This window comes from Leptodactylus fuscus, chromosome 2, assembly GCF_031893055.1.
Source record: "Leptodactylus fuscus isolate aLepFus1 chromosome 2, aLepFus1.hap2, whole genome shotgun sequence".
Classification (NCBI taxonomy): Eukaryota; Metazoa; Chordata; class Amphibia; order Anura; family Leptodactylidae; genus Leptodactylus; species Leptodactylus fuscus.
Window position 1 is genome coordinate 133,009,118 of NC_134266.1, and position 1,031,267 is coordinate 134,040,384.

The following is a 1,031,267-nucleotide window of genomic DNA, read 5'->3' on the forward strand; positions in this document are numbered from 1 at the left end:
TCTTGTTCATTAAAATGTATAGCTATATCATGGCATTTTTCAGGGTACAATAAACTAGGCTACCTGTAAGTAGCCATCAGAGCAAAGTGTATTGCTGAGGAGTATGATAATATGATGGTATCTTCACTAAGGCTTTCTAAAGAGTCCTTAGATTTACATCAGGCATACAGGACTTATTAGACCATGGCTGCTAAGTAGAGATGAGCGAGTACTATTCGAAACTCCCGTTTCAAATAGAACACACCCATAGGAATGAATGGACGCAGCCGGCACGCAGGGGGTTAAGCGGCCAGCCGCTGGCAAAGTCGGCATGCCGGCTGCTTCCATTCATTCCTATGGGTGTGTGCTATTTGAAACAGCCGTTTCGAATAGTACTCGCTCATCTCTACTGCTAAGTATTCTGGACAAAGAATCATAGTATTTTGTCTGACTCATGGCTATCACCTCGCAACTAGCTAGGTAGTACCCTACTTTGCACTGATGAGAGGCAATAACCTTGCCATGCCTGTCTGCGGATGAGACCCTATCTCTTTTTGAGGAAATGTTCTGACTTGACTCTATTCCCAGTAAAACAGCATTGATCTTTATGGAGTTTCCTTTCTAGAGGTGATGATAGAGCAACTTCCACCTTTCCACCAAGGAGGACTTATGTGCATATTCTTTTTCCTTAGATTTAGTAATGCGCAAAAGCCCCTAGTAAGGTAGCACAATTTGATAAATGAAAAATACTCACAAGAAGCACCAAAGTTTCTTTAAAAATTGGTTCAATTAAACAGACAATATTGACTCAGTAAGTAACTGAACCTCATATTCACACTTGCCCATGGTTTACATCTGCATTTGGTAATCTGTTCAGGGAGTCTGCGTGGAGACACACCCCCCCACCCCCCGAACGAACTAATGAACGCAACTGCAAGCGGTGTGCAGTGAAAGCATATGGACCCCTTAGACTATAATGGGGTCTGTGTGCTTGCCGCACTGCCCACACGAATCATGCGGACAGCAAAGTAGATTGTGAAGTTCTTTCCTGTCCGCATATTCCCTGCGAAGATCTCACGATAAGCACACGGACCCCATTAAATTCTATGGGATCTGTGTGCTTTCACTGCACACCGCTTGCAAATGCGTTTGGTAGTCCGTTCGGGGGGGAACCTCATGCGGACTCCCCTGAACACATTACCAATGCTGATGTGAATGAGGGCTTAGGGCAAGATCACATCTAGCAAATTTGCTGTAGAAATGTTTGCAGCTGAAAATCAGTTCCATAAATACATCTAAATTGGACTTGCAGAATTTCATGCAGCCTGATATTGAAATACTTGAGATAGCATTCTAGGCCATAAGATAAAGTGTCAAGTTAACCCCTAGATGTCGCTTATCTGGCTATTTACGGCACTCTACGTGGTTCCCGGTCCTGCAGTCACATTCATTAAAGTCATACACTTGTGATTTACAACTGCTCATGTAGGAGTGATAAGTGCCAGCATCTCCATGCTGAGGTTATTGTAATGGAATTACACTGTGAAAGGGGAAGCTTTTAGGACTTTTATCATCACTTTTATCAACAAAATTTAACTCTTTATAGTGACCACAGTAAAGTGAAACAGCCTTTCCATTCACATTACTTGCTTCCTTCCCCTGCCAGCTTGTCCCTTCAACTTCTTTCTCTAGGTTTGCTTTCTCAGCAGGGAGTTTATCTAAAGATAACACAAGTAGTTTACAGCCCTCTAGTTTTCTAAAGTACTGGTTAATTTACACATGGACCAGGGTCCAGAAAATAAGCCATGCAGAATATAAAACCTTATAAATATAAAGGTTTTTAAATAAAAAAAAAAAAAAAAACCTATATAAATGTGTAACCTCTGTAATGATACCAAAGTTCTAAATTTGACCTGAGCTTTGGGGCATCAATGACTCTTGATCCTGAAAGGGATAAACCTTGCTACATCTATACTTAAGGACATGTTTATATGTTGCCTTATCAGCAGAAAAATGACAAATAGCTACATTTTGTCAAAGTGCACTGCTTTCCTCTCTTGACTACCTCTGTCAGTAATAACATTAAAATAATAACAAGGCATGATTTGGAGTAGATTACTAAAAGTGGTAGTTATTTCACTCCATTATCCATCTGGATAACAGAGTAGACTGTGAGTGAACCCCATAGGATAATGGAAAGGCACATAAAAAAATTAGTGAAAATATAAAGTATCTTGCTTATTATTCTTAAATGTTTTTTCTAAAATGTTTTTCTTCTCTTCCTCACTGTTAAAATAGCCAGACTGAGTTGAGTGTTGAATGCAACTTGGCTGTTTTCCGCACTATATTGTAATGCTAGGTCTACAGAACAAAGAGTTGTAATTAACTAAAAAGTATTGGATTACAGGTCTGATGTTGCCTACACTGAGTTGCTGATTAAAACCACAGGCGCAGTGCACTAACAGATATAAATAGTTGAAATATTTTGGGTACAGATGTCTAGAAGTGCAGACCTGCTTGAGAATACATCATATAATTTAGTCAGCAAACTTGTAATATGTGTTATGTAAAGAACAAATAGTTCTGCCACTGTGATATTCACTGCAAAAAATATGCTGAATAGATATGTCCTCCCTTACCCATTCACTTGGCACAGAGCAACATGGTCCTCTCCTTATAAATTAACACACAAGAATATACTAACTATCCTATTCATGTCTATGTGTGTCCATTCTGTGGGGAGGGCAAATTGTAACCTTTCAAGACTTTTATTAGCATATCATGAAATTGTGTTGAATTGGCTTAATGAGAAATTGCATTAGTTAAAAAACAAGAGATCAGATAAGCTTGATCAAATCTCTATGCACGGATTGTTTAGGGGGGTTCACACCTGCTCTCGATGTCCAGTTTGTATAATCTGGCCGGTTTCCGTCTTCTGCCCCGCGAATCTGGACAAGAGACGAAAACCCAATCAGTTGATCAGTTTTCAAACCCAATCACTTGAATGGGTTTGCATAGGTGACCGCCCGTATGTGTTTTCTGATGGTCTGTGTGGAAAACTTTTTTTTTTTTTTTTTTGTAACTGGACACAAAGTTCTGAATGTCCACGGTCAGGCAGTATAATCAACATCAGGCTAAGTGGAGATCACTCCGTACAGAGAATTAAATGATCCTCAGTCTTTCTTTTTTTTTTCTTCCTAGTTTCTATGACTCCTAGTATATTTTCTATGTACTATGAGCTTGTATGTCTTCTTTCTTGAATTATATTACTGTATTATCCATGCTGCTGTAACACACTGAATTTCCTAGTGGTGGGACTATTAAAGGATTATCTTATCTTAACTACATAACCGAATTGAGAGTGATACTTCAAGACTCTTTTTTTCCTTTAGTCTTCAGTAGGAGTTTGCAATTGACTGGATGCCAAAGGATTTAATTGAGGATGAAAACCTATAAAGTTATAAATGGTGAACTAAGTAGCACAAATTGTATTATGCACTATATCTATTTATATTTGACACCTCATAGTAGGGTTTGCCGCTTGCAGGAATTCTATAAATTAATACATTGTGGGTTATATTCAAAACACTAGACAAAAAAGTATCTCCTCAATAGTAAATACAATAGCCCCATAAAACAGATATAGAGCAAACAAATCCAAAGAAAGATATGGGAACACACAATATACTATATATACTCGAGTATAAGCTGACCCAAATATAAGCAGAGACCTCTAATTTTACCACAAAAAACTGGGTAAACTTATTGACTCGAGTACTGGGGGGATCCACCATTGTAGATAAAAAGTCTGGTCATGTGTATTACAGCTTAGTAACTCCATGTGCTTCATAGTAATAGCAGTTAACCCCATCATGTCCCTCACATTAAACCCCTGTGTGCCTCACATAAGGATTACTGGTATGTGAGAGACATGGAGGCAATAATTATTGCATTAAACATTATTAAGGTACTTTATTATTAACCTCATGAGTCTCACAGATTAGTAACCCTTATATGGGGCACACAGGGGTTAATGTGAGGGATATGATGGGGTTAACTGCTATTAATGTGAGGCACGTGGAGTTACTAAAACTAAATTAATAACCCCAAATGCCTGACATTAATAGGAATTGTAACCGCAGTATGTACCTGTTTGTTTTACTTTCACTTTCAGCTCTCCTCGATGCAGGCACAGGAGTAGGGAAGTATCGAGTCAGGCAGCACAGGACTGCAAGGACCTGCATAAATTAAGCGAAGGGGGAGTGTCCTATATAATTACTGTAGCAACCACTTAAGGACACTCCTCCTTCACTTAACTTATGCAGGTTCTTGCAGTCCTGTGCTGCCTGACTCGAGTATAAGCAGAGAGGGGCTTTTTCAACATAAAAACTGCTGGAAAAGTCGGCTTATACTCGAGTATATACAGTAAACGGTATACGGTTAAAAATATAAAGAGAATTTTATTCTAAATACTTAGCCATGACAATGTTATATAAATGGGAAAGGACATAAAAACAAATGGTCACTGTGACAGAGACCCTGATACCAATCCCTCACTCCCCATACTGTGTCCAAAACAGCATACCCTAAATACAACAAAATGTAACAAGCAACAGGGGCAAATACAATAATATATAATCGAAGATCAATAATAAATGTATAGCCCACAAATAGCCCCGTATGCATAGTAAAATAAAGCTAAAGACAGCAGATATCAAATGAAGTAAGAAATAATCATCATCAAGTAACACAGAGTCATAATGGTGGATTTAGGATGGATATGGGCTCCATACTGACTTACTTACTGGTTGATGCCCAAAACTATGCAGGTGTTAGATGTACGTGGCATCCACTATAAAAGACATTATGCTGGCAATAATCACTATATACCCCAGAGACTGTCTTTTAGTCTCCATATCTTTATTATCGCCTGTTAAAACCTTCTACTCGCTATAAGTTATTTATTGTTTGTTGCCAGATTGATGATAGCTCTCGTCTGGCACCACTTCCATTAAGGCAAGGAAAAACAAAGTTTATAATTTATTGATGCATGAACTTAAGTGGTATAAGGGGCAAATGGGACTTTTTTTCAAGATTTGAAACATGTGGTTAAATAAATTTCCTTTGGATTTTAATTAATTATGTTTTTGTTACTGTTTTTTATTTATTTAGGAAGAAGAAAATAAAACGTCTGTTTCTGTTATATAAGGAAGCCAGAATTTCTCCAAAATGTGTGTGACTGCATTAGTAGAGACATGGAGTTCTTCTTTTGTTTAGTGGAGTAAATAAACAATTCTATTTCAGAAAATACGCCATAACTGATAAAGGGCTTTGCTGAGTCTAAAACTCAAGACCTGCTATATGAGATGCAAAAACATTAAGCGTAAAGCATAGACTGTTGTCTATAAGCCATTGATTTAAATGGCTTTAAATTTTTCACTCTTTGTTTCATCGCAGCCATTTGCTAAAATCAAAAAAGTTCATTTTATCTCTCCTTAATGTACACTCAGCACCCCATCTTGACAGAAAAAATAGAAATGCAGATATTTTTCAAATTCATTAAAAAAGAAAAACTGAAATATCACATGGTCATAAGTATTCAGACCCTTTGCTGTGACACTCATATTTAACTTTACATGCTGTCCGTTTCCTTCTGATCCTCCTTGAGATGGTTCTACTCCTTCATTGGAGTCCAGCTGTGTTTAAATAAACTGACTGGACTTGATTAGGAAAGGCACATACCTGTCTATATAAGACCTCACAGCTCACAGTGCATGTCAGAGCAAATGAGAATCATGAGGTCAAAGGAATTACACAAGGAGCTCCGAGACAGAATTGTGGCAAGGCACAGATCTGGCCAAGGTTACAAAAGAATTTCTGCAGCACTTAAGGTTCTTAAGAGCACAATGGCCTCCATAATCCTTAAATGGAAGAAATTTGGGACGACCAGAACTCTTCCTAGATCTTATCATCCAGCCAAACTGAGCAATCATGGGAGAAGAACCTTGGTGACAGAGGTAAAGAAGAACCCAAAGATCACTGTAACTGAGTTCCAGATTGCAGTAGGAAGATGGAACAAAAATCCACAGAGTTAACGATCACTGCAGCCCTCTCACCAGTCAGGGCTTTATGGCAGAGTGGCCCAAAGGAGGTCTCTCCTCAGCGCTAGACATATGAAAGCCTGCATAGAGTTTGCCAAAAAACACATGAAGGACTCCCAGACTATGAGAAATAATATTCTCTGGTCTGATGAGACAAAGAACTTTTTGGCGTTATTTCTAAGCAGTATGTGTGGAGAAAACCAGGCTCCACTCATCACCTGCCCAATACAATCCCAACAGTGAAACATGGTGGTGGCAGCATCATGCTATGGGGATATTTTTCAGCTGCAGGGATAGGATGGTTGCAATTGAAGGAAAAATGAATGCAGGCAAGTACAGACATATCCTGGAAGAAAACCTCTTCCACAGTTCTCTGGACCTCAGACTGGGCTGAAGGTTCACCTTCCAACAAGATAATGACCCTAAGCACACACCTAAGATAACAAAGGAGTGGCTTCGGAACAACTCTGGGACCATTCTTTACTGGCCCAGCCAGAGCCCTGACCTAAACCCAATTCAGCATCTCTGGAGAGATCTGAAAATCGCTGTCCACCAACGTTCACCATCCAACCTGATGGAATTGGAGAGGATCTGCATGGAAGAATGACAGAGGATCCCCAAATCCAAATGGGAAAAACTTGTTGCATGATTCCCAAGAAGACTCATGGCTGTATTAGCTCAAAAGGGTGCCATGTGATATTTTTCTTTTTCTTTTTTAATAAATTTGCAAAAATATCTGGGGGAGTTTCTGTCAAGATGGGGTGCATACGTTAATGAGAAATAAAATGAACTTTTTTTATTTAGCAAATAGCTGCAATGAAACAAAGAGGGAAAAAGTCTGTACCCACTTTATGTGTATACAAATAGTATATTGAAAACTTAGCAAAAGATATTGTAAATTCCTTCGTTATGTGTGTATATATATATATACAGTCCTATGAAAAAGTTTGGGCACCCCTATTAATCTTAATCATTTTTAGTTCTAAATATTTTGGTATTTGCAACAGCCATTTCAGTTTGATATATCTAATAACTGATGGACACAGTAATATTTCAGGATTGAAATGAGGTTTATTGTACTAACAGAAAATGCGCAATATGCATTAAACCAAAATTTGACCGGTGCAAAAGTATGGGCACCTCAACAGAAAAGTGACATTAATATTTAGTACATCCTCCTTTTGCAAAGATAACAGCCTCTAGTCGCTTCCTGTAGCTTTTAATCAGTTCCTGGATCCTGGATAAAGGTATTTTGGACAAACAATTCAAGTTCAGTTAAGTTTGATGGTTGCCGAGCATGGACAGCCCGCTTCAAATCATCCCACAGATGTTCAATGATATTCAGGTCTGGGGACTGGGATGGCCATTCCAGAACATTGTAATTGTTCCTCTGCATGAATGCCTGAGTTGATTTGGAGCAGTGTTTTGGATCGTCTTGCTGAAATATCCATCCCCGGCGTAACTTCAACTTCATCACTGATTCTTGAACATTATTCTCAAGAATCTGCTGATACTGAGTGGAATCCATGCGACCCTCAACTTTAACAAGATTCCCAGTGCTGGCATTGGCTACACAGCCCCAAAGCATGATGGAACCTCCACCAAATTTTACAGTGGGTAGCAAGTGTTTTTCTTGGAATGCTGTTTCTTTTTGGACGCCATGCATAACGCCTTTTTTTATAACCAAACAACTCAATCTTTGTTTCCAAAATGAAGTTGGCTTCTCCAAATGTGCTTTTGCATACCTCAGGCAACTCTATTTGTGGCGTACGTGCAGAAACGGCTTCTTTCTCATCACTCTCCCTGACAGCTTCTCCTTGTGCAAAGTGCGCTGTATTGTTACCGATGCACAGTGACACCATCTGCAGCAAGATGATGCTGCAGCTCTTTGGAGGTGGTCTGTGGATTGTCCTTGACTGTTCTCACCATTCTTCTTCTCTGCCTTTCTGATATTTTTCTTGGCCTGCCACTTCTGGGCTTAACAAGAACTGTCCCTGTGGTCTTCCATTTCCTTACTATGTTCCTCACAGTGGAAACTGACAGGTTAAATCTCTGAGACAACGTTTTGTATCCTTCCCCTGAACAACTATGTTGAACAATCTTTGTTTTCAGATCATTTGAGAGCGGGCTGTCCATGTTCGGTGACCATCAAACTTAACTGAACTTGAATTGTTTTGTAGAAAGAAATGGTCCAAAATACCTTCATCCAGGATCCAGGAACTGATTAAAAGCTACAGGAAGTGACTAGTGGCTGTTATCTTTGCAAAAGGAGGATCTACTAAATATTAATGTCACTTTTCTGTTGAGGTGCCCATATTTTTGCACCGGTCAAATTTTGGTTTAATGCATATTGCGCATTTTCTGTTAGTACAATAAACCTCATTTCAATCCTGAAATATTACTGTGTCCATCAGTTATTAGATATATCAAACTGAAATGGCTGTTGCAAACACCAAAATATTTAGAACTAAAAATGATTAAGATTAATAGGGGTGCCCAAACTTTTTCATAGGACTGTATATATATATATATATATATATATATACACACACATAAGGAAGGAATATATATATATATATATATATATATATATATATATATATGCGCTGTATACATGAAAAAGGACAACCATAAACATGGAGCTGGCCCTAGACCCAAATGTACTGTTTGGGGACATAAAGATAAAGTGTCTCTTTCTTTTGTGAGACGTCTTCTGTAAGTACGGTAAGCAAAGCTGAGTCATGTGACACTACATGCTGCAGACGTTTGACAAAGGATCATGTAAGAGCCCTTTTCTAGAATTAAAGCTTTTAACACAACCAACAGATAATGAGGGGTCTTTTTTTTTTTAGAAAAGTCTTATGTGTAGGGGTTTATTTTGGCAGAGTTAAGGCAGCTGTCTGAACTGGAATTATAGCAGAGTATGGGCTTTTTTCTCTGTGCGTTTTTCCATTTTTAGACTTAATGATTAAATCTCAAAGTCTGTTTTAACCTTTCCCTGCTATGTTACATTCTTCTGTTTTAGAGGCCAGCACATCAAGAATACAATCAACTTCCCAGGGATTTGTTGTATATTGTAACCTTGCTGTATGAATGGTTTGGCATTTGTAGTGCAATTTAAAAGAAGTGAAAAATAGCAGTGGTCTAGTGATACCGCACAATACTCCCAAAGCAATGTGTTATAGGAACTTTGCAGTGCTAACATTCAGAAACACATGTATAAACAGAGCAAGAAAAATATCAGTGAGACTTACAGTATAAGTAGCAGGAAAAAGGCACTTTCCTTAATACCGTGCAAAACAAAAGAAATTATTTAGTATTCTTGCACTTTCCTTGACCACTGGATACTGAACAGTTCACTTAATATACACTAGATCTAGTTATAATGTTATTAATTAGAGATGAGTGAACAGTAAAATGTTCGAGGTTCGATATTCGTTTCGAGTAGTCCCTCAATATTTGACTACTCGAATCGAATATCGAACCCTATTATAGTCTATGGGGGAAAATGCTCGTTTCAGGGGTAGGCAACATTCGATCAAATTATACTTACCAAGTTCACGAGTGAGGGTTGGGCTGGATCCTCTGAGAAGTCTTCTCCGTGCAGCGTCCCCGCAGCATCTTCCGGTTCTGAATTCACTGTGCCAGGCATCGGGCCTGGGCAGAGCCAACTGCGCATGTCCTCACTACAAGCGGGCATGCGCAGTCGGCTCTGCCCAGGCCCAATGCCTGGCAGAATGAATGAAGAGCCGGAAGACGCCGCGGGGAAGCTGCACGGAGAAGACTTCTAAAAGTAGGAGAAGAACCAGCGTTGATTGGCCGACTGTATAGCATTTGGCCAATCAATGCTGGTTCTGCATCGAACTTTTACATTCGAATAGCGAGTGGTACTCGATCGAGTATGAGTATTTACCAGTATGTACCAATGGTTCCTAGCATTTTAATAGGTTATTCCCATCTCACACATTTTTTGGAATATCCTATAAATATGCCATAAATATGTGAGATATGCCACAATGTGGCATCTCCAGAATAAAGGTTTCTGACTTCCATTTTGTAGTGACTAATAAAATTAGAATTTGCGGTGTATGCTTGTCTGAACTCAATTTCCCCATGGTGGGAAAAGCCCTATCTTATCTCATCTTATCTTATTGTATCTTATCTTATGTCTATAAGAGTTTTAAAAATAGCCATGTAGGCAGCCTCAGCTATTATTGAAGCTCTCTTGGAAATAAACTTTATACGTAGCCCCTAAAAAAGATGATTTGAACAGATTTGAATGAAATTTGGTACATAGATAGTTTGTAACCTGGATTAACACATAGGATGCTTTTTATCCTGGTAAATGACATGGCTTTATGACTGTTATGAATTTATGTTCATATACTATATTACACTGCTCTTGGCAGCAGGCTGATAAAGCCAGGTCTGTTATCTCTCTATATAAACACACAGCTAACTCTCAGTCCATTGTGTAAATTCATTTGCATATTATCTGATATGCTCCAGACACAGTGCTGACACACTGGATGGGAAAAAAAACTTTAATCCAAATTAGCAGTTTGCTAATTTTAAACATGCTAGGAAAAAGAAAATATAATTTGTTGCAAAATTGTAAAACAATGAGATCTATAAAGATAGAAGTCAACAGACTTCTCCTCAAGCGGAGCTTAGGGGGATCATTGACACCAACAACACACTCATCATATGGTGTCCCAGTGAGCTGCTGAGATGCCAGAACAATCACAGGCACAGTGCGAGGAACAAGTTCAGAGGCAGGCCAGCTTGAGAGCTGCCAAAACGCCAGAACAGGCAAACCATCAACGGTAGCAATTTGCTGAATATAAGCAGATTATCGACGCCAACAACCCACAGATGAAGTCGCGGGTAGAGGCTAGTATATTTATCATTTAAGAGAATTATCCCATTTTGGCAACTCGTGTCCACGTTCCACATAAGGAAATTACATTAGTACATCTCTATTAGCCAAAATTGAAAAAAGTAACTTCCTCCATGGTAGACATATTTCAAGAATAATTTGCTGATGTTTTTTGGCAATCCCTTGTAGTGAACAGATCAAAATAAAAGCTTGTTTTGTTTTGGATCTATCCCTTTATTTGTTTGAAAACAGATGTACCGAGTAGCACCAGAAAAAGATCTGTGTTATGGTCTGGGGAATCTCTGACCATGGACTGGCCCGTGACTGATAAACTCTCAGTCAAGTAAGAGAAAACACAAAAGAAATAAAATAAAAGAGTATGAATAGTTTGGAATATCTAGTGTGTGATACTTCTACACCCTGCCTTGCACACTAGAAGTAGCCGTGGGCCCGACTAGCTAACCTGAGTGGGCACGAACACAGCCGGAGAAATAACTCACCTACAAGTGAGACAGAAAACCCTGACTAGTTTCACTAAGTAAGTTTTCAGCACTGCAGAGGACTTAACCCCTTCAGAGGTGAAGACACACTAAGTACTGATCCACAAGGCAACTTATCATGTGATCCATGCTTGAGTTCTACCGTAGAAACAGCATGCCCAGTGTGAACATTCACCTGCAGTGCCTCAGATGATTCATGCGCTGAATCCCATTCAGACACTCACACCTGAACCGATCAGGCTGAGATCGCAAAGACCGGGTCATAACAATCTGACCCGGTCAGTGGGTGCAAGTTCCAAGTATTCAGCCATATGATCACTTGGAAGCTTGAGAAAGGTCCTGCATTTCTGGGACTGAAACGTTGCTATGGAATAATTCCTCACTTTTTTTTAATTTATTTATTTATTTATTTTTGGAGTGCTGTTCATTTGTTGCATTACCTTTATTTGTTTGGCTATAAGAAGTGAAACTGCAGATTAGAAGCTCGGTATCAGAACCCAGGCTCCATCAGAGCATTATACAGTCCTATGAAAAAGTTTGGGCACCCCTATTAATCTTAATCATTTTTAGTTCTAAATATTTTGGTGTTTGCAGCAGCCATTTCAGTTTTATCTATCTAATAACTGATGGACACAGTAATATTTCTGGATTGAAATGAGGTTTATTGTACTAACAGAAAATGTGCAATATGCATTAAACCAAAATTTGACCAGTGCAAAAGTATGGGCACCTCAACAGAAAAGTGACATTAATATTTAGTAGATCCTCCTTTTGCAAAGATAACAGCCTCTAGTCACTTCCTGTAGCTTTTAATCAGTTCCTGGATCCTGGATGAAGGTATTTTGGACCATTCCTCTTTACAAAACAATTCAAGTTCAGTTAAGTTTGATGGTTGCCGAGCATGGACAGCCCGCTTCAAATCATCACACAGATATTCAATCATATTCAGGTCTGGGGACTGGGATGGCCATTCCAGAACATTGTACTTGTTCCTCTGCATGAATGCCTGAGTCGATTTGGAGCGGTATTTTGGATCATTTTGCTAAAATATCTATCCCCGGCATAACTTCAACTTCGTCACTGATTCTTGAACATTATTCTCAAGAATCTGCTGATACTGAGTGGAATCCATGCGGCCCTCAACTTTAACAAGATTCCTGGTGCCGGCATTGGCCACACAGCCCCAAAGCATGATGGAACTTCCACCAAATTTTACAGTGGGTAGCAAGTGTTTTTCTTGGAATGCTGTTTTTTTTGGACGCCATGCATAACGCCTTTTTGTATGACCAAACAACTCAATCTTTGTTTCAACAGTCCACAGGCTTGTCCAAATGTGCTTTTACATACCTAAGGGGGCTCTGTTTGTGGCGTGGTTGCAGAAATAGCTTCTTTCTCATCACTCTCCCATACAGCTTCTCCTTGTGCAAAGTGTGCTGTATTGTTGACCGATGCACAGTGACACCATCTGCAGCAAGATGATGCTGCAGCTCTTTGGAGGTGGTCTGTGGATTGTCCTTGACTGTTCTCACAATTCTTCTTCTCTGCCTTTCTGATATTTTTCTTGGCCTGCCACTTCTGGGCTTAACAAGAACTGTCCCTGTGGTCTTCCATTTCCTTACTATGTTCCTCACAGTTGAAACTGACAGGTTAAATCTCTGAGACAACTTTTTGTATTCTGCCCATGAACAACTATGTTGAACAATCTTTGTTTTCAGATCATTTGAGAGCGGGCTGCCCATGCTCGGTGACCATCAAACTTAACTGAACTTGAATTGTTTTGTAAAGAGGAATGTCCAAAATACCTTCATCCAGGATCCAGGAACTGATTAAAAGCTACAGGAAGCGACTAGAGGCTGTTATCTCTGCAAAAGGAGGATCTACTAAATATTAATGTCACTTTTCTGTTGAGGTGCCCATACTTTTGCACCGGTCAAATTTTGGTTTAATGCATATTGCACATTTTCTGTTAGTACAATAAACCTCATTTCAATCCTGAAATATTACTGTGTCCATCAGTTATTAGATATATCAAACTGAAATGGCTGCTGCAAACACCAAAATATTTAGAACTAAAAATGATTAAAATTAATAGGGGTGCCCAAACTTATTCATAGGACTGTATTAGAGCCAACCTCACTCTCATTGGAGAATTAGTAATTATATACACTCACCGGCCACTTTATTAGGTACACCTTTCCAACTGCTCGTTAACACTTAATTTCTAATCAGCCAATCACATGGCGGCAACTCAGTGCATTTAGGCATGTAGACATGGTCAAGACAATCTCCTGCAGTTCAAACCGAGCATCAGTATGGGGAAGAAAGGTGATTTGAGTGCCTTTGAACGTGGCATGGTTGTTGGTGCCAGAAGGGCTGGTCTGAGTATTTCAGAAACTGCTGATCTACTGGGATTTTCACGCACAACCATCTCTGGGGTTTACAGAGAATGGTCCGAAAAAGAAAAAACATCCAGTGAGCGGCAGTTCTGTGGGCGGAAATGCGTTGTTGATGCCAGAGGTCAGAGGAGAATGGCCAGACTGGTTCGAGCTGATAGAAAAGCAACAGTGACTCAAATAGCCACCCGTTACAACCAAGGTAGCCAGAAGAGCATCTCTGAACGCACAGTACGTCGAACTTTGAGGCAGATGGGCTACAGCAGCAGAAGACCACTCCGGGTGCCACTCCTTTCAGCTAAGAACAGGAAACTGAGGCTACAATTTGCACAAGCTCATCGAAATTGGACAATTGAAGATTGGAAAAACGTTGCCTGGTCTGATGAGTCTCGATTTCTGCTGCGACATTCGGATGGTAGGGTCAGAATTTGGCGTCAACAACATGAAAGCATGGATCCATCCTGCCTTGTATCAACGGTTCAGGCTGGTGGTGGTGGTGTCATGGTGTGGGGAATATTTTCTTGGCACTCTTTGGGCCCCTTGGTACCAATTGAGCATCGTTGCAACGCCAAAGCCTACCTGAGTATTGTTGCTGACCATGTCCATCCCTGTATGACCACAATGTACCCAACATCTGATGACTACTTTCAGCAGGATAATGTGCTATGTCATAAAGCTGGAATCATCTCAGACTGGTTTCTTGAACATGACAATGAGTTCACTGTACTCCAATGGCCTCCACAGTCACCAGATCTCAATCCAATAGAGCATCTTTGGGATGTGGTGGAACGGGAGATTCGCATCATGGATGTGCAGCCGACAAATCTGCGGCAACTGTGTGATGCCATCATGTCAATATGGACCAAAATCTCTGAGGAATGATTCCAGCACCTTGTTGAATCTATGCCATGAAGAATTGAGGCAGTTCTGAAGGCAAAAGGGGGTCCAACCCGTTACTAGCATGGTGTACCTAATAAAGTGGCCGGTGAGTGTATGTAGTTTATAGTCAACTCAAAAGAACATTATGTGGCCTAAACTTCAGGCCTGGCTCCTTTCGAGGCCACCCTTCTGAAACTATTTTGATTCATCTATCTAATACAATATTTCTGGACTCGCTAGATACCAAGGAATTAGATCATACAGTATACATATGTACCATGAGATTACATTATAATAGCAAGTGATTATTAATAAAGACTATATTAATTATTTTTCTTAATCACAAACATGACTATGAAGTTCATCAATATACTGCAATTATGCAGATTTGCATATTTCCCATAATCCCCCAGTGGAGTGAAAATGGTTTTGTAAGTCTCCATACGCCTGCAAAGGTGCTCTCTCCCTAAGGAGTGATAGTATCCCCCAAACCCAATATACTGCAGGAATATAACGCAATTCCTATAGTTCTAAATCCTCATTGAAACGTAGAAATGTGTCAGTTTCAGATTATTCATTTCACATAGATGAAATTTAATATATATTTTTCATGATTTAGGTTTTCATCAATAGTCGGCTGGGGTCTTTTTTGTCATTGTGCGACCACATTAGTTAAAACATCTACAACATAGGAATTTTACCTAAATGCCAAAAGGCTACTGAGAATCTATTTGGTAGTATGGTTAAATAAAGGGCCATATTTATTTCTAATATCAATACATTCTGTGGGTAAATTAGCTTTCAGAATTTGATTCGCTCAAATATCTAATAGCAATAATAATAGTGGTAAAATGAAAAATAAAAATCCAACATTATGGTGGACTGTAGATTTTTATGAGAGCGTGACACAATCTCTTACTGATTAGTAGAGATGAGCGAACACTAAAATGTTCGAGGTTCGAAATTCGATTCGAACAGCCGCTCACTGTTCGAGTGTTCGAATGGGTTTCGAACCCCATTATAGTCTATGGGGAACATAAACTCGTTAAGGGGGAAACCCAAATTCGTGTCTGGAGGGTCACCAAGTCCACTATGACACCCCAGGAAATGATACCAACACCCTGGAATGACACTGGGACAGCAGGGGAAGCATGTCTGGGGGCATAAAAGTCACTTTATTTCATGGAAATCCCTGTCAGTTTGCGATTTTCGCAAGCTAACTTTTCCCCATAGAAATGCATTGGCCAGTGCTGATTGGCCAGAGTACGGAACTCGACCAATCAGCGCTGGCTCTGCTGGAGGAGGCGGAGTCTAAGATAGCTCCACACCAGTCTCCATTCAGGTCCGACCTTAGACTCCGCCTCCTCCGGCAGAGCCAGCGCTGATTGGCCGAAGGCTGGCCAATGCATTCCTATGCGAATGCAGACTTAGCAGTGCTGAGTCAGTTTTGCTCAACTACACATCTGATGCACACTCGGCACTGCTACATCAGATGTAGCAATCTGATGTAGCAGAGCCGAGGGTGCACTAGAACCCCTGTGCAAACTCAGTTCACGCTAATAGAATGCATTGGCCAGCGCTGATTGGCCAATGCATTCTATTAGCCCGATGAAGTAGAGCTGAATGTGTGTGCTAAGCACACACATTCAGCACTGCTTCATCAAGCCAATACAATGCATTAGCCAGTGCTGATTGGCCAGAGTACGGAATTCGGCCAATCAGCGCTGGCCAATGCATTCTATTAGCCCGATGAAGTAGAGCTGAATGTGTGTGCTAAGCACACACATTCAGCACTGCTTCATCAAGCCAATACAATGCATTAGCCAGTGCTGATTGGCCAGAGTACGGAATTCGGCCAATCAGCGCTGGCTCTGCTGGAGGAGGCGGAGTCTAAGGTCGCTCCACACCAGTCTCCATTCAGGTCCGACCTTAGACTCCGCCTCCTCCGGCAGAGCCAGCGCTGATTGGCCGAAGGCTGGCCAATGCATTCCTATGCGAATGCAGACTTAGCAGTGCTGAGTCAGTTTTGCTCAACTACACATCTGATGCACACTCGGCACTGCTACATCAGATGTAGCAATCTGATGTAGCAGAGCCGAGGGTGCACTAGAACCCCTGTGCAAACTCAGTTCACGCTAATAGAATGCATTGGCCAGCGCTGATTGGCCAATGCATTCTATTAGCCCGATGAAGTAGAGCTGAATGTGTGTGCTAAGCACACACATTCAGCACTGCTTCATCAAGCCAATACAATGCATTAGCCAGTGCTGATTGGCCAGAGTACGGAATTCGGCCAATCAGCGCTGGCCAATGCATTCTATTAGCCCGATGAAGTAGAGCTGAATGTGTGTGCTAAGCACACACATTCAGCTCTACTTCATCGGGCTAATAGAATGCATTGGCCAGCGCTGATTGGCCAGAGTACGGAACTCGACCAATCAGCGCTGGCTCTGCTGGAGGAGGCGGAGTCTAAGGTCGGACCTGAATGGAGACTGGTGTGGAGCGATCTTAGACTCCGCCTCCTCCAGCAGAGCCAGCGCTGATTGGCCGAATTCCGTACTCTGGCCAATCAGCACTGGCTAATGCATTGTATTGGCGTGATGAAGCAGTGCTGAATGTGTGTGCTTAGCACACACATTCAGCTCTACTTCATCGGGCTAATAGAATGCATTGGCCAGCGCTGATTGGCCGAATTCCGTACTCTGGCCAATCAGTGCTGGCCAATGCATTCTATTAGCTTGATGAAGCAGAGTGTGCACAAGGGTTCAAGCGCACCCTCGGCTCTGATGTAGGAGAGCCGAGGGTGCACTTGAACCCTTGTGCACCCTCAGCTCTGCTACATCAGAGCCGAGGGTGCGCTTGAACCCTTGTGCACACTCTGCTTCATCAAGCTAATAGAATGCATTGGCCAGCGCTGATTGGCCAATGTATTCTATTAGCCTGATGAAGTAGAGCTGAATGTGTGTGCTAAGCACACACATTCAGCTCTACTTCATCGGGCTAATAGAATGCATTGGCCAGCGCTGATTGGCCAGAGTACGGAACTCGACCAATCAGCGCTGGCTCTGCTGGAGGAGGCGGAGTCTAAGATCGCTCCACACCAGTCTCCATTCAGGTCCGACCTTAGACTCCGCCTCCTCCAGCAGAGCCAGCGCTGATTGGCCGAATTCCGTACTCTGGCCAATCAGCACTGGCTAATGCATTGTATTGGCTTGATGAAGCAGTGCTGAATGTGTGTGCTTAGCACACACATTCAGCTCTACTTCATCGGGCTAATAGAATGCATTGGCCAATCAGCGCTGGCCAATGCATTCTATTAGCTTGATGAAGCAGAGTGTGCACAAGGGTTCAAGCGCACCCTCGGCTCTGATGTAGCAGAGCTGAGGGTGCACAAGGGTTCAAGTGCACCCTCGGCTCTCCTACATCAGAGCCGAGGGTGCGCTTGAACCCTTGTGCACACTCTGCTTCATCAAGCTAATAGAATGCATTGGCCAGCACTGATTGGCCAGAGTACGGAATTCGGAATTCTTTTGCACCGGTCAAATTTTGGTTTAATGCATATTGCACATTTTCTGTTAGTACAATAAACCTCATTTCAATCCTGAAATATTACTGTGTCCATCAGTTATTAGATATATCAAACTGAAATGGCTGCTGCAAACACCAAAATATTTAGAACTAAAAATGATTAAAATTAATAGGGGTGCCCAAACTTATTCATAGGACTGTATTAGAGCCAACCTCACTCTCATTGGAGAATTAGTAATTATATACACTCACCGGCCACTTTATTAGGTACACCTTTCCAACTGCTCGTTAACACTTAATTTCTAATCAGCCAATCACATGGCGGCAACTCAGTGCATTTAGGCATGTAGACATGGTCAAGACAATCTCCTGCAGTTCAAACCGAGCATCAGTATGGGGAAGAAAGGTGATTTGAGTGCCTTTGAACGTGGCATGGTTGTTGGTGCCAGAAGGGCTGGTCTGAGTATTTCAGAAACTGCTGATCTACTGGGATTTTCACGCACAACCATCTCTGGGGTTTACAGAGAATGGTCCGAAAAAGAAAAAACATCCAGTGAGCGGCAGTTCTGTGGGCGGAAATGCGTTGTTGATGCCAGAGGTCAGAGGAGAATGGCCAGACTGGTTCGAGCTGATAGAAAAGCAACAGTGACTCAAATAGCCACCCGTTACAACCAAGGTAGCCAGAAGAGCATCTCTGAACGCACAGTACGTCGAACTTTGAGGCAGATGGGCTACAGCAGCAGAAGACCACTCCGGGTGCCACTCCTTTCAGCTAAGAACAGGAAACTGAGGCTACAATTTGCACAAGCTCATCGAAATTGGACAATTGAAGATTGGAAAAACGTTGCCTGGTCTGATGAGTCTCGATTTCTGCTGCGACATTCGGATGGTAGGGTCAGAATTTGGCGTCAACAACATGAAAGCATGGATCCATCCTGCCTTGTATCAACGGTTCAGGCTGGTGGTGGTGGTGTCATGGTGTGGGGAATATTTTCTTGGCACTCTTTGGGCCCCTTGGTACCAATTGAGCATCGTTGCAACGCCAAAGCCTACCTGAGTATTGTTGCTGACCATGTCCATCCCTTTATGACCACAATGTACCCAACATCTGATGGCTACTTTCAGCAGGATAATGCACCATGTCATAAAGCTGGAATCATCTCAGACTGGTTTCTTGAACATGACAATGAGTTCACTGTACTCCAATGGCCTCCACAGTCACCAGATCTCAATCCAATAGAGCATCTTTGGGATGTGGTGGAACGGGAGATTCGCATCATGGATGTGCAGCCGACAAATCTGCGGCAACTGTGTGATGCCATCATGTCAATATGGACCAAAATCTCTGAGGAATGATTCCAGCACCTTGTTGAATCTATGCCATGAAGAATTGAGGCAGTTCTGAAGGCAAAAGGGGGTCCAACCCGTTACTAGCATGGTGTACCTAATAAAGTGGCCGGTGAGTGTATGTAGTTTATAGTCAACTCAAAAGAACATTATGTGGCCTAAACTTCAGGCCTGGCTCCTTTCGAGGCCACCCTTCTGAAACTATTTTGATTCATCTATCTAATACAATATTTCTGGACTCGCTAGATACCAAGGAATTAGATCATACAGTATACATATGTACCATGAGATTACATTATAATAGCAAGTGATTATTAATAAAGACTATATTAATTATTTTTCTTAATCACAAACATGACTATGAAGTTCATCAATATACTGCAATTATGCAGATTTGCATATTTCCCATAATCCCCCAGTGGAGTGAAAATGGTTTTGTAAGTCTCCATACGCCTGCAAAGGTGCTCTCTCCCTAAGGAGTGATAGTATCCCCCAAACCCAATATACTGCAGGAATATAACGCAATTCCTATAGTTCTAAATCCTCATTGAAACGTAGAAATGTGTCAGTTTCAGATTATTCATTTCACATAGATGAAATTTAATATATATTTTTCATGATTTAGGTTTTCATCAATAGTCGGCTGGGGTCTTTTTTGTCATTGTGCGACCACATTAGTTAAAACATCTACAACATAGGAATTTTACCTAAATGCCAAAAGGCTACTGAGAATCTATTTGGTAGTATGGTTAAATAAAGGGCCATATTTATTTCTAATATCAATACATTCTGTGGGTAAATTAGCTTTCAGAATTTGATTCGCTCAAATATCTAATAGCAATAATAATAGTGGTAAAATGAAAAATAAAAATCCAACATTATGGTGGACTGTAGATTTTTATGAGAGCGTGACACAATCTCTTACTGATTAGTAGAGATGAGCGAACACTAAAATGTTCGAGGTTCGAAATTCGATTCGAACAGCCGCTCACTGTTCGAGTGTTCGAATGGGTTTCGAACCCCATTATAGTCTATGGGGAACATAAACTCGTTAAGGGGGAAACCCAAATTCGTGTCTGGAGGGTCACCAAGTCCACTATGACACCCCAGGAAATGATACCAACACCCTGGAATGACACTGGGACAGCAGGGGAAGCATGTCTGGGGGCATAAAAGTCACTTTATTTCATGGAAATCCCTGTCAGTTTGCGATTTTCGCAAGCTAACTTTTCCCCATAGAAATGCATTGGCCAGTGCTGATTGGCCAGAGTACGGAACTCGACCAATCAGCGCTGGCTCTGCTGGAGGAGGCGGAGTCTAAGATAGCTCCACACCAGTCTCCATTCAGGTCCGACCTTAGACTCCGCCTCCTCCGGCAGAGCCAGCGCTGATTGGCCGAAGGCTGGCCAATGCATTCCTATGCGAATGCAGACTTAGCAGTGCTGAGTCAGTTTTGCTCAACTACACATCTGATGCACACTCGGCACTGCTACATCAGATGTAGCAATCTGATGTAGCAGAGCCGAGGGTGCACTAGAACCCCTGTGCAAACTCAGTTCACGCTAATAGAATGCATTGGCCAGCGCTGATTGGCCAATGCATTCTATTAGCCCGATGAAGTAGAGCTGAATGTGTGTGCTAAGCACACACATTCAGCACTGCTTCATCAAGCCAATACAATGCATTAGCCAGTGCTGATTGGCCAGAGTACGGAATTCGGCCAATCAGCGCTGGCCAATGCATTCTATTAGCCCGATGAAGTAGAGCTGAATGTGTGTGCTAAGCACACACATTCAGCACTGCTTCATCAAGCCAATACAATGCATTAGCCAGTGCTGATTGGCCAGAGTACGGAATTCGGCCAATCAGCGCTGGCTCTGCTGGAGGAGGCGGAGTCTAAGGTCGCTCCACACCAGTCTCCATTCAGGTCCGACCTTAGACTCCGCCTCCTCCGGCAGAGCCAGCGCTGATTGGCCGAAGGCTGGCCAATGCATTCCTATGCGAATGCAGACTTAGCAGTGCTGAGTCAGTTTTGCTCAACTACACATCTGATGCACACTCGGCACTGCTACATCAGATGTAGCAATCTGATGTAGCAGAGCCGAGGGTGCACTAGAACCCCTGTGCAAACTCAGTTCACGCTAATAGAATGCATTGGCCAGCGCTGATTGGCCAATGCATTCTATTAGCCCGATGAAGTAGAGCTGAATGTGTGTGCTAAGCACACACATTCAGCACTGCTTCATCAAGCCAATACAATGCATTAGCCAGTGCTGATTGGCCAGAGTACGGAATTCGGCCAATCAGCGCTGGCCAATGCATTCTATTAGCCCGATGAAGTAGAGCTGAATGTGTGTGCTAAGCACACACATTCAGCTCTACTTCATCGGGCTAATAGAATGCATTGGCCAGCGCTGATTGGCCAGAGTACGGAACTCGACCAATCAGCGCTGGCTCTGCTGGAGGAGGCGGAGTCTAAGGTCGGACCTGAATGGAGACTGGTGTGGAGCGATCTTAGACTCCGCCTCCTCCAGCAGAGCCAGCGCTGATTGGCCGAATTCCGTACTCTGGCCAATCAGCACTGGCTAATGCATTGTATTGGCGTGATGAAGCAGTGCTGAATGTGTGTGCTTAGCACACACATTCAGCTCTACTTCATCGGGCTAATAGAATGCATTGGCCAGCGCTGATTGGCCGAATTCCGTACTCTGGCCAATCAGTGCTGGCCAATGCATTCTATTAGCTTGATGAAGCAGAGTGTGCACAAGGGTTCAAGCGCACCCTCGGCTCTGATGTAGGAGAGCCGAGGGTGCACTTGAACCCTTGTGCACCCTCAGCTCTGCTACATCAGAGCCGAGGGTGCGCTTGAACCCTTGTGCACACTCTGCTTCATCAAGCTAATAGAATGCATTGGCCAGCGCTGATTGGCCAATGTATTCTATTAGCCTGATGAAGTAGAGCTGAATGTGTGTGCTAAGCACACACATTCAGCTCTACTTCATCGGGCTAATAGAATGCATTGGCCAGCGCTGATTGGCCAGAGTACGGAACTCGACCAATCAGCGCTGGCTCTGCTGGAGGAAGCGGAGTCTAAGATCGCTCCACACCAGTCTCCATTCAGGTCCGACCTTAGACTCCGCCTCCTCCAGCAGAGCCAGCGCTGATTGGCCGAATTCCGTACTCTGGCCAATCAGCACTGGCTAATGCATTGTATTGGCTTGATGAAGCAGTGCTGAATGTGTGTGCTTAGCACACACATTCAGCTCTACTTCATCGGGCTAATAGAATGCATTGGCCAATCAGCGCTGGCCAATGCATTCTATTAGCGTGAACTGAGTTTGCACAGGGGTTCTAGTGCACCCTCGGCTCTGCTACATCAGATTGCTACATCTGATGTAGCAGTGCCGAGTGTGCATCAGATGTGTAGTTGAGCAAAACTGACTCAGCACTGCTAAGTATGCATTCGCATAGGAATGCATTGGCCAGCCTTCGGCCAATCAGCGCTGGCTCTGCCGGAGGAGGCGGAGTCTAAGGTCGGACCTGAATGGAGACTGGTGTGGAGCGACCTTAGACTCCGCCTCCTCCAGCAGAGCCAGCGCTGATTGGCCGAATTCCGTACTCTGGCCAATCAGCACTGGCTAATGCATTGTATTGGCTTGATGAAGCAGTGCTGAATGTGTGTGCTTAGCACACACATTCAGCTCTACTTCATCGGGCTAATAGAATGCATTGGCCAATCAGCGCTGGCCAATGCATTCTATTAGCGTGAACTGAGTTTGCACAGGGGTTCTAGTGCACCCTCGGCTCTGCTACATCAGATTGCTACATCTGATGTAGCAGTGCCGAGTGTGCATCAGATGTGTAGTTGAGCAAAACTGACTCAGCACTGCTAAGTCTCTGCATTCGCATAGGAATGCATTGGCCAGCCTTCGGCCAATCAGCGCTGGCTCTGCCGGAGGAGGCGGAGTCTAAGGTCGGACCTGAATGGAGACTGGTGTGGAGCGATCTTAGACTCCGCCTCCTCCAGCAGAGCCAGCGCTGATTGGTCGAGTTCCGTACTCTGGCCAATCAGCGCTGGCCAATGCATTCTATTAGCCCGATGAAGTAGAGCTGAATGTGTGTGCTTAGCACACACATTCAGCTCTACTTCATCAGGCTAATAGAATACATTGGCCAATCAGCGCTGGCCAATGCATTCTATTAGCTTGATGAAGCAGAGTGTGCACAAGGGTTCAAGCGCACCCTCGGCTCTGATGTAGCAGAGCTGAGGGTGCACAAGGGTTCAAGTGCACCCTCGGCTCTCCTACATCAGAGCCGAGGGTGCGCTTGAACCCTTGTGCAGCCTCGGCTCTGCTACATCAGAGCCGAGGGTGCGCTTGAACCCTTGTGCACACTCTGCTTCATCAAGCTAATAGAATGCATTGGCCAGCACTGATTGGCCAGAGTACGGAATTCGGCCAATCAGCGCTGGCCAATGCATCCCTATGGGAAAAAGTTTATCTCACAAAAATCACAATTAAACACCCGATAGAGCCCCAAAAAGTTATTTTTAATAACATTCCCCCCTAAATAAAGGTTATCCCTAGCTATCCCTGCCTGTACAGCTATCCCTGTCTCATAGTCACAAAGTTCACATTCTCATATGACCCGGATTTGAAATCCACTATTCGTCTAAAATGGAGGTCACCTGATTTCGGCAGCCAATGACTTTTTCCAATTTTTTTCAATGCCCCCAGTGTCGTAGTTCCTGTCCCACCTCCCCTGCGCTGTTATTGGTGCAAAAAAGGCGCCAGGGAAGGTGGGAGGGGAATCGAATTTTGGCGCACTTTACCACGTGGTGTTCGATTCGATTCGAACATGGCGAACACCCTGATATCCGATCGAACATGTGTTCGATAGAACACTGTTCGCTCATCTCTACTGATTAGTTCTCTGAATGTAAAGCATGCTGCTTGTGTGCTGTCTGCCTGGAGCAGTTACTGCATGCAGAGCAAATGGCTTGTTCTCTATTTTTCTCTGATCTTTCAACATGCATGACGTACTCACAGTAACTGTTGCTTGCTCTATCTAACAATACTAACACAAAAATAAATAAATTTTAAAAAAAAACCACAGGGGAGAAGGTTCCAAAGTATACAATGCAGCCTATTGAAAGTGATAATGGAAGAGGGACAAACAATTGTTTTATCGGCATTCTGAGCTAGAAAATCCATCTACCTTTAGTACAAAATGGTAGTGTGAATAGTGCTTCATCTACACCTACAAATTATGAATATAATGAGGCAGTACACAACACAAGACAATGAACAATAGAAACATAATGTAAGGCTCCTGGGGTGATAGATGTGTCTTCCTTTATGTACAGATATGTGTGTCAAAAAGCTATCTGTTTTTATCAACACAAAATCTTTACATGACAAGTTATGAGAAAGTTTTCAGAAAGATTTCTTCTGGTTATTGTGGGAGAATAAATTATATTCTGCATTAAATCGGTATCAAATTGTAATTATTCCTGTATAATACTACTATATCTTCTTATGCAGTTGTAATGCCCAGTAATTAACACTGGATCTACTGCTGGAATGACCAATGAAGGAGATTAAGTACAGATAGGAAGTTTGTGTGCAAAGTTGCTTCTGTACAGGAATGTATGTGCAGAGTGTATTTTTTTATGTGAGCACAGGTGAGCAATGTATGGTTGGGTCAGTAGGCTCATTTGCATGAGAGAACTTAGGTCAACTCACTACAGGAGGTCTGTTAGCAGTTGGGCTAGAGCCTCCTGATGGTGTGCGGAGGTTGCCGGCCCTCTCTTCTTCGGGTTCTTCCGGCCCTCTTCTTCCAGGTTTCAAGAGACAGACTGGAACCTCCGCAGTGGTGTGCGGGGATTGCCGGTCCCCTCCTGAATTGGACCGCAGACTTTCGGGACTGGGGGTTAGATGGCAGGCCGGAGCCTATTTTAGATGAACTTTCACTCCAGCTCGCCGCTGGCTATTCAGTTTACTCTGAAACTTAGCTCTCCCTCTGCCTGTGTCCTGTGTGCCTTTGTCTTGATCTCCTGGCTTGCTTTCTTGACTCTGCTTCTGCCTCCTGATTTTGTTCTGTGCCTTCTCATTTATACTCGCCTTCCATTACCTCTTCTGGGCCTCTTTGCGGCATCTGGTGATCGATGTCTTCCTCCTCTGGGCAGATAATGTCACAAAAGAGTGCCAAAGTCGTCATCTGGCACTCTTCTATGATGCCCAGGGTCATTGATGAAGTCTGATTAGACCTCAGTGGTGACTGCTTGTTTTATCCTCCTCTCCTCCCATTTTTTATCAGCCACTCCACTCTGTCAATCCCCCCACTTGCTACCCATCATCAAGGTCTCAAGACCTCCTACTCCACTCTTAACTGCTGTTCACATAATCATCTCCAATACTTCTCCTGACATAAGACTGTCCCCCACGATAATAAATTTCAAGAAGACCTTAGAGACTCACCTTTTCAGGAAAGCCTACAACCTTAAATCATTTACACTACCGCCACCACATCACCATCTGAATATCTTTTACCCTGACCTACTGTTTCTTTCCCCCTTCCCTCATAGATTGTAAGCCTTTGCAGACATGCCCTCAATCCCATTGTTCTAGTTGGTCATTGTTAGCATTGTGCTTATTTTGTGTATTTTGTGTACTGTATGTAAACCTTCAAATGTAAAGTACCATGGAATTAATGGTGATATATAAATAATAATAATAATTGCCATGGAAATGCTTAGATCTCCATTGATTCTATGAGCATAAAATTCTAGGTGATTTTAAAAGGTGTATTCCATGAAAAGTATTTGTTACTGATCCACATTACAGGCTATAAATGTGTGATAACTGGTGGCCTGGGGTACCTGAGGACCCTGAGTGAATATTGTAGTGTGCATTTCAGACCACCACATTTTTATAGGACTTACAGAAATATTAATCGTCTCTATCGTCGTCAATATCATAAAATTGATAGTACTGGTGGTCATGAATACAAACTGCCACCCCATACACAAGGGACTTGGGACTCATGATCAGTCAAACCCCATTAAAAAAAAAACAGGTATAAACTATCCTGTTAAGCTAAAAACATTAGAACAAAGCTAAATCGTTAAAGGAGACAAATCATCAAAGCAACAGCCTATTTTGATCATGGCAGCTTGGACGGCGCTTCCTTGTTAGTTAGTAGAGTAACACTCAGCACCAGAAAATTATAGACAAATGAAAAATTGTAAAATAGGTTGTAGCAATTCAATTGGTCCTTATTACAATGTAGTCACTTCACTATATTCTGGATTTCTTAACTGTTTTCTCTACAAGATGCAAAAATTTGCGTGCATTTTTGCCTGGTGTATATAGTATTGCATGGCAGGTATACATACAGTCCTATGAAAAAGTTTGGGCACCCCTATTAATCTTAATCATTTTTAGTTCTAAATATTTTGGTGTTTGCAGCAGCCATTTCAGTTTGATATATCTAATAACTGATGGACACAGTAATATTTCAGGATTGAAATGAGGTTTATTGTACTAACAGAAAATGTGCAATATGCATTAAACCAAAATTTGACCAGTGCAAAAGTATGGGCACCTCAACAAAAAAGTGACATTAATAGTTAGTAGATCCTCCTTTTGCAAAGATAACAGCCTCTAGTCGCTTCCTGTAGCTTTTAATCAGTTCCTGGATCCTGGATGAAGGTATTTTGGACCATTCCTCTTTACAAAACAATTCAAGTTCAGTTAAGTTTGATGGTCGCTGAGCATGGACAGCCCGCTTCAAATCATCCCACAGATGTTCAATGATATTCAGGTCTGGGGACTGGGATGGCCATTCCAGAACATTGTACTTGTTCCTCTGCATGAATGCCTGAGTCGATTTGGAGCGGTGTTTTGGATCATTGTCTTGCTGAAATATCTATCCCCGGCGTAACTTCAACTTCGTCACTGATTCTTGAACATTATTCTCAAGAATCTGCTGATACTGAGTGGAATCCATGCGGCCCTCAAATTTAACAAGATTCCTGGTGCCGGCATTGGCCACACTGCCCCAAAGCATGATGGAACTTCCACCAAATTTTACAGTGGGTAGCAAGTGTTTTTCTTGGAATGCTGGTTTTTTTTGGACACCATGCATAACGCCTTTTTGTATGACCAAACAACTCAATCTTTGTTTCAACAGTCCACAGGCTTGTCCAAATGTGCTTTTACATACCTAAGGGGGCTCTGTTTGTGGCGTGGTTGCAGAAACAGCTTCTTTCTCATCAATCTCCCATACAGCTTCTCCATGTGCAAAGTGTGCTGTATTGTTGACCGATGCACAGTGACACCATCTGCAGAAAGATGATGCTGCAGCTCTTTGGAGGTGGTCTGTGGATTGTCCTTGACTGTTCTCACTATTCTTCTTCTCTGCCTTTCTGATATTTTTCTTGGCCTGCCACTTCTGGGCTTAACAAGAACTGTCCCTGTGGTCTTCCATTTCCTTACTATGTTCCTCACAGTGGAAACTGACAGGTTAAATCTCTGAGACAACTTTTTGTATTCTGCCCATGAACAACTATGTTGAACAATCTTTGTTTTCAGATCATTTGAGAGCGGGCTGCCCATGCTCGGTGACCATCAAACTTAACTGAACTTGAATTGTTTTGTAAAGAGGAATGGTCCAAAATACCTTCATCCAGGATCCAGGAACTGATTAAAAGCTACAGGAAGCGACTAGAGGCTGTTATCTCTGCAAAAGGAGGATCTACTAAATATTAATGTCACTTTTCTGTTGAGGTGCCCATACTTTTGCACCGGTCAAATTTTGGTTTAATGCATATTGCACATTTTCTGTTAGTACAATAAACCTCATTTCAATCCTGAAATATTACTGTGTCCATCAGTTATTAGATATATCAAACTGAAATGGCTGCTGCAAACACCAAAATATTTAGAACTAAAAATGATTAAGATTAATAGGGGTGCCCAAACTTTTTCATAGGACTGTATGTAGCCAAGCTTGTCATGACTTTTAATGCAATAAGTAAATGCAGTTGCTATTCACTTTTCTCCACTGCTTTTACTGGCTGTTGTGAATTAGCAAGATGTAGAAAGCTATGACATTAAAGTTAAAGGGGTAATCCATAGGATAGTCCATAGTAATACAAGATTGGTGGGGGCCTGTAAGCAGAGCAAGCCAACAGAGCAAGAGCTAGACTCAACAGCGGCTGTCAGCCGTGGCCGATAAAGAGGGGTTTTTATTATTGCTATTGGGTTTGTTAAAATTATGTCGGCACAACTCACCATATTTGTTACATACATTCTTGTATATACAGTGGGGCAAAAAAGTATTTAGATAGTCACCAATAGTGCAAGTTCCACCACTTAAAAAGATGAGAGACGTTTGTAATTTACATCATAGGTAGACCTCAACTATGAGAGACAAAATGAGAAAACAAATCCAGAAAATCACATTGTCTGATTTTGTAAGAATTTATTTGCAAATTATGGTGGAAAATAAGTATTTGGTCAGTAACAAAATTTCATCTCAATACTTTGTTCTATATCCTTTGTTGGCAATGACAGAGGTCAAACGTTTTCTGTAAGTCTTCACAAGGTTGGCACACACTGTTGTTGGTATGTTGGCCCATTCCTCCATGCAGATCTCCTCTAGAGCAGTGATGTTTTGGGGCTGTCGCTTGGCAACACGGACTTCCAACTCCCTCCAAAGGTTTTCTATAGGGTTGAGATCTGGAGGCTGCCTACGCCACTCCAGGACCTTGAAATGCTTCTTACAAAGCCACTCCTTCGTTGCCCTGGCGGTGTGCTTTGGATCATTGTCATGTTGAAAGACCCAGCCACGTTTCATTTTCAATGCCCTTGCTGATGGAAGGAGGTTTGCACTCAAAATCTCATGATACATGGCCCCATTCATTCTTTCATGTACCCGGATCAGTCGTCCTGGCCCCTTTGCAGAGAAACAGCCACAAAGCATGATGTTTCCACCCCCATGCTTTACAGTAGGTATGGTGTTTGATGGATGTAACTCAGTATTCTTTTTCCTCCAAACACGAAAAGTTGTGTTTCTACCAAACAGTTCCAGTTTGGTTTCATCAGACCATAGGACATTCTCCCAATACTCTTCTGGATGATCCAAATGCTCTCTAGCAAACTTCAGACGGGCCCGGACATGTACTGGCTTAAGCAGTGGGACACGTCTGGCACTGCAGGGTCTGAGTCCCTGGCGGCGTAGTGTGTTACTGATGGTAGGCTTTGTTACATTGGTCCCAGCTCTCTGCAGTTCATTCACTAGGTCCCCCCACATTGTTCTGGGATTTTTGCTCACCGTTCTTGTGATAATTTTGACCCCACGGGGTGAGATTTTGCGTGGAGCCCCAGATCGAGGGAGATTATCAGTGGTCTTGTGTATGTCTTCCATTTTCTAATTATTGCTCCCACAGTTCATTTCTTCAATCCAAGCTGGTTGCCTATTGCAGATTCAGTCTTCCCAGCCTGGTGCAGGGCTACAATTTTGTTTCTGGTGTCCTTTGACAGCTCTTTGGTCTTCACCATAGTGGAGTTTGGAGTCTGACTGTTTGAGGGTGTGCACAGGTGTCTTTTTATAGTGATAACAAGTTTAAACAGGTGCCATTACTACAGGTAATGAGTGGAGGAAAGAGGAGACTCTTAAAGAAGAAGTTACAGGTCTGTGAGAGCCAGAAATCTTGATTGCTTGTAGGTGTCAGGATACGGAGTCGCCGCGGTCTCCTTGCTGCGCGGCGTCTCCCTGGGAGACGTGTTAGGAGTACTATTGGGCGTGCTTAGGTCATTAAGGGTTAATCTTTTCCTTGCTCTCAGTCTCCATGTCATTAGCCATCAGGTGTGTTCTCTGCTGCTATTTAAACCCCACCCAGGCATGGATCCTTGCCAGCCATTCACTTTGGGTTTCCTGGTCCTTCTGCTCAGTCTGTTTCCCTGTCTGTTTGTATTCGGTCTGTTCCTTGGTTATATACCCGGCTTGTATTTTTGACTATCCCTTGTCTTTTGATTCGGTACCTTTATTATATCTCCTGGCTTGACCTCTTGCTCGTCTGACCTCGCCTTCTCTTCTGTGTCTTGCTGGGACTTGTGGTCCTCCCTGGTTCCATGCTGTTTAGTCTTTTGTTTTGCATTGCAGTTACACTGTGCTTTCTGTTTAGGTGTGACCCCGTGACTCCAGTCCCTAGGACTTTCAGGGCCCCCTCTTCCCTTATCCTAGCCGCCGGGATAGAAGCGTAAGGAGTTGTGGTAGGCGCACTTCAATTAGGAAGTTCATTGGTCTGCCTCATCTCAGATATTACAGCATAGTTATAGCTGCAGGGCCTACGACCCCTTTTGTCATTAGTTGCACAGTGTTGCTTTCCCAGCTGTGTCACTTTGCACTGCCTGACCCTGACTCCAATCCTTACATAATGGCTGGCCCTTACCCTAGGCAGGCCGCCCGGCGGTTTAGTATGGATGCCGAACACTCCGTAACTGACCGACTGGACGAACTGTCAAGGCAGGTGCAGGGCATGGCTGGGTTAATTAACCAAGTCTCGCAGCGTCTGGATGCTTTGCCTGATCCAGCATCAGCCGCTGCAGGTTCTTCTATTCAAACGCCAGTTCTTCCTATATTGAATACCCATCAGGATCCTAAAATGCTCTTGCCTGACCGTTTTGACGGTAAACCAGACAGATTCCGAACATTTCGGGAATCTTGCCATTTATTTTTTCGTTTTAATTTCCTTTCTTCTGAAGCAGAGCAGGTGGTGCTGGTGGTGTCCCTTCTACGAGGGTCACCACAAGACTGGGCCTTGGCTCTACCTGCTGGAGCTCCTGAATGGAATTCATTAAATAAGTTTTTTCAAACATTAGGTCAGATTTATGATGACCCTAATAGAGTTGCCTTGGCCGAGTCCCATCTGTTGTCTATTCAGCAGGGAGTTAGAACGGCCGAGGACTATTGTACGGAGTTTCGTCAGTGGAGCTCTCAGTCAGGGTGGACAGACAGACCTTTGTTAACCCTTTTTAGACAAGGCTTATCTGATTCTGTAAAAGATGCTCTAGTAAGTCATCCAGTCCCTGAAAATCTAGGAGACTTTATGTCCTTGGCTATTTCTATTGATAGGAGGCTTAGGGAAAGGCGTAGAGAGAAATTAAGCAAACCTGGGTCCTCAGCTAAATCCTGGTCTGTCCTTTTGGAACCTATACCTCCTTCTGCTGTTCCTACCTCTTGTTCTATTCCTGAAGAAGAACCAATGATATTGGGGTCCACATCCGCCTCCAGGAGAAAGTATCGCCTAGAAAACGCTCTGTGTCTGTATTGCGGCAAACCTGGACATATCCTGAGAAACTGTCCAACCAGACCTAAACCACCGCTGGGAAAACGCCAATGCCTGAGTGATTGCCGGGAGGGTCACTCAGGCACACAGGTACCTCCTAATAATATTGAGAAATGTTTACTCCCTGCTATTCTTGTTAATGGTAATAAAACTTTTGCATGTCAGGCGATGGTGGATTCAGGTGCCGCCATGAACTTCATCCATGAAGTGGTGGCGCAAGCTCTAGGAATTGAATTAATTCCCTTGAAATACCCATTTCAGGTATCTGGAGCAGATCTAACCCCTTTGTCTGAAGGGAAAATCTTAGCCCGTACTGCTGAGGTGCAGTTTTTTGTCGGCAGTTTACATGTTGAAAAAGTGTCATTTTTTGTTATGAAAAAACTGGCTGCAGACGTTATTCTTGGTTTACTCTGGTTGCGTGTACATAATCCAGTGTTTGATTGGGAAACTTTGGAGTTGGTTAGATGGGGAGATTCCTGTACTTCTCATATTAATACTATTTGTACTATCAAAAATGATATCAAAATTCCAGAATTTATTACCGAGTTCAAAGACGTCTTTGACGAGCTCAGTGCGGAGGCCTTGCCTCCACATCGACCTTATGACTGCGCAATTGATTTGGTTCCTGGAGCTAAACTACCCAAAGGTCGCATTTTTACCCTTTCAGCTCCAGAGCGCGAGTCCATGCGCCAGTACATTAAAGAGAGCCTATCTAAAGGACATATCCGACCTTCAGTTTCTCCTGTGGGGGCGGGGTTTTTCTTTGTTGAAAAAAAAGATGGTGGCCTCCGACCTTGTATTGACTACAGGGAATTGAATAAAATTACGGTCAAAGACCAACATCCTCTGCCACTCATCCCGGATCTTTTTAACCAGGTGGTGGGGGCTCGGTGGTTTTCTAAAATTGACCTCCGCGGAGCTTACAACTTGATTCGGATAAGAGACGGGGATGAGTGGAAAACCGCATTTAATACCCCGGAAGATCATTTTGAATACCTAGTTATGCCTTTTGGTTTGAGCAATGCTCCAGCGGTATTTCAACGTTTTGTGAATGACATTTTTAGGGATCTGTTAGGTAGATATCTAGTAATTTATTTAGATGACATCCTCATATTCTCACCGGACTGGGAGTCACATCAGCAACATGTAAAAGAGGTTCTTCTTAGGCTACGTCAAAACCACCTCTGTGCTAAGTTATCCAAGTGTCAATTTGGAGTCCAGGAGATAGGTTTTTTGGGATACATCCTTACTCCTGGTACCATTGGTATGGATCCCAGAAAGGTATCTGCAGTACTTGAATGGGAGAAACCTACTACCTTAAAAGAAGTTCAAAGGTTTCTAGGTTTCGCCAACTATTACCGAAAATTTATCCGAAATTTTTCTTCTATTGTTAAACCTCTCACCGATTTGACCAAAAAGGGGGCGGATCCTGCCTCCTGGACACCAGAGACGGAGGTAGCGTTCGCCACCTTAAAACAACTTTTTACTTCTGCCCCAGTCCTGGTCCATCCTGATCCTGAATTGCCCTTTATTGTAGAGGTTGACGCTTCAGAAGTAGGTGTAGGAGCGGTCCTGTCTCAGGGCACTGAACCATTTACCAACCTCCAACCTATTGCCTACTTTTCCAGGAGGTTCTCCACTACTGAGGCCAATTATGATGTTGGCAATAGAGAGCTTCTGGCGATTAAGTGGGCCTTTGAAGAGTGGAGACACTTCCTGGAGGGGGCCAGACATAAAATTACTGTACTAACTGACCACAAAAACTTATTATATTTAGACAAGGCAAAAAGATTAAATCCCCGTCAAGCCAGGTGGGCTCTATTTTTCACTAGGTTCCACTTTGTAATTACCTACCGTCCCGGCTCAAAGAATACTAAAGCAGATGCCTTGTCTAGAAGTTTTGGTCTTAGTGGTAGTTCTGATGGGGAACCTGAAAATATACTTGCTCCTGGGGTGGTAGTGGCAGTTTTGACCTCGGATCTTGAAACCCGTATTCTCAACACTCAGGATGCTGCCCCTAGTGCGCTACCGCCAGGTAAATTGTTTGTCCCTAGCCACCTCCGCTTGGAGCTCTTAGAGGAGATCCACTCCTCTGTTCTTGCGGGTCATCCAGGCATTGCTGGTACTGGGAATCTGTTATCATGAACGTATTGGTGGCCATCTTGGCAACGAGATGTTAAAAATTTTGTTCATTCTTGCGAGACCTCTAAGGTGCCCCATGAACTTCCAGCGGGTCTTTTACATCCACTCCCGCTACCCAATAGACCCTGGTCACACATCTCCATGGATTTTATTACCGATCTCCCATCCTCTAAAGGGAAATCGGTAATTTGGGTTGTAGTAGATCATTTTTCTAAGATGTCCCACTTTGTTTCCTTGAAAAAATTGCCCTCAGCTAAATTGTTGGCCTGGTTGTTTATCCGTCACATTTTACGTCTGCATGGTATTCCTTCAAATGTGGTGTCGGACAGTGGCGTACAGTTTGTGTCCAGGTTTTGGAAAGCCTTTTGTAACAGGTTGGGAGTCTCGCTTTCTTTTTCCTCAGCCTTTCACCCAGAGACTAACGGTCAAACAGAGAAATTGAATCAATCTTTGGAACAGTATTTGAGGTGCTTTGTGTCTGATTGCCAAGATAAATGGAGTGAATATTTGCCCATGGCTGAGTTTGCACTAAATAATCATGTCAACTCCTCGACTCGGTCGTCTCCTTTCCACATTAACTATGGTTTTCACCCCAGATTCTCCTCAGGAACAGGTAATGAATTTGCCTTTTCCTCAGTAGAGGACGTTGCTAAATCTCTCTGTACTGTATGGGCTGAAAGCCTGGCATCGCTGAGAAAAGCCCAGGCTAATCAAGTAAATTTTGCCAACAGAAAGCGCCGCCCTGGACCTGACTTTGTGGTGGGTGACAAGGTCTGGTTATCCACTAAAAATCTCCAACTTCGTGTTCCATCTACTAAATTTGCCCCGTGTTTTATTGGTCCATATCCCATTTCTGAAATAATCAACCCTGTGTCATTCAAATTATCACTTCCTAGGTCCCTCCATATTCACCCAGTTTTTCATAAGTCCCTACTCAAAAAGTATGTTCCGGCAATGGTCACTCGTTCCCCACCCGAACCAGTGATCGTTCAGGGGGAACTAGAGTATGAGGTGGAACGGGTCATTGATTCACGCAGAGTGCGGAATTCCCTTCAGTTCCTCATACATTGGAAGGGGTATGGACCAGAGGAGCGTGTTTGGGTGGCAGCCAGAGACCTTCACGCTCCTAGATTGGTGGAGAAGTTTTACCGTTCTTACCCTACTAAGCCAGGGGGTCCTCTTGAGGGTCCGGAGGCCCCTCCTCAAAGGGGGGGTACTGTCAGGATACGGAGTCACCGCGGTCTCCTTGCTGCGCGGCGTCTCCCTGGGAGACGTGTTAGGAATTCTATTGGGCGTGCTTAGGTCATTAAGGGTTAATCTTTTCCTTGCTCTCAGTCTCCATGTCATTAGCCATCAGGTGTGTTCTCTGCTGCTATTTAAACCCCACCCAGGCATGGATCCTTGCCAGCCATTCACTTTGGGTTTCCTGGTCCCCCTGCTCAGTCTGTTTCCCTGTCTGTTTGTATTCGGTCTGTTCCTTGGTTATATACCCGGCTTGTATTTTTGACTATCCCTTGTCTTTTGATTCGGTACCTTTATTATATCTCCTGGCTTGACCTCTTGCTCGTCTGACCTCGCCTTCTCTTCTGTGTCTTGCTGGGACTTGTGGTCCTCCCTGGTTCCATGCTGTTTAGTCTTTTTTTTTGCATTGCAGTTACACTGTGCTTTCTGTTTAGGTGTGACCCCGTGACTCCAGTCCCTAGGACTTTCAGGGCCTCCTCTTCCCTTATCCTAGCCACCGGGATAGAAGCGTAAGGAGTCGTGGTGCATTGGTCTGCCTCATCTCAGATATTACAGCATAGTTATAGCTGCAGGGCCTACGACCCCTTTTGTCATTAGTTGCACAGTGTTGCTTTCCCAGCTGTGTCACTTTGCACTGCCTGACCCTGACTCCAATCCTTACAGTAGGTGACCAAATACTTATTTTCCACCATAATTTGCAAATAAATTCTCACAAAATCAGACAATGTGATTTTCAAGATTTGTTTTCTCATTTTGTCTTTCATAGTTGAGGACTACCTATGATGTAAATTACAGACGCCTCTCATCTTTTTAAGTGGTGGAACTTGCACTATTGGTGACTGACTAAATACTTTTTTTCCCCACTGTATTTAATCAGATTATACATTACGACTGTCTATGTCTTTGATTTGGAATTACTTTGACAAATAAGCATACTAGTGTTACGGAATTGCTAGGACAGCAGTTCCCCAGTAGCTGCTGGAAACATTGGAAAGGGGTACAAGAGACAGTGAGCCCTAAGCTGAAACCCCCACTGTCCCTTCCTGCTTGCCAGTCCTATCCTAAGTAATAGGTGGCAACTGGGCGACAGGTCTTACCTATATACGTGAAACACAAAACTCAGACAAGACAAACAACACAAAGGGAGGTCAGTAAGCCAAGGGTTCAGTGACAGTCGAGCTATGCAGTGCCAAATCAAAATCCAAAGAATAGTCAATAGGGAAAGCCAGAGGTCGGAAATCAGTAATATAATAGTAGAAGAAGAGAAGCTTAGCAGGAGCAAAGTCAATAGCCAGCACGTCTATGTGGGCTGATGGCATGTATATAGGAAGCCAAAGACCAGCCCTCGGCTTGATTGCAAGACAGGCTCTAAGTCACACAGCAGCATGTGAGCAGAGGGTGGCACAGTGACCTGAACAGGCAGAGTCGTTACAACTAGATTCTATATCATTTTAGTAATTTTGCACATAGAACTTAGTAATCTTTCCTTTGCTTTCAAAAGGACCTTTTACCACCTTTACCAATTCAAGTTCTTGGCATCTATTAATAGGCACCGCTCCAGTCATCCCAGTGGAATTTTTTCTTTAGGCCCCACCACTCCTGAGCAAAAAGCTCAGGAAGTTATAATGCCTGATGTGCTGTTTAAGCTCTGTAATGTCAGAAGAACGGTGTCAGGTAGGGTGTGTGATTCAGAGCGACAATCGGAAGCAGCCAGTGTCAGAGCTCAGGATCACACCTTGTCTGATCCTGCCTTACAATGCTCTCCTGATAGTACAAAGACTATATAACATATCAGGTACCAAAACTAACAGTATTGATTGCCCTAGAACTATGGGGGCTAAAAGAAAAAAAAATCCAACTGTGCCTGAATCAGTGGAGAAGCTCCTATTAAATGATATAAAGAGCTGGACTTGTTGGAGATGGTGAAAGGTCCTCTTTAAATGTATAGACGGATGCAAGCTATTTATTACAGATATAAAATTCAGTGAATCAAATATTTATTAAGTAAATTTAGGATACCCTGTTTTATCAATAAATGGTGATTTGTCAAGTGGATCAGCCACCTGTACAGTGTATGTATAATAAGAAAATATGCATAATGCTGCATGAATCCATCAACCCCGCTGAGTCTGTGCCAAGACACATATAAAGTACATTATGATATGAGGAGTATAGCAAAAGTTGAAAGGACAATAAAATTCAAGAAATAAGTGCCGTATATGTAGGTGCCAATTTACTCTATGTAATAAACTTTCTGGACGGAGACATATACTGTTATTGAACAATATGATGATATTTATAATAATGCAGTATTGCAGCCTAAGAATCCTTGCCTGTAAAAGCGATTTGTACATATCACTACTAGAGCTAGGAATGCTACCTGTTAGCACAGAAGGATCTATAAACTGGTACTCCTGGAACAAAAATGTACTAAAACATAACTTTTAATAGTCTGACTAAAAATAGGAACTCGTTCCCTTTAGACATACAATAAAAACCAAACAAAGGGTGGGGGTAGGGATAAACACTCACCCATGCTCCCACCCTAAATCACACATAGGTTATTAAATAGGAGGGGATGGTACGGGTTTCTTTAATTGGTCCTATGTTATTGCCACACTAGTGATCTCTAAACATTAGAACTCATAGAAAACCCTCACTCCATTACCCCACTGACACTCGGTTCTGCCCCACCCGAAACTGCACTCCTAGCTTGTGTTGATTTGGTCGGTCAGTATGAGGTGATACTAACATGGATAGTTTTTAACCCTGGTATTGTTTCTTGGGCTGTAACAATGTATCCCATCACACCTCATATACTAAGCCCCTGAGAGCTCTCTGATGAACCCCTACATTAGTAGGTGCTCTCTCTTTTGGGGAAAATTGCTAGTAGATTTCATGGGTAGGACTCGCTTCTATACTGCAGCCCACCATCAGGGCTCCAGGAAATGGGGTTTAACCGCAATTCATTATTTTTCTTTGACGCTCTATTTACTATCTTGATATTACTCTCCTGAGGAGTACATAACGAAACGCGTAGAGAGGGATACATTGTTATATATTGTTATATTTAGTTAACCCCTAGTGGTGTGTAGTGCCAGGGGGCTTCCCTACCCATGAAATCTACTAGCAATTTTCCCCAAAAGAGAGAGCACCTACTAATGTAGGGGTTCATCAGAGAGCTCTCAGGGGCTTAGTATATGAGGTGTGATGGGATACATTGTTACAGCCCAAGAAACAATACCAGGGTTAAAAACTATCCATGTTAGTATCACCTCATACTGACCGATCAAATCAACACAAGCTAGGAGTGCAGTTTCGGGTGGGGCAGAACCGAGTGTCAGTGGGGTAATGGAGTGAGGGTTTTCTATGAGTTCTAATGTTTAGAGATCGCTAGTGTGGCAATAACATAGGACCAATTAAAGAAACCCGTACCATCCCCTCCTATTTAATAACCTATGTGTGATTTAGGGTGGGAGCATGGGTGAGTGTTTATCCCTACCCCCACCCTTTGTTTGGTTTTTATTGTATGTCTAAAGGGAACGAGTTCCTATTTTTAGTCAGACTATTAAAAGTTATGTTTTAGTACATTTTTGTTCCAGGAGTACCAGTTTATGTGTTACGAATCAATTTAGTTTGGTGCTACCAACCCAGTGTGTACAGTCACAGAAGGATCTACTTACTTTATATGTAAGTGGCTGTTAATTGGGCAATCATTTGTTACTCACAATGCTTCACACTGAAAAGTCTTCTGTAATGTGAATAATGTGGCCTCTGTTAGATGTTATTTACACAAAAACCAAAAGTGGCCATTTTTGTAATGATCACCGCACCGCTGCTTTTAATCTATCTAGATGCGCTTTTTTGAAATTCTGTTATAAAAGATTTTCGAAAAACAGGACGTATCCTATTTTCGTCCATTTACACAGATTTCTTAATAGACTCAAGTCTTTGGGGGATGTTTTTCACCATCTTTTTTCAGTGTTCATGTGAATGTAGCCTTAAAGTCAACAACAAGGATGGTTGTATTGAGCAGGGGCACCAAAATTGCATTTGTTAATGTAGTTATCTGTTTTTGACAAGACCTATTGACATAAATGCCCACATATACACTGTACAAACCTCTTTCCAAATGTATCAGCTGGTGTCACCAGAGCAGTGGTCAGCAAATGTTCATTTCTTCTTTAGTGATGTCACCATAAAGTTTAAATTCAATAGGCCATCCATGTAATACTGGTTACTTTAGATTACTTAAATTCAACGCCACGTTTAGGGAAAATAAGCATCACAGAGATGTATCAACTACTCATGCCACCACTTACTAAACCAAACTGATAGCGGAATCTCATTTGGACCTGGATAGAATTTCAGCTCTCTTTGGACTTTCGATCCTACTCTTAAAGGGATCCTATCACTCACACACAATTTTTTCTAGGTACCACATCGGAATAGCCTTAAGAAAGGCTATTCGTCTCCTACCTTTCGTCGTCTTCTCCGCGCCGCTGTTCGCTTACAATCCCGGTTTCTCTCGGTATGCAAATTAACTCTCTCGCAGCACTGGGGGCGTCCCCAATACTGCGAGAGAACTCTCTCTATCTTCATCAGCAGCGTCCTCTTCATTCTCTTCTTCTGGCAATGGCTTGTAACTTCTAGGCTTTGGGCCTTGGGCAGAGGAGACTGTGCATGCCCACAGGCCACGAGAAAATGGCCGCTTGCACAGTATTGTAAGTGGCCATTTTCTCGTGTCCTATGGGCATGCGCAGTCTGCTCTGCCCAAGGTGCGAGGCCTAGAAGTTACAAGCCAACGCTTTTTAAAAAAGGAGAAACTTTAATAAAATCAATATATTTCACTATTTGGTTTTCATTTGTAAATATATATGAACATCAATATGGGTATTTTAGCGGATACCAACACAAACCATCTTATTGCAGTTATGATCTGCTGTAAAAGTTGGTGCCAACCAGCTAAGCCCCATCACATGCGACTGATCTGAATATCAAAGACGTAACCTATAGACAATAATTGAAAAGCTATAGTTCAAGAGATGTAAGTTGAAGTAAAGCAGAAATAATAGACTGATGGAAATAAACTAGATCATTAAAGAGGACTGAGCATTAGTTATACAGGTAGTTAGACGACGCTTAATGACCAGTCATTCAGCTGATGGTCGATAAGTCAACACATGCAATTAAATTCCATATACTGAATGAGAAACCAATGAGCCAAGATCTGCTCCTAAAACCAGTGAAATAATTGTCCATCTGGTAAAGAAAGGGTCAATGGATAAGCTCTTTGAGTGACTCTAGTTTTGGAGCAGTGGATCAGAAAGGAACACTAACTACTTAATGAGCCAGACATAATAAATACTAGATGTCTCTGTACACCCATCCAGTCCACAGAACACGCAAATTAGCTGTTAACATTGTGAGGATACCAATACTCTGAAAACACAATTAATATGAGAGAGAAAAGGGAACATTCCTTTATTTTAATATAGATAAAGATAGAAAGTTATGGTTATTTTAGTACAGTCTGAGGGTACAATGCATAATGTCCACCAATCGTAAAGGGGGTGTCATACTTTACAAATATATCTGCTAGGATTATCACAACTCATGTCCATAGGCTGTGTCTGGTATTACACTTCATCCCTACTCTGCTTAAATGGAGTTGAGGTCAACAATTGGAACAGCAACATGTTTGTGGAAAGAAAAACTAATCACTTTAATCTTTTTAGTTTTTTAGCTCAAAAATCCGTTTCAAAGTCGCCCTACAGTCTAATAATGGGTTTCCACTGCATTGGTCTAGCTTATTTCCTGATTTCTTTAAAGGTGACCATGCACATATATAAAATGGGATTCTAGCTGTGGGAACATCTCTACTCTTCCCCAAAGACAAATGCCAGGTGAAAAAGGGACCTGGCATGTTGGAGCTCCAATAGGAGATAAATGGCTGTCACAAAGGTCTGACAGGAGATTATTTACCTCTTCCCAATCGAGTAAACATGAATGCTTGGCTGATTTCAACCATAATGTTAATGGTAGGGTTGAGAGAAATACCCACGGAATGAGGTTTTGCCTATTAACTTTCTGGCAAGCTTAATTGGAGCAATTTTGGTAATATGCAATCAGAAAGCAAATGCAAAAATTTAGAAAATTATGAAAACGTAAAGAAAAAAAAAAAAGGGAGGAAAATGGAAACATGTGATGCCCTCTAAACCCAGCAGTCCATTAGTATGGATGAGTGAATTTTACAAGTGCAAAACGACTGTATCAAAACACCGCTAAAATGGCAGGACTTGTGGATTTTTCCATGCAGTGATTAGTAACGTACCCATCAAGAGAAATCAAAGTAAGGACAACTATTGAACTGGGTTATAAGGGATATCAATGTGTGTGTGTCAAAGACATAATACATAATGATGCCAACATAACCCACAGCTGTGTATTTTTTTGTAATATTTACATCAAACACCGTAGGGGCCACTATGGACGTTATAAGTTGTGAAGTGGCTATTGTGAGACATTATATAGTGTGGAAGGGCCACTATAGGACATTATACTGTGAAGGGGCCACTATGGGACATTATACTGTGAAGGGGCCACTATGGGACATTATACTGTGAAGGGGCCACTATGGGACATTATACTGTATGGAGGGGCCACTATTGGACATTATACCTTGTAAAGGGGTTACTATGGGACATTACACTGTGTGAAGGGGCAAGTATGGCACATCATACTGAGTGAAGGGGCCACTATAGGACATTATACTTTGTGTAGGGGCAAGTATGGGACATTATACTGTGTGAAGGGGCCACTGTGGTTCATTATAGTGTGTGTAAAAGGGGCGCTATACATTGTGGGGACACTGGCTCACACAACTTTATTTGTATAATTATATTACACTTTTTAATAAAAAATAGCTACTTCACTGTATAAGCAATGCTACTTTCCCTGCTCCTGCTACTTCTTGTGCCACCCTCTCTACCTCATAGATTGTAAACTCTTGTGAGCAGGGCTTTCACTCCTATTGTATGAATAGATTTATTACTCTGTAATGTGTCATTTTGTCTGTACTGACTCCTAGGATATGTTAAGTACTGTACAATGTTGGCACTATATAAATAAATGTATTGTTTGCTTATAGACATAAGATAAGTGCTTTGACTCTTTTCTGGATTCACCAGCTAAAGCAGCTATTTACTTGGGATTAACATTTTCAGCCTTTGCCTCTGTTATAGATATCTGTTGGCAAATTGGGCTTGCCCCTGGTATACTTGCAGGTTGATTTGAATATACATGAAAAGGTATGCTGTTGCTCCTATTAAAGTCCCCTGTACAACAGTATTATTGTTTTGGGAAGAATTTTAAGCCCAACAAACTGCCTTTAACATTGTTGCAGAGCAAGTGTACCCCATTCATGGCAATGGTGTTCCCTAAAGGCAAGTGCCTGTGTATCAAGTTAATGTACTTTTCCACACTGGAAAATCTGTTTAAAATTGGCTTCAGAATCATGAGAAATGTTCAAATGTTGACTTGGTCTCTAAATTCCCCAGATATCTGTCCTATTGAGTATCTCTGAGATGTAATGCACAAACAATACCAGTCTATGGAGTTTCCCTCCCTTGCAACTCATAGAACTTAAAGGATCTGTTTTTGAGCCTGACACCACAGGACACTTCAAAGGTCTTCATGTGTCCATGTCTCAATGAGCTAGAGCTGTGACCCTCACAATAGTAGTCGGGTATGGTTGCCGGTCTCTCATCTGTGTTTGAGTCTTTGTTCAGAGACTCCATCGCAGTGTCCTGCTAGTCAAACTTTTTCATCCAGCATTTTCAGTTAAAAACAAACACACAATGGACCTCTTTATAGTCATTGTGTCTATTGAGCTCATTAAGTGAGCACACTTGTAATGGTCAACTTGTACATTGCTCTGCAGTAGAAACAACAGACATCACAGCACTAGTGAAAATCTAGAGTTGTTGCCCAAAGTTTGGGGTAATAACTGTCAATTGATCTCTTACTACAATATCCACACCCATAGCCGCCATATTTATAATTCATTCTCCCCCTTTACAAATGTGCAGTACTATACATTATTCTGATCTTGAACACAGTATTCTTACAATTGTACAAAGTATTGTTAAGGTAGAACCTTGTATTGTATGTTTTATAATCTATAGAATGAGCCCTACTCGCCTTATTGAGCCTTTGTTTCACCTATTCCACCTAGTCCCGGCCCTAGTAAACTACAAATAGGGCAGAATATATACCTATTTGCATTCCTGCTGTTACTATCTAGCCAAAGTGGTACTGTAAATGAAATGCAAACGTGAATTTCTGAGGCCACTGTGGATAAATTATATAACAGCTGCTAAAATATGCCCTGATTCTAAAGGTGCTGCCAATGTCAGTTAGAATAAAACAGGAAAGAGGATGGGGCAAACAGCTCTAGCAAATTCATATTCACAATAATGATGCTTGAAATAATTAAACAGCTTCAGACCCAAGGGCTTTCATCACCTCCAGACCTTCCTGACCAAGTCAATTTTTACAAGCCATTATGCAAAGCTGCCTTTAACCTTCTGGTAAGAGATTCTTTTCAGAACTCCTATGACAGCAGCATAATAACTGATCCTTACAGAAACAGTTTACACAATAGTGCTTATACTTTCATACTTTGATTCACACATAGCATTTAGGTCAGACTTTCATGGCTTTTTTTTTGGTTCCTAGAAACACAGCAGTGATAGTTAACAGGACAGTCGCTTACATTTAGTAATAATGGTGTCATTTTTACCTGTTTTTTTTTTTTTTCTAAATAAGGTAGGGTTCACACTACCATTGGTGTCTGCTGAGAAGGTGTCTGTTTAAAAAAAAAACAAAAAACGGACACCTATCATAAAGGACACAAACGGACAATAACCGATGACTATCAGTTACTGTCCATCATATGTCCATTGCCCATAGATCTCAATGTTAAAAAAACAGACACTTACTGTATGTTTTTTCAAATGGACAGAAAAGTCCTGCTTGTAGGATTTTTTTGTCCGCTTGAAAAAACCGACATGGTTGTAAACGGACACTAAAGGACACAATCGAACACTAAAGGATACAAGATAAAATCCCATTGAAATGAATGGAAATTGCAAACAGACTAGCTAGTGTTTGTTGCTAAAATCTTGTACGGACAATAGCCGCGGACACCATCGGTAGTGTGATTGCCCCCTTAACCAGTTTGCTGCATTGTTTGTGTCCCTGTCTTGACTGTTTGGGTCCACACCACTGCTTCTACCGAGCTACCTTCCGTACGATATATATATATATATATATATATATATATATATATATATATATATAGTGGCGTAACTAGGAATAAAGGGGCCCTGTGGCAAACTTTTGACATGCCCCCCCCCCCATAGTGGCCCCTTCACACAGTATTATTCCCCATAGCGGCCCCTGCACACAGTATTATCCCCCATAGTGGCCCCTGCACACAGTATTATGTCCCTTAGTGGCCCCTTCACACAGCATTATGTCCCTTAGTGGCCCCTACACACAGTATTATCACCCATAGTGGCCCCTGCACACAGTATTATCCCTCATAGTGACCCCTGCACACAGTATTATCCCTCATAGTGGCCCCTGCACACAGTATTGTCCCTCATAGTGGCCCCTGCACACAGTATTATCCCCAATAGTGGCCCCTGCACACAGTATTATGTCCCACTATGGACACCCATAAACAATTATTATACTCTGGGGTCTTTTCAGACCCCAGAGTATAATAATCGGAGACCCAGGGGGAGAAAAACATTTTATAAAACTCTGTTACTCACCCATCTCCCGTCTCCTATGCTGTCGGCCTCCGAAATAGCCGATCTTCAATGACGTCAGACGACCCGGGACGCAGTCCAGGGTCATGAGATGTCAGACAACTAGGCCGAAGTCTGCATGGATAGTGGAGAGGTAAGTAACAGGGTTTTTATGTTTCTTACCTCTCCCGGTCCTCCAATCATTATACTCAGGGGTCCAAAAAGACCCCCGAGTATAATGATAGCAGCGGTAGCAGCTGTCACCAGGCCCCTAATGTCCCGGGCCCTGTGGCAGCTGCCTCTGCTGCTATGGCGGTAGTTATGCCACTGTATATATATATATATATATACAGTATATATATATTGTCAGGGTCTGAGGTTGCTAGGTGGGGTGGCATAGACACACAAGTCCAGTTTCTTTAGTCCAAACAAAGGTAGAGATTATTTTCACTCAAAGCAAAACAGTGCAGCAACAAAAGGAAACAATACAAAAATAAATACCTGCCCGGCTAGGCTCTAACTAAACATAGAAAAGGTTACCTCACCTAGAATAACAGAAATCCAAAAGCCAGGCTGGAGTTTGCCAAAACTTACCTGAGAAAGCCAAAAACATTTTTAGAAGAATGTTCTCTGGTCAGATGAGACAAAAGTAGAGCTTTTTGGGAAAAGGCATCAACATAGAGTTTACAGGAAAAAAAGAGGCCTTCAAAGAAAAGAACACAGTCCCTACAATCAGACGTGGCGGAGGTTCCCTGATGTTTTGGGGTTGCTTTGCTGCCTCTGGCACTGGACTGCTTGACCGTGTGCATGGCATTATGAAGTCTGAAGACTACCAACAAATTTTGCAGCATACTGTAGGGTCCAGTGTGAGAAAGCTGGGTCTCCCTCAGAGGTCATGGGTCTTCCAGAAGGACAATGACCCAAAACACACTTCAAAAAGCACTAGAAAATGGTTTGAGAGAAAGCAATGGAGACTTCTAAAGTGGCCAGCAATGAGTCCAGATCTGAATCCCATAGAACACCTGTGGAGAGATCTCAAAATGGCAGTTTGGAGAAGGCACCCTTCAAATCTCAGGGACCTGGAGCAGCTTGCCAAAGAAGAATGGTCTAAAATGTCAGCAGAGCATTGTAAGAAACTCATTGATGGTTACCGGAAGCGGTTGTTCGCAGTTATTTTGTCTCATTGATGGTTAGGTTGTGCTACCAAGTATTAGGCTGAGGGTGTCAATACTTTTGTCCAGCCCATTTTTAGAGTTTTGTGTAAAATAATCAATGATTTGACTTTTTCCTCATTCTCTTTTGTGTTTTTTCATTGCAAGCAAATAAATGAAGATATTAATACCAAAGAGTTTGTGCTTGCAATCATTTTCTGGAAGAAACTGAGTATTATCTGACAGAATTGCAGGGGTGCCAATACTTTTGGCCAACACTGTGTGTGTGTGTATATATATATATATATATATATATATATATATATAAATAGCGTTGCCACTAAGGGGTTTGAGTCATGTACATCACTCTGATGCGGGCTCAGACTTTGTTTGAACAGTTTTCTGTATATTTGCTTCACTTTTTTTACAGAACACAATAATGTGCACAACACTAACTGCAAAAAAAGAAATCAACAGATGGAAATAGGTCAAACAAAGTCCCAAGTTTAATGTTTTGGACTCCAATTGCCTCATTAAAGTAAATGGAGTCATTTTTGGATATTCAAACATATCCCCCAGCAGAATTCTCAGCGGGAGGGCCGAAACGTGCTGATCCTTATGTTATTATGAATATAATTACACATATCTATTGTGGATTTATATACGTGTGAGGGCTGCTATGGCTGATTTAAGGAGGTTTTGCCGCTATCTCTGCATGAATTTAAATGCTTTGTAAGCTATTTATTTCTGAATGTGGCTTGAATGTCAGGATTGGAGCCTCTTGCAGAGTATCTCAAAGGACCCCAACTTTTTTTGTTCCTCTTTAATGTCACAACTACTCTGTGCACTGCTGGATACCCTGATGGTGACAAAATTCTCAGTTCCACAGACTGCAGTTTACAAAATAGTCACAAGTGTCTGATAGAGCAAAAACAAAATGCAGAAGTTTATCTCTTTTTTCTTAAATTGTATTGGGCATACAGCAGAATCTTACGTTTCTTTCTAGTGTCCATATCATTTTTCCAGGGGGGGGGGGGGGGGATACATTTATGAAGCTTGTCTTTCTTGCAGTCCCTGAAAATGCCAAGTATAACAGTACATACATCCCGTACTTATGAGACCTGCACAATGAAGTGCTGTGTACAGTCCTGCTAAATTAATTTTTGAGAAGTACTCTGCATTTTTTAATAATATACTCTATTTCCTAGCTTTTCTAGTGTCTGGCAGGCCTGCGTTAAGCTAATGGTTTTGAAGTACATGGTTTGTCGCTGATGGAAATATAGCTATGATTTGTACCTGTGAGTCAGCCCGCCTCCTACTAAGAGTAACTGATTTCATGCTGAGGGTCAGATTTGCGGTATGAGAAATTATTACTGCATGCTCAACTGTAAATTAATCTACAAATGTGCACATTATTCATCCTTCTTATAGCGATGGACTCAACTTGATGCTGCGGCTCGCACCTTTAACATGAGGCGATGTGAAGTCATTTTATCACCTCATTGATTGCAACATAAACTATAACTTTCAATGTGGTGTCAGGGATTGTACTTTTGGTGCAGAACATATATTTTACATAGTATAGGCATTAAATCATTTTTGGTTAAATTCCCAAATGCAATTTTATTGCATCAAGAGAAACAGATGAGCAAGGTTTCTAAATCTTGGATTCTGAATATTCTTAAATACAGTGGGGAACTCATCAATACATGTATGCCAGATTTCTTGCATACATGTGTAATAATGTGGACCGTTCCATGCGCCAAAGATACGACACATACCCTGTTCTGCTCCTCACTTGTCAATTCATGTGAGATGGAGAAGGGTGAAGAATGGGGCTGGCTAGCATGGATACCATGGCCAGTATTCTGACTGTTGCTGACCGGCATAGATTGCCATTCGGACTCATGCATTGGACTTATGAAGAGGCTGGTGCACAAAATATGTCTTTATAAATCTTCCTTGTATGTATACCAGTAAATATGGAAAATGAAAATTGTGTTTTTGCTAACTCAGTGTTTCTTAGTCCTTTCAATCTCGATTACCCAGAGTCGTGCAAACAAGGATGGCATGGATGGCTTCTGAGCGTTGTAATTTAACTTGTCATATTACAATATATATATATATATATATATATATATATATATATATATATATATATATACAGTCCTATGAAAAAGTTTGGGCACCCCTATTAATCTTAATCATTTTTAGTTCTAAATATTTTGGTGTTCGCAGCAGCCATTTCAGTTTGATATATCTAATAACTGATGGACACAGTAATATTTCAGGATTGAAATGAGATTTATTGTACTAACAGAAAATGTGCAATATGCATTAAACCAAAATTTGACCAGTGCAAAAGTATGGGCACCTCAACAGAGAAGTGACATTAATATTTAGTAGATCCTCCTTTTGCAAAGATAACAGCCTCTAGTCGCTTCCTGTAGCTTTTAATCAGTTCCTGGATCCTGGATGAAGGGATTTTGGACCATTCCTCTTTACAAAACAATTCAGGTTCAGTTAAGTTTGATGGTCGCCGAGCATGGACAGCCCGCTCTCAAATGATCTGAAAACAAAGATTGTTCAACATAGTTGTTCAGGGGAAGGATACAAAAAGTTGTCTGAGAGATTTAACCTGTCAGTTTCCACTGTGAGGAACATAGTAAGGAAATGGAAGACCACAGGGACAGTTCTTGTTAAGCCCAAAAGTGGCAGGCCAAGAAAATATCAGAAAGGCAGAGAAGAAGAATGGTGAGAACAATGAAAGACAATCCACAGACCACCTCCAAAGAGCTGCAGCATCATCTTGCTGCAGATGGTGTCACTGTGCATCGGTCAACAATACAGCGCACTTTGCACAAGGAGAAGCTGTATGGGAGAGTGATGAGAAAGAATCCGTTTCTGCAAGCACGCCACAAACAGAGTCTCCTGAGGTATGCAAAAGCACATTTGGACAAGCCAGCTTCATTTTGGAAGAAGGTCTTGTGGACTGATGAAGCAAAGATTGAGTTGTTTGGTCATACAAAAAGGCGTTATGCATAGCGTCCAAAAAAACCAGCATTGCAAGAAAAACACTTGCTACCCACTGTAAAATTTGGTGGGGGTTCCATCATGCTTTGGGGCTGTGTGGCCAATGCCGACACCGGGAATCTTGTTAAAGTTGAGGGTCGCATGGATTCCACTCAGTATCAGCAGATTCTTGAGAATAATGTTCAAGAATCAGTGACGAAGTTGAAGTTAAGATAAGATAAGATAATCCTTTAATAGTCCCACCTTGGGGAAATTTCAGCGTGTTACAGCAGCATAGTAATACAGATACAGGATAATACAGAGTAATATGTTACAGACGTAGACACAGATAAGCTGAGAAGAGAAGATATACTAGGAGTCCATGGCAGCTAAGGAAAAACAGAAGAGAAAGAGGAAGACCTCATGGTCATCCTCATAATCATTAGTTCTCTGTGCGGAGAGCTCTTCGTTTGGTCTGATGTAGATTATACAGCCTGGTCGCGGTTGGAAGGAAGGACCTGCGATAGCGCTCCTTCTCACACTTGGGGTGAAGCAGACGGTCGCTTACAGTGCTGCCAAGTCCCATCAGGGTCCCATACATGGGGTGGGATTTGTTCTCCCGCATGGAGGTCACCACAGACAGTATCCTTCTGTCACCCACCACCTGTACTGGGTCCAAGGGGCTCCCCAGGACAGAGCTGGCCCTCCTGATCAGCCTGTCAAGTCTATTTCTTTCCCTGGTTGATATACTGCTTCCCCAGCAGGCCACACCGAAAAAGATGGCTGAGGCAACCACAGAGTTGAAGAAGGCCCTAAGAAGTGTCCCCCGGACTCCGAAGGCCCTCAGCCTCCTGAGCAGGTAGAGTCTGCTGTGGCCCTTTCTGTGCAGCGCCTCCAGGTGATCAGCCCAGTCTAGTTTATTATTGAGGAGCACGCCCAGGTACTTATAGGTCCTGACTATCTCAATACATGTTCCTTGGATCTCCACCGGGGTCGGAGCACCTCTCCGTTTACTAAAGTCCACCACCATCTCCTTGGTCTTCCCAGCATTAATCCTGAGCTGATTCCACTGGCACCATTCAACAAAATCCCGGTTTAAGTCTCTGTATTCCCTATCATCGCCATCAGTGATAAGACCGACTATAGCAGAGTCATTGGAGTACTTCTGTAAGTAACAGCTGGATGAGTTGTGCCTGAAGTCAGCAGTGTACAGTGTGAAGAGGAATGGGGCAAGAACTGTACCTTGGGGTGCCCCCGTACTACAGATCACAGTGTCAGACACACAGTCCTGGGCTCTCACATACTGAGGGCGGTTTGTCAGGTAGTCTAGGATCCAGTTGGACAGGTGATGGTCCACACCACCAAGGTTCAGCTTCTCCCTCAGTAGCCCTGGCTGAATGGTGTTGAACGCACTGGAGAAATCAAAGAACATTATTCTCACAGTGTTCCCGGGTTTCTCCAGGTGAGAGAGAGCTCTATGAAGAAGGTGGATGATGGCATCATCTACCCCAATGCCTGGCCGGTAGGCAAACTGGAGGGGGTCCAGAGCGAAGCTCACTAGGGGGCGTAGGTGTGTCAGGACCAGTCTCTCTAGGACCTTCATCAGGTGGGATGTCAGTGCTACAGGTCGGTAGTCATTGTAGCCCATCGGGTTGGGTTTCTTTGGGACTGGTACCATGCAAGATGTTTTCCACAGTTGAGGTACCACCCCCAGCTTCAGGCTCATATTGTACATGTGCGTTATAATACCACACAGCTGGTCACTGCACATTTTAAGAACTCTTGCGCTTATACCATCTGGTCCCCCCGCTTTGTTCGCTCTAATGTTCTTCATTTCCATACACACCTGAGACTCCTGCAGGATCAGATAGTCAGATTGCAGTTGACCGCAGGTCGGTGGGGGTTGGGTCTTGGTGTGTGAGGGGAGGGCGGTTGGCTGACATGCTGGTGGAGGGAGCATTTGCTTGGAGTCGAATCTATTGAAGAATAGATTAAGCTCGTTAAGCCACTTCCTGTCCCCTACTGTTCGGTGCCCTGTCTTTTCCTTGTGTCCTGAAATTGCCTTAAGGCTGTCCCACACCTCAGAGATTCTACCCTCCCCCATCTGTAGCTCCATCTTCCGTCTGTAGTTGGCTTTCCCTTCCCTGATCAATTGTCTCAGCTGTTTCTGAACCGCCCCCAGGCCATCTTTGTCCCCAGACCTAAAAATTCTCTTTTTTTGCTTGAGGAGAGTTTTAATCTCAGAGTTAATCCATGGTTTGTTATTGGAGAAACACCTCACCTTCCTAGTTGGTACCGTGCTGTCCACACAGAAATTAATGTAGTCCGTTATGCAATGTGTGAGTCCCTCAATGTCCTCTGGAAATGAGTCTTGAAACACTTCCCATAAAGTTATATCAAAGCAGTCCCTTAGAGACTCGACACTTCCCTCTGACCAAATCTTCACGGTACGGGTAACCGCCGGTTCTCTGCGCACCAGTGGAATGTATGTGGGTCGCAGATGTACCAGGTTGTGATCTGATCTGCCTAGGGGTGGTAGGGCAGATGAGTTATATGCATCCCTTACATTGGCAAAGAGCAAGTCCAGCGTCTTGTTGTCTCTTGTATGGCAGGTTACATACTGTGTGAAGCCTGGTAGAGTGGATGCTGAGACATGGTTGAAGTCTCCAGACACTAGGAGCAGAGCATGGGGGTGAGATGATTGCAGCTCACTCACAACAGCATGGAGGACTTCACAGGCAGCGTCAGCTTTAGCAGAGGGGGGGACATATGCAGCTAGTACGATAACATGTGATAGTTCCCTTGGCAGGTAAAAAGGTCTCATGCCCACGGCTAGCAGTTCAATATCCTTTCCACACAATTGTTTCTTAACCACAATATGTCCTGGATTACACCATCTCTCATTGACAAATATTGCAATTCCTCCGCCTATTCGCTTACCGCTCTCCAGTGTTCTGTCCGCCCGAAGAAGTTTGAAGCCCTCCACGGAGGCAAGTATGTCCGGAGTGATTTCAGTAAGCCAAGTCTCTGTAAACAGCATCATACTGCACTCACGAAACTCCTGTTGATGTCTGGTCAGTGCTGTCAGTTCATCCATCTTATTCACAATTGATCTCACATTCCCCATAATGATGGACGGGATCACATGCTTTTTGCGTTTTCTTCCTTCGCGTCTCAGTATGCCGGCTCGTTTTCTGCGTTTTCTGCGTTTTCTAAGTCTCCTTATTAGTTCGTGGGGGATGGTAAGAGCATGCTTGTCCTGTAGCTTGTCCAGCTTGTCCTGCAGCATGCTTCTAAGGTGTAATAGTGTCTCCTTAGTGTAAACCAGTCTTCCTTGTCTGTGTGGAGGCATGCTTCAGACAAAAAGGCTCAAAAAGGATTTCTTTATAAGAGTTTCTGCATCAAATTCCAGCCCATGGTAAGTTCTTATACTAATACTCCTTATAGTAATAGAAAAAAGTGAAGAAAAAAGGACGGGATAGAGAAAGATCAGTTTAGTTTCAGCAGCTGTAAACACATGCAGCCACACACTAGGCAGGCGCCGGGGATGGATATTTCAGCAAGACAATGATCCAAAACACCGCTCCAAATCGACTCAGGCATTCATGCAGAGGAACAATTACAATGTTCTGGAATGGCCATCCCAGTCCCCAGATCTGAATATCATTGAACATCTGTGGGATGATTTGAAGCGGGCTGTCCATGCTCAGCCATCATCAAACTTAACTGAACTTGAATTGTTTTGTATAGAGGAATGGTCCAAAATACCTTCATCCAGGATCCAGGAACTGATTAAAAGCTACAGGAAGCGACTAGAGGATGTTATCTTTGCAAAAGGAGGATCTACTAAATATTAATGTCACTTTTCTGTTGAGGTGCCCATACTTTTGCACTGGTCAAAATTTGGTTTAATGCATATTGCACATTTTCTGTTAGTACAATAATCCTCATTTCAATCCTGAAATATTACTGTGTCCATCAGTTATTAGATATATCAAATTGAAATGGCTGCTGCAAACACCAAAATATTTAGAACTAAAAATGATTAAGATTAATAGGGGTGCCCAAACTTTTTCATAGGGCTGTATATATAAGAAAGTCTACAGGATCTTTCTAAAGAGCACAGATGTATTACAGGGTGGAATTTGATACTAAATCTGTGAAGGTGGGTTCACACCTGCACCCAGTCTCCATTTTGCAGATTTCCGTCTTCTACCCAAAAAACTAGACAGGAGACGGTAACCAGCAGTCAGTTTTCAAACCCATTCATTTGAATGGGTTTGCAAAGTGTTCGCCCGTGAGCCCCCATGAGCGTCTTCTAGTCTCCATGGCGAAACAAGTTTTTTTTTTTTTAACCATTCACAAAGTCGGACATGCAGGACTTTGTGTCCGGTTAAATAAAAAACGGTTTCGCTGAGGAGACCAGAAAAGGCTCACAGGCGCTCATAGGTGGACACTGACTGCTAGGTTTCTGTCTCCTGTCCAGTTTCTCGGGCAAAAGACAGAAAGGTTTCTGTCTTTTGCCCGAGAAACTGGACAGGAGACAGAAAAGCGGAGACAGCAAAGCGGAGACTGGCGCGGGTGTGAACCTGCCCTAACAGTAGTTACACAAACATTTGTTCAATAGCTTTGCATAACAATGGCAAATTTGTAAATGGCGAGTGTGAAATGGTGTGAAAATGGTGCAACGGCAGGGCAACAAAGGAAGTAGGAAAGATTGAAAAAAAGGAATGCATTGAGGAATTCCAGAAATATTTGGATAAAACACATTTTGGAAATATTACTAAAGAAGTATTCCAGGCAAAAACAGAATTTGAATTTCTTAAATGGTTTTAGCTTTCACGCTATCTTTCTGGAGATTCCTGTCTTAAAGGACATCTAAAGAAGTTTAGAAAACTCATTTTCAAACAACCTTTTAGAGCACAGAGGACAAGAGGAGGTTCTTCACTCTGGGCTCTGTATTTTATTGGGTTTCAGTGAAAGGCCACAAAGAACATGTTTCAATAGAACATGTGTAATGCTTCATTTCTCCTGCATGGCAGGAGGCATTATTTCCCCTTTCTCCATAGATTATAGATGATTGCTGGTGCTATAAGAAGTGGGACACATTGGCTTCTTTTCAGAGACCCTGAAGCAAAAAGGGATTTTCAAAGAGTAAGCCTCTAAGGGCCGCTTCACATGGAGTATACACTCGCTGATTCTGAACGTGTAACACGTTCCAAATCAGCGGCATTAAAAAAAATCCCATTGCTTTCTATGGGAGCCGGCATACGTGTGCTCCCCATAGAAATGAAGGGGCTGCTTTTTTCCCTATTGCTTTCAATGTGATACGCGCGTATCACACTCATTCAGAATCAGCAAGCGTATACTCCGTGTGAAGGGGCCCTAAGGCCTGAATTGTGGGCTTGATATATAGAGGAAGTAAGAGAAAGCCAAGACTGTGGGCAAAACTCATATTTTCTATTTTTTGTGCTGAGGAGAACAATCAATATCTGCTGATCGGTTCATGAAATTCCTGGTGAGCTCCTGCTCGCCTTCATTGTTTATCCAGGCATGGCATAGTAAATGTCTTTTAGTACTTAGTTCCTCAACTCATTTTCAAGCCTTCTTCAAAGGTGCAAGCACATCCAACCACGTGTTCAGCAATATGCCTGGATAAACCAAGCGATATGGCACTCACCAAATTTGGGGGCTCATTGGTGGGGGTCAGACCGACTGATCAAATTTTGACAACCAAGCCTAAGGAAAGATCATTGATATCAAATTCCAAGAAAGCCTCTTTAAAAGGAACCTGTCACATTGCATAGGGTGTGCAGGCAACATACAGAGCAGAAGATGCTGAACAGATTGATATATAGTTTAGTGACAAGTTTTATTATAAGGAAAAAGTATATTTTTGTATTGTGTTAGCCAGTGGCTATGAAAAATAAAAAGCAAAAAACTTGAGAGCATTAGAGATGAGCGAACAGTAAAATGTTCGAGGTTCGATATTCGTTTAGAGTAGCCCCTCAATATTCGACTACTCGAATCAAATATCGAACCCTATTATAGTCTATGGGGGGAGAATACTTGTTTCAGAGGTAGGCAACGTTCGATCAAATTATACTTACCAAGTCCACGAGTGAGGGTCGCACTACAAGCGGACATGCGCAGTCGGCTCTGCCCAGGCCTGATGCCTGGCAGAGTGAATGAAGAGCTGGAAGACGCCACGGGGAAGCTGCACAGAGAAGACTTCTAAAGGTAGGAGAAGAACCAGCGTTGATTGGCCGACTGTATAGCATTCGGTCAATCAATGCTGGTTCTGCATCGAACTTTTACATTCGAATAGCGAGTAGTACTCGATCGAGTACGAGTATTTCGAATAACGTAGTATTCGATCGAATACCTGCTCGATCGAGTACTACTCGCTCACCTCTAGAGAGCATCCTTCAGAAATTGTTTTGTAAGCCGATGGCTGGTCAGGTAATGGAGGGGGTGTACATCACACCCAGACTACTAAGGTGGGTGAGATGAGAAAACTCCAGGAATGTTTGTTCTCAGCAGATAACTTACATCTGCTGAGCATTTTCGTAAATCTCAGTACTGGGCTGGATTTTTAGGAATGACAGGTAGGATTGGTAGTGGGACCTGTCATTCCACCCCCCTCCAGTCCACACTTTGGGGATGTTCCGGAAGCGACTCAGCTGCAGAGAGTCTCCTTGTCAAGGAGGCTTAAGAAGTTGCTCCAGCAGCAACACTTTGGCAGAGTTTGGCTGGAGAGCTGACAAAGAGGTCATATTCTTGGAGCTGTGTCCTGAATGATTCTACTGGCTTTTGGATTACTGTTATTCTAGGTGAGGTAACCTATTCTATGTTTAGTTAGAGCCTAGCCGGGCAGGTATATATTTTTGTATTGTTTCCTTTTGTTGCTGCACTACTTTTTCTTTTTTTTTTTTTTTTGAGTGAAAATAAAACTCTACTTTTGTTTTGGACTAAAGAAACTGGACTTGTGTGTCTATGCCACCCTACCTAGCAACCTCAGACCCTGACAGTTTTTATACTATACCTGAGGATGGGATCAGAGCTATCTTGAAAGCGTTTAATCTGTCATCATTATTAGTTAGTCATTAAAAAAGGTATCAACTACTGAAGACTCGAGTTTTTTGATTTTTATATGACAAGTTTTAGTATTTTGCTCATTTCAGTCCATGCTGTTTCTATGCTTTACAGTACAGTAGTTGCTTTTATTCAGTAAGTGTTCCATTTTTTTTAACCTCTATGCACACGGAGATAACTGTCGAATCGCCCAATGGACTCTTGAAATATAAAGAGAACTCGAATTTAAATGAATAAATGACAAAAATCTATCAAATCGTTTCCTATAAAGCAATACATCAGTGCTTAGCTCCCCTTGCTCTATAACATGCATTATGCAAGTTGGAATACCTTTTGTTCGTCCAATTGTACCAAGCACAGTAAATGGAAACCAATAAATTGCACAAAATTTTACATTCCTACCTAGTGGAGCAGTAAAATAAATTTTGATATATAATTTAATTATGGTATAAAAATGTATTGAATTAAGTGATTTTTTTTTAGAAAAAAAATTCAATATACCTAGGTTTGGTAATATACAGTACTCTCTTGATAGGCAGCAAATTTATTAGATCGTAGATTATACTGACCTAGCTAGCCCATGGTATTGTAAAATTCAAGAGGCAAACAGATGGTATAGCTGTCTTAATGCATAGAACATATTCTCAGGAAAGCCTCCTTATTCTGACATTGGATATAATTCCACAAATGAACAGAACTATAACCACTAAGCATGTTGATTGTCGCCACTATTGAGACCACATAGAGCTCTGCCTGCAGATAATCCAATGACAGTCATTCAGATCAGTTATCTCATTACAAAGAAAGTTCAATAATAAATGTATTTCTGCCACATATGTATATTTATAGATGACCTTCCATTCCAGAAAATTATGATGGAGCACCTTTCATATGCTATGTTTGATTAGTAGAGTTTAGCGTATATAAATGCATATATAGAAAAGGAAATTATGTCTATCAATATAAAAATAATATTAGAAGTAGTACATGTAGACTGAGTAGTAAGGCATGTAGCATTTTATGCCTTGCAATATCAAAAAATCCATATCCAGTTAAGCTATTATATATCATTATTTGCACAGAAGCCTAAATACAGTATATGTCACTCCAAATTCCTTGAATCTAAATTGATGCCCTCTCATCCAGTAATTCCCTAATATAATTCTATGATCAGAATTGCTCCCTTTAAGACCAGGAACATTCCGATAATAAACCTGTAGGAATCTGCTTACCTGTCAGTCCGCCAGCATATGCATGAAGTTTACATCAACCAATATTTGCTGTTCCATAGACAAAATGAAAAAGACAGTTTGTGTTGGCCTGTGGTTTCACGGGACACAAGTGTGGAATGTGATTCTCCTAACACTGGGCTGCTCCATCACTGGAGTGAAGGTAGGTCAAGTGATTTCCAATAATGGAAGATCCTTAGGGAAATGTTGTATGGTGTGGTGTAAATGAACCTATACCATATAGAACATTTCAGTACAGACTTTACAAGTCCTGTGCTATTCACTCTAAATGTGAATATACCCATCTAAATAATCTGCCATACTGTACGTCCATGAAAACTTTGCTCTATTTCTAGGTTTTTTACCACTAATGTAAACATTAACTGCAAAGCTTAACCTTCTACGCATTTTTACTTATGCCATCGCTATTATCACAATTGATGAAGGGAAGAAGCACTACAGGGCAGATTTTGCTGCAATCATTTTCAGGCACCATGTCACATTTGTAGAGCCCCTAAGATGACAATGTATATGAAATAATTTATCGAGGGGCATTTTGATACCACAGCACTATCACAAATTTTATTAAGATTGGGATGTGAAGATAAAAATATATATATTTTTTTCAATCAAGTGTCAATTTAGCCCCAAATTGTGTCAATCACATAGATAAGGCTAAAATTAACTATTAGAGGGGCAGAGGGAAACCTGCGGGTTGCAGAATGCCTCTGGAAGAAAAGCTACTCCCAGGAAGACTTCCTCAATTATAAAGAGGCAGTACTCACATTCAAGAACGCACTCACCTCTGCTAAGTAGGTCTATTTCACCACACTCATATCTGTCCTATCCTGCAACCCCAAACAGCTATTCACTACCTTCAATTTCCTTCTCTGTCATTCTGTGCCCCCTCCGATGTCACTCAGCTCATGACTTTGCCTCTTATTTCAAAAGTAAAATTGACACCATCAGAGACAGTCTCACCCTACACCCCTGGCAACCACTCTACCCAACTGCCCGGTGTTCCTAATCCCTAACCTGTTTCTCCACCATCACTAATGAAAAGCTCTCCACCCTAATCTCTAAATCCGACCTCACGTCCTGCACTCTTGACCCGATCCATTCACATTTCATCCCCAAACTCACTGAAGTCATAACCCCAGCCCTAACCCATCTCTTCAACCTATCCCTAACCAATGGATCCTTCCCTTCTGCCTTCAAACATGCCACTGTCACTTCTATACTTAAGAAACCGTCCCTGAACCCATCTTCTCCAGCCAACTATTGTCCCATCTCACTGCTCCCGTACGCCTCATAACTGCTTGAGCAACACATCCACTTTGAACTATCTTCCTATCTCTTGTCCAACCTGCTCTTTAACAGACTTCAGTCAGGCTTCAGACCCCATCATTCCACAGAAACTTCCCTAACCAAAGTAATTAATGACCTTCTAACCACCAAAGCCAAGCGTCATTTCTCTGTCCTCTTCCTTCTTGACCTCTCCTCTGCATTTGACACAGTTGACCACTCCCTCTTGTTAGAAACTCTCTCATCCCTTGGAATCTCAGACCTGGCCTTTTCTTGGATTTCCTCATACCTCACCAACTGCACATTCAGTGTCTGGCATTTGCCTACCACCTCCTCACCATGCCCTCTCTCTGTAGGTGTCCCCCAAAACTTTGTCCTAGAACCCCTCCTGTCCTCCATCCTCAACCTCGGACTGGGCCAACTCATAGAATTGTATGGTTTTTAATAGCATTGCTATGCCGATGACACCCAAATATACCTCTCTGGACCAGACATTACCTCTCTGTTGGCCAGAGTTCGAGATTGTTTAGCGGCTGTAGCTTCCTTTCTCTCCTCCGGCTTTCTCATGCTCAACATGGAGAAAGCAGAATTCATCATCTTTGCTCCACCTCGCACAGCTCCTCTACCTGACCAATCTATCTAAGTTAATGGAATCACACTTGCCCCTGTCCCAGGGGTCAGATGCCTTGGGATATCACTGGAATATGGCCTATCCTTCAAGTCATATGTTCAAACCTTCAACACTTCCTGCCACCTCCAACTCAAGAACATCCATCGAATCCGCTCCTTCCTCACCCCAGAAACTGCTAAAATGCTAGTCCATGCCCTCATAATCTCTCGCTTAGATTTTTGCAACACCCTTCTCCATGGACTCCCAGCGAACACTCTTGTCCGCCTCCAGTCCACCTTAAACTGTGCTGCTAACTTAATTCACCTTGCCCCCCATTCTTTATCGGCTGCCAGTCCCTTCACTGGCTACCCATTGCCCAGCGAATTGAGTTCATGTTACTAACGTTAACATACAAAGCCATCCACAACTTGTCCCCTTCATATATCTCCAAACCTAATCTTCTGCTACCTGCCCACGCGTAACCCAGATCCTCCAAATACCTCCTACTTCGCTCTGCTCTCATCCGTTCCTAACAAAACCGTCTCCAAGATTTCTCCTGTGCATCCCCTATACTCGGGAACTCCTTACCAAGACACATAAGACTGACCCCCACAATCACAGGCTTCAAGAAGGCCTTGACTCACCGATTCAGGAAGGCTGACAACCAATAACAATACTGTCACCACACCACCATCTGCGCATCCTCTCCCCTCACCTTCTGTCTCTCTCCCTCTTCCCTCATAGACTGTAAGTCCTCGCGGGCAGGGCCTTCTATCCCACTGTGCAGTAGGTCATTATTAGTATTATATTTCTTTGTGTATTTTGTGTACTTTATGTAAACCCGCAAATGTAAAGCACCAAGGAATAAACAATAATAATAATAATAATAATAATAATAATAAAAAACCACGGTGAAGGAAATGGGTGTGGTGGAAAATCAGTTATTGAGGTGAGGGAATAGGACAGTGTTCAGATAATACAAGAAGAACCCAAAGGAAGGAATCACAGTCAATCATGCCTCCTGTGCCGCAGCATGTGGCTGGAGAATGTCTGGACGGGTGAGGATGTTACATTCTGTCTCTATATTGCTGCAGCACTAGAAGCGGTGGGAAACAGCTGATCAGTAAGGGTGCTGGTTGTTAGACCTCATCGATCTGATATTGATGACCTATGCTGAGCATCAGTATCGGGATCAGATCATCAATATCACACAGATGGACAACCCTTTTAAGGGGTTAATATAAGTTATTGTAAACTCCACATATTTGAAATTAATAGGAATACTTAAATAGGTTAAAAATGTAATTTTTTTTCCGTGCCTTCATTTTGACAAGAATTCCAAAGAACTCTCTAAGCCTTAAGACTTATTGTTGGATGTTCTTATACCTCCAGTGACTGGTAAACTACAATTGGATTGCTTACCTCTGTACTATAAATCCCAAAGAATTGTTATATTATTCTCAGGGTTGAATTTGATACAGAGATGTCAAGTACTCAACACTTAATAAAAATGTCCAAAAGACCATTCCAAGTCAATTTCATAGCTAATTATGTGTGAACTGACCTATTTTTTTCCAGATCTGAATCGTATTCCCTGTACCATGTCGCTAAACTACACTGTAGTTCAAGAGAATAATCCCACTTTGTGAATACTAGTCAAATCCTTGTGAAGCTGAACATGTAGAGTGGCCTCAGGCCACCAATCAATGTGAGCTTCAGATCCATGCGCATTGATTTTATATTAAAAGCTACAGGCACTTCAGCATAGTAACATGAGTGTTATTAATATGAAAATCAATACCACCAGATTTGCTGTATATTTTCATTAGCTGCACTTTTTTTTTGCCCATGGCTTATTTAAAACTTTGAAAAACTGAAAGATTGTCAACATTTTATTTCTTCAAATAATGAAAGATTTGTTAAAGAAGATATTTTATGTAAGTTCTATTGTAAGTATAGTGGTGCCATGCTCTACCGGTTTCACAGAATCTACCTATTGGCTATAGGAAAACTTTATCCTGTACATTTCAGTCTACGTGATGTTGTACATGTTTACGTCTCAGTTGAATTGAATCACCCTAACATTTTGGTTCATCTTCTTTGGAGACAGAAGGAATACTTTGCTAATAGGCTCCTTTGGCATTGGTTATGCTGGTGGAAAAAAACACCATTCCCCATACATATCAGATTGTCTTTTTATCCTAACAGTTATGTGGATGAGAGAAGGGATATTAGAAAAGATAAGTGAACAACATTTGGAGGACACATCTTTTATCCATACCAGAGCTTCTTTTTTATGTGCAGCACTATGATCATACTGTACTTGCCAAACAAAGGTCTGTCATTGACCCTACGTGTCTTTGGTGAATCCCTCTTGGTATGGTCAACTTTAATCCATGCAAACATACAGCATACAGATATACATACCTTCAATTGATCTTCACTTTGGTTAAAGAGTCCTCTTTGTCTTGAAATAAGTTTGAAACAATATCACATTATAACACAAATACAAATACACTGTCTATCAGGCATGTCAAACTCAGGGTACCCCGAGGGCCACATGAGTAACAAGAGGTTGTTGCGAGGGCCGCACACAGCAGCTAATGTCACACACGTATTTTAACAGCGGTCATGAAAACAAGATATGAAGTAGTAATATGTAACAGCAACATATATTTAACAAAAATACAGCAATTAAAAACTAAACATTTATTTGCTATCATTTTTTTCAATCTTTTTTAGATTATAAGTGGTGATCAGTCAGCCTTGTTCTCTGAGAAGATTTTGTTAGTTTCATAAAAGAAAATTATCTGTTTACATATACACCCTTCATCTGCCCCCAGATTCATGTCCTCCATCTCTGCCCCCAGATTCATGTCCCCCCATCTCTGCCCCCAGATTCATGTCCCCCATCTCTGCCCCCAGATTCATGTCCCCCATCTCTGCCCCCAGTTTCATGTCCCCATCTCTGCCCCCAGATTCATGTCCCTCCATCTCTGCCCCCAGTTTCATGTCCCCCCATCTCTTCCCCCAGACTCATGTCCCTCCCATCTCTGCCCCCCAGATTCATATCCTCCCTATCTCTGCCCCCCAGATTCATATCCCCCCATCTCTGCCCCCCAGAGTCATGTCCCCACATCTCTGCCCCCAGTTTCATGTCCCCTCCATCTCTGCCCCCAGATTCATGTCCCCATCTCTGCCCCCAGATTCATGTCCCTCCATCTCTGCCCCCAGTTTCATGTCCCCCCATCTCTGCCCCCAGACTCATGTCCCTCCCATCTCTGCCCCCAGATTCATATCCTCCCTATCTCTGCCCCCCAGATTCATATCCCCCATCTCTGCCCCCCAGAGTCATGTCCCCACATCTCTGCCCCCAGTTTCATGTCCCCTCCATCTCTGCCCCCAGATTCATGTCCCCCATCTCTGCCCCCAGTTTCATGTCCCCATCTCTGCCCCCAGTTTCATGTCCCCATCTCTGCCCCCACATTCATGTCCCTCCATCTCTGCCCCCAGTTTCATGTCCCCCCATCTCTGCCCCCAGACTCATGTCCCTCCCATCTCTGCCCCCCAGATTCATATCCTCCCCATCTCTGCCCCCAGATTCATATCCCCCATCTCTGCCCCCAGATTCATGTCCCCCACATCTCTGCCCCCAGATTCATGTCCCCCACATCTCTGCCCCCAGATTCATGTCCCCACATCTCTGCCCCCAGTGTCATGCCGTCCTCTCCATCTCTGCCCCCAGTGTCATGCCGTCCCCTCCTTCATCTGCCCTCAGTTTCACGTTCCACCTCTATGCGTACACTCATTAAACTTACCTTCCCCGACGACTCCGAGTCCTCGCTCCCCCGCCGCACTCTTTCTCTCTCGGGCTAGTTCACACGTGAACTGCCCGCGCGGGTTTTGATACCGAGAGAGATGCCGCGAGCCACGTCTCTCTCTGGTCAAAACCCGCATGCCGCGGCTTTCCCCTCCGCTGTCGGCTCAAATGAATGAGCCAACATAGGAGGGTGCTGCCGGGGGCGGAAGCCATGCGGCTCAACCCGCGCGGCTTCCGCTTGAAGATTTAGACGCGATGTGACGTCATCACGTCACATCACGTCTACACAGCAGTGTGTAGTAGCGAGTAGCCGCGAGAGTATTGCACCTCTACAGCCCGCACAAAAGTCTCAAACTTTGTCTCTTAGAGACAAAGTTTGAGACTTTTGTGCGGGCCGCATGTTTGACATGCCTGCTGTCTACCAATAAGTATTTGGACATCCATGCAAATGAAGATATCTGCGGTCGTGATGTACGTCACGCCTTCCGCCATTAAATAGGAAACAGCATTGGCATTAGTCACATGTAAGATGCCACGAATTGCAGAGTTGGCCAATTTTGAGAAAGGGGTAATTGTCAGGTACCACATAAATGGTCGATCCTTAAGGGACATATCAAGCGAACTGAATTATCCAAAGTCCACAGTGGCCTCTGTGATTATGAAGTGGAAGGTGAATGGGGATTGTCGGAATGTGCCCCGAGTCGGCAGACCCTGAAACTGGGAGATAGAGACCGACAGGTGCTGGCCAGAGAAACCGCACCCAACCGATGGCTCACATACACCAGGAGTTTTATCAGGCATCCGGGAGTGTTGTGTCGCTCAATACCATCCCTAAGGAAGCATCTGCTGGGTTCTACCAACTATGGAATATGAATAAATGTTGTTTTTCTATTCTACCACAGGTGTCCAAATACTTATTGGTAGACAGTGTAGATACAAATAGGACAGAGAGCATATCATTTTGTGAAAACTTGCTGTGTATAGAAAAGCATCTTAGGGTGCTATTCACATTACTTTTTGATTATCAGTTTAAATGTTGAGTTTAAGGAAACAAAAAACTAGGGTTAAAAACAGATCAATGTTGAATAAAAAGTTTTGTCCTTTTCCTGTGTAATGTAAGACTTGCAATCTTACCTTTCCTATATGAACCAAAGAAAGCAGAAGCGCTTGAAAAATATACTTTGATGTTGCCGTGTACACTTGTTAATGTACTGTTGTCACTACTATCAAAGACTTCTTTCTAACCCCCTACTGCAGATTTGACAAGAATAGTAGTGCTGGTAACAGCTTGAGTTTACTGTCAAAACAAGAAATGCCATGTTGGAACCCAAAAGCCCCTAAGCTAAGTCAATGGGGTACAGTCCTATGAAAAAGTTTGGGCACCCCTATTAATCTTAATCATTTTCAGTTCTAAATATTTTGGTGTTTGCAACAGCCATTTCAGTTTGATATATCTAATAACTGATGGACACAGTAATATTTCAGGATTGAAATGAGGTTTATTGTACTAACAGAAAATGTGCAATATGCATTAAACCAAAATTTGATGGATGCAAAAGTATGGGCACCTCAACAGAAAAGTGACATTAATATTTAGTAGATCCTCCTTTTGCAACGATAACAGCCTCTAGTCGCTTCCTGTAGCTTTTAATCAGTTCCTGGATCCTGGATGAAGGGATTTTGGACATTCCTCTTTACAAAGCAATTCAAGTTCAGTTAAGTTTGATGGTCGCTGAGCATGGACAGCCCGCTCTCAAACGATCTGAAAACAAAGATTGTTCAACATAGTTGTTCAGGGGAAGGATACAAAAAGTTGTCTCAGAGATTTAACCTGTCGGTTTCCACTGTGAGGAACATAGTAAGGAAATGGAAGACCACAGGGACAGTTCTTGTTAAGCCCAGAAGTGGCAGGCCAAGAAAAATATCAGAAAGGCAGAGAAGAAGAATGGTGAGAACAGTCAAGGACAATCTACAGACCACCTCCAAAGAGCTGCAGCAGCATCTTGCTGCAGATGGTGTCACTGTGCATCGGTCAACAATACAGCGCACTTTGCATAAGGAGAATCTGTATGGGAGAGTGATGAGAAAGAAGCCGTTTCTGGAAGCACGCCACAAACAGAGTCGCCTGAGGTATGCAAAAGCACATTTGGACAAGCCCAGCTTCATTTTGGAAGAAGGTCCTGTGGACTGATGAAACAAAGATTGAGTTGTTTGGTCATACAAAAAGGCGTTATGCATGGAGTCCAAAAAAAACAGCATTCCAAGAAAAACACTTGCTACCCACTGTAAAATTTGGTGGAGGTTCCATCATGCTTTGGGGCTGTGTGGCCAATGCCGGCACCGAGAATCTTGTTAAAGTTGAGGGTCGCATGGATTCCACTCAGTATCAGCAGATTCTTGAAAATAATGTTCAAGAATCAGTGACGAAGTTGAAGTTACGCCGGGGATGGATATTTCAGCAAGACAATGATCCAAAACACCACTCCAAATCAACTCAGGCATTCATGTAGAGGAACAATTACAATGTTCTGGAATGGCCCAGTCCCCAGACCTGAATATCATTGAACATCTGTGGGATGATTTGAAGCGGGCTGTCCATGCTCGGCGACCATCAAACTTAACTGAACTTGAATTATTCTGTAAAGAGGAATGGTCCAACATACCTTCATCCAGGATCCAGGAACTGATTAAAAGCTACAGGAAACGACTAGAGGCTGTTATCTTTGCAAAAGGAGGATCTACTAAATATTAATGTCACTTTTCTGTTGAGGTGCCCATACTTTTGCACCGGTCAAATTTTGGTTGAATGCATATTGCACATTTTCTGCTAGTACAATAAACCTCATTTCAATCCTGAAATATTACTGTGTCCATCAGTTATTAGATATATCAGACTGAAATGGCTGTTGCAAACACCAAAATATTTAGAACTAAATATGATTAAGATTAATAGGGGTGCCCAAACTTTTTCATAGGACTGTATATGGGGCACTAGAATCTGTTGTGAAACACTGCTAAACAGAAGTCATAGAACAAGTTCGAGGATAACCTAACTCTGAAACTTAAAAATCTTACATTTAAAGATGTGGAAAGTGATGTTGTCAACTTTTTGTTATGTTTTTGTTTTGGTTACAAATGGAAAGTACTACTAAATCTGATGCCGAGTGTACCTACCATGGAGGTAAAGTATGCAACTACGATGAAACACTGTAGTCTTTTAATGGGTGACAGTCTAAGTTTTGTAAATGCTTATCCCCTGCTTTATTTACTGAGAGGGATCAGCACAGGGTGGGGAAAGTCAAACACATCTGAGAAGGCCCCAACTTAGGTATATACCAATATTATCAGGCTTAATATTATTCCCCGTTCTTGTCTTTACCTTATGTTTTGTATGTTTGTCTTCTTTTGTTAGGTTTTCTTAGGCTAATAACAGATCCAAAGGAATCTTTTAGCTTTACTACAGGATCTGCACACGTGGCTCGCCATGTATGAGGACTAAAGAGGTTGTCCTTTTTACATTACTTTTAGAACAGTACAGTCCACTCCTGTTTGGATTGCACTGGTTAACATAAGGGAAACATATGACCTAGTATTTTTATTAATTAAAAACAGAAACTGAAATTCAATTTCTCTACATGATACTAAGGGTAACCACCTTGCCTAAGTATCATGTTGAGAAAAGGAATCTCAGTACCTGTTCTGTTGCATTCTGCAAGCGGTGTGCAGTGAAAGCACACGGACCCCATAGACTGTAATGGGGTCCGTGTGCTTTCCGCAAGCTGCCAGCACAAATCATGTGGACAAGAAAGTAGATTGTGAACTACTTTCCTGTCCGCATGATACCTGTGGAGACCTGGAGGCAAGCACACAGACCCCATTAAAGTCTATGGGGTCCGTGTGCTTTCAGTACACACTGCTTGCAGTTGCATTTGGTATTCTGTTCAGGAGGTCCTCATGCAGACTACCCCAGACGAAATACCAACGCAGATGTGAACAAGGCCTTACACATAAAACTGTTACTATTGTCCACAGTTAGTAAAGGGATCCTTTCTATCTCCACAGTTTTTATACATAAAGCTCATTGTGTCATTTCATACTTTTATGTCTTCCTTAAACTATATTCTTAATCTGTCAAGATGAATCCCAAAGGAAACATCTAAGAACGTAATATAAAACAGGTGTGCTCATGTCTTTTACTGAAACTTATTTATAAGATCACGCTTCCAACTTAGTAAATTAGATTGGTAGGTATGAGAAAAGCTTTCCACTTCTACTTTTTTAATGAGTCTTGGATTAACCCTACAGAGAACATCTAAAATAGTAACATAAGACAGATGTGTCCATGTCTTTCATTGAAACAAACACATAAAATCAAGGTTCTGACCTAGCAAGTGTGATTGGTAAGGTCACTTGAAGATTTTGTCAGTGAGTCATTACTATCGAAAACGATCTTGGAATCAGAGAGGGAAGAAATATCACCGGAAGGATAATGTGTCTGTCATTGTAAATGCTATTAATTAGTGTCTAAGGAATTTAGCATTCCACATGGTAACATTGCCTGTTTGCGTAGTGTGTGCACAGGCGGTAATCTTCAAATAATTAACAGGCAGTCTATGGGATGTGGATAACTTGTTATACCTGCAATCAGTTTTCATACATGGGCCAGCGATGCGTATTAAAAGTGACAGATGGAAGTGGATAGGCGCAACCAAGCAAACAATATTTCTGATGACTTTACCACAAAGGAAATGCTAAATATTACAGAACTAATAAATCTTTGAAGCAGCAGATCTGTGTGTGTAAGTGGTTTGTTCTCTCCGTTTTCACATAAAGTTACTAGTTTTTCAATGGGATGGAAACAAGGACCCATACCAATGCCCAATACATATGGGGGGGGGGGGGGGGGTCAGATAAAAAAAATCTGTACTCTTGGCTGGACATCACCACATATGATACGTATCACAAATGATATTGATGGCTTGTTTTTAGTTGCTGTTTTCACCAGCTTATATACGGAGACCAGTGGAGGAGACAGATAACTCTGATCTCCATTTAGTAGATGTGATGAGTTATTGCAGCTCAGCTACTATACAACAACAACAGGATTTGCCAGCTGTAACTCATTGCAAGCTGTGGCATAGCGACTGTGGTCGCACTGGAGGGGTACGGGGCTCACAGCCAGCTGGAAATGGCTGGGGCCTGGACCATAGAGTTAGTGCAAAGCCTTGTTCCCCAACCACTATACATATTCTTAATGGAAAGAGGCCCTCCCCCCACACTCTTCCCAGCAATAGCAGAGTCATAAAAGTTCTTCCCCAGCAACAATACAGACAAAAAGACTGAGTATCACATGTAAACCTAGTACAGGCCTAAAAGGCCCCTGGTGCGTGAATATGGGGTAGTCCCAAAAAAAGGTTGTTATACCGAAATGCCTGTAACATAAAAATATATGAACAACTGGAAATTACTAACAACTATATACCTGAGGAATACCTAGAGTTTCAAAAATCTAACTAAAGTAATTTTACAGAAAATAGAAAACAAGTAACCTGGCAGGCCCCAGGCCCCAGGGGTCACCAGGAGGTCAGATCCATTACGGAATCCCGTCCTGGCGGACCCCAGCGCTAGTGGGAATGCATCCTTACTTTGCAATAAACTTTGAAAAGTTTTTTTTTTTTTTTGAGTTATTCCATGATAATTGTAAACAGGCCTAAAAGGCCCCAGGTGCGTGAATGTGTAGATTTCTATGGGTACGCATTCTAGGGTTAAAGAGCTAGGAAGGCGGGGCTTGTGGCTTAAGAGAGTGTGGGCGGGTACAGGTATTTTTTTTTTAGTTATTCCATGATAATTGTAAACAGGCCTAAAAGGCCCCAGGTGCGTGAATATGGGGCAGTCTCAAAAAAAGGTTGTTATACCGAAATGTCTGTAACATAAAAATATATGAATAACTGGAAATTACTAACAACTATATACCTGAGGATTACCTAGAGTTTCAAAATTCAAACTAAAGTACTTTTACAGAAAATAGAAAACAAGTAAGGTATGCGTTCTAGGGGTTAAACCAACACAAAGTCCAGTAAATGTACAAAGTGGGGTAGATGCAGAAAAGTCAGACTTGCAGGGTCAAAAACCAGGAGAGAAGCAGAGATGGGAGACAAAAGCAATATCTGAGAAAATAACCAAGGGTCACAAATCCAGCCATGAATGTCACAACAGAATCAAGAGCCAAAGGTAGAATCCAAGGAGCAAGCCAGCGTCCAGAGATCAGGCAGGTATACATAGATAGAGCCAAACTAGTGAGCAATGAAATTAGTTGGCATTTTCACTCTGACCACTAAAGATAAAAATAGACTGATGCTTGCCAAGTTTATAGCAAATTTCCTTGCAGCAGTCACTTCATTTACCTTGCAGACAGGATTCCATAATAAGATCACAAGTCTATGGATAAAACCACTGAGCTATCATTGCATCAAATCTACTGACAGTACATGATGTCACAGCTTATCAAATCCTGCTCGTGCACAGAGCATGCCTAGAGAACTCTGCCATAGACCTCTCTATTGATGACTATTGCTATGACTATGCAACAAAACATATGACTAAATGCTGTTAACAGAGCAGAGGAGAGTCTCATACACTGTCCATAAGTATTTGGACACCCATGCAAATCAAGATATCTGCGGTCATGATGTATGTCACGCCTTCCGCCGTTAAATAGGAAACAGCATTGGCATTAGTGCATTGGCATTAGTCGCATGCAAGATGCCACAAAGTGCAGAGTTGTCCAATTTTGAGAAAGTAGTAATTGTGGGGTACCACAAAAATGGTTGATCCTTAAGGGACATAGCAAGCGAATTGGCCTATGTGATTACGAAGTGGAAGGTGAACGGTGATTATCGCAATGTGCCCCGAGTCAGCAGACCGCCAAAACTGGTATTTTGGTATTGCAGTGTTACTCCATACACTTCAAAGGAACAGCACTGCATCTAAAAACAAAACAAAACAAAAAAAAACTTCTGCTACAAATCGTGCAATGAGTAATCAGCTCTGGTTCCAGCATATAAACATTGCCAGGAGACTCACTGTACCAAAACAGTCAATCTGTGGGGGAAGTCTTGATTTTTTTTGATCAATTGATTAAATTGATGTTCTATCCTAAGGTGGCATCCTACGGAGAGGTCATCAATATTAAAAATATAAAAAAAAGGGTAACCCCTTTAATGTGAGTTACACCTATTTTACTAGGAGGCCTACCTCTTTTAATAAATTTGCAACAAATTTTGGCAATCTGTGCCAGTTTACCAAATTTACACCAGAAAAATGTTGTCATGAATTACTTCTGCATCTTCCAGTCTCTGGCATACATATAGTAAATCTGCCAAATCAAAGGATGGGCACACTTGGTTTACTAAGCTTCATCTACCTTTGTAAAAAAAAAAAAAAAAAATGGTGAAAGTGACATAAAAACCTCAAAAATGTGCAGTTTTTTGTGCAAATGAGGCTTGAGCAAAAACATATGATTGTTGATGTTGGAAAACTAGAGTCAAAATATTCTCCTTCAATGATGGTTTTAGTTTATAAAGATAAACATTTGATACACTATGGTATATTATCAAAGAATAAATGCTATAATTATGTATCAAAGCATAATGTCATAATCATGTATCCTGATTACTGAGGCAGAAATAGAGTTCATTATTATTCTCCATGGTAAGTTCCACTAAATTTTTGCTTTCCGTTTTTTCTAAATTCTATCAAACATTCCACGCAGGTCGGCATAAACAGCTGTTGCATCTGTAAACCGGTAATCTGTCTTGCAACAAGTTTTAATTCCTCTACTGCCAGGGAACATTAAAACATTGTTCTGGGATTAACTAGTATTTGGAATACAAAGAGCCAATAACATAAAGTTCTGCAACAAAAGAGGTTATTGATTGTATATTCATGTAATTTACTGTTACTCTCTTCTCTACAAATCACTGTGAGATATTTGCAGCACTGCTAAAGACACAAGTTACGTACAATGGTAGTACACAGAACGAGATCATATAAAGTAGGATAGAAAACTACCTTTGATTCTGTCAATATCTTTTAACTGTAAATCCCAATAGAATTAAGCTGCCATCTTATTACTGGTATGTGCATGTGAAAAAAATATATTGCAAAGCCATAGGCGCAAATATAAACATGATAACATTTCCAAGGGTGACTTTAGGAGCAGGTATTAAAGAAATAAATGAATTAGATGGGTTTTCTCATCTTGGTGTTTCAGCTACCCTCCCGTCTCCTTCCCCTCTACTTCAAGATTTTCAGGTCAGTCCAGTAGTATGTTCTGTGCTTGTTCCTAAATAGCAATTATTTCTAGATTTACATACAGAGATACTGCTTAAGAAACTGCCCTTATCAGCAACTGAAATAAGCAGAGAGAGGGAGAGAAGAGAACATAAATGGCAGTGAACAGGGACTGAGTCATTCAGAATAGAGAGGTGGTCTCTAACCTAGGCAACCAGCAATAAACACTGAGGAGACATAATGGACAGTGGCAAAATAAGCAAGATAGATAAACCAATGTATATGGTAAAACACTTCACTTAGCTTAAAGGTAGTCCACCACATCCACCAAACATATTCATCTGTCACCAACATGGAAGGATGGATGAAGTCAAAACAAATCAGAAGATCTGAGAAAATCAACTCCCACTGCTTGGCATGGTGCAAGCAGAAGATGGTGATTGTGAAGCGACCCCTATTATCACATATACATACCTTGTAGGGGTAACTTCACCCCTACCATCTTCTGCCTGTACTACTCACCATTTTATGTTAGATGAGACACCAATATGCCCAAACCACACACAGATGGCAAATAAAGTGGTAAAAAGACTAAGCGATATTTACCCTCTCTCACACAATTAAGTTCATGTCCATAGCGTGCCTTAAAGACGTTTTCCCTTTCTCGCCTACCATGGGAAAATTCAACTCCCTCTCACAAGCTTGCTGTGTTACACTGTTTTTGTAGTTCCGATTTATTTCTATGGGAGTTATTGAAACAGTCTAGAACAGCTGCATTTGGCTCTCAGCCTTAGGCTCTCAGCTCTGCATTTCCCATCTCAACATTAGATTGTACAAACTGTATCATGGGCAATGTTCAAGTATTACATCTTGCTAAAGCAATGTTCCTTGAATCTCTAGACTACACCAAATATACTGCATGCAGGCATAAATTTTAACATATGCACTATTAAAGACATATGGTACTAGTAGTAGGAATATTTGTAGTATAGCCAAATTTGCGCTTCTGTAATAAAAATTAACTAAATAGTACCATGATACCAACCATAGATTTCATAAAGCAATAACAGACCAATCATGGGAAAACAATAGTATTATATGCCACAGTGGCTATTCAATAGTGCTGGCGGTAGTGCATATACAATTATTGCTTTAAAAAAAAAAAAAAACTCAAGAGGGTAATGGGCTCTCATAAGCTACTTTGTGGTACTGATGGCTGCTAGACATGCCTCTACAAAGCACTCAAAGACATTTTGCCCAGCTGACAGACTCTGAGAGAAATAGGATGGTCATTTTGATGTATTGCCCACCATTCAGGCCTTTCTGACCTAGCTGTTAGAAAATGTTGGGATCAATGATGACGTGAAGGCACACACAGACAGCAGACAGGATGACCCAGAGAGACCACCAATAAAGAGGGTCCTTTGAATTTCCCACAAGCACAAGTGGCTCTTACAGTTTCCTCGTCTACCATGTAAACACGGGTGAAGCTTTCATTACAAACCCCTGTCTTTACCTAGACTATTTTCTTTTACTTGGTAGAAGGAAATCTAGTGTCATGGCACCCATTACATATCCTGTCATTGACAGCCAGCCATGATCGCCTTTGTTTGTAGTGGCTTCTTGAAAGAGAAACCCAGACTGCTAAGGACTTGAAACATATTGTTTTTAGTGGCAAATCAAGGTTCTCTTTGAGCTACAATGATGGTTGGGTTCTAGCATGGAGGCCTCCCAGTTAGCCCTTCCATCCTTCCTTTGCTATCACGTCACACACTGTCCCAAATTTTGGTAGGACGATTTGAATGACAGTAAGTAACCCCCTGGTAGTGAAACTAGGCAGACTAACAGCTCAGTGATACATTCAGGTCATCATAGGCCTCTCGTTGCAGGGTGTCCTGGTGACATGTTTCATCTGGCTAATGATCGCCTATATACAGCAAGGGTTTTCCAGGACTGTTTCCCCCAGATTTCAACAGTTCCTTTAAGAGAGAGGCAGATAGAACTTTCAATAATCTATCAATCTGTGTACACTCTAGTTACTTCATCTCCTTCTGCTTCATTGCCAATAGTTGCTACAAGGTTCCTTCTTAAACAATACAGTCCTGACATCTGCACTAGTGGGGCTACTAACCACCGCTTCACTATTACAGCGGGCATAGCAATACCACACACGGACACAGGAGATACAGGGACGCTCCGGCATTTACATTAACAGGGTTCATATTACTTGTGGAAGCCCTAGCCAAGCAGCAAGAGCAGCAGTATTAGACACTGATGCCAGAGACATGTTCCTTCAGAGAATCTCCGCTGCTGGTAATCACAGAGATCTCGCTCCCTGTTGGGTCTCAGTCGTGATTACATTGGCTGTTGTACAGGTGGCGTAACTAAAGTCTTGTGGGCTCCGATGCAAACGTTTGTCTGGGGCCCCTACCCTGAAGAAGTATCTCAGATACTTAAAATGGATACAGCTTTAGTACCCATGACTGCAGTTATTAAGAATACAGTAAGTGAACAGCGAAGCACCTGCCATATAAACAATCAGCTGGAAAACAGCTGATTTGAAGGGTCCTAACAGTTTAAGAGATGTAAAGATCAGTGGGAGTCCATCACCTGGGTCCCCTATTGATCAACTCTTTGATGGAAAATCAAAGAAGAAAGGGAAAATCAAGCCATACCACGTCACATCTGAAATTGCTGACATCAACAGTGACATATTGCAAATATGTTCTCAAATACGGAGTGTCGCGTTTCCTCATAGCGCGGATGTTGGGGGCAGACATTTTCAGCACCTTTTATAATGTGGACTTGTTTTCCACTAAATGCAGGTATGTGAAGTTCTTAAAGCTTGCCTTTACATTCATGCGTTTGCAAGTAATTTGCATTTTTAAAGTTGTACTCCCCCTGTAGTATCAAAATGGATATCCACATTCTTGGAAGACAGCGTACATGTAATGAAAATCAATAAACTGCAAACACACAATATTTAGATCCTAATAAACACATAAAACAAATTCCATATGACTCACAAACACATTGTAAAACCGGGACGAGACAAAAGTCTGTACATATAGCATGATACCAAATGCCATCCAACCAATCCCTTCAGACAGTAGGCAATAATAAATCAGCATCATGACGCATTTCCCCACAAAACTGTTTTTTATCAGGATGCAGTCCTAACCCAGTCAATAAGATTTACATTTAGCTATAACTATGTATTTACCAATAAACTAATCACAAGTAGAGATGAGCGAACACTGTTCGGATCAGCCGATCCGAACAGCACGCACCCATAGAAATGAATGGAAGCACCTGTGACGTCGGCCGGCCACCGGCAAAGTCAGCGTCACAGGTGCTTCCATTCATTTCTATGGGTGCGTGCTGTTCGGATCGGCTGATCCGAACAGTGTTTGCTCATCTCTAATCACAAGTACTAAAACCACTCAGCTCAAAACAAAGTCATCCAATAATGTATTAGTAATAATGAGTATTGCAAGATTAATTGGAGTGTACTTTAATAAAGTGTGCACTTATAACTTAAAGATGACATCCATAGTTAGTGACTTGCATGGACAATGCTGCAAAAATACATGGATAATAAGTGTAATAGTTCCTAGTAAACTTGAAGCCCTGGGTCCCAATGCAAAATATGCCACAGAGCCTCTGCTTACCATGTGCTATCTATAAAAGTGTTGTCTTCTTAAGTTGTAAAGGCTCCTGGACCCAATAGCAGTTATTACTTCTGCAACCCCTATAGCTATAGCCATGAACACAGTATTGTCAATAAGGCCTTGACGTGATAAATGAACATTAAAGTATTCAATTAACAAGCCTATTCAATGTGGAACTATGAATTACAAAGTTCTGGCTAAAATAAAGAAATAATAAAATAAATAAAAAGAAACAAAAAAATACACCATGAATATCTAGGAAAGTTTGTGTTTTCCACATTATTTAAAGGGATTCTACCATTAAAATCTAATTTTTTTCTCATTGACATGTAGCCTTAAGAAAGGCTATTCTTCTCCTACCTTTAGATGTCTTCTCAGTGCCGCTGTTCGGTTAAAATACCGTTTTTCATCAGTATGCAAATGAGTTCTCTCACAGCACTGGGGGTGGGCCTCAGCGCTCAAACAGCAGTGGGGGCATCCTCAATGCTGCGAGAGAACGCTCCAGGCTATTCCTACGTGTCAACGAGAACAAATTTGATTTTAATGGTAGAATCCCTTTAAGACGCTGTGCACTTGCAGTCTAAGTGGAGTTAAAAAGCGGAGGTAGTTGCATTGAGCGTGATTTGGTGAGTGGTTTGAGTGATTGTACATTGAGTATAGTAACTTTCTTTGTGTTAGAACTACTAACACAATTTAAAAACCTTTTTTTTTCTCCTTCACTTTGCACCTAATTGAGGAGAGGGGTTATTGTGTGTAGGTGCTTTAAATAGAAGCAAAGGACTTACAGAGCTTGCTCACTTTAGGTTTGCTTCACTAAGTGGCTAAGTGGAGTTAAAAAGTGGAGTTGGAGAGTGAACTTACCTGTATGTGACTTTAATTTACTGTTTATTGTAATTTGGATAATGGCTAGCAAGCTTGGCCATTTACTTCAATGCACAGCATGTTATATGTAAGCACTATAGGAGCAGGAGTTCCACGGTGAATACCACTGTGGCAGATGTGAGCATGTTGCCCATCTGGAAGCTTGAATTAGAAATCTGGAAAAGCAGAATGCAACACTGAGGATGATTGACAATCTTGAGAAGAGCATGCTGCTCACTGAGCAAGCAGTCAATGGCTTAAATATGGAGATTGGAGAACTGGAGATATATCAGGAAGACCAGGTGAAATGGAAGAGCCTCTAATTTCTGGAATTACGGACTATCATTTTCATATATTGTTTATGTGTTGTTGGAATTTCTGTATATCTGAGATGACTCATTATAGCTGAATCATCATGACTCAAGAAATTGTGTGACATGTCCAAGAAGACAGCTTACATTTACATGAAGACCCCTGCTGACTTCTAAAAGTAGCTGACCAAAAAGATAGTTAAAGGGGTATTCCCATGAACATAATCATATCTATATTTGTAGATAGTTAAAAGTTAAACATTTTTGCAAATATAAGTAGTTAAAAATAAAAGATTTTCTCTAACCATTTTAGTGGTGACAGTCTGTTGTCTTGATCAGTTACCAATGGATATGACCACAAAAGAAAAAACTTTATATAGTCTAGGATTGGTCAAAAACCCAGCCCTGATTTTCTTACTGTAGCCGAGTTATCAGGCAGGGACACTACATGTATCAGAAGATATTCCGGCTGTGATAAACAAATTGGTGCTGATTTTCTGACCTTAGAAAGATTTTGCATTCATGGTTGTATCCATTGGCAACCGATCAAGACCACAAGGCTTTAACCACAAGATATTTAGAGAAAAATCTTTAAAACTCTATTTACTTATATTTACAAAAATGTTTATTAATTATGTACAAATTTAAAAATGGTTCTGTACATGGAAATACCCCTTTAAGAATAATGCTAGGTGCACAATTATGTTACTATGCCTTTTTTCAGAGTGATAAGATTTTGCTTAAATACTCTTATTCCCAGTATTCATTGACTCTCCTCCCCCTACGTGTTCCAACTCCTGTTGTGTTGGTTGTTGTTCACCCTCTGGTTATACCAGCACTATTGAGACTGTATTGACACACTTATTGTTTCCAACGATGTATGTTAATTAATGTTATTTTGAAAATCCAATAAAACATTATTTACAAATGCATATATATATACAAGTGTATAGTATTCGGCAAAAGAATGCTGGTTCTGCAGCAGACTCATCCTTGCTAGTCGGGAGAGCTGGCAGCTTGCTGTTACGAGGGAGCTGACTTTTTCTCATAGGAATGCATTGACCAGCATTGATTGGCCAGTGTACAGCATTCAGCCAATCAACGCTGGTTCTGCCGGAGGCTCGTCTGTGAGGAGGCGGAGTCTAATATCGGCTACAATTTAGACTGCTGTGGTCCGATCTAAGACTCCGCTTACTCACAGATGAGCCTCCGGCAGAACCAGCGTTGATTGGCCGAATGCTGTACACTGGCCAATCAACGCTGGTCAATGCATTCCTATGAGAAAAAGTAAGCTCCCTCGTAACAGCAAGCTGCCTGCTCCTAGCAAGGACGAGCCTGCTGCAGAACCAGCGTTGATTTGCCGCAGGCTCATCTTTGCTAGTCGTGAGAGCTGGCAGCTTGTGGTTATGAGGGAGATTACTTTTTATCAGTGCAACTGCAAGCGCTGTGCAGTTAAAGCGCACGGACCCCATAGACTATAATGGGGTCCGTGCGCTTTAACTGCACAGCGCTCCTCCTAAACATTCTCTTCCTGCTACTCGTGGACTTGGTGACTCTCCTTTAGTCGAACAGTGGTTTCCCCTGAAACGAGCATTTTTTTCCCATAGACTATAATGGGATTCAATATTCGATCGAGTAGTCGAATATTAAGGCTCTACTCGAAACGAATATTGAATCTTGAATATTTCACTACTCGCTCATCTCTATTCCTTATGGATGGTATTGATTGACACAATACTCCCGGATGCCTGTTGAAACTCCTGGTGTATGTGAGCCATTGGTTGGGTGCGGTTTCTCTGGCCAGCACTCGTCGGTCTCTATCTCCCAGTTTCAGGGGTCCCGTTCACCTTCCACTTCATAATCACATAGGCCACTGTCGATTTTGGGTAATTCTGTTCGCTTATTATGTCCCTTATTATTATGTCCCTTAAGGATCGACCATTTCTGTGGTACCCCACATTTATCCTTTTCGCGAAATCGGACAACGCTACACTTCATGGCATCTTGACTAATGCCAATGCTGTTTCCTACATAATATTTAACAGCAGAAGATGTGACGTACATCACGACGGCAGATATCTTCATTTGCATGGGTGTCCAAATACTTATTGGTAGACAGTGTATATATATATATATATATATATATATATATATATATATATATATATACACATACACTGTCTTTGCTAGTCGTGAGAGCTGGCAGCTTGCGGTTTTATATATATATATATATATATATATATATATATATATATATATATATATATATATATATTGACTGCTTGCTCAGTGAGTAGCATGCTCTTCTCAAGATTGTCAATCATCCTCAGTGTTGCATTCTGCTTTTCTAGATTTCTAATTCAAGCTTCCAGACGGGCAGCATGCTCACATCTGCCACAGTGGTATTCAATGTGGAACTCCTGCTCCTATAGTGCTTACATATAACATACTGTGCATTGAAGTAAATGGCCAAGCTTGCTAGCCATTATCCAAATTACAATAAACAGTAAGTTAAAGTCTCATACAGGTAAGTTCACTCTCCAACTCCACTTTTTAACTTCACTTAGCCACTTAATGAAGCAAGTCCAAAGTAAGCAAACACTGCATAGCATTTGGCTAATCAATGCTGGTTCTGAATCGAATATTTACTGTGAATAGTGAGTAGTATTTGATCAAGTACGAATATTTTGAATACCGTAGTATTTGATCGAATACCTACTTGATCGAATACTACTCACTCATCTCTAGTAAGGAAGCATCTGCTGGGTTCTACCAACTATTGAATAGGAATGAATATTTTTTTTTATTCTACCATAGGTGTCCAAATACTTATTGGTAGACAGTATATACACCTAACACAGCATTATGCTGAGATGGGTTTTGACATTATACAAGTGTGCACTGTGTCATTACTCCTATCATGATGACATTCACTTGAGCAGGAGGTCCTATTGATAGAAGGGTATTAGACTCTTCTGTGACACAGGCAAAAACCTGAGTGAATACAGAGAGAAGGGTGGAAGGGGATTTAAGAAAAGCAAAGCCACTCCTGTTTATGTTCATCCAAATAAAATTCCCAAGTTAGTTGATGATGTGGGGATATCAGTGTCAGAAATGGCAGCCCTAGCCAATACTGCTCTAGCCAACAGCCGGGAGGACAGTCCAGCTAGTAGTGGGAGTGGGAATGGAAATTTAGACTTTTTAGACTGTGGACTAGCCTGGAAACTATCAAGGCGTAGCCATACCGCGACAGATCCCTGCCGGCAGCGCCCCCGGGCTGGAACAGCAACTACTGCTCAGAAGCCCTTAGACAGGCAACGTGCCTTGCAGCGGAAATGAACTCAGGACCTTGACTTATAAAAGACAGTTCAGTAAGCTTTCTGGTCCCTATCGGCGGTGCCCTGGTTGGGCCAAGGAATCCTATCCTAGAAGCCTAGTATGTGAACCTGCCTTCACCGGAACCTTGCCCTGAACTCCAGTCTTAAAGTCATTTAGTTAAAGTGTGAGCACCTGGTGGGCGTCAACTCAAACTATAAAAAGGCAAGTCCCGGCCCCCAGGGGTGGTGGCCATGACCTCACTCAACATGCTCAGTAGAGGAAGAATGGTACTCCAAAAGGTCCAAGCATGCTCAGTAGGTAAAACACTGGACTTAGACTTCGAACGACTCCAAAAGGTACGCACGTAATATATTGAAAGCATAGGGAAAAAAGCCTCCCATTGATTTCAATGGGGAGCGCACGTATGCTGGCTCCCATTCAAGTCAATGGGAGCTGCTTTTTACGCACTCATTCTGAACGTGTTTTTGCAATCAGAATGAGCGCAGCGTTACATCGTGTAAAGGCTCCCTTAGTTTTCCATAGAATGCCCTGAATGGATCTGAATAAAAGCAACTTTACAAAGAAAAGTTTGGCAGATTTCCAGTTATAAAAGACTGGATATTGGAGTGGTTTCCTTATATAAAGCCTCATATTCTTTATATTAATGGTTCCATACAAGGATAACCCATTTTGAGCTCTGTAATGAAAATGGAGCCATGTGTGAAAAGCTCCTACAGTAAGCAGATTTAATCACTGAAAGTGCTTCTTATTTCAGTTTCATGTCTTGGATCTAGGCAGTAGAATCAGGATATATGCCGAGCCTTAAAATACACAATGTTCAAGACAATAACCTCCCTTGTTATATGCAAAGCAATTTACCAGGTCAAGGTTTTTCCAACTTTATACCCTGCAAGTATCTCATCCGCCCATAGCCAAATGGACCTAGTAAATGAATAAAATTAGTGTTGACCCTGGGAAGTCCATTAAAGTTAGGCTACTAGGTGAGGAAAAGTGGTGAATGATTTTTGCTATGTGATAGTGAAGGCGGTTATCTAAGTGTATCGGGTGTGGGCACTACAATCCACAATATATGCCATTTATATATGAAAATCTCCAGCATGCTTCGGGACTGAATGCCAAAGTATAGAACTCACCATTTTGCATAATAAGCACTCAGTAGAAAAAGTGTGGATTTCAATGTCATGTTATTTGATTGAACAGTGAGATGAACAAGGTACATTACTTATAAAGACAGCAAATACTTTGGCATGCAGGTCTCTCCCCCCTTTCCTGTCTTCGTAGTAAGATATGTATATCACAAATTAGTCAAGAGAAAGTCCAAAGCAGCATATGTATATACCTCACTAGAAAATGGGTGCAAGTTCACATGATCATTGCAAAAATGCTAAGTTTTCAGGTTGATATATAGTTTTTAGATTTTTTGATAGAGAGGAGTGGTTTGTAAAAGGCACAGTGCATATGAGATTTGAAGATACACTGGAGGCATACTTATGTTTCTCCATATCTATTTTTCTAATTTTCCCCTTTTCTCTTATTATTTTTAATCTTATTATTTTGTCTTACATGAGTTAGAGATTTGCACTTCAGTTAGTCATATTTGAATGTTGGCTGCCTACAATATAATGCCAATGGCCCATCGGGGCTTATATGTATCCAGTCTAAGATATATGGATTTGATTACATAGCCGCCCTATTTGTACAGTGCACTTTCTTTCATGCCCATATAGTCTAGTTTGTGGCCTGTAGAGGGTGTGAATGTGTCTATGTTATATGGATGGAATTTCATTAGAATCCCATTTTAAGCTAAACCCACATCAGAATAGCCTTAAGAAAGGCTATTCTTCCCCTACCTTTAGATGTCTTCTCCGCACCACCGTTAATTAGATATCCTGTTTTTCGTCCATTTGTAAATTAGTTTTTTCGTAGCACTGGGGACGTTCCCTGTGCTGCGAGAAAACAATACACTACCACCTTGTTCTTGTTCACTGCCACCACCTCTTCTTCCTTGTTCCATCACGTCTTCTTCAAAAAGCTCCAACTACGCATGTGCGCCATTTTCCTGTGGCTGAACGGGAGAGGCGGCATGGAGAAGAAATCTAAAGGTAAGGGAAGAATAGCCTTTCTTAAAGAGGACCTTTCACCATTTTGCCCACAGGCAGTTCTATATACTGCCGGAAAGCTGACAGTGCGCTGAGTTCAGCGCACTGTCGGCTTTCCCGATCTGTTCCCGGTGTGAAGAGCTTACGGTCCGGTACTGTAGCTCTTCTATGGTCAGAAGGGCGTTTCTGACAGTTAGTCAGAGACGTCCTTCTTCACAGCACAGCCAATCGCGCTGTGCTGTTAGAGCCGGAAGGAACGCTTCTCTGTCTTCTCTGGATCCATGTTGTAAGATGAAAATTTTTTGTCTTTTTTAACCAATATAAAGTAAAAGTTATATTTTATCTTATTCAACTGGTTTTTGGGCATGCTGGATTTTATATTGGTTCCATCAGATAGATAGATGATAATTAGAGATGAGCGAGTAGTGTTCGATCGAGTAGGTATTAGATCGAATACTACGGTATTCGAGATACTCGTACTCAATCGAACACTACTAGCTGTTCGAAGTTTAAGGTTCGATGCAGAACCAGCGTTGATTGGCAGAATGCTATACATTCTGCCAATCAATGCTGGTTCTTCTCTTACCTTTCCGAAGTCTTCTCCGCGCTGCGTCCCCGCATCTTCTTCCGGGTGGAATTCACTCTGCCTAGGCATCCGGCCTAGGCAGAGCCGAATGCGCATGCGCGGGCATGTACGCGCATACACGCGTATGCGCAGTCGGCTCTGCTCAGGCGTCGGGCCTGGGCAGAGCCAACTGCGCACGCGCAGTCGGCTCTGCCTAGGCCGGATGCCTAGGCAGAGTGAATTCCACCTGGAAGAGGATGCGGGGACCCTGCGCCGGGAGAAGACTTCAAGCAGAATCCAGCCCGACCGTCACTTGTGGACTTGGTAAGTATGATTTTATCGAATGTTGCCTACCCTTGAAACGAGCATTTCCCCCCATAGACTATCATGAGGTTCGAAATCCGTTCGAACAGTTGAACAGTGTGCGGCTGTTCGAATTGGATTTCGAACCTCGGGCATTTTAGTGTTCGCTCATCTCTAATGATAATACATTTTATTTATCAACATATTCCACAGCACTTTACTAATTGCAGGGTACAAGTAGAGACAAAATTAGACAATAAACCAATACAGACAATAGAGGTGAGTGTCACAATACCCTTTCTATTTTCTAGAGACCAATGGCTGGGAACAGTGAGTCTAGCAATAGTAATATACAAATTGACTTACAGTCTGTTCTGTGGAAGGCAGGGAGGCTTGGCCGGAAGCAGTGGTCCTATACTCAGCAGGAGGGCTTGCTGGAGGCTGTAGTTCCACGGCTCCTTTGGACCGGGTGGGTAGCAAAGTCCTTGTAGCAGGAGGGCTTGCTGGGATCAGTAGTTCCACGGCTCCTGTGGACCAGGTGAATAGCAAAGTCTTAGTAGCAGGAGGACTTGCTGGGGTCAGTAGTTTCACGGCTCCTGTGGACTGGGTCTATAGCAAGTCTTAGGTAGCAGGAGGACTTGCTGGGGGTAGTGGTTCCAGGTAGCAACCAATCTTGCAGGTAATTAACCAACTTGGAACAGTCAGTTTAAGCTTGAGGACCTTGCAGAAGACAGGCTTCTGAAAACAATACTCAGGCAACTGGGTAATCAGAACACACATGCTAAATAATCGAGAAATCAGGAAATCAGGGTAAGTCACAGACAGGAAACACAAAAGACTCCATTTTGACTGCTGGCAAAAAAAGAGTTCAATAAAACAAGATCCTGACATTACTCCCACCTCAGGAGCGGCCTCCGGACGATCCCAGACCAGGCTTCTCAGGATATTTATCATGAAATTGTTTAATCAATCGAGAGGCATTGATGTTGTCCAGAGGTTCCCAGGAATTCTCTTCTGGAGGATAGCCTTGCCATTTGATAAGATATTGTAACTTGCCCCTGAGAATCCTGGAATCCAGAATCTTCTCCACAACAAAATGTTCTTGATCATCTACCAAGACAGGACCAGGAGGAGGAGATGACTGTCCCGGAAAAGGATTTGAAATTGTAGGTTTCAGCAAAGAGACATGGAAAACAGGATGAATCTTCATGGTCTTTGGAAGATTCAATCGACAGGTTACTGAGTTTACCAGACCACTAATCTTAAAGGGACCAATGTACTTTTGTCCCAATTTTCATGACGGCACCCTTAATTTCAGGTTCTTGGTAGATAACCAAACTGCGTCTCCTACCTTGAATGTTGGTGCTGGTTTACGACACCTATCAGCTGTGTTCTTAAATCTCTCTTGAGCTGTGCGCAATGTCTGTTTTAACAAATTCAGATCTTGTTGTAAAGAGGCGATTCTTTCTGTAACTGCTGGCACAGGGGCATCCACCGGAAATCTGGGAAAGATCTTTGGGTGATAGCCTTGGTTAGCATAGAATGGTGTTACTTTTGTAGAAGCACTTTGCAAATTGTTGTAGGAAAATTCTGCCATAGGAAGCAAATCAACCCAATCATCCTGTAAATGGCAGACGTAGCATCGTAGATATTGTTCCAGAGTCTGGTTAGTACGTTCTGTCTGTCCATTTGATTGTGGATGGAAAGCGGAGGACAAACAGACATCTATGTCCAATGCCGCACAGAACCCTCGCCAGAATCTTGCAGTAAATTGAACACCTCGGTCAGACACAACCTCATCTGGAACTCCATGTAGGCGAAAGATATTTTGAATAATTAAGTCAACAGTGTCTTTAGCTGAAGGTAGACCTGCACAGGGTATGAAGTGAGCAGCTTTCGTCAGACGATCAACCACCACTAAAATTGTATTTTTTCCCTTGGAGGTTGGCAGTTCTACAATGAAGTCCATGGAGATTGACCCCCAGGGGCGAGTTGGGATAGGAAGAGGCTGCAGTAGACCTGTTGGTGCAGAACGTGGTGTCTTACATCTGGCACAGACATCACATGAGCGAACATAATTCCTGACATCTTCTCGAAAACTTGGCCAACAGAAAAAAACGAGAAAGGGAATCTTGGGTCTTCTGTATTCCCCTGTGACCTGCCATCTTGGAATCGTGCATCAGCTTCAAAATTTTTACTCTCACCGCTTCAGGAACATAAAGGCTTTGCCCTTGAACCCACACTCCGTTCCTTAGAGTTAAACGTACATCCCTTGTGGGTTGTGAAAGAAATGTATCTGAATTATAAGCCTCCTTAATGTCTCTCAACAAATCTTGATTGTGAATTACCCCTACAAAATTGGAATTTGACAGTATTGTCTTGGGTAAAGAACCCGGAGTAGGGTCAGCAGCGTACATTCTGGATAAGGCATCAGCTTTACCGTTATGAGAACCTGGCCTAAAAGAAATCACAAAATTAAATTGATTGAGGAATAAACTCCAGCGAGCCTGTCGGGGAGACAAACATTTTGCAGATCTGATAAACTCCAAGTTACGATGATCAGTGAGGACAACAATCTGTTGTGATGCTCCCTGGAGATGATGCCTCCATTCCTTAAAGGCAGCGATGATGGCCAATAATTCTTTATTCCCTACATCATAATTTCTTTCTGCGGGTGACAAACGTTGAGAAAAGAAAGCACATGGATGTAATAAATTCTTCTCTCCTGTTCTCTGAGAGAGAATAGCTCCAATAGCATTGTCCGACGCGTCTACCTCAACAATGAAGGCCCGTTCAGGATCAGGATGAATTAAGACTGGGGCTGTGGTAAATTTTTCCTTTAAACGGTCAAAGGCTTCCTGTGCCTGAGTGGTCCAAATAAACGCTGGTGACTTTTTTGTTAGTTGGGTAATAGGGGAGACGATACCTGAAAAGTTCTTAATGAAGCGTCGGTAGAAATTTGCAAAACCAATGAAACGTTGAACTTGCTTAACGTTCTTGGGAACAGGCCAATCAAGGATTGCTTGTATCTTACTTGAATCCATGCTCAATCCTTGAGGGGTGATTATGTACCCCAAAAACTGCACTTCAGTTCTATGGAACTCACATTTCTCAAGTTTGATGTAGAGATGATTTTCCCTCAGGCGTCCTAAGACGGTCTTTACATGCTGTTGATGTTCCTCGAGAGAATTTGAAAAAATCAAGATGTCATCCAGATATATGACCACGAAGAGATCTAGAAGGTCCCTGAAAATGTCATTGACAAGGTGTTGGAAGGTGGCTGGAGCGTTACAAAGTCCGAACGGCATCACAAGATATTCAAAGTGCCCATACCGAGATCTGAAAGCGGTCTTCCATTCATCCCCGGTCCTGATGCGGACTAGATTATATGCACCACGAAGGTCTAATTTTGTAAATATCTTGGCCTGTCGTACTCTCTCCAATAATTCTGGGATTAATGGCAAAGGATAGCGATTCCTAACTGTAACTTTATTTAATTCCCGATAGTCTATGCAAGGTCGGAGAGAGCCATCTTTATTCTTGACAAAGAATATGGGAGCTCCAGCTGGAGATGAAGAGGGACGAATAAAGCCTTTAGCCAAATTTTCATCAATGTACAACTTGAGAGCTTTTAGTTCTGGCCCTGCTAGTGGATAAATGCTCCCAAAAGGTATCGATGCACCGTGTCGGAGATCTATCGGGCAATCATATGGACGATGTGGAGGAAGTAGATCGGCTTTCTTTTTGTCGCAAACATCAGAGAACATCTCATAACAAGGTGGTAAACTTAGCACTTGAGCTGGATCTTGAATCTTTATGCTGGTAAGTGGTACATTTGGAGCTGGAGCCGGATCTTGGATATTCATGCTGTTAAAGGGTACATCTGGGGCTGGAACTGGATTCCGTATATGCATGCTAGCAGGGAGATCCTTTCCCGGAAAACGTATCTCACTAGTTTCCCAGTTGATATCAGGGTTCTGGGTCTGCAACCATGGAAAACCCAAAATAACAGGAAAGTGTGGCGAGGAAATCAGCATGAAGGTAAGTGTCTCTTGGTGATCAGGTTTCAGCTGGATCCTCAAGGGTACTGTCTCATGATCTATGGGCCCTGAGACTAGTGGAGATCCATCCACTGTCTCCAGTACCACCGGTGAAGCCCTCTTCCGGAACTTGATTCCATGCTCCTTGGCAAACAATAGATCTATGAAATTTCCACTAGCTCCTGAGTCAATCATGGCTGTACTAGTAACCCACTGAGAGTTGATCAATATCTGAATTGGAAGGAGGCAGTGTGATCCTCTTTCCTTTTCTTTAGGGTGCAGAGTCACAGGAGCTATGACAGCATTCAGAAGCAAAGCTGACTCCGAAACGACCGACTCAGAATCAGAAAAGTCACATTCAGCAATTGCTGCAGCCGTTCTAAGGGGACGATTAGGACAATTCATAAGGAAGTGACCCGAACCACCACAGTACAGGCATAAGCCCTCCCGAAGCCTATGTTCTTTACGGTCCTGACTTTGACGTCTCTGTAGAGAATCTATTTGCATAGGTTCAACCCCTGCATCTCGGGGAGGTTTACTCAGTGGATCCTTCACGGATGAAGAGGGGAAAAAATTACTACTCCGATTCAGGGTGAGCCATCTCTCTTTCTCCTGCCTCCGTTCAGAAATACGCGTGTCAATACGGATACAATGATTAATGAAATCGTCCAAGCTGGAAGGAGCCTCTGCTTGGGATAATTCATCCTTAATAATACTGGATAGGCCCTTACGAAAAAGAGGAAGCTGTGCCTGACTGTTCCAGGTGGTATCCACAGCCCATCTTCGGAATTCCATAGCGTAGTCAGTAACAGAGCGCCTGCCCTGACTTAAAGTTAGAATGGCAGCTTCAGCTGTAGCACATCGATTGGGGTCATCAAACATTAGATTCATAGCGGTAAGGAAATGGTCCAATTTGTCCAAGATGGAATCTTCAGTCTCAATGAAAGGGTTGGCCCAAGCTATGGCTTTATGAGTCAGGAGCATGATAATACACAGCACTTTGGAACGATCAGTTGGAAACTGGCTAGCATTGGCATCAAAATATAAACGGCATTGGTTTATGAAGCCACGGTACTTGTCACGTTCACCGCCGAATCTAAAAGGTGGTAACTTAGGAATGGGAGTAGGAGTGGGAACTGGTGCCTGCGCCTCCAATTGTGCAGTGCGGTTACGTAGTTCCTGAATTGCTTGCCCAAACACCTGGGTATTATGGTTAGATTGTCCCTCCATTGCATCAATCTTTGCTTTTAGAGCCTGCATCTCAACATGCATAGAGGTAGTCAGATTGTATAGTTTCTTGAAACGTACCTCCAAACTCTCTGAACCAGAGGTCTCCGTCATCATGGCCTGAGTATTCTGTCGCAATACCCTTTCTATTTTCTAGAGACCAATGGCTGGGAACAGTGAGTCTAGCAATAGTAATATACAAATTGACTTACAGTCTGTTCTGTGGAAGGCAGGGAGGCTTGGCCGGAAGCAGTGGTCCTATACTCAGCAGGAGGGCTTGCTGGAGGCTGTAGTTCCACGGCTCCTTTGGACCGGGTGGGTAGCAAAGTCCTTGTAGCAGGAGGGCTTGCTGGGATCAGTAGTTCCACGGCTCCTGTGGACCAGGTGAATAGCAAAGTCTTAGTAGCAGGAGAACTTGCTGGGGTCAGTAGTTTCACGGCTCCTGTGGACTGGGTGGATAGCAAGTCTTAGGTAGCAGGAGGACTTGCTGGGGGTAGTGGTTCCAGGTAGCAACCAATCTTGCAGGTAATTAACCAACTTGGAACAGTCAGTTTAAGCTTGAGGACCTTGCAGAAGACAGGCTTCTGAAAACAATACTCAGGCAACTGGGTAATCAGAACACACATGCTAAATAATCGAGAAATCAGGAAATCAGGGTAAGTCACAGACAGGAAACACAAAAGACTCCATTTTGACTGCTGGCAAAAAAAGAGTTCAATAAAACAAGATCCTGACAGGTGAGGGTCCTGCTTGCAACAGGTTATAATCTCTGCGGGAGAGGGGTAACAGGGGTTATATAGAAATTTGTATTGCTTTTACAGTCCACCAGCCATTTTTATAATAAATATTACTTTGATTACACAAATCATATTTCACAAAACCAAATTCTTTATCCACTCAATAAATCTTTAACCAACATAGGGATCAGTTACATGTGGAAAAATCTGCACATTACCTGAAACTGTCCATAGTTCATCTCATTGGGCCTCCGGAAAGCTGACACTCGAGGACGGTTTGCCATATATGAATGGTTTGTGGGAACTTCAGACACATAAAATCTGGGTGGCATGAATACAGGGCCTGCCTGTTTCAAGTTTCTAGTCTCAATCTCATAGGCAGCAATTGGCTCGACAGCTTGCTTTGACTTTGCAATATCTAGAAGAAACAAGTCGGTAGAAATATATAACTCCTATATATCTTAACATTAAATTATATGGAATAACATTGTATGATTTTAACTATTAAAGCAAAGACATTTAAATTCTAAAATTTAATGTCAACATTTTAATAGTATAATATATTAAACTTTTTTTTAGCCTTCAAATATACCACCTTTTGGCATATTTCATGTTAGTATGAGTCTGATTCTCAGAATCCCCAATGGTCAGCTCTTTGATATGTCTCTATATACCTGCACATCGCATTGTTGACTTAGTAGTGGTAGTGCAGGGTATTAGAACTTTGTTCAGTTCAACTGAATGAGACAAAGCTGCAATATCCTGCAGTGCTGCTACTAAGCAAAAGGTATGCAGGCAGACAAACCAATATAAACAATAAAGAGTCTATAGTGCTTTCCTGAGCTCCATGACCCCTTAAAGCATCTGATAAGTAGGTTGCTTACAGTCTGTATCCCAGTTACTGCATCTGGTACTGATGTGCTATCCTAAGGATAAGCCATCAATATTGGAAATCCCAAAAACCTCTTTAATCTCAATTAGTGTACGTCTAAGATTGCAAATCAGCATTACTTTGTGCCACTAGTAATATAAAATATATACTGTAATTTACCCTGAATACCTAGTCTCCACAGATAATGCAAACTTATGTTTGCAAACTCTTAGTCATCATGCTTAAATACAAAGAGTTTATGTACAAAATTCAAAGGTTATCTAATTAAAATGACAGATAAAGGCAAGGTCACACTAATATAATACAGAAAGTTTTTATAATACAGAATTTCTTACATATTTTGCACTAGTTTTATGCTTTAGAAAAGTCTCAAACAATGGCACATGCCATTTTTGCACTATAATTTCTCTTGTGAGATTTGTCAGTGGGGTTCATGAGGAGTGGGTGACATGTTTAGGAGACTGAGTATAAAATCTTAATATTTGGAATCCATAATCCTTTTTTCATAGCCAGCAACTCTCGACTAAGGCAGTCCATACATTATAGATTAAACTTGAAAAGATAAAACACAGCCCTATAATCACCGTGGTTACTTAATACAAATTGTCCTTATGAGAAATTCGTTCTCAACAGTCAAACACATATAAAGAAAAAATATTTTTCAGGCACCTACGTACCCATAGCGTCTTTGAGGAGCCGCACGTAACATCCTTTGTTCCTCCAGCCTGGAACATGAGTATATAGCAAAACAAGATGAGCGGAGTCCAGAGAGATCCTCTTGAGGTTAAAAAATCACTGACTTTATTTTAAATGAGTAAAAGTCTGCACAATATATGTACAAACAGGTACACGGACATAATCAAAAATCAGAGAGAAAGATGAGAGAGAAAGAAAGTTATACCATGCTATGACTAAGAAACTTATAGTTTCGAAACGCGTCAGCTAGGTGCAACTATGATTGATCATCTTTCTCTCTGATTTTTGATTATGTCCGTGTACCTGTTTGTACATATATTGTGCAGACTTTTACTCATTTAAAATAAAGTCAGTGATTTTTTAACCTCAAGAGGATCTTGCTGGACTCCGCTCATCTTGTTTTGCTACATACATTATAGATAGCTATCCCTCCTGATCTTCACCATATACTTGCATGCTCAGCCAAGCATACCTATGTTCTCAGTGCTGAGGGGAGGAAGACATCTCTGACAGTGACTTATCTACACTGAGAATAAAAAGATTGGTCAATTTGAAACCCAGGAAACTGATCCTTCTCTGCCTCAACATCCGTTGCAGAGTTTGGAGGCCCCATCTACAGTAGGTGATCAGGTCAGTATGTCTAGTCATTTTGAATATAGTATTATTTTTATTTAAAGGCCTATATGTTCCCCCCTTTACATATCCTGCTGACTAAACATGTCTAGATATGTGTATGATAGAGATGAGCGAACACTGTTCGATCGAATACATATTTGAATATCAGGCCGTTCGAGGTATTCGATTCCGATCGAATACCATGAGGCAAACGCAGTAAAAATTTGTATCCCCTCCCACCTTCCCTGGCACGTTTTTTGCACCAATAACTGCGCAGGGGAGGTAGGACAGGAACTACGACAACGGAGGCATCGAATAAAATCGGAAAAAGGAATTGGCGACCGAAATCAGGTGACCTCCAATTTAGACGAATGGTGAGTTTAACATTCGATTAATCTGAGAATGTGAACTATGTGACTGTGAGACAGGGACAGATCTACAGGCAGGGTTAGCTAGGGATTACCTTTATTTAGGTGGGAATGTTACTCACGCAGATCTTTGGGGCTCTATCTGGTTGGGATCCCTGTCAGCTTGCGATGTGCTCGAGCTGACTTTTTCCCATAGGAATGCATTGACCAGCGTTGATTGGCCGAATTCCATACAGACTACAGCATTTGGCCAATCAACGCTGGTTCTGCCGGAGGAGGCGGAGTCTAAGATCCGTCCACAGCAGTTTCTTTGTGGTCCGATCTCAGATGTAGCAGTGCTGACACAGCACTGCTACACGGAAAAGCAGCAGAACACAGCACACACAGAGATGCAGAAGAGCTGAGTGTGCAGCAGGTTCAGCTTGGCTACTCCGGAGGAGCCGAGCTCAGCCAATGGCCAGCTCTGCTTCATATCCGATGTAGCAGTGCTGGGCATGCGCTCTGTTCGACTGCATCTCCGGAGTAGCCCAGCTGAGCGCATGGCCCGATGTAGCAGTGCCGGCCGATGTAGCAGTGTCCGATGTAGCAATCCGATGCAGCAGAGCTGAGTGTGCAGCAGGGTTCAGCGCACACTCAGCTCTGCTAAATCTCCGGTGTAGCAGTGCCAGCCGCCTCGGCAGTCACGTGACCGATGAGGTAAATTAGCGGCATCAGTAGGCCTCAGGAAGAGGACTCGTGATGTCACAGGTAGTGACATTCAATCCCTTCGCTGATTAGCCTCAGGGGTCATGCTGGCACAACACCGAAAGACGTAGCAGGAGCAGATGAATTGGTAGGCACAGGAGGACAGCGGAGCAACAGATACAGGTGAGTATACTTTCTTTTTTTTACTTTTTTCACTGCCACAGCTTTTTTAAACTTTAAAAGATTTGTCCATTTTTTCCTGAACAACGCTTTTTAATCTTCAACCAGTGTTAATAAGTCAGAAGTGTTGGTAGGCCCATTAATGTGGCTTACTATGTGACTGAAACCTATAAAAGAGGATTTTTTTTACATACATTACTCTATGTCTGCACATTCAGGATGTTGTGCAAGTCGAAATCAGGGGAATATTAGAAAATATTGCCATTGCTGCTGTGTCCCTGTCCGTTTTCCTGCTAACTCCCGTGGGAAATGGTAAGTGCATCATGTCCATATTTCTATGGACGAAGTCCACTGGTGAAAAGCGTGTTGGGCATTTCTACGATGGTGAGGTAGGTGATGGAGTGTTATTATATATGATGTGGCTGGATTATGATGGCTCTTTCCTCTTTTCATAGGCTCTTTATGTGAAACTGATATGCATGGTTTATACCAACTGTGATTGACTGTTAGTTATGGTTTCCGTATATGCACTTTTATGCCATCTATCATTCCCTAGTCCATTTATTGTTGCACACACCGTCTTGGTACTACTTGTACTGTGACTATTTTTGGTCCCCCATACACTACATATGTATTGTCGCTGTTGTTATTTGTATCTTTATGTGTTTTTACTTGGATACTAATGAATTTATATAGTTTTATACTATGTGAGTGTGGATGTCTTTTCTATGTTATTTACCATATGTCTAAGGGTTAAAAGAAGGAAAGATTGTATTTTACAACAATAAATAATATTATGGCTAAATAATATGCTAAAGAGCTCAATACTGATTTTCTTCTAGAGCTTTAATGTGCTGCAAATATAGAAATTATACTAAAACATTATATAGAGAATGACATATTAAAGGCTCCATTCTAAATAAAATAAATCGGCAGTCATTTTATCCGTTATTGTCATTATACTTTACATATTTTCCCAGGACATAAAGGGAGTATGGCCTCATGCATCCGAGTGTCATCCGAGTTCCTTCTGTTCCCTATTGACTTCAATGGGGGATCCATTCCAATCTCATCGAGCAACATAGGACCTGCTTTATAATCATGAGAACGGAACATTGGACCACCTTCCTTTTGGAAGTGTGAATGGGACTTCTTAAGAAGCTTTACCACTTATACCACAGCTAGCAGGCTAGAAGACTTATTGTTTCAGAGAACAATTTCTCTTGATTAAGTCTGCAGATATTAATAGCACAATGTATCTTTGATATTATGAAGGAGATGATGCACTAGAAAGAAGCATTTATATATTAAAACAAATGAACCTAATTTCTTCGTAATACACATAGGTCATATATTTTTCTGCCATTTCCTATGCACTTAGAAATGATGAAATTCAATTTGATCTTATGAATATTAAATTATATTACAGGCCTAATAGAAAAAAAAGGTATTACCTTGTGTTAACTACCTATGCTTAACATGTAATCTGAGTGATTACTTTAGGATAGGTGCGTTAAATGAAGGGATATATTTCATACACTTTACTGTAACATCATCTTCGTCCTCGTAATGAAGTTTCATGGCTACTGAACCTTGCCAATAACAATATGAACAATGTATTCTAGATAAGAAGCATAGGATGCCACACCATTGAAATTTTGCTTTTTATGTAAATCTGAGTTTATTAAAGATTTTACATTTTATACAAACAGCAAGTCACAGAAACATTTCCATGAGAACAAGAGATACAATACATAAATGCATCAAACAGAGTCCATAAGAGGAGAAGTACAATATATACACTCACCGGCCACTTTATTAGGTACACCATGCTAGTAACGGGTTGGACCCCCTTTTGCCTTCAGAACTGCCTCAATTCTTCGTGGCATAGATTCAACAAGGTGCTGGAAGCATTCCTCAGAGATTTTGGTCCATATTGACATGATGGCATCACACAGTTGCCGCAGATTTGTCGGCTGCACATCCATGATGCGATTCTCCCGTTCCACCACATCCCAAAGATGCTCTATTGGATTGAGATCTGGTGACTGTGGAGGCCATTGGAGTACAGTGAACTGATTGTCATGTTCAAGAAACCAGTCTGAGATGATTCCAGCTTTATGACATGGCGCATTATCCTGCTGAAAGTAGCCATCAGATGTTGGGTACATTGTGGTCATAAAGGGATGGACATGGTCAGCAACAATACTCAGGTAGGCTTTGGCGTTGCAACGATGCTCAATTGGTACCAAGGGGCCCAAAGAGTGCCAAGAAAATATTCCCCACACCATGACACCACCACCACCAGCCTGAACCGTTGATACAAGGCAGGATGGATCCATGCTTTCATGTTGTTGGCGCCAAATTCTGACCCTACCATCCGAATGTCGCAGCAGAAATCGAGACTCATCAGACCAGGCAACGTTTTTCCAATCTTCAATTGTCCAATTTCGATGAGCTTGTGCAAATTGTAGCCTCAGTTTCCTGTTCTTAGCTGAAAGGAGTGGCACCCGGTGTGGTCTTCTGCTGCTGTAGCCCATCTGCCTCAAAGTTCGACGTACTGTGTGTTCAGAGATGCTCTTCTGGCTACCTTGGTTGTAACGGGTGGCTATTTGAGTCACTGTTGCCTTTCTATCAGCTCGAACCAGTCTGGCCATTCTCCTCTGACCTCTGGCATCAACAACGCATTTCCGCCCACAGAACTGCCGCTCACTGGATGTTTTTTCTTTTTCGGACCATTCTCTGTAAACCCTAGAGATGGTTGTGCGTGAAAATCCCAGTAGATCAGCAGTTTCTGAAATACTCAGACCAGCCCTTCTGGCACCAACAACCATGCCACGTTCAAAGGCATTCAAATCACCTTTCTTCCCCATACTGATGCTCAGATTGAACTGCAGGAGATTGTCTTGACCATGTCTACATGCCTAAATGCACTGAGTTGCCGCCATGTGATTGGCTGATTAGAAATTAAGTGTTAACGAGCAGTTGGACAGGTGTACCTAATAAAGTGGCCGGTGAGTGTATATATATATATATATATATATATATATATATATATATATATATATATATATATATATATATACTAGCTGGTACCCGCGACTTCGTCTGCGGTGATTGTAGAAGTGGGTATATACAGGCGCGGGTAAGGTTTTCGTACTGTGTATAAGGTATGGGATATGAAATGTAAGTTTGTATCTTGTTTTTGCTATAATTCAGAGAATACGTGAGACTCTTGTGTTGAAGCTAATTTGTATTTGAGCTGCTATACGGTGTTGTGAGAAACTTTACATAGTGACTTTGGGACAGAAGTATTTGAAGTTAACCCTTTCCCGTCTATGGCATTTTTTGATTTTCATTTTTGACTCCCCTCCTTCTAAACCCCATAACTTTTTTAAATCTCCGCTCCCAGAGCCATATGAGGTCTTAATTTTTGCGGGACAAATTTTTCTTCATGATGCCACCATTAATTATTCTATATAATGTACTGGGAAGCAGGGAAAAAATTCAAAATGGGGTGGATTTCAAGAAAAAATGCATTTCTGCAACTTTCTTACGGGCTTTGGTTTTACGGCGTTCACTGTGCAACCAAAATGACATGTCCCCTGTATTCTGTGTTTCGGTACGATTCCGGGGATACCAAATTTATATGGTTTTAGTTACATTTTGACCCCTTAAAAACAAATCCAAAACTGTTAAAAAATTTTTTTTTGAAAAGTCGCCATATTCCGACAGCCGTAACTTTTTTATACGTGCATGTACGGGGATGCATAGGGCGTCTTTTTTTGCGGGACTGGGTGTACTTTGTAGTTCTACCATTTTCGGGAAATGTTATTGCTTTGATCACTTTTTATTCAAATTTTTATCAGAATCAAAACAGTGAAAAAACGGCGGTTTGGCACTTTTGACCATTTTTCCCGCTACGGCGTTTACCGAACAGGAAAAATATTTGTATAGCTGTGTAGAGCGGGCGATTTTGGACGCGGGGATACCTAACATGTATGTGTTTCACAGTTTTTAACTACTTTTATATGTGTTCTAGGGAAAGGGGGGTGATTTGAATTTTTAATCCTTTTTTTTTGTTTTTAATATTTTTTTCACTTTTTTTAAACTTTTTTTTTTGCATTTATTAGACCGCCTAGGGGTATTGACATGGGTGGGCGGTGTCGCGGATTGTCAGAGCGGTGGTGGTTGGCAAACATGGCTGCTCCGGAGCGTTAAAGAGAGCCTCCTGGAGTATCGGTAAGGGGAGGGGCAAAGTGGTAAAGTATATGTATATGAGATTGTGTGGGGTTAGGGGAGAGGCTGCAGAGGGCAATATGAATTTTGTGGCTTGCTATGGTCCAAAGTGTGTGAGATTGCAGAGATGGTGATGTGAGTTTGGGGTTCCTGGGAAAAACGTAACACCGCTCCAAATCGACTCAGGCATTCATGCAGAGGAACAATTACAATGTTCTGGAATGGCCATCCCAGTCCCCAGACCTGAATATCATTGAACATCTGTGGGATGATTTGAAGCGGGTTGTCCATGCTCGGCCACCATCAAACTTAACTGAACTTGAATTGTTTTGTAAAGAGGAATGGTCCAAAATACCTTCATCCAGGATCCAGGAACTGATTAAAAGCTACAGGAAGCGGCTAGAGGCTGTTATCTTTGCAAAAGGAGGATCTACTAAATATTAGGGCTAGTTCACACGTGAGTATAAGGGGAGGTTTTTGACAGCGGATTTCGCATCCAAAACCTCCCCTTATAATGGTGGTCTGTGGAGACCGCCGGGCTTCTGTTCTCCGCTAGTGGCGGGCTGCTGCTAGCGGAGAAAAGAAAGGACATGTCATTTCTTCAGGCGGAAGCCGCGCAGGCTCAGCCGCGCGGCTTCCGCCCCCGGCAGCTCCCTCCTATGTCGGCTCATTCATTTGAGCCGACAGCAGAGGGTTAAGCCGCGACAGCGATGGTCGCAGTGGGCGGGTTTCGATAAGAGAGAGACGCGGCTCGCCGCGTCTCTCTCTGTGTCAAAACCCGCGCGGGCAGTTCACGTGTGAACTAGCCCTTAATGTCACTTTTCTGTTGAGGTGCCCATACTTTTACACTGGTCAAATTTTGGTTTAATGTATATTGCACGTTTTCTGTTAGTACAATAAACCTCATTTCAATCCTGAAATATTACTGTGTCCATCAGTTATCAGATATATCAAACTGAAATGGCTGTTACAAACACCAAAATATTTAGAACTAAAAATGATTAAGATTAATAGGGGTGCCCAAACTTTTTCATAGGACTGTATGTAATCCATTGAAGTAGAGTGATTCTTCATAGTCACGTAGGTGCATTCCTAGTATGTCACCTGTTGGCCTGCATTCTGAATCTCCAACTTTATATCAGCAAGCTCCGTAAGTCCTGGGCTGAGGGCATTTGTAAGTGCTTTCTGGAGGATTGATTTTGATATAGTGGTCAGTCCACTGTCTGACTGATTATATTCCACTGTACTGTCAGCATCCAAATCTTCACTGGTCACGAGGTATTGCAGGGAGTCGGCGCCATCTTAAGTGAGCCAGCAGGAGAATATGCATACTTCTTGAAGCATTTCTGGAGATCACCTTGATGTTTTGTCGAAGAAAATCATCTATGGATAGATGTAAACAGTTTACGGTTCTCATTGCCTGGTTTATATTGGTTTCTCTTGCCATTGAAAATAGACTGACAGTAATTCTGCCATTTTGAACGTTTGAACTTAATCTTAAAAGTTTTGGATTGACTGGAAATAAAAATTTTGAGGAAGTTTGGACTGAACTTAATTCATGACAAATCAGTATGCTCATCTCTAATAATTTCTTAAAGATCAATGTTATGCAACTCTTCCGATATTCTTCCTAGAAAATGTTTCCAATGTCACACAATCATTGCATATACATAGAATATACTATAAATATCTTATAGAATCAGATCATATCTCTGGGACCCACATCTGTCTCAAGAACCTACATTCTGCAGAACCTAGGAATGAAGAGTTGGACCTACTTTTGACGATACATTTATAGAGGAGTCAAAAAAACAGGCAATGAAACTTAACTTTGACATCAGTGGGAAATACCTCTTTAAGGCCGGGGCCCCACGTGCAGGAAAATACATGCTGCAGACACACTGTGATATCCAAAATCGTCAATCGCAGCATGTCAATAATACCTAAGGTAACGCTGGCAGTTTCGCTATAGCTCCCCATGGGGACTCCCCAAACGGAATACCGAACGCAGATGTAAACCAGGCCTTAGTCTAATACCTCACTATGCGGAAATGTAGTGTTCTTGGCTGCTAATGTGTTTAATCCTATCCACACTTTGTAGAGAAAACAGCCTTGAAAAAGCTAGGGAAAGAAAATGCACAAAGAAAAATACGAGCAAATCTCCATGAAAAATGCTGCAGAAAAAAAAAATGCATTGCATTTTTGCTGTTTTCTTCCACAGCATTTTTTTTTTTTTTTTTTTGCTGCATTTTGTTACATCTGCCTTTACATAGCAATGGTATTTGTCATTAGGACTATTTCTAATAAATAGTTTGACAAGTGATATAAAAATATATCAGCTGTCCAATTCTGAATAGCATAAAGGTTCACTACATAGAAATGTGAACCTTGTCGCACAGCACTGCTGGCTATGCTCTAGATCCTGTAAAACTCGCAACATTCAAAGTAAACAAAGAAATAAGCAGTTCTGAAACATCAGGACTCAATTCTATTTGTTATGCTTGGTGCACATGGTTCCAGGTTATAATACAGGTCCCTGCCACATTAAAAGATGCAGCAGCTGAGCAGGTAAATAATAAATGGAATTCTCTGCAAACTCTAATGCTTTCAGTGTCACACATGGCATCAGATCTCAGTCAACAGGCGCCATAGACTTAGAAGACTGGAAATCAAAAGCACAAGAAACACATGTTTTTTATGAAATAATTGTGTTCATCTCTCATGCAGCTATTACAGGGGTGGTTGGCTTTCTGCAAATAAATATTATTGTTTGTATAATAAAAAGATATACAATTTTCCAATATACTTTCTGTATCTATGCCTCACGGTTTTCTAGATCTCTGCTTGCAGCCATTCATTCTGTTACTCCCAGTGGATAAAAATCAGTCCATGGTCATGTGATGGGAACACAGGTGTGCAGCTTGTTACCTGTGTACATCATATGACCATGGTCTGATTTTTAACCCCTTCCCGACATGTGCCGTAATAGTACGGCGCATGTCGGGTCTGTAACTATGGCGACCGCCCGGGAGCCGGGTGGCCGCCATAGCCGCCGGGTGTCTACTGCTTTAAGCAGTAGACAACCGGCTCTAATGCCTCCGATCGGTCGCTTTTGACCGCGGCGCCAGAGGTGCCATTTTCCCGGCGGCGCATGGGCGCCGCCATTTTGGCCAGGATCGCCGGCTCCTGGAGCATGCTCCAGGGCTGACGTCCCGTTGCCATGACAGCCGGGAGCCTTGTACAGGCTCCCAGGCTTGTCTGCAAATCCTCTCTTTTGCAGGCTGGTCTATGCAGCCTGCAAAAGAAAGGATGCTTTTTTGCAATGCATTGCAATGCATTAGCATTGTAATGCATTGCATTAGTGATCAGACCCCCTGGGGTTCAACACCCCTGCGGGGTCTAATAAATGCAAAAAAAAAAAAAAAAAAGTTAAAAAAAATATTAAAAAAAATATAAAAAGAATTAAAAGTTCAAATTACCCCCCTTTCCCTAGAACACATATAAAAGTAGTTAAAAACTGTGAAACATATACATGTTAGGTATCCCCATGTCCGAAATAGCCCGCTCTACAAATCTATAAAAATATTTTTCCTGTTCGGTAAACGCCGTAGCAGGAAAAATAGTTGAAAGTGCCAAACCGCCGTTTTTTCACTGTTTTGATTCTGATAAAAAATTTGAATAAAAAGTGATCAAAGCAATAACATTTTCCGAAAATGGTAGAACTAAAAAGTACACCCGACCCCGCAAAAAAAGACACCCTATGCATCCCCGTACACTTACGTATAAAAAAGTTACGGCCATCGGAATATGGCGACTTTTAGAAAAAAAAATTTTTAACACAGTTTTGGAATTTTTTTTAGGGGTCAAAATGTAAATAAAACCATATAAATTTGGTGTCCCTGGAACCGTACCGAAATACAGAATATAGGGGACATGTCATTTTGGCTGCACAGTGAACGCCGTAAAACCAAAGCCCGTAAGAAAGTCGCAGAAATGCATTTTTTCTTCAAATCCACCCCATTCTGAATTTTTTTCCTGCTTCCCAGTACATTATATAAAATAATTAATGGTAGCATCATGAAGAAAAATTTGTCCCGCAAAAATTAAGACCTCATATGGCTCTGGGAGCGGAGAAATAAAAAAGTTATGGGGTTTAGAAGGAACGAAAATCAAAAAATGCCATCGGCGGGAAGGGAAGTAACAGAATGAATGGCAGCAAGGAGAGATCTAGAAAACCACGAGGAATTGATTTAGAAAGTATATTGGAAAATTGTATAACTTTTTATTATACAAATATTACCATTTATTTGCTAAATAAATAAATAAATGCTGGTGAGCGTTTTATGCTCTCCGCGGTGAAAATCTTTTTTTTTTAAACCGGACACAAAGTCCTGCCTGCATGTCCGACTCTGTGTCCGGTTAAAAAAAACGGTTTAGTCGCAGAGAGCATAAAACACTCACGGGCGCTCACGGCCGGACACTTTTTAAACCCATTCAAATGAATGGGTTTAAAAAATGACTGCAGGTTTCCTTCTCCAGTCCAGTTTCGGCCAGGAAATGGAAATCTGCAGAACGGAGACCCCAGACGCAGATGTGAACGAGCCCTTACGAATGAGTGTGTAAAAATCAGTCCATGGTCATGTGATGCACACAGGTGCAAAGATCGCTCTAGTCATAGTACAGTAATCAGACATCTGCCTGGTAACAAGCCATGCACCTTTGTGTCCATCACATGACCATGGGCTTTATTTTCACCCACTGGAGGTAAGCCTAAGAATGAATAACAGCAAGTAGATCTAGAAAACCATGAGAAATTGATACATAACGTATATTGGAAAATTACTTTAACTATACAACCCCTTTAACCCCTAGATGATACACGCCATAATAGTATGTGTGTTTCAGCATTTACAAACATTTATTGCAGTGTATACTACTGAACCAGCGATCAGAATATTGCTGGTTAAGGTCCCTTAGGGTGCATTCACACGGTGTAACGTGCCACGTGATGTGGCACGTGTACGCCGCGTGACCGGCGCATATGATCCCCGCTCCCATTGAAATGAATGGGAGCGTGTACGGCACGCAAAGGGTCATGCGGCATACACGTGCCACATCACGCGGCACGTTACACCGTGTGAATGCACCCTTAGTGCGACATTAAAAAAATTAATAAATGAAAAGCAAAAAAAGTGGGGGGAAAAAGCATGTTTAAAAAAAGATTAATAAATTAATAATGTCCCTCTCTGATATAAAATGAATTAAATAAAAATAATTAAAACTAATAAAAACAATGTTTATTTTGTATTTCTGCATCCTTAACAATCTGTATAATAAAACAGAAACATTATTTAAACTACTTGGTGAACGTCGTTAAAAATAAATAAATATGATGTAATGTTTCATCATCTTGCGCTCACAAAATATGCTGTAAAAAGTGATCAAAAAGTTATATTTTCCCCAAAATAGTACCAATAAAATGCACAGCTCATCCCACAAAAAATAAGCCTGAAACCAACTATGTCAACTGAAAAATAAAAATGTTACGCCTCTCAGGATATGGCAATGTAAGAATAATTAGGCAGGCCTTGTCATTGCGCAATCGCTCCCTCCCGTTTGTTTTATCCTCATGAAACAAAGGACTATATTTATCAGAAGATGTCTGGGTGAATGCCCCCCGTTTTTCTTCCTACTTTTTGCATATTTATTAATATACAAATCACAACATTTGTGCCTCAGTATTGGTCTGAAAGTGGCCAACCCCTTTAAGGATGTTGGTACAAACCCCTTAAATACCTTAGAACAGGGATCATCAACTATTAGCATGCCCACAGTTGTTCAAACTACAACTCTCAGAATGTTCAATCATCATGGAAGCAGAGTAGGGTTTATTATGGGGCCCATGGATGAGTGGGGCCTGGCAGTATCATAAATCCTTTATCACTACTCTGTTTACTGAGATGCCCTCCTACCCTGTAAGGAGATAATTAGCCATTTACTAAAATAGTCATGTCACATCAGAGCCTGTGACTGAAAATATTAGGGTATTATACCTATAAGGCTGGGTTGATATCTGCACCAGAGTCTCTGCCTGGAAACTCCATCACAGTGACCGTCGGAAATCACAAAAAAAGTGCTGCAAGTCCAACCTTTTTATCTGGTGGTTTCAGTGTACAAGACAGGATCCCATTAAAGTCAATGGGGTCCATCCGGCACTGTTGGTGTCCGCTACTTTAGTAGTCCATGTCTCCATTTTGCTCTGGTTCCTCGATGGACCAGAATAACGGACACACGGGGCAAATGTGAACATAGTGTCAGAAGACTAGTATACTCTATGGGTAGAGGTAAACACATGGAAAAACAGAAGCATCAAAATACCACATAGAAACACACAAAATAAAATACATTCACTTGTTCAACCAGTGAATTTATTTCCATCTCAACTTTTTTAAACTATTCATCGAGTTTTGTTATTTATGTACTGGACTGCTCTTAGCCTTCAATATATTGGTCAAATATAAAACCTGAGAAGGTTTTCTGAGACACCAGGACTTATCACAACATGTAAGAACCCATCTATTTGAGCATTGATCTTGGACAATACCACCCTATGGAGTGCTCTTTTTTTGTCAATATCAAATCTTGCCCCAAGCCATCAGGGATGTTTGCAATGATCCGTCACTTTGTGTCTGCAATGCTATTCTGAGATCAGTCTTTAGCAATTACAGGGGTAGTCAGGGGTCTCTCAAAACAGTAACTAACACAATCTAATAACATTACTAGTATAAAGGCAAAATGCACAGATCCCTGGAACAGTGCCAGTGCAATAGCCACAAAACAGACTGCCCCATAAAAATTACAGTCATCAAGCTAAAATTGACAGCCACATTCCTCATTAAGCAAACATCTGCAAGCCACCAAAAAAGTAATAAACCTAGCTATACAGATATTTCAATAAATAATACATAAAAATACTTTAAACATCCAATGAGCCAACAAATGTAATTTGATCTTCTAGCACTTCTATTTATCAGTGGAGCTCAAAGCTACCGTAAAGGAAATTGTTGACCCATAGGGGCCTTCAGTGAACAGCTGTGTTCAGTAAATACGCTCTAACACAGTTACAACCTGTCAAATCCAAGAGGACCGTGTAATCATTGGGATATTTTGCACACATTCCTACTATACTACTCTTCCTAATTGCTATGACTAAGGAACATCTAGTTCTGAAACGCGTCAGCTTTGGACTCCCACCACGAGGGTGATGTGAACCACATTGTGTATTTTTCATTTTTTTTATTTTTTGTATGGAAAAATAAAAGTTAGGTTTTAACTTTATCTATGAATACCACTGGATTGCTGGATCCTCCCTTTTTTTTTTTTTTCTTACTTAACTGATAGTTATACCTATTAATTTTCCCCAATAGAAACCCCTTAAAAGCTAAGAGGCTGCCACAGTGGAGACCTGGCGGCAATGCTAACAATCAGAGCTTGGGCATTAACCGTTTAGATCAGGGGTAGGGAACGTACGGCTTTTCAGCTGTTGCAAAACTACAACTCCCAGCATGCATACTGGCTCTGCTGTTCTGGCAACTCCCATGGAAGTGAATGGAGCATGCTGGGAGTTGTAGTTTCACAGCAGCTGGAGAGCCAAAGGTTCCCTACCCCTGGTTTAGATGAATCAGTGAAACATGACCAAAGCTTCTGATTATTAGTGGCGTATTACTTGGAATATTATATGATACCATTATGAAGTACAGTGTGTCCAGCAAAAATTAAGCTCTGATATGGTTCTATGAACAGAAAAATAAAAAAGTTTTGGGAGGTGGGGAGAAAAAAATGAAAATCGAAAAATGGCTGCAGCAGGAAGGAGTTATAGCAGCTCATAAATATATTTTCTCACATTTCATTATTTTTAAGAGATTGATCCCTTAATTGAAAAGCTATAACTTAAATATTATATACACATTCAAGTTTCTTTTAGTACAGATATTGTACCAGTTTATTGCAGTTTAGATATAAATCTCTCCGTGACAGGGCAAATAAATGAAGAAATTAACAAGCAGTAACAAAATCTTTATATTATTATGGACTTGGGAGCAAAACCTCTCTAGCCTAGGGCGCCATCAATCATAAGAAAGCTACTACAAGAACTTAATGGTTGAGTAGCCAGAGACACAGTAAGGTACAGTCACATATTCTGTTAGTGGAATAGTTTTTATAATATCTGTACAAAAAAAAAGCCTCAGTCAAACTGCTTGTTAATATGTGCAGTCTTTGCAAAATTTGTGCCATTTTATGTAGAAGTTCTTAAATAGAGAAAGATTACGCAGATCTATGATATATTTCCCTTCAGACTGTTTGTGCCATAAGGTAAAGCGGACAAAATATTTCAAAACATCACCCACAAGGTCTTTCAGTGTCATGAACAAAACCACCAAGCAATGCTAGGCCTGGTTTAACATCTGCATTCGGTATTCACTTAGTTTAGGGAGTCTGTTTGGGGACACCTCGAATGAAATACCGAACGCATTGACAAGTGGTGAGCAATGAAAGCGCATGGACCCCATAGACTATAATGGGGTCCATGTGTTTTCCACGAATCATGCGGAGAGGAAAGTCGTTCTTGAAGTACTTTTCTCTCCGTATGTTCCGTGCACAAACATTGTGGGAAACACATGGACTCCATTATAGTCTATGGGGTCCATGTACTTTCATTGCTCACTTAATGCATTCCGTATTCCGTTCAGGGGGTCCCTAAGCAGACTCCCCAAATGGAATACCGAATGCTAGAATACTTATATAAATCTCTAAGAAAAAATGCTACAGAATTGTAATTATTCACTAAAACAGAGGAAAACTGACAGGTCATGTTTACAGAGCACCTTCCACCACCTCTACTAAGTCTAGTTCTTAGCACCTGTTAATATAACATTTAGTGCAATTCGTTTTGGTGCCTGATACGCTGCTTAGGCTCTCTGCTGTCAGGTGGGCAGTGATATGATAGGGGGATTCAGAGCTCCAATCAGAGGCAGCCAGTGTCAGAGCTCAGAATCACACCTCTTATGTACTCATGCTGGACACCGACCACCTGATAGTAAAGAGACTAAATATCATATCAGGCACCAAAACTAACAGCATTCACTGCTTGGGAACAGTGCGAGATAGAAAAAAACTCCAACTGCGCCAAAACCAGTTAAGCAGAACCTGTTAAATGGGGCAAAGAGCTGAAACTGGCATAGGTTTATGAAAGGTCCTCTCTAGCTTTGTAGTGTTCCACAGTAGAATCAGACTGCTCTGTGTATTAAAAATCACTTGCCCTTTAATACCTGGTTATAGAAATTATATATGGTACTTTCATGGTTTGATTTAGTACATTGCATTAGAAAGTGATTTGCCACTAAAGATTATTTTAGCTGACTACACTGCTATGGGCCGTCATAGGTGACAGGCTCTGACCGAAAGTTTGACTTGCCCCTGAGGGATCTGTATATCCTATGTAGAGTTTTGAGTATCTTAAATTTCCGTAAGGTTGACCCTGAAGTATCGGATTCATGTATTAGCTCAACACATTTCCCTTTATTAATCAACATGACTGATTGACTCATTTGTCTCGGGTAAACGAGCTGTCAGAATAACAATTACATGTATAATACCTGCATGACATGTATAAGTATTGAAGTATTGAAGTATATTATACAAACATTTCAGCAATTTCCTGTTCAAATTCCTTTGTGGGACTAATTAAAAATATTTTTTAAAAATTAACAACATACTTAAAAATAAAAAAAAAATTAAAATATGATTAAAAATGTGCCTTATCTCCTGATACATTGGTTTATTATGTTTAAAAAATAAAAATAATAAACATTCACATAATTGGTATCCCTTAAGATAAAAAAGCAATAAATAAACATGTTTATTTTCATCTGCATTATGGATTTATATAGAAAATAAATTAGTTACGGTTTAAATGTATGGCTCTCAATGCAAAACACAATTTTAAAAAAGAGTTTTTATTGTGCAAAAGCACCAAACGTTAAAAAAGACTCATGTTATTATATGTTGGACATATAATTTATACCACACAGTGAACCTAACAAGACCCCAAAAAGAACCACACAAATTGTGAAAATTATTGTTCTTCCCCTTGCACAAAAAAATAAATAAATAAATAAATAAATAATAATAAAAGAGTTCCTCAATTAATTATATGTACTCTAAAATAGTTCCAATAAAAATTCAGCTTTTCTCAGAAAACATAAGGCTACATCAAAAATGTTAAGAGACATGAACACAGAAAAAAGTATGGATCATCCTTAAAGGGTTTGTCCAGTATAACTCCTTTTTTGATATGAGGCCAAGAAAGGTGGAAAAAAAAATACTCACCTGTTCCAGATGCTCTGAAGTCTCCCCCTATGGTCTGGGCCTGATGTTTTGGGGAAGTCCCATTGCATTTGACTGTGGGTTTTTTTTTTTTTTTTTTTTTGTTTTTTTTTTCAAAATAGGCCAAAATAGGCTACATCTTTAAGATATTAACCAACAACATTGATACAAAATGCTACCATGTGAAAGTGGCTTAAATGTGCATCACATGATCAGCCAATTATCAACAATCATTGGCCAGTAAGACTTTGTGGCAAAATCAGTTTTTTCATACTTTTTTGTTTTTATTCTGAGTCTGATCTGACAAACACTTATTCACCTGTAAACTATCTCACCCAGCTTGCCATTATACATGCATACTTTCTCAGCAGAGCTGCACATGTGTGCAAAATAAGAAGGGGAAGAATGCCTGGCCTTTAGACCTTTAGGCTAAGGCCCCACAGGCCAGAAACACTGTGCTGAAACGCTGCGCTGAAACGCTGCGGGAACAACCATGTTGTGAACGCATTGAGGTTCTTGCCGCAGTGCTTTGAACAGAAAGTTCACATAGTTTTCCTCCGCAGACTTTCTGTTACAATGATATATAATTGACATGCGCGATTTTCAAAACCACAACGGTTTTGGAAATCACAGCGTGTACACGCTGCGATTTTTTTCCGCAAAGTGGGGATGGGATTCGCATGTATCCCATCCACTTTGCAAGTACTGTAAAACGCCGCGATTTTTCCTGCAGCATTTCCACTGCGGGCAAATTGCAGTGTTTGTGGCCTGTGGGGTCCCTGCCTTAATCACAAGGCTGTGCCTAATGTCTGTGAAAAATGATCTGTGTCTGTCCGTACAAGTCCACAGATAGCTTTATGCACATGACAGTGAATAATGGCCATACGATGGCTGTTTTTGAGATAGCCATTATAGAACCCACCTATTTTTCACAGCCATGTGAATAAGCCCTTACTGTATCTCCCTGTGGCCGAATGGATTGGTCAGTTAAAATCCAACTGCATGAGGCCTCTTGCACATGACAATGACGTTTTTGATCTAATGTATGTTAAAATGGACATTAATGTTTTGTATCTGCCTTGCATCCATTCCATTTTTCCTTTTTTGAAAGCTGAGTGTCATCTGTTTTTTAACTGTCATTAAAAAAACTGATGATTTTCATTGGTCTTTTTATTTTTTTGACCCAATCGAATCATCCATAATGAAGATAAAACATCCATTTTACATCAGTTAAAAACTGATCCATTGATATCAGTTGGGTCAGTGTGTCCATGAAAACAGACAAGGATAGCCCATGTCAGTTTTTTGACGGCCATTCACATTTTTATTTCTGGTCTTGTCGATACCAGATACAGTTTAATAAAGGCATATAGCCAAAATGTTGTATATATTTGATCTGTTTTTTTTTTTTTGTTTTTTTTTTTTAAAGACATGCTCTAATCTTGAAGCTGGATATAGTTGATATAATAAGACTGGCAAAAAATAGGCATGTGAATAGACACATTGAATTCAATGTGTTCTTAAAACAGATATGCGATAGACATTGTAAAAATGGCCGTTACACATCCGTTTTTCACTGATGTGTGAATAAGCCCTGATCCTTATGTTTCCTGACATTTGCTATGAGCGCACCCCATACATATTTAAAGTAGTTGGCTTCTTATTAGAGGTCACTACAAGCTGCAGAACTTTTTATCATAGCACAAACTTCATTGTGATAATAAATAGAGATGAGCGAACACTATTCGAAACAGCCGTTTCGAATAGCACGCTCCCATAGAAATGAATGGACGCGGAGGGGGGGTGGGGTGTTAAGTGGCCGGTTGCTGGCAAAGTCTGCGTGCCGGCCGCTTCCATTCATTTCTATAGGAGCGTGCTAGTTGAAACGGCTGTGTTCGTTCATCTCTAATAATAAACAAAGACATATCCTCTCCTTCTATTGCTCAGCTTCTTGTCAGTGATACATGTACTATAACCTCCAATCACCTGTTAATGATACTATTTTCTTTAGACAATATTTAAAAATATCAGATGATCAGATCCTTTTTTATTGGCTTTTTTACAGTTACTCCCTTTGCACCTCACAGAGAATATTTTCAGCATTAAAATCACTCTTTGCCATTTTAGCCCTTTTTGGTTCTTCGCCAAGAGAATGTTCCCCTGTGATTTGATTCCAATGCAGAGATAATGAGACAGAGTCAAGGTTATCTGCATTATCCATGCAGAGTAATGGGAAATTTAGCAAAGCCTCCCAAATAAAATTTATTCTCCATGAAATAAGCAGTAAAATATGTGGTAATTTTTGACTAGATGCATAAAATGTGCATTGTCTACACATCTTTGAGGTAGTTGGAGAGATCCTAAATATTTAGGAACTTCGCCCCTCTTATTCAGTTATCTAAAACTTTACAATATCTTTCTTATTGCTCTTCAATATACATTGTATGGTGTATAGGGGTACTTTCTAACAGAAACAAGAAATATCCCAGCAATTCTTTCCTTCAGATGATGTAGGCACGTCTGATTTGCAATGGATATTTTGATATATAATTTGTTCCAAATTCTGTGTTAAAAATGAGAGTCCAGTATGTTACATCCCATTGTTTTTAATGAGAATCTGTATCTCAGCTCATTGGATGTAGAATTTTCCGCCAACTGTTTTGGAATCATTTTCATGGTAAAAAATAAAAAGAACTGACATGTCAGTTTTATTTATTTTGTTACTTATGTTATGCCATTTTTATATGGGTTTTGATTTTGTTAGAAATACACAACTTGAAACAAAAAAGAAAATATGAGAATTATGATTAAATCCGCAATTTTTTTTCATATTATGGTCCTTATATTGGACCTTACGTGAAATAATCCAAATCCCTCCATGTGGACTCTGGTATTTCAACATAGACCACATCCATGTTACCATAGACCACAGCCATCTATTTTGTTTATTTCAGTACCTGATGGTTGCTTTACATTCACCTGCTATGTATACTTGAGAAAGGTTTATTGTAAGGATGTAAATATCACAATTTATGCTTTTGTGGATTGTACTAGTACATCTCAATAAATTAGAATATCATCAAAAAGTTGGTGGACCCCAGTGCTCAAACAGCATTAAATCTGCCAGAGAACTCTCCAGTGCCACCTACATCTTCTTCTGGAACGAGGTCTTCACCGTGTCTTCTTCCGGTGGCAGCTTCTAACTTCAAGCTGGCAGCGCATGCCCGACAGCCACGAGAAAATGGTCGCTCACATTACTATGTAAGTGAGAACTCATTTACATACCAACAAAAACCGGGATTTTAGGCGAACAGCGGTGGGGAAGACAACGAAAGGTAGGAGACGAATAGCCATTCTTAAGGCTATTCTGACGTGTTAGGAAGGAAAATAAGTGATTGAATGATACAGTGATACTGTGGTTAGGGAACCAGGTGTTGGTACATTTGGCAGTGTGGACAGGTGCCAAGCCCTGTTGGAAAATGAAATATCCATCTCCAAAAAGCTTGTCGGCAGAGAGAAGTATGAAGTGCTCTAGAATGTCCTAGCAGAAGTCTGCACTGACTTTGGTCTTGATAAAACACAGTGGACCTACACCAGAAGATGACATGGCTCCCCAAACCATCACCGATTGTGGAAACTTCACACTAGACCTCAAGCAGCTTGGATTGTGTACAACCTCTCCACTCTTCGTCCAAACTCTGGGACCGCAATTTCCAAATGAAATTCAAAATTTACGTTCACCTGATAACACCTTTGACCAATGAGCAACAGTCCATAAGATTTTATGATATTCTAATTTATTGAGATGCACTTGTCTCATAAATGCATTCTCACGGTATGAAATTTGCTGTTAGAGGCTAAGTTGTTTATTAGTATTGTATAGCGTGGAACTGTAACCCACGTACAATGCTTGACAGCTATCCCTGTATCATTGTGTGTGTATTGAAGGGTGTCAATTGTTGTCTGTGGTTGGGGTAAGCACAGTCTCTCCTAGATGTCCTTTTAAGGCTCGTTCATATCTGCACCCGGTCTCCGTTCTGCAGGTTTCCATTTCCTGCACAAAACAGAGGCAGGAAACGGAAACCTGCAGGACTCTTTCATACCCATTCATTTGAATGGGTTTGAAAGATGTCCGGCCATGAGCGGTGGTGAGCGTTTTATGCTCTCCGCCGTGAAACCGTTTTTTTAAATCGGACACAGAGTCGGACATGCAGTACTCTGTGTCTGGTTTTAAAAAAACGGTTTCGCGGCGGAGAGCATAAAATGCTCACCGCTGCTCATGGCCGGACCCGGTCTGACAGGTTTCCGTCTTCTGCATGCAGAAGACGGAAACCACAGAACGGAGACCCGAACGCTAGTGTGAACCTAGCATCACTCTGTTTTTTTATTCAGATATTCTTCTCAGAGTAACATAAACCTATATAAATACATAAAATGATTTCAAAACGGTGTTGTTTAAAAGAGGACTTTTCATGTCTTCATCAACATCCGCTAGAAAGCCAACAATGCTAGTACTGCACATCAATGAGGGTATGAAAGGTCCTCTTTAAAGTTCCTGCCACTAGATGCTGTTCACGTCCTTGTAACTAGAGAAGGTCCATCTTTAGAATCCATCAGGCTCAAGGCCGAACATAGGAAGTGAATATGAGATCAGGTCTCTCTTCACAGATTCTGCAAGCTTACACACAGAGCTGCTGTGTGCTATCTGTCTGTACACTGCATAGTGAGGAAAATGGAGTCTGTCACAACTCACTGTAAGAGTGAGGAGAGTCTATCTACTTCTGACTAGTTGCTTGTGTTATTGCCATGGGGATGTTAGTGATAGACCGCAAACAGCTTTTGTGATTGTGCTCAGATCCTTCTTTTTCTGTGTTAGGGATAGTTTTAGCTGCATCATAACCAGGATTTGTGGTTATGAGTCCAGTGTCATTGGATCTTCTATTGGATCTAACGGATCTCCTATACTATGTTTACTTGGGCTTTTCTCAACTATTTCTTTGATCTTTTACAGTTATTTCTGGCAAAATTAAATGTAAAGAAACCAGTAATAGCAATAACAGATCAGGGCAAGACTGGTCTATACTATATACTCTCAGATAGAAATTCAATCTACGCTGTAGCCATAATGGGGCTGTAGAAAAACTGATATTAAACCACATATGTTTGCCTTATAAAGCTAGAGAACAGATTATTCTGCAAAACTCTGCTGATATTTTACATTTTGCTAAAAGCTCAGGAACAATTCATATAATACAATTATGTATTTCACTCACTATGGTCAGATACCGAGTAGAGATCAGCGAGTAGTACTCGATCGAGTAGGTATTCAATTGAATACTACGGTATTAGAAATACTCGTACTCGATCGAGTACCACTCGCTATTCGAATGGAAAAGTTCGATGCAGAACCAGCATTGATTGGCCGAATGCTATACAGTCGGCCAATCAACGCTGGCTCTTCTCCTACCTTTAGAAGTCTTCTCCGTGCAGCTTCCCCGCAGCGTTTTCCAGCTCTGAATTCATTCTGCTAGGCATCGGGCCTGGGCAGAGCCAACTGCGCATGCACCCTTGTAGTGCGGACATGTGCAGTCAGCTCTGCCCAGGCCCGATGCCTGGCAGAGTGAATTCAGAGCCGGAAGACGCCGCGGGGACGCTGCACGGAGAAGACTTCTCGGAGGATCCAGCCCGACCCTCACTCATGGACTTGGTAAGTGTAATTTGATCGAACGTTGCCTACCCCTGAAACGAGCATTTTCCCCCGTAGACTATAATGGGGTTCGATATTCGATTCGAGTAGTCGAATATTGAGGGGATACTCGAAACGAATATTGAATCTCAAACATTTTACTGTTCGCTCATCTCTAATACTGAGCACTTACAGACTAGCCTTTGCTTGCATTAAAAACACTACATCTACACAGATTTAAGCACAGTAAAGCAATGCAGTGTATACGCTGTACTTGTTACCTGCATGATGATAGCCAAAGGAGCACAACTTAGAATAGATTTTAAGTCGATTTTTCTCATCTTTTGATGCAGTTTCTGATGTCCTGCCTTCCTTGCAATAGACTGTTATGATGTTCGACTTGCTATTTTTCAACACCTTCTTATCAATTTTAGTAAATGTGACATTATTTGTATCTGCTGACTTTATTGGATATTGTGCAAGTAACTTACAGGCTTCCATTTTGGTGTATTCAATACTGCAGATGTCTTCTTTATCTAATGAGCTTGACCTTCTTGACTTGTCTTGAATGTAGCACTTTTTAGCTTTTAGAGTTAGATTCTGATTTGAGTTGCCTTTGGCCAATACAGATTTGATGAACTTCTCTATCTTTAAAGCTTCAGCTCTTTCATCCATAACTTGTCTGTCATGTTCTTTGATGCTCATTCCACTAAAACTCTCACTGAGATCCTCAATGATCATGCTCATATGCTCCTGTTTAGTCATATATGAGATATCTTCCTGAGCATTCCTGCCAAATAGTGACCTAATACAGAAAAATAATTGATGCACTATTAATAAATTACACATTAAGTGGGAAGAAACTAGCTGTAAATGAACAAAAGCTTTCATAGTCAGCACTGTTGCATTGCAGCAATTAGAGTTGTGGGTTTGACTGTGACCAAGGACATATTTGTGTGGGTTCCACCAGGCAATCCAGTTTTCTTAAACACTCCAAAAATACATGTATATCTTATTTGGTTTCCTTTGAAATGTTCTTCACTGTGCTTGTGCCTAAGGTCTAGTTTACATCTGCGTTCGGTATTCCATTCGGGGAGTTCGCTTGAGGACCCTTTGAACGGAATACTGAACGCATTAAAAAGCAGTGAGACTATAGACTACAACAGGGTCCGTGTGTTTTCCGTGTGGTGTCCGCACGAATCATGCGGAGAGGAAAGTGGTTCATGAAGTACTTTTCTCTCCATATGTTCCATGTGGACACTCCACAGAAAACAGACAGACTCCATTATAGTCTATGGGGTCCATGTGCTTTCATTGCTCACCACTTTTTAATGTGTTCGGTAATAAGTCTGGGGGGGTCCCCAAACAGAATATTGAATGCAGGTGTGAACAGGGCCTTAGATAGGGAAATTGGATTGTGAGCTTTTTGGACTATGATGTGAGTGATGATACTTTTGGCAGAGTGCTGCCTAATGTTTTGGTGGAAAATTCATAAAAGTTATTTCCATTAATTTTAAATAAAGTAATGGAAAAGAAATCAGTTTTTGGTTTACTTAGCATTCAACATACTCATGGATACACGCTGCAGTATTATCAAGAGAATAATATACCTTTTTCCATCCTAAGTAAATATATGTAAAAGTTTATCATTATTTACAACAGAATTATCTTATTAGAAGGACATTAAACCTTATAAAATGCAAACAAAACAAGACAAAACACTACAAGTACAAAGAAATTAGGAAAAAATATTTCAATTAAAAACCGATCAACAAGGGCATATATAATTATCAGTTGCAAGAAAAAAAATATTTCAAATAATATTTAGTGCTTTGAATCCTAATATAGAGTTTACATTAACTCACAGTTTAATTGCTTTCTTTTGTCAGAAAAAGGAATTCCTGAAAAAGTCTAAGAAAATATCTATTTTACAGTGTTACATTGTATTGCATAATAATATATCAGAACTACTGTACAGTAACAAATAGTAATTTAATGCATTTAATTAAAGATAAATGGAAAGCTAATTGCAATGTAGAAGCAAAGCATATAGTAAAGGAAACAATCACATAACGGCAAAAGCCCAGAGCACGGGGGAAACTTCATTTTTTTTTATTTCATATTTCCATTGTTATTATACTTTTGTCAATAAAATAGCCCTGAAAACATTTACAGGGCAGAATTAGGCTAAGGCCCCACAGGATGACCCACAGCTATAAAGCACTGCGGGGAAAAAAACACGGCGGGTACACATCGCAGTTCTTCCTGCAGCGCTTTAAACAGAAAGTTTTCAAAGTTTTTCTCCATGGACTTTCTGTTATAATTATATCTATGTGAAAGCCGCGCCTGTTTTGGAAATTGCAGCTGGTCCGTGCCATGGTTTTTACCGCAAAGTGGACATGGGATTCGTAAGAACTTGGTTTATTTGACTTGATACCTACAGGCTATTTAGGGATTCCAACATTAGGGAATCGTCACATAGACAAAGCAATAAATGTGTAGATCAGCTGACCACCTTGTAGAAATTATGTGTATTCATTACAGATATTTTATTTATTATGCTTACTTAAGTAGCGCCATCATATTCCGCAGCGCTTTACAGTCACTGTCCCATATAGTGATCACAATCTAAATTCCCTATCAGTATGTTTTCGGTGTGTGGGAGGAAACCCACGCAAACACGGGGAGAACATACAAACTCCTTGCAGATGTTGTCCTTGGCAGGATTTGAACCCAGAACTCCAGCGCTGTAAAGCTGCAGTGCTAACCACTGAGCCACTGTGCTGCCTGATATATGTATGTATAGGTGTAAGGAGTCACCAGGACAGTTACCAGGTAAGTAGTAACAATAGGTATAACTCCAGCACCGTCATCTTGTAAAAGTATCCAAGCATTATTGCATAGCAAGTATACTGTATACACAGCAAGTGCCCACACTCATCCCTGAGCAAGGGTAAATGCTATTCAGCTACTCCCTAAGGAGCATGTTATACACTAAACACACAGAACTAGATACAACAATTTATAAATTATAACCCAACTCATAAATTATATACATTAAACTGTCAATACAGACACATCGGATCTGTCGTAAAATTCAGACCCTTAGGGGCTCTTGTGTCCAGGTTCAAGAATGCTTATAAAAAAAAAAAAAAAATACTCTGGACCAATCTCCACCATTCAAACGTCTATTAACCCTTTCAATTCCAAATACTCTTAATTCCAACAAATTCCAACATCACTTCTCAAGTAAACGTCGCAAAACTCCAGACAGAAAACGTTCTATCTGTATTTCTGCCGACTGTGTACCAGATACATGATCACTGTATCTTCCTAAAATATATTATAACATTCAAGGAAGTACTCCAAAGATGACCCATAATTCTTTTGCAGATGTTTCAATTCAGAGTATGTCTGATTTACAACACTGATTATATTAGTAAAACAAAACACAGCGCAAGCACATAAAATATTATTGTAAGTCATACTTAAGGACATGATTTAAATGGATCTTTTGATGTAAATCTACAATATTGTCTTTATCGAATACACTAGAGGAAAATAAATGACTGTATTACAGGTGGTGAAGTAACAAGGTTGTTTAAGGGAAAGGTCATCTAAGTGCAATGCCATGCTAATTTAATCTCTCCCAAAAGATTTGGATATGTATAATAAAAAGTTGTAAAATATAAGTGACAGCCATTTCTATAACAGTTTCTGGAGACTCTACTGGTCTCCCAGTATGACTAAGCTAGGGAATGGAATATACAGCCATAGTTAGTCTGTATATAAGCTAGTAGATTGATCTCAGCTGATTGGTCACAAAGGCCACATTTAGTTTTTAAGACATTTTCAAAGATTACAGGTGGCAATGAGTAATGGAAAACATGTATTAAAAATGTGAATCATATGGTTATCAGTGATATGGCTTTGATGCTAATTTTAGTAATATTATGGAATCCTTGATGTTTCTAGGACACAATGATATTTAGAATTTCAACCATCCGGGGACTCACATTCAGGGCCCCAAAAGACACATGTGGCTTCTTACACACTGACTGGGAGCAATAAATGCTATGACTATTATGTCACACAATACAATAGTGGCACTAAATCTTCATAGCACCTCAAATTTCCCACCGGCTAATAGAGGACTGTTCTTCTTCAAAGAAACATAAAGAGTTGATAAGTGATAAAAGTGAAAAAGTGATATAAGTGAAAGTGGTGGACTGACCTGTAAGGCACTCACTGATCACAAGAATATACTCCTTATAGGCCATTTTGTGGTGGCTGAACATATACATTGCCATTCCATTTATAGTCTGTGTGGGGTTGCTGGGGATAGTCAAACACTACATTCAGATATCTTGGGTAGTCCTATTGACTTTGACTATGCAGCAGTGCATATGTCACTCATATCACAGTGGTTGGAACCCCACCAGTGCACACGCTTTTAGGGGATACATTTTGATTAGGGGAAAACTCTATCAACCAATATTACATACATTGTTTTGGGTGTAAAGATACCAACATATTATTTCACACTTTACACCTATCGTAATTATCTACAGTGCCATTGCATGTGGTTCCCATCAAATTGGTCTAATTTGTGTGTCCTTATACCTCAGTACCATGCAATATACATTTTCTATTGTGCGCATTATTTTTTGACCTTGCATACCCAAAAATTTGCAATCCAAAGTGGTTCTGGCTATCTGTAATATAATGTTTTAAAAAGAACCTGTTAGGTGTTTATCCCACTTTTAACTGACCCAGCATGTGACAGCATCAAGTAATGACCTTCCCGAAGGTGCTCACTGGTGTGCATAATACATATTTTGGATTGGGGCCTGGTTGCTTCAAGTTCTGCCTCGGAACCTCACTATGAATTCTGTTGCTGAACAGTCAAGTTATAAACTTTTAATATGATATGTTCAAATTTACATTATATAGTTAAGTGGGGAGGGAGCAGCTTCAACTAGTCACACAGTCATCACGCTAAATCCCACCCTGTGAGGTTGAGAGATAGGTAGGATATCAGGTTGATGTCTTATGTGAAGGACATGTCAGTCACACTGCGCAGGGCGTGATTTAGTAAGATGAATAGATTAAAGGGATCCTATCATTTTTTTATGGCTGCTTACGCAAGCTCTTGTAGTAAGCGGCCACAAAAAAATGGCCGCGCACAGGTGCAGTCGGCTCTGCCCGCTGACAGATCTAATTGCGCATGCGTAGAAGATATAAAGTCAGGCTGGAAGACAACACGTAGAGGCCGGTTCCTGAAGATGGAGACGGCCCTGGAGAGCTTTCTCGTAGCACTGAGGATGCCCCCAGTGCTGTTTGAGCATTGGGGTCTGCCCCCATTTTTGCGAGAGAACTCATTTGTTTGAAGATGAAAAACGGAATATCTACCGACCAGTGACACGGAGGAGACATCTAAAGGTAGGAGAAGAATAGCCTTTCTTAAGGCTATTCCTATATGTTAGTTAGAAAAAAAGGGGATTCTAATGATAGTAAAGTTTAAGTTTAAGTTACTCCCCGCCCCGGTGACTAGATATTCAATATGTCAATCTAAGGTTTTGAAAACTTACAACTTGACTTTGCAGCAAGATATTTTAGTGAAGGACAACATAGAAAAGGTTATTACTTGATGTTTTGGAAAAACCACCCGACCGGTTGCTTTAAAAATGTTTTCTGCACTGTTGAGCAATTTCCACCTCCCTCCGTACTCCAAAATATGATATCATCATTCAGATAATAATTGTACACAGAGTTTCTTTATAAAGAACTGATTTGTAACATTTTTTATTTTCTAAGTCTCCAACATTCATAAGTAACATGAGCAGAGGAAATTCTACATTTGCACTACAGTACCTTTGCACCAGAGTGAGTTTATTAAATACTCGCATGAAATATTCATACATTTGTCTGTATGAGAACAAGGTAGCAAAAACCTGTAACACTGTAAATAATGCAACTTTTTTTCTTCTTTTCCTAATGATGATCTCAGCGCTGGGAATAACCAGACTTATCTTTTTACTGGACGAGAGAATAAAGAATAAGACTAAAAGACGCTTGTGACAGTGTAGATAAGCCACGTTTTAATATTCATCTCATTAAAACGAATCTTGTGTTCCCCAAGACATAGAAGCAGAATAACAGAAGAACAATACCAAGGTTGTAAATAATTAAATACACATTTCCTATACGCAGTCATTATAGATCCTCTCCGAGCACTCGATGCTGATATCAACCGCACTGAATATGATTCTCGTATTTAATTGCACTTAGAGGATGACGGGAATGTAAACAGAACTTAAAATTGATTCTGCAGACTTACACCATTCATTCTAAAACACGTTTTACACCATTCACAGATTTCTTTCATGTAAATAAAATTAAAATGATGATTGATTAATTATTAATAAACATTGTTTGGATTAAATAAGTTGGGTAAAGTTTGAAAGTTAATACAATGTTCACTTCATAACTTTATAACATAACTTTATTAATAGAGATGAGTGAGTAGTACTCGATCGAGTAGGTATTCGATCGAATATTACGGTATTCGAAATACTCGTACTCGATCAAGTACCACTCGCTATTCGAATAGAAAAGTTTGATGCAGAACCAGCATTGATTGGCCGAATGCTATACAGTCGGCCAATCAACGCTGGTTCTTCTCTTACCTTTAGAAGTCTTCTCCGTGCAGCTTCCCTGCGGTGTCTTCGATATTTGATTCGAGTAGTCGAATATTGAGCGGCTACTCGAAACGAATATCGAATATCGAACATTTTACTGTTTACTCATCTATATTTATTAACAGTGGAGCAGAAAAACTATGTTTTTATCAAAAATGCCCAGAAAAGTTTTAAAGGCATGGTCAACTAAAGTTATACTGTAGCTAGTATTCAATATTATTAGTGGGGGTCCAGTGGGATCCCTGCTGATTTGATGAATGAAGAGACACATGTACCCTCCTCATTTTTATGCACAAATTTACCCAACCATTCATTGTTCCAGAAATCTCAACAAAGAAGCAGGTTGTGGGAGATGCCAGACACACTATGACTAAGAGGTAGAACACCTCAAAATACGTCAGCGGTTTTTAATCACTTTGTATGTTTTTTCCTACTATCACTTTTTTGTATTTTTGTTGAAGCTGTATCTTAAAGATGGCAAATTAAAAGTTAAATTTTAAAGGAGCCAAAGTGGAGTGGGGACTATCTTCATTGTTTGCAACTAAGCTTCATGCCTCACAAGTCCAGAGGAAACAGAGTCGTGCACCCCTAGCACTCCTATTACATATTAACGGTGAGCTACAGTCTATTTTTTTCTGTTTTTGCATTAAATCTGAACAAAGCCTTATTGGAGAATGGGAATGTGTTGTGTTGACTTTCCCAAAAAAAAAACAGATGGCTGGGAGCATTGAGGTTCAGGGAAAGTGGTCTATGCTGATTTAAAGGGATTCTACCACTAGAATCCCTTTTTTTTTTGTAGATTGTGAGCTCCATATAGGGATCACAATGTGCTTTTTTTCCCTATCCTATGGCTTTGCAGAATGGGAGGAAATCCACGCAAACACAGGGAGAATATACAAACACCTTGCAGATGTTGCTCCTGGATAGATTCGAACCCAGAACTCCAGCGCTGCAAAGCTTCCGTACTAACCACTGAGCCACCTTGTTGTCCCACTAGGATCCTTTTTTTTAACTAAGTACACGTAGGACTAGCCTTAAGTAAGGCTATTCTTCTCTAACCTTTATTATTCTGATCCGCACCCCCATTCCTGAGAAATATCTTCTTTCTTCCTTATGTAAATGAGTTTTCTCGAAAAACTGGAGTCGTGCTGCGATGGCCTCAGTAGTCTCCTTCCCCGCCTCCCGCCTCTTCTCTCGCAACCCTCTTCTCTTCTTCAAAAAGTGCAGACTGTGCATGTCCGTTGTGGTCACAGGAAAATGGCCAACTGCGCATGTCCGTCAGTCAGTCGGTGCTTTATAAAGAAGACAAGAGGATCACGAGAGAAGAGGCAAGAGTTGGAGAAGAAGAAAGAGGCCGTCGCCCCCAGTTCTGCAAGAAAGCTTATTTGCATAAGGAAGAAAGAAAATTTTTCTCAGGAACGGCGCCACAGATCAGAATAATAAAGGTCAGAGAAGAATAGCCTTTCTTAAGGCTAGTCCCAAGTGTATTTAGTTTAAAAATGATATTCTAGTGATAGAATCCCTTTAAAATTATGCTTACTGTTTATGACTAACATTCCATCAGCAAGCAACACAAGAAGTTATTCAGAATTAAAAAAAGACCCTTCTTAAATTCACTGCAAGCTGTGACAAACTGCCCTCCTTTCTAAGCAGTGAACAGCAAAGCTTTGTGTAGAGGTTGTGATGAGACATAACCCTCCCACTCCAATCCCTGTTTTCCCTTTTCTATTTTAAAGACAGACCTTCCCTAACAAAAGAGAGTGAACACTAAATTAGGAAGGAAAGAGACACCTAGAGACAAATGAGAGAGATTTCTCTGGCAGAAAACAGCAACTATTTAAAATAAAGTGCATTATGTTTTGATCCAGATTCTTATGCTCTTTGTAACAAAACTAAGTTGTCTGGAATGTTAAATGTTAAATTAGATTTTATGTGAATATTAAAATATTGTTGAGAAATACTACAGAACCTAAAGGGGTTGGCCACTTTCAGACCAATATTGGCAAACATTCACTGACGGGTAATTTACTCAGTATTATAAGTATCACAGAAAGAGTAAAAATATAACTTTTAATGATATTTAAAGAGGACCTTTCACCATTTTGCACACAGGCAGTTCTATATACTGCCGGAAAGCTGACAGTGCGCTGAGTTCAGCGCACTGTCGGCTTTCCCGATCTGGGCCCAGTGTGAAGAGCTTACGGTCCGGTACCGTAGCTCTTCTATGGTCAGAAGGGCGTTTCTGACAGTTAGCCAGAGACATCCCTCTTCACAGCACAGCCAATCGCGCTGTGCTGTGAGAGTCGGGAAGAACGCCCCCTCCATCTGCTCGCAGTACTCGTCCATAGACGAGCATTATCAGGGAGGGGGGAGTTCCTCCCGGCTCTCACAGCACAGCGCACTGTCAGCTTTCCGGCAGTATATAGAACTGCCTGTGTGCAAAATGGTGACAGGTCCTCTTTAAGATAAAAAAACAAAAAGAAAACCCCCCAAATGTGCAATAAAAAATGTGAGACAAAGTGTGCATCTATATATATGCACCCAGAATGATGGTATCCAGGTGTACTGATGCACTTCTCTCACACAGTCACCAAACAGTCTGGGCAGAGCTTTTTAGTACTGCACCCTACCATCAAGGGTGCAGGAAGTGCAGTTGTAACTGCAATCATCATAGGTTCTCTATATTTATCATCCTCCTGAGGAGCTATTTATATCGCATAGCGAAACGCATAGAGGAGTTGTTTTTCGTGCATGGGGATAGACTGATATAGCATCACATAGACCATTTGCTATTGCACCTTTTGTTCCTCTCCAACTTATCTATTAGAAGAATTCAGGGATAGTTTTAATAAGCAGACGGGCAGATAAGCATGTAATGTCTGCGGGCATGCCAGATATCAAACACTAGGCTTTGCCATATACACAGTCATACAAGTCCAACTTGTTTAATAGAAAGACAACACCGTCAGTACAGAGCATTGCTAGCTTGATTGGGGAACTATAGACAGTATGTCCCTGTACAATTGGATATGACATGTGTGCTTTTGACTGCAGTGCTTTATACTATATATCCCAGAATTGACAATATTGGGGAGGACGTCTTGTTGCTCTAGCCAAGCATATATTAAGTGTTTGCTAGTGGGTCATACCCCACCTCTCCATACACGATATATCATCCAATATTGGGTGATTTAAATTTTGACCATTGGTGACTGTGTGAGAGAAGTGCATCAGTACACCCGGATACCATCATTCTGGGTGCATATATATAGATACACACTTTGTCTCACATTTTTTATTACACATTTGGGGTTTTTTCTTTTTGTTTTTTATCTTGAATATTGACAAACAAATGTACAATAGAAAGTTATACAATTTTCCAATATACTTTCTGTATCAATTCCTCTCGGTTTTCTAGATTTCTGCTTGCTGTCATTCATTCTGTTACTTCTAGTGGATAAAAGTCTGATCATGGTCATGTGATGAGCACACAGGTGCACAGCTGATTACCAGGCAGATGGCTGATTATTGTGCTGTGACTGTAATGAGTGGCACCTGTGTGCTGATCACATGACTATGGACCGTAAATCACATGACCATGGTCAGAGTTTTATCCTCTAGAAGTAACAGAATGAATGTGTTAGAGAATAGCCAGATGATAATTCCCCAGAAGCTGCTGGAGAACCCTGGAGGAAGGAGCACAAGGGACAGTGAGCCCTAAGCTGAAGCCCCCAACTGACCCTTCCTATTGCCATGCCCTGTAATAGGCGGCAACCACAAAGATGGTCCCTTCCTGTATAAGTGATACACAAAATGCAGACAAGACAAACAACAACAAAGGGAGGTCAGCTAGCCAGGGTTCGGTAACAGTCGAGCAACGCAGTGCCAAATCAGAGTCCAAAAGAATGGTCAGTAGGGAAGCCAGAGGTCAAGGATTAGAATACAAGTAAATAAACAGCAAGGGAAACCAGCAAGCAAGAGGCAATAACCGGCACCAGTGTGAATGTGAGCCAAGACTAAATAGGGGAGGAAGAACCCGCCCTGAACCTGACAGGAAGGCAGGCACACACAGGGCAAGGCCAGATTAACCATTAGAGGAGCAGAGACAAACAAGGGCAGAAGACGGGTGTGGTGCAAACACAATCACAGCAGTAGAACCGTGTTCACACAGTACGACCAAAAACCTTAAGCCAGGAACCAAACTGCACACGCCTCCTGCGGCGCAGCACGTGAGCAGAGAGTGGCTCAGAGACCCAAACAGGCAGAGATGTTACAGAATGACAGCAAGCCGAAATCTAGAAAACCGTGAGGAACTGATACAGAAAGTATATTGGAAAAGTGTATATCTTTTTATTGTAAATTTGTTTGTCAATATTGGTCTGAAAGTGGCCAACCCTTATAAATAATAGAAAATGCTCTTGACAGTATTTTATTGAATTATAAGTTATGCTAGGTTCACACTAGCGTTCGGTCTCCGTTCTGAGCTTTCCATCTTCTGCAGGTAGAAGATCGTGTTCGGAATTCCGATCGCGATCGTGAAATTTTCTCGATCGCCGATCAGAATCCGATCTTTTCCGAACACGATCACTCAACCCTAATGACAACTATTTTATCTTTGGGGACTCATTTTAATGTTCAGACATGCAGAAAGCCATGGGCTCCAATATGGACAACCTCCATCCCCCCCTCCCCCATGGTCTGGGACTCATCAGAAACCAAGCCATTATTTTCTTTTTGTAGCTGGGTTATCAGCAGGGACATTACATATATGAGAAGATATCCCAGCCACAAAATCCCTAGTTTCATGATTTCCCAGCGACATATATACGGGGAAATATGTTGATGTATATATACATGTATAATTTGTCATTATTGCCCTTTGTGAAACTTCTATAAAGTGATTCTATATCACCAGTGACTCTCAGTCTATGAAAATATATTCATATACCCAATGTTGTTCTTGGTCATGCTATGTGACCACATTGCACTTTACTCCAATGTATATGACTAATATAACTCCTACTCTGAACTATGTGATGTATTGTATGTTACTGAGTGCTCCTGCATCACGTGAATCACTATATTATTTATCTTATATTATATTTATGTGCATCAGACAGCAACTTTGATGAAGGATATTTAGACCGAAACGATTCAGTCGCTCCTACTCACAGTAACTTGTACAGTTATTTGACGAGTCAGTAAAATACCGTCCTCTATCAGAGTTATGCGGTATTTCTCAACATTTACACTGGCAAACAACCAGACCACAGGCACCTTACGACCTGAGTGTGGTACCACACATGCTTCACTCTTAAAATATTGCACATTAAAGTTGTCTCTAATGCTTTATAGTTCAGCAAATACTTGGAAAGCAGAAACCATTATACATATTCATTTAGCCAGTTTTTCCTTACACTGAGTGCAATGGATACAAAGTTTGTAGAGCACTTACAGAGAATCAGTCACTATAAAAATTATATCCAATCTATGTACTGCCATTTTATATAGTTCTAAGGGTGCATGCACACTACGTAACGCCGGGCGTGTATGAGAGCCGTACACGCCGGCGTTACAGCAGACTGCCGAACACTTCCCATTCACTTCAATGGGAGCGCTCGTAACAGCGGCGTTTACGAGCGCTCCCATTGAAGTGAATGGGAAGTGTTCGGCAGCCCTGCTGTAACGCCGGCGTGTACGGCTCTCATACACGCCCGGCGTTACGTAGTGTGCATGCACCCTAAAGCAGTAAGTACTGAGGAGATTGATATATAGTTTAGTGCAACTAGTAACAGGATCCCCTGTAAGAGCAGACATAGAGATTGCTCTTAGTCACAGGTTACGTATAGAAAGAGCAGGAAATTTAATCAGTAAGTGACTATTCACACTGAATCTATTATATCTAACTACTCAGCTCACCCTGCTCTATAACATGCTGCCGACAAATCAGACTGCACTTTCAATGTTCCCTTTAAACCCTAGGAAGCAAACATGTACTGGATGGAACACATTAAGGTAGAACTTTCTATAAATCCTAGAAATTACAGCTATAAAACAAAAACAGTTGGATCTGTATAAAAAGTATTAACTGGTGCATATCTGTACATAGTCACACCTCGTTTTTTACTTCAGATCAAGGGATTTAGTCTGCTCCCCTAGTCCTTTAATGGAATACCATGTTCAAAGACGAAGGCTTGTGCTGAAACGTAGGTTGGGTCTGTGGCCCTGATTACTGCCTCACCACCAGCCACCTCCACACTATGGGTAAGGTTATTTATGTCACATTACTGGTTGGATATATGGACTAGCTGGGTCCTACACATGTATCTATTATCCCCATACCTCACCATAGTGTAGGTTTGCAACAGGTCTGCTATTTTTACTCTCCTGTTTTTGGATGTTATACTGCTACTGTTGGTTGCATGTATGGATGGCTTATGATGATATTACATACTTTGTTAACATTTTATATACATATGTGTGAACTGTTTAAATTGTCATACTTGGTGGTGATTCAGTGCAGCGGCCATTTATTATACGGTTGATGTTCATTTTTGTACATTGTTCTTGTTGTTTTTAATGCTGAATAATAAACTTTTGTATTTTGGATATAAACAACTATCTTGCTTATTATTCAGTTAATCTTGGGTATATACCTACCTGACCCTCTGTGGGTCCAAGTTTTTCTTCAGTTGTGTTGGTAAGCATAAATTACTATTAGAAATGAGCGAACACTAAAATGTCCGAGGTTCAAAATCCGATTCGAACAGCCACACACTGTTCGACTGTTCGAACAGATTTCGAACCCCATTATAGTCTATAGGGGGAAAATGCTCGTTTCAGAGGTAGGCAAAATTCGATAAAATTATACTTACCAAGTCCACGAGTGACGGTAGGGCTGGATTATCCTTGAAGTCTTCTCCCGGCGCAGTGTCCCCGCATCTTCTTCCGGCTGGAATTCATTCTGTCTAGGCATCGGGACCTAGGCAGAGCCGACTGCGCATGCGAGGGCATGCCCGCGCATGCGCAGTCGGCTCTGCCTAGGCCGGATGCCTAGGCAGAGTGAATTCCAGCCGGAAGACGCCGCGGGGATGCTGCACAGAGAAGATTTCTAAAGGTAAGAGAAGAACCAGCGTTGATTGGCAGAATGTATAGCATTCTGCCAATCAACGCTGGTTCTGCATCGAACCTTCAACTTCGAACAGCTAGTAGTGTTCGATCGAGTACGAGTATTTCGAATACCGTAGTATTCGATCGAACACCTACTCGATCGAACACTACTCGCTCATCTCTAATTACTATGATAAGGCCGTTTCATGTGTTGTAAGGGAATACACTGGTAAATTTGCATTAGGATTCTCCTTGCTATCCCTTCATGTGTGCTATGTTTTTCTTTTGGTGTCCATGTTCAAAGAATATAGAGTTGTTGTTGACCCTAGGACCTGTATCCTCATCGCTCCTCGCTCGCCCCTCTCTATGAAACCTGATTCTGACCATATTTTATAATGTACTTCTTAATATTTTTATGTTGGACCTTTAAGTTCTTCTTTGAAATGTTCTCCCTACCTTTCAGATGTACATAATCATTTCTGCTACTGAACTGAAGGCACCTGAAAAGATGCTGATGCAGATATGTGCAAGCTCTCCATCTTTAGTCTCAAGAAGGTTAGCACACTGAGTGAGGACCATTATCTTTTTTAACTAATTGTAACCTTGTTATAAACCCTATTTTCCGACCAGGTGCAGCCTGACAAAACCAATGCCATTCTAACTATGACTGATATAAGCCCTAAGGCTAGCACAAGCAAACTTTCCACGGCTCCGATGATTCCAGATGTTCTCCACCATTTGAAGGCTAATAAACATCCCTCTAAAGTATTGTAATGGTTACCAGAGTCATGTTCCCTCTATCCATATTCATTCTTTGGACAGCTAGTTGACACTGACAAATGGACCTGACGGCATATGTGTCTTAAACATACTGCTGTACCTACAAACACTGGAAACCAAGAAACACACTCATCAACTATATCTGAACAAGTTTCATGCCAAGTGATACAAAGAACGCTATTAGTAGTTGTTGTGATTGAACATGGTTGTCCAGCATCTCACAATAACATTTCCATTCTAATTTCTTAAAGACTTGGGTGTGCAGATCTTCAGTCATTTGATTATTGTGATGTTTATTTGCTGAAAACATCTCGCTAAGGGAATAAATCAAAGGTGGCTAAATTAGGCATGGGTCATCGTAAGCTGGATATTATCCATAATGTTATTTATGAAGACAAATTAATACAGTTATAATGAATGCAAAACAGATGCTCCATTAGATCTGTCTTTCATCTTTGAACAAATACATGCTTTTCAAATGTAAATCTGTCTGTTTGTGAAGATAGAATGTCTTAAACAAATATTTACAATTATGTAAAAGAGTCGGACGCATCATTTAAGGAGGGGGGGGAACCTTGCCAGTTGCTGCTATTACAATCTGCTTGAGAGTGGTTTTGAAACTCAATTTCACAGTTCTCCAGATAAAAAAGTAGCTATTGATTTATCATGCCTATTGATTTTCTTAAATGATTAGGTTATCTCATAAAGCATGTGATTCTTAATGAATTCTTTACTCAGCAAACATTCCATGTCTTTTGGCTGTGAAATTTTCTGGCATTATTGTACAGATAAAGCATTTTATGGCAGTTGGTCTTAGTGGATGATTTTTATATAAGCAATTTTAGCATACACTTTTTTCCTAATGGCAAACCAAGTCCGCAGACCATGCCATGCTCCTGCAGCATATGTTTCTTTGTGCCTTAACAATATGCTATCAATATAGCACATAGGGAAATAGTTATGGGAAAATACAGAATTTTCCAAAGCCCCTAAGTCTTAGAACTCATGTACATCGCCATATTATACCTCCACCCATCTTTAACCTATAGTAAAGCAATCAAGGAATATAATTCCTCTTGACATCAATCTTGTGAATAACGACCATTAAATTATCCCATTTTATAAACTAAACCTTTGACCCCAAAGGTTTTAAACAGAAAGTATTAACACTGAAACATGAAAATGAAATATTATATTTTTCATAATAAATCAAAGCTTCTGTCCCCAATGTTGCATTTTTACAAGAATTATTAGAAAAAACACACCAAAATTTCTCCAGAATACAGAAATACTACATATTTTGTTACAAACCACTTTATGGACACAAAGCAAGACTCAGAAGGGAAGGCGCTCAATTTGTCTTTTGGGTGTTGGGTAGATTAGATAGTCTTTGGGTGTTGGGTAGATTAGATAGTTCGGCTGTGAATGGGACCCCCCGAGAAAAAAAAAAAACTGACTTCATTATGGAAACTATACCTCTCAAGAAACTTATTAAGGGCTATAGTGAACATTTTGATCCCGCAACTGTTGTGTTCAGAGATAAAATGCACCCTACAATTTATTGCCCAATTTCTCCTTAGTAAGGAAACATGTGGATGAGAACTGATGTTTGACCACATGACAGGGACCAGAAGGTAAAGTGTTCCAGTAGACTTCTGGAGTACAGGTTTTGCTGTAATACCTTTCAGGCTCCTTGACACATTTGCAGAGCCCCTCAGGTATCAGTGTAATGAAAAGTACCAGGTAGTGAGTCCATTGTGAAAACTACACCCATTGATGAATGAGTCTAGTGAACTTACTGAACATGGAAATGCTTTCCAAAACGTAATACACAGCAGATGGTGTACAATGAAAATGGGTATTTTTCCAGAAATATATAACTTCAATGCCCATCTCATGCTGGGTTTATCTTAGAAACATCCTACACGTGATCCTAATATTTTATCTAATAATACAACAGGACTCAGAGGTGAAACAGTACCAAGTATATTTACAGCATAGAAGTTTGAATCCAGTTCCCGAAGAAGACGCTCAGAGAGGCCGTTCCTAAAGAAGATGGAGGCAGCACTGGAGAGTTCTCTCGCAGCACTGGGAACGCCCCCTGCTGCGAGAGAACTCATTTGCATACAGACGAAAACCGGGATTTCTATCGAATGGCGGTGCAGAGAAGAAATCTAAAGGTAGGGGAAGAATAGTCTTTCTTAAGGCTATTCCTACGTGTGATCTACAAAAAATGTGATTTTAATGGTAGAATCCCTTTAAAGAAAAATATAACAGCTTTGTCCTGCTGTGTGCCCAAAAGTAGTTTATACCCTCAAACATTACACTGTTATGTGGCTTATTCTGGTACAAAAATATCATGGATAAACTGCTGTATGGGTCTCTATCTTAATGACCACATTTTATTAATCCTTGCTGAGGAGGTTAAGAAAATTTCTGGCATTGCTTTTTAACATACAAAAAGTTTTGCTCTTCACTTTATATTATAAGCAACATGATACCTTTATTCTATGGATCAGTATGATTATGGCAATATCTAGTTTCGTTTTTACATTTTACTCTTTACAGAAAAAAAAAAAAACATTCTGTGTGAAAAAAAAAAATCAATTATTTTTGCATCACCATCTTCTGAGAGGTATACTAGGGGGAATGCATCTACACATCTACCTCAGTTTTCTGGCATATCACTTGAGACATGGTGTTGCATTCACATCCTCTGAAGGTAAGGTGCACGTGGTCTGTTTGCTAACCAGAAGACAATTATAAAAGTACACCATGGTACTCTTCTTAGAATGTTCGTAAAAGCTATTTATTTCACACTATAGAGGATATACAGTATGTGACATATGTTAATTGTGATTTGCGACTGTAGTTGACATATCAGCCTAACTCTGGTCGTTTTCAAAGTCGCACCAAGGCAGTAAAATGGAGAAAGGAAACTATGTAGACTGTTTCCCCATTGAAGTGAATGTTGCAGGTCCTACTCTCATAGGATAGGCTATTTATTTTGTCTGGCTGAAAAGCCTCATCAAAAACTCTACTTGTACTCTGACTCTGCTGTGCAACTGACCATAAATGAGTTAATGTCATTATTCCACCGTCTAATGCAAACCTATGATGCATGTGCAAGAGAGGGCATGCAGAGCCTTGATCACTGCTTTCAGCTGTACAAGTCCATCCCCACCACTAGGGGCTCTGGTGAATATATCTGAAGGCCAGACTTGGATCTGTGGAAGGGCGTTGCGTGCTCGGGGTTGTTTTACCATTCTGCTCAGCTGTACCTGTTTTCTGAAGCTAACCGAGCCAGCCCAAAGTATAGAACTGTGTTTGCTCATAACAGGCAGTTGGCAGGTCACCCTTATGAAACATTCTCTGAAAATTGTTCATAGGACATACTTGGTCCCCCATCTCCTTCATAGCTGTTATCCTGAGGTCTCACCCCTATGTTTCAGAGATTGTGACACCCTAGGCACTACACTTGATATCTAATGGTCCTGCCCTCATGCTCGCCTCCTATGGGTGGCTATATTGGGCATTCTTTCCCGCTATCTGCTACAACCTTTCTTCTTAACCTTAAGCCCACCATCCTCAAATATGCTGAATTTAAGTTATTTCAATATATCTTGATGGCTGAACGGATATACATAGTTTTCAATTGGAGAAGACGTCTCTCTCACTGACTGATGTCATTAGGTGAATTGACACCATAATGCTCCACGAAAAAATTAATGTCACCACCTCTGACAGCTGCCCACTCTCTGATATTTGGTGTCCAGCTTCAGTGTGCTATCATTGACCCATCCCTTAGTCAGGTCTCTATTCCCATCCACTTCCTTTTAGTTACATTATAGCAGTACTTATTATTTCCTCTTCCCTACTGGGTTCAATGTTGTTTTTTATGCTCTTCCAACCTTTTTATTTTCTTACTTTAGCGGCAGGTTTCTCCTCATTATCCGTTTATTTTTCTCCTCTCCTACCTGCCATGTTTTGCCTATTTGAACGGACATTTTGATTGTCTGGATACTTGTTTTGTATTCTGTTGTTCTGTTTTATTTCAATAAATACCTTTGAAACTAAAAATGTGAAGAAAATTAATCACATTATGTCTCATGTTACCACAATTCACATTACAGGTCTCCTATGGGAACAGCTTCTGTGTCTGTGTCCCAGTGACAACTCTTCCTGTTCCTCTGGCAGCTATGGTAAGTTATCATAGGGTCACTGAGTTTTAGAACAACCATTACAATCCAACTTTTATTTTTCAAGCCTAGGTAAGAAAATTAAAGAAGTTTATTCGATAACCCTGAGCTGTCAGAATATAGGAACAAGTATTGTCAAGGGGACACAAACACAGAATTTCTTCTCAAGAACCTAGCTTGTACTTTTGATATGAATAGAATATTGAACATAGAATATATTTTTCAGAAGAAATGCTGGGGAGTATCCACAAGCTTCTTAGCTGGACTTTGTAAAGCAGTATATGTTTATGCTCTTTTACTTGTAAGTTTACTAGAAATTAAATGTTTTTTGTATACTGAGGAATAGTAACTGAAGGTTCTTGAATACGTGTCCTTCCTTACCTGTCGTCTTCCTTTGATATATCTAGAAATGAAGAAATGTGCATCACAAGTTAAAGAAGTGCACCACCTCCCCCAAGCATATTAAACAGTCACCACTGTGTTACAAAGTACATTAGACTATGGGCCCATTTACACTACGGATACGCTGACTGATTCTGAACGTTAAAACACGTTCAGAATCAGCGCGTATAAAGCAGATCCCATTCATTTCAATGGGAGCCAGCATACAAGCGCTCCCCATTGAAATGAATGGGCTGCTTTTTTTCTCTACGAGCACTCCCATTGAAGTGAATGGGAAACGCTCGTGTGTACGACTCGGAATGAACCGAGTGAGCCGTACACGCGAGCGCTTCCCATTCACTTCAATGGGAGCGCTCGTAGAGAAAAAAGCAGCCCATTCATTTCAATGGGGAGCGCTTGTATGCCGGATCCCATTGAAATGAATAAGATCTGTTTGATACGCACTGATTCTGAACGTGTTTTAACGTTCAGAATCAGTCAGCGTATCCGTAGTGTGAATGGGCCCTTACAATATACCTTTGTTATGTATGTACTTTTGTAGATAAATGACTTTGTGGAGAAAAACGACTTTGAAGTGTTATGCAAGTAAGGCAGTTGGTGCACTAAAGGTGGGTGTTCAGCTCCCAGGAGCACTGCTCTTGCGACTCAGACCCCTACCATCTTCTGTCTGTGCCATCCCATGCAGTGGGAATTGATTCTCCCACTGCTATGACATCACCCAACCTAACTGAGTAGCACGAGGAGTGCTCTTAGGGCAGAAGGCTGTCCCCCAGTTCACCATCTGCTACACAAGGGTGGCAGTTTAATATGCATGGAGGAGTCGGCATACTTCCTTTAACTCCTTAAGGATATGACCAAAAAACACCTAAAGGACATGGGCCCATTTTTCAAAATTGTCATTTGTCACTTTATTTGCTAATAACGTTGCGACACTTTAACTTACTCAAGTGATTTTGAGTTTGAGATTCGTGACATATTCCATTTCATGTAAGTAGTAATATTTGGATTTCTTTATGAGAAATAGGAAATTTGAAGAAAAATTTTAAATTTTCAAAATAGGAAATACTCTGAAAATCACAAAGTATTAAATAAATATAACTTATCATACCTGTGCTTTATGTTGACATCATCTTTTAAATGTCCTTCAATTTATTTAGAAAGCTTACAAGTAGAGATGAGCGAGTAGTATTTGATCGAATCCGACTAGTCGATCGAATACTCGTATCGGTTGAATACCACGCAGGAAAATTCCATTGAATTCAATGCAAAAACCTCCTCGTGCTCCTCGTCCTGCTACTTCCAGAACTTGGAGGATCCAATGTGTCGAACTTTGGTTTCCATGGAAACCGGAACAACATTCCTATTTTTTCCCATAGACTATAATGTTATTCGATCGAATACTACTCGCTCATCTCTACTTACAAGCCAACAATTTTCCAGTCAACAGCAATTTCCCAAATTTACAAGGTATTTGTCACCAAATACAACATAGTATTGCTGCTGTGCCCCTCATCAATTTGGGGTTTTTATTTTTAAAATCTGTACACCCATTCAAAAGATAATCGTACATAAAAGATCCGACTTGGTAAATAATAGCTAATTTATATATAATCTTCCAGGGGCCATATCTTTTTAACAGATGGACAGATTTTGAAGATACAATTTAGAATTTTGGACAGTAGATTTAGGAGAACTGATTTTGGACACCATGCTAACTTTGCATGCATAACTGGAAGGGTCACAGAGGGTGCACCCAGGCCCAGGAGTCTTAGGGGCCCCATAAGATGTCTCTTCCCAATATGAGGAGACCAGTATTATAAACAATACATTATAGATGGGGCTCCTGGTACAGGTTTTGTACTGTGACCTTCATGTTCTGCTTTTGTTCACATTATAATAAAAACAGTTGATCGGTGCAGGGCTTGGTTGTCAGACCCCTGCCGGTCTGACAACCAACATTTTACTATTTATAGTTACATAAAAATATAAGTAAAGAGTCAAAGTAAACACAAAGTCCATGCTGAAATTCTATACCAATTCTTTTTCTACTTCTCTTGGGTGCATTTAAAAAAAAAAAAAAAAATCAGCAGTGTCTGTTGAAATCATAGTGTAACTGTATAAGAAGTGAGGTTTTATCTTAGACACTATTCAGATCAATCACCTTATTAAACATTGCATAACCATTAGCTTACATAAACTGTTACATACAAATTAATAACGTAAAACAGCCTTGAATGAAGAAGATGCTGATAATAGTTTCATTTTTCTCTGCGCTCATAAATGAATGTTTCAGGCCTTGAACATGGCATTTTGTCAATAAACAGGGTAATTGTGAGTATATTGTATTACTGCTTTCCCACTCCTCAATCATATAGCTATTATTAAAACATAAAAATTGGACAGTATACAAGCATACAGTACACAACATACTTGCCAGATGGAACTATGAACAAAAATGTACCATACCCAAACATGGAAAATGTATTTAAAAAATGAATGTACACCGATTTAAATCTGCTATTGTTTTTTTCACACTATGTAAGTCATATGCAACTGTACAGTGAACTAACCTTATGGGATTATAACAGAGGCGTAGCTAGTGGGGGGCAGAGGGGATGGTAGGGGGACATAAGTTTTACAAGGAGACATAAGAGGATACAACTAATATTAGGGGGATTGGTAAAAAATAAAGGTTGTCCACAATAAATAATAGTGCCCCTTAATGAATAATGACCCTAATTAATAATGCCCTGTGTACCCCATTATATTATTAATGATTTGAGTGCCACCTAAAATTAAAGGGGTTGTCCGGGGCACTCACTTTTTTAACAAGAGGCTGGGGAAGGTGAAAGGATAAAAGCATATTCATCTGTCCCCCAAGCTCCGGTGTCTCCCATCGCAGTCCAATCCTGCTGCTAGTATTTTATTCTGGCGGAAGTCCCTGTCACATTATGATGCCCCATGACCCTTTCCATTATGATGCCCCATGACCCTTTCCTTATCCCGCTGAGACCAAGTGATTGACCTGGCAGGGACTTTCACCAGAAGAAAACACCAGAGCAGCAGGACCGGACCATGTTATGAAACACCGGAGATGGGGGACAGGTGAGTGGGTTTTTTTCACCTTCCACAGACTCATATTAAAAAAGTGGGTACCCTGGACAACCCCTTTAATCTTAGGTGGCACTCAGGCATTGATGATCTAAAGGGGTACACAAACCCAGGGCATTATTAATTAGGGTCATTATTCATTGAGGAGTACTATTAATTAAGGGGGAATACAGGGGTATAATTCATATCCTGGGGATTATTATATTACAAATTTTATAACTGGGGTAGCAGAAATATTGTGACTTTGTGTAGGCGAGGACAATATGGGTTGGGTGCCTAGAAAATTGAGGAGCCAAAGATGTCTGTGCTGCAAACTTTACAGAGACAAGTCACAACTGGGAGAAGTGGTCATGGCGGTCCAGATGGTAACCAAAAACTTCTGCCCTTTGTTTAGCTCTTATGAATCGATGCTTCACAGCAGGACGCAAACAGGTCCCAGTGGTTTATAGTGAAGGCTGTGAGACTGATAAACATCCATTCACACATCTACTATCCATGAGTGGGTGAATGCATAGTATTCCAAATGCACACAGATAAGGCTTATATAAGGTGACAGTCACTCGATAATGTGAAATACACAATACCCATACATAGTGATGTCCATACATTTAGATCAGACAAACTTTCCAATGTTGAAAATTTTTACATTCTTTTAGTCCAAGGGTGTGGCTAGGGGGTTAAATATGGATGCCACTAGAGACGGTGCAGAAATACGTGACCGAAATAACTAGAACAAATAACCACACAAATTTTTGTAAATCAGGTTACATAGGGAATATATAGTCACCTACTAAATGGTTTTAGTTATTATGAATTCACATATAAGAAAAACAGAGAATTTTATTTGTACGTAAATGTTATATGTATTACATACCATATAAATAGAATCTACATTTTTATAATTTCTAAATATTTTCCAACCACATAAAAAAAATTGAATTGAAAAACCCAATAATCTGAGTTGCAGATGTGACTCCTACATAATAGGTTTGAGTAAATAAATGATAGATGTCATGCTGCCCTTGCTCCCTAATACATCCTTTACTTTTATGTCTGGAACATTGACAATTGAGTTTAATTATTTTATAGAAAATTAACTGCATGTGTTATAGCAGACTATTATTTTCAGAAATTGAAACGTGGCCTACTAAAGGAATTCATTGGAAGTGAAGGGTAAGACAAATGTTAGTAAAATAATAGGCTGCGTTTATATAGTGCAGTACTAGTGCAAAGTGCTAATGTTGCTACAGGAAGTACAGTCAATTTTGATTTAATCCTTCAACTGAATAAAAAAATGAATAACTAACTTGCAATACGATCATTAATTTCTGAAAAGCTATTTAAAATTGAAAACTAATATGTTTATAGTAAAAGGTTCACCTTCCAACAAGACAATGACCCTAAACACAGCTAAAATAACAAAAGAGTGGCTTCAGAACAACTCTGTGACCATTCTTGACTGGCCCAGCCAGAGCCCTGACCTAAACCCAATTGAGCATCTCTGGAGAGACCTGAAAATGGCTGTCCACCAACGTTCACCATGCAACCTGACGGAACTGGAGAGGATCTGCACGGAAGAATGGCAGAGGATCCCCAAAGCCAGATGTAAAAATCTTATTGCATCATTCCCAAGAAGACTCATGGTAGTACTAGGTCAAAAGGCTGCAAATATTCAATATTGAGCAAAGGGTTTGAATACTTATGGCCATGTGATATTTCAGTTTTTCTTTTTTAATCAATTATCAAAAAAATCTACATTTCGGGGGCGGGGGGGTTCAGTCAAGATGGGTGCTGAGTGTACATTAATGAGAAATAAAATGAACTTTTTTGCTTTTAGCCAATGGCTGCAATGGAACAAAGAGTGAAAAATTTAAAGGAGTCTGAATACTTTCCGTACCCACTGTATATGAGAGTAAAGCAAATATAACTGTAGTGTGCTGGAACACACACCATGAACAGTTAAGATATTCTTATTTTAGTGCACATAAAAAGTTGCACAGAGGGACGGGGGAAGGGTCCAGCTTCATGTGATCCGGTCACTTCAGTGATCAGGAGAATGAGGACTGAACGTCCCCTTAACGCACTCTTTGGAATGCAGTGCTAGTGTGTTTGCATGACTGGTGTTCCATTCACTCCTCCTCCTGGGGATGTAGGTGCTGTGGAAGATTTCAGTCATAAATCAGAATGAACCAATGGTCACACAAACACACTGAAGCTGCATTGCATTGTGGGTCTTAAGGGAGCTTTCATTTCTTGATCACTGGGGGTTCAAAATCCAGGCCCATAGAAATTGGGCACTTATCCCCTAACTTGGGTAAATGCCCATAGTAAGACAATCCCTTTAAGGTTTCATTGCATGTTATGTTGTATTTACATATGTTAAGTACATGTGATGTTAACTGATGCAGGACATCACACAGTAATTTCTTGAGATGTTTCTGTAAAGTAATCCCTTTAAATGTGCTCTAGAGCATTACTGTGACTATAACTATAACTTGGTATATAGTACACCAAATGTGCACGTTGGGCACAGAGGACTCTGGAGTAAGAAAAGATACAATTGCAAAGCAAATAGTAAATTACCTGTTCTACACAAATATAATGACTGAAAGATCTTCCATATACATGGAAGCTCAACTTGGCATGCTTGTGTTGTCAATGGAGAAGGAGAAATAAATAAGCCTCTAGCGGGGTGAAGGCATAGTTGTAGCCCAGCAACATCGCTAATGTAAAGGGGCTCAATGTCAGTAGATGTACTGCAGTGCAGAACGGTGGTTCCTAGCCATGCTGCTTTATTAGTATTCACTGATGTCAAACCTTTGGGGTTCGTCACCCACAAACGACTATTATAAACTGGGGTCTGAGGACATAATGAGTGGAGGACCTGGGGAGCCAGAGGTCTGAAAAGGACACCCAGGAGAGGTGAACTAAGGTAATAAGTATTTCTTTTTTTTTTTTTTTAAATGTAGATTCTGAGCCCCTCAGGGCGGCTTTCTGTAGTTTGCCCCTGCCCATATAGGGATCACAATGTACATTTTTTTTCCTATCAGTATGTCTTTGTAGAATGGGGGGAAATCCACACAAACACAAGGAGTACATACAAACTCCTTGCAGATGTTGTTCCAGGAGTGATTCAAACTCAGGACTCCAGCACTGCAAGGCTGCAATGCTAACCACTGAGCCACTGTGTTTGCCCAGAATAACTATTTCATATTTTTATTCACCTCTCCTGGACTTCCACTTACTATACTGAGGTCTGAGGAGGCCCCAAAGTAAAATAATAGCACCAAAACGGACTGGTGGGCTAAACCACACAAATATTTGTTGAAACAAATTTTGTGGTGCTTGCTTGAGCAACTCAAGGCTTCCAGTCACTGGAATTATTACACTGCGTGGGGCCATTGTTGAGCATTATACCGTGGGGGTAGCTCTGAGGAGCATACTATATTGTGTGGGACCACTATTGAGAATTATACAGTGGGGAGAGCTCAGGAGAGCACTTTATATCATATAGGGCAGCTGTGTAGCATTGTACTGTGTGGAGGCTTTAGGGAGAATTTTATACCATGCAGTGCCAGTATGGAGAAATAAACTAAGAGGGGGAGGGCTGTGGAGCAATAAACTTTGTGGGGAGCACTAGGGAACATTATATATACTGTGTAGATACAGGACAGAAACCTGGAAGTTTCATTGGGGAGGAGAGGGCCCCAAATTTCGCTAGTATGGGGCCCCAAAATTCCTGATGGTAGCCCTATGTGCTATGCCTACACAGCTCCTTCACTAACATTTTGCACGTGTGTAGAGTGCTCCAAGGTCCACAAATAAGGTCCACAAATAAAATTCTGTTCCCTTTATTTTTTGAGCAGTGTATATATGATGCATAGATAGATAGATAGATAGATAGATAGATAGATAGATAGATAGATAGATAGATAGATAGATAGATACTGTAGATGATAGATGGATAGATAGATAGATAGATAGATAGATAGATAGATAGATAGATAGATAGATAGATGGATAGATAGTAGAGATGAGCGAGTAGTATTCGATCGAATACCTCCCTGCATAGGTTATTGTTGTAAAAAAAAAAGCGCCCAGGGAAGCTGGGAGGGGAATCAATTTTTTCCCGCATGGTATTCGACCGAGTACACCAATAACTATGCAAAGGGAGGTATTTGATCGAATACTACTATTTGATTGAATACTACTATTCGATCGAATACTATTCGCTCATCTCTAATAGATAAAAAGACAGCGCTCAAGTATTTAGGAAAAAGTGATTACTGTGGGTTAAGCTTGAGAAAGGTTCAGGTATTTTGGGACCGAAATGTCACATATGGAATAAACCCAGTGATATTATCAGTTTTTCCCAAATATTTGAGTGCTGTCTTTTTTGTATTTTGTGGCTTTTTGGGTTTCCTACCGGACTTGCACCCCAGCCCTTAAAAGGGGTTAATAGCTATAGTGCTGCTCTAAAGTATTCTGGTTTTTAGATAGATAGATAGATAGATAGATAGATAGATAGATAGATAGATAGATAGATAGAGTGACTTCTGGGCAGAGTTAAACAGATTACATATTTCTTCTAGTTACATTGTTATACTCAGTCAATTTCTGAGTCTTTGTGAAAAAGTGTACTGCCTAGGGCAATAAGTCTCTATAGAAATGGCGATTGGACATCAGAGCAACATGCATTAAAGGACAGAAAAATTATGTCTGTCTGACCACATACAATATTTAATGACATGCTCATGCTATGGATAAAAGTGTAGACTTCTTTGACAAGCCAATACACACGTCTATATAGAATTAAGATTTCTGAATAGACAAAAGCATGTCTATGATATCAAAAAGCACAAAATGGTTAAAAATATATGACCACAGAGATGCAGCAGCTACTTGGTCCTTAGAGGCAACTGTGAGCTTCCTATAAGCTTCAAAGACTCACTGCTGACTACTTTTTTTCCTTGTCCCAAGGACGGTGGAAAGATCAGCATGTTTCTATATTTAAAGTCCCATGAAAGTTAGAGGCACCAGAATAATTGTTCTTGTAAATAAATAAATATATATATTTATATATATATATATATATATATATATATATATATATATATATATTATGTATATATGTATATTTCCATATATACACTGTATATATGGAAAGGTTAAAAGTCCGGGTGGGTATAACACCGGGTCCAAATGCCCTTTGTTTTCACCTCTCTATGCTACTATGATACCTATATCTTGGGATAATGATGCTGACCCTTCACAATTTCTATAAATTCCTGACATTTCTAATTATGTCCATTAACTCATCATTGAGGTCGTTTTTACTAAAATTATGGCCTAGCATTTAGAATGATCTCAACACTACAAATGAAATCCTGGAATTGGAGATTCACTATGAAATGCTACTTAAAGGGGATGTTCAGTTTCAGTAAATAAATTATATTGTTTTGTAATCAAAAGTTATACAATTATCCAATATACTTTCTGTATCAAGTCATCACAGTTTTCCATATCTCTGCTTGCTGTCATTCATTCTGCTTACTTCCATGTCGCTACCAGGCGGATCTCTTATTACTGAGCTGTGACTACAATGCGCTTTGCAACTCCATCACATGACCTTAGTCTGATTTTTATTCACAGGAAGGAAGCAAAATGAATCAGAGCAAAGAGAGATCCAGAAAACCTTGAGGAATTTATACAGAAAGTATATTGGATAATTGTATAACTTTTAATTACACAATGACATTTATTTCCTGACACTGGACATTCCCCTTAATGCACTGATCACATTCAAATAACTTAAAGGGGTTCTCCTATTATGCAGACTTATGCCCTATCAACAGGACAAGATCGCTGGAGGCCTGATCGTCACTACCCCCAATGATCAGGACATGGGACTGAACGTCCCCCTAAGTCCTCCTTGTAAATGGTCATCGCCCTATTCACTTCTATAGGACTGCCAGGATTGTAACGTGCTCCTGCTTTATCCAGTTGCCATTAAAATCCATAGCACAAATGCATATTCATTTCTGACCCCCTCGCTCTTTCCTCATGACACAAAAGTGATGAAGTTGAATCATAAGGAAAGATCTAGCAGATCAGAAAGGTGTAGACTGAGTGTTATGTTTCTGCTATGGATTTTAATGGTAATTGAATAAAGCAAGAGGGAATTTTAACAGGAGATCTAGTAGAACCTTGTATTTGGAATATCTGCAGACTCTGGAGGGGTGTATACTTTTGTCCAAAGCAGACTCTGTTGAAAGCACCTGATGCTATCTAATGTGTCCCACAGTCTTCTGGTGTCTGCTTTTGTCTTCAACCAATAATCAAGTGTTGCTGATTGTATTTTACCGTTTCCCTGTGGCAATAAGACTGCCACAACTGCCTCTTTGCCATCCCTCTAACCAAATCCTGACAATATAGTTCCTTTAAAATGATAATCTTACCTCACATTAGTATTATTTGACCTTTCATGCACCTCTTCAATCTGTGATGTCAAATTTCCATTTTGGGGTTTTAAGCCCTCTGGTAATAGCTGGGCTCGTTTCCAAATTTTATGACATACTCTGTCAAGCTCATCCTTGGGGGCATCTGGGTGGACCCAGATATGCCTAGGACAGGGACCTATAGGTGGGTCATGCCTAGATGTTTCTGAGACCTTCTGTGGTACAGATCTAAACAGGGACATCTTATCTCTCGTGCACTTTACACTTTGGCAGTTGTGCTCAGATGCCTTTTTACCAGTTAGGAAATAGCAACGGAAAAAATGTCTCATGGCAGAAAGGAGGGACAAGGCTTGTAAAGCAAATCTAAAGTAAAATAAGGAAACAATTATATATTACATGCTTTTATAGCACACTAATGTATTAATATGATACTAGAAGAAATATAAATGACAGATTATATCTAATGTCATGAGTACCTACAAAAAAAAATTGTTTGCAGAAGAAGCATATGCTGTAAATTCAGGAGTTTAGTCATAGTGAGTGCAGAAGTAGCAGTCACACCTGGGCCCTAGAATCTGAGAAGGCAAATGGTGGTTCAGAAACAAATGTGATGCTAAATGTACAACTCTGTATCATCTAATTGTTTCCCACATGTATATTAGGATCTGTTGTATGACAACGAGATGGTAGGAGTAGTTGTCATAGTATCGGCTATTGTATTAGTTGTGAAGTAATGAAATGCCCCACTCAATAGCTTGAAAGCAGTGACAAAGGTCAGAGGAAGTGATAATGACTGCAATCAACTATCAACTATATGATGTGCACAGAGGTAGTGATACCTGTTCTACCAGTGGCGTAACTAGCAATGGTGGGGCCCCAAGGTGAACATTTGACATGGGACTCCTCCAGCCTCCTGACTCCCTCCCAGCCCTGAGACACCCCCTGCACAAACTACATTCCTGCACACACTATTATGCCCCATAGTGGCTCCTAAACGCACACTATTATGTGCCATAGTGGCCCCTGCACACACTATTATGCCCCATAGTGGCCTCTGCACAAAGTATTATACTCCATAGTGGCCCCATCACACAGTATTATGCCTTATTGTGGACCATCCATGAACAATTATTATACTCTGGGGTCTTTTTAGACCCCAGAGTATAATGATCAGAGACCCAGGGGAGGATACAAACATAAAAAATAATGTTGCTTACCTCTCCCTGGCTCTGGCACAGTCCTAGCAGATCTCTCCATTGTTGAACCAGACGTCACCTGACCTAGGCGCATAATGACGCTGGCCTGGGCCACGTGATGTCTGTGATGTCACCAAATAGGCCTGAGGCCTGCCAGAGCGTAGGAGTGGTGAGTAACAGTTTTATTTATGTCCCCTCACCTCCCCTGGCCCAACGATTATTATATCCCAGGGTCTAAAAAGACCCTGGAGTATAATGATAGCAGTGTTTGTGGGGTTCATGGGCCTGCGGCTCACTTACTGATCCCCGTTCCTGATCACCGCCACCTCTGCTTACTCAGGTTACTCAAGCAGGTAACAGCCTATTAAAATATATATATATATATATATATATATATATATATATATATATATATATATATATATGGGGCCCACCGGGCCCCAAAATTTCCCGGGCCCTGTGGCAGCTGCTACCACTGCTACCCCGGTAGTTACACCAGTGTGTTGTACACATATTCCTTCTTCACATCTGCAAAACCAGTTCTTGAGAAAACACACAAATGCCCTATATTAAAGCATTCATCAAATCACCCATATTTTTTTGGTGATAAGATGCATCTGACTTATAAGTACCCCAGGTTTAGGAAAAAGAAAATAGTAAAAATATTTCATATTAATTTAATCTTCCCCAGTTGTCAAATGTAATAGAAAGGTCAATGTCACTAATTGGTAAGCTAGGGAAGACAAAGAGCTAGCAATCTGTCCCTATTGATCCCATGGGTCACATACACAAAATTTACTCACCTAACAACCTTCCTGTGCAGACCGGTAACCATTGCCATCTCTAGGCACACATTGGGTCATGACACTGAGGATCGCCAGGGCATAAATTTCTGGAGTTCCACAGAGTCTGGTACAGTGCGTCCTGGAGGTGGCAGCAAAGGCTGGCCTGGACAGGAGCATTGATAGGTGAGTAAATTAGGTGATAGGTGAGTAAGGAGGTCATATACTATATGGGGGGTGAATAAAGGGGTTATATACTTTGTTGGGGCAAAAAAAGAGGCCATATACTGTGTCGGGGCTAGTAACATAGCGGGAAGGTCTTCGCCTGGGAGGTCTCCAGTACTTTATAGCTGGTGAGTGCTGTGGACCTTCCAGGCAAAGACAGAACAAACAGCTATAAGGGTCACTGTGGTCATCCTTGTGACCGGGCCATTAAACCAGGGAGCCTCATAGGCCCCCTCACCACATTACTGTCTCTAGGCATAGGGAATTGAATACTTATCCTATTTTTCCTGCAAAGCGCTGATGTAGGAATGGCTGTGCATCTCTTTTAACGTCCCGCCAACTATGCTGTCACTCACTTTAAAGCACCGCTTGTGATATGCAGATGACAGGGTAGTCGGTAAGTCAAAAAAAGAGGAACACAGCAGGCGCCACATCAGCAGGAAAAAGAAGTAAGTGTGACTATGCGTGATGAAATTTGAAGTGGGGTGGGGAGAACTATTACCAAGGAGGGTCAACAATATCTATGTGGGTGAACGAATAAGACTATTAGCTATGTGGGACTGTTACCTGTAGGGGCAAGAAAATTAGGACACTATTACCCATGTGCAGCGGAGTACCTACCATGGTAGCAGTGGTAGCAGCTGCCACAGGGCCCGGGACATTAGGGGCCCGGCGACACCCGCTACCGCTGTGGTTTTTTTTTTTTTTTTTTTTTTAATACGCCGTTACCAGCTGGAGTTACTCTAGCTGGTAACGGGCCCTATATACTTACCGATCCTGGCAGGGGTCGTGATCGGTAAGTGACGGCCCCACAAGCACTATTATACTCAGGGGTCTTTTCAGACCCCCGAGTGTAACGATTGGAGGCCCGGGAGAGGTAAGATAACATAAAAAACTGTGTTACTTACCTCACCAGGCCCCGGGCCTACTTCGGCTTACTTGCGTGATGTCATATGACCCGCGCCGAAGGGCCCAGGTCATATGACATTCCAGAAGATGGCCGACAGTGACAGAGAATGAAGGGGAGTTGGGAGATAGGTAAGTAACAGTAGTTTGTTATGTTTGTATCCCTCTGGGTCTCCGATTATTATACTCTGGGGTCTGCATCGGTCGGGAAGGGGGGGCCACAATGTCAAAAGTTCGCCACGGGGCCCCATCATTCCTAGTTACACCACTGCCCATGTGTATTAACAATATGTTGATATCAGCCTTATGGTTGCCGTAGTTACGGGCTATAAATGTAATTACACCTAACTGGCCACATTTATACAGTCGCAGAATTACTAACAGCCCATTGAAGACAACAATAAGGCTGCTGTTGCCTTTAGCAAAAATTAGTTTGATACCTCTGCCCTAGTGGATCAGTTTTGCAAAGTACATGTTTTTTGGCAAGAATATCACTTTATAATAGGGAGTAAGTCAATATTGTGCATCCCAATAGGTTGTTCCTTTTCTGTATTAAATGTGTACAAATACAGTATATGGTTATCTAAGGGTTACGTATCAATTCCATAGTGTTATTATAAGAATCACTTTTTATGTAGTGTTACAAGATTCATCTCTATATAATTGTCTTAGTCTGACATCTAAATTTTATACTTACCTTGTAAGAGGGAAATATCACACAAAAAAGAAAACTTCTACGGTTAAAGTTAGTACTGAAGAGAATTGATTATCTTGTCCAAATAATATTGATTAAGTAGATGAAACCATTACTACAGAGGGATTGTGAGATTCAGCGGATAGGTCATTCCTAACATTTAAAGAGCATGGCACTCATGCTAATGCTCTTAGTCAATCTGGGACCTTTGTATATACTTTAAAGGTCAGCCACAAACTGCAGCACTGTTATATCACTGTAAATGCTTTTATCTCAACCCACTTACCAACTTTACACATTTTATGGATTCAATTTTGAGGTAGGGGCACATGGATTATTTTTATTACATGTCCATTTCAATCCTTTTCTTCCACTTTTTAAAAACTTTATCAGTAAAACTGGATGCATTACATAACATGTCTAATATCATGAATATACTGCTAAGCAACAAATGTACTTGCCATAAAACACTAACAAACAACTAAAACTGACATTAAAAGTGAGCAAATTCAATCACACATAATAATGGCTCTGTTTTACCCAGTCCTATGCATCTGACTAACCATGTCCTAACTAGAGATGAGCGAACACTAAAATGTTCGAGGTTCGAAATTCGATTTGAACAGCCGCTCACTGTTCGTGTGTTCGAACGGGTTTCGAACCCCATTATAGTCTATGGGGAACATATACTCGTTAAGGGGGAAACCCAAATCCGTGTCTGGAGGGTCACCAAGTCCACTATGACACCCCAGGAAATGATGCCAACACCTCTGGAATGACACTGGGACAGCAGGGGAAGCATGTCTGGGGGCATCTAACACACCAAAGACCCTCTATTACCCCACTATCACAGCCTAACAACTACACACTTTCCACATTCCAAAAAACCTCTATCAAAGTGGGAAAATACCTGGAAACCTTCTTTACTCCTCAAATGGATGGACACAAACCCCAATTTAAGCTCAACAAACAGTAACAACCACCCCTTTTAAATAACGTTCCCCATGACAACCACGGATGGAATAGACAATGGGAAATCCAAAAGCCCTCACCCTTAACTGTCATTTTGAGTGTGTGTGTGTGTGTGATGTGGTAAGACCTTCCAAAATTCACTTTTCTAGCCCTTAACATGAGCCCTTCCAAACAAAGTTACAGGACCTTAAGCTGAGCTACCAGCAGAGATTGAGGCCCTTGGCATGAGTAGAGCCTTGCACCAGCAGTGTTTTTGGCACTTAGGGTGAGTTGAGCCTTGTACCAGCGTGTGTCCCTTAACATCAGGTGAGCCCTAAGTTCTGCACTTTGCACAAAAGTTCAACATTAACCTTAGTAGCCTTAGTAGGCCCGAGAGCCAGGAACAGGTCTTGCAATGGCTGTCGGATAACGCTTAAAGCACATTGTCCACCAGCCAGTCAGCTTCTACCTCCTCTTACTCAACAGTCTTGTCCTCCTTCCACCCAAAATTCCCAATCTTCCCAGAACAATAACCCCAACTGTCCCTGCTCCCCAGAGCTGTTCTCCCTTCCTTTGACTGTACCGCAACCTGCCCCTCCATTTCGCGATTCCACGGACCTAACAGACGAGTATCTGTGTCCAGATGCTCAAACACGAGAGTCTCCTCCATCTCTGGTCGATTTGGTGGCGGATGACCAGCAACCCACCCTCATCGACGACGATGAGATGCAGTTGCTGTCAGGGCAGCCAGTTGACATGCGCATTGTGCAGGAGGAGGAGGCGAGACAGGAGTTGGAAGAGGAGGTGGTGGATGACGAGGACACCGACCCCACCTGGACAAGGCAGATGTCAAGCTGGGAAAGTAGTGTGGATGTTGAGGCAGGTGCAGCACCAAAAAGGGTAGCTAGAGGCAGAGGTCAACAGCTTTGCCGAAGCCAGGCCAGACCCGGAATGTCCGAAGATGTTCCCTTTTGTACCCAGCCCAGAAAAACTCCCCCATCGAGGGCACGTTTCTCGAGGGTGTAGAGTTTTTTCAAGGAATGCGCCGAGGACAGATATAGTGTCGTCTACACAATTTGCCTCTCGAAATCGAGTAGGGGCCCTGAGAAGAGCAACCTGTCCACCACTTCAATGTACCGTCATTTGGAATCCAAGCACTGGAATCAGTGGCAGGCAGCAACGGCAGGACAAACGTCGCCCGCCGTTCATGCCACTGCCTCTGCTCACAGTGCTGGCGATGCACTCCAGAGGACGAGCCAGGACATCACTTCATCTGCCTCCACCACTTTGTTGATTTCTCCCTCATCCTCTCCTGTTTCTGTCTTATCTCCTTCTTCTGCACCATCAAAGGCACCATCAGGCGCTTCTTTACAACAACCCACCATCTCTCAGACATTGGAGCGCCGGCAGAAATACACCGCTAACCACCCACCCACGCAAGCCTAGAACGCCAACATCGCTAAACTGCTGGCCCTGGAGATGTTGGCGTTCCGGTTTGTTGAAACTCCCGCCTTCCCGGACCTGATGGCAACTGTGGCACCTCACTATGCCGTCCCTAGCCGTCACAACTTCTCCCGGTGTGGCGTCCCCGCCTTGCACCAGCACGTGTCACTCAACATCAGGTGGGCCCTTAGTTCCGCGCTTTGCTGCAAGGTCCACTTGACCACCGACACTTGGACAAGCGCCTGTGGTCAGCGATGCTGCTTATCTTTAAGGACAGGCAGGGTGAATGTGGTGGAGTCTGGTCCCGGGGTGCAAACTGAGGTACCCTATCTCCTCTCCCAGGCCAAAATTAATGGCAGGAGTAGACTGAAACCCTACGACGCTGCAACCTCCACCCCAGCTACTAGCGGCAAACGCTGTAACATTGGCGTGGGGAGATGTCAGCAGGCCGTGCTGAAACTGATCAGCTTGGGGGACAGACAGCACAGTGCCTCCGAGGTCAGGGATGCCATCCTGGCTGAGATGGCATTTTTTTTTCCCTGCTACACCTGGGGCCTGGCATTTTTGCGCCTGTGATAATGGCTGGAACCTGGTAGCAGATCTGGAGCTTGCCAGACTCAAACACGGTCCACGCATGGCCCACGTTTTTCAACTTGTTGGTGCCATGTTTCTTTGAAACCTACACCATTGTGCCTGATATACAGGTCAAAGTGGGGCCATTTTCGTAAGTGAGAACTAGCCTCTGCTAGGCAGAAAACATTCAGAGCACACTCCTCTCATCTTCACACCGTTGGCTGGCGGAGGAAGACGAGGGAGTTGGAGTGGCATCTGATTTCCCTGTCCCACACGAGGCTAGAGGGTGCACTTCAGTGCATCCCATTGCTTCACCACAAATGGTGTGAAGGGGAGTGGAAAATGGAGGAAATGGAGAGTGACCCTTACAGTTGGGGCCAGCAAAGGCATGCCAAGTAATACACTGGCACACATGGCTGACTTCATCTTGGGTTGCTTTTCAACACATATTTCACATCATGAAGAACAAATAATACTGGATTTTTACAAGCCTCGAACCCCGGTCTAGGTCTAATGTCTGTTCCTTTCTTATATTAGGGGGAGAAGGAAAAAAAATTACTTCAGTGATACATTTAGCGTACATAGACTGACTATTAATGTGTATCCCACTTAGTGTTGTTACGGTTACACACCGTCACAACCTGGCTAAAGCTTCTATAGCTGTTAATAAAGTCAACATAACTTTACGGTATCCAAAAAGACAGCTGGTACCGACAGAGAGCAAGACAAATGTCAACCAAAGCTGTGAGCTCTGAACACCCACAGTGACTTTGGCGTCATCATCATTATAAGGGAGCGGGTGGTAATAAATAACTTGGCAGTGCCTAAAACCCAAAAAGCTTATACAACTATATTTACATTAAGATACACAAATGACACTTTTTAGTAGCATGTCATGAGACAAGCTGATAAGATCTTCCTTTGTGCAGTGCTATTTGAAAGTTAAACGCTGCCTTTATTTTAATTCTGGAGAAGGTGCAGACATTAGATTTAGAACATGTTGTCTTCATTGTCCAAATCCTCTATATAGGTAATGTGTTTTCCGGGCCGAGCTGTCTGGGAACGAGCTGGTGCAGCACTGACAACCTGGGTGAATATGGCAAGAGCCTGAGATGTAGGGTGAATTAATCCCCAAATTATTTGGGGAATTTCCACTCAGAAACTGGCACTATATACCAGTAGCAAAAATTGTGGGTTCACGTAACCCCAATATATTCTTTGAATTCCCAGTCAGACAATGGCACTATATGGCAGTGGCAGGACTTGAAGGTATTTATAACCCCAATATATTCTTTGAATTCCCAGTCAGACAATGGCACTATATGGCAGTAGCAAGAAATGAGGGTATTTGTAACCTCAATATATTCTTTGAATTCCCAGTCAGAAACTGGCACTATATGGCAGTAGCAAGAAATGAGGGTATTTGTAACCCCAATATATTCTTGGAATTCCCAGTCAGACAATGGCACTATATGGCAGTAGCAAGAAATGAGGGTATTTGTAAACCCAATATATTCTTTGAATTCCCAGTCAGACAATGGCACTATATGGCAGTAGCAAAAATAGTGGGTATATATAGCCCCAATTCTATTGCTAGGGGACTTGCAGGGTATTTCTGGGGTGAAGGTGGGGGGGGGCACACCGTTGGAACGGGGATTTGGGGTGTATATATGGGGTATACGGGAATACACTGTCAGTGTATTCCATTGAGGATGCTGGGAAAGCTGGGTTGCGGCGATTGAGCCCGTCAGTGCCACGTTACACTGACAAGCTTCTCCCTGGAATTGAAGTTATATGTAACCCCAATATATTCTTTGAATTCCCAGTCAGACAATGGCACTATATGGCAGTAGCAAAAATAGTGGGTGTATATAGCCCCAATTCTATTGCTAGGGGACTTGCAGGGTATTTCTGAGGTGAAGGTGGGGGGGCACACCGTTGGAACGGGGATTTGGGGTGTATATATGGGGTATACGGGAATACACTGTCAGTGTATTCCATTCAGGATGCTGGGAAAGCTGGGTTGTGGCGATTGAGCCCGTCAGTGCCACGTTACACTGACAAGCTTTTCCCTGGAATTTAGCTCTTACAAGAGCTGTTGATTGTCTTCTCCTTCCTATCCTAGCCTGTCCCTGCCTACCCAGAATCTAAGCCCTAGCTAAATGGACGGAAACCTCCGTCCCCGGTGAATTGCAAGCTCAGAATGACGTGAACCTGGGCGTCGCTGTTCTTTTAAATTAGAGGTCACATGTTTTCGGCAGCCAATGGGTTTTTCCTACTTTTTTCAACGTCACGGTGTCGTAGTTCCTGTCCCACCTACCCTGCGCTGTTATTGGAGCAAAAAAGGCGCCAGGGAAGGTGGGAGGGGAATCGAGTAATGGCGCACTTTACCACGCGGTGTTCGATTCGATTCGAACATGCCGAACAGCCTAATATCCGATCGAACATGAGTTCCATAGAACACTGTTCGCTCATCTCTAGTCCTAACCCCTAAAGATTTATTCTCCATAATACAAGGTACTTTATGGAAAACAGTGTCATAATGTCATGAAAACTAATGCATGCTACCAATCTATTCTAATAGCTAATAAATTAAAGAGGACTTTTCATGTCCTAAGAGATGTGCAGTATTCTTCCATAGTGATATTCTTCCGGGGCTCATACCGGGAAAGCTAATGGCTTTCTAGTGGCATGTGATACTACACATCTCTGATGGTATGAAAGTTCCTCTTCAAGCATGAAGCTAGGATCCCTTTAGTTGTCATCAATACTGGAATTACATAATTGGAGTTTTAACCCCTTAGTGACACAGGATATACTATTACGCCCTGTTGCCTGGCAAATGAACGTAATAATACATACCGGCATTAAGTGGTTTCCGTGTCATGAGACATGGGGATCTTAAGAAGATTGCTGCAGTCCGGGGGCCACACAGTGGCTCAGTGGTTAGCACTGCAGCCTTGCAGCGCTGGAGTCCTGGTGTTCAAATCCCGCCATGGGCAAAAAAAAACATCTGCAAGGAGTTTGTATGTTCTCCCCGTGTTTGCATGGATTTCCATCCCATATTCCAAAAAAAAGACATACTGATAGGGAAAAATGTACATTGTGAGCTCTATGTGGGGCTCACAATCTACATTTAAAAAAAAAAAAAAAAGATTGCTGCAGTCCATGACAACAATTTATAGGAAAAAACGTCACCTCTTCATATGCTAGGCCCCAGAGGTGAATCCCAGGTAATGCAGCAGGTATGAAACTATTCTGGGGTCTTGTGCAGCATATGGACAGAACTGGGCCGTAACTATCAAAGAAGGGACCCCACACACCCCATAGTATAATGATCAGAAAACCAGGGGAGGTGACAAACATAAAAACCAGTGTTACAGATATCACTTGGGCCAGGCCGGCATCGCAATCAATAATGACACCGGTCTGGCCCAGGTGACGCCTGTGATGTTACTACAGAGGCCTGAAGATTGCAAGGAGTCACACCAGAGCGCAGGAGAGGTAAGTAGCACTGGTTTTTATTTTTGTCACCTCCCTTGTCAACTCCCTTGTCCCTTGTTTTGTCAACTCCGCTCCTGCTCACAGCCACATCTGCTTCAAGCGGGACCCAGCTATATGATATGGGACGCAGAAAGGGAAGCGGACGGGGCTATGACCGGAAACTGGGGTTACTCCAGTGGGTAACAGCCTATTTAAAAAAAAAATTAAAAAAAATGCATCCCTATGTGGGACTGTTTTTTCAACCTGTGGAAGTTTGTGTGTTTGATAGTGCCTGAGATACAACAGTTTGAAGTGACCTCCCCACCCTCATTTTCTCTACATTTTACACAGCCATGTACTCCAATACACAGTAATAGAGATGAGCGAATAGTATTTGATCAAATACCTCGCTCCTATAGGAATGCGTGTAAACGGCCAAACACCAAGGTTAAGGTTAAGCGCAGTGAATATTTGATGCGCTTAACCCCCTTGGTGTTCAGACGCTTACACGGGAGCGAGGTATTCGATCGAATACTATTCGCTCAACTCTACACAGTAACATTTAGTGAAAGGCAGGAAAAGCTCTCAATACAGAAGCCAGGGAAAGAGGAAGAAATGTAGGATTTCACAGAAAGGATGCAGAATTTGGTGATAAAATATATTACACAATTTATTAAAGAGGACCTTTCACGAGTTGGTGCTCATGCGGTTTTATATACCGCTGGAAAGCCGACAGTGCGCTGAATTCAGCGCACTATCGTCTTTCACGATCTGTGCCCCGGGTGAAGAGCTATCTGTGCCAGATATACTGCCAGAAATCAAAAGTTCTCCGAAAGTTTTGTTACGCTTTAACCTTTGCCAACCTTCCTTTAGATTTTAATCTAACTTAATTAAAAAATCTGAGAAAGTTCTTTACTTTTTAATCCTTCTGATGTTCCTGTCTGCTATTTGTACATCACTACGTTGTTCAGCTACACTTGTCATTATCATTCTGTGCAGTTCTTTCAGTAACATTGTGGTTTAACTTTAGCATTTATCTTTTCCAGTTTCTTATTAAGTAGATTAGGAAGTTTATTATAATGCACATTCTTCAATACACACAGTCTTAAGCCAGTAAACAGACTTAGTGACTCTATGTGGCTGATTTATCAAGATCAGAGTTTGTCACCCTGGTCTTGATAATCCCTGCTGGAGTTTGCATGTAGTTTATCGCTAAGTGCACGTATCGTCATAAATTAGGCGCATTCTCCAGGATGAATACGCCAAAAGAGAGATCTACGTCAGTTTCTTGCGGGCATAAATTTCTGGTATCGTTTACACCAAAAACCTGCTGTGATGATAAAACTGATGAGGCTGATGCCACCTTTAAGGAAAGTGGCGTGCAGGGCTCAAATCTTAAAATGTAATTTTTGCGACTTATGAAATAAATTGTAAAATTTATAATAATAATAAATTGTGACTTGTTTCATGACTTGTAAAGCATCCTTCTGTGGTGCACAAGCCATGATACATCATCCCCTATATACTCTGATGCAGAAAATCCAATTTCATTAAAAAACTGAAAATTCACTTGTAGCATATGTTTTTTGCAGAAATTTCTGTGAATGAGAAACAGTTCCACAAGAAAGTTAGCACCTCCTAACAAAATATTGTAAAATAAATGGGCACTATGGCTGCAATGTAAACAAATATAAACAGAGCTCGCTCGGGAATCTAAGGTGCGGGCGAACCCTGGTTTTATTATTTTAAATTGCATTACTGCTGTTTTCACTAATGCTCCAAGGAAAATCATGGAAACATCTTATGGTTATTGCATGATGTTTCTGGAATTGTTATTTCTAATAATGGCATTTCAGTTACTGCGATTTGGTAGAAGGGAGTACAGTCTGAAATATATGAAAAATAAAGGGTCATTCGCTTGCCTGTTTTCTAACATATACATGTATCCTGCATGGTGCAAATTTCGTACAGTATTTACGGTATTCTTTAATTCTGTTGTTCTCATTCCTTGTACCAGTAAGCTATTTGCATAACAATTTACTGCGAATGTCAATACGTATCACCAGCCAAGAACACGCAGGGAAGTCGCCAAACAACTATGTACCATCAACAGTACAGTACTAAAAGACACTAGGCCTCAAAACAGGGTTATAGGTACAGACAGATATTCATCTATGGATAGACATTGGGCTTTCAATATGTGAATTTAGCTAGCCTGGAGTAATTAAAGATATTTGGCTTCTGCATCATTGTGCTGTATTAAAGCAACACATTATAAGTTATGCTCAGTTACATTCGCAGGGCAAAGTATGTATTTTTATATCTTCTTTATAATACCAGTTTCACAATTTGTAACATGTCATATGCTTGTATGAAGAATATTCTATATTGTGTCCCAATATAAACAATAATGGAAACATTTTGTTGATAAATCTAGCCATATACACAGTGTATTAGTATGGCGCGGAGTGTTAAGGTTTTGTAAGTGTTAAGTTGATATGATTTGTGGTGTGATAACTGGTCCAGTTGGTCCAGAATTCGGAAGTGATTGGTATCTAGGCCTGAGCTATCTTGAGACCGTCAGGATGTTGATGATAACTCTTAGTCACCCAACCCAGCAAACATTTCTATCTAGGGCTAGTGTCCATGCAGTGACATCAGCCCATGAATCCCCAATTGATAGTGTTGCGGTGGGGGAGTAACTCTGCAGTTGGGATTGCGGGTTGCAGACTTTTCATGGTCTCTGGGCACGAGGGCACAGAGCTGGTGCTGTCTCACATTACCAGTACCGGTGATGAGGGGGCTGCACAAATGTTGGTAGTGATTGTTCCCCCGGGGCACTTCCCCTATGCTGTGTTGACTGGTGGTGTTTGGGGCGCCCTGATGTTGTCGGTGCAGAGTCAGACACAGAAACAGTTGTAAAGTTGAACTTTTACTGAAAACTTTTCCACGGGTGTGGAGGCGCAAATGCTTAAACTGTTTCTTCAGTACATAATAACAGGGGACACCTGGTGACACAGCAAAGTCCTGGGATGCAGGGTAGACTTGAAAGGTGTTCCTAGCCCTTTAAATGTCCTTGTTACAGCCCTAAGGTGCATCTGGGTTCCTATTTGGCTCATAGGAGAATGCCCACACCATACTAGCACACAATATTTAGCACACAATATTCCCCACTCACATTATGTGGTCCTGATAGCTCAGAGTTTTGGGGTGCAATAATAAAGGTGGCAGGATGTTCCACAGGTATGGGTTTGGCCCCTGGATCCTGTGATACTTGCCATGGAGCTCGTGTTCCAGAATGTTTTCTCCAGATGCCTGACTTCCTTCAGGGCAATGGCTAGGCAGACGGGATAGGATCTTCTGAATAGTTGGAGTATGTCAGCTCCCCAACCTTCCTGGTCTGTCTAGTTCTAGAGATACCTGCACTAAGCTTTCTGTTTACGTCACAGGACTCCAAACTTATCTCCTCATCAACTCAGTAACTCCAGAATCTCCTCACCAACAAATACACACAGGAACTTTCTGCCCGGGTGTTACTATGGGAATCAGTGATCAGCTGAATCCACTCCTTTACCAGGTGATTTCCTCCCATTGGACATTTGGTTACTATTCAATCCTATGGGGGGTGTGATGCATGTGTGAGACTCACTAGGTGGCGCTGTCTGGTGCGACTACAGGCTACAAAACAATAGAAAATATTGTAATACAGTTATACCAGAGATCACTCTCAGCCCAGCCACAGCCAGCTCTGGGAGGCCACAGAGGAATCTGTTGACTCTACAAAGAGAGCCATTGTAGGTGGCACGTATCATGCTATTTTAAACATGTATGTGCAATGTTTCAAAAAAGCCAAGTTGGCTACAGTGAAACAACCTGTTAGAGCTTTCAGGGAAGGAGGACCCTGATGAACAGAGAAATGATGGAACTGGGGTTTGTCAAATATCCTAAAAACTGTGATACTGAAAGTGTAAGGAAGGGTTTACAGTAGGTTTTTGTATCCGCCTTTACCCCCAATTTCTCTCACAGCTTTGCCAATAAGTCGAAATCGGCAAAGAAACACCTATCAGTGATTTCCAACAAGCTGCAGCCAGAGCGTTCACTGGGTAGAATGGTGGGGCCATTTACGGATTCACCTTTCTACAATCTGATAGCGTCATTAATAGGAGTTATCCCCAACTCAGAGAGTTCATTAAAATTCACATAAAAGGATTGACCATGGACTTATTTTTATCTGCTGGAAGTAAGCAGAATAAGTGACAGCAAGCAGAGATCTAAAAAACCATGAGAAATTGATACAGAAAGCATTCTGGAACATTGTCGCACTTGTACCAAGAATAACATTTGCCTCCCAATATTTGTTCCAAACTGGGCAACCTCTTTAATATATCACCTTTCCTTTCCCATAGGCTCATCAATTAATGACAGCATTGATAGCAATGAATCAATGATGCACCTCGCATCTTTCAACTAAGTCCTGTTGTTGCTCAGAGAGTTCGAAGGTGGAGCATTAATGGCATAATAGAACATTGAGAACATCTTCCATTTGCTGCCTTTATATCCCAAAAGCTACCATTTGCTAGGCTGTTTCTTCCAAGGGTGCTATTACTATGATATGAGTCTCTCTGTGGGGTTCTCCATCTCGTCCAAGTCGTGAACAGGTCTTCCTATTCTTCTGCCCCCATGCTGGCTTTGCTCTGCCATTTTGTGATGTGCTGTTTGTCCCTCAACCTATGGTTCAGGGCTAGACATAAGGGCATGTTAATGGACTGGAGTCCAATATTTAAATCAAGAAGATATCCCTTAGGAAAAAGAGTTCAGGTGCCATTAAAATAAGCACAAACCAATCTTTCCTAATATGTTAAATAACCTACTGAAGATCATCTCATAAATTTGCTGTGATAATATTGTTCAGCATTTACACTTATGTACTTTGGAGTATTTCTCATGGGAGAGGTGGTGTCCAAGCAGACCAACTCTACCTTGTAAAGGTTCAAGGCCATTCTCGTCTTGTTGCCATAGATGGATAAAATTGGTGACAGAATCTGCCAGCATTATTTCTTATGTCTTGCATATGTGGCATACTGTAACTAAAGTCTTGTGAACTCCAGTGCAATCTTTTGGCCGGGGCCAGCTACCTCATCCCTACAGTGAATTCTTGATAGTGATGGTTGCGAGAGCTAAGGAGTTTAATCAAACTTAGTGTGGTTAGGGTAATCTGTGGGTCTCCTTGGCTTATGAGCCAGATGGAAGCTGCAATCTCTATACTGATGCCAGTGCTTATGGGCCCTCTAAGGTTCCTGGGCCCCGGTTTGACTGCACCCACTGCACCCTCTCAAGTTACGCCCCTGGCCCTAGCCTCTTGGGTTTGCCTCACTGTTTAGGTCTAACCAGCAAGTTATTCTGTTCCAAGTTGGACCGGGAGGTGGTACCCTATGGGCTCACCTCTCTATTAAAAATTTGTGGTGGGACGTTTGGTGTTTGATTTCCTCTTCATGCCCACAGCCTTATACTTTAGCTGACATATTGTGTTATGTTACATAGATACATATTATATTTATTTATTTATTTATTTATTTATTTAAGTAAAGCTGTGACCAGTCTTCACCCAACAGTTGGTCTGGGTCCTATTTCCTTAGGCCACAGCTGTCATATGGTTAGTTAATGTTCTTTCTTAGTATAGAGTTCACAATGCAATTATGTTTGTCAGTCAAGACAAAAGACGGGACTTTTCCCAATAAACATAAAGCACTGTGTATCTGCATATTTTGTCTGGGAAGTAAATGACCCATGTGACTGCATATCCAGTACTACAAGGGCAGGTATATACAATGCTGAATACATGTGAAGTATTCATACCCTTTTATTTTATCTTATTGTGTTCCTGTATGGAACTGATTCATTACAGTGTCAGAAATAAGGCAGCGTCTAATTAATCAGCCGGGTGGAATAACTATATTCTACCATGTAAGGTGAAATAACGGCAACTGATGAATATATGCTCGGCTCCTCTGTTAAATTATGATGCCTGCATCTGGCCTAAAAATTTTCCTTTTCTTGTCTCCAGGTGGCACTATAGAGTAAAAATCCTTTTAGTATGTGCAATGTATAACTGTAGTGAGTGCAAGGAATAGATGTACAAGCAATCACAATATTAAGTACTAGTACTAGATGATATTAGATGATTATTTATCATTCTAATTAATATTGATAATTAGATAGATAGATAGATAGATAGATAGATAGATAGATAGATAGATGGATGGATGGATGGATAGATAGATGATAGATAGATAGATAGATAGATAGATAGATAGATAGATAGATAGATAGAGTTATAACATGGTATACATCTATTTGACCTTATCCTGCAGATAGAAGATAGATATGATAGATATGTACTATTGTTGCTCCGGCTATGTAATGGGATATACCACATACTATGATATACTATTCCGATAGCGTTCACATATAGATAAATACAGAGACATTTGTGACATAGGTATCGTCTAATATAATAGGATGTAATAAGAGTAAATAACAGATAATCCTTGTTTTTTGGCTTGGTTAATAAATGGACTTGTGTATGAGAATTCCAGTTCTGCTCTTTCACAATGAGTTTGCCATTCCACTAGAGGAGATTGAATGTATATTCATTGCATATAAGAGTATAGAGAAGAGAAAGAACAATGTCTGGGGCACATAAGAGCCATGTACCTTGTGTTTGTGAGGCTTTTAAAATTTGATTCCTGCTTTGAGAAAAAACGTTCCTCTCGAATAGAGGCGAGCAGTTAACCAGATATGAAACAAACCTTTCATGTACTGGTATCAATTCTCAGCGCTGGATTGAAAAGGGAGAAAATAGAGACAGAGAGTGAAAAGGAGGGAGGATAGATGGAGATTGATTGGAGCCGAGAATTGGAGCTCAGGCTGAGAATTGTCTCTAGCTATCAAATGAGCAACAGTCACATCTCTGACTATGGAAGGAAAGGAGACATTATTGGTTTCACTGATAACCCTAACAAGGTTACATGGCCTCTACAGTCACATCTCATACACATGGATGGCTATGCAGCCATATCAGCAATATGCAGCTATATGATCTTTAAACTTAGAAAACTGAACTTGAAAACGTATCACCCATAGTATAGGTATATGTCACTGGTGAGCTCACAGTCACAGGTTGTCACCTATTTTACTGTATAACACTAATACTAACTTTATATATATATATAGCCATAACATATTGTGAAGCACTTTACATGAACAGACAGTATATGACATTATAATGTGAAAAAATAATTAACATATCAGACAATAAGAATGAGGGCCCTGCTTACAAGAGCTTACAATCTATTTTCATCTCTGTTAACTAAAAAGTGTGAAAAAAAAAATCACCTATAGTATATGTCAGCTTTCTTATTTAAAGGGGTTTCTCAGGACCAGGTTTTATTTACCCTTTTAGGGCAGAGAACAGTGACATTACTGAGAGGGGGATAAGCACCTGGAGTGTTGTGGGAGGCTGGCCAAAGGGAGAAAATGGGAGGTAAAGTAGAGAACACAGGAGGCAGGAAGGAGCTGAAGGGTTGCATTTGGCCATAACACAATCCAGGCAATTGCATGTGGCCCCCGAAATTGGACCCACAACAATAAGTTGTGTTATGGCATTTTTTTTTAAAGTTGGCCCTTACTTATTGGATTAGTCCAACAAGTAATGTCTGGTATTCACTACTGACTGCTGATTCCTGTCCAGACCAACCAAGGTGTGGTACTGTGATCTCCATCAATACCTACAGCCCCAAAGCAGTGAATGGAGCGCCGGTTACACAAAGACACTGTCGCTCCATTCTCAAATAGGCTTTAGGGGGACTTTTGCTCGCCCACCCTCCTGATCACTGGGGGACACAGTCATCAGGCTCCCAGTAATCAAACGAATATCCCCTGTCCTATGGATAGGGGATAAGTGTCTACAATTGTACAACCCCTTTAACAGTAGTCATGGATATGCTATGCTACAACCACATGGACATTAGAATTAGTGTGATGTTTATTGACTTTTATGGAAGGGTTTCTAGAAACAGCTCTGGCTCTGTGGCCTGTACAGAGGTTATTGTGCAGGGAGAGAAGTGTGTAGAGAAGATGGTGGGCCCAAAGACCGACTCTAAAGCCCAGGAGAAGTGAGTAACACTGTTTATTAATTTTACTCACCTACCCCGGGCCCTGCTCAATATACTCTGAAGTCTGAAGAGACCCCAGATTATAATAATAGCATTCAAGAGGCCTGAAGAGCAGCACTGGAGCCCTGGAGTGGTAAGTAACACTGTTTTTAGCTTTGTTTAATCAACTCCTCTGGGCCTCTTTTTTATTATACTCTGGGGTCTGAAGAGACCTCAGAGTATAATAATAATTAATAGTTGGAGGGATGTTGTATGACATTATATAGTCTGTAGGACACTATGGGACATTATACTGTGCGAAAGGACCACTATAGGACATTATACTGTGTGAAGGGACCACTGGGGGACATTATACTATGTGGGGGGCTGCTTTGCGACATAATACTGTGTTCAGGGGCCACTACAAAACATTATACAATGCACCATGGTACATTATTCTTAAAAGGGTTGCCCAATGGATAAACTCCAGATGAGTTTATCCATTGGGCAATGCAGAGGAATGTATCCATTGGGCAACTCCAGAGGATAAACATAATATACTATGTGAAGGGGCCTCATGGGGGACATAATGCTATGTGGAGGGCTGCTTTGCGACATTATACTGTATTATACTGTGTAATGGAGTTTATCCATTGGGCAAATCCAGAGGATAAATACATTATACTGTGTGAAGGGTCCACTGTGAGACATTATGCTATGTGGAGGGGCAACTACAGAATATTATACTGTGTTCAGGGACCACTACAAAACATTATACTATGCACTATGGTACATTATTTTTAAACAGGTTGCCCAATGGATAAACTCCAGAGTGGTCTGGGGCAGGTGACAGCCTAACTTCACTAGCACTTACTATGCTTACTATATGGGGCCCGTAAAGGAGACCCTAGCTGCATGGGGGTCAATAAAGGGGCAGTACATAGTGTGGGGAGCAGGTAAATGGGGTATTTACTGTGTGGTGTCCAGTAAAGAAAGCAGCAAACTGTACCGGGCCAATAAGGAGGCAGTACACAGTGGGGGGGGGGGGGGGGTTTCGGTGGATTTTATACCATGTGAGCTCAGAAAAGTGGACTTTAATTTGGGTGGGACCAGAGAAATGGACTTTATATCATGTGGAGGCCCAGTAAGGGGAGTGTTATATCGTGTGTGGGCCAGTAAAGGGAGCATCTGTGACTGGATCTGACTGGATCAGGTTGCATGTATATATATATATATATATATATATATATTATCAACTAATATGTGGCAATCTTCTCATAGGCTTATAGAGAAGCTGAAGGGAACTTGAGCTTCCCAGCTGATGTGCTGTATTATTGTATTAGGACATTCCTGTTGCTACAGGGCACAATTTAGACTATGGAGTTACATTAAAGAATTGATACAATTTATACTGATATATTCTAACAGGTTCAATTTAGGTAACTACAGGCTTTACCGTAGGTCCTAGACCCTGTTCCATGGTATAACAAAGCAGAATTGCAAAACAGCACAGTGAATGCAATTATTAAGAGTGATTAAGCATTCGTATACGATCAGATAATATTTAATTAAATATTTCTCTTCATGCTGGCTTCTATCCTTCAGCATAGCAGTACCATCAGGGTAAGCACATGAGCAAGGCAGGATGCTGTATATAGATGGGAGGGAGTCTTGCAATGAGTGCCAAGTAGAAGATAAGTCCATGCATATGAGATGCTGTCTGAGCCAGCCATGGAAAGCTGAACAAAGCAGTCAGCCACTCTACCACCTAGATACACGTATATTGTAGATTGTTTTAGTGATTCGTGGTACAATCAATCCATCAAGTTTGAAACTTGGAGAACATATGGAAATGGACAAATTTTAAAGAGTTGCCTATGTCTAGTTTCAGCGTTCTGTGTCAGGGACCGGAATGAATTGTCTGTAAGATTCAAGCATGCTGATCAATATATATAATGAGCAAAATAATAGATGGGGCAACTCTCACTTTCACATAAAGGAGTACTCTGGTGGAAAATTGCATTCAGCATTGTAATATCACTAAGGATGCAATGCAGATTCTCAAATGCACTAGTATATTGTGTGTGACACTGCACCAGCTCCATATTCCTGTATCACTGGTACAGAACAGAATGGCTGGTGAGACATTGATATGCTCCCACCACATGCCCACGCTTTCTTCATCTAAGCAGAACGGTAGAATTGCTGCAGTACAGTAGGAGACTTAAGGACTGTTAAGAATAATAGAATGTAGTTGTTGGATAGTAAGAACTTGTGCGTTTATTCTTCAAAAACTCTGAACAGGTTACTACACATATTTTGTTGCATCATGTCAGCAACAGTATATTCCACAGAGCTAAGAATAACTCAAAAATGGCTAAAATCTCCACCCAGGAAATGTTCATGAAGTGACTACTCTCTGGCACTACCATAGCTCATAGCCAATGACAGCACATTATAGATGTCCAAAGTGATCAAGTCTGTTAGGGGGATGAGTTGGCTAGTATAGGTACTTGCTTTTCTGTAAAACTTACAATATATATGGTTTCTGGTAATACTGATGTCATAGTACATGTATAGTCACGTTACAGTGTCTCTATGTTGGTTAGCTCAAAAAGATTCCAGTCGACTTTGACTAGACTCATTGCACAGATAAAACTGATTTGCCAGATCTGACTATAGACAGCAGCAAAGGTTCTGACATTCTTCAAGAATTGTTGTCCAACCACATTCCTTTAGCTGACATTGATAATTTCAGTTTCTGCTTGCTTTAAAACTGTGTAGGGAAATCTGGTAAATTGACCCTCCCCCCCCCCCCTCCAGTGCACTTGCTGGCTAATTTGCATATCCATAAAATTATCTCTGCATTGCTTCCTCCAGTTGTGTATATACCGCCAGAAAGTCAACAGTGTGCTGAATTCAGCACACTATCGGCTTTTCCATTATATGCCCTGGGGAAAGAGATATTGGTGCCGTTACCGATATCGCTTCACTGTCGGAAGGGCGTTCTTGACAGTCTAGCTGGACTGTGAGGAATGCATCCCCCCCTTCCCCCCGACAGTACTGTCCATAGCTCTGTACTGTCAGGGGGTGTTTCTTACCACCAAGCCATGATGCTAACCTGTGAGGACTGCCCCCCACCTTCCTCCTGATTGCACTCATCCATGGACAGGGGGGGGCATTCTTAACAGCTCAGCATCATGGTTGGGCGATAAGGAAAGCCCTCTCTCATAGTACAGAGCTATGGACGAGTACAGTTGGGATGGGGGGCGTTCCTCACAGCTCAGCTCAGCGCTGGGTGGTAAGGAACGCCCCCCTTAACAGTATAGGTCTATAGATGAGTAATGTTAGGGTGGCGGACATTCCTTACAGCCCAGCTAGACTGTCAAGGAACGCCCTTCTGACAGTGAACAGATATCAGTAACTGTACCGATATCTCTTGCCCCGGGGCACATAACAGGAAAGCCGAATTCAGCGCACTGTTGGCTTTCTAGCAGTATATAAAACTGCATGTGCCCGAGGACATGATAGGTCTTCTTTAAAGACTCATGGTATTGGTTTAGGAGGCATTTTGAACCTGAAAAAATTCCTTTAAGAAAATGGTCCTGCACCAGACACTAGTGAATGTTGAATGCATCACCTGCAATATTTTATTTAGACTTCACAAAAATTTTTTACCTAAGGATCCGTCTTCAATTTTAATGTTTGCTTAAAGCCCACCTTGAGCATTTCCTTAGACTTGGGTCAGGGTAATAGATAGCTTTCATAATTGCTTTCTATAGGCTTAATATGGACTATACAGTACATGACTGATTCCCCCTCTATAAACCTTCCATCTCATCCTGTCTACATCCCCCAGTTCATTTGCTGATGTTCAGCCCTGACATATTTGCAAAGCTAATGAACTTTTGTAAAACTCCAGCAGAATCTTAACTGCAGCCAGAATTGCAGTGTGTGCCAAGATCCTAGGACGGTTCAGCAGCCCCTTCATGAGCAGTGATACTGTAATGTATTTAGCAAGCACCAAAGTCTTGGTATACCACTCTTTCTATACTATGTTTATTTACTTTGCAGCATTCTTTGCTACATCTGGATTCTTTCTATCAGATATTTAGACAACATGCTATCTCCATTAACCTGCCTCTTTCATATCTAAATGAGCAGATTCAGATGTTTTGGGGGGGATTTATGGTAAAGAAATATGTGACAAGTATCCTATGAGAGGGGACCAGTGTGAGAGGAGGAGAAGGAGGAGGAGGGAGGGAGACAAATTCAAGATGTAATTTGCAGCATTGTTGTATGTAGGGGAGGAAGGGAGAAAAACCCTATTCCCTCTTGTGGATGCTTCTCTGATAGTGGAAAGAATATTATAATGAAGAGCTGATGAATATTGGAGCTGGAGGGATTGTGTGGATATTCCCTGCAGGAAAACCTTGTGGCTACACAGACATTTAGAATATTTGGAAGTGAGAGAGAGGAGCAGGATTCCTGATCTCATCTCCCCAGTGCAGGGAGAGACTTGGTTTATTCCGGCTGCAGAAGCAAAGAGCTGTTCAATGTAGTGGGATTTTCTTTGCAAGAATACCTGACCTCCTTTTCCAGAGATCCCCGCAGAATCTGCCATGAGAACCATCTCTGGATGGCTAAAGTGGGGGCACAGGACAGGGTGCAGCTGCGCATCCAGGAGGATATGGGGGGCATGGTGGGTTTTGGGGCTCCTGGAAGTGCAAACTTGGAGCAGGCTGGTCTTCATCAGCTTTGGGCTACTGGCTGCATCAGCGACGGGTGAGTCCTTTTCCATAGCATCCAAGTTGTAAGACGATCCTGAGAGTCATTGCTGTGGGCACCCATAGGCGCTGTGCTGGTGAATGCTCAGTAAAGGGAGATGGATGCATGTAGGATGCTAATTATACAACCTGTCTGAGAGGCTGTGCACCTCACCATGTAATGCTATGGCTGAGAAAGCTGTCTGCCTACAGATATAGACAGATAGATGGATAGATAGCTAGATCTGGATGCATGTAGTCGTGCAGATGTGCTGCATGTGAGCTTGTATGATGTGCTGTGTTGTCTCATGTGTCTAGCAGTCCCATGCCTCAGCATGACATCCTCCGTGCTGTTGCAGCAATATGGGCATCTAGGTGTAGTCTGGAGGTGAACATCTTATACCTGTAGGAATCAACCTGCTAGGAACAAAATCCAATAGCTGAGGCTTTCTATCATCTTCTTTGGTCACATATTGAAGCCTTGGATTTCACATATGCTGCAGGCATAAATCACCTACCTTTATACATGCTGCATCTTCTTCAGCCCTACAGTACAGATACAGCAAACTTTGCATTCTGCATAGAACATCATGTACCTTTTGTTAACCAGTGGGCACACACAGCAACAAAATATTCACAAAGTGCTGCTTGGGTGTATTGGCATGGTATACAATACTATAATCTATATACTGCCAGGCACTTGGACTTGTGGAAATTTCCATTGCTCAGGCAAATATCCTGGGATTTTATATGCGTCTTGGTCTGTCACTGCCATTTCACAATTCCAGGCATCTGGAAGTAGCTTTCCCTATTAATTGATTCCCTAGACGTGACCTTTCGCCTTTATCTAGACATGATCTAGCCTGACCCTTGCTCATACTCTCAAGAGTGTAGATATTTACCAGCATGTGCCTACATTTAGGGCTATAGCAGCAATGTCAACCTTCTTTTTTTCTTATTACTTCATTTTTCATTGGTAGACCCTTGACTATGTTGATCTGCATATTTCTACATAAAATCTGAACAAATAAACTGCATAAACAGTTTTCTTTCGAGGAATTAATTCAAGGATTGCTAGCTTCCTTTTTTTATTTTACCCTGATTCATGAGTGTTTGCCCATTACACGAGGCCCACGGCCACTGATTCGTGGAGTAACAGTAGGCTTTTATGCAGCAATTAAATGTCTCTAATCCCATAATTGCAAGAAACTATCAGTCTGGATACGCAACATATGTAATGGCGAGGAGACTGTTTGATAACCTGTATTATTTTCTAATCCGATATTCTATAGTCTTTGAAAGTAAATAGCTCACATTGTGTAGAACTAAGGGGTACATGTATTGGTATGATAATTTAATTGAATATTGGACTAAGAGTTTGTGGATCAGTCCTGTAGGTTGCCTTTCAATTGTAAATGTCTGTATATTGATTAGATGGGGTATATCCATGAATATATATATATATATATATATATATATATATATATATATATATACTGTATATATGTATATATGCTATAGTACAATCAGGTATGTATACTAGTCTAAGTCTGTAGGAGCGCACACTGCATTATACTCAGAAGGATTCCTTAGTCTTTGGCGATTTCACATGCATTTGTAATTTTGCATGATAATAGAATAGACATGGAATACTGTCCTGTTGAATGCCATCACTATGCACGAAATGTCATTTATCAAATACCAGCCTGCATTTCACAAATAGATGTACAAGTGAAATTCTTCTCGTCGCTATCTGCATATATTGGTCTGTTTCCTGGGCACTGGTTCAAGCATTTTTAGTCATTTGCAGAATTCCATGACACAGGGAAGATTTGAAAAGGTTCCTGTGCTCATGTGCTGGCGGTGTGTATAGCACAAAACCTGTGCGTCTCATTTCATTGATTGTGATAGAGTATCATTATTCATAAATGATTCAGTTCCCACAGCAATGTTGCTCAGCTTTTTCGATTTCACCAGTGGACTGCCATACATACAATTTTTGATTTTGTGTTAAAGGTATTTTGAGGATTGTTCATATTTGTTCACAGGAGGACACTATACAACCTACAGAGTAGGGAGACAGTTTATGACCCTGTCCATCACCCACAATCTATAAGCCCACTGTAGCCCCTTCTTAGTCTCTCGCTTAATTGACTTTCAGATTTCTCATTAATGTACGTTGATATTCTCTTTTCAGTCAGCCAGCCCACTTTACTGCAAGGGTTAATCAAATAATACTCTATATTCTATAAATGATCTGCATGTTGTTAAATATGTTTAGAACAGGGGGCTGCCATCTTTAAAGTTCAGCTTCTCATTCTGGGTGATGTGTGTGACAACCATGAATGAGATATTCCGTGCACCTTGTGAATATGAGTAATTTTATCTACCTCACGTTACAAAATCTCACATGAATCTTAATAATTTATTAACTTTTATATGCCTAGCTGTGCCTCGGAGATTCTTAATATGCTCTTTATATCTGATATTTGTCCTTAACTCTAATTTACAAGGATGGTCTCCTACATATAACAGTCTATCCAAAGATCCAACAGAAAAAATGGAATGTCACTGTCCTAGTCCCAAAGAGTAATCCGCCCAGCACTTGAAGGAACCTTTTTAAGCCTTAGTGGTGACCCCTATTCTCCACTATAGAACCACATTCCCATCACAAAGACAAAGGGAATGGGGGCACTCACCTCATTTTCATATCATAAAAACACCTTTATTCCAGTTCCAAATATAAAAACAACCTCATAGTGAGAAAGGAGCAAGTAAAGCGTCTAGGCGATGGCCGTTTCGTGCCAAATAGCGCTTGCCCTGGCCCAAATTATACACTACATTCTTTCCCACTGGGTTTGTTGTCAACTAAGGCAGACCATACTTGGTCACAAAATGAAGGTGAACACCATATGTATATATGTGCCTTGACAGTAAGATTGATGCTTATTTATGCCTTAGTACTGATACGCTTTTTGCTTTACTCCTGAATGGCAGATATCATTTTTGACTGCACAGTAAAACACTTAATGCATCAATTCTCTTTCACCATTGCGTGGTTTCGTCAATGGCGTTGATCATAAGATTCCACTGGATCAGAATGAAACTCTACAACACATACACTGTCATCATTGCTGGGACAAGTATCCGGTTTTTTCATAGGTGTAGCTTTCTAAAATTGATGATTACATTATTCTAGTTGGCAGGAAACCTGATTCTCTACTTTAGTTATCATAAAATCCTTTGGTGGTGGTACGACACCAAGGATCCCTGTTGTCTATCTGTTTAAGTAGGCCACAGAGATGTGGTGAGCGTTATCTGTCTTCTCAGGCCAGTGACATCCTATTCATTGGTCACATGGCCATGTAGCAATGCATTTAAATGAATAGGACTGAGCTGCCTAACCAAGCACAGCTGCTTATACAATGCACGAACTGTGCTTGATATGCAGTGAAGATGCTACAATAATGGTCTGAAAGCAGCAGCCTCTTCAAACAGCTGATCATAGGGGAAATGGTTGTTAGACCAGGCCTATCTGATATTGATGACCTGTTCTAATGGTAGATAACACAGTCCTAGACAAACCCTTTAACTAATGGGATATAAACATTTAGGTACAATAACCATTTTTTGGACCAAAAACTCTTGTCCATACAATGTAGCCCCAAATCCTAACCCTAAAATCCCTTTGAGGCTGAGGCCCCACATTGCGGAATCACAGCTTTTTTTTGTTACATAATTTGTTGCGTTTTTTTGAGCCAAAGCCAAGAATGGCTATAAAAAAATGGGAAATATATAGGAAGCCCTTATACGTCTAACTTATGCTCAATCCATTTCTGGCTTTGGCTCAAAAGACCGCAACAAAATCTGGATAAAAAAAAAAGGTCTCCGCAACGTGGAGCCTCAGCCTGAGGATAAGTCCACTTGTCACAAAACACAGCTAAAAAAACATTGCATAAAATGCCATGGTGAAAATACGTACACTTTTTATTGCTTCTATGCTATTTTGTATATTTTCTCTCATGTTAGTTTATGGGGAAAATACAGTGCTTTCACAGGTAAAATTAGCATGTCATGTATTCCAGAAACATACACATTTTAGAAAATGGCGCATCTTCTGCACCGCGGGGATGAGATTAAATATAACCTCATTGATTTTGCTGAAACTTTAAAATGGAGCATATGTCTCCCACTGCCTTATTGCATTACCCCAAAATGTCACATTTATGCAACATGTGGCCTTAACCTACAGATGTCCTTTTACCTGTACTGACATCTAGTTTATTTTTAATAAATACTTGTATTCTTCATCCCATGGTTTGGCACAAATCCCATCATCACATAGTGGAAAAGTACGCACAGCGGACATGCTGCGATTTCCAAAACCATAGCAATTATGGAAATGCTGGCGATTTCCCTATCCTTTAATGGAAACAGAGGTTTCCTCTGCGGTCTTTCTACATAAAGTTCTGCAGGAAAAACTGTAATTCGTTGCCACTGCTGTTTTCTCACAGTGTTTTTTTGCTGTGTCCCACTACATGGTGCCTTAGCCTTAGGCCGGGGCCCCACGTGGCGTAAATGCTGCAGCTGCAAAAAAAGCGATTTACAGTATCTGCAAAGTAGATGCTACATGGTTCCTTAATCTAGGTCTACAAGTCATGGAAAAACTGAGTTTTTTTGTTCCAGATTTTGCTGCATTTTTTTGTGCCAAAGCCAAGAGTCACTTGAGAAGGAATGGGAAATATTAGGAATCATTAATAAGGAATCACTCATACTACTTCCTTCTGTTATATCCACTTCTGGCTTAACCTCAAAAAATGCGGCAAAATCTGGAATAAAACAAAACAGCTTTTCAGCAACGTGTAGCCTCAATCTAGTACAGTACTGCTAAAATGGTGCTAACAAAATCAGACTGCAGAGAGGCGCACCTCTGTAACTAGTGGAATGGTAACTCGCAGTTGTCAGTTTACTGATACATATTCAGGAATATTACAGCAGATATCAACTAATAATTATTAAAGAACATGCTTTATATGGCATTTGTAGCCAAAATTGTATTTAGCAAAAGGGACATGTCAGGAAATCTGGAACAACGGACCTTCCCTAGATCCAGCAATATATAGAGGGGCTTTTGGCAGTGGTTTATCTGAAAATTCCCTACCCTTCTAGCATATTAGTTGATCCTAATATTATTATGACTATTTTGTTCCAGATTCCTTATTTACTGCTTGCTAAAAGCTGGACAAGCTTTCAGGGCAGATGATCCATACACCCACCATCTTTAGTTCTGAAGTTTAGCAGAACAAACAATCATTATTTATTTTACAAACTTCCCAATTCTTTCCACCATCATTTTCTCTATTCACATGCAGTTCTAATTGCAGAGTCGGTTGACCACTGTGCCATATATCTGTAGTAAGATCAACAGTACCACATAGTCAGCAGTCTACACCAGATCCAATTACCTGTACGGTAAAATGCAGTGCTAATTCAGTGCTTCCCATGAAGATGTCTTGTCTGCCCAGACAATGTCTCAGTCCTGCTTATGAGGGTGATAATATAAACAGGACCCTTCACCACCTCCAACTCAATACATACTTCAATAGACACTGTTCAACTGAATCTAGCTCAGATGGATTTTTTTCTCTAACCCCAATAGTTCTCAAGAAATCATTTCTGATTATTTTTGGCACAAATATGTCCTCTGATGTCAGGTGGGTGGTCCTAGGCTGGAGCAGAAAGAAAGGGAGTGCACACCTAGTAGAAGAGGGTATAATGGTTCTGAAACTACCAGAAATGATTACTCAGAATGGTAGGGGTGATGCTGGGTTCACACCAGCGTCTGGTCTCCGACGGAGAAGACGGAAACCTGTCAGACCGAGTCTGGCCGTGAGCGCCGGTGAGCGTTTTATGCTCTCCGCTGCGAAAGCGTTTTTTTTAAATCCAGACACAAGTTCCTGTATGTCCAACTTTGTGTCCAGTTAAAAAAAACGGTTTTGCCGCGGAGAGCACAAAACGCTCACTGGCACTCATGGCTGGACACTTTTCAAACCCATTCATTTGAATGAGTTTGAAAAATGACTGCAGTTTTCCGTCTCCTGCCCAGTTTTGGGCAGGAAATAGAAACCTGAAAGTGGAGACCCCGGGCGCAGATGTGAACGAGCCCTTAGAGAAAAAATTATAAATGTGCCAGAATTGGTGGAGCCACAACTATTGAAGGACGCAAAATGTTGGATTTGATGAAGGTTGCAAAAACACTTCTGTAAAGTAATTTTTCATAAAGTTTACACTCATTGGCCTGTCTCAAGAACAATAAAAGTCAGAGTTGTAAGATTGAGTTCATTTCTGTGGTAGAAGTTCTATCAGTAGCAGATTCACAAACCCCATAAGAGAAACACAAAGGACCCCATTATAGCCAATAGTATCTGTCGGACTGCTTTGGTGTCTGTCTTGTAATGGACTCATCCTCAGCTCATATTCCTTTTTTCTTTTTTTTTGTGATTAAACAAAAATGGAATGACTGCTGCAGGTGTGAAGCCAGCCTTATATTGGAAATGACAGGTTATGAAATAAAAGTGGTGACAAAGGTACTTATCTATTTTCCCACCTTGGAAGCACACAGAATTTTAAGTTTGAAATCTTTAAGGTTTTGCATCTTTTCTTGGATTCTGGAAGTCCTTATGAATCTTCATGTGGATTTGTAAATTTGCTCTTATATAATCACTTAAGTCCTTCCCTATTTTTAGTCCTTATAGTATTTTACATTTGTAGTGCATTTGAAAAATGTTTTTATGTGAAACTGGAAATACTGGAATTCTGGAAAAAATTACCATGTAACCTTACCATGAATTTTCATTGTTAGTGGCAGCACAGTTCTTAAAGGGGTATTCCCATGTCGCATACTCACCAGTCTTCACTGCTGTAAAATCTTCTTTCTTCCTGTTTTTTTGCGTCATTTGGTGGGCGGGGTTTCATATGCAACCTAACATTTAGCTCCATCCCAAATTAGCATGTAGCTCCGCCTACCACATAACGTGATCCTATGGGGTGGCTGAAGGGCCTGTGATGTCATCAAAGGTCCTCAAACAACACTATATGCACAATATTGGACTACTGCACAGTATTGGACTACTGAAGTACAGGCAGGAGCAACTCCATTCTGTGTTACATACAGAGACTGCCTGTCTCTACCATAATGGTCACAATTGAATTAGCCAGCCTGATAACTGGGAGAACAGAAGACGAGTTCAGAAATGAAAGCAGCTACTCTCCCCTATCTGAGAGCAGGAAGCTAGATCTCGTGGTGTAGACACAGGAATAGCTAGAAACACAGGCTCGCTTCTGTGCAATTAGCCCCTCCTCCCTCCCCCCTGAGAGCAGGCAGATACATCACTTGACTTTTGAGCAGATAAGTCAAGAGATGTGTCAACAATGAATTGAATAAAGTAAAATAGTGGACAAACAAAGCAGTTTTGCTGAAGCAGTTCATTTAGGAAAAGTCTTACATCCACATTAACAAGCAGTATAGATAGGATCCTTGTGAGGGGACAACCCCTTTAAGGGGCAGGGCAATGTCTTATTGGTGAACAATGATATGCGACTTTTTTTGGGATTCACACACCACTCTCCTGTAAAAGGGGGCACAGTGAGGGTCTGTAGAGGGAGGAGCTGTAATGATGTTGTAAGTCTTTGACAGCTATGAGATCGCATACATTTCCCTTCAGACACGCAGGGGGTGCGACTCATTTTTTAGGAGGCATGTGTCTTATATGAGTCTCGCCTCTGTCAGCGATGGGTCAATTAGCGTTGACACCAGTTTTCATAAATCTGCCCCTGTAAGTTTACACCTGTTTTTCAGAGGAAAATGCCTCAGTATATTATTCCCCAATATTTGGACTCTAATGAATTTTCCCTCAAACATGTGGTTGCTGGCACTTTTTTAGTCCACGTACGATACAACAACGCTTCCATTTTGCTTGTCTTATTTTTATTCAAATGTACCTGCGCATGCTATATCCAAGGCTTATTACATAACTATAGTTGTAGAAATAGTCAAATAGTTAACACTTTTTGCTTGCAAAAAGGCTATACAGATATCAACTTTGTAACTTACAGGTAGATCCAAGAAAAGAAAGAAAGAATAATAGAAAGATAGAATGATAGAAAGGCTGTAACATGTCCCAAAGTCCACATATTTTTTGTACGGTGTGTATGGGACTTTGAATAATTGACAATGCACAATACCATATCATACCATGCAAAAGCAAGCATATTTGAATCCAGACACTGGTCTAACAGACAACTCTTCATAGTGTTGAGAGTAACTACTTTCGATCATCTTCACAGCCCGTTTTACAGAATTACTTCTCATTGGCCGGCAGTGACATTAACATCCCTTCCTCTGTGTTAACAAACACAACTGCAGCCCCCAGTAAAGAGATAGGCAGTGAATATCCTCTGTATTAATTACAAAGATTGTCTGTATTGCCTCTCTCCAATTCTGTAATACATTGTTTGAGACCTGTTATGTTAACATTAGAGTATATCTCCTAACACAATGCCAATTCCAAAAGGCTACGTAACTGTTCTGAGAAGACTCGTCTGACTTCAGTGTGGGCGGACACATTCTTATTGGAGAAATGGTCAGAATTATTGATGACTCAGCTTACAGGTTATTATTTACCATCATTAAAAGAACATTAGACCTGCACTTTATCTTATCTACAGGTGAAGTGTAAGCTAAATAAATTGTATTGTTAACTGTGGGCCGCCATTTCAGGCTAAGGAGAGATATCTTGTACGTTTGACAGAAAAACCTACACCCTTTATTATCACTACTTTATTGTACATTTCAGGTTTAGAAAATCTGGAAATATTTCCATATATGTAGCAGCTACTATAGTAGACCCAACTGTCCATATTTTACACTATTGACTATTCAGTTTCATTTGCTGCTGTGCAATACAGTCACATACTCAGTGTCCCTTCTAGTAGAGAATGTATAACCAAATGCAGGTACTCCCAGTGAGCAGCCAACCTCCAAGGGGTCTAGTAGCCAGATGTTGGTCAGCTTTATTAAATCGAATGGCAGCTTAGAATAGAAGGAGAGATGCTGAGCTTAAAAATAACATTTTCAAAAGCCATTACAAGCAGATAATTGGAAATATTTGTATTGATGGCACTACCCCCTTAAGAGTTTGGTTACAGAACAGCCGGGAGCCAGCAATATAGTGAAGTCATGGTAGGCAAGTTACATTTATTTATAATTGGTAGGGTCATGGACGGTCGGTGAGAAACTTGTATCTTTTTTGTGTAAAAATCATACAGCTGCTGGATAAATATGTGAATCGCCCAAAAATCTTTGCAACTAATGATATTTCCTTTGTTCTCCCTGTTTGTTTTAAATGCTCTCATGTGAATCCGTTCTCTGTTTAATTGACTGTACGCAATAGCGTTAATCACATCTGACCGGACAGGCAGACTCATGTGACCATCACCCTAGTACACCAGGTGTAGGGTATGAATTGCAGCTGAATGGATATCTATATAGTTGCCTACTAATGTACATAGCTGAACTAGCTATGTTATTATCCTACATATTACGGTCTGTGTACTAAAAAGTACCCATTAGGAATTTACTGATTGGTCTGTGAATTAATGAATAATAATTGTGTACAATCTAATTTCTTGACTATATGTAAATAGAGACTCTCATGATTCATCCATTGAAAGTGAGTTAGCCAATGTAATTTTATTAATTTTAGTAAAAAATTTAAATATAGGTAAAGAAGACGACTGTCAAATGTTCTTATTGTTGACACCTTAGTGCAGTGATTCCAGTGACAGTTCGGAGGGGTAATTGGTGCATGTCTCTTTTTCACTACATCGACATCCTTAGTATGTAGTTGATAGAAGGCTTTATCTTCCTGCTCTATCACTCAGACATCAGCTAGTGATGCCTGCTACATTGATCTGCAGAGAAAAATCCGGAGGATCTCAGAGCTTCAGGGGACCAAGGATGGGTTTGTTTCTAATTTACTGTATATAACACACCTACAGTGTGAGGCCACGGTTGTTTGGAGGAGTCACTGAAGAACATTATTATTACTACGTGTCTGAGATCCACTGGGGGACAATATTGTTTGTGTGGGGGCCACTGGGGGACATTATTAGTTGTCTGGGTGCAAATAGGGGACATTATACAAGAATTGATACAGAAAGTATATTGGAAAATTCTACAACTTTTTACTATACAAACAATAACATTGGTCTTTCAATATTTGTGTGAAAGTGACCATCCCCTAAATTTGCTGATAATGTGTATATGATAACATTAGGGTAAATTCATACACTGTGGAATTGCTGCAGATCTTTAGTGTGTGATTTTGTGATTTTCAGGGATTCCAAAGAACACTAGTAGTATTAATTTATCATAATGTAAAAGGTGAATTTTAGAGATGGAAATACTTACAAGGAGACTTACAGAAGGCAATATTGCATACCATACTGCAATGCAATATTGCATAGATAGACATACTTAGACAATGCATACTTAGACATTAGCAATAAATGTACAAATTAAAAAAAAAATCCCTCTACATATCTATCTATTTTTTTTAGCAGAATTCTAGATTTGGTAGTCAAGAAAACATACCCACCAGTACCACCTTGTCTTCATGTATTCTGAATTGATTTTTCACAAGTGCAAAGCTCAAAGGGAATCCATCATCTGGAGAAATTCCTTTATCATGGCAGGTATTCTCTGCAGTACTTGTAGAGATGTAATCTCTATGGCACTCTAAGAAAATCATCATCCTGAACTAGGTTTGAGGGACCAAACAAGAGGTACAAATGCTTCTGCTGAGATGTTTACCTTAGTTCGTCCAATACAATGTCATTTAACCTTTTCAGTTCAAGTACCCCTAGTATCAGGAAGTTCCAACCTCATACCCCCAAGAAAGTGATGAGTTACAAATGTTACCAAACTAAAGCTATTCTCATACTTGTAACCAGACTATGTATAGAGTCTATGTTGCAGTTTTTCTGTTGACATGTTTGTTTAAGGACTAGTTTTTTTGCAGATTGAACTCTAGTTTTTATTGATGCCATTTTGGGATTAGTGTGACTTTTTAATTGAATAATTTTTATTACGTTTTACACAGGAGAAGTAAACAATTCAGGAATATACAATAACAAATATAGATGAGAAAATACAGTTGTGAATGACATAATGTCTGTAGGATGCCATAGAAGTGCATATAAAACAGCATAAATGCTGCAAATAAAATGACCACATATCCAGAAAAAAAAACCATATACATTCCATTCAATGAGATCAATAGACTGTGATAAGTGAAAAATATTAGGGAAAGGGAAATAAAGGGGGTGGGTAGAGAAACGGGAAAACTAGAATTAAGGCCTAACCTGAGGTTAAGCTGAGATCCTTAAAAGCCTTAAAATTTAAGATCATTAAAAACATGTACCACACAGATATAGGAGTACATTGTGACTATGGGATGGGTCTGACTAACAGTTTGGTGGTCCCTAAGATGGTAGGTTCAATACACCCACTGTTGGAGACAGTAAAAGCCATTTACCTTCATGAGAGAGGAAATTAAGTTATCAGAGTTGGGAAGAGATGGATCGACTTCCCCCACGAGGTATGAAATTTGCTCAAGCCCCGGTGCTGACTGGCAAAGATTTGGTCAAATTGGTAGTTTTTAGGTATCATAGAGATCAGCGGAAACAGAGAAGGACACACGTTAGTTTTCCATCTATGAGCAAATTAGAGAGCCCCCACATTGAGAACCTGACATAGCATGATTCTGTCTTTAACCAGTACATTATGTATGTCTAGCAGTCGGAGGCCCATTTCTGGCATCTTAGCAATATTAATGCAAAATTGTTTGTTCAATAAGGAAAAAACAGATGGTACCCCTAAACCCCCATGTAAGCCCCTCTTACACATTAAAGATAACCACCCTTAGTCTGGAGCAGTTCTGGGTAAATGTAATCATGTGTTTGTAAAACTGACCAAAAACACTCCAGGGTATCAGAACCACCAGGGTTCTTAAGTAGTAAAGTATTCATGGGAGAATCAACATTATATAAAGCACTATTCTACCCATCCAGCTATGCTTAAATTTAGTAAGATTGTTGAGTTCTAGTTGGAGGGCAGAAAGTTGTTCAAGGAAGTTTTCTTTAATGAAATTTTTGGGGTCAGAGGTTAGTTGAATACCTAAATAGGGTTTAGAGCCATTGAAAAGGAAAGTTTTCTTTAATAAATTTAGATGCTTCCTCATATAGATTCAAACCCATATTTGGGGCTTAGATTCATTTACTCTGTAGTAAGTCCACCAAAAGGACAGGGATAAGATTACATTGTGAGCAATTATGCTGATCCTGTGATCCCTAGGCCCGTGTGAATACCAGTCAGACCAGGTTAAGAGTGGACAACCTCAGCCAATGGTTCCATGACCAAGGAAAATATCAGAGGGGAAAGAGGACATTTTGCGACATTTGCGACATTTTGATTGCTTTTTATTTTATTTTTATGGTAGTGGGATAAACAAAAAGAACAATTCTGATAATTATTTTTATGTTGATTGTGCAGGCTAAAGTACATGATAGCTATTTTCTCTCTTTATAGATATGGAATTACCATTTTTTTCTTTTTTTTTGTTTGCTATAGCGTGGACATAAAATGACAACCAAAGTATTAAGTCACAGGGTGATAAACAGTTAATGGAGTTTGTTGCTCCACAGCTGTAAAGAAAACTATAGCTCCGGGGCAACATAGTGGTTAGCACTGCAACCTTGCAGCGCTGGAGTCCTGGGGTCGAATCCCGCCAGGAACAACATCTGCAAGGAGTTTGTATGTTCTCCCCGTGTTTGTGTAGATTTCCTCTCATTCTACAAAGACATACTGATAAGGAAAAAAAATAAATGTACATAAAATGTACAAAAAACCCCAAAAAACTTTAGTTCACCAACAGGAAGTTATAGAGGGGGAAAATAGATAAAAGGAAGCAATGAAAAGTTAATTTATTTGCCTTGATATGATGTATAGTGTGTGATATTTCAGGGAAGAAGTATGTATACATAGTGGTGGCACCCTTGTGCTAGGTGGTAGGATGGCAGGGGTAGTTTATGCTAAGTAGAGAAGCCCGCTTGTTCGTTTCACGGACTCCAGTTCAGGCCTTGCCTAGTACTGAGGGAGAGTAGCCTTCCTGACCTAACATGTATAACTCTATAGGTATAACTGCTCACACATTAGTGTCCAAGGGATCAGCAAAAAAAAACCAAACATTGCTCGCCACTAAAGCAGTGGATTTTCTCAGCTGGTGTACCTATTGAGACTGCAGTTTGGACCCCATAGGGTATATGTACCACTGGTTGAAAATCATTGATCTAATAGACATCATTAAAACCTCAGTTCAGTGACAAAACAACATGTGACTTATAGTACAGATCATACAACCTAGCTTGTAATATATGTCAGTCATTTGTTAATAAAATAACATTACTTTTTTTTTCCATCACCCGAGAGTGTAGTTTCCAGATAGACCTCTCTGAAGACCAGGACATGGTAGGTAGGGCCCTCTGCTAAGTCGGGCGGCATTGTTTATGAACTAAAGGATGGGTGCAGATTAGAAAATAAGAGTTAGTGTGCATAGTGGCAGAGGTCTTTCTAAGGGGCGCTTTCTGTGAGGGAATTGGGCTTTAGGTATTCACTTATGCATTGAGCTAGTTAGTAGGGCCCACAACTGCAAACTGCACAGAGACACCGGCAACAGGAAATTAACAGGCAAATCAATCACCCTGGCCGGGCATTTATCTCATAAGGCTTGGTCTGTGTCAGATAAGACCAGGCAGAATAAAAATGTATCTCCAATCAGAAAATATTGTTTCTATTTGGCAGGCCATTCCCTCTTTAGCAACATACAGGTATACATATTTTTCCTTGACCTCAAAATAAAATCAGTTTTAACAAAAATTGAACAGTTGGACTCTCCCATTGAGCTGCATTTTAAAAATTACATAGTAGATTAAAGTCTACAAGAGAAATAATATATTTTTTTTTTAACACTATGCACATTGAACAGGTTACATGAGGTAACAGGCAACATTGTAAGTCTACTCAATATCCAAACTACAGATCACAGCATTTTACATAATCTGTGATTTTACATTCCATATTTACAAACGTAGCTACTATTATGCTAAAATGATTCTTTTGTATATAGAGACAGCGACCTGAGTTTAGATAATTCAGTAGGTTTACCTGCAGCCCAATGGAAAACTACCATTTGTGCTAAATGACTAGCTCAGCATGAGGTATTGGCATACAAAGTCTTGCTGTATTACTATCTCTGTGCAACAATATACAAAAGATACAAGTAAATTTGTTTTGCTTGGAGAATTGTGTTTAGTTGCTAGTGCCATACAACGTAAAGTGAAGTCTAAATATGTAAAGGATGACCGACCATGGTCAGAGAAAGGAAGGATCAGGCTTTATAACCTTCTTTGTCAGACCTTGCTACACGCACTCAGACGATACCTTTTGGCAAAACGTCCATTGGGGTTATCCAGGTGGGTTTATCAGGCTTGGCTATTGTTGTGTTTCTTTTTCGATGTTTTTTTTGTTTTTTTTTTGCATGTATGTTGTACATTCCTTTTCCTATGCATTAACTTATAGCACATGCTTTGGATGTAATTTGCATAAGTTGGCGTGTCATACTATATCTAATACCCTTTATTTCCTCTATTTATTTGCTTATTACTTCATCCCTGTATGTCCCACTGTATGTAGGTCCACTGTATATACTCAAGTATAAGCCAAATTTTTCAGCACACCTTTTGTGCTGAAAAAGCCCCTTGGCTTATACTCAAGTCAGTCAAAAAAAAAAAAAAATATTTTTTTTTATTTTTTTTTTGGGGGGGGGGCACTGGGGCGTCCCTAGTGCTGCAAGAAAACTCTCCAGCGATGGCCTATGTCTTCTTCCGGCACGCCCTCTCCACGATGTCTTCTTCCAGCTGGGCAGAGGCGACTGCCCAGGCCTGCGACCATTTTCTTGTGGCCGCTTACATGAGCGTACTGTGTAAGCAGCCACAAGAAAATGGCTACAGACACGCGCAGTCTGTGCATGGCGCGTGCCATTTAAATCCAGAAGAAGCCATCGGAAGAAGACATCAATAGGAGGCATGCCCCCAGTGCTGTTTGAGCGTTGAGGACCGCCCCCAGTGCTGCAAGAAAACATATTTACATACCCTAAAGGTAGGAGAAGAATAGCCTTTCTTAAGGCTATTCCTATGTGTTAGGAAGAAAAAAATCTATTTTAATGATTGAATCCCTTTACTAAACATAAATTTACTTTATTTTAAGTTTTTGGTTTACTTTAGTTCTACATGCACCACTTATAGAATATATTGATTTAGATATTGGCCTTTATTGTGTTTGTTAAATTCCTGTGTTTTTGCAGATATTAAAATTGGTGGGAATCAACTATTCACACAAAAAGATATTTTCTATACGTCTAGTTCTTATTTTCCTCATCTGTTATGATGTTTCACTTGTCATACAATTATTTTGGTTAAAATCAGCCCTTTTGATGATCCCAGAAAAAACTGTATGTCCTTTATCTAGTGCCATTGAGCATGTATGTACAGTTTGAATGCCTATGATAGCTAATGTGGCCTAATATGTATATGGCTGTGATGGCTTCATGATCCTTTATCAAATGTTCATTCAATCATTCATTCATTTATTTATTCATTCATGTAATATTTGCTTAACCATCATCCAACTTCTATCTAATGTGTCAATGGTGTCCAACGTGCCTTGATGGCATTCATTGTGTAATGGATCTTGTACTGTACTTTTTATAAACTTAATCCATGATGTAGATAGGAATAGAATCTTATAAGAGATGAGTTTTACTTTTTCTTTATTTTTTTTTTTTAAATTAAGAAAGCTTTTTCCATTACAGTCATTTACAGAGGGCTAAGCGGCAAACATTTAAGGTTCATTGAGTCCTCAGTTGATGAATAAGAATAATCATCATCATCATCACAATTTACATCCAGTAGAGTCAATGGACCATTTGTATTTTAGAGAATCAGTTGAGAATTTCCAAAGATTTTCCCATCTGTCGTTGTCTAATGACATGTAAGGATAACTGTATTGATATGTTTGTATAGCTATATTTTGTAAAGCATCTCATATTTATTGTTTGGCCTGGTCTACAAAAATTCTAACACAATATATAGCCTTTCCTCCTTAATACCTTTTTTCCTGTGCTCAAGTCGTCCTGCATTTCTTTATCCTATGAGAGAATGCAATAATGTATCCTTTCCTGTTTACAGATTTCTCATCAGTTTCTATAACCACTGAGCCAACTTTTCCTCCTTTGTGATTTCAAATGAAATTCCATTAAAACATGATCTTCTCCTTAGGGCTGTAAACTAAGTATATGTATGTGTTCTGCATTTCTAAATAACCAGACAGGAGGGATGTGTAGCCAAAACCACAATCTGCTGGAAGGTATAGTTAATGTTTTTAGGCCAGAACCCAAATTAAGTCTGTAAATCACCTTCACAGCCTGTTCATTTAAGATTAATTAGTTAATACAAGTCTTTGTTTTAATTACTTTCCCATTGTCTACACAGTAAGTGTAATTTAATTAAATAGAATTAATAGAAACTATGGAAATTGTACACAGCAATGATATTGGAAATAATTAGATTATTAGTTAGCAGTAAACAGCAAAGAATCATGGATTCTATCTAATGTGCCCTGTTTTGTGCCCACAATGCGCCCATTTTTGCAATGATTTGGTTAAAGAAGGAAAGTATGTCTTTTCTTAGCTTTGTGTTGACATTTATGAAAAAGCACAGTCACAAACACGTGGCATCTTGCAGTGTTCTGGTAATATTTCATACACTTAGGCTTGGTACGGACACATGTTGCTCATTAATCTTATGTCACTGCGAGTAAGCACTAGATAATGCTGTAAATGGTCATTATATGTATTCGTTGTTACCAACAAAATTAAGATTTGCTGCATCATTAAAATTGCATTAACCTTCAGAAATATGAAAATGATGGGGACAAATGATCGTTGTACAGAAAATACCTTCAATTTAAAGAAAATGTCAGGAAAATATGGAACCGGATTTCCAAAAGTCTTTTGTCTGCAGATGTTCTTATGTCATGTCTCAAACAAAAGACCATTCTCTGAAAGGTAATGGAGTTGTCTCATGAGGACAACCCCTGATTGTGTGCCTTGTTTGGGTATAGAGATTTCATGGGGGTATTTTGCTTGCTATATCCCTCTATAAACCTAAATAGAGAGCCACTCTGTAGGGGAGTCTCCCATCAAGCTATCCAGGCACTGTATTATGTGGTTGGTAACTCATGTGAATGACCACCACATAACACTACTATGCAATTCCCTACATTGATGACTAACTGACTTACACAGGCAGAATTTTTTTTTGCTTGGGGTGCCAGGAATGTGGGTCCGGTTGATCAGTTGAATGGCCCATGGGTTGCATTTTGAAAGGGTTTGTCTTTGAAGAAAGCTCCTTAAGGCCAGGGCCCCACCTTGCGGAAATGCAGCTTTTTTTGTTGCAGATTTTGTTGCGTTTTTTTGAGCCAAAACCAGGACTAGATTGAGCAGAAGTTAGAAGTATAAAGACTTCCTATATATTTCCAATTCCATTTGTAGCCATTCTTGGCTTTGGCTCAAAAAACGCAACAAAATCTGCAACGAAAATAAGCTGTGTTTCCGCAACGTGGGGCTTCAGCCTAAAGGATCAATAACCTGACAGCATGGATCCTTTTTGGTGGTGTCCTGTAGATACTTTTCCTAGAGAAGAACACTTGTAATAGAGTATTACTCTATAATTACCCCATGGGTACAGCTGAGATATTGTATGGGTTGATAGCAGTATACAACCACCATATGGGTCTCCAGCAATCCCATAGAGATAAATGGAATGGTAACATACATATGCAACTTGCTGCTTCATACTTACAGTCTCCCATTGTCTTGATTGTTGAGGAACCAGCAGTTGACCTCCACTGACCAGAGATATCGCTTCTTCTGTGAATAGGAGAATAACCCTTTAATATAGTACCTGTTTACATGTTCCTCTTCTTTATATATGGATCAGTGGTATTGAACACTGGAATATCTAATATATACAGAGGATAGTAAAATGGCTGTGCTGATAAATTCTCATTCCCTACTGTGTAACTATCCACTTTAGCTTAGAAACCATTGCCTGGTTAAGATAATTTAGTAGGTTAGACCTCTGACATGAAGGGCTTTAATAAAATATCATTGCCTTATCAACCTTTATAGGCAGACTCAGCAGTACCTGCTGTTGAAGGATATAACTGACCACTCTGCTGCAAATTTTATTCTGAAGTCAGGAAAAGGTCATGGAATTAATTGGCTATGTCATTTATGATAAAATTGTAAATGAAAGAGTATGAGGCACTAATTGTAGGAGCCGTGAAGCACGCTTCATTGACTTCTGCCTTGTGAAGGTATGTGAGGTATCTAAGCAGTGCGACCAACTTCTGCATGCAGTAGAGGCATATGTCAAAGGCTTAAAGGGGTATTCGGCTGCTCACGTCTACCTACACATGGCCCCTGTTGCACTCCTATCTGTGCAATGTACGGGTGCCACATAAAGTGCATACAGAGTGAGAGAAGGGAAGGACATGTACAGACTTGAGTGCAACTGCAATGTTCAGATCAGTGAGTCCCATACAGAGAGAAGGAGTATTTTTATTTCATTTACATACAAGCAGTTATAAATCCTTCTTTTTTATTTAATAAGAGTACAAAATAAAGAAATACAACTTGGAGAAACCCTTTTAAATGTGAATCGCACTATCAACATTTGTGGCATATCTACAGGTTACAGGTTTCATCTGCATTCAGAGCAGCGGCCTCTCGACCCCACTGTACCTGATGTGGCCACTGCTGGCAATGAATTGAGTAGTGGAAGGCATGCTAGAAGTTATCTGAGAGAACCACACAACCGGACAGCCACATCTCCAACCTTCATTACCTGCTTTCCGCCATCTTACTAAGCTGGAGGGGTCATGGGACCTGTTCACACATCTAGATGACCACAGCAGCACAGGCAGACAAACATTTTTTTTTTAACTGTTGAAGCATCTTCCATCAGATTGGCATTTTTTCGTTAGAGGCGGGAGGGTTTTATAGATACTAACGAGCGACAGCCTTTCAGCATAGAGAAAGTGAAATGAGCAATATGTGTTTGTCTTCTCTGCAAAACATGTGAATGCTTTATCACCAGCATTGTGCAGGGTCCTTCTCAGGCTGTGTTCACATGGTGCATTTTACCCAAAAACCAGAAAACCAGAAAATTTTGGTTTAATGCATATTGCACATTTTCTGTTAGTACAATAAACCTCATTTCAATCCTGAAATATTACTGTGTCCATCAGTTATTAGATATATCAAACTGAAATGGCTGTTATAAACACCAAAATATTTAGAACTAAAAATGATTAAGATTAATAGGGGTGCCCAAACTTTTTCATAGGACTGTATGTGTATAATAATAATATTAATAATAACTTTATTTATATAGCGCCAACGAATTCCGTAGCACTTTACAAATTAGCGGACAAATGAACAGACAATATGAGACATTACAATGTGACAAAGAAATAAACATCAAAACAGTAGGAATGAGCGCACGGCAAGAGCCCACATTCTCTGAGCAGGTAGGGGGACACAAGAGGTTGGAGGGCTTGATATTTACTTGGCATATACTTGTGATACAAAATGTGTAACGTCATAAACTTCAGGATGATATGTTGCTGGCAAATTTTAAAAAATTACTGCTTAACAGATGTAGTCACCCAACAAACAAGCAAACACTTGTTTACTGAGGGACGGCATCTGTTCTGCAGAATAAAAATATCATTTGTTGGCAGCACATCAGTGACACATTTCGGGTGATGCTACATGGGGAACCAAGTGCAGTCAGTACTGTGGCACACTCACTTAAAGGGATTGTCCCATGAACATAATCATACTTACTTTTCTAGACAATTGAAAGTTAAACATTTTTACAAACATCATTCAATATCGTATCATTTTAACAATATCATTCATTTTTAAAGAATTTTTGTAATTAATGTAGTGTTGACATGATTGCCTGGTGTCTTGATCGGTTGCCAATGGATATGATTATTAATGCAGGACCTTTCTATGGGCAGAAAATCATTCATAATTTCCCTATTGTGGCTGTGATATTTTTTCATACGTGTACTGTAGTGTCCCTGCCTGATAATCTGTCCACAATAAGAAAACATTCTTGGGTTTCTGACAAGTGCCAAACCATACAATGTCTTTGCATTCATGGTCATATCCATTGGCAACCAATGGTCAGAGAAAATCTCTAAAACCTTGTAAAAATTTTAATAACATACATTTGTAAATATGTTCATCTATTAATTGTCTACAAATTGAAATATGATTATGTTCATATTAATAAGAATACTCCTTTAAGTAAGTGAAAACACTAAGTGAATAGTGGCCTTACCTTATTACTTGCCAGACAACTTTGTGTGTTACTGCAGGACCAGTAAGGGTCATTCACACAGAGTTTTGTGGCGAGGATTTAGGCGAGGAAAAAATCTGCTTCAGGAATTAGGAAATGGTTTTTTGAAGTGGTTTTTGGAGCATTTTTTTAGGCTCTTTTAGTTTTTATTTTTTTTTACTCCAGCACAGTGTATGGACCTTGAAAAAAATGCTAGCAGTTTTTCTGCGTGGTTTTTGCCAATTCTCCGCCCAAATCCGCGACGTGGATTTTCCACCTCCCATTAACTGCGTTGGTTTTTGCAGACGCATTCCGCCTGAAGGAAGCTTTTTTTTCCGCTAGCAGAAAAATTCCACAAGTGGAAAAATAAAGCGAGCGGAACCCATAGAACTCTATGGGGAGGTGTTCTTTCCATATGGATTCTGACGCGGATTCTGCCTCAAAATCAGCGCCCCAAAACTCTGTGTGAATGGCCTTAAGGGTCAATGCTCACTGCGTTTTTTGGCGAGGATTTTGATGCTTAATCCATGTCAGAATGCCTCCAAAAAACACCTCACCATAGAGTTCTATGTATTCCACTAGCTTTTTTTTTTCGCTAGTGGATTTTTTTCCACTAGTGGAAAAAAAAAGCGACATGACCATTCTTCAGGCAGATTCCGCGTGAAGAAATAACAGGAATCAATGGGAGGCGGAAAAACCGCTAGAGGTTTTTGACACTGTTTTTGATGCGGTTTTTGAAAAAAAAACTAAAAATGCCTCAAAAAATTCTCCAAAAACCGCTTCAAAAAATCATTTCCTAATTCCTGAATCTGATTTTTTCCTCGCCAAAAATCTCATTAGTGCTTTGACTTACTTAAGTGAAAGAATAGGTTCACTTCAGAGGCTGAGGTCATACTTCAACCGTTACCCCATGTGGCATCACTCTTTCACTAGCCAATAATTAGGAATAAAAAGTCAGACATTCATCTTTCCCTAATATTGTCCCGTTTTATAGGGCTTTTATATAGTAGTCAATGGGACCTATTTATTCTCTTATTTTGTAGCATAAAAAGTGCAAAAAAAATTGTACTAATTTTTATTTGTGCCACAAATTTTAAACTCTTTCTTTTTTTGCACCACCTTCTCCAAAAGGGCCAGGGCACTAAAATTATTAACATTTCCGCCTATTTAATGATATAAATGGTGCCTGAAATGTTTCAGTGCAGGTACACGGTACTGCTGGATAACAGGCCTCACATATGAAGGGGTCTTTATAAATGAGGTGCATTCTTCCTGATACACAGATATGAAGACCGGTGTTCTTGTTATCTAAATGTAGCTTTACTTAAATGTAAAGACAAACAGAGTTATCTAAATGCAAGTTGTTGGTTGCCATGTTTTACGGATATACTTGCTTTGGACGTTAGAAGGCCTTTTTTGGACGACATGAACTCGGAAATATCAGCAGTTGGCTCTTTGTCGCTGCTTTACTGCGTATTCTGAAGTGATCTGATGTTATCGGTCTGGATAGTTATTCGACACGACTGAAGTCATATACTTATTAACAATGAGCGCACTACCCATGCTGCATTTTCTAGAGATGCCAGTGACGGCTCTTATTCGTCTGGGTAATTCTCTAAACTCATAATTATAACAACAGAGCTCACCAAATGTTTAATGCCTTGTAATCTTTGTCTTTGAACATTTTGAATATTGTTAATTATAGATGGTAGTTTGTGCAGTGTTGTTTATTTGTTTGGAACTAAATGTTTGGAGACGATTGCGATCTGTAAAAATTACTTTTCTCTTTCACATTGCTGATTTAAATGTTTTAACTCCATTATAATCCATCTTTTCTCCCCTTCTAATGCTTTCAGTTGGCTTTATGGCTTAAGCCATTTTTAAAGAATTCCTTTTTAATTTCATTGCTTTTTTGCAATGTAGACACAAAAAGGTTCTGTGAGACTAATATAGAAAATAATTATCCATTACAGCCTAACTTCATTGCAGTAAATATATGCACATAGTGTAATTAGTATTGCATAACTCTGCAGAATGAAAGGTCTGCTTTAGGCTAAGGCCCCACGTTGCGGAAACGCAGCTTTTTTTGTTGCAGATTTCGTTGAGGTTTTTTGAGCCAAAGCCAGGAGAGGATTGAGCAGAAGGTAAAAAAATAAGAACTTCCTCTATATTACCCATTCCTTTTGTAGCCATTCTTGGCTTTGGCTTAAAAGATCACAACAAAATCTGCACCAAAAAAAGCTGCATTTCTGCAGTGTTGGGCCTCAGTCTTAGTCTATTCCTTAGGTGGAGAATGCAAACTGCCTAGCAACCACTGATCATCCCATATATACAGTTTCGAATACAGTTAAGAAGGTGTTATACTATGTGGATGCCAGTAGAGGGAGCACTATCCCATGTGGGGGCCTGGAGGGTCGCAGCCAAAAGTTTGCATTGATTATATTGTGATCCATTGGTTATCCATTGTTTTTGCCATCACATCGGTGGATGAAAAAGTCGTTCTTGCAACAATTTTTCATCCATAGTTATTTATGGATTTTGGGCAGAGCATTCAACATAAATGTGAATAAAGTCCAAACTTCAAAACAAGAAGGGAAAGTGCAGATAAAACACTGAATATATGTTATAGAGCCAATTTATTAAAACTGGTGTTTCATGCGCCAGTCTTAATCTGTTCACCAACTGGCAGAGATGCACCTTAATTATTAAACTCTGACAGCTCAGGAGGTCCCTTGTGGCAGAACTGAAATCTACACTAGCCAGGGACTTCATAGATTTTTTTTTTGTAGACTGTGAGCACCATATAGGGATCACAATGTACGTTTTTTTTATTGTTTTTTTTTTCCTATCAGCATGTTTTCGTAGAATGAGAGGAAATCCACGCAAACACGGGGAGAACATACAAACTCCTTGCCGATGTTGTTCCTGGATGGATTTGAACACAGGACTCCAGCCACCGTGTTGCCCCAGGCACTTCATAGATTTGAATAAAACTTGTACCAGTATTCTGTCGAGTCAATGAGCCCTGGCATTTTTCATGCCTTGTATGCCACAAAACTGACATTACACTAAATATGTTAAAAAAATAATTCTATGTGGCATGACTATTTTGTGTGTTCTGAGAATCGTGATTGCCTATCTGATGCCTATGGGAAGAATATGCAAATCTGTCTTCCATGATGTAATTAGGAAGTCAGCTGGCCGATCTCGATTGAGAGACTATACTAATCCCAGCGTCATTGCAAAACAAAGGCCTCTTGGAAGGTCGGGCATGATGCGAAAGGGAGCAGCCTTTATTGGGTTATTTCACTGGAGTTCTGTCTTGCTAACTACATCAGGGAAGACAGGCTTGCACATTCCAGTGAGCGCCCTCTATTGGTTTGCAACACTGAGGCAGCAGCAGCAGCTGACTTCCTAATTACATCATGGAAGACAGATTTGCATATTCTTCCCATGGTCCTTTGTGAAGTGGAGTGCTAAAGGCTTAATAAGTCTCCACACACCTATATGGTGGTCTCTCCCTAAGGAGTGACAATATCTGATGCCGGTGAGTCATCTGTGACCTTTGACCTATAGCCTTGACTATAGTATGACTTGTGCTCTACTGTCATGAGGACTTGATGCAAGGCACCATTTTATCCTGTTTGTATACAGAAGCACTGGACATGTCCATGGATTGCACCTGGTGTTGCAGTTAATTTGAAATGAATGGGGACAAGTTTTTGGAACAAAGCAGCTAATCCTGATCATCCCTTCAAGAAATTACAATATATTTCATACTCTAGTGTTTGTGAAAGGCAGATCATCAGTTTCATATTCACCTGTTCAATGTAGGGTTAGGGGGATATCGTCACTCCTTGGGGAGAGACCACCATGTAGGTGTGTGGAGACTTATTAAGCCTTTAGCACTCCACTTTGCAAGGGACCATGGGAAGAATATGCAAATCTGTCTTCCATGATGTAATTAGGAAGTCAGGTGCCTCAGTGTTGCAAACCAATAGAGGGCGCTCACTGGAATGTGCAAGCCTGAGTGACGATATCCCCCTAAGCCTCTCACCTCTACCAGGTTAGTCTTCTCTACACCGGGCTGACGAGATGCAATAACATTGAAACAGCCATCCTTGGTTGAGAGACTATACCTGGTAATAATCCCAGCATCATTGCAAAACAAAGGCCTCTTGGAAGGTCGAGCATGATGTTAAAGGGAGCAGCCTTTATTGGGCTATCTTACTGAGATTCTGTCTTCCTAATTACATCAGGGAAGACAGGCTTGCACATTCCAGTGAGCGCCCTCTATTGGTTTGCAACACTGAGGCACCTGACTTCCTGTTCAATGTATACATAGTACATGTGAAACGAGAATGTTTATGTGACTGGTGAATAAGTGATGGTATATCACTTTCTTATAAGGGATGGTATATTTCTTTCTTATAAGGGATGGTATTTTTCTTATGTATTACAGGAATTAAATTTGATCCAAGTAAACACTTGACATATAAAAAGCCAGTATCTTCTAAAGATTAAGCAAAGCACGTGTCAAAAATATGTCTCGCATTTCTGCTCAAAATAAATGATACCATGAAATATAAGGTTGTTTCATTGCGTGCAGCTAGAATATTGACTAGAACTAGCTCTCTAAAAATGAACTACATCTATATATTACATGACTGTAACCTTTATAAAGATTTTATTATTCTCATAGTGAAGTGTTAAACCAGATTTGAATGTTATCTCCGCTGAAGTCTTTTAGAAAATGTTTCCAGAACTATGTTGCTTTTCCACCTCTGCTGGTAAACCCGGGTGAGAATCAGATTTACTAACATCTGTATTAAGAGAAGGATATCTATTACTTCTAGGTATAGAAGTGGTAGTGGTGAGAAAGGTGGTTAGGGGCCTTATTTGTCTAGTATCAAAACGGCCATCTTACCCATAGCAGTCGATCATAGTGCTGTGTTCATATTTTTTGGGGAAGCGATTTTACATCTCACCTCTGGTTTACACTAGTGTATGTATTCCGTCCGGTTAGAGTCCGCATGGAGACCCCCCCGGATGAAATACAATCGCAATTTCAAGCGCTGTGCTGTCAAAGTGTACGGACCCCATAGACTATAATGAGGTCCGTGTGCTTGCCGCGCACTGCCCGCACGAATCATGCTCTGGGCAAGACATAGATTTTCTGCTAGTTTTTATAAGCAAGTTCTACTGGAACATTTTTTTTCATACACACAGAATTAGTAACTAGAAATTTAGAAGGATTCAGAGTTTGACTCATTTGTGAACATGTTATACCACCTTTCTAAATAGAAAAGTAGCCAGTAACAAATCCAAAAAGTCTAACCTGTTATGTTTTTGAGCCGAAGCAAATTCAGTAATTTGCTTATCTTTATTCTTTCATAGAATAATTTAGACAGCTGTCACAAAATACAGATCCCAATTTCCTCAGCGTTACATGCAGACCTGGACTAGACAGAGACTTTTTGGAACACTACAGATTGGTCGAATGGCAAATGTAGTCTGCATACAACTTGGTGTATTCCTTTGGACTACAACTGAAATTCAGTGGTGAAAGGGGTCATCCCATGAAAAAAAATTGTCACCTCTACACAGTGTATTGCATGAGGAGATCCCACATAAACACTACCACTGTTCACACAGGGGACGGAATTGAATTTTTTCACATCGCTAATCTGTATATTTAAGTTGTTCGAGGGCTATCAAACATGACGCCTGCTCAGCGGCTTGGATCACCTTGTGCTGAACTGTACCGCCCCTGTGAATGGAGATTGCAAGAACCATTTGGTTGCCATGGCAATTGGGAGTCTTCTGAAGGCCAATTTACCATAGACAGCAGTACTCTGGCATTGGAGTATATGGCATAAGCAATCTGATAATTGTTAGCTCAACCATCCCAGGGGGGCTAAGAAGTAAAGAAAAAAAAATTCAGGTTGTAAAAAGTATAAAATAATTTAAAAAAACCCTAAAAGTTCAAGTCACTCCCTTTTCTTAGTACACATATACAAATAGAAAAAAATGAAAATAAACATATTACACATCAGCGTGTCTGAAAATGCCACCCAAACTGTTAAAATACAAAACTATCTATCTCATATGGAGAACAAAGCAGAAAAAGAATAAAAATACCATTTTTTTTTTAAGTTTTCCCTCCCCAAAAAATTCAGTAAAAAGTGATCAACACATCAGACATTCCCCAAAATGATACTAATAAAAACTGCAACATGCCCTGCAAAAACAGATATTTCTAACAGCTCAGTTCACCAAAGTATTAAAACAGTTATGGGTGTCAGAACTTGGCAACAGAAAACAATCCATAATTTTTTTCAAACATTTAATAAAAAAAAAAATTAAAACATTACAAATACTATATAAATTTGGTATTGCTGTGACTGTATTGACCTGCAGAATGCGAGTAATGTATTTTATGCATTTTTGCCAAATAGTAAATACAGTAAAAACAAAATCCATTAAAAAAGTATTGCAACTTCTGTTTTTTTACAGTTTCACCCTGTCCTGATTTTTCTTGCTTTCAGAGCTGTTCAGTTAATTGCCATGTGCTGATAAAGGCTCAGACAGTGTCAATTATCTCTCTATGTAAACAGAAAGATATCATTGAGTGTACTGCAGGTCTGGAGCTTGTAAATGTTCTCTTCAAGCCTGTGTAATGTAATATACATTTACTGTGCATATTATTTGACCTGAATTTATATTTCATTTCTACTAATGATAATAAATACTCTCTTTGCAAAGGCAATGACTGTATTTACTGAGGAACTTGATCAAACTGTTAAAGCCCGTTCACCAACTTTTCAAAGAATTCAGGAAGTGAGAAGAAGATACAGCAGGGAAAGCTGCTGAGAGAGAGAGAGAGATAAGAAAGATGGACACATCAGTATGTACATATTTCTACAAAAGAATGAAGCAGGATTTGGAACCAATATTTATTTATTGATGCTTATTCGGTTCCAACATATTCTGCAGTACTGCACTGAGATTTTTTATCACTTACATCAGTCCCAGGGTTCATAGATAAGTACATATAGGACCAATTTCATAAAAAGCTAATTAATATATACTACTATTAATGAAACAGAGACATATCTTTTTAGCAGAGATACAGTCCTGTGATGAGAAGTTTACACACAGGACATGGGAAGAGGATTCAGAAATACCACTGAGAGCATGCAGAGAGTTGTGTGCCATTACATAAAGCTATATACATATGGTATGTAAATGAGATAGGGAGAGGTGAAGGGGGAGAGTTGAGCTGAAGCTGTTCAGGGAAAATGAAAACAGAGAAGAGATCATGTGATCAATGCTTGGGGCCAAAGTCTGAATATAGAATATTGCAAGACTTTGCTGACAGGGTCCTCTCTCCCTCTATACCAGGTGGTTTCTATGTTAGTCTATTTGTTTTGGCAGTAAAACCTTCTTCAAATATAATTGAGCTCTAAAAATAAATAAATAATAACAATGATAATAATAGGTTGTAAATTGGAAATAAGGGGGGTTAAGCGGTCGGCCTCTTCCATTCATTCCTATGGGTGCTAAGCTTTTCCCACAATGATTGGCCAGTAGCCAAGCATTGTGGGAAATAAGCCCTGATCTCAATCCTGCCCGAAAAGATCGGGATCGGAATTCCGATCGCGATCATGAAATTTTCTCGATCGCCGATCGTTATCTGAACTTTTCCGATCCCGATCGCTCAACCCTACTTATTAACTGAGTCATGCATGATGTTAAGGGGGTGTTAGGATGGGGTCCCGCAGGCATCCCGTCCAGCGCATAGTGCCACCTGCGGGCCAATCCAACCCTCGCCCTCGGCGTCGTGCAGTGAGGCGTCTGGAGTCGAAGTCCAGCTTTCGGCCCACTGAGCATGCTCAGACATTTTGGAGCCACTCAGAGGCTAAGTCCCATTTTGCCCATACTGAGCATGATCGGTGACGTCTTGGCCATAACCCTGTTGGGTGGGGACTAGCCTTTATATAGTGTGAGCCGACGCCCGCCCGGTGCTCACACTTTGACTGAAAATACCTTGAGACAGGAGGTTAGGGCTAGGTTCCAGTGTAAGGAAGGAGTTGACTAGGGATCTAGTTAGGATTCCTAGGCTCTGCCAGTGGGAATCAGTAAAGCCTATTGACTGTCTAATTTCATTATAGCTCTTAGCAGGTTAAGGAGCCCTTTTCTGTTACTGACCAGGAGTGTAGTTTACCCCTGGCAGTCTTGAATGTGTAGCAGACTGAAGAATGTGCTAGGGCCCGGTTCCTCTTCTGTAATTAGCAGGTGCTTCTTGCAAGGCTTCATTTGGCTTCACTCAACAGCTATACACAGGCACGCTTTCCCAGTGAACTTAACTGGCGAGAGTCTGTTGCAGCCTGTTCACGTTGGTGCCGCACAACATCACAACCAGTGCAGTTTAACTGGTGGTTCGTATTCAGGCAGACGGCTGCCCTTCTGGGCTTGTGGACCTCACTGCAGTGTCCTGCAGTTAGCGGTTCTGTCGTGTTTAAAATTTATTATTTTCATATAATTAGACAGAACCGTAACAAGGGGCTGCCCCTAGAGGGCAGCATACAGAGGCACTGTTCTCCTAATTACATCCTGGAGAATAGATTTGCATATTTTTTTCCAAGAACTTAGTAAGATTTGATTTGATTGAACTTTCAAATAGGCCCATAGCCCTTACGGATATTATGTAGTTGACCAGATTCTCCTCATAAGCTACAGTACGTAGTCTGTTCATTGTTTGCCTTGTTTTTGGTATTTTCCACTTACGTCTGTATTGAATAGATACACTGCAGAACTGTTCAGACAGTGTGGAAACATTGAGAGTCACGGTTTTGTTAATTGGAGAAATAACATGAAATTACTCCATTTATTCATTTGTCGGCTTGTTTACAAAAATATTGCTAATCTTCCTTTAAGTGCAAATTGTGGGAATTAGCTAGTGGTAATTTTTCTTTCCAATTTACAAATTTATGTTGGCTATTAACTTCGAATTCTGTTTTTTTTCAATTAAGTATTTGTACATTACATAAAGAACCATTTCACTTAAAATGCAAGCTACTTGCTATTTAAAATGCTACTACACTTGTAACACTTACAGAGTTACAGATTTTACTAAACATTTGGAGATAATGCTCTGAAGACTAGCAAGTTTGGAAAGTTTGCGCAAATTTTATTTTTAGGTTTAAATCAATTATACCACTGTGTGTGAGAGAGATATGTATATATATATATATATATATATAGAGAGAGAGAGAGAGAGAGAGAGAGAGAGAGAGAGAGAGAGAGAAAGAGAGATTATTAAAGTTTAGATATATATTATAGTACATTAGTGCACTTGTAATATATTTTTCTTTAATTATAATATAATGATATAATATATGCAGCAAGTCAAAAATATTCTTCTCCATCACTTTTACAATATGAAAGGTGATAACTTTGCATGATGATCCATCATGGTAGGCTCTATTGGTGAACTTTTTGACTAGGTATCACTTGCTGCCCAGCTCTCTCTATAATTGTAAGGATTTCTCTACAACTCCATGATAAATGACCACCAATGTCTCTCTAACTCTACAGTTTTTGATTTAATTTTGGTATTAAATATCAGTGATTTTTTTTTTTTAAACAGAGTATGGAGTTACTGTACAGGAAGATAAAATGCGTAAATCTAGTCAATAATGGAGGCTTATGGAAAGACTGACTAATGTAGTTTCAGCTAAAGAGTTTAATTATGGAATATGATCCATTGGCTTAAAAGGCATTATAAAACAAATTAGCTTTACTTCATATTGTACTGTGTTCATAGAGAAGTGGCTTTTTGTTTTGTCTTTATAATTGTAAAAGAGGCAATGGCATGAAAATCATTGGCACCAGCAGGACAGGCACTGTGGGGGTGGCAGACTAACCATACAATCCTTCCTGCTGCGGCATTGGATGACTGTCATAGGGAAGCACTGCCTGTTGCATCAGGACTTGGTCCCTGAGATACCAATGATAGTGTACACTGACCTTAGACTTTAACTTCATTAAGTTTAGCCACTTACCTATTTCTGGTTTGCAGAGTTCTACAGCCTTTGGCATGATTCAAAGAAGTGCAAAATATATTTGCGTATGCATCATGTTCTTTATGCCTTATTAATACATCAGCCATGTGAGAAATGGATAGATTACCTTCATAATCTAAAGAAAATAATTCAAGCAATCTCAGAAAAACAGATGATAATTTATCTTAAAGAGTCCTTAAGGCCAGGGCCCCACGGGATGTAAAAGCCACGTTTTGCCCACAGCGGAGAAGCTGCGGGAAAAATCGCTGCGTTGTACAATGCAGGCAAAGTGGATGGGATTCATGAGAATCCCATCCCTACTTTGCAAAAGAAATCGCAGTGCGGACACGCTGCGATTTTCAAAGCCGTTACGGCTTTGAAAATCGCAGCATGTCAATTATATCTACGGAAACGCCGGCAGCTTTCCTGTAGATATAATGTTAAGAGAAAGTTCGCAAAGGAAAACTCTGTGAACTTTCTCTTAAAAGTGCTGCGGAAAGAACCGCGATGCAATCACGCAGCGGTTCTTTCCGCAGCGCTTTTGCACTGCGATTACAGCCCGTGGGGCCTTAGCCTAAAGAGAATTTGTACCCCTGTACAAAATAGTAAATGCCATATATCATTTAATTTTCGCTGTAGGTTTGATTACTTTGGCTTTTTTATTTTTAGAATGTTTACACCTATTCACCTATTCCATGACCCATGGAGTGATTATATGTAAATTTAATTTACCAAATGGACAGTATTCTTTACATTCTATGAGAAAAATCAAAGGTTCCCACCACTTTAAAGCTCGCATCTAATCTTCCATGGGTCATGTATTTTGAAGGGGTGGATGGATTTTAAAAATAATTATGTCAAATGTATCATGGACACGACAAGAATCGAATGATGTATGCCATTTACTATTTTGTACATGGTTGTATGTTCTCTTTAAGGATAATAATGGAGTTATTCAGGTGTAGAAGTAATATTTAGTAAACTAGATATTAGGTTTAGTTAGAATACTATCAGATAGGAGAATATGCTTATCTAAAAAGGACGTTTTAACTATTAAAAACAATTCATTATTAAAGATAATTTAAAACTCCATAGAACCAGAAATGATAAACCCCACACACATCCCCTAAAAAAAAACCAATACACATATCCTCTTAATTAGAACTTGGGGGAGTTGTTACATATGACAGGCCTACAGCTAAGAACGCCTATAGTGGCCACCAATTAAAGTCCTCAGGATTTTGTTTATACTCAGAGCTACTAAAATCAGTTATGGCCACAACCACCATCAGCAGCCCTAAAAATCGCTCTGCCTGGCGAGAATTCAGAAGGCAGGGGGCAATATATCAAGAGACCCTTTCCAGCTAATGCCTGATTATAACAAGAAAAACTATCTATTACAGAAAAAAATAAACTACCTAACGCGTTTCGACATCCCCATTCAGATGTCAGAGGATATCTCATCAGAGGTAGATAAAGAAAAAGCTAGAATTGTCTCAACATCAAATACTTCTAGCCCTCCTCAAGGTAAGTATAAGTTAATCAATTTGGGTAAAGACTGGGTCTATCTCATAGTTTCCTCTGTCTAACTTTCCCTATCCAAATCATTAGGAACACAGTTCATTGCTTTCTGAGTTCTAACCCCCAGCATTCTGCCGGCATTAATAATCAGGCATAATCAGGTATTAGCTGGAAAGGGTCTCTTGATATATTGACCCCTGCCTTCTGAATTCTCGCCAGGCAGAGCGATTTTTAGGGCTGCCGATGGTGGTTGTAGTCATAACTGATCTTAGTACTTCTGAGTATAAACAAAATCCTGAGGACTTTAATTGGTGGCCACTATAGACGTTCATAGCTGTAGGCCTGTCATATATAATAACTTCCCCAAATTCTAGCCAAGAGGGGATGTGTATTGTTTTTTTTTAGGGGATGTGTGTGGGGTTTATCATTTGTGGTTCTATGGGGTTTTAAATTATCCTTAATAAAGAATTGTTTTAAATAGTTAAAACGTCCTTTTTAGATAAGCATATTCTCCTATCTGATAGTATTCAGGTGTAGAAGTATGGGAGAAATACGCAAATCTGTCTCCCAAGATGCAAACAGGGAGACAGTGCGTCTGTTATGCTGCCCTCTATAGTCTCTCCCTAAGGATGGATGTTATCCCCATAATCCGGTGTAGAAGTATTAAGACATCTAGAGGCATTATTGAAAGATATTGGTCAAGGTTGACTATTCTAGACGCCAATATTTCATACTAAATTGATGTTTTTTTGTTTTTAATTCACTTTTCTAGAAGGTTATGTTAAAGGTCAGGCATAGATATTTATGTCTAATTAGCTCATCTATATTAATAAATACATTCCGTTTTAGTACATTTAATTTCACTAACATAAAGGATGTAAAAGGGCAAAGGAGACCACAGACCATGAACATTTTAAAAAATGTCGGTCCTAAGCAGTCTGCTTCATAAATTACTTTTATAAAACTTTGCCGTACAGTGTTATTCTTAGCAGTTGGCAATATTGCTGGAGTGACTAGCTGCCGACTAGAAAAAGAGAATGGCTTACAGTGTTTTCAAATGTGCGCCAAAATTTTATTGTAAACTATTACTTTAAAGTCAACCAGTCAAGTGGAATTGTAAGTGACTTCTTATTAGTCACCTGTTACATTCCAGCCATTAGCTTGAGTTTGACTCTAAGTACTAAGGGCAGTGAATACATAAAGCATATAACCGGTGCAACATGTAATGTATGTGCTGCACCTCTGTTTGCTACACTGTATAACAGTATGAAATATAAAAAAAAACAAAAAAACTTGATAGTCTTTAGTAATTGATACCTTTTTAATGGCTAACTAATTATTATAGTTAGCCATTAAAAAGGTATCAACTACTGAAGACTATCAAGTTTTTTGTTTTTTTATATTTCCTACCCACTGGCTAACACAGTACGAGAACAAACATTTTCCTTATACTATATAACAGTATATAATACAAAACAGTGTATATACAATAATGTGTGTTGTTAGGGAATTCACTGTCTAGCAGTATTATTCCTTTGGTATGCAATCCCATTATTTAAAGTAGAACTACATCATCCTGGTGATATGCAGCATGTAACAGTAAAATACAACATGACATATATAGCATGCATTTATGTGGCATAACATAGCAAACCTATGCAGCAAGTTGGGGTTTCTACCAAAGCCAGGTCTAAGCAATAGCAATGTAAAGGATAGAAGAGCAAGTTCAATTTAGAAGTGGGGTCCTTTTTGAGCAGACCCTATTTTCAACCTTCATATGCACATCTATCATTTGGCATGAACGACATTGTACAGTAGTAGAACATTATCATATAGTGTAGAGAATTAAAAAATAAATTTTTGTTACAACATGTAGCAGACCGTAGCAGTATATATTTGTCTATTCCATCAGCCTTATCCTCTTCCCTTCTCCATAGACTTTACAGCAAAAAAAAAAAAATATCTAACCAAATGCGCCGTCAGGAAGATGGAGAATAATGCAAATTATTTTATTTGTACATTGCCAGTACTTGTATGGACTCCACATAGCAAAGGAATATGTGTCTACAGTGTAATCCTTCACCTTTAAAGTGGGGTTTCTCATTTCACCGTATTCCATTCTGCATTGTTTGATCCTTCCTATCAGATGCATAATGCCTACATTACTTTGTACAACTGTCTAAACCATTGTGGTGACATTTTTTATGTATCATTAAAATCTGAACACATTGTGTTCTAATGGTTGGAAAATAATTCTTCCTCATTAGGTTTGCTGTGATTGTATGAGCATGCATCTTGTTTAGCTGTATTATTTGTGCTACATTTCCAGTTAATATACCAATGTAATGAGCATTTTGGCCAGGCGGTGAAGCTTAGATGATGACGGATACGTAAACAAACAAGAGGTGATAGTGCCAAAAGTTCATTACTCACACAGGTCATGCAGTGTATAGAAAGCAATTGCTTTTGTAGCATGTTGGTATGTATCTAGGCCTATTTAATGAGGTAAATGAGAGATAACTAAGCATGTACGTCATAAATCATAACCTCTCCTTCCTACACACAAATACAAAACTATCCTAGGGGACTGAATCATTGACTTAAGAAGTGCCACTAGTCAAGAACCTATTTAGCTGTAGCGAACATAACAAAGTTACATATGAAGCCTGCAGGGTAGTGCAGTTACATATCATAGGATACTGTTTCCCAACCTTTATTTGGGGAATCACTGGAAAAAAAAATCCTCAAGGGAATCCAACCAAAAAGTTTCCACCACAAAAGAAAATACTGCAGTTTCTGATGTGGTCTTAATGCAGATTCTAAAATTTACTTGTGAAATATGATAAATAATTTGTTTCACTTGTAAAATTAGACGATCTCACCAAACACCACATTAAAACTGTATGAGGTTTTGGCTGTAATACAATTGCACCAGGTGAACGCATCATCAAAGCTACACCATCGTATATGTCATAGGAAATCGCTCTCAACCAACACAAAGCAAAATTGATCTTTTACCATCACTCACAATGAATTCAGTATCATCCACTCACAGTAAATTCATCATCATGCTCACTTAGTGTCTCCCAAACAGTATAATGCCTTCTTAGCAATACTATGCATACTCAGTGGCCCACACACAGTAACTTTGCCCCTTTGTATAGTATTATACCCTTTAGTGGCCCCCACTCAGTATTATGCTCCCCAATGACCACCACAGATTATAAGGCTCTCCAGTGGCCCTACACAGTATAATGCATCTCAGTGGTCCCTACACAGTATAATCCTTCCCGAGATACCTACACAGTATAATGTTCTCCAGTGGCCCAAACACAGCATAATGCTCACTAGTGGCCCCAAACAATTGTATCATACAAATTTAAGAAGCAATACTTAGCATGCCCCATTCCCATGGAGTTCTTTGCAGCTTTCCTCCCAATTATCTTGTCTCCAACTCTTCAAGATGCAGGCTGGACTAGTTGTCTCATCTCTTCATGCATCCTCAGAACACAGTGTTGACATCAAGATAAGGTGAAAACTTGCCTGCAGACTTCCACACTACTCATACCTGTGTTTGCCCTAAAGTAGGACACTCCCCGAAAGTAAGGAATGCAGGGGGTTTCTGTTGAATTGCCTAATATAAGGCACCCCCTGAAAATAAGCCATGCCCAAAAATCATTGCACACTGTGCAATGTGCTCCGTGTGCACAGGAAAGCCAGCTGCTGCCTCTGCTGTGGTATCCACTGTCCCTGCTGCTGTAGGATAAGCTGGGAGATGCCTGCTGTGCATATTCTGCGGGGAGTCGGCTCTCCCAGCTCATCCCAGAGGGAGAGGCAGCAGCCGGCATACAGCAGAGGCAGTAGCCGGCTTTACTGTGCACCCGGAGCACAGTGCACAGCATCCAGCTGGCTGCAATGCCAGTGAGGTGAGGCTCTCCAGCGCAACCGCCAGAAGCCTCGCTACGCCCCACCCACCACTTCCGCTGCTGCTGCCGGGACGAACAGCAGCACCAGCGCTGCTATGAAGATGGGGAAGGTAAGTAGGATACCTTCTCTCTCCTCCCCTACACTGCCTACAACCGGCAGTCATGCCGGCGCTCTGCTAAGGAAGTGCCGGCATGACTGCCGGTTGTCATAAGACGTCCCCAGAAAATAAGACAGGTCCTATATTTAGGATGGCAATTTAAGATAAGGCACTGTCTTATTTTCGGGGAAACACGGTAGGGGCTTCTAGTTGGTCCTTCTCTTATGTGCTACAACTCTTTTTAAGATCATTGCTAGAATGAGAAATACATTATCTGAAATAATAATAATATTAATTTCCTTTTTCATTCATGTGTATCTATAGATTAAATATTTCCATTTCATTCTTATTGAATAACTCCTGGTTGAATAACTTAAAATAAACTTGTGTCTTTAACAAATCAGTATTATTTCATAATACCTGGTAAAACATCACAGCATTTCTAATTAATTTCTTATTATTATCTCCCATCTCAGTCTTTCAGCCAGGCTGCATGCAGTGTCTGCTTCTCACTTCCTGTATTTCTACTCCCCCCCCCCCCTTTTGAATGGGACAACACTTAAGCAGAGCAGATAATATGCACATGCTTATAGAGAAGGGACTCAGTGTTATCTGTGTGTTTACATAGAGAGATAGACTCGGCTTTGTCGGGAAACTGCAATTAGCTGAACGGCAGTTGCATAACTACTGGAGTAGCAGGGGTAGCGGATGCCAAAGGGCCCGGGACATTAGGGGCTCGGCGACAGCCGCTACCGCTTCATTTTTTTTCTTAATAGGCCGTTACCGGCTGGAGTTACTCCAGCCAGTAACAGACCCTATTTACTTACTGATCCTGGCAGGGACCGGGATCGGTTCAAAAGTTTGCCACGGGGCCCCGCCACAGCAATGCTGTGTATACAATGGGGGAATAAGGTCACATAACAGGCAAACAAAGCAGAATTTCTAAAGCAATATATTTAGGAAAAGTACCAGTATAGAGAGGATCCTTGAGATGAGACAACCCCTTTAAATAATGGCAATACACAGTCACAGTTACTAATAGTTTACTGTTTGAAACCTTTTGGACAGCTTGAATAAAGGAAACCAAAGCAGCCAATCCAATGCAATGAATACAATAAATGATAGACATTGACCTCTTCACCTTGTACATAGGGCAGTTCATTTGTATCTGATATACAGTACCATTTCCATATTATACATTTACATGGCATAATATTGCAGATGTGAAAATATGAATGTGACAATATAGGGTTTCTACTGCAACTGGGTCTAACATAACCAATATCAATGTAACAAATATAAGAACAAGTTCAATTTATAAGTGGGGTCCTTTTTGAGCAGAGTTCCTATTTTTGTAAGAGAGTGGCAGCATCAATTTTCAATCCTCATATGCACATCTGTCATTTGACCTGAATGACTTTCCTATCACTGCACCAACAGCAACCTTTGATTCATGTCTATTATGTTTGTATCACAAAAGACACTGATTCTCAATGTAAAATGGGCTTAATCTAAAGCTAGTATGTAACCAGATAATGGAAAGACTCGGAACAATTTCTTGTGTTGACCTCAAACCACATATGTAAATGTTAGTCATCCAGACAGGTAGTCAAGGTATTGCTAGGCAACTGGAGTATTACAGCCTGCAGAAAATACTAACAGTTCAGGGCTAAAAGATAACAAATAAGCAGAAATTCTGCAAATGTGTATTGCACTCTTTAGACTCTTTGGACATACTCTTACCTAAAGTGTACCTCCAATTTTATAAATAAATAGTACAAGTGGATATATTAAACTTTGGGAGATTCTCTGCTCCTACTCTTCACGCACACTCTTATGTCTAATAGCACACCTATCTGTATCCAGCCTCACACTCGAAAACTATATGATGGGTGGGGGAGGATACTGACGCTTATATGCACATAACATGATATCATTATTTCTTTTGTCAAGGTGACCCATTTATACAGTGAGGCCATACGATGGTCATAATGCCCCTCACCGTATGTTCTAGGTGTCATACACCATATTCAGACATTATCATTTTAATCATATACACCATAGGTTATGTACATTGGAAATAGCAGTAGAAAATGATTATGTTGTCTAAATGTGGAACGCTGTGGCTATGTGTTACTCACATGTCTTTGATTTTCTGATTTACATTTCTGTTGATATGTTACAAGATTTTGGGTTTATTGGATCTTGCAGCAGAGACCACATTTTCATGGACGCAATGAAATACACTTTCATATAGCATCACTAGAATCACAATACAAAGGGGGCTTATAGGACATCATAGGAATGGTGTATGTTATATTCTTTGTTCTGCTCTCATCTTGGCCCCTAAGGGGGTTAGCAGACTTCTACCAAAGAGCTATGAGGGATTTGGCTGCCAAGGTAGAAACAAAGTTTGGAGGATTTCTTACTCATCTGTCTCGGCAGAAGATTAAGAAGTGAATGAAAAGGTGAAGGGGAACTTCCTGTAGGAATAGATTATTAGTAATGTCATTGACCCCGTTCCTCATGGCCGAGTTGCATAACCAGAAAACTGAGGGTATCGCAAGATTCAGGGGGTGTAAGAGGGCTCACTGTATTCTGTCGCCTATAACTTTTTACTGTTTTCTTGAGATATGTCCGGGTTCTTTATTTGTGGGGCCAGTTGTACTTTTTATTGATACCAGTGTTTGGTATGTATGACTTTTTGATCCCTTTTTATTGCTATTTTTTGGGGAAAGTGAGGTGACCAAAATACATTATTTTGCACATTGCAATATATATATATATATATATATATATATATATATATATATATATATATATATATCTTATGTTGTTCACCATACGTGATAAATAATGCTATTTTTAGATAGTGGGGAAAATAGGGATACCTATGTTGTTTATTTATTTTTTATGTCATGCTTTTTTTAAATATAAGGTGTTTTTTTATTTTATTTGTTTATTTCTTATTCTTTATTTTAAAATTTTTCTGATCTTTAGTGCAATGTACTGCAATACATCGCACATAGGCTCACTTTGTGTGATGGACAGTCAACAGTCTCCTGGCTACCATGGCAACCCCTTGAGCCAAGTGCCAGAAGTAATTCCTCAGGCGCCATATTATTACGGGTGCTTAGCATTAAATACATGCTCAGTGTGACGTAATAGCATGACATGGAACGGGAAGGGGTTAACTAAGAAATTAGCAAATATAGCATATTGTATTTTGTTGGCACTATGCCAATGGACAAATTACCTAGTACAGAGACAGTAGAGGATGCCCTTAGGCTGTCCAGTGTAAGCCCTGAAGTTAGTGTCACTTGTACCTTGCAGCTGGCCAATCCTATATAAAAGACTGAGGCTCTTATGCAGTATATCTCTAACAATGACATTGTCATAACTGCTAAGGGGTCGTTGACATCACGTGTTTAGCATCCATTTAGCAGATGCTAAAAATTAATGCAAAAAAACAGATGGCCATCTGTTTCGAGAGTCAGTGTTTAAAAAAAAAAAAAAGGAAAAAAAAAATCCATTTCTTTATTTGAATTAAATAGAAACGGATCAGTTTTTTTTTTACAAGATTAACTCTATGGAAAGAGATGACCATCCATTTTCAAATTCTCGGTTCTCTGCATTAATAAGTTTTTATAGACCAACCATATATTGAATTCTTCAGTACGACCATCGAAAAATCGAATCTAATAATACACTATATAAGGGGAACATTAGAATAGCTATGATAGTTAACATTTACATGCCTTAAAGGGTGTGCTGGTTTAGAAAACCCATTTTCCAGTACTCTATTAGGATCTTTTGAGATTGGGTAGCTTTCTGATTGAATCTATAGCTGCCGTCTATCATAAATGGCATATTCCCTACTACATATAGCCACTGTGACGTGAAAGCATCCTCTATAGCAGTGAATGGAGAGGGTAGTGTATGCACAGCGTCTGCTAAGGTCAGCAACACACCGTCAGAGGACCGCTGTTCATGAGATAGATGCAGGTATGTCTATGTCTATCTCTGGAGAGCTGGGCATCTGCTTGTGGCGTATGAACATTCAGATGGGCTCAGTGGTGAATTTGTCATTTTTAATCTTGGTTGTAGTGATCCAAAATATTTCCCCTGGGGATCGCCGCTGGCTGCTATGGACCCCTGCAGTAGGACACCTTTATCTGCTTATTTTCTGGGGTCTCCTAACAAAAAGGAATTGTCCAACCCCTTTGTATATAGTAATGTTCAAATATAGAATTTTATGGAGCTTGTATCTTTATGTACTATTCACCAGCTACTACTAGTGATAGGGATACTTCAGTTTATTGGAAACAAACTATCCATGATTGTCCATTTGTAGAAAAATGATCCTCTTAACAACAGTCACACAGCTTTGTGGAGGTGAAAAATATCGGACGAAGTGACAGAGGCACAGAGAAAGCACAATGTCAATAGACTGAGTAGAATAAATCCTCACTTGCTTCCCAATTATGTGACTCTGGCCTTTGACTGTTATAATCTAATGCTAGGCTATGAAAAAGGAAGCTTCATAGAAAAAGGAAGTTTTGTCTATGTGTTCCCTCTCCTCCCCCGCTATACACAGTGAACCACCGTACACAACTGCAGCTCGGTCTTCAGTGTACTTTCACTTGGCAACACTGCCTAGCAACACCATACGAACATAGAGAATTCATACTGGGCATGTATTAGAATAGTAATTGAATGGGGAACTGGATTTCGCCCATAATGCAGGAGCGTTGTTCTGCCTTGTTCCTGCTACAGCTTAACCTTGACATAAAAAGGTGTATGCTGTTCTCATTATTCATAGCTATGTGGGCTCTACACTGTAAGTTTCTATATCTCTGAAGACTCAGGTTTTTCAAGAAAATACACCATATGTAACAGATTTGACAATGACAATAAAGCTGATGGTGAGGATCTGTTGTTGCAATCCGCTGAATTTCCACATGATGGATGGATAGATAGATAGACAGACAGACAGACAGACAGACAGACAGACAGACAGACAGACAGATAGATAGATAGATAGATAGATAGATAGATAGATAGATAGATAGATTGATGTACTAATATTTATCAAAAGTCACTGACTTAAGCCTGGTTCACATCTGCGTCAGTAATCTATTCAGGAGTCCACATGGGGACCCCCCCGAATGGACTACTGAATGCATTGGCAAGCGGTGTGCAGAGAAAGCACACGGATCCCATAGATTATAATGGGGTCTGTGTGCTTTCCGTGGGGTGTCCGCACGGAACATGCGGACAGAAAAGTACTTCATGAACTACTTTCATGTCCGCATGACTCATGTGGAGACCACACAGAAAACACACGGACCCTATTGCAGTCTATGGGGTCCGTGTGCTTTCACTGCTCACCAGTTGCCAATGCGTTTGGTATTCTATTCGCCGGGTCCCCTTGTGGACTCCCCAAATGGATTACCAAACGCAGATGTGAACCAGCCTTAGGGGGCATTCACACTTGTGCTGCTGTCCACCCACCATGATTCCGCTGAAACTGCACAAAAACTGATTAGGGATGGCTTGCATATGGTCAGTTTAAAATCCCATTCATTTTAATGGATTGTTAAAGCAAACCGCAGGTGTCAATATGCAGCATCTGTGCCGTGAAACCGCGTGTGTAACATCTCTTTTTTTTACAATACTCTGTAAATTTCTGCAGAAGAAGGAGACCAACTGCTGCAGTGTTGGGAGAAGAATCTTTGTTTGACAAGATACCAAATGAAAAAGATAACATCTATATACTGCTCAGCACTGATAGCGTCTTTCAAGGTGTGCATGATGCCCATGCCACATGCGCTAATACAGCCACCTACCATCAGAGATTCAAGCTATTGAATTCTTAACAAACTGGATGTTCCCCTCCTCTCTAGTCCACAGAATACGGTGTCTGTGGTTTCCATGAAGAATTGAAATGATTATTCATCTGACGACAGTTTTCCATTTTCCTCATTACATTTGTAATGAGCTTTGGCCCAGAGAAGATCGTGGAGCATTTGGAGTGTGTTGATATATGGCTTTTTCTTTGCACAATACAGAATGTGTGGATTCACAGAAAACCGTGTTCACGGACAATGATGTCTGAAAGTATTCCTGAGCCCATGCACTGATTTGCATCGCTGATTCAAGCATTTTTTTAATGCAGCGCCACCTCAGGGCCCGTAGATCATTAGCATTCCATATTGACTATTGGCTTTGTCCTTTGTACACATGGATTTCTCCTGATTCTCTGAACCTTTTGATGATGTTATGTACTATAGATGGCAGGATGTTGAAGGCCTTTGCAATTCTATTTTCAGAAAATTTTCCACAATTTTTAGATACAGATTTTCACAGATTGATGAAGCTCTGCCCATCTTGACTTCAGGGACACTCTGCCTCTCTAACATGCTCTTTTTACACTGTTTTGTGGCTTATTTGAAAATTGACCCTTCAGCTGGTTTTTGTTAGTGCCACTTATTTTTCCAGGGTTTTTTGTTGTCCCAACTTTTTTGAGATGTGTCAATTTCTAAATGCTACATTTTTCAAAAATTTAATTAAATAATATCTAATTTTCATCTTCTGATATGTGTTCTATGTTCTATTGTGCATAACATACCAAAAAGAAAGACTAGATGTACTATCATGTAGAAAAGAGTCCAAAGATCGAAGCCAAAGACCTATCTATGGTAAAATGGTAGCACTCCACAGGTTGAACCAAAAGGAATTGAAACTTTATTCACTCATCTGTGATACCACCAAGGAGCACATGTTTCTGCAGAAGTCCTTATGGATAAGGTCACTAATCGATTGTGGTGTTATAAATGGATCTATGACATGGATTTTAATAATAATAATAATAATAATAAAAATTATTTATATAGCACCAACATATTCCGCAGCGTTGTACAATTAGTAGGGTTCAAATACAGACAGAAAGATACATTACAAACAAGGAACAAAGTCATTTCACACAATGGGCCCTGCTCGCAAGAGCTTACAATCTATGAGGTAGAGGGGGTGACACAAGAGGTAGCAGGGGCGGCATTGCTTATACAGAGGTCAGACACTTTTCTCTATAATTTCTCTATAATTGCGTATATATTCTGTATGGACACATATATACACTTTTGACCACTTATGTGTTTCTTAATAAACCACACGTGTCAGTGTCTGCCGTGGTATATGACTATACTGGGTTGGAGAACCTTTTCACAGGGCACCACAGTGAAATAGAGTGTAAATACCAGTGCTATTACAAGTAGCTTACAGTACAAGGAAAAAACTGTATATGCTTCCATCATATAAGGACTTGTTTTATCATCCCCACAGTTATAGTATTCTCCTGGTGACATCAAACAACAACAAGCTGCATATAACTATTACAGAATACATTTATTCTCTTTACCTTTATTATCAATCTTTCTCCTGTTTTAGCTGTTACACCGAGTGTGGTTCCTGAGAAATCTATGTCTTGTAAGGGAAAGCCTTATACACAAATAAACAAGTAATTTGTTTTCTTCCTCTGAACCTTCCATTTGATAAATTCGTTGTTGTATCATAATATCCAATTTCTCTTTTTTGTCCTCTTTCTAAAGCCACACATCACTCACTCTAATAGGGTACAACATATATAATGATTTGCTACCATTTCAGGCTCAGGTTGTGTGACAAGTGGGAATGGTCTGAGATGGCTTGTTAGATCATGATGGAAATAAGTTTTGATTTTCTGGGATGGAAAGCTTTTTTTATAAGTGCTTTACAGAATCTCTCCTCTACCGGTTTCACTCATCTCTAGGGGACATCATTCAATCCCCGAATAGCTCATCAAAGCATCAGCGTTAACATGATCCCTCTTACTTTTTACGACAGTCAGATGAAAAGTAAGTGACCCGTTTATGGCACTTTGTATTCTACAATAAGGTTTCTTCTTTTACACACATTCGGTAAGATAGACATTCATGGTTGTTTAGTTATAATATGTGAAAGCAACGGGACATCTTTGTTGAAGCTTGCGTTTCAAGAAAACTGGTGAATCTGAGCTTATGTACATGCATTTCTTGAGTCACTAAAAGTTTTACATTTTTTATATTGCTGAACCATCAGCATTATATAGTAATATCCTGCTGAGTTAATTTGTAGCTTAGAAAAGAGGATACAAAATTAAGCCATTTTTGTTCAGGCAAGTTTCAAAGAAACCCTTTATTAGCATCTCTAATACCTGATACGTTATGATTTACTGGCTGAAAATGATACAACTATCTCGAGTAATAATAGGGCAAAAGCATCTACACTTACCAGAGAGAATGTAGACTACAGCAGAGAAACCCGAGTACAGAATTCTGGGAATTTTTTTTTTTTTTTTTTTAGAAATAATTATTGTGAAATATTAATTATGGATTTCTGAGAATACACATTTTGGTAACTGTTTCAATATAAAATGCACATGTCATTTTTGTTTATTGCTTCCCTAAATTTTAAGGAACATTTAGTTTGTCATGAACTGTTGAGTTCCCATTAATTTGCCAATATTTTATAACATGCTCTTAATTTATATTCTCTGAGATATAAGATTCTGGTTTTGTTCGTTCACAATCTATTGTGTACTAACAAGTGCCACTATTTTAAATTAGGGAACAAATAGAACAAAAAAAAAAAAATAAAGCTGATGATAGGAGAAAATAAAGGGGTTGTTCAGGATCTAAATGTAATTTATGGAGATTCAGAGCCCACCCCAATCACGTTCGGCCGCTAGAAACTATATACTAGGTATATGGCCGGAAGCAGCCCAGCTCCAATTCCAGTGTATGGGAGTGACGTTCTATACACTGTATACAGCTTCCAGACCATACAGTGTAGCGGTGGCACCTGGATCTGTGTTGGAAACAGATGATCGGGACAGGGTCCAATTGTTATGCTGTGCATCCTGTGAATAGGTCATCACTATCAAATACCTTCAGATCATGGACATCTCCTTTAAGATTGGATAATTGGAAGGAGTGTGGAACTGTAGGGAGGGCAGAGTCTGAAAGTGGGGATTATCGAAATCCGATGTTGATCCTCAAAGCTTCAGATGAAAGCTTATACTGATCCAATATAGTATGATGCAATAAATTTCAAAGAGATCTAGAGTTCCTACAGCTTAAAGCTTTTATCAACATTCAGTATGGAAGTCATTGATAAATTTTGTAATTTACTTTATTAGGGAATTTGAGCTCCTTTATGTATATCTGAGCATCTGAGATACTGTACACTTCCTGCCTCTTTAGGGTTTGTCTATTGCTAGCTGAAATCCATACTCTGTTTACATGTACATGGTGTATGGGTTCTGCTCACAATGAGTACGGGAGGGCTGCGCTTGTACGGTGCACATACCCCCTGCTTGATGTCATGCAGCAAGAAGAGCAGGAGACTTTCTCTTCCCTGTGCTCTGCTGTTAGCTCTGGACTGCCTGCAGGGAATAAAGGGAGTGTATGGATGGGCAGATGTGAGTGTGAGTTTGAGTAAACTCCTTACGTTAGGTAAACACTAGCATTTGGGTTTCCGTACTTGGGATCCTGCTTGCAGGACATTTGTCTCTGCATTTTTTAAACGGATTCGGGGTGGAAACCCCAAACGGAGAGTAAGGGCTAGTGTCAACTTAGCCTTAGACCTAGGAGGGTGTATTTCTTTTTTGGAGGGAGCAGTGAGCTCTTATAAGGCCCCCATGGCTGCTGTTTATGAGGTCTTCCTTCTAAAGTAAATACAACTATTAAACTGATCATTAGCAGTATATTTTAGGGGATGCACATATATATAGCATAACATATAGCATGTGTATATATGTAAACAGCATTACTTGTACTATTAGGGGGAGTTCATACGGAGTAACGTGCCGCGTGATGTGGCATGTATACGCCGTGTGAGACTTTGCGGGCCGTATACGCTCCCATTGATTTCAATGGGAGCGTGAATAGTAAACGACGCGTGATTTTGCGGCCGTGATTTGGCCGCAAAATAGCGCCGCGTATACAAAAGTCACACGGCGTATACGTGCCACATCACGCGGCACGTTACTCCGTGTGAACTTACCCTTATACTGCGTTCAAACTAAATAATACTGTTTAGTAGTATAACATGTGTAGTATAACACGTACCATATACATGCACATATAAATGCTGTAAAACATACACATGTGCTATATGTATACAATAAAGGTCTTGCTTCTATATATAATTATATGTATGTACACAACAGCATAACCCACATGATATAATGTAGTGTGTATGTACCTTGTTTCTCCGAAAATAAACCCTACCCTGAAAATAAGCACTAGCTTGATTTTGTAGGGTTTTTGGAGTATGCTTCCAATGTAAGCCCTACTCCAAAATAAGCCCTAGTTACAGTCAGCGCCTCCAGTGCTAGGTTATGTCACATGAGGTCACTGACGTCACAGAGATGGACAATAGGCATGCCATAGTTCCCAACTGTCCTGGATTACCTCCCTCCATGGCAAGGCAAAATCTGCTCCTGAGTCCCACTGCAGAGTGCCAAGCCTACTGCCTCCCAAGTGCTGCCTCCTAGGCAGGGCCGCCGATAGGGCAATACTACTGGTACTGGCGTCAGGGGCCCGGCCAAATTGAAAAATGGGGGGGGCCCGGTTTTGGCCCGCCACTGTGTGCCGGCCCCCTGGCGCCCGTAGCAGTCATTGTGTATGTCCTATTTCAACTCAGATCTGCATCCAGAGGACGCAGATCTGAGTTGAAGATATACGCGGCTGAAGCAAGGAGCTGACACAGGTCAGCTCCTCGCTTCGCCGCTGCGTGCCTCTCTCGCTGACACACATCGCGTCTAAAAGCCAGTAGCCGGTGGCAGCAGCGAAGCGAGGAGCTGACACAGGTCAGCTCCTTGCTTCGCCGCTGCGCGCCTCTCTCGCTGTCACATATGCGGCTGAAGCGAGGAGCTGACCTGTGTCAGCTCCTCGCTTCTCCGCCTCCGCTACTGGCTTGTAGACGCGATGTGATGACGTCACATCGCGTCTATAACTGTGCGCCAGTGAGAGAGAGGCGTGCAGAGAGCTGCGAGGGAACGAAGGAGAAGGTAAGTCAGTCAGTGTAATGTGGAACGTGAAACTGGGGGCAGAGAGAGGATGGCATGACACTGGGGGGCAGAGATGGAGGGGACATGGATATGGGGGCAGAGATGGAGGGGACATGAAACTGGGGGCAGAGATGGAGGGGACATGAAACGGGGCAGAGATGGAGGGGACATGAATCTGGGGGCAGAGATGGAGGGCATGAATCTGGGGGTAGAGATGGAGGGGACATGAAACTGGGGGCAGAGATGGAGGGGCGGAACATGAAACTGGGGGGCAGAAATGGATGGGCGGACATGAATCTGGGGGCAGAGATTGGGTGGGAGACATGAAACTGGGTGCAGATGAAGGGTGTATATGAAGCTGGGGGAGAGATAGAGGAGGGGACATATAATGTACGGGTGACTGTAGGAGGATTATACTGTGTGCGGGCACATGAAAAATTAATGAGAATGGGTGGAGTCAACATAACGGTGGGTGGGCGCCGCACATTTTGTCCCTCTTTTGGTTCTTCAAAAGTTGGGAGGTATGGGTACAGGGGGCAGTGGAAAGATGTTAGAAGGTGGACAGGGGGGGGGGGGAGGGGGATTGTTGGGGCATCGGGTGTGCGGCACTGCGGAGAGGGAACTGGGGCCTGATTAAGCCTTGTAAAGCTGCTAAATAAAGGTAAATGTAATACAGAATTGGTATGTCGCAAAATAAAGTAGTTTTAAAATGGCGGCAGGGGGGGGCCCAGACACTTAGGCTGTATGGGGCCCCAAAATTCCTGATGGCAGCCCTGCTCCTAGGTCCTGCCTACCGACCACTACTATGCTGTGGGCTTGGTTACCTATGTGACCAGATGCCAGGTTCCATCCCTGCTTGCTCCCACATATGCAGCCACTCCACTACAGCCACTCATCCGTAGTATAAAGAAGAGATAGAGAGGGCACAGAGCCACTGTCACTGAATGTGTTTATATATGGGGAGTGCCAGAAAGTTTTTTTTATAAGACCCACTGACACTGTACCATCAATTGTGAATGTAAATTAAGGTTAGGGTTACTAACCCTAACCATCTTACAAAATTCGTCTGGAGTGAATCAGAAAAGATTCTGATTTTCTCCGGTGCCTGAAAAATAAAGTTTACCCTTAAAATAAGCCCTAGCCCCTTTTTTGGAGAATAAAGTAATATAAAACCCTGTTTTATTTTCGGAGAAACACGGTCATATTCACATATATATATTACTAGCTGGTACCCGCGACTTGGTCTGCGGTGATTGTAGCAGTGGGTATATACAGGCACGGGTAAGGTTTTCGTACTGTGTATAAGGGATGGGATATGAAATGTAACTTTGTATCTTGTTGTTTCTGTAATTCTGAGAATACGTGAGACTTTTGTGTTGCAGTTACTTTGTATTTGAGCTGCTATATATACGGTGTTGTGAGAAACTTTACATAGTGACTTTGGGACAGAAGGATTTGAAGTTAACCCTTTCCCGCCGATGGCATTTTTTGATTTTCGTTTTTGACTCCCCTCCCTCTAAACCCCATAACTTTTTTATTTTTCCGCTCCCAGAGTCATATGAGGTCTTAATTTTTCCTGGGACAAATTTTTCTTCATGATGCCACCATTATTTATTCTATATAATGTACTGGGAAGCAGGGAAAAAATTCAGAATGAGGTGGATTTGAAGAAAAAATGCATTTCTGTGACTTTCTTACGGGCTTTGGTTTTACGGCGTTCACTGTGCAACCAAAATGACATGTCCCCTGTATTCTGTGTTTCGTTACGATTCCGGGGATACCAAATTTATATGGTTTTATTTACATTTTGACCCCTTAAAAAATCCAAAACTGTGTTAAAAAATTTTTTTTCTAAAAGTCGCCATATTCCGACAGCCGTAACTTTTTTATACGTGTGTGTACTGGGATGTATAGGGTGTCTTTTTTTGCGGGACCGGGTGTACTTTGTAGTTCTACCATTTTCGGGAAATGATATTGCTTTGATCACTTTTTATTCAAATTTTTATCAGAATCAAAACAGTGAAAAAACGGTGGTTTGGCACTTTTGACCATTTTTCCCGCTACGGCGTTTACCGAACAGGAAAAATATTTGTATAGCTTTGTAGAGCGGGCGATTTTGGATGCGGGGATACCTAACATGTATGTGTTTCACAGTTTTTAACTACTTTTATATGTGTTCTAGGGAATGGGGGGTGATTTGAATTTTTAATCCTTTTTATTTGTTTTTATATTTTTTTTACTTTTTTTTTAACTTTTTTTTTTTGCATTTATTAGACCGCCTAGGGGTATTGACATGGGTGGGCGGTGTCGCGGATTGTCAGAGCGGTGGGGGTTGGCAAACATGGCTGCTCCGGAGCGTTATAGAGCGCCTCCTGGAGTATCGTTAAGGTGAAGGGCAAAGTGGTAAAGTATATGTATATGTGATTGTGTGGGGTTAGGGGCGAGGCTGTAGAGGGGAATAGGAATTTTGTGGCTTGCTATGGTCCAAAGTGTGTGAGATTGCAGAGATGGTGATGTGAGTTTGGGTTTTGTGGGGGTCCTGGCACAAACGTATGTGCGCTATTGTGACGAAAAGTAGCCTATTGCGCAATCGGGTGTAGTGACTATGTTTGTGGAAAATTTCAGCCAAATCGGTGGAGCGGGTTTTGCGTGATTGAGGAACAAACATCCGAACATCCAAACTCACAAACCCACAAACTTTCACATTTATAATATTAATAGGATAGCCATTAGTCGTGCTACAAGTTAATAAAGATATATATATATATATATATATATATATATATATATATATATATATATATATAGTATATATATATATATATATATATATATATATATATATATATATATAGTATATATATATAAGCTAAAGATCTGCTTAGATAAGGATCAGGAGGCACATGAGGGGTTTATATGGAGCATGGCAGTGGTGACAGAGTGGGGGAGGGATTTTTATTCACTCTATCATTTTATCCACTTGTAGAATAGAAAACATTTCTCTGAGGTAGTTTGCATCTAGTGAATCCCATCCACACACTGCAGAAAAATATGTGCAGCAGACATGCTTTTTCACGGTTTTGAAAATTACAACATCTCAGTTATACCTACGGTAACCTGTGTCGACTTTCTGTGAAGAGCACTGTGGGAAAATCCATGATGCTTTGGCAATGCAGTTTTTCCGGCAGTGCTTTCATGCTGTGGCCCACTACATGGGGCCTTAGCCTTAAAGGGGTTTTCTGGACAAAACAGTTTTTTCAAAAAAAATTAGTGCTATTAATGGGTTAATGTACCTTTAGCAGTGTTTTGAGTGATTTCTGGATGTCTTTGGGAGCTCCTGGTATCTTCTGCATTTGTTTACTAATACAGCTTGCTGCTGTGTAACTTCCATGCTAACTTCCGGTCACCTCACTCCCCACTTCCTCTCTTCCTTCCTGCCTCCCTCCAATACACCCCTTCCCTGTCTCTCTAGCTATCTTGCCACTATAAGCCTTTCCCATCCTACTCAGCCTAATCCCAGACCCCATTATACTGATGTCTCTTTCTTCTAGGCTTCCTCCTTCTTTTCTGACTGCCGGCATGCACTATAGTCCCAGTGCTTCTCATGCTCTGCAGCCAACAATCCACCTCTACTATGCAAGCGTGGGTGCAAGTCTGCACAGTAGGGGCGGATTATCGGCTGCATAGCACAGAGCAGCATTGGGACTATAGTGCATGCCGGCAGTCAGAAAAGAGGCAGAAGCTATCCGATGGGATGAAGCCTGGAAGAAAAAGAGGTAGTAGCGATCTGTTTCTGGAAACAGAGAAACGGATCATCACTGGATAACCAGAAAATGTCCCTGGGGCGGTCATGTAGATGAATATACATTTTTGATAAATTATGTTATTTTGAATAGTCTGGGGGAGTATGTTTCGATTAATGTAGGGATTAGTTATTATCCCTGACAACTCCTTTAAGGTTCTGTGTTAGATCACTAATATGGCACCAATAGAAATCTATAGACCCAAACATCAGTATGAAATTATACAAAATTATATTTGGAGACAAGCAGTTTTTATCCTATTGATTGCTATGGAAAATAGTGGTATGTTTCATTGTATGTTATATCACAAAGAATATGGCACCGTGCAAAGAGGGCATCAAATAGAGTGCCTAAAGAACAAAAATGTTTAACCATATGGACTCTGTGTGCGGTTTATATGCTCTTAGTGGTGAGTGGATCTCTGTGGTCCTGATATTTAGTATTATGCTATTTATGAATTTTATATTATAGCTACTAGGTATAATTTTTGTGCCATAAATACAGTACTTTTCACTGTAGGAATTGTCCTAATAGCTTAACCATGTTTGTAGGTTCTCTCTCTCTCTCTCTCTCTCTCTCTCTTTCTCTCTCTCTCTCTCTCTCTCTCTCTCTATATATATATATATATATATATATATATATATATATATATATACACTGTATATATATATATATATATATATATATATTTTTTTTTTTACTTTTATTTATATTTTTAATTTAAAATGGATCTGTAATGTGCTCTCTATGCACCTCGGGGATATGCTATTTTTTCTGTGTTACACGAGCCTCATTTTTCCACGGTCTTGTTATGTTCAGATGAAGGTCTAGGTACTGGAACTGCCAATACTACTTATAACAGGTTAGCATGTTCCACGGCCACAATTACTACAGTTTATTGTTTTCTAGTACCTTGGTACTGGAGTTGACCTTTCTACCTTCTATTTCTCTTTGACCCATTGACTGAACCTTAAAGGATTCGATCTAACAAGGTAGTTCATGCTGTGCAATATGAATGATACATGTAGCACAATTTCTAAAGAGCAGTTTGACCTAAAAAGCCTACTGTAGAAATATAAGACCTTTTGTTGTGCGTTTACATCAAATCGTCTTGTGATTTTTTTTCTGCTTGGAAAAACTGAGTGACAACCAATGTTACCCACCATCACAGCAGGATAGTATAAGCATATTCTCCCCTAGAAGAGTAGTTTTTTTTAAGAGAGAACAGCATAATATGGCATCTGATGGAACATTTTTGTGTATTAAACTAAAATCCATCAGAGATTCTGTGTGCTGCTTCATGAACTAGGATTCATATGGAGGTAGAGTACTGCTCCAACCAACACCATACAGATATGTTGTTGGGTGTATGAATGCTTACTTTAAGGCTGAAGCCCCACGTTGCGGAAATGCAGCTTTTTTTGTTGCAGATTTTGTTGCGGTTTTTTGAGCCAAAGCCATGAGTGGATTGAGCAGAAGGGAGAAGTATAAGTACTATATATATATATATATATATATATATATATATATATATATATATATATATATCCCAATCCTTTTGTAGGTATTGTTGGCTTTGGCTGGAAAAACAGCAGCAAAATCTGCAACAAAAAATGTGGGGCCTTAGCCTAAAAGAGGTTTTCAGCTAATTAAAATATATTTAACAGGTTTAGAATGTGGGTCCTAAAATAACAAGGTACTTAGACTCACCAATCAATATGGCCACCTCAGAGCTGCTGAACTCTACTTTTTGGTGTCTCTTGACCAACAGGAAATGCCTAGAAATTCTCACTCAGCCAGTCTCTGTGCTCACTTGTGACCTGACTCAGTTAGATGAGGTATTTTCTTTGTGTCAATGAAGGTATATTTTTTTTAAGTTAGGACCTCCCCCCAGTTCTGAGCCCTGTTAAATATATTGTTTAACTGCTGGAAAACTCCTTTAGGCTAAACACCACGTTGCGGAAACACAGCTTCTTTTGTTGCACATTTTGCTGCGTTTTTTTTGGGCCAAAGCCAATAATGGCAACAAAAGGAATGGGAAATATAAAGGAAGCTCTTATTCTTCTACTTATTCTTCTGCTCAATCCACTCTTGGGTTTGGCTCAAAATCTGCAATAAAAAATGCTGTGTTGTGTTGTGTTTAACACTGCAGCCTTGCAGTGCTGGGTCCTGGTGTTCAAATCCCGCCAAGGGCAAAAAACCATGTGCAAGGAATATGTATGTTCTCCCTGTGTTTGCATGGATTTCCATTCCATATTCCAGAAAAAAGACATACTGCTAGGGGGGATGTACATTGTGATCCCTATGTGGGCTAATCTACATTTAAAAATATTTAAAAAAGGTGTGTTTCCGCAATGTGGGGCCTTAGACTGAGGCCCCACGTTGCAGAAATGCAGACTTTTTTGGGTGAGGAGGAGTGGATTGAGCAAAAGCTAGAAGTATAAGTACACAGTCCAGTCACATTAATGTGACCATCTGTCAAAATCCAGAATTACCATCTTTCACAGAGCGGACCGCTGTGAGATGTGCAGGAAGAGAGGGGATATTGTGATGATGTTCACTGGGATGTTGAGCCATGCTGACTCCAGTGCCGTGTCCAGTTGTGCTAGGTTATGCGGTTGAGCATCCATGGCGCAAACAAACCCGATTGAGGTGGTCCTACAGATTCTCTATTGTGTTCAAGTCCGGGGAATTTTCTGGCCAAGGCAGTACCGAAAATGCATCCTGGTGCTCCTCGAACCACGCATGTACACTGCGAGCTTTATGACACGTCGCATTGTCCTGCTGGTAGATGCCATCACCCTCAGGAAAAACAATTTGCATGTAGGGGTGAACATGGTCCGCAAGGATAGATGCATACTTGTGTTGATCCATCGTGCCTTCCACAATAATGAGTGCACCCAGATGGCTGATGACACGTGCTTCTGTGATTGGTTATTTAACGTTGACGTCAAAAGTAGGCAGTGGTCACATTAACATGACTGGACTGTGTGCTTCCTATATATTTCTTATTCTTTTTGTAGCCAAAATCTGCAACAAAAAAATATATTTCCGCAACGTGGGGTCTTAGCCTTAAGGACCCCAGAAGTTCAAAATGGAGTCCATCAGAGCAAAGCCGAACCTCAAAAATTTTGTTGTATTGGGGCATATGTGTAATCGGTTTTATACAAGATATTTGCCGTAAAAAAAAAAGTTGCCAACATAAAGTTACTAAGGGTTTGCGACTTTGAAACAGCAGTTGCAACAATTATTGTTGCAACTGGTATTTTTGTGTCTCCCATGCCAGTTTCACGAGAACAAAAGTAGGGAATCCGCCACATATAGGCTAATTTACATTAGTTTACTGATTCAAATGATCACTGAATTCTATACAAGCTGTAATAGATTACAGTACAGGCACATGGCTCAATGGAGGGGCTGCAGCATTGATGAACAGACGTGTGCTTCCTCATAAACGGGCCAGCTATTCTGCCCGTACCAGGGTACCAGTCAATATGTCAGTTTACATAAATATGCCTCACTGTGTGATGTGTTTGTGTGTGAGGTTATACAGTATATAGGTTTTCAACATTACATAAGAAGATTTATGATGCTAAGAATAGGTAAGCAGTGCTAAAAGAGATACGCTTTCCACATTCAGAATTCAGGACCAAAGCAACAAGCGATTTCTGCAATAAACAGCACCATTACCCTTAGGCTGTTCATTGTGCTCTCGCATTACTAAGGTACCTGCAAATTGGCAACTTGTGAAAGGAAATCTCAATCCCCATGCCAGATGTTTAACAGAAATAAAGGGCAGTTTTCCCTGCATATTAGAATTTCAATAGCTTCTCAAATTTAATTTTTCTTTGATTATAAAAAGAGGTGTCGAAGTGTAATGAAAAGCAATGAATATTATATCGAGTATTATATGTAATTACATAGTCAGTCCATGCATTAAGGAAGAAGTGATTTGTGGGAGCTTTTTTATTTTTATTTTATTCATACCAGAAAATGACTGTAATTATTAAACAAATAGTCACTCTAAACATGAATTCTGATGTGTCGGAGATTTACCTAGAAATTGTCCTGTATAAAAGGATAGATTTCCCTGTGTACTGTACTTCACTGTCAGCCAATACTGGGGAGAATCTGACTGCTGTGTTCTTTAAACATCCTCTGACGCAGCTATATATATATATAGATACATATATATATATATATATATATATATATATATATATATATATATATATATTATAGGTATACATAGATATTTTTTTCCCATTCACAGAGCCGTGTGTGGGCTTATTTTTTGTGGGACAAATTGTTGTACTTCATAATAGAACAATTTAATGTTCTCTGCAATGTACTGGAAAGCTGGGAAAATATAAGAATGAGGTAAAATTTGAAAAAAAAAAGGCATATTCGCTATTTTCTTATGGGTTTTGTTTTTACAGCATTCATTGTGCATCCAAAATGACAAGTTTGATATATTCTTTTGGTCAGTACGATTATATTGCCATATTCTGACACCCAGAACTTTTCAATATCTCCATGTGTGGAGCTGTAGTTTGTACTTTTTATTCACTGTATTTTAGGAATTGTCTAATGTTTTGACTGCTTTTTATTCCATTATTTGAGCAAGGTGAATTGGTTCCCACTTTGGTAGTACGCTCTTACCAAAGACACATTTTCATGCTGAGCACTTTAGGGCTCTTTTACAATCAGAGATGTATAATTTCTTCATGGTTTATCTCAAAAGCCTTCAATGTTTTCACTATTAAGTGGCAATACAATCTATTTTGACATCTAATACAAAGGAACATGCCCTTTGGTTTCTGTGCCTGTGAATCAGCAGGGGGTTTGAGAGTATGTGATCTATGGTCATATCAAAGATACTCTTGATGCTCTAGCCTTTATGTCTGCACAGAACTATTTATGGAATAGATGGTATATGTTGATCTCTGCTGGATGCCTCTCTAGTATCTGCATGTAATAAGAATGATTCTTTACAGCAGTTCTTTGACTTTACATTAAAACTATCACATCTGAGCAGAAAAGGTTTGTCATAACACGTGAGGTGAACTGAACTGTAGAAACCAGTGCCTGAAAATTATTTTTTACTTTTTCATTTCTTGTTTTGTAAAGTTGATTGACAGAATTGATTTAGAATAATTGTGACACATCCTTATGGAGCTATCATGTTTTTATAGCTTAGGCCTGGCTCACATCCGCGTTCGGTAATCTGTTCGGGGAGTCTGCATGGGAGTTCTGCGCGATGTCCTCACGAGTCATGCGGACAGAAAAGTAGATTAAGTACTTTTCTGTCCACATAACTCGTGCGGAGACTGTGCAGAAAGCACACGGGCCCCATTATAGTTTATGGCAGTGGTTCTTAACCTTTCTAATGCCGTGACCCCGCAATACAGTTCCTCATGTTGCGGTGACCCCATTCAGTTTGGAACACGCGTCCATAACGGCGTGCGTTACAGCTGAATAGCGCTGCTGAAGACAGTAGCATGGCTTCTCAGTGGCTAAAGCCATCGGAAATATGTATTTTCTGATGGCTTTAGGCATACCTCCCAACTTTTGAAGATTAGAAAGAGGGACAAAATATGCGGCGTGCAGCGAGCCGCGGCGAATTTGGCTCTGCCCACTTTTATGTTGACTCCGCCCATTCTCATTCATTTTTCATGTGCTCCCACACAGTATAATCCTCCTACAGTCACCTGTACATTATATGTCCCCTCGCCATCTCTCCCCCAGTTTTATATAACCCCTTCATCTGCCCCAGTTTCATGTCCCCCATCTCTGCCCCCAGTTTCATGTCCCCCATCTCTTCCCCAGTTTCATGTCCCCCTATCTCTACCTCCAGTGTCATGCCATTCCCCCCTTCATCTGCCCACAGTTTCATGTCCCTCTATCTCTGTCCCCAGTGTCATGCTGTACCCCCCCTTCATCTGCCCACAGTTTCAAGTCCCCCATCTCTTCCTCCAGTTTCATGTCCCTATCTGTTTCCCAGTTTCATGTTCCCCCATCTCTGCCCAGAGCTTCATGTCCCTCCATTTCTGCCCCCAGTGTCATGCCGCGACCCCTGTGTATTGGTCTTTCGACCCCCGCCGGGGTTGCGACCCACGGGTTGAGAACCACTGGTTTATGGGGTCCATGTGCTTTTGCTGCACACCACTTGCCAGTCTGTTCGGTAGTCCGTTCGGGGGACTCCCTGTTCAGATAACAAAGCAACAATCTGATTGGCTGCTGTAGATGGTTTTTGATTTAATTTTCTGGTAGATTGGAGTTATAGCTCTCTGATCAGGGGCAAAAGTAGCTATCAGGCTGTAGCCCCACTTTGTGCAAATGTGGCTTTTTTGGTTGAAGATTTTGAGGCATTTTTTTGAGCCAAAGCCAAGAATGGTGACAAAAGGAATGCAATATATATAGGAAGCTATTCTTACTTCTCCATTCTGCTCAATCTATTCTTGGCTTTGGCTCAAAAAACTGCAGCAAAATCTTCAACCTAAAAAGCTGCGTTTCTGCAATGTGGAGCCTCAGCCTTAAATGGACACCAAACTGCAAATTTGTACAGACACAAATAAGTAGTACAATTGAAGTAGTCAGTTCTTTTCTCTTACACTAAGCAAAATGTACAGATATTCTTTATCTATTATCATGAGAAAAAATTACCATCAAACTGTTGGTACAGAAACTGAGAAGCAGAATATATTTTTAAACATTACTGGGGAAATAATATTTTTATTGTACTGAATGCAAAATATTTCCATAAACCTGTCTGCTTTATGACATCAATTAAATTTTTCTTGCATGTTTCAATAAATGTACTTTAACATCACAGCATGATTTTTTTAGCCTTTACTGCTGTTGTTTCAGGAAAAGAATTTGTGAAATACAAATGCTTGGTTGTAGCAGATTAATATTCTTCATATACAGAAGTTATACAGCAAGGGCATCCAAGAAGGGGAAATGAGGGTGATCAGAACTCAGAAATTCAGTATTTCTTTTTCCTAGAAATAAATGACCTAAACAAAATAATGAGAAACAAATGGAACTAATAATCATCTGATAGACATTGTATGTCCATTAGTGATAGAAATGTGAAGAACCATAAATCCTTCTCTAATGGACAATGTCACTTGTGTCATTATATATAAGGCTTTTAAAGAGATACAAATAATTATCCACAACATACAAAAGCTCCGTCTAATGTGTTCATTTACATTGACAGCTTTGAAAAATAAAGAGCATTACAGTACAGTGAAGAAAATTTACAAAAACTTATAATGGGCAATATTATATTATCATACTAAAGTACAGTATTTCCCTATTATTATTATTATTATTATTATTATTATTATTTGATGCTTACATTTAATTTGCATTTTCCACCTTTTTATTCAGTAAATATTTCACTGAAATTGGTGTTTAGAGACCTCGCTAGGCTACAGCATGAGCACATTAGGGGGAATTTATTAATACTGATGTTTCCTACCTATTCCAGTCTTAATCCTTTCATCTGCTGGCATATAATGAGCCAGAATTCTTAAGCAGCTCTGTCCTCCTGATAATTCTGGTCCATTTTGGGAGATCTTGTGCTCCATTATGAATGTTTTTGCCAGCCAGGAACAGGCGTAGACTTCAGTGATAACTGCTACCAGTTTTATAGCATGAGTTATAGTAAATCCGATCCTGGTCCATCTTGATCCCTACCCTGCTACAACCATTGCCTTAAAAAGTGGCAAACAATAGAGAAAAAGGAAAAGGTGGCAGATCCTAGGAGTAAATCAGTGTGCACCAAAGTTGCACTATTTCTGCATTCTATTTTCAAAGATATTTATTTAAAGATGTCATAAATACAGTATAAAGGCACTTATGGTAATAGTCACATAATCAATGCAAGGATGCAAAAGAGACATACAGAATGCAAGGACATTGTGACAAGGATAATAGTAAAACATCAAATAAAACAATGAATAAGGAAATAAGAAAAAATGAAATTAAGAAAAGGAACCAATAGTGCAATACAAAGAAACAAGAGCTGAGTGATAAAGGGACATAAAAAATAAACATCCCACTTGATCGAATGAGCAGATTAAAGGTGGCGGTTATATGGCAGGCCTGGGATATTGGACTGATTGATTCAAGGAGTACACATTTTCTCAAAGAATGGGTGAATATCCGAGATGATATTCAGATTCTTAGGGTGCCCCAGGGTCCAGTGACTACGGTCCATATAAAGGACTCATATAAAGTAGTCACGGATTTCAGCACACCTCTGGATGTTGGCTTTCCTGGATCTATTCTCCAAGTCCTCAAGTTTTAGATCAATGGTCTAAAGCTTTTGTGCATGCTCATCAAGGCGGGTTTGTCATCTTCAAGGGCATCTGCAACCTCATTCATTCTATCCTCTATTTCAGAGACCCTATTACCCAGGTTCTGAATTTGCATATTGAAGTTGGTCACCGCCTTAGACAATTAATTAGAGAAAAATTGCTGGATTTTGGCAGAGGGCTATCACGGGAGCCCTGGCATCCACAATAGGTTTATGATCATAGGCAGCGAGAGAGGTAGCTCTGCCATGCTGAGACATAAGGACAGGAAATTTTAAAGAGTTCGGGTAGAGTGTGCCAGGTCTTGGAGTTTTCCCTGGGTTTTTTGGTTTGTGGGATCTGGCAGACATGGTAGCAGGGTGGTAGGGTGGCCCAGGTTTTATGATCTAGCTGTTGGTGCTGGTGCAGGCTTTCAAGCTCCTTCAGGTATAACCCGTGGGGTCCGCGTCAGGGGAGCTAAGTGAGGGACCGCGCATCAGATGTAGTTGCCGGTAGGGATGTGAGGCAGGAGACCAGGCAGCTGGGTGGATGTGCTCTGGGAGGTAAGAGATGACACCAGCGGCACGTGTGTGGACCGCAGGCAAGTTTTTTGTAGCCAGGTAGTGGGTATCAACAGAGGGAGAGACCACTCCAGGTCAGGTGAGTCAAAAGGTATTCAGCAGTCAGTAGAAGTGGAAGAACCCAGTTGGGAACCCTCAAGAACATCAAGACTACTGACCACTGACCCTCAAGACCACTGTTGCTAGAGCCAGGCTTACACACACCTGGTCTTCAACAGTATCAAGCCACACATCCCTCTATATCTGCATTCTAGAGTATGTCCTTTAGAAAATTCCCCAATGTACTTGTATTATACTCAAAATATAGGCCATAAAAATGTTTTCCTACATATAAGTCAACCTACTTATATGAAACTCTATATTAAAATGATCACCCATTGATTTACATTGTAAAAATATAACAGTATATATATTATCGGATTACTATGTACTGAAAAGCACAGTTTACTATGGTTTAAAATAAGCTATACAAAGGAATATATTATGCCTTTGAACGTGTCTGGCATATATTTGGAGATTTTCTTAGAGCATGTTATATTCTGAATATGTGAGACATATATAGTGTAAAGAATATATTAAGGCTCACTTTTGTAAGGAGCCGTAATATAACTACCATAGAGGTGTGTAAGTTCTCTATTGTGCCTGTATATGCATCTGATTTCATATGGTGGTGTCTAGAAATATTTCTGTGAGATTCTGTATGTATAATAATGTCCAAGAGATACAAATGTGCTATTCTACATCATTATACACAGTATACACAGGTTCTGTCATGTGCATAAGTCCTGAATTGTTCCAGTAAAATAGATCCCTTAAGAAAAGCACATAATACCTTTATCTTTAAGTTTGATTTTAGCATTATTATACTCTTTACTGTAATTAGTAGTAAACACATCAAAAATTCTAGCAAGAGTTGATGCAGTAACACATCTCATTTGAAGCCGTTTGAAGAACACAATGGCGGAGTCTTACCTTGTCTTCTATAATCCATGATCCCAATAATATAGGTAGTCAACTCTACCCAGAAACACTGTAGATACTGCCATTGGTTTAGGTAAAAATACACCTGTCGAATACAGGAAGCAGCTTCAAGTCATGTTCCAACAACAAAATTGCCATCTTAACCTTATGTGAATTGCAACGGATCTATATTTAAATAGGCAATGTCTTATCATCTAACTTTGCATACATTTGTAGTACAGGCCATTCTATTTATTTTGTAATATCTTTACTTTTTGTAAAAATGGCTACTTTTTCCTCTTATCAGGCTGTTTCACAGGTCTCCATCCCCTCTGCTAAACTGTCTTTCACTGAAAATCTGTACTGTATGCATCTCCAGAGAGATTGCATGACTCAGATTGCACACGTCTAAAGCATCTTCTAAGAATAAGTTTAGGAGATGCTGTAACTATATATGAGCTATCACAACCAAAGTACTTTTTTTCACATCATTACATCTTTGTAGATGTACTGCATGGTTCTTGGTTATTTGTGAGTGAGAGAGAGAGACAGCTATGGCACAGATTCTCCTCTTCTTCCTGTGTGCAGTTTATGGCAACTAATCTCCAGATAGCATCTCAGAGAGATATGCTAATTTCAGACAGAGTTTGCTGACTGAAAACGTACTAAATCTTTAGAATATGTCATATGATAGCTAAATATAGTGTTACTTTTCATGTATACACACAGCAACTTATCTTGAAAAGTCAAATTAAACAACAGGTAACTCTATCTCCTCTATCAACTTTCAACATACCCTAATAAAAATGCATGTGACACCTGACGTGTGCGAACATAACAAATCACGTTTGTACCTAGAGTGTTTTTTATTCTGATTCTTGGAGGGTATGTCCTATGATTTTTCTCTAAACTGTTGGGTGGCAGTACTGAAGTCCGGCAACACAGGCAGAATTTCTAAACTGTAGCTCATATCTTCCTCACATATGAGGTGAAAGCCCAATATCAGTCCATTTCCCAACCTAAAAGTCTATTGAGAAAGAAGCACCATGCCAAACAGACCTATCCTGAATATGGTATTTATGACAGACAATGCCAATCTATCTATTTAGCATGTATTAATATTGTATGTACATACATTTACTACTTATATCATATACCATCTCAACAACTACTAAGAGTTAATGCATGAAATTTTCAGAAAAGAACTAGAGTCTTAATTTTTCATTAGCAAGTTTTCGAGCAAAGAGTAATCTCCCTTGAGCTTGCTTGTGATTCGAGCAGGGAACTTAAAACCAGACACTGTTTAAAAACAAGTTTTCTTGAGTTAAAACACAGAATTTATCCTCAGAATTCTCACTAAATATTGATTGCTATATGGGGATCCTGGAGGAGCTTTTCTTTAAAGCTGGGTCATAAAGGGTTACAAGCAAGAATCAATACGTTAAACAACTGTGATTTATAGCATAGCAGGGAATAAAGTGCTTGAGTTTGGTTTTACTGTACATTTAATGGTAGAGAACATCAACAAAATAAAATCCTTGGTATAAAGGTTTTCACTACTTTTTCAATAGTTAAATTCTCAGTTATCAATCCAATTGGCACTCATGCTAGATCTGGTATTCATATTGTAAAAGTTACATGATAGGACATAGCCTTCAAAGAGATTTTCCAAACTAGATAACTCATATCCAAAGTAAGGCAATCCCAGGGTTCAGTTTATATTGTCAGGGAAAGCGGACAATATAAATACATTTTAAATACATTACTTTAGCAATGCTGCTTCATTTGCCTGCTATGTTAGATTATTCCTCTCATTGTTTACACATCATTATCAAGGCTCCTGGCCTATATATGATCTTAGGTAGGATAACCTGACTCAATCACTGATCGCTAGAACTGTTATTTACTTCTCATCCATCCAGGCAGTCAAGTCAGCTACATACAGTTTACTGACAAAGGCTGGGACAGTGTTTGTTATATCTCTATATAAACACAGTGTTAACATTGAGTTTACTGCAAGTTTTCTCTCTCCTCTGCAACATGTACGTTTTTCCTTTCTATCCCTGTGTAATGTAATATGCATTTACAGTGCATATTTGATCTGAATTTATATGAGATTTATAGTTATTGTAATAATAAATTTCTCATGGTTAAGGCAATGCCTACTGGGGTACTTCATATTGTCCTATCCAATAAACAGTCAAAGACCACCCACCAGCTTGTTAAACAATACAGGAAGTGAGAAGAGGAGACAGCAGGTAAACTGATGAGAGAATAGGCAAAACCCCTTCAACTTTTGATTTGCAGCTTGTTTAAGCAAAGCCATTTACTGGTTACCATATATGTATTTTAGAGTAAATGTCTTTGAAAGTAAGGATCCATGTTGTTACTCGCTGTCCATGTTTGTATATATTGCTCATAGGGCTCATATTTGCTGATAGTTCTCCACCAGTAAGAGATGTAGCAAAATTTCATCAGAATTTGATAACTTGGTGTGTTGATAACTCACATCAAAAGCCATTGAAAAACCATTTATTTAACTTATTATTAACTACTTATTTAACAATTAAAGCCATCTTTAACTTGATATCATAAACCTATAAATTTTCAATGAGTCTAGAAATTAAACAGGGCACTCTCTCAACAACAGTATCACCGACATATGTACCCCAAAAAGATGACACATAATTCAAACGGAAATGTATACATCTTTATTAAGCACAATAAATACAGCCAATAGTTAATTCATGATGTGTGCCACTTGATAGGTTAATGACATTGAGAGGCTTTAACTAAATAATAATAATAATAATAATAATAATAATAATTTTTACTTATATAGCATCAACATATTCTGCCATACTGTACAATTTGTAGGGTTCAAGTATAGACAAAAAAAGATACATTACAAAGAAATAGTCACTTTACACAATAGGACTGAGGGTCCTGCTCGCAAGAGCTTACAATCTATGAGGTAGAGGGGGTGATACAAGAGGTAGCAGGGGCGGCATTGCTTATACAGAGGTCAGACAATTTTGAAATAGAGGTTACTGTCATTACACAAACATAAAACTGTATGAGCCATCATCAGCCATGCCCTTTAACATGTGGATAGTGCTTAGACATATAAAGTTAACCTGAAACTGCATCATTTCATGTAGGGTGATGTGGGAGCAGGGACAGAGGAGGGTTCGTTGTAGGGATTCTAATTATGGGACGGAATGTTTACATCATGGATTATGATAGGCCTGTCTGAAAAGATGTGTCTTTAGTTTGCGCTTAAAGCTGTAGAAATTGGGAGTTAATATGATTATCTGCGATAGAGAATTCCAGAGAAGTGGTGCAGCACGGGAGAAGTCTTGTATACGAGCGTGGGAGGTTCTGATAATAGAGGATGTAAGTCTTAGATCATTGAGTGAATGGAGAGCACAGGTTGGGTGATAGACAGAGATGAGGGAGGAAATGTAGGAAGGTGCAGCATTATGGAGAGCCTTGTGGATGAGGGTGATAACTTTATATTGTATTCTGTAATGAATAGGCAGCCAATGTAGTGACTAGAACTGGAATCTTTTGAAGTAGTTTTTTGGGGACAAATTGTAATCTGAAAAAAAAAAAGCAATTTTAAAAATATGCTATGCTAAAATGCTATGCTTTTCAAAGAGGTAGTCATACCACCCAAATACATTAAGAAATATTATCTATTATATTATCCAGTAAGGTTTTTAATAGTCCTTCAATCTATTTTGGACATAAGAAGTCTTATAAGGATAAGGCTGAGGCCCCACGTTGCGGAAACGCAGAAACTCTCCCACGGATCACCCCATTTTCAAAACTGCACAACTCAAAAGCACATTTGGGAGGATTGTTAGCCCTTTCACTGGATTTAAAAAAATATGAAGTGAAATGTGAACATTTTTTTTTTTCAATAAAATGTTCCTTTATCCTAAAAATGAATACATTCATGAAAGGTTAAAGGAGAAAATACATTTCAGAATGTGTTATGTAATTTCTCCCGAGTGGAAATACCCCACATGTGGATGTAAACTCCTGTTTAGGCACACAGCAGCACACCAAAGGAAAGAAGTGATACTGAGCATTTAAAATGAAGATTTTGCTGGAATAGTTTTTAGTTGTCAGATCAAATTTGCAGAGCCCCCAAAGTACTAGCACAATGGAAACCCCCCAAAAGTGACCCCATTTTGGAAACTACACACCTGGAGGAATTTACCAAGGGGAATTTGTAAGGAAATTGCTAGAGGAGCAATTCCCCAGTAGTTGCTGGTGAACCCTGGGGTCACGATAGACAGTGAGCCCAAAGCAGAAACCCCCCCGCTGTCCCTTCCTGCTTGCCAGTCCATTCCTAAGCAATAGGCAACAACTGGTCAACAAGCTCTGTCTATATAAGTGACAACACAGAATGCAGACAGGACAAACAACAGCAGCTAGTCAGCTAGCCAACGATCCAGTAGCATTTGAGCAACGCAGTACAGAATCAGAATCCAAGAGAATAGTCAAAGGATAAGCCAGATGTCAGGAATATATATACAGATAACAAACAGCAAAGCGTAAATAGTCAGCACATACAATACATACATGCAATAGCAAGAACCAATGTGAATGTGAGCAAACAAATAGGAAGGAAGAACCTGCCCCAGACCTGATAGGAAGAAAGGCTGTCAATCACACAGTTAAGGCAAATATTAACTATTAGAGGGGCAGAGGGAAATCAAGGTGAAGGAGATGGGTGTGGTCAATTACAGAGGTGAAGTAATAGGACAGAGTTCAGCCAGAGAAACCAAAACCCTAAGCAAGAAGTAAAAAATAAACACAACTCCTGCGCCATAGCATCTGAGCAGAAGTCGCAGAAGTTCGAATTAGGGCGGACATAACGGAATTATAAGCATTTTGATCCCATGTCCGTTTCACATATTTTATTACATTGGAACATGAAAATGAAAAATGACTATAATGTCATTTTATCCCCATTTTTTTTATATTCACAAGGGGTTAAAGGAGAAAAAGCCCCCTACAGATAGTTAAACAATATTTCATGAACATGAAAATATGTGGCCACAGGCAATTGTCAGCTATTTCTTACAGTTGACAACCAACTCTCAATGTCACCCGCTCAGCTTCTGAGTTGGTGACATTACCATAATGTAATAGTATGTTATAGTGCAGTGTCTATCTGGGGTTACCCTGTGACTTTGTTGCAAATTTTAGCCAGAAAGGGGATTGGCTAACATGATGCAATATTTTATTGAATTGTTTTTATTAGAAACTGAGAGTCTATAACTAAATTTGAGCTAAGGAAAGGGTGAACATGTATGTAGCAAAAACACATTTTCAGAAGGCCTTGATAAGCAGATTAAGTTCTTTCCCTCCAAGTCACCAAAGCTTATCCTGAGATTCTGTGTTTCAGATACAAGGTAGAACAATCTCTGTGCCTGGATTGATTATATATTACCATTTCCACACTTTCTCTGCCATTAAGTAGCGAGGTGTTATATTGTGTCCAGTCTCTTTTCCAGCTCATGAATTGTGAAATAAACCTGCTGCTTTATTCTCCTGTCCCCGTTACTATCTCCCTTTTTATATTGGATCGGTTGTTCTTCTTTATAGATTTTTTAGGATAGCTGTCATGATCTTGACAGAACCTTAGGATATTTATACTTAAAACAATAGTATGCCCTTTTACACTATTGACAGCACAGAAAAGCGTCTTGACAGTTGTGTTGGACACATGCAGTTCCTCAAAGGAGAGTGAATTGACATTGGTAAGCAAGAAGTTTTTGGTCTGTTACTGTTTAAAATAAATATATTTTTTCTTAGTAATTCAAAGTGATGTTTTTTATTTTTTGCCCTAACATCCTGAATTCAATACCAATATCTTTTTTTAAAGAAATAATTTAGACGATCTGCTGAAGAGAATCAAATATCAAACACTCTATCGGCGAATTCTGAGTTAACAGATTAGGGTCCCTTGTACAGGACCCTCTTCTACTGGCTGTAAAGAGCCATATCTTACTTTGGAAGTCCTGCTGTGAATGTGAATACCAAAGACATCCCATTGTAGACTGTGTGAATTGTGTAATATTTTATTTCTCCTATGGTGTCGAAATTGAAAACTTAGTGTCAGATCCCCCCACAGATTGCAACAGATTGCTAGGAGTTCCGGTAAAGATCTTCCCTGTGGCCAGCTAGCCGTAGCATGAGTTTTCTAACAAAAAGGGATTGCCCAAGGTAAATAACCCTTTGAAACTGTTAGCATAAGAAAAGTTGTCATATTTAGAAATAAGTATATGCTTTTTTTTTTTTTTTTTTTTTACTTCATCTAACTGATTTTTGTTGTTAATGGGTAGCACATGAATTAATAAGCGTCACAAGTTGCATTTTATGTATATTATGGGGCAATCTTCTCTACCTTAACCCTTACATACTATCATGGTGTCTATCATACACCACTACACCATGATAGTACTTAAGGGTTAAAAGAGAGCCTTTGACCACCTCTACCAATTCCAGCTCTGTGTTCACTACTGCGTTTGGGTTTCTGTTATTCTGGTCCATCAGAGGACCAGAAGAACAGAAATCCCAACACCATGAATCCGTTCTATGACAGACATAAACAGAGCCAAAGGGACCCCACTGTTTTTTTTACTGAAACCGCCAGACAAAAAGCCCAGCTGATACACTGTGTACTGAGTGCAACTTTAGTCGTACTCCGTGCTGGTGCTGCAGATGCTTTTACCTAAGTGAAACACTGATTAAGTTCAGCTATATCTCATTATATCTTAGTAATTAGATATAGCTTAAAATAATTGGTTTTTCACTCAGAAGTAAAGCATCAGCAGCCCCAGCACTTGAATGTGGTGTGGCCGCAGTCTCAGAGTATGTAGATACAAGCCCCTTGGAGGAGAGGACTGGTAATACTAAGTTGCCAATGTATTCATATATTCCTTCTCAGAATAACATAGTAACAGCAAAAAAAGCGGAGAAAATAGGTTCCACTGTTACTTTCTGTTGCATTGTTTTTTTAGGATAAGTATTTACTACAGTATAGGCAGTAGAGCTGGGTCTCTTTTAAAGAGTTTTTGCCATGTTATAATGTTATGACATATCGCTAGGATGTGGCATTATTTTATGATCATTGGCAGTTCCTCTGGTATCCACACCAATCCTGAGAATGAAGGGGCCATAACACCGATCTTTCCCTACATTCCCATATAAGTTTTCCCAGAACAGAGGAACTCTTCCCGCTATGTTTTATCAGGAATTCCAGTACAGTCCTATTCACTGGAGCACCAGTTTGCAGGGGGAGATGTAAAGAAATGTAATACCTAACTAGCACTATGGACCGTTCATTCTGATGAGAGGGGGTGTTTCTCAGAGAGTGGCCCCCATCTATCATCAAATGCCAGCAAAACATTTTATTCCAAATCTTGCATTCAGAAACCTTTTTTAACAACTATTTTTTAGCACACAAGACCTTTACCAGATATTCATTTTCACCTTTTATCCTGAAATATCAACTAAGCAATTGTCCGGTGGGTTTTTCCGATGGACTTTATACCCAATTTCTTTTGAATCTGTTTTTAGCAACTGTATATGTTTGATTTTTATATTTACATATTAGATATTGCAAAGTAGCATTAGGTGACTGAAATTCTGTGTAAAAGCTATAGTTAGTGCTACTTGTCACATACTGTAATATGTTAGAAAGCCATTTCTGTAGGCATGCTGTTCAGTAAACATGGGCACAAGTCTCCAGAATGAAATAAGGTTGAAATCTTCATTGCACATTCAACAGGGACTTTTGTGCCTGAAGGAATTGAGTCACGGCCTTCATCGCATGCAGATCAGCATCATAAATACATGAAAAGCGAATATTACTTCAACTGTATCACTCTACCATTCTTGCCCTTGATAAATGACCTCATAAAATGCAATGTTCAGGCAGGCTTGTTGCTTTGTTTTATGGGAATGCAGAGCCTCAGCTGACACACAATGATCCCTTGCAAAATATCCATTATCTAAGGCTGACATAATACACGTCAAACCTCCTTGTATGGATTGTTTCATCAGAAATATTTATCCTCTACACTACTGTTTAGTTTGGAGAAGGTTAAGAGACTCGGGAAAAGAGAGTCTATTTGTCTAGAATTAGTGCAGTTGGTTTGCTGAGCTGATAAGGTTTTCCCATACATGTATCCAAGAGATGAAGAACTATCTACCTTTATTCTGGATAATTCCATACAGTAAGATTGGAAGGACATAGGATACCTATGATAACCTTGAGCAGCAAGACAAAATACATAGGGCATATACCTGTATATAATAATGCATTAAAGGATTTTGAATCTGAGGCATATTAAATATTCACATGACTGTAAAGCTAACCATAGACGTTACACTTTAGACAGCTACTCCTTCAGCCCTCCCACAACTCTTCAGAAATTTGCTCCATATATGTGTACTTGGGACGAAAACATTGCCAGATACCCCAGGAGTTGACTTATAGCACCTAAGAACATCCACCATTGCAAACAGTTGAGAGGCCCATATACACATTAGATGGTTGGGAAGTCCTGCAGAAATTGGTGAGTTACTCTGGCACTAACCTAATGTGTATGGCTAGCTTTGAATTGCAGCTTTCTAGTCATCTTTATAGGCCAGTTATAACAAGTATGTACATCTTTGCCGTCTTTTTAGCAGAGGAATTGGCTGTGCCAAGGGTCTTGTCAACAAGGAACCTTGCAGCATGCTTTCACTTTTCTTTGGTGAACTTTACTTTTACTTATGACATAGCCGGTTCACATTAAGCATATTTCTTAGAAGTATTTCTTCAAAAGCTACTGTCAGCCCCTGTGGGAGATGTACCATCAGCCATATTGTATGCTTGGATTTCATGAAAACAAGTATAACAAAGAAACAGCTGAATAGAATTTTTAACAAGTTGATAGGAAAAGAGAACTCAAGGACTGTTCTGCTGTGTTAAGTCTTTTGCTACAAGGGAAGAGCTACTGGTAACAGATCATATTATATTCACTATATTCCTCGATGTAGTACTTCTAGAGTGGAAAGGTCTGAATAGACTTGTATCCTGAAATATCAACAATTGATCTGATTGGACCAATTGGAGCCTTAACGTTGGCTACTGTTAGGTATTTGACTGATAACCGATAGTGCGGGGGACATATCAGAACAGTACAGTATTCTTCTCACAAACAAAATACACTGCATGCCAGCGGTGGTGTGAGTCTTCTCTGAAGTGATACGCTAAATGCCATGAGGAATGTAACGGGAAAAAGTTATCAACTTTTATATCTCCCAGTTCCTATACAAATATAGACATCTAATGATGAATAAGTTAGAGTTTACGCTAAAACCACTTCTGGATCACTTGTTGTAAGGGTTTGTTGACATAATGCGCATACCTTCAGTGTGTCAATTTGCAGTCTTTCTGTGGAGAAAATAAACTTTTAATATGTATGCAAATGAGCTACACCTGCCAGAGCTCCTCTGGTTGCCACGCATTACTGTACCCTGACATACCGCTCCTGGTGTATGGTAACTTCTTGCAAAGAGAGGTCCTCATGCAGATGTGGTCACTGAACAACTCACTTGCATACAGACTAAGGCCTCGTTCACATTTGTATCGTTAATCCGTTTGGGCGAGTCCACATGGGGACTCCCCGAACAGTGGACTCCCCGAACAGACTACCAAATGCATTGGCAAGCGGTGTGCAGTGAAAGCACACAGACCCCATAGACTATAATGGGGTCCGTCAGCTTTCCACACGGTGTCCACACAGAACATGCGGACAGAAAAGTAGTTCACGATCTACTTTTCTGTCTGCATGACTTGTGCGGAGACTGCGGAAAGCACACAGACCCCATTATAGTCAATGGGGTCCGTGTTCTTTCACTACACACTGCTTGCCAATGCATTCGGTAGTCTGTTCGGGGGGGGGGGGGTCCCCATGTGGACTCCCCTGAATGGATTACCAACACAGATGTGAACAAGGCCTAAGAGATTATTTCATTGGCACTTTGATGCAAAAAAGTATGTACACTATGCCACTAATAGCCCCTACAGCAGAATGTAAGTATTTTAGTAGTGGTAGACTCCCATTAAACCCTTGGAAACACAGCCCAAAACTACCAGGCCATGGACCAGGCCTCATTTTTCGTATCTGACATATTTCACTTTATGTGGTAGCAACTTTGAGACGCTTTTAAGTTATCAAAGCGATTCTTTCGTGATACATTGCACTTTATGTCAGTGGTAAATTTTGGTCGATATGTTTTGTCTTTGATTATGAAGGAATAGGAAATTTGGTGAAAATTTTGAAAAAAATGCAGTTTTCATACTTTGAAATTGCATGTCTTTCATATAGATAGTCATATTAACCAAGTTATTTCATGAGTATAATTTACCATGTCTCTGCTGTATGAAGCAATCAAACTTTACCCTTTTATTTTTTTCTGATATTATAGGGCTTACAAGTCAAACAGTAATTTCCTGAACTCTCAGTTCAGTTCTGAAGGGGTCTTGAAACCCCCATAAATTATCCCAACCTCAAAATTGCACTTCTGAAACAATTCAAAAGAGTATTTAGACCAGGCCCCATTTTGTGTAAATCCATCCCCTCTAGAAATCCCTATGGAATTTCTGTGAAAAGCACTGCGGGAAAAACCGTGATGTATTACCATCGAGGTTTTTCCTGCATCGCTTTATGGCTGCAGCTCGCTATCCTTAGAACATTTCTTAAACCTTTCAGCATTTCACAGCAATTAAAACAAAGTGGAGGTCTAAATTATACTTTTCAATTTCTGTTACTAATATATTCATTTAACCCTAGAATTTACAGATTCATAAGGGGTTAAAGGAGAAAATGCATTACACAGTCAGGGCATGGCTATAGTAGGATCCTTGCCCTGTGTTCACACTGTAGATCTTTCCAGGGTTCAAGAGAGGTATGTTTATTTCACTGTGTTCATATTTGTATACTTATTATTATTATTATTATTATTATTATTATTATTATTATTAATTGATATAGCACCATTAATACCATGGTGCTTTACATTTGGGGGTCACATACAGTACACAAAATATACAGGCAGATATAATACTAACAGTGACCGACTGGCACAGTGGGGTAGAGGGCCCTGCCCGCGAGGGCTTACAATCTATGAGGGAGGATCTGAGGTAACGTGTGGGCAGGTAGCGGGAGATTAGTTGAGATATATGGAGGGGACAGGTTGTGGATCGCTTTAAATGTTAACGTAAGTATACTTATTCTGGTTCCAAGAGAGTTCTGTTTATTGTGGGGTCCCACCTGAATGAGGTCACCATGTCGGAGCAGGTGGGCTTCCTGCTGTTTGATGAAATATGTATATAGGGATTAAAAAATTATGAACATTTTAAAAATATATACTTTTTATTTTTCAAATGTATCGCAAATGGAAATACTGTACAGTAAGAAAAATATAATATATGTAGATATATAATGTAAATGTATAATATATGGAATTTCATGCACACTATTTACTGACATCTTAGCAGTTAATGTTACATGCAGATTTTGCTGCGGATTTCACACTTGTGGTAAGCTGAGTAACTGCATTGAAACTCTGCTGTAAATCCATCTAAATATGACCTTACAAATGTCTACGGTTAAATGAGTATTTTGAACTCAGAAATTTATGGCAAATTCACAGGATATGCCATGAGAGTTTGATAGATAGCACCCCCACCCAAGTCTGCCCTGGTGTGTCTCTATTTTATCATATACTTACGGTATATACTATGGATATACCATAAATGTCTGAATACGGAATATCTCTCTGAAGTGTAAACTGTCTCCTGATAAATCCAGCTCTGTTACTGTTTATATAGATACATGTAATGTTGTTCTAATCTACAAGGGGGTGACATGATGTATGACCTGAGACATGCTTATTTTTATTGATGGGATTAAATTCTGTCCATACTAATTGTTTGTCCTTTCTGAGAAAAGGGGAAATTGTGAAGGTTATAAGTGTTACAAGTGAAACGCCCCACAAAAGTTATATTTAGGTGCACATTTTATAAGTGTTACACCAAAAGATATGAACAGCATAAATAAGAACCCTGTTGCACGGTTATAATAAAGGAGCTCACAGCTAAACCTCCCTATATATTCTAGATATTGAAAACCCATAACTTTTCTTGCACAAGGGTCCTCAGCAGCTCTGAAAAGAATATAGAGCAAAGGATAATTGTATCATCCACCAACAGGTAGTTATAGTACAGTCTCTAGCTGTCCATGTGGCACTGTGCTAATGTATCATGGGACTGATAACATAGCAAAGAGAAAGATTAAAATAAAAGCCAGTATGGAGTTTGATCAGGAGCTGAAGAGAAGCCAGATTGCAGGTATATGATTTCTGTATACATGAGAGAACTCTGGAGATTGACAATCAGGGCATGGGTGTAAGAATGAACAAAAGGGGGTTTGCTTAACTACTTCTATAGGTTATCGTACGTAGAGGTCCACAGAAAAAAAGTGTTTTTTACAAAAAATTTGCAGAGGTTTCCTTTGTGGACTTTCCACTTCAGTTGCACCTATAGGGAAACCATCAGCATTTCTGAAGGTTGTTGCAGAATTTGTTGCAGTTTTTTGAGCCAAAGCCAAGAATGGCTACAAAAAGAATGGGAAATATATAAAAAGTTCTAATACTTCTACCTTCTGCTCAATCCACTCCTGGCTTTGGCTCAAAAAACTGCAACAAAATATGCAACAAAAAAAGCTCCATTTCCGCAACGTGGGGCTTTATCCTAAAAGTTTGCTACAGTTGTATGAAGTCTAGACATTTCTCTCAGTTTAGAGACATTAGGGTTATATAGGTTTCCAGACAATAATCTAGCAAAATTGTTCCCATTCCCTGCCAACACACACAGCATATAGTGTATTTTTATGTATGCAATAATAAATGCTGACATAAGATTACTTGCTACTCTGTTTACTACTATAAATTGCACCTGCAAACTCTAGCTTAGATTCCATGCTATGATGAAATACATCCTCCATTGTTATGGTATTTTATTCTTAACCTATTTAATTTTCTACTTTTAGAGAAACGCTCCAGTAAGCATTAGATACAGATCATTCTGATACAGATATAAAAGTCCTCACTGTTGTGAATATTTAATATACCATATTTATTCTCTATTCAGAGCAAGCTCAACATCTGTTCAATTGCATGCCACTACCCTCCCACAGATTCCTTGTATTTCCTCTTTGGCAATAACAAACTAATATGTTCTATGGTACATTCTTCTCATATCTGTATGATTTGTCTTACCAGCTGGAATATCAATAAAGAGGTGACAGCATTTGTCGCTGCAATGTGCCAATAAACAAGCAAGCACTATGATGACAAACTGTTCAATGGACATTTTGTACCTGCTCTGGACTTAGCCATGGTTTTCAGCCTACTGTAGTTAAATATTATGGTCTTTTCTTTGCCACCTCATTTGCTATTTCTGACAAGTTGACAGATGGTAACCTTATAAAATGCATCCGTTGTTAGATACATTTAAGCTAAGGCCCCATGTGGACCTTAAAAATCCGCAACATGGTTTTTTGGCGCGATCTTTGGCAAAGACCACATCACGGATTTTGGAAAAGAACCGCTAGTGGTTTTTCCACCTCCCTTTCACTTGTATTGATTTCCTGAGGTGGAATCTGCCTCAAGAAAGGGCAGCTCGCTTCTTTTTTCCACTAGCAGGAACAAACTGCTAGCAGAAAAAAGACCGCTAGCTGTCTACATAGACCTCTATTGTGAGTGGGTGGATTTTGAGGAGGATTCCGTGCCAAAATCCGCCCCCTCTTGCCCCGTGTGAACGGGGCCTATACGTTATTGTAGAAGCAGCGTAGAGGCTCTTGAACTGTTATGAAGAGGTTTGCCCCATCATATCTAATTAAAGTGGTTGTTCATGAATAGATATTATTGGCCTTAGGATAGGATATCAGTATCTGTGGGGATCTTAATACCCAGTACTAACACCGATCAGCTGATATCTGCACAGTGTATTGAGCAAGAAGCCTTACTTTTGGAGCTGAGATACAATTCATTTACATAGGAGCCAAGAAAGCCTTCATACATTTGAAACCCTGCAACAATGTGTGGGATTGCTCAAAGATAAAAGGATTTTAAATGATAAGATAAGTGCAGTATAATCATGTTTTCCATCGATTTACAAAAATAGGTGGGACTCCAACCAATCATGGGTCATCATATGTCATCACTTCATGACATGACATTATACTGCATATATTATATTGTTCTGGTGTTGCTTCTGGCTCTATACATCGTATATACTAGTAGCTTCCAGTAGCTGGATCAGCTGATCAGTGTGAGGGTTCAGGTGACCTCCACTAACCAAATACTGAAGATCTATCCTGTGGAAAGTGGTAAAGCCCTCGTTCACATCTGCGTTTGGATTCCGTCTGGGGGAGTCCGCATTTGCAAGCGCTGTGCAGTGAAATCACACGGATCCCCATAGACTATAATGGGGTCTGTGTGCTTGCTGCCAGATCTCCCCATGGATCTTGCAGACAGGAAAGTAGTTCTCAATCCACTTTCCTGTCCGCATGATTCGTGTGGGCAGCGTGCGGCAAGCACACGGACCCCATGGACTATAATAACTTTCTACAATCAGCCACAGGCAGTGAGAAACTACTGCGGCCTACACTAATGGCTGGTGTCTAAAGATGAGCGAGTACTATTCGAAACGGTAATTTCAAATAGCACGCTCCAATAGGAATGAATGGGAGCGGCCGGGGGGTTAAGCGGCAGGACGCCGGCCCCGGCTGCATGCCGGCTGCGTCCATTAATTCCTATGGGAGCATGCTATTCAAAACTACCGTTTCGAACAGTACTCGCTCAACTCTACTGGTGTCTGCATGCCCTTGACCTAAGCTGCAGCTGAATAAATATTCATGTAGAACAACTTCAGTAAAGATCTACCAAATTGTAGAAATTTATTTAATGTAGATCATATATTGTAATAACTTTTGCGTTTTTGTAAATCTCAGTATGTCAATTATACCTACAAAAACGCTGGCGGTTTCTGTATAGGTATAATAGGTATAGAAAGTCTGCAGAACATAACGTTGTGGATTTTCTGTGAAATTACTGCAGAAAAAAACGTAATGCATTCCCGCTGCGTCTTTTTTTTGCTACGTGGGGCCAAAACTACAAGGGGTTAAGACACAAACAATATGTATGTTCTATCCATAGGCTTGAGGATAAATTGCTGATCGATGTCTGACCTCTGACTGCAGCTGTAGGAAAAGTGGCTGATCTCCTTATAGAGGCAGATTCACCATTCGCTCTATCGTTCTTATTGAAGTGATATGAGCATTAATGCCTCTGCATCCACCAGGGATTCTGTAACTCTTCTCATGGCTGCATTCACAATGGAGATAACATACTCCCCATTCTCAAGCTTGTTTAAGGTATAATTGGTCAGACCCCCACTGATCAGCAGTTTATGAATATTACTTGCGCCATGACGGTTTTAACACTGTTAGTCATCGCAACTTGTGTTGCTCTAGAGCACACCGTATACCGTGTACAGTTTATGCAAAATATTTGTTGGGAAATGGAGCAGTCAATTCAGTTCATCAGAAAACAAATCACGAGTTAATCTCCAAAGAACACACTTTGTTAGTTTACTGTTGTACAATCTGTATACTGAACTATACATTATATTCTATCCAATGCAGAGTAAACAAACAACACACTGCAGAAATAGCTCCATAGAATGAATCAAACTGCTTCTTTTATGATTCTTCTGCTAAAAAAAAAGGCAAACAAACTAAAATCTTGCCGGGAAATTCCCCGCGGACGTATGCATAAATACATCAGTCCGAATGCTAGAGAAAAGATTTGCATATCTATTATGAGTTTAATCAGAATCAGCTTGGCAAGAGCTCAGTCAAATCACAATGCACCTTTATCACACAATTTCCAAGGAAAACACTCTGACATGCCGTAAAATGGGATAATGGACACGCCATTATGTTTCATCCTAGAAAAACTAAAGTTGATTAAAAGTAACAGCTAGCACTTCTGAGGGTAAAACTATACAAAATAGGTTTTTTTGGCTGATTGAAATTTTTGTAATGGCTATCACACGGCTTTCTTAATAATAATGGCATTGAAAAAGTTTATTCATGTCTGTTTTTTTTGTTGTTTTTTAACAGACTTAAAAAGTTATATACTCTATTGCTGTCCTTAAAAATGGACATAGAGCTGTGTGAAAAGACCCATAGACATTCATGAGTTTCAAAAATGGTCATCATACGGCCATTATTCACTGGCATGTGAGCAAGTCCCTTCCTTGGACTTGAACAATTCGACATCCTTTTTTAAACTTATTTCAGCTGTAATTTTTTTTGCATATTTTGCTGTATTTTTTATAGGAAATATAAAGTAAGCACATGTACGTCTCTCTTCTGCAAAATCTGCAACAACAGTACAGCCTCAAAATTCTGACCAAAGTACCCCGGGTGAATAGAGCTGAGCGAGTAGTGAAATATTCAAAAATTTTAAATTCGATTCGAGTAGACCCTCAATATTCAACTATTCGTTCAAACATCAAATCCCATTATAGTCTGTGGGAAAAACATGCTAGTTTCAGGGGAAACCACAATTCGACCAATTGGAGTCACCAAGTCCACAATGACACCTCAGGAAATGATGCCAACACCTCTATAATGCAACTGGGATAGCAGAGGAAGCATGCCTGGGGGCATCTAACACGCCCAAGTCCCAGTATTATTATTATTATTATTATTATTATTATTATTATTACTGCTGCTGCTGTTACCGATTTAGCCAGCCAATGACTGTATACATTTTTTTCCAATGCCTACGTTGTCCTAGCTCCTGTCATACCTCTCTTGCATAGTTATTGGTGTAAAAACAGCTCCAGCGAAGGTGGGAAGGGAATCGAATTTTTACTGCGTTTACCGCGTGGTATTCTACCAAGTACGAGTATTTCGAATACCGTAGTATTCGATCGAATATCTACTCGATCAAATACTACTCGCTCATCTCTACATGTGAACTCAGCCTTAGAGGTGTTCACACTACTGCCGCCGTCCACCTGCTGGGTCTTCGTCATAAACCCCGGGGAAACTGGACATGGGACGTCTTGACAGTGGTCAGATTTAAAGCCCATTCACTTGAATGGGTTTTTAAAAGCAAACCACCAGTGTCTCTATGCAGCCTCTCTGCAGTGAAACAATTTTTTTGCATGGACACAAAGTCCCGCATGTACAACTTTGTGTTTGTGCAGAAAAAACAGTTTCACTGCAGAGAGACTGCATAGAGACACTGGTGGTTTGCTTTTAAAAACCCATTCAAGTGAATGGGCTTTAAATCTGACCACTGTCAAGATGTCCCATGTCCAGTTTCCCAGGGGATTAGGAGGATAGACAAGGGCACAAGTATGAACGCCCCCTTAGCTTCATACTTGTGTTCATAACTTGTGTTTGCATTTGTTTTATCTTGTAAGTTGTGACCGGAGCTCAAAGATGTAGTAGTTGTACTAGTAGTAATAGTTTTAGCCGGAGGAGGAGGAGTGCTACAGTAGTAGTAGGTACGACATACATTTTTGAAGACAAGAGTACGCTCTTCGAACTCTTCTCTAATAAATAATAGATTTTACTCCCATTACTTCCTTCTCATATTTCCCATCACGTTGCATGTTTGTTAGTTTATTGATCATTTATTCATTTAGCAACAGCTTGTTATGCTCGTCTGTACATTTTGGGAGCAATAAATATATAAACATCGCATGCACGTTCAGACTGATGTAAATGCTGGTTAGCGGGGGTACATTCCTGACAGCAACTGCATATCTTTCTTCTTGCTATTTCCTTCATTCCATAACCCATTTTCAGTCCAAGGTTGTTTTGCATCAGCCTCTGCTTTGAATAAAGCTGTTATCTGAATGTACAGTAGTTTATTATTTAATGTGGCTATTCAGCAGTTACATATTAAAATCATATTCTCCCAAGCGCTGATCTAGAACAAAAAGTTCTCAATGTAACATTTATCCTTGCTTCCCTCAGATAGATCCTCTTTGTAATATATAAATCTGGTATCCTTAAAGAACCTAACGGAATGGCAGCCTGAAGTAGAGAAAATAAATGAGTGCTGAAAATAGCTAGGCATACATTTTGGATAGTGTCAGAAATACACAGGCACAGCAGAGCAGCGCTACAATCCTGCTTACATGAACAATGGGTCATCTATCAAAAATAGTTCAAAAAAGAAAGGCGCCCTGTGCCGTAGGTGCCATCTACACATACAGGGTTAAACATGAACACAAAGATCTAAATGAATACTGCCTGGACCTCCATGTACTGTATGTAATTGGATGGAGCTGCCCTTATTCAAGTCACTGAAAACACAAATGATTATTGATTCTTGTCTGTGATTTACCTTTCTTTACAGAGGCAATTGTATTTGTGTAAACTGAATAAATGGAATGGTTCCCAATAAAATAAAAGTGACTATCCTATGTGAATCCAATTCTGAATGCTAAAGCTGGCAATAAACTTTGGGGCACATTTACTAATCTAATAATGTGAAAATATTCAGACAGTCTAAAGTGGTGATAACTTCTTCACAGTGGTTCATGCTCGATGACAATTTGCTGCATCTTTAGGCATGTCCACTGTGGATATTTTTCTGCAGTGTGTGGATGGGATAAGCCAGAGTCCCATCCACTTTGCAGATACTTTAAAACGCCATGGCGTTTACGATATGTGAGGACCTGGCCGCAGGAAACTGTAGCCTAACTTTACACCACCTATTGGTTGAATTACTTTTAGGGGAGATTTTGGCACCTCTTTAACCACAACCCCTTGTTGAATGAAGTTCAAAAGGAGTGTGAGATACAAATGAAGTACTTCTCCCTTCTGCTAAATCCAGTGTTGACATTGGTTCAATAACCACGGCAGAATCTTCAACAAAAAATGTCTTTTCTACAACGTGTGGTCTCAGCCCCAACCTCAATAAATGTAGTGTAAAGCATGTATACCAAGGTAGTTGTGCACATCAAGTCACAATTCTGCATAAATAATAGTAGATTCCACCATTTTCATTGTGAAGCACCAACCTTATGTTTACTTGGACATCCATAGTAGGATCATTTTATATATACTTTTATGATTTAACAAAACAGCAAGTAATAGAGAAATGCACAAACATACTGAATATTAGGGTAAAATTTGAGATGTGCTTCCCAAAAGCGCGGACAGTTAACATTAGTTGATGGTGAAGGCCTAAAAGAACTAGACATATTTACTCTATTTTACCTATAACAATAAAGGATCTAGAAGGCAAAAATAAAGGTCACATGCAAATGGTTGGTTTTAGAGAGCACCACTAAGGATAGGTTCACACCTGCGCCTCTTGTACGTTCAAGGTTTCTGTCCCCAAATCTGCTTTAAAAAAAGAGACACATCTGTATACAGTCAATGTACAGTCTTGCATAACTAGTCCGTTTCCTGAAGATTCCTGTAGTGGAGACAGCATTTTAGCATATAGGAATAGAATATTGTCTTTAATCAGCCGTATTATATAGCATGTCTCTGCTGTGCTCAGGGAGAGAGGACATTATTCTTATGCCCCAGGGGTCCTCTTTACAAGAGGTATACAGTATAACCCTTTAAATATCCAGCTCATAATTTTGTGATATGTATGGTACTATATGTCTATTTATAAACATTCCTGACGCTCGGTTCACACCAGCATCTGGACTCCGTTCTCAGGTTTCCGTCTTCTGCATGCAGAAGATGGAAACCTGTCATGCCGAGTCCGGCCGTGAGCTCCAGTGAGCGTTTTATTCTCTCTGTGGCAAAACCGTTTTTTTTTAAACCGGAAACAAAGTACTGCATGTCCGACTCTGTGTCCGGTTTAAAAAAAACGGTTTAGCCGCAGAGAGCATAAAACGCTCACGGCCAGACACTTTTCAATCCCATTCAAATGAATGGGTTTGAAAGATGCCAGCAGGTTTCTGTCTCCTGCCCAGTTTTGTGCAGGAAACGGAAACCTGCAGAACGGAGACCGGGCGCAGATGTGAACGAGCCCTTACTGAAAATAATTGTTATGTGACAGTACTGGATCAAGTTGGTGGGTTTACAGGTTGGGATTGTGACTTTATCCAACCATACCTACTATGTTACCCAACAGTAATGCCACAGTCCCTAACCTAACATATACTTTCCTTTGATATTGCTATAGCTTTTAAGACAAACAACACCAACTGTGATGTCCCAGCTGGTAATACACATCTGATAAGTCACAGTATTACTCACTAGTAATGCCACAGTTCCTAACCTAACATACACTCTCCTATGGTATTAGAGCAGCTTACCAGACTACAGAAGATATGATGTTACAGGTGGCAATATCACGTTGTGTTACAGAATGATATCTGTATAAAGCCGAATAGTGATGCCACAGCAGCTAATCTTACTACAAGAATAAGAATATAACAAACTTAAAACAATATAATAACATGGTATAAAACTATCACAACAGGATATTCAATAAGCAATAACCTGAAATACAAAATACAATGTATTTGATGTAAGTAAAGCATGTGTTTACTTGGCCAATGATATCAGATAAAACACTTACAGTATTGTATCAATCACATTAAGTGTGGCCCTTTTCTTACCATGTTGATGGTGTAGGTAACATGAAACATCCAACATACATAAAAATAAAACCAGTAAAGAGTAAATCAATGGGAGGTTATTGTTCGGAGGCAGCTGTGCCATGTTGAGCATTTCATCATTAATCTGTATACTGTAGCTATACGCTATTCTTTTAGTGCATTAGGTAGGGCCATCACCGCTGGAAAGCATCGCCTTCAACATTCGCCTTTATTTGCTCTTCAAACAAATAGAACATTCTTTGATGTTTGCCTGAAACATCTCTTTTGTTACACCACTGAATGACTTCTTTTCCCAACCTGTGTCTTCTGACTTCTGAGTCATGTATGGTATTTGCTTAACTCTCCTCATAACAAGTTCCAGCCTCAAACCCTTTACGGCATCTTCAAATGGGAGATGGTTGTATCCATGAAGACCATAAAATGATGGTTTTCACCTGTCTGTAATTCCACACACTTATTTGAACTCAATGTATGTGCCTTATATTCCATTCTGAAGCTTAGTAGTTATGTATTAAAGCAATCCCCTGGTCTAAAATCTCTGACTACCTTGTTCACATCATGGTTAGAAGCTCTGTGACGTGCCCCACAGACCTCTATTCACACAGATCTCTACTGTCCCTTCCCCGCCTCTCTAAGGAGCCCTGCAGAATGGTTACGCAGACAGGAGGACACAATGCCAACATTTCTGGCACTTGTCTACTGGACGGCAGGGGAGTCAACATTTCTCCTACTTCCAATGCACATTGAGGTCGCCATTTTGCAGGCCTTCAGTATGGAGGAACGGCGACAGTAGTTTTCAAAGGCACAGCACAAAGTATATATATTGTACACTCAACTTTCTACTGGAAGGTTGCTTTACATATATAGCCTCTATATATTGATTATATAAAGGTGCATAGAGATTAGTGATTATAATTAGAGATGATCGAACAGTAAAATGTTCGATATTCGATATTCGTTTCGAGTAGCCGCTCAATATTCGACTACTCGAATCGAATATCGAATCCTATTATAGTTTATGGGGAGAAAATGCTCGTTTCAGGGGTAAGCAACATTCGATCAAATTACACTTACCAAGTCAACGAGTGAGGGTCAGGCTGGATCCTCCGAGAAGTCTTCTCCGTGCAGCGTCCCTGCGGCGTCTTCCAGCTCTGAATTCACTCTGCCAGGCATCGGGCCTGGGCAGAGCCGACTGTGCATGCCCTTATAGTCAAAGCGGCCATTTTCTTGTAGCGCAGGCATGCGCAGTCAGCTCTGCCCAGGCCCGATGCCTGGCAGAGTAAATTCAAAGCCGGAAGACGCCGCGGGGAAGCTGCACGGAGAAGACTTCTAAAGGTAGGAGAAGAACCAGCGTTGATTGGCCGACTGTATAGCATTCGGCCAATCAATGCTGGTTCTGCATCAAACTTTTCTTTTCGAATAGTGAGTGGTACTCGGTCGAGCATTTCTAATTATAATAAGAAGCCGCTAGGCAGCTGTCCATCAAGTAGCCCCATTGCTTCCTGTTTGGTAGCCATCTTTGCTTATTCCTGAAGGTACAGCGAAATATTTAGCCGTTTTCACAGCTATTTTTAATTCTAATCCATCTCCCATATGCATTACCTGTTTGTCATGTGTTAGACCCTGATGAAGAGTCTGACGAAGTGGGTCGGATGTGCTTTTTGGGGAGCCCACTCTGTAGTCTTTGTTATTGATCTACTGATTTTCCTTTTTCTTTTTATCACTGCACAACGCCTTTCAATTTTCTAACCATTCCTCTTTTTTTACCTATTTACCCCTACCTTGGGCACAGGTCCCTTTATGTATGTGTGTGATTTCTGTGTGTGTCATTTCATTTGTATATCATTTTGCATTAATAACGACGTGGATATTTTTATATGAAAGCTCTCACCTTTTTCCTTGGGGTTTTTGTATATTGTGTTGCCATGTGTGGAAGTTATCATAAGAACTACTATATATACATCAATAAAAATTGGTAGGTAAAAGGGCAAATGGTGGCTCAGTGGTTAGCACTGCAGCCTTCCAGTGCTGGAGTCTGGGATTCGTATCTCCCCAGGAACAACATCTGCCAGGAGTTTGTATGTTCTCCCCGTGTTTGCATGCATTTTCTCCCATTCTACAAAGACATACCGATAGGAAAAGAAAAAAATATACATTGTGATCTCTATATGGGGCTCACAATCTACATTAAAAAAAAATTGGTAGCCAAAGGAGCAAAAATTCTTAAAATCTTGCAGCATTGAATAAAAGGTTATTCATACAGTTCTCTAAATGATTGGAAGATTCTGCAAATAAAGTGCTAATGATCTTCATTTTGTTATCTCCTTACTTGCTAATTGGGCAACGTGAAAATCTGAATTGAAGAATATGAATCCAAGAAAACATTTGACTTCTGTTTCTTTTTTTATGCATCTAGTGTTTTATTTTTACCTTACTTTACTATGAAGACAATGTGCAATGTGAAGACTAATGATAGATTATAACTCCACTTAAGAAAATTTGGACAATTATCATTATACTACATTGTCCTACATAGATGAACCTTTCTCAGCTCTAGATTGTTATCTTAAGCAAAAGAAACACCTACTAGTTCAGTGATGTGGTCATTTCATTGTCAGGATCATTGGGGACACGAGTAAGGGAACAATGAAAATGGTGCATGTCACTTACCCTGTGAAGGCGACTAGCATTTTTAGGCTGACGCCACACCTTGAAGCTTGAGGCTAAGTTCAGATGGAGTTTTTTGCCTCAAAATCCTGACCAAAAAGACGACTCCCATTGAAATTAATGGGAGCCGCTCAGGAACTTTTTCTTCAGGCCGTGGTGCTCATTCTTCAGGCCTTTTCACCTCGTGATTTGGCCTAAAGACACACCCTCCTCCGGACTAGGCCCATTCATTGGGCCTAATCCGGAGTGGAGTGAGCGGCTGGATGATGGTGCAGTGCACTGGCTTTCAGTCGCGGCTACCTGGCTTTTGGATCAGATTAAAAAAAAAAACATGTGGACTTAGCCTAAAAATGGCATAGTTTTGACTCTCTTAAAAATCTGGATAAAGAACAATCAAAAAATCAGACATTCCCCAAAATAGTATTAAAATGGACACCTCGCCTTGCAAAAAAAGGTGCCTTACGCATCTCTGTATGTGGAAAATAAAAAAAGTTTAAAAAGTTACAAGTGCCAGAATATCGCAACTTCAAGAAATTTTATCGATTTTTTAAAGATATTAAATTGTAAAAAAAACATATAGATTTAGTGTCACTGTAATTGTAATGGCCCAAATAATATAGATGATATATCATTTTAGCTGCACAGAGAACACTGTAAAAATGTAGCCTGTAAGAAAGTCATACAAACAGAGTTTCTCTCTTATCGTACCTGATTCAGAATTTTTTACTAGCTTCTCAGTATATTGTACAGGATATTAAAGTGTAAATTAAGCCCTCATACGATTCTGTGAACTGAAAATTACAAAAGTTATGGCTTTTGGAAAGTGGGGAGTCTAAAACAAAAATCTAAACATATTTGTGGCGGAAAGGGGTAAAAACATAACAAAAACAATATAATTTTGCTATCACTGTGATTATACTGTCCTAGAGAATATAAGGAACATCTCATTTTTATTACTACGTGAATGCTGTAAAAATAAAAACAGTAAGAAAATGGTTCATTTGTGTTTGTTTTCACAATTTCACACAGTTCTAATTTTTTTTCCAGCTTCCTAGTACATTATATGGAATATTAAATGATGCCATTAGGAAGTACAATTTGTCCTGCAAAAAAATAACTCACATAAATCTATAAACACAAAAGTAAAAAGATTATGGAAGATGCAGAATGAAAAAACAATATGCGAAAATGAAAAATGACTGCAGCGAGAAGGGGCTAAGGGAACCTGTAGGGTGGATTTTCCACTAGAAACAGCAAGATAACTACTTTCCAATGGTGCCTCTCACTAATCTCTCAGTTTCACAAAAGTGAAGCTTTATGCTTTTTAAAACTTGGATCTGTATATAGAAATTATAACTTTTTGGCTGCTGCTCGCTACATAGGGTCTTAGCCTAAAGACCTGTCAGCAGGTCTGAAAAGTCCAATGACATATATCATCTGATTGATGCTGCCGTCCTGAGCATTTTTGTGTCTTGCTTATCCATATCTGTTCATCCATTTCAAAGATATAAGCTCTTTTAATGTTGATGCAAATTAGAATATCCTACCCAAGTGGATGGTAACACTGCATAACATATAGAACAGAGACCCCCACGTTGCGAGAAACCACAGAGTTACGACTCATATGGCTCAGATATGGTGACAGAGCTTAGATAAAGCCAACCTTGCATCATGTATTTGTTTTGTGGTTTCCCTATTGTTCATGCAATTTTTTTTAGCATTGCTGTGTGCAGAGGTGTAATGTTGGTAAGGAGTAAAGCCTTGTTCTGTATTAGGAAAATTCATCTGCTTTTATGTATAGCAGTAATGCTATTGTTCATGGCTGTGTCTAATATTTAAGTTCATCCTCCTTTTTATGGGATAAGCTTCAATACCAGACATAGACCTGGCACTGTTTCTGTTAAAAAAATAAATGTTATCTTGGGAAACCTTATTAAGGCCGAGGCGCCACGTTGCATAAACACAGTGGTTTTACGGTTCCTGCATAGCGTTGAAAAAACATGCACAGCGGACATGCTGCGATTTCCAAAACCATTGCAGTTTGTCAATTATTTGACAGCTTTTGGAGCCGAAACGTCGCAGTATGAGGCAATAAACCTTCTTCACAATTTTTGGTGTGCCGCCTGCTTTTTTGGAGTTATAAGGAAAAGCTATAGTTATAATGGAAGCAGAAAGTCCACAGAAGAAACCTTGTGGACTATTTATGAAAAGTACTGTGGGAAAAACTGCAATGCATTGCTGCCGTGGGGCCTTAGCCTAAGAATTAAACAATCACCCTTAAAGGGAATCTGTCAGCATGACTTTGCCCCATAAACCAACAGCACTATCCAACAGGGCATCTCAACTGTTGCTCCGCGCTGTCTGCTTAATGTCTGACGGCTGACTTTATCCTTAGAGAAATTACTTTCATTCAATATACAAATGTGGGTTTTGAAGTCATGGGCTTGGAGAGCTAGCTTGTAAAGTAAAGTTCTCAATATCCCATCGCCTACCTTCCTGCAATGTACCAACGTCAGCCTGTTATGTACCTACTCTGACATCTGATGTGATCAGTATTGAATAGCAGCTATTACCTGCTAGAGTAATGCAACAGGTAGAGGCCTAAAGTTACTGTAGAGGGTGCACTTACTATAGGGTAGCCGCTAGAGGAAGCACTTACTGAATAGCAGCCAATAAAGGGGCTTTATACTTTGTGGGAGGCCATTAAACGGGCAAGAAAGGAGGCAGCATACTGCATGGAGACCAATAAGGAGACAATAAACTATGTGGGGGGAAAGGGGGCATTACACTGTGTGGGGGCCAGTAAAGGAGTCTTTTTACTGTATGGAAGGAAGTGAAGGGGACTTATACCTTGTGGGCGTCAGGAAAGAAGGTGTAATATAAAGTGGGGGCTCAGTCAAAAGTGTGCTACGTGGTTCAGTCTTTCCTGGTTATACCTCTATCCCATAGCTTTTAACCTGTGTGGCAAGAACTACAGCAATTTCTGCAAGTGAACCAGGGAAAAAATTCACCTGACCATTAGTAGTTTTTGCTGCGGTGACTTGCAATAGAACCCAGTACTGACTTTCACTGAATGAAATTTAGCAGCATATTTGCAGTGTATGTTCTCAGGCTAATAGGCCTTTAAGTATCTGGGATAAATCCTTATATATGTATATGATTTATAGTCATTCTGTCATAGCAGTTCTGACATAAGTCTATAAAATAGTAGCAGTAATTATTTGAAGGTAATTTAGATAAGTTATATTTTCTCCTCCTTGGTAAAATGTTCATTTTTTAGTTTTGGAGTGACAGCCAAGACATTCACATCTTCATTAATGCAGGGATTGTGTGATATCCAGGAAATTAAGTATCAATCTCAATAAGAGAAACATGTGTATTAGAAAATGCTGCTTCTAATGTGTGCTTTGTTATCAAGTCATTGCACTGTTTTTCCCTAATGGTTTGCAAACTTATAGCGCTGGTGTTTTAAGCTGGGGTTTAAGCTTGAATATGACCAAGGACAATATCTGTATGGATTTCATATATTCGTATGATTTCCCACCTTTTGTGTACCGTCTGTATCTGTTCAGACTTCTGTGCTATATTCCGGACGTAGGGGAGGTGTGTCCAGCTAGGATTTTATGCTTTTCGGTTTCTTGTTGTTCTCTGTCTGAACACAGCTCTATCCCCTCACCTCTAGTATTCAACCTCCATCACAGCCATATCTCCCACTGTTTGTTTCCCTCTGCTCCTCAAACGGTTAACCTCAGTTTGCTTATGTGATTAACAACCTTCCTTTCCAATCATGCGTGGGGTGGATTCCTGACATCCTACATATAGTTTTCTAACCCACACCTGAGTGCTTGCTATTAGTCTCTGAGGAGCATGCTAGTGTTTTTTCCCTTACCTCTGATTTTGTAGACCTGTCTATTCTTCCATTCCTTGTTTTGTTCCTGCTGCCTGACTGTTCAGACCCTTGACTATCTCCCTACCTGTTCTCCCTTGTTTGTCTTGTGTGCGTTTGTGTTTGCACTTGACATTGTGACATTGGAAGGGAACGTCGTCCAGTTGTCTTCTGCTGCTTAGGGTAGCTGAGGCAAGTAGGTAGAGACTTTAGGATGGGTCTAGTATTAGGGTTCATTGTCCTTGTCTTCCTTTGTTCTTCTGAGATGTTCGCAGCAGACAAAACAGGTTTCATAACACTTTGTTTAGGTTTTCTATGGGTACTCTTTTTTCATTATATAACAACAACAACAAAAAAATGTAAAGGTTAGTTTGGATTCTATATTGTCGCCCCCTAATGGTAACAGTGACGATCTCTGTGCAGTTGTAAGGGAATTGCTAAGACAGCAATTCCCAGAACTGTTAAACCCTGGGAGGGGCACAAGAGACAGTGAGCCCTAAGCTGAAGCCCCCCGCTTTCCTTTCCTATTGCCAGACCCTATCCTAGGTAATAGGCGACAACCACAAGGACAATCCCTCCCTGAATACGTGAAACACAAAACGCAGACAAGACGAACAACAACAACAGAAGGTCAGCTAGCCAGGGTTCGGTAACTGGAGAGCGATGCAGTGCCAAATCGGAGTCAAGAGAATAGTCAATGAGGAAAGCCAAAGGTCAAGTATATTAGGGTAATCAAAACAGAGACAGTAAGAGCAGGTATGCGCACGGCAATAACAAGCACTGGTGTGAATGGGAACCAAGGCTAAATAGGGAGGAAGAACCCGCCCATGGAGTTCACAGAAAGGCAGCTGTCAATCACAGGGCAAGGCCAGATTAACCATTTAATGGACAGAGGCAACACAGGCAGAAGACGGGTGTGGTGCAAATTCAATTAAGAACTAGAGCCGTGTTCACACAGTGCAACTAAAAACGTTAAGCAGATTATCAAACTGCACACGCCTCCTGCGCCGCAGCACGCGAGCAGAGGGTGGTGCAGTGACCCGAACAGGCAGAGATGTTACAGCAGTACTGTAGATTAAACGAGGTCATATAGATAATATAATATAAAATTAATTAAATAAAATGACTTTCCTCTATGTCACTGTGCAGGTACGTAGCTTAATGGGTTAATAATGATTAAGAATCTAGTTATATTATCAGATGATACAAATAAGTAGAGATCTGAATACCATCAAAGTCCTCCCCCACTTGTTTTCTAACAAGAGCAAGATAGATGAAAGGACTTGTGTTTCCCATGTGTATTCCACCTCCGCCCAGTGGAAGCCCAACGCTAGAGTCTTTCTATCAGCTCAGTAATAAGCTACAATTCTCTGCATGCATTGTAAAATTAGACTCCGTGATTACTGGGAGATGGATGAGACATGAGAATTGGAGAATATGTTCTCCTGCACATTATTTAGACAATATGAGTAAGGACCTGAGTCATTTTTTATCTGTAATTTAGACATAAAGGTAAGTATATAAAATGATTTGTTTCAAAATAGCAAAACAGTGACTAAAGACTGTTTAGTATATGTGAGGAATGGAAATGGATTTTCAGCCTCCGCACTGAAGAATGACCCATTTAATCTGCTGAGTGAGACTCAACTAAGATATTCAATTTTAGTCTAAATATAGACAATGTAAATGAAAGCAAATGATTTCAATAATTATGTATAGCTAATGTCTAGTTATTTTATAAGCGCAGGGTCAACTAAGCGCTGGAGACAATTTATTGTAGAAGATTGCTCTGGCAGCATACATTGGTTTTGAAGCTTTCACACAAAGATTTTTGTTGCAAAACCCCCCAAAACGATGAAACATGTCAAAACTTAAAGCACTTTGACAAGTTTAAGAAAGCAAATAAAAGCTAAGGCCCCATGTAATGGTGGGCAAAATGGCAGTGAAAAAGAGATAATTTTTTATGGCTGTTTTACATTGGAGGAGTACTCATTTTCACAAATCCCTCATAGATCTAAGTCTGTATATAATAGTAAAATATGTATATCTCCCAACCTAAACCCAACAAAAAAGTAGAACTGAATTCATAAATGTATTACGTATCCAAAGTAAATGAGAGCCTAACAATTTAAAAACATATTAAAATTACACCAAACTGTAACATCTCTACCTGTTCAGGTCTCTGCGCCACCCTTTGCTCGCATGTGGCGGTGCAGGAGGCATGTGCAGTTTGGTTCTAGGCTTAAAGTTTTTGGTCGCACTGTGTGAACACGGCTCCAGTGCTGTGATTGTATTTGCACCACACCCGTCTTCTGTCCTTGTTTGCCGCTGTTCTTGAAGTGTTAATTTGTGTGATTGACAGCCTGCCTTCCTCTCAACTCCAGGGGCGGGTTCTTCCTCCCTATTTAGTCTTGACCCTCATTCACACCAAGGCTTGCTATTGCCTTGCATACTTGCTCCTTACTGTCCCTATTCTGCTTGCATTCTTATCCTTGACCTTTGGCTTTCCTCACGGACTATTCTTTGGACTCGGATTTGGCACTGCATCGCTCGACTGTTACTGACCCTTGGCTAGCTGACCTCCCTTTGTTGTTGTATGTCTTGTCTGCGTTTTGTGTCTCACATATCCAGGAAGAGACTGTCTTCGGGTTGCCGCCTATTACCTAGGATAGGGCATGGCAATAGGAAGGGTCAGTTGGGGGCTTCAGCTTAGCACTCACTGTCTCTTGTGTCCCGTCCCAGGGTTCAAACAGTTACTGGGGAATTGCTGTCCTAGCAATTCCCTAACACAAACATAAGAAAAAAAACTAAACCAAATATTAATGTAACAATTAAATATATAAAATAAATTGATATGTGCATCAAATGAATGATAATTCATTAATAATAATAATGATAATTCATAATAAACGTAGACAATACGGGTATAAATACGAGTATATAAAGTGCACTGTATTATCTGTGAATGTAAATCTATTTAATTATTAATCTGCTAATATTAATATGTGTTAACATATCATATAACAAAATATCCATATACATAGTAGATGTGTCCAAGATATATATAGGGAATCCAATGATACTATTAATTACATATTAACATATATAGTGCACATATACAAATAACACTATAGCCAGCAGATACAAAGCATTTACTGTAGTAATAGATATGATACCAATGTACAGCAGTGGGCTCTAGCCACAACCTCCAGCCCTCGCTCAGCCCCAACATACGTTTCGCCCCAGCTTCCAAGCGGTCTTGAAAGTTGTGTAAATATAGCCTTAGGCTGTACATGTTGTGTCCTCTGCAGGATGTCCGCTGCAGATATCCAACAACAGACCAGCTTGCAGCAACAGCCCGGTGAAAACAGCTGTTTTTCACCATGGTTTTCATCTGCGTTGTCCATTTGGCTGGCCGTGGCTTTCATTCTTTGGGTTGTACAGATAAAAAATGCAGCAATAATAGACAAATTGTGTGTTTAATTATCATCTACCCTAGGCATATTCAGCTGCTGTGTTCCAGAGCACATTACACTGATAAACAACATACCATTGTTATGTATGTTAGTCACTTTTGTAGATTTGGAAATACTTTACAAATGATGTAGTTGGTGTGGGGGTGCACTATCTTGTGTAACGGAACATCACGCATAAAACTTGAGCATCAAGAGCAGTGGTCCCAGGGCTGAATACCTGCCAGCCAGTTATTTTCATCTAAATCTACAAAGTAAAAAAAGGAGGAGAAAAGTCTCTGTTTTTCAATTTTTTCATGTTTTTTTTAATAGTACAAAGTGATGCCAACATTTTTATAATATATTATAATAGTAGTGTATGATAGACACCATGATAGTACTTAAGTGTTAAAATACTTTTCCCTCTCTGTTTGTAATGTCTCTGTTCGGGTCACTGCACCACCCTCTGCTCGCATGCTGCGGTGCAGGAGGCATGGGCAGTTTAATTCCTTGCTTAGAGTTTTTGGTTACACTGTGTGAACGCGGCTCTAGTTCTGCAATTGAATTTCCACCACACCCTTCTTGTGCCCTTGTTTGCCTCTGTTCATGAAGTGGTTAATTTTAGCCTTGCCCTGAGATTGACAGCCTATCCACCTATCAACTCCAGGGCGGTTTCTTCCTCACTATTTATTCTTGCCTCACATTCACATTGGTGCTTGCTATTGCCTCGTGCGTGCTGGCTCTTCTCTTGCTGTAAAAACTTGTATTCTGACTCTTGACCTCTGGCTTTCCCTATAGACTACTCTTTTAGATATCAATTTTGACACTTCTTTGATCGACTGTTACTGACCCCTGGCTAGCTGACCTCCCTTGTTGTTGTTTGTCTTGTCCACGTTTTGTGTTTCACGTATTTAGGAAGGTCCCGTCTTCAAGTTGTCGCCTATCACTTAGGATAGGACTGGCTAGCAGGAAGGGACAGTGGGGGGTTTCAGACCAGGGCTCACTGTCTCTTGTGCCCCTTCCTCCAAGGTTCATCAACAGCACTGGGGAACAGCTGTCTGGCACTTCCCTAACAGAATAGAAAAAGCCAGAGGTCACTTATGTCAATTATTCTGCAAACTGTAATATGAGATGTATTGTTTATACTACCAGAAAGTTTTACAATACAGGAAGACAATATCTAAAGGCTGATAATGCATCCAATCCATCAAAGCAGTTGTCCTCTGTACATGGGGAGATCTCACTGGATTTGCTATCTGAGGAACTGAGAGGGTTAATCGTCCATTGCGAGGAGGGGATTAGTGGTGTGTACTCCTCTATAGAAAAGCATTTTGGATATTCAGGTTAGATAAGGCCTACCCACAAGGCCCGAATTACTGTACTGATGTTATCTTGCATTATGTAGTATAACTGCGGGTTTCGTTAGGTAACCGCTCGGATTAGGTTTCCATTTGGGGGGTCCCCAAGCAGAATCCCTGAACGGAAGCCCATTTGTAGATTTGTAGAACCAGACCTTAGCATGATGGGTCTCTTATTACAGACAGAGGTGCAGGGCTGAGCCAGTTGCCATATAGAAATCTTATCTAGGGGCAACACGGTGGCTCAGTGGTTAGCACTGCAGCCTTGCAGTGCTGGATTCCTGGGCTTGAATGCTGCCAGGAACAACCTCTGCAAGTTCTCCCCATGTTTGTGTGGATTTCCTCCCATTCTACAAAAAGACATACTAATAGGAAAAAAAATGTACATTGTGATCCTTATATGGGGCTCGCAATCTACATTAAAAAAAAAAAAAAGAAAAAGAAATCTGAGCTAAGGTTTAGGACATCAGATCTTAAAAGATACAAATAAACATGTTTTTCTGTTTTCTACAAGTTTTAGTTTCTAAAATTAGTTTTGGGTATTTTCTGCGTGTATTATTTTTCTATTGCAGTTTGAGAAAGTGTACCGTATTACAGTAAGGACTGCACTATTAACATAAATAACATTGCATTCAGTGTTAATAATACTTCAGCTCTGCCTTTTTTTCTGCTTTGATTCCCATGGATGACTATTGTTTGTTTCTATGGAGATTTTTTTTAATCCATCCGCAGTGAAACATTAATAAGAAAGGTGTGTTGCTACAGAATTTTATTATAAATCTTAAGAATACTCTTATAATAGAACACAACAAGGCACACACAATTCAGTATACAAGGTCAATCGCAGAGGAAGGCACAGAGTATAACAAATGGAGGCTCAAGGGAAGTGAGCAAAAATAACACACAGTTATACTCACCTCTTCTGGGCATTTGGCGTTTCTGTGTTGTCTTTGTCAGGACCCTTGCCATATGCCCCCGGATCACTACTAATGCCTGTGATTGTGCCTCATTGGTCACGTGTAGAATGCCGACATAATGAAAATTTGACCCAAAGTTATTAGTTGCCGTGCCCCACATAACATCTGAGGGCCAATCACAGACCTAATTGGAGGCCTAATGGCGTGTGACATCAGCTAGAGGCCTGAAGAGTATGCCAGGGCACTGCTGGATTCCATGAGAATGCCCAGGAGAAGTGAAATAAATAGTGAGTATAATTGTTTTTTATTTTTACTGACCTCTCCTGGGCCACAGGAGACCCTAGAATATAATAATACATCCAGTAACGTTCTGCAGAGGTGGAGTTATGGTCTGAGGGTGTTTCTTCTGATATGGTCTGGGACCCTTGGTCCCAGTGCATGGTAAACTCAATGTCGACACCTATTGCACTACTTTAGATAACAGTGAGCTTCCTACATTATGGTGGTTCTTTGGGTTGGACCAATGATAATTCCAGGATGACAATGCCAGTTGTCATGTAGCACCGGTCTACCATGGCTTGGTACAGTGACAATCAGGTTAACCGACTGGACTGGCCTGCCCAGAGCCCAGACTTGACTAAGGGTTGCAGCAGTCGACCAAAATTAGTGAAAGAACTTGCCTGTCTTCTCCAAGCCGAATGGAATAAAATACCACTAGCCATCATACAGACTTGTGGAAAGCATGCCCCAGAGGGTTGAGGTTGTAATTGCCGCTTGTGCCACAGGTGTCCAATTATTGGTAGACAGTGTAGCAGCAGAATGAACCAGCTGAACTTCACAAATATTTGTAGAAATGAATCTCCCATCTCTAAAAAAGCAGCTCAAGGCTTCCAGTCACTTCAAGTATTACATTGTTTGCGATCACTGTGGATAATTATACAGTGGTGTCAGCAGGCCTCACTAAGAGACTCATGATGTCACAGGTAGTGACATCACATGCCATTCGCTGATTGGCCTAAGAAGTCACGTGCCCACAGAGGCCAATCAGTGGCTTCAGCGGAACTCCGGGTTGGCCATTTTTGCTTGGACTACCCCTTTAACTGGTCCATATGAAACTGAAGCATTTAAATTATGAGCCCCACTGGGGGCAGGGACTGCTGTGACTGGTGATATCTCTAGACAGAGCTCAGGACCATGTTGGTGCAACGTAAAAACAACATGGAGCAAACGTGAAAACATAAAAACTAAAATGGTGATGTGATTCACTTGCTGTGTGTTGGTGTATCATCTGTTATAAGTGATAGAATTTATGACTGTGATATAATTGATGTATAAGTGATATAAGTTATAATTAGTGAGAAATGATATAAGACTATATATTATATTCTGGCATAGTCATTTTTGTGCCACTAATTTACCTCATTAAATATAACTGCATTGTACTAATTACTTCCCTAATGGCATTTTAATTTAACTGTTTCATTGCTGTTTAGTAGCGAGTCTGCTTCACTATTTTTACCTTCAGTCAATTTGGACCCATGAACGTTTCTATTGTGCATCATGGAAAATGATCAATGATCAAATCAATCAAGAACTCATTTGCTTTGCATTCCTACATATGTTATAAGCAGATTTACACTTTGCTTTAAATTTGCATTTGTTCATTATTCAGTTATTTCTTTATTCATTTTCCTTTGTTCCTTATTTTACCAGGTCAGAATTGCAGTTTCACCCATCAAGAACCAAACGGAACCATAGAAAGTCCAGGTTTCCCTTACGGATATCCAAATTATGCTAATTGCACTTGGACTATTAGTACAGAAGCGCAAAATCGAATACAGTTGTGGTTCCACTCATTTGCCTTAGAAGAAGACTTTGATGTGTTATCTGTATACGATGGGGAGCTAATAGCTGAAAACCTAAGGACAAGGTAGAGTACGAAGTGTGAAATTCTAAGATGCATAACACAAGGCATTCATTATATTTACATGTATTTGTTGTAAGTTGTATGTACCTAGAAGCATAGCCCAAGTGTTGTGGGGACGACAGAGAATAGGGGTCAGTATCAGATTGGTCTGATACCAATTCACAAGGGTTCACTGATCACTGGGATTTCCAGGCGCCAGATCTCTTTCGAATAACTGAATACTGAATTAGCTGTTCTATAGGGAAGAGTATGGAGTGCTAACCCAGAACTACAGAAAGGCTCCTACTTTGCTGCCCACAGCTGCATTTCTTTACAGTGTTTGCTCCATTCTCAAACTAATGATGGCCATATATTGTCATATAAGATAACCTGCTAATAGACTCCAAGGGCAATCCACAAGGAATTCCATGAATACATGTCAGCTCTTTTGTTCAGATGGGACTGTATCAGGAGTCAGAGGCTAATGTAAATATATTAAGGAACTGCAGACAATGCAATTCCCCATTATAATAGCCTATGTACCTCTAAAGCAGAGGTAAGCTGTTAATGTCCTGGATCAATAACTAAACACATTGCATTGTAGTAATCGCATCCTCCATATCTGAAACAACAAACTATGGATTATTCATTTTCAGCATTGACATTTTTCAGAATATTTTCTTGAAGAGAATGCAGGACTGATATAAAACAATGCTGTAATAGGAGTAGAAATTTATCAGAAATTTGTTATGCAGTGTCTCACCCTAAGGGTGCATAGCCTGTTTCTATTCATGTACAGTGTAGATCAATTATCTATCGTACAATGAATGCATGTAAATTAAATGTAGAGTAATCCGCTTTATCCCAAACTGTGAACAGGTGCTTTCCAAGCTTTACCACTTAATTATGTATACAGGTATGCAAATTGCCTTCTATTTATGCATGCTGTATTACGGTCCTTTATAAAATATATCAAACCTAAATGCTATGTCACCTAGTCCTGGATCATAATTGAATTTGGCAATCCAAAAACCCCCGCACCCAGACTTCCACTTCAGCTGTGAGATATCCTTGCCAATGGTCTTCTACCGTATGCGAAGGAACTTGTGGGACATTTCATATATGCTCCACAAAAGTATCTTTAACTAGATATTGCAAGGATGGAATTGTGTGTCTCTTGTTTTTAGGGACACAGGTTATGGAGTAAGAAATAGCATTTCATTAATGTACTCTTCTTGGAAAAATAACACCTGTAGTTTCATCAGGAATGCTGCAGGACAAGCTAATTGGCTCCATCTCTCCTGCGGGCTATACAAAGGCTACAGTCTGTTTTACATAAGTACCTAGCCTGCAGCTTATAGACAAACAGTAGGGTGCTGTTGATGGGCTCCATAGGCAACCATGCATATTTGATTTCCCTGTCTCTATATTACCTTTTTTTTAAAACTCTGTTATATTAAAGAAGTGATATAACGTGTCACAATTGTGTTAGAATATGTGCCAAACTAGAATTTTGATTTTATAGAGAATCTATTAACAGAAGACCCCTTGAACTGTGAGCATCTGTGTTCATAGTATTGTGGCTCAGTTAGTGCCGTGCTCAATGTTGTATGATATTTCGCAAATCAACCTTGCTTTACGTGCTTTTACATATTTCGCACTGTGTTCATTATACCAACACTAGGGTTGCCAATCTTTTTAGGTGGGATTGAGGTCGGAGGTTATTTCCCACAATGCTTTGCTATTGGCCAAGCATTGTGGGAAAAGCTAACAATGTTAGCTACTAGAGATGAGTGAGTACTATTCGAAACTGCTGTTTCGAATAGCACGCTCCCATAGGAATGAATGGATGCAGCCGGCACACAGCCTGTGCTGCGTCCATTCATTCCTACGGCATAGCAGGGAGGAAACAGAAGAGTATACTGGACTCTGCTACATCTGCATTACTGTATATTGACTTGTCTATCTACTCTTCTGCTTCATCCCTGCTTTATCGTATACTCAGCTCTGCTACATCTGTGATCTACAGAATAGTCCACTTTCCTGCACGGATCCGCTGCCGCTGTTGCTCCCCGTTCTCCTCGGTCCGTACACGCCAATAGCTCCCAGGTAAGTGTTACAGACCTAGGAAGAAGGCGGGGCTTGTGGCTAAGGAGAGTGTGGGCGGGTACTGGGAGGGGAGACGTGAGCTCCAGTGAGCGGCATACACAGCGAGAGAGGAGGCAGCAGTGGTTCTGTGCAGGTAAGTGGGGGGGACTAAGTTGCCAGCGGATTTTTTAATCACTACACAGCGTGGAGTCCAAAATTTTTGGACTCTACACTGTGTAGTGAACAGGATCGTTTTTAAAATCCGATTTTCGATCAATAAATTAGGATCGTAATTGGGATTGGGATCAGGTTCAAATGGAAAATGATTGGAAATCAAATTTTAAAATCGATCCTGAAATCTCAAGATCGGCTCAACCCTAGCCAACAACAACACTAAGAGCATGTTATAACTATAGTATTTTAAGAATCCAAGACATGTAATCAAGTAACCATGGGGGCCACATGAAAATATGGAATGACCCCTTGTAACTTTAAGTGATCTGTTGCATTGAAAGACGACCTTTCATGTCCTCGGTCACTCGCAGTATTGTGTAACGCTAGAGTACATAGCGCTATACTGTCAGAGGGGGCGTTCCTTATTGCCCAGCCATGACGCTGAGTGGTGAGGACTAGTCTATGGACAAGTCAGAAAGGGGGGGTGTTCCTCAACACAGCGTCATGGCTGGTCGGTAACAAACACTCCCTCTGACAGTATAGCGCTATGGACTCTACAATCAGGAAGGGTGTTCCTCACAGACTGTCAAGAACGCCCTTCTGGGGCAGTGTTGACTTTCTAGCGGTATATAATACCATGTGTGCCCGAGGACTCTTTAAAGGGTATTCTAGTCATTTCATGTTATTCTCTTTCCATAGGATATTGAGTTATTGTCAGTGGTAGTCTGGCCTCTCACTGATCATCAGAATGTGGCAGGCTGCATATGTGTTCTGCCTCAACATTTATTTCTATTTCAGATAATATGCTGATGAGCCTCGTAACTGTTCATGGTTGGCAAAATATGTAGACTTTCTTCCAGTGTCCATTCTAAAAAAAATTGTACAGATTATTCTGATTATAATTATCAGCATTTTACGCTTCACAATTAAAGCAGATGATGTGTTCATTTTGGCATTCCTCATTCTAAACATATGAAACGTTCAGTTTTTATGATTTTTTAATTTGACCATAATTGATTTTTGTCTTTTTGTATTTTTTGTGTAAAGAAAAAAAAAATTAAAAATCAGGTCAGAAGCCGGGTAGCTACAGGTTGTATAATAGCTGCAAATCTCTGTCCCTGGTAGTTATGCCAATGAAACCAAGCTCATTAGGTATTTAATACTTTAGTAAGGTTTTTAAGATTATTATTATTAAGCCGTGAATAGAATTTTTTTTAAAATTTATTATTACGTCCTTAGACAGGTAAAAAAATATAACAGTGGCTTTCTTGACTTTATGTTTTACATACTGAAAAATAGTGGTTTGTGAAAAGAAGATCAGTTTCAGCTATAATTTGGGCAAAGCGCTCATGAATTACTGGATTACCGTCTATGAACAAAGGGCAAAACTGTTGTATTAAAAGTCAAACGATTGCACAACTTCAACAGATTAATTCTCTAATATCACCCATTGAATTGTTACATGTAAAACTGGATGTATTATAAATTCTTGTTGCTTACTTAACGGAAAGAGGCTTTGCACAGTGTATATAGGGGGGCGTTGAGGAGTTAACATAATGGCCACCCACGGTAGATTAAAAGAATTAATCATTTTTTTTCTGGTATTATAAAATCCAAGTAACAGAAAGTTTATTTCCAGAGATTAAATCAGTGGGACTCCACAGTTTCTTATATTGTTTTATAGTATCAGTGACACAAAAGAGAAAAGGTTCCATAGTAAAATCAAACAATATGCTGGTTATGCCCCCCAGGACAGAAAAGTCTTCTATTGCCCCTCTTCTTTTAGAGAAGAAATCCTGCATTTGTCCTTGCCATCTAATAGCAAAGAAAACGTGGCAAAACAGAACTGGGCCCGCTCTCTCTCCAGTCCAATGGCCTCCTGTTAGCATTAAGGTCTTGCTCCATGGCATGTCTTTTTAGCAAGAAATCAAATATGGCACATAGTCCAAACTTCTGAGTAAAATATCTAAGATCTCACCAATCACAATGCATTAGTTACATTAAGGCTGGACTAACATCTGGATTTGGCTTTGTGTTTTAATGTGCCATAGGAATAAATAATAATAGTCATGACAGTTCCACATCTGTGTTATGTTTTGCCAACAGCACCCAGCAAATCTCCTTGACTTTAATGGGGTTCATTGGGGGTTAATAATCTTACTGAGAAGTGTTGTCTATGACATGTCAAAGAGCAATTTGCGATGCCGTCACATTCACTTTCATTGTTTGTAAGAAAGATACCATTACACTGCAGTTGTAGGCTGCACAATTTGCGTCAAGCCCATTACAAATTTTTTACTCAGACATGTTACTTAGAGGCAGTGTTATTCCTCACATAGAGTTGGTGGTGAATTCAGGATCTGGACATTATAATGCCCATGTAAGGGGGCGTTCACACTTGCACCCGTGTCCACCCGCTGGGTCTCGTACGGAAACTGTTTTTTTGGACAGACACAAAGTCCTGCATGTCCGACTTCGTGTCCGTGCAAAAAAAAAAAAAAAAAAAATTTTCCCGTAGAGAGGCTGCATACAGACTCCGGCGGTTTGTTTAAAAAACCTTTCAAATGAATGGGTTTTAAAACTGACTGCCAGCAAGCTGTCCTCTATCCAGTTTCCCCAGGGAATAGGATGGAGACCTGGTGTGCGGACACGGGCGCAAGTGTGAACGCCCCCAATGGATATTATGATTGAAATTTAATAAACTCTAAAAGAAAAATCTTTCTGTGATGCGAGAAACAATTGTTCAAAGCTTTGGTTTTTCTCATACTGCTCTTGAAAAAGGAAAGTTGTACTGCAATAGGTTTCTATGAGCAACAGAGTTTTTCTTTTAGACAGTTTCATAAATTTCCCTCCCTGCAGTCAGTATAATAATAGTAGCCCTTGGCAGTCAATGATTCACTTTCTTTCATGGTATACAGTAATAATAATAATGGTAAACACATTGGGACAGATATATTATTATAATGCCAGTTTTCTGGCATAAAAATGTTACAATCTTTAGGTTTATGAATGGTAAAGGCCAGTTGTGAGATATATTTTTGCAGCTGGGGTTTTTGCTCCACCACTTCACTTTCCTGAAAAGGGTGTCCTGAGGGCACACATGATAATGGATATCTATTCCAGCTATGTATTGGAGCAGATCTTAATCCAGAAGCATGGCCCTGCCGAGGGTTTGCCTCACCTTGTCAAAAGTAAGGCTCGCCTGGTGCAGGGGATATGAAGACTGAAGCTGGAAGTGTCAGCCATTATAAATCTCCTTCAGTCTTCTCACAGATGTTGAGACACATAATTCTTTAACGTCACAATTGCCATTGGGATAGACCAGAAATGTCAGTAGTTCTTTGACCATCTGTATTTTCTCTTGAACACAAGGTTTATTGACAGCTGGGAAATTTAGCAGCACCTTTTAGGACTTGTGTTGTGGTACCATATCTACACCATAGCTTGACTGGGTGTCTGTAATAACCAGAGACAGGCTGAATAGTTCTGGGACAACTTTCCACTTCTTAACCCTTTAACTTGACAATATTCACACTCTGATTTGGAAACACATAGTGCATGGTATTAACCTATGCTCAGCTATACCAGTTTAGCCCCAACGCTGGGTTTATATATTGTCTGATAGCTCTATCCAGCATGTTAAACATTGTATCCCTACACCTATGCTTTCCCATGCTGGCATGGATCAGGCTAGTGCCTGTCACCAGCTGATAAATGTGAATGTCTAGAGCAACCTAAGGCCACCACTACTACCCTACAGTAGTAAAAAATGTTGTCTCAGATAGAAAATTATTAACAAGGCTTAAAATCTTTACTGTAAAATTGTCCTAAATATTAATTTATAAAAATAGAGACCCTTTAAGTACTTAAGCACTTCTGGACCGCCCATGGAGTATTTACGGCCGGAAAGTGGCTGCCTTGTTCTGACAGGATGTGTCGTGGGTGAGCAAGAGTGTGGTGGAATGGGGGGGTCCCCCCTCCAGATCACCCTCTTGCTCGCACACAGCTTGCACCCCCAATTTTCCTCTTGCTTATACACACCCTGCACTCCATGTCACCCTCATATTCACAAACAGCCTGCGCGTCCATGTACCCCTCTTGGAGGGGGCCCCATGCCAAAAATTCGCCACAGGGTCCCACCATTCCTAGCTACGCCACTGATTCCTCCTGCAACTGGGGCTAAATGTACCAGCCCCATTTTCAGGGGAAATCAATCTCCCTAAAAAAGAAAAAAGTGATCAGATGTCCCGAAAGGTCTCTTATGACCTTATGGGGACACAATCTGAAGAAAAAACTTAAAAAAATGAACAAAAAGCTAAAACAAAGGTAAATAAAATAATTTGAAAAATAAATAAAATAATACGCCAATAAAACGCTGTTATTAAAGGTTATGGCCCCACCCCCAATGACACCATACAAAATAAAAATTACCATAATAGAGAGGAAAAACTATTGTATAAAGTTTTTCAATAGCACTTTGTGTTATTAAATAAAATAAAAAAATAAAAGTGAAAACCAGACATAATTACCCTCCTATTATGTTTATATTTTCCCAGATATAAAAAAAAATTGAAACACATTCGAAAATAAAAACAACATACAAATAAAGCTGCATGTGTCCCCGAAAAAAGATGCAAAAATTAGTTGAATGAAACATATGAGAAAAATGTTACAGCCCTCAAAACTGCACATACAAAATAAACCTAAAATGTGTCTGGTCCTGGACCACAAATTGGCCTGGTACTGAAGTGGTTAAGGATGCTGTTTATAAGATTCCCTAAAATCTTAGTGTACGTTTATCAACTGTTCACCTTCATGTTTAGGGAACGTTTTTATTCATCCAGAAAAAAAATCTAGTAGTCAAAAAGTCATAAAGATTATAATAACTTTGTCCTTTCATACCCTCTGTCCTTACCTGCTACCAAATGACAGACTATACCTTGCCATAAGAATGGAGTACAATTGGGATACTCCTAATGTGTCTGTGCATTCAGGTAATGACAAATCTGGAAGTTGGATTCCATCCCGCAACGCACGACGTCCTGCTAGATAAATTCCAGCTCATTTTAAAGAGAGAATAACTCCCCTTTATGATATCAGTCCTGATCTATTCTCCCCATAAATCTGCTCCTCTATCTCCTATTGTACTATTCTGAAAATGCACCTCATCAATAATCTAACACTTGGCCACCAGAGCTTCAACGGTGCTTCATTTATCAAGACTTAAGCCTCCAAAAATAAGTGTGAAGAGTGAGTGGGGGAATAATCTGTTAGACAGAGAAAACACTTTTCTTATTCATGATGAATCATCAGCTAAACACTGACTTTAACATCAATCGGAAAGTTACTGTTCTCTTTCTGAAGGTCATATTCTTTTACAGTGATACGTAAACTCATATAACAATAAAATCCTGGATTGACAATAGCATTGTGGCTAATCATAGCAGATGTGACATTTTACACCGGTTTTTCTTGTTCGTGTATAGAATGACTGATTCTTCACATCTCATATATTGGGAACATATAACACAGCATGTATTTCAGTATAAGATGGGTTTATGTTACTATACTATATGAGTACAGCAAGGTATTCAAAACCATTTCTGGACTGAGGCCACGTTATCAGACTGACCCATTTGCTAGGGTCTCAATAAAATCCATAATCAAAGTCTTCTTACTCATGCCCACTTTACAAAGGAAAACACTTTGCTTCCTACTTCATTGTAGTTTATGCTAAAACATAAAATTAAGTATTGCATGGGTGGGTTCACACCTGCGCAGAGTCTCCGCCTTGTTGGTTTCCGTCTTCTGCCCGAGAAACTGGACAGGAGATGGAAACTGGCAGTCAGTTTCCAAACCCATTCATTTGAATGGGTTTGCAAATTGTCCGCCCGTGAGCGCCTGTGAGCGTCTTCTGCTTCTCCGTGGTGAAAATGTTTTTTTTTTAACCATAAACAGAGTCGAACATGCAGGACTTTGTGTCCGGTTAAAAAAAAACGGTTTCACCGTGGAGAATAGGAGACTTTCACAGGCAGACACTGACTGCTGGGTTTCTGTCTTCTATCCAGTTTCTCGGGTAGAAGACGGAAAACCACAAAGCGGAGATCGGGCGCAGGTGTGAACCCGCCCTATGCATGATAAATTAGCACAATGTATCCTAGTTATCAATTTCAAAGCAAAATTTGAAAAAGAAAAGGCTATTTTTTTCTCTTAGAAACATAATATTTCAGGGGGGTTTTGTATTCCTTTATCAAACCATTATTCCTTTATGCCTTTTATGGCTAGTGAGTGGGCTCATAGGGACCTGGACACTGTTCCCTCTAAGCTGGACAATCACAATCAGAACTATCCAGCACCATAATGACTATGTATAAAGCATACAGATATACAGGGCTACATAGTACCAAAGATATAATGTCAATATTCTTGGTGGCCTAGGGCTGTGAAGCGGTTAGTTTCTGGATACCGGTGGTCTTGGGCACTAAAGAGGTATTCCTGGTGGTCTAGATCAGTCATATGGTTAATGTAAGGATCCCTGGTAGTTTCCGGTAGTATTTGGATTAAAGAGGACCTTTCACCATATCCGGGCACATGCAGTGTTATATACTGCCAGAAAGCCGACAGTGCGCTGAATTCAGCGCACTGTCGGCTTTCCCGATCTGTGCCCGGTGTAAAGAGCTTACGGTGCCGGTACCGTAGTGCTCTATGGTCAGAAGGGCGTTTCTGACAGTTAGCCAGAGACGTCCTTCTGCCTCGCGGCGCCTATCGCGCTGTGCTGTGGAGCAGGGAGGAACACCCCCTCCCTCTGCTCACACAGCTCGTCCATAGACGAGTATTATCAGGAGAGGGAGGGGGCGTTCCTCCCTGCTCCACAGTACAGCGCGATTGGCGCCGCGAGGCAGAAGGACGTCTCTGGCTAATGGTCAGAAACGCCCTTCTGACCATAGAGCACTACGGTACCGGCACCGTAAGCTCTTTACACCGGGCACAGATCGGGAAAGCCGACAGTGCGCTGAATTCAGCGCACTGTCGGCTTTCTGGCAGTATATAACACTGCATGTGCCCAAAAGTGGTGAAAGGTCCTCTTTAAGAATCCCTGGTTGCACCTTGCCCTTACAGCAGAATATTTAGTTGTAGCTGAAGCACACCCATTGCAAAAACAACTTTTTCAGTTTTTCAGTCTACTAAAATTTGTATTTACCATTGTTCGCCTACATTCAGATGATTAATAATGAAAATGGCTGTGAAAAATGTTCATTTTTGACGGCTGTTTTGCACCTGAGGGGCGCCCGTTTTCATGTATCACAATGGACCATCAAAATACATATCCTGTGACCCGTGTGACGTTTCTTAAAAAAATACTCACCACATGGTCTATTACAGTCTTTGATAACACTGGGGAACACCATTTTTGTTGACTTAGATCTGACACTTGTTTCAGACTCACTTTTAGCTCTTGGTTCCAAAAATGACCCCCGTTTTTCTCTAGCACGTCAAGTTTTTAAGATACAGGATACCCTCCATTTTTCGTGAAAATCTTACAAAATATACACTTACATGACAATGAAGCAGAAATTAATCTGAATATACTAGTTATTTTCTTCCTACAATTGCTATTTATTGCTCAGTTTGGTCCATTATTTTAGAAGTAGTAAAATTTTGACTTAGAATGGTGAAACTGCCACAGATGTAACAAAACGAATCAGGGCTGTTGAGGCACTTACGACGAGAAGATGAAGCCGCAGACATGATCGAATGGAAAGCAAAAAAGTACTTATGTCTATAAAAGAATAAATTCTGTTAACTGCTTGTCTACAAACAAGAACTCACAACAAAATTTGGAAAACGATAGCTATCTAGACCAGGGGTGGGCAATTTTCCCATGGGGCCACATTAGAAATTGGAATGGTTTCAGAGGGCCGGACTAATATACTTAAGGCTTCCCGCACATGACCGTGAAAACAGATCCGTGTGAGAGGCCTGCTCTGTTCTATTCTGTGGTAGTAGACTAGAACAGGACACAGGATGTCTGGAGCGCAGGGCACAAAGCCTGCCCATTGCTCCATCACAATCACATTCCCCATTGCAGCCCCCCTACACACACAGTGCAACATTGCAGCCCCCCTACACACACAGTGCAACATTGCAGCCCCACTACACACACAGTGCTACATTGCAGCCCCACTACACACAGTATACTGCCTATCGCACCCCCGCCCGCACAGTATAGTATCCATGGCGCTCCCCACAGCCCGACACTCACCTCTCAGCGTCTTCTCCCAGTCAGTCGGGACAGTTATGATGTCACCACGTGCGCGGGAGACGGGTGCACAACCTCCCACCACCTTGTCGCATGCGTTACCAAATAACCTAGCGTGGTCACATCAAGATACGCTGTAGAGAAAAAACTTGACGTGATAGAAAAGTAACTGCAGATTTGAGTTCAGCATGTCAATTTCAGTATTAAACAGCTCAAAAATTTAACTCAACAGAAAATTATTTTTTTTTTGTTCCCCTGTGTAATCTGACAGATGAGCAAACAGAGGGGAATTCTCAAATTCTATGCATTTTAAATTTGTGACTAATCTGAAAAGTAAAAATACACTAACAGGTTTACATAATCTAATCTCTATTGAAGGTACTAAATTATATATCACTGAAAAATACCAGCATTTACCTGATGCCAGATGAGACAATGATTTTGTGAAAGAAGCAAGCAGGGCAATGTAACTTGTGATGAAAACAGGACAGGTGCATAATGCTGATAAAGTAATCATTCATATACCTAAATAATCAAGTACTAATAATGAATACTGAAGCATGTAGTACTGAGCACGTATAGATGATATAGATTGCAGTACTTTAATTTTTTTTTTACAGTTGAAGATGCATAGATAAACTATAATAGTACTAGAAACTAGAGTTTTTACTCTGCAGAAATGTAGAACCGCTAATCATGCAGTTGCCCTTGTATAACAATACCCTTACAAATACTCGTAAAAGGAATACAAACAATATTTTTGTGAGGTTTTTTTGTTTCCAAGACTACTTTTTAGCCGTAGTCCAGCCTTAGTTGTCATTTTATTGTTGACTTATATTCATCCTGTTATCTTTTTGCTTTACTGATCTATCTTTGTCAATCTCAAATCTTTCTATCTATCTATCTATCTATCTATCTATCTATCTATCTATCTATCTATCTCCTATTTATCTATCTATCTATATATCTCCTATCTATCTATCTATCTATCTATCTATCTATCTATCTATCTATCTATCTATCTATCTATCTCCTATCTATCTATCTATCTATCTATCTATCTATCTATCTATCTATCTATCTATCTTTAGATATGGCCACACTTAAGTAATTTCCAATATTTGGCTAAGAATTCCAATTTGTCTTGATAAAATTCAAAGCAATATCACAAATGAGCGCTGTATACACAGCTATGTGTGCCGCTATGTTGCAGCTCCCCTCTGACCCGGCGGTCACAAGATCCACCGGGATCAGAGCCTGTTAAAGCTGCTGGGTCCTATTGGACCCAGATCAGCTCTATAGTAACTTCAAGGAGGAGGGGGCTGTATTCCTCCTGCAGCTGGGGATAAATGTATCAGCCCCAGTTACAGGGGAATTCAGCCCCCCCCCCCCAAAAAAAAAGGATTATCTTATCTTATCTTATCTTATTATGACCTTATGGGGACACATTGTAAAAAAAATGAAGTAGAAAAGTAAAGATAAAAACTTAAATCTAAAAATATATCAAATAATATGTCAATAAAACGCCCTTATTAAAGGTTCTAGCCCCACTCCCTACGACATCATACAAAATAAAATGTAACAGAGAGTAAAATTTCTATTTTTAGTAGCACTTTGTGTTATTAAATAAAAAATGAAAAGTGAAAAACAGACACTTTTTCGCTCCTCTTTTCTATATATTTTCCTGGATATAAAAAATAAATAAATTAAAACACACTCAAAAATAAAAACATAAAAATAAAGCCCGATGTGTCACTGAAAAAGACACAGAAATTAATTGAATAACCCAAATGATAAAAATGTTTCAGCACTCAAAACTGCACATTCAAAAAAAACAAAAATATGTCTGGTCCTGGACCAGAAATTGGCCCAGTACTGAAGTGGTTAATGCTTAAAGGGGTTGGCCATTTTCAGACCAACAAATGTTATTTTTTGTATAATAAAACGTTGTACAGTTTTCCTGTATACCTTCTGATAGAGTAATCTTATACTGTAGTTCGCTTGGCTTAGCCTAGCAGTAGTGACTCCATTTTGGATGATATGTTACCTTTAGATGAACTTTTGTACTCTTGTAGATGAGCAAGACAACATGTTAGTCCCATGACTCAATAACCTTGTACACATATTTTAATTTCAGACATTTATCACTTTTATACAGAGTTAGAGGATGTGTGGTGAGGGACCTAGGGAAAAGGGAGGATTGGTTGTGGCTAAAGACAATTGTGGGAAAGGCCAGTCTCTGAAATACCCTGCATATCGCATCCCTTCTTCTTAGAAATCGTATGAAATCATATCCATAAGTATATGTTATGCCAGATTCGTGTCATTATTATGATGAATTGGTTTTTGTATTTGAATGCTATAAAATAAACAGTCTATGGGCGGAACTTTGCAGAGCTCTGTCCAGACACACAGAAGTATAACTCATGTGTATTTGTCTGTAAAGTCTGACCGTGCAATCTACCTGGTCGGTCCTGGGGTAAGATACCTGACAACCATGACAACTCTAACACCTTCTGTATTTTTTCCTCAAGTTTTCTAGATCTCTGCTTGCCGTCATTCATTTTGTTACTTCTAATGCATAATACTCTGACCATGGTCATGTGATTTACTGTCCATGGTCATGTGATGAGCACACAGGTGCACAACTTGTTATAGTCACAGCACAATAATCAGACATCTACTTAGTAATGAGCTGTGCACCTGTGTGCTCATCACATGACCATGGACCACAAATCACATGACCATGGTCAGAGTATTATCCACTAGAAGTAACAGAATGAATGACAGCAAGCCGAGATCTGAATAACTGTGAGTAAGGGTCTCCGTTCTGCGGGTTTCTGTTTCCTGCGCAAAACTGAGCAGGAGACCGAAACCTGCAGGACTCTTTCATACCCATTCCTACATACCCACAGCCAAACATTCAATGAAGATGTCTGGCTGTGAGCGGCGGTGAGCGTTTTATGCTCTCCGCCGCAAAACCGTTTTTTTTTTAAATTGGACACAGAGTCGGAAATGCAGTACTCTGTGTCCGATTTTTAAAAAACTGATTTCACGGTGGAGAGCATAAAACGCTCATCAGCGCTCACGGCTGGACCCGGTCTGACAGCTTTCCGTTTTCTGGTGTGAACCCAGCGTAAAAGATACAGAAAGTATATTGGAAAATTGTATAACTTTTTATTACACAAACAATAACATTTGTTTCTCAATATTGGTCTGAAAGTGGCCAACCCCTTTAACTAAACTTTCAAATATCTTTTGATTTTCTGCATTGTTTCACTCATTCCTTTGCTTCTCTATTGAGAGCTGTCCCCTGTGTGAAATGAAGATGGGGGAGGGTCACTTCAAATGGCTATTTCTCATGCATTATAAAATGTAGGTGAGATATGAAAGAGGAAAATCTCATTTTTCATATGCTAAAGATGTAGCTTTACCTGTATAATTTATAGAGATATTACTGGTGAAACACAGTTGGTATTAGGATACTTATATGCATCTGCAGTTGTACTCCCATCGATCTGAGACTTACCCCTATTCACAGGATAAGTGTCTATAATAGCACACCCCTTTAATCCTGAGGCGTTGCGCTCTCCTTTTCTTCTTCTTAGTGTGCCATTCTTGTTTTCTATCTATTTATAGAATTTATCTCAAAACTGTTTGTTTTTCCCTGTGTAAGAATATTTTCCAGATTTTTGTCAATTAACGGGTATTCATCAATTCTATAGCCATTGCATTTGTTTTTATTTACTTCCTTTATATATTGAACTAGACCTCATATTTTTTATGACTGATTCAAAGATCTCAAATACTTCCAAGGCCTGTAAAGTGAAAAATAAAGCCATAAATAAAGACAGTTTTCCCACATACTGTAAATCTGCTGGTCTTGTTTAATGGTTGATTTCCTTTTTTATTTTCCTCTAACACTTACACCTCTTAAATCCTTCCTTTTGGGTTTTCCATTTTTCATGGTTGAAGAAGAATGAATCATGTGCAAAAAAAAAATGCAACAATACAATTCATAATATGCAGGATGGCAAGGGCAAATCTGATACATTGTGTTATGGCTAGTACAGTGCCTGTGAAAGTTGGACTAAGGGTGGGTTCACATCTGCGCCCCGGTCTCCGTTTTCAGTTTCCGTCTTCTGCTGACAGGAGACGGAAACCCGACAAACTGTGTCCGCCCGTGCTCGCCTGTGAGTGTTTTGTGGTCTCTGAGGCAAAACCGTTTTTTTTTTAACCGGACACAAAGTCCTGCATGTCCGATTTTGTGTTCGGTTAAAAAAAAAACGGTTTTGCCACGGAGACCATAAAACACTCACCGGTGCTCACAGGTGGACACTTTGCAAACCCATTCAAATGAATGGGTTTGAAAAATGACTGCTGGTAGACCCACTATGGTACTAAAAATTCCAGTTTACATTACTGAAATAGTGGTCACCATTGTGTACGTCATAAGCTAGAGCAACAATTCCAACACCAGAGAACTAGAGCCCCAAGGTTTTTGCCATGTGCTATTATTTGTGTGACATTGCACTATTGTGTACTACTAGATTATGTCTATTTTTTTGGATAGCAGATGCAGTTCTGAGCCAATAGTAAGAACCAGCAATACACTGATCAAGATAGTTAATACGGTGCTGTGTGTCCAAAACCCCCCAGGCTGCACCAGCTCCAACCTGACAGTGGTGTTCAGAGCCCCAGATGGAGGGGATGGACTTGGCAGCACTGCTGGGCAGAGCGGTACAGGTTGGGAAACGCTGGACACACAGCCCACCAGAAATCACAGTAAACCAGACACTGAGAACTCTTACCAGCGGATCTTCAGGGTGCAGTGCAGGTCCAATGAACCAGAAGGCAGTGGTAGTCAGCAGCTGGCAGTAGAGAGTCAACTATAGTCATACAGACCGGCTCCTCAACAAGAGGGCAACGTAGTACAGGTGATAATCCAAAGGGAAGGTCAGGCAGACCGGGTCGGTAACAGGAGCAGTCGAGCAGTACAAAAACAGTGTTCAGGAAGCAGAGGTCTAAAGGCAAGCTGGGCTCATAAACAGGAGCAGGCCCAGTACAAAAATCAGGAGGCAAAGGCATAGTTAGAGATCAAGGCAAGGGGTCAGAAAAACGTGCTAATCAGACACAGGATAAACGATTATTATCAGGAACGCGGAGGAAACACTGAACAGCCAGCGGCGGTCCGGAACCAGAGCTATCCTAAAATAGGCTCCAGCCCGCCACTAGGCTGAAAACCGGAAGTCCCCTGTCTGATTCAGGTGGAGCACGGCAACCCCCGCACAACATTGCAGAGGTTCTGGCCTGTCATCCGAGACCCAGAAACACAGGACTCAGGCGTGCAGGGAGGAGAGAGTCGGCAACCTCCGCACAGAGTTGAGGAGGCTCCGGCCCTACTCCTAACATCCTTACTTCACAGAAAACACACCCCTCGCCTATTGAATTTGTGCATTTTTGTTGGGGAACATATTCAGTTTTTCTTTATAGATGTAGCAGTGCAATGGTAAATCTCTTCCTAGGTTCTGTGTCCAAGTTGCAAGGCTGGGGTTTACATGTTAATCTAGATCTGTTCTAAGGTTATAGCCACATATTCCAGCATGCAGACAAATCCTCAGCAACCAATGACAGCAGGCATTTCAAGGTAATATCTTATTAACAATCATATGCTGTAATTGACTACTGTGGTCGAGCGGGAATTTGGCTTCAAAAAGTTTTCAAAATGTCTGGCCAAACCCTAAGTACCTTGTTGTTTTATTTACTGCTGTTTGTCAATGTCTGCAATGTTCTAACTTCAGTCAAGTTTGTTCCAAGCCAAGTAAAGTTTGTTCTTAATTTCGTGCTACATTGGTACATAGATACATGAGTGACTACTTTGCTATTTCTCTGGTCCAACTGATTGAGAGACTATTCGGCAATACTGCTGGTCAATCTCTGCTCTAGCATTGGGTCAGCTCTAATACATATAGGGCTATTACACAGGCTACTTTGTTACATGGCTGGTCCAGCACTGCTATATAAGGGCCAGTTGTGCTGTATCTTCACTACTACTTCCAGCAAATCGTATTTGTCCTTTCGCCAGGTTGGCTAGCCTATGTTGCAGTATTGACTTTGTTGTTTTCTTGTTGGCTGTATATCCACACAAGGATCCACTTTCTTGTTCTTACCTTACTGTATGCTTATCAGAATTATTGCTTACTATGAGTACCATCTGTTCACAATAATGTAACAGTGAAATGTAATGGCGTAGGGACTCCAATTTTTTTTAAACATTGTGCATTTTGTGTATGGGCTCATGTTTAATTCTACTATATATGATTATACATGTATAATGTGGAATGCCTAGCTTATTATAGCAGTCCTTCATTACACTGAAATGATTTTGTGTAAATGGTTTGACATATTGTATGGCTGCCGTGATGGTAATTACTAAGCAGAGTCTTTCAAGTTTGCCTGTTTATGTCTTAAAGATTAGTCTGGCGCACGTGAAATGTTGCTTGTCAGATGACTTCTTTTCAGATTTTTTTTTTTTTTTCATTTTTTCATTGAGGCATGTACATATCAAAAAGTTATAACATACATTATATTAAGCAAATCAGTTAATCTAAAAGAAAAGAGGTTAACCAAGATTTAAGTGAACACCGACAACAACAGAAATAAAAAGATGTCTACCATGTCATGGGCACACTGTACCTGGTGTTAAAAATTGGGCAGGAAAATGAGAGAGCAGTAGGGTGATCACGACCCAAGTCAAAAATTGAACATTAAACCTTGATTATGATTAACACACAATTATTTTAGGACATGCCCCTTTTGATATTGCCCCACCCCTATTTATATGCCATACTATGCCTATGAACCGGCACAGTTGCCAGAGTTTCTAGTGGGCAAACAAAAAATGAAGTCAGGAAATCCGGAGGTATTAACACTCCCTCTCGATTGCTGAGTATGGAAAGTGAGAGCTGGCATTCTTTCCGGGAAATGTCCACCTGTTATGATATAGCAAAAAGTAACCCCTTTTTGTGCCATATGCAATTACTTTCCTTTTTTTACCTTTTTGGATCCTTCTTAGATAACATTAAGAACAAAACAATCTCAAATTCCTTCAGTCATTTGGTATTAGTACTATTATTTCATCTTAGAGTTTATGCGTTTTATAGGATAGCCTCCTTTCTATAAACTCCAAAGATACTCTTACAAAGTGGAAACTGGCATAAAATGTGGAGGAAGTTTCATTCTAACTCATACCGTACACTGAGCTTTATATGGTATCAAAATCCAAACTTCTTCATTCTACCAAGACGGATCTACATTGAGTCCCAAGTGCGATGCTGCTCTTGTATGGCATAAAGTTTGACTTTGTCCTAACATAATATATTAGTAAAAGAAAGTGATGGGTTTTATTACTTACCCATGACAGTTCACCCTTAGGATGGACCCTTCAATTCTACTTTTACATTGCTTGCCAAAATTATGTGTCCCTAAGGTAAAAACAGTCCCTCCATTATCTAGTGATGCTGGTAGCCCTGAAGGACATACTCCTTCACTGACTGTCCCCAAAGCCATCCATTGTATCATTGCCTACAACACAATAGGTTTGGAAAGGATAAAGGAAGAAAGACCCATATAAAGTCAAATACAATGTCTTTTTTTTTGGGGGGGGGGGGGGCAAACAGAACCTTGTCATTGTCAGACACTGATCAGAAACAGAAGTAGTTGAACTCATTTAATTTTACTTCAAGAGAAAATTTAGGGGAGACTCTGGGCACATTTAATCTTACTCTTGACCTTCATTCTGGTTCCAAGGTTTATGCAGTAAAAATGGGTGAACCTTGTAAAGTTTGGGTGGAAAATTTACTTCTTCATTCTGAACTGATGTGCTAGTAAAAGTTGTTTGTTATACTCTATGGACTAATAAGGCCCCATAGTGTAATAACCAGAATGGCAGAAATGGTGTTTAAGAAGAGAAATAACTACTCACCTTTCCTGGGCACTGTGGTGGCATCTTCCAATGTTCCATTCCTTGTCTGGGGCTGTCTGCATCTTGCTTACATCATTTAGCGCCCAAATCACCACTAGAACTTGTGATTAGTGAGTTGGCAGCAACATAATGATTTGACACAGCTGGCTGCCACGTCATAGCTGGATTTGTGCCAACCAAACCTGTCAGTCTGACATTTTTGGAAATTTGTATTGAAGTTAGTTTGTATGTATGTTCACCAGCTCTTGCACCAGAAGGTATACTATAGGGCTGGTTCAAACAACTTTGGGTACAGTAAGAGCCAGAGGAAATAGTACACCAAACCGTACTCTTTTACTGATACCAAATGCATAGAGTATCAAAGTGTTGTAATGAACCATGCACCTATAATGGAAGGCTTTGACAGGGTAATCTTGCTTCCCTGCTTCATAATAGTACTGCTATTCTGCGTTTCATTGTCAATGATCTATGGTTAATATACAGTATCTCTGTACTGAATTTTTTTTCTAAAGTTCAGAGAATGATATGATGACTTCTCACCAAAGTTGTTAGGTCAGGATGTGCACTGGAGAACAGCGCTAAAACACTGAGCTATATAGGAATAAAATATCTCTGGGTTCCTGTCTCTGCATGGCTGCAGATCACAGACCTGGTGTTGCTAAGATGCTGCTAGAGTCTATGACGCTGTGGATGTGTGTCCTGCAGATAGGGCTTAATAACTTACAGCATACAATAAGAGGCTTTCTGCATCACTGAATGTATGGTATGTTATGTCATTGTGCACTATGTTACAGCAGTATAAAGAGAATTTGCTTTTTATTTTTAATCCATGCCAAGAATGCTTGTCTGGCATTACTGTGAGAAATTGATCTAGAAAGTGAAGCTTAATGGATGGCGTGAGCTTTACTTTGTTGACGGAAGACGCAGGTCCCCCATTCCCATCCAATTATATAAGATGTACAAAGAAATTGTGCTCCCTATCTTGAGCTTCTGAAACTGTGCTGTTTCCACCTCTCATTATTATTAATGATGAGTTACACATCTTAAGGCGTCTACTCTGAATTTAGGAACAAGGAGAATGTTTGAAAGGTTTTGAGACAGTTTTCACTCGGTGAAATCAGACACATTAGCATCTTAAATGTCAGTGGGGTGTATTTCAGCATTTTCATTTTGCTGTGCTGAATATTTAAGTCAAAGCCACTGATTTAGTGCAGTGATAAGTAAGGTAAAAAGGGGAAATAGGAGAGAAAAAACTGGGTGGGTTTCTGCAATCTATAAATTACACGGAGTGACATTACAGTAAATTGAAACTATATCACTGATCTGGTTGGCAGCCATAGAGTCTTATTATGGCAGAACTGAGCAGGCAGGATACTTAGTTAACCAGGTTTAGCTATTTAGTTGATCTTATTTCTTTAAAGAACACCTTTCATGTCCTCGGGCATAATGCGGTTTTATATACTGCTAGAGAGCCAACAATGCGCTGAATTGAAAAAAAAAAATCGGCTTTCCTGTTATGTACCATTGGTGAAGAGCTATCGGTGCTGTTACCATAGCTCTTCACTGTCAGAAGGGTATTTCTGACAGTCTGTGAGGAACGCACACCTGATGCTAAAAGCTCTAAAGCAACAAAATAGGCTGAGGCTTAGTCTCAGTGCCATATCTTTAACTATTAGGTAGTATGAAAGAGGTCTCTATACAAAGGCTGAACGGTGGAACCATGTACAGTAAGGGAGAGGAGAAAGAGGTAAGCCTAATACAGTGCTCCTAAACATCTCCATCAATGGTGGACGTATGTAGGTCTGTGACACTTAGTATGGCTCTGGCCTCTGACTTGAGTCATATAAGATTCTAATGTGTGTTGAAAAGAGACCAAAAATAAGAGACTGGAGGAGACCGAGAGTAACATCGGAACAGTAGCAGTGGAAGATCAGTGAGGTGAGTATTCTGGTTTAATTTTTTTAATCCACTCCAAGGCTGCTCTCACCAATTTTTTTGCAAAGTGTGGATAATATTATGTAGATGTCAAACACATAGCAGGCATTCATAAAACAAAATACTTTTCTTGTTCCTCGATTCATGTTCTGTATTATATAGATTTATTCCTCTCTGGACATATAACTTAAATTATTTGGTCAGATTTATGGGATATTAACCTAACTTTATTCAGTGTTACATTATAACACTCCCTAACACTCCTGACCCTGCAGCGCTGAGTATCTGCTACTAATGTATATAACGCCTCTGCCATTGTGTTGTTACCTACGCTTATATAAATAACATGATAAACAAGCAAAGTGCGGATGGCTTATGACTTTTCATTATGCAATAGATGGTTTGCGATGATGGAGATGTTTGTTGGCTTTGTAGTTACATTGTAACAAGTGCACTCTACGCTGGCGAATTGTGTATGATGAGTCACTAGCATATCAGACTTCCCATGGCCTTTATTACATCCACAAATTTGCTGAGCTGAATATTTTTATGTACCTGTTTCTTTGGTGCACCATATTAACATCTGACAAATGCAGCAGAGCTACATCTATATTCAGAGCAAGCAATGCCAATACAATCAATTATACATCGCCATTATAAATGAACCCCCTTTTTTAATCTCCCTGTGGTTACTTTGAATGTGCCACATTCCTGACCCTTTACACCATCTAGTAGACATTGTCAGCCAATGCCGCGCCTGTCTCAGTTAATAAATGATGCTTCACAGAATACAAAAGAAGGTCACCAATGCAATAGGTCTGTAACTTCTAGCAGATAGGATTGAAGAAGAGTAGGTGGGACAATCTGTTTTCCTCTTCAGTCATATTGGGTTGTTTAATTGGCCATTGAAAGCGAGAAAATGCTACAACTTGGTATCATTACTCACACAGTGAAGTGGGAGAACACACTTCTCTCCCAAACAAGCCTTGTTACTGGGAGATTGCAAGGAAAACACTTTTGTAATTACTCAGTAAGCTGGGCCTGAGCTCCACTTATTGATTTATCCAAAGTACTGATCTATTTACAGATGGCAAATAATTGTTTTTTGCCAATCTTTAGCCTTTTAATTACCGTAATATGAAATCTGTCTTGTTTTCCACTCCAGCTATTACAGAAGCAACAGAGCAAACCATGGATCCCCCCCCCTTCTGTCCCATTCAGTGAAACAAAATGTTCTTTATATTCCCTACCAGCGCGGGGGAAGATTGTGAGAAGAATATTAATGTGAAGGCAAAGAGTAGCTTTTGTGAATACCATGTCACCCCCCATAGGTAAATGCTGGGAGTTGTAGTCGATAAAGTAACGCATAAGAACCATTCGCCAATATGATATGGACAACACTGTCCCCATTCATAATGAGTAATATGTTTCCCGAGGGTTAACCAGATACAGATTTATATAAGATAATGTAGTAAGATGTAGAGTCAGCTTTTGTTCTTTATAGTAAGATCATAAGTGTTACAAATATTAAAGAATTAGTCCGTATAGATGTGCACATGTTTTGAGCTTAGAATTAGTTTATACAATTGTATTCTTAGCACTAAACATGCAGATGCAATGGAGGGGGGGATTCAGTCCTGCTTTTCATGCATAATTGCTGTTTGGCATAGTGAAATAGGGAAGCACATGTGCAGACAGATGGCTTGCATGCATAACTTGTGTCAGTTAAATAGAAGCTTGCTAGCAGTATCATTTATATTTGATAGGTCATATAGTGTATGTGATAGCTACACACTCCAAACATACTGTATACATCACGGTTAGGGTAGCCAGCAGTAATCCATACCATACTCTGCTAGTCGCTAATCTATGCCACTATATTAATCCAGTAAATGACGCCAAAAAGATCAGCTTCTTTATAGTTCTATGTTTTATCTCACTACAGGAGATGGTTAATAAATGTGAGAACTCCAGATTTTGGTAATCTTTGATAAGGATAGACATTACGCTATAGAAAGAGGTTAACAAATTATGGTGAACCCTGAAAACGACAACAATATGAAGCCAAGAGTAAGTAGGGGTTTATGAAACTGTAATAATAAATAATAATATCATGACAACTGTTTGTATGTCTGCATTCATTCATAGCTCACAATTGTCATAAACATGATCAAGCTACAATAACTCACATGTATGATAAGAGTATAGAACATTCTTAAAGTGGTATACCACAATAGCAACATTACTGAAGCTGTGACTAAATCTAGTTACTGTTGGCAGAAGATTATAATGAAAATAGTAAGAGAATAGTTCTTAAACCATTTAAGGATATTCTGCCCATGCTACAGTATATGGTTTAAGGATAGTCAAAGACACCAATCATTTAATTGGTGACATCCTGATGGGAAGACATGCACAACCGTTCTTGGGAGCTAGAGGATAGCAATAAGGCAGTCCATGCCCAAACCCTGGTATTTAGATACTGAGCTTTTAGTCTTCACTAGCTTCTGTATTTCTCTAGAGAATGAAGACCACAAGTCAAACAGTACATAGGAATACACAGCCAACAGGAACAGCATCCACAGGAATGACTTACAATGTTCCATTATTTCAATGTGATGTGTGACTTGTGTTTTACCTTCACTGACAGTAAGGGCCCCTTCACACGGCGTATACGCTCACTGCTTTGGAGCGTGTAAACGTTCCGTAGCAGCGGCGTCTAAAGCACTTCCCATTGTTTTCTATGGGAGCCCGCAGACGCGCGCTCCCCATAGAAATGAATGGAAAAAGCAGCCCATTCATTTCTATGGCGAGCGCGCGTATGCCGGCTCCCATAGAAATCAATGCGATCTGCTTTTAGACGCCGCTGCTACGGAACGTTTACACGCTCCAAAGCAGTGAGCGTATACGCCGTGTGAAGGTGCCCTAATACAGATCTAGTGCAGTAATGTTGGCCATACAAATTATGTAGTTGTTGCTTGTCCTGCCAATGGATTGTTTTTCTGACATCTCCATAGACATGTATACTTATCTCAGCCAAAAAAACACATTTTCTGAATAGGGAGCAGGGAGATGGTCACTGACAGACTCTCCGGAGAAAGCATGTTGGAATTCTATCAAGTTTTTATCTCCTGACATCTGCCATCAGTCCCCTAAACATTAGATGGTAGGCTGGTCCTGCCACACATTGATGGGATTTACAGATTATGATGTAACTCATATAGCCAGGTTTAGTACTCACACCATGCCTATGAGCTACAGCTAAAGCATATGTTTAATAAGCAATAAATATATTCTCTTTTGTATCCATAGATTTCCATGGCCTAAACATTCATTATGTCAGAAGGGCTTCACCACTCTTCATGCTGCAAACCTACTTAATATCCATAAGAAGTAATATCCCATTCATTATAAAGATGTACTTTACAGAGAGGTCTAGAAATAGTCACGTTTTTGTATACAGTAAAAAAAGATAAGACGCTACTAATGGGTATCTCAGTATGGCAGCATCCTGTAAAATGGCACATTCCTTTATGTCAGAAAGCAGAAATGTGGAATTTGGCAGCTGCACTGTGTATTGTATAGCTTTTCTGTGTCTGTCTAACATCTGCCTCTACACTATGCAACACGATTAACATGATTCGTACATTTGCTGGGATCCTAACAACCGCAATAAGAATTCTTTGATCCACAAGGTGCACATTTCAGCAACTCAGAATGTAACCCCTCTTGAGCACAATAAACCTCAATGTGTCTTATTCTTGGTAAAAATAATGAATTCCGTTGGTAGCTGAGCCCGTGTGAATCTGCATATTGTATGTTCCACTTTCTTTGTGTTTTCGAGAGAAAAGCCTGATCAAAGATTCTTTGACTTCTAATTCCTGAGCTGTGGATTTGTGGGAATGCAAACTTGCATTAGGCAGCTTCTTACTGACTCCTGGAGAATTGTATATTAAGTCTGGATGTGGATTATTTAATATGTATAATCTGATTTAGCAATGTTATTATTATCTGAAACCGCAATGGCGTTAAACACTCTGCTAATTTCTAAATGAGAAATAGATTTATTTGTATAATTCTCCATACCAGATAATTAAGAAAGCTTCGGGCTCTAAGGGTGAAATTTACTGTCTTCAGAGCTGTGCAGTTTATACATTCGCAATTTTAGAATTTAGCAGTGGTTTAAGATAAGGATGTAAAATATCAATAAGTAGATATGTTCCGGGTAGGAAATATAACTTGGATCTGCTATATTGTATAACTTACTTACGCCTCCACCTTTTTTTTTCCGGCAGCCTAGTTGCAAAGAAATAGCCATTTTTGTGGTATGCAAATTAACCTGTAAGTGTCAAAGGGACCCAACAAGTGCTCTGGATCTCTCCATTCTCAATTCCATCCAATGCATCCCCCCACTTGCAGTTTCAGATGTGTCCACATATAACTATTAGGTTTTGGTTAGAAAATTCCAATTTCTGATTAAATCAATTCAACAAAATATCATGACATGCTAACCTTGAAATACTAATGTTGTGAAATAATAATATGATAAATTGTCTCCTAAGAATGTTGTTTTTAGAAAGGCTGCCTAACTGGTGATGCAGATATCTAGACAAGTCCAGCCAAGAGAACAAGTAAGGGAGGACACATCTGAATTTTACATATATAGTGATCTTCAGTGTTTCACGTTCCCTGCTTTGTACACTAGCTTCAAAGGAACATCACACATGTGACAGGCATATCACACATGGGACAGACATGTCACACATGTGCCAGGCATATCAGAAATGGGACAGGCATATCACACATGGGGCAGGCATATCAGACATGGGACAGGTGTATCACACATGGGACAGGTATATCACACATTTGACAGGCATATCAGACATGGAGCAGGCATATAACATATGGGACAGGCATATCACACATGGGACGGGCATATCACACATGGGGTAGGCATATCACACATGGGACAAGCATATCACACATGGGATAGGCATATCAGACATGGGGCAGGCATATCAGACATGGGGCAGGCATATCAGACATGGGGCAGGCATATCACACATGGGACAGGCATATCACACATGGGGCAGGCATATCACACATTTGGCAGGCCATAAACAAACCCCAAAACTCTGTATCTCAAGTGCTGCACATGCTTAAAAGAAGATCTGATGTACTTGAGGCTTGAGGTTTTGTGCATACCACAAAAACGCACTAAGAAAATGGGTATTTTTAGAATGTTTACAAGTGCCCGACCAAATGCTGAGAGAGATTTGATAGGGCAAAATTTTTTAAAGGAATACTCCAGGCAAAATTTTATGCAGTCATGGCTAGTGCAATCTGCATTGGATCTCAGAATCAGTTGTAAATGGTGAACAAAATAGGTTGCTGCACCATTTTTGTGTGGTAAAACACTTAGGACTCATTATAGACGCTGATGATGTCTGTCATGTGATGTAAACAGCAGTACCATCCTATGACAGAGTGGAACAACAAAAATGATTAACATAGAGCCTATACAATGGTTGGACTGTGTACATGCACCATTCCCTTCAACTATGGTCCCCATATATTAAGGAACATATTATATAGAAGGCTGTAGAAGACACAGGTCAAGTGCTGAAGCTCCACATGTAGTACCTGGGCTGGCAGGTCAATGTCAAGCATAAATTATACCATACTGTTACATGTGTTCACAAAACGAAATGCTAAGTAAGTATGAGATCCATTATCTGCAAGTATTTCAGACAGTATAGCCATGTAAGACGTTCCATATATGTCAATGTAGATCCTGTGTAATACAATGGAGGGAGATGTTTATGGACTTGATCAACCTGTACGAAGAAATGAACACTACAATAGCAGTTTCTAATGGCTATAGTGAATAATTGTATTTCCTATAACATAACAATTCTAGAACATCTATTCTTATAACTCTGCACTGTTTTGTTCCTCTGTTATTCCTACTAGAAAAGGGTTGTACCAGTTACAGATATGACTGTACACGGGGACACTGACCAATCACATAAGTTTATCTGAGTATTATTATATACATGGAGAATATAAATAATACAAGAATACCTAAAACAAAATTCTAAAGTAGGAATGAACCTGTGAAAATACCCTGACGTGTTAATTTTAGGAATGTGCCATGGCATATCCTGAGGTCAGTATTTATAACACATGTACAAGTCCATATTATACTAGTTAAGGGCACTACATAATACAAGCACCTTTATACATGCAGTGCTTTGGTTATCAGGGCTTTTTTGTATTCTGTGGAAAAGCCCAGTCTCATGTATACTAGGGTAAAATGTGCTAAATGTAACTCCCTAGACACATAGACTGGTTGAGCTCTGCTTCTGTCTATTGAAAACTGTTATCCCAAATACATCCTTTTTTATTCTAAAAACAGCTTTATCAAATTCTGCAGTATTTGAGGCTATCATTTCCATCTAACAGATCTCAGCAAAAATATAGGCTACCCCCGATTGACAGCGAAAAGATACTTTTCATCCAATAACACATCACGTCGAAAGGCTTATTCCTAAAAGCCAAAACAAGGACCTCCTAGGAAACTAAAGTGTCCGGCATGAAGAGGGAGACATGACGCTTTTATTCTTTTCTATTCTGATTTATGCTCCAGAAATAATCTCCTTTTTTTCAATGACATTTCCCCCACCTAAATTCATTTTGTCTGTCTCATTTATGATCTGGTGTTTTAGAGCGCGTATATCAGTCATTTTTTTTACAGCTGAAGACCGCAGACCAAAGTGTAAGCTTTTATTTTATTTTATTTATTTATTTCTTCTTATTTGTTACAAGGATAAAACCTCTTGAAATATATTGTACTCAGGGGAGGCTGTGTGTGTATCAACTGCCTGCAAAATGTTCTCTTGGCGGACAATAAAAGCTGCTTTTCTCCGCTGTTGTCAAGAAATGTGTTAATCAGGTTCATTTTTTTTCCTTTAATGCTGGAAAGAGAATAAGAAGATTATTTAGATATATTAGTGGCTTATGTGTTCACATAACCCCTGCTGCTTTACCTTTTTGACGCAACGTTATCTGGCAGCATTATTTCAAGTCGCATCCAAAATGTGCGTGACTGCATGGAAAAAAATCACGCATGAACGTCTTTGAGATATCTTCACAGCATGTAGAGCAGCAGCGGGGAACATATGGGTAGCACAAAATTAGGGAAATGTAATTAAAATGGTGAACAAAATCATATGACAAATGGTATTCAAATTGTATGAAAGTACATGCATATATGGCAATGCTCTAACATTATAAAATATAGTAAGCTTGTTGTATAGCCATCTATGAGGTACCTAAGCCATTGTCTACATTACTATGATGCTCTTGGGCTCTTGGATTCACTTCTAAAAATCTCAGTGTATAACTTAGCAGATGGTGGCTGTCAATGCCACTACGTTTATGACCATATGTACTCATATACATGTACACTCCAAGGACTGTGCCCCGGAAGGTCTTGGGAATGGCGGAAACAGCTGGTTTAATTTTGCATTCAATGCTGGAGCCCTGGTGGATCCTCTAGTTCAGGGGTAGGGAACCTTTGCTTCTCCAAGTCTGCCTATGGCTTATGGATCGTAGGATCAGAACAATGGATAGGTGCGCCGCAACAACAGTGGTCACATATTTAGCCAGACAGACCCCATTAAGTATAATGGGATCTCTTAGATGTCCTTTCTTTTAAACTAAAACGACCGGACATAAAAGTCAGACTTACAGGACGTTTTCGTCTGGTGATGTTGAACAGAGTGTCCATACAGAGAATTCATGACAGATGTAGCCTTAGTTTCTTTGCAATTTCTACAAAGTCCTGCCACTTTCCCTTAAAACCACACCCTTTACTCACAAGACATAAAAGATTCTATTAAGTGTGGGAGTCTTTGGTGAAAGTGGGTAAAGTGGGGCAAATCTTCAGTGAGTTACCCGCAGTTCTCAACTGGCATATGTTTCCATTCTGGCGCAATGGCTGGAGCACATTATTAAGGCTCCCATAGGAAATGGCGGTCTTAATAAATCCCCCTCACCCGCTGTGACTTGTGTTCCAGCTGTGGTTTTATTAGTATAAGAAATGCTTTTGTTAAGTCAAATACTTTTTACCATAAAGTTTACTGAGCTTTTTAAAAGATAATAGACAGATACTTATTCCCATCATCTATATACTCAAAGAGGAACATTAAATCAGCCAAAGAGATACACAATGTTTCATCTGTTAGCTCGCTCAAATAAACTGCTCTTTGTTATTCCCAGCTTATCTCAAAGCAGTGCGCTCATATACAAACTGCTGTACTATAGATCATATGGATAAAATAGTGGCAAAAAGAATATATTAACATTCAGCCGTTTTATTGTCCCTGTCATCTATCATATTACTTCTATTCAATTGTTTCTCAGCTGCTGAGATTAGATTACCCAGAGAACCTGTACCTGCACCTTACAAAAGTTCTAAAGCAATGCCTTTCAAACCTCAACATCTCGCCTTAGTTGACAAGATATCTGTATTATCTCAGACATTGCTTTTAAAGGAAGCCATTCCTCTCTTGTACTCTGAATATTAGAGTGCATTATATGGTTCATATCCAAGAACTAATAATTCTACTGTATAATGGAGCAGGTTTACTAATTCTCTTTTAAGAATTAGACAGTGCACACTTACTTTAGACTTTGCTAAGTCACACCCTCAGTGGCGTAACTAGGAATGGTGGGGCCCCGTGGCGAACTTTTGACATGGGGCCCTCCCCTGTCCGACACCGTCGCCGAAGACCTCGACCAACCGACTCCCCCCCCCCGCATTCCTGCGTGCTCTATTATGACCCATAGTGGCCCTGCACACAGTATTATGCCCCATAATGAATACCCAAGAACAATTATTATACTCTGGGGTCTTTTCAGACCCCAGAGTATAATAATCGGAGACTGAAGGGGTATACAAACATAAAAAACACTGTCAGTTACCTATCCCCAACTCCGCTATAGTCCTCAGTGGTGTCAGCCATATTTAATGATGTCATGACATCACATGACCCGGGACGCAGGGACGTCACACAACTAGGCCCAATGCTTGTCTGGTGCACAGAGAAGTAAATAACTGTGGGTTTTTTTATGTTCCCTTACCTCTCCCAGGCCTCCGATCATTATACTCGGGGGACTGAAAAGACCTCCGAGTATAATAATAGTGTTTGTGGTGCCCGTGGTGTCACTTACCGATCCCTGCCCCTGCTAGGATCGGTAAGTAAATAGGGCCCGTTACCGGCTGGAGTAACTTCAGCCAGAAACGGCCTGTTAAGAAAAAAAAAGAACGGTAGCGGCTGTCGCCGGGAACCCTAATGTTCCGGGCCCTGTGGTAGCTGCTATCCCTGCCACCCCAGTGATTTTTAGGCGGTAACAGGGATTTTAAGCAAGTCTGTTATTTGCCAGGACTGAAGCTGTGTCGTGTCTGTGATCAGACTAGAACAGGCACATTTAGTTCAATATGGCTGTTCTCGATTTTCAGATGGACAGTGTAATTGAGTCTCTAATGGAGATATAAATTTAACCAAAGCTAGAATTCTCACAAATTTCTCTTAGCAAATCTGCCCTAATAGCTCACATTTACCAGGCAGCATAAAAATGACCATGCAGTCAAGATGCAGCAAATTTATCTTATTGGCTCTTGCTGTTTGGTAAATTTAGCACATCTTGCATTAAGCTAGACTTTCCTTTTTTTAATCCAACTTCAAAAGAGGAAGGAACTCCAAAAAAAAGTGTGTGTTGTATGTTATACAGATGTAGCAAATGTTAACCTGAAACATAGCATATTACATGCACAGAGATCTTTAACTTGACTTTTTCAACATTAAGTTTTGTCACACATTGTCAATTTGACATTTGTTTTATCTGTTCTCATATTGTTCTATAGTAACTATAGCATATATTCAGAAATATTAAGAGAATGCAGTACCGTTGGTTTCTGAACTCTGTAAGAACACAAGGATATCGGTTACGTTAAACCCGTCAAACTTCGCCCTACCACATTTGTAGCTAGATCAATAGAAACATACTACACATAGAGAGTGTTGTAGGCTATTTGTGCCGTAAAAGGTTACGGGGTCAATAAACCTAGTTCCTGATGTACTGGTTACCTTTGGGATCTATTATCCTACGTGTTTTCTGAAAATAAACAGACCATTGTGCAGTGATCAGTAACATTCCCATCCATGTTATGTTCAAATTGTTTCATCACATTGAAATAAATGCCTGCCATTAACATATTGACACCCTCATTTGACATCCTTGGTAAAGATGACGACGTCTGTGAATCTCAGGGCCTTATTTCCCACCCAAACATATCACTAGATTGCCTCTTATTACTTTCTCCTTGCACATAAGTGTCCCTCAGTTGAATGAAACACAGCGGTCGTATTTCATTGTAATATGCCTCACTGCCAGAGTTCGGCCTTCAGGCTTAAACCTACCAAGCTCTGAAACATATCTTTAATTATAGGACATTAAAGGCGTCTGGGAAGCTTTAATATGGCTGAGTGCTTTCATGTTATTGCTGTTTTAATATACAATGTCATGCCTTACTGCCCCTGCAAACCCTTATCAATCTAATGACTCTGTGTAGCAATAGCGTGATTAATGTGTAGATATCTTTATCTTACTAATCTATACATACAAGCAGATACAACATTTCACATGGGACATCGCAATCAGCATTGTGCTATGTATATTCAGCCTTTAACATTCCACTCATCCAATTAGCCATAGCAATGCTAATATGTCGGCTCAAGATGACTGACATCTTATGACATCTTCTTCATTGTGTTTTATCTTATAAAGAACCTCATATGTAATTAGCTTTATTGTTGTGTTAAGAGTCAGCCTAATATTCAGTAACTCTGAAATGTGCTCCTATATGAGAGGTTTTTTGAGAAAGCTTTGTCATGTTTCTAAAGCATTATGCCACATATTAGTCTATAATACTGGCTTCTTACAAGGCAACGATAAAGACCTGGTCTTATCGTACTGTTCCGATGAGCCCTCCTTGAAATACTGGATACTTGGTGTAGAATAAAAACGGAGTTTCCATTGGACTTGACAATGAATCCATTGTGAGGTTCGAAACGCGTTGTTCTGCACTTCTACCTCTTATTTACCCGATCCCCTGTGGTATATCTTTCATCTGCGTTATCACCAGAGAGTCTGATTTTATTCTATACTAACTATCAGTTGATCTGACCTGACCTCAGCGAGCTGTGTTGCTCAGGGAGAAGGACCATGGCGGCAATAGCATTCCAGATATTATCTTCATTAAAAGCACTTATGAGGTTGTACCGTGATACAACACTAATAGGTGAGCATATTACCATCTATTATCTAGCAATAATCCTTTGTAGAAGTACTTTGTACATGAATGCATCTTCTCCTATTTTCTTTTTCATGTCTAACCCCTTTACATACTGTGATTGAGAGCTATTTGACTACATTCTTTATAGGGTGTACACCTTGGACTTCAAAGTTAAAAGTAATATATCTCACTAGGTACTAAGGGGTTTTATCACCTGGGCATATATTTCAATATAGATTTTCCACTATCCATTTTAGTATTTGAGGTGATGTACATTCACAACCCCCTCCTCCACACACGCACACAAATATACTATATACATCAACGGACACCTTCGAAGCTATGGGCTGCTATATGGCAGTGCAGTAAACCTGATTACTTTTAGCTCCCCTTTGCCAATTCTGTATTACTTTTCTTTTGCTTGACTTCAGCTCTTTCAACTTTTGCAGATGCTTTCCTGGAGAATACATCCACTTTTAGGAACCCCACGGTGCCCCATTGGACGTAAACGCCGCGATTTGCCCGCGGCGGAAACATTGCGGGAAAAATTGCAGCATTTTACAGTGCAAGCAAAGAGGATGGGATTCATGCGAATTCCATGCCCACTTTGCGGAAAAAAATGCAGTGCGGACACGCTGCGATTTGCAAAGCCGTTGCGGCTTTGCAAATCACAGCATGTCAATTATATCTACGCCGGCGACTTTCCCGTCGATATAATGGGAAGACAAAGTCTGCAGAGGAAACCTCTTTGAACTTTCTCTTCAAAGCGCTGCGGAAAGAACCGCAATGTGATCACGCAGCGGTTCTTCCCGCAGCGCTTTATCACTGCGATTACGGCCCGTGGGGCCTTGGCCTTAGACAGTCTATTTTTTGTAAGTTATCTTATGTTGACTACCTTGTAAGTTGTATTAATTATCTACTATTGATGAAAAAGTCTACCCTGTGTTATATACACCACTTTCCAAATGATTTTTCAAATCAATCTGAAGTGTCATGAAGATTTTTATTTTTTTTACAATTAAGCTCATGGCTGGTATTGTGTTTAACCATTCGTTCACATCTGCATTGGTATTCCATCTGGGGAAGTCTGCATGGGGACCCCCCAAACGGAATACCGACCGCAACTGCAAGTGGTGTGCGGACCCCATAGACTATAATGGGGTGCATGTGCTTGCCACCAGATCTCCACAGGGATCATGCGGACAGGAAAGTAGTTCATAATCTACTTTCCTGTCTTCATGATTCATGTGGGCAGTGCGTGGCCATCACACGCAGCCCATTATAGTCTATGGGGTCCGTGTACTTTCACTGCACAGTACTTGCAGTTGTATTTGATATTCCATTTGGGGGGGTCTCCATGCAGACTCCCCGAATGGAATACTGAATGCAGATGTGAACGAAGGGTCAGGGCTCTTTTTATCCAGTGATATCAGTCTCAAACTCCTGTGATAATTAGTTTGCCAGGTGAGCCCAGTTAAATCTGAAATCAACTGGAAATATACACTCACCGGCCACTTTATTAGGTACACCTGTCCAACTGCTCGTTAACACTTAATTTCTAATCAGCCAATCACATGGCGGCAACTCAGTGCATTTAGGCATGTAGACATGGTCAAGACTATCTCCTGCAGTTCAAACCGAGCATCAGTATGGGGAAGAAAGGTGATTTGAGTGCCTTTGAACGTGGCATGGTTGTTGGTGCCAGAAGGGCTGGTCTGAGTATTTCAGAAACTGCTGATCTACTGGGATTTTCTCGCACAACCATCTCTAGGGTTTACAGAGAATGGTCCGAAAAAGAAAAAACATCCAGTGAGCGGCAGTTCTGTGGGCGGAAATGCGTTGTTGATGCCAGAGGTCAGAGAAGAATGGCCAGACTGGTTTGAGCTGATAGAAAGGCAACAGTGACTCAAATAGCCACCCGTTACAACCAAGGTAGCCAGAAGAGCATCTCTGAACGCACAGTATGTCGAACTTTGAGGCAGATGGGCTACAGCAGCAGAAGACCATATCGGGTGCCACTCCTTTCAGCTAAGAACAGGAAACTGAGGCTACAATTTGCACAAGCTCATTGAAATTGGACAATTGAAGATTGGAAAAACGTTGCCTGGTCTGATGAGTCTCGATTTCTGCTGCGACATTCGGATGGTAGGGTCAGAATTTGGCGTCAACAACATGAAAGCATGGATCCATCCTGCCTTGTATCAACGGTTCAGGCTGGTGGTGGTGGTGTCATGGTGTGGGGAATATTTTCTTGGCACTCTTTGGGCTCCTTGGTACCAATTGAGCATCGTTGCAACGCCAAAGCCTACCTGAGTATTGTTGCTGACCATGTCCATCCCTTTATGACCACAATGTACCCAACATCTGATGGCTACTTTCAGCAGGATAATGTGCTATGTCATAAAGCTGGAATCATCTCAGACTGGTTTCTTGAACATGACAATGAGTTCACTGTACTCCAATGGCCTCCACAGTCACCAGATCTCAATCCAATAGAGCATCTTTGGGATGTGGTGGAACGGGAGATTCGCATCATGGATGTGCAGCCGACAAATCTGCGGCAACTGTGTGATGCCATCATGTCAATATGGACCAAAATCTCTGAGGAATGCTTCCAGCACCTTGTTGAATCTATTCCACGAAGAATTGAGGCAGTTCTGAAGGCAAAAGGGGGTCCAACCCGTTACTAGCATGGTGTACCTAATAAAGTGGCCGGTGAGTGTATATACTAACCCCTACTGTTTGTACAACAAGTGAGCAGTACTGGGATAGGCGATCAATTTTAGAAACTGGATAATCCCTTTAATATGTTATCCATTCTATGTAATTGAGGATGTCGACAAATATAGGGAAGATCAAAACACTATTGACAAGACAAAAAAAGTGAAAAGCAACATCATTGTACCGAAAGAACTATACAGATCTCTGAACGTGACTATTAGGTGTTTCTTTTGTTTTTTGGTGCTCCTTTTACGTAACTGTTCTTCCGTTATCCAAATAATTGTTATTTCTATGCCGTTAGCCTGGAAGGGTTTTCATAGAGATTCTTCAGGCATAATTTAGTGAATTCTGATGTAGTATTTAGTAATTTTATTGGCATAAGTATCAATGTTTTAGTGCATAATCCATACGATATGGATTGTTTGGTGGAAATATGTTGTCCTGTTTTAGTGAGGAAGTGAGGGGAATTGCTGTTGTCGGTTTGATTGTGCTATGAACTTGTTGATCCGGTTGTGTATGCAATTAGTGTTCCGAGGCTTACAAGGAAACTGCAATGTGTGCATTGTGTCTACGAGTAGAGCAACCACGTTGTATTACTCTAAAGGGAAAGAAGAGTGCTGGGCCTTAATGATTTATTCTTTATTGATCTACTGTGTGCTCAGCAGACCAACCATGGCTCAAATTAACTCAGCTACTTCTAAGGCTGCCCAAGACCAGCAGGGGAACTTTTACATAGACCTTGCTCATATCCCTTATGCATTTTAAGTACCTATTTACCTAGGGGCTAGAAAAATGTAGGTAGACTGATTTTTATTGATAAATATTGTTGACACTGGGACGCATCTAATCGCCCTGAATACTTTCTCATGTCTGGAACCATGCCTGCACTTTCTGCCAGCACATTTGATGCTGCGATACGCACTGCACTGAGGTCTTTTGATAATTTATTAGTAAAAAAGTACTCATAAAAATCAAAAGACTTATTTCTGTGAAGTTGTTCCAGCTAACAATTGTTTTGAGGCCAAATAAATGTAGTTCTACCTGTAGATGTGTCAATACTATCTGATAAATTTTACAAGGAGAGACGGTTTTCACCATTTGGACAGGCATCAAAGGAAACATAATGGTAATGACTTTTGTCCTGTGCTATGATAGGATCCGAATATTCCCCTGTAGGCATTATGTAAGCAATATCAGGTATTGATATAGCAAAGTTTAACTTTGCACTTAACGCAATAAATCCACTATTACAGCAAACATTAACTTGACTTTTACAATGGCTTTTGCTGTGTTAGGTGTCAATTTATAAGGAAGAATGGCAGCAGGAAAATCAGTAATATACTAAAAAGTCATAGAAGATTTATTGCGACCAGCTTTGAAAACGCCAGTCTTGACATCCTCTGCACTGTGGGAGGATGTGCTTAGTTAATGATGTAGTTTACATCTTGTCGTAAATGGAATACATCCTGGGTCAATCTATGTGCCTAGATGGAAATCAACACCAGCTTATGGACAATGTAGATTTTAGTCATTATTTACCGCAGGAAACTAGCATCAATCCTGATAGGTATGAAAGAAATGAATAAAAAACAAAATTTGCGGAAAAAAAATTGCACAAATATAGTATGAAATGGTATTCAAAAAGTCTAAAACCCCTTGTTTGTAGCCTTTTTACTCCTGAAACATTTGGAAGGGAGATAATACATTTCCCCTATAACACAGCAGTTCGCATAGAGCCAATAATAGCTTATTTTTTTTAGCTTTTATTTGTTGTAATTCAATGCCCAAAACAATGAGAAATGCATCTTTTTAGAAACATGCAAATCAGCTTTGAAGTGCTATATAGATGTTTCCTCAGATTGAAATGGACTCTTTGATGGATCTGGACAAATCACAAACTGATGTTCTTGCTGGTTCTCATTCAGGTTTGTGACTTTTTAAACATCGCTTTTGATAAAAATTGGCGCAAGTACTGTTATTAACTAAAGATGAGCGAATAGTATTTGATCGAGTAGGTATTCGATTGAATACTATGGTATTCGAAATACGTGCACTCAGTCGAATACCACGCAGTAAATGCAGTAAAAATTTGATTCCCCTCCCACCTTCCCTGGCGCTTTTTTATATCAATAACTATGCAGGGGAGGTGGGGCAGGAATTAGGACAACGTAGGCATTGAAAAAAAACCTATACAGTAGAGATGAGCGAGTAGTGAAATATTCGAAAATTCGATTCGAGTAGAGCCTCAATATTCGACTATTCGATCGAAGACTACTCTCTCATCTCTATTATTAACCCTTTCAGGCCAAATGACATTTTTTGATATTCATTTTTGACTTTAAAACCCCATAATGTTTTATTTTTCCTTTCACAGGGTCATTTGAGGGCTTAATGTTTGCGGGACAAATTGTTCTTCATGATGCTACCATTTATTAATCTGTACAATGTACTGGGAAGCTAGAAAAAAAATTCCAAATGGGGTGGATTTGAAGAAAATGTGCATTTGTGCGACATTTCTTACTGGCTTTGTTTTTACGGTGTTCACTGTGCAGCCAAAATGACATGTCATTTGTATTCTATGTTTCAGTACAATTCCAGGGGTACCAAAAGAAGTCGCCATATTCTGACACCTGTAACTTTTTTATATTTCCATGTACGGGGATGCATAAGGTGTCTTTTTTGCAGGATCAGGTGTACTTTTTAGTTATCCCATTTTGTGAAATGTCTATTGCTTTGATCACTTTTGATTCAAATTTTTATCACAGGTAAAATAATTTAAAAAAAAACAATGGTTTGGCACTTTAGTTTACCATAGGGGAAAAATATTTCTATAAGTGTATAGACTGGGTGTTTTCAGACACAGGGATACCTAATGTGTATGTGTTTCACAGTAATGTTTTACTTTTATATGTATTCTAGGGAAAGAGAGGTGATTTGTCATCATTTACACCAATTTTCTGGCATGATTATTGAAATCTACGCCTGCTACAAGCCTGTGCCTCATTGTAAATTAGGCACATTCTCCACCAGCTCAAGGTCTACCAAGACTGTGTAGATAAATCTCTTCAATGTATTTATTTTTATAAATTATATTTGTGCTGACAGATTTCTTTTAAGTTTAAAAACACTGTTTAATATGTTAATGTGTTTAAAGGGATCCAATCATTGGAATCCCATTTTAGTCCCTAACACGTAGGAATATCCTTAAGAAAGGCTATACTGCTCCTACCTTTAAATGTCTTTTCTGTGCCCCCGTTTGGTAGAAATCCTGGTTTTCTTCTGTATGCAAATGAGTTATCTTGCAGCACTGAGAGCGGTCCTCCGTGCTCAAACAGCACTGGGGGTATCCCCAATGCCATGAGAGAAATCTCCATCAACGCCTCTATCTTCATCTGGAACTCCTCTCTCCGCGTCTTCTTCCATTCTGGGTTTCAAACTTCTAGGCATGCGCAGTCGGCTCTTCCATTAGCTGGTGTAAGCGGCCATTACATCTGTGCAGTAGTTTATTTAGTCTGCAGTACTATAGGTAAAAATGGCCTAAATATAGAACCCCTTCACATACCGTATCTCAGAAAAGTGAGTACTCCCCTCACATTTTTGTAATTATTTCATTATTACATTTCATTATTGCCCCTAATTATTATAATAATAAGGGGTTTAGACATTAATGGCTGTGTGTTAAGGGATTTTGGCAAATTTACACTATTATGCAAGCTGTATACTGACTACTTCAGATTGTCTCAAAGTATCATATCTTCAATGTTGTCCTATGAAAATTTATAATGAAATAATCACAATACTGTGAAGGGTGTACTCTACTTTTGTGAGATATTGTATATTTATTCATCAGAATGTTGTTTTTTGCATAGAACACACTTACATGTCTTTTATATACCTTAATTCTTCTTGTAAAATCACAGAGCTATTGGATTGGTGATGTGTCCTATCATTTATATAATTTTGTATAATTATATAATTATATATAATTATATATTTATAATTATATATTTATATATAATTATATATTTATAATTATATATTTATATATAATTATATATTAATTATATATATTAATTATATTATTATTATTATTATTATTATTATTATATTATATAAATATATTATATATATATTTATATATATATATATATATATATATATATATATATATATATATGTATATATTATATATTATTAATTATATATTATTTAATTATATTGTTATTATTATTATTATTATTATTATTATTATTATTATTACTACTAATTATATATTAATTATATATTAATATAATTATATATTTATATATAATTATATATTTTGTATAATTTTTGTTTGGTTGACTGCTATCCCGCTTGATTCTTCTATACACATCCATGTTAGGTATGGCAGAGCATTGCTTGTGTACTTAATAGGAAAGTGAAGAAAGTCATTGTTTGTCATAGCCCCTCTTCCAATGTAGATTGTAAGAACGTTGTTACAGTATGATGGGAAACTACTGAAATACAATTTCCAAATAATATTTGGGTTGATTTAAAGTGAACCTTGATAGATATCATATTAGGGAATATTCTTATAAATAACTTGAACTAGACTGTTGAATCTTCACTTCTCATCCCTTTACTGAAGTCCATTTCCTTCAGGATGCTTATGCATGACATTTCTATTTTGTCACTAGTTTATAACTGGTCGGAACCAGCTCTAAATTCATTTTCCTCTTGGTGAACGTTTTTGGGCTTGTGCATTTACGTAGAACCCAATCTGAACTAACACGGCTGTGGTATAAAGCATGTGAGCGGGACAGTGCAACCGTCTAAGTCTGAGATTAAACAGGAGGTGGATTTGTGCTCAGACTCCCATCAGGTAGTAAGATGTAGTTTAGCTGCATTGATTCACCAGAACCGCACCTTAATATTGCAGAGCTGAAAACCAGTCAAGTAACAATTCCTGGTTCCTAGCAGGTGCTTGTTTTACTGCATTTATTGACTGTAGAGGTGTAGGGATTAGCTTTGTGTCCAATGAAGCCAATGATAACAGTATTTTATACCAGAAATATCTTCCTTTACAGATGTAGGCACTTAACATTGTGATACCTTTGTAGCATCATAACACTAGAGATTCATTGCAGTGGTGCCAGACTTGTCGCTCTACACAACACCATTATAAGGAAGAACATCAAAGTTCAGCTTTACTAGTCACGTGTTATAACTTTTAGAACAATGAAAGGTTTATAGCCTGGTAAATAATGAATTTCATTTTGAAAAATGTTCTCATGTAGGTAGGGACTATTGCATTCATGATGAAACTAGATTGTATAGCTCTAAAAGGGAAAATTAGAAAAAAATTGGACACATGAGAATCCTAAACTGAAAGAAGCAATGTAGTAATGATAATTACTTTTCTCCTATACATTTCCCCGGAATAACAGGGCGGTCATGGAATTGTTTTAAAATTAGCTTCCTCCGTTGCTGAGGAAGGCTAGAGCTTCAGCCCGGTAAAACCAAAAAAAGATTTATACAACAGTAACTTCTTTTATACTGTATTTTACACTAAGTTATATGGATTCTTAGAGTTCTTTGTTCTTGAAGTATACACTTTATAGAGATAAGTATTGGGACACACCACCTAGTGACTTCAGGTGTTTCATTGCCCCAGGTGTATAAAATCCAGCACCTAGCCATGAAGTCTTCTGGTGCTAACGTTTGTGAGAGATTGGGTCACTCTAAAGTGAACATCAGTGTGGTACTGTAAGGGGATGTCACCATTGAACATGTCAGTTCACAATTTCTTCCCTACTAGACATTACTTGATCAACTATAAGTGTTGATCAACTATACTGTTATCCAAAAATGTGTAATTGACCAAAATCCTACATTGTTCCATTTAGAATAGTAGTATATTTTATGTGGCAAGGGAATTTTTGAGGCCTCCTAGGGTTAAGGGCCTGCAGCGATTGCTACTGCTGCATCACCTATAGCACCACCATTACCTCTATACCAATGCCAGTGCTTATGGCCCTCTAAGTCTCCTGGGCCCGGTATGACTTCACCCTCTGCATCCCATCAAGCCATGCTCCTGTGTCTGTGCCATCTGTACAGTTTGGAGGAGGAGAGGTTCTGGGGTTGTTTATCATTTCCTTAGATTCAGTGAAGGGAAATCTTAATGCTTAAACATAGCAAGACATTTTGGACAAATGTTTGCTTTCCAACTTTGTGGGAACAGTTTGGAGAAGTTTGTTTTCTGTTCTACCATGACAAGAGAGTTTGTCCCAGCACACACAGCAAGGTCCATAATGAAATGGTTGGTTGAGCTGGTGAGGAAGAACTTGACTTGTCTGCAATGTGAAGCCATGAACTTAACCCCATCAAACAGCTTTGGGATGAACTACAATGAAGTTTGTTAAATATTGCTGTCTCATCCAACATCAGTGTCTGACCTCACAAAAGCCCTTCTGGATACACAGACTCAAAAACCTTTCCAGAGGATTGATAAATGTTTTAGCAGCAAACTTAGCATATATGTAAAAACATTGCATTGTATTAGTAAGCAACATGACAATACTTTTTTTTACACTATTTTTTTTTTCTTGATCGGTACATATAGTATACAGAAAGAGGCTAAAACATAAAATCTCAGAGCCATGAAGTAGTCAATGTAGAATTAAGTGTGCAGTTCTTTTTGTGTATAGCATATAAAGCCATTGACTGGAAGATGTCTCTAGTTCAAAGGGTATTCAACCATTTTACTGGTTACCATTATTAGTAGTCATTAAAGTCAATCCATTATTGTGCTTAGAGATGTTCATGTAGGGATTGCAGTAATATGAACCCCACCAATCTTATTTTAATGGCATAATTATTCAGTATATAACAGTATTCTCTTTGATAATACCTATATACCTAGACAATAACTTAGGCCATTTACCATAATGAAATGACTAGGTAAAATTATTCAACATTAACTTTTACTTGGGTCCCTAAAAATAATCATAGCTGTAATATCATATAAAATGTCTAAATATAGCCAATATATCCATATTATATTACACCCCTAAAGGTCCTGAAAAATGACAAAATACAGACTTAGCAAAAGCTTGCAAGTTCAGTCTACACTGCCCAATTAGTTTTTGACCTAAAACAGGACCCAATGTCTTTCTCTTGGAGTCCTTCCTGCAGTTAGTCTTCTTGCACAAAATATTGAATAGTCCATTGGCAGCACACACATGTAAGTAGTGCTGCCTCTGGACTACAGGAAAGCAACATTTCTCCATAGTGTGTGTGTGTGTGTGTGTGTGTGTGTGTGTGTGTAGATAGATAGATAAGAAAATAGGAGACTCAGCATAGCCTGCATTTACCCTAAATAACTGTAATGGCATATCATCAGGATATGACATACTGTATAAATTTGGTGGAGGCAGACTGCTAGATCTCCGATGCGGTGTATTTTGTTGCAGGCAGCTATCTGCCTAATATCTGGTAAATCAGTTTACAGCAGCTCAGTCCACTTTAAAGAGTCTGTCACCAGAAAAGTCCCTGCTGAAGTATAAGCACAGTCTAATGAGATTCACGCTATTAGGGTGCATTCACACGGAGTAACGTGCCGCGTGACCTGGCACGTATACGCCGTGTGAGATTTTGAGCGCCGTATACGCTCCCATTGATTTCAATGGGAGTTAGTCTCGTACACGCCGCATTATTTTGCGGCCGTGATTTTGCCGTGATCATACATTTTTTTCTGCTTTACAATTAATGCCTCTGTTGCTTTCTTCCTGATATGCTAATGAGTCGATAGGTGCAACAAGGGTGTTATCATTGCTTTCGTCTTCACACCAAAGAGGTATGCTTCCCAGAACTCAACCCCTCCCTCTCTGCTATGATTGATATGTACACTGTTACACTGGTCCATCAGTCATAGCAGGGAAGTAGTTTTTTGGTGCAATGAAAGCAATCGTGATCCCTTAATGCACCAAACTACTCATTAGCATGTCAGGAAAAAAAGCTAATATCTCAGCAACAGAGGCACTGACTAGGAAGCAGAAAAAAGTTTTATTCATGAGAACCCCAACTTTCTGATTGTTTTTATAATTCAATGGAAACTGTTCTGCTGACAGACTGTATTTAAGTTAAAGGGTTTGTCCGGCATAAATTGAAAAATAATGCCTAAACTAAACCCCCACCTAACTTCTAATTGACTTCATTAAAAAAAAAAAAGCAAAACACCTTGTATTTACCTATATACCTGGAGCGGTCATGTGACCGTGGCATAAAGTGTCACTTCCTCTGCTTCTGCCTGCGCCTGCACAATAGTTCTTTATTGTACAGTTGCCGGGAGAAGTGAAGAGCGCATACCACGCATGCGCAAGAAGTCCACAGAAGAAGATGCTGGTGGCACCGAAGAAACTTATCTCCAGGGCACAGAAGACAGGTAAGTATGATAGGGGGGGTTAGCTGTGTTAGGTAAGTAGATAGAAAGGGATAGTCATCTGTGGGCTAAGTAGGGAACCAGAGAGGGGGTGTGAGAGGGGAGTTGTAGGCTAGGGATGCATATAAGAGGATGCCAGGAGCTCCAGAAAAAAAGCCAGAAATCACTCAGAACACTGCTAAAGATATTTTGGTGCACGTATTAACCCATTATTTGCACTGAAATACCTTTTTTTTTTTTTAACCGGAAAACCCCTCCTTTTAAGGGGACTGAACCGTCAGGCAAATGTCTGATAAACATTCAGGGTGTTCTGCACTTATTATTGGAGTCAGTTATTGAGTCATACTCTAGTCATCAAATATTGATGGCCTATGCTAAGGCTAGGCCATCAATATCACAATCCTTGGAGACATTTAGGTCTTAAATCAGTCCCTGAACGCAACTGGAGGGGATTTACTGCTTCCGTACATACAAGGCATCTTCAGTCCAGGAATGTCTACATAGATCTTTACACACAAATCAGGCTGTCTCCAGTGGACACCCTATATGGAAACTGTGCCTCAGGTCTCTGCATCTGCATTCCTTGTATTTAGGTGTACTGTGTAATATCATAGGTTTATATCTCTCAACCTGATTGCCGGATTGTGTTTAAAATGCAACGTGACCATATCAATGCATAGGTAAAACGGAGAGTTTTCAATCTTATAGAAACTGCCTAGTGATGTTAAACCTGAGCACCTACATATATTAACCCTATTGGAGATAGCCAAGAAATTACCACATTGATGTAACATATGATAAATTATATAGCATTGCCCATATGATGTTGATGCAGTAGTACATTACACAAGAGAAAATCAAATAATGACTGAAAGCCCCTCTATGGGATAAGAAGTGAAAAATCCCTTTGATGATCTATCTGAAGCTATACAGCTCCTTCTCTGAGGATCACTCTGACCATAAAATGACTTTACAATGATAGGCTGCATTCACACTTGTGAATATTATTTTTCTATCTGGGTAAATGGCCCAGTGTGAAAAAGACAAAGGATCCTTTTATACCATAATATTTTTCTTTCCTTTTTTTAAGGCAATATAATGTATTGAGACGGTATGTAATGAAATATGTAATTGTTTTCTATGGGTCAAACATATGCCAAACTATGATGTTTTGTTAGTCTAGGCAACAGAAAAGGAATGTAGGCTACAGTATACACTACAATAATATGGTCCATTTTATTTTATGGTAGGGGTAAATAGGACAGATTACTTTCCATACATTTGCAAATCTTTTTAGCATACATTTTTATAGCATATTGGACATTTACACATGTTTGCCAACCTTGTCCAAGTATATAGCTGAAGTATATAGCTGAAATCTGTGGGACAGGGGCTAGCCTTTAGTATAGCATTTAGTATATTATTTTTCTCAGCTTATGTGTGTCCCCTTCTGCAATATACTCGAGTATAACCTAGTTTTTCAGCACAGTTTCTCCCAAGTGGGGGAAAAACTCAGTCCTCAAGCTCAGGGAAGGGGCAGACAGACAACCAAAACACCCCCTCCCCTTTCCCAGCACCCAGCAACTACTGCACCCAAAAACTCCAACCATTTTAATTTTTGACATTTTCCAGTAGCTGCTGCATTTCCCCCCCTAGGCTTATACTCGAGTCAATACATTTTCCCATTTTTTTGTAGTAAAATTAGTGGTCTTGGCTTATATTCGGGTCGGCTTATACTCGAGTATATACGGTATTACTTGTTATTATCCTATATCTGTATTATCATGCTGCTGTAACACGGTGGGGCTATTAAAGGATTATCTTATTTTATCTTATCTTAGATCCATTTTTCTCAAACCAGTTTTTCACATTTTACATTGTATTGCAAAGAGAGTGCATGTCTTTGGCAGTCTGAGATACTTTCCCTGCTGCTGTATGGACCGGGGCAATGGCACAGACTTCCAAAGCAAGATGCACATAGTAATCTGAGAAACTAATAGTAGACTGGAAATTTAAGGAAAAGTACAAAAAGTAAAACAAAGGGACCTTTTATTTTAACTATGCATTTATTGTGAATTTTTTTTATTGTAAACTGGAGGTTGCTTAAAGGGAACCTGTCACATGAAAAATACTGTACAACCTGTATGGAGCATATTATAAGGCAGGAGAAGCTGAACAGTTCGATGGATAGGTTTAAGAACACAGATTCATCTATCACTTGAAATCTCTTCTCTTGTTATGTAAAGGAGTCAAGGAGGCGGGCCTATCAGTGATTGACAGATATCCTTGTATGCACACTGATGCATTGATGGCTGTCAGTCACAAATAGAACCTTTTTGCAACATAGTAAGATCAGAGATTCCAGTGAATAAATGACAGGTTATACTGAGCTTTATCTACACCAAGTTATCAATCTGCTCAACTCCTCCTGTTCTGTAAACATATGGTCCGCAGACTTGTGACAGGTTCTCTTTAAATGTTACTAAAGAACTCATGTTATATACATGGAAATAAAATGCTGCCATGTACTGTACGTTTATCTTTTAGTAATCCATATTTCTTTTATCTAACAAAATGTGAGTATGTATATATTGTATGGTGTGTTACAGAAGAACATTTACCACTCTCTCTTATGGTGTTATCCTTCAGATCTGTGGGGTAATTCAAGCTCCTAGTCCGTGCCTGAAGATCTATCAATAGACTACATGCTGCCATATATAGATTAAGCCTGGTGACAATTGCAGGGTGTACAGACTTTTTACTTAACTTTTCTTCTTGAAATGATCCCCCATTCAAAAGCAAAAACTATAGGGAGTGCAGAGGCCCTGATGACAGAGTAGCCCAAGAGTCGGCCACCACAGAAGAATATACCAGAACTATAGTAGCACACACTTCGTGGTGGGTACTTTTAGAGATTTTGCATTGTAGCCTGGGAGAACCAAGTCAAACTCAATGCTATGAGTTAATAGTTTAATTGATAATATTAGGCCAGCTGTATACATACTGTACAATTATTGTTAAATGAAATATGCCCAACCATTATCTCTCTTGACTTTCCATTGAACAGCCATGCTCATTTTGGCTAAATATGCATGTTTATTTTGGAGACAAACTGCTCTCAGGCACTCTAATAGATCTCTTATCTAACATTAACATTTGTCACGCTGTGTCTTATTTTCCCCAATATCTAATATTAGAGCGGCAGTCAGGAGTCCAACACACTGTTAGTGGAATCCTTCACCACGTGTATAGTAATACGTATTCTTAAAATTAGGGGATTGCTATTTGTGAATTTTAGCATTTCAGCCAATGCGCTATAACAGTAAACTCACAAGTAAAATACAAAACATCCTGCTTCTTTAAGACTGTGCAATAATAATGCTTTGCAATCGTATGTGAATAATGTGCTCATGAATAGGTCTTTAAGCTCATTGGAGATGGGAGCGTAAGAGGAAGCAGGACACTGAAATCTCAAGGCTCCTAAAAAGGCTCATATTTTTATGCAGTCTTCTTGCAGCAAGGCCTGTGACGTCGATGCTGCAATATAATTAGGTGGAAAAAACACGCAATGTACATTTTTCCTCCTTTCGCTTTACAAGGCAACTAAATATCAATTTGAGATGTCTCTGGGACAGCTGGTTCTATGACAGAATAGTTAATTATGTTTCTATTTCACTAGGAGAATATCCACAGACTAGTAATCAATAATGTCAAAAGCAAATACTATTCGCTTCAGGGCATCTCTCCCAACACGATTTTCTGGCTAAGCGTCCCCCCCTTTCTCCTATTCATTTGGAATTGGAATCTTTATATATATATATATATATATATATATATATATATATACACACACACACACACACACACACACACACACACGAACACAGATACAATCATTTAAGAGTTAACAAAATCGAAGAATAATGACTTGGCTCCCATACAATCTCCAGAACTGCACTGTGTTCCCCTGGAAACACTTTTTCATTTATGATCTGATTTTTCCTTTCTTAATATTTTTACCTGGAGCACGTCAGAGAAAATATTAATATAGAGCAGCCTGCTGGAATAGGCGGCAGATGTGGTGACAGCATACAACCTGCTTTGTATCTCTTCCTAGATCTTAAATAACAGATTGTTATATAAATTACACATTACATTATAGTCTTCCATTGCAACCAGTGGTCATAAACAATGATATAAAAATAATATTTCCACAGTATAATATATGGAATGACGCAGGTAGCAACACGAATGGCACTACATTGTATATGAGGGCCCATCTGGAAAACGGCTGAGAAGCCAGCTTGGTAGACTTTAGACAACATGTGGATACTTATAAGTAGGTCTTAGGTTTTAAAACAATATGTATCATAGGCTTACCTGAGATGCTAGGTAAAACTACAGAAAAAAAAAGATATGAAACTAAGCTCTACTAAATTTATTATATGGAACATTCTGCATTATAGTAGATACTTCTGCATCTATTACATTGCCGAGAGGTTCTTGACATCTTGAAATGCCTTGCCTCCTTTATTAAAATATTGTTTAGACCAGGGGTAGGCTCTCAAGCTGTTGTAAAACTACAACTCCCAGCAGGCATACTTGCTCTGCTGTTCTTGGAACTCTCATGGAAGTGAATGGAGCATGATGGGAGTTGTAGTTTCACAGCAGCTTGAGTGCCGAAGTTTCCTGACCCCTGGTTTAGATCAACCTCTCTATTCCATTTCTACATGCTAAAGATGATTTTACTGAATAGCACCAAGCTATAGTAAGATTGCTATATTTTTAAATTAAATTGCTTGACTGACAGCACGTCACACTGTCCTCCTTCAAGTATGGGGTTCTGTAACCTTGGGCACTCCAGTTGTTGGAAAACTGCTTCTTCCATTGTGATCCTTTCACTTCTAACGGATTTCAGGCCAGGCGAGAGAGCATGCTGAGAGCAGTAGTTTTGCAATAGCTGTGATGCCAAAGGTTACTGATTCCTGTTCTGGTAGACACAAAAGCTGCCACCTTGAATCAGTTTTTTTTATAGTTCTTGCTTTAGTGCCCTGATTCCAGTGTCGTGTACTCTGTCCTATTGCAGAACCAAGCCTGGCTCTTACATAGAAGTGTCAGATGGACCTTTTGCAATGTCTGTCACAGTACTTTTGCGTAGTGCCAGCGCTTGTGCCACACTTACAAAGCCATACAAAATGTCCTAAAAGACAGTCACAGTAAGAAAATTTACATGCACAATATTGTGACATTTAGATGAAAGGGCATACATGTCATAGAAACAGGCCATGCAGCTACTAATGGGCTATTGAATGATTCTGTTCCTTTAATACAGGGGTCAGCAACCTTCAGCATTCCAGCTGCTGTGAAACTACAATTCCAAACATGCTCCATTCCCTTCCATGGGAGTTCCAAAACCATGGTGTACATGCTGGGAGTTGTAGTTTGACAACAACTGGAGTGCCAAAGGTTGCACACCCCTGCTTTAATGAGTTTGGACTCACAGAGGAGGACTCCAGGCCGGAGAAAGCTTATACAGTATATGCAGTATAGGACACCGTTGCAATGTATATTATACAACTTGACATTGACTGAAATAGATAGAACTTTGTCCAAATTATGAAATAAAAATATGTGTTGAAATTTTTTTTCACGATTACAAAAGAATAATGTAAAAAAGCAGCAATTTGCTCTGTGTGAGAAATGCTGAAAATGTATTTGTGTAAATATTGTCTTCTGTGTGTTCCTCTTTGCCCTAATAGGATTAGCAGGGTTGAATACTCCTAGAAGGATGGACTGTCTTGTGATTTTGCCTACTTGATTGAATAAGTCTGCTGGGAAGACATAATCAGTGGCTTTTAATGGGATATTTATAATCTGTGCTACAATGTGCTGGACGCTTTAATGAACACATGGGATGTTTGCTTTTTTTTATCAAAATTCTATAAAAGAATATTGGGTAGGAAGTAATAGAATACAGTTCACTGCCAGCAGTAGGAATGGGGAAGGGGGTTAATGCTTTGAATAAAACAAATGATGTAGTACCCATTCAGTCTAATTGTCATTACACTTTATGGCCTGGAAAGGAGAATGTCAGGATTTTCCAGGTACAATTCACCTGAATTCTAACACAGAAGTTGACTATTACGGGGCAGCACAGTGACTCAGTGGTTAGCATTGCAGCCTTACAGCCCTGGAGTCCTGGATTCGAATCCCGCCAGGAACAACATATGCGAGAAGTTTGTATATTCTCCCTGTGTTTGCATGTATTTCCTCCCATTCTACAAAGACATACGGATAGGAAAAGAAAATGTACATTGTGATCCCTATATGGGGGCTAACAATCTACATAAAAAAAAGTTGACTATTATGAACTTTCTTTGTACCTCTGGCACTAGGTGTATTGAAGAAGCAATGTGACTCCCATGCATAATCTTAAATGAAGCACCCTTTTATGTAGCAGAGGGAATCTTGGGCCATCTCAAACCCAAGCGCTCTACTCCTTCTACAGCTTCACACTGCAGTATTGTGCTATTCGTCACACTTTTATAGGCCCCATGATACATTCACCTTCAAAAATAAATAGCAAAAAAAGGACTGGCAAATCCCTTTTTTGACTTGAATAACAGCATGATATGTAGATAATAAGTCTGCCATAAATACTGGACAGTGACAAACCATATCCACAGCTTAGCTCACTTCTATAGCTTACATGAGGAAGAAGCTTTCATACAATACATATACAGTACAGTACAGTATCTCCAAGCACAAGGGAAACCGGTCATAGTAAAATAAAGTACAGTATTTACTAATTCTGTCCTGTGTCCTTTATCAGCATTCTTTAAAGGGGCTCTATCACTGGGAAAAGTCATTTTTAAATAATCACATCCTTGCATAGCCTTTAGAAAGGCTATTCCACACTTACCTATAGTATGTAGATTGCCTCAGTGGTTTCTGAATAAGTCAGTTTTTATTCATATGCTAATTAGACTGGTGCACGATGCATCATGCACCTCTTTGCTATTGTTTCCTATGGGAGTATATGCACTGGCTGCTGCTGCTGATGACTCAGCTTCCTGTTTGCACACACATAGGAGATAATAGAAGAGAGGAGGCTGCTGGGAACTTCCTGTGCGGGCTGGAAGCTCATTAGTATATGAATAAAAACGGACTTATTCAGAAACCACCGATGGCAATCTACATACTAAAGGTAGGTGTGAATTAGCATTTCTAAAGGCTATGCAAGGATGTGATTAGTTAAAAATGACTTTTCCCAATGATACAGCCCCTTTAAATTGTATAAAATGAAAATCTTAGCAGAATTCTCATAATATAGTACCCACATTTTAAAGAGCCGCTGCCGCCTCCTTTCCTGACAAGTCTGCTTAAGTAAATATTTGTTCCAATTTATGTAGGCCTAATCAGCAGAAGAAAGTCGCAACCAAATTTCGATGCAGGGGCATCTCTTCATTTTCCTGTATGTGAACCTAGCCTAAGAGTAGGCTAAGATTGAATTAATATAGTTATTCTAGAGGGACTATTTGAAATGTTCTGCAAACGTACAATATGACCCAGACATATTATATTAAACTGCATTTGTATACAAATTCCTACTTTATCTCTGATATAAGGGTGTACTAAAATAATGCGTTTTTGGCATATACCTGGCTAATTGAACTTTCTAGTTGTTATGTATACATTGAGAGGGCTATCGTAGGTAAGATAACTAGCCCATTGATGTCTCAGTATAGCACATAACAAACTGACTATATTTTGTATGCAGCTTCTGCATCCAGATCCTCATCTGCCAATCTGTCAGTCACTGCCAGTAGTCTCTGTCCTGTGATTAAATATGATGAATTTGGCTAAATCCTTCTGATGGAGAATAATTTCATCGATATAGCTTGGTAAAACTGAGTGATTCTTAGCACTGGTTCTGCTTTACCATCTTACCGTTAAAGCATTCCTCCAATTCTATGCAACTTTTTTTTTCTATAAATGGATATTGCATTTAGATATAAGAAACCTTGAAATCTAACTTAGTAAGGAGATCAGTTTCCTTCTCCACTTATTAAGATGTTATCCTGCTTCTTATCTTCAATCTGAGTGCTTGTTTACATTACATGTCTCCATATTCACCTCACACTTAAAACTTAATGGAGCAGGGAGGGGACTGTGCACTCCTAGCCTCTTATCTACAACCTAGAATTGTTCAAAAATAAATGAATAGCAGAGTGTAGGAGCAGCAATCGTTTAAGTGTCTCTTCTATTCTGAACTAATAGTAACTGACTGCAAAGTGGAGATGAGAACATATTTCTTTAATAAGATATCTTACAGAGTTTCTTATTTTCATCTGTGCTATTCATTTATGAAACGTCATTTAGACCTGGAGATACACTTTAAATAAAGTAACTATGCTAAGTGTGTCTGATATTTTATTGGATTATCCACTTTGTACATTACAGTCAATGAACAATCTTTTGAAAAACTATCGACTTTTTCGAATCTTTGGAGGTAAAAATTTCCTGCCCATCTCATGGTTAGTGAAATTGTGATTAACAGTGAGTGTTCATGAAGCATATAAGATAACAACTGGCCTGGTCTAACCTTTATCCAACTTTTAGCTATTACCTTGATTTACATTTCTTTCAGCCCCTCTCAGTATTCCTCATGCATTTACAGTAAAAACCTTTTATGCTTAGCGACTAATAGAAATGAATATTTCCTTGCTGCTGCCCAGAGAAGCCTGAAACATCCAGATTCTTTATTACACGTCTGATTTTGGACCTGTGATTACGTTGCAACAATTTCTAGAACATTTCCTGAACCCTTTCACCTGCTTCTATTTGACATCTCAGTGGAGGGAGATTATTAATTCTAATCTGTTGGCCGTGCATTCCAAAATTTTCCAGCTTATATCTCTTATTTCTGGTGGAACCTGGGAAAAGTGCAGTGAATAGTGAAGTTAATAAGTTGTTTGTCCCTCCTAACCTACTCATTTTCTCTGTAATCTTAAACTCAGGTCTTGGGTTTTGACCCAATCTCCGATCTTGAGTCCTGTTCTTTTATTATGTCAGTTTTGTCAGTTTGTCATTTTCTCTATTAAAGCTCCTTCATTCCACCGCACTTCACATAAAGAAAAGACATCCAGAGGTAAAAAAAAAAAAAAAATTCTGCAGAGATGAACTGTCTGGCTTCCCCTCGGTTAACTCTACAAAATGGTTCCAAGTCTTTCTATATTTCTTTCTATTGAAGGCTGCTTCAAAAACGAGAGCATATCTTTTTGGTACCTTTTACCACTGTTGTCCGGCGGCTCCTCAATGGAACTGTCACCATGCTATGATGAATTACAGTCCTTCCTATTATTTTGTATCATACCCTCTTGATATTGCATTATGCGTTCTCTGAAATATGTCTCCCTGCTGCATTGTAAACCTTGACATATATTGAACATTTGTATTGTATATTGCTTTTTTATCCAAATGGTTATTATTCTGATGCAGTCCAGGCTTACTTTAAAAGAAAGGATATCATTGAAAAGTGTTTTTTTTTTTTTACACCATCTCCTCCCCACTGTAACTGGAGAACACACATCTACATCCCCAGGCCTCCTCTTTATTTTGCTATTGCTGTGAATACGAGAAGGTGGAAGCTGTCATACTGTATGCCCATGACCTGGATCTCTGTGTGTGCTCTCATTCTCCTCTCACACAATACACTTGTGATACAAAGTGTTTGATCAGCCTGTTTGACCAACATGCTTCCGAAGAACTGAGAGCACAAGCTTCCTTTAAAGCAGGAGCCTGTCTTTCTGCAGATAATACAGTCTTTAAATAACAGCTCAGAAGGCACTTTGGAGGATTCAGAATCTTGGCTTTTTAATGGCTACAAAGCTTTGCCATTTTACCTCTCAAGAAGAAGCCATGCTAAAGTATAGCTGATCACATTTCCAAGGCGAAAACTCAGTTAACATTCCACAGCTACCGCTTTCTCTGCATGCGTTTAACTGTATGCGGACACTGAGGACGTTGGAGATAAAAACAAAAGAAAACAAAAGTACCTAAAACATTGAGCGTTGCTTAAATATCGAATTAAAAACAGCTTGAGGCAGTTGGGTGGACTTGAAATTGTCACATCTAAGACTTTCTATGACTTGCCGGAAACAGCTGTTTACTGCTGTGCTGGGATTATTAAGAGTCTTCCCTCGTTTTTAGATCTCATTATGTATTTAGAATTAGATGAAGCTAATGGCTTCTAGTGTTAGTGTTTATAGCTGGAAAATGACATCAATGGCTGCTACCAATGTGACTATTAACAGATCTCTGAAAGTTTTCTCAATTTTAGGTCACATTGGTACATGAGGGACTTTTATAGCTAGGCAGAAGTAAATGATCCACTATCGAAGAGGAATATATTTTGTAACCTTGCAGTGTACTGTTAATTTACAGCAAGGGCATATGTACTATAGAGATGTTCATTCTATGAAGTCCACAACCAAGGTTGACCTACTCCTTTGTTTTAATAAACTACAAAAATTACTTCATAGACTTTACAACTTTAGTAGAGATGTGCGAATAGTATTCGATCAAGTAGGTATTCGATCGAATACTACGGTATTCAAAATAACAATATTCGATCGAATACTACTCGCTATTCGAATGGAAAAATTCGATGCAGAACCAGCGTTGACTGGCCGAATGCTATACAGTCGGCCAATCAACGCTGGTTCTTCTCCTACCTTTAGAAGTCTTCTCCGTGCAGCATCCCCGCGGCGTCTTCCAGCTCTGAATTCACTCTGCCAGGCATCGGGCCTGGGCAGAGCAGACCACGCATGCCCGCGCTACAAGAAAATGGCCGCTTTGACTGTAAGCGGCCATTTTCTTGTAGTGCGGACATGCGCAGTCGGCTCTGCCCAGGCCCGATGCCTGGCAGAGTGAATGAAGAGCCGGAAGACGCCGCGGGGACGCTGCACGGAAAAGGCTTCTCAGAGAATCCAGCCCGACCCTCACTCATGGACTTGGTAAGTTCTATTTGATCGAATGTTGCCTACCCCTGAAATGAGCATTTTTCCCCCATAGAGTATAATAGGATTCGATATTCGATTCAAGTAGTCGAATATTGCGGGGCTACTCAAAACGAATATCAACCACATTGGCCATTTTGATAATACTACCCGGAATTGCCCTATATTTTTGTTTAAAATCGAAACGAATATCGAATATCGAACATTTTACTGTTTGCTCATCTCTAAACTTTAGCATACAAGGGTATAGATCCAAGGATCGTGGGTAATAGTTGTGAGTATTGAAACCAAAATGGAGTGAAGTAATGGCAAGCATCACCTCGTGATATATAAGGATTGTAAAATTGCCAAGCATTGAGCATGCTTTTTATTGGGCAATCAAATTTTAATTAGAATGACATCATGATTTAATACAATTTGTATACAATCTAGGACATGCTATTAACAAGCACATATAAAACACAAGTTCATATGTAACATAAAGTAAGAAAAATACTGTGTGTATGTATATGTACAATGTACATATGGAATTCCCCAAAAATAAAAACTTAAGTAAATTAAGGAATGTGGGGTGTATGAGCACACATACTAGTAAAATAAAGAAATACATTGAATCTATAAATTCTCAAAAATGTCTCAAGATGGTTTCCATGTTGATATAACCATTTTTTTTTTTTATATGAGTGAGCATGGAATTAATCCAGGCTATCCATTCTGCTAGCATGCATGAGTGATTTGTACACATTTTTTTGTTTTGTTTTTGTTTACAGCAAAGATCCTTTTTACAGTAATGAAAATATAGTCATGGCTATAAGTGTTGGCACCTCTGAAATTTTTCCATAAAATTAAGTGTTTATTTGCTTTGTGTGTATTGGAAAAATACAAAATAACAGAAAAAAGGCCAAATATTTCATGCAAAATTCCAAAATGGGCCAGACAAAATTACTGGCACCGTTTCAAAATTGTAGGTAAATAACTTCTGGATCAAAAATCTATTGAACACCTGTGGAGAGATGTTAAAATTACTGTTGGGAGAAGGCACCCTGAAAATATGAGACCTGGAGCATTTTGCAAAAGAAAAGTGGTTCAAAATTCCAGTCGAGAGGTGCAAGAAGCATGTTGATGGTTACAGTAAGTCATTGATTTCAGTTATTTTTTCCAAAGGGTGTGCAATCAAATATTAAGTTGAGGGTGCTTTTTTTTCTCCGCTTTTTTTGTGTTGTTCCAATACACAAAGGAAATAAATGTGTGTAACAAAACGTGTATTTGCAATGAGTTTCCTGAAGAAATTCTTAATTTCTGGCAAAATGTCTAGGATGCCAACACTTACGGCCATGACTGTATCTATATATCTGAAATCACACTCTTCTGGGTCAATAAGAGCAATGCATATTTATCATAAAGTGGGATTGGGGTGCCCATTTCACCATTAAGGAGCTATATCACTTCTTCTTAGAAGGCACAAGTGTTGGTTCATTTGAGGTGTAAAAAAGCCTGAAAATTTATGACTAGAGATGAGCGAGTAGTGAAATATTCGAGATTCAATATTCGTTTCGAGTAGAGCTTCAATATTCGACTACTCGTTCGAATATTGAATCCCATTAGTCTATGGGAAAAAATGCTTGTTTCAGGGGAAACCACTATTTGGCTAAAGGAGAGTCACCAAGTCCACAAGTAGTAGGAGGAGAGTGTTTAGGAGGAGCGCTGTGCTTTTAAAGCGCACGGACCCCATAAGCTATAACGGGTCCGTGCGCTTTAACTGCACAGCGCTTGCAGTTGCGCTGATATTCCGTTTGGGGGGTCCTCCTGTGGACTCCTTCCAGATGGGAGGCAAGCGCTAATGTGAACTTACTCGGCTCTTCTTTGCTAGTCAGGAGAGCGGGCAACTTTCGGTTATGCGGGAGATGACTTTTTCTCATAGGGATGCATTGACCAGCGTTGATTGGCCGAATGCTATACAGTATACAGCATTCGGCCAATCAACGTTAGTTCTGCTGGAGGCTCATCTGTGACGAGGCAGAGTCTAAGAGTGGTCCACAGCAGTCTCCATTGTGGTCCAATCTTAGACTCTGCCTCCTCACAGACGAGCCTCCGGCAGAACTAACATTGATTGGCCGAATGCTGTATACTGTATAGCATTCGGCCAATCAACGCTGGTAATTGCATTCCTATGAGAAAAAGTCAGCTCCCGCATAACCGAAAGTTGCCCGCTCTCCCGACTAGCAAAGATGAGTCTCCTGCAGAACCAGTGTTGATTGGCCAAATGCTATACACTGTATAGCATTCGGCCAATCAATGCTGGTTCTGAATTGAATCTTTACTGCGAATAGCTAGTAGTATTCAAACGAGTACGAGTATTTCGAACACTGTAGTATTCTATCGAAAACCTACTCAATCGAATACTACTCGCTCATCTCTATTTATGACACTTTGGACATTCATCTAAAAGGTCTAGGTGGAAACACATTTAGTATTTAGTTGGTATAGTTGGCCCTGGTAAAATTAATAATTCAGTAAAGTGCTCATTGTGATTAGATTTATTTTAGGAAAGCTACAGTAAGACTCTAATTCATTCCTCCTCAGTAATTTGTCCCAGATTAGTTTCCCTTCACTCAGGCTGGGAATAAAGCAGTTTCTCGAGATTTTTATAGCAGGGTCTTAAAAGAGATGGGAAGATCAAGTTCTATTTTTGAGTTTAGGGAAATCCTTACTGTTAATGGCTAAGTATATATGAGATAGTAGCCAAACACTTCTTTTCCTCCAGTCTAGCTCACAAGAAAGGGTCAATAGCTTTGGGAACTCTTTATGGTGCCAGAGAGAGGTATGGGCACAAACCTGAACCTGGTGTAAAGTCTTCACAGAATTCCAAATTAGAAGAGCTTGTCTTACTCATAAGAGTCACGGAAATATTGGAGGTTAAAGGGGTTTAGGATCAGTGCTTGTACTCTGACTTCTACAGCAGTGCATCTTTGTCAATATGGGCTTAAGAAGGGTTACAATAGAGTCATAACTGGGTCTGCTGTAATGATTTTATGAAAATATATTAATGCAAATAAACAAGTGGCTATAAACACATAGAGAAACATATGCTAGAGATGAAGGTATAAAAGCAGTGAAATACCTCCAAAAGATACATGTTCACAGTCTGGAACAGAAGAAAACAATACAATACAGCTGACAGCACAAATTGTCCATCAGATCAATAATAATTTATCAGCCGTACAGTAGCTAATAGTTTCTTGTAATAGTTCTTTGTTCTGGTTTCCATAGGCAACATAGAGAGTTAAGACGAAATACATTTGACAAATAAGTACAATATTGCTGAGTAAAAAGGTATAGTCTAGGGTGAAAAAAAACAGAATTGCGAAATGAGTTGAATAAATCTAGAAAACAGCTTGTCATAACACCTGATGAAAGGTCATTTCATTTGCAGATTGCTGTGACCTTTTCATGCATTGTAATGGACAGAAAAACCAGCTCTAAATATTTGCATGTTAGTACACTAAGGGATTTAGTGAAGATGAAGGGGATGACAGAATCCTGCCTAGTAATATGGTCAGATCTGGAAGAAAACACAGATGCAAATACTAAAACAGCACAAATGAGTGATTCCATTAGAGAAGGTATGCAGAAAAGGTAGCATTTGACGTTTTAAGGCATGAAGCCATGGTCTAAGACCTTATTCCCACCACAGACTTGACTTCTGAAAATTATTGCTGCGTCAGTCCATTCAAGCCCATTCAAGGGGCTCATTTACATGACAGCGAAGGGTGGCCATGTGAGTTGTCCATCAAAACAGACAAAGATTGAACATGTAGCCTCGTGGGGATTTGGGCCTTCCCCTGGATCAACACTGTAGGGGCTTGTAGGGTTACAGGTTGGACTTGGACTGATGTCTTCATCCAACCTCATCTACTATGTAACTATGTCAGTTTTTTTTTTATGTAGATTGTGAGCCCCATGTACATTTTTTTTTTTCCCTATCAGTATGTCTTTTTTGGAATATGGGATGGAAATCCATGCAAACACGGGGAGAACATACAAACTCCTTGCAGATGGTTTTTTGCCCTTGGTGGTATTTGAACACCAGGACTCCAGCTGCAAGGCTGCAGTGCTAACCACTGAGCCACCGTGTGGCCCCTATGTCAGTTTTTATTGGTTGCATTATCCCGTGTTTTGAGTTATCATCTGGGATATCATATGTTTTATCAATGTCTTTTACCAATGTTTTTTGTTTGTATATTCTATGTTATACGTCAGTCTTCCACAGTTATGTATTATGACAACCCTTAGCTTGTAAATTCTATATCTACATGTATCTCCAATTTCCCTTCAGATTTTGGGTTTGAGAAGGCTGACTCCATGGCCAAAATGTCGCCTCCATTTTCTGCATCAAATTATTGTACCGTTATTCTTGTTTATAAGCATTGGTGGATGATCGCAAAACCACATGTAAATAAACTTTCACTAAAGCAAAGAAAAAAATGTGCTGTGGTATTACTACACTAGTTTTTTTTTTTTTTACAGACTTGAAAAAAAAAACAGTCTGTCAAACAAATGGCTACTGTATGTGAATAGACCCAAACACATTCATGGTTATTGGCCATTTTCCCACATTCGTGTATAAGGCCTAATGCCTTATTCACTCATCAGTGTTTTGTATCAGTGTCTGTAGGCCAAAACCAAGGGTGGGTTTAAAACACAGAATGAGTGAAATCTTTCCATTATACTTTATCTCTGTGTAGTCTGCTCTCCTGATTTTGGTTTATAGAAACTGATGTATGAATAATACCCTAGTTGAGTGTTAAACAGAAATCTGCTGGTAGATGGATATGACCAGGAGCCATTTCAAAATCGTTGGCTAGTCTAGATTGTTCTGAAAGATTCTATGATGTCTCATTCTTGGTATCTATTTTGTAAATTGGTCTGTCTGTTTTTCTTTTTGTTATAAACTAAGCAAAATACAGAACTGCATTTATCTAGTTCCCCCACCCCAAATCTACATCTTCTACATCAAATAATGCATCAAAACTCATCCTGGGCATGCACCGTAAAGAAATATCCTTTCCGTTCAAGAACATGGTCTAGATATTTTAAAGTGGATTTAGGATTGAAAAGTTATCTCTTTGACTTGAAGATGCACTGTTAAAATGCTATATCTTTATATGCACTATCCGTCTATCATTCTATCTATCCGTCTATCTACTCAAACACATACACCGGGGCAGATTCACTAGTGCAGCAGAATTTTGGCACTTTTTGTGTAAATAAACCGATGCACATGCCTTACATAGATAATGGCTTTAGATACTTTCCCTATCCCTGACAAGGGGATATATCAAAATGATCAAAAATTGGATGTGCCTTACCAGGAAAGAGACATGTCAATAATTCAAACCACTTGAGACATAAAACATAAAAAATATATATAATTTTTATTAATAAATATCACATAAGACAATACAATACGTAAACAAACAGGGGAGACACATGGGGAAAAGAGTAAATTTCCCCATTAAATCGCAGAGGAGTACCATAACCCTCCCACCGGCAATCACACAGAGTATAGCCCCAACTATGAAAAATAATGAAAAGATACTAGGAAAAAAGTCACAAGAGTCACAAGAAGGGGAATATATTCCCTAGTATAAACTGAATACCTAATATTACACACCAAACATAGGTGAGAGGACTAGATATCAAATGTCCACTAACCATATAGTATAATCAATAAGAATAGAAGGTGGTAAATAAGTAAAAAAGTGTACCCAGATAGGGTCACCTTTAATACATACCCGTAGGTACCGACATATTTCCTATGATCCAAAGTAACAAATAAAGATAGCAGTAGGGGGAACTCGGTCTGAGGCCGGTGGGACTGTGAGAAACGCCTGACGCGCGTTTCGCCCGCACTCGGCTTCGTCAGGAGGCTTATATATTATATATATATATATATATATATATATATATATATATATATATATATATATATATAGTAGCAGACTACTTACTATTACTGAATTATTAGAGAATGTAGACTGACTAGCCAATTTTAAACAGTGCCAGATATATCACAGTGCTGGATGATAAATATGGGGTATCTTTACAGTCTATGGTCAACTACCACTATGACATATTGGGGGCCATCAAAGCTCAGAAAAGGTGAATTGAGCTGCAAATCCCCACAGGCTATAGAAACCAGCAACCAATTGTATAGCTCTGTTAAAGCCTACTTAGATTCCTACTTAGATTAGATTTATATCTTCTCTTTCTGTTGAAGGTAATGGAAAACCATTAAAGTGTTGTTTTTTTACATTACCAGCCCCTAACATAGTGCTGCAATATAGCTGAAAACAATGGGATGACTGCTGAATTAGCACATATAACATTTACAGACACTTTATAGAGATATAATAGGAGAGAAGACAAAACAGGCAATATTTCATATACATTGTACAGTATGTACATATAACCATCATGTATAGTACTTACATACAAGTGAGTGGCCAAATGCAACTCTCCACCATCACCTACTCTTCTCACAAAACATGCAGCTTTGTATTTGGCTTTCAACAAGTTTATTCACCAGAATAGACTCATTTTATTGACCTTTTATATAACTCCCATAGAAGAGAAAAGAGAATCAGCACACATGTGCGGCTACTGCTTCATTTATTTCATACTGGGATGTGGCTGCGGGCGGGGGACTGGTGGACCTACATGAATCAGAGATTTATGGTACATCCTGTGGGTATGCCATATATGCCTGAATTGGGAATAACCCCATAATTTTTATAGAATATGCAAGGGTTTCAAGGGGGTTGTTAAAGATAACAACTTTTTTAATATGAGGCCAAAAGGTGAAAAATATTTAAAAAAGAACATACTCACCTGTCCTGGGTGAGCTGCTGTCTCCCAGAGTGGTCCAGTTCTGCTGCTCTGGTGTTTTCTTTCAGCAGAAGTGTCCATTGCTTGTGACCCCTGAGGCCAATCAGCGATCTAAGGAAAGGACATAGGAAGTCACTACCCCTTTAATGACAAGGCATTGTACAATAATACAAAGAAATTCTTCTGTTGGTCACACTGTGTCAACAGGTTGTCCAATTGGAATCTTCTTGTATCTACATCTCCTTGCGGACTCCTGTATACCTACAGCTATAGAAGTAAAGCAATGCTTCTAGGTCAGTGGTTCTTAATAGAGATGAGCGAGTAGTACTCGATCGAGTAGGTATTCGATTGAATACTATGGTATTCGAAATACTTGTACTCGATCGAGTACCACTCGCTATTCGAATGTAAAAGTTCGATGCAGAACCAGCATTGATTGGCCGAATGCTATACAGTCGGCCAATCAATGCTGGTTCTCCTCCTACCTTTAGAAGTCTTCTCCATGCAGCTTCCCTGCGGCATCTTCCGGCTCTGAATTCACTCTGCCAGGCATCGGGCCCTGGCAGAGCCGACTGTGCATGTCCACTTGTAGTGCGGGCATGCGCAGTCGGCTCTGCCCAGGCCCAATGCCTGGCAGAGTGAATTCAGAGCCGGAAGATGCCGCGGGGACGCTGCAAGGAGAAGACTGCACGGAGGATCCAGCCCGACCCTCACTCGTGGACTTGGTAAGTATAATTTGATCGAACGTTGCCTACCCCTGAAACTAGCATTTTCCCCCCATAGACTATAATAGGGTTCGATATTCGAATCGAGTAGTTGAATATTGAGGGGCTACTCGAAACGAATATCGAACCTCGAACATTTTACTGTTCGCTCATCTCTAGTTCTTAACCAGGGTTCGATCGAACCCTAGGCCATATGCACGGTTCATTTTGTGTACCAGTAAAAAACCATATACCTATGTCTTGAATTTGGAAATTATTTGATTTATCACTAAAGAAGGGTTCAGTGAATGTGCATATGAAACTGGTGGGTTCGGTACCTCAAACAAGGTTAAGAACTACTGTTCTAGGTACATCAAGGCTTTATGCGAGTCACTCGAATCCTGCACGTCCATCTCCTTCTGCTTCCACAGCACTAGGATAAATTGAAGATAATAAGTTAACACCTGATTAAATACCAATAATTATTTCTTCTAGAGACTTGATAATGTCTTGGGTGGCTAGACTGGAAAAAAATAATGATGATACATTTGCAGTAATCACTTGGTAAAAACTCAACATTGCAGCCGTCCCTATATATGGTATACATTTCTACTCTACAGAGCCGCCAATGATACCAGTGAACCTTGTATAATTGCCAAATTAATTAAACATCTCCATGTCACTATACACAAGCATCACTTCTGGTTACAGACCCGGTCCTCTTAATGTCGATGGCGTGCAGCTTGCTGGCAGTACTGTAGTTAATTTCCATGGCCGTTAACACAAGCCAATGAAATAACAAAGCAATTCTTCCAGTGACCTTTCAGTGCTGCGTTTGTGTGCATAATATACGGCGAGCTTTGTATTGTGTGCACTCATTGTATTGATGTGCTTATTAAAAACAGCTTAATTAGTAACTGGCTGGGCGTACAAGATGATGTTAGTGCTGTCCAGGGTAATGTGATATGGGAGAAGGGATGTTACACTCAGTAGATCTGCAGCTTCTGTTACTTATCACAGTCCAAGTATCAACCAGGGATTGTGCTTAGATTCTAATATATGGATCTCATCAGAATATAGCCTTGGATTTGGACAGAGATACAACATTTATGGCTGAAATAATGCACAAAAAATGTTCTTCATGTCTAGTCTTGATTTAGCAAAATTTTTATTGTCATACAGTTTTTTTCCCTATTATATCTTCTTTATTGTTTAGTGGCTTAACGTTAATGCTATCCTTTTATCATTCTGAGATCCTTTGAGAGGTTTAAAGGGGGTAGCATTTCTAAATGACATAAAGGGATGTGCGCTGGCTCACTTCTTACCACAGCACGGCATTGAAGCCCCACTGCTGCCTATGAGTACTTTTTAGAAATGCTGCGTGTGACGGTCACCGCATCCATAGCTTTGCATGGTGGTAGTCATAGGATTCAACCATGTTGAGAACTATGGATGTACCCTTGGCAGCACATGAAGATACTGTGGTAAAAAAAAAAAAATCAGGAATAACAACAACTGGTAAATTCGTAAACAGACTTTCCGGAGCAATAACATACCTGACTTCTACTAAAGTCAGTTGGAGTGGTCAGCGATATCATGGGAGTGCTGGAACGACACCATCAGAGCTGGAACACTAGAGCAGCGGTGGGAGGAATAGGCGAGTGACTCATCTTTTCTTGTTATAAAATATTCTCTGACATCGGCTTATTTTTTTTCCTTGGGAACCTCCTTTAACTCTTTAGTTTGCAGTGCATTTAGAGATCTGTCTAGGAAAACTGGGCCTTCGAAACTATGATGCTATATTAAAAAACGAATCTACAGAAGTTTAGAATTTTTCAGACTGAAAATCTGTTATTGCTGGGTCGACGTTGACATTAAAGCTTCCATATGATACGATGAATATATACTTGTTGGATAACATATTTGCTTCAGCGTATTTCACAATCCCCCAAATCTACTGCCAAATGGAAAGGACCTAATGCCAGACTTATCATGCATTAATTAGCTGAATGCTGCAAGGATTTCTGTGCTTGCCTCTGCACAAAGAAGGTCAGATTTGTAGAAAAAAGAAAGCCCAAAATGTTTTGGAAGTACTCACAGAGCGTGAAGTTAAAGTAATTTCTGTCTCGCTTAACAAATGGACCTTGAACAAAGAAATCATAGCCTGCATGTCATCAGAATTTATTTAGCCACCGGCATTAGAAATGATTCATAAAATCCCACTCAACATTAAAAGAATGGAGGCTGCATGACTTTGGAGTGGCTTACAAATGCTTTTAGATTCAGAGAGCGGACAGAGTTCACATCCAGTGACATTTGTTTTGTAGATTCATCGTCCCCAACCTATCATATACATACAAGGGCTTTCTCCACTGCTCTGCTTATTTTTGGCATTAATTAACCAATGTTGATATCAATGTTCATTATGGTTTTCAATGTCATTTACCCAATGATCTGGAAATTCCATTATCAGAAGGAATATCAACTTTAACAAAGGAGGTTCAGGGAAGCTGAGAAGTCAGATGTTTTTTAAGGATTCGGTAAGATTGACAAGGGGACGGAGATTTATTATTATTTAATTATAATGGTTTTCACAATCAAATACAGTCGTCCTTGTAGATTATGATTTTATTAATATGTTAGTTACAACCCAAAGATTACATTTTAGCTATTCTCTAGGTTTCATTTTGTTTAGTCTATTGCATTTTTCTATTTTTTTTTATTTATTTATTTTTGCTTAAAGGACTTTTTATGATTTTCCAAAAACGGGGCCATTGCCATCCATCTGTACCGCTCTGCAATATAAGACAAAGAGAGGCATTGCAAAGGTTTTTTAGTCTAGTAAGTATATTGTCTGGTATTCTGTGTTTGGTATACTCTGAATATGAAACAATGGAGCTTACATAGACAAAGAGAAAAATGAATGTAGTAATTTTTTATTTGTACTGTGGTGTAGGTTATTGCTTCCTGCCAAGTGCTGAAGTGTGTGTGTGGGACTCATAATAGCACCATAGCCAGACTTTCTTTTAACATGGACAAATGTTTGTTTTGCTACTGTAGACCCTGCTGCAAAGTGACGTGTTGATGTCTGCCATCTCAGCAGCTTCAGCATATTTCTTTGCTGCTCCCCTCTTGCTCCGGCTATGACCCTGCTTATAAAATCTTTGCATTGAGCCAGCTAATGTCTGAAAATATCTCTTTCTGTATATTGGACAAATTACATAAATTCCATTTTGTCTGTTATTTTTTCTAACAAGCAACATTCCTGCCTTTATGTAGCAGAATAGCTGGCAGAAGAGTGGTATTATTGCTGCAAGTACAGTAAACAGACAAAATGGTGGTAAAATACAGTTTTATTAATTTTGCACTTTCGCTTCACATTTTTCTTCATTTTCTTTCCAGCCCCTCCCGCTGCTCTGCACTTTGAGTTTCCTTTGCTCCTTAGGGTCAGTGCACACTAATTTTTTTGGGGCTGATTTTGATGCTGAATCCGCCTTAAAATCATCTTCCAAAAAAGCCTCCCAATAGAGTTCTATTGGGAGGCTTTTTTGGAGACTGATTTTGAGGAGGATTCAGTTCAAAATCAGCACCAAAAATCTCTGTGTGCAATGACCCTTAGGCTCCGTAACGCCTACTTATTTTTTACATGCTTTCTTATTATCCACTGGAGCTCAAGTGTTGTCATGTCTTTTCATTTCAATGATTGTGTATCTGATATATCCAAGGAACTTTATTATTATTATTGTTATTATTGTTTATTTATATAGCACCATTAATTCCATGGTGTTTTACATTTGGGGGTTACATACAATACAGAAAATATACAGGTAGATATAATACTAATAGTGACCAACTGGCACGGTGGGGTAGAGGGTCCTGCCCTTGAGGGCTTACAATCTATGGAACTGATCGTATACGATGTTTTGGTATCATACATACAATGGGGGGGATTTATAAATTGCTTTATCAATGCACATCACAATATCATCCCTGGAAAAGATGCATTGATAAATCTTCCCCAATGTGCCTAAACCAATGTAGTCTCCAATGTAGTTCATTTGAAAGAATATATATTTATAATGGAGAAATGTTATTAGGGTTTGATATATAGCAGATTTGGCTATATATCAAAAATTTTCTGAACACCGTCTATCCAGTAGCAGGATCATATGGGCTAGACATGAACCTTACGTACTTGTTGTCATGTCACACAGCTTTCAGTCTGATAATTTAATGTGCAATCCCATTTACATGTAGAAAGATGGTAAATACTAATAATTGGGATAATCACCTCTTCTATAGCATTTATCTCTTGTATTATTGTATATATGCTTTATATAGGATCTTCTGTAATACTTGCATTACACATGAAATAAGGATTCTCTGGCAAATCTTACTAGAACTATTACTTGCATCATTTCTGTGTTATTCCTCCTGGAAAGTTAAAGGGCATAACTACAGGGGATGCGAGAACAGCAGTGGCTACTAAGCCCTTGACCCTGTGGCCCAAAAGGTTCTTCAGCTACATAAAATATACCACTATTCTAAATGGCAAAAGGCAGATGGGGGTGTCATTATAAGTTTCACATTGGGGTCCAGGGGCTTTAATTTATGGCTCTAGACTTGCAGGGAACTGTGCGGTGGAAGCTCCTGCCATTTGTAACCTCACTATACAGCAGGTATTTTAGCCCCGTTGCATAGCAGTATATCATGAAGGATTTGATACAATTTTACAAGGTTTGTGCCTTTCCACGTATCAGCATGATGAACAATGCTGTACGATAAAAAGAAGCCATTTGTCTAGGAGATTGTAATTCCTTGTGCTTTCACCCTGGCAGACGTTTTCTACACAGAGAAGTGATGTGCTGGGGCAGCTTCCCACATGGGCAAAGGTGCAATAACACAGCATGCATATGCTTTGAAAAGCTAAATAGAAATATGAGTTTCTTTTACTAACCGCACAGCCAAAAAATATATTTTAGCTACTTATACCTACAAATATGCTACTGTATGCATATTCCCTTTGAGGCTATGCATTTAACAGTGTTATGTTCAGGGTGTATCATCCCATTAGCAATACTCTATGGTTTTAAATGTTATAAAATTATTTACTTGGAATTTATTACAGATTTGTGCTGTGCCACAAAAAAGCACAGCCGTTTTGCTATAAGAAATGTCTTTCTTAATGCATTTGGGATGATTTGTGAAGCACTGTATGTAATGGCTGCCATTACTCTGCATGCGCAATAAGTATCGCTCACACTTCTACCTCCCGGAGACTAAAGGAATAGGTTAGTTTAAGTGTACTGTTCAAACTATGAAAAGGAATCTATCACAATAGCTTTTTTTGTGTAATGTGTCTATTTTATAGCAAGTAAATGTTCGGTGTTTATTTCTTTTACTATCTATTCCTTCTTCCGTCACTCTTTAGAGACCTGTAGGCACTGACTGTAAAGTGCCATTGTCTTTATAAATTAAGGTGAATGTCCACTGAGTGCCCTGTGTTCAAAGACACGTGCTGAGGTCTTTCACCCACTACAGGAGCCTCCCTTAGATAACACCTTGATGAATACAGGCAGCAGCTGGAGTCCTGGGTTCAAATCCTGCCTAGGGCTACATCTTCAAGGAGTTTTTTACGTTCTCCTTATGTTTATGTGGGTTTCCTCCCACACTCCAAAGACATACTGATAGGGAAAAAAATGAATACAAAGGGCAGTAATGTAAAACATTAAAATGAATGAGAATGAACTCTAGCAATGCCATGTGACCAATGGATGTGATGTCACTTCCTGAAAAAAAAGAAAACAGCCATGTTTTCTAATCCTGTGCAACTTCTTTAAGTCTGGGAAGGTCTTCACTCCTAAGGCTACCTTTCAATCCAGTTATCCTTACAATTGGTTTTAAAGGTAGTTATTGAATTGAAACAATGAAAATACAGAATAGAAAATAAACATATGTACAAGCGCAAAGATAAAGCATAAGTGCAGAGTAATGTACATAAAACATAAGGGCAAAAGGGCTTGTCATACATCTACAATAAAGAACAGTCCTACATCTACAACACAGAAAAGAAGGCAATAAAAAGTATAGAACAAAAACCTGTAGGTGGGAGGGGCAATAGTTCCATGAGATGGAGGACAAAATGGAAAATAAGAAGAAGTAGGGGCCCTGTCCAAGGGGAAGGTGGGGAGTGCTCCAGTAAATCTTATAGGTCAGTTATAATTGGAGACAATACAGCAGGCCTGGGATGTTGGACCTATTGATCCATGCTGACCAGACTTTATCAAAAAGAGATGGATGCGTTGATTTTCTCATGTAGTATTACAAAATTGACTCTGTGCACCACATCAATTATGGCCTTCTTCAATTGAAGTCAAAGTGGATGCATGCAGCCATCAGGATATATTGATGTTATTGATATATTGATGATCAATTTATGTAGGACATAAATAAGGCCAGCCGGTTTAAGAGAAAGATAGGGGCAGTCAATTGATATGACTGGCCAAGGAGCCTTTGTGCCAATCTGTGGATGGTTAGTCAGAAGAGAACCACCAGATGTGTATCATTACACTTTATATAGGTTAATGAACAACAAGGAGGAAAAACATTTTATGGGTGACAGATCTTGCAATTTCCCGTTTCAAAATACCTTGTAAAGGTACCATCGCATTTGCTTATGATGAAACAACAACAGCACACACTTGCAATACACCTTTCCCTTTCACAGCCTCCTCAATTTCCTCAGTAACATAGCAAACTTTTATGTTCACGCTCCTCCTAATATTTTTTAGTGCCATTCTATACTCTTCGTTTTCTATTTTCTTTGAATTTTACATACTCATAGGAAAAGGAGACTAAAAGTGGTCATAACCTTTTAATAGTTGTGGACTAAATATTAGTTCAGTCTATTTGAAATATACACGTGTACATGCATGCTCGGTTTGACTGCATATGTTCTCTATGGTGAAAAGTGAGTAAGCTACTGCCAGACACAACTGGCGGCATCTGTTTTTATCTACTGTGAGAAGAAAAGATTGGTCCAATCCTTCTCAGATGATATTGTGAAAGAGTTGGCACAAACCCATAGGGTTGACCCAAATTACTATGTGTTAGTATATAGAAGGCTGTAAAAAGAATTTCAAGGTTTTCTGAAATTTTACAATTTTCCTTGTATTTTAGATTCCTTCCTTTGCTGCCAGTTTAGGACCATGGGAACATACAGATATTTCCTGTATTAAAGATGTTTTCCTGATATTATGTTCCACCTTTAACTAAGAGATAAAAGAGTTAAAAATTGAGATGATGACTATTGCAAGCTTCCAAGACTACTTAGGTCTCCTTATCTACTATATGCCTAATGAAGAGACTTACATAGTCTTAAAAGTTTGATACCATTACCTTTTTTTTTAGTTAGCCATGTTAAGGTATCAATGACTGAGAATTCTTAACAGTGAAATGTGGTTCTTCATAGGAAAAAAAGTGACATCCTTCATATGTCTTGTTAAAGGTAATAGGGATCAGATAAGTTGTTCCAATCCATTTCATGTTATGTCTATGACCGGCAATACTGACCAGGCTAAGCAACCACGTTCTGCCTACAGAATGATAAATTGCCATCACACGGTATAGTATATAGTGTATATAAAAAGAACTTGTTTTTTCTGAAAATGCTGTATCATTTTTTATATCAGCCATAGATGTTTTTTTTTCCTTCTTTCCAATTAAAACTGCTGGCCCCATTCCTTGCTAGAAACCGCGTATTGCTAAATTGCCTTGAGTCCCAGCATCAGGCAAACATGCGTTTCAAAGATAAATTAGATACTTTGTAAAGTGGCTGCATTTTGCTGCTCTCTGGTTTTTGAGATGTAATTGGTTTGCAGTCACATTCAGTGAAAGGATTTAGTAAAGAGGCACATTACACTGCACAAAACTATGTCAGTAGACCCCCTCTCACTGAAGGGATGGAATCAATTTGAACAATGTTTTATTAATAGGTGGGCCTTGAAAGTCTGCTAATGAAGTCAGCATGAGGATATATGCAGGCCTCTATTTAATAAAACAGTATCTCTAATTTTCATCACACAAGATGGCAGCTTTTTTTTACATTTCAAAATATGCATTTAATTCCAGCTGGAATAATATTAGTATTTATAAGGTCTCTGTAATGTAAGCTTTATGGACTTCATTAGACCAAGGGAAAATGCTATAATATTTTCAATGGCAGCAAAAATCCATAAGAGTAAACCTGTGTGGTGCAAATGTATCCAGGAGCGCCAGGCAGTTACTTCTATTGGAGAAGGTCATAAGGCCTGCCAACATGGTTTACTTAAAGTGAGCCTGACACATTGTACATGTAATCTGCAGATATGTGTTATAGAGCAGAAGGGGCTGCACAGATCAATATGTAGTTCATATAGAGAGTAATTGACAGCTATCTCTGTACATACATACAAAGATGTACATTGGACTCCCACTGGACTCCTAAACAGTGAAAGATCAGATTTAGGCCGAGGCCACACATTGAGGAAAAGCAGCTTTTTTTTGTTGCAGATTTTGCTGTGTCTTTTTGAACCAAAGCCTAGAATTGCTACAAAAGGAATGGGATATATATAGGAAGATCTTATACTTCTATCCTCTGCTCAATCCACTTCTGGCTTTGGCTCAAAAAAAAAACACAGGAAAATGTACAACAAAAAACCTGGATTTCTGCAATGCAGAAGGATTAACATGCAAGTCGTATTGAATCTTTTTGAACAAAACTATATCTCAATCTGTTCAGCACCATCTAGTTTATAAAATGACGCCTGCATATCTGTCACAATGCCCAATGTGATATACACAATCCAGTCACATTAATGTGACCACCTGTCAAAATCCAGAATAACCACCTTTCACAGAGCGGACCGCTGCGAGATGTGCAGGAAGAGAGGGGATGTTGTGATGATGTTCACTGGGATGTTGAGCCATGCTAACTCCAGTGCCGTGGCCAGCTGCGCAACGTTACGCGGTTGTACATCCATGTCGTGAACAACCCGATTGAGGTGGTCCCACAGATTCTCAATTGGGTTCAAGTACAGGGAATTACAGTAAACTCCTCCTAGTGCTCCTCAAACCACACAAGTACACTACGAGCTTTCTGACATGTTGCATTGTCCTGCTGGTAGATGCCATCATCCTGAGGAAAAACATTTTGCATGTAGGGGTGAACATGGTCCACAAGGATAGATGCATACATGTGTTGATCCATCATGCCTTCCACAGTGATGAGTGCACCCATATGGCTGATGACTAGAGATGAGTAGTGAAATATTCGAGATTCGATATTCGTTTCGAGTAGAGCCTCAATATTCAACTACTCAATCGAATATCGAATCCCATTATAGTCTATGGGAAAAAATGCTCATTTCAGGGGAAACCACTATTCGACTAAAGGAGAGTCACCAAGTCCACGAGTAGCAGGAGGAGAGTGTTTAGTAGGAGCGAAGTGCAGTTAAAGCGCACGGACCTCATAGACTATGGGCCGGTTCACAGTAGCGCTTGCCTCCCGTCCGGAAGGAGTCCACAGGAGGACCCCCCGAATGAAATATTAGCGCAACTGAAAGCACTGGACAGTTAAGCACACGGACCCCATAGCATATAATGGGCTCCGTGTGATTGGCCGAATGCTATACAGTGTACAACATTCGTCCAATCAACGCTGGTTCTGCTGGAGGCTCATCTGTGAGGAGGTGGGTTCTATGTCTCCATTGTGGTCCAATCTTAGACTCTGCATCCTCACAGACAAGCCTCCGGCAGAACCAGCGTTGATTGGCCGAATGCTGTACACTGTATAGTATTCGGCCAATCAACGCTGGTCAATGCATTCCTAAGAGAAAAAGTCAGCTCCCGCATAACCGCAAGTTGCCAGCTCTCCCGACTAGCAAAGACGATCCTGCTGCAAAACCAGCATTGATTGGCCGAATGCTATACACTGTATAGCATTCGGCCAATCAACACTGGTTCTGAATCAAATCTTTACTGTGAATAGGAGTAGTATTCGATCGAGTACGAGTATTTCGAATACCGTAGTATTCGTTCAAATACCTACTCGATCAAATACTACTCGCTCATCTCTACTGATGACACGTGCCTTCTGCGATTGGTTATTTAACGTTGATGTCAAAAGTAGGCGGTGGTCACATTAATATGACTGGACTGTGTATATGTCAAAAATTAGGAGCATGTTGGACTACAACAGCTTGACGCTGGGTTCACACCTGCGTTCATGTGTCCGTACTATGGTTTCCGTCTTCTGCATGGCAGAAGACGGAAACCATAGACCGGGTCCGGCCGTGCGCGGCGGTGAGCGTTTTAGGCTCTCCGCCGCGAAACCGGATTTTTTTATCCGGACACAGAGTACTGCATGTCCGATTCTGTGTCCGGATTATAAAACCCGGTTTCGCGGCGGAGAGCGCAAAACGCTCAATGCCGCGCACGGCCGGACAGCTTTCTCACCCATTCAAATGAATGGGTGAGAAAGTCTCCTGCAGGCTTCCGTCTCCTGCATCTGTTTTATGCAGGAAACGGAAACCTGCAATAAGGACCCATGAACGCAGATGTGAACGAGCCCTTATGTGCAATTTTAAAGAGACAGTACGGTGTATCATAATTTCATATATCATTATAGTAGCATATTACACACATATATCTGACAGATTACGCCATCTATTTACTCTTTATGTTTTGTTATCTCCAGTAGAATTTAAGTTACCAGTATATACTAAAATATCTTTTCTTATTTGAGGTCACATCTGCACCCTGAATATTTCTTTGATAGTCCAAAGGAATTAAGAATAAAAATGTTGCAAATGACATTTCCATTGTATGCAAATTGTATGTTTCTAACTGGATTTTCTAGAAGCAGAACATTATCACTATTGAACTGTTGTCTTTCATGCCTAATCTTTAACCTTGGGTGATAATGAAATCTTTAATAGCATTTCATTGCATCATGCCTATCCATTGGTATGTTCTTGCCCACATTGATGTATGTATTTGTACCTCTTTATCATGTACAGCAATAAAAATAATAATTGACTTCTCATAGCAATTTCAATAAAAGCAGTCACCCGTTACTCTTAAAGCTCTTCTAAGTGTGCAAGGAATGGTTCAGCTAATTGGTGGCACATGCTAAATCTCCTTGAACACGCTCTTCATTGATGTTCTCAGTAGCATGGAATATATATATCCATTACATGCAGTTCTTGATATTGCTCTGCTGGACAAGACTATTTCTTTGTCTAATTGGATTTCCACCATGCAATTTGATATGCGTCATTTCTGTAAAGTTATCATATCTACAGTGGGTTAGAATTATTGATCTGCTATTAATGATGCTGGAAGGCTTTTTTAGACTGCAGCTTATCTCATTTTAATTTATCTTCCAATTACATTTGCTCCATTATCATGTAGAATGTAAAAGGTAAATATCAGCATAGTGGAGATGGAAAAACATGCTTGAATCCTGAGCGTAATGGTTCTCCATGTGTCTATATAATCTAGTAGAGATGAGCGAACACTAAAATGTTCGAGGTTCGAAATTCGATTCGAACAGCCGCTCACTGTTCGAGTGTTCGAATGGGTTTCGAACCCCATTATAGTCTATGGGGAACATAAACTCGTTAAGGGGGAAACCCAAATTCGTGTCTGGAGGGTCACCAAGTCCACTATGACACCCCAGGAAATGATACCAACACCCTGGAATGACACTGGGACAGCAGGGGAAGCATGTCTGGGGGCATAAAAGTCACTTTATTTCATGGAAATCTCTGTCAGTTTGCGATTTTCGCAAGCTAACTTTTCCCCATAGAAATGCATTGGCCAGTGCTGATTGGCCAGAGTACGGAACTCGACCAATCAGCGCTGGCTCTGCTGGAGGAGGCGGAGTCTAAGATCGCTCCACACCAGTCTCCATTCAGGTTCGACCTTAGACTCCGCCTCCTCCGGCAGAGCCAGCGCTGATTGGCCGAAGGCTGGCCAATGCATTCCTATGCGAATGCAGAGACTTAGCCGTGCTGAGTCAGTTTTGCTCAACTACACATCTGATGCACACTCGGCACTGCTACATCAGATGTAGCAATCTGATGTAGCAGAGCCGAGGGTGCACTAGAACCCCTGTGCAAACTCAGTTCACGCTAATAGAATGCATTGGCCAGCGCTGATTGGCCAATGCATTCTATTAGCCCGATAAAGTAGAGCTGAATGTGTGTGCTAAGCACACACATTCAGCACTGCTTCATCACGCCAATACAATGCATTAGCCAGTGCTGATTGGCCAGAGTACGGAATTCGGCCAATCAGCGCTGGCTCTGCTGGAGGAGGCGGAGTCTAAGGTCGGACCTGAATGGAGACTGGTGTGGAGCGATCTTAGACTCCGCCTCCTCCAGCAGAGCCAGCGCTGATTGGTCGAGTTCCGTATTCTGGCCAATCAGCACTGGCCAATGCATTCTATTAGCGTGAACTGAGTTTGCACAGGGGTTCTAGTGCACCCTCGGCTCTGCTACATCAGATTGCTACATCTGATGTAGCAGTGCCGAGTGTGCATCAGATGTGTAGTTGAGCAGAACTGGCTCAGCACTGCTAAGTCTCTGCATTCGCATAGGAATGCATTGGCCAGCCTTCGGCCAATCAGCGCTGGCTCTGCCGGAGGAGGCGGAGTCTAAGGTCGGACCTGAATGGAGACTGGTGTGGAGCGATCTTAGACTCCGCCTCCTCCAGCAGAGCCAGCGCTGATTGGCCGAATTCCGTACTCTGGCCAATCAGCACTGGCTAATGCATTGTATTGGCGTGATGAAGCAGTGCTGAATGTGTGTGCTTAGCACACACATTCAGCTCTACTTCATCGGGCTAATAGAATGCATTGGCCAATCAGCGCTGGCCAATGCATTCTATTGGCTTGATGAAGCAGAGTGTGCACAAGGGTTCAAGCGCACCCTCGGCTCTGATGTAGCAGAGCCGAGGGTGCACAAGGGTTCAAGTGCACCCTCGGCTCTGCTACATCAGAGCCGAGGGTGCGCTTGAACCCTTGTGCACACTCTGCTTCATCAAGCTAATAGAATGCATTGGCCAGCACTGATTGGCCAGAGTACGGAATTCGGCCAATCAGCGCTGGCCAATGCATCCCTATGGGAAAAAGTTTATCTCACAAAAATCACAATTACACACCTGATAGAGCCCCAAAAAGTTATTTTTAATAACATTCCCCCCTAAATAAAGGTTATCCCTAGCTATCCCTGCCTGTACAGCTATCCCTGTCTCATAGTCACAAAGTTCACATTCTCATATGACCCGGATTTGAAACCCACTATTCGTCTAAAATGGAGGTCACCTGATTTCGGCAGCCAATGACTTTTTCCAATTTTTTTCAATGCCCCCGGTGTCGTAGTTCCTGTCCCACCTCCCCTGCGCTGTTATTGGTGCAAAAAAGGCGCCAGGGAAGGTGGGAGGGGAATCGAATTTTGGCGCACTTTACCACGCGGTGTTCGATTCGATTCGAACATGGCGAACACCCTGATATCCGATCGAACATGTGTTCGATAGAACACTGTTCGCTCATCTCTATAATCTAGTAATCTTGGCTTCAGTGTTTTGAGGCATATTAATTGATTCATATTGGTACATATTGCTATATTGGTATTCCTTTTTTGGTGTATTTTTAAGGTGATGGTATAAATGACTAACACATTAACATATCCATAAAATTCCCTACAAAGTCCTATATTGCAACTAGAGTGATATCTATTTTGGAAAATACTCTATGGCAAACAAGAGTGGTGAGAACAGCAGAGAAAGAGACCCTCATCGCAAGATCAAATGGGTCATTCAACATGATGTTGCCATCTAGGACAGAAGGGCCAGTTACCCGCCCAATTGTTTTCTAAAAATGAGCTCCTATGGAGAGGGAGGTCCTGAACAGGTATGAGCAGATGTAACCAGACTAATCTGATCTTCATTTTTGTTCATGAATGCAATTTTCTGTAAAAATGATTCAACTTTCACAACATCTCAACATGCAAACAAAAAAGCCTTGAAACACGGCAATTCATACTTGTCCTGCCCATATCCACACAGAGTGGCCAAACCTAAACACAAATTGGATAGTTAGCATATCCCTTTGTGTTAACTTATCAGTAGATCAGTACAGGACATTTCCAGCCAAGTGGACTTATGAGGGTGGACAAATCTGTACTTGACACCTAACAGCCAACGATATGATGCAATTTAAAGGGGTCTTCCCATCTCACTGTTTTAGCAGTTTGCCTTCAGTCTCTTCTTCTCACTTCCTGTATTACTCTCCCCCTCCCTCTTGCTGAACGGGACAATGAAGTGTCACAATACTTATGCAGATCAGATAATATGCACATGCTTGTAGAGAATGGACTCAGTGTTGTCTGTGTGTTTACATAGAGATATAATAGACTGGTCTTTATCAGCAAAACTGCAATTAGCTGAACTGATTGTCCTGCCGGCAAGTGAAGTAAGTGATGTCACTTGTCCTACAGGTCTATGGTTATGGTAACACTGTGTAAACAATGGGAGGAATAAGTTCACATAGCTGGCAAACAAAGCAGCATTTCTAAAGTAATATATTTAGTAAAAATCTTCAATTTACATAAGCTATCAGTATAGATAGGGTCCTTGACATGGGGCAACCCCTTTAAGGGATACTTGTCACATTGACAATGCTGTTCAATCTGAGGGTAGCAACTTATAATGCAGGAAGAGCTTAGCTGATTGATACAGATATTTGCGGGACAAAATTCAGATGGACGGTCCTACTCACTGACTGACAGATATCTCTATATGAGAATAGGACTGGCTATTTTAAAACCCAGAATGAACAGAGGACTAAGGATACGATCACACCATGTGGACATGACATGGCTAGGACGTGGCCATGACATGTTGATAAACTGGGAGGTAATGCCAGCCACCCCAGTATTGAGTGGTTTAAGGAATGGATGTTTGTTAACCTGAAAAAAACATATTGCTATTAGCTAGAAGTACTCAATAAGCAATCGGGTTGTAATGCATTTTAAAGAGGACCTTTCACCGATTTGGGCACAGGCAGTTCTATATACTGCTGGAAAGCTGACAGTGCGCGAATTCAGCGCACTGTCGGCTTTCCCGATCTGTGCCCCGGGTAAAGTGCTATCGGTCCCGGTACCGTAGCGCTTTACAGTCAGAAGGGCGTTTCTGACACTTAGCCAGGGACGCCCTTCTGCCCAGCAGCGCCTATCGCACTGTACTGTGGAGCGGGGAGGAACGCCCCCTCCTTCTCCTGAAAATACTCGTCTGTGGACAAGCTGTGTGAGCAGAGGGAGGGGGCGTTCCTCTTTAATGGAATTCTGTGGCAGCTGGTATAGCTGCCCTGTTTTGTGCCACACCCTGGATGAACCTGCAATTAATACACTATGTGATTGTACCATCAATGAATAGATTGTTAGTTTTTCTGAGTCTTCTTCCATAACAATAGATTTCAGCGTGCTCTGCACCTTTTGCTGCAGCTTGGACCACATTGTAAATGGGACAGGTTCCCTTTGAGGGGCATTCTCAAGAGGCATAATTTCAAGGCCTAAAATGTACTGTGATATCCATATTTTAGGACAGTAAGTATGCCATGCTATGTAGAATAGTACTGTATAGAACATCTCTGTCATACCACAGGAGGCAGTCCTTTGTATTTCCTGAATATCCAACACTGTAGTTAACCCCTAATAAAGAGCATTCCTTTCTGAAAATGATCGGGTCATGAAGAACTGATCGACAGATGAGGGTTCACAAGGATCCAATATGGATCACACAGGAATAACTAGCATATTGAAAGGTACTGTATATATGAGGAGGATATTAGTATTCATTTAGGGTCATTTCCCTGGAAATAACATATTCACATTACAGCACATTTTTATTTACCTATATTTATTATTGTTCATATAATTGACATGACTGTAGATTGGAAGGGTATTATATAGTACTCGCCATTAGCAATATAGCAGATAAAGGTCAGTGGCTGTATATTAATGAGGAGACAATATTGAAGAGACTCACTCTCTACACGATATGAAGCTTATTTGCTTCCGACATCATTAAAGTGACATTCCTTGCCTGCCAGCAAATCTTTGCCTTGTCTAGCGTCTTTGGATTCTTGTTTCTGTGTTTATTCTTCTACCCTCTCTTACACAGAACAAAGCTTCTGTACATTTTGTCTTCTTTTGGATATTTTGTTCCTCAGTCTTTAAGCAATACATAGTGAACTTCATATCCCCCTTTGCGATCTAATACACTTCAGATATGGATTATACATCATCCGTGGATGAATAGGACTTGGCTTTAAAAAGGGTGAAAGATTTGCTGACGCAGGACCTCTCCGTCTTCCCCCAGTGACACACTATCATGACATACAGGGAGGCTGCTCGAAAAACAACAAAGATACGGCCTTCAATTATATGGTGAAGATCTTGTAGAGGGCCTGCCAAGATGTTCTGGAGAGAAATACTGTACTGTACTATTTTTATGGTTTTCAGTTTCACACATAGCAGTGTTTTCAGGGGCATTGTCATGAGAATGACATAAAAAGCAATATAGTGTAATCCATCTTCTTATCGTCAGATGTATACTGTGCCGCCATATATCTGACAGTCTGTGTATCTTTCTATATTGAAACCTGTCCTCTTCTATCATTTCTACGTGCCCCTGTCAAAGCTCAGGGGTCAGCGCAGTAATGAATTGTGTGGGTAATTGTAAATACAGAGAAGATTTTTATCTTCTAAAGAAACCTTCCCTTTAATGACAGCTCTGTGGCTGGCTTTCTACTGCCGCAGTTCTACTATGTATATTAAATGCTGGATTGCAACAATTACTCCTACCATGTCAGCTCACACAGATGATGGCAGTGCCCTGCACAGAAAACCTCTATACAGTAGTAATGCAGGGATTCATACTGCTGCATAACTAGTTGACTTCAAGAACATGCTAAAGATGATGACAACCTTGTAAGGGTGTGCATACTGCTTTTCACTTATATAATATAAACAAGAATTTCTACCAACTGTAAGGCTTTTCATTGTGTTACTATAGAAGCAGTAATAGAATACAGCAGACACAGCATGGCTCCACCACAGCTCTTCCCATTTCTATGGATATTTATTGACAATCTGTGTGTATGTATATACAGCAGTCTGTTAGTCACTACAGAGGAAGTACTATCCTCATGAATACATCAGACTCATAAACTAGATCTCTGGTGCAGAGCTGTAGTTATGCATTACGTTACCCAAGGTAATGGTTCAGTTCACTGCCCTTCTTTGTATCAACATATATGAAAATAGCTAGTTTGCCCTCCCCCTGACAACCAGCACACGACCTTAGCTATACCCCTGCTCTCATATATTCTTTAATATCCCCATATATGTGCTGTTTTTGCTGCTAGTAGTAGAGACGCTTTACTCTAATAAACTTTGATACATAAATCAACACATTAAGTTGTCAAATCCACATAAATTACTTGCCTTGAAGAAAAATTGCTCAAAATGCCATTCGTATGGCTTGTCCAGTTTTACATAGACCCCTATGGTGAGCTAAATGTGGTTCATTAGAACCTTAGGTTATGGAATTGTCGGTATGTTACAGATGCTAACGTGTTTGTATCAGGGCAGTTTTACACAGCGTTTTAGTAATATTATTACCAGTATTTATATAGCACCAACATAAAAAGACAAAAAAAAGACATTACGGAGTAATAGTCAATTCACACAATGGGACTAAGTCCCTGCTCACAAGAGTTTACAATCTCTGAGATGCATTATTGGTGGTGTTTTTCATTTATTTTGCACTTTTGGACAGATGTTAAAGCATTCTTAATAATAGTGGCATATGCTATATTTGTCTCCATCAGTTTCTCAATAGAACTTAGCCGCTAGCATAAACAGCTTTATAAAATGTCACAAATGCTACAACAAGTGTGTGTATGAAGGTACTCTTGTTGTTATGTACAACCAGCCAGAAGGGGAGCAATTTTATAAGGCCAATCCTATAGACTTGGTTGCAAAACACTGAAACACGTTTGTCCATAGACATATAGGCCAAGTTACCGAATGTCTTAGTGACTTCGCTCACAGTGTACCCCACATAAATTACATTAAATGATAAAAGGATGTCTCAAAGCTATATCACTATCATCTAATTTTGTTAGCTCCTCACATGCAATCTCTGATCCTCACAAGAACTCCTTTGCTTTCCTCTCATCTGCTCTTTACGCAACCATCTCCAACCTTCCTCCTATATATTTCTTATTCTGTTCAATGCACTACCCAACACATTAGGATGCCACCCAAGATCATAACCTTTAAAAGCAACCTGAAAACCCACCTCTTCATGAATAATAATAATAATAATAATAATAATTATTATTATTATTATTATTATTCATAATTTTAGTAGGAAAGCTAAAAATTCTGTTCAGTCATTTCTCTGGTGCATCCCAGTATTCCTGTCCATACTAAAACATCACAAAATAGGTGAACTCAGCATGCAGGGGATTTTTAGGGGCACTATGTCTCATTAGAGAGAGATACTAAAAATGACTTAGATGATGAATGCCTTGATATGAATTCTGGGTTAGGAATATGCTTATAAGACCTCCTTGGTGGAAAATAGGAACTTGCTCTAGTGCTACCTTTTGGAAGCTAGCATCCTATAGATTAATGTATTAAAAAAAAACATAACAGTATAATCTGGAAATATAACCAGAGTAACTCCTCCAAAAGAAAGAGGGTTCCTTCTGCAGCTGTTATTGCCTCTCATCAATGCAGAGCAAGGTACTGGCATTCATGAGAGGTAAGAACCTCGAAACAGCTACAGAGGATTTTCAAAAAATTTAGGGTGAGAAGCTGGCTAAAGAGAAGTCAGTAATAAGATCCAGCGCTAGCCTTGAGTAATGGGAGTTCTGTCTGCATCTGCATGGTGCTTGATTACTAAAAACCTAAGAAAATAAAGTAAGAATGATTTTCCCATCTTCCCTGTTTTGTAAATAACATGGCCGAGCCATATGCTGTGAGGATTTCTCGCTGATCATGTAATGAGACCAGACAAGCTTGAAAACCTTATTAGACATACAAAGTAGCTTCCCAGACAAATACTTACATTTGCTAAATGCATCTACCATTCTTTCACTTCAAACCTGAAGATGTTAAAGAAACAACCACAGTAAATTATTCTATGTTAAAATCATTTCACATAATGGACGTGATCATCCTCCTTGGGTTTCTATTGACTGCATCTTTCTCATTATTCCCCTCTACCGAGTAAGAGGCATTAACTTCAACTGTTCCCCATTGAGACTGAGTGGCCCTTCTTAATCATAACATTGCAGCATGCCATTTGACAACTGATGGCATCGCCACAGACAAATCTCCACGATTCTCATTTGTGTGAGGAGTGAGGGAGCGCCAGTGAGTTATTAGTCTCATGAATATATTTATAAAATGGTGCAAGAGCTGTGTATACAGTTTATGAGCACAACAGGAAACCTTTGGGAGGAAAATTGTGTAGATCATGAATCTTTACAGACAAGTAGACTTTACTTTAGACGTAAATAATGAGTGGCAGGTAAATGGTGGTGGAGGGAAAGAAACTGGTGTACAAATTTTCAAGGACGCAATTTTTATAATATTATCCTGTTTAAAGACAAAGATTTTCCAGGCTATAGTGAATTTTTGCAAATCATAACCTAGAAAACTTTATAGAAAATTGTATTTTTTATTTTTATTAAAGTATATTTTTAAAGCAATGTTTTCCTGTACACCATTCATAACCAAGTTCTATTTGCTTATATTGTTTTCAATTGTTTAAAGTGAAAGTATTTCAGAGAAAAATGAATGCAGGCAACTGAGGGCCCCTTGGCAAAAACAGATTATGGGCAGCCTTCTGTCAGCACACAATACCTGCAACTTTTCTGTTTTATTGGGAGAATAATCTTTATTTCACTTGCAGTGACAAGTGTCCTCTGTGGTAGTTCACATTAGTGAAGAGGTTAATGTTAACATCCCTGCTGGTTTCGAGTAGTACAGGGATTAATGGTAACATCCCTGCTGGTTCAGAGTACTACATGGATTAAGGGTAACTTCCCTGCTACTATTCTAGTAGTACAGGGGTTAATGGTAACTTCCCTGCTGGTTTAGCGTAATACAGGGATTAATGGTAACATCTCTGCTGGTTTACACTAGTACAGGGATTAATGGTAACATCCCTGCTGGTTTAGAGTAGTACAGGGATTAATAGTAACATCCCTGCTGGTTTAGAGTAGTACAGGGATTAATGGTAACATCCCTGCTGGTTTAGAGTAGTACAGGGATTAATGGTAACATCCCTGCTGGTTTAGAGTAGTACAGGGATTAATGGTAACATCCCTGCTGGTTTAGAGTAATACATGGATTAATGGTAACTTCCCTGCCAGTTTACAGTAGTACAGGGATTAATGGTAACATCTCTGCTGGTTTAGAGTAATACAGAGATTAATGGTAACATGTCTGCTGGTTTAGAGTAGTACAGGGATTAATGGTAACATCCCTGCTTGTTTAGAGTAGTACAGAGATTAATGGTAACATCCCTGCTGGTTTAGAGTAGTACAGGGATTAATGGTAACATCCCTGCTGGTTTAGAGTAGTACAGGGATTAATGGTAACATCCCTGCTGGTTTAGAGTAATACATGGATTAATGGTATCTTCCCTGCCGGTTTACAGTAGTACAGGGATTAATGGTAACATTCCTGCTGGTTTAGAGTAGTACAGGGATTAATGGTAACATCCCTGCTGGTTTAGAATAGTACAGGGATTAATGGTAACATCCCTGCTGGTTTAGAGTAGTACAGGGATTAATGATAACATCCCTGCTGGTTTAGAGTAATACATGGATTAATGGTAACTTCCCTGCTGGTTTACAGTAGTACAGGGATTAATGGTAACTTCTCTGCTGGTTTAGAGTGATACAGAGATTAATGGTAACATGTCTGCTGGTTTAGAGTAGTACAGGGATTAATGGTAACATCCCTGCTTGTTTAGAGTAGTACAGGGATTAATAGTAACATCCCTGCTGGTTTAGAGTGGTTTCAATTGCTTAAAGGGAAAGTATTTCAGAAAAATATGAATGCAGGCAACTGAGGGCCCCTTGGCAAAAACAGATTATGGGCAGCCTTCTGTCAGCATACAATACCTGCAACGTTTCTGTTTTATTGGGAGAATAATCTTTATTTCACTTGCAGTGACAAGTGTCCTCTGTGGTAGTCTACATTAGTGAAGAGGTTAATGTTAACATCCCTGTTGGTTTAGAGTAGAACAGGGATTAATGGTAACATAACTGCTGGTTTAGAGTAATACAGGGATTAATGGTAACATCTCTGCTGGTTTAGAATAGTACAGGGATTAATGGTAACATCCCTGTTGGTTTAGAGTAGTACAGGGATTAATGGTAACATCCCTGCTGGTTTAGAATAGTACAGGGATTAATGGTAACATCCCTGTTGGTTTAGAGTAGTACAGGGATTAATGGTAACATCCCTGCTGGTTTAGAGTAATACATGGATTAATGGTAACTTCCCCACTGTTTTACAGTAGTACAGGGATTAATGGTAACATCCCTGCTGGTTTAGAGTAGTACAGGGATTAATCGTAACATCCCTGCTGGTTTAGAGTAGTACAGGGATTAATGGTAACATCCCTGCTGATTTAGAGTGGCTTCAATTGTTTAAAGTGAAAGTATTTCAGAGAAAAATGAATGCAGGCAACTGAGGGCCCCTTGGCAAAAACAGATTATGGGCAGCCTTCTGTCAGCACACAATAACTGCAATTTTTTGTTTTATTGGGGGAATAATCTTTATTTCACTTGCAGTGACAAGTGTCCTCTGTGGTAGTCTATATTAGTGAAGAGGTTAATGTTAACATCCCTGCTGGTTTAGAATAATACAGGGATTTATGGTAACATCTCTGCTGGTTTACACTAGTACAGGGATTAATGGTAACATCCCTGCTGGTTTACACTAGTACAGGGATTAATGGTAACATCCCTGCTGGTTTACACTAGTACAGGGATTAATGGTAACATACCTGCTGGTTTAGAGTAATACATGGATTAATGGTAACATCCCTGCTGGTTTAGAATAGTACAGGGATTAATGGTAACATCCCTGTTGGTTTAGAGTAGTACAGGGATTAATGGTAACATCCCTGCTGGTTTAGAATAGTACAGGGATTAATGGTAACATCCCTGTTGGTTTAGAGTAGTACAGGGATTAATGGTAACATCCCTGCTGGTTTAGAGTAATACATGGATTAATGGTAACTTCCCCACTGTTTTACAGTAGTACAGGGATTAATGGTAACATCCCTGCTGGTTTAGAGTAGTACAGGGATTAATCGTAACATCCCTGCTGGTTTAGAGTAGTACAGGGATTAATGGTAACATCCCTGCTGATTTAGAGTGGCTTCAATTGTTTAAAGTGAAAGTATTTCAGAGAAAAATGAATGCAGGCAACTGAGGGCCCCTTGGCAAAAACAGATTATGGGCAGCCTTCTGTCAGCACACAATAACTGCAATTTTTTGTTTTATTGGGGGAATAATCTTTATTTCACTTGCAGTGACAAGTGTCCTCTGTGGTAGTCTATATTAGTGAAGAGGTTAATGTTAACATCCCTGCTGGTTTAGAATAATACAGGGATTTATGGTAACATCTCTGCTGGTTTACACTAGTACAGGGATTAATGGTAACATCCCTGCTGGTTTACACTAGTACAGGGATTAATGGTAACATCCCTGCTGGTTTACACTAGTACAGGGATTAATGGTAACATACCTGCTGGTTTAGAGTAATACATGGATTAATGGTAACTTCCCTGCTGGTTTAGAGTAATACAGAGATTAATGGTAACATGTCTGCTGGTTTAGAGTAGTACAGGGATTAATGATAACATCTCTGGTAGTTTAGAGTAGTACAGGGATTAATGTATATATTACTGAAGGGATGCCACTCAAAATACTAAATATCACTGAGCAAGTAACTATTAAAATGTAACTTTTATAAAGTCCGTTTTAAAATTGATTCATAAAAATGAGTAGTCCAAAAAACAAAGTGTAAGAGGATTGAACAATTACTGATATGCTTGTAGTATATACCAACAAAGTACCCTGACTGCAAATTTCTTGCTACTATCATGAGTTTAGTAACTCCTCCTGATGAACGAATCCGATATACGACTAGGGAAACGCGTAGAGGAGAATGTTAGTCTGTGGGGCAGGAATTATCTACACTAATATCCCTATATGGGAATGTGTCTAGGGGTTTATAATTAGAGATGAGCGAACAGTGTTCTATCGAACTCATGTTCGATCGGATATTAGGCTGTTCGGCATGTTCGAATCGAATCGAACACCGCATGGTAAAGTGCGCCATTACTCGATTCCCCTCCCACCTTCCCTGGCGCCTTTTTTGCTCCAATAACAGCGCAGGGTAGGTGGGACAGGAACTACGACACCGGTGACGTTGAAAAAAGTAGGCAAAACCCATTGGCTGCCGAAAACATGTGACCTCTAATTTAAAAGAACAGCGACGCCCAGCTTCGCGTCATTCTGAGCTTGCAATTCACCGAGGACGGAGGTTTCCGTCCAGCTAGCTAGGGCTTAGATTCTGGGTAGGCAGGGACAGGCTAGGATAGGAAGGAGAAGACAACCAACAGCTCTTATAAGAGCTAAATTCCAGGGAGAAGCTTGTCAGTGTAACGTGGCACTGACGGGCTCAATCGCCGCAACCCAGCTTTCCCAGGATCCTGAATGGAATACACTGTCAGTGTATTCCCGTATACCCGATATATACCCCGATACCCGTTCCAACGGTGTGCCCCCCCACCTTCACCCCAGAAATACCCTGCAAGTCCCCTAGCAATAGAATTGGGGCTATATACACCCACAATTTTTACTACTGGTATACAGTGCCATTGTCTGACTGGGAATTCAAAGAATATATTGGGAATACAAATACCCTCATTTCTTGCTACTGCCATATAGTGCCAGTGTCTGACTGGGAATTCAAAGAATATATTGGGGTTACGTGCACCCACAATTTTTACTACTGGTATACAGTGCCATTGTCTGACTGGGAATTCAAAGAATATATTGGGAATACAAATACCCTCATTTCTTGCTACTGCCATATAGTGCCAGTGTCTGACTGGGAATTCAAAGAATATATTGGGGTTACGTGCACCCACAATTTTTACTACTGGTATACAGTGCCATTGTCTGACTGGGAATTCAAAGAATATATTGGGGTTATAAATACCCTCATTTCTTGCTACTGCCATATAGTGCCAGTTTCTGACTGGTAATTCAAAGAATATATTGGGGTTACGTGCACCCACAATTTTTACTACTGGTATACAGTGCCATTGTCTGACTGGGAATTCAAAGAATATATTGGGGTTATAAATACCCTCATTTCTTGCTACTGCCATATAGTGCCAGTTTCTGACTGGTAATTCAAAGAATATATTGGGGTTACGTGCACCCACAATTTTTACTACTGGTATACAGTGCCATTGTCTGACTGGGAATTCAAAGAATATATTGGGGTTATAAATACCCTCATTTCTTGCTACTGCCATATAGTGCCAGTTTCTGACTGGTAATTCAAAGAATATATTGGGGTTACGTGCACCCACAATTTTTACTACTGGTATACAGTGCCATTGTCTGACTGGGAATTCAAAGAGTATATTGGGAATACAAATACCCTCATTTCTTGCTACTGCCATATAGTGCCAGTTTCTGACTGGGAATTCAAAGAATATATTGGGGTTACGTGCACCCACAATTTTTACTACTGGTATACAGTGCCATTGTCTGACTGGGAATTCAAAGAGTATATTGGGAATACAAATACCCTCATTTCTTGCTACTGCCATATAGTGCCAGTTTCTGACTGGGAATTCAAAGAATATATTGGGGTTACGTGCACCCACAATTTTTACTACTGGTATACAGTGCCATTGTCTGACTGGGAATTCAAAGAATATATTGGGGTTACGTGCACCCACAATTTTTACTACTGGTATACAGTGCCATTGTCTGACTGGGAATTCAAAGAGTATATTGGGAATACAAATACCCTCATTTCTTGCTACTGCCATATAGTGCCAGTGTCTGACTGGTAATTCAAAGAATATATTGGGGTTACGTGCACCCACAATTTTTACTACTGGTATACAGTGCCATTGTCTGACTGGGAATTCAAAGAGTATATTGGGGTTATAAATACCCTCATTTCTTGCTACTGCCATATAGTGCCAGTTTCTGACTGGTAATTCAAAGAATATATTGGGGTTACGTGCACCCACAATTTTTACTACTGGTATACAGTGCCATTGTCTGACTGGGAATTCAAAGAATATATTGGGGTTATAAATACCCTCATTTCTTGCTACTGCCATATAGTGCCAGTTTCTGACTGGTAATTCAAAGAATATATTGGGGTTACGTGCACCCACAATTTTTACTACTGGTATACAGTGCCATTGTCTGACTGGGAATTCAAAGAGTATATTGGGAATACAAATACCCTCATTTCTTGCTACTGCCATATAGTGCCAGTTTCTGACTGGGAATTCAAAGAATATATTGGGGTTACGTGCACCCACAATTTTTACTACTGGTATACAGTGCCATTGTCTGACTGGGAATTCAAAGAGTATATTGGGAATACAAATACCCTCATTTCTTGCTACTGCCATATAGTGCCAGTTTCTGACTGGGAATTCAAAGAATATATTGGGGTTACGTGCACCCACAATTTTTACTACTGGTATACAGTGCCATTGTCTGACTGGGAATTCAAAGAATATATTGGGGTTACGTGCACCCACAATTTTTACTACTGGTATACAGTGCCATTGTCTGACTGGGAATTCAAAGAGTATATTGGGAATACAAATACCCTCATTTCTTGCTACTGCCATATAGTGCCAGTGTCTGACTGGTAATTCAAAGAATATATTGGGGTTACGTGCACCCAAAATTTTTACTACTGGTATACAGTGCCATTGTCTGACTGGGAATTCAAAGAATATATTGGGGTTATAAATACCCTCATTTCTTGCTACTGCCATATAGTGCCAGTTTCTGACTGGTAATTCAAAGAATATATTGGGGTTACGTGCACCCACAATTTTTACTACTGGTATACAGTGCCATTGTCTGACTGGGAATTCAAAGAATATATTGGGGTTATAAATACCCTCATTTCTTGCTACTGCCATATAGTGCCAGTTTCTGACTGGTAATTCAAAGAATATATTGGGGTTACGTGCACCCACAATTTTTACTACTGGTATACAGTGCCATTGTCTGACTGGGAATTCAAAGAGTATATTGGGAATACAAATACCCTCATTTCTTGCTACTGCCATATAGTGCCAGTTTCTGACTGGGAATTCAAAGAATATATTGGGGTTACGTGCACCCACAATTTTTACTACTGGTATACAGTGCCATTGTCTGACTGGGAATTCAAAGAGTATATTGGGAATACAAATACCCTCATTTCTTGCTACTGCCATATAGTGCCAGTTTCTGACTGGGAATTCAAAGAATATATTGGGGTTACGTGAACCCACAATTTTTACTACTGGTATACAGTGCCATTGTCTGACTGGGAATTCAAAGAATATATTGGGGTTACGTGCACCCACAATTTTTACTACTGGTATACAGTGCCATTGTCTGACTGGGAATTCAAAGAGTATATTGGGAATACAAATACCCTCATTTCTTGCTACTGCCATATAGTGCCAGTGTCTGACTGGTAATTCAAAGAATATATTGGGGTTACGTGCACCCAAAATTTTTACTACTGGTATACAGTGCCATTGTCTGACTGGGAATTCAAAGAATATATTGGGGTTATAAATACCCTCATTTCTTGCTACTGCCATATAGTGCCAGTTTCTGACTGGTAATTCAAAGAATATATTGGGGTTACGTGCACCCACAATTTTTACTACTGGTATACAGTGCCATTGTCTGACTGGGAATTCAAAGAGTATATTGGGAATACAAATACCCTCATTTCTTGCTACTGCCATATAGTGCCAGTTTCTGACTGGGAATTCAAAGAATATATTGGGGTTACGTGCACCCACAATTTTTACTACTGGTATACAGTGCCATTGTCTGACTGGGAATTCAAAGAGTATATTGGGAATACAAATACCCTCATTTCTTGCTACTGCCATATAGTGCCAGTTTCTGACTGGGAATTCAAAGAATATATTGGGGTTACGTGCACCCACAATTTTTACTACTGGTATACAGTGCCATTGTCTGACTGGGAATTCAAATAATATATTGGGGTTACGTGCACCCACAATTGTTACTACTGGTATACAGTGCCATTGTCTGACTGGGAATTCAAAGAGTATATTGGGAATACAAATACCCTCATTTCTTGCTACTGCCATATAGTGCCAGTGTCTGACTGGTAATTCAAAGAATATATTGGGGTTACGTGCACCCACAATTTTTACTACTGGTATACAGTGCCATTGTCTGACTGGGAATTCAAAGAGTATATTGGGAATACAAATACCCTCATTTCTTGCTACTGCCATATAGTGCCAGTTTCTGACTGGTAATTCAAAGAATATATTGGGGTTACGTGCACCCACAATTTTTACTACTGGTATACAGTGCCATTGTCTGACTGGGAATTCAAAGAATATATTGGGGTTATAAATACCCTCATTTCTTGCTACTGCCATATAGTGCCAGTTTCTGACTGGTAATTCAAAGAATATATTGGGGTTACGTGCACCCACAATTTTTACTACTGGTATACAGTGCCATTGTCTGACTGGGAATTCAAAGAGTATATTGGGAATACAAATACCCTCATTTCTTGCTACTGCCATATAGTGCCAGTTTCTGACTGGGAATTCAAAGAATATATTGGGGTTACGTGCACCCACAATTTTTACTACTGGTATACAGTGCCATTGTCTGACTGGGAATTCAAAGAGTATATTGGGAATACAAATACCCTCATTTCTTGCTACTGCCATATAGTGCCAGTTTCTGACTGGGAATTCAAAGAATATATTGGGGTTACGTGCACCCACAATTTTTACTACTGGTATACAGTGCCATTGTCTGACTGGGAATTCAAAGAGTATATTGGGAATACAAATACCCTCATTTCTTGCTACTGCCATATAGTGCCAGTTTCTGACTGGGAATTCAAAGAATATATTGGGGTTACGTGCACCCACAATTTTTACTACTGGTATACAGTGCCATTGTCTGACTGGGAATTCAAAGAATATATTGGGGTTACGTGCACCCACAATTTTTACTACTGGTATACAGTGCCATTGTCTGACTGGGAATTCAAAGAGTATATTGGGAATACAAATACCCTCATTTCTTGCTACTGCCATATAGTGCCAGTTTCTGACTGGGAATTCAAAGAATATATTGGGGTTACGTGCACCCACAATTTTTACTACTGGTATACAGTGCCATTGTCTGACTGGGAATTCAAAGAATATATTGGGGTTATAAATACCCTCATTTCTTGCTACTGCCATATAGTGCCAGTTTCTGACTGGTAATTCAAAGAATATATTGGGGTTACGTGCACCCACAATTTTTACTACTGGTATACAGTGCCATTGTCTGACTGGGAATTCAAAGAATATATTGGGGTTATAAATACCCTCATTTCTTGCTACTGCCATATAGTGCCAGTTTCTGACTGGTAATTCAAAGAATATATTGGGGTTACGTGCACCCACAATTTTTACTACTGGTATACAGTGCCATTGTCTGACTGGGAATTCAAAGAGTATATTGGGAATACAAATACCCTCATTTCTTGCTACTGCCATATAGTGCCAGTTTCTGACTGGGAATTCAAAGAATATATTGGGGTTACGTGCACCCACAATTTTTACTACTGGTATACAGTGCCATTGTCTGACTGGGAATTCAAAGAGTATATTGGGAATACAAATACCCTCATTTCTTGCTACTGCCATATAGTGCCAGTGTCTGACTGGGAATTCAAAGAATATATTGGGGTTACGTGCACCCACAATTTTTACTACTGGTATACAGTGCCAATTTCTAACTAGGAATTCAAAATGCGCAAGGCTCCCGGAAAGGGACGTGGACGAGGCCGTGGGCGAGGTCGGGGGAATGGTTCTGGGGAGCAAGGTAGCAGTGAAGCCACAGGGCGTCCCGTGCCTACTCCTGTGGGGCAGCAAGCATTGCGCCACTCCACAGTGCCAGGGTTGCTTGCCACATTAACTAAACTGCAGGGTACAAACCTTAGTAGGCCCGAGAACCAGGAACAGGTCTTGCAATGGCTGTCAGAGAACGCTTACAGCACATTGTCCAGCAGCCAGTCAGACTCTGCCTCCTCTCCTCCTATTACCCAACAGTCTTGTCTTCCTTCCTCCCAAAATTCCGAAGCTTTACAGAACAATAACCCAAACTGTCCCTGCTCCCCAGAGCTGTTCTCCGCTCCTTTCATTGTCCCTCAACCTGCCTCTCCACGTCACGATTCCACGAACCTAACAGAGGAGCATCTGTGTCCAGATGCTCAAACACTAGAGTCTCCTCCATCTCCGTTCGATTTGGTGGTGGATGACCAGCAACCCACCCTCATCGACGATGATGTGACGCAGTTGCCGTCAGGGCATCCAGTTGACCGGCGCATTGTGCGGGAGGAGGAGATGAGACAGGAGTTGGAAGAGGAAGTGGTGGATGATGAGGACACTGACCCGACCTGGACAGGGGGGATGTCAAGCGGGGAAAGTAGTGTGGATGTTGAGGCAGGTGCAGCACCAAAAAGGGTAGCTAGAGGCAGAGGCAGAGGTCAGCAGCTTAGGCGAAGCCAGGCCACACCCGGAATCTCCCAAGATGTTCCAGTTCGTACCCAGCCCCGAAAAACTCCCACCTCGAGGGCACGTTTCTCGAAGGTGTGGAGTTTTTTCAAGGAATGCGCCGAGGACAGATATAGTGTTGTCTGCACAATTTGCCTCTCGAAATTGATTAGGGGCTCTGAGAAGAGCAACCTGTCCACCACTTCAATGCGCCGTCATTTGGAATCCAAGCACTGGAATCAGTGGCAGGCAGCAACGGCAGGACAAAGGCCGCCTGCCGTTCACGCCACTGCCACTGCCTCTGCCACTGCCTCTGCCACTGCCACTGCTGACTGTGCTGGCGATGCACTCCAGAGGACGAGCCAGGACACCACTTCATCTGCCTCCGCCACTTTGTTGACTTCTACCTCATCCTCCCCTGGTCCTGTCTTATCTCCTTCTCCTGCACCATCAAAGGCACCATCAGGCGTTTCTTTACAACAACCCACCATCTCTCAGACATTGGAGCGGCGGCAGAAATACACTGCTAACCACCCACACGCGCAAGCCTTGAACGCCAACATCGCTAAACTGCTGGCCCAGGAGATGTTGGCGTTCCGGCTTGTTGAAACTCCCGCCTTCCTGGACCTGATGGCAACTGCGGCACCTCGCTATGCCGTCCCTAGCCGTCACTACTTCTCCTGGTGTGCCGTCCCCGCCTTGCACCAGCACGTGTCACTCAACATCAGGCGGGCCCTTAGTTCCGCGCTTTGCACAAAGGTCCACTTGACCACCGACGCGTGGACAAGTGCATGCGGACAGGGACGCTACATTTCACTGACGGCACACTGGGTGAATGTAGTTGAGGCTGGGACTGCTTCCCAAACTGGCCCGGTGTACCTCGTCTCCCCGCCTAACATTCCTGGCAGGGACACGAGAAGAACACCCCCCTCCTCCTCCTCCTCTACCGCCTCCTCCTCCGCCACCGCCTCCTCCTCCGCCACCGCCTCCTCCTCCGCTGTTAGATTGACCCCAGCTACGAGTTGGAAACGTTGCAGCACTGGCGTTGGTAGACGTCAGCAGGCTGTGCTGAAGCTGATCAGCTTGGGGGACAGACAGCACACTGCCTCCGAGGTGAGGGATGCCCTCCTCGATGAGACGGCAATATGGTTTGAGCCGCTGCACCTGGGCCCAGGCATGGTCGTTTGTGATAACGGCCGGAACCTGGTAGCAGCTCTGGAGCTTGCCGGACTCCAACATGTTCCATGCCTGGCCCACGTCTTCAACCTAGTGGTGCAACGTTTCCTAAAGAGCTACCCCAATGTTCCAGAGCTACTGGTGAAAGTGCGGCGCATGTGCGCCCACTTTCGCAAGTCGACAGTAGCCGCTGCTAGCTTAAAATCTCTCCAGCAACGCCTGCATGTGCCACAACACCGGCTTTTGTGCGACGTCCCCACACGCTGGAACTCAACGTTTCAGATGTTGAATAGAGTGGTTGAGCAGCAGAGACCTTTGATGGAATACCAGCTACAAAACCCTAGGGTGCCACAAAGTCAGCTGCCTCAGTTTCACATCCATGAGTGGCCATGGATGAGAGACCTTTGTGACATCCTACGGGTCTTTGAGGAGTCCACAAGGAGGGTGAGCTCTGAGGATGCGATGGTGAGCCTTACAATCCCGCTCTTGTGTGTTCTGAGAGAATCCCTGATTGACATCAGGGATAACTCAGATCACACAGAGGAGTTAGGGATAGCATCCGATCCGTCACAGCTGGAGAGTAGGTCCACACATCTGTCCGCTTCACTGCGTTTAATGGAGGAGGAGGAGGAGGAGGAGGAGGAGGAAGAAGAGTTGTCCGATGATGTGATGGTGATACAGGAGGCTTCCGGGCAACTTCGAATCGTCCCATTGTTGCAGCGCGGATGGGTAGACATGGAGGATGAGGAGGAAATGGAGATTGAACTTTCCGGTGGGGCCAGAGGAGTCATGCCAACTAACACTGTGGCAGACATGGCTGAGTTCATGTTGGGGTGCTTTACAACCGACAAGTGTATTGTCAAAATCATGGAGGACAACCAGTACTGGATCTTTGCTATCCTTGACCCCCAGTATGAAAACAACATCTCGTCTTTTATTCCGGTAGAGGGGAGGGCCAATCGCAACAATGCTTGCCACAGGCAATTGGTGCAGAATATGATGGAGATGTTTCCAGCATGTGACGTTGGCGGCAGGGAGGGCAGTTCCTCCAGTAGGCAACCAAGTTCTCACCGGTCCACACAAACGAGGGGCACACTGTCTAAGGTCTGGGACACCTTGATGGCACCCCCTCGCCAAAGTGCCGCCACGGAGGGTCCTAGTGTCACCAGGCGTGAGAAGTATAGGCGCATGTTGCGGGAATACCTTTCCGACCACAGCCCTGTCCTCTCCGACCCCTCTGCGCCCTACACGTATTGGGTGTCGAAGTTGGACCTGTGGCTTGAACTTGCCCTATATGCCTTGGAGGTGCTGTCCTGTCCTGCCGCCAGCGTCCTATCTGAGAGGGTGTTCAGTGCAGCCGGTGGCATCATCACTGACAAGCGCACCCGTCTGTCAGCTGAGAGTGCCGACCGGCTCACTTTGATAAAAATGAACCACCACTGGGTAGAGCCGTCATTTTTGTGCCCACCTGTGTAAAGCACCCCAACATGAAACTCCATGTCTGTACTCAACCTCTCCAATTCCTCCGCATCCTCATACTCATCCACCATAAGCGTTGCACAATTCTGCTAATACTAGGCTCCCTCCACCCTGATTTCCCCCAACTCTGCTGGTTAGAGGCTCCCTCCACCCTGATTTCCACCAACTCTGCTGGTTAGAGGCTCCCTCCACCATGAATTTGCCCAAACTGGGCTGTTTAGAGGCTCCCTCCACCATGAATTTGCCCAAACTGGGCTGTTTAGAGGCTCCCTCCACCATGAATTGGTCCAAACTGGGTTTTTTAGAGGCTCCCTCCACCATGAATTGGTCCAAACTGGGCTGGTTAGAGGCTCCCTCCACCATGAATTTGCCCAAACTGGGCTGTTTAGAGGCTCCCTCCACCATGAATTGGTCCAAACTGGGCTGGTTAGAGGCTCCCTCCACCATTAATTGGTCCAAACTGGGCTGGTTAGAGGCTCCCTCCACCATTAATTGGTCCAAACTGGGCTGGTTAGAGGCTCCCTCCACCATGAATTGGTCCAAACTGGGTTTTTTAGAGGCTCCCTCCACCATGAATTGGTCCAAACTTGGCTGTTTAGAGGCTCCCTCCACTATGAATTGGTCCAAACTGGGCTGGTTAGAGGCTCCCTCCACCATTAATTGGTCCAAACTGGGGTGGTTAGAGGCTCCCTCCACCATTAATTGGTCCAAACTGGGCTGGTTAGAGGCTCCCTCCACCATTAATTGGTCCAAACTGGGCTGGTTAGAGGCTCCCTCCACCATTAATTGGTCCAAACTGGGCTGTTTAGAGGCTCCCTCCACCATTAATTGGTCCAAACTGGGCTGGTTAGAGGCTCCCTCCACCATGAATTTGCCCAAACTGGGCTGTTTAGAGGCTCCCTCCACCATGAATTGGTCCAAACTGGGTTTTTTAGAGGCTCCCTCCACCATGAATTTGCCCAAACTGGGCTGGTTAGAGGCTCCCTCCACCATGAATTGGTCCAAGCTGGGTTTTTTAGAGGCTCCCTCCACCATGAATTTGCCCAAACTGGGCTGGTTAGAGGCTCCCTCCACCATGAATTGGTCCAAACTGGGCTGGTTAGAGGCTCCCTCCACCATGAATTTGCCCAAACTGGGCTGTTTAGAGGCTCCCTCCACCATTAATTGGTCCAAACTGGGCTGGTTAGAGGCTTCCTCCACCATGAATTTGCCCAAACTGGGCTGTTTAGAGGCTCCCTCCACCATGAATTGGTCCAAACTGGGTTTTTTAGAGGCTCCCTCCACCATAAATTGGTCCAAACTGGGTTTTTTAGAGGCTCCCTCCACCATGAATTGGTCCAAACTGGGCTGGTTAGAGGCTCCCTCCACCATGAATTTCCCAAAACTTGGCTGTTTAGAGGCTCCCTCCACCATGAATTGGTCCAAACTGGGCTGGTTAGAAGCTCCCTCCACCATGAATTTCCCAAAACTTGGCTGTTTAGAGGCTCCCTCCACCATGAATTGGTCCAAACTGGGCTGGTTAGAGGCTCCCTCCACCATTAATTGGTCCAAACTGGGCTGGTTAGAGGCTCCCTCCACCATGAATTGGTCCAAACTGGGTTTTTTAGAGGCTCCCTCCACCATGAATTTGCCCAAACTGGGCTGTTTAGAGGCTCCCTCCACCATGAATTGGTCCAAACTGGGCTGGTTAGAGGCTCCCTCCACCATTAATTGGTCCAAACTGGGCTGGTTAGAGGCTCCCTCCACCATTAATTGGTCCAAACTGGGCTGGTTAGAGGCTCCCTCCACCATGAATTGGTCCAAACTGGGTTTTTTAGAGGCTCCCTCCACCATGAATTTGCCCAAACTGGGCTGTTTAGAGGCTCCCTCCACCATGAATTGGTCCAAACTGGGCTGGTTAGAGGCTCCCTCCACCATTAATTGGTCCAAACTGGGCTGGTTAGAGGCTCCCTCCACCATTAATTGGTCCAAACTGGGCTGGTTAGAGGCTCCCTCCACCATGAATTTGCCCAAACTGGGCTGTTTAGAGGCTCCCTCCACCATTAATCGGTCCAAACTGGGCTGGTTAGAGGCTCCCTCCACCATGAATTTGCCCAAACTGGGCTGTTTAGAGGCTCCCTCCACCATGAATTGGTCCAAACTGGGTTTTTTAGAGGCTCCCTCCACCATTAATTGGTCCAAACTGGGCTGGTTAGAGGCTCCCTCCACCATGAATTGGTCCAAACTGGGCTGGTTAGAGGCTCCCTCCACCATGAATTTGCCCAAACTGGGCTGTTTAGAGGCTCCCTCCACCATTAATTGGTCCAAACTGGGCTGGTTAGAGGCTCCCTCCACCATGAATTTGCCCAAACTGGGCTGTTTAGAGGCTCCCTCCACCATGAATTGGTCCAAACTGGGTTTTTTAGAGGCTCCCTCCACCATGAATTGGTCCAAACTGGGCTGGTTAGAGGCTCCCTCCACCATGAATTTCCCAAAACTTGGCTGTTTAGAGGCTCCCTCCACCATGAATTGGTCCAAACTGGGCTGGTTAGAGGCTCCCTCCACCATGAATTTCCCAAAACTTGGCTGTTTAGAGGCTCCCTCCACCATGAATTGGTCCAAACTGGGCTGGTTAGAGGCTCCCTCCACCATTAATTGGTCCAAACTGGGCTGGTTAGAGGCTCCCTCCACCATGAATTGGTCCAAACTGGGTTTTTTAGAGGCTCCCTCCACCATGAATTTGCCCAAACTGGGCTGTTTAGAGGCTCCCTCCACCATGAATTGGTCCAAACTGGGCTGGTTAGAGACTCCCTCCACCATTAATTGGTCCAAACTGGGCTGGTTAGAGGCTCCCTCCACCATTAATTGGTCCAAACTGGGCTGGTTAGAGGCTCCCTCCACCATGAATTTGCCCAAACTGGGCTGGTTAGAGGCTCCCTCCACCATGAATTGGTCCAAACTGGGTTTTTTAGAGGCTCCCTCCACCATGAATTTGCCCAAACTGGGCTGGTTAGAGGCTCCCTCCACCATGAATTGGTCCAAACTGGGGTTTTTAGAGGCTCCCTCCACCATGAATTTGCCCAAACTGGGGTGTTTAGAGGCTCCCTCCACCATGAATTTGCCCAAACTCTGCTGGTTAGAGGCTCAATCCACCCTGATTTTCAAAACAAATGTTGGTGCCAACCTCAACTTACTACAAGGGCCAAATTCACTGCTGGTGACAAGCTCTCCTCACTGCAAGTGCCAAATACACATGTTTCAAGGTGTTTTCCTACTGTCAGAGAGGTGGTATTGAGTGTGTAAAGTGTGTAGTTGTTAGGCTGTGATGTTGGGGTAATAGAGGGTCTTTGGTGTGTTAGATGCCCCCAGACATGCTTCCCCTGCTGTCCCAGTGTCATTCCAGAGGTGTTGGCATCATTTCCTGGGGTGTCATAGTGGACTTGGTGACCCTCCAGACACGGATTTGGGTTTCCCCCTTAACGAGTATCTGTTCCCCATAGACTATAATGGGGTTCGAAACCCGTTCGAACACACGAACATTGAGCGGCTGTTCGAATCGAATTTCGAACCTCGAACATTTTAGTGTTCGCTCATCTCTATTTATAATATGTCCATACTCCTAGCCTACCTAGCCTCAACAGCCTAAAGGGACTGTAGGCTCCCGATTATGTGTGCTATATGCTCCTGTTTAAAACTCCCTTAGTAGCACATTAGAGTGTCTGTAGGACTGAAATAGCCGCAAAAATAGAGTGGTAAATATATAATACCACAGACATATCAGTAATTGTTCTGTCCTCTTAAGGGGTGTTCACACTACCGTCGGTGTCCGACAGGTAGTGTCCGCTCCTAGTGTCCGCTCAAAATCTATCACGGACATTAGGAGCGGACACTAGCTGTGTCCGTGACACCTGTCATTCATTTCAATGGGCATCGGGTGTGTTCTTTTGCACTCCGTGCCCGTCCTTCCCTGTCCGCAAGTGAAGATGTCTGACTTCTCAAGCGGACAGAAAAACCCTGCATGCAGGGTTCTTCTGTCCGCTTGAGAAGTCGGACATCTTCACTTGCGGACAGGGAAGGACGGGCACGGAGTGCAAAAGAACGCACCCGATGCCCATTGAAATGAATGACAGGTGTCACGGACACAGCTAGTGTCCGCTCCTAATGTCCGTGACAGATTTTAAGCGGACACTAGGAGCGGACACTACCAGTCGGACACCGACGGTAGTGTGAACGCTCCCTTACACTTTGTTTTTTGGACTACTCATTTTTATGAATCAATTTTAAACGGACTTAATAAAAGTTACATTTTAATATTTACTCCCTAAGTGATATTTAAAGGGATTAATGGTGACATCTCTGCTGGTTTAGATTAGTACAGGGATTAATGGTAATATCTCTGCTGGTTTACACTAGTACAGAGATTAATGGTAACATTCCTGCTGATTTAGAGTAGTACAGGGATTAATGGTAACATCTCTGGTAGTTTAGAGTAGTACATGGATTAATGATAATATCTCTGGTAGTTTAGAGTAGTACAGGGATTAATGGTAACATCTCTGCTGGTTTAGAGTAATACATGGATTAATGGTAACATTTCTGCTGATTTAGAGTAATACAGGGATTAATGGTAACATCCCTGCTGGTTCAGAGTACTACATGGATTAAGGGTAACTTCCCTGCTACTATTCTAGTAGTACAGGGGTTAATGGTAACTTCCCTGCTGGTTTAAAGTAGTACAGGGATTAATGGTAACATCTCTGTTGGTTTACAGTAGTGCAAGGATTAATACTAACATCCTAGCTGGTTTAGAATAGTACAGGGATTAATGGTAACATCCCTGCTGGTTTAGATTAGTCCAGGGATTAATGGTAACATCCCTGCTGGTTTACAATAGTACAGGGATTAATGGTAACATCCCTGCTGGTTTACAGTAATACAGGAATTAATGGTAACATCCCTGCTGGTTTAGATTAGTACAGGGATTAATAGTAACATCCCTGCTGTAGTAAAGGAGTTATTAATTACATATTAATTACATTTTTGGTAGTCTGTAGACCTGAGATATAGCACAGCTAATCACAGTGCAACTCAAAAATGATCATGTCTGTGATTGGTTGACTGTGGTGATATTGTGTATACCCTCACTAAAAAAATGTTTTAGCCTGAGCTGCAAGCCACAAATGCACTGCTGTCTTAACCTCTTCATCAGAAATGAATTTTCATCCTTGTAGTTTTTCTTTGCCACGTAATTGACTGACGTCATCTATCCAACAAAATAAGTTCATGTGCACATTCACTTTTGTCTTCATGCATCCCTTTGCATGGTTGACACTTGGGCAACCTTCCTTGAACTTCTATATCTATTCATACACACTTTATGGTGACAAAAACCTCCCCCTTACTGTGCATGAAGTCTCCAATAATTATTGTCAACAGACACACAAAAAACTATCCACTATGTTCTGCTCTTCTTTCTTGCAAATTGCAAGTGGGGAAGCCATTTTATGTCTCACCACAGTCACAAATGAACGGACGTAACATGTTCAAACCTGGGCAGCGGTGACTGGGAAGACAGCGACCTCATATGGGAAGCCCAGATACACAGTACACAGTACCTCTGGGATTCTTTCTCCTTAAAATTGACTGAAAATGCTGAAAGCTATCCCTTAGGTTTCTCTTCCATGTTGACAGAATAGTTGCTAAAATGTATTGATTGCACATTCATTCTGTCCACCTCTGGTCCCACCACATCACAAATGTTCTCTATTGGATTCAGATCAAGTGGCTGTGCAGGACATTGAATTACACTGAACTCATTGACACGTCTGTTGAGCCAGCTTGAGATGATGTGTGCTTTGTATTACCTTGCTGCAAGTATCCATTAGAAGATGGGTAGAATGTTCTGAATAAAGTGATTACTGAGCATTGAGCTGCATAGAGATATGTAGTAGAGCTATATTTTTCAGATGTGTGCAGTTTCCATTCTGCTTTATAATATAGAGTAACTCAAAACCAGGTCATGGTAACTCAGCGGGTCCTCTCCATATTTGTCAAGTGCAAATGAGTATTTTACAAGAGCAACACGTCACATGTTACATGGTCCAACTAAAAAAATATTGTACTACCAAAGTTTGCACATCTTCCTTTTGTACTTGCCTAAAAGACTGTCATGACAGTGTAACTATACATACTTGCATTCATACCTTGCTGATATGAACTTATTGACATTGTCATGCATGTGCAATTGATGCAATTCTCAGTTACTGTGGAAAAAAGTATTTATACATTATGCTCAGTTATGTTTTTCCCTTCATATTACATTGCTCATTCACATAAGTGACTTTAAAAAAAGTAAGCAAATAATCTTGGTCAAAAAGGATCATAGTAATTGGATATGCAGCACCCATACAGACCTAGGTGTCTCCAGGGTAACAGACCACAACCTTACCCTATGTGTAGTTGGAGCTTACACTTGTGTGTTACTATTTTTCATGTATCTCTTTCTCATACTAACCTACATTCAGTAGATGAGTAGGCAGAGGGAAAGGACACATTACTACAGGAACAGGCTACATGCAGGGTGGTTGTTTGTAGTTTATAACTATGGGGACACAAGAGTCTGCATAGGTGGTTATGTACCAAATGGTAGAATTGGCTTTTCACAATAATCCAAGCAAGAGGCTAGTTGGTATAAAGTCACACAGTTGTCAGACAGACGTCATGGTTTAGACTCAAGTACCAACCACTTTAAATAGCCCAGCAGTTCATTGGATTGGCTGGAAACAGACAGCAATGTTTAGAGTTTCATAAAGGGCAAGGCAACAATACAGGCAAGATCTAGAGAACAGTGCCCATGACCAGAAAGAACAGCGCAGTAAGCAGAGAGGGAATGCTAGCAATGGCCAGGAGGTACAGCAATACCCATTTAAGGATGTATGATCTGTTCTTCATTGCTGCTTTCCAGTTAATGTGTGAACCTTGGGTGTTGCATTTCCAGGTGACGTATATAAAGGATCACACGTTTATAGGGTTGGAGAAAAGTATAATAAACCATCTTTGTTTTTCAGTAAGAACTTTTTCTAAAGTAGCAATTTTTTACACATTAATAAAGCATGGATTTGGAATGGAATTGGATTTTTGGATGTACATGACCCTTAATGAATGTTAATTTTTGATATCAGCTATCACACCCTTCTTCTGGACAAACTGAACTGTTGTTTCAAGGACATTCTTCATTTACAGATACTGTAAAACTGAAGTACATTTCCTAATTTCTAACATTCACTCAGGACTCTTTAATGCCACCTAAAGAAAACAACTCAACTGTGCTCCATGAGTAATAGTACATGGTTCGTCTATGCTTTATCTTGCTCTAATTCTCCCAGTCTCTAGTGATCACAAACAGTCCAAACTTAAGGTATTTCCTGTTTAGCTGAAATGGTTTGGAACACATAAATGTGTTAATCTGATGTATTTCCTCAAGGAACATTCATACTAATTTGTTTACAATCCCCAGGGGCAAATATGAGTCCCTTTATACAAATAGAAAGGATTATTGGCCCAGTGTGTGACATACACTTTAGTAACCCAAACGCAGAAGAAAAAGTCAACCAAAGCTACCAAATTTGTCTAGACTAGACCACTATCTTGTGGGTATGAGGTCTCATGATTCCTCCATGACAGATGAAGGCAAGGTATGGAAGAAGCGGACATGTTGAATTTTATCACGCCCAATGCCTTTTTTCACTGCAGGAGAAAAGCATTTTTGGTGTATCTTGAAGATTTAAAGACAATCTTCTGATTGGTTGGGGTCCAACCACTGGGACCCCATTGATCACGAGAATGGGATCTAATGTTTCCATATGAATGGGGCAGTAGGTCATGATATGTGGTCCATTCAGTTCTAGTCGCTCCATTCACAGGGATTTCCTGATCAGTAGGAGCCTTAGCCTTGCATTTCCTTGTGACTTGTGATATCCTGAGATATGTACGTTCCCTACCCCTGTGTTAGTTGAAAGATTATCATGATGCCTTAAGATCCCACAAACTCCTCTGTCACATAAGAATACATAAGCATGCCTGAGGTCCAGCAGGATTTCGTGCAGATAGGACAAGCCAGAGGTTACTTCTATTAGCTTTATGGGATGGGAATATATTAAGTATTACTTTTTATGACAACTTCTGTGGGGAGGCCAATATGGGGGCATTATACAGTTTTGGGTGCACGATTTCAGTATAAATGGCACATGCTTGGTGGGAGGCCGTTACAGATTTTGCTTTGGGGCCCAGGAATGTCAAAGTTATAGTTACAGGACAAGTGAAAGGTATTTTAGCATCTAACAACCAGCATACGGTACATAAGAGATAGAAGCTTTTACAATCTAAAAGCTATACCTAGAGCTATAATTCACACTGACATCTTGATGTGGCTATGTATGAGTTCTGTAGTATACTCTGCAGTTGCTCTGCGCATGCACAACATGCATTCAAATGAGAACATTCTGGCGATTTCAAGTTTCAGAACCTTGAAGGAAAAGAATTAGCATTACAATGCATTATCCAGCTCTGTCACATTGATAGCTGCCACTGTCAGACAACAATATCAAGAAACTTCCAGCTCTCCTTGGATCACAGAAGCCTTGCAGATGACAGATTGTGAATGCAGATTTTAACCGTGCTGTACATAATTCAATCACAGCCATTTCAGACAGTCTTTCACATCCCTAAGGATTTGTTTCTCCTGCTTTCTAATCCTTTCTGTAATTATTGGTGAGGTTAAGTGATCTCAGCTTAAAAAAGGCGTAATACATATACCGATTCCCACACTGTTCTGCTGCTCGCAAAGATAATATACAACAGCCAGGATGGTGGCCAGAAAACATCTACTACATGCTATACAAAAGTACAATATGATACTTTTCACTCTTTAGACGGGGGAGGTAGGGAGAAAAATTTAATTTCAATTATCTTTCTTTTCGTGAGATGAATACATTTGCACTTTAGATTTGACACTCTGTGTGACTGAGACCTTCAGATCTCCTTGATTTGCTTTTTATAGGCAATTGCCCCTTTGAAGCAGTACACATTAAATTTTACAGAAACAATCCAAATTTTATTACAGTAAATTGAAGAGATCTCCCGAATGTTAATAAATCAGCAGTGATGATGATACAGTTTCACATTATCAAATCTAACTTCTAAAACTCCTACAGATGTGTCCTTCCTTACCTTTCCTCTTAGCGGGAAATTGCCATATACAGTATTTGTGTCATGATATGAGCAGCTTTTCCCATGTACTGTCACAAAGTCGTATAGTCTCTATCTTATATGTCCATGTGGGGGCATCCAGTTTAAGGATATACTAGCATGTCCTTAAAGGGGCCCGCATGCCCAAATCATATTCAACTGCTGTCACCACATTACAGTCACAAACAACATCACTTTGTAATATTTATCAATCATGTAGATTTGGATGGACCTTTTGCGGAGATCAGCTCTCAATGCATGGGGTGGTGCAGGCAGGAGATGGCAGGGTTTGGAGTGGAAAGAGCAGTGCTCCATAGTACTGAAGGCCCATCACCAGTTCACCAATTGTCTCATTTACAAGACTTCAAAGTCACCTGCATAACAAAAGTATGTTGTTTATCGCAGTAGTGTGCTCTATAACATGGTGCTGGCAAATGAATATGCTAGGGCTAGGTGATAGAATCCCTTCAAACAAATCATAGCCAGTATAAGGATGGATACATCTGTATTTATGACTTTGGATGGACCCATAATCTCAAGTATAGTCATTGAACCCCGTGAATACAACATTGTAAAATAAAACCACAAAGCACCTCTACACTGCAACAGATACAGCAGCGTTCAGATGAAATGCCATTACAGCCCTAGTGGTTTGAAAAAAGACTTAGAACCATCAGGTTAACTATACCACAGCTGTCAAAGAGCAGTAAGTCGCTTGCCTGCTATTCTGTCTGAACCTTTGACAGATCTGTACTGCCATGCTTGCTTATAAATAAGATTACCATTACCAAATCCTTTACTGTAGCCTGTTCTCCATTATTAGATTTAACAGATTCTGTTAAAATACATCCGCAAAATCTTGTCTTCAACATATACCTGACTCCCCAACTTCTACGTTGGAAGGGGTGAGCTAATATAAAGATTCTCTTTAACTATAGTTATAGTCTCAGGAGGATCCTTATCAGCACTAATGTAACTCATTGTGAATGGAGCTGTAAGTCTAGTGTATGACCTTCATTGCTGCACCAAGCTTACTTGTCCTTTGATGTATAGTAGGAGATCACAATGGTAATGCATATGTAGAGAAAGCTGTTCCCAAATAGTAAGACTGTGCATACATGAAATGTATGTTCACAGCCATGTATGACCTTGACATTGTCATTGTGGGGAAATGTGTCATAACCATCTTAAAATGACAACAGGCTCTCCTCTTTATTCATGGGCACAGTAGGTGAGATTTGCTTTGTAAGATGTGCCAGAATTCTGCCACAGTTTGCAAGCATGTGTATTTAGAAACATTGTACAACCATTTCAGTAGTCTTGAAAAGTCTATAGAAAAATTTGATTGTTGTCGCTGCTAGACAATAGATGATAGAAGACATGACTGCAGAACCAGACTATGCGGGGCTCATTGTTAGTCTGTAACTATGGAAACACATAAGTATGCATCATTTCCATAGGGTTGGTCCAATTTTCATAAAAAAAGGCAAAGAAGATGTTACAGAAACAAACTTGGTACTCATTTCCTGAATAACCTGCTGCTCCGGTGCTATGGCTGGTTACAGACCACTGTGTGTATTTTGCGGTCAGCAAACTAGTAATTTATAGTCAGTTTTTGCAGACATACAGTCCTGGCCAAAAGTTTTAAGAATGACACAAATATTATATTTTCACATGATCTGCTGCCCTCTGGTTTTTATGTGTGTTTGTCTGATGTTTTTATCACATACAGAAATACAATTGCAATCATATTATAAGTAACAAAAGCTTATATTGACAGTTAGAATGAGTTAATGCAGCAAGTCAATATTTGCAGTGTTGACCCTTCTTCTTCAGGACCTCTGCAATTCTCCCTGGCATGCTCTCAATCAACTTCTGGACCAAATCCTGACTGATAGCAGTCCATTCTTGCACAATCAATGCTTGCATTTTGTCACAATTTGTAGGTTTTTGTTTGTCCACCCGTCTCTTGATGATTGACCACAAGTTCTCAATGGGATTAAGATCTGGGGAGTTTCCAGGCCATGGACCCAAAATCTCTATGTTTTGTTCCCTGAGCCATTTAGTTATTACCTTTCCTTTATGACAAGTTGCTCCATCATGCTGGAAAAGGCATTGTTGATCGGCAAACTGCTCTTGGACGGTTGGGAGAAGTTGATCTTGGAGGACATTCTGGTACCATTCTTTATTCATGGCTGTGTTTTTAGGCAAGACTGTGAGAGTGCCGATTCCCTTGGCTGAGAAGCAACCCCACACATGAATGGTTTCAGAATGCTTTACAGTTGGCATGAGACAAGACTGGTGGTAGTGCTCACCTCATCTTCTCCGAATAAGCTGTTTTCCAGATGTCCCAAACAATCGAAAAGGGGATTCATCAGAGAAAATGACTTTACCCCAGTCCTCAGCAGTCCACTCCCTGTACCTTTTGCAGAATATCAGTCTGTCCCTGATGTTTTTTTCTGGAGAGAAGTGGCTTCTTTGCTGCCCTCCTTGAGACCAGGCCTTGCTCCAAGAGTCTCCGCCTCACAGTGCATGCAGATGCACTCACATCTGCCTGCTGCCATTCCTCAGCAAGCTCTGCATTGCTGGTAGCCCGATCCCGCAGCTGAAAAACTTTTAAGAGACGGTCCTGGCGCTTTCTGGTCTTTCTTGGGTGCCCTGGAGCCTTTTTGCCAACAATGGAACCTCTCTCCTTGAAGTTCTAGATGATGCGATAGATTGTTGACTGAGGTGCAATCTTTCTAGCTGCGATACTCTTCCCTGTTAGGCCATTTTTGTGTAGTGCAATGATGACTGCACGTGTTTCTTTAGAGATAACCATGGTTAACAGAAGAGAAACAATGATGCCAAGCACCAGCCTCCTTTTAAAGTGTCCAGTGGTGTCATTCTTACTTAATCATGACAGATTGATCTCCAGCCCTGTCCTCATCAACACCCACACCTGTGTTAATGGAGCAATCACTGAAACAATGTTAGCTGGTCCTTTTAAGGCAGGGCTGCAATGATGTTGAAATGTGTTTTGGGGGATAAAGTTCATTTTCTAGGCAAATATTGACTTTGCAAGTAATTGCTGTTACGCTGATCACTCTTTATAACATTCTGGAGTATATGCAAATTGCCATTAGAAAAACTGAAGCAGTAGACTTTGTAAAAATTAATATTGGTATCATTCTCAAAACTTTTGACCTTGACTGTAGTGTCTTCAGTGTGTGATCCTAGTTTGTGGATCCACCATCTAATTGTATCCCTAGCTTGTCTGCAAAAATGGACGGCACACTGATGGCACACTGAGTATATCAGTGTTCCATCCTAGGATTTTAGTCTCCCATAGGAAGCTATGGGCAAGCCCGTTCCACAAATACTGAACAGAATAGGACATGTTCTATCTGATGCGGTGCAGAATCATGGTACGTGCCCATAGAAATAAATGGGTCAGTGTGCTATCAGGGACCACAAGGATAGCACACTGATCTCGCTCACAGTCGTCTGCAAGGGCCTAAGTCTTTGCTGCTTCTCACTGGTGTTTGGTCAGTTCATTGCCCTCAGATTTGTACCAAACCTGTTGAATGCTATTAGTTGTAACAACTTATTACACCTATCATAACTGGGCCTTTATAATGGGAGTTGTAGAATCCACAAAATTGTCACTGTGTTCGCAAATTAGTGGACTCGTGGGTTATAATGGAAACCATGATGCTGCAATGGCAGAATTAAAGGGGTTGTCTAGGCTTATTTTTATATGGTCCACGGACCAACATGTTCACTGCAGCTCAGACTTCGAGCTTTCTACTTCCGGACCCATATTATAGAATGGAGGGGTGCTGGAAGCTGGATGATCGTTCCAGGGGCTGGTGTTGACCCTATACCAATCATATATTTGTGGCCTATCCTAAGAATAGTCCATAAAAAAACATAAGCCCAGACAACCCTTATAAGATTGCAATTATTATCATTTTACAGCTCATAGCAAATTCTGGCAATAAATTGATATCAGTATTCTGAGCTATAATATCATATAACTTATTAATCATTATCATTTATTATGAGTTGGCAATATTGATAGCCCATGATTTTTGGATATGCTGTCAAGCAAAAAAGAAAAAATTAAGATTGACAACCCTATATGATGGATACAGTGATCAACAGACCCACTTATATATAATGTGGTCCATCTAAGCTCCACCAAAGTTGTGACACGCACAACCTTTCTTGCTGACAATAGTTATAAAAACCCAGACCTAAAAAAAGACCCTAAAAGGCTCAGAAGAAATGTTTCACATTGTAGAGATACAGTACAACTACTATACAGTTAGTATTCTAAATGGCAGATCATTTCCACAGCATTGTGATACTATAAATGGCCAATTACTGTATATTGTGTAAGTAACCCATCCTTAAAGGCATAGCACAGAAGGTGAATTAGTATGACTTTAGCTTTAGGAGATATTTCTACATATGTATTGATCTCTGTGGAAAGGAAATACTACAATTAGTGATAAAAAAATATGATCAGACACACAAAATAATAATAATAATAATAATAATAATAATAATAATAATAATAATAATAATAATAATAATAATAATAAATAACACTTCCCCTTTAAAGTTCATTTACCATATGAGTGCGCTTATTATAACTGTGCACATAATATAATGTACATAATGTGAAAGTATTTAGTCTAAAATAAGGATAATGCCATAAGCAAGCTGGTTATATGATGGTTTATAGTATTAATAAAATTGAAAAGACAGGTGGGAAATATGCCATAAAATTTGGTTTATATGCTATCAAAGAATTTACAGTTCTCTCTGCTGGTCACGGCTCTAATGTTAATTCTTTGTCTTTTTCATTTTGTAGGTTAACAGGTTTTCATCTTCCGGCTCCAATAGTGAGTAGTGGGAACCGCCTAACTCTGTGGTTGGTGTCGGACTACGCAGTCAGTGCTCAAGGCTTCCGCTCTACCTATGAAGGTAAGAATTCTGGGAAATAAAAGTACACATGGCTAAACTTGTTTGATGATAATATAATGTTATTATATGTTTATAATGTAATTATCCATTACTATTATTTAGTTTTAATTAGCTATTAATGTTTTTTGTAAATTCTATATTATGGTAACATCACACAAAAATTTTCATCATAAATCTATACCAATTTTTCAATTGTGTCATGGATTTTGAGCAGATTTGGTGCATATAATGGCAAAGGGCACACGTAAAAAACCTTCTCATTGAAAATGATGTCCAAATGTAAAACTCTCAGCAATAATTGACATGATGTGGGTTTAAAACCCGCAGTGTAAATCACATTGTGCTGTAGGGTTTTTTTACGCAGCATGTGGATGGGATTTGTCTAAATCCTGTCGACTATGTTGAAACGTAAATCACTGTGAGTTAACCACTGGTGAATTTGCCTCAGTTAACCCTTGGGTATTACACTGTGTAATTTGTCGCAGCTCTTACGGTGGATTTTTACTTTTCTTTTTTAAGCCAATGGGGGAAAATCTGCAACAAATCTGTGAGCAATCGGCAACAGAAATTGCCACGGTGCATAACTCATAACTCTGCAACACAGTTAAATACACACAGTTCAACTTGCATTGGCTGTATGTCATTCTGATCTATCGGAGGACCAGCACATAGGACAGTTGGACCGCTAAAATAGCAGTTACATACAGAATAAATAGACCCCAATGACTATAATGGGATCCATTGGATGTTGTTTTTTTTTTTAACCACTTCCGGACCACCCATAGACTATATACATCCGGATAGTGATTGCCTTGTTCTGACAGGACGTGCCGGTACGTCCTGTCAGAACACAGCTATTGCACGAGATCGTGCAGCTGCTGAAACTGGGAGCCGGCTGTAACTTCAGCCGGAGCTCCCAGAAAGAAGACAGGGAAGGTTTATTTCCTTCCCTGCCTTCTCGATCGCTGTGTATACAGCGCTCAATGAGTGCCATGATGGGGCCTCTCTCTGACCCGGCGGTCACGTGATCCGCCAGGCTCAGTGTCTTGCAAGAGCTGCTGGGCCCAGATCAGCTCTGTATACTGTGTGTACAGCATGCAGGAGGCTGTATTCCTCCTGCAACTGGGGCTAAATATACCAGCCCCAGTTATAGGAGAAATCAGCCTCTAATACAAAAAAAAAAGTGATCAGATGTCCCCAAAGGTTTCTTATGACCTTATGGGGACAGCATCTGAAAAAAAATATTTTAAAAAATTAATAAACAAGTTTAAAAAAGTATTAAAATAATTTAAAAAAATAATTAAAATAATATGCCAATAAAATGCCGTTATTAAAGATTATAGCCCCACCCCCGACAACACCATACAAAATAAAAATTACCGTAACAGAGAGGAAAAACTGTTTTATAAAGTTTTTCAATGGCACTTTGTGTTATTAAATTAAAAAAAAGATAAGTGAAAACCAGACACAATTTCCTTCCTATTTTGTTTATATTTTCCTGGATATAATTTTTTTTTTAAAATATATTCAAAAATAAAAACAAAATAAAAATAAAGACCTATGTGTCCCCAAAAAAAGACGCAAAAATGAGTTGAATAAGACGTATGAGAAAAACGTTGCAGCCCTCAAAACCGCACATACAAAATAAACCTAAAATGTGTCTGGTTCTGGATCACAAATTGGCCCAGTACTGAAGTGGTTAAATTGACAATGGAGGACGAAAAAGTTGCGTGTGCTCAAGACCCCAACACAAATGTCAATGTAACTTCCTTAGAACTGTAATTACTGTACTAAATGTACTGAGAATAAGAAGTATTTCTACTATAAGTCTGATCTGTGTCTATTTATGTGTACTACTGCAGTACAGTACTTTATAGATACCAGGATGTAGGGCTTTTTCTTATATGACTCTCTTTGATAAATGTAATAATCTTTCATTGCATCAATTATAATAAGAAAGGAAATAACAATCTTGTTGAAAAATTCCCAGATAACTCATATGCAGAACTGTGAGCCTTCATGATGACAGAATAGAAACAAACATTGTATAGTCTGATAAGGCAGTTACATATTACTGTCTTTCATATTCCATTCTTCATCTGTCTGTAAAGCTGATTTTACAAAATGAGACGATTGTTAACTGACTGCAGACTTTGGTATGGGGGCCTCCCAACGTTCCCCCCTTTTTGTTCATTGGAAGATACCCTGCTGCCAGAGGATAACCCCTTCTCATTCAGAACACATGAACACTTGTAAAGTGTAAAGAGATGTTCACACAGAGTTTTATGCAGACTGAAAAAATTTCCGTAGGTATAATTGACATGCTGCAACGCAAGTGTTTTTCAAATTGCAGCATTTCCGATGCAGATTTTTTCCTGCAATGTGTGGATGGGATTAGCCAGAATCTTGTCCACTTTGCAGGTACTGTAAAATGCAGCATTTGTGGGACCCCGAGCTTTGATGTGTTTTATGATGGATTTTTTGGGATTTTTTTTTTTTTTTACTCAAGCACAATGTATTGCCATCTGCTTAAAAAATTCTTTTTTTTTTTTTTCTTATAGCGGTTTGTGCAGAACTGCGTTTTTTTTTTTTTCCATGGCTTTTTCAAGGTAGAATCTGCCAGCAGATAGGTCATGTCACTTTTTTTCTCCTCTAACTGGAAAAATTAGCTAAAGGAAAAAAACCTGCTGCTGACTCCCATTGAAATGAATGGGAGGCATTTTTTAAGGTGGATGTTTATGGGGTGGTAGAGTGAGGCACAGTAGATGTTGGCAGGGGCATATTAAGGGTACTATGAGTTCATGCCATATATCCCTGTGACAGCATAATGTAAAATAGGGACCTTCCATGCAGTATAATGTCCCACAGTATCCCCTTCACACAGCATAGAGTCGCATAATGATCCCTATACAGTATAATATCCCATGGTAGCCCCCTCCACACAGTATAATGTCTTATAATGGCCCCCATAAAGTAAAATGTCCCAAAGGCCCCTCCACACAGTATAATGTTCCAGAACAGCCCCCATGCTAATAAAATGGAAAAAAAAAAAAGCTCATTCATATGTATAACTGAACCACTTCTCCTTACAAATTAGCCAAAGAGGCCAAATTATGAGGTCCGGTTATATCACTGGGCAAACCTCACAAAATTTTTTAATTTGCCCAACAAACACTTACCTCCAGTAGACTTATGTGACCTGCAATAATAATCAACTGTGTGGATGCTGATACAGTTGATTATTATATTGTATTGTAATGTGGGAAAATGGGCAATTACATGCAGTTGGGCCCACTTGCAGCTTTGGACCCAGGGCCACCACATTTCGCCCCTTATTACAATCCAGTCCTGGCCGTCAGCTAAATAAAAAATTTTGCACAATAGTTTTTTTTTTTTTTTTGTTTTTTTTTTTTATGAGACAAATATTTTATTGAAGAAGTTCAAAGTACAAAATATACATTTTCAGTACAAAAAGGCAACATCACATCTGTTAGAAAACTTGTTATAGAGATACATAGTATATGAATAAACTAGACATTAGTAGCAACTATCAAAAATTTGATTACCCAACCTCGACAGGATAACAATAAGCATCTGAGAATGAAAAGTACCAGTCAGAAGTACGAGATTGAAGGCTCACTACAAAACAAATTGGTAGGTTTTATAATATGTGATGTATGCGGCAAATATAAAAGAGATTAACCCTTAAGTACCATCTTGGTGTCTATCATACACCACTATCATACACATATCATTATGATAGACACCATGATAGTACTTAAGAGTTAAACCTATGAAGGGAAGAGACAACCCATCAGGGCTGGGGGACATATTATTTTTTAGTGTAAAAATTGCATGAAGTACCTCCCCCGTAGAGATGGGGTTTGAAAGTCAGTAAATCTATACCGGCCATCTAAGAATGCTCGGATATCGCCTATTTTAGGTTGGGGTATAGAATGATCAGCAGACAGGTTAAAAAGAGCAGAGTAGTATTCTGCCATAGTATCTACCATATCCTTGGGGTCTAAAATTGTATTATTGCATTTGTCATATAGAAAGGGGATTCTAGATTTTATAGCTTGTGTTTGAAGTCTCTGTAGTGACATACCATGCTTATATGCTTAAAGATCATGATGCTGATGCTCTGAAAGAAGAGAAGCTTTGTTTATTTTGTCTATGTAAGTCACCAAGATGAGTTTTCAATGTGAATTCAAGCTTCTAGTCCTGTTAGCATAAGATGACTGTTTAATAAAATGGCGCCTCATCGTAGCCGTATGGACACACCAAAGGGTTCTATCATTCACCTGTCCATTATCATTAAGTAGGAAGTAATCTTCCAGTGCCTGGGTGGTAGATTGGCTATATCAAGTGTGAAGAAGGATAAACTTGTTCAAACGCCAAACAGTCAGGGGCTCTACTGAAGTGCTCTTGGACATGTAAGGGTGGGGCATGAGCAGACATTTCGTACCTATAGAATTAGACTGGACTGTGGGTATAAGTTGTTTATTCATTTAAAAAAGGGTCTATTCTAGTATACATTTTATAGGGATGAGAAAAAAGAAAAATCCCACTACACAGGGTGATGTATGCAGCAAATATAAGAGATTAACCCTATGAAGGGAAGAGGCAAGTGGGGTTGGTTTGTGGGTCATTTCCGAAGAGTTAGAATCCATACATGGCCAAACAGTAGAATTAAAATCTCCTGTCATGAGAACAGATCCATGTTGAATCTGAGTGACATTAGCCATTAATCTAGGTATAAATTCTTGTTGTCTGGTATTGGGCGCATAAACTGACACTAAAGTATATGGTACATTGTTCAAGGTTCAGCGTAAACTAATGTATCGTGAGAGGCAGAAGTGGTAATATAGTCCTCCAGTTTCTTGTAAACAATGAATGTCTGCATTGAGGTTTATGAGCCTCCCACACGAGTGATTGCTTAAAAGGTGAGTTCAACCCATTAACATTTAAGAAAGCAACTATAGATACCATAATGAAATAGTAAGAGAATATCTGCTATAGACAAACTGTCCCTTTTAGTGGGAAGCAAGTGACATACAGAGTCAAGTGGGATCCAAATCACGGTGTTACTGCTTCGTGGGGCCTCAGCCTAAAGCAGATTTTTAGGAAACACATCAAAATCAGCTTCCAAAACCTGCTTCAAATTCCTGCCTAATTCTACCAAATTTTGCCTAATTCTCCTCCAGGTGAATATACTTTTGCAGTACCAGATAGAAACTATATACGAGAGTGGCACTGTTTCTTAAAACAGACTGATCTTCCTTTTCTTAGACAAGTCTGACAGGATACTTAATATCCTAGAGTCCACATATTATATATAAATGACTTCTCATTTTGCTCCATACTGCAGATTACTATGACATCCCAATTTATGCAGCATATTGTGTCTTGTAAATGTTTAGTTTTCTATAACTAACAAGAAGAAAACTTTACCTCTAGATAGTGCGCTGTGGCATTACTCATTAGTTTTATGAGTTGCATTTAAGGACAAGTAGCTATGTTTAGACTTTGCTTTAGCGTGCCTCGCCGCCATTCAAAATGATCATCCAACATTAGCAGAACGAACAGGTGTATCAGACATCTGGTGTACATTACAATGAATTATTGTTATTATTTTTGAGCGAATTAATTGTGCTGCAAGCCATCTTTTCCTCAGCGCTGTTTTAATTACCATAGTCGCCTGTTGATAGAAGGCTACAGCTGTTATTAATATACGGAAGTTCCAGGCATAGAACAAGACTTCGTAAGACCTGCATTAGCCACCTTGGTCACTTTAACCTGCCTACTTTCCAAACCGTATGTAATATTAATTATGTTATATTATATTATATTACATTCTAGATGTATGCAGAAACAGTAGACATGAGATCTAGATGAACCTTCAATTAGTAAAGTTTCACTTAGTGAAAAGCAGGAAGGTCAGTGAAGTGACACCGAAGCATCTGTCTCTGAATAACAAATGCAGCGGCTTACCACTGTCTATCAAGCAGGCCGTCCTATACCTTGTCTTACAAGCTGCCGTCAGAAGTATCTGTCCTTGTTTATTTTAATATGCATCACAACTATCTCCTGTCAATCATGTATGGAGGTGCTGTAGAAATGCTCTGGGACCCACTGATCCACATACAAAACAACTGAATGCAACAGCATCTTATAGGATTAACCCATTGCACTGCAATTTCAGCTTCACAGACTCCAATACATAAATAAATATATCAAATCTTGTGCCAGATTAGCCTCATGTAGATTATGTTTTATAATATTTATTCATTTCACAATCTTGGCTGGAAAACTGGCTCGTTTTTGATTCTCTATTTTATATTAAATTCCGAACAAACAAGGCGGTAATTGCTTTCATGTTGTACTGTCTTCTCAAGTAGAATACTTCATAATCCACCTTGTTTTTCTTTACTGTATTACCATTATATGTGATCAAGGGACCCCTCCTTCTCCTGAAAGGCGAGGGTCCCAGAGGTGATTATGCTTGTGGATATGCCATAAATGTTTCAGATGGGAAAACCACTTTAATAAAATGGTATTATTGGATTTATGTTTTCAGAAACCCTCCAGCCCCCTTACTAGTGCTGATTCCCCTCAGTACATGTGTAGCAGTGCCCTGATAATCATTCTTTATTTCCTGGTGACATAGTATACTGTTATTTAGAATCATTTACTCTTGTAGTACTAGAATTCAGCTCTCAATGTACGATAGGCTGTGATAAACTATAGGGGGAGAGATAGACAAGGACCCTAGACTAATGATAAGATTGGAGTGTGTCACAGACCACCCTAGACTGTCCGTAGGCACTTTAAAAAAGCAGTAATAATATCTCATAGCTACCGCCTCAAGCAGAAATCGCACAGGAAAATAAATAGCAAATAAGCATCCTACGTACAGTACAGACCAAAAGTTAGGACACACCTTCTCATTCAAAGAGTTTTCTGTATGGGGCCACATGGTGGCTCAGTGGTTAGCACTGCAGCCTTGCAGTACTGGAGTCCTGGTGTTCAAATCCTGCCAAGGGCAAAAAAACCATCTGCAAGGAGTTTGTATGTTCTCCCCATGTTTGCATGGATTTCCATCCCATATTCTAAAGACATACTGATAGGGAAAAAATGTACATTGTGAGCTCTATGTGGGGCTCACAATCTACATAAAAAAAAAAAAAAAAGAGTTTTCTGTATTTTCATTACTATGAAAATTGTAGATTCATACTGAAGGCATCAAAACTATGAATTAACACACGTGGAATTATATACTTAACAAAAAAGCATGAAACAACTGAATATATGTCTTATATTCTAGGTTCTTCAAAGTAGCCACCTTTTGCTTTGATTACTGCTTTGCACACTCTTGGCATTCTCTTGGTGAGCTTCAAGAGGTAGTCACCTGAAATGGTCTTCACTTCACAGGTGTGCCCTGTCAGGTTTAATAAGTGGGATTTCTTGTCTTATAAATGGGGTTGGGACCATCAGTTGTGTTGTGCAGAAATCAGGTGGATACATAGCTGATAGTCCTACTGAATAGACTGTTAGTATTTGTATTATGGCAAGAAAAAAGCAGCTAAATAAATAAAAATGAGTGGCCATCATTACTTTAAGAAATGAAGGTCAGTCATTCTGAAAAATTGGGTAAACTTTGAAAGTGTCCCCAAGTGCAGTTGCAAAAACCATCAAGCACTACAAAGAAACTGGCTCACATGAGGACCGCCCCAGGAAAGGAAGACCAAGAGTCACCTCTGCTGCAGAGGATAAGTTCATCCGAGTCACCAGCCTCAGAAATCACAGGTTACCAGCAGCTCAGATTAGAGACCAGGTCAATGTCACACAGAGTTATAGCGGCAGAAACATCTCTACAACAACTGTTAAGAGGAGACTTTGTGCAGCAGGCCTTCAAGATAAAATAGCTGCTAGAAAACCACTGCTAAGGACAGGCAACAAGCAGAAGAGACTTGTTTGGGCTAAAGAACACAAGGAATGGACATTAGACCAGTGGAAACTTCTGCTTTGGTCTGATGAGTCCAAATTTGAGATCTTTGGTTCCAACCATCGTGTCTTTGTGCGACGCAGAAAAGGTGAACGGATGGACTCTACATGCCTGGTTCCCACTGTGAAGCATGGAGGAGGAGGTGTGATGGAGTGGGGGTGCTTTACTGGTGACACTGTTGGGGATTTATTCAAAATTGAAGGCATACTGAACCAGCATGGCTACCACAGCATCTTGCAGCGGCATGCTATTCCATCCGGTTTGCATTTAGTTGGACCACCATTTATTTTTCAACAGGACAATGGCCCCAAACACACCTCCAGGCTGTGTAAGGGCTATTTGACCAAGAAGGAGGGTGATGGGGTGCTTTGTTAATGCTTTGATTTCTCATTTTGTTTAGTATGACATTTTTGTGGTAGAATATTGTCTATTAGACAAAAATTAGTTGAATAACCCAAATGATAAAAAAGTAGTTATAGCTCTCAAAACAGCACATACGAAAAAACTCTGAAATGTGTCTGGTCCTGAACCAGAGAAATTGGACTTGTACTGAAGTGGTTAAAGTCACTGGGATGAGCAAAATGCAGTCAATTGATGGTATCTCTCTTAGAAGACATATAAAATAAGCATTTTGTTTAGAAATTCTAACAATATTCTATTTAGTACAGTTTTTTTTGACAACTTTCTTCTAATTTTGGTGCTGATAATTGGCACACTGTAGGCAGCATGAATCCTAAGAAATTACCCATCTGCTTAGAAAAAATATTTTTGTGTACAATCTTCGTGAAGTATCTGCTCTAGAACTAGATACAGAAACCATGATTGTTAATCAATTAGGCTGTATTTCCCACGTGTTAAAGGGAGTCACTTTCCCCAACTTATTCAATGGCCACCTCTACATTACAACGATAAACAATATCCATTCTTCTTGCCACTTTGTAGAGATATAGCAAGTTACCAAAGAGGGGGAAAGGTCACTTTAAATAATGGTATCTCTGATTTCATTCCTCTTAGAACAGTACTTCCGGTGTCTTATGAAAGCTGAAATTGTCACATGAACTCCAGTATATAAAGCTCAAATTTTGAACTGTGTTTCTAACTAGCAATATCTGGTAGAATATGAAAGCTGTGGATCAGTGTTATAAGTGGTATAGAACTAGGGATACAGCTATTTCAAGTGACCCATACCACACATTGGCAACTGCTATTGCTTTACATACTGGTAATACAGAATGAAGACAGGTGTACAGGACATACTCTTCTTGGCAATGTTTAGAGTGCTGCTAGGGAGAACTTTAGAGCCTTTAGAGTTTTCTAATGAAACCTAATCACAGTATCTTGTAGGTGTGTTTCCACTGTTTCCAAATATGTGGTTTGTTATTCAGCTTTGCAGCTCCATTTTCATGTTAATCATTTTTATCCATATTCAAATGAGGGGGAACCCAGCCAGAGCCTATGCAACCTCCCTCAAAGCACTTTTCACCTTATTTTTATATGAATAAAACAATGCTTTACCTGAAAATGGTCTCTAGAGCTGGATATTAGAAGTATTGTTATGGAATTGCCGCTTAAGCCCTTCCCCAGGTAACGGAATTGAGAGCAAGTAAACAAGCTCCATATAATCCAACACTCCCCTGGTCGACAGAGTGTAAGGTTTCCCCAATGTATTCATCAGAGCTCACCACAAAGCAGGATGGACTTGACTGCTTCAAGACCCAGGTTGCAACCCTGGGACAAGGCGCCAGAAAACAGGTGCACTTGCAAACCAAGAACAAAGCTAGAAACCCTGTTGTAAAATAGTAATACACAAGGCAGTGTCAAAAACCAGCAACATATGGTAAATCCAAAACAGAGGAATACCAGAATCCAGGCCAGTGTTTCCCAATATCTGTTGCACGTGTTTTAAACATGGAACCCACTCAAGTGCTGAGTAGCTGCAACAACTGCTGGATCTCCTCTGTTTTACAATGTTCATGATCATAGTGCTCTCTGACTGCAAGTATTAGCACATCAGATGCAACCAAGGCATGGCATTTTACAATACTGCAATGGTATGAAATGATACATAAAATAAAAAACACAAATACATTAGGATCACTGTATTCAAAAATGCAATACATAGAGAACTATTTATCCCATATGCTGAGTGATCAGAGTCCTCTCTGGCTATAAGCTTTAACGCATTGGAGGCAACTAAGGCATCTGAAAAATGACCACAAAAAAGTTAAAATGGGCGAACTGCAGTTTTTTGCTGTTTTTATCTCTCCCCAAAACAAAGAATAACAAGTAATTAAAATGTCAGAGAAACCCCAAAATAGTATCAATAAAAACTACAAGTTGCACTGCAAAAAAGACACCTCACACAGCTCCATAAAAAAAATCACAAAAAATTACTGATATCGGAATATAGTGACCCAAAGACATTTTTTTATTTGTCAAGTTTTAGATTTTTATAAGGGTATTAAAAAATTACAAACACAATATAAATTTAGTACCGAGGCGATTAGAGACAATGGCGGATCCAGGCTTTGCAGAGCCCAGGGCAATTGACTTTGGCGGGGCCCTACTTACCGGGGGGTCTAGGGGGAACACCCCCAGAGGAACAGGGGGTCCCCCCCAGGATTTTTTGAAAGAATTAGCCCTAAAAATGCGATTCATATTTTCTGCCATTACATTCTGACATTACAATAAATACAATGCAGTAATACAAACATTTCCCGTCTCTTCCCTTTGGACCGCCATGACCACTTCTTTCAGCTGTGACTTGAGTCTGTAAAGTTGAAACACAGACATCTTTGACTCCTCACTTCTCCACGCACCCAACCCCTATATATCCCACAGCGGCCCCTGCAGCCTATATTATGCCCCACAGTGGCACAATAGACTCTGGGGCATAATAGAGGTTGCAGGGGGGCTGCTGTGGGGCATAATAGAGGTTAAAGGGGCCACAGTGACCCTTCAAGCTCTATTATTATACTCAGGGGTCTTTTCAGACCGGCAGAAGGCAGATGTCGAGACCGGCTTCTCGGCAGAAGGCAGATGTCTACGTATCAGCAAAGGCAGCATGATGACGCCACGTATGCTGATACGTAGACGTCTGAACCAGCGCATGGAGAGCGGCAGCTCTCCTGCGCTGGTTCAAAGAAAAAAAAAAAATTGCCCGGGCTGCCGTCTCCATTAGAGGTGTGGTGCTGAGTCTGGGCCGCACTGCGGGGGCCCCGCTGGTTGCCCGGCTCGCCCGGCCCTGAATCCGCCCCTGATTAGAGGTGATTGTATCAACCTGCAAATATAGCTCAAACATCCATTTTGTTGCACAGTAAATGCCTTAAAAGCAAAACTCATAGGAAATGGCTGAAACACGTTTTTTTTTTTATAATTCCACCTCATTATGAATTTTATTCCAACTTCCCAGTATATCATACAAAATACTAAATTACGAAGTGTTACAAAGTAGACTTTGTCCCATAAAAAATAAGCCCTTATACAGGTCTGTAAATAGAAAACTAAAAAAGTTATGTGTTTTGGAAAATTTGTAGTAACAAAATGAAAACGCGAAAACAAAAATGGTTGTGGAGCGAAGGGGTTAATGTAGGTCACTCTGCTTTTTACTTTGCTTTCCAGCATTACAACAGAAGCCCAACATGATAAATCTCTTCAACCCTAATAGATAAGAGTGGACATTATATTACACTGGACCGGAATTAGTTTCTAAGAGGTTTCAGTTAGATTTCCTGTTAGAGGTTTCCCTTCTACTATGTGCTGGGATTTATTGTCTCACCTGACATATACGATTTCCATTCTCATCTTGACCTGTCCTCCCTTTGACCTAGAAGTCCTAAAATATTATTTATGGAACGAACTGCACTGAGGGAAAAAGAATCTTGACAATTGCATATTCTAACAGCTGGATTTGGAGAGCAGTGCCAGTTTAAGTGACCGTGAATCTTCTCAAGATGGCTTACAGGCATTAGGATGCCTAGTTCTCTTGGTGTGCCAAAATCATTTATATTTGGAGCAGACGTAATCTTTGCTAGCAGAGCGAGGAGTTGCAGTGTTTGAGCGCATTACAATCTTTCCCTATTATTTGATGTAGTTGTATTCTCTAGAGACCCAGGCACCTGTCACATGTCCTGCCAGCTTGTATGTACATAATACTGCAGCTGACTGCATGCGTGGAGCCTCTGCACACATAATAACATTGTATTGTATCTGCAATGTAACATTTTAACCTAGCAAATATAGGATAATATAATTATATGTGCTATGAATACAATGTAGACAATACAACATTCACATAATCTCACATTAGCTATTGTACTTTTACAGTGTTATCGTCAGGAACAACCTTGACACATCTGATTATGAAATATTTTTTTCATGATATTTTCTATTTGCAGTCGCTGTTCACTTTGGCCACTGGGTGGCAGCCATCTTTAAAGTCTACCAGTCTAATCAGCTGGCTGTATCCATAACTCAGCCTTCATCTTGCATTCCTTTGAAAGGGCTGAGAACAGAGGGAAGGACATGGTTTCATGTTATCACAGATTCACAAAGCATTTGATTAAATTGGGCAGCTATTCTTAAAAGGCGTAATAACTCCGAATACAAATTCTGACCAAAAAACAACATGACTTCTGAAATGACACTCTGTTAGATGATAATTTGCAACACAGAAAATGAGATCCTTAGAACCAGGAACACTAAAGATACAGTATAGCCTGGGCTGACACAGATTATACTGTGTGCATGGAAATCAGCATTAATATAGGTGCAAGTCATCTCTCTAAAATAGTCTCTTTGCATCTAAGAGCATGTTAGTAGGCATATCTAATGATAGATAATAGATGTATTGATGGTCATGATTGTCATATTCTTATACTGTACATATCATCATAATATATAAATGTATATATTTTCTACGGTATGGGATATGAGAGTGTGGACAGGAGCAAAATAAAGTATACAGTATTTCTTAAACCCATCATACTTTATCGGGCATAGTACTTGCACATATTTCAGCTGTGAATGACAACAGCCCTCCAGCACTAACATTCAGTATCCCAGCCTTTTAATCTCTTCTGCATGGTGATCATGTGCTAACAAAAGGAGGAGAGACACCATGTCCATATGCTAGGACTTTGCATTACGTTCTTTTCATACCTGTTATGTCTCCAGTAGCCAATATTATTCATTCCTTGAGAAGTTTTTGAATGAGCCCGTTTTTATTCATACGCTAATTAGGCATCCGCGTGCACCCCGGAAGTCTCAGGGAGCACCCTCTGCTATTCTCTGCTGTGTGTGTGAGCGCACAGAGGCTGCTGCTGATGATGATGACTCATCTCCCTGCTCTCACACACATAGCAGAGAATAGCAGAGGGTGCTCCCTGAGACTTCCGGGGTGTACGCGGAAGCCTAATTAGCGTATGAATGAAAACGGTCTCGTTCAAAAACTACTGAGGTGATTTACATACAAAAGGTAGGTGTAGAATAGCCTTTCTAAAGGCTATGCAATTATGTGCTTAGTTAAAAATGACTTTTCCCAATGATAGAGCCCCTTTAAGGGAGATCAAAGAATGACTGATAGGAAGAGCTGAGAGTGGGCCGATGAATTCCTACTACAACTTCGACTGGGAAAGAGATCCTCTAAGTGATTGAGTGACTCAGGGGACGTTCATGCCAGTGTCTGCTGTCTGCCCAGGAATTTCCGTCCTAATCCCCGGAGAAACTGGATAGGGAACGTCTTGCTAGCAGAGAGTTGTAAAACACAAAGTCCTGCATGTCCGACTTTGTCTGTGCAAAAGAAAAAAAAAAAGTTTCCCCGCAGAGTGGCTACATATGGAAACCAGCGATTAGCTTTAAAAGCCCATTCAATTGAATGGATTTTAAAACTTACCACCGGCAAGCCGTCCCCTGTCCAGTTTCTCTGGGGATTAGGAAGAACACCCCTGGGCGGACAGCAGATGCTAGTCTGAACACCACGTAAACAGCCTGATGGAATCCAGTATAACTGACAATGATAGCTGTCACACAGCTACAGTATAAGATTTCCTAAAGCTGAAGCCAGGAGCAATCTGGAGCACATATGTAGTGTCCATAGCAGAAATCTGCGCTCATAAGAGAGAGACCTCCCAGTTGTAATTTGTAGCTGGAGGGATGTTTTATGACAGTTGCATAGAATATCAGTACTGCTTTAGAGTATTAGTAATATTTATTACTGAAAATAATATCGCGTACAGAATACACTCCAGTGCTTTTGCTGGCAACATGTATAACTTAAATTCAGGTACTGATGAAGTAACAGAAGAACTTGTGGTAAGTCTGGAAGTGTACAGCATGCAGAATATTATATAATAGAGACTTTGTACACCACCAGCCATTCTGCTTGCACTGTCATCAGCCGGACTGGAGCTGACACTTACCAGGCTGTGTTTTAGTAGACACCCATGATGCTTAGATTTGTGCTGTGAAGCACATTATTTTCTGCTTACACACTTCAGTGGCCTTTATTAAACTAAACCCACAACTGTGTCTTACACCCCCTCTATATTTACTTCCTCCAGATTTTTCATTCTTTCCCAGTAAATGTTAGAAAATAGCCTTCTCGCTCTTTCCATAGCCTTGTGTGACACAGTACCAGGCCTCCGGAGAGAATATGAATGATGCCTATGGGGCTCTGATCCAAATAACCTTGCCAATCAATGACCCAATGAAGTCCCTATTGATAGTAGAAACATTATTGGTTGTTCATTTTGATCAAGAAACACAAATGTTTTTGAGGCTAAACACTGTGTGTGTATGATTATAGGGGAAACGTATTGAAGGCAGCTATAGATCTTCTAGGTGTCTATTGTAGGTCCAGTTCTGGTGCTCAGGAGATGTAGCAAGCACTATGTAACACCATGCAGAACTCGCCTGGTGATGTGCATGGACTGGGAATGGTCTCATTTGCATTAATTATTAGTGCCATTACATTACGTTCTAAATTAACGACTAATGATGCAGCTCTTAGGATTGCCTGTCTGACATTGTTTAATCACTCTCAATTCCTTGCGGATTCTGAATCCCATCCAGGCACAGTCCTGAGATGTAACTTGATTTGCTTGAAACTATTTGGCTTATCTGGAGCAGAGTACATAGGACGGGAAGTAGAGAATTATTGGCAGACTATCAGGACTTATTTTAGCTAGCATTAGAAATAAAGTAGGGTAGGGAGAAGCACACATTCAGGTTTTGGTGAGGCAGTTTTCAAAGTCAAAACCAGAAGTGGATCCTGTTTTTTTTCCAACCCAATTCTAGGTTTGGCTAGAAATATTTTGCCAACAACAACTGAATGTGTGTCCTTACCCTCACAGTACTAAATATTTCTACAATATTACCACCAATAACATACTGTGCACAATGCTTGATGGACTTATTCTGCATTCACACCAGCGCTTGTATTACATTTGGCGATTCCGTTCACCTCTCCGCATGAAAAATATAGAATGAAAATCGCTGTAAATGGAAACTGTGTGGGAAACTGAGCAGAAACCACAGGGACCACATTATAGTCTATGGACTCCGTGGGTTTCCTAAGGTAACCACTTTTTTATGCAGGTTAGGTTTCTGTTCGGGGGGTCTGTTTGGGGAAAACTGAACACAGATGTGAATCTAGCCTTAGTTGTAAGGGGACGGGTTTCCAGTGGCCTAGTAGATTTATTATAACTCGTACTAAAATTGCTGATATAGATCAAACACTTCTTTGATTCGGTGTGATAAATTTCACACATAGTGCATGCTGCTTTTGGGGCTCTGTGGCTGCAGACCGCTCAGAGTGTCTACCATCAATATCTCCTACAATAGTTATGTGAGCATGAATACTGGGTCAAGGGAAGTGTGGACTGATTTGACAAATGACAAATGCCCCATTTCCCTTAGCCTCCATGTTAATCATTGAGGAACACAAAGCATTTGTAAAATTAAGACACAACACAATCTGCATAGGTCATCTGACTAAAGGGTTCATTAGTCAGATGATCTGATGCCATACTGACAATCTAAATATATAATCTTCTTATTAGAAGTTACTATATTTCTGTAAAAAATAAGAATAGTAAGAATTAAGGGGCGTTCACACTATCACTGCTGTCCGCCCAGGGGTTTCTGTCCTAAATCCCAGGGAAACTGGATAGGGCACGGCTTGTCCGTGGTCAGCTTTAAAGGTAACCGCCGGTGTCTGTATGCAAGTTCTCTGCCTGGAAACAGGGTTTTTTTTTGGCACGGACACAAAGTCAATCCGTGCAAAAAAAAACGATTTCCCGGCAGAGAGCCTGCATACGGACACTGGCGTTTAGCTTTAAAAACCCATTCAAATGAATGTGTTTTAAAGCTGACTGCCACCAATCCGTCTCCTATCCCGTTCCCCGGGGTTTAAGACATAAACCCCTGAGTGGACAGCGGCGGTAGTATGAACGTCCCTTAAGAAGAGTAAAAATAAGTTGATACGTTCATATTTCTACATATAGTTTTCCAGTGTAATTTTTTTTTAATCTGGTTATGAATAATACAGTACACAGAATGACTTGTAAGGCAGGAAAACAGAATGGTAACATTAACTAAAATATACATATATAATAGTCTTAATAGTCTGTGCAGAATAAGGCAAATGAAGTCAAGTCAACGCCACCAAAAGTGTGGCACGTGCAGGCTTTTCTATGCACTTTACACGTTGCCTGGATATATATCCATATGCACTTTACCTTTTCTGCTTGAAATCATTAGATTTACTGGTAAAAATACTTTCCTACTTTGTAAATACATTGCAAAATGTCATGACCTGTTAAAACTTGTGAATTTGCTGGTGTAGAATAAAAAATACCGCCATGAATGCAAAATTTATGCTTACATAGAATATTTAAATAAAACATTATTTTAATGGAATTTCCACAGGGATCCAATGTTTTATTAATGGATATGTGACCTCTGGAGTTTTTGATGGTCATAACACAATGGTAAAGGGTTAGTGAGCTTTGCTATACGGTATGAGTGAAGGTTATAAAGAAAATGTTTCAAGTTTTTGGCTCTACTAGCGGCCCTTCATTCTTCACAGGCGAAACCACGTATACACTAAACCACGTATTCTCTCTATGGTTTAACAATGATAAATGTAGTTTGGGGAAAATTGTCATAGATAAGTCCATTAAGAATCTGGTATGGCTGATATGTATATGGATGAATATGTGGCTGAAAGTTATCTCATGTGTACTGGCTATGGGTGAAGAGGAGGGTGTGTAAATTAGAGTATAAAGACAGATATCAAAACTTGGGGTTGTTCAGTTTGGAAAATAGAATCTTTATGGTCAACCTGATTATAAGATACAAATATATGACTGAACGGTACAGAGATCCTTCCAATGATCTCTTTACACTGTGACAAGGGGATATGCTCTAGAGGAAATTATTTTTTTACCATAGTCATAGGCTTCTTTACAGTAAGGGCAGTGAGGCTATAGAAGTCACTGTAACATGATCTTTTTGTTTTGGAAATGATATAAGTTTCTTATATGGTTTTATAGTGTATATATTTTTACATGTAGGGCTTATATTATAAGTATAGTTCTCCAACTTTTCAGTGCAGCTTATTTTGAAATGTAGTTTCTGTGGACTGCATTAATCTAATAAATGTGTTCATTTATATATGTTTGTCTATATATTAGTACAGTGCTTCTCAAACTGTGAGGTGCAGTTCACTTGCTTGTGGGTCCAGGTCCCTACCATTGTGAGCTTCACAAAGCAGGGACTGTAAGGCAGGGCATCATAGACTGGAACTAGAGGTAGGGTCTTGTCTTATCTCCTGTCTCTGTGGAGGGGTGCTCCTGACAGTGCAGGAGGTGTGGAATTGGGGAATGATTTGCTGTAAGCTTAGACAGTTTAAAGGGGTTGTCCAGGATAAACTGATAATTAACCCCTAAACGAAACTCCCACCCCACCTAACTTCAATTTTACATCAATAAAAAAATAAATAACTCTATAATTACCCATATCCCTGGAGCGGTCATGTGACACTTTCTGATAATCCGGTGACGTTCTGTTTTACCACTTCCGGAACGGAACGTCTTGATCACTCTTCCCCCTCCCCTATCCCCATCAATACTCATCAAGCCTTTCTGAGTCCGAGGAATGGCTCCTCTCCTGTCTTCTAGTAGTGGGTGGAATAGCTTAACTAGGGAGATGAGGAGAGTGGGAGGAGCTAGAAATGGGCGGGGTTAAAAGACTAAGGGAGCCTTCACACGGAGTATACGCTCCGCTCATTCTGAATGTAAAATTTGTTCAGAATGAGCGCATAAAAACCAGCTCCCATTGACTTGAAAGGGGGCCGGCATACGATTGCTACCCATTGAAATCAATTCCCTATTGCTTTAAGTGTGATACGCGCTCACATTGAAAGCAATAGGGGAAAAAGCCTCCCATTGATTTCAATGGGTAGCACTTGTATGCCGGCCCCCTTTCAAGTCAATGGGAGCTGGTTTTTACGCGCTCATTCTGAATGAGTTTTACGTTCATAATGAACGGAGCGTATACTCCATGTGAAGGCTCCCTTAGTGAGCTATCAAGGGTGGGAGAGGCTAGTAAATGGTCAGGATCGCTAGTCAGTGACAGTGGGAGGGGATAGGCTTAGTGATACAGGAAGAGTGGGAGGGGTTAGGCTAGTGAGGTGGAGGGTTTTGTAATGGAGTGAGAGAGGAAGGGGGCTGAGTTAGAGGGAGATAGAGCAGCAGCTTACACAGGAAACAGCACAGCAATCACACACAGACGATGCAGAAGCAACCAGAGACACCCAGAAATCACTCCAAACCCTGTTAAAGGTATATGGGTGCATTTATTAACCCATCAATAGTAATAAAACAGCTTTCTAAAATATTTTCTTCCTGGAAAACCGCTTTAATTTAGGGATAATGCTAATGTCAGTTGGCTAGAGATGGAGAGGGGGAGACTGTACCTGCATTAGGAGAGGGTAAGGTTGGGGGCAATACTGGTACTGTTGATGATTCACTGTGATATTTTGGTGCTTCAGCTTACACTAGTTGCTTGGTGTAGCTGGGGTGAGATATATTGCTGCACTGTGTTTTTTGCCACTTCTGCAAAGGTATTTTGTTCTGCACAGAAGTAGCTGTTGGTATAGCAGTTGCAGTATAACAAATTTTATAAAAATAGGGATTGTCAGGTGAGTGCATATTGAAGCCATAGGGAGGCATTACCTTCATCAATAGCGTCTGAATTGAGAACCACTAAGCAGGAGCAGGTCTTGTTCTGGTACAGTCAGCCAAGCCATATATTACATGGTCATCCAGTCAACAGCAGAGGCCACAAAGAAAAAAGGTATGGCTGGACAAAGCAATCTGAGATTACTGGGAGTTCCAGGACCTATAATTGAACATTGAATGCCATGGAAGGCATGGCATTTAGATAATGGGTGATGGATACAAACTGAAAAAAAACAAACTAAATATCGGTATGAAAATATCAATGTTATTTCAGTGTACACCCTGCTTTATATAATCGGGCCAGGAGTTTTGGTTCATGCAGCCCCCATGACACCTGAAGCTACTATATCGAATATTGTCTCATTGGATGTTCATTGTGTCCCTGGCGTGCCAGTCCTGTATATAAATCATACAAGCAATAGAAATAAATTAGAGGTGCAGTGTATTAAACTGAACAAGCTCGACTCTAGTATGCCTAGTATGTCATTGATCCAGGCGCTAATCTGATACTGGTTTATATAGGTCAGCTAGAACTATTTTCCCAGAGATTGCCATATGTGTTTACCTTTCTCTGAATCAATAGAAATATTGTATGAATGAGGCTTTTGCAATACTTGGGTCAGATTTCTTACTCCCTATTAGTCCTTCCTTAAGTGCTGTTTAAAGGCAGCATATCCTATTAGATTTCCAACGCCTGTAAGGAAAAGAAGCCTTTAGTCATTATTGTGGGTGACTTGAACTTAGAAGGATGAAAGAAAGCAGTGGAAGGAGTCAGCGTGTGCACATGCTACAGGAGGAGAGCCGCAGTGGCGATATACTGACATCCATTGCTTAGTGTAATCCATAACATATGGGTATTCAGAAATATCCAGGAAATATTTTATTTTACAATAAAGTAATGGAAAGTCATATCGGAGTACAAGGCATACCTCTGGGTTTATGGTTCCATTGATCAGTCCAAGGAACCATAAACCCAGAGAACTTTCCTGTGAACTGATATATACAGTATGTTTTTTTAGACTGTTTATTTGCATGTTCTGCTTTCCATCTATTTTGCATCTAACACTCCATTCCTGTATAAATATGCCTGCCTTCAGATATTGTGTTATACCAGCCTGATGAAGGGATAGCTTTAGTATCCCAAAAGCTCTCAATATGTCAACATTTTTTAAGTTAGCCATTAATAAAGGTATCAACTACTGAAGACTTCTCTCAAAAAAATTTTTATTTCATATCCACTGGCTAACACGGTACAAAGATATTTTTCCTTCAGCTAAATGTACTAAGGTATCTTAAGACAAAGGAAACCAGTCAATTAAGAAATTAAAGATATGTCTTTTTTTTTTTTAATGGAAAAACACTACAGCTTTTGACCATGGGCCGTACCTACTGCAACATAACTCCATTCAAGTGGATGAGGGTGAACTGTAATATCAGACACAGCCTTGGACAAGAATGTCTGTTGGAGAAGGAGCAAACACATGGTTAAGGGCCTACTTAAGAAGCTGGAGAAAATTACAGTGTACCCTGAGATGAGTTCTTTTGAGTGATAAATGTTCTTATCACTGCCATTTGCTGTTTCTCTATTTTTCTCTGACTTTTGCTACTGAAATACTGGATTGAAGACTAGTCCAAAAAGAAGTAATTCGGCAGCCTGTTAAGTTTGTATTTGAGAGTAAATTCTAATTCATTGTGTGCACCATATCGTATGCCATGTATGAAAAGTGTAACTTCAGACTATTAAAATTAAAATTTTAATCCTCTCCCACCCTAATAACTTTGCTGCCCATTCTATGGAGATCGAAGGAGTTCATCTTGACTACTTACTATTAATGAAATGCCAGAGAACTGGAGGTGAATAGATCTGGGCTGGTCTGGAGGTCAAGGGGACAAATCACTGGGAAACTGATGCTGCAGTTTTAGGGAATCCAGTGGAGAAATGCATCTCTAATATTAGTGTGTCAGGGAAGATGAATGATTATTGTTTCTGCTGCTTCTCTAGGAAGCTCCTGCCTTCTCCATTCACACAGCACAGGACACAGGCAACCTAGGCTTTGATGTGTGCTTTTTGCAGGGGGTCATAATAATACTCCTCTCTTCTTTCTTATCTCTCCCAGCCCTGAGCAATTATGTGTTCTTCCTTGCACTGATCACTCCTTAAATGTTCTCTCGCCTCTCTGTATAACGGCACCAGACACACACACATTACTGACCATCTGTATTGCCAGCTCCAGGGGCCGACTTAACAGCCAACTGGGTGTCATTTCATCAACATTGATATAAACGAGAGTGACGTAGGTGCAGGCAATAGATTATTATTATTATTATTATTATTATTATTATTATTATTATTGTTTATTTATATATAGCACCATTAATTCCATGGTGCTGTACATTTGAGAGTTTACATACGGTACTCAAAATATATAAGACAAATATAATACTAACAGTGACCAACTGGTACAGTGGGGTAGAGGACCCTACCAGATCCACTCACACCCTGTCCCACCCATTTTTCAAAGATGGCTAAGGTGGGATAAAAATGGCGCATTTACAGTAGCAAGTGATGTTATCTGTTTCCTTGAAAATCTCTATAAATATGTTAAATGTTAAGTGTGGTGTGATGGGCTTTTCTCCACTTTTTTCCATTTCCATTTTTATTTTTTACACACTAAACACTAGCTATATTATAAACACCATATACTAACACCACATAAACTAGAATATTTATAAAGGGGGGCAATATATTATTATTTTATTTTGCTTACTTGTATAGCACCAACATATTTCGCAGTGCTTTACTGATATTGTCATCATTCAGCACAATTAGGGCTCACAATGTAAATTCCCTATAAGTATGTCTTTGGAGTATGGCAGGAAACCAGAGTACCTGGAGGAAACCAATGTCGGGGGAATATAAATGTAAGATTTGTATACTATATCATTATAAGGCAGGTATGATGGGGTATTATTTATAGGGGCTGTATCATTATAAAGTGATTTTATATGTTAGGTGGACATGAGGGGCCATAATTTATATAAGGGAGCATCAAAAAGCTACAAGTGGACACAATGAAGCATTAATAATGCAAGCAAGGGACATAAGGGGATATTAATCTTTGGGGGGTACATAGAAGCATTATTAATTTCGAGGGGATTTTTATAATTGGGGGTAGTAGGAGGACAAGTACTTTGTTTAGTTAGGTAAAGTTGGGACAGGTGCCTGGTGAGGAGGAGCCAAACATGTAACCCTGGCTATGCTGAACCCCTAAATAGGCCTCTGCCCATTAGGCGTTACATACAGTAGAGTAAATATTTCTTATACAGATTAATGGTGCAGGACCATGACATGGAAGGGGGTGGAGGTATAAGCACAACAATAACAATTGTTTCTAGACAATATCAACTAAAACCCTCACAATATTTATATGTTGGGATAAAAGTATACGTAAAATAAGAAAACTGTAATGGCTTATAAACATCATTTATAGGACTGTTTCATTTGTCACTATAATGATATTATTTTTACTATTTTATTTATGAAATTATTTCTGCAACTGTTTTTAGTAGATAAGCTCATTAAGTTGATTTTAGTAAAGACAATTATTTCCAGTAAAACATAATTGTCACAAATAAGAAAATGTCCTATTTATCAAAAGCACGTTTTACTACAAATGAATCTATATAAAATCGCTGTAGCAATATGCCAAATAGCTAACAAAAGTCAGTATGGCTGTTGTCAGTTCTGGTAAATGTCTTGCATTCTCACAAAAAATATTTAAAAAAAAATGCAAAATGACAATATAAATATAACCAAAGGATCTTCATGTACACTGTCTTCATTATTTCTTAACTCCTTCATGGAGAGACTCAAAGAAGAAACATACAGAACATATATAGTATATGGATAAACTGCATGCAGGGTATAGCATATTAATGGGATGAATGAGACACTTGATGAGGAACATCTGGGGTTCTTCATGAACAGCAGGCAGTATGTTATATATTTGGGGATGGAACTATTTAATGGAGATGCTTACTGTGTAGGTGACATCTTGCATGCTTTGCTGAAGCAACCAAGTGAACATTATATGATTGCAGCTGAACAGTGATATATGGGTGCTAATTGTAGCAATTATACACCACCTTGTGGCACCTGTAGCCGAGCCAGCATCTGCTGCCATCTCTCTTTTCCATTCCTTCTACAAGCTTTAAGCTGCAGCAAGCTTTGTCTCTGCTAGTTGTATAATCCAAGTAATGCCTTTTTATTATTTGCACCATATTGCACTATTACTCACGTTCTTTTTTCTGTCTTCCTTTTACCTATGGACTGGAAATATGTTTATTCATTATGTGGCGTGTAATATTTTGTAATATGTCGTGCAGGTCAGGAGTAGTGACACTCAGCAGCACTTACAAGTTATTTCACCCTAGAAGCCCCATTGCAATGAAAGAAGAAACCGACACATTTACTCTAATGTCTTGATCATAATAAGGCATCATACACAGAGTAAAGCTGTGTCTAAGAGACCATGCAAGGTACAGGAAGTCCCTGTACCTTTATACTACAGAGCTCTATTCACTCCATTTGCTCCATATGGTGCTCCATATGGTACATTTTCTCAGTTATCTACACTAGATACAGTACTTGAACGATACCTCCATAATACTGTATCCAAAAGAGCATGCAGGGAAATGTGAAACACATGGAAGGCCTCCTAGAAGTCTATTGGTGTCATACTAGGGCTTTATACAACTCTGAGCTACATTATAATATGTATGAGCCCTTATAGTAATTGAGTGCTATGAAGACACTCTCTATTAAAACAGAGGACGTTGTCTCTCCTACTCATGGCATGGTGTATAATAGGGGAATAAGGAAATTACAGCCCTATGAATTAAAGTTTTCTGTGAAAGGCAGAAGAGTATGCAGCATAGAAATAGAAATATCCATACAGCATTTATTTCCATGTTTTCTAATACATCTTTATTTTTGTATTTAAACCTATACAGTACGTTATATGCTATAGGTCATGCACTGAAACTTTTGTAGGTGTGTGTGCCATCTGGACCGAGATAAATCATCTATACTAAGAAGTTGCTTGATCCTAGTGTAATGTGGCAGTATATTCACAACACATGGTCCTCCATTACTTGTCTTCTTGACTCAACATATCCAGATATGTGTAACACAAGTTAGGCCCAGTTCACATTAGTATTCGGGTTTCCATTGCTTTCGGTACTTTTCTCGACACGTTTCATGCAGAAACCAAGTGGAAACCACATGGACCCCATTATAATCTATGGGGTCCGTGTGGTTTCTTAGATAACCACTTTTCAATTTGTATAGGTTTCTGTTCGAGGGGTCCCCAAGTGCACTCCCTGAACGCTGATGTGAACCGGGCCTGAAGCTGCTTTTCTAATTCAATATATTTTTGTGGTAGAGTTTAGAGTCTTTAACAAAATTGTAGATCATTTAAGTGTAGACACTTGCTTAGGTCAATAGTTTGTCTTTTTGTCTTGACTTACATCAGTGTTGTATTTTCTTCCATCTGTATTAAGACTTATATCATTGATGATAAGCTAACTCCAGTAGAAATAGACCAAGATGGTTGAACTTTGCTCACCTTGTTGCCTTGTCTGAGGGTGAAAAAAAGCAATAGTACTCACATCACTTAGACCTGAGATTACACTGTATAAGTTACATTATCCCCCTAGCACGATCACTGCCATATGTCTCACAATTTTATGACTTCTTACATCACTATTTGGTCAACTGATTGGTAAAGGTGCATGAGTTTCTTGACTTTCAATGTAGAAAAACATATCCATGTATTTTATTTGTGCAATTTTTTAAAGAATCCGTCAATAGTATTTCCTGAATAATTGTGTAGTTAGAATCTAATGTTATTAAATCATATAACATATATTATAAACTAAACTGTAATAGTATTCATCCCCATTCTGTTTCAGAAATTATTTTTCAGATGAATCAACATTTTTCATAGTGGTGTGTAATGGACTTCAGCAATATGAGACAATTATTGCAGATCAAAGACACTCCAAAATGTAATATCAGAAAAGGCCAGTTACTATGCAGCAATATGTTATCATCTCCTATCAGATGCGGTGTGTCAATGGCTGTTGTTTCAAAGGGAAATGTTTCAGCTTGCTGTCAGCTAGATGATGGTCTCAGAATTTCCAACTAAATTTGAAACAGAAGCCATCATTGTGCAATTGCGATACGTTAAATGAGCTCAGAAACAGTCGATGCATGAAACTGTGCTCAGCGGGGCATTAAGAACATCTTAAGTCAGTTGAATATTCATTGAATATCTCTGCCCATTTAAACAATATACTGTATAGCTGATATCTGGGAATATGTATGAAATTATACATATAGTACGATGAGTGCAGGGTCACTAAAAAGAAAAATATAACCCAACTGTTCAATTATTAGTTTAAATATACCTCTATGGGTTTCATCCTATGTAAGTACCACGTGATATATAAAAAAATATTGTTAGACATGATATCACTTTCTGGACATGTTGGCCAGTATCCAGTACAGCTGCTATTGCAGCTGTTTAAAAGGAGCCTTTTAGAAGATTTGACCCCATAAAATGTTTAACATTGCTAAAGAATACTGGGGAAAGAAACTAAGCATGCGCCATTCACTATGGAAATGGTGGTCTTCTATCCACGTAATAAGGCAATAAGGGTCTGATCTTCATAGTGCAGACTATGTGTCAGCCCTTACCTTTATAACATTGTATCTGGATCTCTAATGTCCTATAGGTAGGTCTTCCATATAAACATTGCCTTCAGCTAGTCCAAAATGCTGCAGCAAGGTAAATAACCAAGCAACCACAACCTGACCCCATTACCCCCCATCCTCTGCTCACCGCGCTGGCTGCCTCTAGGATGGAGAATATCTTTTAATCCCTTAAGGACCAATGACATAGCTGTACGCCATTGGCCACATGGGGATGTATGGAGAGGGCTTAAAGGGATTCTACCATTAAACTACTTTTTTTTCTAATTACCACGTCGGAATAGTCTTAAGAAAGGCTATTCGTCTCCTACCTTTAGATGTGGTCTCCGCCGCGCCGTTCCGTAGAAATACCGGTTTTAACCAGTATGCAAATGAGCTCTCCGCAGCAATGAGGGCGGGCCCCAGCGCTGAAAGGCCGATGAGTGCATCCCCATTGCTGCCCGAGAGCTCTTTCCTGCGCCGCCTCCTTCTTCTGTAGCAACTCCACCTCTTCTGGTTTCTCTTGCTCTTGTAGTTCTATACAGAGGAGCATAGAGAGGCCACCCCAAAATGTCCGCCGGCCGGCTCCTGTATTGAACGGCAAGAGCGGCTACCCAAAAATGGCCGGCGGCCATTTTTGGGTAGCCGCTCATGCCGTTCAATACAGGAGCCGGCCGGCGGACATTTTGGGGTAGCCGCTCTTGCAGTTCAATATAGGAGCTGGCCGGCGGCCATTTTGGGGTGGCCTCTCTATGCTCCTATGCATACTGGTTAAAACTGGTATTTCTACGGAATGGCACGGCGGAGACCACGTCTAGAAAAAAGGTAGTTTAATGGTAGAATCCCTTTAAGACATGACAGATGCCAGCTGTATTATACAGCCAACACCCGCCACTAATGGCTTTGATCAGTGCGGACACTGATTGCAGTTGTTAACATTTTAGATGCCACGGGCCAAGGGTGATCTGTTGCCATGACACCTGTGAGCCTATTCAAGGTTCCCAGCTTGTCATTTCATCAGTTATATTAAACACTGCCTTAGGCAGCGTGTCATAGAAGTAAATGGATTTTCCTATACACTGCAATACATTAGTACTATTAGGCTGAGTTCACATGTAGTTTTTTGGTCAGAATTTTGAGGCCAAAAAAATTCGCCTCAAAATTCTGACCAAAAACAAGTCTCCCATTGAAATCAATGGGAGCTGGACAGTTCTTTTTTCTGTTTATTCTGGCTCCCGGGAAAAAGGAGCAACACGCAAGGCGAATCCACCTGAAGACACTGCCTCCTCCTGACTAGGCCCATTCATTTACGTGCCAGATTGCGCTCCTACTTTCCTCCGTGTGAACGAACCCCTACAAGTAGTAGAGAACATAAATGCATAAAAAATTTGCAATACAAAACATGGAATACGGCTATGTTCAGGAAAAATATCCCAAATCAACATGAAAACATCCAGATGGAGCATGACAAAGCTTACCCATGTTAATAGTGTGACAAGTGCATGAAGCAGAGAAAGACACCTACTGCCCGGAAACCCGGACACGCGTTTCAGTACTACTACTTACTATACCATACCATAATATTACTATATATGGTAAGGACACAAATGCTGTTAGGGCTTTGTCAACTCATTGGGGGATGTTGTACTCCTTATATATATATCCTCTGTTGTTTTTCTGTGTGTTCTGTTCATTGGTTGTTGAGTTCACATGGAGTTTTTTGGTCAGGAATTTGGTCAGGAATCTGCCTCAAAATCCTGACCAAAAAACGCCTCACCTATGTAATCATTTTATTGTTTTTTTTTATGCTAGCAAGTGGATTTTCGGCTAGTGGAAAAAAGAAGGGACATGTCCCTTCTTCAGGCTGATTCCGTCTCAGGAAATCAATACAAGCCAATGGGAGGTGGAAAAACCACTAGCGTTTTTTTGGTAAAAAAAACGCCAGGCGGATTTTCCACCCCCCATTGACTTGCATTGATTTTTTTTTCAGGTGGAAATGCCTGAAAAATGCTTCAAAAAACGCCTCCAAAAACGCCTCATGAATTTACCTCAAGCAGATTTTTCCTGACCCAATTCCTGACCAAAAACCTCTGTGTGAACTCAGCCTTACAAAGAAAACCTTAAAAAGAAGACATTCATCTAAAATACAGACTGGAGTATAACAAGCAAAATAAAGTTTTTGCAAATTCATATGCTTATTAACATTAAGGACAGGCCTAAGATTAGATAGCTGAGGTGTATTGTGTATATGGTGAATGAAACGCTAACCTCTATTCTGGTACATAGACAAGAGTACTGTATAACATTTGGCCTTAATGATTCGTATACGCAACTTGCTGGTTTGTACTTGCAGATCCCACTATTTATGGTTGTACTTATTCAGGATCATCACCCCTTACTCCTCCCTACCCTCCTAAGCTTTCTCCATCTTCTCACCTTCTAAGGTTATGGTTACATTATTGTTATTAATATCAGAGTCCCCTTGTTCTGTGTCCGTTCCCACTGACTCTAATATAAACAATATGGCGGATTCTTTTCTCCATGATTTTTACTTCCGTCATTCTTTTTACATTGCGATGAATTCAGATGGACACCCGATGAAGGAGTTCTGTCTGCATCAGTCATATAATATCCTGTGACAAATGAGAGTAGTGTGAACCTACCCTAATTCCTTATGTAGATCTCAACCTGAGTACAGTATGTGGTGGTAAGATACAGTATATCATCTTACAATTCATCTATTTAAACCTGAATTATGTGGAGTGGATATAATAGGATAAAGCAATAATTACATTACTGTTAATAACAGCATGTAAGGGAAGCTGTCCATCTCTGTGCTAACAAGAATGCAGGAGGATCCACTTAGTCATGAGAGCTTCAATGCGAAATTCTCCAAGGATTAGTCAGTGACTGTATTCAAGCGTGTGGGATGTTATTTTTTTTTCCTTCACAGCCCCCAAAAGATTGTTTTGGCAGATTATGGAAATAATTTTAACACCATATGGTGAGCTCAGCTTTTCTCCCGAATGTTATTTTTGAAGATAATTTTTTAAATAGCTCTTGTGTTCCACGTGTTACACATTGAGTGATCATATATAACCGTGGCACCAATGAAAACCTGTCCCCTTTCACCCGCTCTTGTGTAGGAGAGCAGTATCTAAGCGCCATAATGTATTGTTGACGGTTATGTAAAATGTACAAGAACAGTGAGTACCTTCCTGCCAATTCCTGTAATTAACACAATCTAGTTATTCTGCAAGCATACATGCCATCCACTGAAATAGGCCGCTAGCTGTCTGTTGACTGAAATCTGCAGATCTTGCCTACACACCGGATTGCTTCATTAACCCTTCAGCTAACTGGACAAGCATTTACCTTTGTATTAACAGAGTGATATTAAAAAGGTTTCTTGTGTTACATCTAAACTTTGGCATAGACAGACATGATAAATGCTTATTTAGAATTTCTTAGCAGCTTAGAAAGGGTTTTAGGGTTAGTATTAGTATAGTGGCTGCCTGTGGGTAGAGGGTGGCGTAGCAGCAGAGCACTGAATCTGTGATACTGAACAACATCTAAATAAGCATGGCCAGTAGTTTAAAGGGGTTGTCCCATCACAGAGTAGTTTGGCCAGCAGTTTAAAGGGGTTGTCCCATCACAAGGATCCTATCTATACTGCTTGTTAATGTGAATGTAAGACTTTTCCTAAATACATAGCTTCATCAAAACTGCTTTGTTTGGCCGCTATATTACTTTATTCATTTTTTTGGGACACATCCCTTGACTTATCTGCTCATAAGGGGGAGGGAGGAGGCACTAAGTGCACGGGAGCGAGCCTGGAGGGGGGGTAGTTTACCCTTTGGGGGGAAGGGGCCGCCAATGCAGACCGGTATCCACTGTAATAGAGAGGCGGATGCCGGGGAGGGTTAGACGCCGGCACAGATGCACAGACGCCGGCACAGGTGCCTGCAACATTGCTATGCTTCTGCCCTGCATGAAGCCAGCAGCAGCAGGAGCGATGCTGCTATTCCGGGGAGCGCTCATAGACCAGTCTAGCCTTCACAATACGAATACAGACCCGGTATCCGCTGTAATAGAGAGAGGCGAATGTTGGGTCTGTATTCGCATTGTGAAGGCTAGACTGGTCTATGAGCGCGCACGCAGGGCCAGCGGCATCTTGCCGCTTGGCTTTGCATATTTGACCCCGCCCACCAATGATGCAACAAAGCCGGAAGACAGAAGATTTTTCAACAATGAAGACTGGTGAGTATGCGACGTGGGACAACACCTTTAAGTGTTAACACAAGCAGCAGCAGAGCAACCACATTTGTGTGGTGTTGTGCTTGTGGGTTGGTGTATGTGTGCTGTCTGTATATGGTGATTGTGTATTGTGTGTGGTGGTACAGTCCCTTTAGCAGCGACTCTTTGGTGCCATCGCTATAATCCGTCCCTGTCAGTCACAACTGTTTTTTTCCCTCAGCTCTTTCAGTTTTACATTTCTCCATTATATACTGTATAGGGCCTTAATTTAGGGGTCCCAATCTCATGACAGGGGGACGCTAGCGAGATGTAACATGCGCAATATTCTGCTCCTGTGAGTGGAGAGGGGGTGTGCCGAATTTCAGCCAAATCGGGCAAGAACTGTGGATTTGTGTAGAGAAGACTACTACAGGATTTGAGTTTTATATATATATATATATATAGATTGATTGTTATTTTTGGCCAGTTTATTTATTTTGCAGCCTCTTTACCATTTAAGGGCAGGTTCACACCTGCGCCCGGTCTCTGCTTTGTGGGTTTCCTTCTTCTGCCCGAGAAACTCGACGTTAGATGGAAACCCGGCAGTCAGTGTCCGCCCATCAGTTTCTTCTTGTCTCTGCGGCGAAACCGTTTTTTTTTAACTGGCCACAATGTTCTGCATATCCAACATAACCATTAAAAATACGGTTTCGCCACAGAGAGGCAGAAGACGCTCACTGGTGGACACTTTGAAAACTCATTCAGGTGAATGGGTTTGAAAAGTGACTGTCGGTTTCCATCTCCTGTCCAGTTTGTCAGGCAGAAGGTGGAAACCTGCAAAGTGGAGACCAGGCGCAGGTGTGAACTTGCCCTTAGCTGACTTTATTTTCAGGCTTCCCACCTGTCTTTATGTTCTGTTTACCTTGTTTGCTGTGTTTTTTTGCTGCATGTCTTGTTGTGTTAGAATACAGCAATATGTGTGTAGTCAATTTGATCTGATGATATCTCCCTTTTCACTCAACACAGCATCTGCTTCGAAGAACCGCACAAGGCGTTCATTCAGCTAATGATCTCCGCACAGCTCACTAGAATGACATCCTTATGATAAACTATATGTCTAGTAAAATGTATAGAGAAATTTACTTTATATACAGCTAAACAGAGCATGTCACCAGGATAGATAGATGTTCTGCAAGATGTGCTGTGGATTCTTGGATCTAGAGTAAGTTACAAGCACTTAAATGTAGGACTATGTTCACTCCAGTCCTAGCTTCTATTGTTCTGCCTCATTGTACAAGCAGAATAGCAGGAACATCAGGTATTGAACACCAACGGAAAATCCCAATGTCTATAATGGGGTCCATTGGATCTCCATTCCGGTGCTTCTCGTTTTGCCAGATGAAAAAGTTCTTAGTCAGGGCTTTTTTGCCAGACATGTGAACTTAGACTAATACTACAAATATGTTCAAAGATTTTCAATACCAATGTTATGTGCTGGAATATGAGTGCGGCATTTTTTATTTTTTTTTATATTATGTACTGTATATGTCAAATGAGCATTAATTTAAATGAACAGAAAGATTTCAAGTTATTGTGTATAGAAATATGCCACTGAAGGAGAACATAGAAAATCCTTTACATTTCATCTATTTGCTGATGTGAAACTGGAGACTTGCATGGTTCAATATAATATAATGCCAGACTGTTCTAGAAGGCAAGAGAAAGTCCATATTTGCTTGAGGTGTATCTGTACTTAGCCATAACCTTTCCAGTAAATATTGTGTTTGCTTTCTCTCTCATTGTGAATGAGTCTTTTCGATAAGTCTGCACAAATGACAGAAATGGTTATATGAACATATGTTGGCACCGAATTAGTATAACCATGGACAGTGTCCCAATGGAACACTGCTAAAGAGTTAACAACTGGCTGTCACATGTTTTGGTGTTGTCTGAACCTGAGGTAACTTTAAGGCTATGACCCTACGTATCGGGCCGCAGCGATAAAGCGTTTTGGGAAAAACTGAGGTGGAAAAAGGCATAATTTTTTCTATACCGATACAACGGTATACCTATCATGAAATGCCGGCGTTTCCATAGGTATAATTGACCTGCGGATTCCAAAAACACAATAGTTTTGGATATTGCAGCATTTCCGCTGCATGTATTTTTCTGCAATGTTTGGATGGGATTTGCTAAAATGGATGACCCGCTCCTTTCTAATATCATGTAGACACACACACATAGTGAGAGAGATACCGCGGCTGTATCCCCCTTCTCTCTTCTTCGCTAGTTTATCAGTCGATATGTTACTACATACAGGCTTTTTGAGGCCTAAGGTTTTTGAATGTATAAAGTAGGAGAAATGGAAACTGTGGAAGATGCCACATTTCTTTGGATTTAAATGTACTATTGCTTTATGTGAACGTTAAATTCTAACAATAAGTACACTTTAGCTGGAACTTGTCACATTTAAGATGGCGTCTAAACATGAGGTAGCGTGTTATAGAGCAGGAAAAGTTGAACAGGTTGACACTGTTTGAGTCAAGGGAGAGGGCCTTCTCAGTGACTGACAGCTACCTCTATAAGCACAGCGATGAAGAGATAGCCGACCTCAAGTACATCAAGTACTGTGAACCGCTTAGAGACAACCACCCACAATTGCATTCAAAGGGGCCTTCTATGGGGGGTGGTCTTCTCAAAGATGGTGGTTAAAATGGAAAACTGAAATATGTCTTGCAAGAAAATGTAGTCTGGGAAAGGTGGTTTTCTTCTCAAAAAGGTAGTTTTCTGGAGAGGTTTCACTGTAGGACTGCCCCCTTGACTTCTCAGCATAGAAATGGCAGATGTTTAAACAAATATAAAGTATATATTGAACTTTTCTCACAAAACTATTTCTCAATCTCCCCCTTGTCTATAATGTGCTGATAGGACAGAATTATCCATGTGACAGGGTCCTTCTAAATAAAATGCTGAACCTTCACCACAGGGGTGAACCATTTGTTTCTGCCGCCTGAGGCAGACGTCAGAAAGCCGCCCCCCCCCCCCTCCGTAGGTGGGGGAGCCGAGCTGAAGGGGCGGGCCGAGTTAAGGTGGTGGGGCCGAGCGGAGTGACCGTCTTAACAGGCAGAGAGTAGGCACGGAGAGGACCTGCTCTCTGCCTGAGCGTGAGGGGCGGCCGCTGGAGCAGTGCTGCTCCAGTGGCCTCCCCAATCCACCGCTCAGTGACGGTGACCCTAAGCCAGTCCAGGACAGCTTGTCCTGGACTGGCTTAGGTCAGCAAAAATGCCGCCCTCCCTGGGGCCCTGGCATAGCGCCGCCTGAAGCGGCCGCTTCAGGTTGCCTTATTGGAGATGCGGAGCTGCTTCAGCAGAAGATATCTATCTATCTATCTATCTATCTATCTATCTATCTATCTATCTATCTATCTATCTATCATCTATCTCCTATCAATCTATCTAACTATCTATCTCCTATCTATCTATCTATCTATCTATCTATCTATCTGTCTGTCTGTCTGTCTGTCTGTCTGTCTGTCTGTCCATCTATCTATCATCTATCACCTATCTATCTATCTATCTATCTATCTATCATCTATCTCCTATCAATCTATCTATCTAACTATCTATCTCCTATCTATCTATCTATCTATCTATCTATCTATCTATCTGTCTGTCTGTCTGTCTGTCTGTCTGTCTGTCTGTCTGTCCATCTATCTATCATCTATCACCTATCTATCTATCTATCTATCTATCTATCTATCTATCTATCTATCTATCTATCTATCTATGTTTGTCTATCTATCTATATATCCACTGCTCATATACTATGAATCCGACTGGTAATACGGTGAGATACTTTGCTCTGCTATATGTGACAGACTGAGTTTAGTTACATTGGTTAATATTCCATTTTATCTAGGCATTGATATCTTACTCTATACAGGACACTTAATAATCTTTTCATGCTCGGTAACTAACAAAGTATCTCTTGACACAAGAGAAAAAAAATACTCAACTCTAATGGGGGAAAGTATAAGCTTTTATGTTCTGTTTGACTATTGATCATTGTGTGTGAGAATAAAATAATTATATATTATACACTCTATCATGTCACCTAGACCATTGTTCAATATAGTGTTGGTGCCTGCTAGGTACAGTGAATAGTTGCTAAGAGGATCTCTTGTGCTATCAGGACAGCTTGCTCTCTCCTTGAATAGACTAAGGCAAATCACAAGGAATAAGAAACGGTTCCCAGATCTCTCACACATGTTTCTTTTTTGCTGTAACAAATAAGCTTTAAGCCCAGATAACAAGCCTTGTCGGATGGTTGTCTAACATTTGGCAAGAAGTAAAGACTCCAGTGAATAGCTTTAATTATCCAACTGATCAAAAGCACTTCACAGTGTGTATGTGTGTGTATATATATATATATATATATATATATATATATATATATATCTTACAGCCCGATTAAAGTTTTTACCAAAATTCGAGCTGTGGATACGCAGTGAAAAACCCTGTTTTACAGTAGCAGCAAAGTGCATGAGATTTCATTTCACCACTTCAGAATCGGGCTATTTCCTTGGTTCAGGACATTTTTGGGTTTTTCATAAATGCTGCATTGAATATTATAATGTTTTTTCTTTTGGGTTATTCAAATAATTTTTGTGTTTTTTTTCAATGACACATAGGACTTTATTGTTCAATTATTTTTATTTTATCATATTTTTCGTTTATTGTAATATCTGTGAAAATGTTAAAAAAAAAAAAAAAAAGAAGGGAAACGTGTCCGTTTTTGACATAGTAGCCATGTTTTGTCTTGATTTTCTTGTCCTTTATTTATTGTAACCACCATAAGGTCAAAATAAATCTTTGGGGGGCATTTTAGGATTAATTTTATTTATTTATATATACAGCCACATAAAGCTGTATTTTACATTGTGGGCGAAGAAAGCTCTGGAAAAGCTGTGTTTTCAAAAACACATGCATTTCTTAAAATGATATCAGAAGCACACGCATTTATTCCTTGGCCTAGGGCGGGTTCACATCTGCATCCCGGTCTCCGCTTTCAGGTTTCCGTCATCTGCCCGAAAAAATGGACAGGAGACGGAAACCAGCAGTCATTAGAATGGGTTTACAAAGTGTCCGCTTGTGAGCGACTGTGGGTGTTTTGTGGTCTCCGCGATGAAACCGCTTTTTTTTTTTAACTGGACACAAAGTTGGACATGCAAAACTTTGTGTCCGGTTAAAAAAAAAAACGGTTTTGCCGCAGAGACCACAAAACGCTCACAGGCGCTCATGGACGGACACTGTTTGCCGCGTTTCTGTCTCCTGTCGGCAGAAGACGGAAACCTGAAAGGGGAGACTTGGGTGCAGATGTGCACCCACCCTTAGAGAAGTTATTCAGGTAGAAAGAAGCACCATTTTTAAATAAAGTATCAATTCATTTAGGTCCCAGAATCATATGCTCTAGTACAAGGGTCAGCAGCCTTCAGCACCTCAGCTGTTGTGAAACTACAACTCCCAACATGCTCCATTTATTCCATGGGAGTTCCAAGAACAGCAGAGTAAGTATACATGCTGGGAGTTGTAGTTTTACAACAGCTGGAGGGCCGAAAGTTATTTAACCTTGCTCTAGTAAATGAGTCTAAGTTAACTAAAAAGTTAGTGAAGATTAGTCCTATCTGCGTCTTTCACATTCTTTTTCTCTTACTAAAATACAATGTAGCTTATGTTACAAAATGCATAGCATATACTACAGACAGCTGTTCTCATGCTCATATAAATATATTCCTTAGCAGGTTTACATACATAATTGAGGATCAATACCGAGAAATTTCTGTTACCGATTTCCATCCCTGAGGCATTGGGATCCAGTAATTGTTTACATTCTTATCATACAATGCGCTAGAGGATGACATAACCCGGTTCTTCCTTTTTATTCACATTAATGCACATATGGGAATTAGTCCAATAGCTGTCAAGACTTAATGACCATGATTTACATATAGGCACAGTAGGCTTAGACCGAGAGGCAGCTGTAATGCAAGGGCACCTACAAAAGAACAGATTTACATATTTATACATTGAATATTGTATATTCTTATCATTCATGTGAAATTACAAATTTGTATATGTTAATTTAAGTAAAGGTTATAGGTCATGTTCCATGCTGGGACATATTCAGAAGTTTTTTGAACTACACCAGTTATCATTCCCACACTTATATAGGTTTCCCCCAGACAAAGCATTAGGCGAAATGCACATTGGAACGCAACACTCTGGTCTGTAATGCTGTCTCCTTCCCCTTCCTTCAGCCTTTCAGAATAGATAGTTATTGTCTGCATTGAGCTACTTATCATGTGGGATGCGTTGTTACCATTGTTGATGAACACATATTATACAGTTCATTGCTAACTACTATATTAATGGGTGGATTTTTGGTTATGGAGTATGGATATTATAAATATTTTGTATATTTGGAGACTTATTAGTATACATATCCACATGTACCCTATTTTTATTGTCTTGTTGGGTCTTTCTTATTATGTTTTAACTTGGATTTGATATTTAATAAAGATGGGGGGGAGTTTTTATATTTGGTTTTCCTGTGATATTATTGGGATTAGTTTTGAGTATTATAAACAGGATTTTTTGAAGTGAGTTGTTATGCACATTTATTTACAGGTTGATCATTTAGACCAGATATTGTCACGATGATCAATAGTTAGGCTTGTTGTCCAAATTATTTTCCTGTGCTCTGGCAACACTGCACAACTGTTGCATTGAATGCACTAGCACTAGACTATTTTAAACCCAGGGGGCCCTAAAATGGTGCCTATGCCATCAAATTGACCTGTTTGGATGCAGAGGGATTGATAGTCCGCATCCCTCTCAGTTAATAAAACCGCTGGTTGCTGCTGAAAGGCGGCTACAACAAAAATCAGCTGCTGCAGGACATAAATAACAATGCTTTGCTGTTAATGTGTGTTGACCAAGACCCCCATGCCCTCCAACATCACGACACATGCCCTTCTTGCCCCATTGTGCACATGTAGCATTGTGAGTTTGTTTATGCATTTACTGTATGGGAATCTGACTCTATGAACTTAGTACCCATTCTAATGAATTTTGGTCCAACGTGTCTTTAATTATATTATATTAGATTTTATAGTAATACCTGGCTGTAGACTTGGTCTACTTTGTGAGGGGACTTAGAGCTTATTCACAAGAAAGAAGTGAAAAAGTGATGCACTCTTGTTTTTTAACATCTGTCACAGCCATTTTTAAATCAATGAATGTATTCACGTGTCATTTTTTTGACAGACAGGAAAAAAAAGTTCTATATTTATGTTTTGATGGGCACACAGACCAAATAGTACATGAAAACGAACTGATGTCCAAGTTAAGTCCATTAAAGACGGATCAGTGGGTTGGTTATTAGCCAACTGTACAGGGAACGGATGAAAAATGGATGCAAAACAGCCGTTAAAAATGGATTGATTTGTCCTTAGATGTCAGTCTCTGCCTACAGGCTCCAAGGATGTGAATATGGTACAGTGTGCAATACTCATGTCAGTCACAATTGCTTTCTTTATGATGTCTATATTTAATATCTCCTTTTCATCTATTTTGTGCCACTGGCAGGAAGGCATGCTATTAGAGTAAGGTAGAGAACCCTTACAGATAGGAATGGGACTCAAAGCATTTCCCTACGAAAGTAACCCTATATTTATAATAAAAATATACTAGAATTACAAGACTAAAACAGAAATTTACAACAGTTTTGCATTATGGAAGCAAGCACAAGCTGAGATGTGTGGTTATAAAATGGATACTGCTGGGTTTGTGCACAACTGGTGAGGAAATACATTGCAGCAGTATTGAGGCACAGAAGATGAAAGCTAGATGATAAAACAGAACATTTTCTAAATCATCACAACAGTAAATGTAAAAACACAACATAGGCATCATTGTATGGGAAAAGAAACAGTTAAGAGATTGAATAGATATGAGCCACAGTTGGCATTTTAGTAAGTCCTGTCGCTTTCTAGTCCTAATGTCTTTTATTAATATAACCCAATGAAAAGACTTAGACTTTTAAGTGACACTTGTGCTTTTATGGAATAGAACAGTTTTAAACAACAATGGCACACAACATGACATTTCTTAAATCTTTCCCTTTCATTTAATGTAGGATTGTGAATAATCCCCTTTTCATGTAACTACCATTTACTATAGTTCAGTATACCAGAGCAGAGCGGATTCGAGGGTCGTACAAGTAATGCCGCCTCTTGTTTCCGCACTGTCCCGACAGTGGCCCCTGCTTTATAATGACTACAGATATTCACAGTCCCATGGGTCTTGGGGCTTGGATCGCAGCCTCTTGTTTTTAGACATACACAAAAAGATTTTTATTACTTAAATTGGCTCCCAGCAAGTCTGGCTTAATATACCACTAATTGATTTTAAGGCTTGAAAGCAATGGAGCTTATTAGCATTTGCCAGCTCAGCTAGAAAGCATTAGAAAGGGGATTGGTATACCTTTTGTGTGGAAAGATCAAAATGCAGATGGCATGAAAATTTAAGTCCAGGTTTGCGGTTTTTTATGCATATTATAGATTAAACTGGGGCAACTGTTTATTCTACTCTGAGGTGATAATATTGAAATGCAGAAGCAAATATCTCATTTGATGGTATCACATTCGGGATTGTTGCCTTAGTGCATATATAGATTCACTGGCACTGCAGGTTTATTAAGATTTCAATTATTCATGGTAGAAGATAACATTCCTGCTTTACAATATCAGTTCTTGAAATAGTGCCGCGACCAGAGGGAAATAGACTATTTTGGCCCTCTGTTGCTTGCCCTTTGGGAGGGAAGGTAACAGCTTGATGTAAACCTCTGCTTCCTCCATTGTCTACATTACATGTAATTGAGGGCACTATCAATACCTTGATCCATCTGATATATCAAGAACTATGGTGGTGTTGTCAGTGCAATGTCCTTTGCCGCAACAGCAAGGCAATTCAGTCTATTCTCTGTACATTTTCCTTATAGCAGCCTTTGGATTCTTGCCTAATGTAGCAGACCGTGTTGTATCCAGAGAGTTTAGCAAATTAAAACTCTGTAATCCGCCAGACGCTCTGTCCCGGTGATCTTTGATCAGAGGCTAAGGATACCCTGGGGTATCAGGGTGCCTTATTGTTCATCATCTGCTGTTTACATGTCTATGATGAGAACCTGTGTTCAGCCATTTCATCAGAATACAGATTTTAACCAGAAAGGAATTTTGATGCATAAAACAATCGATGTGCAATCTTCAATATTGTTTCCTATTTCCATTAATGAAAACTTTTATAATGACTTATACAGTATGAAAACTTGGAAAACAATTGCTTGGAAAGTACTCGAGGAAGATAAAAAATTAGATAAAGCAACATTATCGATCTAGAAAAACAGATACATTTGACTCCAAATCTTTAAGTAAGACTAAAAAAAGAGAAGTTTTGTGGTAATAGTCAAGCTGATGTAGATTGTGAGCCCCATATAGGGACTACAACGTACGTTTATTTTTTCCTATCAGTATGTCTTTGCAGAATGGGAGGAAATCCACGCAAACACGAGAACTTACAAACTCCTTGCAGATGTTGTTCTTAGTGGGATTCGAATCCAGGACTCCTGCGTTGCAAGGCTACATCAATGAGGATCATTGTCATTATAGGAATAAAGTAGCATTCCTCTCGATGGGAAATTGCACCATGATGTGAAATAGAGAGGAATTCTCAGATTCCTCTTCATTTACCCCCACCCTCGCTCCCCAGCTCCCTGTGGCGGAATACCGAAGCTCTGCCACAGTTTTCCACTGCTGATAAACAGGGCCTATTCAGTGGGATGTCTCAAGCTGTGGACTCTGTGGCTGACTCAAAAACCGCCTCAAAATCAGCATCAGATTCTGCATGTAAATGGAGCCTAAATGGTCTCAAAAGCAATCTCCACAAAAGTATGTATTCACTAAAGAGGACCAGTCAGCATTCATGACATACCTGTTTTAGTAAATAATTATATTCCTCCCTATTATATAGCAAGCAATGCTGGACAGTGGAGAACCATTCAGTTGTCAGTATATGTCTTTTGTTAGCCAAATAACAGAATAATTGGTGGATTAAGTGTAACGGCACCAGTCTAAGAGTATAGAAAACTAAAGTCAGAGAACACGATAAGTTCTCTTTAAAAAATTTGTATGCCGCACAGTACTATCCTAACTGTGCTCAGAATGGTGCATTAAGAGCCTGCCTGTGCCCTGATCACTCCACAAGCCTCTTGTACCTCCACAATGTGACGCATTTCATTATTTGTGGTTACTATTTAATAATAAGGTGTTCACATTCCTCTTGAAAAGCTGTCAGAGGGCCCTGAGAGAATGCTTTCAGAAATCTCCACTTATCAGTATGTTCGCAGTAGTCCTCCTGTAGATATCTCATAGATGGTAGAAGCTCAAGCTGTGTTGTGTATTTGCACGCTCCAGTGTGTTTAGAAGCATGAATCTCTATATGTTTAGAGAATACTTTAGTGTTCTTTCAATACACAATCCTTTTCCTTCTTACATAGAGAGGTTACTGGTCCCTATCACTGAGAACATTGGAAGAGCTGTTATAAATGGGATCACATTCTAATGACCTTCAAAACTTTTCCATCCTCTACTCAAATCTCATAGATCAAAGGAGCATGACTATTTTCCTCAGCCTTATACAATGAGATTTGAAGAAAAGCAGTATTTATGTGATGCTTGGGGAGAAGGCGCACGAATAAATCCTGTTTTAATATCTGATCATGAACCCTTTGTGACCTTGAGAAGAAGAATTTCTCTTTCCCGTAAGAAGAAAGAATGCACATGCTGCAGAAAGTCAGGTCAAATGTTATTCTTATTTCTATAAATGCTACTCATGTATTTACAGGCTTAGAATGGCCCATCCTGAGGTACTATTACTAAGAGAATTTGGAAAACGCTTGCTGAGCCATCAGGAGATTGTCCAGTTTTGTGATCTTCTAGGCACGCGGTTTAGCGGTTTTCATTTTGTATCTTATGAAGCTTTTATTTTAGTAAGTCAGCTCAAATAAATGTTGAAGGTGCAAATTATATTATAGCCGTGAATATTTTGTATTAGTGTTAGACATGAAAAACTTAAATCAAATACTGAGAATTAGATATATGTTCTGCCTAAAAAGAACATTATATGTAAACTGAAGTATTCAGAATGTATCACAAAGAATTGTCACATGGTTGCAAAAATATAAATGCAGAATAAAGAGGTAAAGTAGACATAAATTTACGATATTAAAGTGAATCTTTCGCCATGACATGTAGTCCAGTCTGCATGTAGCATGTTATAGAGCAGGAGGAGCTGAATAGATATATAGTGTTGTGGGAAAGATTCAGTATAACATGTATACTATTCACTTAAAACCACATTTTATTAAGTTAACTTAATTAAATTATTTTTTTATTATGTACAGTACTGTAGGCAAGCAAGAATGACTATAATACACCAGAATATAATGAAATAGGTGTTTGCAGAATAAAAAGAGATAATACTTAGCTGTGGTTACAAATTATCTAATAGTTCAAAGGATGGGGAGTCCCAATATATCATGCACTGATATATACCCATTGTTAGATAACATCCAAAGATTGCTAGGAATCCTATGATCCCAACTTAAGCGAACGCAATAGACCATAGATTTTTATTGTACCATTTGGGGAGGGGAAATAGGGATACAGTGTTGGTCCTGTATACGTGAAGTCAAGGTCCCAACCCTTGGCTTATCAGATAGAGAGACTTCAATGAAGTCTCTCTATCTGATTTGGGGAGGAGGTTTCCTAGGTATGTGGCAGCTCAAAACCATTTGTGTTACAGGAATTTGAAGGAATGTTAGGAGCTGATCAGTAACAGAATAGTATACAGAAATACAGGGAGATCAATGATCAGTAACATATGGACAGCAAGAAATACATACATTTTTTTTAAATTTCTGCTCTTTCGGTGCCCAGGCATTGTGCTCACTCAGTGTTGTATATACTTATATATACAGAGCTAGCCGTCAATCACTGACCTCCCATTGGAGTCCTAAGCACAGAATAAGCAGATACTTTTCAGATGACATTATCTTTTTCACACCATTTCACCATATTGGTAATTCCATTATGATATGCCCTTTCATTAACAGTTCAAGTACGGTAAAAATCATTTAGAAAGTTTAAAATTGTAGCCCCATTATGAGTAGCAACCAATTCCAAAACACGGAGTAGACTCAAGTATAACATGTCAGAGACTCTAAACTTAGAAACCCTGACACCAAACATACCACCGCCTGCCTTTACCCTAGGTTCACATACAGTCCTATGAAAAAGTTTGGGCACCCCTATTAATCTTAATCATTTTTAGTTCTAAATATTTTGGTATTTGCAACAGCCATTTCAGTTTGATATATCTAATAACTGATGGACACAGTAATATTTCAGGATTGAAATGAGGTTTATTGTACTAACAGAAAATGTGCAATATGCATTAAACCAAAATTTGACCGGTGCAAAAGTATGGGCACCTCAACAGAAAAGTGACATTAATATTTAGTACATCCTCCTTTTGCAAAGATAACAGCCTCTAGTCGCTTCCTGTAGCTTTTAATCAGTTCCTGGATCCTGGATAAAGGTATTTTGGACAAACAATTCAAGTTCAGTTAAGTTAGATGGTCGCCGAGCATGGACAGCCCGCTTCAAATCATCCCACAGATGTTCAATGATATTCAGGTCTGGGGACTGGGATGGCCATTCCAGAACATTGTAATTGTTCCTCTGCATGAATGCCTGAGGATTTGGAGCGGTGTTTTGGATCATTGTCTTGCTGAAATATCCATCCCCGGCGTAACTTCAACTTCGTCACTGATTCTTGAACACTATTCTCAAGAATCTGCTGATACTGAGTGGAATCCATGCGACTCTCAACTTTAACAAGATTCCCGATGCCGGCATTGGCCACACAGCCCCAAAGCATGATGGAACCTCCACCAAATTTTACAGTGGGTAGCATGTGTTTTTCTTGGAATGCTGTTTCTTTTTGGACACCATGCATAACGCCTTTTTTTATAACCAAACAACTCAATTTTTGTTTCCAAAATGAAGCTGCCTTGTCCAAATGTGCTTTTTCATACCTCAGGCAACTCTATTTGTGGCCTACGTGCAGAAACGGCTTCTTTCTCATCACTCTCCCATACAGCTTCTATTTGTGCAAAGTGCGCTGTATAGTTGACCGATGCACAGTGACACCATCTGCAGCAAGATGATGCTGCAGCTCTTTGGAGGTGGTCTGTGGATTGTCCTTGACTGTTCTCACCATTCTTCTTCTCTGCCTTTCTGATATTTTTCTTGGCCTGCCACTTCTGGGCTTAACAAGAACTGTCCCTGTGATCTTCCATTTCCTTACTATGTTCCTCACAGTGGAAACTGACAGGTTAAATCTCTGAGACAACGTTTTGTATCCTTCCCCTGAACAACTATGTTGAACAATCTTTGTTTTCAGATCATTTGAGAGCGGGCTGTCCATGTTCGGCGACCATCAAACTTAACTGAACTTGAATTGTTTTGTAGAAAGAAATGGTCCAAAATACCTTCATCCAGGATCCAGGAACTGATTAAAAGCTACAGGAAGCAACTAGAGGCTGTTATCTTTGCAAAAGGAGGATGTACTAAATATTAATGTCACTTTTCTGTTGAGGTGCCCATATTTTTGCACCGGTCAAATTTTGGTTTAATGCATATTGCGCATTTTCTGTTAGTACAATAAACCTCATTTCAATCCTGAAATATTACTGTGTCCATCAGTTATTAGATATATCAAACTGAAATGGCTGTTGCAAACACCAAAATATTTAGAACTAAAAATGATTAAGATTAATAGGGGTGCCCAAACTTTTTCATAGGACTGTATAATTAACTATAGCAAGCAGTACATTGTCAACTCTTTTTGTAAGTGGTTTCATTATTGGGGATACACTAGCTGGTCATTTACTTTTTTATTATGTGGGCAAACTCTAGTTGATCTTATATATAACCTGTAGCCACAGCTGAAATGTATTGTTACCTGGTAGCCATTTTAATGGATTAAATATGTGGATGTGTCTAGTGCACAAAAAAAAAAAATACTCTTTTTAGGGTTCTCTGTGCCAACTTGGGATCCCAAGGAGCTAGTGTGCTAGTATTTCTCTTCTCTACAAGTAAAGTACTATTAGGAAGAGGAAACGCATGTGCTGCTTGCTATCAGGCATATCATTACAATTTTTAATTACTGTTGGAAAAATAATAGCTAGAGCCCAAAAGCTCTGAGACATGAAGGAAGATTAAAAACATGTGCTTGTATATGCTAATGGCTGTATTTCAGTTTAGTGTAAGAAAACCGGTCCTCTGTTCAGCAGACCTACTGGTTCACAGCTCCACTAATCCACTGTTGCCCAACTTCTCATCCCCATCACCACTGAATCTTTGCTACAAATGCATTACATACACTTGTGCCTGTGAAAATGCCATTTATTGTTCATAGGATTGTTCGGTTCTAACATTTAATCATTTATAAATCCTTCTGATCAATGAATTCCCAATCCAACCTTCACGCTACCATGCTGTGTTTTTTTCAAAAAAAAAAAAATCATTCATTGCTAAGACCTGCGTTGCCATGGAAAAACTGAACTATAGCTATATAGTTCCAACCTATATAAAAGAGATTATATAAGCTTATTGCTATTGCAATGTTTACCTTTGATGAACCTACTGAACATATATCAAAGGTAGCTAACATGCTGTGGTGTTATCATAGGAAATTCTTATTTTCCTTCATAACAAGGCTATAGGAAAAGTAACTTGTCCGGCTGCTGCACTGGGGATCTAGCAGCTGATGATGATAGCCTGTAGTTTCCCAATGAGCTACAAGCCTCAGGCTTTTGTAAAGCAGTTTTTGTATAGTGATGCAGGGCATAATTATAGTAAGGCAACAACAAACCAAGTCCAGGACAGTGTGCCAAAATTAGAGGGTAATAAACTCCCAAAATGCAAATAAAATGAAAAAAAAAAAACAAAACCTCACAATAGAAGGGTAAAGACAATGGGTCTTCAAAGGTTCATCTTCTTGAAAAAAAAACATTCAAACAAAGTTATAAGGAAAACACCAAAATATTACAAGCTAAACTATTGTCTCTAGGATGGGATTTGTATGGCATTAGGGTTGTTTGGTGTCTGGTACCATCAATCATTTCTTTCAATTCTGGAGTTTGGTCAGTGACACCTGAACCTCTTCACCATAATCTGCGTGTGTTACATCAATGTGTTAATGTGTGTTTACATCAATAAGCTTGGCACAATGGGGGCCTAACATAAAATTGGTTAAATTTATAATGAACCTGTGCTATTGAATGGTGTGCACTGTTTTGTCAATGCATAATGTTTGTCCTATCTCTTTGCTAATTACACAAAAGTTGTCCATGGCACTGTATTCACTCAGACTACTGCCCAAGATCCTGATGGGGGTAAAATTATCCATTCTCCATTCACAGTCCTGATAGTACTGTATCCATCCAGACTGCTGCACAAGGTCCTGATGGGCGTGAAATTATCCAATCTCCATTCACAGCCCTGATAGTATTGTATCCATTCAGACTGCTGTCCAAGGTCCTGTTAGGGGGTGAAATTATCTATTCTCCATCCATGGTCTTGATAGTACTGTATCCATCCAGACTGCTGTCCAAGGACCTGATAGTATTGTATTCATCCAGACTGCTGTCCTAGGTCCTGATAGGGGTGAAATTATCTATTCTCCATCCATGGTCCTGATAGCACTGTATCCATCCAGACTGCTGTCCAAGGTCCTGATAGTATTTTGGTCATCCAGACTGCTGTCCAAGACCTGATAAGGGTGAAATTATCCAGTCTCCATCCACAGCCCTGATAGTATTGTATCCATCCAGACTGCTGTTCAAGGTCCTGTTAGGGGTGAAATTATCTATTCTCCATCCACGGTCTTGATAGTACTGTATGCATTCAGACTGCTGTCCAAGGGCCTGATAGTATTGTATTCATCCAGACTGATGTTCAAGGTCCTGATAGGGGTGAAATAATCTATTCTTCATCCATGGTCCTGATAGTACTGTATCCATCCAGACATGGTTTCCAAGGTCCTGATAGTATTGTATCTATCCAGACTGCTGTCCAAGGTCCTAACGGAAGTGAAATTATTCAGTCTCTATCCTCGGTCCTGAGAGTATTGTATCCATGCAGACTGCTGTCCATGGTCCTGATAGTATTGTATCTATCCAGACTGCTGCCCAAGGTCCTGATAGTACTGTATCTATACAGACTGCTGTTCAAGGTCATAATAGGGGTAGAATTATCCAATTTCCATCCACGGCCCTGATAGTATTGTATCTATCCAAACTGCTGTCCAAGGGCCTGTTAGGGGTGAAATTTTACAAACTGCTTCCATGATCCTAATAATACTGCAGCCATTCAGACTGCTGTCCAAGGTCCTGATACTACTGTATTCAAGACAAACTAAATTTATATTCATGTTTTTTTTATGTGCTATGTGCGGTCTTTTCATGAGCTAATTTACTTTACTAGGACTTGTATGTTGAACCTAATTCATTTCATTTACATTTGTATATTGCAATTAATTCTACTGTGGATATTTAAATTAATTGACCTCTCTTCTAATTTTTTTCACTGAACTCAATTTGCTGTAATGTGACTGGACATACTGAAGGCAGTATGTTTATTTATATCATTTCATTTCTTTTAAACATTGAATGATATGTTTTTTAATAGTTTGCAGCTTAACACTTTCAGTACTTGTTCATTTTAGTCATATAACCAAGCTGTCTTTTACAGCATGTATGTAAAATGGTTTATTAAGGTAGTAAGCCTATTAAAAATATACAATATTAATGAACAGATAATTAAGCAATGTCAACGCTGGATGTGGCTTTTTCTAGCATTCTCAATAGAGATGAATAGAGCGGTAATGTGCCTGTGTGGCCTGCCACTTCATTCATAAAGGGAAAACTGGACCCCATTCTTTGGATTATTGGGAGTCCAGACAGTAAGAAACCCCCTGTTAGTGGATAGGTAATTATTTGCTATCAAGATGGTATGTTTTGGTTATTATTCTTTAATAAATATGTAACATTTTTAGAAACTGCACATGTCAAACTAGTTTACTTATTGTGGGGTTTGTCAGATTTTTCTTGGGGAATTAGAATACTGATGCAAACTAAGCTGAAGAATGTTGGCTAAACATTGGCGCACCAATGTGATCAGAGTCTTACCAAAGGATATTATTAATCATTTCATAAACTGTATTTGAGTCTTATACAGGACAATAAGCAATTAATGTGCCTACCTTCCTGTTCTAAACACACGGCATCTATCAAATGTCCAGCAGGTTTTAGCCAGGATAGACAATGTGTTAGATATAACCGAGGACTAAGCAGGCTTTTTAGACAAGTGAAGACATTATCTTTGAAGACTATTGTTTACTTCTTTGTCTTATATCCAGATCAGTCTGACAGTTGTGTCTCCAGTCAGAACAGATTTATTTTTAAAAAAAGTAATTATATATATATATATATATATATATATATATATATATATATACACACACACACTAGCTGGTACCTAGCTGGAACTTGGGACATTTCCATTGTGTTAGGATCCATGTGACAGTGAGGCTATTTGTTGCTAGAGTTAGTAGTTGATAAAGGCAAAACTATTGTAGGGTCTTTGGTACGTTTCAGGTATGAAATTAACCTTAACCTTCCTACACCTAGATGTCTGAAATAAATACTAGGACATGAAAATAATTTTGTTGCTTTCACTATGGGCATCAAAGGTTGAGATATTAAGCAAATCACGATGAACCAGAACCAGAATAATAGAATTAGTAGGTTAACTCTAAAGGACAATGAAACGCTGCATGCATTCAGGAATAATTATCATATTGCAATGAAGTCAGATGGTCTAATGCTGCTAAGATTTAATTATCTGCCACAATGATTTTACTAGTTTTAATCACTCAGACCTGTTACTGCATATCTATGGAAACTGTATCTTGCGGGTGACTTGGGTTGTGCCACACAATTAATCTGTTCTGCCAGACGTGTTGTTTAAACATCATTTTAATAGGTCCACTTGTCTGATGGAGCTCGGAGAATCCCCTGCGCCTGATGTCCCTGAAATCATCTTATGCTTTTCATTTAATAGACCTAATTGTTAAATATTCTAATGATACAATTCTCCCAGAAGATACCTGGCACAACAGGTATTATTTTAATTCCTGTGAAATTAAACTTGTTAATTCCTTAAAAACTGGCTAGTAAATATTTTGACTTAATTTCATAAGATTGTCTCTTTCACTCTACGAGCTTCTTTATCTTCTGTGAATAGGTATTTCTGTTCTCTTGTTACATTAATTTGTATTGGAATTAAAAAGAGGGACAACATAGACACTGGAATGATACATTTTCACTTGCAATTTCAATAAAGTTCAGTCTAAAAAACTTGAATCTGGCAGCATGAAAAAGCGATGAATGGAACTATCAGCATGCAAGTGTAGTACTTAACTCCTGTATTGATATATTACAACTAGGGCAAGTATCAAAGATGATTTAGGGTGATGACACTAATATGTATAGTGTTAGTTACTTTGAAGAGTTTATCTCCAATAATGATGGCTATAGAATGGCAGAAGTGATGGCAGGAGACATAAACAGGATATCAATTTTGGAGGTACAGTGTACATTGTAACTACTGTATAAATATTTGAGAATATCTAAAGTCATAATAAGTACCCATGAGGAACCATGATTAGAGTTGAGCGATTGGGAGCGGGAAAGATTGGATAACGATCGGCGATCGAGCAAATTTCACGATCGGGTTCGGCTGGAAAATGATCGAAAATCAGATTTTAAATACGATCCTGAAATTTCATGATCGACTCAACCCTAGTTATTACAATATTATAACTAGGGTTGAGCGATCGGGAAAGATCGTATCCCGATCGGCGATCAAGCAAATTTCATGATCGGGATCACGATCAGCTCTAAAATGATCGAAAATCGGATTTTAAAAACGATCCTGAAATCTCAAGATCGGCTCAACCCTACCCATGATAAATCTTAGAATTCAACCTCACTCCACTATGACCAAATTCAGTCCTGTGTAAATTCAGAATATTAAAAGCATATTATTATTTTTGTCTCATTTCCTTTGGGTCTTTTGTTTCTTTTCTTTGCCCTCTGTCCACTTACATCTAATTTCCCGCTGCCCTATCATATTGTATTCTATATTTTCGGCTGGACAACTTAGTGACTGCTAGACCTGCTTTTGTGCTAACTATTCTATGTCCATGGGGATTTCTACACAGTACATTTCTATAGTTTAATTGACCTGACATTTTGATTGTTTTAGTTCTTCCTGTCCATTGTTTTCATAGGCACTAAATATTACGTAGGAATTGTCAAAGCTAAAAAATTTTCAGAAAATCTCTGACATAGTTTTCTATTGACAACTAAACCATTAAAGCTTGTGTGTTCTGTGCATTGACTGTACATGTGTATCCATTCATAATCCAGCTGTGTCAAATTATAAAGGATAGGATGTCTTTGATGTAATTTCTAAAGAGAATATTTTTAATAAAATGAGAAAATTCCATCTCAATTAATAGGCTGTTAATGAGTAACAATCACATTTACAAAAATCAAAGAGCAAGAAAACGCCCACAGAAATTTTGGTTGGTTGTGTTGTGGTCCTGTAGGCATTCTTGTAAATCTCTTTGTTGTACTACAATGTCCATTAGTATGGAATTTGCGAGCTAGGACAATGAATTATCTTAAAGCAGAACCTTTCACTGTTTAATACAACACTCAGTTTGGTATATTGTGTGCCGTCAATTCAAGAACTGTACACATCTGGCAAGTTGCTGCTAAAGCAGTAGAGATTTGATTATAAAATAAAATGACAGAAATATATTCTTTGTCATAGCAAAATGAGAAACTTGGCAAGTGTGGGGAAATTGGCAAGTAAGAGTGACTGAGAGATTTAAAGATCTGCAGCTTTGGGCCATAAAAGCATGCCGTGTGCAACAATACTGATGAGGATTGGAAAATGGAAGTTTTAACTATATTTTTCAGTCTCCTGTTTTCTGGCTAAAATCACATGTATATAAAGGAAGATTTTGAAATAGGAAGGCATTAGGGTGGTGCTGACATATCTAAGTAGAGCTATAATAAGCCAGAATTGATGGGGGGGGGGGGGGGGGGGGTTGCCTTCTAAATATAAGAAAACATTCCGTTTACTCTGCATTAGTGAAAAGATGTTAGTCTAATGGGTGGTGTTTGCTGAGTAGGAATAAATCTGTATTAGCCTAATGGGTGGTGGTTGTACACATATGAATAATTTAATGCTACTTTCACAAGAGGGAGTTACTACATGAATAAATTAATGTAAATCAAATTGATTTATTCAAACAGAGTAATAGTCGGCCATTAACCACCATAACACATGACACATTAGTTTTGCCTCACTTTGAGATTTACCTGTTTTTCATTTTGTTGTTTGTGTTGAGATTACTATTTGTCTCCTAATTAAATATTAGTGTTATGGATTTAATCGGTATACAATAAGCCCATGGAATCAACTAGTTTTTTTATGATCTTTATGATGAATGTTTACATATAGTCATATCCAACGTAGATAGGAAACATAGTGTAGTATCTAAGAGAAAATACCTAGCTTAATATATGCATAATATAAAATATTAATGCACGTTAAAGTAATAGTATTAGACCAACCCTTTGTTCTGATATACATGCATGTGACTATTCAATTTAACATAGCATCAGTACCATCAACATAGCCTAGACATACAGAAATAGCCAAGATAAAGTCAAAGGGTCCCTGGCAATGTTTTGAGCTCCATGACACTGAATATGTCATTTGCTGACTCTAAAATGTTTGGGACAAGGTGTTTAGTAGAGAGCACTCACGGGTTTTGTTGAACATGATTCTTATTCATATACTTAAGTTTACTGTCTACTCAGCGCTCGATGCAAACTTTACATAGTTCAATCTGCTGTCTTGCATTGTTGTTCCAGAGGAAGGCAAAACAATCTCTATAATGTAATAATTAATTATCCTTATGGCGGGAGAAAATACTTTAAGACTCAAAATATGGTATTTAATCAAAACTGGATTAACTTGATCTGAAACTATATACTACAGATAGCTTGTAATATTATGTATTTCAATATTGGACAGTAGTAATGTAGCTGATCCTGTCCTATATTTACGTTTTTAGAGAATCTTGATACATCTGTTTTTTTTTTTTTTGTTTTTTTTTTAAGGACAGTTGCTTGTTACAGAAAAAACCAAAACAATAAATCTAAAACAAACAATCTGCCAAATGAAGCTTTATATGGAGTTTGTGACCAAAGCCCAAACATATGAAACCTGCCCCACAGACAGCTAGGTTAGGATAACCTGAAACAGTTTTTTCCCCTTGTGAGGCAGTGCCTCCTTGCCAAGATATTGGCGTTTTTTGTGAATATGCAGTTGAACTCCTTGGAGTAAAGGCAGTTGCAGCAACGGCCACATCTTCATTGTTTCAAAGAGCTCATTTGCATATCGACAAAAAAAACCTTTATCTTACCAACAGAGGAAGCGATTCACCATGTGTATCAGGTGACACTAACCTGTCCTTCTGCGTGGCTTGGTTGATAAGCTGGAATCTCCAGTTAAGTCACTTTTATTAATATGTTGTTAGTCACTGGTATTGAGCAATAATGCTGATTTTATTATCTGCCCATCTACACTGCACTACTTATAGCAGGAGAAACACAAAATTTCCACCCAACCCTGCAGTTATTGGTGTAAGCTAAGTCACCTCTCTATGAAATACTGATGCTTTCCACCTATTTATGATGCGCTATAAAGAAGATCAACTGGCATTCGTTGTTTAACTTTCTGCTGTTCTTTCTAAATGTTCTCTGCTGATCATTACATGAGCTTGACATCTTGCTCATAAGCCTGTTATGGGGCTCTGAGCTGCAAAAAAACCTTACTAAAACCTAGATTGGCTGTGTCAGCTGGCTTCATGCTATCAATCTCCTCTGGTCAGTGCCTGGAAAAGGTCTTATCGAGTCAGTGTGACAAGATCATCCATTAGTAGAGCCCTGCTGTGTAATGTGCAAGACAATGTGTTTATCTTCCAGTTGTTCTGAAAGTCTTACCAGTAACAATGACACACGTGGAAAACTACTTTTCCAGCAAAAGTACATAAATCCACTCATCTCCTTAACCCATGCTGTGCCAGAGGAGTGGATATTACTGTACATAAAAAGAGCTACAAAGAAATACTTTTTTATATAGAGGACCAGAGATATAAGTAAAACTATACTTGGAACATGACAATGCAGCACTTGTTACCTGGAATTAACAACTGTGAACAAATATGTATGTGACATTGGTCTGGCGTTTTCTGAGCAGCAGTGTGTAACGAATGGGTGAGCTGGACCTGCGCCTTGTTTCTTTAAATAAGTAAGACTATGGTAAAAATATTAATATGGCTGCAATGTAAATCCACTGCGGTCCAATTCTACCAAATTTAGAAATATTGAGAAGAAATAAGTGATAATCTATGGTGACATCTTGTGCCTCAGGTGTACATATGCAATAGAATAACATAATATCCACTGTTACTCTTAGTTCTATGAATATATATTATGTAGGTATAAATTGTAACAGGGCACTAGGTAACGCAAAGTATTATATGCCAACAGGGTTCTATATATATTTTACATTTGGCTCTTGGGCCATCTTAATGTGGCTCCTCAGTTGTTGGAAGCTGGAGGTACTATTGTGCATTCCTGGCACCAGGGATATTATAGTATTACTATAACTTACCAGCCGGAACCATGTTATTAGCAGTTAACTGTAGGGTAATAATCATATCACTAAGGCCATGATCACATCTGCGTTCTGTCCATTCCATTCCCATTTTTCATGCGGAGAGAAAAGTGGGAACCACACAGACCCCATTATAGTCTATGGGGTCCGTGGGTTTCCTTAGGTAACCACTGTTTATTCGAATTAGGTTTCCGTTCCGGGGTCCCCGAACAGAAACTCATGCGCAGATGTGAACTGCGCCTAAGTTATGTTATTTTCATTATTATTATTATTATTATTATTATTATTATTATTATTATTATTAAAAAATCTCAAAAATAATAATTACATCTTTAATATTCATTGTGACTCAGCTTCACCTGTCATATTGAAAAGGTGGCCTAAAATTTATAAAAGCTTATAAATATTTTAGGAAACATTACTATTTTTGCCTCTAGTAATACCGTACTTTTATTTATTATTACTATTAATACTTGTGCTCTGAACAACATATGAGCATGCTTTGTATTCTAACATTTTCTTAGAAATATTTGTATATTCTGAAATTGATAAAACTAATATGCAAATAGATTTTGCAGGTTTATCATTACTTTACATAACATTGGCATCACCATAGATAACTGTGAATGCTGCAGTACCAACTTGAAATCAGGAAGTCAGTCATTTTCAAGACAGTTCGCAAGTTTAGTTAAACAGAAAACAGTTTGGCATAAAAATAGATAAAGGCGTAGAAATAATTGAATAATTAAACTTATTCCTCTTTTGTGTGAGCAGATTGCCATTTGGTTTTGAGAATACCTACGCAGCAGTAAAATGTGAGCAGCGCCATCATTATGCACTTGTGTTAGTTAATGCTAATACTATTTACTGTACTTTATGCCGAGAGCTCCGGCCTCTTCAGGTGTCTATTCACACCATAAATGTTAGAATGTAAGGTTGTGCAGCTAACAAGCTGTTATTTGTAGAACATTACTAGGCTTCTTAGAATTGCAGCTGCTGATCTCCTACCCCAGATCCTTCCCAGTAATAGCCTTTGTGGAAATGGAAATCATTGCTTTCTCAGACCTGAAGTTTTTAGGTGTTCTGTACGCAGAGTCTGCTAATATCCTGCTAATGGGATGTATGTGGTATACACAGAGACCAGAACAGGGGCTGTTCTGTTGACCTTTTTCATTTATATTAAAGGACTGTTGCATCAACACATGAACCACAAGAGACTACATACAAGTGATAATGAGATCTGTGACTTTTTACTTTAAATTATTGGACATTTTATTGGGGTATTTTTTTATAACATGAACTATTGTAAAAGTAGTGGCTACAGAGGCTGTTATATAAAAAGCAGAACAGGGGGATACAACTCTAACATACACACATGGATAAAAATGTTGGTGACTCTCGTTTAATGAAAGAAAAACCCACAATGGTCACAGAAATAATTTGAATCTGACAAAAGTAATAATAAATAAAAACTCTATGAAAATGGACAAATGAAAGTCGGACATTGCTTTTCGCTTCAACAGAATTTAGAAAAAAAAAAAACTCATGAAACAGGCCTGGACAGACACAATTCCTGTAACCGTCAATGAGACTTCTGCACCTCTCAGCAGGTATTTTGGCCCACTCCTCATGAGCAAACTGCTCCAGTGGTCTTAAGTTTGGAGGTTGCCTTTTCCAGACGTTTCAGGTCCTTCCAAAGATGCTCAATAGGATTTAGGTCAGAGCTCATAGAAGGCCACTTCAGAATGTTCCAATGTTTTCCTCTTAGCCATTCTTGGGTGTTTTTAGCTGTGTGTTTTGGGTCATTATCTTGTTGCAAGACCCATGACCTGCCTCTGAGACCAAGCTTTCTGATACTGGGCAGCACATTTATCTCTAGAGTCCCTTAATAGTCTTGAAATTTCATTGGACCCTGCACAGATTCAAGACACCCTGTGCCAGATGCTGCAAAGCAGCCCCAGAACATAACAGAGCCTCCTTCATGTTTCACACTAGGGACAGTGTTCTTTTCAAGATATGCTTCATTTTTCCAACTGTGAACATACAGCTGATGTGCCTTGCCAAAAAGTTCAAATTTTTGTCTCATCTGTCCATAGGACATTCTCCCAGAAGCTTTGTGGCTTGTCAACATGTAGTTTTGTTATTATTACTTTTGTCAGATTCAAGTTATTTCTGTGACCATTGTGGGTTTTTCTTTAATTAAACAAGTGGTAGCAACAATGTTGTCCACATGTGTATCTGACAGTCTGTGCCCTGCAGTCTTAGTTAAAGGCAGTATTAAATGATACTGCCCTATGAAGACTACTATGCATAGCGTAAACTTTTTTTTTATTTTATATAAATCCATAATTGAGGTGAAGGTGACAAAAATTGTAATATATTTTGCATAAGAAAAGTGCCCGTTTCTTCCCTTGCTGCTTTCTTTTACTGATCAAATCTGTACAATAGAACCCTAAGGGGAGGGTGAGGTAAAGAAGAGCTCCTCAAAGCAGAAGCAACAGTATATAGCCAAAGTTCAGTTTTTCAAAAGAATAGATAGTTCCCCTTGAATTTGCCGGTATCATTCTAATAACAAGAACACTTGTCCATATGCCATATAGGCATTTTATAAAGGGCCCTTCCCAAGAGCCAGAATGGTGTGTTACTCTGGAAGAATGACCCCTAGCACACTTGGTCCACCTTTGCATGACATGATTAGTTGGTCATTTGAATGGCTGCTTGTACTGCTACTGCAGTTACTTGAATAGAAGCAGCCTGCCGTCCTCCTTGTTTACTACAGTATGTCCCGGAACATGGAGCTGCAGGAACAGCCAATACTGATCACAGTATGAAAAATTCATTTGGGGCTGGAAAACCTCTTTAAATATAGAACAGCATAGTCCTCATGGGCTCTGAATCACAGATATATGACATTGTTTTATATTGAAAATTGGTTATATATAATTGGTATCATATCTCGTGTAACAGCACAAAAAACAAAATTGAATGTATGCCCAGGTTATTAAGTGAGCTTCAAGAATTGGAAACTGGTCAAGCTTGAAGGTGTTCCTGAGCTTTCACGCATCATAAAAAGTTAAGTACTAATGTTAAATCATTACTTTAAGTCTACAACTGTTCACAGATCAAGAGAGTTGAGGTCTAGCTGAAGGCTACTGAATGTTGGTAGAAAACTTAAGAGATGATTAATATGTAATCTATTTATATGACCCTCCTAGGAGAAGCGAAAACACAATGTCCATCTGTAAGATTTCATACTCCCCAACATTGGTACCAATAAAAAGCATATTTATAATCCATACTTAATTTTTTTTTAAATTAAACATCATTAAACAGTATATCCACCTTTTTATTGTTTCAATAGCTCCAAAATTCCAAATTCATTATTTGTTATTATCATTTTGGTATGAGTTAGTTCCAAATGTCTAAAAGGTAAAGGGGTTAGCGTTCAAAGAAAGTTACCCCCTATCAAAACTTGTAGGTGACTATTTCATAACATTAGGGGTCCTGTGTTTCCGATCCCCATCTATACATACATGACTTTCCCTTATTTGTTCTCTAGATTGTGTATCATTTGTCACTTATCGCAAGCTGCTTCCGCGTGAAATGCTCCATTTGTCCTTGATATGATAAGAAAAACCTTGTCATTGCTTAATGTTCTGTTGCCTGATTTTAATCAGTATTTTACTTTAGTCAACAGCAGAATTGTATGACTGCAACTCACATCTGCATGAGTAGGATAACATTGATCCACTGATATTGTATTGAGTCTAGTGCCAGGCAGCGATTGACATAAATAGTAAGTGAAATTGGCAGAATGAGTTTATGATAACCATTGATAAATACAGAACCTGTGAAAAGATTGGCTTTGTACTTGTCCTTCAGAGGTCACTTCATCCTTATAGTATCTAAATGGATATCCACATTCTTGGAAGACGGCATACATGTAATGCTGAGCCTCTTGGAATGGGGAACATAAAATTCCTTGAGGAAAGCCTCACTAAAAGAACACAGTACTTGTCTAAGTCTTTTGTAATTTTATGCTAACACAGTTGTATATACTTAAATTCACATGTATATCCTGTCCAGCATCAAAAATTACTTAGAAATCTGTCATGTAGGAGCTATATTGTCAATTTCTTTTCCTTAAGTGGAGAAAGTGACCTGATGAGCATGTTTTCTCCATGTACAAAATGAATGTGGCATGTGATCTTTATTTCCATAGAGATAATATATGAATATTCAGGTCATGCACCATCTCTTAAGGAATATTCTACTCTTCAGGAATATGCAGTCATGTAAACTTTCTGCATTTGGATTGATCAAAAACGCAATACAATTTATTTATTTTTTTGTCTTTAAACAGCATCAAGTCAGGGCAAGTTTGTCTCACACATGAGATCAACTTCCCCATGCAGTACTGATGTAACATATTGATGCTAATATTAATTGTTACAGAAGGAATATTCAAAGGCCCACCGTAGGGCGTTATAATGTGAACTGAACAAGACAGCCACTCATCTGGCACATCTTTCATTTTCTTGACTTTCCCAATGGGTTCCCCACCTAATCTTGTGATCGGCAGACTGATCTGCTGATTCTTATGCCAGTCACAAATCCCTGGCTTCTTTCTAACTTTCTATGAGAACATAACATCCAGGCTCTCATAGACTTGAATAAAAAAAAATTGACCTAGCTGGTACGTAAATCAGTAGGTCAGTTTACTTATCACATGATAAGTAAATTAAAACCATAGAATCATTTGTTGCTATCAGGAGTCCAAAATGCCTCCCAAACTCATCATACTGTAGACTGTAGGCCAGATTTGCCTACAGACGGCTATGAAACATTTAGAGGCAACATGGGCTGTGATTCTAGTGGAGAGCCAGAATACTTAAATCTGGTATATCATCCCCCCCCCATCTGATTTGCATCCAAAGATGACCTCTGAATTACTTTGATTACAGCTCCTATTAAAGGACTCAACATGACTGTATTATTGGTTTAGGAGCCAGTTTACCTATAAAGCTATTTCTAGGTACATCTGCATGAAGCAGATGGCAAGACTAAATTGATCATTTCCTTTTGATGGAGCATTATACATGAAATACTACTAGTGGCAGGCCCTATACAAAATATAACCTTACCACACTTCCTTTCTATTGTCCTAAGCTTGAGAAAGTGTTAATCAGCCTGAAACATTACAAGAAAAGTGCAATACAATTTCACCATCAAGACGGTTTTATGATCTTATTGAGCAAAGTCAGATACCATGTTATATCACTTTCTTACCTACTGTTGTAAATCAGCCTCTTCTCTATTACCTCTACCTAGGGTATATAACCTGGCACAAAAGCAAGTTCTATCAATGTACCAATGAATAATCTTGTATATTGCTTTGTCGTTAAATCTAATTTTAAGTTGGATGTAGGGAGATAGAGCTGTCTGTGATAAGCCTGTAATATTGGATTGCCAAACAGCCAATTCATTCTCTTCCCTGCAATACGCCAAGCATGTTCAAGACAGTCTGATAGATTTTGGAGTCTTCTATTGAGGAGCCACTCTCATCGAAAGAGTGAGGTTTGATAGAAAACATGGACAGGAGCCAAACACGTAACCCTGTTACGAGACGCCTGTCGTGGTCAGACATATTTTAGTCTTTGGCAGCACTGTCTCTTCTTAATGACTGCCCTTTTAGTCTTTATTGTGGACATCTATTGAGTACAAAGGTCAAAATACTTTAAGCTTTTTGGAATATCACAATGTTACAGTATATGGAATATCTCCTATAGACATAGAATAATTTTAACACTAAAAATATTTAAAATTATTTGTCCCGTTCGATTTTTTAAAAACTTGTCCCTAGCAGTATAGACCAGGGATACTTAAAAGGTGGACCACAGTCTGCAGACTGGCAACTATCCGGACCCCTGCCTCTTTACCCCTTCATTATGACAGAAGCTGGGAGAAATACTTATCTCCCAAATGCCACCTTCTGTGTGGGGTCACTAGAGGAGAATTATAATATGTGGTGGGCACCAATAGTTCATTATAACATGTGGCAGACACTAATGGAGGATTATACTGCATGAGGGGCAGTATTGTCCCATTAGTGCCCACCAATGTAGTAAAAAGATCCTTAATTCCCCCCCCCCCCCAGTATAAAGCTGCTTGGCGTCCTCCCTCAAAGTATAATGCAATATTAGTGCCCCCCACATACAAAATAATGCAACTTTATTGGCCATACACACAGGATAATGCCCTGTTTGTGCACACTACACAGTATATTGCCACATTAGTGCTCAGAACACAGTATAATGCTGCTTAGTGCCCTCTCACTAGTTAATGACAATGACCCCTCCACTAGATTTGACCACCAGGAAAGATTAAATAATTCTGAAATATTTTTTCCTAATTTTTCTTGTCTAAACCTGGGGTACGTCTTATAATCAGATGTGTCTTATTATTTCGAAAATACAGTAAATACTTGACATGTTCAACTCAGACCTTCACCTGATAGGGGACCCTGTCAGTGAACCTTTACTAAAAGCAGTTGAGTACCTTTTCTTATAGACCTTTTATTTTTGATATCGTGACATAAGAATAAATACAGTGGATGTTTCAAGGTGTCTATAAAAGCTTGGGGAAGGAACTGCTTTTCATTGGTTACACCCAGCGAGTGTATGGTGACTTATTTTGAGGCAATATTCCAGAAGAAAAAGTAATTTGCACACGTCAGTCAGAGATTCCTCTAAAAGGATAGATCTCTTTTCCTTGTGGGGGAATCTGTGGTTTGGCTAACATGCGCAAAAAAAAAAGCATAGGTAGGAAAAGAGAAATGTTCTTGCCTTTGTGAGAACCTTTTGATCCTGAGTATTAGGATCTAGAGGCCAAAGAAAACTGAAATGTGAAATGAAATAATTTCTCGTAATACGTGGACCTTAAATAATGCTTATTGAGCACCATGCTTTAAAATACAAGGCCGAAAATGTATTTAGTAGAACAATGTTGAAGTGCTAAGTAAGTGATTAGACTAAATGTATTTCTAGAAACTGAAATGAATTAGAACCTTGTCTTCAGTGAGAAATAGGTGATGTGCAGCGATGAGAGGTATAAATGAGTCAGACAGAAATGATAATGATAAAATAATTTGTCATTTAATACAACACATTCATGACTTCAAGTTCAGACACTTTTCCATGGCAGGTAATTTCATGATGAACGTTTCTGAGAAAATCTGTGAAGACTTCTGTCACATTTTTCCTTAGAAACGGATTGAATGAATTTTTATAACATTTTTTTTCTCTTGCTTAGTCCAAATTATTTGCAGCTAGAAACAGATCCCATAGTTTCCCGATACTTGACTCTACTGGCTAGTAAATGGGAAGTTAACTTGACACACAGATTCTAACCCAGAATAGTAGATAGGAATGTTGGGCCATGACCTTCATTTTTAATCTCCATTTGTACAAAATGTGGGAATTTATCTTTCTTATTTATTTGGATTTTATCCTTAAAAAATTAGAAAGAGCTAAGATAAATCTGCAAATAAGATCAGTTCAGTATAAAAGGGCAGTAAATAACTATGGGGCCCCATAACAAAACTTGGAGTCCATCAAGACATGGCTTAGGGGCCATTCACATGCTTTTAGACTGTGTTTAATAGATGCAAAAAACAGTTGCCCATGGTTAATAGATTCCCATTCTTTTACATTTATTTCTATCTGATTTTTCTGTCGGACACAAAACCATAGTGGACTATTCTTTTGGTTTTAACAGCTAAAATGAGTAGAAGCAATTTCTTTTTTGCTCTATACAAATTTATAGTCATCTGTTTTCATCTGCTTTTAGCATCCATTGAATTAATGCTAAAAGTGCGATGTGAATGGCTTCTTATAATCGTTTTGATCTTCCATCGGTTCCCGTATCTTTTCTACCTTTGTTTTGTCTCCTCTGAGTAGAGATGGACATCTCACCCTGCCATCTTGGTGGCTAAAGATAACATATAAATTGCCTTTATTTGAAGTTGGCCATTAATATCCTTCCATGGGCACATATTCCATATTTACATGAAGCAGTGTTTGGGATTGAGCACTCAGTAGTATGATTAATCATTCACATACAATTACAGTATTGTAGGTAGCACCTCTCTGTTTACAAAGTAATATATTATTCTCTGTATTAAATATATGATTGACGGGGCAACACGGTGGCTCAGTGGTTAGTACTGTAGCCTTGCAGCGCTAGAATCTTGGGTTTGAATTCTGGCAAGAACAACATCTACAAGGAGTTTGTATGTTCTCCCCGTGTTTGCGTGGATTTCCTCCCATTCTACAATGACATACTGATAGGAAAATAAATGTACATTGTGAGCTCTATATGAGGCCCACAATCTACATAAAAAAAAAAAAAAAAAACACATATGATTGACGGCAACCAAGCATTTTGTTGTAGGTCATTTGATCAGAACACTTTATTTTTTTCATTTTTTTAATCGCTTTATTGATAATGAATGTGATATGCATACTTAAAATACTAAAATACCAAATTAAACCTTAAAATACAAACCCTCTCCCCCCAAAAAAAAAACAGTAAACCAGTCTGCTGTGAAGTAGAGATGAGCGAACAGTGTTCTATCGAACACATGTTCGATCGGATATTAGGCTGTTCGGCATGTTCGAATCGAATCGAACACCACGTGGTAAAGTGCGCCAAAATTCGATTCCCCTCCCACCTTCCCTGGCGCCTTTTTTGCACCAATAACAGCGCAGGGGAGGTGGGACAGGAACTACGACACTGGGGGCATTGAAAAAAATTGGAAAAAGTCATTGGCTGCCGAAATCAGGTGACCTCCATTTTAGACGAATAGTGGATTTCAAATCCGGGTCATATGAGAATGTGAACTTTGTGACTATGAGACAGGGATAGCTGTACAGGCAGCGATAGCTAGGGATAACCTTTATTTAGGGGGGAATGTTATTAAAAATAACTTTTTGGGGCTCTATCGGGTGTGTAATTGTGATTTTTGTGAGATAAACTTTTTCCCATAGGGATGCATTGGCCAGCGCTGATTGGCCGAATTCCGTACTCTGGCCAATCAGTGCTGGCCAATGCATTCTATTAGCTTGATGAAGCAGAGTGTGCACAAGGGTTCAAGCGCACCCTCGGCTCTGATGTAGCAGAGCCGAGGCTGCACAAGGGTTCAAGCGCACCCTCGGCTCTGATGTAGGAGAGCCGAGGGTGCACTTGAACCCTTGTGCACCCTCAGCTCTGCTACATCAGAGCCGAGGGTGCGCTTGAACCCTTGTGCACACTCTGCTTCATCAAGCAAATAGAATGCATTGGCCAGCGCTGATTGGCCAATGTATTCTATTAGCCTGATGAAGTAGAGCTGAATGTGTGTGCTAAGCACACACATTCAGCTCTACTTCATCGGGCTAATAGAATGCATTGGCCAGCGCTGATTGGCCAGAGTACGGAACTCGACCAATCAGCGCTGGCTCTGCTGGAGGAGGCGGAGTCTAAGATCGCTCCACACCAGTCTCCATTCAGGTCCGACCTTAGACTCCGCCTCCTCCGGCAGAGCCAGCGCTGATTGGCCGAAGGCTGGCCAATGCATTCCTATGCGAATGCAGAGACTTAGCAGTGCTGAGTCAGTTTTGCTCAACTACACATCTGATGCACACTCGGCACTGCTACATCAGATGTAGCAATCTGATGTAGCAGAGCCGAGGGTGCACTAGAACCCCTGTGCAAACTCAGTTCACGCTAATAGAATGCATTGGCCAGCGCTGATTGGCCAATGCATTCTATTAGCCCGATGAAGTAGAGCTGAATGTGTGTGCTAAGCACACACATTCAGCACTGCTTCATCATGCCAATACAATGCATTAGCCAGTGCTGATTGGCCAGAGTACGGAATTCGGCCAATCAGCGCTGGCTCTGCTGGAGGAGGCGGAGTCTAAGGTCGGACCTGAATGGAGACTGGTGTGGAGCGATCTTAGACTCCGCCTCCTCCAGCAGAGCCAGCGCTGATTGGTCGAGTTCCGTACTCTGGCCAATCAGCGCTGGCCAATGCATTCTATTAGCCCGATGAAGTAGAGCTGAATGTGTGTGCTTAGCACACACATTCAGCTCTACTTCATCAGGCTAATAGAATACATTGGCCAATCAGCGCTGGCCAATGCATTCTATTAGCTTGATGAAGCAGAGTGTGCACAAGGGTTCAAGCGCACCCTCGGCTCTGATGTAGCAGAGCCGAGGCTGCACAAGGGTTCAAGTGCACCCTCGGCTCTCCTACATCAGAGCCGAGGGTGCGCTTGAACCCTTGTGCAGCCTCGGCTCTGCTACATCAGAGCCGAGGGTGCGCTTGAACCCTTGTGCACACTCTGCTTCATCAAGCTAATAGAATGCATTGGCCAGCACTGATTGGCCAGAGTACGGAATTCGGCCAATCAGCGCTGGCCAATGCATTCTATTAGCCCGATGAAGTAGAGCTGAATGTGTGTGCTAAGCACACACATTCAGCACTGCTTCATCACGCCAATACAATGCATTAGCCAGTGCTGATTGGCCAGAGTACGGAATTCGGCCAATCAGCGCTGGCTCTGCTGGAGGAGGCGGAGTCTAAGGTCGGACCTGAATGGAGACTGGTGTGGAGCGATCTTAGACTCCGCCTCCTCCAGCAGAGCCAGCGCTGATTGGCCGAATTCCGTACTCTGGCCAATCAGCGCTGGCCAATGCATTCTATTAGCCCGATGAAGTAGAGCTGAATGTGTGTGCTAAGCACACACATTCAGCACTGCTTCATCACGCCAATACAATGCATTAGCCAGTGCTGATTGGCCAGAGTACGGAATTCGGCCAATCAGCGCTGGCTCTGCTGGAGGAGGCGGAGTCTAAGATCGCTCCACACCAGTCTCCATTCAGGTCCGACCTTAGACTCCGCCTCCTCCAGCAGAGCCAGCGCTGATTGGCCGAATTCCGTACTCTGGCCAATCAGCACTGGCTAATGCATTGTATTGGCTTGATGAAGCAGTGCTGAATGTGTGTGCTTAGCACACACATTCAGCTCTACTTCATCGGGCTAATAGAATGCATTGGCCAGCGCTGATTGGCCGAATTCCGTACTCTGGCCAATCAGCACTGGCTAATGCATTGTATTGGCTTGATGAAGCAGTGCTGAATGTGTGTGCTTAGCACACACATTCAGCTCTACTTCATCGGGCTAATAGAATGCATTGGCCAATCAGCGCTGGCCAATGCATTCTATTAGCGTGAACTGAGTTTGCACAGGGGTTCTAGTGCACCCTCGGCTCTGCTACATCAGATTGCTACATCTGATGTAGCAGTGCCGAGTGTGCATCAGATGTGTAGTTGAGCAAAACTGACTCAGCACTGCTAAGTCTGCATTCGCATAGGAATGCATTGGCCAGCCTTCGGCCAATCAGCGCTGGCTCTGCCGGAGGAGGCGGAGTCTAAGGTCGGACCTGAATGGAGACTGGTGTGGAGCGATCTTAGACTCCGCCTCCTCCAGCAGAGCCAGCGCTGATTGGCCGAATTCCGTACTCTGGCCAATCAGCACTGGCTAATGCATTGTATTGGCTTGATGAAGCAGTGCTGAATGTGTGTGCTTAGCACACACATTCAGCTCTACTTCATCGGGCTAATAGAATGCATTGGCCAGCGCTGATTGGCCGAATTCCGTACTCTGGCCAATCAGCACTGGCTAATGCATTGTATTGGCTTGATGAAGCAGTGCTGAATGTGTGTGCTTAGCACACACATTCAGCTCTACTTCATCGGGCTAATAGAATGCATTGGCCAGCGCTGATTGGCCGAATTCCGTACTCTGGCCAATCAGCACTGGCTAATGCATTGTATTGGCTTGATGAAGCAGTGCTGAATGAGTGTGCTTAGCACACACATTCAGCTCTACTTCATCGGGCTAATAGAATGCATTGGCCAATCAGCGCTGGCCAATGCATTCTATTAGCGTGAACTGAGTTTGCACAGGGGTTCTAGTGCACCCTCGGCTCTGCTACATCAGATTGCTACATCTGATGTAGCAGTGCCGAGTGTGCATCAGATGTGTAGTTGAGCAAAACTGACTCAGCACTGCTAAGTCTGCATTCGCATAGGAATGCATTGGCCAGCCTTCGGCCAATCAGCGCTGGCTCTGCCGGAGGAGGCGGAGTCTAAGGTCGGACCTGAATGGAGACTGGTGTGGAGCTATCTTAGACTCCGCCTCCTCCAGCAGAGCCAGCGCTGATTGGTCGAGTTCCGTACTCTGGCCAATCAGCACTGGCCAATGCATTTCTATGGGGAAAAGTTAGCTTGCGAAAATCGCAAACTGACAGGGATTTCCATGAAATAAAGTGACTTTTATGCCCCCAGACATGCTTCCCCTGCTGTCCCAGTGTCATTCCAGGGTGTTGGTATCATTTCCTGGGGTGTCATAGTGGACTTGGTGACCCTCCAGACACGAATTTGGGTTTCCCCCTTAACGAGTTTATGTTCCCCATAGACTATAATGGGGTTCGAAACCCATTCGAACACTCGAACAGTGAGCGGCTGTTCGAATCGAATTTCGAACCTCGAACATTTTAGTGTTCGCTCATCTCTACTGTGAAGCAGGGTACAAATTTCTCGTATACCTTGTTCTGTTTGCAGGCAGGGAAAAAAAGAATCAATGAATTACTATTGGCTCATAAGAATACTGTCCTCATCTAAATGTCAGTCAGGTTTCTCAGAGAGGAACCCTAGACACTAAGCAGCATCTGAGGGAATGAGCACCGTACACTCCGCACCTTTTAAAATTTGTTAGGATGACCCCAATTATGATATACAATAGTCTCAACTAGCAGGGTATTATGGACTAATTTTAGACCATTGAAACAGACAGAATCTGGCAGAATAACTGTATAGGTTATCCTATGAATTCTTAAAGTTCTTCTGTAAAGTTGAAAAAGTTTTTCCAACTATATGCCTTGCCTCCTAATATTAAACTTTTCTATATACATTGATTACCTTGCAACAAGTGTTTGACAGTTATGCTGCAGCCTTCCCCTATCTCTCTGTGCCTGTGTCTCTATCACTTCCCCTGTTCATTTTTATTTCCAAGTGGATCAGTAGTAGGTAACTGCAAGTGTTCTCTATGGATTCCAAGTTCACAGCACCAAGCTGATGTGTGTGCACCCGAGCCTCTCACCATTTTACAAAAACAGCGGCTGCTACTGACTGCTGTCGGGTATTACAGTAAAAGTGTTGACCATATAGGCAGTGTATCCTCCCAACCCCAATTGATATGTATTCTTCTACCAGTATGTGTACTGGTAGGTGTATTCAGCAGGTAGTAGCCTGCTTCAGCAAGGTAAAATGGAAGCAAGTCCTGTAATATCTGTACAACTGGACTCAAGCTCCATCAGGATGCCTCATGGAGTAGAGCTCACCACTGATCTGGTGCAATGCAAAATCTGTACCTGTAGTTTTACAGGTTGAAAAGGAAAGCTAAAATTGTCTCACCTGTAATTTTCATTTCCGAGAAATCTGAGGCAGCACAAATATATGGGTTACATTTCGCCCACCGCCTTCTACAACCGCAGAGTACACAGAGTTAATTAGCAATTAAAGACAACGAATGAGGAGTTTTTCATACCTATAGCCCCCACAAGAAAAGAAACAAATGCACCTTGTGCAGAATAGGAGAGGATGGAAAATAACAGGTGAGACAATTTTAGTTTTATTTTTCATCCTAGGCAGCACAAATATCTGGGACAGGGAAGCAATAACAAGAGTATGGGATAACTGTGACACTGCTTAAAGCACCTGTCTGCCAAAATTAGAATTTCCGGAGGCAGCCTGTAGTGATTGGCAAATGTGGAAGATGAGGACCATAAAGTTGCTCTGGCTATTTCATCAAATCCAACAAACTTTCTTTCAGCTTATGGGGTAGAGCATGTAGAATGGGCCCTTAGCTGGACCAGCAGGGACTCAGATTGTCTGAATTCACTAGTCCTGTCGCGGTAGATAGAAACATCTGTTTTCACAGCAAGCATATGGGAGGACTCTTCTTCAGAGTTTTGTGAATTGTGAAAAAAGGATGGTACCATCACCTCTTGGTTAACATTCACATCAGAGAATACTTGAGACATGAAATATGGTACAGTCCTTAGAATAAGAGTCTGAGAAGAAAACATAATGTAGGGTTCTCTCCATGAGATGGCAAAAAAGTGGAATAGTCTGAAGAGGCTCAACCAAACAGCGAAGCACCAGGCAGAGATCCCACAAGGGAAAATAACAGTGCACAGGACTTCTTAGGTTTCTCAAGACCCTGAAAAACTTTGCAATCAGAGGTTGGTTAGAGAACTATCCGTCCAAGAAGGTATTGGTAGTAGACATGTGGGCTTTAAGGGTGCAAGAATTGCACTCCTGCAAGAATTGTAAAACTGATGGAATTGAAATAGATGAAATGGCATTCTGCTCACATCAGGAGGAGGTGAATTTCCATATTCTTCCATAGACCTTGATTGTGCAAGATCTTTTTGAAGAAAGCAGTGTTTTGCTGGCTTGAATAGAGAGACCCATGTCTTCATTCAATTGCCTCTCAGCCTCCAGGCCAAAAACTACAGTATCCTGGTGTCAGGATGGAGAAACCTATTTTGCACTAGCAGAACTGGATGGAGAAGCCTCCAATATTCTCCCCTGGAGAGAAAAAGCAAAAGCCATGGAAACCATGCCCACCTCAGAATGAAGTGATGAGAATGAGAGAGGTTGGAGGAAATGCAAAAGAATTCCTGACTCCATGGAATATTCATTCTGTTTAGAAAGATTGGGTTATCCAGGTGAGAAAGAGAGGAAAATCTTGGAGGTTTCTTGTTGATTCTTAAAGCTAATAGATTTAGAGAAGGAGTGCCCCATCTGGAAGTGATCTGGTGAAAAAGTTACTGATTTAAACCCCACTCAACCGAGGAGGACAGGGTTTCTGCTAAGCCAATCTGCTTCCCTGTTCAATACTCTGCTCAGGTGAATAGCTGAGAAGGAAACCAAATGCTTTTCTACCCAAAGAAAAATTCTCCTGGACCCACCCTTTCCTCCCCATAATTTTTTTTTTTTTTTTTATAGAAAACATTGGGAAAGTTTTCAGATTGAATTAGGACTGCTTTTACTGCTATCTATCTGACGTTGGATGGAGTTCTACTCTCTGAGGAAATCCACAGGCCTTGGGCCCATCTGGTGCCTAGAAGTGCATTTCAGCCTATTCAATTAGGCATTGGTAGTGATCATCAGCTTGGTCTGGGGTAACAAGGATCTTCCTAACAGTAACCTTGGGTTTAACCACCATGTGAAGTCTAATTTGATCTAGTGCCTAATGTTCATATGAACATCCAGAAGATTGTTGTTCCTGATCCACTGTGTTAACATGTTGTTCTGTAAAATCCTGAAATTGAATTTAGCCCAGGGCTCCACCTCCATTAATGATTTGTCATTTGATTCTTTTCCTCAGATTGAGGATTCTCTCACTGGAGAAGGAGATGAAGAAGCTCCTAGTAACCAGGAGAAATCCCTGGTATTGGAGAAATTGAGAAGGAGTCAGGTGATTAGTTGTAGTTTACTAGAAAATAATGAAAAGAATTGTATCAAAACTGATGGATGTGTAGGGAGAAATTCCGCAGAGCACAGTCTGAAGATCCAATTGTATAGATTGTGTAGATATTATTCTATGAGGATTCCCTGAGTGCCGCTGCTAGAACCGCAATCATTTTTTTGAACTGAAACTGAAACTGTGGAGATGCCAAAAGGAAGACATGTAAACTGAAGGTGTTGAACCTACGAGTTTCTGCATACTGGAAGTCCGAGGAAGCATCTGTGGGAAGGCAGAATCGGAAAGTGCAGGTAGATGTCTTATTTTTTAATCAAGGCCATAAAATACACTGGTTGAAGCATGATGGATCTGATGGAGTCCATTTTGATTATGAGATGCCACTGGTTGTTCAGTTTTGGAACCAGAACGGTAATGGAAAAATACCCTTGCCCCACTTGATTGGCTTCACTGACCCAAGGAAAGGAACTCAGGACGTCACTCCCATACGTCACCTGTGACGTTCTGGTTTCTTTCCTTAAGCCACTGAGGCCGTTGATTGGCATCAGCATTCAAATGCTTCGAGGACTTCCCTGGACAAACCCGAGGCATCAATGGACCAGACAGCGGTGGAAGTCACCGGATCACTGGGACAGGTGAGTTTTTTTTCTTTTTTTCACCATCCAGGCCTCCTTGAAAAAAACTATAATTCCTGGGTAACCCCTTTAATTCTGTTTTAAGTCCTCGCCTCATGTGACCATCGAGGCCAATCAGTGGCCTCAGCGGTCATAGGAAGGAACGGGAACAAGCTAACAGCTTCCTGCTTTACCATGTATTTCAACTGCATCAGTGTCATGTAGATGCCGATACAATTGAAATTTTTGTGCTATCCACCATTGTGGCGACACTGTGAAGCAGATTGTACTTTTAGGGGATTACAGTGGAGCAGATTATACTTTGTGGGGGCCAGAATGAGACAGATTTTGTTGTTTTTATCATTGAAAGCTCTATAAAGCCCCATTCACACGACTGTATTTTGTGGGTCCGTAACTGTCTGCAATTGTTGCGTTGCACAGTATAAAGTGTAAATTGCCGTGTTGACACTTTGTGATAAATTAGTTGGTTTTGATTTGCAGTTTGGACACTGAGTCTCTAAAAGTTCACCACCACCTTAGATGATGACTCAAAAAAAAAAGTCCCCACCCACTTGATGAAGGAGCAGGAGATTTAACATGTATTGCTCATACATGTATAACAGCTATATCGTAGGCTAGGAACAAGCTATTCAAAAAAAGAGCTATCTATTTAGCTGTTCATCATTGGAGGTACGCTTTACATATTTTATAACTCGTGTGTAGGTGAAATATTTATAACAATTTTTTACAACAATAAAATAAAGTATGCCAACATAAGTAGCCTACCTATAGTAGATATATTTAACATGGATCTACTCTACTGGTGTTTTCTTTTATATTTATATAGCTAAGGGAGTAAAAGTGTAATGCACAGTATCTCTAGGTAAAGTATACAGTTGCCTCCTAGTATAGAAATATACAACACAAAAGAAGCAATCTATTGTAGTAAATCAAATGCTTTGCAACCAAGACCATGTCTCTTATATGAAATTTCATGGCTTTGATTTATCTGTGCTCAGTGAGGAGAATCACTATTACATTTCTAGAGATACAATGCAGTCTATAGTTACTTAGCTGTATGTGCTTATTTTTACTCTGGTTCTGCTAGTAAATTAGCTTGACACAACAAACCATTTTCCAAAAGATCTTCTAAAGTATGTATTTGTGCTTTCTGTAATGAATGGAGTCCCACAAGCAGACCCAAAGGACAGAAACCCGAACGCTAGTGTGAACCCAGCGTTAATCAAACATCCATTTTCCATGGCAGTTTTCATCCATAGTCATGTGAATAACGACTAAGGCTAAGATCCTACACAGCAAATCATTGCAACAAAAAAAAAAAAAAAAAAAAAAAAAAGATGCGGAAAAGACCACTCGGAAACATTGTGGGGTTTTTTTTCGAAGTTTTTTTGCAGTGACTTTTTTCTTCAATTATACCTATATGGAAAACAGCAGCACTTCAAAAGGTAATATTGACATGCTGCGATTTACTAAAACGCAACAGTATCTGCCATGAATATTTTCTGCAATGTGTAGATGGGATTACCCAGAATCCCATCCACTTTGCAGGTACTTTAAAATGGTGTTTACGCTAAATGGGGCCCCGACCTAACTACCACCTTGGCAGGTCTTCTGCTCAGCTTATAGCTTTACATTTCAGTTATTCGAAGAAGCAGTAATCCGTTATAGCAATTTTTCTCAAATTTATGAAAGTTGGGACTTCATTGAAGCTGGCCAACTGTGCCATGAAAGAACTTGACTTTCATGGACCTTCTGTTCAGCTGCCAAGTACAGACATGACACAGACTTGGGTAGCCAAAAAACACTGGAGTGACTGTTTTTTGGTCGACCTCCTGGCTGTGGCTGTGCCTGTAATTCCTTCCATCTTGTGGGCATTTACTTCATTGAAGCTGGCCAAGTACACCTTGGCTTTAGTGCTTATGAACCAAAGTCTAGCACATGCATAATGAAGCTAGGGGATACTTCTTCCCCTTCAGTAATGAACTGTGCAGGTGTCAAGTGTAGCAAGAGCCAAGAGATATATACCTCTTTATTATGGTAGCCATGAACAGTGATTTAGTGTCTCAAAACTGACAAGTATGCCTTTAAACCCTACTATTAATGTTTACCAAGTTTGTTCCTGAATAAGGTTGAGTCATACTGTAAGTGAAAGTGTTCTGACCTATGGAGCAGATTTCTGTCAGTCACATATGATCATTTTTAGCACCATAGATATAAGAATCATTAAAAATGATGAAAACCATTGGACTACTGATAATAAGTATCATACAGTATACCGATGACCAAAGCAACACAATTAACCCAGCACACCACAGTAGGCTATGCTATTTGTGTGGTTCAACTGCCTTAATACAAAGTGAATGAGCAGCATGCTATGGAAATACTATAGGCATGTTACATTAATGGCATAGTGCTCCACACTGCTCCTGCAACAATATACTAAAAATAGAGGGTCATCTGGCAGCAATGCACACATGACATGCAATAATGCAAGTATAATAGAGGCAGTTTGCAATAACAACCTCACGTATGAGATATCTTACAGTGGTCTCCATACACATATAGCTGGAAAAAGTACCCATATAATATATGCAAACAGAGGCATAACTGGAAGCTCCTAGGTTCCGACGTAAAATCTATAACAACTGTGTCATGTGTAATACTGGTATTGTCTTATGTAGCATAGGGACTTTTGATCCCCATTGAACACCAGGGTCTGCAAATGACTGCTACAGTACCCCTGCCCCCATTAGAACTATGTCCCTGCAACAAAACTTCAAGAGGGTCTCAACAACAAAGACCCTGCAAAAATGAGGAAGAATATGACAGAAACACAAAATGTGGGCACCTAAGGAACTTGTAAATGAATCAGAAGTTGATAAACCTTGTTCTGTAAAGGCACCTATATGGTTTGTTGTCTGATATCCAGTGACGATGTTTATGAGCCTTCCCTGACTGCCCCTTTTTGTCTTCCAATTGAAAGAAAGGTGGGACAGATAAATTTTGACCCAACCATGCCTATCTTTCCCATGTGATGTCTGTCAGCCACTTATCTCTGTTCCCGGTAGAAATTTCCCATTTGGCTATAGTGAAGGTTGTGTATAGAGTTTTTCTCCTTCTCTTCATGTCAATTTCTATAAAATAATTTATGCATTATTTTTTATTATTTGCTTCATTACTTATACACAGACATTATCAGCTATTGGTGTGAAGCAAAGGGATAGATCGATAATAAACATATCAGCGATGGTTTTTCAACAGTCCTAAACATTTTTGTCCTTCTTGATGGCATTTACTCTAAATAACTAACTGAAGAAGGTGAATAGAGACATATATTCATCTCATAATATTCCAATCATCAGTAAAAAATGATTTCATATGAGAATAAGCGTAAATCTGCATAAACAAGATTTTCTCTGCCAATGGACTGTACAATATAAATTGGAGGAAAAACAGTATACTCCACTTAATAAACAAAGAACTCCTTTATTCTGCAATATCAGAAATTGCAGAATAATTGTTTTTTTTTGGTACATCTTAATGCTACGATGGGTAATTGGATTGCAAATGCTAATCATGTTATATTTTTATTTGTGTACATAGCTCATAGTGAGCAATACTCAAGTTAAAGACACGTCTTATGTAACTAAAGGAATACCAGTGCGAAAGAGCATAATTCACTAGTTGGCCAGATGAATATGACTTGCGGCGTAATAGCAATTAGAGGTTCGTCTATGTGCAACTCCCTCAATGCTCATTAACATGTTCTCCTGAATGTCAAGGCAAAGGTTTTATTTTTGGACCATGCTTGCTGTGCTTTCTCTATTCATTGATTTGCTGTTTTGGCCAAGGAGTAATGTCACTAATAAATGAGGATTTGCACCATTTATTTGACATCACACAGAACTATTCTTGCAGTTGTTATTACAGTAATATGTGTTCTTATCCTGAACTGCTTATTTTAGACACATTAATGTGTTATGTGAGAAAATTATGTATTTAGAAATTTTATAATAACCATAAAGGCAACTAAGCAGCTGTTTTGTCATCCCGTTGTTTACAATGCTAAGCAGCTGTATGTGGGTGAAGCTGAATTGTCATTACAATGTCTGCTTCTAAACTGCTGGTCTAGTGATGAAACACAAGGATTAAGCCCTCATTCACATCTGTGTTTGGATTCCGTCCGGGGGAGTCCGCATACCAAACACAATTGCAAGCGCTGTACAGTAAAAGCACAAAGACCCCCATAGACTATAATGGGGTCCATGTGTTTGCCGCGCTGCCTGCACAAATCATGTGGACAGGAAAGTGCGGGGAGCGGGCGGCAAGCACACAGACCCCATTATAATCTATGGGGTCCATGTGCTTTTACTGCACAGCGTTTTCAATTGTGTTTGGTATTCTGTTCGGGGGGGGGGGGGTCCTCATGTTGACTCCCCCGGACGTAAAACCAACGCAGTTGTGAACAAGGCATAACACACACTCTCACATACCTTCTAATGTTCTAGAATCATTGTTGGTTTAATAGGTATACCACCCTCTTAGAAATATAGGCTGATGAGCTCTGGATATGAGCACTGAATTTTTCTTATGGGATTGAGGTTGTTTTTACAGATTTAAATTGAGGAGGATTAATAAACTCAGAAGGGACATAAAAATTGAAATGATTGAAGTACTTTATAAGTCCTCTTTTCATAGTCTCTTTTAGGGAATTCTGGATTGTTGTAAAGGAGATGCATGATCAGAATTCTTATCTTAGAGCCAATGCCTAAAGCTTAGGCCCCACATTGCGGAAACACAACTTTTTTGTTGCAGATTTTGTTGCGGTTTTTTGATCCAAAGCCAGGAGTGGGTTGAGCAGCGGGTAGAAGTATAAGAACTTCATGTACTGTATATTTCCCATTCCTTTTGTGGCCATTCTTGATTTTGGCTAAAAAAAACAACAAAAAAAGCTGTGTTTCTGCAACGAGGCCTCAGCTTTAAGCAGTTACAAAAAGCATCTCTTTCTCTTGAGGTTGTGCCAAGTGCCTCATTATGCAGACAGTCCACTGATGTGAATGGGCACTGTGCAATGCCTTTAATTCTCCTTTTGTGGCACTGCATGGAAATTGAACACTGACAGGTTCCCCCACACATAGCAACCAATTACTTATAGGGATTAAAGTGCTTCACACTGGTAGGGATTGTCCAGAGCAGATAAACATGGTAGTGAAATAAAAATGTGCAAGTTATGTAAAATGATTTTGAATAGCCTGGTTGGAGGACATGAATTGCATGTTGCTGCTTAGTGTTAAAAGAATAATGGTTTAAAATATATATGTATGCAAAAAATGTATAAAGTATAAAGATTAGAGATGAGCGGACAGTAAAATGTTCGAAATTCGATATTCGTTTCGAGTAGCCCCTCAATATTCGACTACTCGAATCGAATATCAAACCCCATTATAGTGTATGGGGGGAAAATGCTCGTTTCAGGGGTAGGCAACGTTCAATCAAATTACACTTACCAAGTCCACGAGTGAGGGTCGGGCTGGATCCTCCGAGAAGTCTTCTCCGTGCAGCGTCCCCGCGGCGTCTTCCGGCTCTGAATTCACTCTGCCAGGCATCGGGCTTGGGCAGAGCCGACTGCGCATGTCCGCACTACAAGCGGGCATGCGCAGTCGGCTCTGCCCAGGCCCGATGCCTGGCAGAGTGAATTCAGAGCCGGAAGACACCGCGGGGATGCTGCACGGAGAAGACTTCTAAAGGTAGGAGAAGAACCAGCGTTGATTGGCCGACTGTATAGCATTCGGCCAATCAATGCTGGTTCTGCATCAAACTTTTCCATTCGAATAGTGAGTGGTATTCGATCGAGTACGAGTATAATTGAATACCTATGAATACCTACTTGATCGAATACTACTCGCTCATCTCTAATAAAGATATATTGTGCAAAGAAACCAAAGATTTCTATTGTGCAGATATTTGACATAAAATAGGGAGATTCATCAATCAGAATGTGTCACAATCCATCTTAAGACAACATGCGCACAACCGTATGTTTGTCTCCGGACCGTGATTGAACAGAACAGATGGAACATGAATCAAATCTGTGTGCCATCCGTGCACCACCCATGTTTCCACGACCCCATCCATTGAGGCTAAATGAGCACAGTCCACAAAATGGGCAGGAATAGGACCTGTTCTAAGTTTTGCTCATGGTTCATGGCCCCATAAAGCAGACCATGAAAATTCATGGTCGTGTGTATTGGGCCATAGTAATGAAAGTGTAAGTGTGCTAGCCATGGAAAACACAGCCTAAGGCTAAGGCCAAATATTGCAGAAAAGCTGCTTTTTTTTTTTCGTTGCAGATTTTACTGTTTTTTGAGCCAAAGCATGGCATCAATAGGAATAGGAAATATATAGGAAGCACTCAGCTGCAAAAATGCAGCGGAAAAAAATCCTATGTTTTAAAACCATAGAGAAAACCGCAGGAAAAAAAGGAATGAAAAACACTGCTGAAAAAACAGGATGCATGTCCACTGCGTTTTTCTCTAGTGTTTTTTTAGCTTCATTCCACAAAATAGAGCCTTACACTTATACTTATCCTTTTTACTAAACTCACAAATTCACTCCAGACTATGGCTCCAAAAACCACAGCAAAAAGTTGCAAAGGGGGATTCCCACAACAATCGTATTTCATAGAAAAATACTTTGCAGAATACTATTGTCATCAATTCAAAGCAATTAGCAAAAGTGGATATTTCACTAGACTAAGCCCAATGAAATCCCCCTTTCTCTACCACTGTTTGAGCACTGTTGCCAATGGATATAACCTATAGTTCATCTTCATTCCAAACGAACATGCTTAGTTTGTATTTGACCTTCCTAAAGCTTCCTATTAGATCAGGGCTACATAATCATGGTTGTGCCATCCTAAAAGATGGAGCATGTGCAATGCATGAATGATTTCTGCTCAGTATGGCCGATGGACAGCACACAGAGCTAGGTGCACCTGGGAAATGTAGTTTTCACTAGTAAGCCGTCACAAGGGACAGCCTATTCTGGCCACTGCAAGCTGAAAATGTAATGGTGCTATTAAGGTACAGATTTTTAGAAGAGAGGGCACTTAGGAGGTGGGTGAAGTTTTTTTTTTTTTTTTTTTTATTTAGAATGTCACTTGTAGCTTTTGCTGCAGATTTTTTTTTAGCTATGGCCAGAAGTGGATGCAGTGGGAGGGAAAATTGTAAGTTCTTCCTATATATTTCTATTCCTTCTGAATCTCCTTCTGGCTTTGTCTCATAGAACTCAATGGAAAACTAGCACAAAAAACAGAGATATTTTTCCAAATAGCGCTGTATGTGACACTACCCTATTACACATTTACCATGTAACACACCGTATCTACATTTTTTCACATAAAACATGATCTAAACAAAATAACCAAAAGGAGCTAAAAAATTAGAAAACAAACCTTCACCGAATTCATGCACTATGAGCCACAATGAAACTTGGCACCGCTACTCTATTTCTAGGCTTTATGAATTGTGTACATTTAATATATCTGCCCTAATGTATTTTTTTCTGCACACACTTGACTGTTTATACATAAATGGGTTTTTATATGTTGGAAGTCAATGGCAAAGATTTGCAATTGTTTAGCCACTTTGCGGTTCACTGTCTTCGTTGCTCAAACAGTAAAGAGAATGTGTATTCTATGTACGTACATGTAATCGTCCTCTGATCGCAACAGACAAGATAGTGGAGGAAGGTTAAACTTTAATGATATAAATGAAATGATCCCAATCCACATATTTACAAATGGTGACATTTTGTGACTAGGTTATGGAGGAAAGCACGTAATACTTGCTAGGCTACATCATATGTAATGGATCTGAGAACACCTTCTGGCAAGAAAATGACAGTGGAGTAAAGTAAAAGCTTATTAAAATAGAATCGCTTCTGTTGTAGGTAAGGGCAATTTGAGGGGGTCAAGTTATTTTTTAATCTTCTGTTGCATTCGATGTTTTTGAGCTCTCCAGGGCAGCAGCTGAAAAATAAACAACGGCAGGGGATGTGGTGATGAGCCAAGGGTGGATACATGTGTCCACCGAAAGCAAATAATTACTTAGTCTAACAATAGTGCAGCTCTCATTCCGCACCCATGGGGAACAAGCTGTTTATATCTGCAGTTCTTGGCGCCTGAGTCTCTAGGAGAAATGAATAGAAAGCAAGCAGCAGGTGTGCCTTTTGAGCCCTGCCAAGCTTCTCAGTATCGCCCTCGTGTATGAATCCTGACAGTTGACTGTACACACAATACGGATGTCCTGATAGTCAGACGTGAAGATGCTTTGCATCTGAAATGTTTTGCCATTATTTCTCCTTGCATTCCACAAGATAAGTCCACATAGATGATATTGTCCCCAAGAGTCACTATTGTTGGATTGGCCTATAGCAGAGGGTTGCATTCACATACATCACTGATAATGTATGTTTAAATGATGTGCGTATATAGCAATACTTCACTCCAACAATATACAAGATGTGTGTGCACATAAATACATCACTCCAAAGACATACATGATGTCTGTGCACAGAAATGCATCACTCTAAAGATATACTATATGTGTGTGTACAGAAATACATCACTGTAAGGATATACATGATGTGTGTGCACAGAAATACATCACTCCAAGGATATACATGATGTGTGTGCATAGAAATACATCACTGTAAGGATATTCATGATGTGTGTGCACAGAAATACATCACTGTAAGGATATACATGATGTGTGTGCACAGAAATACATCACTGTAAGGATATAGAAGATGTGTGTGTGCACAGAAATACATCACTCCATTGATGTGTGTGCACAGAAATACATCACTGTAAGGATATACAATATGTGTGTGTACAGAAATACATCACTCTAAGGATATACAATATGTGTGTGTACAGAAATACATCGCTGTAAGGATATACAATATGTGTGTGTACAGAAATACATCACTCTAAGGATATACAATATGTGTGTGTACAGAAATACATCGCTGTAAGGATATACATGATGTGTGTGCACAGAAATACATCACTGTAAGGATATACATGATGTCTGTGCACAGAAATTCATCACTCTAAAGATATACAATATGTATGTCTACAGAAATACATCACTGTAAGGATATACACGATGTGTGTACATAGAAATACATCACTCCAAGGATATACTTGATGTGTGTGCACAGAAATACACCACTCCAAGGATGTACTTGATGTGTGTGTACAGAAATACATCACTGTAAGGATATACAGTACGTAGCTCTGTACAGTAGGATAGCAATCTGCACTGTAGAACCCCATGAGCATAAATCACAAGGCTCAAAAACAGTATTATTCTGTCCTTCTCTCTCCTGGCCTTGGTTGTTAGGTCATATCTGGAGTCATTTATAAAGTGACATCACCAAAAAAATGAGAATGTCACCGAACAGTATAAAGATGTTTTTGCATGTGAAACAATTTTGGCAAAGTCATTCCCCCTACAAAACTTTCAACTTTTGAGAAAACTGAATGGAGGCAGTCGTGGATCAAGGCAGGGCAGGGATGTCATGGCTCAATGGATTTACTCTAACTTACACCTGATAGGGACAGCAATGGATCCCTCCGTATGTTGTAGAGGTCCTAATTAGAGATTAGATCGCAGGCCTGCAGAAGACACACGCACACAGCTGATGGTGTACCAAGTGAATTCTAATTTTATTGTAAGAAAAAGGTAGTTTAAATACATTACAGACAAAGAGCTGGCTTGGCTATTCTAATTCAATACAACATGATTGGTCATAGAGATATAAGATAAGCCTGGCACATGACTATTGGCTGAGACTCATTATAATCTGCATCTCATTATAGCTTTCAAAACTGGGATGGACTTTCCCATGAAACAAAGAAGGATTCAAAATACTTATGTGTGAGCTAACATCCCAGACTGTCTATATGTATATATCATGGTAAAAGAGATAAGATGACATGTTCCAACTTAATTAACAATGAGCTACATAGATTGTGTCCGTACACACTCTACGTGACCTTCATATACCATAAAATATGACAAAGTGCCCAGATACCATAAGATTAATACTTTTGTTGGTTATGTGTCCATACATCATGTAAAGAAGGTAAGAGATATACAAAGTCAGCTGCATCTTCTCAAAATGAGGCCCTTGAGAGATAAGGATTAGCAACCTATGCATTAACGTTCATTATCACATTCCTTAAAGTCTAACAAAGGGCCTCCTTGACTTAAGCAGAAAAATACATACTTATACAGTTTATATGTGAAAGATTACAAGATGGCTGCCAAAATACAAAGATGGAGGACTTAACTGTAACACACCATAAAACTGGCATAGGTTATATTTGTCCCTGACTGGTGTAGATTTAAATTCTGCTTCACGAGACCTTCCTCCATGTTGCTCCAGAATTAATCAGCGGCCAGAGACTGCCACCATCGCTCACAATAAAACATAAAATTGTGAATAATTAACTGTTACCTCCCTTTATATAAAACCAGAAGAAACATGAATGCATATGTAAAGCATAGTAATGTACCATTCTGAACTGTGTCATTGCCGTACCCCAACCGTGTGAGATGGACTCCCTTACAATATATTTACAGTACTGTCATACAAATATATACACACACATACACACAAAACCACTGATGACAGAACATGTACACACACACACACACACACGACAGAACATGAACACACACAAGCACAAAAGACAGAACATGTACCTGGAGCTGAGTCAGGGATTGATTGCATTGGGTTGCCATGGCTCAGTGTAATAGACAACCTGTCATTCCCTGCAGTACAAAGCTCAGGCAGTACAGGGAACTGTCAGCCTGCACGGACACCTTTACTTGTAAAGATCAGAGGTAAATAAGTTTTGGTAGCCAAAGTGAGGCAGTCAGCACTAAGCAGCTCAGTGGGCCTCCCGGGATCTTGGGCCCTGTCACTTGCCTGGGTTTTCCAGATGCTGATGTTGACCCTGGATTCAGTGCAGATTACTACTGCATGGTGTAGCTCTTGTCTTATAGACACACATACATTTAAATGCCAGGTATTAAACACTGTGCTTTACTTCGACTGCAGCCAACAATAACCACAAAATAAAAATACTGTATGCTGGTGGGATGAGGCGACCATTTTACCGACTGCCATTGGGCTGTGGTGTTTTTTTTTATTACCCCTTTAAATAGGTTTCGTCTCTGAATTCATTGCTGTAATGTAAATCATGCACCATTTTATTTTAGTAGCTTTTCTTGGCACAGTTTGTAAAAATTATTTTGATCCTTCTTGAGACTTACATTTTTGTCTCCCACATCCCTCTATTTAAAGCTGGATTATCTATTGTACTTTGAATATCTCGCCTTTTCTATCTGAGTTCCGGCTCATGTTGTTTTCGCTCACTACAGAGCCAAGTTTGACAAAGAAATGAGATTCGAGCGTATGAATCCTGACAGGGAAAGCTTGTTACTCTTGACGCTGACGCAAAAGGACAGAATATTACTTACATAGTAATAATGCAGCACAGTCTGGCATGTAGGCTGTTTACTGCCTGATAAATAACTGTGTGCTCTCGCATGTTAACAACATATACACCGCAAGTCTAAGTAATCTATTTTACATTGCTTTGTGTTCCAGACCTGCCAGTGGTACATCACATTTAATGCTATGTATGCCTTGCAGTCATTATTGGGTCCAGCCATTCTGACATCTGCCTTATTTGTAGCCGCAGTGTAACAGGCTCTAGGTCTATAGGGATTGCTGGTAAGGCAGAGTTGCCCATATATTAATTACTGGATAATTGGTAATGGAGGATAGCACAAGTGTTGTGTTAGAGATTCAGGATTATAGACAATCTATCCTCAACGCATTGAATTTAGTAATATAAAGCAGCATTGCCTGTTGTAAATCATCCACTGACCAGACTTGTTTCAAATACCAATATATGGTACGTCCATTTACATTAGGACGTCACGATGCTGCTCACACTTGGAGGAAATCTATATAGTTCTGTCCAGGTCTGGTGAATGAATAAAATATTCCAGATCTGTATATTGGTTAATGACTATGAACTATAAACCATACGTTCCATGTACTTATTACACATTACTGCAAACCAGTATCAGTTGTGTACAGATATGTCTCTCCAGTGGCTGAACATGTATGTTCCTAAATGCAAACTTACTCTGTTACAAGATGTCTACCCTCATTGTGTGCAGGTGCGGTCATCTGATGGAAGTTGCTGGATTATGACTGTTGTAGTAAATCAGTGGTCTCGGCCACCAAGTGATATACTGAGTCAACATGGCTCAGCTGAGGCCATTGCAGTACGTTTATAAAAATCTATGGAAAGGGGAGGAAAGCAAGTGCTGGAGATACGAGAAGAAACACAGGTTTAATGTGATGCTGAAGCTAAGTAGGAGCTTTTTATCACAACCAAAGCACTTTACTCATATTAGTACCGTCAGTACTTCTCTATCTATGTCCTGCATGGTCCTAGGGTTGTATCTGTGAGAGAGACAATTACAGAGCAAATTTGCCTCTACTTACGGTACGCAGTTTATGGCACCCAATAGATCTAAGAGTAATGCATACTACAGAGAGAATCTGCAAAATATCCTATAAGTCATATAATGGTAAGAAATAGTGTTACTCTTCATATACTAACATGCAGCAATAGTCGTTTATGCAGAACAGCACACTTTTTTTCACCATATCATAGTAGAAAACTCATTTCTGATCAGGTATATACAATACAGTAAAATATATAATAGGCAATATAAGTTTTTATAGAATACGGTCTCTATGCTACATACTCTATGCCTCTGTTTACCTGTGTCTTAGCCCTTCTTTGTAGCTATAGTTTGGAAGATGCTGTTGACATAAACCTCTTACTTAAGACTCACTTCAGCTAACTTCAGCTTCGATATTGTTCCAACTTGAAAGTACCTCCAGTTACAGCCCTAGATTTGCCCATAGACATAATAGACGTGTCAGTGTGTGAAAGGGTGCCTGTTACATCTGAATATTGTAATTAATGCTAGATCATTACTAGAGATGAGCGAACACTAAAGTGTCCGAGGTTCGAAATCCGATTCGAACAGCCGCACACTGTTCGACTGTTTGAACGGATTTCAAACCCCATTATAGTCTATGGGGGGAAAATGCTCGTTTCAGGGGTAGGCAACATTCGATAAAATCATACATACCAAGTCCACGAGTGATGGTCGGGCTTGATTCTGCTTGAAGTCTTCTCCCGGCGCAGGGTCCCCGTGTCCTCTTCTGGGTGGAATTCACTCTGCCTAGGCATCCGGCCTAGGCAGAGCCGACTGCGCATGCGTGTGGGCTCTGCCCAGGCCAGACGCCTGAGCAGAGCCGATTGCGCATGTGCGTGTATGCGCGTGCATGCCCGGGCATGCGCAGTTGGCTCTGCCTAGGCAGAGTGAATTCCACCTGGAAGAAGACGCAGGGACGCAGCGCGGAGAAGACTTTGGAAAGGTAAGAGAAGAACCAGCGTTGATTGGCAGAATGTATAGCATTCTGTCAAACAACGCTGGTTCTGCATCGAACCTTAAACTTCGAACAGCTAGTAGTGTTCGAGCGAGTACGAGTATTTCGAATACCGTAGTATTCGATCGAACACCTACTCGATTGAACACTACTCGCTCATCTCTAATCATTACAAGCATAAATAGCTGCAGATGTGACTTACTCGATGGCCTGACTTTCTGAGCTCTCAAGCTCCATCTTGTTTTCTGTAATTTTTTTTCTAACTTGAGAGCGTCCTACTGGTTTGGACACTTGTTGTAAGTATCATAGAAATCTTCTTTAGAGACTATTCCTGTGGGGACATAAGTGCATGGCACATCAGGAAAGTACTTTTATGTAATTGTAGTTTGCTCTCCCGGCTAGTGTCTACCTTCAACTTATTCATGTTTGGGTGCAGATTTCTATACAACTGTTGGAGTCACTTGTAGCATAAAGAATGGCCCCTGCATGTATATCCTTTCTTTGTCTGCTGCCATTGTCACGAGAACACTGCACTGACGCTGGATATCTCACATGCCAAGTTTACATATAAACCATCAATGATATACAGTCCCGTCAACACTCCTACATGAACCTAAAGTTTTTCTTTCCTGCTGTGTAAGTAAAATGGAAAAATCTATAAGATTTTTATTGAAATCAGAGGGGAAAATGATTTTTTATAGCACGTCCTGAGAGAAACGACATATCCATGACTTCTATTCCTTAATATTAAAAAGTAGCTTTGTACTCTACCTCCAGCTTAGAGAATGGCTTGCTGTGTATGCAAATATAGAAACCACACTTGAGTTAAAAGAGATCTGCGCTGTACAAGTGAAGTATGCTAGAAATATGAGTGTCCATACTTATGCCTTCATAGAGACAAGTGAAAAGTTTTTTCTAGGTCTAGGAGAGTTTCACAGGAAAAGGATTGATTGCGGGTTTTACTAAAAGTAAACTATTTGTTAATGTGGCCGCAACAACTAGCAAAACTGAATACGGAATTAGAAATACTCTTGATTTTTATTATGTAACTTGCAAACCCAGAACCATCTTCAACATGGTGACAGAAAAAGATCGTAACGCAGCCATTTACACCACACTATTTTGCCAAAGGCAATGACAATAATACTGTATTCCCACCTGATATTTTCATTAAGAAGCCTATAAAAGGAGCATACATTAAAGCCTGGTGCACTTTGTACACATTCTCAATAGTATTAAATGTAGATCTCTGTGTATAGTAATGCAGATATTCACAGTAGGATATCACAATCCTCGGATCAGTATTATATAACTAAGTACAAGCCAGAGAGCGTCTATACATACAAATATCAGCGCTGCACTATATAAAGCCGATGTTGATGTATTCACCGTTTATTGGCTTCTTTAGCGTTATTGCATATTATGTGGGGCTGAGGAATAATTGTTTTTTTCCTTTTGGCTAATTGGAATGGAGAAATTGATGAATTTACTTTCCATCTAATAGGATCCTTGGTATGTATGACTTAACCATTTAATGCCAGCATGTTTGCTATTCCTACCTTGCTATTTGGAAATGATGGATTCTGTAAAACACAATTCTGTATCCTCAGCTGTCCATGCAAAAGTATGGTGGATTGACTACATAGGATACATTCGTTTGAAAGAATTTTCTTGAATATTTTCAGAAACTATACACTTTTACACTATATATCAATATTTTATTTGGTATTTTTTCCAGTTTGGACAGGTTCATGTTGCAGGGCCATGTTAAATGGTCCCAATATTTTACTTGCAGTATGTCCTTTGACATTAGTTGGTCTCAAAAATGAAAAAGCAAAACATAATGAAGCCCTAACAATGGTGTATAGTTTTTAGTAACCGCACGATAGAGCTTGCCCAATGGTAGTTATTTTGGCTGTAGTTGTCAGAGCTCTATTCTGATTTAGTACATATTTGTGTATGCATCTTATTAAAATAGAACATGGAAGACTTTTATTATATTGCATTCCCCCTCATATTTAACACATACAGTAGGAAAACTCCTGACACATATATTGTGTCTGTGGTGGATGCCTAATAGTGGCATCCAACAGCAAAGTGATTCATGATAATAAAATATGCCATATGGTATACTTTTTTCTCAATTCATTTATATGCGTTGCACAGTTGGTTGCACTATTGCATGTAAGTAAAAGAACTAAACCTCTGACGCACATTGCTAAACAGTTTCCATTAATATCTTAGGGGCCTTTGAGTTTGTTTAACATATGGACTGGGGCCATATTGTACATTATATGGGCAGGAGGAATTCAGTGTGAAAAGAACTGAAAAGTTGTGGTCATCCTTATATGGGGATATTCTGCGAGGTACGCAAGTGGCTAAGAAGCAGTCCCTTTCTTCTGTTCCCTGCCAAACCCATGACCCTTGAAGGCCTCTTTTTGTTCCCAGACAAGCAGCTAGGTGACTGTGTGCTCCTTTTGACCACTAGTACCATTATCTACTGCACATTATTGGATAGTTGTTATGTTTGCTGGTACAGATGCTGACAAATGTTATTCACCGCCATGATTTAGTTTTGTGGTTCATGAATCACCTTTTTTTCCCTAAAGTCTTGTAAAGCATCAATAATCATTAGTTTTGTGCATTGAAGTCAGGCTAATTAATTGCATTCCATTTTAGGGCAATTGAGCCAGTTTAAGTCTGTGTAACATCAGGGAATTATCCATAGAAAGGGTTGTTAATATGCTTTCCGCATACAGGGCATCCTTAGTGGAATCCAATACCAGTTAGAGGATGTTAACTGATACACAAGACACTTACAATTTTTACAATGAGAAATAAAGTAAAAGCATAGATAGATTTTCATTTTATTGCCGTACAATCTGTAAGTCCTATAGACCAGTGATGGCGAACCTTTTAGAGACTGAGTGCCCAAATTGCAACCCAAATCTCACTAATTTATCACAAAGTGCCAACACGGGAATTTAACCTTAATAATATGTGGATCCACAATTACAGACAATTACAAACTTTCAAAATACAGTCATGTGAATGGGGCTTTATTTTCTGCTCCACTGTGACCCCTACACAGTCCAAACTGCTTTACAGTGACCCCCACACAATACAATCTGCTCTAAAGTAGCCCCCACACTGTACAATCAGTTCCACAGTTGCCTTCACACAGTATAATTTGCTGCACAGTGGACCCCACACAGTATAATCTGTTCCACAGATGGGTGCCCAAAGAGACGGCTCTGAGTGCCACCCATGCCATAGGTTCGCCATCACGGCTATAGACATTGACTGGAGTGGGTAGGGAATATGCATGACCACTATGCCATTCAAACTGATCTGGTATGGGGGTCTCAGAATTCTGTCCTGTATTAATGATGGTGGGGTTCCTGGCAATCATACATTCATCACGTAAATATAGAATATAGATTCTTTTTGTTTTACAACCTCATAAGTAGTAAAAGTAAGTTTCAGCCCCCTGAAAAAAAATTGTAAGACACAATACCGTTTCTTTTACGTAGTTTTACTCATGTAAGGTTTCTGAATAATTGAATCCGTTAAAGGTATTTCTTACCATCCATACTGTATATATGGCATATGCCCAGAAGATAGAGCCATTCAAACCTATAGAAGTCATGAAAGCAATCAGCTGTGAATATCCTGTAGTTGTGTATGTCTGTGATGGATTCGACTAGCGCATCGCAATGTTATATTGGCTTCATAAGAAATCAGAAGCAAATTGAATCTAAGGTAAGAGAGTTGAGATGGGGATAGCTACTGTGCACTATGGAACTAATGGGATTTCATGATGTACTCAGCATTGTGACTGTTATGCAGTCTGCCTTTTTCATGGTTGTTGAGGAGATACATAGCATATTCTAAGTGCTGGTAAGAGAATTTTTACAAAGATGGAGATTTTTTTGAACAAGGTTGTTTTATTCCAGACAGTGTATATGTAGTATCATAAGTACATGTAGCACATGGTTCAAAAATGTTCTTTTACTTTATAACAACCTTGGCTTTTGTTATCCAAAGACATTCAATCCATTTTAATCAATCTTGCCATCATAGACGTGCATTTGTCAGAAACCAACATGGACAAAGTACATTCATAGGCTCGGTAAAGAATAACATCCATTAAACTAGTCATTGCATTTTATGGTATGAGATACATTCTTTAATTACTATGCACGGTATAATCAATTCTATCTATTTCTACCATTCTTGATAAATATCTCAGTAAATTTTTTAGCATTTCTCTGATCAAGCTATTTTCTGGAGAATATCTTCCCAATTCTCTAATTAGCTATTAAGCTGATCATCCTTCCATATAACTCAGACTGTGCCGGGGGAACAACACTGCATTATTTTAGACTTGTCAGAAAAAAAAAGATTATTTTGCTATTTCAATGACAAATGGAAGAAGGAGAAAGCATTAATTTTGCCAGATGAGCTAGAGGACTGTAAGTACATAGAAAGCTGGCCATCATCAAATCATAAGCGCTTGTTCAGAATGTGACAACATAAGGAAGTTTGGGTGTCATATGCCGTAAAATTGAAACAGGCTAAAATGTAATGTGGTCTCTTGTGGTGTTGTACACCCACACAAGGAAATAGGTTCTTCCGTATAGTTCTTAGTTCTGAAGGGCACTTCCTGGCTTGGCTGCAAGAATATTATTAGGATGAGAACTTGGCAAAACATGTCCTCCAGCTAATGGTCTAATATCTGCGGCAATCTCCCAGCTCATTAAAAAAGTCAGATAAAATCCTGTTCATCACTATTTGTTACATTAAATGGCTGTTTCCAATCTCCCCTAATGGCCTGCTTGTCACTCGCACTGTCGTGCTTATACGTGTCCACAAGACTATCTTTATCTTGTGGGCATATGGATTGACACTTACTGCGTGTTCTTGATATTTTACCAGGATGACTGCTACAAGTACATTTTTGAATGTATATTTCATATATATTTGTATATTTTCATGTTTTTTTGCATTCTTCTGTGAATTTAGCTGTTGAAAATCTGTACAATTCTGGTTAGTTTCTGTATTTACATCAAGTCTAAAATGATCGACTTTGTGAACCTGAGAACATTGATGGATTACAATTTACATATATTGAGAAAGGTACTTTCACTGCTGACATCTTACTAAGGTGACAAATTGTTTAACCCCTTACTGGGACATTAACTTACAATTACAACAAGCTGCCATTTTCTACTAAGCATGTTTTCTCCTGTTTGAAATCCAGGTTACTAAAGCAAAACACTATATTACATGAGAGAACCGATCACTACAATACTCTTTTACTTAATGAACTTGACCATTACTTTTCTCTAGGCTATTTCCAACTGAATAAAGCTACAGAATTATTTAATACACGTCTAAGATTTTTTCTAGAAGCATATACTTGATACAGTAGCAAGAAGAGATTGAAGATCTGGTATATCCATGACAGTCACGTTCCTAAAGTGATGGTTCATCGTACATTTATGGATAACAATTATGAATGGATTAAAGGCTTTCCCCTTTTTTCAAAAATATGCCTGTGTGTAGTGTAATGTTACTGAATAACTTATTGACAGCGTTATTGTGGTCATATGCTCCCCTCCAGAGCATTGATCTCTTCTCTGATCCTTTGATGCTCTAATATTCCTGTGCGAACTGGATTTCAGACTCACCATGCAAGTTAAGTAGGGCAACAATCTGCCTCCTTTAGACTGTTGGCTCCATTCACACAGAGTAACGCCAGGCGTCATTTGTGTGTAATTTGTGTGTCTTTTACGGCCGTCATAAAACGTTTACATAGAGTTCTATAGGAAAAGACGGCCCGTCATTTACGGCCGTCATTTACGGCCGTCATTGGGAAAGAACCAGAATGCCACTCACATACAGTGCCTGTGACTTACCGTGTCCTTTCATTAGGCCGCTGAGGCTTCTGATTGAACAAAATTGGCCAGGGCTAACTTGCATAGAGTAACAAAAGATTTATTTTACTGTTTAATTCTGGGGCCAGTGATTGGTCTTAGTAGTAGACTGCAGCAACAAGTCATATGCACCCAAGTCAACAAAACTGGTAGGGAGCAACATAGCTGGAGCACTGAAACAGAGGAGAATTGGATTTAACAGGTATCATTTTTTTATATAATTTTATGCTGTTTCCTCCCAGTTTTTGACCATGCTCACAAAACCCCTTGAGCACATGGACATATTGCAAAAAAAAAAAAAAAAATTGTAAATTTTACGTATAGGTTCAGCATTTACATGTTTCTTTAATTGCCCTTTGTTTTTTGATGTTTAATGGAGTTGTCCAGGAATTCACTATTGATGACATGACAGTGATCATTTGTTTGCTGAAGCTTCTGTGTATTGAGCTATACAGGTCTGTACGGAGTAAAGCCCGGTAAAGGTACCGAAATCTCTGGCCCATTCAAGTGAATGGGACTGAGCCTACACTACCTCCTACACTGTAATTTCTCGCTGATATAGATTGTATACAGCTATAGACTATCAGCAGCTTTCGCAAACGAATGACAGATATTCAAGGAGTTGGCCCCACAGATCTGCTATTGGTGACTCCTCCTAAGAAAAGATCACCAGCAGGGAAGTCCTGGACAACCAGTTTAAGGTCTAAAAAGAATGAGTACTGAAATTCACATATGAAATTTTGGTCATTTTGAACCCCAAAAATAGATTTTTGTATGTCTAAAATTCTGGTTAACATAGATATATGAGCATGAAGCAGAATAGAGTATTTCTGTAGGTAATACATGTAATAAATGGATTTGCGCATCTTGCATTGCCATCACAAGTGATATCTATGGCATCAACACAGCTTTTTGCTGTGACAGACTCTGCATGATAAACCTTTTCACCTACTCAGTCATTGCTACTTGGAGCTTTATGAATCCAGGGCAATTGCAGGAGAAGAATTCTCCTCACTATAAATGGCCATTTATCTTGAGAGATGGTCTTTCACTGGAGCCTTAGATGACACCATTTTAGGTCTGAGATTGAATAAATCTCTGTTTACAAGCTCTACCGACAGCTCTACAATTGTGACTTAGGATTTGTGTAGCTTTTCTTTATGTTCTCTATGTGTGAAAGTATTTCCAGCGATTGTATCTTCTCCCAGAATCCTCTCTGAGGATGTACATGTGTCAATGTGACAAGATACCAACTTCAGTAGCAATTTCAGACATCTGTGTCTGCTTCAAAATCCATTATTCCTTAGTTCCATTATCTGCGTTAATGTGTACGATATCTACATTGGGAAAATACAGTGTTCGGCTATGTGTTTGTGATAAATCAGCGCGATTAAACGTTCTGTCTGAGCAAATATCATCGCACTATGAGCAGCAAGAACAGCAAACACGTCCTGGTATTAAAGTAAAACTTCAATGCTGTATCTGACACTAAAACCAGACCATAGTGCCACAAATAAAATACATCTAAAAGTAGCACATTCTATCTATTTGATAAGTACCATGGTCTAGGGCTGTGTTGGCTAACCTATGGCACACGTGCAAGAGGTGACACTCACAGCCCTCTCTGCTGGCATATGCGCCGTCGCCCAGATCACTCACTAACAGCGAATTCTACAGTGTAGCATATAATAATGTGTGGGATCCCAAAGTGGAGCATATAATACTGTCTGGGGGACACTGTGGAGCATATACTGTCTGGGGTCCACTGTGGAGCGCATTGTACTGTCTGGCTGCCACTGTGGAGCGCATTGTACTGTGGGGGCCATTGTGGAGCACATAATACTGTGTGGGGGCCACTTTGGAGTATTTAATACTGTGTGTGGAGCACATTGACTGTCTGGGAGCCACTGTGGAGCACACTGTACTGTGGGGGCCAATGTGGACCACTTGGAGCTGATTGTACAGCTTGGGGACCACTGTGGGGCAGAGTGTACTGTGTGGGGGCTCCTTTACTATTTATATCAAACAGTGTATGTTTTATAGCAGACAAGTGATATTAGTACAGACTGTAATAGCATTGCGCGGTCACTATAAAACAACGTAAATAGTCAACATTAATTGTTCAAAAGTACCAAATGCAGACTATTACCTTTCAGTACAAAGTTGTTTGTGTTATTGAAGCTCGGTAAAGCCCCATTCACACAACTGTATTTTGTGGGTCTGTAATTGTCCACATTTGTGAATCTGCACAGTACTAAGGTTAAATTGCCATGTTGGCACTTTGTGATAATTTAGTGGGTTTTGACTTGCAGTTTGGGCTCGGTCTCTAAAAGGATCACCATCACTGTTCTAGGGCAGTTTATGTACAGTATTTAGACTAATGCAATGTTAATACATTTCATGGTGGTCTCTAAGGGGTCACATCATAACAGGAAAGGAGTTACATGGTATTATTGACTACAAACTATCAATTATACCTTAGAATAAAGCTTTAAACATAAACATTTAAACTGAATTTTCTATCAAATATTTGTCCACTCTAATAGAGAAACTGCAAAATATGTATTTCATGAGAGGCAAATTGTATATTTCTCTTCACTTTGGAATACTAAGCACAGTTGGAATTGATATCTGGAGTAAAGCTAAGGCCCCACGTGGCAACCCACATTGTTGTTCTTCCCACAGCACTTTTGCCAGAAAGTTTGCAGAATTTTCCTCTGCGGACTTTCTGCTTCATTTATACCTATAGAGAAACCACCTTTTTTTTTCCATAGGAATAATTGATAAGGTGTGATTTCCAAAACCGCAACGATTTTGGAAATCTCAGTGTGTGCGCAGCACGTATTTTAACGTAACATGGGGTATGGGATTCTCGAGAATCTTATCCATTTTGCTGTGACTGTAATACACCGCAGTTTATTCCACAGTGTTTCTGCCACAGCCAAACTGCGGTATTTACTCCACGTGGGGCCCTGGCCTAAAGAGGCTTATTATCCACTACATTCCCAAAGACCATATGTATGTTACTAAGCTACAAGAGACTGTACACCAAGTGACTAGGTAAATAGTCAGCGAGTAGTTTCTAGAACACGCTTTATTTTTCTGCACATGACAAGCGCTCTGTTTTGAAGGCATAAAATGGATGGTATTCAATAATACAATTTATACACCTACATAAAAGAATAGGTATCTCAACCGTATATACAGTGAGCATTGATTTATTTTTGGTGCTTTTCGGTTGTGTGGTTAGAAGTTTTCTTTACAGTATTTTATAGAGAATCTGTCACCACCTTTATGCTGCCCAGTCTGAAGAAAGCATTAGCTAGTGGCAGACAGATTGATTCCATTGTTGTGTCTCTTATATATGTATGCTATATGTATGATGTTGTGTTTTTGCAATTTATATTTTATTAGTTGGAGAATTTGCAACAATTTTTGACCTAAAAATACTCCCAGCAATGTCCACAAGCTCCTGAATTCTCCGTTGTTTCTATGCTTTTCTATGGGTCATGATAAATAGATGACGCATGAATGTCATCCGTTTTTTCATAAAGCCCTAGGCGTTCATTGGTGTGACGAATCAGTAACAGTGAAATAAGAAGAGTGTGCTTGTTGTATTTCTAAGATCCACAGCTTGTGAAAAAAAGATGGACACCTGAATGAATGCATTGAAGTGAATGGATATGTATGCCAGCCGAAGGAGGTGCAGACAGTACACATACATGAAATGGAGCTTCGCTTGTCAGCAACTATGACCGTAGGCTGCACTAAAGAGTCTAGGGCTACTTTATCTTTAAAGTATCTCACAGTAGCTTGCAGTAGTTTTATAATAAACTATAACTCAGTAACGTGAATGTAGGGTCATGACCATAACTGTTGCCACACCTGAAATTTTCCCAAAAAATATGTGTTTTGTTATACAAAATACTTATATATTTATTTCCTTTATGTGTATTAGAACAACACACAAAAAAAAGAGAAAAAAGGCCAAAATTATATAATTTCACACAAAACTCCAAAAATGGACTGGAAAAATTTACTGGCACTCTCAATTTAATATTTGGTTGCACACCCTTTGGAAAAAGTAACTGAAATCTATTCTTCCTATAACCATCAACAAGCTTCTTACACTTCTCAACTGGAATTTTGAACCACTTTTCTTTTGCAAAATGCACCAGGTCTCATATTTGAAGGGTGTCTCCCAGCAGCAATTTTAAGATCTCTCCATAAGTATTCAATATGATTTAAATCCGGACTCATCGCAGAACTCTAGAGTGCTTTATTTCCATCCATTTCTGGGTGCTTTTTGAAGTATGTTTGGGATCATTGTCCTGTTGGAAGACCCATGACCTAGGGCGCAAACCCAGCTTTCTGACACTGGGTCCTGCATTACAATTCAAAATCCTGGTAATTATATCTAATGATGCTTTGCACACAGTCAAGGCACCCAGAGTAGGCAAAACAACCCCAAAACATCTTTAAACCTCCAGTATATTTGACTATTGGTAATGTGTTCTTTTCTTTGTAGGCCTCATTCCATTTTTGGTAAACAGTAGAATGATGTGCTTTACCAAAAAGCTCTATCTTGGACTCATCTGTCCACAAGACATTTTCCCAGAAGAATTTTGGCTTACTCACGTACATTTTGGCAACCTGCAGTCTACAATTTTTTTTATGCCTCTGTGTCAGCAATGGGATCTGGATCCTGGGTCTCCTGCCATAGTATTTCATTTAATTGAAATGTTGATGGATAGATCACACTGACACTGATGCACCCTGAGCCTGCGGGACAGCTTGAATTTCTTTGGAACTTGATTGGGGCTGCTTGTCCACCATCATGACTATCCTGTGTTGCAACCTTTCATCAATTTTTCTCTTTCATCCACTTCCAGGAAGATTTCTATTCTCTATGCTAAGTGTGGTACACACAGACACACACTGCAGAAATTGAGTCAACTTCTTTACCTTTTATCTGGTTTCAGGTGTGATTTTTATATTGCCCACACCTGTTACTCGCAACAGGTGAGTTTGAATGAGCATCTCATGAAAATGTGCCAACAATTATGTTCAGCCCATTTTTGGAGTTTTGCGTGAAATTAGGTCCATTTTGCCTTTTTTCTGTTTTTTTTTTTGTGTTGTTCCAATACACACAAAGGAAATAAACAGGTGTATAACAAAACATGTACGATTGCAATAATAAATACTTCATTTTTTGGAAAAATTTTGGTGGTGCCAACACTTATGACCATGACTGTATTCAACTTTATAATGCAGTTGACTGGGTAAAAGTAATAAGGCTGCAAGGGAGCCCAGGGGCAAGTAATTACACATTTTCCCTTTATTATATTCTATGGTGAGCATTACTGTGATAGGGCACATGAGTCTATTAGAAGTTAGCATGTTGATAAGCCTCACAACATTCGTCTCTCAAATATATTCGCAAGGTTTGCCCAGCGTTTTTTTTTTTTGGGGGGGGGCCGAATCACATCTGAACTGGAGCTGCTATTCTTATCCCCAGGGAAGGCAAGTAAACATTAGTCTTACTTACCTCCCTGGGGAGAAGAAAAACCACTTCTAAAAAGTAAAAAACTCAATGAAAAACACTGCGGAAAAAAGCAAGATGCATTTTTGGTGCATTTTCAACTGTACTTCGCTATGTGGGACCTTGACCTAAAACAGGAATAGTCTCTATTCTTAGCTGTACCTTTAACTAACAATTTCTCCCAGAACTGTGGAGTCAGAGACAGGATGTAAGAGGTTTTCTAGACCAACAATTCACCAGTAGCTGCTGGTGAACTCTGGGGGGGGGGCACAATAAGACAGTGAGCCCTAAGCTGAACCCCGCATCCCTGCCTACTTGTCTGAAATATCCGAGGTGACAGATGACAACTGGGCAGCAAAACCCTTCCTATATAAAGGTGATGACACAGAACGCAGACAAGAGAAACAACAACAAAAGGGAGGTCAGTTAGTCAATGAGTCAGTAACAGTCGAGCAATGTAGTACAGAATCAGAATCCAAGAAAATAATCAAAGAGTAAGCCAGAAGTCAGAGATATAAATACAGGTAACAAACAGCAAGAGTAAATAGCCAGCAAGCACAAGGCAATAGAAAGCAACAATGTGAATGTGAGCAAAAAATAAATAGAATGGAAGAACCTGCCTCAGAATTGATAGGATGACAGGCTCTCAATCACACAGGTAAGGTTAAAATTAAACTTTAGAGGGGCAAAGGGAAACCAAGGTGAAAGATGGACGTGCTGGAAAATCAATTACAGAGGTGAGGGAATTATACAGAGTGACCCTTCGTTCACATCTACGTTTGGTAATCTGTCAGGGAGTCACATGGGTACCCCCCGAACAGACTACCAAACACAATTGCAAGTGCTGTGCAGCAAAAGCACACGGACCCCATAGACTATAATGGGGTCCGAGTGCTTGCGGCGCACAGCCCGCACAAATCATGCGGACAAGAAAGTAGATTGTGAACTACTTTCCTAACCGCATGTTCTGTGCGGAGATGCGGCGGCAAGCACACAGGCTCCATTATAGTCTATGGAGATCCGTGTGCTTTTTACTGCATAGCACTTGCAATTGCGTTTGGTATTCCATTTGCGGGGGTCCCTATGTGGACTCCCCCGAATGGAATACCAAATCAGATGTGAACGAGGGGTTAGGTCATCAAAATATGATGGTGGTGCGTCTGACACCCAGTATTCACACGAATCAGCTGTTTAAAGAGGTACTACAATCTCTTCCCGATGCCAGTGATCAGTCACATGGAACAGCTATAGTTTAATAGTCCCATCTAAGAGAATGGGTCTGAGCTGAAATACCAAACAAATAATTTCATATGTGCAACATTAGGTTTGGTATTCAGTGAAGAAGCTATGGTGCTCACCGAAATGGTGCAGCCTATTCAGCCAACTGAGCTGTGGGTATTTGACACCCTTTAATCACATATTGATGACTAATCCCATGAATAGGTCTTCAATATGTAAATCTTGGAAAACCCATTTAAGAAACATATATTGCTGTATATTATCCATCTATTTTGATGTATAGTATTTGAAGGGTTGGAGTAGGCATTTCACTGTTCTTCGTTCCTGATTTTGGTTAGGCAATGTGGTTTGTTTTCTCTTCTATAACACATCTATAACACAACCAATACACATCTACATCCATCTCAGGCTGCTTATGGCTGTAATATAATAGTGCTCAACATCAATATTACAAGATGTCAGAATATACTATTAATTACTGTGTATCCTCTTACAATTATCTTCCAGAACCCCCAAGAGAAACTTTGCCTTTAAAACAAGCATTAAATAGAATAGCACAGAGCCTGCCTGAACCCAGCAAAAGGGTATTTATTATATAGAATGCTCTATGGATTGTAAGTAACCCCTACTGAAAACAGCTTTGAAGGCAGTATGGCAAAAAAAAGTATAAAGAGTAGATACAAGTCTTTAAATTATATATATTTTCCTGGCGCTGGAGGCATATATAATTCCAAAGACAAATTGTGAAATCAATATAAGAAAAGCTAGCACTTTGGTATTGCCAAGGAAATTACAAATCATTTCCCATGGAATGCAAGAAAAGTACGACAGTAAAAACACAAATGCTACAAGGAGAAGTAAAAGCTGGGATAGCAGATGATGGATGTCTGCAGGTTTTATCGCGCTCAGCTGAACACACCATCCTGCTCAGAATCATAGAAGCCTCGGCCTGTGGAAGGAGAGAGATTTCCTACTGTTTATCTGATCCTGATGAACGCTCGTACGTAAATGACAAAATTCACGAAGGAAGTGTGGATTTTTATACAGTGATGCAGCTGCGCCTCCGCACAGAAGGCTTCGCCCTTTACCATAGCTCACTTTGTAGAAAAGATCCAGTTTTATTCTCTCACTTGCATGAAAGGCTTGTTGAATAGACTACTTTTCAGTCCCGTCTACATGATAGATCAGCTTTATTCTTCAGCTAGCCCTTAGGAGAAGGATTGTGGGGAGCTTACTAAGAAACCCAGATTTATTTCCTTTAATAGCAATCGGTTCTGTTTTAATAAGAAGAAATGCATTTCTAACATTAGGATGAAGAACCACTATGTGCATGATCTAACAAAAATCCAAAATGAAAGATGAAAAATAGAATAAAATGGAGATTTTTTTTACTGGTGAAAGGTTTAGTGTAAGTCAAGAAATTCACAATTCTGTTCATAGTACATGGAGCAGGGTTAAAGTGAAAGCTCACATGTACACAAACACTTTAGGATAACTTACTGTATCAATATAGATTCTGTGCTGAATAATTTAATGTCTTGCTATAGAACACTCAATACCGTTTAATAATAAGTATAGCTGTTTCCAAGCAGAACTACCAGATTACTAAGCTGACTCCTATTAACCACTTCAGTAGCGGGCCAATTTGTGGTCCAGGACCAGACACATTTTAGGGGGGTTTTTTATGTGCGGTTTTGACGGCTGTAACGTTTTTCTCATTCATGTCTCATTCAACTAATTTCTGCGTCTTTTTTCGGTGACACATAGGGCTTTATTTTTATTTTATGTTTTTATCTTTGCATGTGTTTTAATTTTTTTTATATCAAGGAAAATATAGACAAAATAAGAGCGAATTGTTTTTCACTTTTCTTCTTTTGCTACTGAAAATCCTCAGAAAATAGTTTTTCCTGTTACAGTAATTTACATTTTTTATGGTGTCATCAGGGGTGGAGCTATAACCTTTATTAACTGTGTTTTATTGGCGTATTATTTTATTTATTTTTTAAATTATTTTATTTACATTTTTTTTTAACGCTTCTATTAATTTTTTTTTTTTTTTTACATTGTGTCTCCATAAGGTCATAACAGATGTTTGGGGACATCTAATCACTGTTTCTTTTGTGTTGTAGGCTGATTTCCCTTGCAACTGGGGCTGATACATTTAGCCCCAGTTCCAGGAGGAACACAGCCTCCTGCACGGTAGTATATACAGTTTGCAGAGCTGATCTGTGTCCTGTAGGACCCTGCAGCTCTTGTAATGATGCTGACACCGGCGGATCACGTGACCCTCGGGTCAAAGGGCGGCCACATCATGGTGGCACCCATAGCTGTGTATACAGCGCTCATTGCGCACTGTATACACAGCGATCGAGAAGGCAGGCGCAGTACGCTCTGTACTCCATAAAACTACAGGATTGTACTGCATCTGCTCACGTAAGCGGTCACAAAAAAATTACTGCCCTCATGTGAAGTGCAGAGCCGACTTGCGCATGCATAGAGCCACTGCGCGCCGGAAGAAGAAGATGAAGAGGCTGTTGCTGACGAAGATGGAGGCAGCGCCAGAGAGATTTCTCTCACAGCATTGGGTATGCCCCCAGTGCTGTTTGAGCATGGGGGCCCAACCCAAGTGTTGCGAGAGAAGTCATTTGCATACCGATAAAAAACGAGATTTTGGGCGAATAGCGGCGCAGATCCCTTTAAAGCCTTTTCTTGAACCTTATAGCATTTCAACAACTAATAGAGTAAGATATGTCATCTATGATTTCTATTAAATATGTTCATTCTGAGTCATAATCGTCTTTCCATCACTACAAATGAATTCCTTATAGCCCCCCAACATAAAGATTATATGAGATTATATTTGTCACAGGCTTCTACTGTGTCCTTTGAACTGTTAAACTAAAACATCAGAGAAATGAATCGATGTTCAAAAGGTAAATAGAAGGAAAGGAATTAGACAATCCAACCTAGCATAGTGTATCGATTCAATATCTATTCGACCTGTAGTGCACAGAAGAGGATTGTTCTAGTCAATGATGTCTATTGATGTCATGTATAAGCTAATTGATAATACAGACAATTATTTTATAGCAGTCTGCACATCCCATGGTACAGTAAAGGAGGTAAATGTGTAGTACAGACTGTCATTCACATAACCCGTATACACAGTTGTGTTCGCCATTGTATAAACACAGTCGTATTAACCATTAGAGATAAGCAAAACAGTTTGGGTCAATCAGGAATTGACCTCCATATTCCAATAGTTTTAGTTTCAACCTGAATCTGAAACGTTGGTGGTTCATTACCGAATGATTTTTTGGGGTTGTTTAAGATCATCATGAACTGAAAGTGAAATTATTATACCCTGGGGTCTGAAGAGTGAAGGCCCAGGGAGAGGTGTATATGCAAGTGAAAGCCCAGGGGAGGTATGTATACATAACAAACAGTTATACTCACCTTCCCTCACCTCTCTTGGGCATTGCCCAGTGCTGCCTTTCTTTGTGTAAAGCATCAGGTCATCCCATGTGACCATTGAGGCTCAATCAAAGGTCACCCAGGAGGCCACTGGATGTTGCAAGGATGAAGAGAGGGAAGGTGAGTATAACTATTATGTTTCCACCCCTCCTCTGGGGCCCCACTTATTTTACAATGGGGTCTGAAGAGACACTAGAATATAATAATTTCACTTTTAGTTAATGATGAACTTATTCAACCCAAAATGAATCTTTCGGCTGAACCACCTATACCTAAGATAATTCTTCAGAGCTTCGCCCACCCCTATTAACCATGTCCCTGTGCCACAGTTGGACTTATGGAAACAGTTCTGTCATACCATATCCATGATCATGTTCATTCATTAAGAGGCAAGTACTATCCTAAGTAAGGCGGATAAGATTCTAAACTTCAAGTGCAGCTCTACCTTTTAGACAAGACTTCACATTTTACAAATCAGAAGTAACTTTGTTAATGCTGTCCTTTTTTGCATCAGTTTTAGTTATTTTGTATTGTTCTGCCATTGATATACACACATAGCAGTGTTAAATACTTCTTCACAATGCAGTGGTTTCATTTGATCTAGACAGCTGCCTTCCCCTATTCTGCTGTCAGGCATAGTTATAATTGTGTATCTGTATCTGTCATCTGATCTCCTACAATGCACCATTCCCTGATGACAGAATTCCAACAGAATTCTGAATTTACCTGTCTGTCTGAACAGCTAGTAATACATCTTGTTAAAGAAACACAAAACAAGTAGAGCAAATGACTTGCAAAGTTACTTGACTTAATACGTAGATTACAATGTAAAATGGGGATTTCTTTTCAATGTTTTACAGGTTCAGCTCTTTCTATAGCATAAGGCAATACATTTGCTTTAATTAAAGTGGATGTATTATCATTTTTCGTATATTGAAACCAAATATGTATAACTTTTTTTCCAATCTGTTTTATTGTCTGAATGTACCGTATATACTCGAGTATAAGCCGACCCGAATATAAGCCGAGGCCCCTAATTTTACCCCCAAAAAACTGGGAAAACTTATTGACTCGAGTATAAGCCTAAGGGGGAAATGCAGCAGCTACTGGAAAATTTCAAAAATTAAAATGGCCGGAGTTTTGGGCGCAGTAGTTGCTGGGTGATGGGAAAGGGGAGGGGGTGTTTTGGTTGTCTGTCTGCCCCTTCCCTGAGCTTGAGGACTGTTTTGAGGACATGTTCTCTATTTGCATTCATTTTATTTATTATGATGCAAAGCAAAATTTACCTTGCTTATGTGCCAAGAAATACAGTGTTTCTAAAATTGTGAGTGTGGGGGATCCAGGCCAACTGACCTTCACTAGTATCAACTTCAAGTTTGAAAGTAAACTTGAAGTTGATACTAGTGGTATTTAGATTTAGTAAAAAACTGAATCGAAATACCACACGGAGTTAATAGACACAAACAGCATCTAAGCTTTCATTAACAGTATCAATTTTTCACGCAAATGTTTAATAAAACAATAATTTAGGTCAATCCTGTCTCATTTTTAACAGTTCATTAGGAAAAGATCTGTGGTTATTACAGACTGACTTATAAAAATCATAGATTTTTATTTATGGTGAAGTTCCAGCCATTTTTGCAAAAGGAAAAAAAAAAAAAGCTGAATGCATAAAAAAATGGGTTCATTAGGAGAAAAAAATGACATTGGTAATTTGATGAAATTGGTTCTTTGACAATCACTGCAGAAAATGAAACATTAGTTCTACTTCGCTTCTCATTCCATATTGAATACTTCACACAATTCCCAACATCTTGTGCTATTTTTAGGAGTGTTCAGTTGAACATGTTTGTGTTTGTAAATATCGGAGAGCTCATTTGCAAGGAAAACAAAGCATAGAAGCTCTTCTCGGGTTAATGAATAGCTCTGTGGATTCCTACTATTTCATAGACACAGGTCCCTCACCCACTTAGTATAACTGTATAACTGAATGAAATCACCAGTGGCAATGGAGGGTTCTTTTCTGGTTGCCATGTATAGTGTATGTACAGTATATTGTATGTATAGTGTATCTGTTACCATTCATTTCAATAGGAACACCAGCACTCCCATGGAAATTAATAGAGCGGTGTGCATCACCTGATGACCAAGCCATTCAGAATCGGGGGATGGAAGTCCCCTCTTATCCTAATCAGGGGGGTCTTAGGGGTTGAACCCTTACTTATCTGCAAGTTATCTCCTATTCTATAAATAGGGGATAACTTGCTTTCATGCAAGAAACCCTTTTAGGCTAACGCCCCATGTTGTGAGCCGCAGCCAAAAAACACTGCAGAAAAGACTGTGGTGGAGGCACATCACGTTCTGCAGCGCTTTTCACAAAGTCCATTTCTACTTCTATTATACCTAGACCAGCGGTTCTCAACCTGTGGGTCGCGACCCCGGCAGGGGTCGAACGACCAAAACACGGCGGTCACCACATACCTCCCAACCGTCCCGGTCGGTGGGAGGTATGTCCCGGTTTCAACTGATCGGCGCCCGGAGGACGCCGATGAATTGAAAACACAGGCGATTAAAGCAGAAGCTGACAAAGCCAGCTCCTGCTTTAACGCTGTGCTGCGGCTTCTGTATGTGTAGCCGCGATGTGATGACGTCACATCGCGGCTACAACTATATGAGTGAGCGAGACTGAGCGGGCAGCGAGGGAGCGTTGGTAGGTGAGTGTAAGTGTTTTTTTTGTTTTTTTTTGTTTTAAACATTAAGGTGGAACATAATGAAGGGGCAGATGAAGGGGGGGATGGCATGACACTGGGGGCAGAGATGGAGGGACATGAAACTGTGGGCAGATGAAGGGGGGATGGCATGACACTGGGGGTAGAGATGAGGGACATGAAACTGTGGGCAGATGAAGGGGGGGACGGCATGACACTGGGGGCAGAGATGGAGGGACATGAAGCTCTGGGCAGAGATGGGGGAACATGAAACTGGGGAACAGATGGGAACATGAAACTGGGGGAAGAGATGGGGGACATGAAACTGTGGGCAGATGAAGGGGGTATGGCTTGACACTGGAGGCAGAGATGGGGGGACATGAAACTGAGGAAGAGATGGGGGACATGAAACTGGGGGCTCCGCATATTTTCTCCTTCTTTCTGATCTTCAAAAGTTGCGAGGTATGCCTAAAGCCATCAGAAAATACATATTTCTGATGGCTTTAGCCACCGAGAAGCCGCGCTACTGTCTGCAGCAGCGCTATTCAGCTGGGACGCACGCCGTTATGGACGCATGTTCCAAACTGAATGGGGTCACCGCAACATGAGAAACTGTATTGTGGGATCGCGGCATTAGAAAGGTTGAGAACCACTGTCCTAGATGGAAATCACAAACGTTTCCATAGGTATAATTGACATGCTGCGATTTACAAAAACACAACGGTTTTTGAAATTGCAGCATGTCCACTATGAATATTTTTCTGCAATGTGTGGATGGAATTGCCCAGAATCCTATCAACTTTGCAAGTAATATAAAACACTGTGTTTATGCTGCGTGGGGCCCTGGCTTTAAAGCATCCATTTTATACTTACTGCAATATCATATAGTTGTGATGTTCGGTGATTTTATTAAATAAGATCATATTACAAGGTTGTTTTATTGTCGTGTGTGTATTTTTTTTTAGTATAGATAAATTGTTTCCAAGTCCGTAAAACAGAATATCTTTATAGCTATATCCATAATATCATTGAAACAATCAGTAGTTGTAAAGGTCTGGATTACATACAGTATATATGTTACAGGCAATGTATGAAAAGCAGGCATTCTATAGAATGCCCGACGTTTTTAGGCAATGTATGAAATGGGAGAATCATTACGTACTTTGCCTAGGCATTGTATAGAATACCCAGGTACTCTGTAGAAAGCCGAATGCTATTTAGGCAAAGTATGAACCCCCTCCCTCCCCCCAAACGAGCTGCTCCGTGAAGTGTCGTGAAATGTAGTGAAAACACTCCGTGACGTAATACTGGATAGTACTGACGCCTTCACTGACGCCTTCTTTAACAGGATAAATGAGTTTACTTTTGTTTCCTACAATCATTACATTGTAGCGATTCAGCAACCAATAGTCCTTGGGTTCCTTCTTAGTAGTCATTTTGGCTTTTTGTACATCATTGATTAACTTCTGGTACATAGTTTGGCTTAAGCAAATACTGTTTTTGGCAGTGTTTCCATGAATCGTTGTTTCATGTCCTTCTCCGACTCTCCAACTTGCTCCTCCTTCCCCCCTTCCCACATTTTCATTCACAAACAAAACCGAAATAAGTGAAATTTCAAACGCCTGAGGCAATGGCAGAGCAGAGAAGACTGTCGGGTATCATGCTTCTATCATGAAGCAAAGCGCGTGCGCGAGAGAGAGATCATCGGAGATGCTGCTGAACGAAGAGTAAGCCTGAGACAACGGCAGAGAGAGACCGTCGTCTGTATCGTGCATGCGGGGAAGCGTCAGCGGCTTCATGCTAGAAGCGAAGCGAGAACGAAGGTCGCCTATCATTTCATACTTTGCTGGCTTCTCGTTCGGCATTGTATAGAATGCCTAGGCAATGTGTGAAATGACGAATTGTTTCATACATTGCCGGCTAGTTTTAGGCATTCTATACAATGCCTAGCCATTGTATAGAATGCCGGATTTCATACATTGCCGGTAACATATATATGACATTTAGACTTTAAGCAAATCTTAAAGGGGATGTTCAGGATATAAACTTTATTTTTTTTTAACAGCAGAGAATCCTTTAAAATTTAAACATTGTTACCAACTCCAGTGGTGCCTGCTGGTCTTAGATTGTTTGGTGGAGCTGATCATGTGTTGTGTACCCATATGAAAGCTGGGACCAGTCACTGACCTAAGTGGTAATGCCTGTATATGCAGAAAGAGGTCACTAAGGACAGGAAAGAAACTGGTGGGGACTGGAGTAGCAGAGTGGTAGGGAATAAGATTGTTTTTTTGCATATTTATATCACACCAGAATATACCACTGGGGTTATATATTCCAAAATAAGACCGTGTACAATTCATATAATATTCCACAACTACATATAATTTTATATTGGGAACGATATACCATATATGTAATGTGTTGAATGATATTTTAACTATAATTTTAGAATCATTCAGTTTTACTCTATCAAACACAATATCTATTCATATTCTATCTTTCATCTTCTAAAATTAGTTTTTTTTCCTATATTTTAAAGCATTCCTGCTGTTAGTATAAATTATATCCTGCCCAACCCCTTTAAGAATTTGACATTTTTATTGTTTGAGTTCTGTTTTGTGTTAGAGTTCTTGGAAACCATGGATTAGAAATACTGAAAGTTCTAAGAAAAGCTTAGTGAAATGTGCACTAGAGTAGTATGCTCGGAGCTATAGTATAGTGTGCTTGTATGGCCGCAAGTATTATTGATTTATGCTTATTTCTGTTGTGTAGTTGGTGCTAACAGAGATCTAGGTGAAGCTTTTTTGTGGGAGTTATTACGCCTTGAGTATCATCGCTCACTTTATTTCATGAGTTTATGTATGTGTCACATTACTAATAGGTACAAGATGTTGATCATTTGTCAAAGATTAATGATTACTTTCTCTAGCATTGGTACTATGCTTTCAATTATATTTAATCACTATTTTCATCCATTTTTATTTATTGTCTTTTTTCATATCTGTACACCGGGGTCCTTAGGTTACATTGATCACAGTGCTATTGACTTTTAGATTTATCATTGGATTATGTGTCATCAGTAGTCATTTAGTTGTTTTAGTGTACGAGTAATGTTTACAGATTTTACTATTTTCTCATTTCCACTGACCTTTTTGAATACTTTAGTGCTATGCTTTCTTTAATTGTTTAAGCATAACAAAATCAGAAATGTTGTGACTATAAAAAAATACTTATCAGAGTATTATACAATAGAAACTCAGAACTAATGTCCACAATGAGTGCCAACACTGCTCGTGGGCATTAAATGGGTGGTCCAGGATAAACTAAGAATTAACCCTAAACTAAACCCCCTTCCCCTGCCTAACTTCTAATTTACTTCAAATTTCTTTTTTAAAAAAATCTATAATTACCCATATCCTAGATCATGTGACTGCCCCAGGACACTTTCTGATAATCCGGTGACGTTCTGTTTCACCACTTCCGAAGTGGAATGCCACCTATTTTCTCCCTCCCTATGCCCATCAATACTTACCAAGCCTTCCTGTGTCTGGAAACAGCTCCTCCCCCTTCCTGTCTTCTAGTACTGGGCGGAATAGGTTAGCTAAAGAGATGGGGGAGGGTAGGAGGGGCTAGTAATGGGTGGGGGAATGACAAGGAGGGAGAGTGTAATGGAGTGAGAGAGGAGGGGGACTGAGTGAGAGGGAACTAGTGTAGCAGCTACACAGGAAGCTGCACAGCAGGAAGGTAAAACCAAGTAAACAAACACAGAGGATGCAAGCAGCAACCAGAGACACCCAGAAATCATACCAAACACTAAAGGTATATTTATATATATATGGTATATGGTATATATATACAGTTAGGGCCAGAAATATTTGGACAGTGACACAAGTTTTGTTATTTTAGCTGTTTACTAAAACATGTTCAGAAATACAATTATATATATAATATGGGCTGAAAGTGCACACTCCCAGCTGCAATATGAGAGTTTCCACATCCAAATCAGAGAAAGGGTTTAGGAATCATAGCTCTGTAATGCATAGCCTCCTCTTTTTCAAGGGACCAAAAGTAATTGGACAATGGACTCTAAGGGCTGCAATTAACTCTGAAGGCGTCTCCCTCATAAACCGGTAATCAATGAAGTAGTTAAAAGGTCTGGGGTTGATTCCAGGTGTGTGGTTTTGCATTTGGAAGCTGTTGCTGTGACCAGACAACATGCGGTCAAAGGAACTCTCAATTGAGGTGAAGCAGAACATCCTGAGGCTGAAAAAAAAAGAAAAAATCCATCAGAGAGATAGAAGACATGCTTGGAGTAGCAAAATCAACAGTCGGGTACATTCTAAGAAAAAAGGAATTGACTAGTGAGCTTGGGAACTCAAAAAGGCCTGGGCGTCCACGGATGACAACAGTGGTGGATGATCGCCGCATACTTTCTTTGGTCAAGAAGAACCCGTTCACAACATCAACTGAAGTCCAGAACACTCTCAGTGAAGTAGGTGTATCTGTCTCTAAGTCAACAGTAAAGAGAAGACTATATGAAAGTAAATACAAAGGGTTCACATCTAGATGCAAACCATTCATCAATTCCAAAAATAGACAGGCCAGAGTTAAATTTGCTGAAAAACACCTCAAGAAGCCAGCTCAGTTCTGGAAAAGTATTCTATGGACAGATGAGACAAAGATCAACCTCTACCAGAATGATGGGAAGAAAAAAGTTTGGAGAAGAAAGGGAACGGCACATGATCCAAGGCACACCACAACCTCTGTAAAACATGGTGGAGGCAACGTGATGGCATGGGCATGCATGGCTTTCAATGGCACTGGGTCACTTGTGTTTATTGATGACATAACAGCAGACAAGAGTAGCCGCATGAATTCTGAAGTGTACAGGGATATACTTTCAGCCCAGATTCAGCCAAATGCTATCAAGTTGATCGGACAGCGCTTCATAGTACAGATGGACAATGACCCCAAGCATACAGCCAAAGCTACACAGGAGTTCATGAGTGCAAAAAAGTGGAACATTCTGCAATGGCCAAGTCAATCACCAGATCTTAACCCAATTGAGCATGCATTTCACTTGCTCAAATCCAGACTTAAGGCGGAAAGACCCACAAACAAGCAAGACCTGAAGGCTGCGGCTGTAAAGGCCTGGCAAAGCATTAAGAAGGAGGAAACCCAGCGTTTGGTGATGTCCATGGGTTCCAGACTTAAGGCAGTGATTGCCTCCAAAGGATTCGCAACAAAATATTGAAAATAAAAATATTTTGTTTGGGTTATGTTTATTTGTCCAATTACTTTTGAGCTCCTAAAATGTGGAGTGTTTGTGAAGAAATGTGTACAATTCCTACATTTTCTATCAGATATTTTTGTTCAACCCTTCAAATTAAACGTTACAATCTGCACTTGAATTCTGTTGTAGAGGTTTCATTTCAAAACCAATGTGGTGGCATGCAGAGCCCAACTCGCGAAAATTGTGTCACTGTCCAAATATTTCTGGCCCTAACTGTATATATATATATATATATATATATATATATATATATACTAGCTGGTACCCGCGACTTCGTCTGCGGTGATTGTAGAAGTGGGTATATACAGGCGCGGGTAAGGTTTTCGTACTGTGTATAAGGTATGGGATATGAAATGTAAGTTTGTATCTTGTTTTTTCTGTAATTCAGAGAATACGTGAGACTTTTGTGTTGAAGTTACTTTGTATTTGAGCTGCTATATATACGGTGTTGTGAGAAACTGTACATAGTGTCTTTGGGACCGAAGTATTTGAAGTTAACCCTTTCTTGCCGATGGCATTTTTTGATTTTGGTTTTTCGTTTTTGACTCCCCTCCTTCTAAACCCCATAACTTTTTTATTTCTCCGCTCCCAGAGTCATATGAGGTCTTAATTTTTCTGGGACAAATTTTTCTTCATGATGCCACCATTATTTATTCTATATAATGTACTGGGAAGCAAGGAAAACATTCAGAATGGGGTGGATTTGAAGAAAAAATGCATTTCTGCGACTTTCTTACGGGCTTGGTTTTACGGAGTTCACTGTGCAACCAAACTGACATGTCCCCTGTATTCTGTGTTTCGTTACGATTCCGGCGATACCAAATTTATATGGTTTTATTTACATTTTGACCCCTTTAAAAAATCCAAAACTATGTTAAAAAAAAATTTTTGTGAAAAGTCGCCATATTCCGACAGCCGTAACTTTTTTATACGTCCGTGTACGGGGATGCATAGGGCGTCTTTTTTAGCGGGACCGGGTGTACTTTGTAGTTCTACTATTTTCGGGAAATGTTATTGCTTTGATCACTTTTTATTCAAATTTTTATCAGAATCAAAACAGTGAAAAAACGGCGGTTTGGTACTTTTGACCATTTTTCCCGCTACGGCGTTTACCAAACAGGAAAAATATTTGTATAGCTTTGTAGAGTGGGTGATTTCGGACGTGGGGATACCTAACATGTATGTGGTTCACAGTTTTTAACTATTTTTATATGTGTTCTAGGGAAAGGGGGGTGATTTGAATTTTTAATCCTTTTTATTTGTTTTTATTTTTTTTTACTTTTTTTTAAACTTTTTTTTTTGCATTTATTAGACCGCCTAGGGGTATTGACATGGGTGGGCGGTGTCGCAGATTGTCAGAGCGGTAGGGGTCGGCAAACATGGCTGCTCCGGAGCGTTAAAGAGAACCTCCTGGAGTATCGTTAAGGTGAGGGGAAAAGTGGTAAAGTATATGTATATGAGATTGTGTGGGGTTAGGAACGAGACTGTAGAGGGCAATATGAATTTTGTGGCTTGCTATGGTCCAAAGTGTGTGAGATTGCAGAGATGGTGGTGTGAGTTTGGGTTTTGTGGGGGTCCTGGCACAAACGTATGTGCGCTATTGTGAAGAAAAGTAGCCTATTGCGCAATCGGGTGTATTAACTATGTTTGTGGAAAGTTTCAGCCAAATCGGTCGAGCGGGTTTTGCGTGATTGAGGAACAAACATCCGAACATCCAAAACTCACAAACCCACAAACTTTCACATTTATAATATTAATAGGATATATATATATATATATATATATATATATATATATATATATATATATATATATATATATATATATATATATATGGTATATATATATATACACTCACCGGCCACTTTATTAGGTACACCATGCTAGTAACGGGTTGGACCCCCTTTTGCCTTCAGAACTGCCTCAATTCTTCGTGGCATAGATGCAACAAGGTGCTGGAAGCATTCCTCAGAGATTTTGGTCCATATTGACATGATGGCATCACACAGTTGCCGCAGATTTGTCGGCTGCACATCCATGATGCGAATCTCCCATTCCACCACATCCCAAAGATGCTCTATTGGATTGAGATCTGGTGACTGTGGAGGCCATTGGAGTACAGTGAACTCATTGTCATGTTCAAGAAACCAGTCTGAGATGATTCCAGCTTTATGACATGGCGCATTATCCTGCTGAAAGTAGCCATCAGATGTTGGGTACATTGTGGTCATAAAGGGATGGACATGGTCAGCAACAATACTCAGGTAGGCTTTGGCATTGCAACGATGCTCAATTGGTACCAAGGGGCCCAAAGAGTGCCAAGAAAATATTCCCCACACCATGACACCACCACCACCAGCCTGAACCGTTGATACAAGGCAGGATGGATCCATGCTTTCATGTTGTTGACGCCAAATTCTGACCCTACCATCCGAATGTCGCAGCAGAAATCGAGACTCATCAGACCAGGCAACGTTTTTCCAATCTTCAATTGTCCAATTTCGATGAGCTTGTGCAAATTGTAGCCTCAGTTTCCTGTTCTTAGCTGAAAGGAGTGGCACCCGGTGTGGTCTTCTGCTGCTGTAGCCCATCTGCCTCAAAGTTCGACGTACTGTGCGTTCAGAGATGCTCTTCTGGCTACCTTGGTTGTAACGGGTGGCTATTTGAGTCACTGTTGCCTTTCTATCAGCTCGAACCAGTCTGGCCATTCTCCTCTGACCTCTGGCATCAACAACGCATTTCCGCCCACAGAACTGCCGCTCACTGGATGTTTTTTCTTTTTTGGACCATTCTCTGTAAACCCTAGAGATGGTTGTGCGTGAAAATCCCAGTAGATCAGCAGTTTCTGAAATACTCAGACCAGCCCTTCTGGCACCAACAACCATGCCACGTTCAAAGGCACTCAAATCACCTTTCTTCCCCATACTGATGCTCGGTTTGAACTGCAGGAGATTATCTTGACCATGTCTACATGCCTAAATGCACTGAGTTGCCGCCATGTGATTGGCTGATTAGAAATTAAGTGTTAACGAGCAGTTGGACAGGTGTACCTAATAAAGTGGCTGGTGAGTGTATATAATGGGTATACTTATAAACCCATTACTAGCACTAGCAGACCTTTCTAAAAAAAAAAAGATTTTCTGCCTGGAAAACCCCTTTAATACCCCGGTGCTTCAGTAAAAGTTGACTGAGGCACACTTTTCCCATGCACCAAGCTGCAATTTTGGGAAAATCACCCACATCTGGAACTAGATCCTGAGCCAATGACCCTTTTCCACATCAGCTGGAAGCCTAGTGAAGGCTCACAGGCTTGTTTGGCATTTATTTGTATGACAGGCAACATTTTTGCAATGAAATATATTAGGTATCCCTGTGTCTGAAAACACCCAGTCTCCAAACGTATAAAAATATTTTTCCCGTACGGTGAACACCATAGTGGGAAAAAAATCAAAAGCACCTAACCACCGTTTTTTTCGCTACTCCAACTCTGAATAATTTTAAGAAAAAGTGTAGACAATAGACAATCCTCAAACTGATATAAGTATAAATTACACCCAGCCCCACAAAGAAAGATTCTCTATGAATCCTTGAATATGGAAATATAAAAAAGTTACAAGTGTCACAGCACCTGTAGGACCACCTGTGAATGAGACCTAGTATGGTAGTAACATACAGAGATGTAACTACTAGAGATGAGCGAACAGTAAAATGTTCGAGATTCGATATTCGTTTCGAGTAGCCCCTCAATATTCGACTACTCGAATTGAATATCGAACCCTATTATAGTCTATGGGGGGGGGGGAAATGCTCGTTTCAGGGGTAGGCAACGTTCGATCAAATTATACTTACCAAGTCCACGAGTGAGGGTCGGGCTGGATCCTATGGCACTATAAGCGGGCATGTGCAGTCGGCTCTGCCCAGGCCCGATACCTGGCAGAGTGAATTCAGAGCCGGAAGATGCCGCGGGGACGCTGCAGGGAGAAGACTTCTAAAGGTAGGAGAAGAACCAGCATTGATTGGCCAACTGTATAGCATTCGGCCAATAAATGCTGGTTCTGCATCGAACTTTTCCATTCGAATAGCGAGTGGTACTCGATCGAGTACGAGTATTTTGAATACTGTAGTATTCGATCGAATACCTACTCGATCGAATACTACTCGCTCATCTCTAGTAACTACCTTTAGGAAATAAAACAGCAAGATGTATGTTCTCTATATATTTATAACTGTGCAGTATCTTATAATGTGATGATAGAGATATAATTTCTTAGGTTTATATACGTATTACAATTTAAAGGTATGTGAACTGTGTCCTCTTTAACGTGGATGTTCTTTTTATTGAATTGTATGAAACAGAATTATAGTTTGCTGTATATAAGGACATTTGGAGAATAACACATCATTTTTTGATTTAGGTACAAATTATTGACTTTTTGTTTAACTGTTTCTATATTCACAGTCTTGCCAAGCCACACCTGTGGGAATCCTGGACGGCTACAGAATGGCCTACAACAGGGGACATCATTTAACGTAGGGGACAAGGTCCGATACAGCTGCAATACTGGATATATACTTGAAGGACATGCCCTGCTAACCTGCGTATCAAGCTCCCAGAACAGCGCCTCTTGGGACTTTCCTCTTCCCACCTGTAGAAGTATGTGCTTGTATATTTGTCAGTCTACTTTATAAAACATTGCCTTGTCATTTTTCTTAGGAGATTTTAAAGTTAGCCATGTTTTATCTGAAATGACAGTATTTTACTGTCGGATTTTCTGTCCAGCATAGGTTTCATCCAGTGCCTCCTGTCATCACATTCATTTTTAATGGCCTACTCAAGCTGATCTAGTTAGTGTGTCTACTGCCAAAACATATTTGCACAAAGCATATTCATACATTTCAACTCTTTTCAAGGATCAGTACATCAGGTTATCTGAAGTCTCAATCTTGATATATAGTATATTGTTTTTCATTTCTTTCATGCTGTCAGTCTTAACATGCAACCTTCCATCTTTAACTAAACGGAACTTCTCAAAAAATCCTGGGGGTGAATGATCCTCAGTCAGAAGAGTTGGTGGCCATGTTTTATTATGTCATTATCTCCCCACCTTAGTCAGATTAGTCTGTCATGTTGCAGCCTTTCTAATGAGAGTTTAATGTGATTGCTTCCGTGTGCGATTCTCATCTATTTATTTCCATTCATTTCTACTCAAATTAAGTAAATGATAGATAACATTTTTTATACTCTATGAATTTTGCCATCTGTGCCGTGTCCCTAAATAACTCACTGTAGGGCCACCTATCTACTCTAGCTTCCTTACATTCTGTCCTCCAGTCTTCTAAGGATATAAATATAAGGAAGTATCACAAAATGTCACATTAGAACGCAATAAGTTTGCAAAGTCAGATTCTCTTGCAATGAATGGGCAATTGCACAAGAGCAGAGACTACTCATCTTACAGTAAATGGCTCCCACTGGGACTTGCACGCCCCACCACATTCCCCTCATCTGCCCATGAGTATATTAAAGAAACTGAACCAAGTACTTGTACAACCTGCATTCACACTACAGTGCCTGGGGATTCAGTGTTACTAAAATGTTAACATATGAAATTACACCCCTGTTTAGAAGCATCGGATCACACAAATACACTGTGATGGGAGACTGCAGGCATAGACGTTTATATCGAGAGAAAAAAGGAAATGTTTTAGTTTAACCCTTGTTAGCTGTAAACGGCAGTTTCTGTCTATTAGAATGAATGGATAAACCTTAACTTCATAAATTGCATCTTCACAATGTATGCATATATTTTTTTTTTCTAGCGGATGATGCATGTGGAGGAACTTTAAGGGGCCAAAGTGGAATCATCACAAGTCCTCATTTCCCATCGGAATACAATAACAATGCTGACTGCACATGGACAATCCTGGCAGAGGTTGGAGATACAATTGCCTTGATCTTCACAGACTTTCAGCTAGAAGATGCATATGACTATCTGGAAGTCACAGGAACGGAAGGCTCATCTCTCTGGTAAGCAAACACTTATTGCAGATTGGTCATTGGTTACTATTTCTATTATTTCTAATATTGTTCAGATCACAGGACTTCCAGTGCTCAGATGTAATACGTGTTATGTTGATATTTGTCAAAACGGTATTATTCAATACTGAGATGGGTAAGGTATCTTTATTATTAGTCTTTTAAGAAATCCTTTGTATTACACAACCTAGTTAATGAAGTTTTTATAGAAATTTGTAGGTCCTGGTGAAGTCACTAATGAGACCTATAAGATGACATACAAAGATACTATTTGCATAACCAAGCTGCCTGCATGTTGAAAATATAAAGGCTTTATAGAAAGGCTTCAGTGGTTAACCCTTTAGTGACTAACCTGTTTTAGACCTTTCTGCTGTCACATATCAGGAGCCATAACTTTTTTATTATTCCATCAATGTAACTGGATAAGGGCTTCTTTTTTGCAGGACAGGTTGTAGTGTATAATAACAGCATTTTGGGGAACCTATATCTCACTGACTAAAATTTATTAGCTGTTTCTAGAACAAAATTGAAAACAACATCAATTCCACCGATGTCAATTTACATTATAAATTCTGCGCCATTCACTGCGCTGCTTAAATTACCCATTAAACGTATGCTCAGTGTCGATGTGATTACAGCAACACCAAACTTATATAGGTTTTTTTTTTTTAAAGGGTTTTTTTGCCGTTAAAAATAACAACATTACAATTGTATTGCTCAGGTCACTACAAACATGGCAGTGTTTGATATATCTATATTTTTAGATGGAGGGATTAATGTTTTGTTATATTTTAAATTTTATTTTTAAATAAGACTTAAATTATTTTGTTATCTTTTAGTCCTACTGAGAGCCTTTTGATCTCTTGCATAACACATTGCACTTCATATCAGAACTGACAAGCAGTCTATCTAGGTATGCATGGAACATTGATGCCAATAACTATTAGAGGACGCCCTACGTCTAGAAACATTTACATACAATTGGTTGCTATTGACTATTGACTTTTCTAGGAAGCATAACTATGGCAGAAAGGTTTGTAGTGAATTTAAAAAAAAAAAAAATCACAAAACTGGGTTGTATATACACTGCATACCTCTGGGACTTCTGGAAAATAGGGATCCTAATCCCTATATGGATAAAACTATAGGATAAAGTGACTATGTGTATGTGAGAGCAGTGTTTGGCTTCTGCAGTCTACTCAACGTGACGTAACTGCTACAACAGTTCTGTGTAAAAGCCAGTCAAGCACCAGAATATAAGGAAGGATACAGGTAAGTATAAAAGCATTTTATTGTCTACACTTCCTCTGCTGGTTACATTAACCCCTTCCCGACATGCGCCGTAATAGTACGGCGCATGTCGGGTCTGTAACTATGGCAACCGCCCGGGAGCCGGGCGGCCGCCATAGCCGCCGGGTGTCTACTGCTTTAAGCAGTAGACAACCGGCTCTCATGCCTCCGATCGGTCCCCGGACCGATCGGAGGCATTAACCCCTCCGGCGCCGCGGTCAAAGGCGCCGGAGGCGCCATCTTCCCGGTGGCACATGGGTGCCGCCATTTTGCCCGGGATCGCCGGCTCCTGGAGCATGCTCCAGGGCTGACGTCCCATTGCCATGACAGCCGGGAGCCTGTTAAAGGCTCCCAGGCTTGTCTGCAAATCCTCTCTTTTGCAGGCTGGTCTATGCAGCCTGCAAAAGAAAGGATGATTTTTTGCAATGCATTGCAATGCATTAGCATTGTAATGCATTGCATTAGTGATCAGACCCCCTGGGGTTCAACACCCCTAGGGGGTCTAATAAATGCAAAAAAAAAAATAAAAAAAAAAGTAAAAAAAATATAAAAAAATATAAAAAGTATTAAAAGTTCAAATCACCCCCCTTTCCCTAGAACACATATAAAAGTAGTTAAAAACTGTGAAACATATACATGTTAGCTATCCCCGCGTCCGAAATTGCCCGCTCTACAAATCTATAAAAATATTTTTCCTGTTCGGTAAACGCCGTAGCGGGAAAAATAGTCGAAAGTGCCAAACCGCCGTTTTTTCACTGTTTTGATTCTGATAAAAATTTGAATAAAAAGTGATCAAAGCAATAACATTTCCCAAAAATGGTAGAACTAAAAAGTACACCGGGCCCCGCAAAAAAAAAGACGCCCTATGCATCCCCGTACACTGACGTATAAAAAAGTTACGGCCGTCGGAATATGGCAACTTTTAGAAAAAAAATTTTTTAACACAGTTTTGGAATTTTTTTTAGGGGTCAAAATGTAAATAAAACCATATAAATTTGGTATCCCTGGAACCGTACCGAAACACAGAATATAGGGGACATGTCATTTTGGCTGCACAGTGAACGCCGTAAGACCAAAGCCCGAAAGAAATTCGCAGAAATGCATTTTTTCTTCAAATCCACCCCATTCTGAATTTTTTTCCTGCTTCCCAGTACATTATATAGAAAAATTAATGGTGGCATCATGAAGAAAAATTTGTCCTGCAAAAATTAAGACCTCATATGGCTCTGGGAGCGGAGAAATAAAAAAGTTATGGGGTTTAGAAGGAGGGGAGTCAAAAACGAAAAACGAAAATCAAAAAATGCCATTGGCGGGAAGGGGTTAAATTTCCTGTTCTGGACCAACCCCATTAAGTGTACTGTATGTGAAGCTTTCTGTATAAATCCTATAGATTTCAATAAAGAGGGCTGCTTGCATGCATAGCCACCTCTCATATATGTAGCTGGTGTCAGGTGGGGTTTCATACTTTGAATTGGGCCCTACCAACTTTAATCCTCAGTATATTATATATGCTGGCAGGGGCGTAACTAACAAATACTAGACTCCATAGCAAACATTATGACTTGGGCCTCCCATTTCCACACACCATAGTGTCCCCTTTCTTTGCGCCCCTTTAGTGGCCTCCACACAGTAGAATGCCCCATTTACAAACATAATGCCCCACAGTGGCCCCTCCACACAGTATAATGTCTCATCGTGGCCTCCATACAGTATAATATGCCATAGTGGCCTCCATACAATATAATGTCTCACTGTGGTCCCTACAGTGTTCATTGCAAATATTGCAAACATATCAGGTTCACCAACTACGAACTAGTATTATACTCTGGAGTCTCTTTAGACCCCAAAATACAATGATCACAGGTCCATGACTTGTGAGAAAGCATAAAAAAGTGTTACTTAATTCTCCTGGGCTCCAGCCTTTGCGCCTCTTTAATTATGTCACAGATCGCTGATACCTGTAATTGGGCCTCAACAGTCATGCTGGTTATGCTGACGGCATTATGAGTTATCGTGCTGATGTGATGCACATGACCACTGAAACCCAATTACATGCCTCAGTGGTCTGTGATGTCATTGAAGAGGACCGAAGACAGCCAATGAAGCCCAGGTTTGCCCAAAAAATACTCTTGCCACAGTCCTATTTACTGGTCCCTGCTCCTGCAATGGCTGTCTCCACTTTCCTTCAGCCTTCCCGGGGGCCCTGTGCATGCTATATTACGTTGCTGGCACTGAACACATCAGGACGTTGCTGACAGTGACGTGATATAGCACGCACAGGGCCCCTAGAAGGGTTTGAAGGGGAAGTGGAGGTGGTCATGGCAGGGGCAGGGATTGGTAAGTAAATGGGGCTGTTACCTGCTGGAGCAACTCCAGCAGTTCACAGATGATTTTTTTAAAAATCGCCACTTCCGCAGTTCCGCCACTGTATCCTAGCCTTCAATCCATATATTTGTATATACATATATGTATATATATTCATATATTCTAAATTTACATGGAAAGAAAATTAGGTTAAATGAGTAAACTTTGATTGATTTTGGTTATTTCCCAATTTTTGGAAAATATTCAATCAATCTGTTAAATAGTTTTCCGAGTTAGTATACATAACCCTTGCTTAAGCATATATACAAGGTATAAAGAAGATGTATACATGCTGATTTACACCATTTGAAGGGTTGATGGTCTGACTAAAAAATTAGATCTAGTGAGGCCACTTATTAGTGATAAAGTGAGGAGAGAGATAAGTCGGATACTTAGTACATTGGAGAGTTATGGAATGGAATGGAATCTGAATAGAATAGACAAGAGACATGATACATGTAAGACATATTCGTGTACAGTTGATAAAACACATGGGAAAAACAAGGTATTCAAGGCCTTACAACATACATATAAAGCAGAGAGTACAATCTGTGAAGATAGAGCACACTAGAGATAATTCATGATGACGAGACACATCATGTCAGTACACAACAGAAACAAGTGCAGAAAAGGTAGTGGTAAATGGAAAATCACAGGATAGAGACCCTGCATATACAACAGATATAAGATAGTGTATGACAGAACACATATCTAATGCAGACATAGATGATGCTGAATGGGGATTTACTGTAGATGCATCAGATACAATGTATAGGATTCATGAGAGAGGTCTACTGTATGCTAGAGACAAGTGAGAAAGATGTGGTATGCTCCCAAGCCACATTGGAAGCGAGTTACATCATATGAAGATTTTCATCAGACTCAGACAATAAAATATGGAAATCTTATATACAATAGACACTAAACGTTGAATGGAGATGGAGACTGTTTGATAGATAAAGAAAATGTTGGTGTGATGGAGATAAAACCGCCAAATAGTCTACAGTGGGTGAAATAAACGCAAGAAAGCCATTGTGGGTAGATAAGGGAAACATGCTTGGATTCACAATGATACATGAATGCATACCATTCATATAAGATGATGATTTTTTTTTTTATTTGTTGAAGTGTTTGTGCTACATTGTGAATGGATATTTGCAGTATGTGTGGATAGTGACTAAGAAACATATAACAGTACAGCAGTTGTTGCTAGAGATAAGCAAAAGGATCTGACATTCATGGTGAGATCGGGCTGTTTGCTTGGCTCAGCTTAAACGGATTTTATTATAGATTTGAATTTGCAAAACTGTGCAGTTAGTCAAGAAAACTGGGTCAAAACATGTTATATATGTCACAACCCACCTACTGTATGTCAGTCAGTGCAGCACTGTACTGGTAACACTTTCCGCATAGAGAGGAACCTGAAATATCTCATGGAATCAGTGCTATTGTTCTGCAGCACATTGGAGGAATGGATTGCTATTGCTTCCTGCTTTACTTTGTGTTTTACAGTCTATACTTTCATCCTGCTCATATGCTCTGTGAAGAAAATCTAAAAACAGAAGAAACACTAACAGATAACATTCACAAGGGGAAGTGGTCAGCTAAGGAGGGACATACTGTAGAGGTGGCGATACACATTCAATAGCTGTCGGCCAAACTCACTATTCCAACATATAGATCAGTAGTCAGTTCAGCCCAGTGTTCATATGTTACATATATGGAGAAGGAAATAAGCCTTTCTAACACATCTGGTGATGGTTTGTGTCGGTTTCCTTCTTCCCCAAACATTGGCCCAACTTTGGTAAAACATCTAGTACATATTAGGTGGTCACCCAGTCTCACGAGTTGGGCCAACCATCTACTTGTTTGCAAAACAGAAGTTGTATATGGTTTACATATAATGTATATAATATATATATATATATATATATATACACTCACCGGCCACTTTATTAGGTACACCTGTCCAACTGCTCGTTAACACTTAATTTCTAATCAGCCAATCACACGGCGGCAACTCAGTGCATTTAGGCATGTAGACATGGTCAAGACAATCTCCTGCAGTTCAAACTGAGCATCAGTATGGGGAAGAAAGGTGATTTGAGTGCCTTTGAACGTGGCATGGTTGTTGGTGCCAGAAGGGCTGGTCTGAGTATTTCAGAAACTGCTGATCTACTGGGATTTTCACGCACAACCATCTCTAGGGTTTACAGAGAATGGTCCGAAAAAGAAAAAACATCCAGTGAGCGGCAGTTCTGTGGGCGGAAATGCGTTGTTGATGCCAGAGGTCAGAGGAGAATGGCCAGACTGGTTCGAGCTGATAGAAAGGCAACAGTGACTCAAATAGCCACCCGTTACAACCAAGGTAGCCAGAAGAGCATCTCTGAACGCACAGTACGTCGAACTTTGAGGCAGATGGGCTACAGCAGCAGAAGACCACTCCGGGTGCCACTCCTTTCAGCTAAGAACAGGAAACTGAGGCTACAATTTGCACAAGCTCATCGAAATTGGACAATTGAAGATTGGAAAAACGTTGCCTGGTCTGATGAGTCTCGATTTCTGCTGCGTCATTCGGATGGTAGGGTCAGAATTTGGCGTCAACAACATGAAAGCATGGATCCATCCTGCCTTGTATCAACGGTTCAGGCTGGTGGTGGTGTCATGGTGTGGGGAATATTTTCTTGGCACTCTTTGGGCCCCTTGGTACCAATTGAGCATCGTTGCAACACCAAAGCCTACCTGAGTATTGTTGCTGACCATGTCCATCCCTTTATGACCACAATGTACCCAACATCTGATGGTTACTTTCAGCAGGATAATGCGCCATGTCATAAAGCTGGAATCATCTCAGACTGGTTTCTTGAACATGACAATGAGTTCACTGTACTCCAATGGCCTCCACAGTCACCAGATCTCAATCCAATAGAGCATATTTGGGATGTGGTGGAACGGGAGATTCGCATCATGGATGTGCAGCCGACAAATCTGCGGCAACTGTGTGATGCCATCATGTCAATATGAACCAAAATCTCTGAGGAATGCTTCCAGCACCTTGTTGCATCTATGCCACGAAGAATTGAGGCAGTTCTGAAGGCAAAAGGGGGTCCAACCCGTTACTAGCATGGTGTACCTAATAAAGTGGCCAGTGAGTGTATATATATGAATGTCATTTTATGTGACTTAAATTCAAACTCAGATTCATAAGGAAAACTAAGGATATTTCATTGTTGTATAGATTTTCAGCGAACCATCATGATAAACAATGACATGAAGTTGGACTGAGAATGCTTATGAAAATTTACAAGTGTACCATACATGTGTTATAGGGTAGAAGTAACAAGATCAGAGTCGCGTTTATGTCTAATTGACCAATAATTCCGGATAACTGTCATTGTCCTAATTAATTAGGGTGAGTGCCAGGCGGTAAAGAGATCACAGCACTCTATGTTTTGTATTCGTTCTTCTCTCAACAAAAGAATGTGTGCTGACACACTTTTTATTAAAAACACAGGGATTAAATAGTAGCAGAGAAAGGAAGTGATATAACAACAACGTATGTTTTCATACTCATTCCTGATTGGTATGGTACATCTCAATCAAACAGAAAAAGTTTAAGCAATTCCAGCCAAAGCCAGCTACTCCCGGTCCTCCGTGGTAACCTTGGGGAGCTGTTTTCTGGCAGCAAGCCAAGCATTTGTTTTTCTTGCACTCGTCCTGGATTTCAGTTGCCATCTTATGATATAACATTATACATGTTTCAAGCATAAGCAACCATATCTAGCATTCAGCTTTTAAGGATAACAATGTTTTTTCATACATTACATGATTATAAACTTCACAGAAGCGTTAGCTTTTAATTTCCTTTCAATTCAGAAAGTTTTCATTAAATTTCATGCGACAACAATTGCCTTGACAATTTACTTAGAGGAACAGTTGTGCTCTCTAGCCTATTGCAACACCTACTTCCACCATAGTAAGGACAGGTCTCTATTAGGGTTGAGCCGATCCTGACTTTTCAGGATCGATTTTAAAATCTGATTTCCGATCATTTTTCATTCGAACCCGATCTCGATCCCAATTCCGATCCCATTCCGATTTTTTTTATTAATCAGAGATTGGATTTTAAAAGCAATCCTATTCACTATACAGCATGGAATCTAACAATTGTTAGCATCCATGCTGTGTAGTGAATCACTAAGTAGCTAGAGGATATTTTTTTAATCCTCTGGCTACTTAGTCCCCCCTGGTGTCCACTTACCTCCAGAGATGGCTGCTCCACTGCTCCGCTGTTCTTCACCTCGCTGCCGCTCCAGCTGCAGTCTTCTTCGCCTCGCTGCCCCCTCCCTGCCAGGTTAGGAGAGTGTGGGCGGGTTAGGAGAGTGTGGGCGGGTACTGGGAGGGGGAGACGTCACGTCTCTGGAGGTAAGTAGCTACTAGAGATGTTACTTTAGTCTCCCATTAGAATGAATGGAGGCAGCCAGCGCGCAGGGGGTTAAGGCTGTGTGCCGGCTGCTTCCATTCATTCCTATGGAACCGCAGCGGAGCCTTCACACTGAGTATACACTATATACTCACTGTGAAGGCATTGTGGGAAATACTACCGATCTCAATCCCACCTAAAAAGATCGTGTTCGGAATTCCGATCGCGATCGTGAAATTTTCTCGACCGCCGATCGGAATCCGATTTTTTCCGAACACGATCGCTCAACCCTAGTCTCTATATATCCCCTTCATGCCCCTGTAAATGTGAAAGGCTACTTTATACAATATGCTTACTAGATATGTGGCCTTGAGAAACTCTTAAATGTAAATTAAAGGAGCAAAGGACCTGCAGTGCTGTAGGTCTGGGTGACCCGATAGAGTATTACCTGCTGATATGCCTGTCCCCTGGTATAACTTTCATGTTTTGTGACTGGAGAAAGCCTGGAAATGAAAGTAGATTGGTCTTTGAGCCATTCTGAACAATGGCAGCATCACTTTAAAGCTCTAGTTCTGTTTCTTCCCGCTGCCTGTAACACATAAATAAAGCTAATATGCAGAGGGTATGGCAGGTGATAATTATATGGCCTTAGGCAGGCGCTGTCATTGCACAGTCTAGTGAATTATAATGATACATAGTTGTGGAGATCATCACATTCCACAATTATTGCAGTGAAACGATGCATCTTTCATAGAGAAATAACCTGGAAAACATACACGGTGTGAACATCGACAGATATAAACCAGCTAAATATAGGTTCAGATCCCCAAGGCCTTTTCTATTCTAAGTCACACTGCAAGTAAATCATAACAGCAAGGGTATGACCAAGGTGAAATCTGTGAAATTAAAGATATATGTATGTGGATGTGTTTTTAATCATTCAGTTCCTACTTACTATCAATCCTATAATCTGCAAAGGATGCATCATGCAAATAAAATCTTTGATTTACATTCAAGCCTTCTTGTGAGATGATCAGTTCTTTGGAAACATATTGTGCCTACATGCCTGATATATTTTAGTGTGTCTATAGGGAAATTCATCCTTTTGTATCAAAAGTCCTTTCATAGCATTATGACACCAGAGCTATCCTGTACAAATACATCAATCATTGTAGTACATCTGAAGTGTTTAGTGCCAACTACTATGCTATGTTGGGAGAAAGAAATAGTAGCCATTGTGCATTTGACATGCCTGATGATTTTGTTATCAAGGAGATATGTCACCAAACAATCTGGAGGTGAAATTTAGACATTCACAAGAGGTTAAAGGGATTCTATCATTAAAATTGTATTTTTTCTGCCTACCACATCGGAATAGCCTTAAGACAGGCTATTCTTCTCCTACTTTTAGATGTCTTCTCCGGGTCGCCGTTCGGTAGAAATCCGGGTATTCGTCGGTATGCAGATGATTTCTCTCGCAGCACTGGGGGCGGGCCCCAGCACTCAAACAGCACTGGAGTGCTGCGAGAGAACTCTCCAGCACCACCTCCATCTTTGTCTGGAACGCATCTTCACATCTTCTTCCGGCGCTGGGGTTCAAACTGCGCATGCCTGCCGGTCACAAGAAAATGGCCACTAACACTTACTGTGTAAGAGGCCATTTTCTTGAGGCCAGCGGGCATGCGCAGTCAGCTTTGCCAGAGGCCTAGAACTTTGAACCCAGCTCCGGAAGAAGACGTGAAGAAAGGTCGTTCCAAACAAAATTGAAGGCAGAGCTGGAGATTTCTCTCACAGCATTGGGGATACCCCCAGTTTTGTTTGAGCACTGGGGCACTCAATGATAGAGATCCTATCACTCAGATATGATTTTTTCTAAGTACCATATCGGAATAGCCTTAAGAAAGGCTATTCGTCTCCTACCTTTTGTCGTCTTCTCCGTGCCGCCGTTTGCCTACAATCCCGGTTCTTATCGGTATGCTAATGAGCTCTCTTGCAGAATTGGGGGTGGGCCCCTGCGCTCAGACAGCTTTGGGAGCGTCCCCAATGCTGCTAAAGAGCTCTCTCCAGGGCCGCCTCCTCTTCTTCAGCAGCATCATCTTCCTCCTATTCTTCCGGCGGTGGGTTGTAACTTCTGAGACCTCGGGCCTTGGGCGGAGCAGTCTGTGCATGCCCATAGGCCACGAGAAAATGGCCACTTCCAATAACGTGCAAGCATAGGAGGAAGATGACGCTGCTGAAGAAGAGGAGGTGGCCCTGGAGAGAGCTCTTTCGCAGCATTGGGGACGCTCCCAAAGCTGTCTGAGCGCTGGGGCCCGCCCCCAATGCTGCGAGAGAGCTCATTAGCATACCGAAAAGAACCAGGATTGTAGGCGAATGGCAGCGTGGAGAAGACGACGAAAGGTAGGAAACAAATAGACAGACCAATCTACTTTCATTTCCAGGCTTTCTCCAGTGGTAGGCAGAAAAAATACAATTTTAATGATTAAATCCCTTTAAAGGAGAAAATGCATTGCACAATTTGTTTTGCAATGTCTCCCAAATATAGAAATACCCCAAAAGTGATTATAAACTGCTTTTGTGGCACATGACTGCAGCACTGGGTGTTTGAAAAGCAGATTTTTCTGGAATAGTTTTCAGATGCCATGTCTTATTTGCAGAGCCCCTGAAGTACCAGTACAATGGAAACACTCCAAAAGTGACCTCTTTTTGGAAGCTACACCTATTGAGAAATTTATCAATTATGATATCATAAAACAATATTGTCATGACACACTTTCATTATCTGGATATATACCCCCAAGAGCAAAAGTAAGGTAGGGCACACTTTTTAAAGTGCATGGCCAGTTTTTTTTTGGTTTTTTTTTTTTTGTTTGTTTTTTTAAAGATAGTGAATTTGGTTGAACATTGTAGTACACAACACTACCCAACTATCTAGTATGCTATTAGTAGTGCCCATGCATTTTGGGGAACTTCATCATTAGGATAGGTGTATTGCAGCCATAGCAAGGGGTTGTGAGGATCACATCAGATAACGCAATGTTCCTTTTTGTGGAATACTGGATGACTTTATTTAAACTCTTGCAGTTCTTTTGTGGATTCGTCTCTGTGCAGATCTGATACAGTGTATATATGTGTTGTAAAACTACTGCTATCCTTCCCACAGTTGCTGCTGCTTGCTTTATTGTAGTTCAGTGTGCTATTAAGGGCTAGTTCACACGTGAACAAAGGGGCAGATTTTGACAGCGGATTTCGCTGCAAAATCCGCCCCTTTACAATGGTGGTCTATGTAGACCACCGGGCTTTTTTTTTCCGCTAGCGGCGGGCTGCCGCTAGCGGAGAAAAGAAAGGACATGCCCTTTCTTCAGGCTTCCGCCCCCGGCAGCTCCCTCCTATGTCGGCTCATTCATTTGAGCCGACAGCGGAGGGGAAAACCGCGACCGCGATGGTCGCGGCAGGCGGGTTTTGACAAGAGAGAGACGCGTCTCACCACGTCTCTCTCCATGTCAAAACCCGCGCGGGCAGTTCACGTGTGAACTGACCCCAGTGTGGGAGTATTCCTGACTTTGCTGTGGAGCCCTTACAAATTCTAGTGGTAGCTGCCCCTACCCATCTTTACTTTACATCTGTGAGGAAGGAGTGAATAACAAAGTATTCCATTAGTTCCTCCCTGTTAAGTGAATTGAACAGATAAAAGAATATTTTTTCAGAGTTTTATTTCACTTTCAATAGACTGTTTTACTTTTTCACAATGATTGCTTCCAAATTGAAAACATGGGTGCACATCAAAATATGCACAAGGCACTTTGGGCTAAATAGCAATGCATTGTGTATCTACATGGCATACATCGCTTTTGTAGCTAATAAATGTCCTTTAGTGTCTAGGGAAAATTGGTCTGGGAATGAATGCATTTATTCTTTTTCTAAATGGAAAAAGAAAGAAATATGAGAATTCGCATAAAAACAAAGCACCTGTACCATTACAAGATGGATCTCATCTCTTTCTCTTACGTGAATTCTTTTATTTCTCTGGCTCTGTGGCTGGTTGAACAAATGTAGTGAGAATTGGAAACCTATGAATCATTCATACCTGATAAAGAGCACTTCTATATTTACATGTCTTCATATCCTCTTAGTCTGCTCTGTGTATATACAGTATGGTGACATAAAGTCTATAGTCAACAAATATGAAGAGACAAATGTTCCTGTACTTTCCAGTCTTGTCATTGACACAGTGATTCCAAAAGACAATTGTATCAGGTGCTTCCATATTCACAGCAATTCATAATTGTAATTAATTTCTTTTGTCTAATGAAGTGTTTTCTTTGAGGAAACACTTGCCGTTGGAAGGATTTAAGAACAAAAGCTTAAATACCAAAGGTTTAAGAGGCATATTGTTATATCATTAGACTGATTTGTAGACCATTTTAACTGTTCCAGCTTTGTAAGTTACATTTTCACAAAGTGAACTTTCTGCTATTATTCTATGATTTATGTTTACTAATGAGAGGAATCTCCTGCTCGGGGCTAATGAAAGTTTGCAGGAATAATTAACACGATAATTACTAGTTACTCTTTTCCTTAGCATAACACAGTGTAATGTTATGGCTGCCTTAGCATAGGTGAAATAAGTTACAAGTCATGATTTACTGAGAGCCATTACCAGGGCAAGCTGGTCAACTAATGACTGATGAGAATAAGCCATGTATACAGTACTTCACAATACAATGGCGGTTTGTGGTGGCATTGTATCCTGCCACCATCAAGTCTTGAAGCAAAATGCATGTCCTTAGGTAAAAAATTGCTATTGTAACATAATTAATAAAAATTAATAACATTAGTAATTAAAGAATGTATTTTCACCTGCTGGTCTTCCAATAGTTCATTATACTGTCGACAACATAGTCATTGTTGGTAACAGATATACATACTGGTCTTAAAAAACAATTTGCTGAATCTAAAACGTATTAACTGTGGCCTGAATATAACTTAGAAGTAGGGATGAGCAAGTAGTATTCGATCGAGTAGGTATTTAATCGAATACTACGGTATGTGAAATATTCGTACTCGATCGAATACTACTAGCTATTCACAGTAAATATTCAATTCAGAACCAGCGTTGATTGGCCAAATGCTATACAGTGTATAGCATTCGGCAAATAAACGCTGGTTCTGCAGCAGGCTCATCCTTGCTAGGAGCAGGCAGCTTGCTGTTACGAGGGAGCTAACTTTTTCGCATAGGAATGAATTGAGCAGCGTTGATTGGCCAGTGTACAGCATGCGGCCAATCAATGCTGGTTCTGCTGGAGGCTCGTCTGTGAGGAGGCGGAGTCGAAGATCGGACCATAGGAGTCTCCATTGTGGTCCGATTTTAGACTCCGCCTCCTCACAGACGAGCCTTCGGCAGAACCAGCGTTAATTGGCCGAATGCTGTACACTGGTCAACCAACGCTGGTCAATGCATTCCTATGACAAAAAAGTCAGCTGCCTCGTAACAGCAAACTGCCAGCTCTCCCGACTAGCAAGGACGAGCCTGTTGCAGAACCAGCGTTGATTTGCCGCAGGCTCGTCTTTGCTAGTTGGGAGAGCTGGCAGCTTGCGGTTACGAGGGAGCTTACTTTTTATCAGCGCAACTGCAAGCTCTGTGCAGTTAAAGCGCACGGACCCCATAGACTATAATGGGGTCCGTGCGCTTTATCTGCACAGCGCTCCTCCTAAACACTCCTCTAGCAACCGTTTTAATTAAAGTGCATTACATTTTGATCAACAATCTCATGTTCTATTAAATGAGACTAAGTTTGGGGCATGGTCTGGACACCTAGCAAGATGGCCATATAGCTGTGCAGCTCCCAGGCTCCTACTAAATAAGGAGCCTGACACATCCATAACATAGTCCTCCAGCTACCACCTATGGGAGTTCCAATTCTGGAGGCTTTTCTACAATCACTCACTTTAGAAGCAAGACCTCAAGGCTCACCTTTTGCTAGAGTTGAACCACCACTCTGAAGTCTGCATCGACACAGCCCTGCCCACTTCTTCTCATTGCTCACCTCTCTCCTGCCATGCTAGAGTTCTGGCCAAACAGCATGTCGCTACCATCTTTGTTGTGTGGAGCCTCAGGTCAATCTGCTGGGTCTTACCATGGGAGCCCCTCAAGGGTCTGTTTAACCTCACCCACCAGCTCTCAGTAGTTTTGTTTAGTAGCAAGTTGCAGCACCAGGTGATGCCATTGAGAGAGAGAATCAGGGCCCTAAGAGGTTGAGGAGCCAGGGGCTGACATGGGACCCTATGGTTGCATATCCCAGGGGCCCCTAGAGTGAAAGATGGCAGGGGGAGCTGGGATTTTGGCAGCATTTAGAGAAGAGAGGGAACCGGCTAAGTATCTCTCACTTGGAGGACGTGGTGATCTCCCATGCTCTAGCTGTCAAGGACACTACTCGTCACCTTGAGGACTTGGATAATAAAGGCCGACAGCATTATATTAGGGTGAGTGGTCTTAATGAAGCTACAGGAAAAGAAAAACTTAAAATCACTCTTGAGGCCATATTTAACATGATACTGGGCAAGCCACTGGACTATCACATCACATAAATTGGACAAAGCACGTAGGGATCTCTGACCTAAAGGAATGACTTCTACCCCAATGATCACACCAAAGAAACAAAGCCTTCTCTCCTCTGATTCATCACTTTTCCCTATGGCCTCCCACCCACTGCATCAGGATATGCCACATTGATCCCCCTCTGAACCCCTTATAAGGATTCAACTCCTCTTCATTGCTCCTGACTGAGGTTTTTAGATCTTAAGAGATATGACATAAGTTTCTATTTCTGAGTTTTTTCTCTTAGCTGGTACTACCTCCGCTGAGCTGAGCTCCCACAATCTCACCTCTCAGTCTTCTAGAGCAAGTAGCCGTGGTTTACCATACTAGTTCACAGCTCACTTACGACATATAACTGTTTGTTAGTACTTATCCTGTTAGACCTAGCTGCAAGTTATACTTCCTGGATCTAATGATCGATTTGCAGATGTTATACTTTTTGTGTTTTGTGTCTTGTTGTCTCCCCCCCCTCCCTCTTGTGTCTTGTCATACCTTGCCGATTACCATTTTGAATACAGATCTCCTCCTCTCCCGAAATGCCGTACAGCTAAAGAGAGAAAAGAGATTAAGAATTAAAATAAGTAGTTAGATTATGGGATATATATATATATATATATATATATATATATATATATATATATATATATATATATATACATACAGTATATATCCTTGTCAAAGTGCCATCACAGTTCCTTTAACTTTTAGATTGGATTTTCCAAACTAATAGCTCCATTCCTCAAGTGCAAGGCCTGCCAAAAAACAAATTGAAATATGCTTTGTGAACGATAACAAGAGAAGAGCTATTATCCCTGGACGATATGGAGTACGCACAGGCCTATTCCAAATTACATTACAAATAAAAGTTTTACACTACTGTCCCAGGTGTCAGGATCCCTTGGAGGAATCCACATAAATCGACAGGATGGAGAATAATAAATAAAAAAGCAACAGAATGCTTCACTTTTACAGAAGAGAAACTGCTGCCCTTTATCTGTTTCAAGATTCTATCTGTTTACTTTATTGATTCACGACATTTCACACGGTGTTCTGCAAGTCTCTCAAGAAGAAAGAGTAACAGGTCACCTTGAGGAGACACAGACATTCAGAGCCACTGTCTGTCTACACCTATGTGGATATGACTAAAAAGGCTGCATCTTAATTTCTAGATAATATAATGAGACCTTATACATGATGACATGGAAGGTTTCAGACCTTACACAGTACGCACAATTGAGTTGTCATGGCAACTCCATGAAACATGTTTGTTGCTTATGTGTTAATTGGAAAAATCTTCTAATATAGCCAGAAATCATTGACTACATATTTCTAGCGCTCTTCATTAGAGGGACTCGTAAACCTTTTATGCTTTTTTAAATAAATTGACTACAGAAATCCTTATTTGGTTCTTATATTTTGGTTTCATTTATTAGTTCACTGGTTTGTCAAGAGGGACACATTTTCTATTTATTGAAAAGCAATGAGTTCTAATAGTGCAGTTTATATTCCTTCCCAGATACCGATTACCAATGTGTACCTGTGTTGACATCATCATGACAATAATAAAAATCCATTATATAAAATACTTAGCCATCTTAGCCTAGCAATTACTTGTTCATTCTGGGATCAATATTAGTATGGACAGTTAATATCCTAAGTGTCCCAGCCTTAACTTTAAGCTACTGGCCCGCCATTGCAAAATATATAACAACCTATCGTGTACCATAATACAAAAGATGAATGCTACATCAGACTCAATTGTAGATCCGATATGGTTGATATTGTGTACCATAGTTCTGGCTACTTCTTATGTAATAAAGATTCCTATGGGTCTGTCAGGCTACAGGGTCCAGTAGGTACTGCTACCTCTGCACTGTATAGCTACACTTGTGCTAAGCACGCATTTTAATAAAACATATTTAAAGGGCATTCACAATTGTTAAGGTACTATAGAATGGTCCATGGCATGATAAACTTTGCTACATATGCGTATACTGTTACCTTCTACTGCCATACTTTTCCTTGAGACCTATATCCCATTTTAAACTATTTAGTTAAAATACAGTGACTTGTGTTTGAGATCAAGTTGAGAGTTCCACTTGGGAGAGAGGAATGGGGAGAGCTATTGTAGACAGTCAACACTGGACACTGAAATATCAGTAAATAGAAGAAATATATATATATACCAAATATATTGGTACTAGAGATGAGTGAGTAGTATTCGATCGATGACCTACAGTATTCAAAATACTTGTATTCGTTCGAATACTATCACTATTCGCAGTAAAGATTCGATTCAGAACCAGCGTTGATTGGCCGAATGCTATACAGTGTACAGCATTTGGCCAATCAACACTGGTTCTGCCAGAGGCTCGTCTGTGAGGAGGCGGAGTCTAAGATCGGACCACAGCAGTCTCCATTGTGGTCCAATCTTAGACTCCACCTCCTCACAGACCAGCCTCCGGCAGAACCAGCGTTGATTGGCCTAATGCTGTACACTGTATAGCATTCGGCCAATCAACGCTGGTCAATGCATTCCTATGAGAAAACGTCTGCTCCCACATAACCGCAAGCTGCCAGCTCTCCCGACTAGCAAGGATGAGACTGCTACAGAACCAGCGTTGATTTGCCAAATGCTATACAGTGTATAGCATTCGGCCAATCAATGCTGGTTCTGCAGGACGAGTAAGGGCCGGTTCACATTAGCGCTTGCCTCCCGTCAGGAGGAGTCTGCAGGAGGACCCCCCCAAATGGAATATCAGCGCAACTGCAAGGGTTGTGCAGTTAAAGTGCATGGACCCCATAGACTATAATGGGGTCTGTGTGCTTGCCGTGCACTACCCGCACAAATCTTTCGTGCGGGCAGTGTGCTGCAAGCACACAGACCCGTTATAGTCTATGGGGTTTGTGCGCTTTAACTGCACAGAGCTCCTCCTAAACACTCTCCTCCTGCTACTTGTGGACTTAGTGACTCTCCTTTAGTCGAATAGTGGTTTCCCCTGAAACAAGCATTTTTTCCATAGACAATAATGGGATTGGATATTCGATTGAGTAGTCGAATATTGAGGCTCTACTCAAAACAAATATCAATTATTGAATATTTCACTATTCGCTCGTTTTAGGGTTAAAATCTTGTTCTAATCTTGTTAAAATTCTACGACATAAACAAGAAAGTTCCCCATAAATCTGTCTTCATCATTCTGTAAAAATATCTTTCAGAAAAACTTAGAGAAGAGCAAGAAAGAGCCCAGTAGCCTCATGTATGAATACATTTCTTACTAAAGGCAGCTATTCCCATGTGCGGTACTAATAAAAGCAATTGCAAATGATTCACTGGGCATTCACTACAGTGTGCCGCACTATACATTTTGTTCCCGTATTGAAAATATTTAAAAAGTAAGGAGCAATGCAGGAGAGATGGTACACATATACAGAACATCCTTATAAATTCAGCAGGCATTTATTATACTAAAGTCTAGCCCACACTGCATCCTATTTCATGTATTGATTTCAAGGGGGAGGTATCGCACAGAATGTACCATCATCCATCTGAGTACAGCAAAGAAATAAATCTCATTTTAATCCGCTTAGAAATGAATGCTAAACCACAGCCTGAGATCAATCTTTACAATTTTATGTATCATAACATTGTATCACCACCCTCCTAGTGCAGACTATTCCTTGTGTATTATATTACAACCTGCAGGGTTCATGGCTCTAAAAAGCTGGCGTGTATACAATTTATAAACCTCTAACCAGAGAGAGGTCACAAGAGAAGTTAGGCTAAGTGCACACATGCAGTCATGCTACCTTCAAATTGGATAATTGATGTGGATGTTGGAGCTTATATGCATACTGTACATGCTCTACATACCCTACATGCTCTACATTCTCTACATGCTCTACATACTCTACACGTTCTACATGCTCTACATACTCTACATGCTCTACATACTCTACATTCTCTACATGCTCTACATACGCTACATGCTCTACATACTCTACATACTCTACATTCTCTACATACGCTACATACTCTACATGTTCTACATTCTCTACATTCTCTACATGCTCTACATGCTCTACATACGCTACATGCGCTACATACTCTACATACTCTACATTCTCTACATACGCTACATACTCTACATACTCTACATGCTCTAAATGTTCTGCATACTCTACATGCTCTACATACTCTACATGCTCTGCATACTCTACAGTCTCTACATGCTCTATATGTTCTACATACTCGACATGCTCTACATACGCTACATACTCTACATACTCTACATGCTCTACATACTCTAAATGCTCTACATACGCTACATACTCTAAATGCTCTATGTGCTCGACATGCTCTACATTATCTACATGCTCTATGTGCTCTGCATGCTCTATATGCTCTACATGCTCTATGTGCTCTCTATGCGCTACATGTTTTACGTGCTCTACGTGCTCTACTTTTGCAATTTTACCTGAATGAGTAGAAAGATACTTGAAGAAAGTTTCGCCAAAATGCTGAATTCAAGAAAATGTGAGCAATTTGCAAGCACTGGCCTTACGTATTATTAAGAATGCATTGCTGATAGGTGTGAAAAAAAACAAGAACCAATGAAGCCTTTTGTGTAACATGCTGTTTCTGTATTGGGGATATGAAGATTACCTATGAAGAGGAAGATCATTGGGCAACACTTCAGAGGAGAAATTTAGAGATTTAATTACCATCATAGGCAGGATTACAATTTAGATCACTATCATGCTGGCCATTTTAATGTCATTTCTGAAATTTCTGTGGTTCACAGTCGAGTGCAGCACCACAGCCAAAATGGCTGCCATCATCTTTATGTAAAGAAAATTGAAACATACAATCAGAAAATAATAAGAAATAAACAGATATGTTTCAGTTTTTATGCTTAATCTGAATAAAGGCTGATACATCCCATTAAAATATTGTTTTTTGGCATTAGATTTGTCTTGTTTGTCCCAATTCTCCGTCTTAATGACCAACATGGCTCACACAGTCAACACTGGAGCTGAATAACTACAAGTGTTTCCTTCCTAAACATCGTCTTGTCTGCTAACATGATGTGATATTGTATTGAACTGATTACATGAGAAACGACATCCATAACCAGACAGGAGTCCAGTTACATCTAGGTACATCTGGCTATATTTGGATAATAAATGTAGCTTCAGCTGTATAATGTAGTAGACAAGACATTGGCCACTTGTTTCCATAAGTGACTCCTAAAAGCCAGTCTACATTGACATCAATATTTTGGCTAATTGGAGATACCAACCTATTCAGTGATAAGGGGCGTTCACACTACTGTCGGTTTCCGACAGGTAGTGTCCGCTCCTAGTGTCCGCTCAAAATCTGTCACGGACATTAGGAGCGGACACTAGCTGTGTCCGTGACACCTGTCATTTATTTCAATGGGCATGCAGGGTTCCTCTGTCCGCTTGAGATGTCGGACATCTTCACTTGCGGACAGGGAAGGACGGGCACGGAGTGCAAAAGAACGCACCCGATGCCCATTGAAATAAATGACAGGTGTCACGGACACAGCTAGTGTCCGCTCCTAGTGTCCGTGACAGATTTTGAGCGGACACTAGGAGTAGATACTACCTGTCGGACACTGACGGTAGTGTGAACGCTCCCTAATACAATTCAGTGGTTTGCCATCTTCTTCTTGCTTTATTAGCTTCCTACTTGCTATCTAATGCTACCTTCTCCCCAGTAGTTCAGTTATCATTGAGCCTTACCTTATGTACTTTGTTCAATGTTTTATTATATTGTGTGTAATAGCTCATAAATTAGTTTGAATAGAAGTCTGTGTATCACTGTACACTGCATACACTGTGTTGTTTTGTACAGTTTAATTACATTTGTATTGTATGACACTTTTCTTTGTACAATGCTGTACATCAAGAATATAGCATAGGCATGCACTGATAAATTATTCATGTGCTGCATTTACGCCTTTTTTTTATAACAAGGAGCAAGCCGAGGTCACTGACTAATTATTTTGTGAGAATATGAGCTTTTTTATCATTCTTTTTTTTTGCCTACACTGGGAGGCATGTTCAGAACACCCTGTTTATCTTAAACTTTTAATTATTAATATGTCTTAATTGTTGATAAATTAATCATCGTAAACCAGTGAAGTTCATAAACAGCCAAATTATACCCAACATTTTCTACACAATTAAGCTCTGGTCTCCTTCCAGACTGAATGAGACAGACTCCTAAATGTAGCGTCACTAACTGCTCAACATAAATCCAAGAGGCAAGGCGCAATATTATCCCTTTAATTTGTATATTAGACAATTATTTAAAGGCAAGACATAAATTCTGCAGCAGTTACTCATTTTTATGTCCCTAGTGGTTTACTGGTTTTCGGGACTCAAATGTAATGCCAACGTACAAAGGCTGTTGGAAATACGGGTTGTTTTATATTAATTGATTCTATGCACTGCTTAAGTGTCTGCAGGTTCTTTATAGGTAGGATAGGTCTACTGAATGAAAGCAAAATGAATGAAAGTGATTTTGTAGTGAAAATCACTTCAAAGGTCATGGAGATTGTATGTCAGTTTCCAATGACTACAACCATTATACTCAAAGAAGATAGAATGTAATATATGGTAAGGGCTTATCTGGTTTAGTAAACCCATTTTCACATATCCTTTTAGGGTATTCTGTTTTAAAGGGGCGCTATCATTAGATATATGTGTTATGAGCTAAAAATATGCCTGAATAGCCTTTAAAAAAAAAAAAAAAAAAAGTTTTTGTTCCTTACCTCAAAAATCGATATGGAAATGAGCTTGATTGTACACGGTGGGCATTCTGTGCACCCCTTATCGTCATAGCTTCTGGATGTCCACCACTGCCTCCTGCTTGTTCACCGCCTCCATCGTCGACGGTTTCTATTGAAATAAAATGCTTGTGCGGTAGCACTCCCTCAGGTGCGCCACTGCGCAGACTCCGGCGCCATTTTCCCATAGAGAACATTGCGAGCTGGCGCTGGAGCATGTGCAGTAGCGCGCCGGAGGGAGCGCTACTGCGCATGCATTTTATTTCAATATAAACCGCCGACGATGGAGGCAGCGAACATACAGGAGGAGGAGGGCTTGGAGGCAGCAGTGGGCGTCTAGAAGCTATGACGATAAGGGGTGCACAGAACACCCACCATGCACGATCAAGTTCATTTGCATATCGATTTCCGAGGTAAGAAACAAAAACGGGGGGGGGGGTCTTTTTACAAACTAATAGCAGCATCTTAATAGCCTTTTTAAAGGCTATTCAGACATATCTTTAGCTCATAACATGTATATCTAGTGATAGAGCCCCTTTAATATAGCATCTTCCCCTATTATTCAGGAGTCTTTTATAATAGCCAGATTTGAAAGTGCCTGCAATGAATGTCTCTCACTCTGAAGAACCACATGCACCCAATATTTTCAAGGTGTGCTTAAACAGTCAGGAATTCAGATGTAATTTTCAAAGCTAAAACCAGATGTGAAGTATAAAGGGAGTTAAAGTATGAGCATAGGTTATTTCTCTCTTCATTTCTCTCCACTTCACTCCTGGTTTTAACGAAAAAAGAAGCCTGAATGTGTAAACATACCCTTTACAGACAGCTTACTGACTTCACGTGTAGAGGAGATACTCTTAACAATTTAACAATTGCTGCTGGATTCTCCTGAAGCTTACAGGAAATTAATGGGGTTCCACTAGTAAGACATATTGCAAAGCAAAGAACCCCTCTGTATCTAGGTCCTCTTATCATTCTACCTCAGTGACTATAGTAAAAATCTATACTGTCTACCTTAATGGGAGGGAAAAATATATCTTTGTACCATATACTATGGTGGGCTAAAAAAAGAAGATCATATACCATGTGGTGGGTGAGAAAAAAGGGGTTGTATACTGCGTGGGGGGCCAGAAAAAGGGGGTCATATACGTTGCGAAGGGCCAGAAAAAGGGGGTCATGTATTGTGCGGTCAAAAAAGGGGGATGAATATCATCTAGGGGTAAAAAAAGGGGGGTTGTTATACTACGTGGGAACCAAATAAGGTAATTTTTTGATCTGCCAATGGGGTGGTGTGACTTAATTAGGGTGGCCCCATCATGCATCCAAAGATAACCAGGGTGGATATGGTTGTTTTGGGGATTTGCTTTTCTATAGTTCACCTCACGCACCAGGGTTACTAGGCTCACCTAGGTTTACTTTTCCACTATAGATAACTGATCCTACTTTCAGAACTTAGTGCAGGCCAATAAATGAAGTGGATACATTGCATTACAAATAAGTGTTTAGAAGTTTTCTAGCACTTTTACATGAACCTGCCATATATCCTATGCTGACTACATTTATTAATGTCCCAAATGAGCATAAACTGTAGAGATATTCTATATCAATCTGTGCTGAAATGAAGAGATGCTACAGCACACTTCACTTCTGATAATAATACCATATATACATGTTTAGTAAATAGGAAAGATATCATTCTATTTTAAGAAGCAAATGAATCTTTACGGATTGCGGACGGTTCTTGTCCATTTCAGAATGGTCCTTCAGGGTACTTTCTTTAAGACGCATATGTGCCCAAAGGTCCAGCAGAAGACAACTCCATTTAGATATATATAATATAACTACCACTTGACCTAAGGTCCTATTTATATGGGCTGACGCCTAAATAAAGAGGATATGTCCCATATGCATAATGTGCACATGTTCTGTATATATAGAGCATAGGACCTCAGAACTATTTCCATCAGTGGCACAAAGGAACCCAATCGAACACTGATCAGAGTTGACTTTAGGTGTCAATCATCTTTTGCTTTCCAATAGTTAGATATCTATGAAAGTACATTCTAGAACTGTCAATGTCTCTATGAACAGAAATGTGGAGGCTTCTTGAATCAATTTAGTCTCTCAGCATTTACTTAATTAGTTTATGCAAAAGGCATCACAGACTCAAGGTATCAGACATGACCTGTGGGAGCCGTGATAAAGGTCTCTACTTGCCAACATTAGAGACAAAGTGTAGACCAAGCATTAATCTTTTACACATAAATATGGGCCAGGCACTCAGCTAGCAAATATAACATATGGCTGTGTGATGTTGGCAGCTCAACGATAATTGTTCCGTTAGTCACGCAGCTCTGGCTCTCTCCTTCTGTAACGTTGGTCGGCTTGGACAGTTGCTAAGAGAAGAACTCTTGCAGAGAAACTGGTTAAGAGAATTGGGCACACAGACAGGATATTTGACATACACACAGTACAAGTGCATATTAAAATGACAGATGCTTCTTGTTGTTACAAGGCAAGAACACAAATAAATTATACATTTTATGTGGAAACCATTGGGATAATCCATAATTGAAACGTGAAGAGTTCTGTCAAAGGCTTTGATTTTGATGGCCTGTAGCTAGAAGCTGATGTCAATTCATGTTATTGATTATACTATACACTTCAACTTTCTATTGTTTTTAGTAAATGAGAATGCCCCAAGGAATACAGACAGAATATGTGTTCAATCTCTGGGGTTTTATGTAAACTATAATACTGCTGTAGATGTATGCAGGCTGTTCTGTCACCTACAATACTTTATAACCTTGATAATAAATATGCACTTCTAACCTCAACGATAACTCCATGTTTAAGAAAATAAAATTATAGGGAAATATAAATTATGTAATTTTATGTTAAGGTCTAGAAAACTGTATTAGTCATTTAATAGTTTAGAAAATCCATCATACTTAAAGAGACTGTCTCTTCTCTATATGCCCTACTTGGGCATACAGACATTAGAGAATCTAATTTGGAGTAGGCCGCTAAGGGCCACAATGGAAAGAGTAAGGGCTTATGCACATGGCTTTGCCATTTCTCTTGTATATAATCTCCGTGAAAAGCAGCCATGTGTGTCTGTGCAAGTGCACAGATGGTCCTTATTCAGAAGACAGTCAATAATGGCTGCACGATGGCAGAAAATAGACCAATGCATTTCAATGGGTCTATTTACATGGCACTATGTCTGTTTTCACGGACAAAGATAATGTATGGCAGTTTTTTGACAGCCATGATAAATGGGCTGTTTTAAACAAGAAAAAACTGACACTTGAATATACACATTGAATTAAGTGTGTTGTCATGGTCATGTGAATAAACCCTAAGAGTATTGACTGATCTGTCAGACCCAGCCTGTCCACAGTATAGCATAGTGGGTAAAGTTGAATAAAGATAAATATCTCTCAAGCCCAACCCATAATCCTACCAGGTTGCTCCAGAGGAAAACTAAAAAAAAAAAACTCACATAGCAGATGTCAATTATTCAATATTAGGTGAAAAAAATCTCTCTCGACTGTAAATATGACATTTAAAGTAAATTCCCGTATCAACATTCCATCCCAATAATCTAGATCCTATAATCTGTAATATTTTTACTTTTAAAAATGGAATGTAGACCAGTAAAGAAGGTCTATCTATGGCGATACCTTAAATAAATGAGCAATATTGAACAGTTTGCAACATAGGCCAACAATTGGTAAAAGGTGTCCCCATATATTACAGCATATTTTTGTGGCCCTAGGAGCAGGATTCTCTGTGATCAACTCAATTTTAAGGGACCCTTTAACTTCTTGGTAATTGGTATACCTCAACAAAGTCCCAAGTGTCTATAACATTGTATAAGGTAAAATGTTACGGCATCATATCCAATGATTTAAAGGGGTATTCCAAACTCGCTTTTTCACCACCATGCAGGCTGTATGCTCTGTTCACTTCCTGGTTTTCTCAGTAAATTGATGGGCGGGGTTTCACTTGCTATCTCACAGACAAAGCCAGCTCTGCTATCTCTCTTCATAGCAGTACATTTTTGCAGTCAGTAATAAGAGATGGTTGTAAATAAATTAGCACAGTATCACTGGAAGATGCACAATATGAAGCTGATGTAGCTGAATTTGTTAGGTGATGAAGATCCCAAACTTACATGCTACAGGACCAAGAGTCAGTTTGCAATACTCTCACTTTTAGGTCTGTGTTTAATGGACTCCCTGTCTCAGCCCTTATCAGCAAAATTCAATCAGCCAATTGATAACTGGAAGAACTGGAAAAAAACAGCTCAGAAATCCAAGCTGCTCCCAGCACTCAGCTCCCCTTCCCCTCCTGAGAGCAGGGAGCTATGTCACTTGTCCTGGGCAAAGAGATAAAGATCTCAGAAATGCAAGCACCGAGCACTCAGCTCCCCCTCCCCTCCTGAGAGCAGGGAGCTATGTCACTTGTCCTTGGAAGAGAGATAAACAGATCAGAAATACAAACACCAAGCACTCAGCTCCCCCTCCTCTCCTGATAGCAGGGAGCTATGTCACTTGTCCTGGGCGGAGAGATAAGACCATCCCCAGGTCTGTGGTTATGGAAACACAGTGTAAACAATGAAGTGAAGAATCTCAGATAGTGGCCAAACAAAGCAGTTTTGCTTAGGCAATGTATTTAGTAAAAGTCTTAAATCCACACACGGTAAGCTAGCAGTATAGATAAGATCCTTGACATGGGACAATTCCTTTAAGCTTGAATGCATTTATACATCCAGGAAATCACAACCATATGTATCACTTCTATGACTATGTCTCTATAGTGCAGTATTTGGAAATAAATCCATATTTTTGTTTTTTTACTGAAATTTAGAAGTAGCTTTCAAACAACATCCTCTCTAATCTCTACAATGCACATACTCTCTTTGCGTTTCAGATACGCAGATATGGAACATCTGTGTATCTGATCTCATTTTCCTCTTCCTTCTCTTTTCTCCAGTGCCGCCAGCCAAAGCTGATTAGTTTTGTCATCCTACAGTTTCAATGGGTTACAAGCTCATTTTGTAATAGGATTTGTGTTAGATTTTCATAAATATCCAGCTAATCCTTCTGTGGGTTTTTGTCTGCCTATTGAATGGACTCTGTTTCCCATGTACTGCAGTGAAGAACATATTAGAACCTATAAAAGAAGGAGAATGGCACTGTGTACATAGCCAGGACAATAGAAACTAGTCAATATAATGATATGTTAAAAAGTTTTCTTGGAATTGATCACTAAGAAGTTGCTTAACGGCAATGTAAAAAAATCTGAATAATTAGACTGTGTGTACAGTATCAGTCTGTGCTTGCATAAACACAACCATGATGGTAAATAAACCTAATAAAACAGAAAAGTGACTCTAATATAAATTGGAGGAAATTGCACTGTAATAAGGAAATCTCTAGATGTTTGTTTAATGGAATGTTATATACAACATCTATTATGATTGCAGTAATTAGACTTTTTATATATTTGTCCGACAAACTATGTTCTAGAAAACATCTCACTGTGAACCAGGTAAATAGGGTCAGTGTTTCTATTCTGATAAATTGGAATAAAATATTGGAGGAGTACGCTAGAAACTAGATAGGAGTAAATGTCAAGCTACATTCATTTAAAGAGGAAACATCTAATTACCGAATAAATAAAACATGTCGCTGTATCATTATTAAATCATTTCTCTCATCCTTGCACAATGTAACTGCTTTTGATGTTTTAAAGGATATGTGTTTACTGTGCCTACTAGATGGAACAAAGTTTAGCTGAAAAACAAAGACAAACAAGCACGACAAACACTTTGTAGCAGGCAGTGGAGTCATATTCTCTCTATTACAGCTTGAAATTGCCTGTCCACAAAGTCTTCTGGAACTTTCCTGCACAAAAATAAGAACTAATAATACTGATACTACCAGGATGTATAATATACATGTAATGCATATAGAATTACAAACAGAAAATATCCTTCTATTAAACTCACATCTGTGCTATGTCTTTGTGTTCTATCAGAAAAATGGAACAACGTGTCCATTAAAATCCCATTCATTTCAAAGGCCTTTTTTGCTACTAGATTTTCTCCATTTGACACCATACGGTCAGGTTTCCACAGCAACATATATATATTTTTTTTTTCATTGAAAAAAGCGTCACTGATGGAAGTAGCGTTCTTTACATTTAATCCGTCCTTGCCAAGTTCCTTAAGATGTATGTTATATTTTATTTTTAAAGGTTCTAATACTTTTAAGTTGTATTTAATTGTAGTTTTATTTAAACTGGCATTATAAGACCTCATTTCCTTCATTATAAATGTCTTCAGGCAGCGAGACAATACTTCCTGACTCCACACTTAGGATGGAATTTTTCTCCAGGGTGTCAAATGGTAGATCTCTGACCTTTGAATGGTGTTTAACTTTTCTTAATCTGTTCTTCATCAAATTGATTTCATTTGCTTCTAGTCCAACTTCTTTGAGTCTCAATACAAGTTTTCTATGGGCTGGTTTGGCTCCCTCAACCTTATTGATGGGTTGAAATTGCTGCAGGAGCCAAGAGACACTTAGTTTGCATCTAATTACACAACTAGCCTGATGCTATTACTCCTCAAACATTCAGTGAATTCAACAATGATACAGCTCAAGTAAAGCTTTCACAAATCCAGAAACTGTAAATGTATTCTTTGCAAAGATTAACATCGGCAGTGACATAGCAATCACTGGCTGGGCCCCTTTCCAATATATGCCAGCCCAGGGAAGGTGACACAAGATTAAAAAAAAAAAACTTATACTCACTTGTCCTGGGCTCAGCATCCTCTCTAGCGCCCTTTCAGCCCATCCTAAAGTCATGCTCCCCAAGCCTCACAGCTCAATGGTCACATGGGGTGTTTCAGCGTAATGACATCATCACGCCCCACGTGACCACTGAGGTCCAATCACAGGTCTCAGCAGTGACATCTGGGGCACATGACCTCAGTTGCCAAAGAGAAGAGGACCAAGGATGATGGAAATATAGCCAGACGGACCAAAGATTCCCTGGAACGGTGAGGTAAGTGTTTGTTATTTTTAATAACTTCTCATGGGCCTCTACTTATCATACTCTGGGGTCTGAATAATAGAACTGACTCTAGAAGGGGGGGCTATAGGGAGCAAATAATACTGTGTGGGGGCCATTGTGGATCATATAATCCTGTATGGGAGCCACTGTGAGCATATAATACTGTGAGGGGGATACTGTGGATCATATAATACTGTGTTGGGGCCACTTTGAGCATATAATATTCTGTGGGGGCCACTGTGGAGCATGTAATACTGTGTGGGGGACACTGTGGAGCATATAATACTGTGGGGGACCACTGTGGAGCATATAATACTGTGTGGGCCACTTCGGAGTATATAATACTGTGTGGGGACCACTCTGGAGCATATAATACTGTGTGGTGGCCACTCTGGAACATATAATACTGTTTGTGAGCCACTCTGGAGCATATAATACTGTGTGGGGGCCATATATATGAGATATTGCTTCAGCACCTATAACCATCGCTATCAAGAATTCGCTCTACGGTAGGGGGCCCTGGAGAAAATTTGGCACTAGGCCCCTTAGCTATTCCACTTCCAATGCTATCAAACACCACCAAACTCCTTATTCTGTGAGGTAGAAAGACTTGGTGAGTGTTACCCTCCTCTTCTTTTCAGTTTTCTTATATGAATTCACCATCCTTGTTTGCTTCTGTTTAAGGGCATTGAGAGCTTTCTTTCACAGGTGATCACCATTGTCACCCTTCGCAAAGATCCCCATAGATACTATACTATGTAAAGCGTTTTTACTCATAGCCATAACATATCATGAAATGTAAGCAGGAAGGAACTATAAATGCTAAGAAATATAAAAAGGCTGGACACACTTCTTTTTTTTTTTTATTAAATGAGCAATGCTTTCCGATATCTGACCAGTATACTTTCACCTGTTGGCCATGATTTCATTAGTATTGTATACCTGTGGAACAGATGGCTAATGTGTAACTTTTCTATTTTACCAAACATAATAGTATGAGGCAGGATGCAATGAATTATATGGAGGGGACCTATTTTGTGAAAACCATCGGGCCACCAACTGTAATGAGTTTTTCTTCCAGATGTGTAATTAAATGAATGTGTGAACCAGTTAATATTGGATTTTCAGTAGAATTTATTCAGCGTAACTGCTTTTCTACAGCCATTACACAGTAAATACAGGATAATAATTATTAGATAGGGATGTACAAAACCGGTGGAGATGAAGATGATATTAGAAACAAATAAAATATTAATATTAATTTAAAATTCCACTTACTACAGTATTCACCTTTAATAAAAAAAAAAATATAACATTTGCTTTAGATGACATTCTTAAAAATTCACTAACTTTTAAAACAATTTAGGCGCCATGCACACAAACAGGTGTGCTTCCAATGTGGGGCCAAGTGTCAGATGACACTGTGAATGACATTGAAGTGTAATCCGAGTGAATTGTTTGATGCATTCACGTTTATGGGTGCTTTCGATCCATTCCATTCCAATGACAGGAATGATTATAGAGCCTGTCATCGGAACAGAATTGATCTTAAGCCCCCATAAACGTGAATACATGACAGAATACACTTGGGTGATGGGGCCACACGGTGCCTCAGTGGTTAGCACTGCAGCTTTGCAGTGATGGAGTCCTGGTGTTCAAATCCCACCAAGGGCATAAAACCACCTGCAAGGAGTTTGTATGTTCTCCCTTTGTTTGCATGGATTTCCATCCCATATTCCAAAAAAGCCATACTGATAGGAAATAAATGTACATTGTGAGCTCTATGTGGGCTCACAATCTACATTACAAAAAAATAAATGCAATTGGATGACACTCTGTTCACTGTGTGTTACTAAGGCTTCTCCATTTTTAGAAAGCAGCAAGATCAATACCAGAAAGTAGGAAGTAAATGTGTATAGGGTTTGGAGCAAGTCTTTTTTCATAGCCTTTGCATGTTTACACACAGCTTTCCTTGCAACATGTGCTGCAGCCATAATGGGGTTACTAGCAGCAGAAAAACTAATATGAAATCACATATGAAAACGTAGACAGCCAGAGAATTGATTGTACAGTAAGACACTGCAGATATTAATTTTTGATGAAAACTCAGGTACCCTTTAAAATTAATATATTACCATGAAAATCCCATTCATTTTTATAGTGTGTGAATAGCAGATTCCAACTATGTAATAATTATCTCTAAGCTCCCTAGTAGTAAGCCCACAAAGTGTCCATGATACGTACTATAATGCATCCCCTGGACTTGCACGTTCAAGGAAATAGGACAGCTTAGTCTTAGATGTCTCATTAGCATACTAAGCATCAGTCATTTGTCGGCTTACTATAGTGGGAGTGAAATAAAACCTAGAAATCCACAATGAGTTTACCAAAGTAAATATCAATTCGTTTTCATGAAGCAATGGTGACAATTTGTAGAATAACTTTAGTGTTTGGAGAAAATAATGTATAATGTACAAATGAGGTATATATTATTTATATCAAAAATTGTTCTATTCAAAAAATATACCCAATGTTAAACTATCATCAAAAACAGATATTACTACCACCAAAAGATAACTAAGATCAGCCATAAACATAAGAAAATTATGTATCAATTAATTGTCGGTGGGATCATTCCTATAGCAAGAAGGGAAATTCACCTGACCAATCGGGGAGTCTTTCTTTTTTTTCTTTTTTTCTTTTTTTTTTGTAGATGACTCCACGGGACTTGAGTAACGTGGCAAGAGATCACCATCAAATGTACTAGACTGACACATACATGCAGTTTTTACTTGCTATGCCCAATTTTGCACACATGCGTGTATGGACAGTGTTAGCTATGGAAGCATCTGATTAGAATTAACTTGGATAAAACATTACATAGCCGGCCAACATGGTGGCTCAGTGGTTAGCCTTGCTGCACTGGAGACCTGGGTTCACATCCTGCCATGAATAAAATCTGCAAGGAGTTTATATGTTATCCCTGTGTTTGCATGGAGTTCCTCCTATGCTCCAAAGATATACCGATAGGGAAAAAATGTACATTGTGAGCCCTATATGAGGCTCCCAATCTACAATAAGAAAAAACATAACATAGCATACATCTGGCATATTTCTAATTGTAAATTTAGAGATCTGGGTGTAACTGGTATTTTCAGGGATTAATATACTGTATATTACTATATTATTTCTGTGCATTTAGTATTATTTAAAAAAGTTGGAAACTCCTTTCAGTACTTTATGGTGTTTCTTGAGAATGGTATTCCTACCAGATTGCTATATCAATTAGGTATTGAGAATTTAATGTTATGAAGCTGAAACATGGCAGTGAGATATACTGTATATACAGTCCATCATAATAGAAAGCACATAGCACAAAATAATTAACACAGATGGCTCATAAAGTTCTTTTGGTCCGCCACACGTTTTCCAGGAAAATGCTCGGAGATTGTGTCGAACTTCAAGGAGTAGATAAAGAGTCATCACCATGTAGATAGGGTGCTATGGGAACATTGTCTTGATTATATGAGGGTATACAAAGAATCCATGGGATTTGAGGAAAAATAAACAAGGAAAGGTGATTATTTTAATCAGACAGATGCTGCTGAACACATATATTACATCCTGATGGTCAAAATCATGAGCTTGATTCTAAATGAGTTAGCTTGACAGGAAGTCGGTGAAATCTGACATGTTTGTTAATGAAAAATGTAGACGGTCTAATGAGAAACGTGTGTTTATCCCGAGCGTAATCAGAGAAATGCATGCAGCATTACATTTATTTATTCTCATGAATTCAATTCCGCAGCAAGGATGGATCCAGGATGAAAATGGAACGTTGTGTAGGATTAAACATTTCATCGGTAAAAACACAAGCATTATGGTAATAGGATCAGCTAATCTATTGAAGCAGATGTATTTAAACCCTTTTTCTGCCAGAGAGGAATTTAACTTGTCTTTCTGTTGTATATTCCTACAGCGTGTATTATGTCTAAAACATTAAAGGGGTATTCTCAACGTGGGCATTTATGTCGTATCCACAGGATGTTCCATAATTGTATTATATATGCAGATCCCACTTCTGGAAAAGAAGCAAAGAAAAATGTATCCCATTTCATAGTATCAGAAGGTTGAAAAAAGAAAGGTCCAACAAGTGTAACCTAAAATCCTACAATTGTGATTGAGAGGAAGGCAAAAATCTTCTATGAGGTTGTTGCTAGTAGGCTCATATAAGGAGGAAAATATTTATGGATCGATGATCTGTCTCCAGAAAACATATGCTTCTCAAGAAAGACATTCAGGCTCCCATTCCTGGAACGCTTCAGCTTTTTTTCAATCACATTATGTGATTGTGTTGTTATACTATCTTTTATTTGACGATATCAATTGAGTTTTTTGACTAGATGGTAGTATGAAAACATGACTGGAGAATCACCTTTATACCCACCGAATATTCTTGTGAATATTATTAAGATTGCAAATGTATATCTCTAAATGAGGTCATACATTCATGTGTTAACAAGTCCACTTGTCTTGTATATTCACACCAGACAAAACTTGTATAAAAATAGATCCATAGTAACAGCTACCCTGTAGATAGCAAAAGGAGATTTTTCTAAAAATTGTAAAGTAGAACTTAGAAGATATTAGAAAAGCTATATTTTACTTTCTCAGAATATATTGGAAGTTTTCATCAAGACTGTAATAATATAGTATAGTACTATAATACGTAAATACGTGGACCACTGGTTCCTTCTTCATTGAGTAGCTCATCGTTCTGGTTTGACTCTATGAAAACAAATGGAATTCAATAATCTATTTGTTTTTTTGTTTTTTTTTCACACACATGTATTCCTTTACTGAGGAGTTGACTGAGCAGGGAAATGAGCGGGTATGGACCATTGGTAATTCCTTTTAAATATGACAAAATGCCTGAATAACTCCAAACTTTATATATAGACATACATTATGTGTCATTAGAGAAACAAAATAGATTATTTATGCAGTGTCAAGGAAATACACAATATATGACCCCTTGTAATTCTTTCTACTTCTATAATATTACAATTCGTTATGCTATAAAATTTATCCAGAAGCACCTGCAGCCCCATAGAAGAGAAAGGAAGATCGGTCACACAAGAGTATTGACTCTACATTCACAAGAAGGCATAAGGGCCACTTTCAGCCCCTTGTCCTCCTGATCCCTGGGGGAAGCGGCAGTCAGGCACTTATAGCCTGTCGTCTAAAACAGCACAAACCGTTTGAACCTTCGGATGCTTTGGACAAACCTGACTAAGGCTGAGGCCCCACATTGCAGAAATGCAGCTTTTTTTGTTGCAGATTTTGTTGCGGTTTTTTGAGCCAAAGCCAAGAATGGCTACAAATGGAATTGGAAATATATAGTAAGTCTTTACACTTCTAACTTCAGTTCAATATAGTCCTGGTTTTGGCTCAAAAAACCGCAACAAAATCTGCAACAAAAAAAGCTGCATTTCCGTAAGGTGGGGCCCTGGCCTAAGACACCATTTTACCTGGGATTGCAGTGTAGTTGTAACATCTCTGGCTGTTCGAGTCACTGCATCACCCTCTGCTCGTGTGCTGCGGCGCAGGAAGTGGGTGCAGTTTGGTTCTTGGCTTAAAGTTTTTGGTCGCACTGTGTGCACTCGGTTCTAGTTCTGTGATTGCATTTGCACCACACCCGTCTTCTGCCCTTGTTGCCTCTGTCCATTAAGTGGTTAATTTTGTCTTGTCGGTGATTGACAGCTGCCTTCCTGTCAACTCCATGGGCATGTTCTTCCTCCCTATATAGCCTTGGCTCCCATTCACACCAGTGCTTGCTATTGCCGTGTGCATACTTGCTCTGTACTGTCACTATTTCTGTTTGCATCCTTATCCTTGACCTTTGGCTTTCCTCACTGACTACTCTTTGGACTCCGATTTGGCACTGCATCGCTCGACTGTTACTGACCCTTGGCTTGCTGACCTCTTTTTGTTATTGTCCATCTTGTCTCCGTTTTGTGTTTCACTTATACAGGAAGGGAACGTCTTCGTGGTTGCCGCCTATTATGTAGGATAGGGCCTGGCAATAGGAAGGGTCAGTTGGGGGCTTCAGCTTAGGGCTCACTGTGTCTTGTGTCCCATCCCAGGATTCAAACAGTTACTGGGGAATTGCTGTCCTAGCAATTCCCTTACAGTAGTGTATCTGTGATTTTGGCGCGAGTGAGCACTGTAAAAACAAAACCTTTAAGAAAGTTGTTCAAACACAGCTTTTCAATAATTCTACCATATTTAGATTTTTTTTCTAAGTAAGCATAATAAATAAAATAAAGCAAAATAAATAAATTATTTTTTTCCAGCTTCCCAGTAACAGAATATTAAATGTACCATTACAAAGTAAAATCATTCCAACAAAAATTAAGCCCACATATGTCTCTGTGAAAAACAAAAAGTTATGGTTTTTGGAAGGCAGGAATAAAAAAAACTAAAATTGAAAAATGACTGCGGTGGGAAGGGGAAATTAGGATATATTCTAAAGTTAGTTATATTTATGTGTACAAATAATGTGAGATTTTATTTTATAATTGGAGGTATGCTCTGAGGTGGCACTCAGAGCCCTCTCTGTGGGCACCCATCTGTGGAACAGATTATAAAGTGTGGGGGCCACTGTAGAGCAAATTACACTGTGTGGGGGTCATTGCGGAGCAAATTGTACTGTGTGGGAGCCACTGTGAAGCAGGTTATACTGTGTGGGGGTCATCGTGGAGCAAATTGTACTGTCTGGGAGCCACTGTGGAGCAGATTATACTGGGTGGAGGTCACTGTGGAGTAGATTAGACTGTATGGGGGCCCTTCACTATTTATATCACACAGTATCTGTTTTATAGCAGATATGTGATATTAGGACAAATCATAATAACACTGTATGATCACGATAAAACAGATTTGTGCAATGTAAATAGTGCGCATTAATTGTTCAAAATTATACCAAATGCAGTAAAAAAAAAAAAAAAAAAAAAACATTCACGCAACTGTATTTTGTGGGTCCGTAATTGTCTGCAATTGTGGATCCACAAAGCATTAAGGTTAAATTGCCGTGTTGGCACTTTGTGATAAATTAGTGAGTTTTGGGTTGCAGTTTGGGTACTTGGTTTCCAAAAGGTTCACCATTAGAGATGAGCGAACACTGTTCGGATCAGCCAATCCGAACAGCACGCTCCCATAGAAATGAATGGAAGCACCTGTGAAGCCGGCCAGCCGCCGGCAAAGTCAGCGTCACAGGTGCTTCCATTTATTTCTATGGGAGCGTGCTGTTTGGATCGGCTGATCCGAACAGTGTTCGCTCATCTCTATTCACCATCACTGCTCTAAGACCTTATCTGTAAATTATGACAGGAGCCAGGTTTGTCCCTTATACATATTATACAGGTCTATTTCACTTTATAAGTGAAACTCTGTTTTCTCCCATGCAGCGGCTGTTGGGTAGTGGGAGTCTGACAGACCATAGATGAGTGAGCCCTGGCAACAATCCCACCTGAATAACCCCAATGGCAGCCCTATTTCTAATTCCTACAAAGAAAAGTAGGTATAGCAAGTTTTCAGCCTGCCTAGATGCCATCACCACCAATAATGGGTCAACTCATTTTGCTGCATGTATAAAGAGCACTTGTCACTTGCCGGTCATTGTATTCTAGATAATTGCATGTATTTCTCCCAAGCATTGTTACAGTCTCTCTCTCAGAAAAGCTATAGTCCTTGGAAAGATTAGAAAAGCCACGGGCTGCCAGTTGGACATGTGTATTAAAATGCAGTACAAAGGAATAATAAAATAAATTGTGTTACAGGAGCCGTTTAAATTGCATTTAGTTTGTCTTTTACATAAAAATGATCTGAATCCATCTATTTGTTCATTATGGCAACCTATGCATTTGTAAATGTTCACTATTCTGCCGGTTTGTCGTATTTCTCTACAGGCTCATGAGAAGAAACAAATAAATAAATAATAGTTTTGTAATTGGAAATATAAAGTAGAATTTAAATAGGAAAGAAAACTGCTGCGTTAATTTTCTGATGGCAAGATCTAGACATGCCGCAGCCATGTTCAAATAACTTCTTCACAGAGATTCAATCTCCTCCATCCCCCAAAAGGAGGGGGTGGGGGATTGCAGGGAAATCAGAAAGCTCTGATATTTTTTTCCTGTGCTGTATGCGTAAACACTTCAGCAATCCTGTCCGCATCTTATCGCTTCACCAAAGCTTTAATACAAAAGCAGCTGCCAATGTTTCATCTTCTTAATGAAGCGGACTAATTATGAGCTTCTATTAAAACTTTGTTCTCTTGATAAGATAACTTGTGTTTTGCAGGTTTCACGCATGGTTTTTGACTGCACTGAAGGAGACATGTCACGTTGCCTTTGTTCTAGAAGTGATTCCTATTATTGCCATTTATGTAGATTCCATATATTTTGCTGCCCTGTACACAAGTGGTGTTTACATCAGTCCATTGTCCCTGGTGGAGCTCACAGGCTAGACATGCACTTTAGATAGCTGTCAGGTAAAACTTTATTCAGTCAACAGTTATTCATCCTGACTCCCATATACTCCAAGTCAACCATGCATGGTTTCTTTATAGAGAGTAGGGAATAAGGCTATGTTCACAGAGTTTTTGCAGGCGGATTTTGATGCGGATTCCGCCTCAAAATCTACCTGCAAAAATGCCTCCCATTCATTTCAATGGGAGTCACTTGCAGTTTTTATCTGCTACAGATTTTCAGCTAGCGTGAAAAAAAAAAAGTGACATGCCCTATATTCATGTGGATTCCGCGGCTGAGTCAGCTGCGACATCTGCGGCTCGAGACACCCTCCTGCTTAGGCCCATCCACCTAATAAGGAGCGAGATGCTGCACGCTTTCCACTGTGTAAACATACCGTAAGTCTCTCAAAGACTTAACTACTAGAGATGAGCAAACACTAAAATGTCCGAGGTTTGAAATCCGATTCGAACAGCCGCACACTTTTCAACTGTTACGGATTTTGAACCCCATTATAGTTTATGGGGGGAATTGCTCGTTTCAGGGGTACGCAAAATTCGATAAAATTATACTTACCAAGTGCACGAGTGACGGTCGGACTGGATCTCCTTGAAGTCTTTTCCCGGCGCAGCGCCCCCGCGGCGTCTCCCGGCTGGAATTCACTCTGCCTAGGCATCGGGGCCTAGGCAGAGCCAACTGCGCATGCGAGGGCATGCCCGCGCATGCGCAGTCGGCTCTGCCTAGGCCAGATGCCTAGGCAGAGTGAATTCCAGCCGGAAGATGCCGCGGGGACGCTGTACGGAGAAGACTTCTAAAGGTAAGAGAAGAACCAGCGTTGATTGGCAGAATGTATAGCATTCTGCCAATCAACGCTGGTTCTGCATCGAACCTTAAAATTCGAACTGCTAGTAGTGTTCGATTGCATACGAGTATTTCGAATAGCTACTCGATCGAACACTACTCGCTCATCTCTATTAACTACCCCAGGAAGAAGATGATAGGGCATGCTGATGTCCAACTGCCTGCTTCTTCTCGTCCCGAACTACAAAGGCCATCCATACATGTAAGCCAATCATGGTCAGCCATGATTGGCTGACATTAAAGGGGTGTTCTAGGAAATTACTATAAACCATATTTAACATGGGGCCCTAAAAAGTGTCATTCACTTCGGACTGTGTGTGTATCACATCAGAAAGTGGAGAGTAGAGGAAACCTGGGAAGCTTTCAGACCTGGAGCCCGGGAGGGGGGCAGTTAAAGCTGAGTACTACCATTTTATCTTATGCCCTTCATGTTTAGCTGCTTTAAATATATCTTCATTCTCCCTGGGAGATCCTTTAAGGGTCCATTTCCTCATATACAGCACTTGTAAAAATACAAGTGGCCACAGAATTGTTTTTATTAACGAAACAGTACTTGGAAAATATTCTCTCATTTAACCTCAGTGGGAAAAGCTATAGGGCGAACGTAAAAACTCTAAAAACTATGCTGAAGGGATTTTATAATGTAGGCCAAAAACCTTTCCTCTTGGCATACAGTAAGCACTGTCATATTAGTGCGACAACTGTAATATGTGCAGTGGTTCTCAGTATATCTATGCAATAAAAAAAGTTAAAAAAAAATGTGCAGTGTTCTCTTATTAATGGGACATGTTCAGTGGAATAGTTATTACTGTCTGACGCAATTGTTCAGATGAATGTTCCAAACAGTCCTGCAGAATGTAGTGCCCAAGTATAATACGCTCAATTGTTTACTAGAAAAGTATGCAAAAATGGGAGCAGTAGCATATTCCTAAGTGTAGTGGTGACAGTCCCCTGGTTTGCCTGTATCTAAGTACAGTCGTGTCCGACACTTTGCTTCATTTCTATCCCTCCTAAAGAAATAACTATATTAACACTATTATATAGGAATAATTACTAACAGTGAAAAAAACAATGAAAGAACAAGCGTGTAACATGACAATGTAGCAGGATTTATCCACGCGCTCGCTGTATTTACAGCTACTAATGGGCTACCATTTCCCTGAAAAAAAGATTTGTTGCTGGATTAATTTCTTATTTGGATGTTCTGAATAATTTAGTAGATTAAATGAGCGTGAGGATAAAATGTCAGGAAAAAAAATCACGGTAAAGGAAGTCTGAAAGAATGATGGAAGATGAAGATTATGATAATGATGTGGATAGCTAAGCAGTGTGACAAAACAATACTGTTTATTTATTATACAAGTAACCTGCTTTACATTGTGTGATATATATACATGCTTCCCTAGGGTAGTCAAGGCTAGGCAAGGTGTGTCATCCTAAGTGCAGCGGGCATTGTAGCAATGCTTTTACCATATCTGATTATTACATTTTACCTTATTTAAAGGAGAAGAGCAGCTTTTGTCTTAATATTCTACATGATATATGAGCCATTTGTATCTGCAATCCACTATTGTTAGCTTCTTGACATCTTCTGTAAGGTAGAGCTATGATCACGGACTGAAGCATAGTTTTAACCCTTGTGTTAGTCTGTCTCAGAAGCTCTGGCTGAAGTTTTCTGTAAACCCTAATGCTGTAGGCTACATATAAACACAAATATTGTAAAATGGCCTTTTTACATTCATGGGACATGGAGAAAATGGGTCCATGAAAAAGTACAAAAATAAGACGTCCTATTTTTTGATGGTCCGTTAAAACACTGGTGTGTGCATGAGGTTCTACCACTGTAGCAATTCTTTGTAGACCCTGTCGTATATAAGCCCAAATCCAACAGGTTGTTAATGCATATAAGGCTAACTTTTATATATATATATATATATATATATATATATATATATATATATATACAGTATATTAAGTGCATGTAAACTGCTAGAGTTCTTCTTTACGCTTCCTATGTTATACTTATGGCTATAATATTCAGTGTTAGTGCTAATAGTATTTGTCAAACCATATATATATATATATATATATATATATATATATATATATATATATATATATATATATAGGCCACGGAAGATTAAAAAATATAAAAGTCCAGTGTCTCCCAGCGCAGTCCAGTCCTACCGCTCTGGTGTTGTCTTCCGCCACACATGACCACTGAGGCTGCTGAATGTTCACTATCTGTGACATCCCGTATCCTTTCCTTAGGCCGCTGTTTGCTCTCAGCAGTCTAGTGACCTTTGCCTAAGGAAAGGACACGGGATGTCACAGAGCGGCAGGAGTTCTGGCAAACCAGGACAAGGTCAGGTGAATATGGTTTTTAAAAAATATTTTCACCTTCCCCAGGCCTAATAAAAAAATTTTTCCTCAACAACCTCTTTAAGTTTATTTCATTATACACTGTAAGCAGCTACATCACATCGGTGATGTTACTGCACAAAGCTGCCATCATTACACTGTGTAAGAGAGTTGCTCATACTGTACTACTAAGGACTCCTGTTTGATGGACAAAATCAGAAGAGCAGACATTATCAGTAGCAGAAAATGCTAAGTGTTTTCAGGACTGGGGTTAGTACGAGATGATAACAAAATTCACTAGACTTGGATCTACATGCCCATTTCTTCAACTGCAAATTTCTGAGGATCTGTAGGTCACACAATACATATCATGTTTGTAAAGGATGAATAGATGTAAAATTTGGAAATGTAAGTGATGCTTACTTTTGATCCCTGTTTTTGGTAATGAAAGTCATGTATACAATGATCAGTTATAACATTAAAACCACATTCCTCTCTTGAGGCTCGGACTATCAGGCATTGACTATCTGGCAACAAGTAACTAAATCATGTAGTTGTAAGCTGGGCCTTTCGCACTTTTTTTTTCTGGCACATCTCACAGACGTCACTCTTTGACTTGTTCCTCCAACCATTTCTAAACAATTTTTGCAGTGTTGCAGAGTGAAATATACTGCAGAGAGAGGCCACATCCATTAGGGACACTGATGCCAAGAAGTGTTCATGATCTGCAACAATGTTTAGATACCTTTTAGTTGTACAGGTCAAAGTAAGATCCATATAAATGCCACAACTCCAGATTTCCAAGGAGATACTTGCCCAGATTATCACTCTACCTCCCCTGCATCTGTTGAATGCATACTGCTTCCCCCTATAAGCAATGTACATGAATCCAGTAGCTTATATGATGTAAATGAAAATGTGATACATCAGTCAAGAAACTCTTTTTTCTTTGCTCCATGGGCAAGTTCTCATGGGCACATTGTTTGTGCTTTCAGCGATGGACAGTCCTAAGCTCTACATAGCTAGCCTTTGCCCCTCATGTATATTACTGAGCTTGTACCAATATACCAGCTGCCCTTCTGTGAAAACTTGTGGAAGTTACTAAGAATTGGACACCAGAAGCATTCCACAAGAAATCCTTATTTGGCCTAGGTCACTCAGATCTTTACACAAGCCCATTTTTTATTCTCCTAACACATCAACAACTGAATATTCACTTGTTGCCTATTATATACCATCCCGTGACAGATACCATGGTCAGAAGATAATCAATGTGCATGTTTTTAATGTTATTACTGGTATACTGTAGTAGATGTTAAGCTAATAATGGTTTCCACTTACAATTGAAGAACAACTTCTTTACAATTGTCTCCTTTAATTCTTTATAACATATTACACATTTCTTATCTTGCTCTACTAATATTACAGCACATTACAGACGGATCAAATTATTCTCGCTAATAAAAAATTGCTCATACTTCATTGAGTACTTCCCCCATCCAACGAAAGCAGAAGCATTCCACCTGCTGCATTCGGCATAATCTTATTTTTTCCATGCGTAATTCTAATTAATTTTATTCGCTTAATGATGCAAAACATTTTCATGAATATTCAGGCTTTTTTTTAGCTTTAAAGAATTTTCTCTTTTTCTTGTGGGATTAATCAGTCTGTGTTTTTTATTTAATCTCTAAAATATCCTTTACATCTGGGTTATATTCTCACCTAACACACCATGCAAGCTTATTGTCCTTATTTGACACATGTTTAGTTCAAAGTTCTTAGAATGATCAAATTGTAGGAAATTGATAAAGCAGTAGAAAATGCAATATTGTAGGAACCTCTATAGCAGTTATTTATACAGAATTGTATACACGTTACAATAAAGGGATACAGCTACAAAGGGATCATTAATATGCATATACTGTAGGTTAAAGGGGCTTTCTAGAATTAATATATTGATTGTCTATACTTTGTATAGATCTTTCAAAGCAGATCAATAAGGGTCTGACACCCAGCACCACTAGTAAGCTGCTGTTTGAAGATCCTAAGGTGCTGTGACAACCAGGGGCGTAACTACTGTGGTAGCAGCAGTAGCAGCTGCCACAGGGCCCGGGCCATTAGGGGGCCCGGTGACAGCCGCTACCGCTGCGTTTTTTTTTTTTTTAAATAGTCCATTACGGGCCCCATTCACCTGCCGATCCTGGCAGGGCCGGGATCGGCAAGTGACACCGCGGGCCCCACAAACACTATCATTATAATGATCAGCGGACCGGGAGACGTAAGGAACATAACAAACAGTGTTACTTACCTCTCCACGATACTGCCTCCGGCCTCCCTCATTCGTGTCTGACGTCTCTGACGTCACATGACCCGGGTCTGCTTCCCGGGTCATGTGACGTCCGACGTCATTAATGCAGGACAAGAGCGGCAGCCGGTAGCCGACAGCCTAGGAGCCGGGCACAGGTAAGCAACTGGTTTTTTTTAAAATGTTTTTATTCCCCCGGGTCTCCGATTATTATACTCTTGGGTCTGAAAAGACCCCAGAGTATAATAATTGTTTATGGATGTCCACAGTGGGACATAATACTGTGTGCAGGGGTCACTATTGGGGTTAATACTATGTGCAGGGGCCACTATTGGGGTTAATACTGTGTGCAGGGGTCACTATTGGGGTTAATACTGTGTGCAGGGGACACTATTGGGGTTAATACTGTGTGCAGGGGACACTATTGGGGTTAATACTGTGTGTGCAGGGGACACTATTGGGGTTAATTCTGTGTGCAGGGGACACTATTGGGGTTAATACTGTGTGTACAGGGGCCACTATTGGGGTTAATTCTGTGTGCAGGGGCCACTATTGGGGTTAATACTGTGTGCAGGGGCCACTATTGGGGTTAATACTGTGTGCAGGGGACACTATTGGGGTTAATACTGTGTGCAGGGGTCACTATTGGGGTTAATACTGTGTGCAGGGGCCACTATTGGGGTTAATACTGTGTGCAGGGGACACTATTGGGGTTAATACTGTGTGTGCAGGGGACACTATTGGGGTTAATTCTGTGTGCAGGGGACACTATTGGGGTTAATACTGTGTGCAGGGGACACTATTGGGGTTAATACTGTGTGCAGGGCTTACTAAGGGACATAATAGAGTTCTGAGGAGGGGGTCGGTTGAGGTCTTCGGTTCAAAAGTTCGCCACGGGGCCCCGCCATTCCTAGTTACGCCACTGGTGACAACCCTTGCAGCCCCTTCATAGACTACCAGGCACAGCCCAGTGTAGCATTTGTACTTGATACTGCTGGTCAATTCTATTCACTTGAAAGGGCATGTGACTCATGAACATGACATCACATGGCTTTGAAGAGAAAGCAGCACTCACACAGACATAGCAGATGTAGAGGTGTCAGTTGTTGGACGACCATCAATTTAATATGGATGACCTATTGTCAAGCTAGGTCATCAGTATTAAAACCACCTTCCCCCCATAGCCATTTTTTGTTTGTTTGTTTTCGATTTTTGTTTTTGACTCCTCGCCTTCCAAAAGACAGAATTTTTTGTTTCTGTTCACAGAGCCATATGAGGATTTAACTTTGGGGGGAAAAAATATACTTCATAAAGGTTTTTAATATATAATTACTCAATAGTATGGAAAGCTGGAAAAAATTCAGAATGAGGTGTTCATCGTACGGGAAAAATACTATTTTATAAAGTCGTACACCATTTTTGGACACAGGAATACCTAATGTGTATGTGTTTCACTTTATTTTTTACTTTTATATATATTCTATGGAAAGGGGGTGATTTAAATCTTTAATTGTTCTGTTTTATTTTACTGTAATTATTAGACCCTCTAGGGGTACTATTCACTGCAATGCTAATGCATGGCAATACAGTGTAAAATTGGGTCACTCCTATTACAGGCTGCATAGAGAAGATTATAATAAAAGTATAAGGCAGACAAGCCTGGAGTCTTCAATAGGCTCCCAGCTGTCATGGCAATGAATCACCAGCCCCAGGGATGACAATACATGTCAAATTGGCACATTTGTCAGCTTTGACTGAGGTGCCAAGGGGGATAATGCTTGCGATCAGTGTGGGCACTGATAGAGGGTATTGCCACTGAGTCTCTGTATTATATTAGACTTGGAGGGTATGGCGCCTGCTCAGTTCCTGAATAGCCACTATGTTTAAATACCTGTCATATATGGTACTATTATGTCACATGCCAGGAAAGTGTTAATACTTTAATCAGGCTCAGATGAAGTGTCATATCTATGGGGATGTAAAGGTGGTATTGGGTCCAAACCTTGGTGTAACAATGAAAAACAGGCATAGTGGTTATGTATGTTTACAGTTAGTAATGGTAACTTGCAATACTGGATGCCTGGATTTGACTCCAACCAAGGAAACATCTGGGAGTAGTTTGTATGTTCTACTTTTGTTTGCATGGATTTCCTCCGGATTCTCTGGTTTCCTCTCATATGCCAAAGACATACTGATAGGGAATTTAGATTGTAAGCCCTACTCAGGACAGTGAATGATTATAATATCTGCAAAGCACTACAAAATAGTTGGCAATATCCAAGTGAGGGAAATAATGAAATACTTTTAAAAAATCTGACGTCTTCCAAGGACGTGGTCACCACTGTCATAATTCCATATATTCCCTTACATTTAATAACGTTTTAAATTGTGACTGCTGAAAAAGAAAACATTTAGCATTTCTTGTCTAGTCCAGGTTCTGGGGATATTATCAGTCCTTAAGGAGAGATCATCTTCACAGGCATATGGAGACTTACAAAAGCCTTTTTTGTTCCACTGGGGGATTATGGGAAAAGTCTGCAAATTTGCATATTTTTCCCATTGTTTAGTCCATTAAGTATTAGGCCTTGAACACTTTGTACTGGAACAGTTTCACTGTTCTAGAACCCTATAGGTGACCCTAGGTGAATGGTTCCTACTAAAGAGAACATTTATATGTGTTTACATTAAACAGGAGATATCAATATATAGAAAAAAAAATTGGTCAATTACATATAAGAAATAATTTAAACATTACTAACATAACTTACATATACCAGACATTTGATGATTTTCTGAAAAATAATAGCTGCAGCAGTCTTTAAGGAGGACATCTGACCACCTCCACCAACTCTAGTTCTTTGCATCTTTCAATAGATGCTGTTTACTCATTTCAGTACAGATGGAATATATTCTCTAGTTCCTGCCATTCCTGAGAAATTAGAGTAGTTAGCTTCATCACCCAATATGCTAATTAGGCTCTCTACTGTCAGGTAGCCAGTCCTGAGATGGAGCAAATAGTCTTGCACCACCCACCTAAGAATACAAATCTTAATTATTACAATCAATTCTGAAACTAACTGCATTGATTGTTCAGGAATGGTGGGGGGAAGGGGTAGAGATAAAAAAAATTCAACTGCACTGGAATTAATGGTGAGGCACCTTTTAAAGGATGGAAGGAGTTGTAGTTGATGGAGGAGGAGAGAGGTCTTCTTTAACTTGACTTTTTCAGTTGCTTTTCTATGACTTTATTTGTGTGATGTCATGCAGAAGCATGTGATGAGATTCACATTATATCTGTGTATTAGATTTGCAGTTAATACTACTAAACTATTATTCAGACAATTCTTAAAACGACTGCTTTACCTTCAGACAACTCCTGTAGCCAAGATTGTAATTTTTCTGTATCACCAAGTCCAGCCTTAATTGAGGGATATATTCTGATTATTCTAAAACTATCCTGTATTCCTCTACTTCCTTCAAGTAAGCAGCGGGTCTGAGGTTGTACAGCATATGGAATAAGGGTCTGCATGGGACATGCAGTTCTCATTTCCCAGACATTTCAGCGTTTCTATGACAACTGTTACATCTCGAGCAATAAAACTAGCATAATTTGCAAATCCCTCCATGGTCATTAAATGAAACCCTTTAATAACCCATCATTAATATTTATATACAAGAATACTGCTGTGTATGCTGAATAAAACACAGGTAGGAAACTATATATTAGAGAAAATGTCATTTATGCAGCTTTTGTAAGTGTAGTGATATTTAACACACCTCTGGGCTGCTGTGGTCTTGAAGTCAATGAAGGATAGCTGATCTCAGTGTTATCTGAGGAAATGAAATCTCACCCACTGCTTAGAGTAAGAGGACTTTAAGAAATGCTGTACATTCAACATTTACCAGATAGATGGCATTCTAGATGGCATACAGTGTATCTGTGCGTTGGGGCTATATACACATATATAAGGGTTGCAATACAGCTTTTCACATCCAGGTTCATAACGTGAGGGGGTGCAGTGGTTGTGGTTGCATTTAGGCTCAGGAGCCTTAGGTAGCTCATAAATTGTCTGTTCCCAATATGAGGAGACCAATACACATTATAGCTGGGGACCCTAGAGCTTTATGTTACACCTCTGCTTACATTGATCCTTCTTCTCAGGGTCAGATTTGCTGTCTAGTTGCCCCTGATTAACACTATGGTCAGTTTAACTGGAAACCAAGTAATTTAAAGTACTGCAAGTTCAATGGTAACATGAACACGAAAAGGGGACATTTATACAGTAGGCCTTGAATGTGTTGCTTAGAGTGGATCTGAACCCATGTCTAGTTGTCTAAGAAAGCGTGACTGTGGCCCAATTTCTCTGCAGGTTCTAAGTTAGATATGGTAATGCCATAAACCTTTTTTTTTTTCTAGAATTACTCAATGGTTTGGAATTTATTTAACCTTAAGAAGAAACCACAAGATGTGTTAGTAAAACCTTAGTGTCTGTGGAGTGGAGATTACTATTTTGCCATAGTTTGTGTTCATGTGAGAGCAAGCTTGAAGCCGTCAACTACTTCTCATGTGATTCCTGATTTTTACCCACCGCTACTCTGTTGAAGTGTTACTTTTCAGCTCCAGGAATGTCTATTTTATTTTTCCTTCCTCTTTTATGAAGATTCATTTTATCATGACATTTTATCCTGTTTTTGTAGCTGTTCCATTCCTATTCCTTAATAACACTTCTACTAGCACACCATATTCTTTGAGCATGTCAAGTCATGAATACAATAATCTAGATTTTCTTAAATTCATGCAGACAGAGGCTGCAGTACACATATTCCAAGTCTATGCTCCATATTCATGCACAGTGCCGATATCACCTTCTCCCATTGCAGCCACAAAAGTTATGACAATAATAGAAAAGAATATACACTAGTTTTATACAAGATTGCAATGCTGTGAAAACAGATTTTGGACACTTTATACTTGATCTGAATTGCTGTATGCTAGCTGGTTGCCCTAGATTGCACTCAGTAGCCAGTTCACTACAAGAAACAGCAGGCCAAAGCAAATTAGGTTCTGATGAACAGCCAAAAATCCTATAGAACAGAGCAGAAGATGTCTCACACAAAGGATGAGATCACAAGTCAACCTAGACGTCACAAATAGGGAGAAACACAGTAACAGAGCCAAAGGTTACTAGGAATATCTGAAATCTGGGCTTGAGAGAGGCGTGAGGAACTAAGACACCGAAGCAGTAATTGTTTTAAAAAAGTGAGTTTTAAATCTCCCATCCAAGTGCCCCCACCCCACTAGTGACCACCAGTAGCTATAGCAATGCAGTTCTACTGGCCTATCTGCACTAACCTTATTATATAGCCAAGTATAATATAAAAAAGTGTCTGTTACATAATATACCAACCAACCAGCCCTAGGTAAACTGGTATATACTCCCTTCTCTCTGTGTTTAAAGGGTACCTCCTTCTATTAAGAGGGGCATTTATCATAGATTTTATGAACTGTAGATAGAAAAGTTAAAAATTGCCAAAAAAAAACAAACTACTTTTCATCTCTTTTGTTCTGCACTTGCTACTTTTCTTAGGTGTAAACTTTTAATTTTGGCACATCTCACTCCCATGATGCCAATGATTTAGACTGATGTACTACATGCCAGTCTTAATAAATCAGCCTCTGTAAGTGCTTGCATACACCGAAATTCTGTAGTATGTTGTTCTAAATTAAACTGTTCCTTTGGCAGCAGGATAGAATCTAAAATTTCAGCAATGAAGCATATGAATGAACAGAGCCGATCTATAGTCCTTGACTATTTATTGACTGCAGACTATTGCAAGCTGTGGTCTATAGTCTACTAAAGGGAAGTTATGACCTTACATCATTCTTCTATTGACTCAATCCTGTTGCAAACGTTATTACATAAAATGATACTTTTTCTATAATGTATTGTTTTGTTTGTACCTCCAACAAGCGTTACCAATACTCAATAAGCTATTCAGGTTATAAGTTTAATGGTGAAAGAGAATGTTCTAAACATGTGCTGACCATTACATTAGTAACTACGTGCCTTAGGTGAAGTCTCAAGTGAAAGTAACAAGGCCATGGTTATAAAATGTGCAATTTTTACTCTCTGCATAACATCAATTCCAAATCTTTGTTTTATTCCTACAACTAAAAGTAAATTGTTCTAAAGCTGGGTGAACCTCTGAAGATTCGTTTCACCCATGTTCAGACAAAGTGATCCTCCGGTTTGGTCCGAATGTGAAATTATTATACCCTGGGGGTCTCTTCAATCCCAGAGTACAATGAGTGGAGGCCCAGGGAAGGTGGCAAAAGTAAAACACATTTATACTCACCTTCCGTTACCTCTTTTGGGCCTCCTTGTGGTGTCTGGTGCTCTATCTCTACCTCCTTAGCAGCCTGTACTCTTCTATGACATAATGTTCCTGGGGTCACTGCTGGGCCCACAATGGTCCAGCGCTTAACAGTGTAAACAAGTAGTCTGAAAATGCTCCAGACTTATCTCAGTGACTCATTCTGTTTGTTAAATCTGCTGTATCTTTAGACTGTCTAATCCATGCTTAAACCACCTTTCAACTGAATTTTTTAAGCTATTTTGACACATTCTCGTCACATTGTTGTTCAATTAAGCCACATCCCCTTTATCTGACGCTATATATCCACATGTCTAGCATATCAAAAACATTTTAGCGCAAACTAGATGTGTCAACATCCACCAAATATGCGCCACCATGAGCCAAAGACACGCCATACTTACCGCAATGTTTAATAAGTGTGGGCCAGTGCATTTAACTACACTGTTGTTCACATCTGCTCTGTAATTCAGGCAAAAAAAACAAGCAGATATCCCGATTTCATATAGGATGCAACCATCTTTCTCAAGGTCAGTTCACAAAGAGGACTTGCATTATATTTTGCGATAATTGCATTCAATGATTGCAATGTATTTCGCACAGTAACTTTTGCTGACGCATTCACTGTTTTTCCTTAAACTGATAGCAGAAACACTTTTATTTAGCAATAAGTCATTGGAGACCGAAAGGTGACAAAAGCTTTACTTTTTTGCAAAGCTTACAAAATAATCCACCCACCAGTATATGCTGGTCTGTTTCCCCTCCAATTTCATGGCCAGACTTCTGCTGACATCTTCAATGCATGCATATTTAAGGCACTGTATACACATCTTTATCTTGAACTGGTTTTAATTTTTCTTAGTTTCTCAGTTTGACTTCACCGCTGCATTCTTCTTTCAGTTTTTTTCCTCTTTACCACTGTAAATTAAAAGCAAGAACGGGATGTGATGATCCTCAGTAAAGCTATGTGTTTGCACATCTTTAGTATCTTGCAGTAAGATGACAAAAGACCTCTTTATCAATAAATTATCATTTCTTTTGTCTCCACATTTTCGGGCAGATGACACTGCAGACAACAGTATCCAGGATGCCTAAACTAGACAAATGTACTTGCCATTATTCTAAAATAATACCTAGAGACAAATGGCTGTAGGGCAAGCACTCGGCACAAATGTTACTGGGACCTTGGTGTACTACTGTATGACATGATTGGTCTCATTGATTATATTTTTAACTCGTGTTAAAAAAACAAAACAGGAATGTTAAATACATTGTTCGTGATCATACGGATATAAAGCTCTGTCAAACGGTGTACCAATTTAATTCCAGAGAGCAGAAACTCAAGTCAATTCACATTACAAGCTCATTCTACACTGAAATAACTCAATGCTATCAGTTGTGTAACGATCTAGGTTGCAGGGGGTATGGCCGGGCCTGGAGGGGTACGGTACCTCTGGGCAGCTGGAGATGGCCGGGGCCCCGGACTACCATTATAGTGGTATATATATTGATAATGGCCCATCATGTTGCTGGACCCCTTTCCAATCAATGCCAGCCCATGAGAGGTGACTGAAAATAAGAAATACTTATACTCACTTCTCCTGGGCCTCTGATGATCTCCGACATCCTCCCCAGGGCTCTTCCAGCCTGTGATTGAGATGAACCCTCAGCACACCCCATTTGACTGAGGCCCAATCACAGGCTTCGGCAGTGACATTTGGGAAGTCTTACCTCAGTTGCTAGCAGAAGAGGGTCAAACACAATGCTGAAGAGAGCCACATAGAGCAAGGATGCCCTGGAGTGGATAAGTGTTTATTATTTTTAATTACTTCCCCTGGGCCTCTACTTACTATATTCTGACCACATACTATGATACTGTGCGGGGGCCACTATGGAGCATATTATACTGTGTGGGGCCACTTTGGAGCATATTATATTGTGAGGGGCCATTGTTGAGCATATTATATTGTGTGGAGCCCTTTCACTATTCACATCATTTTTTTAACAGCCGTGCACTATTATTACAGACTGTGATAACATTGCATGGTGATTATAAAACAGATCCTGTGCAATGTAAATAGTGAAAAAGTCATGGTGCTTACAAAAACACCACAGCAACTTCAAACAGTTGATAAGCAGGGGCCACGGGTGTTGGACCCCCACTGATCTGTTACATCTTTTAGAGTGTTGTGACCCTTTAGATCAGCTGTTTCCTACAGCACACAGCTCTCAATATTGTTTCCATGCTGCTCGCTGCTCGCTCATGATATTTTTGATAACCACAGTTGTGGGTACTAAAGCTGTATCCCTTTAAAGGATCTGAGATACTACTGCTGCACCTATAACTGTCACTGTTAAGAATTCACTATAGGGAGGAGATAGCGGAAGTCATAAAAAAGTCTGCATCAGGGCCGCCAAGAATTAATGTTATGCCACTGCATAATATTTATCTATCTAGGATTCAAAAAAAAAAAAGTTTTTGTGAAGGAGCACCATGTATATGCCTTCTTGGGGGAGAAACCTCATGGACTGGCAAAGAATCCCATGTTGGTAAAATATAAAAAAATTAGGCCATACTTCAAAATTTGCTGTTAAAAAAATGTCTATCTATCTATCTATCTATCTATCTATCTATCTATCTATCTATCTATTTGTCTCTTTATCTAATATCTCACTTCTTCCTTCCTTCCTTCTTGTTGATAATTCATCAGTATCAATAATTGGGGTATTGGGCAACCCCTTTAACTGTAATACTTCAGTTTCGAAAGCAGATGCAGGGGAAGATTATGCCCAATAGTTCTTGGGCCCTAAAGTTCAGTAAAATATCAATCATATAGACAATCATTCCCAAATCTATCCCTAGCATTTCTAGTTACAACATATAATCCCCATTTCCCTCTAAACCCGTTCTTACCACATATAGTAGAATAGTTGAGAATGCAGCACCAACTGGTCAGCCTCTCAGATATCTGAACTGGGATCTATTGGCTCCTAGAGCGATAAGTTAAAAATAAAGACAGCATTGTTTTTTTAAACCATAATTTGCACAATAACCTGCTCCCATGATGCTACAAGCAGCTGCCTATTCCATCTTCTCCCATCCTGCTACTGCACTAAGGGGCCTGTAGTTCTTCAATTCTACATTAAAGGGGTTGTCCAAGTAAAAACTTTTTTTTCTCTGGAGCCTGGGGAAAGTGAAAAAACAAACAAAAAATACTCAACTGACTCTGATGCTCCAGTGTCCCAGACCACTCTCCAGTCTCCAGTCTTGCTGCACCATGGGGAAGACCCCACTGCAAGTGACTGCTAAGGAATATCAGTGGCCTAATGAAAGGACTCGGGAAGTCACAGGTGACGTATGTGCTGGGTCCTTTCTTTAGGCCGCTCATTGGCCTTAGCGGTCAGGTTCCCTCTGCGGACTTTCTGTTTCAATTATACCTATGGGGAAACCGTTGGATTTTTCTGTAGGTATAATTGACATGCTGCTATTTCCAAAACTGCGTCAGTTTTGAAAGTCACGGTGTGTCCGCAGGGCGGTTTTTACCGCAATATGGGCCATTTTACTCTGACTGTAACACGCCACAATTTTTCCAATGATGTTTCTGCTGCAGGCAAATCGCAGTGTTTATACCACGTCAGGACCCAGCCTAAGATAAATTCTGAAAGATGGCAGAGCCTCAGTAAAGAGTACACTTAAAGAGCAGTCACTTGCAACACTACCGTATTTTCCGGACTATAAGGCGCACATAAAAACCTACGATTTCCTCAGAAATCGTAACTGCGGCTTATAGTCCGGTGCGCCTTATATATGGATGGAAGCGGCGGCAAAGTCTGCGTGCCACTTCCATACATACATAAAAGGCACCGTAAGGGTGCATTCACACTACGGAACGCCGGCGTGTATCACAGCCGTACACGCCGGCGTTACAGCAGGGCTGCCGGACCCTTCCTATTCATTTCTATAGGAGCCGGCATGCGAGCGCTCCCCATAGAAATGAATGGACAGACACTTCCCATTCATTTCTATGGGAGCCGGCATGCGAGCGCTCCCCATAGAAATGAATGGAAAAAAGCAGTCCATTCATTTCTATGGGGAGCGCTCGCATGCCGGTTCCCATAGAAATGAATGGGAAGTGTCCGGCAGCCCTGCTGTCATGCCGGCGTGAAACAGAACCCTGAAACAGAACGTGAAACTTACCGAGCGTTGCAGGGCGAGCGGTGCAGGGCGAGCAGTGCAGGGCGGGCGGGCGGGCATTCAGGCCTCCTCTTCCTCCGATGTCCTGACCACTTCCTCCGGCGCTCGCGAACTGATAATGGCCTGGGCGCATGCGCAATATCATAATGCTTCTACTACGGCTACTGCGCATGCGCCCAGGCCATTATCAGTTAGCGAGCGCCGGAGGAGGAGGACGGAACATCGGAGGAAGAGGAGGCCTGAATGCCCGCCCACCCTGCACCGCTCGGTAAGTTTCAGAATCTATTTCAGGGTTTTATTTTAAACCGGGGGGGGCGGGGGGGGGGTAGTTTAATGTAACTTTTACGGTTGGGCTCTATCAGCATGATTTTGCTGATAGAGCCCCTCCTCGCCTGCCGAGCGCTTCCAATAGAAGCGGCTGGCACGCGGGGGGGTTAAGCGGCCGCTGGCAAAGTCTGCCTGCCGCCGCTTTCAATAACATATAATGCGCACCGGACTGCGCCTTATAGTCCGGTGCGCCTTATATATGAACCGAGACGGACTATAAGGCGCTCATGGGCAATGCGCCTTATAATCCAGTGCACCTTATAGTCCGTAAAATACGGTAAACTAATGTTAAAAATAACAAGATATTTTGAGCTAAGTAGAGACGCCGAAGCCTTCTTAGTGCAGTGCTGGGATATAAGCTAGGAGGAACAGGCATCTGCTGGGCAGGTTATGAGGTTATTGTGTAAATTATGTTTCTTTGTTTTTTTGTTCTTTTTGTGCTGCGAGGGTAGGCAAACCTGATTACAAATACAGCGAGAGACCAGCCAGCCCTGAATTGTGAGCTACACTATGTGATGAGAGTGGATTTGAGGAGAAATGAGAAGTATGTACAAATGTGTGATAGACAGACGGATAGATAGATAGATAGATAGATAGATAGATAGATAGATAGATAGATAGATAGACAGACAGACAGTCACATTCCCCTGTGTTTAAATACAGTAACTTGTATCTCACAGATATAATGCGGTTGGAATACTCTTGTCACTTTGCATTTATGGAAGATTTGTGAATGTTTCAGATATCTAGTTCACTCAGGTCAAAAAACACAGAAAATCCTATTGCCCACATAAAATTATAGCTCTCAAATAAATTTTTAGCAGACTGAGCAAGGTGAGGCCGTTGCTCATAAACTGGGTAATTTAAGTACAGTTTTTAGGTTTGCTTAGACACTGCATTGTTCTGGATATTGTCATCGATTCCTATGCTGCATATAGACCTTCATTGTTTAGCGTGGACAGTGATTAAATACAACAGAAATATGAAGACCTGACTCTTTTTATAGCCGAATCCTCCATTACTGAACATGTAACAGATAATACAAAGAGTAGTAAATGATAGTGTAAAATAAAGATGTAAAATAGCTCTGTTGTCCTCAGTGTGACATTTTGGTCTTCTACATGGAAAACAGATTCCAGATGACAACCATTAGTGACAACCATTACACTCAGCTTTCCACTGGGTCTGAATGGTATTTAAATGTGCCACTTCCAATTTTAGCATTTATACAGGTTGTCTTTCTTCGTGATATCACAATGCTTATGCGGGCACAGAAGAGGCCAAAAAATTGTGCCATCTTTGTGTAGCTTTTCTTCATTGTTATTTTTTGTTATCATTGTTGTTAGGTTATGTTCACACTACTGTTACATGAAGGTCCATTTCTTTCTGTCACAAACGTTCCAGCTACAACAAGTTACAGATGTTGGGACCCCACCGATCTCAAGAACTGGGGTGATTTGTATCCCAGTTACAACCAAAACATCCTGGTCACACAGCGCGTGCTGCTCCATTATTTGAATGGGGACAGACGACACAACTGATGCTTACTCGGCTAACTCCAGTAGTGGGACACAGCAGGCTACTCCTTATCCTTTGAATAGTGGTAAATGGAATACCCATTTCATGGTAACAGAGTAATGTCTGTACCCACTAATATAATCAGTGGGGGCACTATTTGCATCTGTTATTTAATATTCATTGCTTTCATCCTGTGATGGATAATAGCGATGGACATTGACTAACGGTATTGTGAACTCACCCTTATTTTCATATATTTGAAATAGCCTAATTCACTTGTGAAGAATGCCACTGGTGGAAATGGATGGAGCCGGCACACATACAGTAAGTGCTTGTGGTCTTGTATACCCAGCACACTAGACAACATGGACCATCTTTATAGCTGGGAAAGGAGTTGAGTGGAATCTAGGAAAACTCATAAAAATTTCCATGACTCTTGCTTTGACCCTGTATAGAGAAGCACATTATAGGTTTTATTATGGACCTACTGGCATTTGGTATACCATCATATAGTGCCATCTGTCAATAGTGGCTTGAAAAAGAATATGAAATATAACGGAAGCTCCTTCTCTCTTCTCTTCTCTTCTCCTCTCCTAAATCCACTCCCAACTTTGGCTCAAAAAACCATGGAAAAATCTGCAACAAAAAATGCAGCTTAAAGCTAGGGCCCCACGGACCGTATCCGCAGCACTAAAGTGCTTCGAGAAGAACCGCTGCGTGAACGCTTTGCGGTTCTTTCCGCAACTCTTTTAATAGAAAGTTCACAGAGTTTTCCTCTGCGGACCTTCTCTTAACATTATATCTACAGGAAAGCCGCTGCCGTTTCCTTAGATATAATTGACACGCTGCGATTCGCAAAGCTGCGATCTTTTCCGCAAAGTGGGGATGGGATTCGCATGAATCCCATCCACTTTGCCTGCACTGTACAGCGCCGCAATTTTTCCCGCAGCGTCTCCGCTGTAGGCAAATCGCGGCGTTTCCAGTCCGTGGGGCCCCGGCCTTACTCTCACGTGTAACCTTTGTCTCAGACTAAGGCCACATGTAGCAAATTGCAGCTAAGGGCGGGTTCAAACCTGCGCCTGGTCTCCGCTTTCAGGTTTCCGTCTTCTGCCCGAGAAACTGGACAGGAGATGGAAACCGGCAATCAGTTTTCAAACCCTTTCATTTGACTGGGTTTGTAAAGTGTCCGCCCGTGAGCGTCTTCTGCCTCTCTGCGGCAAAACCATTTTTTTTAACTGGACACAAAGTCGATCATGCAGGAAAAAAACGGTTTCACCATGGAGACCAGAAGACGGTCACGGGTGCTCACAGGCAGACACTGACTGCCGGGTTTCCGTCTTCTGCCGATAGGAGACCGGGCGCAAAGACCGAGACAAAGCGGAGACCGGGCGCAGATGTGAACCCGCCCTAAAATGTGTTTTAGAAAAAAGTTTGTGAAAATGCATTGGGAAAAAAATCATCAAAAATGCCTGCATTCTTCACAGCTTTTCTTCTTGGTTTTGCATTTTCTTTCCCCATATACATCTATTAAAAAAACAAAGCGTTTCTGTAGTTAAAATTAAAATTCTGCATTTTCTGCAGTTCTGGGATGAGATTAAATAAAATATCATTTACCTTGTTGCGACTATAAACCGCACTGTTTTTCTGCTGCATTTCTGTAACATCTGGCTTGGGCCTAGACGGCAGATATTACTGATATATATGTAGATCATGATGGATTGTAATTAAGCTGGGTTTTAAAACACCTTAACAGAAGATTTGCGAATGTTTAACATCTTCATTGGTGTCATTCATTGAAAATTTCAACTAATTAAGTCCGAGGGGAAGAAATGATTGATTTGCTGTTTGTTGAAGAGGAGCAGGAATCTGCCAACAGTCACTTCGCTTCTGGCATTTTTCCTCTGGTGACATTTTTTAGGCTTTGTTTTAGCATTTTCGGTCAGAACAGTAAGTGATAAACTGCGCTTCTCACCAGCCTGTCATGGAATTTCCAAATGCAGCTTTCACCAGCACAGTCTATTTTTAATATCAGCACAGTATGACACAGAACATTTAAACTGCTTTACATTTGCAATTCCTCGAAATTGATTTCTTTTTGATTTCAGGTTTTTCTTATTGAGAGTGAGTACATGAAGAAAGTGAGCTTATAATGCTGCTTAACTTATGCTATGGACAGAATTTTGGTATTGCTACAGTATTTAAAGGGAGCCTATCAGCAGGAAAATCATAATACATCTAATGACAGTACCTTGTAGTGTTGGTCCTCGGCATCACTTGTATCAGACATGGTAATGATTCGCGCGTCTGATGACGTCATGCTACACTGGAAGAGCAGGAAGGAGGTAATCTACAGTGGAGAGCCAAACTTCTGGGTAATAAAGTAGGGTTTTTATTGATAATGGGGCTGCAATGCAGAATAACAAAGGCATATTTGTAAAGTATGTGAAGAACACTACAAGGTACTGGGATAATTTTTTGTTAGGATTTTTCTATTTTAGTAAATATACTTCTCAGAAAATAACAATTTTGAGGCATCTTTTCTTAGATCTCTGCTTTATGCTGTTCCTCCATTATTCTTCTTTAAAATGTGTAAATAGATATGTTTATGAGTTATGTACACTCATTGACAAAGAAACGAACTACCTAAACATGCAGATATGATAATGATGGCAGGTGTGGCTGATTAGAGATTGGGTATTGCCACAAAAGGGAGTAAAAGTGTTTTCCCCAATGGCCTATAAAATTGATCTCAGATGTTACTTTTGGGTAGTGTACATCTTAGTGAGAGATTGTTGACTTCTAAACATGCCTCTACCATGCACTTGAAAACATTTTGCCCAGTTGACATTTCTCATCAGAAGGGTCACTTCATTGGACTGAGAGAAGTAGAATGCTCGTTTCTTCAAATTGTTTGCCGTCTAGGATATTCTGACTGAGCTATTGAGAGGTATTGGACACAGTGGTTTTGTAAGGGTACACACAAGGAAACAAGCTCCAGATGGCCCAAACATTTGAAAGGATCATTTGATCCACTAATCTGACTCTATTGTGCAGGCATTCTGGCTGCCCAGACTAAGTGGCATCCCATGCCCAGAAGGTCTTGACCAGAAGACCGGTAAGTATAATGGTGAGTGAGAAAGAGAGGGGAGGAAGGGAGTGAGATAGGGTGGTGGTGTGAATCAGCTCTGAGTGAAGCCCAAGGCATTATGGTAGCTGTAGGAAAACAAAGAACAGGAACATACTTATTTAAACAAATGCAGAAGATCCCATGAGCTCATAGAGATACTCAGAAATCACTTAAAACACTGCTAAAGGTATTTGGGTGCACTTATTAACCTATTAATAGCATTATCAGACCTTTTTTTCAAAATTATCTTTTGCCCAGAGAAGCCCTTTAAGCAACGAATTGAGGTTTTGTTTGGGAGCCGACAAAGGTCAGGTTCAGGTATGGATGCCTAATGATGAGAGCTTCAATCCTACCTTTTTTTGTAGAGAAAGATACTACCAGGACATCCTACACTTTCTCTTATGTCAAGTCGTCCAACTGGCATGTTTCAGCCGGTTAATGCTCACACACACACAGCAATGGTTTTCCAGGAATGTATCCACCAGATTGCAACACTTCATTGGCCTGCCTGTTCTCATACACATGTGTGATTGTAAAAATAGGAAAAAAGGAGAGGCCTAACTCTGATGTGCAAGAAAATATGATTCAGAATTCTTTTATGAGGAATAGAAGTATTTACTATTTGCTGACAGACATGTTGGGGAATATTTTTTTCCAGTAAAACTTCAGATCTAGCATGAACCCTATTGTCTCTGAAATTTGATCTTCGAAGAAAAAAATGGTTTCTCTCCTAGCAGATGTTGCTATATACCAGGGGTTGGCAACCTTCGATACTCCAGCTTGCTGTGAAACTACAACTCCCAGCATGCTTCATTCACTTCCATGAGAGTTCCAAGAACAGCAGATCAAGTATGCATGCTGGGAGTTGTAGTTTTACAACAGCTGGAGTGCTGAAGGTTGCACACCCCTGCTATATACTAAGGGGTTAATGGTGGATGCAGTCACTATAGTTAGGCCTTATTCACACTTCAGTGTTTGGGTCAGTGTTTGTAAGCCAAAATCAGGATCAGGTCGAAAACACAGAAGAGGATCAAATCTTACCATGTTTCTCAATTTAGATACACTGTATATTGCACTGCTTTTATTTGCAATAGTTTCCAGGGTTTTTTGTCCATGAAGAGTTAAAATGCTTGATGCTACTAAATTCAACTTCACTAGGATGGTTGTCTGTTCTGACCAATTTGCCCACTAAGTGATGACAGGGAGCCCTGGCCAGAGGCTATGCCATCCTTTAGAGGCTTCTGTGAAAACAGCATGGCAGGGATAGGCCTAAGGCTTCTTCTTGCTGTGGAGAATGCTGATGATGCACAACTCTCAAGTCACTGAGCTGGCAATAAGAACACATGACTGTCTGAGATCCCTACAGATACTTATATCACCCAACATAACACACTGGTCTCAAGGAAGGAAAAAAAGCAAATGATTAGATAGAAGCTGTAAAAGAATGAAAAAGCTTGCACAGAAAAAACCTAAGGCTCTCTTAGTTTACTGCAGGAAATGTAAACTAGGAAATTCTAAGCTTCCATTTCACAGTTTGTGTTATTTTATGTTATTTTGTATATATTTTATGTCATGACATGTTTTTTAAATTGCCATGCTGTATGTGTGATTTTTTTTTCCATAGTTTTAAGCAGAAAACCTTTCTAAAATTTGGGGGTAGTTGTAGTGTATATGACACTATACATGCATTTTTCTATACACATAAATTCGAGAACTAGAGTATGTCAAATGTAAATGTTATTGTAGTTGCCACAAATTTGCCACATACAGTGTATCACAACGTCACCAATATCACCTGTATGTGATAGTTGTATGATATGTGATAGAAGTTGGTTTTAAACACCTTGCATACGGTTACCATATATATTCGAGTATAAGCCGACTTTTTCAGCACATTGCTCATGCTGATAAAGCTCTCCTCGGCTTATACACGAGTCAGGGTCCATGGAGTACAAAAAGCTAGAAGGACCTGGAAGCAGGAGGTCCTTTAGTGCTACTGCTCTGTGATTGGCTTGTCATGATGTCACGTGACTGTGATGTCATCAAAGGTCCTGTAGCCACTGGTATGTAACATCTGCAGATAAGGTTGAGTCTAAATCCTCGTAGCCCCGCCCACACCAGAGTCCGATCACATGGTCATGACATCATCAGAGGTCCTTTAGCACAATAGGATTTAGCATCTACCCTGCAGATGAGTGGCCAGGATTCATTGTGTCTTATGGAAGATGTCTGTTGTATGGAGGAGAGGAAGCTACAGTAAAGTGACACACACAGGGACCTTCCTTTAGTTACTCTGCCTATTAATGTCAGGCATTTGGGGTTATTAACTTAGTTTCAGTATCTCCATGTGCCTCACATTAATAACAGTTAACGCCATCATGTCCCTCATAATAACCCCTATGTGCCCCATATAAGGGTTACTAATATGTGAGACACATGAGAGTACTAATGAAGGACCTTAATTATGAAGATGCCTAATTATTACCTCCATATGTCTCACATATCAGTAACTCTTATGTGAGGCACACAGGGGGTTAATGTGAGGGACATGATGGGGTTAACTGCTATTACTATGAGGCACATGGAGTTACTGAGCTGTAACGCACATGACCAGACTTTTTAACTGCAATGATGGATCCCCTCCCCCCTCGGCTTATACTCGAGTCAATAAGTTTTCACAATTTTTTGTGGTAAAATTAGGGGTCTCTGCTTATATTCGGGTTGGCTTATACTTGAGTATATACGGTATATTACAGCTCAGTTTCCCATCGATCTGTAATAAGACTTTAATTCATACATTAGACCTTACTGTACCTCTTAATACTTCCAATTTGACCTGGAGGCATACAGGGGTTTTTGTTAAGTAATAAAGGAAACATATCCTGACATGTTCTGTCCCTGCCTTATGTATGTTAGATGTTTTATCCAGTCAAGCTGAGACACATGGAGGAGCCTATAAGACAGTCCATGGAGCTGTATAACCTGCAGACACTACACAATAGGCACTGTGTGCATGCCTCTGTGGTGTTCATAGGGCTAAAGATGAGTCATAGGCAGTTCTAGATACAAATATAGATAATTTGCTAAATAACATATTCTTCGCTTGGATTTCTACTAAAAATGTAAAAAAAAGTGATGAGTATTCCAAAAGTGTGACTGAATTGGTTTCCTTATTTCTAGATGGGTGGGATAGAGTCCCTTCTCCTTGTTTCTGCCAACCCAACTGTTAACAAAGAAGAAGATCTGCAACTTTAGGTCTGCAGTCTTAAAGGTGCTGGGAACATATATAAGACATCCTAACAGTGGCCTCAGGCTCCTTGTAGGCCACAGGCCTGTAGTAGCGTATGGTCTGGATAAAGAGGTTGTGGATGCATGCATCGGGTATCATTCTTTTTTTTTCCGAACATTAGGGACAAATTTTAATATGAGGTAGCGCATCAATGTACATTGGAGAAATACTAATGATATTAAAGAAGAGCATCAGGGGACATTAATGGAAATATTAATATTAAAGAATAATTAATGGGAATATTAATATAATTATGTTAATATTATTTATGTGGGGGTACAGTAATGTAAGGGACAGGGACACTGTGGGAGACACTGTGAGGGGTCGACACATTGTGCTTCCACATCACTAACAGGAGTTGCCACTCCAAAAATTTTTAGTCAGTGGTCTAACTTTAGGGACCAAAGGCTGTTGTGTCACCAGGGGCCAGGAGCCATAGGGAACCCATAAGATGTCTCTTCTCAATATGAGGAAACTAGAATTAGAATTAGGGACCTGGTGCAGATTTTGTATTTTGGTCCAGGAGGTCCATGTTACACCTCTGGAGGCATAGATATAAGAGGGAGAAATCACATGAGGGGGCGCAAAGGACTCTTTAGAACATAACAAAATCCTAGGATTATAGATAGCACATCATAAGTGAGGATCCCATTACATATTTTTCACTGGGAACCAATACCTTCCAGTTACACCTATGGCTTCATTGACTCATGGGTGCAATACGATGCATGTTAAATTGACTACAACTAAGGCCCCAATCACACAACTATTTTTTTGTACATGTTCCATCCATATATTTTACAGGTGGAACATGAACACATTGATTTTACTGCGATTATTCACTTGTCTGCTTTTATTTATAGACTGTGATTCCATAAGAATAAAAAGGAGACAGTACAAAGATGTGAAACTCAGTTGTGTGCATAAGGCCTTACATTGTCATGCTGCAACCCTAGTTTTATATACCGCCCTTTACCAATAACCAACCCAATGAAGAGGGTGAAAGGCAAAGAGGTAAAGAATAGAGATGAGCGAACAGTGTTCTATCGAACTCATGTTCGATCGGATATTAGGCTGTTCGGCATGTTCGAATCGAATCGAACACCGCATGGTAAAGTGCGCCATTACTCGATTCCCCTCCCACCTTCCCTGGCGCCTTTTTTGCTCCAATAACAGCGCAGGGTAGGTGGGACAGGAACTACGACACCGGTGACGTTGAAAAAAGTAGGCAAAACCCATTGGCTGCCGAAAACATGTGACCTCTAATTTAAAAGAACAGCGAAGCCCAGCTTCGCGTCATTCTGAGCTTGCAATTCACCGAGGACGGAGGTTTCCGTCCAGCTAGCTAGGGCTTAGATTCTGGGTAGGCAGGGACAGGCTAGGATAGGAAGGAGAAGACAACCAACAGCTCTTATAAGAGCTAAATTCCAGGGAGAAGCTTGTCAGTGTAACGTGGCACTGACGGGCTCAATCGCCGCAACCCAGCTTTCCCAGGATCCTGAATGGAATACACTGTCAGTGTATTCCCGTATACCCGATATATACCCCGATACCCGTTCCAACGGTGTGCCCCCCCACCTTCACCCCAGAAATACCCTGCAAGTCCCCTAGCAATAGAATTGGGGCTATATACACCCACAATTTTTACTACTGGTATACAGTGCCATTGTCTGACTGGGAATTCAAAGAATATATTGGGAATACAAATACCCTCATTTCTTGCTACTGCCATATAGTGCCAGTGTCTGACTGGGAATTCAAAGAATATATTGGGGTTACGTGCACCCACAATTTTTACTACTGGTATACAGTGCCATTGTCTGACTGGGAATTCAAAGAATATATTGGGAATACAAATACCCTCATTTCTTGCTACTGCCATATAGTGCCAGTTTCTGACTGGTAATTCAAAGAATATATTGGGGTTACGTGCACCCACAATTTTTACTACTGGTATACAGTGCCATTGTCTGACTGGGAATTCAAAGAGTATATTGGGAATACAAATACCCTCATTTCTTGCTACTGCCATATAGTGCCAGTTTCTGACTGGGAATTCAAAGAATATATTGGGGTTACGTGCACCCACAATTTTTACTACTGGTATACAGTGCCATTGTCTGACTGGGAATTCAAAGAGTATATTGGGAATACAAATACCCTCATTTCTTGCTACTGCCATATAGTGCCAGTTTCTGACTGGGAATTCAAAGAATATATTGGGGTTACGTGCACCCACAATTTTTACTACTGGTATACAGTGCCATTGTCTGACTGGGAATTCAAAGAATATATTGGGGTTACGTGCACCCACAATTTTTACTACTGGTATACAGTGCCATTGTCTGACTGGGAATTCAAAGAGTATATTGGGAATACAAATACCCTCATTTCTTGCTACTGCCATATAGTGCCAGTGTCTGACTGGTAATTCAAAGAATATATTGGGGTTACGTGCACCCACAATTTTTACTACTGGTATACAGTGCCATTGTCTGACTGGGAATTCAAAGAGTATATTGGGAATACAAATACCCTCATTTCTTGCTACTGCCATATAGTGCCAGTTTCTGACTGGTAATTCAAAGAATATATTGGGGTTACGTGCACCCACAATTTTTACTACTGGTATACAGTGCCATTCTCTGACTGGGAATTCAAAGAATATATTGGGGTTATAAATACCCTCATTTCTTGCTACTGCCATATAGTGCCAGTTTCTGACTGGTAATTCAAAGAATATATTGGGGTTACGTGCACCCACAATTTTTACTACTGGTATACAGTGCCATTGTCTGACTGGGAATTCAAAGAATATATTGGGGTTATAAATACCCTCATTTCTTGCTACTGCCATATAGTGCCAGTTTCTGACTGGTAATTCAAAGAATATATTGGGGTTACGTGCACCCACAATTTTTACTACTGGTATACAGTGCCATTGTCTGACTGGGAATTCAAAGAGTATATTGGGAATACAAATACCCTCATTTCTTGCTACTGCCATATAGTGCCAGTTTCTGACTGGGAATTCAAAGAATATATTGGGGTTACGTGCACCCACAATTTTTACTACTGGTATACAGTGCCATTGTCTGACTGGGAATTCAAAGAGTATATTGGGAATACAAATACCCTCATTTCTTGCTACTGCCATATAGTGCCAGTTTCTGACTGGTAATTCAAAGAATATATTGGGGTTACGTGCACCCACAATTTTTACTACTGGTATACAGTGCCATTGTCTGACTGGGAATTCAAAGAATATATTGGGGTTATAAATACCCTCATTTCTTGCTACTGCCATATAGTGCCAGTTTCTGACTGGTAATTCAAAGAATATATTGGGGTTACGTGCACCCACAATTTTTACTACTGGTATACAGTGCCATTGTCTGACTGGGAATTCAAAGAATATATTGGGGTTACGTGCACCCACAATTTTTACTACTGGTATACAGTGCCATTGTCTGACTGGGAATTCAAAGAGTATATTGGGAATACAAATACCCTCATTTCTTGCTACTGCCATATAGTGCCAGTTTCTGACTGGTAATTCAAAGAATATATTGGGGTTACGTGCACCCACAATTTTTACTACTGGTATACAGTGCCATTGTCTGACTGGGAATTCAAAGAGTATATTGGGAATACAAATACCCTCATTTCTTGCTACTGCCATATAGTGCCAGTTTCTGACTGGTAATTCAAAGAATATATTGGGGTTACGTGCACCCACAATTTTTACTACTGGTATACAGTGCCATTGTCTGACTGGGAATTCAAAGAGTATATTGGGAATACAAATACCCTCATTTCTTGCTACTGCCATATAGTGCCAGTGTCTGACTGGTAATTCAAAGAATATATTGGGGTTACGTGCACCCACAATTTTTACTACTGGTATACAGTGCCATTGTCTGACTGGGAATTCAAAGAGTATATTGGGAATACAAATACCCTCATTTCTTGCTACTGCCATATAGTGCCAGTTTCTGACTGGGAATTCAAAGAATATATTGGGGTTACGTGCACCCACAATTTTTACTACTGGTATACAGTGCCATTGTCTGACTGGGAATTCAAAGAATATATTGGGGTTATAAATACCCTCATTTCTTGCTACTGCCATATAGTGCCAGTTTCTGACTGGTAATTCAAAGAATATATTGGGGTTACGTGCACCCACAATTTTTACTACTGGTATACAGTGCCATTGTCTGACTGGGAATTCAAAGAATATATTGGGGTTATAAATACCCTCATTTCTTGCTACTGCCATATAGTGCCAGTTTCTGACTGGGAATTCAAAGAATATATTGGGGTTACGTGCACCCACAATTTTTACTACTGGTATACAGTGCCATTGTCTGACTGGGAATTCAAAGAGTATATTGGGAATACAAATACCCTCATTTCTTGCTACTGCCATATAGTGCCAGTGTCTGACTGGGAATTCAAAGAATATATTGGGGTTACGTGCACCCACAATTTTTACTACTGGTATACAGTGCCAATTTCTAACTAGGAATTCAAAATGCGCAAGGCTCCCGGAAAGGGACGTGGACGAGGCCGTGGGCGAGGTCGGGGGAATGGTTCTGGGGAGCAAGGTAGCAGTGAAGCCACAGGGCGTCCCGTGCCTACTCCTGTGGGGCAGCAAGCATTGCGCCACTCCACAGTGCCAGGGTTGCTTGCCACATTAACTAAACTGCAGGGTACAAACCTTAGTAGGCCCGAGAACCAGGAACAGGTCTTGCAATGGCTGTCAGAGAACGCTTACAGCACATTGTCCAGCAGCCAGTCAGACTCTGCCTCCTCTCCTCCTATTACCCAACAGTCTTGTCTTCCTTCCTCCCAAAATTCCGAAGCTTTACAGAACAATAACCCAAACTGTCCCTGCTCCCCAGAGCTGTTCTCCGCTCCTTTCATTGTCCCTCAACCTGCCTCTCCACGTCACGATTCCACGAACCTAACAGAGGAGCATCTGTGTCCAGATGCTCAAACACTAGAGTCTCCTCCATCTCCATTCGATTTGGTGGTGGATGACCAGCAACCCACCCTCATCGACGATGATGTGACGCAGTTGCCGTCAGGGCATCCAGTTGACCGGCGCATTGTGCGGGAGGAGGAGATGAGACAGGAGTTGGAAGAGGAAGTGGTGGATGATGAGGACACTGACCCGACCTGGACAGGGGGGATGTCAAGCGGGGAAAGTAGTGTGGATGTTGAGGCAGGTGCAGCACCAAAAAGGGTAGCTAGAGGCAGAGGCAGAGGTCAGCAGCTTAGGCGAAGCCAGGCCACACCCGGAATCTCCCAAGATGTTCCAGTTCGTACCCAGCCCCGAAAAACTCCCACCTCGAGGGCACGTTTCTCGAAGGTGTGGAGTTTTTTCAAGGAATGCGCCGAGGACAGATATAGTGTTGTCTGCACAATTTGCCTCTCGAAATTGATTAGGGGCTCTGAGAAGAGCAACCTGTCCACCACTTCAATGCGCCGTCATTTGGAATCCAAGCACTGGAATCAGTGGCAGGCAGCAACGGCAGGACAAAGGCCGCCTGCCGTTCACGCCACTGCCACTGCCTCTGCCACTGCCTCTGCCACTGCCACTGCTGACTGTGCTGGCGATGCACTCCAGAGGACGAGCCAGGACACCACTTCATCTGCCTCCGCCACTTTGTTGACTTCTACCTCATCCTCCCCTGGTCCTGTCTTATCTCCTTCTCCTGCACCATCAAAGGCACCATCAGGCGTTTCTTTACAACAACCCACCATCTCTCAGACATTGGAGCGGCGGCAGAAATACACTGCTAACCACCCACACGCGCAAGCCTTGAACGCCAACATCGCTAAACTGCTGGCCCAGGAGATGTTGGCGTTCCGGCTTGTTGAAACTCCCGCCTTCCTGGACCTGATGGCAACTGCGGCACCTCGCTATGCCGTCCCTAGCCGTCACTACTTCTCCCGGTGTGCCGTCCCCGCCTTGCACCAGCACGTGTCACTCAACATCAGGCGGGCCCTTAGTTCCGCGCTTTGCACAAAGGTCCACTTGACCACCGACGCGTGGACAAGTGCATGCGGACAGGGACGCTACATTTCACTGACGGCACACTGGGTGAATGTAGTTGAGGCTGGGACTGCTTCCCAAACTGGCCCGGTGTACCTCGTCTCCCCGCCTAACATTCCTGGCAGGGACACGAGAAGAACACCCCCCTCCTCCTCCTCCTCTACCGCCTCCTCCTCCGCCACCGCCTCCTCCTCCGCCACCGCCTCCTCCTCCGCTGTTAGATTGACCCCAGCTACGAGTTGGAAACGTTGCAGCACTGGCGTTGGTAGACGTCAGCAGGCTGTGCTGAAGCTGATCAGCTTGGGGGACAGACAGCACACTGCCTCCGAGGTGAGGGATGCCCTCCTCGATGAGACGGCAATATGGTTTGAGCCGCTGCACCTGGGCCCAGGCATGGTCGTTTGTGATAACGGCCGGAACCTGGTAGCAGCTCTGGAGCTTGCCGGACTCCAACATGTTCCATGCCTGGCCCACGTCTTCAACCTAGTGGTGCAACGTTTCCTAAAGAGCTACCCCAATGTTCCAGAGCTACTGGTGAAAGTGCGGCGCATGTGCGCCCACTTTCGCAAGTCGACAGTAGCCGCTGCTAGCTTAAAATCTCTCCAGCAACGCCTGCATGTGCCACAACACCGGCTTTTGTGCGACGTCCCCACACGCTGGAACTCAACGTTTCAGATGTTGAATAGAGTGGTTGAGCAGCAGAGACCTTTGATGGAATACCAGCTACAAAACCCTAGGGTGCCACAAAGTCAGCTGCCTCAGTTTCACATCCATGAGTGGCCATGGATGAGAGACCTTTGTGACATCCTACGGGTCTTTGAGGAGTCCACAAGGAGGGTGAGCTCTGAGGATGCGATGGTGAGCCTTACAATCCCGCTCTTGTGTGTTCTGAGAGAATCCCTGATTGACATCAGGGATAACTCAGATCACACAGAGGAGTTAGGGATAGCATCCGATCCGTCACAGCTGGAGAGTAGGTCCACACATCTGTCCGCTTCACTGCGTTTAATGGAGGAGGAGGAGGAGGAGGAGGAGGAAGAAGAGTTGTCCTATGATGTGATGGTGATACAGGAGGCTTCCGGGCAACTTCGAATCGTCCCATTGTTGCAGCGCGGATGGGTAGACATGGAGGATGAGGAGGAAATGGAGATTGAACTTTCCGGTGGGGCCAGAGGAGTCATGCCAACTAACACTGTGGCAGACATGGCTGAGTTCATGTTGGGGTGCTTTACAACCGACAAGCGTATTGTCAAAATCATGGAGGACAACCAGTACTGGATCTTTGCTATCCTTGACCCCCGGTATAAAAACAACATCTCGTCTTTTATTCCGGTAGAGGGGAGGGCCAATCGCATCAATGCTTGCCACAGGCAATTGGTGCAGAATATGATGGAGATGTTTCCAGCATGTGACGTTGGCGGCAGGGAGGGCAGTTCCTCCAGTAGGCAACCAAGTTCTCACCGGTCCACACAAACGAGGGGCACACTGTCTAAGGTCTGGGACACCTTGATGGCACCCCCTCGCCAAAGTGCCGCCACGGAGGGTCCTAGTGTCACCAGGCGTGAGAAGTATAGGCGCATGTTGCGGGAATACCTTTCCGACCACAGCCCTGTCCTCTCCGACCCCTCTGCGCCCTACACGTATTGGGTGTCGAAGTTGGACCTGTGGCTTGAACTTGCCCTATATGCCTTGGAGGTGCTGTCCTGTCCTGCCGCCAGCGTCCTATCTGAGAGGGTGTTCAGTGCAGCCGGTGGCATCATCACTGACAAGCGCACCCGTCTGTCAGCTGAGAGTGCCGACCGGCTCACTTTGATAAAAATGAACCACCACTGGGTAGAGCCGTCATTTTTGTGCCCACCTGTGTAAAGCACCCCAACATGAAACTCCATGTCTGTACTCAACCTCTCCAATTCCTCCGCATCCTCATACTCATCCACCATAAGCGTTGCACAATTCTGCTAATACTAGGCTCCCTCCACCCTGATTTCCCCCAACTCTGCTGGTTAGAGGCTCCCTCCACCCTGATTTCCACCAACTCTGCTGGTTAGAGGCTCCCTCCACCATGAATTTGCCCAAACTGGGCTGTTTAGAGGCTCCCTCCACCATGAATTTGCCCAAACTGGGTTTTTTAGAGGCTCCCTCCACCATGAATTGGTCCAAACTGGGCTGGTTAGAGGCTCCCTCCACCATGAATTTGCCCAAACTGGGCTGTTTAGAGGCTCCCTCCACCATGAATTGGTCCAAACTGGGCTGGTTAGAGGCTCCCTCCACCATTAATTGGTCCAAACTGGGCTGGTTAGAGGCTCCCTCCACCATGAATTGGTCCAAACTGGGCTGGTTAGAGGCTCCCTCCACCATGAATTGGTCCAAACTTGGCTGTTTAGAGGCTCCCTCCACCATGAATTGGTCCAAACTGGGCTGGTTAGAGGCTCCCTCCACCATTAATTGGTCCAAACTGGGCTGGTTAGAGGCTCCCTCCACCATGAATTTGCCCAAACTGGGCTGTTTAGAGGCTCCCTCCACCATGAATTTGCCCAAACTGGGCTGTTTAGAGGCTCCCTCCACCATGAATTGGTCCAAACTGGGTTTTTTAGAGGCTCCCTCCACCATGAATTGGTCCAAACTGGGCTGGTTAGAGGCTCCCTCCACCATTAATTGGTCCAAACTGGGGTGGTTAGAGGCTCCCTCCACCATTAATTGGTCCAAACTGGGCTGGTTAGAGGCTCCCTCCACCATTAATTGGTCCAAACTGGGCTGGTTAGAGGCTCCCTCCACCATTAATTGGTCCAAACTGGGCTGTTTAGAGGCTCCCTCCACCATTAATTGGTCCAAACTGGGCTGGTTAGAGGCTCCCTCCACCATGAATTTGCCCAAACTGGGCTGTTTAGAGGCTCCCTCCACCATGAATTGGTCCAAACTGGGTTTTTTAGAGGCTCCCTCCACCATGAATTTGCCCAAACTGGGCTGGTTAGAGGCTCCCTCCACCATGAATTGGTCCAAACTGGGCTGGTTAGAGGCTCCCTCCACCATGAATTTGCCCAAACTGGGCTGTTTAGAGGCTCCCTCCACCATTAATTGGTCCAAACTGGGCTGGTTAGAGGCTTCCTCCACCATGAATTTGCCCAAACTGGGCTGTTTAGAGGCTCCCTCCACCATGAATTGGTCCAAACTGGGTTTTTTAGAGGCTCCCTCCACCATGAATTGGTCCAAACTGGGTTTTTTAGAGGCTCCCTCCACCATGAATTGGTCCAAACTGGGCTGGTTAGAGGCTCCCTCCACCATGAATTTCCCAAAACTTGGCTGTTTAGAGGCTCCCTCCACCATGAATTGGTCCAAACTGGGCTGGTTAGAGGCTCCCTCCACCATGAATTTCCCAAAACTTGGCTGTTTAGAGGCTCCCTCCACCATGAATTGGTCCAAACTGGGCTGGTTAGAGGCTCCCTCCACCATTAATTGGTCCAAACTGGGCTGGTTAGAGGCTCCCTCCACCATGAATTGGTCCAAACTGGGTTTTTTAGAGGCTCCCTCCACCATGAATTTGCCCAAACTGGGCTGTTTAGAGGCTCCCTCCACCATGAATTGGTCCAAACTGGGCTGGTTAGAGGCTCCCTCCACCATGAATTGGTCCAAACTGGGCTGGTTAGAGGCTCCCTCCACCATTAATTGGTCCAAACTGGGCTGGTTAGAGGCTCCCTCCACCATGAATTGGTCCAAACTGGGTTTTTTAGAGGCTCCCTCCACCATGAATTTGCCCAAACTGGGCTGTTTAGAGGCTCCCTCCACTATGAATTGGTCCAAACTGGGCTGGTTAGAGGCTCCCTCCACCATTAATTGGTCCAAACTGGGCTGGTTAGAGGCTCCCTCCACCATGAATTGGTCCAAACTGGGCTGGTTAGAGGCTCCCTCCACCATGAATTTGCCCAAACTGGGCTGTTTAGAGGCTCCCTCCACCATTAATTGGTCCAAACTGGGCTGGTTAGAGGCTCCCTCCACCATGAATTTGCCCAAACTGGGCTGTTTAGAGGCTCCCTCCACCATGAATTGGTCCAAACTGGGTTTTTTAGAGGCTCCCTCCACCATGAATTGGTCCAAACTGGGCTGGTTAGAGGCTCCCTCCACCATGAATTTCCCAAAACTTGGCTGTTTAGAGGCTCCCTCCACCATGAATTGGTCCAAACTGGGCTGGTTAGAGGCTCCCTCCACCATGAATTTCCCAAAACTTGGCTGTTTAGAGGCTCCCTCCACCATGAATTGGTCCAAACTGGGCTGGTTAGAGGCTCCCTCCACCATTAATTGGTCCAAACTGGGCTGGTTAGAGGCTCCCTCCACCATGAATTGGTCCAAACTGGGTTTTTTAGAGGCTCCCTCCACCATGAATTTGCCCAAACTGGGCTGTTTAGAGGCTCCCTCCACCATGAATTGGTCCAAACTGGGCTGGTTAGAGGCTCCCTCCACCATTAATTGGTCCAAACTGGGCTGGTTAGAGGCTCCCTCCACCATTAATTGGTCCAAACTGGGCTGGTTAGAGGCTCCCTCCACCATGAATTTGCCCAAACTGGGCTGGTTAGAGGCTCCCTCCACCATGAATTGGTCCAAACTGGGTTTTTTAGAGGCTCCCTCCACCATGAATTTGCCCAAACTGGGCTGGTTAGAGGCTCCCTCCACCATGAATTGGTCCAAACTGGGGTTTTTAGAGGCTCCCTCCACCATGAATTTGCCCAAACTGGGGTGTTTAGAGGCTCCCTCCACCATGAATTTGCCCAAACTCTGCTGGTTAGAGGCTCAATCCACCCTGATTTTCAAAACAAATGTTGGTGCCAACCTCAACTTACTACAAGGGCTAAATTCACTGCTGGTGACAAGCTCTCCTCACTGCAAGTGCCAAATACACATGTTTCAAGGTGTTTTCCTACTGTCAGAGAGGTGGTATTGAGTGTGTAAAGTGTGTAGTTGTTAGGCTGTGATGTTGGGGTAATAGAGGGTCTTTGGTGTGTTAGATGCCCCCAGACATGCTTCCCCTGCTGTCCCAGTGTCATTCCAGAGGTGTTGGCATCATTTCCTGGGGTGTCATAGTGGACTTGGTGACCCTCCAGACACGGATTTGGGTTTCCCCCTTAACGAGTATCTGTTCCCCATAGACTATAATGGGGTTCGAAACCCGTTCGAACACACGAACATTGAGCGGCTGTTCGAATCGAATTTCGAACCTCTAACATTTTAGTGTTCGCTCATCTCTAGTAAAGAAGCCCATGTACTGGCAGCAACCTCCTGTGCATTATTTCTGTAGTTGTGACCCTAGCCCCCAATGTATAGTATCTGTACAGTGCATGTTAAGCTAAGCAAAATCCATATGCTCAAAATTTGTTCCCCTTTTTTAGATGAAAATTGAAAAGATTGTTTGGTTTGAAAGTGTCTGAAATTATAATGTTTCCAGTCTGAAATTACTCTCAGCAGAAAATGATGGCGCGTCTAAGTGCTATTGATTTTGTGAGGTTGTCAGCCCCCTCGAAATGGTATCCCAACAGTTTGATGTAGTTGCACATACTGTATGTGTACAAATCACAATTTGATAGTAAAATAAAAAGGCAAGATCAGTCATGGTGAAAGGTCAATGGTGTTTAGGAGGAGCGCTGTGCAGTTAAAGCGCACAAACCCCATTATAGTCTATGAGGTCCGTGCGCTTTAACTGCACAGCGCTTGCAGTTGCACTGATAAAACGTCAGCTCCCTCGTAACAGTAAGCTGCCAGCTCTCCCAGGTAGCAAAGACGAGCTTGCGGCAAATCAACGCTGGTTCTGCAGCATGCTCATCCTTGCTAGTCAGGAGAGCTGTCAGCTTGCTGTTACGAGGGAGCTTACTTTTTCTCATAGGAATGAATTGACGAGCGTTGATTGGCCAGTGTACAGCATTCGGCCAATCAACTCTGGTTCTGCCGGAGGCTCGTCTGTGAGGAGGCGGAGTCTAAAATTGGACCGCAATGGAGACTGTGTGGTCTGATCTCATTTGGCTCAATCAAAACACAGCAAAAACTGCATTTCTGCAACATGTGGCCTTAGCCTAACTTGGTCTTCTCCTCCCTACTCATGTCAGCTTGATGGCATATATACGTACTTATGAACATACAACTGCAATATTCTATGATAGTTTCTATTAGCCAAACATATTTATTGTGCCATTTAGGCTAATAGAAGTGTGCTCCTGTTTCTATAATATGATGCTTAACATAGGGCACAGAGTATAAATATTAATGTAAAATTTTGGGTGATGATGGATTTTTTATAAACTAAATATGCTCAAATACAGTGGCTGATTTTAGAAAATTAGATTCTCATCACACAGGATTTCAGAGATTCAACAGAAAGAATGACAAACATTTGTAATGCAGGTTTTGCAGACCTGGGAGAGTTGTGGAGATAGTGGCTATCATACAGGTGCTCACCCCCAACAACTACAATGGGCAATGTTTCCTCATGGATTGCCAATTTACTTATTAGTATATGTTTGACTTGTGGAAGGTAACCCAAGCAAACGTCAAGAGAACATACAATCTACAAGCAGATGTTGCCCTTGGGAAGATTCTAACCCAGGACCCCAGTTCTGCCAGGCAACAATATTAGCCCACTTGCCACTGTGTTGCCCTGGCTTATTTACCATATCTGGCATTATATGCGTGGTCCATCTTATTTTTATTGATGATCTGCCCTAATTATAGGTCAAAAATTAGAGATCAGTAGGGGTCCAACACCCAGGGCCTCACTGATCAGCATTTACATAACAAGCCATCTGTTTCATAGTGGTCGTGCAATGTAAATACAGCCTTGTTCCATAAAAATGACTGGGATGAAACTATGAAGTGAAGAGGTTGCAGCACTTGTACGAGGGGCCATGGGCCTTTCATTCAGCTGATCAAGGGGGATCAGGTGTCAGACTAAAGTTACATTCACACAACAATGGCCTTGTGATGTTCTTTTTTTAAGGGACATCACACAGCAGCATCACATTCATTGTCAGTGAATGGAGGCTACTCACATGATCTTTATTTTGAAAGTCCATTGACGTCACAATATGGGTCATGCCAGGCCACAGCAAAAACGTGTTGCAGGGAAAAAAAAACGCAGCGGCAACGCATTGCGATTTCCCCCAAAGCGCTTTTAACAGAAAGGATGCAGAGATTTCCTCTGTGGACTTTCTGCTTCTATTATACCTATAGAGAAACTGCCAGCATTTCTGTAGGTATAATTGATATTCTGCGATTTCCAAAAAACGTGACAGTTTTCCGCAATGTGTGGATTGAATTCACTAGAATTCCAGTGACTGTAAAACTGCATTTTTTTCCACAGTGTTTCTGACAAACTTCGGCATTTATGTTACGTGGGGCCCTGCCCTAAAATAGGATGATTATGCCACCCATTCCATTTGTCATGGGCCTATACATGAACAGGGTCATGTCCATGTTCCCTAAATGCATCACTTGAGCAGGTAACAAATGTTCCTAGAAATATCCACATTTGATGTCTGTAACCTACTTCAGCCTTTGTAAAAGGGGGTTTTTGTCATTAATATCTGAGAAAATGATTATGATGAACTTACGAAATTCTCTGAAGAAGAATTTTGGTTTGTCTTGCTATCACACATCACAAACAAAAATGAAGATCGGAATAAAATCTTGCCATCCCCTTTGGCAAAATCTATGAATAAATGCAACATTTTTCTCTTGAAGGTGAAAATTGAATGATATGGAGAATGAGACATTATTATAAGCAACATGTTATTTAAAACTTCTATTAAAGTTGACAAAGATGTTTGGAAACCTGTAGAGCCTGTCTAGAGTTAAAAGCTATATGGCACGGAATTAAAACCCTCTATATAAAATTCTCATATATAGGGTTTTAAGGTCATTCCCTTCATTCTTTCTCTGCCTTAAGATCCTAATCCCTCAGTTATTGTCTTTTTTATTTTTGTTTTCCACCTTTTCCCGATGAGGGTGTTGCATTTGCTCGAATAAACTGCTGCAGATATCAGACTGCAATGTAGGTAGGGCTGAATGGTAATTAAATATCAATATTTCACTGTCATTTTTGCTGTTTCTTTGCTTTTGTATGAATGATGAAGAGCAATGCAGTGTAAAGCTTCATTATAGTTTTGTTCTGTTGTAATACTGATTTATAAAACTACTTTTTCTAAAACCATATGCATGAGTTATGTATCAACATATGGGTCTGTTCATGCCGTACAATTCCTGCAACTCCACAATGATTAATTTTTTTTAGTCTTTTTGGCACTACTTTGGTTTCCAATGTGTTTCTCTTTGGCTGTTGGAAAACTACAACTCCCAGCATGCTCTGACAGCCAGAGACTGATTTGTAAGAGCTAGAAGGCCAGATGCTTGGAACCACTGCTTTAAGATATGATGGATTCGTCGAGCTCCCAGATATCCATTATTCATGAAACTATAGTGTCACCCTGGTCTCTGGGTGGTATGCTGTGCATTCATTGTCACAGTATAAGGGCACAGCTTTAGCAATGTTGATGTTTCTAATACTTGCATTATTGAACATACATCTGTGCCTTCATGTATGCACATAAAAACACTCGACGCATGTTATATCAGGTCTGGTAAGTAGAAACTTAACTGTATCAGAGGTGCTTTCATCTACATGGACTGATGCATGCAAAAATAATAGAAAAGAATATTCCAACTATTCTGAGTCAATGCCCAGTTTGTCCTTCATAAGTATTTCATGTGTTTTTAAATTTTGATCGGTATCAGTTACAAGTCTCCATACAGTTGTTATTCTGTTCTGTGAAAGCCAGGTTTAATGCTTGCATCATACATATTATACAATGAGGGGAATTAACAGTATTAAAGGCATCCTGTTACTGCAGCTCAGCTCCTATTGACATCAATGGGAGTTGAGCTGCAGTATTGACACCTGGCTACTAAACTGGGCACAGAACTAACTGCCTCAGACTCCATGCTGTGTATATAGTACAGGAACTGGACATACCCCTGAACAGCTGAAGCAGGGCCGGCGTCAGCGCACGGCATAGTCGGGCAAGTGCCGGGGTCCACAGAGCCTCTGGGGCCCCCCCGGCACTTGCCTGTCAAGATTTCAGCTCATCGGCGTCCGTCTGCCGATGAGCTGGAATACATACGCGATTAAAGCAGGAGCTGTGAGTTCAGCTCCTACTTTAAAGCTCCGGCCCGGCTTGCGTGTGTAGGCGCGATGACGTCATCACGCATACACACGCAAGCCGGGCCGCAGCTAAGCAGGAGCTGAACTCACAGCTCCTGCTTAGCTCCGGCCCGGCTTGCGTGTGTAGGCACGATGACGTCATCACGCCTACACACGCAAGCCAGGCCGCAGCTAAGCAGGAGCTGAACTCACAGCTCCTGCTTTAATCGCGTATGTGACTGGAGAGAGGAGCGTCGGGGGATCGATGGAAGGTGAGTGATGGAAGGTGAGTATAAGTGTTTGTTTTGTATTAAATATAAAGATGGAACATAATGAAGGGGGCCCATGAAATTGGGGGGCAAATGAAGGGGAGGGGGGAACGGCATGACACTGGGGAACATGAAGGTGGTGGGGAGAGAACGGCATGAAACTGGGGACAAAGATGGAGGGGGCCCAATGAAACTGGGGGGCAAATGAAGGGGAGGGGGGAACAGCATGACACTGGGGCAGATGGGGGGGTGGAACAGCATGACACTGGGGCAGAGACGGGGGGGACATGAAACTGTGGGCAGATGAAGGGGGAGAACGTGATGAAACTGGGGACAGAGATGGAGGGGGGACATGAAACTGGGGGCAGAGGAAGGGTGTATATGAAACTGGGGGAGAGATGGAGGGGGGCATATAATTTACGGGTGACTGTAGGAGGATTGTACTGTGTGGGAGCACATGATAAATGAATGAGAATGGGTGGAATCAACAAAAGTGGGTGGAGCCAAATTTGCCGCACATTTTGCTCCTCTTTCTTCTCTTTAAAAATTAGGAGGTATGGCGTTGGTGACGCCACACTCCTGCATGACGTCACTTGCTTCATCTACGATGCACAGTGTCTCGACTCCCCCCCGCCTCCTTTACAAGGGGGCCCACTGAGGCTCTGTCGCCCAAGAGCCCATAAAAACCTGGAGTCGGCCCTGAGCTGAAGCATGTGGGAGACTGGATGTGCCCTGTGTGTATGACCTATCCTAAGGATTAGCCAGAAATAAAAAAAAAAATCTGGCCAACCCCATTAAGTTTGGTGTTTGTTATGCCAATCTTAATTCCCTGGTGGCATCAGATGCTCCAAAATGATAGGTCCCTGTTAAGAACCTGATGCAACAATAATAACAGTATGTCCTGGGCAACTAGAATGCACTCTCCTAAGGGCCCAGAATTCTTCGTCAGAGCTCCTGATGGTGGAATTGAACTTGGGGAAATCCCGGACCCAGAACCGCAACCGCCAAGCGAGTGCTGCACACTCAGTGAACCCAAGTGAATAGAGGACCCAGAAAACCCCAAAACACTAACCTCAGCATTTGAAAATCATGAGAGCTGGTCAGCACGGAGAGCAGAAGTTTGGGGTTTGTCAGGCAGTAACAACTTCACCGTGGAGTAGTCGTACAGACCAAGTTGGTATTCCAGAGGTCAATGCAGGTACCAGGGATAACCAAAATATAGATGATCAAGCTGAGTCAGTACACAGGAGGTCACGTGGTAGCAGGAGGGAGAAGCAGAAGCGTAGTCAAGAGCTCCAGGTCATGCACGTGAGGTAGCGGAATAGCCAAAACAGGAGACAGACAGGAGTGGTCAGGAAAAGTCAAGAGTCATGCACAGGAGGTCAGGAAGATGCCAAATCAGGAGATCAAGAAGAGGTCGTCTGTAAAGCAAGCCGGGGTCATACACACACTGGGGGCAATCAAGAAGTACAAGGTCTGGAGGCAGGGGAAACACTGGAGGGAGCTGATACCATGATAAATGAATAACCAGCAGTGGGCCAGAGCCAGATTGAGGCCTAATTAGCCTCCGGCCCGCCGCTGACCCCCTGACTAGAGGGAGACTGGAACCCCCGCAGACTCAAGCGGAGGTTCCAATGCTCCCCCACGAGGGAGCAGAAGTGCCATTCCGGCGCTGGACATGTAACGAGTCGACAGACAGCACGATGCAGTGAAGGCCCCGACCCACCCTAACAGTCCCATATATAATGGCTCCAAAACCAACCCCCCCCCCCCAGACATGCACATTCCTGCACATACTATTATGCCTGGTATTGGCCCTTGCACACAGTATTATATGACCCCAAGTGGCCCCGGCACACAGTATTATATGGCCCTAAGTGGCCCCTGCACACAGTATTATATGCCCCCAAGTGGACCCTACACACAGTATTATATGCCCCCATAATGGCCCCTGCACACAGTATTATATGCCCTCATAGTGACCCCAGGACACATTATTACATGCCCCCATAGTGGCCCTTGAACACAGTATTATATGCCCCCAAATGGCCCTTGCACACAGTATTATATGCCCCCAAGTGGCCCCGGCACACAGTATAATATACCCCAAGTGGCCCCTGCACACAGTATTATATGCCCCCAAGTGGCCCTTGCACACAGTATTATATGCCCCCAAGTGGCCCTTGCACACAGTATAATATGCCCTTTAAGTGGCCCTTGCACACAGTATTATATGCCCCCAAGTGGCCCCTACACACAGTATTATATGCCCCCATAGTGGCCCCGGAACACAGTATTATATGCCCCCATAGTGGCCCCTGCACACAGTATTAAATGCCCCCATAGTGGCCCGAAACACAGTATTAAGCCCCATTGTGGACACCCATGTACAATTTTTATACTCTGGGGGTCTTTTTAGACCCCAAAGTATAATCGAAGATCCAGGGTCTCTGAAGGAAACAAAAAAAAACCTATTACTTACCTCTCCCTGGCTCTGGCACAATTCCTGCAGATCATGTCGGCCATTTTCAATGTGTTACATGAGCAGGGGGCTTGCGACGCATAAGGATGCAAGCCCCATGCCCATGTTAGATTGGAGAAATCACCAAGTAGGCCTGAAGCTTTTGAGAGCCGGGAGAGGTAACAGCGTTTAGTATGTTCCGCATTGTGGGTCAGATAATTTCTTAGTTTATACCGCATAAATTATACAGTATAAACTAAAAAATTATCTCGGAAACCCTGACAGGCATTTTTTAATTATCCGGCCCAATTAAACCACTGGTTACAGCATCATGGATAATACAATAATACTACAAGAATATATCTATAGATATACTCGGGCGCCCAATAATGGATCTGTGCAACCTGAAGCTCACAAAAGCTATGCCCATATTCATAATACTTTCTTAAGCCCTTAGACATGTGTTTTACCACCTATGTACATTTTCAAAATGTTTTCTACATTAAAAAATCCACAGAAATGTAATAAATGCAAGTGAATTAGATTTTTATAAGCCCTATTCAAATTCAGCATAAATTAAAATCCAATAAATCCTAATTCCTACATCACTAATCAAATCAGTGAAAATAATGCATAAGCCTTCAAAGGCAATTCCCTCAGGACAATGAGTAGTTAGAATGAAGTAATAAAGGGATCTGGTTTCTATCCCCTCCCCCGATGAGAAATTTATAGCCTGGGGAGAATGCGATTGGCAATACTTCTCCCTTGCATCTGCTTTAGTGTTACATCATGGGTGTTTAAATACATGACCATGTAATGCAGTTACTTTCGCCACAACTCCCCTCACTTAACTAAAGATGGCTGTGACATTGTAAGAGATATAAGTGAATATGGTTGCATGATGACCATGAAGTCACCATGACCGCAACATTGATCAGTGTCCAACTTTTTGAGATGGAGACTCATGGTCATGACAAACACACAATTGGAACTTCTTTCCTTATTACTTGCATTACTTGCAATGTCTTTGGCCATGTTTCAGATGTTGCAAACAAAATCACTATGTAGCAGTAGCTTAAAGGGATTCTATAATTGGATACCCTTTTTTATGTCTAACACGTAGGAATACCCTTAAGAAAGGCTATTCTTATACCTTTAGATGTCTTCTCCACGCCGCTGTTTGTTAGAAATCCAGGTTTTCTTCGGTATGCAAATGAGTTCTCTCGCAGCACTGGGGGTGATGCCTCTATCTTCTTCTGGAACGTCATCTTCCTGTGTCTTCTTCCTTTCTGGGTTTCAATCTTCTAGACCTCAAGCAGAGCCAACTGCGCATGCCCGGGCCGCAAGAAAATGGCCGCTTACACCAGCTAACTGTGTAAGCGGCCATTTTTCTTGTGGCCCAGGCATGCGCAGTCAACTCTGCCCAAGGCCTAGAAGATTGAAACCCATAATGGAAGAAGACACAGGGAGAGGGCGTTCCAGAAGAAGATAGAGGCATAGCTGGAGAGTTCTCTCGCAGCATTGGGGATGCCCCCAGTGCTGTTTGAGCACTTGGGCCTGCCCCCAGTGCTGCGAGAGAACTCATTTGCGTACTGAAGAAAACCCGAATTTCTACCAAATGGCAGCATGGAGAAGACATCTAAAGGTAGGAGACGAATAGCCTTTTTTAAGGCTATTCCTAGGTGTTAGTCGGAAAAAAAGGGTATCCAATGATAGGATCCCTTTAAATGCCTTGGTATGGCAGAACAAAAGTAGCTCTTTATTATTGGTTTTTCATTTTGCCATTAATATGTCCTAATAGGGCACAAAGAAAGGGGTTCCTCTATTGAAATGTGCTCCATACCGTACGGATGAAATCTGCAAAATCTGCATAGAATCCATAGATAAGTAGATGCCGATTTTCAGGGTAAATTTTGTTGCAAATTGTCATTTTAGTAAATTATTATTAGGCTTGTGTCAAACCATAACACCATCACAGCATTTTCTTTTATTTGTAACCAAACTGATCACAGTCTTGAAGTCCCTTTTCCTGTTTTTTTTTTTTTTTTTTTTTTTTTTTTATAGTTTCTTAATGGAAAAGTTAAGTTCCAATATAACTGTGAATTGAGCCTCATAGATTTTTTTTCCCCATGTCTACAGCTCAATATTTTAATTTTAATAACATCATAGGGACACATTAACAATGCATGAACAAGGCAAAAGATTTCATGGCGCTAGCAAACCATTCCACATGAAACAGAATGCTTTGTGGCTCTATAACAGCATAAGGAAGCTATAAACGGCAAGACACTAGCTCTGTTATCTGGTTTATGTCCTTTTTTCTCTTTAATTTGCCTGGGTATTGTATTTATTAAAACAAAACAAAGTTAAGTGAAGCTAAAGATTGTAATGAAATCCAGCTGTCAGGCAGGAAAACGATTTAAATAACATTACATTCATGCACAAGCCGCTGGAAGATGCGCTAGAGCTTGGAAATCTTTACAAAAAAGCTAACGAAAGCCTCAAAAGCCATCAAAAAGGAAACATCTTAAACATGATTTACGAAAACATATAATTGTTAGCGATGGGTGAATTGGTTACAGCAAACTGGATTCAACCCAAATATTACAAATTGTTTTTTTTTTTGTTTGTTTTTTTAATGGATGGACTAAAATGATCGGTGTCTGTAAACTATTATATCACCATGACTGCAATAATATAAATAGCTCTAAAAATATGAGCTACAGGAGAACAATTGCCGTATATACTTGAGCATAAGCCGAGGCCCCTAATTTTACCACAAAAAAACCTGGGAAAACTTATTTACTCGAGTATAAGCCGGGGGGGGGGGGGGGATGCAGCAGCTAATGGAAAATTTCAAAAATTTAAATAGATACCACTAAAATTATATTAACTGAGACATCATGGTCATGTGTATTACAGTTTAGTAACGCCATGTGCCTCATAGTAGTAGCAGTTAACCCCATCATGTCCCTCACATTAACCCCCTGTGTGCTAAGAGTTACTGATATGTGAGACATATGGAGGTAATAATTAGGTATTTTCATAATTAAGGTCCTTTATTAGTATCCCCATGTGTCTCACATATTAGTAACCTGTATATGGGGCACGCAGAGGTTAATATGAGGAACATGATATGGTTAACTATTACCCAAAAACTAAATTAATAACCCCAAAAACTAAATTAATAACCCCAAATGCCTGACATTACTAGGAATAGTAACACCAGCATGTACCTGTGTGTTTTACTTTCACTTTATTCTAGCCTTCTCTCCTCAATGCAGGGCAGCAGCAGGGGCCTCCCGGGCTTTCATCTCTCATGGCAAACAACCTATACGTTTGTGAAAATTATTACCTATTTTGGGTCTATTTGTGGTGCCTGTTGCTCCTTGCCTTCCTTCTCGTGGTATCTAGCATACTTCTATGATTTCAGTCACCTGGGGTCACCAATGAGGCCTTTGATTGGGTTTCAGCGATGAAATGGGCATGCCGAGCATCATGATGGCAAAGTAGAAATTGTCCAGAGAGAACAACCCTCTTATTAGGTGCATTAATTTCTTTTAAAGGGGTTGTCCTCAAATTTCAGGACTCAGGGAGGAGGGAAAGGTGAGACATAAAAAAAAGTCATACGCACCTGTCCCAGTGCTCCAATGTCCACCATGGAGTCGCCGTCAGAAGTCCTGCTCCATACTGAGGCCAATCAGCGGCCACAGGAAAAGAAAAGATGACATATGTGAGTAATGTCACTGGTTCATTTCCTGAGGATGTTTATTAGCCCCAACAGTCATGTGAAGCTCAGGACCTCTGGGAGCAACTCCATGGGGAGCACCAGGGAAAGATGAGTATGATTTTTTTTTTTTTTTTTTTTTAATGTTTAATAGTGAACACTGTTCGATCAAATAGATATTCGATCGACTATCAGGCCGTTCGAGGTATTCAATTCCAATCGAATACCACGAGGCAAATGCACTAAAAATTCATATCCCCTCCCACCTTCCCTGGCGCTTTTTTTGCACCAATAACTGCGCTGGGGAAGTGGCACAAGAACTACGACAACGGAGGCATCGAAAAAAAATCAGAAAAAGTAATTGGCTGGCTAAATCAGGTGACTTCCAATTTATACGAATGGTGAATGAATATTAGATTGTTGCATAAGTAAAGTAAATGTCACTCAGGAGCCAGGGGAAGCTGGGTCACACCACTATGAAAGCTGGAATTGCAGTCACGCTGGTTATCACCCACATTTTATTTAGCTATAGTAGTAGGCACTAATCGATATTGCTGCACAAGTGGAACAATGCCATTCAGGAGCTAGGGAAAGCTTGGATAAACCGTTATGGAAGCTGTAGTGGAAGTTATTTTTGTCACCCAGCTTTCCTGTGCGCTCAGCTCGGCTGAATCTCCAGTGTAGTCGTGCTGTGCGCACGGCCAGCACTGCTGGATCTCGACATAGGAACGTATGGACCAACGTTGATTGGCCGAATGCCATACAGAGTACAGCATTCGACCAATCAACGCTAGTTCTACCGGAGGAGGCGGAGTCTAAGATCGGTCCACAGCAGTCTCCATTCTGGTCCAATCGTAGACTCCACCTCCTCACAGCTGAGCCTCCAGCAGAACCAGCGTTGATTGGCCGAATGCTGTACTTCTGTATGGCATTCGGCCAATCAACGCTGGTCAATGCATTCCTATGGGAAAAAGTCTGCTCCTGCATATCGCAGGCTGACAAGGATCCCGACGTAATACCCTGCTGTCCCAGTTGCATTTCAGGGTGTTGGCATCATTTCCTGGGGTGTCATAGTGGACTTGGTGACTCTCCTGAGTGGAATGATGGGATCCCCTGAAACGAGCATTTTTCCCCATAGACTATAATGGGGTTCGATATTCGTTCGAATAGTCGAATTTTGAGGGGCTATTCAAAACGAATATCAAATATCGAATATTTTACTGTTCTCTCATCTCTAATATTTAACCTTACCTATCTTCTCCCAGAGTCCCGCAATTCATGGAAAACCCTTTTAAGGAGTGAGAATTCTCTAGACATCCATTTTGCCATTTATTCCAAGAAAAAGAATACTATTATGTGTGTTACCAACCTTGAATGGGTTTTCCAGGAATAGAGAACATGAAATGAATGGGATTGAGTTGCCTCATGGCCTTGGAACCAATCAGAGAAAGTGGAGCCCTTTGTGAGAGAAATTAGCCATGTTTTCCTGGAAAACCTCTATAACACCTTTCAATAATAAATGGCTCCTTGATGCTGTTGCATTTCAGAGAAAACATAGGAAGAATATTAAATTCTAGCATCAAAAAATTGCATATTTGGGTTTTTACATATTACATTTTATATCACTCATTCTTTAATGGTATTTTCTTAGCGGAGCCTAAAAAAAGGAAAAGTGCTTTAAAAACCCAGATTGGTAGTGTATGGTTCATCATGGTTACCAGGGGATAATGGCAATGAATTGAAGCCTGTCTGAGCAGATTAATTCTTTGGTGTTTAATGGATTACATGGGATTATTATTCAGCGCAATTTACAGAAATCAATGGCATATCTAAACAATGTGGAAAGTACCTTGCGCTGAAGTTACTGCTTGCGCTGTGTTTAAGAGAATGGTACCTTGTACAGATAAATACATCTATATATCTAAGACACATGTTACTATACAATATATACAGTGTTGGCCAAAAGTATTGGCACCCCTGCAATTCTGTCAGATAATAATTATCGTCTTCCGGAAAATGATTGCAAGCACAAACTCTTTGGTATTAATATCTTCATTTATTTTGCTTGCAATGAAAAAACACAAAAGAGAATGAAAAAAAGTCAAATCATTGATCATTTAACACAAAGCTCCAAAAATGGGCCGGACAAAAGTATTGGCACCCTCAGCCTAATACTTGGTAGCACAACCTTTAGACAAAATAACTGCGAACAACCGCTTCAGGTAACCATCAATGAGTTTCTTACAATGCTCTGCTGGAATTTTACACCATTCTTCTTTGGCAAACTGCTCCAGGTCCCTGAGATGTGAAGGGGGCCTTCTCCAAACTGCCATTTTGAGATCTCTCCACAGGTGTTCTATGGGATTCAGGTCTGGACTCATTGCTGGCCACTTTAGAAGTCTCCAGTGCTTTCTCTCAAACCATTTTCTAGTGCTTTTTGAAGTGTGTTTTGGGTCATTGTCCTGCTGGAAGACCCATGACCTCTGAGGGAGACCCAGCTTTCTCACACTGGGCCCTACATTATGCTGCAAAATTTGTTGGTAGTCTTCAGACTTCATAATGCCATGCACACGGTCAAGCAGTCCAGTGCCAGAGGCAGCAAAGCAACCCCAAAACATCAGGGAACCTCCGCTATGTTTGACTGTAGGGACCGTGTTCTTTTCTTTGAAGGCCTCTTTTTTTCCTGTAAACTCTATGTTGATGCCTTTTCCCAAAAAGCTTTACTTTTGTCTCATCTGACCAGAAAACATTCTTCAAAAACGTTTTTGGCTTTCTCAGGTAAGTTTTGGCAAACTCCAGCCTGGCTTTTTTATGTCTCTGGGTAAGAAGTGGGGTCTTCCTGGGTATCCTACTATACAGTCCCTTTTCATTCAGACGCCAACAGATAGTACAGGTTGATACTGTTGTACCCTCGGACTGCAGGGCAGCTTGAACTTGTTTGAATATTAGTCAAGGTTCTTTATCTACCATCCGCACAATCTTTTGTTGAAATCTCTCGTCAATTTTTCTTTTCCGTCCACATCTAGGGAGGTTAACCACAGTGCTATGGGCTTTAAACGTCTTGATGACACTGTGCACAGTAGACACAGGAACATTCAGGTCTTTGGAGATGGACTTGTAGCCTTGAGATTGCTCATGCTTCCTCACAATTTTGCTTCTCAAGTCCTCAGACAGTTCTTTGGTCTTCTTTTTTTTCTCCATGCTCAATGTGGTACACACAAGGACACAGCACCGAGGTTGAATCAACTTTAATCTATTTCAACTGGCTGCAAGTGTGATTTAGTTATTGCCACCACCTGTTAGGTGCCTCAGGTAAGTAACAGGTGCTGTTAATTACACAAATTAGGGAAGCATCACATCATTTTTCAAACAGTGCCAATACTTTTGTCCACCCCCTTTTTTATGTTTGGTGTGGAATTATATCCAATTTGGCTTTTTGACAATTCTTTTTGTGGTTTTCCATTGAAGACAAATTAAATTAAGATATTAATACCAAAGAATTTGTGATTGCAATCATTTTCTGGGAGAAATTGAGTATTATCTGACAGAATTGCAGGGGGTGCCAATACTTTTGTCCAACACTGTAACAGTATGAGATTGGTGATCTCTAAACTGTCTGCCTTGGTTTATGTTAAATAGTTTACAATCTTGATATAATTACTAAAATGAGTGAAAAACTGCTCAATTGTGAAATTCTATTAGTAAATGAAAAAAATATGATATTGATGTGTCATCCATTTTTCGTGGACCCAGGCATAGAAAATGAAACCCCCCAAAAAGTGGTGTTAACAACGGATACGGCACTACCCTCAAATTACCAAGGTGGGTTCGTATCCAGGAATAACACAGACCTCAGGCATCCGCAGATTGCAGGTGTGTGAATGAGGCCTTTATTTATAAAACTAAAAAAATCTGGCTTATTTTTCCACTGTATAACTTAAAGGGGTTGGCCATTTTCAGACCAATATTGACAAACAAATGTACAATAAAAAGATATACAATTTTCCAATATACTTTCTGTGTCAATTCCTCACGGTTTTCTAGATTTCGGCTTGCTTTCATTCATTCTGTTACTTCTAGTGGATAAAACTCTGACCATGGTCATGTGACTTACGGTCCATGGTCATGTGATGAGTACACAGGTGTTGCTCGTTACAGTCACAGCGCAATAATCAGACATCTGCCTGGTAATCAGTTGTGCATCTGTGTGCTCATCACATGACCATGGACTGTAAATCACATGACCATGGACTGTAAATCACATGACCATGGTCAGAGTTTTATCCACTAGGAGTTACAGAAAGAATGAAAGCAAGCAGAAATCTGGAAAACCGTGAGGAATCGATACAGAAAGTATATTGGAAAATTATATATCTTTCTATTGTACATTTGTTTGTCAATATTGGTCTGAATCTGATCAAGAGCACGCCCAGAAGGATTCAGACACTGTTGAAAACCAAAGGTGGATTTACAAAATACTAACAAGATAATAAAAAGTCAAATTTATGTATGAGATAGCCAAAATGGTTGTCGATAAAATGAGGATGATATTCTCACATTCAAAGTTGTAGTGGATGGTGAGATATGGAGCCTGAAAGTCAAAATGTCAAAACATTCTTACCTTTTGCTCATCAGTGTAAATGTTAGTCAAGAGAGCTTTTCAAAACAATATTGTTTTACAATATTTTGTCACAAAGTCATATGCTGTATGTGTCAATGTAAGAACACCCGGTGGGGCTTTTCAACAGTTTTGTTGTCATGTCCTTGATAAAATTTGAGCTATATTAAGGGTGGACACATCAGTACGATAAGATAAGATTATGCTAATTCACATACTCAACCCTATAACATAAACTCAACTCTGACCAAACGCTGGATGTGTAGCTTAAAGACGCATTCTACTAAAAACTCTAAATATTCACCTGCGTTTATTCATCATATTACCAAAGTCTGCATGTCAGTTTATGACCTGAACTATACTGTAATGTTGTGAATGGTTTGCAGGCTTTTAGCAGGACAAGGGGTGTTTCAACTTCTATTGAAATAATGTATTATGATTATTGATGACAGTAGTGAATTTGCAAATTTACAGCATCAGCGGGGATCTCCTTCCCTTTAGTTACAGGCAGTCTGGAAGAAAAAACTAAATGCACATTCAATTGAATTAGGGAAGCTAGGAAATGCATTATGTCAATGCTAACTTAAGTAGGAAAAATGGAAGCAAGTGTTATATGTGAGCTCCTGTTGTTCTTCTGTATCAAGAATTAGAAATCAGAACAGATGTGAAAGATTTACCACAGGGAGAATTCACCCCCAAATGCATTTGGTGTCATTTCACTATTAATTTATTGCGTTTCAGCAGTGAAGTGAAGTGATGTGGATGCTTCCCTCAGTACTGGAAGTGTTATACAATTCTTTACCCAATGCAGATTGGTCCACATTTACTAATAGATGCTGTAAATACAGCAGATTTATCACAGTGGCTGATGATAAATCATAATTCTAGTGAATCTTTATACTGTTTAATCCAAGTTTATAGCTCCTATTAGCTTTCTTTTGCATCTGAATTTTTGTGTAATTGGTTACACACATTGGGGGAGATTTGTCAAGATCAGCGGTTTCTATACCTGTCTTGACTATATCTGGTTTGGTAGAGGATCTGCCTGACATAGGACCAGGCACAAGGCTCATCATAAATCAGGTACATCCTCCAGAGAGGTCTGTGCCTGAGCTGAAGTCTATGCTTGCTCCTTGCTCACATACTTTTCAGGTGTAATTTATACCAGAAAGCCACGTTCCCTTTCAAGAAAGTGGAGAAGCATGACTTGCAGCAAACATTGTCACAAGTGCCATTCAAAAGGTTGTAATAAATGTACCCCATCATCCCACCTCACCACAATACCATGGAGGAGGTTGGAGAAAACAGTCAAATACTATATAAGCTATTGTATGTGGTGAGTTCATGTGGAGCCACCTACATCTCCTCCAAAGAATCCCTAAACAACCATCTTGAAACTAGAGATGAGCAAAACATTGAAGTTTCAGGTTTCTAGCATCTTACATTCAGCTGTCCAGTTCAATTTGTGGTGAAAAATTACCCAAGAAATTGTGATTAATATACTGTGAGTCAGGGGTTGGGAAATATTCATGCCAGCTATACAATTCATAAAAAAAATAGCTATTCTTGACCTAATCTTTATACTTAAATTAAATGATGAGTCAGTGGGAGAGTCTTATTAACAAAATTAAAAAGTAGTGGATGAGTCACAAACATCTTTAATAAGATTACCTTCACTACAAATCATCTATCTATTACACCGGTGAATTTTAAAGAATGTGTGAGTTTCTTTAATCAGTAATGTGCAGGTCTGCAAATTGGTGCGGTCTAAAATTTAAAGACATAAAACCTAGACTAAAGCTCTGTTCACGTGGCAGAAAAGGAAGAGGAATTCCTCTTTATTTTCAGCTGGCGTATTTGACCACGACGAGTTGCAAATTCAGGGCATTCTATTACAGCTTACCACTGTTAATAAGGTCCAGACGAATGGGCCTAACCAGGAGAGAGTCTTGAGCCATGGAATCCGTAATATGCAGCAAGATCGAGCAGAGGAGGCACAATCTGGGCGAATCCGTGGCAAATTTCTATATGTTAATGTACCCTTGTTGTGCCAAATCTATCACAGTGGGACATACAGTACTCAAGGATAAATTTGGGGCATCTTTAGGTACTATAGTATAACTTTATACCTCCTATTGGTTGGCTTACTTTAGACTAATTGTTTGCACCTAAATGTTTGGCAAATCTTCAGCCAATGCTTATTTCCACTAAGCTATTCATACTTGTGGGGTGAGGTGCAAAAAGTGCTGAGTAGGTCCCAGAGCATAAATAGTGGAGGTCCAGGGGAGGTGCAAAACATAATAAACTCTTATGCTAATCTTCCATTACCACTTGTGGGCTCCATTAAGTGGTAGTCCAGTTCAGTGGTTCTTAAGGGTCCTCTTTGGTCCCTTCCTAACCTCTATAGTGAGGTCATGGGCCCCATGGAAAGGCTGAAGCACAATCATAGGGTAAAGTATGTGGCAATGGGTATGTGCCAATGTCATAATGATTGCACTAAAGCACCATGATGTTGGTTCACCCCATGTGACCAATGCGACTCAATCACCAGCCTTAGTGGTCCCCAATGGCTCATGACAACACCTAGAAGGCCAGAAGATGACCAAAGAAGACTGGACATCATAAAGTTACCCAAGAGAGCTAATGGAAGGCAAGTCTCGTGGGGTTCAGCCATCTCTAGTGATGAATTTTTAATAAATGCGGTGTATGCAAATGTACAAAAATATCTCAGAAGAATATAAAGCTGAAAAGCGTTCACAACAAAACCTTTAAAGAGCTATACGCTTTTGAGCAAATATTCTTTACACCTTTAAAGGATATGTGTGTTCTGGATAGCTGAGATCCACTCATGACCTCTCTAATATTTTGAAAGAAGACAAATATCACTTTGGTACATAGCACCATTTCTTAGTCATAGTTGCGTGAACTATTTTCCCTAAAGTGGTCCTGCAACAAGAACAAGTAGTGCCCATCTGTGATTTATATCCCATTTATAGGCTATTCCATAGACCACCATAAATGACACCCTGCAGTGTCCTGATGAATGCTTAGGGCATCAAAATTGGAAATTTCCGGACTGTCCTGCTGTGTTTCTTTATGGCACCTGCAGCAGTTTCAAAGATCATGTAATTTAACAGAACAGCTAATAAATATATCGTGAAAGCTACCGTACCTGAAAATTTCTAAGTACTGTACAATGTTACAATAGAGTTGTGGTAAGTGAATAGAGACCTTAAACACTGGCACACACTAGCAATGTTTATTTGGTTAAAATCAGATGTTTTGTATAGAAGACTACACATACAAATCTGCTGTGATAAAAGCATATTTTAGCGCTACCGGTGTAATAATGTGTGCATGAAACTATACTATATTTTTCAACTGGCTTCTCACCCCTTTCTTTGTGATTCCCAACCATTTGGGAGAGTAAATTTTCAGTTTGAGATAAAGTGATGAGGGAATAATGAGCATCTTATGTGCTGCAGCCTTATGTTGTGGCTGAGAAACTGGTACAAAACGTTTTCCTAAATAGTCCCTGTGGAGTGCAGAACCCAGACAGCTCCCTAATTATCGGATGTGTCATCTGCTACCGTACCTATATAAGGAATGAGAGGAGGAAAGCTCTAGCCGAAAATAAAATCAAATGGCTGGGACGTTATTCCCCTTCATCCATTGTGGTGTTCTCTCCTAAAGCAGCATCTTCTGTCCCAAGTCTTCCATTTTTATCGTAAATGTCTTTAATTCAGCATTTATTGATATCATAGTGCTCCTACTTAATGTCTAGCCTAGCTGATCTATATCTAATGTTGAAATGTGTAATAGCATTCCCCATAGACTTGCTGATCTAGCAGCAGTCTACATACAGATGTGTTCTATGGAGGGGATTACTGTAGCTAAGAAGCATAGCATATTTACCAGCACAACATCCCCTAGTAGTTTATATCTAGAAGGGAGGAAAAATGTTGCGAATAGGTTCCTTCTGTTTAATAAGTAGATTTAGACTCAGGGTGACCATTTGGATTTCAGTGGTTCTTAATATCTGTGACTGAATAGTTTTATCCTTTGGATCTTCATTGTCCAAAATATGCTTCATTACAGCCATGTAGTCTCAGGTGAGAGGTTAGAATTGACATAGCCAAATAATAACTGACCATTTTACTTTATAGACCTACAGGAATTACAGTCCTGAAAGAAAAGAAATCATTTAATAATAAGGACATTTAGTTCATATGATTTTATATATATATATATATATATATATATATATATATATAAAACTTTTTTCCAGAGTCCCTACCCCTTCCTTCAGTGAATTTTTGATAGTGACGATTACAGTTACTGCAGCAGTATCTCACATACATGACGGGGATACACCCATAGTACCCACAACTACAATCATCAAGAATATAGTAAGTGAGTGGCACAGTGCCCTGCATGTAAACAGCACTGAGAGCTTTGTGCTGTAGAAAATAGCTGATCTGCAGGGTCCTAACAGTCTAAGAGATGTAAAAGATAAGTGGGGGTCCAACACTCAGGGCCCTTGCTGATCGACTATTTGAAGATACTGTGACTCCTTTACTATTTACATTGAAAAGGCTCTGTTTTCTATTCACCTTGCAATATTACTCAGGGGTCTTTGCAGACCCCCGAGTATAATGATCGGAGGCCCGGGAGAGGTAAGTTAATATAAAAATCACTGTTACTTACCTCTCCACGATCCTGCCAGGCCTCCGTCCTACTTGTCTGACGTCACTGACGTCACATGAACCCGGCCTGCTTCCCGGGTCATGTGACGTCCGACGTCATAGAAGAGGGCCGACAGCGGACAAGACAGCGTAGGAGCCGGGAGACAGGTAAGAAACAGGCATTTTTTATGTTTTTATTCCCTCGGGTCTCCAATTATTATACTCTGGGGTCTGAAAAGACCCCAGAGTATAATAATTGTTTATGGGTGTCCACTATGGGCTATAATACTGTGTGCAGGGGACACTATGGGGGATAATACTGTGTGTAGGGGCCACTGTGGGGCATACTAGTATGTGCAGGGGACACTATGGTCTATAATACTGTGTGCAGGGGCCACTATGGGCTATAATACTGTGTGCAGGGGCCACTATGGGACATAATACTGTGTGCAGGGCTTACTAAGGGACATAATAGAGTGCGGAGGAGGGGGTCGGTCGAGGTCTTCGGCATCGGTTGGGGGGGGGGGGGCCATGTCAAAAGTTCACCACGTGGCCCCGGCATTCCTAGTTACGCCACTGGCTATCATGGTGGTCCAGGGTCATAGCCTTCACCAGCTTCTTAAGGCTAAAATAGCAGTAGAGAATATTCAACAGAAGGGACATCATTTACACTAATATAGCAGTAAAATAGGGGGCCACACGGTGGCTCAGTGGTTAGCACTGCAGCTTTGCAGCGCTGGGTCCTGGTGTTCAAATCCCGCCAAGGACAAAAAAACCATCTGCAAGGAGTTTGTATGTTCTCACCGTGTTTGCATGGATTTCCATCCCATATTCCAAAAAAGACATACTGATAGGGAAAAATGTACATTGTGAGCTCTGTGTGGGGCTCACAATCTACATTTAAAAAAAAATAATAATAATAATAATATAGCAGTAAAACATGGAGTCCATAGTTTTAAAACTGAAACAGACAGATCAAAAAGTCCTATATACTGGAATTTTTGCTTTGCCGGTTTTCATGTAGGTGGACATTCCTACTGAGATTCCAGTGCAGATGTGAGCATAGCCTTAAATTAATATACAAATATATTTACTGCTTATATAACCAAAGACTTTTTACTTCATATAATAAAATCCCTGTGGATTTATTTTGTATTCTGTCTGTCATAATTGCACATTTTTATTTTATATTTGCATAAATATATGATTTCCTATTAGCATGCTTCCTATATAGACTGTGTCTTCAGCTCAGGCATCACATTGAGCGATGAATTCTGATTACCAAAGAAGTGGTATAAACATATGCGCATTTACCGCTGCTAAAAATGCTCTGCAGCGAAAAGACTAGAGATGGCAGGAAGCGTGCTTTCACCAACACATGATATTCATGAGCCTGGCCCAACATAGACAATGTTCCTTTCCTTGAAGAACAGGAGTGCATCCGTTTTTGTAAAATACCAGGCACTTTTTTGCCTTTATTGTTTTCTAGTTTTTGTAAAACAAAGGTAAGATGAAAGTGGCAAGGAGTAGGCTGTAGGCCAGCGGCAAGAGTATTTGTGGCAAATACTGTCCCCCAGACCCCAAAGTATAATAATCAAAGGCCCAGGGGAGGTGAGCTAACATAAAAACCAGTGTTAATCATCTATCCTGCGCTCCAGGGTAACTTCTGCAATCTTTGAGACCACTTAGTGTCATCAAAGACATCACATGGCCCCTGTGACATTTGTGCCAACATTGAAGAGGGCCGGAGTCCAGGAGAGGTTAGTAACACTGGTTTTTATGTTTATCATCTCCCCTTGGTCTCTGCTCATTGTTATAGTATAATAGTTTGTGAGTGGACCACTATGGGACATAATACTGTGAGTAAAGGACATTATGGGAGATAATACTGTTTGGAGGGGCCACTGTGGGACATAATACTATGTGTAGGGACAATTATGGGACATAATACTGTGTTGAGGGGCTACTATTGGACATTATACTGTGTAGAGGCCACTCTGTAACATTATAGCATGCGTAAACTGTGTGGGGGCCAGGAAGGAGGGTGCCACTGTGTGACATTATACTGTGTAGAGGAGCCACTGTGGGACATTATACTGTGTGGAGGAGCCATTATGGGACATAATTCTGTGTGGAGGGGCCACTATGGGACATTATACTATGTGGAGGGGCCGCTATGGGACGTTATACTGTGTTGAGGGGCTACTATTGGACATTATACTGTGTGGAGGCCACTCTGTAACATTATAGCATGCGTAAACTGGGCTTGATACTGTGTGGGGGCCAGGAAGGGGGGTGCTATGCCTTGGGGCCAAAGTCAAACATTTGCTGTGGGACCCAGTCTTTGCTAATTATGCCACTGGCACTGTAAGTTTCTGGGTTAAAATAAATTACATATACAGTCCTATGAAAAAGTTTGGGCACCCCTATTAATCTTAATCATTTTTAGTTCTAAATATTTTGGTGTTTATAACAGCCATTTCAGTTTGATATATCTAATAACTGATGGACACAGTAATATTTCAGGATTGAAATGAGGTTTATTGTACTAACAGAAAATGTGCAATATGCATTAAACCAAAATTTGACCGGTGCAAAAGTATGGGCACCTCAACAGAAAAGTGACATTAATATTTAGTAGATCCTCCTTTTACAAAGATAACAGCCTCTAGTCGCTTCATGTAGCTTTTAATCAGTTCCTGGATCCTGGATGAAGGTATTTTGGACCATTCCGCTTTACAAAACAATTCAAGTTCAGTTCAGTGTGATGGTGGCCGAGAATGGACAGCCCGCTTCCAATCATCCCACAGATGTTCAATGATATTCAGGTCTGGGGACTGGGATGGCCATTCCAGAACATTGTAATTGTTCCTCTGCATGAATGCCTGAGTCGATTTGGAGCGGTGTTTTGGATCATTGTCTTGCTGAAATATCCATCCCCGGCGTAACTTCAACTTCGTCACTGATTCTTGAACATTATTCTCAAGAATCTGCGGATGCTGAGTGGAATCCATGCGATCCTCAACTTTAACAAGATTCCCGGTGCCAGCATTGGCCACACAGCCCCAAAGCATGATGGAACCTCCACCAAATTTTACAGTGGGTAGCAAGTGTTTTTCTTGGAATGCTGTTTTTTTGGACGCCATGCATAACGCCTTTTTGTATGACCAAACAACTCAATCTTTGTTTCATCAGTCCACAGGACCTTCATCCAAAATGAAGCTGGCTTGTCCAAATGTGCTTTTGCATACCTCAGGCGACTCTGTTTGTGGCGTGCTTGCAGGAACGGCTTCTTTCTCATCACTCTCCCATACAGCTTCTCCTTGTGCAAAGTGCGCTGTATTGTTGACCGATGCACAGTGACACCATCTGCAGCAAGATGATGCTACAGCTCTTTGGAGGTCATCTGTGGATTGTCCTTGACTGTTCTCACCATTCTTCTTCTCTGCCTTTCTGATATTTTTCTTGGCCTGCCACTTCTGGGCTTAACAAGAACTGTCCCTGTGGTCTTCCATTTCCTTACTATGTTTCTCACAGTGGAAACTGACAGGTTAAATCTCTGAGACAATTTTTTTATCCTTCCCCTGAACAACTATGTTGAACAATCTTTGTTTTCAGATCATTTGAGAGTTGTTTTGAGTAGCCCATGATGCCACTCTTCAGAGGAGATTCAAATAGGAGATCAACTTGCAATTGGCCACCTTAAATACCTTTTCTTATGATTGGATACATCTGGCTATGAAGTTCAAAGCTCACTGAGGTTACAAAACCAATTTTGTGCTTCAGTAAGTCAGTAAAAAGTAGTTAGGGGAATTCAAATCAATAAAATGATAAGGGTGCCCATACTTTTGCACCGGTCAAATTTTGGTTTAATGCATATTGCACATTTTCTGTTAGTACAATAAACCTCATTTCAATCCTGAAATATTACTGTGTCCATCAGTTATTAGATATATCAAACTGAAATGGCTGTTGCAAACACCAAAATATTTAGAACAAAAAATGATTAAGATTAATAGGGGTGCCCAAACTTTTTCATAGGACTGTATATATACATATATATATATTATATATATATATATATATATATATATATATATATATATATATATATATATATATATTAATTACACTAATGGATTTGTACACTGTATACAATATATAGTTGCATATTATATATTGGGACTCTGTTCCTTAAAGGATATTCCTACTAATAGAAACTTACCTCAAAACGTGCAATATAAAAGTTATATAAAAAAACAATAATAAAACACACTGCAGACGTTTTTTTCATCATACCATGAATGTAATTTATAATTTACTAGAACAAATAAGCAGGGGCCTTATTGTTTTGTGATATTACTAAATTTTCCCACCTTGTACAAATCTTTTTTATTTCCACCCTCAGCAGTAAACCATAACATTTTCAAAAAAAATCCCAATGGAAAAAATAATGTAAGATTAAGAGGTTCATTTGCAGTGGTATTTTGAAGGGTGCTGACACATTTTAATAACCGTGTCAAATAATTCTTATTTCAGGCTGTTAATGGCTGATTCTGCATTAATCACACTCCGAGCATGCTCTGTGGATTAGAGACTGATATTAATTTCATGCTTTTAATTCACACTCAAATCTCACAGCTGTGATTTGAAAGTTTTCGTTGTGTCCCAGAAAATAGAATAATCTTTGCGCTTTTCAATTATCACCTCATTTCATTAATTCTTACAAATGGGGGGGGGGGCATCTTGTAAACGTCAGCAGAAGTGGTTGAGTTTTTAGCAGTTATTAAATGGTGTTTATTCATTTATAATGATAGGAATTTACAAAAAATTACAGAAATTGCGAATAATATAAACACTCATATTATACTATAAAATGGCCCTAACAATCTGTACCTGATACACATTGTAGCAACTTGATCAATTAAAAATAAACACAGCCTCCTTTTCAGTTGAATCTGCCAAGCTGATATTGATATGCTATGGCTGTGCATACTCAGTTTGATGACTGACCATGTGATATATGGATTGGCTTGATCATCCAGACCTTGAGTTACATTTTTTATTCGTGTTTTAGGGTTCCTTACACTAGCACTTTAAAGAAGTCATGAATAAGGGACCTTGTATATGACATTCATATTGAAGGGGTGGACTTCAGACCATCCCTATAGACATAACTGTGCTGATTCTTTACACAATAAGGGCTAGTTCACATGGAGTTTTTTTTCAGGCAGATTTTGACGCAGAATCTGCCTTAAAATCTGCCTGCAAAAATGACTCCCATTCATTTCAATGGGAGTCCCTCACTTTTTTTTCCCACTAGCAGTGACATATCCTATCTTCCCGCGGATTCCACAGCTGAGTCAGCCATGGCGTCCATTCATTTGGGCCTAATCAGGAGCAGGATGCCACAATGGAGCAGGATCCCATTGTGGCTAGCCACGCAGAGAATTCACACGGTTCAGGGGTTTCCGCCGTGTGAACAGACCCTAACACAGACAACCTCTGTTGCCATTAAAGGAATTATATCATTAATATCATTTATGCCAAACCTTCTCCTATTTGCTTCATTTACTAGTATGGTACTGCTGGAGCAAAGATTAGATGGTTACATAAAGTGTCTATGTGGGAAAATACCTTTAGATAGGGGTCCTTTTATGTGACAGATTGTCTTTAAAGTGAACTTGGCAGGTGATTTATGCTGCCCTACCTAAGAACAGTACATGATAAAGAAATAGAAGTTGTTTTCTGTCATATATACTGTATCAGTTAATATCATTTGGGGCCTACCTTTCAGCAGAATTTTATTTACAGATGTCATATAAATAGCTGCTTCACAGATTTTGCATACAAATTGCATTTGTCCATTTGTATGTTGCTTACGGTGTACAATGAATATATATATACTCATAACAGCTCCTTTAATTGAGGCTTCTTAAAGCCAGCAAGGAATGCTCAAAGATTTTTAAAGAAATCATATCATTGAATTTTTTTCTGCCTATCAGGTCGGAATAGCCTTAAGAAAGGCTATTCTTCTCCTACTTTTAGATGCCTTCTCCGCGCCGCCGATCGGTATATAATCCGTTTTTTGTCAGCATGCAAATGATTCAAAACATACAGAGGCCAGTAGCACATAATAAGTTATGGGATATATATAGAACAGACTCAAAGCAACAACCACACCCACATTTCAATAAAACTTTAGAAATTTATTTTGTATCCAAAGTTAAAAATATAAGGACACATACAGTGGGGCAAAAAAGTATTTAGTCAGTCACCAATAGTGCAAGTTCCACCACTTAAAAAGATGAGAGGCATCTGTAATTTACATCATAGGTAGACCTCAACTATGAGAGACAAAATGAGAAAACAAATCCAGAAAATCACATTGTCTGATTTTGTAAGAATTTATTTGCAAATTATGGTGGAAAATAAGTATTTGGTCACCTACAAGCAATCAAGATTTCTGGCTCTCACAGACCTGTAACTTCTTCTTTAAGAGTCTCCTCTTTCCTCCACTCATTACCTGTAGTAATGGCACCTGTTTAAACTTGTTAGCACTATAAAAAGACACCTGTGCACACCCTCAAACAGTCAGACTCCAAACGCCACTATGATGAAGACCAAAGAGCTGTCAAAGGACACCAGAAACAAAGTTGTAGCCCTGCACCAGGCTGGGAAGACTGAATCTGCAATAGGCAACCAGCTTGGATTGAAGAAATCAACTGTGGGAGCAATAATTAGAAAATGGAAGACATACAAGACCACTGATAATCTCCCTCGCTCTGGGGCTCCACGCAAAATCTCACCTCGTGGGGTCAAAATGATCACAAGAACGGTGAGCAAAAATCCCAGAACCACGCGGGGGGACCTAGTGAATGAACTGCAGAGAGCTGGGACCAATGTAACAAAGCCTACCATCAGTAACACACTACGCCGCCAGGGACTCAGATCCTGCAGTGCCAGACGTGTTCCACTGCTTAAGCCAGTACATGTCCGGGCCCGTCTGAAGTTTGCTAGAGAGCATTTGGATGATCCAGAAGAGTATTGGGAGAATGTCCTATGGTCTGATGAAACCAAACTGGAACTGTTTGGTAGAAACACCACTTTACGTGTTTGGAGGAAAAAGAATACTGAGTTGCATCCATCAAACACCATACCTACTGTAAAGCATGGGGGTGGAAACATCATGCTTTGGGGCTGTTTCTCTGCAAAGGGGCCAGGACGACTGATCCGGGTACATGAAAAAATGAATGGGGCCATGTATCGTGAGATTTTGAGTGCAAACCTCCTTCCATCAGCAAGGGCATTGAAGATGAAACGTGGCTGGGTCTTTCAACATGACAATGATCCAAAGCACACCGCCTGGGCAACAAAGGGGTGGCTTTGTAAGAAGCATTTCAAGGTCCTGGAGTGGCCTAGCCAGTCTCCAGATCTCAACCCTATAGAAAACCTTTGGAGGGAGTTGAAAGTCCGTGTTGCCAAGCGACAGCCCCAAAACATCACTGCTCTAGAGGAGATCTGCATGGAGGAATGGGCCAACATACCAACAACAGTGTGTGCCAACCTTGTGAAGACTTACAGAAAACGTTTGACCTCTGTCATTGCCAACAAAGGATATATAACAAAGTATTGAGATGAAATTTTGTTACTGACCAAATACTTATTTTCCACCATAATTTGCAAATAAATTCTTACAAAATCAGACAATGTGATTTTCTGGATTTGTTTTCTCATTTTGTCTCTCATAGTTGAGGCCTACCTATGATGTAAATTACAGACGCCTCTCATCTTTTTAAGTGGTGGAACTTGCACTGTTGGTGACTGACTAAATACTTTTTTGCCCCACTGTAAAGACAAAATCATACATATAAATAACAGGGAAACCGTGAGGTTAAAGTGGCAGCAACATCAAAATGATATAGGTAAAGGTGCAGTATTATAGTACTTTTCAATGTAAACATTGCCCACAATAGAATATAAAAATATATAAAGTCATAGGTTACCAGGAGGGTAATGGAAGGATATAGGATTAATCCTATAAAGTGCAAACCATCTCCCTGAATGCCTTATGGCACACCAGCCAATAAAATCCAAAGCAAAATATCCAAATCGCAATGTGGAGTAATACCAATGTTTATAGCATCTTACCAATGTATCATTATAAACTGTCCAAACTTCTAGGCCTTGGGCAGCCAACTGCGCATGCCTGCCGGCCACAAGAAAATGGCCGCTTACAATACTGTGTAAGCAGACATTTTCGTGTGGCTGGCGGGAATGCGCAGTCGGCTTTGCCCTAGGCCTGAGGAATAGAAGTTTGAAGCCTCCTCCGGCAGAAGACGCGAAGAAGACCTGTTCCTGAAGAAGATGGAGGCGGCGCTGGAGAGTTCTCTCTCAGCATTGGGGACGCCCCCAGTGCTGCGAGATAACTCATTTGCATACCGACAAAAACCGGATTATATACCGAACGGTAGTGCGAAGAAGACATCTAAAGGTAGGAGAAGAATAGCCTTTCTGAAGGCTATTTCGACGTGTTAGGCAGAAAAAAATGAGTTTTAATGATAGGATCCCTTTAACAGATTTTAGAATTATATATACAGCTCTATGGTATAAGCCGAAGCTCAGGATCAGTGCAAAATAAGTAATGCAAAGTTACTCAACTTTTTCAGGCAGGTTTATTCTATATGTAAACTTTAAAATGGCTCTGAAAGGCGAATGAACACGTCAAGCCTCAAAGCACAAAAAAAGACTTTGAAAAGTGAAGATTGCAATCAGAAAGCACAAAATAAATCGTGCAGTTTAGCTCAGATATATGGTGCTTCTTAGACTCCAATCTTAAAGATAAAAGGCCAGAATAAGTGCCTGCATTTAAGAGTAGTGCATTGGAAGCTTTCGCTGGAGCTACAGAAAGTGCAACTGGGGTGAGAGAAATGAATCCTTCTTGTCTTTGTCTTTAATTACACATTGACGCTAAGCTTTACATTCACAAACTGCAATTGCTCATTTTGTGCTGTGTAGATTGGAGCTGGGACCCCTCCATCTAAATATTTATTTTTTCACTCTAAATGATAATGTGTATGAGAAAATGCACACGCTACATTGGAAGTCATCACAAATCATGGGAAAAAAAAGCTCCTCTAATTGCATTTTTAATAACATAGCACCTGCCTTTTTTTGTTACACAAATGAAGTAAACAGATGGTATCTTGGTTAGGTGACAATTAGTCATTTCCAAAGACCCTGCATCATTATCATAGCAAAATTTCCATGTATTCAGAAGAGTGAGGATTTAGCATGACAAGTGTGTAATAAATCCAGAGGAGCTGTACATTTGTACAGTCGTTTTGCAATGTTCAGACACATGAAGGATTTTAATTAAGTTAAAATAAATATCCGGGTGTACGTTACAGAGTAATCATGTTTGGTAATTAGAAATGTCCGTCTCTGGTGGAGGCCTCATGTACCTTATTTTATAGGTGAATGGAACTCATAAAGTGGAGTAACCTCTTTTAACGCTGAACTTTCCTTTCCTGTTTATTTTTACATCTTCTTAATCTCACCACCTACTATCCACAATTTAATTCCTTTAATGGTGCATTAGCACTGTGAAAATGGAAGAAGAATTCAAGGTGGACTTTCACCTCACATTTCTTTTCCATTCCTGTTCCTCTGGTTTTTCAACATGGCTGTCTCTCGTTGGTAAGGCCTAGATGAATAGGTTAATCAGTAAAATGGATCAAGCCACGGGATCAGCCACTGACTCAGCCTTGGAATCTACAACAAGATCGGAATCCACAACAAGATCGAGCTGACCGTTTATGTTTTCAATCTCTGCACCCTGTTGAATACAATGGACTCTATCATTTCCACCTTGTTAATATACCCTAATTGAGGTTGACAGTATTGTGGTGTATATATAGGTTAACAATGCCAACTATAGATGTTTAGAAAGAGGCATAAACCCATCACCAAATCTCTCTTTACCTAAACACTGGTTTTAGAAGACAGGCATGAATTCTAGTCCACCTCTTGTGCCACTTGGGTGTATTAGGACTTTAATGTGTGGCTACAGCACTGGATTGAGGATCACCAAAATTAAATATTCTTCCACAAAAGGGTGCCCTCAATAATTCGCTATTCAGTTATTGAGGACACTCTTTTGTGGAAGACTTTAATGTGCGGCTGTTACAAAATGGTGGTGTTTGTAGATAGATTTTTTTATTGTCCCAATAGATGTGGGTCTATAGGCCGCCCTAAGGAAAAGGTGCCTACTAATGGTAAAATACGCAACATGTTTTCTACATCACTTTAGCAGGTCCATTTAGCACATCTGCTAAAAACAGATGCAAATGAATGCCAATAAAGGATTTCTATCTGCATAGGGTTTAGGTTAAAAAAAGATAGGTACCGTTTTTTTTGGACTATAAGAGACACTTAGGTTTTAGAGGAGGAAAATAGGGGAAAAAATTTTGAATAAAAAAATGGTAAAATATTTAATATATGGGAGTTGTAGTTTCGCTACAACTGTAAGGCCACATTGACAGGTGACCCTGCAGCTGTACGGAGATCCAGAGAGCATTTTTTTTGCGGGGCCAGATGTTCTTTTTAGTTATACCATTTTGGGGAATGTCTATTGTTTAGATCACCTTTTATTTAAATCAGAGGCAAAACGGTGAAAAAAAAAACATGGCGGTTTGAAAAATATCAGTAGAGCGGGCATTTTTGGACACAAGGATTCCTTATGTGTATGTGTTTCACAGTAATTTTCTACATTTATATGTATTCTAGGGAAAGGAGGGGATTTAGAAGTTTTATTTATTTTATTTTATTTTTTTTAAAGCTTTTTTTTTTTTTTTTTTTCCCCACTATTTTATTGCCCCTTCCCTCTAGGTTGCTTGAACCTGCAATCATTTGATTGCAAGTCCTATAGACGGCAATAGAAGTGTATTGCCGTCTATGGGAGATTCTCTTCATTACTATTACGGCTGGTCATAGACCAACCACAATAGTAATATAGCTATGACAGGCCTGGGAGCCTTCAGTAGGCTCCAAGCTGTCACCAGAACAGGTCGGCTCCTGCAACCTCACCACACAGGAGCCGGCCTGCAACTTTAAAGGTATGGGGCCGGTAGGGACCGGCCCCGAGGGGAAAGCTACACTTTGGGGGGAAGGAGGGTTAAGTTTTAATGCCCGCAATTAGAATGCATTCTAATTGCGGGCATTAGCTTTGGGCCTCAGTTTCTATGGCGACCACTCTGCAGCAGAGCGGCCGCCATTATTCTTACAGACTCGGCATCCCGGCAATAAAACAGCAGATGCCGGGAAGGGGGTTTTAGACTGCAGCATTGCCACGCTCCTATCGCTGTAGAAAGCCAGCAGCGGCAGGAACATGGCGATCTCCGCCACATTCGGACTATAAGACACACCCTCATTTCCCCCCCCCAGATATGGGGGAAAAAGTGCGACTTATAGTCCGTAAAATACGGTAATCCATTTTAATTTTTACAAGCATTATAGTCATGTAAACTAGTAAGAAGAGAACATAGGGACAAAGGAAGAAGAGGTTGATGCAAGGCAAAATTTACCTGCTCCTTTAAATGTGACTGCTTTTCTTAAGAATATGCAAAGTACTGGTAGCATCAAGTGGTTCCATAATAATTTGCTAGTTGATGTGGATTAGCCTGGCTGGTTAAGGCAATGGCATCATCAGCATAGAGATGCTTAATCGGTTTGGAATCCTGAAGAAGGCCTTACACACGCCATCTTTCTGACTGTAGATACTGTGTTCAGATACAGTATTATCTGGGTATGGGTTTGCAACCTGTTGCTATAGTATTTGGATAGCCATATGCCATGACTAAGGAGTAGAAGCTCCGAAACGCGTTGGCGTTTTTTATGCGTTTTTTCTATGTTTTTTGTTGTTTGTTAGCACGTTCCTATTATGGACTTTTAAGCATGAAATAAAGGTTATATTTTAACCGGACGAAGGTGCTGCGGACCTTTTGTGCTATATATCTTCTGTGAAATCTGTCCTTTGAAGTCCAGGAATCTACAGGTCGTGCACCCTTTCTGGTTCGGTCTCATGGTGAGTGGCAGTGTGCATATACTTAATCTTTTTTGTTGATAGTATTTGGAGTTATTATTTCCACACACCCTGTTTCCCCGAAAATAAGACACCCCCCCCTTCACTTTCTGGATCACATACAACCGGCAGTCATGCCGGCACTCCGCTAATTGTTCCCCGCTTTGTTTGCCGATTGTTCCCCGCTCCAGCTGCTGCATAAAACATCCCCCAAAAATAAGAAAGGTCATATATTTCGTTAGCTAATTAATTATAAGAACATGTCTTATTTTCGGGGAAACAGGGTATTTATCAAATCATAGTAGATTGCATTTTTAGGGCATTAGTTACCACTTTGTCAAGTAAGTTTACAAAATGTTTGCCATCATTATCATGCTTTTCAAAATTGATGTCCTATCGTGCAGCTGTTGACCTATATAGTGAGTGAGCTTGTGCTGTCATATGGATATGGATGTGGATAGGGCATCCATAACTCTTTCTAAAATGTTATTTGTCTTTCACTTAAATGACCTTACAGTATACCGCACAGCCAGCATCTTTTTATGACTAATAATGGTGTTTCTTGCATTTTTCTTTACCATCATATTGTTATAGTTTTTTTTAGATTAGATAACAGATAATTTTCAGCTGTCAAATCGTGAACCAATAGTTATATTTAGTCTAGCGATGAACATCTATACCTGCAACAATATGTGATAATTGTTTTGACATACCTGATAATAAATGAAACACCAGCCACCTTACCTTAGATAGAAGCCCTGAGATATGCAGTCAGCAGATGTGCCTGCTAGTTAAGGTAGAGATGGCTGGTACCGTACTCTAAGCACATGACACATTTCTGTTCTCTTATTGTCCCTGTCATTAATGAATGGTAAAGGGCTTGAGAAGGAATCAGATAAGGAGAAACATACCGTATATACTCGAGTATATATAAGCCGAATATAAGCCGAGGCCCCTAATTTTACCACAAAAAAATGGCAAAACTTATTGACTCGAGTATGAGCCTACGGGAAAAATGCAGCAGCTTCTGGAAAATTTCAAAAATTAAAATGGTCGGAGTTTTTGGGTGCAGTAGTTGCTGGGTGCTGGGGAAGGGGAGGGGGTGTTTTGGTTGTCCGTCTGTCCCTTCCCTGAGCTTGAGGACTGTTTTTTTTTTTCCTTTCATTCAGCCTGGCTGAATATAGGGTATCTGCAGTGCTCCTATTAACCTCTTCCTGACGGAACAGGAGCACTGCAGATCCCCTATATTCAGTAGACCGGACACTTTCAGACACAGGGATACCTAATGTGTATGTGTTTCACAGTCATTTTCTACTTTTATATGTATTCTAGGGAAATGAGGGATTTAGAACTTTTATTTACTTTATTTTTTTGTTATATATTTTTTAAAGCTTTTTTTTTTCACTATTTTAGGGGAGAGTCTATACATTACTATTGTGGCTGGTCATAGACCCCCCCCTCCACCAAAAAAATAAAAAATTTTTTTTTTTTTTGCTTGACTCGAGTATAAGCCAAGGGGGTTTTTTTCAGCACAAAAACTGTGCTGAAAAATTCGGCTTATACTCGAGTATATATTCTAAGCCTAATCTACTTTCCAAGCAGTCACTCGTTTCTACTGCAAAATAAATACCAGTATCGGAGAAACTTTATCATTAAGACTTTGTCACTCTAGTCTCACAGAAGACGTAGTTAAGAAAACACCTTCATATGATTCCCATGAAATATATTCAGCCTCTTGCTTGTGCTGCAAAACTCCTCCTCCTCCTTTTTCTTCACCGCCTCCAGCGTTGTCCTTCCCGGCAGGTATACTACTGCGCACGCTCCAGCACCAGCTCGCAATATTCTCTACAGAAAAATGGCTCTGGAGTGTGCGCAGTAGCGCTCCGTATGTAGCGCTACTGCGCACGTGCAAAATTTCAATAGAAACCGCCAGAAGGACAATGCTGGAGGCGGTGAATAAGAAAGAGGAGGAGGAGCTTTGCAGCACAAGCAAGAGGGTGCACCGTGCATGGAGAGACTGATTTGCATATCTATTTCAAAGGTAATTATCAAAAACGGGGAGGGGGGGTCTTTTTCAAAACGACTAGCAGCAGCTGAATAGCCTTTTTAAAGGCTATTCAGGCATATCTTTATCTCAAAACCTTAAAATCTAATGATAGAGCCCCTTTAATCCAGTAAGTGATATATTAGACATACAATACATGTCATGGCTTCCTCTATATTCAGTGTCATACACAAGAAAATAAGACAGATTTATTAATAATGTCTTAAAGAGGTTATCTGGGGACTGTGTAAATACTTACTATTTGGACCATACTTCCTGACTGATTCTGATACTGGAAACAGTACCTGGCACCCTAGTCAATATGCTTCCCCCCTACCCTATTCTGTTTACTTGTGCCATGGGGGCTGACAGAATAGATCTATCTAATATTCTAGACATGGCACAGGATCACATGATCCAGCTCCATATCCCAAAATACAATCTAATTTATGCAAGTTAAGCAGTCCCTGGATAGTTACTTCAATTATAAAGCTTAGAAATAGACTCAGTGTGCCAAATTTCCATCATGCTGAATAATACTTTTGGTAAATCTTTAGACGCTTTTCTATAAATTTCTGTCAGCTCTTTTTTGGCTTACTTGTGCACAAATTTTGGTGCAGTTTGGGTCATCTTAAAACACACACATTTCCTTAACCTGTAACTTTTTCTGCTAAGCCATGTCCCCTTGTTGGTTAAGTATCTAAATCACATAATAAATGTGCACCAGAATTCCAGCTCTATTTAATATAATACATTTAATAATTTTTTTATCATTTGTCTTGCTTGAATTTCTTATTAGCTTGGGATAGAGGATATAGAAATATATTGTACAATTCTTTTTCAGCCCCTATTATCAAGTAAAATGGGAATAGCTGTTCTCTGTGAGTAAATCAAGTTTTCGGTGGTTTCCCTTTGATTATAAAGTCAAACCAGTCAAAATTTGGCTGACACAATATTACAACTTTGGATTTAATTTGGAAACCACTTTAAGGCCCCATTCACATCTGTGTTCGGGTTTCCGTTTGGGGAGTCCACTTGGTGACCCCCTGAACGGAAACCTATACGCATTAAAAAGCAGTTACCTAAGGAAACCCCCAGACCCCATACGCTATAATGAGATCCGTGGGGTTTCTGCTCAGTTTCTGCAAGAAACATGCAAAGAGAAAAGCGCTGCTTGCAGGACTTTTCTCTCAGTATGTTTTGTGCGGAAACCAAGCGGAAATAACATGGACCACATTATAGTCTATGAGGTCTGTGGGTTTCCCAGGTATTTGCTTTTTAAAGAGGACCTTTCATCAGATTGGGCACAGGCAGTTCTATATACTGCTGGAAAGCTTTCCTGATCTGTGCCCCGGGTAAAGCGCTATGGGTCCTGGTACCGTAGCGCTTTACAGTCAGAAGGGCGTTTCTGACAGTTAGCCAGGGACGCCCTTCTGCCCAGCAGTGCCTATCGCGCTGTACTGTGGAGCTTGGAGGAACGCCCCCTCCCTCTGCTCATAGTGCTCGTCCATAGACAAGTATTATCAGGAGAGGGAGGGGGGAGTTCCTCCCTGCTCCACAGTACAGCGCGGTAGGCACTGCTGGGCAGAAGGACGTCCCTGGCTAACTATCAGAAACGCCCTTCTGACTGTAAAGCGCTACGGTACCGGGACCGATAGCGCTTTACCCGGGGCACAGATCGGGAAAGCCGACAGTGCGCTGAATTCAGCGCACTGTCAGCTTTCCAGCAGTATATAGAACTGCTTGTGCCCAATCTGATGAAAGGTCCTCTTTAATGCATATAGGTTTCCATTCCCAAGCGAACTCCCCAAACGCAGATGTGAAAGGGGCCTTACATATGAATGCCTTCTTTTTTTTTAAAGGATATTGCTACAATTTACACTGCTTTTCTCTCTTCCTACCCTGATATAACCTCACCAGTTGTTCTGTGTATATATTTTATCCCTTATTAAATTGTCCTTATTAAACGTATGTAATTGCTGAGATGATTTTATGTGTATAACAATAACACAACACTTGAGATCCTGTAGCTTACATTTACTGAGATAATAGGAAAATAACACAGAGCCCAATGTCATGTATATAGTATTCGGAATTTAGTAGAAAGGAACCCACACCTTTGCTTGACCAACTGCTAACTGTTAGACACCTACTACTTACACTCCAGTGCAGGTAGCATAGGATTAGTTTTATAACAAAACATTTGCTTAACTAGTATGGAATCTCAGCTATATAATGTAATATACAGAACTCATCGAAGTATCCTATCAAGGGCTTAAATATGTAACGTGTGTAAATAGTCGTGCTTTACAAAAACACTAGAATAGGATATTGTATATAAAAACAAATACTCTTTTTACACCAAGGCGATAGTGAATTGGTGACAGTGACAGTGACAAGCGGACATCCAAACCAAATCTTCCATTTCAGAAGTGTTTTTAGCATTTAAACATTAAACATCAGCTCAAAAATATTAAATCTTTGGCTAGTTTATGACAAAGTATGGTGTGTGTTTCATTCAGTAGTAATGACAAATCTCACAAAGCAGTCCTCATCAGATCGGACTGCTATTTTTTAGGAATTGGGCGTTCGCTTTAATTTTAGAATTAGTAATATTTAGTTACATTGCAAAGCGCTCTGTACATGAATTGAAAATCTGACTGAAAAGATTTATTTGTGTTGTTTTGTTAATAATAAGAATGCAAAGGTATTTTCAGGGACAAATTGCGAAATGCTAAAGTGTCTGCTAGCATTGAGAACAATGAATAGTACATGCAATTCACAAAGGAGGTATTAAAGCAATTGAAGTCGAAAGGCTGTTGACAAAATTATTTTCTACAAGTCACAGAAGGCCAGTGTCATATCTAATATCCCAAAATAATTATTCTAAAGGCATACACTTGTTTATTATTTGATGTTAGTGGTAAAGAGGTGGTTTACCTTAAATATATATAGGTAGGTGACAGTGGAGTAACTAGGAATGGCAGGGCCCATGACAAACTTTTGACATGCCCCCAGAGTATAATAATTGAAGACCCAGGGGAAGATGCAAACATAAAAAAACACTGTTACTTAGTTCTCCTGGGCTTCAGCATACTCCCCACTGATGTCGGCCATCTTCAATGATGGAAGAGACGTCATTTGCGCTGGGGCTTGCATCGCGACACATAAGTACGCAAGCTCGGCCCACATGACATCTAGGACATTACCAAGTAGTCCTGAAGCCTTCCGGAGCCAGGAGAGGTAAGTAAAAGTGTTTTTTTATCTTCCCTCACCTCCCTTGGACATCCGATTATTATACTCAGGGCTGCCTCACTTACAGGTCCTGGCTCCTGCTCACAGCCACCTCCACAGTAAGGGAAGTGCAGGCGGCAGTGAGCAGGAGCCAGGATCTGTAAGTAAATAGGGCCCGTTACCTGCTGGAGTTATTCCAGCAGGTAATGGCCTATTAAAGTCCTGGGCCTTGTGGCAACCACTACCGCTGCTACCCCGATAGTTATGCCCCTGGTAAGTGATGTGGCTGGCCCAGGATAGGTCCTGTACCTGTATGCTGTATTTGTGGGTTACTAGTAGAATATACTGCATATATAGTATATTAAAGTAATTAATGCTGTTCAATATTTTACTTTCCTTACTTATCACTATATAGCCTTATGCAGTATATGTGACCTAGTGTATCAACATAAGAGCAGAGTCAGATTAGCCAGTGTTCTCTTATAACAGGGCCAAGGAAGAGAGAAAATCTATCATAAAGCTGCCAGTGGAGCAGTGCCAGAGTTAATCAATTTGTTGTATTACTCCACAATTAACATATTTTATACCTAGTATGATCCTGTACAGTAGACAATAGCATATGTTTCAAACAAGTAGACATTCACTTTTGGTGTAAAGTTTGAAGATTGAAATGCAGAATTATTCTATCTGATGGATTAGGTTCCCCAGTTTGACACTGCATAACAATTCCTTACATAGTACAATAGATGTCATGGAAGTAGGGAAATGTACTTATATGGGACAATGCAAAGTGAAGGTGTTGGCCAACAGAGATTTTATAACTTCAAAATAGGATTCTGATTTGATTACTACCCAGTCTTAGATGCAGATGATGTTAAAGGGGTTGTTCCATCTCAAGGATCCTATCTATACTGGTAGGTTATGTAAACTGAAGACTTTTCCAAAATATATTGCTTTAGAAATTCTGCTTTGTTTGCCTGCTATGTGAACTTATTCGCCCCATTGTTTACACAGCATTGCTATAACCATGGACCTGTGAGATAGGACAAGTGACCTCAATTACTCAGTGCTGGCAGGACAATCAGTTCAGCTAATTACAGTTTTGCTGATAAAGCTGAGTCTGTTTTCTCTCTATGTAAACACACAGAAAACACAGAGTCTGTTCTCTACAAGCATGTGCATATTATCTGAATTGCATAAGTATTGTGATACCACAAAGTGTCGTTCAACAAGCTGGGAGAGGGGAGAGAAATACAGGAAGTGAGAGAAGAGACTGCAGGCAGACTGCTGAAACAGTGAGATGGGAAAACCCCTTTAAGAAAGCTGCTGGTATTAGGTTTTGATCAAGGGTACACATACTATTCAGGTGGTCATGCATCTTGGATTGGGCTCAAACTCCTATACCCCTTTTCTGTGCACTGTATGAACCTATATACATTCTGTAGGACACCCGCTCTCCATAATCAAAGCAATACTAGCAAAAAAGGTGAGAGTGAGAATGCCATAGCATCCAGCTGCTGTACATTTTCTATAGGATGTAAAGGAGGGAGTAAAACAAAAGGCAAGCCATCCTGTCAGAATATGCTGAACTGTTATGGCATGGACGGGCAGGCCTATTTTTTATTTTTGCTTTGTAACAGCCATATCCATCTTTCTTTGTCCATTCTTTAACAATTCAAACCTCTGTTCTTGAATAGAGTCGCAGTACAGCTTGAAGAACTTAATGTGCTTGTTAGATATCCAAAATACAGTTATTTATTATTGATCTTCCCATTATATTGTTACATATACAGTCTTTTTCAGACAATGAGAAGCATTTGACTATAAGACACACCACAGATTTAGGCAAGAAAAAATTTCATATTAATTTATCCTTCCTTGGTGGTGAAATGGAGTAGAATTATCAATGTCATGCTTAGGGCTATTTCACACGGGGGGGGGGGGGGGGCAGATTTTGACACCGCATCACTGCGCTCACCGCATCACTCTCGGGTCAAAACCTGCCTGCCACGACTGTCGTGGTCGCAGCTTCCCCCTCCGGAGTCGGCTCAAATGAATGGGCCGACTCCGGAGGTTGCTACCGCCAGCGAGCTGCGGAATCTGCCTGAAGATAGGGCAGCTCGTTAGTGGAAAAAAGAACGCTAGTGGTCTCCATAGACCACCATTGTGAGGTGGCAGATTATGACGTGGATTACGCGCCATAATCCGCGCCCTAGGAAGACTAAGGGTGTTATTAGCTAACAGGTAAGGTGCATATACATAAACAGCCCCATTAGTGGCCTCCACATGGTACAATGTCATCATGCTGTGGGAGGAATTAAGGAGAATTATACTGTGTGGGGGCAGTAATGTGGCATTATACTTTGTTTGGGGGTACTAAAGTGGCATTATACTGTGTGAGAACATTAATGAAGCATTAGTGCTACCCAAAGTATAATACTCCATTAGCGGCCACCACATGTTATATTGAGCTATTGTTGTCCCCTCCCAGTATAATGCTCCTTAGTGATCACCCCATAGTATAATTCCCCACTAGGGCCCCACAAAGAAGTGATGCTGACAACAGTTGGGAAGTGAGTGTTTCTCCCAACTGCTATGAAAGTCACTTCTTTGTGGGGACACTCAGGACCTTTTAGAAATGTTTAGGTGTGGAAACAACCTGGGGATCTCAGTGTCAGTGATGATGACTGGATGTTAGAAAGGTGACATGTTCAGTCTCTTTAATAAGGAGCATGCCGGCCACTCTATGGTCTTTAGCATAATCCAAGTATTTAGCTCTGGCACTAGACTAGAGCAGCCACATTTTCACCACAGCTCTAGTGATGTTGTATCCAAGAGAATGCTGATATGTCAAGGCCAAGGAAATCTGGTAAACAGCAGACCAAACACATATATACTGAGCATTCAAAACTGTTGCTTCTGTCAAGCGGCATTCACACAGAGTTTCCGTACACTGATTCTGACACATAATTTGTGTTAACATCCACGCAGAAATAAAGCCTCCCATTGACTTCATTGGGTTCCATTTTCTGCGTGAAACCCATTGAAATCAATGGGAAAAAAAGCCTCCCATTGATTTCAATGGGTTTCGCGTGGAAAACAGAAACCATTTTTAAAAGTCAATGTGAGGCAATACTCTGTGTGAATGCTTGTTCACATGGGGGGCGGAGAGGCGGATTTTGGCACTGAGAGTGACGCTGGGAGCTGCGTCACTCTCGGGTCAAAACCTGTGGCTTCCCCCTCCGGAGTTGGCTCAAATGAATCCACCTGAAGAAAGGGCAGCTCACTTCTGTTTTCCGCTAGCGGCAACATGCCGTTAGCGGAAAAAAGAATGCTAGTGGTCTCCATAGACCACCATTTTGACTGCGGATTTTGCCTCAAAATTCGCCTCCTTGCCCCTCGTGTGAACTAGCCCTTAGTCGTTTAGTTATTTATCTTCTATTTGCATGACTGCTTGGCCACTGTCATAAGTACTGTGCTTTTTCTGCATCTCTTTTAACACTAGAACATTACAGTAGTGTCAGCAGCAATTGGCAATAAAGAAAATGACCAAACCCTGCTTTCAGTATTGTAATCTATTAATGTAAGTAAAAGGGCAGTGGTTAGCAGGTCAGTGTGTCTCTCATTATAGAAGCAGAGGCCCAGACAGCTGGAGGACCCTGTCCACATTCAGATCGTGGTCTACCAGCTGCACTATGGAAAGGGTAGCTTCCTCTCTACTGCCCTGCACTGACCTAAATGCTTTATCACTGCTTCTCCAAGTCATTAAGTAAGCTCTCAGACCTCCTTGACTTTGGACTATAAGAGGCAGAGACTTCTTAGCAAGGTTTTTTCTTGCTTATGGTCTGAAAAATATAGTAATTTATGGAGCATAAGTGACATTTTATTTGAATTTTTCTCTACTTTGACTACTTTCTTGTCAATGAGCCACCCCAAATAGGGTGGTGCTCTGTAGCTCTCAGGACACATGTACACAATGACTGCTATGACTTTGAAAACCTTATATCTCAAGGCAACAGATTTATCTTTATTCAAAGGTTATTACCATTTCCAGCCTAACAACAGGACATGGGCCACTGGTCCAAAACATTTATTGCTCAATTAAACACACATTTCACTTATGATCACAATTAATGGAGACTTCCACAAATGAATAATTTATTGATATCTTATGGCCCCACTGCCTGTCATTAACATGAGCACATTCCACACAGTCATGTTCATTTGTATGGTGTGTAATCACCCTGTAAAGAACTTTATACCCTCAGAAGCGTGTTTAGTGTATTTTGTGGGATTGTTTTGTTTCCATCGTGACAGCTGGTCTCATAATAATAGGTCATTGCTAGTTATGAAAATGGGGAGACCCCACATAATTTTTTCAATGACTTAATGATATAAAAAAAATAGACCTTTGCATTTTTCATGAACATCCAGATACAATAAAACAGCTGCAGCCTAGCATTAGGGTGAGAAGACATATACCATACTGTACATACAATACATATCCATCACTAGATAGTAGGGATACTGGATTATTCCCTGTTCCTCCCAGCACCACTGGTGGCAGTGGGTGCTGGAGTAATAAATAAGGAATTAGCAATATTCTTCTTTCTGACGAACAGTATGCATTGCCTTTGTAATACTACAAAAACTTATTTAGTCTTTTCCTTAAATTAAGTAAAAGGAACAAAAAAAAAAAAAAAAACAATGATCATCAACAGAGTCCAATAAATCTTCTTTTATAACCCCCGACATCTGCTGTATTTAAATATGGTGGCTACTCAGGAGTTGAGGGGTTGCTATATCCGCCAGGTCTCTCAAGACCCAACATTAATGTCCGCAATCAGTGCCCACACTGATCGCAGGCATTAAGGCCCCTTACACATCTGTCAAAGCTGACCAAAGCCCCATTTTTATTAGGATCACCAGCACCTGGAACAAGATCCAGGGCCAGTGTTCCATTGCCATTTTTTACTTTTCCATTCACAGAGCCATGTGAGTGCTTAATTTTTGTGGGACTAATTGTACTTCATAATGGAACCATTTTGTTCCAAGCGATGGACTGGGAAGCTAGAAAAAAAAATCAGAAAAGGGTGAAATTGGAAAAAAATCTATGTTTGTAAGAATTTCTTATAGGCTTCATTTTTATATATTTTTTTTATCTTTTAACCCCTTTAAACACCCCATCCAAAACTTTGCAATATCATCAATGTTCTGACATATTCTGTCTTTTTGTGTGTGTGTGGCTAGATGTACTTTTTATTTATTTATTTTTATTTATACTTTTTATTTATACCATTTTTGGAAATGTCTGATTTTTTGATTTCTTTATATTCAAATTTTTGTAAGAAACACCAAAAAAATGGCAGTTCATTTCTTTTAATTTTTTTTACCGCTATTGTGTTCATGGCATGAGAATTTTGTAATTTTTTTTTAAAGTTTGTAGACTGAGAATTTTTGAATACAGGGATACCTAATGCGTATGTGCCTTCAATTATTTATGTGTACTAGGGAAAGGTAGTTATTTGAATTTGTAATCTTTTTTTATTTATTTTTTTATAATTTTTAAAAACTTTTTAAACACATTTACAGTAATTTTAAAACCTTTTGTGGTTATGTAAAATGCAAGGTATAAACTTAAGAGGTTTATTGTCTACACAATATTAGGATTTATTTTAAACTGAATTAGTGGAATTTTTGTATAAGAACATTTTTAACAGTTTCTTTAACAGTTTCTTATTATATTATACAATTTCTAATTATCTGACTTTATCTGACTGCATTAGTTATCTGACTACAGTAGTTTCCTTATTATATAGCAAGCAGTTCAGTGAGCAAAATTAGCTTAATATGATGCTCTGGTCTGATCTGTAGTAGATGGTTTATTTAAACACCCGATTCCCTTCAATTACTTCTTCTTCTAAGCATCCATTAGGTTCTTTGCGGAAATGAAGAGGAGAAGTACCATGATCAGCAAGGTAGGGTGTCATGGTCATTAAAAATAGAAGCATTATATTTCAAACTCATAGCTAAAGCCAGGACAGTTTGCTAGGTTCAGCAGCATGGGCAGTAAGACAGGCTGAATCCAGGAATCATGCCAATAAGGGCACAGTAGTGGTTTTGATGCTTGAAAACTATAATGAGCCAACCATGATGAAAGATTCTGATAGTAAGAGTCTGCAGGCCACTTAAACTATAATGCAGCTTTTACACTATATTTAACTCCTTACCACACTGTGCTGAAATGAGACACTTAACACACCATGCTTTTAAGGCATGGAAATTGTGTGTGCTCAGAATCTCAGTTAGCCTACAGTTGACACCCACCTGTAACACCCACGGTCATAAATAACTGCAATAAACAAATGCAATTGTTAACCCCTTAGATGCAACAGTTAATTATGACTAGAGCATCTAAGGGGGGTTTTATATCTGTCATTAGACTTTTCATCCCCCTCCACTCAACAATGTGTTTTTTCCATGGCAATTCACGGTCTGATTAGTGACCCTAGGTCTGCCATCTTCTCCCTTGGTCTCTGGCAGCCTATGCTTATAGCCAGTATACATACCTGTTCTTCTTTATTGGAATGTATAATACTGAACCTAGTTATATATACCAAAAATGATATAAGAAAAAAGGTACATCTTTTCAAGGGTCCCGTCAGTGTTCAGGCCAGTAGTCACAACTGGAGAAACACATTGAAAAGCAAAAATGAATTGAAAAGCAAATAGGGAAAGGCAATAGGTAATGTCAGGATTCTCTGTCTGGCTTCTTTGCCTTTGTCATTACCATGCCAACCTGGGAGGCTTCCTACCTTGGTCCAGTTAGCAGCTGATGCGGCAAATATAGGACCCCTCCCTACTAAGACATGTGCTAACTAATTAGTTTGGTACTGCTAGTTTGGCTTCCATTGTGTGTCTATATTGTTTGTGACCTCTGACTTGCTCTTTGGATTTCCCTTTCACCTCTGATTCTGTTGTGACAAACCCAGCTGGATTTTTGACCTTTGGCTAGTTTCTCGGAGTTAGTTTCTGTCTCCCGTCTCTGCTTATTTGTCTCTTTTGGTTTTTACCCTGCTGTACCACTTCCCTTCTGTCTACACCACTTTTTAAGTTTTAGTGGTCCTTGTGTTGGATTTACTATTAGTACATTTTTTGTGTCATTTTAGATCTCCAGATCCAACAAAGTCCATCTTGTTCCACAATGAGCTATGATGAAGGTGTCTGGGGTCTTACTTGGTTCACAGAGGTCTGCTGGTTGTAGATAACTGTCACTACTGCTCACACTTATCAGCCAATTGTTTTCTATTGCTTTTATTGTGGCCTTGCATCTAACATAACAAGTAAGAGAGCATGGTCAAAACACAGGAAGTCAATATGAAATATAACATGCCTCCTTCTTAAATGGTTACTAACCATTTAACAACTTAGCATAAATAAGTAGTCTGGGTGATTATAAGAAACTTTAATAGTATTAACTTTAGTATCTTATAAGAAGAAAATTCTTCATTCTGTGCTCATCTGATTGTTTCCATGCTTTTCTTCCCTCTGATAAAATGATTTTCACTCTGAAAGTCCCTGCTATATCTTTCTCTGTTTAGTGTGGTGTGGGAGCTTTTTTATTACAAAGCACTTTACTCACATTAGAGCATGTCAGTACTTCTCCATATATGTCTTGTTTGGTCCTGGGCAGGGGTGAACCTGCTCCTTTCGCCGCCCGAGCGAAGTGCAGAAAGCCGCCCCCCACCCCGGGCCGGGAGGAGGGGGCGGAGCAGGGTGTGTGGCTTAGCGGAGGGGCGTGGTATCTCGAAAGGGGGCGGGGCTTAACGTCGTTCGCCGGCAGAGAGCAGGCCCGGAGACTGCCTGCGCTCTGCCTGAGTGTGAGTGGAGGCTGCTGGAGCAGCGCTGCTCCAGTGGCCTCCCCAAACCACAGCTCCGTGCTAAGCCAGTCCAGGACAGCTTGTCCTGGACTGGCTTAGGTTATCAAAAATGCCGCCCTCCCTGAGGCCCTGGCATAGTGCCGCCTGAAGCGCTTCAGGTCGCCTCATGGGAGGTGCGGCACTGGTCCTGGGACTGTTTTTGAGTATCAAAGAGACAGTTTTAAAAAAATGTGCCTCTCCTTTCTATGTGCAGTGCACGGGAGCTAGTTTCCGCCCACATGCGCAGTGAGTAATTCAAGCTAGAGAGAGAGCATGTAGAGGGGAAAACTGCTCCAATTTCCAAAATATAAGTCATGTAATGGCCAGAAATAGCGTTATTCACCATATTCACAGAGATTCCTATTGATATATGTAAAGTTTGTTAAAAGGTTAAGTATGCATTAAATTTTTTAAAGTTAAAAATTTATGTTGGTATATGATCAATGATCAATGATCTACCATTTCACATTATCTAATTCTTTTGATAAATTTCTAGCAAATTCGTATCTGGCCCAGACCTATCCATCTGGCACTTGTAGAAGACTAAGACTACCTCACAACCATTTTATGGTTCAGTGACATACTCCTCAATAAAGCACCCCTGCCCCTTCATTCTTGCAATCACATGAGGTCTAACTAAATAAACAACTTGAGCTCCCCAATATATACCTGTAACCTTTAATATCTGTCTAAAATTGTAGGTGCACTTTAAAATGTACCTAAAATACTATTTCCTAGAGAGTAAACTCATTCCCTTACTCTCCATGGGGAAATACTTGGCTCAGTGCTCTTCTTCCTGTAACAATATTTAATGCGGCATGTTCCATGTTTCCCAAGCATTGTTTATGTTAAGCTGGCATTTCTGTGGCTCCACCAATCCCTCCGCTAACTTGTTTATTATGTCCAGTACAAGCGTCTAACACACAGCATCAGATTAAAGTGTGTAACATCTTAAATTATGGAAGGCCAGTTAAATAAGGAGATGTCATGCCTCACTGCTCTGCCATTATAGTGGTTTTACAATATACAGTACTGAACGCAGCTCTGGACGAGTGCCTAGCACCAGGAATCACAGTACACCATTCCGTCGGTATTAAGCTTTCAAATCACTTTAAAAAAAAACTGCAGATGTAGGAAGACTCTGAGGTATAAAATGAAAAATCAAATTTCTTTAGTCCTTGAGAAAAGTAATTTTTCAATATTTTATCAAAGCATAAATATGTATGTGAGTAAGTCAATTTACGCAGAGCTGTATATGGAACCTACACTCTTCACATGTCAGAAATATAGGGGTAATTAATTCTGGGGCTTTGTGTAGGGTAAATTGTATACCAGGACCAAATTGATTTTTGCGCTGTTGTAGAATTTTATTCTTATAGACAGGGAAAATATAATATGTTTATATCTAGAGAACTTTTATATATCTCGAGCATTCAATGTTTATTTGTATTGACACCTACGTTGTTACTGTCGTTTCTGTGAGTATAATCCATGACTCACGTATTAATATAATTTTAAATAGAAATGAATTTTCTCCTGCTCCACATTGCGTCAGCCAAAAAAATTGCAACATTATACCTCAAAATGATGCCCCAAGCAAACAAACAAGTACATTAGCACAAAACAAGCATGTAGTTAACGTTTCTATCCACCAATTTATTAGAATAATTCTGTTCACTGGTCATCAAATATTTCAAGGTCTAGTGCACACAGACAGCTTTAAAGCAGTAGTACAGCCACAGCTTAAAAGCATCTTTTCCATAAAATTAGCCAATGTCTACCACTTTCTGTTTCATTAAATCGCCATTCTCATATTTTGTAGGTAGATGAAACGTGACTTACCATTTCTCTTAAAGTGTACAGTTGTAGCCTTTGGCAAGCAATGTTTGCATTGTGTTAATGATAGTTTGTCTTGCGCTAAGGCTATTTAACCATTTACTATGTATTTAGGTTGTGGCCCTTTGTGTAAAACTAACTTTCTTTTCACAAGATGAATGTTTGAGCTGGTTCATGTATATAGGAAAGCAAAGTCAAAGCGGAAATCTGAGCACTTATTTACCGCCTGCCCACTTCTTTGTAGGAGAGGCCTTCCTCCATATGTACCTCCTGGCGAAGCCTTGTAGATGTTTATATTAGCCCTTTCTTAATGATGGGTTCTTTATCACCTACTATATATTATACTCCCTCTCAAGAATCAACAGTTGTGTCTTTTGACATACAGATTTCTTTTTATGACCCTGTACTAGGCTCCAACTCTATACTTGGCCAAAAACAGATATGAATACAGATGTGTCCTTCCTTATCTTTCCTATTGACAGGACATATCTGGATATGTATATCTTAAGATAACCAGTCTTTTAACCCCTTCCCACTGCATGCACATTTCAATTTTTGATTTTTTTTTTGACTCCCCCTTTTCTAAACCTCATAACTTTTTAATTTTTCCATTCACAGAGCTGTAGGAGGACTTAATGTTTGAAGGAAAAAATAATCTTCATAATGTTATCATTTAATATTCTGTAAAAGGTGCTGGGAAGTTAAAAATGGGAAGTTAAAAAAATTAAAAATGGAGAATTGGAGAAAAAGAGATTTAGTGTGACTTTCTTACGGGCTTCGTTTTTACAATGTTCACTCTGCAGCCAAAATGACATGTCACTTATCTTCTATGTTTCAGTATGATTCCGAGGATACTAAATTTAAATAGTTTTATTTACTCAGGAGAAACATATTCAACAGTATCTCACAAATGGAACAAGATTGATAAAGCAATGTATTAGGTTAAACACTTCATTTATCTTGACCTACAATTTTAATTATGGTCCTGAAGATGGGAATACTCCTTAAAACCATGGCCCCATGTTGTGAATACACCGTTGTTTGTCCACGGCAGAAACGTTGCGTCAAATACCACAGCATTTTACAGTATCTGAAAAGTGGATGGGATTCTGGCTAATCCCATCCACACATTGCAGAAAAATATCCACAGCAGACATGCTGCGATTTCAAAAAATGTATTTTTGCAAATCGCAGCATGTCAGTTATATCTAAGGAAAGGTCCATAGTTTCCCTATAGGTATAATGGAAGCACAAAGTCCGTGGACATTCTGTGAAAACCGCTGAGGAAAAAATGCATTGCAATTCCGCTATGTTCTTTTCCACAGCGGCTACAACCCTAAAGCTTAATATTAGGCAATTTTGAAGGGAGACCAACATGACTGAAATTGCCATCATATATTATAGGAATACTTCACATGGCTTGTTCACAGGCACTTGGGTTACGTTTGCAGCCTTCAATCTTCAGTCTACAAGAGGAATATAATTTAGGAAGAAGTTGGCAAATGAATTATAAACTCAAATAAATAACAAAGTGTTACCAATATCCATGGTCTGATCTGGTGAAGTGTCTCTGAGGTTTGTTTCTCTGCATTGGAAAACTCTAGATACTCTATCTGATAGGACAGGGTCCTTGCTCTTGTGTTGAACATTTGCTTTTATCTATGAGGCAATGACATCTAATCATCAGTACCTGTCATCGCCTTGTTCACAACACTTCTTTTCTTTGAAAAATGCATTAAAATCCAATGTTATGAACCATATGAGATTACAGTATCACAAATCATAAAAGAATCAGTGCTTAATATTCTCACTTGTGAAACTCTACAATAGAGAAAAAAATGAATAAAAAGCAACAGACGGATAAAAAATAATATGAAGAGTTACAAAATGTGAACTGCGTGGAATATTAGTTAAAGGAGGGCCTTTGGTTGGTAATCCTAATAAATGCTGCCATGTTGTTCTATTATTATACAGTAAATTCAATGGATATCACAAGGGTCATAGTAATGCAACCATTGTTAAAACATGAAGATACTGGGCCCAATGAGCTAGCTGTCCTTTTGTCACAAGCGGTCTTAGAAAGCAGGACATTAGCATGACTGCTGTGTATCTCCTATAGTTAGCGGGGCCCCGACTCCAACTGAGCTCAGCGTTAAAGCAGGAGCTGAGCTCACAGCTCCTGCTTTAAATGCCTATGTATTCGGCTCATTGGCGGTAGGACGCCGATGAGCCGAATGCATAGGCGTTTAAAGCCGGAGCTGTCACAGCTCAGCTCCTGCTTTAACGCTGAGCTCTGGCCTCCGGCATTTGTAGCCGCGATGTGATGACGTCATCACATCGCGGCTACAATATGTGTATGAGGGTGAGAGCTGCGAGGGAACGAGGAATGGTGAGTGTGTGTGTGTGTGTGTGTGTGTGTGAGAACGGCATGACACTGGGGCAGATGGAGGGGGAGAACGGCATGACACTGGGGCAGATGGAGGGGAAGAACGGCATGACACTGGGGCAGATGAAGGGGGAGAACGGCATGGCACTGGGGCAGATGAAGAGGGGGAGAGAACAGCATGACACTGGGGCAGATGGAGGGGGAGAACGGCATGACACTGGGGCAGATGAAGGGGGAGAACGGCATGACACTGGGGCAGATGGAGGGGGAGAGCGGCATGACACTGGGGCAGACACACACACACACACACACACACTCACCATTCCTCGTTCTCTCGCAGCTCTCACCCTCATACACATATTGTAGCCGCGGTGTGATGACATCATCACATCGCGGCTACAAATGCCGGAGGCCAGAGCTCAGCGTTAAAGCAGGAGCTGAGCTGTGACAGCTCCGGCTTTAAACGCCTATGCATTCGGCTCATCGGCGTCCTACCGCCGATGAGCCGAATACATAGGCATTTAAAGCAGGAGCTGTGAGCTCAGCTCCTGCTTTAACGCTGAGCTCAGTTGGAGTCGGGACATGCCGACCGGGACCGGCACAGCCATTCCGAACAGCACGCTCGCATAGAAATGAATGGACATAGCCGGCACGCGGGGGGTTAAGCGACTGGCCGCCGGCAAAGTGTACGTGCCAGCTGCTTCCATTCATTTCTATGGGAGCGTGCTGTTCGGAACGGCTGATCCGAACAGTGTTCGCTCATCTCTAATAAGGAGGTGCTATAATAACTGATGACGCGGTGCGAAAATCTTCTAGGCCGTAGAGAGGTGGCCATTTGAATTATGTGTGGGCATAAGAGGGGGTGGTTGTTACTGTTTTGGAGGCAAAAAGGGTGAGTTATTAAAGGGCTTCCACTGGAATTATGATGCCGTTGTTGGTATATCAGCATTTGAGTCTCTGCTTTTAATTTTGCCCAGAGTAAGAGTTTGTCTAAAACCGGCCCTTTATATATAGGACCATAAGAACCTGTTGTCTGGAGATTGGTAAGATGAGGAGATTTATGGTATACACACTGATGTTTCCTACACCAGTCTTGATCTCTTTTGAGTTGGGGTTCAGTCTACATTTGAACAATAATTTATGTTAGTCTATTGAGTAAATTACATTAAATTTGCTAGGCTGCAGGAGGTTTTTCATTACTCCAGGTCATGTTTTTGCTACAGATATTTCTTCCAAGGAGAACTTTTCTTTCCCCTACTTTCAGTATAAAATAGGTAGAAAACCAGCGGACCCCATTATAGTCTAGGGGTCTAAGATCAGCAGGTTACCGCATGTAAGCGTTTTTTAAGCAGATAGGATTTCCGTCTTTCAGGTCCCCATGTGCACCCCAAGAGCGGAAACCCAAACAGTAGTGTGAACTTAACATAAGTCATATACTATAAGTGACAGATTATACCAACTTTGATTAAAGGGAGAACAAAAATAAAATGAAGAAAAAAATCAATTATACAAATATTAAATCTAAAACATATTTTGTACTTTTAACTTCGCTTTGGAGATGTAGCTGTTTATGTCTTCACTGACAGGATGAGTTTGGACTAGCTGTGTGAAAGCTGCCAAGGTCTTCCCTGAAATTTCCATTTTTTCTCAGCTTGACTGTAGCGCTGCAGGAAATAAAAGGGGTTCTCTCACCGGGGGTTGACTTTAGAAACTCCTACTGAGCTTAGTGTGGCACTAAGTAAAGAACGCAACACAAATATGGCATAAGGAAAGAAACAGACTGCTTTGGTAGAAAAAAAGGTAGGCATGTAGTTGGACAGTAAACTGGAAGTAAAATGTCACTGTATGCCATGTCTAGGCATTCTTCCGCCGATGTCTTCGGGTCCCGTCCTCCTCTGGCGCTCGCGAACTGACATTGATATAAAAAAAAACAGCCTGGGCGCATGCGCAGTAGCCGTAGTAGAAGCTGCATGCAGTAGCCGTAGTAGAAGCTGAACTGCGCATGCGTCCAGGCCATTTTTTTATATCCAGGTCAGTTCGCGAGCGCCGGAGAAGGACGGGACCGGAGGACATCGGAGGAAGAAGAGGCGTGGATGAAGAAGACACACCCTGAATGCCCGCCCAGCGTGCACGATACGTAAGTAGATCATATTCTTTTTTAGGGTTTTATTTTAAAATGGGGGGGGGTAGTTTAATATAACATTTACGGTGCCTGAATAGCCTTTTTAAAGGCTATTCACGCATATGTGGGGCTCTATCAGCATGATTTTGCTGATAGAGCCCCTTTAATAAATTATGCACATATTACTCTAGCGTAGCAAAGATCATGACTGGTGTAGGCAACACCAGTCTTCATATATCTCCCTCAAAATACTGTACACTGGAAAGTTGCAGACTTTTTCATTATACAACATTCAAAGTGAACCTGTCAGGATGCTTCTGTAATATATAGGTTTATATGATTTGGGCATGATTTAAAGGAAACCTTGACAGGACTCCTTGAAGATACAGTAAGAGTCCTGATTACCCCATCTAGACAGGATGATTGACAGGTTTTACTGTATCAGTGTGACTACACAAAAATCTGTCACCCTTTCTGTGTGGTTGGAAAGCAGGATTGTCTCTGTCTCTCCTAGGAGTCATGTAAGGCCCTGTTCACATGGGACAAGAGGGGGCAGATTTTGGCATGAAATCCTCCTCAAAATCCGCCCCCTCACAATAGAAGACTATGTAGACCGCTATGTTCCTGCTAGTGGAAAAAAGAAGCAAGCTGTCCTTTTTTGAGGCAGACTCCGCCTCAGGAAATCAATACAAGTGAATGGGAGGCGGAAAACCGCGTCAAAAAAACATGACTGGTTTTTTAAGGTGCATTCACTGTTGTGGAGGGGAAAACCACCTGGCAGTTTTTGAGGTGTTTTTTTTTTTTTACCAAAAATCGCTCCAAAAACCACCTCAATATCTAAAACCGCTTCCTAATTCCTGAACCTAATTTCCGGACCAAAATCCGCCACACCCTATTCACGTGTGAACTAGCCCTTAGGATTTACTTTACGTATAAACCAATACAGCACGTGACATAGTTCAGCTTCTCTGCAAGGGGCCACACAGTGGCTCAGTGGTTAGCACTGCAGCCTTGCAGCACTGGAGTCCTGGTGTTCAAATCCCGCCAAGGGCAGAAAACCATCTGCAAGGAGTTTGTATGTTCTCCCTGTGTTTGCATGGATTTCCATTCCAAAGACATACTGATAGGGAAAAAATGTACATTGTGAGCTCTATGTGGGGCTCACAATCTACATTTAAAAAATAAAAAGATAGTTCAGCATCTCTGCACCTGCTTCTGCCAGGGGTGAACCTAGCCTTTTTGCCGCCTGAGGCAGATGAGAGAAAGCCCCCCCCCCCCCCCCCAATCCCAACAAAACTAGATTGTTATGTAATAAAAATAACCACTAATATAACCAATAACATACAGTGTGGAGAAGTAGCTGTGAAGTGTAGGCATGAACCTACCTGTAATGACTACGTTTCCCACAATTCCTTTGTACCATCAGCTACTAACTTTACAGTATTTTTTATTCTTCGGATGTATGATTAAGTTTTGTTATTATAGTATATTTTTTTCTTATCCACTGGCTGTCTAGAAAACCATAATTGCCAAAGTAGGAGAATTGCAAATACATATATTTTACTGATTAGTCTAATTTAATACGAGCACTTAGGCATCTCCCCTCAAGTTATACTTCAAGTATCCTTAGCACTTGTAACTATTCAAAAGGGACAAAATGCATTAAATGTGCTTAACCATTTAACACTTTTGACATCCTCTCAATTTTAGAGAATATTTCTAATTTGTCCTGGGGTTATCCCTATTCGTCTACATGTAGCAGATGTAAATATAATACATCCTATACTACCATTCCTGTCGTTACTATTAAATTACCATAAAAGCACAATTTCCATTGGTATTCTTATTACAATCTCTATTGGCTGTTTTGCCATCAGAATGCATTATAGTCTTAAATTTAGAGAGCTTAAAACTGAGGAATGGAGACAGAAAATGCACGAACTTTATCACAGTGACTCATACTATGTGATAGATATAAACTTAATAGGCATTTTTCTCTTCCTTAGGCCACCTCTTGGATGGATATTTTAGACTAATATTTTACACTGAATTTTTGGCGCAGTTTCAAATATTTCTGTTATGCTCTCTTTCTGTAAGCTAGTCTCCTATTTTAAGCAATATAGTCCAGTGAGGGACAAATGTGGTTAAAATGGATGATAAATACAATGTGGACACATGCACAGTAGTGGCTGGCACACAAATCTCCATTGATTTATCTCCAATGATAACTTCCTGAACTAAACCCTGTTATTTCTTGGTTCTACAACCTCAATTAATAGTTATTCAACAAGCACATTGTAAAGTTTTAGGCTGAAGCCCCACATTGCAGAAATGCAGCTTTTTGAGATTTTGTTGTGGTTTTTTTGAGCCAAAGCCAAGAATGGCTATAAAAGGAATGGGAAATATATAGGAAGTTATTGTACTTCTCCCTTCTCCTCAATCCACTCCTGGCTTTGGCTCAAAAAACCACAACAAAATCTGCAACAATAAAATCTGGTATGTGGGGCTTTAGCCTTAAAGGAGCTCTATCAGCAAAAGTATGCTGATAGAGCCCCACATATGCGTGAATAGCCTTTAAAAAGGCTATTCAGGCACTGGTAAAGTTATATTAAACTAACCCCCCGTTTTAAAATAAAACCCTAAAACAGAATATGTTCATCTTACCAAATGTGCACGGGGGGTGGGCATTCAGGGTCCGACGTCATCTTCAGTCATGCCTCCTCTTCCAGCGATGTCCTTGGGTCCCGTCTAACTCGTGAACTGACATTGATAAAAAAAAATGGCGCGGGTGCATGCGCAGTAGCAGTAGTAGTAGCAGCATGCTACTGTGTATGCACCCGCGACATTTTTTTTATCTGTTTCCTAAAAGATGTATCACAGATAGTGTATTCATCCTAAACATGAACAAATAACTAGCACAGCTGAGCATGATATAGTACATCAGAAATATTTTTCCATAGTAATAAGGTCTCTCAAGTAATAATACATATCAAAAGGATTATTTTGGTTTCCCCAATGGCTCATTTAGATGAGCAGAAGGGTTGTCTGCAAAGGTAACCAGGTCATGATGCGTCTCTGATGGAAGACTGCATAAGTAAAAAATGCACAGTCCACAACTGCTGATGGGTTTGTAAAACAGGTTATTTGAACTCCCCTAAGACTTGGAGCAATTCCAGCAATAAGAGTATTAGGAATGGATGTTTAAGCAATTCTCTTAATACTGTATTTTTGTGTAGCTGCACTGACATTGACTGTACATGGACATGACATCTATGCAGCCACTTGTAAAGTATATGTCACTCTTATACATTTCAGCACTAAGATTCCATGTACCATCAGAATAGCTGCATGATTTAGAAGTTAATCTGAATGAATGAATGAATGAATGAATGAATGAATGAATGAATGGATAGTTATGAATACTTATTAGATTCTGCTAAATGTTTCCATTTTATTCATCAACCACCAATATCTCGCAAATAGACAGAGACCTATTGACGGTGTACAAAACAGTATACAGTAAATGTATTTGCACATGGTACAAGATAAACAGAACCATGACCCAATGGAATTAGTGAAGTCAATATGTGAGCTCCGTTTCTAATAACTCTCAAATGTCATCACCTCTGGGATTTTCCTCCTAAAGAGAAGCGAATATTTTCTGGAGCAGCCCATAGTACATTGTGACATTAATAATTGAAGTGGGTAGAGAATGGATGTTTTGTGCTTGGAGCTTTGTACAGAACAGTCTGCTTGATAGAACATGCACAGACCATCAAGGCATGCTTCTTGCACAATGTCTCTCAATTAGGCTTTATGTGCAGTATGTAATTCTGGATTGGTAATTAGGAGAACTTATCTTTTTTTAGAATACAATAAATGCTCAGGGTTCGATCAGCAGATCTGAATGGCCCTTGATAATGACTTCACTAGCATCCCGTGTTGATTATAAAGCCCCATTGTGCTTCCGAAATGATCTACCAAGCTAGTCATAATGCACTTAATTCCGATTAGGGGAGCTTGATGCCATGGCAATCTGGTTATGAAATGTACGTAGAAATTTTCAGCTTGTGACAAATCCCTCACAAAGCAGTGCTTTACATTAATAAGATGCCATAGACAACATATAACAGTCATATATATTCTATATTATTTAATTAGCTAGAAGCCAATACTTAAGTCCAAAATATAGAGAATAAAAAATTGTACTTTAGCAGATAATCCTGGGTTGCTTGGACCATAGCAGCAGTTAGTGTCCTGCAGTAGTGTGATTTCAATTAAAGGTTTATTAATAAAATCAGATTTATCAGAAATGAATGTCTATCTGTAAGGAATGTTTCATTGTGGACTACAAAGACTACCGCTGTCACAAATGCAATAGGGCACTGCCAAAGGTCCCAGAGTATTAGGTGACCCACATATCTTTATAGGAGCACTGTTTTGTTCCTTTTTTTATTTTTTAGTGGCAACTAATATATTAATAGATTGTGGATAGTACCAGGGGCATAGCTATAGAAGATCCTCAGGTAGCAATTGCTACTAGTCTCTGGAACATGAGGGGGCCCAAAACTCTCTCTACAACATAAGAAGACACCAGAATCTTGGACAGCAGATGCCTAGATGAGATCCCATTACAGGTTTTGTATTAGGTCCCAGGAACTTCTAATTACGCCTCTTCATAATACACATTATAGTTTATTTAAAGGGATTATCCAGTTTCTAAGATTGACAGCCTATGCATGGTATGGTAGGCAAATGTAGGTACTGCAGCGGTGCTAGCTTTACAAGTTTTTCTGCAACAGACATAGTCATTAAAAAGCAGTGACACTTAAAAGTATAGAGCTCACATATCTTTAAAACACCTAACAACAGTTGGTCCTACAGTGAGGACATCTCCAAGGCCATTTTCTTCATAAAATCTGCAAAATGAAATTACCAATATATCAAATGTTACCAAGAATTCTCAATGTTTTGCTTTTTCCCAGTAGAAGTAAAGCTATCGGGAAAAGGCAAAAACAGGCTAGGTCATCAATAATCTTAGCCCAGAAAACCCCTTTTTAGGGAACAAGTTGTAAGGCATATGTTTTGCCCCCTCTTCCCTTCTAAATCTCTCGTTCTCAATTGTATACTGAACTGCTGCTACTTTTGACAATAAAAAGTAATGGATTTCCTGACAGGGTGTGGAGCATTTCTGGCAGTCTAGGTATAATAAATCTCAGTGTAGAGAGCAGAAGAAAAGAATTGATGATAAAAAGTTATCAATGTTACAATGCTTACAGTACATGCTAGTAAAGAACAGCTCTGAATTCTCATATACATTACTGCAGCTATTTACTGAATACTTGCTCACAACAGCTGTTAATTGTCTGAGTAAGGGTGTACTTTATCTGCATATTCAGCATGTAGATAGACTTGATTACAATGGTGGAGCAGGTTGATGATATTTTTGGCATAACCTGTATGTGGGTACTACTATGGGGGCATTATGCTCTGTTGGGTCTCTCAGGCAGCATTGTATCGAGAACATTGTATTTGTGGGGGGTTTTAATGGAACGGTATAATGTATGGAGGATTATAAGAAGGCATGACAACTGTGTAGGTGACTATAAAGGAGCATTATAATGAGGGTGTATTAAGGGGCAACTAAGAGAAGAGCATACTGTATAAGGGCACGAAAGCAGCATTATACTGTATAATGGACATTAATAGAACATTATACTGTATGGAAGACTTTCAAGGGGTTTTCCAGGGATTATATATTGATGACGTAACTTTAAGATAGGTCATAAACATGTGATTGGTGGGGTTGTCTCTTCTGTATACTGATGATGTCACATTCATCGGTCACATGGTATAGAAGTAGCTTACTTCGATTTAAATGAATAGGACTGAGCTGCAATATGAAGCACATCCCCTATATAATATATGACCCCATGCTTGGTATTTGGTGTGGAGGCTGCTACACTCAGCTCAGATAAGCTGGCCCCCTTAACCAGCTGAGGGCTCGTTCACATTTGCGCCTGATCTGGACAGTGTCCAGCCATGAACGCTGGGGAGAGTTTTGTGCTCTCCGTGGCGAAACCGTTTTTTTTTTTAACCGGACATAGAGTACTGCATGTCCGACTTTGGGTCCGGTTAAAAAGAAAAACGGTTTTGCCGCGGAGAGCACAAAACGCTCACCGGCACTCATGGCCGGACACTTTCCAAACCTATTCAAATGAATGGGTTTGAAAAATGACTGTAGGTTTCTGTCTCCTGTCCAGTTTCAGGCAGGAAACGGAAACCTGCATAACGGAGGCCGGGGCGCAGATGTGAACCCGACCTTATCTGGAAGGGTCCAGGATGTTAGACCTCCAACAATCACGGATAGATGAGCTATTCTAAGGATATAAGTTCAGGAAAAACTGAGGGGGAGTAATTATACGTATGTGTATGGCCATTAGTTTGACACTGCGGTGTTTGGTACCGTTAGGGAGATATTTAGTCATGTACTGTGGTATTTGCTGCTGCTATGTGCTGCACTGTGGTATTTGGTTGGCACTGTTTACGGTATTATGTTCACTGCACATGGGAATTTATTTGGAGCTCTATGCTAATATGTCTTTGCTGTTGAGGCCTTGGCATCAACATAGTTGTGGTAGAATATGTTTCAAGAGCCCTGACAACTGTAACAATACCTAATTTCCAGGGCTATGGAGTTGATAGGACAAACTTGCCTATTTTTCCACACCCCGGCTCTATATCTGACTCCGAATCCTTCATAAATAGCTGACAGCCATTGTCATACAGAACCATTAAAGCGCTTCTAATTCTCAAAAAAAAATAGTGATTGAATTCCTGAATATGCAACAAATTTGCATGCACGTAATTATGCAACATGAATAATTGTATAATAGATTTTAAATCAATTAAGAATTTTATCTTGAAGCCAGAGGTGCAATTGGTAAATTATTCTGACTCAACTCAAAATTGTCTCGACCCTGACGCCACAGTCCTGTTTGCTTGAATTGAACAACATATTTAACTGGTATTCAACAGCCACAAGACACAGGAAAAAAGAAACATTGTGACAGTACAAATCAAACCACGTATTTGCCTTTCTTTCACAGAAATCTCATTCTGTATTCCAAAAGCAATGAGTGACAGGACATGGTTTGCAGGTTTGCAGGTGAGAGTTGAGGGAACAACTACAATTAGGTTGTTTGCGGAAGATACACAATGTCTTCTCGGTTTCTGAATTAATAACAAAGCTTTTAAAATTCTTAAAATGCAATCTTGAAAAATTGGCTTAACCTTCCCTGTCTCTTGGAATCTTAGGATGCATGCAAACGAGATTCTGATTGATCTTTTTAATGGCGGCATTTAAACCTGTCCTCAGACATTACCTGCTTGCAAACACTTGCTTGTGCAGACAGAATTGCAAGAACTTTCTACCAATGTCTGTGGGGAACAGTGCACATGAAACTCTGTAGATTAATACTCTGGCGTGGGTATTTATTTCAGCTAAACATTTTGGAAGAATGGAGTTTCAAGGTCGTTTATTGCTTAAAGGTGCATTGTCAGTCTGTGAATTGCTTGACAATTTATTTTGCTGTAAACAGAAGCACAATGTCACAGTAAACAAGGACTACTTATCCCACCCAGTCTGTCTTTCTACTGCTTGCATTAAATCCCCACACGCAGTATAGAAAATGTGACCTTACTGAATTTTAGGGATAGTTCTTCAAATAGGTTTTCAACATCTTATACCATTGATCCACGTAAGTTCTGTTGGGAGACTAACCCATTAATCCTTTTATTCTAATCCACCTTCTTGCTTACGAACATGACCTCTCTCTATATGATTTCCTCCCGGACTGTAGAGATGAGATAGAACCTATTCCAATTACAAACTGTGCAGACGCAGCACAGTTAAATCTAACTCTTATGAAACCTCTTTCATATTTTTCATCCATATACTGTGCTCCTGAAGGTGTCTATGGATTTGTGCTGGAAATGCTGATTGTAGAGGGTTTCTCCGTCTATTTCCCTGAACATTGTCCATTTGTTCCACTAGAAGTCTGTAAAAGAAATTTTAACTACAAACCTTTCCTGAGGTCTGATTATGAATAGAATAGCCAAGGTCAGAAATTATTTTGGGACAGTGGAAACAAAAGGGCAAGTAAATAAATGTGAGAATTGGGCTCATCTCTTTTTTCATTATCAACCAAGGTAAAATTCTAAATCCTGCATGTGCCTTTTAGCTGGCTAACACTAAGCCTCAGTCTTAGTAATGGAAAGCTGCCAATCATACAACGCCATCACTAAGGTGGTTGAATAGGTAAAAAATAGAGATGAGCGAACACTAAAATGTTCGAGGTTCGAAATTCGATTCGAACAGCCGCTCACTGTTCGAGTGTTCGAATGGGTTTCGAACCCCATTATAGTCTATGGGGAACATAAACTCGTTAAGGGGGAAACCCAAATTCGTGTCTGGAGGGTCACCAAGTCCACTATGACACCCCAGGAAATGATACCAACACCCTGGAATGACACTGGGACAGCAGGGGAAGCATGTCTGGGGGCATAAAAGTCACTTTATTTCATGGAAATCCCTGTCAGTTTGCGATTTTCGCAAGCTAACTTTTCCCCATAGAAATGCATTGGCCAGTGCTGATTGGCCAGAGTACGGAACTCGACCAATCAGCGCTGGCTCTGCTGGAGGAGGCGGAGTCTAAGATAGCTCCACACCAGTCTCCATTCAGGTCCGACCTTAGACTCCGCCTCCTCCGGCAGAGCCAGCGCTGATTGGCCGAAGGCTGGCCAATGCATTCCTATGCGAATGCAGACTTAGCAGTGCTGAGTCAGTTTTGCTCAACTACACATCTGATGCACACTCGGCACTGCTACATCAGATGTAGCAATCTGATGTAGCAGAGCCGAGGGTGCACTAGAACCCCTGTGCAAACTCAGTTCACGCTAATAGAATGCATTGGCCAGCGCTGATTGGCCAATGCATTCTATTAGCCCGATGAAGTAGAGCTGAATGTGTGTGCTAAGCACACACATTCAGCACTGCTTCATCAAGCCAATACAATGCATTAGCCAGTGCTGATTGGCCAGAGTACGGAATTCGGCCAATCAGCGCTGGCCAATGCATTCTATTAGCCCGATGAAGTAGAGCTGAATGTGTGTGCTAAGCACACACATTCAGCACTGCTTCATCAAGCCAATACAATGCATTAGCCAGTGCTGATTGGCCAGAGTACGGAATTCGGCCAATCAGCGCTGGCTCTGCTGGAGGAGGCGGAGTCTAAGATCGCTCCACACCAGTCTCCATTCAGGTCCGACCTTAGACTCCGCCTCCTCCGGCAGAGCCAGCGCTGATTGGCCGAAGGCTGGCCAATGCATTCCTATGCGAATGCAGACTTAGCAGTGCTGAGTCAGTTTTGCTCAACTACACATCTGATGCACACTCGGCACTGCTACATCAGATGTAGCAATCTGATGTAGCAGAGCCGAGGGTGCACTAGAACCCCTGTGCAAACTCAGTTCACGCTAATAGAATGCATTGGCCAGCGCTGATTGGCCAATGCATTCTATTAGCCCGATGAAGTAGAGCTGAATGTGTGTGCTAAGCACACACATTCAGCACTGCTTCATCAAGCCAATACAATGCATTAGCCAGTGCTGATTGGCCAGAGTACGGAATTCGGCCAATCAGCGCTGGCCAATGCATTCTATTAGCCCGATGAAGTAGAGCTGAATGTGTGTGCTAAGCACACACATTCAGCACTGCTTCATCAAGCCAATACAATGCATTAGCCAGTGCTGATTGGCCAGAGTACGGAATTCGGCCAATCAGCGCTGGCTCTGCTGGAGGAGGCGGAGTCTAAGATCGCTCCACACCAGTCTCCATTCAGGTCCGACCTTAGACTCCGCCTCCTCCGGCAGAGCCAGCGCTGATTGGCCGAAGGCTGGCCAATGCATTCCTATGCGAATGCAGACTTAGCAGTGCTGAGTCAGTTTTGCTCAACTACACATCTGATGCACACTCGGCACTGCTACATCAGATGTAGCAATCTGATGTAGCAGAGCCGAGGGTGCACTAGAACCCCTGTGCAAACTCAGTTCACGCTAATAGAATGCATTGGCCAGCGCTGATTGGCCAATGCATTCTATTAGCCCGATGAAGTAGAGCTGAATGTGTGTGCTAAGCACACACATTCAGCACTGCTTCATCAAGCCAATACAATGCATTAGCCAGTGCTGATTGGCCAGAGTACGGAATTCGGCCAATCAGCGCTGGCCAATGCATTCTATTAGCCCGATGAAGTAGAGCTGAATGTGTGTGCTAAGCACACACATTCAGCACTGCTTCATCAAGCCAATACAATGCATTAGCCAGTGCTGATTGGCCAGAGTACGGAATTCGGCCAATCAGCGCTGGCTCTGCTGGAGGAGGCGGAGTCTAAGATCGCTCCACACCAGTCTCCATTCAGGTCCGACCTTAGACTCCGCCTCCTCCGGCAGAGCCAGCGCTGATTGGCCGAAGGCTGGCCAATGCATTCCTATGCGAATGCAGACTTAGCAGTGCTGAGTCAGTTTTGCTCAACTACACATCTGATGCACACTCGGCACTGCTACATCAGATGTAGCAATCTGATGTAGCAGAGCCGAGGGTGCACTAGAACCCCTGTGCAAACTCAGTTCACGCTAATAGAATGCATTGGCCAGCGCTGATTGGCCAATGCATTCTATTAGCCCGATGAAGTAGAGCTGAATGTGTGTGCTAAGCACACACATTCAGCACTGCTTCATCAAGCCAATACAATGCATTAGCCAGTGCTGATTGGCCAGAGTACGGAATTCGGCCAATCAGCGCTGGCTCTGCTGGAGGAGGCGGAGTCTAAGGTCGGACCTGAATGGAGACTGGTGTGGAGCGATCTTAGACTCCGCCTCCTCCAGCAGAGCCAGCGCTGATTGGCCGAATTCCGTACTCTGGCCAATCAGCACTGGCTAATGCATTGTATTGGCGTGATGAAGCAGTGCTGAATGTGTGTGCTTAGCACACACATTCAGCTCTACTTCATCGGGCTAATAGAATGCATTGGCCAATCAGCGCTGGCCAATGCATTCTATTAGCGTGAACTGAGTTTGCACAGGGGTTCTAGTGCACCCTCGGCTCTGCTACATCAGATTGCTACATCTGATGTAGCAGTGCCGAGTGTGCATCAGATGTGTAGTTGAGCAAAACTGACTCAGCACTGCTAAGTCTCTGCATTCGCATAGGAATGCATTGGCCAGCCTTCGGCCAATCAGCGCTGGCTCTGCCGGAGGAGGCGGAGTCTAAGGTCGGACCTGAATGGAGACTGGTGTGGAGCGATCTTAGACTCCGCCTTCTCCAGCAGAGCCAGCGCTGATTGGTCGAGTTCCGTACTCTGGCCAATCAGCGCTGGCCAATGCATTCTATTAGCCCGATGAAGTAGAGCTGAATGTGTGTGCTTAGCACACACATTCAGCTCTACTTCATCAGGCTAATAGAATACATTGGCCAATCAGCGCTGGCCAATGCATTCTATTAGCTTGATGAAGCAGAGTGTGCACAAGGGTTCAAGCGCACCCTCGGCTCTGATGTAGCAGAGCTGAGGGTGCACAAGGGTTCAAGTGCACCCTCGGCTCTCCTACATCAGAGCCGAGGGTGCGCTTGAACCCTTGTGCACACTCTGCTTCATCAAGCTAATAGAATGCATTGGCCAGCACTGATTGGCCAGAGTACGGAATTCGGCCAATCAGCGCTGGCCAATGCATCCCTATGGGAAAAAGTTTATCTCACAAAAATCACAATTACACACCCGATAGAGCCCCAAAAAGTTATTTTTAATAACATTCCCCCCTAAATAAAGGTTATCCCTAGCTATCCCTGCCTGTACAGCTATCCCTGTCTCATAGTCACAAAGTTCACATTCTCATATGACCCGGATTTGAAATCCACTATTCGTCTAAAATGGAGGTCACCTGATTTCGGCAGCCAATGACTTTTTCCAATTTTTTTCAATGCCCCCAGTGTCGTAGTTCCTGTCCCACCTCCCCTGCGCTGTTATTGGTGCAAAAAAGGCGCCAGGGAAGGTGGGAGGGGAATCGAATTTTGGCGCACTTTACCACGTGGTGTTCGATTCGATTCGAACATGGCGAACACCCTGATATCCGATCGAACATGTGTTCGATAGAACACTGTTCGCTCATCTCTAGTAAAAAACACACAATATAAAGTCTATTGAAGTAAACACTCCTCCATACAACCCTTTGTGGTTATGTTTTTTTTTTTTTTTTTGTTTTTAAATGAACACCCCCACAGATCAGATCCTGATGATTTATTCTGTGGATAGCTCATCAGTCTGATATATGCATTATTGGCTGGAGAAACCCTTTAAGGAGCCTGTGAGACTTGTTCATATTGCAACCATGATGCTATGTGCCCCCACTTAGAGACCTTAACATAATACTTTGTATCCTGAACAGACCATGACCATAAAGCTGTGTTCCCTACAGACATAGTGTAGTCATTACAATGATTGCCCTAAGAGAGAGTGTTCTGTTGCTTATAACCATTTTGGGTTTTTTTCCCATGAACTTAACCATAGTTATTTTTTAGACTATTTAAAAGTTAAACATTTTTGAAAATATAAATAAATTAAAAATACTCCAGAGCTTTAAAGTTTTTCTCTAACCATCTTAGTAGTCCTTTGCCTTTATCAGTTGTCAATAGATGCACCCATGAATGCCAGAACTTATGGTTTGTCAGTTGTCAGAAACCCAGCCATGATTTCCTTATTGTGTCCTGATTATGTCTCCGAGAATGCGTTGTGCAGCAACCCATTGGAGGAAGCTGGTAATAGTACCACTTGAACTTGGACTATAAGTGACTATAAATTCTACTAATTCTCTCCTGCTCTCCTCCTGGGCTGGTGAAGTGCTGAGGGGGCCTGAAGTAATGGTAGTAGTAGTGGTAGTTTTTCCCCTGGAGCCTCTTGAACTTGATTGGAGTTGCAGTGTCCATGATGGTCATGCAGCAATAAGGAGCCATGAGGTGTGGAGAAACAGGGTAACTGGCTACTTTACTTAAAGTAGAACACAGCAAAACAGGTTCTCTCAACTTTACGACTGTGAAACGGATCATAGGCTGGGCATATTAAGCACTATCTATAATACAAAAGTCTTTACCAGTACCCACTTCAGGATGAAGGCCAATTGGTTGCCCATTATGTCCTGTGATGCAGGCAGGGACTTTACTCAGATGCCCATGTAACTATTATCCACTTATCTCAGGCTAGCACAAACATCTTGATTTTTCCTTAGCCTAACAGGGGTTAATTTCTTTTTCTTGTCTGTATCTGGAACAGTCTGAAAGATTTTAGTTACAACTCAGGCCAGTCAGAGGCCTAACTCAGGCTCTGTTCTCCCTAACACTTCAAAGACTAGGAGACCTTTGGTCTCCTTTCCAGTATCACCTCGACTCTACTCTACTCCTCACAGACAGTGTCGCAGCCCATTTAAGGGGGAAACTATACATTGCACGTAAACTATATACAGTGCAGTAAGCGTAGGACATACAAGGTAAGTAGTCCCAGTAGTCCCAGTCCCCTACACTCATGATTCAAGATGAAAGACTGCCAACGTAAAATCTTTAAAATGCTGTCATATTTTTAAGTACAATAATATTTAACTTTTAATTATCTAAAAATGTAGATGTGTTCATAGGAAAACCCCTTGTTCTGCCTCCTGATCCTGTATTTCTCGTGTATTTTATATTGCAGCAGTTGCATTGACAAATGATTCTTCCAAGGCTGTTGTTGTATAAGAATTGCATGTGCCAAAAACACAGATGTTCCTTTTTAATTGCCTAGCTGACGCCAGGAGTATCTCAGAGATAATCCAACCTCCTATTTTCTATTTGTGCATAGATTAACACTTGGTGGATTTTGGTCAGCATTTATCTAATGGTGGCATATTTTATAGTTTGACCTTGGAAATTACGGCCAGTGATTTTTTTCCTTAATTAGCTTGCACATTGATAGGTGGCAGTGGACTGCATTTTTTAAGGAAAAACATAAAAAAAAAATTTGTTTTACAAATACAAATTTTCTAGTCTAATCTAAACTTTGATGGGTATTTTTCATTGATCTGTTAAACTGCTTCCCCTGCTCTTTTTTAAATGATGATGTTATATGGGATTGGGAAATTTGTGATTAAAAATCTTATAGTGGAATAATTTCTGATGGTCATACTAGAGAATTTGTATGGAAGCTGTTTTCTTTAGTAAAGCTTTGTCTCCCTTCCCATAAACATGCATGGCCAAGTATGCTTGTTGTTTTAAAGGGTAGACACCATTGGCAGCAGCATTTCTGCCAGCAGAACAAAAGGGTTTAACATCCAACATGCCCAGCCCTCAATTTTCCTGACATCTCCTTTCAAGTCAGAAGGCGTCAGTACACAATAGATTCTTGGCAATTCCAACGAATTTTGGCAGAATTCTGTTAAAATGAAATGAATGTGTATAACCACTTTAATCCCACCTGAGCATAAATTACGTCAGCATTTGCTGGGATTTCTGCAGCACCAATGTCTATTCTTCTGCATGCAACTGCATTCCCCACAACAGATTTTATAAAAAAGTGTCATGCAACCTTTCTTAAAGTCTCCCAAAGAAGAACTGTTTCTAAGGAATTCCAATAGAACATGGTCCTCGTGTGCAATCTTTGGTAATCTCGTGTTCTCGTGTGTAATCTTTGGTAATCTTTAGTTCTCATTTGTAATCTTTGGCATGAGATGTACAGTATAGGCCCATTATCTACTATGGATGATATAGTATGGCTCCATAAAATTATGTGTTATCTGTATGAATTTTCGGTGTGAATTTTCTGTGTCCATTTAGCAATCCAGAATGTTTGATAATCTGCCCACTGTCATGTTAGTTCCTTTTGGTTGAATCAGCAATGTCGGTTTTAAGTGTTATTGTTTTAGTTTCACTGACTCCGTTAAGTAACTCTTTATTTTCTCCAAGAATCTTACACCCAAAAAAACCCTTTTTCCTCTGGGTTGATTGCTTCTACCTCTATGGGGAATACAATTTATTGTAATCACAATTCAGCAAGAACACATAAGAACCGAACATGATGTTTAGCGTGAGCCTCTGTTCAAGCTGCAAAGATGGATAATTATCTTTTTAAGTGTTTAGAATATTTTTTGTAAGCTATTTATTTTGTTAGTAGCAGAAATGTGCATAGAAAGATGGCAATGAAAGACGAAGCAGTAGAGCGTGAACAATTCCCATTCTTGTGGATTCTTTGAGTTCAGGCTGGGCTAGAGAGGAAAAAGACATGTTAGATTGAAATTTACAATGACTAGACCTAGCGTTTTACAGAAGACACTGGTGAACACTTCATAATGTAGGGCTGGATCGGCTTAAGGGTGAATTCACACTGAGTAAACGCTAGCTTATTCTGAACGTAAAACACGTTCAGAATAAGCGGCGTCTAAAGCAGCTCCATTCATTTCTATGGGAGCGGGGATACGAGCGCTCCCCATAGAAATGAATGGGCTGCTTCTTTCACTCTGTGCAGTCCCATTGAAGTGAATGGGGAGTGCCGGCGTATACGGCAAGCTCTGCTCATGCCGGAGCGTACACGCCGGCACTCCCCATTCACTTCAATGGGACTGCACGGAGTGAAAGAAGCAGCCCATTCATTTCTATGGGGAGCGCTCGTATCCCCGCTCCCATAGAAATGAATGGAGCTGCTTTAGACGCCGCTTATTCTGAACGTGTTTTACGTTCAGAATAAGCTAGCGTTTACTCAGTGTGAATTCACCCTAACAAGGAGGGAGCTTTGGTTGGTAATATGCATTCTAACCTGGTGTCTGTGACAGATCTATTCCAGTTTTGAAATGTACCAGTAAAGATGCCCCATCTGCTGGCATATGAAGTGACTTTAAAAGAATAGAATAAACGTAGAGAACCAAGCAGTAGTTTTACACTCAGCGGCTTCATTCTTCAAACCAAAGAATCAGCAGAGATGAAGCTCTTGGGGGTCTTTCATGACAATGAAATTTGTTGCAATCGAGACTTTATCCAAACCAGATTTCCTGTGACATATTTTTAGTTCCAGAATTTACAGTATTACAAGAAATCTTTTTTGACAATACTTCTAGAAGACCAATTTGTAAAGTGATTTTAGAAGGTTGTCTCAGCGAGATTTCAGAGTATTATGCATATTGTATAAAAGTTACAGCTAAAAAATACCTCAAAGTGTAAGTATGAGAAGAGATAAAAAGAGACAGCACCAAGCACTAATAGTGTAATACCGTTAATTGCACTAATAGTGTAATATGGTGAAAATAGGGATTCAATGCTCACCTTAGGAAGTTGTGATGAGTTCACAACAACTAGTGATGCATCTCAAGATATTCTTAATTCTTTGGTTCTTATAAAACTTTAATCCAACATGATAAAATAATAGTCACACAACTAGTTTCGGGCACATAGCCCTTTCTCAAGTGTGCAGATGACATAGTTGAGACAGAGTGAGAAATGAGCCACTCAGAGCTCATCGACCGCCATAACGCCTGGTCTCTGCTATGTTATTCATCAAAGCTCTGGCATATTAAGGCCTCTCGCACTTCAGTCAAAGCTATCAAAGTATCATTTTTTGGAAGTGCTGAAACCCAGAATATCTGGAGCCGACAATAATTGTTGGTATTTTGCAATGCATTACCCCCTGCCTCCTGGGGGTCTATCAATTACGGTTAAAAAAAATACACATTAGGTATCCCTCTGTGTAAAAACACCAGGTCCACAAACTTCTAAATATATGTTTCCCATACAAAGAACACCATAGCGGGAAAAGAAATCAAAAGAGCTTCACTGCCATATTTTCACTGTTTCGCTTCTCATAAAATTTTGGGAAAAAAAACTATCTAAGCAATAAGCATTTCCAAACATGGTATAACTAAAAATTACATTTGGCCCTGCAAAAATAAAAAAAACATACTTATGCATCCCCATACACAGAAACATAAAATGTTACAGGTGTCAGAAAATGGTGACGCCAAGAAAAAAAAAAATTCAAAATTTTGGATTTTTTTTTAAAGGGGTAAACAGACAGCTTGGTATAACTGGAATTGTACTAACCCATAGAATACAGGTGACATGTCATTTTGGCTGCACAGTGAACGCTGTAAAAATAAAGCCTGTAAGAATGTTGCACAAATGCAGCTTTTCTCAAATTCCTCCCCATTCAGAATTTTTTTTACAGCTTCCCCATATATTGTATGTAATAATAAATGGTGCCATTACAATGTACAATTTCTCCCACAAATATTAAACCCTTATATGGCTCTGTGAAAAAAACAAAAAGGTATGTGGTTTGGAAGGTAGGGATTCAACCACAAAACTTAAAAATCTAAAAATGCCTGCAGTGGGAAGGGGTTAATGAAATGTCCATGTAATATATAGTAATATAAGCTCCTCTTAGATTATGTAATGTCTTTGTACCAGCAATCTGATTAGATAAATTGATGAGAGCCATGCACAGAATGAATTTAGAATTTCATATTATATTTTTTATTGGGTTTTCTAAAGTTGACAACGTCCTTATATAACTAGAACTATTGCCTGTTACACTAAAAATGTAGTCCATTGTACAGGTAGCTTGGGGAGGACCTGAGCAGATTGCTAGACGGTTTGAATTGATTCAGTATGATTGAGATACCTGCTCATTCCGAGTCCATTGGTTGATGCTGATCAGTGATCAATAGCTTTACATTCTACATGCACAGCCACATAGGAAAACTGTCAATCACATAGTAGGACCACCCACTGATGACTACTCAGAGACTGAGCAAGAATTTACTAAATTATATATCAATCTGCTCATCTCTCTCAGCTCTATAGCATACTACCTGCAGATAAGAAACCATGTTCAATGTAACAGGTTCCCTTTAAATTGATACGTCAATGCAACAAGTGTTGGTATTGTATAGACTTTACTCTGTACAAGATTCATCCAAAATTTACATTCAATAAATTACAATTAAATATTTTTTATTTGATATTTATTATAATAATTGTTTTAAAATGTTGATATTTCACTTTTATTTTTTTTTCCTATTTCCCATACCTCCAAAAATGGAGAGCGGTATGCTGACTGACTTAGAATTAGACTTTCCATGTCTGCGTCGTAAAGTATCATAAATAAACTGGAGGGTTTCACACCAGCTTAAATTGGAAAGATTTTGGACATAGCACAGCCTCAAGGTGTGGTAATATGAAGAAATCCCTTAAACGCCAACTGTACGTGTCTCATTGATTAAGAGACACATTCCATCCCCCTGCAGGGTCCGTTCAGTGACGGAAAAAGCAGATTTCTTTCTCCCCAACGGGCAAAACTAAACTTCCTTTCACTCCAGCACATTCAGATAAATCTACATCATATTCCTTTAGGGGAATATGTTTTTGACATTTGCAACTTTATTGCTTTAGCGTGAACAGATTATATTACTGTTTCTTTTCACCTAATAGAATATAAAATGTGTAATCGCAGGAACAGAGTCGGTTCCAAATTCACTAAAAAAAAACTAATTCTATTTCATTCCTGGACTCAGGGAAAAGCGTTTCTAACAGGTTATGGATTGTATGTGCTGCTTCTACTGTACCAAAATCCATTTGCCTCCCTTTTTTGTAAAACTCTGTTGCATTCATTAATCTGATTTATTTGTTTGGTGATCTTAAATATTCCACTTACAGAATCAAAATCCATAAATCTGCAGCAAAATCCTTCTACCACTTCTTCTAAATGTATATTTCACTTACTGTTAGAACAGAATGTTATGCATGAAGAATGGAGCAAAGGATGTAGTAGAAGTCACATACCGGTCATGCAATGAAAATTTCACCTAAAACAGTAAAGCGTGTGGAGTTCACAATGTATTTGACCAACTCTTACAATAACACATTTTGATACTCAAATAAAACAGAAAAACAGTGCTGAGCGGCGCATAGTGTAAAACCATAAGATAAGGAAAAACATGTGAAACTCCTTGAGGAGTCGTGATAGCAGTCACAACCACTGTAGATCACAATAGAACTGATTTAAACAGAGTGTTCCTCTCTAGGAGGATTAGGCAGCAGGATCTTTTACACACTGGGGTGTTGAAATGATGCCCTTGGAGGACCAATAAACACATGGCCTGGGATATCCGGAATAAGAAACCACTCTCCACCACAGGAAATTATCCAAGAAACAAACTTTATTTAATTATCACACTACATGTTTCAGGGTATGACACCCCTTTATCAAGTATAAACAGTAACAGAACAAAACGTAGCGCTGCTTTTGGTTCTGTTACTGTATACACTTGATAAAGGGGTGTCATACCCTGAAATGCGTAGTGTGCTAAGTAAATAAACTTTGTTTCCTGGATAATTTCCTGTGGTGGAGTGTGGTTTCTTATTCCATATAACCCAGGCCGTCGGTTTATTGATCTTCCAAGCAAATAAATGTTTTGGGGCTCAGGGCACCCTTTTTCGAATACAAGAGAAACAATGTCTTTTGTGGTCCAGTCTAACAGTCTAACACAAAGTCCTGCATGTCCGACTTTATGTCCGGTAAAAAAAACGGCTTTGCCGCGGACAGGTACAAAACGCTCACAGGCGCTCACTTCTCAAACCCATTCACTTGAATGGGTTTGAAAACTGACTGCCTTTTTTCCGTCCCCTGTCCAGTTTCTCGGGACAGCAGACGGAAATCCAGCTAGATTGGCTAAATGTGAACCCGCCCTTAGAATTACTCATCTTCGTATTATATACCATTGTAATCTCTTGGTCAAAAATGTCAAGGGGTTGGCTGGGTAACAGTAAGATGAGTTATTAAGCACAGTTTTTGGGGGTTTTTTTACAATCGTAAAGGATTAGATATTTGTAATTATTTTCTTGTTTGGCTTCACTCCTATTTAAGCAGTTATCACCAGTTTTTAATGTCTTTACAAGGCTGGGACTGTATTTATTCATTATATTATAAAGAGGTAACAGTTTATGTTGCCGAATAAAATGTTACACAACCAAGACAGTTATAAGTGCAGAATGTATTGCAGAAACTTGTTCAGGAAGTATCTGTTTTCTGAGGGAAAGAATAAGAAAACCAGTTAGAAATTCTATTGATTTAACTTTAAAAAATGCAGCTATACATGTAATAGCTCTTGACAGTCTCAGATAGTTTGCTAAAGCCTCTGGGCACATCTTACCTTCAAGGAGAATAATCCGATAGAAGGATCAAGATGGAGAATGTGTCTTCTCGTAACTATAGAAGAATGTTGCAAACTAAGGTGGAACACAGACAGTCTTCTTACATCACAGTAGTGGAAAAAATGTAATATAATTATCAAACACTATGTTTTAGAATGAAATGTTAAAACTTATTCAAGGGCAAATGTCTCCAAATATAGGACGAAAACACAACATAAAACACAAACTATTCAATAGCTTATGTTAAAACATCTAAGAAAATTCTGAATGTGTTCCCTTCTACTTTAGAAGCATTCACAGACTTTTTAGAACAATTCAGCTATATAGATATGTCTACCATCTTTGCATGTCCCACTTGTTGGCTACAGAGAGTTCTTGGTGTCTATAATGCAGATTACAATGCAGTAAAATTATTATTTTTGGACCATGTTGAATTTTTTTTCATTTCATGAGTTTTTTTGTATTGTTCAAACAGATTAATGAAGATTAATAATTGAAGAGTTAAAGGGGTTATATGAGAGTAAAAATAAAGTCAGCGCCACTCATGTTCATGGGTTGTATCTACTATTGCAGCACGGTCACATTCCAAGTGGAGAAGACTCAGTTGAAGGGCCAGACAAAGTTCCCAACCCACTAGATTGATCAGATGGCTCAGATTGAGAGTGCTCAGATTTATTTTTACAGATTATTGTGAAGAGAAAAAACATGCAAGTTAGTTCTCCTTACTGGAAAAAGGAAAGCTGCACCACTTGTTGGAAGACAGCGACCCTTGTCAATGTCAATACAAAAGATGTCTTGAGGCATGGATTGGGATATAAGTAGAGATAAGCAAAACTGTTTGTAACAAAATGGATTCAGTACACACTTTTCATAACTTTGGCTTTGAATGAATCCAAACCATTTATGGTTTAATTGGTATGAACCAGCTAAAATGGCAGCCATAACATGAAATCATAGATTAAGCAGAAAAAAAGGATCACATGACCTCTGGTATCAGGCAACCTTCCATATGATGTCTTGCAAGCAGCCCTAATGACAGGGGACAACCTATTATAAGGGACTACAAGTCAGAGGACACTGATGACGCAAGAATTATAAGAAACCCAGGTAGACAGAGAAAGTGTCCATTTTGTGAGGAGAGATTAGACAGACAAGAATATCTCCAACAGACTAGAGATACATATAAAAATAATACACAGATAATATAGTTTGGATTCTGGGGAGGTGTGGTGTTAGGACTGGAGAAGAAAAACTTTAATAGAAAGAGATAGAAAACTGAGGTACTCTGTATGTCTGTCACAGTTAGGGTAAGCTCACACGTGGTTTTTTGGTCCGGAACCTGAGGCTGCCTCAGGTTGCGGACCAAAATACGGGTAGCCGCGACTGAATGCCAGTTCACTGCACTGGCATCCAGTCGCACACTCCACTCCGGATTAGGCCCAATGAATGGGCTTATTTGGGAGAACGGAGTGTCTTAAGGCCGAATCGCGAGGCGAATTGGCCTGAAGAACGAGCATTTCGCTTCTTTTTCCGGGAGCTGGAAGAAACGGCTCCTGGAAAAAAGAACTGACCGGCTCCCATTGAGTTCAATGGGAGCTGTCTTTTTGGTCAGGATTTTGAGGCAGATATGGCCTCAAAATCCTGACCAAAAAACCCTGTGTGAACTTACCCTTAGTGTTACTAAGCTGCTGCAGATGCATCATTCTTAGTCGCAATCTTCATCCAAGAACCCTAAACAGCTAAGTTCAGCCACACAGCACTCATTTTTATGTATCTACTATAATCTGGCTACTTTTTCTTTACTTGCCGAACAACAAAACCCTGTGAAGTTATATACATTTTCTCTTTGCTTGCCTTTTTTCCCCTAGATGTGGTACAGTAAAATTTGTCTCACCAAAAAAACTGCGAAATGTTAAAAAAGCATAAAAATTGAATAGTGAAATGTGTTATTAAATAGGTTGTTACCACTAGCTAGCATCTACTTACCCATAGCCATATCTTTTGCTGTGATGTAGACATTACTAAGTGTGTGTTTGACAAGACCTAGAAAGGGGTTAGATAGAGTCTTAAGAGTCCTCAGATTGTCAGACATGACATTTTAATGCAATTTGCAGTTTCAGTTCAAACTAAATCATTTTAGATCTAACTGAACTGTTAGCCTGAGTCCTGGTTCACATCTGTGTTCAGTATTCCGTTAAGGGAGTCTGCATGGGGACCCCTAAATGGAATACTGAATGCATTGTCAAGTGGTGAGCTTAAGAAAGCACATGGAACCTGTAGACTATTATGGGGCCCGTGTGCCTTCCGCGCAGTGTCCGCACGGAACATGCGGACACAAAAGTATTTCATGAACTACTTTCCTATCCACATAACTCGTGTAGACACTGTGCGGAAAGCACACAGACCCCATTATAGTCTATGGGGTCCGTGTGCTTTCTCTGATCACCACTTGTCAAATTTCCCTGAACGGAATACCAAACACAGATGTGAACCAGGCCTAAGTCAGACGAACCCAAATTAATTCTGAAAGATTCACTCATCTCTAGATATAAACCAAACTGTAACTGTAAAAACTCTTCAGAAATGAAAAGATACCAATCTACAGACAGCTATTTCTGGGTTCTTGCCCCTTCTCAGTGTTGATTAGTTTTGGCATTTTGCCATGCACAGATGTTGTTGAAGCAGTCCTGTATAAATCAGCCAAAATCTCAATGTACTTTTCTGGATTTGTGAAATCTTTGTATACTGGTGTTCTTTTACCATTTTGTTTTATCCTTACATATTCCTAAAAAAAAGTAATGTATATATTTTAAAGTGTATGGGTACCTCCAATACTGTTGGCCAACCCTGATGTAGAGAGTGATAAGGATCGAGCCGTTAAGTTTCAACTGCCCAATCTATTTATTTTTGGAAATAAATGTTATTGCCAGACTTATCAGCCTTTATGGTTGTTGTTATTATTATTATTTATTTATATAGCTCCATTAATTCCATGGTGCTTTAAATTTGGGGGTTACATATAATACACAAAATATACAGGTAGATATAATACTAACAATAACCGACTGGCACAGTGGGGTAGAGGGCCCTGACCGCGAGGGCTTACAGTCTATGAGGGATAAGGGATAGAGACTGAAGGTGAGGGGGGAGTTTGTTCAGATGGTGGTGTGGTGACAGTAGTGTTACTGGAGGTTGTAGGTCTTCCTGAATAGGTGAGTCTTCTTGAAGCTTGTGATTGTGGGGGTCAGTCTTATGTGTCTTGGTCTCTCCTTTCCCTGTTCATTGCACACACACTATATAGCCATGGGGAGCATAGGTATATGTGTAGGGAAGTTGGGTGATGTAGCTATGGGCCAAACAAGAGATTTTACCACCAACATCAGAATTGTGTACATTTACAAGTTTAAATTTCTGAAGATAATTCATTTCACACATACTGTATAATCATAGTGTATACATCAATTGACATTATGGTGCAAAAAAGGTGAATACACATTGCTGCTGAAGGTAGAACCATTTGTAAATGTTCTTTGTCAAAGATTTCCATTTCCATTTGTTTTAGAAAACCTGAAATGAGACAACGTCCAAATTGCAACCCAGAGGCTTGTTGACTTGTTGACTTGTGTCTTTCTGCTCAGCTACTTGGCCATTGTAAGATGATATAATTTGTTAATTTTGTCTGGCTTATCACCATATACAGTACTTAAAACACATGTGGCCCATAACATAATAAGCTTGGACAGCCCTAAAATCAGTACAAGCAATTACTGTGTAATAGAAATGGATATTTCATAAGGAAAATGCTGGAGCAAGTAGTCATTGGGGATGTAATAACACAGCACAAACTGTAAAATATAGGTAATTAAAATAGAGACACTATTTTATCTGTAGAGCCTTTGTTCTCAATGAATGCAGTGGCAGGACAATAAACATTAAGGCTTAGCAAATGCTGCCAGGTATCAACAGCCTCAACAAGGTGACATTTGACTTGTATTCAAGTATTGCTTATTCACAGGGAGACAGAACCTAAAATGCAATCTATTGTGTATGCACTTTTGTTACCTCCACTAACAGCTCTTACATTCTGGGTTACAATGTTATCCAGGGATAAATCCTTTACATATCATAAGTAAAGACTCTGATGACACAGTTATATCACATTGGAGGCAGCACGGTGGCTCAGTGGTTAGCACTGCAGCTCTGGAGTCCTGGCTTTGAATCCCACTAGGAACAACATCTGCAAAGAGCTTGTATGTTCTCCCTGCGTTTGTATGGGTTTCCTCCCTTTCTACAAAGACATACTGATAGGAAAAAGAAAATGCACATTGTGATCCTTATATGGGGCTCACAAGCTACATTTAAAAAAACCCCAGTTATCTCACATTGGTTTTATCTGCATCTGTTCTGGTTTAACATAGTACAGGATGATAATACTGGGCTAACTTGATGGACTTTGTCCAACAGGCTCTTTAGATTATTGTGAAATGGCTGTGAGCACAAGTGATGCGTTAGAATTGTTATTTCATGGAGAATACAATTATTTACTAAACAGAGAAGTCAGGAGACATTGTCTTACAAAGTATTTAGTCAGATTGACAAACTATTGCAAATGTAATAGACTGTGCCAGTCGCTACATTAGCTGCCTATTCATTATAGAATAAAATATAAAGTTATCACTCTCATCCACAAGGCTCTCCATAATGCCGCACCTCCCTACATTTCTTCCCTCATCTCTGTCTACCGCCCAACCCGTGCTCTCCGCTCACTCAATGACCTAACACTTACATCCTCTATTATCAGAACCTCCCACGCTCGTATACAAGACTTCTCCCGAGTTGCACCACTTCTCTGGAATGCTCTACCCCGGACAATCAGATTAACTCCCAATTTCTACAGTTTCAAACGCAAACTAAAGACGCATTTTTTCAGACAGGCCTATCACAATTCCTAATGCAAATCCTTCTTGATGCCTTTTCAGCCTAACATATTTGTCCATGCTCTATCCACATGTTAAAGAACACTACTAGTGACGGCCCATAAAGCTTTGTTTGTGTAATGGCTGCAACCTCTATTACAAAATTGTCTGAACACTGTATAAGCAATGCCGCCCCTCCTACCTGTGTCATCCTCTCTACCTCATAGATTGTAAGCTCTTGTGAGCAGGGCCCTCAGTCCCATTGTGTGAAATGACGTTCTTTGTTTTGTCTGTATCTGAACCCTACAAATTGTACAGCGCTGCGGAATATGTTGGCGCTATATAAATAAAATTTATTATTATTATTATTATTATTATTAAATGTATAGTGAATTGATTATTATGGTCACCATGGTAGGCACATGGAAGTAAAATTCTATTTGGACTTATGCAACAGATAAACTAGCTTTTAGCCCCCAGTAGCAGAACCACTTTAGTGTTCATCACCGGGCTAGAACATAAGGGAGGGGAAGCAGAGGAGAATCGGTGCAGCCTTCCTTTCCTGATGTTGAACAGGAGCACTAGTGGGGCACTGCAGGTGGGGACTCAAACAAGGTTATCCTCTGCAAGGTAGCCTCTTTCTAGTCGGAGAGGGTGAAAATGCTCACAGGAATGGGTTTTAAAGCTGACCGCTCGCAAGCCGTCTGCTGTCTGGTTTCCCCTGGGTTTACAGCAGACACCTCAGGGCGGACAGCAGTGGCAGTATGAATGCCGCCTAAGCTCCGCCACTTTATTCAAAATTCCTGCTGCGGCGGCAACCCCTTCCTGATACTCACCGGCACTTTACTGTTGCAGTTGAGACATTGGTGATGAAAAGTTAAGGTCTCATCATCATCACCACGTTCTCAGCGTAGCAAGAGAGCAAGGCAAGGAGACTGCAGGATTAAACAGTGAAACCGACTACCTCGCCTACGAGGTGCATGCAACTTATCACCTTTTTAGAAGTTGTTTTGCTCATGTAGTACACTTTATAGACTGGTATGTTTAGTACAGGGCCGAAGGGGGTGCAGTGCATAACACCTGCATTCTAGCAACAAAAATAGTTTAATGTTATACACCCAATTTTCGTCTTATACACCCAATGTTTTATGACTATTGAAATGTTTGCCTCCCTATAAAAAGCTCTTATAGCTCTGGTATTGAGGATACATATTATAGATAGTGAACAGGTAGCACACATTAAGTATATTCCTACTGTTAGCACTCTTACAACCACCATGTCACTTACTCAGCTGCAGATATCATCAGACTGCTGTTCACATCCTGCAGTGTTTTGCAATTCAACAAACCAGCAGACAAAGCATTTCACTGCAGTGCCCTCTGGCATGCAATGTTATGTAGTTTATCGTATATCTGATCTCTATTTCTCTTTTCCCATAGAGCTCAGCCAGCTCCTGTCATCATAGACAGTTCAGGAATCATTTTAACTGGTGTACCCCCAGGAAAGCCCTTTATGTCTAAAGTCCATTTGTCTCTGTGCACTTTCCTGTTCTTGCATGGCTGGTTTGGTGTATTGACAAGATGATACAAGCTCAGCCAACAGCTGTCGCCGCACATTTTTAAGAGTTACTATGGCATCTCATAGATGTCCAGCCTCACATTAGAAGTAATAATCTGTAGAGATGAAAGATGACCTTTTCCTTGACTGTTGATATAATGCTGCATTTCTAATGTGCTACTTAATATAAGTAATTCAATAGCATCCACGAGTGCCATACCTCATATAAATGTTATTTTTCTTGGTCGAAGTACTGGTCAGGCATACTCCATAATCATCCTATACAGTTAACACAGCTTTGTTATGGAAGTCAATTCTTTGTCCAATAGAATGGCATTGGCATACATGCTTGTACTGCCAAGCAATTGCAGAATTCTTTGGAAATTGGCTAAGCAAATGAATGACACATTGTTGTAACACTCCCGGGTTAGCACTGCCAGCATTCACTCCATTTTATATTAGAACATGGCCAGAGGAGAGAGAATGAACAGAATGTAAGCCAGAATATTGACAGCATGTAATTTGGAGGCCACTTTCAACATAGGCAGGCTATTTTTTTGCCTCCTTATTACTATTATTTTACATTTCATTTGGATTTTATAATAATAATAAATGCCAGTCTCTGAATGTAAAGCTGGTGAAAGATGCCTTCTGAACAATGATGGGACATCTGGATGAAGAAGATGTGCACCTCTCAGAAGCAGCTGTAGATAACTTTAACCAACCCAAGAGCTCCAATCACATGAAAGGTTACATGTATTAGGGAAATTATACTACTTGGACGCTTCTTATTTAATACTTATGAATAGAGATGAGCGAACAGTGTTCTATCGAACACATGTTCGATCGGATATCAGGGTGTTCGCCATGTTCGAATCGAATCGAACACCGCGTGGTAAAGTGCGCCAAAATTCGATTCCCCTCCCACCTTCCCTGGTGCCTTTTTTGCACCAATAACAGCGCAGGGGAGGTGGGACAGGAACTACGACACCGGGGGCATTGAAAAAAATTGGAAAAAGTCATTGGCTGCCGAAATCAGGTGACCTCCATTTTAGACGAATAGTGGATTTCAAATCCGGGTCATATGAGAATGTGAACTTTGTGACTATGAGACAGGGATAGCTGTACAGGCAGGGATAGCTAGGGATAACCTTTATTTAGGGGGAAATGTTATTAAAAATAACTTTTTGGGGCTCTATCGGGTGTGTAATTGTGATTTTTGTGAGATAAACTTTTTCCCATAGGGATGCATTGGCCAGCACTGATTGGCCAGAGTACGGAACTCGACCAATCAGCGCTGGCTCTGCTGGAGGAGGCGGAGTCTAAGATCGCTCCACACCAGTCTCCATTCAGGTCCGACATTAGACTCCGCCTCCTCCAGCAGAGCCAGCGCTGATTGGCCGAATTCCGTACTCTGGCCAATCAGCACTGGCTAATGCATTGTATTGGCGTGATGAAGCAGTGCTGAATGTGTGTGCTTAGCACACACATTCAGCTCTACTTCATCGGGCTAATAGAATGCATTGGCCAATCAGCGCTGGCCAATGCATTCTATTAGCTTGATGAAGCAGAGTGTGCACAAGGGTTCAAGCGCACCCTCGGCTCTGATGTAGCAGAGCCGAGGCTGCACAAGGGTTCAAGCGCACCCTCGGCTCTGATGTAGCAGAGCCGAGGCTGCACAAGGGTTCAAGAGCACCCTCGGCTCTGATGTAGGAGAGCCGAGGGTGCACTTGAACCCTTGTGCACCCTCGGCTCTGCTACATCAGAGCCGAGGGTGCGCTTGAACCCTTGTGCACACTCTGCTTCATCAAGCTAATAGAATGCATTGGCCAGCGCTGATTGGCCAATGCATTCTATTAGCCCGATGAAGTAGAGCTGAATGTGTGTGCTAAGCACACACATTCAGCTCTACTTCATCGGGCTAATAGAATGCATTGGCCAGCGCTGATTGGCCAGAGTACAGAATTCGGCCAATCAGCGCTGGCTCTGCTAGAGGAGGCGGAGTCTAAGATCGCTCCATACCAGTCTCCATTCAGGTTCGACCTTAGACTCCGCCTCCTCCAGCAGAGCCAGCGCTGATTGGCCGAATTCCGTACTCTGGCCAATCAGCACTGGCTAATGCATTGTATTGGCGTGATGAAGCAGTGCTGAATGTGTGTGCTTAGCACACACATTCAGCTCTACTTCATCGGGCTAATAGAATGCATTGGCCAATCAGCGCTGGCCAATGCATTGTATTAGCGTGAACTGAGTTTGCACAGGGGTTCTAGTGCACCCTCGGCTCTGCTACATCAGATTGCTACATCTGATGTAGCAGTGCCGAGTGTGCATCAGATGTGTAGTTGAGCAAAACTGACTCAGCACTGCTAAGTCTCTGCATTCGCATAGGAATGCATTGGCCAGCCTTCGGCCAATCAGCGCTGGCTCTGCCGGAGGAGGCGGAGTCTAAGGTCGGACCTGAATGGAGACTGGTGTGGAGCGATCTTAGACTCCGCCTCCTCCAGCAGAGCCAGCGCTGATTGGTCGAGTTCCGTACTCTGGCCAATCAGCACTGGCCAATGCATTTCTATGGGGAAAAGTTAGCTTGCGAAAATCGCAAACTGACAGGGATTTCCATGAAATAAAGTGACTTTTATGGCCCCAGACATGCTTCCCCTGCTGTCCCAGTGTCATTCCAGGGTGTTGGTATCATTTCCTGGGGTGTCATAGTGGACTTGGTGACCCTCCAGACACGAATTTGGGTTTCCCCCTTAACGAGTGTATGTTCCCCATAGACTATAATGGGGTTCGAAACCCATTCGAACACTCGAACAGTGAGCGGCTGTTCGAATCGAATTTCGAACCTCGAACATTTTAGTGTTCGCTCATCTCTACTTATGAATAGATTCCTGATTTTACGTTTTACATCATTGTGTTCTGTCCACACATGCGGGGGGTACAGGTTTGGCGGAGGACTTCTTTATAGCAGCTGCTATGCAGCTACGGGGTTAAAAGAAAAACACGACATATTATGATCTGTTCTTTAGTTTGAGATTTTTTTTACCTCTATAATCTACCCCTTTCCGTTTTGTAGTAACCATTGTCCCTGACAGCTATGCATAAAAACTTCCTCAATCTCTCGTCCTGCGATTCCAGCGCCAAATTAGTTTAGCAGTGGTTCTTGGATTTGTGTTGGTTTCTGTCATAAATTCTCCTGAATGGAGGGCATTTAAATGTGGTCCCTTGAGAGAGCTGATAAGGGTAGCTCATTGTGTGTACATATAATTACAGGTCGACGCCACCAATGATATTTAAGAGGCATGCAGGATAATGGTATTTTCTGTAATTGAGTGAGAAGCTCTCCACCCACCACCTCCTTCTCACCCACAGCTTTTCCTTCCAGAAGTGAAAGGTATATATAATACAGAAATCAATGTCACTCAACTTCTGTTGTCCTATTTAACTCAAATCACTGGAAGGTTGTCTGCTGTTACAGATACTAAGCTGTGGAACATTGTGACTTGCTACAAAATATAAGGACAATCGCAAAGTAGGCTCCTCCACCTTGACGGCTCATGGAGACCTGGGTTAAGCTAATGTCAGTAATTTACTTTAGAACATGTCTAGGATTCTAGTTCCATGATGTCTTGCGTCTCCCACTCGTAAACGTAGATTGATGGTTTTGCTGTACATTTTACAGTGCGCAGTATGGGAAACATTACCAATAAAAATTAGCACCCTATCCAAATTTCACGTCATTATAAACCAATGTATTTTATTAGCATCCTAGAAGTGTTTACAAGTCTTCTCTGCTTCTTGTGACTTTCCTAGCTTTAGCACTTTGCGGTGAGCATAGCAACTAGACTGGATTTCTTCTTTCCCACAGCAGCTCTTGAAGACCAAGGTTCAGCTAATGTTTGTAATTTACCCTTGAACATGTCTAGGATGGCAGCTCCAGGAAGCTTTGTTTGTCCCACCCGTAAGCACAGAATGACATTTCTGCTTGTTTTACATTAACTTGTCTCCAACTTTGTATACATGTGTGGGTATAGTGAAATAAATACTAATAAAAAGCTGTTTTTTTCTTTTTTTATATGTACTGAATGTGCAAGTTTTTTATGCTTTAAAAGTATAGAATAGAGAAAGCATATTCTGAAATATCAAAATACTGTCACATGCATTCATATAATGTGACAAATACGAGGGAAACCGGTGTTTACTGGTATAAACAAGCAATGTTTAACCCTGCTATCATACATGTCTACTTGATGATGTTGAAATCCACAAGCCCACAGGTGTCAAAGTCAAGGCCCGCATCTGCCATGAGGCAACCTGAAGTGGCGTGTCATAGCGTAAACTGGAATCCGCAGTCTTTTTTAATCGACCACTGCCTATTGAATTATTGGAATAGGTAAAAATGGTGGTGCGGGCACACTGTGATTTCCAAAACTAGCGCAGTTTTGTAAATTGCAGTATGTCAATTATATCTACAGAAACGCTGGTGGTCTCCCCATAGATATAATTGTAACAGAAAGTCTGTAGAGGAAAACTCCACAAACTTTCTGTTTAAAGTTCTGTGAGAAGAACCACGATACGTTGTCACCGTGGTTTTTCCTGCAGGGCTTTATTGCTGCAGGATGGCCCGTGGAGCCTTAGCCTAAGGGTGCCTTCACACGGAGTAACACTCCGCGCATTTTGCTACATTTTACACGTGTAAAAATACACGTGTAAAATGTAGTAAGCCATTAAGTTCAATGTTTTTTTTCGTATAACGCGCGTCTTTTTGCGCGCACAAAAAGACGCACGTTAAAAAAAAAAGCCATTGAACTCAATGGCTGACTACATTTTTCACGTGTATTTTTACACGTGTAAAATGGACAAAAAGCACGGAGCGTAACTCCGTGTGAAGGCACCCTAAAACAGGTTTTCCCATGCTCATTTCCATCACTCTCCCAAGTAACCATTTTGGGATAGTGGATGGGTACATAAAATATTTCCTTCCTGTCCCGAGTGGAGGTTAAGATAGATTCAGAGATATTTATTAATAATAGTAAGGCAGCTGTTTCTAGTCTTCACCAGTATGCAATATGAAAACCATGGCTTGCTTCACATAAAAGAGTATTTTAGTATTGTTAAGCTTTTCAATAGGTCCCCAACACAAGAGAACAGTAAGCAAAATCCCACAATTTCATGTATTTATGACTCTCTCTGGCAAATGATGTTGGTGAAAAAGAGGATTTTGCATTTTCAGCATTTTAATTGGATTTTCAAAGCTCAAGAATGGCGTCAAACATAGACGTAGTCGGCAAGATTTTAACCTGCACTGGGAGACCCCAATGGATTTCTAGTACTGTAGAAAAAGAGGATCTTGCATATTAATTTTTATTATGACAGATCCTTTGTTTTCCTAGGAGATAACCACCAGTTGGACCACCACCAATCTCATATTGATGACATTTCCTAAGGAGAGGCCAGCAATATATTTTTATTGTATTCTTTATTGTCCATAAACTTTAAATGGCTGCTTGGAATTTTCATTTCACCTTCTAGCTATGTTATCATTAAAGCACATATTTCATAATGATCTTTTTTTTTTATTATTCAACAATTTTCAGCATCTATTATTATAGCAGAAGGCATCAAGGTGAGTTCTTATGGGGAGCTATAGGTTTTATTAAAGATAACTAATTCAAACCTAAACCTTTGGTGTAAATGCAGTTTTAAATAAGTAAAAACACAGAGCATTGAGTGTCTATTGCCCAGGAGGTAGTGCGGCATCATTAGATGTTAGAATAGCGATATGGAAGGATCAAAGTGTCAGTACTCTTGGTGCTTGTCTCAGAAGGTGAGCAGACCTTAGTTATACAGCATTTTTCAAAGTTCTCATTCTGAATTCAAAATGAATAGTGACCTCCTTATACAGAAACCTTTAGCGAATTCACTCACAGGTAAAGAAAAGGCCTGTACAATAACAGTAACAGTATCTGCCTTGTACGAATTATATTGACCAAGCAGAAGGGCTAAGCGGAGAGAGAAAAACTATGAGACCAATCACATGCTCACTGTTAGATTATAACTAGAGATGAGCAAATCGAAGCTGACAAAGTCGAGTTCGGTCTGTATGTCAGGAAATATTCGATTTGCATTGAATCTGGATTTCCTCACACTTCTTAAAATGGCTATTGCACATATTAGGACATGGGGCAAGGAACTCTGGGAACGCGGGATCTCCCACAATGCCATGCATGCAGCCCATCAGCAGCCAGCCCTGTGATGTCACAGCCCTATAAATACCCTTCGCCATCTTGGATTCAGACATCATCAGGCACTAGGAAAAGTGGTAGAAAAGACTTGAAACTGATATTTTGCTGAATCGAAGTTCAAGGAAAGAGCATTAGAAGTGAAAGGATAGGGATGAATTTATGCAGAATATTGAAACAGAACAGGGTTCATTTAGGGTGTTTGCAGCCTGGGTAATAGGAACAATCTCACTACACCTTGCTGTACTGACTGCCATTATATTGCTGCTCATTGCTGGTTTAAAATAGATACTGACTCACTGTATTGTTTCACTACCACAGTAGACTCCCCATGTGTGTTACTACAGGGCACAGTGTTCTACACCACTATACAGGCTCTCTGCAGCCAGCAAATAGCTGGTTTTAAACACAATTCGCCACAAATGAATTCGGATTGAATTATTTCTGAAAATTTGGAGAAGTGACCGACGCAAAGGCCAAGTCTTAGTTGAATCTCATAAATTTAATTCATACAAAAAAAATGTGGTAGATTTTACAGTTTTTCCCTTCACTACATTTCTCTAAAATATGGATCTTAGGCGCTCAAAATACGTGTCATAGGTGTTCAGCATTCCTTCAAGCATTAGGACTGAGTGAGTTAGTATCTTGAAATGGAGGCAGAACCCATTCAAAGAGGAAATATCTCTAAAATTGTAGGAGGGTTTCCAAATTTTGCATGTTGTATTATAATGATTATGGCCACAGAGTGGGTTCTGATCTCTGTTTAATATGAATCTGCAATGAGGGGTACTGGTTCATATCGAAGAGATACAGCTTGTGTATGAAGTTTTACAGGTAATGCTTTGTGGTAAAAAGAAGTGTGAAAATTGGAGGGAAGAAAACTGTATAGGTGGCAAAGGAGAGACATTTTTTCTTCTTTATCTAATGATATGTGGAGAAGTTCTACACCAGCTAGAGAATGGCCTTTGGCTAGTGATATAGTACAATTGATAAAATTTCACTTTTGACCCAGCAAGATCAAAGTATTATTTCTGCTCCCACTCCATTCCCATGGATATTCCCTGACTATGCTTTCATTGGAGACTTTTTGTGTAGCTAAAAAGTCTATAGGCAATATGAAATGAAATATGAAAAGAATCAGTCGTTGGTAGATCTACAGTATAGAAGGATTGTGAAGGGAAATATTGTAAGTTAGAGATACATCACATACACAGAATTTTTACAGCTCAATAAACATAAGCTGGTGATGACTCCTGTTTTGCTAACTAGCTATAAATCAGCCTGGTCCTGAGTCCTCAGGTCATCCTCATTAGTGGTGGATTTGTGCCCATACTTATGTCACAACATAGACATCTCTTTATATAAGCAGTAACCGTATTCAGGTGGCCTTCCCTGCATGCATTGCTGGAGGGCAACGAGTCTTCTGCTGCTAATTAAGAGAAACTATTTGCAAACCAGACCTGTAGCCTAATAAGAGATGTTAGGAATTCACTATCGCTCCGAGCTTATCACTTGTTGACAAAGGGTTAAAGCCAAGTTCTTATTCATTTTTAAGGCTACTGTATGAATACGGGGTAGGTACCAATCATTTTTATACCAGGCTGCCTTTAAATTTCCCAGAATATTATGTTTGATACTATTTCAGATGATTTACCATTTTCACAAGTCCACTCTTCATGTTTAAGTGTAAAGTTAGACATGAACAATATTTGACAGTATCTTTGTAGCATTATAAATGGCAGGGCACAACACTGCAGAAAATGAATCAGCTTTGAAAAACTAGTTTAGAGTGTATGGCCTAGTTTTCCTATTTTGATTATGACTGGACACTGCCATATACATGCCGTATATATTTTTTGGGTTTTTTTGTAATGTAGATTCTGAGCCCCATATAGGAATCACAATGTACGTTTTGGTTGTTTTTGCTGCTTCAGTATGTCTTTTTTGTAGAATGGGAGAACATACAAACTCCTTGCAGATGTTATCCCTGGCAGGATTCGAACCCAGGACTCCAGTGCTGCAAGGCTACAGCGCTAACCACTGAGCCACCATGTTGTCCCTAGCTGTAGTGTTTTTGTATGGATACTAAATGGCTTCCAGTGATCTTGTGAAGGCTCATGTTGGTTATCTCTTTCCTGATCAGGACGGGTTCCAGCCTCTGGGGCAGATTTATTTATCTGTCCAAAAGAAAAACTGTCTTAGTTGACCATATTAACCAACAACAATGCAGCATTTATTTTTCCAGAGCAGAATACACAATGAAAGTTGTACTGTGATTGGTTGCTATGGACAACTAAGACAGTCTTGCTTTGATTAGTTTTAATAAATCTGCCCCATTGAATGTAGGCATTTGTTCGCATTCACTGACAGCAAGAAAAAAATCTTGAAAATAATAAAGTATATTAGAAGGGTTTCATTATTTAGGATTGATCTCCATGACGCTGGAGGACCTCTTTAAAGCATTCTTGTTGCATGTGTAGACGCTTACTCTAATACAAACAGGGCAATGCTGTATTTGCTTTTTGCTTGTCTTTTAGCACAGTCTTGCTTCCTGCTTCACTCTATATGAATTATTGCATACAGATGGCACATCAATTGTTCTTTGGCACAATATTTAAGTAATGGTTTCATTAAATGCACATCCCCTGTCTTTCCAGCTGTTTGGAACTATGTCTGACAGCAGCTCGCACAACTCCTGGGGTGCTGCAGTACAAAAAAGCCCAAGTCGCCACTTACAGCCGCTTGCTTCAGGATATAGAAGGCATAAGTTTGCCATATTTTAAACCAAAAGCTACACTTCAGATTGTACAATTTCATACACCAGAACGGTCACAGTAGACTTCACACTTCCACTTTCTGATGCTATAATCCCCCACTTTACTTCTCCAAAAGAAGCTGCAGAGATTTTCCTTAAAACTGCATCACATAAGCAATAATGTCATCATGATTTTATGAGCCAGTTCACTTTACTCTTTTATGTTAATTGCTGTCATCATCCTGGAATATAAAACACACTTGGAGAACCTATGTTAGTGTAGGAAACCTACCAGACTCTCAGCAGAGAGCAGACAATACACTATTTCATCAGTCAGATGTCTGGAATTAGAGTTTTATTTTCTTGTTAATAAGATCTATGATGATCCTGATGGTTCCCACTTCTTTGACGCTATTCTATCAGGGGCATTGGAAACATGTAAGGCCTCATTCACATCTGCGCCGGTAATCCACTTGGGGGGAGTCCACATGGGGACCCCCCCCCCAACGGACTACAGAACGGATTGGCAAGAGGTGTGCAGTGAAAGCACACTGACCCCATAGACTATAATAGGGTCCGTATGCTTTACGCGCGGTCTCTGCACGAGTCATACGGTCAGGAAAGTAGATTGTGAAAGTAGATCACTGCACATTGTTTGCCAATGCATTTGGTAGTCCGTTCCGGGGTCCGACGCAGATGTGAACGAGGCCTAAAGTGTAAGCACATGTAACCCCCACTATTAACCTGCCAGACTATAGCAGGTTGAAAACTGCAAACCTGGATATAGAATCTGTTACAGCGATCCATATGTAGGTGAAATCCTGCCATAATCTTGCCATAAACAGTCTATAAAGAAAAATAACTTTATTTGCAAAATATTCACTTTGAATAACCTGGCAGAGAAAGGAAGTAGGTGGAGCCTGGCTGGAGGGGGAGGGAAGAGGAGACTGCAATGGCAGAAATGTGAAGAGGAGTGAGGTATAAAGAAGGAAGAATCTTCTATCTGAGCTTGGAGCAGATTTGGAGAGACTGTTTCATCATATCTGAGGGGAAAGAGAAAAGATCCCTCCATTTCACTTGAAACAGAGAGAAAAACAAGAGCAAGGTTATATAACGATTATAGACATTTACAATGAAATGGCGGGGTCTCTTGAAAATGTAAAGACAGCAGTAGAATAGCCTTTTTAAAGGCTATTCAGACACATATTCAGTTAAAAATGTGTTTGCCCAATGATAGACTCCCTTTAATATAAGTGTAATCCTGCCTGATGCTGTGTTCACACCAGTGTTCAGTCTCCATACTCAGGTTTCTGTCTTCTCCGGCAGAAGTTCTTCTGTCCGCTTGAGAAGTCGGACATCTTCTCTTGCGGACAGGAAAGGACGGGCACGGAGTGCAAAAGAACGCACCCGATGCCCATTCAAGTGAATGACAGGTGTCACGGACACATCTAGTGTCCGCTCCTAGTGTCCGTGACAGATTTTGAGCAGACACTAGGAGCGGACACTACATGTCGGACACCGACGGTAGTGTGAACGCTCCCTTACTTAGTGTGTAACCTTATCTCATAAAATGGCTGGACCACTGTAGAAGCACTTTTATCACTTGTGTAACTCCCTGTAAAGGGCTGCAGAATATAATGGTGCTACATAAATTAAAATGGGTTGTTATTATAATTAATTGTAGTAGTAGAAGACAGATACGCCATGTCATAAATTAGTATATACCGTACTGTAAATTAACTGTGACATTTCTTTTCCACTTCAGATCTCTATTCAATGGGTGTTCATTTCATAATAGGAACATTCTCTGCGCATGGGTCAAAAACGTTCAAAAAAGTTACAAACACTCTTGTATCTCTCTATCTTGTTTCCTCTTCTGTGCCAAGTCATCTAGTGAAGCTCCACTTAACTGGAATTAATATAAAAATAATCCCATTCATTATTCAGATCTTATGGTTCGGCCTTTTTCACAGGGGTTTATCTTATTTCTACTTTTTTTTAAAATACTTATTTGCAGAAATTACAAAAATAATTCTAATACAATACTAATGGACCCCTGCCCCAAAGGCTGAGCACAATAGGTTTTGTGTGCGTCAGCTTAAAGCTCAAACAGTATATCCAGTGTATCTATTCACAAGCTAAATGGTGCCATCCTGTTCACTTGTAGCAAATAGTTAACATCATTGGCAGACTTTGGCAGTATAATTCACAGACTTCAGGTTGGTGTGCAGAACAGTCTTCTCCACTAGAGAGGTTATGCCACGGTCAAACTTACAAATGCCATTGTAACCCATTTGGCAATGGTGGTATCTCCTGTTATGATACAGCAGTATCCTTCCCTGAAGGAGAGGTATTTTGGGCTCTTGCAGAAATTCTGTAAGACCTGCTATTTATGCCAAGATTTACCTTGCTGACTCCTGCTATACAGAAAAACTCATGGGAGTGACTGTTATAATTAAGTGAATGTAGCATTGGTCTCTGTACCCTCATGATCATGGATATGGCTGAGAGAAATGGTACGGTCAGAGAATCTGGCTTGCAATAGCACGAGGCACTGTCACACTGTTAAACGTATATTCCCACAGGGAAGAACTGTGTCTTATATCAAATTTGGCACAAGATTCACATTAAGTATATATTTAGCACAATCAGTTGTCAAGGTTTGTGGACGAATAATCATGGAGTTCCCTACTAATTATGGCATCTTGATTTATACTTTCCTCTAGGTGATGTTGCCCATGACCAAATAGAAATGCACCATTATAGTTGTCCAATTACATACCATATATTCATGCATAACCCAAACATGACTAACCGTCCATAGTGTGATAAAATAACAGTAGTTGGTTTCCCATGTGACACCCATGACAGTAGGGAAAATGCAGTTCACACTGAAAAAGACACAATTCTAAATTATATTTGCTGTGCCCGAGTGCATCAGTGAATCCTAGGGTTCATTGGTAGGCCACTTCAGCTTTAAGATGACATACATCTAGGCTAAGGCCCTATGTTGCAGAAATGCAGCATTTTTATTTTATTTTATTTTTTTTTTTTTTTTTATTTATTTTTTTTTTTTTTTTGGGGGGGGGGGGGTTGTGCGATGAGTCGGGAGTGGATATTTTCTATTCCTTTTCAAGCCACTCCTGACTTGAAAATAACACAGCAAAATCTGCAACCAAAGAACATTACATTTCCACAATGTGGGGCTTTAGCCTGTTCATAAACACCACCTGCTATACTGATGTGATATGTTATAAGACAAGTCATGTGATTGCAAAGACTTCAGATCTATACATCGAAGAAATATTTCATCTTCTATATTTGGACCTCACTTATTTTTCAATGACTTTATACCCCTAAGGCTGGAAACACACAATATCCTGTTACTGTTTTATTCATATTTTAATATGATTTGTAGTCTAAAAATATCTACTTGGTTCCGTGCTTCCATCATTTCATATGCTAACATTACGGTACAGTGTTTGAGATATTTTCATGTTTCTGCTCTCCATTGCCTAAAAGTTTTCCCTTTAGTTACCATACGCCGATGCCAGGTGTAGACTCTGATGAGATCTTCAGTACACAGGCTTTTGTGATCCACCAGCTCCTATTGTTGCTTTGAAATAAAAATGGGGTCCAGGTGGGTGTGCAAGAGTCATGTATAGAAATAATGTTCAGCAGATATAGAAGAACATGCCACTTTTGCAGTTTTCACCTGAAGAGATCCATTCATTCACCATAATTGTAAATTACCAGCTTGGTTGTACGTCCCTGTTATTTACTGAGTAATCTTACTTTAAAAAGAACCATAATTTTATGACTGGTACACACTTCAGAAGTAATTCCCTTAAAGACACTTTACAACTCAGGAGGTCTTTTGCTTTTTTTTTTTAATAAAAAAAGAACATTTTTGCAATCTATTTCTTTTTATTGTTGAATTGTTTTTAAAGCAACTGAGTATAAAAAGCCTTGTGTATGTGTGCGTGCTGTCTATGTTTGTTCTATGGTAAAGTACCCAGACAAGTAGTTCATTCTGTGCGGAGTGTGTAAACGTATTACCATGCCTGCATTCCGCACGTAATTAGACTGTAAACATATATTATCAGCATACATTCAGACCTGTAAGTACCTATGAGAATTAGAGTTCCAGAACACAAAACGTGACATTTTAATGAAATATTTTTATTCATATTTTTAGAGCATTGTTAACCTCTTTGACTGCAATAAATTCAGGCATAATAGTCATAGCGGATTCTTTAGTACCATCTATTAAACAATAGTCTGACTTTCAAGTGGTCCAACTACTTAATGAGTGAGCCTATCCTCAATGAGCTCACCAAAAGGCTGATACACTACAGTAATCTGAGTATTTGTTCTCAGATACTGCCCAACTCTCACGGAAAACATGAAAAACTCTCGAATGGGTTATAATGCTCACCCCTCACTTCAGCGAGAACTTACAATTTTCTTTTAAGTGCCATAGTATGTAATTCTAGAACCTTACATGTTTTCTGCAGATAGAAGATTAGATAGAGGTTTAGACGTTACACTAAGACCCCGTGTACCAAACCGTAGCCCTATTTTACCTATACGGAAAATGCCAGTAACGGTTTTTGAAATCACAGCATTTTCTGCTGATATTTTTCTGCAATGTGTGGATGAGATTAGCCAGAATTCCAGCCACTTTGAAGGTATTGTAAAATGCTGCCACAGAAAAATCGATGCATTTTCACAATGTGGAGCCCTGGCTTTAAAGAAGATCTTCTATCACCACCATCAATTCAAGTTCTGAGCATCTGTTAATAGCCTCCACTCCACTGATTCACATACAGTTGGAATTTTGTCTTTAGCCCTCACTGTTCTCCAGGAACAAGCATAGGTTATTTTGGTGTGTGATGTGCTGTTTAAAGGGGTTGCCAGGTTTTTTTTTTTTGGTTTTTTTTTAATTAGGTTGGGGGAGGTGACCCCCCCCCAAAAAAAAAAAACAAAAACAAAAAGAAAACAAAAAAAAAACAATACTCATCTGTCTCCAGTGTCAGTGCTCAGAATCATACCCCTTGCACTGCTCCTACCTGACACTACTACCCTGACAGTACAGAGCCTGAATAGCCTATCATTGACCACACATAATAGCATTGATTGCTCAGGAATGATGGGAGCTAGAGAAAAAATTCCAACTGTGCTAGAATCAGTGGAGTGGAGCACCTATTAATCTATGTAACTATCTGAGCTTGTTGGAGGTGGTGAATGGTCCTCTTTAAAGAGGATGTCTAATTAACATTTATATACAGAGTACCCTATAAGGAAGTCCTAAGTTAACAGAGGGCCTCTCTGTTCAGGTTCCTCATCACTTGTGGAGAACAATTACAATGAGAGTCTTTTACACAGGAGGAGGCCAGTCTGTTGATAATGGTGAAATAGGTAATCAATATCAGATCAGGAGTTTAACACCTGGCACAACCCAATTTCAGTTATTTTCAGCGCCACAGGCACCAAAACTGTATAGTGGGCGGATATGGAAGCAGTGTGTATAGTGGGCTACATCAGCTCAGCTCCTAATCACTTATAGTTTTAACAATTTTATGTTAATTGTATGGTAATCAGACAATGCAGAACTTAGAATCAGGGCAGAAACATAGTTAGAAAAGTTTTTACAAGTATCCAATTGACAATGTGCATTACAATATATATCTGGAAGAACAAATAGCCAAAATACACCCAAACCGGGTCCTCATTAACATATTGAAAAATTGATTGAATTGCATTTGCGACAAACAGATAATTTCTCATATGTAGAATGTGTGCAGTTCATAGAGCCACAGGAGATGTACTAGGTGATCATTTAAATGTAGTTACATCTGTATATATGGATAGAACATACGGTACACCAAAAATATCTGCGTTAGTCCTAAAACAATGCTCTTTTAGGGAGTCTACTACCTGCCCCAAGCATATTCAATTGCTACCACCTTATTACAGAGCACTTTACAGTGATAACAAACACATTCCCTTTTTTATATATGACACTTTGGTAGAGTTGGAGAAAAATACATATCTAAATGAGGCATTTGGTACACTGGAGGCAGCCCTTTATGTCTCTGTAGCACTTCTCTTTTAGGATGGGTGATGGAGAGGATCACCTCCCACTGCATGGGGTGGTGTAGGTGATGGTAGGGATATGCATGGGAAGAGTAGTGCTGCTTTCAGAGCTTAAACCCCACCACCAGTGCACCAACTGCCTCATTTGCCTAAAACTTCAAAGTAGTTCTCCAAATCTACAAAAGTGACACACATATCAAAGTTATATTGTATATCACTGTAATGTGCTCTGTAATGCAGTGATGACTATGTGAATAGTCAGTTGAATATGCTTGGGAAGATTTTTGTCTCATCTTTCCTCTACAGAAAAATCATGTATGTTTGGCACACTTTAGCCATTTCCAAAAATGAATATTAGTAGTTAACCTATGCCTAATAACAAACACATCATTTACAACTCTACTGGAATATGATGGGGTAGCTGTGTTATGCCTTGTATGTCAGAAAAGCAGCAGATCAATTGTTTGCACAAACTAGTGTTTCCCCTCCAGGTACAGGGCTCAGTGGAGGGTGTGTGTTATTTCAGAGGAGACATGCAACTTGTCAGTCAGTGGCAACCTCCACCGACTCTGAGATTATGAAGACTGGTGTCAATAATTCCAATCTTCATAAATGTGCCCCAATATGTCTATATATTAAAGTTCCTGCTATCAGTATTTGGATAAATATAAATTTAACCCCTAGCATGGTCTTGCACCTCGGCACTGTATGTTCATTTTGTCTTACATATGACAATAAGTGTAGTCTTAATCCCTTAAAATATATGTTTCTCTTTCAGGTTTACAGGATCAAATTTACCACCTCCAGTCATCAGCAGCAAGAATTGGCTACGAATTCACTTTACATCTGATGGCAATCATAGGCAGAAAGGTTTCAGTGCACAATACCAAGGTGAGTGCGAACAGGGGATGACTTCATACACAAGTGTCATTTTTATAACCAATACTCAAAAGAAGAACTTGATGTACTAATCTCACTCAACTCCAATGGTTGCAGAAGAGTTAAAAGAAATACGGAACTAACATCATCTAAGTAGTAGAACAAGAATAATCACTATAGCAATAATGGAAATGGTAAATTTCTTTAGACGTTGTGAATTTCTCATTGGTAGATAAAGCAAGAGACGTGTCTTGTCTTTTCTTCTTTCTTAGTTTGACATTTCCTGAGATGCCTGGCTCAACATGACTGCTTTGAAAAAGACACAATTTTATATCACTCTCTTGGGAGATGTTTATGCTATATGTTTCTATATGTAGCTGTCACTTGTGATGTGACTTTCCTGTTGAGGATTTTTCTATGTAGCGTTCTACAATAATGCATTGAATTCTTAAGAAAATTAGCAGAATGGTAATGGTGGACACATTTATAGTCAGCACTGAATGCTGTCTATTGTGCCACTATTTGTACATAATGACATAATAGACCAGTGCAAGTGGGATCCCTTTTCATTGCAGCTTCAAAGAGTAGTTCTAGCTATAGAGGACTCAAAGCAACCGTGGATGGCTACCATGTAATATTTCAATTATTATACCTTGCCATTAAATGATTACCAGGAGTAAGAGATGCTGAAACCAGAGGGGCTTCCTAATAACAAATGGTTTCGGTGGGACAACCCTTTTAGGCTTTTAGGCTGGTTTTGATTCTTGGGCATTTTTTAGTGAAATATTTTAAAACATTTATTTTTTTTATTTTTTTTTTTGGGGGGGGGTCAGGGGGGTCTACATTAAGATATTCCATGTTCAATAGGTTAATAGGTTTAATAAATTCCATATCAGCAGCATTTTTATTCCATTTTTAGCAATTTTCCTGGTGTTTTTGCTTCTATGGTGTTTTGTTCAAAGGGCAAAATGCTCTTCTTTATAGAAAAAGAGAATGCTCGAAGAAAAGCTTAAATTTTATTTTTTAATTTTATTTTTTAATTGGGCTAGGGGAGGTAAAAAAGAAGAAAACATACTCATATGGCCCCAGTGCTGCAGGGTCCTCGCAGCACAGTCCGGTCTTGCTGTTTGGAATTCCTCACCAGCTGTAATGTCCTGGGTCCCTTCTGCTGACGGCCTTAGCGGTCACGTGAAAGTTAAGGCCAATCAGCATCCTAAGGAAGGAACCCAGTGGTGTCATGGTAGTGATGCCCCATGTCCTTCACTGAGGCCTCAGCAGTCACTTACGTAAGAAAACAACATAGATGCAGGTCCAGACTACACTGGGTGGGATGCACCATAGCACCGGGGGCTGGTAAATATGTTTTGAGGTTTTTTTTCACCTCCCCTGGCCCAATTAAAAAATAAAATAAAAAAATCAAATTTAAACTTTTCTTCCACCTCCCCTGGCCTAATAAAAAAGTTGAATTTTAGCCTGGACAACATCTTTAAAGTTGCTCCATAGTATGAGGAAATGGCATATTTCCTGAACCCCTATAGGTATGAGGAACAAATGGAGATTCAGTGTAACATTACTTTACATGTATGCAGGATTTATAGAAAAATGGTAAACATGGTTCAGCTCCACTATTTCCATGTGCTATTTTTTAGTTCACATGAATAGTCTAGTGTATATACAGTAAACCTATTTTTACAGTATAAATGATTCATAAGAGGATGTATCTGTTTCCTTAGTCTATCAAATTCTGCAGATATATTCACAGAACCACAGATATGATATCCCAAACTGCAGAACTCACATGCTATGTATATTCTCATTTGACACTCTTTTATTACTATTTCACAATTCCTATCTTGGAATGTATTAAGGGTTTACAATCAGCAAAGTCTCAGTGAGTTAATCACCGGGCACACTTGGGTAGCCACAATACACAGTTAAGTAGTCACAATGCACAATTATGTAGCCACAAGGCACGGTGAAGATTTGTCTAGGTAAAGAAGAGGACAAACGAAGGGTATGTTCACACGGCGGAAACCTTTTCAACGTGGCTAGCTGCGACGGAATGCCGATGCAGTGCACCGGCCCCCCGTCGCAGCATCCTGCTCCTGATTATGCCCAAATTAATGGACCTAATGGGGAGTGAGTCTTACGCTGAGACAGCTGTGGAATCCGCGGGAATAAGGGGCATGTCACTTCTTTTTCCCGCTAGCAGAAAAAAATTGCTAGCGGGGAAAAAAGCAAGTGGCTCCCATTCAAATGAATAACATTTGTGGGGTCTCTACAGAATAATAGCCAGAGGCACAAAATTTAAAATGAATGGGAGCCTTTTTTGCAGGCGGATTCCGCCTCAAAATCCGCCTGCAAAAAACTCTGTGTGAACAGACCCTAAGAGTTCCATGAGTACAAGTAGCAATAAATCTAATGAGCAGTGCCACAGTTTCTCTCTATGTAGTATATGTTAGTTATTAGAAATGGGCAAACCAGCTTCGACCCCAATATTCAAAGTCACGGGCGCAAAATAACGCGGCGTATACGCTCCTAACTCCCATTGAAATGAATGGGAGCATTTTGAGCGCGTCATCTGCCGGCACTTGTATACGTGCCAGATCACGCTCAACGTTACATCGTGTGAACGCACCCGGGGTGCCCTGCTTTTTTGGATGGCTTCTGCAGGAGGTGTCTGTTTTATTTAAAGGGATTATTCACAATTAGAAAACATGGCTGCTTTCTTCTACCCAGGAAGCAGGGGCGTAACTACCATAGAGGCAGCGAAGGCGGCTGCCACAGGGCCCGGGCTATTAGGAGGCCCGGTGACAGCCGCTACCACTGCGTTTTTTTGTTTTTTTTAAATCAGGGCCATTACGGGCCCTATTCAGTTGCCGATCCTGGCTGGGCCGGGATTGGCAAGTGACACCGCGGGCCCCACAAATTCTATCATTATACTCGGGGGTCTTTGCAGGTCCCTGAGTATAATGATCGGCGGATCGGGAGAGGTAAGGGAACATAACAAACAGTGTTACTTACCTCTCCACAATCCTGCCAGGCCTCCTTTTTGACGTCTCTGACGTCACATGAACCCGGCCTGCGTCCCGGGTCATGTGACGTCTGACGTCATTTCATAAGGACGCCAGCGGAGAAGACAGCGTAGGAGCCAGGGACAGGTAAGAAACAGTAATTTTTTATGTTTTTATTCCCCTGGGTCTGCGACTATTATCTGAAAAGACCCCAGAGTACAATAATTGTTTATGGGTGTCCACTATGGGGTATAATACTGTGTGCAGGGGCCAGTAAGGGACATAATACTGTGTGCAGGGGCCACTAAGGGACATAATACTGTGTGCAGGGGACACTAATGGACATAATAGAGTGCGGAGGAGGGGGTCGTTCGAGGTCTTCGACATCGGTTGGGGGGGGCATGTCAAAAGTTCACCATGGGGCCCCGCCATTCCTAGTTACGCCACTGCCAGGAAGTGATATCATCATTTTAATGGGATTGAGTGGCAGCATGGCCATGTGACCAACAGCTGTGATGTCACTTCCTGAAAGGGAGAATGCAGCCATGTTTTATAATTCTGCATAATGCCTTTAAATAAAACATCAGGACCAGAGAATAATGGAGGTATAAAGCTGATTGCTGCTATTGAACAGAATGCTTATATACTGCAGCCTGTCAGCTCAGTAACAAGGAGGTCAAGTCAGGGAACAGCAGTGTGCCTAATGGGGGGAGGGGGGGGAGTGCACACTGCCTGCTCAGGCTGAACCATATAGAAAGTGGAGCAGAGCTGTATTAGGCTGGATAGTCCTAGCATAAAAGGAGAAAAAAATCTCAAAGAAAAGGAGACATGAAAAAGGCAGTGTATAACAAAATAAGGTAACAAAAGACCTATGGGTATATGAACTGAACCCCTTCTGGGTTTGTTAGAGAATATATGTGGACTTTTTCCAGCAAAAGTTAAAAATAAATCATCTATCACTTTCCTAATATATATAGTAATTGTACTAAACAAACTGTAGCAATAGGCCACCATTATACGGCTTAGTCACTTATTGGAGATATTATATATGCATAGCATCCCTGTTACTATGACTGCCAGACATAAGTATATAGTGGAGAAATGAAATATGATGTATCGCAACTGGAGTTGTCAGCGATTGCTGAAGAGCAGGTATAGAAAAAAATATAACCTACTGCTACTGTGGTTCCCTACTGGTCTTGCAGCAATGATGTCACATACAGTACATCCTTTATGTTACTGCTCAAACCAAACACTGGCTTCAGAAGGTGATCGCAGATGGCCTGGGTGAACTGAATAGCCCGTAGGAACTAGGAAGGAAGTTTTGTCAATGGCTATATACTGTGACTGTCATTCTCTAAATCCCAGAATGACATAGTTATGCAGAATACAGCTACCTTCCTTCTAACTGTAATGCTGGACAGCTGCAAGTTTTGGGTTTGTAAAATGGAAAAGCTAGGTTGTAAGTAGGGTTGAGCCGATCTTGACTTTTCAGGATCGATTTTAAAATCCGATTTCCGATCATTTTTCATTCGAACCCAATCTCGATCCCAATTCCGATCCCAATGCAAGTCAATGGGATTTTTTTTATTAATCGGAGATCGGATTTTAAAAGCAATCCTACCCCCTGGTGTCCACTTACCTCCAGAGATGGCTGGTCCTGTGCCCCGTGCCTTCATTCTTCGCCTCGCTGCTGCTCCACGCTGCTTTTCTTCCTTCGCTGCCCCCCTCCCTGCCAGGTTAGGAGAGTGTGGGCGGGTTAGGAGAGTGTGGGCGGGTACTGGGAGGGGAGACGACACGTCTCCCTACACTGTACCCGCCCATACTCTAAGCCACAAGCCCCACCTACCTAGCACTTTAAACACTAACCTGGGAGGTGGGGCTGCGAGGCAAGAAGAAGGAGGGCACTGGAGCAGCCATCTCTAGAGGTAAGTAGCTGCTAGAGATTTAGTTTAGCCTTCCATTCGAATGAATGGAGGCAGCCGGCGCGCAGGGGGTTAAGGCTGTGTGTCGGCTGCTTCCATTCATTCCTATGGAACTGTAGTGGAGCCTTCACAGTGAATATACATCGTATACTCAGTGTGAAGGCTAAGCAATGCATTGTGGGAAAAATCACCGATCTCGATCCCACATAAAAAGATCGTGTTCGGAATTCCGATCACTCAACCCTAGTTGTAAGCAAGCCATTGCTAGCAATGACTATGTTGCTGAATAGTTGGGTCATTCAGTAAAACCGGTGACACACTGAGTGAGGTCACAATCATGGTGGAATCGCTAACTTGTTGTGATGTCAAGTACCAGTGGATAAGATTTAATCAAACCCCCCACACATTGCAGAAAAAACCCATGGTGCAAGATGTCTTGTGCTTTGGATTTGGAACCCACAGCATGTCAATTATTGTTGCAGGTTTGCACATGGTTTCAGATCGACCACTATTTATGGAGCCTTAGGGTAAGTTCATATGGGGAATTTTAGTCTGCAACCACCTCAGGTTCTGGACCAAAAACTAGGTAGCCACGACTGAAAGTCGGTGCAATGCACCAGCATCCAGTCACACACTCCGCTCCAGATTAGGCCCAATGAATGGGCCTAGTCTGGAGGAGGGTGTGTCTTCAGGCCGAATCGCGAGGTGAATCGGCCTGAAGAATGAGCATCTCGCTTATTTTTCAGGAGCCAGATCAAGCCGGCTCCCGGAAAAAAAGACCCTTACTCAATCCCTAAATCCTTCATTCAGCTGCTACCAAGAGTTAGAGGGAACATTGTACCAGGGGTAGAGCCTTCACTAATCCTGAAATAATGGCATATCTTAGCACTGTTTCATCACTATAGAAGATGGAAATACCTCTTTAAGGCCGGGGCATCATGTGGTGTAAGCGACTCAAAAATCTTGGCGTTTTAGAGACAGAGCAAAATGGGTGGGATTCTAGTGAATCACATGCTAAACTTGTGATAAAAAACTGTGCTGCAGACCTGCCAATATTTCCAAAAATGGCGCAGTTTTGGAAATTGCAGCATGTCAATTATACAGAAACACCAGTGGTTTCACCATAGGTATAATTGAAATAGAAAGTCTGCAGAAAAAAACCTCTGCGAACTTTCTGTGGGAAGAACCGTGATGCATTGCCGCTGCAGTTTTTCCCGCCGCGTTTTTTTTTGCCTTAGCCTAAAACTACATTGTATCTGGAATCCAGCTATTTGTCACTCATCATGATGCAGATCTATATCCCAGTAATACATCACAGCAGGATCAAAATGGACTCATAGGAAATTCATTTAAAAACTGCAGATATTTTATGCAGATTCCTCAGTGTACTATTCCACTAGACTCATTGCAAATAATCCCATATTTATTAAAACCAAACCATTGTAAATGCTACAATGATAGACGGCATTTTACAGTAGTTAGTCAGAGGGGGCTATATACAGAAAAGCGTAGCAATACAACATGGGCTCTGCAGTGCTTATGGAACAGCACGCTTGTACATGATATTTCATCACATACGGCAGAAAATACTCCCAGCTACTGCTTTCATTTAACATTCCTAGCCTTAGTTGGGGCTGAGCATAATGCAATATCACTTATTTGTTTTGGTCTTATTTTATGTTTAATTAGATAAAATATTTGCCCCATAAATTATAAATGAAAGATTTCATTTGTGAGAATTAGTAGGGTCTTTTAGCTTCATCGTTCCTTTTTCCTTATTGCCGCTGGTAGAACAATCTGCACAGAAACATTTCTAATGTCCCCCGTGTGTCCTTTACTTCAGTAATGATTCAGATTTTAATATATTTTTCAGCCCTTGTTATGCTTTCAAGGTATTAAATCCTGCTGCAGGGAGTCTCGCGGCACTGAGCATTTGTGCAGCCCGCAGCAGTCTCATTAGAAAATCTTATTGGTTGATCAACAGGGTGGATTCTTTATAGGTTCATGTTTTGTACAAGGCCACTGTTAGGAAACTAACTGGTCGACTGGATGTTGGCACGAAGCACAATGAGTTTTGTCATAGGTTCCTCCACTAGCATAGAGACAGAGCACTACAAGGATACAGTTTTAACCACTTTGCCACTTCATGGCCTTGTTAAAGCATAATAGCAACGAATTTACAACTAAAGAAGTCATGGGGCTTTGTTGGCAAATGCTAAGAAAAACTGGACTGTGCTTTAAATAAGAAAATGTGCTGGTACAGTCACAAGGACTCGCCAGGTGCAAACACTCTTGCAGATGTAGTGTTGGAATAAAGCAGGATACCCTATTTTTACCATTATTCAGTGTTTAGATAATTATCTCTAATACATGTTATGTAATAGAACAAAGCTTCATTTTCCGCCTGACACAAACTATCATGTTTTGCATCTTCCCTGGAATTTCCATTGCTATTTGCTCAATGTCAGTGACATATCCTTACAACTAATGTGTGTATATTATTAAAGCTGAATTCTATTCCTCAATACGTGATTTTCAGAAGCTTTGTGCTTTTCCAAGTATTGGAGAGATTACGAGATAACCAAGAAATAAGAAGGATCAAAAGGCAATTTAAATGGTTGAAAAACATAAACCAATGTTTGTGCATAAATCTATATTCTAATACATTCTAATAACCTTGATAGAATGCAAACTGTGTGTTCATGCAGTTGTTTGTATCAGAATGGCAAGTATATTCTCTATTCTGACAATGTGAAAAGCCTAAAAGGACTGGTATTGTTGGAGGGCTGCGATGTCAAGCTTCTCTCCTGTAGAATGCATCATGCTTTTTTGTACAATCTCCTAGAAAATATAGCGTGCAACATCATAACATTGGGTCATCAATACAAATGGCGACATGTATGCATTGTAGAGTAACTTTTCTATTAGACACAATGTTTCCAATCAATAATATCTTAATCATCTGCTTTTAATAGTTCCTCATGGTGTCAATATGTCTAGGTCTGTACATCCTTGGACAAACAGGTGCATATTCCGGAAAGAAGAAAAAATTCTTATCATGTAAAAACATACAGTACAAAACCATAACCGTTCAATAAAAAACTTTGGAGACTCACCTTTTGTGGTTGTGCTATCCTAAGCATAAAGAGAGGATGCTGCACCCCAATTGTTCGACCTCTTATTCTGATGCCCAGTTATACTAGAGGTATCCGATGCAGAAGGTGTGGGTATCATCAGATACCCAAGAGTGGATGATATTGTTGAGGCACATAAGACCCATGATGACCTTTCTCTCTGTAAAGCAGGGGAAAGTCTGAGTGCAGCCTAAATAAAATCTCTATTTCTTTTACTGAGGCTCCAGCAGGAGTTGTACTATATTCATTTAGGCATGCATACGTACAGAGCACCACCAGAATGACATGCACAGATGTATACATTTTGAACACCAGAGGTGCTATTACAAACAGATAATAGCAATATTTCTGCAAGGACTTATTTTTTTATAACAATACTTTATAAAGGGACTCCAAAATGCACATTCGGTTTAGTTATTGCCATTTGTATTAATTACACAACCAGTTGTCAACCATCCAAAAACCATATCTAGGTGTAAAAAAAATGATTTATACTTAGAAAGAATAACTAGGGCATTTCTCATTACAAACTTGGTTGCATACCAAGAAGAATTTGGAGAGGGGCCTTTTAAGTATGTTGGAAGCTTTTTACTGTTTGAGAGACTGAAAAAAGATGGAAGTCATCCAAGTCAGTGAAGTACTTTCCTTACTATGCAGGTGCATCCACAATGAGAACGAACTATAAAACTAAAATCTAGCTAAAATTATTTCCTGCCTTTTTGGAGACTGCTGGGTTAAACAGTTGTCAAGGTCTGAGGAAACGGGATATATGGCAATCTCTTTCATCTTATTTTCTATGCATTTGTATGTAGCTTTACTATTTTAACGCCCTACATTGTACAATAGCTTGATGTCGCAGTTACAGAAATTAAGCATTTGCTCTTACTAAATATGGGCACCAAACATATATCTGTGAATCATGAGTGATGGTTGGTGACAGGCATTACACAAGTATTTGTATGCATACTGCATGGCCAGTCACAATAGACTAGCATCTGTCTACTTGTATGGAGGTGCTGACCAAGCTGTTGGATTTTGGCAGTGAAGAAGAAACATAATGATGCAAGGATTTAGTAAACATCAGCAGTAGGGTTTGCAGGGTCCTGGATCATCTTTCAGGGCTACGTAAGTTGTACTATATAAATAGAATTACTAGTTTCTTAAGTTTCTCTTAAATCTAGATACCCCATTTAGAGATGTATTGTGACAATGCAGTAATGTGAGAATATTCCATGTGACTGGTTAACCTTGGTTATCTTGTTAAAATCCCTTTAGTGAAAAAACAAATGGAGATGAAATCCAGAGGAGTCAAGCTTCTTCCCAACAAGGACAGCAACCAGAAGACATCAGTGTGTAAGTGTTTAATATCATTTCCTACGCCTTCATGCATTGCCATTACCAAACCATACCTCCTGCATACTCAGACGTGGATTGATGGCTCTCCTTTCACTGCACATAGACTCATAACTGTGGGAGGGGTATGCTTTAACATTGCCTTGTTTTCCCTTATATCAAGAAGAGATCACTGCATATTTTAAATCACAATTTATGAGTAGAATATAAGGGTCCTTATAAGAAAACATAAAAATATAGATGGTAAAATCATAGGATAAAAAGATAGAAAACAAATATAACAACTCTCATTGTCTTTTATAAGTTTGCAGAAATCATGTTCAATATGAGAGGTCCTAAGAAAGTAATAGCAGAAGGCGGCATTCATGTCTTCAGGTGTATCACAATTTACTATTGATCTTCTCATGTGCCTATAACACCAACACAGTCATTTTAGTAATAGATAAAAATGCAAATACTATTCATACTTCCACCACCTAAAGACAGCATATAAATAGGTACTTTGAGGAATTGTCAGTTGTGTACCTACAGATGGATGGCCTATCCCTTGGTTTCATATTTACTTAAGCTTTTCGCTCATTCGTCTGCACCTGCTCTCTTGGAGCTTCTAATTCTCTGTCCGGCGTAGCTCACCGGATATTGTTGGGCTGAGTAAAACCAGAAATATCCCTGTGTAAAGGACACAGTGCTTTGTTCACATGTCTTATCAAGGAAAGGTCAGCTACAAATCCCCTAGATTTTCTGTTTGCTCCAGCACTAGGTGAGTTGCTAGGTGAAGATGCATGAAAAGTTTCTAGTGGTTGAACGTCAGGTCTTTCTTATGAGGTAAGGCCTCCAACGTGGTGCTAGCAGCATGCAGTGCACACAGAACAAAGGCTATGCTTCGGTGTCAAATCTAATGTCAGAGAATATTCCAAACCTCATTGTTCACCTCCATACGTGTGTGCAGAAAATGCATATTTAACCCTAGGCGTTTGAGGTTTTGTAGGACCATCTCTGCTGTGAATGTCATAGTATTGCATTCTAGAAATTTGTAGGCATCTGCCAATCTCTGAAAGCCACAGGTTTTACAAAAAAGGAAACCTCCTAAAAGCGGTCATATCCGTTGTGTGAATTCTTCTGCTAGAAACCAATAATTGTCCAGTGCATTTCTATCCTCACAGACTGCACTTGTTTCTAATGAATGGTTTCGGAGTCGGCTTGTTAAGAGTTAACCCTTTGAGTGATGGATGGGAGAGCAGTGCCAAAGAGGCTCACCCCCGTGAATATGCGCCACTGTATCCTGGACCAGTTGCCGTGGCAACACGGCAGCACCTGACGGATGTTTCCAGCTTTTTCTTTTCCTTCTCCCTCCACTTTTTCAGAGACTCAGAGCTGTCCCTTTTTTTCTCTCAGATGCAGCTTTAGGAAGTTAGACCACAGCAATACATTTATCAGTTAGTACTATGTATTATCTGCTTTGGCGGTGTCACAAGGTGAGGCTTAGATCTCTTTGGTATCCTAGGTGACGTCGCTTTTCAAACCTAATTTGAAAAGCATATGGTATTGGAATGGCGAATATTATTAACCATCTACAAAGGTATCCGAGTTTGTAGAATTATAATTCCCAATACATTTCTTTTGTATGCTTTTTTTTTTTATTTATTTGTGGTAAAGTATTGGTTACATCTAACATGAGTCCTGGAAAAAAATTAGCCAAAATACACAGTACCCTATGAACCTTAACATACATTTTCATGTGTGCACTTCATAAATTGTAGGATAAATAAAGAATAAAGTGAAGTAAAGTAACCCATGAATAAACAATAATAGCATCATAATAAGTTAATTGATAAATGTAGCATGTATGACATACTGCTTTCTCCCGATTATCAGCTTTGTTTCTTTGCAAGGTATGTTGACATGTGTCATGTCATTCCTTTATTTCTTTCCATCAAAGGATTCATAGGTCACCATTTTACACATTTATATAGCTTTTATCATAAATACATTGGGCATCAAAACTAAGTGTTGTTCCAGTCCAATGAACATTTGCATTAACTGTAAGTAAAGAGTTAATAATTTATGGTTTGTGGCATGACGGCAAAATTGTCCTCACAATGTTTTTATTTCTACTTTACATGTCTAAAAAAGTCTATAAAATCATAAACTGTACAGTAGTACCATAGAGGGGGCTGCCACTATGCCAGCTTCTGGAGTCTCCATGTGTTGTGTACATTTCTAGTCCCCGCAAATATTCCAGATGAATAGTATAATCAATGTTTCTGTAACTAAACAGTCTAAAGGTAGGTTTGCACAGCAGCTTCTGTACAGGATTTTAAGGTGGTCTATCACCTAAAAATCCTCTCAATGAACTGTCCCTCCATTGGAATATGGAAGTTATGGACACTTCTCTTTTTCAGAACACTGAATGAAATGTCCTTCTCAATCTTGAGAATCACTGCTGAAACCCATGGCACATGACTTCATACTGATTAGTCCCAATATATGAGAAACCCACGCCAGAAACCCCAGGCTCATGCTTGGCTTTCAGATATGGAGTCCATGGGGTTTTTCTTGGAGCAGGTTTTTGAGATGGAAGACCACCTCAAAATCCTCTCCAAAAGCTGCTGTTTGCATATACCCATAATGTGGTCTTGTGCCGTGGATAAACCACACATAACTCATATTAATAAAAGTAAACTTACTCAAAGTAGTGATCTTACAAATACATAAGGCTCTGCTCACGCGTCTTCAGGTCCATTGATTCCACTAATTTTGCCAAAAGAAGAGAGTAGTATGTGATGCTATTTTTCCAATTAAAAAAACTCATAAACCAGACTGAAACCTGATGGATCCCTATATCAGTCAATGAGATCTGTCAGAATGCATTGGGATGCTTTCAAAAATGATTTATCAAAGCTATCAAGATTCAGTTAAAAATGGAAGCCATGATGGCAGTATATATAAATCAGGAGTACGAAAGTATGAATTTTAGGTTGTAGATAAATTTATTTCCTACAGATATGTCTAATAGCTATTACAGTTCCATCAAGGGAAAGATCAGTCAAGAGAAAGCTCTTGTTGTACCATTTGGCAGGTGTGTCTTTGAGCAAGGCTTTGACCCGTTGCAGTTCAGATTGTTTCCAGGAATATGAGCAATCACCTGGCAGAGGTTCAGAGGAGCACATAGGGACTTATTCTCCAGTATCAGAGGCCACCAGGGTCATAGGATAACAATACATTTGTTCTGGAGAGCAGTTTTGTCTTTTTCTAGTAATGGGCACGGTCCCTTGTTAAATCGCATTATATCATTCAATCACTCAATCCACTCACATCTTCCAGTAGCTTTAGCATGCAGTCGTTGACTACGGTGCTGACCTGCTATATTTTTCTGTAGACTTTTGTTCTTCCTATCTTCACTAAAATCTTTTGTGCTTCTTTTCCGGCCAAAAGAGATTTCCTGATAATCTATTTCCTTTCTAAATGACAGCTGATAATGTCAGGAGACTTGACCTCTGTAGTCACATGAAATACATTGTACACACCATCACTAATACAAGCAAGAGTTGAAAATACTTGGAAACTGTTTCAACCCACCTCATGTGTAATTTTCTTTGTATATGACTTTGATTTTGTGTTATCACAGTCCTTACATCTCCTAACATCTCTCCTTGTAACTACTATAGATGGTTCCTCTCTTTCATTTTCGTAACAACATCACTACTTGTCCCTCAAACTTTCACTTACGGTATTTTATCCTGGATTCTACCATGGTGTATTTTACCTTCAATAGTTTCTCGTCCTGTTTCTTTTGTATTACCACCTGTACTGAAGCCAGGTGATGTTCTGGTCTATGTCACACTCCCTTGTCTTTTACTCTGTGGAGGTTCAGTAGAAGCAGACATGACATACCAAGGACATCACATTCTATAGGTCATATCCGAGTGAGCATAGGTCCATCACAGCTTCCCTTTCTAAAGTCATCAATATAAAACTTTCCAATGGCTTGGCATACGGTAGGATATTTCTAGGGAAAGCATAATATAAAATAAAATAGCAATCCTAAGATATCAATATTATCAGGTAGTACTTTTCTCACGTCTTCTTTTTTTTAAAGAAGTGACCATTTTACATTGCTTTCCCACTGCATGTTTGTGACTGTCGCATTACTGAATCTTCTTTATTCCATCAAAAAGTAGGCTTTGCATAATATTCATCTTCAGATTGCTGTTTTGTCTCTTATGTTTTGCTATATTAGCTTTTAGCTTCTGTATACTAATCTTTGACTTACCACATCTAACTATTTTCACTCATCCTTCGCCCAGCACGCCATCTGAACTTGGCTATATCACATACATTTCTTCTAAAGTCAACCTAACCGTACGTGGTACTGTTCTGTGCATTGAGTGTCCTGGCTTTACATCACATCCATTCACAATGTGCTCATTTTTACTTGTTCTTCCTTTTTCAATGTTCATTGTTCTTTTACATTCAATTTAGCTATGATAATGCATCATTTGTTTAAAAAAATGAGAATTCAATCAATGTTATATTGCCTCTTAAATAATCCTTTTAAAGAAGAACCCTTAAAACCGTACTGTTATATTCAGCATACAGAGTAAATATATAAATATATGTATGCTCCTTCAAAAATAATCCAATCTGCTATCCAAATTCAATAACAACCTCACGAGGTGGAGAAATTGTGATAAGACTCTCTGTTTTCATATCTTTTAATGCTGCTCTTAAATCAAGTATGTCTAAATTCATTACCGACATGACCTACTGAGGATGTTTGGGGATTCAGTGTTAGCAAAGAGAGCTGGCACACTGCATCTGTGGTATATAATGCATGGAATAACATTCAAGCCAATGTTCTTGAACACAGCTTTTATGTGTTTTTGAGGATGCTTGGATGTTTCCATTGGGTTTACCAGGCAAAACTCTGTGACAAAATGTTGGCTGGATACCAGCATTTCTAAATCAGTCCTGGGCTGTGGGGCACATAAATGTGGTGATATAAAGTATCTGAAAGACTGTAGTGTATAGTGAATACGCTGAGTGTAATAATATATTCTAGTTTGTGTCTTGTTGCTTAGAATTCATTTCCAGTTTGGATCATACCACTTACACTTATCCATGCGGCTGTTAGGAAATATTCCAGGTAATGTTTCCAAATAATGGAAACATACAGAACGCATATCCACATGCTATATCCTTCCACTGCGCTGGTGATGTTAGTGTCTGTGAGTGTGAGTGTGTCTGAATGAGTGCTATCGATAGGTTTCTAGTCTTCTATTCTGGTTGGAAATAACTGATCTCCAAATATTAAGATATGTCCAAGGAAAAACATCATCTTTACCAGTTTTAACAAACTACATCACAATCTCTTTCAAGTCTTCAAGATTAAATTTCTTAATCAACCATTACTCAAGGATCCTGGAAGAAACAATGAGGTCTTGATGCGTTATGCCTTTGTAACAGATATATACCTCCAAACAGCTCAGTAGAATCAAGTCTTCTTCTGTTCTAGATAATTGGTTTCTTCTGAGCTGAATGGGTGATCGTACTATAAAATGGGTAAAACGTTATAATAGGCTCATTGATATTTATGAAATTGCTAAGTGATAAAAATGCATTTTCCAAATTGCAATGTATGCTTGCATCAAAAGGGAAGCGGGAGGGAAGGTTTTTGGTTTGGAGAGCAAATCATGTTCATTCAATTACCTTATTTGTAAGTGAAACATGTGAAACCCTAAAATGCCAGTTGCTGTATACTTATGTGATTACATTATCCAACAGCCTTGCTGTTGCAGTCAGCCGTGTGTGGAGTGATTCCTCTCTGTGTATGCTCTCTCTTTTGCATTTTAGTAACTCAGGTGGGTGTTTACCAAGGACACCACTTGTGTCCCGACCCAGGAACTCCAGAACATGGAAAAAGAATAGGTTCAGATTTCAGGTGAGAGGACTTTTTTCCTGCTTTTTAACTCCTTATTACCTTTATTTAGCTTATAGCATTGATATAAGCATCTGATTGAACAAAGGGTGTTTTTGGATGCTAATGTATTTCATTTAAATATCAACTTTAACTTTGACATCTAGAATTGTTAGAAACTGTATTAAGTATGAGGTGGGCTCCCAGTCACAAGAAAGAAGAGACCATCACACTTTAGTGAGTGCTTCCCCATTCTTGACATCCACTTTTTTTCCATTACTGATCTATGGATTCTTTCTGGTGATCTTGGGGATCCTAGAAGGTCTCTTGTTGCATTATCCTGATGTTAGCTTTGGGAAGGGTAGAGGTATACTGGTTTTGAATGAAAAAAAATTAGCTGGTGTATAGAGACAATTTGTTCACTGAAAAGTAATGCAACTTAGCTCTTCTCCATGATGAAAACTATCATATGTCAACCAAACCAGACTTCCATTTGTAGACAACTGTTTTGAGGTGCTTACCCTTCATCACCTTCATTACCTTGTATGCAATTTAGGAATGGGGGTTGCTAATCAAAAAGTTTCAGCTAGTGTATGTTGAGTTATATACTGTATAGTCAATGCTAGTAGTGAAGACCATTACCCTCTGAAACAGTTGTCTACAAATAGATGTCTGGTTTGGCTAATAGGTCTCATCCAGAAGGAAGAAAACTAATGTGCATATCTGTTAGTACCAAAGATCCAGTGATGATTAAAGGTTCCTGCATGTTATATTTTTCGATCACAATTGCATATTACATGATATAACAACGTTGTCTCACGTCTTTCACTTGTATACGCTTATGATGCGCAAAGATTACTAAATGTGCCAGCCTTAGATGCCACACAAACTGCGAAGCTCCAAAAGTTTCTAGATAAAGCTATGGATACGAGTGACAGGGTCCATCAAGATCATATTTGTGTATGTTATGCAGCAGTGCAGATCTGAAAGTCACAATTCATTTCCATTTTCTATATGTGTAATTCAGTGGAACGCCATAGAAAGGTTAATGCATTGTTAGTACTGTAGTTTATGCATTTTGTTATTTTTGTTGTCTTTTAAGCAATGATGAATTGTAGACATTTTGCTACCGCATAGAAAAGGTCAAGGAGCATGTTCAATATAGTTTCAGTAGAATAATCCCAAATATATGAAAATAAATTGATTTCTGCAGTAATTTATGTTACAGGAACCACATGGTATATTTATTCTCTGATCTATTTTCCATATTCCTGTGTATTCATAAATCATTGCATTCTCCTGAAACATCATGCCAAAATAGCAGCATAAATACAGATTTTAACTGTTGTAATCAGTTGAAGCATTAGAAATCAATGTACTTTTTATGTCTGGACACCTATGTGCTTTCACTAAATCTTCAGTTTTTCAGGGCATCCAGAATAACCTGCACAACATAACCAATGTATAGATAAAATGGGTAGACCTAGACAGCCTTTTGCATCCAGTCCTATCAATAAGTGCCCTGCTCTATCATACTACCCCTGTAACCTTTCCCCTAAAAGTAATACTATAATGAAAATGAATACATTCTGCCGACAGATGGGGCTTGAGATACACTGAAATGCTATTCTCAGTTCCCTAGCTACGGAATCATCTAGAAGATTTGTAATGGCCGTGATAATACAATAAATCATGAAGCTGCTGGGAAATACTGGATATCAATATTATACATTATGCTGTTTTTATAGAAAGAGGGAGAGAAGAGTCGATATTTATCAAACATCTCTTCAGCATAGAAGATTGGGTTCTGAAATGTTATCAGGTGGAGCAGGAAATCAATGTCGTACAAATGCAGGGGTTAATTTAGCCCCTTCGCAGTTGGTGGGAGCTAATGTGTTTAGGGAATTGGAAGGAAAACGCATCATGAGAAAATCTCATTCCTGGTTATTGAAGAATGTAAATACAAACTATTGGAATGAAATTTACCCTCAGAAATGTATCTTGTATCTATCATTGTGTATTAGGATTTCTATTACCCCTACTATCCATCAGATAACAGTACCTGCATCATCTTCATATGGAAGGTGACCCTTACCTACTCCAATAATAGCCACAAATCACATATTGATGGGCAAGTAAAAAAGTGATGCTTCTATCTATTCCCATTCATTGAAATCTTACATTTTGCTTTTGCATACAAGCAGATAGGGAGGTTATTTGGCATATTGTATATTGTGGAATCTCCAAAGTTCATCTCCAAGTGCTGTCCATTTTAGAATAGTTGCATCAAATTTGTGAGGTTAGTGAATCCTTCCACAATCCTTTTACACATGTGTTATTCCTGATAGGCTTGGCTCCAGCATCCAGTTCCTGTGCAATGATGGTTACGATCTTCAGGGTTCCAAAAGCATCACTTGCATGAAAGTAAGCGACATGTTCGCCGCCTGGAGTGATCACCGACCCATTTGCAGAGGTAACAGCAAGGAAGTAGTGTCTTACAACGTATGTTTTTGGAAGTGTATTCCAAGATATATATCTTATTGTGGCAATATATATATATTTTAACTATGACACATTACAGAGATTTTGGATTGGTTGATCAGCAAATATTAGTTCTGCAACGTACTGGTGAAAAAGACTGCATTATTATATACTATATGTAGCAGTATACTTTGTAAACTGTGAATGACCAGGGATTCTTTACACTGATAATCTACTCGTATATATCCCCATAAACCATGACCCAGTGCACTAGTGGCATTATTAATATAATCCATCTGGAATTCCATAGCATGACAAGTTGTTAGAATATCTACAGTTCTGTGGCAAAAGTTGTGCCATGTTATGTGCTGCTGACCTGCAATGACTAGATTTCCCTTAATGATCTCTAGGAAGTGAATCGCTAGACTATCCTTATAGGGAGCTCTGTGCTATCTCAGTGAGACAAAGCAGTAGATATCTTCTGCCCTTGGGTCATCTGAGGTTATTCTAATTAGTTCTTTCTTATGACTACTGTAGATGTGATTTCACATTCTCCTTTACCCTTGCTACTTCCATTAGAACTGTAAAATGTCAGGCACTTAAAGCGTTAATGCTTGATCACACACATTCAGCCTCTCAAGCTGGTCATCTTTTTTGCTGCTATGCAAGCAAGTAATGTACACTGTATGTGCTCCCGTTGACGTTTTGGAGTCACCAGCTGTGAGCAGTAGAGCATATTGTATATGACAAGATGATTCTGACACCCATCAGTGCTGCAGTGTCATAAAATAACTGTAGCTGTTGGTGGTCCCTTGAGCAAGAGTGGACACCAGCCAGCCCTCTGTACTACTGGACTTAACCCTGATTCTAATTCTAAATATATTACTATGCAAGTATACCACCATATATCCATCCGTGACCTTTAAAATATCTTACTAAAGTTACAGTACCTCCATTAGTGCTGCCTACTTGAACAAAACTCCCCCACCCTATGAAAATGAATCATCAAATGTCCTTGTTCATATCAGGACATCTAAGCATTCTAGTCATTCTTCCTATGGTCTGTTGCTTGATGGCGGGTGATGTCTAATGTCATTCACAGGCTGCACAAATTCTTGGGCACAACTGAAATTGCTGCATGTGCAGAGTGTTTGCCTTTGTGTAGGCAGAGTAATCAGTTTTGGTCTGTAAGTCTCGATGACTTAGGAGTGAGCCCGGGATTGGTGCATGCGTAGATGAAAATTGATTGCTCCACCACACAAACACTTTACCCATCTGCTGGTTCTCAGCTCTACATCAATCAGTGAAATAGGTGTAGGCTTAAAGGGGTTTTTCAGGCAAAAAAAAAAATTTCAAAAAAGGTCTGTTAGTGCTATCATTGGGTTAAATAGTGCACCCAAATACCTTTACCAGTGATTTCTGGGTAAATATATTTTATTTAAAGGGAGTAAATTGGCTGTTAGGTGGATGGAGGAGGTTTATCTTAGTGGTAAAATTTTAATTTATCCCTGACAACCCCTTTAATGAAGATTGACCAGGCCCAGTGACTAAGCCTTCACTTGCATATGATGCAGATGTTTTTTATTCTTTATTGTTGGTTTGTTTCTAATTTAGTTATTATTGAGAAAAACTGAAAAAGAGGTTTTACAGTAATAACAAAACAGATAAAACAAGGGTCAGCAATACAATAGCATACAAACACGCAGGGTGATGCCCCAATTGGACAATATCACAGGTGCAGATCATCAAACATACTCAGGTCTGAGAGATTAGCAACAAAGGAATGAAACCGGACAAGTATGTATAATATACTCCGCTGGAAATGATGCAAGCATCGGGGGGGGGGGGGGGGGGGGTATGAGGGGAAGAAAAAGAGAAAACAAACAAACAAATAGAATGCAGTGGAACAGTATAACCATGCATAGCTCATTGCATACTCATGTAAGGGATCAATACATACTCAAATGATGCTTATAGGGTAGTCCCAACTGCCTCAGGTACTACCTGCCGTACATAGACGGGAGCAAGCTCCAGACTTAATTGGGGATTGTTATGGGAGGGTATGGAGGACCATTAATAAGCGGATAAGTGCCACTTTCCAAATAATCAAACCAGAGTACCCATCTGGAAAGGAAAGTGGAATATGTGTTTTTTATGTACCAACATCCTTTCTAGAGTGAAAGCCAAGTTTACATGGTGGTTACGCTCCACCACCGTCAGGCAAGGCACACATTTCCATTGCCGTGCTATCATGGCTCTGGCAGCTAAAATCACCTTACCCAGTATGGTGCACATGTCGTTCGAGAGGGATTCAGCGTCCAGAAAACAAAGTGCCAGCCCCAGTGATATTAAGACTTGCCAAGGAGCACATGAACTGAAAAACAGCAGATCAGAAAGCCAGAAATGAAGGCCTAAACTAACTGACCACAACCCTACCAGCAGAGGCTTGAGTAAGAAGGATCTATATGTTTTTTATTCCTCAATACATACCAGTGTTCAAATAAGGCAGGGCAGTTTGGCACTACCATCGTAAAGCTGAAAATCTGCAATGTACACAGTGTAGAACTGGGTTTCCTTGGCCCCACCAGATGAATTATTTGAAATTATTTATTATCCTTCTATACAGATCATGTCATGCACACTACTTATCTATAAGGTCTAATAGGATAATGAACATAGACGAAACGAAATAGACTTTATAGACAAGTGATTTACTCCAAAAGCAAATAAAAATAATATTGCCATCTGCTGTTTTTTGGAGGCCGATTTTTATGTCAGGACATGGGCCAGTCCAACCCTCCAAGCTTGTCCTTGTGGAGGCAAAGTGATCACTTTTGGACTGTGCATCAGAAGTGATCTCAGGACCAATGCAAAACTAATTCCTCTAACTACTCATGGTTCGGCTCCAAATTTATTTTTTCATACTGATGACTAGAGATGAGCGAACAGTGTTCTATCGAACACATGTTCGATCGGATATCAGGGTGTTCGCCATGTTCGAATCGAATCGAACACCACGTGGTAAAGTGCGCCAAAATTCGATTCCCCTCCCACCTTCCCTGGCGCCTTTTTTGCACCAATAACAGCGCAGGGGAGGTGGGACAGGAACTACGACACTGGGGGCATTGAAAAAAATTGGAAAAAGTCATTGGCTGCCGAAATCAGGTGACCTCCATTTTAGACGAATAGTGGATTTCAAATCCGGGTCATATGAGAATGTGAACTTTGTGACTATGAGACAGGGATAGCTGTACAGGCAGGGATAGCTAGGGATAACCTTTATTTAGGGGGGAATGTTATTAAAAATAACTTTTTGGGGCTCTATCGGGTGTGTAATTGTGATTTTTGTGAGATAAACTTTTTCCCATAGGGATGCATTGGCCAGCGCTGATTGGCCGAATTCCGTACTCTGGCCAATCAGTGCTGGCCAATGCATTCTATTAGCTTGATGAAGCAGAGTGTGCACAAGGGTTCAAGCGCACCCTCGGCTCTGATGTAGCAGAGCCGAGGCTGCACAAGGGTTCAAGCGCACCCTCGGCTCTGATGTAGGAGAGCCGAGGGTGCACTTGAACCCTTGTGCACCCTCAGCTCTGCTACATCAGAGCCGAGGGTGCGCTTGAACCCTTGTGCACACTCTGCTTCATCAAGCTAATAGAATGCATTGGCCAGCGCTGATTGGCCAATGTATTCTATTAGCCTGATGAAGTAGAGCTGAATGTGTGTGCTAAGCACACACATTCAGCTCTACTTCATCGGGCTAATAGAATGCATTGGCCAGCGCTGATTGGCCAGAGTACGGAACTCGACCAATCAGCGCTGGCTCTGCTGGAGGAGGCGGAGTCTAAGATCGCTCCACACCAGTCTCCATTCAGGTCCGACCTTAGACTCCGCCTCCTCCGGCAGAGCCAGCGCTGATTGGCCGAATTCCGTACTCTGGCCAATCAGCACTGGCTAATGCATTGTATTGGCTTGATGAAGCAGTGCTGAATGTGTGTGCTTAGCACACACATTCAGCTCTACTTCATCGGGCTAATAGAATGCATTGGCCAGCGCTGATTGGCCGAATTCCGTACTCTGGCCAATCAGCACTGGCTAATGCATTGTATTGGCTTGATGAAGCAGTGCTGAATGTGTGTGCTTAGCACACACATTCAGCTCTACTTCATCGGGCTAATAGAATGCATTGGCCAATCAGCGCTGGCCAATGCATTCTATTAGCGTGAACTGAGTTTGCACAGGGGTTCTAGTGCACCCTCGGCTCTGCTACATCAGATTGCTACATCTGATGTAGCAGTGCCGAGTGTGCATCAGATGTGTAGTTGAGCAAAACTGACTCAGCACTGCTAAGTCTGCATTCGCATAGGAATGCATTGGCCAGCCTTCGGCCAATCAGCGCTGGCTCTGCCGGAGGAGGCGGAGTCTAAGGTCGGACCTGAATGGAGACTGGTGTGGAGCGATCTTAGACTCCGCCTCCTCCAGCAGAGCCAGCGCTGATTGGCCGAATTCCGTACTCTGGCCAATCAGCACTGGCTAATGCATTGTATTGGCTTGATGAAGCAGTGCTGAATGTGTGTGCTTAGCACACACATTCAGCTCTACTTCATCGGGCTAATAGAATGCATTGGCCAATCAGCGCTGGCCAATGCATTCTATTAGCGTGAACTGAGTTTGCACAGGGGTTCTAGTGCACCCTCGGCTCTGCTACATCAGATTGCTACATCTGATGTAGCAGTGCCGAGTGTGCATCAGATGTGTAGTTGAGCAAAACTGACTCAGCACTGCTAAGTCTGCATTCGCATAGGAATGCATTGGCCAGCCTTCGGCCAATCAGCGCTGGCTCTGCCGGAGGAGGCGGAGTCTAAGGTCGGACCTGAATGGAGACTGGTGTGGAGCGATCTTAGACTCCGCCTCCTCCAGCAGAGCCAGCGCTGATTGGCCGAATTCCGTACTCTGGCCAATCAGCACTGGCTAATGCATTGTATTGGCTTGATGAAGCAGTGCTGAATGTGTGTGCTTAGCACACACATTCAGCTCTACTTCATCGGGCTAATAGAATGCATTGGCCAATCAGCGCTGGCCAATGCATTCTATTAGCGTGAACTGAGTTTGCACAGGGGTTCTAGTGCACCCTCGGCTCTGCTACATCAGATTGCTACATCTGATGTAGCAGTGCCGAGTGTGCATCAGATGTGTAGTTGAGCAAAACTGACTCAGCACTGCTAAGTCTGCATTCGCATAGGAATGCATTGGCCAGCCTTCGGCCAATCAGCGCTGGCTCTGCCGGAGGAGGCGGAGTCTAAGGTCGGACCTGAATGGAGACTGGTGTGGAGCGATCTTAGACTCCGCCTCCTCCAGCAGAGCCAGCGCTGATTGGCCGAATTCCGTACTCTGGCCAATCAGCACTGGCTAATGCATTGTATTGGCTTGATGAAGCAGTGCTGAATGTGTGTGCTTAGCACACACATTCAGCTCTACTTCATCGGGCTAATAGAATGCATTGGCCAATCAGCGCTGGCCAATGCATTCTATTAGCGTGAACTGAGTTTGCACAGGGGTTCTAGTGCACCCTCGGCTCTGCTACATCAGATTGCTACATCTGATGTAGCAGTGCCGAGTGTGCATCAGATGTGTAGTTGAGCAAAACTGACTCAGCACTGCTAAGTCTGCATTCGCATAGGAATGCATTGGCCAGCCTTCGGCCAATCAGCGCTGGCTCTGCCGGAGGAGGCGGAGTCTAAGGTCGGACCTGAATGGAGACTGGTGTGGAGCTATCTTAGACTCCGCCTCCTCCAGCAGAGCCAGCGCTGATTGGTCGAGTTCCGTACTCTGGCCAATCAGCACTGGCCAATGCATTTCTATGGGGAAAAGTTAGCTTGCGAAAATCGCAAACTGACAGGGATTTCCATGAAATAAAGTGACTTTTATGCCCCCAGACATGCTTCCGCTGCTGTCCCAGTGTCATTCCAGGGTGTTGGTATCATTTCCTGGGGTGTCATAGTGGACTTGGTGACCCTCCAGACACGAATTTGGGTTTCCCCCTTAACGAGTTTATGTTCCCCATAGACTATAATGGGGTTCGAAACCCATTCGAACACTCGAACAGTGAGCGGCTGTTCGAATCGAATTTCGAACCTCGAACATTTTAGTGTTCGCTCATCTCTACTGATGACCTGTTCACAGGATTGGTCATTAGTATTTGATAGTTGTGGTCTGGTTGCCAAAAGCTACTGGCTGACAGGGGAGCACACGCAGCACTACTCCTATTTAAAGGGGTTGGCCATTTTCAGACCAATATTGACAAACAAATTTACAATAAAAAGATATACAATTTTCCAATATACTTTCTGTATCAATTCCTCACGGTTTTCTAGATCTCTGCTTGCTGTCATTCTGTTACTTCTAGTGGATAAAACTCTGACCATGATCATGTGATTTACGGTCCATGGTCATGTGATGAGCACACAGGTGCCGCTCGTTATAGTGACAGCACAGTAATCAGACATCTGCCTGGTAATCAGCCGTGCACCTGTGTGCTCATCACATGACCATGGACCGTAAATCACATGACCATGGTCAGAGTTTTATCCACTAGAAGTAACAGAATGAATGACAGCAAGCCGAAATCTAGAAAACCTTGAGGAATTGATACAGAAAGTATATTGGAAAATTGTATATCTTTTTATTGTACATTTGTTTGTCAATATTGGTCTGAAAGTGGCCAACCCCTTCAAGTAATAAGAGTGATGCTGCGCTTTCCTCAAACCACCTCTATGCGGTGAACAGGGCTGTTGTGCAACTCCTTATACCTGAATTGATCCATGCAAAGGTTTCAAAGGTAGGGCTCCACTACCACTTAGGCATACCTGACCTGCCCAAATTATAATGCCCCTGCAGTTGCCCCCACAGTATATATTTTCCCTCCAGTTACCCCAGTACAATGGATCAAACAAAGTAAAAAAAAAAAACGCTAATGCTCACCTTTCTGTATTCTCCTGTTCTCTTGTGTGTTTGGTCTGTCCCAGAATTTTCCCTGCCCCTGTCCCTAGGGAAAATTTTCAATTTGAATCTCTGTCAAATTCTGACGCCAGTAACTTTTTTATATTTGTGAATGTATACAGAGTTGTCTTTTTTTGCGGGACAAGATGACATGTTAATACATACCATTTGGAGGAATGTTTATTGTTTTGCTCACCATTTTATTTTATGTATTTACTTTGGGGGGGGGGGCAAAACAGAGAAAGTATGAGATTTGGCTATTTTGATATTTTTCTTTTTACTGCTATGTTTTTAATCATATAGGGTGATAGTTTTTATAGTTTGGGCATTTTTTGATGTGGGATGTCTAATGTGTTTGTATTTTTATACATAAAGAATTGTGCCCACCACCACCACTGATCCTGAGAACTGGGTCTTTTTTAACCCTGTTGTGAACACATCACTTCAATGGCAATGATGTACTGTAGAAGTGCTGTACTTCACCTATTTCCAACACTGTCATTGAAATGAATGGAGCAGGCGTGAACCTGCTTTTACAGCAGCTACATCCACATTGGGAATAATATAACACACTCCCAGTACCATATATCCACAATATATTCTCTATGGTTTTAACACTTTTGAAAACTTTTTCTCTTTTACACTATTTTTTAAACTTTTTTATGCCTAAACCTGCAATGTACCATAGAGTGCAATACCACTGTATTGCAGTCTGTACATTCTTGTATAAGTATTACTGAGGTTTGACAAGCAGGCCTCAATAGTTGTATTACTATGACAAGCCAGGTTGCCTTCACATGGCTCTAGGCTGCCATACTAGCCAGATGGCTACTGTGATCTGGTAGCAAGAGAGCAGTACCAGCAACAACAGGTAAGGGTGAAGGAGGATTATCGGTGGCCTTATGGCATTTAATGTCTGCAATCAGAAACAACTTTGAGCATGGACATTACCATTGTATCTCCATTGTGTAATACTTGACAGTTAGGGGGAACTCACACGTAGTAAAGTGGTGCGCAATCTGGCACGTATGCGCGTGTCAGAAGTTTGCGCGCTCAAAAAAGATCCCATTGATTTCAATGGGGATTACGATCATATAACGCGCGTTATTTTGCGCCTGTAATTTTTGCGGCCGCAAAATTACGGCCACAAAATTACGCGCTGCTAACTTCTGACACGCGTATACGTGCCAGATTGCGCGCCACTTTACTCCGTGTGAGTTCCCCCTTATAGTACTCACTTTGCTTGTGAGCGTGAGCACGTGACATACTCAAACTCCTTATGGGTGAATTAATAAAATTAATTTGGTTAATCGCCCAGCCCTACAGGAACAGCACCTCAGGCCTGCAGGGCTGTCCCATGGGGGAACCTGCTGTGATAGACCTCATTTCAAGTACACCGTTGGCTGTGTTTAAAGTAGCTTAGACCCTGACAGATCATATACTGATAACCTATCCTGTGGAAATCGATATGGTACCGGACAACCCCTATAATGAAGATTGACCAGGCCCAGCGACTAAGTAGTCACTTGAGTCTTCACTTGCATATTTTGCAGGCGTTTTTTAGTTTCAAAGATATTTATTGAAAAGTATCAAAAATACAAACCATAAGTCACATATAAGAACAATGACATAGGATAGGGTAAATGACGCTGCAATACAGAGAGCTGAGAGATAAAGGGGACCCTGCCCAATGGAAGGAGACCAGCCAACCCACTTGACCATATAGGCAGATTATACAGTCCTATGAAAAAGTTTGGGCACCCCTATTAATCTTAATCATTTTTAGTTCTAAATATTTTGGTATTTGCAACAGCCATTTCAGTTTGATATATCTAATAACTGATGGACACAGTAATATTTCAGGATTGAAATGAGGTTTATTGTACTAACAGAAAATGTGCAATATGCATTAAACCAAAATTTGACCGGTGCAAAAGTATGGGCACCTCAACAGAAAAGTGACATTAATATTTAGTACATCCTCCTTTTGCAAAGATAACAGCCTCTAGTCGCTTCCTGTAGCTTTTAATCAGTTCCTGGATCCTGGATAAAGGTATTTTGGACAAACAATTCAAGTTCAGTTAAGTTAGATGGTCGCCGAGCATGGACAGCCCGCTTCAAATCATCCCACAGATGTTCAATGATATTCAGGTCTGGGGACTGGGATGGCCATTCCAGAACATTGTAATTGTTCCTCTGCATGAATGCCTGAGGATTTGGAGCGGTGTTTTGGATCATTGTCTTGCTGAAATATCCATCCCCGGCGTAACTTCAACTTCGTCACTGATTCTTGAACATTATTCTCAAGAATCTGCTGATACTGAGTGGAATCCATGCGACCCTCAACTTTAACAAGATTCCCGATGCCGGCATTGGCCACACAGCCCCAAAGCATGATGGAACCTCCACCAAATTTTACAGTGGGTAGCATGTGTTTTTCTTGGAATGCTGTTTCTTTTTGGACGCCAAGCATAACGCCTTTTTTTTTATAACCAAACAACTCAATTTTTGTTTCCAAAATGAAGCTGCCTTGTCCAAATGTGCTTTTTCATACCTCAGGCAACTCTATTTGTGGCGTACGTGCAGAAACGGCTTCTTTCTCATCACTCTCCCATACAGCTTCTATTTGTGCAAAGTGCGCTGTATAGTTGACCGATGCACAATGACACCATCTGCAGCAAGATGATGCTGCAGCTCTTTGGAGGTGGTCTGTGGATTGTCCTTGACTGTTCTCACCATTCTTCTTCTCTGCCTTTCTGATATTTTTCTTGGCCTGCCACTTCTGGGCTTAACAAGAACTGTCCCTGTGGTCTTCCATTTCCTTACTATGTTCCTCACAGTGGAAACTGACAGGTTAAATCTCTGAGACAGCTTTTTGTATCCTTCCGCTGAACAACTATGTTGAACAATCTTTGTTTTCAGATCATTTGAGAGTTGTTTTGAGTAGCCCATGATGCCACTCTTCAGAGGAGATTCAAATAGTAGAACAACTTGCAATTGGCCACCTTAAATACCTTTTCTCATGATTGGATACACCTGGCTATGAAGTTCAAAGCTCACTGAGGTTACAAAACCAATTTTGTGCTTCAGTAAGTCAGTAAAAAGTAGTTAGGAGTATTCAAATCAATAAAATGATAAGGGTGCCCATACTTTTGCACCGGTCAAATTTTGGTTTAATGCATATTGCGCATTTTCTGTTAGTACAATAAACCTCATTTCAATCCTGAAATATTACTGTGTCCATCAGTTATTAGATATATCAAACTGAAATGGCTGTTGCAAACACCAAAATATTTAGAACTAAAAATGATTAAGATTAATAGGGGTACCCAAACTTTTTCATAGGACTGTAGATGGAGATAGTATGGCAGACAGGGGATATTGGACATATTGATCCAAGGTGCTCAAATTTTGCCAAAGATATAATGGCATTCATTTTTTTCGTGAAGCATTATGGAACCAACTCGCTGCATCTCATCAGTTATAGAGAGTTACATGACTTCTTTATGTTAAATTCAATATGGAGATGTGCAGCCATGAAAACGTACTGGAGCAGTTTATGTTGAGCAAAATGCAAGCAGCCTTCTTATAAATCTGTAACTATAGACTGTTTTATGATAGTCTGTAACTGCTGGTCCAGACAGAAAATACAGACTGCCAAGCATCTTATTTTATGTTATGACTTCTATAGTATTGGAATATTCCTACCTATAAAGGTGACATTATAGGAACTCTAGGACAGAATATATCAATGTATGTACATTTTTATTATATTATTGCAGGTTCACCATTATTATTTTTATGACAAAATCTTAAGAGAATGTTTAGTATTAGAAAGGTGTTCCGGTGTAGTAACAATGTTACGTTGCAAGATGCTGTAGATAAAGCAGACTTGTATTGACTTTGGAAGATAATTAATATTTGACGTATTGCACCAGCACCCTTTACTCCATGTTGTGAAGCTGAGAAATACCCTTGTGCAACCTGACGTACGTGTCACAGAAGTGTAGCAATGCGTCTGTCAATCTGCCAGGCTCTTTGTAGGGAGTGGTGATGAGGGAGCATTAACATTGCATTAAACATAAGAGCAGGACGAGCCTGACTGGGGCATGATAAATTACCAAGGTTTTATAAATGGAATGAAAAATAATTGTCGGTGCCTTTTGTACAATAATGAATGGGTCCTCTCCTACTCCTCTGCGCAATACTAGCTGTCACAAGGTCACCTAGAAACATATTAACCCTTTTCCTTCCTTCGGGAAAGGTTTAAAAGCACGCCAAGAACTGTCCTGCGGAATGGTGGCATGGGGGCTCATTAATTAGCATTCCTTCTTGTCAGTGAGATTTTTCAGCCAGCCATCGCATTTCACTGCAGCACTGTCCTAGCAACACTTGATATTCAGAGCCACACACCCACCCCAAACACACTCCACGCACAGGGGAGGTGGAGACAAGCCTAGCAGTCTTCATTGGGAAGAATGAGGGAGCCAGAGTCTATCCAGATCAGCTGCTTCTACGAAATGTTCCCCCTCCCATTCTTCTCCATGAGACTAGCTGAACAGAAAAGTCTGGTTTAACCTTTCTTATGCCAGATGTTTCTATGTAGCTTGGGGCACAGTTTATCCTGCTGTTAATCTCCTGGCTCCTTATATATGTAATTGCATCCTTGGGTTGTCAGGCAGAGTGACGTCTGACTGTTTCGCGACAATATAACACCTAATTTTGGGCCTCGTCCAATTCCCTGGGTCTAGTGCAACATTGTCATGTACAAAATGACCTTAAATCCATTGACTTATCCGCAGCGCAATGGCAACTGATTATGCTTACAGCATTGACCATCTGTGCTTGGTATACATTTCTAATTGTATAGTCATTTATGGAGATCTTTCAAAATTCTCCAAACTGTGAGACACAAATTTATTGTGAATCTCAACCTTAGTGAATCGATTGTGCCATCTCTAGTCATTTTGACTAATGTGTCCTTATGCATTTATGATACAGATCCCACTACTGTATACACAAATGCAAACACTTTAGTATGGAAGGGATTCAATTGGTCTGCAAGAGAGTGGGAGAAAATGAATATTTAAGAAATTATATTCTATTTGTCTTGTGGATGATAACTCAGCTAGGAAAAAACAGCATGTCCTAACCGAAAATGCTATAAAAGGGAAATATAGCTTTAAGATGGCCATATACATAATATTAAAAATTTAGGCAATTTTGGCCAATGATTGTTTAAAAGAATGTGGTCCAATGGCAGATTTTATATTAACCATGTTGGAGGTTTCTTCCTGTCATTCAGCTGAAATTAAAAATCTAGCAGATCATTTTCCAGTTTTGCACACTCAGAGTAAACTGTCCTATCCCTGATCAGGCCATTTAGCTTATATAGAAGGTGAGATCATTAATACTAACATGTCCACCATCGATGTGTTGGTCACATTGCCGAAGACTTTTATGTCATGTATATGGCTAGCATAAGATCAATATGGTTTCATTGCAAATACAATCCGTATTCAAAAATCCAAAAATATATGTCGGATAACTGACATTAAATTCTGAACAATAAATTCCAGAGTTTATGTTCAGATAACCCAATAGATTTTCTGATCTTACCCTACAGCAAGAATGTGTGACGCTCATCTTCGGGGGCCATCAGGAATCATCACATCCCCTAACTACCCAGTCCAGTATGACAGCAATGCACACTGTGTGTGGATCATTACAGCCATCAATCCCTCTAAGGTAAGCTAGCGGTGTTAAGAACCTGTGGATATATAAGCCTGGCTATGCCTATGAATGTGTATTTTTTTATGCTTGATATGTGACCATTATTTCTTGTATTCATTATATGTGTATAGAATATTAGAAATAATAAAGGAAGATACTGGGTACGATAATCATGTAAAACTACTTGGCTTAGGCCTTCTATTCTATTTTCCGTTGTTCTATATTAAAGCACAACAGGCTATTATTACACAGGTTTTTACATGAAACACTGTGACGTAACATTCAAGCTCAGATATGTTTATTATGCACATTATCTTACAAAATGCATTCAAATGAGACATATTAGGAATGACATCCATACCTGGGAAACATACATATAATCTATGCGTAGCATTATAGTCAAATATATATAATTTATGGAATATGTTTGTCCAAGTCTACTAATGATGTAATGTGCCCAATGAATAAACAGCCATATGTGACATCCTATGGATAACGTGAATAACTGAACTTAAAATTTCATGTATAGTTGCTAGATTTAATGGGTACACTAAGCTGCTAAGACCTTACTTCTGCACCAGGTAAGCTTTGATCCAATAAAGGTCTTGGAGTTTTTTGTATGGAATATGATATGTTAACACATATGGACATATAGTATAAAACACCAAAGGCCTCTTTTATTGCCTGTCATATTGTATAAGAGATCATAGCTGTGGAAAACCAGAGTTTATCCATTTATACCAATGTATTTGTATTACTGAATTGAAACTATACGCATGACAGCATTATACCTATGTACATATTTTAGCTGTGTGCTCTCCTATACTCTTGCTATACCCGTACTAAAATGGATTAGATCTTTTGAATGTATTGTTATGTACATATAAGAATATAACAGGATTTCAATGCTGCATCGGGTTAATCCCAACTATGTATTCTACTGCATCTACCTTTCTAAAAATCTGATTTTAGTGATCCCTTCTGTATGTAATATACATTTGCAATCATTTTCACCTACTCTGCTAAACAGGCTAAAACAATGTTGTATGATATGCGAAAAAGGAATTGCTTGAGAAGGCAACCTACACATTTTTGCTTCTTCCCATGCACTGAATTTACATCCGATAAAGTGTGGCTTAGATTGAAATATCTAGATTGTAATAGTCATTTCAGTAAATAAAATTAATCTCATGTGAAAATGTTCAACCTTTCAAGCAGTAGCGAGTAAATATGTATTGGGATCTTAGTGGGAAAATGCCAAATAATGGAAGCTGCGAATTAGAACTTGGCACATAGCACAAAGAAGCTTCCTTTGTGAAGTTATGTCATTACTTCTGTAGCAAATAATGAATATCAGAAGTCACTATTTATATTTCCATTTCTTACCTGCAGTACTTTGTAGCCCTTTTATCATTTCTATAGCAGGTACTAAATGAACACATGAGACACTAATTCTACTATTACTACTCCACAATGTTATTACAGATTCTATTCTTCTGCATGTGATAAACATACCAAAAAAAAAAAAAATCACCAACCTGTTTCAAGAGTTTGTCAAATATCTTGCAGACTTACAAATAGGTCTGGCTTTCCATTTCTATGTGTTTCCCTTCTACAGTTGCACTGCCATGAACTTTACAGAATCTCAATTTCTGAGAATACTGCAAAATGCAGAGGTAGCAGTTCTGAATACATAAGTATCAGTTTTACCCATTCTTTCATTTTTATTCCTCATATTCCCCAAGGCTTTCCATTTCTAAATAAAAATGGTAAAGTTGACTTTTGGCCTTGTTAAGTAATAAATGTGCCATAATTAAAAATCACTATGATAACATATCCTGTAAACATAACCACCAATAGTTGGGAATTAACTATGCTGAAATGTGGAATGGCTGTCACTTGCGCCTTTGGAGATAGTGATGAGAATAAGAATACCCTAATATATTAATCTACTTGGCACTCCAGAGGTTTTTAGATGCACAATTCCAAAACGTTCTATTGTAGTATGCAATCCAAAATACATGTGTGCAACAAAAGACCAGCAACACAGATTAGTATGGAAAATGCGGTTGGAAAGGAACCATGTTCACCATATAAATTGAAATGAACGGTTTTATTAGACAATTCAAACACAACGCGTTTCGGGCGTATACCTTGCCCTTCCGCAGGTGCAATGGTTCTTTACTGTCGGGAAGATTGCTTCTTCTTTTTCAAAATACATATGTGACGTGTTTCGCTTCACTCAATGAAACCTTCATCAGACACGGATTTTAGGGAGAGATGAGGATGCAAAAGAATGATCGTGAAAGCTGAAGAACAGGGATGCCGTATTTTGGAATTGCGTATCCCAAAATCTCTAAAGTGCCAAGATCATTCATATATTGGAACATGGGGTGGATGCCTGTTTGAGCACCCTTATCTTTCCTTCACTCGAATATCCTGGTATATTGTTAATTGTCTCCTAATCACAAGATCCTGCTCTGTGATATAAAGGGATTCTGTATTTATTCCTCGAGGCATATTCAACTGCCACCACCATGTTAAAGAGCATGCTTTTGTTATATATGTCACTTTTGTAGATTTGGAGAAAAACAAGTCTTATTCATATGATACAGTTGATGTATTGAGGCTGGGCACTGATCTTGCTGCTTAAGCCAGATGGGTGATGTCAGGCTCAACTCTCACTGCACGAGGTGGTGAAGGCAGGAGGTGGTACAAGAGTGGCATGAGCAGTGTTCCTCGGTCTACCCCCAGTACACCAACTGCCTAATTTACATAACATTTTAAAGTTTCCCAAATCTACAAAAGTGATAGTGCTTAACCTCATAGATGTTACTGTCAAGTTCCTAAAAACATAACAGGTAAAAGGAACATAAAAGAGGAAATCCAGACTTTAATGATGGACTCCAGCACCACTCAATCCTTACTGTGCTTGCTTGGTAGTACCTATAGCCAACCACACCTTGAACAACAAAATCCAAACCACTAGTGTTGCAAATGACATTTAGAATTTGTTATCTCATCATTAAAAAGAACAGTCATTTTAACCACCAATGGCTTTCTGCAAGTCAGATGAAGAACATGAGTAACATACAATGTACATAATTATACAGCCTCTATGTATTTCTCTTTATTATTTCCTGTGTATTGCCCCTATCATCATAGCAACTGCAAACAGCCAAACCTAGTAGAAACATATCATTCATGTTACCTATAAGGCGTTCCAAAGTTCCAGAAATCAGTACCAGAAGTGAAACATAATGCCCCTGCTTTACAAGGCAAACCTCTGTATAAAAACAAGTCATTTTCCCATGACAGAACCTCTTTAAATACTGTATGCTAAAAAGTCATTTGAAGAAAGATTCTAAGCAGCCACATCAGTAGATAATCTTCCCTAGGGACTGATGCCTGGTTCAGAATTTTATTGTACCCCCCCATAACACTAAATTATTTCCATTTCCCCAGAATTTGATGGGAGCAGATCTGATCACCACTGAGAAATAACGATCTCTTAACTTCAATTTACCATCACATTGCAATTAAACAAAATTCTAATTGCAAAGCTGATTTGATTTAGGCCCAACGTCCAATTAAGTGTAAAACATGACTTGCGTTACGAAGCCGGAGAGAGTTGAAAACCTAGAAGTTGGGCTCTGGAATGTGACTTGTGTGGTATATAGTTATGAACTTGTTATTTTGAGCAATATTAAAAACCTTCCATTTAAGATCATTTGAATTTAGTTGGCAATGATAAGACTAAAGGAACTAGTGTCTAGAGATGTTGTATAATGTTCTCTCCTGGGTAGAGAGTGCTGTATTAATGAATCTGCTGTTGGCTAAAAACAATGGTGGGTAACCACTTTGGTGTTTATTGATAAATATGCCCTGGTATGTTCTTTGTAAAAAAAAAAAAAAAAGGATGATAAATGGATGCTAAGTCTTTGGTCTTGGGATAAGCGTGTTCTCCTGAATTCAGTTCCTACCAGAACACTGACTCAATTTGAATCAATGTCTAAGTTCAGTGACAAAGCAACATGTGACATACTGTATGTTACAGATAGAATATATTATGTAAATGATGGTAGTGCTTTACCTCTATGATGCCCCCTTCTGCTTCAGATGTCCTCGGTGCCAATGTTACAACTTTCAATCAACTGACATCACTTTCAGCATTAAAGACAATGACTGCAGTATACAATCTTGTTATGTTAACAAACTAAGTCAAATAGACCCTACTCAAATTATGTCAAGTACCCCAAAGTTTTGATCACAAACTAGATTTAGCCTATTTTAAGCATAGTATAAGGGAATTATGTTAATCCCTAGAGACATGGCAGATTTAACTATTTGTGCTCATACACAATAATAGGACTAAGGACTAAGTTGGCAGGATTTAAAAATAAGTTTAATGTACATAAAATAGAGTTTTTGTGAGCTTGATAATGCTTAGATTTTGTAAATGACAGAATTAAGCTAGCCATACACATTAGCCACTGACCAACCAATCATTTGACAGCTATTCTTTCTGATCCTTGTTACACTTATATGCACAGTTTGGATGAGTGTGCCTGTAGAGTTGGTGGTAATAGGGGAAGGGGTGTAAATTGCTGCCATGTACCCCTGGTGATGTTCCATATCTCTTGGGCCAAAAAGGATGGGGCAGATGGAAATTCAACATACCTTTTCAAAGCATTTTCCATCAGAATAGAGTCGAGACACAGGCCATAGATATGAGAGGGTTGGCTGTTTCCACCAAAATAAGAGCTGAGATTGATCCTCTGCATAGGGCTGCCATTAGTATTTAAAGGCTATGGACACCATTGTCAACTTTTTTCCCATCACACATATATATTTTATGCTGTCATATAAAGCTGTATGCACATTGCTAGCAAAGGAGACAGTGAACAAAGAAGGAGGGAGGGGAAGAGCTTGCTCAAGCTGCATAGGTGAGAACAAAACAGAGAAGAGATCAACACCCTGAGCCAAAAGTCTCAACTTAACAAAGGTTGTATATTGTAAATAAAGATTGCTGAATGCGAAAATAGGAATGCTCAATGCAGAAAAGCAGATAAGTGCAACTTTTTGCTCTAGGAACTTAATAAGACTTGAGTTTGTATGCAGAAATATGTCCATAACCTTTAAGGCAAATGCTTTCCAGATCATTGTTGTACCATATAGTTGTATCCTTCAATACTTAAAACATGTCAGACAGTTGTAATATCTTGTAAGGGCTCATTCACACAGGAAAAGAGAGGGCAGATTTTGGTGCTGAATCCACCAGAGAAAAAAATTAATTAATTAATTTGGGCCTACACCAGAGCGGGAAGCTGCAACAGTCGCGGTAGGCAGTTTGGTCCTATTCTGATGCGGTTTCCCGTGTCAAAATCAGGACCAAAATACGCCATCCCTTGCCCCGTGTGAACGGGGCCTAAGAAGAGAGATTTTGTTGAAGAGGAGGATAGTTGTCACTCATATACCTAATAATAATGTACTTAACATGTACAGTAGAGGTTATCCAAGGGTGAAGTTGTATAGACCAGGAAATATGTGGTTTTGTGGATAGAATTTTTGATTGTCACCATTTTATTTCTTCAAGATATTTAGAATATTCTGTTTCTCAAAAGACAGATGATAAAGTAACTACAGAAAAAAAATAAATGAAAAATAAAGTATATAACATTGTACCAAATTTTGTTTTTGAATGCAAAGGTGTTTGCCCACTGTAAAGCCTTCTTCAGGAAGTGGATTGCTTTAGTGATAGTCCCCAGGACCAGTCCAGTCCTGGCTTAATATGGTGCATATTTACTTTGGATAGATATCTTAACCTGGCACCACTTTACCTGAATGCATTCAGTGAGGACAGGAGAAGCCAGTCTGTGTATGATATATTAAATCATTGAAAGAATTACTGAAACCAAGTGTTATCAAACGGTAACAGATCGTAAAAACAGTTTGCCCAGTGTACAATGTAAATCCTTAGTAAATTGCTGCTTTTAAAGGCCACTGTGGTTGCAAGTGTATGAGTCAAATGTGGCATCATCCTGTGATCTTCTGATATACTAGGCAGCGTCCCAAGAAACAGGTTACTGAGATGGCAATTGCCATCTGTCTTTGGCTTTCATAAGCCTAGATGAAATTGGAATACAAGTCATTTTCCTGGTGACTTAAAGCAACTAGAAAAAACATTGTCTCCTTACCCTGTGTGAAGGTTCAAATATATGTCTCTTTTCAGTCTGTAGGGACCCTGTTAAGAGGTGAGGATATAAAACATTGCTGCTATAGGATTTTACTTAGGATTTATTTTATTAATATTAATAATAGCGTTATATGGTTACTCAGCTCTCATTATTTTGTACATTTTCACAATTGTTCTTCTTTTTTATAATCCTCATTTTTTTCAGCCAGAGTAATCTTGTTCATTAAAGTGAAGAGTAATAATTTTCTGCTATTACAATGCTTATGAATATGGTCCACTTCTAGGGATTTTGGTGAGAGAAAAGAGTTTTCATTGTACCAGTAATAAAAGTCTTGCCAATGGAGGCTGTCATGCTCAATGGTTGTGTGGGCATGTCTCATAAAAGATAAGTTATCCCTATACATATGGCCTATTACTACATATTAAAAGTCATTTTATGTGATTCAAGATCATTTAGTTAAATTGTACCTATTAAGACTATGTCTTCCACTTAACTGGGATATCGTGTTTACTTGTGATTTGTTCTTTAGAAATATATAGACCCTCAGTTAACATGGAATCCAGACAGAAGCACTGTAGGAGACATGAAGCATACATGGTGCCCATTGAAAATGCCTGGTCTTCAGGATAAACACTCATTGTACTCATCCTCTTGTAGCTAATTTAAGGGGAATGTGTCTCATAAAATGACCTATGTTTTTATGTTATTTTTTTATGATTTTATTTTAATTTTATATATCACTTTCTATCTATATTTTAAGGTACTACATTCTGCACTTTTCACTGTTGCCACTAAACTTAAAAATATACTCACACTTACCAATTCTGAAGGTATTTTCTTTGAAGAATTCACATCACTTACGTAACAGATAATATTACAATAGAAGATAATATCTCTATAGATAACCCCATGGAGCCATCATTGCATAGATGATGTCACAGCTTTTCTACTTCCCTCCCTAAACACAGTTTTGTCTAGAACCTCTAGACTTAAATGAGTTGGCTCTAGTGCTATAAAGCATATCATATAAATGCTGATAGCAGATCAAAGGAAACAGGGAACCCCACATTGACATACATAAAATATCCCCATGACAGGCCATAAATGCCTAATCAGTGGGGGATCTGTACTGGACCACTTCCAACTTCCATACCGCAACCGCAGTTAGCTCCTTTCCCTGTATAGCAGTTGGGAACCAGTACTGCAGCTCAGCTCCTGTGAAAGTCAACTATATGGGGCGGGCATGGAGTCAGCTGCCCTGCGAGGGTCCTCCGACATTCCCATACTAAATAAATCCTGGCCAACCACTTTATATAAATTGTTAGGGCCCCTTCACACGGTGTAAGCGCTCGGCCCATTCCGAGCTGTACACGCTAGCGCTTCTAAACACTTCCGATTCACTTCAATGGGAGCACGGGTAAAGCCGGCTTTACGAGCGCTCCCATTGAAGTGAATGGATAGTGTTTAGAAGCTCTCGCGTGTATGGTTCGGAATGAGCCGAGCGCTTACGCCGTGTGAAGGGGCCCTTAGTTATACCAATGCAATCTGTTGAACCATATGAGTATGTGTATACGTAATTGGTATGGCAAAAAGTAATTAATAGTGGAATAAGTAAACAAATCTCAATCATGCCTATTGAAGCACATGTCACATGACTTGACCACAATGACCCTTGTAATAACTATTGGGTCAGATTTATTATTCATGTGCCCCAAATGTCTGGCATGAGTTTAGTTAAACTCTACCTAGCATAAAATCATTTTAGACAAATGTATTGTTGATTTGCACCAAACAGAGTATATGTTTGTGCCCTGATAGACACTGAACAGTGTGCAGTAAAGGTGACTTTGCTCAGGTATAGAAAGCACAAGACGTATTCCTATTATTCAGCAGGTCTTAGGCACAGAATACTGTCTTTCATTATACCACATATAAGTTGCCGTGTAGAAAAAGATTCTTACATTCAATGATGCCGCAAACCTTTTAAACTGCATGGGATAGATTGGGCACATCTTCTAACTGCCTTGTCAATCTACTGTCTATGTGGTAACATTGGTGAGTCTGTCCCATTTTATTTTGGAAATGTCATATTTCTAATGTTATGTCTGCAGTTCCTTTCATCTATCCTATACCTTCACACTACATGTTTTTCTATATTCCTATTACATACCGATAAGAGATACTCTGGTAAGATTTCCCTTGCTAGTTTTTCTAAATGCTTCTTAGGAATGTCCTTTTTATGTATTTATGCGTCTTCCTCGGCCCATGACCTCTTCAGGATGTCAGAGATTGACAATTCTGTTACTCCACTTATTTCATATACAGATTGAATGTGCTAGCAAGGTCTAGGGAGTATATCACTTTGTGATTCCTTGTTGGGTATGATCCATTAAAGTCTGAGATAGTTGATGTACAGTAGAACCTTCTGCCATGCCTTTACTTCTGCCTTTAGAAAGCATTTACATTGTGGCAATAGGTTTTACATGTCGGAACCAAGGTTTTAAATTGAATTCTGAAGAAAACAGACAAGGCAATGTAGAAGCAAATAGAAAAAGGGGGGTTGTTTTTTTGAAGACTGAGGAGAATGAATCGGAGTATACCAGCAGCATCTAAAATAGATTGGAGTTTGACAGTTGGAAGAAAACTATTTAGAAGGAGTTATGTCTCTTCCAAGACAAGAAGCAGATTCAAGAATTGCTTCTTAAATGAAGGCGGTAGGATTTAGAGAGGGTTTGAATGTGAGAAATGAAGCAAAGAGCAGTATGAAAGATGACTCAACAGCAAACAAGCTTTAGAGTTTTCACACTAGGGAGGTTTGAGGTGAGGGGTCGGAACTTGAAGGATGGAACAGGAAACATTCACCTCAAACCAAGTTGATTTTGTTAGATTAAGGATTCTATCTGGAAAGAAAAAAATCTGCTTCTTACAAGCAACACTAGAATTTTATTTCTGTGGCATATATGGGTCAATGAGACAAAAGTAATACTGGCTTCCAAATCCAATTGTAATATATGCTCTTGCTAACATACGGAAATCGGCCCCTTTCAATGGGAGGTAAGGTGTATTAGCGGGTAAATATCATGTTTGGTAGATGGTGATAAGAATTTCATAGCCTTGAATTCTACTCAGGTCAATATGAATGAACAGGAAATTGTGGCTCTTAAATTAACTCGGGACAAGATCACTTAACACTTTAAACGGAAGATTATTACAATAGCCCTGTGAGAAACTAGAAATAGACTAGGCAGGATGATATGAGATGTGTCAAGTGAAGGCAGGGTGTGTTTTTTTGTTTTGTTTTTTTAAGGATATAAGGACACAGGAATTGTTTGTTAGACACTCATGCACCATGCTTCTTTATACAGATTATTGCAGTACTGTTATGGACTAATGAATTTAGAGGTTGCTCAAATTTGTTCTTAGAAGCAACCACAAAAGCCAGTAGGCCATTGTTTCGGATTTCTAAGCTACATTGATCCCCACTGCTGTCATATGCCCAACAATTGTTAAGAGGTGCACGCATCTTAATACATTTGATGCATCAGTCTATGTTGCATAGCTGCATTAGATTTCACTTCTAATCACCTCCAGTTTCCCGGAATAAATTATAATAAATTAGTTGAATGACCCCACCTCATCCCGCCTTGCTGATTTTTACTACAGTAACCTGATAGGTATAAAACAGAAAAAGTCACGGGGATGCTGATGATGGACTCAGGAGTTCTGGCGACCTTACAACTAAGGACACTGCCTCGGATCACATGACCCTGGGATTGTGATGTAGTCACAACCCCTAGGTCCATCATCAGCATCTTCGGGACCTGATAGGTAAACTAACATTCCCTCGAGCAAAACATAATACAGACAGCTTGTGGACAATATATCCACAAAGATGGAAAGTACTAGTGGAAAATTCTAAAAACATGTAGCATGCTGATCCTCCACTGGAGTCTGAGATTTGGTCTTGTTTGCTTTATTTTGGGGTATGGTTTATTGATTTTCTAATAAAAAAATTTTTTGGACTTTCCTTTTGTCTCCATGATAAACAGTTCACCATTAGCTTTTCCCTACATTCTGACTGTGTGTCATTTTGCAACCAATGTTGCTTTTCTCCAATGCTTTTAATATAAATTCAACAGTTTTGCTATTGCATACTATTGCTTTATCTATACACCTTTTATTAAAAGCTATATATTTCCATGGTTACACATGACTCCATGTGTTCTGTGAATTCTGTCTGCCATCTCTTCTTACTAACTTATATAAATTAGAAAGCAACTTTTTTTTAAAGAGTCCCTGTTATATCTGTGGACACCTTGAGCTTTACATACCTAAACACTGTTGCCACTGGACCCCTTGGCTGGGAAGCTTGGGTGTTGGACCCCTGACAATCTTTAATTCATATCGTAATCTAAGGTCATCAATTATAAAGCCTGGAAAATCTCTTTAGGCATAGCCTCATGTTGCGGAAAGCTGCTTTTTTTTGTTGTGGAATTTGCTGCAGTTTTTTGAGCTAAACCTAAGAGTGGCTACAAGAGGAAAGGCAAAAACTTTGCCAAGAAGGCGGAAACCACCAAAAACTGTTACATAAAAATATTTTATTAAAAAAACTTTAAAAAACATAACAGACACAAATATAAAATGGGAATATTACATCTATAAGATAAAGACACATGGAAGGGTAATAGATTTGAAAACAAAGGTATAAGCATTAGAGTCCAAATTACTAGTATGTCCCAAATGAACACATTACTGTGAAAACACATGTAAGTATCCAAGCACCAGTAATAGAAAAAAAATACAAGATAATGACCCAAAAAGGGTATAAATAGTCACATAGTTAATAGAGATGAGCGAGTACTGTTCGAAACTGCAGTTTCAAATAGCACGCGCTCATAGGAATGAATGGACTAAGCTGGTACGCAGGGGGTTAAGCGGCCGGCCGCCGGCAAAGTCTGCGTACCGGCCGCTTCCATTCATTCCTATGGGTGCGTGCTATTCGAAACGTTTCGAATAGTACTCGCTCATCTCTAATAGTTAACCTAGGTGCAAGGAATAGTTATCATGTAATAAATAAGAGAAAGTCATTAGACTCTAAAGCATGCAAATGTGGAGTGGTACTAAAAGAATACCTTACCAAGTGTGAATGAGCCAAGTGAGCCCCGAAATTCTAGCACTGGAACCTAGAATTATTTAATGAAACTAGAACTAGCTGTATGAGCCATTTGCACCCTGTGGTAGAAATCCTAGTGCTATAAATCAATGGTAAAACCTTACATGAAATATATTATACTAGCCTCTGCCCACGACTTCGTTTGCGTGTTGTTGGCGTCGATGATCCACCTATATTCAGCAAATTGCTGCCATTGATGGTTCGCCTGCTCCAGCGTTTTGGCAGCTCTCAAGCTGTCCTGCAGCTAAACTTGTTCCTTGTGCCGTGCCTGTTTTTTATTACTCACACATTTTTCATTTCTCTCTGGACCCAATTCTGAAGTCTCGGGCAGAAGCTAGTATTAACATAAATTAATAGGAGTCGTGAAGCCATGTAATTTACCAGGCTAAAAAGTATTCTATGTGTTAATCGAGGTTACAAACTAGCTATGTGGCAAATTTCATCCAAATCCGTTCAGCCGTTTTCAAGCTCTTCTACATCTGTACATACACAGCTCTGCTATATCTGGCAATTTGGAGTTTTCCTATCCCAGTGTCTGAGCAGCTTCTGTGTTATCTGTGTGTTTACATAGACAGATAACAGGCCAAGCTAAACTGCAAATAGCTGAAATCTTCTGCAGTTTAACATAGTATATGAATATAAATTAATAACAGTCGTGAAGCCATGTCATTTATCAGGATGAAAAGTAGCCTCTGTGTTAATCGAGGTTACAAACTATCTATGTGCCAAATTTCATCCAAATCTATTTAGCCATTTTTGCGTGAAAGAGTAACTAACATCCAAACACACAAACTTTCACATTTATAATAGTAGGATAAACTGATATCCTCTACATCACTACAGTCTAAAAGCAAATATCCAATTACCTTAACGCACATGATCTGGGCTTTATCAGAGGTGCTATGAACTTATTGTGGCTACATATCTAATGGTTATTATTAGATGGGTAAGTATTGTCTCCATTCCCAGCAATGATATACAGGGATGCCAGCTATTTATGGAATTTTTTTTTCTTTATTTTTTCTTGGTAATGGCAGGAATGTTGAAGGGATATCAATACAGATAAATGAATCAGTGACACTAGGGAAGCCTTTTCTGAGGGGGATTTTCCATTACAAACACAAAATTTAGGTGTCTCAGCCTGTTTTTGTAAATTGACCTGTACATATAAAGATAATCTTACATTGTTTTGGGAGTTCTAGACCTTGAGACCTACCTTAAAAAAATATTGTACTCGGGGGCAACACAGTGGCTCAGTGGTTAGCACTGCAGCCTTGCAGTGCTGGAGTCCTGGGTTCGAATTCCACCAGGAACAACATCTGCAAGGAGTTTGTATGTTCTCCCCGTGTTTGCGTGGATTCTCTCCCATTTTACAAAGACATACTGACAGGAGAAAAATGTACATTGTGATCCCTATATGGGGCTCACAATCTACATAAAATAAATAAATAAATAAATTATATATATATATATATATATATATATATATAGACTTTTGAGATTACAGTCACATTGGAAAAATAGGGAAAATAATCTATTGACTCTTCTTTGCGTTTTATGACTCTCCTATTGGAGAAGAAATTATTAGCTGCAACTACACAGAATCTGATAGAGCAGATATGAGCAACTAAGAAATTCTCCAGCAATCCAGAGTTTCAATCCTCCATCCAAGGTTTCAAAAGATTAATGTCCACATTAAGGAAAGGAATCATGCTCAATATAAGCAGGACATTCAGGCTCTTAAAGAGGGGAAGATCTTTGACTTTAATTTAAAAGAAAAGATCCCGGTGATCTTGATACAGAACCTTCCTCATCTGAGTGTGAGGGCTCAGACAGTGAAGGGCCCAATCATTCCAGCTATGTTCTAACCCTGACCATAGGGGAGTTCTCCCTCTCACAGTGGTGAAAGGTACGGGGTGGTAGGGCAAATGTAGGATTAGTCCTCCACTACCCATTGATGTTGGGCTCTGACTCCTTTGATGATTTGATGTGATCTACTCTCACTTTGGTTATACTTAATCCATTTTTTGAACTGGTAAGATTGTTCTATTTATTAATTCATTTGATTGTCCTAAAGGACTTTAATATTTTAACTTAAATATTAAACATTAAGTTTTATATATTTATCTCTATATGTTGAGGATCTTTGCTTCCTTTTTTCTGTAATAATGATCCATGGAGAACACAGTCAATTACAATTGTATACCACAAGGAGGTAATGATATAATTTACTGACTTGATTAACTCCCCAAATGCTTAAAGAAAATAAAAAGTATTTTAAAAAGTTACGTTTTAAGTAACTGTAGGAGTACTCTGGAGGGTGAAATGCAAATTATTAATGTCTCCTCAAGAGTGATTTCAGTGGTTGAAATTGTTCTCCAAAAAAGGCTGTGTGACAAGGAATTGCTAGTTGAGCAATTCCCCAGTGTTGCTTCTGAAACCAGAGAGGAAGGGAAAGACAGAAACAGTGATTCCTAAACTAGACCCTACCTACTTTCCACAACTGTCCTAATGATAGTGACATCTGGGTGACAGTCCCTTCTGTAGATAAGTGTAAACACTAAATGTGGACAAGACAACACAGACGAGGAGTCGGCAAGCCAAGGATCAAAGCCAGAGACACAAGGCAGTACAATACAATAAGAGCAAGTAGAAAGTTTAGCAAGGACAAAGTCATGATAGGCAGCAAACCTGTGAGGGCTGATGACCTGTATGACCCGCCCCATACTTGATTGGCAGTCAATCTGTCTGTCAATCATAGGTAAGGCTAATATTAATTATTAGAGGAGCACAAAGAAACCAAGGTGAAGGAGAAAATTGTGGTGGAAAAATCAATTTCAGAGGTGAGGGAATAGGACAGTGTTCAGACAATACAATAAGAACCTAAAAAAGAGAATAATAACTGAACACTCCTGCTGGTCTCTATTCTTGAATTATGGACTTGCACCTCTTTCATAGGAAACTTAAATGAAAAAACTTTTTCAAACTTAATCATAAAAGTATGTGTGAATATTTGGGAGTGACAGAAAAAGATCTCCCTATGTTACAACTTTTGGGGGCCTTTGGGATGAAGACCAAAAAGCTATGTGAGGGATCTTTTACTAGGTTACATCTTCCTTCAAAAAAAATTCACCATTGTCAGAGGATACTGTCCTTGATGTATTCTTGAAGTATGTTAATGAGCTAAGGATCCTCTGAAATTCATCCAGCGGCTGACTCTGACATAGGTGTTTCCAGCTATTGTATACTACTGGGGGACACAAATTTTAGAGACAGGCTAGTACATAGCCATCTTCCATCTAAAACACATTGTATATGGCTACAACAGAACTCTGCTGATGTACTGGGGACAATAAAGTGTGGTGCCTGTAGAGCTTGCAGTTTCATCACAGTGAGTAAGTCATATAGGACCTCCCAGACTGGAAGAACCTTTAGAAACAGAAGTTTTATTAACTAGTAGACATCTGGGGTGGTTTACCTGGTCACATACATATGCAGATCTTAATATATTGGTAAAACTATTAGAGAATTCCACAGGAGGATCAGGGACCACAATAATGATCTTGGCCAGAAAAAGGGCACCCCAGTAACATGTCATATTTGGGAACATCACAGGGGAGATCCCTCATACCTGAGATTTCATGCTGTACGACCCTCCCTGAGTGGAGGTGATTTTGATTGTAAGGTTCTTCAGATAGGCGAGATGGATCTTTACTTTTACGACAGTGAGGCCATGGAGTCTCAATGAAAGCATCTACTTATGTTTATTTTTTTTCTCTGACATCATCATATGATAAGGGGCAGTCTGTGGTCTTATTGTGTAACGATGGTTGTGGTAATATTTTTAACTTCTTTCTTTTTTGCTTCCAATTGATTGAGGCAGTGTGATGTTACCAGATGCATCACCAACTGCATTGCAAGCAGAGTTTGGCTGAATGTCATGTCTCTCTAGTGGAAGTGTGTCTTTCTTCACAAATAAATGGCGTCCCCAATTACCCACATGGCCATGTATCAGTCCCGACAGGAAATGGAGACTATACATATCTATCTAATAATAGCCATAATGTATACAGTCACAAAAAGATTGTAGGACCTCTAATGAAACATAAATCATGTGTAGAAATGTTAAAGATGGATATTAGCTTTTAGAATGTAAGTGGATATTGGTTTATACAATATAGTCCAGCTAAGGTTTTCCTGCTGGTTTATAGCACTAGGATTTCTACCACTGGGTGCAAATGGCTCATACAGCTAGTTCTAGTTTGAGTGAATAATTCTGAGTCCACAGCTAGGCTTTCTTTATTAGCCTAGGGGCTCGTTTACATCTGCGTTGCCCTCTCCGTTGTGCAGGTTTCCGTTTCCTGCATAAAACAGAGCAGGATACGGAAACCTGCAGGAGTCTCTCTCACCCATTCATTTGAATGGGTGAGAGAGATGTCCGGCGGTGAGCGTTTTGCGCTCTCTGCCGCGAAACCGGGTTTTTTAATCCAGACACAGAGTCGGACATGCAGTACTCTGTGTCTAGATTAAAAAATCCGGTTTCGTGGCGGAGAGCATAAAATGCTCACCGCCGCTCACTACCAGACCCGGTGTGTGCTTTCCGTCTTCTGGCATGCAGAAGACGGAAAGCACAGAACGGAAAGAAGAACGCAGGTGTGAACCCAGCATAAGGGGTGATTATTATTGAGGTTATACATTATTGAGGAAGGGACAGTACGGTAGATATTTTAGGGCTGTTTGTCCAGCTATTTCCTATTATAGCGCTGCAGTTCTCTCTGCGTCATTTATTTATTCTCCTAGTAGCCTGATTCTTAGATGGTAATTTTGGCTTTATTAGTCATTAGTTTTTAGCTTTGCCTTGTAGGGCAGTGATTAGGGTTGAGTGATCGGGATCGGAAAAGATCAGATCCCAATCGGCGATCGAGTAAATTTCACAATCGCTCAACCAACTTACCTGCACAGAACCGCTGACGGTCCCTGGAGCTCCGGGCCGTTATTCTCTCCTCTCTCTCTTTGCACGCCGGCAGAGCCTAGGCTAGCATTACTGCTGGGAGTAGGCGGGGATTTTTGTGGCTTAGGAGAGTGTGGGTGGGTACAGGGAGTAGAGATGTGAGTGATGCGCTCACGTCTCCCCACCCTGTACCCGCCCACACTCTCCTAAGCTACAACAAACCCTGCCTTCTCCCAGCATCAGTCACACCAGCCTAGGGAGGTGGGGGCGCCCGGAGCTCCGGGGAGTGACATACCCATTGGGAGAAGAGGCTGCAGCAGTTCTGTGCAGGTAAGTGGGGGGGACTAAGTAGCCGGCGGATTTTTTAATCACTACACAGCGTGGAGGCTTCCATTTTTGGACTCCATGCTGTGTAGTGAACAGGATCCAATCTTCGATTATTAAAAAAATCCCATTGACTTACATTAGGATCAGAATTGGGATTGGGTTCAAATGGAAAATGACTGGAAATGATTGGAAATCGGATTTTAAAATTGATCCTGAAATCTCAAGATCGGCTCAACCCTAGCAGTGATCCTTCCACTCATTAATTCATTATTTGATGGGAACGTCTACCTTGTCACATTATTACGTTAGTTTTAGATGTGGTAGTGTTATTTACCACTTTGAGAGGTGCCCAATCATAATCTTTGCCATGGGGATTCTTTACCTGTATGTTTACCTAACATGTTAGCCTTTCAGTATATGAATTAGTAGATGACTTTTTGTTATGTATATCTTCCACATCTTCCTGAAACTCTGTGTTTTCCTAGATGACTATCTTAAGACTATCCTCCATATTGTTTGTTTTAAGATAGATATAATATGATAATTTTAATTGTTTATTGTTAGCAATCCTTAAAGGGGTTTTCCTGCCCTAAATCAAATTTTTCGTTTTTCTAATGACCTATTCACAGGCTCCCAGGGGCTGCTGCAAGAGCTAATCTGTATGGGATCCGGGTGTTAGAATCCCACAGATCACATACTGATTACCTATTCTGTGGACAGGTCATCAGTATAAAAAAATCAATTTAGGTCCAGAAAACCCCTTTAAGTGTGTGCAGTGTCATTGAGTAATATGTGTTAGTATCTTAAGGAGAACTGCCAGGTTACAACTTGTTGCAGGTATTATGAAATGGGAAGAGGTAAACTGATTTGGGGGGCTGAGGTAGAAATGTGTATTACATTGTAATCATAAACCTTGAAAGTGGCCTTTATTAAAAGTAGAATGAGTAATCTACCAGTGGTTATAATTCATGATGATTTTAGTTAGAGTTGATATTTGCTTAAATTCTCCAAATAATGAGAAATTGGTTAAAGACTTGACTGTTTCTTTCTTTCTTTACATCCCCCACTTATTCCAAAAATGCTAAACATTGTTTGAGAAACTGAAAAATAAGAAAGTGATTCTTTTGTGTACTATATGGTACTTACGGGATATGCTTATGGGTCTTATATATTTATAAGATGTGTGTGCGTTCTCTAAAAAAGACTTGTGTATGTACTATCACACAAAAAGTTTTTCATACAGTACATTACCAAAGCGAATACAGTAGTGTTTGTCTTCCTCCTGGACATCCACCTTCAAATATGTTTTGCTGTTGTTGCTTATTTACTTAGCATTTTCCATGTTCTAATAGGTGATCAAGCTGACATTTGAAGAATTTGAGCTCGAAAGAGGGTATGACACCCTCACTGTTGGAGATGGTGGAAAGCCCGAGGACCAAAAGTCTGTACTCTATGTGTAAGTACATTTGTGTGATTTATTAATGATACTACTATTCTTTAAAAGCTTTAAAATCTACTGGCGCTGTCCTTTGTTCAAACTCATTAACAAATGAATAAAGAGCAGTAAAACTTCCAGCAGTTTGTTTTCATCTTGCTGTATTCGGCATCTCTTCCCATAGACTGACGGGAGCTAGCGTTCCTGATCTGATAGTGAGCAGCAACCACCAGATGTGGCTTCTCTTCAGGACTGATTCTTCAGGGAGTAACCTGGGTTTTAAGGCTTCTTACGAAGGTAAGCAAGACTTTCCATAAGTGCATTGCTTACACAGATGTTCCACCATATGTAAAATCCTTTCTGCATCTAGAGAAAATAATCTACAAGCCTCTAAACATAAAGAACATTCTTCCAGTACACACTGTTCTTATTTTTCATCCCTGCTTTGACCTCTTTTTCTTAGTAGTCCTACTGTGTGACTTAAAACCATAGATTATTTATTTTTTAAAAAAATATGATTTAATATAATTGTGTATTTCAGATTTTATATAATACTTAAAAAGGTTTATTGTGAACAAATGGAAAACTGCACAGTACTTTGCCATTCATTAAACCTGCAATTCCTCTGTCACGCATAAAATGGAAGATTGTTATAAGCTTTATTTTCAAGGTCTTACTTTTTAGGTCATGTACGTACTGTACATATACTGATTGTGTCTTATGCAAAGGAGTCCCATAGTCAATTGAACCATACTTTCCATTTACAGATGTGTCTACCCTTAATTTACCTATAATTTGATTAAGAAGTCCAATTACTGATTAAACCAATTCAAAACCCTATAACAAGATGCTAGTAAAATCCTTAATCTAATAATAATTTTGTACAAAGTGCCAGCTTATTCAATATAGCATATTCTGTTCTGACACAATATTGTAACATCATAGTTGTCTTCAAAAGCTAGTTATCACATGACACACATATCTGCACATATCCAATCAAGAGGAGAACTAAGAAAGGACACATCTGTATGTTCAGGGGTTTGTAGGTAAAAATGGGGCCATATGCAAGATAAATAGAATGCATACATATGCTGTATACACATATGCATACATGTTAAAATCATATATATATATATTCCCTTCACTATGATGTAAACTACTGGTCGCCTTCTGAATGGGTGAGATTGCCTCCATACTTGCTATACTTATATTATCTCAGCCCCCATGGTTAAATGTGTTTTATTGAATGTTAGAGGCCTGGGCTCTAAAGCTAAGCATTGCCTAGTCCTTCCTGAGCATCGCACCCTTCAGGCGGATGTTGCTTTCCTACAGGAAACACACTTTGAAAGCTTGGGCTCCTTCAATTTTGCCAAACGTTACTTCCCCATGGCTTATTTTAACTTTAACAAGTGCTGTAATTTCCCCCAGCCCCTTTTCCATTATGGCTTCAGGTTTGGATCCCCAGAGCTGGTATGTTATCTTGGAAGGCCTCCTCCCCACAATCTGTAGTGCTCTGTTTCCTATACACCTCCAACTTCCTCCTAGATCCCTTTCCTCTAATGGGTTTTGTGCCACCTCAGCTCACACCTTAACATGGTGTGGCTACTAGGGGGAGACTTAAATGTGATCTTTTCAGAACCTGCAGACAGTCTGTCTATACAGGATGGCTCCCCACCACCTGCAGTACCCACCTAGCAAGAGAGTTCAGGTCGTTGATTAGATACCATGCTTTGTTTCACATACGGCATGTAAATAACCCAACAGAATGGTCCTATATGTTTTCATTCCCACCACAACACTCACACCAGAATTGACTACTTCGTTGGGAACGCTCCAGCTCTCCGACACCTTGTCGACTCAGATGGAGTTCCTTCATGGTCTGATCATGCTCTGGTATTAGTCACTTTAGCCACCTTTCCTGTTGTCACTAGCATCTCAACAAGGGCCTAATTAAAACCTTAAACACCCAGTTCATTTTGTGCGCTCACATGCTTAATTACTTTAATGATAATGGTGGCTCTGTGTCCTCCTCTGCGACCTTATGGGAAGTACATAAGTCAGTGATGCGAGGGTACTGCATCAAAGCTTAAAAAGAATAAACAGTTCAGATCCAAGACCCTTATGAATCACGTTCTTATCCACTCCTCCTGTCTAATGGAGCAACCCTCCCTCTCAGATCTGCGTCAACTGATGGCTGCAGTTGCGGACCTCCATCTGGCCCTATTCCATGTCCAGCGTCTATTACTCTATACACGCCAGTGCTACTATGAATGGCTCATACCTTGCTTGCAAAGTCGCTTAGGGATCATGACACCTCTTCAATCCTGTACGTTGTCCAAGACTCCAATGGCCAACCTCAACAACCCCCTGATGCCATAGCGTTGGCCTTTTGGTCATACTATTTAAGGTTGTATACCCTCATGATACCACCTTACCAGGTGTTCTGCCTAAACTAATAGATTGCTTGCAACAATGCTATCTGTCAAGGTTTCACAGTGAAGCACTGGCCTTACTTAATGCCCCTATTGCCATTGAGGAGCTCTTGAGGGTCCTGAAAGACCTCTCAAATGGTCAAGATGGCTTTACCTACCTCTATTACAAAGCGTTTAAAGATGATTTATTCTCTTACCTTAGCTACCTATTTAACTCCTTCCTGGAGGGCTCTCCTATTCCCTCAGTACAATACAATCAAATTATGGCTAATTGTCTGAATGCTTAGTTTTCATCTGTCATCCATAAGGATCGGGTGGGTTTTGTTCCCTGTAGTCAGGAGGGGACAACACCAGTAGACCTGTGGATTTGATTGAGGTCGTCAGTCTTTCCTCTACAGTGACTCTTCTCCTAGGCCTAGATGCATAAAAGTCCTTTCTCTGGAGCTTCCCTTACAGTGATCCAGACCCTCTAATCCACCCCTTCAGTGGTAGTAAAGCTCCCCATTCCTCCTCTGCCCACTTCTCCATTAGCATTGGAACTCGACAGAGATGTCCTCTTTGCCCTCTCATATTTGAACTCTGTATTAAGCCCTTAGTTGTTCAGATAAAACAGAACCCACATATTTCAGGGATTAGTGTAAGGGACATAGAGTTCAAGATTTCACTGAGACAGAGTGGTTTCACTACTGGCAGGTTATTCATTTCATTTTCACCTGGGGGTTTGCAGCTCTGCAGAGCGGGTACTTCCATTAAGGGCCTGATTTCTGCCATTTACCAAATCCTCTCTCGCCCAGAGAATTGTGATCCTCCGATCTATCGTTACATGTTTGTGACATGCCATTACATTATAAGTTGATGAAATAAGTATTATCATCTTATGCTATTATGGCATATCACTACATAGGTTTGTACTTGTACATATTAAGTAGTGCAAAGCCCATAGTACTGATAAATATGTGTTTGAAGATAAAATGCACATTAACATATATACATAGGTATCCCAGTGCTCACAAACCAAAATTACACCTTTTAATGTAAGTTCGGGTTATGTTTTTATAAATCCATAAATTTAGCTCCTTCATGGTGGAAGCACATATATTGGCTGAATATGTACTCTAAGCAGTCAGCATGCAATATCACATTACAGCATATCCCCAGTTGAGTTGTTGCAAGTAGATATAAGCAGTTTTATTGGAGAATTGCTGTTCTTTGACAATCAATTTAAAGGCTATTTTGACAGATGTATTAACAGAAAAAAGATATCCAGTCATCTGTTTAAAATCTTATACATAATGTAAAGTATTAGATTAGCACATTTTATATATTTGATGTATGATTTGATATTTGAGTTGATATTTGACATTCTGAGTTACACTCATGGACAAAAAAATTGTATGTAGTGTAATGTAATAATGATAAATGTAAGTGATTGCAATGTTAAAGTGAAAGGACAAGTTTAATGTAGAAATCTGGTTTTGTAACCTCATATGTGCCCAAAAATTACCCTTTGTGAACCTTTATATAGGGGAAACACTTTTAAGGCTGTTGTAGCCATACCCAGTTCGGTAAACATTTACATAACTGCATGCCAAGTTTTTCATCAATCCAACATTTCTATTTGTGTGTGTTAATTTTTTGGCAATGAGTATGTATACTTAAAATTTTTTCTAATATACAGTACAGACCAAAAGTTTGGAAACACCTTTTCATTCAAAGAGTTTTCTGTATTTTCATGACTATGAAAATTGTAGATTCACACTGAAGGCATCAAAACTGTGAATTAACACATGTGGAATTATATACTTAAAAATAAAGTGTGAAACAACAGAAAATATGTCTTATATTCTAGGTTCTTCAAAGTAGCCACCTTTTGCTTTGATTACTGCTTTGCACTCTTTGCATTCTCTTGATGAGCTTCAAGAGGTAGTCACCTGAAATAGTCTTCCAACAGTCTTGAAGGAGTTCCCAGAGATACTTGGCACTTGTTGGCCCTTTTGCTTTCACTCTGTGGTCCAGCTCACCCCAAACCATCTCGATTGGGTTCAGGTCTGGTGACTGTGGAGGCCAGGTCATCTGGCATAGCACCCCATCACTCTCCTTCTTGGTCAAATAGCCTTTACACAGCCTGAAGGTATGTTTGGGGTCATTGTCCTGTTGAAAAATAAATGATGGTCCAACTAAACGCAAACCGGATGGAATAGCATGCCGCTGCAAGATGCTGTGGTAGCCATGCTGGTTCAGTATGCCTTCAATTTTGAATAAATCCCCAACAGTGTCACCAGCAAAGCACTCCCACACCATCACACCTCCTCCTCCATGCTTCACGGTGGGAACCAGACATATAGAGTCCATCCGTTCACCTTTTCTGCGTCGTACACAGACACAGTGGTTGGAACCAAAGATCTGAAATTTGACGGTGACTTGAAGCTCATCAAGAGAATGCCAAGAGTGTGCAAAGCAGTAATCAAAGCAAATGGTGGCTACTTTGAAGAACCTAGAATATAAGACATATTTTTAGTTGTTTCACACTTTTTTGTTAAGTATATAATTCCACATGTTTTAATTCATAGTTTTGATGCCTTCAGTGTGAATCTACAATTGTCATAGTCATAATCAAAATACAAAAACTCTTTGAATGAGAAGGTGTGTCCAAACTTTTGGTCTGTACTGTACATTATTCTATTAATCACATTATATTAAACAAGTGATACATGTATTTTTGTTGTATAATTTCAATTTTATTTAATGTATTATATTTTAAGAAAGCAAAAGATAGTCAGCAAAAAAAAAAAAAATAACGAAAAAAGGAGGATACCTAGTAATACTGTCAGGTGAAGTGGAGTGTCTTAACTTAGGTAGTGAACATAGTATTATGTTATCTAGTATTGAGATCACTACCTATGATACTGTAGATTATATGTAGCCGTTGTAATTTATTCACAAAGTATACAAAGAAGAGAGCCAAGAGACGATACCTTTGATCTAATTGTATTGGACGTGTGGAGTTACCGCAGCTCAGCCCCCTATGCAAGTGAATGTGTTCTCTGTATAGCAGCTGCTGAGAGTAGCTGATTGGCGAGAGTCCTTAATGCAGGACCCCTGCTGATCCCATATATTGAGACCAATGTAAAAACAAAAGGGAACAAGAAGGGTACACAAACGTAGAAGATCATCTGGTGTTACAGAAAATAATGTAAATAATAGGTTGGAGGCACAAAATAAAGCAGTAGAAGGAGTTTCGCATCTACTTCTTTAGTCTGCTGCTGTGAGTGTAAGGACAAGTCATCAATATTGTTTACCTGGAAACATGGACATGCATGTGTACTAGGAAAGACTGTCAGTCAAATGAGTATTCGTCCGGCAGCTTTAAACGTCTATGAGCACCTTAAGAAAACATATAAGCAAGTAAAACAGACAAGAAATATTCTAGAAAGGCAAAGAATAATATGGGGTGAGTCAGACTGAGGTAAATTCCATTTTGATACTACAACTTGTTTGTTACAACTTTTACACATATATTGTTTAGTCCACTGCATCTGCACCCATCAGGCAGGGCTCTTCCTTTCTATTCGACCCCATCTACCTCATCCTATTCAAGACAACCACAAAAAGGGAGTTGCAGTTTCTGGAAACTTCTCATAACAAGTGTGGAAAGTCAGAAACAAAAGTACATTGTCCAGTTTCCATTTAACATGTAAAACTGCAGATGTTGGAATATGATTGCGGCCTCCTTTTTGGCGTAAGTGATGACCACCCTATAGCTCCAACTGAATGTGAATAGTGGATTCTACCAGTGTATCGGCCTCACACAACACTTTACTACAGGAAGGCTGGAAAGTAACAAAATAAACAGTGTGACTATATTGTTTTACATTTATTACCCATAAAAAATAATATTAGAAGAACCGAGAAAACAGCGGTCTATAGAGAATTAATAAGACGATGACATCCTTGTGGAACGCATGTCTGACAGAGATGGACAAGGCTCATAAAGTAAAAGTATCTGCAATGCTTACAGTAAAAATAACGTGGCTCCTGTAAAAAGGAAGATAAACTAAAGGCTGAGGTTTAAAGGCAGGTAGGAAATATTATTTTTGTCCATCTGTTACTTTATTAGGCTCCGATAAAGTCAGCAATGCCTTAGGATAGGATCTCAATTTACTTAGGATCCCTCATTCCAATCAGGATTAATTCTGTTCTACCCTACGTGCCTTTTGATTCCTCTTAAATGTGAAAGGCGCCCTAATTAATCCAGCCTCGGTGACTGTCAGAGCGCCGCGCTTTATTTTATTATTTTATGTAGTCTGAGTTACTAATCTCCAGTAACCAGATTGTAGGGAGGGGACGAGCCACTGGCATTTCCTCGGCTTAGAACTTAATTCCTCAGATGTTCTTTTAATCTTGGATATAAAACAAATATAAAAGGCGCAGATAATTAATGACTGTCTCTTACTTTCCAATACACCATATAAGGAAGGCATTTTCTTTCCAGTTAGCTAGAGAGACCAGGTGCCGTAACCCAGGAGAGAATGAGATCCCACTTAGTTGAAGCAGTACATTGTGTCTTAAAGGCATATGATTCTGATAATGACCCATTAAATAGCTTTATAAATACTTAATCTGTGCAGGCTACAAAACATGAGCTATTACTAACCCCCCTTTTACAACCATTCAGAGGAATGCAATAGCAATCATAACAGGAAAAGAGGTAAATCCAATTGAAAGGAATACAGGGTGTAAGTCAGAGCAGAATAAACTATATCTCTGTCCTGGGCAGCACTTAGGTCACTGTTCACTCTGAACCTCCTTTTCATGCCTAGAATTCAAGTAAGAGTTAAGCAGCATAACTGTATACCATTATTAGGTATATATGATGTATGCCTTGAATAGATGCCATTATATAGCCGTATCGTACAATTTCTGGGGATATTATCACTCCTTAAGGAAAGATCACCTTCACAGGTGTATGGAGACTTACAAAAAGCCATTTTCGCTCCACTGGGGGAATTATGGGAAAAATATGCAAATATGTTTCCCAAGATTTAAATAGGAAAACACTGCCTCTGTTTGCTGCCCTCTAGGAGTAGCTCCCTTGAACATCATGCCCGACTTTCCAACAAGCCTTTACTGCTACGCTGTCAACAGCAGGGATACTGATTTAGCTAAATCCAGCATCATAGCAGTTAAACCTTGTTGGAAAGTCGAGCATGATGTTCAAGGGAGCAGCAAACAGAGGCACTGTTTTCCTATTTATATCTTGGGAAACAGATTTGCATATTTTTCCCATACAGTACAATGGCATATGTCAGCCATTGGTCTAAATGGTAAAATGTAAAAATATATACTGTAGCAATGCACTTTTTTGTAACGGCCCACTATATAAGAATAGCACCGAAAAAAGTATACCACGTAGTATATAGAGGTTTTTTTAACCAATGTGACAAATAGACAACATAGCTGACTTAAATTTGACATTTAATGTGTTACATATCACAATGGAAACTTGAAAGCTAAGGCCCCACATAATGGGCCACAGCCAAAAAGCACTGCGGGAGATCCGCAGCAGAAAGTCTGCAGCGTGAAACTTTCTTCTTCAATTATACCTACCCGTGAAACACTAGCGTTTCTCTAGGTATAATTGACACACTGCACTTTACAAAAATGCAACGTGTTTTGAAATCGCAGTATGTCCGCTGCAGATATTTTTATGCTATGTGTGGATGGGATTAGACAGAACCCATCCACTTTGCAGGTACTTTAAAATGCCACAATTTTGCCCTGAAATTTATGTTTTGGCAAAATCGTGGCATTTATGCTATGTGGGGTCTCTGTCTAAGGGGGTTTTCCAGCTGTAAGAAAATTGTTGATAGTAAGCTTAAAGGCAGCAGGCTCACCAATTCCCTGCTTCTTCCATTCACTGACTGGTTTCTCACTGGTTTCTACTTTTTGGTCCAGTCACTTTCAGGTTATATGCTATTTCAAATATCAATTTAACTGGGTTATCTTTTTCAGCGAAAACAATTGTTTGTATTGTGAAAAGTTATACAATTTTCCAATAAACATTCTGTATCAATTCCTCTCATTTTTCTTAAAGGGGTATTCCCACGTCGCATACTTACCAGTCTTCACTGCTGTAAAATCTTCTTTCTTCCTGGTTTCTTGCGTCATTTGGTGGGCAGGGTTTCACATGCAACCTGTCGTTTAGCTCCGCCCCAAAATTAGCGTGTAGCTACGCCCACCGCATAGCGTGATCCTATGGGGCGGCTGAAGGGCCTGTGATGTCATCGAAGGTCCTCAAACAACACTATATGCACAATATTGGACTATGAAGTACAGGCAGAGAGCAACTCCATTCTGTGTTACATACAGAGACTACCTGTCTCTGCCATAATGAACACAATTTAATTAGCTAGCCTGATAACTGGGAGAACAGAAGACGAGTTCAGAAATGAAAGCAGCTCCTCTCCCCTATCTGATAACAGGAAGCTAGGTCACGTGGTGTAGACACAGGAATAGCTAGAAACACAGGCTGGCTCCCGTGCACTTAGCCCCTGCCCCTCCCCCCCCCCCCCCCCGAGAGCAGGCAGCCACGTCACTTGACTTTTGAGCAGATAAGTTAAGGGCTGTGTCAACAATGAATTGAATAACGTAAGATAGTGGACAAACAAAGCAGTTTTGCTGAAGCAATGTATTTAGGACAAGTCTTACACCCACATTAACAAGCAGTATAGATAGGATCCTTGTGATGGGACAACCCCTTTAATCTCTCTTTGCTGTGATTCATTATTTATTTGAAGTGGATAAAGATCAGTCCATGGTCATGTGAACACACAGGTGCACAGCTCATTACAAAGTAGCTGTCTGATTATTGTGCTTTGACTTTAAGGTCTAGTTCACACAGGAGTTCCGCGTGTGCACATTCCATCGCAGCTGCCACAACAGGATGCCGTATCCCATCGCGGCTTTCCAAATGAATGGGCCTAGTCCAGAGGGTGCTGTCGTGAGGCGGACGCCGTGGCTGCATCAGCCGCAGAATCCGCCTGAAGAAAGAGCAGCTCCAAACCGCTTGCGGGAAAAAAAGGCTAGCGGTCTACTTAGACCTCTGTTGTGAGAGGGCGGATTTTGAGGTGGATTCCGCGTCAAAATCTATCCCTTCTTGCCCCATGTGAACGAGCCCTAAACCATCCGTCACATGACCATGGACTGATCTTTCTCTACTAGAATTAAACAGTAAATGACAGATAGAAGAGATCTAAAAAACCACGAGGACTTGATTCAGAAAGTATATTAGAAAATTGTATAACTTTTCAATAGACAAACAATAACATTTATTAGTAGAAACTGGACAACCCCTTTAAATATTGCTACATCTATCTTATAAATGCAACATAAGCCACTAAGGGTATGCAGAAAGCTTGGTGGCAACCTTGAGGGACTTATAATAGCTGCCACTCCCTCTTATCACCCTACATCAGATACCTATATATTTTAAAAGAACAAAAAACAACAGACTATCAAAGACTACTCACATAATGAGACAACACGGTTTGGATCTGTATATATATATATATTTTATATGTATACATATGTATTATGGGGAAGGTAGCAGCAATGGTGCGAACCCAACCAGTTAGAGACAGGGACACAAAATCTGTAGCAAATTTATTTAGAAAAAAACAGTAAAATAAATAAACCTTCACTTCAGGCACAAAATGAGCAAAATAAAATTACAGCCTTAACATCAGGCAAAGAATGTAAAAAAACACCACTGCTCGTCTGAGCACTAACTAAACAATAAAGTGCTAACTGTACGTGTGGCTTACTTCCAACCACACGAGTAAACAAAAATAATGCAATACAGTCTCAGCTGACTCTCGTTGTGTGTCAGGACAGACCCAGATGCCTCCTCTACTCCCAGAATCTGCCCTTAAGTGCAGCCTCTGCAGTCATTTATGGCCCAGTAACATGCCTAACACCTACACCTGGGCTGAGGCCTACTCCAGATCCGCCCTAGACCACACATATGTCAGAAACCTGGGGCTGATATATCGAGACTCCAGCACTCTGCCTATCACCTTCTCACAATATTTGCAGAGAATTTTTGAAAGTTAGGGTAAAATGATCCTAAAAATAGACCAATATGCCTCCTACTACACAAATGATACTTATATACATCTTTACTGTTGTCACATAGAAGTGCATGGCTTGCAAGATGCATTTAATTATGTTATGTATAGCTTGATAGAAACGTAGTGTTTACAAGGTATGTAAAGTGTACTGAATGTTATTGACCTTTATTATTTTCAATGGTATGAGTACAATTGATTTCTAAAGGTGAGGTAAGGGCAAGTACTGCATGAGATAAATCTGTTGGCTCAATCTGCACACATACATAGGTATTGATAGGAGCAGATTAGCATCCCTTATATACTGACTATCCCTAATATGTTTTTCTCTTCCTCAGCATCTTTACTAGCGGCTCCCTAGCTGTATAATTCCAGCTGATTATCCAGCTAGCACCCTGGTCCACTTGTTATAGGCGCACCACCTTCACAGTTGTTTCCTGAGTGCCTGACCTGCCTAATGGATGTTTGCTGAATATTTAAAGGGCATTTCTGTCTAATGTGTTCTCCCAACTCATCCCCTCCCCACTTTTCCAATCTTTCCCTGCTGATGGCTGGTGCTGAACTCTGTGAACAGAACAGTTTAATGGAGTGCAAGCTAAAGGACAGGATGAAAATAATGTGGATACAGCTTTAGCTGTAAATTAGCACTTGGGGAGGAGGGAAACCTTCCCCTTAACCTATTTGACGCTAGAAAGGAGAATACGGTTGTTTGGGGTTGTTATTAATGGCATACAGCATGTAAAGCAATTTTACAAAGAAACCTAGCACACAGCATGATAACATTTAAATGGGCCTTTATGAGCTTTTCTTTCTAAACATTACAGTATTTCATGATCCAGCCTGAAACACATTTTTATAGTATGGAACTATGCAGTGCACATGGCGTATTTTATCAGTGTGATGGACGCTTTCATATCTGATATTTAACACCGAATTATTGACTCACTGTAGCATTTCTAGGTTACAATAAAAAAAAACTTTATTTGGTGCCATCTACAGTTAAGTATTGGGAATTACAATATTGCAGTCATAAAATACGGTATAGTCTGGTAAAGATGGGAACGTTTTTTTAATAATGTGGTATAGTGTATCATTTTTTTCAGTTCATTGTAATTGAAAGGGGTTAACCACTTTTAGACTAATATTAAGAGACAAATAAAAAGTTTATATATGGTCCATGGTCACATGATGAACATACCACACAAGTGCACAGCTCATTACTAGCTTAACCCCCTGCGTGCCGGCTATGTCCATTCATTCCTATGGGTGTGTGCTATTCGAAACGGCCGTTTCGAATAGTACTCGCTCATCTCTAGTTCTGAGGCCTCTGATATTTTGACTGTATTAGTGAGCGACTCACCCTCATCCTATTTTCCTGTTTCCCCTGTTTGATCAATGTATGAAAGATTGTTAAAAAACAGAGGGTGAACCAAAAAGCATCTAGCTTTGAAAATTGTTTGTTTGATCCCTGTTTAGAAACGTGTCAAAATAACTTGCTCTAGTTTCCCTAACACCGTCTGTAATGGAGCTTGTTTGAAGCTACAAAGGAACACAGCTGAATGTTGAAGAAACATCTATCTATATATGTTACATATAGTGATTTAGTATATGGGACATTGTAATACCTTTGTGTATCTCTCTTACAGTATGGATTCTACATTTAGGATCTATTCATTCTCATTATTTTCCTAAACTAATAAGCATGTCAATGATAGGCATATAATTATCTTACAAGTGTCAGAGGGCAGGGGGTACATAACTGTGAATCATATGTTGTAATATATTCCTTAAGGCCTTTCATATATAGGAGCTATAGCTTTTAAAAATTGTCTGCCTAATACAGTATATACAAGATATAACATATTATTTCAGTTATTCATTAGGTAGTATTAGCCTGTGGCTGTTCTATGTGGGATTTTTGGAATGGTGGCTGTTAAATCTACAAGCACCCTACAAATCTATACGTATATAATCATTCTATACTATCTCCTACCCACTGGTGGTTAGAATATTGTGAAAAAAGAGAACTTTGTTCATTGCTCACTGCCCAAGTCTCCCAGGTTGATTCTGTCTATGGGAGAGATTTTGACTGGTAGGAGACCAACGTATAATAATTTTTTGGAAGACCTTGGAGACAACAGAACATGAGTGGCAGGAGTCAGTGATAAATGGGGCTTTTCTAAACAATTCTATTGCTATAATAACATTGTGTACTGTCTATAACTCTGGTATCATCTATAAAGGTAATGCCAGGTTAAAAAGTAATATTAATAATAATTCATTTTATTTATATAGCACCAACATATTCCGCAGCACCGTACAATTTGTAGGGTTCAAGTACAGACAAAAAAGATACATTACAAAGAAATAGTCACTTTACACAATGGGACTGAGTGCTCTGCTCGCAAGAGCTTACAATCTATGAGGTAGAGGGGGTGACACAAGAGGTAGCAGGGACGGCATCGGAAGTAGCATTACTTATACAATGGTCAGACAAAGTCCAACATTATTGACTACAATTGTTTGTCATGCAGAATCTTACAAATGCTGTATATGAACAAACTCTTCATTCCTCTTCCACTTTCGTTCCTTTGGCACATTACACCTTAGGCCTTTCCTACAGGCTGTAAGAACTTCAATGTAATCTTAAGTGCTAATTGAAATACAGGCAGTGAAAATTGTTTCAAATGTTGCTACTATTCTAGTCTAATGAAGTAACAAGAGCCTCTGAGTCCTGTACAGTGGCCATAGGTCCTGCCTGTAAACTTCACGCAGATCTATGCATCATGAGCACTGTATAGGATCATTGTTTAATATGTAGACGAGCAGTCCAGCATTTGTATCTTGCCAGAAGACACAAAAACTGTCTTCTCCTGACCTATAACTATAATAGGAAAATTATGCATGAAAATTCCCTTAGGTGCATGGTATCCAGAGAGACTACTTAGTCATTTCCAGACACTAGCTAGATAAAGATGAGCACAACTTCACTGTTAGCATACAACATAAGGAGCGGTCTTTGTGACCTGCATTCATCTGGGCATAAATTATTCCTAAAGGTTTTTACTACTTAATCTCAAATGCACTCATTGTAATGGCCAGAAGTATACTAGTGGTATTAGATGCATTCACATATTTAAATTAGGAAGTACTGTATAATAGGAATCTAAGCTTTATTGTGGATTTGTGAAATCATAGAACCTACGTAGAACCTGATCTATCTATTTCCTATCTATCTATTTCCTATCTATCTATCTATCTATCTATCTATCTATCTATCTATCATCTATCTATCTATCTATCTATCTATCTATCTATCTATCTCCTATCTATCTATCTATCTATCTATCTATCTATCTCCTATCTATCTATCTATCTATCTATCTATCTATCTATCTATCTATCTATCTATCTATCTGATCCTACCAGGTCATGCCATGGCCATATACAATCAGTAGCTATCTCATAAAGCAAAAAACAGTGGACAATTATTCCTCCCATCCTACACACACACACAAACACACACACACACAAACACACACAGCTGATGCCCGCGATCTAAATGGGGAGAAAAGAACAAGCCATTGCTTGTGATGACATCTTCAAAAGAAAGAATTGGGTATGTTAAATTGCAACAGTCTGATAATTTTTTTTCCCCTCAATATTTGCCATATGGGGAATATACATCATATCAATACATATACATCAGATTGACGGATGACAATGCTGGGATCTGGGAAGGAAGAGCAGCCAAAGTTCATCTAATGTCAATGGCTAGCTTAACAATTGATATATAAGGGAGACAGTGTTCCAGTTTTGTTTCCCCTGCTTGGACACACAGAAGTGATCACTCAGCTATTGTACTCAAGCTCTTTTATGTGTAAAGTATACATATATATAGACAGGATAAGCTGTAGATGTGGCAGTAATATGCTACATATTATTGCCCCTGCCCTTTTACTACCACTGTACATGCTTACATGTATACACTAGGACGACTGCATCACTTGCATTGAATTAATAACTTCTACCTTTACTAAGTGATGTAACTTTTTATTTACAACTGACAGTTATTGGTCAATCCGTCAATGAATGGATCCAGACGAGTAGACTAAACACAGTATGGAATGTCATATGGTGTACGCCTCAACCCCATTTTGAAAAACTTCAGGATCTGACACATGGGAGGATACCTTCTAAATAAATAGTACTGGGAGGAATCTTTGTATCTTTGTACATTTCCCTGTATGTACAGTGTATAGTGCAAGCAATGGTTTTCATTTCCTACTTAGCCTCTACCTCTGTACAATGAGGTATGCGTATATAGTAGAACATCTTCCTAAAATAATTCTTTGTATATAATAAACCACCATAATTGTTTTCATTATAGACTCATACATTTACTGCATGCTGCTTAGGAAATATCTATATAAGAATTTAAGCAAAGATTCATTTAAGTGACAATTGAAAGCACATTGTATTACACTTACCAAAGGGAAATAAAGTTGCGGTATAAAAGCAAGAACTTTTGTGGATTGCATTATTTTTTAGAAACATATGTATTATTATCATTGTCCCAGGGCTGAAGTCTTTGTGGTTTATTATGTACCATGTGATTCACCCATCTTATGCAGTGGTGTGTGTAAGAGGTAATTGAGGCAAAGTTCTTTTCCAGCTTTTGTCTCAAGTGGTTAAAAATGATCAAGCAAAGAAGCCTCAAGACAAAGAAAATATTGTGTTTGATTACCGCTCTCCGGCTCAGTGTGATAGAATAGGATACTTACTAAACACCAGCTGCTGCTGAACCTGAGCATTCTGTAGATCCTCATCTCCTCCTCCTTCTCTAAGGATCAGATAATGGTGGTTATTGATACCGATCGTGGGTATGCACTTACTATGTATTAGTGTCAATGTGTGCTTAAAAACATTCTAACATACTTTAGATTTACAAGTAGTAAATGTTACAGTAAGAGCAGATTGCAGATTGATAGGGATCACATGATCCTGCCCACAAGGTACATCAAGGTACTTCAGACTACCTTGAAAGAAGATTAAGAAGGTTGAAATTGTGCCACAACAATATGTTCTCATACATTATGTTGTATTCTTGTTTTTCAGAAATAGACCAGGGGAGCTGTGGGGACCCAGGAATTCCAGCATTTGGAACAAGAGAAGGTTCAAGATTCCGACATGGAGATAGTCTGGTATTCCAGTGCCAGCCAGCATTTGAGCTGGTTGGACAGTCGACAATCACATGCCAAAAGAACAGCCAGTGGTCTGCCAGAAAACCTAGTTGTGTGTGTAAGTGAGGAGAGAAGTCTGTGTGTGTGTAAAACCAGGCCAGCCAGACAGCAATGGGTGCCACGCACCCACTCATCTCCCCCCCCCCCCCCCCAAGGCAATAAGGACTCGGAGTGCCATGCAAATGAAAATACTAATCGCATGCTAATAACATTCATATTCCATTTTCAGCAGTAATTTAAGCCGCTCAACGAGGGAGAGGTGCAGCTGGAGTTACTGCCTCTCTAGGAGAACCTTATTTTTTATCATGAAATATTCATGTTTTAATTTAGAGGAAGAGAATTTCAGCAATCAGGCAGTTTCTTAAATGTACCTTGTGCTGCTTTTTTTGGTTGAATTAACTCTGTCGATGTTAGATCTGGCTTTTATGACTATCTCTCTAGAGTTCTTACCAAATGACATAGAGCTTGTTGAGTATGTGGGTTAATATCCAACAGGTATTTGTGAAAGGTGCAAGATTAGCGTACTAGCTGTGAAATGAAACCCATATGAGCATTCTCAATATAGAAATATTGATGAATGAAGATATATAATTTCCATTCTTGTGCCTTGTTCAGTGTAGCTACCAGAAGCCAATTGTACTGTATTGTCTAGCTGAGATTTTTTGTTTTAGAAGACTGTAATTTACTTTAGAGACTTTGCTTAAAATTGCCTCTAAGTAAAGTCAATGATCTATGGATTATGTTACTTTTTACTCTACGCTATAATTATGTAGGCCACTCGACCGTCCAGTGTTCCGACATAGTTTCCCTCCGGCATTGAAGCAACAGGTCAAAATACATTGACTGCACCTTTTTTTTAATTTTTTTATCTGACTGTTTTATTGGTTTATCCAAATCTAGCACCATGCCCCATTGTGGCTATGGAGCACAATGTTTGTAAAGTGGTGTGAAATATGTTTACACTATACAAGTAAGAAAAAGAAATAGGCAAATTGTCATCAGTTGTATCCCGCTCAGGCATAACACATACTGAACTCAATATATAAGTATTGGATATAATATTTAGAAGAAACACAGTATGTGTATCTGTATGTAATGAAGTATGACGTCTGAATAGAAGTTTAATGCTTAACCAATGCAAGCGTCTACAACTCTTTGTGCAAATTTTCCTAGAATAGTGTAAAAATCTAACTTGACTTGGATAATGTCTACATTGGGCTCATTTTGGTTGTCCACAAAATACTTTGGAAACTTAGATGTCTAAAGACAGATGTTGAAATGTGATATACAATAGTGTATACATCAGTCAAGATGATTGGATCACTTGATAAATCTGCCTTTAAGACAGTGATTTAGTTAAAGGAATTTTTCCATCTAAGGCTTGGGGCCCACATGGCATAAATGCCAGTTTCGCCATTGCAGGAATGGTCCTTGCAAAGTGGATGGGATTCTGGCGAATCCCATACACAAAGCACAAAAGTACCTTTTCTTCTTAGCATAGAAAGAGCAGAGATTTCAGTGAATAATTGATATATTATATTGAAATCTTTTCTTAAACTCCTTCTGCTCTATAGCATGCTGGATTGGACACCATTTACTGTGTGATAGATTACACTTAAACTGAAAAAATCCTTTAAGGCTGAGGCTACATGTTACAGAAGGCTGTTCTTTTTGCTGCAGGTCTTGATGTGTTTGTTTTGGAGCCAAGAGTGGCTTCAAAAGGAAGGCGCATGTGGGTTTAGCAGGAATGAGAAGTATTAATGCTTCCTTTATATATCCTATTCCTTTACAAGCCACTCTTGGGTCCAAACAAAACGCGTCAAAATCTGCAACAAAAAACAGCTTTTCTGCAATGTGTGGCCTCCTCAGCCCATACAAGGTTGTAAGACTTGGTACTAGTGAATGCAGTTCATAAATTACACATCACATGCCGGAATTTGGGCTGATCTTTTCATCTTACCAAGTACATTTAATCAGATTGGTAAGTCTAATTCCCCACGCAACAAATTGCTGTAAAAAGAAAAATGTACTGTAGAGGAAACGCATTGCATTTTTTTCCGCAGCGTTCTTCACAAAAAGTCTGCAGAGTTTGTCCTCTGCGGACTTTCTGCCCCTATTATACCTACATGGAAAATTCCAGCATAAGCAATGAATAACAATCACATCAATAAGAGCTAGACAACTCCAACCTACTCAAACACCATGATTAAGGAAATGTAATTGATACACATAAATATAGTCAAATAAGCAAAGAATAACAATCACATAAATAACAAAAAAGTACAAATAAATAATAAACTTGAAAAAGACATGGCCTGCACATCCCAGTCTTATACATTGATCTAGTGCTTAGTATACATAGACATACATATTAATCAAGATGTATAAGCCCACTAGCCACTTCGTGGCGACCTCTTTATAGTGGGTCTCTACTCTACTGGGTGCGGCGCCACACAGCGACCGCTACAACCGCAACACAGCGCCCAACCAGCAACACCTCTGCCACCAGGCCAAGCCCCCAGGCTCTGGGTCGCACTGCCCCACAGGCACAACACCACAGGAGCAGCAGACACCATTCAGCACCGCACCATGTGAAGTAATAAACTTGTATACATCAAGAACCACCATGACCTCTACCTCTAGCTCCAATGCATGGTATTTTATGTGTTTTTAATGGCTTTTTGTTGCATAATAAACTATTTTTATATTATTTGAGGTGACATTTGTAGGGTTTCTTAGATATAGTAATGATATCTACCAATTATTTTCACTACATAGTGTCCAACTCATTTTTATTGATGGCCTATCCACAGGGTAAGCCATTAATACAAGATTGCTGAAAGTATGACCCCCATGACCAATGACAATCAGCTTTTTTAAGGGACTGCAGTGCTTAACTTCTATGGATAATACTGTAATTTTATCCCATGGCCATCATGAAACAGATGGAATGCAATTTAAACAGTGAAGAGGTCACGGAACTCAAATGAGTGCCACGGCCCCATCAAATAGTAGATTGTCTGAGGTCCTGGGTGTTGGTCACCTAACAATCTCTTATTGAAGACAAATCCTGAGGATAGGTCATCAATAAAAATGAGTTCTTAATGCTATATCTACTAATATACATATATTGGCCTCTACTATTAAATTATCTCCAATTTTCTGTTTTGCCTTGCACTAAGTCTTTATTTCAATAGGGCTTTTATTTTCAAATAAGATATTTTTATTAAAATACATGGTTTTCTTTCATTGGGTATAACTTTTCACAGTTCAGCAGGGTCACATATTTTCCCATCTCCTGAAATGTGCTTCCTTCATCTTGATTTTGATTGCTGAGCTATGAAACCCTTGCAAAACGTTAGTAGACTAAATCACTAGCCAAAGCACTAGCCGATAGGTGTATGTTTAAGAAATTCATTTTTTGTCCAATTACAATTGATTCATACTGCTACACTCCTTAAAAAATAGGGGTATTAATACAAACAGATACAGACATCGTAATTGCACCAGCGCTATGGTGTCCATAGCATAGGGGGTTGAGACTTAACCACTATAAAACAGACACAAGTGCTACATATGACCTATACCTGGGTAACTACTCGGATAATAGGTATGGTACATGTTATGGGTAGCTTTGATGACATACATTCACTTTGTAGTGATTGTTTTACCTGAGTCAGAGGAAACAGTGGACATTTGATTGTCGGGAGATCAAAGAAATCATAGTAAGCTTCTAGTGCCCAGAGTATTGTTGAGATGTTTATGATAGAGTGGGGCTGAGTGCCATAAGTACGTGGGATGCACAGGTTGCAATTCTACTAGGCCCCTGTAATCCTAAGGGGAACCAAAAGATCCCCCTGTCCTATATGAGGAAACTAGTGCTATATACACCATAAAGTCCCTGACAAAAGTTCTGTCGCTTATCCATGTTGTGGAATCCAAAGCTTATAACCTGACTTTAAATTCATCCATTGGTTTTAGAAATGACTCATATGAAAGCTGAAACCCTCCCAATTTTTTTTTTTTTTTTTGTTAAGAAAATAAATTGGCTTCACCGCTGAAATATTGATCATTTAATGAACACAAAAAGGTCAGATTTTGGCAAGACAAAAGTTTTCGCTCACATAAAGTAATGTAAAAATCAAACCAATAATTCAGTTCCAATACAAAGATATGTTTCATAACATTGGTGAATGAAGTTGTAGTGCTATTAGAGCCAAATTTAATATTTTGTGTGACTTCCATGAGCTTGAAGGATGGCATCCATGCGTTTCAACAATGATTCATACAATTTATTGATGAAGTCATCAGGAATAGTAACATGGGAAGAATATGCAAATCTGTCTCCCAAGATGTAAACAGGGAGACAGTGCCTCTGTTATGCTGCCCTCTATAGCAAGCACCCTGAACAACATGCTCGACTTCCCAGAAGCCTTTGCTGCATGATGCGAGGTTATAACCAAATCAATATCTCAGCTACGTAGATGAGAAATTAATTTGGTTATAACCTCACATCATGCAGCAAAGGCTTCTGGGAAGTCGGGCATGTTGTTCAGGGTGTTTGCTATAGAGGGCAGCATAACAGAGGCACTGTCCCCCTGTTTACATCTTGGGAGACAGATTTGCATATTCTTCCCATGTTCCTTTGCAGTGGAGCAACTATGGCTGTATAAGTCTCCACACACCTGAGAAGGTGGTCTCTCCCTAAGGAAAGACGTTATCCCCACAATCAGGAATAGTAAAGAATACAGTCTTACAATCTTCCTGGAGTTCATCAAGATTCTTTGGTTTTGTCTGCCAAGCTAACTCTTTCATCCTACCCCAAATGTGCTCAATGAGGTTCATGTCTGGTGACTGGGCTGGCCCGTCCTGGGGCACCTTGATCTTCTTTGCCTTGAGAAACTTTAATGTAGAGATGGATGTATGAGATGGAGCTCCATCCTGCGGCAAAATGTGACCCCTTTTATGATTGGGAATGTAAGAGGAAGCTAATACTTCTTTATATTTTAGGCTATTGATATTGCCTTCCACTTTGCAAATGTTTCGCACATCCGCATACTGAACGTAACCCCAGACTATGATCTTTCCACCAACAAACCTAACTGTTTTCTGGGTGTATCTTGGATCCATACGGGCTCCAGTAGGTCTCCTGCAGTATTTGCGGCGGCTGTGATGTAATTCAACTGAAGATTCATCTGAGAAATCCACCTTCTGCCACTTTTCCAGCGTCCATCCGTTTAGTAGGCTGTGGGCTTTTAATTGTCTTTTGTTCAGTGCTGTCTTCTGGGTGCTGATTCCACCATGGAGCCCATTTCAAGACAGAATCCTACAAAATGTTCTAATTGACACATGGACTTGAGGTGACCAGGCCTGTTGGAGCTCTGCTGCAGTGGAAGAGGGGCTTTTGATTTTCTAACCAACAAACGTTCCTCCTGAGCAGTTGTCTTGCAGGGTCTGCCGGACCTGGGCTTGTCAAAAACATCTCCAGTCTGTTCAAATCTTTTTTTAATTCTTTGTACTTGACGCTGAGACACATTAAAGGTGCAGCCACCTCTATGGTGGATCTGGTCTTCAGCCCCTTAATAATCAAGCCTTTGGTCGCAGGTTTGATTTTTGGCATGTTGTCAGAGGTGAAGTTGCAGTTCAAGTGGACCATCTGGGGTGCTGGAGTTCTTTGTATACACCCCCACTAATTAACTGATCAATTAGTGAGTACAGGTGAGGCTGTAGACTAGGATTGGTGGCATTATATGACAAGGTGACAAAACTTTTGTCTTACCAAAATCTGACTTTCTCTGTTCATTAAATGATGAATATTTCACCATTGAAGCCAATTTATTTTCTTAATAAAAAAACATATTTGGGAGGGTTTCAGCTTTCAAAGGAGTCATTTCTTAAACCAATGGATGAATTTAAAGTCAGTTTATAAGCTTTTGATTCCACAACATGGATAAGCGACAGAACTTTTGTCAGGGACTGTATGATAGTTCTGCGGTCCGGTTATATACATTGTTGCAGTTATCCATTTGGTGGAGCCCCATTCCCAGATTTGCTGTGGCCACCCATGGTTAATTCATGTTTCTTACTGTGTAGATTGACATTTTTTGCTTTTACAGTCACAGTGTCTGGGCAGAGCTGATACTTTATTAGGTTGCTTTTATAAATTTGTTGACTATTTTTTTATTCTGTTTAGTAACACATTAAATTGTTTCTTGGTTTACATCATGCTGAGATTAGACAACTTTCGCTTCCGTAGGGAGAGCTCTGGGGGTTGCTGTGTATATTAATTATAGATATTTACTTTTTAGTTTTCACCTCCACAAAATATCTCCGGCGATTAATGTGCACCAAGAGTTTGGAAACATTAACAAGAGCAACCAATTACCTTGACATATCACAAGATAGGAAAATATATTCTACAATTATGTCAAAAGATTTTTTTTTTTTTCATTTCAAAAGCGGAACTTGGGGAATTTAGCCTATTATAGCAGGGAATTTATATATACATAAAGAAGCTGGCAGGGCAGGGGGACACATATAGTAACTAGTAGTTGACAGACTTGGGAAGACAGTGGTAACTTTGAAAAATAGCTGAAAAGAGGTTCATTTTCGGTTCCTCAACAACTTTTCTTTTTCCATAAAAGTATAGCTCTTTTTCACATTCTGAATGCAGCAGACACCATCCATTTTGTACTTTTATAAGCAATAGGAGACAATTGGTGGGCTACATAGGGAACAGCTCTAACTTTGCAGGCTAGCTACTAACTAAAGTCCTAGCAAGATACACTACAGTAGAGATGAGCGAGTAGTATTCGATCGAATACTTCGCTGCCATAGGAATGCATGTAAGCGGCCGAACACCAAGGGGTTAAGCGCATCGGATATTCGATGCGCTTAACCCCTCGGTGTTCAGCCGCTTACACGCATTCCTATGATGACAAGGTATTCGATCGAATACTACTCGCTCATCTCTACACTACAGCAATAGTTAGTGCGGATAATCTGTTTCTCTATGTTAATTATATTGACCAATGAAAATCCTATGTACAGATTATCGAACTTGGCATTTTTATGTTTCTGTCATTCCATTTCATGGAGTTATATACATTTCAATAGAAAACCTGATGAAAAATATTTGTGTGGGTGCAATTATGTAATCATTTTGATGGATCATTGTGGTAACAGAAAAATATCAGATCATTACGGAGTCCTTGGTCAATTGGCAATTGATGGCAATAGCTCCAGTTGAATAGATAAAATAATTTTTTGGGGGGATATAATCTTGGCTGACAAGATGGTAACCTTCTCTTCAAGATGCTGTCTCTTTGATAAACATAAACTGTTAATATTTGACTGTTGGTGGGTACAGTATATTTCACAAGGGTTAAATTAATTTTCTAGTTCATAAGACCAAATTCACAATTAATTTATTAGTAAAATGAGGTATGTGGTGGCCTCCTTTTTAAGGTTTTTGGTGCATTCCCAGGCCTTTCTTAATTATTGTAAAGTGACCAGTACTGTATCAGACTACTATATAAGTCTGAGACACTCCCATCTGCTCTGAATTGATCCATCCAAGAGCAGGGGAATGTCTGATATCACAAAAACAACAGGTAAACATGGTGGTCTGAGACACTTACCTCTACACCTACATGAAATAACTATAGGTTATACATTTATTGTGAATTTTTTTTTATTGTAAATCAGAAGGTTGTATTAATTATCACATTGGTCTTCTTGTTAATTCTATATTACGGTATTACTAGGGTATGGACCATACCTACCCATGTTTGGACAATAAGCTGAGAGGTCATTTGGACAATCTAAGTTTCTTACAGTGACTTAAATACTTAAAACCAGGAGGTGGGTGAGATGCCGCTGGTTCTTCCTGATTTTGCTATTTCAGTTGTTAAAAATACAACCGGATCACAGAGCTGACCCAGTTCTGTTACTAGTAGATCAAGCGGCCATTCACCTCCTGCCCTACCACTTTTCAACTTGTAGGCCACATTAGGCCTGCAGCCTACAAGCTAAGGAGGGTTAGAGGTAGGTGTTAGTTCAGTACTTACCTCTTTACACCCCAATCCCTCTTGCATCTTACTGCTCTGGAGCACACATGACACTTTACATTAGTGCATCTAGAGCAGTGGAAGAGCAGGGTCGAGGGGCAAGAGGTGAGTACTGAGCTAAAATACTGTGTGTAACAATGTAAAAGGATGGACACTGATTTAGCCACTGTTACAGTGTATTTAAGTTAATGATAGGGCCATTATACTACATGAATGGAATTGTACTATATGGGGGCAGTAACTGAGTCCATTTTGCTGTACAGTGATGGGATGATTATTAGTTGTCAGGGGGCCACTGGGGGACATTTTCAATTGTCAGGGGGTCACTGGGAGACATTATTATTTGGAGACCACTGGGGGACATTAACACTTGTCAGGGGGCCACTTGGGGACATTATTAGTTGTCAGGGGGCCACTGGGGGCATCATTAGTTGTCTGAGAGCCACTAGGGGACATTATTAGTTGTCGGGAAGGGCACTGGGGAACATTGTTAGTTGTCAGTAGGTTACTAGGGGACATTATTAGTTTGGGGCACTTTGGGGGGTGCATTATTAGCTGTCAGGTGGTTACTGGGGGACATATTCAGTTGCCAGGGGTCAGCTGGGGGACATTATTACCCAACATGATGGTCACTATTAATTGACTGGGGGCCACGGGGGGACATTATTAGGTGTCTCAAGGTCCCTGGGAAGAATTATTAGTTGTCTGGAGGCTACTGGGAAGCATTATAGGGACCACTGGGAAACAATATGAGAGCCAGTGTGGAGTATTTTTAGGTTCTATGGGTCACTGATGAGTATTATTAGGTGTCTGGGGGACACTGGAAAGAATTATTAGTTGTCTGGAGGCTATTGGGAAGCATTATTAGTTGTCTGGGGGCCACTGGCCAGTGGGGAGCATAAATTATGTTCTAGGGACCACTGGGGGACATTATTACTTAACTGCAGGTCACCAGAGGACAGTATTACTTGCCTAGGGGCAACTGAGGACATTATTACTTATCTGAATGTCACACGGGACCTTATTACTTGCTTAGAGGCTACTGAAAAACAATACTACTTGCCAGGGGGCCACTGGAAAGCATTATTAGTTGTCTGGGAGCCAATGGCGAGCATTTTTAGGTGCCTGTGGGCCAGTGGGAAGCATTATTTGGTTCTTGGGGCCACTGGGAAGCATTATTATGTGTCTGAAGGCCACTAGGGAGCTTTGTGGTGGGCCACCAGGGAGAAGGATAATATGTGGGGCCACTAAGGGATCTTGGTGATGGTAAAATGTGAATTTTTGTATGTGCTGGGTGCAAAATATAGGATGGTGCAGCTGTGATGCAGTTACAATTGCATCAAAATTGTAACAGAAAAAGCAAACAGTTTTGTTATGGTTTTAGCTACAGCTTGAAAAACTGCGCTAAAGAAACAAGTCAAAACTGTAGTTTGCTTTTTGGTAAAATTATTAGGTGGGGTTCTCCGAGGAAATGTTTTTTTCCAGGGGTGCCCTGAGTCTGAAAAGGTTAGGAAACACTGATTTAGAACATTAAGGGGGGGGGGGGATATTAACCCCTTCCCACTACAGGCATTTTTGAATTTTCGTTTTTTACTCCCCACCTTCCAAACTCCATAACTTTTTTATTTTTCCGTTTACAAAGGCACATGAGGTCTTAGTATTTGCAAATTGTAGTTCAATATGATATCATTTATTATTCTGTACAATGTTCTGGAAAACTGAAAAAAAAATTCAGAATGGAGTGGAATTGGAAAACGTACATTTGTGCGGCTTTCTTACAGGCTTCGTTTTTACAGCTTTCACTGTGCAGCCAATGGCATATCACATGTATTCTATGTTTCAGTACAATTTTGGGTATACCAAATTTAGTTTCATTTATATTTTAACCCCTTAACAAAATCTAAACCTTTGCAAAAAAAATAAAAAATTCCTAAAATTGCCATATTTTAGCACCTGTAACTTTTTTTTTATATATATTTCTGTGGGGGATGCATATGGAGATGCATATGGCCTCTTTTTGAAGGGCCAGAAGTACTTTTTGAGAGGTGAAACAGCAATAAAACGTTGGATTGACACTTTTGGTTATTTTTCTCGCTTTATAAGTTCGTAGACCGGGAATTTTTGGGCACAAGGATACCTAATGTGTATAAGTTTCACAGTATTTTTCTACTTTTATATGTATTCTAGAGAAAGGGGGTGATTTAGATTTAATACTTTTATATATATATATATTTTTGTTAGTATTTTGCATAGAGCAACCTGTCATATAAATGAATGCCGGACAAGCCTGGGTCCCTTCAATAAGCTCCCGGGTGACAAGGCAATCCTCACCAAAATGTGTGGGCATTAGTGCCAGGTCCCTGCTCTGCTCTGTTGAGCATTTAACTATGGCGGCTGCTCAGGAGCTGAGTGACCCCCATAGTATTATACAGCAGAGTCCCAGCAACTATGGTGGTCACTCAGCTCCTGAGAAGCTGCCATATTTAAATACTCAACATCTGCTGTACTATTGTGGCAAATGTTGGGAAGTGGTTAAAGGCTTTTTCCACCTTTCTATCATTAATGGCCTATCCTTAGGATGAGCCATCAATATTACATGTGTGGGGGTCTGACATCCAGGACCCCTGCAAATCAGCTGTTTAGGGACAGCACAGCTTTCGGTAATGATAACGTGTTGAGAGCTGTACTTTTCACTCAACATGCAATGTGGAGACTTTAGGTACTGCAGTAGTGCGCATCATATGATGTTTGAACAGCACAACTCCTGGCATGTTACCATTACTGAGAACTGTGGTGTCCTGGTGTAATTAATATGCAGAGGTCCTGTATGTAGGATGTGATATCGATATCTTTTCGTAAAGATTAGTCATCAATGTTAGAAAGCTCAATAAAGTTTTTAATGTTCCCCCTAATGTCCCACACAGTTTAATGCTATGATGTTTCAGAACAGCTGATCACTGGGGGTCTGGAGCCATCATACACCAACAGATGTAATAAGGATAGGCCATCAGTATTAGAAAGATGGATAACCCATTTAATATATGGGGCCATAATTTATATTAGGGGTACAGAGAACACTTAAAAAATCTGCTGTTTCACAAAGACATTTCCTTGTCTACAGCTTAATTCTAAATGAACTAATAATGAACAACTATTGCATTAGATTATAAGATGTTCAGCTAAGAGGACAACCGACAGTCCGTGTCTGCTCTGTTCCAGCATCAACTAATCCCTCTGGGTTAAGTGCCCTGAGATCATGATAGCAAATAAGAACTGGCTCAGTGCTGATAAATATATATGTATGTATAGACTGTCTAGTGATAATTATATACCATCAGATGAGTTAATGAGTAGGATTGCCGGCAGACGTGAAAATTATCTGTTATTATCCATGGATATCTCTGAGGTAGTGTGTATTTGTTTTGCTGGCTAATGCTAAATTATTTTCAGAGACAAAATGTAATGGATTCAGTGGTAGTGTAAGGAATAGATTCCTATTAGCATGATATGTCTGGAGATTAATTCATACCTCTAATAAAAATGTGTTCTGCAATGAAAGTGTATTTATAGTTTACCCTCTATACAAAAATACTATTATACAGTAGTTCATTGAGAAAGTACAATACTGGGGCAGTAAAGATTTCATTGTTCAATCCAGTCTTGTACAATAGGTAAATTTAGACCTTCAGTCTGAAAATGCACCAGATTTATCACAGTGGTTGATGCTGGATAATAAATCAGATTTAGCGTTTAATTGGCTTAGTTTGAGTCCAAATTTTTTGACACAATTTTGGTGAATATTGGTGTATTTGAAGCCCCTTTTCTGAGAAGCCATCAGCACCGAACCTCCCATGAGGCGACCTGAAGTGAGCGCTTCAGGCGGCACTATGCCAGGGCCTCAGGGAGGGCGGCATTTTTGCTAACCTAAGCCAGTCCAGGACAAGCTGTCCTGGACTGGCTTAGCACCGAGCGGTGGTTTGGGGAGGCCACTGGAGCAGCGCTGCTCCAGCAGCCTCCCCTCACGCTCAGGCAGAGCGCAGGCAGTCTCCGGGCCTGCTCTCTGCCGGCGAACGGTGCTAATCCCCTCCCCCTTCAAGTCGCCACGCCCCCTCCGCTAAGCCACGCCCCTGATCCTCCCCCTCCCCCGGCGGCGGGGCTTTCTGTAGTTCGCCTCGGGCGGCGAAAGGGGCTGGTTCACCCCTGGACGCCACATCAACATTTCTAGGATGCGCAGGGAACGGCACTTTTACAACAATGTCTAGTTGTAGCCACAATAGTAGTCCTGGGTTAGTGCCTGCCATGAACATTGGATTTCTCTACCAATAACAGATGATTGCAAAAGGACCCAACAAGATTTTGTACAATGAGTTTTATTGCCAGATAACCTAAACTGAGAACAGGGTGGTCCAAACTAAGGACAAAGTTCAGTAAAAATAGCCTTATCTACATCCCCAAGGGACCTAGAAGTAAGTTGTGTCCTCTATAAAAGTCACATAAAGCAATTTATGTGTGGGTATATATCATGTTTATGGGACTAGTGAATGGAACCTACTGTATACTGTTTCTATCTCGAAATGAAGATGTATTCTAATACACAATGAACATTGTAATAATCCGTTCTCAATTATCAATTCATAAATGCTTTTAACTGGCGTCTCCTAGGTCTTTATCAAAATGAATTAAAAAGAAATGGGAGATTAACTAAAATCCGTCATGTCAGATGTATTTGTCTGCGTACTTGTATACAATGAGAGCATATTAGAGTTCTTGTGCACTTTAGACCGCTGGCAGTTGTTCCTATTGCCCCTTCAAATGGTCCTGACACAACAAATATACATGATGGACTTTAAGTCGCTGATCCAGGCTTATAAGATGTGGCATACAAATTGTGCTCTGCTTTCCATGCAGAGTGTTGCCTCGGACGTATGCGTACTGCTGAATGCCAGTTTGATTTCTCTACAGACCAATCCAGCAATTTGTTATCCTGTTCTCCATCGTGACCAGTGGGAGGAAGTGATGTCCCTGAAGAACAAATAAATATAGATCTTTGGGACAATGTTAACATGTAGAATGTTGCTGTTCGTCTATTTTTTATCTCAGAATGTCACTATTTCCATAAGATATTCTATAATGTTTTTGCCGAATATTATGCCTTGTCACACTCCAGAGAGCAATAAGCCATCTACAGCTTCTGAGTTATACACAGAAATGTACGGATTTCAAGCACAAAGCCTTGTCATAAATAAAAAATATATAAATATAATCTCTGGATTTGCTGAATATACAAACAGCACCCTATGATCCAGTTCCCCATTGTCACCGCCATCTATACAAGTTTTAACTTCATTAATTTACCATTTCAAAGAAGTATAAGGGTGCATTCACACTGAGTAAACGCTAGCTTATTTTGTAGAGTAAAATTACACTTGTAAATTTTGCTATCCCATTGACTTCAATGACATTTTACAGGCGTATTTTTACAGGCGTATTTTTTACAGGCGTATTTTTTACAGGCGTATTTTTACACTTGTAAAAAAATATCATTGAAGTCAATGGGATAGCAAAATTTACAAGTGTAATTTTACTCTACAAAATAAGCTAGCGTTTACTCAGTGTGAATGCACCCTTATCCTGATTTTCATCAGAATCAGGAAATCAATATTAGCTCAGCCACAAGCTCTGATCAAAGCTTTCTTCAATAGTTGGATGGTAGGGCAAGGAAGTTTACATCAAATATATCTGACTCCTTCTCACTGTGGCAGCCCACTGAACTTTTTTTAGCTTGTTTAACCAAAATACAGAAAATCGAGGTTAAAATTGAAAATCGCCCAGTATCATGAAAAAAAATCTAGATTTTATTTTTAGACAAAATCACCCAGTCTTGCATGGTATTTCAACTGTGTCATAACATATGGTAGCAATGAGTAGAGTATGTTGAGGACAGCCACCAAAACACACAAATAATGAAGAGATTGTGATTTATGCTCAGTATTACATCAACAAATCAAACAGAACCAGATCAAGGCACACAAGTACGCAATTCATACCAGCCCATACATGCTGTAAATATAGGTTGCTCATTCCATTTCTAAGTCCACATGGTGACCTGTCCATTTCCTAGTTCAAAATGGCCTCGTCATTATTGGTCCCCAGCATGGTACCCCTCTGAATCTAGTTCCTCAGTACAGTATCCCTTTAAATCTTGGTTCTCTCATCCCTAAGTCCCTTTCATATCTGTTCCTCAGCATAGCTCACCATCTCACCCCTGGTTCCCAGTGTGACTCACTTTTTTTTGTCTGCACCCACCATGTCTTGCTTTCTTATTTATGGTCCTCAGTTTGGTTTCCTATCTTATTTCTGGTTCTTAGCATGGCTATCGTCTCATTCCTAGATACCAAAATGGCTTCACTCTCCATTTTCTTCCTTCACTGCTAACCTTCACCCTATTTAGCAACCTTTCAGTAATAAAATCAGGACATTTAAGACCCCACCCTGGAATGCCTCAATAATACTCATTATAGAGTGAGGTTTCTATAAACCCCTCAACAAAATCCAACAAACAAAAGAAAGAAACTTTATACAATGTACAATATATGTATTTAGAAATAGATGACATAATGCAGTATCACGGTAAGAATTTCCTTCTTTCTTACTTTATTAAATTAACATTAAATAGTACCATGTAACACTACAAAAAATGAAAACTAGCAGCCTCCATATAAGCAGTATGACACTGGCCTGTATACGCTTCATCAATGGTAAGATACAAATGGAATATAAAATATTAGTCATACAAATGTATATAGATATACTGTATACCTAGGCTCAGTAGAAATAGCAGCAAATGATTGAATATAAAAATTACTACTAAATCGCAAACCAGGAAACCGCTATAGAGGAGGAGGATAGCAGCCAAATCCATCTAAAAAAAATTATTATATTACTGCTGTGATTATCGCCACAATAAAAGTTGTAATCAAAACATGATGACAATGAATCTTTGCATCCCTGGTTAGTAATGGGTGGTGAATAGTTAGTAATGAATAACTCACATTAGAAATATTCAGAAAGCTACAAACATAGTAGAAATGTAAGGTGATCCCAGGGCACTAGAATCATCCATAGCAACCTAGGCAGTCTTTTAAATATACCTAATACTATGATATCGAAGCCCACAAGCAGAGTTATGTCAGCCAATCCACATCTAATATCAGCAATGCAATGTAAAAAATGTCCTCCACACAGTCAGAGAGAGGTTATCAAAGGGATGGTCTTCTGGAGAAGTTTCACTGTGAATATGTTGTAAATCATTTGCATATTGTTTTAGATAGTAGACCTGAATTAAAGGTTGTGTGGTTTGGTAATGACCCTACATACCGTACGCATCACCATCCAGTACCTTGTGCTATTATTATTGGAGAGTGCATCATTGCATTCAACTATGGCTGTTATTTATTGTATTCTTGTCATGTCATTTATTGTTTTTTTTAACCCAACTGCAGGAGTTTAGACAAGAATATGAAAACATTCATAATTTTTTTCGTTCTGTAGCACCACGGAAGAGTGGAGCGTCTAATAAATAATAGCACTGTGCACATACTCATGTACATAGTGACTTTCCTTAGCAAGATTTATAAACACTGTTTTATACTGTAGCTTAGGGAACAGCTATCTGGTTTCCAAACAGACTGCGTTTCCAAAATCCTGGTTTGCATTTCAGATATTCCAGCCAAGATCCGATTATCTAGAAATATCTGAGAAATTGAAACATAACGAAAATAAATAAATGCTCCTGCTAATACATAGAAACGTGATCACCAAATCTATAGTTAGAGATCTTTGTATGGAAGTCTATTCATTTATACGCCCTGCGTTCCAAAACCAGTTATATGCTTTGTGTCCATTACAATATAGTTGGATTGTCGTAATTTGGCAAGGCCATATATAGTTTATGACTAATGTCATGTATGTGGTTCATATTGGAAACACCTACAAGTTGCTCATATCTGTTTCAACTAGTACATACTCTGAGCCATATATACTTTAGTGGTTAAACCTGTTGGGAATCCTTGGTGAATTATCACTTAGTTGACCAAACTTATACTTTACCCTTCTGGACAATTCAAAGCATATGTAGGTCAATTTGCCATTGACCCAGTGAAGTTTTTGTATTTTTTAATTTACCATTTTACTGTTAAAGTAGTTGAAAAAAAGAAGTAATTGTTTTACTTGAATTTACTCTGAAAATATGGTTTTCTTCATGGAAGATTCTAACGTTAAGTCTAACTTTTATTCGCCTTTGAAGGCACCTTTGCTGCCGCAGAGCTCTGCTCAACAGTGATCCAGTAAAACATTGTGAGCTCCCTTAGGAAATCCACAACACAAGTGTAAACATGGCCTAATGGAATTCATTTCCATCTACCACGGCCATTTATTTTTACAGAAGATGATCTTTTCTATTTGTTGTCCCTTGATGGCATCAATACATTATATGTACAGTATGAAGACTGGTCGCTATTATCTGTACAGTATGAAGACTGGTTGCTATAACCCAGCCACCAAGATGCAATGGGGAAAATTTAGCAATCCATGCATGACAGTCTTCTGGTGTAGATGGGTGTAATTGTGACTCGTCTTTGGAGCCCCAAAGACAAACCACATTCCTTATTCTGCCCCTCAATCACCACTCTTTCTGACCAAGCAAATTTATTTTAACCCCTTCCAGAAAACATTATATTTTCTTTCTGGAGCGTGGGATTGCGCTTCATCTATTAAGTGGTTGGGTCCTCTTAATATTCCGAGCATGACACATGCAAATTGTGGATCTTTAGTAAGACTGGCATAGGAAACACCAGTTTTCCTAATTTTTCTTCATATGAATTTTACAGATACTGGTGTAAGCTGTCCTATATGACTTGGATGTTTGGATTTGATCTTATTAATTTTTTTGCTTGCTTGTATAGCCTCCGGATATTCCACAGCACTGTACACATATTGTGAGCCCTGCTTGGGACAGAGTTTCACAATCTAAATTCTCTAGCAGTATTTTTTGGAATGTGGGAGGAAATCAGAGTTCTCAGAGGAAACCAACGCAAATATGGGGACAGCATACAATCTTCATGCTGATGTTGTCCTTGGCTGGATTGGATCCCAAATCCCCAGACTGCAACAGTGCTAACCACTGTGTGTAGTGCATTTTTTGTATGTTTGAGGCCATGTTGCAGGGATCAGATTTGTGAAAGTTGTGCATCACTACCTACCTTTCCATTTGCTAGCTTAGTTGCAAGTGGGTAATGGTTTGAAATAGGGACAGATTTGGATTAATGTTAGCCAAGACATGAAGACAAGTGAGTAGGCCCCGTACACATGGAAAAGCCATCTGAACTCACACATTTTAGAGTCATCATAATGTATTTGTATGGGGGCATCCCAACTTTCTACTAACAGATGATGTTGGTGGGGAGAGAAAGTGTCGGACATGTTGAACTTCAGCACGTCTTGTTTTCAGGACACCTGCCATTAGAGGTGTCTAGCATCAGCTTACTCCTATTTCCGCATTGACAACACATGGACGCTCAATCGAGCATACATGCTAATGGGAAGGAAGGAGTATAAATGCCTTATTTTGAAGAAGAATTGTTGCTCTGAGAAAATTCAAGAGTTTCTTATACTTATTTGAACTTCTTGGTCAACCAATAAGGTGAAGTTAGAAGATTCCCATCCAAATATTATAAAATGATAAATAGTTCAGTCTTCATTAAGCTGACTACATAACTATTTGTCAGAATGATATAGGGCGACACTGATTTAGCCCTGTAAGTAAACCAAGTCCCTAGATGTCTTACTGTAAAAGCTGTTTTATTGAGAAGGTATACTGAGCATATGCAAAGTCAATAAATAATAAACAAGGCTCAATCAAAAGCAAGTAGCTGAGATACAGCTGGTACATATGTGGCTCTCAACATGGAAACTCTATTACAGGGAACATCTTTAAGCCGTCTGTTCAAAACTCCTGGGTCTTCCTCGCAGGGGTGTATGTGACTAGAGCAAATTCTGCTAAACTATTACGTCTTGTTAAGAGTTGTGTATTTAGTGATGTGACCTGCAGCTATTCATCTCATCACCTGTCTTTGTTGTTAAAGCTTGTAGCTGGAGGACAGATTATAAATCGTGGGTCTAGAGTCGGTGATATTGCTTTTATATTCAGATGAGGTATGATGTTTCATTATATTTGGATTCCATTTTAGTTGGATATGGGATTAGACATGTAACGTGAAGAAGTACTCTAAATCTATAAGAAACACATGTAGTCTGTGGACGGCAACCATAACTTTTAACCTATAGTACACTGTCTACCAATAAGTATTTGGACACCTATAATAGAATAGATAAACAACATTTATTCATATTCCATAGTTGGTAGAACCCAGCAGATGCTTCCTTACGGATGGTATTGATGGACACAATACTCCTGGATGCCTATTGAAACTCCTGATGTATGTGAGCCATCGGTTGGGTGCGGTTTCTCTGGCCAGCACCCGTCGGTCTCTAGTATCTCCCTGTTTCGGGGGTCTGTCGACTCGGGGCACATTCCGACAATCACTGTTCACCTTCCACTTCATAATTACATAGGCTATCAATTTTGGGTAATTCAGTTCACTTGTTATGTCCCTTAAGGATCGACCATTTCTGTGGTACCCAACAATTACCCCTTTCTTGAAATCGGACAACTCTGCAGTTCATGGCATCTTGCATGCGACTGATGCCATTACTGTTTCCTACGCAATATTTAACAGCGTAAGGCATGGCACTGCAGATATCTTCATTTGCATCGGTGTCCGAATACTTATTGGTAGACAGTGTATCCTTTTATGACTGTGTTTGGAGTCTTTACTTGTGAATCTGCCTTTACAATAGCTAAGCAATGTGTATACAGGCAGTAAATGTTATATTACTGAAATTTTTAAAGGGGAATTTGGAGCCAACTGATCTAATATTGGTCTAATTTTGGTGAACAATACTAAGGATATGCTGTCTCTTTTACAATTTTGTTAAACCTCTTTAATAATACATTTAAGGCAGGGTTCACACTACCGTTGGATTCCGTTATGAAGGTGCTCGTTTGAAAAACAAAACGGACAGTAACTGATGGCTATCAGTTACTGTCCGTTGCCCATAGACTTCAATGATAAAAAAATAATGGACACTTGCTGTCCGATTTTTCTAATGGACATAAAAGTCCTGTGTGTAGGATTTTTTTGTCCACTGGAAAAAAAACGACTTGGATGTAAACGGACACAAGCAGAGAGTAAGGGACACAAAATAAAATCCCTTTGAAATGGATGGAATTTTAATGGATTTCTGAGTGTCCGTTGCTAAAATCTTGTAACGGACAATAGCTACGGACACTGCTGATGGTCACCAATGGTTCAGCAGCTACAGCTACTTGTGCCTCTTTCCAGAAGTCTTCTCCTCCCTGTCTCCATAGACTTCTTCATAAAAAGTAGCACATATATATATTCTTTTCGAAAATCTGTTTCATAGTTGCAGTATATTTTGTAAATAACTCACTATTTATGTATATGGCTACCTTTAGTGTGTTTCCACATTCACTTAAGCGTTAGCTTATTCAGCCAAATGTCTACATTTGCATGGTATGTGTTAAATAAGATCAGTGCATGGAATCAGGAGAATTGTAGAAAGCATACAGTCAGTGGCAACATTAAACAGAGCCACAGTTACTTAAAAATTAATAACAGCTAATGAGTTTTTGATGCATTGGGCCCTCGTATCTCAGACTAATCTCCGGAGAGCAAGAGAAGGAATAAAGTAATCAGATAGGTTCTGAGAAATAGACCTGTTATTTTTCTTTGATCACTTTGCTGGAAAACACGCAGCCTTTCATAGTACCCCTGGTTACTGTGTGTGTATTATCTTCTGTCATTGCCCCTGGTGCCTGGTTACAGTACTTCTGGGTTATTTCCCACTTGTTCTTATACATTGCTCAGATTTGAGAGCGGATGGGCTCTTCATTCATTTATTTTAAGCTCATACATTGAATATTCTTTGCTTATAAATTCTCTTTCACGGCAGTAAGTCTAATAATGTTTCGGCATTACACTGTTGGAGTTGATTTGGGTAATGAGCGCAGCAAAGATACTCGCATCACTTTCTTCATCCAGGAAGCTAAAACAATGCTTGAATGTGTGATGGGTCTGCTTTGTGTAAAAGCCAACCAGTATGAAGGCATTAAGATGGTAGCCTCTTTTCTGGGAAAACAGCAGAATTTCAGCTTCATTTTCCTGTCATTGTAGTCCATTAATAGCTTTTTATTCTGTGTCTTGACAGCATTTACTGTCTGAATAAATAATATATGTACTATACAAGTTAAAATGCAGTTACCCTGACCCTTTCAACTTCGTCTTTAGTTTTATATTGGAATTATGAAGTAATGCAGAGAATGGATTCTATGGTTTTACATAGAAAAGACATAATAGATAAAGCATCTGGTCCTTGGAAAGTCTTAAAGTTGAGTAAATAAATTCTCAGATAAATAACTTCACATGAGAAATTATAAAAGCTAGTTCACACTGAGTTTTTTTGGCAGCGGTTTTCGACGCAGAATCCACCTCAAAATCCGCCTGCCAAAACGGTTCAACTTGAAGTCAATGGGAGCCACTCGCTTCTTTTTCCACTAGCTAGTAGCGGAAGAAAGAAGCAAGATGCCCTATCTTGCCGTGGATTCCAAGGCTGACTCAGCCACGGTATCCACAGCATGAGACTCCCTTCTGATTAGGCCCATTCATTGGGGCTAATCCGGAGCGGAATGCCCAACGGGATGCTGGTGCACTGCATTGGCATTCCAACACGGCTAGCCGCACGGTATGTTCACACACGGAATCCATTTTCTGCCGTGTGAACATACCTTTTACTTAACAAAACTAGGGCAAAAGGTAGAAGCAGTGTGTGAAAAGTTACTACCTGCTACCATAGGAATTGATAAGTATGTAGCAGTCAGGTGCTGCTAGTCAAAGCCAATGATTATCTGATCATCATCAAGTATCACCACCTTTATGAAAGCAAAAGTTTTGGCAGTTTGCTGATCTGTAAAAGGCATGAGGTTTGCTTAGTGTAGCAATTGCTATAGCCCGTCAACCTGGGAAGGTCTCTAAGGACAGATGAGACAAATGTAGAGATGTTTGCCTATTCCATACAGTTCAAAATTTGCAAAAACCAAATACAGGATTTCAGCACAAACACCCCATAACAATTGTCTGACATGTTGGTAGAGGGGTGATGTTTCGGCCTGGTTTTGAATCCATAGAACCTTGTAGTCATTGAACTGACCATGGATTCCTCCATATACCAAAGTATTCTAGTATGAAATGAGAGGACATATAGCCAACAGCTAAAGCTTGGCTGAAACTGGGTAATGCAACAGGACAATGTTGCCCAGGACCCCAGCAAATCTACAACAGAATATCTGTAAGAAAAAATAATTTAGGTGTTGCAGTGGCACAATCAAAGTTCAGATCGTAACACAAATAAATACTGAGGGACCTTAAGAGAGCTTTGCATAAACTAATGTCCACAAACTTCAATGAACTTAAGCAAAGTTTTAAAGAAAACTGGGGCAAAACCCTCCAGACTGATGATAGAGACTAATAAAGACATACAGAAAATGAAATTATTACTTAGTTACTAGGTATTGCTGTAAAGTTGGTTCTATAAGTTACTGATTCATGGGGTGTACTTATTTTTTTACACATGGCTTTTTCATTTTGGCTTCATTTCTGTTGAGTAATAAAACGGTGGAATCTATTGTACAATGTTGTTCTTCTGAGGTTATTTCTTACCTAATTTTAAAACCTTCTAAGGACAGGTATATTTGTTTTGTGTCCTTATACAGGGAAATGAATATGCAAATAAGTGTGCTATAGTGGAATTGGAGCTTGGAACTTCCTCTAGTGTCACCTTTTGGAACGTAGAGATCAGTGGTCAGTTTATTAAAACCTAGTAGCATAATCTTAGAGTATAACCAAGACGAAATAACTCTTCCATAAAGAAGAGGAAGAGAAGAAGAGGAACTCATTTGCAGACAGCCGTTCCGAGGTCTGTGAGGTAGTTCAGAAAGGGTGCTATTGCTCATTATGGAGAGATAGTACTGGGTCTTATTAAACAATACATGACCTACTAAGAATTTGGGGAAAGGTATATACATATTCCTTTCCCAGGATTCTTAGCAGGGCATGCGCGGTCTAATAAGTCTCCGTTCCATCTCTCTCTAATGAGACATAGTCCACCTTCTGTCCTCATACTTAATGCCAAATAAGTCATTTTTTCTCATGACTGTCATTTGTAAGAGTGAAAAAGATATCTGTCCATCTAGTTCAGTCTATTATTCTATTATTGAGTGAGTTGATCATACTATGAAAAAATTCTCTCCTGACTCCAAATCTGGCAATGAGAATAAATCCCTGGATCAACAACCTATCTGCAGTAATCTATTAACTAGATTCTGTAATAGTATTATTCTTTTATAAAAAGCCCTATAACAGGTGTCTTTGGCATAGAGTCCCACAATGCTATTGCTCCTCTGTTGGTGTAGTAACCTTATTTCTTCTAGATGTAATGGCTATCCCTTTGCTACTGTAACAATCATATGTGTACAGTACAGAGACCATCAGAGAGATTCTGTAACGACCTTTCATACACCGTTTGTTTGTAGTTCTTAGACTGAAATCTTTTTTCTAAATAAATAATCCTAATTTTGATCCTTTTTCTAGGCATGTAGTCCATCTATTACAGTTATGGTTTGACTTTAGCTGCCCCCTTAGTACCTCCTCAAAAGTTCTACTTTTGCTGGAGGGGAGTTAATAAGCTATATGCCAGAAAACTAGTGTAGAAATGGCACATCTTTAGGAAATGATCTTGATGTGCTTTTTCCATTTTACAGCCTGCTTGCCATTTTTTAAGACCGTGGATGGAGTGGGAAATGAAACAGATTTATTATTATCACACCAGAAAGTTATAGTTGAAATCTGGTCCAATAACTGGTTGGCATAGATTTCCAATCTGGAGCATGGGACCTTTTGAGATGCACCAGGATTAAGTAACCAAGCTTCTTATTAATTCTGGCACATCTCGTACCAAATGGGGTATTGTTGTCCACCCCTTTAAGGGGGCATTCACATGGAGTAATGTGGCACTGATAACTCGCGGTAGAATCAGCGCTGATAAAAAGACTCCCATTGACTTCAATGGGTTTCGTTTTCCTCGTGGAACACGTTGAAATAAATGTGTTAAAAAGCCTCCCATTGACTTCTATGTATTACGTGTGTTAAACAGAACCCATTGAAGTCAATGGGAGTCTTTTTTATCAGTGCTGATTCTACCGCGAGTTATCATGGCAGAATCAGCACCACATTACTCCATGTGAATGCCCCCTAAGAGTAAACTCAGCAGGGACCTTTGTCCCACTCTTCATTCAATCTGAGCATATCCAGGCTTAATATGGGCAGTCCTGGTGACGTGCGACCTATTCACTTAAATGGGAGCACCATAGAGTGCTGTACTTGAGCTATCTCCAGCACTATCATTGAAGTGAATGTATAATTTATTCTCAGTAGTAGTAGAAGAGTTCCTTCTTTAGGCTATGGCTTCATGTAAAATATCAGGAAAATGGAAATAGTCCGCACTGCTCCAAGGACTTCTTAAAATTTAACTTTTAATTTTCCATATTAAAAATGTAGTACACAATACAAGAAGTACAAAAAAGGTGAAAAAAGTTGAGAAAAAAAAACATAGTGCTTAAAACAACCTCTAACGTGTTTCAAGGTACTCTACCTCTTAGTCATAGCGTGTTTTGTATGTGAAACAAACCTCCTTATATCGGGACACTCCCTTACGATTATGTGTAACATCTTAAGTCATTAGTAAATTCTATTCACAAATTCAGTTTGAATAAAGTTTGTTAAAAGAAACTCCTATACTCTTTTTCTATTGTTACTTATTCTCTGTACTTACTAGGTCAAGTATCAGCCGATTACCAGCTCAATTCATTGCATTATAACTTCTTTCTAAAATGTACGCTTTCTATGTATTAACATTACATCGTTTTCCTTTTACGATATTAGCCCAATCTCATTGGCTGATGGCACTGGATCACGTGTTCTATTCCTACCAATCATGAGCTGTTCCATTTTCTATGAATGAACTCTATATACCAACGTAACACATTATTACTAGCTAGACCGACCCCCTTAACCAATAGGAGGTATGTCACATGACCTGTTTTCACCATGTATCGAATTGCAGCTAAAAAATGCTTCGGAAGGAAACTCCGTGAAAACGCTGCTTTTTTTTTTTTTTTTAGTTTTTGTTGTGTTTTTCCTCTATTAAATATATAGGGAAAATGTTACTATGCAGATAAAAATAACTTGCTGTACAAAACCCAGACATTTTTGAAAATGCTTCTTTTCCGCATCTCTTTTTTTCCCCTGTGCGGATGTGTGTAACCAGTATCCTATTCACTGTGTTGGTACTTTAAAACGCTGTATTTTTTCCACTGCATTTCTCTACAGTAGCCAGAAATGTTGTGTTTACACTACATACGGCCTTAGCTGTATACATTATCATATGAGAATATAGTTTTATTGAAAGGTATGCAATACTGTTGTGCATTACTATGTTTGTGGCTATAAGAACCAAAGTCTGAAGCTGCGATCAACACTTTTCTTTTGCTTTCACCAGTACCATCTTAAAAAGGGAAAAGAAGATAGTTTCTGCAAATTTCACTAAATACTGGGACATATCTGTTATTTGTTATTGGACTTTTTATTATTTAGTTATCCATCAGTCAGAGCAGAGAGCACCTACAAAGATAATTCTTTCTCTCTCCCTGGTATGACTTTGGATTATACCACATAAACAGTCTATTGAATTTAGTAGGAACTGTATAATGATTCATGTGTCCAATGGTGGTGCCGCAGGTGAATATGTCCTGTGGTAGTACTGCAGGGAAATGTGTCCTGTGATGATGTTGCAGGGGAATGTGTCCTGTGGTGGAGCCACTGAGTAGTGTGCCCTGTGGTGATGCCTCATGGGAATGTGTCCTGTGGTGGTGCCGCAGAGGAATGTGTCCTGTGGTGGTGCCGCATGGGAATGTCTCCTGTGGTGGTGCTGCAGGAGAATGTGCCCTGTGGCGGTGTTGCATGGGAATGTGTCCTGTGGTGGTGCCACAGAGGAATGTGTCCTGTAGTGGTGCCACAGGGGAATGTGTCCTGTGGTGGAGCCACTGAGTAGTGTGCCCTGTGGTGATGCCTCATGGGAATGTGTCCTGTGGTGGTGCCGCAGAGGAATGTGTCCTGTGGTGGTGCCGCATGGGAATGTCTCCTGTGGTGGTGCTGCAGGAGAATGTGCCCTGTGGCGGTGTTGCATGGGAATGTGTCCTGTGGTGGTGCCACAGAGGAATGTGTCCTGTAGTGGTGCCACAGGGGAATGTGTCCTGTGGTGGAGCCACTGAGTAGTGTGCCCTGTGGTGATGCCTCATGGGAATGTGTCCTGTGGTGGTGCCGCAGAGGAATGTGTCCTGTGGTGGTGCCGCATGGGAATGTCTCCTGTGGTGGTGCTGCAGGAGAATGTGTACTGTGGCGGTGTTGCATGGGAATGTGTCCTGTATTGGTGCCACAGGGGAATGTGTCCTGTGGTGGTGCCACAGGGGAATGTGTCCTGTGGTGTTATTTCAGGGGACTGTGCCCTGTGGTGGTGCCACAGAGGAATGTGTCCTGTGTTGGTGCCGCAGGGGAATGTGTCCTGTGGTGGTGCCACAGGAGAATGTGTCCTGTGGCGGTATTGCAGGGGAATGTGTCCTATGCTGGTGCCACAGGAGAATGTGTACTGTGGTGGTGTTGCAGGGGAATGTGTCCTATGCTGGTGCCACAGGAGAATGTGTACTGTGGTGGTGTTGCAGGGGAATGTGCGCTGTGGTGGTGCCACAGAGGAATGTGTCCTGTGCTGGTGCCGCAGGAGAGTGTGTCCTGTGGTGGTGCCGCAGGAGAATGTGTCCTGTGGTGGTGCCACCACAGAGGAATGTGTCCTGTGCTGGTGCCACAGGAGAATGTGTACTGTGGCGGTGTTGCAGGGGAATGTGCCCTGTGGTGTTGCCACAGAGGAATGTGTCCTGTGCTGGTGCCGCAGGAGAGTGTGTCCTGTGGTGCCGCAGGGGAATGGCATACTTGGTGATTACAATTGATTATCTTTAGGATGCCCTAACAACAAAGGAGTGTTATAGTTTTGTGCTTGTATATGTTTGGTATTCCATTTTACATGTATATGTGAGGCTGGGTAAATAACTGCATTGTAATTTCCGTTTACAATGAAAACCATGACACATTGAAAGGTTTCTTAGTTCATAGTGCTATTTTTCAGTCTCATGTGAAACACTCTGTGACATAGTCTTTGGATGGAACTTTTGACACAGATGTGAATATAGCCTAAAGTGAACCTTTAAGAAATGGGTGGTTCAGGCCCAATTGAAGGTCAGCCTATGGATTTTTACTTGTGCCTTAATGCATCTTTTTTTACATCTTGTTCTTTTGCTAAAGCATTACTCATGTACAAATGTGCAATTTCCAAACCTGGCAGCAATATTTTTAACTTTAACAAGTTTTTAAGACATCCAGTCCTTCTTCTGACATGACATTTGTCTGAACTGTTTATGCTTCGTCTTTTCAAAGTCAGTGTGAGGTTACAGAGTCATGTCCTCATGCTGAAAAACTTGTGCACTGAAGAGCTGACCAAATATCTATCTGACCAAATATCTATAGGAACCAATAAAAATTCAGGTCTCAGTTTTCCAGTACAGGCTAAAAAAATATCAGAAGCAACAACTACAAGCAAATTTTCTGCTTCCTTTTTATTTAAAATGTTACTTTTGCTGTTTTTGTTTTTTTATGAATTTGTAGTATCATTAGGACCTAATGTTACACACTGTCGTACTAATATTAAGTTAAAATATATTATTATATGACTTTGCAGTTACCATTTTTGTGCAGTGCTTTTTGTGGGGAGCAGGTCTGCAAAGCTATTAGTTGCCCTGTGCCAACTTGGATAAAATTACAGGGAGCAGTTTTCTGCCATAAATGGATTGAAAGAAATGCTTTTTTGATGACGCGCCAAGTTTATGAAGCTCAGCCTGTATCAAACAGTACAACAAATCTTTCATTTCGTTGTTGTGGTTCTTTACTCTAGAGTAGTAATGATAGTGAAATGTCCTATTCCAAGAGGTAGTAATGGCAGATACCATAACAGCATTACAAAAAAATAGAACAGATAATAATAGAACAAATCTAACTAGAAATTAAAGAAAATACTTTTTTAGAGTTGAGAGGTTCATCCAGTAATTTTTTCTACCAAATTTGGAGTGGAGAAGGAATTTTCCCATTATTTAGTATAATTCAAGTCTGCCTCATAGGGATTTTTTCCTTCTCTGGATCAACACTGTAGGGATATAGGTTGAACATAATGGATCTGCATCTTCATTCAACTTTATTTAGGCCTCACTCATATGTCCACCTCCACTATTCACAGACAGCACCCTACGCTTCTTAACACAGTGGTGTCTGAGGTTAATAAGCTTTTCACATCTGTGAACAGCAGATCAACTTTATATTTTTAATTTTCTTTATTTTGTATGTCTCTGGGTCTCCAAAAGCAGATGATGCACTGATGTTATCCTTCTTTCATGGACCCATAGACTTTCATTGGTGTGATGTGTCTGTGATGTATCAGCATCAGTGAAAAAACAGGACTTTTTTTTGTGTGGATGTCTGAGTAAACACAATGAGATGAATAGGTACATATACATACAGTACATGATATGCAGATGTATAAATAAGGCCCAACTATGTAGAGATTACAGAATGGCTGGAAACAAACCCATTTTAGACCTAGCATTGTTTAAAACTTGTTCTATATTCTTTGAGTCTGTACCATCTTGAGGAATATAGTCCCTGTTAGATTAGTCTGATAGACGTGTGTACGTCCAAGACAGTAAGGCTGTAATAGTAAGTCACTCCTTTTGTCTCAGGGTTAATAGACATTTTTCCTCTTTTACTGAGCAAATGTAACATTGTATGCTGGGTACTTAAATTGACTAGCAATGATGTAATACATCAGCCTCCCAGGTTTACCAAAGTGAGGACTGCTCTTACTTACTGGCAGCCCTCTATAGCCTTTGAGGGTAATAGGAGTGATCTTTTGAAGACAACTCCTATCCAGAATGCAGTTTCAATTTTAGAACACATTGTATTTGCATAGAACTATTAATGGAAAGCCATGTGGTGCATTAGTGTGATGAATCTTCCGAGCAGAAGGTTCTCTTTATAGCGACTCTTTGGACTGCATTTAACCAGTTGGGACAACTATGCTGAATGACTGGCAACCACTAAAGATATATTTGATAAAGCCATTCCTTACTATAGAGCATAGCAAACAGGTCATTAGGTTTAATAACATTAGTTCAGGGGGGTGATGGGGTTGCTTTCCTCATAGCAAATAGGAAAGATCTAGCACTAGTAACCTCTTTGTTTAGCCATTTACCTCTGTCAGGTTCACATTGCATATTAGGGTTTCTAAATGAGTTGTACAAGAGTGCACAGCATTGAGTAAGCAAATTACATGAAAGAAAGCCCGACACGTACGGTCGTCTAACTTATTAGATGTTTAGTGGCTTCTTGATTTATACATACTGTAGGATGGGACTGGGCCAGTGTATAGCAGTCACATAAAGTGTCATAAAGTGACAAATAACATATAATTTTTAGTATTTTTTTTTTTACTTTTTAATACAATGTCAGTTTATAGCAACTATAGATTATGAATCACCCAATGCCATATTTTATGACGTACGTCCTGATAGTTTTGGGATTGTTTAATTCATTTGTACAAAGCTCCCCAGAAGATCTGACTTTCTGTTCCTGTATGTTGTCACATCACTATACCACGCTTAATAACCGGCCATTACGGCCTTCTAAATTACACCTAATTAGCAGTATTTCAGAGCAGAGGGCTGCTAAATAAGACCGCTTGATCAAACTCAGAAGGAGGTAACTAAAGGTGACTATGATGGGAAAACAATGCATTAAAGCATCCCCTGCTGTGGAAACATTGGCACAAGAGGGGTTTATTTAACAAGTGAGTGGTGAAAAGGGTGCGGGAAGGTCAGTGTGACTATATAAAGCCGACCAATTAAAGATCAATTGTGTCACACAGAACTAATATGCTAATGGCTGCTCCAGAGCCAGCTCTACCTTCCTATGAAATTATATATAAAGTAAAATAATAATAATCATGAAGAATTAGTCTGTTGTGCTGCCTCAGAAAGCCATTCAATCTAGAGGTCACACCAAGATTGAAGAGCTGCAGAGGGCTCTGTGGTTCCATGATTACACATTGGATATTATCACTACACACTGCTATGCTGGTCAGTACTGTACTTTGCTCGGCATGACTTCTTATTGCTATGCATGTCATCATACCACTCTGCATGCCATTAGATTTCATAGCACATTGCATGCTTGCCTCATAATAATAAAAATCCCTTTCTTTAAGCCTTTCTACATTTTATACAGAGTTTCTAGTCCTAGTATTTCATACAATTTAATACATTTGATTTAATAAAGATACATGAAAGGTGAAATTTATACAGATAGACATTTTATGCATGGCTGGCTTGGACTGGATTAAAAGATGGATAAGCAATTTACACTGCATTTGTTCAATTGCTTTATGGGCTTTACAGAAAATGGAAAGGCAAAAATCGAGAGTTATATTTAACAGTTACTGGTTCATTTTCTTATCATATAAAGTATTGTGTGTATTATTGATATGAAATCATACTCCTCAAAATTGCAATTTTCTACTTTTTTTTATTGAACATTGAACATATGTTAATAAATCCTTTATCCCCAAAAATAGATGTGGCATCATAAACATTGTAGGCTAGTCTGTTATGTTACCCAGTAGTCTTCAGCAAATCATAATACTGTCATAATGTATATTATGTTTTTTTTAAGTAAGTCTACCTGCTATTCACTTTCCTTAATGCATAAGCAATCCATTTGCAGCAGATTATAGATGAATGCACTACTCAAAGCAATTCACCTTCTATGCTGCATAACCTAAACTATAAAGATCTGAATAAATAAAAGCAATATGTATGAAATATAGTAATATGAAATGATAAAAAACAATTGAAAGTGGCAAATATGCAGTGTTTTTTTACTTCGAAGTGGAAAAAAAAAAGATTCCAAATTTATTACCATACCATTAAACCCGATGTATAAATTAGACTAGGTTCACGCTGCTATAAGGTATTACATCGATTAGGAATACTTGGAAACTGAATGTATGCCTATAGAGATGCCTATGGCTGCTTTTACCAATTGTCAAAGATTATAAACTTAAAGAGGACTTTTCATCACTTGGGGCACATGCAGTTTTATATACCGCTAGAAAGAGCGGGGAGGAATGCCCCCCAGTACTTGTCTATGGACGACTACTTTGAGGAGAGAGAGGAGGCGTTCCTCCCCACTCTCACAGTACAGCGCTATAGGTGCTGCTGTGAGGAAGGGTGTCCTGACTGACTGTCAGGAACGCCCTTCTGATGGTGAAGAGCTACAGTACCGGCACCAATAGCTCTTCACCTGGGGCACAGTTGGGGAAAACCACACTGTCGGCTTTCTAGCGGTATATAAAACCGCATGTGCCCCAAGTGATGAATGGTCCTCTTTAACTTTACAATACATTGGGGCACTAGTACCCAACATATAGCGGCCACTCATATACCGGCCTAAAGGGCACTCAACTGACATACTGTAGATCTGGCTAGTAGACATTGGCTTCTTAGATGACTTATATAACATTAACAAATGCAAGTGAGCCTACCCTTGCTGTCAAAACATTACATCTTTGTTAATTATTTTCATGCCTTTAAATAATAAGATAAAAATATAGTTTTAATAATAACTCACTGTTTACCTACCTTATCTGGGGAGTATAATTTCTATTGCAAACCTATTTGATATTTAGTAATGGAAAAATTATGCCTGGCTATCTGATTGCGATATGGAAGTATGTACTCATGAGAAATTAAAAAAAAAAAAATGTGGCAATTTTATGGCTACTATGGTGAAATAAAAAACAAGCAAATATATATGCATTATATGTTAACTGAGTTTGCTAACATAAGAGTACAAACCCTGTATCCACGAGGTATAATTTCAATTACGAAATTCAGGTTTCAATTGCTTTTTAATCTATTGTTAAAACATATTTATGAATGTATTACTGACTATATTTGCTACTGTTTGCTTTCCTACAGTTTCATGCTTCTTTAATTTCACCACTCCATCTGGAAATGTTCTGTCGCCAAACTACCCAGAAGAATACAGCAACCACTTGCACTGTGTATGGTTGATCATAGCCAAGCCTGAGAGCCGCATCCATCTGGCTTTTAATGACTTTGATGTGGAACCCCAATTCGACTTCCTGGCAGTAAAAGATGGAGGTTCTCCAGAATCTCCTGTCCTGGGAACGTTTTCAGGGAACCAAGTGCCACCCTCACTAACAAGCAGCGGTCATGTTTTAAGATTGGAATTCCAGACTGACCATTCCACTGAGAAGCGAGGATTCAATATCACATTTACCAGTGAGTTCTGCACCATGTGTAATTCTAATTGTTGTAAAACACTGTAATTGTCTGTATAGAAGATAACATTCAGTGAGTAAATGTTGTATCTTAAAGCTGGCCATAGATTTTGTACATAGTGACATAGTTAGCATGGTTTATTAAAGATATATGTGCATTAAGTTCAGTACTATTCACTACTATGGGGTTGCTGCGACTGTAATCTCCAGCAGCGCTCACAGCCCTATAGCAGTTAATTCAAAAGGAAGCTTTAGGGGAACTTTGGTCTCCTGTTCTCCTGGTCATTGGGGGAATCGACGGCCGGACTGCTAGCATTCAGACATAGGGGACAAATGTCCTTAAAGGGGTTGTCCCACGTCGCATACTAACCGGTCTTCGTTTCTGTGAATTCTTCTGTCTTCCAGCTTTGTCTCGTCATTGGTGGGCGGGGTCACATATGCAAAGCCAAGCGGCGAGATGCCGCCGGCCCTGCGTGCGCGCTCATAGACCGTCTAGTCTTGTGAAGGCTAGACTGGTGTATGAGCGTGCAAGCTTGGCTTTGCATATGTGACCCCGAGCGGAATAACAACATCGCTTCTGCCGCTGCTGGCTTCATGCAGGGCAGAAGCATAGCGATGTTGCTGGCTCACCTGTGCCGGCGTAGTCCCCAGCATCCGCCTCTCTATTACAGCGGATGCTGGGGAGTGTTAGACGCTGGCACAGGTGAAGCCAGCAACATCGCTATGCTTCTGCCCTGCATGAAGCAAGCAGAAGCGATGCTGCTATTCCGCTCCTCCGCCCCGCCCCGCCCCGCCCCGGAATAGCAGCATCGCTTCTGCTTGCTTCATGCAGGGCAGAAGCATAGCGATGTTGCTGGCTTCACCTGTGCCAGCGTCTAACAGTGTATCAGTGTATTGGCGGCCCCTTCCCCCAAAGAATAAACTACCCCCCTCCCCTCCAGGCTCGGTCCCGTGCACTTAGCCCCTCCTCCCTCCCCCCTGAGAGCAGGCTGACACATCACTTGACTCAGGAGCAGCTAGGTCAGGGCTGTGGACACAAAAAAATGAATAAAGTGATATAGTGCACAAACAAAGGAGTTTTGCTGAAGCAATGTATTTAGGAAAAGTCTTACATTCACATTTACAAGCATTATAGATAGGATCCTTGTGACGGGACAACCCCTTTAACAGTAAAACAGCTTTACAAGCAATTAGATGCGCTACAGAAAGTCAGACTGCAGCCTTGGTCTTAGTCACTTAAAGACACACTCCAGAAAAACCCTTTTTTCCATCCCTTCATCCTTCACCTGATTACCTGTCACAGTCCAGGCTACTTTCATGTATAATGCCCTCATATTCCTGGAGTCCAGCTTTTCCTCAGATCCTTATCAAACTCTTGGCATTTTTTCTTTGTGTTGCTATAAATCTTTTGATACATCAACACTGCATCACATGGATATCTCTAGACTTTACTATATCTCCTTGTTTCTTGCAGTATAATTATATTTCTCTATATTCTGTTAAAACAATATGAGGGAAATTTATCAATTCAACTAAACCAATGTTCTGGCATACAGGAATTATATTTGTTGCACAGTGTATGAAATGCTATACTTAATAAATCTGTCCCAATAAGTATATGGTTAGTGTGGCTGAGCTATGATCTCCTTCTCCATAGCTGTGTGACAGGAGTCTGTGTGGTACAGTCTATCATACAGACTGACTTTTTAGCTCCTGTCCTGTCTCAGGTCAGAGTGAGAGTCAGATGACCTAGGAGAGGAGAAGGAATCAGAAAGAAAACACTAAATAAGTAGAGATGAGCGAACACTAAAATGTTCGAGGTTCGAAATTCGATTCGAACAGCCGCTCACTGTTCGAGTGTTCGAATGGGTTTCGAACCCCATTATAGTCTATGGGGAACATAAACTCGTTAAGGGGGAAACCCAAATTCGTGTCTGGAGGGTCACCAAGTCCACTATGACACCCCAGGAAATGATAGCAACACCCTGGAATGACACTGGGACAGCAGGGGAAGCATGTCTGGGGGCATAAAAGTCACTTTATTTCATGGAAATCCCTGTCAGTTTGCGATTTTCGCAAGCTAACTTTTCCCCATAGAAATGCATTGGCCAGTGCTGATTGGCCAGAGTACGGAACTCGACCAATCAGCGCTGGCTCTGCTGGAGGAGGCGGAGTCTAAGATAGCTCCACACCAGTCTCCATTCAGGTCCGACCTTAGACTCCGCCTCCTCCGGCAGAGCCAGCGCTGATTGGCCGAAGGCTGGCCAATGCATTCCTATGCGAATGCAGACTTAGCAGTGCTGAGTCAGTTTTGCTCAACTACACATCTGATGCACACTCGGCACTGCTACATCAGATGTAGCAATCTGATGTAGCAGAGCCGAGGGTGCACTAGAACCCCTGTGCAAACTCAGTTCACGCTAATAGAATGCATTGGCCAGCGCTGATTGGCCAATGCATTCTATTAGCCCGATGAAGTAGAGCTGAATGTGTGTGCTAAGCACACACATTCAGCACTGCTTCATCAAGCCAATACAATGCATTAGCCAGTGCTGATTGGCCAGAGTACGGAATTCGGCCAATCAGCGCTGGCCAATGCATTCTATTAGCCCGATGAAGTAGAGCTGAATGTGTGTGCTAAGCACACACATTCAGCACTGCTTCATCAAGCCAATACAATGCATTAGCCAGTGCTGATTGGCCAGAGTACGGAATTCGGCCAATCAGCGCTGGCCAATGCATTCTATTAGCCCGATGAAGTAGAGCTGAATGTGTGTGCTAAGCACACACATTCAGCACTGCTTCATCAAGCCAATACAATGCATTAGCCAGTGCTGATTGGCCAGAGTACGGAATTCGGCCAATCAGCGCTGGCTCTGCTGGAGGAGGCGGAGTCTAAGATCGCTCCACACCAGTCTCCATTCAGGTCCGACCTTAGACTCCGCCTCCTCCGGCAGAGCCAGCGCTGATTGGCCGAAGGCTGGCCAATGCATTCCTATGCGAATGCAGACTTAGCAGTGCTGAGTCAGTTTTGCTCAACTACACATCTGATGCACACTCGGCACTGCTACATCAGATGTAGCAATCTGATGTAGCAGAGCCGAGGGTGCACTAGAACCCCTGTGCAAACTCAGTTCACACTAATAGAATGCATTGGCCAGCGCTGATTGGCCAATGCATTCTATTAGCCCGATGAAGTAGAGCTGAATGTGTGTGCTAAGCACACACATTCAGCACTGCTTCATCAAGCCAATACAATGCATTAGCCAGTGCTGATTGGCCAGAGTACGGAATTCGGCCAATCAGCGCTGGCTCTGCTGGAGGAGGCGGAGTCTAAGGTCGGACCTGAATGGAGACTGGTGTGGAGCGATCTTAGACTCCGCCTCCTCCAGCAGAGCCAGCGCTGATTGGCCGAATTCCGTACTCTGGCCAATCAGCACTGGCTAATGCATTGTATTGGCGTGATGAAGCAGTGCTGAATGTGTGTGCTTAGCACACACATTCAGCTCTACTTCATCGGGCTAATAGAATGCATTGGCCAGCGCTGATTGGCCGAATTCCGTACTCTGGCCAATCAGTGCTGGCCAATGCATTCTATTAGCTTGATGAAGCAGAGTGTGCACAAGGGTTCAAGCGCACCCTCGGCTCTGATGTAGCAGAGCCGAGGCTGCACAAGGGTTCAAGCGCACCCTCGGCTCTGATGTAGGAGAGCCGAGGGTGCACTTGAACCCTTGTGCAGCCTCGGCTCTGCTACATCAGAGCCGAGGGTGCGCTTGAACCCTTGTGCACACTCTGCTTCATCAAGCTAATAGAATGCATTGGCCAGCGCTGATTGGCCAATGTATTCTATTAGCCTGATGAAGTAGAGCTGAATGTGTGTGCTAAGCACACACATTCAGCTCTACTTCATCGGGCTAATAGAATGCATTGGCCAGCGCTGATTGGCCAGAGTACGGAACTCGACCAATCAGCGCTGGCTCTGCTGGAGGAGGCGGAGTCTAAGATCGCTCCACACCAGTCTCCATTCAGGTCCGACCTTAGACTCCGCCTCCTCCAGCAGAGCCAGCGCTGATTGGCCGAATTCCGTACTCTGGCCAATCAGCACTGGCTAATGCATTGTATTGGCTTGATGAAGCAGTGCTGAATGTGTGTGCTTAGCACACACATTCAGCTCTACTTCATCGGGCTAATAGAATGCATTGGCCAATCAGCGCTGGCCAATGCATTCTATTAGTGTGAACTGAGTTTGCACAGGGGTTCTAGTGCACCCTCGGCTCTGCTACATCAGATTGCTACATCTGATGTAGCAGTGCCGAGTGTGCATCAGATGTGTAGTTGAGCAAAACTGACTCAGCACTGCTAAGTCTCTGCATTCGCATAGGAATGCATTGGCCAGCCTTCGGCCAATCAGCGCTGGCTCTGCCGGAGGAGGCGGAGTCTAAGGTCGGACCTGAATGGAGACTGGTGTGGAGCGATCTTAGACTCCGCCTCCTCCAGCAGAGCCAGCGCTGATTGGTCGAGTTCCGTACTCTGGCCAATCAGCGCTGGCCAATGCATTCTATTAGCCCGATGAAGTAGAGCTGAATGTGTGTGCTTAGCACACACATTCAGCTCTACTTCATCAGGCTAATAGAATACATTGGCCAATCAGCGCTGGCCAATGCATTCTATTAGCTTGATGAAGCAGAGTGTGCACAAGGGTTCAAGCGCACCCTCGGCTCTGATGTAGCAGAGCTGAGGGTGCACAAGGGTTCAAGTGCACCCTCGGCTCTCCTACATCAGAGCCGAGGGTGCGCTTGAACCCTTGTGCAGCCTCGGCTCTGCTACATCAGAGCCGAGGGTGCGCTTGAACCCTTGTGCACACTCTGCTTCATCAAGCTAATAGAATGCATTGGCCAGCGCTGATTGGCCAGAGTACGGAATTCGGCCAATCAGCGCTGGCCAATGCATCCCTATGGGAAAAAGTTTATCTCACAAAAATCACAATTACACACCCGATAGAGCCCCAAAAAGTTATTTTTAATAACATTCCCCCCTAAATAAAGGTTATCCCTAGCTATCCCTGCCTGTACAGCTATCCCTGTCTCATAGTCACAAAGTTCACATTCTCATATGACCCGGATTTGAAATCCACTATTCGTCTAAAATGGAGGTCACCTGATTTCGGCAGCCAATGACTTTTTCCAATTTTTTTCAATGCCCCCAGTGTCGTAGTTCCTGTCCCACCTCCCCTGCGCTGTTATTGGTGCAAAAAAGGCGCCAGGGAAGGTGGGAGGGGAATCGAATTTTGGCGCACTTTACCACGTGGTGTTCGATTCGATTCGAACATGGCGAACACCCTGATATCCGATCGAACATGTGTTCGATAGAACACTGTTCGCTCATCTCTATAAATAAGGTAATAATATTAGCTGAATCATAAATATTGAGGCAATAGGTACATAATGAATGGAAAAAAAAACTGGAGTGCTTCTTTAAATGAAGCTAAGGTCAACTTCACAAAGTCGGTATTTGTTAATATTTTGCTTTGGTATTTGCAAGGTTTGCTTCCAGAACATGGAGGTACAAATCTTTCCATTGTACTTTCCATTTTAGTCTTCACTCCTGGTTTTGTCTCACAAACACCAATGCAAAACAATGACAGAATATTGACCATATTATTTTAGAGGGGCTCTATCAGCAAAATCATGCTGATAGAGCCCCACATATGCGTGAATAGCCTTTAAAAAGGCTATTCAGGCACCGTAAATGTTATATTAAACCCCGGTCCCATTTTTAAATAAAAGCATAAAAACATATATGCAAATCTTACCGAACGTGCATCGGGGGCAGTGATGCACGATGCCGTGTCATCTTCGGGCATGCCTACCTCTTCTTTCTTCTTGGAGCGACGCCCTCTGGTCCAGTCTCTTCTGCCGTCTTCCTATTGGTCTTCTTCCAGCTTGAGGTCTTCAAATCCCGCGCCCGCGTAGTAGCGCTTCCCTCCGGAGCGCTACTGCGCAGGCTCACTCGCCATTTTACTTAATGGCAGTTCGCGAGTGTGCAGTACGCTCGTGTAGTTCTACGGGGACTGGCAAGTGAGCCTGCACAGTAGTGCTCTGATGGGAAGCGCCGAACACACAGTATATTTCTCTTCCAGTCACCCTAACATGAGACGCCCCACATTATAATATCCCCTTAAGTTGCCCTCACAATATATGTCCCCATCCACATTTTATTATCACTTTCCATCTGCTCCCACAGTATAATGCCCCCCTTCCAGCTCTCTCCACAGCTTAATATCTCACTACAGCTACCCCCAAAGTTTAATGTCTCCCTCTGGTGATCCACACAGTCACACAGTTTAATGTCCTCCTACAATTGCCCCCAGTTTAAAGGCCCACTCCAGCTACCCCCACAGTATAATGTCCCCCTCTGGTTGCACCAATGTGTTTATGTCCCCCTCCACTACCCCGACAGTTTAATGTCCCCCTCAAGTTGCCACCACAATATTATGCTTCCCTTTGGTTGCAACCACAGTATTATGTCCCTGTCTTGGTACTAAACAAACATTTAAAAAAAAACAAATACTCACCTTGCCCCATTCCCTTGCTGTTCTGTTGTCCGTGTTTGACTTCAAGGAGCTGCAGGCATGATGTAAGTGACATCACTACAATGTGCCTACTACTCCTGGAGCAGAGACAGGGGCAGCATGGTGAAGAATACCAGCTTTGCCAGTGGGGCAGTGAGAAAGGACCTGGAATCTGGGACTGTCCTGCTGAATCCAAGATGGTTGGGAGGTATGCCAGTATCAATATAAAAATGTGATATCAGAGCTGCTGAAAGAGTGTAAATATGGTTATAATAATAATAATAATAATACATTTTATTTATATAGCGCCAACATATTCCGCAGCGCTGTACAATTTATAGGGTTCAGATACAGACATACATAACAAAGAACGTCATTTCACACAATGGGACTGAGGGCCCTGCTCAAAAGAGCTTACAATCTATGAGGTAGAGAGGGTGACACAAGAGGTAGCAGGGGCGGCATTGCTTATACAGTGTTCAGACAATTTTGTGCATTAGGAATTGTGATAGGCTTGTCTGAAAAGATGCGTCTTTAGTTTGCGTTTGAAACTGTAGAAGTTGGGAGTTAATCTGATTGTCCGGGGTAGAGCATTCCAGAGAAGTGGTGCAGCTCGGGAGAAGTCTTGTATACGAGCATGGGAGGTTCTGATAATAGAGGATGTAAGTGTTAGGTCATTGAGTGAGCGGAGAGCACGGGTTGGGCGGTAGACAGAGATGAGGGAAGAAATGTAGGGAGGTGCGGCATTATGGAGAGCCTTGTGGATGAGAGTAATAACTTTATATTTTATTCTATAATGAATAGGCAGCCAATGTAGCGACTGGCACAGACCGGAGGCATCGCTGTAGCGTCTAGCCTGATAGATGAGCCTGGCCGCTGCATTCAGAATAGATTGTAGAGGAGAGAGTTTAGTGAGGGGAAGACCGATTAGTAAGGAATTACAGTAGTCAAGGCGAGAATGAATCAGAGAGACAATAAGTGTCTTTAGTGTATCTCTGGTAAGGAAAGGGCGTATTCTGGAGATGTTTTTGAGGTGGAGGTGACATGAACGTGCGAGTGATTCAATATGAGGGGTGAAGGAAAGGTCTGCGTCAAATATGACCCCAAGGCAGCGGGCATGCTGCCTAGGAGTTATAGTAAGGCCTGAGACTGCAATGGATATATCAGGGACAGATCTGTTAGATGGTGGAAACAGTAGTAGTTCAGTCTTAGAGAGATTTAGTTTCAGATAGAGCGAGGACATGATATTAGAGACAGCAGAGAGACAGTCACTGGTGTTCTGAATGAGTGCAGGGGTGATGTCACGGGAAGATGTGTATAATTGGGTGTCATCAGCATAAAGATGGTACCTGAAGCCAAATCTGGCGATGGTTTGTCCAATGGGGGCTGTGTAGAGAGAAAAGAGCAGGGGGCCGAGGACCGAGCCCTGAGGAACCCCAACAGCAAGGGAAAGAGGGGAGGAAACAGAGCCCGCAAATGATACACTGAAAGTGCGGCCTGAGAGATAAGAGGAGAACCAGGAGAGCGCAGTGTCATTGAGGCCAACTGAGCGGAGCATAGTGAGGAGAAGTTGATGGTCAACAGTGTCAAAAGCTGCAGAGAGGTCCAGAAGAATAAGAAGAGAGAAGTCACCATTGGATTTAGCCTTTAGTAGATCATTAGAGACTTTTGTGAGAGCTGTTTCAGTAGAGTGCAGAGCGCGGAAACCAGATTGTAAGGGGTCAAGCAGAGAGTTAGCAGAGAGATAACGGATTAACCGAGAATAAACCAGGCGTTCCAAAAGTTTAGAGATGAAGGGGAGGTTAGAGACGGGTCGATAGTTAGCAGCACAGGATGGGTCCAGGGAGGGTTTTTTCAGTAGCGGGATTATAACAGCATGCTTGAAGGAGGATGGGAAGATTCCAGAAGAGAGAGAGAGGTTAAATATTTTAGTAAGGTAAGTAGTGACAGCAGGGGACAGAGATTGGAGAAGGTGTGAGGGGAAGGGGTCACTACTGCAGGTTGTGGGGCGAGATGAAGAAAGTAGCTATAGAAAGTAGTTATAGAACCAAACTCAATCAAATATATAGGAAAGTGTTAGTGCAAATATAGGATGGCAGTGTTTTTTATTATGATTTTGCTGTGTTTTTCTCTGTGATCTTTCTTCCCTCGTTAAATATATAGTTCACAGCACTCTACCATGCTTATTTGCGGGTGGTATTCTATCCACAATAGATCTGTGAAAAAAAGATCAACCTTTCTTTCCATTTCTTATACTTACTATGTCTGTGGGTCTGTGAAAAATGAATAACACATGGATGCCAACTGTTTTTTTTTTTTCAAAGGCCCCTAGACTTGTATTCATGTGATGCAATCATGATGCATCTGCTTCAGTGAAAAAAACAAACCTGCTTCCTTTTCCTTGCTCAAAACAGATCACATTCATTTCAATGGGTCGTTACGGACGTATAATGCGCATAATTTTGCAGCCGCAAAATTACACGCATAAAATTACGTGGGTTATATGCCCGTAACGACTAGAGATGAGCGAGTAGTATTCGATCGAGTAGGTATTCGAAATACTCGTACTTGATCGGGTACCTATCGGGTACCTCGCTATTCGAATGGAAAAGTTTGATGCAGAACCAGCACTGATTGGCCGAATGCTATACAGTCGGCCAATCAACGCTGGTTCTTCTCCGACCTTTAGAAGTCTTCTCCGTGCAGCTTCCCCGCGGCGTCTTCCGGCTCTGAATTCACTCTGCCAGGCATCGGGCCTGGGCAGAGCCGACTGCGCATGCCGCGGTACAAGAAAATGGCCGCTTTGACTGTAAGCAGCCATTTTCTTGTAGTGCGGGTATGTGCAGTCGGCTCTGCCCAGGCCCGATGCCTGGCAGAGTGAATTTAGAGCCGGAAGACGCTGCGGGGATGCTGCACGGAGAAGACTTCTCGGAGGATCCAGCCCGACCCTCACTCGTGGACTTGGTAAGTGTAATTTGATCGAATGTTGCCTACCCCTGAAACGAGCATTTTCCCCCCATAGACTATAATAGGATTCGATATTCTATTCGAGTAGTCGAATATTGAGTGGCTACTCGAAACGAATATCGAACATTTTACTGTTTGCTCATGTGTAGTGACGACCCATTGAAATGAATGCGATCTGTTTTGAGCGCTCACATTCTGACACATGTATACGTGTCAAAATGCGCGCCCGTTAACTCTGTGTGAACTGGCCCTTACTATGAATTTCACATGAATGATAATTCACATTAAATTGAAAACCTCGGGTGTACTGGTTGTTAGCATGGAGGTGAGATGCATAGTAACATTATTGCAATAAAAAACACTTGCAACTGTTCTGGAAAAAATAATGTTGTGTAAACCCACCCTCATAACTGTGTGGCACAACCTTATAGCACCATTGACATGTAATTGGTCTTAAATGAAAAATTAGGATTTATGTTGGCTGATTATTTGCAATTTATTATCAAGCATGTTGTTTTCTTACCTTTTAATATCATGTTGTGTATGGGTTCAAAATTATGTGCTGATTCATTTCTTAATATATGTTTAGTGTTTGTAGCCCAATTTTACCTAAAGCACAGAGAGCCAATGTCATATACTCTTAATAATATTACAGTATCCAGCAGACACCTTCTAGTGGTGGCCATGGATAGGAAAGGTCAGTATCAACAAAGTGGAATGTTTTAAACATAAATAAAGAAATAAATCAGCACAAAATTTTGTATATTTTTGTGTTAAAAAGGTGTTTAAGAATGAAAATGCCCATTTAAAGTGTAAATTTAAATTCAGGTGCCATAAATAGCAGATTCATTATAAAGTTAGGGTATTTCTTATTTGCACAATAGAATGTACTGTTGGGAATTTTGATATCTCTTGAAGGGGATTCTATCATTAGAATCCCTTTTTGAACTAAGACCACTTCGGAAAATCTTTAAGAAAGGCTATTCTTCTCCTACATTTTTTATTCAGATCCGTGCTGACGCTCATTTTTTTGCTGTATGCAAATGAGTCTTTCTAAAGCACAGGGGGCATTCTCCTCTGCTCAAAAAGCAAAGGGGGCGTCCCCTGTCCTGTCTTAAAACTCTCCACCGACACCGCTGTCTTCTTCTCCTGACCGCCTCTTTGCCATGTCATCAGCAGAAAGAGCCGACTGCGCGTGTCCGTTCGGCTATTTTCCTGTGGCCTCTTACACGAGCGTCCATTCAGCCATAGGAAAAGGGCCGAACTGACATGAGCTGAAGACGTGGCCGATGGCACGGCAAAGAGGCGGTCGGGAGAAGAAGACATAAGCATCGCTGGAGAGTCGTTGGACAGCACAGGGGACTCCCCCTGTGCTTTTTGAGCAAAGGAGAACGCCCCCTGTGCTTTATGAAGATTCATTTGCATACGGCGAAAAAAGTAAATAAGACTGGAATGGTGGTGCAGGTCAGAATAATAAAGGTAGGAGAAGAATATTTCTTTCTTAAGACTATTCTGACGTGGTCTTAGTTCAAAATGGGATTCTAGTTATTAGAATCCCTTTAACATTCAGATAATAGTAGAATATTATATAGAAGCTATAAATTCAGTTAAAGAGGACCTTTCATGTTCGCTAACATGTGCCATGTTACTTAACCAAATGTCAGCTTTGCAGATACTGCATGTACCTCAGTGCAAGAGATAACAGTGCCATTAGTTTTGGTACTAATATCACTTCTCTCTCAGTGGCGCTGACCTCACATCTCGGATCTCAGTGTCATTGTCAAGTCTATAAATGTATTGCCAATGGTAAGTTCCTCACCACCCAGTAATGACGTTGAACTGTGAGGCCAGTCTCACTGATAGTGCAGGGATATCACTACTGAAGCTGACAGCACCAATATCCCTGCAACAGGTGAAGATATCAGCAAAAGCTTTGCAGCAGTATGTAACATGGTACATGTTAGAGGACATGAAAGGTCTTCTTTAGGGTGGAGTGAATCTGCATAATTCCATACATACATTGCAAAAAATAAACCGGAACAGAAATTTTTGCAAAGCGTAGCATGTCAATTGTAAAGCTGGCAGCTTCTGTATAGCTGTAATGGAAGCAGAAAGTTCACCGAGGACAACTCAGGATTTTCTGTAAAAAGTACTGGAAGAAAAACCATGATGCTTTTTTCTCCGCAATTTCCCTGCACTTTTAGGCTGCAGCCTACTGCATTGGGCCTTAGTCAAAATGTACTTTTATAGTTGTTTTACAGTTGTTATAGTTATAAGTTGTCTCGTCTTAGTCAGTGACCAAACATATATTGTCAATAATATAATATATTGACATATACATATTATGTATTAATTAATTCTTTCATTTTTGTAATTTATGAGCAATGGGCCTGATTTATGGTGGCTACAGTTGGAATTTTTGCATAAAAATTTGTGACTTTTTGAGTTTTATGTCCCACACACAACATTTCTTAACGGGGGTGTCACCATAAGCCCCATCATATTTATTATCATTTGCACCAGTTTTTGGTGTAAGTAATGTAGAAGTAGTTGGCATAGATCTCTATTTAGGCGCACAAACCGTAAAGGACGCGCTTAATATATAATGAGGTGTGTACCTTGTTATAATTTAGGTGCAAGCTCTGGCTGGGCAAGGATTATAACATTTCACATACAGTATTCAGGTACATGGGTAAAGGGGGCAACAACGGTTGGCGGCCAGGGTGCTAAGTAGCAGTGGGGACACTAGCGAGTCACTTTGCCTTGATCAGAGTATTTAAATACAGGGTCAGAATAGAAAACTGAACCTCTGTCCTAGGTGAAAGAAAGTTTAGCTCTTCAGTTTCGCTGTGTGTGGTATGTCTTCCTTTTATATAATGAACTACAGTATATAGCTACTCATCATTGAATGCAAATCACTGCAACATAGTATGTCTTTGTGTGGACATCTGCATTGCAGCTTCCTATGCCAACTCTGGCCACAGATTGTATTTTCACATTATTGTTACAGCCACAGTGGCTGGTGCCGAACAGAATTTTCTAGGTACAGTATGTTACTTCCATCAGAGATAATGTGGAAGCAGCAAAGCCTCTGTAAGAATCTGGCATGTAGTATGTGACCTTGTTTTTGTATGTGTACAGCAGCCAGCCCTGGCAGCTGGATCATTCTTGGTGACTTAGTCCTGCTTTCTTTTTTTTCGTCTCTTCATGCTTGCTTTGCTTAAACGAAAGCCAATAAAGAGGAGTTAATATTTAGAATTGCTAAGAATTATTTATTCATAACTGTATAGCCATATCCATCATATGCATGAAAAGAAATTGTGTTAACCCTGCATTAAATAAAGATAGAGGTGGGCAAATAAAATCCCCCATTAATTAAGAGCTGCGTTTATCTAGATGTTCCATTATGGAGTGGGATTCATAAAACTGTTCCCAGCCATAAATTGATGATAATCTAAATGACCTACTTGATGGATAGTAAATAGTGTAGATTATTTATCATCTCCGATGGTTTATCTAATTTCCTCCCTGTTCTGTGCCTGTTATATAGTAGTTTACACTCATTTATATCAGCAGTTCATATCTGGTGAGGTTTGGCACAATAAGTAACACAGTCACTTTCTATTGTTAACATGGGAACATCAATTGATCTTAACCAGTGGAGCAGAACTAATAAACATTGGCTCAGTCCATAGCACAACCTCCTTAACTTTTGCTTGCCTCCTTATCCAGCTTTCAGACACAATGAATGTCCTGATCCTGGAGTTCCGGTGAATGGAAAGAGGTTTGGAGAGAGCTTGCAGCTAGGGAGCTCAGTGTCCTTCCTATGTGACGACGGCTTTATCCGGACACATGGCTCGGAAACCATCACCTGTATCTTAAAAGAAGGAAATGTTGTCTGGAACAGTGCGGTACTTAGATGTGAAGGTAATATATCACTATTATTTGGAGGAAATCTATCAGTATGTCAAAATCTGCTCCATTATTTCTGGACCCCAAATGTCATCCAACATACCCCATTGTCTATACAGGGTTAGTTGAGGTTCCTTTGTGGTGTCCACCATTTTACTGCATGCTACGCTACGGCTGTTGAAATTTTCAATAACAGACATGTGATTGCTACCCAAGATACATATATTCACTTCAATGCTCTTCTTTACCATACGATATGATCAAGGTGAAGTGCTGGGACTACATATTACAATTACCTCTCTAGATTATTCATATTTTCTCTATACCTATCTGTGGCAATATGTCTTGTAAAATACACAGAATTATGCTTCAGAACCAAGTCATGGCCATTAGAACTACATTTCTGAAAAAGAAGATCTTTTATTTGCAGTTAAAAGCCATCCTTTTCAGAATCATCTTGGTAAATATTCATAGATATTTGCATTTGTTTGAATTAGTGATAGTTTGATGCAGTGGAATAAAAATATGTAATTAGTATTCTATTAATATTTCTTAATTATTTACTCTGTGTGTCTGCAATGAAGTTAGGAAGATTCATTGGTACTTTTTATGGGTGTTCTCCAGCTTTAGGATATGAGTAGCTTATACCGTACTTAGAATATGTCAGTTCCCCCCCACCCCCCCACCCCTGCCAGTCATCTGATCTAAGACGCCATGGCAGACCAGCAAGTGCCACATTCATTCATTGATACCAGGCATGGTTTTGCAGCCTAGTCCTATTATCCTAAATAGGACTTAATTGCTTAATCTACAATACCATGTGCAACTGCAACTATGGTGTGATGCCTAGAAAAAAATAAAGGAAGGTGGCAGAAGCTTTCACATTCATAGAGATGAAGAACCCCCATGTTTCTTAAAAAGTGGGACATGGCAGGAACAAAACACCTGCATAATTTAAGGACAATACAGGATTGCTACCCTCAATGTAGATGCGTGATGATGAAAGGGTTAAGCTGAAATAACAAGACATCTAAATACATAAAATAATTATGCTATTTAATTTGTATCTAGCAGAACAGTGTTTATAGAGAAATCCATAATTCATTTCCTGCTGAAGAACTGATGTGCCTTGAAGATAAATTCCAGAAAAATAATAACATCCAATACAGAAATTGTGTCCAGCAGTAATTATTTCTGTTAGAAGCGAGCTGTATGTCAGAACTGGTCCATAGCACCAAACAGTAGGGTGAACTAACCAAAACATGGATCTCATGTCGTTTCCATAGAATTCCAAATTTCAATATAGTGACTTTTACCATAGTCACGCAGTTTTTGCAAGCTGGAAAAATCTGCTTCAGGAATTAGGAAACTTTTTTTGACGCAGTTTTTTACATGATGAGTTTTTTGGAGCATTTTTTGAGGAGTTTTTAGTTTTTGGTGTTGTTTTGCTCCAGCATACTGTATGGACCTAGAAACTTCTCTTTAAAAAAAACACTAGCATTTTTTGCAAAAACCGTGTCAAAAAAACCCCCGTTCCACCTCCCTTTCACTTCAATGTTTTGTGTTTTTTTGTAATGTAGATTGAACCCCACAATGTACATTTTTCCCTAACAGTATGTCTTTTTTTGGAATATGGGATGGAAATCCATGCAAACTCAGAGAGAACATACAAACTCCTTGCAGATGGTTTTTTGCCCTTGGCGGGATTTAAACACCAGGACTCCAGCGCTGCAAGGCTGCAGTGCTAACCACTGAGCCACCGTGTGGCCCCTCACTTCAATGGTTTTTTCCAGGCGGAATCTACCTGAAGATAGGTCATTTCGCTTTTTTTTTCTGCTAGCTAATGGATCAAATTTTTGAAAAATTTGCTCATCTCTATGACATGACCTCTCTGCTCCAGTATGCTGGTGATACTCCTTGCAAATCTCTTGATCAGCCCATAGCTGTTTGCAAATTGGTCTTACAGTATATGTAAGCCCAATGTGTGGTCCTTTAAAAGGAATTCCCATTGAAAAATTGGCTGAGAAAGTGATCTTTAGTTGGAAGTGGTGGTCACCATATAGATAGACTTCAACCATGCACTATAATGGGAAGAAAATTAGTCAGTGTCTCCCACAGACCAGCTTTGTGGATAGGAATTGGCTTCCCACACCTTATATTCTCATAGAAGATAAACTGCTGCCACTGGTGACAAGCTAATAAAGGTGTATGGCCACCTGATACCATTTAGTTCTATTGTTATCTTATATCTATTACTTCTTGGAATATGTATTACTCAATATTATAGGTTCTCACATATCCTTAATAAAATCAAATATACTGTGCGCAAAACTTCTGGTGAGCCACTCTCCAATACTTATGGAATTTATAGCTTCATGTGCCATAAATGATTGACACCAATACATTTGTCCTGCTGCGTCTAGAAAATTCAGTCAACTGGAAGAAATATATTTTTAAGAATATTTCACCTACTTATCTGCTCGAATATCTGGGTTTGGGAACAATAATACAATAGTTTCTTCTTATCTCTACAGAATTAATTTCATTATCTATCATAAAATTAAAGCTTGACGCATAATAAAGGGGTTAATATATTGCATTACAAACCATTCTTTATACATTTTAACATGAAATGAAACGTTCTGTCTATTGCGATGCCTCAAGGAAGAACAGTGCTGAGATGTCACACTGGAAATCTGTATTCCATTCAGATAATAAGAATCTAACAGTATGAGCAGGATTCTAATAACCTATTATCACTGACACATTATAGAGCTCTGCAATTATGACCCTGTACTAATTGGTACTTACACACACACCAATGAAGACTGACACTAGCTAACCTTATCATGGAGACCTGCTAGGCCATAACTGTCTCATAAAATGTGCCGACGGTTAACCCTTTCCTGTCTTTAATTTTGGTCTTTTGCCCTTCAGTTTAAATCTGGCTACTGTAAAACAAGAGGTCAGATGCGCCAAATTGTTTGCCTTTTAGTTGTAACCCTTTTTCAGGGTTTTTTCAAGGTCAGTATATATATATATCTATATATATATCTATATATATATCTATATATATATATATATATATATATATATATATATATATATCTTGGAGCTAAGGAATTGAGTGACCTTTAAGTCATTCTGGAAGTTACTTGCTAAAAAATTTGTGATTTCTTAACTACTGTTAATGATCAACTATGGTTTTCATAGTGAAAAAATGCACTCCACTAGGGTATAGGGTACCTATTAAATATGATATTATTTGGTAGTCATTATTTCCCCAGTATGTATAATTCAGCATATATCACCTTATTTATTTAGTTACTGATTTCAATCTGACATTTCACGGAATCCTTGTTTTCTTATGGGACATGTGATCTCATCCAGACTTCCTTCTGCTCTCTCCAAAAGTCACAAACTCAGTTCTTCTCTGATGAAACTGTATGGGTATGTTCACAGAGTTTTTTGCAGGCTGAAACAAATCTGCTTCAGGAATTAGGAAACATTTTTTGATGCAGTTTTTGATACGTTTTGTTTTCGTGGGGTTTTTTACTTGTTTTTTTTTTTACTTCAGCACACTGTATGGATCTGGAAACTTCAGTTGCTGCGTTTTTTTGAGCCAAAACTAGGAGTGGATTGAGCAGAAGTGAGATGTATAAGAACTTCTCATTTCTATTGTAATCACTTCTGGCTTTGGCTCAAAAAAATCAGCAAAATCTGCAACATAGAAAAGCAGATTTTCCACAATGTGGGTCCTTAGCCTTCAATGGGGTTTCCAAGGCGGAATCCGCCTAAACATAGGGCATTTTTTAGCTAAAAAAAATCAGCTAAAGGAAAACAAACTGCTATGAATGGGAGGCGTTTTTTGAGGTGGATTCCCTATGTTAAAAGGAATGTTCCACATGTGCTCTCCACAGTTACTGCGTATAACTAACCAGTGACTGACACAGTTAGAATGAAGCGATCAACAGTCCAGCTTACCTAATTATACATTTATGCTCTTTTGCATTTTGTGTAATATATATATATAGAGAAGGATAATAACACTGTCAGGCAGGGATGATTAAGGCTACTTTCAACGGAGACGCTCAGAGTTTACCAAAAATCTACAGAAGAAAAAGTACTGCATGGAGGACTTCTTCTTCTGCCACTTTTAGTTTAAAAAAGACAGACACCTAATGGCCCCCATTTTATTGAGTCCACTAGGCTCTTTGTGTACTCTTTTAGCCATCTGTTTCTCTGTTGTTTGTGCCCCCGACAGCCCCAAACAATTGAAAAGCAATGCTAGTGTGGACCTAGCGTGAGCACACCATGATAATTGTGTATCCCCTGGATATATTTACCTCAGTGGTAGTGATAGGTGATAGGCTCTATATTACAGTATTGTAAATCCATTACTTTTTGTGACCTATATATAAATAAAATATAATTTCACATTACAGTAAATTTCATCCTACAATATAAGACCACATTTGTGTTGGAGTTTCTACAATGTCCACCTGAAATTGGCCAACAAAATGTCCTACAGACATGACACTTTTATCTGCCAGTTTCAATTTTAAAACAACGGATGCCCAGCGGACCCCTTATAGTCAGTGGGTTCTCTGCGATCCGCATGTAACCACTAATTTAGTGGTCTATCTGTCTGTTGTCTAGAACTGACACTAGCTGAACCTAGATTTATTGCTGTCCTTTTTTTTGTTTGTTAACCATAGGCCTACAGTCATCTAAGTACAAATATCAGAAAACATTTCATTTTATACTGTATCATACCAGTGCCCACCAGACTAATAGCAATCTGTGGTAACAACTATGTATGATAGATGTATGGCAGATTTTCTATAAACCCAACACTGCTTATCACAGCTCTCTGGGTCTTAAATAGATGAAAGCGATTTTAATGCTGGTCCTGATGCATCTTTCCAACTGCTGTAAACATTAACATTTAGCAGTACACAAGAGGTTTGTAAATGCACGAAACAATCGTAAAGGAGGACATAGAGGAATAAAACCAGGCTAAGAATAACTCTTCACAGCGGTATCTTCAGACTCAGCACATAAAATGGTGTAGGCAGGGGGCAGGTCAGTATTTAACCTGCCAATAGGTGTGAACCTATGAGACAGGATCATAAAATAAACACATGACTTGCACCTTGTAGCCAAATAACAGACATTACTGGAAATTACCTCTACCAGAATAGCACTGTTTATACGTCAAATGGAAAGGTTATGTAGAAGGTGAGCAAAAAAAAAAAGAAAGAAATCATTTCTTAAGGGATCTTTGTACTCTGTTCCACACACACATCCTATAATTCGCAAACATAAGCACCAACAGAGACACACTGAAAGTCACACTATCTGTTTGGGAAATATTACTTCTATCAACTCATGCTTTAAAGACTTGTCGCCATGCCCAAGTTAAACTTATTTTTATGCATTAGTTAGAAATGGTGAATAGAATATCTTGCTGGACAGGGACGGTCTTTGTAATAACCATAACTGTCTTGAAATAGTTAAAGCCAAACTAATGAATATTCTGTTACACTATACAAATCTACATTTTTTGTTTTTGAAGTATACATAGATTTTAGAAAACTTTCCATAAATCAATAGCACAGTTTATGTACATGGTGAGTAATACTGCATATGGTCATTATATGTCTAAATTTTCTTTTGAAGCACTTTTCCCATATTCATGCTATATCTCTAATTTTTAATTCTCCCTGAACTAGCTGCTATGATATTTGCCATAAACTGGATACAGAAAGCAAACGAATATCTTCTCATTTTAATGTATGACTCAGAAGCAACAAGGCCATGCAGAACATATACAGAGAAGTACTGACATTTATTGATGTGAATGAAGTACTTGGGGGGAGAAGGAAACTTGTTGCTGAGCTCAGCAGCTTTTGTCCCTCTACTCTCACTCCGCTCCTGCTCACTCTTTCCCCTTTCCTCTCCATATCCCTCTATATAATCTATCACATCCATTTGTCTGGAAAAAAAACAACAAATTAAGCAGAGACTTAAGAGTGATTATCTGTTTAGAATAAGCAGACAAAGAGCCTGATAAGTTGAGAAAAAAGCATTTTTCTCTGGTAAGATCTATTATAAAGTTCCTGATATTTTTCTGCACTATTGATTTATGCAAAGTGTGTTGCAAAGATAATGACCATTTAAATCATCTTCTGGGAAAAGAAGAAAAAAATCAATTATTGATTTTTTATGATTTATATTTATGTAGAATTTGGCATACTTTAAAAGTTACATACTTGCAAAATGCATCCAATCCCATTGATTTTGGTGGGATGAGTTAGTAATATGATGTGCATGATGGAAGCTAAAATGTCCCCCAACATCCGCCATCAAGTATAAACATGTTAGACTTCTAAGTATGATAAACCTTTAGTAAACTTTTGCCCTGCCCAGTAAAGCAATTTCTGAGTAGCAAAGTATACTCATAACCAGAAAGATGGTGTTTTTGGAGGTAACATTTTTTGGAATGTCTACAATGGGTTAATTAAAAGTGCGTATGTATGTTCTTTACTATAGTTTTACATATGTTTTCATAATATTCTGTATCTCTTCTATTAGCTCCATGTGGTGGACATTTGACTGCTCCAAGTGGGATGATTCTGTCCCCTGGATGGCCTGGCTTCTACAAGGACTCCTTGAACTGTGTGTGGGTTCTTGAAGCACAACCTGGATACCCTATAAAAATCACATTTGACAAGTAAGTTAAAACATTATCTGTCTGACCCAGGGAGGACTCATTTTCTTTACATGAGGAAGTATATGACTTTATATCTTCAAAGCAGAATCATAAACATGACTTAGACATGCATTTCTTCTTCATCCATTTCAAACCAGCCTTTGATTTGGTAAGATCAGGTAGAGCTGATGATAAATTAAGTATCAGAGGTCTCATATTCATCTTCACAGAACTTTACAGAGCGCACATATTACTCCTGACAGTCTTCTATAAGAATAAAATATTAGCATAAGAGGTCAAAAACTGATTATTATTAAAAGACTGTATAATTTTCAAAGCAATGGCCAGAAACTTTATACACAAAATGTATTATACAGTATACAGTACAATTGTATTATATATAGTATATTTTTTATTCTTTTCAATTCCCAATTGAAAAAGTTTAATAGAATGAAATTTACCACATTTCTGAAAGACATAAGCAATTTTCTGGCCAAAGTATTGGAATTATGTACTGTGACCATTTAAAAATGTCTGCATTGTTTATCCAGTTGCATCAGATTCTTCATGGTACATATTCCATTTAAGTATGTTTGGTACAATATTCTCCATTATCTCTAGCTCTATAGTGTATGTTTACAACAATGTTGCTTCTACCCCATATATTATAAACATAGAATATGTTAAAGGGGTATTCCCATAACTCTTGTTCTGCAGCCTGCAGGGCTCTGTGCTCTGCTCACTTCCTGGATTTCTTGGCACCTTGGTGGTGGGGGGGTTCAGTTGCTCTGCTATCTGCTATGTTTGCAGTCAGTAATGAGGGATTGGTTTTAAATGCATTACCACAGTACAAAGCTGATGTGGAAACTGATGTAGCAGAACTGGATTTGAGTCAGCTTGTATTACATACAGAGGTAACGGACTCTTTATCTCAGCCCTTATCAGCCAAATTCAATTAAACCGGCTGATAAGTGGAAAAGCTGAAGATAGACAGCACAGTAATCCCGAAGCTCTCACCTCCCCCTTCCCTATCTGAGGAGCTCCGTTGCGTGTGCCCCCCCCCCCCTGCCCAGAGCAGGCAGCAGCGAAATGAGCAGATAATCTCAAGGGCCAGTGTCAACAATGAAGTGAATAAATTAAGATAGCGGCCAAACAAAGCAATGTATTTAGGAAAAGTCTTAAATCCACATAAACTAGCAGTACAGATAGGATACTTTTCATGGGACAACCCCTGTAAACAGTAGGTTATTCAGGATGCTTGGACAGTCATAGATGATAGACACTCATTGATTTATACTTCTCTATTTAGTCTTCTGTCATTTGTTTTTGTGAGTTTCTTGGATCTACAGAAGTGGTTCCCAAACTTTCTAAAACCAAGATCTCCTTCTGCGCAAGTCTTTCATTCAGGATTCCACACTACAATACTTAATCCCATTGAAAAAAAATTAATCTGTATTCTTCCCATATTATACTTTTCAGCTGTATAGGTTCTTCCTTTACACATACCTGTCACATACACACACAGCTCTGCTACCTCCATTATCTCTCCTGCACATAGTGTTGCTAGCTTTATATTTTCACCTACACAAAACTTTGCTACCTTTGTTGCCCCTCCACACACACAACACTGCATCCTCCATATTTTTCTTCCACCACACACAGCTCTGATACCTCCCTGCTCCACCCTATACCCACAAATCTGCTACTTTCATACTTACTTCCTGCATTCTGACTGCTATACTCAGCTCTGCTACCTTCATGTTCCACCACACTTAGATCTGCTAATTCCACCTCCCCACCACAGCTTTTTTACATCCCCTTTTCCCCAACACACAGCCAGCCTTGCTACCTGCACTTTTCCCCCTCACACAGCTCTGCTACGTTCACATTTTCCAGCTCTGTTTTAGGCACCCTTGTCCCTGCACATTGAGCCCTCTATATTCACCTTCCTCGTCAGCTTTGCTACATCTACATTTCCTCACACACCACTGCTATACTTGACCTTCCCCTATCATTTAGCATGGCTGCCTCCATTCAGCCCTGCACAACTTCTTCTGTACAGGGAGCTTTTGTACAAGCTCCATCTCTGAATGCAATTGGTTACATGACTGTGACATCATCAAAGGTCATTTTGTAGTGCTTAAAAATTACTGGCGATTAGTACTGTCAGTGGCTTGCAGGTCTGCAATGTGTAGAAGAAATTTCAAGAATCCAACTCCAGACAGGGTCACAACCCACAGTTTTGGAAACAGTGATCTACAGTATTCATCAGTTCTGTGCAAGACTATTACAGTATCTAGATTGATTTTTTTTCACTGTAGTTTATGAGCTTAATGTTAAATTATAACTAGTGACACTTACGTAGCAAGAGGTAATTAAAGGGGTTATCCAGCTTCCAAAAATTATCTGCAAATATATCCACAGCAATGCTAAACAATCACTGTTCCCTTGTGCAGTCTTTTCTTAGCTTTAGTTTACTTGCTGATCCTTGTATCCCTGTTATTTACATGCAGTGAATCTGCGAACAAACTACATTTCCCATGATTCTTCTTCCTGCTCTCACTCTTTGTATAGCCCTCCCTTCTCCACTCTTCCCCTGCAATGAAATCACAGGTAATAAATGACTCCCAGAAGTCATGGGAACTGTAATTTGTTCACAGATTCACTGCATGTAAACAACAGTGATATTAGGAGTCTCAAGTAAAAGAGAGCCAAGAAAAGGCTGCACATGGGAACAGTGAGGATTTAGCAGTGCTACAGTTGTGGGTGTACTTACAGATAATATTTGAAATCTTGATCACCCTTTTAATATAACTTCAAATATATTATGAATAAAATAACTAAACCAAGGTATGTTGATATGTAATGTCAGGGTCTGGGGTTGCTAGGTAGGGTGGCATAGACACAAAAGTCCAATTTCTTTAGTCCAAAACAATAGTAGAGTTTATGTTCACTTAAAAAGGTAGTGCAGCAACAAAAGGAAACAATACAAAAATAAATACCTGCCCGTCTAGGCTCTAACTAAACATAGAATAGGTTCCCTCACCTAGAATAACAAAAATCCAAAAGCCAGTAGAATCATTCAGGACACAGCTCCAAGAATATGACCTTTCTGTCAGCTCTACAGCCAAGTTCTTCCAAAGTGTTGCTGCTGGAGCTGGCTTCTTAAGCCTCCTTGATGAGCAGACTCTCAACAGCTGAGTCGCTGCCGGAACATCCCCAAAGTGTGGACTGGATGGGAGTGGAATGACAGGTCCCACTACCAGTCCTACCTTTCATTCCTAAAAATCCAGCCCAGTACTGAGCATTTACCAAAATGCTCAGCAGACGAAAGTTGTCTGCAGAGAACAAACATTCCTGGAGTTTTCTCATCTCACCCACCTGAGTAGTCTGGGTGAGGTGTACAACCCCTCCATTACCTGACCAGCTATCGGCTTACAGTAATATTTTACAACATATATTTTATATCTGTGTCTTTTTCTTTTTTGTTCTTTTCATACACAGAGTTCTCTGGTAAAAACTGTATATCTAATTTGTTCTTAAAGGGGTTGTACAGGGAAAAATAAAGCTGATCGGGGCATTTCCTACATTGGACAAACTTTATTACTAATATACACTGGGTAACAATGTTTTGAACTTTTAACTTCCAAGCACCATATCTCACCATCCACTAAAGCTTTGAACGTGAGACTGCCATCACATTATAGACAACCATCTTGGCTATCTCATTTATAAATTTGACTTGCATTTATTTATCATATGATTAAATATGAAGATTCTTTTTGGCCTTTTGGCTTTTGAATTGATTGGCACACATAATTTCATATTCTTCCAATTGTCATGGCTGTCACCTGATGTAGTTTGGCAATTTTCTTGGCGGAGAGACCGCTGTCGATGAGCTGGATGATGCTATTTCTCCTTTTTTGGGAAAAATTATTCCTGTCTGAGACTCTATTTGAACCAATTACATTTCACTTGGGAATCAACCTAGTAACACACTGAGATATTAGGGAATGTGAGAACAGGTTGTAATTTGTAGTATACCAGAAGAAAATGTGACCACCAGGAGCAAAACAGTAACAATGTAGTTACATGACTAGAATGTGCATAACTAATCATATGATTAATAGTTGCAAGTCAGATTTATGTATGTGATAGCCAAGATGACTGTCTATAAAAAGATGGCAGTCTCACATTAGAAGATGTAGTGGATGGTGAGATATGGAGCATGAAGTTCAAAACATTCTTCCTTTTTTGCTTGTCATTGATCCCCTGATACCCCAGTGATTACTTTTGCAGAGGCGGCAAGAATTGTATTATTCCAGCCTCATGAAGGGGTTACCCGAAGCTTTGCTGAACAAACCTAAGTGTCTTATATGATGTGATTACTAGAGATGAGCGAACAGTGTTCTATCGAACACATGTTCGATCGGATATCAGGCTGTTCGATGTGTTCGATTCGAATCGAACATCACGTGGCAAACTCCAAAAAAATTCGATTCCCCTCCCACCTTCCCTGGCGCTTTTTTTGCACCAATAACAGCGCAGGGGAGCTGGGACAGGAACTATGACACCGGAGGCATCGAAAAAAATCGGAAAAAGTCATTGGCTGCCGAAATCAGGTGACCTCCATTTTAGACGAATAGTGGATTTCAAATCCGGGTCATATGAGAATGTGAACTTTGTGACTAAGAGACAGGGATAGCTGCACAGGCAGGGATAGCTAGGGATAACCTTTATTTAGGTAGGAATGTTATTAAAAATAACTTTTTGGGGCTCTATCGGGTGTGTAATTGTGATTTTTGTGACATAAACTTTTTCCCATAGGAATGCATTGGCCAGCGCTGATTGGCCAGAGTACGGAATTCGACCAATCAGCACTGGCTCTGCTGGAGGAGGCGGAGTCTAAGATCGCTCCACACCAGTCTCCATTCAGGTCCAACCTTAGACTCCGCCTCCTCCGGCAGAGCCAGCGCTGATTGGCCGAAGGCTGGCCAATGCATTCCTATGGGTATGCAGAGACTTAGCAGTGTTGAGCCAGTTCTGCTCAACTACACCGTGTGCCAGTCAGCCCATCTGATATAGCAGAGCCGAGTGTGCACACTCGGCTCTGCTACATCAGATGTAGCAGAGCCGAGGGTGCACTAGAACCCTTATGCACACTCGGCTCTGCTACATCTGATGGGCTGACCGACACACGGTGTAGTTGAGCAGAACTGGATCAACACTGCTAAGTCTCTGCATTCCCATAGGAATGCATTGGCCAGCGCTGATTGGCCAGAGTACGAAATTTGACCAATCAGCGCTGGCTCTGCTGGAGGAGGCGGAGTCTAAGATCGCTCCACACCAATCTCCATTCAGGTCTGACCTTAGACTCCGCCTCCTCCGGCAGAGCCAGCGCTGATTGGCCGAAGGCTGGCCAATGCATTCCTATGGGAATGCAGAGACTTAGCAGTGCTGAGCCAGTTCTGCTCAACTACACCGTGTTCCGGTCAGCCCATCAGATGTAGCAGAGCCGAGGGTGCACTAGAACCCTTATGCACACTCGGCTCTGCTACATCAGATGTAGCAGAGCCGAGGGTGCACTAGAACCCTTATGCACACTCGGCTCTGCTACATCAGATGTAGCAGAGTCGAGTGTACATAAGGGTTCTAGTGCACCCTTGGCTCTGCTACATCTGATGGGCTGACCGGCACACTGTGTAGTTGAGCAGAACTGGCTCAGCACTGCTAAGTCTCTGCATTCCCTCAGGAATGCATTGGCCAGCCTTCGGCCAATCAGCGCTGGCTCTGCCGGAGGAGGCGGAGTCTAAGGTCAGACCTGAATGGAGACTGGTGTGGAGCGATCTTAGACTCCGCCTCCTCCAGCAGAGCCAGCGCTGATTGGTCGAATTCCGTACTCTGGCCAATCAGCGCTGTCCAATGCATTCCTATGGGGAAAAGTTAGCTTGCGAAAATCGCAAGCTGACAGGGATTTCCATGAAATAAAGTGACTTTTATGCCCCCAGACATGCTTCCCCTGCTGTCCCAGTGTCATTCCAGGGTGTTGGTATCATTTCCTGGGGTGTCATAGTGGACTTGGTGACCCTCCAGACACGGATTTGGGTTTCCCCTTTAACGAGTATATGTTCCCCATAGACTATAATGGGGTTCGAAACCCGTTCGAACACTCGAACAGTGAGCGGCTGTTCGAATCAAATTTCGAACCTCGAACATTTTAGTGTTCGCTCATCTCTAGTGATTACCTAAAATAAACATCATTGTCAAGCAGAAAAGTGCATGGCGTGCCATCTCAGTTTCTCTCTATGGGTAGCCAGAAGTCTCTGGTCACTTGGTTCCAAACTTTTCAAGTGCATTGGTATCATTAGCATAGATGACAAAACTCAACTATTCTCTCCCTCCTTTGCTGCAGTTTTTCCTGCACTGCAATATGCAGCGAACTTTGAGGCATAATTTTATGTCACAATTTTGGTGCAGTTTGTGTGCATTTTCTAACTTTTAAACCATGTTGCTTTTTCAGAAGCCTCTCCCATGTCTAGCAAGTTGGAAAATTCTAGCTCAAACTATACAGTCCTATGAAAAAGTTTGGGCACCCCTATTAATCTTAATCATTTTTAGTTCTAAATATTTTGGTGTTTGCAACAGCCATTTCAGTTTGATATATTTAATAACTGATGGACACAGTAATATTTCAGGATTGAAATGAGGTTTATTGTACTAACAGAAAATTTGCAATATGCATTAAACCAAAATTTGACTGGTGCAAAAGTATGGGCACCTCAACAGAAAAGTGACATTAATATTTAGTAGATCCTCCTTTTGCAAAGATAACAGCCTCTAGTCGCTTCCTGTAGCTTTTAATCAGTTCCTGGATCCTGGATGAAGGTACTTTGGACCATTCCTCTTTACAAAACAATTCAAGTTCAGTTAAGTTTGATGGTCGCCGAGCATGGACAGCCCGCTTCAAATCATCCCACAGATGTTCAATGATATTCAGGTCTGGGGACTGGGATGGCCATTCCAGAACATTGTAATTGTTCCTCTGCATGAATGCCTGAGTCGACCATCAAACGTAACTGAACTTGAATTGTTTTGTAAAGAGTAATGTTCCAAAATACCTTCATCCAGGATCCAGGAACTGATTAAAAGCTACAGGAAGCGACTAGAGGCTGTTATCTTTACAAAAGGAGGATCTACTAAATATTAATGTCACTTTTCTGTTGAGGTGCCCATACTTTTTCATCGGTCAAATTTTGGTTTAATGCATATTGCACATTTTCTGTTAGTACAATAAACCTCATTTCAATCCTGAAATATTACTGTGTCCATCAGTTATTAGATATATCAAACTGAAATGGCTGTTGCAAACTAAACTTTAGTTTAGAACTAAAAATAATTAAGATTAATAGGGGTGCCCAAACTTTTTCATAGGACTGTATGTGACATGATATGGCTACGATATGCCAAATTTATGCCGGAGTCTGCTGGTAACCACAGTAATAAATCTGCCCCATAGTTTTGTGTCCAATCAGTCAAGATAAATTGTGTTTTATTTATTAAAATCTCTGCTCTTGCTATGCTTAGAAGTCCAGTAGCTGGTCCTTATCAATGACATTGCATACAAAGATAAATGTCAGTCACTAGGAGGGACCACCCTCTGGGCTTCTTTGCATAGAAAGTATTTAATAAATATAATGCAAGTTATACCGATTCTTTTTCCTTAAAACTATGTATCGTTCTGCTCAGCTTTTTTCTCTCAGTGCTGTCCATATTTAGGACTGACAGCTTCCCTTTACTATAAGTTTGTGTCCTGACAAAAGAAGACCAATGATTGTTATAATGCACCACAACTACTGTTATCTGTTCGTAATGTAACTGGGTTTGGTCCTTGTATCTATGAGCAAAGACATGTTACAGTTATTCTATCAATTCTCTCAATTGTTTATAAGGATACATGATTCAGTTGTAAAGATGCAAATGTTATTTCCAACAATCTGTCATCTATTTTGTCTGTGCAGATTTAAGACTGAAGTAAACTATGACACACTTGAGGTGAGAGATGGCAAGTCTTACTCTTCTCCACTGATTGGGGTCTATGACGGTACACAGGTTCCCCAGTTCCTTATCAGCACCAGCAACTTCCTCTACCTGCTCTTCAGCACTGACAAGAGTCATTCCGATGTTGGTTTCCAAATTCGCTATGAAAGTAAGCCAAATGTTTTTTTAGAAGACTTCCATGCTTGACCATAATATTCCTTTTAAATATCAATTTTATTATGAGACAAAATAACTGCATCTCAGACTGCTTCTGAATTGCTACATTTTCTGTTGAATTTGTCTGTTCTATTGATCGATGCTAGAAAAAAGAAAAAAGCCAAGTTACTTGTATTTCATTAAAAATAATTACCACCAAATGGTGAAAAGAAAGAATATGGAGGCAGGTCTTGCAGGAATTGTTCATTTGTGTTGCTCTAAGCTTAGCAGACAGGGCAACGCACCCCTCAAATACAGAGAAATTGGCGTCATTGTGTTAGCTGTGCTGCTGCACAGTGTTTGGAGAACTTAAATCTATTAGAAGCTGTTCCGCACTCTGCAGTTTGATCATCTTTATTGATTTTCTTTTACCATAACAACTGGAGTAATGACTTCTGGACAGCATTATTGAATAAGAAAGCTGCTTTTATTCCTCCTTAATTTGGATTCTTTTTCCTTATGCTTTGAATGAGAACTGCCAAGAGAACATTTCCCAGAAGCCTCTTCTGTTTCACTCTGTGGTCGCATTTTGGTCTGTTCCCCTTCGAAGAACATAGTGATAGATGTAAATGTGCTGCTATACTAACTCAATAGCTATTCAGTGTAGAAAGTGCAGAATTTATTAAGTGGTATTCAAAACATTCAATACATTTCAACAATGTAATTGAGTGTCTATACATTTAATTACAAAAAAATGATGGATTCAGATAAGAATATCAAATTGCTTCAAATTTCAGCATGCAGTTATATCTCAAGCTGATATGTAAACAGTTGTAGGTTTAGTCTTGCTATAAGAGGGCATAAAAGTACCCCCCAAACTATAAACAGGCTAGAAGGACCTGTATCTTGTTAAGAGATCACAGACTAGAAAATATCTCTACAAGGCACGCAAAGACATTTTGCCCAGTAGACAGACTTTGAGAGGGGCACATAATTTAGCTGAGAGAAGCAGGATGTCATTTCGAAGAATTGTCCACCATCTAGGCCTTTTTGACCTAGGTGTTAGGAGGTATTGGGAGCAGTGGTTATGTGAGAGCATGCATGTGTATGTGACTAGCTATGGACAGCCCTGACAGATCACCAGTAGAGATGAGCGAACACTAAAATGTCCGAGGTTCAAAATCCGATTCGAACAGCCGCACACTGTTCGACTGTTCAAACAGATTTCGAACCCCATTATAGTCAATTCGATAAAATTATACTTACCAAGTCCACGAGTGACTGTCGGGCTGGATTCTCCTTGAAGTCTTCTCCCGGCGCAGCGTCCCCGCAGTGTCTTCCGACTGGAATTCACTCTGCCTAGGCATCGGAGCCTAGGCAGAGCCGACTGCGTATGCGAGGGCATGCCCGCGGAAGATGGCGTGGGGACGCTGCGCAGCGAAGACTTCTAAAGGTAGGCAAAGAACCAGCGTTGATTGGCAGAATGTATAGCATTCTGCCAATCAACGCTGGTTCTGCATCGAACCTTAAACTTCGAACAGCTAGTAGTGTTCGAACGAGTACGAGTATTTCGAATACCGTAGTATTCGATCGAACACCTACTCGATCAAACACTACTCGCTCATCTCTAATCAACAGTAGAGCAGATTGTTTGATCCACCAACATGCACAAGGAGCTCCCAAAGTTTCCCATACAGACAAAGGTGGAACCTTCATTTCACATCACTGTCTCTATCTAGACCTTTTCAAAGTACTTAATAGAGAGAAATTTGGTGTTTTAGAACCCATTACATTTCCTGCCATTGACAGCCATCCAACATCACCATCATTTACAGACCTGACGTGAATGAGAAACCTGAATTTCTGCAGCCTGGAATTATATCGCCTTTAGCAATTAATCCAGGTTTTTGATCTGACAATGATCACATTCAACTATGGAGGTCTTGTTGTGACTGCTTCAATCCTGCCTTTTCTGTGCAGTGACACACTGACCCAACTGCTGGTGGGATGATCTGGGGAGTCATGCCATACAACAGTCGGTCACACCTTGTAGAGGTACAAGGGACAGTAACAACTCAGCAATATTTGCAGGGCATCCTGCAGCCACATGTGTAGCCTTTCATGCTTGCTTAAACATTCAGCAAAGGCTTTCCAGGAATGTCTCCCGCCTCATTGCAACACTTCTTTGACTTACTTGATCCCCAGATTTATCACTAATTAAGCATTGCTGGGACGCTAGGTTCAGCAACTTTAGCATATACAAAATCTACAGGACCAGCTGAAAAATCTGTGGGCAATTGTGAATACCACGCAGAACCTGTATACCTTCATGCCCAACTGTATCACATCATCCAGGCTAAAGGCAGATTAATAACATACTAGAGCCTACAGTTGTACAGTTTTCCAAAATAAACTATGTCGGACTATGTCTAGGACCCTATAGTGGAATTGTTAACAGGGACCCACCCCCACGACCACTGCAGATCAGCTGTACTAACATAATGGCTACAGGTAATAACAATGCCATGCTGTTCACCCACCATATGATGTGCACCACTGCACTCCTTAAATCCACCTCTACACCATGTATGGCAAGCTACCAGTGTGGCTCCTGAAATTGTTAACATTAACATGGCCCATACAATTATAGTACCCACGACTGCAGTTGTAAAGAATACAGTGAATGAGTAGCGTCCAGCATGGAAACAATACTATGGAGCTGTGTGTTCTTATCTTATCTTAACAGTCTAAGAGATCTAAGAGAACAATTAGGGTCTAATACTCAGGGCCCCTGCTGATCAACTGTTTGAAGGGATCATGGTGCTTTTGCGAGCATCCTCAAACCTACACTATTTACATTGCACAGATCTATTTATAGTGACAGTGCAATGTAATTACAGCCTGTGATAATATCACATGCCTGCTTTAAAATAAGGTGTTATGTAAATAATGATGTGGCCCCACACAGTGTAATATGCTTAACCTTAGTCCCCACACAGCATAATATGCTCCAAAGTGGACCCCACACAGTATAATCCACAATAGCCCCCACACAGTATAATATGCTGCAAGGTGCCTGCACACACAGTATAATATGCTCCAGAATGAACCCAAACAGTATAATATGCTCCATAGTGGCCCTCACACAATATAATAAGAATAGAGATGAGCGAACAGTGTTCTATCGAACACATGTTCGATCGGATATCAGGGTGTTCGCCATGTTCGAATCGAATCGAACACCACGTGGTAAAGTGCGCCAAAATTCGATTCCCCTCCCACCTTCCCTGGCGCCTTTTTTGCACCAATAACAGCGCAGGGGAGGTGGGACAGGAACTACGACACCGGGGGCATTGAAAAAAATTGGAAAAAGTCATTGGCTGCCGAAATCAGGTGACCTCCATTTTAGACGAATAGTGGATTTCAAATCCGGGTCATATGAGAATGTGAACTTTGTGACTATGAGACAGGGATAGCTGTACAGGCAGGGATAGCTAGGGATAACCTTTATTTAGGGGGGAATGTTATTAAAAATAACTTTTTGGGGCTCTATCGGGTGTGTAATTGTGATTTTTGTGAGATAAACTTTTTCCCATAGGGATGCATTGGCCAGCGCTGATTGGCCGAATTCCGTACTCTGGCCAATCAGTGCTGGCCAATGCATTCTATTAGCTTGATGAAGCAGAGTGTGCACAAGGGTTCAAGCGCACCCTCGGCTCTGATGTAGCAGAGCCGAGGCTGCACAAGGGTTCAAGCGCACCCTCGGCTCTGATGTAGGAGAGCCGAGGGTGCACTTGAACCCTTGTGCACCCTCAGCTCTGCTACATCAGAGCCGAGGGTGCGCTTGAACCCTTGTGCACACTCTGCTTCATCAAGCTAATAGAATGCATTGGCCAGCGCTGATTGGCCAATGTATTCTATTAGCCTGATGAAGTAGAGCTGAATGTGTGTGCTAAGCACACACATTCAGCTCTACTTCATCGGGCTAATAGAATGCATTGGCCAGCGCTGATTGGCCAGAGTACGGAACTTGACCAATCAGCGCTGGCTCTGCTGGAGGAGGCGGAGTCTAAGATCGCTCCACACCAGTCTCCATTCAGGTCCGACCTTAGACTCCGCCTCCTCCGGCAGAGCCAGCGCTGATTGGCCGAAGGCTGGCCAATGCATTCCTATGCGAATGCAGAGACTTAGCAGTGCTGAGTCAGTTTTGCTCAACTACACATCTGATGCACACTCGGCACTGCTACATCAGATGTAGCAATCTGATGTAGCAGAGCCGAGGGTGCACTAGAACCCCTGTGCAAACTCAGTTCACGCTAATAGAATGCATTGGCCAGCGCTGATTGGCCAATGCATTCTATTAGCCCGATGAAGTAGAGCTGAATGTGTGTGCTAAGCACACACATTCAGCACTGCTTCATCACGCCAATACAATGCATTAGCCAGTGCTGATTGGCCAGAGTACGGAATTCGGCCAATCAGCGCTGGCTCTGCTGGAGGAGGCAGAGTCTAAGGTCGGACCTGAATGGAGACTGGTGTGGAGCGATCTTAGACTCCGCCTCCTCCAGCAGAGCCAGCGCTGATTGGTCGAGTTCCGTACTCTGGCCAATCAGCGCTGGCCAATGCATTCTATTAGCCCGATGAAGTAGAGCTGAATGTGTGTGCTTAGCACACACATTCAGCTCTACTTCATCAGGCTAATAGAATACATTGGCCAATCAGCGCTGGCCAATGCATTCTATTAGCTTGATGAAGCAGAGTGTGCACAAGGGTTCAAGCGCACCCTCGGCTCTGATGTAGCAGAGCTGAGGGTGCACAAGGGTTCAAGTGCACCCTCGGCTCTCCTACATCAGAGCCGAGGGTGCGCTTGAACCCTTGTGCAGCCTCGGCTCTGCTACATCAGAGCCGAGGGTGCGCTTGAACCCTTGTGCACACTCTGCTTCATCAAGCTAATAGAATGCATTGGCCAGCACTGATTGGCCAGAGTACGGAATTCGGCCAATCAGCGCTGGCCAATGCATTCTATTAGCCCGATGAAGTAGAGCTGAATGTGTGTGCTAAGCACACACATTCAGCACTGCTTCATCACGCCAATACAATGCATTAGCCAGTGCTGATTGGCCAGAGTACGGAATTCGGCCAATCAGCGCTGGCTCTGCTGGAGGAGGCGGAGTCTAAGATCGCTCCACACCAGTCTCCATTCAGGTCCGACCTTAGACTCCGCCTCCTCCAGCAGAGCCAGCGCTGATTGGCCGAATTCCGTACTCTGGCCAATCAGCACTGGCTAATGCATTGTATTGGCGTGATGAAGCAGTGCTGAATGTGTGTGCTTAGCACACACATTCAGCTCTACTTCATCGGGCTAATAGAATGCATTGGCCAGCGCTGATTGGCCGAATTCCGTACTCTGGCCAATCAGCACTGGCTAATGCATTGTATTGGCGTGATGAAGCAGTGCTGAATGAGTGTGCTTAGCACACACATTCAGCTCTACTTCATCGGGCTAATAGAATGCATTGGCCAATCAGCGCTGGCCAATGCATTCTATTAGCGTGAACTGAGTTTGCACAGGGGTTCTAGTGCACCCTCGGCTCTGCTACATCAGATTGCTACATCTGATGTAGCAGTGCCGAGTGTGCATCAGATGTGTAGTTGAGCAAAACTGACTCAGCACTGCTAAGTCTGCATTCGCATAGGAATGCATTGGCCAGCCTTCGGCCAATCAGCGCTGGCTCTGCCGGAGGAGGCGGAGTCTAAGGTCGGACCTGAATGGAGACTGGTGTGGAGCAATCTTAGACTCCGCCTCCTCCAGCAGAGCCAGCGCTGATTGGCCGAATTCCGTACTCTGGCCAATCAGCACTGGCTAATGCATTGTATTGGCGTGATGAAGCAGTGCTGAATGTGTGTGCTTAGCACACACATTCAGCTCTACTTCATCGGGCTAATAGAATGCATTGGCCAGCGCTGATTGGCCAGAGTACGGAATTCGGCCAATCAGCGCTGGCTCTGCTGGAGGAGGCGGAGTCTAAGATCGCTCCACACCAGTCTCCATTCAGGTCCGACCTTAGACTCCGCCTCCTCCAGCAGAGCCAGCGCTGATTGGCCGAATTCCGTACTCTGGCCAATCAGCACTGGCTAATGCATTGTATTGGCGTGATGAAGCAGTGCTGAATGTGTGTGCTTAGCACACACATTCAGCTCTACTTCATCGGGCTAATAGAATGCATTGGCCAGCGCTGATTGGCCGAATTCCGTACTCTGGCCAATCAGCACTGGCTAATGCATTGTATTGGCGTGATGAAGCAGTGCTGAATGAGTGTGCTTAGCACACACATTCAGCTCTACTTCATCGGGCTAATAGAATGCATTGGCCAATCAGCGCTGGCCAATGCATTCTATTAGCGTGAACTGAGTTTGCACAGGGGTTCTAGTGCACCCTCGGCTCTGCTACATCAGATTGCTACATCTGATGTAGCAGTGCCGAGTGTGCATCAGATGTGTAGTTGAGCAAAACTGACTCAGCACTGCTAAGTCTGCATTCGCATAGGAATGCATTGGCCAGCCTTCGGCCAATCAGCGCTGGCTCTGCCGGAGGAGGCGGAGTCTAAGGTCGGACCTGAATGGAGACTGGTGTGGAGCGATCTTAGACTCCGCCTCCTCCAGCAGAGCCAGCGCTGATTGGTCGAGTTCCGTACTCTGGCCAATCAGCACTGGCCAATGCATTTCTATGGGGAAAAGTTAGCTTGCGAAAATCGCAAACTGACAGGGATTTCCATGAAATAAAGTGACTTTTATGCCCCCAGACATGCTTCCCCTGCTGTCCCAGTGTCATTCCAGGGTGTTGGTATCATTTCCTGGGGTGTCATAGTGGACTTGGTGACCCTCCAGACACGAATTTGGGTTTCCCCCTTAACGAGTTTATGTTCCCCATAGACTATAATGGGGTTCGAAACCCATTCGAACACTCGAACAGTGAGCGGCTGTTCGAATCGAATTTCGAACCTCGAACATTTTAGTGTTCGCTCATCTCTAAATAAGAACATATACTCTTCATGCAGATATTATTTTTGGTTGAAACCTAGGTAACCCTAGGCTGCAAGGCAACAGTGCTAACCACTGAGACAGCATGTATATCTGTATCAAACAAGTAGAGAAATATTGCTGCTTCAGAAGGAAAAAGGACTCCATACACAACCCTAGTGTTGGGATATTTGGCCTGTGTAAATGTGCAAATGATCACCAACAAATTAAGAATTGTTTCTCAGGTAATATAAATAAGTGTAACTAATAATATAATAATTAATAAAAATAATAAATAAATAAACAATAAAATAATATAAATAAAAGACGCTAGAATGTCGGTGACAGCATCACATCACCCTGCGTAGACAGGATGATGTGCTGTGAAAGTAAGCTTTATGGAGTTGAGTAATTCCTTCATTTCAGTAGTACAGTACAGTAGTAACGATGTGCAGTAAAATTAAAGCGGGTAGCCAGTGATCAGGAATAAACACTCCTAGAAACCTTAAAGGGGTTGTCTGGCATAAACTAAAACTTTAACACTAAGGGCTCGTTCACATCTGCGCACGTACTCCATTCTGCGGGTTTCCGTTTCCTGCACAAAACAGGGACAGGAGACGGAAACCTGCTGGCATGTTTCAATCCTCTGTGTCCGGTTTAAAAAAAAAAAAGGTTTTGCTGTGGAGCGCATAAAACGCTCACCGGCGCTTACGGCCAGACTCGGCATGACAGGTTTCTGTCTTCTGCATGCAGAAAACGGAAACCGGAAAATGGAGATCGAACGTTGGTGTGAACCCAGCTTCAGCTAAACCCCCTCCCCCAGCCTAATAAATTTATATTTACCCATGTGCCTGGGGTGGTCATGTGACTGGCCCAGGCATATTTTCTGATTTCATGGTGACGTTCCGTTTCGCTGTTTCTGGAGACGGAAGGCCACCACTACTCCTCTCTCCCTCTCCCTGCATGTTTGTACCTCTTCCCTGCTGATATGTTGGGTATGAATTCTAGCTATTCCTATCCTTTGTATAACAACATAGAGTGCACTTATATAGATAGATATAAATATATAGATAGAGATATAAATATATAGATAGACTGATTTATCATTCTATATGAAAATGTCTTTAAAATAGTGATCGTTTTCTTGTTCATTATGACAGACTTTTTTGCCAAAGTAATATACACTATAAAAGAAAAAGAATACTTGCAGTTATTATAAGTTTTCTTAGGCAGTCGGAAGTAGCTCTAATAGGTTTCTCCAGAAACAAAATTGCAATTTTTAATTAAGTCTTGCTGTGCTGCCTGAGACTGCTGCCTTAGGATAACCTTGCGAAGACCTGCCCCAGAAAATAGTTAAAAACATTCCTGTTATGACTACATTCACACGGACAGCAGCCATACTAATATCTAATTAATGTACTTCCTAGCTTCAAGACATCTGGTATGAAAATGTGACTTTTCCTTACTCGTCATCCAAGATTTGAAGTTAATACTTTATTTCTAGATTACTTTATAGATACTGAATCTGAACTAAAAGCCAGCAGATACTGCACAAAAAAGAGTAGAATGACACCAATACACCTTCAGCCTCCAGTTCCACTTAATATTATATACAGTCCTCTAAAGCCATGATTATCCACAAATCTGAATTGGCTCAGAACTGTGATATATATATATATATATACCACTTCCGTTTTTAGCACCCTTTGATAGGCGTTGCTTCACTGATTCCAGAGCAGTTGAAATTTTTTTCTCTAGCCCTTAATATTCCTTACCAATCAGTGCTAGAGATGAGCGAGTAGTATTCGATCGAGTAGGTATTTGATCGAATACTACGGTATTCAAAATACTCGTACTCGATCAAATACTACTCCTATTCGATTCAGAACCAGCATTGATTGTCCGAATGCTATACAGTGTACAGCATTCGGCCAATCAACGCTGGTTCTGTTGGAGGCTTGTCTGTGACGAGACAGAGTCTAAGATCGGACCACAGCAGTCTTCATTGTGGTCCGATCTTAGACTTTGCCTCGTCACAGACGAGCCTCCGGCAGAACCAGCGTTGATTGGCCGAATGCTGTACACTGTATAGCATTCGGCCAATCAACGATGGTCAATGCATTCCTAGAAGAAAAAGTCAGCTCCCGCATAACTGCAAGCTGCCAGCTCTCCTGACTAGCAAAGATGAGCCAGCTGCAGAACCAGCGTTGATTGGCCAATCAACGCAGATTCTGCAGAACGAGTAAGGGCTGGTTCACATTAGCGCTTGCCTCCCGTCCGGAAGGAGTCTGCAGGAGGACCCCCCCCCCCCACTGAACGGTGCTGTGCAGTTAAAGCGCACGGACCCCATAGACTATAATGGGGTACATGTGCTTGCCGCGCACTGCCCACATAAATCATTTTATAGTCTATGGGGTCCATGCGCTTTAACTGCACAGCACTCCTCCTCAACACTCTTCAACTGTACTTTACTCCTCTTAAACACTCTCCTCCTGCTACTCGTGGACTTGGTGACTCTCCTTTAGTTGAATAGTGGCTTCCAAGCATTTTTTTCCATAGACTAGAATGGGATTCGATTGAGTACTCGAATATTGAGACTTTACTCAAAATGAATATCGAATCTTGAATATTTCACTACTTGCTCATCTCTAATCAGTGCAATTAGTTTCCATGATTGATATGCTAATTAGACTCGTTACTGTCAATTGGCGGTCTCAGGCAAGAACAGGCAAGGGATCATGATTCAGACCTCTCTGACACTGTCCAATAAGAGGTGGTATCAGAGCTCAGAGTCACACCCCTTGTTTCTGTGTTTTTTTGGAGGGGGGCAGCCATCTTCCCTGAGCTGCAGTTACCAGCATTTGGAGATGTGCTTTACAGCAGCCACGTAGATCATAAACACAACATAATGGACCTGTTCAGTGTTGTCTATAGAAGAGTATTCTAGACATACTGTGTGACCTAGGCAGACATCACTGTGCAGTGAAGTGCACTGTGCAGTGTGTTAGTTTGTTATTTATATATAGGACATGAATTGACAAAAAAAATTCTAAAAACATGTTTAAATATAAAAACTTGATAGACTTTTCTTTATACATATTCATACACATTGTGTATATTGTAAACCATTATATACTCAAAGGAGTTATTCAGGATTTAGATTTGTAAGGCCTATCCTTAGGATATCTCATAAATATGTTATTGGTGGAGGTCTGACGGCTGGCTCCTATACGAATCAACTGTATAGGGTCACTTCTGATGCCAGCCTATACACAACAGGGGGCTGTGAGTAGTTGGCTTTGTGCCCTGTACAGTGGTCACAACGTTACTGCAGCATTGCTCCCATTGACTTTAAAAGAAGCTGAGCTGCAGTATTGGTGTCCAGCCACTATACATAGATGAGTGTTATCTGATTTTCATCCCATGTTGTGTATAGCACGGGCACTGAAAGAGGCCCTGTAGAGCTGATCGGTGCAGGGGTCAGCTCTTAGCCCCCTACTGATCACTTATTTATTGACTAACCTAGGGATATGTAATAGAAACCTAAATCCTGTACAGCTCCTTTAAGGGATTGTGTGATATGATGAAGAAGACTTATCCATTGCTATGAATTGTCTGCAGTATACACAGATCAAGTCCCATAGATTCCATAAACAGGAGGAATGTCTTACAGATTATCACAAATCCCCTTATATTGTTTACACAGATGGAAAATCTTTTATCAAATTGTACTGTGTAAATTTGTCTTGTAAAGCAGTGCTCCTAGCAGTGGAAATTGCATTTTGTAGTAAGGTAATAATATTGAGGTAGACTTGGTGCCAGCTCATTTACACGCCATGGATCTCATAGAAATAGGGCAACCACTCTAGTATGGGTTCCATGCACATATACTGACATCTATACCAATATTTTTGCATGATGACGTTTATTTTGCATTCCTCACAAATGATTCTTTTCTCATCTCTTTAGCTGTGAAATTGCAGTCAGATCACTGTCTTGATCCAGGAATCCCGGTCAATGGTCAGCGTCATGGCAATGATTTTTACGTCGGGGCTCTTGTGACTTTTAGCTGTGATTCAGGTTACACCCTCAGTGATGACCAGGCACTGGAATGTGAACCCAACTTTCAGTGGAGCAGACCCCTGCCCAGCTGTGAAGGTATGATTTTACATATACGCCAACGTGAAGACATGAATTATTAGAAGACATAACTTTTGCATAAATCCATGTAAATAATTTTAGTTTGACAGTTTGTGAGATGTATATACAATTTACTGATAAAACATTTCGTCAGTTCCTTGGAAATGTGTTTTTACAGATTATGTTATAGTCTAAAAAAGCAAAAACAAACTATATACACAAGGCCTCCATTACATATACATTATGGATATGTCATATTATTTCTGATATTTATTATATTTGTTTTATCTGGGGTGCTTTATAATACACATTGTCGTCTTCCAGTACAAATTCTCAACATCTTCACTCCATGAATAAGTCATTAACTGAAGTTTTTCTCTCTGCAGCTCTTTGTGGGGGTTATATCCAGGGAACAAGTGGAACAATCTTATCTCCAGGTTTTCCTGATTTTTACCCCAATAACCTAAATTGCACTTGGACGATAGAAACATCACATGGGAAAGGTAAGGACTTATAGTACATTTTACATTCCTGAAAAATGTCACATATTTTTCATTTCTGTTTTCCCTGTGCAAACAAATAAATATTTCATGTTTGTGGTAAGATGCTTTTATACTCCAAGTAACCTAGCTGGATACCGTGGATATTTGTCATGTGGTGCAAGGATAACATTGACGAAAACAACTGTATGCTAGCAATGTTAAAATACCATAAATCAGTACATTAAGGTTTAGATAAAGATAATGTTAGTAAAGAAAATTGCATTGCAATAATGTTGTACCTTTCATGAACTGAGCAATATATCCACAATTTATTCTTAAATTGACAGAGTACATTAAGTAGCCTTTGGCCAACAGCTGATTTTCTGACTCCCCAACACTCCATGTGTAGAGGGAAATAATCTTCTGCCGGTGACATAAGGCTCATCTAAATAGTAAATCCTCTCGGGGCCAGAGCCACAGATGGAGATCTGCAGCTCTGGTTTAAACCATGAGAATTACAGTATAACCAGTTCTAAATAACTAGTCAGGACATTAAACTTGTCAGTCAGGCAAATGGTGTGGGCTGGCATGGTTTGTAAGCTCTTGTGAGCAGGCCCCTCGCTGCTATTGTTTCATATGTAAATTTTTGTCACATTCTAATGGCAAATATTGTCTGTTCATATACTCTCTGAGTTGTAAAATGCTGAGGAATATGTTGGCACTAAATAAATAAAATTATTAGAGATGAGTGAGTAGTACTCGATCGAGTAGGTATTCGAAATACTCGTACTCGATCGAGTACCACTCGCTATTCAAATGTAAAAGTTTGATGCAGAACCAGCATTGATTGGCTGAATGCTATATAGTCGGCCAATCAACGCTGGTTCTTCTCCTACCTTTAGAATTCTTCTCCGTGCAGCTTCCCCGCGGCGTCTTCCGGCTCTTCATTCACTCTGCCAGGCATCGGGCCTGGGTAGAGCCGACTGCGCATGTCCGCTTGTAGTGCGGGCATGCGCAATTGGCTCTGCCCAGGCCCGATGCCTGGCAGAGTGAATGAAGTGCCAGAAGACGCCGCGGGGACACTGCAAGGAGAAGACTGCTCGGAGGATCCAGCCTGACCCTCACTCGTGGACTTGGTAAGTATAATTTGATCGAACGTTGCCTACCCCTGAAACGAGCATTTTCCCCCCATAGACTATAATAGGGTTCGATATTCGATTCGAATAGTCAAATATTGAGGGGCTACTTGAAACGAATATTGAACCTTGAACATTTTACTGTTCGCTCATCTCTAAAAATTATTAACAAATTTATTATTATGGTTCATGCAGTATAAGGAACCAAGTAGAAGGTATCAAAGATAGGCAGCAGACAGAAGTTCACAGTCGGTAGCAATCCAAGTCAATCCAATGCAAGCACAGAAAACTAGTATAAAAGCATGTTACAGCTAACAAACCTGGTTGCTGAGCAACTGGGCAATGGAGGTGGGATCCTTAAATAGCAATAGTGTTCAATATTGAAAGCCTGAGTTCACACAGAGTCTGTTGGCCAAGATTTTGAGGCCGTGTTCGCCTCAAAATCCTGACCAAAAAGACAGCTCCCATCTCGGAATGTGAAAAATATAAAAAAATAGACACCGAGCAACCATATGGTGTAGTATGGTAGAAAACTCGTATTGGAAGTATAGTGAAATAGCAACAATTGACCAGAATGGCCACTCACCTGTTGTGGTTGTGAAAATCCGTTCACAACCGCGTATAGAATTCTATTGACAGGTAGAGAGAGCCGCTCACTCTGCGATCACTGATCTCTGACAGATCGGAATAGGCAATGGGAGGAAGTAGTTGCAGTCACAGTAGTCACAGCGTTCACAAGTCAATAGGTAGATATAGAAATTTATTAGACAAGATGCACTACGCAATGTCAAAGTCCGCGTTTCGGGCTCCACTGCCCTTTTTCAAGTGCATTAAACTGATAAAACCAAAAACAGAATAAAAACACCAATAGCATGCTTATTCCTGAAAAGACCATAAAAGAGCTAGAAAACCTAAAAAAAAACTATAAAATTGCAATATACATTAATGTCATGGACATAACAACAAATATAAAACACATGATGGGACATTCTTGCTGTCTCTCTCTCCCAGGTATTTAGAACTATATGGGCAAAATGAGGAACCAGTAGTTAAAAGCATATAGCAGAACGGAAAAAACTTCCATAGATCGCTACAAATTAACAAATTTGATCACATGATTCTTGATCTTGTGATCATATAGAGAGAGGTATAAACACCATCATATATAGTCAATCTACCTGACTCATTTGTGCCCATTTCCAATCTGGAACATAGAGGCATATATAGCATGTCATCCAGCAGACATGCGCATTCTTCAGGCCGATTCGCCTCGCGAATCCGCCTGAAGACACTCCCTCCTCCGGACTAGGCCCATTCAATGGGCCTAACCCAGAGGGGAGTGCGTGACTGGATGCTGGTGCACTGCCGGTGTACCATTAGGCTTAAATATGAGTGAATATGAAATTATAGATATACAGTATACATCATGTACTTTAGAAACATAGAAGTATTAAGGATTGACAGCAGAAAAAGACCCCATAGTCCACCTAGTCTGCCTTTTATATAATTACAATTTTATCTCTGCCATCATTGAGACTAGGGTCCCACGGGACGGAAACGCTGCTATTTGCATGCAGTGCGGGAAAAATTGCGGCTTTTTACAGTAAGGGCTGTGGATGTGATTCTAGTGAATCCCATGCCCACTTTGCGGTAAAACGATGGTACAGACATGCCACAATTTCCAAAAGCAGCGCGTTTTTGGAAATCGCAGCATGTCAATTATACCTATGGAAACGCCAGAGGTTTTGCCATAGATATAATTGTAACAGAAAGTTCACAGAGAAAAACTCCGCAAACTTTCTGTTGAAGGGTCCATTCCCACAGAGGAAAATGGTGAGGAATTTGGTGTGGAATTTGAGTGCTGAAAGAAAAAAGCCTCCCATTGACTTCAACGGGTTCCTTTTTCTGCTAGTCAATGGGAGGCTTTTTGAAATTCCACACCAAATTTCTCATCATTTTCCTCTGTGTAAATGGACCCTAAAGTGCTGTGCGAAGAACTACGATGCATTGCTGCCACGATTTTTCCCACACCGCTTTTCTGCTGCGGGACGCCCCCTGGGGCCTTAGCCTAAAAAGGATTTTCACCTGAAAACTAAAGGGCTATTTAGACTTGTAGACAATTAAAAATTTACATTTTTACAAATCTAAATAATTTAAAAGCTATATATATAAAGTTATAAATTTTCTCTAACCATCTTATTGATGACAGTCTTTTGTCTTGTCTTGAAGGTCAGTGGATATGACCTTCAGTGCAGGAACTTTCAATGGTCTGGCACTTGTCAGAAGCTCAGCCATGATTTCCTTATTGTGGAGGATTATCAGGCAGGGGATCTACATGTATGAAAAGATCACACTGACACAATAAGGGCTAGGTCACACGTGAACTGCCCGCTCGGGTTTTGACACCAAGAGAGCCGCGGCGAGCCGCGTCTCTCTCTGGTCAAAACCCGCCTGCTGCAACCATCACGGTCGCGGCTTTCCCCTCCGCTGTCGGCTCAAATGAATGAGCCGACATAGGAGGGTGCTTCCGCCTGAAGAAAGGACATGTCGCTTCTTTTCTCCGCTAGCAGCAGCCCGCCGCTAGCGGAGAAAAGAAGCCTGGCGGTCTGCCTAGACCACCATTGTAAAGGGGAGGTTTTTGACGCAAAATCCGCTATCAAAAACCTCCCCTTTACTCACGTGTGAACGAGCCCTTAGTGGGTCAGTTTAAGAGTATAGAAGGTTCCTGCATTCATTCAGTCGCAGTAATTGACAACTGATCAAGGCAACAAACTATCATCACTGAGATGAAGAGAAAATCTTTAAAACTCTGCAAATGTTTTGATTTTTATATTTTCAAAAATGTTTAACTTATAAAGGGCACCTGAGTTTTTATGAAAAAGTTGAATTATGTGCAGAGTCTTGCTGGACAGTCTGTTCTATGACTGTATAAGGCTAAGCTCCGACCAGGGTTTTTGGTCCGGAATCTGAGGCAGAGGTGGCCTCAGGTTTTGGACCAAAAACCGGGTAGCCGTGACTGAAAGCCGGTGCAAAGCGATCCGGATTAGGCCCAATGAATGGGCCTAGTCTGGAGGATGGAGTGTCTTCAGGCCAAACCACGAGGCAAAATGGCCTGAAGAATGAGCATCTGGCTTCTTTTTTCCGGAAAAAAACACCTGAGCGGCTCCCATTGATTTCAATTGGAGCTGTCTTTTTGGTCAGGATTTTGAGGCGGATAAGGCCAAAATACCCCGTGTGAACTTAGCCTTCATATATGGTTTCCTATATTTTTCTGCTGCTAATAGTCACATTATGGGTCAAACACATTTACATTTGTCTAGGAGGCTGAGGATGTATACAATAAGGAACCATCTGCCGCTTCCTTATACATTACTGATACTGTTCTGCCATTCTGCCAGGTATGCCAGTAATACAATAATACAATAGCAAGTAGCTGAGAAAAGCCCAATTGACTATAATATAGGACATCCAGGAATACAGAACTGAAAATAAAGGTCAAATGCATGACAAATAATAAAAGGGGGGGAAAAAACAACAATCTTTGAATACAGTCAGTAAACCTGCTGCTGTCTCTGAGTAATATCCCATCTCTAATCACACAAGTCCACATAAGACTTTTTTGACACTAAGCTGTGAGATTCGCAGTATCTTCAGTCCTTTGCACAGAGCAGTTTTCAGAGCCTTTCCCATCTGCACTGTATGAAGAGGGAAAGCACCTCAACCTCCGCTCATTGTGATCCATCTTGCTTTTATTTGTCATTGTATCTATGGACATACTTCTCTGATAACGAAAGAGTGAACTATAAATTAACTAGAAGGGAAATGCAGAAAGCTTAGAGAGGTTGTACAGGCAGAAAGCAGCCACATTTGTATTTAAAGTGCATTGCATTTTGGTCCAGAATCACATGCTCTATGAAATTGGACTAAGTTGTCTGAAAAGCTAGTGACTATTTAATGTTTAATGTTTACAAATATAAATATGGTTATGCTTGTGGAAGTGTCCCATTAAAACTCACTATATGCTAGTAAGGGCCCATTTACACTACGGATACGCTGACTGATTCTGAACGTTAAAACACGTTCAGAATCAGCGGCGTCTAAAGCAGATCCCATTCATTTCAATGGGAGCCGGCATACGAGCGCTCCCCATTTAAATGAATTGACTGCTTTTTTCTCTACGAGCACTCCCATTGAAGTGAATGGGAAGCGCTTGCATGTACGGCTAGCTCTGTTCATTCCGAGCCGTACACGCGAGCACTTCCCATTCACTTCAATGAGAGCGCTCGTAGAGAAAAAAGCAGCCCATTCATTTCAATGGGGAGCGCTCGTATGCCGGCTCCCATTGAAATGAATGGGATCTGCTTTATACGCCGCTGATTCTGAACGTGTTTTAACGTTCAGAATCAATCAGCGTATCCGTAGTGTGAATGGGCCCTAAAGCAGAGCTTCAAGAATTAATGAAATGTTTAATTGTAAACGCATTGACATGACTTGGCATCACCAGTCTTTATTTCACCAACATCTTATTTACCAAATATAGGGTCACATTGTAATACATTTTTATTATACATTTTGGGAAAATTCTTCTGCAATATGCAAGTGATATTAATTTGGTAGCATTGCCATTGATGAAGCCCCATACTCTATTATCACAGAACTTTTATACCGCATTGCTGCTCATCCCATAATGCAGTAATTTCCCATTTGTAATATTTTAGAATTCAATATTGTATAAACATTGGCAGGATTATGGTTTTTCTATGAGAATAAGCCCTAGCATGATTTTCAGGATTTTTGGAGTATGCTTAAATATCAGCCTTACTCATTAAAAAAAAGTGTCCAGATAGCTATATGTGTGAAAAAGTAAATATACTACAGTAGAACAGATACAGTAGACCATTCATCATGAGAGCAGACACCCCAAAAGAATTGAATCCCCCCAAAAAAGGAGAAACCCCTAAAGAATTACACCACGAAAACAATTGGACATTGACTATAAGGGAGCTATCTGTACAAGATGGCACTAGTGAGATAGTTCTCCACAACAATAAGGACTGACTACCGGTAGTGCTCTCATACACAGATTAGGTGGTCCCACTGGCATCACTCAGTTGTGGCTGCTTCTGGTCACCAGAGGGAGCCAACTGAGCCTCAGAATTTTGCTAAGATTTGTTTTATCTAAAGACATATACACATAAAAGCAGATGGTTGCACATGTCCCCATACACATAAATGCATAAAAACGTATACAGCATATACTGTTGTACTAGAGGGGGGACATCATGTGCAAGACCACTAATACTGCCGAAGTTATGTTATGATTATAATGTTATATATAATTGCATTCCCCTAATGGTGTTGTACTCAATACAACACCCTTTAGAATTCATTACAATGTCTCCTCCGGTCAACCTACAGCCAACTGGATTCCTTCCTTTAAGGAACTGATCAGGGATTGCACCAATTTAAGGTTATCATTGTTTTTGTGACCCCAGAAAGAGAGTTCAGTGTTGAAATGTGTTGACTTTAATTGTTTGGCCTGTTCTTTTCTGGTATAAATATACTCACCTAAGGATTTGGTTGATGAGTGGTCATATCAGCACCGAAAAGAGATTGCTACATTTCTACTGTGCACTTTCTCTTAGAAGGGAAAGAGCGACAGCTAATTTTTCTGCTGCAGCAGTAGTAATTCTCATATCTGTAAAAAATAATGATTTTGATGCAGTTCCCCTGCACTATACAAGAGAGTCCTTATGCCCTCTGCTGGCAGCTGATAGTAAAGCTAGTAATGTCTCATTGACATAACTAAATGTATTATATTACCAAGTCTTAATAGTCCTCTCAGCAGTTGGGACCTTCTAAACCCAGCATGAGAGTGTAGAGGGAGACATGAGTGGGTGTATGCCTACCGCATGTTGTTTCTAATCATCTCTTATTGCTATAACCCAATAAAAAGATTCTGAAGATAAGAAGTTTAAACTGAATGTAATATATGAATGGAAATTGAATATACGAGCTGCTTTATAGTGAGCGGAGCGATATTTCATCTGATATCACTGATAATGAGCAGTCTTAAAGATTGTCCCGTTTCAGTACACAAACTAATCATTCATGAGAGATAAAAATGTCATTTATCATTTAATGCTGTCACGTAATAGCTCGTCTGTAATAATATTGCTAAATCAGCGATCGCTTACAACTCCAGGGCACAAAACCACTCAGATTTTCTCATTTTCAAAGACCTTTTCTTCTTAGGAAATAATCGAGTAGCTGTAACCTGTTTAATACTTTCTACTGTCAAATGACAATTCACGGCACAACCCTTTTGTCACCCCTCAGGTGTATTCTTCACCTTCCATACCTTTCACCTGGAGAGCGGCCATGATTTCCTACTCATCACAGAAAATGGTAGCTTCAGCCAGCCATTGAAACGTCTTACCGGTTCAAGACTACCAGCTCCTATTAGTGCTGGGCTGTACGGAAACTTTACTGCACAACTGCGCTTTCTCTCAGACTTTTCTATGTCCTATGAAGGGTTTAATGTCACTTTCTCAGGTAAGAGCTTTGTCTCAGCTCATACAGCCGAAACATTTACTATTGGACTTCTAATATGAATTGACCTGTGTTAGTTACTTAAGAACAGTGTTGTGTTTAATGAATTATACCTATCAAACCTCTTTGATCGTTGTACTGGCAAATGCCCTTGTATTTTCTCCTTAAATTATTAAAGGGGTTTTATGACTTAACTATCAGCTTATTAAAGGACATCTACAGCCTCCCCCAAATATAGCCAACTGCCACCAGAGTGTTACAGAGCACATTACAATGATAAACGACATACTTTTGTTATATACGTCACTTTTGTAGGTCTGGAATAAAACATTGAAGTTTTATGCAAATGAGGCAGTTGGAGGACTGGGTCAGGCTTCAGCTCCTGGACTGGACCACTGTTCTGATAAGTAATGGGAAGTATAAACTCCAACTGGTCAAAGTGGAGCAGGGAGGAAATGGTAGAGGTCTGGGTGGCAAGAACAATACTCCAGGGAGTTGTAGAACCGCCCCTAGAGCACCAGCTCCCTCATGTGCATAAAGTTTATCCAAATCTACAGAAGTGACATGTATGGTAAATGTTATATATTGCTGTAACACAGTGGTGACACTTGATTATGTTTGGAGAGGTGGTAGACTACCTTAAAAGCGTGTCCAGCCTCTGGAATTCTTTCTGATCTTCAAGGCCACCTGCAACATACAAAGAAAGTCAACAGGGAAATAGTACAGAACATGGTCCTCCCTGATATCCATGGACAATCTATGTGATGCATGGACATGCCAGGCCCTTAGGTTAGAGACAATCTTTGTAACTGTTGTCTGCATTGACAATTAAATAAATCAGATCCTCCTCCTATTAATACATTCAAATTAGCCTAAAATATTTGCAAAATATTATATAATAGTAAATGGTTTGTCCAAGGAGTTTTATTATACTTACTTCCGCCAGGGATTTTTTTCCTGCTGTACCTGGGAGTTCTGGTCAGGGTTTGACCCTGAATCACAAGAACAGAACTAGAACCCCCAACTACAGCATTCTAAAATCTGTAGAGGAAGTAAGTAAAAGGTAACTCCATGAATGACCCTTTTAAAGGGTACCTATCTTTTAAAAAAAATCTTTATTCGTCAGATGCTGTGATCTGTGTGGCTCCATGTGCTGAGGTCTACACTCATCGCCAAAAGAGTGGGGGCAAAAGTATTCAGAGGAGAGATGTGCCTCTTTACATCTAACTGGTTGTCACTGGAGGGAAGAAAAGACTTATAAACAGTATATATAAGATGTTTATAAGAACCTTATGTTTATCTTTATTGTTGGCAGTTTCTATTGAAATCACGTGCCGGAGGGAGCGCTACTGCGCACGTTCCAGCGCCATTTTCCCGCAGAGAACATTGTGAGCTGGCGCTGGAGCATGCTCAGTAGCGCGCCAGAGGCAGCTCTACCGCACACACGCATCTCTTCAATAGAAACCGCCGACAATGGAGGCGGTGAGTAAGCAGGAGGAGGAGGGCTTGGAGGCAGCAGTGGGTGTCCAGCAGGTATGACACAAGGGGGTGCACGGAACGCCGTGAACGCCGTGCATGGTGGAGCTGATTTGCACAGTATTTAACAAAAACGGGGGGGGGGGGGGGGCTTTCTACAAACGATTAGCAGCACCTGAATAGCCTGAATAGCTCCTTTATCAGTACTACATAGATACACTAAGCAGAGTCAAATATGGTACAAAAGGAATTGTGGAAATTATGGAGTTATTCTTCAAATAACCTTGTTTAGCTCCAAAAATACAATAAAAAAGAATCTGAAGAAAAAAAGAAATGACGTAATAAATGAAAAAGTCATTTCTTTCATCCAGAGTAATGATATGTATTTTGTAAATCCATTTGTGTTACATTATTTATTATTAAAGAAAGTTGAATCCACCACTAATAATGAGTGAAAATCTGCAAATTCATTGATAATATTGATCAGATTCGCTCCTCTCTAGACCTTAGGATTTGACCTGATTTTTTGTTATCATTTTAGACATATCTAAAGCTGGAATAAAACAGTTCTACTTAACATATTCATAAAATATAGTTTTAATGCACAGGAAAAAATGTATAACTGACAGAGGTATTAAAAGGGTCTTGCCCTTAGGTTAATTCAATCCTTTAGAAGATATGAGCAAGCAAATGGTTACTAAAGAAAAGTACATTGACTAAACTTGGCTATTGACTGTATGACATTGAGGTTGTGAATCCAAGTTAATGTGGTTGGACAATGTAGTACTTAGGGAAAGTGCCTGTCAAAGCATTCGACATGACAAAGTTTTTTGCCTGAGGACTTAATTTAAGGGAGGCCATGAAAATCGTGTCCTGTGTCTTGTACTGCTGAAATCTCAAGCTCAAGCTCCTTGTTCGCCAGCATGAGAACTATAAAAAGTAGTGCAATTATAGTCTGGCAGTGAAGGGGTTGACAAGATTCCCAGTAATCCTGATTTCAGTACTTGAGTGAGTGAGAAGGCAAGACCTCTAGTCGGCTCTGCCTGTCTCATCCTTCCTTGATGTTCATACTTAATTTCCTTGTGACGGATACAAATGTTCTGCCAGAGGCTGTGTGTGTAACACTGCTGCTCTGTATACACTGCATCCACTTCTCTAATCATATGTCCCTGCCAGTTACAATGTATAATTTATTGTATAGGGCTGACAGCAATTGCTGCTTCCTAGAAATGCTGTGCGCTTTTTCTGTATTAAATAGCCTAAAGTCTAGTAATTTACAGAAATGATGCTCAGGTATCAAATGAGGGCCAGCAATGCGGGTGTACCTGAACAACGGAGGACTATGCAGAATACATTGTTTGCATTAAAATAGAATAGATAACTGCTGATGCAGCTGGTCCTTTTTGGGTCTACATTGTTTATGACAATAGTTTTCGGAATTAATACAATGTTGCCTTGTATAACATGATTGAAAAAGCAATAACAACATAATGACAAACATAACTGCTATACTGTACCCCATTAAAGGGGCTGACTCACGAAGAACATTTATCTCTTACCCACAGGATGCTTTACCATTCAATATGTTATAGTACTTCTATATATCCATCGCTCCTAGAGTGATTTTGCATGTAAGACCTCTACTCTAATTCAAATGAGGGACACCCATTCTTGTGAAGAGTTCAGCATTTAGTTCCCCTAGCGAATAGGCATGTATCACCTATCCTATCCTGTTTTTCATAGGCTATTCCTTTTACTTCTGGTCTACAAAGCAATATTTAAATAATCTTCTTACGCATTGTTGTTTACAATCTTTTTTTTGTTACTATAGAGTATGACTTAGAGCCTTGTGATGAACCTGAGGTCCCAGCGTACAGCATCCGGAAGGGTCTACAATTTGGAGTTGGCGATTCTCTGACATTCTCCTGCTTCCCTGGATATCGTTTGGAAGGAGCTTCTCGCATCACCTGCCTGGGAGGTAGACGGCGTGTGTGGAGTTCGCCTCTCCCAAGGTGTGTTGGTAGGTGGTCCTGTGCTTTAATTTTTGTTTGTCTCCCTTATCCATTAGGTAAAGTTTATCACTGCGCAAACAACAGTCCTACTTCATAGGAGTTTTAAGACTAGGATTTTGCAAAGTTGTATGGTTTCTGTACTCAATATAAATTTTTGTGGTTTATTTGTGTCATAGTAGAGAAATGCTGTTGTAGCTTATGCTGTTGTATTGTATAGTTTCATGGTTTGACTGCAACACTGTCCAATACATTTTATGTTGTGTTCACCTTGTTACTATCCTCTAGTATAGTGTTTGGATATTGATCAGCCTTTGATTTGTTGATTTGCCTGAAGGTCTGCGTTCCAATGTCAGCATAGCCACACTAGACCTTTCATTGTACATTTTAGAACTCAAGAATGAATTTCTTACAAGCCATTTTTTTTATTTTTTTTCAAATGTGGATTGTGAGCCTCACATAGGGCTCACAATGTACATTTTTTCCCCCCTATCAGTATGTCTTTGGAATATGGGATGGAAATCCACACAAACACTGGGAGAACATACAAACTCCTTGCAGATGGTTTTTTGCCCTTGGCGGGAATTGAACACCAGGCCCCACTGCTGCAAGGCTGCAGTGCTAACCACTGAGCCACCATGTGGCCCCAAGCCAATTTAATTTGTGATGGAGACCAGAAAAAAAGTATATATATTTATCCAGACCAATACCTGTTCCTTAATGGCAAGAATGTAGACTTTATTTTCATTTATTGCGGGCTGATAATTTAGGTTTATAAATAGTTCACAAGCATAATATTATATAGGCCAGACGTGAAAATATATGCCACCACTTTGAAGAAGGCCTACTACCTAATATTGCCAGCACCACATACATTAGGAAATGGAAATGGCATAAGAATATTGACATATACATATTAAAACATAGAAAGCCTGTAAAGCATCCTGATCTTATAATCTACATTTATAATTAGTTCTCAAACGAACAGTTTTCACTAAAGTTCCATTAAAAATCACCATGTGTTATGCTTATGGGTGCGTTTCTATATATTTTATTGAGTAACACACATCTCATGGGGATAGTTTCAGAACTGCCAACTTGACATTTTCAAGTGTGATTCTCCGTAATAAATAGGCAACATGATTAATGACTAAATTAGAACAAGACATGAAATGCAGCACTGAAAATTGCAATTTGCATGTCATTACAATACAAGTGATGGAATATACTGTGTGCCACTGCAGGTATAGAAAGTCATAATAATAACTTATAATGTCAGCAAAGTGGTTATATTTTATAAAAAGCATAACCCGAAAAATGCATGACATAGTATATATTAACCACGAAAGGAAACATGGTAGCAAGTTTACTGGTAGAAACTAACTTTCGAGAAACCTAAGAACAATATGCATTATGCTCTTGGTTGGAAATCGCTACGTAGTCTCTACTGCTTACATCACAGGAGTTTAATGTTTCATTGAAGATAGGGTTGAACAAACTATTGTGGTAGAGTAGTGAGAAGCAAGATGTCAATAAGTTGTGATATTTTTCACAGTGTGTTTTTGTTGGTATGGTAGAATGTTTTATTGATCGAGGTGCTGGTATATAGCATAAAAAAGGAGAGCTATTCATGTTGCTGTGTTTCAGGAAAATATGAAAAGAAGATTGTTTCTAACAAAGGCAGATATTCAATTTACATATAGAAACTTACTATAGCTATGCAGACAGCTAGATAGTCATTAAGCTACCCTCCCTCTACTATTAAGGTTTTAGACTGTTTTGTAGATCTTAACTCCTTGCCCCCTTCTTTTATTTCAGCTGAGTGTGGAGCATCAGTGACTGGAACGCAAGGAGTCTTATTGTCCCCCAACTACCCAGCCAACTATAGCAACCACCATGAGTGCATCTACTCCATCCAAAGCCAACCTGGAAAAGGTGTACAGCTGAGAGCTCGGACATTCAACCTTGCACCTGGAGACTACCTTAAGGTCTAACATTTCTTTCCCAACATAAACTATGTCTAACATTGCTGGTTATTGTTAGTCCTTATTTATACTATTCCGTTTAGCAATTTTTATGGCTTCTCACTTACATCAGATTCTTAAAAAGTGAATATACAATAAATGCACATACACTATCCATATTACCATTGCTCACACAATTTGTGTTATGGCTTTTGTATTAGCAGTACATTGACTATTAAACAGTGAGCAACCGATGAAAGATGGAATGAGGCTTTGCTCATATATCTCTATATTTGTACTTATTTTTCTAGGTCTATGATGGGCACAATAATTCTGCGCGACTTCTTGGACAGTTTAGCCTTTCAGAGATGCTGGGAAAGAGTCTAAACAGTACCTCTAGTGCATTGTGGTTGGAGTTCATCACTGACACTGAAAATACCAGTAAAGGATTTGAGCTGTATTATTCCAGTAAGTCTTACTGTTAAGAAAATCATGCATTAAAGGCTAATTCTATTTTACACATAACATAATATAAAAAATAAGCACAGATGTAAATGTAGTTCATAAGGCTAAGCAGAATAACTATAATGTTTTATGGATGATTCAATTTTCAGACAAGACTCTAAAGGAGTTACATTTATGGTAAGTGCCAGTACAGCAAGATCATTTCTATCTCAAGGTACCTAACACAATAGTGTTTCAGAGATTTATTAACTACACAATGCGAGAATATGGAAACTTTCTTTAGCCTTAAGAATTGTAATGAAGTGACACTAATAGATATCTACCATACACTAGTCTCCACTGCTGATGACTGTACCACTAATACATCAATGGCAATCAAATATGAAGACGAGTATAACTGCCTAAACTGAATAGAACTGGAGGTGTTGCCTATGTTCTTAGAACTACGTCTCAGATGTTACTTCTTTGTGTTTCTGGTCTACACTATTATTCTCTATTATACTGTTACTGTCTATTTCCTGAACAATAGTATGAATAACCTCTTCTATGTACCGTATATCAACATTAGCACTATACATCACTCTCACTGATCTTCTAGCATTGCGTAGGTTTAGAATATCTCTGTTTGAGAAGTTCCTCCATGGCAAACTGATCCCAGAATGTCCACAGCTGAGACTGTTTCTGGGCTTCCTGAGTGAGAGCACAAAAACTTTAAAAAAAATCAAAAAAAATCCAAGTAATGCTTACCTTAGGTCGAGTTCACACGGGATATTTTGGATCGGAACCTGAGGTGGAGGCCACCTCAGGTTTTGGTCCAAAATACGGGTAGCCGCACCGGCATCCAGTCGCCTACTCCACTCTGGATTAGGCCCAAATGAATGGGCCTAGTCAGGAGGAGAGAGTGTCTTCAGGCAGATTTGTGAGTCGAGTCCATCTGAAGAATGAGTATGTCCATTCCCAGAAAAAAAAACTGACCTGGTCCCATTGATATCAATGGGAGCCGTCTTTTTGCTCAGGATTTTGAGGCGAATACGGCCTCAAAATCCTGACCAAAATACCCCATGTGAACTCGGCCGTAACCACTTCCCAGCAATCACATACCAGTGCTCCCTGTGTCACCTGCTGATCTCTGTACTTTTTGGTACCTCTCAAAACAGAAATGTCACCAATCAATGGCTGTAGCAGGCCATTGCTGAGATCAAAGATGGCTGATCAGTCACATTTATTTGTTGAGAGGGACCAGGAAAAAGAGAGACCAGCAGGGTACCCAGAAAGTGTTGGAACAGGTACCCAGAAAGTGTTGGAACAGAATTGTTGAGGGATTAGTGAATTGGGTATTACTAATTATTTAAAGATTTATGTGCATTTTTAAACAAATTTTTATCAACAAGAAAACACCTTTAATAGTTAAATAGCAAATTCCCTAAGATTTCTCCCAGTTCCCTATAAGGGTATTTGAAAATGTTTTTCTTCAATCAGATTAACCCCGTCCTGATGTTTTAGTCATGATAACATGTTGCAGAGGAGCTGTGTGCTAATATTTTGTGCTAAAATGATGCATAGTACTGCACCTATAATTGTTGGAAATTTTGGCCATGTATATAACATGTTGGATGCAAGATAATACTGAACATACTGTATATAGTGTATATTTCTTTTTATTTTACCTTCTATTTCTGACTGCTGTGAACCCATTGAGCATACCTTACCACCAAGCACAATGTGTCCCTTCACCTCACTCCCTGAGTCCAGTAGCTTGCCTTTTTTTTCGGATTCTACACCATCATGGCGCTGACTCCTTCTGCTGATCACTTTTTTTTTTTTTTTTTTTTTACTAATCACGTCAAGAGACTGACAGGCCTTTTGGTTAAAAGATGTTCTCCCAGATGCTGTAGCTAATTGTAAATGTCCATATGAGAGACACAGCAGCCATTTGAGGTTTGTCTCATTACCGACCATCTTTTGAAGATGATATTGGTAGAAGCAGACACGTTGTCCTTTGTGCCGGTTACTAATAAGCAGCCTCATTACGGGATCAAAATGTGCCAGATCACACAGATCCTATCACTTTTTCTTCATCGTATTTCTAATAGAGAAGTAATGCAGGCAAATAATGGATTGCAGGCTAATACAATGCAGATATAAAATGTGTTATAAATAACACGTGTAAGTAACAATTGCTTTACAACTTCATTCCATTATAATTGAGATTTCATCTCAAAGCATGTTTGAAAAATATGGAAATATGTTATTTTATTTTAATATGTGTAAATCTAAGAGATCACAGTAGGTCCCCATTAAAGTGTAAACAAAATCCTGCTTAAATATACATTATTAACCTTAACATTTATTTTCTAAAGAAATGAGAACGTCTGAAATGTCCTAGATAAAATATTCATGTAATATACACTTCAATACAAACTCTCCATTACTTTCTACCACATTATAATTAGCTGAAGTGAAGGTCTGCTGACCGGTGTGACCCAGAATAGGGCGCCATTCTCCTATTAAAGTAAATCTCGCTCTCCCTTATAACTTCTCAATCACTTATGAGCTTGAGCATAGCGAAACATATATTACAATCCAATAGTAATTGCTTGTCACAGGCTGGAGGCTCATTCCTGCTGTACTAAAATAGCCAATGACCATGACTTACTATACAGCTTTCCTATGTATAAATTTTATCTGTACTCTTATCACATGGCTTGACTGTGATTTTATATCCCTTGGTATATATTAAAGCAGTACACAATCTGCTACTGTCCCTTATGGCTGTCTCTGAAGACATCGTGACACGACTGTCGTTCTTCTCCAACACTTCTTAATGCTTCCAAACCTGGCACTAATTGTAATTATCCACCGGCTGACAAAGTGACAGTGCCTCAGGCAGCCTGGTCAGTCCTGCAGCATTATCATGTCTTCCCTTAATGTCCTTGTCTTGACTCCACAGGTTTTGAGTTGATTAAATGTGAGGACCCGGGGACACCATTGTATGGCTACAAGGACAAAGATGAGGGGCATTTTGCCGGAAGTTCTGTCTCTTTCAACTGTGATCCTGGTTACAGCTTACGTGGAAGTCGAGTTTTAGTATGCTTGACTGGCGAGCGCAGAGTCTGGGACCAACCTCTCCCATTGTGTATAGGTATGAATGTATTTTTTATGTAAAGAAATATAACATTTAAATACCATTTTAATGTACTTAGAATACAATACAGATGTAGCACTATGCTTGATTGTGTACATGAGAATATATTGGTTTGTCATATAACATAGTATTTACTTGTGGGAACAATTGTGCCAATTTTTTGGCACAATCCCATTGTAAAGAATGGCGTTCAGATTAAATACCATATTTTTCAAGCCTCTTGTGTGCTATCTGTGTATAAATAAATCCAGATCAAGTTGCAGTATCAGTGAGTAATCATAGTCCATTAGAAGGATTAAAGAGTATTTTTTGTGTTGCCACTAAGTATTACTAATCCAGTCCTATTCAAGTATATGGGACTGAGCTTGCAATACCTTCTCAGGACACTACCAAGTATACAGAGCTTTACCTTTCCCCTGTTGATCTGATATTGATAACTAATATTAAAAACTATAAGTAGGAGCAACATGGTGGCTCAGTGGTTAGCACTAGAGATGAGCGAACACTGTTCGGATCAGCTGATCCGAACAGCACGCTCCCATAGAAATGAATGGAAGCACCTGTGACGCCGGCCGCCGGCAAAGTCAGCGTCACAGGTGCTTCCATTCATTTCTATGGAAGCGTGCTGTTCGGATCGGCTGATCCGAACAGTGTTCGCTGATCTCTAGTTAGCACTGCAGCTTTGCAGGGCTGGGGTCCTGAGTTCAAATCCTGCCAGAAACAACATCTGCAAGGAGTTTGTATGTTCTGCCTGTGTTGCGTGGATTTCCTTCCTTTCTACAAAGACATACTGATAGGAAATAAAATGTACATTGTGATCCCTATATGGGGCTCACAATCTACATAGAAAAAAAGAAATCTAAGTAACCAACACAAAAGTATTTGGAAAAATTGTAGGACTTTTCTTTACCCATGAAATCATTTGTTACATGGTAATACCCTATAAAATCATTACTACTGCCACATTTCTTTCTTCTTTATAGCTGAGTGTGGAGGTCATATCCATGGAGAGAAAGTGGGCAGAGTATTGTCTCCAGGGTATCCTGTGCCCTATGATCACAACCTCAATTGTGTGTGGATCATTGAAGCAGATGCTGGTTGCACCATTGGGTGAGTAGTTGATACATGTATGGAAAGAAACAGAAGGCATTGAATGCTATTTTTATCCCACTGAAATGGAAAAAGAAGGGTTTAATTGCCTTTTGTGTGATGACTTCTTTACTGCTCTATCTGCTGTCTTACTGCTTGCTGCCTCCTCATTAGATGACACTTGCCTAAGAAAGTTATAATGATCATTTCCTTCTGAGTAAAGAGCTTATTCAAGTCACAGAAGAAATGATGTAATATTTGTGCAAAGTAGTATTTCTATGTCATACCCAGTTTTCCCGGCTTATCCCCATAAATGAATGCGGTTGGAGTGGCAGATGTGGCATACATATACTTACCTTAGAAATCTTATTAGTAACTGCTGATGGTGCCTGGCATTATGAATGTGGCCCTAGCTGAAAGGCCTGACCGTACTGTAACCACATTGACCTTTAACAGTTCTAGCCTTTTTGCAGTATGTTCCTGTCAAACACCATGTTAAGTAACTTGTCATATTGTCAGTACTTTCCTGTGCATGCTGAATGTCCTTTACTGGGCCTGTCGAGCTGCTGCTAAATTGTGCGGGATGTTTTATTCTTATTGTTTCTCGTAGTTATTTATTTTTGCAGCTTTACAAATGAAACGTGAATAAAAGGCATTGTTACCCCAGAAGACTGTAAACATGCACGCCAATCACTTCCTTGACAGAACACCAAGCAGATTGTGTACTATTGCTAGCGGAAAACAGAAATTCTAGGTCATAGGAAAAGCTCAAATTCTAGCCAGTGTTAAGTGTCAAGATACAAAGATAAATGTACAATATTGACCAAAAAAATCAAAGCCATATACTCAAGCTGGTAATTCTGCCGAGAAGAAGGATTTTTGTAGGAAACAGAACACAGGTATATCTGGAAGACATCACATAGCACAGATAAGCTCTTTTATTAATCAAGATAGGGACACACACAGAGGTTGGCGGCCATTGCAAAGCAATAATCATATGATGTCTAGTTGGCCACTTTCAATGTAATATATTGGCCATCTTGGTTTAGGCAGAGTTCACATCTGCATTTGCATTCATGTTTTTCGTTTGCTCATAGGAAAATAAAAAATAATGACAGTGCTATTCAATCACAAGACAGACACTGTTGGTGACTTATACACCTTATTGACTATAATGGGATCTATCAGGCTTCCAACATTGTGTCTGTCGTTTTACCATAAAAACTAACAAGGCATTTTTTTACTAGTTTATCTGACCTTTATGTTAGAATCTAAAATGGAGGTTCAATGAGACTGTCACAGATAGTACTATATTCTTGTCTCTAGGCATGCTGCAGCCTTCCTCTTTTAGTCACACAGTAAGAGGTAATGAAAGCAGGATCTTTATGACAAAAATATCACTTGTCAAATATGGCTTGCTGTGTTCAGAAACTGAAAGAAGTCACAGGATTTGGCTATGTTCACATCACATTCATAGGTTACGTTTAATATATACAGAGACATATTAATTTAACATATTTGTCTTTGTTTGTTTGTTTTTACTGAATTCCATTGTAAAATTGTAATCTACTGCTCTATTTCCTAGTCTTGGCCTCTGCCTGACTAATAGAGCCCTATGGACGGACACATTTAGTGCGTAGACCAGGAGTCTTCTCAGAATACATGATAAACATGGGGCAAAAACATTGTATGAATGCAGTGGTTTGACCATTACCCATATATTACCCATTACCCTATGACCATTACCATATATAAATTTGTAGGCAATTAAAAGGGTTGTCCATGGAGATTAAATTATTTTACCTGATCTGGTGGATGATGATCATAGCTCAGGGGTCCCAGCTTCATCATGACCCCTAGATCACGTGATTGGAAGCAGTGCGCCAACCTCTCCTTCCCCAATATCACAGGAAATTAATTACCTCTGATATGAGGGCTTGGTGACTATAATAGAGCCAGGACCCATAGAACAGTTACTATTTAGCTGTGAGATCAGGGAAGAAGGGAGGGGATGAAGCAACCCAGGGGTTGGGGCACTGTTTCTGATTGCATGAACTGTGGTTTGGGACAAGACCAGAATCCCCCAGGTCCTTCATTGTCATTAGCCAGATCAGGCAAGTCAATTTAATCTCCCTGGACAACCCCTTTAAAAGTTAGACACATTTGCAAATACTGAACACTCCTCAATGAATCTAGGAGGTGTTGCTATGATCTACAAATGATAACATTTTCAAGTTCCTAGCTCAAAACTTTGGTATGTAGGAGGGACATCAAAGCTATATCAAAAGCAATGTTTTTTAGCCACACTACAAAAACTGGACAAAAACTGGATTACCGTAAGTGGTATGGAATGGTTATGTGAAGCCAGGTATCACTACTTGTCACAAACTCAGAGGGACAGAATTTTTGTACTGAGATACCTTGATTATCACTCTGGCAGATTGTTGTGCTCCTAGCCCAAGATGTCAGCAATGTTCAGCATTGCATATCTTGGTTGTAGGGAGAACAATAGGAAGCCGGCATACGTGTGCTACCCATTGAAATCAATGGGAGGCTTTTTTCCCTATGCTTTCAATGTATTACGCGCGTATCACATTGAAACCAATAGGGAAAAAAACAGCCCATTCATTTCAATGGGGAGCGCTCGTATGCCGGCTCCCATTGAAATGAATGGGATCTGCTTTGTACGCGTTGATTCTGAACTTTTTTTACGTTCAGAATCAGCTCAGCGTATACTTAGTGTGAATGACAGCGACCTCTGCATGGACAGATGGATTGACCATGGATTATGTCTGGTGATGCATGCTTGCACTATTCAAATGATTGGAGCTGAGTTGCAAAAGCAAATGCAGCACCTAAACAAAAGTGGCGCTGTTTTAGGGGAAAAAAATGTATCTTTATTTTTTTCACAATCCTTTATATGTAAAATGCAGTTATACCATGCATATCATTTTTAATATATTACCAGAATAAAAATTCTGCAGTGGTCTGTTTTAGCATATATGTTTCATTGGCAAGGATATTTACAGAAGAAGAAATATTAAAGTTTAATATATGACTATATAGGAAAACATTATAGGAACAGTGCTTACCTAGGATCACTCATCCGTGAAGATAACCCTTTAGGTAATATAATATACAATGGCACTCATTACAGGACTGCTTCTCACTCTCGCTCACATACAGAGCCCTTTGACCTTTTTAATAGATCTGTCTCCCATCCCTTCTCCTAAGTTCAATCACGTACTACCGTGTCTTTTGTAGTTTCAGACAGGAAAAAAAAAACAAAAGACAGTGCTTCAAGCGGAGTATATTCAAGTATTGAAAGTGGATGTCAGTACGCTCACCTTTGGGTGAATAAGAGAGTTCAAAACAAGTGTCAGTAGTAGATGAGTCTTTAGAAGACAGCTGCTTCTCTCCATCATAAGCGCGGTGCCAGCTTGGACAAATCATTGCCTTTGTTTCTTACAACGTACTTTAAAAAGGAATGGAGCCAAAAGACAAGATTTCCTCTTCTGTAGGAACCTTGTAGCAGGTTAATGCTGTTTGAGAAAGCAATATGCAATTGCCTTGTTGCAGATATTATACAGACATAGATATTACATAGAGTATAATGCATTGCCTGGTGAAGACTCTAGCCTTTGAAACATGTTACACTGTAGAAGACCTTTTCACATTTCTATATATTGGTTCAAAAATTTTCACCAAAATATTGAATTACTGCAATGTAGGATAAGCAGTTCTGTTAACACTCACTGTAACGTAGGTAATGCTGGAATTTTCTTCATGTTACAAACCCTCTTACCATAAAAGGGGTTGTAGCAAGTTATGAAGTTATCCACTATCAAAGTTATTCCCTATAGCGTTGTACTTGGCTATGTCTATTACTCCTAGAGAGAATGAGTAGTGTGGCAGGGAGCATGCTCAAACTGCCACTTCATCAGGATAGGAGAACTGGAGCACCATGCTTGGAATTTGTGAGGTCTCAGTGGTTGATTCCCCACCAATCATAAAGTTATCCTCTATCCTATCTTTAACAGAGGGGTACTCTCTAATATACTTTAGGGAGATCCTTTTTTAACTAAAGGAATCAGAAGATAAGCAACTGCATACTGAATCACCCTGGTTCCTAACCATGAAGGACATTTGTCATTTCTATGACTTAAATATTGATGACCTCTGGAGATGTCTGGTCTCTTTAGTCACAGGTATGAACTGAGCATACCTTGTACGTATATTTTTGTGCATCTTAGGTTTTTCAATGTTAAACAGTATGACACCCAACAAGTGACAAGAGTAAAATTCACTTGCACAAAACACCTTTTGTCTACTGGCAAACAATTTACCAATTGTTTAACAAAACTTTTATTATTGAACCTATCAGTGCTAAGAATTAATACAAGTCATGGTGTAATGCAGCGTCCACTGTATATATCTCTTAGAGGTGATGCATATCTCCATCACTATTGATTTGGACCACCTATAGGCTCTTTGTCCTCACATTCACCTCTGGCATAATATTGTATGGTGGAACACAATGTTAATAAGAAGGATGTCAGTCAGTATAATAATAAAGTATGTCTAGACGTTCATAAGATGTATAGCACTCTTTCATTCAGCCCTGTAGACATTGACTGGAACATATGGGTATATGTGTGATCACGGCTCCAGTGGAATTACCTCTCACTGTAGTCAAGTAGTGATGAGGCATGGAGGGCTCAAGACCACAGTTCTAATACTGTTGGTTATAGTCTATTCTTATATGGGTAGCCCCAAAGTGCTCATACATTTGTTTCTTATTATATCCACAATAAAACTGAGGTGCAATTGTCTCTCAAAACACAAAACTATGTAGGCCCTGTTAAAGTAGATGGATTTTCTGCTTATGGTTACATGACCATATGTGTTTAGGTCTTAATACTGTAAAAGGTTTCATCATATCGCCACAATAACATACGTGTGCATGCCCTAAAACCAGAGGGATTATTTGCAAGGCAAAGCGTATGCAGCTGTAAATTAGTGTTTTAGGTGTGTTTAGGAGGTCTGGTTTGGGTTCTGAATTTAGGGGTCTGTTCTTGTATTTAAATTTATTTTCAGGGGGATCTGTATTCAGACAATCTGGTCTAGGGTCTGTGTTTAGTGGGTCTCATCTGGGGTCTGTATTTATTTAAAGAGTCTGCTTTGGTGTGTCTATTGTAGTCTGAATTTGTTTATGAATTCTGCTCTGTATTTAGAAGGTCTTGTTGGGGGCCATATTAAGGCTAAGGTTTGAATTTATTTGGAGGTCTGATCTAGGAGCCGGATAGATAGATAGATAGATAGATAGATAGATAGATAGATAGATAGATAGATAGATAGAGGCTTGCAATGGCTGCAGAACAAGAGTATAAACTCAAAACTCAAACTCAATACTCCTCTGATCATGCGGAGGTCATAGTGGTGGGTCAAATATTCTTCACTTCCCCTGTTGAAGGACCCACAGATGTAAAAGATAAGTGAAAAATGATTTGATTGATTTGTAAAATTTCTAAGAATGCCTTTGGCTCTATCCAGTCTTCAATGAGCTATGATAACTGCACCAACATTATTGAGCCTTTTAATCACTTAGTTCACCAGTCGACATGTTTAGCTCTGTACTAAATTGATGTGACTCTGGCATCATAAATAATATGGGAAATTTACAGATCATATACAAGGCAAAATACATGTAACGTGTCAACTGCAAGAACAAGGATTTTTGTTAAAAGTATGAATCAGTTTTACCAGTTGCAACAGCCCATACTCTTCAATGATACATTTGTGTTCTATACTGTATACTAAATGCTTCATATTTCCATGATGAATATATGCAAAAGCAATACTGTACATGTTCTTGGTGAGAAATTGCAAAATGTAGCCAAGTTATAAGTAAGAGAGCATTTACAGGGTCCAGGGAACCTCTGTATAATTTGTACAACTACATCTGCGCCCATGCACGATTTAAGCAATCCCAGCAGTCAGTTTTCAAACCCATTTTCAAAGTCCTGCATGTCCGTCTTTGTGTGCAGTTAAAAAAATCCGGTTTCGCCGCGGACAGGTACAAAACGCTCACGGACGCTCACTTTTCAAACCCATTCACTTGAATGGGTTTGAAAACTGACTGCCGGGTTTCCGTCCCCTGTCCAGTTTCTCAGGGCAGAAGACGGAAACCCAGCAGGATTGCTTAAAGTGTGCATGGGCGCAGATGTGAACCCGCCCTTACTACAACTTGTACAGTGGTTTATGAACTTAATATTCTATTATACGGTACTATGCTTCATTTCCAGGCACATGAGGCTTTCTTCAATGCCCAAAGAAGGTTGTACTGGATTAAATGTATAAGATTGTCAAAATTTATGGGCTAATAATAGAAAACAGAGGGTCCTTCTATAGCCGCATATTGCCAGAGGGTCTTGCAGCAAATTGCGTTTACTCAGAACTCAGTGACACTTCTGTGATAGAATTTCACCAGTGTATTACTACTAGAAAGTGTTTCTCTTTGAATCTGGCAATATCTGATATTCTAGATGTTAAAACCTATAAATGTCTTTTGAAGAAATGCTTGATGGACTGATTATATTATCATTTCCGAATATTGCCCTCAATCTTCTGATGGAAGATATAGCTCTTAGGAATTCAGGAATGGCGCAGGAATCCCTCAGTTGATCGCGCACACAAAGAAATTGAACAATTGAATTTCAGATCAGGCTCTCTTATTACTTTTCACGAGGCATAAACTGTGTGTGACGGACGGCGAAGGAAATGGAATAATTTGTTAGGAAATTTATTCCGTGCCAAGCAAAGACTCTGACGCCCTTCCTGGGGAATGGGAGGATTAATTTCAATTATTAACCACTTCATGACAAAATGCAAGCTGTTTCTAAAGATTAGTGCAGAAAAATTGGAAAATGTTCAGCTTTCAGTTGATGCAACATGATCAGATGTGCATTGTATCCATAGGCACAAATGATAAATCTCATTTCCTGGCCCCATACTCATTTATAAAAGACACAAGGAAATGGGAGTTATAGTCAACTTTAAATGAAGTATTGTTATGGAGATAAGGGGAGTCTGTCAGCAGGAAAATTGTAATCAAAGGAATTACAGTACCTTGTAGTGTTCTTTACCAACTTTCCAACTATGCCTTTGTTATTCAGTATTGCAGCTCCATTATAGAGAACATCGCTGTTTTATTCATATGCAAATTAGGTGAAAAGGGCTTTTGTGGTGCTTCTTATCTTCCTAAGTTTTACCTCTGTAATATAGACTACAACCCATAACTGCTGCCCAGCTCAAGACACCATAATTTAGGAAAGATAAAACACGCCCCAAAAGCGCTTTTTGCTTAATTTGCTTACAAATAAAATAGTTGCAGTCCTGAATAACAAAGGAAAAGTGTACAAAAAGCACTAGAAGGTACTAAGATTACTTTGATTGTAAGTTTCCTGCTGACAGACTCCCTTTACAATAGTAAGTTTGCTCAGGGGTTCTCTTTTATATTGGAGTGTGGACTATAGGGTTGCTGTATATATATAATTTCTCATATAATATCTCAGCCTCTGATCTGCTAACATGAATAGACATAGAGCATACTATACTCAAGGTATATCCACATATATCATTTTGCACCATATCAGCTTAATGTCTGTGCCCTAAATGAGTGGCCTTACAATGACAATCTTTGTCACAATCTTTCAGAACAAAGCTGCACTGCTAATCATTTTATTGCCAGGCTTCTCAAAGTCTCCAGGTCCGCCATTATACATACATTAAAGGGGCTCTATCATTGGGAAAAGTCATTTTTAACAAAGCACATACTTGCATAGCCTTTAGAAAGGCTATTTCACACCTACCTTTAGTATGTAAATTGCCTCAAGGGTTTTTGAATTATTCCGTTTTTATTCATATGCTAATTAGCCTCCAGCATGCACCTCAGATGTCTCATTGTGCACCCTCTGGTATTCTTTCCTATGTGTCTACACAGCACAGACTGCTGCTGTTACTGATGACTCAGCTTCCTGTTTGCTCACACAGATAGGAGAGAATAGTAGAGAAGAGTGCTGCTGGAAACTTCCTGTGCTGGCTGGAAGCTAATTAGCAAATGCATAGCATAAAAACGGGCTCATTCAAAAACCACAGAGTCGATTAACATACAAAAGGTAGGTGTGAAGTAGCCTTTCTAAAGTCTATGCAAGTATGTGCTTAGTTAAAAATGACTTTTCCCATTGATAGAGCCCCTTTAATGAAAAGCATAAAGTAGTGGCAAAGACAATAGACAAAAGGAAGATAACTTACCTGTAATTGCTCTCCCTTGCTTTTATATTTGGTCAGTGAGAGGAGACTATGGGATTGTGTAATCACTGTCACCATATATGGATGTGTCCACACTTAACTGATCTTCAGGAACTGCGATCTGCCTTGAAATCAAAGCAAGAAATATCACATTACAAAGTGCTAACAAAATACTTGAAAGTCTGCAGTTCACCTTCCCGTAATAGTGGGTGCCAGACACAAATAGGATCGTTAGCATATGACCTTGTGATAAGTTGTCACATAACAATGACATATTTAGAAAAGTTGCTTAACTTGTGATGCACTTATCTGGACCAGCTAAGAAGATAAGTAGGGGAGGAATCATATGTAAATATGAACCAAATCACCGATATGACTAATTATCTAGTCTTAAAAATAAAATTACAGGTGTATAGATAAACCAAAAGCACAATATAATACCACCTTTCAACCTCATTCACATGCATACTTTAAATAACAAAGGGAGAGAAGGATAAAGAGGGGGGAGGGGAATATAGAAGGAGGAGAGAAAATATATCTGATAATACACTCCTAAATCTCCTTTTTATTGTATTTTATTTATATTATTCCCCAACCTAACCTCCGCTAAGAATCATAGTAAATCTCAGTGTTTGTAAGTTCTAAACCCCTAAAATTAGATTCCCTAGGATGATCACTGAATCTCCCAGTTAGTATTGTAAATAATTCTATTCTTCCTCATTTGAGGTATAGATATATTGTGTTAATTTAGTGGCATATAGATTTATCCAGTCCACAAAACAGATGGCTACAATAAGGATATAGCTGAAGTCTGTTATGTACAGTACAGCTGTTAGGGTCAATGCACACAGAGTTTTTGGCAAGGATTTTGGAGTTTGTTTTTTTTTCCTCCAGCACAGTGTATGGATCTTGAAAAAACCGCTAGTGGTTTTTGAAGCAGTTTTTGCAAAAACAGCGTCAAAAACCGCTAGCGGTTTTTCCTCCTCCCATTGACTCCCATTGTTTTTTTCAGGCGGAATCCACCTGAAGAAAGTTCATGTTGATTTTTTTTCAGCGGAATACATAGAACTCTATAGTGAGACATTTTTGGAGGCTGATTTTGAAGCAGATTCAATGTCAAAATCCTCACCAAAAAACTTTGTGTACTTTGACCCTTAGGTGAAGCATTTTCTCCAGCTGAGGTCCTATATTAGTCTGCCCTTAGGAAGCATCTCAATGCGTTTCCCCATTAAATAAAGTTTCGGGATCATCAGGAGAACAGATAACAGCCTGCCTTATAGATAATTGCAGTAAAAACTGTAGTTCCCTATGCCCTGATGGTGGACATAAGTACTAAAATTTAAGCCACTTGCAGATTGAAACAACGAGTCCTTATATATCCAGGACTACAGATTTTACTCACCTACCAGCATGCTTGACTCTTCCAAATGGGAATGTGTCACTCAAATCCGCCCCAATGTGTTGATTGGATTATCAATGTGAGGGTGGTAGGTATGGTAATGGGACACTATACCGCATCCTATATGTTAGAGAAAGCAACTACATTGAGCAAATCCTACGTAGATAGCATAGGTCAATAGAATGTCCTCAGGCATATAACTAAATTCTCATGATGAGACTTGAAGTCTAGGGTTCACCCTCCCATAATAGTTGATGCCACACACAAATAGGATAGTTAGCATATTACCTTGTGATAAGTTGTCACAAAACCATGACACACTTAGAAAAGTTGCTTAAAGGGGTTGGCCACTTTCAGACCAATATTTAGAAACAAATGTTATTGCTTTTATAATAAAAGGATAAACAATTTTTCAATATACTTTCTGTCGCAATTCCTCATGGTTTTCTAGATCTCTGCTTGTTGTCATTCATTCTGTTACTTCTAGTGGATAAAACTCTCACCATGGTCATGTGATTTATGGTCCATTTGTTGCTCAATATTGGTCTAAAAGTGGCCAACCCCTTTAACGTGTAATGCACTTATCTGGATCAACCAAGAAGATAGGTGAAGGAGGAATCATATGTAAAATATGTATCATAACATGTCACATATGCATAACTGGTAACTATATTTTATAAATGTTCAACAATTTTTAAGGAGCCAATTGGAAGAACTTATATTCAAACATACAGTAACTCCATCAAAAGCAGGTCTTAATTTTATCTGCCGATGACCCAAATCAATTTGTCGTATTGTATATTAGGGAAAATCCTATTATATGAAGCTGAGAATCTATCCCTCATCATTGGCGGTTAATTGGTCATTAAAAGAGTGTAAACTCATTGGGCACTTGTCAATTTCTTTGGTTACCTTTACAAGATTGCTCTCTATGTGTTGATGCTTTCTACATTGCTCCCCCATAACTTCCAGCTGGTTGAGGGGACTTCTCAGATTCTAGGAGGATGACAACTAATAATAACTGAGATAAGATGAGAGTGACAGAGAGGAATAAATCCATTAATGTTCTTTGTAATCATGTCTTACTCCATTTATATGTAAAATTCTGACATTCCTATATGTTGTGCGTCTCACCACAAAAGTTCTTTCTCACAGTAGCCATCCAGTGTGTACTAAAGCATTACGCCAGTATGGCTGCAAAAGTACTTCATGTTTCCTGGCAGCTGCTCTTTTATATGAAGCTGAAAGATTTACTGCATTTTTTTTTAAGGTAAAAAAACAGAATAATCTATCAAAACAGTCCATGATTGAAATATGTTTATCCTTAAATCTCCCAGAAGATTCTTCCATGGGAACCTATAAATGAATTGTTCCACTTGGAGTTCAGAGACTATCTGTGCTGGTTGCCTGTGTATAATCTATCACCCTCCGTTCCCTGTCATTGGTTCATTTCACATAGTGTTATGGTCTGGCGAAGACACAATGTGAATTTCTCTCCTTCACACCTTATTTACTGTTATCGATGGTAACACTTTCCTGCATCGCCTGCATTATGTAAAGAATGATATAAAGATATATTCACACTGCCGTCATTTAATGTCCATTGCGCTCACTCGTTTTGGTATGAGAGTAACAGATATTAAATGACATATGCACATGGAGTGTCTGGTGTCCATCTGCATTCACCCTCTGTAAACTACATGACAGAAGCTTTCTCCATTATGTTTTTCACCTTTGTGGCAGAAGAAAAAGTTCCGCTTGCACAAACGTAACAGACAAATATGTCCTTAGTATTTACATTATAGTCAGTGGCAATAGATGTGGACGTAAGGGGCTCCGTCTGTGTATGTTGTTGTATTACCATTAATGTCCTTTGCTATCATCCTATAAGGGATGACATCAATGCACTGTGATATTGGTAGTGTGAATATACACTAAGGGTATGTTCATACAGAGTTTTTTGCAGGTGGATTTTGATGCAGAATCTGCCTCAAAATCTGCTTACAAAAATGGTTCACATTGACTTCAGTGGGAGCCGCTCGCTTTTTTTTTCCGCAAGCTAGTAGCAGAAAAAAGAAGTGAGATGATCCATCTTGCCGCAGATTCCGCGGTTGAGTCAGCCGCAGTGTCCATGGCTCAAGACACACTCCTGTTTAGACCCATTCATGCTATTTTCTTGTGGTCAGTTACACAGTAAGCTGGTGTAAGTGGCCATTTTCTTGTTGCCGTGGGCATGCGCAGTCGGCTCTGCCCGAGGACCGATGGCAGAGCCGACTGCGCATGCCTAGAAGATTGAATCCCAGGATGGAAGAAGACATCGCGGGAAAGGCATTCCAGAAGAGAATAGAGGGGTCGCTGGAGATTTCTCTCGCAGCATTGGGGACGCCCCCAGTGCTGTTTGAGCACTGGGGACTGCCCCCATTGCTGCAAGAGAACTCATTTGCATACCTGAGAAAACCCGGATTTGTACTGAACGGCGGCGCGGAGAAGACATCTAAAGGTAGGAGAAGAATAGCCTTTCTTAATGCTATTCCTATGTGTTAGTCAGAAAAAAAAGAGTATCCAATGATAGGATCCAGTGGCGTAACTAGGAATGGCGGGGCCCCGTGGCGAACTTTTGACATGCCCCCCCCCAACCGACACCGAAGACCTCGACCGACCCCCTCCTCCGCACTCTATTATGTCCCTTAGTAAGCCCTGCACACAGTATTATGTCCATTAGTGGCCCCTGCACACAGTATTATCCCCCATAGTGGCCCCTGCACACAGTATTATACCCCATAGTAGCCCCTGCATACAGTATTATGTCCAGGATCGGCAAGTAAATAGGGCCCGTAATGGCCAATTTAAAAAAATAAATAAAATGTAGCGGTAGCGACTTTCACCGGGCCCCCTGATGGCCCGGGCCCTGTGGCAGCCACCTCCGCTGCCTCTATGGTAGTTACGCCCCTGATAGGATCCCTTTAAATGGAGCTGAGTTGAAGATAGATGACATGACATAAGTTACTAAGAAGACGCCACAGCCTATACCCAAGTGTCACAGCCCTTCAATCAGGTGATTAATGGGGGTCTGACACCAGGCAGTGTAATATTTATAACCTATGCTAAAGATTAGCGATCACTATAAAAATTCTGTCATACCCCTTTAAGAACTAGATATAGTTTAAAGTCTATGAAATTTAGCTTTATGACAGTGGCCCAGCTTTGTTTCAGTGGCATCCTACTATATCGTATCCAATGAATGGAAATCACAGATAAAGACTGACTAAATCTAGTCATTATGTTAAATATACAGCTGGATAGCAGAACTGGGGAGAAGCAGACCTCCAACCTGGTTTCCTATGTGCCCACAAGGTGCAGTAGAGTGCAGATATTTACCTGTCTGCTCTGCAGCCCCTCCCCGTCATTCCTGCTTTGGGCACACATGATGTCACAGCAGACAGAGTGGCACTAGTGAACAGACAGGTAAATAATGAACTAATTCTGCTTTATGGGGAAACAGGGAAGGGGCTACTGTATGCAGTGGCTCCTTCACTGTTCCCTCCACACAGAAGCCCCCTCACTGGTCGTCCATACAGTAATAGTGTAACAGTGATAGGGCCATGATATTGTATGTGCGCTAATATTATATGGGGGTCAATAAAGGGGTGCAATGCTGTGTGAGAAGTCAATAACAGAGGAAGTTTTGGAGCCAGCAAAGGGGCAATATAACATATGGTGTCAGTAACGTGGGCACTATTAAATGTAGAGGCCAGTAAGTGGGGTGTTACACCTGTGGGGGGGGGCAGGAAAGGGGGCACTCATTACTTAACTGCCTGCTACTTAACTGTCTGGGGGACATTTTGGGGTAATATTAAAGGTGCTGCCAGGAATTGGAGCAACCCATGTGGCAACTGGGTGAAATGGAAAAAAGTAAGAAAAAAAAAGCTTGCTCATCTGTCTCCAGCACCCAGTTATCCACTGTCTGGGTCCTTTCCGTCTCACAGTGTGTGGTACATGCCACCCCTCCTAAGAAAAGTTTGCACAATACAACTTGTTAAAAAGCCCACCCTTGGGTGAATGCAAGTCTTTCATAAATAAATACTTACATGCTTACTCAATGACTATTTTCTCTATTTCTGTAGCTACTTTGCTGAATGCTTGATCTCCAGCCCCTCATATTAGTTTTGAGAAAATGTGTAATGCAGCTGTAGACTGTCTCATAGACCAGTACACAGACCAAGCACAGACAGAATGCAATGAAGAAGCCTCCCGGCCAATCAGTGTCACTATAGACATAAGCCACATGTTCATTGCAGAGACCCTTCTCACTCTGTCACTGTCATGCATCACCACAGAGGACAGAGTCGGTCAGAGAGTCCCACATGGCTGAGTGTCATTGTCACCCCGGGTGGAAGGGACAGGCTGGGGGCACGCAGTTAGCAGACTGTCTGTTTGAATCTGCGGGTTTCATTTCGCTGCCTGAGCTAAAGCTGATCTCTGAAATCCCCTTTGCTCTGTCTGAGATTGTACAGCACAGTTGCATGCAATTTTGGATAAAAGTGCTATATAAATGCAAATGGCTGTCTGGGTACAATGTATGCTAATCAATGACAAAGCTGGCAGAGATTTGACAGAATGTAATAGCACACAACCACAATGCTTTTTTAATTTCTCATATAATGTTAGGAAGTGCTTTATTGAAAGGCCTACCTTGTGTGCACTCCAGATCCAATGTCTAAAAATCATTGCCCCGTTTATCAAAGCATTAATGTTATATGTAAGCTTAAGAAAGAGCTGTACCAGGACAGAAAAAAGGTCAACCAATTTTATCTCATATGTGGGGGAGTTTAGATACAGATCTCTAAACCTGTATAGTAGACATGTAGATGAAGTAACAGAGGCAAAAAGCATCATGTCATGTTGTGCTGATAAGGTTAGAAAATACTTACAGTATATTCCTTTTGTTTGCTGTCACATTAAAATCTTTGATAAGATGTATATATGCTGCTTAAGAAACAGGCCGTGAGGCTATATGATAAGATGGCGCCTGCATTCAGGATGGGTGCAAGAAAAACAAATGCTTGGCTTGCTGCCAGAAGACAGCTCCCCAAAGTTACTACACAGGACCGGGAGTAGCTGGCTATATATGGAACTGCTTAAACTTTTTCTGTTTGACTGAGATGTACCATACCCAATCAGGAATGAATATGAAAAATTATGTTGTTGTTATTTCTCTTCCTTTCTCTGCTACTATTCAACCCCCGTGGTCTTAAATAAAAGTGCGTCAGCACACATTCCTTGGCTGAGAGAGGAACTAATAGGAACATATAGAGTAGTGTAAATTCTTTACTGTTTCTTTACCCCTCACAATAGAGGACTAAGTAAACCACTAGCTTACTTTTTTCTGTGAGTGGCATATTGCCGCTCACGGAAAAAAATAAGCGAGTTGCCCTTTCTTCAGGTGGATTCCGCGGCTGATTCAGCTCTGGCGTCCGCCTTGCTGCAGCACCCTCCGGACTAGGCCCATTCACTTGGGCCTACTCCAGAGTGGGAAGCTGCGACAGTCGGAAGTCGCAACAGTCGTGGCAGGCGCATTTTGGTCCTATTCTGACGCGGCTTCCCACATCAAAATCAGGTCCAAAATACGCCTAACCGTGCTCCATGTGAACTACACCTAATTGTGTGCATTTTCTGTACTGTCAAAATATTATGTATATTATCACTCTGTGTAAAGGAATCCAAAATACTCTATACTTTTCTAATTCTGAAATTGCTACTTATGGTGGTCATGGCAGAGAGAGTCCCCAGTGATAGTAAGTTTTATTATACCATACCATGTCAGGACAACAGTAGAACAAGAGTAAAGAGATATTAGGTGGCTAGGTGGATAACTTGTTTGACTTACTTTACACCAATATTTTAGTCATATTTATGACTCCTTTTAGCCCTTCCTCTTTTCAAACCTGTCATGTAAGGTTTAAAAACTGTCTAAGGCTGGATTAACACCAGCATTAAAGTCTCTGTAGGAGACTCTGCCACAAAATCTGCATAAAATCAGTGGAGAGAAAAGTCATGGAGGGAAAGCGGGAGGAAATCCAGCACACTCCATTGTAGTCTATAGACGACCTATAACCGCTTATTAAGCAGACAGCATTTTCGTCCCTATTTAACTGGACAGGGTTATTCGAAACACTAGTGTGAACCTAGCGTATAACAAAATAAATTTGGTAGATATGGCAGATTTTGGGTAGTGCATGCTGTTAGGTAGACCCCCATTTACTGCCCCCCTGCCAGTATCAAGATTAGAATTCTGTATATGTGTATATATATATATATATATATATATATATATATATATATATATATATACTGTGTATATACTGTAAGTATAGTGGTACAGTCGAGACTGCAATGATGAGCAGCTAGGTGTCCTAGGAAATTACTTTACAATTTCTGATGAATGTGTCTGTGTATGACAATATACAGCAAGATATGTAAAATCTTGGGGGCAAAATCAACTAACAAACTACAATAAAAATGATATATTTATGGTATAAAATGCTATATGATACTGAAATATTGTATATACAGTACATTACTTTAACCCATTGCATTTTTATTACATTTCACACTCATATATTATAATTCATATTCATATAGTATTCTCTCTTCTGTTGCTGGTTCTCAACATCTGGACTAGTCTTGGTCTGGTTCTGCTATTGTTTTTCCCTCTTTTCTTTCCCTTTCAAGAGTGAACACTGTTATGACTGTTGTCTATAGTAACAACCTACTATAAAATACATTTTGTACTTGTTTCAACCATTTCATGTTACAATGTAACAAAGTAGTGGAAGAAGTAAGTTCGTTCACCAAGCTTCACAGCACTGGCATGTTCTAAGAACATTTTGCTTGTTAGAAGAGAAGTGTTTATATTGTGTATTTGTTTATGGATAGCTCACCTCCTTTATACCAATATAACTCTTTGTTTCTATCATAGATTACACTTCACTGTTTTCCACACTGAGGAAGTTCATGATGTTCTGAAGATATGGGATGGATCCATGGAGAGTGGCATTCTCATGAAGGAGCTAAGTGGCTCCATTTTGCCTCCAGATATTCACAGCACTTTCAATTCTGTTACTGTACAGTTCAATACAGACTTCTTTACTAGCAAACAAGGATTTTCTATCCATTTCTCAGGTAAGGAGTATTCATAAACACAGAATCCAACTTATTACTATTACTTGGTTGGAAAAAGTAACTATACAGATGTATCGACCCTTGAAACTCACTGTAGCTCAAATTTTGTTAAGGACTCCAATTTCACATGAAACAGATTTAATATAATGTCAGATAATTCTAACAAAATGATTGGACAGGCTGCAATGTTCAACATGACCACTGGATGGCGATAAATATACACATAAAAGATCAGATACAAAAATTGTGTTGTTTAAAAAAGCTGGTCATCTCTTACATATGGACACGTTCAAAAAAGAGAAAATGGAAGGATGAAGTATATTATGTAACATCTAAGTTAGTTATGAATAAATAGTAATTTTGGTGTCAGGGTTATAACAAGCCAAGGCATACAATGATCTGTTTATTTTCTCAGATCTTTTTTTTTCCACTAGAAGAGCAGTAAGGATTTGTTTTTAATTTTTTTATTTTTATTTTTTAAATTTGTATATATACTGTATATATAGTCACAAAGGGATTTTTTTGCCAACTTTAAAAATTTAATTACAATTGCCATAATGTGTTTTCATATTTCACATAATTATCAAATAATTAATGTGAGTCCAAACATGTGTCAGACTACATCTGGATTAGTGTATATTATATATTTTTATAGCTCTATGATGCAAGTTAAACCATGCCATTTTTTACTTCTAAGCAATTTTCTATGTATGTAAGAGTTATGAACTATATTACATGTACATACTGTTTGCTTTTCATCCCCTTGTTAACTTCTCCATATGTTAGCATGCATAAGGTATGCCTCCACACAAATTATATTCATGAACTTATTGCCATCAAGTGTCTCCTTCTCCCTGAAGACTATAAAAAAGCACAGGCCTCTTGAAAGAGCGAGAAAATAATGTTTCTCTAATATCAGATTAGATTAGAAAGCTAATCAGGCGTTTAGCCTCTGACAGGCTCCCCTCCCCGCTGAACCTGCACCTTTTAATGTAGAAATGATAGCGTGCTGAAAGTTGGAGATGATTGTCCCCCATCCCTCGCTCATCTCATTGTAGACATTATGGTTCAGTATTGTCTCCAATAAATTGAATCTATGCCCACGTTATAAGCCACTGCAAATAGAGGTGAAATGTATTATCTGCTTACAGAATGTACTCGGAGCCGCCACATAGGGTCATTGATGCTGGTCTGTTAGACATGATAACCAAGATAACTCATAGTGGGTTGATGTATTCTGCAGCAGGGAACATTGTATAACATTTAATGACCAATTCCCATAGTTCTTATTATAGTAGTTAATATATTTTATTCTATGTGGTACACATTTCATTAATGCACAGGACGGAGAGGAGTTTGTGATGCATGGGCATTAATAGGAAAGATGCTTGTTTTTGTGCTAGATTCATGAAAAGACTGGTGTCATTGGTTTCTATGAAATCACTTGGGCTAAATAGAATTGTAAAGGGAATAATATGAACATCTGTGCTCAGATGATAAAGTGTTTTTTTTTTTTACAAGACACAGATATAGGGCAATATGTTTTAGACTAATAATGATAACTTGACGAAAGCTCTAAGATCTGTTTGCTCTTCTCAGTTACTACAGCCACTTCTTGTAATGATCCCGGAATACCGCAAAATGGTAGCCGAAGTGGAGACAGTCGTGATGCTGGTGACTCTATTGTATTTCAGTGTGACCCAGGCTATCTTTTAGAAGGTGAAGCCAAGATCAACTGTGTTCAGATTGCAGATAGGTTCTACTGGAACCCCAATCCTCCAGTTTGCATCGGTAAGCTAGAATGCTTTTAATAACGCCCGCCTATGAGGCATCAGCACCTTTCGCTGCAACCTATGAGGCCTTATGAAAACTTTTCACTCCAATGTCATAACTTTTTAACACATTTTTACACATTTTATTTCGTTACTCATTGCTTTGCTTTAAATATCAATAAAATTTGATATTTCTATTGGAAACACCAACACTCATATATTTGTTGCTTTTTTATTAATCACATAGTTAAAGACTCATGTACATGCCTTTATTACATGGCTCATACAACTATATAGACTGCAAATGTACCCAGTTGCCCATACCTTGAGAGACAACCATCCAATAATGCGTTGAAGTCGGGTATTCTGGGAAAGTGATTGCCACATAAAATGGGTAGTATGCATAATATAGGGTGAAACTGAAAATCTGGGATTAGGGAATGGACTCCTTAAAGATGTAGCATTTTGGAGAAATGTCGCTGTATGTATAAGTTTTATTGAATATACATATTATGTATTATACTGTGCAGTATTTGGCAGGAATTAACAATGTGTCCTCACGACATTACAGAATTCCCTTTCTCTGTCAGACAATGTTTTTGGTCTCTATAAGACTTGGCGTTTCTTCCAGTGAATGAGTATTTGACTATAAGAACCTTTTATCATGTTTTTCTAGGTATTAGGATAAGCAGCTTTGTATATCTAACCCATTAAAATGCTTCTTTAAGTAGATGTGATGGGAGTGAGGATCCATAACATGGTGTCTTCTTAAAACAAAGGCATCTGAAGAAGGGAGCAGTAATTCTTGTCTGTTATTGGATCGGTTTTACTCCTGTTATAAGATTGTAAGCAAATATTCTGAAATCGATAGCTCGAATGTTCAACATGCTGATTGACTCTGGTACATCAGACCCATCACATTGATTTTTCTGTCTGCTTGACATGAAATGATTCTGTTACTGCAAAAAAAAAAACACACGCAAGTTCTCTCTCCACTTCAGCGTATAAACTAATTGCAACAAAGGTTATTTTTCAGCCTGGAGATACTCTCATTGTAATATGGGAATTGGTTTTACTATGGAAATGTCGATGTCAGCCAAAATTATAATAACTTCAATAATTATTATAATGCAATGCATGAATGTAATTTATATTAGAATAATATTCTGCACATCCACATGGACATTTATCCTTGTGAGTTGACCTCTAGAAGTCTAACATTTCTATGCATAGTATTTTTAATTTACAAGAAACTGTAGGTAAAGCACTCTTCTTCTGTTTTCAGCTCCATGTGGTGGAAATTTAACTGGACCAACAGGGGTGATCCTGTCTCCTCAATACCCTGAGCCTTATCCGCCTTTAAAGGAGTGCGACTGGAAGCTGACCGTGTCTTCCGACTATGTGATTGCACTCTCATTTAACACGTATGTATCACAAGCATTCTGCACATGTTCCTCAGCATGATGCTTTGGTATATATATATATATATATATATATATATATATATATATATACAGTATATATAATATATATATATATATATATATATATATCATATCATATCATAGAAGCAGACAATGCAGCTGGACCTCTTTGAGACAGGAACTAGAGCTGTAAATTGTTCCATCCTATTTACTGCTGGGTGGGTGTCCTCTCTCTGGATCAAAATAAACTTCAGACCTTCTGTTCTGGGTGGCAAAACCAAGGTGCCATTGTAAATCTTTGCTGTGTGGCTTATTTTGTAGGCTACTGCTATGTGTTCACTGTCATGATATATTACAGTCCCTTAAATTCACTAAACAACAAGGTATGACAGACTTGCTCAATAGTGTTAAAGTCCCAACATGTCTTATAAGTAATAGAGTTGGTCATCAGATCAGGTAGTACAAACAGTGAAATTGAGGGTAAACTGTAGAGTGTAAATGTTTTATCGGCCACTTTTGGACCTTCCTCAGTACCTCAAAGATGGCCCCAAATTGAATAGATAAATCCCAACAAGGAAAAGAATCCAATGGCGAGGTAGTAGCGGCAGCAGTAATACATACAGAGTTGAATGATATAGGTAGCACTATCTTCTATAAATTGAAGAGCATACAGTGTCTGACAACTCTCAGACAGGATTTCATACATGCTGATGTAATCCCAAAGTTCACAGGAAGCGAGCCACAGGGAAGCAAGATATAGACTTAGTCACACTGTCATGTGACCCAGCTGCTCATAATGAAAGGGTTAAAAATATCCAACTGCAACTGCTCTGAAGAGGAACACAGCTAAAATAATGTTGGTAAGTTAGCGTTACATATTTCATACTTTCCTCTAGTGTGCCTTTGATGGAGAGCGGTTTGGAATTTTCTAGTTTAATGCCCCACATAAAAGTTTATGTCAACTGTGAAACACCATTTACAAGATTAACACAGCTATAATCTACTTTAATAAATGTAAGTAACTTTATACTGTATAATCCATGACTTGTGCATTTGTTACAGCCTGTAACAATATACATAGTCCATGGCTTCAGATGTGTTCTTCCTATTCTCTTGTTTTGAAATATTGCAAGAAAAGTGAGGTAGGGTTGAGCGATCTGGATCGGAAAAGATCGGATCCCGATTGGCGATCGAGTAAATTTCACGTTCACCATTGGGTTCCAACCCTGCCTAAAAAAGATTGGGAAAGGAATTCCGATCCCGATCGCTCAACCCTTACCTGCAACTTAACTTAACTGTAACTTACCTGCACAGAACTGCTGCCGCTCCTTGGAACTCCAACCCATTGTTCTCTGTCCTCTCCTCTCTCGTTCACATGCCAGGCAGAGTGCCGTGCGCTCCCCCACCTCCCTAGGCTAGTGTCACTGAGGCTGGGAGTAGGCGAGGCTTGTTGTGGCTTAGGAGAGTGTGGGCGGGTACAGCGTGGGGAGATGTGAGAGATTCATTAGGGAGGCGGGGGCACTCTGCCAGCGTCTGAATGAGAGAGGAGAGAAACAGACAGAGAACAACAGGCCAGAGAGCGGCGTACACATCGGGAGGGAAGACAGCAGTGGTTTTGTGCAGGTAAGCGGACAGCAGGGGGGACTAAGTATCTGGCAGATTTTTTATTCACTACACAGCGTGACCTTCAATTTTTGGACTCCACACTGATTAGTGAATGGGATTGTTTTCAAAATCCCATTTTCGATCATTAAAAAATCCCATTGACTTGCATTAGGATTGGAATTGGTTTCGGGATCGGGTTCGGATGGAAAATGATCAGAAATTGGATTTTAAAAATGATACTGAAATCTCAAGATCGGCTCAGCCCTAAAGTGAGGGCCAGATTTGGAAAAAAAAAAAAAAAAGTTACTCTGCTGGGTGTTGTTTTTTTCCCATGCCTCTGCATTTTATATTATTTTGGGACATCTTGAACCAGGTGAATAGGTAAGGTTGGACACATGTGTGCCATGGTCATCATTGGAAACAGTCAGCTCAGTCTTAGCCAAACAACTTACCTGAGCTTCACCAAATGACTGTACAGCGCCTGTTGTCATTTCCCAAAAAACAAATTAGCAGAGCAAACGTTAGGTCAGGAATGTATGTACAATAGTACTCATAATATTCAGGTAGATGCATTTTGTATGTAATGTATAATGTGAAATATTGTGTATTAAATAGCAGTAATGGCAATTCAGTCTAAATGTTTCTCCCAAACATTTACCCTGTGCCACGGGAAAAATATATCTTGGTTGCCATTTCAAATAACCAGTTTCTACGTCTATTTTTGTGTTTTACTATAGAGTAATTTCCAGAATTTTCCTATACAAAATGTAACTAGTGTTGGTTGCTATAGATCACACTTCTCTTTTGTCACATGACATAAGAATCCTTATCCCTATGAATCTCCAACACAGTACAGAAGTAACTGGAAAAGGGGATTTGTAAAGAGTTGCAGCTCACTAATACAGGCCAGGCTACCAAGAGAATACTTTCTGCAGGACTGTTGTTTCACATAGCAGGAGCAGCGATGGTTTGGCCGGTGGATGGGATTAATGTTGAAAACAAACCTGAATTGGGAATAAAATGAAATATCTGTGCTTTGTATTGTGTGATTTTCGGTACTCCAGTCATTTGCGGCTATCTTTCAGCTTCCAATGATCTCTAATTAGTGAAGCCTCTCTGTTACCTTACATCAGTCGTGGGCAGGAGCTGCACACTCGCAATAGAATTGCCTTTAATGTATCTTGCTAATGTCTTCCTTGCCATTAAGTGTTGGACAGAACTTGTTAATGAAGTCATTTGCTTTTATAAGGTGGAGAAAAGATCGCCAGTGATAATAAGGTCCCTAGGGGACAGACACATATATCTGAGCTTCTATTAGATTTTTAACTTGTAGTGGCTGAGGAGCTGTGTGATGTGTTGCATGACGAATTAAGAAATGCTAGGTCACTCTAGATATAGAGAGGTCATAGACTTTTTCATCAGTTTGGAGAGGGTATTTCTAATTACCTCTGCGGAGCCCTCCGATTTTGCCAATGTGTTCTGGAAGTCCCAAGGGGACCCTCACTTCTTCTTGTCATCTGTCAGTGCATAGAAACACTAAATCAGTTTACCTAGACAAAAGCAATGTGAACAGACTGAAGCTACTACTAGACAATTATAAAGATGAATTCCCAATTGCTTAAATTAATAATTTTGTAATATACAGTCTTGGAAGAGAAGTTGCCCCAGTTCTTAGTTGTTGAAGAATGCCACTACTAAAACTTTCAGACCACCAATTTGATCCCCATTCTGAATGCTTCCACTATCTCCGGCACTTCCATTGAAATGACTTGAGCTGTCCAACCACTGATCATGGTGATTATAGGTGGTTATCTGGTCAGAAACATGATTTAAATTAGAACCACGTAGGAATAGCTTTTAGAAAAGCTATGCATCTCTTACCTTTATCTTGAAGGTCCACGCCACTGTTTTTGAATTTTTCTTTTTTCTTCATTGTGCTCAGAAAGCACAGGAAGCGTTCCCCCTGTGCTCTGAGCACAGTGGTGTCTTCCATTTCAGCGCCGCCTTTCATCTGCTCTGTCAGCTATTCTCCTCCTCTTCTTATAGGAGACCTCCACAAAATGGCTGACGATACAGCTGGCTGTGCATGTCCATCGGCCATTTTGTAGTGGTCTTTCTAAGCACAATGAAGAATAAAGAAAAAACTGCAGAGTGGACCTTCAAGATAAATCTAAGAGATGAATAGCATTTCTAAAGGCTATTCCTACATGTTTTTAGTATAAATACATATTTTTAATGACAGAATCCCTTTAAGCATAGAAAGAGTAGAGGTTTCAATTCTAAATGGCATGTTATGCTGAATCTTTTCTCATAAATTCTAGGTTATGGTGAAATGTAACAAAAAAGACCACACATTTAATGGGTAAAAAAGTCGCATTGGTTAATGTCATTTTTATAATCGTAAATGTTTTTATGGTACTGATTTGTTAGTAATAGGTTTTACTCTTTGACCAACTTCCATTTGTTGAAAAGGCAAAAAGCTGCACTGCATTCTGCATTTGTCATTACTTACACCATTTCTGTGTGTTTTTCATTCTAGCTTCAATCTTGAGCCTGGATATGATTTTCTGCACATCTACGATGGCCCAGACTCACTGAGCCCACTAATAGGAAGTTTTTACGGCTCCCAGCTACCTGACAGGATAGAGAGCAGCAGCAACAATCTGTTCATCGCATTTCGCAGTGATGCTTCTGTGAGCAGTGGTGGTTTCGTCATTGACTACACAGGTATTATGGAACGCTTCAGTGTTTAATAAATGCAACATTTTCATGTGGTTGAAGAAGACTGCCAATTCTACAATTAAATATTTGGTTACCACATTACCTACAGATAAGTGCTAACAAGTCTACCCGCTCCTCAAAACTATAAGTTTACTTATGTGTTTTCAGATTCTGGTCTAACCTAGATCCTGATTTTGACCAGAGTGGATGCTAATTTACTCTAGGTTCACACTAGCGCTTCGGGTCCACTTGGAGACCTGAAAAACGGAAACTCAATCCGCTTAAAAAGACTGTAATGGGGTCCGCCTGGATTCCGTCCAAAAAATGCAGAGAGACTGGCTTTTAGTAGGACAGGTCAGAATAGAAATTTTAAACTCTTAATCACATCTATTATCACTTGGTATATAATAATACCATACACATAAATAAACCCCATATATAAACAAAATGGCAGAGGTTTCTCACGTTCTAAATGAAAGTGAGAGCAGTTTATATTTCACAAGGATATAGATTAGTAGGGTAGGCTAGTGTCCTGCGACATATTCAGTGTCTCTAAAAAATGTTGGTAGAGGCCGATTGTTAAATGCAGCGCAAATTTAAATAAAAGTAGATAGAGATGCTAGCGATGTTGATCTGTAAGAGATCTATAAGTTTCTGACTTTTGGAATCAGGGGCGTAACTTGAAGGGGTGCAGATGGTGCAGTCACACTGAGACCAAGGAGCCTTAGGGGACCCATAAGCACTGGCATCAGTATAGAGTTTGCAGCTTCCATCTGACCCATTAGCCAAAGAGACCCACAGATTCCCCTAACCACACTTATGTTGATTAAATTCCTTAGCACCCATAACTATCACTATCAAGAATTCGCTATAGGGATGAGGTAGGGGCCCCCAGACAAAAGATTGCATCGGGGCCCACAAGACTTTAGTTACACCACTGGTTGGAATAGATACAATGTGCAAGGTGTTCATGTAAATAACTTGTTCCAAAATCAGGTCTATGCAAGCCCACTCTATGATATAGACTAAACTATGTAAGCTTCACCATGTTAGTCCCGACGAGCTTCCCCTTCATGTTTTCAAGCAGAAGTTAATGAAAGTTCATCAGAAGGAGATAAAATTTTCTGACAAAAATCCCTAAGTAGGTAGATTGCAGTTAAAACTGCATTTCCCATCTCCCTAATGTCGGAAACCAGTACTAAAGACAATGTTAAGATAAGATAATCCTTTAATAGTCCCACAGTGGGGAAATTTCAGTATGTTTCAGCTGCATAGTAATACAGATACATGATAATACACAGTAAATATTGCAGAAGTAGTAGACACACATATGCTGAGAAAGATATACTAGGAGTCCTAAGGAACAGAGCAGCTAAGGAACAGAGAAGAAAGAAGGAGGACATTCATAATCATTAGTTCTCTGTGCGGAGTGATCTTCGCTTGGTCTGATGTAGATTATACAGCCTGGTCGCGGTTGGAAGGAAGGACTTGCGATAGCGCTCCTTCTCACACTTGGGGTGAAGCAGACGGTCACTTACAGTGCTGCCAAGTCCCATCAGGGTCCCATACATGGGGTGGGATTTGTTCTCCCGCATGGAGGTCACCACGGACAGTATCCTTCTGTCACCCACCACTTGTACTGGGTCCAAGGGGCTCCCTAGGACAGAGCTGGCCCTCCTGATCAGCCTGTCAAGTCTATTTCTGTCCCTGGTTGATATACTGCTCCCCCAGCAGGCCACACCGAAAAAAATGGCTGAGGCAACCACAGAGTTGAAGAAGGCCCTAAGAAGTGTCCCCTGGACTCCGAAGGCCCTCAGCCTTCTGAGCAGGTAGAGTCTGCTGTGGCCCTTTCTGTGCAGCGCCTCCAGGTGGTCAGCCCAGTCTAGTTTATTATTGAGGAGCACACCCAGATACTTATAGGTCCTGACTATCTCAATACATGTTCCTTGGATCTCCACCGGGGTCGGAGCACTCCTCCGTTTCCCAAAGTCCACCACCATCTCCTTGGTCTTCCCAGCATTAATCCTGAGATGGTTCTGCTGGCACATTCAACAAAGTCCCGGTTTAAGTCTCTGTATTCCCTATCGTCGCCATCAGTGATAAGGCCTACTATAGCAGAGTCATCGGAGTACTTCTGTAAGTAACAGCTGGAGGAGTTGTGCCTAAAGTCAGCAGTGTACAGTGTGACGAGAAAAGGGGCAAGAACTGTACATTGTGGTGCCCCCGTACTACAGATCACAGTTTCAGACACACAGTCCTGGGCTCTCACATACTGAGGGTGGTTTGTCAGGTAGTCTAGGATCCAGTTGAACAGGTGATGGTCCACTCCACCAAGGTTCAGCTTCTCCCTCAGTAGCCCTGGCTGAATGGTGTTGAACGCACTGGAGAAATCAAAGAACATTATTCTCACAGTGTTCCCGGGTTTCTCCAGGTGAGAGAGAGCTCTATGAAGAAGGTGGATGATGGCGTCATCTACCCCAATGCCCGGCCGGTAGGCAAACTGGAGGGGGTCCAGAGCGGAGCTCACTAGGGGGCGTAGTTGTGTCAGGACCAGACTCTCTAGGACCTTCATCAGGTGGGATGTCAGTGCTACAGGTCGGTAGTCATTGTAGTCCATCGGGCTGGGTTTCTTTGGGACTGGTACCACACAAGATGTTTTCCACAGTTGAGGTACCACTCCGAGCTTTAGACTCATATTGTACATGTGTGTAATAATACCACACAGCTGGTCACTGCACATTTTAAGAACTCTTGCGCTTATCCCATCGGGCCCTCCGGCCTTGTCTGCCTTAATTTTGTTCATGTCGGCTTCTACACTTATATAGAGGTAGCTCCACTCTCCAACTGCCTCCTTCCAACTTCACAGGGCGCACTGATTGGAGATAAACTATAGCAAATGTGCATCACACCTACAGAATGTGAGAGGAGTCGGCTGGGTGAATGTTGATGCAGCGCATATTGCAGCCAATCAGGAAGCGCTGATGCAAACAATAAACTAGATCACAATTTTACCCTTGCTTTTTTAACAAATATAAAACGAGGAAACAATAAAATATCCGTTTGCAAATATAATACGACTACATTAAATACATGTGTCACTCAGCAGACAGATGCAATAAACTACTTAAACTACTATTAATGGAGACAGCTATCATAGAGACAGCAATCCCTTGTAGAAGTAAATTTTTACCACATAGCATGTGCATAGCAATCAGGAAGGCAGGGATGGTAATAAACCATCCCTGCCTTCTCTATTCGAGGTGTCGTTGTTGTAACAGCCTGCTCCATGGTTCTGCATCATACAGGTTTGCAGAGATAGATGTCACCCCGAAGCATATCATGATTGGGTGAGTGGCAAGTGGTTAGATTGGTTTCCCTAGACTTTAATTTTGCTGGTCTATCCATAGAATAGGAATTCATTATCAGATTGGTGGGTCCTGGCCCCATTAACAATTGAAGGGTCCAGTAAGCATCATATTCCATTTATCTGGCATCCCCTATAATTTACCTGATACAGCTCTGTAAATTTTGTGGTAAAAATCCCCCTGAAAATTCTTCAATTCAGCTAACTGTTAACTATGTAAAAATAACAGTATAGTGCAACATTTTATAGTCTATCCCCATTAGGGCTAGTTCACACGGGGACATGGAGGCGGATTTTGACAGCAGAATCCACGTCATAATCTGCCTCCATATAATGCTAGTCTATGTAGAGGGCTAGCTCTTTTTTTTTCGCTAGCATTTTTTAACGCTTGGCGAAAAAAGAAGCGAGCTGCCCTTTCTTCAGGCAGAAGCCGCGGCGCACTGAGCCGCGGCTTCCGCCTAGCAGCAGCACCCTCCGTTGTCGGCTCGTTCATTTGAGCTGGCTACGGAGGGGAAAGCCGTGACCGCAATGGTTGTGGCAGGCGGGTTTTGACCCGAGAGTGACGCGGCTCCCGTGTCACTCTCTGTGTCAAAATCCGCCCCCACTGCTCCCGTGTGAACGAGCCCTTAAAGTGAAAAGGAGTAAACTACAGTACCAGACAAAGCCATTACCAAACTTACAGAGCTATGTCTGGTACACAAATAAGGGGGTAGCACAGCTTCATTAATCAGTCCTAGAAAAACACGTTAATCACTGAAGAAAATGTATTTTCTAGCATTCACTGGATTGCCAATCTGATTGTTTTTTCTCATTTCTGGCCAACCAGTATTTTTAGTGAAAAATTATAAAAACAGTAAAACTTACATAAGTGAAAGATGTAGCTTATTGCTCAGAGTACAAATAGAAACACATTAGCTGTGTATAGTACAAAATGATAATAATTACTTTCACAGTAATTGGTGCCATTTCCTCCAGCTTTAGGAAAAATGATGTTCGCATTTTATTTTTTGTGCAAACAGTGAGGGAAGTTCTAGTTTTCAAACTTTTCAAGTAGTTATAGATGGTTAGCAACCTTGGTAGCCATGTTCTGTTTTTCTTTGCACAACACCTGGATTCTTTCTTTTTAAAGTGGACCTTTCATGGCCTCGGTCACATGCGGTTTTATATACCGCTAGAAAGCCGACAGTGCGCTGAATTTAGCACACTGTCGACTTTCCAGTTATGTTCCCCGGATGAAGAGCTATTGGTGCCTTTACTGATATCTCTTCACTGTCAGAAGGGCATTCCTGACAGTCTAACTGGAAATGCCCCTCCTAACAGTACTGTGTGTAGCGCTATACTGTCAGAGGGGGCATTCCTTACTGCCCAGCCATGACGCTAACCTGTGAGGAACGTCCCCCAGTACTAATCTATAGACAAGTACTGTCAGGAGGGGAGCTTTCCTCACCACTCAGCCGCATTGCTGGGCAGTAAGGAATGCCCTCTCACAGTGAAGAGATATCAATAACAGCACCAATAGCTCTTCACCTGGGACACATAATGGGAAAGTGCCCTGTCGGCTTTCAAGTGGTATATAAAATCGCATGTGCCCAAGGACATGAAAGGTGCTTTTTAAGACAATGTATCAGAAGAACATAACATTTTATTTAAATCAGGATTGTATTAAATTGTCATTAGAGATTCAACCCAAATTTTGACTAAATTTTTCAAATACTTTGGGTTTGATATTTGGAGGTCCATCACTTATTAACTGCAAGTTAAATTATTATACTCTTATAATAGGTAGAAGCTCAAGTGAGGTGTAAAAAACTTAAAACAGTTATATTCACCTTCCCTTTCCTCTTCAGGGCAACCTCACAGCATACAGCAGTCCTTCTGGGTCATTTTCTGGCCTAATACGTTATGTCATGCTACGCAAGCATCATATTGATGCACCCCATGTGACAGTTGTGACCCTGGAGTGCAAACTTCACCTGGAAGGTTGGAAGACACCAGAAGTGGACCCAGAGGGAATGCTGAATGTCTCGAGGATTCCCAGATGGGATGAGGGAAGGTGCAAATAATTGTTCGTTATTTTTCCACACCAACCCTGGAACTCCACCGATTATCCTTTGGGGTCTTATGAGAGCCCGGAGAATAATAATTCAGCGGTTCGTGACAAACCTATTTCGCCTGAAAAGAATCTTCAGAAGTTTTCCCATCTCAGATTGTTATATTATTAAGTGACTGCATACACTGAAGCTGTGAATGTAGTGCCTCTGACAAAATCTGACAAAATTAGTGTGTTTCCACTTTTCTGTCCATTATCTTCTATTTACTTCAGCTACCACAAAGCACATTTAGCCTTATGCACTGTCTATGCATTCAATACAGAAAGGAAGTGTGCATCTCCAGTAGGACCATCTCAAGAAAGTTTTTTACTAAAAGATACAGTAAATAAATACAACATTATAAAGAAATGAAACACATTGGAGGAGATTTACTTACCTGCCTACATGCTAAGCACTACATTCATCATCCAGAATCTGCCACTGTGAGAAACTGAAAATGTCTAGTCTAAATCTTAGTGTTATTTTATTAGTAAATTTCCTCCAGCATTTCTATTTTATAAATCCAGTCAGTTTTAGGCCTCTTGCAGACGATCGTGTTCTGGTGTCACCCATGTATCGGCTGTGATTCTGTGGCCCCTTTCATTAGATGGATAGGAGACATGGAAGCAAGGCCACGAAATCGGACAGGAATAGGACCTGTTCTATATTTTGTGGCCTGGACTGTCGGCCTGCACATGTGACTGTATAATTCGCGATCATATGCATGGCCCCAAAGACAAGAATGGATCAGTGTGCTATCTGGGAAAAACACAGATAATACACTGCTCTCAGCCATGGTCATCTGCAAGAGGCCTAAGGCTAAGGACCCATGATGTAGAATAGCTGCTTTTTTTTCTTGCATATCTTGCTGCAGTTTTTTTTTTTTTGTCAAATCCAGGAGTGGCTTGAACAGAAGAGCTTCCTTTATATTTCCTGTTCTTTTGTAGCTATTCCAAGGTTTGGCTCAAAAAACAACAGCAAAATCTGCACCAAAAAAAAGCAGCTTTTATGAAATGTGGGGCCTTAGACTTAAGTCCCTTGCAGACGGCCGAAGCGAGATCAGTGTGTTTTTCACTGATAGCACACTGACCCATTCATTTCTATGGGCTCATGCATGCAACTGTGATTTCCACGGATCAGTGTGCAGGCTGTGAGTCCATGCTGCAAAATATAGAGCAGGTCCTATTCTGTTCAGTGTTTGCGGAACAAACTCTAGAAGCCTATGGGAGACTAGAAACCACAGACGGCACATGGAGGTATTTAATGTGAAATAAGTGTGCTATCTGTATTTGCGGACAAGTTAGGCACATTATTAGATGTCTCATGTGGGGGGGGGGGGTTGTGGATCCGCAAACTTGGATCACACACTGATGACACGCTGGCCGTTTTTGCAGACATATGGAACTGATGCTGAAGAAACACTGATGACACACGGTCTGCAAAAAAGAAAAACTGATTAGTAGTTTGCAGACCACAAAATACACACGTCTGCAAATAGACTCAGAATTTTTACCTGCCTCTTTTATAAACCCAAAAATAAGCCTTTGGATTAGTATGTAACAATGAAATTTGTAAGGAATAAAGGTTGATTTACATGCATTGTGCTGTTATTCTTCCTTGCAGCCAGGTGCATTATTTGACAACTTGATTTGTGATTTTTATTTTTGTTTGTAATATTGAAATTGTGTTTTCCTTCCCAAAAAGTGTTATTTGACTGTGTGCACCTGTTTATATCCTATATATCACTGAAGGGTTGTCACTCTAATAACTGTGTACACTGTAGGAGTAAGTAAAACAAAACTTTTAATAAATACAATTAAAAAGATTTATAAATAGCGTAGTCCAAAATAATTGTGTGAGTAGACAGGGCTATTGGCGATATGTCCGTGGTATAGTATAACAACCACTATGATACTATGGCTTCTCTGTCTACAATTCACACCATTACAAAAACCCCTGGATGCTGCTAAAGGAGTTTGCACATCAGAAGCCTGGGATGATTCAGGCTACTGACTCTGCGGCAAGGTCATCCAGGAGCTCGGGCATACTCGGAGCTCTTAAATCCTCTCTCTGCTGTGGATGTTGGTAAAATGAACCTTGCCACACAAACTAACATTTCTCCTCTACGCATTTCCCTAGTCCTGTGTCGGACTTGTTAATCAGGAGGAGTATATGAAAACTCTTTGGTAGCGAGTAAATTCGGTCAAAACCGCAGTTCCCCTGCCCCAAACAGTTGGACAGGGTATTTCAGGTATATACCTATATGCATCCTGTCCTAGCATCTGGGGCAGGGGAATTGCGATTTTGACCGTATTTATTCACTACCAAAGAGTTTTCATATATATATATATATATATATATATATATATATATATATATATATATATATTTCCGCTAGTGGAAAAAAAAAAAAACTAGCAGAACCCACTGAAATCAATGGTAGGCTTTTTTTCAGCTTGGAAATTTCCACACCAAATTCCTCACCATTTTCCTCTGTGTGAATGGACCCTAAAAGGACACCAGTATTAGAAATACACAGGGTAACTAGGGGCATTGTGGAGAGGGAGGTACAACTAGCGGTGCCTCCTTATAATGGATACAGTAGTCAGGTGCATTTCTTGCTTTGCATTTGACACTGCATTATTATCTGCACCCATTAACAATACTGTTCATGTGCGTCTAACATTTCTTATAGTATTATAGTTAGAATGCACTGCTAATGCATTCTTCATTTTATGGAACTAGTAACTCTTAAAAATATACTATAGAGCAACATGTAATGTATTCTAGAGTGACAACATAAATGAATTATAGAAAAATGAAAAACACATAGCACTACTCACAGTTTTGGATACTTCAAAAGCGGTGTCAGACTGAGGCTCTTTGATGCACAGACAATACCTTTTGCCAAAAAGGTTTTGTCTGTGCATTTAACTTTTAATAGGTGAACATCACCACAACAATAAAAAAAAACTCTGAGGAAAAAACTCTTCATATTGAATAGGGAAAAGTGATATCTAGCTAACGCGTTTCAGAGATGCGCCCCGTAGCCATAGTCACTTTTTCCTTTTCAATATGAAGTGTTTTTTCCCCTCTGGTTTTTTTTTTATTATTGTGGTGATGTTCACCTATTAAAAATTACGTTTTACTTAACTCCTGAGTCTACTGTGTCCTGGACACCATGGGATTTTCTATTATCTATGTAAATTAATGCCATGAGCAAATGATGTATAAATATGGCTTTAAAATATTTTATTTACTCATGAAATAAAGCATCTTCTATCAAGCAATGGGTGCAGAAGAGAATATCCCTTGCCTTCAGAGACAAAGTTTGAGGGTCTAAAGCAATGGTGGTTTAAAATGATATTCATTGTACTTGGACAGGGTATGTTGTTTCAGCATCAAGTGTAAGCTCTAAAAGGCTGATGGAGGGAGACCTGTTTTTTTCATGCAGTTACTGATCCATGAAGCAGTATTTTGAAGGGGTTGTTTGGTTTACAAAAAAAAATAAAAAATTAAACACCATTCTCAGTTAATAGACTCTAGACTTTTTTTTGACTAGCTGGAACAAGGAATGTCTCTTCCTGTAGAAGATCAAAACATCCATGTATTAGCTGGATAACACATTTATTTCCCAATCTGTTTTCCAAGAAGTAAATAGGAAAACAGTGCCTCTGCTTACTGCCCTCTAGGGGCAGCCCCCTTAAACATAATGCCCAACTTTTTAAACAAGCCTTAAATGCTTATTTACATTTTGGAAAACAGATTTGCATATTTTTCCCATAATCCTCCAATGGAGCGAAAAAGGCTTTTCTTAAGTTTCCATATGCCTCTGAAGGTGATCTCTCCTTAAGGAGAGATATTAACCCCAGAACCTGGTCTAGAAGTCTCTCATCTCTGCCAAATCAGTTTTCCCTACAATGTGCTGAGGAGATCCAACCAGACTCAGCGCTGTCTACAGCTGGGATACTGATTTGGCTAAACCTCGCATCATAGCATTTAAGGCTTGTTGAAAAAGTCAGGCATGATGTTTAAGGGAGCTGCCCCTAGAAGAAAGCAAGCAGAGGCACTGTTTTCCTATTTACATCTTGGGAAACAGATTTGCATATTTTTCGCATAATCCCCCAGTGGAGCAAAAAAGGCTTTTGTAAGTCTCCATATGCCTGTGAAGGTAATCTCTCCTTAAGGAGTGATAATATCCCCAGAACATTTATTTCTGTGAGAGTTATGTAATGCTTAAAGGAACACTAAACACAGAAAATGCAGAAACATATCCCAGCATTTTCTCCCTTAGTCTCTTTCTTTTCCTTGGTCTGTTGTGTCTTATATTACAATTAAAACTAAGAAATATATAGATACATTCTCTCTATGTGTCTCTGTAGCTCATTCATGCTCCTCTCCTATCTTCTCAACAGTATCCTGTATCAGGCAGTAAGACAACTGGCTGTAGCAAAATGCCACTCTTAGGAAAAGATCATTAAATCACAACTCCTTGACTGAGACACACTTCCTCAGTCTCCAGATAAAGATGGGGCAGTTCAGCATTATTTGGTGGGCTGTCAGGGGGATCACCTTGTAACCTTCTGAAACTGTAAGCAAAAACCACTGCTGAAAGTGTCATGATAATGCATAGTTACTCTAGATCAGGGGTAGGGAACCTTGGATTTCCAGCTGTTGCAAAACTACAGCTCCCAGCATGCATACTTGCTCTGCTGTTCTTGAAACAACCATGGAAGTGAATGGAACATGTTGGGAATTGTAGTTGTAGTTTCACAGCAGCTGGAGAGCCAAGGTTCCCTACCCCTGCTCTAGATCCTCTAGAGCGGATCAGACTATTCATGGGGCCTTTAAACTCTAGTTAATAGATAAGAGTCCCAAGTAGTGCCTGTTACGATATCCAAATAATTTGGAGCATCTGGATGCCATTGTTTTATCGTGGCCAACACATTAATGTTGTTTATTTCTCTTCGTAGAAATAGAACTTAGTGCTTATTGAGGAATAGCCCTTCTTGTCAAGTCTTCCTTACTGAAATCCATGCTTGGATTTAAGGGAAGTCAAGTTTAGTATGGTCCATGCAAGTAGTCAATGATCAGGGATTGTAAAGATTCCAGTAATATCAAATTATCACCTATCCACTTAATTCATTAGGTAAATAGGTTTTTCAGGTCCACCAGGCATTTTTTATACTGAGGACCTAGACACATGATAAGTCATCAGTATCTGATAGTTGAGGTCTGACTTCTAGATCTCACAATTATCCACTAAGCCTGCTGCCACAAGGCATGGGACACCACAGTAAAACAATTCCGCTCATATTGCTTGTATGGAAGCAGAGTTCAGCTTTATCTGTTGAAATAAGATTGAAAATGAATATGATTCCCATGGTACTAGCTTTCCACACTTCCCTCATTACCCTACTGTTATTCTTACTTATGGAATAGGCTATGCTCATACTGGCACCAAGGCTTTCATTTCTCATGGATCCGCAATGGATGTCTTTTTAATGACAGAGCATAAGTCCTAACATATCCTATTTAGCAGTAGCAGATCCAGTGTCCTTGCTGTCAAAAACATCACAATTCTAACAGAATGGAACCCAACTGGTGCCAAATAAAATCAATAGGGATGATACGTAGTCTTTCTGTATAAATACCAGAGCCAGTAGACGAGAGAACAGGGATATAGGTATGAAATAAGCCATACATTACTAACCTTTATGGATATGCATCCCATGTAAATAAATCAGACATATAATTTCCCACAGCATATCTCTTCACTTCATAAAAAACATAAGTGCGAGAGCATGAGCCAGTAGAGCAGATATAGTATCCCATCACCAGCAATTCAGACAGGTTTCATCTCTGCAGCACTGTTCCATCCCAATAAACATACTAATAATGTTGTATATTTGATGATTAAGGTTGAGACCCCACATTGCTTTTTTTATTTTAGATTTTCCTGCACTTTTTAAGCCAAAGTCAAGAGTAGATTTAGCAGAAGTGAGACGGATGAGTACTTCTTTTATTTTTCCCTTTACCTTTCAAGCCAATCTTGACTTTCGCACAAAAAACTGCAGCAAAGTCTGCAACAAAAAACTAAAACCTTAGCCTAAAAGTGAAAATTTTCATATAAGAAAGCAATGATAAAATGACATGAAAAGACAATTCACTCCATCAATCCCACTTGAGCTTACGTTTGGTTCCTTTTTGTTTCATAACATTTGTTACAATCAGCACAGAAAGGTTAATATCATGTTCAATATTTCACCTAATGGCTTTTATCACTGTTAAACAGGGATCATGAATGTTTCATTTTGGTTGTAAAATTCAAATTCTAAGCTCCAATTCTAGATATTGATTTAATTGAAAGGAGTGGACGGAAATCCAGCAAAGGGCAGACTATAATGACAACCATTCCAAAGTGTGCACACCGTAAAGAGGTTGCCACATGAATTATTTATAATGCTTGCTAGGAATGAAAATTGCATCTTATTAAGTTTCAGCTTTAAAAATAATATTCATCTGCAATTCTGTGGGACTTATGAAAACAATAGTACTTACCTTATAAAGGCCACCTCCAGTGTGCAGGTAACTTGGCCAAGAGTACAGGAAATTGTACGGTAAGCATTTCTATCATAAAACATTAGTTACTCTTGTTCTTTGATACGAAAGAGGCTTTCCGGATTAAGGCCCAATGTGGCTGAAGCAAAGTGTTTTTGGCTGCTGCGGAAATGCAGAAAAACAAAAGACCGTACAGTACTAGAAGATTGAATGAGATTTTGTTTAATCCCATTAACCTGTTGCAGAAAAAAAATTTGCGATAAAGCTGCGCAAATATGTTAGAATGGAAAAATGCAAATATGTTAATATGGAAAAAATGCAATATGTAAATTTTAGCAGGGGAAGTATGATTGCTTTTCCTAATTATTTAATAGGGGGAGAAAAAATGTGGAGAAAAAACCACTAACAGTTGTTAAATAGAGATGAGTGAGTAGTACTCGATCGAGTAGATATTCAATTGAATACTATGGTATTCGAAATACTTGTACTCGATCAAGTACCACTCGTTCGAATGTAAACGTTTGATGCAGAACCAGCATTGATTGGCCGAATGCTATACAGTCGGCCAATCAACGCTGGTTCTTCTCCTACCTTTAGAAGTCTTCTCCGTGCAGCTTCCCCGTGGTGTCTTCCAGCTCTTCATTCACTCTGCCAGGCATCGGGCCTGGGTAGAGCCGACTGCGCATGTCCGCTTGTAGAGCCGTAAGACGCCGCGGGGACGCTGCAAGAAGACTGCTCGGAGGATCCAGCCCGACCCTCACTCGTGGACTTGGTAAGTATAATTTCATCGAACGTTGCCTACCCCTGAAACAAGCATTTCCCCCCCATAGACTATAATAGGGTTTGATATTCGATTCGAGTTGTCGAATATTGAGGGGCTACTCGAAACCAATATCGAACCTCTAACATTTTACTGTTCGCTCATCTCTATTGTTAAAGGGAAAAATAAAAGAAGTACTCATACGTCTCACTTCTGCTAAATCTACTCTTGACTTTAGCTTTAAAAAAAATGCAGCAAAATCTGGAATAAAAAGCAATCTCGGGTCTCAACCTTAATCATCAAATATGTGTTTGTTCGAAGTGTTTTCATGGCTTTTTTGCATCATTTTTAGCTTTGTTTCACTGTGCGGGGCCTGAGTCTAACTGTTGATGACAAACCCCAATGATCAGCTAATTGAAGAAGCCATCCACTGAGCTACAGAAGGACCATATGACTGGTGGACATGATGTTAGTAACTAACCTGATAAGGACTGTCCACTGCAGCTTTAATGTTCGCTGCCATTAAAGGGGTTGTCTATCCCTAAATCTACTTGATAACCTATCCAGAGCCAAAAAAAAACACCTTTGTAAAGTTTACCCCAAATAAAGCTAAAATAAAAGAAAAAAAATCACGATAAACATGTAAATTAGATAGTCCTATATGTCATGAGAAAGAGAAAGCATTTTTTTTTTGTTTTTGGGGTGTTAAACCAACATGTCTGCAAAAACAGAAAAGAGTGTCTCATCATGGAGGCCTTTTCACGCCTGGTCATAAAGGTGCTAAGAGGAAGCAGCGTTCACTTGGTAACCAATGAGGGGAAAGGGGGGCAGAAGTCGGACCCCCGCTAATCTGATATTGCTAACCAATCCTAAGGTAGTTGTGAAGTCATTGAAGTATACTTAGAGAAGTACATTTAGGTGGCTCTTACTTATATAACAATTTGTTTATAACAATTTGTAACAATTTGATTTGTCTTATGACAGTATATTTGGTATTTGGCTTAGTATTTTAGCTAAAGTATCTTTAAATGGGAATAACCTTCAAAAAAGTCGATTGCATAGAGCATAATAATTAAAATATTACAAGGGGATAGAAGTTCATTCACAGGTTACCAATTAATACCTTATTAATATAACAATTACATTACAATGAGATTTCTTTTAAGCGTCAGCTTTATTACAGGAAAAAATTACAATATTTAACTAACCTTTGCCATTAAAAGCTGTGAGCATGTCATTAATAACAATGTGTAATTTATAGGATGAGGGAAAGCAAACAAAAGATAAACTTGCTACAGCTGTGTCCATTGACTACATTTACTGCCTGTTTCTGAAATGGTTTGTGAACTCAGCGCAATTTCAAGAATTCAGCGCACTATCGGCTTTCATGTTCTGTGCCCCGGGTGAAGAGCTATTGGTACCGGTACCGTAGCTCTTCAGTGTCAGAAGGGCGTTCCTGACAATCAGTCAGGAATGCCCTTCCTCACAGCAGTGACTATAGCGCTGTACTGTGGGAGCGGTGAGGAACGCCTCCCTCCACTCCTGATAGTGCTTGTCCATAGATGGGGACTGAGGGGGGGGGGGGGGCATTCCTGACAGCTCAGCGTCATCGCTGGGCAGTAAGGAATACTCTCTCTCACAGTACAGCGCAATAGATGCTGCTGTGAGGAAGGGCGTTCCTGACTGACTGTCAGAAATGCCCTTCTGACAGTGAAGAGCTACGGTACCGGCACCAATAACTCTTCACCGGCAGCACAGAACGTGAAAGCCGATAGTGGGCTGAATTCAGTACACTGTCGGCTTTCTAGCGGTGTATTACACCGCATGTGCCCGAGGAAGTGAAAGGTCCTCTTTAACCCCTTAGCGACCCTTGACGTAACTGTACGTCATGGGTCGCATGGGGATGTATGGAGCGAGCTCACACGCTGAGCTCGCTCCATACACGGCAGATGCCGGCTGTATAATACAGCCAGGACCTGCCAATAACAGCAGCGGTCGGTGCCCGAGCCGATCGCTGCTGTTAACCCTTTACACACTGCGGTCAAACGTGACCGCAGTGTGTAAACGGCGGCATGGGCGCCGCCATGTTTCGCCGATCGCCGCCCTCCTGAACGTCACATGAGGGCGGTGATCGGTTGCTATGACAGCCGGAAGCCTATTGAAGGCTTCCAGGCTTGTCTCTGCACTAGATCTATTAGACGATGCCAGAGGCATCGTCTAATAGAAGTGCTGGGATTCTGCTATTCACTGCAGTACTGTAGTATTGCAGTGAATAGTATGAGCGATCAGACTCCCTAGGTTTCAAGGTACCTAAGGGGTCTGATCATAAATGTATAACAAGAAAAAAAAAAGTTTTTAAAAGTATTAAAAAAATAAAAAAAATATAAAAGTTCAAATCACCCCCCTTTCCCTAGATTAGCTATAAAAGTAATTAAAGAACATTAAACATAAACATATTAGGTATCCCTGCGCTCCAAAATGCCCGAACTATTAGAATATTAAAACATTTATCCCGTACTGCGAACGGCGTAGCGGCAAAAAAAATAAAAACCGCCAAAAAGCGTTTTTTTCAACACTTTGCCTCCTATAAAAAATTGAATAAAAAGTGATCAAACCATCAGATCTTTCCCCAAATGGTATCAATAGAAACGTCATCTTGTCCCGCATAAAAAGACACCACAACCAGCTCCATACATGGAAATATGAAAAAGTTACAGGTGTTAGAACATGATGACACAAATTTTTTTTTCTATTTTGCAAAGTTTATCATTTTTTTAAAAGTATCAAAACATTTCAAATACTATATAAATTTGGTATCACCGCGTTCGTACTGACACGTAGAACACAGGTAACATGTCATTTGTACCAAACAGTGAACGCTGTAAAAATTAAACCCATAAGAAAATGGCGCAAATGCATTTTTTCTCCAATTGCGCCTCATTCTGAATTTTTTTCCAGCTTCCCAGTACATTGCACAGCATATTGAATGATGCCATTACAAAGTACAATTTGTCCCGCAAACAATAAGCCATCATGTGACTCTGTGAACTGAAAAATGAAAAAGTTATGGCTCTTGAAATGTGAGGAGGGAAAAACGAAAATGCGAAACCAAAAAATGGCCGGGTCCTTAAGGGGTTAATCTTTTGCTAGTTTGCCAACTCTTGGACTGGAGACCAACAGAGGGGTAAAGCTTAGCCACTGGGATGAGGTTTAATAATCTTCTTATCCTTGTAATGACAGAGTACATCAGGAAGACTGCTGCTCCATCTAGTTGCCTTACAGTCAGGAAAAGGACTATGAGTTAAAGGGCAGGTGCATGGCGCATTTTCTCTGAGATCCTGGGACTTATAGCTACTTCTTGTTGCTTATGTAGTTACAGATGGGATATTATTCACAGACAGCCAGCAACTTTACTGACTGTGCTTGTGGATTTTTGTGTCTTATCTGCTTGGTTGCATGTATTTGCCCTGTTTTTGTAGTCTAGTAATATCCAGTATACCCAGTATTGGTCTTTTCTCAGGTATTTTTTTGCAATTTTATAATTATTCCTGGTAGAATGGCAGAACATTATCAGTAATAGATGGGCGAGGGGGCAGACTGCTCCTCATAGTACATGCCAACAGCCTGAGGCAGAAATACAAAGTGTGTGTTTCAGCCATAATCTGATTATTAGCAACAGAATATCTGATAGGACACCATCATGAAGGCGTATATAGTCATAGAATATCCCATACCAACAATACCATATACATATTTCAACTTTTCATGAAAATTCAGGTATCCTTTAAATAAATTAACCTGTAGATTCAATGGTCAATACAATAGTAATGTAGTAATACAGTTCCCAAGAAAAAATCCTTTTTATGCCATCATTATAGAGCTTTACAGTTACCAATAATACTGCTACCAACCTGCTACCTAGTGTCCATCAAAAACTTCCACTCAGTGTCCAAGTAATAGTACTGTACAATCTACAATGTACTGTACATTATAGTGCTGTAATTATGTGGTCCTAGAATAACTGTACTTTGCTCACATGGTTATGTCTATCAGTGCCAAAGTAGTAGAACTTTCTACATCAGTGATTATATTCCGTATTACTACCTTCTGTAGAACCTATAAATGGGTCCCAGTCATTGTGCAGATACAGTAGTGACCCATACAGTGCATCAATCAGTCCTGTATCACACACAATAGTGTCAACCATAGCACCAAAACAATAGTGCGGGACAATCTTTCATCAAAACCAGTCCTGAGTACAGTTATAAACTTTTCAGCAGCAATTCCTTCTAACAAATGATTGTGTATTATTAACATATCAATGCCAAGTCTAAGAAGTAAAAATCTGTACCAAAGAACAGTAGAAAAATGAGATAATTCAAGGGTGAGGATTTGCACTGTTGGGGGTGGTCCATTGTGTGTGTTGAAAGCTCTGTCACACTTCAGTGAAACACTTTAATGTCTGAATGGACTTGATTCTTGCCTTGCTTTATGGCTGTCTCCACATGAGCTGCATTGTGTAAGTACAGAGCTTTCGAGACGTAAGGCTTTTATTCATGTACAATCGTTATTATTGGATGTTAATGATGCTTAATGATTTCAGCAGTTTAGTGATAACATTGTACAGTGCATGCAAGGCCATGAATATTGAATCTCTCTGCATTGCAGTTTCTCTTATCCTTTTCTCGATGTCACTAAGAAGTCACATATCAGGGTCAATGCGGTGACTTTTGTCAGCTTAAAATGCATACCATTACACAATCCCGAATGATAACTCCTGGGGACATCTGTTGAATGTAGAAATTCTTAGCTCTGCAGAGAGAGATCATTGTAGTTTAATATATATTTTATGAATACTTAGAATTCTTAATATTTTAAGCAATGCTAAGACCTGATTTTCTCTCAATATCAATATTACAGAGCTGGAATTCTAAAAGGCATTATTTTTTGACCAGAGTAGTATTTTGGGAGTTCGTTTGAAACAAATGTTCTCAATCAATAACCCCTCTTCAACCTTACTAGGGTGTTCTTAATGTAAGTTTCAATAGAAGACTACTATGTCAAAAAAGCTTCAAAATTGTTCTTCTTTTCTTCCAGAAAATCCCAGAGAGTCCTGTTTTGACCCAGGAGCAATAAAAAATGGCACCCGTGTTGGGAGTGACCTAAAACTTGGTTCTACTGTTACCTATTATTGCGATAGTGGCTATGAGGTTAACGGAGCATCTACTCTAACCTGTGTGATGGGAGGAGATGGAAAGCCAGTCTGGAACTTCCCTCGTCCCTCGTGTATAGGTAATCTCCCATCTTTATCTGTTTTATTTCATTAATTTTCCTGATAAAGTGTTGATATAAATAACACCATACATCACATTACAAAGTTGATCATAAATATTCTCCAGTAATTGAGGAGAAATGGGCATATTTTATCTCGAGCCTGTCAGTACACCTTCAGATATATAAAACAGGAAGACCAAGTTATAAATACAATATTGGCGTTAATCAAATGCATGAATTATTCATATAGACCATGTAGTACTCCAATAATGATATAACTACATCTTGGATGTTAATATGCTCTCCCTAGGAATAGAAAAATCTTTCAATCCTTTGAAAAAAAAAAAAATCTTAACCCCTTCATGCACAATCATATACATGTACACAATTAAACGTGAAGAGCTGTATGCATATACGGTAATACAGCTGTAATAATATAATACAGCCAGCACCCACTATGGCACTGATCGCGGCTATTAACACTTTAGATGGCACAGCAAAATGTGGCCAAGGCATCTAAAGTGTACAGTTGCCATTTTTAATGATTGCCACATTCCAGAACGTCATTGGCGTTGGCATTGGAGCCAATTGAAGACTGTCTGCTTCTGCCTGACAATACCCTCTTGAAAGTACAGATTCTAAATAGCATGTCAGACACCAAAACTAACAGTCTGGGAATGGTGAGGACTACAGAAAAAACTCCAAGTGCGCTGAAATAAGTGAAGCAACACCTATTAAATTATGTGAACAGCTAGACTTTTTGGAGGAGGCAAAAGGTCCCCTTTAATAAGGTATAAAAACATTAAAAATGAGGTAACATGCAATTTTTACCACATAGTGATTGCCGTAAAAATTAAATCCATAAGAAAGTGGCACAAATGCGTTTTTTTCCCAATTACACTTCATTCTGAAATGTTTTCTAGTTTCATAGTACCTTTCACAGGATATTGCAGTACAGTTTTGCAAACAATAAGCCACCATGTGACTCTTGGACTGCGGGGAGGGAAAAACAGAAATGCAAAAACGAAAATTGGCTTGGTCCTGAAGGCGTTACATAGTGATAGATTTGAAATAAGAGAAGTGTGATATTAACATATTGGATTTTGAGCTACATCAATGAGCAGTTTTAAGTAGAAGTATTAGTTTAGTCTGTAAGGCTACTAAACCTGACCCATAGGACTCCTTATAAACCTGATGTTATACTAAAATACAGCACCTACACAAGTCGATGAGGCCTTACTGTATCTCTATATGCCTCCAATTTTACATAAGGTATATTACGATTTGAATTTCTTTTGGTTCTTACAGAACCTAATTTTAAAATTTAAAATTTGAAATGAAAAAGACTGTCACATGCTCCATTGAAGAATGTATTAGTCTGAGCAGTTATTGGTTTATAAAACCATATTTCATATCAGGAAATGATTTAAGGGTCCACCCTCCATCTATAAAGAAAATAACTCCAGGATACTTCAAAAAGATGGACCCACATAGAAATCACCACAGTATATCTCTGCAGCCACAAACCACCCACTCACAGTTTCAGATGCTTGATGATGACCTCGCAACACAAGATGTTTTTTGTTCTGCAATTCAACAGAAGCTGTTTATATCATGGGGAGGGCAAAGGGTAACCACGTACTGCAGAGAAAAAACATGAGAAGAATTCAAGAGAATTTTCTGCCTAGCCTGCACGAGTCTACTTGTCTTACCAGTTTGTGTTTCCTTACTTGTGTCTCACGTGTGTTAATGCAACATTTAATTATGAGGCCATATCAGTTGCAACTGGTACAGGCTCTTTGTGCAGGTGACAAAGAAAAACACGTAGAATTTAGTAATGCAATGTTACAGAACTAGGAGCATGGCAGCTTCTTACCTTGTTTGATATTTAGTGTTGAAATAACATTTCATCTAGGTGATAAAATTAACCATCACAAATGTGTGGATAAGGGGATTAGAGCATGAGTGCATTCTTCAAAAGTGGATGAATTTTGTGCAGTTCCCCAGACAAAGGTTTATGGACCTTTTTTTTTGGAGGGAAACTCAGTTACAGGGGGCCTCTTTGAAGCAAGATGGAGCGCTGCTACATTGGCACCTGCAGGATTGACATTTTCTAAGTGACACAATGCTTCATTGGATAAGTCGCACGAGACTCAAAACTATGCGATACACTATTGGACTCTTTAAGATCCTCAGAGATAAGATCCTCCACCTTTTGTCTTGTGGGGATACATAAAAGGCCAAATACCATTAGCAACCACTGCCGTAATCACGGCAGTGGTTACATTGAGGGGCATTTGGGGAAAATTCAACTATTATCTCAATTTTGTCCACACTGCAGGTTGAAGGCACATGTTCTATAATGGTCACTAAAACTTGATAAATCGTGAAAACATTTGTAACTCTTTATGTAAGTGTAACATGCTGCCATTGTGAAATATGCGTCTTTGAAATTGGCTCCTTCTTTTTGAAACACATTTGAAATTGTCAATTTCGTTATTGACTCAAGAGTCAGTTAGGATTGTTTGTGAATCATCCCATAAAAAAAGCCTCTAGTGGTAAGTTACTGACTTCAATTGGATTGTCGCCGGCTGGGCCATTAGTGCTCATGAGCGCGGACCATATATATTAAATCTGTAATAAAAATAAAGGTAAAAAACAGAGTCCAGAAACTTTATAAAAGGTGCATTTAGCTATGACACACTGCAAATATGGGAATGAAAGGTTGTTGGTTGATATATATTACCCCATCATGCACTTTTTCAATTCCTCACAAATCAGTCTATTGTGTATAGAAAGGTATAATCCTGGTCACATTGATAAATGATGAACTGTGGATTTATGACGTTGGAGTCAGTGTGTGCTATATCTCTGTTTCTCATGCAGCCCCCTGTGGAGGACAGTACGTCAGCCAAGATGGAGTGATTCTGTCTCCTAATTACCCTAGTAATTACACTTCTGGACAGAGCTGCTCCTATTTCATTGTTGTTCCAAAGGATTATGGTAAGAGATCTTACATCTTCGGATGGACTGTAAACTATCTCATCAACTTTTTCTCCATTTCTATTTTCTTTTTATACAGAGAAACTCCATATTGGTGTTCATATCGATGTGTTTCATATACTTGATATAAAAATATGAATTTAGATCACAAAAGGTTTTGTTTTATTGACTTATTGAAGCAGCTGAAGCGGAAACCCAATTTAGATTTATATTAAGGAAAACAGAGTTAGACAGCTTCTTTATGCTATTTGTGTCAAAGAGTAGTAGTCTTTATTTCAGCTTGTCAACATTGCAGTTGATTATTAAATTTAGATGTAAAAATTTGCAGGACTCTTTATCCCGGATATTTGTGAGATTATATGCTGCAAGCTTGCCACCGAACCTTCAAAGCTTAAGGGTGTTTTCCTTAAAAAGGACATTTATCAGCAGGGGAATAACTTGAAGCTCCTGGACCCAAATGCAAAATTGGAGCCTCATTCCTACATTGTGCCATGTATTATAATGGTATATTTTATGTGACAGGGGGATCTTTGGGGCCCCCAAGGTTCAGCTATGCTCCTAGAAATGAGAAAAGATTTCAAACAAAATTATTCAACTTTAGTGTGGTGAGGGTATCCTAGACTTATGAGTCAGGTGGTAGCTTCAACCTTGGAGATGATGCCACTGCTTATGGGTCTCCTAAGGCTCTTAGGCCTGAGTACGACTGCACCCTCTGCACCTCCTCAAGTTATGCCCCTGTTCATTATCTATCCTACACTATGATAAATGTTCCGGGTTCCTATTTACCACATGACCACAGTGAAAACTTGAAATTAAGTGGTGTTCAAGCATGTGTTGTCAATCACAACTGCTCTCCATTCAAAGTATATGGAACCGATGGAGACAGCCAAGGACTGTGTCATCAAACCCTATGGTAAAAAGTTCTTACTTAAATTGACTTTGAATGGAGTGAAAACATGAATGCTTCCCCAGTGTAGAAGTGAAGCTAGATCTTCCTGCACACAGGACAAAGATTTTACTTGCCCTCTCCCCAACTTTTTTTTTGCCTTGCTGGTCAAAAAGCAATTAGAGGTGGCAACCCTAAAATAAGGATACCCTAGAAGACTTCATTCAGAGCATCCAACTCCTACTTTGTCTACCAATAAGTATTTGGACACCTGTGGCACGAGCGACAATTACAGCCTCACCCCTCCGGGGCATGCTTTTCACAAGCCCTTGTGTGATGGCTAGTGGTAAGACAGGTACGTTCTTTCACCGATTTTGGACGTCTGATGCCCCCTTAGTTCGGCGATCCAACTCGATAGGTAAAAGGATTTTGGGGATATGTTAAAAGCAAAAGAAAAGTGAAGGAGACCATTGGAGTCCTGAAGAATGACAAAGGAGAAACAGTTAACATGGTGGAACAGCAGGTGGAGCTACTAAATTCATATTTTGTATCCGTCTTCTCCCAAGAAACTAATGGAAATATCGACATTAATGGTGATGGAGATGAGGGGAAGGAGGACTCCAAGCTGACTATAAGCGAAGGTCTGGTAAGAGAGCACTTAGCCAAGTTACAGGAAACCAAGTCCCCAGGACCAGATGATTTACACCCTAGAGTCCTGAAAGAGATAGCAGAGGAAATAACAGAACCCCTTGCTATAATCTTCGGTAAGTCATGGGAAACAGGAGTGGTCCCTTTAGATTGGAAAAGGGCAAATGTTGTCCCCATCTACAAAAAGGGGAAAAGGGACAATCCAGGAAATTACAGGCCGGTAAGTCTGACCTCGATAGCAGGAAAAATCTTTGAGCAAATTGTCAAGGAACATTTACTTCGGTACCTGGATGGGAAGGCATTAATTAACCAGAGCCAGCACGGCTTTATGACCAATAAATCTTGTCAGACTAACCTGATTTCCTTCTACAACAAAATCACTGAATGGTTGGACCAAGGGAATGCCGTGGACATAGTATATCTTGACTTCAGTAAGGCATTTGATAAAGTATCACATAACCTTCTTATTGAAAAAATGATTAAGTATGGCTTTGACAAAAAATCAGTTAGGTGGATTCACAACTGGCTTAATGATCGGGCACAACGAGTAATACTAAATGGCTACACATCGAACTGGAAGAAAGTCAAAAGCGGGGTGCCGCAGGGCTCTGTTCTGGGCCCAGTACTTTTTAATATCTTTATAAATGATCTGGACGATGGAATTATTGGGGAACTCATAAAATTTGCAGATGATACGAAGATAGGAGGAATAGCCAACACTAGAGAGGAGAGAGAGTGTATTCAAAAGGAATAAGACACACTGGAACAATGGGCTGAGGCGAACAAAATGGTATTTAACAGGGACAAATGCAAAGTTCTACATCTGGGTAACAGAAATGTAAAAAACATATATAGTATGGGAGGAATAGAACTAAGTGATAGCATAGGGGAAAAGGACTTGGGCATAATAGTAGATCACAAATTCAACATGAGCCAACAGTGCGGTGCTGCTGCAAAAAAGGCTAATAAAATTCTGGGATGTATTAAGACAAGCATTGAATCTAGATCAAGAGAGGTCATTATTCCGCTGTACTCTTCCCTGGTCAGACCACACCTGGAATACTGTGTACAGTTCTGGGTGCCTCAATTCAAGAAAGACATCGATATATTGGAGCAAGTCCAGAGAAGAGCAACCAAAATGGTGGAAGGTCTGCAAACCATGTCCTATGAGGAGCGGCTAAAAGAACTGGGATTGTTTAGTTTGCAGAAGAGAAGGCTGAGGGGAGATTTAATAGCAGTCTACAAATATCTGAAAGGTAGTCACAGTGCAGAGGGATCTACCCTATTCTCATTAGCACAAGGAAGTACAAGAAGCAATGGGATGAAACTAAAGGGAAAGAGATACAGATTAGACATTAGGAAAAACTTTCTGACAGTCAGGGTAGTGAGAGAGTGGAATAGGCTGCCACGGGAGGTGGTGGGCGCTCCATCAATGGAAATCTTCAAGCGGAATCTGGATAAACATATGCTGGGATGATTTAGGAAAACCTGCACTCGCAGGGGGTTGGACCCGATGGCCCTTGAGGTCCCTTCCAACTCTACAAAAAAGTAAGTAAAGTAAGTAAAGTAAGATAGGGTTCAAGTCTGGGCTCTGGGCAGGGCAGGCCAGTCGGTTAACCTGATTGTCACTGTACCAAGTCATGGTAGACCTCGCAACATGACAGCTGGCGTTGTCATCCTGGAATTAACATTGGTCTGAACCATAGAACCGCCATAATGTAGGAAGCACACTGATATCTAAAATAGTGCAATAGGCGTCGGCATTGAGTTTACCATGCACTGGGACCAAGGGTCCAAGGGTCCCAGTCTATACCAGGAGAAACACCCCCAGACTATAACTCCACCTCCGCAGAACTTTACTGGGTGTCCCAATACTTATTGGTAGACAGTGTATTTTCCATCTGAATTAACGGTTAGGTAATCTGAATTGTGTTACAGTGCCAGCGTAGTGATTTAGATATTATTAAATTCACATTCACAGGCTGCGATAAAATTGTAGTGGAAATTGATATATGGCATACTTTTTTTTTTCCAAAGCATGTCACTTTATGCTGAACGACTTTCACTTGAAATCCACAGGTAAAACCTGCAGCAGTAATTGACATGATAATGATAATAATAACTTTATATAATGCCAACACTTTACAAACCAGAGGATACATGATTAGAAGGTATGAGACATTCCAACAAAGAAATTAACATATCAAATAATAGGAATGAGGACCTTGCTCCCAAGAGCTTGCATTCTATGAGGAAATATGGAAACACAAGAGATAAGTGGGGTTGTTTGGTACAATGGTCCAGCAATCTTTTTAGAAATAAGGTGATATAACTACATCTGTATGAGCCAGCCACCAGCTGGTATATTTGATTATATAGATACTTAGTGCCTGGAGTATAGGGTAACTTCTAGATGGGAGGATCAGGTTCTGAGGAAATAAGTTGCAAGGATATGAGCTTAGAATAAGAAATGTTAGTGTATTGTGCAAAGGTGTAGAGCAATGGTCATCTGATAAGCCTTCCTAACCTGATGTAATTTTTGGGCAGATTTGAAGCTGCTGTAGTTGGATATTAATCTGATTGTCCTAGGTAAAGCATTGCAGAAAACCAGTGCAGCTCCAGAAAAGTCATGGAGACGGAAGTGGGAAGTTCTGATAAAAGAGGATGCAAGTGTAAGGTCATAAGAATGGGGAGGACAGTTAGGGTGGTACACAGTGACGATGGAGATGTAGAGAGGTTCAGTACTATAAATTGATTTGTGGGTGACATTGTATAATTTTCATAAGGGCATAAGAAGAACTGGAAGAGCCTTATGTAGATTTTTATAAAAATGGGTAGTCACAGTGAGATGTCTGCAGGGTTCATGCATAACCACAGCACAGAAATGTAATTGCTAAAAGGGTTATACTTTTTTACAATTGATAGCCTGTCCTTAAGATGAGCCAGCAACGCTTGATCTGCGGGTTAAAATTTGCAGCATGTCTATTACAGAGCAAGTCGCTTTTCTCAGTGGGTGTTTTCTTCACAGCATACGATTTGTTTTGATCTCATCTACTATTCTGAAAATGTGAATCATCATGGGTTAGCTGAAAGAACATTTGTGGGGATTGAGCTATGTCTGTCCCCAGAGAGAATTTGAGCAGAGAGCCATCTATATAAAGTTTCTTTGCCCTAATAAGGTGTATGGAAAAGGCAGTGGCGTAACTAGGAATGGCGGGGCCCCGTGGCGAACTTTTGACATGGGGCCCCCCCGACACCGAAGATCTCGACCGAGTCCCTCCTATGCATTCCTGCGCGCTCTATTATGACCAATAATGGCCCCTGCACACAGTATTATGTCCCTTAGAGGCCCCTGCACACAGTATTATACCCAATAGTGGCCCCTGCACACAGTATTATGTCCCTTAGAGGCCCCTGCACACAGTATTATACCCAATAGTGGACTCTGCACACAGTATTATGCCCTATAGTGGCCCCTGCACACAGTATTATACCCCATAGTGGCCACTGCACACAGTATTATGTCCCATAGTGGCCCCTACAGGACTAAATACTGTCACGTCACTGCTGACCGCTATACCAGGACAATTGTGGATAAAAAAATCTGGTCATGTGCATTACAATTTAGTAACTCCATGTGCCTCATATTAATAGCAGTTAACCCCATCATGTCCCTCACATTAACCCCTGTGTGCCTCACCATAAGAGTTACTGATATGTGAGAGACATGGAGGTAATAATAAAGTATCTTCATTATTATTACCCCCATATGTCTCACATATCAGTAACTCTTATGCTGAGGCACACAGGGGTTAATGTGAGGGACATGATGGGGTTAACTGCTGTTAATATGAGGCACATGGAGTTACTAAAACAAAAGTAATCACCCCAAATGCCTGATATTAATAAGCAGAGTAACCCCAGTACGTACCTGTGTACCTGATATTAATAAGTATAGTAACCCCAGTATGTACCTGTGTATCTTCAATTTCATTTTCCTGGAGCAGCTTCTTCCTCTTCTTCTCTTCCAGGATGGCAGGAGCTCGGCAGGGATAAGCCCCGCCTCCTGGGCTCTCCTCAGCCCTCTCATTGGTGGGCAGAGGACAGACAGAGAAAGGGAGGGGGGGGGAGAGAGGGGGAGCGTCCTGAAGCGCTGAGAGGAGCCAGACCTGCAGCTCCTGTGTCTCAGCTGTTGCTGCAGCTTCGGGGCCCCCTGTTGGTGGAAAGTATTCCATCAACAGAGGGCCCCGATCATTATACTCGGGGGTCCGAAAAGACCTCCGAGAATAATGATAGCAGCGGTAGCAGCTGTCACCGGGCCCCTGATGTCCCAGGCCCTGTGGCAGCTGCCTCTGCTGCCTCCGTGGTAGTTACGCCACTGGGAAAAGGGCTATTCCATCTTTAAATAAAAACGTATTTACAGTAGTATCTTTAGTTTACAACACAGAAATCCAAATTTATCATACCACTATGGGAAGAGGGATAGATAGATAGATAGATAGATAGATAGATAGATAGATAGATAGATAGATACGAGATAGATAGATAGATAGATAGATAGATAGATAGATAGATAGATAGATACGAGATAGATAGATAGATAGATAGATAGATAGATAGATAGGAGATAGATAGATAGATAGACAAAATATATAAGACCGCACCAGTATAAGCATATGATGCTCATCAATAGGAAAAGGATCTGTCCCATTCAATATATCTCCAAAAAGCAGGTGGCACACCAAAGAGTATGTGGTAAAAAAAAAATGAAGGAGGTTTATTGCCTAGCTTGAAACAGGCTCTTTGAGCTGAAACATTGCAGCACTTTTTTACTACATACTTTTTGGTGTGCTTTTTGGAGATAGATAGATAGATAGATAGATAGATAGATAGATAGATAGATAGATGTGAGAGAAGTTAGCGGAGCAGAAAACAAAAAGTCTTTTGATGTCAGATTTATGAGCGGGCTTTATCTAGACAAAATTGCCATACAGTGAACAAGTGGAGTTCTGTCCCTCTTCACACTTACATGCTTTACCCACCAATCTAGGGTTGAAACCAGGGCGCAGGCAAGCTAAAGCACAACCTCAAAGCATTTTCCTTAATTTGCATATGGATAAAACATCAATTTATATGAAATGGGGCCCAAAAACTGAATACAAGAGGCATATTTGCACACTGTCGAATCTCCTCTACAAGGTTCTATGAATAGGTTTATGATCAATTTATTACTGTCAGACTCCCTTATTGCAAGTTACTGGAGAATAGATTCATCCCTGTGTTCAATGGCCTAAACCGACAGCACTGTCACACACTGAACTGGCCTTGCTGTGGCCCATTTACTCTCTGCCCCCATTGCGACTCTCCTGACTAGCGCTCCATTCCACACATGGTGAAAAGGAAAGGGAGACCTTAGACCCCTGATCTAGTGAGCAATGAGGGTCCCAACCCTTCAATAATTACTTTCTAATATATTAGCTTAAGGCTATCACCAGGATTCACCTTTTTGACACTGTTTGTTTATTCTGTCACTTATAGCTGTAGTATTCCCAATTTCATAGAAGTCATTCCTCCATGCACTGCCACTGGCTTTCTGGCAAGCCTATGATGGAACATGTGTTTACATACAGCGGCCAAGATGAGGAAGCTAAGCTGCAGTATAATTTAAAGAGGGACCGAATTATAGATGGGCCTTATGGGACAGAGAGTAAAATTTAGCGTCTGATCATAACTGTACTCTAATGGCACATAAGTAATGCCGCCAGTGGATAGTTTTCTAAGAAATAAAGAACAAATATAGTACTTATAATAAGTATAAAGAGCTGAACTGAAGATATTATTATTAGTATAATTCTGCCATGTGCTACTGTGTTCCCACTTACTGTATATAGACTTGTCTGATGGTAGGTGTCATTGAAAAATACAGCAATAATTCTGGCTAAGTGCTCAAAAATCCTTCAAAATAGTCACACGCAACTATTCCTTACCACATACCACTGTATGCCCAAGTAAGCCCACCTCGTAAAATGTTATGTCTAATTTTAACCCTAGCATTAGATAAATAAGTTTGCTTATTCGTACGGTAACATTACATCTGTCAATCTGGATTCCTTTTTGGCATCTGCATAGAAACATAAGGCAGAAAATAACATCCCCAACAATATTTCGTAACAATCTTTAAATGATCATTTTATGCCCTATAAAATTACAGGAATATGGGAGTATATTAGTGCCCCATACATTTGATCTTTATAGCTTGGCTTTATACAACTTGTACCTTTGCACAGAATTATAATATATTAATATGCTCAAGCCCTAATAAAGTCTCACAACTAAATTAAAACTATTAAAATGTGGAGTGGACGGGATGCTCCATGTTCATCCATTTTGGCAACTTGGATATACATTGTCAATAGATATTATTTTTGTCATGTTATTACTCTGTACTGTGAGTATACAGGTCAATGAGTTCAGGTTGTATAACTGTTCTTTGGTCGATTTTTCAAGTGCTGAGAATTACAGCTGAAGATCTCCTTGAAGAGCAATGATCAATCCCAGTTTCTGAGCATATGAGTTAGGTGTCATGTACCGCTGCGTGTCACAAGCCCCTTCTACTTGCTTGTAGACTTGTTGTATAATGATAACGATAATTAAAAAAAGAGCAATTTTCTCTGCTTAATCTCACAAAACAAATGAGTGTTTTATGCCTTGATCGTTTCTATTGTGTTAGACGTTTTTTTTCTATTTGTTACCAGGTATTTATAACATTTCTATCATTACGAATGGTGTTACGCATTTGGAATTAGTTCATTTAGTTCATTTACATGCCACACTGCATTGCTCTAAAGCCACCAACTGTTTGTCATTACAACACATGAATTGCATTGAATTAGAGGCCTTTGTAAATGATATTCTGTCACTGAGTGAGCTGAGGAGACCCTCTTCTGACTATACATTCTGAGAATACAATAGAAGCAGGGCCATTATAACCCATTGGTTGGCCCAGTGCAAACGTTCCATGAATGTACCCCTTTAAGGCTACAGATAGCTAAACAGTCATTTATAGTCGCTTATGTGGTAGGTGAATCGGCAAACAATGTAATATACTATGTAATGTGTACATTGCCCATCAAATATATTTCTCATTACTTCTTTTATGGTCTCATTGTTTAATGAATAGTGTGTGCGAGCCAAGATGCGCCATACATACTGGAGCAGATAAACGAAAATGCACAAGAGTTCTAGCAAAATTTGCACAAAAAAAATGTTTGTCGGTCTTATTAAAGAGCCCAACATTAAGGCCTCTTATTAAAGGGCCTCTTCATAAATCAAGTTCATTCCATGCGCCAGAATTGAAACCTGCACCAATCGGGAACTGGAGTAGATTTCCCGTATAACTCATGTCAAAAAACTTGAGTGAGTTATAGGAAATATTTCAGGCTGAAGCATCCCTGCCCAGGCCAACTCAACTCTTCACCCCTTTCTGCCCCATTCTCCATCCTTCTCCGCTCTCCACCCTTTCATCGAAAGTAGGGCGTGAGGTACAGAACGGGGAATGAGTAAAAAGGGTTTTGTACCAACATTGCTCCACATTAACAACATTTACACCAGAAAACTGTGTGTGAAAACTTGATGTGTTGATAAATCTCCCACTATTAGTTTACCTGCCCCACTGAATCCACTTAGAGAGCTTGTCTCAGATCCACCCTACAGAGTAGGGTGAGAGGTTCATAAGCTAGTACAAAAATGGTAGTTGCTTTAGATGTTATTTAAGGAAACATAGTGCAGTCTGTTGTACTGTATGAATTATCCTAACGGCGCCTTGGACTAACAGGTTTTTTACTTGCGTGAGCTTATGAATATACTGTATCAGTGGCGCTATACAAGTAAGCAAAATAAAATAATAAATAATAATATGAGTCTCTGTGTGCACTTCTGTATATTCTTTCAGTAACATGAAAATTTATCAAATGGTGGCTCTCCCACAAGAGAAAACTATTCCATGTGTCAAAATTCTTGATTGCTTGTTTGTATGCTGATAGGATAACATGTCTCCGTGTTTCTCTTTCAGTGGTTTTTGGGCAGTTCACCTTTTTCCAGACAGCTCTCAATGATGTTGTTGAAGTACATGATGGGCCCAATGAACAAGCTCGTCTTCTCAGCTCTCTCTCGGGATCTCATACTGGTATGAGGCTGGATGGCCTAAGGATTGTTTTAGTTTAAGGCATATGCATAAATAATGTGATAGATAAAATGCAATTTGATCTTAATATGACAAATGTTCCAGTAATTTTTTTTGGTTTCATTATAACCATATATGATAAATAAGGAATTTGTTACCTTCCACAAACACTGATCGCCACAACGCTATTTGTTATTACTAGTTATGTGTCTTAGTTTGTTATATTGTGTCATGAATGTATACATTTGGTTTCTCTAGTCTAGAACATCATTTTCCAGTTTACATGTAGAATGAACTTATCTTGAACTGCATCTGAGTTACGACTAGTACTAGTCTACTGTACAATTCTTCAGGCTTCAGAGATGAAATCTCCCAGTATTCTACCAGAACATGCTATGGTGATTTATCTGAAGTGTAACCTTCTTGGCAGTATGGAGCCATTACTGCACAGTAGATTATAGGCTCTTGGTTAATCTATGTTCACAGAGAAAATCTCCTGCCGTATACAGTGGGGCAAAAAAGTATTTAGTCAGTCACCAATAGTGCAAGTTCCACCACTTAAAAAGATGAGAGGCGTCTGTAATTTACATCATAGGTAGACCTCAACTATGAGAGACAAAATGAGAAAACAAATCCAGAAAATCACATTGTCTGATTTTGTAAGAATTTATTTGCAAATTATGGTGGAAAATAAGTATTTGGTCACCTACAAACAATCAAGATTTCTGGCTCTCACAGACCTGTAACTTCTTCTTTAAGAGTCTCCTCTTTCCTCCACTCGATACCTGTAGTAATGGCACCTGTTTAAACTTGTTATCAGTATAAAAAGACACCTGTGCACACCCTCAAACAGTCAGACTCCAAACTCCACTATGGTGAAGACCAAAGAGCTGTCAAAGGACACCAGAAACACAATTGTAGCCCTGCACCAGGCTGGGAAAACTGAATCTGCAATAGGCAACCAGCTTGGATTGAAGAAATCAACTGTGGGAGCAATAATTAGAAAATGGAAGACATACAAGACCACTGATAATCTCCCTCGATCTGGGGCTCCACGCAAAATCTCACCCTGTGGGGTCAAAATGATCACAAGAACGGTGAGCAAAAATCCCAGAACCACGCGGGGGGACCTAGTGAATGAACTGCAGAGAGCTGGGACCAATGTAACAAAGCCTACCATCAGTAACACACTACACCGCCAGGGACTCAGATCCTGCAGTGCCAGACGTGTCCCACTGCTTAAGCCAGTACATGTCCGGGCCCGTCTGAAGTTTGCTAGAGAGCATTTGGATGATCCAGAAGAGTATTGGGAGAATGTCCTATGGTCTGATGAAACCAAACTGGAACTGTTTGGTAGAAACACAACTTTTCGTGTTTGGAGGAAAAAGAATACTGAGTTGCATCCATCAAACACCATACCTACTGTAAAGCATGGGGGTGGAAACATCATGCTTTGGGGCTGTTTCTCTGCAAAGGGAACAGGACGACTGATCCGGGTACATGAAAGAATGAATGGGGTCATGTATCATGAGATTTTGAGTGCAAACCTCCTTCCATCAACAAGGGCATTGAAGATGAAACGTGGCTGGGTCTTTCAACATGACAATGATCCAAAGCACACCGCCAGGGCAACGAAGGAGTGGCTTTGTAAGAAGCATTTCAAGGTCCTGGAGTGGCCTAGCCAGTCTCCAGATCTCAACCCTATAGAAAACCTTTGGAGAGAGTTGAAAGTCCGTGTTGCCAAGCCACAGCCCCAAAATATCACTGCTCTAGAGGAGATCTGCATGGAGGAATGGGCCAACATACCAACAACAGTGTGTGCCAACCTTGTGAAGACTTACAGAAAACGTTTGACCTCTGTCATTGCCAACAAAGGATATAGAACAAAGTATTGAGATGAAATTTTGTTACTGACCAAATACTTATTTTCCACCATAATTTGCAAATAAAGTCTTACAAAATCTGACAATGTGATTTTCTGGATTTGTTTTCTCATTTTGTCTCTCATAGTTGAGGTCTACCTATGATGTAAATTACAGACACCTCTCATCTTTTTAAGTGGTGGAACTTGCACTATTGGTGACTGACTAAATACTTTTTTGCCCCACTGTATATACCAAATGTATGGCATCTAACATGAACAATTAGGCTACATTCACCTCTACTGTTATTATGTCCATTGTTGTCATTCATCACAGGATGACATCAACGTATATTAAACAACAGATATATACGGAGCCTGCTCCATCGGGAGTCCTTCATTCACCCAAATGTAACACTTTCTTCTATTATGTTTCTTACTTTTCTTCCATTCAGAAGTATACAAGCATAATGAAAGAGAGCGTCCATCATGTTTTTTACATTAGAGTCAACAGACAGACAGAGAGGGCTCCATCTGAGTCCATTACTCTGTTATTGTTCATGTCCATTGCTGACATCCTTTGATGAATGGCAGCAGTGGACAATAACTGTATAAACATAGCCTTAGCCTTACATGGTAAAATCATGCATTCTGTGAAGTAAGATCTCATGTGGGATATTTGTGTATTGCCAAGCACAGCTTGTTAGACTTTCCAATTTAGTTCAGACATATGCCAAAGTGGACACTCTTTGGGCATACATGGGGTCTGTAGAAGTCTATGGAAATGACTGGTGTATACATCAGTGTTTCCCACTTTCTACATCAAACATGCCCTGGAAGTGCCGTGTGAACATAAACATAGAGATGTTCCTCTTGACAAGCTTGTTGACTGTTTCCAATAACAACCAGCAGAAATATAAATTCATTCTGGAGCTGTAATCTCAGATAAGGACAAGATGAGTATTTATTTTTGCAAAGTTAATTATCCTTTCATGTACATTATATCCATATCTGATCTGTAAAGTGGAGAACATACTCATGGAAGCTATAGAATGACATATGGCAAGCTGGTATGCTGTTTAAAGGAGTTGTCCAACACCCCAAGAGTTTTGGATCTTGATGGCCTATCCTGATGGTAGGTCATCTGTATCTGATTTTTGGGAATCAGACACCCAGGTCCGACACCTATCAGCTTGTCTGACTGCCAGAAGCTGTAAACAGATTGACTCCTATTCAAGTCAGTTCAGTAGAGCTGCAGTTCCCTGGCACCAGCTATAGTGTATGGCTCTGCAATAGTGGTACCAGGGACTCCCATTCACTTGTATAGGAGCAGAGTTGCTTTCACCAAATACACTATATGCAGCTATCGGAAGCTGGTCAGGTGATTGGTGCCGGGTCTAGATGTTGGATTCACCGATCAGATTCTAATGACCTATCCTATACAGGGGCGTAACTACCGTGGTAGCAGCAGTAGCAGCTGCCACAGGGCCCGGGCCATTAGGGGGCCCGGTGACAGCCGCTACCGCTGCGTTTTTTTTTTTTTTTTAAAGTCCGTTACGGGCCCCATTCACTTGCCGATCCTGGCTGGGCCGGGATCGGCAAGTGACACCGCGGGGCCCACAGAGGCTATCATTATACTCGGGGGTCTTTGCAGACCCCCGAGTATAATGATCGGCGCACCGGGAGGGGTAAGGTAACATAAAAAACAGTGTTACTTACCTCTCCGCGATCCTGCCAGGCCTCCGTCATTTGTGTCTGACGTCTCTGACGTCACATGACCCAGGCCAGCTTCCTGGGTCATGTGACGTCTGACGTCATTAAAGCTGGACAAGAGCGGACAGGACAGCCGACAGGAACAGGTAAGCAACTGTCTCTGTTCTTTTAATGGTTTTAATCCCCCGGGTCTCCGATTATTATACTCTGGGGTCTTTTCAGACCCCAGAGTATAATAAATGTTTATAGGTGTCCACAGTGGGACATATGGGGACACTATGGGGGATAATACTGTGTGTACATTGGACACTATAGGGGTTAATACTGTGTGTACATTGGACACTATAGGGGTTAATAATACTGTGTTCATTGGATACTATAGGGGTTAATACTGTGTGTGCATTGGACACTATAGGGGTTAATAATACTGTGTGTGCAGGGGACACTATAGGGGTTAATACTGTGTGTGCATTGGACACTATAGGGGTTAATAATACTGTGTGTGCAGGGGACACTATAGGGGTTAATACTGTGTGTGCAGGGGACACTATAGGGGTTAATACTGTGTGTGCAGGGGACACTATAGGGGTTAATACTGTGTGTGCAGGGGACACTATAGGGGTTAATACTGTGTGTGCAGGGGACACTATAGGGGTTAATACTGTGTGTGCAGGGGACACTATTGGGGATAATACTGTGTGCAGGGCTTACTAAGGGACATAATAGAGTGCGGAGGACGGGGTCAGTCGAGGTCTTCGGCATCGGTTTGGGGAGGGGGGGCCCCATGTCAAAAGTTCGCCACGGGGCCCCGCCATTCCTAGTTACGCCACTGATCCTATAAATAGGTCATCAGCTTTGGAAACCCTTTCTACATGTGTATAACCAAGCATAATTTGGCACTTTAGGTTTAGAAATATTTTATTAACAGAAAAATAAAAGATCAGATTACATAAATGTGTTACTAGGAAAGGAGATTACAGAGATTTTAGCTGAATATAAAGTATGTTTCCACATCTTATTTCTCTATTTCTGTATCTCTGTTCATCACATTATTTCACATCAGCAGTCGTACAAACATTAGCTTGGTAATCTATGTAGTCCCCCTCCTTCAACCGGAGTAATATGTTCCCCTGGCCAGAGTGCAGTCTGTGCTGTTGCAGTCTATCTCACATACTGTGATCTGATCAGCATCCCCGCTTTGCAAATCCCAGCTGCAGGTTTATCTACAAGAGGCAGGTCTTCCCGCTCTGTAACACGTGCGCTCTGCCGTTACAGGTGAATCTCTACCTCTTGCAACTTCCAATCAGATTTTAATTAAGTTCAGTGCCAAGGGACAGGCAACAGCCAAAGGATTTCATTTTGTGTACCAAGGTAGGTGGATAAATGGCGTGTCATGTCCTGTGGTCATCGAAGCAGTGCATGAAACCTACAGGGACTGTCATACAGATATTAAAAACTGTCACATGGCTAGATTGGGAAAGTGAAAAGGGACACAGTACAAGAAGTGGATTTGGCAGGTGCACAGCTTGGGAGGAAAGGAAGCAGTGACTCTGTAAATACACCTTGAAGCAATGTATTTTATGTGTGTTTGCAACTGGGATTTGAGATATATATCACAGCTTGATGAGAGTAATGTGCCATACAGTATATACTAATGTATTTTGTACTGAGCACAAATGGAAGCGTTTCTTTTGCCAAGACTTATCATCTTCATATCAAGGCTTTTTTTTTTCACACAAGGCAAGGCTCCCATCTGCTGCCCAAGCACGTTGAACATGATGATGATGTAATGGGGTGCATTTAGTACCGATTATACTGATAATAGCTTCTCACAAATGTGTTTTATAAATCTATTCTCTTATATAAAGAAATGCAGATACCATCAGATATATATAAAACATAATGGCCCAGATTTCCTATTGTGGTTACAACTAGACACTGTAGTAAATATGGCAAACCTTTGGCGCATCTTGGCACTAGCTGGCGCATCTCAGGAAATGTAATTTGAGTTTAAATTTTTACAACTTGCTAGATAATTCGGTATTGCTTCTCAGAAAAGGGTATATGGCTTAAATCCACCAAGTTGCGCCAAAATTATGTCATAACATTTTGGCGTAAATTAAGCCAACTGAAATGTGGTATATAGTTAGGTTACTGTGGTAAATCTGACACATTTTCAGACTACCTAACACTGTCTATCTATTAGTAAATATGGACCAATGTATGTATACTCGATATATTCACATGCATTATGGGTTGTGCATTATAAATTCCATTTGCAAGCACTTTATTAAACGAATTCTGTCAGCAGGAGAATCAGCATCAAACTAATGACAGTATCCTGTAGGGAAGCTTCTACTCTGTCCATAGATGTCTTCCTTATTCTGCATTGCAGCTCCATTTTCATAGAAATCAGTATTTGCTTAATAAAATTAGTTGAAAAAAATCTATAGAGGTTTTTTTTTTTTTTTTTTCCTGCTGGGGCTTCATTCTCGTGCTCTATATAATCATCCCTAACTGCCACCCAACTCCATGCCCCATTGCTATAGTGACAGCTCCCAATTTGTCACACTTTGTCTGCAGTTAGGGGCGGTTATGTGAAGTGCAGAGTGAAGCCCCAGCAGGAGAAGAAATGCCCCTAGAGCCCATTTCAGCTAATTTGCATAAAAGTTTATTTTCATTAAGGTACGTAATTAGTTTGATACCGATTTTCTTGCTGACGGACTTCCTTTAAGGCAATCTGATTAAATATATATGGAGTGCCTTCCATCAAGAGTCCTGTCAATAGGTAGGAGAAGAGTAGCTATAAATGGTGTTTGACAGGGAAATGGCAGGGCTATGGAATATACTACTCTTTGCACAACTAAAATTAACATTCTGCATTTTTGAAAATTTAGCCTTCTCGCAGATTTTTTATTTTTATTCCACAGTCTGTGGATTAGAATAATGATGGTAATGAAAAACCCTTCATTTTTTCTGCTATGTTTCCGGGGGAACCTTAGGCTAAAAGAGTAAAACATAAAGTGACAGGAGGGTATGATGATGATTGAATGACACTTGAAATTCATTGAGGCCACAGAGATACACCAGTCTGTATATAACAGAGCAGCAGCAAATAGATTATAATACACTTTAACTCTGCAATCGTGTGCCTAATATGCATGCATCTCAAACATCTATCTGATGAACATAACTATATACATATATACTGTATATATATATATATATATATATATATATATATATATATATGAGAGTTGCCTGGGGGTAATGTGTCAAGGAATATTTTTTCTATAGTTAATAAGATCATAGGAGAAAAGTAAAAAGAAAATTGAAGTTCAAAGTCTCTAGATGTTACACTTCTGCTTATTCCACCATTAACTGCTGTACATGTATTGTCCACATTATCTAATATTATTTGTTTATTCCTTTTAGCAGTACGTCCATTTACCAAAATATTCTATAAATACTTTTCATTCTCTTTTTTCCTTACCCCTCCTTGACCTGCCACTATCTCGATCTACTGTACCTGCAACCATCTCTTTGCTTCTTATAGCTGTTCCTCGTACTAGTGCCACTCAATGCAGCTCAATACCAGAACCCAAGTATGGACGCCGTATTGGGAATGACTTTTCAGTTGGAGCTGTCATCCGTTTTGAATGCATTCCTGGGTATGCATTGCAAGGCTCCAAGAATATTGAATGTCAAGCAGTGATGGGAGCACTAGCACAGTGGAACACGTCAGTGCCATCCTGTGTTGGTAAGTACCATTTTGTGTTGATTGACGTCCGATGTTTTATATGTCGATCGATTTATCTAATGATAATTTACCATGATTATATTGTATAAGCCATGGGATGTTCTAGAATTCTGGCCTACTTGCACTAAATAACTTGCATATTGCATTGAATCAGATTTATTATTGGTTTTGAGACTTTTTGCTGCTCACTAGACAGATTTCAAAAAGTTTTAATAAATGAGACATGGTCTAGCAAAGTTCTAAAATGCAACAAATTTTGCCAAAATTTTCTGAAAAAAACATTGGTCTAACATAAGACAATCAGAAGGCGGCATAAGGAATGGAAAAATGTCCAATATATATAGCTAGATTTGCCAAATCTATCCAACCATAAAAGCTTTTGTGAATAAAATGGCGCATCTTTTGTCTGTCAGGTCTAGTTATAAGCTGCTTAAATTTAAGACAGTAATCTCCCCTAAAGTCTTATTGCCTTATGCATTGCTAATCCATGAATAGTCACTATACATTTCAATGCAATATTGGTACAAGGTCTGACATATATTCTTTTTCTTTTGATTTGTTAGTGCCTTGTGGAGGGAATCTGACTGAACGCAAAGGAACCATTTTGTCTCCAGGTTTCCCAGAACCATACCTGAACAGTTTAAATTGTGTATGGAAGATCACAGTACCAGAAGGAGCAGGAATTCAGGTGAAAACTCTTCAAGAATATAGTTCTCTGCTTCTTAGATTTCATATACAAGTGATAGTCAGGTTTAAAGAAGTCTGGATGGTAATTATGGGGGTACAAAAAAGAGGAAGATGTTTACTTAACAAAAAACAGGTAGATTTGATATACAGATTTAATATAATGCAGCTTGAAATGTTGAACCGTAAGTCAAAATGTGAGGTTTCCTTCCTCCCTTCCTTATAGTTTCTTAGTGATTTGTAAGATATGAGCTACCATAAGGAAAGTGACATTTGTGGCCCTTTGTCCAACTAAGAAAACTTTAAGAAATCTCTTAGTTGTACCTTTTCACATACAACTGAAAAGGTAAAATTGATATACTGACTTATAAGCTGTGTCCTTCTTTGCCTGTCCTTTATGTTTCATGAGATGACAAGCTTTCTAAACAACATGAATATGCAATGAACAGTCATAAGATGTCTAGCTTCTATGTGTCTCTATCAACTTGTGGTTGTGTTGTAAATTGTAGCCTGTTGAATTGGTTTCATGAGAAGTTGGAGCCCAAATTCAAGCTAATTAAAGGGAGTCTATCATTAAAAAATATTTAAACTAAAACCACGTAGGAATAGCCTTTAAAAAGGCTGTTCATCTCCTACCTTTATGTTGAAGGTCCGCGCCACCGTTTTTTAATTTTGTCTTCTTTATTCATTATGGTAATTGTGCTCAAAAAGCATAGGGTGCATTCCCCTGTGCTCAGAGTGCAGCGTTGTTCTCCATTACAGCGCCGCCTCTGTCTTCTGCATCTCCTCTTCACTCCACTCTCACTTCACTCTTCTTCCTAGAGACCACCGAAAAATGGCCGACGAAACAGCTCACTGTGCATGTCCATTGACAATTTTGTGATGAGCTTGCGTAAGAAAACAGTGGAAAATGGTGGCGGAACGCGCGCAGTCGACTGTTCCTTTGGCCATTTTGCGGTGGTCTCATGAGAAGAGACGAATAGCTGGGGGCACACGGTGGCTCAGTGGTTAGCACTGCAGCCTTGCAGCACTGGAGTCCTGGTGTTCAAATCCCGCCAAGGGCAAAAAACCATCTGCAAGGAGTTTGTATGTTCTCCCCGTGTTTGCATGGATTTCCATCCCATATTCCAAAGACATACTGATAGGGAAAAATGTACATTGTGAGCTCTATGTGGGGCTCACAATCTACATTTAAAAAAAAAAAAAAAAAAGAGAGAGACGAATAGCCTTTCCAAAGGCTATCCCTACATGGTTTTAGTTGAAAAAACTTTTTTTTTTAATGATAAAATCCCTTTAAGGATACACAAATATGTATGTTAATAAATATGGACCAGACTATAATAAAGTTGTTTTTTTTTTCATATTTAGTTTGTGGCATCTTCATTCTGCTGTTTTTCTAAAAATTGTTCTCTTCTCATCCTGCTGTATAGTAATCCTCAGTTTCTTCACCAAACATCATTTTCAATCATCATTGCCAACAAGCTTGACAAATGGGGCATGTGAATTCTGGCAACTTTCTTTGGTCTAAGATAAGCATGATTTGTATGGCATCTAGTATGTTTCATTGTAAAATCTAGCTTCCCTTCAGTGCCAGCTGGTAAATCTACTCTGTGGAGAAGGTTAGAAAGGTTCTTCCATCCAATCAGTGATTTTTAGTATGGCAATTAAGGCCTATAGTGAACAGAATCACTCTGCATTGTGCGCTTTTGTGTAATTGTAGATGCTGCCATTGTTAGCAGTTTTTTGTTATTTCTGTGTTACGGATACTTTTATTGTAAATGAATCATTAAACTTAACACAACATTTGTGCGGCTTTTAAATTAAAGAAAAATCTTTTATCTACGTATGGTGGTTTGGACATTCATTAAAGAGAAATCACTTGCCCAGGAAGCACTGCTGTGCAATATTTATGGCTTCTTTCCTAATTGAAGTTCAGTTTAATAGCTTTTCCAACTTAGTCCCCAGGGGACATTCAGAACGTCATAGATTCAGAATGTCACCAAGTTCAATGTTTTGTGGTGTAGCACATTCATTCTTGTTAGGGGTAAAATGTCCCTTCTGAACAGTCATTGTGAAATGCGTTGACACACTGGGACAGAACTTAGACCTGCTGCACATACCAGTTGACTTGTTCATAAGAGTGGAATTCATTGCCAGCGCACAGACAGACCAGTGTGTGTTGTTGCTTGGCTAACAGAAGGGATATCTCCGTCTATGTGTAACATGAAAATCTGGACTTGTTTGTTATGTGTTTCCATTTTTTTAAAATAATGAAAGCAAGGTTCTGTGCATGACATTTTGTATTCGAGTTTTTGGGAGTTTTGTATCCAAGCGGAGAAAACATGTTCTGACACCTCATTTCATCTTTGTATTTCATATCAAACCCTGTTAAGCAGACCTCCTACCGTTCTTTGTCAGTTTTATTTAGTAGAACTGCAAATGTATCTTCTCTCTTCATTCCATGATATCAAGTCTTAGTTATAGATGGGCTGCCCTTCATTTTATATGCCCAACATTTTTTTATATATATATATTTTGATAGATTTTTGATAAACTACTTATGTAATTATATTACTAATGTTTTTAATGTGTACTTAGTGTTCTTAATGTACATTATAGGAACAGAGTAACTCAATTATATTGAATTTTGAAGGTCTAAATATATTTAATGTAGCAAAGTTTAAACTAGCTACACTGGACAATTTCAGTGACTTTTTTTACATTGTCTTTTTATTTAAGGCCTGGTTCACATCTGTGTTCGGTATTCCGTTCGAGAAATCCGCTTGAGGTCCCCCAAACGGAATACCGAACGTATTAAAAAGCGGTTAGCAATGAAAGCACATGGACTGCGGTTCTACACAAACCATGCGGAGAGGAAAGTACTTTTCTCTCTGCATAACTTGTGCAGACACCGAACAAAAACACACGGACCCCATTCCCTTGCGTCCCACCAGCGGCACAATATGGGGTATTTTCTGCCCCTGTGTGCTGGTAGGACAGGCAGAATTTTTAATTAGCCAGACTTAACACCTGGCTGGACCCTATAAGAGGGCACCACACCCCTCCCCCTGCGTGTTTTTTTCTGTCCTGTGTGTGGACAGGTGGGGAGGACTTGGTGTCCTCCTATAGGGCTCTTTGGGTCACTTACCTGATCCTGAGTCCTGTCCCTCGCTGGGGCTCCTGACCTGAAAGAGAAGGCAGGGGTGTCAGCAGGGTCTTCCCCTTCTTTCCCCTTCTCCCCGTCCGCTGGCACTTACCTGCAGTGTCGGAGCTTCATGCGGAAGCTTCGGCCGTCGGCTCTGCGAGCGAGTATAGGGGCCGGAACCCTTCAGCCGGCTCCCTCGTTCCTGGACAGGGAGGAAAACTTTGCAGCGCACTTCCGGCGCCGCACTTCCGGTCACACTGCAACCGGAATTCTATAAACATTAGCCCCGGAGAAGGAGCTAGGTTTAGGGGCAGGGTAGTGCAGTCCCCTGGCCCCATTCCCCCCCCCTCTAGGTAAACAAATCTTTGTTTTGAGGGTATTAGGGGGGTGGGAAGCGGGAAGGAAGCGGGGTTTTGGGCGGACCCGCCCCCTTTTTCGGCGCTCAGTTTAAAAAGGATGGCAGGACACTCAGTCCTTGCCTTCCTAGTTTCCAACTAGTGGGGCTTGTGCAGTTTTGCAGTTTGCAGCTGAGCATTGTATTTGGACATCTTGGTCTAAGCTGTTCCTCCATCTCTCACCTTACGCCCGGTAAGAAACCATTATTGAGTTTCATGTGTGTTACTCCTCTCATACAGTAATTCTATTTAGGTGAACATAGCGGTCGCTATTTTTTCACTACCATGTCCTCTTCCACCACTCCTCCTGGGGACCAGGAGAGAAGGAAATCCTCGGCTAAGAGAAAGCATTTTTCCTGCCGGGATTGCGATATTCCCTTACCTGATGGTAGATGTAGTCTGGGGTAGGGGCTCTCTGCAGTAGGAGGTTGCTAATTAACCTCTATGTTCCAGGATACGATTGGTCACGTTGTCGGTCCTGCAGAGGGCCTCCTGCTGAGGAACCCTCCCCCAGGGACATGGTAATATGGATGAAGGAGTATATGGTGAGTACGGTACAGAGAACAAGAGGAAAGATGGTTTCCCCACTTCTGGTAAGCTCCTCCTCCTTTTTTGTAGGACGAGTCACTAAAGGACATCCGCGTGTCCATCACCCAGCTCTCCAAGAAGCAGCGGACAGAAGGGCGCTCTGCTTCTCCCCCCTCCCTGGAAAGACTGCAGATGGAGGATGACTCCTGCCCTTCCATGGTGCAGTCGATCGTGGCCAGCAAACCCATATTCCCATGGGATAAAACAACCAGTTTGCTGAAGGCCATCCGGTCAAGGGGCCTGAGTGACATGGGGGAAGCCTCCGCTTCTACCGCTGAAGGGCAGAGGGCCTTTCAGGTAGATGCGGCATTAATGGCCATTATGGAGCAGGAGTGGAAATTTCCTGAGAAGTCTCATGTGGCCTCCAGAGTATTTAAAAATTTATATCCGGTGGATCCTGTCCAACTGGCTTGCTGAGGGCCACCCCCAAAAGTAGACCTGGCGGTAGCCAGGATGTCCAAGCGTACCATTGTACCTCTTGAAGACGGCTCTAACTTACAGGACCTCTTGGACAGGAGAATAGACTCCACGCTTAAAAAGGCTTATTCATCTGCTTCAGCTCAGACCTCTGTGGCCATTGCCTCCACTGAAGTGGCAGACTTCCTACGTGCCCGGCTGACGCAACTGGAGCAGGACATAGATACTGGCGTCGATAGAGACGAGATCTTATCATCTATGTCCTCTATTCAGCTAGCAGCAAATTACCTGGGAGAGTCATCCAGACAACAGTTACGTCTGTCAGCAAAGACCATGGCTCAAACCACAGCCGCGAGAAGGCCACTGTGGCTCCGTCCTTGGAGGGCGGACTTACCATCCAAATACGCCCTTTGTGGTCTACCCTTCCAGCCGGGTAAGGTGTTCGGGCGCAGCCTCGATGACCTAATGGAAGGTCTGGCTGAGGACAAAGGCAGAACCTTGCCGCAGGCCTCCAGAAGCAGAAGGCCTCCCCCAGGGAGGGGGCGTGGAGCTCAATCTACAGCACAACCTCAAAGGAGGTCCAGAATACGACCTAGAGGTACTGGCAGGGGGCGCGCCAGGGATGATCCAAAAGGTAAACCTACCTTTTGAGGGTGCGCAGCTCTCTGTGGCCAATCTTGCGGTAGGTGGGCGTCTGGCCCACTTTGCCTGTGTGTGGGATCAGATCATCAAAGATCCTTGGGTTTTGCGGGTGGTGGCCTAGGGCTACGCCTTGGAGTTCAAGCAGCCTCCCCGCAGTCATTTCACCAGCACTCGTATCCTGCCTGCTGCCCAGCAGTCCATCCTAGAGGCAGCCGTCTTGGAATACAGGACGAAAGGGGCCCTGGAGAGGGTCCCCTCTCTGGAGGAAGGGCTCGGTATCTACTCTCCAGTGTTCCGCGTCCCCAAACCATCTGGGGACTGGAGGATGATAGTAGATTTAAAATATCTCAATCGGTTTCTAAAGGAAAAACCATTCCGAATGGAAACAGTAGAGTCTGTAACATCCTTCCTCCAGCAGGACGAAGTAATGGTAACCCTAGATCTCAGGGACGCCTACCTGCATTTTTTGCCCACACAGGAAATATCTAAGAATAGCTGTTCAAATAGCCGGCCGCAGAGAGCATTTTCAGTTCACCGCCCTCCCCTTTGGCATATCGTCAGCCCCGTACGTCTTTACCAAGACGGTCGCCCCCATCGCCGCTCTAAGATTAGAAGGGCTCTTCGTGGTTCCGTATTTAGACGACTGGCTCATAAAAGCTCAGTCTACTTCTCTACTCCGCCAACATCTTCAGATCGCTGTATCCCTCCTCCACAAACTAGGGTGGGTGATCAATTGGGAGAAATCCGAGACAGCGCCGTCTCGGATTTATTCTGGATTCCCAGGAGATGCAGATCTACCTCTCCGGCCCAAGGAAACTCAAGATAGAGGCAGCTGCCCGCTTTCTGTTCAGAACTCGGCGAATAACCATCCGGACCGCCATGAGAGTTCTAGGCCTGATGTCTTCTTCAGCCAGGGCGGTTCCTTGGGCCTTATGGCATTTGCGTCCCCTTCAGAGGGAAGTGCTGAGCGCCTGGAACAGGTCGCCGCGGGGACTGCAAAAGAAGATCTGCCTTTCTCCCACTACCCGTGTTTCCCTCAGATGGTGGATACACCTGAAAGACGGAAGGTCTATGGTCCCACCAGAGTGGGTCCTGCTGACAACGGATGCATCCCATCAGGGATGGGGAGCCCACTTGGACGACAAAACTATACACGGCGTTTGGGCACATCCGGAACAGGGGTCATCCAACCTGAAGGAACTTCAGGCAGTGTACCTTGCCTTGTGTCACTTTGCCCCCCTCCTCAAAGGGAAGGCGGTCAAAGTCCGGTCGGACAATATGACAACGGTCATCTACATAAACAAACAAGGCGGTATCAGATCCCTAGCCCTTCAAAGAACCACGAACCTAATCTTCTCATGGGCAGAAAAGAACCTGTCCCATCTATCCGCTGTTCACATCAGAGGCTCCCTGAACATAGTAGCGGATCAGTTGAGTCGGGGTATTTCCGTATCCGGAGAATGGTCGCTTCATCCAGGAATATTCCAGCAGATCGTCCAAAGATGGGGTCTCCCAGAGGTCGATCTTATGGCAACCTGACTCAACGCCAAGGTGCAGACCTTCTGTTCCCTGTATCAGGAGGACAACCCCTTGGCAGTGGATGCCCTGTCCATCCCAGGGAGGTTCAGGCTGTTTTACATCTTCCCTCCGGTTCCCATCATACCCAGGGTATTGATGAAAATAAGACAGGACCAAGTCTCGGGCATCGCCATAATCCCGTTCTGGCCAAAAAGGACTTGGTTTGCCCAGCTCATGAGGATGAGTCAAGGCATCTATTGGAGGCTTCCCCCCCTCCCAGACCTGGTAACTCAAGAAGAGCTGCTCTGCCAGGATCTGAGGAGGTTCAACTTGACAGCCTGGAAGTTAACGAGTCCCTATTAAGGAATAGAGGACTTTCAAGGGCCGTCCTAAAGACGATTTCCTGTGCTCGCTCAAAAGCTACAAATAGAAGTTACCAAAGGATTGGTAACATCTTTAAAACTTGGTGCCAGGAGCACGAAGTGGACTCCGTGGATCCTCCTGTGGGTGTGATCCTGGACTTTCTTCAGGACGGCCTTGACAGGGGCCTCTCGGTTGCCACCTTGAAGGTACATATGGCCGCCCTGTCCGCCTGTCTGGGGAGGCGGTTATCTCAAGACTCCCTAGTAAGTTCCTTCCTTAAAGGGGCGGGGAGGTTGAGACCAGCAGTATCTGCTCCCGTCCACAAGTGGGATCTCAGCACGGTCCTATCAGCGCTATGTGGTAAGCCCTTTGAACCTCTGGAGTCGGCAGAGCTGAAGTTCCTCTCCTACAAGGTAGCATTCCTCTTGGCAATAACATCAGCCAAGAGGGTAGGAGAATTACAGGCGTTCTCCTGTGAAGAACCGTATATCAGCTTCTACGAGGACAGAGTCCAGTTAAGATATCTACCGGGATTTACCCCCAAGGTTCCCTCTGTGACCAACAGGTGCCAGCTGGTCACACTTCCAGTATTCTATCCAACACCCTCCACTCCGGAGGAGGTAAAACTTCATTCACTTGATCTATCAAGGTGTTTAAGAATTTATCTAGAGCACACGCGCTTTTTTAGAAGATCGGAAAACCCCTTTGTAAACTTTTTTGGGAAGTTAAAAGGCCTGGTGGCCTCGAAACCCACCATTTCTAGGTGGGTGAAGGAGGCCATTAAAATTTCATTTGAGATACAGGACTTATCTCCTCCGGCCTTCTTGACAGTGCACTCCACGAGGGCAGTCTCTACCTCGTGGGCAGAAAGGTGCGCCTTGCCGCTTGACCAGATCTGTGCGGCGGCGTCGTGGAGCTCAGACTCCACATTTGTAAAACATTATAGACTGGCTAGCCAGTCTGCGGAAGCTTCGGCTTTCGGCCATACAGTGTTGAGTTCTGTAGAGCGCCCACCCTAATAAGGGGACTATGCTTGCTATCTCCCCATATTGTGCCGCTGGTGGGACGCAAGGGAATGATGGGTTATGTAGATAACCTGTTTTCCCTAAGTCCCAACAGCGGCACAAGTCTCCCTCCCTATAATTTGGTGGAGGAAAACAGACTAAATGTATATAAGTTGCTTGTATGCACTTGTAAAGATTGTATGTATGTGGAAAATACCAATATCTTTACTGTAAACATATTATATTGTATAGAGCCTATTATAGATTACTTAATATTAACACGCAGGGGGAGGGGTGTGGTGCCCTCTTATAGGGTCCAGCCAGGTGTTAAGTCTGGCTAATTAAAAATTCCGCCTGTCCTACCAGCACACAGGGGCAGAAAATACCCCATATTGTGCCGCTGTTGGGACTTAGGGAAAACAGGTTATCTACATAACCCATCATTATGGTCTATGGGGATGGTTGTTTACATCTAAGAGATTTGGCCACTGAAGAGAGCATATAAATTAATTTTAGTAAATTTTAAGGTAATACCCATTGCAATTGAAAGACTTTAGAATGAGCATTATCTGCATGGTAGAAATGTCAACCACACAGATCTTTTGTTAAGAAGTGTGACCGCTCACCAATAGGGTTTAGTGAGTGGCCAGTGGTACCACATATGCAAACTTCTCTTCTCTAAGATGCTTTGAACAGTTATCAAAATAATTTTTAGTATGGTTTTAGTGGGGTACCATTTTGAGACTTCTTCATATGACTTCTCTTGTAACATTACAAAGTGTAACACACTTTGGGAGAGTTAGAACCCATGTTGCATATTAAAGAGGACCTTTCATGTCCTCAGGCACATACGGTTTTATATACCACTAGAAAGCCGACATTGCACTGAATTCCCCCCCAGTACTCGTCTATGGATGAGTACAGCCGGGGTGGGCGCTTCTCACAGCTTAGTGTCTTTCCTGGGAGGTGGGGAAAGCCCACCCAGTACAGGGCTATAGATGAGTACTGTCAGGAGGGGCGTTCCTCACAGCCCAGCTAGACTGTCAGGAATGCCCTTCTAACAGTGGGCTAAGATAATTGCCATTATAATGGCACCGATATCTCCAGCTCTGGGGCACATAACAGGAAAGCCGACAGTACGCTAAATTCAGCACACTGCCAGCGTCCTAGAGGTATATAAAACCGTGTGTGCCTGAGGACATTAAAGGTCCTCTTTAAAGATGACTTTCCATTAATGGAGTTTATTATAGATAAAGCTAAAATAAGACCATGGCATATAGCTGATCTGTCTGTATTACTAAACTAAACAACATAGGTTGGTAAGGATTTATGCAGCTCTGTTGGTCATAAAAAAGCATAATCTGTCTCTATAATGTAACCTGGACATTTGCAAGGTTGCCATATTTAGGTTGGTTAGTCATGTAAGTTAACTTTTTCATATTGAAAATCTCCTAAAACGTAAAGTGCTACTATTAACACATAACCACATATTTTTTAAATTTAGTTTTATCTAGAACTATTAAAATTTGGAATCCATTTGTGCGTAACAAGTTGATAAATGGTATGAAGAAGAAATATGGTATATTACATTTGTTACGATCCATATCAACACATTGATTAAAGTCTCACCTTATCTGGCCCCGCTGGCCCAGTCATGACTGGTACGACTAAATAATTCTGTTAAGGGATTTATTTTTCCAGTTTTGATGAGGACCCAGTTACAGTAGTCTCGCATCTGTAGGGTAAAAACTTTAACTACTGAAAGTGGTTTTTTTTTACATTTAGATTCAGGTTATAAGTTTTGGTACAGAGCAAAACTGGGACTCACTTGAGGTCTTTGATGGAGCTGACAACACGGCCACCATGCTTGGGAGTTTTTCAGGTACTTTATTAACAATTAAGTGTTTTACATTATCTTAGATTGCACTTCAAATGTTGCATTCAGTTCTATATTTTGATATTTTTACTTTTGTTTATAATGCATACCATCATTTATTACTATACCATTCCCCTCTGGCACTAACTACACCTTATTTATCAAAATTCTATGGATTCTCAATAATTTAGGTGAATACTCATGCACCAGAATTAAAATCTATGCATAGATTTCAAGTACGACTAGTGTTATAGCCTGAGTTACAGGCATGGCAGTAAGTGTTGGCACCCCTGAAATTTTTCCAGAAAATGATTGCAATTACATTTTATTATCTGCATTTTTACTTCAGAAAAATAACTAATAATTGTTTTTCCTTCAATTCAACCACTTAATTTAGCTGAATTGATGTTAACTAAAAAATATTGCCTGAATTTTTAACACTAACATAATTTAGTGTTAAAATTGTCAAAATTGTTCCAACTCCTGAATGGTATACTATGGTAGCAATGGACTGGAGATGTACAAAGCCAATGTTTATGTGAGTTTGTGACCTGCCGCTCATCTATGTGTGACCTGGATTTAGCAGCTACAAGAAAATAAAATGTTATCATACTATACATATAATTATTATAGAACGTATGACCATATCTTTTGGTAGAAAGTAGATATCAATTCTATGAGCATAGAAGGCTCCAGTTTAGTGCACAAAATATGAATGATCTAAACAATTTTTCCAGTTCTGACAATAATAATAATAACTCTGTGGGTACTTTATATATGGTACATATGTTTCTGTAATACAGAGCTGCAGATAAAGCAGTGAATGATGCTGCATACGGAGCGATCAGCTAGGAGATATATTCTATCTTCTCACAGCCAGTTCTAACTGCAGTAACCTTTGTTTCATCTTGTAGGACTGTGAAAAAGACAACCTCAATATGTAAAGCAGTAAAAAAGTATTATTCTCTGTCTCAAGTTTTATGAATTTTTGCCTCGTTTCAGGAACCACAGTACCAGCCTTGCTGAACAGCACATCAAACCATCTCTACCTGCATTTCTTTTCTGATATCAGTGTGTCTGCTTCTGGCTTTCATCTGGAATACAAAAGTAAGATACATTTTGGTGCAGTTGTACCTCTTTACCCCTTCCCACACAACGAAAAAAAAAACTATTTGTTGAACTTTAAAGTGCTTAGCCCCGAGTGTACATGCAGTTAGGTGGGAGGATGGCATAGGCTCAGCAGTTATATACAGATGACATGTTTCTATAACTGCTGTGATCAAGGCTAATGTAACTCTGTAACTATTTGGTATGTCATGTAAATGATCAAACAGTTGCTTGGACGATAAAAAAATCACAGCATCTGCGACAAACTGGGGTTAAAGTGTTATTGAAAAATGACCTGTGCTATGCCACTTATTCAGTATTGCATTGCAGAACACATAACCTATTAGTTTTAGTCTATATTTCACACAAAACACCTAATTCAATACTACTGATGTATGTTATGAATGTAGCAGCAACATATCACTGCTGTACAGAAAACATTCAGCGCCCTCAGTATGGCTTTTAGTCTACTTTACCTTCCCATTTTGGACACATACTAGTGGAAATTTCTTGGAAAGTTATTTAACTTATCATGTGGGTACAAATATACATGTGAAAAACATGCAGATATTGTCATTGTTCAGATGTATGTAAATGTAGTAGCTCAGTCTTGTAAGGCTATTGAACTATTAAAAGGAATTTGTCACCATAAAAATCAGTATGAAACTAATGACAGTACCTTGTAGGGCTGCCTCTATGCTTTCCAAAGGTGTCTCTTTATTCTGCATTGCAGCTCCGTTTTCATGAAAATCAGTGTTTTATGTTTATTCAAATTTGCTGAAAAGGGCTTTAGGGGCATGTCTTCTCCTACATGCTTTCTGCTCTCGCTAACCGCTCCTAACCGGGGTTGAGCGATCGGTATCGGAAAAGATCAGATTCCGATCCGCGATTGAGTAAATTTCACGATGGCGATCAGAATTCCGATCCCAATCTTTTCCGGTGGGATCGAGGTCCGAGGTTATCTCAAGACCAGCTCAACCATATTCATGTATATATCATTAATAGGGTTGAGCAATTGGGATCAGGGAAGATTGGATCCTGATCGGCGATCGAGCAAATTTCACAATCGCGATCGGGATCGGCTGGAAAATAATCGAAAATCGGATTTTAAAAATGATCCTGAGATTTCAAGATCGGCTCAGCCCTATTCCTAACTGCAGAAAGTTTGACAAAGTGGGAAATGTCAGTCAAGCAAGGGGGCTTTGGGGCTGATGCTGGACAGCAGTTTTGGGTGATTATCTAGAGCAGAGATTGAAGCTCCAGCTCAGCTAATTTACATAAGAAGAAAACAGTGATTTTCATGAAAATAGCCCTACAAGATACTGTCATTTAAGCTACAACTCTTGTCATAATGAGGGCTACCCCTGCACCATGCTGAGCAACTGAAGATGGCTCGCTAACATTAGCATTATGTGAAAGCTAATTTTCGAAGATCCCATGTAGAAACCAATGGAAAGCTGAGCTACTCCTTTACGGCTCCTGTGACCATTAGTTTATTAATTTGCTTTTTTATTTCACTTTGGTCATTTCTGGCATGAAAAGGCTTGTCTGCTGAATACATAACACTGTGAAAACTCAAAGTAATCATTCAATCTCATATTGTAAGTCGCATTTTCTCAGCACTTATCTGAACAAGCCTGCTATTACTTTGAACAAATGAATCTTCCATTTGGTGATATCACAGAACAGGTAGTAGGGGGTTATATTGCTGAATCTCCACATTGCTAATTGAGCTTGTTGTTAATGCAAATTGTATAGATTTGCTAAAAAGCAATTAAGCTACAGTATGCAAACCTATGGTAGTTAAATGGTTGCTAACGTTTCCACAAACTTTGCATAAATCAATACTACAGGCAGTTGTAAGAAACTTTGTAATATCTTTTTAGAAACAAATGTTTTTTTCCATCTCTTTTATGGCTGCTCCCCTTCCCATTGCTAAGCTGACTTTCACGCTGAAAAGTTTTCTGTATCCATCTTGGGACAGATTGCAGGTCACATGATACAGGTTAAATCTATAACTGTCTCTAGAAATCTATGGAGGGGGGTTGGAGAAGTGAGCAGATGCAGCAAGAAACACAGGTTTAGTGTTATGCAGGAGCTAAATAGGAGCTTTCTATGATAACAAAGTACTTAATTCATATCAGCTCAGGTGAGTACACTGGTTCCTCTCTCTCTCTCTCTCTCTCTCTCTCTTGCTCTCTCTCCCTCTCTGAATGAAAAAGAAACAGTTATGGACCAGATTCTCCCTTAGACATATGATGTACACACACAAAGGGGGCATTCACACTATGTATACTGAAGCTTATTCTGAACGTAAAACACGTTCAGAATAATGCTCCTATGTGTTACAAGAGAAGCTTTATAAAAATATAAAAATTTTCGGTTAGAACTGTATAGGTGGAGCGTGGTCTAATGGTTGTCATTTGTATTTTTTTATATCTCCTATATTGTTATATGTCCCATTTCTAAGAATTTTTTAAGTTTCTGTGAATAGGTAAGAGTCTGTATGAATTACAAAGGTTATCTATACTGATGCTAATGACAGTTACAGAAACCTAAAAGTGAGAGAACTCATACATTTGTATATATCCAAGTCATTGTTATAGAGAATGGAGAAGCTTGGGCTGGTACCTTGTAGGCTTGCCTAGGCTCCATTTTATTCTTGGGTATATCAACTGCTGGATCCCTATTAGGTTACCTTTATGACAAGCCTATTTAACATGGCTCAACAAAATCTCTTGGATTTTTTTCTTTGTGTGTACTAACCAATGTACTTTTGTTGGCTTTAGCTGTAGGCCTTGCCAGTTGCCCAGAACCCGCTGTTCCTAGTAATGGAATGAAAATTGGAGAAAGATACCTTGTGAATGATGTTGTCTCCTTCCATTGTGAACCAGGATATACCCTGCAGGTTGTAACAAAGATTGCCATTCAAAACCTAAAGTTTTGGGAGGCTTGAATGATATGGGTTACAAAAATTAGCAAAGCTTATGAGTGAAATATTCCATTTAGTAATAGATACTAAATAATAATAATAATAATACTAATAAAAGAAACTGGTAATATATTTAGATACTATGCTAAGGCAGCTCTAACCTTAAAGTGGTTCTATCATTGGGAAAAGTCTGTGTGCACTTTCTGCTCTATGTATATGAGAGCAGAGAGATGAATCATCAGCACAGCAGCCTCTCTGCTCTCATACACATAGAGCAGACAGTGATCACAAACACTTCTGGAGTGCACAGAGAGGGCTAATTAGCATATGAATAAAAACTGACTTATTCAAAAACTACTGAGGCAATTTACATACAAAATGTATGTGTGGAATAGACTTTCTAGCTAGGCAAGTATGTGCCTAGCTAAAAAAGACTTTTCCCAAAGATAGAGCCCCACTTGATCAGATGAATACTTTATCTAGTCATGAACTAAACAATGCAAAGTTATTTTTGTGGCATGTTTTCCTGGTAAGATTTGTAGTCCTTTAGAATTGCTACTGAAAAAGAAGATAAACTATGCCATTGATCACAATCCATATATATTTGCTTCTTTCAGTTACATTTGTACTGGTTCTGTAAGAATTTCATACATCCACTAGTATACCCCTTTTCAGCTACTATCTCCACAATGAAGTGGATTTTGCCGCTTTGTTTCACATTGTTGCAAAAAAATATAAATCTATCTAAAAGTTATTGCTTTCCTACAGTGAAAGTGCCAGGTTTTAAGTTTTGGTTGGAGTTTTATGTATGTAATAAAAAGAGTATATAAACCATAGTATGTGATGTAACACAAATAACGTTTTATGTTTTGTATTCTCTCACCTTCAGGGCCACTCACATATTTCATGCATGCCAGGGACAGTGAGACGATGGAATTATCCTCCTCCTCTATGTATCGGTATGTAAAGAAATACACATTTGCGCTGTATGGTACAAATTCTGTTCATATATTGTACACTGTCTACTAATAAGTATTTGGACACCCATGGAAATGAAGATATCTGTGGTCATGATGTATGTCCGTCACACCTTCCACCGTTAAATAGGAAATAGCATTGACATTAGTCAAGGAAGGTGAATGGTGATTGTCAGAATGTACCCCGAGTCGGCAGACCCCCGAAACTGGGAGATAGAGACCGACGAGTGCTGGCCAGAGAAACCGCACCCAACCGATGGCTCACATTCACCAGGAGTTTCTACAGGCATCCGGGAGTATTGTGTCCATCAATACCATCCATAAGGAAGCATCTGCTGGGTTCTGCCAACTATGGAATATGAATAAATGTTGTTTTTCTATTCTACCACAGGTGTCCAAATACTTATTGGTAGACAGTGTATACTAAGATGATCAGGGTGAATTTGGAAATTTTTGTGGCCCTGGAGAAAATGGACCACAAGATGATTCTTTTTAGGAGCAGATGAAACCTGATAGCAAAAAAAGGGACAAACAACATTTTTGGTGTTAATGCTCCACTCTGGCAGTTGTTATTATTCTTTAGTCCTCTAGTAAAGGGCTCTCCATCTTGTATATCAAAATCAGTACTTCAGTTTCTGACGGATGTATGAGGGATAACCCTATACACACCGGAGCAACATTCTCAAGTACAATACATTCAGTAGATACTAATCATGCAGCTAATCAATGCATCTCCACAGTATTGTCGTTATAACAGATTGTTACACAGCTCTTCCACATCAGTACTACCAGGTGTCCATGTCATAGAAACAGTCACATCGTCTTCATAGCATTCCCAATATCAGTGGCAGTCAATGCCTCCATTACAGGGCTAGCCAAAGTACTATTGTTGCAGTGCTCCTATCTCAGTCACAAGGCCTCCATATAAAACTAAGTGCATCACAGAATCATTTGCATCATATATACCTAAGCTTTCCTATTACTATGGGTCCTTTGTTAATGGGAGATGGAGAATCACCATGTACTTGCCTCTGTCTCTGCATCAGAAGTACGTTATAACTGTTTGTAGGCTGTAGCTGTTCCAGTTTCTAAGCACTCTCCATTGTGCTCTGCAAAATAATCTGCCCCTAAATAATAGCAATAATATTAGCGACAGCTCATTCTATGAAATACTTTGTCTCTTATAGTGTTTATATTACAATATGGACAAGTTCTATTTTGCTGTTTCTTCTGCAAAGTCTTTTTTTTAATGCTACATAAAACAAACCTGTTTTGGTAACATCTTATAAATGCTGCACACCTTTTACAATGTAATGTAGTAACATTTCTACATATTTTCTTTTGGTAAGCACATTATAAATACAGCCAAGCAGAAAAAAAATCCATATCTGCAGATAACATGATAATAAACACATTCATTATTCATAATATTTTCATGGGATATATTAAATGCACAAAAATATGAATGAACCATTTATTCGGTGCAAAATTTATCTTCCGTATCATGTCTTGTTGCATTTGCTGCATATTAAATACAGCAGAACAGATCTGTATTCACGCAGCATTGTCATACTATGTTATGAGATACTGTGCAACTCCAACAATGCACAACGATAAACATCTTGTCAAAAGCACAACGCCTCAGGAATAATGGCTCTGCACTTGGCTATATGGCCAAATTGTGTATATTTACTTGATCCGCTAAGTTCTATTTTTCATTATGCTTACTCACAATGCTTTACTGCTTCCCAGTCTCATTGCTTATTTCATTTCTTTACATTCAGCCCAATGTGGAGGAGTGACAGAAGACATGGAAGGTGTTATACTGAGTCCTGGATTCCCAGGAAACTACCCTAGTAATTTGGACTGCACCTGGAAGATCTCATTACCGGTGGGATTTGGTAAGTGACAGTACACTCACATTTCATATACAGCATGCTTCGCATGGTAACGCCTGTCTAATAAACTGTGACAGTCGAGGTTATCAGACGACGTTTGATGGAGCTTAGACTTTATCAAGGTAAAATTTTTCTGTTTAGGATGCCAGATGCACAGATGCTGAAGGTTCTTTGTTTTTTGATGAACTTTCCCTTTCTATTAGATAAGTTTACCTGTAATAGTGTTGATATTTTAGGCATAATAACATATAGTGGGTCCTTTACAATGGGATCTCAGGGATACAGCAGGAATAAAAATAAATTGGAAACCAAAAGTTTCATGAGATGTTTAGCATTGACATTAAAAAAGGAATGATTTAAAAAAAAAAAAAAAGAGAGAAATATTTGCAAACATAGTCATAGTCACAATGTGGGGCCCCAGCCTCAAGCTGAAAAAGTAAGTGGTTCTAATGAAAAACACCCGAAGAGACTACATGAAATAGGGCTCGTTCACATCTGCGCCCAGGTGTGAGAAATCTGTCCGGCCGTGAGTGGTGGTGAGCGTTTTATGCTCTCCGCCACTAAACCGGGTTTTTTAATCCGGACACAGAGTCGAACATGCAGTACTCTGTGTCCGGATTAAAAAAACACCTAAGGGCTCGTTCACATCTGCGCCCAGGTGTCCGTTCTGCAGGTTTCCGTTTCCTGCATAAAACAGAGCAGGAGACGGAAACCTGCAGGAGTCTTTCTCACCCATTCATTTGAATGGGTGAGAAAGCTGTCCAGCCGTGAGCGGTGGTGAGCGTTTTATGCTCTCCGCCGCGAAACCGGGTTTTTTAATCTGGACACAGAGTCGGACATGCAGTACTCTGTGTCCGGATTTAAAAAATCCGGTTTTGCGGCGGAGAGCATAAAACGCTCACCGCTGCTCATGGCCGGACCCGGTCTGTGCTTTCCGTCTTCTGGCATGCAGAAGACGGAAAGCACAGAACGGAGTGCTGAACGCAGGTGTGAACCTAGCGATAGGAGCGTGTTAGAGGATCAGACTCTCTCAGAAGCAAAGCTGATGCGTGGTTCACCAAGCTGTAAAAAACTGCATCTAAAAATTGTGGAACAATTTTAAAAAAATATTCCTCAGTGCAAACTTGTAGATAACTTTAATATCCCATGATCTACAGCACATAATATCATGAGAAGAATGTGGAGGGATCAATGTGCGGACCCTCAGGTAGCATTACAATAACTGCTGATGTGAATCAGTAACCCAAATGACTGCATGGGCTCAGAAACACTTCAGAAATCATTGTCTGTGACATTATCAACATAATACAGAAATTCTGCCAAATTCTTCTTTGGGCCAAAATGCAAAAAGGTAAAACTGTTGTGTGGTCAGATGAATAAAAATTAGAAAATGGAAATCACTGACACCGTATCCTGTGGACTGAAGAGGAGGAGACCATCCAGCTTTTTATTAGCACACAATTCAAAAGCCTACATCCTGGTGTTATGGGGTTTCATTACTGCCTATGGCATGGGCAGCTTACAACATATGTCCCATCCAGACCATAGGATAGATTTATTAACACTGAAGTTTCTTAATAAAGGACCCAGAAGGCACAAGGCCTAGTTAAAGGGGTTGGCCACTTTCAGACCAATATTGACAAACAAATGTACAATAAAATGATATACAATTTTCCAATATACTTTCTGTATCAATTCCTCACGGTTTTCTAGATTTCGGCTTGCTGTCATTCATTCTGTTACTTTTAGAGGGTAAAACTCTGACCATGGTCATGTGATTTACGGTCCATGGTCATGTGATGAGCACACAGGTGCACAGCTGATTACCAGGCAGATGTCTGATTACTGTGCTGTGACTATACCGAGCGGCACCTGTGTGCTCATCACATGACCATGGACCGTAAATCACATGACCATGGTCAGACTTTTATCCACTAGAAGTAACAGAATGACAGCAAGCAGAGATCTAGAAAACCGTGAGGAATTGATACAGAAAGTATATTGGAAAATTGTATATCTTTTTATTGTACATTTGTTTGTCAATATTGGTCTGAAAGTGACCAACCCCTTTAAGTGTGTCATAACCATAAACATAGTCTAATGTAGATCACATTCAAGTGATCTCTGAAATATTGCAGTACATTCAGAAACTATATATCTCTAATATAGGCTCTCCATACTACTATACAACATTATGTAGGTGGCACAAAATAAAATCATATAAGAACTATTTTCTAAATTAAATGCATATTCTAAAAGTAATAGCTCACAATACTAGACCTTATCTTTACTCAAGCATGCAACATCTTTGATACAACCCATATGCATTTACTTCTTTCATTGTAACAAGGAGGAGAAAAAAGGAAAGTGAGTGAATTAAATATTAATATGGTCAGTGTGTGTAATTAAGTGATTGTGTACTGCCAAGCACAAAATAGTTATACCAGCTAATTAAAGAAGGCTATAATGATGTGTGACTGTATTTAACTCTTCAGCTGCATTAGGTCACTATTGGAATACCATGTTTCATTTATTTCAATGATACTGTATGTAAAATGAAAAGTATATCATGAAATTGCTGCTCAATAGTGAAGAATAGCTTACTGGAAAGCTTTGAAAATACTTGTTGAGTTGAACTGAAAATCCAGTATCTGTTCAGCTTGTAAATGCTACAGTAGCTGGTTCTCTATCTCTGATGATTAGACATGAATAGTCAAGCCTCTTGCCTTTTCTTCTCTGAACTATGTACTTTAAGGCTAAGGCCCCACGTTACAGAAATGCAGCTTTTTTGTTGCAGATTTTGTTGCGGTTTTTGAGCCAAGGTCAGGAGTGGATTGGGCAGAAGGTAGAGGTATAACAGATTCCTCCTAGGTTTGCCTCAAAAAAACTAAATCTGCAACAAAAGAAGCTGCATTTCTGCTACATTGGGCCTCAGCCTAAAGGTGATTTCTAGAGATGAGCGAACAGTGTTCTATCGAACACATGTTCGATCGGATATCAGGGTGTTCGCCATGTTCGAATCGAATCGAACACCACGTGGTAAAGTGCGCCAAAATTCGATTCCCCTCCCACCTTCCCTGGCGCCTTTTTTGCACCAATAACAGCGCAGGGGAGGTGGGACAGGAACTACGACACTGGGGGCATTGAAAAAAATTGGAAAAAGTCATTGGCTGCCGAAATCAGGTGACCTCCATTTTAGACGAATAGTGGATTTCAAATCCGGGTCATATGAGAATGTGAACTTTGTGACTATGAGACAGGGATAGCTGTACAGGCAGGGATAGCTAGGGATAACCTTTATTTAGGGGGGAATGTTATTAAAAATAACTTTTTGGGGCTCTATCGGGTGTGTAATTGTGATTTTTGTGAGATAAACTTTTTCCCATAGGGATGCATTGGCCAGCGCTGATTGGCCGAATTCCGTACTCTGGCCAATCAGTGCTGGCCAATGCATTCTATTAGCTTGATGAAGCAGAGTGTGCACAAGGGTTCAAGCGCACCCTCGGCTCTGATGTAGCAGAGCCGAGGCTGCACAAGGGTTCAAGCGCACCCTCGGCTCTGATGTAGGAGAGCCGAGGGTGCACTTGAACCCTTGTGCACCCTCAGCTCTGCTACATCAGAGCCGAGGGTGCGCTTGAACCCTTGTGCACACTCTGCTTCATCAAGCTAATAGAATGCATTGGCCAGCGCTGATTGGCCAATGTATTCTATTAGCCTGATGAAGTAGAGCTGAATGTGTGTGCTAAGCACACACATTCAGCTCTACTTCATCGGGCTAATAGAATGCATTGGCCAGCGCTGATTGGCCAGAGTACGGAACTCGACCAATCAGCGCTGGCTCTGCTGGAGGAGGCGGAGTCTAAGATCGCTCCACACCAGTCTCCATTCAGGTCCGACCTTAGACTCCGCCTCCTCCGGCAGAGCCAGCGCTGATTGGCCGAAGGCTGGCCAATGCATTCCTATGCGAATGCAGAGACTTAGCAGTGCTGAGTCAGTTTTGCTCAACTACACATCTGATGCACACTCGGCACTGCTACATCAGATGTAGCAATCTGATGTAGCAGAGCCGAGGGTGCACTAGAACCCCTGTGCAAACTCAGTTCACGCTAATAGAATGCATTGGCCAGCGCTGATTGGCCAATGCATTCTATTAGCCCGATGAAGTAGAGCTGAATGTGTGTGCTAAGCACACACATTCAGCACTGCTTCATCAAGCCAATACAATGCATTAGCCAGTGCTGATTGGCCAGAGTACGGAATTCGGCCAATCAGCGCTGGCTCTGCTGGAGGAGGCGGAGTCTAAGGTCGCTCCACACCAGTCTCCATTCAGGTCCGACCTTAGACTCCGCCTCCTCCGGCAGAGCCAGCGCTGATTGGCCGAAGGCTGGCCAATGCATTCCTATGCGAATGCATACTTAGCAGTGCTGAGTCAGTTTTGCTCAACTACACATCTGATGCACACTCGGCACTGCTACATCAGATGTAGCAATCTGATGTAGCAGAGCCGAGGGTGCACTAGAACCCCTGTGCAAACTCAGTTCACGCTAATAGAATGCATTGGCCAGCGCTGATTGGCCAATGCATTCTATTAGCCCGATGAAGTAGAGCTGAATGTGTGTGCTAAGCACACACATTCAGCACTGCTTCATCAAGCCAATACAATGCATTAGCCAGTGCTGATTGGCCAGAGTACGGAATTCGGCCAATCAGCGCTGGCTCTGCTGGAGGAGGCGGAGTCTAAGGTCGGACCTGAATGGAGACTGGTGTGGAGCGATCTTAGACTCCGCCTCCTCCAGCAGAGCCAGCGCTGATTGGTCGAGTTCCGTACTCTGGCCAATCAGCGCTGGCCAATGCATTCTATTAGCCCGATGAAGTAGAGCTGAATGTGTGTGCTTAGCACACACATTCAGCTCTACTTCATCAGGCTAATAGAATACATTGGCCAATCAGCGCTGGCCAATGCATTCTATTAGCTTGATGAAGCAGAGTGTGCACAAGGGTTCAAGCGCACCCTCGGCTCTGATGTAGCAGAGCTGAGGGTGCACAAGGGTTCAAGTGCACCCTCGGCTCTCCTACATCAGAGCCGAGGGTGCGCTTGAACCCTTGTGCACACTCTGCTTCATCAAGCTAATAGAATGCATTGGCCAGCACTGATTGGCCAGAGTACGGAATTCGGCCAATCAGCGCTGGCCAATGCATTCTATTAGCCCGATGAAGTAGAGCTGAATGTGTGTGCTAAGCACACACATTCAGCACTGCTTCATCACGCCAATACAATGCATTAGCCAGTGCTGATTGGCCAGAGTACGGAATTCGGCCAATCAGCGCTGGCTCTGCTGGAGGAGGCGGAGTCTAAGATCGCTCCACACCAGTCTCCATTCAGGTCCGACCTTAGACTCCGCCTCCTCCAGCAGAGCCAGCGCTGATTGGTCGAGTTCCGTACTCTGGCCAATCAGCGCTGGCCAATGCATTCTATTAGCCCGATGAAGTAGAGCTGAATGTGTGTGCTTAGCACACACATTCAGCTCTACTTCATCGGGCTAATAGAATGCATTGGCCAGCGCTGATTGGCCGAATTCCGTACTCTGGCCAATCAGCACTGGCTAATGCATTGTATTGGCTTGATGAAGCAGTGCTGAATGTGTGTGCTTAGCACACACATTCAGCTCTACTTCATCGGGCTAATAGAATGCATTGGCCAATCAGCGCTGGCCAATGCATTCTATTAGCGTGAACTGAGTTTGCACAGGGGTTCTAGTGCACCCTCGGCTCTGCTACATCAGATTGCTACATCTGATGTAGCAGTGCCGAGTGTGCATCAGATGTGTAGTTGAGCAAAACTGACTCAGCACTGCTAAGTCTGCATTCGCATAGGAATGCATTGGCCAGCCTTCGGCCAATCAGCGCTGGCTCTGCCGGAGGAGGCGGAGTCTAAGGTCGGACCTGAATGGAGACTGGTGTGGAGCGACCTTAGACTCCGCCTCCTCCAGCAGAGCCAGCGCTGATTGGCCGAATTCCGTACTCTGGCCAATCAGCACTGGCTAATGCATTGTATTGGCTTGATGAAGCAGTGCTGAATGTGTGTGCTTAGCACACACATTCAGCTCTACTTCATCGGGCTAATAGAATGCATTGGCCAGCGCTGATTGGCCGAATTCCGTACTCTGGCCAATCAGCACTGGCTAATGCATTGTATTGGCTTGATGAAGCAGTGCTGAATGTGTGTGCTTAGCACACACATTCAGCTCTACTTCATCGGGCTAATAGAATGCATTGGCCAATCAGCGCTGGCCAATGCATTCTATTAGCGTGAACTGAGTTTGCACAGGGGTTCTAGTGCACCCTCGGCTCTGCTACATCAGATTGCTACATCTGATGTAGCAGTGCCGAGTGTGCATCAGATGTGTAGTTGAGCAAAACTGACTCAGCACTGCTAAGTCTGCATTCGCATAGGAATGCATTGGCCAGCCTTCGGCCAATCAGCGCTGGCTCTGCCGGAGGAGGCGGAGTCTAAGGTCGGACCTGAATGGAGACTGGTGTGGAGCGACCTTAGACTCCGCCTCCTCCAGCAGAGCCAGCGCTGATTGGCCGAATTCCGTACTCTGGCCAATCAGCACTGGCTAATGCATTGTATTGGCTTGATGAAGCAGTGCTGAATGTGTGTGCTTAGCACACACATTCAGCTCTACTTCATCGGGCTAATAGAATGCATTGGCCAGCGCTGATTGGCCGAATTCCGTACTCTGGCCAATCAGCACTGGCTAATGCATTGTATTGGCTTGATGAAGCAGTGCTGAATGTGTGTGCTTAGCACACACATTCAGCTCTACTTCATCGGGCTAATAGAATGCATTGGCCAATCAGCGCTGGCCAATGCATTCTATTAGCGTGAACTGAGTTTGCACAGGGGTTCTAGTGCACCCTCGGCTCTGCTACATCAGATTGCTACATCTGATGTAGCAGTGCCGAGTGTGCATCAGATGTGTAGTTGAGCAAAACTGACTCAGCACTGCTAAGTCTGCATTCGCATAGGAATGCATTGGCCAGCCTTCGGCCAATCAGCGCTGGCTCTGCCGGAGGAGGCGGAGTCTAAGGTCGGACCTGAATGGAGACTGGTGTGGAGCTATCTTAGACTCCGCCTCCTCCAGCAGAGCCAGCGCTGATTGGTCGAGTTCCGTACTCTGGCCAATCAGCACTGGCCAATGCATTTCTATGGGGAAAAGTTAGCTTGCGAAAATCGCAAACTGACAGGGATTTCCATGAAATAAAGTGACTTTTATGCCCCCAGACATGCTTCCCCTGCTGTCCCAGTGTCATTCCAGGGTGTTGGTATCATTTCCTGGGGTGTCATAGTGGACTTGGTGACCCTCCAGACACGAATTTGGGTTTCCCCCTTAACGAGTTTATGTTCCCCATAGACTATAATGGGGTTCGAAACCCATTCGAACACTCGAACAGTGAGCGGCTGTTCGAATCGAATTTCGAACCTCGAACATTTTAGTGTTCGCTCATCTCTAGTGATTTCCCATCTCCTGTCTCAGCAGCTTTTCCTGCTGTCTCTTCATCTCACTTCCTGTATGCTTCAGCAAACTTGGGGGAGACAGCTTTGACAATTTGATGATCAGGACAATATGAATTATTACAGTAGATATAGAATTTACCTTTAACATGAGAAATTATTATGATGACTAGAAATCTAATATAAATGGAAATCAAATAATATGAACAGTAAATGTATATTACATTGCAAAGGTTTGTATAGAACACTTATCATACTGCTACAGAGAACAGACTCATTATTATCCTTGTGCTTATATAGAGAGATACAATATTGTCTTGTTCTTTATCAGCAAACTGCAATAATCTTAACTAATTGTCCTGACCACCAAGCTGTACATAACAAGAGAACTCAACCACCATAGAGCAGTGACTCACTTCAGCTGTTCTGTCTTATCAAATATAGGTGGTGCACCATGAAAACACTGTGTAAACAATGGGAGGAATAATCTAATATAGCAGGCCAACAAAGCATTATTGCTAAAGCAATGTATTTAGGAAAGCACTGAATTTACATACGTTAGCAGTGTAGATTGAATCCTTGAGATGGGAATACCCCTGTAAGTACATTATGTCACATTTCACCTGCCATGCCTCAGTCTTTGTATCAATTAAAAATGTTTCTTCATCGTTTAGGCTATATTCATATCATGCATAGTTAAATAGCTCAGAAACAGGCTTTTTGTGCCTAAACATCGCAACATGAGGCAATGTTTATTTGTAACCCCAGTGGTTTCATTCAATGTATAGTCAATATTATGATTACTGAAATCTAATATACATGTAGGTGAATTACTTTATTAGATTTAATCTGCCATGTTCTTGCCCATGTTGCCAGATTATCTTGGTTTTTCTATAGTATTCTTCAGTCGTGTTAACTGTTGCAGTTCTGTTGAGAGTTCCACTGAGATTTCCATCATTTTTGACAGCAAGAATAGCACAGCATGCAGCATTACTCTTAAAGTGAAAATTACTGGAACTTCAACACATCCAGAAGAGAAAATATTAAAATATACTTTATAATTATTGTATCCGTAAGTGATACAAACTTGAATGATGGGATATGACAGTTGTGACCCTACCAGTCTGTAGAACATGCTGATCAAAGAGTTTGACATCAATGGACAAGTGCATTGCCTGCATTGTTACCCTTCATTAACATGGGAAACTACAAAAAACCCACAATTATCTTGCCAAGCTTCGTAGACTCCAGTAACAACCAGAAAAAAGAACAAGATACAAAATAATATATGCAAAGTAGAATGATATCAATTAAATCTCAAGAAATATGTTAGGTTGCAGTATGATGTGTGATTATATACTATGCATTGCTGATTGACTTTAATAATAAAGGATTTTATTGTCTAACTAGAATTTAGTATGTTGTGGACATGACATGTAGTTTGTTACCCCCCAAAAAAGGAATAGTATACGCTATATAATATCTTTATTTGCGGTTCTTTTTATAGGCGCACACATTCAGTTTCTCAGTTTCTCAAGTGAAGCCAATCACGACTTTGTGGAGATCCGCAATGGCCCACATGAAACCAGCAGTGTTATTGGAAGGTTTAGTGGGTCTGAAACACCAGGCAACCTTCTTTCTACATCCCACGAGACCTCAATATACTTCCACAGTGACCATTCTCAGAACAAACCAGGGTTCAAACTGGAATATCAAGGTAATTTTACCAAATCTAAGTTATGATGTCATTTCAATGAAAATGGATGAAACATAAACTGATCTCACAGTAAATAGTATAGATAATGCAATAAGGTTGAAGAAAAGGAAGTCTTCAATATAGATGATGAAAAGCTACGTAAACTCTCCATTTAATTCCTTAATTTCCTTTAATATGAGTAAGGAAAAGTGTTGTCATATATAGAAGTTTGTTGGGTAGAAGAATGGTTACATTACTCTAAGGAAAGAGTCAGAAGTATGTTAAAATACAGTTTTGAAAAGATTTCACCCACATTTCTAGCATTTACCTTAACCATTGGTAGTAGTTTAGAAGACAAATGTGTGGGTTTTATGTCTGACGGTATTATAAATCAGCTTTTATGTGTTACTTACAAAGTCATACATAAAAGAAGTTGTGAGACTAGTATAACATTTTCAATTGTACCAATGTCATATAATATAAAATCTTCAAAACCTTTATGGCCATTTGTTTATGAAAGCTATATTGTATTGTAATATTTATTGTAAGGGAAATACATATTGTAACATTTATTGTATTTTCTCTGTGTTCTGCAGCCTATGAGCTTCAAGAGTGTCCAGATCCAGAGCCATTTTCTCATGGTGTAGTGCGAGGAGCTGGCTACAATGTAGGACAGTCCATCTCCTTTGAGTGTTCTCCTGGTTATCAGTTGTTAGGTCACTCAGTTTTGACTTGTCAGCATGGCACTAACAGAAACTGGGATCACCCATTTCCTAGGTGTGAAGGTAAGTTACATAGGACTTATACCATTTTTTGGAAAACAGACATTGTTGCATTAACATAATAAAGGTAAGTGATCAACATTTTAAATACATGTATTTTGTATAAGTAAATAATTTTCTATTCTCTAAACTAATAAAAGCACGTAAAATACAATACCTCTTTAATGGGGTTGTCCAGGATAAACATATTTTTATATTAGACCATGTTCTTTCCTTAAACCACTGAGGCCAATCAGTGTCTTAAGGAAAGGACATGGGATAGTGCTACTTGTCTTATCTTTTCTGAGGCCACTGATTGGGAGACACGAGAGCACTAGGGACAGATGAGTATTAGAGATGACGAGTAGTATTCAATCGAGTAGGTATTCGATCGAATACTACGGTATTCGAAATACTCGTACTCGATCGAGTACCACTCGCTATTCGAATGGAAAAGTTCGATGCAGAACCAGCATTGATTGGCCGAATGCTATACAGTCGGACAATCAACGCTGGTTCTTCTCCTACCTTTAGAAGTCTTCTCCGTGCAGCTTCCGTGCGGCGTCTTCCAGCTCTGAATTCACTCTGCCAGGCATTGGACATGCGCAGTCAGCTCTGCCCAGGCCCGATGCCTGGCAGAGTGAATTCAGAGCCGGAAGAGGCTGCGGGGACGCTGCATGGAGAAGACTTCTCAGAGGATCCAGCCCGACCCTCACTCGTGGACTTGGTAAGTATAATTTGATCGAACGTTGCCTACCCCTGAAATGAGCATTTTCCCCCCATAGACTATAATAGGGTTCGATATTCGAGTAGTCGAATATTGAGGGGCTACTCGAAACGAATATTGAATCTCGAACATTTTACTGTTCGCTCATCTCTAATGAGTATGTTTTCATTTTATTTTTTCACTTTCCACTGGCTCATATAAAATGTAAGGTAATCCTGGACAACCCCTTTAACCCTATCTTCTAAATTACATTTGTTACAGCTGTGCACTAGATGTTAAGATTAATATGCGTAAATTTAATTACATAGAGCTTATATGTGGATGTTGTAATCTGAAGCATGATGTGACAATAATTTCATCTTTTTGATTTCCCAGTAATTTATCTAATTAATATTTTACAATCTTTTTTTTATCTTTCATTCAATGTGCTGTATAGTTCCATGTGGAGGAAACATCACAGCCTTCAATGGTTCGCTCTACTCTCCTGGCTTTCCTAACCAATATCCAAATTCCCAGGATTGTTCCTGGATCATTACTGTGCCTGTAGGATATGGAATTCACATGAATTTTACTATTCTGGAGACTGAACCTGTGAATGATCACATCACTATTTGGTAAGTGGTTAAGGGAATCTACAGTAAAAATACTTTTTACGACAGAATATATTTATAGCATAGTATAATATATTACGTTATACAGTACTATATATTATATTAATAAAGAAAGACAAGTAAACATATAAATTGTTACAGACCATAACACTATAAAGCTTTATGAGTTGCATTTTGGACTAATTCTTATTAGAACTGTAGACATTTGTATTACTTAAAGCGAGAAAGACAATCAGGATATGGTGACTTTACTAAAAGAGGTGTTCAGACGGGGTCATGAGCTTACTGCTTCACAGTGCATAAGTATTGTCTAGCTTTAACTAGTTCCTGTCTGAGCATTGCTCTAGAACAGTTGTAGGCAACCTTTGGCACTCCAGCTGTTGTAAAACTACAACTCCCAGCATGCATTCTTGTTCTGATGTTCTTGAAACATGAAAGTGAATGGAGAATATTGGGAGTTATAGTTTCACAGCATTTGGAGTGTCAAAATTTAGTGACCCCTGCTCTAGAGAGAACAAACGTATTCTTTTTATTTATTTGCTTATTTACTTATTACTTACTTATATATATATATATATCGCCATCATATTCCACAGCGCTTTACAGAGATGCTGTCAACACTGTCCCAACAAATGCAAGTAAGGGCAAAAAAATTTGAGAAGGATCATCAAGAGATAAAAAAAAAAGATTACATTTTCTTATTATTTAGTCTTGATTAATGCTAGATTATCCTGTACAAATATTTAAAAATTCCACTAAAAAGAATATTTTTTCTAAGGTCTGCCTGAAGAAAAACATGTTCACTTACTATGAGCTCTTGAAATGTAAATGCAGTATTAGGTCTTTGGTCTTTCTCTAGATCCTAGATATGATGCCATGGGCAAGAGAATAGCGGATGAATTGTAATGTGAATAAATGTGAAATAATTCACTAAGGGTCAGTGCACACATAGTTTTTTGGCGCTGATTTTGATGCTGAATCCGCCTCAAAATCAGCCTCCAAAAGGTCTCTTAAGGCCGGGGCCCCATGGGATGTAAACACCGCTATTTGCCCGCAGCGGAGACACTGCGGGAAAAATCACGGCGTTTTACAGTGCAAGCAAAGGGGATGGGATTCATGCGAATCCCATGCCCACTTTGCAGAAGAAATTGCAGCGCAGAAACGCTGCGATTTGCAATGCCGTTGCGGCTTTGCAAATCGCAGCATGTCAATTATGTCTACTGAAACGCCGGCGGCTTTCCCATAGATATAATTGTAACAGAAAGTCCGCAGAGGAAAACTCTGTGAACTTTCTGTTGAAAGCGCTGCGGTAAGAACCACAGTGCATTCACACCGCGGTTCTTTTCACAGCGCTTTAGCGCTGCGATTACGGCCCATGGGGCCTTAGCCTAATAGAGTTCTATTGGGAGGCTTTTTTTGGAGGCTGATTCAGCCTCAAGATCAGCACCAAAAAACTCAGTGTGCACTGACCCTTAGGGTACACTGTGAATAAAAGCTGGAATAACAAAACTAGAGAAAGATCTGGGTATCTTTGTTTCAAGTAAGCTAAGAACTTTTTTCAAGTAGGCTAAAATCTCAATGACAAGCAGCATCTGCAGAAGTAAAACATAGTCTAAGGTCCCACATTGCAGATAAGCTACTTTGTTGTCATAGATTTTGTCCCAGTTTTTTGAGCCAAAAAAGGAGTGAATTAAGTAGATGGGATGAGTATACGAGTTTCTGTTACATTTATCGGACCTTTTATAGATGCTCCTGGATTTGGCTAAAAAATAGCAACACAAAATGAGAAATAAAAGCCCAGAATCCAAGTGTAATATTACTCCTCTATAAATCCCTTTTCTAAGACCACATCTTGAATATAGGATTGATTTTCAGACTCCACATTCTGAGATTTCTAGAGAAGGCTTAAAGACAGATGACTAGAGAATACGTGGATAGAAGGTTTCTTTTATAATCAGAGAATATAAAATGCAAGTGTTCTCAGCTTGGCAAACAGGTGCATTAGAGGTGATCTGATTTACAAGTCTAAATATATGTGTAGCCAATATACAGAACTGGCTCATGATTTATACTATCAAAGGACTTTGCAAAGGACAAGGGGATATACATTATGGATGAAAGAAAAGCGATCTACACATTTGTATCGGAAAAGGTTCTTTGCAGTTTAAGTAGAAGTGGTAATAATAGATAGTATGTCAGCAGTTATGAAAAGGGGTTAGACCTAATAACAAGTGACATTGAGGGTAATAGTTATTTTAGGGAATTAAAGGGAGTCTGTCAGTAGGAAAAACAGTATCAGACCAAATTTTATTTTGAAGAGTAAAATGTAGATTTTCATGAAAATGAAGCTTCTTGGCAGAATAAGAAAGACATCTTTGGAAAATCTAGAAGCCGATCTACAAGGTATTCTCATTAGTTAGATACTGCTTTTTCTGTTGACAGACTCCCTTTAATGATGTATAACTGATGAAGAAAGGTTGAATGCGATAGACCTGTGTCTTTTTTCAGTCTGTGTAACTTTGTAAACTAAATTCTTTCTTTATTTAAATGTAGTAGACATATTGTATGTCTTCTTTCAATCTAAAGTAAGTAACTGTAAAACCTTCTCCAAGAAAAGATGACATGAAACAAAGTTAAATCTAAGGAGTCAGCAGGCCAGACAATGTCTTTTTCCTTCTTGAATAATAAAGTAGTCTTAGAATTCCACACTTACATAACAATTTTTGTTGAGTTCTGAAGCTTAATGCTTTGAATGTAAAGGATGTTAAGAGATCACATAGGGTTTCATCAGACATCATGTCTTATACATCTTGAAAACCTCATGCTGGGCAGCAGGTGAGGGCTGTGAGATCCTGCCGAGGACTGAGGTGTCCCACCCTACTCTCCTCTCTTACTGCATAGCTGGAAACTTTCAGCCTATTTCTCACTCACACAGAATTCCTGCCGAGTTGATATACCTAGAATATCAAAGCAACCGGTTATCTGTAGGAGAACTTGCTGTGCACAGAATGGATTGCACAGGCTACTTAACCTGTAATACACCAAAAGTGCTGCACTGTCTCATATATACATCATGCTCTAGGATTAATGGATAGTGCCAGTGAAGTGCAGAATCAGTTTTGCTGGTTCATTTAACATGTTACCACCTACAGTGCCTTTTGACTGATGCATATAGGCCAGAAATCCATGTGCTATGATTTTGCTTCCCATAGAAATGGGAAAATATCAGAACTCTAAAGAGATGAAAAGAGTTGTTGATTGTTAATTTTTTTTTTTGTATAGTTATGAGACCAGCAAAGTTCATCCTCTTCGAATGCCTTGATTTTACACATCAAGATATCATTTTTAAAAAATCTGCTCTTTAGAAAGGTCTTAAAACTGTGTAAATACAGCCTCAGAAGAATAACAAGACATGACAAATTACACCATGACTTTATTTGAATCACTACAGGTTGAATCAGTGTATGACAAATAAAGTACCCCTACTACTACCATAGGAATTAAGAGGTTAAGTAGCAACCAGGTGTTGCTAACAAATGCCCTGGATTAAAAGATCATCAGCAAGTGTGACCACCTATATAAAAGTGGAAGTTTTGGCAGTTTTCTGGTTTGAAGCATTCAGTTGTGTGTTAACTCAATGCCAAGGAGGAAAGGCATTAGTAATGATCTTTAGAAAAGCAACTATTGCTGCCCATCAACCTAGAAAGTGTTATAAGGCCATTTTCAAACCTCTTGAAGTCCATCATTCCACAGTGAGAAAGATTATTCACAAGCGAAAAACATTGCAGGAATGGACATCCCAGCAAATACAGCCCAAGTTCAGACCTGGAATAAATAATTGTAAAAACACCCAAGAGCTACTTCTAAGACTCTTTTGGCCACATGTTAAATGTTCAAGTTCAGACAGTACAATAAGAATAGGACCTGGTCATCTTGTAGTCATTAGGACAGAATTATTATCATGTCTACAATTTTTTTTAAAAAAAACTGTCTTTGTTGCCTATAAGGGTAAGTTCAGATGGGGTTTTTTGGATTGGAACTTGAGGCGGAGGCTGCCTCAAAAGAATGAGCATCTCGCTTCTTATTTCCAGGAGCCATTTCTTCCTGAGCGGCTCCCATTGATTTCAATGCCATACCCGCCTCAAAATCCTGACCAAAAAACGCCATGTGAACTTACCCTAACAATCATGAATCGTGTGAACTAAATAAGCAATATTTCACAGCACAACCGAAGTGTGACGTTCTTTCCTTCAAGTACCCTAACAATCATTTACATCAGGTTTTCATTTTGTATATTGCCTTTGAAGTAGTGCCGTGATTCCGAAATTGTGGAAAAGTGGCTATAAAACTTATCGTTTAATGATATAAACATTAAAATATCAGACCAGGAATAAAACAATAGTGTGGTGCTCACAAAAAATATATTGGTATAATATTCTGGATAGGGACCTGATAAAATTTCCTCCAGAAAGCATACCATGCCATTCACTTCATAGTAAAGGGTAAGTTATATTTGTATCTCCCCTTTCAAGCTATTATAGTTAAAGAACGTCTCCTCTATACTGCGGACAAAATTCATGGATCCACAGTCATTGCTTGAGTACAATTGTTCTCCTGCTCTATATCTTAGGGATTCACTAGTATTGTTGTTTACACAGAGAGAATGTTAGGGGCTCTAGAAAATAAATGTAGTTATCTCATAAATAAGGTGCATGTGGTATATTCCTATTGTCAAGGGAGAAGATAGCACAGAGTCATATGATAGCCTATAAACCCAACCATGTATGCCATTTTTCCCTCATCTACAGAATTTGTTGATATAGGCAACAAAAACAGTTGTTTTAGACATGACGATAAATCTGCCACATTGAGTCAACTATCAATTTGTGTGTATACTAAATGCAAATGTGTAAATAAAGTCAAATGTGAAACCACCCATTCAGCAGCTAAAACTTGCCAAAACTTAGGTAGGCATCAAGATAGTAATCCCAAACAGCGAGCCAAGTTGAAAAGTGCTGAAGAATTAGATTGAATGGCAATATGTGTGGCAGTGCAGCAGAGTGTAATATGTTGGACCAGGCCACAGGGTATGTCTGACAGACTGATGGCAGTGATGGTAGACACCAGGCAGTTGTGGCAACATGTATGGCAGTGCAGCAGGGCATAATATGACGGACAAGACTTGTCACCTGAGTGGTGGCAGTGATGGAAGCTGTTTCGGAATAGCAGCCAGCACCAGCAGCAGTACACTGAATGGAAGATGATGATAAAGGGAGACGTACCTGACCTGTCAGCTGAAAAAGCTAGAATATCTTCTGAAACAGAAAGGGTTCTATGACCCTTAGAACAAAACTGTCAGTTATTCCTGTATGGGAGAAAATGTCACGTCAACATTATGTTGGCAGAGCGACAGTTTACAGAATGGCAAGACTGCCAGCTTAAAAAGATGGACTATCTTCCTAAAGTGATCATTGTGTCTGTGGTTTTCTGCATGCAGTGATCATTCACCATATACTGCTGATCCAACTGACATACAGGCATGTGCAACAATACCACTCAATGTGCCCTTCACGTTTCAGGCATGTGTAGTGTAGAGAGTGACCGATTGACAATTGCCATTTTTTCAAGAATTTACTTTTTCAAGAAAAAATATACCTAATTCCTAGCTTACCAACTGAAAAAGCTGTTTACTAAAAGTGATCATTGTGTCTGTGGTTTAATATAGTGTTGCTTAAACTGACGCTCAACATGTGCAAAAGTGTCATTCAGTGTGCACTTCATCACACAAACATGAAATAAAGGAAGTGGAGTGGAACTAATAGCTGTGGTTTGCTGCTGCTATGGCCATGCAGCACTAAATAGTGTAATGACTAAGTAACAACGAGGGAGGCAGAGTGGAACCAATAGCTTTCCCTGGTGAAGTTGGGGGTGGGAAATAGTCCAGTGTATAGGAACTGGAGGAGAGGGAGGGGCCCACTTAGTGATTAAACTGTGCTTGTCCTGTACCCACTTAACTGCTGCCATCAAAACCAGAAATATGTATGCTAGTGCGACCACGGCTTAAAAATTACCTTAGATCTATCCCATGCAGGTACTTTGGATATTGGGGCTACATGTCAGGTGGAACTATTGCAGCTACCACCACCCTCTTCCTGTGATGTTACCTTGTCACCCTGATCTGATTGTCAGGTCTTGTCTGTAATAAAATCATCATTGGATTTCTGTATGCCCTCACAATTCCTAACACAATTCCCCTAGCGCCCTTACCAGCAATACCACCAGCAGCACTCACCCTGCCACTGTTCCTCCACCAACACTTATGTCTTCCACCTCTACCTCCTCTTTATAAAAAGAACAATGGCAGTTCTCAGCCAACTCATCAAAAAGAGGAGAGAGAAGAGGAGGTCTTGGGCTATTAGAATGTTTCTGTCCATATGACTACTAGAGGATGGGATATGTGTCAGTGAAGATAAAGAAGACATGATTGACAGTACAGAAAGACAGCATGGTAAATTACACGTTTAGGAGGAACACACACACCTCTCACTCAATATTTGTGGTTAACTGCTCTCAGAAAGTGATTATTAATGTCTCAGAGAGTATCACAGCTCTGTGGATTCTGGCAGGGTTGTCAACACCGCGTGTAGTGGTTGTTGCCATCCACATTCTTATTGTTAATAGAAGTGCTTGCACAAGGGTCTCCTCCTTCCTGCCCTCTCCCTTCCCTGTTTTTTCCAGTCATTATACTGCACAATGTTTAGTGATTTGGCAACAATTCTGCCAATGTGTTTTTTGGTTTGTTTGTTTTTTTTATACAAAAAATAGGTGTTCTATACGTGTATATAGGTGAAACTGCTCTATTGCACAACCAAATTAGATTATTGGCAATTAAATGGTTAACTGTCTATCTGTGTAAGCAGCAGCATAGACTCCTCCTCACTATGTCTATATGATCGTATCCTATCTCTATTGAATTCTTGCACTAATCTGTGTAATTGCTTGATTCTCCAAATTCTTCTAGTCCTCTAACTATTTCTGGAATTCCTATGTCTTTTTCAGTACTGTGCTATAGCCTATGATGCGTTGAGATTGATAACAGATTTATTTGCTTGTTCACCATTACAGTCAGCAACTAAAGGCTATGAACAAATGCTTTTATACACACAAGCTATTGTACTGTATATGACATCAGCACTGTAATGAAATAGCAATCCATGCAGTAATGTAACTTTTCAGTCCTACGTGGACCTTGGTCAGAGACAGATAGTCGTAGAAAGTATAGTAGGTCAGGTAAGCCAGACATACAACCATAATATATTGATCAGCACTGTAATGTCACAGTGTCTGAGTCACACAAATCTCCTCTGTATTATATGGTGAATTGTGGCGGTGGGCATTTTTTTGTAGCGCAGCCATTTTTGTTTGTCCGAAGTGAATCACCATTACTTCGGTTTTGTAAAAAAAAAAAAAAAAGAACAAAAAAAAAACAACTTGGAAAATTTTGAACGAACCTGGTTTGTTACAAAGCAGTTTACCCCATCTTTAATCTTCACCTGTTATGACATTGTTTGTCTCATGTGAAAGGACCTTAACATAAGTTCAATAAAAACATAGACAGAGCTAGACTCATATGTCTGACGGAACCTGCCATTCTTAACTAAGTTACATTGTTTTTACGAAAATGTTAGGTGCGTGCTTCATTGTGCAGCATTGTTCATACCTATCTGTTTAGTGCTGTTGTTTCAATAATACATTCATGTTATTTTTCTTCACTGCCAAATCTGATTGCGTTGTGAAAATTTCATTATATAGATGTCATTCTGGGCCGAATGCTTTTTATTGCCAGGATGCGTACAGCAGCTGTAACATTGGAAGTCATACACAACACTAATTGTGACTGATTTTGAGATACACAGTGAATATTGTGTAGTTCTCTGAATTTGTCACTGCTCTTGTTTTCAATGATATTGGATTCAGTAGTTTATGTAATCTGCCAAAATGTATGAATATTTGTAAATTATATTTAGAACACTTTAATATATAGTTAAAAGGGATGTCCCAGCAGTATCAATTCTGTTTCCTAACTCACTTACCCTTCTGGTGAGCTAGGGAACTGATGAAAAATAAGGGACACACTGATGGAAAATGCAAGTTAAAAATTGACAGTTTCATCCGTTTTTAATGTCTGTTTTTTTTTTTTACTGTTGCTTTTTCACTGTATGTAGGCTAAAGCCCTGTTCATATGATTGATGATAACTGTGTTTTTAACGACTATCACACAGCTACATTATATTCAGTGCATGGCTTTTTTTTACTTTTTAATTTAAAGCACCCAATGACTTTGAGGATGCCTTGTTATGGCAAAGTGTCGGAGGGCATTGCGGTCTATGTTTTTAAAGGGATTCTATCATTAAAATTGTATTTTTTCTGCCTACTACATTGGAATTGCCTTAAGAAAGGCTATTCTTCTCTTACCTTTAGATGTCTTCTCTGGGCCACCATTCGGTAGAAATCCCGGTTTTTGTCAGTATGCAAATGAGTTCTCTCACAGCACTGGGGGCGGTCCCCAGCGCTCAAACAGCACTGGGGGCATACCCAATGCTGCAAAAGAAATCTCCAGCTCCGCCTTCATCTTTGTCTGGAGTGGCCTCTCTTCACGTCTTCTTCTGGAGCTAGGTTCAAACTTCTAGGCCTCGGGCAAAGCCGACTGCGCATGCCCGCCATTCACAAGAAAATGGCCGCTTGCACAGTAAGTGTAAGCGGACATTTTCTTGTGGCCCGCGAGCATGCGTAGTTTGAACCCAGCGATGGAAGAAGACGCGAAGAGAGGCCGTTCCAGACGAAGATGGAGGCGGCGCTGGAGAGTTCTCTTGCAGCATTGGGGATACACTTAGTGCTGTTTGAGCGCTGGGACCCCCCCCCCCCCTTCCTAGTGCAGCGAGAGAACTCATTTGCATTCCAACAAAAACTGGGATTTCTACTGAATGACGGCCCAGAGAAGACATCTAAAGGTAAGAGACGAATAGCCTTTCTTAAGGCTATTCTGACGTGATAGGCAGAAAAAATGCAATTTTAATGATAGGATCCTTTTAAACCATAGTAGTGGTCATGTGTATTAACCTTGTAGTGACACACTGCCGTTGAGTCACATATACACTGATTCTTGCGTTACTTCTTCTGCAGGGTTCTTTAATAGTATGTTTGTCAAATAACACAAGCAGAGACAGCCACATTTTGTAATCTGAGCTGCTATCTTAATATGTATTACTGTGAGTTAAGTTTCACAACATTATACAGTGATAAATTGGGCTTCTTGTTGCCTGCAAATTATGGTTCATTGCTGCTGGTTTAAGCCCACAGTGAACCCATCTGCAGGAAAAAAGCAGACAAAAACTACTGTTTTTAACCATGGGGTTTACCACTGTGGCTGGACAGGTTTTCAAGTTTTGAAAGGGCTAAAAATAGCACCAAACCTGCAGCAAGAAAGTGACCTGCTGGTCGTCATCCTGGCCTGTCATCAAGATAGACCATCCATATCTGATCACTGGGAGTCTGATAGCTCTGACACTAGTTTTCCTTAGCTGCATTGATGTCAGCCGGCAGTTTCATGCTTATACTGGGATAGGTGTTTTTGTGGTGCCTTAGTGAACTAAGAATTGGAGTACTTACTGGAAGAGAGAAGTAGGCCATTGTTTGTCAGTATACCAAACCTTTGTGGTATTTACCGCTGCCATGTTTGCTTTTACTTGTATGTGCAATCTTTTCTTCATGACTTATTCTCATTGTAGGACTTCCTGTGTGATAAATTCTAGTGGGCTTTTCCAACTGAAGGTCGAGCCTTGAGGTTGCTGATGGATAGTGGCAGGACAGCTCGTTAACACTAATTTAAAAAGCAAGTGACGCTAATTGGAAAGGATGGGGACACTGTCAAAGTGTCCCTAGTGCTAAGGCCACAGGCCTGCACAGTGAGGATAGGACAGGAGGAAGCTGGGAGGATGGGGATTCACTTGACACTGACAAATTGCTCACTTTTCAAAAACTGTCACTCGTCTGACCTGAGGAATATTGTACTTCTCAAATTCTCATTTGTGTGATGCAGCCGCTCTCTTACATTTATATCTATTGTCTCCTATTTGTACGCTGTACACTATGTGATTCTGGGTTTCTCGTGATGTTTAGTTTATGTATATTTCTTTTAACAGGAAGAAAATGGATTTTGTGTGAAATAAATGATCTTTTCACTACACAATTAAGACGGCATCTAAAGCCATTACAAAAATACAAATAAGCTTACATATCACCTTTTAGTTTTCTCTTTGTGAACTAAATATTGGGCTTACAGACAATAAAGTGGTATATCCATGTTATAAGTGATGGTGTATTGCTAGGATCTGTCATCATTTTATAATCGGTAGAGATCTGAACTCAGAGACCCCCATTTATCATGAGAAAGAAGGGGCCATAGTTCTGCATTCATTTCACTGTTTTCTTCCTGCAGCACAGTGCCCTGGCCATCCTCTGTGCATGTAACTACAGTGCAGCCCTATACATGCACATCACAGTAATCAGAAGCAAGAACTTCAAAGGTTACAGAGGACTACAGCAGCTTGTCCTCAGACAAACGACCGCTTTTTTTGCAGACGTGTGCCTATGCCATATCTAAGGATTCCAAATTATGTCCTAGCATGTCCTACTTTTGTCTGCATTTAACATCCCTTGCAGACAACCGTGGCAGCGTTCAGTATGCTATCCATTTCACGGATACCACACTGACCCGTTCTTTTCTATGGGCCCATACATACAACTGAGAACTTCACGGTGCAGTGTGCGGGTCGACACTCTGGGCCCAAAAATATAGAACAGGTCCTATTCCTATCTGATTTTGTAGCCCTTTCTTCCATGGCCAGCAGTAGACCTTCCTTTCAGTAGCATATAACATCTCTGCCGCTCATGTAATCAACCACAACTGGGAGACATGGATAGGAAAAAGTCGACATATCAGCCTCTCATACTTTCCTTATTCCAATATGTCCATTTTTTTCCTATCCATGTCTCCCAGTTGTGGTTACATGAGCGGCAGAGATGTGATATGCTGCTGAAAGGAAGGTCTACTGCTGGTTATAATTTTAACCACACCACACTGTTATTGAGCACTATCTTTTTATATTTGGAATAATAAAGGTGAACTTTTATAGTTTTTTGAGTCACCCATAAGGATTTTCATCTTGCTTCTATGGCTCATAATCATTTAATGAAAGGAGCCACGGAACCACATCCCATGCACAGGCGGCACACATGGGACATCCCCGTGTCCTTCGTGTGTCGCCCCTGCTTTCAATTCAGAGCCGGCCAGTTGCAGATGACCGTGCACACCTAAGGCACAGACAAGTCTAGGGGATGACACAAATCTTTCTGTGGATCCATGAATGACATACTGACTTTTTTTTTTTGTGGATTGTGGATCAGTATTTTTGGACAGTATAAGCCACAAGGCTACATGCGAGAGGCCTTAGCTGTAAGCTTCTCAGCAGACTTTTGTCTGTTTCCAATTGTAACCAGCAGGGTCTTAACTGCATTTTCCAGTAACTGTAGCCTTATGTCCTCATCCTGATTTATTTCTTAATATATCTTTAGTGTGGTCAAAGATTTTTCTGATGCTGAGCTCCTCAGACAGAATTATATCATTTCACTTTATATTAAGCTGTGAATTTGGAGCTCTGTATAAGAAAAGCTAAACCTGGCAGCTATAAAAACATATTAGGTAATTTATCAGCATAGATTATGGGCGTAAAAGTCGTGTCGTTAAAAAGGGGGAGATTTATATTAAGTAGATTATTTTGAAATAAAGTGTAAATGTGGAGTTATACTCTATAATAACGTCAGTATAATATATTATGCAATATTGTCATTGTTTTTTTCCAACCTCTTGGCCTGTGTTCTCATTTTTCAGGGATGGTCCCCTTCAAACAGATCCTCAACTGGGTGTTTTCTCTAGTAGTTCCAACAAAAGGTCCACTATGAGCTCCTCCAACCAAGTCCTTATCTCCTTTCACAGCAATGCTGCTAATGGTGGGCTCTTTGCGTTATATTTCTATGGTAAGTGTGGCAAATAAATAGTCAGCTGATAATATCCAGATTTACTTTTGCATGTCGTTTCTTGTCATTTGATCTTGGTTCTCAATCCTAAGAGTCACATACAGTATATCCAGAATCTACTTCATGTGCCTATTTCCCATTATTATTATCATACTTTCTATGTATTTATATTTGACAATATAAAAAACAAAAAAAACTTTGCAAGTCTTCAGTAGGTGATACCTTTTTTAATGGCTAACTCATAATGATGACAGAATATGACGTTTCGAAGCTTTCCTCTGAGCTTCTTCTTCAGATATAACTAAAGAATATCTGAAGAAGAAGCTCAGAGGAAAGCTTCGAAACGTCATATTCTGTCATCATTATGAGTTAGCCATTAAAAAAGGTATCACCTACTGAAGACTTGCAAAGTTTTTTTTGTTTTTTATATTTTATAACCACTGGCTAACACGGTACCAAAACAAACATTTATATTTGACAAATCAATCATCACCGTTTTTAATATATATATATATATATATATATATATATATATATATATATATATATATATATAATGTTTTTTGCTTATTTTTTTATCATTTTTGTTACAATTTTCTGTACCATGATAATTTGGGTGCCTAGACAGGCTAAACCTAGTGCAGTCTTGTACCTGGCATCACACTATGTAACAACAATTTCTGTATCTGACAGGATACCGCCTTCGGAAATGCAAACCTCCAATGACAGTGCCAAATGGAGAGGTTTTGTCAGGTAGTGAGGAATTTCTAATGGGTGAGTATCCATGGTAACTGCACTAAACAGTCTGCATTGAAAATATATATGTTTTTAGTTGTTGCAGTTTAGGGTAATTGTAACTATTACTCTAAAAAGATATAAGGAGCATGTGGCATTTAATGCATTGTAAAAGAGCAAAAAGAATAGATAGACTAAAGATTGTCATAAACCACAAGGTAATGCCTACATTTGTAAAGATCCCCAATGGAGCAGCCCAAGGACACCATGTATATGCATTTTTTAGTCCTGTTTTTTCCCCATCTCAAGGAAATGAAAGAAAACTACAAAAACCTTACAGGTGGAGCTTACAGATGGCTCGTAGCTGCATTGAGTTTCAGACCGCATACTGTCTGGTTCATTGCAGCTTAAAGGGATCCTATCATTCAAATGCTATTTTTCTGACACATCAGAATAGCTTTAAGAAAGCCTATTCTTCTCCTACTTTTCTTTGTCTTCTCCGCGCCGCTATTCGCCTGAAATCTCGTTTTTTGTCGCTATGTAAATGAGCTCTCTCACAGCACTGGGGTCATGCCCCAGCACTCAAACAGCACTGGGGGCGTCTCCAATGCTGCCAGAGAACTCTCTCCAGCGCTGCCTCCATTTTCGTTAGCATCGGCCAATTCACCTTCTTCTTCCAGGGAGCGGTGGGTCAAAATTAAATGCATGCGCAAGTCAGCTCTGCCAGCGGGCCTCGGGCAGAGCTAAATTTACATGTGGGGGCCATTTTTTTGTGGCCGCTTACGCAAGCATTTGCGGTATGCTCATGTAGTTTTTTGGACGCGTTTGAATGATAGGATCCCTTTAACATCTATTTAGCTAATGTACATTATACAAAATATGACTGTTGTATCACTTTAGGTGATCGCTTCAATACTTAGATCTGAAAATACAGAGGAATATATTAATATTAATACAAAGGTGGTGTCCACATTACTCTTGATAATATTTAAAAATATGAATATTATATATTGGTTCTTCAGACAACGTTCAGGTTAGCCCAAACTGTTACACAATAATGTCCACCGGTCACTTTTAATGGTCAGTAGGAAACACCCCCACTTTGAAACACATTAGTTTCCGCCAAGATGTTTAATGTTTCAATTAATAAATGATATAATATACTTATAAATGATATGGAAAGAGAGTGACATCATAGTGCCAGACTTTAAACTGGATGTGTAAATATCCTGCAAAACTGTAGGATGGACTGTCTAAAGAGCCTTTAACAAGGACCAACAATACTGAGAACAATATTTTGTCCAAACATTTGTTCTCAATCATTGCTCATGTAAATATGCTACAGAATGCCAACACCTGAACAAATGCTTGTTGATAAAATTGTTTATGCAGGTAACATAATCATTGGTTAGCATTTCTCCCCATGTAAACAGAGTGCTGCCAACCACAATGTAAATGTATGGGAGGAGACACCTCCTGATGACTAAACTGTGAAAAGTAGAGTAAACCGAGTGTCAATAAACATGCCATGTCATTGATCAATGCTTGTGGATCGTAGAGAAAAAACATAGATATGTTTGTGCTCCTGTTGGGTCATTAGTAAATTGTTCAAAAATTGTAGCTCTGACCAACCCTCCAAGTTAGACTGGAAGATAGCCGTCGTTCCAAATCTGGGGAGTCAACAGTCCAATGAAGAGACTTATTAGTCTGAAATGAAGGTCACAAACACCCCTGGTGAACTGACTGGCAGACTGTGGCCGTGGGTAGACGGTGGTGCAGAGCTGAAGAGTACACTGGGGCTCAGTGATGAAAAAACCGGAGTGGGCAGGAATGCTTGTTATGGTCAGGAATCTATCCATGTAAAAAGAACCTTACTTACGTCTCTTGGTACAGTGCCACACTCATCTAAATACACAATTTGCACATATTTTTTGGTACATATAAACTTTACATATATGAATTGCATTAAATCAGAAATCAGATATAGGAAAGGTAGTAATTTAAGATATGAAAAGTGTCTGCCCCTAAGAATAAAGTAAGCTAAAGTATACTGTATGTGCTTGTAAATATCCAGGTGATGGCATTCTCATGAAGATTTACAGATGAAATCAATATATTACCAACATTAATAACATTTATCAATGTACTTGTATATTTGATCTATCAATTTGTTAGTGCATTTTCATTTATTTTAACCGAAATGAAAGAATCAAGACTAGGGTTGAGCGATCAGGATCGGAAAAGATTGGATTCCAATTGGCAATCGAGTAAATTTCACGATCACGATTGGAATTCCGATTCCGATATTTTAGGCAGGATCGAGGTCGGAGGTTATTTCCCACAATGCTTTGCTACTGGCCGCTTAACTGGCCGCTTAACCCCCTGCGCGCCAGCTACGTCCGTTCATTCCTACAGCATAGCAGGGAGGAAACAGAAGAATAGATGGTATCTACTCTTCTGTTTCCTCTCTGCTGTGCCATATACTCATCAGCTCTGCTACATCTGAGATCTACATCTCAGATGTTGCAGAGCTGAGTATACGATAAAGTAGAGATGAAGCAGAAGAGTTGATAGACAAGTCCACTTACCTGCACAGATCTGCTGCCGCTCCCCGTCTGTTCTCACCTCTTCTCGGTCCGTGCGCACCCCTAGCTCCCAGGTTAGTTTTACAGACCTAGGAAGAAGGCGGGGCTTGTGGCTTAGGAGAGTGTGGGCGGGTACCCGCCCACACTCTCCTAATCCACAACAAGCCCCACCTACTCCCAGTATCAGTAACACTAGCCTGGGAGGCGGGAGCACATACGGTGCTCTGCAGACATGTGCAGTAGAAAGAAGAGGAGTGAGAGCAGCATTGATCGGCAGTGGCAGCGCTTCTGTGCAGGTAAGTGGACAACAGGAGGGACTTAAGTAGCCGGGGGATTTTTTAATCACTACACAGCATGGAGTCTAAAAATTAAAGCGTTCAATTTTTGGATTCCACACTGTGTAGTGAATAGGATCATTTTTAAAATCCGATCTCTGATTATATAAAAAATCCCATTGACTTGCATTGGGATCGGGTTCGAATGGAAAAATGATTGGAAATCGGATTTTAAAAACGATCCTGAAATCTCAAGATCGGCTCAACCCTAGTGAAGACCAATTGTAATATCATTAGTATAACCTTTTCTAAGACTTTCACCTTTGTAGGGGACATAGATTCTATTTGAAGCATCAATATCTGGGATATGTCTAATTATAAGTTATGGTATATCAGTGTAATGGCTAATGTTACACACTGTTGTGTAGTCTACTATTACATAATATTTTCCTAATCATTTGCCCTAGGTGACATTGTACGATATAAATGCCTCCCAGGATTCACATTGATGGGGCCAGAAATTTTGATATGTCGGCTTGGAACTCACTTGCAGTTTGAAGATCCTCCTCCAACCTGTGAAGGTCTGATCGTATAAATATGGTTATATATGCTTTAATAATACTCACATTTAACCATTTGTTCGAATGTGCATACTACTACTGTAAAACCCTTTCAAAGTCAAGGCTTTTGAGTATTTGCATATACGAGCAGGAACCTTCTAATTTATGATCCAGTAGCATTCCTGAAAAGTTGAAATATAGATTTTGACAGACGTAGGCTTTAAAGTTTGAAAAAATTGTGACTTAAAATTGCCCACAAATTGTAAAATTGTGCACATTATCAAAACAAGTCATGCTAAGGTCTACAGCTCCAATTTATCACTCACTAGAATGTTTTTGGTTTGCCTTAAAAGCTAGTTTTATATGGCCTATATGGTAAGACAAAAGAAATTCCATTTGTAATATACCTCTACCACCTAACCTCTATTCTATAAAAAGAGAACTTTTGTACTGTCAGGGGCAACTTATAATAAATGTAAAATGTGTTGTCCGGAGCCCAAGGCATCTGCCAATACAGTTTAGACCATACATTATACTCTATGTACAATATATGACTTTATACTGCATGAAGGGCAGCTATGGATCTTTATATTACACGGAGGACCATTATGGCACATTATGCTGTCACAGGGATCTTTGCCATGAATGGGGGGGGGGGGGAGCAGAGCTTTCTAAAGAGCCCATGGCCCCTAATACTATCAATCCTCCCCTGGTTACTATTCCTGTTTATCAAAGTAAAGATTTCTTCACATTTGGTAATGTTTCAGAAACCATAGCAAGTCCACCATCAGCAGCTGGCAAATCTGGCAGATATCTGTGACGATCTGGGTTAAATATGCTGAAAAAGGGGGCCACTGTGACTCTGTCCCTCAAAGGTCCACTTAAAGCTGAAGTTGGCCCAGGTTCTTAGATTGCCAAAAAGAATCTTTATTTGTGTTTGTTCTTGATAAAGGAAGTATTCTTTAAAGTGAATGCACTATGCTGTTCATACAAATAATCTCAGCTGTATTTTTGTACCCACAGTGCTTTGTCCAGCGAATGAGATCCTAACCGATTCCACTGGAGTAATTCTCAGCCAGAGTTATCCTGGAACTTACCCTCAATTCCAGACATGTTCCTGGCTTATTAAAGTTGAAGCTGGATACAATGTGACACTGACAGTGGAATACTTTCTTAGTGAAAAGCAGTATGATGAATTTGACATTTTTGATGGTGAGATACAATTTAGTTCAATATCTATTTTTTTTCTGCTTGACTAAAACCAACAGTGAATTTAAAGCAGATATTGCCACTGAATTTGAAGCAGAGTTTAGAGAAGAGTGCCACTATATTTTGGCTTTATTTGGCAAGACCAAATTCCATCAGAACATTTTGACCAAATTCTGAGTCCAAAACACCCCCCTAGTAACACTGTATAAGTGGCAAAAGCAGAACAGATATACGTGGGTTCAAGATTGAAATGATAAAGACGGCCTTAGTAATATCTGGTTGTAGGGCTCTGTTTACACAAGCTGTCTTAAGAGTTCCAGTATTTTTGACAGCAAGAGTAGTGCAGTCTGCAGAGCTATTCTTACTTTTTAAAATACCAGAAACCTCTCAGAATTTCAAAGACCCTATAAATAAGTCAGCGAGGTCCATGTTTCATTTTACAAGGAAACCAGGATGCTAGTGTGAACAGAGCCTTAAACTTTTACAGGGATTCATTGTCCCTAACACGTAGGAATAGCCTTACTTTTAGATGTCTTCTTGGTGCCGCCATTCGGTAGAAATCCCAGTTTTCTTAGCTATGTAAATGAGTTCTCTCACAGCACTGGTGGCATCCCCAATGCTGTGAGAGAAATCTCCAGAGCCTCCTCTATCTTCACCTGGAACGCCCTCTCCCTGTGTCTTCTTCCGTCCTGGGTTTCAATCTCCTAGGCCTCGGGCAGAGCCAACTGAGCCTGCCCACAGGCCACAAGAAAATGGACACTTACACAGCTTACTGTGTAAGGGAGCGTTCACACTACCATCAGTGTCCAACAGCTAGTTTCCGCTGCTAATGTCCAAGCAAAATCTTGTGTGGACATTAGCAGCGGACACTAGCTGTGTCCGTGACATTTTGCATTCATTTAAATGGACGTCGGGTGCGTTCTTTTACTGTCCATGCCTGTCCTCAACTGTCCGTTCCCAAAGATGTCTGACTTTTCAAGTGGACAGCAAAACCCTACATTTAGGTTTTTGCTGTCCGCTTGAAAAGTCGGACATCTTTGTGAACGGACACTTAAGGACACTCACTGAAATGTACGAAAATAAAATAATGAATGATGTCAAGAATCAGTTGTCAGTATAGTATAGTGCAAGAGATTTATATTTTCAAAGACTGATAAATCAGAATTGTGACCTCTTTTTACTTCTGTATTAGATGTTCATGAAGGGACTGTTTAGACTAGAACAGTTACTTACGAAGATATTCTACATGAATGGGGCTTATCTAAATAATTACTATGTATTGATGTATTTACTTGTACATCAACTAATGCCAACTACATACAGTATTGCAGTATTGTAGTAGTAAAGGAATCCTATAGGTGCTCCTTATTGATACCTGTGACGCCATTCAAGGTTAACCACACTAATATAAGACAATAAACTGTACTGGCCACTGTAACAGTAGCAATAGCTATGTAGCATATATACACTAACCGGCCACTTTATTAGGTACACCATGCTAGTAACGGGTTGGACCCCCTTTTGCCTTCAGAACTGCTTCAATTCTTCATGGCATAGATTCAACAAGGTGCTGGAAGCATTCCTCAGAGATTTTGGTCCATATTGACATGATGGCATCACACAGTTGCCGCAGATTTGTCGGCTGCACATCCATGATGCGAATCTCCCGTTCCACCACATCCCAAAGATGCTCTATTGGATTGAGATCTGGTGACTGTGGAGGCCATTGGAGTATAGTGAACTCATTGTCATGTTCAAGAAACCAGTCTGAGATGATTCCAGCTTTATGACATGGCGCATTATCCTGCTGAAAGTAGCCATCAGATGTTGGGTACATTGTGGTCATAAAGGGATGGACATGGTCAGCAACAATACTCAGGTAGGCTTTGGCATTGCAACGATGCTCAATTGGTACCAAGGGGCCCAAAGAGTGCCAAGAAAATATTCCCCACACCATGACACCACCACCACCAGCCTGAACCGTTGATACAAGGCAGGATGGATCCATGCTTTCATGTTGTTGACGCCAAATTCTGACCCTACCATCCGAATGTCGCAGCAGAAATCGAGACTCATCAGACTAGGCAACGTTTTTCCAATCTTCAATTGTCCAATTTCGATGAGCTTGTGCAAATTGTAGCCTCAGTTTCCTGTTCTTAGCTGAAAGGAGTGGCACCCGGTGTGGTCTTCTGCTGCTGTAGCCCATCTGCCTCAAAGTTCGACGTACTGTGCGTTCAGAGATGCTCTTCTGGCTACCTTGGTTGTAACGGGTGGCTATTTGAGTCACTGTTGCCTTTCTATCAGCTCGAACCAGTCTGGCCATTCTCCTCTGACCTCTGGCTTCAACAACGCATTTCCGCCCACAGAACTGCCGCTCACTGGATGTTTTTTCTTTTTCGAACCATTCTCTGTAAACCCTAGAGATGGTTGTGCATGAAAATCCCAGTAGATCAGCAGTTTCTGAAATACTCAGACCAGCCCTTCTGGCACCAACAACCATGCCACGTTCAAAGGCACTCAAATCACCTTTCTTCCCCATACTGATGCTCGGTTTGAACTGCAGGAGATTGTCTTGACCATGTCTACATGCCTAAATGCACTGAGTTGCCGCCATGTGATTGGCTGATTAGAAATTAAGTGTTAACGAGCAGTTGGACAGGTGTACCTAATAAAGTGGCCGGTGAGTGTATATATATATATATATATATATATATATATATATATATATATATATATATATATATATATTAGCTATATAGCAATGGCTCCTGGTCAACCTTAAACTCCCATTGTGTTTCTATAATGAATGCCTGAGGGGGTCCAAAGGTCTCTCTACTACACAAGCTACACATATAGTCAAAGATCGTTACTTGCAAAATCTACATGGATAATCTTTTTTTCTGTAATATCACGAGCTTCTCCCAATCCATGGCCCCGACTTCCACCCTGGTTGTTGTACTGGGATAAATAATAGCATGTGAATCTGCATTATCATTATTATTATTTTAAGATAACTAGGTATTGAATAAATACCATCATTCTCAAATTCCTTCATTTTCAAGGTAATGTAATGGCCTTTCTTAAATGGCACGCAAGCAATTTGTAGAAGTAATAATTGTTTTATTTTTCTATTACATAATGCATGTAAGTGTAGCAGATGCATCTTTCAGTCAGGACAGCTAATGACAGGTAAATACCATATTGCTCATGGGTTTTGTAGAAGTATTCTTATATAATAGACGCTGGTGTCTGTCCTTTTAGCTGCACACATTACATCAGTGTAAAAGCATTTCCAAACATTGACTTACTTTTATTCCACAAAGCACTTTAAGTCATATATCATAGTAAGTATATAAGACTAAAACTTTTCATATTTACATCACTATTGGATTATCTGAGTTGTCTCTCTATGGACGCTGTCTGATAAAGCTTCTCATTTTAGGACCCTCTGGTCAGAGCACATTGCTTACATCCTTGAGTGGTAACTACTCAGCACCCATGACTTTCATAAGTACTGGAAACAAGGTCCTTCTGCGGTGGATGTCTGACCATGCATATAGCAGGAAAGGATTTAAGATCCGCTATTCAGGTAAGAATGACAAATCATTTAGCGTGGCTCATGGATGGAGAGGCATTACACACTGGGTGCTGCCAGTTTTTAGGGAACAGTTATACAAGTACATGAATATGTAGTAATAGATGTGCAGAAATAATTGAAAATATGATTCATAATCTGTGGCATTTTTATTTGTTAGTTAGCAGCCAAATCAGTGTAACTATATATCGTATACACACTTTTGATACGTATGTGCCACTATTGAAGTAAGGATGGAACTATTAATGTGGCTAGTGATATAAACCAAGTTTCTTCTCTGAAAACTCCACATATGACCCAAGTCAAGGGGTGGTGCCTTCTCTGAACAAGTATGGGTTTGTTGGAAGTGGCCACAAGGGAAAATGTAATCAAAATGTGGCAGTAGTACAGCCTCAGGCCCTTTAAATGATTATAGGCAAGCATAGAATTAGGACAGGATGAAGAATTTTGATTGGTAGGTAGAGTTTTATAATATGTTCTCCAAGTGAAAAACAGCAAAAAGAAGCACCTTCAACATTTATTCCTCAGTACTCTCCCATACACATGCACACTTGAACTTAAATATAACAGGCCCAATCCATCTTTTCCCAGACAGATGTTGTGAGGCCCCCATTTACTTCAACTTACATCATTCTGAACATATAGTTAACGCTCAGCACTATAATAGTACATCACAGAGCTGTAATAGGCACAGGAGCTTAAAGAGGACCTTTCATGGTGTGGGGCACAGGCAGTTTTATATACAGATGGAAAGCTGACAGTGCGCTGAAATCGGCGCACTGTTGGCTTTCACAATCTGTGCCCCGGGTGAAGAGCTATTGGTGCTGGTACCGTAGCTCTTTACAGTCAGAAGGGCGTTCCTGACAGTCTGTCAGGAACATCCTTCTCCACAGCAGCGTCTATAGCACTGTGCTGTGTGAGCGGCTCCCTCGGTTCACACTGCTCATCCATAGACAAGTATTATCAGGAGGGGAGGAGGCGTAAAGTATTAGTAAATAAAAAGTATTAAAAATTCAAATCTTCCCCCTTTCCCTAGAACACATATAATACTAACACTGTGAAACACAGTATATATTTTTCCTGTGCGGTAAATCGGTAAATGCCGTAGCGGGAAAAAAAAGTTGTCTAACTGCCCCTTCCCCGAGACTGAGTTTCTCCCCCCCCCACCCAACTTGGAATTCAGCCTGACTACATCCAGGCTAAGTATAGGGTATCTGCACTGCTCATATTCCGTCGGGAAGGGGTTAATAGGAGCACTGCAGATACCCTATATTCAGCCAGGCTGAATTCCAAGTGGGGGAAAAAAAAAACAGTCCTCAAGCTCAGGGAAGGGGCAGACAGACAACCAAAACACCCCCTCCCCTTTCCCAGCAGCCATCATCTACTGCACCCAAAAACTGAGACCATTTGAATTTTTGAAATTTTCCAGTAGCTGCTGCATTTCCCCATAGGCTTATACTCAAGTCAATAAGTTTTCCCAGTTTTTTGTGGTAAAATTAGGGGGGGTCGGCTTATATTCTGGTCGGCTTATACTCGAGTATACGATACGGTAATGTAAACCAAAAAATTAAACGTATCAGGCTTTGCCATGTGTGTATGCTATCCAAGTTCATACTATCCAAATGTAATTATGAATAATGTTAAATAATATTATTTATCCAGTATAGTGAACGCCTAATAATAAAAATAAAAAAGCATTGTGCAAATTAATGTATTTTATTTACCTCTGCTTAACCAAAATAGCAATAAAAAAACTTATCAATAAGTTGTACAATGGAACAAAATAAAAATTACAACTCACCTCACCAATAACTCTGTCAACAAAAAAAATAACAAAACATTATGAACGTTAGAACATGGTTCCACCCCCCCCAAAATTGTCTAATTTGATGTTTTATGTAATAAAAGCAGTAATGGCGTAACAGATATAAATATGTCATCAGCTTATCAGACAAAGTTGCCATGTCATTTACAGAGTGATTGTCTAACACAAAATTCCAAAAACAATGTTTTTTCAATTGATTTTTCACATTAACCCTTCAAAAACATTAATAAAACCTAACCCAAACATTATATGTGCTCCAAAATGGTGCCAACTAAAAAGTACAACTTGTGTGATGTGCAAAGAATAAGCCCTCAAATGGCTATGTCAACAGTAAAATAGAAAACTTCAGAATTTTGGATGGTGGAGATTAAATATATGAAAAATTTGGTAGCATTAATGCCGCAAAACATTAAAGGGTTAATGTAGAAATAGAAAAAAGAATAGAAAAACTAAACTTGCCATTAAGGTTATGTTTGACTTATTTTTAATGCACATTTAAAAGGTGTTTATCCATTTGTTTTTATATGCTTCCTGTTTTGTCTAATGTTGCTTCCCTTTGATCCTGTAGATGGAAATATAGATTTTTTGCTTTAGGCAAATATTATTACCATAATATGGTGGATGAGGGAAGTTTAAGATTTCATTGACCATTTCACAGACTACTAGAAGCCTATGATGATACGTTGTTACTTATTACAATGCTTGTACTTTAATGTACTACTGTATAAGCATATTCCACATCAGAACATCACTGCAATTCTGCTGATTCAGGCATAAAAAAATTTCTTTTCACTGCCAGCAAAAAATGGGCAACCTATTGCTTTAGTAGTGAACAATGACCTTCCAGCATCCTTATAAGTCATGTATGCTTCCTTTTGTATGTGCTAGCTGCCTACTGCAGTCTCCCTCGTCCTCCTCTCCATGGTTCTGTATTGGGTCCTGTTATCAATCCCCCTGGAGGAGTTGTGCGCTTCACTTGCAATCCTGGCTATCGGCTCATCGGAATTAACTCAGCTACATGCCTACGTCGTCCTCAAGGCTATTATGACTGGAACTCAGAGGTGCCTCTATGTCAGGGTAAGTCTATGAGAACAATACTACATTAATGCTTAACATAGCAGTCCATGCTGAAAGCCTTATTTCACCTTTTGTTAAATAATTCCAGAATTGTACTGGAAAAGGAAAGTGATATTTGTTTAGGCTAATAATATTTTTGACAGCTGCAGTCATAGTATACTATGAATATTTTGTGTGATAATGCTGTTTTCACATATGTTTTTCTATGCTCCTTTTCTTTTGTTTTTTTTTATTGCAGAAGATAACACACATAAGACTGATAGGGTTAGTCTGGCACACTAGGCGAGGAGATTCGTATAAGCAGTGTCTACTCACACCCTTGATTTTTGCCTGCACCAGAAAACCCCATGTAGCCCAATAGAAGATGGTAGCCTATGCCGTCCGCTGTCACCCCTATGAGACCTGACATTAAAAGAATGCCTTTGCCCTTAACGGGAATGATACTCCCCACCAAATAACAATGTAGATGGAGACTAAACACAAGATGAATCTCTTTAAGTACTGTAACCAAAAATGATAAAGTGTGCAATATCATCAACTTACCTCTTACCACATTACATCATTTAGAATATCAAATTAACCAATTCTAAACTTGTGATTAAAAAAATAAGAGGAAATCAGGGAATGTACCATGACATTGCTTATGCCAGTACACTAAAATATAGAGTCATGAGAAAAACAAAGTAGAACCCCTTGCATTCTATGGTTTTATCTATCAGGACATAATTAAAAAAAACATACGGTGCTTACAAAGTCTTAAAATTAGGTAAATACAACCTCAGATGAATCTCAATTTTAAAATTTTCAACTGTTAGAGTGTCAACCACATTCTATTGGACAAATTTCCCAATGATAAATTTTTTTCATAAATTAAAAACCTTTAAAGGAACCATCTATCTCCCAATCCCAAAACATGACTTTGCCACCTTCTTCCTGATGTAACAGCCTTGCTGAGACATGGTGGCCATCCACCAACCTCCTGGATCATCCAGAGTTACACAGCACTCATCAGTAAACAAGACTGTCTAATTTTTTTTCATATATGTCTGTGCCATCTTCAAATGTGTCTGCTTGTAATCACAGTTCAAGGATAGTCAAATAGTTTTATGCACAACTGCAGGCCTCTGGAGGATCTGACACCTTGAGGTTCATGGGATTCCACAGGCAACAGCAGCTTTAAATACCTGTTTGCTGTTTTGTAATGGTATTTCAGCAGCAGCTGATGAATTTGCCTGGCCGAAAACTTCTGTCATTTTGCCTTACCCATCTGAACTCTGAATCGGCCACAAATCTCTTTAAAGTCCAGTGATCAAGTTTTCGTGAAATATCTAATATAATAAAGCATCCCTGCATCCCTGCATCCCTGCATCCCCAGAAGTTCCAGCTGTAGTAAGCTTCTTGCTTATGCAGCAGCATGATTTTGTGCCTCTGCTTAATACTGCAAGGACATACAGGATAGAAATAGTCAATGAGTGGTCTGAGAGCAGTTATGCAAGCTACGCTTGTTCTGCCTTTTTCCTGATTATACTGTCATGAACTTAAAACTTTGACATGCTAACTGAGGTTTGTAGATTATTAGATGTGGCTCTTGGGTTTTTACAATTTTTTCTGAACATTGCACATTTTGATCTTGAGGTGAATTTACAGCATCAACTGTCTTAAATGTTATCGACTTGTGAATTCTCTTTCTCAGTGTAGAGCCATCCCAATTGATATGAAGCAACAATTGCTTCGGTAAGGCTGGATTCTTATCTGTGCCAGAGTCTCCGGTGGAGGTCCCATTGAGGAAACCGCTGAAAATCGGCAGATAGAAAAGTCTTGCATGGAGAACTGTTAGTCAATGAAGTCTGCTAGGATCCGTGTGTAATCACAGAAACAGCAGCCCACCTCTCCATCATTCGGGTTCCCCAGCAGGCCCGAATGATGGAGACCATAACACAGATGTGAACTTAGTGTAAGATCATTACTGCTGTCTTTCCTCATTGGCATTGTGTTAACACACACCTGAATGATCCAGACCAGCAAACTGCCAAAGCTATTACATTTGCTGTTGGTCAATTAGTCAAAGGCTTTCAATTACAAGGACCCTCTTAATTCCTATGAAAGCAGTTAGAATGTACTTTAAGAGGATCTTTCATGTATTCTAAAATAGGGCATGTTATATAACCGTTGCAAAGCTGACAATGCGCTGAACTCATCACACTTTCAGTTTTGCAGGTATCTGTCCCAGTTCTAGAGTTATTGGTGCCATTAGCCATTATTGGCTTTTGATATCACTGCACTATCAGAGGTTCTAGCCTCACAGCTCAGCATCATCAGTGGTGGTGAGGAACATCCCTCTGAAATTACACTTCTAAATTCTTGTACTGTGAAAGCAGGACATTTCTTACCACTCAGGGATGACACTGAGTTCTGAGGCTGGCTGCCATGACAGTGTAGTGATATTGGTAGTTTATATTAAAGGGATCCTATCATTCAAACGCCTTTTTTTCTCACTGACACGTTGGAATATGGCCACTGTACTGTGCATGCTCACCTAAGCGGCCACAAAAAAATGGCCACCCACATGTGAAGTCGGCTCTGCCCGAGGCCCGCTGGCAGAGCCGACTTGCGCATGCGTTGAATTTTGACCCACTGCATGCCGGAAGAAGAAGGTGAAGAGGCCGTTGCTGACGAAGATGGGGGCGGCCTTGGAGAGAGTTCTCTCGCAGCATTGGGGACGCCTCCAGTGCTGTTTGAGTGCTGGGGCCCGCCCCCAGTGCTGCGAGATAACTCATTTGCATACCGACAAAAACCAGGATTTCAGGCAAATGGCGGAGCGGAGAAGACAACGAAAGGTAGGAGAAGAATAGCCTTTACAGTCAGAAACGCCCTTCTGACTGTAAAGCGCTACGGTACCGGGACCGATAGCGCTTTACCCGGGGCACAGATCAGGAAAGCCGATAGTGTGCTGACTTCAGCGCACTGTCAGCTTTCCAGCAGTATATTGAACTGCCTGTGCCCAATCTGATGAAAGGTCCTCTTTAAGAACCAGATGAACTGATATGTGAAAAAAACACAAATTATATATATAATATATATATATATATATATATATATATATATATTTTATTTTTATTTTTTTAAAGATAGTGTACTTTGTTTTTGCTATGACTATATGTAAAAGGTATGTTGCAGTTATGTATTTTTTTTATCGCCTACTATGCTTTTTTATATTGATTAAAATACAATGAATTTTTTAATAGATTCTAAATAAATCCTAATTAAAAAGAGTAATATATTATGATCCGAAAAATTATGAGACTAGTAGGTATCAAAATGCCAAACAGTTGTCAGCTTTGCTGCTTACTACCTATTTTCAAGGTGGAGATTGTTTAACACTTGTTCTTGTCACTCTGCCACTTATTGCATTGGAATTCTGCACACTTTGCAGTCTAGACTGAGAGCTCCCTCAGCTTCCCTCCCAGCCAGCCTGACACTGTCATAATTATCATTTCAACTGGAGGCATGAGGTGTCCCCCTTCTCCGGTCCAGCCACTAAATTACCTGCCACCACGAGCTGCCTGGCTTCTTGTTACCCGGCCAGGCCTGGAGGAGCTGCCACACTCTGAAACAATAATTGAGTGTTGGCCTCTTTGAGCTGTGCTTGCACTTAATTCACCTTTCCGTACATAGTTAATTTTCTGAAAATCAGACAGGCATTGCAATTGAATTCTGAAGCTAAAGGCTACAGAATGCTGAGAACTATGTAAAAGACTTTCTCTTGGTTCTTCTTTCCTTCCACAATGTCACTTCTGTTTGATGAATAGGTTGTAAATACAGATCATATCAAATATGTTGTCATGTGGAGAGACATGTTAAGATTTAATGCAGGTTTTAATTCTATATTATCTTTTAAGAATTATTTTATGATGAATCAGGTCATGGTACCATGTGCAATGCATTTTAAGGTATAACTGTGTAACTATTACAAGGATTCTCCGGGGATATGAAAAAAAAAAAAAAAACAACTAAATGTTCAAATTAGAATATACATTAGAATTTCACTAGTGTTGTATGGCATCACTGTAGTCCAGACATCATTGTAGTGTGCCTGAATTGTGCACATGGCAGTAAGCATGCAAAGCAGAAATGTTGGAGGATTTAACCTGTTGCAGCAAAGAAATAATAAGGTAGGTATATTATTTTAGTCTTCTGGACAACATTATTGAATTTCTTCATGTACAGTATAGTGTTAAGCAAGTGAAGTGAGCTGAAAACCACCACAACTACCATAATTTATTTAGCTTCGATTAATGAACCAATGCAGCGATCCCATACTTTATTTGATTTTTCTGTTTAACTCATTATCTGTAATGGCTTTATTATATGAAAACCTATAAATAACGCAGTTTGAATTTTCTGCAATGGGATAATGCTATGTCCAGAATGACCAGGTGTAAGGGAATTGCTAGGTGTGCAAATCCCTAGTGCTGCTGCTGGAAGAATGGAAGAAGGTAAAGACAGTGACAGTGAGTCAAAACTTGACCTAGCCCCTTAGGAGCTTAGCAGGGACAAAGTCACAGGACAGAGTCTCAATACCCAGCAGCCATGTGTGAGCAGATGACCTGTTTATAGGTAGTCTGGCCCAGACTTGTTTGGTAGATAGGCTGTCAATCACACAGGCAAGGCTAAGAGTAACTATTTGATGAACAGAGCAAAACAAGGTGCAAGAGATGGATGTGGTGGAAATTCAATTACAGAGGAGAGGTAATAGAGCAGGGTTCAGACAGAACAACAAAAACTCTAAGCAAGGAATCATACTGAACACGCCTCCTGCGCCACAGTGTGTGAGCGGAGGGTGGCGCAGAGACCTGAACAGGCAGAGACATTACACCAGGTCCAAATGGGATGGTCATTCTACTAGAAAAATATGTCTAGACATATAGAAAACACCAGAATATAAGTAGTAGTTTTTCCATTAAATAGTTTTTTCTTATTTGACAGACAGGTCCCTTGACAATAAGCTAAACAAAGAGTCCACCTACTAGAGTCCTCTAATGTAGATTGTGAGCCCCATATACGGATAACAATGTACTTTTTTTTTTCAGTATGTCTTTGTAGAATGGGAGGAAATCCACACAAACACGGGGAGAACATACAAACTCCTTGCAGATGTTGTTCCTGGTGGGATTTGAACCCAGAACTCCAACGGTGCAAGGCTGTAGTGCTAACCACTGAGCCACCATGTTGCCTCACAATGACCTGTAATCTGTGGAGAAATCTGTAAACTAAATTTTTCCCGTGGGAAAATTTAAAGCTGCTTTTCCAAGTAACACATGAATGGGGATAAGTGTTGGATTGCTGGGAGTTCTACCATGCCATCCCCTCAGTGATCACAAGAATTGAGATCCTTAAGTCCCTGAATGAATAGAGAGAAAATGCTCCTTACGTATCTGTGGGACTACTGGAGTGCTGTTTTTGGCTACTGTATCGTTGAGTGTCCCATAGAAGTGAATGGAGCACTGCCCATACATTCCCCCCACTGCTCCTTTCACACTGGGGACTCAAGAAACTCCCTTAGGCCGGGTTCACACAATGTATTTTGGCACACAATGGGAGCCGGTACCGCATATGTGGTGCTATTTTGCGGCCGCCGCAAAATAGCACCGCGTATACTGTACTGGCTCCCACTGAAAACAATAGGAGCGTATACGGCCCGCAAAAGATCCTGCAGCGTCTACGTGGCACATTACGTGCCAAAAGACATCGTGTGAATGCACCCTTAATGTGATTGCCTTGGGTCCCAGTGGTCAGTTGTTAGTGGTAAAACGCCTTTAAGCATTACACAGTGCCTATTCCAATGAATTGATCTTCTGCATAATACAAAGCGGGAGACATTTTCCATTCTGACTAATGGATGAGGATCCTCACACTAAGCAGTGGCTATGTTGTGCTATTTCAAATAAATGGGAGCTGAACTGCAATAGCATGGCACAGCCACAAACAATGTACAGTACCATTCTTATCAAAGGGAGTGCTGGGTGTCCGACTCCAATCAATGTGATAATTATGACCTAAGGATAGATCATCAGTATCAAGAACTGGAGAATCCCTTTAATTTACATGTTTACCTACAGTGTGCAATGTTATGAATTTTGTTCTGAATTATGACCATGTACCTCCTATACCTCCTTTCTCTACAGCTATGTTTTGTGGAGTCCCAGCTGCTCCCAAGAATGGGGCAGTATTTGGCAAGGAGTACACTGTAGGCACCAAAGCTCTGTATGAATGTAATGAAGGACATAATCTTTTGAATGCTGAAGATGCTGTTGCAGAGTGTCTATCTTCTGGGCACTGGAGCAATGGCAACAACCCTCCACAATGTGTAGGTGAGTATGCCAGTGCACACACATGTTGGTAAAGTTGTGAATACTTGACTTTATCTTATGTCTTCACTCTCTGTTTCTCAGCTGTCACATGTCCAGAAATCAACAGTTTAAATACAGAACATGGCCGCTGGCGTCTTATCCATAAAACTCAGTATCAGTATGGAGCAGAGCTCATGTTAATCTGTGACCCTGGCTATTACTACATGGGACATCGCATTATTCGCTGTCAAGCCAATGGATCATGGAGTGTGGGAGAGAATGTGCCAACCTGCAACAGTGAGACATGCTAAAATCTACTACCATTACTTGATATGAAGCACTAGGATATTGTGTCATTGAGAGTGTGGAGACACTCTGTGCTTTTCTATCACTAGATCATTTTGAGCTATTCAGAACATGAATAGTAGCAAAACAGTCACAGTAGTGCCTGATGCTGAGCTTTCATATTCCAGAGTGATGCTTAGTTACCATATCAATGGCTGACACTGAGCTATTCTATTACTGTGCGACCCATATGTCATATTACAGAGTGATACATTTAATAGAAGGCAGCAATTTCCTTTGTTGTGTGTAAAGAGAATGTGGTTGGCATATTAAAAAGATTCATTATTTGACTAGAACCACTACTAGATGCATCAAAAACTGCGACATTGTGCAGTCATATTCTTCAAGACATTTGTTTAAGCTGCAAATATGGCTCCAAGGTCTGACATCTATTAAAAAAAGAAAAACATCCTATAAACACACAACTATATTGTATGGTTCAGTGTGACATGTATTGTGTACTTAAGAAAAGGTTAACATTGCCTATGCTAAGGTTTGCTGGTTGGTACAACCTTAAAAAGTTTAGCCTGTTACAATCTCATTGTAATTAAAGAAGAATTTTAACTAATATTTCTGAACTAGGGCTCAGTTATATTTCATTTTGATGTGCTAAATCTTATAATACTTGTATTTTCCAGTTATCTCCTGTGGGGACCTGCCAACTCCCGCCAATGGAAATAAAATCGGAATGTTGACTCAATATGGGGCGACTGCCATATTTGCCTGTAATAGTGGCTACACCCTGGTGGGGTCCCGTGTGCGAGAATGTATGGCAAATGGGTTGTGGAGTGGACAAGAAGTCAAGTGCTTGGGTAAGTACATAAAATAAAATGTATACAATAATATGATTAAATACTTAACCAATACTAAAAATGAGTGACCTATATTTAGGTTATGGTGTCTTATCTTTTAAACTCAGTTTGTAAGTATCAATATTTAGTAGTGCTCATACTAATCTGTGATCTCATCTACTATAACTTGAGATTGGTGGGAGTCCAGCTTCCAGCCCCAGTAGCATTCAGCAGTTCTCTGCACAAAGCTATTATATAATGATACATTCTGAGCTGGGAGCTGTAAGAACTAGGGTTGAGCAATCGGGATCATGAAAGATCAGATCCCGATCGGCGATCGAACAAATTTCATGATTGCGATCGGAATCAGCTGGAAAATGATCGAAAATCAGATTTTAAAATTGATCCTGAAATCACAAGATCAGCTCAACCCTACTCCATAAATATAAAGTAACTAGGATTGAGGGATCGGGAAAGATCGGATCCCGATCGGCGATTGAGCAAATTTCACAATCACGATCGGGATCGGCTGGGAAATGATCGAAAATCAGATTTTAAAAACGATCCTGAAATCTCAAGATCATTTCAACCCTAGTAAGAGCATTTATGAGTTATGAAGCTTATCAGACCTCCAGCCCATTTACAGATTTAAATAACAAAATACAGTTCTCAGAGATGCAAAGTATAAAAACAGATCTGGTCATTGGAGATCTGGTCATAGTGTTGGCTGTTCCAAGGTAGCAACAGGAAATTGCTTCTAAATTTTGGAATACTTGAGGATATAAAAAATATTGTATAGACCTTTTGTAACATGTTATATTTTACACTTATTAACCTTATAGCCAATATTATTAGACATACCTTTTCCTTGTGGTGGTTTAGGGCATATGTTATTCATAAAGAGAAGTCCACTGCTAGGACACTCAATATCGACAAAAAGCATCTCTCACTCCGGGTACTTAGGTCACCCATGTATTATGGATGTATCTCTTACAGAGATATTCCTCTGAACATAACCATATTTAGATTTGTAGATAAAAGTTAAACATATTTGAAAATATACAAAGTACTAAGTTTTAAGGTTTTCTCTGATCAGCTCAGTGGTGACAATAATTTGTCTTGTCCAGATTCAAATGGATACAACCATTAATGCATGAACTTTCTATGGTATGGCACTTGTCAGAAACCAGCCATAATTTCATTATTGTGGCCAGGTTATATGAATGCATGCATAAGAAGATTGCTCCACCACAATATAGGAGGTTCCAGCATTTACAGTATGGTCGTATGTCTTGGCCTTTAACGAATTACCTTTCTAAGTATTGATTTATTAATGTTTCACTCTAATGACTACTGACATTTGTTTCTTTAACATAGCTGGTCACTGCGGGACCCCAGAACCTATAGTTAATGGCTTCATTAATGGACAGAACTATAATTATCGAGACAGTGTGGTATACCAATGCAATGCAGGCTTCAGATTGATAGGAAAATCAGTCAGAATATGTCAGCAGGACCATCGATGGTCAGAACGATCCCCCATCTGTGTCCGTAAGTACAACATTGACAAAATGCGTTTCACTGACGAATAGTGGAAGAATAGCATTAATAAATCTTCACTTGTAAAAGTATTAAGGTAAAATAAAGGGTCCCTGAATCCAAAAATATTGGGAGGAATATAGAGCACAAGAGTCTATTTGATAACAAACTATATCCCTTCAATAAAACTGGCAGGGTGCCAAAATATGTACTTGGTGATTGTGAATGATTACTGTGCAGTCTCAAGCTGTAACTACAGCGCACATTACTATAATTTAAGGTATAGGTAAGAAATTGTTCATTAATACCGTATTTTCCGGACTATAAGGTGCACATAAAATACTAGAATTTTCTCAGAAATTGCAAGTGCGCCTTATAGTCCAGTGCGCCTTATATATGGATCTGTCCTACCTCTAATGGAAGTTGCAGAAACTCAATTTGAAGCTGTCTCTTCCCCAATACAACTGGTTGGGTCCCGGTCGTGCTGTCGCTGGTCTCTCCGCCGCGCCGAAGTGACCGCTCCGTGACTGCTGCACTCTGTGGCGCGATGTTAGGACAGCGTCCGGCCATGTTGGCTGCTGGCCGTGCCCCCTCGCTGCCTTACGTGTTCTTCACAGCAGTCTGTTGTGTGGGCGGGGCCTGGGCCGCAGCCCCACCTAATTTGTGTCACACTGGAGAGCTGGGAGCGCATCATTTCCCGGAGCTGCTGCTGCTTCTGTCCCCTGTGTCTCACACAGAACAGAAGCAGCAACAGGCGCCTTATAGTCCAGTGCGCCTTATAGTCCGGTGCGCCTTATATATGAACCTAGATGCCTTAGCAGGCTTTTATTGCAGGTGCGCCTTATAGTCCGGTGCGCCTTATAGTCCAAAAAATACGGTAAGTCTCTTTAATAACTGTTGCTATGAGGCACCTTGAGGCAGCTCAAGATGTAGCATCAAGAAAACCGTTGGTGGGAGAATGCAGACTGTAAGATGTCCTATGTATGTGAATCAAGTTTTTTTTATTGAGTGTAAACATATGCTACCAATATTTTACCCAGTATACTGTATACAGACACAGGTATCTGATCGCCCAATAATAATGCCAGCAGCATAAAGTGATGAGAGGAAAGCTACAAAAAGAATTGTTATGTGTCATTTACATTTCCTTTGCCCATCACAGCCATCACATGTGGACATCCTGGTAATCCTGGAAATGGAATAACTCAGGGATCACAGTTTAACCTGAATGACATAGTGAAGTTTGCATGCAATCCTGGATATGTCATAGAAGGGGTAACTCAAGCTCAGTGCCAAGCCAATGGACAATGGAGTCACATCCTGCCGACATGCAGAAGTAAGTAGGGTGCTATAGTTACCTTTTGCTTCAGTCCGCTTAGCCTTTTAGACTATATGCTCATAAGGACAAGGTTGTAGTAGTAGTATTGTATTTGTACCAGTGTCATATATGTACTTTCATTTTTTTTCTTATGGTCCTGGAATAGTTAATTTATTGAGTGATTTATTGTTCTGCCAGTCTTAAACTGTACAGATCCTGGACATGTTGAGAATGGCCTCAGAAGAGTTCTACAGAGAGGTCCAGATCGATTCAGCTTCGGCACATCTGTTTCCTATGAGTGCAGCCATGGTTACTATTTGATGGGAACACATGTTCTTTCATGCCAGGGAGATGGCACTTGGGATCGAGATCTCCCCAGCTGTCATTGTAAGTAACCTTTTCAACTAAATGTAAGGTATAGTTACTACAGATACAGTGTAGTACTACAGAATTTATCTGGGAAGGATGTTGTTTTACCATCACTCAGACATTTCTGTAACTGGGTATTTTGTTTATCTATGGTCTCTAGTGATCTCATGTGGTTCCCCTGGGGTACCCCCTAATGCCCAAGTTTCTGGAAGAAGATACACAGTGGGTTCTGCAGTCCAGTATAGCTGCCTTGGCAAGCGAACCCTTATTGGGAATGCTACCCGCGTTTGCCAGATGGATGGGCGCTGGAGTGGCTTTCTACCTCACTGCTCAGGTAAGCTGATTTTTCCATTATAGTCATAGACGTAAAAGGAAAATGTTTGTTTTGGTACCGTGTTAGCCAGTGGTTATAAAATATAAAAAACAAAAAAAACTTTGCAAGTCTTCAGTAGGTGATACCTTTTTTAATGGCTAACTCATAATGATGACAGAATATGACGTTTCGAAGCTTTCCTCTGAGCTTCTTCTTCAGCTTCTTCAGTTATATCTGAAGAAGAAGCTCAGAGGAAAGCTTCGAAACGTCACAGTCATAGACGTAAACATAAAAAGCTGAAAGAGTTGTTATAGTTAGATTTGGAAGTAAAATTGTAAGGTAAAAATATTATCACTTTAAATCCTTTCCATACAGATTTTCATATAACAGTGTGTTGAGATTTTATCTTATTTTGGACCTTATATGTTAACTAGCTCATGGGCATTAAGGGGAGAGATTTCTCAAGACTGGCATTTCTTGTGCGAGTCTTGATCTCCCCTGAACTGGAGTAAGGTACACCCTAATTTATTAAGGGACTCCTGCCCTCTGTGTGCTGGAATCTCATAGTCACATGAGTTAGGAGCTGGTGTCGATTTAAGTCATAATTTACACAAGAATCTAGTATAAATTAGGGTAAATATGCCGTGCCTTGAGAGAATCCCCCTCCTATTATGTCCTGCACTATGCCCACTCTTCTAAACAGTAGTATGTGGGACACAGGTTCACCAAAAGTTACACATTGTTGTACACAGTCAGAATTTTATGCCTGAGACTAGGTCTGTGTGCTCTCTCTTTGCCTAGTTCTCATTCTGGTATTACCCCAGATATCACATATTGATAGCCTATCAATATATCAAATCCATCAATAGAAACTTTCTGGTAAAAGAATCTCCTTTTTTTCTACGTGCTGCATATAGGAATGCCAGAACATCTAGTTTCTACCCAATAGCTTAGAGACATCTGAGTATGCAAAGGAAAAAAAATGCTGTAAAATACAGAATACATGTCATATCATGGCCAAAAATACTTATGAGCGCACATACATTATAGCAACTAATCCTGAAACATCAGGATACGCTTTAAACAGTCTGTTCATATACACTTCCTAACATAGAAATGGAAACACCAAGAAGGAATATTCTTTGTATTATGGAAATAACTTGATCAGTAGACATGTTAATGATATTCAATGAGGTGAAACAAAATGGAAACAAAATATTTAAAACATTCTGAATTATTCAGTATTGCGTATTAGCACAATGTACAGAGATACATGTACTTACATGCCTTGACATGCTATCAATTGTTAATGGTTCTCTACGGATTGCCATGCTGAGTGCATGAAAGTTATCAAAATTGGCTGCAGGCAGCTCTTATTGCAGTTGCTAACCAGTGACTTCTCTTATACACACAATGGGAGACAAGTCTGGAGACAGTGCAGGCCATGGTAGTACATTTAGGTCACGCAGGCTGATGTCCTGTTGAAAAACAGCTCCTGTGACTAGAGAAAATAGAGAAATGGCAATTCACTGGATCCACAAACAATTCAATTTAACATTAGCTGTTAGGGGATCCTATCATTCAGATGGAATTTGTTGTGACTAACACGTCGGAATAGCCTTGAAAAGGCTATTCTTCTCCTACCTTTAGATGTCTTCTCCACGCTGCCATTCCGTAGAAATCCTGGTTTTCGTCGGTATGCAAATGACTTTTCTCGCAGCACTGGGGGCAGTCCCAAGTGCTCAAACAGCACTGGGGGAGTCCCCAATGCTTCGAGAGAACTCTCCAGCAACGCCTCCATCTTCTTCAGGAACGTCCTCTTCCGGTGTCTTCTTCCAGCGCAGGTGGTGAAACTTGTAGGCCTTGAGTCTCGGGCAAAGCCTACTGCGCATGCCCACGGCCGCAAGAAAAATGGTCGCTTACACAATAAGTAAGCGGCCATTTTCTTGTGGCCTGTGAGCATGCACAGTAGGCTCTGCCTGAGACCCGAGATTCCTGAAGAAGATGGCGCGGAGAAGATGGCGCGGAGAAGACGAATAGCCTTTCTTAAAGGGGATTTCCTAAAGACTTTTCCTAAATACATTGTTTTAGCAAAACTGCTTTGTTTGGCTGCTACCTTAATTCATTCACTTCATTATTTATACTCTGTTTCCATAACCACGAGCCTGGTGCTGAACTTATCTCCCTTGGTCCACAAGTGACATAGCTGCCTGACCTCAGGGAGGAGGGAGGGGGGCTGTGTGCTAGGAGCAGCTCTGAGCTGTTTATGTCTCTGCCACAGACAAGTAACGGAGCTCCTGTTCTCAGATAGGGGAGGGGGGAGGTAAGTTCTCCGATATTTCTGAGCTGTTTATCTTCGGCTCTTCCAGTTATCAGTCGGTTAATTGAATTTGGCTGATAAGGACTGAGATAGGGAGTCCGTTATGGTAAACACAGTGGGAGTAGAATCGGTGTGACATTACCATATGAAGGCCTGTTCATGGCATTTCCACAATTTTCAGATATCCGACTCATTGCTGAAGCGGGCAGACCTCAATTCTAGCCTCCATTGCTGTCTTGCTGTCCACCATGATAGCCTTTGAGGTGCATAAGGTCATGAGGGACATCTAGCTTGTAGCCCAGTGTCATGCAAACACCTTCTGATGGTTTGTACCAACACTCTTTGCCACCCTAGTTTTGGGATGTGACATCCCAATTCATTTTCAGTACAGAATGGATCACTATGTGCTATTCTTCCAACAAGATGATCCATCCATGCAGAGATTCGCCTCCACACAACTTTTACTGTCATTCCAGTTCGTCATTGGTCTCTCAACCCCTGGGATACAAAACATTGTAAAGTGCTGACATCTCAACCTAGGTGCATAGTAATCTGCCACAGTAATAAACAAAGGTCTCTCAGTTCAAGGGTCCTGTCCCTCTCAGTTTACAGCAAATGGTGATAACTGGCGCATCAACAAACAGGAGACATTTATGAAAAAAGTTTGTCTTTTATGTCCCTCCCACATGCCACAGATAGGAGCAAGGTTCTTGAAGAATTGGTCATTTCCTGATCTTAGTGACACCTGCTACTTACTCGATTTACATAACCTTATGGTTTGTCCACGAGGTGTTGAAACTTATTTTCCTAAATGCCCGGCACTTGAATAACATAGCCACTTGAAATTGAACTAGAAAAATATAATATGGCTTGCCATTTTGAAATAAGTCACATTTAATATTAAACAACCAAACACGTTGAGGTTTTTCAGTGATGTGGTACCAAATCGTATGTATTAAATGATACCAATAGCCTGAAACTACAGCACTAGACCCAGCCCTCTGCATCTTCTCTACTTCCCAGGCCTTCTGAGCCTGCAGTGGTTGATAACCTTGAAACATTACTTGAATTCTTACGTCTGTGTTTCTCTCCTCTACGCTATGTTTTTCTCCGTCCCTCTTTTTATGAATCTGCCCTGCAGTTTTATGTCACAACTCATAAACCCTGGATCTTTATGGCCCGTGTTTTAGGCTGCTGTAAAAGGAAAAGAAATCAGTTAAGTGTTTTAGGAAGATTAATGTGAGTGAATAAGTATTGGTGATTAACTCTTGCTACGCTGGACCAAGTCACCCTCGAATGTCTCTGTGGTATTTTAAATTGATGAGAAATCTATTTTCAATACACTATAATGCCCACTTAGTGTAACATTAATGCAAAATGACATCAGTGCTGACACAACTGCAGTAAGACAATGGTGAGTGACTTCCCCATGCTTTAGTCCAGCAATCGCTGGTCACTTTCAGTATTGTGCAATTAGATTGATGTTCCACCTACATTATTATCATTGGTTAGTTATTAGAATTTGATTTTACATTTGCTGGACTGTGATTTGCCCATTATTCCCTGACCTTTGCAATTTTCCCTCATTTTTCAGTTTTTACTATTCTTATGTGAAAACCATTCTGAAGTTGCTGTTGATAGATTGTCCCTGTAATGTAGGTCTCAATAGAGTACTTAGAGTTCTGCATTATGTTATCGGAATTAAAATGGGCTTTGGGACCAGTTCCAACATTCTGGGTGCAGGTACATAGTGTACCAGTTATTCACATGATGCATTGTTTCATATAGCATAGTACAGGTCTCATTATTGGTAAGCGCCTTTGTTCGGATCACACTGTGCACCAGCACCTTAATCCTTTAAGGACACTTCAAAAAACTGCCACAAAGACACAGGCCCATTTTTTCAAAAATGACATGTGTCACTTTATGTGGAAATAACTATGAAACACTTTAACTTACCAAAGTGATTTTGAGTATAATTTTTCAAGACACGTTGTACTTCATGTTAGTAGTAAACATTGATCAATATTTTTAGCATTTATGCATAAAAAAATAGGAGATTTAATGGAAATTTGGAAAAATTCTCAATTTTCAAAATGTGAAATGCTCTGCTATTCAGACAGTCATGTCACCCAAATACATTAACTTTGTGACGGGAAAATTAAAAAAAAAAAAAAAAAAGACTTTTTCAAAAAAACTGTCATTTTAACAAGGGTTTAAAGGATATAAAAGACTCTGTTTGTCACACAATTTCCATTGAACATGGCAATACCCCAGATGTTGTCGTTAAATGTTCTATGGGTACATGGTGGAAAGAGCATTATTTTGCTTTTGGAAGTTAGATTTTGCTGGAATAGCTTTTGGGTGCCGTGCTGCATTTAGGGCCCCTTCACACGGAGTAAACGCGCGTGTATTTTGGCAAAATACACGTGTAAAAAATACACGTGTAAAAATCAGACTCCCATTGAGTTCAATGGCATTTTTTTACACGTGTAAAAAAACACGTCATCATACACATCAAAATACATGTCAAAATACACGTGTAAAATGTCATTGAAGTCAATGGAAGTCTTATTTTTACACGTGTATTTTTACAAGTGTATTTTGCCAAAATACACGCGCGTTTACTCAATGTGAAGGGGCCCAACAGAGGCCCTAAAGTACCATAACCATTGAAAACTTCAAAACATGACCCAATTTTGGAAACTATACCCTTCACTGAATATATCAAAGGTTATAGTGAGCTCTTTAGCCAAGAGGTGGTTTCAATAATGAAATAAAGAAATGTGCTGTAGATGATATAAGATGAAAATTGAAATGTTCCCAGATATATGATATTTCAGTGCCCGATATATTATACTCTCCAGTTATGCTTGGTGTCCTGATTCTGGAAACACGCTTACATGCAGATCTAATCTTTTGACTGAATCTCAGAAGTGAAAGAGCACCATGCACATTTGCACCCTTATTTGGATGTTTAAGCTGCATGGATAGGCATTTGCAGAGGCCCTGGGAGAAAATAAATTCACCCCTACAATTAACTACTAGAGATGAGCGAACAGTGTTCTATCGAACTCATGTTCGATCGGATATTAGGCTGTTCGGCATGTTCGAATCGAATCGAACACCGCGTGGTAAAGTGCGCCATTACTCGATTCCCCTCCCACCTTCCCTGGCGCCTTTTTTGCTCCAATAACAGCGCAGGGTAGGTGGGACAGGAACTACGACACCGGTGACGTTGAAAAAAGTAGGCAAAACCCATTGGCTGCCGAAAACATGTGACCTCTAATTTAAAAGAACAGCGCCGCCCAGCTTCGCGTCATTCTGAGCTTGCAATTCACCGAGGACGGAGGTTTCCGTCCAGCTAGCTAGGGCTTAGATTCTGGGTAGGCAGGGACAGGCTAGGATAGGAAGGAGAAGACAACCAACAGCTCTTGTAAGAGCTAAATTCCAGGGAGAAGCTTGTCAGTGTAACGTGGCACTGACGGGCTCAATCGCCGCAACCCAGCTTTCCCAGGATCCTGAATGGAATACACTGTCAGTGTATTCCCGTATACCCGATATATACCCCGATACCCGTTCCAACGGTGTGCCCCCCCACCTTCACCCCAGAAATACCCTGCAAGTCCCCTAGCAATAGAATTGGGGCTATATACACCCACAATTTTTACTACTGGTATACAGTGCCATTGTCTGACTGGGAATTCAAAGAGTATATTGGGAATACAAATACCCTCATTTCTTGCTACTGCCATATAGTGCCAGTTTCTGACTGGGAATTCAAAGAATATATTGGGGTTACGTGCACCCACAATTTTTACTACTGGTATACAGTGCCATTGTCTGACTGGGAATTCAAAGAATATATTGGGGTTATAAATACCCTCATTTCTTGCTACTGCCATATAGTGCCAGTTTCTGACTGGTAATTCAAAGAATATATTGGGGTTACGTGCACCCACAATTTTTACTACTGGTATACAGTGCCATTGTCTGACTGGGAATTCAAAGAGTATATTGGGAATACAAATACCCTCATTTCTTGCTACTGCCATATAGTGCCAGTTTCTGACTGGTAATTCAAAGAATATATTGGGGTTACGTGCACCCACAATTTTTACTACTGGTATACAGTGCCATTGTCTGACTGGGAATTCAAAGAATATATTGGGGTTATAAATACCCTCATTTCTTGCTACTGCCATATAGTGCCAGTTTCTGACTGGTAATTCAAAGAATATATTGGGGTTACGTGCACCCACAATTTTTACTACTGGTATACAGTGCCATTGTCTGACTGGGAATTCAAAGAGTATATTGGGAATACAAATACCCTCATTTCTTGCTACTGCCATATAGTGCCAGTGTCTGACTGGGAATTCAAAGAATATATTGGGGTTACGTGCACCCACAATTTTTACTACTGGTATACAGTGCCATTGTCTGACTGGGAATTCAAAGAATATATTGGGGTTATAAATACCCTCATTTCTTGCTACTGCCATATAGTGCCAGTTTCTGACTGGTAATTCAAAGAATATATTGGGGTTACGTGCACCCACAATTTTTACTACTGGTATACAGTGCCATTGTCTGACTGGGAATTCAAAGAGTATATTGGGAATACAAATACCCTCATTTCTTGCTACTGCCATATAGTGCCAGTTTCTGACTGGGAATTCAAAGAATATATTGGGGTTACGTGCACCCACAATTTTTACTACTGGTATACAGTGCCATTGTCTGACTGGGAATTCAAAGAATATATTGGGGTTATAAATACCCTCATTTCTTGCTACTGCCATATAGTGCCAGTTTCTGACTGGTAATTCAAAGAATATATTGGGGTTACGTGCACCCACAATTTTTACTACTGGTATACAGTGCCATTGTCTGACTGGGAATTCAAAGAGTATATTGGGAATACAAATACCCTCATTTCTTGCTACTGCCATATAGTGCCAGTTTCTGACTGGTAATTCAAAGAATATATTGGGGTTACGTGCACCCACAATTTTTACTACTGGTATACAGTGCCATTGTCTGACTGGGAATTCAAAGAATATATTGGGGTTATAAATACCCTCATTTCTTGCTACTGCCATATAGTGCCAGTTTCTGACTGGTAATTCAAAGAATATATTGGGGTTACGTGCACCCACAATTTTTACTACTGGTATACAGTGCCATTGTCTGACTGGGAATTCAAAGAGTATATTGGGAATACAAATACCCTCATTTCTTGCTACTGCCATATAGTGCCAGTGTCTGACTGGGAATTCAAAGAATATATTGGGGTTACGTGCACCCACAATTTTTACTACTGGTATACAGTGCCATTGTCTGACTGGGAATTCAAAGAATATATTGGGGTTATAAATACCCTCATTTCTTGCTACTGCCATATAGTGCCAGTTTCTGACTGGTAATTCAAAGAATATATTGGGGTTACGTGCACCCACAATTTTTACTACTGGTATACAGTGCCATTGTCTGACTGGGAATTCAAAGAATATATTGGGAATACAAATACCCTCATTTCTTGCTACTGCCATATAGTGCCAGTTTCTGACTGGGAATTCAAAGAATATATTGGGGTTACGTGCACCCACAATTTTTACTACTGGTATACAGTGCCATTGTCTGACTGGGAATTCAAAGAATATATTGGGGTTATAAATACCCTCATTTCTTGCTACTGCCATATAGTGCCAGTTTCTGACTGGTAATTCAAAGAATATATTGGGGTTACGTGCACCCACAATTTTTACTACTGGTATACAGTGCCATTGTCTGACTGGGAATTCAAAGAGTATATTGGGAATACAAATACCCTCATTTCTTGCTACTGCCATATAGTGCCAGTTTCTGACTGGGAATTCAAAGAATATATTGGGGTTACGTGCACCCACAATTTTTACTACTGGTATACAGTGCCATTGTCTGACTGGGAATTCAAAGAATATATTGGGGTTATAAATACCCTCATTTCTTGCTACTGCCATATAGTGCCAGTTTCTGACTGGTAATTCAAAGAATATATTGGGGTTACGTGCACCCACAATTTTTACTACTGGTATACAGTGCCATTGTCTGACTGGGAATTCAAAGAGTATATTGGGAATACAAATACCCTCATTTCTTGCTACTGCCATATAGTGCCAGTTTCTGACTGGTAATTCAAAGAATATATTGGGGTTACGTGCACCCACAATTTTTACTACTGGTATACAGTGCCATTGTCTGACTGGGAATTCAAAGAATATATTGGGGTTATAAATACCCTCATTTCTTGCTACTGCCATATAGTGCCAGTTTCTGACTGGTAATTCAAAGAATATATTGGGGTTACGTGCACCCACAATTTTTACTACTGGTATACAGTGCCATTGTCTGACTGGGAATTCAAAGAGTATATTGGGAATACAAATACCCTCATTTCTTGCTACTGCCATATAGTGCCAGTGTCTGACTGGGAATTCAAAGAATATATTGGGGTTACGTGCACCCACAATTTTTACTACTGGTATACAGTGCCATTGTCTGACTGGGAATTCAAAGAGTATATTGGGAATACAAATACCCTCATTTCTTGCTACTGCCATATAGTGCCAGTGTCTGACTGGGAATTCAAAGAATATATTGGGGTTACGTGCACCCACAATTTTTACTACTGGTATACAGTGCCAATTTCTAACTAGGAATTCAAAATGCGCAAGGCTCCCGGAAAGGGACGTGGACGAGGCCGTGGGCGAGGTCGGGGGAATGGTTCTGGGGAGCAAGGTAGCAGTGAAGCCACAGGGCGTCCCGTGCCTACTCCTGTGGGGCAGCAAGCATTGCGCCACTCCACAGTGCCAGGGTTGCTTGCCACATTAACTAAACTGCAGGGTACAAACCTTAGTAGGCCCGAGAACCAGGAACAGGTCTTGCAATGGCTGTCAGAGAACGCTTACAGCACATTGTCCAGCAGCCAGTCAGACTCTGCCTCCTCTCCTCCTATTACCCAACAGTCTTGTCTTCCTTCCTCCCAAAATTCCGAAGCTTTACAGAACAATAACCCAAACTGTCCCTGCTCCCCAGAGCTGTTCTCCGCTCCTTTCATTGTCCCTCAACCTGCCTCTCCACGTCACGATTCCACGAACCTAACAGAGGAGCATCTGTGTCCAGATGCTCAAACACTAGAGTCTCCTCCATCTCCGTTCGATTTGGTGGTGGATGACCAGCAACCCACCCTCATCGACGATGATGTGACGCAGTTGCCGTCAGGGCATCCAGTTGACTGGCGCATTGTGCGGGAGGAGGAGATGAGACAGGAGTTGGAAGAGGAAGTGGTGGATGATGAGGACACTGACCCGACCTGGACAGGGGGGATGTCAAGCGGGGAAAGTAGTGTGGATGTTGAGGCAGGTGCAGCACCAAAAAGGGTAGCTAGAGGCAGAGGCAGAGGTCAGCAGCTTAGGCGAAGCCAGGCCACACCCGGAATCTCCCAAGATGTTCCAGTTCGTACCCAGCCCCGAAAAACTCCCACCTCGAGGGCACGTTTCTCGAAGGTGTGGAGTTTTTTCAAGGAATGCGCCGAGGACAGATATAGTGTTGTCTGCACAATTTGCCTCTCGAAATTGATTAGGGGCTCTGAGAAGAGCAACCTGTCCACCACTTCAATGCGCCGTCATTTGGAATCCAAGCACTGGAATCAGTGGCAGGCAGCAACGGCAGGACAAAGGCCGCCTGCCGTTCACGCCACTGCCACTGCCTCTGCCTCTGCCTCTGCCACTGCCACTGCTGACTGTGCTGGCGATGCACTCCAGAGGACGAGCCAGGACACCACTTCATCTGCCTCCGCCACTTTGTTGACTTCTACCTCATCCTCCCCTGGTCCTGTCTTATCTCCTTCTCCTGCACCATCAAAGGCACCATCAGGCGTTTCTTTACAACAACCCACCATCTCTCAGACATTGGAGCGGCGGCAGAAATACACTGCTAACCACCCACACGCGCAAGCCTTGAACGCCAACATCGCTAAACTGCTGGCCCAGGAGATGTTGGCGTTCCGGCTTGTTGAAACTCCCGCCTTCCTGGACCTGATGGCAACTGCGGCACCTCGCTATGCCGTCCCTAGCCGTCACTACTTCTCCCGGTGTGCCGTCCCCGCCTTGCACCAGCACGTGTCACTCAACATCAGGCGGGCCCTTAGTTCCGCGCTTTGCACAAAGGTCCACTTGACCACCGACGCGTGGACAAGTGCATGCGGACAGGGACGCTACATTTCACTGACGGCACACTGGGTAAATGTAGTTGAGGCTGGGACTGCTTCCCAAACTGGCCCGGTGTACCTCGTCTCCCCGCCTAACATTCCTGGCAGGGACACGAGAAGAACACCCCCCTCCTCCTCCTCCTCTACCGCCTCCTCCTCCGCCTCCTCCTCCGCCACCGCCTCCTCCTCCGCTGTTAGATTGACCCCAGCTACGAGTTGGAAACGTTGCAGCACTGGCGTTGGTAGACGTCAGCAGGCTGTGCTGAAGCTGATCAGCTTGGGGGACAGACAGCACACTGCCTCCGAGGTGAGGGATGCCCTCCTCGATGAGACGGCAATATGGTTTGAGCCGCTGCACCTGGGCCCAGGCATGGTCGTTTGTGATAACGGCCGGAACCTGGTAGCAGCTCTGGAGCTTGCCGGACTCCAACATGTTCCATGCCTGGCCCACGTCTTCAACCTAGTGGTGCAACGTTTCCTAAAGAGCTACCCCAATGTTCCAGAGCTACTGGTGAAAGTGCGGCGCATGTGCGCCCACTTTCGCAAGTCGACAGTAGCCGCTGCTAGCTTAAAATCTCTCCAGCAACGCCTGCATGTGCCACAACACCGGCTTTTGTGCGACGTCCCCACACGCTGGAACTCAACGTTTCAGATGTTGAATAGAGTGGTTGAGCAGCAGAGACCTTTGATGGAATACCAGCTACAAAACCCTAGGGTGCCACAAAGTCAGCTGCCTCAGTTTCACATCCATGAGTGGCCATGGATGAGAGACCTTTGTGACATCCTACGGGTCTTTGAGGAGTCCACAAGGAGGGTGAGCTCTGAGGATGCGATGGTGAGCCTTACAATCCCGCTCTTGTGTGTTCTGAGAGAATCCCTGATTGACATCAGGGATAACTCAGATCACACAGAGGAGTTAGGGATAGCATCCGATCCGTCACAGCTGGAGAGTAGGTCCACACATCTGTCCGCTTCACTGCGTTTAATGGAGGAGGAGGAGGAGGAGGAGGAGGAGGAAGAAGAGTTGTCCGATGATGTGATGGTGATACAGGAGGCTTCCGGGCAACTTCGAATCGTCCCATTGTTGCAGCGCGGATGGGTAGACATGGAGGATGAGGAGGAAATGGAGATTGAACTTTCCGGTGGGGCCAGAGGAGTCATGCCAACTAACACTGTGGCAGACATGGCTGAGTTCATGTTGGGGTGCTTTACAACCGACAAGCGTATTGTCAAAATCATGGAGGACAACCAGTACTGGATCTTTGCTATCCTTGACCCCCGGTATAAAAACAACATCTCGTCTTTTATTCCGGTAGAGGGGAGGGCCAATCGCATCAATGCTTGCCACAGGCAATTGGTGCAGAATATGATGGAGATGTTTCCAGCATGTGACAGTGGCGGCAGGGAGGGCAGTTCCTCCAGTAGGCAACCAAGTTCTCACCGGTCCACACAAACGAGGGGCACACTGTCTAAGGTCTGGGACACCTTGATGGCACCCCCTCGCCAAAGTGCCGCCACGGAGGGTCCTAGTGTCACCAGGCGTGAGAAGTATAGGCGCATGTTGCGGGAATACCTTTCCGACCACAGCCCTGTCCTCTCCGACCCCTCTGCGCCCTACACGTATTGGGTGTCGAAGTTGGACCTGTGGCTTGAACTTGCCCTATATGCCTTGGAGGTGCTGTCCTGTCCTGCCGCCAGCGTCCTATCTGAGAGGGTGTTCAGTGCAGCCGGTGGCATCATCACTGACAAGCGCACCCGTCTGTCAGCTGAGAGTGCCGACCGGCTCACTTTGATAAAAATGAACCACCACTGGATAGAGCCTTCATTTTTGTGCCCACCTGTGTAAAGCACCCCAACATGAAACTCCATGTCTGTACTCAACCTCTCCAATTCCTCCGCATCCTCATACTCATCCACCATAAGCGTTGCACAATTCTGCTAATACTAGGCTCCCTCCAACATGATTTCCCCCAACTCTGCTGGTTAGAGGCTCCCTCCACCCTGATTTCCACCAACTCTGCTGGTTAGAGGCTCCCTCCACCCTGCTTTCCCACAACTCTGCTGGTTAGAGGCTCCTTCCACCATGAATTTGCCCAAACTGGGCTGTTTAGAGGCTCCCTCCACCATGAATTGGTCCAAACTGGGCTGGTTAGAGGCTCCCTCCACCATTAATTGGTCCAAACTGGGCTGGTTAGAGGCTCCCTCCACCATGAATTTGCCCAAACTGGGCTGTTTAGAGGCTCCCTCCACCATGAATTTGCCCAAACTGGGCTGTTTAGAGGCTCCCTCCACCATGAATTGGTCCAAACTGGGTTTTTTAGAGGCTCCCTCCACCATGAATTGGTCCAAACTGGGGTGGTTAGAGGCTCCCTCCACCATTAATTGGTCCAAACTGGGCTGGTTAGAGGCTCCCTCCACCATGAATTGGTCCAAACTGGGCTGGTTAGAGGCTCCCTCCACCATGAATTGGTCCAAACTGGGGTGGTTAGAGGCTCCCTCCACCATTAATTGGTCCAAACTGGGCTGGTTAGAGGCTCCCTCCACCATTAATTGGTCCAAACTGGGCTGGTTAGAGGCTCCCTCCACCATGAATTTGCCCAAACTGGGCTGTTTAGAGGCTCCCTCCACCATTAATTGGTCCAAACTGGGCTGGTTAGAGGCTCCCTCCACAATTAATTGGTCCAAACTGGGCTAATTAGAGGCTCCCTCCACCATGAATTGGTCCAAACTGGGTTTTTTAGAGGCTCCCTCCACCATGAATTTGCCCAAACTGGGCTGTTTAGAGGCTCCCTCCACCATGAATTGGTCCAAACTGGGCTGGTTAGAGGCTCCCTCCACCATGAATTTCCCAAAACTTGGCTGTTTAGAGGCTCCCTCCACCATTAATTGGTCCAAACTGGGCTGGTTAGAGGCTCCCTCCACCATGAATTGGTCCAAACTGGGGTTTTTAGAGGCTCCCTCCACCATGAATTGGTCCAAACTTGGCTGTTTAGAGGCTCCCTCCACCATGAATTGGTCCAAACTGGGGTGGTTAGAGGCTCCCTCCACCATTAATTGGTCCAAACTGGGCTGGTTAGAGGCTCCCTCCACCATTAATTGGTCCAAACTGGGCTGGTTAGAGGCTCCCTCCACCATGAATTTGCCCAAACTGGGCTGTTTAGAGGCTCCCTCCACCATGAATTTGCCCAAACTGGGCTGGTTAGAGGCTCCCTCCACCATGAATTGGTCCAAACGGGTTTTTAGAGGCTCCCTTCACCATGAATTGGTCCAAACTTGGCTGTTTAGAGGCTCCCTCCACCATGAATTGGTCCAAACTGGGGTGGTTAGAGGCTCCCTCCACCATTAATTGGTCCAAACTGGGCTAATTAGAGGCTCCCTCCACCATGAATTGGTCCAAACTGGGTTTTTTAGAGGCTCCCTCCACCATGAATTTGCCCAAACTGGGCTGTTTAGAGGCTCCCTCCACCATGAATTGGTCCAAACTGGGCTGGTTAGAGGCTCCCTCCACCATGAATTGGTCCAAACTGGGTTTTTTAGAGGCTCCCTCCACCATGAATTGGTCCAAACTGGGCTGGTTAGAGGCTCCCTCCACCATGAATTTCCCAAAACTTGGCTGTTTAGAGGCTCCCTCCACCATTAATTGGTCCAAACTGGGCTGGTTAGAGGCTCCCTCCACCATGAATTGGTCCAAACTGGGGTTTTTAGAGGCTCCCTCCACCATGAATTGGTCCAAACTTGGCTGTTTAGAGGCTCCCTCCACCATGAATTGGTCCAAACTGGGGTGGTTAGAGGCTCCCTCCACCATTAATTGGTCCAAACTGGGCTGGTTAGAGGCTCCCTCCACCATTAATTGGTCCAAACTGGGCTGGTTAGAGGCTCCCTCCACCATGAATTTGCCCAAACTGGGCTGTTTAGAGGCTCCCTCCACCATGAATTTGCCCAAACTGGGCTGGTTAGAGGCTCCCTCCACCATGAATTGGTCCAAACGGGTTTTTAGAGGCTCCCTTCACCATGAATTGGTCCAAACTTGGCTGTTTAGAGGCTCCCTCCACCATGAATTGGTCCAAACTGGGGTGGTTAGAGGCTCCCTCCACCATTAATTGGTCCAAACTGGGCTGGTTAGAGGCTCCCTCCACCATTAATTGGTCCAAACTGGGCTGGTTAGAGGCTCCCTCCACCATGAATTGGTCCAAACTGGGGTTTTTAGAGGCTCCCTCCACCATGAATTGGTCCAAACTTGGCTGTTTAGAGGCTCCCTCCACCATTAATTGGTCCAAACTGGGCTGGTTAGAGGCTCCCTCCACCATGAATTGGTCCAAACTGGGTTTTTTAGAGGCTCCCTCCACCATGAATTTGCCCAAACTGGGCTGTTTAGAGGCTCCCTCCACCATGAATTGGTCCAAACTGGGTTTTTTAGAGGCTCCCTCCACCATGAATTGGTCCAAACTGGGCTGGTTAGAGGCTCCCTCCACCATGAATTGGTCCAAACTGGGGTGGTTAGAGGCTCCCTCCACCATTAATTGGTCCAAACTGGGCTGGTTAGAGGCTCCCTCCACCATTAATTGGTCCAAACTGGGCTGGTTAGAGGCTCCCTCCACCATGAATTTGCCCAAACTGGGCTGTTTAGAGGCTCCCTCCACCATTAATTGGTCCAAACTGGGCTGGTTAGAGGCTCCCTCCACAATTAATTGGTCCAAACTGGGCTAATTAGAGGCTCCCTCCACCATGAATTGGTCCAAACTGGGTTTTTTAGAGGCTCCCTCCACCATGAATTTGCCCAAACTGGGCTGTTTAGAGGCTCCCTCCACCATGAATTGGTCCAAACTGGGCTGGTTAGAGGCTCCCTCCACCATGAATTTCCCAAAACTTGGCTGTTTAGAGGCTCCCTCCACCATTAATTGGTCCAAACTGGGCTGGTTAGAGGCTCCCTCCACCATGAATTGGTCCAAACTGGGCTGGTTAGAGGCTCCCTCCACCATTAATTGGTCCAAACTGGGCTGGTTAGAGGCTCCCTCCACCATGAATTTGCCCAAACTGGGCTGGTTAGAGGCTCCCTCCACCATGAATTGGTCCAAACTGGGTTTTTTAGAGGCTCCCTCCACCATGAATTTGCCCAAACTGGGCTGGTTAGAGGCTCCCTCCACCATGAATTGGTCCAAACTGGGCTGGTTAGAGGCTCCCTCCACCATGAATTTGCCCAAACTGGTCTGTTTAGAGGCTCCCTCCACCATGAATTGGTCCAAACTGGGTTTTTTAGAGGCTCCCTCCACCATGAATTGGTCCAAACTGGGCTGGTTAGAGGCTCCCTCCACCATGAATTTCCCAAAACTTGGCTGTTTAGAGGCTCCCTCCACCATGAATTGGTCCAAACTGGGCTGGTTAGAGGCTCCCTCCACCATGAATTTCCCAAAACTTGGCTGTTTAGAGGCTCCCTCCACCATGAATTGGTCCAAACTGGGCTGGTTAGAGGCTCCCTCCACCATTAATTGGTCCAAACTGGGCTGGTTAGAGGCTCCCTCCACCATGAATTGGTCCAAACTGGGTTTTTTAGAGGCTCCCTCCACCATGAATTTGCCCAAACTGGGCTGTTTAGAGGCTCCCTCCACCATGAATTGGTTCAAACTGGGCTGGTTAGAGGCTCCCTCCACCATTAATTGGTCCAAACTGGGCTGGTTAGAGGCTCCCTCCACCATTAATTGGTCCAAACTGGGCTGGTTAGAGGCTCCCTCCACCATGAATTTGCCCAAACTGGGCTGGTTAGAGGCTCCCTCCACCATGAATTGGTCCAAACTGGGTTTTTTAGAGGCTCCCTCCACCATGAATTTGCCCAAACTGGGCTGGTTAGAGGCTCCCTCCACCATGAATTGGTCCAAACTGGGGTTTTTAGAGGCTCCCTCCACCATGAATTTGCCCAAACTGGGGTGTTTAGAGGCTCCCTCCACCATGAATTTGCCCAAACTCTGCTGGTTAGAGGCTCAATCCACCCTGATTTTCAAAACAAATGTTGGTGCCAACCTCAACTTACTACAAGGGCCAAATTCACTGCTGGTGACAAGCTCTCCTCACTGCAAGTGCCAAATACACATGTTTCAAGGTGTTTTCCTACTGTCAGAGAGGTGGTATTGAGTGTGTAAAGTGTGTAGTTGTTAGGCTGTGATGTTGGGGTAATAGAGGGTCTTTGGTGTGTTAGATGCCCCCAGACATGCTTCCCCTGCTGTCCCAGTGTCATTCCAGAGGTGTTGGCATCATTTCCTGGGGTGTCATAGTGGACTTGGTGACCCTCCAGACACGGATTTGGGTTTCCCCCTTAACGAGTATCTGTTCCCCATAGACTATAATGGGGTTCGAAACCCGTTCGAACACACGAACATTGAGCGGCTGTTCGAATCGAATTTCGAACCTCGAACATTTTAGTGTTCGCTCATCTCTATTAACTACACCTTAAGGAATTTATTAAGGGGTATTATTATCATTTTGAACCCAAGAGGGTTTCCCAGAAATTAATGTCCAAAGTGAAAATTTTAATTTTTTAAGTAATATGCCATTTCAGTCACAATATGTGGCACCCACTTTTTTCAACAGAGACACACACTTATAAAAGTTTTAAGTGGGTTATTCTGGGTACAAAAAAGTTGCATGTGTGGGCTTAAACTGCTGTTTGGGCACACAGCAAGACTCAGAATGGAAGGAGTACTGAACTTTTTAGTTTTTGGAGTGTAGATTTAGGTTTCTGGATACCATATTGTTTTTTGCAGAGCTTCAGCAGTCCAGTAAATTGGAATTCCACAAGAAGTGACCAACTTTTGTAGGGCCATTTTAGTGTCTCTGCAAATGTGACATGGCATCCAATACCCCAAAAATGTAAATGTATCCTCAAAAAAAACCACATAGACCTCCTTCATCTCTACACCCTGTTGTGTTCCCAAACAGCATTTTATGCTCACATGTATGACACTCATGTACCCAGAATAATGTACTTAATAATGTCATGTGGGAATAAATTGCTGTTTGATCACAGCCGGGCACAGAAGGAAAGGAACACTATTTAGTTTTTAGAGCATAGTTTGGTTTTTAGACGTCACACCACATTTGCAGAGCCCCTGATTTGCCAGTAAAGTGGAATCCACAGGTATGTGACCCCTTGATTTATCAAGTGGTGCAGTGAACATTTTTAATCCTTCAGTATTGTGTTAATTAACTTTCCAGAAATTAATGCACATCTGATGTATTTTTGGAAAAATTGTCATTTTCCCTTTTCACCATCAGCTGCTCATTCATTTTTAAATAATAAATTAATGCAACACATACGGGTTAAAAATGTTCATAGCACCCCTAGTGTAGTTTCCAAAATGGAGTCATGTGTCAGGAGATTCCACTTTACTGGCATTTAAGGGACTCTGGAGTGAGAAAATTCTAAAGACGTGTACTACCCTTAATAGTCTAGGCGCACCTTGGGGTTTTTCATATAGCAGAGTCAGAAATGTATGGCAGATCCTGGGTGCAATTGACTTCAGTTAGAATTTGCACCAGTTTACAGACACAGACACAAGATAAATATTTTGACTCTGGAAGCCCTGCCCCCTCTCTTCCTACTCCCTGTTCTACCCACTTTTAGTAAAAGTGATGTCAGTTCCATAAAAACAGTGAAAACAAATAAAAATTATGTGTACCAAAAGTGTGCCCTTTCTACACCAGCAAACTGACAAAATGCAAAATGAGATGCCCATCGTGTTGCAACATTTTTTGTTCTTGGCCTTTTTGCATGTTTGTAATAGGAAAGGATCGGATGATATCAGGCTAGGTTCTAATGTTGCGTCAAAATAATGTAGACAAAATACCATAATTGTGCATAACTGAGTCATTATGTAACAGTCATGACATGGTTGCATTATTGGGACCTAGTATAGGTGTTATTGGTCATACTAGCCATTGTATAGTGTGCTTTCTTCAGTGTAGTGGTTTTATTTGATAACTATACACTGATGTAGCAGAGTTAACCCCCAAACCTATGCAAGTGTTAAAACTTCTGCAGTGTGATATCTTATCACAGAGGACTACAAAAATCAAATTGCATAAGAAAAGACATTGGAAAAACAATTTTTAATTACCTTTCGTTGTTTTTGTTGTCTGACGTGATAAGATAACAAACCGCAGCAGTGTATATAAATGTTTTGGGGTGCGTGTGAGGGCACTATGTCTTGTAGCACTAATGTGTTATACCCTTACAACTCCCTTGGAAGTACTAGAGATTGACTGAATGTGGCTGTGCTGTTGGTGCACTATTTGTAGCATTTGGGGCACCTCTTTTAATTTTGTCCAGGGCAACACTTAGTCTAAAGCCAGTCTTGGTTGGGGCTGCACAGCAACAGCATGCTAATCATAGTAAGTGACATCAATCCTTGTCTCTGGAGATAGAAGTCACAAATAGCCTTGCAACGATTGCAAAATTACTGTGACTCACACGCAGCTAAAAGTCGGCATGCCTGTTAGAAATCATGAATACTAATTTGTCAGCTCTGAAGACCCAAGAAGAAAACTGATGTTCTAGAAAATCACTATTCATGTCTGCTAGGGGTTGAAATTTGCTCAACAGCAGTTAATAATAATTATTATCATAATTCATAAAAGGCAATCATTTTATTTGTTATTGCAGGCGGGAGCGCCAGTGAGTGTGGGGATCCTGGAGTGCCATCCCATGGACTTCGACAAGGCAATGAGTTTACCATTGATAATGTAGTGCGTTTCAGTTGTGAAGCTGGATACATTCTGCGAGGGTCTGCAGAGAGAAAATGCCTGGTCAATGGGTCGTGGAGTGGATTCCAGCCAGAGTGTGAAGGTACTTTCACTGCATGAAGTAAATTGGTTTCTTTCTATCCTTTCTATGTGTTATATAACTTGTCTCAATATATGTTTAGAATCTAATGTCTTCACTTACCATCAGAAGAAATATAGTATCAGATTAATTATTAAATATCTGGTTTTGTGAATAATTACATAAAATTACACAGTGTAGGCTCAGAGAGGATGAGTACTTGTTGTTTCTGTAAATTATAATATGAGCATGAAACCAACAATTAGAATGACATAACTGGTGCAGATACTGTACATTGCGCTTAATGATTCCGCCTGCCGTGATTCCACTGAAATTGCAGGAAAAACAGCTTGGGGACGGCTTGCATACAGTCAGTTTAAAAACCCAATCATTTCAATACCTGTCCGTATGCAGCCTCTCCGCCGTGAAACCACTTTTTTTGCACAGACACAAAGTCCTGCATATCCGACTTTGTGTTCATGCAAAAAGCAGTTTCCAGGCGCAAGTGTGAATGCCCCTAACCAGCATGTTGCTTTATTTAACTTACTGATCCCCACTCCTGTCCAGTTTGGCCTCCACTTCTTCCTACAAAGGGCACTGCAGCTTTCTTCTGTGTCTATTCCCTAGAGATAGGAAAGGGAAGACACAACAGGAGTGGGGATCAGTGAGTAAAACATCGGCATACGTAGCAGACAAACTTGTGTGGAAGGTGAGTAAAAAAACAAGCAGTTACACTGACGCTAGGTTCACACCAGCGCTTGATTTCTGTTTTCAGGTTTCCGTCTTCTGCAGACAGAAGCTGGAAACCTGTCAGACCGTGTCCTGCCATGAGCGCCGGTGAGCGTTTTGTGCTCTCTGCGGCGAAACTGTTTTTAAATGGACACAAAGTCCTGCATGTCTGACTTTGTGTCCGGTTTAAAAAATTGGTTTTGCCGCAGAGAGCACAAAACGCTCACCAGCGCTCACGGCCAGACACTTTTCAAACACATTCAAATGAGAGACCCCGGGCGCAGATGTGACCGAACCTGACAGTTTTTGCGCCTTGTATAATGTAGTTGAGCAGTGCTTAACAAAATGGTGTGAAACTTGTCAAGAAAGAGATGGCTTTAAGATGCAACATTAGGAGGCTAAATTGTGCTAAATAAATTCTAAATTTTAGCACATTTTATTTACAATGGATACAATGTGAGGAATTTATAAAAATGTTGCCTAAGATTGGGATAAGTATCCTATTCCAGTCTTAATCAATACACCTGAATTGGCTAATGTGAGGTCCCATGTGCCAGAAATTATATTTACTCCAATTTTTCTACAGTGAATTATAGCAAGTGTGTCGGGCCTAGGCATACACACCTCAGCATACCTTTATCTCCATCCATATTGAGATGCTTCAGACCATCCCAGAACTACATAATGTCATTTCTACTGTGATGACACTGTATAAAAAACACAGCTATGCTCAGCATCCTATGAAGAATAAATACATGCTCAATATACTATTATCCACATTACAATAAAGCATTTCCCTTAAAATAAATACATAAATGAAATAAGATATAAGTCCTACCTTATTGAATAGATAGAAATTAATGTCACTGTATATGTAACAGGAAATATTTGCAAAGATTCCCGGGTTGTCTCAGTAGGATATAAAGAATGAGGACTCTGTTCAGAAGCCCATTGCTTCCGTATTAGCCAGAGTCAGTGCAGCTTTTGCCACTGACAGATTAGACTCAAACAACTATTGCATTGTTGACTGTTCATTTGAATAGCTAGCATGTTATATTACATTTCCCCAATATATATTGGCCATTTATAAGGGTCTGCTTTAATGTAAATTTAGAAAGAATAGATAACAATTGCAAAGTACAAAGCACAATATCTCACTGTATATCAGTGTACGCAGGATCAAGCTTTCCAATATTGTTTTCTTTCATCTAAGATGACTTATCTGTTACAGATTGCCATTCACACAAAAAGTGTTTGTGATAAAATAATAGAAGGATTTTCCTCTATCAATGTCACATTGCAGTGGTGGGAGTCAATCTCCACCCCCCATTTGCTTTGGTTCTCTGCCTTTAGGAGTTTTATAATTAAAATGTAAAAAGTACGCCTTATATTTCCATTCCCTCCCTCTTCAGTTTCCAATTATTGCCACAATCATGTATTAGAGAAATGATATCCTTCAGCGTGTCACATTGTAAGACAGACTCAAATCAGTCAAGTAAGACATTTGCCTTTTGTTGCAGAACTCATAGAAAACCATCAACCAATCCCATAATAAGATGTAGTGCTGTACCATACTTCTTATTTGCACTATTATACTTTGCAGTGGTCTCATGTGGGAACCCAGGAACTCCCAGCAACTCGCGTATTATATTCAATGACGGCTTAGTGTTCTCCAGCTCTATTGTATATGAGTGTCGTGAGGGTTACTACTACAGTGGACCTCTGAGGAGGGACTGCACTGTTAATGGCACATGGGCTGGCACTGCCCCTGAGTGCACAGGTAAGTAAATGAATGTTTATATGTATAAACCATGTTGTATGTTACTTTAAGAAATAAGGTATTTGGTGGTAAGGTCAGACTTATAACCAGCAAGATTGCTCAAGAATCATTATAGTAAGATCCCTTTCATGTGACCTAGTCTTCTGATTTAAGGGCAGACTGCACACTATCCCATTAACATCATTGTAGCCATACATACTTTAGATTATTACTATGCGCTCAGCCCTCAGAAACAAAAAATTAGAGCAAGTCCAATTCTGAACTGTTTATCCCGGCTCAGAAAAGTACATTGAATGTTTAGTCAGAGATTTCTTTGGACTCTACACTAAAGCTTCTCAGCTCTGCATCAGTTTTTCTATCCTTCATGGCACCATGAATGACAAAAATAACAGGTGTCTGAAAGGTCCCTTACTACAGACATCTACAAGATGTCATGGCTTGGTGACCTTTGAACCACAATTTATGGTTATGATCATGTGCAGACAATAACTATAAAGCTATCAGTGTTCAAAATAGACCTAGTACATTTAGTATAGAACAAAGCCATGTCAGACACGTCAAATATCTTCATGAAGAAGTGAATATGTAGAGGAAGCTCTTTGGATACACATTTTCAGCCATTTACTGAATGGGACTTAACACTCTACATGTTAAATTGGCTGTTTTTTATAGTAATCAACTGTGGGGACCCTGGAACACCAGCAAATGGTATTCGACTGGACAATGATTTCCGTTACAATCGCACAGTGTCTTTCCAGTGTTTGCCTGGATATATGATGGAGTCAGACCGAGCGAAAACACTTTACTGTACAAAAGATCGCACGTGGAATGGAACAAAACCAATCTGCAAAGGTAAGAATTGGGATCTACAATATGTACATATTACCTCCTGTGACTTCCCTGGAACTGATGCTTTATTTTCTATTCTTTAGCTATTACTTGCCCGTCTCCTCCAACAATCCCTAATGGGAAAGCAGTGGGGTCGGACTTTTTGTGGGGTTCCAGCCTTTCATACACTTGTTTAGAAGGTTATCAACTGTCTTTACCAGCTGTCCTGACATGTGAAAGCAACAGGAGCTGGGTAGGGGAGGTTCCACAATGCTTTCGTAAGTATGCAAACTTATTATAGTAAACTACATTGATACATATATTATACAAAGCAGAAAGACAATAAATAGATACAAAAATGTATATGATATCATTTACAGCTGTGTTCTGTGGCGATCCTGGCATTCCTGCTCATGCTCGGAGAGTGGACAGAGGCTTCAGTTACCGGTCATCCATATCGTTTTCATGCCCTCCTCCTCTGGTCTTGGTGGGATCATCAAGAAGGTTCTGCCAATCAGATGGCACTTGGAGTGGAACTCATCCAAGCTGCATTGGTTAGTTGGGTGGACAGCCAGTCATCCTGTTAGTTGCTGAGTGCATGTTCCACCTGTTCTGCAGTTAGACATACCTCTAGTAAACCACTTGTTTGTATGTGTGTGTAGACTCAGGGGTATTGGTATAGTTTGCCAAATGTCCAGTCTAACTAATTCATTTTTTTTGTTATTTGAGCAATATTCAGCTATAAAAATGTAAATGACATTATCAATTTATAATAACTTATTTTACTATCAATACCTTGGAGAATGCAACTTAGTAATAGTTTTATATTACGTTGATTCTAGTAGACCATCAACATACAATTGACAAAATCATATATTTTTTGTATTCTTTCATAGATCCTTCCCACACAACCTGCTCTGATCCAGGGATCCCAACTTTTGGAATGCAGAACAGCTCTCAGGGTTTTCAGGTACTGAATATTTTTATTGTCCCAACCCTAATAGTGCTTAACAATTGCAGTTGACTGTAGTAATCACATTGCTTCTGTCCGACTTATAATGCCACTGAAAAGAAAACAGGAATCCACGGAGAAGGTGGGGGAGGGGGTTAAAAGCTAAAACACTTTTATCACTAATATACTAAAACTGTTACTGTTGTTCCCCATATAAATAAGAATGTGGCAGATTTCTGGAGACTGGTGTTTTTTAATGTTTTCATATGCCCTGCAATGAAGGTGCAAACAGAAATTACACAAATTTTTGCCCTAAAAAAATCTAATTTGCACAAAAAAATTGCGACCTTTTCATTCTTTGTTCACCAGAAAACTGGTATACTGGTATACCATAATGAATCTGGTTACAACTCAAGTGTCCTAAACTCTCCAACAGACAATGCATCACTTGTAAAGCTGACTATGCGATTTATCCAATTCTAATACAAAATATGTTAAAACCATTTCCTAAGACTACCTGTTTGCAGGGTCCACCCACCATCTGAAAGCAATATGGAGATTCTTCTCTGGGTGTCCGCTTCTTCTTTATTATTAAAGATGTTCTGTATTTTAAACAACCCTAAAAGGGGCACCAAGGCCCAGAAGTCTTAGAGGCCCATACAGTATCTGTTCCCAACATGAGGAAACCAGAACTTTAGACAATACATTATAATTGGGGGCTTCATAGATTTTGCAATGGGGCTCAGGTGTTATGTCTCTAAATTAAGGAAATCATGACTGGGTTTCTGACAAGACCCAGACCATAGAAAGTTCCTGCATTCATGTTTGTATCCATTGGTAACCAATCAAGCAAAAGACTGTCACCACTTACAATCCAATTGTTCACCTGAAAATCAGCAGGAAAATCAGAGGAAATAGTCCTACACGGAGGACTTTGTCTTTACTCAGTTTCCATTTTAAAATGATGGACCCCATTATAGTCAATGGGGTCCAACAGACTCTGAGTGTTACTGCTATTTTAGCTATCTTCAATGGACCAGAACAATGGAGAGGAAATGCTAGTGTGAACCAACCATAAGATGATTATAGAAAATCTTTAAAACTCTGCAAAATTCTTAAATATTTATATTTGCAAAATGTTTAACTTTTAATTGACTACAAATTTAAATATACCGTATATACTCAAGTATAAGCCGAGTTTTTCAGCACAGTTTTTGTGCTGAAAAAGCCCCCCTTGGCTTATACTGGAGTCAAGCAAAAAAAATGTTTTCTTTTTTTTCTTTTTTTTTTTTTTTTTTTTGGGGGGGGGGGGCTGGTCATAGTAATAGCCGCATTAGTTATGTATAGAATCTCCCATAAAATATAAGAATATAATTAAAAAAATTAAATAAATAATAGTTCTAAATCGCTCCTTTCCCTATAATACATATAAAAGTAGAAGATTACTGTGAAAGACAAACACATTAGGTATCCCTGTGTCTGAAAGTGCCCGGTCTACTGAATATAGGATATCTGCAGTGCTCCTGTTCCGTCGGGAAGGAATTAATAGGAGCACTGCAGATACCCTATATTCAGCCAGGCTGAATTCCAAGTGGGGGTAAAAAAAACAGTCCTCCAGCTCAGGGAAGGGGCAGACAGAGAACCAAAACACCCCCTCCCCTTCCCCAGCACCCAGCAACTACTGCACCCAAAAGCTCCGACCATTTTAATTTTTGAAATTTTCCAGTAACTGCTGCATTCCCCCCCCCCCCCTCCCCAGCTTATATTCGAGTCACTAAGTTCTCCCAGTTTTTTGTGGTAAAATTAGGGGCTTCGGCTTATATTTGGGTCGGTTTATACTCGGGTATATACGGTAGTTATTGTTCCTAGAAAAACCCCTTTAATTTGACACAAAGTGACCTAATGCTGGTGCGCCACTAATGTAGTGTCACCACAGGGAGATACATAGCGCCTGCTACCTATACTTATATGTAAATTTTACATTTAGTAGATGGCTGTCCCATATTGACACCTATGGGCATAGGCATACTGTAGTATAGTTTTAAGTGTTGCATTCAATAGTTATTATACTTAAAGGGGTTTGTAAACATTTAATAGTCACATGTTTTTCAAATATATATAATTTCAAATTTTTCTGAGTTTTAAAGATTTTCTGTAACTAACTTAGTGGTGAAAGTTTTTTGTCTTGACAGGTTGGCAGCAGATACGACCATTGATGCAGAAACTTTCTATGCTCTGCCACCTGTGAGAAACCCAGCCATGATTTCCTTATTCCTTACAAAGAAACAAGTAGGTACAATACATGTATGAGAAGATACCTGGTCCAATAAGGAAATCATGGCTTGGTTTGAGAGCATAGGATGTTCCTGCATGCATGGCCAAATATTAACATATACAAAGCTCATTGTGTGATATTATATTGCTGTCCTGGTATTTCATGAACATGGCCTAGCAGAAGCTGCATGCCTGTTTATTTGCATAATCATTCAGTTACTATGAAATGCTACACAGATGACAAAACACAACTTTTTGCAATAAGCATTGGGCATTTGATATACTACAGGGATAAACCAAGATTAGAAAAATTAGAAGGAACATAATTGACTTAAATATTTAATGTACAAGTCATTAAAGCATAACTATTTATGCATTTATAAATGTAGCTATAAGACATGACCCTATAACCTCTTTACAGTTATTGTATAACACAATATGCAGTTAATGAAAAAACATGTTCCATTATTATAACTACCAACATCTGGTGCTTCAACCATATTCCGCCCAAGCTACTGTATATTTAGAGTAAAAGAAAAAAGTCTAGTGTTGTCAGCTTCCCCTTATCTAACTTCAGTACATTGTGAGCATGCTTTCTAAAATGTGAATTCTTTTAAGCTTGTGCTTGGACTTCTAGTCCTGAAAAGAAAGAGAACTGTTTTTTCAGCCATGGTCTTTTTAGGGTTCAATTCACACAAACTGGGTAAAATGACGGCTGCCATGTGAAAGCATGGAGAAAATGGAGAAGAAGGATCACATGACTTTATGGATCAGACCAGTGGTGTAAATACTGGGGTAGCAGTGGTAGCGGCTGCCACAGGGCCCAGGACATTAGGGGTCCGGTGAGCTCCTGATGTGATGTGCCCTCCATCAAGCATTGCTATCATTATACTCTGGGTTCTTTTCAGACCAGGAGTATAATGATTGGAGGCCTGTGTTAAGTAAGAGAACATAAAAAACACTGTTACTTACCTCTCCCTGGTTCTGGCAGTCTTCCAGCCTCTTTGATGATGTTCCAGACGTTGCGCAGGCCAGGCCGGCATCATTATGCATCATGAAACCGGCCTGGCTCACGTGACGTGTGGTCCATCATTGAAGAGAGCCCAAAGCACAGGGAGTGTGCTGAAGTCAGGGAGAGGTAAGTAACAGTGTTTTTTATGTTTGTATCCACCCCTGGGTCTCCAATCATTATACTCTGGGGTCTGAAAAGTTGTCCTGTTATTTTTCTCTTGCTAGACACCAAAAAAAACCAGTGAAATTTCAAAACCATATAACAATTGGACAGTACAGTATGCTATTTAATGAATAAATAATTAAAGAAGTAACAATCTATTTCCAGTAACTTGTCATGCAGCAAGGATGCCATAAAGCGTGTTTTGCCTTTGCTTTTTCATGAGGCATGAACATTGTGATTTCTCTTTCTACACGCAGGTTGGCAGTATAGTATTATTCAAGTGTCAAAAGGGGTACCTACTACAAGGCTCCACTACACGGACCTGTCTCCCAAACTTGACTTGGAGTGGAGTTCAGCCAGAGTGCATTCGTAAGTTTATCTTATAAAGAAAACAGAGACTCTGAAGATGGATATAGTTAGGAAGTAGACCAGCTCTGAGATAAAAAGCTTGGTTTAATATAATACAGTGTGAGATAAATAACATACCAGTAATTCATTGATTGATACATTATTTTGTAATGAAATACATTAGGAAAATTGATAAAAGAGAGAAATTAATTTCTGATAAACATATTTTGGGCTTTAATTGTGTATATTTTCTGTAGCGCACAACTGCAGACAGCCTGAGACCCCTCCTCATGCCAACGTTGGAGCATTAGATCTGCCATCTCTGGGTTACACCTTGATTTATACATGCCAGCCTGGCTATTATCTGACTGGAGGTTCTGAACATAGAACCTGCAGAATGGATGGGAGCTGGACAGGAAAGCCTCCTGTGTGTCTCGGTGAGTACATCTGTGCTTTTTAAGGTACTGTGTCAGCTACAATAATATTGTATGGAAAGTAAGAATTGAGTGTATGTGTCTTATTGCAACATGGCAGTGGGAATTCATGAAAGCAAAGCTGAGAATGGCGTGATGAGAATGGTGAGAATGGCAGACTTTCTCTAATGACATTTCATTGGGCAGGACCCCATGAAGGAGATTTTCCCCCTTCCTCTCTCCCTGGGTCTCTTTGCTTTTGTGTGAAGCATTGATACATTGGCGCCTTTTTCAAGGTTTTCGCAAGCTTTTACAGAAACGGATCCAATACTGCAACCCAGTATTGAATCAGTCTAGCAGAATTGGGAGTTTAGTTAATATGTTTACTTATACATTTACTTATATTTGGAGATCAAAGCTGACAGGACACATACAGTTACTATACCACCATTATTAACAGAATCATCCAATGTCCTCTTATGTATGGGAGACTGCCACATGGAGATTGTGCAGAGTGGGCAAGTTTAATATGTCACATGGTATGGGGAAGATTCATTTATATCCTGTCAACTTAAAGAGTTATTCCTATCTGATAATGGTGAAGGCAAATCACTTGCCAGGATAGCATGGACCTCTTCACTTGAATGAAGCTGCACTGCAGTCTCCAACAATGCCAGTGGCTAAGGTTATGCTGGGCAAGGAATATACATTATGTGACTGAGGTGTGTATTATATCGCCTTACTAGTATTGTTTGTTTCAGCTGATATAAGACCAAGTGGAAAACCTATCTCTCCACCTAAGGAGCCTCCTATTCAAAAGACATCAGGTAAGAAATGATGTATTTCTCTTAATATTAACAATTATTGTTACAAAAAATAAAAACTTTCCCACTCAATGCTGAGTATTATGTCTTGTGTTTGTAACAGAATAGAAATGTGCAGTGCCTGTACTATTAACTGTCTTGTTATGTATTCATAATAATACTGGTCTGGGAACTGTTTGGGATAGACATTTGGCGATTCTGGGGTGATATTTCTTTTAATCAACTTTTTAGAAATGGACACATGTCTGTTCTTTCTGTAAAAGTAGTACAAGATGTTTAAGATGTAAATGGAGTTTCTGCAAGAAAGTTCTTAATATGAGGGTGCTACTTCAGTTCCTGCAGATGTCTTTGCTAAGGATTCTCTTTGGAAAGGATCTTACGAATATCAAGGAAGGAAGCAGCCAGCCATGCTTACAGTCACCAGTTACGAGGTTGTGAGCAGTAAAGTGAATGCTACCATGATCGATCACAGTGGGGTAGAGCTTCAAGTTTCCGGTAAGCAGGGCAAATGCATTCCCAAATGGCCTGCATATACTGTTTATTAGGGGTCTCAAATACAGCTGGGTATAGGGGCCACACGGACTCCTGGTGTTCAAATCCCGCCAAGGGCAAAAAAACATCTGCAAGGAGTTTGTATGCTCTCCCCATGTTTGCATGGATTTCCATCCCATATTTCAAAGACATACTGATAGGGAAAAAATGTACATTGTGAGCTCTATGTGGGGCTCACAATCTACATTATTAAAAAATAAAATAAAATACAGCTGGGTATATGGGCCACACATAGAAAAAATCTAAAATTAACTGACTGCATTCCTTATATTGGCCCCATACATTAGAATGGCCACCGCCAGTGGCCCTATTCAATTAAATGACCCCATTAGAGGCCATATATAGTAAAATGGCCCACACCTGTTACCCCCTACATAGTGTCCCCCATACAGTGACTGGGTCCTCATCACTTCCCTCATACAGAGGAGATTATTTTTAAAAAATGGTAGTACAGGTAGCCTGTGGCTTCCCATTCTGCCGGTTTCAGAATTGAGCTGAGGCGCCGCTTCTCCCTTGTTCTGTCATCTGGCTGCATTTTTAACAACTGGATTGGCAGAATCAGGAAGAACTGGCAGCATTCCACCCCTGCCCGTGACATGTAGATGACAACCTCAGGTACTGTGTCTTTGAGCCACCTGCTGTATACGTTAATGGTAATGAATTGTGAGACCAATATACAGTACAACCTTTCACATTTTTATGAATAATATATGCATAGTACTGTTACAAGTCTGTCATTTACATATGTTCTCTACTATAGCATAATGAATTTTTATTGTGTCTGATATGTGTACTGTAACATATGTTATAGCATAAAATAATCTAAGCATGCATTGTTTATGAATTATTAATGCATTTATTATCCACTAATGTAAAATAATAATTGTCTGTTTCTGAACTTAAGGAGAATGTTATTTCATTTCTCTATTACCTGAGACTTATTATGCATATACGGCCAGATAATGACCCAAACCATACGACTCGAGGCTGCTCTTCAAATAAATGCAATATTACTGTAAAAAAAAAAAATGTTTGATCCATGTTTAGATCCATGGTTTTCTGCATGTAATATGCCAATTTGTTCAGAAACCATTTACTGTGACAAAAATTCTATATCAGGGACAATATGCTGATTTTACATTCACAAAGTGTCATGGAAAATAGAAGCAAAAAAAAAAAAAAAAACAACTGAAAAATAGGTGAAAGAAAGACAAGACTATTGAATGGAAAAAGTACAAATGAAAGCAGACTATTAAGGTTGAGTTGACAGATGATTAAATTTTTTTTTACAAATTTTTCCATTTTTTACACCAGCAGATGTCACATTAATAGTGCATTCCTGTATGTAGCACAGTTCTCATGTAATATTACATGTTTCCTGTAGGTATTTTCAAAAAGGAAGAATTCCACCTTCTTCTCCAGGCATACCAGATACGAGGACCAAAGGATATTGTCATGGAGAAGTTCAAGATGGAGAGCTGGGCTTTGGACGGACATGTAAGTTTACCTTATGACATTGACTAAATTATTATTATTATTATTATTATTATTATTATTATTATTATTGTATATTTATATAGCACCATTAATTCCATGATGCTTTACATTTGGGGGTTACATACAGTACACAGAATATACAGGTAGATATAATACTAACAATGACCGACTGGCACAGTGCGTGTATCATTGTATTAAATATAGTTAAACAAAAATTCTTAAAGAGGACCTGACATATTTCTTTTAGGGTATGTTCAGATCATGCTTTTAGCTGTAAACAAACAAAAAAGGGCTCCAATTTACATAGGGATTAATGTATGGATTCATGTTTTTTTAATATTCATCCCTATGTAAATGGATTCCATTTGCATCCAGCCAAAACATAACCATACCCTTACTAAATACTTGAATACCGCACAAAACAACTTGATGGATCAGTTGTTTACATCACTGTATTGTACCATTCCTCTAGTATTTGACAATAGGGAGGTACCATTTTCCTTGCAATCGCCATCTCACAATGTCAGCATTTTTTAGACTTTGTCAGAGCGCATAGACAGTCCAGACCCATAGATTAGAGAACTAATGTCACAGAGTTAATAATATATTCATACATTTCCAGGAGCAGTAAAAGAGGAACATTGTACAGTTCTAAGAAGCAGTACCCCAGAATTGATATTTCATGGGTAATACAATAGCCGTGATAGGAGTGCTGAGACTCCATGTCCTCTATAACATGTATATTATAATGTGGTGTATTTCATCTGTCACTGCAACTCCATGCGTTTGAAGGGTTAAACTTTATTGGAAGATTGTATAGTTTTTGACAACCATAGCTCAGAATAGGGCCTGTCGCTGTTGATTGCTAGAGGCTTGTAAGAATAGGGACAGATGATGGAATGATAAGGACACTCCTCATTGTCATGTGAATACAGTCAAATTATGAATGACTGAGAAAGACATTCAACTCCCCTGAATATAAATGAAGGACAGGAATGTAATCGCCTCAGAGGTTTACTGCAAAAGGGAAAAGAACAAGAGCTTCTTATCTGTTGTCACATGCTATCTGTCTCTTCTGTACATTTATGCATGTTAGAAACAAACCATTGTGAATTCATATGAGGTTTGCATGGAAAACCAGATTACCCCCAACCTTGCCTAGTCATTTATACATACTCTACTATGTCATCCTTCATTCTTTGTATTTTATTACTTAATAAACAGAGACATTGTTACGTATTATGAGTATAATAACCTCAAAGGGATACCAAAACCAAATAAGCAAGAAAGAATGAGGACAGTTATTGCATTTACATAGTTATATATTAAAAAAGACATAACACATACCGCCAAACTGTCTTGGATTTTGGATGTTGTTCTGCATCCTCGGAAAGAGGGCGATACGTCCTGGCTTCAACTCTATCTGCATCCTTAGTATAGATAGATTAGAGTGCACAGGGGAAGCAGGGGACTGTAACTCCACTTACCCAGTGCTGGATGCAGGCAGGTGCTATATAGTCATCTCATCTCCCATTGCAAGGCGACCTGCAACTGGGGGAATGAGGATAGGTATTTAATTTTTTGTAAAATGGTGTAGGGGGGCATTATACCATATTAGAGCCTCGGTACTCTCTAAGGGGCATAATACTGTGTGATGGACACTGGGGGGCATTATACTGTATGGGGGACAATAAAAAGGCTTCATTACTGTATGACGGGCACGGTTACTATATGGAGGTACAATGGTACTGAGTGGGCTAAAAAGTGGCATTTGCAAAGTTGACTTGTTCCTCTTTCTGTCCTGTGAAAGTTGGGTGATATGAATACTGTATGTCTACCATATTCAGTATTAATGGTTTGTACTGTTCGTAATTATATACCCATAGGTGTCATCTGAATCTGCTGGAGGAACATATGTTTATCAGGGCTTTGTGCGTGGAAAAGGATTTGGCCAGTTTGGACTCCAGAGGATAGGTATATAGACTACAGTAGCAATATGGCTGTGTGCTTGATGTGGCTATTAGAATAACCAACTTGTACTGTTTTCTGTTCTCACAGACAGGAGATTACTAGAAAACAGTCCTGACACCATAGGACATTTCCCATCCAACAGCAGCTCAGTAGCAGCTGCTATACTTGTGCCTTTTATAGCTCTCATCATTGCTGGTTTTGTTCTCTATCTCTACAAACACAGGTATGATCTTTACAGGTTACTTGTGTATTCTCTGTAGTGTTAGTGCACGGTATTTAGCCTAAAGTCATCATGGATCTTAGACCAACCACAGTTAGATAGGTACATTAAAGAAAATAATACTTTCCAATTCCTAAATGCTTCTAATAGGAGAAATTCTGAATTTACATCTTAATTCCCATTCTGCTTTATGTGGTTACAGTGACCTTCAATAGACCTTCATCTTCTTCTCTTATTACTCATGGCAGTTTATTATTATTAAATATGTGGGATGAGATGCATTGTTATATGAGTACTCATTTTTTCAGTCTGATCCTTTATATTTTCCAGGGAGTTATGTCTACCACAAGTCATTAGTCACAGCTACTACTGCATGTTACTGGCCTGTACAGCAGAACTTGCCATAGCAATAGCTCCCTTGTTAACATCATACTTTGAAGCTATGGGCTAAAGCTACACTTCATTGACTTCCTCTTCCACCTGCCCTCTTCATGCACTCTGCACATAATACTAACAATGCTGTCTGTATCTGTGTAATGTTCCAAGTGTAGAAGTAAGCAGCAAGCATGGAGCCTAGAGGTCTCAAAACTAACAGTACTGTATGCAGAGTGAATGCAGGTAGCTGAAAGTCAGATTGATATATTCATGATTTTACAGTAAATCTACTTAGAACATGAACACTTGCCCATACAAATTGTGTACCGTGTCCATTGCTGTACTGCATCTAGTCCAGAAATGTCATACAACTACAATCTCAGACATATTTGATACAAATATAGTGATATGAAATTCACTTTTGCTGAGTTATTAGTTTTATAGAAATAAAGAGAAATTTGATGAAACGTAAATGATACATTCTGTTTTGTACTGTGTCCTTCGCTTCTACATACACTTGAAATCTTATTGTATACTGTATATGTTTATATGGACCTGACCACTGATTGATTCTCTTGTAGAAGACCCAAGGTTCCATTCAATGGGTTTGCTGGACATGAAAATACAAATGGTCGGGCTACATTTGAGAACCCCATGTACGAACGAAACGTGCAGCCTACAGAAATTGTTGCAAATGAAACAGAGTTTACGGTCAGCACAGTGTGTACTGCTGTATAGCACCTGCCCTTTATCAGGTAAGATAGAATACTAGCCAATATGGAAGTTGGAAGGAAACAGAGAACTCATATGTAGTTAGGAGAGGATTAATATGGTTTGTAAAGTCTTAACAGGGTAAACAGGCCAGCATGTTGGCTCTTACTCTATAGCTTTCACAATGCTAGTTGTAAGCGCAAACCAAGTATGGCCAATAATATAAATGTCCTGCTCCTGGATATTCACCTGAATAAACCGTAGTGTCAAGTTATCATTATATAGCATCACTGAAATTTATTATCACTACTAATAGTTATAAATAAGTTCTACAAAAGCAAAAAACTAAAATCTTTTCATTTTTCTTCTTTTAGTGGACTGGGTTTACTTGGCGTCTCCGTCCTGTCTTTCCCTCGCCCCGCACATTATCAGTGGGCAGCTGATTTCACCAGAGCCACTTGTAGCCACACCATTTATTGATGACATCCAATATGTGCGGGGCCAGTGGGTTCAGGAGAAACCAGAAGCATACCCTTTGTACCAAGATGAAATAATGACAACAGCAGACACCACACCCTCTCTGCACCAATCTGCTAGAGTCTCATGCAGCCTTGGCAACAGGGTGTCTTATAACAAGTGGCAAGGCTGCCACCTCAAGAGGTTCTTACCCTCCAGGGACACCGTGCAAGTGCTTTTATACTGAACTTGTATACGTGCAACGTTAGTTGGAAGTGGATATAAAAAAAACAACCTATATATACAAATATACATATTTTTATTCTGCAAAGAACCAGTTCCAAAAAGTGCTTTTCATCCATTCTTCTCCGCCTGATCCCTGCAGCACATAACAGACTGTGTGGCGTTGGCGGGAAGGGGGAGCGCAGCCTTATACCCCAAACCCCAAGTTGGCATTTTCGTCTTCAACCAGCCAACACTTGAAGGAGAGCTGTTTATCAAATGTCTAGTTTAGCCCTTCCTGTTGGTCAGCTGAGTAGATTGGTGCTTGCTGTTCCAGCTGAAGATGGATGCATTCAACCAAGCTAAAATTCCACCTTCCATCATTCTGAAAGTGTGCCCATGTTACCTCAGTCACATTCCATAGGATATTTGAGTTTTTGTGAGCAATGCATTGCAGGTTCCTTAAAGTTTCTCAACGGTGTTTTCTTGTTAATAAAATGCATTTCAGGTACAAATAATTGTGATAAGAATGGCCCTTACCGTGATGGACTTAGGAGACTATATGAAGACTCTACAAGGAATGTTCCAGACTTGGACATTCGAATGTTCTTCTGTCTGCCACTGAGGGAGGAGGGAAACTAGTCATGTGTGGTAGTGTCAAAGTCTATAGAAAAAATACCTCCTTCCATGACAATGAATGAAATTAAAATTTCTTTGAATGTTATGTTATACCAGGCTACAACAAATCGGCAACACTGCAGTTTTATATAGGTTTATGTTCTCATTTCCAGGCTTCTGTATAGGACATATGCAATACTGTATGAATTCTACCAAAAATGGTTCCCAAACTGTACCCTTTAGTAGGAACCCTTTAGAGGTCAGTAGTGATTACTGCTGATGGAGTCATCATTGACCCCCTTCCTATACAATCATTCTGTAGTCTCCAGATACACACATTACATGATATTTCATTTTTCTCTCTAGTTACATTTTGCTGACCTACCTGGTTGATGTTACTGTGCTACTATTCATGCTAAAACCATTGACTACCTCTTCTGTTATTGTGTGCTGAAAAGATTGCAGCAGTTCTGTGTGTCTCCTACCACTGTCTGGGTACAAGCATTTCTTGTTATTTAGCATTGTGTGCCCATTTTCCTTCTCTTTTTGCAATAGGCAGAAAAGAAACAGGTCACCAGTTTCTTACTCCAAGGTGTAAGAGATGTCAGCTTTGCATGAAATTTGTGTCTCCTAAAATATATAAATGTGGCATAACTGTTACTTTAGAACACTGTTGGGAGTTTATACAGTGCCCTTCATTGGCTTTTCATTAGGGTTGAGCCGATCTTGAGATTTCAGAATTGTTTTTAAAATACCGATTTTCAATCATTTTCCAGCCGTTCCCGATCGTGAAATTTGCTCGATCGTCGATCGGGATCCAAACTTTCCCGATCACTCAACCCTATTCATGATATATACATGGATAGGGTTGAGCCGATCTTGAGATTTCAGAATCGTTTTTAAAATCTGATTTTCCATCATTTTCCAGCCGATCCCGATCGCAATTGTGAAATTTGCTCGATCGCTGATCGGGATCCGATCTTTCCCGATCCCGATTGCTCAACCCTACTTTTAATAAAAATCTAATCCTCCAGCTATTGAGGAAGAAATGCCAGCATTCTCTTGTACTGAGTAGCCAGGGAATCAGAGAATGCTGGGAGTAGTTTATAACAGATGTGATGTTTGGCACTATAGTACACCCCTATAGAGATTTCTTCTAGGTGTCCTAGCATGACTAGTGTAGTTCCATATGTCCCTGCAATGCATTGCTACATTTTGCTGTACTATAACCCCTTTGTGTTGGCGGCTGTACCATCAGCTGCGGGTTATTCCTTATTTACTGTAGTGTCACAGGGACATGCTGCACAGGCACATGTAGCAGTTATTGTTGCACTTGTTAATGAAGAGATTAGAAGAAAAGTTGAATGTAGCCCATATATTTATTTATATTTAATATCCTGTTTGTCCATTGAAATTAGTATGTAATTCAGGAACACAACAAGTGTCACTATTTCTTAAATACTGGTGTTTCTGCCTGTTTCAAGGTGCATAGAATAATACATAAAATGGCTGATCTGAAAAGCCTCAATAACTAGAATGTTGGAGTCTGGTGGCGCCTACGGTATCCTTATGCTTAATAAATGAAATGCAAAAACTCCAGATTTTAGCGACTACTAAACAGGCAGAAATACAGATTTCTATAAAAGTAAATAATATCTTTAGCTATTTGTTTTCTCGGTGCTCTAACCTCTTTGCACAACACAGTTGAGCTGACTTCGGAATACGGCAGATATGCAGATGGCGAACTAACCTAGCTCGAATTTTCAATGAGGCTACTCTCTTTCTCCCTGTCAGTTCCCAGCTCCTCCAGTCTGAAATGCAAAACACTATCAGGACTAGCGAAACAGCTCATTGCTCCGCCAATGGCCTCCCCCTTTGCAACCCACATACTACCCGTGGAAAGGACAAACAGAATAAATAGACTATTTTGTACAGAGATATATTTTTATGAAGAGAATTTGTACAGGTTAAAAATATAGAAATAAAAAAATCTAAATGAAACTGAAACCTTTATGTCCTATTTGGATTATTGTATCCTATGGTAGTGATGAGCTTTTTTGTAAATGTAAAAATGTACAAATGCCTTGTTTACAGAAGATGACTGTATATATGTAATCTATACACACTCTGGCTTGTCTGCAATATAAACTGTTTAATTTATGTGTCTCTGTATATGAGGCTTCATTTTGTTCAATTTGCCTTTTAATTTTCATGATTTTGAAAAGCTATTTTAAATTTTTGGAATTCAAATTAAATCTAAATTTTTGCATTGCTTTGCCTACTGTGAGTTTTGTATGTAGATGGACTAAATGTTTTCTTTTCTTTCTCAGTAATTTTATTGCTTATTTGATGAACATACTGGTATGTATGGAGTAATTAGGGCACATTCATTAAAGCCTCAAATTATAAATTAGAAAACAACTTTTCAGAAATGAAGGGTACAGTTGAATATAAGAAACTTTATAATACATCTTATTTAAGAAATATGTTTGCTTCTTTCAAACAGTTATTTTTTTACATAGTAGTCTATGGAGAAGGGAGGGGGAGGAAGATGCTGCGAAAAAGGCATACAAATAACTGTAGCTCCCACACTCTGTTACACAGTGAAGGATCCATATAGAGGTGTATTCACATGGTAGAATTTCACCTCAAAATCAATTCTACTTTCTGTTCATAATCTGTATCCCATTGCTCTCAATGGGAGGGAAAGAATGAAGAACACTGAAAAAATAAATATCCACTTAAAAAATAAGTGTCCTGCTTGATTTTGCCATGGATTCCAAGGATGAATCGACCAAATAGTGAATTGCTCTGCTAAGTAGATGCATTCATCTGGGGATAACCACTGAGTGAAAGCCAAAGGGAAAGCCAAATATATGATGTGACTGTCTGCCATAGGAAGAAATGGAAGAAGAATTTGAGACAGAGGTTTGATTCAGATTCTTCTTCTTCCATTTCCATTGTGCAGAGGTGTAGCTAGGGGTTCAGCTCATGGTGGGGGCAAACATATCCAAGTGACCCCCCCCCCTCCCCCCCAATATTAACACCATACAGTGACCATATAGTGGTAGATATGCAGTACAGGAAAAAATGTACTTACAAGTGACTGTAATCATTCACATTTCCCGTCACTTCCATCTGAATCGTCAAGATCACATCTTCCAACTGTGACTTGTCTCTGTAAAATTTGCAATACAGAGATCTTTGGCTCCTCAGTATCCAGACATCTGACCCACATTTTCCTCCCGTACATAAAGTCTCCATCCTGCTGCTACCCCCGATTATAAAATATATAATATAAAAATCCCCTGGAAATGAATAATACCCCCTGTGTGCATCTTTAGATCAATATTTCATGTGTGTCCCCTCAATTTATAATACCTCCTGTGGATCCCCTCAATTAATAATACCCCTTGTGCCCTTTAAATTAATAGTGCAACTAAATTAATAATGTCTTCTAAATAATAATGCCTAAAATGAATATTGCCCAATTACCAAGTGTTTACTACCCCTTATTGCCCCCTAATATTTGGTCCCTGATGCCCCTGTGCATACATAATGCTCCATCCTGCTCCCTTATATCAAATGGTTTATCCGGGATTTAAAAAAAAATGTATGCAGACATCGGAGGACAAGTGAAAAATGAAAAAGCTTTTCTACTTACCTGCATCCTCCCCTCTGTTCCTGCACTGGTTGTCTCTTCTGCTACTCTGTATGTATACAATGTGGCTACAGCAGTGATGTCACATCAACAGAATTGCTGCAGGCTACACTGGCCCTGTTGACATGACATCATCATTGCAGCTGCTCTGTATACAAACATAGCACCAGAGGAGGTGGCCAGGAGTGAAGGGGTGGATACTGCTAAATATAAATGCAGGGCTATCTTAACACTATCCTATTACCTGCATACATTTCTTCTAAAGTTCTAGATAACCCCTTTAAAAAGGATCATTTATGTACTATAACATTGGCAGTGTTATACACCACTGCAAAGCTGATATTGTGCTAAATTCAGCATAGTGTCAGTTTTACTGGTATCTGCTTCAGTTGCAGAGATATTCCGCCACTGTCAAAGGGGCTGGCCTTAAAGGAACGCTTCTCTGCCCGCCCCGCCCTCCGATAATACACTTCTATAGTCTTGTACTGTCAAGGGGGCATTCTTCATCGTCCAGCGATGACGTTGAGCCGAAAAGCCAGTGGGGGGGGGGGGGGGGGGTAGCTATTAAAAATATATAAATATAGTGTCAAAACAGTCAGAAAAGAATTACAAAGAAGCAATGCAATCTTCCATCCTGGAATTCCTGGGTGAGTAACGTAAACATAGTCGATAAGGAGAGTGTTTTAATATAACTTAGAGTGATGGATAGCTGTTATCTGATATATATAAGCTTATAGAGGATGTAAGTACCCAAGTTGGATACATAGACATATCAATGTGCTGTCAAATATATATCTTAAAAAGTATGGCAGGTAAGTACATACATCTCAATATCTGTGGTCACATATATATGGAATCAAAATGCATAATCAAATAAGTATATAGATGCATGTATCCTGAGTAGTGCAGTGGGATTGTGTGGAATCCCCTAGAGGAGGTAATGCTGCCCAATAGTATAAGGTTGTACTATGAGTCCAGGGCAGCACAGTGGAATATCAGTATACCTCTGAAGAAGATAACACGCCCTGTTAAATAGCACATTTGGAGGAGACATCAGGACCACCGGCACCTCTCCCGCATACACAAATGGCATATGATTCCCAGAAGCAGGGAATCGTAATTCCAGAAGTGTGTTATCAACACACAATGGTGGCCAATGTGTACCATAAAGGTATCTTATTAAACAGGAGGAGCGCAGCAGAAAGAGCAGTGAAAAGCATGGAACAGGGGCAAGCATAGTAAAATAAGAATAAAGAACAAAGGAATAATATCAAAGATGGAATATACCGGCACCAGTAAACTGAAGAAAAATAAAGAAAAAGGAAGAAAACTTGCAGAATAAATATATAAATAATAAATAAGTATATAGAAAATAAGAGAATGTGGGGGAAAAAGGTGTCTAAAGGGTAAATACATTAACAATGGCTAAGAAATATGATACTTGATAAAAGGGAGAGGAAGGGAGGGGGAAGGAAAATTTAGGGGAGGAAGGACAGAGGGCAATTGGGAAAAATGGGAGGGGGGTTATGGGGGAATTATAAAAACCTCAAAATGACATAAACCTGAAAAAAATCCAATAGTAATGAGTCTGGGTAGATGGTCGACAGGTGGAGTCTAGAGGGAAAAAGAACATATGGCTAAATAGGTCACATCAATACAAAGTTGACATGAATCAGACAAAGGTGGCTATATCATAGTCCTGGTTGAGACCATGGGGTTCAAGGGTCTGCAGCCTCCAGTAAGCCTCCCGTTTTTTAAAAGACCTGGAAGTGTAACTGGGATACTGTGTAATTGTATCTTATAAAATGAGCTGGAATAGATAGTAATTAGAGATGAGCGAACAGTAAAATGTTCGAGGTTCGATATTCATTTCGCGTAGCCCCTCAATATTCGACTACTCAAATCGAATATCGAACCCCATTATAGTCTATGGGGGGAAAATGCTTGTTTCAGGGGTAGGCAACTTTCGATCAAATTACACTTACCAAGTCCACGAGTGAGGGTCGGGCTGGATCCTCTGAGAAGTCTTCTCCGTGCAGCGTCCCCACGGCATTTTCCGGCTCTGAATTCACTCTGCCAGGCATTGGGCCTGGGCAGAGCCGACTGCGCATGCTCGCACTACAAGCGGACATGCGCAGTCAGCTCTGCCCAGGCCCGATGCCTGGCAGAGTGAATTCAGAGCCAGAAGACGCCGCGGGGAAGCTGCACGGAGAAGACTTCTAAAGGTAAGAGAGGAACCAGCGTTGATTGGCCGACTGTATAGCATTCGGCCAATCAATGCTGGTTCTGCATCAAACTTTTACATTCGAATAGCGAGTGGTACTCGATCGAGTACGAGTATTTCGAATACCGTAGTATTCGATCGAATACCTACTCGATCGAGTACTACTCGCTCATCTCTAATAGTAATAAATTTTTGCAACAAATGTTTTGGTTTATGTTGCTTTATGCAGTCTCACTCACATTGGGTAGTCTCCCCAACGTATGGGAGATCCCATGGGTACTTAATCAAATATACCACATAGTTTGTGTTTCATGTATGGTAGCTCTTGATTGCCAAGCTCAGACCAGTGCATGGGTAGTAGATTTTGTTACGTTTTACACATTGTAACTTTAGTGACAGGATAAAAGCAAAAATGTCCCGAATTTGGGATTCTTCAAGAATTGTTGGTGGGGTATCCTGATGTCTGAACCCACATCCGTCTGTGGGTTCTGTATAATGTTCCCATATCAATAAGTGCATTTTAAAGTGAGTGTTGGGGTAGATGAGGGTTTCCTCAAAATGGGTCCTGTATCCATTTGCATATGGAGAGTGATATTAGATCCCAATGTGGTCCCTTGTCTCTGTACTTAGTAAGTATCTTAAAACAGGAAGTAGGTCTCTTCAAGGATAATGGAGAGTAGGTCCAGACAGAGAGCCACTATTTTTGGGAGATCGGATCCCTCTAAGAATCTGGTTGCCTGTATACCTTTGTAATGCTGTATTGAGGTATGCAGGTTAACAACATCAAAAGTGATAAGTATGGCTTAGTGTTTTAACTAAGTCATATACTGTGTCATGGATAGGAACATAGAATGATCTTATCTGTTTGGAGGATGGCCAATGAGGACAGGATGGATTCAGTTGAGACAACTATAGGTCATCCAGATGGGTGTTGTAACCTCTTATATATTTTTGGTAAAATGTATATGACAAAAATGATGGATTGTTTAGTTAAATATTTCATTGACCATTTATAGATGGTTTGTCAGGGTAGCTTTAATCTTATCTGCAATCCTGTAGACAGGGTTTCCGGGTAAGACCATATATACATCAGTATCTTGTAGTTGGCTCCTGATTTCAGTGAGAAGGGTTTCTCTTTATCTGCTCGCTTGATGATTAAAATGTTGTCTTTTAACAATAAGTTTAAAGCCTGTTTGTCTATATTTGAAAGGTTAGTGTTGCATATGAGGTGTTACTTTTTCAAGTCCCTTCTAAACACATCCAAGTCTCTTTATGAAAGTGATATGGTTGTTCAAAGAGGTGGAGATGACTTGGGGAGGAGGAAGGTACTTTTATATTTGGGTCCTAAAGAGGCTGATGTAATAAGGCAGGTGGGGTTAGGTGTTTGTATTACTACCACCTCAAAATGTACATTCAGCCTTAGGAGTCTAAAGAATCTCTGCATATCGAGTTAAGTCAAACTTATAAGAAGGACATAATGATAATTCCCGTTGTAGTAGATCTAGGTGTCTGGGACTTAAAGGGATTCTATAATTAGAATCCCTTTTTGAGGTAATATCACATTGGGATAGCCTTAAGAAAGGCTATTTGTCCCCTACCCTTATAATTCTGCTCCACGCCACCATTTTGTTGATATTCCAGTTTTTCTCAGTATGCCAATAAGTCTCCGGACAGCACAGGGGGCATTCCTTCTGTGCTTAAACAGCACAGGGGGCATCCCCTGTGCTGCCCAAAGACTGTCCAGCGATGCCTCAATCTTCTTCAGCCGCATCAAGGCCCTAACTCCATATAACATCACATGATCCATACTAGCCAACAGAAGCTTGCAGACCCTTCATTCTGAATACTGTCAGTAACATACGGCCAGGGTCAGTTTTAAATAAAGTGTGGCCCTGGACAAAATTAAAAATGGGGCCCCAAATGTTGTACTTAGAAAGTGCCTGTAGTGTACTTACATCTTATGCTCTGGACTGTCTAGAAGATTACCTGGAGATTCGAGCAGAGACAAACAAATAGAGCTGTGGCTCCAACTGGGTGGGTCAGAAATGTTACCATGATTCACAATGTGATTAACTCCCTAACAACCAATCACATACTTGTACATCATTTGTCACACAGGAATGTATGGAGAGGGCTCTTTCTGAGAACTGAGCCCTTTCCATACATGGTGGATGCTGGCTGTATAATGCAGCCAGAATCTGCTGCTAACAGCTTTGGTTTTTTGAGCTAAAGTCTGGAGTGAATTTAGCAGGACAGAGAAGGATTAGAAAGTCCTATATATTTCCCATTCCTCATTAAACATCTAGGAAAATTTTTTAAAAATGCATGCTTTTTTTAAAGCACTTTTCCACAAGATTTTTTTCTGCAATTTGTGGATGGCATTAGCCAGAATCTCATTCACTATGCTGGTAATGTTTTTACATTACTACCATTAACAACATTGCATTTTCACAACGTGGAGCTTCAGCCTCAAAAGGTTTCCCCATAATCAATGTTTCTGACCTGTCTTCAGAATAGGTAATAGGTGTCTGATGTGGTCTACGCTGCACCACATGGACCAATATCAATCACAAGAACAGGCGCCCTTTGTTCTACAGAAGCGTAAATAGGGGTTGAGCACATTGGAGCCGAACATGTCCAAGTGGGCCCTCAACTTAGGTATACCAATATTATCACTATACAGTGACCATATAGGGGTAGATATTGGCTCTCCTCAAGGCTCTGCAGACAATTTAGGTGTATACAGTGCAGTTACATTTAGTGACTTACAGGTGACGTTCACATTTCCATTCCATTTCTCTTCCATCTGGACCACCATGATCACTTCTTTCAATCTCTGTAAAGTTTGCAGCACAGACCTACATTTTATTGATGATCTATTCTGAGGATAGATCATCAATAAAAAAATGAGCTAGAAAACTCCTGCAGCACTTTAGAAAGAAAGTTTGCAGAGTTTTCCTCCGTGCACTTTCTGTTACAATTATACCTATTATACCAATTATACCGCCGATATTTCCATAAGTAGAATTGACATGATGAGATTTCCAAAATTGCGCCAGGAAGAACTATTTATAATAGGCCTATAATAAGGGCCCCTTCACACGGTGTAAGCTCTCGGCTCATTCCGAGCCGTACTCGGAATGAGCCGAGTGCTTATACCGTGTGAAAAGGCCCTAAGGGGGACATTGTAGGGACGACTATTATAATATGGTCTCTTTTATTTATAAGAGGGAAACTTTATAAGGAGGGTATTGTTAAAGGGGCTATTTATGAGAGGGCTACTATTAATAAGTGGGTATTATTGTTAAGAGGAATATTATTTATGAGAGGGCTAGTATTGATAATGTGAACTATTATTTATAAGGGAGCATTATTATTTATGAGGGGGGCTATTACTGATATGGGATGCTGTTAATAAGCAGAGACTATAATTTATAAGGAGATGCTATAATAAAGGATGATGGGGTGGACCCCTCCGAATGGAAACCCATGCGCACATGTGAACTGGGCGTAACTGATATGGAGGTTGCTGCTGTTGCCCCCTTATCCCGATCTAAAGGCTCCATAACATACTGCTTTCAGTGGGGTAATATCACACTAGCAATGGATCACTTTGTGCTGCCCAGCTCCCCCTCCTCACTAAAGCCAGCCATACAGCATTATCAGAGGATTTTAGCACTCGATCACTATTGTTCTCTGTTATAGACAGCTTAGTATTCCTTCCAGAGTAAAGAAAATATTCTTATTATATTACTCAATTGCCATCGAGGATGAAAATTCAATAATCTTACATAATTTCTAAATTGCAGCCATGGGCCATGAGCAGTTACCAGTGCAGAAAATCAATATAAAAGGTTCCCTCAGATATTCTTCAGATTATGCTATTAGCATACAAACCAGATTTTTTTGTGTGTGTGAAATGTCTGTATCAAAAGAAATCTTCACCTTTCTGTGGGGACATTTTTCATTTGATATGGCTTCATACTCTGTTCATGTTTTGTGTCTTGTTATCATAGACTTATTACTATACACTCACCGGCCACTTTATTAGGTACACCTGTCCAACTGCTCGTTAACACTTAATTTCTAATCAGCCAATCACATGGCGGCAACTCAGTGCATTTAGGCATGTAGACATGGTCAAGACAATCTCCTGCAGTTCAAACCGAGCATCAGTATGGGGAAGAAAGGTGATTTGAGTGCCTTTGAACGTGGCATGGTTGTTGGTGCCAGAAGGGCTGGTCTGAGTATTTCAGAAACTGCTGATCTACTGGGATTTTCTCGCACAACCATCTCTAGGGTTTACAGAGAATGGTCCGAAAAAGAAAAAACATCCAGTGAGCGGCAGTTCTGTGGGCGGAAATGCGTTGTTGATGCCAGAGGTCAGAGGAGAATGGCCAGACTGGTTCGAGCTGATAGAAAGGCAACAGTGACTCAAATAGCCACCCGTTACAACCAAGGTAGCCAGAAGAGCATCTCTGAACGCACAGTACGTCGAACTTTGAGGCAGATGGGCTACAGCAGCAGAAGACCACACCGGGTGCCACTCCTTTCAGCTAAGAACAGGAAACTGAGGCTACAATTTGCACAAGCTCATCGAAATTGGACAATTGAAGATTGGAAAAACGTTGCCTGGTCTGATGAGTCTCGATTTCTGCTGCGACATTCGGATGGTAGGGTCAGAATTTGGCGTCAACAACATGAAAGCATGGATCCATCCTGCCTTGTATCAACGGTTCAGGCTGGTGGTGGTGGTGTCATGGTGTGGGGAATATTTTCTTGGCACTCTTTGGGCCCCTTGGTACCAATTGAGCATCGTTGCAACGCCAAAGCCTACCTGAGTATTGTTGCTGACCATGTCCATCCCTTTATGACCACAATGTACCCAACATCTGATGGCTACTTTCAGCAGGATAATGCAATGCCATGTCATAAAGCTGGAATCATCTCAGACTGGTTTCTTGAACATGACAATGAGTTCACTATACGCCAATGGCCTCCACAGTCACCAGATCTCAATCCAATAGAGCATCTTTGGGATGTGGTGGAACGGGAGATTCGCATCATGGATGTGCAGCCGACAAATCTGCGGCAACTGTGTAATGCCATCATGTCAATATGGACCAAAATCTCTGAGGAATGCTTCCAGCACCTTGTTGAATCTATGCCATGAAGAATTGAGGCAGTTATGAAGGCAAAAGGGGGTCCAACCCGTTACTAGCATGGTGTACCTAATAAAGTGGCCGGTGAGTGTAAGTGGAATGTTCTCTCAACTGATCTCTATGTCAGAAAAATTTAAAATAATTGCAAATAAGGTTATCTTTCAAACATGAATCATGACAATTTTATGATGCGAAAGGTGTTTTTATACCGCCCACATGGAGTGACAGGAGTGGAAACTGGTGTAAATGATGCCTGAAATCTACCCTAGCTAAGAAGTGGAGATAGAACAAGGTCCACCAGAAGATGCAGGTCCAATGCAGGGATCATCAAGACTGATGCTTGTACTCCAACCCTCAGTTCAACATGAACATTGAGTCAGTGTTGATCAGTGTTGCAGGTGTCCTACACAAAATTTATTTCAACTCTAATGCTGTGTTCACACATCAGTATGCCATCCGTCGGTTTGAATTCAGTTTGACACTTCAAAACGGACTGATGCACATACTGATTGTATACTGACACCTTTTTATACTGATAGCAAACGCTGTGCATACCCTAGAGGGCAGATAAGGGGGTTAAAAGTAGCAATTGTAAACAGAGTAGAGATAAGGAGGACATAAGGACATTTATTATATCTCCTTATCTTTACTTTGTTTACAATTGCTACTTTTAATCCCCTTATCTGTCCTCTAGGGGGACGGAGAACGTTTGCTATCAGCGTAAAAAAGTGTCAGTATACAATCAGTATGTGTATCAGTCCGTTTTGAAGTGTCAAACTGAATTCAAACAGACGGATGGCATACTGATGTGTGAACATACCCTAAGATAGATAAGTGGATTTACAATGTAAAACATCAAACCTCTTGAATACCAGACATTTTTGGGGCTTAGAAAACAAACTTATTTTCCATCTTGACATTTGAGATCTATGTATAATTTTTTTTTACATTTTTATTTCAACAGGGGCAAATAATGCCTTGTTTTTGGAGAGACATGTACTATCAAAAAGACAAAAAAAAACATACTTCTGGCTTTAATATCTCTTCATAGGTGAACTACTGATTGGTGAAGTGCAGTATATCAGTTGTCACACACATTGGGGTACCAAATATACTGAGACTTTATTATGATATATGTAATTTATGAAATTGGTTTGTGTACATTTCTATCTATTATTGAGGTATTCCTATTAAAAGCAGGACCCCTTAAACCACCATTTGGCCCTTACATTACACTTAGAACTGCAGATAAAAAGTGGCAAAGCAAGCAAGTTAAAAACCCAATGTTCTCCTGTCCATACCTCCCTGCACAGCCAGTGTGTGGAACCTCTGAGAATCTGCATTAGTTCGCTTCTGGCTGAGCAGGTATAATGCAGCCATAGGAGAACCTATACTCTGGCTATGTTACAGTTCTGAGTTACAGGCAGGAAGTTGGTTTATATGAAAGGTGTTTACACAATGTGGTCATAATAATGGCGACCATAGTGTGGTGGTGGTATTGTTAGGGCCTTACTTACTGTTGTTGGATGGTAATACCGGTATGAACGTAATATTTAAATGTTGTATTGTGGTTATATTTATCCTGGTATATTGTTATTACTTCATATCTATGTATATATAATAATAATTTAACCTGTCTCTCTTCTGAAATCTTCCCATCCTCCTTCAAGCATGCTGTTATAACCCTGCTATTGAAAAAACCCTCCCTGGACCTGTCCTATGCTGCTAACTATCGACCCGTCTCTAACCTCCCCTTCATCTATAAACTCTTGGAATACCTGGTCTATTCTCGTTTAATCCGCTATCTCTCTGCTTGACCCCTTACAATCTGGTTTCCACACTCTGCACTCTACTGAAACGGCTCTCACAAAAGTCTCCAATGATCTCCTAATGGCTAAATCCAATGGTGACTTCTCTCTTCTTATTCTTCTGGACCTGCAGCTTTTGACACTGTTGACCATCAACTCCTCCTCACTATGCTCCCCTCAGTCGGCATCATGGACACTGCGCCCTCCTGGTTCTCCTCTTATCTCTCAGACCGCACTTTCAGTGTATCATTTGCAGGCTCTGTTTCTTCCCCTCTTTCCCTTGCTGTTGGGGTTCCTCAGGGCTCGGTCCTAGGCCTCCTGCTCTTTTCTTTCTACACATCCCCCATTGGACAAACCATCGCCAGATTTGGCTTCAGGTACCATCTTTATGCTGATGACACCCAATTATATACATCTTCCCGTGACATCACCCCTGTATTCATACAGAACACCAGTGACTGTCTCTCTGCTGTCTCAAATATCATGTCCTCGCTCTATCTGAAACTAAATCTCTCCAAGACTGAACTACTACTGTTATTTCAAACAACTTAAGACACAAAACGTAAAAATTGTATAACTTTATTGATAAGTATCACATCAAACAATACATAAACAGACAAGGGAGGCACACATAGGGAAAAAGATAAATTTCCCCATAGAGTAGCAGAGGAGTACCAAAACCCTCCCACCAGTCACAGACTGAGTCTAACCCCAAAGATAATATAAAGATACAAGAACAGAAGTCGCAAAAAGAGGAATATAATCCCCAATTAAGTACTTAGTATTATACACCAATCATAGGCCAGGGGACTTAAATACAAATGTCCTAAAACCATAATAATATGGCTAATCTAAATAGAAGGTGGTAAACAAGTAAAGAGGTATCCCAAATGGGATCACCTTAATACATACCCGTAGGTGCCGACATATTTTCTGTGAATACAAATATGGTAATGAAGAAAGCAGCAGGGGGGACTCAGTCAGAGACTGGTAGGACCATAAGAAACGCCTGACGCGCGTTTCGCCTACACTCGGCTTCGTCAGGAGGCCTGAACTACTACTGTTTCCACCATCTAACAGATCTGTCCCTGATATATCCATTGTAGTCTCAGGCCTTACTATAACTCCATGTTTGACGCACACCTTTCCTTCACCCTTCATATTGAATCACTCACGCGTTCATGTCACCTCCACCTCAAAAACATCTCCAGAATACGCCCTTTCCTCACCAGAGATACACTAAAGACACTTATTGTCTCTCTGATTCATTCTCGCCTTGACTACTGTAACTCCTTACTAATCGGTCTTTCCCTCATGAAACTCTCCCCTCTACAATCTATTCTGAATGCAGCGGCCAGGCTCATCTATCAGTCTAGACGCTACAGCGATGCCTCTGGTCTGTGCCAGTCGCTACATTGGCTGCCTATTCATTATAGAATAAAATATAAAGTTATTAGAGATGAGCGAGTAGTACTCGATCGAGTAGGTATTCGATCGAATACTACGGTATTTGAAATACTCGTACTCGATGTAGTACCACTCACTGTTCCATTGTAAAAATTTGATGCAGAACCAGCATTGATTGACCGAATGCTATACAGTCGGCCAATCAACGCTGGTTCTTCTCCTACCTTTAGAAGTCTTCTCCGTGCAGCTTCCCCTCGGCATCTTCCGGCTCTTCATTCACTCTGCCAGGCATCAGGCCTGGGCAGAGCCGACTGCGCATGTCCGCTTGTAGTTCGGGCATGCGCAGTCGGCTCTGCCCAGGCCCGATGCCTGGCAGAGTGAATGAAGAGCCGGAAGATGCCGCAGGGCGCTGCACGGAGAAGATTGCTCTGAGGATCCAGCCCGACCCTCAATCGTGGACTTGGTAAGTATAATTTGATCGAACATTGCCTACCCCTGAAACGAGCATTTTCCCCCCATAGGCTATAATAGGGTTCGATATTCGATTCGAGTAGTCGAATATTGAGGGGCTACTCGACACGAATATTGAATCTTGAACATTTTACTGTTCGCTCATCTCTAAAAGTTATCACTCTCATCCACAAGGCTCTCCATAATGCTGCATCTCCCTACATTTCCTCCCTCATCTCTGTCTACCGCCCAACCCATGCTCTCCGTTCACTCAATGACCTAACACTTTTATCCTCTATTATCAGAACCTCCCACGCTCGTATACAAGACTTCTCCCGAGCTGCACCACTTCTCTGGAATGCTCTACCCCGGACAATCAGATTAACTCCCAATTTCTACAGTTTCAAACGCAAACTAAAGACGCATCTTTTCAGACAGGCCTATCACAATTTCTAACATAAACCCTTCCGTACTATAATTAGAATCCCCAAAATTTAACCCTCCTCTGTCCCCGCTCCCACATTTCCCCCACATGATATGATACCATCTCAGGCTAACTTTATCTATCCAAGCTCCATCCACATGTCAAAGGACACCACTAGTGATGGCTCATAAAGTTTTAAGTTTGTGTAATGACAGTAACCTCTATTACAAAAGTGTCTGACCTCTGCATAAGCAATGCCGCCCCTGCTACCTCTTGTGTCTCCCCTTCTACCTCATAGATTGTAAGCTCTTGCGAGCAGGGCCCTCAGTCCCATTGTGTGAAATGACTTTCTTTGTAATGTATCTTTCTGTCTGTAATTGAACCCTACAAATTGTACAGCGCTGCAGAATATGTTGGCACTATATAAATAAAATGTATTATTATTAGAGATGAGCGAGTAGTATTCGATCGAGTAGGTATTCGATCGAATACTACGGTATTCGAAATACTCGTACTCGATCGAGTACCACCCGCTATTCGAATGGAAAAGTTTGATGCAGAACCATCATTGATTGGCCGAATGCTATAGTCGGCCAATCAACGCTAGTTCTTCTCCTACCTTTAGAAGTCTTCTCCGTGTAGCTTCCCGCGGCGTCTTTCGTCTCTGAATTCACTCTGCCAGGCATCGGGCCTGGGCAGAGCCGACTGCGTATGTCCGCTTGTAGTGTGGGCATGCGCAGTTGGCTCTGCCCAGGCCCGGTGCCTGGCAGAGTGAATGAACAGCCGGAAGACGCCGCGGGGACGCTGCAAGGAGAAGACTTCTTGGAGGATCCAGCCGACCCTCACTCGTGGACTTGGTAAGTATAATTGATCGAATGTTGCCTACCCCTGAAACGAGCATTTTCCCCATAGACTATAATAGGGTTCGATATTCGATTCGAGTAGTCGAATATTGAGGGGCTACTCGAAATGAATATTGAATCTTGAACATTTTACTGTTTGCTCATCTCTAATTATTATTATTATTATTATTATTATTATTATTATTAATTTGTGGGGGGGGGGAGACGAGAGATCACTTGTGGCTTCTGCCCTTGAGTTTTTTCACACGATGGCAGCACTCATGGAAGCTCTAGCGATCAGCGCTGCAACTTTCTGTATTTTTTAAATATTATTATAGCATATGGGGCCCCACTATTAATTTGGCCCAGAGCTACACTTGCTTCGGGCGCTGTGCATTTGCAAAACTCCAAAATTAAACTAGAAGCTGCACATTATGATGCAGCAATTGACATACATGACATATATTGCTGGCAACAAGAAAATATGTTTTCAAAGAAACAGAAACTTTTTTTTTTTAAATATACCAGAGTCAAGTCATCTGCAGATGCTTTCATTACATGCCCCTGTGGGGTTTACACAGCAATGGTAAAAGTAACCAAAAGTAACCTTTTAAAAAAAAACAGAATATTGCGCCTTTATTTCTTCTAGTTTTTCTTCTTACCTGAGTAAGGGGAAAACCTTTCATGAAAAGTTGGAATATGAGCAAGGTCTTTCAGGGCAGTCTGTTCTATGACTATATAAGCCTTCATACCTGGTGTCTTGCCAGGGTTTTTTTCCATCTTCTCAAAGTTTCTATAATAGTATTGTTCTTGTGAGTTTGGAGGTTACCTGGGAAAAAGCAAATAATTTAGGTTTTTCTGCCAATCTTAACTGTACTACTGGTAACTACAAACCTATTGATGTTGCGAAGGTCGGTGTGACCTGAACTATTGTACTAGCTGCTACAGTTAAGGGTGCATGCACACTACGTAACGCCGGGCGTGTATGAGAGCCGTACACGCCGGCATTACGGCAGACTGCCGAACACTTCCCATTCACTTCAATGGGAGCGCTCGTAACAGCGGCGTTTACGAGCGCTCCCATTGAAGTGAATGGGAAGTGTTCGGCAGTCTGCCGTAATGCCGGCGTGTACGGCTCTCATACACGCCCGGCGTTACGTAGTGTGCATGCACCCTAAGGCTGTATTCACACAGAGTAACGGCAGGCGTTTTTTGTGTGTTTTTTGCACATAGCGCCGCGTAAACGCGGCGCTATGTGCAAAAAACACACAAAAAACGCCTGCCGTTACTCTGTGTGAATACAGCCTTTACACTGACTTTTCTAAGATGGGAGTAGGGTGCTCTGCACTAATAGATGTTGGCACAGGAGAGGTTATCAACTGTGCCTTGTGTACAAGAGTGCATTTTAAAGGTAGTGTACAAACTCCAGCCCAGTGGAGGGATGGGAAATAGCCTAATATTACAGATGTCAGCTTGACTGCTGTAAAGCTCTATGGAGATGGTGAATTGTAAGTGAAATCACTGCATGGTAAGCTATTAATGTAGTCATTCAAGTAAAGTTAGTGGAAACATCAGAACAGAGGCATAGCTAGCAGGAAGGCTACAGTAAACACATACAAAAATTTCAACTGTATCAACTTCTACAAGACACCAATGCAGTTGAAAAAGATGATAAATGTTCTTCCATTCTATAATCTGTAGGCCACAAGGCTGTAGTCAATTGTGGTCTATAGGTGTCCCTGACAACAGGTAAGACGTCAGTGCCCTCTGCTGAAAGTGGGTGCAATAACGTCACTACATAGCATGAAGCCTACAAGATACAGTAAGAAGAGGTGGCGGTGGTAAGTCCATGCAAGGGGATCGAAGGCAGATGAGTATTATTGTCATTTGTTTTGTTTTTTAGAGGGGATATTAAGGGCCAGTAACCATATAAAGCAGGGGTGTCAAACTCATTTTCACCGGGGGCCACTTCAGCCTCATGGGGTACCTTGAAGGGTCAAGATTATTCTAGATGTGGGGAGATATTGGTTCTAAAAATAACAGCACCAATATCTACTGCCCTGGGCACATACTGGGAAAGCAATTCAGTGCACTGTTGGCTTTCTAGCGTTATATAAAATCGTATATGCATGAGGACATGAAAGGTCCTTTTTAAATCAGCCCCACAGTATTTACACTGTACACATAGAATGCATGGTGCTATATAGGATGCATGACATTTTTTTTAACATCATGCATCCTATTAGTATACTGTAAATATTATGGGGTTGATTTATCACAGCTTGTGTACTAAAAAAAAAACTGGTGCACAAGTCATTAAAAAAGTTTTTTTGCAAAAAAAAATTGTGACTTTTTGAGTTTTGCACACACTGTTTAGCCTTAGAGAAGATACCAGCATAACAATACACTGATTGGCTTTGAGGGGACCAAGGCATTGGTGGCTTGGCTCAAAAACAAGTGCTGAGCTGCATAAAACAAGGCGGCAGCCCGAATTCGCCCCATGGGCCTTGTGTTTGACACCGTGATGTACATGATTTGGGTCTGAAAAACATGAAAGGACGATTAAAGTGTGACTGCAACATAAAGCAGTAGAGATGAGCGAACACTAAAATGTTCGAGGTTCGAAATTCGATTCGAACAGCCGCTCACTGTTCGAGTGTTCAAATGGGTTTCGAACCCCATTATAGTCTATGGGGAACATAAACTCGTTAAGGGGGAAACCCAAATTCGTGTCTGGAGGGTCACCAAGTCCACTATGACACCCCAGGAAATGATACCAACACCCTGGAATGACACTGGGACAGCAGGGGAAGCATGTCTGGGGGCATAAAAGTCACTTTATTTCATGGAAATCCCTGTCAGTTTGCGATTTTCGCAAGCTAACTTTTCCCCATAGAAATGCATTGGCCAGTGCTGATTGGCCAGAGTACGGAACTCGACCAATCAGCGCTGGCTCTGCTGGAGGAGGCGGAGTCTAAGATAGCTCCACACCAGTCTCCATTCAGGTCCGACCTTAGACTCCGCCTCCTCCGGCAGAGCCAGCGCTGATTGGCCGAAGGCTGGCCAATGCATTCCTATGCGAATGCAGACTTAGCAGTGCTGAGTCAGTTTTGCTCAACTACACATCTGATGCACACTCGGCACTGCTACATCAGATGTAGCAATCTGATGTAGCAGAGCCGAGGGTGCACTAGAACCCCTGTGCAAACTCAGTTCACGCTAATAGAATGCATTGGCCAGCGCTGATTGGCCAATGCATTCTATTAGCCCGATGAAGTAGAGCTGAATGTGTGTGCTAAGCACACACATTCAGCACTGCTTCATCAAGCCAATACAATGCATTAGCCAGTGCTGATTGGCCAGAGTACGGAATTCGGCCAATCAGCGCTGGCTCTGCTGGAGGAGGCGGAGTCTAAGATCGCTCCACACCAGTCTCCATTCAGGTCCGACCTTAGACTCCGCCTCCTCCGGCAGAGCCAGCGCTGATTGGCCGAAGGCTGGCCAATGCATTCCTATGCGAATGCAGACTTAGCAGTGCTGAGTCAGTTTTGCTCAACTACACATCTGATGCACACTCGGCACTGCTACATCAGATGTAGCAATCTGATGTAGCAGAGCCGAGGGTGCACTAGAACCCCTGTGCAAACTCAGTTCACGCTAATAGAATGCATTGGCCAGCGCTGATTGGCCAATGCATTCTATTAGCCCGATGAAGTAGAGCTGAATGTGTGTGCTAAGCACACACATTCAGCACTGCTTCATCAAGCCAATACAATGCATTAGCCAGTGCTGATTGGCCAGAGTACGGAATTCGGCCAATCAGCGCTGGCTCTGCTGGAGGAGGCGGAGTCTAAGATCGCTCCACACCAGTCTCCATTCAGGTCCGACCTTAGACTCCGCCTCCTCCGGCAGAGCCAGCGCTGATTGGCCGAAGGCTGGCCAATGCATTCCTATGCGAATGCAGACTTAGCAGTGCTGAGTCAGTTTTGCTCAACTACACATCTGATGCACACTCGGCACTGCTACATCAGATGTAGCAATCTGATGTAGCAGAGCCGAGGGTGCACTAGAACCCCTGTGCAAACTCAGTTCACGCTAATAGAATGCATTGGCCAGCGCTGATTGGCCAATGCATTCTATTAGCCCGATGAAGTAGAGCTGAATGTGTGTGCTAAGCACACACATTCAGCACTGCTTCATCAAGCCAATACAATGCATTAGCCAGTGCTGATTGGCCAGAGTACGGAATTCGGCCAATCAGCGCTGGCCAATGCATTCTATTAGCCCGATGAAGTAGAGCTGAATGTGTGTGCTAAGCACACACATTCAGCACTGCTTCATCAAGCCAATACAATGCATTAGCCAGTGCTGATTGGCCAGAGTACGGAATTCGGCCAATCAGCGCTGGCTCTGCTGGAGGAGGCGGAGTCTAAGGTCGGACCTGAATGGAGACTGGTGTGGAGCGATCTTAGACTCCGCCTCCTCCAGCAGAGCCAGCGCTGATTGGCCGAATTCCGTACTCTGGCCAATCAGCACTGGCTAATGCATTGTATTGGCGTGATGAAGCAGTGCTGAATGTGTGTGCTTAGCACACACATTCAGCTCTACTTCATCGGGCTAATAGAATGCATTGGCCAATCAGCGCTGGCCAATGCATTCTATTAGCGTGAACTGAGTTTGCACAGGGGTTCTAGTGCACCCTCGTCTCTGCTACATCAGATTGCTACATCTGATGTAGCAGTGCCGAGTGTGCATCAGATGTGTAGTTGAGCAAAACTGACTCAGCACTGCTAAGTCTCTGCATTCGCATAGGAATGCATTGGCCAGCCTTCGGCCAATCAGCGCTGGCTCTGCCGGAGGAGGCGGAGTCTAAGGTCGGACCTGAATGGAGACTGGTGTGGAGCGATCTTAGACTCCGCCTCCTCCAGCAGAGCCAGCGCTGATTGGTCGAGTTCCGTACTCTGGCCAATCAGCGCTGGCCAATGCATTCTATTAGCCCGATGAAGTAGAGCTGAATGTGTGTGCTTAGCACACACATTCAGCTCTACTTCATCAGGCTAATAGAATACATTGGCCAATCAGCGCTGGCCAATGCATTCTATTAGCTTGATGAAGCAGAGTGTGCACAAGGGTTCAAGCGCACCCTCGGCTCTGATGTAGCAGAGCTGAGGGTGCACAAGGGTTCAAGTGCACCCTCGGCTCTCCTACATCAGAGCCGAGGGTGCGCTTGAACCCTTGTGCAGCCTCGGCTCTGCTACATCAGAGCCGAGGGTGCGCTTGAACCCTTGTGCACACTCTGCTTCATCAAGCTAATAGAATGCATTGGCCAGCACTGATTGGCCAGAGTACGGAATTCGGCCAATCAGCGCTGGCCAATGCATCCCTATGGGAAAAAGTTTATCTCACAAAATCACAATTACACACCCGATAGAGCCCCAAAAAGTTATTTTTAATAACATTCCCCCCTAAATAAAGGTTATCCCTAGCTATCCCTGCCTGTACAGCTATCCCTGTCTCATAGTCACAAAGTTCACATTCTCATATGACCCGGATTTGAAATCCACTATTCGTCTAAAATGGAGGTCACCTGATTTCGGCAGCCAATGACTTTTTCCAATTTTTTTCAATGCCCCCAGTGTCGTAGTTCCTGTCCCACCTCCCCTGCGCTGTTATTGGTGCAAAAAAGGCGCCAGGGAAGGTGGGAGGGGAATCGAATTTTGGCTCACTTTACCACGTGGTGTTCGATTCGATTCGAACATGGCGAACACCCTGATATCCGATCGAACATGTGTTCGATAGAACACTGTTCGCTCATCTCTATAAAGCAGAGATATGGAAAATTATATTTATGAAGTCATTAGGATACTATGACTATTTATCTGAAAGGCATGCAATTTAAATTTTTTTCAGAATAAAAAACAAAACATATTGACCAAAATTTATCGCTGACATGAAAAAAAAAACAACTATCTCACAATCATTTTAATAACTTAAAAGTGTTGTCCAGGATAAAATAGAAATGAACCCCTAAACTAAACTCCCTCCAGTAGTAGGTATTCAATCAAATACTACAGTATTTAAAATACTCGTACTCGATCGAGTACCACTCGCTATTCGAATGGAAAAATTTGATGCAGAACCAGCATTGATTGGCCAAATGCTATACAGTCGGCCAATCAGCGCTGGTTCCTCTCTTACCTTTATAAGTCTTCTCCGCGCAGCGTCTTCCGGCTCTTCATTCACTTTGCCAGGCATCGGGCCTGGGCAGAGCCGACTGCGCATGCCATTTTCTTGTAGTGCGGGCATGCACAGTCGGCTCTGCCCAGGCCCGATGCCTGGCAGAGTGAATTCAGAGCCGGAAGACGCCGCTGGGACGCTGCACGGAGAAGACTGCACAGAGGATCCAGCTCGACCCTCACTCGTGGACTTGGTAAGTTCAATTTGATCGAATGTTGCCTACCCCTGAAACGAGCATTTTCCCCCCATAGAGTATAATAGGGTTCGATATTAAATTCGAGCAGTTGAATATTGAGGGGCTACTCAAAACAAATATCGAATATCGAGTATTTAACTACTCGCTCATCTCTAATAATTACCTCTTACCCTGCAATCTTTATTGCACAGACCTCTCAGGTCAAGACAAGTAAGTAATATTGGAATGCAAGGGTGTGCTGAGTTAGTTAGTTGGGAAGGGCTAGTAGAGGACCAGATAACTAGGGAGACAGGGATTGGATAAAGGCAGTGAGAGAGGAAGTGGGGAGTGAGAGGGATGTAGTGTGAGTCAGCCTAAAATTGACAGCAGAAAGATATACAGCAGGAAGCTACACCCAGTAAACAAATGCAGAGGATGCCTAGAGCTCCCAGAGAAACCCAGATATCACTGAATACACTGCTAAAGGTATTTAGGTGCACGTACTAATCCAATAATAACACTAACAGACATTAAAAAAAACAAAAACATTTTTTGCCCGGAAATCCCTTTTAAAGCATCTCAAAGCTATTACCACATAAAGTGACACATGTCAGATTTAAAAAATGAGCCCTGGTCCTTAAAGTACTTTTGAGCTGCGTACCCAAGGGGTTAAGTTAATGCTGTGCGACTTTTTTAATATTTTCAAAATTAAGAAATACATAAATATTTAACATTTTTTGCGAAGATTTATTCTTTACCTGATGAATTGTACTTTTATTTGGCTCCATTTGGTACATATAATGTTTTTATTAACCTTTATTAACTTTTGGGGGGATCTGTTTGAAAAAATCCACAATTCTATCATTACTTTTTTGCATTTTGTTCCACAGTGATCACTCTGTATTAAAAAATAATGTGGCAACTCTGTTCAGCGACTCATTATGATTACGACAATACCATATTTCAACTCTGTGGTTGCTTCAGCCATCTTCTTCGTCATGGCCTGCTGGGGAAGCCAGGGGAGGGCTGACAGTAACTGCAGAGAAACTTGGGAAGACTGTCTCGGACAGTCACTACAGAGGCGTTTCGGAAGGCTGTCTCAGACAGTCACTGTGGCAGCTTTTGGAAAGGCAGTCTCAGACAGTCACTACGGAAGCATTTGGGGAGGCTGTCTTGAAGAGTCACTGAGGTGGCTTTTGGAAAGTCTGTCTCAGACAGTCACTTTGGAGGCATTTGGGAAGTCTGTTTTGGGCTTGGACAGTCACTGCGGAGGCATTTGGGAAGCTTGTCTCAGACAGTCACAGCAGAGGCAATTGGGAAAACAGTCTCAGTCACTGGGAGTTGTTTGGGAAGGCTGTCTCAGACAGATACCACAGTAATGTTTGAGAAGGCAGTCTTGGACAGTCATTGTAGAGACATTTGGGAATTCTGTCTCGAACAGTCATAGTGGAGGTGTTTGGGTCCTCCAGTTATAGATGAGTATAATACAATGGTTAAGCAGGAAGCTATCTGCTCCTTGCTGTACCATATGGCCCTTGTCTGTGGGAACAGTAGGTACGTTTGTAGTGAACACCTGCTCCCTGAAGCCTCCAAGAAAAGAGACTGAGGAGAATACTTCAGGGGAATGGGGGATACTTTGGGACCAACTGGAGGGGGACTATAAATACTATGCAGGTAACTAGAAGGGGACTACAAATAATGTGGGGCCAACTGGAGGAGAACTATATATACTGTGCGGCCAATTGGAGGGGGGCTATATATACTATGGAGACAACTTGAGTGAGACTATTTATTATGTGGGGCCAACTGGAGGGGGGCTATATATACTGTAGGGGGAATTAGATGGGGGTTATATATAAGTGGTGGGATTGGAGGGGGGCTATATCTACTATGGGGCAGATGGAGGGCAACATTATAATATAATGAAGGGCCACTGGCTGGGCAGGTTAATTAATGTCTGAGGGGCCACTGAAGGGGGAAAGGTTAATGTCTGAGGGGCCACAGTGGTGTACAGGTTAATGTTTTAGGGGGAGACTGGGTGGACATTATGCTTTATGAGGCCACTAAGAGGTTTTTTACTATGTGAGAGTGATGGTATCAGACATCAAAAAGCAATGGTTTTGTAAAAAAAAAAAATTAGCCAGTTTTGATTACTTATAAGTGCTACAGGGGCTTATTGTTTTTTGGGAGAGAAATTTGTGGCTGTGAGCCACTTGAAAAGTGATGAAGAATTGACTTTTCAAAAAAAAAAAAGGCACAAAAAATGATCCTGTTATGGGAGCAGATGTAGATAGAGCAGATATTAAAATTGTTTTGTTTTTTACTATAACAACACTTTGCTATAGTGGAATGTAATGGTAGATCAGGCTGCAGGACGTGTCTGCCTGAGTGGTGGCAGTGGTAGTAGGCACTAGGTAGCTGTGGCAATATGTACAAAAGTGTGGCAGGGTATATTATGATGGAGCAGGCTACAGGACAAATCTGCCTGAATGGTGGCAGTGATGGTACTGGTAGCTATTTAGGAGCTCCATCAGCTGCAATAAAGGGATACCTTGACACACTTTCAGAGGCATCAGCCAGAGGTGTTTGAAAATCCTCACAGATCCTGCCTGATTCATTGTGATAGGCATTACAATGCCACTGGCAGCACTGAGTACCCTTTTGACCATAACATTTAAACCAAGATAAGATAAAACTCCCACTGGGCCAGTTGTGCTCTATCCTATTAGCCCAGCATTCCAAGGGGTTATTGAATTATCTGCTGGACTATTGGTGCACTCTAGGTATGACTTACCTGGTGGGTGTCATTTGCTGTTTGTGGCTGTGGTGAGAACTGCGAGTTGAAAAAAAATGTAATTCATTATGTTCCAGATACTGGCTGGCTGCTGCTCCTTTTACATGCTCCTGAAACTTGTGGCCCTGGCAGAGGAGGTGGAGCGCTGGCTGTATGAGGTGGACTGAGAGCAAGCAGAGGTCACCTGGATACGCGGGTGTCTGGCATTACTGCGCTCTCCCTTCACGGAAAGTTGGGTATACAGCGTATCCTGATAATTTTTTAATTTTTGATCCCTTTGGAAAGCATGGAAGAATTCCCTCATTTTCATAGCAAGGATCTAAGAGCACTGCCTGATGCTATTAATACGCTTGTCGCTGTGTAACAGTGGAGCATACACCCTGCCATGCTTACCAGCATGTACACAGAGGCAGGGGTCTGCCCTTGTTGGTGTTCTTAGCTAGCAAGCTCGTTGTCATCATCATCTTTTTCTTGAAATAGATTAGGGTCAGAATTAGGGTTGAGTGATCGGAATCGGAAAAGATCGGAAATCAAGTAAATTGTAGTACACCTCACACCATGGAAAGCAAGTAAACCCCTAAACCCTATATATTTTTGTAAGTAGATAACCTGAAGGTTATATGTATCTCAATGGATTATCAACAGCCACATCCACCTTCATGTAACTTTGTGACAAACACAAATAAAAAATAACACGATTGTTAATTTTGTTTAAGGCAGAATTTGATTCGAAGAACGTCAATAAAAACATCCATGTATACATATGGGAGAAAGGAAATGCCCTTAAGGCTAGGCAATGAATCATTTCATGTACACACACTTTTTCAAGTCTCAGGATAACACCATTATGACTCAAAAGACAAGTATTATATATGAATTTCCCTCCAAAGGCCCTAGCCAAAAATGTGGCACGTCGTAGGAGAGGGAGCAAAGCGTCCCATCCCAGCTGGTGCCCGCCTCCTGCCCCTCTGGCAAAAACCACGCCTCCCAGCAAATTGAACCAGAAGGAAAACCGAGTAGAAGCTCCTTTACCCATTGTCCAATAGTAATGCAAATGGGCAAGAGTTGACCAGAATGAAAACTAAGACTTATCCTATATGTTAAGAGGCATATGGCTTGAAAATACAAGCAGACCAGAAAGGGAACTGACTATTAGATATAGAGAAGGAGAAAGGCGCGTGGATGCAACTATGTAACTATACAACTATGTAACATTGTGTAACAATGACTTCATAAGTAGACTTTTTTTTTTTTTTTTTTTTTTTGCTATGTCACTTGTTTCCTGATCTCCACTCCATAAATGAGTAACAGTGTGCTCACTATATTAAATTATGTCACCTCCGGAGAACAGTTTGAGTAGGTAGAAATGCTAGAACTTTATCTTCTCAATTAAAAAGTTAATTATGGGAGCAGTAACATTATTGTTGATTATATCTGGCATGGAACAGATTTCTCCATTTCTAAGATTCATTCATTATTGAAAGAACAGAGAACTAATTAAGTGAGGAAATTGGGAAGGCGCGTTATATTCAGATTTATTGTCTGCAGTTTATTTACTCAAAAGGGTCAGTGAAATTTAGGCTTTAAAGAACCTCTGACCAAGCAGAAAAAAATGTCATATGCCTGAAAATTACTCCTACTTTAAAAGTAATAGAAGTTTAATACTGAGTATTAAATGTATTAAATATATACCAGCTGTATTTTTTTTCCATTTCTTTATAGCATACTTTATAGTCAGTATATTAATTTCTCATCAAACTAGCAGTGCAAAATATTCTCTCAAAACATGCACAGTCATGGCCATAAGTGTTGGCACTCCTGAAATTTTTCCAGAAGATGAAGTATGTCTCCGAGAAAATTATTGTAATTACATATGTTTTATTATACACATGTATATTTCCTTTGTATGTATTGGAACACCACATGACACATTTTCAAAATTGTGGGCAAATAACTGAGAAGTTGACTGATGTAAGTTGAAGATGTTTATTTTGCCATGTTGCCCAACCTAATCAAGAAGTTTACAACAGATGGCCTATAGCTAATCTCCTGGACGTGGACGTAAAAGAAAAATTGATGAAAGGTTGCAATGGAGGATAGGCCGAATGGTGGACAAGCAGCCACAATAAAGTTCCAAAGAAATTCAAGCTGTCATTCAGGCAAAGGGTACATAAGTGTCAGTATCAGTCGACATTTGAATGAAATGAAACCATGTGGCAGGAGACTAAGGAGGACCCCACTGCTGACACAGAGACATAAAAAAGATAGACTGCAAAAATGTATGTGAGTAAGCCAGGGTTCACATCTGTGCCCCGGCCTTCGTTATGCAGGTTTCCGTTTCCTCTCCAAAACTGGGCGGGAGAAGGAACCTGAAGTCAGTTTTCAAACCTATTCATTTGAATGGCTTTGGAAACTGTCCGGCCGTGAGCAACGGTGAGCGTTTTGTGCTCTCCGTGGTGAAACCGTTTTTTTATTAACCGGACACAAAGTCGGACATGCAGGACTTTGTCTGGTTAAAAAAAAACTGTTTCACTGCGGAGAGCACAAAACGCACCCCGGCGCTCACGGCCAGACACTGTCTGTCTGGTTTCTGTCTTCTGTCTACAGAAGACAGAAACCTGACAGAAGGAGATTGGGCACAGATGTGAACAAGCCTTTAGCCAAAATATTTCTGGGAAAACGTATTGCGTACACATTAGACTAAGATAGAGCATTTTGGTAAAGCTGGTCCGCAGTCCGGTCATTGGGGACCTCTGTGGCTTAGAGGCTCTGTGAACATGACATGGAATTCAAATACCAAACCTCTAAATGTGCACTCATAGCCACATAGCGTTCCTTCCCTTCTATGCCCTGCTGTGTGCCCAAAACACAGTTTATGCCCACATATATGACACTGGTGTACCCAGGATAGTGTATTTAATGTCAAATGTGGGTATAAACTATTGTTTGGGTACAGCTGGGCACAGAAGAGAAGGAGCACTATTTTGTTCTCTGGAGCACAGATTATGACAGTTTGGATGTCATGACACTTTTTCAGAGCTCTGAAATGCCAGTAAAGTGGAATCCCCTGATCTGTGACCCGATTTTGGAAACTATACCCCTCACGGTATATATCCAGGGGTACAGTGAGCATTCTTATCCCCCAAATCTTGCATTAATGTATTTTGCAGAAATGAATATGTAGCCGATTTTTTGGAGTGTGTGTCTCTGCTGACACAAGCTGGGCACGTCATATCGGGCACTGAAATGGCATCTCTGGAAAAATTACAATTTTCACTTTTCATTATCAGCTGCACATTAATTTCTGGAAATTAAATGAATGCAATGCTCAAGGGTTTTTCCTTTTTATTTCCCTTTTATTAAGTGCTTTGTAATTCTCAAAGGCTACAGCTGAGCCTTCCTATTTATATTTTTTAATGTTTGTTTTTTTTATTGTTTTAGCATTCTTTTATCTGTGGCTGTAGCCAATGGGGAGATAAATTTAAGACAGTTATACTTGTTTCCTATAGGCATACATTTTGCTAGATACTTACTCAATGTAGAGTTAGATGACTCCCACTTAAACTTTGTATCACTGTTTGACAATATCTGCTCCCTGTCTATATCTTGTCATCCATTATTTACTTCTAGTGGATAAAAATCAGTCTGTGGTCATGTGATATATAAAGGTGCACAGCTCGTTCGAAGACAAGGCCCTGATTACTAAGCTGTGACTGTAATGAGCTGTGTACATGTATCCATCACATGATCATTGATGGATATCACATGACCATGGACTGATTTTCCTCCACTGGTAGTAAGCAGGATGAATGACAGCAAGCATAGATCTAGAAAACCGTGAGGAATTGATACAGAAATATTGGAAAAATGTGCAATCTTTCATTATACTAACAATAATATTTATTTGCTGAAACTAGACAACACTTTCATTATTATCTATATACTTTAACAACTTGGAGGCAAGTTAGCTCACTGGGATGCCATCTCTACGGTGAGATGACTGTAACAAACAACTTCTTCCAACTTCCAAAATAGTGACACACACTGAAAAACAGACTGTGGGCCATTTACCCTGTAACTAACACATGACATCTCCCTCACTGACCTATACATTTCATACCATCATGGTTATTGTGACTCCCACAGGCCTTGGCATAACCTGTACTTGCCTGGTCTAGGAGCCTTGTGGGAAAAGCTCACCACCCCAGTTCACTACTATTAAGCTTTATTGGCCAGCTAAAAACACTACGTCTTTGTTCTAACTGCAATATACAGGATTTCATTGTATATTAAAAATTCCAAGTAAATAGATGTGAACTGCCTTCCAGGATTATGCCATTACATGGATTGTATATGTGTACATATGCAGATCATACTGGTAATAAGACAATGATATTCTATGAGGTAAGCCGTCAATGCTAAATCGTAATGGTCCCTAACAGCCAACCCCAACATGTTTTGCCAGTATATCGGCATCTTCAACAGTATTATGTCTTAGGTCTGTGATTGATATGTCACTGTAAGATGTGTGTTTAATATACATTGTATTGTATATATTGATTTTGTGTAACAGATTAGAGATGAGCGAACACTAAAATGTTCGAGGTTCGAAATTCGATTCGAACAGCCGCTCAATGTTCGTGTGTTCGAACGGGTTTCGAACCCCATTATAGTCTATGGGGAACATATACTCGTTAAGGGGGAAACCCAAATCCGTGTCTGGAGGGTCACCAAGTCCACTATGACAACCCAGGAAATGATACCAACACCCTGGAATGACACTGGGACAGCAGGGGAAGCATGTCTGGGGGCATCTAACACACCAAAGACCCTCTATTACCCCAACATCACAGCCTAACAACTACACACTTTCCACATTCAAAAAAACCTCTATCAAAGTGGGAAAATACCTGGAAACCTTCTTTACTCCGCAAATGGATGGACACAAACCCCAATTTAAGCTCAACAAACAGTAACAACCACCCCTTTAAATCACGTTCCCCATGACAACCACGGATGGAATAGACAATGGGAAATCCAAAAGCCCTCACCCTTAACTGTCATTTTGAGTGTGTGTGTGTGTGTGTGTGATGTGGTCAGACCTTGCAAAATTCACTTTTCTAGCCCTTAACATGAGCCCTTCCAAACAAAGTTACAGGACCTTAAGCTGAGCTACCAGCAGAGATTGAGGCCCTTGGCATGAGTAGAGCCTTGCACCAGCAGTGTTTTTGGCACTTAGGGTGAGTTGAGCCTTGTACCAGCGTGTGTCCCTTAACATCAGGCGGGCCCTAAGTTCTGCGCTTTGCACAAAAGTTCCACATTAACTAGGCTGAATGGTACAAAGATTAGTAGGCCCGAGAACCAGGAACAGGTCTTGCAATGGCTGTCGGATAACGCTTAAAGCACATTGTCCACCAGCCAGTCAGCCTCTACCTCCTCTTACCCAACAGTCTTGTCCTCCTTCCACCCAAAATTCCCAATCTTCCCAGAACAATAACCCCAACTGTCCCTGCTCCCCAGAGCTGTTCTCCCTTCCTTTGACTGTACCGCAACCTGCCCCTCCATTTCGCGATTCCACGGACCTAACAGACGAGTATCTGTGTCCAGATGCTCAAACACTAGAGTCTCCTCCATTCCATCTCCGGTCGATTTGGTGGCAGATGACCAGCAACCCACCCTCATCGACGACGATGAGACGCAGTTGCTGTCAGGGCAGCCAGTTGACATGCGCATTGTGCAGGAGGAGGAGGCGAGACAGGAGTTGGAAGAGGAGGTGGTGGACGACGAGGACACCGACCCCACCTGGACAAGGCGGATGTCAAGCTGGGAAAGTAGTGTGGATGTTGAGGCAGGTGCAGCACCAAAAAGGGTAGCTAGAGGCAGAGACATGTCCAGAGGCAGAGGTCAGCTGCTTTGCCGAAGTCAGGCCAGACCCGGAATGTCCGAAGATGTTCCCTTTTGTACCCAGCCCAGAAAAACTCCCCCATCGAGGGCACGTTTCTTGAAGGTGTAGAGTTTTTTCAAGGAATGCGCCGAGGACAGATATAGTGTCGTCTACACAATTTGCCTCTCGAAATCAAGTAGGGGCCCTGAGAAGAGCAACCTGTCCACCACTTCAATGCACCGTCATTTGGAATCCAAGCAATGGAATCAGTGGCAGGCAGCAACGGCAGGACAAGCGTCGCCCGCCGTTCATGCCACTGCCTCTGCTCACAGTGCTGGAGATGCACTCCAGAGGACGAGCCAGGACATCACTTCATCTGCCTCCGCCATTTTGTTGACTTCTCCCTCATCCTCCCCTGTTTCTGTCTTATCTCCTTCTCCTGCACCATCAAAGGCACCATCAGGCGCTTCTTTACAACAACCCACCATCTCTCAGACATTGGAGCGCCGGCAGAAATACACCGCTAACCACCCACCCACGCAAGCCTAGAACTCCAACATCGCTAAACTGCTGGCCCAGGAGAGGTTGGCGTTCCGGCTTGTTGAAACTCCCGCCTTCCCGGACCTGATGGCAACTGTGGCACCTCACTATGCCGTCCCTAGCCGTCACAACTTCTCCCGGTGTGGCGTCCCCGCCTTGCACCAGCACGTGTCACTCAACATCAGGTGGGCCCTTAGTTCCGCGCTTTGCTGCAAGGTCCACTTGACCACCGACACTTGGACAAGCGCCTGTGGTCAGGGATGCTGCTTATCTTTAAGGACAGGCAGGGTGAATGTGGTGGAGTCTGGACCCGGGGTGCAAACTGAGGTACCCTATCTCCTCTCCCAGGCCAAAATTCATGGCAGGAGTAGACTGAAACCCTACGACGCTGCAACCTCCACCCCAGCTACTAGCGGCAAACGCTAAAACACTGGTGTGGGGAGACGTCAGCAGGCGGTGCTGAAGCTCATCAGCTTGGGGGACAGACAGCACAGTGCCTCCGAGGTCAGGGATTCCATCTGGCTGAGATGGCATTTTTTTTCCCTGCTACACCTGGGGCCTGGCATTTTTACGCCTGTGATAATGGCTGGAACCTGGTAGCGGCTCTGGAGCTTGCCAGCCTCCAACACGTTCCATGTTTGGCCCACGTCTAACCTAGTGGTGCAAAGTTTTTTGAAAACATACCCAAATGTACCGAAGCTACTGTTGAAAATGCGGCGCTTGTGCGCCCACTTTTGCAAGTGTACAGGAGTCGCTGCTAGCCTAAAAACACTCTAGCAAGGCCTACATCTGTCCAAACACAGGCTGTTGTCGTCATTCACACACGCTGAAACCCTACAATACCATATCTTGAGCAGGGTGTGTGAGCTGCACAGACCTTTGATGGAGTTCCATCTACAAAACCCAAGGGTTCCTCAAAGTCAGCTCCCAAAGTTTCTGCACCATGAGTTTCCAGGGGTGGCAGAGTTATGGCTAGGGGCAGAGGCATGGATAGGGATGATGTCTAGGGGCAAAAGCAGTGTGGATGTGGAGGCAAGCTAAGCAGAAAAAACTGGGGGTACAAGCTAAGGCATGGACTGGGGTGATGTCTAGGGGCAAAAGCAGTGTGGATGTGGAGGCAAGCTAAGCAGCAAAAACTGGGGGTACAAGCTAAGGCATGGACTGGGGTGATGTCTAGGGGCAAAAGCAGTGTGGATGTGGAGGCAAGCTAAGCAGGGAAAAAGGTGGCTAGAGGCAAAGGGATGTCCAGAGGCAGAAGACAGCTGCATGACAGAAGCTAGACCTGAGCCAGCAAGGCCCAAGATGCCCTCTTTTCTAGCTTCCTTAGAAAAATTCCACCATCGAGGCCACGTTCCTTGCTGGGGGAGATAATTTCTAAATGTATAGGTCGAGGACAAACTGAGTGTGGTTTACACACTTTGCAATGCGACTCCCCATCTCCCAGGCCTTTCATTCCAGGCTAAAGTACAGCACAACCCACCCACATGCCCAAGGCTTCAACGGCCTCATCTCAAAAATTCTGGCCCAGGAGATGTTGGGGTCCCAGCTTGTGGACACTCTGCCCTTTTTGGGCCTGCTGGCTACTGCGCCACCTCACTGTGCCGTCCACACCAGCACTTTTCCCCAAACATGAGGCGGTCCCTAAGTTCAGCGCTTTGCCCAAAAGATCCACGTGACCAGCTACGAATGGACAACTGCATGTGGACAGGGACGCTACCTTTCAATCTTGGCACAGTGGTTGAATGTACTTGAGGCATGGACCGGGTCGCAAAATGTGGTGGCCTGACTTGTCTCCCCACACAACATTCCTGGGAGGAGGGCTGTAACACCACCCTCCTCCTCCGCTGTTAGATTGACCCCAGCTACGAGCTGGAAACGCTGCACCACTGGTGTGGGGAGACGTCAGCAGGCTGGGCTGAAGCTCATCAGCTTGGGAGACGGACAGCACACTGCCTCTGAGGTCAGGGATGCCATCCTGGATGAGATGGCAATTTGTTTATCCCCGCTGCCCCTGGGGCCAGGCTTTTTTGTCTTGTTGGAGGGCTCTGGAGCTTGCCAGCCTCCAACACGTTCCATGCCTGGCCCACGTGTTCAATGTAGTGGTGCAATGATTTTTAAAAACATACCCCAAATTAGCTGAGCTAAGGGTGAAAGTGCGGCACTTGGACACCCACTTTCCCAAGTCTACAGTACCTGGAGCTAGCCGCAATACACTCCAGCAAGGCCTACATCTGCCTGAAGCACCTACTGTTGTGCGAGGTCACCACACGCTCTAACCCTAGATACCGTATGTTGAGCAGGGTGTGTGAGCAGCAGAGACCTTTGATGGAGTACCAGCTACAAAACCCAAGGGTTCCTCAGAGTCAGCTCCCTCACTTTCTGCACCATGAATTTCCATGGGTGGCAGACTTATGGCTAGAGGCACAGGCATGGATAGGGGTGATGTGTAGGGGCAAAAGCAGTGTGGATGTGGAGGCAAGCTAAGCAGCAAAAACTGGGGGTACAAGCAGCCGGTGGCATCATCACTGACAAGCACAGCTGTCTGTCAGCTGACAGGCTGACTTTCACCAAAATGAACAGACAATGGATAGACTCATCATATACATGTCAGTTACATGACAAATTTAGTGCAATTTGCAAGTCCAAGATGGGTTGGAGATCTGCAGAGAGGAATCTCACCACCTCTTGCGGGTGCCATCATTTGGAAGGCAAGCCCTGGGCTCAGTGGGTGAGAGCAAGCGCAGGATAATCGTCGTTTGGCCTGGCGGCCACTGCCTCTCCCACTGTTGACAGGGCTGGCGCTGCAGTCCAGACCAGCAGCCAGGACACCTCCACATCTGCCTCTGACACTTTGGGGAGTTCACCCTCATCCTCACCTTTTCCTGCCATTTCTCCTTTTGCCCGCGCCATCATGCGCCTCTTCCCAGCAACTCCCCATCTCCCAAGCCTTTCATTTCATGCTAAAGTACAGCGCAACCCACCCACATGCCCAAGGCTTCAACGGCCTCATCTCAAGAAATCTGGCCCAGGAGATGTTGGAATCCCGGCTGGGGGACACTCTGCCCTTTTTGGGCAGAGTGTCTACTGCGCCACCGCACTGTGCCGTCCACACCAGCACTTTCCCCCAAACATGAGGCGGTCCCTAAATTCAGCGCTTAGCCCTAAAGTTCCACGTGACCAGTTACGAATGGACAAGTGCATGCGGACAGGGACGCTACCTTTCAATTTTGGCACAGTGGTTGAATGTAGTTGAGGCGTGGACCGGGTCGCAAAATGTGGTGGCCTGACTTGTCTTCCCACACAACATTCCTGGGAGGAGGGCTGAAACACCACCCTCCTCCGCTGTTAAATTGACCCCAGCTACGAGCTGGAAACGCTGCAGCACTGGTGTGGGGAGACGTCAGCGGGCCGTGCTGAAGCTCATCAGCTTGGGGGCCAGACAGCACACTGCCTACAAAGTGAGTCATGCCATCCTCGATGAGACGGCAATGTGGTTTTTGCCACTGCACCTGGGCCCAGGCATGTTGTCATGTGTGATAATGGCCGTAACCTGGGATCGGCTCTGTAGCTTGGCAGCCTGCAACATATTCCATGCCTGGGCCACGTTTTTAACTCATTGCTGCTAATCATTTTAAAAAGGTACCCCAATGTTCCTGAGCTACTGGTGAAAGTGTGGCGCTTGTGCGGATAGTTTTTAAAGTCTATAGTTGCCGCTGCTAGCCTCTATGCACTCCTACAACGCCTGTACCTGCTGGAACAACGGCTGTTGTGCGACGTCTCCACACTGCTGGCACTAAACATATCATGTGTTGAGCAGAGTGTGTGAGCAGCACAGACCTTTGATGTAGTTCCAACTCCAAAACCCTCGGGTTCGTCAAAGTCAAATCCCTCAGTTGCTCAACCATGAGTGGCCATGGGTGGCAGACTTATGTGAAATCCCATCCCATCCATTGCACTGGACACGAAACATTAGCATGCGCTCAGCACAACTTCGGATATGGCAGCTGCGTTAAGCAGGGTGCAGGGTACAACACAGACCAGGCCCGAGCACCAGGAACAGGTGTTAGAAATACTGCAGCATCCGCCATTTCCTTCCAATTTGGGGGTTTTGGACCCGCCACCGACTTGTCCTGACCTAAGTGGGGATCATGAGACACAGTTGCCATCAGGGCAAGCTGTGGTCATGTGCGGTTTGCAGTAAGGGGCCAGTGCGCTATTGGAAGAGGAGTTGGTGGATGACGAGGCCACCGACCCCACATGGACAGGGGTGATGTCTAGGGGCTAAAGCAGTGTAGATGTAGAGGGAAGCTAAATCAACAAAAAACCTGGGTAGAAGCAAAGGCATAAACTGGGGTGATGTTTAGGGGCTAAAGCAGTGTAGATGTGGAGGGAAGCTAATTCAACAAAAAAAAAACAGGGTAGAAGCAAAGGCATAAACTGGGGTGATGTTTAGGGGCTAAAGCAGTGTAGATGTGGAGGGAAGCTAATTCAACAAAAAAAACAGGGCAGAAGCAAAGGCATAAACTGGGGTGATGTTTAGGGGCTAAAGCAGTGTAGATGTGGAGGGAAGCTAATTCAACAAAAAAAAACAGGGTAGAAGCAAAGGCATAAACTGGGGTGATGTTTAGGGGCTAAAGCAGTGTAGATGTGGAGGGAAGATAATTCAACAAAAAAAACAGGGTAGAAGCAAAGGCATAAACTGGGGTGATGTTTAGGGGTGAAAGCAGTGTAGATGTGGAGGGAAGCTAAGCAGCAAAAACAGTGGGTAGAAGCAAAGGCATGCAAAACTCTACCCTGTTGGAAGACTTATTCCTAGGTCTGGAACACGTTAATGGCCCCCCTGGACAAATTACTGCCACTCAGGGGCCTAGTGTCACCAGGAGGGACAAGTATAGGCGCATGTTGTGGGAATACCTGGCCGACACCAGCTCTGTCCTCTCCGATCCCTCTGTGCTCTACAGCCTACACTTATTTTCTCATCTTTTTTTCTGCACTGCACATCTCTTGCCTGCTTCCTTTGGGATCTTACAAGTGGTGGTCCACTTCCACAGATGGTAACTTCACTAGACAGTGTAACGGGAGTAGCTGAGGGATCGCTGTCTTAACCACTTTTTGGCACAAAATTAACTTCCAAAGCCAAATATGTTGCAAGTATATGATGCAAGGACACCTACACACCTATCTCTGACACATTGGGGAGTTCACCCTCATGCGCCCTTTTGGCCTGCACCATCATGCGCCTCTTCCCACTCCACATTTCCCAAGCTTTTCATTGCAGGCAGAAGTACAACACAACCCACCCCCATGCCCAAGCCTTTAACAGCCTCATCGATAAACTGCTGGCCCTGGAGATGTTGGTGTTTGTTTATGCTTCTGGAGACCCAGGCCTTCCGTCAGCAGATGGCAGCTGGGGCACCTCCCTATGCTGGACCTAGCCGTTACTACTTCTCTTGGTGTGCTGTCCCTGCCTTGCGCCTGCATGTGTCCCATAACATTAGTCGGGCCCAGAGCTCTGCGCTTTGCTGCAAGGTCCACTTGACCACCGACACATGGACAAGCGCCTGTGGTCAGGGATGCTGCAGTGCTTATCTTTAATGACAGGCAGGGTGAATGTGGTGGAGTCTGATCACCGGGTGCAAACTGGGGTGGCCTATCTCCTCTCCCAGGCCAAAATTCATGGCAGGAGTAGACTGAAACCCTACGATGCTGCAACCTCCACCCCAGCTACTAGCGGCAAACATTGTAACACTGGCGTGGGGAGATGTCAGCAGGCCGTGCTGAAACTGATCAGCTTGGGGGACAGACAGCACAGTGCCTCCGAGGTCAGGGATGCCATCCTGGCTGAGATGGCATTTTTTTTTCCCTGCTACACCTGGGGCCTGGCATTTTTGCGCCTGTGATAATGGCTGGAACCTGGTAGCAGATCTGGAGCTTGCCAGACTCAAACACGGTCCACGCATGGCCCACGTTTTCCAACTTGTTGGTGCCATGTTTCTTTGAAACCTACACCATTGTGCCTGATATACAGGTCAAAGTGGGGCCATTTTCGTAAGTGAGAACTAGCCTCTGCTAGGCAGAAAACATTCAAAGCACACTCCTCTCATCTTTGCACCGTTGGCTGGCGGAGGAAGACGAGGGGGTTGGAGTGGCATCTGATGTCCCTGTCCCACACGAGGCTAGAGGGTGCACTTCAGTGCATCCCATTGCTTCACCACAAATGGTGTGAAGGGGAGTGGAAAATGGAGGAAATGGAGAGTGACCCTTACAGTTGGGGCCAGCAAAGGCATGCCAAGTAACACACTGGCACACATGGCTGACTTCATCTTGGGTTGCTTTTCAACACATATTTCACATCATGAAGAACAAATAATACTGGATTTTTACAAGCCTCGAACCCCAGTCTAGGTCTAATGTCTGTTCCTTTCTTATATTAGGGGAGAGGGAAAAAAAATTACTTCAGTGATACGTTTAGCGTACATAGACTGACTATTAATGTGTATCCCACTTAGTGTTGTTAGGGTTACACACCGTCACAACCTGGCTAAAGCTTCTATAGCTGTTAATAAAGTCAACATAACTTTACAGTATCCAAAAAGACAGCTGGTACCGACAGAGAGCAAGACAAATGTCAACCGAAGCTGTGAGCTCTGAACACCCACAGTGACTTTGGCGTCATCATCATTATAAGGGAGCGGGTGGTAATAAATAACTTGGCAGTGCCTAAAACCCAAAAAGCTTATACAACTATATTTACATTAAGATACACAAGATCTTCCTTTGTGCAGTGCTATTTGAATAGTTAAACGCTGCCTTTATTTTAATTCTGGAGAAGGTGCAGACATTAGATTTAGAACATGTTGTCTTCATTGTCCAAATCCTCTATATAGGTAACGTGTTTTTCGGGCCGAGCTGTCTGGGAACGAGCTGGTGCAGCACTGACAACCTGGGTGAATATGGCAAGAGCCTGAGATGTAGGGTGAATGAATCCCCAAATTATTTGGGGAATTTCCACTCAGAAACTGGCACTATATACCAGTAGCAAAAATTGTGGGTGCACATAACCCCAATATATTCTTTGAATTCCCAGTCAGACAATGGCACTATATACCGGTAGCAAAAATTGTGGGTGCACGTAACCCCAATATATTCTTTGAATTCCCAGTCAGACAATGGCACTATATAGCGGTAGCAAAAATTGTGGGTGCACGTAACCCCAATATATTCTTTGAATTCCCAGTCAGACAATGGCACTATATACCAGTAGCAAAAATTGTGGGTGCATGTAACCCCAATATATTCTTTGAATTACCAGTCAGAAACTGGCACTATATAGCAGTAGCAAAAATTGTGGGTGCACATAACCCCAATATATTCTTTGAATTCCCAGTCAGACAATGGCACTATATACCAGTAGCAAAAATTGTGGGTGCACGTAACCCCAATATATTCTTTGAATTCCCAGTGAAACAATGGCACTATATACCAGTAGCAAAAATTGTGGGTGCACGTAACCCCAATATATTCTTTGAATTACCAGTCAGAAACTGGCACTATATAGCAGTAGCAAAAATTGTGGGTGCACGTAACCCCAATATATTCTTTGAATTCCCAGTCAGACAATGGCACTATATACCAGTAGCAAAAATTGTGGGTGCACGTAACCCCAATATATTCTTTGAATTCCCAGTCAGACAATGGCACTATATAGCAGTAGCAAAAATTGTGGGTGCACGTAACCCCAATATATTCTTTGAATTCCCAGTCAGACAATGGCACTATATAGCAGTAGCAAAAATTGTGGGTGCACGTAACCCCAATATATTCTTTGAATTCCCAGTCAGACAATGGCACTATATACCAGTAGCAAAAATTGTGGGTGCACATAACCCCAATATATTCTTTGAATTCCCAGTCAGACAATGGCACTATATACCAGTAGCAAAAATTGTGGGTGCACGTAACCCCAATATATTCTTTGAATTACCAGTCAGAAACTGGCACTATATAGCAGTAGCAAAAATTGTGGGTGCACATAACCCCAATATATTCTTTGAATTCCCAGTCAGACAATGGCACTATATACCAGTAGCAAAAATTGTGGGTGCACGTAACCCCAATATATTCTTTGAATTCCCAGTGAGACAATGGCACTATATACCAGTAGCAAAAATTGTGGGTGCACGTAACCCCAATATATTCTTTGAATTCCCAGTGAGACAATGGCACTATATACCAGTAGCAAAAATTGTGGGTGTATATAGCCCCAATTCTATTGCTAGGGGACTTGCAGGGTATTTCTGAGGTGAAGGTGGGGGGGCACACTGTTGGAACGGGGATTTGGGTTGTATATATGGGGTATACGGGAATACACTGTCAGTGTGTTCCATTCAGGATCCTGGGAAAGCTGGGTTGCGGCGATTGAGCCCGTCAGTGCCACGTTACACTGACAAGCTTCTCCCTGGAATTGAAGTTATATGTAACCCCAATATATTCTTTGAATTCCCAGTCAGACAATGGCACTATATGGCAGTAGCAAAAATAGTGGGTGTATATAGCCCCAATTCTATTCCTAGGGGACTTGCAGTGTATTTCTGGGGTGAAGGTGGGGGGGCACACCGTTGGAACGGGTATCGGGGGTATATATCGGGTATACGGGAATACACTGTCAGTGTATTCCATACAGGATCCGCGGAAAGCTGGGTTGCGGCGATTGAGCCCGTCAGTGCCACGTTACACTGACAAGCTTCTCCCTGGAATTTAGCTCTTATAAGAGCTGTTGGTTGTCTTCTCCTTCCTATCCTAGCCTGTCCCTGCCTACCCAGAATCTAAGCCCTAGCTAACTGGACGGAAACCTCCGTCCCCGGTGAATTGCAAGCTCAGAATGACGCGAAGCTGGGCGTCGCTGTTCTTTTAAATTAGAGGTCACATGTTTTCGGCAGCCAATGGGTTTTGCCTACTTTTTTCAACGTCACCGGTGTCGTAGTTCCTGTCCCACCTACCCTGCGCTGTTATTGGAGCAAAAAAGGCGCCAGGGAAGGTGGGAGGGGAATCGAGTAATGGCGCACTTTACCACGCGGTGTTCGATTCGATTCAAACATGCCGAACAGCCTAATATCCGATCGAACATGAGTTCGATAGAACACTGTTCGCTCATCTCTATAACAGATGTGTCCACCCTTATCTTATGTCCAATTTTGTTAAGGACGTCAATTTCCTATTACACCAATTCAACGTAATATCACAATATGCTATCAAAACTCTTAAAAGCCGTAATTCACACATCCATCACACATATAGAAATCATGATATTCTTGAAAAAGCTGCTTAAGCTCCACAGTGTGAAAATGTAGCTTTTTTTCTTACAGATTTTTTGAGCCAAGAATGGTTACAAGAGGTATAGGAAATACAGTATATAGCAAGTACTTCTACTTCTACCTTCTACTCAATCCACTCCTGGCTTTGGCTCAAAAAAAAACACAGCAAAGTCTGTAAGAAAAAAAAGCTGTGTTGCTGCATTATATGCTGAACAAAAACCAAACTCCTCAAATATATCAATGCCCCATAGATCTCATACATGTAGACAACTCGAAAAAAATATTTATGGAGACCACTAATGCAGAAAAAATATAATATCAATTTTATTCACAAAATAAATTATAGAATTAATGCTAATAAATATTACAAATGCAGATAATAGTAAAGAGAATGTACAAATGTGGTCTATCAATAATAGTCCATGGAAAGGGACATGTAAGATCAAAAATAGTATTACAAATATAATTACACAATATGTCAAATAGGGCTAGATAGAAAGTAACCTGAAAAGACCTGAAGATGTAATCATACAACATATGACTCTAGTTGGAAGACAAAAGCTGAATTTATGTGCCAGAGTAATACAATCCTATTGGGTCAGTTTTCTTTCATATAATAATTAAGGTTTTAGTATCAAGCAAAATATCTTAAAATGCTTATTTTCTGAAGTATACATGCTGGCTGCTATTGTAATGGCACAAATATGCCACTCCAGCTGCCGCGCTGCTATAATGTGATCCAATGGGATTTAAGTAATTTGAATCATATTCATTTTAGGTTTTTCACTTTTTTTGCAAACAAATCCACTTAAGGGAGATATGCAGCTTTTTCTAAAATTGATGTCCTATCCTATGAAAAGGGCATCAATTTTAGAACAGCAGGGGTCCAACTGCTGGGACCCCTGAAGATCAGCTGTCTCCATGTGCCAGCACATTTGCAGTGCTCTGTTCGCCTTAATTTTAAATGCACTCATAATGAGAACTGCAGTGGTTGTCCCATAGACTTGAATGGACAACTGCTGCATTACTCATTGTGGCTGCTGTTAAAGTATGGCAAGTGTGCACTGCAGCTTGCACCAGCAGGTTGAAACAAATGATCTGCAGGGATACTATCCTATCAGTATATATTAGATCAGTTTCAAAAGTCCGGGTAATCTATTGTAAGTATACACACAGGATATGGTTATGCTATTTTGTTTGAATGCTATTGTGTGTTTTACTAGCCCTTCTTACTTTGGCATATATAAATTGTTGGAAAGGGTTAATCAGGGATGGACCCTGAACTAGGGTGAGGTTCCGGTCAGGGCACTGGCAATGTAGGGAGGTGACCCTGTATTAGGCTTTAGGGTGATTTTAGTCCCTTCCCAAGACCATCCTATAGGGACTGTCTTTATTCCCTATATTTCATTCTATTTTCACATGAAATGGCCTCTTTTGGAATTTTCCCTTTCGGACCTCTTTTGATTTTTCCTATCATGAATTGAAGTCGGGTAAGTGTTATTGGTTACCTTACTCGGGACCACCGTGTCCACTGTAAACTATTCCGTGGTTGTGGAGATGTTTCATTGTTCTATATGAGGTGACAGATATGTGACTTTTTTATATATTTTTGTGTATATATATATATATATATATATATATATATATATATATATATATATATATATATATCTCCCTATATTATAAAAATGAATTTCTGTCTGTCTGTCTGTCTGTCTGTTCTCTAATGCGAACCAAACGACTGGACCGATCTTCACCAAATTTGGTACAGAGATACTTCAGGTATCCGGGAAGGTTTAAGACAAGACTCCAACTTGCTCGGACGTACCGTTGCTGAGATACAGCATTCCAAACACAATGCCCCCCCCCCTTTAGCCAATACAAACCTGCAAGACTTTCACTCATGTTCCAACTGCAATACACACGGTCACTCCACATGCACAATACAACACTGATATCCAAACTGAGATACATGCATCAGAGGATTAGATACACAGATCAGCACACAGTATCACACGCCAGAGGATTAGATACACGGGTCTGCACACAGTCCCACACACCAGAGGATTAAATACGCACTTCTGCACACAGTTCCACACACTGAAGGATTTGATACGTGCATCTGCACACGGTTCCACATGCCGAAGGATTAGATACAGGTGTCTACACACAGTTCCACACTCCAGAGGATTAGTTACGCGCGTGTACACACATTTGTACAGGCCATAGGATTAGATACACACGTCTGCACAGAGTACCACATGTCTTAGGATTAGATACACGCATCTACACACAGTTCCACACTCCAGAGGATTAGATACGCGCCTCTTCACACAATACCACACAGGGGAGGATTAGATACACGTGTCTTCAAACAGTTGTACACGTCATAGGAATAGATACACGCGTCTGCACACAGTACCACATGCTGTAGGATTAGATACGCGCATCTACACACAGTTCCACATGCCATAGGATTAGATATGCGCCTCTTCACACAATACCACACAGGGGAGGATTAGATACACGTGTCTTAATACAGTTGTACACGCCATAGAATTAGATACACGCGTCTGCACACAGTACCACATGCCGTAGGATTAGATACGTGCATCTACACACAGTACCACATGCCGTAGGATTAGATACGCGTGTCTGCACAGTACCAGATGCCGTAGGATTAGATACGCGCGTCTACACACAGTTCCACACTCCAGAGGATTAGATACGCGCATCTGCACACATTTGTACACGCCATATGATTAGATACACACGTCTGCACAGAGTACCACATGCCATAGGATTAGATACACACATCTGCATACAGTATCACATGCTGTAGGATTAGATATGCGCGTCTACATACAGTTCCACACACCGTAGGATTAGATACGCGCCTCTTCACACAATACTACACAGGGGAGGATTAGATACGTGCATCTAAACACAGTACCACACTTTGGAGGATTATATACAGGCCTCTGCACACAGTACCACACGCCAGAGTATTAGATACGCGCATCTGCACACAGTACCACACACCAGAGTACTAGATACGCGCATCTGCACAAAGTACCACACCAACAAGGATTAGATACTTGCATCTAAACACAGTACTACACAGGGAAGGATTAGATACAGCTTTACTCCAGGTATCCATAACAACTGATCACAGGTTTTTTACTGATATCTAAAATGAGATACACATAATCACATGACGCTTATGGACATGCACAGAAACAACATACAAAATACACCAGTGCAAAACTGGACAATTCTTATGGGGCCACTACACAAACATAAAATGTAATATACCCATGCAAAGCCGGGTCCTCCCTCTAATATATATATATATATATATATATATATATATATATGTATATATATATTTATACTTTTAACTTATATCGTTAAATGTTAAGTCTTATATTGATTGCTCTTTTTGGATTATAATTGGATTAAGTGAGCAACATTTTTTGCACTATAGAGTTTTTACTTGTCTGTACATTGGTACACACAGGATATGGTAATAACAATGTAATGAATTGTGTATAAATTGTAGTGTGGGTAATGAAGAAGATCCCACCACGAGACGAGGAGGGGCAATTCGAGACAGCGTGGCATGAACAGAGGTAGAGCCTCCATCCCAACCTGCTCACAGGTAGGTCAAGAGTCATTGGTCATCAATATCAGTTCAAAAACCCTTGACCCAGGGCTGATCGACCTACTGCAGAAAGGCCTTTCGTTTTGCCCCTCATATAAATTCAATTTATTTCAGACTGATCTGGACCTTCATAGGTTCTTCAGATCTTTACGTCTGAAGGCCTATTTCTCGACCCAACCTACCAATGCTGTATCACGGGTCACAGACAATTCGGGACTGATCTCTTCTAAGTCACTGGGACTTAGGAATAGAAGTACGTTCCAACCACCTAAGAATAACCCAGCAGTTGAGGCCACGATCACTCTAATCCAGAGGGACGTTAACAAGTTACGTAGAGAAATAGAGGGCAATAGGCTCTCATGTGTCTCGAATTTAACTTCAGCTCAGAGACAAACTGTACGGTCCATTACCGAGGATAAAACCCTCATTATAAAACCAGCTGATAAGGGGGGCGCCACAGTTATTATGGATAGGATAGACTATGTAGAGGAAATCTTAGGTCAACTAAACAACAGGGATGTTTATGAGCCCCTGAGGCAGAACCCTTTGAACAAGATCAAGGAAAGAATAGATAATACATTACAGTTACATCAACAACTAGGCACAATTGATGATGATACAATACAATTCCTGGTCAACTCATCCCCAGTAACACCGGTCTTTTACATTCTTCCAAAAATCCATAAAAGGCTACAGAAACCCCCGGGCAGGCCCATAGTTGCTTCCACCGACTCAATATTGTCACCCTTGGCCATCTTTTTAGAAAAAATACTAACTCCACTCACAAAAGGCACAGCATCATTTCTACTTGATACCTCTGATTTCCTCAACCACATACGCACATACAGCCCAGTACCTTCGGACACCATCTTAGTCACATTTGATGTGGTCAGCCTCTATACCTCAATCACACACAACAAAGGTATTCAGGCTACTAGGAGGTTATTGGAAAAATCAACACTACACCAACGGGTAATATCGTTATCAGTAGACCTCCTTAGGATCGTACTGGAGGAGAATTATTTTCTCTTCCAGGACACGTATTATAAACAAAGACAGGGCACAGCCATGGGGTCCAATGTGGCCCCCCCATATGCTAATGCATATATGGCAGACTTTGAAGAAACCTGGGTGTACCCATCCCCCCAGTTTCAGACACATTGCCTATTATGGCGGCGTTTTATAGATGACATCTTCTGTTTGTGGACAGGCGGTCTGGATTCATTGCTGATTTTCAGGGATTATATCAACAATATATACCCTGAGCTTCAATTTACTTTAACTCATAGCAATGAATCCATCAGTTTTCTGGACACACTGATTTGTAAGGATAGATCAGGAAACCTGTCCACTGACCTGTATGTGAAGGAAACAGACAGGAACAGTTTGCTTCATTATTCTAGCTTTCATCCTGAAGCAACCAAAAAGTCCTTGCCCAAATCACAATTTACTAGAGTTAAACGTATAGTGGACGATCCACAGAAACGCGCTTCCAGACTGGAAGAGATGCGCCTGAAATTTGGTGAGCGGGGTTATCCTCCTTCAATCCTGGAGGATCCTCCTGCACCTAATACACGAATGGCCAACAGAGTAAAACCAAAAAGGATTCCTTTCATTCATACGTACCATCCCTTCAACTATAAAATTCATCGGATAATTCGCAAGCACTGGGGCACTTTGAAAAGATCATTTCCGAACGTGGAGGAATTTCAAAATGGCTTCATGCCATGTTATAAACGCCCCAAAAATATTCGTGACACCGTAGTGAAGGCAGACCTGGGATCTAATCAGCGAGTATCCAGGCAAACCTTCTTAGATACACCAAGGAGGGGTACTTTCCCTTGCTTAGGCTGCCTTCAATGCTCCAATATACTCAGAGGCGATAAGATCTACCATCCCCTATCGGGACGCACTTTTCCGGCATCAGGGTATTATACATGTGAGTCCACGTATGTGGTCTATCTGATTAAGTGCCCATGCGGTCTCGCATACGTGGGAGAAACTACCCAACGTGTGCGAGACCGCATACGTCAACACAAATCGAACATTCGTTGCCAGTTACTACATCTCCCCATACCAGCTCACTTCATTGGTCAGAACCACAATATCGCCCAATTACGTTTCCAAGTACTGGAACAGGTAGAGGCACCAAGGAGGGGAGGTGACAGAATACGCCTACTAAAACGCAGAGAAGCGTTTTGGATCTACACACTTCAGACAATGGAGCCCCAGGGACTTAATAGGGAGTACGACATTTCTGCTTTTCTTTAATGTTGGACTCTTGACATTAACTTGTGTTTTATATGATTTTTCAGAATCGCCGATAGACGAGTCTTTGTGACGCCACAGAGTAAGGTATCCTTGGTCCAACACTATCTCGCATTGCACAGCCTTTGCAATACTGGGTCTCTCAATTTACTTTACATTTCTCTTGCTTTCACTATCTCCTATTCTTATTTATTATTTTCTATTTTCTTATAGACGTTCCTTATCTACTTCTATATTCTTATTCTCAATATATCCTTATTCTTTCATCTTTTTACTTACACATCACAATAGTTAGCTTCTCTCCAAATATCCAATCATTAACATTCCTTTCAGTCTCCCCATGGCTCCTCCTCCCCCGGCCATACACATTTACACTTGTAGTGTGTAGGCCGGGAGGTTGTCTTGGTAACCAGTCACGCGCTGACGATTCAGAGCGTGACCGCTGCTCTCTGCGGCTGATATGTGTGCCGACGTCTCCATGACGACGGGTCACGTGGGAATAATTTACCACGTGACCGCGGCATACATCGACCGGCTGCTCTATCATTCAACAGAATGATACGTGCGCCGGGCGGGACGTCGTGACGCATGACGCGCATACGTCGTGACGTCACTGCGGGCGGGTCCAGCGCGAGATATAGCGCTGGCCGCCGGCAGAAGCTGCCACACCACCAATGTATGAGGACGGACCTCACATTCCTCCAGAGGTAAGGGGGATTTCTATGCACAAGGGCATGCTTCTCTTACTCCCAGGGGACCTACATCAGAGCCATGACGACCATACGTTTTATCCTCAGGGTATACTGCAGACTCCACAGCCACCACTAGGAGGGGATACAGGTAACAACCCTCACCATGTGTCATGTGTCAGGTGTCATATGCAAAACAGGGTGGGATACTGATCACTATCTATATTTTGACAGTCTTTTCCAACCACAATAGCATTTATCCTTGCTTTATGGATTCAGCCACTTAGCCCCTGCTTTAGGGTAAGCCATTTTATCTTGTTCTTGTTTCCTCTAAATATTCCAAATACAAGTATGGCCATTGTTATATATCCTTCTATAGCATCTACTAAACGGCTTTCCACTACGCTGAACATAACACCCTCTACCCCAACCCACTGAGGGTAAGGCAATACCCAACTTGACACATGTATCACCTTCACCCCTGCACATTACAATCAATCTTGACGAATATATATTCATCTACAGGCCTTCTGAAATACCTTTTGGTTTCCACTTGTCTTCAACTTCTCCATCAGCTTGAGTTGGTACGTACCACTGGTTATTCTACTCTCAATTTATTTCTTTATCTCCATAGGGGTGTATATACAATCGGGAGATTGTTATATTTTCTCTTGGTACAATTGGGACATTCTCTACATATATCCTAATCTATATCTTAAACTTCATGTGACCAAGGACTTACGGCTGGAAGGCGATTTACAATTCCATGTACATCTATGTTCTCCAACAGGCTTGAATATGACTCCCTGTGTTATCGAGCCTGATCTTTTTTTCCTCTATGCGGTACCACGCGACTGTGATGTTTTTGTATAATTTTTGTATATTTTGTACATTTGCTATACCAGTTTGTTCTCCACTAGATGTTATTGTACAAATTCTGACATAATGCGATGGTGTATTACTCACTTTGTTCCATTGTTTATTTTATTTTATTTTTTTCTTTATTTTGCTTTTGTAGAGTCTGATGAAGGCCGAATAAGGCCGAAAACGTTTATTTCACCAAGCATTATTGAATTCTTTGGAAAAAATAAATAAGCATTCTAAGCAAAGAATATTTGTCTCGTGGTGGGATCTTCTTCATTATATGATAAGGATTGGGACCCTATCTCACCACCCTCCCAGCCAAATCCATTGCACTCCTGCACACTTGTAGTGTGGGTAGATATGAATTCTGTTTATTGTGGTGTCTGGTTATGGTTTTCATTCATTGTAGGGGTTGTGTCTAATGCACATATTAATTCCAATTTACATTCCCCTGATTCAGGATGCAGTTGATGAATTAGGATGTTAATTAAGGATAGACAGCAACAAATTAATAAATCCATGCAAACAGCCCAGAATCATTGTGTGTTGCTTGTAGTCCAGACATCATGTGTAACATCTCTGCCGGTTCAGGTTACTTCGCCACCCTCTGCTCGCATGCGGCGGTGCAGGAGGCGTGTGCAGTTTAGTTCCTTGCTTAGAGTTTTTGGTTGCACTGTGTGAACACGGCTCTAGTTCTGTAATTGAATTTGCACCACACCCGTCTTCTGCCCTTGTCTGCCTCAGTCCATGAAGTAGTTAAATTTGGTCTTGCCCTGTGATTGACAGCTGGCCTTCCTGTCAGGTCCAGGGCAGGTTCATCCTCCCCTATTTAGTCTTGGCTCACATTCACACTGGTGCCTGTTATTGCCTCGTGCTTGCTGGCTTTCTCTTGCTGTTTGGTTACTTGTATTCTTAATCCTGACCTTGGCTTTTCCTATTGAAAACTATTCTTTTGGATTTCGATTTGGCACTGCGATGCTCGACTGTTACTGAACCCTGGCTAGATGACCTCCCTTTGTTGTTGTTTGTCTGCGTCTTGTGTATCACATATATAGGAAGGGAACGTCTTTGTGGTTGCCGCCTATTATGTAGGATAGGGCCTGGCAAGAGGAAGGGACAGTGGGGGGCTTCAGCTTAGGGCTCACTGTCTCTTGTGCCCCTTCCTCCAGGGTTCTCCAGCAGCTACTGGGGAATTGTCATCAAGCAATCCCCTAACATCATGGCTACCCTTTCAATCTAGAAGCATGCCAGGCCAAAAGTCTGTAAAGGGGACAAGGGAAATTTGACATCAGAAGTCATAATTCGCATTTCACCTATATACAGAAATTTAGTTGGGGAACATGGACAAACTTCTGATGTCAAGCATGGGTAGCGGAAATGTTAACCAATTAGAAACTATGTATCTGTAGAATGAATGATTTAATCTTAGTGTTTGGTATGCCTGCCATTTCTTACTGGTATCTTTGAACCTATATGAAATACTCACAAAGATGTATGACATATTCCCAAAAATGGGCATATTTCACTTGATTTGGTGCATCTAATAAACCAGCCCCAGTCTCATATGGGAGGCTTAGGAAAGGGGATTGGGTTAGGGGTACTTCCAAAAGGGATGTTGGACAGGACCCCTTTTGTCAAAAACTTGGAGATTCGGCCCAGCCTCAATTCTTCTATCAATCCCCACATCCAGTCTTGGAAGAGGTCTGTTATTTATCTCACTTCCTTTTTATTTTATACATTGTTTGCTTGTATTTATGTCTTTTTATTACAATTTTTTTTCTGTAAGCACTGTACTTTGTTGTGTATAGTAAATCTAATTTTTTATATAAAAGTTAGCCCATTTTGGGAGCCTATAAATGCAACAGGTTTGGTAGATGAACAAAAATTTTTGGGATTGTGCCTGGTTTAAAAGTGGTACTAGCTGTTTCAAGATGAGTGGCAGTACAGTATGGAATTATGTGATTGTCTAGGCCACAAGACATGTCTGGTTGAGTGGTAGAAGTGGAGGAAGCTGTGGCAACATGAGTGGCAGTGCAGTATGTATTAATGCTATAGACCAGGCTACAGGAAATGATAGCTGGGTATTTAGGAGTAGCAGACAGCATCGACAGTATAGTAAAGTAAATGAAACGTGATGGATACAGGAAGACTGAGATAGTAAAAGAGGTCTGTGAAAAGTGTTACGGATCCATATCTGATATATTTTCATGAAAGTCATTTTTCCACTTTTGGTGGACACTGTAGTCCGTTAAGTGTTACAATTCAACCAGCAGCACAGAACACCCTCAGCCATTACGCTTGTCGCTGGTCAAGGTAAAACTCCAATGGAAAAGCGGGCCAGCTCATTAGACTTCGCTAACCTATCGACCCAGAATTCAATGGAGTCAAAGTTCTGCTGGAATATAGGAGCACTGTAGGTATAACTATACCAGCTTATGCAGCCAGTGGATGTTAGTTACCTGCCATGGGTCTGGTGGGTGCTGTAGAGTAAAAAAAATTTGGTTCATAACTAGAGATGAGCGAACAGCGTTCGAATGAGTACATGTTCAATTGGATATCAGGCTGTTCGAGATGTTCGATTCGAGTCGAACACCAGGTGGCAAACTCACTAAAAATTTGATTCCTCTCCCACCTTCCCTGGTGCTTTTTTTGCACCAATAACTGCGCAGGGGAGGTGGTACAGGAACTACGACAACAGAGGCATTGAAAAAAATCGGAAAAAGTAATTGGCTGGCTAATTCAGGTGACCTCCAATTTATACGAACAGTGGATTTAATATCCGGTACATATGAGACTGTGAACTATGTGATTGAGAGACAGGGATATAGGTACAGGCAGGGTTAGCTAGGGATTATATTTATTTAGGTGGGAATGTCACTCCCCCAGCTCTTTCGGGCTCTATCTTGTCGGGATCCCTGTGCGAGCTGACTTTTTCCCATAGGAATGCATTAACCAGTGTTGATTGGCCGAATGCCATACAGAGTACAGCATTCGGCCAATCAACACTGGTTCTGCCGGAGGCTTGTCTGTGAGGAGCCGGAGTCTAAGATCAAACCAGAATGGAGACCGCTGTGGACCGATCTTAGACTCTGCCTCCTCCGGCAGAACCAGCATTGATTGGCCGAATTCTGTACTCTGTATGGCATTCGGCCAATCAACGCTGGTCAATGCATTCCTATTCTGAGATGTAGCAGTGCTGGCCATGCGCTCAGCTTGGCTACTCCGGAAATACAGCCAAGCTGAGCGCATGGCCAGCACTGCTACACCGGGGAACTGCTGCTACACTGGAGAACCGCTGAACCCTGCTGCACACTCAGTTCCACTGCATCAGAGATGCGCTGAACCCTGCTGCACACTCAGCTCTGCTGAATCAGAGATGCGCTGAACTCTGATGCACACTCAGCACTGCTGTATCATAGATGTAGCAGAGCTGAGTGTGCAGCAGGGTTCAGTGGTTCTCCGGTGTAGCAGAGGTTCTCCGATGTAGCAGTACTGGCCATGCGCTCAGCTTCGTTGCATCTCCAGAGTAGCCAAGCTGAGTGCACGGCCAGCTCTGCTTCATCTCAGGTGTAGCAGTGCTGGCCGTGCACTCAGCTCGGCTCATCTCTGGAGTAGCTGAGCTGAGCGCACGGCCAGCTCTGCTTCATCTCTGGTGTGGCAGTGCTGGCCGTGTGCTCAGATCGGCTCATCTCCAGAGTAGCCAAGCTGAGGGCACGGCCAGCACTGCTACATCTCGGCATAGGAATGCATTGACCAGTGTTGATTGGCCAAATGCCATATAGAGTACAGCATTCGGCCAATCAACGCTGGTTCTGCCGGAGGAGGCAGATTCTAAGATCGGTCCACAGCAGTCTCCATTCTGGTCCGATATTAGACTCCTCCTCCTCATAGATGAGCCTCCAGCAGAACCAGTGTTGATTGGCCGAATACTGTACTCTGTATGGCATTCAGCCAATCAACGCTGGTCAATGCATTCCTATGGGAAAAAGTCAGCTCGCGCATATCGCAAGCTGACAGGGATCCTGATGTAATACAGTGACTTGGGCATGTTAGATGCGCCCAGACATGCTTCCCCTGCTGTCCCAGTTGCATTCTAGGGTGTTGGCATAATTTCCTGGGGTGTCATAGTGGACTTGGTGACCCTCCTGATTCAAATAGTGGGTTCCCCCTAAACGAGTATTTATTCCCCATAGACTATAATAGTGTTCGATGTTCAATCGAACAGTCGAGTATTGAGCAGCTACTCGAATCGAACTTCGAACATTTCACTGTTCGCTCATTTCTATTCATAATGTTCCAGATACTGCACTGGCAGCTGAATCTGTGGCAGAGGTGGAGCACTAACTGAGTGAGGTGGACAAGGAGTAGGCAAAGGCCCTCTGGACAGATATGTGACTGGCACTAGCAGTGGTCTCCCTAAAAGCTGTGGCAAGCTGAATATACAGCCAATCCTGATAATATGCCAGATTTGCCTCCCTTTGGGAGTCAGGGAATAATTCCCCCATTTTAGCTTTATAATATGTGTCTAGAAGCATAGCAATACAGTACTCATCCTTCTGCCTCCTTCTTAAAATATGCTTGTACTCTATAAGCAGTGAAGTATACAGCCTGCCATGCCTGCAAGTGTTTTCATGTACCCATCATGTCATCATCATTATCTTCAAGAAAAGAAGAATCAACCTTGGCTGTGACACATCAAGGCCCCTCTCTTAAACCAAAGTCTAAGAGTCCTAGGTCCTCTACCTGTAATGACTCTGACCCAGTTCTTTATCCTTCTCCTGTTCCACATACATCAACCCAAGGTGATGATGGTGACCAAAAGGTTGTAGCTGTTCTTCTCCCATTCCTTGTTGTAAGAGTGTGTTTCCTGTAAAATATACAGTATAATAAAAGGATGACATTGTTGATACTACAGTAGTCCTTGCTAACAAATTTGATGACTTTTCAAAGGTCTTCCCTCAAATTGCATGTCTCAAAATAACACATTGTCTTTGTGGTCTATTGTATGCAGAAATCATGTTGCTTACACAGATGCTCCTGCATGTACAAGTTGGATTTCCAGCAAGTTGGAATGTTCATCTCTAGTAACATCCAGAGGTCAGTAACATGGTGAGTTGTGCAATGCTTACTTAAAGGAGGTGTCCCAGTTCAAGGATTCTATCTATACTGGTATCTTATGTAAATTGAAGCCTTTTTCTAAATATATTGCTTTATAAATTCTGCTTTCTTTGCCTGAAATGTGACCCTATTGTCCCTATTGCTTACACAGTGTTGCTATAACCATGGACCTGGGAGATAGGATAAGTGATGTCACTTATTCAGTGCAGGCAAGACAATCAGTTCAGCTAATTGCACTTTGCTGATAAAGCCCAGTCTGTTATCTAAGTAAACACACACAAAACACAGAGTCCATTCTGTACAAGAATCTGCAGAATATGTGACCTGCAGAAGTGTTATTTGTCCCATTCACCAGGAGGGAGTGGGAGGGAGAGAAATACAGGAAGTGAGAAGAAGAAACTACATACAGCCTGGCTGAAAGGATGAGATGGGAGAACCCCTTTAATCCAGGCACTTCAAGCTCTAATACAAAATATATTCCACTCACAAACAATCAAATTTGTCAGGGATTCCAAATATCTACTTACGACAAAAGCATGTGTGACCCTTGATGTGACCAAACTATCACACTAGGCTACAAAGGAGTAAAAGTATTTTTAAGCACAGTTTTTGTGCTGAAAAAGCTCCTCTCGGCTTATACTCGAGTCAAGAAAAAAAAAATATTTTTTTTTTGGGTGGGGGGTGGTCTATGACCAGCCGCAATAATAATGTATAGAATCTCCCATAATATAGTGGGAAAAAAAGCTTTAAAAAAATATAATAAAAAAATAAAATAAATCACTACTTTCCCTAGAATACATATAAAAGTAGAAAATTACTGTGAAACCCATACACATTAGGTATCCCTGTGTCTGAAGGTATCTGCAGTGCTCTTGTTCTGTCGGTAAGGGGTTAATAGGAGCACTGCAGATACCCTATATTCAGCCAGGCTGAATTCCAAAACTAGAGTGGGTGTATTTAAATTGAAAATTAAATTGGCACGGGAATATTTAATAAAACTTCAATACTTTATTGAGATCCTTTAAAAACATATATATAGTGATTACACACGTGACAAATAACTCCTCCTGATAATGAACCTCAGTTTCAACTCAATGTCAGTCTGGGAAATGAGGAGTTAATGTATCTAACTACATCCCAAGTGACCTAACATAGCCACACAGAATCCCGATATAGCAACACTCAATTGCAAGCATAAAAATATTGAGCATCAGTTAGCAATCCACATTTGAGCTTCAATCGGCTCACTAGTATTGAGACTCAGGTATCAATATTGTAGGAGGGATCCAAGCTTCAGGTTCAAAGGTATAGAGCCGGATTAACCCACACTCCTCCACCCTTCCAGACCCCAGCTCAATGTTCAGATTAGAAGGTTGCTTTATAGGTAGATGCAATCAATCCTAATAAAATAAATAGATATAGTATCTATGATAACTTCCTATATTACTGATACTAATGCTCCATAGGTCACAACATAATTTTAGCCCGTGGCTATCTGTTATGGCCCACTAAATATAACATATAATCAGGGGTCAGATAGAGACACAATCTTTCTTTCTACGTCTCTATCCTTCTACCTCAAAATAACCGGGTGTGCCCCGTTATAATACACATGCATTAGTCGGATAAACTGAAGCCCGATGAAGCTAACACACCACCTATTGATATATTCCTATGTTCTTCCTCTCTACGAGTTTCTTCTAGCATACCCTACATACTAGACTCATCAGGAGAGTATTTGATACAGTAGGTGACTAATTTCAGACCCCAAGACTAGAGGATGAGGTTAAAATCACAGTTCTCGGTGCCCTGATGGTGGACGCCGATACTTGTGATGTTAAAAGCAAAGGGGCCGCACCACCACACACAACACACAAACACTTCACAAACAACATATAAACATGACACAGACAGGACACATACACCAACATACCAGCACAACAACACACCACACAAACACCAGACTCCTCTAGACACACACAAAACAAACACCACCACATAAATACCACACACACGTACACAGGCAAAAACACTCAGATGAATGCATACTACGCACGTGGACAAACGCGGGCTGCCCCCCCTGCATTCTTGCGCGCACTATTATACAGCATACTGGCCCCTGAACACAGTGTTATACCCAATAGTGGCCCCTACGAACAGTATTATACCCCATAATGGCCCCTGCACACAGTATTATACCCCATAGTGGACCCTGCATTCAGTATTATACCCCATAGTGGCCTTGCACACAGTATTATATTCCATAGTGGCCCCTTCATCTAGCATTATGTCCCATTGTGGACACCCATGAACTATTATTATACTCTGGGGGCTTTTCAGACCCCAGAGTATAATAATCGGAGACATAGGAGAGATATAAACTTAAAAAAACACTGTTACTTACCTATCACTGGCTCCGCTTCACTTCCTGCTGATCACGGCCATCAGCTTCCTGCTGATGATGTCCGGGACGTAATGTGACCTGGGGGGTCTGCATCGCAACGCAGAGGACACTGGCCCTGGTCATATGACGTCAGGGATGTCAGACAAGTAGGCCTGAAGCCAAACAGAGAGGTAAGGAACACACTTTTTTTTATGTTCTCTTACCTCTCCTGGGCCTCGGGGGTCTTTTCAGACCTTCGAGTATAATAATACTGTTTGTGGGTCCAGCGGTGTTAATTACCGATACCGGACGGTATCCAGCTGTAGTAACTCCAGCCGGTAACTGCTTATTAAAAAAAATAAGTCCCCCGGTAGTTATGCCCCTGGTGTAAATATTTTATATGTTTGTGTAAGGTGCATAAATTTTAATTTTTGATAAAAAAAAAATAGTTCAAAAAATAGTTGTAATAGTTTATACTACATAATATGTATTGAATATGTAAAATCAATAAAAATGGTGAAATGAAAAAAAAAGTTGTTGTTCACATCAATGTTACGACAAATTAGTAAAATGCCACAATAATAAAAATTTAAAGCATGAAAATTTAATGAAAATTTTAGCTAGCATAACCAACAACGTAACATATTTTCCACGGGCGAAGCCGTGGGTATTCTACTAGTATAGAGTATATAGAGTAAATCACATAGGAATAGTAAAGTGGTACCATAGTAAATGGCCAGACTATATAGAGCTATAAAAAGGTACCCACAGTGAGGTAAGTCATACACTATGTAGTGAAGACAATAATGGTATAGACATACCCATAATGGCGTCCACACAGCCCCCTTGACGCGCGTTTCGGCAAGTGCCTTTATCAAAACAAATTGTACTGACCCATTGAATAAAATGAAAATGTTAGTTATAAAGCAATGCCAAATGTAAAATGCAAGATGAATGGTGGCAGTTAATCAGTAAGTACAATGTACCTAATCCTGCAATATACAAACCCCCTATATATCAATGTCTATGGAAAATTAAAAAGTCCTTTTTGCTAGAATAGTATCGGCACATAAGGGGTTAAACCCTCAGCTGCATCTGTTACCATGGTAACTGCAGCCACCAACCAACAGGATTGTTGGATCTGAATTTCAAAAAGCAGTTGGTGCCGTCAGTTACTGCAGTGATGGAGGAGATGGACGTTGTGCGCTCGGCTCTGCAGAGGTGATCGCTGTATGGTGACGACTTTGGTAAGAGATCTGATCATATTGCTGAGGATCTTAAGACATGACCGATCATTAGACAGCACATATTACATAACAGCAGGGGGCGACTCTTATTAAGTGTCTATTAGTCTCAGTTCACATGAGGTTCTCTCTAAATTATTTATATAACAAATAAGAAATATTTCCATTAACCTCTTTGCTTATTTTAATAAGATGTCTTCTTGTGGCCAAGGGCGTCAATTGTAATCTGTTAGCTATGCTCAGTCAGGTTTGGGTTATTATGGCGTCCGGCAGAATAGCACTGTCAGCTCTGCTATTCCACATAGTTATACAAGTAAGAACTTTATGATTTATATTATATCAATATGGGATCTAAAACATATCAGATGTATAACAGATAGCATGATGGACATGACGGAGATCTTCTGATTATAAGCAGCAATGTACATTGTTATTGGGCCATTGCTCTGATATTGTACAGAAAATATCAGTTTAAGCTAACTGATCATATCTTGTACCTCGAGACACTGGAGCTTAGGGGACAACAGTTCAGTCCAAAGTCCCATAAACCAGAACAGGTGCGAACAATACAATAGTATAGTACAATAATGCAGTAAATAAAATAATACAATAATAGCAAAGAACAATAATGTAAAATAAAAAAATAGTAATAGTGATGTCGTCAATAAGGTTAACAATATTTAGGATTTCCTGACGTCTTCCATCATTACCCCTAGTGCTGAACTGGAAGTAAGTAAATGGAATAACTAAATAAATAAATAAATAAATAAAGTAAATAAAATAAAATAATAATGTAAAATAAAAAAAATAAAAAATAAATAATAATAATAATAATAATATAATTTTTTTTATATGTAAATCTATGTCATGTATATATTCATGTGTGGTATATCTATCAAGGTGCCACATGTATAATGTCCATGTCCATAAATTTTTGTCATGTTCTGTATATATTTATATGTTTAGAAATAGCGGTAAGTAGTGACCGCATGTAATGAAGATATCTCTATATACTGAATGTGTACTGTGTGTATACATACTGTATAGAAATATCCGTTTAAACTGTATATAGCTATATCTATGTATATATCTCTAAATATCTATGTATTATTAGAGATGTCTGTAAGTAGTGTACATGTGTATAATACGTATTTCTATGTACATTATGTATAACGCCAGGTTCATATCTGGGTAGAAGGCTCTATTGATAGAATCCATTGCAGAATCAATCTAATATCACAGGACTCTTCTTGTCCAGTGAAATATGAGAGAACATACTGGAAACGCAACAGTTCTTATCGGTGCCCACTATTAGACGGATCTGTTTAAGCCATTCTTCTGTTCCCATAACAGAACAGAGGAAAGAATAACAATAAAGGCTGATGTGAATATATATATATATATATATACTATATATATATATATATATATATATATATATATATATATATATATATATTATGCCATTAAAGCAAGCAAAGCATAACCCCTTTATGCGCTTCTGTGACTGCTCCAGTCACATCTATGTAGCCACCAAAGATTGTAGTCTTGGAGACTGCGGCTCTGTTATGATGCAACCTAGTCATTGGGTTCCACCATAGTGGGCCCAATAGGGGGCGCCTTTGCCATGATTATTTTAGTTTTTGACCACTGCCCTACCAATGTAATTATTATCCCTGTACTTTGAGTGTGCCCCACTATAGGGATAAATCACAGCGGGGCTGCTGGATAGATAGATAGATAGATAGATAGATAGATAGATAGATAGATGATAGATAGATAGATAGATAGATAGATAGATAGATAGATAGGAGATAGATAGATAGAAGATAGATAGATAGATAGATAGATAGGAGATAGATAGATAGATAGAAGATAGATAGATAGATAGATAGATAGATAGATAGATAGATAGAAGATAGATAGATAGATAGATAGGAGAGAGATAGATAGATAGATAGATAGATAGATAGATAGATAGATAGATGATAGATAGATAGACATTTTATATACCGTATTTTTCGGACTATAAGACGCACTTTTTTTCCTCCCAATATGGGAGGAAAATGTGTGTGCGTCTTATAGTCCGAATGCAGCGTGTGCAGCGTCTGTGTCCTGTCTATGAGAATCAAAAGGAGAGCAGCACGGTGCCTGCCTGCTCTGAGGCAGGGAAGTAAGGGCGGGCCAGACAGGTGAAGGAAGCGTGGTTTCAAGCTTGCCGAGAAAACCACGCCTCTTTCACCCGTCTGGCTCGTCCCTCCTTCACTGCCTCTCAGATCTGGCTCCTGCAATAATGCCACACAGACAGGGAAGGAGGGGCGGGCCAAACGGGAGGAGGAGGCGTGGTTTTCTCGGCAAGCTTGAAACCACGCCTCCTTCACCCGTCTGGCCCGCCCCTACTTCCCTGCCTGTGTGGCATCATTGCAGGAGCCAGATCTGAGAGGCAGTGAAGGAGGGACGAGCCAGACGGGTGAAAGAGGCGTGGTTTCAAGTTTGCTTAGAAAACCACACCTCCTTCACCCGTCTGGCCCGCCCCTTTTTCTCTTCTTGCATAGCTTCACTGCAGGGTGTCTCTTTCCATCCATGGATGAGATTAGATAGATAGATAGACAGACAGACAGACAGACAGACAGACAGACAGACAGACAGACAGATAGATAGATAGATAGATAGATAGATAGATAGATAGATAGATAGATTAGATAGATATGTTCAAATCACCCCCATATCCCTAGAATACATATAAAACAAAAACATTACTGTGAAACACATACACATTTGGTATCCCTGTGTCCGAAAGCCCCCGGTTCTATTTACATTTGTGAAATATTATATTATTAGGTTATTAAATATTTCACCAATTTTTTTTTTCCTTAAAATTTTTTTTTCCCCATTTTCCTCCTCTAAAACCTTAGTGCGTCTTATGGTCCGGTGCGTCTTATAGTCCGAAAAATACGGTGTATATATATATATATATATATATATATATATATATATATATATATATATATTTAAGTGTATGGCATGCAATACATTATTGATCTAGTTTTTGGAGTAGATGTAGCTTGGATAGTATATAAGATAAGTATATATATATAAGAAAAAGACGAAATATAATGGAAAACAAAACAAATGACCAAAAAATAACTAAGAAGATAATAAAACAAATGAAAAATATATAGAAAAAGGATTTAACAATAATTAAATTAAAACAATATATAAATAATATAATACTGAATATATATATATATATATATATATATATATATATATATATTAACATAATGAAGGAAAGAAAATGAAGTAACTAAATAATAAAAAAAAAGAATAAAAATAAAAAATTAAAAGTAATAAAAAAAGTGAAACATAAAAATTTCAAAACCAGCATTGTGTAGAACCTAATAAATGTAATTGTACATATGTAAGGGGGGAGGAGGAAGGGAAAGACACGGCAGCCGACTGGCTACCGGGGCTCTTGCAGGAACTTTTAGGATACAGCGGTTCCACGGACAGGCACAGCCACACCAGACACGAAGTAAGAAATATAAATTTTACTCTATACCCTTTTGGGGTGAACTCCAGGCTAACAGGCCTGATGAAATCAATAATTACAAGACACTCAGCCGAGGGCTGAGACCCCTGAGTGACACTGCACCGTGACCTAATATGTCAGAACTAGTGAACTATGCCTTTAACTAGCGGCTACATATATATAGCAGCTGCAATTTACCTATTAATACCAAGCTAACAAAACAATGTAAGTATGCAGAGGAAGATCACCTGCGGTGTCACACTGGGGTTAACAATATCACAGTTTACTATTTAACTTACCCACTCCCCAATATCCACATTTCAACACACTACCCCAACCCTGCAGGGAAGACTTCAGCAACCGGTTTTGTTTTATCAGAAGTTGGTGCTTAGCTGCACAAGTCTTAGTGAAACAAATAACTCCTCTTATGACATACTTCTGGTACTATAATCCAGGATATAGTGTCTCTTTTGAATAGCAGGACAACACGTGCTGTATCTCCGTTTGGATAGAACTCGCTTTAAAGCAAAATGGCCGGAACCAGTCTATGCTAGGTTTTTGGCGCCAAAAAAAAAAAACTATTTACTGCGTGTATACACTATTCACCCTTATGAAAGGTGAATCGGAGCTCCGCTTACCCGGGTTAGCAAGGGGGCGAACAGTCAGATGGACTTTCCGAAGGAAACAGGAATTTCTTTGCCTCCAGGCAACTGGAACACGGTGTCACAAGGGCTGGTCCTTCTTGTCATCCGCTCCGCGGCGTCTGCACAGCAATCGTCTCCAACTCTCCTGACATGGGAACCAGCAACAGGTTCGGGCTTCTCCAGAGCTGGCCCTGGCCTGAAACAAGCGTTGCAGGGCAGCGGATGGCAATGGATTGTCCCTCAGATCTCTCACTGCTCACAGCCAGCTTCTTCTCCCCCACTACAGCAGTCCACTTCCTGAACTCGTCACTTCCTGGTTTTTCCTTTACCTAACACAGCGGCATCTTGTGGTCAAAAAGAATTACTACAATAGAATTTTTCATTACAGAAACATCTCCTTTTACCACTGCTATTATCACATCACACACTTGTCAGTGAGAAGTGTTCTGAGACTGTATAGCATTAGTCACCCCGTGACACACCACCCCACTAGAGGTCGGCGTCCTCGACAGACCTCCCCAGACAAACTCATCCTGGGCGTATCGCTGTGGGGGAACCCCAGCATTAGACCTTGGCGTTCTGCGTAAAGTCGGGGCATCAGTCACTTCATTCCCACAGGTCGGCTCAGGTTCCTGTACAGGAGCAGCCATTAGTGTCGTCCCCTCCCGTGGAGGTAAGATCACCACGGCTGGAACCGTTTCAGACATGGGAACTGGTACATCCCACCACTCATCGGGATCAATCTGTGCAGCAGGTGTGAAGGTTGGGGCTGTCGGATTCAACCGATGCACCTCAGTCTCCGTTGTGGGAGTCTCTGAATTACAAGGTCTGAGCATATTACGGTGAAGAGTCCGGGTAACTCCTTCACCCCTTTCAGGCTCTATCTCATACACTGGTCCGTCAGGGATGACCCTTCGTTTTACTCGATATGGCATTGCCTCCCACCGATCATCCAACTTTCCCGAGGGTCTCTTGGCCCTTACTAACACCCTGTCCCCAGGTTGGAAGGGTTCATGTTGAACCGGGGTCTTGTCTGGGTGACTGGACAGTCGGGTTTTGTCAATCACCAATCGGTGTATGGTCTGCAGTTTTCGACGGTGTAGTTCTACCCAGTCATCGGGCGAGCGAGCGCCCTCTCTCTCAGGATTTGTCAAGTTCAATTCTTCAATCTCCCGTCCGGGATGCCCAAACAGCATCAGGTATGGCGTGTAGCCGGTGGTACTATGGACCCGATTATTATAGGCCCAGAGCAACTCAGCTAAGCTCTCTGGCCACCGAGCTTTTTGATCTTTCTCCAACGTTCGCAACATCTGAAGGAGGGTGCGATTGAATCGCTCACAGGCCCCATTCCCCTCTGGGTGATAAGGAGTCGTCCGGGATCTGTGGATACCATACACCCGATACAACTCCGACATGAGCCGCCCCTGAAAACATGCCCCCTGATCTGAGTGAATACGAGTGGGGCACCCATACACTTGGATGAAGTGCTTACACACAGCCCTGGCGGCAGATTCGGCAGTCTGATCTTTCGTAGCTACTGCTACTGCAAACTTGGTAAAGTGATCGGTCATTACCAAACAGTACTGATGTCCGCTGTTGGAGTGTCCTATCAGGACATAATCAATCATCAGCACCTCCAACGGCGCAGTGGTCCTAATCGTCTGAGTGGGGGCCCTTTGTTCTGGGGGTTTAGCGAGCTCACAGGCCCTGCAGGCTTGGCACACGTCCTGCACTGTCTGCTCAAGACCAGGACAATAGACAAATCGCTGGAGCCACTTGAACGTTTTATCAGGACCAAAGTGGGCCCCTCTCACATGAGCCTCACGGGCAACTTCCCTGGCACTGGTACTTGGTATTACTAGTTGCCATCTCACCTCCAACTCAGTCTCTAAATATACTTTACGGTACAGTAACCCATTCTCACACTTCAGTCTATCCCACTGTTGCATTACTCTTGCCCCCATAGGTGGCAAGCGTTTGCGCTCCATCGGGGTAGGCCACTCCTTTGCCATCACCCACTGCTTGATCTTTCTTAGGGTCACGTCATCATTCTGAGCATATACCCAATCTCCATGGGTTTTCCCAAGCAACACTGGTCGGTCTGTCACCACCCCACTTGTCCGTGCCAGTATCACAAACAAGGGTATTCTACCCAAGTGGGGAACCTCTGAGTCTTCCAACTCTCCATCCTTATCTCGTCCGGAGTCATCCGGCGTCACTCGAGACAGGGCATCCGCATTTGCATTTTCTCTACCGGATCGGTACTTGATCTTGTACTTGTACCTGGACAACCTGGCCATCCATCGCTGCTCCAAAGCACCCAACTTTGCATTGTCTAGGTGCGCCAAGGGATTGTTGTCGGTCATAACAGTCACTTCCGCTCCTGTCAAGTATTCTGAGAATTTCTCCGTCATGGCCCACACTAGGGCCAGTAGTTCCAGCTTGAATGAACTATAGTTGTCAAAGTTCCTCTCTGTCTCCCTCAGGGACCGGCTTCCATAGGCTATGACCCTCTCACGGCCATCTTGTTCTTGGGCGAGCACCGCACCTAGGCCATGGAGACTCCCATCTGTGTATAACATGAAGGGCTTGTCAAACTGCGCATAGGCGAGTATTGGTGCACTCGTCAGGGCTTCCTTCAACTCCTCGAACGCCTGTTGTTGTTTCTCTCCCCATGGAATGGGCTGGTTCTTTGGCCCCCGGGAGGTCCCCCTCAGCAATTCGTTCAGCGGTCCTGCCTTCTTTGAAAAATTTCTTATGAAGCGCCGGTAATATCCAGCTAGGCCCAAGAATGCGCGAAGTTCCCTGAGGGTTCTTGGGACAGGCCAGCGTTGTACCGCTTCCACCTTGCTGCTTGCCGGTTGCACCCCCTCAGCAGAGACAATATGCCCCAGGTACTCAATCTGTGTCTGGAACAGCTGGCACTTCTTGGGCTTGACCTTGAGCCCATGCTCCATCAGGCGCTTCAGGACTTGTCTCAGCCTCTGAAGATGTTGTTCGAAGGACGATCCGAAGACCACAATATCGTCCAGATAGATGAGCACTGACTCAAAGTTTAGGTCACCAAGACAATACTCCATGAGTCTTTGGAACGTGCCGGGGGCATTGGACAATCCAAAGGGCATCCTTCTGAACTCATACAAGCCCATCGGCAAGATGAACGCTGTTTTCTGTCTGTCTTCTGCTGCCATTGGCACTTGCCAGTATCCGCTCGCCAGGTCTAGGGATGAGAAGTATTTCGACTTTCCCAATGCGGATAAGGATTCCTCGATCCGCGGCAAGGGATAAGAGTCTCTCACTGTCTTTGCGTTCAGCTTCCGGTAGTCGACACAAAAGCGTAAGGTGCCGTCTTTTTTTCGGACCAGCACCACCGGGGCAGCCCACGGACTCTGACTTGGTTGTACCACGCCATTATCCAACATTTGATGTAACATCTCCTTCACTTCTTGGTACATGTTTGGTGGGATCTGTCGATACCTTTCACGGATTGGGGCCGTGTTCCCGGTCGGTATTCGGTGCTCGATAGCAGACGTACAGCCAAAGTCTTCGTCATGCCTAGAAAATGCAGCTTGGAACTCCCATAGGGTCTCTTCCACTAGCCGTACTTGGTCTGGACTCAAAGAGGGACGGTTTATTCCCATCATTTCCAGGATCTTCCTCCCATTCCACTCGGGCGTGGGTTTTTCAGGTTGATCCATCTGTACCGCCAAGGTCCAAACGTCCCCTCTCTCTTCCCTAAGAGTAAAGGGTCTTCTCCGGGCTGTCTCACCCTGGTGTAGGAAGACTCTGGCGACCTTGACTCTCCTTGGTAGGGTCACTTCATGATCCTGTAGATTCACGCACCGCACCGGCACTCGCCCGTTTCGGACTGTGGCCACCACTCGCCCAAACATCACACCAGTTATCTCTTCACACCGCTCTACCGGTTCCAGCTCGACATCCAATCCGTCCACATTCAGATTGGTCCCCACAGGCAACATCAATGTCCGTTCCTGCCGGGGAGGTATTTTTACGGGCGCACCATTCGGGGTATACACCGCCCCCAGCCGGTGGTTTTCAGGGAGTCCCTTCTGGATTCGGCAAGTCTGGACAATTTGCCGGAAAACTTGCTGTGTTGGCCTATGTGCCGTAGTCCGCTTCCAGTACTCCGGTCCTTTCTTGGTGAAAAGCACGTGGTTCAGGTCTCGCAACACATTCATGCCTAGAATCACCGGGACCTCCGGCAAGTAGGTAGACTTGACAAGGATAACTCCCTTGACTCCTAATTCTTGGCCACAGGCCCGAAGCCGCATCCAGACTACCCCATGTACAGGGATAGTTCCATTATCTGCCGCTCTCAGTCGGATAACCATTCCGGTGTTTGGTCGCATAAGGTGGCCATGATGCCGTTCAAAATAGTCTAAGGGCATTGTTGTTACTTCAGAACCCGTATCCACTAGGCAGGGGACCTTCTTTCCCTCAAAACTCACTTCCAGCACGGGGCTTTTTGCGATCAAATCATGTGGGCTTTTTGGAGCACTTGGGCCCCCTGATACCCCCGCGGTGCGCCCTCTTATCGCGGAGGTCTCCCGTTTAACGGCGGTGAGTTGCTGGGCCTGGCCCTTCTCGGTCCTGGGCAGTTCCTTGAGATATGCCCGAACTCTTGACATTGCCAACATTGAACATTGCTATAGTCCCACTCCCGAGGTGGTGGCCTTTGTCGCAGTTGGGGGTCAGGAGGAGAGCGATACCACGGCCGTGATGGAGATGGCCTTCCCTGTGGTTCCTCTGTTTGCCACATGGGGGGTCTTGCTGAGCATTGACATGGGGGCCCGTCTGAGGGAGTTGGTAACGGGTTCCCAGCAGCAGGAGTCTGTACCCTACTCTGCACCTGGCTCAATTGTTGGGTTAGCGCATCTATAGTACGCTGCATTTCTCTCATCTGGGCCTCTGTCTCACCCCCTACAGCATTGGTCATCACCCTTCCAGCTCTCTGCATGGCGACCTGACCCACCTCTGGCTCCTCCATTTGAGTCCTGGCGATGGTCTCCTCCAGAATCTGGACAAAGGTCAGGGTCTTGTCCGCCAGCACGCGGTTCTGTAGTTCCCGCCTCACCGTACTCAAACATAATCCCCGAATAAAATAGTCCCTCAACAGCTCGTCATCTTCCTCAGGGGCACGCTGGGCGTGGGATTCGGCCCTCCGGACATCAGCTAACAACCCCTGTAGTTCATTAGCATACTCAGGGACGGTCTCCCCCTCCCCCTGTCTCCGATTAACAAACCGGGCAAGTAAATCAACTGACGGGGCACGGTTCCCGTAAACCTTCTCCAACCTGTTTACTATGTCTGTCACCGTACTCCTCTGGG

At 40.7% G+C, this 1,031,267-nt stretch overlaps 1 protein-coding gene across 2 annotated transcripts; it reads left to right on the plus strand.

The window, feature by feature from the left end:
* Positions 1-164,046: 164,046 nt before the first annotated feature.
* Positions 164,047-965,248, plus strand: CSMD2 (CUB and Sushi multiple domains 2). Of its 2 annotated transcripts, XM_075264669.1 has the most exons (71): positions 164,047-164,528; positions 260,204-260,420; positions 368,661-368,773; positions 480,464-480,658; positions 481,825-482,032; positions 648,752-648,864; positions 658,201-658,278; positions 664,132-664,219; positions 666,544-666,668; positions 679,299-679,420; positions 697,406-697,509; positions 697,673-697,785; positions 713,165-713,347; positions 744,742-745,068; positions 758,338-758,532; positions 765,115-765,253; positions 773,251-773,438; positions 784,415-784,603; positions 784,972-785,088; positions 792,543-792,758; positions 796,063-796,251; positions 798,059-798,228; positions 798,516-798,672; positions 801,620-801,811; positions 802,798-802,924; positions 819,592-819,794; positions 821,394-821,585; positions 822,852-822,990; positions 827,135-827,322; positions 845,189-845,383; positions 848,252-848,368; positions 857,974-858,087; positions 862,934-863,029; positions 865,215-865,418; positions 865,982-866,106; positions 875,960-876,056; positions 877,053-877,157; positions 879,947-880,065; positions 880,979-881,048; positions 882,851-882,967; positions 891,991-892,200; positions 892,776-892,964; positions 894,104-894,281; positions 906,229-906,374; positions 907,068-907,148; positions 910,437-910,550; positions 911,553-911,741; positions 915,181-915,327; positions 918,047-918,235; positions 924,421-924,606; positions 924,688-924,882; positions 925,569-925,742; positions 927,099-927,272; positions 928,423-928,596; positions 928,777-928,965; positions 929,108-929,281; positions 948,488-948,670; positions 950,979-951,155; positions 951,828-952,007; positions 952,088-952,261; positions 952,364-952,537; positions 952,880-952,953; positions 956,641-956,752; positions 956,989-957,168; positions 957,906-957,971; positions 958,302-958,463; positions 959,905-960,017; positions 961,904-961,991; positions 962,076-962,211; positions 963,165-963,338; positions 963,669-965,248. In XM_075264669.1, exons 1-70 carry the CDS (start codon positions 164,366-164,368, stop codon positions 963,319-963,321), a joined length of 10,794 nt encoding a protein of 3,597 aa, XP_075120770.1. In that variant the 5' UTR covers positions 164,047-164,365; the 3' UTR covers positions 963,322-963,338; positions 963,669-965,248. The 2 variants fall into 2 exon arrangements, with proteins under 2 accessions (XP_075120770.1, XP_075120771.1); XM_075264670.1 differs by lacking the exons at positions 664,132-664,219; positions 666,544-666,668; positions 679,299-679,420; ... (1 more) ...; positions 697,673-697,785; positions 713,165-713,347.
* Positions 965,249-1,031,267: the final 66,019 nt, after the last annotated feature.

Coding starts and splice junctions, on each gene's coding strand:
- CSMD2 (XM_075264669.1), top strand. CDS start 164,366: ATGAGAACCATCTCTGGATGGCTAAAGTGGGGGCACAGGACAGGGTGC. Junction 798,229..798,515: donor CACCTGGAGACTACCTTAAG/GTCTAACATTTC, acceptor TTATTTTTCTAG/GTCTATGATGGGCACAATAA. Junction 952,008..952,087: donor AACAAAACCAATCTGCAAAG/GTAAGAATTGGG, acceptor TCTATTCTTTAG/CTATTACTTGCCCGTCTCCT.